We start from the raw sequence: 987,500 nt of genomic DNA, 5'->3' as shown, positions 1-987,500 counted from the left end.
TAGGTTATTGGCAGATGAAAAAGGAGGAGGGAAATATAAGAGGGTAAGAAAGAGCCGAAGAGGATATAAGGATTGCAAGGATAAGAATAGAGGCAAGAATGAAAGAGAAATTACAAATACAGGAGTATTGATTAAGATCGAAGTAGTAAACAAAAATTAAGGGGGTGATGGAGAGCAAGACAGAATTAAAGAAGAAATAAAGACTGTGAGAAAGATGAGAGTCTAAGTAAAAATTAATGAGGGAAATAGAGCGTACAGGTGATAATAAGTTAAAGAGAAAGTTGGAAAATGCCAATGTTATCATACATCGCACAACTCCTGGCATATTTTGAGAATACCAGTGCTCCATACACCGCGCAGCCCCTGATATTTGCTCTTAAAAATACCAGTGCTCCATACACCGCACAGCCCCTGGTATTTGTAACCATATGAAAAATAAACAAGATAAAATGCGTATACTGACCTATCTGGAAGGCGTGCCTCAATCAGGATGGTTTGTCCTAAACTTACGTCGAAAAGCCCTTCGAGGTCATTACTGTCCGTACTACTTTAATTGACGGTGTAAAACGTTCTCATTTTTCTAAAAGTAAAACTGCAAATTAAGTTACGGGTTTTTTTTATATCTATTATCATACTTACCTTCTAAAACCAATTTTCAGCCTTTAAATTGTTAAAATCATTAATTAAAAGCCTAATTTTAGAACGGGATATACAGGTGTATTATGGGTAATTGACATGACCTGTTCGCATGTTCCCCCGATTGGGGTACCCGTATACAATTAAACTGCCATCTAGTGGTCAAAATGAGGGATCGTTCAGATTGAATCAGTCTTTCTTGCATATAAAAAGAGTCAGAGACTGAGTTAGTTAGAATGGAAAATTTAAAGTTTATTAATTAAATAATTAAGCAAATTATTATTGTTTTGATTTATTTTAATGAGGACAGAAAGAAAAGGAGACCAATAGAGGGAGGAAGAGAGAGAAAAATAGAAGAAAAGGAGGGGTTGAGGAATATTAGCAAAAGTTATGTGGGGAAAAAAGTTTTTTTGTGTGTGAGAGAGGAAGAGGGAAAGGGGGACGAACAAGATGAGAAAATAAGGGGGGAGGAGGAGAGAAAAAAGGGGGGTTTTAAGAAGGAGTGAAAGGTGGAAAAATCAAAAAGGTTTGAGAGAATAGGGAAGGAAAAAGAGAAAGAGTAGGAAAGTAAAAATAAGAGCACACTCAAACATTGAGAAGGAGAGATTAGAGTCTCGGAGAGGGGTCTGTACGGACCGCACCCTCCGTAGCCGGACCGGGCTGGCGACTCTAGCCTCCCACTGACTCCGTCCTATCTGGAGGGAAAAATGGGAAGAAGAGTGAAAGTGGTTTAACAACAACATTTTTATTTTATATAACAAAAATATTCAAGTGATCAGGGATACAATGATTTGTATGTATAAGGTCCATCTTTGGTTGATAATGTCAAGAGGCAAATTCGTGAAAGGGATGTATCCTCAATGAGCCGACTGTCCAATCCCATTCATCCAAATATTAACTTTAATAGGGCTTATATGTTAACCTACACTTGTGTGTCCAGGTCCAAGTTTTATCCCGAAGTCCGAGTGATTCGTCCATGTCATCCCACTCCGTGTGATTATTGTTATTTTAACGAAACTGTTTAGGCGTTCGTTTTGTCTAGAAAAGGAGGAGGAGGTGTCAGTGGTGAGCAAGGCCAGTATGTCATGTTGTCGCAGGTGCAACTCTGTTGGTTAAACACTCCAATCAAATCCTTCATCCTACTACTCCCCTTGCGGTATTAATTATGATATTTTCGTCCTTATTTTTTTATATATATAGTTGTGAATCCCAATATTACGCGTCCTAGTACCAACTTGTATCCATTTAAGTGACTATTTGTTGTTTTAATCACCAGGTTTACTTTTCATATTTATATTAATTAATTAATTAATAAATATTAATTTCAGGTAAATTCGTCGAAGTTTATAATGCTGTTTGTCCCCTTGGGGGGGTTTCTGGTTCCTGAAGAACTGTTTGGGGTGTGTCCAAAAAAGATTTCCACCATTTCCACATTTGGATCCCTGTTTCAAGGGTCCAATGAATATTGTCCCCCATTGTTTTAAACTTTTCTTTTTCAAGTTTGCTTATACTTCTCTATGAGGCCTGGATGTGATAGTTCATCATTTGAACGTTTGCCAATTCCTTCTTTGGAAGGTTGTTGGACGTATTCAATAGTGGAATGAAGATTTCTGCTCGAGGGAAAGTTTGCGTCGCTGCTTTAAGAAGTCTGTCTAATTCTTTTTTTACATTCATCATGTTGCAATGGTGTCGGTTGTTTATCCCGAAAGAGAGGATGACTTTCTCTACTTCCTCTGTAATCGGTGTATTGTTTTCTAAGATGTTTGTGGCATTGTCGAGTTTGGCTCCCGGAAAACAGTCAATTTGAATTCTATTGTCATCAATTCGTGGTAGGTTTGCCACGTTTGAATCTCCCATAATGACTATAGGACGTATCGGTGTCAAGGTCCAGTTGTTTAATTTGTCACTGTTGTGTTCATGCCTCTCATATGACGGCAATTGTAGTGTAATAGTACATATAGGTGGAACTGGGATAATTGGTGATCATTCATGCTGCGGCACTGTCCCGTCTACTGTTGTTGGACAAAATTCTGTATCCGAATCAGTCCATCTCGGTTCAGAGCAAAAAGTTTTTGATCGCTCTGTCTCGGGGTCCAGCATTCGCGGTGGAATGTCTGCCCGACGTTTGCGTGGGGTTTCCACTGTTGGCATGATCAAGTCTCGCAATTCCACTACTGTCGCCCTTAACCAGTCCTGATCCACTCTGCTGAGGTTCTTATTGACCCACCTTTTTGCCACTGCGACCGTGTCTTCCCACATGTCTTTTGGAAGTCTCTTAAGTTCTTCCACTGCTTCTGTCATGCAAGTTGCATGGTGATTCTCTTACGTTTTAATCGTCGCATGTGTCCAATTTTTTGCATTGACAATTTTTTGATTTGTCGAATTCTCTGATGGATGAGACGGGTAAACATTCCATACCAGTTCCTCTTCCAAGCGAGTGAGTCTGCGTGGGACCGGAGTTGTAGTATTGGTTCGATACAGGTGGTGTTCAGCTTTAATAAATTTCCTAATTCCTCTCGTCATGAGTTGGAAATTGCTATATTCCACCCGCTGTGCCATTTCGGGGGGGAATCCTCTGTAATCAAAAACACAAGGGAGCATATCGCTTATATGTCTTTAGAGACATCTTTATATTTGCATACATAATAGTATGTACGCATACCAGTATATGTTAATTACGTGGTGAGACACATGTTGCCTTGACACAGTGCGAACTTCCGAAGGCTCTGGCAGGGTTAGGTTTTGGCATAAGGGTTAACTCCCGGGTATTTCCCGCCTCATCAAATTGACTGGACGGTTGCCGAAATACCAAGGGCAAGGCACTGGCCGGCGCTCGTCATTACAACACTGATGTGCTTATGTCTCACCATTGTTTAATAAAAATCTTAATCATAAAAAATATATTAAAAATAAAAAAAAATAAAAAAAATTTAAATACCAAATATGTGTCTAATCTTTATTAAACCTGTACACTCCATAAGAGTTTCCCTTTGAGATACTCACCCACTAATCAAGTAAAAAGGTATCAAGGCTAAAATCTGCTTTCAATAACCCACTCCGAGGGTTGGGTTTAGGGTTTGGACCAGGGTAGGGTTTATATAGGGCCCCAAATGGTTGAGGTTAGGGTTAGGGGTTGGGGTTGGGGTTAGGGTTGAGGTTAGGGTTAAGGATAGGGTTAAGGTTAGGGATAGGGTTAGAATAGGGTTAAGGTTAGGGTTAGAGTAGGGTTGGAATAGGGTTTGGGTTGGGGTTAGGGATAGGGTCCCGTTCCCAGAGAATGTAGGAAATTAAATTGGTCGAAGTCAGGACTTTGTACTGGGGTAAGTTAAACACCATAATTGAGACCATTGAAATTAGTTAAGGTTAAGATTAGGGTTGGATTTTAACCTTCCATGAGGGTATAATCAGTCTCCCAAAGAAGATACCACGTTTTAGTAAAAATTTAATTAATATTGCCATGATTACAACAGGGTATTAGTTTCTATTTTTGTTAATAGATTTATAGTATCTATCCCTGCTGTGATTTAGGGTAGGAACACATCATTAGTAGTGAACCTTGAGATCATAGGGTGTTTCGGCCATTGTCACTAGACACCCTCCCTCAAGGGCGGCCCCGCCAGAGTCGATCAAGCTCCGGGGTGTGTTCCTCTATTTTGGGTCCAATTCAAGTCATTGTATTTTAACGTTATCGAAACCCTTTGTTAGCAATAGTGCACCATTGATTTGTTGGTGCTTAATGAAAACATCCTTGTAATATCCCATTTAGAAATTGTACTTTGAACCTGATTTATTTTATGTTTAAACCATCATATATGTGGTTCGTTGTACCATAAGGTCCCATAAAAAACATTCAATGCATGATAGATTTTAGCAACTTTTTCCCGTTCCCTTATTTTAGTAAATGTCTCCCTCTATGGGTCCCTTTCGGGAGTCCATCAGAGGTTAATAAAGTCTATATGAGACAAATTACATGCTTCTTCAACCATCTTTTTAGTATATATTTTACATTCCCAAGGGAGTTGAAGTTGTCAGTCAGTCTCTATGTCATGTCCAGAAATGTCTTACTTCAGATATATGGTATTTCATTATATACTATTTAGGTGTTAACAATTATACACCCTCTATAGAAGTAATACATTACCTCCCTCGTAAACGTTTCTCTTCTCGGTTCTGTACGTATTGTATATTCAACTGTATAAAATGTACTCACTCTCAGCCGAGGGGGAAGGTAGTTGAAACCGTAGGGTGAAATACCACAGTGTGTTGATACAGGAGCGATTCTCACCAAGAGATGTCGCTAGAGAGCAGAAACGAAGTTTAATAAAATAAATTAAAATTAAGTGGAGAAAACGGATGTAGAATAGACAATAAGGTATTAAAGAAGAGTGAAGTTATTGGCAGAAGAAAAAGGAGGGGGGAAAAATAGAGTGTAAGACACAACCGAAGAGGAAATAAGGATTGCAAGAAAGATAAGAAAAGAGGCAAGAATGAAAGAGAGAATTAAAAAAAGTACAGGGGTATTAAATAAGATCGAAGTTGTAGACAGAAAAAAAGGGGGGATAGCGAGTAAGATAGAATTAAAGAAGAAATAAAGGCTGTAAGAAAGATAAGAGTCGAAGTAAGAATTAAAGAGAGAAATAGAGCGTACAGGTGATAATAAGAAAAAGAGGGTTAGGGTTAGCCTTACCCTAACCCTAACCCTAACCCTAACCCTGACGAGCGCCGGCCAGTGCCTTGCCCTTGGTATTTCGGCAACCGTCCAGTCAATTTGATGAGGCGGGAAATACCCGGGAGTTAACCCCTTTACAAAAACCTAACCCTAACCCTAACCTCAACCATTTGGGGACCTATATAAATCCTACCTTGGTCCAAACCCTAAACCCAACCCTCGGAGTGGGTTATTGAAAGCGGATCTAAGCCTTGATACCCTTTTGCTTGATTAGTGGGTAAGTATCACAAAAGGAAACTCTTATGGAGTGTACAGGTTTAATAAAGGTCAGACACATTTTTGGTATTGGAATTTTTTATTTTTCATTTTTTATTTTTTATTATTAAGATTTTTATTAAACAGAGGTGAGAGACATAAGCATAAGAGTTGCTGCAATAACGAGCGCCGGCCCGTGCCTTGCCCTTGGTATTTCGACAACTGTCCAGTCAATTTGATGAGGCGGGAAATACCCGGGAGTTAACCCCTTTACCAAAACCTAACCCTAACCCTAAACCCCAACCCCCCCAACCCTAACCCCTAACCCTAACCCTAACACCGAGGAAGGAAAGAAGGAAAGTCAAGCAAGTTGTTCCAAAAAAGGACAACACCAAGGAAGGAAAGTCAAGCAAGATGTTCCAAAAAAGGGCAACACCGAGGAAGGAAAGAAGGAAAGTCAAGCAAGATGTTCCAAAAAAGGACAACACCGAGGAAGGAAAGTCAAGCAAGATGTTCCAAAAAAGGACAACACCGAGGAAGGAAAGTCAAGCAAGATGTTCCAAAAAAGGACAACACCAAGGAAGGAAAGTCAAGCAAGATGTTCCAAAAAAGGACAACACCGAGGAAGGAAAGTCAAGCAAGATGTTCCAAAAAAGGACAACACCGAGGACGGAAAGAAGGAAAGTCAAGCAAGATGTTCCAAAAAAGAACACCGAGGAAGGAAAGTCAAGCAAGATGTTCCAAAAAAGGACAACACCGAGGACGGAAAGAAGGAAAGTCAAGCAAGATGTTCCAAAAAAGAACACCGAGGAAGGAAAGTCAAGCAAGATGTTCCAAAAAAGGACAACACCGAGGACGGAAAGTCAAGCAAGATGTTCCAAAAAAGGACAACACCGAGGACGGAAAGAAGGAAAGTCAAGCAAGATGTTCCAAAAAAGGACAACACCGAGGACGGAAAGAAGGAAAGTCAAGCAAGATGTTCCAAAAAAGGGCAACACCGAGGACGGAAAGAAGGAAAGTCAAGCAAGATGTTCCAAAAAAGGACAACACCGAGGACGGAAAGTCAAGCAAGATGTTCCAAAAAAGGACAACACCGAGGACGGAAAGAAGGAAAGTCAAGCAAGATGTTCCAAAAAAGGACAACACCGAGGACGGAAAGAAGGAAAGTCAAGCAAGATGTTCCAAAAAAGGGCAACACCGAGGACGGAAAGAAGGAAAGTCAAGCAAGATGTTCCAAAAAAGGACAACACCGAGGACAGAAAGAAGGAAAGACAAGCAAGATGTTCCAAAAAAGGACAACACCGAGGAAGGAAAGAAGGAAAGTCAAGCAAGATGTTCCAAAAAAGGGCAACACCGAGGAAGGAAAGAAGGAAAGTCAAGCAAGATGTTCCAAAAAAGGGCAACACCGAGGAAGGAAAGAAGGAAAGTCAAGCAAGATGTTCCAAAAAAGGGCAACACCGAGGAAGGAAAGTCAAGCAAGATGTTCCAAAAAAGGACAACACCGAGGAAGGAAAGTCAAGCAAGATGTTCCAAAAAAGGACAACACCGAGGACAGAAAGTCAAGCAAGATGTTCCAAAAAAGGACAACACCGAGGACGGAAAGAAGGAAAGTCAAGCAAGATGTTCCAAAAAAGGACAACACCGAGGACGGAAAGAAGGAAAGTCAAGCAAGATGTTCCAAAAAAGGACAACACCGAGGACGGAAAGAAGGAAAGTCAAGCAAGATGTTCCAAAAAAGGACAACACCGAGGAAGGAAAGAAGGAAAGTCAAGCAAGATGTTCCAAAAAAGGACAACACCGAGGAAGGAAAGAAGGAAAGTCAAGCAAGATGTTTCAAAAAAGGACAACACCGAGGAAGGAAAGAAGGAAAGTCAAGCAAGATGTTCCAAAAAAGGACAACAACGAGGAAGGAAAGAAGGAAAGTCAAGCAAGATGTTCCAAAAAAGGACAACAACGAGGAAGGAAAGAAGGAAAGTCAAGCAAGATGTTCCAAAAAAGGACAACAACGAGGAAGGAAAGAAGGAAAGTCAAGCAAGATGTTCCAAAAAATGACAACACCGAGGAAGGAAAGAAGGAAAGTCAAGCAAGATGTTCAAAAGAAAAGGACAACACCGAGGACGGAAAGTCAAGCAAGATGTTCCAAAAAAGGGCAACACCGAGGACGGAAAGAAGGAAAGTCAAGCAAGATGTTCCAAAAAAGGACAACACCGAGGACGGAAAGAAGGAAAGTCAAGCAAGATGTTCCAAAAAAGGACAACACCGAGGACGAAAAGAAGGAAATTCAAGCAAGATGTTCCAAAAAAGGGCAACACCGAGGAAGGAAAGAAGGAAAGTCAAGCAAGATGTTCCAAAAAAGGACAACACCGAGGAAGGAAAGTCAAGCAAGATGTTCCAAAAAAGGACAACACCGAGGAAGGAAAGTCAAGCAAGATGTTCCAAAAAAGGACAACACCGAGGACGGAAAGTCAAGCAAGATGTTCCAAAAAAGGACAACACCGAGGACGGAAAGAAGGAAAGTCAAGCAAGATGTTCCAAAAAAGGACAACACCGAGGACGGAAAGAAGGAAAGTCAAGCAAGATGTTCCAAAAAAGGACAACACCGAGGACGGAAAGAAGGAAAGTCAAGCAAGATGTTCCAAAAAAGGACAACACCGAGGAAGGAAAGAAGGAAAGTCAAGCAAGATGTTCCAAAAAAGGACAACACCGAGGAAGGAAAGAAGGAAAATCAAGCAAGATGTTTCAAAAAAGAACAACACCGAGGAAGGAAAGAAGGAAAGTCAAGCAAGATGTTCCAAAAAAGGACAACAACGAGGAAGGAAAGTCAAGCAAGATGTTCCAAAAAAGGACAACAACGAGGAAGGAAAGAAGGAAAGTCAAGCAAGATGTTCCAAAGAAGGACAACACCGAGGAAGGAAAGTCAAGCAAGATGTTCCAAAAAAGGACAACACCGAGGAAGGAAAGTCAAGCAAGATGTTCCAAAAAAGGACAACACCGAGGAAGGAAAGTCAAGCAAGATGTTCCAAAAAATGACAACACCGAGGAAGGAAAGAAGGAAAGTCAAGCAAGATGTTCAAAAGAAAAGGACAACACCGAGGACGGAAAGTCAAGCAAGATGTTCCAAAAAAGGGCAACACCGAGGACGGAAAGAAGGAAAGTCAAGCAAGATGTTCCAAAAAAGGACAACACCGAGGACGGAAAGAAGGAAAGTCAAGCAAGATGTTCCAAAAAAGGACAACACCGAGGAAGGAAAGAAGGAAAGTCAAGCAAGATGTTCCAAAAAAGGACAACACCGAGGAAGGAAAGTCAAGCAAGATGTTCCAAAAAAGGACAACACCGAGGAAGGAAAGTCAAGCAAGATGTTCCAAAAAAGGACAACACCGAGGACGGAAAGTCAAGCAAGATGTTCCAAAAAAGGACAACACCGAGGACGGAAAGAAGGAAAGTCAAGCAAGATGTTCCAAAAAAGGACAACACCGAGGAAGGAAAGTCAAGCAAGATGTTCCAAAAAAGGACAACACCGAGGACGGAAAGTCAAGCAAGATGTTCCAAAAAAGGACAACACCGAGGACGGAAAGAAGGAAAGTCAAGCAAGATGTTCCAAAAAAGGACAACACCGAGGACGGAAAGAAGGAAAGTCAAGCAAGATGTTCCAAAAAAGGACAACACCGAGGACGGAAAGAAGGAAAGTCAAGCAAGATGTTCCAAAAAAGGACAACACCGAGGAAGGAAAGAAGGAAAGTCAAGCAAGATGTTCCAAAAAAGGACAACACCGAGGAAGGAAAGAAGGAAAGTCAAGCAAGATGTTTCAAAAAAGGACAACACCGAGGAAGGAAAGAAGGAAAGTCAAGCAAGATGTTCCAAAAAAGGACAACAACGAGGAAGGAAAGTCAAGCAAGATGTTCCAAAAAAGGACAACAACGAGGAAGGAAAGAAGGAAAGTCAAGCAAGATGTTCCAAAGAAGGACAACACCGAGGAAGGAAAGTCAAGCAAGATGTTCCAAAAAAGGACAACACTGAGGAAGGAAAGTCAAGCAAGATGTTCCAAAAAATGACAACACCGAGGAAGGAAAGAAGGAAAGTCAAGCAAGATGTTCAAAAGAAAAGGACAACACCGAGGACGGAAAGTCAAGCAAGATGTTCCAAAAAAGGACAACACCGAGGACGGAAAGAAGGAAAGTCAAGCAAGATGTTCCAAAAAAGGACAACACCGAGGACGAAAAGAAGGAAAGTCAAGCAAGATGTTCCAAAAAAGGACAACACCGAGGACGGAAAGAAGGAAAGTCAAGCAAGATGTTCCAAAAAAGGACAACACCGAAGACGGAAAGAAGGAAAGTCAAGCAAGATGTTCCAAAAAAGGACAACACCGAGGACGGAAAGAAGGAAAGTCAAGCAAGATGTTCCAAAAAAGGACAACACCGAGGAAGGAAAAAGGGAAAGTCAAGCAAGATGTTCCAAAAAAGGACAAAACCGAGGAAGAAAGGAAGGAAAGTCAAGCAAGATGTTCCAAAAAAGGACAACACCGAGGACGGAAAGAAGAAAAGTCAAGCAAGATGTTCCAAAAAAGGGCAACACCGAGGACGGAAAGAAGGAAAGTCAAGCAAGATGTTCCAAAAAAGGGCAACACCGAGAACGGAAAGAAGGAAAGTCAAGCAAGATGTTCCAAAAAAGGACAAGACCGAGGACGGAAAGAAGGAAAGTCAAGCAAGATGTTCCAAAAAAGGACAAGACCGAGGAAGGAAAGAAGGAAAGTCAAGCAAGATGTTCCAAAAAAGGACAACACCGAGGAAGGAAAGAAGGAAAGTCAAGCAAGATGTTCCAAAAAAGGACAACACCGAGGAAGGAAAGAAGGAAAGTCAAGCAAGATGTTCCAAAAAAGGACAACACCGAGGAAGGAAAGAAGGAAAGTCAAGCAAGATGTTCCAAAAAAGGACAACAACGAGGAAGGAAAGAAGGAAAGTCAAGCAAGATGTTCCAAAGAAGGACAACACCGAGGAAGGAAAGTCAAGCAAGATGTTCCAAAAAAGGACAACACCGAGGAAGGAAAGTCAAGCAAGATGTTCCAAAAAAGGACAACACCGAGGAAGGAAAGTCAAGCAAGATGTTCCAAAAAAGGACAACACCAAGAAAGGAAAGTCAAGCAAGATGTTCCAAAAAAGGGCAACACCGAGGACGGAAAGAAGGAAAGTCAAGCAAGATGTTCCAAAAAAGGACAACACCGAGGACGGAAAGAAGGAAAGTCAAGCAAGATGTTCCAAAAAAGGGCAACACCGAGGACAGAAAGAAGGAAAGTCAAGCAAGATGTTCCAAAAAAGGACAACACCGAGGAAGGAAGGAAGGAAAGTCAAGCAAGATGTTCCAAAAAAGGACAACACCGAGGAAGGAAAGTCAAGCAAGATGTTCAAAAAAAGGACAACACCGAGGACGGAAAGAAGGAAAGTCAAGCAAGATGTTCCAAAAAAGGACAACACCGAGGAAGGAAAGTCAAGCAAGATGTTCCAAAAAAGGACAACACCGAGGACGGAAAGAAGGAAAGTCAAGCAAGATGTTCCAAAAAAGGACAACACCGAGGAAGGAAAAAAGGAAAGTCAAGCAAGATGTTCCAAAAAAGGACAACACCGAGGAAGGAAAGAAGGAAAGTCAAGCAAGATGTTCCAAAAAAGGACAACACCGAGGACGGAAAGAAGGAAAGTCAAGCAAGATGTTCCAAAAAAGGACAACACCGAGGACGGAAAGAAGGAAAGTCAAGCAAGATGTTCCAAAAAAGGACAACACCGAGGACGGAAAGAAGGAAAGTCAAGCAAGATGTTCCAAAAAAGGGCAACACCGAGGACGGAAAGAAGGAAAGTCAAGCAAGATGTTCCAAAAAAGGACAACACCGAGGACAGAAAGAAGGAAAGACAAGCAAGATGTTCCAAAAAAGGACAACACCGAGGAAGGAAGGAGGGGAAAGTCAAGCAAGATGTTCCAAAAAAGGACAACACCGAGGAAGGAAAGTCAAGCAAGATGTTCCAAAAAAGGACAACACCGAGGAAGGAAAGTCAAGCAAGATGTTCCAAAAAAGGACAACACCGAGGACGGAAAGAAGGAAAGTCAAGCAAGATGTTCCAAAAAAGGACAACACCGAGGAAGGAAAGAAGGAAAGTCAAGCAAGATGTTCCAAAAAAGGACAACACCGAGGACGGAAAGAAGGAAAGTCAAGCAAGATGTTCCAAAAAAGGACAAGACCGAGGAAGGAAAGTCAAGCAAGATGTTCCAAAAAAGGACAACACCGAGGAAGGAAAGAAGGAAAGTCAAGAAAGATGTTCCAAAAAAGGACAACACCGAGGAAGGAAAGAAGGAAAGTCAAGCAAGATGTTCCAAAAAAGGACAACACGGAGGAAGGAAAGAAGGAAAGTCAAGCAAGATGTTCCAAAAAAGGGCAACAACGAGGAAGGAAAGAAGGAAAGTCAAGCAAGATGTTCCAAAGAAGGACAACACCGAGGAAGGAAAGTCAAGCAAGATGTTCCAAAAAAGGACAACACCGAGGAAGGAAAGTCAAGCAAGATGTTCCAAAAAAGGACAACACCGAGGAAGGAAAGTCAAGCAAGATGTTCCAAAAAAGGACAACACCGAGGAAGGAAAGAAGGAAAGTCAAGCAAGATGTTCAAAAAAAGGACAACACCGAGGAAGGAAAGTCAAGCAAGATGTTCCAAAAAAGGACAACACCGAGGACGGAAAGAAGGAAAGTCAAGCAAGATGTTCCAAAAAAGGACAACACAGAGGAAGGAAAGAAGGAAAGTCAAGCAAGATGTTCCAAAAAAGGACAACACCGAGGAAGGAAAGTCAAGCAAGATGTTCCATGCCTTGTACTTACCTCAACCTCGTCGGAGGTGTGTGCAGTAACCCCAACAGATGCCTTGTCCTTGCCTTGTACTTACCTCGACCCCATTGGATCCTTGCCTTGTACTTACCTCGACCCCATTGGATGGGTGTGCAGTAGCCCCAACAGATGCCTTGTACTTACCTCGACCCCATTGGATGGGTGTGCGGTAGCCCCAGCAGATGCCTTGTCCTTGCCTTGTTCTTACCTCGACCCCATTGGATGTGTGTGCGGTAGCCCCAACAGATGCCTTGTCCTTGCCTTGCACTTACCTCCACCCCATTGGATGGGTGTGCGGTAGCCCCAACAGATGCCTGGTCCTTGCCTTGTACTTACCTTAACCTCATTGGATGGGTGTGCGGTAACCCCAACAGATGCCTTGTCCTTGCCTTGTACTTTCCTCAACCTCGTCGGAGGTGTGTGCGGTAACCCCAACAGATGCCTGGTCCTTGCCTTGTACTTACCTCGAACCCATTTGATGGGTGTGCGATAGCCCCAACAGATGCCTTGTCCTTGCCTTGTACTTACCTCGACCCCATTGGATCCTTGCCTTGTACTTACCTCGACCCCATTGGATCCTTGCCTTGTACTTACCTCGACCCCATTGGATGGGTGTGCGGTTACCCAAACAGATGCCTCGTCCTTGCCTTGTACTTACCTCGACCCCATTGGATGGGTGTGCGGTAGCCCCAACAGATGCCTCGTACTTGCCTTGTACTTACCTCGACCCCATTGGATGCGTGTGCGGTAGCCCCAACAGATCACTTGTTCTTGCCTTGTACTTACCTCGACCCCATTGGATGGGTGTGCGGTAACCCCAACAGATGCCTTGTCCTTGCCTTGTACTTACCTCGACCCCATTGGATCCTTGCCTTGTACTTACCTCGACCCCATTGGATGGGTGTGCGGTAGCCCCAACAGATGCCTTGTACTTAACTCGACCCCATTCGATGGGTGTGCGATAACCCCAACAGATGCCTTGTCCTTGCCTTGTACTTACCTTGACCCCATTGGATGGGTGTGCGGTAACCCCAACAGATGCCTTGTACTTACCTCGACCCCATTGGATCCTTGCCTTGTACTTACCTCGACCCCATTGGATGGGTGTGCGGTAGCCTTAACAGATGCCTTGTACTTACCTCGACCCCATTGGATGGGTGTTCGGTTACCCCAACAGATGCCTTGTCCTTGCCTTGTACTTACCTCAACCCCATTGGATGGGTGTGCGGTAGCCCCAACAGATGCCTCGTCCTTGCCTTGTACTTACCTCGACCCCATTGGATGGGTGTGCGGTAGCCCCAACAGATGCCTTGTACTTACCTCGACCCCATTGGATGGGTGTGCTGTAGCCCCAGCAGATGCCTTGTCCTTGCCTTGTTCTTACCTCGACCCCATTGGATGGGTGTGCGGTAGCCCCAACAGATGCCTTGTCCTTGCCTTGACCCCATTGGATGGGTGTGCGGTAGCCCCAACAGATGCCTTGTCCTTGCCTTGTACTTACCTCGACCCCATTCGATGGGTGTGCGATAACCCCAACAGATGCCTTGTCCTTGCCTTGTACTTACCTTGACCCCATTGGATGGGTGTGCGGTAACCCCAACAGATGCCTTGTACTTACCTCGACCCCATTAGATGGGTGTGCGGTAGCCCCAACAGATGCCTTGTCCTTGCCTTGCACTTACCTCGACCCCATTGGATGGCTGTGCGGTAGCCCCAACAGATGCCTTGTCCTTGCCTTGTACTTACCTCAACCTCGTTGGAGGTGTGTGCGGTAACCCCAACAGATGCCTGGTCCTTGCCTTGTACTTACCTCAACCTCGTTGGATGGGTGTGCGGTAACCCCAACAGATGCCTTAACCTTGCCTTGTACTTACCTCAACCTCGTTGGAGGTGTGTGCGGTAACCCCAACAGATGCCTGGTCCTTGCCTTGTACTTACCTCGACCCCATTGGATGGGTGTGCGGAAGCCCCAACAGATGCCTTGTCCTTGCCTTGTACTTACCTTGACCCCATTGGATCCTTGCCTTGTACTTACCTCGACCCCATTGGATCCTTGCCTTGTACTTACCTCGACCCCATTGGATGGGTGTGCGGTAGCCCCAACAGATGCCTTGTCCTTGCCTTGTACTTACCTCGACCCCATTCTATGGGTGTGCGATAACCCCAACAGATGCCTTAACCTTGCCTTGTACTTACCTCAACCTCGTTGGAGGTGTGTGCGGTAACCCTAACAGATGCCTGGTCCTTGCCTTGTACTTACCTCGACCCCATTGGATCCTTGCCTTGTACTTACCTCGACCCCATTGGATGGGTGTGCGGTAGCCCCAACAGATCACTTGTTCTTGCCTTGTACTTACCTCGACCCCATTGGATGGGTGTGCGGTAACCCCAACAGATGCCTTGTCCTTGCCTTGTACTTACCTCGACCCCATTGGATCCTTGCCTTGTACTTACCTCGACCCCATTGGATGGGTGTGCGGTAGCCCCAACAGATGCCTTGTACTTACCTCGACCCCATTCGATGGGTGTGCGATAACCCCAAAAGATGCCTTGTCCTTGCCTTGTACTTACCTTGACCCCATTGGATGGGTGTGCGGTAACCCCAACAGATGCCTTGTACTTACCTCGACCCCATTGGATCCTTGCCTTGTACTTACCTCGACCCCATTGGATGGGTGTGCGGTAGCCCCAACAGATGCCTTGTACTTACCTCGACCCCATTGGATGGGTGTTCGGTTACCCCAACAGATGCCTTGTCCTTGCCTTGTACTTACCTCAACCCCATTGGATGGGTGTGCGGTAGCCCCAACAGATTCCTCGTCCTTGCCTTGTACTTACCTCGACCCCATTGGATGCGTGTGCGGTAGCCCCAACAGATGCCTCGTCCTTGCCTTGTACTTACCTCGACCCCATTGGATGGGTGTGCGGTAGCCCCAACAGATGCCTTGTCCTTGCCTTGTACTTACCTCGACCCCATTGGATGGGTGTGCTGTAGCCCCAGCAGATGCCTTGTCCTTGCCTTGTTCTTACCTCGACCCCATTGGATGCATGTGCCGTAGCCCCAACAGATGCCTTGTCCTTGCCTTGTACTTACCTCGACCCCTTTGGATCCTTGCCTTGTACTTACCTCGACCCCATTGGATGGGTGTGCAGTAGCCCCAACAGATGCCTTGTCCTTGCCTCGACCCCATTGGATGGGTGTGCGGTAGCCCCAACAGATGCCTTGTCCTTGCCAAGACCCCATTGGATGGGTGTGCGGTAGCCCCAACAGATGCCTTGTCCTTGCCTTGTACTTACCTCGACCCCATTCGATGGGTGTGCGATAACCCCAACAGATGCCTTGTCCTTGCCTTGTACTTACCTTGACCCCATTGGATTGGTGTGCGGTAACCCCAACAGATGCCTTGTACTTACCTCGACCCCATTAGATGGGTGTGCGGTAGCCCCAACAGATGCCTTGTCCTTGCCTTGCACTTACCTCGACCCCATTGGATGGCTGTGCGGTAGCCCCAACAGATGCCTTGTCCTTGCCTTGTACTTACCTCAACCTCGTTGGAGGTGTGTGCGGTAACCCCAACAGATGCCTGGTCCTTGCCTTGTACTTACCTCAACCTCGTTGGATGGGTGTGCGGTAACCCCAACAGATGCCTTAACCTTGCCTTGTACTTACCTCAACCTCGTTGGAGGTGTGTGCGGTAACCCCAACAGATGCCTGGTCCTTGCCTTGTACTTACCTCGACCCCATTGGATGGGTGTGCGGAAGCCCCAACAGATGCCTTAACCTTGCCTTGTACTTACCTCGAACCCATTTGATGGGTGTGCGGTAGCCCCAACAGATCACTTGTTCTTGCCTTGTACTTACCTTGACCCCATTGGATCCTTGCCTTGTACTTACCTCGACCCCATTGGATGGGTGTGCGGTAGCCCCAACAGATCACTTGTTCTTGCCTTGTACTTACCTCGACCCCATTGGATGGGTGTGCGGTAACCCCAACAGATGCCTTGTCCTTGCCTTGTACTTACCTCGACCCCATTGGATCCTTGCCTTGTACTTACCTCGACCCCATTGGATGGGTGTGCGGTAGCCCCAACAGATGCCTTGTCCTTGCCTTGTACTTACCTCGACCCCATTCGATGGGTGTGCGATAACCCCAACAGATGCCTTGTCCTTGCCTTGTACTTACCTTGACCCCATTGGATGGGTGTGCGGTAACCCCAACAGATGCCTTGTACTTACCTCGACCCCATTGGATCCTTGCCTTGTACTTACCTCGACCCCATTGGATGGGTGTGCGGAAGCCCCAACAGATGCCTTAACCTTGCCTTGTACTTACCTCGAACCCATTTGATGGGTGTGCGGTAGCCCCAACAGATCACTTGTTCTTGCCTTGTACTTACCTCGACCCCATTGGATCCTTGCCTTGTACTTACCTCGACCCCATTGGATGGGTGTGCGGTAGCCCCAACAGATGCCTTGTCCTTGCCTTGTACTTACCTCGACCCCATTCGATGGGTGTGCGATAACCCCAACAGATGCCTTGTCCTTGCCTTGTACTTACCTTGACCCCATTGGATGGGTGTGCGGTAACCCCAACAGATGCCTTGTACTTACCTCGACCCCATTGGATCCTTGCCTTGTACTTACCTCGACCCCATTGGATGGGTGTGCGGTAGCCCCAACAGATGCCTTGTACTTACCTCGACCCCATTGGATGGGTGTTCGGTTACCCCAACAGATGCCTTGTCCTTGCCTTGTACTTACCTCAACCCCATTGGATGGGTGTGCGGTAGCCCCAACAGATGCCTCGTCCTTGCCTTGTACTTACCTCGACCCCATTGGATGCGTGTGCGGTAGCCCCAACAGATGCCTCGTCCTTGCCTTGTTCTTACCTCGACCCCATTGGATGCATGTGCCGTAGCCCCAACAGATGCCTTGTCCTTGCCTTGTACTTACCTCGACCCCTTTGGATCCTTGCCTTGTACTTACCTCGACCCCATTGGATGGGTGTGCGGTAGCCCCAACAGATGCCTTGTACTTACCTCGACCCCATTGGATGGGTGTTCGGTTGCCCCAACAGATGCCTTGTCCTTGCCTTGTACTTACCTCAACCCCATTGGATGGGTGTGCGGTAGCCCCAACAGATGCCTTGTCCTTGCCTTGTACTTACCTCAACCTCGTTGGAGGTGTGTGCGGTAACCCCAACAGATGCCTGGTCCTTGCCTTGTACTTACCTCAACCTCGTTGGATGGGTGTGCGGTAACCCCAACAGATGCCTGGTCCTTGCCTTGTACTTACCTCAAACTCGTTGGAGGTGTGTGCGGTAACCCCAACAGATGCCTGGTCCTTGCCTTGTACTTACCTCGACCCCATTGGATGGGTGTGCGGTAGCCCCAACAGATGCCTTGTCCTTGCCTTGTACTTACCTCGACCCCTTTGGATCCTTGCCTTGTACTTACCTCGACCCCATTGGATGGGTGTGCGGTAGCCCCAACAGATGCCTTGTCCTTGCCTCGACCCCATTGGATGGGTGTGCGGTAGCCCCAACAGATGCCTTGTCCTTGCCTCGACCCCATTGGATGGGTGTGCGGTAGCCCCAACAGATGCCTTGTCCTTGCCTTGTACTTACCTCGACCCCATTCGATGGGTGTGCGATAACCCCAACAGATGCCTTGTCCTTGCCTTGTACTTACCTTGACCCCATTGGATGGGTGTGCGGTAACCCCAACAGATGCCTTGTACTTACCTCGACCCCATTAGATGGGTGTGCGGTAGCCCCAACAGATGCCTTGTCCTTGCACTTACCTCGACCCCATTGGATGGCTGTGCGGTAGCCCCAACAGATGCCTTGTCCTTGCCTTGTACTTACCTCAACCTCGTTGGAGGTGTGTGCGGTAACCCCAACAGATGCCTGGTCCTTGCCTTGTACTTACCTCAACCTCGTTGGATGGGTGTGCGGTAACCCCAACAGATGCCTGGTCCTTGCCTTGTACTTACCTCAAACTCGTTGGAGGTGTGTGCGGTAACCCCAACAGATGCCTGGTCCTTGCCTTGTACTTACCTCGACCCCATTGGATGGGTGTGCGGAAGCCCCAACAGATGCCTTAACCTTGCCTTGTACTTACCTCGAACCCATTTGATGGGTGTGCGGTAGCCCCAACAGATGCCTTGTCCTTGCCTTGTACTTACCTTGACCCCATTGGATCCTTGCCTTGTACTTACCTCGACCCCATTGGATGGGTGTGCGGTAGCCCCAACAGATCACTTGTTCTTGCCTTGTACTTACCTCGACCCCATTGGATGGGTGTGCGGTAACCCCAACAGATGCCTTGTCCTTGCCTTGTACTTACCTCGACCCCATTGGATCCTTGCCTTGTACTTACCTCGACCCCATTGGATGGGTGTGCGGTAGCCCCAACAGATGCCTTGTCCTTGCCTTGTACTTACCTCGACCCCATTGGATGGGTGTGCGGTAGCCCCAACAGATGCCTTGTCCTTGCCTTGTACTTACCTCGACCCCATCGGATCCTTGCCTTGTACTTACCTCGACCCAATTGGATGGGTGTGCGGTAGCCCCAACAGATGCCTTGTCCTTGCCTTGTACTTACCTCGACCCCATTGGATGGGTGTGCGGTAGCTCCAACAGATGCCTCGTCCTTGCCTTGGACTTACCTCGACACCCCATTGGATAATGTGCGGTAGCCCCAACAGATGCCTTGTCCTTGCCTTGTACTTACCTCGACCCCATTGGATGGGTGTGCGGTAGCCCCAACGGATGCCTTGTCCTTGCCTTGTACTTACCTCAACCCCATTGGATGGGTGTGCGGTAGCCCCAGCAGATGCCTTGTCCTTGCCTTCTACTTACCTCGACCCCATTGGATGGGTGTGCGGTAGCCCCAACAGATGCCTTGTACTTACCTTGACCCCATTGGATGGGTGTGCGGTAGAAAGTCAAAAGCCGTCCTGGGCATGACGTTAAACTACATCCGGATGAGACTCCTCCTGAAGAAGGACTAATAACCTCCGAAACGTCACGAACACTGGTCTCATCAGGTATAGTGCACACTTGTATATATTGTAAATAGAAATTATTACTTATGCTACAAAGGCCAACACAGACAAACAACGCATACATGACAAAACACCAAGTAAGGAAAGAATGGAAGTCAAGTTGGACTAGAAAGCACACCAAGTAAGGAAGGAAAATTAGCTAGCCTGAAAGAAGGAATGAATGATGGACGTTAGGAGGGGGAGACTCAGTGGGTTGGTGGGGTGTCGTAGGACTGTGCACTTACGCCTTCGTCTGGGCGTCTCAGTCCCCTAACCTCAACCAATTTCAATTGTCTCAAGTATGGTGTTCAATTTACCCCAGCACAAAGTCCTAACCTCAACCAATTTAATTCCTATATATTCTGGGAACGTGACCCCAACCCCAACCCCAACCCCAACCCAGGGGTGGGCAAACTTTTTGACTTGCGGGCCACAATGGGTTTGAAATTTTGACAGATGGACCGGACCAGGAGCATTTGGACCTCATAGCACAGTAAAAACATACAGATAAATGTACAACCCAATTTACTTATAGTGTGCACTTAGGACTGCGTTTTTCAAATGTGCAAAATCCACTTATTTAAAACAGCTTTTCCAATAGCTTCATTTTTATTGTTTTAGCTCAACTTTTGCTGTGTTTTTATGCTTTGCAAAGTGACCTTGGGTGTTCTGAAAGGTGCTGTTTTTAAATGAAATGTATTATTATTATTATGATTATTATAAAATAGCCCTAATCCAGGTAGTACGTTTGCCTCAATGAATATACAAGATGCGGCATTTACACACTATTTGGCAAAGTGGGAGGAGAAATGTAAATAGATTGTAATAGCACATACACTGTGATCTGTCAAACCTGGTGACTGCATCTATTATAAAAGATTTCAATTCAAGGCGTAAAGTTAAAGATTTTTTTTCCATTGGCCCACCGATTTTTAACCCGGGCCCACAGTACGTGTGACACATGCGGCTGCATGATAGAGGACAAAGCGCGTACATCCAATCCATCTCTGACCACTTTTCCATCTCTGTGGGGGACGCATAGCTCACAGTGTTTGTGAGAGCAGCTCAAAAAGAAGCCAAAAGCCAACGAGGAAACGCTCATAGAAGTGCTCGACGCACGCCCCGGGGATGTATTCACCAATATCAACAGTCTCCTGCATGCGCGCTCCTCACCTCACCCATCACAACATGTAGAAAGACTATAGCTTCAGCTGTCAAAAGGATCAAAACACGCAACAGTGCCACAATGTTGACTGAACTCTTTGTCCCTGCTTTCTTTCAAAAAAGAATTGACCGATTATCTTACTATCAGGACATTATTGCTGTGTTCAACACAAAACCCTGCCGTCTCCTGCTGTAAATGTCCAAATCCAGGAAGAATTGTATTTTATGAATCAGTTATCTTGAGTTAAGCTTACTGCCATTCTCCCGTTTATTTTAATAAATTGCAAACGTTGTTATGAATGTGCCCTGCGTATCTTTCTGTCCCCTTTCTGTGCGTAAAAGAGCAGTTTCTGTGCATAAACGAGCTTATCAGTGAGACCCCGACCCAGTGATCATATTTTCCGGGTGTGTAGAAGTTACACAGCAGTGACTCTGGTGTAAAACATAATCTGCACAGGAGTCTGAGGGAACCCTAACCCAGAATGACGAGCGCCGACCAGTGCCTTGCCCTTGCTATCTTGACAACCGTCCAGTCATATGATGAGGCAGGAGATACCCGGGAGTTAACGCCTTTCCAAAACCCTAACCCTCACCCTCTAACCGGGAGCTAACCCTTTTTCAAAAACCTAACCCTAACGCTCTAACCAAAAAAACAATACCTCAAATTGGAAAGTACGTAATACTTACCTCAAACTGCAGAGTACTTTAATACTTACCTGCGGGAAGGAAGGTCGTGTCGGAAGAATGTGCAACAATTAGAAAGAGCAGAAAAGGAATGCAAATTAGATGACAGACAGCTCAAACAAACATATATAAACACCAAACAAGGAAAGCAAATAACACCAATTAGTGACAAAACAGTCCTGGGTACGACGTTAAACGGCATCCCCCCAAAACAGCCTTAGATGGCCAAAATGGACGCAACTTGAGGGGTACTTGGATGGGACTCCACCTGAGGAAGGACAAATAGCCTCCGAAACGTCGCGACGAGTCCAATCACATCAGTGCACTTTAAAATTATTGTATATGATACAAAGGGTTAGGGTTTAGATCAGAGTAGGGTTTGTACCAGACATGACATTGGTTGAGGTTAGGATTTTGGACCACGGTAGAATGTATATTGAACCGGAAACAGGTTGAGGTATAGGGCAGTAAACCCAGAGTACCTAGAGATAAAAATTGGTTGAGGTTAGAATACATTGGGTTTTTGGGCTGGACTTTGACATCCCGTGAACAGGGACTTAATCCAAAATGAAGTGAAAATTATCGCAATGAGTTCAACAGGGTATTAGATCCTATTTTAGTTAACAGATTTAACATATACCTGCTGTGATTTAGGGTACGAGCACATCATCAGTAGTGGACCTTGAGGGTCATTGGGTGTGTCAACCCTTAGGGATTCCTTTATTTTATGTCCAATTTAAATCGTTGTTGCATCGCCAGTTGCGAGTAATTTTCATCACAAGCAGCTATCTTTAATAATGTTTGAATTTAAATATTCAGCGCCAGTTTTGCAATTTTTAGAGAATTAATTCCTCCTACCTACAGACACTTACTTGAAACTGCTGTAGAATGGCTCCCTCCAGTGGCGCAATCGGGAAATTGTTACAGCAGGACCACGTCCTTTGAGAAAACAGTTAGTTCCCCGTACACCGCACGACTACTAGTTGATTTGACCACCACGAGGTGGAGATGCTTTTGCTGTGTCAGATCCTCCCAAGGTCATTTATGTGAACACACTTTAAACTGGTAGTGGTAAAAATAGGCTCGTTTTCATGTCAAAATAAAACTATGCAGATTTGTTATCCTGGCTATTCTGTATTTAAATATGTCAGTTTCACTCTTGTACAGGCTACTGTACTGGAATTATAAGTGAAAAAGCATTGCCGCAATGCATTATGGGTAACACTATTATTGTCCTTCAATTGGAAGGTTAGGGTTACGTGAAAAGCGAATGACAAAATGGCCGCCGTTCAAATTACATCTCTTTCTCGCTCCTTAGGAGGGCATTTAAATACTCAATACAAACATCATGATTGAATTTCTAGCACAAATACACCACCTGTCCAATTTCAACACTAACCCTGTCCACGCGCACCAGAAAAGTCTTTCTTCAAAAGGACTACAACGAACTACAACTCCCTTTCTTATTCAAGGTAGTTCACAGTGCAGACGCATCACATACATATCCGATTCATATCCACATACGAGAGGCCAAGGTCAGGTGCGAAAAAAACAAATTCACACTGCATGAAAAAAAAAATCTGAATTGAGCTGCAGAGTGAACGCAGCCTAATTAACTGTGTTCACAATACTTCGCAGGCGCGGAAGAAGCAAACGGATGTTGTCGAGACCGATTCAAAACTTCTAACGGTTGCTTTTTGCTTTGACGACATGACTAATGAAGCAACACAAGTGCAAATAAATGTTTATTTGCTTGCCATTAAAAAGCAAATGAAAATAAATTCATGAGTAGCCCTAGACATAAAGGTCAAAGTTAAATTCAGCACTTTCTCTTAAAAAAACAACAACTATATATGCAAATCAACAGTATCACCATCTAGTGGTAAAACAAGCCCACAGCACAAATGTCTCCATTAAATGAGTCGACATTTTTGCTTGTGCGCATCATAGTAGACAAAAAATGACGTCTCATCAAAAGGGCGTTCATCTTCAACTTGTCATCAGTGCGTCATACAAACACAAAAACAATTAACAAAGAGCGTGACTTGGGGGGGGGGGGGTGCCACCATAGTGGAGAGCTGCAAACATGGCCTTGGAACATTTCCACTTACTTTATATCACAAATCCAAAGTTGGGAAACGATGCCAAATTGGAAACTACGGACAAATGTCATATTCAAACAGGAATAAAAAAATTGTTTGCCAAAAGTAGAACATGAAACGCATGTCACTCTCCTTCAACACATTGGACTGAATTACAAGAACTGCATTACTTGAGCGTCACAAAATTGAAGGTTCACTCGCAAATTAAAAAAAAAAAAAAAAACCTCAGAGCCTACCTTGAACCATGGACATTTTCTGGCCTATTCCAAACAATGTGCATGGAAAAATGTTCCATTGACAAAGCTGCACTTTCAGCTCTTCACTACAGTGACATCAGCAGTTCATCTCCTCCATCATCATCATCATCATCATCATCAGTGCCAACACAACCTGCGTGTGTGTGTGTGTGTGTGTGTGTGTGTGTGTGTGTAGGGAGGGAATAAAAGGAGTCTGGCATGATGGCACTCGTGGTTACTGTCCCAGGCCCTAACCCTGGCCGCCGCCATCTGGGCACGCCGGACACTCGTTACCGCTCACTCATCAGAGCCCGCCGAGCGCTTGTGGTTGCGTTTGCGTGGCGACCTTCTGGGCGACGCTTTGTCTGAGGGAAAACAAACAACATCAAATGGTGCAAATAGCTGACGGATGATAAAACAAGCGTTTTCATATGTTCAAGACTGGTCAGCATCAGTCAGTGTGTTCATTCGAATGGGTCCAATTCACTATTTGGCATGTCCCAAAAATGTGTTGCATTCATATGGTGATGTGTCCACAAGACGTATGTCAACATCAGGTCAGATTGTTGTGGAGCAAACAAAATCTCACCTCTGCGACTCTGCACTGAAGCCAAACGGGAAGAAAGAAAGCAGACAACAAAATGAGCGAGTCATCCTCATGCACAGAAAAGGTCAGCGTTCAATCGGGGGAGAGGGGAAAAGGTCACACGTCCTGACAATAACATACGCTGAATAATACAAAAGCTTTTCCTTTGGTTGGCAACAATTCTGCTCAAGGAAAAAATAACTAAGTGAAGGATACACTCGAGTGGTTAAGAGTAGACCACAACAGAGGGAAAATAAGACCAAAAAAATGGCCTACAAGAAAGTCGAGGCGACGTGATAGAAGGTTTTGCGTGAAGGTTGGCTGCTGCAGCAACTCACTCATCTGGTTGAGAGTTTCTTGCGGGATCCAGCTGAGATCCACGTTGTTGTGACTGGACGTTCCCATTTCCACTTTTGGAGCGGGACGCCGCCTCTGCTCACCGGCGCGCACACACACACAAGACACGTTCACCCACGTGCTCGCACAACACACGCGCGTCAACTTTTGCCGAGGTCGGCCGGCCGCTACCTTTCTGGACTCCAGCAGCTGGTGAAGGCCGACGATGACGAGCAAGCCCAGGCCCGACAGGAAGATGTACATGAAGATGCTGGAGGACGCAGCAGGAGGCGACAAACGTCAAAAATCCCTTCGGACCGGACGGCGGCCAAAAGTACGAATGAAGACGCTCACTCACGTCTCTCCGTCCAGTCCGTCCTCCATCTCGGTGATGGTGACCGTCTGGTTGAAGACGGCGTCCTGGAAGACGTTCCCCTGCAGCAGGAAGTCAGTCATTCAAACGACACACGTGTTGCTATGGCGAAGACCCCCTACTTACGTCAGCGTCCTTGTAGTTGAGGTTGATGACCAGGCCGAAGGGCCGCCCCCCCATGGGCTCCGCAGGGATGAAGGAGTACTCAAAGGTGGCCTGGCGACCGGGCGGCACCGCTGTGCCCAGCTGCAGCGCCGTGAAGTTCTGGATGTGGAACTGATAGTCCTGATGCCAGCCACAAAAAAAAAAAGACGCAGCACATTAGGACCGTCCAAGACGGGGACCGGCAGACCGCCAGCCGGTCCTTACCTGCGGGTATCGGAAGGAAGCGTCCAGGGAGTCCACCACAAAGTCCTCAGAACCTTTGTTGGTGAAGCCCAGCAGGAACTTGACAATGTCGTTGGCCGGGAAGTCTGAAACAACATCGGACTCATTTCTTCAATTGCTACGCTTTTTGAAGTCAGCCTGTGTATGCATGTTAGACCAACTTGACCGGCACGCGTGTCAGCACTCAAACAGGAAAGCCCGAATTGGTGCGTGTATCGCTTTAACTCTTTGACTGCCAGACGTTTTCAGAAAAGGGATGCCGTGGGTGCCAGCCGATTTAAGCATTTTGACTGACCTTTCAAGGTCCACAGAAAATTATGTGTTTGGACTATGAAAACACACATACTACCAAAGGAAAGATTGGACTCTCATCTTTCATCAGAAAAAAAAAGTTTGTTTCTACCTTATTCCGTTTTTGAGTAATCAACAAAAGAAAATGGTTAGTTTCACCTCTGTTTTGAAACAAACGTCTTAACGTCTTTGGCACTCCTCCATAGGATTTTACTAAACGTTATTTAACGTTTTGGGCAGTCAAAGAGTTAAAAAGGAACCTCCACTGTAATGAAAAGTTTGCTTGTTATTTTCTATTTGGTTGTTACGAACACAACTATGAGATTTATTTTTCAAAAATCATTTCCAGTTGACTACGTTAAGAAGAAACTTTATTTGGTTGTCGCAACATATTCAGTGCGTAGTGACGCAGAATGGCTGCTGGCTCTCGGCCGAGCAATGTGAAACGCCTGTCAAGAAAGCAAGGTAAGGCCAGATTTGCGGTTGCTAAAGAAACAACATGCGATTGGGAGAGTCGCCCTCCCCCACGCCGTGCTCTCGTCATTCACATTCAATAGTTTTGATCGTCACTTTAGGAACGTTACAGAGGCTTACTTTGCTTTCTTTCTATGCTCGGCAGAGAGCCAACCGCCATTCTGCGTCGCTACGCACCGAATATGTTGCGACGTAAATAACAATGGCGGCGTACAACCAAATAAAGTTTCTACAAAACAAAACTGGAAATGACTTTTGATAAATTACTCTCATAGTTAGTAACAACCAAATAAATAATAGAGAAAATTAGTCATTACAGTCAGGGTTCCTTTGCAGAAAAAAATCACGCGAGTGATACAGGACGTGTGTTGTCATCAAATTGTGTTTAGAAGGAAACAAAGTCAATCGACATCCTGTGCCGTTGTTGGATGGACATTCATGCCAACCGCGCTGACGTCATCTCCATCGTTTGTCAGATGATCCATCATCTTTGCCACAATATCAAAGATCTTTCATATGATTGCAAGTCTTTCAGTCTGTGTGGCGTGACAGCCAACAACCAATCGATGAGCTACGTTGAAAACAAACACGAGAGTGGTAGGAATGAATGAACGTGAAACACAAGCAAAACGCTAAAACGGAGCGTCCAGAAAGAGGAGCAGTTTCACAATCGGTTCCCAGATGTCCATTTTAAGCGCCCGTCAATGGCATGTGGTGTGACACGTTAGCATTAAACTAGCAGTTGACGTGAACGGAGCGCCAACCTTCTCCTTTGACGAACAGGATGGTGGTGTCGGCATTCGGTGAGGCCTTCATCTCCCCGACCAACATCTCCTCCTCCTCCTCCTCCTCCTTTTCTTCCATCTACAAACAAACGTCGGCGTTAACCTTTACTTACATGTTTTTTTTCTTCTTCATTGCACCTCGTTTGGGTTTGTTCATCTCACTAATTCTGTGTGCTCGTCGTCTTCTACTTCAGCTTCGTCGTCTTCATCATCTGCTGTCACGTCATCGCCAGTCACGTCGTCTACAACGTCTTCCTCCATCTCCAAGGCATCCTCGTCCTCTCGCTGAACCTGGGCTCCAACCAGTGGTCCTGCGCACAAAAAAATCAAACGCACACTTTGATTCACGCTGTTAGGTCACGGCACCATTTGTTTAAATTCAAAGCCAAAAGGTTACTTTCCACATTTCTTTAGACCCATCATCAGATTCAGAGGCCATTTTTTTTTAAACACTTTTTTTTTTGCTAGTTTCCATTATCAGATTGTTTTTTTATGTTGTGATTTCGTATTTCATATATGTATGAGTATACTTTGTAGGCACTCGCTGTGAATGCTTGGACAGAAATCAAATGTACTTGTTTCTGCTCAGCGTGTGTTTCTGTCAGTTACTGACAACTGGCCAATTCTTCAATAAACCTGTGAAACAAAACTCCAATTGTCATGGTGCCCGCTTGAACCACTCTTCCACAAGCTGGGCAGAATTTGGTACTTGAATTATGTTAACTCATGCGTTTGTCGATGCTTATAGGCATTGTTTTTCCTTGCGTGAAGTAAATCAAGTTGCCTTGTGTATAAAATGTACTGAATAGAAATTTGCCTTGCTGTGCCTTGTTCTTGCGCAATTTACAGCAAATGAACGCTAGGTGGAGAGTTGCCGGTGACAGCAAAATATTCACTTGGAATTTTGTGCAGTCGTAATATTGATTTTTCATTTACGTTCTTTAGTTTATTAGAGAAAATGTTTGTGTTGTTTTGAAAGACATTTCACAGTCATGCAAGGACAGTGTAGTTACATATAACTAAAATGTCTCTTTTTTTGGATTACCATTTAAGTGATGACAAATCGAATGTATTAAAAAGCTATTCCAGCCCATTAGCTTGTTGCTAGCACTGCAGTAAGGACACGTCAGTCTAAGAAAGCGCACTAACTTTCTAAGTGCACATTTTGCCGACATGATTTCCATCTGAAGCACAAAGAACCAAGCCTGCGCGTTAAGTCGCGACATCAACATTGTGCCATAAGGATCCTTTGTAATGTCTTTCATGTGGCACGCGTCAAATGGAGAATCACCGCATCGTTTGAGTGGAAGCGGCTAAGCTAGGCTAAAATAAGCTAAGCTAACGCTCGTCGAGGTAAACGCCGCACGTTGCTCCTCGTCGCGAGGTAAAAAGGTGAGAGGACATACAAACCCCTGGAAACGACGTTCGCCGGGAAAGCCAGCAACACCAGCAGAAGAAATTTGGGAAGGAACGACTTCATTTGTAACATCAAATCAGCGCCCTCCTTCATTTATACACTACAGCAGTCACGCTTTTCTTCTTCTACGCGGCTCTGCTTCTTCTTTGGTACGGGGCGCCCGAATTAGCATGAAATTGCATTGCCGCCACCTAGTGGAGGTGCACTGCTTTCACATGAACCGTCCTGTCAGCCGAGAGCCGACCCACTTGTGGCTGCGTCTCCACCCTAGCTCTTGCGAACAGTAGGGTTAACTGGAGGCCTACTCGTGGTTGTATTTTTTTTTAGGTCTGTCATTAAAGGCCAATATGTTGTGATGTGATCATGTGTGCAGCTTAATATTATCATGCAACAACCAAACTTACCCACGACCCAAATGAGGTGCTACAGAAAATGGACGATCAATTTCCGTTTAAAAAGGTAACTCAAAAGGAAGTCAGACTCTTGCTCCACCCCTCACTAAGATTTGAAATGGGCGCTCAAAGGGGGTGTTGCCTGGAGGAGCGCTGAGTTGCCAATGGGGAGAGGGTTGGGCGTGGTCTGCCTGTGATTGACAGCAGCAACTCGCTAACAAGGCGTTTGAGGAGGTGTGTGTACCGATTCGGTGGGTGGCGGGGGCGACTAAGTCACGATCCACAAGTGACAAAGTCTGCAACTTCTCGTGTGATGAGAAGACAAACAGCCACATTGTCTTGATCTCAGTGTTTAACCTGAAGATGGCGCCAAACACACGCTTTTTGCCCCCAATTCAAGCTTTCAACAAACGTGCACTAAAATATCCAAATAATGACCGAGACATGTAGACAGCATTTGTATACACTAGTTTATAGAGTTAAGCAGCAAAAAAGAGTTGATTTAGTGTTGAGTTACCCTTTAACAAACAAGTGTGCAGCCATTTCAATTGATATTCACAGACTGAAGACATATTTGTGCTGACAAATGTGGTTTTATTTGTCGTGTGTGTGTGCGTGTGCGTGCGCGCGTGCGTGCGGAAGCACAGCAATATATAAAGTAGTGAGCTCAAGTGAAATAGCATGCAAGTTGAATCCAAATCAAGTGTGCCTGGAAACAAAGCTCAATTTAAATGGCCCAAAACAAAAACACCCAAAAAATCAAACCCGCACATTTATCAAGAGACAATTCCGAGTCTAGTTGCAACTTTCCACGTAGTTGGCGGGCAACATTCCCGACTTCCCGGTGCGCTGCACGGTGCCGTACATCCAACCCTCGTCGATGGGCTGAGCGTTGACAATGACGTCACCGTCTCTGAAGGAGACTTCGTCGTGGTCCTGCGCCGCGTAGTCGTACAGCGCCCGGTAAACACGCTGCACACACACACACACACATCAATTCACTCGATCGCGTTTCATTAACACGCGTTTGTGGCTGGCGTGTTACAAATGGTGTTCACCGGTCAATTGCCTTTTGGTGTCACAAGGTGGCAGCAAAGCACTACTTTGATCCCAATGAAGCGTCTCCTTTCACTTCTTGACAAGAAATGTTCAAGTGAAAGGAGGAGCTTCATTTCCATCGGCCGCAGGTGAGTCGACTGCATTTGAATGCCATGTGGGCCGAAACCTGTGATCAAGCATCAGGTGCACGCGTCGCATGTTGTGTCGTGAGGCGGGGGCTGGGGGGGCTGTGGACTCACCATTGCGGAAGAGTGTGGCGGCGAGGTGACCGATCTGACCGACGACATGCTGGTTTGATGCATGTAGCCGTGATACGGAGGCTGCGGCTGCATGTGCACGCCCTGCTGGTACGCTCCGGGAAGCACCGGGGCTGGGTGACGAGCACACACACACACACACACACACACACACACACGCACACACACACACACACACACACACACACACACACACACACACACACACACACACACACACACACACACACACACACACACACACAGGATGGATGAGGTCAGGTTGGGGACTTGGACCTGCCACTTCAAACAAACCTTTTAAACTGAGCTGATTGGGTCATTCAAACGTATTTATTCATTTTCTTCATTCACTGATCAATTTGTCAACATTTCTTCAAATGTTCCCAACCGAGTCTTTTCAATATCAACGTCTGCTGCAGTTTTAGCAGCTCAGTGCGAACGGGGCCAAAGTGTCAACTTAGTGAGTTTGCAATTCCTCCGTTGATGTTTTCATTCTAAAAATACAAATTGCTTGTTGTATGAATTCACACGCGTGTGCTTCTCTCCAACTCATCCTGTGACGGCGTGATAAGAGCGCGCACGCACGCACACTCACACACTGGACATGTACCCGGTGTGTGGCAGCTGCCGTGCTCCCAGAGGTCAGAGGTCAGCGAGCCGTGAGACTGCCGCGACTGAGGCCTGCTCTGCCTGTGCTCGGCCCGCTCTGACGACAGCCGGCGTGCAAACAAACACATCAAGTAGGCAAAGGTCAAGAAGGGTGGATACAAAATGGCTGCCGTCAGCTGATGTCACAAACGAATTGCAGATGACGGCGGTCGTCAGATGGTTTGCTTTATAGTTCTGAGGGTTGCGGGTTGGTATCTTGGTCTGGTTAGCACGTTATTATCACCATGCTGGATTGGGTTTCAACTCACACGTTCCCAAAACATGTTAGCTTTATGTTCAACAACTCTCAGCTCGGAGAGGCCACGGGTGGCTCAACCGTCAGTCACCGCGTGAAAAGGTGGCCGATGGCTTTGGTGTTAAAGGACGAAGTCATCGTCTTGGCAAGACCGAAAGACAAATGTGAGCTTTTCTTTTTTGTTGTGTGGAGGTTAGTGGGGGGGGGGCGTAGGCGTTCAGATTTGCTTTCTACCAGACATTCTGCGCAGGCTCTTGGACTGGACGTCATCCTCCAGCGGGTCCAAGTCAAAAATGGAGCCAGGATCTGTTCTCCACATCTTCAGGTCTTAACAAATAATGCCAACAAGACTGAGACCATGACAGTCGCCACAACTTCACATTCCATCAACAGAAGCAGCATGGGAACTCCAATCATTATAACAATATCATTATAATATAACAATAAGCACATTCTGACCTACGATGATGCCGCCGGGTCGTCTGTCCACGTCCATCATGTGGTTGGGACCCGCGTCCATCATCATGTGATTGGCCCGTTGGTAGTGATCCATGCCGGACTCATCCAGGCCCGGCGGCGGCGTACAACCGCGACCACGAGTGCGCTCAAAGTCCTCGTGGTACTTGGCCTGCATGACGCAACAAAAAACAAATACGCATTAACTTCACACACAATTACACGTTAAGTGCTCATTATTTGTACACAGGTACAAATAATTAAAACATATTAACATGAGTAAAAACAAAACAAAAAAACAAATTATCAGGAATAAAAAACAAAACCTGTTTAAAAAAACAGAAATAAAAAATAGAACAAATCAAAAATAATTTACTTTTTTTGGACACAAAAAAATGAGAAACAAAAACATAGTAAATTTCAAATAATCCGAATATGCTAATATCAAGACAAGTGAGACAAAAATAATTAAAATTTAAAAAAAAAAAATAGAATAAAACACATTGAGAAAAAAAGACATCAAATTAGTCATTAGCATTAGTAATTTAAAATATTTAAAATGTTAAAGCTTGATACACACACCCAAAATATAAACAAACAAAATAGTTCAGATTTGTTCATGTAAAGACACATGCACGCACGCACGCACGCACGCACACACACACACACAAACGGTGCATTTTGTCAGTGAGCAAAAAAAAAAAGAGACTTACATTTGTTTGCAAGTCTTTATTAATCACACACGCACGCACACACACACACACACACACACGCATCTCCATGTGGTCCGTTGGCGTCAATTAGTACGAGCGTCACGCTAGCCAACCCGTTAGCCGACGGCTACCATGGAAAGCGAGTCCTGAGACCTCCTGACCCGTCTGTACTCGGGGGTGTCCAATTCCGTGCAGCTGCGCCCCCGCAACTCCTGCAGCCCACGCTGATACTTCACCTGTACACACACACACGGGGTCACCAACATCAACGTGCGTGAGTGTGTGCGCGTGTGCTCACGGAGCTGATGTTGTCCTGGTTGCGTCTGACTCGTTCCATCTCAGGCGTGTCGGTGACGGCGGTCCCGCAACCAACCTGGTCTCTGTACTGCACCTGAACAACGCAACATAATGTCCGCCTTTCGAAAAACCTTTGTAAAATGTGCGTATGTGCGTGCGTGTACATCACTGATCTTCCTGGCGTTGTCTCTAGCGAGGAGCATCTCTGGCGTCTCGCTGACAGACGACGTCAGACCTCTCATCAGCTTGGCGTCCCAGCAGTACTGCATCTAGGGGGCGGCAGAGAGTCAACATTCCATATCCATTCTGGCTAGCGCAAAAAAACCATCGACAGGCTGCAAGAGGAAGACGGCGCATTGTGTGGACAAGACACAAGAGCACAAATGTTGACTTGAGGTCAAGGGTCATCCTGACACGAGTGCGAGCTGACCGAGCTGAGGTGTCGCTGATTGGCTTTCACTCGCTCCATCTCGGGAGTGAGCGGCAGCGCGCTGTAGCGACCTCGCAGGCGCTCCGCCTCTTCTTTGTACTTCCTCTGCAGGCAGACAGACAGACAGACGGACAGCTAGTGGGACGCACGGACTGATAGACAGACAGACGAAGTAATAGCCGCAAACAGCCTTCACCTGACTGTAGACGTCTTTGATGTGAGACGCGTGCACAAGTTGCGGGGTGTCGCTGATGGTCCCGTAGGAGTTGTCCCTCAGATGCTCCGTCTGTTTGTACGACCTCTGTGGCAGACGCACGCACGGCGTGATGCGGATCCAGCGAGGGCAGGCGTACGCCAGCCAGTGACATCCGCTTACCTCACTGTGGATCCGGGTGGCATTCTTGGCCCGTCGGACCTCCAGGACGTCAGCGCTAAGTGGCATCCCTTTGCCCAGCACCTCCGTGTCCGCATCCCTGCGGTACTCCTTCGGGTTCAGGATCCGATTGGCTTGTTTGACCCTCAGGAGCTCAGGGGTGTCCTCCAGGCCCAGCCCCCATAAGCCCCGCCCCTTCACTTCCTGCTCCAAGTCCTTCCTGTACTCCTTCTACATGCAGACGGCAAACGTTCGCTTTTAGTTCCTTGCTTTTTCAGAAAATGTGTGTTTGTGTGTGTGTGCAACCTCGTTGAGGAGCTTGGTGGCTTGACGAGCCGTCAGATATTCTGGCGTCTGCTCTACCTCCACCAAGGCTTTGCCTTTCACGTGCTCCTCATAGTCACGCTTGTACTCTTTCTGAAAAGACAGCACGCCATCACTTCCTATACTAAATCCATTTTAAGGACTTCACTTCTTGTATTTCCATTTTCACTTCCTGCATTTCCTTTTAAGGAATGACTTCACTTCCTGTCTTTACATTTTCATTTCCTGTATTTCCTTTTAAGGAAGGACTTCACTGTGTCTACTCCCTTTTAAGGGCTTCATTTCCTGGGAAGGACGCATACTTAACTTCCTGTGCAGTTTTTGGAAGGACACTTGCGTCACTTCCTGTACTGCTCTCTTCACTTTACGTAGCAGCCCTGCTATTGACTTCCTGACTTTCTCTCGTCACTTCCTGTGGTCCTTATAAGATCACGTTGTTATTTTGTTACCTGGCTTAGCATCTTTTGTGCCTCCTTCTGCACTTTGTACGTTTGTGTGTCTGCAAATTCCACACGTGTGTGACCTTTGCTCTTTTCGTACTCCTGGCGGTACTTCACCTGCAAGCACGGATACACGTCAGGGCTGTGTGTGTGTGTGTGTGTGTGTGGCATGTGTGTGTCTGTGCTAGACCTGACTGTGCAGTACTGCGTTCTCCTTGTGGTGGCACTGTTCAGCCGTGTCCATAGCCAGGTGGAACTCAGCCTTGCTCTGCTCATGCTTCTTCTTGTACTCCACCTGATGCCACACACACACACACACACACACACACACGCAGCGTGAGCGTGTAGTGGTGGCGAAGTGTATTTAGTGTTCCGTGTGCACGTACGTTACTCTGCAGTTTGCTAGCGTGCAGCACGTGTTGGAGCTGCAGGAGGTTGGGCAGGTCTAAAGAAGCTTCCGCTTTGGGATTCTTATATTTGACCTGCTCAACAAAAAACAACCTTGATGATATTTTCCAAGGTGTTGATTTCAATGCGTTTCCTTCTGTTGTGACCACAAGGCGGATGCGACACGACAGTTCGTTATGGAACGTTTGGAGCCGGAGCGCTTCCCTGGTCAGTGTGTGTGTGTGTGTGTGTGTGTGTGTGTGTGTGCGCGTATTGCCCTCTTGTCATCCAACAAGCCTGATCAATCCATGTGTTTGTGTTGCCATGGTTACAGGCCTCACCTGGCTGGCGAGCGCGGTGGCAACTCGCGTATGTTTGAAGGACACACAATCCAGTGGGTTGTAACGAGGTGGTCCGTGCACCTGCTTGTATTTCACCTGCGGGAGGACGACTGCTCAATTTCACAAAATCTTCACCTGCACAATGCACGTGTGTGTGTTTTACCCGGCTGGCCAGTTGTGACACTTCCTTGGCGTGGCTGATGTCCATGCGTGCCAGGACAAACGCGTCACTCACCAGCAGCTGCTTGTCGGCACTCTTATAGGCCACCTGGCGCCATTAAGAACAAGAGGGAAGAAAACCTTGCCATCATTTCCAAACGGTTGCCATGGAGATGAAAGTGGCAGCAAATGGCTTCACACGCACGCACGCAGACTAACATGGCTGGCCAGTTTGGCTGCATTGATGGCGCTGACGATGTCCGCTCTGTCGAGCGGCATGTTGTAGTGGTGAAGCTCATCTTTTCCCTTTCTGTAGCTGACCTGAGAGCAGTGCAAGGACGCGGTTAGCACGCGGGGATGCTATTAGCCAAGGCAGCCTACGTGATGTTTGTTGCGTGTTTGTGCTTACGTTGCTGTGCATCTTGCTGATCTGGACGGCGTGCTCCACCTCTGGCGGCGTCTTCATGTTGGCGTAGTCCGAATGGCCTTTCTGCTTATTATACTTCTCCTTATACAACTTCTACATTGGGACACATCAAACGGCGTTTGTGGGTTGGGCTAGTGAGCCATTTAGCATTAGCATGTTAGCGCTCACGTCGCTCTGAGTCTTGCTGAGCTCTTTGGCAAAGACGGTCTCGATGGTTTGAGGCATTTGAGCGTACAAACTGCAGGCGGCTTCCTTCTTGCCCTCCTCTCGGTACAACTTCTGCAACAACACGCGCACGCAGGCACGCACACACGTGGGCAAAGACGCGCCTGGGCTGAGGAAAGCGCGGCTGAGCGGCACGTACCTGGCTGTGGAGCTGACTTTGTTGTTTGGCGTGCTGCGTGTCTTTGGTGTGAGGCAGCAACGAGTACAAACTCTTCACCATCTCCTTCTTACTGGCCCCCTTGTACTTGTTCTGACAAAACGACAACAAGATCAAGACAAGACGATCCTTGCCGCACTGGAACGCACGCTGGCCTCACCTGGCTTAATATGTCCGTCAGGTCCTTCACAAAACGAGTGTCCAGAGTCTCGGGCAGCCAACAGAACAACGACATCGACAGCTCGGCTTTGTCCTTCTGGTACATTCTCTGAAAACACACACACACGCACGCGCATTAAAATACACAAATGAGCATGGACAGGCTGGCCTACGGGTAAGGTGGGACCCCCCCCGACCAGCTGGGGCCACCCGCAACTTCTGGGACACTTTTCTCCGCAGTCCGCCACTGCACACCAATAAAACAACAACAAAAACACACACACAAACAAGCGCATATACCAAATCCCTATTTGAGAAGCAACAAATGCATGCTAATGCTAATGCTAACCATTGGTGGCATTTGATTGAACGTTGATGATGTCATGGCCCACCTGACTTTGAAAGTTGGTCAAGCGCTTGACGAATTTTGTCTGATTGGTGTCGGCCATCTTGTGGAAGGCGCTGATGCTTATCTCCTCCCGACATTGCGCCTTGTATTTATTCTGCACGCAGGCACGTGCGCGCACACGCACACACACACACACACACACACACACACACACACACAAGAACATCAGATTGTGTTTCATGTTTTTCAATGCTTCTCTTGCTTTTTGTGTATGTGTGTTTGCACTGTATGCGTGCGTTTGTGTGTGCGTGTGCGCTTACCTCACTCTGAAGCTCCATGACGGCTTTGGCAAATGTGGTGTGTTGCGTTTGTGGCATGTGAGAGTAGAGCGTGACGGCTCGTGCGGCCAAAGCGTCCGCCTTGTAGCGGACCTGCAGACGTACGTCAAGCGTCACATCATCTCAACTGGCGTCAGGTCACATCACTTGGCTTCAATCTCCAGCCCTTATTGGACATGCGATGCGTGGAAAGCCATGATGAGCCAATTGGCCAATCAGGAAGCGTCTCACCTGACTGTGAAGCCGCGAGGCCTCTTTGGCGCGAAGGGTCTGCATGGTCTCAGGTAGGAGGCGATAAAGGCTGCTGGCCGCCGCTTTCCTGCCGGCCTCCTTGTATTTGCTCTGCAGAGGAGATTAGCATTTAGCATGCTGCTAACACACATCACTTTTCACTGTGCAGTCAACCTGAAATTTGGCAAGCAATTGATGACAAATAAAAAAGATTTACAATTGCCACAAAGTGCTTTCGATCAATTGATTTGGATCAAAACTCTTCAACTCATTTCAACACACTTGACATCAACATGCCACAAGCAAGCGGCAAAGCACTATTTGTTTGTCCTGAATTGAACTGCCATCAACAATGAGACCAGATGGGACCTAAGCACTGCTTTTGTCTAAATGAAACTCATCAACATCGTTCCTCGCCACTAAGATGCCACAAGTCAGCAGGCCGCAAAGCACTACTTTTGCCCTAACCCGTGCCAAATTTTTGGTGCCGGTATTTCAGCCAATCACGGAACGGCCTGCACCGCAAAAAAAGTCAACGGTTGAATTTGCCAATGGCGAGGTGCGAATATCCTCACCTGGCTGTGCAGCTGTCCGAGCGCCTTGGCCATCCGCGTCTCGGCCGTGTCTGGCATGTGACTGTAGACGCAGTCAAGCAAACTCTTGATGCTCTCCTGCTTGTACTTGAACTGCAAGTGCAAGTGCAAGAAAGACACTTTTGGGAAGGAGCCACTTGACGCTTTTGCATTTTGTCATCATCAAGCTGTTCCAAAAGCAAGAAAAAGCAGTCTTTCCCACATGGAAATGCACGCACGCACACACCTTGCTCAGCAGCTGCGACATCCTGGCGGCGAGCTGCGTGTCGGCCGTGCGTGGCAGACGAGCGTACAGGCTGGACGCCGCCACTTGCTTCCCGCTCTGCTTGTACTTGTTCTGCCACAAACAAATCACCATCAGGAAGCAGCCTTTCGAGGTCAGCCTTAAGCGAGTCCACCTTTCTTACATTTTGCTTGACACGAAATGTCAACTGGGGTGACAAATAAACAAGGTCAAATATTGAAAACATATGCGAGACTTCGAAAACAAACACACAAAAAACGCTCTCTTCTATTAGGCAGACTTTTGTAGCGAGCGTGTTTGTCTGGAACAGGGGTGAGCACCTGCAGGTTTTGGATGTTTCCCTCCTCCAACACACCTGATTCATATGATCAGCAAGCTGTGCTGAAGCCTGATAACTATGCTGTTGACTGGAACCAGCTGTGTTGGAGGCGGGAAACCTGAAATAGCTGCAGGACCGAGTTTGGAACGGATCCGTGCGCGATCAATTGACCATCGTCGTCACGAATGATGTGATTGATTGCACACGCGTGTTTGTCGTCAGCGAGCGATTACTTGACTCTGCAGCTGAGAAATTTCTTTCACACGAAGCGTCTCGGCCGTCTCAGGCAGCCGATGATACAGAGCGCCGCTGGCCGCCTCCTTTGCCGCCATCTTGTATTTCACCTGCACACGCACGGCACGCAGAAGACGAGATATTGAGGCTGCAGCGCAGTATGAAACAAAATCCACTAAACGTTTGAGGAGCTGATGGTTAGTGACTTTAACTAACCGCATACTAGCTGAGGGTTAACCAAACGCAAGAGTGAAGAAATCAGTCAGCAAATATCATCAAGTATTTGTACTTTACTTGAGTATTTACTCCATAAAGAACAAGTCAAGCCACAAATATTGTTACAACAAGATATCGTATGCAGCCCCACTGGTCGGAAGACGCTCATCTGATGAATTTCATATATTTATGGCGTATCACAGCATTTAGATCCAACTCAGGGGGCGGCCATTTTGCCTCTCGCTGTGGACCAAAAATGACATCACAGTCAGTTGCTCAGGGAACAACCAAGCACGGCGAACCTGTTTTTTGAAGTTGAGCTGTGCTTGGTGGTTACCAGAGTCACTGATGTCATTTTCCATCCACAGCGAATGGCAAAATGGCCGCCCTGTGAGACGGGTCCAAATGGTTGCATTTTGTTTTTGCGCAAAGGAAGCACTCTTCAGAATGTCGGGTTTCCACTAGTGGACGCACAAATCAGATAGTCTTGTACACAAACTTCTGGTTGGGGTTGGATATAAAAAAAAGAAGCACAAACTTGTTGTGTTTATGGTGAGACAATGACGCGAGTCCACCAGATGACCTTTCTCACCTGACTGTGGGTGTCCGCCATGTCCTTGACGAAGCGAGTGTCCGGAGTTTCAGCGAGGACAGAAAAAAGCGACTTGGACAGATCTGCTTTGTCCTTGCGGTATTTGCTCTGCAAACACAACAAGATGGACACACGCAACAACAAGGGACAGAATGATCACAGTCAGCTTGCAATTGCAATGACATTTTGTTTGTTCGTTTGTTGATGCAGAATTTCCGGGTCCTCACCTGGCTGTGTAAGTCTGACATCTGTTTGGCAAATTGCATCTCCAAGGTCTGGGGAAGGAGCGAGTACAAGTTGGTCCTCATCGCTTTCGTGCCGTCTTCTTTGTACTTGACCTGCAGCGCACACGCACGGTCCACTTTTTAGTGTGCGTGCGTGTGTGTGCGTTTGTGCGTGTGTTGCTCACCTGACTGTACAAAAGTGCGAGCCGTTTAGCTGACTCGCTGTGTTCGCTTTGAGGCATTTGGTGGTAGAAGGTCTTGCCGGCGTCCTGCCTGTAGGCCACCTAAAGACAGCCGGCAGAAAAAGGTGACGTGGAGCGCATCGGCTCAGCGATCCTCGCCGACGAGCGCTGACCTGACTCTGCAGTCGGGACACGTGGCGCGCGTGCCGAGTCTCCGGAGTGTCGGCCAGCTTGGCGTAAAGACAGTCGCGTGCTGGTCTGCGGCTCGCCTCCGTGTACGACTTCTGAAAGGCCCGTGCGCTACGTTGACTTTACGTTTGTGTAACGCTTGCTCTCCTTTCACTTTGTTTGTTGACAAGGATCCGAAAGAAATCCTAAAGCGAGTCACTTTTTTGGATCAACCTTCTTGCAGTCAGGTTTGAAGATGTTTTTTTTGAATGACGATTTCCTCGTGACCGCAGCATTTGAGAGCAATTTTGTTGCCCACAGTCGTATGTTGTGCCACAAGCCACCCCACCCCACCCTCCTTACGTTTTGGGGCCCCCGCTGTTGTCATTGTACACAGCAGAAACAGAAATCCTTTTTGATGTACAGATTTTTTTATATACAGCTATGGTTGTTTTTAAAGTGCTCTATCAATAAAGTTGAGTTGAGAAAGTATTCCCCAAAAGCATTTGATTGGATCAATGCACAAGTTGCGCACGCACGCACGCAGGCAATACCTGACTTTGGATGTGTGAGAGTCTTTTGGCAAAGACGATGTCGTTGGTGCGTGGGAGCCGCGAGTACAAGCTGACGTTGTGCGTCTCTCGATATTTGTTCTGGAGAAACAAGACGCTCGTCAGCCTTCAAAACGGACCTTGTCGATATGATTGGCCAACGAGCAAGTACCTGACTGATGATCAGCGCCACCTGTCGGGCCAAGCGTGTCTGCGGGGTTTCGGGAAGTCGAGAGTAGAGCGACGACGTCATCTGCTTCTTGCCCTCGGCTTTGTACGCCATCTGTAGCGGGACAAGACGGGACGGGTTTGAAGGGGCAAAGGTGACGGCGCGGTCACAAGACAATTCCGCAAACAGTCAGGACTGACCTGGCTCTGCAGGACGTCGGCTTCTTTGGCGTGTTTGGTTTCCAAGGTTTGGGGCAGTTTGGCGTACAAGGATGTTGCCGCCTGCTGCTTGGCCGCTTGCGTGTACTTGGCCTAAAACAAAACACGTCTGATATTTGAAGCCTCCGTGACCTCTGAGGAAGGATTTGACCTTGTGGTGTCAACATGAGGGTTGGCACAAGCCACCTGGTGGTGGAGTCACGTGACTTTGGGGACTTGTTGGTCTAAAAGTTGCAAAGAAAATTTCTTGTGCGTTTTTTCCTCGTGTTTGGATCGGATTTGTTTGACGGTAGCTGGCGTTTTGCGTTCTGCTGATCATTTTTTGGTCTCCACCTCGTGTCAACCAATCAGCTCTGTCCAGCCACGAGTGTCTTGTCCCAGTCAGCCATCTTGTCTCGTCAGTTCCCCATTTGACTTTTGCTGCTTCTCAGTTCACTTTCCTTCCGTTTTCCCGTCTGTTGTGACTGCGGAGTCCGTCCACAAAGTTTCTTGGACACTTTTTTTTTTGGTCTATCTCCATTGTTTTTCAAAGTGCTTGATCACGAGACTCAGCATTCTCTTAAGTGCTGTTAGCTGACTGCTGTTTTTCATTTCTTGCTTTTGTTAATGGCCAGATTGCTAAATGTGATTGACTCAAGTGAGTTGTTGACATTATCAATCTGGAACTTCACTCAGCTGATCCGTTTTGGAAAGGCAGGACTTGCTGTACAATACTTCCAGCTGATTGGACCATGCGACATCTTGTGCATATTTTGACCAATCACGGCAACGGATGAAAATGTCGTCTTCTGTCTCGTCTTAGGAAGAAAAAAAAAAGCACAAACATCCTTACCAACTAAAAATGTGCAAAGCGCCTCTCGCTGTTCAACATTCAACAAAGAAACGGTGAGTAATTCTGCCAGAACAGAATTCGTTGCAGCGTCCATTCGTCCATGTTAGGTTTGTTTGTTTCCTCCGGGGACGGCGCTTCCTGCTTTTGTCACAGCTGCATGTCCCGCCCTAAACAACGCCTGATTGAGCCGACCTAAAAAAGGTCGGTTGCGAACGTATCAGCAGTACAAGATAGATTCTCGTCGTATTTGTGAACAAACAGCGGCAGAATTCAGCTTGCTGGCAAAGTTACGCTTTTGCAGGTCTGATTTGACTCCAAGCGAGTCCAGTTGATTTTTGCCACACTGACGTCAAACGTGCTGCCACCAGAAGGTCCCGCATCAAAGTTCCCCTCTCGGCTTACGTCTCACACGGCACTTACCTGGCTGTGTGTGTCGGCCATGTCTTTGGCAAAGCCGATGTCCGGCGTTTCGGCCATCAGCGAGTACAAGGACGTGGACATGTCCTCCTTGTCTCGCTTGTAGTGGACCTACAAAGCCAGCAAAGGTCACAAGAAGTTCTATGAGAAGAGAACGCGGACGGGGGCCCACCTGGCTCTGGATCTCCGATACATGTTTGGCAAACTGCGTCCCTGGCGTCTCGGCCAGGAGGTGATATAGGGACGAGGACGCATCCTTGTTGCGCTCCTTGTATTTCACCTGCGTGGATCAAACAAAGACAAAGGAGGACAAAATGGACTTGAGACACTTCAACAAGGCCTTCCTCTTCGTTTATGAGGTCAGCAGCACTTCATCTCAAACTGAAGACGACCTTCCTTTGGGGCCACGATGTCAAGGGCAAGGATGTCCTGACATGTCTAGCGAGTGGCAGGAAGAGGATGAAGGTGAGGAAGATGGCAAAGGTGAGGAAGATGATGACGGTGAGGAAGATGATGGTGAGGAAGATGGCGGGGAGAGGCGTTGCTGTCGTCATGAGGCGGTCACCTGACTCTGGATCTGGCTGAGCTGGTTGACCCGCTGAGTTTGGGGCGTCTGTGGGAGCCTGGAGAAGAGCGATGATGTCATTTCCTTCAGGGCGTCCTCCTTGTACTTCACCTGCAGGATTGGACGGCAAACGTGTCACCCGTGTAACACGTACGACACATGCAAGGAAAGTAGTCATCAGCGTTCCCAATCTGACCTGACTCTGCATCTCCAAGAGCCTTTTAGCAAAGTCGGTCTGAGTTGTTTGTGACAGCTGAGAGTAGAAACTCTGCGCCAGGTTTCTCATCCCATCCTCCTTGTACTTGACCTGAAGGACACAAGGAGGAGGGTTCAAGTGCCACCATCACAATGTGTGTCCAATGGACGTCTTGCTTCTACATACGTGTTATTTGACAATTAACCTTGCATCCGTGCTCATTTGCTTCCATGGAGATTTTGCGATGTTAGCTTTCAGCTAATTGAGCTAATAGACCAAATGCTGCGGTTTGCTTTCTCATTTGAAATTCGACAGAATTAGCAAAACACAACGTTTATTGCACTTGAGCAGCGTGTTTTGAAGGCACCTGACTCTGCATGTGCGTCATGTCCCTGCTGAAGACGGTTTGGGAGGTGTCAGGTAAGTTGGCGAAGAGGCAGGCGGCCATCTCCTTCTTGCTTCTCTCCTTGTACTTGACCTGGACGACAACAAGGCAACGTTGTCACTTCTTTCTTCTTTTTGTCAACGAGAGTGTGCCACCGCCAACAAACAGGAAGTGACCTCACTGAACAGCTGGGCGGCGTCTTTAGCGTGCTGCGTCTCCATGGTGACGGGCAGGGTGGAGTACAGGCAGCTGTGGAGCTCCTGTTGGCCCGCCCACTTGTACTTGTGCTAAAACATTGAGGAGACGTCACAAGATGACATCGAGTCAGACGGGAACAAGTCAAAAGTTCGGATCATCGTTTGACCAATGAACTACATTGAAGTGGATTAAGGAGCTTCATTTGGACAAAAGGAGCGCTTTGCGGCCATCCTGTAACATCTTGGTGTCAAGGAAGTGAGTTGAGGAATTTCATTTTTGACGAAAATAAACCTTACTGCCATCTTGTGGTAACCTTGTGCAATTAGAAATCTTGTTTTCTTATTTTATTGTACGTTTACAGTATAACACATCATCTCAAGTCCAAGTTGTGTTTGAAAGTTTTCAAGTTTTTGTCAAGTCCAAAGACCTGCAAAGTGTGGTCGGCATGCGGTCTGAAGGTTTGTGGTTGCTGGCACCTGACTTTGCAGTTGGGATGCGCGCTTGGCCAGTCCAGTCTGCGCCGTTTCCGGGAGATGATGGTACAAACTCCTCGCCATCTGATGCCTCGCAAAGGCCTTGTACGCGACCTGCCGCACGCACACGCACACGCACACGCACACACTGGATCAGCCACACTTGCAGCTTGGTTGCCGTAGCAACTCCAGCTAGGAGGAGATTCCCAAGTCAAGGTTCTGACAGGAAAACTTGTAAAGCATCTCAAATGACCTTCAACTGCAAAAAGCTTTCATACATCCTCGTATCCACAACCAAGCAAAGCAGAGGTGTCCAAACTGGGTGGTCCTGGAGTCCTGCAGGTTTTGGATGTTTCTCTGCTCCAACGCAGCTGATTGCAATCATCAGGGTGGTGATCAGGCTTATGCAGAGCTCGCTGATGAGCTGATCACGTTTCAGCTGTGTTGGAGTAGGGAAACATCCAAAATCTGCAGGACTCCGGCCCTCCAGGACCCACTTTGCTCACCCCTGTACCAAAGTATCCGTGTTTCCTTTCTGATTTGCATCCTTCCATCTTTGTTTCCTTTCCAAAGTGTTGATTGACTTTTGCCTCAACTTGTGCTTGGGTGCGAGTACCTGACTGTGCATCTGTGCGAGTCGTTTGGCGTGTTGCGTGTGGATGCTTTCCGGCATCAGCGAGTACAAGTTGAAGCTCATCTCCTTGCGCCCGTCGTCTTTGTACGCCACCTGCAGGACGCGGACGGCACTGCGTCAACGGCAAACATTTACTCAATCACGCACCGCAACATTCGTTCCCATTTGGGTCACATTTGCAAACAGCCGACTTATGAATTCCTTGGAGACGCTTTGCACGTCTCGACATTTCGTATTCGTGCTTGTCGTCACTCTGCATTATTTGCACTATTGTGCCGTTGAGCGGTCATTTTGTGACATCTTTGCAAAAGGGCAGGTAGGTGCTTCATGGCCTCGTCTGATAGATAAAAGCATCCAGTGATGCCATAAACGCGCTACTGAAGGAATCTGATTACAGTTACTCCTACTACAGCTCCAAAAGTTACTCTCGAGACCACATTTGCTGCTCCGTGCAAATATCAAGTGAGAGAATTAAATGGAGGAAGTCTCTCTCTCGTTTCTCACCAATGCAGGCAGATGCATTTCACTGCCAGCAGGAGGCAAAACAACAAAAACTGCACCTACCTGACACGTACGCATTGTGTTGTAAAATGAACACTTGATTCCTATCACTTTAGCAAGCCACTAAAAAACAACCAGACATGACAGAAGACATACGAAAGAAGAAGTGTGATATGGAAGATAGTGAAATGCTTTGTGGGAGTCTTCAAATTCTCCTTCCCTCTGAGGTTTTCAGCACGCTCGCCAATCACCACTTCAGTCACAAACCAAAAAGGCTTCGCACGGCAATATTCATTCATTCACAACAGATTGCGTGACTGTAGGAGGTTGCTAAATGTAATCATTTTATTTAGCAACCGTTCAATACGTCCATTAAAAAAAGATTACAAAATATTACAAAATGTACTTTTAACATGTGAAGTCTTTTTATTAAAAACAAGTAGCAAATTTATGTCAAGTGAAACCCTGAAAGGGTTTTTCCTTTTTTAAGTCAAAAAGGTTGTCTTGATTTTATTGTGAACATAACAAAATTTGTTGTCACTTCCACTTTTGATGTTCAAAGCCGGGTTAGTTGTCTGCCTCTGCTGAATGAACTATTAAAGTAACTTGGAATCCAACCCAGTTACTTTTTCTAGCAAGTAATCAGTCAAGTAACTAAGTTACTTTTCAAGCAAGTATTTACTTTTTTGGAGGTAGCACTGGTAAAACCTTTTGAGACCTTATTTGAGTTTTGACTCTTGGAAGCAGACAAATTGTGAAGATTGATGTCTTCCATAGACTTTTTTGTACGAGAGTCTCAAGCATACTCAAATGACCTCCACCACACGAGAGAAATTCCTTGTGAAGATCAATCGGACTCTGATCGCTGGGCAAAGCTCAAGCCGCTTGTGCTTGTTTCTTTTGTTACCTGACTGGCGAGCTGGCAGGCGTCCTTGGCACGGAGCGTCTCCAGAGTCTGCGGGAGAAGCGAGTACAACGACGAGCAGCCGCTGCCCATCTGGACCCCTTCTTTGTAGCGGCGCTGCTGACAACAAGACGTTTTGTTTTTGTTGTCTTTTTTTTGGGGGGGGGGGGTTCATAGCGAGTGTGAGTTGAGGCAGAAGTGAGGGAGAGGGTGCAAGAAGGTGCGACAGAAGGAGCACAAGTTCAAGTCAAAACAAAAATGTATCGATAGGCGGCCATTAAGACTCAATGCGGAGCTGGAGGAGGCGGAGATTCTCTTTGGATGGGGGAAGAGTCCATCGGACGGACGACAACCACCGGAAGAAAAGCCAGGGCGGCCAAAGTGAGATGTGAAGAGGACAGACAGACAGACAGACGGTGGACACTAGGTTGGTGAAAGGACGCTCGAAATGGCGCCAACGAGAAGAAGACGTGCAGATGCTTTGAGTTGGCACAGCAGATGCTGAGACAAGAAGAGCGCCGGCGCCTGAAAAGTCTGGCGTGACGGGCAAACGGCTCACCTGACTCTGCAACTGCGCCACATTCTTTGCAAACTCCGTCTGCAGCGTTTGTGGCATCTGCGAGTAAAACGTCTGTCTCAAGCTCTTCCTGCCGTCCTCTCGGTACTTCAGCTGAAGCGAGACAAAGACGGACGGCGCCACAGCTTATTTTGGGGTTGTCTTTTTTGGGGGACAGGCATGTGAGTAGTTGCGGCACACTTGTTGCAGTTCGACTTGCTCCAGTGGAAGTCACAAAAAAAAAAAAGAAGCAGGATGAGAGTTGGCGTGGCGGTAAAACTAACTATAGAAACCAAAACCAGTTTGCAGCCGCAATGGCTTCAAGCGAAAAATCAACTCGATGAAACCATTAACTGCTGGATTACTACACAAAAGACTTACTGGTAACGAAGGCAACATTTTGAGGGAAGGCTGCATTTATTCTGCTGAATCGACGAACCGTCACTTTGATTCACAACTGGACTGAAGTGAACTAAAGTGGGCGGAGAATGTGAAGCGCAAGCAAATCTAGAAAGAACTCAATTTGAATCTGTAACCGGAAGGCCAAAGTTGACCCGTGTTGGCGTTTGTGGTACCTGGCTGTGCATTTGGCTCATCTGGCGCGCAAACTGGATCTCTTTGGTGTCGGTCAGCTGAGAGTAGAGCGACGACGGAGCTCCTTTCACCAGCACCTTTGGTCGATAATTCACCTGGGAAAGGCAAGAAGGTCACACACACACGCGTTCAGTTCAGTGACCTTTGAGCTTCCGAAGGTCAACTACATCACTCTGCAGCTGGGACATCTCCAGCGCGCGTTGGATGTCGGGCGTGTCTGCAAGTCGGGAGTAGAGCGAGACGGAGGCCTTTCCTTTGCCGTCTTCTTTGTACTTTGCCTGCGGGACAACAAGACAACATGTGGACACTTGAACACATCAGGCTGGTGTCGGTGGACGCAAAGTCCCGCACTTGACTCTGGAACTCGTGCACGCGCTTAGCCAGACGCATTTCGCTGGTCTCCAAAAGATGAGAGTACAAAGTGCTGCTCAGTTTCTTCTTCACCTCCTCCTTGTACTTCTTCTGAACCACACGCACACACACAGGGAGGGACGCTGTCAGCTCTTCCTATACGTCCATCCAATATCCATCCATTATCCATCCATTATCCATCCAATATCCATCCATCGTGTTACCTGGCTGAGCATGTCGGCGAGTTCTTTGACAAAGTGGGTGTCGTTGGTTTCCGGCATGAGCAAGTAGAGTGAGGAGGACGTTTTCATGTTTTCTTTGTACCTAACCTAGAAAAAGCAGAAGAAAAAAAGCCATTCACAATGCGAGCAAGTATGTGCGGTGGTGGTTCCGTTTGCCGTTTGCCGTTTGCGCTTTACGGACCTGGCTCTGCAGTCGGCTGACTTCCCTGGCTCGTTGCGTCTGCGGCGTGTCCGGAAGCAGCGAGTACAGCGACAAAGACGCCTCCTTCCTGCCCTCCTGCTTGTATTTAGTCTGAAGAAAAAGTGGACCGAGACGCAGATGGCCGGCGTGAGGACGCCGTTGACTGCTGCGCTCGCTCACGTTTGCAAACCAAAGTCTTCACACCTCAGACACGACGGCGCTGATGTTCTTGGCGTGAACGAGTTCCGCCGCAGGGACAAAGAGACTCTGACCCTTCATCTTCTCAAAGTCCTCTTTGTACTTGACCTAGAAAGCCGTTACAAAGGCCAGGACATGGGCCGGCCGTTTCCATGCTTGCCGGTCATTGTTTGTAGTTTTGTTGAGTTGATTTCAAGACAATGTGCAGAAAGATTAAAAGGATGCCGGCACCACTTTTAGCACGACGCTACTTTCCATTTGTAGAGGAAAAAATAACACAACAAAGTTCAAATGACATGTCAATGCACGCGTTTGGAATGTGGACGGAAGCTAACTGCTAATGTGCTAACCACTTTTCCCCCTCATCATCATCATCATCATCTTCAGGCCTCGCCGTTTCCTTCTTTCAGCTTTGCAAAGCTTAACGTCGTCGCCGTGGCAACAGCAAAGATCCGATCGGCGGAGCTGGCATTAGCCTGCAATTTGACAACTTTGGGTGGAACGTGGAAGCTTTTGAAGCGACCCGCCGGCTCCGAGTGGTGTTAAATTTAGAAAGCGCTCGCCTCCCGACGACGCGATGACTCACGACAGAGTCTGAGCGGCGCTCGGCAGCTTGGAGCCAGTCGGGAGGATTTGAGAGCGCGGCCGATGAGTCACCGAGGACGCGTGGTCCTCCCACGTCCTCGGGAAAAGCTTCAGGATGGCAATCACTCCCGTCGATGCTTTTGCTGGACTCGCGCGGGGCCTTTTGGGGGACGCTGGCCTCAGCTCACGCAATAATGCCACCTGCTTTTCACGCCGTTTTATTGATCACGTTTGTCACCAGGATGACGTCAACACGCCACATTTAAATTTGTATAAATGTCCAGCTCAGCGATGGACAAATTTGATTTTGAAAAGGGATGCCTCATTTTTACATGTGCCTAAAAATAGGTCCAAATGATTTATTGCTATCATAAACTTTGTTATTTTAAGTTAATCAACTGTTCAAAGATTATTTTAACTGTCATTTTTTCCAAATATTTGTAATGTATTTGATTGTTTATTCTGATTTTAAAAGATGAAAACAATACAGTATATCTTTTGTGGGTGCGGCAAAACAAATCATTTAACAACAATTTTTTCGAAGTCTGTCTTTTTTCCCAAAATAGTTTGTATTTTATGTACAATTATTCATTTCAATCGTAATATAATTCAGTCATTGTTTGACTGGATTTTGACAGCTTTTGCAAGGCCCACAGAATATTGTGTTCTATTGCTCTAAAAACATGGAACCTACCAAAAGAAAGACGAGTCTCTTCTTTCATCAGGAAAAAAAAAGTATATTTGTATCTGCTTCCGTTTTGCAGCAATGAGCATTCGAATATAGCTAAGTTTCATCATTATTCACAAATCTGTTTCAAACAGTGGGGAAAAGAGCGTGTTACAAAATGGCTCTAGTTGATCTCTTATACTCTGCTGCCACCTTCTAGCCGTTTTTGTAATAACTACCATTGCTTTAAGCCACCCAAATTGCATCAAAGCCTTCTGTATGCTCTAGAATAAGAAAACATTTTAAATATATATATATATATATATATGTATTTGGGACACTGGCAATATTTCAAAGAGAAATGAACTATTATTTATCAAGCAATTCATTCGTTGTTGCTTTAAGTGTCTTGTATTTGAAGTGATCAAAAATGTGTCGATGAACGCAAGCATTCGGAAAGGTCGAGCATATTCGGCTCGCACTTGCTACTTTCCACCAATGAGGTCATTTGTTATCCGTTGTGGGAGGGGCTCACCTCGCTGGCCAGCAGGCTGCACCGCCTGTCGAACGTCGGGTCAGGGAGAAGCGGCTGGGCGGGACTTGAGGCCTGGAAGTGCGCACGCACATCCAAATATTAGCAAGAGTGCTCTCGCGACACAAAAGCAAAAAGTCTTTGTGGCGTCTCTGATGACCAATGGTCCATCACAAGCGTCTTCTCACCTGCGACTGGTCAGATCTCTTTGCTCCTCCTCCTCGCTCCTCATCTCCATTGGCCTCCTCTGGAAGCGCTTCTCCTCCAGCGCCGCCGTCCTCTTCGGCTTCAGCCGGCGCGTCGCCGTCTTGCTCAGACAAGGCCGAGCGTGCGTTGGGGTCAAGGTGAGACGTGAAGGTGCTGACAAAAGTTTTTTCTTCTTCGGTCCGATGAGTCGACGAAGGCTCCTCGTCCTCCATGGCGCCACCTGGAGAGAAGAACTTTGGGGTGAAGAGTGAGACAAGGTCATAGTCAAAGTCACGCTGCACAACGATTGGCTCACCCAAATGTCAACAAAGTTACTGCGAGGAAGTGTCAAATTTCCCGTTAACGAGAAAAAGTTCACCCTTTCGTGGCTTCTTGCTCACCATGCATACGATCAACCACCTTTTCTGCTACAGCACTTTTCTGAGCGAAAAAAAAAAAATTTCCATGTTCTTCCCCAAACGACTGACAGCAAAAGTAACAAAGCTGAGCTAAACGATCCTGGTTTGAAACTTTGATTTCCCAACGATGATGTCACTGCACGGCGCTGGGATTTGTCTCTGATTTGCTGCCATTTTGTTTTGCTGCCTTTTCCGAGGTTGCCAACGCAAACGACAATCTGTCGTCCCATTTGCCCATTAGCCACTTTAGCGAGCTGCACCAACACATTGACATTCTTTCATCCCCGTTTTGATTTTGTCTTCTCATCGAGCTCATGTCAAGTCCCAAGTGGCCTACCTGTGCTTCCTGCCGGCGCGTCCGACCTTGATGGCTTTGTGGCGAGGATTTCTTTCTCCCGCAGCTTCAGCTTCAGCTGCCGTCGCGTCTCTGAGCGCACTGCACGGCCACTCGGGGTCCACATTTGGAGGGCGCCTTATCAGCCAGCGAGGACGCATTTAGCTCTCCACTTCAACTTATCAGCAGCGGCACCTTCAGCTGCTTTTGCATTTCAAGGTGATGGCGTGCGCAGGAAAGAACGGAGATCAGGTTTTGTGGCTACTTCTCATATCGAGACGAGCTCCATGATTGGCCCTCGACTTCAGCTTGAGAAGCCATTGAAGAAAAAAAGGCTTTCAAAAGAGAGTGGAGGAAACAATCCAAAGCGTCCACACGCGTCCGTCAACGTGGCCAGCCGGCAGAACGGCAGGAAGCGGCGGGCGGCAGGTAACCTGGCGCCGACGTGGCGCGTCAGATGGCAACTAAGCTGAATGCCATGTCAAACCCGTGACCATCTGTCACCGCGCAGCAGACAACCAAGCGTGCGTCGGGCATGAGCCAATGATTCGTCCCTCCACAGGATGTCGCCTCCATTTCGACATTAGGGACTAAATAGTTGCGTCTTGGGCCGACACCATTCATCCAAGACTTTCTAAGCATCCTATTTTGACATCGCTGACGGCAATCCAAAGTCACAAATTGACAAATGTTCAACTTTTTCAACAATCTGTACTTTTGAGTCAGTCCACTCGTGTCTGCCATTTTGATGAATTATTGACCAATGGAGAGTGTTGAAAACGGGTTCTTGTATTTCTTGGCTGACGATTTTGTGCTCTCCTGAAAAGTGAGCTGCGTTTCGGAGGTTCTGGCCAGCGATCGAGTGGACGAGATCTCAAACGATGGGTGGAGTTAACTCCTGAAAGCTCCGATTGTGAATGGTCCGCTCTTTTTTCAGCCTGGAATGTTGGCTTTCTTCTTCTTCTTTTGGTTACGCAAGAGCGCAACACCAAGAGCGAGGGACGCTTTCCATCTGCACAAACGCAAACGGCGCTTACGTAACGTTCGCACCATTCTCTGACCTCCTCATCCTCCCACGCTGCTCCCTCCTCCTCCTCCTCCTCCTCCTCCTCTTCCTCTTCATGCGGAGCTGCGTGCAGTCAGTTGGCAGCCGAGCGAACGAGCGTGTCAGGTGAGTCCAAACCAGGAGAGAAGAAGGAAAAGACTTTTGTCATCTCCATTTTAAAAAACATACACATCATAAATTCACTTTCAATGAACTCATGTTTATTGGATAAAATAAATGAACAATAAATCCATGAGACCTTGGAAAAAAATGTCACTAAATTCATAACTAGTACGACAGCATTTGTTAAGTCTTGTGTATTTCAAGTGACCAACTTAAGGTTAAAGGTTAAATGAATGCAACAAATGCATGTTGTTTATTGAAACAAAACAATCAACAATTTTCTTTTTATGCAACAATCACAAATGTATTTAATAACAATTAAAGATCAACACATGAAGATAAAAAAAATCACTTACAATTTGCCAGATGCTCCGCCTCCATCTTGTCCTCGCTGCAAAATGTGTGTGCGTTGTGTGCGCATGTGTGTGCGTGCTCACTGTCAAAATTGCACCTCATTCATCACTTTCACACCACATGTATAGTAAGTACATGCATACTGTGGATATCAAAAGTCTACACACCCCTATTGAAATCAGGTCAGGTGATTGGTTAACTTAGACACAGTAACTAAGTAAGTGTAAGTAGGTGATTGCAACTTGATAAGTCAAGTAAATGAAGCGCATGACAAATGTCACAAAAAGCCTACTAGAACATCCGAGACATTTTAAATGGTGGCAAGTGTATTGTGAATGTCATTTAGCAGGAATTGGAACGTGACTGCTTGAACATCCCCAGTGACAAGAGGGTGTGTACACTTGTGCAAGCCCCCATCTGACTTGTTTGTTTGTACTTGAAGTGCTTTCACTTGATGGCAAAAGCAAGGGTGTGTAGACTTTTCCTTGTACCTACGTTACTGATGTGCTGTTGAGTGCGTCGCAGTCGTTGCATCTCGGGCGTGTCGGACACCACGCTGAAGCCTCGACCTTTGCTCTCCTCAAAATCTTTCTTGTACTTGACCTGCGGCAGGCGGGCAGGCAGGGAGGCAGGTCAGCAAACCTTGTGCTGGATTTGGGATTCGGGACTTGGACGGACCTGACTCTGCAGCTGGCTCTGCTGCCTCAGTCGCAAGTTCTCGGGCGTGTCGGCCACGATGGTGAAGGACGTCTTGGGGTAATGTCTGCATGCGAGACAATAGTCATCATGAATGTGTACTTCGTGGAAGGGTTTATATAATGACGTATATCGTACGGTACCCCATTGTTGGGAAAAGGTCGTGTGTGTGTGTGTGTGTGTGTGTGTATCATCCCACTATAGGCAATTTCTTGGTGTACGATGAAGCTAACATGCTAACGGTTAAAAAGCCATTTGAGCACAAGGTGCAAATTCCTCACGGAGAGGCCAGACATGAAATTGGAAGCATCGACCTGAGAAGTGTGAGGCGGACACTTTAAGCCAGTGGTGTCCAAACTCGGTCCTCGGGGGCCGGTAGTCCTGCAGGTTTTGGAGGTTTCCCTGCTCCAATGCACCTGTTTCAATCAACAGGATTGTTATCAGGCTTAGTAGAGCTTGCTGATGAGCTTCAGCTGTGTTGGAGGAGAGAAATATCCAAAACCTGCGGGACTACCGGCCCCCGAGGACCGAGTTTGGACACCACTGCTTTAAGCCATGGGTGGGCAAACTGGGTCCTTGAGAGCCCGAGTCCTGCAGGTTTTGCATGATTCTCTTCTCCAACACAGCTGATATATGATCAACTCATCAGTAAGCTGTGCATTAGGCCTGATGGCGATCCTGTTGATTGAAATCAGCTGCATTGGAGCAGGCAGCAAACATCCCAAACTTGCAGGACTCTGGCAAAGTCATGCATGTGACGTTCAACGTTATTGGCGATTTCTAACGGTAGGTATGACGTCATGCATGACATCACGTCGAGGACTCACGCGTTGCAGTAAGGCTTCTTGTCGTAACCTTTGTAGTTCTTCATGTTGAGGGTCATCTTGCAAACCTCACAGTGGAAGCAGCCTTTGTGCCAGTTCTATACGGACACACACACACACACACACACACACACACACACACACACACACACACACACACACACGGTTACGAAACACGCATGAACTGCTGATCTGCTGACGTTCGAGAACGGTTGTGACTCGTGGTGGGCCATTTGCAGCTCATTGCAGCTTTTTATTGGCCTGCTGCTTAACTTGCTCTCCAAATGCTTCTGTACGCGACAAGTTTGGACATCCTTGTAGAAACTTGCTGGCCTGTTGTCATGACAACAATCCGAGAGCAGCAAACGAGCAAAGCGAGCAGCTTGTTTATTTTTGGACTGACTCACTTATCGCCTCCAGAGGCTCAAGGAGGTACTACAGGGCAGAAGAACAACTTGCGAATTTCTTCTCATTTCCTGCTCCATTGAGATTCTCATTGACATGCCGATAACGATTGGTCGCCCCCTCGTTGCTGTTGTGTCATCTGACGCCGCGTGCAGCAGACACTTGACAACGCTTAATAATTCAGCAACATTACGCCACACGTCATCATTTATGCATGACGCCAAATACGCAGTTGTTGTTTTTAATCATCCACATCCAGAAGGCCCTTGAAATAAATGTAAATGACATCCATCCAATCTGATGGGAAAAAAATGTTTGTTACGCACTTATGAAAGAGAAAAGTAGCACTCCATAAAGGAATGATGTCGTTCAATACAATATGACAGCTTTTTGTCAGCTGAGTGAACATTGCGCTGCTCCTTGTGGTGTGCATGTCTTTGCCAACGGGGGGCAGTGTCACGTGACAACTCCTCAGTAGTGATAGGAGTCTATCTTCGCAGAGGATAAAGAATATATACGCCTGAGAGTATCCTTCGATGACCTATCGTTGCTTCATATACTGCGTAAAAAGTTAAACCAACTTGTGGATACTATTTGTTCGCTCTTCTATGGTGTTTCCCATCGTACGTTAGCAGGCGCTATCAGATTGTTTGAAATACACAAAGTGTAAATGACTGTTTTGTTTTCATCAACAAGCAGCTGGCCCCCATTTGGCGTTCATGCTGTAAACTGGGATTGTCCAATAATCTTGATCAGCGGATATAGTCTAAGTACATCAGCAGCTAGAATACAACCATGGTCATTTCATCTTGAAAATAACTTTTTTTCATTTCATGATTTGGGAGCAAGAATTAGCAGCTGATAAAATCTAGGGGTGGGGGGGGGGCTGGACCCTCTCCCAGCTGCTGTCCTTGCCCCCGGGCAGTAGGAAGGTTACACCCTCAAATGCTTGCCAGCCAATCGCATAGAAATCATTTTAGGAAATGACAAATGAATTGAGGTTAAAAAACACACACTGCCACATTAATAAATATGTAACATCTATTTCAACATGTGTGGGGCTATTTAATGCTGTACAACAAAACAAAAAATAGTATCAATTTGAAAAAGTTGAGGGGGAAACGCTTGACAAAAGTGGAGATGAAATGATGCAGCTCATCATCCCCCCCCCCCATTTGAACGCCTTTAACGACGCAAGCGTGGACGTCTTTGACATTTGAAAGGTGCAAAACTTAAAAAGCGCGTATGCTGAACTGTGTCCGTCTGTATGTGAATGTTTTGGTTTGTTTGTTTGCTCATGAGAGTGACGGAGAAAAAGTGCCCACCTTGTCCAAGCAGCTGACTTTCTCTGTCGGGTAAACAACCTTCGCGCAGCGGGCACACTGGGGGTTCATCCTCGTCTCCGGGGTGGGGGTCCAGCGGTGTATTGGGGGGTGGGGGGTCCTGAGGCCGATGAGGGGGGCCGCTCGGCTGCTTCGTGCTCCAGCACGAGTGAACAAGCTCAAGTCTCACAGCATCTCAGTGCGGCAAGCTGGCAGTACTGAGCACAGTCACCGGAAACGCCGCAAAGACTTCCTTCCTCCACATCCGCTTTCGGCAAAGTAAAAGCAGCGGCTTAGATGTGAGTGGGCTTAGCAATTACCAGCTTGAATTACTTGAAAGTGGGAGAGTGGCAAACATGTTAAGGTGCTTCACCTGTAGAAGCCAGTTGACACGCATACACAGTACCATCAAATCAGGGCACCTTTTCAAACCCATCAAAGACATTTTTAAGGACATTTTTGCACTCTACAAGACGTTGTCATTCGTAACCCAGTAGGGTGGCAGCCAAAAAAGCTTTCAAACAAAAAGTGCACACACAAAAAAAGGCTTCACATCACAATGTCAGAAAACTACAAGCAATTGTTAGCAAAATTCATGTGGACATCTCGACGGGTCCACGTCAACCTCTGAAAACATCCAAACGATCGATCACCCCAAGAGGACATGAAAAGTCTTTTCCTCTCCATAAGACGCTCACTTTAGAGAAAAGCTTCGTGTCGTTTAACATCACAAAATGGCCACCGACCGTCAACAAAATTCAGGTGGACATTTCAGCCCACAAAAACCTCACCTCAATATTTGGAATTGAATGGATGTACTCCAAAAGCTTTTCCTTATTAAGGAACAATTAAGCTGCAGGAGTGAACGCCGATGAAGAGGAAGATGTTAGTGTGTATAAAAACAATCATATGAATATTTGATCTTCCATTATAGGAAAGTTGTTGTTGAAGCTTTTCACGAAGAGACGCAACATCTCATTTGCGAGGGGCAGAGACGGACACAAGTCTCTCAGGCGGAGTCAAGTCTCAAGTCTTTTGACTCACAAGTCCAAATCAAGTGACGTCTCATGTACCTCAACTGAGTGAGTGTTTAGCGGGACAGTACGTGAACTGATTAATGGCAACGTTGACAACCAGGTTTTAAATAAATAATGAAACAACTTGGCATGGTGTTGCACAGCTGTCAATCCAGTTTGTCCACTCAAGAGTCAAAGTGTGTTATTGAAAAAAATCATGGCAGCTGAAGTGCACTTTTTTCTCCGCTCTCTTGGTTTGCTTCTTCTTTTGGGGACCTTCTGGCATTCTTCAGCGACCAAACGTGAGTGTACTGCGGGCGGTCACTACATTAGGTACATCTCAGCGGCGGCCTTTCTGTTGTTAAAGACCAACAATCCTTTTTGCGTTTTTGCTGTATGTGACCGACTTGTGACTGTTTGTTTTTTTCTAAGTTTGACATTGACTGCCGTAACATGGGGGCTTTCCAAAAGGGACGGCCGTCCTTGTCCTCAGGACTAAAAAGTGCCGTTTGCTGTGTGTTACTACCGGCAGAATGGAACGTGACGTGCCTGGCGTCCTCCGAATGCGTGCTTCCCTGTAACTTCGTGTCCGACGGCGAGGGCGCTCGGATCATGTGGTACACAAGGAAGGCGGTAGTGAGCTGCACCCGCTACGGCAACACCAGCTTCGTGGTGGGACACAACTCGGCGGTGGACCGCTACAAGAACCGGACCAGTCTTTACGCCGAACACGTCCTGGAAGGAAATGCCACGCTGGTCCTCAGGAACGTCACGCCGAGGGACAGCGGCAAATACTTCTGCATCACGATAAAGAGGCTGGCCGCGGAGAAGTCTGGCGTCATCGTCCTGGAGGTCAAATGTACGCCGTGTTTGGGAAGGGTCACCTCATGCATCTCAAAAGCTCCTCAAGCTTCACAACAAACCTCAAAGTCTTCTCATACATTGAAACGTCTGCATTTCAACTAAACCTCCTCAGTCGCACTTCCTGAGTCGAAGATCAAAATCTTCTCACTCAAACGTCCTCATGCAAACATTCGTCACACATCTTCAGCCAAACCTCATCTCGGTCTGCTCAGCCCAACATCTTCGCGCAAAACTGCTCATCTAGGTCTCCTAATCTGTCATAATCCTCCTATCTTGATCCAAATCCATGTTGTGTTGAAATGTTGCTGTTTGGGTGCCAGCTCCGGTCCAGGAGGTCCACATGGAGCTGAGCGACGAGGCCGTGTTCTGCCGGGCCGACGGCATCTACCCGGAGCCCGTGCTAGCCTGGTCCACGGACCCCCCGACGGACGCCGGGCTCTTCTACAACAAGACCAAGATAGAGCAGACGCAATTGGGTTTTTATGACGTGGAGAGCCGGGTGCAACTGAAGGTGGCCGAAAACATCAGCGTGGATTTCATATGCAACGTCAGCAACGCCATCAACAGCAGAAGAGCTCGTTTCAAGATGGAAGGTACAGACCAGCTCATCTAAACCGTCACACATTCTCGAGCAAACCTCTTCATCAAAATCTGGTCATGCAAACCTTTGCAGAGTCCATCCACACGGCGCCCGGCAGCGAGATCAAGATTCCGTGCAGTTTTCCCGCAGAGGTCGACACCTTCGATCTGCTCTGGAGGTTCCGTCGCTCGGAGCACATCCTGTCCATGAACGTGAGCGGCCTGCGGCGCCGCACGACGGTCTCGGAGGACTGGAAGATCCACGTGATGGACGGTCGCTCGGCTTGGCGGCACCTCAAGCTCCCCAACGTGGTGGCCGAGCACCAGGGCACGTACACCTGCCAGGTCCGAACGTCCCAAGTCACGTACGTCACGCAAACGGACGTCATTGTCACACCAGGTAATGAAAAAGACAGGCAGTAGTTGTGAGAGATCCACGCCGGGAACATTTGCATGACATGTCTTCTCCGTCAGATTCAAAGGTTCCGCTGCTGATCTACACCATCCTCGGTGTACTCTCTTTCTTAATGGCCGCGTCTTCCGGCGTCCTGGCATTTATCGGCTGCAAAGGTGAGTCGGCCAAATTCCGCTTGAAGCTACGTGAAAGCAGCTCCTCCATCAGCCGCGCTCTTTTCTCCAGTGAGGACGTTGCTGGGGTACCAAAAGACGCACTCCAGAGAAAGAGACTCCACGGCCTCCAATCAGGAATCCAACAAAGTCACGGTCGACGGCGCTCGCACCTAGAAATGCTCTTAACCATCACTTCCTGTTGCTTGGAGTCAAACGGCACAGGTTGTCTCACTATTTTGGTACAAGGGAGAGCGTTCCACAAGGACCCCTCCTATTCCTGACGCCAAGTGGAAATAACTGCCAAGTGCACCATTAAATGCCGTAAAAGTCCCCCATTTCTGAAAAAAGGCCCCATCACCATCGTTTGTAGAAAACAAAGCTGGAAATTAATAGCATCCAAAAATGTTTCCTATTTTTCCAAGAGAAAAACTGTTCATCTTTACAAGAACAAAGATGCATTTTGTCAAGATTCAAATGACTCAACAATCGTATTTTTGTCCTCAACTAAGCGGCCTAAAAAGTGTTGAACTTTGAAGAACCTGCCGCAGTCAGAAATATTGAACGGATTTACCAGTTGCCATTTCTGAGCAGATCGGGGAGGAAAGATCTCTCAACACGCACACGCACCGCAGGGTAATCGCTAACATCATCTTTACAGACATCAGGACCCACTACTTCAAACAGAAATCCACAACGATGATTAAATCCAGATTTGATCCAAAATTGGGCATTTCAAACCACATTTAATCTTGAAAAATTCAAATCCAATTTTATAAATCCAGTACTGCCTTGAATCCAGATTTGAGCCCGCGTTGGATATTTCAAAACTTCAGTCCCAAATTGGGATCAATTTAATCTGAATTTGAATTTTGGCAAATTCTGGGTCTTGATGATTGGGCTTTTGCTGAACCGGATGCAAAGGGGGCTCAAAATTGGACAGATTATCGGTCTGCGGGGATTTGCCTTTAATCACTTGCACAAGTTTGGCGAAGAATTGGTTTGCATTTTCCTAAATCCAATAAAGTTGTGAAATACACGTGTGTGTGTGCGTTAACCATAAAGCAATTTCCTGATGACCTCATAGCTAGGAAGGAGGAGCGCTTGCTTTTTTTACTTTGCGAGGCCTGCCGGCGATACGGCAAAGTTAGCCGCTGTCAATAAGGTGGGGCTTTAGGACCCAGATGCGGGAAGGCAGAGCAAGGAGGCAGAGGTGCAGTCCAAAAGAGGTTTTAATTTTAAATCAAAAAAAAGCTAACTTCAAAGTACAAAACAAATGGAACTAACAAAACCTGAAGCAAAACATGAAAAAACAACTAAGGCGAGACTAACAACATGACATGGATCCGGATAAGGCAAAGAGGTCAGCGTGACGTGGCGAAAGACTTACGGACGTGGCAACAGCAAAAAATGAACCGACACAGACAGGGGGGAGACAACCGACTAAATACACCAACACTAATGACATGACAAGACACACCTGGCTGAGGGCACTGATTGGATGACACATGAGGGTAATGGGGAAAGGTGGACACAATCAAGGTTGACACAGACACCACACGAGGAAGGGCAAGTGACCAGAAACGAGAGGAGTCAGACTTTTCACACTAAAACAGGAAATGACAAGACAAGGGGAAAACATGACAGGGAGTAAACAAGACTGAAAGTAAACATGACAGCCGCCTCTTCTTTTCACGGAGTCAAGCCGCTCGTCAGCCTTCACCCAGTCAGGATAGAAAAGCCCGCGTGGCCGTCTGCCCTGCGTGCACCTGAAGCCAAGCACCTGCTCGTCGGCCATTGCCGCTGCTGCCTCGTGGACTCTGGACTCTTTCGTTTGCATGTTTGTTTTGGTTAACTTTTGCCTTTTTTGGAGTCAACCTTTTCTTTCCCCGGTCTCGTCTCCCCCTCCTTTGTTGCGTTGACGGCCGTGGTGGCTTTAGTGGCCACCCCCTCCTTGTGGCATCTGGCCTGGGGAGCTAAGCAGGACCTTCAACCCAATCTGCTGGATTTAAAGTCTTTACTGCTCCATTGTTTGACTCTCCTTCGAGCCGGCTTTTGTTTTCTTGTCTTTGCTTCTCGTTACTTTTGCTTTTAATCTCAACAAGTGAATCAGAAAACGGATCGTAGTCTTATCATTTGTTTTATGATTCAGTGCCTCAACGCACACGTTTAATCACTCCCTATCCACTTTGTGCGGTGCCCGAAAACACAGTTGCCAAAGCACTGAGCTGTGATTCCGATCCACAAGATCATTTAAAAGCCTAACGGGCGGCAGAGAGACTCAACAAAATATACTGGGTTCATCATTGTAGTCAGACGGAAAAACAAAATCTGTTAAGAAAAACAAACAAAGTCCATAACAGCATTTGCCCACACAAAAACGTTACTCCGCCCAGTACGTCGTGTCAGGCTCGCCAATTTGAATTTAAATGTTAATAATATCTAACAGCATACACCTGTCTTGAAGAAGGCGTGTTAAGTAAATCGAAAGTTAAATAATTGTGTGGGGTGTGGCAAAAAACAAAACAAGGAAGCAAACAACAAAGCGGAATGTCGTCCGTTGACTTGTGTGGTTTTGCTTTCAGTGTCAGGATGCTCAAAACTCGCTCCAAATGAAGTCGTTGATGTCGGCGGTGGGTTTGGTACCCTTCGTGTGCTACGTGATCTGCGCAGGTAAGCGGCAACTCGACAACTTGCTGCTGACAAATTTTCCGCTTTCGCTGCTCGTCCTCATTTGCCACATGCGGCCGTGCCGCGTCCTCTCGTTGCTCGTTCACGGCATTTTCGTCTCCACAACTAGAACATGATCCGCTTTAGGATTCAGTGCTTCGATGCACACAATTGCGCGAGTGACTTGAATGTGATGTCGTGACGGTTTTGGCGAGGATTGGATCCGATCGGTCGGCCATGTTTTGCAGACGAGGGCAGCGATGTTTGGTGTCGCTGGAACACGAGCTGCGTTTTGGCGGCCAGCTTCCCCGTCGGAGCCGACGTGGTCATCCACTGGATGAAGGAGACCCCCGGGGACGTTTGGCTTCAGATGCATTCCTTCTACTACGACGGCGACCAGCTGGCCAATCAGGACAAGCGCTTCAGGGGCAGGACGGCGCTGTTTAAGGAACAGTTGGCAGATGGGAACGCTTCTCTCCTGCTTCACCCTGCGCTGCTTGAAGATGAAGGCAGGTACAGGTGCTACGTGGGAACCCTCGGGAACAGCCGGGAGTCCTTCTTCAACCTCCATGTGGAAGGTGAGCCCACAAACGCACATCACGCACGGCAGACAACAACAAGCTTTCGTAGTTGTTCCACAGGGTTCGATTTCAGGGCCGCTGCTTTTTCTCTTTGTATTTGCTGCCTTGATCGGGTTCGACCTGGACGGAGGACGAGACTTGCTTTCATTGCCATCTTCACGACGGTCACATGTGCCACTGACATTAGCATGTCAGGACAATGAAGCCTGGAAGTGGTTTGGTCGAGTGGCCCTTCAAAATCTCGGGACTTTTCCCTTGGCTCCATTTGCACGCTTTGTTCAGCCAACTGCTTCAAACTTGGCTTTCAAGTTGATTTCAAATTGGGGCAGCACTTGAGTCCAACTTTTTCCACCTCAGGAAGCCTCCAAAGGTGAAGACTTTTCTTAGACAGCAGCCCTTTCTTTGAAAGCAAAGTCCATGTCCCGCCACATTTTGGTTGGATGAATGTCATGCGCTTGACTTTGGAGCCAGCCAGCCGAGAGAGTAAAATCAATGTTGAGAGCCGATTCGCAATGCTGCTGCTCGCCTGTTAACGTCAATCCTCTGGCCTCACTGGCTGCCTGTGCACTTATTTTCACATTCAGTCTTCAAATCTCTGAATTGGGGCTCTAGACTGAGACCAATTTGGGTGCCTGGACATCCTAATTTGGATTAATTATTTTCTTGTTTTTTTTTAATCAGAGCCTTCGGAAGGGAGGGGCTGACCAAATATTACGGAAAGCGGCAAAGTCAAAGCGGAAGCTTAGAGCGGTGTTTCCCAACCCTGGTCCACGGGGAACACTATCCAGCCTGTTTTCCGTGTCTCCCTTCTCCGACACAGGTGAGGATGGCTTCTCCGGAACATGCTGACGAGCCGATCACTGGGATCACCCGTGTTGGAATAGAGAGACATGGCAACCAGGCTGGATAGTGCGGTTGGGAAAGACGGCATCGAGCCAATTTGATTGCTGCCCCCAAAGCCTGAACGAGCTGCAATCAGACAAGCGATCTCGCGGCCCATTTTGAAAAGCCGCCTCAAAGCCCATCCTCGCCTCTTAACACAGCTTGAGCCTCTGGGCCATGCGACTGGTTTTCAAGCAGTATTTAGTCCTAGTTTGACGAACCAATTTTCAGCACGAGCAGACATGCATCCCGGATTGTCACTTTTCCTGTCCGTTGCAAGTATTGTTATACATTATTAACATTTTTAATTCTTTATTTCATATATTAACCATGTTGAAATGTTTTATAGATGTGTAGAGTAGGTGAAATAGTGTTGAAATCAGTATAATTTGACCTTAACCTTGTTTTTGTCTAAAAATTCCTTCTCAGTGTTTTGCGCACACACATTCTTTTCGTGAGAACAGATTCTGCTTTGAGAGGACACACACACACACACACACACACACATTCTCTGTTCGCACCATCACTCACGGCCACTCTAAATCCAGTTCAATTTGTTTGTGAGATATTGTTTTGGGAAAAAAGTACGAAAAGTACCCTGAAAGTATATTTTGTCTAAAAAGATGAACACAGCTGCGGACTGTGTACGGAAATAATATTATGTAACATATTGTGTGAGAACCAATCTGTTTTACTTATTCATGATGGGAGGAGAAATAGGTGTTCTCTTACTGATTTGGATTCTTTAAAAGCTGTATTCCGCAAAAGAGGGGGCGCACGCGCACCCTGGAATTCCACCTTTTACGTGATGTTCAGTGTTGTGTGACCGGAGATTCTCTGTAATAAATCATCCTTGCAAGGGCCTTTCCACAAAGAAGTCTCATCTCCAATTTTTTAGAACACGCAAATGATGACAAATTATATCATCATTTAACAGTATCACATGTGGTCCGAGATCAAAATCTCTTCATTCAAAGTGTTCTTATCCAAGGACCCTAAAATCTGCTCTCGTCAACTTGTCCTTCAAACTCCCAAATCCAAACCCCAACGTCATTCAAAACTCCCGATGGTCACATTGAACCCTGATCAAAACTTCCTAACCTCTACAAAAACAGCCTGATTACAATAAACTGCTCACACGTTTCTCATCCAAACTTTTGCTCGAACCTTCTCCAAATGTGTCATGCGGATCTCCTGATTGATGGCAACCCGCTCTTGCGTTGTTGTCTGTACGTCAGCTCCGGTCCAGGATGTCCGCATGGAGCTGAGCGACGGGGCCGTGTTCTGCCGAGCCGACGCCATCTATCCGGCGCCCACCCTGGACTGGTCCACGGAGCCCCCGACGGACGGCGGGCTCCTTGACTACAAGACAAAGGTGGCGCTGACGCACGCAGGCTTGTATGACGTGGAGAGTTGCATGCAAGTGAAGGCAGTCGCGAGCCTCCACGTGGACTTCACATGTGAGGTCAGCAGCAAGAGGAACAGAAGACGAGCTCGCCTCAGGGTAGAAGGTACGGATGACCTCGTCCTGACCTCATGTCAACTTTTTGACAATCTCATGATCCAAACCTCCCGTGCAGACGCCATCCAGGCAGCGTCCGGCAGCGAGGTGAAGATTCCGTGCAGTTTTCCCGCAGAGGTCGACACCTTCGATCTGCTCTGGAGGTTCCGTCGTTCGGAGCACATCCTGTCCATGAACGTGAGCGGCCTGCGGCGCCGCACGACGGTCTCGGAGGACTGGAAGATCCACGTGATGGACGGACGCGCAGCGTGGCGTCACCTCAAACTCCCCAACGTGGTGGCCGAGCACCAGGGCACGTACACCTGCCAGGTCCGAACAAACGGGCTCAACTACATCACGCAGACGGACGTCATTGTCACAATAGGTAACCATCACCTGGATTGGCTCCCGATCCGCATTGCAGGATTCTCCGACTACCGGGCCGCGATCCGGTGCCGGTCCACAGGCAACTTGCTAGCGGACAACAGTCATGGGATTTGCATCATGCAATTGTTTGAAATTTCTTAAGCGAATGTACCGAAAATGCACAAAAGGGACGTGCGACCTTTGCCCGTTACCATCTGTTGTTCTTTTGCGAATACTGAGAGGGGACTCCGCTGCTGTAGGTGGCGCTATACACCATAGAGATGTGATCTACCAGTAATTTCAAAGAAGAAGAAGACGACCAGGAAGCGATTGTGCCGTGCGAAGACGTCGTACGAGTTTGCTTTTGTCGTTCTTGATCAACCGTTCAAAGCGTTTCTTTGCTGTTTGCCATCTGAAATTGCCTTCATATTCGCTTCTTTAATTAATTCCAAAACGATTTCTGTTTTGTCGTCCCCCCCAAACATACCTTACTTTATGGTTCGACATCGTTTTGGGACATGACGGGTGACGTCATATCCGGTCAAAGGGTGCGACGTGGATCCGGCCTTGTCAGCGTTTATTGGCAAAACCTGTTCCATAGCCAAAATTAGCATCTCAAACGTATGGTTCAGGTCAGCCTTCATATGAGTGAATGTTCAAATGCGTTTTTTTTCTCCATCAGACTCGAAGCTTCTGCCGCTGCTTGGCATCGTGGCCGCAGTGGGCCTCTTGCTGCTCGTGTCGGTCGCCGTCACGGGATTCTTGATAAGGAAACGTGAGTGAAGCCCAGCGGAATCTCAGGAAGGACCGTCTGAAAGCGGGTCCTCACCGCGCTGTGCTCTTTTGTCTAGTGAGGAAGTTGCAGAAGTCCAAACTGCAGAAGACGCCTGAAGAAGACCATCGAGTCACTGACGCAAAACACACTGAAATGCAAAACTTTGACTTACTGTCTTTGAAGGGCCTCAGGCAAAGGTATGCAAAGTTTATGGATCGAGGAGCTTCCATCTTACAAGGAATACGTCACAATCCCAACGCTATATGATTTGCAAAGTTGCCTGTGGAGTGGTGCCAATATTTTGGGGGAGGGGCCAACGGACTCCAACTCTTTGGACCGTCCAAATGAAAAACAAGACGCCATCTCACCTGAACTCCATCAAGCGCGTGGGAAGACTTGCAGCGCGGCGGCCGCCGGGCAAACGTGTCGTCTTATTGGAATGACTCCTCATTTGCTATCGTGTTCACGCAGCTGACACTTGTTGGGGGAACGAGCGCCACCGTGCGCTCTAAAAAGACTAAACAACGGCGTCATTTGGATCCGACGGCCTATTTAGCAAATTCAAGATCAAGTCGTCATATCAGGATACAAGTCGAAAAGTTCAAAGAGGGAAGGAAGGGCCTTTTTTCTTTTCATGCTACTTTGTTCACATAACAGTATGACTTTTATTCTGCAATTTGTTTAGAAAAATACTCATTAATTTCTGCAGTAGGCATTTTGCATCTTGTACTTTTGCAAAACAAATTGTTTTACTTCATGAACGGCTCCAAAACTAAGGCAGGGAGAAGCGATTATTGTTTGTACTTTTGAAAATGTTTTCTTTGTATTCAGCTTGAGAAGCAGCGATGCGATAAGGGTTCGGAAGGAGAAATGAAGGCTTAGCCTTGTTGGTTTGCAGAACATTTCTTTTGTTTTGATTCTGTGTTTTCATCTTGAATGACGATCGTGAGCCGCAAATCTGATTGCAGCCACGTCAAAAGGCCGCGCGGCTTTCTGCCGATTTGCGTAAAAATTTCTACTGTGATTTTTCTAAAATGAAAGAAATCATGAAAATAAATCGAACAAGCCAAACGTTTTTTGGCAAACTTTCATTTCAGCCTGGGCCAGGCAGCGCCTACCTTGCTTACCTTGCCTACCCTGACCGCACGTCACTGGCAGTGAGCGCTCCCCTCATGAAAAGTCCAATGCTGGTATCCGTTTCCCTCGGTTCCGTTCTCACCGACCGTACCGAGTGGCCCATTCAAGCAGTCACATGCTTACTTGCATTTATTTGCGTAACTCAACACAGTACAGAATATTATTCCCGGCTCAAAGCACACGCTGGGTCTACCTCGCTCTAATCTAGAGGTGGGCAAAAGCGGGTCCTGCAGGTTTCTCACCTCAGACACAAGCTGATTCCAATCAGCAGGATGGTTATCAGGCTTATGCTGATGATCATATATCAGCTGTGTTGGAGAAGGGACACATGCAAAACCTGCAGGACTCCGGCCCTCCAGGCCCTCCAGGCCCACCTGTGCTCTAATCTGTCCCGCAAGCAAAATGAAGTCAAACCAACAACAGTATTCTTACAGCAAGTCGTTTGTTACACTCCAGTTGAGGTCAACTGGAAATCGAAACCCAAAACCAAGAAAATTACACACAATGCACGCTTAAATGCAAACACACTTTGTTTAGCGCGTTTCGTAGCTAATAAGCGCGCTACTCGCGGCACTTTTAGCTCTCAAAAGAACGGCTACTCATACAAAAACGCTTCAGGAATGAATAAAGACAGTAAAAGTTAGCCCTTCCAACGCTACCAAAAAAAAAAAATTAATAATAATGTTATGGGGCAGATGCCACGGACTTCCACACATCAGTGAAATGCTTCGGACACCGGAGACCGACGCACCCGCACGAGTCACACCCGTCGACGGGAAGGCGCCACAAAGGCGGAAGCGCAAGAACTGGGACGCGGCCCACACGTGGCAAAACAGCAACCGGAACCAGCGCTGATGTGTGAAACCTGAAAGTCGGAAGTCCCGCCTCCTCCGTGGCATATTGGCAAAACTTGATTGTGACTTTTTCTTCTTCCATTTTTTGCGGCACACCCCTAACAGCGAATCGTTACTTTCGAGAGTTGGCAACAGCGCTTTTCAGCTTGGGCTCGCTTCCTGATTGTTTCTCTTTCTGCCCGGAGTGTAAAATTCACAAGGGCGGGTCCTCTGAAGGCCAAATTTGGCGGCCGCATGACGTCACTCGACAGAACGCACGGCCTTGCGTAGGAATGGATCTGGTCTGGCAGACCGTCCAATCATACCCGTTGGGTCCGTGAACGTATCCGCGCATGCCGTCGGGTCGTGCTGCGGGTGACTTGAGTCGTGCGGCAGACAAATTTGGCCTTGGGAGGAGCCGGCCTTGTCAATCTGGACATTCGTGTCACGTCATGATGTCAGAGTTTGCAACAAATGGGAGGATTCGCCGACATAAACTTTTATGCTGAAGACGGACTTTTGGAAGGGGGAAAAAAAAAGGGAAAATGCGGCCCACCTCTGCCAATTTGCATGATGTCATCTACGAATACGTGAAAAAAAAAAAGCCTTGACGCATACAGACAGTTCAACTTTGAAGTTGGCAATATTGACCAGATTTCGCATTTGGCATTGGTGAGGAAAATTTGGATTTGGAAATCCAGATAGTAGCAAATTGCGTGCTCACAAGAGCCGCAAGTTGTCCTCCCTGTAGTCGTGGGAGTCTCCGGCAAAGGGCAGCGGCGGCGGGTGGTTGTAGAGGCCCATGAGGAAGATGATGATGGTGCCAAAGGTCATCACCGGGGTAATGAGGAAGAGGCAGAGGCGGTCCACGGTGCGGGCGATGCCGCTCCAGTTGTCCTTCTCCTGCGAGGGCAACAACGCGTCAGATGGAAAAACAAGACAAACAGAAAGAAAGACGTCAGATCAACACCAGCCGCTCAACGCGATGTTTGTTGAGGGCGCGCACCGAGCAGATGTTGCTTCCGATGACGTCATGACAAGCAGGGCAACATTTTGCTGGAAATATGTGGAAAGTTTGCGGAAGGTTGCCGAGTGGCCACAGAGCTTCGAGTGTCACGGGCCGGTTTGTCGTGTCTTGCTTCGTTCTGCCCTCTGCTGGTCATTTGTTGCCCGTCTTTCTTTTTTTCCCGGGATGTCGGTGGGCGGAGCTCCTGCGTCTCTGCAGGCAATCCTATTTAGACGCAGGACTGACGGGAGGAAGATTGCCAAGATGTTGTTGTTGCCACAGCATTTTGTTCCTCTCAGTCTTGTTATCTGCGAGTTCCTGCCAGCAGTACTTTTAGTCTTCTGTTGTTTCTTGCAAGTACTGCAGTGAATGTCCTGGTTGTTGATTTGTACGTACCTCGTTGAGGTCTTTTGTTTTCATTTTCAGTCTTAGTAGCCTTTCTTCCTCCCGTGGCGCACCGTCCACCTTCCTTGGTTAGTCATTTTGCTTTTCTGTTAGGTACACGTTGACCTTTTTGCCACATGGCTTTTTGTTAGTATTCAGTCATGCGGCAAGCTCCGTTTGTTCAATAAAAAAACGGTCGAACCATTCGAGTTGCATTTGAGTCACGGAACATTTCACCGTTGAAATGTTCTTTCCACCGTTGACATTTTCTTTCTCCCGTTGACCTTTTCAACAGCAATCGCCGTTTGTGTGACGAGTCGCGACATGGAAAGGTGTGAATTTGACATGCCGACGTGATGGACTGACCTCGTTGTAGTCGTTCTTGTTGCGCATGTGTTTGATGATGTAGTTCGCTCCGTCCACCGCCGGCTTGATTTCGCCGTACAGCTGCTCGGTGACTCCGCCGTCCTTCTGCAGCTTTTTCACTGCCGAGGCAAACGTGTGACGTGAAAAGGGAAGGAAGCAAAAGGCGGCGCCGGTGGGGGTTTCCGGGTGGGAAATTCCGGGTGGGAAATTCCGGGTGGCGTACCGGTGGCGTGCGCGGGTCGCGTGACCAGCCCGTGTCGGACCGACTGCCTCTCGAACATCAGGTCGCTGCGGGACTTGACGCTGTAGTACTCCTCGGCCGAGGCGATGTAGCCCGCCGAGCTGGAGCGCCGCTGCAAGGCGCCGTCCCAGTACGGCTCCGACTCGGCCGGCCGCGACATGAGCAGCAGGCGGGGAAGTCGCTCCAGGAACAGCTGAAAGGGACACGCGGTCGCTTGCGGTCGCTTGCGGTCGCTTGCGGTCGCTTGCGGTCGCTTGCGGTCGCTTGCGGTCGCTTGCGGTCGCTTGCGGTCGCTTGCGGTCGCTTGCGGTCGCTTGCGGTCGCTTGCGGTCGCTTGCGGTCGCTTGCGGTCGCTTGCGGTCGCTTGCGGTCGCTTGCGGTCGCTTGCGCTTCAACGCACGCTGCCGGCAGGCAAGCCGGACTTTTTCACGTTCGCGAAAAAACACTCGACAATCTTGTACTTGATGATATGAAATGGAATATGAAAGCAGGGATGGGGAATCCTGGTCCTCGAAAGCACCACTGGCCTGCCTGTTTTCTGCGTCTCCCTCCGCCAACACAGCTGACTCAAATGATCGGCAAGCTCTGTAGAAGCCTGATAAGGATCTTGTTGATGGAGCCCAACAATGTCAAACAGGCAGAAAAGTGGCTATCCGGGACCAGGACCAGGGTTCACCGAGATCAAGCATTCATTACCTGTACTTCTCGCCTTGGCCAGCAGGAGGCAATATTGTGTAATACAGTCATGCAGAGCCAAACCACGTCAACATATGCCTGTGAGTGTTGTTCAGATATTTGCCGTCTGCAAAAGAACTCCATTGATGCTAACCGTTAGCATGTCAATGGGCGTTTGTATTGTAGCAATGCAGGGCTGGCCAATAAATCGAATTCATTCGAAACATCATCAGTTTAAAAATGGAATCATTGAAAATGTGCTAAAATGGTGAAATGGACTTTGGGTTAGTTGGTTGCCATTTTTTTTCATTGACGATATCGCCCAGCTCAAGTAGCATGTGCATAAACATTGTTTTGTGGCATTTGTGCGCGTTACCCTCTTGGTCCACTCGGACATGACGTGCGTGCTGGGGCTCCGGAAGTGCAGGTTGAGGACCACCACGCAGTTCAAGACCACCACCGTCACCAACACCATGATGAACATCAGGTACCTGCGGCACAGCAACTGCTGGAAACAAAGCCATAAACAAACAAAGCAACAAACAAACGCATGTCTGACTTGACAATGAGCGGGACGGAGAGGGACGTTTCCGGAAGCCTTTGCGAGATGAGCAGCAGGAAGACGGACTGCGCCAGAAGCACCGAGATGGACAAGGTCATCTTCTCGCCACCTGAGACACGAGACGGACACGCTGAGGAGCCCGACGAGCAAAGACGAGCGGGCCGTGACGGACTGACTGTCTGCGGGCAGGTAGTAGACGAGCGAGGCCAGGAAGGAGATGAGCACGCAGGGGATGATGATGTTGACGATGTAGAAGAGCGGCTTGCGTTTGATGATCAGGTAGAAGGTGATGTCCTGATGCTTGCTGCTCTCCATCGGGATGTGCTTGTACGTGTTCCTCTTGGCCGGACGGTGGATCACCTCCCACTCGCCGTTCTCTGACCCGCAATCACAGCGCACAGCCGGCCGTCACCTTTGACCTCCGACCCCGAGTGCTGCCGGCTGGGCGGGCGGGCGCGCGTCTGCTCACCCGTGAAGCCGGCCGGGTCGATGATGATCCACTCCACCGTCCACGTGCTGTTGTCGTCACCCATGTCCGTCTTCAGGAGCATTCGGATCTCTTTGGCGTTGTACGTCAGAGAGCTGCAAAGGAGTGGGTGGGAGTTGGGGGGGGGGGGCACACGTCAAGAAAGACCACCCGCCCTGCTGTGCACAAACAGGAAATCCCCTCAGTTACTTTTGGCCTTCCGGCATGTCATTCAGCTCTCTGCCACTAGATGGCGGCAGACTACCATTTGACGCCAGTCTTTCCTCAAGGGTCACGTGCCAAAAAATCCAAGGGCCGCTTACACCTTTTTTGCTAGTCAAAATGAACTATCCTCACTCAAGCTCTGCAATATATCAAAGTCATGTATTAGTAGCAAATGCCATTTTCAATATAATTTAATATAAGTTATGGCTGGCGTGCGCCTCCAAAAGGGATTCTCACTTTTCACGAGAGTTTAACTTTGCCTCATGAAAGCAAGCAAGACATTTTCAACACGTTTGACAAGAGATTGTAAATATAACAGCCACACTATTAATACTCATTTTTGACAAAACATGAAATTGAGCAAATTGTGACTTTGGAGGTTTTGACCTGCCGCCAGCGTTCGACGTTTTCAAAATGGACGCTGGGCCACCCGAGCCATAGTTTGGACACGGTCCGAATTTGAAAGAGGAAGAAGAGGAAATAATTCAAGCTCAGTAATGTAGTTTTTGCTGAAGACAAATTCAGTCTTCAACCCTCATTCCGATCATCCTGCTTGTGTTGACGCTAAACACATCTGCCAACTTTCACATCAAGTAGAATTTGTGAGTAAATGAAAATACGTTTGAATAAATGAAGAAAGTGAGGAAAAAGTGGGGCGAATTTCAGAAAAAAACTCAACACATTTGCCGGCAGCTGCAAAGAAGGTGTCTTGAGCGTCTTTTGCGGAGGACTCACGTGAACTTGAGGGTGCAGTTCTGCCAGTCGAAGGGGAAGTAGTTGACGTTGATGGAGCAGGACGAACGGAAGATGGCGGGCGGCAACCAGTAGCACTGACCCGTGTACTCCACCAGCACGTTGCAGTAGTACGCCACCTTGAACTGGGCGTCGTTACTGGGGAGGTGTGTGTGTGTGTGTGGCGGGGGGGGGGCACTCATCAATACCTTGACCCAGATCCTTCCTTCAAATGTCCACTACAAACCCTTTTGTAGTGGTTGGGGAATTCACAATTCTCAACATTAGTCAGGTTTCCATCCAATTGTTTGGAATTTTCGAAGCAAATGTACTGAAAATGCGCAAAACGAACAAGCGACTTTTGCCCGTTTCTATCTGTTCTTCTTTTGCCAATATTGAGAGGGGACTCCGCTGCTGTAGGTGGCGCTATACACCATAGGGATGAGATCCACCACTAATTTCAAAGAAGAAGAAGACGACCAGGAAGCCATGCGATGACATCATACGAGTTTTCTTTTGGAATTCTTGATCAACCGTAGCATTTATTTGCTGTTTTTCATCTTAAAATGCATAATTATTGGCTTCTTTAATGAATTCCAGAAGGATTTCTGTTTCGTCACCCCAAACATGCCTTACTTTATCTACAAACTTACAAGTGACGTGTATCCGGTCTTATCAGTGTTTTATTTGCAAAACCAGTTTCCATTGCCAAAATTTGCATTTTCTTTTTTTTTCGATACGCTTCAAAATCCACCCCCTCCAAGCGTATAAAAATTTTGGGCCAATTTTGGGACCTTTTTCGAATTTGTTGAAAATTGGAATAAAAATGGCAGGATGGAAATGGAAACCCAACTATTGGCTCCTCCCCTGCTGACGACAAAGGGATTTGTGTGTCCGTGTTGAAAGGAATGCGAGCGGAACGATTGCTTTGCCAGCAGCACATCTTTTGCTCTCACTTGTTTTCCAGCACGATCTCGGGCAGCCAAACCATGTTGGACGGCAGGCGCAGCATTTGGATGCCGTCGAACTCGCTGGTGTTCCACGTCAGCCGGTAGTCCATCCACGTCTGACGCACGCAAAAACACGGCAAGTTTATTTGAGCGCGTGGGGAGACGTTGGCGGGTTGCGGGTTAGAACTCACGTGTTCAATCCAGACGTTGGTGAGCAGCGTCTCGTCCACTTCTTTCTACAAGAACCGGCGGCAAAAGCCACATCAAAGTGCCTTCGGGCTCGCATTGCCAACAGCACAACGCATCCATCTACCTTGCACGTGTGTGTGTGTGTGTGTGTGTGTGTGTGCGCGCACGCACCAAGGAGATGAGGTTGGAGAGCATGAGCGCCAGGTAGACGTCAACGGCGTCCTGTTGTCTCTCCACGGGACGCAGCTCCTTGTTGTAGCCGCGCTCCTTCAACAGGTGGTTGATGAGACGCTCTTCCTCGTTCCGACACCAGCACGCTACGCGCACACGCACACGCGTTCAGCAACGCATCAAGTCAAATCATCTAGTTAGACAACAACACACTTTGAAGGTCAACAATCAACAACATTGATGCCGTCTTTCACAACTTGTGCACTTTCTTCTCCTGAATGCGACGCCACCTTAAAATTTCATAAGAAATAAAATATCACAGACGTTCAATAGCACTTTTTGTGTTCTTCACACTAATACGAGTATTCCCTGGAAGCGCTCACCATTTTGGATTGGTAAGATTTCACTTGAGCAGATGATTGGCCGCGCATAGCACCAAGGGCTTCATGTCACACTTTTGTTGCCTTACAAGTATCGGGGAGTGGCATCAGCAGCCTCGGCAAGTACCCGATACCTTCGAATACAGCCGGTATCAGCCTGAGAGCAAAACCAGGAATTGGGACTCACCCTAACCATAAACAAAACCATCATTCAGATTGTTCCATTGATGTGGTCGATATTCGGATATGAAAGTTTAATGAGAGGAGAAAGTTTGATTTTAACAAATAAATTCCGAAAATACAAACTTTAAAAACATTTTTTAAGAAGGCCTTGAATTGTGGAAAAGACGCAGACGTGAGTTTGATTGGCGCACAAGCACGCTTCTAGTTTTTTTTTTTTTTTATCATCAGTCATTTAGTGTTTGAGTGTCTGCAGCCAAAAGAACCTCCAGCGGCACGTTCAAGCGCTCCAGTTTCAGGAGACAGCTGCGTCCTCCTCACGAAACACTCAAACCTCCGCCAAGGCAGACATTTGCCATAAACGTGTCTCAACAGGTTACGTTTCAACATTGAACGTACGTTTACATGAAATCAAATCCTGATGGATTGCGGTTTGACGGCACAGCACGCGCACTTGATTGCATCCGTCACTATTCGACAAAGATTAGCATCAATGGAGGTTGCCGTTCATCAAAGTGGACTAAGAAGTTGCAGCGTAAACACACAGACTTGTTCCAGTGCAACCACAAACTCCCTGGTGGAGGAAACTACCGATTGTGATCAGGATGGCGCAATAATCGTTTTTGAAAAAAAGTCAACTGACCAGGCCACAACAGGACGAGCAGCAGCACAGCGACAGGCTTCATGTTGGACTTTTGTCGGGAAGAACTCGTCCGTCCGTCCGTTTTCCTTCTGACCTTGTGCCAACGTGCGTTGGAGTGACAGTCAGCAGCTGCGGCAGAAAATAGAAATCGGCAACGCTTGCTCGCTCTGTCCCGGACACAAAACACAACAGCTGCGTCAATACTCACTCAACAGCAACCTTCAAACTCATCTCAAGACTTTTTGGGGGGGAAAAATCTGATTAAAAAATGACACGTCAACACAAAAGCCAACCGGCAACCAAATACAAACAAGAAGACGAACAAACGTCAAAGGAGCAAAGCCAAAAAAAAGGAGCTTCAACAACGATTGTGTGTTTGAATCGACAGGTTCATTTTGCCAAAACCATACAAAAAGTATCGTTTAGGAATGTGCCAGTATTAGATTGTCACGTGGGCAAAAGTATTCAAATGAGCTTTTTGAAATATTTGAGCAAATGCAACGCAAGCAACAACAAAAAAACGAGCAAATGTTTGGAACAGAAGAATACAGCCACAAATGTGAACATTCTTCTTCTGTTGTAATTCTTCTTAGTAAGTCATAGTGTAACATCACTGGTGAGCTATTTTTAGAACAGAGCCACGAGGCTACTCATGTTGCACCATTTTTCTAGTTTTATTTTTATTTTTTTTGGATGGGGTATTGCCCATGAATCGCAAAAAAAGCTTCTGTTTGCAGTGTCCCTCTGGTCATGCTCCCTCCATCCCTCTGTGTGTAACTGCTCACCCCTCCCCGCTCTGCTTTAGGAGGAGGCAATTAACCTCAAAGAGGCAACTCGTTTGCTCAACTCAGCAAGCAGCCAATCGTAGCGCGCCTCGCTTAGCAAAAGGAAAAGAAGAGCTCATGACCAGAGCGTCGACTTCTTGAACGTTTTGAAAAGCGACAAATCGGTTCATCGGCCCACGGCGAGCATTCAATCCCTCGTACGTACGCACCTGGAATGACGATGTAACCGTTTGCTTGCAACAAGTGCACATTTATTTGTCAAACATGAAGACAAAGTGTTGTTCAAAACGAGTCCTTTGAATGCGGGCGTATCAGAGCGAGAGGTTGACGTCGTTCTTCTTGCCGCTGCTCAGGCTGTGGATCATCGCGATCATGGCCGAGTGCTTGTTGAGCTGCTCCTCGGCCTGCTTGAGCTTGACCTCCAGCTGACCTTTCTGCAGCTCCAGAGACGACGCCTGCGTGCGCACGGAGGGAGGGAGTTGGACGGTCGGTCCGGTCGGTCGGACGGACGGTCGGACGGACGGCGGGCACTTACCTTGATGCTGGCGTCCTTCCTGGCCTGCTCCGTCTTGTTCAGCTCCTTCCTCAAAAGGTCCAGCGCCTCCTCCAGCTCCCGCCCGCGCCGCTCCGTCTCCCGTCCTTTGTCCGCCGCCGCGCGCAGGTCACCTCGCAGAGCTGATGGCGAAAGCAGGACATTCCAACTCCGCCGCATGTTAGCGTGACGAGAGCTCACCTTGGACGTCCTCGTCCTTCAGCTGCAAATCCGAACGCAGAGACTTGATGACCTCCTCCTTCTCCTTCAGCAGCGACAAAGTCCTGACAGGAAGGAGCAAATGCGAAGACAAGAACTCAAAAGCAAAGCGAGACTGTTGTCACGTTGTCACGTGACTACGTGGTGTCAAAGGTCATACTTGTCGTGCTGCAGCTGCAGCGCTTGGTGCTTCTTCCTCAGCGCGTCGTTGTTTGCGCCGAGGTTGGCGTGCGTCGCTTCCAGCTCCGTCAAGTCGCGCTCGCTCGCCTTCAACCTGCCAACAAGCACAAAAATACAAAGTTGCAAAGAAATACAACTGCGTGTTGCCCCTTGTTTTTCTTTTTTTCTGACACGAAACCACTCTAGTCATAGTAAAATGGTAAAAACAAGTGACAACGGATTAGTCGGCTGACGAGAATATTGAAAGATCATCTGTCAAATTGGCAGATTTTTTTGCTGATTTTTAAAAAAGCACAAATCAGCCAATGAAACGATCCTGGCCAATTAATCATGCACAGGATTTGTTCAAATGTGTGTTTTTTGTTTTGCTTGACAGAAAGTGAACAAGCTGCAGGATGTTTTTCTCTCTTTCTTCCGACATGGACGGATGCGACGCGAGGACGCGAGGACGCGAGGACCCGAGGACGCGAGGACCCGACCTGATGAGGAGAGCGTTGTAGGCGGCTTTGAGGTTCTGGTGCTCCTCCGAGTCCAGCTGCAGTCGGCCGTTGTGCCGCAGCAGCTCCTCCGCGTCGGCCTCGGAGCGTCGCGCCTCCTCCAGCTGCGCGGCCAGCCGGCCCTCGAGCTCCTCCCCCCGCCTCTCCGCCTCCTTCAGCAGGCCGGCCAGCTTGCGAGACTTCACGTCACGCGGGCGGCAAATTAGAACCCGCGCCATCAAGGTGAAAAGACCGAAGCGCTGGCTGGCTCACCTCGGCCTCGGCCTGAGCTCGCTGGAAGTGGTACTGCGCCATCAGGCGGTCGGACTGAGACAGCGCCGCCGACTTGGCTTCCAGCAGGTCCTGAAGGCGACTCTCCTCAGACTGAAGACCACATTAGCATTGAACCCACATCAAATTAACTCATTTGCTCCCCAAAACCGATAAATATGTTCCATTTGAAATATTACCGCGCTCCCTCCCAAAGGTGTAGTTATGCTTTTTTTTTTTATGCTAGAGAATACAGAAGTCTTTAATGCAGCCTCTGACCTGAAGAGGTGGCTTAAAGCAATGGTCGTTATTACAAAAACGGCCAGCAGGTGGAAGCAGAGTATAAGCGATCAACCAGGGCCATGTTGCAAAAAAGCTCTTTCCCCCACAGTTTAAAACACATTTGTTAATAATGATTACAATTCTTATGCCAATTGCTGCAAAACGGAAACAGATTAGAAATTTCCCTGATGCCAGAAGAGACTCTGATCTTTCTTTTGGTAGGTTCCATGTTTTCATAGCAATTGAACACAATATTCTGTGGGCCTTGCAAAATCAGTCCAAATCCAGTAAGACAGCCGGGAGCGAAGGGGGTTGCTTCAGTGAAAACGGCTGCCAGTGAATGAGTTAAGCATACGTCAGGTGAAAGCCAAAGGGTAAGCAGAGCTGCGTGGAGTTTTCTTGGATGCAAGCTGTGTTACATCCCCGATATCGTTCAACATCTTGGTGAATGAAGTGCTGCTTCCGGGAAGGAAAACACAATCTTTGGAGGGGGGGGGGGGGGGGGGGGCTCAACAAAGTCCCACAGATCCCGCCCTAGTTGTCACCGTAACAAAATCCATGCATTCTTTTATGACTTACGGCGATGGCGGCGAGCTTCTGCTCGTAGACGTCGATGATGTCAGACACGTGCGCGTCCTTGGCCGGCTCCTGCAGCTGCAAACCACAAGAGGGCAGCACTCAGCTGGCCGTCATGATCTCAAGAAGAAGACAGGAAATGCGTTGCAGACCTCCAAGCCGCCGTGGAGCTTCTCCACTAGGCTGTGGACGCCGCTGGATGTGCCGGACACCTCCAGGGCGCTGGCGTTGGTCCGAGGAGGCGGGACTTCCTGCACGGGAAGACGCTTGACGGACAGCTCGGCCTCTCTCTGCCTGTAAGCGTTGTTGGCGGCCATGCTGTCCCCGAGGCTGGAGGAAGACCACAGCACACTTGAAAGGAGATTTTTCAGCACTAATTCAAGCAAAGGTGAGAAAACGGATGGACGGCGCTCGGCCGCCGGGTTCGGGCTTTAACATTCCGTCCAAAACACACGCCGGGAAATGACGACTCCCCACAAAAATGCACGGATGCCACAACATGATGATGCGGACATTTTTGGTCAAAATGAAACTCCTCAAGTCACTTCAACAAGATGGCAGCACTGCAAGACTTGTCAAAACAAAGTTATGAAATCAACGCAAGCGTCCTTGGCAACAAAACGCCAAAAGACGGACAATCGGCGGCCCATTTACTCGCTCGTTATTCGCTCTTCTAAGACAAAGATAATGACTTTGACAAGCTGCCATTTCTCTCTCTGTTCAATTTTAAAGGACACAGAACCGTCAAAGGGTTCTGCTCGTAATTCATTACATTATTGGTATAAAAGAGTCCCAAAAAAAAACAAGTTCATTTTACCAACATTGGCATCGGAATCAGCCCAAATTTGTATTTTTTTAAATCCACATTTGTTGGGCCCTAATTTTTTATCACGTTATAATTAGAAGCAAATGTGGGTTAAGTACGGCAAATCCGCCTCTCAGTTCTGAGGTTGTGGGTTCAAACCGGGGCTGTGGCATTTGCATTCAAAATGTCCTCCTCATGGCGCGACTCATAATGCGTCCGCTTTCGTCTGATTGGCCAGCGAGAGACTCACAGCAGCGAGGGGAAGTCCGGCAGCGGCGCCGCCTCGAAGAGCAGAGCCAGGCCGGCGTGCACGCGCGCCCTGTGATGCGAGGTGAGGGCCAGAGCGAGGGGCGTGGCTATCCTCGGGTCCTGGAGGGGAGGGATGAAGAAGAGGAGGAGGACGGCGCAGAGACGGCGAGAGAGCAGGAAGACGGAGGTCACCTGCAGCGTACGGTAGAACCCGCTCTCCATGTCCTTCACCCGCTGACGCAGTTTGCTCATCAGCGCCAAAGTGCTGAGCAGAGCATCGGCGCACACCTGACTGCACGCACGCACACACACGTGACGTCATCATCACATACAGTCATGGGCGATGACACCGCCACCTGATTGGCTGACCTGAGGCTGTTGTCTGCGCTCGGGGGCGGGCAGGCCACGGGGTTGTCGCCATGGCAACAGGCCAGCAGCGTCTCCACCTGCAACAGACAGCGCTGGGCGCTCACCTGCTTGGACAGCGGCGCCAGCGTGGCGTCCTTGCGGCACATGAGTGGGGCGGTTAAGGCTTTTGCTGCAAGCTGACATGACGGCAAGCGTGGCGGGAGGTCGGCCGGCGCCACAAAGGCAGCCGGCGCCACAAAGGCAGCCGGCGCCACAAAGGCAGCCGGCGCCACAAAGGCAGCCGGCGCCACAAAGGCAGCCGGCGCCGGATGGCCAGGATATGGAGCAGCACGCTGTTGACGTGAGTGACGCGCTCGCAGTGTCGCCGCAGGTGGGCGTCGTCTCCCTGACCCTTGACCAAGTCCAGCAGGACGGGAAGGAGCATCTCCACAAAAGTCTCCGTGCCGTCCGCCACGCTGGCGGCGCCCAACGCCTCCTGGCCAGACAATGGTCACATGACGCATTCTTTGGTCTACGCGACATGGACGACATGGCGCGAGATGGTTCGAACCTCCAGCAGCTCCTTGAGCAGCTGCAGCGCCTTGAGTGAGCAGGCCTCGGCGCCACCCACGGGCGAGCTGAGCCACTGCACCAGCGCCATCCCGGGCTCGGCCTTGTGCTCCGGCGGCGCCTGCCTCCGACCGGCCGCCCTCAGGTCGGGTGCCGGCGGTTTGAACAGCGCCTGGCACAGCAGCGGGCGCAGAGCCGGCACGCCGCACATGGCAAGGAGCAGCTCCAGAACCTGCGGACGCGCAACAGGTGAGCTGCAGAGGATCCGCGACGCGTTTCGGTGCAGACTCGCAACTCACCTTGCCGGCTGAGTGGCCGTCTTTTAACTGCAACAGTCCTAAAACCTGAGACACGCACGCCGACAGGTGCTGGTACCTGCGGACCACAACAAAACCGCTTTAGACGCGGCTGGCACGCGCGCGCGCGTATGTGCGTCTGCTACCGAGTGAGATAATCTGCAATTTTGGGGTTCTGCAAGAGATCAACCAGAAGATCAACTGAATATTTCCGGGTCAGTGTGCCGTCGCCGTTGACGATGATGTTAAAGACCAGCTGGAAGGTCTGATGGATGTTTTTGGCGTCGAAGAGCTGTGGCGCGCACACACACACACACACCTTGAGATGTGATTCTCCACAAGTAAGCAATCAAGTGAAGGAAAAAGGTCAACAGGCCACGCCCACCTTGTCTCCGACCTTCTCGTTGAGAGTCAGACTGGCCAAGATGGACAAGGTGAAGACCACCACGGTCAGACTGTTGTGGGACAGGAAGGCGATGAGCGTCCGATAAAACGGCTTCACCTGCTCCTGTTGGGTTCACGTCACTTCAGCTTCACTTTTCACTGACAAAGTCCACTCAAAATGTCTTGCGGTGTCGAGAATGAGCCAATGCGAAGGCCGTGAACATTCACTCATTCATTCTTGGCCGCTGGCAAGGCCAACCGCCGTCACCGCATCGGCGCCGCATCGGCCACGCATCGACCACGCATCGGCCACGCATCGGCCACGCTCACCAGAGACTTGACGTGACTCCGCACGGCGTGGTTGCTTCGACACAAGTTGGCCATCAGGCCCAGGCACGGCATGATGATGTCATCGCTCTGCGATTGGCTGCGAGGAAAGATGCGGCTCACGTGATTGGCTGGCAGTCAAACATCATGCGCACATGAGGCGCATCTCAATACGCTGCAGTTAAAAATGTAAACGTGATTTAAAAAAGAAGAAATCATGTTTGATGGTTGGAGCTTCAAGATCATTTTCAAAAACTTAGCATGTTACTCACCAGAAAATGTCACACTAAATTTGAATAGAGAAATTAGGTAGAAAGTCACCTTCTGCATCAAGTAATTTCATGTGTATTATTTAATGAACCCGTATGAGGTTTCTTTTTTTTTTTTTTTTACCTGCTTGAAGGGAACTAGAGAAATAAAACGAATTGAATGTCTTGCCAATCCATGCAGCTGTCTGCCTGTCCTTCTTACATGTTGGACACGAGGAAGGCGATGAGCTCGTGGACGTGCTTGGCGGACGGGAAGATGCGAGTGCTGTAGGTGAGCTTCTGCAGCAACTGTAAGCTCTTTGCACAAACACAACTGCATTAGAGGAGCTGCAAAAAGCAGAAGCGCAAACAAACCGCGGCCACAGATGGAAATCTGCGACACAGCAACCACAAATGAAGTTCATTACGCAAAGTACCAATACAAAGTACACATGTGAGGTGCGGGTCATGTTTTTTTTTGTCCACTTGGGGTTGCCATACACACGCTGTGACGTTGAATGTGTGTGGCTTTAGAAGGTGGGGCCTGGCCAGGTGAGTGATTGGATTTTTTGGGGCTCGATGGCAATTTGGCACAATACAATTCCAATAACGGATTGATCAGCAGATTATCAGTTGTAATATGAACCGCGGTATGGCAAGAACGCAGGTTTGAACCTATGGCGGGTGCGTCGGGAACATCCAGCCCACGTCCATGCAACTGAAGACGGCAATGGCTAACCTGCAGTACCAGAGGGTCCCCGGGGGTGGCGCTGTGGCGATGAACAATCAGTGCCAGGATGCTGGTGAGGTTGAAGTTACAGTGTAGGATCTTCCTGCCGTCATCATCGCAAGCTGCAAGGAGGTGACGGATTAAGCGAAATGACGGCGCCGGTTGAAATTACGATCGAGTGGAAAGTACCGAGCTGCGTCAGTAGGGACAAGATGGCAGCGGCCACGGTGGGACACGCGTTTGCGTTGCCGGTGAGCTCCACCAGCCCGTGGACGCACTCGGTCGGCAGCAGCTGACCCGAGGACAGCAGATGGACACATTTGGGCGTGGAAAGCTCCTGCAAACATGAAAAAGTGCGATTTGGCGTTCTTTCACCAAAGATCATTTGAAAGAGGCTTTTCGAGCTGAACGCCACACGTGGAGTCAAAAGTGAAATCCGGGCAACTTCTCTGCTTGGAGGTAACAGACAGCAATTTGTGTGCTTTCAAGCAATAATACTGCGAACCACCAAAGTATAATGATTGCTCATCTAATGAATACAGTACACAGCACTTCCTTAGCCCTGCTAGCTTATCTTTCTCACCCTATCAAGTAATTGTCCTTCTCCGCCCGCTTAAATCAAACATGTATAATATTAAGACCATATGATACACATTAAGTTCACGTGAGTTAAAAGAAATCCTTAAAACTGTGTGTGGTTGCATAACAACGTTGGACGAGTATGCGGTTAGGGCTGAACAATTAAGCAAATCCACATAGCAATGTGGGCTATTTCAATGTCATTTTCAAATCACAAAGGCTTATTTTTTTTCCATTCATATAGTATATATTTTATACATTTATTTAATAATAATAATAATAATAATAACCCTGCATCAGATTTATAGTGCTTTTGTAGACTCTTTAACAATGGAACAGATACATTACTCATGCACATCCACACTGTGGTGGCCTTAAGCTACTTGAGTAGCCGCAGCTGCCCCGGGGCAGGCTGGCGGAAGCGTGGCTGCCAGTGTGCGCCTACGGCCCCTGCAACCACCGCCATACACCAGTGTGAGGAGCACTGAAGGCCGTGCGTGTGAAGTGCCTTGCCCAAAGACACAACGACACATGACTTGGCGAGAGCGGGGATCCAACAGCCGACCTTCTGGTTACTGAAGGACCGGCGCGACGCCACAATATTTATGCAGGGTCTACATAAATTCAATCCACGTACAGTCCATGTTTACATTGAAGCACGAAAAGTTATATTAATATAATCACAGATTTGTTTGCATTGTTGTAATCTGATTTATGACCGACTGGCTTGTTTTCGCCTTGAATTGTTTGGTAGAATCTTGCGACGTTGTGTGAAAACTTAAATTAACTAATGCATTAATGGAAGGTTCGGTTGCCTTTGTTTTAGCAGTAGGCAAACTTGTACAACCAACACTAAACATGAGTGTTTATTTATGGTGAATGTTAAACACATATTAGAAGAGGACCTTACAAAAGTCGCACATTAAATCGCACTGCAAATCATAAGCGGCACAATGAATAAACACAGGACAGTCACGTGAATCTTGAGGTTTAAAGCATCATAAAAGGAAATTCAGTGTAAAAACAACATAGTAATAATAATTTATATATCAGAAGAGATTTAAAATCGAGTCACCTCCACTTGTTTCAGGAGCTGCGCCGCACTTTGAGCGCTTCTGTCGCTTTCATACTGCTGCGTGGCGAGCAGAAGAGACTTCAAGCAAGTCGTCGCGTCCATTTCGTGAAGGAGACAACATTAAAAAATAAATAAAAAAAGACAACTACGTTGATTATTCACTATTACGCTGCGTGTGAGAGAGTCAGAGATCCAAACACGAAAAGCTCGACGCTTTTCAAGTCCGACGACGGTGGAAAGTAGCAGTCCAAGCTAAACTAGCAAGCGGTTAGTTGCCGAACTGTGAACTTCCGACTTCCACAGAAGAAACCTTCCCGCTGACAACTTCAAACTGGCGTGGAGTAAACCAAGTTGAAGAGAGGGAGGGGTGGCAGAGTTTCTATTAAACCACGTTCACACGCTAAACATAGATTGTTGTGCAACATAATCCTACATATATTTGTCCCATAGTACTTTTTCGGTTTGATTATGGTCAAATATTAACCTTAAGTTTGTTTTCAATACTTTTGATCACTAAAATTACACACTCTCCCTTCATAATGGACGGGGCTAGCGAGCGAGCTCAAATCAACGACGAAGAGGAAATTAGAGACTTACACAAACGCAAGTTACTCAAATTATTATTATTTGTTCATTACATCGAGTAATGTTGTATCTCATTGACGCATGTCAAAAGTGTACGCATGATTCAGAATGACGTCACGCGCGTCTTGATGCAGCGCGCAGTTCAAGGCGTGCCTCAACGTCGGGTGGACCTAAACGTTTGGCTCCGCCCACACGGATTTTCGACCTCGAAGCGCCTTTCTTTGTTAAACCTAAGCCTAACCATAACCTTGTTACCCTAACCCTACCACATAACGATTACAGTATGTTTTAATCACTTTATTGAACAACAAAAATTTGAAACTGCACTGTGAATTACGCCTTGCCCGGCCATCTGTTAATCCCTTTTGACACAACACGACAGAGTTCCAATTGTCAGTTATTTTTGTACGATTTGGTTTTAATCTTTGTGACATGATTGTTGAGTTGGCCGCAGCTGGCAGCCGCAAGACTGTCTATGGTCAGCCAATTAGATCCGTTTCATTCCATTGTCATTAGCCAATCAAACTGCCTTCTTTCCATTTCATTAGCCAATCAAACTGCTTCCTTCTTCCATTGTCAATAGCCAATCAAAATGCTTTCTTTCCATTGTCGTTCGCCAATCAAAGGCCTCAGCCACAGGGCGAAAGCTGAACGGCGGCCATCTCATCACTCCCATCTCGCGAGCTGTATAAACTATACGAATACGTACAGACGAGACATATACAGTTCGCATGCTCTTAGTATATAAATCATGCTTTTTCTACAAAGTGCCGACTCAAATGTTCTCCAATGTTGAAACCGTAAATGTGTAAGATCGTATGCCGAGAAGGGTTTCCTGGGAGTGGTAATATGGCAGCCTCGCGGCATCGAAGCGAAGCGACTTCCTGTGCAAACGTAAAAGTAAAGCTAAATTAAATACAGTACTGTATGTTTCAAATGTTCTACTTTTACTAAGTTTTGCATGACCAAATAGACATTGCATTGCACACACTTTTTAAAATTAAATTGCCATTAAAAAAGGTTGTTTTAAAAATACATTTGATTTGAATTCAATAAACAACATACATATTTGTCTTCTTACATCAAAGTTTCCTCAAAATTAGAATTATAGTTTTATCTGCATCTGTAAAAGAGGTTGACAAATGCAACTGTTATTGTGCGAATGTGATACATCTAAAAATAAGGGAATACAAAACAGGTTACACCACAGGGTGGCGTTGTCCACTCGTTTTGAAAGATATGCATCGTTAGGAGACCGTTTTAAAAGTTGCATATTTTAAATACAATATAGCTTAGCATAATTGCGTCTCTCAGCCCTCAACCGACTGGAGAGACCCCGGGGCATGTGGCTGGGAGGTGAACGACTGAAGATGGATGACCTTGAGTCTAAAAAACCGTGACGTTTACTCGGGGACATGAGAAGGCTGAAGAAAACGTTTCCATTCAAGGTGAGGCATTTTCACAAACCAAGATGAGTGCACGTTCCTCTCTGTAACTTTTGTGGATTATTCGGACCTGGGACAGAGACTCCATTACTCGTTCTGCAGCATAAAAAGTGCGTCTGCGTGTCTCAGGCGGCAACCCAAAGGATGGAGATGTCGGTGCCACCCTGGTGCCAGATCCGGTTGATGCGTCCGCGGATGCAGTCCAAGGTGACGTAGACGGCGGTTCCATTGTGGACCTGGAAGGAGGCCCTCAGGCCCACGCTGGCCCACTCGCTGCCCTCCGGCACGTGTCCCGAAACCTGCTGAGCCACGGGACCGGCCGGCCCGCCGAGACCTGGACCCGGACTAGCGGCCCGCTGGAGAGTTACCTTGACCACGCTGCACGAGTGGATGAGCCTCAGGTTCAGGGCGATGTTAGCGGTGCCCTCTTCCAGGAAGACAACGTTTTGCCGGCCGTGTGGTTGGCCGGAGCGGGTCAGGCGCACCTGCTGCGAGTCTGGAGAAATCTGCTGGAAGGCGAGCGGCTTGTTGCGGACGGCTCCCAGCGGGAGGCCCACCTCGGCCACCGCGGCGCTCAAGATGGAAGACACGGCCGAAGGGATCCAGATCAGGCTGAGCGCGCTGATGCCGGTTCCGTCTCCAAAGTAGCGCACGTTGCACTGCGGCGGTGTGCTGATCTCAAAGCTGAGCGTGTCGCCGCCCTCCACGGCCGCGGCCCCCGCCAGCGTGACGGAGGTGTCTCTGTAGTTGACGCCCGTCTTGAATGCCCGCATGACCTCCTGGCCCGTGCCGTTGCGGCTCGCGTAGGCCGTGAGGAAGAAGCCCCGGCCCACGCAAGTGTGGCCCGCGGCGTAGAGCGCCTGCTGGAGGACAAACGCGACGGCGCCGCTCTCGGCGAAGCGCACGGCGCGCTTGTCGTGCGTCAAGCCCACCACGTACGGGTCGGACAAGGAGCGGACACGAAACGTCGGGCGGTAGCTGGACTGGTAGTGCGCCAACAGGGACATGTCGGCGGTCATGGCGACGGCGCCCGTGTCGTGCGACAACCACAGCAAGCTGAAGGTGGGCGCGGCCACGTCGTAGACATGGAGGTCTTTGCCGTGGTCGCAGTGGCGGTCGGGGCTCCTCAGGAGAAGACTCAGCGTGTCGTTAGGCTCCACCTCCACGCCGCCACTGACGCTCACGCCCTGAAAGTACTTGCCCTCGGGCTGCTCCACGCGCACGCCGCTCAGCTCCCGAGCGTCCTCCTGCTGGCTGCCGTTGAACCTCAAGCCCACCTGCAGGAAGTTCCCGCAGCTGTGCTTGACGGCAACGTTGTGGTCCATCCACAGCAGCCCGTGCTGCAGCAAAGTCACCCGGCCGCCCGCGCTGGACAAAAGGTCACGGCGCTCCTCGCCTCGCACGTTCAGCTGAAGGCCAGACAGAAGGTGGCTTTCGGACTCGGTCGCCGAGGGGACGCTGACGCGAGCGCTCCAGGACCCCGACAGATGCGTCCCCGGGGCCGAGCCGCAGACAGAGTCGCCGGCGGCGCTGCACGGCACCACGACGGGACGGCCTTCGCAGTCGGAGCAGGCCTGACATTCTTGAAGCTCCCGGTTGTAGAAGTAGTCTTGGCCGCACAGGCCCGCCTCCGCTGGTCTCGGGGACGCGCCCAGACAGCGGAAGCCTCCTGAGGAGAGAAGGCCATCAAGTCATGAGAAAAAACATTTTCTTGCCGACTTCTTGGCATTTGACCAACCTGGCGTGTTCAGACACTTGACTCGCGCACCGCAGATGTTTGCCGCTTGCAGACATTCGTCCTGGTCCTGTCAGACAAACGGTCCACGTCAGCGAGAGGGACACGAGCGTTCCTCATGTGTGCTACTTTTCTTATCATGACTTCCCCCAACAAAGCACATTGTTTGTAGGCAACCTTTTGTTTTGCAGCCTGGAAAAGGGTGCGACTTGCTGATATTTTTGTCAATAGAAAAGGGGCGAAACTTTTGACTCTCCGATTGAAACGCAAATTGGACTGCGGTGGTCTCGGAAACAAACCACGAGTAAGACTTGGGGCAAATGAAGCGCTTCAACACGGGTTGTTCTTTAAAGCATTCGGTGCAGGCCAGGAAGCTTCTGGGTTGGCTGACTGTGGCGGCGAACACGCCAACGCGTCCTCACTAACAAATTGCAAATGGAAAGAAAGGATGCCGGAGTGGCGGAGGGTTGCCTCGAAGGTGGCGAGTACCTGGCACATGGTGTCCATCGTGGGCGAGCACGGCGAGATTAGGAAGAATCCCGGCGGACACACGGTGCACTTGCGGCACTGTGGCGGATCACTCTGGAAGTGGCAATGGTGGTCCGGCGGGCAGGCAGAGGGGCAGCCGCCCATCAGCGGCTCGAGGAAATGAGCTTGGCCCACGCCGTCCATCGCTTTGGCCTCCGCGTCGCGCAGATGGCTGCGGGCTTGACTTTGGAAGCAGCTCTGCAGCGCCCCCTGGAAGGACGCCTGCTGCAGCGCATCCGTCAGGAGGCCGTACTGAGCCTTGAGCGCGTCCATGTGCTCGTACATGCGATGCTGCTGCGTCAAGATGTGGCGCTGCTGCGACAGGAGCGCCCCCTGCTGGTCGGCCAGCTTCTGCTGCAGCTCGCCAATGAGCAGCTGCTGCGCCCGCAGGGCCTCCACCAGCTTCTCCTGACCCTTGGCCAGCTGGAGGTGGAGGATGAGGGCGTCCTCCGACGGGACTTCATTTTCACCTGGAGGACGAATCAAATTTGTGACACCCGCGGGAACTTTAGCGCGACGTGAAACAATCACAAAAGTTCCGTTGTTACGGAATTTTGCAGTTTCTAAACTAGACATACAAGTCTTTTTAATGCACAGGCGGAAAATATGATGGCGCACTCTTTTCTTCAATCCAGCCCAATGCGCAATAACACATCTGACATTTTATTTTTTTTAAAAAAACGACAAAAAATCACCTGCACACCCCTTTTGTAAAAACTGTACCCGTTTCGACAATCAGTTACTTTTAAGGCATACATTCCAAAGTTAACGCTGACCTGGTGTGACGTCACAGGTGAGCTGGACCCCGAGAGCCGCACCACCCAATTCCGAAGACGGCGGGGGCCCAAACTCGGGGAAGTCTGCGAGGAACTGCGCAGCTCTGTCAGCCACATGCAGCGGGGGGAGCCGCTCGGCAGCGGGGGCCGGCGTCCAGCTCTCCCCCGCGTGCTTGGCGCGCCCTTTGGATCGGACCGTCCGCAGCGGGAGTCGGCACTCAAACCCTTTACAGTCCCACGTTTGATTTCTCGTCTCAGGCACCCTTGCGCAATCCGGGTCGGTGCACGGCGGAGCGATCGCCGCGTTGGTGCTGCTCAGACGGAGGTTTGCCGCCGAGGGGGGGGGATGCGGGTTGCCGGGCTGAGCGTGACGCGGCGGTCGGTTGGACCTGCCTGAGGGACAGTGGTCGCCGCTGCATGGTCGCGGGTCACCGGTGCTAGAACCGGAGCAGTGGCCCCCCTTGCACGAGTCAGCGTGCGCGCACGCGAGGATCAGGAGGAGGAGCCTCCATGACGTCGACATCTTAGGTCCTAAAATAGCCAAAATCCAACAATGACGCTGGAACTTAAGGAGGCAAATGTGTCAAGACAAATGACGAGAAACTCTGCAACAACAACAACAACAACAACAACAACGGCAGCAGGAAAGAAGGCCAAAAGTCGTCCTTATCGTCGTCGTTTACCTTCTTGGCCGCGTCTTTGTTGAAAGCCTGAAATGTGCACACACGCCGTCCCATCCGTCCGTCCGTCCGTCCAGCCTGCCGGGGCCCCTCTGAGCCTCCTGCGAGCTGCGGACTCGCAACTCGCCAACGTCTGGATGTGATGATGGCATTCCTGGAGCTGGATTAGCATCGGGTTTCATGGCCTGCGTTAACCCTTCGCCTGCCGATGGCGACGACTTGAAGTCCATGACGTCAAACGGCTTCCATCCGCAAGCTGCTTTGACGAGTGGGCTTTACTTGACAAGAGAAGCTAACTTAAGTAGGTTACACATATTCTTACTCGCGCTGTTCTCTTACTGACTAGTGAGCTAACCAGTAAGAAAGCCACTTGTGAGCAACATAACCACCACGCAGCAACTAAACCAACGCAACAAGCAAGTGAGCAACAAGTAGCCTCGCCGACGGCACAACAAGAGAAACGAGCAAGCGTGCTAGCAACCAAGTGACTAAAGCTAGCACACCTCCAAGAAAGCAACTAAAACTAAACAAGCAGCTCCACAAATTGCAAACTCTTCACTGCCATTGACGGCTATAGACGTCAAATTTTGAACGTCTGGGCTGCCACTGCATGAATTCATTCATCAAGCTGCGGAACCAAACAAACATCTATCGGAGCAAGAAAGTGACAAATGAACGAATGAACGAACGAACGAACGAACGAATGAAGCGCTTAACTGGCTAAGCAAGCAAGTAACGTGACATCCAAGCTGACAGCCGTCACGATGTCACGTTGCTACAAGACAAAGCCAGCGAGGTTCCTCTTTCTTTCTTCCTTCCTTCCTTGCTTGCTTGCTTTTGCCGTCGCCGCCGCTTGCGTGCCGGCAAATGTGTGGGATTGTGCAAATCAATGTTTGACGGACGCCGTCAATGATTAACAGGCAGCTCTCCAATTGTCTGAACGAACGCCGGCCTGCCCGGACACGAGCGTCGTTGCGCAGGCAGGAATGCGGCGGCGCTCGACGTCGACTTCCGCATTTGGCCAGGAAGAAGCTTGACACACACACACAAAAAAAAGAAGCGGCAGATGAGCCAACGCTCGCCAACACACCCAAAACAAATCTAACGGCTTCCTTCTGCTGGATTCTTGCTTTTGGTTTTAAAAGCCGATGACGACTTTTTGCTGAAGGATTTACGACATCCGTCCACTTTTTCACACATTGTAGAAGGTGAGTTCAAGTGATTTGTTGGCAAAACTTGTTGCACTTCTGCTTTCGGGCCTTTCTTGTCGTTGCTGACATTTTCAGCCGATGGATGGACGGACGGACGGATGGACGGACGGATGATTCAACAACATGGAAATAAAGGAAAGCAAGCAGCGCATTTACGCAGACGAGGACGCTCCCGTCCGTCCCTGATGGACTTCCACATCCAAAGTCCAGTTGGAAATCATTTTGTAAATTGGAGCCCGTTTGATGTTTGCTCAACTTCACACGCCAGCTGATCTTTTTTCGTGTGCTCTCCATTTTCATGCCTGCGCACTTTCACGCTACGTACAAAGAAAATGCGGGAAGACGTGAATGCGATCATGCGACAATTCTCTTGATATCAGAAATGTTTTGTGTTTTCCTTGTCGTATTATTCAATCAAAGGTGGAAACAAACGGCCCAATATTGCAAACGGACGACAGGCAGGCAGACATAATAATAATAGAATAATCAGAATGCCCAATAATATCTGCGCTGCTGAAAAGTCCTTTGTCTCACCGGCTGCAAGTGAAGGTTGTGGACAAAAAAATTGGGACACCAACACAAACAACATGCGATTGAGAAATGCAGCAGGTCCAAATCCTTTTTTTGCGTAGGGTTGCAACCCTGAGATCGATCCATGGATCTTCGACACCGCAATGACAGTCAAACAAATAAAGTACAAACGGTGCTGATTGCAGAAATCCACAATCAAGAATGTCTTTATTTGTGCTTTGCACTTTTTTTCTTTTTTTTTGCATGTGTGTCCTCCATGTTGTGTTTTGTGGTTTCCCCTCTCACCCAGTGTGAGTGGGTGTCGCCTTTCACACGTGCTGGCGATGACGTCATGTTTCTACGCTGAGCTTCATTTAGTCATGTTTGTTTATTGGCAATTAACACGCTGATCATTCATTGGGCTCCACAAACAGCAACAAGAACAAAGAAACTTCGGTGCACACAAAATGCTTTCAAGCTTTTATGAATTTGCAAAGTGTGTTGTGAGAAGAAAGCAAATGTTGCACATGACGAGCACAAAATGAAAGTTGGTGCGTGTCGCTTTTTAGACGCGACCAATCAATCAATCTCAGCACATGTAGAGCCAAAGTGCTTTACATAAACTACAAAAAGAAGTCAAAAGTACAAAAACACCCAAAACAAAGAAACTGTCACGCATTGACGTCAATCAATCAAGATGTCAAATGCGCTTGACTTTCCCGCACTCTCTATTATAGTCTTTTTTTCTTGCATCGTCATCATCATCATCATCATCATCATCATCATCGTCGTGATCCGGGCAATTTGAAGCAAGCCAGCAGGGTATTTGTGTTTTCAAATCCAGAAAGTGGAAATAATCAAGAAAAATCAAGTGCAGATACTTCAAGTATTTGTTTACTTGCCAGCTCGGCTGATGATGATGATGATGATGATGATGATGATGTCATCATTCCGTTTGCTTGCCATTACAACACAACAATTGTGAAAGCCAATGCAGCTCTGCTGACCCGTTGGCTTTGACCTGCTGGTTTTTCAGCGTCGATGACGGATCTTCAAGTGATTGCAGCGATGAAGAAACGGTTGTGACGTCACAATCTGGCGAAAATACGTCTTTTTTTTTTTAAAGGCAGCGAGCAAAAGAATGACTGGCTTGAGTTAACGCACAACAATTGGTAACAAGTCCCTTTTCATCATGTGTCCCCTTTCCACAACAGATGGACGACATTGACGCCATGTTCAGCGACCTGCTGGGCGAGATGGACCTCCTGACACAGGTGAACACCAACCCCCCCCCCCCCCCGTCACCATGACAACAACAAAAAGCTTCGAATAGAATAGCGTGCAGTCAAACCCTGCTCATCACAAAGAATATCTTCCCGGCACACGTAAGAAGTGAAAAGACGCCATCTGGAGAAAAGAATCCCCCCCCCACCCCCCCCACCCTTTAAAAAAAAAAAAAAAAGTCTTCCAACTCAACACAAACTAATTAAATCTTTGAAAGTTGTGTGTTTAGGACAATTTTCACAGAATCACACGCAGAACTGTTTCTAGTATTTGGACCCGCAGTCGAACGGCTGCCAAAAGATTACAAGCAGAATTTTACCAGGAATTCTTACACAAACAATTGGCTGAGAATTTGCCTTTTTCAAGTCAAGGATGTCAACAAGTTGAAGGGGACGCGCCGATCACGACGTAAGAAGCGCAGGGCAGCCCTGAGAAGCGTTTAGTTGTTGCTGAGGTGGTCAACATGTTGAAGTACTTTTCTTTGCCGGTGACGGGAACGCGTCCACATTTGGACGCCACTCGCGTCTGACCTTCCTGGTGCACGCGTACAAAGAAAGAAAGTCACACTGAGCGCTTTTTGTTCTTTCTGGCGCTCCCTGGCAGAGTTTGGGACCGGAAGCGGCGCCGCCCCCGTCGTCGTCTTCGGGGGACAGCCGGCAGGAAATCAACTTCTCCGTCGGCTGCAGCGACCTCAACGGTGACCTCACGTTTTAATTAGCATTCAAAGGCTTTCATCATTAACATTCATTTGTCCTTTTTTTTTTTGACAACAATTTCGTGTTGATTTGATGTCAAACCGTGACAACAAACGTCATTTCCCGTTGCTACGTTCTCTTCTGATCCACAAAAACACCCGCAGCCGATTTGGAAGCGGATGTCGGCGGTCATTTGCTTTCGGAATTGGCTGCTTCAAAGCAAAATGGCCGACTACTTCTTGTCGCATCCAAAAACCATGCGACCCAAAAACCTGCAGGACTCCGGCCCTCCGGGTCCCAGTTTGGACCCCACTGGTCTGGAGTCCTTCATTTTGACACGGTTGACGCTGTCGCGCCGCCATCCCATTTGCTTTGGTGTGTGCTGATGTTTGCCGCCGCTCGCCCGCAGCCGCGTCCCTCAACGATCTGGAGGACAACGACCTGGACGCGCTGATGGCCGACTTGGTGGCCGACCTCAACGCCACCGAGGAGAAACTGGCGGCCCAGATCCAGAGTCTGCAGGAGCCTGTGCCGGAAGCTCCGCCCCCCTCCAGCGACTCGTCCGCCGCCTCCAGCTTACCGGCTCCGCCCCCGCAATCCAGCAAACCTTCCATGGTGAGTCCACATCAGCTGCGGATTCTTTTGGGCCTCCGAAAGGGAGTCGGGCTGCGCCGACAGGAACGCGTCCACGCACACACATGGAAGACATCGCACTCACGCAGGGCGGACAGATGGAACAATGTGGAATGTTCCATATTGACAAGATATGTCATGTCGTGCGCTACAGCTTATTTTTTTGCATTTGCATGTTTGTGTTTCATGACATCCATTCATGCTGGCTCCGTGACCAGCAGATTTGCAAAAATGAAAAAGCTAAAATTTTGCTGAACATAAAACATACAATCAAATTCGTCACAAAAAAAAGCCCCGGCCGGTCCATCTGCTCGTCTTACGACTTGCGCTAATGCTAAGCGCTAAATGCTAAGCGCTAAATGCTAAGCGCTAAAGGGTCACGGCAGCTATTTGAAGACAGCCGGGACCGCTGCAAAAGGGGGACAAGGCCTTGGGGCGAGATCTGCTGCCTGCCACTTGGGACATGAGGCTGAAACGTGGGACTGACCCGCTCCATAAAAAGCTCCATTCTAACCCGGGACTAGCAAAAGCTGCTTTGGCTCTCAACTGCGTTGTCGTGCGTGTCTCCACAGGAGGACATCGAGGCCCAGATCAAGGCAGACAAGATCAAGCTGGCTCTGGAGAAGCTGAAAGAAGCCAAAGTCCAAAAGGTCAAGCGGCCCCGCCGCCGACACGCTTGTGGTGAGCTCAGGCGTCGGACTGACATTTGGCTTGTGCGCTTCAGCTGGTGGTGAAGGTGCGCATGAAGGACGGCAGCTCCAAAACGTTGATGGTGGACGAGAGGCAGACGGTGAGAGACGTGCTGGACAACCTCTGCGAGAAGACGCACTGCGACTGCAACGTGGACTGGAGCCTGCGCGAGACCAACCCCGAACTGCAACTCGGTCAGGAGACGCACACCGAGCTAACATTAGCTACGGCAGCTAGCTAGCCTACATTAGCACTGATTTTTAACTGGAGACGATGACGTGTCCTCACTAGCGCGCCAAAACAAAATGAGGAAACGCGAATTTGCGCGGCGTCCTCGTGACTGTTAAATTTAGCAGAGTGGATGCGTTGGCTACGCGTCAAGCGGTTGCGAGTCGGAAAACAACGTGAACGTTTGTCTGGAGTGAAGACAAAGACGGAAGGACGGACGCTTCCTCCCACTTTCCGTCTATGGAACGTCCATCAACAGGACGCGCCACCTGTGTCGGCGTTGAGCTGCGCGCTTCCCGCTAAGCGACTGCTAACGTCCCTTCACAAACGGCGCCGCCTCGAGAAGACGCCTAACGAGCCGCGATTGACGAGCGTGCCAGAACCTCCAAAAACACTTTTTGACGGGACCTTTGGAATGGACAACGTTGCTCATCGTTCACTTGCGGTTTTTGGTTTGGAAGACTTTGGATCAGAGTGATGCCAAAAGTTCCGAGACCCAAAAATGTGGCAGCATTTCAAACCATCTTTTCAAAGGCAGCTTAGGATTTTTGTTTTGTTTTTTGTGTGTTCTGCTAGAGAGGACCTTTGAGGACCACGAAAACCTGGTGGAGCCGCTGCTGGCCTGGACCAGAGACAGTGACAACCAGATCCTTTTCCTGGAGAGCCCAGACAAGTACGAAGTCTTCAAAAACCCGCAGGTCACTATAATCATGACACCATCGATTGATCGACGGGTCCGAAATACGAGACAATCGATTGCAATGATGCGTAACTTTTGCGCAAAAACTGTTTGTGAGATTTTCTTGTGTGCGTGTGCAGAAATTCTACTTATGGAAGAAGGACAAGAAAGTGTTGAAAGACATGAAGGACAAAGACAAGGAGATCTTGATCAAGGTGACTCTTTTTCAAACTTAACATTCTGTTGGACCGCAGTCATAAGAAGAAGAAACAAATATTTTGTCTTTTTTTTTTTCCTACCCTGAAATTGGAGAAATGTCCTAAAGTGATCCCAAAACCAATGACATGTCCTTCTTTGAAGACGACAGCGGCAGCCAAAGCATCCACCCCCGATAAAAGACATGATTTCAGGATGAATCCGACGTTGATTGACAGACGGGCCGATTTTCAACCGCTGTTATCTTTGATTTGCTGATTGATGGTTTTGAGGTGAAACGTTGAAAACGTGTCGGCAGGAGAACTTCTGCGGGACGTCCGTCATGGTGCCCGACCTGGAGGGCGTCCTGCACCTCAAAGAGGACGGCAAGAAGTCGTGGAAGCCCCGCCTCTTCCAGCTCAGAGCCTCCGGGATTTATTACGTGCCCAAAGGAAAGAGCAAGGTCAGGGGTCAAACGCCCGCCCGCCATTTTCACAGACTGGACTCGATTGTGTCCACTGGAAAATCTCCCTCCAGAATGACAAAGGACACGCGTTCACACCTTCAGCCGTCCATCATCGGTGGACTGCATGATATTTGATTGCCTTTTGTTTCCCGCCGCAGTCGTCTCGTGACCTGGTGTGCTTTGTGCAATTCGACAACGTCAACGTTTACGCCGCCGAAGACTTCCGAGGCAAACACAAAGCGCCCAGCGACTTTTGCTTTGCGCTCAAAGTAAGGCGACCTCGAACGTCCCTCACAGTCGCACGTTTGCAAACGCGCGCAAGACAAAATCTCAGACGTCCATCTTGTTTGCAGCATCCTCAGATCCAGAAGGACTCTCAGTACATCAAGTACTTGTGCTGCGACGACGCCTGGACCTTGAACCTGTGGCTCACCGGAATACGCGTGGCAAAGGTATTGATGATGAAGATGAAGATGATGATGATGATGATGTCACCCAAATCCAATGGAGCCGACGCGTTTGTCTCGCAGTACGGCTCCAATTTGTACCACAACTTCAAAACGGCCGAGAAGAAGGTGGCCATGGGTTCCACGTGGGCCGACTGCACCGTCAACTCAAGCCAAAGTAAACGCGCGCACGCACGCACGCACGTGCACACAAAAACACTTTCTCACGGGTTTGCGTTTTCCACAGACCAATCACAGAGTCCGATTGCCAACGGACAGCAAAACGACATCATCACACCCGCACCTCCCCCTCCCCCTCCGCCCCCACCCCCTCCAATAGGGGGAGATCTCCCCCTCCCCCCACCACCTCCTCCCGCCTGCAGCTTCTCTTGTCCTCCTCCTCCCCCCCCAAGCAAATCTTTCCCCAAAGCCGTCCCTCAACCGCCTCAAATATCCTCCTACTTGCCGCCACCTCCCCCCGCTGCGGAGAACCTCCCACCTCCTCCTCCACCACCCGTTGACGACTCCCCGCCAGACTTCCTCCCCCCGCCTCCCCCGGCAGCCAATTTTGGCTCACTCCCACCTCCTCCGCCACCCGTGAAGCCCCTCCCACCTCCCCCTCCTCCGACTTTCAAGAGCACGGACCTGCCGCCGCCACCTCCCGATCCAGGGTTTTTACCGCCTCCTCCTCCACCGCCTCCTCCAACGGCCGCCACCGCCCCCTCGAGGGCCCCCGTCAGGCCTTGTGGCTCGGTGAAGAAGATGCCGCCGCCCCCGCCAAAGAGGACTACACCTTCGCTTCGTGTAAAAGGAGGAGACGGAGGAGGAGACGGAGGAGGAGACTTGATGTCGGAACTGATGCGCGCCATGCAGAAGAAGCGCCAAACCCATTAAGCAACGTTTGCCGTTGGGGTCAAAGGCAGCGTTGTGGGCAAGATGTCGTGCGGGTGCCAAAGACCGCCTTCATGGATGCAAAAACAAATGCTGAATTTTAACTACTGGAAATAACGCAAGGTGAATAAAATGCTGAAAACAAACATTGGGACTGGAGCAGGTCAAGTTAAAGAGTAAAAAGAAAAAGTGGCCGTACGACACCAACAAATAAGAGGCAAAAACAAGATATTTACAGGAAAAAGATACATTGACATTGATTTCAAATGATACAAGAAAAATGACAAAAACTGCCAAAATGTGATGAGAAAATGTCATATTGGAGCAAAAATCAAGTGACTTGAAATCAACCGATGTCAACTTGACATGCTGAATAAACATTTAAAAAGATATCAACAATTGCAAATCTATTCCAATGTTAATCCTCAAGCAATAATGCTCACAAAGGTACAAAATGGACATAAGTAGCTTCAAAACATGAAATGAGACAAACATATACACAAGAAAAATGACACACAAGGGAAGACAAAAAAAAACAAATGAATCTTTTTAGCTAATAAACGTCGGCTAGTATTTTGTTGTCTTTCCTAAATGAATTGTTAAGGTGTGATTAAGAAATCAGAGGCAGCCTGAACGTGCCGTCAAAGTATTAATTTTCAAAAATGCTGTCATGAATGTAAACGTTGTACTTGATTTGGTTTTGTGCGACTTACTTGCGGTTGGCGATCGAGTGATCATCAGGAGGAGCAGCTGACTTTCAAGCCGCGGGCCCATCCGGGAGCTTTGTGGGCGTATCCCTCCTGCTCCGCCTGCGCTTGCGTCACGAAAGGCTGCGTCAGGATGTCGTGCAGCAGCGACACCTAGTGGGCGCGAGCAACAACTTCACAAACAAAATCTTTAATGACCATTTACAGTCAGACTGTTTTGTTTTTTCAATCGACCTTCTCTGAATTGTTTCCACAGCATTATTTTCTATGCATATTTGGGTTTCGTTTGTGTTTTTGGACCTATTTTTAATTCAAAACAAGTTTCAAATCTTTTCTAAATAGTTTCCTTTATTTCGTACTTTTTTCTCCATTATTTTTCATGATTTTTTTTTTGCATTCTCCAGTTTGTGTATTTTACATCAAATTTGTTTTTTTACTAATACATTTGTAGTTGTTGATATCTTGTGCTGCAAAATGGGTCAATATGCAGCGTCATATGTTTGGCTTCCATTTGCGCCAGACATGAGAAGGAAAAACCCAAAGAGGAAATTCCTTCTTGCCACGATATGAATTGCAAAATGAGGCACCTGTGAAAAATCGTTCTTCTCCGCACTGCGGATGGCCGACTCCGCCATCCAGTTCCTCAGCACGTATCTCGGGTTGACACCTGCGATGGACGCCACAAATTTAAGTCAGCGCACAAAGTCCCATTGTTGGGCTGCGTGATCACATTTGAAAAGATGGCAACAACAAAAAACATCTGCAGGGATCAAAAGGACTTTTTGCTACTAGGCTGCCAATATGAAAACACGCAAACATTGTGAATGGTTTTGCTAGCAGGCAGCGTTGCAGCTAGCCCAGGATGCGCGATCGATGAGCTCAAGAAAATGAAAATCGCTGGAGTGATTTCTTGTCATGTGAAATATGAGTTGTGGTCGTGTGCTGACTTTTCATCCTGGCTTGACGATCTTCATCTTTGTCCCGCGTCTGCCTGCACAAACACAAATTGACCACCATCGATTCCATAGCCTGGATATCAAAAGTCTTCGCATGCCACCTTTGTCTTAAGGAAAAAAAGGAGATGAAGACTTTCAAATCCACATGCATGTAGCTAGTTTTTTACCGTGCGTGTGTGTGTGTGTGTGTGTGTGTGTGTGTGTGTGTGTGTGTCTCGCCTGCCGAGGCGCAGCAAGTAGGAATGCAGCCAATGGGAGAAGCGTGGGTGCGAGGCCAGATCCTGCAGAGCCCAGGCCTGAGAAAGCAAAACGGTGGTTGGCGATGATGAGTGCCGACGGCACAGCATGTGTGTGCGTGCGCGCGCGCGTCACACTTGTGTCAAGTTCCCGCGGCGGAGATTTTCTGCTGAAGTCTCACTCAGCTCCCTGAAGGTCATAGTGAAGTCTGCGCGCGTGTCCGCCATCATCTGAGAACATCATTTGCACACAAACATCAGCAAGCGCATTCAAGCCTAACAATCCACACACAAAAAATGACCGCATCAACCAGAAGCGAGAATTTGTTTGCATTTTCCATCTTTAGTATTTCAATGTTGAATATTTTTGGGGTGATTCGTTATTGTCATCTAATTTCTTTGTATATTTTTCATCCAATACTTTTTGTCCACAACTTTTTCCCAGATAATCGTCTATTGTGCATTTCTTATTTTTCAAAGGATTTCCAAGTGCGCAAGTATTTTGGGTCGAAAGTTCCTTCGAACTTTTGGGTTTGTGAACTGGCCTGAAGCAGACTGTGGACCAGATGTTGATCTTGCGCGCTGTGGCCCAGCAGGCCCAGTTTGGCTTGGAAGAGCTGCTCGAGCCTAACAGCACAGCACAAATGAACAAAGGCGCATCATATCACACAGCGCAAATGACACTTGACTTTACCTGCTTTGGTAAACGCCGCTGAATTTCTTCAAAACGGTCTCGGCGCTGCAAATACAAAAAAGCCATTTTCAAGGCCAGTGGCGTCCATCTGATGTTCAAAAAGGCTGCGAGGCGAGCCATTGCGATGCTGTCGGCCTCCTCACGCTTCCTGCTGGAGCGCCGAAAGCAGCGGCCCGAGCGCCTGCAAGAGTTTCTCCATGTTGAAGAGGCCCGCGTGGGCCTGAGCCCCGACGCTGTAGCGTCCCTCCTCGTCCGACGCGTTGGCCACAAAATCTGAGGCAATTTGGACAATTCAGACGCCAGTCACGGGCGGAGCCGCGCGCAGGTACGCACCGGGGTCGTACGCCTCCATGAAGCCGAAGGGGCCGTAGTCGAGGGTGATGGACAGCAGGCTGAAGTTGTCCGTGTTGCACACGCCTGCGGACGCACTTCAATGCGTATGCGGACAAACGTGTGCGGGAGGCGCCGAAGCGTGGAGCGCTCGTTACCGTGCGCAAAGCCCAGCGACGCCCACTGAGCCATGAGATGGGCCGTCTCGTTCAACGCCGTCCCGTAAAACGCCTGAGCAGACATCAAGGCAAAATGCAGACACGAGGGTGAAAACATTGGCAAAAGTAGGCCAACTTCGTGGCCACCAAGTCGAGTGTTTGAAAGCGTTCAACAATTTGAAAAATCGCCCACCAAATATTTATCAGGCTGGTCGGAATGGATGGAAGGAAAATGTTCAGCGATGACAAAGTTGAGCAGCTTTCTGAAATACAAAAACACAATCATGCTTTTTCTCTTTTTCTTCCAAAGTCTGCCTGACTTTTGTGGCGCTCACCGGAGAAGGTCCAACTCTCCGCTTTGAGACAAAACCTCCAAGGATCCGATCCGAAACCAGGATTTGGCCAAGCGCAGCACCACGGCCCCTGAACGCACGTCACCAGACACGTCACCAGATGCGCTTGCTGGCAAGAATGCAAATGCGACGGACGGACGGACGGACGGACGGACGGACGGACGGACGGACCTCTCTCCATCTTCACGTTGCCGTCATAGAAACGATCCCGCCAAACGGGCTCTTCACTCACAACTAAGCTGACAACATCAAACAAAAAGCAACATTTCATCAACATCCAATGCCCCCCCCAAAAAATGGACAATTCTAATTCTTCTCCTTCCATATTTTTTTTTGAACTTGAAAACGTTCAGCTTTTCTCATCAAATTCAAATCGATGGCGCTCTCAACTTGAGAGCGAATCTCGCCTATTTTTGTTGGGTCACCTGACCTGGCGGCTCTGCTGGTGGGGACGCCGAGGTAATACATGGCCTCGCTGCACAGGAACTCTCGGACGGACGAGCGGACGACCGCGCGGCCGTCGCCCGACCTGACGAGGCCGGTTGACGTCAATCGTTTCCGCCATCTTGTCCAAGATGAATTTCAAAGAAAAACGGCCTACCTTGAATACGGAGTTTTTCCAGAACCTTTGAGCTGCAGTTCCCACGTTTCCCCTTTCCTGGAAACATTTAGTCATCTGGAATATTTGACGGAACACGCGTGGACGGTACATTTGGATCGCTCTTACCTGTTGGTATAGTGACCAAGGAGATGTGCGCGACCATCACCCAGCTGACCGGCCCAGTAGCCAAACTAGCAAAAAGACACATGGGAATTAGCCATTCCTCTTCTTCTTCCTTTTTTACAGTTGTATAGCAGTTGTTGTTTCTTTTGAATGTGCTCGTGTCATCAGAGGTTTGAAATGTTATTTTGCCTCCCAAGAGGCCGTGATGACACCAGCAGCACAATCAGACTGAACGGCGAGTCACACTTTTCATCTTCCGACAAGTCAGCTTTGCCGCTGATTTACTGTAATCGTTTCATTATGTGGGGAAATTTGAAATCCCGCCCCCAGTTGATTGTCTAGAATAAGTTTGGCAAGCGGATGCTTTTTCTTGGACTCACAATTGCATTTGAATGAAGCCGGGGCGATTTTGCTTGTGGAAATGCGCAACAACTTCATTTACCTGATGGCCTCCATATCTGTGCGCCAGAGGCTCAGAGCCCGCAAAAAGTTTGCCTCCGCTGACGTATTGTGGGAACTGGTCAGATCCGATCACAGCGATGTCCAAATCCAAGAGCCCTTCCAAGACATCCTGTAAACCGGTGGTGGCAAATGTTTGCAAACATGTTGAACACGCCAGCCATGTCATATGTCAACAAAACAAAACAAAAGCTCATTTGGAGCAAAAACACATGAACATCTTCAAGATATATTTTCACACAAAAAAAGCCATTACGTTTTCAAGTAGAAAGACATATCTTAGAGAAACAAGTTTAATATAGTACAGATCACCATGAAGTAACGTTGTCAAAAAAGAGAGACACTGTAGTAATCACCTTTGAAACTGCAGCCAATCTTAAAGGACCTTTCAGCGGGGTTGGAGAGGACTGAGAGAAAATGCAGTTCTTAACCGTCCGGATGAAATTCCCCCGGACGTGATCTAGCGGAAAAGTCCCTGCGAGAAGAACGTAAGGACAGCCTGACGTCATCAGTGCTCATGTGGATGGCGAGGAGCTTGTGGCAGTTTGATATTCACCTTTGAACTTCTCACAGGAGACTCTGAAATGGTCCAGGTTGTGTGTGAGGTTCAGCATGCTCGTGGTCCACATGCGGGGCGATGGAAACACGTTTGGACCTTGACAGGCAGATTCGCCCTTTTGGCAGAACTCAAGCACGTGTACACATTTGATGATCACGTTTAAAGTTACGACAGTGAAGAGTAACACTTGGTGAAGGTTCCACATTTTCCCTTGTGCGTAAATATATGTGATACAAATCACTTAAGTCATTATTTATGTGATTTATTACATAAACAACGATGCATATTGATCATTTTGACCAAAGCGTATAACTAGAAGTTTCCCTAGTGAAATAAAATGCGTTTGAACAGAGCTGATAGTCGGCACCTACAGTGAGGCTACTTTAGCAACACAGCTAGCGTGAGCACCCTCGTCAAAACAAAAACAATAAGCAGTCAAGTCAAAGCTCATTCCAATGTCAATTACTTTTTAAAACCTATATTATGTTCTGCCACCGACGTGAGTCCGGTCACGATTGGCTTACAGTGGCCTAGCTAGTAGAATTATCTAGTTAGCATTCTTATCTGACACTCGAAAAGAAAAGCAACTTCAAGTAGTCAGCTTTTAGCAGAGTGTATGCTAGCACCGCAGCCTTAGATATGGGACAGCGTTGCGGTTGAGCCTTCAATTGTGTGTCAACGTCACCGCCATATTAGGTGAGGCAGAGTGGAAAAAACATATAAACATATTAACGCACAGTAAAAAAGTAACATGCACTGATATCTGTAAACAGTGTTAAGTGTTTAGGTTTTTATCCTTTTTGCTTTTGTCGTTGCTGCTGTTGCGGTTTCGGAACCGACATGACGCCCCTTGCCAACTTCCGCTTCCGAGTCGCATGCGACCGCCCCTCCCTCTTCCCGCCGCCGCACTGGCCACGGCAAACATGGCGGGCCCACTGTGGCGGCGATGCCAGAGGTGGACAGTCGGTCGCATCGCCGCGAGTTTGCGAGAGGCCCAGTGGCACTTCTTCAGGCTCGGGCTCGGGCTCAAGCCTGAGCCCGGGTCCGGTTGGAGGACGCCCCGGAACTCGTGGCGGGCTGGCGAGGTGAGTGCGCCGCGGTGGGAGTCGCTGTCAGGCGGGGAAGGGGAACAAGGAAGCAAGGTCATCTGTGCGCCTGTCAGTCGTTTGCATGCGCTTAACACTGAACAGTTTTGACATTCAGAAAATTCAATCATTTCCTGCTTCCAGATCTGTCATTTACATTTGCGGTCACAAGCTGTTCTTGACACGCTCCCTTCATTCATTCACATTTACGTATAGAAAATCTGTCAACTTGTCACACGCGTCATGACAAATAAATGGAAAATGATAAATCTATATTTGAATTATTTTACTTATTTGTTAGATTTCATTGCGGGATGTTTGACCTTCTAGGTGTCCATGTGGATGCCTGCTGACATTGCAATTATTCAAATGATTTTTTATTTAATTTAATTATATTGTGACACTAAAGCTCATATGTGTATATTGACACCCCTGCTAACTTTTTCCAAAACATCCTTTTCTATTATATTCACGATTGTAGCAGTTTGTATGACCGCACATAGCAATCAATTGAATTTCTTGAAGCTGTCTGATCAAATCTTTTTCTTTTTAAATTTAGACACTGCCATCATTTCAAATAAACCAGATGGTGCTTCAGAGGTCAACGTCTACGGCGTTGTCTCTTACCAGGTGACACTTGTTATTCTGATGTCATTTTATTCTTTTGTATTTGTAATGGTTTGTGTTTTCCAAGCAGACACAAGTATGCAGCATGTTCCTGTCGGAAGATTCACAGCGATGCCAAACCAAAAGATCCGTTCACGCTCGCTCAGAAAGACTTGACCAGCTTATACGATGACATCAAAAAGGTAAAGAACATTTAGGCCACTTGATGAGGTACCATTGCTCCGTTTTGTGCACGTTGTCCATCTTGTCCCAGGAGCTGTTTGTTTCCAAAGAAGAGCTCAAGTCTTTATGTGATTACTACTTTGACGGGAAGGGCAAAGCCATTCGGCCAATCATTGTCATCCTGATGGCGCGAGCCCTCAACATCCACAGCAACCGAGCCGGGTAAAAACAAGCACACCAAAAGCGCAGGCGTACACACGGCTAAGGCGCGAGTGAGTAGTGAAGGACGTGTCGTGGGCCTCCAGAGACTTGCTCCCCGGCCAGCGCACCGTGGCCATGATCTCGGAGATGATCCACACGGCCAGCTTGGTGCACGATGACGTCATCGACGGCTCGGACGAGCGGCGGGGAAAGAGGACCATCAACGACTTGTGGGGCGAAAGGAAGGTGCGCGTGCGTGAATTTTTTCTTCTTTTTCTTCTTCTCTTGAGTCTTTTGACCGTGCGGTGTCCCCCAAGGCCATCTTGGCAGGAGACTTCATCCTGTCGGCCGCCTCCACGGCCCTGGCTCGTATCGGCAACATCACCGTGGTCAAAGTGTTGGTGCAGGTCATCGAGGACCTCGTCAGAGGTAAACAAATTCATGTTTGACGGAAGTGTGCTAAAAGCGAGGCGGGAATGAATCCCATTGGAAGCCACGTCTTCGCTAACCTATACAAGCAAAACATTTGTTTGTTTGCCGGCAGGCGAATTCATGCAGCTGGGATCCAAAGAGAACGAGAGCGAGCGCTTCAAGCACTACTTGGACAAAACCTTCAAGAAGACGGCGAGCCTCATCGCAAACAGTTGCAAAGCAGTATGTACGTCCCGTCTGCACGACAGCACGCACGCACGGCATCACCACTTCTCATCCTTGTTTGAATCCATCTTCTCTCGCCACAGGTGTCCATTTTGGTCAATTCCGACCCCGAAGTTCACGAGATCGCTTACCAGTATGGAAGGAACGTCGGCATCGCTTTTCAGGTTCGTCAACGCAAAAGGCTCATGCAAACAAACTGCAAACTCGAATTTCCTAATTCGAGGTCCATTTGAACAAGTTTCTTTTGTTTAGCACCCAAAAGCAACCGAAAATACACTCATAGTAAAATGAATCAATATTTTTAAAAAGAGAAAAGTACATTTGAACAAGTACCAATAACTAGAAAGTGTACAATATTTTTTTAAAAGGCATCCTAAAATTCCGAAAAGAAGAATACAAAAAATACATTGAGACCTCTTCGATGTTCTCAAGTATATGAACATGAAAAAAGAAAAACTTTTTTTTACCACAGTCCTAGCCAGGAAATGGAAAAGTACTCCAATCAAATGAATTTTGTGTGTGCGTAGCTGGTTGATGACGTGCTGGACTTCACGGCGGGTGCCAGCCAGCTGGGCAAACCGTCGGCCGCCGACCTCAAGCTGGGCTTGGCCACGGGACCCGTTTTGTTCGCCTGTCAGCAGGTCAGCTTCCCCACACCAAATCAAATTAGTATTATTATTATTATTATTTTTGGGAAAGCTCAATGAAAAGCAAAGCATGGTTGAATTTGTCAGTTTCCGGAGCTGCACGCCATGATCATGAGACGCTTCAGCTCCAAAGGGGACGTGGACCGAGCCTGGCACTACGTGGTCCAGGTACCGCAAATACCACATCTTTACGTCATTCAAGTCTATTTATTCATCTAATTCAATCATTGCTTTACGTCTTCCAACTCGCATAATGCCAACTATTTTGATATACATTGAAGAAAATTCAAAGTTGTACCTCTCCCAAAGAAAGGCCATTTGTGTGTGATCAGAGCGATGGCGTGCAGCAGACCAACTTCCTGGCGCGGCGTTACTGTCAGGAAGCCGTGCGGCACGTCAGCAGGCTGCGACCGTCGGCCGAGAGGGACGCCCTCATCGCGCTCACGCACATGCTGCTCCACAGGGACAAGTAACGCACGTGCGTGCGCCCGGGTGGGGGGCGGGGCTTCCCGTGGAGACCCGTGTCGGCTCCCACCCGCTCCCGGTCCTGACACCAGAATCCCCGACAATGACGTGTCTTTCTACCTCCACACAAAGCGCAAGTCGCATCATGTTGGACAGACGCGCACACACGAGGCAGTTGATTAGCGATGTACGCAAATCGCTAATCAAGAGTGTCTGAAGCACCGCACATGAAAATGCCTGCAAAGAATGCGAAATGGACAGCGAATGCGAAATGTTATTTGTGGCCATAAATCAGTTCTGGCCGCAAAATGTACTACGTTGCCACCACAAAAGTAGCAAAATACTCCATTGTGTGTTTCATATCATAATGCGCATCAACCGGTGCCGACATTTGCAACAACCTTCTTCCACTCGCTTATTTTTGTGGCGGCGATCCAAATGATCTTCATTTCTATTTGCTGCACACGTGACGGCCACAAACGACTATTCGATGTACTTGTTTTGTGTCCGAGCATATTTCAGCATTTCCACATGCGGGGCTTCTCTACAAACGCGTGTCATTGAAACGCTGGGCCTGGCGAGGCACTCGGCTAAGTTGACTCCATCGCTACGTACTGTAATCGCATGCGTGTGTGTGTGTGTGCGTGTACACAGTGTCGTCATTCCTTCTCCGGATCCGTCCGCACTTGAAATCTTCTCGAAGGGTGACGAGCGTCCAAGTGTAACAATCACGGCCTTAACATCTGCAACCACTGCTCAATAAACACATTCAAGTTTTTAAAAAATATATGATTGCAAAACAAACCCTGCGTGTGTTCATCAATCCGCACGTGCTTCTTGTTGTACATAGAACTGTTTATTATAAAAGGCTGTACATTCATTTTTAATCAACATATTTTACATACAAATCGAGGACAGAGTTGACTTTTCTCGCACAAAAAGCAAATATGACAAAAGAAAACAAAACTAAGAAGTCGGAGCAAGCACCTGAGTGAAAATTGCTTGGACTCAACGTGGTTGCTCGTCAAGAAGTAAGACAGAGTTGGTCTTTTTAAACTTTTGAAACTTTTTTTATCGGAACAATTGAAAATAAGTTGAAGCCGGAATGTTGGCTTGGCATGTTCAGAATCAATCATCGTTTTGTAAACTGCCCGTTTCCACACCTGGTTCGAGTAGCTTTCTGCAAAACCGAGCGTACTTGAATGCGTCATAAAAACAGAAAAGAAAAAGGTGTGACGTTGCTCGTCTGTGATTGGTCAAAACAAACAAGAAGATTTTTTGGAAGGAGACGACGAGCTAACGTGCTAAAATTCAAGATATGTTTCTTGATGGCGTGTTCAAGATACGCCGGAGTTCACAAATGCAACAATTGTCAAGTGAACGATCCAAACGTATCATTTTGTGATATCCTGGTTGATCACGTTTGTGTATTTTGTGAGGCCGCCATGAAGCAGACGCCTCGTTAGCAATTCATCTCATCCTGGCTTGCGCAATGTTTCAATTTCAACATTTCACAGTCGTCAAACATGAAACGTGACGACATCAAGCCACACGAGAACTTGCAAGAAAGGATTTTTCTTTTTTTGCATTTAAGGATACTAATGCGTGCAAGCACCGAATGAGAATCTGAATTTGGGGTGATTGGACAGTAATAGAAATGAAAACATTGACAACGTAATGGCAATAAGAAACTGAAGGGTAATATTGTGAAAGTTGACATGCTTTTTTTTCTTCTTTTGAAGTTTTGAGTTGAACATGAACTCAATTTACAGCACAGAGAGAGAAGAATTTCTGCCAACGGAACAAAACAAAACTTTGCATCAACGCTTTCAATTCGTGGGTTATCTTTGCACATCCTTTAACTGTTGTCGCGCGTCCAAGAAGAAAAAGCCGAGTACAGCAAACGGATTGCCGTTTCCAAATCATGACAATCGCTTTGGACAGAAATTTAGTTGCGTGGACGAGATGCCGCGTAAATAACAACTCGAGGCATTCAAGTGGATTGGTCATCGTGCTTGTTCGACCGAGAGAAGAAGAAATGATTGGATGCTCATCGGATGGCTTGCTACTCTCCGTTTGTGTGTGGAAACTTGATTGGGAAAACAATAAGCAAGCAAAAAATGAAGCAAACGCTCGATGGTTTTGGAACGTAAGCCCGCCATGAACGGCTTTGACTAATAGTTTGTCACCTTACTTGTGAGTGCGCTCAGTCGGCGTAGTGTATGATGCTCTCCACGTAGTTGCCGGGGAAAAGCCCGGTGACGCCGCCGCTGACGCCCTCGTACCAGCCGTCGTCGTTCTTTTTCACCACATAGATGATGGCGCCCTCCATGAAGGACAGCTCGTCGTCCTTGTCCTTGCCGTAGTCGTAGATGGCGACCACTGCCGGACCAAAACGGCCGTCAGCGCATTTCTCATTCTTTTACAACATCTTTTCATTTGCTCGACAAAGGCGCCATCTTGCAGCAGGCTGGCAACTATTTCTTGCATACGCGTTACAATGACAGAAACACCTGTGCCGGTTTGCGTCAAATCACGTCGTTGACAACGTTTGGAGCGAGCGTCACAAATTTCATGGAAACGCGTTGTCAAGAACTATATCGAGTGAGGGGAGGAGCTTCCGTTCGTCAGGGCATAATCTTGTCGAGTCGTTACAACAAGAACAAAATGACTTTCTCAAATGTGTGGCCCCGAATCAATAAAGTGGTCGCTCACAACACAGGTGAGCATTCATCGGATGAGCAAATTGGTGGCGAGTGGATGAAAATGTCCTCGTCTCAAAGTTACGTTTCCTTCCACCAACCTTTCTCAATGTAGTTCTTGGGGGCCCAGTGGGGGTCTCCGTCGGCGTAGGGGTCGTTGTAGTGCACCACCGAGGCGTCCTCCTCCTCGTAGTCCGGAGGGGGAGGGGGGGGCGGCGGCGGCGGCGGGGGGGACTCGTCAAACATGGCCATGTCGTCCGGGGGTGGCGGCGGAGTCGGGGTGTCGGAGACTGAAGGGACAACCAGCGGCACGTCGTCAGTCACGTGCAAGCGACATCCGACATCACGCGCATGCACAAGTCACACATGCACATTGGAGGGAAAAACAAGCACGCTTCGGCGCATTTGTCCTGAAGTGGGCGGGACATGCATGCTTTTCATTGCATGGGAACAAAACGCTACCGACGCATCATGCAGCTGCCATGCAAGGACAAAAACGCAAAAGTCTTATCAAGCTATTAGATTGGACTGGAAATGTTTTGTTTTTAAACAAGAACTTTAAATTCAATTCAAAATTCAATTATTTGGAGATTTTTGCTATGATTTTAATGCAGCTCTTCATCTGGATCTCAGTGTACAGTATTAGGTGTGCCTAATGTTTTGGCCCAAATTCTTGTGTTGACAGGTAACATCTTCCTGGCCCAGTCCAGCTTATGTCAAAATGGTCACTTTTCCGGAGAGCCCAAAAACGGCAACATTGCGTCATCATTAAAGACAGCAAGCCATTATCAATACTTTAGCTTGGTCAATCATTTGCGGGGGGGAAAAAAAAGAGAGAAAAAGTGACACGCCCACATGTGGACTGAGCAATAGTATGGATTTTGGAACAAGTCTGAACTTTGGCAAATTGTGACTTCTGCCATTTGACACAAGAATGATGACGAGCGTGGAAGTTGCAAACGGTGCTGGAGGGGAACTACACGGCACTTGAGGGGATGGTGTAATGACAGAGCAATGCATGCTGGGAACACAGACGAGGATGAGGATGATGATGACGAGGCCGACGAATCAATCTTCACACTTACTGCTCTCCTGCATCCTGGCCACAAAGCCAGTCAGGGGGATCTGCGGCGTCAGCTGGGGCATGGGGGGAGGAGGAGGGGGGGGCACGCACACTGCACGGGCAGTACGCACACGCAGAAAGAGAATAAAAAATAAAGACAATCAGTCACCCAAAGTGGAAAAGAAACGGCCGCCCGACCACCTTCAGCAAGCGTCACTCACGGGCTGCAATCCATCTCTAATCAAAAGGTCAACTTTTCAGCAGCTCAAAATGTCACTTCATTTTGGGAACGTCCCTCACCAGTTCATATCTTCTGTCTGGAAACTGAGTCACAATAATAGATTGCATTTTTCTACTTCAGATGCACATTCAATATTTTGCACTCAGCTACGCTAACATGCTAGTCGGGTGATCATTTCAGTCAATATTTGTCTGGGGAAAAAAACTGGAAAAAAAAACATCTCGGCCTTCAATGTCAGACAAGTCCGCACTAAACTATCTTACTACGGGGGTGGGGGTGGTGGTTGTTGGTTTTTTTTCGGGTGGAGGCGTCTTACTTGAGTTGAGGCTGTAAGCGGGCGTGCCTCCATTAACATGAGGCTGCTGCAAGGAGAACGGCGAGGTGACGGACGGCGCCCGGCGGTAGGTGCCGGTGGCCGACACCATGGAGACGGACGAGTTGGCGGGATTGTGGCGCGAAATCTGCCGCGAGATGGTGCCGAACTGCGACATGGGGGCGGGGCCCAGGCCGGGCCCAGGAGCCACCGCTGGCGGGAGGTGGGGAAAGGAAAAATGCCCGGGAAGATGAAAGAGACAGACACAGACCCAAAACGGTTAACAATCAGATGGACCAATCACAAGCAAGCAAGCAGAAAAGGTCAGAGGAAAAAATAAGACGGCCACCCTGGTCACCCTTTACTATTACCGCTACAATCATGCGGCTGGGAAAAGCCAATCCTTGTCCTATTTTTGTCATCTCCAGAAAATGATGCGCCCACGATGAACCTGCTCAACTGGCATCGATTTATTAGAACAAGCTAACAAAGAATCGGTTTCATGTTTGTTTGCCAACAGACAGAAAGTGAAGCAGCAAGATTCACTCGATGATCCACCAACACAGTCACCCATGCATGACGACGCCCTGGGCTTTCACTTTTTTTTTTGGGGGGGGGGGGGGGGGGGGGTCATGCACGGGACTGTGGAGAATTTTTCAATTTGTGAGTTGTTACATTTTGCTTTGTGTGACTGGTAAGCATGTTTCTGATTGGCCGCCGCCGCTGCACTCAATTTGAATTGTATTGGCCTCGCATGTCAGCAATGCAAATACAAAATCAATTGACTTCCAAGGAGCAAGCTAACCTAATGATGTCACCCACTAGGCCCCGCCCCCTTGAAAGACAACTGTCTTGTTTGTATTACTTTTACACCAACTAGTTTATTTCTTTACATGATGAAAATTCATCAGTTCCCTTTTTTTTTTCCCCCTCAAGATTTCAACATTACAAAATACTGGTCTTTCATTTGGTTGCTTTGTGATAGGCTGTTTCCATGGAAACGCTTCCAGCACCAGCGTAGCCGAGAAATTGAAAACGAGCCACGGTGACTCCAAAACATCATCACTAGCTTGAAACCTTCCCAGTTCCAAGCACGCAGTGAAGCATATTGACTTGTCAAAATGTGCACTTGATTAAAACATTGCCGGAAATGGGACCTTTTCCCAATTTGTGTCAGCCAAGCAGTTAGCGTGGTTCAAATGTGGCCTTCCTTCCTGCCATCTTAGATTGTCAACCGAGCAGGTGTAAACGAGTGTTGCCTCACCTGCTCCACAGTTGGGAATGGAAGGTGTCGGCACTGCCATGGAAATGCCGATGCCGCTGCTGCCGCCGCTGTTCTCACGGCTGCTGCTGCCCCCGCTGCTGCCACTGGGACACACACACGCGTGTTTACTTTTTTCTCACTGTCCTTTGAATGTTCAAACATAATTATGCTGTATACAAATTTGAAAACATAATTGTGTGTGTGTGTGTGTGTGTGTGTGGTTGAAGCAGACAGTTTAGTCTTGTGATCTAGATCAGTGGTCCCCAACCACCGGGCCGCGGACCTGTACCGGGTCGTGGGCCACTTTGGACCGGGCCGCACAGTTGAAAGAATAAAAAAAACGTACTATGCTTCCAGTATTTGATAAGCCAAGGCTTAAAAATATTTTATTTTGAAAAGTAACCGGATTCTCTCTGTTTACGACGGACTCTTGACAGATGTCAAGATGCTAATTATCTCAGTTGCGTAGCGCTGATGCTAATCGACAAGTTAACAAAATGAGCAAAAAACACACATATTACTTTTACTACTGAATTTTTAAAAGGTTTTTTTGCAACGGCGAAAAGGCCCAGTGATGAGACCACACAGGAGCTTATGACCAAGAAGAAAAAGAAAGGTGCTTGGACTTACAGCTACAGGTGATTCCCACGCATGATGCGGCGAGCGGCTCTTAATTTAGCGTTATGGTGAGTGAGTTACTCATGGACTTTATATTTGTTCTGTGGTGCATTGTTATGTTGCGAAGAGGATCTTTTTTCATATTGTTACATGTTTTTGTGGGGGATCTATTTTGTTTTTGATTTGGGGGGACGGAACTACATTATTGTAAAAAAGTGCACGTGGAAGCGGAAGGATACATTGAAGAATGAGGGGGAAACGTTTGGGACGGTTGTTGTGTTGACTGGAGAACGAGACGAGGAAATAAAAGTTCCCTCTCCGAAAGCTGTTTCTTTTTCCCACGACCGTTGTTCGTTTGGAGCGATCCACACGAAGATACAGTGTTACACTAAATAAATCCTCTGCCCTCCTTAAATCTTTCCATCTCTTCAATGTGCCATTTAAGGAGGACGCTGCTAATATAGTTACATAAAATTGTGGCCGCACATTTATTGTTATATCTAGCGTTACCCTTGTTATGGCGTTTGTGCTGCTGGTACAAGTACATGAAAATCCATAGTGGATTTGCATGGTTGTAGCCTTTTATTAATCAGCCGCCGAAGAGCCAAGATGTCAGCTGGGATAAGGTTCAAGCTTATCCACGAGCCAAATGAGGACATGAGGGAAAACCTCTAATATTTGTGTATACATAAGATTGCAAGCCATAACCTTATGCAGTTATCAACATTTGATTGTGTGATTCTTTTGCATATGACTGCATTTGCCAATCAGCGGTTTCAAGCATACGAAATGGACTCGGCAGACGATTTCCAAGTCGCCATTTACGCAAGTATTACTTGCATCAAACCTGTGCGTGCGCTGCCTGTGGTTGAGCGAGGCCGTGCGTCCAGGGCTGTGCTGCCCGCCGTGCGGGCCGCCCAGACGCGCCGGGCTGGTCATGTAGTCGTTGGGCACCGTCGGGGGCTTCACCGGCTCCAAAGTTTTGTAAGATGCGTTGCGGCTAAACAAGACACACAAACAAAAGTCAGCGGTGGACGCTAATCATAATGACGACGGCCGGTGGTGTGTTCAGGGGAGCGTCGTTCATCCGTGCGCTTCATACACATTCAAGCAAACCACTGAGGTTTCAACTTTTACAGGTGCCACAACATCAATGCTAATTTCCACCAGCGCATCGTTGGCGTTAAGCTAGCAGGCTTTCATAATGAGGTGCTTTGGTTGAACATTTTGGTGCTTAAATATACAAAGGTTATTCCTTCTCTTACATTTGACATCAACTGGGAATGACAAAAAGCTGCTCCTCTTATTTGCAGACGTGTGTGAACGAGAGGGCAGAGGTCATGAAAGCATCTTTTCACAACTTTCAACAAAACAAGACAAACTAACATGGTGGCTTTCCTTTGCAGCCGTCCTGGGCAAAATATGGACAGGATGATGTCCGTGTCAGACGGCGACTTACCCGAGCGTGCCGCGGCCCGACATGGGCGGGCTGGGTGGCTTCTGCGTGGGCGGGTTGGTCCGCGATAGCGTTCCCGCTCGGACCGACTGATTGTTTCCGTGCTGCTGCGGTTGGGATGAACGAGGACAGAAAAAAAAAAAAAAAGAAGACATGTTGAGAGTAGGCAAATTTGTTCAGCAGCAAGCGGCGGGCGCGCTCGAGGCGGGCGCGCTCGAGGCAGCCGCTGTTGGCAGCCGCTGTTGGCAGCCGCTGTTGGCGTGCTTCAACCAGGTTTCTGATCATACAAGCAGATCGTTATTACCTCCACCAAGGAAGTTCTCAGAATGAAGTTGCGTGAATAAGAACTCAATGTGGTCATAAACGCAATGTCCAAATGAAGTCCCTCCTTGTGTCAAATAAAAAACTCCTTATTGGTATGATAGAAATGAGACGACTGCAACAGACGAGGTCAACGCGATTTTCAGGATTATTTAGTGTGTGTGAAAAGGCCGGTCGTCCAGTAAGCGGAAAGTTGGCTGTTTGATCGCCGCTTTGCCTGAGTCATGTGTCGTCGTGTCCTTGGGCAAGGCACTTCAGACACATTTGCCTCCAGTGCCACTCACACTGGAAGAATCCATGGGAGTAATGGTTGCATTTTGTGCAACCGACATTTTTCTACTGTCGAGGGTCTATTCTGTCATTTGGCAGATTTGGTTAATATATAATTAAATATATCGTGTGGGTATTGAACATTTTGAAATGTTCTAAAATGGCTGGCAGTGAATGAGTTAAGTAGCTGACCACCACCAGTGTGAACGCATGAATAAGGTGTCTAGAAACACACTATATAGAGCTGATGCATTCTTCTTATTATTAAAAGATATGAAGGTCTTCATACTCTCCTGCCTCAGCAGTTGAATAATCAACACTTGCCAAGATTTGAGCAAACGTGGCACACATGCAACGTGTTTGTTTGGCCTTGGCGGAGGTACTGCATGCTTTGTGCTTGTGTTCTACTCTACTGTGTGCAAAGTTCGGAGAGCCGAGAACATTGACATCCAAGAACAATAACACACAACATGAATGAATGACAACATGTACACATTTAAGGGACGGCGGTGCTAAGAGGTTAATGGGGACAACAATTGTCATATAGTGTGTGGGATATTTCCCATGTGAAAGAGACACTATTCAAAAAAACATGACAGCAAAATGGCTCACGTGACACAAGACTTACCTTTGCTTTCATCCACTTAGTGTGGGTGGGGGGGGGGGGTTAGAGGAGAGAGACAGAAAGAGGGCATGTCAAAACGGTGGCTCAAGGGAAGTTAAACGTACACCACGGCAAGAAAGGAACGATTAAATATTGAGCTCAGGGCCACCTTGGGCACCGCCCACATGAGATGGGGATGGCGAAATGTCGCAACAGCGGAGAGAGTCCACGGAGCGGCGGGTGCGAGCCAGTCAAGTGCTTGATCAATAATGCAAAACGGCCTTTTGCGGCACAAGCTCGGGTTGGGGCCAATTTGCGGCCAAACTCGTCTGTTTTCAGAGAGAGACGATGTTTATCGTCATCAGCCACCAGCCCGGTTAGCAGCGCCGGACTAGACTTTGGAAATGGAGGTCACGCTCAAAACGCATGCCCCTCCCTGATCATTGCTCCCTTTCTCTGCGTTTTGGAAGGGAAGTACTTGAATTATGAAAAAAGGCAGCTTGAGAATGGAGTCTCACACACACTCGCGTCACACAAATCAAGTCCAGCAGCAAGAAATAAACTCGTCTTCACTTGAGATTGCTGTCAACCGTCCCCTTTGATCACTATTTATCATTTGCACCCACCGCCGGATCGTGGATTGCTTTCATTAGTCTCAATTGACAGTTGTGGGCCTTCACGGTCGTACCAAAACGTGCCGCCGGGCAGGGCTGAGCTGCGGTGGAATTGGCAGCACCCGCAAGAAGAAGAGGCAGAGGCGGTCCCCAAGCAAGCTGCAAGGATGGTCGAGCCGAGAGAATCAATGCCGGCGAGTGTTGTCGTATGCTCACTTTGCATGTGTTGCCGTTTCATAATTGTTCAAGCAGCAAATGTTTACATCCACGCGAGTCGCCATCAGTCGTCTGTGAGGGTTAGCAAGAAGCTGAAGCCACTTTCAGTGCCTTTCAACAAAAAGGACGCTTCATTTCATGTTGCCTGATGCGACCATGATGGAGATGGCGGATGCTGGCTGGACGAGTTACGCTGATGCGACCATGTGACCTACTTCAAGCCGTCCGGTGGAAAAAAAAAAAAAGGGTCACATTGAAATTGTGACTGATTTGTGGTCTCGTTGTGAGCCGTCACAAGACATTCCAGCTTTGTCCACTGCTGGCCTGGAGTGACGACAGCACGAGCTCCACAGTCGAGCTTATAATGGCAGTCGGAAAGTCAAAATGTCATTTCCTCAAACGATGCCACGTTTCTGAGCTTCAAATCACAAAAAAAGCTTTCAGAGAGAAACACGAGTTTGGGTGTCGTCTGCACTTGCCACTTCCGCCCAAAACACCGACAAGAAGGAATTTTCTCTCTCTCAAAAAGCAGCACGTCTTTATTTTGTTCGTCCCCGACGCATTCCTGCCAAGCCACACGAGCACATTTTTCCTGCAGGCTTGCAAGAAAGCCAACATGTCGCGTACAGACAACGAGGTCATGACATGAATACATATTCTTTCTTCCAGAACTAAAAAAAACAAATACATATTTGCTTGCCAAAAACTTCATGTCAAAAACGTTGATTACAATTAGGCAACGGATGTGGCAATTACCTGGAGTATGCAGGATTATGTTTTTGTTTTCAGGGACAAAAGTCCATTTTATAAGACTGAAATTTATATGAGCCCATTTTTTGGCTAATGAGGTTGATTTCTGTTCAATGGCTTTGAAGTCATATCATCCATCCATCCATTTTCTTAACCACTTGTCCTCACAAGGGTTGCTGGAGCCTATCCCAGCTGGCTTCGGGGAGTCGGCACCCTGAGCTGCTTGCCAGCCAATCGCGGGGCATACTTTGGAGTCATATCAGTCATTGCCTTTGTCTTTCTGCTAAGGGGGTCGGAGAGCTCAGGTAGCTTATTGTGGGGCGGGTGTCAAAAGATGGAACATGATATTTGAAGGCCGTTACGGGCCAGCTGTGGCGATAACGAAAGCGGCGAGCTGTCACCTTGACTCCGTGTCCGACATCGTCCAGCACAGCGTAGTCGATGGGCTTCCTGATGTAGCGCACCGGCCGCTCCATGTTGGCCGGCGCGATGATCTTGTGGGTCCTCGCCGTGTTCTTGTTGGTCGTCAGGATGCCGATCTCCCGTCGGGCCACCTTCTCTTTGTGGATGTCCACCGTCTGCGGACGACAGCATCACAAAGACCAACGTGTCAACGTGAGGAGATGATCAAGGGTGAAGCGCTCGCTTGAATCTCACTCCGTTGGCGGCATTTCCGTCAACAGTTTTCAGTGGCAAATCTTTTTGTCACTTGGATTGCTACATTCAACCAGCAAACTGCTTTGGCCTGATGCAGTTAACAACAGTAGCCTCCAGTACAGCTTTGAAACATGAAAGTTAAAGTCAGATGTTGTTCAAGTCATTACGAGGTGTAGAATCAAAGACTTGACCATCAAATCATTCGAATGGGTCGAAAAATAGTCAAATAGCTCTGAATTTGGGGGGATTTGATGATGAAAATGTGGTCATTTGGGGGAAAAGTCATACAAATAAGATGAAAACGTTGTAAGGGTTTGAATCACCAGTACAATGTCCAAACCTCGTAGCAACCCAACCTGACAACGTACGAGCACGCACACACACACGGATCGGAAAATGAAGGAGCAAAAACGCCTCCAGACTTGCACTGAGCGGTGGAAGCATTCACTTCCATTTACAAACTCAATTCCTAATACTTGTTCAACAAAATTGGATCTATTGTGTTTTTTTCACCTAATAGCGATTGTCTTTTTTGTCCGATTGAACTTGTAATAGTGTATATCGCTCTTAGCACTGGCAGTGTCTGTAGAAAACCAATCCCATTTGAAATTCCTGCACCAGGATGAGCGCGGTGGCCCCGCATCATGTCAGCATTTTTCTCCCGGTCGGTCAGAAAATTCCTGCAAATCTGGCTACAGTTACAAGTTGGAGGTGAAAAGCTGCACGTTTCACGTCGGTGGCGAGTATTTCATTCCTCTTGCTGTCATTGCATTGACGTGACGGTGATTGTCGCATTGAAGTCGCCCTCAGCTGTGGGAAGGACACGCTTGGCTTCAAAGTCCAGGGCAGGCGTCGCATCGACTGCGAGACAAACACGGCCTACGTAGCGACGTCATGCGCCGGCAAGTGTAAATGATTGGCTTTCCTCTGTAAAAACACGACCCGCTATTCAAGAACACAGTCAGATCCGCACATTCTGATGTGAGAAAATGGGCCGCAGGCTCTCGTTTCTTTGGCGAGCACGTCCGGCAGGATTACGAGGACACAATAAGCAAATCCTCTGCTTTGGAAAGCAGGTGAAGGTGACAGTTGAAATCCCGAAAGCTTTTTTTTTTTTTCAGTCTGTCCGAAGGAATGCTCTGCTTTTTCTCAACTTCCTGAGACGGCCTCACTTGTTGCTGCTCCGCATTCACGTCGCGTGCGTCTGGAAACGGACGCGCGGGTCGTGGTCGCTCATGTTTGTTCTTGCCAACAAAAGCCTCTTCTTCGGTGGTCGTATCCACTAACAACCACCACCATTACCGGTACGACTTGTGTGGTAAATAGGCAGGATGCATTTGAGTATGGCCAATTTGGTCAAAATTTGTGTTGTCCCGATACCGTTTTTTGGCTCTCGATAGCGATTCCGATATCCAGTTTTGCAGTATCGGCCGATGCGGATAGAATTAGAATGAGTTTGGGAGCTGCCTGATGGACACGCGTGGGCACGTGGCGGTGTCACGGCGAGCTTGTCAGTGTGTGCGTTGGCTTCCGCTGCACGCACACAAAGCTCTCGCTGTTGGCAGCCACTTCACACACAGCGCCAGGTGGAAGAGGAGTGGGTTGTTTTTTTTTTTGTTTAGTCTGTGGGATTTTTTTCCACCCAACACTCCACCTTGCATCGCCACTGCAGCTTGTGCAACAAGTCGGGGAAGCGTTTGACGCAAACATTTCCAAACATAGCCTTTTCCTTTCTCTTGCTAAAATGCTGCTAACAAGGGAAGTCATCTTTAGCGGTGTTTCTTATTCTTTCCCCAGCCTGACCAAGCATGTTGCCATGGTAACAAACAAGCCCCGTGACCTCGGTGTGGGCTTGAAAACTATTCACAGAGATTGACTCCAGGCAAATGATCTTTTTTATTTGTTAGCGCTTGTCTTAGTCGTTAGCCAGCTTCCGCCTTGTCTTCCTTTCTCACGAGTCCACTTTTGCCTCCATTAGTTGGGAAAAGTGACCTTGGGCGTATGATGAAAGAATTCCTGGCATTGTCATCAGGGCTCGGTCAGAGGGAAAACATAAGATAGTTAAGGTGGGGAAAGCATGGAGGCAGGACAAGAAACTTATGTTTGCATGTAAAAGACCTTTTCATCATTATAGGAAATGCCAGGCCGCTCAAAAGGCACCCATTGGAAAACGTACTTGAATACAGCACAGATATAAACGTTGGCGGCAGTACACAAATGAGTTGGTCCCTAAATGATCACGTTAACGACATGGGAATTTCCACCACATGGATTTTTCAATCAACTTTTGTCTCCCTTCAAAGTCATTGACCTCACACACTTCATTGAAATGAGACATCACTCCAGACATTGCCACAGTATTCTCAATGGTGCCGCCTTGGTCACATGACATGTATTGGTTTGTTCACGAGCGGTGCCCTGCAGCGGACTTTCTTCTAATTTGGAGCAGCACATATTCCTGAATTCTGTCATTATCACTCACCGAGAAAAATCCCCTTTTCCTAGTTGGGTGCCACGCCGTCGCCAACAAGGAACAGTTTTGCCTACCTCAACATTTTTCATGTGCAAAAATCAATAGTGAGCTGCAGTTTGGCCCTGAATCCTTAACTAAGGTCCCGCACACCTTCTGAGGAGGATTAAACGCTCAAATGTCGACGGATTACCCTTCCGAGCTAGCGTGTGTCCAACTTCTTCTCCTCTGGGATTAATTTGCTGCACTGTCAGGAGTGCTTTAAAAGAAACAAGCTCAAGTCCAGAGATGGCTCCTCTGAGTAGGATCAAACGTGACCACAGATCCACGCCGAAGCTCCAACAGGTTTCTTTCCAGGCTTGTGCTGCAGTCGAGTTCAGTTGAGTCGCGCCTCCCTCACCAACGAGATTGAGCACCAATAAGGCGCGGTTGCAAACATTGCATGGAGTGATTGTGCGTCTCTCAAGTCGTTCACGCAACACACGGCCAGTGAGAGCGCTCGCTCACAAACCATACAGCCAACAACCTTCCATTGGGAATCATATTTTCAATGTTTAAGGGATTATCTCGTCGAAACTTCAACAGTACAGGGAAGTCCAAATTTAGAGTTGCAGTACCACATTGCGCCACAACATGACAGGCAGCACTGAGCTCTACAGAAAGAGATGAAAGTGAGACGGTCTCATTGCAAGCTACTCGATCTTAATAGGGGTGTTAAAACAAAAATCGATTCGGGAATATATTGCGATATTACAGGACGCAAATTCAATTCAATATTCAATTCAGATTCAATATGCGGCTGAATCGATTTTTAAACATCATTTCTTGATGGAAATATTCAACAAAACGTCTTACTTAGGGTTAGGATTCACACATTAAGCATGAAAGAATATTATATTATTGGAACATTAAGCCTTAACATTTTATTTCAGAGCTGTTCAAACGTGAAACGGACTGCAACCTGTTTGTTAAATGCAGTGGCTCAGTTTTAAGCCTGACTTTTCAGATAAATAAATACATTTTCATACAAATCTTACAGTGTACATGTACAAGTTTACGGATTCGTATTTTTTAAATTTGAGTTATCAATTTCATCAATTTATAGATTCGTATCGGGATGAATCGAATCGTGACACGAATCAAATCACCAGGTACAGAGCAGAGAGAAACGGGAACCATGAAGTCCAGTGTGTAGTGCGGCCGCACGCTGATGTTCGCAGAGTGCGTTTGTATGACCTGAGAGATGTGGTTGATGGAGGACTCCATGCGTCGCAGCTGCGAGGCCTGGATGTCCAGCAGCTGCAGCACGTTGTTGGCTAAGGCATTGATCTGGTAGGCCACGCTGGCCAGGGACTGTGTGGTGTAGGCTTTGGTCTCCTCCAGAGCTTTCCTCTTGTCCGGGGCCTGCGGGGCACACAAAAGGCAGAGAGAATCAATCCGGAGTTCCAAGCAGATCCGGGTGGGCATTTGCAGGATGCGCTCATTCCCGACAAGACAAACTGTCGAGGGGGGATGATGAGGTCATACTTCACAGGGCAGCCCAACTGGGACCGCTGACAATTGACTGGAGCGCGGGTGGGCAAATTAAACAGTACACAGTGTTCCTTCTCTGCTGACAATGGACACGGCATCTCCCAAAAAGTTGAATTGACTCCAGATGAGGGGTGCAGCAATTAACGGGTTTTATGATTAACCGTGGTTTTTAAACATCAGGATGAAATAATCGCAGCCGTTTAACAACACCGGTTATTTCCGCTCACATGCAACGCAAAATGCGACATAGTTCATAGCACTTGTTCTGCACACGGCCCATTTTAGCGGGCACACAACAACACAGGGCTCAGCTTTGATCGCAGCCTGGAGAGAGTTACGTACCGGATGGCTGTGTGTAGGGTTCTGAGGCGGCCGGACCGGGCCGCGTTGGCACCGGCGGGGGGACGCGGCGTGGACGTGGGGAAAGGGGAGGCTGAAACAAGGCGGCGGCGGCGGCGAGCTGGGCGGACGCCCCGCGGGGTGCAACCGGGCTTTGACCAGGGCACAGAAACGGCCACTAACGGACAATAAATCTGCAAATATGTGGGGAGCAATGTGAAAGGTTCTGAATGAACCCCTGCCCGGTCCTTTCATCTTTAATGCTGGTGATATTATAGTAGCAATAACGAGCAGAAGACTGCATAATATTCTCAGTTGAAGTGTTTACGGGATGACAGAAAGATTGAGCAAGTAGTGACAATGTGTGACCCGATAGTCTGGACTGGCTTCAACTAGATAAGTTTGCCAGAGTGCGGAGGGACGGAATGGACGGATAGGAAGACGTCAAGCCAGGACAGGTCGCACCAACACAACTAGCTCGTCACCTATTGCATTATTAAGAGGCCTCATCTGACAACAAGAGTACAAATGCATTCTAATTGAATGCCACTGTTTATTCTCATGACATTTACAGCACTTCTTCCCATCAATATGTTAACAGGAATGTGGATTTTATGACCAATGTTGAATGAATGCCAAGTTGTAGCCCAGATTTTGGTGAATCGCGGGTGTCTCCGGATGCCAGAGCCGCGTATCCTTGGCCGTGATAAGCGGGCTTTCGCTGTACCTCCGTCGGAAAAAGCCGATTGAGGCTGCGCAGGCACACGAGTCTCTTAAATCCCGCTTGTCAGTGCACTCGCGCTGGCCTACATTTCACGCTCAGACAATGTTTATTCTCTTCCAGCTACACTTGGCAAATGGGTCAACGCCTCGTCAGTCGTACAGTAGACAAGCATGCTCATCAATGGCTGTCCTCAAAAATATTGCTTCAGAAAATATCCACATGTAAAAACGCTCATTGAGCTTTGAAAGGGAAAACGTTGTGCGAAATAAAAGCTCATCCACCCAAGCCAAGTTTGTTTCCCCCATAACTTCTTTGCTTAACGGATTCAATACTCACAACAATTTTTTTTTTGTTTTGCACAAACTACAGGATGACGCATACTGCACGTCTTGGAACAATCTCCAGCTGTCTATTATGAGACTGGAACAAGTGGTGTGAAAAAAAGTCAGAGGGAGGATGATTCCAGAGATTTACATTTGCTGGGTCACACTGAGGTTAAAGAGTTGACCTCGTGTTAATCACACGGCCGTAATCAAACGTCCAATCCAATGTTCCGCTTTCGAACATGAGGAAGAAACAAACTGCTTTATTGGGTTCACTTCGGTCGGCTCAACAACGGATTTCTGACTGATTGGAGTGGATTTGACGACCGGTCGTTGTCAAAAAGTGAGTCTCGTACAGCGATTCCGCTTTGTCAAGTAACACAGCGGAAACTGGCTGGTGTTAGCCATGCTAGTTAGCTAATAACCTGCCTAGGTAACGAGTATCGATTACACCAACTGTAGCCGGCCAGCTGAATGCAAATGTTCATTTCAAAATGTTTATGTTAATATATTATTCGCTGGAATGTGTGGAAGGGTGACGCCTGGCGCTCTTACAAAACGTCTTAGTATCGGCGGATTTCTTTATTATCTGGTCTATCTGTATAACGTCAAATTGGTCGATAATTATCGGCCACCGATATTATCGTGCATCCCTAAATGCAACGGTTGCTCCATGATCTGTTTCTTCTTTGCTACATTAACGTTTTTAAAAGGAAGAAAAAAAAGAAAGCTTTTCTTCTTTGGTTGTTGCTTCAGGTCTTGCCGGTGAACTGCTGTTGATATAGCGCCTCCATAATGGCGCAACGCTGCAATTACAGTTAAAATGTGCTGCTGCCGAGCTTAATCAACACAGCTGGAGCGCTGTGAAAAGCTTATTGATATGCCCCCCCCCTTTCTCAAACGTGAGTGACAAAAAGAAAGCTGTGGTCAAGATGACGGCCTTCCAAAGGAAACCTTCATCACTGGACTGGCGGCGAGGAGAAAAAGTTTAGACTTCCTCTCTTGGGTCCCAAAGTGTCCAAGAGTCTCCACCCAAATGCCTGAACAGAAAGAGGAAACGGATCTCCGGACGCAGTGACCTCACTCATATAGAAAGTGCAGGGTGCATTTTGGCCCCCACGCTGGCGTCAGCTGAGGCAGGCCGGCGTGCGGAAACGCACACAAGATTCAACTTTGGCACTCCAACCAGCATGCGGACATGTTGGAACATCTGACGCCACAGCGACGCAATCCCACGCACGTTCACACACTCGTCTTCCCACACATCCAGAGAGTACAAGGAAAGAAATCTCAGGAATGCCTGGAATCCGTCTTAAGTTGGGCTGTCAGGGACAAGCGCCACAAGAAAATAAACATTCAGGAATGGAAAGAGCAGATTTTGGTGGTGTTTTCCAAACTCAACAGCTCTTGACAAATGCCACATATCTTGACAGAAAGGCAAAATAAAATCTGCAAAAGGTCAAACGCGCGTCCAAAGCGGCAGGATGATGCTGCCGATCTCACGAGGTTCTTGCAAAAAACGCTGATTGCTGCCAACTGTAATCTCAGCCGGTCAGCCGTTGATCACGGATTGATGTAAACGTCTGAGATCCGGGAAGCTCATTAGGAATGCCAATGGCGTCCCGATTACAACACGCTTTCACCTGACACGCGTCACCGCACCGCATGGACCCGGGTTCATGTCCAGGAAATGCCAACACATTTTTCCATTTGCTCTTGTCATCCAAAACAAAAGACTTCCTTGACGCAAATAAGCTCGATTTGGAAACAGACTTCAAGTATGTAAGAAAGCTACGTGCCTGCCGCATTTGATTTTCTTTTAAATGAAGATAACTTCAAACGAACTTCTTGTAAGCTTGTATACAGTACTGGTGAACTTCATTGAAGTTGAAGACGAAGACTCAACTCTTGAAAAATGGCGACGCTCCTCAGCTTGCTATGCGAAGTGTCGGACTAAGCGCGCACTTTCCGTAAGCCCCCCCCCCCCCCCGCTGTCTGCCTTTTGCAAATCTACAATGACGTTCACACCAACACACACACACCAAGCGACAAGCCTCAGCTTGAAGCAACTTGTTGTCACCGCGAGCCTTACCACGCCGTACCTTTGTCGTCTTCTTCGACACGCTCTCGGGGTGTCATGATGGCACTCAAATAAGACAAGCAAGAGCGAGTACTCAGCAAGTGGCGCTCTCCGTCTTTGACGTATGACTTGCAGCCTTTCCTCAGGAAGTGTCCTAATAATTGAGCCGGCATAACCAACCGCATGTTAATCGCCGCCTTTTGTCCTCCTCGCCTTTCCTGTTTGTTCACATTCAAGAGATAAAACCCAAAAAAAGATGTACTAAGAGCGTGAGCAATGTCCTGTCTTGAGAATTTTCAGGAATAACACTACATAATAAAGACCATACCTGTTTAGTTTTTTTCTTTGCTTTATTATAGCTATGTGCAAATAAATTACATTATGACATTATCAATTACAGTGTGTTAAATCACAAAAAACAGTGTAAAACTAAGTGTTTATTTGTTATCGTTAAGTGTTGTATTTAGCAAACAAATGTCGGATGACGACATGAGCAGGAAAAACGGTGACAAAGAAGAGGATGACAATGAGAAGATCAACGTAGACAAAAACGATGAGGAAGGAAGCCCTAAGCTCTTGTTGCAAGAACCGACGTGGCCTGCTCGAATGAAAATCCAAACATCTTCCAAGAAACCCACAACAGTCCAGTTGTCAATCTTTCTTTGCCAATGGGACCCTTACACGCCACTTGACCAAGGCAGAGAGCCATTGGGAAAATGGCTTGAAATGAATTTGCTAGTTTTGAGTTTGTGGAATGTGTTGAAAAGAAGATGTTAGGTGGCGTCAATTGATTCAAAGAGCGGCACAACTGCAATAGTCGTTTACATCTCAAATGGATTTAAGAAAACCAGGAAGTGATTGAATAATTCTCATAGTAGAATAGTTTTGTTTTTTTAAATAGACCTTTAGGGGACAAAACTTTTCATGCTCATTCTAGCAATCCTTTTTTAGTAGCATTCTAACAAGTTTCCCGCAAATACGTCAAAAGTGGCCCAGAAGGCACTTTAGCTTCATCTGAAGCTGGCCTGCAAGGCCTATAATTGACACAAATGTTCCTTGCAGCGGTGCCTCCTCTCGTTGCCAAATCGTACAGCGACGAGGCCTAGGAAGAAAAGTAAATTACAGGCAATTGTGCGGGGAGTGCAGCTGGTGGAGACACACCCTCCCCGGCTGATATGGTGCCTCTTTTTTTTCTCTTTCTTGCAGCTACTGTCTCACTCAACAAAGCTGTCACATTTTTAAAAACAAAGCCCCAGTGTCACTCTTGCGCCAAAAAGCAACACAGTGGAAGAGTGGAACTAAAGGGCAGATGTGCAGCCAGCACAGATGAAAGCTATCAAGAAGTTGGCTGAGGGAGAAGAGAAACAAATAATCAATAGCACCGAGCTTTATTGACCAGGCTACAATAATGGCTACACATTCCTCAAGCCTGCTGAGGAATTGTCTCCCCTCGAAAGAGAACATTCTCCACCCACAGCGTTGATGAGTTGGAGATCAAATGAATGCAGACAGCAACATCAACAAGTCTGCCATTGGAGTTGACTTGTGGCCGCCGAACGTTCCCACTGCACCAAGCACTGTTTTTGTGGTACGAAAGAGGTGATTTTCGAGTGGTCCGCTGGGCCTGGCCATTATTACAGCGTCCAAAAAGGCTTCTATCGGTCGTGTGGCGCGTCAAAGTGCGACGATGCGACTTGACTTGTTTTGTGAAATAAAAGCAAGTTAACAGCTGAGACGCCTTCACTGACCGGCTGTAAAACAGGCCTCCCTCCACGCGTCGGCGTTTCTTATTAAAACCGTCCGACACACTGGCAAAGTAGACACACCCTCCGTGTAAACACGTCAAATATCGCCAGTCGGGCACAAGACGGCCCGTGAGCAGCGTGTTCACTTGGCCCCGCCAGCCACTTCCTTTATGCTCATTTCCGGGGCCAAGTTCAAGCAACAAGCGTTCGAAAGCTCCGCTTTTTGGCCACAAAAGCAGACCGAGTTAGCTCCGCTTTAGCTTAGCTTACCTGCACATAATTGCTTTCACAGTAGTCCGCGACTCGGCTCAGGTTCTGGTAACTCTCGACGAGTGCTCTCTTGCCGGCTGGGATCTCCTCGTCGAGCAACATTTGTAGTTCTGCCATCTTTACATGTCTTCGCCGACTGCGAGCGTCGTTGTGGACTCGAGTGAAGCGAGCGAGAGCTGAGCGGGGCGGCCACCAACTGAGCTTCAGCCCCGGCCGGGAGGCGGGAGGCGGGAGGCGGGAGGCGAGAGCTGCCCCGCCCTCCCCATCGCCTGACAACAACTCGCCCACTGGCTCTTAAAGCAGCATTCTGGGATTTGTAGTCTTTACCACGTAGTTGTCGCGAACCCCGCAACGACCTTCCGTCTCCCCCCCCCCCCCCGCTAGCCTTCACGAACAGCTATGTATGAAATACTTCTGTCTCGCTGACGTTTTTCTTTCGGCGAGATGTCCTGTAGCGAACACGAGGGTTTCCGACGACGTTTCTCAGATGACGCTGGCTGATGGAAAGTACACCGGAAGAAACTACAACTCCCAAGGTGCACCTGTCTCCATTAGACATACAGTACAGTACTACTGTTTATGGCGTCTGGTCGAAGTCCAGGGGCGCTCGCCTTCTTACACTCAGATTAGCTGTCACGGTCTTAACGGTAAGCGACAGTAGGTCCTCGAATCTCCTCCAATATGTGCGTTGTATTCACCAGGAACGGTGTTGATTCGTCGTCGTGTGTTGCCTCCTCACTGCGCGAGCTTGCCAAAGTGTTGAGTGGGGCTTTGATTGTTGACAGAAAAACATGACGACTTAAACCAACGTTGTGTTTCTGTAGAGTGTAGTTGCTTGTCACGATGGAAGTGGGCCAGTCGCTCGGTGTGGACGAGCAGACGCGTTTGACCCAGCTGAGGTTCGACGCCGCCGTCAAAGTCATCAAGAGTTTGCCTCCGGATGGTGAGTCGAGCAGTAACACAAGTGGAGGGAGGGAAGGCGGGCTGGGGCTCGTTGGGACCAACCGAGCCAACCGGTCGACTTGTATGTCAACATGAGTTGGAAAGACAATACGTGACGACGTCGTCGACGCCACAACTTTGCTTTGCGCTGGATTTGAAAAGGCCTAATCCACTTTGCATTGCAGACTTTAGCAACGACGAGCAAGAGAAACCGCAATGACAAACAGTCGACAACACTTTTACCACGTTTATCATGTGCCACAAGCACCCTCGTTGCTGTCATCAATCCGCAATATGTGCAAAACATAGAGGATCAAAATGATTCATGACATGACAGCAACATGACAAAAAACAAGAGCGATAATACAGTCAAAAGCAACAAAATAATCGTTGTTTGAAAGCTTTTTAGATGAGATAAGATAATACTCCGTCACCTGTGCAGTAGAGATCACAGCGCTAAGTCTGAAAGTAAACAAATGTACAGATGCAGAAAAAAATGGTTACATTTTCCAATGCGATTTTCATCTGCCTGTACTGTGTTTATATAATATTGTTGGTGTTTTTCAAACGTGTTCCCAGGTTCTTTTCAGCCATCCAACGACATGATGCTCAAGTTCTACAGTTACTACAAGCAAGCTACTGTGGGCAAGTGCAACATCGCCCGCCCTGGATTTTGGGACGCCGTCGGGAAAGCCAAATGGTGGGATAGCAATAATCGGTCGGCACTTATTTTGAGTATACGCAAGGCTAAGGTAAATCGAGACAAACGTACAAAAAAAAAAAAAGCGAAACATTTTCTTTGAGGTCTTCACGTCATAGAATTGTGTCGGGGATTTTGTCTTGTGTACATTGCACAACATGTTGCTCGCTCTCTGCCCTCAGCCAGCGCACACGTAATGCGTACGTGTTGGGCTTTGTTGACCTGTGGACTTGAGGCCCCGCTGGCCACAGGCCACAGGTCAACAAAGGAGCTGCAAAAGCGGTTGAAAATGCCACCTGGCCACTCGGCCTCTTGGCCACGCTTACACTTGCCGTGCACCAGGCTGGCAGGAAATGCTACCCGTTCCTTTTGGAGTGTTAGGGAACAGCCTGACCTCAAATGAAAATAAACAGAGCCAATCCATGCGAACGATGTCACAAATGCTTGGATTGTTTTTATGTATGTGTGTGCTTTGAATAATCAAGGAATGCGTGGAACTCTCTGGGGGAAATGACAAAAGAGGAAGCAATGGCCGCCTACGTTGACGAGATGAAGCTGGTATGTTTTCTTGCTGCAAGTGTCCTGTTGTGACACGTCGAAGTGAGTGATGGATTTTCTGTGATCAGATTCTGGAGGGCATGCCAATGACGGGCGAGGTGGAGGAACTCCTGCGGATCCTGGGACCCTTCTACGAACTGGTGGACGAGAAGAAAAAGATCACACAGATCTCAGACCTCAGCACAGGTCTGGCTTCCGTGTGTCAAATGGCGTCAACCGCCGTTTATCACGCGCGCTCATTATCATCCGTCACTCCCAGCTCAAGTTGACACATTCAACACAAGAGATAACTCAAAAATAACTCAACTGTTATCATTTTGTCCAACCAAAGTCCGCTAGCTTCATACTAACATATCCTTGGTCTCGTGGGGAATGATATTCCTCAATTTTAATCTTTCCATGTCATTACCTTTCATTTTTTGTGCACATTTTGTCTTCTGTCACACGCACGCTCAGCCCGTTTGACACAGTTTGCTCGGCAACTGGAAGGCAAGTACACGCAACTCTATAGTGTTTTGGGGTTGTTGGTTTTTGGCACAGTTAGCCACTATAGGTAGGCAGCATTGCAGACGTTATAGCCACGGCTGTTTTTGTGCTCTTGTTGCTACACGCACACCAAGTGGAATCTCTTGAGATTAAACACCGCCCCCCCCAAAAAAAACGGTCAGATTTTGATCGTCTTAGTCTGAAAATTAACCTTTTAAAACAAGTGAAACTGTCAGTCTTTTTTTCCCAACTGTTACGAAAGGGCAAAAAGAAAAGAAAAAATAGACCACTGTCAAAACAATCAAGAGTCATGATAGCATGTTCGCTACGCAAACCTCTCTGTATATTCTTCCTCTTCTCCTCATGTTCGCTGATGTTTCCGGCAAAAAAATAAGAATTGAATTCAATTCAATGATTTATACACATCAATCATTTCATGAATGAAACAGATCATTTTTATTAATAAATGGACAAATAAGTTATTTCATGGGTTAATAAATAAATACTAAAAAGACGACGACATTTAATTTGAATTTTGGGATGTTGAAATGAATGCAACAAACAGGATTGTTGATCTCAAGTCCATTCGATTTTTCAAAACAGCCACCATGCATGCATATAGCTGCTGATGCTTCCTGCAAATTGTCACTTGTCCAACATCGGGTGTTGTGGTCTCGCGAGTTTCCACTGTAGACCTTGCAAAATAACGGCCACCGTGAAAGAAAGTGTTTTGGCCTTGCCCGAAAGTGTTGCGCCGGCACGTAAGATGGTTTTGTTGTGCGTCGGGCAGGCTTCGGCACCGGTCTGAGCTCGGCGGCGTCGCGGAGCATGGCCAAGAGCATCGTCCGGAACATGGAAATGAACGGAACGCTGCAGGAGACTCGGACTGCCAAGGTCCAGCCGACGGATGGCAAGCAAACATCCGACGAAGACTCGCAGGAAGACGACGAGCGGGTCAGAAAAGGTAACTCCGTTCAAGCCAGTGGAGGAAGGTTTTAGTTTGCCGCTGATGTTTTGTTTTTTGCGCAGCCTCGCCGCCAAAGAAGAAATCGTCGCCCAGATCGCGCAAAGCTCCAAATGGCAAGATGGTCAACGGCGTGGCCCATTTGACAAACGGCGACCACTCGCCGGCGCCTCAGGACGTAGCGGACGCTCAGCCTCTGCTCAACGGCCACCATGACGGTAAGGAAGATTCCAGAAGAAAACCTTTCCACCTTCGGCTCTGCATTGCGCCCTACTTTCACATTGCGTGTCCAAGGGCCCGTCCAGACGGAAGCAGAGCCGGCTCGCTTCCTCAAACAAATCTCGCCCACGCAGAAGCATTTCAGGACTTGCGTGTGTCCAAAAGAAGACGCTGAGGACGTTTAACGGCTGTGATGTATATGTCATGTCTGGAGTGGCGCTGTAGCGCAGCCACAGGGAGGAAGCGTAGAAGAAGAATCTGCGAAAAAGACGGACACTTTTTTTAACTATTGCAATCTACAGAACAAACGTGGCTTTGCATGTATCAAAACAACACACAGGAGACGTGACAACGGCGGGCGATTCAAGTACAACAGCACTTGTTGAACGTGGGAATAAAGAAGCAAAATATTTAGCTGCAAAAGCAAGCTAAGGAGGCCAAGCAAAACGGCTACGACACGACTACCCGCCATAATTGTTGACAGACTGACGGTTCGCGCGCAGTCACGCGATAATTGCCGCGTACGTCTTCAATCTGCGACAATGCTTCGTCACGGAGCTGCGACCGTGACGTCATCGCTGGAGGAGTTTCCTGCATAAGGTGTCCAGTCGGACGCGTACGGGCCGCGTATTGAAATCTTTCCACTCTGGGGCCCGGTTTCAAAAGTGATCGCTTTCAAGCTCCGAAACGGCGCCGTCATGTTGGATGAACGGCTCCAACGGTGAGGATACATTGAAACGGGCTTTCGTGTGAACGATGCCCAAGATTTCATTTCTTTTCTCTTTTTTCTTCTTCTTGATTGAGACACAAACTTTGCATGTTGGGGAGGAGCTCAACTTGCCTAGAAGTGCCACAGCTTGAGCTTTTTGTGTTGACCTTTGCCCTCTCCCCTCCTCTTCAGACACCATCGAAGATGTGACGGGACCCGTCCAGCTGGCCAGCGACTCGGACAGCGAAGTCTATTGTGACTCGGTGGACCAGTTACATGACGAGGCAAGAACCAACCTTGCGCCACAACATTTATTTGGATGGATTAAAAATAAAAATAAAAATAAACTTTCATCACAAACACTCAACATTTACATTATCAATGCTCATGTGATATTTGCTTCACTAACTAAACCTTTCGTTTAGATTTTTTTTTTTTGTACATTCAATGTTGTTCTTTTTAAAATTATTGTCATGTTTGATTATAATCCATTAAAATAATTCCAATTGCTGGTAGTAAACAATAATAATAATAGTAAAAGCAAGTTGTTTTAAATACAGCATTACCTCAAATAATTTGAAGAAATAAGATGTTTGACTAAAAGAAATCGACATACATGTCATGTTTTAGAAATGAAAGAAATAAGTAGCGCAATCATTTGAACTATTAGAAAAAATATATTTCAAAAATGCCAATGAATTGTTTGATTTTTGTTTTGAGAATAAACTAGCATTTTTACATACGATTAATGTTTTCGTTTTTTTGCCTCATCTACGAATGAGTTGGGCCACGTCTCGAAAGTTAAAAGTTTGTCCACCCCTGCACCTAAAAAAAGAAAGGAAAAAAAAGATGGATAGAATTTGTCACAGATTGTGCGATGGTGTGTTGGGGGAAATCCTGCACATGCATGACATGACCTCGATAATAACAATAATGTGTCTTCTGGTGACAAGAGCACTGAGCAGACTCGCTCCCTGGAAGACCTGCATGAGGAGGAGGAGGAGGAGGAGGAGGAGGAGGAAGAAGAAAAGGAGGAGGAGGAGCACCAGGATGCCCAGGGAGCGCCGCCGCAGGGCATCAGGTGTGGCGGTGAGGACGGCGAGGCCGGCGGCGGCGTGACGCAGAGGTCCAGGCTCAACGTGGAAACGCCAAACTCCACCATGGGAAGCGGCAGAGGTCAAAGTGCATTCAAACCTTTTTCACGCTCATTTCCATCTCTGGAATTCTCGATGGGGTTTGCTTTGCAGGCTGTATGCACTCTGCTAGATGACTTTGTTTGTTTTTTGACTGAACCACAAAAGCACAGCATGATTGTCAAAAAAAGAGAATTTAGCTGCCAGAAAGTGAGCAAAGTATTGAGAATGAAGGAGTTTCTATTTTGCTTGGCTTTTCAGGTTCCAGGTCCCATGGCCGCGAGCTGGGGATGCTGAAGCCCACGCACGGTAGCGGCGGAGACGACGACGGCGGCGGCGGCGGGGGCGGGGGCGAGCGACGTGCCAGGCCGGGCGTGGCCGCCGGCAGCCTGAACGAGCAGATTGTGGCGGCGCTGGCCCAGCTGCAGGACGACATGCGAAGCGTCCTGGAGAGACTCCACACGCTGGAGGCCCTCAGCGCCACGCAGGTCGGCCCACAGCACCGACCGTCTTGCGCAACTGCTCCAACGTTTCAATTGCGCAACGCAATCGTTGTCCAGCAAAAAGAAATGATTTGTCCTTCATCCCGCTGACGTATTTGCAAGTCGGGGCCAGCGCGTCTCCGCTTGCTTTGGTGGCACAAGAGAAATCTTCTGTCAGTCCGAATTCCGGAAAGCAAGTGTGCTTTGAAAAAAAGCTGTGCCAGTGAACAGCAAACATTTTGTTTGTGTGTTTTGTTCCAGGCCCACTCAGCGATCAGGTCTCCCGTTCAACCGTCCACGGCAGCCGACAACAACAACACTGTGGTGGTAAAAACACACACGCTCTTTTCATGACTCCACCCAAGTCAAAATGTTCTACGCCAACCATGTCAACTTGACTCCATTACATTCCCCAAATACTTTTACTCGGATACATTTCCCCAAACAATCTTGGTTCCTCCGAAATCAAATGTGCAGAAACGGAATGTGACGTCATGCCCGCCTGCACTCGTGTGCTTGAGAGCTCAGGAAAAAGATGATTGATGAATTAGTCATTATGATGGCACACGAGTTAAGGACATGACATCAATTTGTTTTTTGTAATCGTAGACTTCATAGAAAAAAAAGGCTTTTCATGCAGAAAATGTGGAATAGTTCCACAAGGTGACTTGCATCATCAATCTCATTTTGTGGCAGGTGTGAGACATGCAAAGTTGATGTGACCTTGCGGACGTTGTGGGTTCGCCGTGCTCAAGACATTTTTCTTGCTTTTGTTTGCCGTTGCAGAGACCGTCATGGTGGCCTTTTGACATTTCTCCCTGCAGTTTGGCCTTTGCCGTCGTGTGGCCCTTTGCGGTGCACTGGCTCATCGCCGTCTACGTGCAGAGGAGGAGAAGGTACTCTGCTGCGCCTTCATCATCATCATCACAATAAAGCCAATGTAGTCAATTCACCGATTTGCGGCTTTGCCCATCAAAGCTTGCCTTTTGTGTGTCTTCTTTTTGTTGCGAGTCCAAAATATGCCCACACGTGACTAAAGTGAAAATGAAAACACTGCCATGGAGCGTGAGCGTACATTGTAACAGAAAATGGCCAACTGGGACTGATGATGTCACTCATTAGACCACACCCCCTACCAGGCCACATCACACATGCAACCAAGTCAAATAGAAAAGAATTTTCTTTCATCACCTTCATTTTCCAAATGTTGAAACGTGTCATTTCATTTCCCGCGGTCCACTCGCTTAATGCGAAAGCGACCATAGATTGGCTAACGGAAATTAGCATGGATAGGACGGTCACGCTAAAGCTGCTCCTCAAATTGACACAGATCAGCAACTGATGGGCATTAACGCTGTCTTTGTTTTTCTCCTGCTGAAGACGACTGAACTGAACTGAACTGAAGAAAAGGACGACGGTCGTGAAGACGACGAGCGAGTCGTCGGCGTTCCACGTTTGCTTTTGCACTAAACAAGAACGACGAAACGTGCGTACTCAAGAATGTGATGATGTGTTGTGAAGGCGGTTTCCATAGCAACTAGGGCTTACTCGGGCCGGATACTCTTTAGAGCTTGATGTGATTTTCAGCTTTGACGTGAGTCGCTCCAACGAGCAATGCTGCTAACTAAAACAAATCACGTTGTAACAATTTGCTAGTGTAGAAGGAAGATGCAATAATAATAATAATAAGAGTAATGCAAATACTGTACTGTGTGATATTGTTTGTAATTCTGCCGTTGATAGGGTTGCAAAAACATTTCAGGTCAATTTTCATGCAAAGTTGAATTTCTGAAGTCTTTTAAAGCATGATGACTTTTCAAGGCACGCTCCAAAAAATGAAAGGGACAAAATGTTCCCTGAATTGTTTGGATTTTTGGGGCGCAGCATATACGCTGCTCAGAACCATTTGTGTTCCTTTCATTCTTTGGAGCAGTACATTTGGGAGCAGTGACGTGCAGTGAGCTCTAGGTTTGGGTCGCAAATGGAGACGCACACACCAATAACAAACGTGTGTGTCGGCAGGCGAGTGTGCGACGTATCCAGGGTGAGCATATTTTCATTCCCAACAAAAGAGGCCACTCGGCCCGACCTCGCGATACTCAGATACAAGATGCCACACATTCAAACGATTTTAACATATGCCTACTCTGTAAGGGTAGAAAATAAAACGAAAAAACATGACTCTCTTTTGAAGTCTCCGCAATATTTTTTTTATATTTTTTTATTACTTTGAGCACTTGCCACTCGCTCCACACAACAAGCTCAAGTTGTGGGCCGCCGTCACAGCCAGTCTGACAGCCACAGTCAACGTTGCAGTTCACGTCTGCCTCCCATTTGCCGCACAGCGACAAACGGACAATTTCAAACCCGCAAAGAATGTAATAAAGGGAATCTCTCTCTGTACAACAGCCCAATTCCTCACAAAATCAAGCTAGCAATAGCAACAGCAACGCCAAACAACATGTCAAGTCAAACAGCCATTTCATCGAAGCACATCCACAAAGCCAATCTTTCCTTTTGCACCTTTGTGAAAAGTACGAATAATTCTTTGTCCCTTACTTTGCTGAAGATCTGGTAGCCGAGGCGTTGGTCTCCCATCCTTCAAAAGATGGCGTTTTCCTTCAAAAGAAAGGCGTGAAAATAGTTCAATATAGAGTTTTTCATACTCAGAGTCATATTCGTGAAATGAGCGCATAGCTTGCCACTACAAACCATTGCTAGCAAACATAGTAACAGGACATCGTCACAGCGTTTCAATATAGAACGGACGGTGTCAAAATAAGTTAGCGTGATCAACAAGTGTTACCTTCGCATGGCGAGGTGTGTCGTCCCCAGGTGCGAGCGTAGCATCTCGTCCCAGAGGCCCAGCCGGCGACAAGCTTGTGAATCAGCCCCGCCCGGCGGAAGGACAAGAGTTGACGACATAGTGATAGAAGTCGTGCGCTGGGAATTCCGGCAAACGTGATGAACTTCGTCAAAACAGCAGGCAACAGAAGACTGTTTTCAAACTAGCGATCTCCAACTGAAGTCAATATCGCTCGACGAGTCCCGACTAAAAGTGCAACTCCGACTGACAGGCGAACTTCGGTTGAAGTCATCGATTCCATTGCTCGATGGGCAATAATAACTTTTCATTGGTAAAATAACAGTCATTAAATGTCTCCGGGTCACGCCCACTTCCATTCAACAATCATTTCCTTCCGCCGTCAGTCACGTGATCAGGTGACGTCGGTGCAAATGGTCACTAGGTAGTGTAGGCTTTCTCAATGGGAAGAAATCAAGTCAATTTAAAAAAGGCAAACGGTTTCCACTTTCATTTCAGCCTGGGTTAGGCCGCGCCTACCTTGCCTATCCTGACCGCACGTCACTGTTTGAAAAGACCACCTTTGTATTGATTTTACTGAACAATCCATGAATTTGATTTTGGGGAGAGTTGAACTTCACGCGTCACTTTGAAGCAAGCCATTCACAAATGACCACAAAAAGTCCCTTTGGAAATGTTTTGTTCATTCGCATTTCAGACTTTGAAAATGTTCCAACGCTAAGAAAGAGTCGTTGCTTTTTGCAGCTCAACAGTTGTGCGGCATTTGGGTCATCGTTCCCATCCAAGTTCTCCCCTCCTCATTACGTGTAGCAACTGGACCAAATCAATATGAGATGCGTATACTGGACGTCCAATTCATTCAACCAGTCAAATGTCATTTGCTCTTGGAAAACGCTCTTTTTTTTCCCCCGTCTGTCTGTCTGTGTGTGCGAATATCATGAAATGCAACAATTGAATTGCATTGTCACCAAAAAGCATATTTAGCGTACCAAGGTTTGCGCTAATCTTTCAAGGAGCCATTTTTGTTATCATAACAAAGTGTTTGTACTGAAACGTCTTTGCATGTCCTCATCCAAGCCTGAAATAAAAGTTTCACTTTGCTGGCTTTGTTTGGAAACGCTGCAGAAGGACACCATTTTGTTACAAACACAATTTTATTTGCTTTTTTCTTTCAGGGGAAACAAATGTAATATAAAAGCAGCAGGATTGTTTGGAAGCGGCACGACACAAACCATACAGAAATATTCAAGCGATTATGAGCAGCCACCAGCGCACTTAAACAGGAAGCGCCACCTTGTCCAACTCCAAACAAACGATACGGGTCGTATGCCAAACCGATCAACACGAGCTCCGTCATGTCCAAAGACAAGCAAATAAGTAGTGATTGCACATAACCTGTTGCTTTTGGTTTTGACACTTTACTGCACTTCGGCTGCTGATGTGTTCCGACGCGGCGGCGATAAACTGAAGGCGGACATGGCGATGTGCTGCGCGTTGTTCCTGGCCTCAAAGTAGGACGTGTCCGTCTCGTCCTCCGGCTGCGGGATGAACGGCATGGGCTGCCGGTCCAGGTTGTCCCAGTCGCAGCCCTGCAGCAGCGGGTGGCACTTCAGCTCTGTGGGGAGGGGGAGGGGCCAAGGCGGCGTCAGCTGTGGCGTGGAAGCAAGCTGCCCGAATCGGTCTCAAGAATTGGCTCCCTCCCGACAACATTCCGGCAATGCACTTTTTTTTTTTTAACAAAATGAAACTCCTCAACTGGTTTCCATACACTTCCTTTGCACTGACATGGCGGCAAGAAAATATTTTGTCTGCTCAAAAGTCCAACTGAGCTCAACATCATCTCGACACCACAAGATGTCGGCCCATAGGAAGTGTTGAAGTAAGTTGAGGAATTCACTTCAACACACCCACCAAAGCACCACGTTTGTCTAAAAGAAGCGCCTCCTTTCACTTTGGAACGCTATAGTAGTAGTTTTGACCTTTGAGTCCCGCCCGCTTGGTCTTGTCCGTGGTCAGAAGGGCTTCGATGGTGTTCCTGGCGTTGTCCGACAGCTCCTCGTCGCCTTCAGGCCAGGGGATGTCTTCGCCCCCCCCAAAAAAAGAAGGTTTTAGTGGCATTCTTGCGGGACTGGATTGGAACCAAAACCATTTCTGTCACCTCTGTTGAGAATATTCTGGAAGACCAGCTGCGGCGTCTCGTCATTGAAGGGCGGCACGCCGGTGAGGAACTCAAACAGACACACGCCCAGCGCCCACCAGTCCACCATGCAATCTGAAAAGTCCACCACAAAGCAAAACATGCCAGCTTTGATGCGCTGCGTGCCGAGAGAGAGAAAGAGAGAGAAATGGCCGCCATCAAGCCAAATCACGTTTGCCAGCTGACAGTCATGAAATCCAAAATGTTGCCCTCAATGTCCCCCTTTGACGTGTGCAGCACCCAAATGCCATCCACTTGCTAATGAGCTGCTAGCGTTAGCTAAAGACATTTGCAACCTGCTCAAGGCCACCCGGAAATCACAATTGGCCAAAGTGTGTTAGCACTAGCAGGCCTGCTGCTGATCATACAAGCATCATTTCCACTTGCACACTTACCGCACCGACGCCTCCCTGAAACTCACAAAGAAGTTGTATGAGATGAGTGAAAGCCGCAGCACAACAAAACAAGTACAGCGACCCCCCCCTCCCCCATCAAATATTGTTGATACATTTTGAATGATAGATTAGCACAAAGCTAAAAAAAATCTAATAATTGCACAAAATAAAGACACATTTTTGCTTCAATGTACTGCAAGCCTTAGCCACCTGGGGGCAGTATATCAACAATAATAATAATGCATGGGATTTATATAGCGCTTTTCTTTCTAGAAACTGAAAGACGCTTCACAATGGCTACATTATTTATGCACTCACACACTGACACTGTGGTGGCGGTGAAGCGACTTAAGTAGCCACAGCTGCCCTGGGGCAGGCTGACAGAAGCGTGGCTGTCCATGTGCGCCTACGGCCCCTCCCACCACCAGACATTCGCACCTTCCATACACCAGTGTCGGTATAATACTGACATATGACTAAACAGACTCGCCACTCTTGAGTAATCTGCAGCAATAAGTTATTCTTGGCAGAGGATAAAGAATGCATGCCAGCATTTCAAACAAACTGCATTTGCTCTTACCATGCGAAATCTGTAAAAGCAGCTCCGGGGCCAAGTAGTCGGGGGTCCCTAAAATGGGCGCCCCTTCCATGGGCCCCGGGCCCCGTCGCACACTCTTGGGTGTCCGGAAGGGGGTGGACATGGTGTGAGGAGTCTACAAAGACGAGATGTGCAACCATGAGGCAAGTACGCACCGTAGGATGCAAACGCAGGTAAGAAAGCCACGCGATGGCAGGCCAAAGGCCAACGGGCAGCGGGCACGTTCCCACCTGGCAGAGCGAGCTTCCGGAGCTGGCCTTCTTCTGGATGGGCGTGGCCAGGCAGACGGCGGGCGAGGACGCGTCCAAGGCGGAGCCGATGCTGAGCCGCGACGCATTGGAGCGGTTGATGGAGCTGCAGTAGCTGCGGAAGGCCACCGCGTTCTTGGGACGCAGGAAGGAGCCCTCGGCTCCGCCCAGGGACGCCCTCCCCACGGCCGACGAGTGAGTCTGCCCGCAACGCCGTTCGGACGACGGGGAGGCGGGTCTGGGGGAGTCCGGCGGGGCGTGGGAGTCCGGCGGGGCGTGGGAGTCCGGCGGGGCGTGGGAGTCCGGCGGGGCGTGGACGTCCGCGGTCAGCGACGTCTCCAGCGCCGACATGTCCGAGTCCAGACTTAAACTCCGGCAAAGACCGCTGCAGGGGAGGGAGACGGACGGACGGACGGACATATGCTAGGTTGGACGATACATTCGTATGGCACAGACAGAAAGAGGACGCTTGTCAGTTGGTGTCAGTGGATGGATGGTGTTTGTCAGGACGTTTGTCATGTTCATTCCCAGTTGAAATAATTTGGCACAAGGAAAAAAACTAATCAAAACGAAAAAAAGAGTTTCCCTCTTGTAGAAGAAAAACTGCAATATGGAACTTTTTCCTCCCAAATATCTTTTTATTTGACCGCTTGTGACTGAAACATCTTCTCATGAGTAGATCAACACCTTAGCTGTTCACAAATGGTACTCCGGCAAGCCAATAGTTTTCAGACTCGGGATTCGGGTTCGAATTTCCCACCCTCTGCCTGCGGATGTGACGTGATGTGAAAAAAGGTATGTGCAGTTTCATTTTTCGTCAACAGGTGGCAGTAGTGATTCGAAATGGAATATTCTAGGTTTAGTAGCGACTGCAAAAAAAACAACTGTTGAATGAAAAATATGCGCAATTGACTTACCCGGCAAGCGGCGACGTGAAGCTGCACTCTGACAAGTCCATGCGCTCAAAGTCGCGCAGCTCTCCTGCCGACGTTCCCGTTTGTGAAAAGAGGTTCTTGGCCACGGCCACCGGGCTGGAGCGCTTGGGGACACCGATCTCCACGGTGGCGAAGGCCCCGGTGAGGCCGGTGTGAGCGGCGGCGGCGGTTTGGCAGGGTTTGTACTTTTTGGCTCTCTTCTTGGCCAGGCTGTCCACCGCGTCCGGGCTCACCTGCACGTCGGAGAAAGGCCGCTTGACGGACTGCGGGAGCTTTGGCGCCACCGGGGCCGTCCCAGGACCACTTTGTGCCGCCTTTTGATTGTCGGGCTCATTTTCCTTCTAAAGAGCAGAGGAAAGAAGGTTTCATTCCTTGGTTCTGGTGTTTTGACGCCATCTCCGGTTTGAATGGACTCCAGTTGGTCACGCGCGCGCGTGGAAATGTTTCTGATATTGATAAGGATGATTGATAGGATTGTGTCGTGGCCTTTCTGACCTCTTGGAACTCCCACAGGGGGCTGACGCCTCCCTCGGTGTCGGTGGTGCTGCCGGCGCTCATGGTCTCCGCGCGCTTCCTGGTTCTCATCAGAGCGGGTGTCAGGTTGACGGCGGCCATCTTGTGCGGACTGAAGACGAAGCTGCACGGCCCTGTCGAGGCGTTCAGGACGAGAGTCACTCACAACTGCCCGCAAGCTGACATCGCTTTTCTTTCTCGTTGTGAGTGACAAACCCCGCCCCCAAAATATTCACTTAATGAATATTTTTGTTGGGCCGGCCAAATATGGAAACGGGCCCCAGGAAAGCGATCCATGGGGACTTGGCCTTAGTTTTGCTCACCTTTCCTGGAGGGGCGGTGCGCCGGGGAGCTCATGGTCTCCTTTGTGCTCAGGCAGGGGGAACCCAGGAAGTTGTTCTTGCGCATCATTTTGCCACACGAGACGGCCGAGGCGCTGCAGTGGCGCTTGTTTTCCGCCGCCGGCGTGTTCTGCTTTGGAAGGTGATGATGAGTGGACCGACGGGAGCGTCACGTGACAAACGCAAGCAATTCAACTCACAAAGCCAATTGAGCTGATCAAGGACATGACTTGACCCGGCGTGCGCGAGTAATTTGCGGGTTTGGCCACCGACGGTGTGTTGAGGATGTCCGTGAGTTTCAGTTCTGGAGAGAGAAAAAATGATGGCAAAGGAGACAAATGCATTTTTGTTATTATGGAAAATTGTCCTTTTAGTTGCTTGAGCCAAAGTCTTCTTTTGCCAAAATTTTCACTACATGTCTTAACTCATTCAAACCCAATAACGTGTAAATACGTTTTTTGAGTATTTGTCCTTTTTTTACGCAAGAGCATACAGAATGCTTTGATGTAGCTTATGACATGAAGAGGTGGCTTAAAGCAAAGGTAGTTGTTACAAATACCGGCCAGCAGAGTATAAGAGATCAACCAGGGCCATGTTGGAAAAAAAAAAAAAAAAAAGAAGCTCTTTTGCCCACAGTTTTAAACAGATTTGTGAATAATGATGAAACTTAGCTATATTCTAATGCTAATTGCTGCAAAACGGAAACATATAGAAATATACATTTTCTTTCCTGATGGAAGAAGGCACTCTCATCTTTCTTTTGGTAGGTTCCATGTTTTTATCGCTATAGAACATAGGTGTCAAACTCCGGTCCTCGAGGGCCGGAATCCTGCAGGTTTTGGATGTTTCCCTTCTTCCCTTCCCAACACAGCTGATAGATGATCAGCTCATCAGCAAGCTCTGCATAAGCCTGATAACGATCCTGCTGATTGGAATCAGCTTGTGTTGGAAGAGGGAAACCTCCAAAACCTGCAGGATTCCGGCCCTCAAGGACCGGAGTTTGACACATCATTTTCCATGGGACTTGCAAAATCAGTTCAAATCCAGTGAAACAGCCAGGAGCGAAGGGGGTTGCTCCAGTGAAAATGGCTGCCAGTCAATGAGTTAACAGCAAATGAGAAGCAGCAACATTTTTTTTCTTACATTATTATTATTATGGTTTGTTTGAATCTGATCTCTCGATAATTGCAGTGAGTGTGGAACGTCTGTCATGATGAACTGCACAAGCAATAGTCAACTGCTTTCCATATAAAGTTTTGTTTTCATTTCTGTAAAAGTGTTGGGCGGGCCTTACCTCCATCAAGCTTGACCTTTGAAAGCCCAAAGTCGGTTAACTTAATGTGGCCCTCGTTGGAAATGAGCATATTGTCTGGCTTTAAGTCCCTAAAGGTGAACAAAAAAAACTAAAACATAGCGATTGCAATTCCTGCCTCACACTTGTCCCACATCTTGCCGCTGGTTGAAGCCGTTTGTAGCTACCTGTGGATGATGCCGTGGCGGTGGAGATAGTCCAAAGCCAGGGCAACCTCGGAGATATATTTGACCGCCATGTCCTGGTCAAAATATCCACAAATGTGAAGGAGAGACTTCACATCTCCTCCAATGAGGTACTCCATCACCTTCAATGGAAGGGGGGGGGGGGATAATACATATATATATATTAAAAGAACGTCAGTCTGATTTCACAGAATACTCTCAACGGTCGTGAGTTGCGTAAGTGGCATTACCAGGTAGATTTTGGTGGCTGTCTGGAGAGAATAAAAGAGGTGAACCACGAAGGGACTTTTGCTCAAAGCCAGTGCGTCTCTCTCTGCCTTGATTTGGCCCGTCATGTTTTTATCCACCATGTCCGCTTTATTCATGGCCTACAACAGTTGAACGTAACTGTAATTCCTTTCCATACAGCACAAGCAAATGTGCACTCACCTTAATGGCATATAATCGGGAGTTGCATTTCTTCCGTGCAAGATAAACTTTGCCAAAGGCACCGCGGCTGATTGGTTTCAACGTCACGAAATCTTCAATCTTCGGCAGCTTGATCGACACCGGAGCTCGAGATTCGGTAGAACATTTGTGCTTTTCGTCCGAGTCCATCGTGTTAGGATCGCCCGATCGTGTCTGTAATGGCCACTGACTAGCCTAAAATAAACACTTGCATGTTGCACTAACAGTTGAACTTTGTTTTTAAATTTGAATTCAGCGGCGTTCTCGCGGGGTCCTCTGACCTCATAGAGGTAGACTAGGATATGCCTGTTCATAAATTCGACTGGGATTGTTGATGTGTTTTTTTAAATCACCAGTAATGTTCCCCATTTTTGCCTCTAACAAAATTTTACTTTAAATTATTTAAATGAACACAATAATTGTTTCATATATAACTTTAATAACCTTTCCACCAGGACAAATAAGTGAGGCAAACGTGACAGTCACTCAACAACAAACGGTTACCTAAAACATAAGCAAGTACAAGCTCTATTTACCATTTTTAAAATTTAGTAACTTAAACATAATTATCATTCAATGAACTGTACTGAAAATAATGCTGCTAAAATCATAGTTAATTCTTGACTTTTTTTTTTTAAATATAAAAGTAGCTGTGGAATGTTTAAATAAAACGACAACGTATTTCAATGTAACGAATAAATTAGTAAAACATACGTAGTAAAGTATCTCAACTGTCATTTCTCGGAATAAATCATGTGACGTCATTTTGTTGTCCTTTTGTAGTTCCGTTTTCTCCTAAAATGGCCGACTAATGGTCGCGTTGCCGATTACCTCCTTTGTTTAATACGTTACCTGTGTATTCTATCTGGAGAAATAGTAACGGTTTAAAACAACTAACAAAAAAAAATTCTATAAAGTTGAAGGCGTATCGCTTCCAGGAAGTAGAAACTGAACAGTTTCCGTTTTGTGTGCGTGGCCTTCACAATAAAGGGTCATGTTTCCTGTTTACATGTACAGTATTTCCTACATTGTAAAGCTGTTTTTGAGCAGTGAGGGATAGTGTGTTTCGATTGACTGCCTGCAGGTGGCGCCGTTGCAGCGCAGATTCGCATGCTTGGCTGTGCATTTGCAAGCCTATATATCCGCCATGCTTCGGTCTCCACTGAAGGTCACGACTAAGTTCGGCTTTGGACTTGACTTGACCTCCACTCGTCCCGATTCTCAGTTGACTCTTTCACCGTTTCAATTATTCTCATTTTTATTACCACCATTTTATTGTGGCCCCCAAAAAAATCCACGTGGATGCAGGCGATACGTCATAAAGGAGGCGATGAGATGAAGGACTTTTTTTTTAAGTGTGATTTTTGAATGGAGCGGAGTAAATGGAGGTAGGCTATACCTCCAGTGTTCGCGGCTCTTGGGTCCGAACCCGGACCGACCCACACGTCGGGTTCGGATAGGGTAACTCCGTTGGATTAGATTAGGTGGAGAGAGGGAGAGAGAGAGAGAGAGAGAGAGAGAGAGAGAGAGGGGGGAGAGGGGGAGAGAAAGGGGGGGAGAGAGAGAGAGAGAAAGAGAGAGAAAGAGGATTGCTGCAGAAGCACGTCTGCAAAACCGGTGGAGGAGGAGGAAGAGGAGGAGGAAGAGTAAGGGGAGCGTGTGTGTGGGGGGTGGGTGGGGGGGGGCGTCGGCGTGTATTTATATATAAGGCGCCGCGCAGCTGTCAGGTGTCGGGGTGCACCAGCCAGCCAGCCAGCAAGTGCGCAATATTGCTTCGAAAGAAGACGCATCGCATCCACTGCCAAGTGACAAAATGTCTCACGCGTGGGGATACGCCGCCAATAACGGTGAGCGAGCTTCACTTTCATCCGCCACACATTGCCATCATCTACGCGCGCAGATGATGCGTTTGTGCACGGGGAGCGCGCGCAAAATGCACGCGTTTGTTGTCTAAAAATGCATTTCTTTGCGTGCTTTTTCTTTGTCTAGGTCCGGACAAGTGGTCGTCGGATTTCCCCATCGCCGACGGTCCTCGCCAGTCGCCCATCGACATCAATCCCGGCCTGGCGTCGTACGACGGCGCGCTGAAGCCGCTCAGCCTCAAGTACGACCCGTCAACCTGCTTGGACATCCTCAACAACGGACATTCCTTCCAGGTGTCCTTCGTGGATGACAGCGACTGCTCAGGTGAGCGAGCGACGCACCTGCCCATCGTCAAGGCCAGGCTGTTTATTTTCCTTCTTCTTGTCATGCGTCGCTGACGTCATCCATCATTTGTCCCTGCGCGCGCGCGCGCACGCACGCACGCACGCACGCACGCACGCACGCACGCACGCACGCACGCACGCACGCACGAGATTCATTTTGCACGAATCTAATGTTTGTTCTCTCAATAAGACTCACCTGCTGTGTACTGACTTCATTTGTTTATTTTCACAAAATGACCTCTTATTCTCATAACATTCAACAAAATCCTCACAATGTTCAAATAACCCCTTTTTTTCTCGCAGTATTTAACAACTTCCGACTGCCTTTTCTAATTATGCAACGCAATTTATGGCTCTCCCAGTATTAACCAAAAAGAACTGATTTAATATTCCAACCTTAATTCTCATACTGTTCTAACACTAAGCTTTCAAAAATGCACACATAAAAAACGTCTAACGTGAATTATTATACTGCAAATTATTTTCATCAACTGATGATTTTCATCTTCTTAAGTGACAACTTTGTGCTCGTTTTTCCTCCTTGCAAAATGATGTCTTTATTTTTCTGAACGTATCCGTGTAATCATAGCCCGAGATTCATTTTGTTTTTTGTTTTTGAAGACGTGCCGATGTCATGGACTGCATGCGTTCATTGCATTTGTCCAACACTTTGTGTCGAATAAGAGCTCCTTCTTCCTGCCAAAGGTTTGAATAGATTGTATGGGAGCGAGGACGGCTTCATTTCAGCCCCCCAAGAACAAAGCGTGCGTGCAGAAGTGAATTGTTCACGTCAAGCTTCCCCAGCACGATCCACACTAACGCGGTCGGAAGGCAGCAAAAATAGCAACCATGACGAGCATCAAGTCAAATGTGGGGGAAATGCCGGCAATTGGGAAAAAAAGGGGATCATTTATTGTCAACATGTCGACTTTTTTTTTTACTCTTCGTCAAATGGTCATATTTACAAGATAAAAAAAAAAAATCTTCATTTGGCCATCAAAATTGCAGTCACAAAATGTAAATGTCACATGAATATTGTTTTCCGTGTGCCTCTAATATTCCTTTGTGGAGATACAAAATGGACGATTTGTGTATTTTTAAACCCTTGCCTTATCCAGATGACATGTTTGCTTTCCAATTGAGATTAAGGTTACATCATCTCGTCCCGCCAAGCCGCATTGCCGCAAACACGAGCGCGTCCACTGCTTCATTTTCCACCTGACTGATGGCTTTGTGACTTTTAGTCATGCGTGCTGTGCCAAACATAACATGAAGATGACACATACTCAAAAAAAAAAAAAAAAGGATTTGCCATCCTCCACCCAAAATCAGGCCAGTTTATTTCTATTTTTATTTGATTTTTTGCAAGTTGTCAAATGTTGACAAAACTTTGCGGGGGCGATTTTGGAGACGCTATATGCGCTAAGCTAACTCGTGCTGGCGCATCAGCTACGAGCTGTCTCATGCTAGCTAGCGCGGCTTAATACGTGTGCTTGCCCGCTCGACCTCCACGTTAGCGAATAAGTTGAGTTTTATCAAGTGTTGCTGACCTCGAGGAGGACGAGAGGCTAAACTTGCAACACAAACAGCGCGCGCACACACAAAGCAGTCTAGCAGTTGAGCTAAGCGCTAAACTAGCGTGAAATGGAAAAAAGTCTCGACTTTGAGCAGAAGAAGAAACGTGCGAGGAGAGGAACTAACAAACACCAAAACATGAGACAATTGTAATCCTCGACAACAATCCTTCCAGTTTGAACATTATTTTGTCTTTATTTTCTTTTTTGTTCCCAATTGCTATAAAGAGCAATATTTACTATTTGAAATTAGAAAAGAAAAACAGCCCACATCAATCGCCAAGAGGTGAAAAAAAGTGGGGTGTGGTGTGGATTGGTCACCCCCCCCAATCGAGCTGCTTAAATAAATAATTACATTTTTTGAAAACAAGCCTTTGATCGCAATGAATGGTGCAACACATGTAGACAGACAATATCAGTCTGCTCACAGTCATGTAGTCTTTGTCCTCTGCAGGAGTCGTGCCGTACTGATGAGCTAAGAGAGGAGTTGAGCCATCTCAGTGAACAGTGGTTGATTGTCTGTCTGTCTGTCTGTCTGTCTGTCTGTCTGTCTGTCTGTCTGTCTGTCTGTCTGTCTTTACTGCCACCAGGTGGCCAAAGTCGAAAAAAAAAGTCATTTCTGTGTGTTTGTGTAAAGTCAAATATGATGGAGTGCAATTTGTCAGCACAAATAGCATTTGCCGTTCACCATTCCCGTCCGTGCGTCTGTCTCTCTTCGTGGCGTGCAGTTCTGAGCGGCGGTCCCGTCTCGGGCGTCTACCGGCTCAAGCAGTTCCACTTCCACTGGGGGGCTTCCGACGACAGGGGGTCCGAGCACACCGTGGCTGGGAACAAGTACCCCCGCCGAGGTAAGGGTCACGTGAGCGCACCTGACAAAAAGTCAAAGTTGCCTCTAGCGCCACCTGTTGTTTTGGCATAACAAAAAACACATTTTCTTTGCTTAATCTTGCTTGTGTTTAGCAGCTAATAATGTTGAAAATGTTTTTTTTTTTTTTTTTTGTATTTTGTGATGTGATTGGCTAATAACGTTTGTTTTTGCAGCTGCATCTGGTGCACTGGAACACCAAATACGCCGACTTTGGCGAGGCCGCCGGCAAACCTGACGGGCTGGCCGTGGTGGGAGTTTTCCTGCAGGTACGAACGTCATTAAAAAATAATAATAATAATAATGCCAATTGTGATGTTGAACAATTGTGTCTTTTTCCTCCCTAGATTGGAAATGAGAACGCCAGCCTGCAGAAGGTTCTGGATGCCTTTGGTGCCATCAAGACCAAAGTGCGTTTCCGTGGCGACCGCGGAGTCGGCGCGGCGCGGCGCTAATGTTTGCTTGCTTGTTTTGCGGAGCAGGGCAAGCAGAGCCCGTTCAAGGGCTTCGACCCGAGCACTTTGCTGCCGGCCCGCTTGGACTACTGGACCTACGACGGCTCGCTGACCACGCCCCCCCTGCTGGAGAGCGTCACCTGGATCGTCTGCAAGGATGCCATCGCCGTCAGCTCGGCTCAGGTGAGCCTCACCGACGTCGTCTTCTTCACGTCCTCAAACCTCAGTCAAACGCTACTTTGGGGTTTTCGCACAGCATTTGCTTGGTCTTGACTTTCCAGCTTGCTTCAATCTGCTCATTTGTCCCTCCCGGTGGACATTTACTGTTACATCGACACCGGCAATGACGTTTGTTCATTTCCAAACCAAAACATTTCATCAAAGCAAAGTCCGCTAGCTTAATGCTAATGCGAGTCGCCTTTCAACCTTCGTACAGCTTTGGTAGCGACAAACGCAGCAAAATGTTCAAATCCTTTCATGGAAGCGCTAGCTGAATGCTAACGTCACATTCGAAAGCGAATGTGATAGCAATGCACGCAATGCGGGCAAATATTCTCCCAAAGACGGTTAGCTAGTAGGGGACCTTCTCTGCCTACCAAGCTGCCTTTCTTTTGCACTGCACGTCTTCCAGTTGAGCTCAGTGCTGCCCGGCGACGTGTTGTGGCACCGAGTGGGAACTACACTGAAGGCGCTCAACTCCAAATGACGCTGTCAAAAATCATGTTGTAAAAACACCCCCCCCCCGCCCACCCCCGCAAAAAAAAATACAATAACAAATAAATGGTGTGATTGTACGAGCCATGTTTGTGTGTGCGGCGACGTTGGTTGATTGAGAGCAGCAGGAAGCGAGCGACACCAATGCGGCATCTCTTCTCTCGACAGATGGAGAAATTCCGCGAGCTGCTGTTCTCGGCCGAGGGCGAACCCGAGTGCTGCATGGTGGACAACTACCGACCCCCGCAACCTCTCAAAGGTCGACAAGTTCGCGCTTTCTTCAAGTGAAACCAGCAAAACCCACAATTGTCCAACCGGGCCAGCACACGTCACAAATCTGTTTTGCATCAAAATCAAACTTTTTTTGGGCGGCAACTTTTTGCCTGCCTGCCGGCCGGCGAACCTTCCGGCGTTCGTGTCACGTGATCAGCGCAATGTCGCTTGATTGGCCGCTGCCAAAAAGTCACATTCAAACGTCATTTTCGATTTCTTTTCTGTCCGTTTTTTTTTACATCAATTCAAATGAAAAGTTGATTTTTCAACATTTGCATATTTTTGCCCCCACTTTTGAATTTGTCTAAAAAGTTGAATATTTGATGTTGATATTTGATATTAATATTTCATATCAGAAGTTGAATTTTTAACACTTAATCCTTTTAAGATAACATTTTCAACACTGAATATTTTCGACATTGAATTGTTGGACAGCTTTTTCTTTTTTTTAGTTAATATGATTTCAATGATGAATTGAAGAGAAAGGAAATATTTTGTATTAAAAGTTTGATTTTGATGGCAAAATTTTTTTGTTAGAAATTCTTGATTTGAAACTTGATTTTGTAGTCGCGTAAACTCAGGTGATGTTTTGATTTTGAATCAAACTTTGATGTTGTGCAATTGCACCTGGGATGGCACAGCTATCCTTCCGTAGCCGCTTCCCCTGCTCGCCCCTCGCCATTTCCTCCCCACGCTAGCTCCTTTTAGCCTCCGTCAGCGAGCGCGCTTGAAAGCCGACGTCACGTGTTTGCCCCGCGTCCGATATTGCGGAGCAGGCGTCACTTTGGCACAAGCAAGCTCCGTCACGTGACGACATGCACAGGACACCAGGACGGCCGGCTAGCTCTCGCCTCAAACCCGTTTCACGCGCCGTCCTCTGAAAACGTATGCTAACCAAGTACGACTCTTCTCTGTGTCCTCCTCTGGAAAGAAATTGGAAAAATGAAGTGTGAAGTGAGATCACGACAATAAAAAAATAAAGACGCAAACTGCCAAGAGACGAGACGAGACGAGACGTGACGTGACGAGACGAGACGTTGGGTCCGACGACGGAGCAGCTTTTCATTCATTCAAATGAAAACTTTGCAAAGGTCCTTTTTGTCTCTGTATTTGTGAAGCAATGTACAAAATAAAAGATTGTCAATCATTTTTTCTTATGCCAAATTGGATGCCTTCCGATTATTTTCCAACGATGCCGCTGGTTGCGGCGCCCCGTCCCAAACTTGCACGTGGCGTTGTTGTTGTGTATCCTGGAAGAAAAGTCGCGGCTGACATTTGGACGGAATCCTTGAATAAACGTGTTTTGAAAGGAGATTCGTGCCGCAAGTGGTTTGTAACTTTCGAGCTAAGATCGCTTCTTGTTATTATTTGATGAGCTCAAGCAGCCATTTTGGTGACTTAGCATGAAGGCTAATGAACGTTAGCATGACTATTTGTGAAAAAGCTTGACTGCGCATGGTTGAAGTATGAAATCTCAGCACGCTTGCTCCAAGTGCAACAAGAGCTCGTTAACAGCCTCTTTGAGTAATCCTTGAAAACATTTGGCAACTTTGCAGTTGAGCTTCGAGCACAACACGAGCTAATTAGCACATTTTGCCGTACGGATTACCGCTAAGTTCATCCTCTCTGCTCTTTCTATGAGCTTAGCGACTTCATTTAAAAGCTAAGCTCGCCTTGCTCACAGCACAATAAAACGGAACTCTTTGCGTTTGTACAATGGTGTGACATTTTAGCATTAGAGCTAAGCTAAGCACCCTACAAGTGCAAGAAAAAGCGAATAACAAGAATCTTGCTAACGTAGCATCAACGCTAACCTAGTTGATACATTCTCGTGAAGTCACCGTTGAAACGGCTTGGCAGTGTAGCTAAGCTAACGAATGCGTTTTTTTTGGTAAAAACTTATTCAAAGGCCTGCCTGGCGACGTAGCCTAAAAGCTAACCTAGCCTTTCTACAATCGCAAGTTCACATCATCTACATTTTGTCTTCATAATTTGTTTTGTTCTTGACTTAAATATTTGAGCAATGCCGTCTAAAAGCTAATGTAGCTTAAGCTACGGTTCATGTCTTAAGGGTTGACGCAATGTCCTCCCTTTGTGGAGGGCAGCTGAAAATGTGGGGGTCCCCCGGGGGCCCAAAACGCCTCCTGACTTGTACAAGATGTTTTTTCTTCCCACCCTTCAACTTTGAACTTGTTGATCAAGTCGTGCAAAGAGGCACGTGAGTCGACTCGGCCGTCCAATCGTCTTCTCAGCCTGCTGCGACATTTGGAAGAATTTGAAAGACATTGTGAAGTCTTCAAACAAATCATGGGTTCGAGAATGGAAAAGAAGAATGCAAAAAAAAACACATTTTGTCTTCCATTTAGGGAAACGCTATTTGGATGAAATCATTGAATTCAATGTTTTTTCTATTGAAGCACTTTTGGGGTGCCTGAGAAGTCGGGGAGACATTTTTGTCCACACGTCCACATAGAAGATATCACAGCGAGGATGCTTTTTTTTTTTTTAAGTTCGTGTGTACGCTTTGTTTTTAAATCTGTTGTGACAGCTGGATGACCTTGCTGCGGGCTGTCACATGACACACACACACACCCTCTCTTTAATTGTATTTATTTATTTGACCTGACAGTAATGCAAAAGTCGCCACCCCCCCCTCCCAAAAAAAAGGTGAAGTCAATGTCGTAGCAGCGCTGCTGGCCTGACACACGCATGAAATAAAGCTGTTTGCATAGATTTGATTGATTCTTCACACACACGCGGACTCTAACGGACCCTGTAGCCCCCCCCCCCCTGCCCCCGCCCCCCGCCCCCAATCCTGTTGCGTAATCTGCCATGTCGGTGTGTTGACATACATGAAGAGGACAGCAGCCTTGCAGGCACACGCGTGTCGATGATTGTGTCGTTTCTTGTTACGCTCGTGAATTTTCATCTCACTGAATACGATTTTGTTTGTTCGATGCAATATTTCTTGAGGTCCACGTGAGACGTTGCAATAATATCCATATTGTTACATTCAACAACTATCACGCGCACACACACGGTATATAAAGATTGTGATTGTGATTGAGTTGACTACGCAACATCTTTGCTAGCCCAAGTCAATAGTAGCATGACGCTCTCGGATGCGTTTGATTGCGTATCTCGTCAGCGCATGCGTCACGGTGGGAACGCGCATCACGTGCCAACGTTTGGCGTTTCCTGCTCAGACTTTCTGCGGGAAAAGCGTCAAGACGGGACGCACGCCGTCCATCGGGTTGCCGTCATGGCGACGTGACAAATGAACCCAGTGGCGCGACATTTCTTTCTGGCGGCGACGCAGATGACCGACACCTGTCAGCGTGCGCGGTGCCACTTTTAGTGACCTCCCTCAGGGAAAGCGTCCACAGGTGTAAAGCGTGAGCTGAATTTTGTTCTCCAAATCCACATGCTAACATGTTAGCCTGATTTGCTGCTGAAGGTTCCGGCAAGCTGCGATGCTCCCAGCACAAGAATAAAGAGTCCATTCAGCAGCGCCAACCAAGCGCTAGCTAGCATTGTTAGCGTCTTTGTGTGTGTGTGTGTGTGCGTCCGAGCCTTTGGAAGAGGAAGAAGAATGGCCCTCATTGACTGCTACTTGATTATCGCGTCCGAGAGTGGGTCAGATTTGTCTGCCGCGCTTGCCTCTTGCCAAGTGGGACAGATTGCGTTACTGGCGGTGCGAGCGGGAGTCCGGTTTCCTGTTCACACACGAGGTCACGTTAAGGCCTCCCTCGCAACCGCCGACTGGCTGGCCTTGACTCCAAAAATATTGGGACGCCCAAAATGGCAAACACGCGTTGGAGCAATCAGGAAGTGACTCCAAGCAATCAATCAAGTGACGCTTTGGTTTGGGAAACAGGAAGTGCAAATATCAACTGCGATGCTTTGATTTGGTCAAAACAAGCGTGTGCCTGCGGACAAAAGTAGGAAACGCTTCCTCGAACCAAAGTGCTACGTTCACCAAACTATGATGACAACAACATGAAGGGGAAACCGAGGCTTTTATTTTGTAAAACGATGGCGTGCCCGATGGACAAAAGTATTTGGACAGCAGCAGGAAGTCACAAGCGTTTCGTATCTGTGCAAAACGGGGACAAGCAGCAGGTGGACATTCTTTCGCTATCTGCCTGCCATCAATGTTGGCTCCACTGGGGGGGGGGGGGGGTGTGGGGGGGGGGGGGGTGTGGACGTGGCAAACCTTATCCTGCCATCAAGCGCGTCCTATTTTGGCTGCCTTTGACAATCGCAGCCGCCATCTTGTCTTGACATTGACGTGTGCAAAAGAGGAATTTCCTGGCCTCCATCGGGGCGGGGGGCTTTGGGGGGGGGGGGGCGTCTCCCAAGGGACGTTTGCGCTTCCCACACTCGCTGGCTCTCGTGACATCATTTGCAAATGTTGTCCATGGACGGACGTCCTTCCTGAATAAAGCGATTGGGAAGCGTTTGAATGTGTCGACAAATGCGAAAAGAGGAAATCAATTGTCTTCCTTCCTTAATATTCTTGGAATATTTCGTAGTCCAATAGTGGAGATTAAAAAGCAATTTGGGGGATTTGCTCTTTTGTTCTCATGATTGAGAGAAAAGAACTTTGTCATGAGAAAGTCCGCAGCCTCATTTGTTGGATTGTCTTTCATTTCCTTGTTGTTTCTAACCTTTATTCGATACGATGAAAGCATTTTATTCTTACAGTGCAAAAACTCCCACGAGGAATGACAGCGTTCAAATGTTAGCTCCGCCTCTCGGGAAAATAGCGCCTGATTCCACACGACTTCGAGCTTTCGCCCAATTTAACCTTAATGAGCAACGTTTCCCTTTTCAAAAATGTCCACGCCCACTTCCATGCATCTTTCCCGGCTCTCGGATACTGCGTGGCGCAGTCACCGGGAGGTCGCGGGTTCCAATGTACGAATATGTCCATGGCAATTCTGCGTCGTGATATGAAAGCGCAGCGACTGACGAGGATGTCAGGAAATGCGATGATGTCATCAGCATTGGTAGCGTTCAGCTTTGCACAACATTTCAAACATAAAGCTGTAAAAAGTATTTTTTTGACGGTCCGCGTGGACCTAAAGATTCCTAATGAGTCATTTTCACATCACGTATCTTTCAACTTCCTTCATAAGCATTCGGCGTTCCCACGCAATTTCTCCAAAAGTTTTGTGCGTGTTTGTTTTCAATCTTCCAACCGTATCTTGTGACATCATGTGCCGCCATCTTGCACGTCATTTTGCAGCTTTTCAAGCCCACTTGACCCGTTTGCCGGCATTCTCCGGCATTCTCCGGCATTCTCCGGCATTCTCCGCCGCCTGCACAACAAGTCCACAAATCTTTCCATGTGATTTGAGCGGAGCAATTGAGCAAAAGAGGAAATTAGCTTTACAGTCAAAGTCAACATCAAAGAAAGGGAAAGACATCTTATCAGATTGTTTTCAAATGTTGGATGACGGCCAGAAGCAATAAAAGTGTTGAGCCAGCGAGCGAGTTATCGACGAGTGATTTGCAGGCCAATTTTATTTATCAGAAAGTCGTCGTCTCCATCTGCCGTTCGGACTTTTTAACACCTGGTCAGGAGGAAGTCGTTGGTCGGTCGTTGTTCGGTCGTTGGTCGGTCGCAGCCGCTTTGTCCCCAAATCGATCATCTTGCTGACGGCAGATTGACTCCTCGCTCTCGTCCAAGTTAAAAAAGACGCTCGTTCTCGTCCTGTCCGCTCCCGTACTTCTTATTTCATTTGGGATTTTGTTTCTCAACTTCCGCGAGAACCTTGTGAGGAAAAGAAAGCTAAGAAAATGGATGGATGTTTTTCGCCTTCACTTTGTGGAAATCGCAAGCGCTTTGTGACATTTTCATTTTGAGAACGAGTGCAGCGGAAATGGACAAAATTCTTCCGCTGCTTGACTTTTGTCTTTCCGACACCACTGCAGACAAGGGCACTTTTTTCTATCTGATGTCCCAAAACGATTGGAACGATTCGGACTATTTTAATTTTTTTTTTTAAACACGTCGATAGCAGGCCGGGAAAAGAAAAGGCTTTTTTCACGCTCAACGTTTTTGCGGGCGCCGGCGGGCCAACGTGTGGCGTGGAAATCATTTGTTTGTTCCAAAGTCGTCCGACGCATTCTGCTTGTGGCTTTTTGGTAGCAGAAATGAATTAAAAACAATCATGCATTTGTTTGCGTGACATGTTTTCAACACAATATTTAAATTCAGAATGTTGTAAGGCCTCCCAAAAACGAGAGCATTTTATGGTCAATGTTGCGCAATGCCGTGCTGCGGGTCACCCGGGACCACAAGCGGCTTATCGGACGTCGGATTGCCAAACGGAAAATCACACCCAAAAAAAACGCTGCTCATCAAAATCAAGCGCAAACTCAGAGACTTTGCACTGACGCTCGCTCGCTGCAATTTCAACACAAACATTTCAATGCTCCAACCATGCGTGTGCGTGTGCGTGTGTGTGTGTGCGTGTGTGCGTGTGCGTTTGTAGATAAGGATGATTGGGGCTCATTAGGCGCAATTGCAAAATAATTGTGTTGCTTCTTGGCCCTCTACTGTGTGTGTGTGTGTGTGTGTGTGTTAATGTTGGCAAAGCAAACACACAAGCCCCCGTCAATTTGAATGTAAACACACACACACACTAACGAAGCTGTTGATTGAGACGGAACAGCACTCAAAACTGGACCAGACTTATGCAACTGTAGTGTGTGTGTGCGTGCAGCTGCTTTACACACACACAAAAACATTAGAGCAGCTTTGACATCGAGTCATTAGTGCCACAGAGATTGTAATCACGTAAATATCCGTGTGTGTGCGTTTGTGCGTTTGTGTGTTTGTGGCGGCCCCTGAGAGTTGCGCAGTTGAAAGTTGAAGCAGCCATTTGTGACTTCCTGTTTGTTACGCGACGTTTGTTTTGCTGAAAGTTTGGATGTTTTGTGGCCGCAAAAAGATTTGATTTTCTTGACTTGTTCGGCGTCATAAAAATGTGCAAAAACTTCAGGCGGACGTTCGGGAATCAGCGCGGCGATGAAATGCCTTCAAGTCGCCTTCAAGTCGACCCGACGGTTGCCACTCGAATCAAAGTCGGAAGCGAACTGCCTTCAAAGCGCTCTGACAAGTTTAGCTTTAAAAGCACCCGAGTGGCGTGACGCAGACGGGTTTGAAGAAGTCAGCAACATTTCCGACTCTCCAGATGACTCGGGTGTGACTCGGTCAAGACGCCCAAACTCCCGCAACGTAGCATCGACCGCGAGCGGACAAACGCAACGGACTAAATGCACCAAGACTAACGAGGCACACCCGGGGACGGCACACAGGTGGACGTGGTTCGACTTAACGACACCCGGCAAGAAAGCAGCAAGACGTGACAAAAAAAAGAAGATCCATAACAAACAGAAAGCCGACCCACACAAAACCCAAACGTGGCAAAGAACGGCACCAAAGCAGCGTTGAGTCTTCACTAAAGTACTCGAGTGAAAGTCAAAAGTCGTTCTTTCAATTCATTACTTGAGTAAATACTTTGTGGAAAAACTGCTCAAGTCATTTCGAATTAGACAAAAAACATGCACAAAAAAAGGACTTTGGTAAATGCAAATAAATAAAAGAAAATGACAATTGACCCAAAACTCTTCCTAAAATGAATCTAGCGGCTTCGTTAGTCAAAAGTAGATTGCATGAAAACTACTGCAACAAAAGCACATTATTCCTCCCAAAAAGAAATACAAAAGTAGCTGTCATGGATTCAATGCAGCAGCTGACATGAAGCAGGAACAAACGATGGGATCACGTGACGCCGAGACGTCCGAACCAGCGGCTTGCCGTCAACCAGCGCGCGCGTGCGCGTGCGCACCACATGCGGGTCAACTGCTCCTATTTGCAGTCACAACAAGCCGCGTTGGCGCCTGCGTGACGATTACAGGCGGCTGCGTGACGATTACAGGCGGCTGCGTGACGATTACAGGCGGCTGCGTGACGATTACAGGCGGCTGCGTCCTGCTAACGCCGCTCAATCAACAAAGTGCAAGTGTGTGCGTGCGCGCGCGTATCAAAAAGAGCTTATGGGCGCGTGCGCTTTGACACGCGGTCTCACTCTCATTGGCCTGTAAATGTCGCCGATTGGGTCGCGGATCTCATTAGCGCGTTTGTAATCCTCTGCGCACGCACGCACGCACGCACGCACACACACACACACACACACACACACACACACACACACACACACACACACACACACACACACACACACGTTCGCTCGCTCGGCCTTTCAAAAAGATTTCCAACAAAACCTGCATCGCTTGCTTCTCCTGCTAGCTTAGTGCTAACACATCATAAGAAAGACCATAGGCAAGCTTACGGACATTAGCATGGATGCTACATTTTGCCTTAACACTGGAAACCAAACAAAATGGCTGCCATGCCATGAGAAAGACCACAAATGTCAAGTGTTAAGTAAACGTTGGCTGTCTTTTGCTCACGTTGCTTTGTTGCTCCGTCGCTTGCTTCAATGATGGCCAGTCACGTGGTTCGCTAGTTGCTTGGTTCGCTAGTTGCTTGGTTCGCTAGTTGGTTGGTTCGCTAGTTGCTTGGTTCGCTAGTTGGTTGGTTCGCTAGTTGCTTGGTTCGCTAGTTGCTTGGTTAGTTAGTTGGTTGGTTCTTGGTTTGTCAGTCTATCAGCCACTGACTAGGTCAGTCGGCTCCTTAGTTGTTTGGGCGTCCATTCAGTCAGTTAGTCAGAGGTGCAGCGTTGACCCGTGTTGGTTTGGGATCTCGCTCCACGGTTCGAATCACCTACGATGCGCCCATGGGTTGCTGGCGACTCTTTTGTTTTTGTCCCGGAGGGAGACGTGCACTGGCGGCGCCATTCAGATGGAAATGCCAAATAGTTTGCCGGCTTCCTTGGAGACGTGAAGCGCGCCGGGAATATTAATGGCCGGCTCTCATCGTGCCGGGCTGCGAATATTCATGACTTGCAAATGAGCCTCGGCGTGCATTTCTGCCTTTCCTTTTGCTGGACGCGCTCACACGGCGCAGGCTCTATTTTGGATTTTGGGATTTTTTTTTTGCGCCGTGTCCCATTTTCGCCGGCATGTCGTGCGACGTCTCCAGGCAACGGCGAGCAGGAATACGAGTCTATTCATAGAGCTTGTTCATCGCTGCACTGCTGTGTGTTGCAAAGCTTTCTGGGAGTTTACATAATAGATGAAAGGGAGAAAAAAAAACTGGGCACAACATTAGCTACGCGACTGTGAACTCCTGGTGCGGTTTGTCATGGTTGATCTTTTTGGAATTTCCTGTGTGTGTAAATTGACATCATCCTATGTTAGCATTAAGCTAGCGGGAGGCAAACACCCAAAGCCAGAACCGCAGCCGTTCAAGCTGTGGCCACTAATGACCACAGCTGGTCCCGCACCTGGAGCCAATGAGGCGCTCCTGCCCTGATTGGCGAACCCAGTCGGGGAGATGGTCCACCAATCAGGGAGGAGCGCTCGTACCGTCCACACCCAAAAACAAAACAAAATGCTACTTTGATGAGCTCGTCTTGCGTACGTCCGCCTCCCGGTGCCGAGGACGCGGGATCGAGTCCGGGCGGGCTTGGGCCTTCCTGGGTGCCGTTTGCATGTTCTCCCTGTGCCTGCGTGGCTTTTCTCCGGGGACTGCGGTCTCCTCCCACATCCCAAAGACTTGAATTGGAGAACACTCTGAAATGGCTGGCAACCGGTTGAGGGTATCCACCCTCCCCCCCTCCACCCTCCCCCCACACACACACGCACCCCGCCCACTGCCCGAAGCCAGCTGGGATAGGTTCCAGCACCCCTTGTGAGGAATGAGCATATCACTTTTATCATAAAAAAGATTACCATGTATACAAAATGGATTATTTTTATGTATAGTAAGGTTGATTATTATTTTTTTTTTTTAAATGACCATGTTTAGTAGAAAAGCTTTAATTTATATATGGAAATGTTTTTTTGTGTTAAAAAACCAAAACACAACCATGTATAGTAAGTTTTTTATGATTATTTTTTAACCATGTTTAACAAGGCTTTAAAAAAAAAAGGAAAAAAAAGACGATGCATATCATGTAAGGCATTTTTGAAATTCATTTCTTTGCGCCCCCCCCCCCCCCCCCACACACACACACACACACCTACACAATGATAGCAGCTGCGTGAGGTGACCCGCACACGCGAGGCGCCAAGCGTCGGACTGAAGTCAGCGTAGCATGAAAGTTGTCAACGGATGAAGATAATGCCGACGATGTTTATGATTTGGTGTGAAGCGACCTTGAGAGGACTTTTTGTTGTCACGTAAACATGGCTCCGCCTCCTCCTTTCCTGTTCTTCTGGAAGTTTGCCTCGTGACCTCCGTTGACCTCTGTGGCAAGACACTCTCACTGCTTTCTCCTCCTCCAATTATTTTTATTTGTCCGGTATTTATTTGTCCAGTGTGAATATCGATCAAACGCTTTCCATTTTTGATATGATTTATTAGTCGTAGTTAAAAAAATAAATAAATAAAAGTCATCTAGACTTGATTGAAATGTGATTGTAAAACATTTGGTTCCTTTGAAATGTATTATTATTCGGGATGTCCGTATAGCAAGTTGATTGATATCAGGTCGATACCGGTCTTATTTGGAGGTATCGAGTGCTGATGGAGCCGTTGCCGATACCAGCCGGCGAAAACTCCTCAGTGTGGACGAGATCCTCCTGTGTGACTTTGCTCACATTCTGCATAAGAGTTTTTATCGTAAATGTATTTTGCTTTTAGATTTTCCTTTCCTTTTTCTTCTTGAAAGGGAATTCGTTCCTGACTATTTGGGCCTCACAATGAAGATAGCGGTCGGGGTTAGAGCGCCACCTAGTGCTTTGGCATGCACTTAATAACCCTCAACAAGCATCTGACTGGATGTTGTGGGTTGAAGTGCCGAACGTTGACGCTCGTCCCTACGCTTGCGGCTTCTTGCGTTGCTCGCCAGCAGGACGTCGTTTGTTTGCTGGTCTTGGCTCGCCGTCTGTTCCGAAATGAGAGAAGTTGCAGAAAGTTTGGCTCTTGTTGTGGCTAGGATTGTTCTTGTGCTTTATTCAGCGCATCCTCCTGCTGCCTCTGCATTGTTTTGGGGCCTCCGGGACTTTGCTGCTGTGGCGCCACCGCCGGAGGTGAAATCAAGTCTGATTACTTCTGCAGGTCACCCAAACAATCATCATCATCATCATCATCATCATCATCATCATCGTTTGACCTTCTATCTTGGCTCACTTACAAACACATTTGCAACCTCACTTTAAATAGTTCTTCTCTAATTGACTCCCGATGGTCTATTCTTTTTTTCCATTCTTCGGTTGTTGGTTCACGTCCACCTGCTTACGTTAAAAGTTCGCACGCGTTGAAAGAATGATCCCAAGTTGATTTCCCAATGCCAGACTTTACTCTCCCACACGCGTGCACACTCCCACGCGTACACTCATACTCCTTTTCTGACGGGTTAAGCAAAAAAATGGGAAGTCAGTGTTTGCTGACGTGCAATCAGCTGCCGAGTTTCCTCTTCTAGTGACCTTGCGTGCTCAAAATCCGCCAGGAGGTCATTGAAACAAACAATGAAGCCCCCCCCCAACATAACAAGCACAAATAAACACACGATCACAATTATTCAAAGTGTCAATAATGATTTCAGCTTCTCATCTGCCAACAGAGTGAAGGAAATGCCTCGACCAAGGACAAAGCAACGAGTTCATCTGTACATAGACACAACATGCAGTTAGAAAAAAGAAAAAAGGAAGAAAAATCACATTTGATCAGTTAGCATTTGCTGCCCCCTGTTGGACAGCGCATGTTCGGCGGCAGCTGCTTGGGTGTCGATGTTAAACACACACATAAAAACAAACAAACAAGAATTGCCAATAAATATATTAAATCGTATCTCCATAGCTAAACGACTTCAAACCTTGAGCATTTTTTAACATTACCAAAGAAAGGTTCGGCACATGTTGTTTCATAAATCGAATGCACTCTTTGCCAGGGCGGGCCTGTGAGGTCCTTTTTAACCAATCACGTTCGTCCAGGGGGTGTTAAACTCGCCGCCGGTTGGCTAAAACAAGAGTCGATCAATTTCAGCACGTTCCTTTTTAGCTTTTCATCATTTCTTAACTCAAAACATTAAGAGGCAAAACAAAGCCAAGCGTAACTTGTCACTGCTGCTGTACGTTGCTTACAACGTTCGATCATTTTTCAAACCGTTTCAACCACGAAAGTGACTCGGCGGCACAATGTGTGTTTAAAATGGAAGGCATTCGTAGATTGGGGTGTGCCTTGTGATCCGTTCTAACCAATCACCTGCGGGCAAGGGCGTTTAAGTCGACGCTAATTGGCTCAAATGTCAGTCGCTCCATTTTAAAGACGCTCGTTGTGCGCTCGGGTTTTGGCGTTTCAAGCGGATGAAGGCGTTTTGACAAGTTTTTTTTAAGTTGTTTTTTTCTTGCCGGCTTCGGTCACGCGACATGCAGTCGATCAGGTGAGACCTTAAACACGCTCATGGCGATTCAAGTTGTCAATATTGGCATCATGTGTTGCTGTGTCCAATTAACACGTTTCCAAGTGACCGTTTCAACGCGAGTCTTTTGGCGTCAAGCCGGCACTGCACTATATTTCGTTTTTTGAACCACTTTTGCTCGCCGCGATTGTCAGTTTCCTCCTAAACCGGTTGAGTCAGCCGCTGACGCGATTGCTCAATTGCGTGGCAGGAACCTGTTCCGCGCTCCCTGGGCCAGCGACGTCCAGCTGCCAGGCCAGACGGTGCTCATCACCGGGGCCAACACCGGCATCGGCAAGGAGGCGGCGGCCGACCTGGCCACGAGAGGTCAGCGTGCACGCGCACAGGCCACACACCTGGCCTGGCCTACCTGGCATGTGTGGTGTGATTTCAAAGGATGCATCTTCCGCATTTTCTGCTTCTGCTGAGTAACGTTCTTTCGTCATGCGCTCGCTGCTCACCACATTATGCAACTTGTGTCAAACGCAGCAGACTTCTTTCATTCGTGGGAGGGTTCGAAACACTTTTCGAGATTGCGGTTTTAACATGAAGTGGTTTCATTGTGGGAAACCATTTTGCTTTCATCTCGAAAACTGTGTTGTAATTGTAGTTTGCGCTGACTTGTCATGAGTCAAAATATTAGGAATAGCTCTCATGGTATTTCCTCAATTTCGTCACTAGGGGGCACGCTGGTGTAATAGTTCGACTTGATTTCAAAGACCTCAAAAATACACACTCGCAAACATGATCCGTTTTGAACCTTCCCATTTATTAGTGAGTTAATGGGAGTAAATCTTTATTTTTGTGTGTGAAATTCTGCAAATGGTTTTCCAGCTAATTGTAATTCCTCCAATTGTGCTTGCTTAGGGGCCCGGGTGATCGTGGCGTGCAGGGACATGGAGAAAGCGCAGGTGGCCATCAAAGAGATTAAAGAGCGTTCCCTCAATGAAAACGTGGTGTGCATGAAACTCGACCTGGCCGACAGCAAATCCATCCGAGAGTTTGCGCAGGCCATCAATGAAGGTGAGGCGTCCCCCAGGGATGCGCCTCGGCTCCCCTTGAATTCGCTTGACCTCCCTCTGCCAAACATTCCGCTCATGTGGAACTTTTTTCTTCTATATCATTTTGTTTTTTTTAACAGGGGAGTCCAAACTGAACATCCTGATCAACAACGCTGGCGTGATGGTGTGTCCTTACAGCAAAACGGCCGACGGCTTCGAGATGCAGATTGGCGTCAATCACATGGGTAAACCAGAGCGAGAGCAACCTTTGTTGAAAGGCTTTGAATGAGCCAAGACATTTGGAAGGAGAAAGTCGGTGTATTTTTCACCAATTGTGGAATGGGAGCATCATTCACACAACCAATGCATGGCTGTTCTGTTAGCATCCTGCTAGCATGTGATCAGGTTGCGCAACAGCGCGAGGAGATTACGGCGTAAACGCTCCATCGTTACGCGTTGCATCACACGTGATGATTTGTCTTACATCACATGGGTTTCTTATTAGCGTGATAAGACGCACGGCTCGCTTCACTTTGAGGTCACGAACGCCGACTGCTCACGTTTGCTAACACAGGCACACGCTACGGAAAACTTTTGGTGGCTTTACTTCACCTTCAAGCAGGTTGAAGAGCTTGAGCTTGTCCGGCCTCCTTCCAAACAGACTGAAATTGAAACAACAATTTAAGGTTCCATCGCCAATGTAGGCACGAAAGCCTCATTTGAAACCCTAAGCTGGTCTCACCTTTGAGAGCGGCCATTTTGTGCGTTTCCCTCCCCAGGTCACTTCCTGCTCACGTACCTTCTGCTGGATTTGCTGAAGCGTTCGTCCCCCGCCCGCGTGGTGACGGTGGCGTCCATGGCTCACTCTTGGGGCGCCATCAACCTGGACGACATCAACAGCGAGCGCGCCTACGACAAGAACAAAGCGTACGCGCAGAGCAAGCTGGCCAACGTGCTCTTCACGCGCTCCCTCGCCAAACGGCTGCAAGGTATTTTTGGGGCCAGCCAAACTTGAAACCGGAATCCCTTTCCAAAGCCTAAGCGTGTTTGGAACCTTCACCCGGGCTTCTTCAAACTCTCATTTGAAAGCCTAACCTGAAATAGTTTGGAAGCTCGTTTCAAAGCGTTAACCTCGCTTGTAACTTGAAGCCCGAAGTAACCCGGGCAAGGTTTTAGCCCCAAAGGAAGCAGCTTCAGAAAGTGCAAATCAAAGCTAAAAGCGTTTCGCAAGTTTTTTGTGGCACAGTCTGTTGAGTGGCGGAGTTGCGCGTTCCAAACCGCTGGTGCGGCATTTGATGCGGTGTCTTGCGTTTGGCAGGCACGGGCGTGACGGCGTACTCGCTGCACCCGGGCGTGGTGCAGACGGACTTGTGGCGCCACCTGAACGGGCCTCAGCGCTTCCTGATGAAGCTGGTCAGCCCCTTCACCAAGACGTCGGCGCAGGGCGCTCGCACCTCCGTCTACTGCGCCGTGGAGCCCGCGCTGGACCGGGAGAGCGGCGGATACTACAGGTAGGCTGCTGGCGCTGGCCCGGCTGGCGCTGGCCCGGCTGGCGCTGGCTGACGACCGCCTTGACGATCGCGCCTTGACGACCGCCTTGACGACCGCCTTCTGCTCCTCCGCTGCAGCGACTGCGCGGCCGCCGACTGCTCGGCGGCGGGCAAAGACGACGAGCTGGCGCAGAAGTTGTGGGAGCTCAGCTGCCGGACGCTCAACATCAGCTGGGAATGACGTTCGCTAGCGCACGTTTGCCGCCTTCCACTTTTTTACGTCCCAAACTCGCCTTTCGTGCACTTGACTTGTTTGCTTCTTCTCTGTCCAATTAATAAATCTATATTTCAACTTCATGACTTGCTGGATTTTCACTCCAATTTCAGCTGCGCAGTGGAATTCTAAAATTCAATTTTTACTCGTCATAAAATATCCAATAATATTTGTGAAGCTTAACCACAAAAGTGTATTGCTGCCACAAAAAAAAAAAAAGCTCAATATTACATCGCAACATGTTGACGTTCAAGTTTCAAATTGGTGTGATCATCATCATGTCTTAAATTTCATGTTGTGTCATGCCGAGTTTGACAAAGACGAGAATTGTTTTTCAAGAACGAGTTACACGTTATTGTCTTTTTCTTATTTCATTTGGCAGCCGTTTGATTTGTGCTGACTCGGCATCCTCGTCTTATCTGCTGTCATAAAAGTCATCACACGTGATGACTGACAATATCAAGTTTGAAGATTAATAAGGGTTGCGTAATCAAACAATTGCTGCTCATCTCGAAGTTTATGACGATCAAAACAAACGCAGCCTCGTTGTTGTGCGTTCGGCGTTCTACAAAACGTTAGCCGAGTCGTTTCCTTACGTTCAGTGCGTGCGTGCGTTGGAGAGAGAAATGGATTATTTTGTCAAAAGTCAAACTTTAAAGAAAATGAAGTGAATGATGTCAAAGTCACAACATGCATCCAATTCTTCCGTCATGAGCTTATTTCATTTCAGCATCTTCATCATCAAAAAAAGTGATTTCCTTGCAAGCAAGCGTTGTTTCGTCACTTGTTGGATGCGAATTTGAAAAACGTCTGCGTGACGTCAGAAGAGCAGAAAGCCAACGTGGAGGCGAGGCCGGCCGCCGTTGAGACGGCGAGAAAGCAAAAGGGAAACTTCCTTCCATCCCGCCTCACCGCTAAGTGCAGTGTGAAAGGGTGAGCAAAATGAAGCGGCTGCAGACGAGAACAAACCAAAGAGGAAGCGCGACTCGCAGCAGTCGCCGCCCGAAAAGAGACGTCGGCGCCGTTCGTCGGCAACATCACAAGCCGGCCCGGCTTTTGAAAAATGGAGGCCGCTAAACCGCAAAAGTTTGCTCCATCCAACATCACGTGGCAACTTTCAGGAGGAGCCGAAAGATTCTCACGGCCTTCACGTCAATCATTTCACTCTGGCGTAATCCTCAATAATTGCTTTGCTTGACCCAACAAATGAAGTCAAACGTTTCCATCCTTGCACAAAATGAGTCCGTTTGTGAACGCGTCCTAAGCCAAGTGACCGCGCGTGCGGCCTTTGGTCTGCTCAGCCGACGCGGCAAGCAACATTCCGCGCCGTCCACTTTGCGCTTCCAATTTCAAAAGTCAAGTTGGACGAGTGCTCATTGATTGCGCGCGGCGACGCATCGGCGCCAAAACCAAAAACCAAAACCGCCGAGCAATAAGCAGCCATCAATCCATCAATCGATGGATCGATAGCGATGGGATGAAGTTGTCTCCGAGGGGGGTGGAGGAAAAAAAAGGTTGTGGGAGCCCCGCCTTCAACAACATTTGATGGCACTCCTCTTTGATAAGCTTCAATGCCAGCAGCCGATTGCGATTGATCAACTGATTAATGGCTGGCGAGTCTTGATAAAGGCTGCAAGGCGGTCGCCATGGCAACGTCTATATGATCCATCGTTAATGTTTGATGAGCGGCGGCGGGCGGGCGGCCTATAAAAGGGCCGACCCGCGTTCACTTTGGTTGTGTGAGGACGGCACAAGCGTCAAAGTCGCACGCACGCACAAACGCCTCACGGAGAGACGGACGGACGGACGCACGGACGGACGGACTTTGATTTAGTTTGTGCTGGCCTGTCGCGCCCGGCGAGGATGGAGCGGCCAGAAGACGGCGTCGCCGTGGTGGGCATCGGCTGCAACTTCCCTGGCGGTCCGTAGCGCTTTTTAAATAAAGCATAAAGCCGACCGCTTTTTCTTTTTCTGCAAACAAATTCTTTAAATTTTTTCTTAATCGTTTTGCTCCTTAAAACGTAACATTTTAAATTGTAAATCAATGTTAAAATCGCGGTGAATAAAAATGAGCAAACGAATCATTTACGTCAGGCAATAAAAAGTGCAAGCATAAAAAGTTAACGGCTGCCACGGGAATGTGTTTTTTGCTCGCACGCAGGAGAGGGTCTGGAAAACTTCTGGAAGGTTCTGGTGAGTGGGCGGAATTGTGCGGTGACGATTCCCAAGGAGCGCTTCGACTTGTCCGCCTGGTACGACGCCGACGATGACAACAAGGCGGGCAAGTCGCGCACAGCCAAGGCCGCCCTCATTGACGGGTACCGCATCTCCACGATCCGTGCCGGTGTCGTCTCGGCACCGGCACGCTTTGCCGACCTTTCTTGCGTCGAGGCTCTTTGAAAATGTTCAATTGAAGCTGAGGAAAATGTGGCAAAAAGTGCGGCCAACTCGGTTGGTTTCTAAATCCAAGACCGAGTGAGCGCGATGTCCGACTCGGGTGCAGTTTTTTCTACGTTTGCGACCGTGGCTGAAGTGGCGCGCGCGGACATACTGCAGCATGTCAAAACTTGAGCGGCGTCAAAGGCTTGCGAAGCACCGCTATGCTCATATGACTTGACGGCTCAGGCACAACCATTAATAACCCCCCACACCCAATGTTTGCAGTTTCAACCAGTTCGACCACCGGCTATTTGGCATCAGCGACAGCGAGGTGGAACAAATGGACCCTCAGCAGAAGCAGCTGCTTCAGTGCGTCTACAGAGCTCTGGAAAATGCCGGCATTCCCGTGGAAAAGGCCAGCGGGAGCAGAACTGGAGTGTATTTTGGTAAAAACCATCATTCCTTCACTTAGCACGGCGGCGAGATGAACGCTTCTTTGCCGGCAGGCCTGATGAACCGAGACTACGAAACCAACGCGGCGCACGTCCATCCCAGCATCATCAACCACTGGACCGGGCCGGGCTTGGCCATGAGCATCGCGGCCAACAGAGTGTCTTACGTCTTCAACTTCACCGGGCCGTCCATGGCCATCGACTGCGCCTGCTCGTCCTCGCTGGTGGCGCTGCATCTGGCGTGCCAGGCCATCAAACAAGGTGCGGCAGCCCCCGCGCCGCCCATCCCATCTGAACAACACCTTCTAAAAGGAGCGTGTTTGCGTGCTGTCCTGCCAGGGGACTGCGACATGGCGGTGTGCGGCGGCGTCAACTGCATCATCGAGCCCCGGGTGTTCGTGGCCCTCAGCAAGGCCAAGATGATTTCTCCGGACGGGACCAGCAAGCCGTTCTCCAACAAGGCCGACGGTTACGGCAGAGGCGAAGGCTGTGGCGTGGTTCTCCTCAAGCCGCTGACAAAGGTGACACCATTTTCCAGAAGTTAGACCACAAGTCGCCAAGTTGAAGGACTTGGGACTTGCTTTCATTTAAGGACTTTGGACTTCCTTGGCTAAAGCCTATAAAAGACTCACAGTAACTTCTTAGACTTTGTGTTGATGAGATTGCTGGCGGACTTGAATGATTTGCCTGATTACGTTTGAACATTTGCGTTCATAACGCAAGTACAGATCCAAATTGCAAAACGCCAAACCTATGTCATGACTCGGCAAGATTGGATGACTTGACATGTGACTTGTTTAACCCGCGTAACAACTTGACTCGACCTACTTGAAATTTAGCGGCGCCTGATTCGCTATTGTAACTTGGGACTTGCCGGAAAAGTTCTCATTTGCACGTGCGAGTCAACGACCACCTCTGCTATTTTCTCTCGATTCCTCATCATAAACAAAAGCAATCGCTGTACTGTCACCGACACCTTCAAGATCACTGTACCCTTGCTGTACCTTGACAGGCCTTACAAGACCAGGATCACATCTGGGGCATCATCAGCAAGACCGCCGTCAACCAAGACGGGCACTCGGTGTCGCCGATCACCAAGCCCTCCATGACTCAGCAGGAGGAGCTTCTGCGGATGATCTACTCTGAGCGGGACCTCGACAACGTCCAGTACATCGAGGCTCACGGCACCGGGACGCCGGTCGGAGACCCGACCGAGGCGGCGAGCCTCTCAAACGTCATCGCCAAAGTCCGAGCTTCCGGTGCGGAGACTCTGCGGATTGGCTCGGTCAAGAGCAACATCGGACACACGGAGTCTGCCGCCGGAGTGGCCGGACTTATCAAGGTGCTCCTCATGATGAAGCACGGGACCATTGTTCCTTCGGTTTTCTTCTCTGAGGAGACGGCCAGTGTAGACTTCAAGGCTCTGAACATGCACGTTCCAAAAGAGGTGCAAAGGTGGGAAGCAAGCGGTGGGCGGGTTGCGGGAATCAACAATTTTGGCTTTGGGGGCACAAACGCTCACGCTATTGTCACCCAGCACAAGCAGTCGCGCAGACTGAACAAGAACGACAGCAGGAAGATGAAATATTTTGTCATGTCGGCAAATTCATCAAAGTCTCTCACTCTCACGCTGGAAGACACCATCAAACGTCTGGAGAACGACTTTGATCTTAATCATCTTTTGTACACGGCGGCATGCAGGAGGAGCCACCGAAAACACAAATACAGACTGGCCTGCCTGGTTTCATCCTTAGCGGACCTCAAAGAGAAGCTCCAGGCTGCTGTGCACAAAAATGCAAGGCCGGCACTCCAAGATCCAAAGTTAGTATTCGTCTTCTGCGGTAATGGTGTGACTTACCACGGTATGGGCAAGCAGCTGCTCCGACGCGAGCCGGTCTTCAGAGAGAAAATTGAACAGATTTCTCGAGCCTACCAGCAGCTGAGCAGCCTCAACATCCTGGACACGCTTGAGAGCGACAGCGAGCGTAGTGACTGCAGCGCTCCGGACGTAGTCCAGCCTCTCCTCTTTGCTCTGCAAGTGGGCATCGCTACCTTGCTTGGGCACTGGGGTGTCAAAGCCGACTCGGTGCTGGGACACTCTGTTGGCGAGGTGGCAGCGGCTCACTGCTCCGGCCTCCTGCCCCTGGAGGACGCCCTCAAAGTCATCCACTTCCGCAGCGTTCTCCAGGGTGAAGTGGCTGGGGGGAAGATGCTGGTGATCAGCAACATGGCCGTGTCGGAGGTCACAGCTCTTCTCCCGCAATACTCTGGGAGAGTTTGTCTCGCCGCTTTTAACAGCCCACAGTCCTGCACCCTTTCAGGGGATGCAGACGCAATCGAGAGCCTTCAGACAAAGCTGAGCAGCACAGCTAAGAGTGAAAACCTCTTCATCCGCGTCCTGGAGGTACCCGCTGCTTACCACAGCCACATGATGGATCCGATTCTGCCAAAACTCAGGGAGGCCATTGGTTCCTTGGTGGGGAACGAGCGTGGCGTGCAATTATTCTCAACCGTGACTGGTATGGAGGCACAGAGGGGGGATTTTTGCTCAGGTGACTATTGGGCTCGAAATGTGCGGGAACCCGTTGCTTTCGAGCAGGCAGTCAGATCAGCCAGTCAGGGAAAGAAAAGTACGGTCTTTGTCGAAATCGGTCCAAGACGAGCCCTCCAGAGGAACATCATGGAAACTCTCGGCAACGACACGGCTGTCGTGGCCTCGCTGCAGCCAGACCAAGACCACCAGACACTCTTGTCTGTTATTTCAAAGCTCTTTGAGCTCGGTGTAAACATAGACTGGAAGACGTATTATGCGGGGTATGAGGCACCACCGCTGCCTTTCCCAAGATACCAGTTTGATTCCTCGGACAGGGATGTCATCATCAAAGGGGCTCGGCAAAACACAGGGAGTAACCACCCTGTGCTCTGCGCCACAGGCGGCGAGAGCAGCACTTTCAGCTGCGATTTGATGTCTGACTCCACCTTCTACCTGCAAGAGCACAGACACAACAAAGTAGCCATTATCCCCGGGGCCTTCTATGCCGAGTTGGGCTTGGCCGCGTTTATGGCTTGCGCCAAACCAAAGGTCCCTCTTAACTCACTGCAGCTCAGTGTCAATTTTCACAGTCCATTTGTCTTAACCCCAAACCCTCTCGAAATGAAGGTGCGGCTAGAGCAAGAAGAGAACGAAGCCGGCTTCACAGTGTTCTCCTCCTCAGCCACATATGCGTCAGGCAAAGTTGCCTTCAAGAAAGAGCGAGCAGTCGAAGAGCAGCGCATTGACCTGAGCAGCATCTACAAAAGATGCACCTCTGTTGTGACTTATCAGGAGTTTTACGGTTACCTTGCCCAAGGAGGCTTTCAGTATGGAGAAGTCTTCACCAATAAGGCAGACGTACACTATGGGGAAGATCTGAAAGAGGCCTTTGCCATGATCACCGTTCCACAGGCACTACGGTCTCAGTTGCATGACTACTGTGTTCATCCAGTAGTGCTGGACTTCCTCATGCAGCTTCTCCCAGTCACAGTAGAGCACATTTTTGCTGGCAGACCAGGTTTTCCTGCCAAGATTGGAAGTTTGACCGTGTTGGAACCATTACAAGACGAGATGACGGTCTACTTGAGGGCAACCGATGTCGGTGCAGACCATTTTGAGGTCTGTGGATGTTTTGCTGATCGGCACGGTCGGACCTTGGTTGAGGTCAAGCATGTCTTGATCAAGTACCTTGGCAGTCGATCTCATGTGGTCGAGGAATACTTCTACCACAATGACTTTAGTGTCATGACCGAGGAACTCACAAATGATCCACCTCCTAAGGCGTTGGTCTTCTCTGACCATATAGGGATTGCAAAAGCCCTGCAGCCCCACTTAGACTCACGCTCTCACTACATTTCATTCGCTCATGCGCAAGATATCTTAAGTCATGGATTTCCACATGTCTTTGCAAACCTCAACATAACAGACATCAAGGAGAACTTTGATGAGGTCTTGTTCTTGTGGGGCAAAGAAAACCTAAACTTGTTCATGCCTGATGATGTCCTACAGAATCTGGCAAGTTGCTGTGAAATTTTCCGGCAGGTAGTCCTCGAGCTCAAGCGAATTCACTTCCCCAACTCCGTCCGAGCAATAACCTACTGTTCATCCGAGCTCACGGTTGATCACGTCAATCCAGGTTTTGCCGTGGTGGGCATGACAAGGGCCCTTGCTGCAGAAATAGCCGAGCTCTCATTTCAGTTGGTTGACATTAGCTCCATCTGTGCTAAGGACATTGCGGCTCTGTCCGAGGTCCTACGAGCTTATCCTTGCAGCAAGTACCCAGAACTGGTTGTCAGAGATGGGGCAATTCTAAAACCTTCCATCGCACGTACATCTCCTGAAGTCCCTGAGAATTCTGAAGGCACTTTTACGTCCAACGCATCTGAAACTTGCATCCTTCAGACGGCGGACGCTTTCAAGATGAGTCGCTTGAGTGCCGTTCATGTCCATGCCGACGCCGAGCAAATGAGTGATACGTCAGTTGAAATTCAGCCCACTAAGCTATGTGTCCATTCGTCGGAGTACTTCCCTGTGAGTGCCTCACATCTGAACTTTGGCCAGACGTTGTACTGGAACAAACACTCGTCACAGAACCACAAGCTACTCATGCTTGACTTCAGTGGAATCGTTACCAAGGTTGGAAAGGATGTCAGGAAATTGAAAGTGGGAGATTGTGTGGCTTCCTGTTACCCCGTGGTAGGGGCCAATAGGATCAGAGTTCCTCAGGATGTGTGTTACACAACCAATCAACTCCCCTTCCTTCAAACGGCACCTTGTGTCTCCTACTTTGTGCTGGCGAGGGTAATCCTATGTGGGGTCTTGGCAAAAGCCAAGCGTTATCTCGGCATCATATCTCCTGTTCCTGATTCAGTTCTGGTAAAGGTTTTGACAATCGCCTCTCAAAAGTCTGGCTGGGACGTGATGGTTGGAACACACGGCTCCTTTAAAGATCCCAATCAAATGGATGCGTTCGTAGTCCTGCCTCCATACAACAAAAGCTTGATTGCAGAAGTCTGCAACTTTCCTAGTGTCAAGAATGTTGTCCTGGTTCGTGGCTCTCAAACGCAGGACTTGCTTGCCCAGGATGAGCTCCAGGGAGTGAACGCAAGCGTCCACGTGCAACAAGTTGACATCCGGGCTGTTTTGCAAAAAGGCTCGCTGGGTGCTCGAAGGCGAGGCGTTTATCACTGGCTCAAGTCCTTCAATCTGAACAAGAACTTCTCCCTGGAAAGCTTCACATTTCAATGTATGACATCTGAGAAGATCCAAAGCCTTCCCTCTGAGAAGTCAAACTCCTACTTCCATGCCCAAAAAGTGTCTGTTGTGGCGCTGGAAAAAGGCCAGAGCGCCGCCACATCCAACATTCCACTCCTGCGCTCCAAAAAGCGGCTTTTCCGAAAGAGATCAGTGTACATCGTAGCGGGTGGTCTGACCGGGCTGGGCTTTGAAACAGTAAAGTTCATCTCACAAAAGGGTGGCGAGGTTGTCATCACCCTCTCCAGGAGCAAGCCCTCAGCGCACGTGCAGCAGGAGATCCAAAAGATCCAGAAGCAATGCGGGAACAGCGTTGTCAGCATGCAGTGCGACGTTGCCGCGTCTGCGCAAGTGCACAAGGTTATCGGCGACATCCAGCTGCAGTTCAAAGGTTATCCAATCAGAGGCGTCTTTCACAGCGCGGTGGTCTTGCACGACGCACTGATCGAGTCCCTTGACAGGTCCATTTATGAGGAAGTTCTCAAGCCCAAAGTCAACGGTGTACTCAACTTGCACGATGCAACCCTGAGCTGCCAGCTGGATTACTTTGTTTGTTACTCTTCCATATCGGCATTTCTGGGGAACGCATCGCAAACAAACTACGCGGCAGCAAACACGTTCCTGGACTTGTTCTGTCAGTACAGACGAAAGCTCGGCCTTCCGGCGCAGTCCATCAACTGGGGAGCTCTGAACCTGGGACTCCTCTTGAACAAAGAGGTATTCCATCGCTTCCTGGAGGCCAAGGGGATGATGGTGCTGATGGTGGCTGAGATCCATAAAAGTCTGGAGCAAAGCTTGCTGCTCAACCGGCCGCAGCAAGCCATTTGCCGCTTCCACTTTCGGAACATCCGCTTTAACATCCTGTCGCAAAACGCCGCCCTGACCATGCGACTGTCGGCGCTGGTGGAGCAAGCCCTCCAAAAGTCCAGAGAGTTGAATTCCCAGAGTAAAAACACGGCGGAGGTGCCGGCCAAGGATTACGTGGTCTCGCTACTCGGCAAAACCGTTGGCGTGGACGTGAGCGAACTGAAAGACGACTCGCCGCTGTCGTCTCTCGGCACGGACTCCATGCAGGCCATGACGCTGCAAAACCTGATCTACCAGGACCGCGGCGTGAATGTGCCGCTGGTCAAACTTTTGGATCCCAATGCCACGCTATCCACTGTGGTGGCCATCCTGAACGAGGCGGGTGAGGGTGGAACTCATCACCACAACGCTCTGCCAACTGATAACGGCGGGACTCTTTCGACACGATTTTAAGCAAGATCACGTTCGACGCGGCGCTCAAATCACTCATTTCCATGTTGTGTTCCAGATCAGCACTCACTTTCTTAGGACTCCAACATTGTTTGAAAAAAATATGTACACAATGCCAGTGCAAACCCCTACTGTACTTTTACGGTTAACCACGTGAAGTGATGACGTAGCATCTGGAACAGCGTCTGAAAGTCACTCAAGTCCACTTTTGGCTTTCAATGTAAAGCAAAAAAGAAAAGAAAAAAGAAGTCACTTGTGTAAGTCAGGACGCTTGCAAGTATTCATTTATTTCAATTTGTTGGAAGTTGTTTTCAGTATAAAGTCTTTGGACTACTTTTTTGTAAACATTTTTACCAGGAGAGGACAAATATTAAAAAAATATATATATATTTTTTTTTGTTTACAGATGATTGATCTCATTGTCTGAAGGATATGTGAAGCTAACATTTTTTTTTTAAAAGCTATTTATCAGTCCTGTGTTTCAAAGGTGATCTTTCTTATCTCTTTATGAGGATTATTAAGCGAACGGCGAGTAAAATGAGTTGATGAAATGATGAAGTGACGCAACAGCACAAAGTGTGACATGCCGCCTGCTGCTTTCTTTTTTCTCTTTCAAGTGGCGTTTTTGTCCCCTGAAAACGTTTACTGCGCAGGCCAACGTCTGCGACACTTTCACTTGCATTCTTGCCAAAGCCGCCTTGTGGCTAATATCTGTATTTTGTTTCTAATCTTATTTTTCCCCCCATTTGACTGTTTAATTAGCGCAGCTTGGCATCGCCGTTCATGTTTCATCAGTGCAGTGGTTTTTAATTCCGCACTTTTATACGTCTATTCATCAAACCCTTTGTGATTTGAAAAATAATTTAAAACATTTTTTTCTCAATTTGAAAACGGAAGTGTATATATTTGATCAGTGCACACAATGAAGTACGCATCAGCTGCACACACAAATTAAATTATAAATATTTAATGCCAGTCTGTATTTTTATTATTTTTTTGCTGTTGCCTGACAAGTGCGACTTGACAACTGTCTCTTTTTCACAACAAAGTCTCCTTCCTTTTTTGTGTCAACCAGCTACAAAAAAAAGTTGGCTGAAATCACAGTCAGCGGATGTGTGTGCGCATGCATGCGTCTTGAACCCCACTAAAGCCCCGAGACCGACTTACCCGAGCCCCGAGGATCAACGGAACCAGCCTGTTGGCAAGCGCCGCATTAGGCGCGCGCTCTCGTTCCCAACGGACGAGCGCTTTGCTTCTTGCGGGACCTGTTGGCAAAAGTGGACGACTTTTCAGTACGCTGCTTTGAAATAGAATTGGTCAATTCTTTTGTTCGCCAAGTTGGTCAGAGGTGCGAGGAATGTAAAAGTGACCGATGTTGTTGTAGATTGGGGCCGCATTCTTCCTGTGTTGCGTGTCAATAAAGTGTCCGACGGTGGCGTATGCGGGCAAAGCGTGTTGAGACACTTTTTCCAGCCAAAATAAAAACTATACAATTGCAGGCCTCGATGAAGCATTTAAATGCCGATTGTCTTTGCAAAGAAAAAAACATCCAAGCACTTTTTTATTACCATTAAGGATTGGGAGGGAAATAAACTTGTGACTGTGGTCATGGACACGGAATGTTGTTATCGTCCCAATACAATAAAAAGCTGATTTGCTATCAAGCAGATTAAAGAACTGTTGACTTCATTGCTTTATGACAAACATTTATTAATTCCAATGCAAATGTATTTAAAGCCAACGTTTCAAAACAACAAGGTCGCCAAAAGTGTTGGCTGAAGTTAGGCTGAGGTTTGTAACAAACTATCAAACTAATGTGCGGGGGTTTCATTTCATTCTAATCTTTAGGAGACAAATGCTGATTGCGCAACAATCGCATGACATACAAAACTTTCCAAAGTTGCGACTGTCATGTTTGGGTCCAGTATCTTGACCAATGGTATGTTGACACCGGTCTCTTGAAAGATTTGATTCTGAAGTGTCATGGCCAACATGGAGTCGAGGCCCAGCGCAGCCAGCGTGGTCTTGTCGTCCAACTGGTCCTCGCCAAGGTTGCTCACGTCACGGATGATCCGTCTCACGCTTTCCTGCGGGGAAGACGATTGGCCAACTGGCGGCTCAAGGCTCCCGTTCTCCTTTAGCTCCGCCTCCATGAAGGGCGACAGGCGTTCCCTGAGGGAGGCATTCTTGAAGTTGAACTTGCATACGAGCTGCTGAGGTCTGTTGGCGAGAAGGACCTTGGCGAGGGCTTGCTGCATCTCTCCCACGTCCATGACCATCAACCCTTTGCTCTCCAGGTGCTTTTGGACGTGCTTTTTGTCGAGCAAGAGGCCCAGGTTCAGCGGACCCCAGTTGACGGACTGTCCGGCCAGACCAAGGTTCCTCCGGTAAAGGCAAAAGTTGTCAAGAAAGGAATTGGCCGCTGCATAGTTGGACTGAAACTCATTGCCAAGAAGCGACGAGACGGACGAGTAGCACACAAAGAAGTCGAGCTTCTTGTGAAGCGTGGCGGCGTGCAGATTCAGGGCGCCGCTCACTTTAGGCTGCAGAACTTTCTGCAGGAGGGTCGCATTGAGAATTCCGATGGGCGCATCGTGGAGCACCGCGGCACTGTGAAAAACTCCTTTGATGGGACGACAAGTCAGTCTCTGTTCAGTCTTGGAGATGGCGTCCTCCACTTGCTGCAAGACTGAAACATCACACTGAAAGTTTGCGATGGTGATGTTGAACCTCTTCCGGATCAGATCCAGTTGCGAGTGCGTTTCGTGCGTTGGCGTGCGTCTGGACAGCGTCACAATACAACCGCCGCCATTGCAGGCAATGAACTTAACCGTCTCAAAACCCAAACCTGTCAGGCCTCCACTTACAATATAAGTAGCACGTTTCTCAAACAATGGTCTGGGTTTGCTCAGCAGCACAATGTCTGACAACTGGCAGCTGGCCGTTCTCCGATCCAAAACCACTTGGCGCACCGTCTTGGAGGCAAAGTACGACTGGTCGGCCTGCGCTTTTGCTGTGCTTGAGGTCTGAAAGGTCTCTCTTTGAACAGGCAGAGACGCTCGATCAAAGCCAAGCGTCGTGAGCCACTTCGAGATGGACCTCCCTTGCGCTTGGAGGTAAACTCTTTGAAGAACACGAGTCACGTGGAGAACATGCACGCGGAGGAGGTCACTCTTGCACGCAAACCTGTTTGTCCAGCATTGGGACGACTGTCGCGTTCCGCACACAAACACAGCATGCCGCTCGTTTCCGTCACTTTTGCATAAGTCTTGCCAAGAGTCGTCATACGGGGGGAGGAAGATAAAGGCTCGACATGGATCGAGACTTGGATCTTGCTTTGACAGATGGGGCAAACAAGACACATTCCAACCCGACCTGTTTGCTGTCAAGGCTAGAACTTTCAGAAATGCAGACGCTAGGTCTGGAGTGATGATGGCCAGTTTTTTCTGTCGTCGTGGTTTGACAGCGGGAAGAGTGCGCTGCAGGAGCTCCCACGACAGGATGAAGAAGGACATGCTTGGACATTCTTCCAGGAACGGAAGCTTCTTGGTGTCGTAGCACACGGAATCCGGAAGGACGACCCTCGCCGCCGCTGCGGACGGGTAAGTTGCCGCGATGCAGTCGCCCACTCTTAGGCTGCGAACGTCTTTGCCGACAGCGGTCACGATGCCGCCAAAGTCAAGAGCCAGCAGTGTGTGGTGGTGGTCGCTGCCTTTGTTCCAATACAAAGTCTTTTCAAAGTCCAGGTGTGAAAGTGTCACAGGGAAGTAATCTGAGGAATGGACACACACATTTGTTATCTGAACCTCAACTGATTTCTCCGGAACTGCGCCGTCAATTGTGTCGCTGAGGCGAGCAGTCAAGTTTTCCATCCTGTAAGGATGACTGGTCTGTAAGACAAAATCTCTCACTGATTGGATGTCACCCTTAAATGACACTGGGTCCACTTGGTGCGTGCGTGTTATCCTTGTTGTCGCCACCTGTCCTTGACCAACAATGACTTGGGATTGCTCGCAAGAGTTAATGAGACCAACTAAAGATTCAATGTCCGTTTTGGTAAGAGACATCAAGTCAATGAGCTGAAAAGAGATACCCGGTACCTCTGTTGCACAAGCCCTCATCATACCGGACAGCGCAAAACCAGAACTCACACAGTCGACCATCATCTGTGTGCACCTGTAGGTTATAACCCGTACAGTGCAAGAATGTTGGCTCTCGTTCAAAGTTGAAACAACCTGACGGAACGACTCGCAGCAGGCCACCAAGCGGTCCAGCGCTCCAGCAGCTGATAAGTGAGTGAGGTCTTCGGCGGCCCAAATGAAGAGAACATTTCTTAAGCGGTTGCCAAGAACAAGGTCTCGCAGTTGGCCTGATGTCCAGTGCGCTCTGTCCTCCACGCAGGACGACTCCGGGTGCAAGTACGGCCCAAGTGCTTCAGCAATGCCCAGCTTGTCTGCAAAAACGAGCGCCCTTATCTTCCCGTCGCAGTTGAACTTGTTTGCGATGGGAATGACTTGACTGTGGAAGAGCAGCGATTGCTGGCCGGGCAAGCAACCGGACAAAAACGTGACGCAGACCTCCTGCAGTTCCACCAGCACTTTCCCATCTTTGGTAGCAAAGCAACCGCACAATTTCAGGAAGTCTGGCTTGTCTTCAGTTGCACGCATGTAAATCAACATCTCCTCTTGCGGTGGTCCTGAAACGATGACGCCGCCGATAGCCGAGGGGAATCCCCGCTTGGCTGAGAGACGCCTCGTGGCCACGACAGCCGTCATTTGCAAGAAGTAGTCCAACAGCACAGGATGGAAAAAGTAGTGGTGCAGATGCTTCACCAGTTCTTTTGGGACACGGATCGCTGCCACAGCCTCAGTAAATTCGTCACCAAAATACACATTGTCCAGCTGTTTGAAAACCGAGCCGTAATCAAATCCCACTCTCCAAAGGATGGAGTAAAATTCCATGCTTGATACAATCAAAGTGCACCTTTGATAGATTCCCTCCGGACAAATACTTGGTTCCTCAAACACAGCCGGTCCGCCTTTGCACCTCAAAGTACCTGAGGCGTGAGTGGCCGCAGGGGAACTTATTGTGAAGACACCGCTGGGTTCCTCAAGCCTCACTTTCAATTGGGGGTTGTTGGTGCTAAGCAGATGATGGAATGTCACACTGAGCTGGAAGAAGGAGGCGGGTCTCCTCGGCTTCAAACAGGCCACCGCAGAAGCCAAAGCCAACTCCACAAAGAAGGCGCCGGGCACGATGGCAATGCCGTCGTGTTTGTGCTCCCGCAGATGCCACATGGCGCCCTCGACCGTCACACTGCAGACGTACTCGTCGCCGTTCTTCCGTATTTGGGATATCAGCGGATGTGACGACGAAGACGACGAGTCGTGTCCTTGTCTGACATCCTCAAAGTACATCTCTTTCTTTGTGTTGTCAAAATGATAGACTGGGAACGTCGTAGGCGGTGTTTGACAACCTCGGTAGAGCTCCTGCCAGCGCACGTCGACTCCCAGTTCAAAAAGTTTCCCCACCGTCGACAAGATGGTTTCATATTCTTTGTGCGGTTGGACAGAGGCGAGAACAATAACGTCCTCTCCTAGAGTTTCCAGGATGTGTCTTTGAAGAGCCCTGCGAGGTCCAATCTCCACAAAGACCACGTTCCCCCTTGATTGCGTATCCCTCATGACTGCACGCAGCGCTTGCTCAAACAAAACCGGTTCCCTGATGTTCTTTGCCCAGTAGCTCGCGCTTCCAAAGTCCCCACAGGCATACCTGTCCCCCGTCACAGTGGAAAATAGCTTGCATTCCATGTTGCCCACAGCCAAAGCATCAAAATGACTCTGAATGCCCTCAAGTACAGGATCCATGAGAGGACTGTGGTAAGCCGCGCCAACATCCAAGACACGCAGAAAGATATTCTCACCAAGGTACATCCTGTTGAGTTTGTCATGGAGGACGTGGACCGCGTGCGCCTCTCCTGACAGAGTGCAAGACTGCGGGCTGTTGAAAGCGGCCACGCAGACCTTCTTGGAGAAGTCCTGAAGGATTGTAAGCACCTTCTCCACCAGTATGTTGCCCACCACAAGCATCTTTCCAACGGCGGCCCGACTTTGAAGCGCACTGCGCTGGTACACCACATTGACGCCATCTTCGAGAGACAAGAGGCCAGAGCAGTGAGCGGCAGCGACCTCGCCTAAGGAGTGTCCGAGGACCGCGTCGGCTTTGACGCCCCAGCGCTTCAGGACAGCCGCTATGGCCACCTGGAGAGCAAAAAGCAGAGGCTGGACAACGTCCGGCTGCCTCAGGTCATCCGTCTGACGCTCTCCGGAAAGCCACTGACTGATTGTGATGTGTGGGTTCTTCTTCTGAAAGAGCAGCTCCACCTCTCGCACCTTGTCTTTGAAAAGCGGAATGGCGCCAAAGAGCTGCCTGCACATGCCTGTGAAGGAAACGCCGTTACCGCTGAACACAAACACCACCTCGACGTTCAACTTTGTCGACGCCACTTTTGCTCGCAATGAAGACGCCAGCCGATGGTGTAAATCCGACAGGGATGACGTGACAATGGCCCTGCGGTATTTGTGCTTCGTGTGGCTCCGCCCACAGGCCGAGGTGTAGGACAGTGCCTGCGCGTCGGCTACTTGGCCGTCAAGAAGCCTTCCGTGGGTATCAGTGAGGGATCGCGTGAGGGATTTGTGGGAGGCTGCAGATGTTACAAAAAGCCTGGGAGCATCTTTTGGGATCGGCGCCAGATTTGTGCTCTGCCGATGCTCTCTTACGATCACGTGCGTATTTGTGCCTCCAAAGCCAAAGCTGTTAATCCCGGCCACTCGCTCCCACGGGCCATTTGTCCGCCACTTTTCAGCTTTTGTTGGAATCCGAATTCTCAGGACTTCAGCATCGATGCCAGAAGAGTCCGGGGAGTAGAAAAGGGATGGAACGATGGTCTGGTGCTTGATCATGAGGAGCACCTTGATGAGTCCGGCCATCCCGGCCGCAGATTCCGCGTGTCCAATATTTCCCTTCACGGAGCCGATCGGCAAAGTGTCCACGCCGGCCTTTCTGGATTTGGCAAGCACGTTTGAGATGCTGGTGGCCTCCGTCAGATCTCCAACGGGGGTTCCAGTTCCGTGAGCCTCGACGTACTGGACATCGGCGAGCTCACGCTCAGAGTAGATTTTTCGCAGCAGCTCCTCTTGTTGATGCAAGGACGGCTTGGTGATCGGCGTCACGGAATGTCCGTCTTGGTTGACGGCCGTTTTGGCGATGATACCCCAGATTTTGTTGCAGTCTTCTAACGCCTGCAAATTACACGCAAAGCTAAATATGCTTACATTTTCTGTCATCTTGCTTATGGTAATCCATAAGTGATGAGTGGAGGCAATTGGGTTCTCTTTGGTTGTTGAAAGGGTTTTAACCCAACCACACTTGGAGTTGATTTTTGCCATGTTAACAAACCCAGTTGACACCCACCAGAGACACGAACAAGGGAACTCTACACACACAATTTTGAAGAGAAGAAGCCTTTAGGATTACAAGGGATTAAAAAACACACACATAACCAACAAGAGTCCATTGCCTTCATTCATCTTTGCCATCTTAAGCATTATTAGTACAGTAGATTGCTTGAACGGAGAACTGGGCTCCACACCGGGTTTGAGCTCCAGTATAGGAACGTAACAGTCAAGAATCAAATCAAAGAAGAAATAAAGGCGGACAGCCACCAAGCTCCCACAAAGCACAAGGGACAACTCAACTCCCAAGCGGGCTCCAGAGCTCTTAAGGAAAAGGACGTGGTCCTCGGACATTGGCCTGACCTTTGGGGGGTCCTTGACAAACTTAAGAATTCAATGCAACAATATTCACGTCACCGTGTTGTGTGTATCGTTGCATAATTCATGCTGGACACAGCGAGAAGCTGCACTCGAGTCTCGGAATGTCTTGGCAAGAGAAAGCACATCTGGTCTTTTAACTGTGCTGCGTGGGTGCACGTCATTATAGTTTTTCAAAAACTTTATTCTCATTCAGCTTTTTAGAAGGTCTAAAAGTGAAACATCATCTACAGCAGAGATGGGCAAACTCGTTCCTCGAGGGCCGGAGTCCTGCAGGTTTTGGACGGTCCCCGTTTCCAACACAGCTGATTCATATGATCAGCAAGCTGTGCCTAAGCCTGTTAATGATCCTGTTCATTGGAATCAGACGTGTCCAGACCTCAAGTTTGCCCGGCAAGTCCGAAGACGGCAAATAGGCCCGTTTTCAAAGGTCACCTTTTTGAGCGGCTTGAGGAGGACGACGCCGCAGCCCTCGCCTCTGCCGTAGCCGTCCGCTCGGCCGGAGAAGGGCTTGCTGGTGCCCGCGGGCGAAATCATCCTGGCCTTGCTGAGGGCCACAAACACTCGGGGCTCCAAGATGCAGTTGACCCCCCCGCACAGCGCCATCGCACAGTCGCCTGTCCGAGGTGCAACAAACAAACAACAAACAAACAAGTCGCGTCACGGCTCAAAAACACACACGGACTCAAGTACAATGACTCATTTGAATTCCGTCCGTTAAGTGAAAAAGGACACGAAATGACTCGTGTTAAAAGAAATACTTGAGTTCTTGGTCTGTTACGTGCGTGACGTCATCACATAAAATGTACGCGGGTGTGATGTCATTCACGTCAACGCGAGCTCTACACGGTAGCCTACGAAAAGTTCTCCTTCTCTAGCCTACCTGCGTCCTCATTTCTCTCGACCTGAAACAGAACACCAGTAAAGTGTTTGCGTCTCTCGTCTTTGTGTCGGGTCTACCTCGTCTTTGTGTCGGGTCTACCTCGTCTTTGTGGCGGGTCTACCTCGTCTTTGTGTCTGGTCTACCTCGTCTTTGTGTCGGGTCTACCTCGTCTTTGTGTCTGGTCTACCTCGTCTTTGTGTCGGGTCTACCTCGTCTTTGTGGCGGGTCTACCTCGTCTTTGTGTCTGGCCTACCTCGTCTTTGTGTCTGGCCTACCTCGTCTTTGTGTCGGGTCTACCTCGTCTTTGTGTCGGGTCTACCTCGTCTTTGTGTCGGGTCTACCTCGTCTTTGTGTCTGGCCTACCTCGTCTTTGTGTCGGGTCTACCTCGTCTTTGTGTCTGGCCTACCTCGTCTTTGTGTCTGGCCTACCTCGTCTTTGTGTCTGGCCTACCTCGTCTTTGTGTCGGGTCTACCTCGTCTTTGTGTCGGGTCTACCTCGTCTTTGTGTCGGGTCTACCTCGTCTTTGTGGCGGGTCTACCTCGTCTTTGTGTCTGGTCTACCTCGTCTTTGTGTCTGGTCTACCTCGTCTTTGTGTCGGGTCTACCTCGTCTTTGTGTCGGGTCTACCTCGTCTTTGTGTCTGGTCTACCTTGTCTCATGGCCTGACATGCCAGATGCAGAGCGAGCAGAGAGGAGGAGCACGCGCTGTCCACGGCGAAGGACGGCCCGGTGAGATTGAAGACAAAGGAGATCCGGTTGGCCGCCAGGCTGCCGGCCGTCCCCGTGGCGTTGTAGTGATTTATGGAGGCGGGGCTGCGACTTCGGAGCATCTCGTAGTCTCGGTTCATTAGACCTGCAAGGCAGTCGTTGGGCTCCGTTGTTTATTCCGCCTTTCAATCCAGTCAACAACTTTCTCCTCCCTGGCGGGACTAATCGAGTGCCTTTCGTCACAAAAGGTGACTTTTCACGGAAGGTTCTTGCCCGACTCGATGGAACGTCAGCATGCGAATGTGTGAGCGGCAGAGAACGCCAAATTCAACACACCTGCTGCACAATCACACGAGAGGCGGCAATGAAAAGAGTACATTGGGCCCAATTTGGACACTTGGGGGTGTGCTCACTTTTGTTGCCAGAGGATGAGATATTAATGGCTGCGTGTCAAGTTATTTTGATGGCACAGAAAATGTGCACTTTTTCCCCCCACAGCAGCAAAGTGTCCTCATTTCTTCGGCGCTGTCCCATGACAAGTTTTCGTGTTTGTATCGTCTGAGTGCACGCGACACGCTCACCGATATAAACTCCAGTTGCGCTTCCACTGATGCTCTCCATGGCGACGCCGGCGTCCTCCAAAGCCCTGAAGGTGCACCGGAGGAGCAGTTTGTGCTGAGGGTCCATGACCTCCGCCTCAGCCTCGGCAATGCCAAAAAAATGGTGGTCCAACTCGTTCCACCTGGAAGGGACGCCCGCCGTCACCATCGGACGTCGAGACCGCATTGTGCACGATTCACATGCAAACAAATGCAGGAGCAAAACAAACAACGACACAAATCGATGGCAGAGGAATTCTTTGATGACGGATTCAGAGGGATAGAAGATATAAAGCCACGAGTACAGCATGAAGATTCTTTTTGCATTTGGCCAAAGTGGACATCACATGCAAACCGTAAGAAAGTAAAAGTTCTCTAGGATGCATCTTTTCAAAGATCAAAATAAATAAAAGACGTGCTAATATGATTCCAATCGACAATCAGAATTGTTGCGCTCACCCGTCGATGAGAGCGGCTTTGGTGGTTTGCGTCTTTGCGGGTTTGCTGCCATCGGGATGCGACCAGGAATGCGCGTCAAAGCGCTCGGCCGGAATGTCCACAACGTGGTTTTCCCCCTCGGACAGAACACGCCAAAAATTGGCCAAGCCTTCACCTGAAAAGCACGCGAGAAGCTCATCGACTTCAACCCTGACACAATTTCAAGATTTACAAAAACAAACACACAAAATTCTGTTACGTTTGGAGCAATTCTTGTCATTCCGCTTCTTATACTAAAATATAATTGCTCTCCACTTAGAAAAATCCAAACAAACAAGCAGCATCGTTTACCAACTTAGCCACACATCAATACAAATGTAAACGTTGCATTTTTTTCTTAATGCGAGTACAGATCAAATCAGACCGCTCATGGAAATGTCAATTTGTTGCAATGATGTTAGCATTAGGCTAAGCAAATGCAAATAATATTTACGCATTTCAATTGGCCAAAAGTGGCCACAATTAAGCCAAAAGGTCAAATTGGATGTAAACAGCATTTATGGACGCATATTTAGGAGTTGAAGTTGTAAATGACACGAGACAAAGATGTCCACCATGGCAAGTTTCAAGACATTTACATTAATGCTAAAAACGGGTCGCCAGCCCACCTCCAGGGAAGTTGCATCCAATCCCGATAACGGCGATGTCATCTTCTGCATCCATGATGTTCTTTTCTGGAGCAGCAGACTTTGTGTGGGAACAAATGCTCCGTTTCCAACTTATAAACACTCACGAAGAGGAGGAGGAGGAGGAGGGGGAGGAGGAGGAGGAGGGGGAGGGAGGAAGAGGAAGGAGGAGGGGGAGGGAGGAAGAGGAGGGAGGGGGGCTAACCTCAACAATGAGTGACAGTCTTGCAACTAATTGCACGTTGGAGAACAATGAATGACCCGATAGCTTCAATTTAGGCACAGTTAAGAGTGACCTTTATTTGAGCAAGTCATGTGATCACCGATCCAGGTGGGGGGGGGGGGGCTGATGGAGGCGCCATGAAGAAATCAAAGCGGCTCTTAAGATGTCACAAAAGCAGACATCCATACAAAATGGTGACTCGTACTCTTCCGTGGCCAATAAGCACAAGCGCCGCTTATCATGACGCGCGCGTCTTCAAGTTGCTTGTTGATGCAATTCAATTGGAAAAGGAGCGTGAAAAGCAATCGTTAGCGGATGTGCGGGGCCAGCTGGCCGTCCTGTGCAGGACGTGAGGACACGAGGCCCGAACAGTACAGCCAGGCGGGAACTACCTTCTTAGCGCCCCAGCGGTTTTCCTCCAGAACCATTCGGATCTCTTTGCCGTCCAGAGTCTCATACCCGAGGAGGGCGTCGCGAGCTTCTCGTGCTCCTTTTTGCACGTCTTCAGGCCGCCGCCGCCGCCGTCCAGCTCGTCCATGAAGATGACGCAAGGCGCGTCGGCGTCCTCTGAGGAAGCAAAGCAAGACAATCAAAGTCCTTCCACAATGTTTAGTGCCGGGATACTCGTGGATAGGAACAAATGTCCGTTGCGACGTCTGACCGCAACTGAAAACAAGACAAACAACACGTCTTTGAAATGACGTGACACTACTTGATTACTTTGAGTTACTTTTCTATAGTCGCCTTCCAGGGCAACACGTGCAAACATCATTCAAGTGACACTTTTGAAATGGCTGCGTTCTTATTCTGGTTTTGTTTCCCCCCCACTCGCATCCCCATCAGCAACCACTTGAGCTTTTTCCGCCTGGGAGCACGCGTGACGTGCCGGTGGGGCGGATTCCCGCGCAGATCGATTGCTTTCCCGGAAACTCGCTCAACAGGTTCCCGAGGCGGCTGCCGCCAACTCCCGCACGCATCTCATCGAACCCGGAGCCCGAGGCGTAGTCGAAAGGGCCAGCAGCGTCTTCCCGGTGCCGGGCGGCCCCACCAGCAGGATCCCTGCCGGAAGACGCCATTTCCGCCAAGGACAAAACGAAGACGGCAGAAGAGGACGGCAACGGAAACCTTTGGGCAGCAAAGAAAAAACGCCTTTTCTCACACTCACCTATTCAGTTGTAGTGCATTCACAATTACCCACAATGCACTCAACAGACGCCGCCCGTCTGCTCTCCGTTCGGAGGGTCTTGAAACCTCCACTCTGGAGCACAAGAGCAAAGCATAACAGATGAGATTTTAAAAAATAAATAAATATATATGTATACACTGAGGGCGACATGTTACCTACGAGGTAAAAAGTGAAGCTCGGCACAAACATCTTGTCGAGGTCTGTGCTTTTGCTCGTGGAATATTGGCGAGCCAAAAAGCCTTCCGTGTGCCAACCCTGTGACAAAGCGAAACATTTGCAACTTAAACTTACTTACGTTTTTTTTTATGTGGATAAACCAGAGCCAGAGAATGTGACTTGAGCAACCCTGACAACTGACCATGCTTGTTATGAAAGAAGCTGTGAGCGCAAAGGCGACTGCTCCTCCACACTGAGGGGAAGGCGGGAGGCTCCTCCGAGACCAGCGAGGACGGCGACCTGTCCAGCAGCTCGTCCAGCAGCTCGTCCATCAGCTCGTCCAGCAACTCGTCCAGCAGCTCGTCCAGCAGCTCGTCCAGCAGCTCGTCCAGCAGCTCGTCCAGCAGCTCGTCCAGCAGCTCGTCCAGCAGCTCGTCCAGCAGCTCGTCCAGGGGACTGCCTCCAATTTCGGACACAGCCGGATCCCAAAGGCTCCTGCTGTTAGGCTACAACAAGACGGGGAAGGGAAACCTTCCTTATCCTTATGAAGCAAATGTTGTCATCGCTTTTACGACGTGCCCAGCAAAAGGAGCACGATATTTGATTGAAACGATTTGCTTTAAAAAAAGAAGAAGAAAGAAGCAGGCATTCTTTTGTTTACATTATTCGACCATCAGCTGCAGCCAACGTGAATGCCACAATGTACGTGGCGCTAATCAAAAGACAAGCTCACCTCTTTTGCATGTGCAGTGTGCTCTGGGTTCAAGTGTTTGTGCAGGGTCTGCACCGACCCTGCAGCCGTGTTCTTCGAGCTGATTGACGGGCACAATCATCTGGTGGGGAGGACATGGCACATGACACACAACAGCACTGTATACAGTCAGTTTGCATTTAATAATTTGTCTTTACACACAGGTAGTTGTACTTCTATTTAGTACACAGAAGGAATACTTTTGCTACTTCTGCATGTCATTTCATAATAAAGCTTCCATGTGACTCCGACCTCGGATAGCAGTTGTGTAACCTTTTGGTCGGCGCCTGTCATTTGACTTTACATTACTGTCCAACGTTCATTTCCGCTGTATGTGTAAACTTGACTGGTCCAAAAATGAAATCCTACTCCGCATTTTGCATAAGCCGAAAACGTGGTGACGTCAGCAATCCGCATGGTCCGACCGTGACACGTTCCCCACAGGTTAATGCTACATTAGCGGCCATAGGCAAGAGTAACAACCCTTGCGAGTCGCGGCTACACGCCGCCGTACACACAAGTGATTAAACCACCAAATTATTATTCTGGACGCGACCAGAATGACATTTACACGGCAATTGATGAAATGTTGACCACTATTAGCTAGCAAGCTAGCTAGTCAAAAATGAGCTTTACAATGACCGGCTGTGGCTAAAACGACGACAGGGAAAACATTATGGTGGAATTAAAACACATATGTGGGAAGTTAGTGTACGAGCCGAGGAGAACCCCTCTGTGTGCTCTTAAAGGAATGCGTAATCCCGAGTCAGTGTTATTTTTCTTACACAACAACATCCGGCTGCTTTGCTAACACTGAACCGCTAACTCTTGACAGACAGCGATTATGTCTACGGAAATCCTCCAGTCGACGGGTCTCATGTTGATGATGTCATCATGGACGGACGCAGCTCGCTTTGGAATATAAACAGAACATCGTGGAGGTAAATGAAGAAATTGTTTTCACATACGGTAATTCGCTCGTCCAAAAGACACGCGTGCAGTACAGTCAAATGGGTTGTTGCATTATTTTTCTTCAAAAAAGCCCCAGCCTCGCGCTATAAACCACGAAATAACGTGTACTTACGATACGCGTGCTTACTGAGCTTAGCATGTAGCTGTAGCATTTGTCTACTTAGTGGCCATGCGTTTTCCTGGTAACATTATTAGAAAAACAATGAATAGCTGAGCTGTCATAAGTTTATAATGGCTGTTATATGAATGACAATGCAAAATATTGTGTTCGCACCACATAAGCTGATTCCTTTTTTCTCTCTCCATTTTGTCTGGAATGTGGTCTGATTGTTTATGTGCATTATCAATCAACAATAATGATTGCTTGTCCCCCTCCGTGTGTGTCCTAGCAGGTACGATGGGTAAAAACAAACCAAAAGGCAAAAAGCAGGCTAACGTCTTCCAAGTGGCAGCGAACAAGCACTTGAAGGCCAAAAACAAAGCCAAGCCCATCCGGACGACGCTCAAGCACGTAAGGTCCATCGCAAGCTCATTTGTCTTCAAACCCTTGTGTGATCTGCGAAATGTGTTTGCATCTTCAACTCAGATCAACGCCGTGAAGAATGACAAAGTAGAAAACCTCAACCAGATGTTCTCGGAAGTCCACAAGGACGTCAGCATTTCCAAACGTGTGGCGGCACAAGCGAAGAAACCGGCACAGCAGGTGACGTCAACGGCCCGTTTTCATTCTTCATTCCACGTCACATTCATGAATGGCATCTTTTGTCTTTTGTTGTCGGCGTTAGATGGTCAAAGAGCCGCCCGAGGAGCCGGTCAACGTTGACAGCGCTGCGCAACTCTTGTCTCAGCTTTGATGGATTTGCTGTTTTCGCCGGTTCTGAAACTGTCAATAAACACGACCGGGGCTGTTGCAATACTATTGAGCGGCCATCTTGTTCTACGGGATCGGACCGGCCGGCGCTCACGGGTTGCTTGCTTTCAGAAAAGATGAAAAGTCAAACTAAATTGCTTTTATCGTTGGCGGGGGAGAAGACCAGAATGGACGACGTTTCTCATTTTCCTAAATTCTGGAGAAGGTTGATTTTTGTGTGTTATATGATTTGAAAATACCGTAAAAGATCTGAATTGTTTGACTTTTTATTGGTAAAACACAATCTGCAAAACCTCTCAATCTGCTCTTAAAGACACGGGAGCATTTTCAAGGTTGTGAAGATTTTCAATATGTTTGTAGCGTCTACTCTGAGACGACGACAACAATTTGACAGCATTCGCAATTGAAAGCCAAAAGTGCCAAATAGCCTTTGAAGATGTTTGCAAAAGTCACTTTTAAGGAAACGTGACACAAACTTTATTGACTTCATAGGAACACAAGTTATTTTTTATAATATACATTAAACGACGACCAACTTGACTTTCCTTTATACACACACGCGTATATCTGTATGTGTGCTATCATGGTTTTCTTTTGTCTCCTTTTTTGTAGGTCAACTGAAAATACAAAGTAGAGTCAACATGCCTTTTCGATAAAAATATGTTTAGAAAAAATGTACATTTTTCTATACAGCAGTTGTCTGTAGCGAGGAACGTCCGCCCACAACAAAGCGTCGTCTTGTGCTGGGGCTGCCGTTGCCATGGTAACCAGCCACAAATGAACAGAGGTAAGAACGGCCATTTTGTGTTGCCAGGGCACATCCCCAGCAGGGCACGTTTTGTCCTTGACCTCCGCCGAGGACAATCCTCGCCGTTCCTCCACTTGGATCCTCTGCCGCCATTTTGTCGCATGTTCGGCAATGCAGAAGATTGTGGGTGGTGGTCAATGACTCGTGATTTTGACATGGCGGCTGGTCCGGGTTCCGATCACCCACGCTTGACACAAAACAAGTTTCCAAAATGAAGACTTTGTGGTGGCGTATTTTGCAGTCGAATTGTCAATCGTTCTACGCCAAACTTCAACTGGAAAAGGCAGACAAGCTGAAGCAAACGCACTTGACCTCCCACTCGTCAGTTTGTGACGTTTCACACATCCCGAATTCACACAGATTTTGGGGGTGCAATGTGAGGGTCGTGACCTTTTAAAGCGCAGCAGTCGGCGGCCGGGAAAGGACGCGAGTGGAAAAGTGATGAAGATGACGATGACGATGATGACGGGTCAGGGGTGATCTCGACGATGATTCACGGTGATCATCTACAAGCATACAAATTCTCGTCTTCATCTTGTGATTTTTAGAATGATCTAAAGTCACCTTTTTAGTCCGATGCGTCCGTCCTATTTGAGATTCAAAATGCACCGTGTGTGTCTTTCCTTCTTAATATTAACAAAGACAAAAAAAAAAAATTAATTTTAATTTTTCATTTAAATACTTAATTTCATCATTTAAAAATATATATTAAGCATTTTATAATTATCATTAATGATACAACTATGAAGAAGTGGAGAATTTGCATATTTGGTTCATTATTTGACACTATATTTCCATAACCTTTATTAATAAAAGCACGAAATGCCCATTTGTCGAAAATGCATATTCAATGCCGCATTCGTTTTATGATGACTGAAAAGTATATCTGAAAATATTATCTGTGTTTTTCTTTTTAATAACAATCATAAAAAAATGCTGTATTATTAATTTGACCATATCCATGTATATTTTAATAATAATAAAATATGTAACATTGAATGTCCATTTAGTAAAAAAAAGAAAAGCTTTTTACGCTTGCAGACGAACGACCACCGCACGTCACAAATCTTACACAAATCAAAATCATGGAGATTTCAAGTTAATTAACGCGCAAAATGTCAAGAAAAATGTAAGCCAACTCAAAATATGCAACGTTAAATGCTCAATTTTGCCAATAAAAAAAAAAGGACATGAGGAGAAAAAGAGCTGCAGGGTTGTCGACAAGCAGAATGTTGAGTTTTGTGTTTTTGGCAGATTGCAGAAGTATTTTTTCCTCAGCACACAAAATGTCAACAAATGTCAAATAAAAGACGTCAAAATGATGCGCCCTCAATTTACTGCATTTGAAAAACAACAGCAACGGAATGGTGAAAACGAGAAAAAAAACGTGGACGTTTCAGATTCCATTTTGGGGACGAAAAAGGTCCAAATGCGAGCTTTGGCTTCCGATGACGGCACAACAGAACCTCCAAAGTGCCGGCGACCGACCGACCGCTTCTTACTTGGGGAACGTTTTGTCTTTTTTCTACATACTGTACATTACGTTTTGATCTCTACCAGTCCCGACTGGTCGGCCTTTCCCGCCGGCTGAAGGGAATTGCGAATTCCGGGGCATCCTGCAGACACAAAGAGCAAAGTCATTAATGAAGAGCCCCAAAAGTGGCTCCACAAACGCAGAATCAATAGCAACAAGCTAACACTCTGCGTTACCACAGACAAAAGAACATCACCCAGCGCAGGCACATATTCTTTATCCTCTGTGAAAAACTGACAACGAGGATTTCACTTGACTTTAAGCTGCTCTTTGTAACAATTGGGCCAAAAATAGGGTTACAATTTCCTTTTTATTTTATGACAGATAGACATTGAGCTGTTTACAATGCTGGTTTCCCGCCCTCCGTCTACAGATGTGACCTCATGCGTGACCTCATGCGTGACCTCATGCGTGACCTCATGCGTGACCTCATGCGTGACCTCATGCGTGCAGTGTCGTTTCATTTTTGAGCCACAGGTGGCAGTAGCGATTGAAAATGGATTTTTTTGCTTTTAGTAGCTTGAAGTCACGACCTGTGGACCCTATATAGTGACCGACTGGGGGGTTCGGAACCCTAGGGTTGCTAACCCTAACCCAAAAGGATTTCCATCTAGTCAATATTATCCTTATTGATTCCTTTGTTTTTGTTTTTGTGTAGCAGCATGTCGCGCAGCAACATGCCAGTCAGCAAAAAAGAGATCCAGTGCAAAGAAAGTCGCTGACCTGATGCTCAGTTGTCGATGTCAGAAACGTGATTTTCCATCTGAAAACACAAACAAGAGGGATGACGACTGCACGCAAGAAAGACGAAGAAAGCAAAGTGTTGCGTTGCTGGATTGCAGCTAAGAAGAGTTTGCTTGTGGTTTTGTGAAAACCCGATTCTGATTGGAGCGTTTGAATTTGCTGACGTGGCTTTCAATGGAAGGCAAAATTTGCATCAGGTTAAAAGTTTGTCTTGTGGATCTTTTGACTTCCAGCGCAAGCCTGTGCCCCCCCCCCTCGCCCCCCCCACTCGCCCCCGGGTCCTTCTTTGACTCTGTGCTGTCAATCCCTGCCCCCAATTGTGCGTTTGATAGCAGCTCAGATGAGAAGAATTGCGGCAAAAGCGTCCTGACTTTTATTTGTCTCTTACCAGATGATGGCCCCCCTCCTCTTCCTCCTCCTCCTCTTCCTCGTCATCGCTCATCTCTCCGGCCTCGCCGTCCATCAGCGCGCCGTCGCCGGAGTGGTCTGCCGTCTCTGACGCCGACTGGTCGCGCGGCGACTGGCAGTCGTCCTCGTACTCGCGCTCAGCCTCTGCCGGCAACACACGACCACAGAAGAAGAGTTGCGCTCATTTGCCGCGATGGCGTCAATCCAAGCAAATGCAAATGCGGCGCTCACCGGCCCGTCCTCGCTGCCGCGTCTCCATCTTGTCCAGACGTGCCAGCAGCGAGTCGATGTTGCTCTTGATCTGCGTCAGCTCCCTCTTGATGCGCTGCAGCTGCTGCGTCTTCACTGCTGACGAGCGCCGCAAAACAAATAAAGTTAGCGTCGCAGTTAGCCTCCACCCACACACACTTTTTTTTCCTCCTTTCAAGCACGACTTTTGAAATGTGCATTCAGCTGGCAGCAAAAATTCTGTTTGCGTTATGAAAGCGTGGGCACGGCAGCAAGAAAGAAAGAAAGAAAGAAAGAAAGAAAGAAAGAAAGAGAAAACGCATACGCACGCTTGGCGGCGGGCGAGCAGGAGGAGGAGGACGAGGAGGACAAGGAGGCGGTCTTGACGGGGAAGCAGGTTTTGAGGCGGCGCGAGGAGGCCGCCAGCACCCTGGAGCGTTTCAGGGGGATGACGGCGCGCGGGGGCGGAGCCACTCGCCCGTGGTAGTCCAAAAGCCTGACAACAAAAAAGTCTTTCAACTTTGCATTCAAGTCCGCTTGATTGTTTCACGAGCGTCCAACAACAACAAAAGTTAGCAGCGAGGAAGCCGAGAAATGCCAAACGGACGTCACGGCGACTTTGACATTGGCCAGAGAGCCTCAAAACATTGTTTCATGTGGCGAATGTGCATTGAGCTGTGTTAGCACGAAAGCTAACAAGGAAACATTGCGTACCTGGTATAGAAGTCGTCTCTGAAGTACTCGTAGTCAAACTCGTAACCACTGCCACAAACACAAAGAGAAGAGGGGAAAGATAAAGAAGATGGCAATTCCAGACGTGTGAGGAGCCAAAATGTGCGCAAATCAAGTCAAGCACGTCCGGCTTGAAAAAGGACATTTCTTGTCAATGCAGCGAAGAACATTTGCGAACGTTTGCTTCACACTCAATTTGTCATCTCACTTCCATTTGGACGAGGAAGAGTGACGGACGGTCTGAATAAATCTCGCCAAGAAAAAAAACAAGATACAAAAAAAAAAAAAAAAGAGTCAACTGGACAAAATAAGAGCTTTGGCGCGCATGATCGCTTTCCTTACATGCACACTAAAGTGCATGTCAACAACAAGCAAACGTTTTTGTGAGTGTTGTGCTCATATTTGTCAATTATGTTGTGAAGAAAATACGATGATTGGATATTGTTATTGAATCAAGACAATTCATTATTGTGATTTCATACAATCAATAATGTCAGCAATTATTTGAACTTTTTTTCCCAGACAGATACCAGTACAAATACTCGAGTATCACTGATACCAATAGCAAGTGCCGATGTTGATACATAACCCCGCCCACTATGACGTCATTTGAAATATAAATCCTAATCTTGCATTTCCCTTTCAAATGGTCAATTTTCTATTCTTCTCATTTTTAGTTGCCGATCAGAAAAAGATGGCAATCGATACTGATATCGATTCCCAATACCTTGAAATACCTGGTATTGGTACTTACTTACTTACTTATCCCTATTTAACACAATCAATAAATTGAAATGTAGATGGACAGTTTTTAAAATGAAAAGTGAGCAAATAATTGAAGCAAAATATTGTGTGAAGGAGATGAAATGTCGAATGTGAATAATCAATAATAATCAATGCCATTGATTGGCGAGCCCTGCTGAGTTACCTGTAGACGGCCGAGGGGGGCCTCTTGGTCACGCCTTTGGGTCGGTACGGTTTCGGTTCGCCCGCCATGTTGATGTCTGAAAACGCACACAAGCACACATCATCTCAAAAATTCATCATCATGTCACTTACGGGTTCAAAGGTCAACAAAGAAAGCAAATTGTGCCCACAAAACGCTCATTTGTCGCTTTTTGTCTTTCTTCTCAAAACGCCGGCATAAAATCGCAACCGATTTTTGGCATCTCGTCACCGACATGTTGGATTCGTCCATCATCAAAAAGACCAAAATTCTTCCTCCATCCGAAGGCACGAGAATAATTCAAACACATATTCCTGCAAGAAGAAAAACAAACAATGCAAATGGCATCAACGCCGCCTCAAAGCGGATGACGTGAAAAGAAAACAACTTCTGACGCACTCAAAAGCATTTCCACTTTTGCGGCTCCGGAAGGTTTTTTCGCGCTTTTCCGGGAACTACCAGAGGAACGCTGCATGCTAAGCTAGCCTTTGCCGCAACAAGCTGTAGCTAAAGGCGGCTAAAGGCGGTCCTTCCTTGCATGGTCGGGACAAAAACAAGTCATCGGAGAAAGAAAATGTTTTAAAAATGATGTCAGGTGATTGACAGCTCAACACTGGCACCGGCTTCAAAAAAAAAAGAAGAGAAAAACTCACATGGCCGGTTGCGACGCTTGTGTTTGTTTATGATGGTGATTGGAAGCAGTCCACATTTGGGCTGCTGGACGGACGGAGGATCCCGAAAGTGGTCCTGACTGCAGTGGAGGCAAATGAAATGGATGCAAGTGTTTTGCTTTAGCTGCTCTCGGCTCTCGCGCGGAGAAAAGCAGTTCAACGTCACACGCACGCGAACCCTCAGCAGTACCTAATTAAGTGTCCGGAGCCTTGTCGTAGCGGGCGCCATCCACTAGGTGGCAGCCAGTGATCACATAGCGAGCGAGCAGCGGCCAAATGCGCCTGCGTCATCATGCGGTGACGTCACGCCGTCTCCACACATCCTTTCAGTCCCACTGAAGGCTCGACGGATTCAAAATCATCCAAATGCTCATCAGGAAAGTTTCTTTTGCCTCGCCTCATCGCGTCAAAGGCCAATCGAACCCAATCCAACGGGATCAATCAAAATGCCAATCGATCAAGCAGTATGCGATCCTTCAATCATTTGGCAAATTAATTGCCCTAACCCTTACATCAAATAGAAAGCTGGCCGAGGTCAGCACATTTGCTGCCAATTAGCGGAACCCGGAGCTTAATGTAAACACGGTGAAGCAGCATTTGGTTGTAATGCCGCACACAAATGGAAAAAGCTGCCAACAGAGGTGAAGTCCGTCCCAAATGGAAATGCTTTGAAGTCTAGATTCAAAATGGTGACCGTTTGGCCGCCATTTAGTGAACGCGACGCCACTGAATGAACCCCAGCAACGTTGCAAACGTGCGGCCCCTCCCTCGCAGGTTTTCAAGTCAACCATTTTGTCACTTCTTGACTTTGCTTTTCAATGTCTGCTTCAACTCTTTTGTTTGTAAATGTTTTCAACATGTAAACAACATCAGCATTGCAATGAATACGCAAAGAAATCAATCAGGCTGTCTTGTCTCGTGAGGACAAAGACAAAAATCTTGGTCTTGTTTTCCTCCTCCCCAAACTAACTAACGGTACGAGCGGGTGGTTCCTTGTTTTTGGAGGTGCGAAATGACTGGTTTGCCCGTTTTGAGCACGAGCGAACACGACGGCCGCGGTTGAGTGAGCAGCCGTCACGTGCCGTCCTGATCCAATCAATGTGATGGGCGGGGCGGGTCACGTGTCGCGTCCCCAAAGGCCAAAGCGGGAAGAAGCGGCGTCAGCAAAAGGCCACCCGAGGCGGCGTGACGGCGCCTCGCCGACCTTTGCCGGACATTCGGGGGCCTCGGCCGCCTAATTGGCCGCGCAGGATCACGAGCAGCGCCAAAGACCAGACGAGGCGAGACGAGGCGGCTCGGGGCCAGCTCGCGGCCTCGTCTTCATCTTCACTCAAGTGCTGCATCGCCCTCTTTGCAAATGGCCACAAACCACTCGAACCGTTACGGCTGCTTACGCAATCGGCAGTGCCGGCAAGTAATATTTTCCATGTCGAAGAGCCCAGGAAGCGGCTCAGGCAAAGCGCAGTCGGGACAAGCGTGACGGCCATCTTGTGCGTTTGCTTACACAAGCGTGCGGGAAAACATGAAAATCTCAACTTTGACTGTCCTTCCCCAACAGCGGCTGCCGATGGCGCACATCTGCTGCCTCCGCAGGCAAAAAACATGCTCGCTCGCTTGCTCACGCCGCCGCCGCCGTGTCACGTCAGGACGCCGCTCAAAACGCTTTCCCTCACTGGAATCGGGGGCAACAAAACAAAACAAAACGGGAAAGCGGGAAGGCGGGAAGGGGGGGCTTGTCATGACTGACACATTCGCAAGCTGTCAGGGTTACTCCATCAAATTGTCTTGTGCAAACCCCCGGCAGAAAAAACTCCACTTTGTATTTTAGCAGCTGCAATTTGTACGAGTCGAGAACGTCAATCAACACGCCGACCGCCGGCACCTGGCGCAGTCCGCCAGATGTTGAAAGCATGCGGCATTAGCATGTAGCAACAAATAGCAAGTGTATAAAACACGGCAGGCGGATTTCAGCTTGCCTCCCCCAAACACAAAATGTCGTCTTTTGCAATTAAGGAGGAAATCTGTGTGTCGTTGGCTGCAACTAGCCATGCTAACTGTTAGCATGGCAATTAGCCACATTATGTCAACGAGCACATCAAGTTTGTAGCATGAGGCTTGAACCTGAACACCTTTTTTGGGGTCATTTGTCGAGATGGTGCGGGTGCAGCTCATGAGAACAAGATGGCCCTTGACCTTTGACCCGCGGCCCCCGCGAGCTTAGCAACACAGCACACAGGCACGGCGCAGGCACGGGACAAAATGCGGCGGACTCACCGAGAGGCTGTCCGGCGATGACGCGCGCGTTCTCGCCCGCCACGGCGGCCCTGGCGTTACGCTCGTTGATGTACTGCACGAAGGCGTAGCCCTTGTGCACGGAGCAGCCCAGGATCTTGCCGTACTTGGCGAAGATCACCTCGATGTCCGTCTTCTTGACCATGGCCGTGTTGAGGTTGCCGATGAAGACGCGCGAGTTGAGCGAGCGGCGGTCGTTCTTGTTGGTCACGTTGCTGGTCTGGCTTTTGCCGCTCATCCTCCGCTCCTGACGCCGCACGCACGACAACAACAACACACGCACAACAACAACACGTCAAAAAACATGCAGGTGCATCTCGGCCTCCATTTTGTAGCATCCGCAATGGTTGAAAACATCCTTTTGTGCGGTTTCCTTTTTTTAACAAAAGCATTTTGTGAGTGTGTGTGAAGCTTTCCCTAAATTTAGCAGGACAGACTTTGCTTTGAAAAGCTGCTTGTGCCGCTGCCGGCTTCACCTGAGGCGCATTCCAGCGCGGCCGCTCAAATGCTAATAGCAGACGGGCGCACGCGTGGGAGCTTTTTGTGGCGGTCGCGCATCACAACACTTTTGCTGGCGCTTAGCGAGCACGCCAACTGTCAGCGGGAGCACTTTGTCGTCCCGCTTAGCGGCGGCGTGGCGTGCCTAATGGCCCCCGCGGGCCCGCCGGCCCGTCTCATCTGCTCCACGCTTTTTATCCAGACTTTTTCTTTGCTATTAAATGCTCGCACGCGCACACGCATGTGCGGACATTTGCGTAAAGCGCGCACGCACGCTAATTGCAAAGCTGCACTCAGCATTGACGTTCACAGCGTCAACGTGACCAATGAGAGGTGATGGACAAAATTGTGCGTGTGCGTGCGTCTTCCTTACAGTCCTCTGTGTTTTGTTCTTCTTTTGTTGTCTTTTATTCCGTCCTGGTCTGCCGGTTTATTTGCAGCCTCCAGTGAGAAAATGACCAGGAAAATATGACATTGTTAGCCGCAAAAAAAAGAAATAAAAAGCCTCGCTTTCAGAATGCAAGCTGCTTTTAGAGGCAAAATGCTAATCTGCTGCTAAGAAGATGCTATTTTTATACAGTTGCGATTTTTTTTGAAGATAAGGCCTCCTTTTTTCTATTACTATTTTCATGTTGAGAAGTTTTTGTCCCAAATTGGGCGTTTTGGGAGTTGCACAAAAACAGACGCAAATTCTGCTGCGGTCCAACGAGGTCACGTCGTCTCGTAAGGACAAAAAGGAGGCGACGATGTCAAGGAGACGAAAAAGGCGCATTCGTCAGCGGCTGCTTCTCAAGAGCTCGTTGTTCACAAGCTGCCGCCTGCCGGATTTATCGACGTCGTTCCGCCGCAGAGGAAGCGCCTGCTATTGATTTTCGATTTTTCTCTCCGCATGGACGCAAGCAAACAAATGAGCCCGACACGCCTTCGCCGTTGATGTTTGTGTGTTGCGATAATTGAAGGATACATTTTCCATCCGCATGTCGCTCGATCGTCGCCCCCCAAAAAAAAAAAAAAAAGTCAAATCACGTGAGCAAAAAGCAAGCACAGTTTTGGCCTTGAAGTTGAGAAGAAACATTCCAAGGCTGAGTCAAGTCAACACGGCCACCGGACCAAACATGTTCTGCTACACACTCAACACGCCACCGACGCCCTCTTGGTCGTCATCAATGTTGCTCGTACAAGTAGCGTTAGCATTGTGAAAGGAGCGTTGCCATGACGACGACCCCACGCCTTTAGGAGCCATCCTGATGTTTTGTGGCCGCTGGCGCGTTTGCGGAACGCGTTGCGAGTGGACGAGGTGGTCGCCACTTTCGCAACCTGTCAACGGCGCTACATGACAAGAGAGCAAATGTTGCACGCTCTTGTTGATATTTGCATCTGCCGGATAAAGAAAAAAACTAAACAAAGTCACGACCCTCCCCTAAAAACGGTTTCCACGTAAACATCGTTGATGGCCGTTGTGCTGCTGCTGCCAGCCTTGGCCACTGAGGGGCAGTATAACCCCGACGGACTGATGACGTCCTGCACAATATTGATGGCTCAGCTCCACGCAGAGGATGAAGAATATATGACTGAGTATTGCTATTATATGTATAAATTGCAGGAGTTTCCTATTATGTGCTAGCATTAGCAAAAGCTGGCGGACTACAGGCAGTCAACCGCCTCAAGACTTGTTTTTTTTTTAAAGAAGAAGAAGAAGAGTTGTTCACTATTTGTCGCAAAAATGAAAAAACTGCTGCTTGACGTCAAGTTGTTGTTCTTTCAAGGCATGACGGAATTGAGATGCAATTGGATTTTGTCAGCAGGGAAGGTGACAAATACGAAGGAAGGCAAACGTGGTGAGAATTTGCGACTCTTCAGATTGGACGCCGTCTCCGCCGTCTCCGCCGGAAGAAGAGCAAAAAAGTCATTTGGTGAAAGAGCGCCGGCCGAGCGGCGAATGCATCAATCCCTCTCGGCTCTTAATCCAATTTGATTGCGGAGGACAGCAGCAGGTGTTTTATGGCGTGCGGGCGCGATTGTTGTGAAAGCTTCCTCCATTTGAAAAGCACACGCTGCCATTTTGATTCTGACGTCCGCAGACAAATGACGACTGGCGGCCGAGGAGACGGTCTGGGGTAAAAAAAAAAAAAAACAACAACCCAATCATCTTTGGGGGATAACATCAAGACGGAGCCTCGTGCCTCACTTGCGTCCCGAGCAGCAGCAGCAGCAGCAGATGAAAAACGCACGGCAGGTTTGCCGGCAAAACGTCACACTGATCACTCTCGCCATGACTGACATTTTGTTTTTCTCTTTCCAGTGTCGAGACGGCATCGGAATGAAAATGGGAGGTGATCGTCGTCGTCGACTGATCACAATTTGGCGCTCGGCAGAAGGAAGCTAACTATGGCTAGCGGCTACGGCTAACACTGTCAAATGAAGCAGGTTTTTCTCGCTGTCCGATCTGCAAAATTGTTCTTACGATGAGTTGACAGCAAGCGAGCGGGAGGAAGAAATTCAGGAAGTCAGTCAGTCGGCCGGCTGCTAGAAACAGTAGCGGGCGGCTAGTGAGCCGAGTTAAGTCACTAGTTAGATATACTGTAGGTCATTTGGTCAAACGGTCGGTGGGTAAGCAAGTATGTGGTCGTCCAAGATTGGTCTGTAGGCAATTCAGTAAGCAGGTTAGTCGTCAGCAGGTCAGCAGGTCGGCAGGTCAGCAGGTCGTGAGGTTTGGCAGGTCGATAAGCAAGTCCGTTGGTCAATCGGTCGGGTGGTTGGCCAGAAGCTAGCGAGTGTGTCCATCATTCAGGAGGTTAGCGGATAGGAATGTTGCTAGCTAGGCAAGTTTGTTGCTTGGTTGGTCAGTTAATAGGAAGGTCAGTAAGGAGCAACTCGCTTGCTTCGGAGGTGACTCACTAGCCAAGCACGTTAGTCAGTTGCTAGCTAGCTAGATTGCTCGGTTAGTAGCTAGGGTGGTTGCTTGGTAGGTGGATTAAATTGGTGCGTAGGAAGGTCCGGCAGTAGGTAGTAACTCATTTGCTCCCAAAAACGTTTATATATGTTCGATTTTAAATCTTTTAAGTGTCCCAAAGATGTATTTATAGTATACAGAAGGCTTTGATGCAGCTTCGCAACTACACAAAACGGTTGAAGCAATGGTGGCTACTATAAAAACGGCCAGCGGGTGGCAGCAGAGTATAAGAGATCAACCAGGGCCGTGTTGAAAAAAAGCGCATTTACTCACAGTTGTAAACGGATTTGTGAATAATGATGGAAGTGCTAATTGCTGCAAAACGGAAACAGACAGAAATATACTTTTTTTCCCCCCTGATGAAAGAAGAAGAGACTCGAATCTTTCTTTTGGTAGCTTCCATGTTTTGATAGCAATAGAACACAGTATTTTGCGGGACAAAATCCAGTCAAGCGGCCGGGAGCGAAGGTGATTGCTTCAGCGCACATGGCTGCCAGTCAATGAGTTACATGGGCCCAAAGGTGGGTCTTCGTAGGTAGGAAGGTCCGAAGCTTGGTGGAAAGCCCCCGCAGATGGTTAAGGGGGTCCGCTGAGCTGGCAGGTTGTCGGCTTGGGAGCTCGGTCGCTAAGTAGGAAGAAGGAAATCCAGTTGCTAAGTGAAAATGGCTGAAAGGCTTCATTTGACAGAGCGGCTGCTGCTCGTCGAACCCGGAGCCAAGAAATTCTTGGCTAAGACTCCTTAACGAGGCCATCAGCCTTCCATGAGATTTCCCTTTCGTCCTCATATCCGCATGCCTTCGCAAACAAGTCACACAAACAGAAACACGCACGCAACGACCCCCCCCCCCCCCCCGACCCCCCTATTTTTTTTGCCGCAGTCATTGTGAGAAGTCACAGGCTTCTTTTTTCTTTGGAGATGCTCGGCGCTGCTCATTTGTTATTATGGTAACCGCGGCAACCGGGTGCCCGCGTGACCACGCGTGGGCGCTGGTGAATAATAACCGCACAGGAATATTTGTTTCCCTTTTTCAGTCCAGGTGAATGTGAAACATGCGCTCACAAACGCACGGACGGACGGACGGACGGACGGACGGACGGACGGCATCCCACAAAACGCTGAACGGATTTCCACTTAAGGCATTTTGACCAGAGCGAGGTCTCGATTTCTTTGGTAAATCGATATATTTAACGATAATGTATTGAAAAAAATGGTTTCCCCTTTCATAAAACAAGAAAAATAACACAAAGATCATATAAATTGTGATTGTTTCTTGTTTTGTTGACATTTTTGCACTTCTTCAACTTCAGCAAAGCTTCTTTTCCGTCCGTTTTAAGTGCGCGTCGCCGTCCTGGGCAGTGTTTTCTCTTTGCCGTTTTCATGGAACGTTTGCAATCGGAGAAAAATCCGGCGAGAGCGCAAAACTATTCCTAAGTCTTATTCGCTCTTTCGATGGCGCGAGGCTGCGACCAAATGTCGCATTTGATTCGCGTGTGATTGCGCAGCGGCGGACGCAAGCACGTGAAAAGAAACCAGCACAACAACAACAACAACAACAACAACAACAAAGTGTTTGCTTCCCTCAACATCGGCATGTTGGAACCGTAATTATGTGGGAATTGTTTCAAGACACGCTAAAAGCAATTCAGAGATTTGCATCCAAATATGTCGTAAGCGTTGGAAGATAATTGGCGACTAACGACTAACGTTCGATTGTTTCACTTTTGCCCATTTTTGTGCACTTTGGCGTCACTCGAACTTGAGCGCCTTCATTACCGGCGGCTTGCTAGCTATGCCTTCACCCGGAAAATACGCCTTCCCTTTAGATTGCCCACTTTAGAGCGCCTCGTTGTCAGGCGCGAGTGTGTGCACGACAAGGGGAAGAAAAGTGAAGTGCCGGAAAGGAAATCAAAGGAATCCCCCCAAAAATCCTCGTTATTCTTCTGCCTTTTTCATTTGTTCATTCTCAGCTAAACGTGATGGAAACGATGTGAAAAGAAATATCGGTCGTAAAAGCAAAGCACTTTGACGGATCAAAAAGTGCGGAACAAAAATCAATCTCAGCCAGCATGACCTCCTTGGCGGAGGTAACAAAGAGTAAAAATAGAGCGGCAAAAGATGCATGGAATGCAAAAACGGGGCGCGAAGTGAAGCACTTTTGCATCTTTTGCTGGCGCGTGTGCGCGACGCCACGCGGGAAAGATCAAAGCGGCGGCGTCAAAGCGCCGACAGACCGAGACACGACGGAAACGTTTTTTGCTGCTCATTTGCAAAGTATTCGTCACAAGCTTCATCTCACGTCGCCCTTCAAGTGTCGTCTTATTTCAAAGTTACTTTTACCGGCGCCGCCGGGCCGCAGTCAAAGCCCGCTTTGCTTTTGTCCGGCTGAACTTTGACCTCCACCCGTCATCTAGGTGGTTTGTCACGCTGACATCCGTCCTCCGCTGCCGCCGTTCAATAAGACAAAAGACCGTCAAATGCAAATGACGCAGAAATGCGACTTCCGACGCCGGGCCAACGTGTCGCTCAGCGGACGTCCGCGACGCGTCGTCAGCGAACGTCCGCGACGCGTCGCTCAGCGGACGTCCGCGACGTTGCAAAAGCGTTTTCTGTTCACGACTTTTGTGCGACTTCGTTTTGTGTTTCAAAAAGTGCTTGTAGTTCGGATTTGAAGTTTCCAATCAGGCTTTGAAGCCAGCATTAGCTTTGAATGGAACAAAGGCCAAGGGTTCAAATGCAGTTCCCGAGGCCGGTGTTTGCGTTTCCTTCCTTCCGTGCCGTCTCGTCTCCTTGACTTCCTTCTGTCCTCGCCTTGCTTCGAAAAGTGTCAAGTTCTGTGGCAGCCCGTCCATGACGCGGGCCCGTTTGGAAAATCCAAAGTCGTCCGTTCACGTGGATTCGCGCATGATTTGCCTAACGCGGCGAGGCATCACCTGGGAAAAGTTCCAGCGGAATCTCTCGTCCGTGTGATGAGAGTGAACATGCCACGTGGCCCGTGGACACGCACGCACGCACGCACGCACGCACGCATGAAGGCGGGAAGGACAACGTTGTGGCGTCCCATCACAAGGCCTTTCAATCCTCCGCCGGCCGTCCGCGAGGAGGAACATGAAATATGGAACGCTGCTTTGCTACACGCGAGTCATTTCGTCTTTCTTTTAAGGATGTGTACAAAGTAGGCGGGGAAGGCGAGGGGGGGGGGGGGCGGGGTTGGGGGTGGCGGGGGGTCTTTTCATCGTTGAGCCACAGGGAAAAACAATTTGTTGTCAATCCGTTGCAACATAGATGCTACTTAGCATTAGCATTAAGATGGCGGATTGAACGGTTAAGCTGAGGTTGTTTTCAGTACACAAAGCGTAGTCGGTGATTTGCAAAATGTTACAAAGTTCCGCCCAAAATCAAGAGCGTCTTTGGAGAGACCAATTTCCATCTGGACATTTTCTGATGCTGGGAGCCGTTCCTAATATTTTGACGGCTTTTGTCTTTTGCTTGGCCCACAATGTGGTCAACAAATGTTCCTTTTGTGACTTGCTTGATGAGCATTTTGAGGTTTGGTCATAAAAAAGGAGCTTGTGTTTATTGCTGCAGCTTCGTTTTCTTTTTTCTTTTTTTTTTATCTCTCAGGTGGGCCCGATCACGTGTCCCGTGAGTGCGGAAGTCAGTCCCGCAGATCCGCAGGGTCGGTTTCTATTTATTTAGCAGGAAAAGAGCAAATCTCAACGTACACGACGAGTGCAATCAAGCCGGCCGTGCGTCGCCGGCCGAAGGTTCCGCCGACGCTTTCCTTCCTGCGTTGATGACTTTTTTTTCCCGGTGGTCGTGATTTTGTCCCACTGTGACGCTAAAAATGAGCAAGCGTGGAAAACCCAACAAACGGGCTTGCACTATAAAAATGGTAAAAAAAAAAAAAGCTATCTCGTAGGTTAAGCTCACATTGGCTTGATTAACCAATCGATCGGTCAGACGTCGACGATTCCGCCAAACAACCAATGAAAATTGCTTACAATGGAAAGTAAGTCTTTGAATTTATTGTATTCTAAATGTATTTATTCATTATTATTATAAGCGATTACAATATAAGATCATATATAAATAATGTAGTAAACGTGTTTCTAGATAGACGAGTGAGTCTGCGAGGTTGTGGGTTCAATGCCTGGCCGGGTCAGACCAAAGACTTTAAAAATGGGAGCCATTTTCCGCCCTGCTTGACGCTCAGCATTAAGGCTTGGAATTGTGGGGTTCGATCCCAAAATGACAGCCGAGCGCGGCCCCTGCTGCTGCTGCTCACCGCTCCTCAGGAGGAGATGGCTCAAATGCGGAGAAGGAATTTTGTGCTTTAGTCATGTCTGCGCTTTCGGATGTTAAAAACGTTCTCAGTTTGATGGCATTTTAAAGGACCTGCAAACGAAGTCTTGAACCCGTTGCTGGTGGACATTTTTGCCAGTACGGAATGTTGTGTTGTGTTGTGGTGCGTCCCTTGGCCAGGACTCGCTTGAAAAAGACATCTGCGGCTCTCAATGGCATTTTTCTGCTCAATAAAATCAAAAAGGAATTTGCTCTTCCTTCCTTTTGCTCTTCGCCCGAATTCTTTTTCTTTTCTTTCCTCCTCTCAGCCGAGACCAAAGTCGAGCCAGCTCAAATTGCTTAGCAAATTGTTTGAAGGCGGCAGCGGCGGCGGCGGCGGCGGCAGCGGCGGCGGCGGCGCTAATTAGCGGCGCGATTACGCTGGCTGGGACGGAAGCCACCCGGCCAAATGGAAGCGCTCATTTGCCAGAACATTCGGGAAGCCGTGCCGGCAATTAGCGCTCATTTGCATGCGTGCATAACGGCCGTGATTAGCGTCGGATTCCCCAGCACGACATTGAAAACATTCCCGGTTATTGACAAATTGTTGCCTCATTTCTTGTGCGGGAACGTCTTCAAATCCAATTTTTGCATCAATTCAAGAACACAATGTACTAGTTTTATAGTTACTTATTATAGATAGCAGTTTGACTAGTAATAACTAGTCATTAGTAATATAGATATAAAAAGTAACTAGTAAGCCACGGAGGAGGCGGGACTTCCGACTTCCGTGTTTTCACTCATCAACTTTGTTTCCGTTTCCGCTTTGCGACGTGTGGGCCGCGTCCCGCTACTTGCGCTTCCGCCACGCACCAACGTGCGCGTGGCGCTCGCTTGCCACTTGAAACGGGTCGCAAAACGCCACCGGACTTGCCAAATGTTTTTGGAAGCAAACATGCTTTTGCCTTGCGAGGGTGCGCAACGCCTAGCCACGGCCTAGCCACGGCCTAGCCACGGCCTAGCCACGGCCTAGCCACGGCCTAGCCAGCTAGCCGGATAGCCAGCTAGCCGCGGCTCACTGGCTGCACCTGAGCCTTCCCGCTGGCGCGAATGGCGCTTGGGACCTTCGCACGCCGCTGTGACTCCGCATCAACCAGACACAAAAAAAAAAAAAAGCTACGCAGCCTTTCGGAATCCTGTGAAGTCTGCTTTTAACATCTGGACAAGAGTTGGCACACCCTGGCTCGCACCCCCGCTTTGGTCAACATTTGGACAACAGCTGACGCACTTGCGCTCTCCCGCACGCAAACACGTCTGTCAATCTGTCTTCACAAATCTTTTGCATCTTCAGCATCCCGACAAAAGTCAGCGCACGTTTTCCAATCAAACACACCCCCCAAAAAAAGGACTATTTTCCAACTGGATTCTTTCCCCCCCCAAAAAGTCAAAAGAAGGCCTGGAAAGCTCTTTCAAGTCGCCCCCCCTTCAACATCAGTTGGTGCACCCCCCCGTCCCGTCCCGTCCCGTCCCGTCCCGTCCCGTCCCGTCCCGTCCCGTCCCGAGTCTGACTCATACGGGAGACCAAAAGTCACAAATGGATGATGTTTTTCTCCAAATCCTTTTTATCGTCCTTAAATATGCAACTATGTTTTGGCGCACCCCCCTCTCACCCACACAAAATCTTGCCCCAAAAAATCAACACACTTGCTGAAAGGCGTCGTAGCCGCTGATCCCCCGCGGGAGCGTTTTGAGCTTCCAGGAAGTTCCCTTCAGACGCATTTTTTGCCGCTCCCGCGCTCAACAACAAGCGTCCATTTTCTCCGCTTGTCAGCGGATGACGACGACGACGACGTAGCCGGCTGTCAGTCACGCCGTCGCCGCGGCAACCATCCCCGAGTCATGTCCCAAAACGCCGTGGCTCCATAGCAACCATCAATATTAATTATAGCAAAGCCTCCTATACGTTGACACGCACACACAAGCCGCACTTGAGACGACGTCACATGACAATTGCGGCTCGGAAGTGAAGAGCTGCCATTTTGCAGGTTTGGGCTCGTTGTGGCAGTCGACGAGCGCATTCCAATTTGAAGCTCTGGCAGAGGTCTTGACTGAGTGTAGTACCGCATTACGCCACAACACGCTGAGCAGCACTGAGCTGATCCAATTCAATTCTTTTTTCTTTTTTTTGGGGGGGGTCTTGTATGCTGTTGTGATGTTTTGATGTGTCAAGTGGCAAAAGTTTACAATTGCCGTAACATCCCTAATTTGTCTTAGCATGTCAATGGCATTTGACAAAAGAGGTTAGCAATAAGCTAGCGGCCTTTTGTTATCTGTCATGAATGATTTGTTGTTGTATTGTTTCTTTGCATGCGTTTGCATGCGTTTGCAAGCGTTTGCAAGCGTTTGCAAGCGTTTGCATGCGTTTGCAAGCGTTTGCAAGCGTTTGCAAGCGTTTGCAAGCGTTTGCATGCGTTTGCAAGCGTTTGCATGCGTTTGCATGCGTTTGCAAGCGTTTGCAAGCGTTTGCAAGCGTTTGCAAGCGTTTGCATGCGTTTGCAAGCGTTTGCATGCGTTTGCATGCGTTTGCAAGCATTTGCAAGCGTTTGCAAGCGTTTGCAAGCGTTTGCAAGCGTTTGCATGCGTTGCGGTCCACGTGCGTGAAACGTAGCACGCGGTTTAGAATGTTGGGAATAGCTGCACTCGTTTCTGTTAGCCTCTCTATGGCGCTTCTCATGATATGTTAGCATTAAGCTAGTCAAATGATATGTTTCGGTTGAACATTTGGATGTTGTTTTTGTTGATTTTTTGGGAGTGTTTACTTCCGGGTCCAACCCTAACGCTGAGAGCGAGTCCTTTTTTCCCGCCTCCTCAAAGTGACGCGAAAAGGCTCCCTTTGATCTGCCGCAGTATTTGGTTCCTAATTAGCATATGATTGAACAGCGAAGACAAATGAGGGTGAGTTTGAAAGTGTCAAATCATTCCAAGGTAACGTAGCTGCTCATTTGCATAAAGCCGTTGAATTTTGATGACGCCGCTCAGCTCATGCGTGCAAACAACAGGAACGAAGCGCGTCTGGGATCAATAGTTGAGGCGGGAATCAGATTTGCGCTGTTTTTACTCGAGCTAATGTGACAAACGGCGCCATTAGGGCTGCCGACACAGTGAATAAATTAGCGCAAGCGTTGCAGGAAGCTGTCAGCTCGGCGCCTTCGATGACGCGTGCCGTGCGTGCGTGGAAATACTTGACAAAAGTATTGGGACAGCTCCGGGAAGTGACAGCTTGAATTCCACAGAGGTCGTCTCCATCTTTTGGAATCCAATTTGCATCTTTCCTTCCAAGATGGCCTTCTCCAAAAACCACCAATCAGCTCGGAGGCAACTCAAATGTCGACGCCGTTTTACGGGACTGAAAACGAGTTCAAATTGAATGTGATTGATATCAAAGAAGTCAAGTTGCGAATGTCAAAAGCTGGCAAAAAGGAAACTTTTTTGCATTTTGCTTTCAGGCTTCACGAGTCAAAAAGGAGTTCACAGATTTGCAATTTTGCCGTTTGGATTCCACTTGCCGAATTTGCTTGTTGGCCAAAAAGACAAAAGCTTCCAAGCAACGCCGGCGCCATCCACGAGGCTCGAGAAAAGACTTTTTGGTTTTGTACTTTTCCCACGACATCATCTCTTCGTTCCGTATGATTGCAAGCGACGGGCGCAACAATCAAATGTTGGCTGGCTGAAGGGCCGAACGCATTTTTTGGGACCGGTCCCAATTTAGAGTAGCACGTCTTCCGTGTAGTACCATTTTGAGCCACAAGCAGCACTGAGCTCCACCGGACGACGTGCCGTGCAATTGGGAGCAAGAAGAAGAGGCCCAGCATTGCTTTCTTTCTTTACTAAACGTGTTGCAGCAGCTGTTGGAAGGCTTCAAATGACTGCAACATCCACGCTAATTCGCGTTAGCCCATCTATGGCCTTTTGCATTCAAAGTTAGCATTAAGCTAGCGGGCTTTGGCAGACGCTGAAGTGTTTTGAGTTCTCTTGTGCGGGTCCGACCTTAACAGGGAGCGACAAGCCAACGGCGCGCTTGACCTCGTTTTTGCTCTTCTTGATTATTTCCTCAAAGTGATGCGATGTCGTGTTGTCGCATTTCTTGGCTGCAGGAAAGCAAGCGATGCAGACCAAACCGAAAGGCGGCACTCGGCGCACGTTTGCACGACAATCTCGTCGCCGCACCTGACAAGCGGCGTCGTCAAACCGCAACAGCAGACGGCAGACAAGAAAAAAAGAAAAAATCTGCCGTTGAAACACAAGCCGACTTTCGCGGCAGGTTTGCGTTGCCGCGCCGATGACACGCGGCCGCCGTCAACACAAACTCAAAGCTGACCTTTAACCACATTGTGGAGCCACCGCTCGTCTTTTGGCATAATTGGCTCGATGAGAAAACTCGCGGAAGCCCGCAAGGCTTTTGGCGCGAGAAGCGGGACGCACCCTGGGCTGGTCACCAGTCAATTGTAGGACATCCATCCATCCGTCCGTCCGTCCGTCCGACCGACCGACCAGCCTTTTCAAACGTCAAAAAGTAGCGATGGCTCCATCGTGATCGGCATTCCAACGCAGCGCTGCAAATCATTTTAGTGCAAGATGATGTGCAGTTTGACATCACGACCAGCAAACAAGAGGAGCGAAACGTTGAATTGATCGGAAGTGCGCTTGTTTCCATTTTCAATCGCGTTTCTCTTGCTTGTGCTGGCCGGAGCCTGTTCCTGCCTGCCGACCTTTTGGTGAGAGAAGCGGGCAGGTCACGGCGCGGGTCGCTCGCCAGCAACGAGCAATCACACTCAAATTTCCATCCATCCATTTTCTTGTCGTCAGCCACATTTGGCCATGAAATCATCCTGGATTGGTCGCCAGACCATCTCAGTTTCTCACCATTTCGAGTCTTTTGCTTGATTTGGGAATACGCAAATACCGCGCTAAGATTCGAACCCGGAACCTCTCCACAGTGGGGCAGATGTGCTCACCACTTCCGCACTGTGCAATATTCGGTTGATATCCGCAAAAATGTTTGTGCCGGTTCAACTTCCTCACCAATATTTTGCTCACCTGATGAAAATACGGCAAAGCAAATGAAAGAAAACAAAGCGCAACGTGAGCATGATTGCATTTGTTAAGATTTGATGTTCGCAGCGGGTGTCCCTAATGATGCGTCCACCGAGCTCCGCCGATCCCGACATCGAGGCGCTTGTCGATGGTTTCTGTCAGCTCGCGTCGGCAAAATAAAAGCCAGCGTTTCTTTGCGTCATCTCCTTTCATTTATCGGGGCAAACGTTAACGTCGGATACCTGCAAGGGGGGAGCGAGGAGCGCGGGGGGGGGGACGTCTGTTCATCCGTGTGGTCGCGGGAAAGAAAAAAAAACGGCCGCCCAGCATCAAATATTCCAAAAAGAAGAAGAAAAAAAACAAGAGAAGAGGGAAAGCAACAAACCTGCTTGAAGAAAAGTCCCCAAACGCAAAAAAGGAGACGTCCGCTGCAACCCAAAAGAGACACAAAGAAAGACCCCAAAAATGAAGAAAAACAAAAGAAAACACGCTCGACACTAAAAAGGTCTGCGGGCTGTGAAGCCTGGAAAGCAGCAAAGTGCGGCCGAGCAGCACAAGCGCACGCCGGAAACTTGAAGAAGAAGAAGACGGGAAAAAGAAAAAGAAAAAGAAAACAGCACGTCAACGCTGCGTTCACATCACAGCACCGGCAAAAAAAAAAAAGCGAGATGCAAAATGTACTCACCGAAGGTGGCGAGTAAAAGCCGGCGGTTGAAAAAGCGTCAGAAAAGCCGGAGGACGCGTGCGCTGGCGTGTGCGCTGGCGTGTGCGCTGGCGTGTGCGCGTGCTGTCTTGTCATGTGACGCGGGCAGCTGCAGCAGCTGGTGCTTATGGCGCCGTATCGCAGCGGCGCTCCGACCGCATGCGTGGTAACTGCGTGCTAGCCATGACGCCGCCGCCGCCGCCGTCGTCGTCCTCCCTCGCTTTCATCCGCGCCAGCCGTTGATACGTCCGCCGGATGCGCTTTTCTCCTCGCGCGCTCTCGGGGGACCTGATTTGCCAGGGAGGGAGGGAGGGAGGAAGGGAGGGGGCGGGCGGGGGGTGCGAAGGAGGAGGGCTTGGAAAGATGAGGAACCAGCATGCAGACGTTTGCGCACCACCGAAGGGCTTGTAGGGGGGCGGAGCTGTCCCCGGTCCTGATGCTGTCCCCGGTCCTGATGCTGTCCCCGGTCCTGATGCTGTCCCCGGTCCTGATGCTGTCCTCGGTCCTGATGCTGTCCCCGGTCCTGATGCTGTCCCCGGTCCTGATGCTGTCCTCGGTCCTGATGCTGTTCCCGGTCCTGATGCTGTCCCCGGTCCTGATGCTGTCCCCGGTCCTGATGCTGTCCCCGGTCCTGATGCTGTCCCCGGTCCTGATGCTGTCCCCGGTCCTGATGCTGATGCCATTCAACGTGCAGCGGCAGAAAGACGTCTTTGTCTCAACTGAAAATCAGAAAAGGAAAATGTCACATGTTAGTTTGCAATTTGTTGAAAAAAAGAACAAGAAAAAAGATGAACGGGCAAAATGCCGATGATTCGATCACGCTGCTCACACGAGGAGCTCATGCTGCTAAATCGGAAAATTCCTCGTGGATGGATGAATGATCCTTCAATCGCATGTGGAGCACCACAAGGCACGCATCTCAGTCCTCATTTGTTTGCCTACTTCTCCATTCCGAACCTCAGCACTCCATCCCATATTGATGTCCATTTGCACCATTTTGATTTGACATCTGTTGTGCAAATTCACTTACAGGGTCTTTAAAAAAAAAAAAAATTTTTAAAAAGGATCACTGAGGCAAAAATCGAATAAAAGGAAAGTCGTAATTGCCCCCCCCCCCCCCCCGAATGCTAACAAGTGTGACGACGTTAGCCTCAAGCTGTTTGTCAGCCGTGCTTTTATTTTGTTGTTTTGCGGCCGCCATGAAAAAGTCAACAACAAGATTTCTTTCTGCCACTTTTTCCGCCTGAATGTAATTATGAACGCTAACGTCGTCTCGGGTGGCGGGCGGCCAACCCCCCCCCCCCCCCCAAAAAAGCAAAACAAATGAAGGCAAAGTGATTTCTTTAAGCAAAGTCCGCTCGAGCGTGCAGCACTAATTAAGAGCGGCCTCGTTTATTACTAATCATCACGCACAAGCGCCTTAACGAGCAAACCGCAAGCCGCGCGCGCACGCACACACACAATCAGCAGCAGGCAGCAAAATGACAAAAATCAACAGGAAAAAACAAAACACCTCTTTTTCTATCAATCACTGATTGCTTTAATTACAAAAAACGTTTCCCGATGACAAGACGGCGCTAATTAGCGGAGTCAGACGCTGTTAGCTGCGTTTGCTCATGGGACGAATTCGCAAAGCTTAAAAATGCTTTGAGCAGAAACGGAAATGATGACGTTGCGACCGCTCAAAATCATCACATAAAACTCCGAACCTTCTTACTGACACTTTGGGCCAGCTTGCAATTTTGTGGTGTGTGAGAGTGACACTGCCACCTACTGCAGTGGATGTGCAATTACACTTGATTCCAGAAGGGTAAACAAATAAGAAGAAGAAGAAGAAATGGACAATTCGACAACCTCGCTGATTATTAAAAACACGCGCACACACATCTGCATCAATTGCAACCATTTGATATTTGTTGACTTTCATGTCATCAAATCCATCGATGATGTTTATTTCGTCCTCATTTGTGAGAAACGAATTCGATGCAAAGTAGACGACGTGTGACCTTGAAATAATTCTTCATTAGACGACAACTCATTCGAAAAAAAAAAATAATAATTCTGCTTTTGACCAACGATGCTGGACTCAAGACTCTTTGGACTTCAGCAAGCCAGCGTCCAATCAGACGTCGTCTCACAAGGCGCACGCTAGCCAGCGCTCGCTAAAAAGGAATTCTGCAAGATTGGATTTCTTTTCAATTCCTAAAATTGGTCATTGAAAATACAATTATGATTGATCCCATAAAAGTCACGATTTTAAAAACAATGCGAGCAACATTACGTGCGAATGACAAATTAGCATTTAAAATGAGAAGGAAGGATCGTTTTGCCAGCGCATCCCAAAACAATCCTTTCAATCGGAACCATGTCAAGTCCAGTCCAATTGTTTCAAGGCGGATTTTGGCAAATGTGACCAAATCATGAAGTGCGTCGTGAGCGCGGCTGCTGTCAAAGCGCACAACGCGGCGCACAACGCGGCGCACAACGCGGCGCACAACGCGGCGCACAACGCGGCGCACAACGCGGCGCACAACGCGGCGCACAACGCGGCGCACAACGCGGCGCACAACGCGGCGCACAACGCGGCGCACAACGCGGCGCACAACGCGGCGCACAACGCGGCGCACAACGCGGCGCACAATGCGGCGCACAACGCGGCGCACAACGCGGCGCACAACGCGGCGCCGCTCGCTCTTCCCAACGTTTGGTCTGCCTTCAATTGCGACGCGCCGGATTTCGCCTGCCGGGAGAAGACGGAAGCACATTTCCAGACTTGCTTGGTTGTTCCAGGCTTGCTCTATACGACAGAACACGGCAAATAACGCTCGTCTCTTGGATGACAAAAATGACACAGCAAGACGCTTTTAAGATTCCCAACATGCTGCTGAACTGAAACCTCGTCAGGAAACGGATGTTGTGTTTCCGCAGACACGTAGAAAACAAACAAGCACGCAAACTTTTGTCAAGGACAAAAAAGACGAGGTCATTAGCATGCTAACGTGGAGATGAAGCAATCGGTTGACACGTTTGCCATTAAGGACATCTCGCTATCAATCGCGACGTGGCTTCATTATCTCTCATTGTTTGGGATAAATGAAGGTCGGCCCCGGGTACGAGCGAGCAACCGCACGCCGCCGCCGATAACTTGCCAGTGGATAAATGAAGGTCGGCCCCGGGTACGAGCGAGCAACCGCACGCCGCCGCCGATAACTTGCCAGTGGAATCGCCTTCCACAGGAGCAGAAAAATCAACGAGGAGTGAACGCAGGGACGCAAAGTCTTCCGCAAGTCATCGGCCAACAGCTGCTAAAACATTCACGTGCTCAAAAAGGAACTCAACGCAGCCATTTAACAAAAGTGAGCACACCCCTAAGTGAGAAGAAGGAGAAAACCGACAAACAGCAATGGACTGCAGCGGAAGCTTTATTGTCTGCTCGTGTAAGCACGTTAACAAATGGCGCTAAATGTGAACCGCTTGCCGCTGCCGGGCCAATACAAAGAGTGTGCGTGCGTGCGCGCGTGCGCACGTGCGCGCGTGCGTGCGGTCCGTCGGCTCATTAGCATGACGTGTTGGTGCGCATGCTAAATATCATTTGTGAGGAAAGTGATGCGTGTGAGTTCCCTGTCGGCGCAGCCACTGGCGGCCATTTTTAAAAGAGGATTCGCGGACGTCCAATCAACAGCACTCGCGGAAAACATTTTGTCGTCTTCCGCGAAACGCCAACGAAGCTGCGCGGCGAACTGTCGTCGTGTTGCAAATGCGGCAACGTCACATCTGGTCTTTTCTTTTTGGCTTTTGTTTGCTCTCATCGGATTCAAACTTCTTTTGGGCAATTCCGCCTCGTTTGCACACGTTTCAAAAAATACGCAGTAAAATCCCCAAATGAAAAGCGATTCGATTTCCTTTCCTTTTTCAACACTGCCCATTTTCTGAGATGTCAAACGTGTAAATTGAAGTCGCGCCGTTTACACGTGCAAGTGGTTTGTTTTGCTTTTCTCGTTGCCATTTACACTCACTTGACTTTAATGAAGAAACGCTCACACTCATAATGGCCGTCGAAGCCGATACTTGCGTGCCGGCAGAGGATCCGTTTCAAAGCTTTCGGCGCGCCGGACACGTTGCTGACGACGATTGCTAATAGGAAGCGCAAACGGGCCGAGAGAGCCAGACCGGACGCGTTGCTGAGACGAGACTTAAAATGCTTCATCTTCACGTACGCCGACACACGACCTACAGATGTGTAGCGGCAGGCGTGTGCGTGCGTGCGTGCGTGCGTGTGTTACTTTTTCGCCACGAAAATCTGTTGCGTTGAAGGTGAGGCATCGGGGATGCAGTACATGCTTTTGTCCACCAGAGCTCCCGCATCTGCCCGATTGTCAGCTCGCAACATCCGTCGACGCTCCTCCAGCTGGAAGGATTGAAGCGAGCGGCGAGGATTGTCGGAAGAGGAGAACGGCGGCGGCGTTTAGCGGCAAACGGCTGAAAACGGATGCTTTGCACAATCAGCTTTTGAAAGACATTTCAAAGATTGTGACGGTGGCAACGGGAAGAGGTCTCACTCGGCATGCGCAAGCCAAGCACAAGCAGCACTCAAATGCAAGCAAGCAATCTTTGCCTGATGAACGAATGAATGTGAGTTTGATTTTGGGAGCTAAGCTAACATTAGCATCAGTGCGGATAAGTCGACAATTTGACAGCAACGCAAGATTTAAGGCTCTTTCGCGTTTCTCCAAATGACAGCAAGATGATCAAATTAGGACTAAAAATGTGTCACTGTCGGACGTATTTCTTGCGACGCACGCGACCAAAGGAAAAAAAAAAAAGGTCATTCAGATGCAAATGTTTGTTGGCGAGTCGACTCGCTAAGCGTCAACGGCAGCTAACGTCGTCGCCGCGCTAATCTGACGCTCGTCACGTTGCTTCCTCTTCAGCCTCATTAGCATATTTGAATATGCAAAGTCTCCTTCACACAACAAACTGAAGACAATGAAACGATGAAGTCGGAGTGCGTCGTCTTTTGTTGTTGTCGTTCGCAGCAAATGCGGACGCGGCCAAAATATTCAAGTCGGCATTCCAACATCAACAGGCTCTTTTTTTTTGCTAAACGATTTTGAAATGATCCAAATGCCACTTTTGAACGTTGTGTTGCGTGCCGGTTGGCGGCGCCTGCGAGGTTGCTGGACTGGAGGGAACTTTAGGCACAATTTGACCCGGGAACGTCTCGCACCGCAACACGGACAGACAAAAACAACAAGATGGAGTCGCGCGGAAGAACGTTAAAGCCGTTTTGGACTATTCGGTGGCCTGCGTTGTGTTTCGCTGTCGTTCAAGTGTTCAACTTCCTGGTTTTCAATGTTCGCGTTCTCGGCGGCGCTCGAGTCGTCAACATTTCCAGAACATTTTCATGTTTTTTTTTTTCCACGTTTGAGTTTTGTTTTTGGGGAGTACGAAAGGAGACGGGAAGTCAAAGTGGGCACTCGGGCAGCAGCTTCTTCAAAGAGAGCGCTACGTCGTCCACATTTGATGGCCGCAGCGTTTTTTGTGTGCGTTCCCGACACAAAACGCTCAGCAACTGATCTTTCCGGATCCCGACTTGACCTCAATTCGCTGCCGAGCGTGGAAAGCCGAGCCCGCGGGACAACGGCGAGCACGTGCGATCCCGGCGCAAACGCCGACAAACGCTCGTCCCTTCTGATGCGAGCCGACAGGCCGCCCACTTAGGCGGCGGGATGCCCGAGTGGATCTCGGCCGGGCCGCGTGACGAACGGATCCGCGCGTTGTCTTCTCTCTTGAGTTTGAAAGTTGAAGTTGTGCCGGGCGGGAGTGACACGTGACGGCGCGTGACGGCGCGTGACGGCGCGTGACGACGCGTGACGACGCGTGACGACGCGTGACGACGCGTGACGACGCCCGCCATCCACAAAATGTGGAATATCGACTTTGCGCAACTATTAGTGGAATCGGCGCGCCGGTTTATTCATGCGGCCGAGCTTGACTCGTACAAGAGTTGCCTCAGCGGGATCTTGTTTCGACGAGCAGGTGACGCGTGAATAAAGCAACAGAAGGAGGAAAAAAAGCCGAGCAGGACGAAATGAGCATTTGAGAAGATACGGCAATAAATAAGACGAAGGAGGACGGCCAAATCAAAATGGACGGCGAGCTGCTCAATTCGGGAAATGGGCCCTCGCGAGACATCCAAAACAAGACGTCACTCACGTTAGCCAGCCCAGAAAGTCCAAACCCAAGTTGACACACAAACATTGTGCGGTTGATGACATTCAAAATGAAAACCACGAGTTTTATTGTTTCATAAAAGCTTAATCTGCCAAATCTGAAAATATTCCCAGCCTTGCCTTTTGCCGTTTTGCGCATCTCGTCACGAGCGACGTGTCCGCTCCATTTGGGCTTGATTGATCCAACCGGTGTCGAATCGTCAGACTTTGCGGCGCTCGGCGCCGTCTTTGTCTTTTCAGAAGCACAAAAATAGATGAAAGTACGCGAGAACATTTCGTCACGGCAGGAAGGAAGGAAGGATTTATTTGCACAATTGACTTGCTGATGAATGCTTAGCGAGGCTGCAAAGTGACAAAATATCATTTTGTTGTTGAAGGCGTCTGATTGGAAGGAACGATTACGAAGAAAGCGCTGCAAAATGAAGGAAAAAGAAAAAGAAATGGGTTTTTTTGGATCCAGCTGCAGAGTCGGCCTTGATTTATGACCCGGCGCCGGCTTTGTGGACTTTGGCGTCCCGGACGCAACGGGGTGACCTCCACTTGCTACCACCTTAATGACCCGGCCGAGGGACGCTACGAAGGTCCGAACGCTAGCGAGCGCGCGTTCTCGGTCTTGGCCGTAAATGCAAGGTCGCGTTGAAAGTCGCACGCGGGAGCCCAAATAAAAAGTGCGCCGGCAGCTGGTTTGGACGATCGTGTCCACATCCGACGATCGTGTCCACATCCGACGATCGTGTTCACATCCGACGATCGTGTCCACATCCGACGATCGTGTCCACATCCGACGATCGTGTCCACAGCCGACGATCGTGTCCACATCCGACCTTCGTGCTCATTTTGTACGCAAATGCTGTCAACGTCTTGGACTTGTTTTTTTCCCGTCTTCTATGAAAGCACAAACTATACAATTCTTCTTGATTTTTTGGGAGTTCTGCCCACAAGTGGTTCCTCCATCAAATATTCTCCCTTGCCAGCGGGTCCGATTTCTTCTTCTTCACTGGCCGTGTCGTGCAGCAAACGGACGCTAGGCAGGCGTGCATGCGAGCTCCACACTGCCCCGAGGAGGCCAAAGTGAGCATAGCAGGAAGATGGCGCTTTTCATGTTGTCGCCGATGATATCGTCACTCCAGACCGTCTTGTGCGGGTCGACTTCTTCCCGCCCGCGCGCAGCCGGCATTTCCGGGCAAAAATCTGCAGGTGTCAGACGTCAACGGCGTTTGCGGAGCCAGAAAATGTTGTGTGTGCGCTAATCTGCCTTCAAGATGACCTTTGATGGCGCCGACAGCTTCTCGCAGCCGTCAGCGGCGTAATCCTTCGCCGCTTATCTGCGCTCGCTCTCATGTCAACTTAAGTCTTCGTCACGATCGGGAAGTTCGTATTTATGGCAACACTTAACAGCGGAACGAAGAAAAGGTCGGCTGCATTTGCACGTGTGGCTCGTCAGTCTTCCTTTTGGAGACGATTGCCTCAAAGAAAAGACGTCACGCGCAACAACTTGTGAGCTTCCAATCGTTTCGTTCCGCATTTTGCAGCCCGTGCAAGAAAAGCCAAAACAAGACTGCAGGGGGCAGCAAAGTGCCAAGGTGACAGTCGCCGGCAGGCTAACAACACGCCCGCGCCATATGCTAGGCTCATTAGCTCATTAGCGCTTTAATGAGTGTACAAATCATCCGCGTGTCTCTCACGGGCGGGGAGACGCCACCGTGTACTCGGGGCTCACCTGGAACAGATGGCGCCGCGTTATCCAAATAGAGACGTCTTCCCGCCCCATCGACTTCGGGGGGTGCGACAATCAACGCTACTTCCACTTATATAATATAGCAAATTATTTTGATCGATTTATGCACAAACCTTCGAAACAACAGTACACACAGTAAGAAAATATCAATAAAATGAAACAATAATCGCATCATTTGATGTCCAGTGCCGGCAGCTTTTGACCGCAATGTTGAATTCTTTGGCCGAGCAACTTGAAGCTCCATTTCGGACACGGGTCGCCACCAAATGAAGGCAAATGTCGTTCCCCAAAACAACCACTAGGCCTCATGTCATGAAATAGAATGAAAATGTTGATTTCACGTCTTGGCCAGCAGGGGGCGCTTCTAAAACTTACATAATGATGACACAAAGAAGAAGCCGCAAACCAGCAGTAAAGTTGCTCTTTGCAGAAGATAAAAACTATACGCCTGTGAGTATTGCAATACTGTCTGTCTACATGTGTTGCTGCAGTTTAATATCAGTTGCTTGGAGTTTCATCATGTCTTTTCATCGTGAGCTAGCATCAAGCTAGCAGACTTTGGTAAGGCAATGTAATGTGGTTTTGGTTCCAAAGACAAAGTTGGATTGTGTACTGCATGCCGTGCATTTGCTCTCCCGACAGCAAATGTTTTCATGCCATTTGCGACGATGACTCAGCAAACTCACTCGACCGCAGTTGGCCTTATCACTAGCGTGAGCGTGTGCGTGAGCGTGTGCGTGAGCGTGTGCGTGTGCGTGTGTCTCATTGAGAGATGGAGGACTTTTGCTCTGTAATGTTGCGATTTGGTCCCGGTGGGAAGTGACAGCAGCTGTAAAGCATGCTGAGGCAGGATAAATGAGTGCAGGGGGAAATGGCAAAGTGATAAAAGAGCACGCACGTACACGCGCGTGCGTGGCCGTTTAAGAGCGCGAGAGACTTTGTGTGTTTGAAGCGACGCGACGTGCGCGCTCACTTCCTCCTCCATCTCGCAACTTCCTCCTCAGGTTCCCCCGAGAGCGTTTGCGAAACGCCGTTTCCACTCCGGCGAGGAACTTTGGGGAGAAAAAAAGGAGGCCTTCATTCTTCCAGGAAATGAAGCGCGTCCTCCATTTGAGGTATGCGCCGTCGCCTTCTGCACGACGTAACGCTCGACTCCCGAAACGCATCACAGAAAACCCGCAAGATCGAGAGCGCGGAGCGATACTTGAACACGCTTTCGACACATTTCAACTTGTTGTTCTTGCGTTCTGACTTTTCTCAAATGCATTTCATAAAAGACGACGCCCACTTGGAAGCTGATCAACTGACGTCAACCTTTCAACTCATGAAACTAACTTGTATGTTCAAAGATGAAAAGTCTCAGCACAGTGGACAAAAGGTTAGCACCTCCGCCTCACCGTTTTGAGGGAGGTTCGAATCCAGGCTCTCATTAGCGAGGAGAGGCGGGATGGATGCATAGCACGGATCGTTGTTAGCTTAATGCTAACACACAATGCAAAATGTCATAGACAGGCTAGCAAAAAGAAGCATTTGGCTCCCGTCTTGTTGCTGCACTGAAATCGCCAACGACCAGAATGGAGCGAGTGCGCTTCGTATTTTGTTTTCATGACAACTTCCTGTCTTGCATTCTGTCCAATGACGCCATTTTAGTTTCCCGATTCCGATACGAGCGCCGCCGCATGACAATCTTGGCCAGGAGAGGCGAGCGTGTGCGCGCATCTGGAGAGCGTCCTCATGTCGCCTGCTGAGAATCTCATCCAATCGGAGGCACAAACACACGAGGCGTGTCGTGGTCACGTGTGGACCTGCCGCCGCCCGCCCGCTCGCTCGCTCGCTCGCTCGCTCGCTAAAGGATGGCGAAAGGTCTCCTTTTTCCGCAAAGCCCTTAAAGGTGACACAAGGTGAGTCAGCCAAACTCAAATGCGGGCTGACGGCGTGAGTTAGCGGCGCACTTGTGAATAATGCAGGCAGGATGTCAGTGATGGGGGGGGCAGAAGATGGCGGTATCGGCTGAGAACAGCAGGTGGCCTTCATCACGAGCAGTCAAGAGACGCGGCAGGTGGCGGACGGGAGGAGAAGCGCGCGTTGGCTCGGCACAAAGACAAATAAAGCGCAAAAGCATGTAAGCACGCATGGACACAGGCCGTGCGTGCGTGCGTGCGTGCGTGCGTGCGTGCGTGCGTACGCGTGTGTGTCTTAGACCGCCTGGGAAATGACCCTCACAATGTGCTATTTGAAAACACTTCCCCAACGCAAAGGCGGGGCTGGAGTGGAACTGAAGAGCGTGCGCTTTCACGATTCCAAATCATAAAACGGAGGCCGCCACCATCGCCGCCGCACGCAAACAATCCCAACGCAGTCGTCACCTTGACGCAGACGAGCCTTCGTTGCACGCAAGCCACAATTCACGCGCTCACATTCTTCATCTTTTATTCACAAGTTTGGAAGCAGGAGGAGGACGTGGATCACCTCAAAAACGCGGCATCGTCTGGCATTTATTCTGCAGCAAATTTCTCAACATTGTGGGCTGCGCGCGCACGCACGCACGCACGCACGCACGCACGCACGCACGCGGCCAGCTGACGAGCGTTCACGCGATGGAGGCGCAAAATAGAAATTGTCACCATCGCCAACAGAACATCAAAGACTCCCATTGGATTTGAACGCAGATTTGTCTCACAAACGTCACGGAAGACGAGCTGGCAATTTATTTTGCGATGACGTCCAACGGCTGACGTCCGACGGACGCAACGTTGGATGGTCAGACGGCGACGACGACGTTCACACGCAGACGAGAACCCAAATGTTCTCAAGATTTGAGTTTTGATAAACACGCAAATATTCTCTCTTTGGCGTTTTGTAAAAACGTGATGCTTGTTATGAGCGCGTGTGGAAGCCGACCTCCTTTGAACGCAACTTTCACAAGGAACGTCGGCCAGACGGACTTGAACGCGCGGCCGCCATCTTACGTTGCCACTTGCTTAACGAGCCTTACTTGAAGACATTTCCACACGCACACGAGCCGCCGCTGGCCATACATGAGCGACTGGGATGTCACTTTACTGTAGGTCGGCAGCAAGTGGCAAAATGGCCGCCCGCTGAGAACGGGTGCAAACCTGATATTCATCAGAATGTTCTTGTGGCCGCCGAAAGTGTGACAAGAAGCGTCTGCAGATTTTGACTCCCAAGCGGCCGCCTCCTCTTTTGCCGCCGCGTGGACTTGACGCTTTATTAATGCCGGCCAAATCAAATGAATGAGTCGACCCTGAGAATCGCTCCTTCCGTCTGTTGCCACGGAAACCTAAAAGGCCGGCGGCGGCGCCGACGACGGCGACGGCGACGGCGACGGCGAGCTGTCTGAGGTAAAGGACAAGCAGCAAGTCCGTCAAATGTCAGCCACGCAATCTGCTGGCGCACGCGGACGCTCGCTCGGCGCCGCCCGCCAGCACAACTTGCTGCTAATTGGCCACCGGACGGAAAGCTCGGACCCGGACGTGCGTCTCCAGAAGATAAGTGAGTGCGTGAGCACGCCCACAATTAAGTCCGCAGGTAGCGGGATGCAAATCACTTCTTTTGTTTTCCTTTCCCAGCAAATTAGGAAGTGCTAAAAGATGTCATGACTTAAAACAGGACGAAAATGTTGTTTTATTTGTTTGAATCTTTTCATTTGTAGCATATAAAACAATTGATTTAAGTGAGGTGAAGTTCAAATTAATTTCTAACTAATTAAAAATGTCCCTGAATTGAAAGCTTATTCTTGAACATTCACAGCAATAGAACACTTTTATTTTTATTTTTATAATATACTGCACATCTTGCATTTAATTGTAATACTTGAAGTTACGAGATTTCCACCCAAAAAAAGTTGCTTTATTTAAAATGTTGCTATTTTGGTGTACTTTTATTTTACGTGTTAACTTCCATGTAAGCCTTTTTTTCTTTTTTTCTTTCAATTCTGTAGTGAGTGAGCAGCAAATGATGGACACGAGAATTGCGGAGGCTTCAATGTGAGTTCAGATAATAAAGCCTTGATGAAGCAGCATGTGGCTTCCGTGATTTCTTTTCAACTTAAGCAACAAAACAAATTGCAATCATGAGGCGGCGGGAGAAAACGTGTTGCCGCTGCGAACACTGCAGCTGCAAATGAAAGGAATGTTTAACTCCTTGGATGCTTTTTGTTTTGATCGTGAGAGTTTGTAATCGGTCGTCAAGTGGCACATGAATTGTTGCGCTGATGAGACGCTGAAAGGAAAAACAACAAATTCAATCAATAACAGGCACTCTGTGATTTTCTCTTGTTTTGAACGAGAGAAACGAGTGCGAGGTCGCCACAAAGACGACAATCGGGAAAAAGAAAGGCCAAGTGGCACTTTGGATTCTTTTCTCGGCGCTTCCTGCCAAACGTGGTCAACTCGGCATAAGCGACGACGGCCGCGTCAATCAAGTGTCAACAACGAGGACGGGCGACGTCGAGAAGTCCGCCGGCGACGTCGAGAAGTCCGCCGACGACAACGACGTCGGCCCCAACAAAGTCCGAGTGCGGCGATGACAAACGGCCGATGAGCTTCGCCGGCTCCTGCTGAAGTAAGCGTAGACAAAAGGTGGTTTTGGGCCGCACATCGTCGGCCGCCACCGACGAGTCGATGCGTTCTTTTCTCTGGCGCGTTTTCCTGAAGGTCGCCCTCGTCATATTTCAGGCGCTACGAGAGTGACGCCGAATAGCGGCTGCCGACATTTGGCTGCGGAGACCCGAGACTCCCTGGCATGCGAGCCAAAGCCTTGAAACGTACGCAAGCGTTTTCTCAACAAACACGCGGAAGACTCGATGATGTCTTTCATCAGTCGATCACAATCGGCAAACGATTCTGACCTCGTTGTCGGCTCAGATTTCACACGCTAGCGGTTGCCAAATTGTCACGGAAATCTGCAAGATAGTTACCGTGCGGATCAGAGTGTTACTTGTTCAACTCACTAGTTCATTTCTCCTCAACTTGGCTTCTATCGTAAACTTAGCAGTTTATTGATTTCAAGTATTCATGCATCAATTCTCTCCAAGTTCGTAGCAGCTAATCACGGCGCAAGCATTCTCAAGCTAAATGAGCCTCTCTCTGCCCTCGTTATATTCTCCATCTCATGACTTAGTTGATAACTCTACTTGGTAGCTCCCGTCGATAAGTAGTTAGTCGTAGTTGCTACTACCAAAGTTAGCGTTTGCTGTGTCCAAATAAGCGGACGAGCGTCTCAACAGGCTCACCGACTTGCGTATTACGGAACGAGGATTTCATTGGTCCGTAAATGCATCTACGAGACAAAGTAGGAGCCGATCATGCTAGTCGTAGCGTTCGATAAGGTTTGAGCCTCTCCATGAACTACGTTGATTGTCAAGCACACCAGTTGTGTTACATTGCTAGTTAACACCGGATGTCAAGTAGTTAGTAGCAGCTTTTCTAGCCAATGAAGCTTCTTCTACTAGTTGAGCGTCCCGCTACAACTTGAGCTCAACAAATGTTGCCTCAAACTAGCATCCATCACGTGAGGCGCTTCTCCTCACGAGGGTCGCGGGCGTGCTGGAGCCTATCCCAGCCGTCTTCGGGCGACTCATTTATCGGAAGACCCAAAAACGGCCTTGTGGCTTCTTGCGTGTTTTGTGAAGCACTTTTTGCCGACGCGAGCTTCTTCGTGTGGCTAAAGCGCACACGGGCACAAAAAGGAGCTAATAAGCCTTGCAAATGACGTTGAGCGGGCGGACAACGGAGGGACGTCTTGAGAATCTCCAAAGCCGGGCGACGTGTCCCATTTGTTTTGTGGTCGCCGGCCGCTAATCTCGCTTTCACGCCTCCCTGGGCAAATGAAGCCGTCGGTTGTCTGCGCCGCGGAAAACAACGATTAGCTCGGGCCGATGTTCGGCGGGCGATCCGTCAACTGGAACGGCCTTCGGAAACATGACGCGGCGCTTTGGAAGAGATGAAGCTCGGCGGCGGCTTTTCTCTGCTTGCCTAAACGCCGTCAGATGCGCTGACCTACATTTGCAACCTCCGCTGGCATTCGCTGCTACCTTGACTTAAGAGTGCCTCAACTCAATTCATGAGGTCACAAGCTGTTGCTCGATTCATTTTGTTGTTGTTCTTTTTCATGACCGTCTGAGTACTTTTCCCAGTTGCGCTGCTAGCTAGCTAGCTCCTAGCCACGCTTTTGCTATCAAAAGCACGGGAAGCAACGACTGAATGTCATCTCAGGGTGCATCTTGGAATATTGTTCTTTCTTGGCCTCACACTTAAAAGATTTGTGGCCTAATAAGGCAGCCTAACCTCGTGCGTGTGCGTGTGCGCGCTAATGCCAGATGGTTGTGGGACGACCCAGTGGGCTAATTCTGCCCTCAGCACCAAAGATTCCAAATGACCATCCTGCCAAACAGAGTTATCTCTCTCAACATATGCTCCCTCATATTAGGAAAAAGCCATTAGCGGATGCTTTCGGGACCGATCAAACACATTAGCCGGATATATTTGGACAATATTTGCCCGTCAAGGTCAAGTGCAAGTCGTGGGCGGCGCTGCTGCTCAAACAGGAAGTGCCGTCCGGGCTCATGTGGCAAAAGGCGGGCCCGGTGACGACCCGCGCTACATTTGCTGACTTCATCTACCTCTTAATTAACAGCACCACGATCACCTCACAATTATAGAAGCCGAACAAAAACAGCTCCCCGGGTTTGACCGGCACATACACGCCCTGGGAAAGCCACAGAAAAAGTCATGCGCGCTGTGGAAAATGTGCTGCCAAATAAGCAAGCGGTGCACTTGTTGCCGCGGGGGCCAAGTGTCCCATTTTGGGGGATATTCTCACCCGGCCGTGTCGCATGATTGAAGCGTGCGAGTGTGCGTGCGTGCGCGCGTGCGTGCGTGCGTGCGTGCGTGCGCGAGCCCTCCAGTCATCAGCGGTCAGCGAGAGCCTCCGGTGCCGCTCTGGTGGCGTGACTGCAACACCAAATGAACAATGAGACTCAGCCATGTGTGCGCCGTCCCCGTTTGCGAGCCAAGACGGCGCCTTGCTGTGCACTCGGATGGCGTGCCACCGACTTCAAAGCAAAAAAGCACATCTGGAAAGATGGAGGGGAAAAAAAGCTATCCTGATGCCTAAGCCTCATTTTTGGAAATTGTCATTTTCACTGCAATTACACTATTACGCCACACTGACGGGGTGGCGCTGTGTCCAAAACATTTTGGAAGACACAAAGAAGAAGAACAAGAAGAGCTACGAATGACACATTTTCTTTTCCAGCTGCAAATTTGTCACAAATATATAAAGCCCAGTGGAGTAACTTTAAAATTAGATTTACTTACGGTGATTTGAAGCATTACTTCACATCAACAAAGAAGAGGTAGTTGTATTAAAAAAAATAATAATAAAATGTAAACACGTTTGTCTGAAAGTCGCACAACAAAAACACAAAATGTAATTTGCAGGAGACAAGAACCGAGCTCTGCCCTGAAACGAAACAAACCCATAAATAATTGACAGCCGCCCCCAGGAAGAAGAAGGGCAATCAATGCCTATAGATGCCACAAGATGGCAGCAAAGCACTACTTTGCAATTAGACGAGACTATGGCAATTCATGACACCAACAAGAAACAAAATGCATGCAGATATTGGCTTTATTTGAGGCAAAATGTCTGCCTCCGTTTGAGTCCGCAATGTTGAGCAAGAGAATCGCATGCGCACAAAAAGCAGACAAACGCGTGCAGAAACATCTCAATCTCGCATGTCCACTACGGCGTCTCGACTGCCCCCCCCCCCCCCCCCCCTTGTCGGTGTTATGACGGCCCCCGGTGGTGTCGCGCGCCGGCCCCCCTAGGTGGCGTCTCCGTTATCAGGACCCGACCAGGCTTGGATGAGGAGGAGCGTTTTAAAACCGGCGCTGAGAAACGCGATAGCTGACTCGTGTGTGTGTGTGTGAGTGTGTGTGTGTGTGTGTGTGTGTGTGTGTGCGTGCGTGTGCGTGTGCGTGTGCGTGTGCGTGTGTGTGTGTGTGTGTGGCCTACACTCACTACCTTTCTACTCCTGAATAAAACATGAGCACGTATCAGCCGGCAGGGCTGCGACTACGTCCGCGTCGTGCAACACCGACTTGTTGACGGTCTGCATTTGTTCAGCCTCAAAAAAGCGGATGTACGCACGAGACGTGCGTGGAAATGGCCAAAACAATCAATGAGTCAGTCGGTGGCTGCACGACACCTGAATTGAGTCCGGCCCCCTCATTCGGGCGTGGCAGTTTTTGCCGCCGCCTCCCAACAAAAAGTTCCAAACGGCTCCAGCGGGCCGCTTGCCAACTTCAGCAAGCGGCCCGCTGGCCTTGCAATCCGATGACGGCCGATTAAATGCAGACGAAGAAGAAGCCCGTCGGGCTCCGAATGGCCCGAAGCGTCGAAGACGGCGTTTTGTGAGCTGCGCCGAGAAGAAGACGAATGAAGGCATGACACCAACATGGACTGAAGCCGACTTGAAAGACGGCAAATTATCAGGCGAGCGGGCGTCCAATCAAGCCTGCTCGCCTCTCCAACGTCATCAAAGAGCTTCCCGGAGCGAGATCAGACATTTCCAACGAGGCGATTTTCCTGGAAAGCAGCCATCTTGTTTTTGCCAGGCCAGATGAGCTCCTGATTCACTTGCTAGAAATCAATTTCACACTGTATGGCGGCGGCGGCGGCGGCGGCGGCGTCCCTTGGAAAGGGGAAGTCATTTTTGGGCCAATGATTTGTCTCACTCGAGCATTTGCCGTCGAGCTCACCTGCGTGCCTCAGCTTATCCTGTTTGCCAGGGAACGTCTTTAACCGGACCGTTAAGCAGCGGCGTTTAAGGCTTACACAGCGGGGGTCCCGAGGGAGCGGCGGCGGCGTTCGCTAGCGGTGACGGATGAGCGGGAACCCAGCATGAATAAGGCACGGCAAAACAACGGCGGCCGCTTATTGTGGTTTCCGTAACGCTGACTGACTCGTTGTTTTGACACATTTTGACCGTCATTGTGCCGCCGTGTCTGTCGCCGGCGCAGATGATGACAAGTGCAATGACTGCTAAAGCTGCACTTGCGCTTTGCAAACAAAGAAACATCGCATTCACATTTGCAAGCAGACCGAAGCCGTTTTGGAATGAATTCCTCAACATCAAGAAAAGACGTGAAAAACTGGATTCCTCGCCAATTTGAAGGTAGCCGTAGTTTAGTATCAAAGGATAAAAGATTGGGCTCACAGAAAAAGAGCAAAAATGTGCAGAGAGATGCAAATAGATGATGTTAAGGTTCCAGAAGGGAAAAAAAAAACATGAATGGTGACAATGTGGTGGTTGGCTTCACTCGGAGAAGACGTGCCGTCAAACAACGGTGGGAAACATTCAAACGCATTTCCTTGATGGGTCCCTCAACTTCTAAGGATGGACGGATTCCTCACCAATTTTGACCTTACAAGGGTTGTTTATTAACTCATTTGCTCCCAAAAACATAGAAATACGTTCTATTTTAAATATGGTCATGCTCCCAAACACGTATTTACACGTTTTTTCATGCTAGAAGACTTGGATGCAGCCTCTGAACTGAATGCTTAAAGCAATGGTAGTTATTTAAAAAACGGCCAGCGGGTGGCAGCAGAGTATAAGAGATCAACCAGGGCCATGTTGCAACAAACTCTTTCTTTTAAACAGATTTGTAAATAATGGAACTTAGCTATATTTGAATGCTAATTGCTGCAAATGGATCCAGATGGGAATGTACTTTTTTCTTGATGAAAGAAGAGACTCTTTCTCTCATCTTTCTTTTGGTAGGTTCCATGTTTTTAGAGCAATAGAACCCAATATTCTGTGGGTCTTGCAAAATCAGTCAATATCCAGTAAGACAGCCGGGAGCGAAAGGGGTTGCTTCAGTCAAAATGGCCACAAAAAACACGCACACCAACGGGGGAATTCGTGAATGACCACAAACAGGCGGGGCTTTAACTCGAGGAAGTCGTGCAGTCAAAGAGCTGACGCGAGATCTTTTGGGCTGACATTTGACGTTTCCAACTCCGAGAGACGAAAGCTGATCATTGCAGCCATTTTCTCGCCGACTCGACACCCAAGGTTTTGTTGGCGCTGGACGAGAGCGATGTTGGCGTGGGTGAGCCTCACGAAGGCGTCGGCCTCAAGAACAACTCTTTTCATTCTTCTCAAACTATTTTCAATAACGCCGGCTTACTTTGTTCCCCGTCGGGAGCCGACGCAAACTCTTTCTTTGATTCAACGCTGTTCCGGTCCAGATGCTTCCCGACACGCCGCTGCTTACGTGACTCATTGCTCACTTTAGCGAGCAAAAACAAAAGCAAATGATGTGCGCCGGCGCCTCGTCTGCACAAACGAATGTGAGGAGACGCGAGCGGAGGAAAGCAATTTCCCGATGGAGTCGCCCCGAGAGAACCTTCAGTCTGTCGAGGCCCGCGACGTCTTCTTGAAGGATTGCGATCATTTGGCCAGCAGCAACAAGCTGGCGAGCGCTACAGTCGCAAATAGAATCTCAACACGGGCTATTTACAAAAGATTGTGCCGGAGCTTGGCGGGATTACGCCTGCGGCGCCGGCCTTTTTGTTGCGCCGGCCTTTTTGTTGCGCCGGCCTTTTTGTTGCGCCCGTTTGTTGACGGCATTCCAGGTGCTGCCATAGTTGCCGCTAACGAGCGGAGGCCAAGACCTGGGAGTTGCCGTCTTTGGATAAACGCTGAATAGCGAGCCGTCTGCCGGCTGTGGATGCGTCCTCTGGATGCGCCGACAATGGCGGCGGGCTTCACAAATGCAAATGAAGAGTCGCTCCCAAACAAACGTAATCAGCAACTAATAACGCAGCTGTTTGAAAGAGCGAGCGCGCCAGCCGCAAATTGTCTTTCCGCCGCTTTAATTGGAGCAAATGAACGACTTAGGCCGGCGTTCGCCGACGAAAAGGCGCTCATTGTGGCCAATCAAGCGGCGCGCTGATGGATGCGGGAATTAAAGCGCACAGAGGAATGGATGGTGTGTGCGCATCAAGCATTTGCGCGTTGCGTCTTGGCACGCCGTCTGCTTTGTAATTCCGTTTGATTTATGGCGCCGCTCCCCGGCTGGGATATTGGAAGCTCGCAGCTAATTGAAAGAGCTGTAAATCTGCATTTTCTTCCGCAGGAGCGACGCTGCTCCCTTAAAGGGCCGAGACCAAGCGGAAGTTGTCGTGCAGAGCGAAGGCGGCGCTTCAGCGGCCGCGTAGTCGCGCCTTAATGGCTGTGATGCAACGGATCAATGAGCGAGGAACGTCAATGACTGCAAAGCTGCTCAATATTGTCAAGAGGAAATCCTTCGGCCGTTTGGCATGAGATGAAGCACTTCCTGCTTCCTAAAGGGCGTGGCCATTCAGATGGCGAGACGAGCCCGACGAGGTGACCACCGACTACATGAGGACATGGGAAAAAAATGGAAACATGGGGACGGATTTGGACTCTCAACCTCAGACCTGCAAACCACTCATTGGCTTGCTGAGTCACCCACAAAAACGCCCACATTGAATTGGCAGGCCCTAAAAGTCATGTGCCGCACGCCTTGCGGACTCCCATTTCCCTGCCATTTCCATTCCATTACATCTGCTTGTCCCGTGGGAAGAGACGGACGGACGGACGGACGGACACAGAGGACGCAATGGGGCCACCGCTGCCATACATGACGTCTAACAAGTAGAAGCCAAAGGCAAGCGAGAGCGCTTTCTGGCCTGCGGTGGCGCCGGCCACTTGAGCACGTGAATCACTTCTCCAGGCATTCGGCCAAAACCCGCACCCGCATCAGGGGCAGTCGGAGCCCGTCAAGGTTGAGGTTGAGCAATGGGCTCAGGGCGGCGGCGGTGAGAGTGCCCTTGAGCCAGACGTGGTCTGACGGTGTGAGGATAACCTTAATCGGGGAACGTGCAACTTTCGCCCGTCTTAATGAAGCCTTGAAAACTAACAAGCTTGGGGGGGGGGGGGGGGGCAGGCCTCGGTCCAACATCAGTGACCGACCGTCACGTCCTTTCCGGCAACGAATCCACAAATGAAAGAAGCCGAGCCGTCTCGCCACAACGGCGCGGCAATATCCGATCCATCCAAAATGTAACTTGTGGTAAACGGGAATGCAAATCAGTGCTTTTTGCATTTGAAACGAGCAAAAAGAGCTCCGTTGGTGCGACGCCCGGACGAGTCGCACCACGCCGGCGTCTTGACGAAGCACTCACAGAGAAAATGGATGCCAAGCTTGCGTCTTAATTGGCTTTCTTGCCCAGGGAAGCTTCCATAATGGAAGCGGCTGCGGCGCAATGTTTGTTGTTTTATGCTTGAAATATTTAACAGCAAATCGCACGGCCGCGGGACATTTTGCAACAAGAATAACGCTGCTCAATCCAAACCCGTCTCATACGTTGCGGATTGCGATCAAACATTGATGATGTCGTAAAGACTTTTGGGGGCGTGCGTCTTGGCTGATGAACAACAACAAGGATTATTCAAGCTGCAAGCAAGCCTCGTCGTCACCTGACCTGGAATTGTCTTTTTGGAGTTTTGAACATGGCAAGTCTTCACGCAAGGACAAAATCTCTTATCGGTCTAGTGTAGGCTACAAGTTGCTAGCAAGCGCTTCAGAAAACGGATGGACGGATGAATGGACAAAATGGCGACAACATTCGTCCAAGATATTCTTGTCGTGGAGGTGACAAAAATGGCCTCTCCAAACAAAATGGCCGGCTTCCGTTATGTTTGGAGAAGTTGCGTCCTCAAACTTGGCTATCGTTGTCCGCTCACATGCAGCGATAAAAACACAAACATGACTCAAGTTTGGGTCTGGACAAAATCTCAAAGACAAACTTGTCTTTGAAGCAGCCCTGGAAATACTCTCAGTGCCTTTTTGGTTCTGGGTTGATGATTTTTTTGGGGGCGGTTCAACTCATGATGGACGCGCCTCACACGAAACTGGCTCGTTAGGAAGCGGACGTGGTTTGTGGGACGGAATCTTGAAAGAATTCCACAAAGTGCTAGACAGCCAATATTTGGGGGTTCGGCCCAGTACGGCCCAGTACGGCCCAGTACGCATGACGGCAATCAATTCCTTCAGGATGAAGACGCCTAACAAACATATTTGTTTGGGTTTGTCAAAGCCCGGTCAATGCATTTGTTCCCAAGAGGCCTTCGAGAGCGGACGTGAGCTGCGGCGCCGGTCACTGCGTCTTTCTTCAGCGCTTCCCTGCAGCGTCCGGACGCCTTCCAAGCCACGCCTGCTGCCTGCTGCCTGCTGCGGGTCGGCCGGGTCCCATTGCTGCAATTTACTCCCATTGTGTGTTGGGGTCCGTCCCACGTCGCCAAGGCAACATTTCTCTTATCTCGGATTGCCGCAGTTGAGCCTTCGTGACCCGGCATTACGCGGACCTTGAAAGTGCAACCGAAGACAAATGAAGGTGAAATCGCACCTGCTTATTGTTGCAATTAGTGGAAGGAACAAACGTCCCCATTTCAAAAGTAAGCCATTCAAGAAGAAGGAAGAAGCGACACGCACACACAAATGCGGAGGCGACAAGGACAGCCGCTGATGAAGAAAAAAAACTCAAAGGAAAGTTTCACCAAGACTGAAATTGGGCAACGAGGCGCCAAGAGTTTGAAAGTAAAATGTTTTTGAGCACAAGAAAGAGGCCACTGAACTTTTAGCTTTTTTTTTTTTTTTTTTTAAAGAAGTCTGCGTGAGTGAAAAGGTGAAGAACTTCATCTTCACATGCACGCGTCGGGTAAACAAGCGCTGGCGTGGCCCATTAATAACGGACGGGGGAACTCATTACGTCTCGGCGTCGCGCTGAATAATTAAAGAGAAGACAAAGAAAATATGAAAATCAGCAGTCGTGCTAATCAGGACTTGAGAACGGCGGCGACCTTCCATCGTAGCGCACACACAAAAGCCTTTCATTCTTCATTTGTTGCGAAGAAGTAATCAAAGACACGAATACTTTTTGGATTTTTTTTTTTTTTTTTTAGATCTGTGTTACTTGAGCATTTTTTCTGGCATTTGACTTTCTGTTGACTTCTTACATTTTGTGCCTTTTGGAAATCTTGGCGGAAGAGCCAACCGGGTTTGAGGTTTTGATTTCATTTTGGATCGACTGATTGCGATTGTTGTGAACGTGGATGAAAATGTTGCCCAGTTCAAGGAACGCTGCACGAGGCATTTGCCGGCACATAAAACGTCAAGGCTTTAACGGGGAAACATTTGCACCTCGACTCATGGAAATGAACGGTCTGCATCTTTTATATCATCTGTTGGGCTTTTTTGTGGTTCATTTGTCATTGAATTTTGACCGGTCAACGTATTTTGTTTGTACAATATTGTGAGGAAGAGATAAATAAAAGAACAGATGAAGGATGAGGGCGGCGGCCAATGTGGGGCGGCGTGACAAGCGTCGGCTGCGGGCGCCACGGCAACCGCCTCACCTGCTTCCACATGTGACGTGACGACATGGTGGCGCTTTTCATCTTTTTTTTTTTGCTCGGCTTTCCAGCAATTTTCACTCCCCGCCGAGAGAGAAATCCAATGTGGCACATGCAAGGATTTTTAATGACAACTTTTCAAAGAGCGTCGATGCAGTTGCGGAAAGACGAATATTTGCACTCAAGTGTCGGCGCTGCTGCAGCTGACGTCAAAATTCCCGTCCGCTCCTATTTTGTCATTCTTATTATTTGTGCCCAAGTGCTGCTGGTTCAAGCAAATAAGATCGTCTTAAAGTGCAGATGAAGGAATGAGGACATGTCGCAAGTGTGCCGCGTGCCGCTGCACGCTTCCTGACAGCCTTGATTACACATGCGGGTTTTTTAAAACGTTAATATGCGCTTAAAGAAGGGAAGAAAGTAGAGGATGAAGACCACAAGATCCAAAAGGGCCTTGCAGCTCTCAAAGAAGAGCGAAAAAACATTGACAAAGAACCTTTTCATGTAGTGAAAAGTGGAACTATGACATGAAAAAAAAAGAGAAACAAGATCATAACGCTGCAAGAAGAAATTATTCTTGTCATCCTGGAAAAAATGAAAAACATTTGCAATTCTTCAAGAGTAAAGTTAAAATGTGCAAGTGCTAATGTTAGGTAGGCAACGTCTGTGTACAAATGAAAAATGCTCTAATGTTATGACAAAAAAAAGTTGTCATGTTAAAAGAATAATAAGGACATCATATGAAAAAAGTCCAAGTCAGAAAAGGACACGTTCTAATGTTATAAGGAGACAAGAAATGATTTCCAAATCATGAAAGTGGTCATGTTACAAGAATATGAGAAGTAACATAATGTTACTAGAATAATGTTTGTTGAAAGGATAAATGTTCATATTCAAAGAAAAACAATGTGAAGACAACATTAATGCGAGAAAAAAATCCAAAATGTTTCATAATGTCGGAATGTTAAAAAAAGTGACATTCAAGTCAAGAAGTGCAACTTTTTGTGAATATGAAGGTGTCGCAAACGTTTTGCAAACAGCGCCTCAAGTGGCTAGAGGGAGAACTGCATCCCTTCAATAATCCTCTCCAGGCTTCTCCAACTCTGTAGCTTTTTACAGTTTTGTTTTTGCCGTAATGCATTTGCAGATGATTTATGGCTTGTTCCTTTCCTCCCATCTGCCGCATTCCAGGCCATCGGAATGCTCTCCCATAAAATATATTCACATCTTGTAAAGGGAGCAAGTCCATCCCGGTGAACTGTTTCTCTAATAAACAGCGAGATTTTGCGGCTGATTTCACAACACTGCAGCGCTGACATCTTTTTTTTTTTCTCTCTCCTGCCCAAGTGCCGGCAATTACCTCGGAGTCGCCTGTTCCGTGCTTTGCTGTCACCGCGATAGGAAGCCATCTGATAACACTCTTTTTTTTTGTCCTTTTTTTTTAAGAAACAAAGGGGGGGGGGGAGAAACGTGGCTGACATTTGGACCCAAATGGCCGATAAAGCTGTGCAGCCGCGTTGCATTTGCTGCTTTTCAACTCACATTTCCAGCACTTTTAAGGAAAAAATGCCCTTTAGCAGCGCGGCATTGTGGGAACAGAAGATGATGCGAAAGCAAAAACATTCGCGGGAAGGCAAAGGTTCTCATTTTGGTGCAATGAAGTCAAATGAAAGTCACAAAGTCAAGTCGGAAAATGAATCGAAGCAGCGACACGACGGGGTCCAGCTCCCCAAAATGGAGTCGCAAATTTGGAATTGAGAATTATCAGCATGCGATGTCATCTACGCAACCCGACCATGCGGCATTTGCGCCAAATTACGATCAAGCAGCAATCAAATCATAACGAGGAGATTGTGGTGAAATTCAAGTCAATGGCAAGATATCGCATACAACTTGCCGCCGTTTCTGCTGCCTGGTCCAAGATCAATGGAAAGGACAACTTTTAGTTTTCAATTCCCGCATGACTTTGTAGTTTGAGCAACTTCATTAATCTGACATGATTCGCACCGGGAACAACTGCGGACGTCCTCATCGACATTCAGCAACACGCTGCGGAGGCGACGAGTTCACTGCCAGTGTTAAGTCGTCACACGTTCCGATGGCTGAGAAATCTTGCTTGCGCGTTGGCCCCCCCGACGCCTTCCTTCTTTTTCTTCTTCTGTTTACCATCACGCGTCGTGCTCGGCTTCGGCGCTCGTTAATGATCCTTTGCCGCCGCTCCAAAATAATCACTGCGGTTAATGTTGGAAGTGCGTAAAAGCTTGCATATCAATGATGGCCTTGTTATGCTTTGCAAGCCGCTCAGAGACGATCATCCGTTTTTAGGCTCACGATTGGGAAATGAACAACATCAACGCAAGTTGTCAAGATGCGCAAATATGAAATATGAGTCTTGACAGCCATCATGTCACGTAATAAGAAGTGGAACTTTTGATTCACCTGCACGAAAATGATGGACACGTTCGATTTGAGCGTGAATGTGGGCGTACCTCAGGGCAGCGTTTGCGTCCCATTTGCATTTAAATTGCTTCTGTTGCACCGCCGGCCGCACATTAAAAATCCATCATTTAACTTTCATTTGCCAAGGAAAGAGACGGTCAATTTGCTCTTCGGTATATTGAAGGTGAAAAAAAGATGAAAAAAATCCCGGCTTGCGAGCAAACTGGTGGTGTGATTTGGTGGAAATGGAGTGCCTGCAGCCGGCAATGAAAAGGGGACAACAATATGGTCCCGCGACAGTTAAGCGAGCTCCGGGGATCCATGACTTCGCTCGCTCGCTCGCTCGGCTGCATACGAAAGCTCGTAAACGTTTTCCAGTGTTCCGCCTGCGAGGCATTGATCAGCACTCTCGGGTACGGCGGCGGGGCCGAGTAAACAGCCCAACGTGTGCCTTGCATCAAAAGCACGGGGGCGGGAATAATTGAATTGGTTGAGGGCACGAGTAAGACAAAATAATGAACGTGCGGCAGGCGACAATGTGGCAGGCAGCAGCTTTTACGTTTCCTTCCTCGCTCCACTTGACTTCCTGTTCAATCTGATGTCATTTCCTGTCACTTGGTGTTCGGGGCACGTGAGCGCCAGTCCAGGCTTCAGCCTTCCTCGGTGCAGTTTGCACGCTCTCCCCGTGCCTGTGTGGCTTTTCTCCGCGTGCGCCGGTCTCCTCCCACATCCCAAAGACACGCGGCGCAGGTTCATTGAGCGCTCAATCGGCCCGAGGTGTGATTGCGAGCGTGGATGCTTGTTGGTCTCTGCGTGCCCTGCCATTGGCTGGCCACCAATTGAGGGCGTACCCCGCCTGCTGCCCGAAGCCAGCTGGGATAGGCTCCAGCACCCCTTGTGAGGAAAGGGCAGTTCAGAAGACGGATGAACGGTGCTAGGGTCTGATTTTGACTTAACTTGGCAGGGGGCGTGTCCGAGTGTGAAACGGCTTATTTTTCAAAGTATTCCTTCGGCGCCCGTTAAGAAACGGGAGACGATCTCGGCCTTTTGTGCTTTCTCTGAACTCATTCACTGGCAGACATTTTGACTGAAGCAACACTCTTCGCTCCCGGCTGTTTTACTGGATTATGACTGATTATTGTGTTCTATGGCTGTAAAAACATGGAAAGATTCGATTCTCTTCTTTCATTAGGAAAAAAGTATATTTCTTTCTGTTTCCGTTTTGCAGCAATTAGCATTAGAATATAGCTAAGTTTCATCACTATTCACAAATCTGTTTCAAACAGTGAAGAAAAGAGCTTGTTACAAAATGGCTGTGGTAGATCTCGTATACTCTGCGGCCACCTGCTGGCCATTTTTTGTAATATCTACCATTGCTTTAAGCATTCTCTTCAGTTCAGAGGATGCATCAAAGCCTTCTGTGTGCTCTAGCAGACAAAAAAAAAAAATAAAAAATGTCGAAATACTTTTTGGGAACCAGGGCAATATTTAAAATAGAACATTTTTATATGTTTTTGGGAGCAAACGAATGACTTACGCTGCATCTCTTCCAGTAGTATGTTGAGGCACTAGGATGAAGGCGCGTTGGACTGGCCTGTACGCTACGATAGCTCTTCAGTGTTTATTTTCTAGGGTGAACAATTGACATACCGGCTCCCGTCAATCCCCCCAAGCCACGACGTAAGCGGCGGCAGGCCTCTCCGCTGAGTGGCCTCTGCGCAGGTGACGTGCCAGCGTGACGGATAACTCCATTAGCTTCCAACAGCTAATTGGATTAGCGCTCAAGGCACAACAATAGCATCTAAATTACAGCGGCAAGCGGAGAGGATGGAAGAGCTGAGGGGGAACAGAGGGGGGGGGGTTGGGGGTGGGGTGCAGTTCCGAGGCTCAAGCCAATTTTCCAGCAAAATGAGTTTTGCTGCAGGTAAAGACGCAAAACTCCTGCAGGAGGGAATAAAAGAAAGAGGAGATTTGATGCTGGCCGGCGCTAATGTGGCGTAAAAGTGGCGCGGCGCATTAAATGACACGTTTACGCCACGGCAAACAATGCGGCACATTAATTACACGTGGTCATGGGAGCTGATGGCGGCCTTCAGTCGGCGGCCGTGGACAAACCACAGTTGGAGGGAAGGCAACGTTTCACATTTATACACACACACACGCATCAGTTCAAGCCAGCAGTCTTTGCCGCTTGCTACAATCTCAACTATGGATAAGAATTATAAAACAAAGAAAACAATGACTTCGACATATGTCATAATAACTGAATTTAAAGTTGTTGGCATTTTTATTGCCACTCCTACTGTCAGAAAAAGAATGCAAGAAAACTATTCCTTATCCTCTGCAAAGAATGACGACTACGGTGGCTTGAAGTGCAAGCGAGGGAAGGAAGTGGCTTTGACTCGGGCCATCAAACGGCGGCGCCAAAAAGTGCTGAGCGGCAACACGGAGGACAGAGACAAACGAGCGGCTCTCTGATTTATCCCAGCAGAGGACGTTGCTTTAACACTTGCGCCGTGATTTGTGGCCCCCCGGGCCAGCGCCTCCCCCCCCCCCCCCCCGGTCCACCTCGATCAATACGCCTGTCAGAATTATGGCCTTAAATTACTGTCCGCTTGCTCATTACCAGCCCGAGATCGATGGCGTGCGCTTTGCGCGGCGTCGTGGAGCACCTGCCGATAAACGGCGAGGCCACGCCGGCGCTTTCAGGACGGGGGACATAAATCTCCTTGACACCGTCCTCGGCAAACAGCGGCAGACAGCGAGGGTAAACGTGACCCCGCTTGTCCAGCGCCAGTCCAAAAAGACCTCAAAGAAGCGTCTCTCCATCAGTGGGTGGACCGACGGAAGGAAGGAAGGACGGACGGACGGACGGACGGAAGGAAGAAAGGAAGGAAGGAAGGAAGGAAGGAAGGAAGGAAGGAAGAAAAGACGGAATGACAGAAGGACGGACGGACGGACAGACGGAAGGACGGAAGGAAGGACGGAAGGAAGGACGGACGGACGGAAGGAAGAAAGGAAGGAAGGACGGAAGGAGCCTCACTTTCCCTCCATTGCACTTTGGGGACACCATTTAACATTTAGATGAGAGCGAGGTTAGGGATTCAGGTAAGGCTTAGGGACGGGGTTTAGGGCAGGGTTCACCAATTCTGGTCCTCGGGGTCCAAAGTCTCGCCAGTTTGAGATATTTCCGCCCACTAGCACACCTGATGTACATAATCAGCTCATCAACATGCCTGATAACGATCCTGATCTTTAGTATCAGGTGTGTTGGTAGGCGGAGACATCTCAAATCTGCAGGACTCCGGACCTTGAGGACCAGAATTGGTGAACTCTGGTTTAGGGTTTCATTTATTTGATTTCTTTTGAATCAAACAATTTGGGGCCTGCTTTGGCAGAACGCTTATCGCCACATTTGAGTGCGTGCGTTTTAAAAGCAAGGCTGCTTGAAAACAAACGTGTCGCTTGGCGAGGGAAACTCGACGTCATGTTGAAGTCAACAACAAGAAGCTCGACGTGGGAGTCGTCTTTTCAGCGGCCAGGATGAAAAAAAGACAGCAAGTTGACGCTAATGAGCCGTGACGCCAGTCGACCGCGGCCTGGTTTCCATGGTTACCGACAGCACCGCCATCAAGAACAGAAATGTGTGTGCGTGACCATGACATGGACTGGGCTTGCTTGTGGAACAACATCCGAAGTTTGAGCGCATTTGTTAGCAAACGCGTCGTCCGTCGCGCCGAACAGAAGCCGAAAACACGATCAATGATAGAAACTAACGATTGAGGTTTATCTTAGGAATGTTTTTAAAAAGCCGGCACAAACAAAGTCGCAAGACGGCAAAACGAGCGCGTGTGTGTGCGTGTGCGCACGTGTCCCCAGGTAGGCGCGTGCGCACGTGTGCATGCCAAGGTCGCTTCATCTGTCAGTCGGTTCAACACGACCTTGCAAACGGCACGCACGCATGCCACGGGGGTGTCGACTATTCTGGGGATTTGAAAGAAAAAAAGAAAAAAAGAAAAAAAGAAAAAAAGGTCTCGCATCAAATATGGATGGCGCTGGACCAGATTGCATTTTCAAACTAAACGCATCTTGATTACGTACGTCTGCGGCATCTAACGAGCGTGTCGGTTACGCGTCAATCACAAAAAGAAAATCCAAGCGGGCTGCGGATGTTGAGCGCACATCCTGGTGGTCTTCTTTTGCCGGATTCAGCGCTTTGTCCAGGAAACGAAGGAGCGCTGTTGAGTTCAGGAAGTCGTGGATTTGTGCAAAGAGCTCGTTGGACTGCACAGAACCACGACGGCACGTCATGAGAAACAAGACAACGAGAATAAATACTAACTTTTTGCCAACTGAAACCAAATAAAAACAAACTCTCCAGGAAGGAAACTCATAAAAATGAGCGCATTTGAAATGCGTTGCCGGATGTCCGTAAAAGGTCGTTTGGCAATCAGACTCGACTTGACCCGATGACGCAATATTCGCCGCTGACGGGACGAATGTGGCGTTTTCAGAGGTAGCGGATGTCAGGATTGGTCCGGATTCCTTCAAGGATTCAAGGACGGTTTCAACGCTTTTTTTCCTTCAACGTGTTCAAAATGTGCTGGTGAACGTTTGCAGCCTTGAACAAAACCTGATGCGAAATTTGCTACTTTTACAAACACACAAAAATGTTGTCAGCATGAATCCATTTTTTAAAATATGTTATCTTACACTCAACAAACACTCCATATGTTTCAAAAGTGAAAACTAATACAATGACTGAAGCAACCCCTTTCGCTCCCGGCTGTTTGACTGGATTTGGACTGATTTTGCAAGTCCCACAGAATATTGTGTTCTATTGCTCTAAAAAACCACCAAAAGAAAGACGAGAGTCTCTTCTTTCGTCAGGAATTTTTAAGTTTTTGTATCCGTTTTTGTTTTGCAGCAATTAGCATTCGAATATAGCTAAGTTTCATCATTATTCACAAATCTGTTGAAAACACTGGGGATCTGATCTCTTATACTCTGCTGCCACCTGCTGGCCGTTTTTGTAATAACGACCAATGCTTTAAGCATTCTCTTCAGTTCAGAGGCTGCATCAAAGCCTTCTGTATGCTCTAGCATTAAAAAAAATAAAAATAACGTACAGATACGTCTTTGGGACACTGGTCAGATTTAAAATGGAACGTATTCATACGTTTTTGGGAGCAAATGAGTTAAAGTAAAATGATGAAGCATTTTGGAAAAAAATAACAACTAATCAAATGTAATGAAAGCAGAAGGAAATAAAAATCGAATCCAATGAAACGGCTGATTTGGATTGAAGTGACAAGTTTGCATTTGTTTGGATGTTTGCTCGTTTGAGCTTGAGATTTTTGCTGACTGATTTTTGCTCGAGTGGATTTTCGACTGCATGGCTGTTGTTTGACAGAGTTTGAGCAAATTGGTCAAAAAAGAGAATGTTGGCAAAGCTTTGACAAATACACACTTGCTGTGTTGTCCGCATCTGCCATTTACTTGACTTTCAATTCAAAGTGCGAACTTCTCTAGCAATGGATACAAAATAAAAGAGGATACGATCGAGTGTGTTGTGTCCCGGTCATCCAATAATAAAGTTTCTCAATATTGGACAAGCAATTGTGCTTTTGCAGTAATGATATTTGGGGCGCGTGCGTGCGTGACGACGGGCATATTCCCTCGGCCCTCCCATCATGCACTTCACCTCTTGTTGCGACACATTCTCATGCAGATGATCTGAAGGGCCCAGGAGGATCACGCCGTCGTCTTCCTCGTCTTCCTCGTCTTCCTCGTCTTCGTCCTTGGAGAGTCACGTTTCTCGCACGCCTTCGGCTCGGGGAGTAACAAACAAAAAAGAAAGTATGCGTGAAAAAGTAGTTAAACGACGCATGAAAGGAGCGAGCGGCATCAATTATTCATCGCAAAGATTCGAGTTTGCGTCCAAATCCGCAGAGTTTCTGGCAGCCTTTCAAGAATTGGGTTTTTCCGTCCCCGCCGCCCCCAAAACGGCGCTCGCTCGACGACATCCGCGTGTGATCACGCGCGGATGTCGAGCGAGCGCCGCCGCCGCTTTCATCCCGGTGTTACTTGACACCGTGCGGCCTCCGAACGTATCAGCGTCAACGTTCGCTGGCAAAAGGCCTGCTGGTGCCCGCTTGGGAATTCAGCGGGACCCGAGCCAGCCTGCGGTCCGCATGCCCAAACGCGTAAGCAGGCACAAGCGTGGGATGGAAGCCGGCGACTTCACTTGCTTTTGTTTTGGATCCGCCGGCAGTTGTTTGTTTTGAGGTGAAATGCACGCAGGTATCACGAAGCATTACGTGAACTTCTTTTGCTTACGAAACTTGTGGCTCGACTTTGTTTTCATTTGGCTGGATTAGCGCTGAAAGCCTTAGCGACAAGCTAATTAAAAGACGACGACGACCAGGAAGCGACTGCGCCGTGCGATGACGTCGTACGAGTTTGCTTTTGTCATTCTTGATCCACGGAGCGTTTCTTTGCCGTTTTCCATCTGCAATTGCGTTCATATTCGCTTCTTTCATTAATTGCAAAAAGATTTCGGTTTTGCATTTCTTGAAAATTGGCATGAAAACGGCTGGATGGAAACGCCACTCATGTTGGCTCAAACAGTCGTGATGTTATTTGTCGCAACAGAGACTTTCCTGGCAAAGAGACCAATCCTGAAAAGTCTCGGCCAAGTTGAGCAAAGCACGTTCGCCAGCTTCACTTGCAAACATTGAAGGACGAATGTTGCCACGCGGGCTTTAATCCAATCGTTAGCATTTGTTGCTAACTGAGTGAATGAAGAAAATCCCCAAAAGGCTCTTTTTCCTTTCGCTGTGACTTTTAAAGAAGGCGGCATGTAATCGTCTACATTTGACTTTGTTGACGATCCGCGTTGGACTCCAATTGTGCGCCGACGAGGACGAATTGATGACGACGGCGCTGACAAATGGCATCACAAAGCGTGGGCGGCGTGAATAACAAACTGAATCAAATATGAAATGCATTCAACGTTGGCGCTGACAGCGCCATCAGTCCACATTTGCCTCGGCTCTGTCGGCCGCAGCCGCACGCAAGAAAAAGAGAGAGAGAAAAAAAAGCGGCGTTTTTCCTCACTTCGCACTCGTTCGCTTGCATTCCAAATGACTTGCTGATGTTTTGTTTCAGCTTTTGTTGCTGGATGTTTTCAAAGCACTACCAGACGCTCAATTGTACTTCAATACAAAAGTCGAAGGCTGAAATCCATTTGGATCCTCAACTCATACCCATTTTGACAAATTGTCATAATGGGGGGGGGGGGGGTCTGTTCATTATTTAGTTAGCGAGCCAATTCGGTCCGTCGTTTCCGGACGAGCGATGCCCGCGACACGTTTGTGGGCAGACTTATCCATCTTTTGCTGGCAAAACAGGAACGGCGCGGCCGGGAAAAGGTCAGCGCGCTAATGCACAAAGTGACAGCAGATGCATCACCTCGACCCACGCGCACTTTTGCCAATGCATCCCTCACGCCGACACGCCGATTGCGCGGCCGGGAAAACGGCAAGCGATGCGCCGGCTAAATGGAAAGGTGGGAAGTTGCTGGCAAAAAAAACCACTTTCTTCTTACAGTCGGCACAACAACTTTGAGTTTTGCATTTTCAAAAGCTGATCAAAGTCAATAACATTTTGTTACGGAGCTCATTGATTGACTTGATCGTTGAATGCGATGTCAGTTGAGGAATGCTCGACGTTTTGTGAAATCTGCATTCATGATTTGAAACGGAGTTGGCTGCTAACCCCGCAGATTGTTTTCTTTTCTTGCGGCTCTCTTAAACTATTTACAGCATTTATGGTCCGAGACATGAGGACGACCCGAGTACGTTAGCGCGGCGCGTAAAAATGAAGCATCGCTCTTCGGTGTTCAAACGATGGACTCCACGTACGGAGCCCAGTTAAATTTCACGCCGGTGCACATGGATTTCCTATAAGACCGGCGTCCATTCAATTTCCTGACGATGGTTTGCGTGCGTGCGTGCGTGCGTGCGTGCGTGCGGGCTCATCTTCTTCATGGCCTCCATCACTTGGCGTCCTTGCGCTTGATTGGAATGCAGCACGCTTTTCCGTTTGCGCGCTCGTTAATCACACAACAAGGTACCGCACCACGCGCACACACGCACACGCGCAAGTGCTACGTCAGCAGAAATAAGCAATGAAGATGATGTCCGTCATTTGGAAAACGTCAACAAAATGAGGATGGAGCTTTTCTTTGCTCACCTTATTCGTGCTCTTTTTGTTTGATTTCTTTTTTTTATTCATAAAGCTGCCTGTCTGCTAAACTATGCATCCGTCGTGCTTGCATGAGTTGCTAAGAATTGACAATTCCGAACATTTGTGGTATTTGTGAAAGCAAACGCCGTCTTCTATTGTTTGACAAACATACAAAACAGGCAGATTGTTAATCAAACCACATTTTGGAATCAAAATCATCCTCACAAATCAAATGAGTGGGATTCCAAGTCCAAATGCTTTTCACCAAACGGAGCGCGTCCTTTCACCGAGTTGAGCGCCATTTTCCCTCGCAATTGTCAGCAAGTGCATAAATAACACTTGCAATTTCCATCACGATCAAACGATCTTCTCTAAGCGATTGATCCTGCGTGTTGAAAAATGCAACACAAGCACGCCTTCACATCTGGCAAATCAAAAGAGTTTCTCCGCACGGCATCAAGTGAGCGATCGATAGATTGCAAAACCCAGAACGCCTTGGATGGATACATAGAGACAATGTGTCTATAAATAGTCATCATCTAAACGTAGACAAGTCTTCAAATGTTCCAAACGTACAAAAGCATTGCGAGACGACAGTGCGCTTCTCTTTGCACGAGTTTCTTATTGATCCGAGTGCGACCGACATTTCATTAAACTAATTGATTGGTGATGTCACAAATCCGACCTTCTACAAATTGGATTGCGTTTTTTCAGTTTTCTCAATGATTGTGTGTGTCATTTTGCACGAGGAACAGTCAAGTGTGTGTATATGAAAGCCGACATGTTTGTGACCCGGGGCAGGGTGGAGGTTGTGAGATTGTAAACGTGATTTTAACAGACAGGCGGCCCGAGCTAGGCGCAGATGCAGCGAAGGACGTATAGCCCCGCCCACCCACCCCCTTTCATAAAGCCACATATGGAAGCGGAGCCATGACAAATGTCTGCCGCTTTGACGAGTGAGCCGACAGACAACATTCGTTCATCAAACGTTGAGCCGATGAGAAATGCGGCAAACAAACAACCAAGCGATTGTCGTATGCTGGCTTCCATGTCTTGCTGCTCGCACTTTGACCCGTTCAGCAGCAGCAACAAGATGAGAGAGGTTCAAAATGAGCTCCAGTACATTTAAAACAATTTGAATCTCCAAGACTACATTGAACAAACAAATAGTGAAAACCTGTCAATCATTTATAATTGCCCCTTAATGTCATAAAATGGCTGCAAAGCACTGCTTTTGTCCAAAATGGAGCTCTCAACACAGCAAACAGGTGAGTTTGTCAGCAAAGAACAGAAAATCGGTTCCCCAAAACGTCCCCGAGTCCTTCTACTAGTCTGCTTTATTGTCTTACGAGTGAGTACAAATGAAGGATAAATGTGCAAACATGTCTCCTAGTTGTGTCCATTCAACGAGCTGGTTTTACCTGCCAGGAAGTTGATGACAAACAACACCTGTGGCGAATCAAGCCAATCTGTGGCTGCATTTGGACTTCCTGGACCTGCTGCTGGATTCCGATTGCAAACATGTCAACTCCCCTTAATAAACTGCAGCTAAATCAACGTGTAATGCAATATTTACGCTTCAGTCTTCATGGTCGACTCATAAATGTCAAATGTTTGTCGGACCGGACGAGCCGCAGTAGCGTTTTCTGGATTTTGCTACCACCTTGTGGCCAAACCACAGCATGGCCGCCTTACACAGCTGGGAAACGAATTTCATGGCCCAAAATTGATTTCAACAAAACAATTCAAATAAACCAACATAACGTCAACCTTGTGTGGCGTTTAAACGTGTCAAATCATATGGAAGGAATATTTACCTTAGCATCGCTCCTCCAGGTAAACATTTCCAACTTGCTCCTTGTGTTTGAGAGGAATAGAAACGATACCCATTCAACTAGAATCTTCGATATCGTCCAAAACACAAAACAGCCTCCAAATTGCCATTCATTAAAAAATAAATTAAAAAAAACTCAAACAAACGTTCCGTGTCGCAAAAGACGATATGCTGCCCTCTCATGATTTTACGTATGAATTACAAGGTGCTAGCTTGTTGCTGTTTCTCGAATTATATCACAAAATAATAAAAATAAATAATTTATTTTAATGATATTGTATATCGTGTGTAATTAGAAATATCTAACATTAGAAAAATAGCGAATCCTTCCCGGTTCACAACCTGCAAAATTAAACGTGAGCTTTACGGCTCGTGTTAAGAAAGTTTGCATTTTTTTCTTCGTGACTTTGAAATGTAGCTGACACTCCGTTCAGACGTCGTTATGTTGCCCCCTAAAGGTTCGGCATATATGAAGCATGTCTTTCTGTCTCAATTTAAAGGCATGACCTTTTTTTTTTGTCACCAAACAAAAGCTAAAAAATTAGCTACGTTCTACAAATTTTAGCTATTAAATGTCATGGCCTTTGCTTTTTATTTAACATGTTCAAAATTGTCCTTGTTAGATATCTCCAACCTTTTAATTTTGTTGCACAGCAATTTTTACTTGCTAACAGGTGTACAGTATGTGCTGCTTTGAATGCCCCCCTTCTTTCTTTCTTCTTTCTTTTATCGCTCAGTTCCTTAGACCCCAATATTAGATTTGGCAGATGCAGTTTTTGTTGAATTACAGGTATACTTCTTTAATAATAAAAAAATAAGTTTCCTCCTGTAAACATCATTAAGCATATCATTTATGTATGTATTTAAGGTAAGTTTTAAAATGTCTGAAGTCCTCTTGTTTACGTTTAATAAAATTAAAACCATTATAAATCATGCTGTTTCTACTAGTACCGTCTCAAATGTTCTCCAAGTTCGATACTGTAAATGCATAGAATCGTATGCCGAGAAACGTTTCTTGGGAGGAGCAATATGGCGACCTCGCGGCTTCAAAAGTCTTGGCCTATCCAGTCATAAAAATACAGATCAGTGATTGCACACTAGCCTTCATTTAATAACACAGGTAGAAAATGTATGAAATTGTGCCATCCAGTAGTGGCAGAAGCCACAAACAGTGGTGGGGGGGCAATGAAAATAAGATTTATAATAACTGACAAGACAATTGTTATAAACAGTAGCATTTTTTTTTAATAATAAACACTTGCCAAAAAGAAAAAAAAAAGTGTGTGGTTGACAATTTTTTTTAATACAAAAAAAAAAGCGAAACACCTTGTGTCCAATTTTATGTTTGATCATTTTACAACTTCGACATTTGCTCCAGTCGGGATCAAATTTTCTCATCCGAGCGCTAGCAGTCCAGGAGCTTTTTTATATATATATATATATATATATAAAATAATAATAATAATACACACACACAAAAAGGTGGATTCACCTGATGTTGTTCGTGTGCGGTTAAAAGTGTTTTTGAGCCTACTTCAGTCAGTAGTGCAAAACATGACTACTAGAACTGTAGTACTGTACAAGAGGTCGCAGTCACGGGAACGAGAAGAATGTATCAGAAGGCTCATTCGTGGTACAGGCCCCCCCCCCCCCAAAATTTGAAAAGACTTGTAGAACAAAATTACAAAAACATATGAAAAGGGTGTGAGGAAAACTCCTCCGACGAGTTCTACAGGCTTCAAGTCACAAGATGTCGCTTCCAGTTGGTTTAGAAGGGCAGCCCTCGTCCTCCAAGGGTGGAGTTGATGTGAGGGACGAAGCCGAGGGGCACCTGGGAGGAGGGAGAGGCCCAAGCGTGGCCCGGCGGCACTGGGATGGGCGGGGGGGGATGAGAGGGCACGCCGTCCTTCCGGACCACCGCGTGGTTGTACAGGTGGAGGGCGGCGGGGTTGGGCTGGCCCTCCACAGCCAGGGGACTATATTCAAAGCGGTGGTCCTTGTCCCCCGCGAATACCATCCCTGGGGGCCCGGTGGCGGCGGGGCCCGGCGGGGGGAAGGGATCTGGGGCTACCGTCTGGCCCGGCCCGCTAAACACTTCTCTTAAAGTGTGAGGCGGCAACCCCGCGCCCAACATGTGACCCATGAAGCTGTCCCCGAAAGCTGTGGGGGTGAAGGGGGGCGGCGGAAGCGGGTGGCTGAAATCGCCCCCGTAGCCGGGTCCTTCGGCGGTCGGGAGGGGCGGGTAGTCGGGCTCGGGCGGGCGGGCGCCGCCGTCGCCTCCACCGGCCGACGCGATGGGCGGGGCGTGGCCAGGCTTGGGCTCGGGTGGCGGCCGCCTGTAGTCCAAGTCGGCGTGCGGAGGCGGCTCCGGGGGCTCGGGTGGTCTCTGGTCCGGGGGCAGGATGGGGACGCCGGCCATGTCCAGCACTGGAAGACAAAAGTTCCAAAGTTACGCAGTCAAGCCAAGCTACATTCCATTTTTGTTGTCTGAATCTGGACGCGTGTCGGTCGAACAGTGACACTTTTCCAAACTGATTTGATGACAAACTAAACGTGATTACCAGGTGAGACGGGGCTGGATTCTGGAGGCCGTTTGGCATCGGGAGGAAGCAGGGGCGCTGCCACCGCCATGTTGTTGGCGCCCGCCTCGGGCCCGTCGCCCCCGTCCCCGCCCTCCTGCCGCTGAGTCTGCAGAAGCTGGGCCAGCAACATGGTGACGGCCGTCTGTGTGACGGCCGCCGCGTCCCCCTCGGGCGGAGGTGAAGGGGGCTTGGGCATGGGCGGGGTGCGCGGCACCCCCGCGGGCTGCGGGGGCGGAGCGGGGGGCTCGGCGGCGGGCGGCAGGACTTTGGAGAGCTGCTGCAGCGTCTCCTGGTTGACCTTGGAGCTGACGGCCTGGAAGAACTGGGCCGGGTTGGCGGCGGCGGCGGCGGCGCTGTTGGGCGGGCCCAGGAGGTTGAGCAGGACGGCCAGTTGCTCCTGGGTCAACTGGGAGTTTGGACCTTTCGGGTCTGCGCATAGAAAAATGTCACAGTGGATGAGGCAAAAGCCACCAGGGGTTTGACACGTTAGGTCCGAGGTAACGAGGCGTGTTCCTGCACTGACCCAGCAGAGAAGACGCGGCCGCGCTCGGGGCTTTGACGGCCGCAGAGGCGGCGAAGCCCTGTGGGGTGTTACTGCGACTGTCGTCCAGGCCCAGCTCCTTGCGCGGCGCCTTCGGGGGCACGGCCAGCTCCTCGGGCATCTGCTTCTGACGCCGACGCTTCTTGCTCCACAGCTCGTGACAGTCTTGCCACAGGGGAAGACTGCGCACAGGTCGGGTTGACGCTCGCATGAAAACGGACTTTTGAATGGCTTGTATGCAAAACGTTGCGATTGCTGGCCCACCCATCACGTGTAAAAGTGAACAAGTTGCCTGGTTGTGAAAATGTGAGCGAGCCAAATTGCATTGCTGAGTGATGAAATGACATGGCTGTACTCCACGATGTCAAAAACCATCACGGGCAAACCAAATAGGTAAGCAGAGCTGCATCTAAGTTTTGTGGAATGCACAAATGAGCGTTAGCCTCGGCTTGTGATTGGCAGCGCATAATTGATGAAATGAAAATGCTTGTTATCATTTTGCAAGGCATTCCAGTCCAACCCTCCTTTCAAGGCGACAACATACTCTGGCGGGGGCATTTTGTCCGGGTCCACGTCCTTGAGGAACTCGCACCCCAGCGCCTGCTCGCCCGTGCAGCGCTTGCTGGGGTCAAGGTTCAGCATGCGGTCAAACAAGTCCAGAGCAGTCGGAGGAATGCTGAACGACAAGCCCGCAAAAATCATTCATTACGAAACGTTAACACATTTTGGAAATGATGTCATATTTATTTGGTTCCATTTATGGCTTGGACGGCGCTTGCCAAGTTTGAACTCACAAGGCAAATTCCTCGCGCAGTCGTCGCCTGTACTGCTTCTTTGGTTTCATGGTGTTGAAGAAGGGAAGCTTGATGACGTCGGGCCACACGGCGGGACACGGACTGCCGCAGATCCGACTGCAACCAACAAAAGGCTCAAATAAGAAAACCCGTTTGAAGTGAGCGTGAGAGCGATGCTCATTTCGGTTTTGCATGATGTGGTGACAGCTTGTTTGAATATTCTTTGATGGGTTTGAATTAAGGACGAGCGAGGTTTCATTTCTCCGTCTTGACGTCAATCAGTCAGAAAGTGCAGACAGGCCAATTGTTTGTGGCAGCCAAAAGTGCTTTCTCGTACCTGATCAGCTCCAACTGGGCCAGCTCCTGGTTCGCTTGAAAGATGGGCTTCTTTGTGAACAATTCGCCCAGGATGCACCTGCAAGCAACGGCCGGCGGGTTCAACATTCGGTCCCCCCAACGACAAGTACAAAAAGGTGCCTTTGTGCGTGGTTACCCGCAGCTCCACACGTCGATGGCCGGCGTGTACCTCTCTTCGCCCAGCAGGAGCTCGGGGGGGCGGTACCACAGCGTGATGACTTTGTTGGTGTAAGGTCGACTGAGACACAGACACGGTTGACATGAAACAAAAAGGATGGAATTTGGATGAAGCATAATTTGGCATAACATGCGCAAATGCGGGCTGACCTCTCTTCCGAGTTGTAGAGGCGAGCGAGACCAAAGTCCGCCAGCTTGATCTTCCCTCTGAGAGGGCGAGAGAAGAGAAGGCACGCGTGTGAGAAGACGCAAAGAAAGCGAGGGCGCGGCGTGCCAGGATGTTGGCGAACGCGCACTTGTTGTTGAGCAGGATGTTGGAGCACTTGATGTCGCGGTGCAGGAAGTTCTTCTTGTGGCAGTAATCCAGACCCTCCAGCAGCTGCCTCATGAACGACTTGATGTGGCTCTCGTTGAAGTGCACCAGGCCCGACTCCAGCAGGCCCATCAGGTCGTGGTCCATGTACTCGAAGACCAAATAGAAAGCACCTGGGGAAAGACGCACATTTCACGCATACGCAGACAATTTCATTCGTAGCAGGTTGCGTTTTAGCCACAACGCGCCAAGCAAAAAGTGGGTTGTGCAACATTTTGGTCAACTTCTTTTTAGGATGTCAATTTTGCCTCCATCACATTTTTGTTGACTGAACGGCAATAATAAACAAAGTGTTGCGATCGGCGTACCTTTATCGTTTTTGAAATCCAGCGCGTCCTCCTTGTCGGTGACGATCTCCTTCATGTTGATGATGCTCTTGTGGTTGAGCTGCCGCAAGATTTTGATCTCTCGGATGGCGGTGATGGGGAAGCCCTCCTTCTCGTTGTCCAGACGCACTTTCTTCAACGCCACCATCTCCGCTGCGGACCAACGACATGACGACGTTCGCTTTTAGCCACGGCTGACCAAAAGGACGCTCTTTGATTTGCTTTGAACATTTCCCACCCGTGTCTTTGTCTTTGGCTTTGTACACCTGGCCGTACGTGCCTTCTCCCGTGATGCCGATGATCTCAAACTTGTCCACGCAGCGCTTGCCCCAGTCGATCTCCGTCTCTTTGATCTCTCCGAATCTCGGGCCGCACATTCTGGGACGCCGAACAAGGACACATTTGGAAAGGGGGAAATGTTGGCCGGCTTGTGGACAAACGGTTCCCATTGGTTGGGACTCTTCCTTGAGTGTGCGGCCCACCCATCAGGTGTGAAACGAAGCATGCAGGTAAAGGTGTCGATGTGCAGGGCGAGCAGGACAGTAGAAACATACTTGGGCCTCCTGCGCGGCGTTTGGGCCTTTTTGTCCTCGGCCGGGCTGTGCGGGGAAGACGCGCATCCGGAAATGAGCGGCGGCAGCGGCAGGTCGGTGAGGAGCTGTCGGCCCTTTCGCTCCGATTTCTTCTTGGCTGCCACGGAAGCGTCCTTTGCGCTGACAAATGCAAAACGGCAACAATTTACTGATGGACGTTTGCGTCACAAAGACAAACGCAACAACTGCCGGCAAATGTGATGCAAGCCCTGCAAGGAGGAGATATTTCCACCCTCCCGGAAAATGATTCATTTCAAATCCATCTTACTACGTTAGCCACAAAAATAAAAGGACTTGCACTTGTGCTTGTTTCAGTAGCCGCAAAAACATTTTTGATATGGTGTGTGTGTGTGTGTGTGTCAGATTTTCAGCGGTACCAACCCGTCTCCTTTCTCAATCTGCTCAAGAACCCCGAGGGGAAGCGGCAGGGACGGGCCCGCGGAGATGAAGGTCCCGCCGGCTTTGCTTGCCACGGCCGCTTTCCTCTTGACGTCATCTTTGGCCCTTGCGTCTTTGTCACGGCTGGCGGGTCGCTCCGAGCTCTTCTTGGACGAGCGGTCGCAGGGCGAGTGGCCCACGCCGGACGTGGGCGTGCGTGGGCCTTTCTCCGCTGCCGCTGTTGTTGGAGGCGCGGGCGGCGAGGGCGGGCGGCCCTTCCTGGCCGCGTGGTTGCTCTTGGGACTGGGCTGCTGAGCGGCGGCACCGCCTTTTGTCGGCGCGGAAGCGTTGCCGGCGCTCTTGGCTTTGGCGGCGGCTTTGGCCTTCTTCTGCTTGCTGAGCTCGGCCGCCAGGCTGCTTTTGAAGGTGAGCGTGCCGGGCGAGAGGCTGGAGGGCCGGCTGCGGGAGCGAGAGTGCCGGTGGCGGCTGCGGGAGCGAGAATGCCTGGCGGAAGGGTACGGGCTGCGGCTGCGAGACCGCACCGATCGCCTGGAAACAAACATTGAGCACGTTGAAGCAAACACGCCAGAATGTTCTCAACAGTTGCAACACTGTAGCTCCACCCTGGTTGTCATGGTAACTACAGCAGTACTCAGGATTGGTCAGACACTCGAATGGGTGCGATGAACCCTCATTGAACGAAGCAGAGGCGCCCCCTCAAAACAGCGTGCTGCAATTCTTGTCGTTCGACAGAATCATGTGACAAACACTCGTCAACAGCCAGGGACGCTTTTCAATAACGAACAGAGAAGCATCATTGATTCTCCCTGAAGCCAAAACTAGTCGGAAGCTTGAACACAAGGAAGTAAAATAAGAGAGGGAGGAAGAGAAACTTGGTGGTTAACTTGGCACTTGAAACTTGAAAGATTCCCATCCGAGCAGTAGCGCTTGAAAAACGGTGTCTTGCCATTTAAAAATAAACCGGATTAACGAATAACTCTTCTGAGAAGCCACGTTAATGTTTGTCCTACTTTTGTTGTCACTTGTAAATGCAAACGTTAAAACAAAGCAACTGGTGTTCCATTAAGACGCATATGAATGCCGTAATATCTCTGCCTGTGCCCTTCGGCAAACATCTGGACTTTCCCAATCGTCTTTAGTGCTCAAAGTGGAAATAATGGTCTACGCCGATGATGGTCGCTCACGAACATTTTAGCGTTTTGCCACTCATGGATTCATGCTATCCATCCTCTCATCTATTCAACATTTTGTCTCAAATGGGGCTCCACCGAGTTGGACGTTTTTTCAGGCTGATGCAGATTCCCATATTTGGCAAAATCAAATTCCATTGACCGATTAATTAGCCGAATAATCCCAAAACATATGTAAACATAAAATACATTCTTTTTGTCCCTTAAAACTGGATGGCGATGAATTACAGGCACAACATTAACTCTGTCCTTTAGTATTTTACTTTACAACAGAGAAAAAACTCAATTGTTTTTTTATGGGGGTGATGAACATTTGAATGTTATTATCTCTGTCTTATGTTGCAATGTGTTAAAAAACAAAACAATTAGAGAACATTTTTTTAAAAGAGGTAACACTGTCCAGTTAATTGTCAGGGCCCCTTTGTGCTATCTGCGAACACGGATAGCTTGAGATGCAGACCTTTTTGGGCGCGTGTCAATTTGTTGAGGAATTTAGCCGAGTCATCACCCATCGTGAACATTGGCATAGTCCAGCCATTTTACTACTTTTTAAATGTTGGACGGAGCAAAAAACAAACAAACCAATCAATCAATCAATCGGCCTTCCATCTCACCTGACATCAGGACTGGGGCTGTGGGATTTCCTGTAGGGACTTCGAGATCTCCGCCGGGCTGCGTAGGGACTGGCCACAACCTCGCCCTGCTCGTAGGGACTGCGTCGGCCGTAACTGGGAGATCTGCGCCAGTTGGCCGGACTGGCAGGGGATCGCTTCCTCTTGCTAGCCGAGTACGAGCCGGGCGACTTGGCAACGCCGTAGACGTCAGTGTCTCGAGCGTAGTAGCCGGACGTGGGAGACGTTCTTTTGCTGGGATAAGTGGGGCTTCGTCGTGATATCATCTGGTTGTAGGCGGGCGGGGACTGGTAGCCGTACGAGTAGGACGTCCCATAGGGACTTTCGGCTTTGAATCCCGGGCTTCTCCTGTAGGTCCTCGGCTCGTCCTCGCGATACGACTGCGGAGGAACGTCTCGGTAGGCAGACGGCGGTTCTTTATCTGCTCTGGTTTTACTCCGTTGCCTTTTGGAATCCTGGTTGTCCGCAGACTGCGACGACTGACTGGTGGACGCTCTATTGCCGTTTTTGTCACTCGTCTTCACTACCTCTCGGTGGTTTTTCGTACTGCTTGGGCTGAGTCCACCACGGACTTTGGAGTTCCTCTCCCGATTAGGACGTTCCTTCTTCCGACCAGGGTCCTTGCCCGGCGGCTTATTCCTTTCCGCGGGTCCTCTGGCGTGCTGGTCCTTGACGAGGGTGACGTCCTGGCGGTCCCTGGCCGGACCGTTATACTCTCCAAAGTCGCTCAATCGGCCCACGGAGAAGTGACCTACATGGTGGTCCGCCTTGGGCGAGGGGCTCCCGGAGAAGCGCTCAGACTGGGAGCTGACGTCATCGTACTCCACCAGTGTCCCGAGCTCAGCCACCTTCCCAAAAGTGCCATGTCGGTCGTTGACAGTAGCTTCCGTTGCAGCGATGTGCCACAAGTCCTTGTCCTTGTCCTGCCGGCGTTTCTTCCGGCGGGAAGCCGACGAGCGTCTCTTGTCTCGGTGTCGGTCCCGCTGAGCGGCGCTGCTTCCAGGCTTAGCGGCGGTCCGCCTGTCCTGCCGGTTAGCGTTTCTCTGCGCGGAGGGACTCCGGCCGCGGCCGTCCCGAAGTACATCCGAATTGGGCATTTATCCACACGGTTACACCGACGCCAGCCGAGAAAGCGAAATCACCTTTAGACACTCCAACGTTTTGCTTCTTGCTGTGCGTTGGAACATAACAACATCGGGCTAGTTAGCATCATAGTTCACGTTCCGAGATCACCAGCTTAACGTTAGCATCACAAAGCTAACTTGTTTGTGGTTTCCACCCCAGTCTGTTTACTACTAACCAATCGTGTCACAATAATGTCACCAATATGACATTCAGCTACCAGTAGACGATTAAACGGTTGGACTCCAAGGTTTGCATTATTACGGATTCGCTAGCACATGCTAAGTCAATGTGAGCTAGGTTAGCCTCCGGTGGCTAACGGTACCAACCACACGTCGCATTCGTGGACAAAAGTGAAGGCCCGAGGCCCATCCGGATTTAAAGCTCCGGTGCCGTGGAGCCACCGCGGCCGGTGCGATCGAATATTTCCATCCACGGCTTGGCGTTCAAAGTCAATATCAAACTTGTCAGCTTCTCATTTCACAGTTCCGAGGCGCAACAAGGAAGTGGAGCGGCACGCACGCGAGCGAGCTAGCCGAGTTAGCCGTTAGCCAGTTGGGAAGCTTTCTTGTCTCTTCTCGCCGCTCTCGACTTCCAAAAGCCGTCAAGAAGTCGCGTCCTCCGTCGTATAATCCACCGGTGGCGTCATCGTCGCTGAAGTCGTCCCAGGTTCCTCTCGGCGGCCAAAGCAGGCGCGGTGCGTGATTGGAATCGAGTTGCCAAACGGCGTGAACTTTGTTGGCGGTGTGAGCGGACTAGCTTAGCTAATGTTGCTGCTACTTCGACACTTGTCGGGCTCCAGACGAGCTTTCAAACTACAGGCCTCGTGCGCCGGCGTCAGCCAATCACAGGCCAGTGCCTAATAACGTGCCCTGTGACGTCAGCGCCGAGGGAACCCCTGATCCCCACTACTAGAATGTGGAACTCGAACTAACCCAAACTCTGCTTTTAACGTTTAACAAGCATTCACGTACTTTCTTCGTACACTATGCATGTAGTTGACATTAAGAGAAGTGTTGTTGTTGTTGTTTTTACATGCAGCTATTACAAAGATGTGTTAAAGGTCATCACAGACAGTACTTAAATATAAGTACAGTACGGATATATTTGTTTAAAAAAAAAGACAAGAAAAAAAGACTGGTAAAAGCAGTACCCATTTACACACCCGTAGTAGGTCATGAGGTGTGCGTGCGTGTGGGCATTGTCTAAGTTCTTCGGAGGCAGCGGGAATCAAATCATGACACACCTTATAACAGTTATGCTATCCAAATGTGTTCACATTGCCACGCTACTGCTAACATTGTGAACTTGCAAACTTGAACATATAAAGCTACACATATTTACTTAGACATATGCATACATGCAGTCAATTGGCATAGACACAAACACAATATTGATTATACTCTCATATACGCCAACATAAATGTTTACAAATGTAGGGAGTAGATGTACAAGTTGCCAGAAAAATAAATAGTCAAGTACAGACATCTGAAAATGTACTTAACTACTTTGTTACTTCCTGCAGCTGCAACATATTTCCTCATCTCAGCTGAATGTATCCGTTCACATATTAGACACAATAGAAACTCACTCGCATTAGTCATATCACCTTTATTTGCCATTCCCAAATAACACGCACACACAAAAATTGAAATGTAAGCGTGACCTCTTGCACACAAACACACAAGTACAGGCTACATTAGTGGTTAGGTTTGAAAAAAGAAAAGTAAACACGAAGGTAGCGTTTCAATCACGGCAAACATCCTCACCAGCCACCAAGCAGACATGTACCATATACTTGATTTTCGTTTTCCCATAGCATTAATATAAAAAAAAGCAAAACAATTTCTTTGAATTGGCTGTCTCACGTCACCACACGCTTAAAATGGATTAGAAATCAACCCACGGGCTTATGGCAGACCCCCCCCCCGCCCCCCCAACAACAATTCAACGGTTAAGCCAATGACAGCAAGCACTACGGTGGGTATTTGATTTTTTTCAGCTTCTTTTTTCGCACTTTGAGCAACAAGAGCACGCGGTGACGATGGAGGAGGAGGAGGAGGAGGAGGAGCTACAGCATTCAGTCAAAGTGGACATTTGTCTCTTTCGCGGTGTGCTGAAGGTTAGCCCTTAAAAGAAAAACGTCCCATCTTCTCACCAAACGATTGGCTTCACCTCAACACATCCAACACTCTCATCACTGCGTGTGCTTTTCAACAAAGACGGCAATTCATTTGCATTTTTCTGACATGACTCCGCCAAATAAAATGGAATGGTTTGGAAAGGTGCTTTACGGTTAGACCAGTTGTTGTTCTTATTGTTGTTGCATAGTTTCCAGTAGTGGCCGTCCATTTTGTTTATTGTAGAAACAGAATAATCGCAGTGGCTCAGTTATTAGCAAAAGAAGGGCATTTGGATAGTTTCTAAAATGGAGGTTTGTTGTAAGTACGCGACTCCAAACAAGATGAAAAAGATGCAATTTTGCTGATTCAGCTCCTTGTTAAACAACAGCAAATACTGCAAAAAGTTGCATTTCATTCAACATTTTAGCTTCATCCTGAAATGTCAGCCAAGCATTTATTGAACTGGAATGTAAGAATAAGGTCAGCCGAGTAAATGCAAAGGTCATCGTGCGAGTAGGCTTTTTTCAGATTCATTTCAATTGAAAAAGGGCCACTTTTGCAGAAGTTTTCTTTGGTTGGCTGTGAGGAACTGCTTTCCAACACGCTTTTTCCCATTCAACACCAACGGACTTGACATTTCTTTGACAGCAGCGACGTTAATTCCGCATTTTCACTACCCGGAGGTGTTCTTTGTTTTGGAAAGTTGGAAATGCTCTCGTCTCTGTTCATTTCAGGTCAGCCTCATGAAAAAGCAAACAAAACTAAATATAGAGATTTTGAAAAAAAAAAAAAGTCAAACTGGCAGGGATGCAATCCATTGTTGTACCGTCACGATGTGACTCGACTATTAAGCACCAAAGATTTATTCAACACAAAAACAAGAGAAGAACAATAAAAGTAAATAAGTCATTAATTATATGTGAGGATGAAAAATAAAAAACAATAGTTGAAATGTCGGAATTATTTGTGCCTTTGAAACGATTTGGGCGAAGCAACATTAGTGCACTTGTTTTGAGGCGTTAATAGAAGCCGAGGAAGAAAAAAACAAAAGCAAACGTGTCTTAGTAGTGTCAAAAGTAGTGGTACAAAAAATAAATAAATCCAGAATTCACGTTTTCTCAATGAAATATTTGTATGATTCCCATTTTGCTTGCAGAACTTTGTTGACTCTAACGACACTTTTTAGAAATCACTTCCAAGTTAGTGTCGTGACTTTTCAATGTGTTTTCTTTTTCAACTTGAGCTGAAGCGGGGTACACACACATACCAACACACGAACCCGGCCAAACTGAAGAGATGCAGCGTAATTAGGAACAAGAAGAGGCAGAGAAGGTCCCCTACTAAACTGCAGTTGTTACCACAGAGCAAAGAATGATCTGTGTGTGTTCAGGTAGCACTTTGCTCATTTTCCTTAGCCTGACTGTGGTGATTTGCATTACATGTTAGCATGAAGCTAGCAGACGCGCATATGTTATATGTGTGGCTTTCACAGGAAATAACGAAGTCTTCCTTAGTCAAAGTAATAGTTGACAGCGCGAGAATGACGACAGGCACTCAGGACCACTTTTTACAAGTTGAAATGTGACTCCAAGAAGGTTTGATACGATTAATGAAGGATTTCCACCTGCCCTAACAGATGAACCAGCTTGACTGTGTAGCACACATGCACATTCTTTGCCTATTTTTGACGTGTGTCGAAATATCGGGGAGGAATCGCTATAATGTGCGTACCCCGCTAAAGACTCTTTTGGCGCCAGCGGAGGTCAATAATTTGGAGTGTGAGCACGGTGAAAAGTTTTGGACTGAGCGTACGGATGGCGTGATGCATGTTGAAGAGCAGAGAGGGGAGGGGCGGGTTGAAATGAAAAGTCTGAGAAATGTATATTATTATGTACACAAGCAGCTCTCTGGCTTTTTCTTTTCTTTTTTTGTGGTTGCTGTTTGGCCACTATAAAATACAACACCTCTCTCGGATTCTCTTGGCCAAACTTTTGCTTTTCTTCTTGCCGTTCTTCTCTTTGCTGTCCTCCATCTTCCTCGCCCGGATCTCCCTCATCAAATCGAAGAACACCTGGGGGAGGGTCTAGAGGTTACTTTTTCCCGTTGGACGCTAGATGGAGAAAAAGACAGCAAAAACAAAACAGCTGATGGGACGGACCTTGTCTACGTTGGCTCGGGTTTTGGCCGAGGTCTCCACGTAGCACACCCCCCACTGCTCGGCGCGAGCTTTGGCCTCGTCGGCGTTCACCTGCCGCCGGTCGTCCAGGTCCGACTTGTTGCCCACCAGCAGGAAGGGAACGTTCTCGTCCTCCTTCACCCGCAGGATCTGCTCTCTGCCCACGAGGACGAGGACGTGAGTCAAAGCACGAGCGGCGTGTCGCCGACTTGCGCCCTACCTGAAGTCCACGGTGGCCGCAAAAGATTCCAGCTCGGTGATGGAGAAAACGCAGAGGAAGCCCTCGCCGCTGCGGAAGTAGTTGTCCCGGATGGCGGCGTAGTCCTCCTGGCCGGCCGTGTCCAAGATGTCGATCTGCACCTCCTCGCCGTCCAGCACCACCTTCTTCCTGTAGCTGTCGGCTTTGGTGGGCTCGTAGTCTTCCACAAACTGCCACAAAGCAAATGCTCAACTTTGTGCGGCATGCGTGCGAATCCGACACGCTGACGCGCGCTTACCTCGTCATACATGAACTGAAGCGTGAGGGCCGACTTGCCCACACCGCCGCTGCCCACCATAATCACTTTGTGGAGGGCTAAAGAATTCTGCCCTTTGGGTTTGGCGGCCGCCATGGCTCGGCGCAGCGAGGGATCCGATCGGGGACGATTGGGAAATGAAAGCCGTGCAAATTAGACCGGCAACGCCAGCTGCAGCAGCGAGGCTTGCTTGAAATCCCTGAAACAAACAAAAGAGCCGCCCGCCGCATTATTCGCTTTTCATCCTTTCGTCTCCACTTGGATAGAGGAGGTGCAAGCACGACTTTTGGTGGAGGACATTTCATAATATTGGCAAGCAATATTAATTCCGGGTTGCAGAAAATCTGGAAAAATATGACATCGTGAAATGACCTACTGGAAGGCCTTATGTTTGTTAGCCACGCCCCTTTACAGTTGCTATAAAGGTTTGAGGAGTTTGCCTGTGTGCACACAAACCATGCACCGATAAACCTGCACAAAAAAACATTTGGTCATGAAATCAATGCAGGAATGATTTTCCAAGATGGCCATTTTATGCTGGAGAAACGCGATTTGACAACCTGAGCTCATTTTGAGGCGAAAGAGCACAAAGAACATGTTGAACTATCTAACCGTTTTCTATTGCGCATATCCTGTTTAGGGCCACGGGGAGCTGCAGAGCGCTAGCAGAGTACATCAAATGTAAACTCACAATTCAAAGTCCTCATTAAAGCTAACATTTACGGTAGTTTTTGGGAAAGTACCTGGGGGGCTTGTATCAGGCCAGGTGTGGTCGTAGAGATAGAATAGTTTTACACAGAAGAAGACGTTATTCCTATATAAAAGCTCAAATCTGTAACATCATATCAATACACTTTGTAGGATAAGCACAAGTCGCAAGATCCTGGTGAAACAATTTAGTTTTGAACATTTGGAGTCAATATTTACTCATTTGTGTTGTTTTAAATGACGTGATGGCAAGAAGCACAGAACGTGACGTCATGCTGCCGTTTGGTAACGGGATACCTGGCTGCAAAGTTTATACAGAAGTTACTTTCTTAATCATTATTACACTGATAAGTTGTTTATTAGAGCATTATTCGGACCTTCTGACTTGTTCGATACGATAGGAAATATAACCTCTAGTAAACGTCAACGTTTTAGAATTGCGAGTATTAGCAATTCTATTAGCAACCTTAGCAGGTGACTAGTCAAAAGCCACATGTACAAAAAAGAAAAGAAAAGAAAATTCAAACTGCCTAGCAGTTTGACGCACGGTGGGCGGTGTAGCGACTAAAATGACCCTCAGCCTTGCCAGTGACATGAGCGTTGATAACAGTTATCATTCAAAACAAACAAACACATGGAAAGCAATAGTTGTGATGATCAAATGGCATCCAAGAGCAACAGATGTTGGCTGGGATCCTCCCTGGCCGCCCGGTACGGACGGCGGCGGCCACTCGGGCAATCCAACAGCAAAGCTAACCAGCAGCTAATCGCAAAGCGACCAACGATGCGGCGATGCTGAGCGACGTGACACATGAAACGTCACCTACCGCAGTCGGTGAAAGCTTTCGCGTCGGTGCCGCCTCGGGCGAGGCTCGGAGTGGCCGCGGTGGCGAAAAGAAAACAAATAAGACACTTCCACTGCCTTGCTAGTCGTTAGCTCATGGCTACTTCCCCGGGCTAGCTCGAGCTGTTAGCAGCAGTGATGTGATAGGCAGGCAGGCAGGCAGCGGGCTGGGCTCCACTCGGCTGTGCTCGGCTTTACTCGGCTTCGTGAGCCTCCTCCTCGCATCCAGTAAGCCCACACTCGGCTATTCTCGGCTACTCTCGGCTACTCTCGGCTTCGTGAGCCTCCGCCCTGTCTCCCAAGATTAAAACACAGATCGTTAATTTGTCATTTCAATTATCGTTATATTTTTCGCCTGTCAGTATTATTAAAAGTTCTAAACGGCCTGATTATCTATTGTGTTAATACAAATATTTTAAACCCACCAACCCATAATTGGTTTAGCCCCATAAAAGGCTTGCACGTTTGAGCAGGAGGTAACAGACATCTTTAGGAGAGGGGGGAGTGCGTCGATGTTTTTTTTTCCCAGGCTGCCGAAAAGCATAATTAACCATTTTCACAGTGATGAGCTCCATCTTATCACAGCTGCACTCCAAGTATGCAGCAAAGACTTGGAATGAGACTTTCCAGCTGGTTCGAAGATGCATGGTGAGCATAAAGGAATTTGATTGACTACACTACGCCACATCAACTTGCATGGCAGGCTTAGTGAATGTTTTTTTTTATTTAGCTGCTGGCAGCTAACCTATAACAGACTAAGGGATATTAGGAATTCCTGTTTAATGGATTTAGTTGGGCGGTATCACATTCATTCTATGGCCAAAAGTAATGGGACAAACAGCTTTGTCAATTAACTGATCAGGGGTTGCTCTCTAGACCGCTTACAATATATTTAGGACAACGTCAAGATGTTTCCACCTCTGGATTATATATTGTACATTCAATTCAAATGAAGCCCCTCCCATTGCCAATCTTCTTGTGTGAGGGCTGGGGGAGCCAAGTGTGTTTACACAAGGATGCTTTTGTCACACAACTGCTCCATTGTGATGGCTGCTTGTTTACACACGCACGCACACACACACACACACCTTCTTGATCTGGTTGTAGGAAAAACCCCGAGATGACTCCAAACCCTGCCAGCTGCTTGTTGGATCTCTGGAAAGACTCCAGGAGGTGTTTAGCGGTAAACAAAAAGCACAATCAACTGTGTTGGCTGAACACAGCTGATGTTGACATCATCGTGTGTGTTTGTTTTAGTGTCCTCTATGAACGACATGAGATCTCGTTTGGAGGTGGTGGCCAAACGACAAGGGTAATCAACAAGGAACTCTCCTTCAATTTGCATTTGTGAAAGATGGGGGGGGGGGGGGCTGAATTCAAACCTGAAAGCAAGAATACTTTGCGTGACAGCGTCAATATTGTTTGTAAAATAACATAAGCGCATTGGACGGCCATCTTGGCTTTATTTTCCCTTTCAACTTGGGTGTCAACAAAATGGAAAGTGTTGCAATGGCCCCGAATGACTGACGGTGTCTTGAAAAGAATCGAACTTTGTGCACTGTGGATTATTTTGGATTGATCTATTTTGGCATTGCAAGACTTGGAATGCGACTTTCTGTGCCACCGCGGCAGGATGGGTTTCCACTTCAGCGAGGCCACGTGCTACCTGACTGCTGACCTTTTCTACCTGGAGGTCGCGCTGCTGCCGGGCGGCGGCGTGGACGAGGTCAAGGTGGCGCCGCACGGAGGAAGCCCCTTTGTGCGTTTCAGCAAAGCAAATGGAACACACGCCGTTTGTTCTTTTGACATGACGTAATAACGGGAAATGTCTTGCAGAGTAGCCGGTCCCTCCTGCAGCTTCTCAGGTAAGCTGGACCACTTTATTAGGTACACCTTCCTTGCGGGATCCCGTCTTTTCGTCTGAACGGCAACACGGTCTCGGCAGCAGGTTGCGAGCCGCTCTGAATTTGCTTCGTTTGCCCACAACAGGTCAAAAGACTTTGCAGAGTTTTCCACGAAACTCAAAGACCTCGTTAGCCAGTTTGACATCCCCGGAGACAAGTACTGCTAGCAATCGTTGTTTTTGTCTTCATGAAATACTTGAATGCGGACTTGTGACATTTGTCTTTGTCTTCCACACAGCGATGTGAAATTTCAACTCTGTACGGCTTTCCAACACCTCGGCAACGACATGCGAGCCCTTCGGCATTTGCCCACGTGAGTCGTGTCTCGTTGGCACGCAAACCAATTGTTCCTTTTTCATACTTTGAATCTGCTTCCAGGGCGGCAAACGACGACAACAGCCAGCAGATGGACAAGATCAACGGCAGCTTGTTTGGCAGTTTACTTGCTGAAAAAGCAGGTGAGCGATGAGAGCATGAAAAGGTCTTTTGGAGACCAATTTGCTGTTCTTTTTCAGATTTCCCGTTGACCATCCGCTTCTACTCGCCACCAACCGGCCAAGCAAATCCAAGTGACGGAGTGAATTTGTCAGACGAGCATTCGGCCCAGCTGGCCGTGAGCGCCACTCGCGCGACACACAAACTTCCGATGGCCTCCGTCGTCCCGCTGCCGCTCCAACTGGACTCGCGAGGGTAACGTGGCATTTCCTTCGGCATCTCATGTTTTCAAATCAGCCGCCATTGCTGATCTGGCGCGAGACCATCCAAATGTTCGGTTTTCATGGTTTGACAAGCTTGTTAAAACATGTTTTGGAAGGCGTATTTAACAAATATGAAATAGTTTGACATGTGTGTGTAAGTCATATTGAAAGTTGGGCACGATATCGCAGGTGCATTGAAGTTTCTCTTCTCAGGTTTCCCGTCTTCTTGCCGACGAGCAAAGTTGCGCACGAGACGTTTCCCGCCTGCTTTGTGCTCCGCCTAAAGCCGCCCATACCCATGCTGAGGTCTTTTGTTGACAAGATCAACCAAATTACAGGTTTGTAAACTTTGTTTTTTTTATACTGTTATGCCACACTATTTAATAATTAATAATAATAATCTTATTTACTGACCACTTTATGAAGGTACACCGACAGTCTTAAAAATGATTAAAAAAAGAAATACAATCTTTTGCATTTTAAAATGATGCTAGTTAAGAGTGCTGCAGATGTCAACTGGTGCATTTTCCCCTCACCAACATAATTGTCAAACTGCTGGTCGCAAAGGTCGAATAGACGGACCGGTCAGGACAAAGTGTAGCCCACTCGTAATCCTTCAAATGGATTTCACGGATATTAACTACCGTAAATGTCTTAAAAACAAAAGAGCTGATGGGACAGACCTTGCATTCTTTCGTTGCCAGGAGTTGCAGTACCGGATGTGGAGCTGCAGTGGGCGCAATTTCACAATCTTCTGGCTCAAGGTTCAAAAACTGACTGCAGTCCAGAGGATGAGCGGGACACTTTTTTCACTGTGGTATGCAAAGTAAAGCCTTTGATGGCCACGCTTTGCCTTTTGCTTCCTGTGAGCACAAAATCACAGCTTGTCTCTTCCACCAATTACGTTGCGTGGACACTTTCTGCACTTTACATTGGTCAAAACAAGACTCACATGTGGCAACATTTTGGGCCCGATGCCAGCGACATCTCGCCGCCCGCCCGCCGATAAACACGCTTTCACTCATTGCCTAAAGTCTGTTTGTGTGCAGCCTGCTGCCAGTGACGTCAGGCACACGTACGTGTTCCCGGGAGAGGCGTGGGAGGCGGCCTGCCACGCGGGCACCGTGACCGACGGCGTTGCCTTCACCCACCCCGCCCACCTGCCACACCTGGTGGCGGTGCTGCGGCATCAGTGCGCCATCAACACCTTGCTGAGGAGCTGCATGTCCCAAGATCCAGGTCGGCAGGATGGTGCAAAATCTCCTTGGTGGAGGTCATCTAAAGTAGATCGTGCTTTAGTTTCAGATTGCGCTCAACAATTTGAGGTGCGTCCGGAGACTGACGTCGGCTTCTCTGTGACCTTCCGCCGGCCGGACAAAGACTCACTTGCCACTTGTCAGCTGTTCTCTCGTTTCGTGACGGCGCAAAAGATTTCCAAATGTTGCTCATAAAGATCATTTGAATGACTCCCTTTTTGCATTTTGCTGACAGTGCTGGTGAGCGTTCCGGATTGTCACCACATTACGTGCAGATTATTTGGAGCGGGGATTGGCGCGTCCTCCCTGGAGGACGACGTGGCCGGCATCATCAACAGGTGTCTGATTCATTTGAATGGAATGCTGGATTTCCGAATAAAAGCATTTAGTTTGAGCTCCAGCACGATTAAGCAAACCTTTTGAAGCCCAAAAATATGAGTTGACTTTGCGATTGTTTTGGCTTTTGTTGCAGGCGCATGTCAATCCCTCTGAGCCTTCAAGCGTTGTATGAAAAGATGACACCTTGACCGGCCTGTGCGTACCCGTGGAAGACGCCTCTTCGTCCTCAGCCGTTTCCCCAAGTGCACCGGAGAAAAGCTCGCCCCACACCGGTCCCGGTCCCGGTGCCGCTGCGGCCCATTCGCCACACTGGCCGACCACCACCACTGACTGACTGCTTCGATTTTGACTACATCTTGAGCTCATATTTCAATAAACCTCCTCATCTATGGTCACTGGCTCCACTTTTGGCTACGCACCAAACCAGATGCACACTTCTGATGATTTTCAGCTAGTTGACCCACTCTTGATCAAAATCCACAAAGGTCCAATTATCGGGTCTCTCTTAAAGATTACTCGGTGTGACATTGAAGGCTCTATTGATGTCTTTTTTTTCACTTTCCTGGTCAGGGACAGCATTCTTAAATGTTAAACTTATTCAATAATTACTTCAATGCAGTCATGTGACTACTCTGCAATTTCTGGCATTCTAGGGGTCCTGTTGCACTGTGCTGCCTCCCACAGGCCAGGCTTGGTACTACAACCGTGTTCATATATGGTTGAATGGCAGTGTTGGTCATCCACTGGGCACATTTGCTGACTTTAGATCCTCTTAAATTAAAAACGAATTGGAATTGGCTGAAGCATTCAGTCTGTTTGCATGTAACCCGTTTTAGAGGCAAAACCTTAAAGATATTCGTCTCAAAGTTCTGTCAATGCTGCGGCTTGTTGTAACGTTCCTGCTGGGTATTGTGTCGTTGGCCTCATGGATTCAGTACGTCACCAGCACACAACTGCTCCTGCGAGTCTGCGGAAGTATCCAATGACCTGTAGGGTGCCTATTAATAGAAACATTCCAAAACGGGCACTAAAACCATTCTGTGCTCTCAGCAGCGTCGGTGTGGGAATCCAGCAGACGGCAGTGCGGTGGGATTCTCAAATTAAGGAGAAAACCCAACCAAGGAAGCTGCAGTCAACCCCCATATCGATGTAGCCTACGGCGAGGGATACATTTCATGCCCACCTGCAATATGGAAGATGTTTACAATAAATCTTTTTTGAAATACTCGTACCCACACACACACTTATTGAAGCATTCCTTAGCACCCGCTCTCACCGTCAACAAAGGGGAGAATTTAGTACTATAAAATCAGTAAATGAAAAACTCACTAGACAATTCCTAAAAGAGGCACCGGGGGCTTGTTTCAGGCTCCAGGACGCTCGGATGTCCTCGTAAGTAGTTGGACGGACAAGATTGCAAGACCAGTGGTCACAAAACTGTGAAGAAAAACAAACACCTCCACCAGGTTTGTGGAAGACATTCTTGCTTTAGCAAAACATGACGACTAAAGCCGATGGTTTCACAGACTCAACAAGAGCACTTGGGTGCCATTTGTCAAAGCAACAGAAAAGCCAATTATTTAGCAAGTCCCTCAGTGATCATGTCCACTGTGTCAATTGCCACCATTCCATTTTTGAGTAAACTTGACTGACGTTACGTCAGCTTTTTGAATCCACACGTTGAAATCACCAAGGTTAAAAATCATTTAAGTCTTTTCAATGCTTTTTTTCTCCCTCTTGGTCAAATGACGTGGCTGCAAAGGTTTATTTACTCGAGTTTTTGCCACCCGAAAGTACTTGTGACCTTGTGAAGAAATGTCTTATGAGGTAGCTGTTTAAGGAAAGTTTGTAGTTGAGGTATATTTCAGAATTGTGAAGAAATGTTCCCCCTCGCACTACAGCGCCATCTGCAGGATTTCGCAACTCAAGTCACATTTGACTTTGTGACTGGAGAGAAAAATCTATTTATATGCAAGTTTTTATATAAAAATGAGCGCTGCGTGGCCGCAGTCCTTCTAATTATGATGTTCGGCCATTGTTTGCAAACTTGCACTTCGGCGGTTTTGCGTGCTGCGGTCCCTTTAAATCCAGAGGAAGCGAGGCTCGTGCACGCCGCGGAGTCGGACTTCGTGCGCGTGCACGACGGCCTGCACGTTATTATCGAGGCGGGCAGACGACAACAGCTGCTTGCCATTTAGGACACCTCCAGAACTTTTTTTTATTTTTTTTTCTGAGCTTTTTTCCTCCCCACCATTCTGCAGTGGAGACTGGATGCGCGCATGCGCAGACAAAAGGCAGAGAGAGGCGCGAGGAGGGAGGGAGGGTGAGAGTGAGGGAGGATGTAGACGCCGCGCCGTGCACCGCTGGAAGGAGAAGAAGAAGGAGAAGAAGGCTGAAGGCCGGGCCGCGAGGCGTCCACATCTGGATTAACTATTTGGACTTTTTCAATCTGTGCTGGGCTTTTTGCAGCTCGACTATGTGTCCTCTCAAATGGGTGCCAACAACGGAAAACTGTATGGAAGCGAGGGTGAGTGAAACTTTTGTTTTTCTTTTCTTTTCTTTTTTTTTTGCTGTGGCGTGTGTGCGTGCGCCCGAAGTGACTAAAATTGCAGTTGGAGCAAGTAAGCGGGCACAGCAGCAACAAAAGTGCAGATGGGCCACATCAACATCTTTTTCATTGTTGGCAAGTCAAGCCGAGGCAAAATGGAGCCAGCCAGCACACTGAGCTATCAAGCACGACTCGACGGTGCAATTTGCTACTTGAATGTCAACTCAAATGCGCTGACAGCCACACTTTGGAGGACGTGCTATATTCACCCGGCAGGTAAAAAGGGGACGGACACCTTTGGCCATGCAATCCTTTCTTTTCTCTTTTTTTTTTTACTGCTCTTTTATGTGCCATTCAAATGAAAGTGGCACATTTGAATGTCATCAAAAAGGGTCGAGCGCGGAGCCATTGACTGCAGAATATTCTTTTGTGCCTTCTGATGACTTTGTTCGGGCCTGCTCACATTCTGGGAAACTTTTGCATCACATCACTTTGAGGAAAGGAAAATACTCACTTGCACACTTGCTTCAAGCAGTCAACGTTGACAGAAAAACGTTTACAAAAAAATGAGACGCTGCTTGTATATTTGAACGCCGCAATGTTGAAGCAAAGCATTCTGAAAGTCAATTAGCTTAATGCTAACATGTGTGAAATTCCTTAGACAGGCTAACAGAAATGAGTTCAACCAACTGCTTCTTAAACACTGCGGAGGCGGGTTCAAAGGTCGCGGGCGGCTCGTTGAGATCTCGATAAGAGACAATTCCTGACATTTTTGTGGTTTGAACGCCACATGCAAAATAAACCAGCAGAGGAATTGAATCCCTTCATCCCTGCAACGACAGGCGGGCGGGTGGGCCGGCGGGCCGGCGGGCCGGCGGGCGGGTGGGCCGGCAGCTGTCGCTCTGCAAATGTTTTTGCACGTGTGCGGGACTGGCTGAGGCGACTTGACATGATGTGATTGGACGCACACTTTTGACACATTCGGCTGACTCTAGCCTAACATGTAGTTGTGCCGCTGATGATGATTCACATTGCTATCTATATTCAAACTGGATTGCCAGACGAGTCCCTCTAAATTGTGGGCCAGTCTCTTGGGGTAAAATGTAGGAAAAATAATTCAAAAGTACTATATCGGCCCCCAAAATGGCCGGCCCACCGGGCATGTGCCCTCCACGGCAGATGGCCAGTCCAGCCCCGTCTTCTGCTCAAAATCTGTGCTGATCTCAAATCCAAAGCGATGCAACGGCGCCATCTACAGAGATCTCTTGGTCATGACATTGCTTCACAAACCTGCATTTCCAGTCTCATCCGTTAACAACCATCCGAGAGCCAAGCGTCAATTTTCAAAATTCCTGCTTTACGATGGTTCATTTTAATTCCATGGAAAGTTTACAAGTCGCTCGTGGGCTTCCTTTTTCTTTCTTTCACTTTCCAAAGAAAATACCATCTTTCAAATATTTCTTCTTCTTGAGTTTGTGAGTGCGAGCGCTCGGGTACCAACCGTCCCACGGGGCCGTTCTTGTCGTGGGGACCCGACGCCATTTTGTCCTACTCGTGTTGATACAAGAGAACTTTCTCCATCTTGCGGATAAACAGAGTGGAAGTGCCTCACCTAAATGGAATGCAGCCCAAATCTAGGGAGCGACTTGAACCTTTTTTGTTTTTTTGGAAGCGCGGACTTTGTGATCAATCCAATCTCACACTCGATCCACAAGAGCGATCCGATCGCCCAACTTGAAACGTCAGCCTCACCTCCACGTTATCATCTTCCAACGTGGACTCACTCCCCCAAATTGTGGGCCCGCGTTATTTCTGTCCGCTCGGCCCAAAGGTTCGGATAAATAACATTCCAGCGTGATCCCGTCCTAAGTCAATACTGGCGGAGAAAAAGATTGCAAGTTGTGATGTTTAAAATAAGAGCGCCGCCACACAGTGTTTCAAAGGAAGCGGGGAGCGGCCGGTTGCCCGACCCGGCCCGGCCGGAGGGTCCCCCAAGACCGCACTCGACCTCCGCCAAGTCCACTTGCGCCTTGACATGTTTCTGAGCTGATGCTTGCGTGGTAACTCTCAAATCCAAAAATCCACGGAGAGCAATCCGTCAAAGCGCGTCAACAAGTGTCAAGCGTGCGCGGCAACAAAAGGAGGTCAAAGGTGGTCGGCCGCCATGACGACGTCACGCCCGCTTGTCCCCGTTTCGTATATTTCCACTCAACATGTTGTGGTACCGATCAGCTTGCATTCATCCGTACTCGACCAATCAGCAGCGAGCCTCACCTGACACTTGCACCCTCAGCAGAAGGCCACGTTTGCATATCAAAGCGAGTCGCTCGTGGTTTTGCTTGGGGACGAAGCTTGAGAGGCGCGCGCTCCGTGTCGGGAAAGTCACGGGGCTGCATTTGTCAACCCGCCAGAGGAATGAAAGTCCGTAAACATCAAGCGGACGGACGGACGGACGGACGGACGGACGGCAGTCAGCGTGGCGGACGAGGCTTCTCGTCATGCGACTGAAGAGCTCCACCGACATCTTCACTTTAGGAAAAGTGCAAGTACAGACACTTGCATTCCCAAAGATTTTTGCCACTCAGTAAGTGAAAAATGTACAAAAGGGGAATTTGCAGTCGTTAAACTGCTGGCAAGATCTGATTGGAGCCCGACTGAAGTCGTCGCCTCCAATCTGGAGCCAAAGTACAAGCGCAATTTTCCAACAAGTGCGTAGTCACGATCAATTGTCACATGCAAATGCAGCTTTAGCCATGCTAGCAATACTAAGCTAGCATTAGCACCAAGCGCTTTTGTAGCGTGGCGGACTTCTTTGTAATGCGGCGCGACGTCCACTTTGAAGATTTCATATTTGCAAACGTGGCAGTCCAGCATAGATCGCTCATCAGAGTCCTTTCGGCTGCCCGTCGTCTTTGCTAGTTTGGTGGCCCGTTGTTGGGAAACATGGAAGGAGCTTTTTGTTTTGTTCTCCATTTTGGCGAATCCTGGTCCAGAGAGAACAAACCCTGAAACTGTTTCGCCGCAGGTGTTTCTATGAGCTGGTTTACTGCCAGTCCAGCAGAAGCACGCACTCGTGGCTCACGCCAATCGGTGGCAGGGTTTTGACTTTCTGGACCTGGATTCGCCAAACCCGAGTGCACATTTCTGCACGTGGTTCTACAAGCTGCGAGCTGTCAATTGCAAAAGCCGTGATGTGACGCACGTGCGTTTGGCAGACGCGCGAGCGTGCCAAAAGTCCCACAATCGTGGTTTTGCAAAGCGGCAAAAGCATTCAAGCGTTGTTTTCTGCTTCCAAGCATCAAACGCGCGTGGAGCCGCCGTTGACGAAGGTGCGACCAAAGCCATAACGCCGACGCTGCGTTCTGCTTCCTCCGCAGGCAAAGGCAGCTCCAGCATCTCGTCCGACGTCAGTTCCAGCACCGACCACACGCCCACCAAAGCCAACAAGAATGCGACTCCCAGCGAAGGTAACGCATCTGCTGCTCATTAAACCCCCCCTTTCCCCCTTCTTCTTCTTCTTCTTGGTTTTGTTTTTCCTCCTCATCCACGTTTCGCGCTGCCTATTTTTGGAGCGGAACGCGGGTGCTCCTGGGATGAGCCTCGTTCGAAGGCAAGCGGGCAGCGATTGGTTACAAGTCGGCCTCGAGGAGGACGATTCAGTCGATTCCAAAGGGAACAAAAGGTCAAAGGTCACGGAATATCACGGAATGGGCAGTGCTGCTTTCTCAGGGATTCTCCGACTTCCTCCCACGTTGCCAAAACATGCAGGTTGAGCTTCAGTGAAGACTCGAACTCAGGGGGTGTCCAACCTAGGGCCCGCGGGCCGTTTGCAGCCTGCCCTCTATGGGTCAAGCGTACCCTGATAAAAAGTGCCTTCGGTGTCCTGATCAAAATCACTCGCCGCAGTCAAGTCTGAGGTCTTATCAGTGGACAAACATTCGCTCGCAAACCAGTACAGTCTCTTAAAACGTGTTTCCTTCTTTTGATCGTTTTTTCAGCAAATCCCACAAACAGTTGTGCCTTAAATACGTCACGAGTGGTGAAGTCAGGGGTCCCTCATGGGTACGAGATGTCCCCCCTAAGGACGACATGGATAACCCGCAGGACCAGATGGTCGCCTTACAAGGCTGCAGGATTCTTGCCCATTTTTGCCTATCAGGGTTTGTTGTGGGTTTGACTGCACTTTGTGACTTTGTGGTCCATCAGCATTTAACCAAAGATTCAGGAGTGCCGGAGTTATGACTGCAAGTGTTATTTTCTTCTCCACGCTAAGTGGCAGTAATGACACGGTCTGCAACCGCCGCTGCCGCAGTCCAGCAACCCCCGCCCCCCCCCCGCCTCACTCCCCCTTCCTTGTTCACAACATACATGTCGCGTTCCACACGCGCACGTCACACAGCCTTGTGGACCACTAAAAAAACTCATCAGGAACCCGTCTGGGCCTTCCGCCGCCACACACGGACAGTCTTGACGGTCTTCTCCCATTTGATTTCCCCTCCAGCTTTTGTCCCATCAGCTGTCCTCGCTGCCATTTGGGAAGTCGGAGCGCAGAAGAGAGAGGAAGCAAAAGCAAGTTGTTTTAGTGGAGGAGGAGCAAGAGCTTGTTTTGAAGTCTCATTCTTCTTCTTCTTTTTTTTTTTTTCTCTGTCTGACGGCTGCAACTCTCGCCGGCCTCTTTACGGAGCACCCGTGTTGTTGTTTTGGCTGCTCGGGACAAGCTCGACCGACTCCTGAAATGCTCTCAAGTTCTTCCACAAGCCCGACACGGCCTGCGTTCAGGACAAAGCAGGCGACGCTCGTCCCGGCGGTCGGGGTCGTTTCTGCCCCGGTGGCAATTGATCGACAGCTCCGGCTCGACGACACGACACAAGCGACATCTTGTAATTAGCTGAACACGCATTTCCCCAAACTGGGCTCCCAAATGTTTACGACTTGAATACATATCCAGTCTTTTTACAGCCCAGCAGAAGCGACCGCCGCGAGGTTGTAATTAGGCCCGGCGGTGCCGGCAGCTAAGTGCGAGCATGTCATTACCTCCGCCGAGGAGGTTTTGTCTTTGGTGCCGTTTGTCCGTCTCGCCGGGCGAACGCAGCGGCGGCGTGATTTCGTAGCGAGGACACGAGCGGTGACGTCACGCGCTCCAGAAGAGGAAGAAGACTTATTGTGAAGGTCGGCGTCAACAAGGACAACAAGGACAACAAGGACAACAAGGACAACAAGGACAGGACGCGCTCTCGCAAGCGTGGTCATTCGCTGGAGGAGATGCAACGTTGCGGGACGGCGCAACGCTGCCGCCGGACCTTCTCCCATTTTTTCCCGCAGGCCGGAGTGTGAGAACGGTCGCGGTCCAAATGAAGGTCGCGCCGTCTGCTTCCTGTCCGAACGCCGCCGGCATTCCACGGGCCCCAGCGCCGCCTATTGTCCTGCGACTTGTGCCGTGACGCAAGCGCTTCCTGTAGCGATAGCACGGCCGCCGCATCGCATGCTAACGTCCACTTCCGCGTATTCAACGGAAAACCTTCCCTGGTGTTTGGCTCGTCTTTCACAAAACTTGACACGTGGGGTGAAAATGACTCATTGATTATCATCCGACGCTCCGTGTAGAGGACAAACCTTTTACCGGATTCTTTTTTCCCTCACTTCCTATTGGAAAAGGATGTTTTATTTTGAAGGTATGTAGAAAGAGAAAATGAAGGGATACTTTGCCCAGTTGAAAGTGATCAAGAATTGTGTAGTCAAGATTTATGTTTGCGTTTAGATTTGTGAGTTTCATCGATGACGGCTCACGTCTACGGAGCGAAACGTTCCGAGTCGGGTTTCGCGAGTTTGATTTTCGAACTTTTACCGTCTAAGTTATTGGCGAGCAAACTTGCCACCTGCCGCTTTTGCACTCGGCAGACGTCTTGAAAGCGTCGACTGCGCTGGACGGGCCTGAAAAGGATCCCTGCGGAGGTTTGAGTTTGCCGAGGCCTGGCACTGGTCCGGTCTCCAAAGCGCTGCGAAAGTCCGCAAGCGCTGCCGCAGATTTTTCTTCCTTCCTTTTCCTCGGACTTCTTTCATAACCACCGCAAGCGATCCCAGCAAAATCCTTCCTTTTTCTAAAGTCATCCAAACAATTGACAAACACAAACACTGATTGCGTGCTTGACTTTCAAAGTTGGATTCCCTTAAGGTGAGAGTTCCCCGTTTGCGGAGGAAGCTGTGCAGATGTGGCGGCTGGAACAGCTGGAACACGCTTTCAAACTCGCTTTCAAACTCGCTTTCAAACTCGCTTTCAAACTCGCTTTCAAACTCGCTTTCAAACTCGCTCACTCTTTCAATTCTCACCGTTTTCCTTCCACTGGGAAAAGAAATGAAGAAGCCACCGCAAAATCAATTCTTGAAACAAAAGACGAAGGAGACGACTTCAACGTTGCGCTTGTGCCGCCTTCATCATCTTCTCGCGCGTGGCGTGTTGCCACCAAATGATTCTCCGACAGAAGCTTGTCAGGGGCAATTTCGTATTTCCTCGAAAGCACGGAAAGAAAAACCCCAAGTCATCATCCATCGATGAACGTGGGACGGCCGATGAATACATTTGCCAAAGATCTGGAGCTCGTCATTCCAAAAACCAACGGTATTGATTGACAGCAGACAAGACCTTTCGTATCCAAGCGCCATCCAGATGTTTGATGCTAATTGGATCCTGCTGCCCGCCCGGCGCTGCTGCGGATGGTATCGGTGGCCGAGCACGCGCATTACAAACGCATGCGAGCCGGCGGCCAGCGGCCATTTTCGTTCCAGCGCCGCCGCCCGCCTCCGCCTCCGCGTCCGCGTCCAAGGTAAAGAGCAGATGTTGGACTCGTTGTCCTGCCATTTCCTGCGGCCCGTTGAGCGCTCCAACATGTGCGCAAACACGGCGCTCTTGCGTCGCGCGCGGATTCCACTGGCTTTGTTCACCAATGAAGTCAACGTCCTCTCGGTCGGATGTTCTTCATCAGCGGTCGTCATGGAGACAAAAGCTGTTGTGGCGCAAACTGCCCGCTTGCGTTCCTCCTTTTGGACATGCAAATGTGGACCTGATTGGAAGAAACCGGAAAGACGTTGATGTCCACAATCTCCATTTGGCGATTTCCCACGCAGCAAGGTGCGTGAAAGCGACCGGCGCGCATTTGGACGTGAGATTTAAGGCTCGTGCCAGATGTTGCGAACGCTGGCCTCCAATCAGGTGTCTTGTTTTTCCACGAGAGTCTGCGGATGTCATCAGACCCGCCTGGAAAAACCATCCGTCGCCGTCCCGCTGACATTACGGACACACAAATCCACATTAGGGCCAGCGCGGCGTCCATTCGTCAGGCCTGACGCTGACGCGCGGCGTGCAAGCCGACTGACGGCCCAAATCGTCTTTGGTGGTCACGCGAGGAATTTCTAGTGACGTGGAAGCTTTTGTCCACTTTTGTTTGTCCTGCGGTGGTTTGATCCGTTCCTTTCTTTCCTTCAGGTTTGGAGTTCGGCACCAGAACGCTGAGCACGCCCAGTCCGGGTCTCAAGTCGTCGTCCCTGTCGTCTCCGGCGCTGTCCAGCAACGGCCATGACAGCAACTCCACGTCCTCGTCCCCGACCTCGGGCGGCCACTCGCCGGCCGACCGTCTGCCCGACGGCGTCCTGCTGCAGATCTTCTCGCACCTGGCGACCAACCAGCTGTGCCGCTGCGCCCGCGTGTGCCGGCGCTGGTACAACCTGGCTTGGGACCCGCGTCTGTGGCGCGGCGTGCGGCTGTCCGGCGAGCTGCTGCACGCCGACCGCGCCGTGCGGGTGCTGACCCAGCGCTTGTGCCAGGACACGCCCAACGTGTGCCTGACGCTGGAGACGGTGGCGGCGAGCGGCTGCAAGCGCCTCAGCGACCGCGGCCTGCGCACGCTGGCCCAGTGCTGCCCCGAACTGCGCCGCCTAGAGGTGGCCGGCTGCTACAACATCTCCAACGAGGCCGTCTTCGAGGTGGTGTCGCGATGCCCCAACTTGGAGCACCTGGACCTCTCAGGTACGACTCGTCGGACCGCTCGATACGCTACGTTAAAATACGTTCGTTTCAAGGAAATGCAATTTCCTTTTTGGATTCAATTGATTTTTGAGTGTCATTTGCGTCTAAGATTGAGTTGAGGAAGAAAAGATGAACTGTGAGCAACTTGGGCCAAGCGTCCCGTCTGTGCGGTTGAGATGCATTGAGGCTGACTTGCGCCCCCTGCAGGCTGCTCCAAGGTGACCTGCATCAGCCTGACGGAGGAGGCGTCGCCGCCATCGCCATCGCCGCCGCCGCCGCCGCCGCAGCTCTCCATCCGCTACCTGGACATGAGCGACTGCTCGTGCCTGGAGGACGAAGGCCTGCGCATCATCGCCGCGCACTGCCCGCGCCTCACGCACCTCTACCTGCGGCGCTGCACGCGGCTGAGCGACGAGGCGCTCCGCCAGCTGGCCCTGCACTGCCCGTCCATCCGCGAGCTCAGCCTGAGCGACTGCCGGCTGCTGGGCGACTTCGGGCTGCGCGAGGTGGCCCGGCTGGAGGGCTGCCTGCGCTACCTGAGCGTGGCGCACTGCGCGCGCGTCACCGACGTGGGCGTGCGCTACGTGGCGCGGTACTGCCCCAAGCTGCGCTACCTCAACGCCCGCGGCTGCGAGGGCCTGACCGACCACGGCTTGGGGCACCTGGCGCGCGGCTGCCCCAAGCTCAAGTCGCTGGACGCCGGCAAGTGCCCGCTGGTGTCGGACGGCGGGCTGGAGCAGCTGGCGCTCTACTGCGCCGGCCTGCGCCGCGTCAGCCTGCGGGCCTGCGAGAGCGTGACGGGGCGGGGCCTGCGGGCGCTGGCCGCCAACTGCCGCCAGCTGCAGCTGCTCAACGTGCAGGAGTGCGAGGTGCCGCCCGAGGCGCTGCGCTTCGTGCGCCGACACTGCCGCAAATGCGTCATCGAGCACACCAACCCCGCCTTCTATTGAGCCGGCCCGCGGACAGATCCAGGCAAGCCGTGCCTTGAGATACGAGTCGGCCCACTCAGCTTTTGACCCGCCAAGAGTGCCGCGCTTGATGTTGCCGCGCACGCCATCAACGTGCCTGACGAGGCCATCACGTACGTTTGGTCACCGAGAAATCCAAATTGAGAGCGGCGGATGTGGTCGAGTTTGACGGCGCCATCTGGTGGTGTAGGTCCAATGTTTGCTCCTAGCTCAAGACAAAAACAAAGAAAGTGACGGCTCATATCTCAAGGCGCCACGGCAGAAGAGAGGTGCGCTCCATTCAAATTGTTCATTGGAATGATTGTAAAGGCCACTTTTTTATTTTTTTGAATTTCCCACTGGTGTCGTGTCTCGTAAGGACCCGCAGGACGTCCCTAAAGTCAGGACAAATAGATCGATTGGCAAGAAATAACATTTTTAACAAGACTTTATTTCTAAGGCGGGGTCAAAGGGCAACAAAGACAAAAGGACATGGGAATTCTAAGTGTTGTTATTTTTTGTTTGAACTTTCAAGTCAATATGTGACCATCGCGGGGGCGTGTCAGAATGGACAACTTTGAATTGTGCCCAATTCTGATCCTTTTTTGATATATCGGATCAGGTTTGCACTTTTGGAACAAACCACACGGCAAACTTTTGTAAATGATTTTGTCTCCTTCAATACGCAACAGGACTATTTATGATGCAACAAAAGGCGCCTCCTGCTCCTCCTGCTTAATAAACGATCGCCACGTGACAATCATCATGGAATGAAAGGACGTTGAAGCACACAAACACGTTGCTGCTCTGATTGTGCCAATAAAGTCCACGAAGGCTTTGGTAAGCAAGCACTTTGTTTGGCAGCAGTTTCCAATCTTACAGAATTGTTCAAGTGTCTGACAATTGTTTGGAGCGTCGTGAGCAGCAACAGGATCGCGTCCATCCAAAACCTCACTTCATAATAAATGACATGAATCTCCTTACGTCAGTAGTTTCCCCAATAAATGACTTTCAAGAAGTGATTTGGCTGATTTAGAGTGGAAAAAGATCCAAAAGTTATTTTTCACGAGCTGCGTACGCAATCAAATGTTTGCCCGAGTCCTTCTTTCGTTACAATTGAAATGAGAGATATTCACATTTGGAAAAGAAGACTGTGAGGGAAATTTGTGTCACTTTGTCTTAAAGGGGAAAACAACTTACTCATAATATGTTGTATGTGCCCCAACCACTTCGCAGTCGGTCCAGTAAACATCTACTTTAGGCTTGGATTCACAATGATTATTATTATTATTCACGGACTTCCGCAAGAAAAAGTCTCCATTACTGTGGGGGGGGAAATGCGCGGCAAACACCAGAGCAGTTAAGCGCCTTCATTCTGAGGTACGAGGAAATGACCTTCATTTTGTTTCATGTTGTAAAACATGTCGGTACTTAAAAAGAGTTTCGTTTCAGAAAGTGCCATTGGAATGGCGCAGTCTTTCATATGCAATTCACACCAAGCGCCTGTAGAGGGCGCCAGAGACGCGGCGCCGAGCTGTTGTCCCGCTTGGCCTTCAGGCCACATCCAAACCGCGATGATTTCTAGCATGACGTCACGGCTTGTTGTTCACTTGTTTCGGACTTGCACGTGCAGTATAGACAAAGCGGCCTATATCGTGTTGTGGTTTCTAGACCTGGACCAGGAATTGGCTTCAAATGGACGCTTGAAACCAAAATGGACGCTTGAAACCAAAATGGATGACTTCCTGTTCCGTTTCATGCACAAGTCCTTAGACTTTTTTGTGCGTCCTGTTAGGTTGGACGCGTCCGCACAATTTTGTGCCAATCAGCGAAACTGCTGTCAGGTCAAGAGCAATGAAGGGTTCGGGTGTCCACAATGGCGGCTTCAAACCGAAAAGTCGGACTTGCGGTTGAATTTCAAAGACTTTTGGCTGCGTTGCATTTTTTATCGACACATGAAGCCAATTTCAAAGTCGAAATTTCTTCTTCTTCCTCTTTTTTTTTCTCCAAAGTTTCCAGGAGAGGCTGTGGAATGAGTCGTGTTGTCTTGCATTGCGGACCCCTCAGCACGCAGGACGGCTCGGTTGCCACGGTAACACATCCAGGTGAATATTTCCATGGGAGAAGCGTACCTGCGATGTGACGAGGTGCAGCTGGTCTCGGGTGCAGCTCAGCTTCTTCTGCAGCTTCACGTTTTTGTGCCGCAGCTTCTCGCGCTCCTTCACAAAGTCCTCCTTCAACACCTCCGCCTGCGTGGACAACACACACGCGCACGTGAACGTACACACACACGCGCACACTTGCTGGATTACGAAAGCTAACCTGATGTTTCCAGAGGTCAAGTGGGGGTCGGCGGCTTTCCTCGACGGATGGGGTCCCTCCTGCAGAATTTTGGGGGGTTGCAAGCAAATATTCAAATGAGCGTTCAAGAGAGAAAAAGGACAAACTTTGGACTGACCGGATTGAGCCGTCCGATCTCCTCCCGTCGATGTTGACCTTTTGTCATCAGAGCGCACTTTTGCGCTGGCAACTCTTCGTCTTCCGGCACAGCTTCAAATGCATCTTTGGACTCAAGTGAGTGAAATTTGAACATTGGCAAATGATAACATTCGAAGAAATACAATGCTAATCATTGCCTACGTTAGCATTAGCCTTAAGCTAGCCAACCAAAGGCTAAGCTACGTCGTCGTTTTCAATACGTAAGGTTTATATTTCAACGGAGAGTCAATAAACAACAAGAATGTTTACAGGAAGGCAGAATTGAGTTGAATTACTTACAATATTTATTGATATATTTTCTTCCCCAAAGAGTACGACTTGTTGAGGACACACGGACGTTTTCTCCAGCACATCACTTCACACAAAAGACATTTGCAACATTTCATCTAGTGTCAATGAAGGCTTATTGATCGCTTACAATAGCAAATAAGGAGGATTTGATCAATCTGTATTGACTGCTTGGAGGACCTCAGCAGGGCAGAAAAAACAAAAAAACGGATCCCACACGGCCGACGAGACTCGCGGCGGCGGTGACGGGTCGCTGCGGCCCCCCGGGGCCAAAGAGAGAGAGCTTAAATACGGAGGCAGAGCGGGGAACATGCGGCCAGAATATATGACACTCAGGCAGAAGCGGCGGGAAAAGCACAAGAAGAAGAAGAAGAAGAAGAGCGGAGACAGAGCGGAGACAGAGCGGAGACAGAGCGGAGACAGAGCGGAGACAGAGCGGAGAGGCGACGTCGGCATGCTGGCGGCACACAAACACGTTTTTGTCACACCAAAGCCCAAACACGACCATCAGATGCTGGACACAACACAAGTGCTACTTACAAAGCCAAACACGCACTTTCACACACACTATTTACGCATAGATACCAAATACACAACGTGGAGAGAGATATATATACATGTATATATATATATATATATGTGGACTGGAGGTATATATACGCTTGATATATAATAATTTGTTTGCATAAACGCACATCACATACGGTAAGCAGGGCAAGGCAAGAAAGCGCATGCATGCACGTGCAAAAAGCCAGGAAGGAAGCAGCGGACCACGCCGCCGTTAGCTGCTAGCTGTTAGCATTTAGCCGTTAGCCATCCGCGAGCGAGCTCAATTTAGCCAGGCCAAAATGTCGGAAACGTCACCTGAATAAAAAGACTAATGCGGCAGAACCTCCCAAGTGAAAGACAAAAAACCCCCGTTAGTCATTGCCTGTGGCTGCCACAAGATGGCAGCAAAGCACTACTTTGACATGACATGACGTTGGGCAGCTTGTCCAAATCAAACTCCTCCCCTAAATTCAGTGCAACGTGTCGTTTTGAACAAACACTAACACAGATGAACATTTAAACATTCTCAACTCTCTTCGAAGCGAACATTGAAATCACATGAAACCACTTCAGTCTTAGACTAATTATTAGCATTCAGCTACATGCTATTATGGACCCTCGCTATTTGAATGAATTCTGGAGAAAAAAAAATACAATATTGCAAATAACACAAGTTGCACACAACAATCAAATCAATAAAACAATTGACAAACACGAGCTCCCTCAAGAAAGAATCACTCAATTGGAAGTTCAAATGGTACATAATACGTGACTTTTGCATTTCATCTTTAAGGACTGGCCATTCAGTTACTTTTATTCTACTTTCACGTGTTTGTAAATAAAGTGGAGTTGACTTTGAAGGTACGTTTTTGTCAGCGGAGGAAATCTGCACCACCTTTTGGGACGTTTCACTTTGGAGATTCTGCTGCATCCAAAAACAAAAACAAAAAGCACATTGTTTTTGCGGATTGCACATTCCAGGTTACTTTTCAACATACTCGTCACCCTCGTTAAGGGCCGCTTGTGTGTGCGTGGAGTCGAAAGTGCACACGCGAGTGTGTGAGGCGCCGTCATGTACACACAAGACCAGCAAAGTTGGACTAGAAAAGGCCGCAAAAACACGCCACACACGACAAACACATCAAGGTCACGCCGTCGTCACGTAGCACAAGACAAAGTGACGACGGCGCACTAAAGTCACCACGACGAGGAACGGCGCGCGCGCACGCACGCACGCACGCACGCACGCACTTGACACGTTACGCACGGGATGAAAATACATTCAAGTGGACACGCTCTATTTTGGGAGGAGGCAAAGTTTGGAGCCGAAGGGACAACTTTCAGTCCAAACGCTCACCGACAACGACTGGCGTTTGGAACGCTATCGTTTGGAATCAACTCAGTCTTTCGTGTCCAATTGTTTATTTGGCAAATCCAATTGGATTGGAGGCAATTTGACGAAGGTGTGTCGAGAGTGTGTCCCGCACGGACGCACCAGACTTTGTCCACTCCTGTTCGACTTTGAGAAAAATAGGAACTAACATCACAAATAATCTCGTTCTACGTCTTATGTACACGTCAGCATATTTACACTCGAGTCAAAAGAAAAGTGATTGTGCGGCTAATTGTGCTTTTCTCGCCATCAATCACGCGGTCAATATTGCTGTCGAATCAATCAAAGGAGGAACGACTGCGCCACAAAACACATTCCAAATGGAACCCCAATAATAGACGCAGCGACGAGGAACCGAACCAGCGTCCGCACCGCAATAGCCACGATCGTAGCTGGGTTCCGGTACCAGACGCTTTGTTTAAATCATGAAAATGATCAATAAAGTGCTCAATATTGACCAACGCCCAAAAATGAAATCAATTCATCACGTCAAATATTTTGCTGCAGGCTAATAAAGTTCTTGTTGCGGCCCGTCTTTTGCCAAATGAAAATCAATAAACATCTGCGCCGTAAACGAGACCAAACGGTTCTTGTAACAAATCATGACGTGCCAACAAATCAAATCAAATGCTATCGTCTGTTAGCCACAAGATCCCGACATTAGCCAGGAAGCTAATAGCATACGTTGGTTTCACACCACTTGGTGCATCATCACTTTTGCCGATTGAGCGCTACGTTAGCATGAGCAAATTAGCCACGTGGCTAACACAAGGGCGAGATGCGATGGCAGTCGATTACGCGGAGGGAACGAAGGCCAAACGCTTTCTTTCAAAATGACTTACAAAAGCCACTGACGCTATAGAACGCACGCACGCACACACTTTGGCACGTCACCACATCGAAAATGCAACCGAAAGATTGAAAATAATCACAGTCGTAATAATAACTGTGGACTTATTGCACATGATTACATATTAGCACAGCTAACGCTACACCGATGATCACCTTATTTGGTTGCAACAACAACACGAGAGCGCAAAAATGGCCGACACAAGCAAGTTGTAAAAAGCTTTGGACCGCATCCGTCCACAGCTGGCGCACGGATGACAACGCATACATTTGGACATCCATACAGCCGACCGCCATTATATTGCACAGGATGCAGGAAGTCCATATTTGGAGTTGGACGCCGACGACCACCGGGGAAAAAAATGCAGCGTCGTCATCCATGCCAATCGTGGATTGTGTTTCACATTTGATGTGATCGACTTTTCTTTTGGAGAAATGTTGGCGTTTCCGAGTTCGCCGTTGAATTGTCTTTTGGTTTTCAACTGGGAGTGACAAACAACTTTTCAAATATGTTGGAGGCGTCACATAATGACGGCTTCTCCATTTTGCACGTGGAATGAAAGCAGTTGAGTCTGAACACGGCGACGTGAAAAGGGGCGGGACTGCATGTCACTTTGGAAGGGCAAAAACATCATCTGAGTTTTGGAAGGAAACGAACGAGTCGGCGACTTGGCCGGACGACGGATGGATTTTTTTTTTTTTTTTTTTTTAGAGATCCTGGCCAAGACGCTCGATTTCCTGGATGAGGAAGTCGATGTCCTCCAAGGTGGCGGCCGGGTTGGAGATGACCATGCGGAAGAAGTTGACCTTGTCCCCCTGCGGCTGGTAGCTCACCATGGTGGTCCCGTACTCCATCATGCGCGCCTTGATCACCGGCGCCACCTGCAGCACGCAAACAGTCACGCGCTCGTCACGCTTACAAAAATGGCTTCCTTTCAAAATCAAAGGAAAACATTTGGGGATCATCGAGGCTTTGTCTTGTTTTGTTCCTTCCCAGCTAATCAATAAACAAAAGTGGTTGCTAACAATGTGGAAATTGCGAGCTGACCTTCCTGGCTCAAATGATGCTTTGTGATCAAACGTGGTTTGACTTTCGACCGGCTTTGTATGCAGGCGGAAGGCGGCGGCGTTTTTGTTTTGCCGCGAACGCAAAGCGTTTGCGTGACGTTGCATTGCGGAAACATCCCGATGTTGTCGAGCTACTTCCGGAGCGGCGCGAAAACTGGACACACTCAATTATTGACAGCATTTTCTCTTCAAGCTGCCATGTTGAAATTGCTACATTAGCAAGGAAGCTAATCGTGAATCAAATGTTTGTTTTTCTTCATTTGGTTCGCTCGTCACTTGTTTGGGAGCTAAGTGTGCTACGCTAACATGAGCAAATCAGCATCTTTAGACTAGACTGAGTACTTTTCAAAAAATCATCTGCCAGTGAGTCCAAAGCGTTCCCAAACGTCCGCTCAAACCTGTTGCTAACGACGTGGCGTCATGTGACGGTCGGCTCCCGAATGTCGACGTCCTGAAATGTCAGCTAGCTTATTTTGTCCCGACTGTCAAGTATTTGTGACGCTTGCGTGCGCGGTTCACACCTTGTGCAAGCGTTTCTTCTTCTCTTCTTTGTCGTCCACGCGGCGCACGCCGGGTGGGAGGTACCAGAAGCAAACGTTGGTGTGCTGAGGCTGCACAAACAAACAAACATTAAGAAATTCTTATGAATATTTATACTTTGTCATGCAAACGAGTGCCCGGAGGCGCCGTGGCCGTCTCGTCAGGTCTCGGCAGGCCTCGGCAGGCTTTTGTTGTCCCGCGTTCAACGGAGCGTGTTTCGTGACGCTGCGTGCGCTCGCCATTCGTATGCAGATCAGCAATTAATTGGCTTTTCATGACACATAATGGCGGCGGCCACAAATGCCTTTTCAGACAAAAGCAAAAGTACGCGCGTGCGTGACAAACCAACACATCTCCATGTAAGAATTATTTTGGAGGATTATTATACATTTGCCGTGTTGAAGTGAATTGCCTCTTGGGAAAACACATTGCAGTGAGAACATAAATACATTGAAGTGTAAGTCAACGTAATCATGTGGTAGTTTTTGTTTAGGATTGTTATGTGTTGCAAAGGAGTGTTATTGTATTGGGTGAAGTTGCAAGAGGACGACTCAGCTGCAGAGTGAGGACAACTGATAAGAAGACGAGACGCACGTCAACGCCAGGGTCCCTGGACTTGCATGCCGCAATTAGAGAGTGTGAAGTGAGATAGGAGTTGTTTTTCTCTTTCTGTCATGTAATCAGATGCCCCGATTAGTACATATAAGGGGACTATTTGAGTGATGAACCAAGAGAGACTCTGTACCGATCAAACTAAGGCTGCAGTTTTCTCTTCCTCATGAGCAATAAATTTGGAACCAGATGCTTCCTCTCTCTTTATTTGATAAATGTCTACATCTGAACCTGACACTCCATTTTTTTGTTTTCCAACATGCATTTGATATTTTACACAGAACACGCGTGACAGAAACACTTGCGCTACTAGAGCCCAAAACGTGCGCGTCACAATGTGTGTTTCATATTTCATACAGAGCTCATATGACTTTTTTTCTTCTCTCTTTCCAATATGTCAGTTACAGACGATTCTTTCAATGCTAACATGCTAAACATGAACTCATTTGCTCCCAAAGCCGTATAAATACGTTCCGTTTTAAATATTGCCTCGGTCCCAAAGACGGTTTTCTGTATTTGTGTTTTTTTTCATGCTAGAGAATACGGAAGGCTTTGATGCAGCCTCTCAACTCCAAAAAAGAGAACGCTTAAAGCAATGGTAGTTATTACAAGAATGGCCAGCAGAGTATAAGAGATCAACCAGGGGCCATGTTGAAAAAAAAAAGCTATTTTCCCCACTGTTTGAAATTTGAATTTGTGAATAAAGATGAAACTTAGCTAGCTTCTAATGCTAATTGCTGATACAAATATTCTTTGTTTTTCTTTTGGTGTTTTTATAGCAATAAAACGGAATATTCTGTGGGACTTGCAAAATCTGTGAAAATGCAGTAAAACAGCCGGGAGCAAAGGGGGTTGCTTCAGTCAAAATGGCTGCCAGTCAATGAGTTAGATAAGCGTAGTGTACGTACTTTGCCGTCGAAGACCATCTGGTATCCTTCCCTGTCCTTGATCTTGTTGTACAAATACTCGGACAGTTCCAGACATTTGTCGATCTGCGCCTCGAAGCCGATCGTGCCCTGCCAAAGCAAGACGGTCATTTGCCGGTCGGACGCACGCACGCTCGCACGCTCGCACGCACGCACGCACGCACGCACGCACGCACGCACGCACGCTCGTCACCTTGGCTCTCCACATGAGCCACAGTTTGAAGATGTCCACGTGGCGCCCGCACTGCAGCGCTTTGTCGCCGGTGTCGTACGACAGGTCGTAATGTTTGTCCTGCTGGAACAGGTAGCAGGCGTGCATCTGGTTGCAGTTCTGCATCAGGCCCTGTGGGGGGCGCCCAAAACACCAAGAAGAGCAGGGGGAGGGGCTTCGTCAGTTGGCTGGCCAAATACTTTCTTCCGCTACTTTTTTTTCTGGACTTCAATATTCTTTCTGACCATAAATTCAACCTACGTTGTCAAAATAGGCACGTTTGCTGTTTTTCAAACTCTGCGGTCGCCAACACAATATTTCGTTTGCCGTTCATTTAATGAGTCTTACGTTGAAAAGCGCAAGCATCTTGCGCCAGCCAATCCAGTTGTCTATTTTCCGTCATTACGATGAGCTAATTTGCATTTTTAGAGTTGAGCTCGTTAGCAAAGCACAAAAGTGGAGCCAACGCTAGCTAGCTGTTAAACAGCCTGCAAAAAAAAATGTAGAAAATGGAAAAAACTGACCTCCTCGCGCACCAGCAGCGCAGAACACTGCAACGGCACCGACATCATCTTGTGCGGGTTCCAAGTCACCGAATTGGCTCTGCGGCAACAACCGGCATCAAGTTAGCGTCCAAAGTTAGCCACGTTAGCCTTAAGTCCCCTTTTCGAGACTTGACACTTCCTTATGAATGACCCCCAATTGTGCCGTTTGCCTCCATTTTTTTTGTGCTCGTATGCGCGTTTGTGTGGTGACGGGTAACAAAACGAGCGAACCCAAAGCACCCCCTAGCGTGGGGGGCGGAGCAGACTTGCCTGTCAACGCCATCCAGTTTCCAGCGGTGTCTCCGGGACATCAGCAGACTTCCTCCCCACGCACCCTGGTGGGACAAAAGTCAATCACGATGTGGTTTTGCTCGCATTACAGATGAAATTGGTTGTTGATTTTGGGTGTAATTCCCCCATCTGCCACTAGACGGCGTGTCAATTTAGTGGCATTTTTCGTTGCAACTCCTAATTGAGATGATGCCGTCAAAACAAAATCATCTTTTGGTGCTAGAAAAAGAAGATGAGAAGGAAGAGCGGGCGGGCGGGTCAATAATGGCCGTCGCCAGAGGGGAGGAGGTGATTTATAACCTGCGCTCACATTTGTGTGTGTGTGTGTGTGTGTGTGTGTGTGTGTGTGTGTGTGTATCTGCGATGGAGGCCAAAGCAAAGCATCGGCACGCATTTGTCAAAGTCAACAACAAGCTCTTCATTCCCGCCGCCGCCGACGAGCGAGCGAGCGAGCGAGCGACTCACGTCCACGTGCATCCACACGTTGTGCTTCCTGCAAATGTCGGAAATGGCGATGAGCGGGTCGAAGGCGCCGTACACCGTGGTGCCCGCCGTGGCGCTGACGAAGAACGGCACGAAACCCTGCGTGGAACATCACGTCACATGACGTCACATGACGTTTGCCTTGACAACGGCCATCGGAACCAGCGCGTCACCTTCTCTTTGGACTCCACGATTCGACGCTCCAGGTCTGCCGGGATCAATTTGCCACTGGGGGGGAAAAAAACAACAAATCATCCTTTAGAATGAAAACGGCAACAACTGATAATCACATTTTGACGCGAGCTAACGTTCGACTGGCATGAACGTTTTCTTACGCCGCATCAAGGCAGGCGTGGGCGCGCGGTACCTAATGAAGTGGCCTTGTGTGACATGAGTTGAGCCGGTTACCTTTGGTCGGCCTTGATGCAGATGACGCTCTCGGTGCCGATCCCCAAAGCCGCTGCTCCTTTCTTGATGGAGAAATGACTCTACGCAATATCAAAACATTGTCACAAGATTTTCCGCTTGAAAACATGAAGGCCGACCAAAGTCGGCCGTGCGTCATCACGTGCGCTTTCCCGCCATTATGTTAATCAGCAAGACAAATATGCAGTGGACGTTACGTGTTCCGAGGTGAAGGCCACCAGCCTGGGAACGGATGACATTCCTTTCTCCTTCACTTCCGGGAACATCTTGAAGCGGGCCAGCAGCATGGCGTACATGTTGGAAATGGCCCCACCTGGAGGACACACACAGTACTGCAATTGACGAGGTTTTTTTCACTCATAATTACACACACAAATGTTGTGCTATTATTTTGTAGTCCGGACACATTTATTCCAAACAGAGAAAAGCCGTAACATTTGTAACCTCAAAAAGCATCGTCAGTAGCTGTTGCATACAATATGGGTTTTAATATCGTTTTTTTTTTAATGAGCAATTATAAAAATTAACGTGCATGATCATAAGTTGGGTTCGATTGCTAGTGGTGATATATTATATTTATAAACACAAACAAACCTGTCAGACTATCAGTATTTGAATAATCAAATAAAAATGTTCATTTACACATACCCCGTTTGTGTTTCTATATATTGATATTCGTATTATTAATATTGAATACAAAATCAAATATATGATTAGTGTGTAGCCAATAATAATAATAATAATAATAATAAATACATATCAACGTATTCAAGTCATGCACAATAATCATGAGAATTTTTCTGTCTTTTATTATTATTTTGTTAGTTTTACATTTTTGGCCTGATCTCCATGCAAATGGAGCGTGCGTGCGTGTGCGTGCGTGCGTGCGCGTGCGCACCGGGCGAGAAGATGCCGTCGCCGCGTCCGTCGTGCCATCCGATGATCTCGCGCATCTTCTTGAGGGTGACGTACTCCAGCAGCACGAACACCGGCGCCACCTCGTACGTGAACCTGCGTGGTGACGTCACAGACACGCACGCGCGTCAAAACGCACTAAGCCGTGCGCCCCGATACGTCCGCGTCATCGCACAATTATTGTTATTTTCTGCATTCATTATTCTTTATGAATATATTTTTTTAATTGGTTAGAGAACGCAGACAGGTGCAAAGTGTCCAATTTGTTTATTTTACAAGCTCCATCTTTTTATGGATGTCAAATAAAAAGATGTGCAGCAAGGAATCCTTTAAATAATAATATAATGTATATTTCCATGACGCATTTCCGTGACTGATGGCTAGCAAAATTGTTTCTGCATAAAGGGCCCTAAAAAGTACATTTGTGTTCCGTCCATATGTCTGACCTTAGAGGCTAGAATTAATTGGCCAGTCTTGGTTTTTCTTGTCTTTTTTTAGTGACTGTTGGACAAGCGGCACGAGGCTTTATCAGCCCCAAAGCAGACACACACTAAATGGAGCCCGTGGATTTAATTTCACAGCCAATTTTCTCCCCTTCTTGTTCCCATGGGGATGCGAAAGGAAGGGGGGGGGGGAGGGGGGGCTAATTTCCTTCTTTTGTTCATTTGACAGCAAAAAGGGGTAAAAGAGGCAGCACGTGCTATGCCCAACGAACCACGGAAATGCAATGAATAATGATGATGATGATGATGATGATGATGATGATGATGACGACGACAAGCGGCTTGAACTCACATGTTGGTATTGGCGGTTGACGTCAGCCAATCAGCAGCCAGGCCCACCATGTCCAAGCCAGTGGAGAGCTGGTTGAAGTACCTGGGGTGGGCTGAGGGCCGTGCAAGGTACAATTATGATGCAGCATTTGACATCTGTTTCACATTTGAACAAGAAGCTTCATTGCAGCCAAATTGTCATTTTGTTTGTAGAAGTAAAAAAAAAAAAAACAAGACAAAATAATAGTCCAGGGTTAAATAAAGTAAACTGAAACATTTATTTTGCATTTAGATACTCACCGGACGCAATCAGCAGAGATAAACAAACTGAATAAAAATGCAGTATGAGCATTTCATTTTACGCAGCACGTCATTTATTGGTCCTCATTTGCATGGACAACTTCACACAAATATAAAAGCAAACACTAGTGCTGCTGCAGGACTACTTTATCAACTCCATCCATCCAGATGTGCGTGCAAATGACTGACATTTGCTTCAAAGGTTGCAAAAAAAAAAAAAAAAAAATGTTTTATTTTATTTTGCCCAAAATAAATGGTGTGTTTTATTTCGTTTTGGGCCTATTGTAATGTGATTATCATTGCAAGGAGGAGGAGGCCTCATTTCATATTTTAGTGTTCAAAAGGAAGGAACGAAAGAAAGAAAAAAAAGAAGAAAAGACAAAGCAACGTATGCATTTGCGCGTGTGACGACGCACGCACGCACGCACGCCCGCCCGCAGGCTCGCGTTTGCTCACCCGTCTTGATGGCGTACTTGAGGGTGGCGCGGCAGCTGATCAAGATGTCGTCGAGCGTGCTGGGCTCGTGCTGCAGCTCCCAGTTGTTCTTCTGCAGCAGCTCGCTGGGGTAGTTGAAGTCGATGACTTTGGTGTCGCGGTCGAACGACTCGACGATGTAGGCCAGCAGGATGTCCACCACCTCCTGCAGGAAGCTCAGGGTCTTGGCGTCGCCGTCCATGGCCGGGAGGAGGTCTGCGTGCGCGCGCGCGTGCGACGGGGACATTTCAAAAAGAAAAAGAAAAAGAAAAAATGTTGCCAACAGATCACATTTTTTTATGTTTATTTAAAAAAAAAAAAAAATCGGTTGTTATTTTCGCAGCGCAGAACAAAAAAAGAAATCAAGGTGACCTCTGCAGCATCACGCATCGAATCAAGGGTGTGTGTGTGTGTGTTTTTTTTACGGCATCACACGCTAAAATGAACAATTTCAATAAGGAACGTCATATAGTGTTTTACGTGCATCCAAAATGCACAGAAAAAGAGGCCTAAAAAGCATCCATCGCGTCTGCCTTTCAAATCTTTCGTCTCCGCATCAAATGAGCGAAAAGGTTTGTTGTTGTTGGGGTGTGATGTGTTTTGCACCTGTTGAATAAAGGTCGGAGAAGCCTCGCACGGCGGCGGCTTTGCTGCAGTTGCAGCTTTTGTTGCACCCGCAGCTGCCCTCCGCCGCGTGCGCGTCAGGCTGCTGCTGCTGCTGCTGCTGCTGCTGCTGCTGCTGCTGCTTGGCGGCGGGGGGCTCCGATGCACCTTTGTCCCCCTCCTTCACGTTCAGGAGCGCTTCAGTGCAACAAACAAAGAAGACATTTTGACGTGCACCGCGCCATGAAAATACAATCACGTGGGAAATGCTCGCCTACCACATAATTTGGATCCAAGCCCTCCGGAGAGTTTCTGGGCCGCCGCTTGGCACCAAGCGCGGGCTGCGAGAGACACAATTGAGAGCACGCAAAACTTCAAGGACAAATGCACACAAATGTCAAACAAGACCAAGATGAAAATGAAGAATGGACAAAAAAAAAGAAATAAAATAAAAAAGTGATGCAGGCAATTGCAAGGCCTGCGATGAGCGATCACGCGCGCGTCGTCAAGCACTCACGCGTGTTGGGGCTTTGGCTGCCCGAATTGTCCCCCGCACCGGGGGACCAAAATCCCGGGGACGCCATGCAGGCTCACGAGCACGCCGAATGTGGCGGCGGCTGCTGCTGCTGCTGCTGATGATCGACGTCGGCGGACGCGCGCACATACACGCACGCACGCACGCGCCACGCCAAACGAACAAAAAAAGAAAAACAATCACGAGGCTCACTCCTTGGAAAATGTGTAGCCTGGTTCAGGTAAAAAAATAAAAATAAAAAAAACGAAAAAAAGGGGGGAGGGGGTCGTTACATCCTAAAAACCAAAACCCAAAAAAGAAGCAAGTGAATTAGTGTGTGGAGGTGCAGGAATGACATCCAATCTCACGTCATTGGGAAAAAAAAAAAAAATGAATCCCCCCCCCCCCCCCCCCCGAATGGTGATGCGCTCACTTGCGGCCCATACCGAGTTGCGTGCATGCGTCGTGACTCCAACACGCACGCACGCACGCACGCTCCAATGTATCCTCTAAACGGGCCCCGAATGCCAACCGAGACGTCTGCCGGCGAACGGAGCCCCCCCCCCCCCCACCCCCCCCCACACACACACACCCACACCCACCCATCCCCTTCCGAAACTGGGGGACAAGAGAGAGAGCTACAAAAAGGAGGGTCTTTCTCTCGCTGCTGCAGCGTCACAGCTCGTTTCTCCAAAAGTACTTCATACTCGTTACTCGAGTACTTAAGGTGACTCTTTTGTTCTGTGACTGCGGCGGAAGGACACGTTGAAATGCTAAAAGCAAAGCATTGGGAAATCTTTTTCTTTTTAGGTGCAAGGAAAAAGAATCATGAAAAAAAAAAGGAATCTTATTTCTAATAACATTCCCTTGAAGGGTTTGTTTTCAGAATACACGCATGGTGGGCGTGGCCTGCGGCAGATGCAAAAATAACCCTTCAACTATTTTCCTCACTGTTCATCTGTAAAATGAAGGTCAACTCCAAATAGACAAGAAGAGATTGAAAACGGTGGCTACCATCTTGTGTGATGTCGCATATCAAGCAGGTGGAGCACCCCAAGGATCACAGCGAGGTGCCCATGTTTTTCTCTGATATCAGACATTAAAAGACAAATGATACGCTCCATATGTTCATTTTTAATCAGGGTAGCATTTGTTGTACTGACTGAAAAATATCTCACATTTCAATCGCTGCTTGTTCAAATAAATTCATGGCGGGAGGGAAGCACGTCTGCCTCCATATTTCAGCGGGTTCAAATTTTGCATGTTTGCTGAAGCGCTTGGAGAAAATACATGCAAGTATGTTATTTATTTTTATTTGGGTACAAACAAAGAGCTTGGTAAAAACAAGCACGTTAGCCAAGTGTGAATGTTTGTCTTGTGGAGCACCCCAAGGCGCGCAGCTTGGTCCCCAGTCGTTTTCCTCCACTTAACATTTACATATTGGCCCAACTTGAAAATTTCAAGGCACATTTGTTGCAATCAATTAAAGTGGTTTGGAAAATGGATGGATGACGTTCCAGATGTCTCTTTTGGATGATTTGAGTGAATTTTTTTTTTAATGTTGTGTACAAACATAACTAGACTGTTTGAAAGCGAAACCCTGAAGAACAAACAAAGGAATTGGAGCACTTTTTTTGTTTATTTTAACCAACTAAAGCAATGAAAAATCCAAAATAAAAAGTTGAAATTGCGAGGCTTTTATTTACAGCTTTTTTGAAATTATATTTTTTAAATAAAGCTTATTTATTATTCACATGTCTTTTCAGCTAGTCTAAAAAGCTCTCATTGGTCAACACATTTCGTGCACAAATGTGTCGAGTCGTCATTATTTGATAAAAAAAATCATAACGCAAAACGCTTAGTCTTTCGCTCGGTACTGTCTGATGAGCCTTCGTCTCTGCGAGGTCTTCCTCAGCAGGTGTCTGAAGTCGTACGGGTTGTCGTCGGTACGACTGTCGGCCGACGGCGTTCTGGCAACGGCGCAACTGCGGACGACACAAAAACACAAACATTGCAACGTTGGTGTGATTTTAGGCGGCGAACGTTTGAAAGGAAGCAAACGCGTGTCGGACGTGAGCGAAGCTGCGGGCGTCGTCGCGACCACGATTTTCTCGTAATTAGCTTGGCTTGAAATCGGCGCCTAAAAACGCTTGCGCCATCTGCGCGCTCATTTGGGAGGCGGCCTCGGGCGATGTTGTTCCACGTTAAATACACAAGTTGGTTTGTACAACAATTGTTTTTTTTCATGATGAGTGAAGATGTTTACAGGCAGAAGTTAAGAGCGATGAAATGTTTGTTTGTTGAACTTCCTTTCAAATATGTTAAGTGAGGCATCACTCTTTTAATTGTTTAAAAAATGATTTGTGATACAGGCAAGATCCAAATTAGAGTTGTGCCTTTTTGGTGGAGTCGCATTTCTAGGCACAATATGCCAGAAAACAGTAGACCGGTTGCGCAAGGTTCCTTGTGCCATCTAGTGGCAGAGCACGGAATTGTTTTAAACATCGTCGGCACAAACGACGATACATGATGTGTTGCAAAGTGTCCTTCTGGAGGATGGGGGAGCGGGTGGGGGGTGGGTGGGGGTACCTTGTCTTTTCGCTTGAAGGTTTGGACTCTGGCTCGGATTCTTCTGGCTGTCTGGTCTGGGCAGGTTGCGTCTTGGTCTCACTCTCCACCGAGTGTTCCCGGTCTTCGGACAACCTGCGCCGGACGTTGCTTTTGGACAAAGTGGCCTCGTCGTCGGCAATGGCTGGCGTGGACTTGCTGGTGGGCAAAGCCTGGTAGTAATGCTGGTCCACATCCACAAGCTTACCTGGACTACAAGGACAGACGGGTACTCGCAAGAGCCCAAAATGGAGGCCGCTGGTCATGACAGTTGCCAGAAGTTGTGAAGCGCTTCCCAGAAACAAAACTCATCACATCGAAATCTGTTCTTTATGTTTTTGCTTGGACCAGACGGACTGAAATCTGAATTGAGCATTTCGGAGAAGTGCTTGAAATCTGTCATGAGTCTTGTTTGGGTCATGTGACGACGAGCCAGCCACTCCCTCCCTCTTAACACGGAATGTCCATTGGGACCTTCATGCGAGCGCTGCCGTGATCAATGACTTTGACACGTTTCAGCCTGAAGGACACCAGGAGGTTCCCAATTTGTTTTGTGGTGTTCCGCAAGGCTGCGTTTGAAGTCCCCTCTTCTAGCCACTCTTTGACCTTTTGATAAAAGATACAGCAAGGTTTCTGATGAGATTTTTGGGGGGGGTCACGGACACACTCCATGACGGCCTGCTCCAAACCCCCCCTCGGGCAAAGACCCCCGATGGCCTCCCTCCCTTCCTTCCTAATGGCGCATGTCAGATGTTGCCATCTATTGCCTGATTCCAAACGCTTTTGTGTTCGCTCACTTGTGCTCGTATGCTTCCTCCTCGCGACATTTAAATTTCCACGTATAAAATGTGAGCGAAGGTGTCGGGCGTGTGGACGCCATGCAAGTAGATGCTGATTTTCAATTTGACGACGCCGGCTGCCATGATGAGTCCCGAGTGTGCGTTGGTGGTGAAAAGCACTTACTCGTTTTTCCTGGGCTTTCGTTTGTCATCCTGGACGGAGCGCTGAGGGCGAGCGAGAACACGTCAGACAGCCGTCATCGCTTCAATGTCAAACTTTTTTTTTCTCTTTGCACGATACGCGAAGGAGACAAAAGGGACAAACGGGACGAGCCGCTATTTTGAGCCGAAAAGCATTTCCTTCCGTGCCACTCACGTGGATCAAGGTGTAGTAGGTGGAGTCCTCGGGAGTGTTGAGGGTCTTGGGCTGCAGCGTGCGGCGGGGGGGCCGCGACAGTCTCCTGTCGGCTGAAAATGGAACCATGAAGCCACAATCACAAACGCCGCACTTGAAAATGCGACAGCAGTTTGAAAAAGACCAGACGAGGCGGCCGTCATCCAGTCGGAGTCAAAGTCCAATCATTGCGGCCGAGCGGCTCGGCGCTCGCTTGACCCGCTCGCAACCTTTGTCCCATTGAGCTGACCTCCATCCGGGCGGCACTTTAACCTCCGGGCCTCGCCCACGCTTTGAATTTTCCAACAGAGACGCTCTGCCGGTCGCTGACTCTTTTAGCAAACGCCAATCGATAGGCTAAACTCGCACTTTTATACGTTTACATTTCAGCGTGTGCACTTTTTCAGTTTGAGCGAAATACAGAAGTTTGAATCTGGAGTTCTTTTTTTAATGTTTTTTATTTCCAGCATCTTGTTGCCACTTGACTTGATGGCGACTGCCGATTTTAGTCAGACCGCAAGATTCTTGCGCAAATTGCAAATACGTCACATTGACCTTCCCACGCCACTTTTGATTAATCACGTTTGCGCGAGAAGGAGCGGGTGAATAAAAGCAAGCCGAGCAAGCGGAAAGTTTACAATATCATTGAAAAGGTCATTTTGTGGTGCGGCGGCAACAATTCCACGCCACCGCCAATTAATATCCCGCTGTAATTGTCACACGTCGCGATTACGTTTTGACGAGCGTCCCCGCGAGGGCCGTTTGTGACGGCCGCGTTTATTGTGCCGTGATGATGGATCCGATTATTACGGGCATGAATATGAAGCCGAGGAAATAACCCGCGCGGGTTTACGGGAGACCTCGGGCCATGTCTTCTTGCCAACGACAAGTCAGTAAAGGTCAAGCACAAGACACATCCGGGAACTGAAAAAAAAAAAAATAAATAGAAATACCAGAATATGAAAATATGACAACACTGTAGTATAGCCCGGGTGATTATTTTCCATTGCAATTTGAAAAACGAGCGACAGACGAGCCAATCACGTCCTTAGCGTCCCGTCGGAGGTGAACTTTGCGCGTGCCGCCCGTCGCCGCCGCTCACCTTCCCGAAAAGCAATTAGTTCTTTTGATGACACATGGGATGGAGACGCGCTTCCTGCCTGGCCACTTGACTTTCAGCGGCTCCTCGATCTAATCGAAGCTCACGAGACCGCCGCGCAGATAACATCGCCTTCCTCGCCGCAAGAGGCGGAAATAAAGACTTCAAGTCGCCATGTCGAAATATCCTTACTTGAAAGGTTTGTAAATCAAATCCCAAGATTGCAGCTGGAAACGCATTTCACTGAAAGATGATTGATGACCTTGAAAAGGGAAAAACATCTTGTGCTGTTTTCACAAATATTGCTGAAATCAAAGTCTGAACATCAAAGTTGACCAATCGTGCAAAATATGTTTTCTAACCTCAAAATGAAGCAAAGTGAGCAAAATGGCGAGTCCTGCATCTTAAAAAAAGTAGCACTGTGGTTGTGTCGTCATTGTTGTTGTTGATCGAGTTGACGTCTTACGTGATTTGTGGGTGGCGAAGCCGTTGATGGCGTTCCCCTTGACAAGCATGCCGTTCCTCTGCGGGTTCGATTGATGGGCCTGGATGATCTCCGTCAACTTGTGCTGCAGGTCCACAAAGTTGTGAGAAGTCTTTGCGATCTGCCAAGGACGTACGGCAGCGCGTGAGTAGGCCGGCCAACGGTCCCGATTGACTCGTGATTGCGTAGCCAAAGATCCACCAAGTGTCCATCGTAACGCTAATGCCAATTGCATGTAGCCAGTAGTTATTTTTTTATGCCTGCCCCCACAAGAGGTCAAGGAAAAAGACAGAAGCCGCCAAGCTACACTCATTCGTTGACACCCAAGTCACTCACCAAACCAAAGCCACACACGCAGTCACAGATACGACAGTAGAACATGAGTATGGCAAAGCCAAGTAGCCAAAAATCTGACCTGGTTGCACCTCACAAGCACGTTATTGGGTTTGCTAATGCAACATCCACTTTTCGACGATTCGTCGATGTGATTGATGATCGGCAGACTAATCAATGGTGCAAATATTCAAACACAGTTTGCTATTTGAGGCTTGCGTGTTTGCAGGTGACCTGTTCGGAGAAGGTCTCCAGCTGCCGAGCTTCCTCCTGCTTCATTTTCTGCCGCTGCTTGTAACCTCTGAAGTTGCTCTGGATCTTCAGCGCCGCCTCTTCTTCCTCCGGCTTCTCATCTTCGCATTCCAACAGAACATCCAAAGACGTCTCCTCGGACAATTGTAGCTCCACATGGCTTGGAGATAAAGGTTCTTCGGGTGCCTCGTCTTCATCCAGCACCACGGGGTTCTGACAGGATTCTGGCTCTTCCTTCAGTTCTCGTGTGGTCCCCCCAGGGACCTTCCCTTCCTCTTCAAGTCCTTTGCGCTCCTTGAGGCCCCCGAATTTCCTCTGGAGGACCACGGCTGCTTCGGTCTCCTGCGGGTCCGCAACGTCTTCATGGGAAGCCTCCTGCTCAAATGTCTCGTTTCTCTTGGCTTCCTGCTGAAGTCGCTTTCTCTCCAGGTGCCTTCTGAAGTTTCTCTGAAGGAGAACGGCCGCTTTGGTTTCCTCCTGCAAGCTCGGCAAGTCTTGGTGCACGTCAGGCGGGATTTCTTCCCTGGATTGAAAATCCGTCTCATCTCCGACTTCGGTGTTCTTTTCGTCGTCTGGCACTTGCGTGTGATCGCTGTCTTCGTTGTCCTCCGCCTCATACGTGTCTTCGTCCTCCTCCTCGGGGCTCTTTGCACCTTCGTCTTCGCTTTCCAACAGCGAGACGGACGTCAGCTGGACTCCAGCCAGGGTCTTCTGTCTCTCCTTAAACTTCTTCCTCTCCCGGTAGCCTCGGAAGTTGCTCTGCAGGACCACGGCCGCCTTGGATTCTTCTTCTTCTTCCGTCGGGGTTTGGGCACTTGAGGCTGGACAAACGTCCTGGCCGATGTTGTGGTCCGGCTCGGGCAGCTTCTCGCGATGGCCGATCAGGGCTTTGTCGGCTTTCGCCTTCTGCAAGGCTTCGCTAAAAACAAAAGGCGCAGCTTAATATCGTGGACAAAAGGACTTTCGAACTGCTATGCTACTTTTAGGTTAGCCCATTAATGGCATTTCCCAGTAAATGTTAGCATGAAGCTAGCAAACCTTCATTGGATGGCGTGATATGATTTGGTTGAACGTGTTGCTGTTCAATGTTTGATCCTTTGTAGTTTTGTGTGTCAGCTGGAGAAAAAGGATGACTAAAGGAGGGTGTCGTCTTTGTCGTACCGTTTCCTTTTGAAACTCTTCCTGTCCTTGTGTCCTCTGTAGTGCGCCTGAATCGTGCTCGCCGCTCGGTGCTTCTCCGCCACCAACTCCTCGAGCTTCTTTTTGACAAGATAAGCCCTGCAGACTGAAAGAATGTGAATTGAAAAGAAGTTGGCAACTTTCTGACCCGTCCTCCTCGTGGTCCACTCCACGTGGGTCTTACCCGCTTGAAAGCGCACGACAAATGCTTCTCGCTTCTCGCTCTTGTCATGGGCGATCTTCTTTCTCACCCGATAGCCTCTGCAAGCTGAAGACGGAAGCAAGAGAATGACACGGCAGTGACGGCGGTGCCGGTCAACGAGGCGCACGCCCACTCACCGGATTGCAGCACCAGAGCGCCGCGCTCTCGCTCCTGCAACAGCTTGCGGTAGCGTCTGGAGCCCAGCCAAGCTCGGACGCAAGCCTGGAGCAGCACGATGCGCCGCGTGGCCTGCTGCACCATCACGTTCAGATGCTCCACGTGGTAATACTTGAGGAAAACCTCAGCAAACACAAGCAAGCCGACTTTATTGCCAGGCAAAGAGAAAAATAAAGAAGCTGGATTGAAAAGCATTTCCGCTCGGAGCTGACTCGACTTCCGTTGGCGGCTTATTCTATTTGAGTGCAGCAGAACAGCTGAGTGCTGATGCACCATGTTTGCCACATGAACACTAATATAGTTCTAAACAAAAGAAATTGAAAGTAATCCGTTATTTTAAATATTAGAATTAGGATGAAAGTGGAAGTGAGTGAGGTTCGGTCTTTGTATTTAACTTAACTTTTCACTTATCTGAAGCTTGCTTGCAAATTCTGGCTTGCAAACCCCCAAAAGTGACCAGTTGGAAGCTTGTAGTGGAAAGTTGAGGCACTCTCAAGTCAAGGCACTCTCAAGTCAAGGCACTGCTATAGTGAAACAAATCTGATAGTGATTGCTCATGTATGTTGGCACCTTTGTCTTGCCCATGGCCCAGTTCTCCAGCTTGGCTTTTTCCAGGACGGTAGCGCACGTCTGGGACGTGACGGCGGGTTCCTCGTCAGCACGGAAGGCCACCATGTGATACCTGGAGCGAGCCGTGGTCAACAGTCGGACGCAAACGCAAAAGCAGCACAAAAAGCTGCCGGAGAATCGAGCACCTCTTGAGGAAGTTAGCAAAGGGCACGCGGTGCGAGTAGCCCTGCCGGCGGATCTTGGCCGTCTCCAGGATTCCCGTGTAGCGCAGCTGGACCAGAACCTTCTCCCGGTCAAACTTGTTGGGTTGCCTGTCGTTGTTGGGTTTGATGCAACGCACAAAGTGGGGCTGGCCAGCCACCATCTTGGACAGCAGATCCATCAGCGAGTACTGCAAGGAGCACAAAGGCACAATTTCCAACACGGTTATCGATCAGACGACCCTGAAAACGACTTACTTGGTCATTCAGAGCATTTTTTTTCCTGGTGAGGTTTTTTTTGCTTCTTTTAGGGCCTAATTTTTAACTCACATCATGCAGTCATTGTCATATCCATTTACTTTTAACCTTTCAAATGTTTTCTGTGTGTGTGCAATGTGCAGGTTGGAAAACAACTTTTTAAAAATGCGCCACTTCCTTTTGTTCCAGTGCTTAGTAGTTTTTTGTAGCTAGCAGAGGGTCTCCACTTCAAATCAAAATGGTGTCATTCACTTGCTCCATTTATGAGCCTTCAAATGTCTCTTACAGAAACTAACGATATGACCTCAAATTGCTCCCAAAATGAATAAAGCCGATAGAAAAGTCTGAAAACTAAAAATGGGCTGGAGTCTCGAATGGCGCACATTTTCAAAAACAAATCCTTGAGAAATGTGGTTTTCATGCGTTTCCTGCCAACGTTGCGGCGTGTGAGCGTCGAGTGAGTGAAGTTGGTGGATGCGCTCTTACTCGGAAGTAGGACGCCACCGTCTGCGTTCTCATGTTGGTGGTTTCTCGAGGATGATAGGGCGCGTCTGCGTCAAGCGACTGGACAACAAACAAAAACAACCACATAATGCTCATTTGGATTTTTTCTTTCAAGCGCCTCGTGAACGAGCTCAGCATTTTGATTTTCAATGAAATGAGCACACCGAGCTAATGTTACAGCATTAGCAAGCTTTTTCTTTCACCGCTTACAGTCCACGTTGCAGGTGAACGTGTACGACCCAATTGAGGTCCTTCAAAAATAATCGGATTAAAAAAACAGCCAATCACCATTTGATATTGTTGCGTGTCAGCGAGAGGCGCATGAAGCAAACATTTTGTGTCAGCCGTCAGCTCTAAATCCCGCAAAGGCTGCAAAAGAGATGCAGAAAATGCAGAAAGCACTCAAGAAAAGAGCCGATTGGTTTCCCAAAAGCAAAATCAAGTCGACGACAAGCAAGACAAACATGACATCGACATCGATTGCTCCTTTAATAACAGAGAAAGCTAACGTATGTAAGCGGCAAGAAATAGACGAGGGTTACAAACGGAAAGCAAACAAGTGAAATATGACGGTTACCTCGGTGAAAGTAAAGGAAGTGTACAAGGTGAGCACTCCCATCTTTGCATGCAGCAACAGGGGAAGAAACAAAGAAGATGCTTTCACCAAAATCAAGCAAACATTTGCTTTGCTGCAAATCGAGAGCCGTGCCAGCTAACGCAGACTTGAGTGCATGCGCGAGTACCTTGGCGAAGGTGAGGGTGCGCGTGGGGGTGCGCGGGCTGAGGAGTGTGTTGATGCCTTTGCCTTTCGTGTGGGCAAGGTTGCCTGCGTGGGAAAACGATGTCTCAGAAAGCAACACATCGTTTATCTTGACGTCATGGCAATATCACAAAGTTCACATTCTTCATGTGTTTTTACAGTTTATAGGCAAGTCTGAATTTAACGTTGCCTATCGGTGTTGCACCACAACATGGCGGGCAGCGCACCACAACATGGCGGGCAGCGCTCAGCTCTACAGGAGAGATGCTGCAGAATTAGCATTAGGCTAGCAGACTTTAGACAAGGCTGAATTCCCTTTTGTATGCGGTGATGCCGCGTTTGTGTTGAAGTAGCAGTTGCTTGAAGGTTTATCATTCATGACTATAGCATCGATGTTAATTGCCATTAGCCCACCAGCACAACCAGAATAAAATGGCTGATAAGAAAGAAGTGGTTAGGGATGATATTTTGGGGTGGATTTCAGATTGAAACTGAATTCGACACATTTTTGTGCCTGGTGTTCGTACCGACCTGTTTTGGTGAGGGGATGCGTGACAAGTTTGCGAACGAGCTCGTTCTCCGAGGACCTCAGCAGGAGGACGATGTCCGCCGACAGCGCGTCTCGATTCTTGGCCAGAAAGCCTGCGGCGTTGTAGATCACCTGACAGTTTTGATCACAGGTGTCAAGACCATCGCATGATTTATGTCGCCTGCTAAAGCAAATGATCTGCAGGTACCTTCCCGGCATAGTGATGAATACCAAATCCCAGGTCCATCCTCTTTGGCCTCCAAAAGTTTTTGGTCTTCAGGTTATCTTGAAACTTCTCTGTAACGATGACAGCTTGAGAAGGAGAAACTTTGGCCACCATTTTGAGAAGGAAGCAGCCCACCCACCGACGAGCGTCTGATCGCTGGCCTGCGGGAAGCGACTCTCCTCGTCCAAAAGGGACAGCATGCCCATCGGCTTCTGCAGGAACAGGTCCAGCAGCGGACGGTTGTCCTCGTACTCGATCATGCGAGCGTCCACGTCCTCGTTTAGATACTCGTCCTGCGCACAGGCCGGACGGAGAGCTCAAGTGGGAATTGGGGGGGGTCAATCCATGGTGGTTCTTTATAATCCCCAAAACACACATCAAATCGGCTTCAATGATGAAAAAAGTCAAATCGATCGATCCCAGCTTGACCACGTGAGCATTGCGTTCGAAATAAGATGGCGGACAAATGTATGTGTTGGCCTGGTGCCAACAAGAACCCCCAAGAGAGGATTTGAAACGTCTCCCCCTCCTAATTGGGCCTGGTTTAGGCTGATTTATAGCCGCCCTCCATGAGAGCAAACCATTTCACATTAACAAAGCATTCTCTGCCCTCCCCCGGGGGCGCACAATACTCCCCCGCCGCCCCCCCCCCCTCAACCGCCACATAAAGAGAGCAGTCGTGAATGAAGACCACGACGACGACGAAGAATTTTTGTAAGAGGACTTTTAAACATCTGTTCAAGGACTATGAACAGAAATACCACATTTGAACCCGTGACCTTTGACCTGTGAGGGGGATGTGCTAACCAATTGTCCAGTATGTCAAATTTCAAGGACAATTGCGAACGAAAACCTCTCTTTCTTTCTGACAAACTGCCACAGCAAAGCCTTTAGTATCAGTGGCTGGAATCGGCGGCCTCCACGAGTACACGATATCGGCCCGATGTCGGCCATCCCTACTCACAAGCACATTTCTTGATCCTCTGCGTAAAGTGAAAGTTGCGCAACTCTGGTTTGTGTTTGTGTAGTGACCTGCTCCCAGGCGAAGATGTGCTGGTTGAAGTAAAACTGGATCTGCTCGTTAGCGATGTTGATGCACAGCTGCTCGAAGGAGTTCCTCTTGAAGTTCTCAAAGCCGAAGATGTCCAGGATGCCGATGTTCAAGCCCTCGTGGTCCTCTCTGGGGGACGGAGCCCAGTAAGCGTCTGAGGCCGAGTCCGCGGCGCGGCGACGTCTCACCCGGGTTGACCGTCGGGCCGCAGCAAGGCGTTGATGCGGTTGACGATCCAGCTGAAGAGGCGGCCGTACAGAGCCTTGCTCATGGCGTCTCGTACCTCCGCCGCCTTCTCCACCGTGTTGGGCCGCACGATGGTCTCGCCCCGGGCCACCACGCAGTGGGAGGTCAAGGCCTCCTGGAGCTCGTCGGAGCGGATGCACAGCAAGGACGCCACTGAGGACCCAAAAAGAAAAACAATATTTGCACTCATCCATTGTGATCGTTTAGGAAGAGAATCAATAATTACGTGGAAGACGATAACGCAAGGGAAACAAATATTTTGCAATACCATGCGAAACGTTGAGCGCGGAAACGAAAAACATGGCGGCACTATTCTATCCAGGTAAGTCATTAGCTGGGTTCACGTGGCGACTTTTTAGTGATTCCGATCTCTGGTCGACCCGTTTACATGTGATGTGATCCGTTCCCATCCGACCTTTAATCAGATCAGCCCCGCGGTAAACATCCATCACGTGATTTATTCGAGTTTGTTGTGATAGCAACGTCTTGATAACAACAAGTTTCAAGTATTTAAAAACAAGACAAGCTCTGGGGAGACGGCGCCATTTTGGTGGGTGGAAACCAAGATGTCAAGACGCATTTACGTCCCGACAGAGCATGCGCATGTCGGACGCAGCCTCGCCATTCCGAATGAAGCGTATACATGGCGCTCGTCGGGATCGACCAAAGGAATATTCTGCCAGCCCAATGAAAATCCATTCGGATTCAGCCTTTTCATTCCCGTTGAGGTGTTTGGATTCATTCTCATCGGAATACGTGGCCCTTATGAGATGATTGGTGTGCATACGCTGGTCACTAGGGGGCGGTATCATGCACACAGACTAAATCCACACAACTGCCGTTTATTGCAGAGGATAAAGAATATATGTCTGCACATTAAGGATTATTCCACCCTGGACATTCTTGGCTCCGAATTGATGTGTGCATGTGAAACGAACTTCTCTGACCGTTTTCCAGGATGGCCATGTTGGCGATGTTGCTCTTGTCCGTCTGGTGCTCCGAGACCACGGCGGAGAAGTCGATGTCGCCCGAGTTGAGGATGGCCGCCAGGGTGCTGTACACGCTGCCCAGCTCCTGAAAACGGAAAAGATGAGAGAAGAATGGCTCTCAAAGCGAGGTCTCTCGGACTCCTTTGGACAAAAATAGCGCTTTGCCGCAATCTCGCGGCCTCTAGTGGTGATTATAAACCTTTTGAAGTGGTGTTGATTACAATCAAATTTCGGCTTTTCATGGCAGGTCTTGGTCCCCATTTGATTCTTTGTTTGTTTGTTGTTGACTTTGTGGTATTACGACTTGATCTGGGAAGAATACCGTCTTGATTCTTTTAAGATTATACTTTGTAAAATAAAACACTACGACTGAAATTTTGAGGGGGGGAAAAAAATCCATCTTTCTTTTTCTTTGTGTAAAAACAGGCCAATGTATTGTGAATTGTTCTCCTGTGGCCTGCAAGGCTTCTTTCTCCTTGTGCGATTGACGGCTCGCCGAGGCAATCGGCGCTTCATCAGCCAGCAGCGCCGATGAGCAGACGGACGGCAGCTTTGCCTTGTTGAAAATGTGCACACGATCACGAAGGTGATCGGCGGGCGGCGTTTTACCTCCAGGGAGAATCCGATGACTTTGAAACACTGCTCCACTGCGTCAAACTGCTCCTTGTAGGCGGCGTTGCTCACGATGTCGGGCCCCAGTTTAATGTGCTCGTTGCACAGATACCTGCGCGGCGGCACACGGGAAGCGTCAGGCGCTCACACGCACACGCAAATGACAGGTTGACTTTTGTGCTCAAATGCAATCAAACGTCCCAAAGCAGGACATTTCATTGCCATTAAAAACTTCAGCTCTTCAAATGTAAAGGCTCTATTGTCACGTGGCCAATTGAAAGCCGCGTGTTTGAATTGGGACTGAATTTGGCTTCCATTCTAGACTCGATACTTGAAAATATTATTTTTTTCCCATACGACATAATAGATCAGCATGAGTGTTAAAAAAAAAAAAAAGGCTGGCGTGCACTTTGGTGTTTTGCTGTCGGACAGCTTGTAGTGGGCCAACTTCTTCCTGTCGGCGAGGCCTGCGTAGACGTAGTAGAAGATGTGGAAGTTCTTCTCCCCGCTGTGGGAACACACAAGCATCAACACAAATACGGACAGTTACAAATAAATGCTAGGAGGGCCGCGCCAACGGCTCATGTGGCGCGAGAATGACGAGAAGCCTCCAAAAAATATACACGGACTGAGAAGGATCGTCTGTACTGAGCCAGATTGATAAAAAAAACCTGAAGCTTAAATTGAGAACAAAAATCCCAGAAAACAAAAACTTTTTTTTTTTTTTTTTTACAAGAATCTGAATAAATATTTTCAAAATGTTCAACTAAAAAATGTGCAAATATGAGAAGCTGTGGGTGTCGAAGATGCGCGAGTCGACTGTAGACAAAGTCAAGTTGCGAGTTTGTGGGATGCGCAAAAGCATGAAAGTCAAGGTGATATTTACACAGCCTGGTGGATGACCCTGGACTTCTCCAGCAGGTACTCGGATATCTTGGCGCCCTCCACCGTTCCTCCAGCCGTGAACTTCATTTCCAGGTACTTGCCAAAGCGGCTGGAGTTGTCGTTGATGGCCGTGCCGGCGTTTCCGAAGGCCTCCACCAGGCTGTTGACCAGCAGGATTTTCTCCTGGAGGGAGCGATTGTTGGCCTGCAAGATCAAGAATAGGCTTTTTTTTTTTTTACAAATCAAAATTGGTGACAGTGTTGAAAAGATTTTTGCACTTAAGGACCAAAGTACAGGAGTACTCGCGGCAGCTCCTTCCTCACCTTGCCCAAGACGGTGAGCTGCTGCACCAGCAGGTGAGCGCTTTCCGTTTTGCCTGCTCCGCTCTCGCCACTGATGACGACGCACTGCATGCGAGCGAGTCAGCGTCCCGTCAGTTCTAATGACAAATGCTTATAAGGAAGGCAGAAAACCCCCAAAAATGCAAATAAAATCACCTGATCCGAATGGAACGACACCATGGACTGGTAGGCCACGTCGGCCACGGCAAAGATGTGCGGCGGGTTGGACGTCCGCTTTGCATTCACGTACATTTTACTGTGCTGTCAAGACAGTGCAGGCGGGGAAACACACAAACGCATTTGCCCTTCTCTGCCAAACAGCGATTCAGGATTAATCATCCATTTAAAAAAAAAGATTGCAAATACATTAGAAAGCATGTCGATGATATTCTGAGGATCTTGTGTATGTTATGCACGCATGGGAACGCCAACCTGGGGAGCGTAAATATTCATTTTGTGGAAAGGGTTGACGGCCACCAGGATGTCGCCCACGTAGGTGTAGATCTCATCCCTGCCGTAGCGCTCCTGCAGCTGCTCGCTCAGCGAATCCTGAAGAAAAAAAAAGATCACAAAGGAAACAGGCTTCATGTTGGACTGCATCCTGCTTCATGTCGATGCAAAACGTCAGAAGCTGCCAACGCCGGCGTTCATTTCATTTGGACTCCCTCACTAATGGTCATTATTCATCAATTAGTCAAAGTCAACAGATATGATTATTATTACTATGAACAGATATTTATGCTAAAACTAGGTAACAAAAATGGATTAAAAAACAATTCTGAAGATTATTTGGTGTTAAAACTGTATCAAAAATATGCAAAAGCTTCAAAAAAGCAGGCCTTGTTTGTCTTATCCCTCAAAACGCTCTCCTCAAGTCGCCGTCGTCAACAACAACAACAACAAGATGGCGTCCGTCAGCTCGTCCTCTCCCAGTGAAGGATGGCGCCAATATCCGGCGGCCAAAGAAGATGGACGGGCCCCAGCGTTCCGTATGCTGATGAATTGTCCACGTGTCAAAGAGCACGCTTGGAATTTTGACATTGTTTACACGGAAAGGTAAAGACGGCGCCGGCAATCTTTGCAGGTGCGATGAAATCTCATGCGTCAGGATGACAGGAAAAATGATGGCAGTCGTGTTGAAAATTCATCACCTCGTCTAGAACTTCCAGAGTGGCCAGATCGTCGCCCTCGTCCCGCTCCGTCTTCACGTTGCTTCCTTTTTTGGTGTGGATGCGTTCGTGCCTGCAACAGGATTGCGAAAAGACATCAAAGCGCCGGCAAATGGTGGTCGTTGTTAAGTTAAATAGTGTTTGCTTCCTTTAGAGCTTCTTTGCATTCACGATCTGACAAAAGTGAGTGCACCCCGAATTTTTGTAAATATGTGATCTTTTCACAGGACAAGATTGAAGAAATGTCACAAGCTAACAACAAAAATGGCCGTACTTTTGAGGGCTCACGTACTTACTGTTACACGATAAAATCTACAGTCATTCATGTCTGAATCGTTGGCAACAAAAGTGAGTATACCCACATGTGAAAATAAAGGAGCCACTTGGACTTATTTTGATGGCACAAAACTGACTAAATAACAATGGAACTAAACAGAATGACTTGAAAAGATTTCATGAGATATTTAGCAAAATGCCAGCCAAGTACTCACTATGTGCTAACATGTTTGTCATGTTAGCACAAATCATTTGGTTGCTCATGCTATTTCTGTAGCATTAGCACTCACGCACACATTGCAGCAAATAATAAGGCCACGGTCTCCATTTCATGCTGTAATATTTGTAGTTTGCTTGGATAGCCAATTGACGTCATCTGTAACTTGTTGACAGCAAATATCCAAAAGCCACTCAAGTTGTAAAGACGAGAAAGATCCTGACGTCACAACGAGTCACAACAAACAAACAAGATAACGAGCTAAAGCGTCTGGTCGAAAAATACTACTGTGGCATAAAAGTGGTGCATGTGACGCATATCTTTTGTTACCTTTCATTACTGTCTCGGCTTCTGTCGCTTTTTCCGTGATGGCTTCAAATGAGACAAATAACAATTGGGGGAAAGAAAAGGTCAACATCGGAAGACTAACTAGCGGACGGAGGCGTCCATTAGGCTACAAGGGTGACACGTCACACGGGTCACAAGACAAAACCCCAAAACAAACACATCTACTTGCTAATACGGAGAGCTTTTGGCGCCGCCTGCAGGCATTTTGGGATTATTGTCCGATGGTCGCCACAAAGCTCATCGGAGGGCAAAGGTGGCAAGTACCTGGTCTTCTCAATGGTTCCTATTTGCTGGTTGAGATCAATAAGTTCAATGAGTTGCTTCTGCAGCATTTTGTCCTTGCCGAGCGTCTGGCCGATGAAGACGTGCCGGAGGAGGTCGGCCACGTTGGGCCGCAGCTCAAAGTCCTTGATGACGCACCTGAGCGATCAAGCGCACCGGTACAAGCGGCGGCTCGCTGGCGGCAAAGACGGCAGCGAGACGAGCGCTCACTCACTTGCAGATGAAGTCGTTGAAGTCGTCGGACCACAACTCGGGCTGCTGGAGGGTGGGTGCAGGGTTTCTGGGAAAACAAGTCGGCGCCATGACATTTGGAAGCCATTCTTGTTGTCTGCTTGTGATTTCTCGAGGGAGAAGCCGAGAGACTTTTGTGGGACAAAATGATACGGTTTGCTTGAACGCTTTAGTGTCGTACGAGCTTCTCGTGATATTTTCTTGTATGTTAATTTCCTTTAGCTCATTATGTTAGCAAGATTTTCAAAGATGATGCTTTGGTTTTTAAATATATACAATGTTTACTTCTTCTACTTGTTTTTTGTGGGACTTAATACGTCAAAATGTTTTTCTAACAAGATCAAAGGTGTATTTTCATTCGCTATGACCACGGCGACATTGGAACGCAACGCGTGAGGGTCAACACGTGCAAACGAAGACTCCCTGCCAGCTGTTGAAAAGCCTCTGTGGGGACAAAGGGCAGCAAATTGCCGTCGCTGGTACGAGGGGCCGTCCTTTTTCACCTCGACGGCGACGGCGATAAATTGGCCTAATGAGCGCACGCGCTGCTTCTATTGAATCACACAAACGCGCCCGATTGAGACGCTCTTAAGAGCTCCTCTTTTTTTTTTTTGCTGCTCCTCTCTTATCAGTGGAGCACATTAGGCAGCCGTCTTGTTTTCACAACATTGCATTCATTTGCCAGGCACAATAAGTTGCTAAAAGACGGGCGGCAACATTTCCAGTGCAAGTCTTTAGGTTCTTACAAAGAAAATGGGAAAGAAAGTGAATGAGGAAGAGAGAGAAAAGACGAGCGCGTCAATGAGCAGGACGGGACGCGAATGTCTCCAAGCTTGATGAAATGAAAGCAGAGAGGTGACGAGCTGAAGCCTGAAGGTCCAACGCAGTCGTCACAGATTCGGCGAAAGCTGCGTGACGGCCGCGAGCCCCACAGCAGGCACATTTTGTGTGTGTGTGTGTGTGTGTGTGTGTGTGAGATTGTGACAGCGTGCCGCGGCGTTAAACTGACAGTGACAGTAAAGTGCTTACGGGGATTTCACACACTCGCCAGGCCATGCGACAAAACAGCCCAGAAATGGCCAGTGCTGACAGACAACCAAGTACAAAGACTTTGCTACTGCACTCAAGTTGATGTCTCTGGTATCAGTGCTTGAGTATCGGATTTTCTGACCAAAGACTCCATTTCTTCCCATCAACATGGCCGCTTCAAGGACAATCAGAAATGACGCATTGAGGTGGTTGTTGTTGGCAAAACATATGGAGTGGGTCGGGGGGGGCTCACCGGGGTATTTTAAAGAGCGCTCTCATTGGATGGAGCTCGGAGAGGGGCGGGTCTCCGTCGCCCAGCTCGATGGCGGTGATGCCCAGCGACCATACGTCACAGCGGGCGTCGTAGGTGGAGTCCAGCTGCTGCTCGCACGCTATCACCTCAAAAACAAACGGACAAAAAATCGAATCAAATGATATCAATGACAAGGACAGTCAATTCATGTAGAAGACAAAACGTTGGTTTTTTGGGCCTCCGCTTAAAATCAACATTTGGCAATTTGCTGATTTTTTGGTGCCCATTTAGAGTGAAAGTACAAATACAGCAAATAAGACCGTTTTTAATAGTTTGAATAGCGCAACGACTCGGCAAATTTGTGAGGACCGTAATTCGAGGAGACTCACAAAGGTGAGCATTACCCCAAAAATTTGACTTACATCATAATTTGTGCGGTTTAGCATTGACAAATCATAATGAGCATTGTGTAACTATTATTGTTGTAAATGTAAGCCTATTATGTGCTTGTAGAAGACTTACCAGTAAGATTAAAAGTGAAGCAAGGCAAATAAACGTTGCTGTACTCCTCAAGAAGGTGGAATTAATCCTGCGTTAGCAGCCGGACTTCGTCCCGCGCGTTCTTCGAGGCTTTGCGGACGGACGATGAGCATCCGACTCAAATGCGGCGGCGGCGGCAGCGGCGGCGGCTCGCAAACATTTGCACAGCATGCAAAATTGCCTCACAGCCAACATACACACAAGTGCCCGCCCAGTCGTGAATTTCGCTACAAGTTGATGTTTTGTTCTTTGTGGCAACGATCAGCATTCAGTTTGTGGAAAACTTTCTTCTTCAAATGTGGATATCGCTGGATGCTCTGTTTGTATGTGTTGCTGATCAGTGAGCGTTAAATGAGCAAAATAGTGACTATTGATGCTAATTACCATTAGCCTGTTAATGCTCTTCCCCATTATATGTTAGCATTAAGCTAGCAGACTTTAGGTCAATATACAATATTTTTCCTATGTGGGGATTTCCACCACGACAAACGAGAGTCCACCGTCCAATGTAACGCGCGGTTAAGAAGACAATTTAGCAAAGGTTTCAAGCGCCATCAAACTGTCCGCTCGCAAAGTGTGACTGCTGGCGTGTCGTAAAGCCAGGCATGATTAGACGAGTGAAGAACGATGATGGGAGCGCGTTATTACGAGATGACGACTTCACGGCGGAGGCTAATGTGGCGTAAACGCACCTCCGGCGCCATCCAAAAGGGCGTTCCCACTGAGGTGTTCCTCCTCAGGCGAGTGTTGGTCAGCTGGGCGGAAACACCTGCGGTCAGCACACGCACGCACACACACACACACACACACACACACACGCACACACACACAAATGTCTTACACAGCCAAGGGAAATCGGTCACTATGGCAACCAAGAGTGAGAAAACACATTGGCATATTTGACATGCAAACGAGGTCTTGATTTAAAAACTTTCAAAAACAACAGAAAACATGCAGGCTGAGTAAAATGTATCATCGTCATCATCTTAATATGTTGATATTTACTTGTAAATGTTTATTTGATGTTATAGGGATGAGTGGCCAATAGAGAGCGCCGATACCTCTCGTACTTTTGATAAGCGCAATGTCAAAACTTTTCTTTCGGACGCAGATGATGGTTAACCACCGGTTAATAGCACCGGTATCAGTGACTGGTATCGGCATCCTCCATGTGAGTATCCGGTCGTTAAAAATAAGGCAATCATAAAATATGTACAGCGAGTTGGGTGTATCTGAAGGCAGCACTGAATTCATATATGGCAGATTCCCCCCCCCCCCCCACACACACACACCCATCGTGGGTGGGGCTAACAAATGTGTAATCGCTGTACAGTACAGCAGCAAAATTGTCCATTGGAATATTCATGAGCTCCACCCACTCCATTTCTATTTTGTGCGTTTTGTGGTGATGAGTCACAACGGGGGCTTTAACCAGCCCTCCACCGGGGTTGGTGGGGGCGGGGGTGGGAAGACTAATCCCTCCGTGACGCAGTTCGGCAGCCGCCCGCCCAACCGAACACGTTTTCCTTCAGGCCGCACGTTTAAATTCTCTTTGCTGACTCGGAAAGTCCGGACGCCGATAAGCGGCAGCGGCAGCTTTTCTGGATGCTCCATTTGCAGGTACGAGACAAAGCCCCGGGATGCGCCGCCTTATCGGCCCACTCGACTGCCTGCCGGCGTCCTTGCGCAACTGCGACGCGCGACCTTTTCCTGTCCAAAAAATCCTTTTGATTGTAAGGATTTCAGACAGCAAGGACCTGACAGCTAAAGTTAGCTAAAGCTAACACGGATTGCAGTTCTCTTGTTACGCATCACAACACTTGCTGAAACATTTCACTAACAATTCTCATATTATCGATTCGAACCTTTCGTGCCCCATATTATACAACAATGCAGATTTTAACACCAAAATGTTGAACCAAACCATTGAATAAAATTTAATAATAATATATTAATAAATAAATAATAACAATGATAGCCTGCTAACTTAATAGTAGCATCAAATACTAAGAATGTGAAAGACTATAAATGGTCTACTGGAAATCATTGTCATGTCGTTCTATGAAATTCCACGATCTTAATGCTTTCACGCAGAACAGCATCGACAGACTCGTGGAAATGTGCATACATTTGACAGTGATTATGGACCTTTTATTATTCCCCTTGCTGTGTGGGAGCAACGGCTACTAGTGAAGCTTAATTGTGGACCTTCTCTGCTTCTGGCTCTTCATGAAACCACATCATCACCATCAGCAGACCTCAATGTTGCCCAACATTTTGTGGCCCAAGATGACATCTGGACTTGCCCGTACAGCCCAAAAACCCATCAACTCAACTTGATTTCTATGTATGGAAAAAAGCCACCGAGCTTCCAAAATGCAGCGTGAGCGCAAACAATCCACTGCGATATAGCACGACTTGAGCGTCCTTGATGTACTTGAAGAGTGAATTGGAAAAACGCCTCCGCATTGGTGGCACGAGTGGCGTCAACTTTGCCGCAAGCCTCGGAGAGGACGATGAGTGACGGGCGCAAATGTTCTTTTGCAGCAACTTCACATATTAAGAGATGCCATTAAGCCCGGCTTACACACGCCAGCGCGCGCGCACACACAACACGCTTTGCTCATCTTTATAAGATGGACGCACACTTGACTGTTGTCGGGGAAGCTTTTAAGAGGCGCGCATGCTAAATGCAAACCACCAAATGGAAAGCTTTTACGTGTAACGAAAAGAGGCGGCTCCTTTCCATTTATTAGCAGTTTGTGTTGATAGAAAAGGCTCAAATGTTTCCGCAAGGTGGAACACTTTTGATTGAAATTGAAATTCATCAAACAAATGATGTTGGGGCAACATGTGTGTGCGTGTGCGTCAACTTGACGCCTTTGCGGCGCCTGGCCTACCAAAGTCCACCAGTTTGATGCCTCCGTGCGTGGTCAGCAGGATGTTGTTGCCTTTGACGTCCCTGTGGATGGTGTGGTTGACGTGCAGGTGCTGGAGACCCTGCAACAAAAATCGAAATGAAAAGATTGATGCACACTAGTAGCACAAGCACATGTTACTAGTGGGGCCAAACTGCGCACTATCAATACGACAAGTGAAGCACTAGACTGCACTGAATTGTCTCGCTAGCGATGGCTACGAGCACATACGAGCTTGATGAGGCATCGGCAGCTCACCGTGAGGGCCTGATGCAGAATGAAGGCAATGATGGCCTCGTCCATGCGCTCGCCTCTCTTCAACAAGCCTTTGGCCAAATCCGTCACTGAGCCGCCATTGCAAAGCTACAAAAGACACACAGAAACAATTTCATTAAAAAAAAAGAAAAGAAAAGTGGGCCAACTCTCGCTAGGATCCGGTGGGCCCGAGCAGGCGCTTTTCATGGCAAGATGCGTTGTTCTCTTTTTGCAAGCAGCTTCAGTGGGAGGAGAAGAAAGTAATGTGATGACGAGGCCGGCGCTAAAATGTTCGACGTCACCGATTGCGCAACACACAAAGATGTTGCGCCACAACAACAAGCCGCCCACCCGCTCACAAAATGGCAGAAAATGAGCCGTAGGGTTGCCACGGAAACGATAATAACCCCCCATTTAGAGCTTTTTCTTGAAAGATGCCAAAGGTGGAAGGAAAATGAGACGCTTCAATCACGGAGCTTGAAGGCGGAACAGAAACAGCAAAAAATGTCATGAAAATACATGGAAAAAAACATCATTTGTTTGTCAACATGGCAGCGAGCGCTTTTCGCCTTTCAATGAACGTCTCCAACGGCGGTCGGATGCAAAACGGCAAACTTTTCTCCGGCTCGTGACGTCTTCTTTTACAATTACACTCATTTGCCGCTCTTGAGAAACAAAAAGCATAATTAGGATTTCCATGAGCTCAGTCAAGCTATTGAGCGGAAAATCGGCTCCCCCGGAGCGCTAATGCAAAAGCAGAAAGCAAGACTGCAAGTCACAAGAAAGAAGACCTCCGCCAAGGCACAAATCTACAAACACATTGAACAGACACCTTGTCATTTGAAACCCTAACATCATTCAAACCCATCAACTAGTTTAAAAGCAGTCTTGACTTTGAAAACCTAATTTGAAAGCCACACACAGATTTGAAATCTTAATCTTGTCTTAAAGCCCAATTTTGCAAACAAGCTGGCAGTGGATGAAGGCGGCGCAAGCGGATGAAACAAAGCGTCAAGATGAAACACAGCCGTGACTTCTCCAACTTCGATTAGTGCTGATGATCACGTTTATTTTCAAGCGTCGCATCCAATCGACAGGAAACGTTCTTGGCCATTTACATAATTGCTTCAGCTGTTGCCTTGCCAGCGCAATCCTCATTTGCTATTAAAAGGACAATTAAAGATCATCTTTCAATTGGGACCGTGTTGTGCTTCTTAAGAATGCATCGTCGTCCAAGTTTGAATGTCGTGTGGCTTTTTTTTTTTGCATTTGGCAGAAGGCGACGCACCTTTTCAAAGCGCGGCTGCAACATTTGCCTGCTTTGTAAATCATCAGCTTTTCTTTCATTCGTGATTACGGAATAAAAGTGGGGCCTCGTGACCGCTTTCTTTGAAGCACTTTGCAGCTGCCCGCCCGCTCGCTCGCTCAATTAGAGTGCACAGGACACATCAAAGTGTCCTGCTCTCATCCCACTTCATGAATGGGCAAAGAAAAGTGCAGGATGCAGCTTGTTGCTAATGAGCAAGCCTTCTTTGGACTCCACTCAAGGGGGGGGGGGGGGGGGGGGGGGTGGATTACTGTTTAGGAGACCAAAAAAAAATCCATAAAAAGAGGCAGAGGACAGCACATCCTCTTCATCATTAAGCGTCATGTGCATGTACTCGAGCCCCCCCCCCCGACCCAACCTCCCCTCAATCCCTCCACCAGCCAAAAGCAGGAAATTCAGACACAGGATTAAAGATTTACAGAAAGTTTGGGAAGCGAAAATGCAAATGAAGCAGGAAAGCTGTGCAAAATCACAGTTGGGGGTGTGGGGGGTCTTGTAATGTTTTTATTAGCGTTTATAAAAGGCAACTAAAACATTTTGATGTTTCCTGCAAGTCAGCATTATTTCTAACAATTGGCATGAATACAAATGAAAACATGATTTGATGATTTATGGGAGATTTTGACAATAACGTGAAGAATGCCGGTCGTCAACATGCATACGAGAGAAAATGTATCCACAGCCATTGATGAAGACATTTTCATTCAAATGACAAGCATGTGAACGTAAGATCATATGAATTTTGCGGCCTTCATCAATCAATTTGAGCAGATGTCTGCCGCTTGATTTATCATAACACCAAAACAAGAAGAAAAGAAAAGACAAATAAAAGCAACATCTCCCTCGGTGTGCGTGTTTGTGCTCCGAGCTTGACCTCCATTACAGGTTTGACATTTCGGCGGCGGCGGATGAAAAATGAGAGCTCAAGATGTGCTTACGTCTCTTTTAGCTGCGCAAACATCTCTCGCACGCGCATGCATGCACGCACACACACAAAATCCCTCCCGTTCAACGGCAGGTCAGTCTGTGGGGGCATTTTTTATAAATATGCATGGGCTAAACCGACCCCCCCCCAAAAAAAAATAAAACAAAAAACAACAACAAAAAACGAGTCACTCTTTGACTGCCCAACATGCAAAGATTTGTTACTTTAGAGAAATGTTCTTCTAAACGAGTGCTTCACAAACATCAAACTACATCTCCAACATGCCCAACACTTCATTTGGAAAATACAGAAAATTATATATATAATAAACATATAGAGGAAAAAACTGTACTTATTAAGCAATGTTTTGGATCAAATGCATATTATAAAGAATTTCACAAATAGTTCTTGCAGATTCAGCACAAATGTATTTACTAAACTGTTACTGGGCAGTGATTTGATTTTGTTCATATCAGGAGAGGGAGTTTGACACGTTGAATCTGGAAATCAAAACGAAAAGGCCGGAAGGAGGCGGCCAGGCTGGACACAATATGGCGTTAAATCAAAAAGGAGTTTGTAGCGAAAGTGAATCCCGCCAAGTGGCTTGCAAACAAATCCCTCAGGTGACCTCCAGGTCAACGCTGTCATCCTCCACCTCCCGCCCGGCACCGCGTTACGTAATCGGCAGGCAGCGCCGCACACACTTGGCCAGACGCGGCGCCGACGACAATCGGACCTTTAATCGGCACGCTTTTGTCTGCACGCCGCCCGGCAAAGGTTAAGGAAGGTCGCAAAGGACGGAAGCCACGCTCGCAAATATTGTCAAGATCGCACATTTCAAGTGAAAATGCGGAATTTTTGTGACCGGCGTCAATCTGGCAAATCTCTCCATGGACGTGGGTTCGATCTGATGTTGTGAATTTTGCAGATGAGAGCAGACCGGCGGATCTGACAGTAGGAGAGCCACGACGACAGCCGACTTCAACCGACGTCAAACAAAGCAACTTCCTTCATTCCCCTTTCAATGTCTCAACATTGCGGAATCACATCCCGATCGTTCATATTCATTTGAGTTCAACCCTAATTTCCAAAATATAATATAAGGATTCATTCCCAGTTCTTTCTAAGTTTGACAAGGACCAAGTCTGCGGAACTCACAATCTGTCTGCCTGTGCCCAAGCTGCGCCAGCATTTAGACCGGGTCTGAGCAGGCAGGCCCCTTTTCGAGTGAACTCCTGCCATTAAACTTGCAAACTTCCGGATATGCGCTGAAAACAGATTCCTTGGTGTTGCATCGACACTTTGTGCACAAAACCAGCCAAGACGAGAATGTTGCTCACCTCCAACACCAGCCACAGCTGATCTCCACATTTCACGTCCTTCTTGTAGAACATCCCGAAGAACTTGACAACATTGGGGTGGTCGGAAAGAGCCATGAGGATGTTGTACTCCGCCTGGATTTCCTCGTCGATGTCCTGCAAAACAAGTCGGGTCAAAAAGACAGACGCAATATGGAGACGGGCGGCAAGAAAGACCCACATGAATAGGATCCAGAATCTTCACCGCCGCTTTGCTCCCGTCCGCCTTGTTGAGCACCTTGTACACTTTGCCGTAGGTTCCCTTCCCGATGGTCTCGATGATCTCCCAGGTGTCAGTCGGGTCCGGAAAGTTGTCAAAGACAATCGATTTGCCAGATTGTGGAAACATTTTCAAGAGAGATCTCCTGTCCAAAAAACAGAAAACCTTCTCAAGCAATCATCAAACGTGCATCTTGTGCTGATGGGTGCCTTTAAGGGGTGTGGCCTGGTGAGTGACGTCAGGATGCCCCATCGGGTTGGCCGTTTATCACGCGCTTAGTTCAACGAGTGTGTGCTCCATGCTCATTAAGAGTGGTTTCATTCTGCATTTGTGTCTTTGAAGAGCTGAAAGCTGAAAATTAACGTCGGTCTGGAAAGTAGTCGTGCGGTTGTGTTGGAGGAATTAACCTGGAAGCACATCAGCTGTAAATAGAGGATAATCCTCAGGCAGCTCCTCAGTTGGGGGTGACGCTTTTATTCCATCAGTCGGCACGACAATGACTAAAGGTAAAGACTACGTCGTCATCCGATCATTCTGAAACTTGGAGCGACTTCTCAGCTACCGATTGAGGCGAAGGGCTGCCAGTTTTCAGACGCACTTCGGAAATAAAACATTTGCTCCAAAATGGTTTAGTATGCAAAACTACAAAAATGATATGATCATGTTTAAAGTCTCTGCCAGGGTTTACATCTTCAAATGATCACTTCTACAACATTCCTAGAAAATCACAATGCCCCATCACTGGCAAGTTATTTTTAGAACAGGCTACCTGGTGACCCCACATCTACCCAGACGACAACACGCATTGCTATTGCCAAGTAAAAAAATGTCTTGAGCAATTCTGCTATTCGTCTTGCAATCGTCACTTCCAAATGCACACAAATGGAAGTGCGATAAAACATTTTTTTTATTTTTATTTTTTTTAATCTCTCTCACTGGTGAGCCATTTTTGGAGGGCTACTGCCATGGTAGCCGGCCTAGCTAGCACCACGTTGGTGGCCGCTGATCTACACCAAGACTGCAAGTCAATGTGGTCCTCGTTAAAGTGAGCTCCGAAGTTCAAAGTATGTGATGAAATCGCATACCAGCGTACGTAGAGCAGCCGTTGTTGATGGACGTAAGAAGACGTTGGTGCTTAGCAGCCTGCCAGTGGAGCTTCCTGGTCAAGACTGTGCTTTAAAGGCTAGCATTAGCAATCATTTCGATCTCAAAAAACTCAACAAAAGGACGTAGAGGTTCCTTGGTTGACTCCATCTTGTGACTTGATTTCAACCGTGAGAGCAAACGAAATCCAAAACATCTGAAAATCAACTCCATCGCCAAAGATGCAAGAGCGCAAGTAGCACAAAGTGAAAAAGAAACTTACATGGCTGTGCGAAGAGAAGCATTTGGACTGAGAGCAAGCCCATGACTGGCGCCGGCCCGGCACGGGTGCGAGTAAGCGAGCTAATCTAACAGACGGCGAGGCCACCATTGGAAAGCAGCTCTGCCCGTTGGTGGGAGCCACGCCGGGATTAGCGGGAATTAGCCACTGTTGCGCCATCAGCCTTTCCGCATATAGACGCTCATTCAGTCCCAAAGGAAAGCCGGTTAGGTCGACTCACGGCAGCAGATTTCCAGGCCTCCTTAGGCACTCCACGGAACATCTTTCAAAAGATTTTCAACTTTTCCAACCTTTCTTGAGCTGAGGCACAATTAGTGCTACCTTGACTTCATGACAGCCCCCAAAAATCCGTCACAATGTTGGCTTGTCCAATCCAACTGAGAGTCAAAGACTGACCGTCATTTTGGGAAATTCGATTGAACATTTTGGGGTCTAAAGGGGAAGTCAGGTCCAAAATGTCATGCATATTCTGATGAATATTTTGTTTGTGAATTAAGCAGCAAAAGTCATCTCAGTCAGGAGGCGGCCATTTTCTGAATTGCTGTTGACTGAAAATGACATCACAGCTGGTCAGGGTTCAAGGAAGTCACCTCTCATCTGTTTTCTGCCTTTGGTCAAGTGACGTTTGCAATTTCGTGATGTCGTTCTCAGTCGACAAGTGGCAGATTTTACATCTTAAAGGTAATTTTCATCAGAATGGCGTGTTTAGGCCCGTAAGGGCACATCTGACATATTATTGTAAGGACAATTTTGGACTTGACCTCCCTTTAAAATGCGCAACTAGCATAACATTGATGCTAATTTCCGTTAGCCTGTCTATGTCGTTTCACATTATATGTTAGCATTTAGCTAGTGGAAAAGCTTGCAGATTTTCACCTCCGTATGGCGAGTGTGTCAGGAACATGAACAAGTGTACATTGCATATTGAAGCGGGTCATTCTTTCCACAACACCTGACAAAACGTCTTCTTGATCATCAGAACTATAACAACGACTTGCATCATTATGATTGTCGTGATAAAAAAAACAAAAACAAGCCTTGGCTGAGCTAAAACACGACATGACGACACAGTCTTTGCCTACAGCACATTTAAGTGCCGGCACGCCGGCTCACTCCACGCGACCTGCCGACCATTTCAATTATGCATCACGCCGGGCCGTGCGTGTGACAGCTGCCGGCACACACGAGAGCGAAACCCGAGGACTCGCACCGGACACCTCCAGCCTAACGAGGGGGATTTGCGTTCTCTCGCCTGGTCTGGCCGCCACTTTGGGTTAGTAGGTGCTGTTTGTTACGTGGCGCGCACGCCGCCTGCGTACAAAGCGCACAAATAACCAGCAGTGCGGATCAGCGCCACAGAATCCCCGGAGCGACAGGATGCTCCGATGACCGGGTGACCTTTACAAATTCTTACTCCTAAATTACACTGAAGGACTTCTCTCTAATGTTTTGTGTTTTTATTTTGAAAAGATCCATTTTGAATGGGCTGGCAGTGAATCAGTCACAAGAGCAACATCCAAAAAACGACTGCACAGGTTTCCAAATATGGCCTACCAAGCATTTACATTAGGAAGGCCTCTGAACATTTTTGCCCCCCCAAAAAATGTGTTAATTAAAACATATCTATTTGTTATGTATTCATATATGTCCTTAAATGATTAGTTGTTTTATTGTAAACAATAAAAATCCTAAAGGCATCAATTTTGCATCCATGCTCAATTAAACAATGTATTAATTATGATTATCAACACACAAAAAACATGGATTATGATTGCACTATTGCAAGAAACTTTTTACATAATCTACATACAAGTCTATGATGCTTTATGTGTCTTATTTTAAAAATCAACCGTGGCACTTTCTAACATACGTCATTGTCACTTTTCGTGTCTCAGCTCACCAATGATTATGCAAATTACAATCATTGATGAATGTGTCAATCACAACCGACGCAGCTCTTGCAGCGGATGTGGTGAGAATGCGCAGGTGTACCTGATAAAGTGGCTAGTGGAATTGTCATGAAAAATGATATTCAAAAATCGAAATCAAATGTATATACTGACCTTTCAGGACTGCTGGTCAGAGCTGTGGCGAGGAGAGGAAAGAAACACACCGGACACAAAAGCAGCAGTGATTTGCACGCACGCAAACACACAATGCACTTAAGTCAACACACACACGCACACACACATTTGCATTTACAGGCAAATGAAATGTTACCTAAAAGGACAAGAAGATGCAGAGAAAAAAAAGCTGCGCATGACCAAGCAACCAGAGTAAAAAAAAACAATAATAAAAAAAATAAACATACTTACTGTTTGTGGATGCTTTTCTTTCATTTCATGCGGGACGTTCCACACTGCCGGGTTTTGGTCATCGGACTTGATTTTAAAGTTCGACCAGTTCACAGACAGCCATGTTTGTGGGCAGCGGTGGCGGTGAAAGAAGCCGTGACCTCGTCCGCTACGCGCCTGTTGCGCAGCCACAGGTCACACGTTCCTCCTCATCCTCAAGACAGGACTACTAAAAAAAAATTAAAATAAAATCACCGGCAGATTTTGAAGCAATCAGGCAAGACCCAATCATTTAGATTTGCACCCTCAGTGTAGTACCAAGTTCTGCCACAACATGCCTGGCAGCACCGAGGTCTCGTAGAAGAGCGGCAACACGAAGAAGAGGCCGAGAAGGTCCCATGTGTCGCTGCACGTGTGTTTTAAAGTGGTGGTTTGAAGGAGAATTCATTATTTTCAATTAGCGTAGCATCATTGCTTATTTCTGTAAGCTCATCTTTGTTGTTTCACATGACATGTTAGCATTAAGCTAGCTGACTAGCATTAGACAAAATGACACAATTTGGTGTTTAAACATACAATATTTAATTGACTCCTTTTTTTTTTATACTAGGTGGTAGGATACGTCGTTTTAAAGGGCTATTTATATGATGAAGCAGAATGTTCTCTATTGTTCTCTAAACGCGTTCATATCAATCTTTGTCAAGTCTCACCTGCGTGCCCGGCGAGGGGCCTCCACACGCTAAACGGGGGTCCGGTCAGGCACATCCTCCGGGCAGCAAGCTCATTTCCCGCTCCATCGCCTGGCAGATGACTCCCACGACGGCCCTAAGAGGCGTGTGATTGGGCCGGGCGCGGGTCCAAGCGCACACGGGACCCCGGCGTGTGCGCTCGCTCGCGCCTTGTCACGATACACAACAACACAAGTCAGCGTCCGCATTTGTTTGCAAAAAGTCTTCCCATTGGTGCACTTTTGTAACACTTTGATAAATCATTCAGGTGGTATTTCCATTTCCCGTTTGCTTTGCGAAAGCTGACACTTTCCCGCCTCATTATGATAATTGCCCCCCCAACACCCCCCCCTGCTGGAACCGCCACGTCACGCTAATTTGAGCGTCCATCATTCAGCCAGTCACTTTGACTGTGCCTGAAATAAACTCCGCATCTGCTCCCACAACTCCCTGCAGGATTAGGACACAGTGCAGCGCCACCTACAGGATGACCTTTGGAATGCTATGAATTTTCTATTTATTTACGATGTATCTTGTTAGGTTTTATTTCCACTCTAAAACATTACGTCCTTTTGCCATTCTTCCATTTTCACTTTATGGTGAAGATACATTGAGACCTTTTTTTTTTTTTTTTTAAATACCGGTTTGTTTGTTCCCTTTAGAACAAACTACTGCTGCTGTTAAGTTTGTCTGTGCTGCTACTAATATAGTAAAACGTGTGTGGAAAATTCCGTAAGCAAGATTCCTCTTGCAATGAAAATCTCCTCACGGCAGATCTGAAAAATTGGATGAGATGTCTGTGGGCTAAAAAGTGTGACGTGTCGCATAAGCCGCTAATAGGTTTAATTTCCCCGACAGGTAACCTACATACGGCTCTGCCTATCACACTCGTATCATCCTCCATGACTGACGCGACACTTTTTTTTTTACATTGATTACGATTCTTATGTTATAGAACTCATTTCTGTTGCGGGCTTCTTGATTTTCTTGTTTACAGATGCAGCAATATCATGGAATGTTGTTCTAAATGTAATATTCAGTTTGCCTTCACGCCTGCAAGTGCAAAAGTAAAAAAAAAAAGTCTCCCTGAGCACGCAAGCCTGCGAGAAAAAAAGCCAAAAAAAAAGCAATGCATCAGTAAGCCACTCGTGGTGATGCTTGATTGAGTGATTGACAAAAGTATGGATCGTCTCTTGCTCTTTTTGTCAACGCTCCAATCAATACTGGCCAGCACGTTTACAGCAAACCAGCAAGCATCTCGAACCCTGCGCTCAACAACAGCCTGCAAAAACGGATCAAAAGAGCTCACGTGTTCGCACTCGATAAATACTGAACGGGAAGGGGGGGGTGCTGATTTTTGCAATGTGGATGCCTGCGAGGCGACTGATGATGAAGGAGGGAAGGAGGAAGGTTATTTACGCGCCGTGCATGAATGAAATTCAATTGTGTGCGTGAAGCTGTGAGATGGAGCCCATCACGAGCCTCTTGAACGAGAAAAGCAGTTAAGGATGAAAAAAAAAGATCATTTGGCGAATATCGACGACATGCATTTAGTATCCAAAAATACAAAAATGGTTTTAGCTCCAGTCCACAGAAACATGAAATGACATATTTGATTAAGGTAGCAGTTATTAATAGATCACTAGCAGAATTTTCAAGTCTATTAAGACAACCTGCATCAAATATCCATATCAATTTGAATCATATTATATTTGAGCATAATTGTTATACTTCTGGACCGACAATGCATGAATAGCTGGACCCAACACACCAACACCGCCACCACCAGCACCAGCACTTTGTTTGGCCAGGAAATGGAGGCAAGACGCCCGTGGCAGAAGAGCAAGTAGAGCGTTCCTAATTCCCTTCACCAATTCCTCAAACTTCACATTTTTCATCGAGTATTTTAGTCTTTGACAGAAGACAAGAAAAAAGCAATCACAAACTACGGCTTCGTAGTAAACATCATGAGCTTGTCTTTTTAGCAGAGCCGGGAAAAGTACTCAAATTCTGTACTTTACGACAAGTCTCCGGGTAAATAAGTCATAATTCCATTCCTGTCCTTAAATTAACGCCTTCTACAAATCCCTTGGACTCACCACTAGGGGGGATTCTCATCTGGATAGCTTGTCGGTGTGGTCACATGACCCCGCAATTAATTAACACCAATCATTGGCAGGAAAAGGCGGTGTACTTTTCTGCTAATCTGCCAAAATCCCCCTCGTTGGATGTGCAGGAGCAAAAGGACAACGGCGAACAAAAGACGCTCGCTCAATCAACTGATCCTTTTGTTGCACAGTGTGTGAAATGTGCTCCAAATAAATCCAACAACTCAAAGTGCCGTGATTTTAGGCCCGGCAAACCGACAGAAAGACATCAAGTGGACATTCTGCTCTACTTACAAAATGGATGTCATGTCCGACAAATGGCGCCAAAAAAAAAACTGTTTATTTTTTCTTTATATATATAAAGAATACATGATTGTAAGTCCTGTGGTTGGAAAACAGCGCTTGTATTCAATTGTGCAGGTGCTGCTACTATACTTACGAAGCAGGTGATTTTTGCACCCTTGATTTTTTGCATCCTTCTTCGATTGCTCCCACACACACACCTTCATTGTGACACACGCACACACGCCGATGCTTACGTCACGACATGAGGAGCCAACAGCCTTCGAGGGCGGGGTCATCTTTGTCGCTTGCTACGTCAGCCATGTTCCAGCACATGTGGGAGGCAGGTGACATTGGTGGGGAGAGGGGGGGTCTTTTACTCGGGAAGCTTGCGTCACATCACAGCAATACACAAGTGCTTCTGCAATGTGAACACACACACAGATTGACATGACCTGGGGGGTGAAAACAAGCCGACATTGGTCCAGCTTTGAGCCTGCAGGTGCGTCTTCGCTACAGTAAACACTTGCATCTCGTGCCTCCTCCACACCTGCATTATCAACATGCACCCCGCTCCCCCCCACACCAGAATACGTTACAACCCTCCCGGTTTTGATTTTAAGACAGTGCGTGCGTGCGTGCGTGCGTAAATGAGCCAGCAGGCCCCTCCCCTCCCCTGATAAGTGCTTATCAGTACGAGCCAGCCGGAGAGCAGAAAGCGCCACCTGCAGACCGCTTGACGACAACGAGCGACTGCGCTGGCAGATTAGCATCGGCGCCACTCCTCTCCCGTTTTACAATTACACAGATCAATCTGTTGTACGAGGATTCTTTCCTTTATTTTTACGCCTCCACGACAGGGCAGGCCAAACCTTTTCGGCCCGGGGCGACTTGCATCCTTCACGTGCTGTTATTTGTTAGCAAGAAGCTAGCGGGCCTTCGCTAGAAGCAATAATATGACTTGGTTGAGCATTTCAAAATACACTTCATTGGCTTTTTAGCAAATACCAGTTAATAGGTTAGCAAAAAATAAGAATAATAATCCAGGAAAATTGAGGAATGCCAAACCACATCATTGTGCTGTAAATAATAATAGCATTAAATACAACAAAAAAATATTGTTAAAAATAAGAATGAATCATCTTTCATAAATGCCTCTTTTCAAAACCTGAAAATGATGTAAATATGTAAATGTTTCAGATTGTACCGTTTGTTGTAGATTTGCATTTTCTCTCTTTTTTTCCGACACTACATATGAGAAAATGTTGAATGCATGATAAATGTTGAATTAAAACAATCAAAATTAATTAATGGTCTTATAGGGTAAACCCTGCGGCGAAAGAATATTTTTAAGAACTATTAAGTATGTATTTTTTCTTAATGACTTTTTCCCCAATCCAAGCCTTTTCATCTTTTATATCAAAGGTCTCACGTAGTCCAACACACAACCGATGTGGGAGGGATGCATGTGCAGATGCTCTTTTTGTCAAGGTCAGGATAAGCGAGGAGGAGGCGGAGGAGGAGGAGGAGGAGCTTGGATTTGCTGGGCACCTGCAATCACAAAATGGAGTCCCAGCTGGTCTGAGATCAGTTGGAGTCAATTGAGGCTCATCACTTCCTTTGCTCTCATTTGGGTCATTGCAGGCTAAACTGGAACATTTTCACCACGAGAGCGTCACCTCCAATTACATGCAAGCCCCCTCCTCCCCTCTTGCTGGGAGGACCAGCATGCACCTGTCCCCTCTGGCCATCAAGACCCCCTCTTGACCAAAAAAAAAGACAGAATAAAAAATCCCTCCCCCCTTGAGCGCCATCATGGCTGATGATGGCGAGGTGATGAGACGTGACGGAATGGGTTCACATTGCAGACAGGGGTGGGGGTGCTTATTTGGGTGGGTGGGCTCGGGCTTGCTTTGTGGATGGGAGTTGCTGTGATGGTCTAAAAAAATAAATAGTTTGGTACATTTGCATTTGATCCATTTATAAATATATTCACAAAAATAAATTGTTATTTAACTCATGTGCAAAACAATCATTTTAGTGTAATGTTCAAACAGTACAGAACATTACAAAATAAGTGCTCACTGACAAATATTTTTTTCAGATTTTGCCATTTAAATTTATATGTTTGAGTAAAATGAATAGTTTTGTTTCACTCGATAAACTACTAACCACATAATTCCCAAATCTTGCAATTTAGAGCAATGATTAGTATAAAATGACAAATGGACAAAATATAAACATGTTACTAGTATTTAAAAAATAAATAAATACTTAAGTACAGTAAAAGAGTGTACTAAAAGAAAGTATTACCTGTATGAGAACATGGATATCAATATTAAGGCTGTGGAATGAATGTTCCAACATGTTTCCATTCCACACAGGTGGTGCTAATTAGCTTTGGACATGGTGAGACTGAATGCAAGAAAATACTCACCAAAATGGTTTTTAATCACGTTTGCGCTCACGTGGAGTTTGTAAATCACGTTGTTGCCTCCAACAGATAAAATAATGAGCAATAAAACGAAAAATAAACTAACTAACTAACTTAGCAATGAAAAGTCATTCAAACGGAAATCCGCCATTTTAGACGTAAGGACCGGAAGCCACGCGCTTGTATATACCGCCGCCTGCTGTCAGTCTTAAATACTTGCATTAAATATTGCACATCTTTGCTCGTATAAAATGTAATGTAAGAAAAGCCATTAATCCAAAGGAGACAAGGCTGAATTTGATCATCATTGGCTTTTCTGATGACTACCGTGAACGTGAAGGCATATCATCAACCTATTAAAATGCTGCCTGTCGCTCCCTCTGGAGGCTGGAGGCAAGAATGCAACACCTTGGCGGTGAAACGTCACTTCACGCATCCAACCATTTTCGGAAAATGTCAACATGCAGATACAAAACTTCAAATAACGTTCAAACGGGCCTTGAGCCATAACGACAAGATGGAGCGACGCTGTAAATGGTACATTTTGACAAGAAGGAAACAAGCTCAATTAATTATAGGGAACTTTTATTTTCTGCTACATTTTCTTGGCAGTATAAAGGCAAATACAGAGAAATATTTGGACTTTAAGCTGACATCAACCGTTGAACACGAGTGGTACTTGAACGCATCTAATGATCCAAATGGCCTGTTCCCTTCCTATACAGTACTGCATTCCAAATAGCATGATTCATTTAACATTCTAGCTGTTAGTAGTGCAACGTTACAAAAAAATAGAAAGTAAGATGAGGTGTCTTGCTAGGTGTTGTGTGATTATTGGACACAATGACAACATTCTGTAAATTAACACATTGAGAGGAAACAAACAAAAGCAAATGACATTTCTCCGATTCTGTTCACTTCACTTTGCATAAATCTTCATGAATGTTCTTTCATTAAAAGCACTTACAGAACTGCTCAAATGTGAACGTCGTCTCCCATTTCTCCACCTTTGCAGTTCACATTTGCAAAATTCAGCAATTTGTTACTCTGGTTCACATAACGACGATATGTTACATTTTCATGGTGCCTTTCAACTCCACTGAAAGTCAAGAGAAAGTGGCGAGACAGTGAAGAAAGTGAGACGTTTGTCAACGTTTGACGACCACGCCACTTTACAACCAGCAGGACGTGCAGACGTTTGCATGTAAGACGGCGTTCCGCGATGGAGAGCAACGTGTTGCTCGTTCAGTGCATGTTGCAGTAGTTGACCACGTGAGGTGATTAGTTGCAGGCTAGGTCCAGAAAGTCAAAGGTCAGCCACAAATGAGCTTTAGCCACAGACGCTTCTACTCAACCGGCAGGTAAAGGAGCTCGCCGTCGCCACCTGTTGACGAGAAGCGCCTGTGGCTAAATCCAAAGTGTTTCAGGGTTTTCACTTTGTGGACCTGCCGGATTTCTGATCCTCATTTGATTTGTGTTGTGCCATATTGGAAGGATACTGGCCTTCGCCTTGTGCACAAAATGATTGACCAGAAAAGTCAGCGTAGTAAAAGAAGTGACTTTCATCAGCGGTTGAAGAAGGAGACATTTGCTTTGTGTGTTTGTGCCGCCGTATCCGACGTTGTGGTACAGCCAGGCCGCTTTTTAACGGCCCGCACAAATGCTGTAAAACGGTTTAAAAACTGAGCAGAGGTCAGTTGGTTAGTCACTTTTGTGCACAATGAACGACTATGGAAGGTCAGGTTAAAAAGACAAGCAGCAACCTAAAGTCACGGTGAGTCGGAGGGTCGACCTTTGACCTCAGTGGCAGATGGCCAGCAGGAGGCGCTTGAAGTCGCCGCTGCACTCGTCCCTCAGCGCGTCTTTCAGGGACACGTCGTACTTCTCCAGGTAAAGCTCCTTGATGGTCTCCAGGTCGTACTGGACGCCACCGCAAAAGAATACGGGGAGATTTTTTAAAAGAAGATATTTGGGAACAGGATTCAATCACTTGGATCAGATCTGGAATGAATTTCATTGATTTTATAGCTTCCAGGCCTGCTTAATTGTTTATGGGAAATTTTTATTAGTTTTATTTGAGTAATATTAATTGATATTGTTTTAACATTTGCCTATTACAAAAAACATCTTTGATTAATTGTATTTTTTACATTTTTAAATGTATATGTATTTTATTTAGAAATAAGAGATTATGTATTTTAAAGTATCTTCATTTCATTTTTATCTATTTTACATTTCATATTTACATTTTTAAAATATAGATTTTATTATTTGTACTAGTTTACATGTTTTATAGGATATATCGATTTAATTTCCTTTTTTTTTTGTCTCACAATTTTTCTTTTCCAACATGATCACAATGCGGATTCTTACCAAAGGGGGAAAAACAAGTTGAAAAAAATATATATAATAATCTCTGATGATGTAAACACAACCTTGGTGGATAAAAAAATCCATCCTATTAATTCTCACCTCAGAGCGGCACACGATGATGCGTATGAGCGTGTCCTCGTCAGTCCCCGCCCCCTTCATGGCGTCATTGAGACGTCTGGCAAAGTAGAGCTGCGGGTTCTTGGCGACTCTGACTGGACGTCGGTGGAGAGAAACACATGAAATTGTTTCTTGCATAAGACGCGCCACACGAGTCCGGCGCCGTTCGCCCACCCAGAGCCACGTAGCATCTCTTCAGCGTGCCCGAAGTTTCGCTTTCGATGGCGTCCAGGATTTCCGTGCCGGACAGCTACAGAAAAACAAATCAACGTTCCGCTCATCAATCAAGCCGACGTGAGATGAAAAAAAGAATCTCGTCAGTTCCACCCAATAATTGTGCATCCCGCAAAAAGAGCAAGTCTGCCATTTTGTTGTGAAGGGAAAGCCTTTTGACTTTGGGCCGACCTTGTAAGAACTCACCTGCTCGTACATCTTGAAGGTGGCTTGGAGCTGGAGGTAGTTTCTGGAGGCCAGAATGAAAGTGAAGGCGGACTCGTCAGTGCCGAAGCAACCCTCGCCCGCCTGCGGCAAAACCACAAGCGGAATTGGAATTGCGTCCGCAAGCGGCACAAAATTCGATTCTACGCAATTGAAGCGACCTCAAAGAGCGAGGCGGCGTCCTGCTCGGCAAGCTCTTCGTCCACCTCGTAGCTCTCGTCTCGTTGACCCTAAAAGAGACGTTAGCATAGCGCTGGCACCACATCAGGCTTCCCGGCCGGCTCGTGAATATTCGAGTGCGCTAAGACCGGCAAAATCAACGTGGATCCATTTTGTCACCTGCATGAGAGCCATGAGCAGGTTCCTCACATCGCCGCTCGTGTCGCCCTCGATGTCGGCATCCAGGTCGCGCTCGTGGACTGGAAGTGGCGAGGCCATGCAAACACGCAAAACGATTACCCACCACAACACGCATTTGGGAGACTTCAGCGCCACAAACGCACGTCAGCCTCACAAGAGGACTCGTAAGACAACGCACACAAAAGTGCCAACGAGAGGAAAGTGGCATCATTTCAAGAGTCAAGTTGTTTTCAGAAGGACAAAATGTCCTCACCTTGAAAGTAGCATTCCCTCAACAAGGCGACATCCTGGCAAAAAAGTCAAACATTCTCAATAGTCAATCATCAACTAAATGGCTTTTGTTGTGTTTGTTCGCCGCAAAGCCACTGACGGAATTTGTGGCGGTGCACAAGATCTCCACCAGCACGTCCTCGTCGGTGCCCGCCCCCTTCATGGCCCTCCTCAGCTCCTTGACGGCGTAGACGAGGGCCGGGTCCAGCATGGCCACGATGGCCTTCTCAAAGTTCCCCGACAGCTCGCTCTTCAGCACGTCCACCAACTCCTACGCCCAAAACAAAAACAAACCTGAAGCATCTCGCGTCAGAAAGGACAACAAACAAACACGCACACGCGCGCCACTCACGTCGTCGTACTTGTCGTAGTACGCCTGCTTGATTTCCTGCCGCTGATCCGCGCTACGGTTGGCCAAGACGTCGATGATGGCCTGCTCGTCGGTGCCTGCAAATGTACTCTCGTCATCGTCGTCGACATCCTCATCGAACCGGCGATGCAGATTTGCTTACCGAATCCCTTGCAGGCTTTTCGGATGGCCTTGACGTCAGCGAGGACGTCAAAGTCCTCGTAGGGCACGACGGTGGGCTGCCAGGAGACGGACACGCGTCAACTAACCTCACTCCATATTTGGACAAACATTCCAGGACAACTGAGACATTTTTGTTCGGTATTATTTGGTGTAGTGGCTTTATATATAGCCAGTGTTGAAATGAGGACATTATTTACGATACAACAATAACATAACTGATTGATTAAAAATGAGGACGCGCACAGCATCGTGTTCCATGTCACGATCATGCGTGTTGTTTTTGCAGCAGCTGAACTCATCCAATTTAATCCCTGGAGGGGGGGGGGGGGCACAAAGCTACCCGAAAGAATGCCAGGCCCAAAATTGTAAAGCAACGCGAGTGAGCGATGACGTGACGTCACCTTCTCCGCCCTGCCTGCCAAAGATGCACTTTGACCGCATTCGCTTGAAAAGAAACGTCCGCTTGGATTCAAGCCAACGTTGATCACGTTCAACACCGACGTCGATTTCAGTGGAACCAGTCTGAACTTTCACTTTCTTTCTTCAAATAGACTGCAAGTATTCCTCTGAGCTCAAAAGCCATCAAATTGTGTTAGTTTTTTTCACCTCATCACACCTTTTAGCGCAGCCGTTACGTACACTAGCATTGATCGAAATTTAAGCAAAGGACATTTGAACACAAACATGCAGCAACAAATGTTACAGACAATTTTACAATACTTAGTCATATTTTCCTCTGCCAAGTAATATAAATGTTGTTCTGATGAGCCCCAATGAACACTAAATCCGTCTGTCCCCGGCAGAAGTACAATATTATGGAGTGCTACTTGTTAAAAGAAATGTTTTGTTGTAAAACTGGAACAGATTACCGGCATTTCCATTCATTCCAATGGGAAAAGACAACTAGCTAACTAGCTAACTAGAATGGGCGAATGGGATCTAATCAAGCGACACTGCGCGCATGCATTTGCTTATTATTTTCATCATGATATCGGGAGTAATTCAATTTCCTTGTGCACCTTCAATGGAGCATAAAAAGTGTCCCAGAAATAAAAAGTGTCGTGATCGTGAACGCATCACGACCCCCCCAGCTGATCAAGTAACGGGGCTGCCATGAATTGCGCATGGGCGTGGCCTGCTGCTCCACGAACGTCGTCATAATTGGACCAAAATGAGCAGAAAAGAAACAAATCCGGAAAATCCGACGCCAAAACGGAGCGAAACGAACGTTTTTGTTCTGCACGAATGAGAAGGTTTGCATTTTTGCTTTCAAAATGTTCAAGATTCGAAGGCTAGCAACACAACACGACAACCTGGCAGTTTCCCATGACTGGAGCTGGAATTCGGCTGGTGATGATCCGCTGTCGGGCTTCGTCTGGACAAATGGACGCTGGTCCGGTCCGGTTCGGTCCGGTCCAAGGTGACAAGCAGGAGGGGGACGAGGAGCAGGCAGCGTGTGACGTCATCACGCACAGCAACTCGTTTAACTGTTTCCACTCCCACAACAAAACTTTTTTTTTCATTTAAAATGAAGATAAATTGCATAAACAAGTATATTTTCATCATTATTACTGACTATAATAAATAATAAAAAATGCACTTGACTTAAAAAAGAAAGAAAAAGATAAGCATTATTTTGATGTCATTGTTAATATACTATATAAAATAAATGTCAAAATTAAATGCTACTATTAATTACATGAATAAATTATTCAATATATATGAATATATTTAAAGCACGTTTCTGAAAAATGTCATAAAATGTTAACAAACATTGACATCTAGTGGGCAAATGTGTGAACTGCATAAATGTGGAGACCTACGTTTTTGTTTTTAATAAAAGGCTACAAAAACATAAAAAGTTTTGGGGGGGGGCATTAAAAATGTGCAATTTAAAAAGGAGTAGTGTTGAGTGAATTAAGTTGATATGACAAATGCAAATACACAAGATTAGTCTTTGACGTAATGACATTGTTGGCATTGTGTTAGTATTTTCTTCAGGTGATTTGTTTACAGATAAACTCCTGAAAACAGTAACTGCACTTTGTATAGAGCAAACACAATCTGGTTTAATTACATGTAATGAGGAAAAAAAAAATCTATTTTCTCCATGCTAGTCTTCTTTCTACCACAGTAATCTTCAACAATTTGAACTCTCTTTTTTTTGATGAATCTCATATAAAAAAATTAAAATTAAAATAAAAAAAAAGAAGGGGGGGGGGGGGGGGAAGCCACCAGTGTATTTCCTTTGTAAAAGCATCAGGTGTACCTAATGTTGTGAGCTGGTCTCATAACGCTTAGTTTATGTCATTAATTCCTCCCACTGCACATTTCAGTATGAATGACACACTCAAGTGAATCACTTTGTGTCCATCAACCTTCATTTATTTGATTCTTTTATGCTTCAGGCAGTCGTTATGTTCTGCAGCCAGCCAGTTGAGGAGAACAAGAGGTTAGCATGTTGCTAAAATTAGCTGATGAAAACTGCTAACGTCAAAGCTAAGAGCTTTTTCTTCTTCTTCGTCTTTCTGAATGAACTTCAGTGGTGTGACTCAAATGGGCTTTGTCCGTGAGCACTTGTGGAATGTAAGTAACCAAGTACACCTGTACTTGAGTATTTATTTACGTTTACTTCCGGCATTTGAAAACTCATACATCAAACTGCTTAATAACCGACATTAACTAAGTGGTGCAATAAATATATATAGGAGTGTGTGTGTGTATATGGGTGTGTACAGTCCTCATGTATGTACTTCTCTACACATGTATACTTCTGTGAAGACTTCTACTTATATGCTGCACTTCTTATTTATTTTAATTATCTCTCTCTATTCTGTTGTTTTTCTTACTGTAAACTACTGCTGCACTTCTTATTTAATTTTGATTTTATCTCTTTCTATTCTGTTGTTTTTTCCTTGCTGTAAACTGCAGCTGGACGGAGTCCAGGAAAAAGTTCCCCACGGGGAAAATAAAAGTATATCGTATCGTATATCAGTACTTTCAACATGAAAATAGGATTGATGATGGTATATATATATATATATATATATATATATATATATATATATATATATATATATATATATATATATATATATATAGTCTATTTTATTCTCGAAACCTTGTGACTCTTTTTCTTCTTGTAACAATATAAGTTTGTTTTCGTGGAATCTTGTATTTGTATTAAAACACGACTTTGCTCTCGTTACAACTATACTGCACTGTAATTGCCTATAGCTGCCGCAAGATGGGGGCAAAGAGCAGCTTTGTCTCAATAAAACGCTTGACGTTACTTCAAGATACCAGCAGATGGCGCCAAAGAAGTTCTGTTCGTGCTTGACACACTTTAGTGCTTATAAAAGAGCTGAGATGGCACGCATGTCCCCCCCCCACCCACCCACCTCGCCGTCCCCCAATACCCCCCCCCCCCCACACACACACACACACATACACACTTTTATGAGTCACCCCCAACCAACCCACGCCCACCCTCACCAAATGACAGTGTCATCATGACTCACCGTGCGTGCGTGCGTGCCGGCTTCAAACACTTACAGAAAATATGAGCTGACGAGCGAAGCCTGTTAAGAAAGACTACAAAAATGTCCGCCCGTCTGCCTGCGGTCACCGCAGCAAAAGCAACCAACAGATGAGCAACATTTTGTTCATAGTACATAGATATCATACACATCACTGCATATTTGATTTTTTTTTTTATTATTAAATCTTGGTCAAAGTGAATAGATGTCGTCATTTATCTTGTCTTTGGCTTGGCAGCCGCCTTATTGATTTTCCTCCCCCCAAATCAATGCTAACAAGATGTTTGCGATGCTGCTTACCTTTTTTGCTCCAAATGCTTTTCTTCATGCCAAAGTGTCGACTATGCAACAAACGCGGTGGAAGCGCTTCAGTGGCGTCATTTGATGACAAAAGGTTAGCAGCAATAGCAACGGTCATCAAGACATGGGCGGAGGCACGTGAACGCCATGTTGGAGAGGTGACGCTAATCGATCCCAAATTGTTTGGCATGTTTGAAAGTCATGCAGTGATTCGCTAACGTGGTTTTCAATTTGCCCTTTCTTGGTCTCGCTCCAAAAGCAGCCGCCGTAAAAGCTTTTCGGGAAGTTGGCCAACGGCTGCTGATGCAAGACACTTTCAAAAGGTTTATTCTCGTCGTCATCATCATCATCATCATCATCATCATCGTGGAGATTAAACCAGAGCACTTGCACACTTTTTTTTGTCTTGCAAGATTAAAAGTTGCTCCTCGTAAACACCAAAGTTGGACGTAACGTTCTTTTGTTTGTTTTTCTCGTAATATTACAACCTTGTTTTTAAGCGACATCACTTCACGACGACTTTAGTTATGTCACTTTTCTCTTGAAACTTTTTGGACTTTTTATATGGATATGAAGAAGAGCAACAAAGGTTTCATATAAATATTTATTGCAGAGGAGGTATCTTTTTTTTTATGTACATGCTATCACAATAGAACACAATAGAAATCTACCAAAGTTTTGCCATATATGGATGCTATAAGCTTGTCGTATTCATAACAAGCACGTAATACCGACCGTGGGTTCGAGACACAATCACTCACTATACAACTCGTAACAGTCCATAAACATCTTTTTTTTTTGTTTGTTTTTGTTTTGTTCTATCCGGGGCAGTGAAACATTGGTCCGACTAATTTCTCAAATTCATGCAGAAGCCACAAGAGTTACCACGTTACAGCATTGGATAGTAGTAGTAGTAATAGGAGAAGTAGTCGAGTAGTAGTGGTAGCAAGAGGAGGCGTCAGCTTTTGATTGACAGCAGCTTTCTCAGGTCTGATTGGTGGACGAGGAGCTACAAGAGAACGCTTCCAAAATGTCAAGACGGAATATTACGCTATTGGCAACCCTCGTCTGCCAAAGACCTTCTTTTCGCATGGAACTTCTTTTTTTTTTTTTTTTTTAATTTACCGCTTACCATGCATTTTTTTTTTTAACTAGACCCCAACTAGTTCATGTCGGTCAACTGAAGCTCAACGTAAAACAGCAAATCCCAAGCAGAGAAATCAAGAGAGTCATTACAAAAGTTTTGAAAACATCACCAGGGCAGTACGAGTCAACATGGCAGTGCTTTTGTTCCTTCCAAAGGCGGCCAAAACATAAACAAGCAAAAAAAAGGTTTTGCCACACCATGGACAAAAGAGACCAACATGTCATAGATGAGGCCCGAGAACAAACGAAGGGAAATTGTTGGCAGGCGACAGCAAGTGTAAGTGCTGAAAAGAATCGCTTTTCATTTGGAGCGACTTTCTTTGTTACGCGAGCCGAACGCTGACCGTCAGACCACGGCACATTTTTGGGGACGTACCGTTTACACGCCTGGAAAGACGCGTTATTGTTTTGTGACAAACTTTCTAGCTGATTCCTCGCCACGTGCGCAAAGTACGTCCAACCCGAAGCAACCCGAAGCAACCTGAAGCTGGATCCATCTTTGGGCTTAAAAAGCAGAAAGAATGTCGTTGATTTCAACAACATTGAAGTCTTTCCGGCGCCATCAGTGAGGAAATTCACATCCGATAGTGTCAACGCTAGCGCGTCGTCGCGCGACGGGTTATTGTTTGGACGCGTGACCAACACTTAAGACATTTTGATACAAAACGTGGAACAAAGCAAAACCTTGCAAAGTTTTTGTTCTAGCATTCGTCGAGAAAAAAGTCTACAAATGACAAAGCTGCTAATGCTACATGTAAACGTCGGAAACGCACCCCGATTCTCTGCTTTTACCGAGTAGCCTGCCGGCTAGCGCTAATGCTAACACACGGCGCTGTGATTTGCATGGCGGGGTGAAATGGTACGACTCGGCGCTACTACGCGGCCGCGGCAACAACGCACGCGGCTGCTACGCATGCTCGCACGCGTGCAATATTAGGAGGGAACCATTTGAGGGCTACGACGAGTCGAATGACGCAAGGAACCGTAAGCAACGGAATGAGGAAAGCAACTTGGATTTGATCACGTATGCATGCGATGCAGCGGATGCAATAATAACAATGTCGATTGTAATGACAATTCAAAGTATGTTGTGTTTTTTTTTCCTTCGGCGAATGTTGAAGTTGCTAAAGCGGTACGTGCTCTTTCCATGACGTATTCCCGTTTGTTGGCGAGCAGGACGACGCCGGCTCGCTTTCACGTCCGACGCAAGACGAGACGAGGAGGCGACTTCCTGACTTAGGCACGAACTGTTGGTGAGAACTCGACTCGAAGTGAGCGCAAACGAGAAGAATGTGAGAAGATGAATTGTTGCTTGACGGAGTTGGCTAAAGTGCTTGAGAGGTTTTTCCTAAACGCTGACGACGGACCTCCCGCTTTGTACGCCGCCGCTTCTTAGCTTCGATTTCAACCTTCATACAAGAAGTCGTCAAAATGCTGCGGAGACGCAAACCTTGGAAAGAAGTGAAGAATGAAAAGTTGCATAATTGGTCACCTTGGGGATTTCCCTGCCACGGTCTGGAATGCTCATCGTCACGTTTGTAAAAGTTGCGGTCTTCAAAAGAGGAAGCGTAAAGGAAGGCAACTGGTGGAACCGAGTGGACTTTTCTGGCAAGTCATCAATGTCAGCTGACGGCGGCGTCGGGGCCCAGCGTCACGCCGTCTTGTCGTCCCAGGGACGAAGGTCTTCGGCCTTCTGGGCGGGGCTGGCATGGCTCCGCCTCGCCGCAGAGGCGCTCTGATCCGCCGCCTCCTCGAAGTCCCACGGGCAAACGTCGGCCTTCTTGACTTTTGCCGCGCCCACGTTTGCGCTCTTGCGTTTCTCCACAACGTGGACCTCCTGATGACTGTCGACGTCCCACGGACAAACCTCGGCTAATTTCTGCTGCTTGTCAGAAGATTGACTCTTGTCTTTTGCTTTTGTTCGACTCTTGCCGTCGTTGCCGTCTTTTGATTTGTCCTTGTCAAGTGTCCGCGGGGAGGGGCTTCCCCCCTTCTTTTTGGAAGGGGATTCCTTGGGTCTGGAGCCGCGAGAGGGGCTGGGCGCGCCCTCGGAACCGGGAGAGGCGGGATCGTCCCAGGGACAGACGTCGGCCAGAAGCGAGCTTGCGGTCTTGGACGCATCGGTGACGGTTTTCCTCGCTGGAGCGTCGGCAGCCTTGGCCGGAAAAGTCTCTGCTGTCGGCTCTCCGAAGTCCCACGGACAGACCTCGGCCCGCTTGCTTTTGGCGTTCTCCGCTCTGGATGGAGGCTCCTGCTGCTTCTTCGCCGGTCCGCTTTGGCTCTCGCCTGGTCCCGCCTCCCAAGGGCAGACTTCCTCCCGCCTCTGAGCGTCCTTGGACGGTCTGCTGCCGGACGGATCCGACAGCTTCTGGCCTTTGCCCCCCTTGCCGCTGCCCCCGTGGACGGTGTTGGTTTCCTGTGGTGCAATGGACACGTGTTTTTGGACCTTGTTCTCCGAAGGTGTCGGGAGGTCTCCCACCTCCCAGGGACACACCTCCGAGACGTCGTAAAGGTCTTTGACGGGATCGGAGGAGCCGGCAGCTTGTTTGGCGTTTCTGCCTTTGGCGGCGGCGTTCTTGGTCTCGCTCTCGTCTCTGCTCTTCTTGGGGCCATCGTCGGCCATTTGGCTCTTGCCGGCTAAGCCCAGCGTCTTCTCCTTGGCGGTGGCGATGACACTGAGGGACTTCTGCAGCATGGAGGCCCGCGGCTGCAGGGCTTTCTTGTCGGCGCTCAGGTTGTGGGCGCTGGCCGATTTGCAGACCAGAGGCACCGACTCGGTGGACTCGCTGGCGGCGTTGAGATTGTCCCGGGACTTCCTCTTGGCCAGCTTCTTGCCCATCAGGGCATCTAGCAGGGAACCTTCGGCGGCCGAGCCGCCGGAGTCTCGGCCGGGGTCTCGGCCGGGGTCTCGGACGGGGTCTCGGACGGGGTCTCGGACGTGGTCGTAGCTGCTGTGGGACTTCTTCAAGGAGAAGACCTTGTTCTTCAGGGTCTCCTCCTTGGCCGCTTTGGGGGGGTGCTGGGCGTGCTCAAAGGGGTTTTTCTTCAGCACGCAGATGCTGTTGCGATTGCTGCCGTGCTCGCCGCCGTCCTTTTCCTCGCGGCTGCACTGGCGGTGCACCGACTCGGGGATCTCGGTGATGCGCCTCATCAGGGAGCGGCCCAAGCCCTTCTTGGAGCTGCGCTTCTTCTGAAGGTGCGGATTGTTGGCCAGCATCTTCTTCCGCTTGTAAATCTCCAGCTGGGAGTAGAGCTTCTTCAGCTCCTCCTGCGTGTCGGAGGGCAAGACGGGACAGCCGAGCGGTCAGACGCCAATTCCGACATTCGCCACCAAAACGCATGCGGCGGTGCCTTGACTTCTGGCAGCAATTTGTTCTGTGGCCAAGCCGGAAACCAATCAATTGGAATGCCGTAAATGTGTTCCGACTGATGAAAAGCCATCAATAAATCACCGGCATGCGTCTAGAAGTCATATTTGCTTGCGCGCGCATTTTCCAGTGTTTTATGTTCACTCGTCTAAACGGAGGATCGCGAGGAATATTGCGCTTGTGGAAAAAGGATGCAGGAGACGACTCCATCCCTTTCCAGGCATCTCAGGGCCTGACCATCTATGTGGTCGCCCCCTGCTGTTGACTGAAACTGATGTCAAAGTGCCCTCGGGCTTGCATTGCCAATGTCACATGAGCGGAAAACGAGTGGCGTTGGCAGTGCGCGCCCGAAGGCACAGTCAATTTCACAATGTGAGAAAAAGTCGGCCATGGTGGGGCGCTAGTAAGTCAAGGCACCACAAAAAGCAAAGGAAGACGCGACAGTTCAGGAAAACGTACGTGTTAGCTCTGAAAGAGCCTTTAAGCGCTTTTTCAACACCAACAAATCTGTTCACAATTTGACAAAAATTGGACTTCTGAATAAAATGATCAGCGTATAATAATTATGACATCATTCAATAGAATATTTAAAGAATGAAACCGTTTTTGGGGTTAGCTCAAGTCAATGGACTTTGTGCTGCTCCTGCTGGTGTCATGTCTTGGCCACCAGGGGGCAGTATAACGCATTGCCAAGCTGCTCAAAACTCCTCAGTAAGGTGAAGAAAAGTTTTTCATTCTTTGCAAATGCATGCCTGAGACTTTTGCTCTATTGTCTGTTTACAAATATCCTTTGCAATTTCAAAAAAGTGAAGTCCCAAAATGTGAAGAGACAAGTTGCGACCGTGTCGTCGGCACAACATCAGCGCTCGCACTTTTATCGCTTGTGGCAGGAAGTTCCTCACTTGCAATTTGCGTTGCGATTGTTCACTTGTGTCGCGTCGGCTCGCGCCACAAGTCGGGCCGACTTTCCTCAATGGTGAGTCAAAGCCAAACGTTGCCGCTCACAACTTTTAGTCCAAAAAGTGGAGACAAAAGTCAGACCGGACGTGCTCAGCGCTGCTGCAAGACGAGCGGCGGCAGACGGGCAAAAAGAAAAGGGGCGTGGCCCCGAGCTCACCCGGATGTCCTCGGGGTCCAGACTGTGCTCGCTCCACGCCGACGTGATGCTGCTGTTCAGGTAGGAGCCCGAGCGGCCCATGTCCAGCTCGTCCTCGTACGCCTCCGAGGCCATGTCGTCTCGCGTGTGCGCGCCCGCAAACAGGAACTGCGCACACGCCGGCACGCAAATATCAGACATTCGTCAAAGCGCTCGCTCGAAACACAATTCAATTGTGCCGCAAAATTCCACATAGCCGCTACTTGGGTCACTTTCATCAAACTTCGTGGCTTGTTTTGGTCCAAACAAATCCATTTTTCAAACAAAACAACCCAAAGTTGGCTCAAATGGACCCGAGTAGCCATTTTAGGAGCAAAATTGGGTTCTTTTTTTACCCTTAAGAATGTCTCATTTGTTTTGTTTTCTCCTGCCAGTACAGCCCAAAAACTAAAAATTGTTGGGTAAAAAAAACAACAACCCAATTTGGGGCGACAAATTCAGTTATTTTGCATTAAAGAACTCCAAAAAGAAATTTTGAAAATTCACCCAAATCGTGGATTGCTCCTTTTTCTTTTTTAACCTCAATTGAGCCAATTGTTTTGAGAATGGCCACTCCTACGCGTAGCCTAGCGTATGCATGCTCTAATGAACAGAAAATCAAGTTGGAAAGTGTGCGAGGATGTCGTGGCGGAACCTTGGGTACGAGCAGCAGGCCGAGCGTGACGGTGACGGTCAGGTGCGTGTGCGTGAAGAAGAGCAGAAGCATCCAGTCGGGATGGAGCTCGAAAGCCAACGTGAACCTGCCGCATGGGAGGTGGCGGGAAGTAGGAAACAGGAAGGACATGGATTAAGGGGCGTGGCCTAGTCTTTTTATTCACTTGACTCAAGCAGCAGCTCATTAGCATCCCTGAAGCTTATGTTTTCTTTTTGCTCTCCTCTCTGACAGTATTTCTTTTCTTTCTTTCTTCCATCGCTCCCACCTGAACATGACGGCGGGTTCTGAGATTTAGTGGGCCGCCGCGACTCCCACAGGAGGTGCAAATGGAGTCCGGATGCCTCCTAACAAGCGCCGACGTACGGCGCCTCGGTCCCGCTCCCTCGTGGCAGAAATCAACACACTCTTCCGAGTTCGTCCCCGCAGGCCGCTATGGATGGCAATTTCCCGCGCTGTCGGTTTTGACGCCTCACAAAGATGCCACCGAGACCATTTTTGCATCATTCATCGACTTGCTTCATCAAAGTGAAACGTCAATTATTCACAACAGTCGAATATCTTCATTTAGCAGCGTGCGCCTTTTCCTGCAAATGGAGGCGGATTTTTTGGGCCCAATCGGATTTCAGCCTCGATGTGTTGCCGGGTCAGTCGAATCTGCCTTCAAAATGAGCCTCCTGCCAACGTCATTGTGTTTCTTTAACCAATCACATTCCGACGGCCACAAATAGGGCTGAACATTTTTGAAAAAGAATCCCATTTTTCCATGTGGTCGAAAATGCAATTCTTTCGCAAGGTCCTCCTCCCGTGTACGTATTTCTTATTTTTAGCGCAAGCGCGAACTGAATATGCGCATCACACTCGGCAAATGTTTTGTCTCTTTCAAGGCCAGCCCAACTTACCTGATGACGTAGAAGATGGCGGAGAGCACCAGCTCGTTGTGAACGGCGATGGCCATGTAGCGAGGCTCGTGGAAGGCGGACGGCACCGTCCTCACGGCGTAGCACAGGTACACCGCCCACAGCAGGAACAGGAACTCGGCTGAAGCGCACAAAACGGCAAATCATTCCCGTGTCAAAAGTGTTGCGACGCAGCCAGCGAAGAAAATGTTGAAAATGTCGCGGCGCTGACGGAAGCCTTCGAACGGCACAAGTTGACTTGCTTGCGAGCTTGTCCTGGAGACCGATGAGCGGGTGCGAGGCAGAAGGCAATTATGCAGAGTGAAAGCAATTGCCATGAAATGGACACAGCGTCGCTGACGTCGCACTTTAGCCGCGTCATTCTCAACCTGCAGATAAATCATCAACCTACGCAGGTGCGCTCTTTATGAAATGGAAAGATTGATGGCCACTGCATGAGTGTGTGCGTGTCATTTATGAGCGTCAGAGGCAACCCCCGCGCGTCCTTATTGCACGCACGCACGCACGCACGCACGCACGCACGCACGCACGCACTGGCAGCGGTGCTGCTGCGGGGTTCCATCTGTTTTTCTAGCGAGACAAAAGCCTTTCGTTCATGCTGCTTGAGTCAGCAAAATGTAAGCGCGTATGCAAATCAAGCAGTGGATCAGCACCAGCGTCCCAAATTCGAATCCGCATGCGTCAAAAGCACGCAGCGTTGCCTGCACTTCCAGATGGCGCTTTTTCTTCACTTCCTTTGAGCGTCCCATGAATTTTTGTCCGATCTTAATGTCTTTTGCTCCAATATGCTGAGGGTGTCCCAATACTTGTGTCCCAATATCTCCCGTCCAAACGTCCTGTAGGTGTCGCCATACTTGCAAGCAATCTTTCTGTGCGCGCCACAACACCTTTTAGATACGAATGGCTCCGACTTACCGACGGCCATCATGTAGTCCCATCGGTCCAACAGGCACATGCTGAACTGCAGCCCGTCGGGCGTGTAGCCAACGTCGATCAGCGCCAACTTCCTGTCGGCGAGCTGGCACACGGCCGAAGTCCAGGCCACCAGGAACCAGCAGACCACCAGGAGGATGACGGCCAGCAGACGCAGAACCCGCCAGCTGGTCATGTACGGAATCCTCTGAGCCGTGCGCGACAGGAAAACCTTCAGCACCCTGCGCACGCAAGCGTTGGCTTTTGTTAGTCCCTGGACGGGAGCCTTGACAGCCCAAAATTGCGCCTTTGCTGGAACGAGCTCCGTGGCCGTGTTTCTCCATCTTTAGGACATCCGCTAATTACTTTTCTGCTCGTCGCTGTTGTGCATTATTGTCAATATTAAGATCATAAGATAAGATATATATCTTGGAAGATAAGATTCTAAGAAAAATAACTTTTCAATTGGCGCAGTGACCCGGATGCTCAGTAGCTTGTTATCTGTATCATGTATTAACGTACATCATTTTTTATGTTGTGAACTTTGAGTTTGAAGATGGTTTGTAACCGGTTCCGTTTGCAACCAGCGGCTCCAAATCCAATCTGATTGTGTTTAGAGACCAGCGGAAATAAAACTAGAAACGTGATGAGTTGCATCAGCGTTCAAACACACACACTTGCTGCTATTATTAGTCTGTGCCCTTCACGCACGTTGATGAAGCAGCAATGGCCGGCGCTAATGAGCCCCCCCCCGCCTCACACGCCGTGTCCCCCCCTCCCCCATAAAAAATGGATGCACGTCAGATAGCGTCTTCATGGACAGACGCCTCATCAGCGAAAAAGTCTGACGGATGAAGAAGACCTCGGTCACGTACTGCGCGGCGTGTCGTGTCGGTCATGTGCCTCACCTGTACAACTTGAGCGTGAGCGTTCCGTAGACGGTGGCGAAGCCCAGCAGTCGAACCCAGCGCAGCAGGATGCAGCGGAAGACGCCGGGCTGGAAGTAAAGGATCCCCACCTGCAAGGAGGAAAGTGCCGGCTGAATAGCGCTGAAAGCAAATCTCACTTTTTTTTTCCATCAAGATGGAAGCCATAGCATGACAACAGCAAGGGCCTCGAAATTGAACCCTGTGGAACACCTGCAAGGCTAACACTAAAGTTTAGTACATTGTTGAACTACACTTCAATTGCCTTTTTGACATTTTGAAGCATGTTTGCGTTTCAGCTTTTTCAATAGTTCGTTTTTAAACAATCTAAGGAACATCGTTTTCTTAAACTTTTATGAACGTTACATTTTAATCATCATGTTGCAGTGGCTTACAATAATCAATCTTTTTTTTTACTTTTGAAGACGTTACCGTGTTTTAATGCCGCTGAGTATTTCTTGTGAGCGTCGGCGTCAAAAGTTGACGAGGCGGGAAGCACATTTGAAGCCGGGTTTGAAAACGGTGCCCGTCACGTGCGCTTGCCCGCGACACACCCGAGGCCTTGCAAAGGCATCCAAAATGGAGTTTTCAAAAATGCTAATGATTATCGTTGCGCTGCAGATGTGTTGAGATTTCCCCCGCGGGATCGCTAATCCGATTAGCCCCGGCATGAATAGATTCCCGCCAGCGCAAGCAAAGCCAAACGTGGATTTGGAAGTGGGTCCGAGTCATTTAAGGGACACGCTGGAGTGTAAACAAGTCCATGAGGACGAGGCGGACAAAATGCTCATGTGGACTTGTGTGTGGCTTTCCCAAAAACACTTGGACTCCATGGAAGACATTTTGCGGATGCTCCCGAATATACGGCAGCGCGCGGGGCTTTCCTCGCGGGGGTCGGCGGGGGCCCGCTTTGCCGGGGGCCCGCTTGGCGCTAGGCAGCTTGCTGACGCATTCTCCGCTCCGCGGGGAGCGCGGGAACAAGACCGGGGAAAAGGCAGCAGCTCGGGAGGCCACTTTTTCCAGGAGATCAAAAACAGAAGCAGGATAGGAAGCCAAGAAATGTGGTCGAGTCCGTTCAAGATAAAAATATTCCGCTTGTTTCTCCGTGCGGTGGACAAAATGTTATTGAACTTCAAAACATAACAATTGGAAGGAACATTTGCACATTCAAGCTTGCAAAGTCAAAACAGTTTGTGATATATATATATATTTTCATTTTTTCTTAAGTACATCATAAATGTACATTTTTATCCGTTAAATGTGTCAGGTCAAACAAGACCTTTATTTGCCTTTATTTGATGTTAAGTGTAGTCGAGAAAGACTATTTTTAAAATCGTACATTGTTAATGTTCAGTGAAAGACTGATTTCGAGATCAAAACAATTGATGTCAGGTGAAAAATGTCGTCTTTATTTTAAAAGAAAATCTTTAACCTTAAACATTACTGCTAAATATGCACTTCCATGAAAGCAAAACAAGGTTTTATGTGAAGGGGTTTTGTGGCATCTGTTGGAATCGACTCGGAAAACAACGTCATCAAGTAACTGAGTAACTTTTTGACGGCAACTGCGGCAAGACGCAGCATTTCCGACGACGTGACGAGGCGGCGCTCCCCGTCAGCAACCCGAATCCAAGCGCTTCGTCCTTCTGGACGGTCATCAGATCATCTGATAGCAGGACAGCGTCCCCCCTGCCGTCCTCGCTGGAGGTCGGAGGTCATCCTCCCCGGAAGAAGATGACGTTCTCCTTTCAAGCCTTCGTGAATAATCCATGCTAAGTGTTGTCCGTCAATGCATGGAGGGAGCATCGCGGTGCTGGCAAGTCGCCGACGACAAATACTTGCTTACGTCCCACAACGAAGCAGAAATTGTTGTTTCTCAGCATTCAATGCGTCCGGATGTCAACTTGTATTCACATGTTTTGTTGCCCCATTTTGAATTCCACTCAAAAGCAAAGGGATTATTTAGCATGAAGGTGAATGCTTATCTCGATCTCAGCATTTACACTCGTGCTGGTGTGAATGCTTGTTTTCAGCATGCAACCTTTGGTTCGAACTGTCAAGTCCGTGTTTGCACGATAGCATTCATGTGCATTCTCATCTCTCAGCATTGCAACTTTTTTCAAATGATTCAACTTCAGACTTGGCGTCAATCCATCGTCATTCGCACAAATGTGTGTGAATGCTCGTCTCTCAGCATTTGCTCAATTATTACAATAGCACATGTTGGTGTGAATGCTCGTCTCCCTGCATCCGCACACGGACAAGGCGGGTTTCAAGCTGAAGCTTTGGATGATATTCACAACTTTGGATGTCCCGTGCAAGCGAGAAATCACAAATTGGTGAAATTTGTCAACTTTCTCGCAAAGTTCTGATCCAGTCGCGTTGCCCAAGAGAGCAACGCCACAAAGAAAATCCTCACTCGGCGGTGGCAGCCGCTCATCGTCCCTCGTCTCTCAGCATGCAAGCCTCAGCCGGCTGCGCGCTGAGACGCGGCCACCGGGGACGTCGGCGTGACGCACGCCGGACAGCTGCGGCGTGAAAGCGCTTTTTATACCCAAAGGTTTTTAAACAGGCTCGTTCGAGGTTTCCCATCAAGTTTGACGTCGATCAGCTTCATTTCCGAAACCAAACAAACACAAGTGAAATGCTCTTCATGTCTTTCAGATCGGCCCTCGAAGCTCGTACCAGGGGCGGATTGCAAAATGGGGACGGAATCAACGTTTACATTGATTGCGTTGACCCGAGCGACGGTTCGGTCATTTCGTCATCCTGATGGTTAAAGTGTCAGCCTTCCCAGTTAGCGCCGACGGCACTGAGAGACTTTCTCAAGCGCCGCCATTCATTTATCGTCTCTTATTTTTCACATCCACAAACATCATCATCATCATCTTCATCATCTGTCATCCGTGAGTCACAAGCGTCTGGATGCGCCAGGTGACGTCGTCCGCCTCCTCTCCTCATTCGAACCTGCCCTTCCTGTCTTAGCGAGCAGGAGGCGGGAGCAGGAAGAAGAGCGCTGGCGGGGGACGAGGAGGCTAATAGCGATGGATCCATTTTGATATGAAAGCCGACACCACGCGGGAGGGGGCGGCGGCTTTCCGGAGAGGAGGTAATGCTTTCTGCATCCCCGAGGTGGGCCGGGTGTAAATTACAGCCGGCTTGGACCCGACGCCTGCCTCCCACCCTTCCCTTCGCTCCTCATCAAGTGCCAGACAGATATTCCCATCTTCTCGGGGCTTGAGGCAAGAAAAAGTCGTCTCGGCACCCGCCGACGGCGGCGAGGCGGCGAGGGGACGAAGGGGCGAGGGGGCGAGGGGGCGAGGGGGTGAGGGGGCGAGGGGGCGCGCTCACCCCTGCCTGGAGGGAACGTGCCACATACCAAATTCATGGCCTGTCACCATTTCAGACATCTCATTAGACCAGCAAGCGGACTCGGGAAGACTTCCTCAATTGATATTCTATTTCTATTGGATGAGAAACAATCCTGGGGGGAGGAAAAAAATCGGTGCGCTTGATAAAGCCACGGGAACAGGATGTAATGCGTCCCCAGCTGTTAAATAAGAGCAAAATGATTGCAACGAGAAGCGGCGCTATTTTTAGACTGCCAGCGATGCGTCTCAACATGGCAGCCGACCGAGGCTCTTGCGGGATTGGCCACGTGGAGACGCTGCGGGCGGGGCGGGGAGATCAATGTCTGCATCCTTGCAGCGTGCGCCGAGATGCGGCCTTTTGTCTCTTCTCTCTCGTTAGCGTGTTCTTCAGGTGATAGCCGGCACCCGCGCCGAGCTCGCCTCACCCGCTGCACAAACGGACAATTGGCCTTTTGTGCCATCGTTTGTGAGCGGCTATTTTTAGCAGCAGGCGCCATCATCACTGCAGCAGCCCCCCCCCCCCCCCCCCCACATCCATTCCTCTGTTTCTCCTCCTCAGCCAATAATACGCTGATGCCTGCTTCCTATTTAGCAACGATATTGTGTTCCCACGCTATATTGCAAACCGTTTTAGAAAATGTTTTTCTGAATTTCAAGTTCATTGTTGGCATTTTTCACTTTCATGAAAGTCTGGTTCAGAATTCAGATTGAACACGTTTTATTTTCAAGTAATTAGTGTTCAACACTAAATATTCTTTCAAATGGTGAATAAGCATCTATGACGCACTAATGCAAATATCAGAAGGAAACTAATGAATATGAATATGAATATGTCTTTTTTTTCCTGGGTGCATTTTTGGTTACTTTTACTGAGATGCACGAGAGGGTGAAAATATTGGAAACAGTTTGACGGCGTGACGTTCCACAAGCACATTTTAAGCACAATCAAAAGTTGTCCAACACTATGAAGGAGTGACAAATGATGTTGCAAAAATAAATAAGTACAAGTGAGCAAAATTGCTTGTGAGTCTCCTCATAATATGAGAACGTTGAGCCAGCCTATTGATTGCAAACGAACTGTCGCGGGTTCAGATTGGCAGAGAATGTCCGCCGGCTAAGTTCTAAGCGTCTTCAGTTTGACGACGAGATGCTTCCAAGGAAAAAAAAAAAAAGACAAATGAGGGTGAAGCGGCATGAGCACCTCGTCAACGCACCAACTGCAGAGCGTGTGCGCTTAGCAGGCGGCCACCAGCCACTCCGTCGCACGCACGCACGCGCGCACGCACGCACGCACGCACACCTCGGCTGCTTACAGTATGTCGGATCCGTTCAGCTGTCAAAAAGCTGATTTATGGAGATGCTTTTGTTAGCCCGTTCACATTTTATTGGCATCTGAGCGGGTCACACACTCGCCGTCAAAAAGACGCAAGACAGCGTTAATCATTCATCTGCTCTGTGATCAAGATGACTTTTATTTGGACGGCCTGTTTCTTTGTTGTTTTCATTCTAAAATAGCATCAATATTCGCTTCTTTAATTCATTTAAAAAAGATTTCTGTTTCGCTTTGGCGCTTTTTTTTTTTTTTGACGATACACCAAGATTTTCAAACGGTTCAATTTGTCCTGCACTTGAACTTGGAGCTTAATTGACCTAACGGGCAGTTCTGATCGAGTCCTATACGAAATCTGCCTGGCAACAAGCATTGACACAACCTTATTTGCACACAAATGCTGACCTTCACCAAAGCGGACTTTGAAAAAGACTGAAAAAGAAAAAGGATGTCTTACCGGAAAGTAGAGAAGCAGCGCACCGCACAAGATGGCCTCCAGCAGGACCAGGCCCGACGCTCGGATACTCTGCGCACAAACGGAGCCCGCGCCGTCTCATTTAGGAATCATAAGCACGCACATGCCAACACAGGAGATGCCCAATAAGAGGTGGCGTTCAAGGTGTACCTTGTTCCTTCGAAAGTGGTAGACCAGAACCATGCTGACGAAGACCACCAGGACGCAGAGACTCTGCAAGGAGATGACGGCGGTGCGCAACGCTCCGTCCTGGCGCGCCGCGCACGGCGTGTCGTCCTTGCAGAAGGCGCAGCCCGGCCGGCACGGCAGGCAGTCGCTGGAGGACGCCTCGTCGGCGTTGGGGCCGCTGGCGACGCTGGCACCGGCGCCGGCGCCGACGCCCGGCCCTGGGGAGGAGGACACTCGCCGCTTAGCCGCTCTTATGGATCCATGGAAAGGCTTGTGTCAGCCAACGCGAGCAAAACCGATGATGACGATGACGCTACATTTGGAACAGCCTTGACTCGAGCGGACAATCGATGGTTAGCCTTGCCGTCGCTTACTAGCGTTAGCGGCTAACGCTAGTAAGTGACAGTTTTGAAGGTGTTGGAGCCATGCTTTCCTCCACGGTTTGTTATTGGTCTGCACAGAGACGTCCGCGTATGCTTGGAAGGACAACAAACGTGGGACGTCTGCTTATTGAGTACTGGATGAGGATTTTGCCGGTCTGGGAAATTTGCCTTCCAAAATAAAAGCGCCCTCATTTTCTGCTGAAGCGGAAACCACCGAGCCCGTCACACTTGCGCAAACTGGTCCGGTACATTTGGAGTCGGGCAGCTGACTTACTGGTAAAGCCAGCCACGGCCAGTCGCTCAGGGTGGTAGAAGCCTTTCCTGCAGTGACACGTGTACTTGTCCAGGACGAAGCCGTGGCCACGCATCGGCAAACACTGACAACAACAAAAACAAACAAAACAATCGGTAACAGAATTGTCAAGGATTTCCATCAGCTTCATTTATTTGTCATTTTCCTGGGCCACGTACATGAGTGTGGAATTGTTATGACACAACTTTGACAGTGATTGTCTTGACCATGCATGTGCTCAATAGGCCACGTACATTACAGCTGTTAGCGTGATTGAGATGGATTGTTTTGACTACACGGGTGTGTGATCGTTAGGCTGCACATACCATAGCTTTGAGAATGGTTGTCTAGACGACATCAGCATGTGATTGTTAAGCCACAAACAGCTTTGAAAGTGATTGACACAAACGTGTGATTGTTATGCCCAAAATTAATTTGTAAACCATTGTCGCGCGTGGGATTTTGAGGCCGGGCGTAGCTTTGAGAGTGATTGTCTCGACTAGACAAATGTGCGATTGTTATGCCACAAATGACTTGACTACACGAGCATGCCATTGTCAGGTCACATGCTTTGAGAGTGATTGTTATGCCACGCATAGCTTTTCTCCTGGAATAAAGACAAAGAAAAAGCTAAATCTTTTTGTAAGACTCCATTGCGAAAATGCCATAAGAAAGGTAATAGAAGTCACTAATGAGGTTAACGAGAGAGTGGAAGAAGGCATCAAAATGTTGCGTGTGGTGGACAAAAGGTGTCATTATTTCACTTTGTGTCTGGCACTAAATGAGCACAGCCTCTTCCGTGTGATTTCAGCACCGATAGCAAGACACAAGAGACGCGCCCCGGTTTGTCCTCGCCAGACTTGGCTGCGCCGGCCGCCAAATTACAAGCCATAATTCATATCTAATTCGAGAAGCGGCTCATTTGCATAATTAAACGAGAGCCATTGCTCTTATTTCTCATGACACGTTGCGGTCATCTTCGACCGTCACAGCAAAGCCGTCTTGACAGAAATTGTTGCGAGGAAGTCCAACCCTAACCGCCGTACACCCGGCCGGCTTAACCCAATCCAAAAAAGTCATGTTGGAATTTGGGATGTTTGTTTCTGCAACTCTAACTGACCAGCTAAGCAACTACCTAGCTCAGTGAATAACTTAGTTAACTTAATCTTGACTAGCTACGTAACCAACTTAAGTAACAAGGCCACCGAGTTTACTAACTAATTGACTGAAAATAACTGATCAACCCACCAAGTTAGCTAACTGACTGGCTAATGGACTAACTGACCAACCAGCCAACCACCTGCCTAACTGACCGATCAACCAACCGACCGACCGACGGAATAAGTGACCAACCCAGCCAGCTGCAGCTGACTGGACAACCCGCCAACTGACTAGCCCAATAACAGACTAACTAACCAGCTAGTCTAACGGACCAAACACTTTTCAAAACAGAAAGTCACTAACTTGCCCAACTGGTACTTGGCCGAGTTAATAGTATACGTATCTGGAGGTCCGCCAGGGGGGGGGGGGGGGCTACATTGGGGCTGTGGCCACGCAAAAATCGGACCTCCGCCCCAAGCGTTAGATTTCATGTTCTCAAATAGATCAATTATTTGGGATGCACGTACGTATGGGTCAAGCCCCTCCTCGCTCGCCCGAGAGAGAACAAATCGTGGCGCTGTTCCTGAAATGGGCTTCGCAATCCCACCACAAAAAGTAGGTTTTGTTTGTTTGTTTTTTAGTTGGACCAACGCGGGAACTGCTGACAAGCGACACGGGTGGAGGCGAGTCTTCAGCTTCACCTTGCCAAAGTCGAATGGCCGGCTGCGTGCGGAGATGCCGGAGGAGTCTTGTGTGCGCGCGTGCACGTGCGTGTGCGTGCGTGCGTGTGTAGGGAAGATCCAGGAATAGCGCGTCCCCCGCCCTCCCCCACAGAGGCCAGCATTTGCAGGAAGCGGAGGAAGCGGCCCAGACGGCGCAGCCCGCCTGGTTCTACCTGACGTCCGCAGCATGTGGACCAACGACAGAAAAGGAAAACAAGTCGGTAGCTTTTCGACCTTCCTCTCGTCACGCAGGTCTTTATTGATATTCATTTCTTGCTCGGCTTCGCTATGCTTTTGTTTTTCACATTTTTAGTTTAAAAAAAAATAGTATCAACATTTTTCACTTAACTTTCTAACCTGGTGCATCTTTTCATGATCAGCACATTATTATTAAATATTCTTACTACAACACGTGACAGGCCAATACAAATTTTATATACATATTTATATCTATAAAAATATAGATATAAATATGACAATAATAGTAACAATCCTAATTATTGGTCCGACGTGAGTGATGCAAGCCGCGAGCTACTTTTTGAATGTGCGCTGTTGATGTTTGCTGGCCTTGTGTTGATATTGTTGCGAACGCCGCCAAGCAGGCATGAACGTATCGTTAACGTTAACGAGGTCCGCACAAGCCGCCGACGGAATTTGTTTGCGTGACGTTAACATGTTGACCAGAGCTAATATTTCTTCACAGCCTTGTTTAAGAATATTGCCAACGGCAGCTCCATCGCGCCCCGGCGGCGTCCTCGTCTGCATCCCAGCTGTGGCGGCTGCCAATCAAACGCGCTCTGACTTGCAGGTTGCCATGGCGACGTGTGTGTGTGTGTGACACCGACAGTGTTTTTAATCATGCTTGCGCGGCACAAGATCTATTTCCTGGCTTGGTACTAGTTCGTAGGAAGCAAATATGACCTCATTTCCCACAATGCACCATTTCACAAACACATACATTTCAGATTAAACTCATTTTTCGTGTCACGCCATCAAATCCTAGACATGTTTTGGTGACAGCAGCGATATGAATGCTAAAAATAGATGTTGCATTCTACCGTTACAATGCCACTTAGTGGCCTGGCATGCACATGACAACGTTTCCTTCCATTTGTCTCATTAGCCAGGCATTCTTTTGACAAGGTTGCCATCCGGTTTTCCCGAGATGCACTCGGGTTGGATGTCACTTTTTCCTCCAGCATTGCGACCGCAGCGTTCGCTCCCGCTGCATCTAGTTAAGCAGCCTCAAGCGTGGTCCGTACGCAACGTGCCCCGCGCTTGTGATTTGCCGCTAATTGAGCTGTAGCGCACACACGCTAACACATCGAGTACAGCGGCTTCTCATGACTTCAAACGGACCTTCTCCGGCGTCACCTCCAGACGGGGAAAATCAAACCTCCCGGTCGCGCTAATTGATGTCGAGGGCAGAGTCGGTCGGTCGGCTTCTTCTACCGCAACAGCCAGCTAATGCTAGCTCATTAGGACCTGATGCTTAGCAAAACAAACAAACAAATACTTGCTTCCTGTCGTCAATTTTTTCTTCTTCAGTGACTTCAGTGCCAATTCTTCAAAATAAGAATCTTCAAAGTGATTATTTGCAGCCTTTCAGTCCGCTAGCTTGCTAAATACTCATACAACAAACTGAACAATAAAATATCACTAATGCATTCTTTATCCTCTGCGTAGAGCGACTAATAATAGTGCCGTACTGATGAAAAAGGAACCTGGATCTTTTTTCTTTTTTTAACTTTTGTTTAATGAGTTAAATGAGAACAGTGGAGCAAGTCCTGACAGTGAAAATCAAAAATCTGAAAAAAAAAAAAACTGATGCTCTGTCAAAATAAAGAAAGAAAGAAATGCAAAAAGGCGCTAAACGGGTTGAAACCAAATGAATGAGCAGGGACTTGCGCAAGTATTCTTATGTTTTTATACATTTTTTCATTCAAGTATCCAGACTTGTACTTAAGTGGAGAACTTTTTGCACCCTGCCACTCGTATCAGCACAAGCACAAGCATCGTTCCAGCGCAGCAGCTAATCAAGCGCTAATAAGCCTCGCTAGATATTTGCAATGTTCAAAACCCAGCCCGAGGATCCTGCAATCATCACAGGACCGACGACAGCGCCACGCAAAAGGAGCTCAAATAGAGAATGCGTGCGTGCGTGCGTGCGCAAAGTGCCAGCTCAGGATGTGCATGAAGGCACCAGGAAATGATCTGCTGTTGATTCGAGAGGCTTGTTGATGTTCTGCTCAAACCTGCAGCAGCAAACAGGAGCTTCTCATCACACCTCATCACACGCACACACCATCACACGTTGCACAAACTCTGCTAACGGAGTGAAAAAATCACTTCCGGCTGACGGCGGTGCCCTATCTGTGAGTGAGACTGAATGCGTGTGGCTTGAAAGTGACGCGGGAGTTAGCGAATGACAATATAGAGTCGCTTGGCCGTCAACTCGCTAAACCGTTTGGACCTCCAGTCAGGAATCGGTTACGCAAGTGGCTGACTTAGCATGTTGCTAATTGAATGTTTTTCAAATGCCTAAAACGCCAGCTTAGAATCTTCAATGGAAAAAAATATACATGTCAAGTACACTTTTTTTTTCCATGAGCTAATTTAGCATCTTTTGTGAGTCAGTTTATGTCAGAAAATGTATGGAAAGTCGTTTTGATAAAAAGCCTGAGCCAATGCGAGCGAGCGAGCTTTTTGCTTTTTTCTCATGTAATTGACAACATTCCACATTTGACCTTTTTTACTCTTATGAAAATGAGTCAAATGAAGTCACTTCTACTTCTTTCATCTTTTCCACAAGTTTGTACACTTGGAGCGAAGTACGGTGCGAGCACTTTTGGTGGCCAAGGCGGCGGCGGGCTTGACGCGCTTGACTCCCTCGCGGGAAAGGCGGGCGGTTCCGGGCGCTCTCCGCCGCTGCCAACGTGTTTGTGCAGCGGGAAATTCCCCAGACAGCACAAAGAATATATTTATCTGGCAAAGCCACTGGCGGGCTGAGCACATTTTCGCCGAATAAGTGAGGAGGGAATACTCCACAGTCGGAGAGTTACAAAACACACACACGTTTACTCGGCTAATGTTGCTAAGCTAACAGAGCAGAGATGAAGAATCGACAAGGATGGTGCCGGTTCAAAAAAAAAATACATGTAGCATAAAAGTGGGGAGTTTTACCGAGCTTGATGCTAACAAAACAAAAGGCCAGAGACGTCGTATTTAAAGAAAACACAAACACAAAACGTCGTTGATGTTTTCAACAGATTTCTGACATTTTCTTTCATTTCAATTGAGAAAAACCTAAAAAGTGTCAACAGTCATGTTTACCGAGTCAGCTATGAAGGAAAGTGAAGATATGTTGTCGTATTTAAGCAGCCAAGATCTGAATAACGGTTCATCCGGTTGCCTACTGACGTAAAACACACACACAAAAACATCCTATTAATAGAATTTATTTCCGTCTCCTGGAATAAATTACCGTCTCGGTCTAAATTTAGCCCGTTAGGTAACAAGAAGAACGAAGAAATACAAGTTCCAGCCCTGATTCTAAAAATGGATGATCAATTGAGATCACAACGTCTGCATTGTCCATACGTGAACGTCAATGCGTGTGCGTGCGTGCGTGCGTGCGTGCGTGTCACAAAACCGTCTTTTGTGTTGTTATCGTGTTAAGAGCAGCAGCACGCACAGGTTATAAAGACGCCAGACAATAAGACGTTAATCTGGCAAATAAATGGTGACACACGGGATCGCCGATTGGTGGCTTTTTGCCACGTGCCGATTTGGTTGTTTTGTTTTTGGTGGGACGGCCGCAAGAAGTGCTTTGATTTCGGCTTTATGTGTTGACACCACAACGTTTGCGCTCTACTAATTGTGTTGCATCAAATTGTGCTGCGTGCACCTGTCGGCTGCTTTGCAGCAGGTGAGCGAGCGCTAGTGGAGACGCTCGCCAACGGCTTCCATCAAACGTGCTTGTTGTGAGCCCGGTTGTGGTGTACCACAGGGTTGACTTCTGGGGCTCTTTTCATTGTATTTGCTGCTGCCAACGGCTTCCAGCACACGTTGGCCTCCATCAGAGCTTGGCTGGCGCTGAACTTGTTGAATTGGACTTGGATCTAAAGTCTTGAAGTGGGTCTTGAAAGTGGACAGTGATTTTCAATCGGACTGCCAAACTGGTCCAGCTTTCAAAAAAAAAAAAATCTTCAGCAGCTGTGCTTATTGTGAAGAACAACAGCTTACAACTAACTAGCTAACAAAGAACTAACCCAAACCCTTCCCAAAGGAACTACAGAACTTGCGTCCTCGGAAAGCCGTTATGGAAATGACGATATTATTAAAAAAATTCACACAGCGAAATAAATGGAAATAATCCAATCAATCAATCTTGTTATTGTGTGTGGAAATAAATAAAATAATATTCCCGTGCACTCGTAGCTACTCGAGTGTGGACTGTTGCGTGCGTGTTTGCTATTTGGAAGCCGCGGCGAGTCGCAAGCGCGGCATCTTTCATCACGCCGCCGGGAGCAAAGCGCACTCGCGCTCGTCGTTGCAGCGCAACAACGCTAACAAACCACTTCCTCCTCTTCTTTTTCTGCTGTCCACGCACGCACGCACGCACGCACGCACGCACGCACGCACGCACGCACGCACATCTGTCATTGACTGTCCACAGAGAGGTGGAAGTACTCAGACAAAAAAAAAAAGGGGGGGGGGTGATGAATTATTGAAAGGGGCCCGCTGCAATCCATTACATGGCATGCATTATGGAGCACGTGATCTCCAGCCAGGCCCAAAATCTGCGGCCTGAAATCACGCGGCAGATTTGCCGGCAAGTGGACGGACGACGGCAACGATCGCAGGATACGCGATGCGCTCGTCACCCTTTTCAGAATGCTTGTCAGCAAAAATTGGGGGAAAAGCTGAACACCAAAAAAAAAGAGGGGTTCGGTCAGATATACGTAGCCGTGGAAGGGTTCAGAGTAGTTGTTGAAAACAAATCCAAATGGATCTGGCAGAACCTGTAAACGGTCTAGCAGATAAGATGACGAGACTTTTATATCATTTGATTTTCTTCTGGTGGTTCTGGTGGTTCCGATCCGTTTTGTTAGTCTCGGTTGCGCTCTTCTACTGTATGGTGTTCCACAGGGTTCCATTTTGGGGCTGCTGCTGTTTTCATTGTTCCATTTTAAGGAAGCATGAGATGTCCTTCCACTCTGTGTCCTGCTAATCAAAAAGGATATTTTCTCCTTAAGGCTACTTTTGTCCCGTCTGGAGGAAGGAAGTCAAAAACCTCAAAAATACAAGTTCTGGTGTTTGGTCTCAATGGTCCTTGTAACTCTCATCCTGTTGAGCATCTTATCAAAGCAAACAGTCTTGAATTTGGGCTTTTAAATTGGACAGTGATTGGTCGCTAATTTGTACTGCGTGAAAACAGGAAGTATTTCAAGCTCGGTCTGGTTTTTGCTGAAGATGACTGAATGTCAAATCCTTTTCAATCCTGCTTGTTACGCCTACAGAAAGAAAAGGCTCGATGTTCCATTTGTAATTGATTAATTGATGTATCTTGCCATGTGATAAATTTGGTAATTTGGAAAAACTGTTCACTTAAAATAAAGCATCTCCACTTTCACTGCTATTGTTAATACATCTTACTTTTCCTTGTTACTGTGTCTCTTAGAGGATTTATGTTTGTCAATAAAGGTCATGTAAGGTCATCTGAGGTTTTGATGGTGAAAATAAGCCTACGGCCTACTTGGAGGTCGTCACACGCATGTAAAGAGACAGCTGATGGCGTTTGGTTAAGTGGCATTTGCCGTGTAATGTGATCGCGCAGGAAGAACGATCCGGACACTTCTCGGGTTTTACCGCCTGGGTGTCATTTAGTGGAGCGCTGACTGACTGAGTCTGAGCGTGTGTGTGTGTGCGTGTGTGTGTGTGTGTGTTTGCCAGCGTTTCGCTTTAAGAGAGAGAAAGGATCAATGCTGTGTCTGTTACACACGCCCACTCACCTCCATAGTGGTCAGGTTGCAGCGATGGGTTCCAGCAAACCAGCCATCAGTGGAGCACTGGTCGATATCAACATCCTGGAGATTAATGTCCACTCGCACCACGCCCCTGCAACACACCAGGCCAACGTCAACATGAGCGCGTCCACGAGGCATCAAATGCTAGCAAAGAAAAACGACATTTTCATGGAACAAAAAGCGAGTTTTCAGGCAAGCGCGACCTCATGACGTGACTAATGAGAAAGCCCACACAAATGAGTAAAAACAGCGTAAGGACCCCGAGTGTCGTACTGCTGTCACGTTGTCTTCGTTTCGTGTACAAAAGCCAGTCGCGTTCACTTGGCTCCGCTTCACTTCAATTTGAAGACAGGATAGTAATTGTGTCATAACAGCGTCGTACTCTACGAGACGCAGAAATAAAAGCCCCAAGTTGCGTTCCTGAAGGTAAACAGGAACCAGGTGAGCACACTGGGCTCCACTCGAACCTTCTTCAAGCATGACGGTGTCATAACACTGTAACAAGAGCGTCATAATGATAGCCCTCATTGGCACACTAGCGCCATCTTATGTTACTGCAGCTATAGCGTTACCGGAAGCGGCTTCCCGGCGGACACGGGGCGGCTTGGGGGCCGGCTTGCCACTGTTATTAATAACTGCAGCTGCCAGGGACCCCCGTGACCACCACCGTGACCCCCACCGTGACCCCCGTGACCTCGCTCTATTCCGCCGCTTGCCTGCCGACTTGCTTGTTTTTTTGCCTTTCTTTGTAGAGAAATGACCTCGGTTTCACTTGCCCGTTTTGCAATAACAGAAGCAGACACAGAAAACACAACAGACCAATTTGTCAACTTTTTTCCCCCTTCAAGCACTCCTGAGGGTCCACGTCAATGTGTTGTTGCCCACCAGATGCCGCTGTTTTATTCCAGTTGTAATAAGTGTTTTGCATGTAATACAGAGATTTGTGTCTCAAACTGAATTTATATTGTGTTGAACTGTTTTTCCTTGTTTCAATTTTCCACGACACGACATTTCGGAGTGTGGCGCGAGTCGCCCCTCCCCCACTTTATACGACTTGAGCGCCTTTGATTGCAATTGAAACGCATAGCTAGCTAGCTAGCTAGCTAAAGGTTCAACCCAAACCTAGAATGCTGGCGTAGCAGCTTTAGAGCGCCTCATCGTTGGCGGTGAGTGCATGCCTGTCATGGAGAGAAGACTTGAAGAGCTGGAGGTGCGAGTCCCCTCCCCCCCCAAAACACTCCCTGCTTTCATGCATCATTGTTTGAGGCTGGAAAAGGCCCGGCCCGGTCGTGAATCGGCTCAGTCGGGCTTGGCTAATGTTTTTCCGCCTTCATGGAGGCCGACGCACTCGCATCTGCGTAATTGCTTTTAGCCTCCAAAGGGACCTTCATCAAAACGTGGCCAGTCCGTCTTTGATGCAAGCTCGTCTTTGGCAAATGAAGGCTGAATGTCAACGCTTGAAGATTGGCAGCAAACATTTGAATAAATCTTCTGATTGGCAAAGTGGGCGGGGCCAGATTAGCATTCAATTGCGGTGCCATTTTTTCGTAGTTATTGAGTTGGCTTTGGAATGCGAGAAAAAAGTGACTTTTTGTGTCACTCGTGCGCAAATGGGAAACTCATTGGAGTCGCTCAGGTCGTACCTTTTTTTTTTTTTTTTTTTTTTAAGCGGTGCAAAGTGCATTTGCATGAAGAGCACAAAACTGCCGAAGCATTTGGAAGCTGACGCAAGCCAAGAGGTCGGCCAACAACAATTTGGATTGTCCTGGAAGCCAACCGAACTGCCGGCGAACGCCTTTGATGATATGATTTGGACCCATAACGGCAAAAGTCAAACAAGATAAACAAATATTGTGTCCGATTGGCAAGATGGGAATAAAAACGATGGCATTTTTTGCAGCGGTTGCCGTCAATCACGTGGAGATGTTGAACGACGGACGCAACAACAAAAGCCGCATGCCCCGATGAACCTCGTGCAAAGGGTTCGAGACAAGAAGGCGTATGTGGCGCATTATTTCACAAAGCAACAAAACCAATGTCAAGCCTCGTGTGTGTGTTCCCTGAAGAAAATGTGTGTTAAGTGACAGAAATGCATTACGCTGACGAGGGGAGGAGAAAGTAATGCGCAGTGTGGCTGCCGGGCAGGACGCCGCCATTACAACGCCAAGCGGCTCCTTTTATTGAGTGCTGTCGCCGCTCATCAAAGAGGACACGACGCCGCCTGTGGCCAAAACGCTGTCAAAGCAAATAAAGGGCGGCCCGTGCGCTTCTTCTTTGGATTTTGCAGTCTTATTCAATGGTTGCAAATTCACGGTCGGGGTCGTATGATGGACCGGCGCTAATTGAGACTTGTGAGTGATGCAAATGCTGGAGCCCACGAGGGTCTTGCGGGCTTTCCGTCCCATCTGCTTCTGGACGGCCTCCACCACAACAGATGCTGTTTTGGGGCATCCCGCGCCTTCGCAGGGCGCTCTGCCCACCCGCCGGCCCACCCGGCCGCTCGCCACAAAGTCAAGCGTGAGGGAAGACCGTTTTGCCAACTCCTTAAACCTCTCTGGAGACCTTAAAGGATACAAAACGTCACCTACGCGTCACGTCAGCCATCTGCTGGTGGCCGAGAGGCAACAACAACAACAATAATAATAAAAAAACTCCTCTTGAAAGTGTGAAGGATGTTTGAGGCGCCGATGAAATTCAAAGCGTCAAAGCACGCCTTTTGGACCATGAAGCATTGGATTAGCCGATTGATCGGCGATGACGTGGACGTGGCGGGCTGTCGCGGCACGTCTGGACTCATTTGCAAACGGGGGCCGCCTGCGAGCTAGCAGAGGTGTATCAATTAAACATTGATTGAAGAGCGCACACGCACACGCACACGCACAACTAGTGATGCGGATGAATTATTGATTGAGAAGATGATGTTGGTCAGGATTGTGTGGCGCTCCAACACTTGACTCTTGCAGCGCGCCGGCGTCAACATCACACAACACAACGCGGCGACGGCCAAAAACACATCAAGCTGCCGGCTGTGATTTTCTTTTTTCACTTGCGTGACTCATCGCCTCGTCCAGGACAAAAATTTGCTTTCACGGCTGCAGCCGGACGTTTTCCGCCGTGGCTTGGACTATTTATAGACTCCAGTTCAAACCACTTTTTTTGGGGGGGGTCACACTGTGTTTTCAAAGACGGATTATTATTACCCGCATGTGCACACACTTGATGTAGTCAAACGTTTGTGGGAATCCTTTTATGGTTGCCGTCTTCCAAAAATCCGTCCCCTCCAAAAGTACTGCGACGGCCAACTCAATTCTGCTTTGTTGTTTCTTTTTGGAGGGGCAGCGACACCAACCCACTGGCAAGACGGGGTCCCGCCATAGCAGCTTCTGCTCAACTTTGCATCAGAACCAAAAATGCTTTCCAGGACAGTTTTGTATCATCGGAGTGACAATTGATTGATACATGTACTTATTGTTTAACAAGACTGGTGAGAACTGCTTCACGTTTCCGATCGACAAAACTTTGTTTTTTTTGGTGTGAATTTTGAACAACAAAAACAACTTTGTGGGAGTTTGTCATCAGAAATCCAAGCGGCCAACGATGACACTTCTGGACTGTTGCAATGATGACCGTCAATTTAGAAGTTAAAAGTTGCCTCTAAAAAGTCAGCTGAGACAGTCCAGCAAAATGATGGATGGATGGAAAGACATTTTAAGCTCTCGGAAAACGAGGAACCGTAAACTTACAAATTGTTGACTTTGGGAAAGTTGACAAATTCAATGACCTCGATTTGGACGAGCAACCGCTAAAAGCCGTAAAAGTCCTAACCGGCATCAAGCTCATGATACGCAGGCGAGTCGCTCTTACCTGAACTCCGGAGCCACGTCGGACCCGAGGCCGTAGAAGGCAGCCGACAAGGTCAGCAGCCAGCGAGGGACAAAGTTGCCGTTGTCGCACTCCAGGTAAGGCGGCGACCACTTGACGTGCGTCTTGTCCACGGTCAGACTTTGGCCTCTGCTCGGGGACTCGTCCCCGTGCACGGCTGCCAGATGGCGTCCGGGCGGCTTCTTGTGGACGGCGCCGCTCTTCTTGCCGCGCTCCGCTTGCCGGTGCCACTCGCCGTCTCCCGAGCGCTCGCGCTCGCGCTCGCGCTGCAGGCCGGAGAGCTCCCGCAGCACGATCTGGCCCCCGGCGGCCCTGCTGGCCTGGAGGCGGACCCCGGGCCCGTCCGAGGAGAAGGCCACCACGGCCCGCTGGACCTTCCGCTCCCCCAGGAGGAGGCTTCGCACCAGAGCGCGGCACCACTCGCCGTCCCGCCACACGCTCTGCTGCTCCCTGGACCTGTTGGCTTGCAGCAGCGAGCTGAGCAAGTTGGCGGCGTGCAGCAGCGCGTCCAGCGCCAAGCGCTGCGGGTTCGCGGGGGGCCCCCCCGCCAGCGGCAGCTCGAACCTGCGTGAGCAATTGGCCTGCTCAAGCGCGCTCGAGTCGCCCGTGCGCAGGAAGTCGGCCACCGCGGCGGGGAGGCGCTCCTGCTCCCGCACCTCCTCGTCGCCTCCGCCGCGGAGGTGCGCCGACGGCCGGCGAGCGGCTCCGTGCGCCGCCGCCATCGCCAAGCCGACGTGCAGCAGCAACGCCAGCCGGAAGACGGCCTCCATCGCCCTCCACGTCGCGTCCGCTGATGAGGTTGGATGGGATTTTGCGGGCGGCGGCGATTCCAAGCGGGGGAACGACGCTAAACCATCGCTCGGCCACTCGTGGGATCTCCGAAGCCTCCCGAGCCTTTTTCTGTGTGTTCCCCCTCCAAAGAGGCAAACCACACGCACGCACACGCACGCACACACCTCCCGCTCGTCTCCTCGCAACGCGCTTCAGCGACACTTCATGGAGTCTCCGCGGAGGATGGAGAGAGGAGAGCAGAGGAGCGGATGCCTGCTTGCCTGCCTGCTTGTCTGCTTGTCTGCTTGCTGCTGCGGCGGCGGTGGCGGTGGCGGTGGCGTCCTCCCCTGCGTGCAGACTGAATCCAAACCAGGAGCAAAAAGAAGAAAAAGGAGAAGGAGGAGGAGGGAGGTTATATTGTTCTATTTTCTGCAGGCGGCGATCCAGCCGGGAGCTTCAAACGCACTTCGTCCTCTTCCGACCACAACGAGCATGAAATTGGCCTGCGAAGACGGCGACCGAGAGGGAGAAGAAGAAAAAAAGGAAAAGAAAAGAAAGGGGGGGGGGGAAAGACTCACCACCGGGAAGTGGGCGCTCTTAAAGCCCCTCCTCCTCCTCGCATCGGCAACACCAACTGTCTACGCGCCTGTACAAAAGCCAATAAGAGCAGAAAATAATACAAAAATACATGATTGATAACAATAATATTTAAACACATGAATTTGAGTAACGAAAAACAATCATTTATTCATCAGTTGATTGAGTCAAAAATAAACAAACAGCTTCTTTTGGGTCCTTTAATGCTTTCAATAATGAAGATATGACTTGCAGATGTCACCCAGGGCCTCATTGTGGATCTGTTCTAAAAGCAAGGTTAGGTTGCTATACAAACATGGAAGCTACCAAAGAAAGATTAAAGTCTCTTCTTTCATCAGGAGAAAAAAAAAAGTATATTTGTATTTGTTTCCGTTTTGCAGCAATTAGCATTAGAATATCGCTAAGTTTCATCATTATTCACAAATCTGTTTAGAAATCCACTTTTTTGCAACACGGCCCTGGTTGATCTCTTATACTCTCCTGCCACCTGCTGGCCGCTATCTGTAATAACTACCATTGCTTTGGCCGTCCTTTGCAGTTGAGAGGCCCTTTGGTGTGCTCGAGCATAAAAAAAAACGTTTTTGGGACCATGGAAATATTTGAAGTAGAACCTTTTTATAGATTTTTGGGAGCAAATGAGTTAAAAGAGCCAATATAATCCAATTAATCGTTTGAGCTTGTGTCAGTCGCACAACACACGCGAGTGTGTGTTTCTTTTGAACAGACGGCGAAACGAACCTTTGGTCTTCTTTTGTGACTCGCCAGCTTCGTGCCGAGGACGCCGCGTGCCGCCCATTCCCGTCTGCGGGCACCGGCGTCCCACAGGGAGTGAAAAGTGTGGTGAGTTGGACAGTTTGCACTCTTCTGGGAAGACTTTTGACTGCCAGGGAGGATCTTCTTTCTTTCGCACCCAAGCACGACGTGTGAAAAGTGTCTTCAGCGAGCTTTTCCAACACAGCTGGAAGCATGTCAATGTTTTTGGGTTCAAATCCAGCTAGGGACAACAACCCTGCTGTGTCCCAATACTTTTGTCCAAGACCTTTGCTACAAGAATAAAAACTCAAGCTCACGATGACCGTGATTTCCGCGTGTAAATCAAGAGCGAGTGTTGCTTTCACACTGACCTTAGCAGTCAGCCCGTCAGCCAGCTGTCAATCACGGCCGCCGGTCCATCCCCACAAGCGCTCGACTTCGCTCCTGCGATCAGCGATTGCTCGCGTCTGGAGTGCGAGATGGATGGAGAAGATACTTGAAAGAGGTCAAATGCTCAAATAAGAACTTTTTTTTTTTCAATGCCCGCTTTCGATGACTTCAGATGAATGAGTGAGCGGGCACAACAAATCTGGATGTTTTGAGGCCAATGCCGATTCTGATATTTGGCAGAATACAATTCCCATAACCAATTAACTAGACGATTCATTTAAAAATATATATATATATATAATAAATAAAGTAACTTCTTCTTTGGCTCCTCATTAGCAACAAAGTCTCCTGCACGTTGCTGCAGACGAGCCTCCATTGTTGTGTTGGCGAAGGACGAGGAATTCTCTGAGCTCAAGCAGCCGCGCACGCGATGCTGAGCAACAGATGCAGGCTGCTTCTTTACTCGCCGCGCGCGCGCGCACGCACGCACTCACTCGAATAAAACGTATAAACCACACTTGAGTTGAAGGCAGGACAAGCTCCACTGCAATAGGATTGGCTGCTGCATCCAGGTAAGACACGCCCACTGGAGCATCTGATTGAAGTGTGGCGGCCTTACAAAGGTGATTATTTTTTATTTTGTACTTAAATGTGTGCTCATCATGTTTCATCACCTGCCTGCTTCCTGCTAGGAGGCAGCAGCCAATCATACTGCAGCGGGGGCGTGTCCTTCACGGGATTCATAATCAATCCTCACCCAAGAGACTTTTTTTTGTTCCTCACCTGCCAAGCTCCAGCTTGACTACATCGCCACACGTGAAAGTGACACATCACACTGGAAAGGGGTTTGACTGTCCTGTTACATCTCCATCAACATGATAACTCGGACCTTCAAAAAAAAAAAAACAAAAAAAAAAAAAAAAGCAGTTGATAGATGAGTCAGCACTGGATTTTCTTCTTGAGCACGCGCAGTGGAAGCAGTTCGGCCTCGGGTGAAAGCGATCTTCCCGCGTTCCGGCGTCCTCCGCCAGCAGCTGCTGAGGCAGCACCTGGTTTGAAATGAGTCACCCCCGCGACCCCCGACAGGCAAATAGATCGGATTGTCGCTGAGCGGGCAAAAATCTTCCCCCCCTCGGGCACAGCATCCACCCCCTGCCCGCGCTCCATTACGCTTTCACATTTGTCGAAGCAGCAAAGTGCCACTGGGACCAGCAGCACTTTGCAAGCTGACTGGACACTTGATTAGGGACGAGAGCCAACAAACAACACGTTGAGAAAACTGGACGAGATTTTCAAGACAGACTGAAGACAACAAAAGTCAGGAGCAGAGTTATGAGAGTTTAGGAATGTTCATTTTAGTTACGTTTTTAGTTCGTCTTCAGTTTTGTTTTTGAAATGTAGTTAGTTTCGGGATGGTTGTTAGTTGATCAGTTTTAGCTATTCGAAAAAATGGTTAGACGAGTTTAGTTTCAGTATTCGTTTTCTTTCTTTAAAAAAAAAGTGTAATAATTGTGCGCAATATTTAATAAACACATGGTTAAATGAAAAAAGTACCATTTCTTACCGAGCGTTGCATTCCGGCTGAATTAAATGAAAATGCAGACAAGCAAAATCAGTCAAGCACGCAAAATGGTGGCCTCGGAGTGAGGTCATCTGAAAGTACATTTCTATTGGCTGGTGATAGATGACGTCACTTTCAAACGTCCTTACTCCGGTTCAAATCAAAATATACTTAAAACCACATTTAAAATCATTCCCAAAAGTTAGAAAGTAAGTATTTTCGTTTTTACTTTATTTGGTTAACAAAATTGTTTTTGGAAATGTCGTTTTTTCGTTATTTTTTGTTAACTAAAATAACCTTGGTAAGGAGTGATTCACGCATAATTTTTGATGAGATTTGAAAAATGAAAATGCTGGAAACGTGTTGCCAATGAGCGGAACCGCAATCCAAAAAGATCAAACATTACAAACCAAATGTTTTTTGTCCAATTTTCATTTATTCGATTTTACAGGACTTTGAGGAAGGCGTCGTGCAACATGTTCTCCACTTGTTCTACCAGCAGGCTGTAATCGGCTTGACAAACGGCGCGTTCCCGTCCGTGCGCTTCCTTGAGGCATCCCATCACGTCCTTGTGCATTCCCGGCCTGGACGCGGCACGCCGCAACATCCTCAGCTGCTCCAAAGCGTCCTCCGGAATGTTCTGCGCTCGCAAAGCTTCCAACACTGCCGGCGCAAACTTGCCGTAATGAGCGGTGGAGCTAATGACGACGGGGCACGTGCCGTCCTGAAGCCGCTCCGCCACAACTTTGGCCACGGCCGTGTGCGTGTCCATCACGTAGTTGGCGTGCGTGTGAACATCCCCAATGGCGGCCAGGCAGTCTTCTTCCGAGCACCAGCCGGCCCGCACTTCCTGTCGCACCCTGCCGAGAATCGCGTCAGGAAGGCGAAAACGCCGCCGTTGGTCTAAACGCGCAAACAAGTCCTTGACGAGCGGGCCGTCGCCGCCCGACACGTGGTGGATGAACCTCTCCAGGTTGGACGATGCCAGGATGTCGATGGCCGGGGAGCGGCTGGGGATCAGACGGCGTTCCCGGAGATCGTACTCACCCGTGTTGATCAAGTCGGACACCAGCCGGTTGCGATTGGACGCGCAGATGACTTTCCGAATGGGGACGCCCATTTGCTTGGCGTACACGGCCGACATGGCGTTGCCGAAGTTGCCGGTAGGGATGCAAACGTCGATGGGATCTCCCGGCTGGATCACGCCGTCCCGGCACAGGTTTAGGTAGGCGGCCGAGTGGTAGACGACCTGCAGCAGAAAAACAACGCTTACATTGTCCACATGCAAAAGGCAGCAAACGACAAAATGACTGGGAGTGAACGAGTGAATGGACACGCCTTGAAGGCATTTAAGCTTGTATTATTCCAAATGTAAAATATTTATCAATTTAAATATGAATATTGATTGAAATATTTTCCTTTTCACTACAAATGAATATCGGCTCCGTATGTCGGTTATCGGCGTTCCTGACTACTAATAATCGCTATTGGACCTGCAAACAAAAAAACACCACATGACTGTATCTGCAGTTTCCATTGTGGGCGGCTGGTTGAAATCTTCCAGCTGGTGGACTCACCTGCGGTAATAAACGCGCCCAGTTGATGGAGTTGGCGGTGCTGAGCACGGTGCCGTACTCGGCGGCGAGGTGCCCCGCCAAGCCCGCCTCACCAAACATCCTCTTGATGCTCCTTTGGCAGAAGTCGAAATGGCCGCGCACGCCCACGACCTTGGCGTGGGCGCGCGCCAAGCCGCTCATCTGCAGCTTCTGGATGCGGCTCACGCCGTCTTCCGGGAAGAAGACCAGCACGGCGGTCCTGCGTCTGTCGGCACCGCGCAGACCGCCAAAGCCGCTCAGAACGGCGCTGCCCGTGTCGCCGGAGGTGGCGACCAGGATCAGGTAGTTGCACATGGGCGGCAGGCAGTGGGCGAAGAGTCGGGGCATCAGCTGCAGGGCCAAGTCTTTGAAGGAAGCGGTGGGGCCGTGAAAAAGTTCCTGCACGTACATATTGTGCATCAGGTGTTTGACGGGTGCAATCTCCTCGCTAGAAAAGTTGGAACCGTACGCCTTGAACACCATTTCTCTCAAATCCACGGCGGAGACTTCCAACGGGTGGATGCACTTCTCCAGTAACACCAAAGCTCGCTGTGGATATGACATATCAACTAGTCTGGACCACTCACGGCGACTTATCTTTGGGAAGCCCTTCTCGGGTACGTAGAGACCCCCGTCCGGGGCGGGACCCTCCACCACCACGTCGCTGAAGCGTGCTTTCCGTCCTTCTCCGTCAGCCCTGGTGGACACGTACGTCTCGGCGGCGGGGTTGTGAAATCTCTCCACGGCCTGCAGCACCTTCTCCGCCACCTCCTCCGCCGTGTCGCCTCGACCGCACAACACCCGCACGTCCAGCCACCGCTCGTAAAACGGCTTCCTGTACCGCAAGATGTCCCCGATGCTCCGTCCCGTCTCTTGGCCCACGATCCTGTCCACCTTCATTCTGTGGAGCCGCTGCAGGATGTCCTCGCCGTCCACATCCAAGTAGACGACCACGCCGCTTAGCTTGACGTGCCGCATGGCCTCAGTATGAAGAGGGTTGGAGCCCGTCAGCGAAAGGACGCATCCGGAAGCCGAGAAGTTGCACAACAACTGACCTTCTTCTTCCAGGAAACGTTTGCCGCCGACGGCAGCCAACTTGGCAGCGACGGGCATCTTCCAAGTCGCCTCCAAGACGTCGTCGTCTACGTCAACCGCTGGGAGTCCCAGTCTGCCGCCCACGATCCTGCCCACTGTGGTCTTGCCTGCTCCAGGTGGACCCATGATGAGGATGTTGTTCTCCCGAGGGCAGCCAACGGCGCAAGTTTGCGTGGAAAGCCATGAATTTGACTTCCAACGTGGACCCGGGCTGCATCTAAATGTTCTTAAGGCAAGCGGCAGTGCTCTTAATAAAGCCATGGCAAACTGAAAGGACAGAATCGCTCTTACAATCCATTAAACACGACTTGCAAGTCGCTAACTGCTTCTATTTAGTAACATCAATCAAGGTCGTGTCGAGACTACAAGCTCACAGGCTTGTCCCTACTTGTTCTTCCACCTTTGTCAACTGGCGTTAAAAATATACATTTAAAATGAAACCTCGCGTCAAATGTCGCTTTTGTAAGCCCCCCAAAGCGTCAATTTATGCTTTCGAAGACTCCGTAGTAGTACAAACTTTCTTACGGTTGGTGTCATCTTGCCAGTTCAAAACAACTACGGCTGTACGGCACGCGGGAAGGGCAAAAATTGACGAGGCTCAAGGCACGTAACGCTGCGTTCAGGGTCATTCATTGGAACGCGTTATAAGCAAATGTTTACTTCCTTGCGACTCATTTTCAGGAGGGAAAGAACAAAAAAGCGGATGTTTACAAATTATTACGCAGGGAAGTACGGAATAACGGCATTAATTTGCACAGTTCGTAGTAGTGAACGTTTGAATACAGCGTTTTTTCTTTAGAATACGCTTACAAATGACAAGTGGTTAAAAAAATTGTTGAGCCAGTAAAAGCATAATAATAAACGTTAAAACTAAAGATTTTCTAATTGAGGACTGCACCTGAAGGCAACGCACGGTCCACGCTGGTTGCCTAGCAACAAGCCAAAGCAGAATCCTCAGAGAACTTTCCAGCTAACGTCAGTTAGCGCGGCTAATTTACGACTGGAACTAATTATTTACGACAATTAACGACTTCATCTGTACCCTGTAACATTTTTTAACATGGCCAAAACGGTGTTTCCCCAAGAGAGCATCTACAATTTTTTACCTGAGCAGGTTCACACTGAAAAGCCAAAGTAAGTGAAAGTCCGAGAAAAACACAAGCTAAGCTAACAAGTAAGCAGATGTACATTTTCCAACATTGTTGTCTCTCCCTAGTTCCGTGTGTGATCATTAGGAAAGATTTCACAGATGATTTGACAAGAAATGGTTTACAATTTCTGTGCTGTTTCTCCAGGCGCAAGTCCAAGTTCCGACCAGTAGTTATCCTGAAGGACAAACCGATCAAGAATGCAATGAAAACGATGGGACCACTAAAAGTGGAGACTCCATCTCCAGATAAATACCTGAAGAAGCATTCCAAAGAGCCCAAACTACCTGAAAGTGAGTTTTGCGTAACCAATGCCTTATTGTCTGAATGAGTCCTTATTGTCCCATGAACGCTCTCCTTTTTGTCTCACAGTAAAAGAGCGTTGTCATCGCATGTGCACTGCAAAGAAACCCGCCGTCCCCTTGAGGTCAGAACACCCGCCTTTGGGCCCCCACAGCAAGAGAAACATGGTCAAGCCCACCACACCGGTGCCCACCAAATCGCAGCTAGCTTCTGTCGACTCCCACCGAGGCCACAAGGCGCTCCTGGAACCTTCCGGACTGGTCCCCAAGTACATCAAAAAAAAGGTAAAATGCAGCCGAGCGTGGGAGAAACGTGCCGGACCTTGAAACCTCTGCGTGCCGGCCACTCCCAGTGTTACGGCGAGGTGCCCGAGTACCTGCAGCATCGCAGCCAGGAAGTGCGCAGAGCTGTGGAGGAGTACGACAAATATCTGGAGGAGCAGATGGAGCAAAGCGCCATCCGGCAGCTGTCGGAGGGCGAGCGGCAAGCCAACCTGCAGGTACTTCCGACCCGACTCGCTGCTCAAACACAAATAGGAAAAAATAGAAAAGTCTGAAGTTGTCTGATTTCCCCGGAAGCGCCTGAAGAGCACCTTGGCCGAGCTGCACAACGAGTACCATCGTCTGCCGGTGGCTGCGGACACGCTGGTGAGGAAAAGTCGCAAAGTGCAACTGGAGGCGCAGATGAAGCAGCTGGAGAGCGACGTGGGCCTTTTTGAGAGGTTCAAGACCATCTACATCGCCAATTAGAGAACGGCGCAATTTGGCTTCTCAGGAGAAGGTCCAGCTACATTGACCAGCTTTTTTTCCTGAATGGTTTTTGTGTGAAGTCACAAGGAAACAACCAGCATTGGTTAACACAGGCTGTCCGTCTGTGGATCCTTAAAGTGGACACGTTCAACATGATGGCCGGATTCAACATTTTCTTCATCAATCATCTTTTTGTTCCAAAAAAAACACAATTTTTCAAGTCGGCCCACTTCTCTTAATTAATGACACTTTCATAATTATTTTGTCTTCACCATATTCTATCTCTTTGCATGTCTGCATGTTGTCATTCACGTGGATATTGTGATAAGGCAAAAAAAAAATTCCCCTCGGTCACATTTTCTGAGTTTTCCCAATTCAATTGTGTCCAAGCAGAAAATAGAACAACTTAAGTCAATCATTCATTGCATGAATAAATTCTTCAAGCAGCAAACTACAATCTTCGCCGCCTACTTCTTTTGCGCCGTAAAGCAAACATGATCCCTGGCCCAACCCGCCACAAAATGGAATGCAAATCAATCGAGAATATTTGATGTCATCCTGCAAAGGAGCCGACGAAAAGCTTTTCGACCAACATGACGATAAAGCAGGAAAGATTTGTCGTGAAGTTTGCGTGTCTTGATTGGCCGGCAGCAGGCCTGTCACATGAAGGCAATTATCTCTCGCATTCTCCACCAGCGGAATGGGGGGGGGCGGCAAATGAGTGTAGCGTGATCGCTCGGCGCGTGTGGCCACGAAGACTGCACTTTTTGTAGTCGTCTTCCTGACGAGAAAGCAGCAAAAGTGGTGAGTCGCTCGCTCGCCAAATGCACATCGTCGCCAACGTTCGCTCGTCGCCAGCAGATAAGAGCAACATTTGTGCACATTTTTGGGGTGAACGATCGCATAAGCGCTGCTGCCGGCCTATTCCTGTGAACTCTGACCCCCGGCAGGCAGGACTATCAACGCTGTGAGAAATGGAGCACGGCGGCAAGAAAAGAGGAATTGTGGTACGTCTGACGCCAACTCAAAAAGCCGCTCAATTGGTTCGATTCAACCACAAATGTGTGTTTGTTTTTTAATTTGCTTGACACAGAAAGATTATCTGTAGTGTTTTGGTTACTTTATTTGGCTACATTGGTTGAGTAAAATAGTACTAGGACATTTGTATATATATTTGTGGCATTTTGTTTGTAAGGATGTCATTGCCTATAAATGCCACAAGATGGCGGTGGTGCGTTGCATTCTTGTGTGCAGAGGTTCCAACTTGGCGTGCTCTGATGAACCAATAAGTGGACAGAAAAAGGCTGATGTCATTGTGGGCCAGCTAGTTGCTCTGGTTAAAAACAAACACATAAAAACAGTCCTATTGGCAACATGTCAATTGCTACTGATCATGAAGGACTTCAGCAGATTAGCTTGACATGACAACTCGCAGAGGCTCAAATCCGATTGGGCAAAAAAACTCAACAAACAAACTAGCATTTACTGGAAGTGTGCAGCCAAAATAAAATGAAGAGAAAAAGCCATTGCGAATACACGATGACGATTTTTTGGAAAGAATTTCATGCTGTAAATGTGGCTGAGTTCTTGACACGCCATCCGCTCGTTGCAGATCCAAGACGATTGGCCGGGATACCCTTTGGATTTGTTCACCTACCCGGAGCACTACCGCGACGACATCCACAGCGTTTACATTCCACACGGGGTGGTCGTCAACAGGTGCGACCCGCGGCGGCGCCTTCATCCGGTCAGCAGCTTGTTTTCACGTGCTGGACTTTGTCCTTGCAGGACCGAGCGGCTGGCCCACTACATTGTGGAGGACTTTGTGGATGGCAACATTGTGGTGCTGTGCGTGCTGAAGGGCGGCTACAAGTTTTGCGTCGACCTGATGGAGTGCATCAAAATGCTGGGACGCAACTCCAACAAGTACCCGGAGACCCGCGTGGACTTCATCCGACTCAAGAGCTACCTGGTGCGTGCGTGGCTTTTGAAGGGGAAAAAGATCACTGGGCGTTTTTTAAATAGAACAAGTAATGTCACAAAACGAAAGCCATACTTTTTCAGGGTAATACTAATTATAAATCAGTCAAGTTGTATGGGAGAGTAAAGTCCTTTTTTAAGGGTAAAAAAAAAAAAGCTTTATGAGATTATCATCATGGTAAATCTAATCAGAAAGTCGTACGTTTGTGGAAAAAATTGTAATATTTTTTTTTTTAATTAAAGTAGCGTACATAATGTCTTGTAAGACAACGTGTGGGTTTTTTATTTCCCAGGAAAAACAATTGAATATGATCACTATAAACTCTGGCATTTAGCATTTCAATCCAGGGTTGAATGGATTGATTATGTTGAGCAATTTTATGCTAAAAGAGCACAAGTCAATGCTTGGTAGTGCATTGGTGTACTTTGTGTGGTGTACTCCAGTTACCAACAACCCTAATGAGGACAATCATGGAAAAAAATTACTGGTGGATGGATGGAGAAATTCATTTCAATAAAAAGTAAGAGTTCAACGCAACACGATGTCATGTCACGTCTCTGCCACTAGATGTCAGCCTTTGTCATGTTTTTCACGGAGTGCAGGCCACATTCAGGCAGGACAACCCAAGGACACAGAAAATACTGGAGGCGTCCTCACATCATCATCATCATCATCATCATCATCGACCGCCTTGTGTCCAGGATGATAACACACATGGAATGTTGACATGTGGAAATTTGACATACTTAATAGTGTGGTCACAGGTGACAAAAGTGCTCGTTCTGGAGAGATGTCTTCAAATTTTAGGGTTATTTAATCTCAAGGAGCTTTTCAAAAAGACCAACCACGTCCAAAGGGTGTTGTTGTTATGGTCACAAACAAGGATCTTACAGATAGCATCTTTAAATGGCGGCTGCCATGAAATTTTTCAAGCTGGCAGGTCATAAATGACTCATGTGACCTGCCCCCCCCCTCCCCCTCACCCCCCAGGGCTGTGATGTCACCCACATTACAAGCCATGTGATGTTTTCCCACTGCTGACATGATGTATTCAAAAAGTTGATCATTTGTCCCCACAAATGGAAATCTTCCTTCAGCGTGTGCATGCGAGTTCCATGTTGTCACTCCAAGTCGTCCTGTCTTCCACAGAACGACCAATCCACCGAAGATCTGCACATCATCGGCAGCCGAGATCTCTCCTTCCTGCGTGGAAAGGTGACTTTCTTGACTCCAAATTCACGTCGTAGCACATCGACGACATTACTTTGAACTATTGACTCTTGCCGCATGCCTGAAAACATCTTGCAGGTGTTCTAGTGTCGGTGCGTGCATTTTTCTACTCTCCGAAATGTCGTCCGCCTCAGACACCAGCTTCACAGACAGGAAAAGTCGGCGCACTCATTTGTGGCAACAGGACGCACAAAACGTCCCTCAATGAGAAAGTGAAGTCGGCCTGAATTTTCGACCTGCCAAATGCAAATTGTGGCCTGCGTTCTGTCGTCTCCTTTTCAAGCAATTGACCTCATCAATGACCAGAATCATCAGTCAAGCAATTTCCGCTTGTTTACTGGTGGAAGTCTGCGGTACGTGTGACGTCATCGGCAAAAGGTCTCCGTCGCGTTCAAGCGCGCTTGCGTCATGCCGGCGGAGCGCAAGAGCGTTTGAAAGCGAAAGATTTTGTAAGCGCCGCCATCGCGTCCCAAATGTAGAAGCGCTTCGACGTCACTGCCGTGGAGAACGCACGCTGACCACATTCCAAGGGATTCTCCTCCATGCTTCAACTTCGTTGCCATGGAGACGCGCCGTTTTCAAATGGATGTCAAACCACGCAAATGTCACTAATGTGTGTGTGTTTCTTTTTCTTTTTTTTGTTTCATATTTCCAAGAGCGTGCTGATAGTGGAGGTGAGTCTTGTTTCAACATCTTTGTTCAACTGTCAATAAAATAAATAATTCTACAAAAGATGATATAAAATGTTGAACTGCGCCCCCCCCCTTGCCCCCCCCCCCCCCACTTGGCCAAGGCCATTGTTGACACAGGCAAGACAATGAAGGCCCTTCTGAAGCACGTGGCGACCTTTCAACCCAAGATGGTGAAGGTCGCGGGGTGAGTCGGCCTCTCTCGGCCATCTGCATGCGTTTGCCCCCCCGGTGCCCCCCGCGGCAGGAAATGCCAAACGTGTGACGCGAGACCACGTGGCGATCCCTGCGTGGACAAAAGTATTGGGACACGGGGATTCATTCATGACGGCTTGAAGTTGAACATGCGAATGTGTTGCAGTCTGCTGGTGAAGCGGGCTCCCAACATGGACCAGAACCTGACGGACTGTGAGTAGAATCAAAGTAAGATGGCGCGCACGCCAGCCTTCCCCTTTTTCAAAGGAAGCGTCTGTCGTCTTTGCTCGCAGATGTCGGCTTCGAGATCCCCAACCGCTTCGTGGTGGGCTACGCCTTGGACTACAACGAGTACTTCCGCGACCTGAACGTAAGCCCGCCCGAGTCCTTTTGAAGAGAGTAAATCAAAGTGATGACCCCCGACCTCACCTTTCCTCTGAAAGCTAAACTCACCGAGCAGGTTTCTTCCGAAGTTGCTATGGCTAGCATGCTAACGCCCGGAATCGCAATTCCTGTACATATCAAATGCATTTTCAAGTGATTGTCAAAATGAAATCCAACATCATAAAAGAAGAACCGAAATGTTGTGACAGGATTTTGATGTGGATTCTTCCACATAAGTGTGATTGTCTTTGCATTATCATGTGGGCTGACATCCTTTTTATTTTTCTTCTTCTTCTGCTTTCAGCATATTTGTGTCATCAGCAAGACGGGCAAGCACAAGTACAAGGTTTGACTGGACATCCCGATGGGAGAACATCAGCAAATATACATTTGGACATCTTTGAATTTGCGTCTCGGCTCTGACTTTGTGTGTGAGACACAAAAGACATCAACAGGAAAGACGGCGAGGACGGGACGTTGGTGGCAGATGGCGAGAGATGATTCAAGTCGCCATCGTCCAGACTGCGCTCTGACTCACGGAAAACACACACACACACACACACACACACAGTGGGCGCAGTGTGTGTCGGCCGCACACACGTCCACCAACATGATGTTGAGTTATGAGCAAGCGCCTTCCAATCTCATCTAATTGGACGACACTGTTGGATTGTCTTCCCAAGAATGTTTTCCATTTTCGACACACTCCACGGGAAAAACATTCAAGCAGACATATTTGGCTTTTTTTTTTTGCTCTTCACAATTTAAAACAGTCTCTTGTCTTGCTTAAATGCGTGTGACCAGGAGAGTTTCGAGGGTCAGATTTCCCCCCAAAACAATTTATGGAAAAGCAAAGATATCTTTTCATGATGTCATTGACGTGTAAAATGAATTACAAATAACTACCAACATGGAAATCATGCAAAGGAATAAACTTGAACTGTCTTCCCTTTAGCTCAACACACAGCAGTCCCTTGACTCCAAGGTGGCACCAAAGCAATAGTTTTATGTTAGACATGGCAGCTACATTTGCATGGTCAGTGTGAAATCTGGTCCCGTTTAGTTGAAAGCAAAGCCACAGGAGGATACTCATCCTGTCAATATGCATCACTAGCCTAATGCCTATAAAAAGTCTACACACCCCTTTTATCGGACCGTAACACATTTTCCCACTTGCCTTTGGAAGATTTGAACTTTTTGGCCATAATTCCTCATCACCAAATAAATAAATAAGGTCAGGCATTGTGGCGGCAGCAGCATCCTGCTTTGTCGCTGTTTTTCTTCAGATGGATTAACGGTTCCAAACAGCAGTCCGTCTTCTGCTAAGATAAAAAAAACAGCTCAACTTTATTCAGCCTTCAGTAGAGGCACGTTACATTTTTGGCAGTTGTGCCGACACCCATTTAACATGAGTGTCAATGTGATTGGCAACACGGCCACATCTCCAGTTGTACGGGGGTGTGCACACTTGTGCAACCAATATGTCAGTTGATTAGTCTATTTTGACTTTGCCTCTCCGAAAGTTCTAAACCAAAAATGTGAACGGAGCAGACTGTATGTCACATTAATGGTTTGGAAATGCTCACAAAAATGTCAACAAGGGTGTGTAGACTTTTCATATGCTCACTTTTTTCGACCTGAGCACAAAAACAGCAAATTGGCATCAAATTGGTGAATTTTTGAGTAGCAAACGATGATTTTTGGAAGACTGGTTGGGAATGACCTCTTACGCAAACAAAGTGTGGCGTTGCGGATCCTTTTGTTGCCGCCCACCTCGGGGGGTCGCGACCCCTCAGAAGAGGAGCCCAAGTGGACATGAAAAGAGCGCAAACACGCTTCAAACGCCAAAAGAATGTTTTGTTTCGTCGTCGCGGCGACTGGGAGTCAGTGACGCGCGGCGCCGGTACACTTCTTGACTCCTAATCACCTGAAAAGCACACAACGAGGCGAGCCTGCCCTGCAGATCGCCGTGATTGCGCTCGCTGGCTTGTTTGTTGTTATTTTGTGGCTGCGAGGTCCATAAAATTGCCAGGAAAACAAAACGTTTAACGAGCTGCCAGACGACTCTCGCCGGCGAGCACAAGCAAAAGACATTTGGGGGAGAGTTTTACATTCCTACTTTGGCTCCAAACTTGGGAGTGCGAAAGATAAGAAAAAGAGGCAAAAAGTCCTTATCATAAAACATCAGACTGTAGTTGGGGGGGTCGGGGGTCACATTGCACTATTTAATCGCGTGTATTTGGATTCTTCAAGTTGGCTTGAGAGGACAAATTTGAGTTGCAACTTGCTTCAGGTATGCTGAAATTGACGTCACATGACCAAACCCAGGAAACAGATGAACCGTGACGTTTGCAATGCGAGCCCGAAGGCACTGAAGGCACTGAAGGCGCCGCAGCAATTGGATTGTTGCGCTTAATTGATGGGGCCACATAGAGCACATTATCACAAACAACATTGATTGACTTGAATCAACACAACAACAACCTGCCTCACGAATGTGTCTCCTTGAAGCTAGCGCAGCGCTAATGCACAGCCATGGGAACCCGCAGGTGCCATTGTGTGGGCCGAGTCAGGTGAAAGCGAGACGCCACAGAAAGCGCCGCAACTTTCACAATCGGCGGCGGAGGCTTTGTCGGCGAGAGAAAAGCAAGTAGGGGCCGCAGGTCAACTGCGGCCCCCGTCGCACAAAGGGGACAAAAGCACAATTGTACATTTGAATGAAGAGCTCGTCATCCGAAGCCTCGGCATTTGCTTTCCTCACGCACCTTCTAATCATGAAAGATGCTTTTCACTGCACCGTTACCTCCACCAAGGAGGCACATTTCTCATCACTCTTTGGAGTGGCCTCAACATGCTTTGACTCGTGTCCTAAAAAGCGGAGACGTTTTTGGGCTCCAGAACACGACCATGACCTTCCAAACTTCCTTTCGGACAAAATGATTTTCACGGATCAACGCAAAATTGGCGGAATGGTCCGTCATAAAGGGATGCGCCAAAAAGTCTCAAGGACACTTTGATTGAATTGAACAGCAAATCAGCCATTTTGTTTTCAAGCAGACTTTTCAGCCGGATCGAGTATTGAAAAGAAAGAAACTGTTCGAGCATCATAACAAAACACACCCAAAAAGTCTCAAGGACGCCATGCGTGAAATCGTACAGGAAGTCGGCCATTTTGGTCTGAAGCAGCCATTTTTAGGACAAGCAAAATGTGCAATTGTGCAAGCAAAAGACTTTCTTGAAGTAATGTTACACGATAGTCTCAAGTTTCTTAAAAAGTGTCTTTTAATACATGAAGATGTGTTTGAAGAGTGCGGGAGGGTTCCAAGTAGCCCGTCCGTCCGTCCATGTCACCTGATGTCCTTCAGCAAAACAGCTTTTCTTTCAACAAATGCATTCTTCCATGGCTCGGCGCCATCCAGCCACGTGCGCTGCAAACACACAAATAGAAAGTCAGCACACCCCCTCCAGCGAGGAACTGGACGGATCCGAGAGCCACTGTTGCTAGCGCTGTTGGCCCGCTTCCAGTCGTCAAAGCGGACTCCAGATGCGCTCGTGCAGCACAACAACTTGCAGACGGCCGCGACGCGACCCTCGGCTTCTTCTTACGCCATCTTTCAGCCGTCGACTGCAGTCGTTGCCAAACTTCAAGTAGTACTTTAGTAGTCATTTAACAACAACTTAGGATTCAGTCGAGGTTAGTTTATTTGGACAATAAGCTGTTAAGTTCACGGAACCTTCTGCCATCTAGTGGATAAGTTGATATATTTTTTTTTTTTCTGTGTTTAGGTGATTCATCTTTGAATAACCAGGACCATCGAAGTGCTTTAAAAATCCAGCCTAAATATTGTCGGGCCCAAATGGATGAAAGTGAATCCTTTTCCACAACAGACATTATTTTCTGATGCGTGACAACATGGCCGAGCGAATGCTTGAGATGCCGTCCAGGCTGTTTTGTGCACTCTTGGCATGTTTGGCATCACTTGCTGCTCACATGGCTTTAACTTGTCCTTTGTCTCAAAATGGGGTCTTTTTTTTTTTTTTTTAGACAATAGCGCTCTAGCCCCCTGAAACTGGGGGGGATCCGAGCAGTACTTTGGGTCAAAGGAGGTCCTATTGTCCCGCCGTCTATTGTCCCGCCGAGGAGCCTGCAAACAGAACACTGTCAGCCTTTGTTTTTGTCTGCATCAGCTGTGTGCTGCACCCCCTCTAACGCCACCACCACCACACCCATGCCACACCCCACCACCACCACCACCACCACCGACACCTTTTTTTAGGCTTCTCATGCCCTGCCCTACATGCCATCATCATCAAATGAAGAACTCTGCTTGCTAATGGCTGTGGACAAACATGGAGAGACTCAAATCCCTCAAATGCTGTGTGCAAAAAAGATTATTATCTATTATCGGGTATAAATTGGATTCCAATGAATATTTCTATTTTATTTAATGAACTTCTGACAACAGAAATATAATTCATCTATTTTCATTCAAAGTATTTATTTGCAGAAAATGAGGAATTTTCAACATACAAAAAAAATGTCTAGTGTTTATTTGTCTATTATTTGTTTATTTGATATACAAAAATGAGTCTACACATCCTTGTTCAAATGCTGGATTTTTTAAAAAAAAAGTGTTGTCAACTGTATAATTGCCTATAGATTCCACAAGATGGCAGCAAAGCACTACTTTTCTATTTGACAGGGCTATGGCCTAAAAGCAGCACTTCCAAATAGTTTTTGTTACGCTCTTCTGGGAGAAGAAGAAAATTCTGCGCTCCACCGCAGCTACAAATAGAATCATTTGTATCTAAAATTGTAAAAAGTACAACTGTTCAGATCACATGACACCTACTGTAGAGGATGTGCAATTACACTTTATCTATAGCAAAACAAACTCTCCCCCCCCCCCCTATTTTGGAAGCACCGGCCCAATGAAATGAAGCTTCTCAATTCATTTAATGTAAAGTGAATAGAATATTTCTTAAAAAAATAGTAACTTTTCACACTTCCATTACTATCTTTAAGCACCAAGTGACATCTAAACTAACATATAGACTGTAACTTTATTGTACTGTATTGGTCGTTTAAAAAAGAGAAAAAGAAAAAGAAAAAGAAAGGTTCCATTATTGTCCGTAGATGCTTAAGTTGCCATGGGTCAATGTTGTTATGGTCTCTTCTGCTCTTTATAGCAACTGTTACGTAAGACTCCCTGTGATTGGTCGGTCGTAAAAACTCCAAATTTAAACTGGCCATCCGATTGGCCGCCGTCAAGCGAGGGGGCGGGCCAAGAGGCGGGGCTTCATCAAACCAGCCGCCTCGTCCATCTCCGGCACAGATGGTCGCGGTCGCGCCGCCAACTGGGAACTCGCAGGAATACACATTCCACACTCGTCTCCATTTTGGTCTTTTTCTTCGGATTGTTTCTTTTTTCTCGATGTCGGACGTTTGGCCGCGGGGGAGATGACTGAACAGCGGAGGTTCCGTTGTGGCCGGGTCGCCGTGAGCAATGAGCGGGCGCCGAGGGGCGTCTCATGCCGCCGCTGCTGCCGCCGCTGCCGCCTTTTTCAGTCCAGCCGAGTTGGAGCAGGTAGCGAGCGGCTCGAGCTGTCCGCGGCCGCCCGAGGAGCTCCACTGGCGGGCTGAGCGCCTCGCAGCCTCCCGCTGTCGAGTGGCCACCGAACATGGAGCAACGGCCTGCCTCTTCTTCTCTGGATTCATAACAGGTAGGATCGCTGACGGACGGACGATCCGACGGACGGACGGACGGACGATCTGTGGTCGTCGTCGTGTGGGCTGCATGCATTCTTCAAATGCTACTTTGGAAATGTTGCCAAATGTAGAAAAAGACATGGAACTGTTCGTTTTTCTCGGGCATGCGGCTCGAGCACGTCAACGTGACGAGCCATCGAGTTGTGTTGTTTGTGACGTGCACGCGATATCGTAGAGAAATGTCATCTTTTTCCCTTTTTAAATAATGACACAAATATCAGCATCACTACAAAGCAACACTGTGCAAGGTTAACGGTGACGTAAATGTCACTCCTCACTCAGTGTGTGTTTATGTGCTCGCGCATTTGGAAAGCATTGCCAGGTGACATCAGAACACATGACTTTAATGCTGATACTTTTTCGTCATCGTGTGCACGTTCAATGTTGTTCATAATATTAGGTACACCTGCGTCCTATACCATGAGTGTATTACGGTGTATTGCGTTGCCGTGGGTCCCACAAGGCAGCCGTTGCTAATATGTTGCTCTTTTTAAGTGTCCAAGTGAGGTCAGCGCAACCTCAACAAAACCGGCTGTCAGTAGGATTCAGTGCACTTTGACCCCGATGGACAAAATGAATACATGCGCTCTCTTCCTGTTCAGATTGCCACCTGAACTGGACATGAAGAAGAAGGAAGGCGTGGATTAGGATTTGTTTTTGTTTTTTCTCCTTTTTTCTCCTTTTTTCGTCATCGCCCACCTGAGCTCCATGCGGCCCCCCGCGGACTTGTCACCCCACCTGAGTGTTTTGAGGTGAAAATGATGACGACGCGTGGGAGCAAGGAGCGCCAACTGCGAGATGCGCCGTGCAAGGTAAGTCCCTCGACTAGCGAGCGACACCGAAGACTTTTGGGGAATGTGGTACAAGTTGTTGATTTGTGCCTGCTTAAGTGTCGTCCATGTGAGCCTAATCACTCTCAGCTCGCATTTGCACACACACACACGCACACACACACACACAATCCCAGCATTCTCATTGAATGACCGTCTTCATCCTGTCCTTCCCTTCCATGACATTTGTTTAAGAGCTAAAAAAGTGCAGCACAAAGAGACGTTTATCCTCCGTGGATAATCTTTCTTTTTTTGGAAGACTTTCTGCTTGTGCGCGCCGACCCGAGTGCTTGCGTCACTGCAATCATCATCACGCTGCAGCTCGGACCCAGCGCATGTCCGCGCTGCTGCCATCTTTTGGATTATCATCAGAAAATGGCATCAAGTGTGTGTGTGTGTGTGTGAGAGCGAGCTGTAATCCTCTTAGTAGGCCGGGGTTGTATGGCCTTCAAATAAAATCTCGGATATTTTTCTCCCCCTTTAAAAAAAAATAAATGCAAGTGACGCAATCAAATTGTTAGCATATTCGTAATCAATGGGTTTTTGGGGTTATTAAACAACAATGCTGACACACAAAAACGTTCCCAAATGTGAAGCAGGTATTGTTTTGTCCACTTGGGGTCGCCATCCTCACTTTCTTAGCGGTTCTGGTGAGTGACGTGGGTGTCTGCTGGCTGTTAGCCGATATGATGTGGCTAACGATGGCGTGTGCGCTGGCGTATGGAGCCTCCCATCAGTTTGGTTGGTGAATGCCAATAAAATGGAGATCAGCAGCGCGCGAGCGATGGGAGCCATTTTACGTCGATAACTTTCAGCTTGAAACCAGAGCCGCTTCACTCTTAAGTGCACCGTAGGCAACAATCTAATAATGATCTCCTTCCGTGTCAGTTAAATGCGCACCACTTCTGCCCGGCAACGAGCTGGAACCTCGGTAAAGAATCCGTGTCTAGCTGGATGCCGCAAAATCCACATTCACGTGTCCAAAGTGTCACAAGCACTGACGGCACTCTCCATGTTGATGCCAGGGCAGGAATTGGTGATGTTTTATTGTGAGTGTCTTCAACTAAGTCCGTCAAAATGCCATTGAAAACATTGTATGCATATTTTATGAGGCTTCACTGTCAAACCATCGGGACTAAATCTGAGTAAAAACAAAGTTTTGCACATTTTGTATTGCACAAACAAACATCTGGATTGGTTTGCAGCTGGGCCAGTAGTTGCCCATGTATTGAATAACTTTTGTTTGGCGTTGATGTTGATGAGTTCAATTCCACCTGGCACAAGCGCTTTAGGACACTTTCTCACAAATACACTTTCTGTCTCTACATTACAGACTCCCCGTCTGTAATGACAACAACACTTTTAAACGGATTAAAACACACGTTTGAATGTATAACGTGTAAAAAGTTCAACTAAAGCATACAACTTCAACGTCTTCTAGCTTAATGCTAACATAGCCTTGTGACGTTTATTCTAAACCAACAGACAGCTACGACTTTAGCATGCATGGGACAGCAACACGTACAAACAGAGCACACCTCAATACTCACACACATTTATTCTATTGGCTCTGCAAGTTATTCAGTTGGGGACCTTCTCTGCCTCTTCCTCTTTCACACTGCGTCTCTTCCAGCAGATCTCAGTGCTGCCCAGGATGTTGTGCTAGCAAACCCAAGGCAGAAAAATCACTTGAGCTCACACAGAAGTGTTTGTATGTCCGATATATTTGTAATCGTTGAGAATAAATGTCCAAACAAGACTTTTTGTTTTTGGCGTCGGCCGTCGGTTGTATCGTCGGCAAGTCAGCAAGTGTGGTGATCTTCCGGCAATGCCGGGACTTCATCCTGTTGTTTACGCCGACGCGTACAAACTTTCAAGGTTCACTGAACGCCCCCACGCCCCTTCCTGAATAACACATCGCAGGCGGGATAAAGCGCCCCTCCCTCCCCTTCCCACCCCGCCTCATTAATGAGGAAGGGGCGTCGTCGCCCCTCCCCCCCCCGCTTCTAAACCGCCAGCCTCTCCCCTTTTGCATCATACACACAGCGACCGCCGCCCAAGCCGTGAAAACACAGCTGCCCCCCGTCGCGCCGAGAAACCCCCCCACGTGTGCCACGTCTGTTTTGGCCTCGCTTGACCCGACTCAGCAGATGATTATTTACATTTCATGTCCGTTTGGTGGGAAATGGCAGAGATTGTTGTTTGAATGAAAGTGGCACGTACTTTTATGTTGCGGGGAACACGACACGGTCCAGACTCAAAAAGAAAAAAGAATTCAACTTGATTTATTTAAACACAAGCAAATAGAATTTCGGAAGGAACGGAAGTCTGCTAGCTTAATGCTAACATATCATGTGAAACGCCATCGACAAACTGTAACTTGTAATCCTTTAAACAGGTTACTTTCAAAATGGGCCAAAATGCTACAAATGGCCTGTTTGGATCAAATGCTGTGTTTTCTCTTCAAATTGTACACAACAGACCGCAAAGCAGCGCTCGTCCGGACGAGACCGACTCCAATGTCCCGCTTTGCCCTCAAACTCAAATGTGGTGCACATAAAATGGTTGCCGGGCAACCAGAGGGCGTCGCACTGACACTTGCTCATGCACGGCCTTCTTTGCTTATGAGGACGCTGGCGTTCATGCTCGCATGTTTTGCTGTAAATTTAGCTCAGACAGCCTGATAACCTCATTCCCTCCTGCCTTTACTTTTGACGGTGCTATATTTAGCCCGCATGAAGACGGAAGCTCGGCAGAAGGCGTACACAGTCGCAATTTGCCATCTCTTCGTGTGCCGCTTTTGTCCTGGAAGGAGAAAAGGAAATCCGCTTGGCCGCACTAAAGGTCATCAAATATGTGACGTTGGCATTTCTGCCGCTCGCGTGGAGAGGTGACGTTGGCACTGATAGTCGGCGGAACACAAGCACTTTCATGCTCAGTGAGGCGGGGGTGCTGCTTACCTGTACTTTCACTGACGTCGACCGTCGTCTGGTGGAGGTGTGGCTGAATCTCACTCATAAGTTCCATTTTGTCTTGCAACACTTCTCTTGAATTGTTGGACTTGTAAGTCAACTGAAGCTGCTTCCTCCTACGGCAGACGTCACGTCCCGTCACGTCCCGTCCCGTCCCGTCCCGTCCCGTCCCGTCCCGTCCCGTCACGTCACGTCACGTCACGTCACGTCACGTCACGTCACGTCACGTCACGTCACGTCACGTCCCGTCACGTCACGTCACGTCACGTCACGTCACGTCACGTCACGTCACGTCACGTCACGTCACGTCACGTCACGTCACGTCACGTCACGTCACGTCACGTCACGTCACGTCACGTCACGTCACGTCACGTCACGTCACGTCACGTCACGTCACGTCACGTCACGTCACGTCACGTCACGTCCCGTCACGTCACGTCACGTCACGCTCCACCTGCCTCCAACCAACCCTTTCATATTTTGCCCTTTGGCTTCCCCCCCCCCGGCAGGCGGCATGATCTTTTTGTTGCGAGTGTGACATTTAAACAGCCGCGTGTGTGTGTTTGTTGTTGATGGAGCCTTATGTAACCGGCTGCCGGCAGCACATAGGCTAACCCGCTAGTGCTAACACTGTGTGAGCTTTGGAGGTCCTGGCAGGAAAGCATCGCCGGCGGAGCGCCGTGATCAAGGAATGATTTCATCAATGATTTGCCACATCTTGTGAAAACTCTCACAATGGTGCTGCTTTATAGTAAAAGCAGGAAAGGACATCAAATGATGAGTAATTAACGCAACGCTAATTTTTTAAATGTGCAAAATCCACGGACCACAAAGTTCAATATTTGAATGACTGTCCTCATCAAAGTTGAAACTGAATTTCTCTTTCAAGTGTGTTTGGGATGATTTGACAGACGAGCGTGCGCTTGTTGTTGTCCGGGACGCACACACAGACGCATGAGATCCATAATTCACATGTGATTGGATTATATCGAGTCCGTGTCGGGGCGGGTCGTTGCAATGTGAGTTTTCAGGGGGCTCTCTAATGCCGATTGGTGCAGACGTGACAGTCCAGCTGAGTCACTTGAACTTGCACATCATAAAAGAGAATTCAATGAAAAATAAACGAGAAGTGAAAGAGAGAGTTTGACTTGGTTTGGCTTTCAGGTTAGGGTTGAGTTAGTTGGTTTGCTTTTAGGATTAACAAAGGAGGTAACTTCCAGTTCTTGGCAGTCATGAAACATGATTGAAACTTTTGTCACTTTTCCCATTTTTTATCAAATAGTATAATGTAGTAACGCTGCGGGCTGTGGCGGGCTGTGGCGGGCTGTGGCGGGCTGTGGCGGGCCTCCTCTCGACAATCGTGGATTCTTACTTCATTGTTAGAAGAGATTCGCAAGAGGAACAGAACCCTGAAACCAAATCTTTCTGACTTAATTGCTACTTTTCCCCACTTTATTTTCACTGAGATTAATCATAGTTTTTTTGTGTTTGTTTTTTTCCCCTCACTTTTAGCACCTTCTCTATCTTTTCATGGACAAGATGGTCCGCAGTTTAGGAACGCCCTTGGCTGGCGTAAGCCTTTATGCACATTGCAGTAGTTCGCATAACACTCGTTGCCGCGTGGCCAAGTTGACTCACTTGATGCACACCTTGCTCATGCTTTGCTAGGATTTCAAGCTCTAATTTGATGAACAGCATTCACTTCTTTTTTCAGCACTCATTTTTTAGGAGCCATGTTTCTTTTTTTTTTATAACAAAAGGAAAATTGACAAAACGAGGTAAGTGAGGAAACCATGCGAACTATTGGTGGTGGGAACTTCTAGTGAAGGACTAAAGCTCACTCGCAAGTGGTTTGCAACTTAAAGCCAGTTGACTGCTTGGAACGCCTAAAACTCAAATGAAATGTAATTCCTAGCACGTTTGAAAGATGTCAGGAACTTGGCTAGTTGGTCTGAAGGTTTGCATCTGATTGGGAGTTGTTGACTTCATTGTTGTACATTTCATAGACATACTACACGCCTACTAATATTTCTTGACAATTGCTCATATTTTGGGAGGTTCCACTAACAAAATGATGGTGAAAGATGAATAGCGACTGGCCATGGGAATCAGTTGAGGACAAGATTCCGGGAGGGAGGAGGTTAAAAGTCGTTGGCCGGCAGGTGAAGTCCTGCATTGCTCATTCGCAAGCCGGCTGCTGCGCCACAACTGCGGAGACGAGCGCGGGGAGGTGCAGCCTCGCGCCGCAAACTGCAGACCGGCTCGCTGGTGCCGCAGGCTTCTCCGTAACCACGGCGATGTCTCTCCCGCACGCCCGGAGACAAACGGACAGCACTTTCTTTCCCGGCCGGGAACGTTGCTTTGGAACATCGCACGGGATGACTCACGTGCGCTAATTGACGCGCATGTGGGCCAAGCAGCCCAAGCTGGCACGGCGCCCGCCTGCTGGGCTCACACGCGGACGCCCCCGATGTCGCCCTCCCGTCTGTCGGCGACGCCTGGCAGCGTTTGCGACTCGGGGATGAAGAGCCGCTCCTTCAGAGGAAGGCAAGATGTCTCGCGTGAACGTTGTGGACTGCATGCTTAACAACAACTGGAGCCTGGTATGCGATCTCTACTGTGCCTGGAACCGTCAGGTGCGTAGCGTCCGTGTTTAGCATCGCAAGCGGCATGTGCGTCTTTTGCGTTTCCAGGAATGGCATCCCCCGATATCTGCCGTATTAATAGCCGCCATTCATCGAGCCGCACGGCGTGGAAGTGGAAACTGTGGCGTGCCTGGCGTGCTGACCTCCGAGTGTCCCTCGTGTGTTGGCAGCCCGTTGCCTGCCTGCCGCTTTCTCCACGGACACAATTGGATTGGACAAAGTGTGCCTTGTTAACTTATTTCCTGTCATATCTTTCACTCGACTCCAATCACAATGCTGGAAACTGTCCCTATTTTGCCGCACTTTCATTGCAGTATCCCTCAAAAAATAAATCTGTCCCAACGGTTGTAAAGTAATAAGAGCTCAGCCCTGCCGCAAATAGTAAAAAACATTTGAGTCATTGACACTCCCGCCCTTGACTATTTTTACAGTCGTGTACTGGATGTTGCTAGTTCATACTAGGGTTAAAAGACAAACATGATGATGATGATCCCCAAAAATCGTTTGGTCTCACCTGAACAACCTTGTGTGTCTCTGGTTCAGATGGTAGAGCAGGTCGTCCAGTGACCAACGGTTCAACAGTTTGATTTCCGGCTACGACCGTCCCATTTGCAATTGTCTTTGGCTTTTTTGCCTCTCGGTCAGCATTGTAAAAAGAGAAACTTTACCGCACTACTTTCCTATTTGGACATTTGGCAGCATCTTGTTGGATCTCGGAAAGAGCACAAAAAACGCAAATAGGTACATTTGAGAATATGTGCGAGATTTATTGTCCAAAGGTGAAGAGGTGGAAATGTTTCCAGTTTCCACATTGGACGCATCCTGCAAGCAATGAATGCGTTTGTCACACACGGCGCTCTTTGTGTCGCGCTGTATTGCATCGTCTGTCTGTACATGCTCACAAGTCATCTTTCTGCTCTTTTGCTCCTTTGACCGGACACTCAAACAGGCGGCTCATTGTAGACTTTTTTTTTTTTTTTTGTTGTTGTTGCTTGATGTCAACAGTAAAAAGCGTCTCGGCTGCCGTGCCGCTCTCCGGCCTGCCCTAATTCAATTTCGGCAAAATGGTTTGCGTGGAACTGATCGGCCTCTTGTTTTGCGGCCGACCAACGGCTGTCTGAGGTGCTGAAGACGGCGTTTGTGCTCTGCGGAGGCTTTCGTGCGTGGAATATGTACAGGCAACACCTGGCGGGAGGGGGCGAGGGAACGCAACGGCGGTGACGCTCGTAGCAAGCTGATGTACGTTGGCTAGCTCAAGACATTTACAGCATCAGATGGTCTTGGTTGCTTAGACGTTATACGGGTGTGATTGGCTGGATTCAAAATCAGTTATCAGTTGTCATTTGCTGATCGTTTAATGGCATCATTGATCGATCTGCAAAATAAGACACGCACACACAATCGCATTCCTTCCACAGTTGGATTTTTCCCCTTAATAATTTTAAGTAATGTTGTTTTTTTGTGGGCGGTGTGGATGTCTGCCTGATGGTGTACCAGGCCGTACGGAACAAAAAAATCATATATCAGACTCTGGAAGAAGTTTTATTTTGAAAATAAGGTTACTCATCTCGATCATGCTTGTAAAAGTGTAAGCCTATAAGCTTGCAAAAAATAGTTCATAAAAAGGTATTTTTCCCTTTTTTTGTAGTTCACTCGAGCAAAGTAATAACTGAACTCAAATATTGGCTTGCAACACAAAGCAAAGCAAAAAAGCTTCAGTCCCGCACTTTCCTGGCTTATTCCTTTTTATTGTCAAAAATTACCGTTGAATCCAATGGAAAGTTTCTGAAAATTCACAGAATTTTTCAACCCTAAGTTCATTCAGAAATAAAAACATGGATGCCGATCCTGTGTGCCTGCACACCTTCATGTGTGATTACGCAGAGCAAGACATTTTTTTCCTTCCCCACTCGAGTTGAAAGGTGACAACGGGGTGTTAACCAGGCTGGCGTGTCAAAAGGTCGCTGACATGAACTGACTTCTGTCAAAAAACTCAGAGAGAGACTCCGATGAATAATTCATAGATGAAGAGACCAATTACAAGGAGCATCCAGGTGGTGTGGTGGGTGAGGGTCCCAGGGGCCCCTAATTGGCGCACCTGCTCCGGGTCCCCAAAGAGTTGTGATGGACGTACGGGTGTGAGTGTGTCCTCTTTTTTTTTTGTCTGCCGGCCTCTGAAGTGGGAATGTCAGCAGGACGACCCGATGGCGCTTTCCACGCCACCTCATCCTCCATTTCCCTACATGGGACGAGGGCCACACCTCCCCTCCTAGCCCCCTCCCCTTGTGGGCCCCTCTTTGCTTTGTGAATGCGAAAGTGACGATGATGTCAATCTCTGTGGTGTTTTCTTGTCCTCGTCTTTGGGGCAATTTGGGAATGAAAATGTGAGCTTGCTTTCGTCGGACGCCTTCTGACGGCGAGACGCTCGTCCCGGCATGTGCATCAGCTCGCCGTTGTCGGATGTTTCTGTCTGTGCTCTCCTTCCATCTCATTTCTCCTTTGTGGAGAAGCATTCCAGGCTGTTGGGCCGCACAATCGCTCAGACATTAGCATATGAAAGCGGCCCAGTGGCTGTGAATACCGCAGAAGAGGGAAAAAAAAGTAGGCGGGGAAGAAGTGTCATAAAACTTCCAACACCCGCAAGAAGAATGTTAGCGTGCTGCATCTTAGCATATGTGCTGAATATTTCCCTTTTTCACCCTAATCCCAAAAACTTCTTTCATTCCTGCCTTTGTATTATTTGCTAAAATTGCTCAAAGTTGAAACCTTTGCGGTGTGAGCTCAAAATGTGGAAACGGGTTGGTGGACCTTGACTTGCGAGGGAATCCATTTTTCACCATTTTTCAAGTTACGAGCTCTCACTGAAACGGATGAAAACGCACTTTTTCAAAAACTATTTCTTAGCACCTCATTGTCAGGAAATGGGACATTACATGAGTAAGATGACTTCAAGGAAAAATGAGGTTCTCCTTCACAGTTGTCTGCTTCCTTAAAAGTGTTTCTTTGTGACTCCCAGATGAAGTTTGCTGTCCTTTTGTCCTCCTCAGTGTCGCCCGCTTGGCAGGCATGTTGTGGGACAACAACCTGGAAGGCAAGCGACTCTAAATTTGGACTTGAATGTATACTGTAAAAAAAAAAATATTGATGTCGTGTGAATGATGTCCGATGAGCTGTCTGAGGGCCGACTGTCCCTCGAACCTCCCAACTGGCGCTCCGCACGACCTCCTGCCGCGATGAGGAGGTTGACAGCGAGTGACTTTCAACCTGTCGTAGATGATGAACAAGTCGGTCACACGCGACACCCCCGCTGGAAGAACAGGAAAAAGATCCTCGGTTTTGGCCGGGGTGGGGGGTTTCGTATGCTTCGTCATCTGCGGGGGCTTTCAGGACACGTCAATTTGAGCTCAGCACTTTGGCTCGTGAGCAGAATGCTGATTCACCTCGTTCTGTCAACGTGTCCCCCTCCCCCCCTCGTCTTTCTCCGCACGTAATCCCTCTGACATATGTGCATGATGGGGAGGGGGGGGGGGGGGTTGTAGTAAACGGACGCCGCTTGCTTATTTGAACGGCAAAAAAACAAACAAATGTGCACCACGGATGTCGCTGCCGCCTTTTGTCCTCGCAGCGCGTCAGCTTGGTGTCGTGACCCCCAGATGAAGTCACCCTGGTGACGACAGAGACCGACGCTCCTTCTGTCATTTCGCGGCGAGAAAGAATCCCGGAGAAAACGTCGCAGCGTGCGTCCCTTTGGTGCAATGCAGACGTGTTGGGGAGGAGCTTGGACCGGCTCAAAGTGTTATGTCGCCGTCTTAAAGCGCCGAGATTCTCCCTTTGCCCAACCCCCCCGTGGACCCTCGCTCCGGGTGCGATGATCAGATGTTGCCTTCCAGTTTCTTCTTCAGATGTTTTTTTTTTTCTCTCCAAAATGTGACTAGCTTCAGAAAGGCTGCTGCTCGAGTGAATTATAAGCTGTTTCTAGAACGGGACATCTTCATCAACACACAAAATGCAAAATGAAAAGACTTGCAAGGTGCATGATGGAGACTCTAATACAGAAGTAACCGTGCGGTAAATCAACGGCAGCTCGTCATAGCGCGTGTCACTAATTAAGACCTGCTCAGTGCCAGCCATTTTCAGAAAATTTGTGAAAAACAAAACAAAAATATATTTATATAAATACGTATCTGGGATTGAATATCCGATTTCTGAAGACATAAAAATACCTTCTTGGCATTGAATGAGTTTTAAAGACACGCAAATACACAAAAGTGGCGCTTTGAGCTCCTTTGAGAGTCTTTGTGAGCAATTCTACATACAGCAGGCAACAAGTTGCTTTTTGTTGCTTACTGTCAAGACGGCTCACCTGTTTTCTGAGGCTGAGCTGTGATTGGTTGTTACCTGAGCCACGAGTACACAATTGGCAAAATGGCCGTCCGCCCCAGGTGCCTTTTTTGCTACTTAACTCTTCCACAAAGGCAATATTGATCGCAATGTTTATACTCCCGCCAAGTGGCCACGATGCCCAAATGACTGGCATTTCCATTCATCACTTAATAATGTTAATAATATCATAAATACCACAATAACACATGCTTTGACCGTGCACTCTATTCTGGATCTTTTTCAGACATCAGCGGAATTCTGCCCCCTTTTATTTTTCCTATTTTAAAATGTATCTAATCCCTCGGTGTTGCGTCATTCACCTTCCTCGTGTATCATAATCTTCTGTTATTTAATGAGGCCTGGGGCTGACGTCACCGTGTTTGGCGCCCTTCGGCTGTCCTTCCTGACACCCCACCCCCCCATCCTGGTAAAAGTGTCGATTGGACGCCACTTAATGCTAACCTAGCCGTTGCTTTGTCACCACAGCGTCTCCACAACTGGCAAGCGGTGATGAATTGAGGCCAAAAGCAATCTCCGACAGCCTCAGAATTGGACGTCGCCATTGCAAAGTGGTGCCAAATGTTTTCAGGGGGAAAGCTGCAGTTAAGAGGGGTCTATTGTACTTCCTTGACACCAATTCCTATTTTCACCAGGGCTTTTGCAGCATTTTGGAAAGAGCACATGGAAGGTGAAGTCGGTGAATTTGTGAATCGTGAAGTGCAAGCATGCGTGCAGGCTGATGACGGTTGAGCATTTTCTGCTGTTCGAACCCAAATGACATCCATCTGTTCGTTCCTGGCCGCAGTTGTGTTTTCTCGAAAAGAAAAGCCTGCTGCTGTTGTGCGCCAAAGGCCGACTGAGTGGCTCACCAGTGGGTGAGTGTTGATTGCGGTGAATCAGAATGCACCGGTCACTCCCTTTGTCACTTTACTGGGGGGCAAAACAAAAGGAGGCGGGTGCGGACCAGAAGGAGATCCTTATGTCGAGGAGGTGCAAACAAGAGGGGAGAAGAGATGCTGCGGCGAAGGAAAAGATGAGTAGTTCTTATTGTTTGCAGCTGGTTCCGGGTGTGGTCGCTGTCGAGTCTTCCCGTCGCTGACCTGCCGACCAAATTTTTCTCACACATATCCAAAATAATGCTGGTTTCATATAGTTTCCCAAATGCTTTGCAGCTTCTGCCAGCCCTGGCGCTTAAAACGTAGCGATGACTTCATAGGCTCACCGGATGAGCGCTTTTGTCGATGACTTGCCAACCACTTAGAACTGTGGAGCGTTCAGCCTCCGAGCCGTCATTTTCTAAGATGCTCGCATGCACTCGGCCGAGGACTTCTGGGTCCGGCACATCGATGGGTCCGGCTCATCGATGGCCGCTTTGCAGTCCGTGTCGCTTTGAGTCTCCGCAAAGGGAAACATCTATTATTAGACCTTTTTCTGTTACAGTCCATAAACAATATTGACTAGCAGACGTTCCTGAGACAAAATGATGTTTTGATTGAACATTTTGGTGTTGAAATACACAATGCGTTGTGTCTTTTTTCAACTGGGATTTGCAGTTGCAAGAAAATGCATGTTATTCAAAAGTCTACCTTTGGTGCCCACCTCAGGCCCAAGCGTAGTGAGGACAAGCGCTACAGAAAATGGAAGGATTGCAAAGCACAAGCACAGCGCTGTGAGCTACTCCCAGTTGGCAGGTCTAAAAAAAAAAAGATAATAAAAGTGTCACTGACAGACTCGAAGCCGCGCGACTTAGAATAAAACCCAAACCACTTAACTCGTAACCGCGCTGTCCTGTTTTTTGGTGCAGCTTTCTCCCAGTCAGCTCATTATTGAATTAGGCAGTAAAACACAAGCTCGACTTAAACCGCGCGGCGCATCCACAAGTGAAGATCATCTGCGGGATGCTCCGTCAGCAGCCATTAGAATCCTCGACCTGCTTTCCACTTAGAGCGCAAGGTGAATTCTCTAGTAGAATCTTCTTCGGGTTGGGAGGAGGGTTAGAAATTTGGGGGTTTCCCAGGTGGGAAACATTTAAACCCGTGCAATGCTGATATATTTGGTGCAAGGCTAAATTGCTTCGTTTTTTGGTTTTTGTGCCCATGTCACCTAACTTTGGAGTATTTTGTCAAAGTTTGATCATTTCAAGGATTCGTGTCAGCTTTATTGAACCTTGCGATTAGCTGAAATGTGCTGGTGGGTTACAGCGCCACCTGTTGCTTATGCACGCGCCGGACAGGTTGAGAAGGTCTCAGAGACAGAGAGTTGATGTTTAAAAATGCGCACCGTGTGCACGTAATGGCGTAAAGGCAGATTAGGAGGCCCTATTCATCCAGCCCTATCAAGACTTTTATTCTTAGGTGATTGATGAGGGAGGGGGGGCTGCAGCTGAAGGAGCTATGCGGCCGCACATTGGGAGGCAGCGTGCAATGCGCACACATTCCAGTGTCCGTATCTCACCGTGAGCCCCAACTGCTTTCAATCAGTCGGGTCACGAGGCTCTCCAGATGGGCCTCGGCTTTGGGCGGGACCGCCGTGGACGTGGTAGAGGGAGCGGGGCGAGGCGGGGCGAGGCGGGGGCGGGTTCTGCAATAGTCAACATACTTGTGCCCCTCTTGTCCATCCGCCCGGCTTGAATTGCGTCACCTTCTTCCTCGGAGACCGGCGCTGGACGGCTCGCCACCGCGCACATATTTATTTCGCCGCCTCACACTGCTCCAATGTTTTTTTTTTTACTAGCTGACATTTTCCATCGCCGCTTGTGTTTTGAAAAGACCACAGTGTGCTTTTTGGACAACCGCATAACAGGACGTGCTTTTTACAGCCTGATGAAGAAACAAATAAACGAGGCCAAGGTTGCAATTTAGTGAAAGCTGAGGTCATCTGTTTTCACTTGGGCCACCGAGTACTTGATCTCGCATATGTGGACCGTAAATAAAAATATGCGAGCCTTCGGAGTCATGAAGCGGAGCATTTCATCAAACCTCCGTCTTATCTGGTCGTGACTGAGAAAGAGGAGTGAGAACAAGGAGATATTGACTCCTAATGTGCTAACGCAATCAGTCGGCAAAACTGTTAGCGCGAGGAGGAATCTGTTGGCACCGCTTGCCTCGTGCACGTTCGAAGCCAAAACTCCACGCAACAGCATCAGCGTTTTTGGACTCATTTAGTTACTCGGCTTGTTTTCTTGGTCCGAAGGCCGCTCTTTGTCACCTGCTTATTACGCAGCCGTTTGCTCCACGCTCTCCCTTTTGCTTTGACATTGTTTGCGAACGTTACCTGGCGACTGTAAAACTAATCTCCCCTTTCCTCCCTGTCGTCATCACCCCCGCCCCCTCCCCACCCTCCTTCGCGGACGTCTCGCATTACGTCCCGTTCTCCTTCGCTTACTACTGGAGCGCCGGCTGCAGCCCCTCGGCCGAAGGTCGCGGCACATCCGTGCGACGGGAAGCGTCCGGGATAATTGCGCCGACTTGAACGCAAGCTCGAGCCATGCCTCGAAGAACGTCCCCTCCGGTGTGCCTCCTGACACCCTTGGGGAGGACGGTGGGGTCAGCTTGGCCTAATCATTCAACAATTTGAGCCTGTCATAATCATATATATGATTGCCGTGAATATTTTTTTCCCCACATGTATCACACCTCCGTTTTTCAGATAATCCTACCACAATTCTCACAAATACAACCCAAATCAATATAAATTGCATTGTGACAAAGAAATTGCCTCCTTAACCTAAAACACATTTTCTTTGGTATCTTTCTTGTGTTTAAGTTATTAACACCGACCTAAACTAAGGCCAGGGAGGTCTGCGCTTCTTTGGATGCTGATTTGGATTCTTCGTCATTGCACTCTCTGAGTTATTCCAGTTGGCCCGTCACGCCTGGCAAGGTTTTTGAAGCTTCCCAATTTTCTCCATTTGTGGATAATGGCTGTGAGCAGTCCTGAAGCCTCGGAAACGGCGTTGGAACCTTTGCAGACTGTAGATTTGAATCAATTCTTCCTTTCTCATTTGTTCCTAAACTTATTTTGACTGTGGTGTCGTGCATTTGTTTTTCAGACTTTGTAGCCTTATTCATATTGTCTGACAGGTGCTATTAAAGAGATTTGTCAGATCTGGTGGTAATCAAGCCAGGTAGGGTGTGGACAGCGAAATTCAACTCAAGTTGTCCAAAAACTCCTGATTTAACAAGAATGACTTATAAAACCCAGTGGCAGCGTAGTTTGTATCCCCCCCCCCCCCTAAATTTTGGTGCCAAGGTGATTTTTGAAAGATGGAACCTCACGCCACAGGTGAATCACTCTGGTAGAGAGCAGAAGGACGCTTGGCTTGGTCTCGATGGTCATGTTGTTTATGTGTACCCCGTGTTTTTGGGGCGCGTCTCCCCCTGACACAATTGGTGAAACAATCCAGTCGAAGGGATTGACTGAGTGCAGTTGACTTTTTAGCAAGTTTAGCCACTGATCTCTGCTCTGCTAACAGGATTAGAGTGCTTGGTGGTACCTCCACCCTTTGGTGATTGCTGCGGACCTACCGGGCTGGCCCGTCCTTGTCCGTCCCCTCACTTTTGTCCTTTTACTAATTGAACCCCTTTGGTTTGCTGAGCTCATGAGCTCTATTTGTATCCCCATTTGTCAGTGTGTGGATACACTTTTTGGAGCCATTTAATCATGACCCCGTGCTGCTTATGTAAGAAGCTGGCGGCTTCGCGGCCTCCTGAAGAGACGAGCCGCATACTTTTGAATGATTGCCGCTCAATTCTTCTCACTACTTGAAACGCTGCACGGCTAAATCGTCTTGACAGCTTAAGGTCAGGAAGCCGTTTTACTACGATGTAATCCTGTATTCAATTGGGAGGAACATTTATTGCCAGAAAAGAAAAATGTTCTCAACGGTCTTCCAGAGACTGTCTAGGTATGATTTTTAAAACACGTGTAACCTACTGCAGGTGCCCAAGTGAAGATAAATGCTTGACATCCACCTGCTTGGCCTTTGCTCTCTGTTAAAAGGGCCTTGTCTGGTGCTACTCGCATGCAACCTTTCACCTTTAGCCCCAACCACGAGACCTAATTCCATTGGCTCGCCAGGGAACGCTCATCGTATTTATGTGTGGTCACGGCGTGTTTATCGCCGCTGGGTTATTAAACGTGGGCCTGTAGATAGCAATAGCATCCACTCTCCCGCCACGCTAACAGATTAGAAACAGATTTAATGCTTAATGGGTAGCCATCGCTCGGTCAGGCCCCCCCACAACCTCTGACGTCGGCGCCCAGCAAACGCCGGCCGCCCCCGCCTCCCTTTCAGACCAGCGAGCAGCAGTCAATGGCATCGTGAAGCCATCTGTCGTTCAATCTGGATGCTCCGACGTCAACCCCGTGCGTCTGTTCTGCTTTACAGAAACTCAAGCTGATGTCACGTCACAGCCCAAACGACTCGTACTCCAACCTCGTCTGAGTTGTTTGTTCACGGGAAAAAAAATCTGTTTTTTGAGCAACATTTTCAAACGGCATCCGTGCGAAATGCTCATCATAAACATCATGCTTCTGTGTGTGGCGTATTTCTGATGGAAAAGTATACATCTTACATAACTACGTCTCACATTATTTGAGTTGCATAATAACTGACTGAATTACACTGGCTATGTTTTGTGGTTGGGGAAAAGAGTTGCTGTTTGATTCAATCACAGGATGACTGTCAGACAAGACAATTTTTTGTTATTTGCTCTAATTAGCCCCCAGTATGGCTCTCAAAAAAGTGAAAAGTGCAAGTTGTCGTGCTATTAGGAAGCTAAATGACATTACTTTAGGGGAAAAAAAGGAAATAATAGCTCAACACATGAGAATAGTGTTTGTGTTGAAATCTATCTACACTATTGGCAATCAACTTCGTTTTTTTTTTTTTTTTTTTTTTTTCTTATCCAATAAAAACAAGGGAAACACGACATGGTTCAAGCTATTCAAATTGGTTTTAAATGACTTCTGTCGAGCCTGGAATAAACCAAGATCCCCTTATTGATTTATTTGAAGCATTTAGCTAAAGTAACACAATCACGTCTTGCGTATCACAAAACAAAGACGCTCCATGAATTGTTCATATTCGGACACGTTTGCAACAAAGTCCTACGAGTCGTTTTCCAACTCATCATGCGTCAACTTTGAACCCCGCTGGGTCTTCAGGCTCTCCTGGACAAACTCCTGGAGAAAAACATTCCAGAGAACCGCTGAGCTGCTGCGTGCTCATAGCAAAGATGTCTTGTCTTCAGCTCATCTGCCTCGGGTCCTCGGTTGCTTGCATAAGCGTGTTGTGCTGCGACCCACATGGAAAGCAGAAAAGCCAAGAATGTTGTTCTTGTGAGTTGCGCCTCAAGTCAGCCAATAAGACGCACGACTCAATGAACGCTTTGATCCAGCTGGATTCCTCTGTGACGGGCATCCTCCGAATGAATGGACGAGGTCTCAAGTCACGTGGCCGACCTGTGGCCAGCTCAGCCCGGACGGAGGGCGTGGTTGAGCATAGCTGGGGCGCCCAAAGTAGCTCGGCGAGGTGACGTTAGCGCTCAGCTCAAAGACGACATTCTTTTCTCCTGGGCTAATACAGGACATCACTGTTTGGTCACACCTGCCCCTCCTTGAATAAATCTCACGTCTGTCTGTCTGCAGCAGCAGCTGACTCGGACTTCCATGAACCCCTGGACAAAGGTGAACCCGCCCAAGCCATGTGTTCTCTCTAGGGGTGGCAGTTTATCTGTTATTTTTTGATCATCAAAATATTTCTATCCCCAGAGGACAGTGACCGTTGCTCTACAGTTTCTATTCCAAGAGTCTTAAGTCATCCTCTCCAATGTGTCCCTCCCCTCGATCCCTCATCATCACCAACACCATCATTATGCTCAGATTTGTAGCGAGCGCGACCCTCGTGTAACGCTGCGATGTTTAGATTGAATCTTGACGTTCCGAAACTGAAACGTGACATCATCATTGAGTGGCAATGCTTGCAGCTGTGTGCGCTTCCCCAGCATCCACTTATTGGAAGGTGATTTCGAGCAGCGGCTTCCAGCTTGCGGACAAAAGATGTTGAATGAGAAAACTTTAAGTTAAATTATTGTGTCCTCTGCGACATCAATTGAAAAGGAAATGTGGACTGTCAGGAATATTTTCCAACGCGGCAGAAATAAAACTTTGTGATCCCTGGAAACATTGTGGGGGCTTTATGAGGGCCGTGACCTTTTTTTTATGACTGGCTACATAACGACGGATACCTTGGCTGGTTCTCGCCGTCCTACAGTCGTCAATGTCTGGTTTTCCGGGACCAAACATTGAAATGATTTGCAACATTATGCCACTGAGTCACAAGGCACGCATGTCTGAACTGGCCAAGCCAAGCGCAGTGACGGCGCCAGTCAAGGCGCACCCTTTGATGGATTGGATGTGACAATTCCAGTGTTCAATCTCCAGCGTCTCACCTTTTTATTTCTGTGTTTGTCCCGTTCCTTGTCATCGGACACTGAAGAGCTAAATTCTCACCAAGCAGTCCACTTCAGTTGCGGTTGCCATGGAAGCTTGCATTGAGGGTTCATTGGAGTTATTTCTAAATGTCTTCATTTGAAATGAGTAGTAAACAAGCTAACACTTCCGTATCACTGTGGCCAGTAGCGACAACAAAAGCATGCTCCAAAGTGGAAAAATATCTCTACACCGCTAACCCTCACTGTGGTCGCAAATGAGCTGGAGCCTCTCCCGGCTGACCGTGGGCAAAAGGGAGGTACACCCTGTTCTGGTCGCCATCTCATGCTGAAGAATGAAATCAATCTGGGTGTAAATGATGTTCGCGTTGGATGAAAGGTGCGTCTCAATTCTCAAAGCGACTTCACCGAATGTGGGATTGCATGCAAGCCGAACCTCAGGCTGGAGACGTGTGACTCTTCTGACCCAAAAAAGCGTCATGAGGATGGCAGCACGTTGGTTCTTATCAGTGGAGTGGCGCACGTGAGCGACGTCAACACGGGAAGGCCACACCAGAATATTTCAAGTTCCGTCACGTTGCAAAAGTGTATTTTTAGACAGGTCTGAATTTTCAATGGCCACTGTGCATATTTCACAGAGCTGAGCTGAAGGCGAGAGATGACGTTGCTGTTTTGCTTCCGTCCTCAATGTGTCTGGTTGGCTTCCATTGCTTTAGTCGGATGAAGAACTTCATATTTCAGCCTCGGTCAGTGCAACCTGACAGGGCAGAGGGAGGCAAAACGGAAATCTGTATGCAACCACCATCCATCCCCAAATAGTTGGACACCAATGGTTTATCTTTTAGGCTTTTCACAAGGAAATTGGATGCCCGAATAAGCTGTCGTCCTGTGGTCTTGTTTTTCAAGGGTTTTAAACGGCTGACCTAACGACACGATTGTAGCGCTCGCCGGCGCCTTTCACCTGCTCACCGTTTGTGCTTCTTCTCTTGCATCCAGCAGGTTTGCACCAAGAATCCCCTGAATGTACCTTCGGTCCCACCTCAAACCTCAGCCGATGATTTCCGGGGTTGTCGTCCAGTAGCGCCATATAGGCTCTTTTATGAAGGCCATGTTGGCTCAAAGGAGCCTTTCAGGATTTCCACGTTTACATTCAGGACGGACCTGCGGCTCTGCGTCTTGAATCAGGCGTTTGTCTGCATACTTCTGATTGCTGACGTTTCCAGACGTGGGCGGGGTTTAATGGAGTGTAAATCTTGCCTCTGTTTGCTTATTTTTTCTTTTGCCCCACCGCAAACCATCAAATTCCAACTGCTTTGCTTTCCAAAAATGTTATTTCTGGCTTTTGTTGCCTCCGATGAATTTGGCAGCGTTAGCGTTTCGGTGCGGGTGTCTCGTACCAACAGCCGCCATCTGGACAAGTCGTGTGACAAGCCACTTCGTCGATTATTTCAGTCATTCCGAAGTAGGTCTGAACCTCTTGGATCGTATTGGACAACTGCTTCCCACTTTGTGTGTTGACGTTTTCCTTTGGGTGGGGTGGGGCCTAGTGCATGACATCACCATGCTCCTTGTGAGTGTTTTCATTTTCTATTTGTGTTTGGCTGTTTGAATGGCTCTTCTTAAAATTGACCAACTTACAGCTCATCAATTGAAAAAATGCGAAGCGAGGGCACCGGTAAGTCAAGGCACTGATTTTTGGTGTTCGCTTGGGATGGGACTTGCCAACACCACAAACATGTTTTCCTTTGTTGTTGTTGTTTGCGAGCAGCTGCACACGAGTGAATGAGCCTGCTGCCGAATGCTTGATTGGCACAAGCATTTGTGTGGCTGCAGTCAGAGGTCGTCAGCAGACAATTGTCCACATCAGGCTCAGCTCCTTAACTGTGGATCTCGCTAATGCGTGCAAGGTTCGTGCACACACACCCACCCACACACACACACACACACACACCCTTTCCTCCAGACTCTTTTTGGGTGAGCGTCCAAGCCAAACCCAAAGTCATTGCAACCGCAGTGAAGGAAATCCCCTTTCTAGGATATTGGATGGTATGTTTCTTGTGCGCGCAGCCCATCTGGTCTCCACAGCAAAGTGTGAACGGCCATTCTTGTTGTTGCCAGTGGAATGGAGGTGACGCACGGGCTCCTTAAAGCGCCACGGACAGGAGGCACGGAGAGTTGCAGCGATAACATTTGGAGTGGTTGGATGGTGACTCATGTTTGAGTAGGACGCTTGTCAGAATGAAAACACAGCTGGCGACTTGCAACACAAGTGCAAACGTCCGCCCGTGTGTTCTCAGCAGTGGAGGGGAAGTCGAGAAGTACCGATGCAGTGGGATTTATTCTCGTCAAATCACTCGACATCGTGCCGCTCCTTCTGATGTGCGAACTTTGGCCACCAAGTCGCAGTATGGTAAATAGTGTGCTCCTCTATAGAAATATACAAATCCAAGCAAGAAGGTTGACGATATCAACGCAAGGCTGACAACGTGAGAGGAATGTGTTTGATCTTTTGCCACAATCCTGACAGACCGATCATGCATGGTCAACGCAAAAAAAAATGTTTTCTCTGTAGCTTACATTCAACCATTCCATAGTTTTCCTTTCCGCATTGTTTAAAGATGTTCCCAAACAGATTTTCCCATTCATTTGTTTTCCCCCCTCGGCAGCCTCAATCTCCTCCTTTTTTCCTCCACCCTCGCCGCCGCCTCTCTTGGCACATTTGAGTGCAGTGCAATCACATTAGGAAGCCTTCAGATTGACCTCCTCCACTCAGCCCGAGTCACTTACTGGTACGTGCCAATTTTTGAATGCTCAGTGGATTTTATTCATTCATTTCAAGGGAGGAAGTTGATCTGAGATACAGTTTTGTCGTGGTCCTCGTCGACCAAATGAAATCCACAAGCCAAGGACGAGAGCAAAATACGTTCACCGCCGGCTCCCTGTTGACGGGGAGATTTGCATTCGCCCATCCATCCCTCTACCTCATGGGCCGTGTGAATTGGGGCTTTTCTGGGTGTGCGCTGGCGTTGGGCACGTCGCGGGAACAGTCTGTTGGCCGGCCCTCATTAGACGGCCCTTTTGTTACAGTAAGCCAGACCTCGCGGAGGCCAGATGCAGCGTGTCCAGATTAGATCCTACACCCGCTAGGAGTCTTGAAAAGCCACCCCTGAATCAGGCCTAATCCCCACCAGCAAGTCTTTCTCTTTTCTTCATCTGGCCTTTTCTCTGCATCACGCAGCTGCAGATCCAGCAGAGTTCGTCACACACAAGCCTCGGAACTGGTCTTTGTCGCGTTAAGAGCCGCATCTCTCAACGCAAAGGATGCAACGATTGCTACAAGATGTGCTTTGCTAGTCAAACTTGGCTGTAACAAGTTTTGCTCAGGCCAACCAATCCGAGGACAGAAAACCCAAAATGCGGAAGTGCTCGTAGGCCAGCACATTATTAGCCTTGTGAGAAGGAAATGAAAATGCCATTGGTTACATTTGGTTAAAGAGTTTAGTTGCTGATATAGTCTCATATGAAGGCAGAGTAGATTGGCATGACATGGCAACACAGAGGCTGAAATCTGGACCACAAAAACAAACAAAAATCTTCTGCAAGCTGTACAGCCAAGAGTAACACTACAAAATAAAGAAAACAGACTGTTGGGAATAACTTTTACAATTGTAAGGAACAAATTGAGGTTGTAAAGTGCCTGTGATCATATTTAGGCCAGCAGAGAAGGTCTTGCTGGCCCAACACTGTCTAAATTCAATCCGATGTTTAGAGATTTTGGGGGGTTTGCGTTATTACACAAAGCAGAGTTGCAGATAATCATTTCGTAAACATGTTCAATCTGATTTTCCTCTCTGAGATGAGTTCCGCTACTCCGCTAGCTCCATTTGCTCTTTGTTCATAGCTATCCCGTTCCAAGCTTGTCAAACTTTCTTCTCGACTTGTCTTCGAAAGACTCGCTACAAGATTTTGGAGTGCGTCTGTGGGAATTTGTCTGCATTCATTCAGAAGAGTGTTTTGTTTAGGGCAAAGGCCACGAATGTTGGACCTGAGATGCGCTCTTGTTGGCTCACCTTCTTGGTTTTAGTTCGTCCCCAAGGTGTTTGGTGGATTTTGTCCACAAAAAAACCCATCCAAACAGACCCCTACTTTTGGACTTTGCGGTGTGCGCTGGAAACTGAAAAGGGGCTTCCCCAATTGTTACCACAAACTTCATCATCTCTAATTCTTAACCCTGACAAGAACTCAAAAGTTGGATCTGAAAAAAACGTGCATCGCTAATGGACATGCTACATTTTTTTATTTTAGTGAAGCAGCAAAGTCGTATTGCTGATTGTATGAAGGTGCCAAAGTCGGACAAAAAAAGAGTGCAGGTTTCTCTTTTGGTTTTGAATGCCCCCCAGTAAAGTTTGAGTATTTGGCCAGCGTTGTCTTCATTTGGACACAGCTGTAGTCTGGATGTTGTCTTTGGCCGTGTTTGTCAAGTTGCGGTCATTTACAGAAAGATCGGGCGGGAATTCCTGGATACAAACTGCGCACACAGTTTTGGGACCGACCGCAAGCGAGACCCGTGCGGCGTGAGGCAACAATGAGGGGGTCCGGCGAGACCTCCCAAAAACTTGAATGTGTTGTTTGGTGCTTGGCAGCGACACGCCGGCACACCTGCTGGTGGCTCGCAGGTGTCGTGCATTATTTATTGATTGAGCTTTTCTTGGCTTGCATTTTCCACCTCAATGACATCCCATAAAGTTCTTCAAAGAATTTTAACAGTTGGTGTTAAAGAGCCGCAGACGTTTTTACCGTGCGTCGAAACACATCCTTTCATCATCCTTTTAACCTGTTGTCACGCTGGTAACAAATTCAATCCACGCTGCTGGCTTTTGATTGTCCTTCCGTCGCTCTCTGCAGGCCTGCGTAACCTTTGTGTACTCTTTGTTTGCGCGCCAGTTGCTATGACGGGTCTCCAAACAGGCCAAGTCTGAAGAGTTGGCCAGGAAGCACTGGGGGAACCCGATGTTGTTTTCAGCATCAAAATGGTGAACACTAGCTAGTTCTTGGAAAAGAAAATCGAGATCTGCGTAACTTTGAAAAACTGGTTCTCTACGTAACTGACAGCAGAAATCAAGTTTTACTTTTGTACCTGAGCACATTTCAGATTCTATACTTTCTTACCTTTACACTTCCAGGAGGTGAATCGGTACTTGTAGTGTCGTATTTTGCACAACAAGTACAGCGTGAACTCTTGTTGCTGGTGTTGCGCTCAGACGACCGTAACGACAATAGCTAAGACGACGACCCCATTGACCCCCAAAGCTGGCGCAACTCTTTTGCCAGGGCATTAAAACATGACCCGCTTTTCTCACTTGTAGTGTAAACGGAGGGCGGCCGCATCCAAAACGCACGCGCGCACACACACACTTGCAAATCCTTCTTTACACCGTCCATTCTGGATTTGAACCTGCAGCCAATTGCAGTTCATTGTCACCCAAAGTGCGCGGTGCCCATTTAGAGCAAATTGTCCGTGCACACTAACCACGATGGAATCACATGGACGTCAGCGGTCCAATGGCTGATGTTGTGTATAATAGTCGTGTGTTGTTTGCACAAAAACGTGGCCGAGGGCGACATGACACTTTCTTGCCACAAGACTGTTGCTGATCATGTGTTTTGCATTTGAAAGAATTCCCATCAACTTACAAGATCGCACGTTGGCCTCAGATTGGAAGTGCTTGTCGTGAAATTGTGAAATTGCCGTTGTAAAAATGGAAACAGCATGTGGTGTTTTTCCAAATTCCTTTCTGGATGCAGCAGTTCCAAAAAAAAAAAAAAAACATTCTTACGGGTCTAAATCACAGTCAAATGACAGTTGGGCCTTTTCTATTTCTGCTGTCTTTTCCATAAGGAAGATCACGTGCGGCGCTATATTGGGCCCGATGCGGTAACCGGATTCTGCTAACCAAACTCTGCAAGGGGAACATTCCACGACGGGTGTTCCTGTTGTTGTTGTTGTTGTTGTTGTTGTTCATGGTCACGACGCTGTCTGAAATGTTCCCCGCAATCAAAATCGACTGCTGTGAACATTTGCACCGCTTATGCTAGCGCTAGGCTAAGCAAGCGTACAAACCACAGGGTTTGTTGATGGACGTGCGTTGGCGAGCTTGTTCCCACCGCGGCCGGCCGCAGGGGAAAGTGTGATGAAGCGGCACGTCGGCCTTTTGGCCCACCCGAGAGGCAAAGACCAGACGCATCTGGCCCAAGCGTACCGGGCCACTCGAGAGCTACATCTCAAGGCTAAACCATCGGAGGCCACCCAATATTAGCATGTAGCCTCAACACTATTTTTAGCGTACCAACACATTCTCAATCACTTCATAGTTCCTAAACCAACCAGCACACAACCAAAACAAAGCTGAGTTTGTGTTGGAACACTTCTCACCGAGCTAAACTCCTTTAGCTTACCTGTCTACGTTGGTTTTATTGTGAGCGGGAGAATTTGTTTGATACTTGAAAACCACACGCGTTGCCGTTCTCCTCGTTCACAATTTTATTCAAACATCATCTGTGAATACAAGTTTGAACTTTGTACTGTTCATTATTCTCACGAACCAGCGATAAAAGCCTCGTTTTGGCAAATGAAAAGAAAGATTTCAAAGTTACCCCCCAAAAAAGTCCTCTTACAAAAAGATGATTTTTTTCCGGTTGCATCTTGTTCCATAAATTCTTGTTGATTCCACCTCGGACCACGGCCAGCGTGGGTCTGCCGTTCGCGTCAGGAGGCGACTGAGCGAGGTGGAGATGGAGGAGACGGGAAAAGGAAAGAGGCAGCCTCGTGTGTGTGCGTGCTTGTGTGTGCATACCTCCCAGTTGTGTGTGGCCAGTGGGTGCGTCAGTCAGCCGCTCAGTCGCTCGGGCTCGGCTCTGCGCAACACACTCGGCTGGCGAGTGGGAGCGTCAACGTGCGTCTGCGGGACGTCCCAAGGAGGGACCCTGAGGACGGATGGACTAGCTGAAGAGGACCAAGAGCACGTTTTTGGATCCGTTGGATCCCGTCATCCGGTTCTACCGCGCCGACTTGGCTATGCCATGCTGGCCCAGAGGAACGGACTTCCCGCGGGCCGCAAGCCGGTTCCCCTCCGGGACCTGGCCGACTTGAGGGACGCCGACTCGGAGGGCTGCTGCTCCCTGTCGGCGATCCCCTCGTCCGGAAGTTGTCCCTGGGCTCGGCTGGCCGGGGCCGACGGCTGCTTGTCGGAGCCGTACTGTCTGTGGTTCCAGCTTTTAGCACGAGCCTACTGGGGCGAATTAGAATTGGGGCTGAAGAGTTCCACCCGCGGCGTCTCCTGGGCTCGTCTGCGGGAAGCCTCCCGAAAGAACTGCGTGCGATCGCGGGTAAGCCGCACAAGAACGAGAACGCGTTTTTGACATTGGGAAGGAGGTGGCGGGCAGGCGGGACCAAAATCCTGGATGTGGTCTTACTTGAGGGAGGAGACTTTGCTGTGCTGTCTGAGGAATTTTCTGTGCGTCATCCGGCTCCCCCGTGGCAGCGCCGTCCCGCTTTACTGAGCGATATCTTTGATTGCGCCTTCATTTGCTTGCTCTCAACCACACAAGCGGGAACCTCCCAATGCGTCTCCTCAGATAGAAAATGGCCGCGCTTTACGTTTTACTGTGGTTGGGAGCAAGTCAGGCTGGCGTGTTTTCCTGCGATAAAGTCAACGCGGGTGACTCATGTTAAATGTCTGCGGTCGGAGAGGTTTGGAAAGGAAAAGTGCGAGGGAGTCGCGAGAGGTAGATGGATGACGTCGGCCGCTCGGGTCTGACTCAGACCAACAAAAACAGACTTTTTGCATGAAAGTGGACCAGCGGTGACGTTCACACTCAAGTCGGATGACGACATGCCAGTCCATCGGCCTGAAATCCCACCCTAAGCGTCCATATTGAACTCATGGTGGGGGGGGGTCAGCTTCCAGACTCACCTGTGGTATCGGCGCCATCGAAATATATTCTTCAATCCTTTTACCCCACCGGCTGCACGCTTGAAAAACGTGGCGATGCGTTGAAAGACTTTTGGAAATATTCCTTTGCGCCTATTTGTCACTCTTGATCGCTCGACAATCGCATAACATCAGACGACTCTCTGCCTTGCACAGTTTTCCAAATAAGATGAATGAGATATCATTTTATATTGAAACTGTTCTAACAAACCACGTCTTTTTAACGAAAGTCATCTAGCTGAATGCTAACATGTTATGTGAAATTGCATAGCTGGGCTCAAGCAAATTAGCATACCTTAAGATTTTACCATAATATTGTAAACCTTCGGACAAACTTGAACACCCGTAAACAGATACAAAGAGGGCAGGCAAGAATTCTGGCAGACATTTTGTTCTCTTCTGCTGCGCCTTTTCTTTCTTGCTTGCCGAATGACGCTGCATCTCTATCAGTACAGCTCAGTGCTGCCTGGCATGTTGTGGCTGCAAGTGGTACTACACAGAAAGCGCTAAACTTGAAATTGGGATTTACTGTGGACAACCCATGAACGGTTTTGATGAACAGAATGAGTGGCAAATATCTTGCCTCTTCCGCTACAATTCATCACATTTGCTATATGGAAAGACCCCCGAAGCCTCCCCGAGCCAAATAGCTCAGCTCATACATAACGCGACGTTCTGTTTTGTTGTTGTTGTTGTTTTGTAAAAGCACAAAAACCAAAGAAAAGGGCCGAGCGAGGCGACGGTATTGCTGAAGATTTCAGCCGTCGGAGCGTGAAGGCCACACCCATCCTTCTCCCCGAGGACCTCCGCAATCCACATCTGCTCCTCCCAGACAGCCCGGGCGGGAACCCGCGTCTTGCTTTTGAACTCATGTGACCTCAAGATGTATTTTAGAAGCCGGGAGACTCTTGGCTTGCTGTCACGACGGCCGCGTTGGCCGCGTGCGTCCTCCGCCAACATTTGATGGATTGCGATGCACGAGTCACTCTCACGATTGCTATTCCGGCATTCGGCCAATTAGCCGTCTTGCAACGTCATCCTTCGCGGCTCACAAGTATTTGTATACAAAAGTGCATTTTTCATCATCGAATCCCCGTCAGTTGCGATGTTGAGCACGCATGAGGGCATCGTTGACGCATCGTTGTTGTTCTCCTGCCCGACTGGCAGTAGGAACGCGCGAGAGTTGAAGTCTCTCATCAGGCAAACACGCCGGAGAGCCTCGCAAGGCCCCAAATGTGAAATAAGCAGAGCCACATGTGCGAAGCCCCCGGCAAAAAAACATGGCAAGACTTATTATTCTGACAGATATTGTTTGCTCCCAATCCAAGCGTGGTTAAGAAACACAATTATGTGTGCGTGCGTGCGTGCGTGCGTTTGGCCTCATCCCGGGAATGCCAGACATTCCTCGCCCAGCGTAATGACGGATGTTGTGCGCCTCTTGTCTGCGTGTCAATCTCAAGAGTCCACTTTGAGTTTCAACCACATGAAGTCTTCATTTCTTACGGATGCCAAATGTCTCATTCACATCAACAGGAAAAGGAATCGTTACAAATGTCACTGAAAAACCATTGGCGCATTTTGGTGTTCTTTCTGTCGTGTGCTAAGATGCCACAAAATGCCGGCAAAGCCCAACCGGCTAAAAGGGAAGTCGAAATTAGTGTCAAGGAAGTACGCTGATAACATTGCCACTGTCGGTATGTTGGGGAGGAGCTCGCCATGTCATCATTTCCTGAAAATGTCATTACATTTGCACTTAACGCCATCAAAAACGGGATCAAACCCAATAATGTAATTTAATAAAAATCCTGATTGATATTGTAAAGAACATTTTGACAGATAATGTAATGCCTTTATCGGGGATTTATTACATTTTCAGGCGGGTCTTTTTCCCCCCTCAAAACTGATCATATACAAAACAACTTCAAGGTTATTTGATAACATATGACATAATAATGTGCTAAAGTATGACATTATTGGTAGAAATGAGGAAGTTATTGCTTAATTGTCAAATGATGGTTTGTGGTTGTGGAAACTAATGGGGGGTCAGAGGTGATTTTTTTTTCCCGCTTGCGCGACCAAACTGCAATCGCAGACAAATGAGATTTTGCATGTGTTTGTGCACGTTTTGCAGGCCAGGCAGAAAGATGGGCCCGACCAGAGCGACACGTCGGCCGTGGCCTCGCCCGGGCCGGAGGAGGAGCCCTTCTCCTGGCCCGGGCCCAAGACGCTTTGCCTACGTCGGACCTCTCAAGGCTTCGGCTTCACTCTGCGCCACTTCATCGTCTACCCGCCCGAGTCCGCCGTGCACAACTCTCTCAAGGTAACGCCCTCGATTGAGAGGCACACAAGAAATTGTTGGGAAAAACAAGTTGCCACAGTTCGTTCCAAAGTTTACAGGTCACGTGAAGTTGACCTGTAAAGGTCAGAGTGCATTTCTAGCTTCATCCGAAAATGTGACTATCCCAAATTTTCAAGTCATGACAAAAGCTGTAATGTGTTGTTTCAAAATGGCTTCGCCTTCGCATAAAAACTCGTCGCACGCAAGTTAAGGCGATTTTTCCCAAATGGGAGGTCAACACAAATTGTCGTTGACAAGACAACAACAAGGACGTGACGGGAATCGCTAGACTCAACTAATCGCATGCAGATGGGCGGAACGGCAGCGAAGACGGGGTGGGGGTGGGGGGCGGGGCAGCCCATTGGCTGATGGGAGCAGGTGGAACTAACAACACGGGCAGACAAACAGGAAATCCTGCTGACAAAAAAAGGAATTGATTTGAAAATAAACGTGATGAACGGGCAGCGAGTCTTCGATGACGACGTCCGAGCATCTTTCGGAAGCAAGCAAAAAATCTTGCTTGCTTCTGGAAGGACTAACGAGGGCATGCCGAGGTTTCTGCTCAGCCTCTCAACTTGATCCTACCTGGGACAACTGCCAGTCGTCCTCTGGATAACGTCGGCCGTTGCCAATCTTCTTTTCTTTTTTTTTGTACTAATCGGGCCCACCGATGTGCGCGGCTTTTAGTTGACAAATAGGGCAGAGCTTTGATGGGAACGCTTGACCGGCCTCTCGGGCTCTTTGAGTGACGAGCGGCAGGTACCAGGCCACCTGACCTCTCCCAGGCCACCTGACCTCTCCCGTCATCCTCACTCACCATTTCCGTGCAGTGTACAAATGAGAGAGAAAAAAGTCTACACGGCGTTCTTCAAATGCTGAATGGATTGATATCTTGGTCTCATTTTCACACACATTTGAAGAGGGGTGTGAAGACTTTTCCTATCCACTGTTGATGGACTGCGTAGCGTCAGATAAAGATGCCATTACGCAACCCACCGCAAACGACTTTTTAAGGATGTGGGATTGGAGCCGCGGACTAATCTTGGGATTTTGGGCTCATCTCCAAGGCGGTCTCTCGTTTTAGACGTTTGAAAGAAAATCCGAGATGGGCGAGTGATTTGGGACTTTGATCAACGGGGGCTTAGGAAAGTAGTGAAGTTTTGAATGTTGAGCCGAATGGTCAGGGGACGCAGGTCGTGCTTGTGTTTGGGGATTTTTTCATGTTGCCCCCGTTGTGCTGCCTGAGGGCAAACGATGGCCGTCTTCAGCCACTCAAAAGAATCCTTGTCTTGCTCTGCCTCCATTTTTTTGATGTCGTTCAACTGGACTCTGCCTTGTTTTTTTGTTGTTTAGTTTTTTGGGAGCTTGTAACTGCACTCATTTGTTCTCTCTCTGTTTTCTTTGCTAGGACGAAGAGAATGGCAGCCGAGGTGAGTGTCAAAAACGTCTTTAGAGGAACCAAAGATAGAAATTTTGGAATTTCAAATGTATTAGACTCAGATTTGTTGCCGTTCATCAAATATAACACGGCACACAATAAAAAACTGTACAGTAAATAAAACAATTAAACTACCAATACAATTGACACTTTCAGGAGACTTTGAACTCCGAATATATTGCACTTGTCCTTTTGATGTTTTGTTCAGCAGTTGATAAATGATAAAAACTCTTCAAGAATCAGTTTTGCATCTCAAACCCCGATAACGTTTTCCTGATGGTTTATTAAAGGGGTGTGAAATGTCTTCACTATTAGATGAAAAAGACAATATTAAAGGAAAACAAAGTCAAGCTATAAAATTGTGGTAAAAATTCAAATGTGTTCTTCAAGATCCTTTTTATTCTTGCAATTGCCCAAATTCCCACGGAAACTTCTTCAAGTTGTCCTCATGTACTTTGTAACTTTGCTCAGAATTATCAGGCGGGATTGCGGCCCAGCGTCAGGTTTGAAGTGGGCGGGTCGTCCCACGGCGCCCCTCACGGGAACTTGAGATCGCTTTTGGCAGCTTCTGGCGCGTCGCATGCTGATGATGTCACCACTTTTTGGTGTCGTCAATGCACGAGAGTGCCGGTGAACGATCGGTCCGCTCGGCCCGCTTCCAAGCGCCTCGTAATTCCTGCTGACATGCTGAAGCAAAGCCAATGGAAAGCTGTGACGTCATCGTTTTTCCTTCCCGCGCTTGCGTTCAGGCCTCGCGCAAGAATTTTAGTAAATGTCTGAAGGCAAACGATAATCATACGGACAGTGTGCCACGTGCTGCAATGCCGCAATAAATTGAATTCATCCAGACGCTGCACGACAACAAACAAAAGAAAATCAATCAAGGTTAGCCAATCAGAGGGCCTTGTGCTTTGCTGCCCTCTGCTGGACACATGTCCAAATCCACATGCAGCTATTAAAGTTGGGCCATAATAAATGTTTGCAAAAACGATTGATTGAATGATTTGCATTGAGCGCAAATGATTATTGTCGCCTCACAACTCGTTTGTGGTGCAAAGATTTTGCCATTGAATTCAAACGTGTTGACGGCGGCGGATGCGCTTGGCAGGGAGACAGCGAAGTCGCCTGGAGCCCATGGACACCATTTTTGTCAAGCAAGTGAAGGACGGCGGCCCCGCGCACGGAGCTGGACTCTGTACAGGTACGCACGCACACGCACGCACTTGACAGTGTGTCTGGAGATGACGTGACGCTCAGTAGGCAGCTTCGGCTAATCCCATTGATTTCTTTGTATTCAGATGTACTTGCGGTATTATTTTGTTTTGTAATTGCTGGTGGTCAAATGTGCGCGCGCAGGCGATCGCATCGTGAAGGTGAACGGCGAGAGCATCATCGGGAAGACGTACTCGCAGGTCATCGCTTTGATCCAGAACAGGTGAGCCGCTCGCCCGGCACTCGTTGACGTTCTCGCACGCGTGCGTTGCCCGCCTCATCTTTTCTTTCCTTTGCCTCCACATCGTCGTCGTCGTCGTCGTCGTGGCGACGCAGCGATGCCTCGCTGGAGCTCTGCGTGATGCCAAAGGATGAGGACATTCTGCAGCTGGTAAAAAAAAAAGTTTTTTTCCATACTCCTTCGCTTGTTCATTTTCGACGATTCCACTCGGTGAATTCATTTGCCGGGCGTGGTTCATCGTTTGAGCTAACGATGTGAGTTGTGTTCGGTATCAGTACGTACTCCGAGTGGAGACTCTGAAAAAAAACGATATGGAACATCTGTCAAATTGAATTGCAAAATTGGAAGCTCAGCAAACCTTTTCTTAACGTTTCCATTTGAGCGCCTCTGACAGTCACAATGATTCGCAATATTTGCAGCAGTGCGCGACGGATTTCATATTTCCTTCATTCCGACTCCTTTCAATTCTTCCTTCTTCTTGAATGTGGCCGCAACGTGCTGTATTTTTAGCTTCCGTGTCTTTGTGCTTACCTGTTTTTTCTTTCTTCTCGCTTCTTTCGCCTGCCGACTGCAGTTTTCCCGGGACATCAGCGCTCTGGTAAGACGGCAGCAACTTTTTATTGCTCCTCCCTGAACGGCGGTAGTTTTGTAAAAATCCAGCCAACAATTTCACGCCGCCACTTGAAATTTGAAATGAAATGTCTAAACCCACAAAATATTCTCAAGAATTTGTGCCTGAAAAGACTTCCATTTGGGTTTGAATTGTCTTTTGGCCCATTTCCAGGAGTCGTTGAGAAACTCTCCTTTAGGAACATCAAATTCGCTCGTCCCCGAGCAGAGACGCAAAAAAGGCCCGAGGACGCATCCTCCAAAGGATGAAGGGAGTTTTCCCTTTTGGTTTGACGTCACCATTTTAGGCAGATTCCAGGAGTGCTTGAGAAAGATTCAGCTCAAGAAATTCGGTACGCGTGTCTATCGTGAGTCGAGCCACAAAAACGTCTGAAGAGATCTCGTGACCGCGAAGATGAAGGCAATCTGCCGTTTGAAGTGCAAATCGTCCAGCGGCCGACGGCGGCCTGGCGGCGGGCACGACCGGAACCTGAGAGCTCTCAGCAAGAGGGCCATCGATTGCACTCGTTGGCTTTGGTTTTCTGCAGAGCAGCCGGAGGAGGCGGAGTCCAAAATGGAGTTTTGAGCTGAAGCCGTCTGATTGGACTGGATCGCACCCGAGCCAATTGACTCATTGTTTGCATGAGCGACACGCCGGCGGCCAAAAGAGACACCCTCGTTTCGGGTTCTTCTCTCGCCTCGGGGCATTTTCATTTGATGACCTTTGTGTATTTCATCCGTCTTACAAGGACAAAGATTGACAGATCGTTTGCTTTTTGTTTCAGAAGTGCATTCGGCTTCCGCCTTTCATGGCCTGGTTCAAATCTGACATTGCTTGACAACGGCGAAGCCCGTCCAAACAAAAAACATCACATCATTGACAGCATTATAAACACATTCATCTATTTATTATAACGTGAACTTAGAAAAAAGGTAGCTTTACGTCACCCAACGCGATTTCAACTGACTCTGTTCATTTTCGGGATCTTTGCCGTTGACATTTGCTTCGAATGCTTTGAGGTCAACATTGGAAGATTCCCAGCGGGATCCGTCCGACGCCAATGCAGCAGATTCAGACTCACACAACATTATTTGTATGCAAGTCCAGTGACACGGTGTCCCCGTTTCTTGTCTTGCAGGCGTATTCTCAGGACGCGTACCTGAAAGGAAATGTGGCGTACAGCGGAAACGCCCACAACATCCCCGAGCCGCCTCCTATATGCTACCCCAGGGTGGAAATTAAGACTGCGGGCAAAGTGACGGAGGCAAGCGACGGAAGAGCGACTGAGAAGAACTACCCAGTGGAAATTTCGCCTCCACCGCCGCAGACGGTGGTCTGCGTGCGCAACGACAACTTGAGGACAGCGACCGCGACCCCCGAACCAGCGGATCGGACCGTGCCCTTGGCCCGGGCGGGCCCCAGCCGCAGCACGGAAGAGACCCCGCGCTGTCCTTCCACGCAAACGGGCACTCCTGCGTCCGTAGCGCCGGTTTCGTCACCTCCCGGATGTGCGCCGCTGCAGCGACTTTCTTCTCGTCCGGCGGAGATCCCCGTCAAGCGCCCTCCCCCGAGCGCGCCGCCCGGCCCGGGCCATCCCGACAAGTCTCCGCAACGAGCGTCCCCCGCCGCTGCCTCGCCGGACATTTTGTCACCCAAAGCCAACCGCTGCTCGCCCTCGCCGGCGGCCCCCTCCTCGCCGGCGGCCCCCTCCTCGCCCTCCCCTCACCAGAACATCGACTGGCGGAACTACACCACCTACAAGGACTACATCGACGCCAAGAGGCTGCACGCGTACGGCTGCCGCACCATCCAAGAGCGTTTGGACAGTTTGCGTGCCGCCGCCAACTCCAGCTCCGCCTACACACAGCAGCGCTCGTCGTCTCCGTGCGCCGGTCAGAAAGGACCGACGGCCTCTCAGCTCCGGTGGCGGAGCGCATCGACGGACCGAGGGGCCAACGGCGGGACCCGCGGCGCTCCCTTCCGAAGCGCCTCCCACGAGAGGCTCGGCGGCTCGGAGCGCAGCAGAAATTGGCCCCGCAGCGCTTCCCAAGATGCGCTGGCGTTCTCCAGCCCGGGGGGCGGGGCCAAATCTCCAGCGCGCTCTTTGGACCACCTGGGCCGGCAAGCCGCCGAGCCACGGGGTCTCGACGCTGCCGACCCGACGGCTCTGGAGGACCGTCTTCTGCTCTGCCAAGGAGAGGAAGCCCGAGCCAGCAGGCAGGGGGCGGGACAAAGACTTCTACCTCATCTCCTCCGCGCCGGCGAAGGATTATCAAACTCCTCTTTGGCCGATGAAACGTGCGGAAAGCCGCCGTTACGGACGGACGGGAAAGTGCTGAGGCCCTCGCGGCTGCCGGTGAAAAATTCCATCCCAGAAGCTTCGACTGCCACTAAAAGCGCAGACTTGCTGAAAGACCAAAGAAGTCACATGACTGGAAACCACACGGGCCGGCCGGCGCCTCTGCATCTGGACCTCAGGACTCGCGCCGACAGTCTGAAGATGGAGAGCAGGTCCGAAGCCAGTTTGGCGGGCCGCTCTTCATCTTGCTCAGGTCCCGCCTGTAAAATGGCCGCGCACAGACTGATACAAAGCGCCGCTGGCACGTCTTCCGGCACAAACGGAGCGGCGAGCCAAAAGCCAAAGTCCTGCGTGCGGCTTAATGGCGGTCCGGCGCAGGCCGTGGAAGGACTTGACGCCACGGTGGTGGTACTGAGGAAGGACAAAAACTCCGCAGCGGCTCGCGCCCGCCCTCCGTCCTGCGTCTTTGCCGTTTGTGACCAGCGAGGCGGCGCCAGCTGCAAGTCGCCGCCGTTGCTGAAGGCCGGTTCTGCCGACGCCGTGGCCTGTTGGACCGGCGCCGGCAGGGAAATGCCGCTCAGGAGGCTCGGAGGCGCTCCGTCCCCAAACTTGGACGACTCCCTGGACTCCATCCCTTTCATAGGTGAGACTCGCGAGCTCCGCCAACAAATCATCGTGTTGATATTAGCAGGCGACGTTCGAGTACGGCGCGGAGATCCACATTTCCGCATTTGCGTTTTCACTTCATTAAGGTTTTGACCCCACTGGGATTTTTGGACCTCAAACACAACATTTGATGACCGACTGTTTTGAATACTAAAGCGTCTTAAGAAAGAAGTGAGTTGGCTGTCAGGATGATGTCATCACGTCAGCTTTGCGCCCGCAAGAGCGAGTGCCCGAGCCAAACGTCTGGCATAGCCCGCCCGTCGTCTTCAAGGAAACAAAACCCAAGAGTGTGTGCGTGTGCGTGTGCGTGTGCGTGTGCGTTCTCCTGATGGCTCGGTGACATCACGGTCCAAACCAGGTTGCTGCTCATGCAATTTCCTTTTTTGCGCTACTCACAAGTCAACAAGTAGCAAACCGATATATTGGTGATGTTTACTACATTTAAGAGTTTTGATTTATTTTTTACATTTACTGAAGTACGGGAATGGAATCAGTAGAAGTCTTTTTTTTTTTTGCCACCTGTGCCTTTTCGTTATGTCGCTGATTTCCGAGTCCATTTAATTGCGTTCTTTACTTTGACGCTGACAACAAACTCAACCTTGCGTCCTTAAATGTGTCGGCTAACAACAAGAAGTGAGCGCAGATGTGAAAAAGTTCATCGCATCTTTATTCACACGAATTTCCTGTGCGAGCGCTTGTTGACTCTTATGACGACGACTCCACATTTGAAGGACTCAAATGTGTGTGCGTGTGCGTGCGTGCGTGCTCAGATGAACCCTCCAGTCCCAGCGTGGACGTGGACACAATCAACATTCCGGCCTCGGCTGTCATCTCGGCGACGCCCATCATCAGCACGATCCCGCCCAGCCCCGGCGCCACCTCGCCCTTGATGCGCCGACACATGTCGCACGACCACGGTACGCGTTCGCTCACGCAATGACGACTTGTGAAAATGACTCCATTGCTTGTTGTGGTCTTTTTTCCCAACTTGAATTTTGGCCAACTGTTTATTTCCGACCAGGCAAAACGGAATTTCCGATACCTGAGCGGTTTCATGTTAAAAGGACTTTTCCTAATGACGTTGTCACCCCGGAAACAGATTCCCTCCGGCTCACCATCATCGAGTCGGATTCCGGAGGTAAAACCGAGCGCTCGTTGTCATACGACGAAGGCTTGGACAACTACCGTGAAGACGGCGCAGGGTGAGCGTCGCCATTGACGCAAATGAGACAAATTGGATTGCAAATCTTTCTTTCTCATTGTTGTACTTGTTGTGCTGAATTAGGAGGTCGTTGATGGGCGGACTGAAAGGCCTCAGAAAGGTGAGGCCAACCCCAACAAAGATGGAATCCAGACGATCCGTGGCTACGTGACAGCTGACTTGAAAAGAGACGTTTTGTTCCCCGCAGGCGATGGACAGGTCATCGGAAGATTCCGGATCCAGGAGGGATTCGTCGTCCGACGTCTTTTGCGACGCCGCTCGCGAGGGTCCGTTGCATTTCAAGCAGCTCAATGCAGACAAGGGAAAGGTACGTCGTCAACGTCAACGTGTGGCAGCTGAAATCAAATGTGACAAGTCAAAATGGTCTCAATAGGCTGAAATCATTATGTTGTGTTTTACGTTCTTTGACCCCGCCCACATCTTTTAACGTCTCCCTTAGCATCCGTTCTCACTTTCTTGCTGTGAAGAAATGCGATATTGAATGTAAATGAACATAAAACGGACCCAGAAAACCAAATGCACGTCGACATTGTATACTTGCATGCCAAAATGTTCAGCCGACGATTCATATCATTTCATCCAAAGTCTCGTAGCTTAATGCTAGCAAATCATGTGTAATGCCGCGGACGGGCTCATGGAAATCAGCGTTGATGTTTGTGCCAAACCTTCAGTCAAGCGCTTCTTAGCGACACGCGGACACATCGTCTGCCTTTCTTCTTGCTGTTAATTAGGCCGCTCAGTGCTGCCCTGCAAGTTGTGGCGCAATGTGGTACTACGCTCAAACGGCACAACCCTAAATTCAGATTTGTGCAAGTATTTGTCCACAATTTTGCCGCCGTTGAACTGCCGTGCGACTGTTTTGTCAGCGCGCCGGCGTGCGCTCCTGGAAGCCGATGTACGGCGTGCTGCGAGGTCACTACCTGTGCCTGTACAAGGACAAGAAAGACGGGCAGGCGCACGCCAACTGCCAGACGTCGGACGAGCCGCTGGCCATCAGCGTGCGCGCTTGCCTCATCGACATCTCCTACAGCGACACCAAGCGCAAGAACGTGCTGCGTCTCACCACCTCCGACTGCGAGTGCCTCTTCCAGGCCGAGGACCGCGAGGACATGCTGGCCTGGATCCGGGTCATCCAGGAGAACAGCGACCTGGACCGGGAGGTGGGGACGAGGACGGACGGCCGGCGGGGACGTTTCCCGCCACTTGCGCGTTCATCCTCTCTTGCTTTCTTCTTTCAGAACGCAGCCTTCACCAGCCACGACCTCATCAGCCGCAAGATCCGCGAGTACAACAACTTGATGAGGTAAGCGACGCCGGCTCGCCCGCCTCGTCTCGCGCGGGTCCCGCTGAAGCCCACCGCGGGACCTTTGGTCTCTTCCTCAGCCCGACGGGCGGCAAGACGGAGCCGTCGCCTCGCTCGTCTCGACAGTCGCTCAGCATTCGCCAGACGCTGCTGGGGGGCAAAAGCGACGGCAAAAGTCCGAGTCCGCACTCGCGCTCGCCCAAACCCGAGCAAGACAAGAAGAACGCCCACAAAGGTCAGACTTGTGCCGCATCGCTGGCTGTTTGTATTGTGATGGATTTTTATTGGCTCGTCTAACGTTTGACAGGCAACAGAATGAAAGAACAACAAGAAACAACAACAACAGAGAACAATGGCAGTAAAAGACGACAAAAAGGAACATCCAATAAATTGCATGTTCCTCAGAAGGAACAATTTGGCAATGAAGCCGATATTTGTCCGCCCTTTTGGCCGCTCGTGAATGATTGGCAAATCTTGAAAATGTGCCGCGTGCCGACGCTGGCGTGATGTCAGCGAATGTCAGCGATGTCAGGACGTCAACAGGCTTGACTTGTGCCCGCAGACGACAGCAGCCCCCCCAAGGACAAGAGCACGTGGAGGAGGGGCATCCCGGGCCTGATGAGGAAACCCTTTGAGAGGAAAGCGCCCCCCGGGGTCACCTTTGGCGTCAGACTGGACGACTGTCCTCCCGCGCACGGCAACAAGGTGCGGCGTCACGCCAGCCGTTCGGAACCCGAACCCGAACCCGAACCCTGGCCGTCCAAAGTCCAAAGCCGGCTTCTCTTCTTTTCTCAGTTTGTGCCGCTGATCGTGGAGGTTTGCTGCTCGTTGGTGGAGGAGCGCGGCCTGGACTACACGGGCATCTACCGGGTGCCCGGCAACAACGCCGCCATCTCCAACATGCAGGACGAGCTCAACCACAAGGGCATGAACGACATGGACGTGCAGGACGACGTGCGTCAACGTCAACGCGGCCTCGTTTGCCGTGGGACGCTCTGGGTTGACGTTTGTCCGTTTTTCAGAAATGGCGAGATCTCAACGTGATCAGCAGCTTGCTGAAATCCTTCTTCCGAAAACTCCCCGAGCCTCTCTTTACCAACGGTATGCGCCGCAGTCTCCGCGCCGCAGTCTCCGCGCCGCAGTCTCCGCGCCGCAGTCTCCGCGCCGCAGTCTCCGCGCCGGCCTGTGGTTGGCGAGTAACTTTTTGTCTTGTGCGGCCCCGCAGATCGCTACGCCGACTTCATCGAGGCCAACCGAATCGACGAGCCGGTGGAGAGGCTGAAAGTGCTCAAGAGGCTGGTGGGTCCTTTGATGGCTTCCTGTTTGTGTCCGGACGGCAAATTTATTATTATTATTTCAGCTTCACGAGCTGCCGCGTCATCACTACGAAACGCTCAAGTTCCTCTCGGCTCATCTGAAAAGCGTCGCAGACAACTCGGAGAAGAACAAGGCGCGTCTTGCCTTTGCGTTCTTTCCAAACGAGCGCATGAGACCAAATTTGACGCTCGCTGTTTTTTTCTAGATGGAACCGAGGAACCTGGCCATCGTGTTCGGTCCCACCCTGGTGCGCACCACCGAGGACAACATGACCCACATGGTGACGCACATGCCCGACCAGTACAAAATAGTGGAGACCCTCATTCAGAATGTGAGACCCCCCCCCCAACCCAACCCAAATACCCCCCTTCCCCCACCGGACATTTGTTGACGTTTGTAATGTTCCCTCAGTACGAGTGGTTCTTCACTGACGAAGGCAACGGAGATCCCGTGGTGAGCATTTTCATCCCAAAGTTGTGCTCGTGGTCGCCGTCGTCCAATTCGCTTCCAAACGTGTTTTTGGAGTTGAGAATGAAACATTGTGAAAGCTCTTGTGTGGCCCGCCCGCAGACGCTTTTGCACGAGGAGAGCGCGGTGGAGTCGCAGCCGGTCCCCAACATCGACCACCTGCTCACCAACATCGGCCGCACGGGGACGTCGCAGGGAGAAGTTTCGGGTAAGGGTGACGGCTGATGAAGCTCTTTGGCGGAGCGCCGCCCGCCGTGCTTCCCGACCGGTTGAGACGCGCCGCGGCGCTCCGCAAAGCATCTTTGAATTTCTGAGCATCTGCCCGTGACCGCGTGCGCTCAATTTCTTCTTTTGAGATCTGCCGGCCGTTTGCTTTGTTTTGCTGCTGCTGTGACTAATGTTGTTTGCAGTGTTCCCAGTCAAAAGGCCACCTCTCGATCCTTCTGTCTCTACTAGTGAGGCTCTGTCGGGTGTCCTAAAGGCTTTGCCGCCTTTCACACATACTGATCTTGACACAGGCCAAGTGGGCGGAGCCTATCACGCCGTGATGTCACTGATGGACTCAATAATGTCCGTGATGGACAGCTGGAACTGTAGGAAGAAGGAGGATTGTTGCCCGCGGTGTAGCTGCCTAGTCTGCCGGAACCCGCACTTCTTTTAAGACGCACAAAAGCAAAACACAAAAAAGGGTAACAAAAAGAAAGGAGAAGCACAAAAAACGGAAGGCAGCTACACGGTACGGTACAGCGCCCCCCTGTGGTGGCTTTTCTGTCAGCATCTGAAAACGGCTCTCCGCTGTCTCTCCTCACTGTTTCATAGCTGGCCCGCCGGCGCGGGGGAGATGGCACGGTATGCACCCGCCCGTCATACCACCATTCGTACTGCAGGGGGCGCAGAGGGGCACATTAGCCGCAAATTTGAACAGCCAAGACCAGGACCACTTTAGGTGGACGCCAGGACCCTTTCCGGGCCCCCAACTTCCCGTCTCGTGTGGCGTCCTCTCCTCATTGGCCGAGCCCCTCTGTGACACCCCCCCCCAACAGCCGCCCACCTCGTCGCCACACATCACTTTTGTCATGGCAACCACTCGTCTACATTGTTGTGTGTGTGTGTGTGTGAGCATTATCAAAACCAGGGGAGGGATTAATGTCGAGCTAGCGTCCACATAGGCAATTCTCGGGGGGGGGGCTTTTTTTTTAAATATATATTTTCACTAAATTTCAGTTTGTGGAAATGAAAGCCCTAAAAAATACCAATATTTGTTTTGGGGAGTTATGTTCTCAGTACTTTATTTATTTTTTAAATGTTCCTTTTACTCAAACATAGAAAAACACTTCAGACCGACATTTCTTTGGCTTTAGTTTATTTCATTTTTTGCCGTCCAAACAAACTCGAAAGTGGTCATAAGTGCAAAGGAAAGCTGGGGAGATGTTAGTTAGCACAAGTTAGCACAAGTTAGCACATCATCATCGTCTCACTTTCACGCTTGTTGTGTTGACATGCTCAGTTCAAAGTTGCCTCAGCAGGGGGCGCTGTCTCCCTCTGTCCTGCTGTTTGGAGTGTTAGCATGGCCTGCGTGCGCGCGCGCGTGCGTTCACTGACGACATTGTGTGCTCTCATCACTCCATCAACATGCTCCTCCTCTTCTTCGTCCATCACTACGATGATGAGTTCACATCATGCACGCCTAATGTGACTTTTTTTCCCCCCCCGGCAGATTCTCCCACCAGTGACTCGGTCAAGTCAAAGGTGAGTTGATGACTTTGTGTGCGTGTGTCAATAATAAAACTATTCTTACTTGTTTACAACTGCTTACAACTGCTGTACTGTATATGTTTAGAGTACATAATTGGGCTGGAAAAATGTCATGTGAAAATGTTTAAGAGAAAAAAATCTTGGATGTTTTCATCCTTGAATTCTGAGAGAAGAAATTATTTGAATCCTTGAAATATCAATTTAAAAAATAAAAATAACGTGAAATAAGAATCGAATATACTCAAATAATAGCAACTGGAAAAACGGTACCAAATAATATTGACTGTTTTGGCCTCTTGGGGGCAGTGTGGTGCCGTGCAGCCATAGTGTACACACAGTGAGTACAGAAAAAAGTTCAGATTTACTTCTATTAAAATAGTTCGTTTTTCACACATTGGGAAGAATTTGTGTTATCTTACCTGTGTGTGTGTGTTCCCACTGCATTTGTGTGTGAATATTTGTTATGTGAAGGAAAACACTCCCGAAGACGATGCTAACTTCCAGTTAGCGTTTGAATGGGATCCTCCCTTCCCTTTTAGCATTAGCGCTAGGATAGCGATGCCATAGTTTTGTATTAAATATACAGTGGATGTTATTCTTACTGTCGTGTGTTTAATTTTACAGTTAACTCCAACTGGGATGTCGTTATACGGCTTAAAGGATGCTTAAGGGCCAACGGAATAACCTGAATAGCATACGCTACGCTTGCTAGTTGCTTAAGCTACGTAAGCAAAATGATGCATTTAGGGTACATTTACACCGTCGGAAATTTCGGCTTTCTTCGATGATAAAGTTTTAAGGGGAAAATAGTTGGCAGATGTTTAAACGGCGACCGATTAATCCGTCGGGCCCCTTTTTTTTTTTTTTTTGGTGGAAAACTAAAATTACGGTTTTCTGTTGTCATGCCTGAAAAATGTTGTTTTGATGTCAGGCTTCGTGGGGCTCTGGTAAGGATCAGTGCAGCCGAGAGCTTCTGGTCTCGTCCATCTTTGCCGCGGCCGGCCGCAGACGAAAGAAGTCCAAGGACAAAGCGCAGCCCAGCAGCTCCGACGACGACCTGGATGCCGTCTTCCCCAACAAGGAACTCCAGAAGGCGGAGCTGCAGACGAACGCCGTGAAGGATGATGAGAACGGCGGAAGCGGCGGAAGCGGCGGAAGCGGCGGAAGCGGCGGAAGCGGCGAAACACCCCAAACCAAGAAGGACCGCTCCCCGGACGTCCGTCGAGGAAAAGCCTCGTCCTCCTCCGACCCTCCGTCATCCGACCTCGGCACCCTCCACTCCGGAGCCAAAACGTCGACGGCGGGAGCCGGCGAGCTGGACGTGAGCTCCATTACCTCCGACTACTCCACCACCTCGTCCATCACCTTCCTGACGGGTGGCGAGTCGCCGGCGCTCGGCCCCGAGCCGCAGGGCGGCGAGGAGGCCGACGACGAGCGCAGCGAGCTGATCAGCGAGGGCCGGCCCGCCGAGACGGACAGCGAGAGCGACTTCCCTGTCTTCGCGCCGGGCAGCGGCGGCCAGTCCACGCCGTGCCCCGAGAAGGACAAAGAAGGCGGCAGAAGCAAGATGGAGGGCCGGCGGCTCTTCCTCACGCACAAGATGATGGAATGCGACACGCTCGCTCGCCGCCGCTCGCTGCGCAATAAGACAGACAGCGAGTCGGCGGCGGGCGGCGAGGGCCGAGCGGAGGCTTCCACGCGGCTGGCGCGGGTCCTGGAGGTGATGAAGAAGGGCCGGTCCACCGGCAGCCTCAGCTCGTCGTCCCGCAGCGAGTCGGAGCCGTCGGAAGCGGCCGCCTGGCACCTCAAGATCACCGAGCGACTCAAGTCGCGGCTGCGTGCCTCCTCCTCCGACGACATGTTCCCCCCCAAGAGCCGAGCCACCGACGGCCGGCGCAGGAACAACATCCGGCGGCGCCACACCATGGGGGGCCAGCGGGACTTTGCCGAGCTGGCCGCCATCCACGGCGCCGAGCGGACGTCGCTGCTGGAGCGCCTGAAACCCCGGCGGGCCTCGCAGGACTTCAGCATCCGCGACTGGTTCGGTGGCGAGCGCGGCCGAGGGGGCGGCGACTCGGGAGACGCCGGGCCGGTTTCACCCCCGCCGGCCCGCGCAGAGGCGGTGCCCAAAGCCGTCCCCGAGGACGCGACGCCCGCCAACGGGAAAACCAAATCTACACTCGGGGACGACGCGCACCCTCACAAACTGTCGGGGGCGCAGGTGGTGCGCTCGCGCTTCTACCAGTACCTCTGACACCCCCCCCCCCCCCCCACACACACACACACACAAAGAAATAAATAAATAACACACCAGGATGAATGTGTTGTTATCGTACGAATGTGCTCTCAGCTGCACAGTAGTTGTTGTTTTTTTCTACAAAGTTTATTTGTAAATAATGTGTACAGCTGCCATCTTTGCGACTGGCAGACTTGATGATGCGCATCTCTGGCCAGACTGGAACTCAACAACACTCCTCTGGAAACACCACATCCGCGCTTTTTTTCCCGCTTTTTCAAGAAGAATGTACAAGTTTCTTACTTGGGCGAACATCATTTACAGTGTAGCGCGTTCCTCCGCTTTTTGCAAGGAATAAGAACAACTGAAAAAATGGCTTTAATGGCCTATAAAAGCCATACGATGGCAGCAAAGCACTACTTTTCTATTCGACTGAAAACCACAGAAAATGGAACTTTACGAGTAATTTGACACCCCATGCCCAGCCTTGCAAATGCCTATAGATGCCACAAGATGGAGACAAAGCACTACTTATGTGAAAATGTTTGGTCTCAACTGACACAAAATGCTTCCTTGACATCAATTTGCCACCAGATGGCGTCAAAGTAATGCTTTAATGATTTGGCCATCTTTTTTTTCCAAGAAAACACCCCCAAAAAAGCATATTGGCGATTTTAAAACCGCAACTATGCGGGCACATGTGCTTGAAGACACACTGTGTGGACATAAGTATTGGGTCGGACGCACCTTTCCCAAATGAGAATCATCAAAAAAGACCAATTCTTAGCAACTGTCGACATGGTACGCGCGGTAAGGAAGCAAGGCTCAAATTGTGAGCTGCGTCCTGTGGGAATGTCTCACTCTTACGTTTGTTTGTTTTTGCTACACAAACGCAACAGCCAGAGAATAGCTTGACAAATATATTAGAATTCTATCAAATAAAAAGAAAAGTCATGAAATGTTGACCTGTAATACTTTTGTGTACGGTCCCTTTTTCTATTTCCAACCTCTGTCCGGTTATTGTCCCAGATGGACATTTTATGTCAACGTGTGTTTTTTGTCCTCCAAAAAGAAAAAGTGCCTCTCTTTTCCGCCCTGTTTTGTAACTGTTTGTACAAGCAGTTGTTTTTGAAGAAGGAATTAGAAGTTGAGCATTCCAACAGGTTGAGCTTCGTCTCTTTCTTCATTTGGAAAGTTTCTCCAGAGACGTGAAGCAGTTGCATGTGTTGTTTGCATCTTGCCAGTGCAATGTCCCCCTCTAAGAACACTGGAAATAAATCATCTTTATTATTATCATTATTATTATTGAGTCTCTCTTTTTAGATGTACCACAGTTTCAGGAGAATATTGACAAAACCTGCAACTCACATCAGTGTCTTTCCAGCCCCAATATAATCCTAAATTGGCAAATCCCATGTATAATTTCAAAAGATACTTAATATAGTACTCATAATGATATAACATGTAGTCACGTGGTACACAGTTACGGCAATGCGTCAGAACCAGGAAGCTCGCAGAATAACATCCGGGTATTTCGTCTGTTTGCATACTTGCAATTGGCCGCGACTGATGACGTTTCAAGACATCACAAGAACGTAAATACGGACAAGAATGCAGATTGAGAAACGGCCTTTACTTTCCACAAGTCAGGGAACAAATTACGACCTGAATTTGTTTCCCTTGACCTTGTTTTGCCTTCAACCCAGAAGACACTCTTCTTCTACTGTTACCTCTGCTGCTTTAGTAGAGTAGAAGAAGAAAATTGACAGTCGAAGAAAGAGGCAGGTAAAATCAAGGGAACTAAATTAGAGTCGCATCTTGTTTCCTGACTTGTGTTAAATAAACGCATAGTAGAGGATCAGATAACGACTCGTTTCTCATCTTTCAATTTCGAATTTTAAACAAGAAACGGGAGACCGCTCGTTCCCGTTCAATGGGGCCAGCAACAGTGCCTCCACATGGACGGAAGTGGAGCGGGCTTTTAGACGCTTGAATATCTGACGACCAAAAGGGAATATTTTGAAACGGTTTCAAAAATAAATGCTCGTGCGCGACGATCCGCAAACGCATATTGAACAACTACTCACCAGCAGAATTGTGCTTTTACGAATGGTGAGCCGTGATAAATGCAACAAACAAACACGAGAAAATCACGAACGTGTTTGTGGATGTGGTAAACGTGGAAATCACAACTTTATTTGTGTGCAGAAGAGAACAACTGAGCAGCCGCGAGACCAGGCGCGTGCCAGTCAAGCCAAGCAGACGCTGCTCTGGTCAGACGACCAATCAGCGTCGACTTGTGATGTGACGTCACGTGGTGAACGCGACCCCGCTGCCAAATTGCCATTCGGAAAAGTACGGGCGAGAGTTCAGGCCGGAGGGTTCCGATTCAGATTCATCCCATCAAGGTAAGACGCTCTCACCCGCTACATGATGGCAAATACATGAACCTTTTTATTCCTTCATTTCAAAAGCTTTGCATTTCAATTGCATGCATGTGCGTGGATGTTCACGAGTTCAAAACAGTAATAGTGAAGAGAAAAGAGAAGAGCAGATTAGTTTAGTGGAGTTAAATGGCTTGCTTGTAAATATGCTGATGTAAATGGACGAGTTTAAATAAAAGTCAATAACAATTCTGGTTATTATTTAATCGTGTATATCAAAATTTATAGAAACATGGTCTACGTATATAGACTTTTTTTAACCTAATTCTGGTTACTTAATTCTGCCTGTTAGCGAGAGACACCACATCGTGATAACTTACATTGATGTTTCTGCATTTGGCAATTTATTATTATATTATATTATTAGTATGGGATTTTTTTTAATCGGTTTTAGGTGAACTGATGAATACACACACGCTCGCACGCACGCACACACACACACACGCACATACACATTCTCACCCACATACAAAATATATATATATATATATATATATATATATATATATATATATATATTAAAAAATTAAAAAAAAAATTTATGATAAAAAATGATGACATGATGACATGTCAAATCGAATGAACAATACTGAGCTCTCCATAAAAAAGAAAAGAGGAAAAAAAGGAGAAAAAATATATATATTTAATCGTGTAAAGAAACGCCCACTTGCGTGTCAAGCAACTTGTTCAACCAGTTGTTGGCTGAGCGCGCGCGCGCACACACACACAATGTTGTCAAGTACAATGTGGCGTCTCAGATTGCTAAAAATGCGATAAGAAACGGTGTGAAAGGCAACAGCAGGATGCCAATGTAAGTTTATTTCTAGTTTAGGAGACCACGGAAGGGACATTTCCAACATTTTCCTGGTCAGCTTTTGTGTGCACATCAACATTCTGGAGCTGTGTGGAAGGGTGTAAATGTAGGATTGTTTTGTAAATTTGGTCCTGAATGAATTTTCTCTCAGGATCAAGGTTGATCTCAAGTGAATTTTTCCGGCTTCAGCGGGAGCATTAGAGGGGACACGATCGACCGTGTGAAAGGTAAACAACAGCCAAAATCTCAACAGGATGGAAACGTGAAATTTCAAAGTCACATTTCCAAAATTGGAATGTTTGTAAGCTACTGTTTGTGTGGAAATGTTGCCAAATGAGAATGCTAAGGACGTGAATTTTTTTGCAATTATTGCACTTTCCAAAGTTGTATCGTAGCCAGCGCGGGATTGGAAGTCAAAATCCACAAATAACCGACCCAGTTTGTTGGTCCGTCTTTTTCTTGGGCTTGAAACTAAGCCACACGTTTCACGCTGTCAAAGGTAGTACCACATTTGGTATGAAGTCTGCATGAAAGGCACTGAAGACCAGAACATTTGTGTGAAATTGAACACACGATGCTTCTTGTTCAGATCAGTGGTATCCAATGACTTTGTTTTACACGTTACACGCAGAACATGAAGCTGTTTTTTTTTTCTTCAGGATCTCTGCGTGAAACGGGTTCGATTCTTCTCACTTTCTACCGCTTGGAAAAGAAGCATGTTGGCGTTGTGCGTCCTCCTGGCGTTGTTGCCGTCTCTGACCTCGGCGCAGACGTACCGCTGGGGGGCCTGCCCCACCCCCAAAGTGCAACCCAACTTCAACCTCCGGCAGGTAACCAAGATGGCGTCGGCGCTCGCCTGGCCGTCGCTGACCCCGCCCCCTCCTGACCTTTCAGTATTTGGGCAAGTGGTACGAGATCGCCAAGCTGCCGGCCAGTTTCGAGAGGGGGAAGTGCATCGAGGCCAACTACGCCGTACGGCGGGACGGAACCATCCGAGTGTTAAACTCGCAGTTCTAGTGAGTTTCTTGTTTTCATCGATTGGAGGAAACGTGTTTTCGCTAACACGTTCCCATGAAAAGTTTGCAATTTGTTCCACTTGACAGCCACGAAGACGTTTGTCCTTCATTTCATGAGCACAATTGTTTGCTGCTCCAATGAGCGATCCATTTTGCGCGTGCGTGCGTGTGTCTGTTTTAGTAAAGAGAAGGTGCGGACAGCGGAGGGGACGGCGGTGGTCCACGACCCGAGAGAAGCCGCCCAAATTGGAGTCAGCTTCTCCTACTGTAAGTCATTTGTAAATCATACACAAGTTGCCGTGCCTCATTTCGGTCACTTCGCCAGCCATGACAAAAGACGCACAATAACGACAAATACACGCAATCCGCATCTTTTCGTTGTTAGTCTTGACAATGGACGCCTGTTTGGTCAAATGTAATCTGGCGCCGTCGTCTCTCAGTGGTCGTCTCTGTCCGCCTTAAGTGGATCCTGCGAGGACTTCATCACATTCTGATGACATCCACAAGGAACGATGACCTCACAATAGTCACATTTTCAACATTTCAGTGGCAACTTGTGTTTTATTTTGTCCTCGTCCTTAGCTTGTCACTAGCTAGTAGTTAGCTTAGCTCCTCTGCCAGCAAGACAGTAGAAGTCAGCAAACCCAAAATATTTCATCTCTTTATTTTGTTGTCATTCACTGGTTTAAGTCCCGATGTCTATCATAAAAAAACAAATGCTTTGCTAACTGGTTAGCATGCTAGCTAGCTAGCGGCTCTAGCATCTATCTATCTATCTCTCGTTCCTTTTACTAACGGAGATCGACGATACATAATTGTTGATGTGTGCTTCACAAAATGTAGCCTGCTGACCGGTTAGCACAGGCTCGCCTGTCATTAAAAATACTTTGGAACTCATCATTGCTTGTGGATATTGAATCCATCTCAACCGGACTGCGGTGGTCTCCGGTCTGTCCTGACCGATCCTTGTCGCGCCAACTGATGAAGCTTTCTCAGATGAGGCGAAACGTCTTGTAAGACGAGCAAAACAGTCCGGTTGTGATCAATTCGGCGTCTGTATTGTTTTGCTAATCATCATCACAATTAAGTCTCGCTTGGGCCTTCCGTCTGCAGTCACCCCCTACAGTCCGTACTGGATCCTGAGCACGGACTACGGCAGCGTGGCCGTGGTGTACTCGTGCACGGACATCCTGCGCATCTTCCACGTGGAGTACGCTTGGATCCTGGGCCGCTCGCGCTTCCTGCCGCCCGAGACGGTGCGCTACGCTCAGGACCTTCTGCTGACGGAGGGCGTGGACCTCTTTCGCATGACCGAAACCGACCAGACGGGCTGCAAGGACGACTAGCACGTCGCGAGGGTCGGGGTCCGAGTATTGGCCGGAAGCGACGCTGACGTGCGAAACCTCAAACCCGGAAGTCGGAAGTCCGTGGCAAATGTTGGAAATGCTCTAGACGGGAAAAATGGAATTAGCACAGCTGCAAACCGGACGCTCGTTGAAAACAGCCAGAGCAGAAACGCATACAAACACGTAAAGTGCTTTTCATTGGACAGCCGTGACGTGCTAACGTTAAGCTAGCTTTTATAAATAAATACACCTTTTTTTTGTGATTTATTTCAACTTCATTTAGCTGCTCACTGACAAAAGGGGAAAAATCGACTAACAACGGAATCTGATGTTGTAATAGTATTTGTGCAACATTTTGTATCAGACTACTTATGCTTACAATAAATATGGCGTGAGTTAAGAAATGTGTTGGTGTCCTCAATGTAGCTTTTTCTATGAGATGAAAGTATATCTGTTACCTTTTAAGGTTTAAATGTATCTTCACTGGTCACTTCATTAGGTACACTTTTGCAATCAAGAACAAACATAAGAGCTTCAATTAAACATCATTTTAGTTGCGTTGTGTAGCTTTTGGTTTATTCTTGATTGATTGAAAGTCGAAAAGGTGGCAATGGATAAAAAAAAAGGATTTTAATGTGCACGCGGTACATCTTATTTCACAAGTGGGCGTGTGCAGGTGTGTGTGTGTGTGTGTGTGTGTGTGTTTTCGCATGTGCGGTGGAAGGAAGGCGGGGGTCGGGCGGGGGTGGGGGGGGGGGTCGGGCAAGGCTCTTCTTCTTTCTCTCCTAGTAAGCCTCGAACTTTGCAGCAGAAGACCAACATCAAGCAAGCAGCAGATATCAACAGGAACACGCCTAACAGGTACATTTTTACAAATCATTTTGACACTTCAACTGGCGTTTGACATTTGACATTCGTAATGTGGCTTCGACGCTAAAACGTGCGATGATCTTCTACAAACATGACGAGCTGACTTTTATTGTGTTTGTTTTGATTTTTAAAGCAGCAAGATGAAGAGTTTGCTTTGCCTCACTCTCCTACTTTGTGTCTTTGTCTTCCACAACAGCGGTAAGAGTACTTCTTTCTTTTTTTTAACTTGGCTTTTTAATAACTTAACTTTGTACAGAGGTGCAATAATACAGTAAGTTTGATAGTTGCATATAAAATGGATCAATAATGACGTGGTTTTTTTTTTGATTGCTTGTACAAAGACGCTTTTGTCTGCAATGTGCTGAAGTCCTCCAGCTTCAGTGTGTGCGTGTGCGTGCGTGCGTGCGTGCGTGTGTGTGTGTGATGTCAGTTGGTCAGCAATATTATTTGGAGAAGCTCGCAGGTACGCTAAAAGTCTGTCCGAGCTGAATCCCGTCTTTGTGTGCGGAGAGACTTGGAATGCTTGCTAAATGTTTATTTTTCTTCTCTCTCTCTCTCTCTCTCTCTCTCTCTCTCTCTCTCGCTCTCTCTCTCTCTCTCTCTGTCCCTCTTTGTCCCCATAGAGGCCAGAGTCATCCCAGAAGGAGGTAAAGCACACATATAACTATTCTATAATGATAACGTTTTGAAAAATACATCTTAACTCTTTGACTGCCAGACGTTTTCAGAAAAGGGATGCCGTGGGTGCCAGCCGATTTAAGCATTTTTGACTGATCTTTCAAGGTCCACAGAAAATTATGTGTTTGGACTATGGAAACACACATACTACCAAATGAAGGATTGGACTCTCATCTTTCATCAGAAAAAAAAAGTTTGTTTCTACCTTATTCCGTTTTTCAGTAATCAACAATAGAAAATGGTTAGTTTCACCTCTGTTTTGAAACAAACGTCTTTTAACGTCTTTGGCACTCCTCCATAGGATTTTACTAAACGTTATTTAACGTTTTTGGCAGTCAAAGAGTTAATATGTAGTTGGACACAGATTTTAGAGTTACATAAAAAAAGTGTTTATTGAAACAAAAATAAAATAAATAAAAATAGATGTGTCTATATCTTAAAATTTGGAAATCAAATCTTTAATTTTTTTTATGTGGCAAAAGCTAGAGAATTTGAAATTAATATTTTTTATGGTCTTTGATGCATGGGCCTTTTGACAATACTGATATCTATTGATCAGAATCCTGTTGCCTGATGGAGTTGGAGTCGGCATGGATCGTTTAATTGATCAAATTGAATTGATTTTAGAATGTACTGAAGCTTACAGCTTGGTAGAAATTAAGGGGGAAAAAATCAACATGAATCACGTGGCCTCGTTTGCGTTCAGTGCCGTACGATGAGCCCCCCGCCGTCCCCTACTGGCCGTACTCCACCTCGGACTTCTGGAACTATGTGGAGTACTTCAAGTCCATCGGGGCCTACAACCACATCAACGAGATGGCGAGGGCCTTCTTCGCCCACCAACATCTGGGGGACACGCTGGGCTACGACAGCACCGCTGGACACGAGCACTGAGGGGCCAACGGGAACTGGGAGACCCTCAAAGTTAAACAAAAAAGAAGAAGGACAACATGTTACCAATATAATTATAGTAAATAGCCAAACATGTATAGAGAGATGTAGCATTAGATTTTTTTAATTTGTCTGACACTTTCATGCAATGAATAAAATAAATAAATCCGTAGTGTTTGAACTTGTTTGATTTATCATTGTTATTATTGTTATTTTGTCATTAGTATAAATTTAACCCATGGGCAGTATTTTATTTTGAAATGGCTTGGTCAGAACCAACAAAAAGCCCCAAAAAAAAATGATCACAATAACGCCTAGGGGTGTGAGTTTAGCACGATTGTAAGGAAAATTACATTTATTTTGAAAGGGGGATTTAAACAGAAACCTGTGTTTTAGCCAATTGCAATCAAAATATTTGAAAACGCGTTATTTATAACAAGACCATAAATTTTAGAAACGTTACGTGTATTTATATATTAAAATAAACATAATTATGTATAAGTGATGACGAAAATACGGTTTGGATTAGGAACTTCCATTTCAAGCCGAGCATATTTTAGCGACACGCGTGCTTTATTTTGCTTCAGTAAAGTTTGTTGAACACTTTTTTTTTAATCCAAAGAAATGGTCATATTTTTTGGGATTAAAAATGAGTGAAAGCATAAAATAAAAACATTTTTTTATTTTTATTTTTTTAAAGACGACAGAACAGTTAGGAATTTCGGTCGGCCGAGGATCGAGTTTGAAGCCGAGCACATTTCAGCGCCGCACGAGCTTTGTTTTGCTCCTAGCAGCTAGCACAAGCTGCCAGAGGTCCAAATTAGTCAAACAGACCGCTGTTGAAGGAAGAAAGAATGAAGCCTGCTGTGGACGAGATGTTTCCGGAAGGAGCCGGACCGTATGTGGATCTGGACGAGGTTTGTCAGCCCGTCTTTGTTTTAAATAACACGGCGAAACCTAGTTAGCTTGAAACCTAGTTAGCTTGCTATCCTAGGAGGATACGGTTGCCTGTGTTGTAATCGCTTGCACTACTAATACGTGTCTTTATGATACTAACAGTAATGTTTTTTATTAAAATTACTAATTACTTGAGTTATAGCGTCGTACAGTCAATTTGACTATTTGATGAAGCGTGTGTTGTACCGTCGTGTGTGTGCAGGCAGGGGGCAGCAGCGGCCTTCTGATGGACCTGGCAGCCAATGAGAAGGCGGTTCACTTGGACTTCTTCAATGGTAAACATTCCAACACGTGGAATATATTTTAAGAAACAACACATTTAAAGTCGATTTCAGTTTATGATTTTGAGCATGGATAGGCAAAGTATGGCTCGCTCTCTTCTTTAATTAATAAGTCATCACTGATCCCTCTCTCTCTCTCTCACTATATATGTATATAAATATACATATATAAACAATTTTTACATCTATCCTGTGAGGAAAATAAGGCATTTAGAGTATTAATTAGGAATGATTCAAACAAATATGTACAATAATAATATAATTTATCAATAAATAATTGTAGGTATTTTTACATAAATTTTTTTCTTTAATTAATATTTTTATTAATATTCAGGGTAGTAAAATTAGAAGTAAATGAGTAAAATTTTGCTGAATACTTCTGTCGTTTAACATCCAGTTACTTGAAAACTCACATTTCTTTGCCAGGTACCAGGCACATACAAGAGGAGACAGTTAACCCCCCCCCAAAAAAAGACCCAACAAATGCAGCTAATGTGTTTTGTTGTTTTGTTTCCCGCGGCGTTTGGCCGCCAGTGCAAGACAATTTAGGCTGAGCAGCACAAGAGTGCTGATTGTTAAATGGAAGCCAGCGTCCCGCTAACGATGCTTTATGGCGCAAACGCAGCACGCCGCCTCACCACTCAGCTGCTTTGAACACGCACGGCAAGCAGCGCATATGGCGCTTGTTAACGCCGCTCGTACACGTTAGGTGGCCGCAAGCTCAAGCGATGAGAAGCGGGCCGTGCCAGACATACCAAGCGGCATTTTTTCATACATATACTTACAGTATATAGCAAATTTCCACTTGAAAAGAGGGGACGGAAATATTCAGTCCATATTTCTAATAGCGACATGTTTGCAACTGTCCGATAAAACCAAAAGAACTTTGAAGGTCAGTCATGGCGAGGGAACAGGAAGTTCTTTGCACTGCAATATTGTTATTGCATTTGGTAGCCAACGATGCCAAATCCATGTCAAATGTCAAATTATAGTATAAATTGTCCACATTTTGTCACCTCGCGCACGTGAATGTTGCTGATTGAACTTTTGTCATTTTCGCAATTAAAAAAAATCTATAAATATAATGTTGAAAAAGAAAGAAAAAGAATGTTACTGATGAATCTCGTTTTTGTACCTCGGCTGACCTCGTCCTCATTCGCGTCTCCCTCGTCCGATAATAACATTTACTAAACCTAATTTATTTCCTTGAATTCACTTATTCCAGCTTGTTTTTGTGTAGAGAAGGCATCAAATAAAGTTTGAAGGATGAGGATATGAAAAGATTTATAAATGCGCTCCAAGGCCAAATAACAAAACATCCAAATCAACTCATTTTTTCCCCCCACTTTGTCTTTCTTGTTTCCGCCTCCAGACTTTGAAGACCTTTTTGACGACGATGACCTGCAGTGACTCCGCACACACACACACACACACACACACACGCACACACTTTTGTAAATAATGAATGAATAAAAGTGTCAAATAAAAGTGAGTTTGAAAAGCAGCCGCCGCCGCCACCAGGTGTTTTTCCAGCCAACCCCGAGCGTGGCGGACATTCCAGCTTTGGAGAAAATTATGCGTATGCTTTTTCGACGGGTTTGCGGGCGGCCAGGAACACCTGTTAGCAAAACATAATTACATACAGGATGCGACCCGCGCCTTGAAACAGCCGCCGCGCGCTCGGCGACAGGACGGGCGGCAGGTTCAATGCCGCCATCGTTTAGATGCATAGAAAAATGCCCCGCGCTACAGGAACGCAAGTTAGCATGATGGCTGCATTGTTGCCACGGCAACAAAACTCCATCCAAACAAGGACAGGCGATAATTCAAACCTTGAGCATTGAGTGGCCTCTTCCACTTAATCTGTCAGCATCCCCACGCAATTTCCGCCGCAACAGAACTGGGCTACACCGGAGGCCATTTTCCCTCCTGAAATGCATCCTCAGCAGCGTCGATGCTGAGGATGCTGCGAGATGGACGTCATTCGCGTGTCAATGAAACGGACTTCTCCGGCAGACAAATTGGGCCATCGGTTTTCGAGCGACGGGAGGATGCTCCCAAACTGGGGAGAAAAACGTGCATGTGATTCTAAAATTGCGTCATTCAGCTTTTTTTGCCCTGGCAAACAGAACACTTCACACCAGACGTCACAATGAAAACTTTTTTTTAGTTTTTTTTCAAAATCAGGATTTCAGTTCTTCCCTGAAGGAAATGTGGTGCTGTCAGCTGCTTTGAACAGCCGAACCAAAATGTTTACGTTTGTCTGTGAAAGTCCGAACGTGCCTCAACACAGCGCGAGTGTGCAGGAAGCTGAAGATTAGCGGATTCCTCATGCGCACAACAGCTGTCACCCGGCATGGGTGCGCGTGCCCGCGCGGGTTCGCTGACGGCCTCGAAAAAGTGCTTATGTGGCACCTCATTAGCGTCACGTGTCTTCTGGCACCTCGCCAAAGTCGTGTGTGAATGCTGAGAGATGACAAGAAAGAAAGAAAGAAGTAGAGCAATGCTCAGATGTCCCTCCCCTAGTGGCTGCAGTCAGCATTGCGGATGACATCTGAACAAATCTGATTAGTGTGAATGCTCATCTCTCGGCATTAGCACAAAAAGAAGCCAAGTATATTTTATTTTCATAGGACAACATAATGAAGGATTGACTAGAGTGAATGCTTGCCTCTCAGCAGTCACACAATTTGCTATCTTTTCTGCTATTGCAAAGTATTAGTTTGAAAGTTTATCTTTCATCATTCAAACAATAATACAAATATTGTTTATAGTAGACTCCGGCATTAGTGTGAATGCTCACCTCTGCATTCACGATAACAATCAAAATATACACATTTCCATGTCAAATGGGGCAGGCAGGCGCATATTTTTGGACTTATACCGCGTTTGTCTCTGTTTAAGATGACAACCTTGATTTTGAGTGAATGCTGAGAGACGGACATTCGCACAAGAAGGAAACGCAACATGTTTGCATGACCAGGCCTGTTATCTTGAATTTTGTCTCACATGTTGAGAACATGTTTACTGATGCAAGAAAGAGCTTTAGTGAGAATGCTTGTCTCTCAGCATTCCAAGAGTCAAAATATCTTCCATTTGTCAAACTTTGTGTCATGCTTCCCTCACTGCATTTTCAAGGATTGAGATCATTTCAAAGTCCTTCCTATTTGTTATTTCGGTGTGGGATACTTTGACGTTTTTTTCCATTCCTTGACCTTTTGTACTTCATGCTTGGAAAAAAAAAGTTCCATGTACAGTATCGGAGTGAATGCTGATCTCTCAGCATTCCCCTGAAACAAAAAGAAAAAAAAAATCCCTCCTCGCTTTTTTTTTTCTTTTCTTCCTGCTTTTAATCACACTTCCTCTCATTGGTCCCGGCCTTTGGAAGCCCTCGGCCAATCAGGACCCTCGTTGAGGTCGCCCTCCGTGAAAGGCTGCACATCAAAGTGTGTGTGTGTGCGTGTGATGACGGGCCCGGTTTAAAAGCTGTCCCGGGTTCTTTGACTCGGCAGTCTGTCTCCGGGAGGCGTGCATCACACACGTATTTGGTGGTCCGCAAGAGTCCCTCTCGGACCCCCGTTGATTGTCGTCGCCACAGGTGAGAAGAAAACTTTTTGCCTTGCGCGCTGGTTCCAAGTCCTTTTCTGACTCTTTCTTTCCCACCCTGGTAGGAGACGAGACCACCCGAGCCGAGTCCATTGGAGTCATGGCTGCCCCGAGGAGGAGCGGCCCGTCCGCCGCGCCGGTGGTCGCCACGCTGGCCGCCACGCTGGCCATCGTCATCGTGCTGCTGCTGCCCGGTGAGTTGAGTGGCGGTCGCTGCCGGCAAACGTGCTGAGCAGACTCGCTTTTGAAACGTGTCCGTTAACGTCCTTCAGAGCAGCTTCTGCAACATCCGACACCGGCACAGCCAGATGGGAAAAGTACTCAAGTACACGTACTTGGGTGACAAAATACTCTTGTAAAAAGTACTGCTTCAACTCATTCAAGTTCAGTTGATGTTTTTTGGAGCACATTTTGTAACTTGAAGACAAAATGGAGACGACGGCAGCCGATCGCTCAAGAAATATTCATAAGGATGTTAAAAATGTCGTTTTTCACATTTATTCAAGCCTCAAAATATATCTTGATACTATTTATCTTAATTACAGTTGTATAATACAAACATTTATAAACTGTGTATGTTAATTGAAAATAGATATTTATATCTATACATGTTAAAGATATAAAAAGAATATTGTGATCCGATTTCTAATTAAAAATGTATATAACAATAATACAGTACGCATGAAATCCAAAATATCGAACTTCTATTGACGTATGTGATTTTCTGTGCGAACGGGAAATCTGTCGAACCAACTCATGAATCTCTCAAGGGCAAAATCCGTGTCGTTCTTATGTTCGAAAAGATGTCAAAACAAAAACCAGTTCATTATTCAAGCTGATGAAATATTGATGGTGTTGACGCTGGTGAGCAGCTGATGTTGGCTTCTTCCTTTCAAGTCGCGTCTTCGTAATAATGATCATCATCATCCTGTCCATAAATGCTCAAAACGGCGCAACCCGCCTCCGCACACCTGCTTCTCATCCGCAAAGGGAGGAGGTGATTGACAGCTTTACAAGCCACGCCCCCTTCATTTTCCATTTGAGCAGCACTGCTCAGTTGCTCCTAAAGGAAAATGGTCTAAAGTCTAATAAAACACTCAACTTTTTTTTTTTTTTACTTTTTTTTGAAGTTAATGTTAATCATAATGCATCAGATTGATAAGGCCTTAAAATCAGTAACTTTGTTACCCCCAAAAATTCTCATTCAAGTGTTCACCTAAAACCGGATAAAGGTTTTATACCTAAAAAAAAAAAAAGACATGCTGTAACATGCAATATAAAAAAATAAAAAATAAACTTTGAATAAAAGTTTTCCAGCAGACTCTTGTTGAAGATGAAATGCAAATATGGTGACGTTAAAAGTTGATTTGGACATTTGTCGTACACGTTGCAAAAATATTGATTTCTTCTTTTCTCCAAGCTAACATGCAAACGTGAGGTTAATGATTTTGCAGAGTTGTGTTCATTTTTTCCAAGCTGAATATTTTTCCAGCCCGACGAAGCACCGCTCGTCTTGCTCCTCCCCTTCTGGAAGGCATTAACACCGTTTCCCTGCCGAGATGAAAGAAAAGCTCGCAAGCAGATTTGAAGGCGCAGCATGCGGTCCCGTGTTCGAGGCCCACCTATAAAATGTACTAAGGTCTGCCGGCAGGCTCGTTAGGCAAGAATGTGCGTCCGTAAGCGTTAGAGCGCCTTCGTGGTCCTCATCATCACCGTCGGCATCGGATGTGGCGCGGAAGCAATCTGCTGGCCATGACTTTTTTTATGCTCTCCCGCAGCCGACGTGTCTGCGGGACCCGTCGCCGGCGAGACCAAACCAGACGGTAAAGGCAACCACACCCACACGAGATTTCACGACGGCTCTCCGACATTCAGACCTTCAACCGGACGAGTCGTAGAAGACCAAGTAGAAATGAAATGAGTGCAATCGTGGTACAAATGTTGCCATGGGACAAGTTTTAGAATTACAAGTTGAAATGCTAATCGTTTGGATCGAGTAGAAACAATAGTCGGGATATTAAAAGTCAGTGTACTAGTAGAGGAGTACTATTACTAGTAGTATTACTTGAAGGATCAGTAAAAGCAGATTAGAACTAGTAGAAGTTGATGTCGTCGTGGAAATAGTAGCAGGAGTGTCAAAGTTCAAGTTGTGGCCAAAGAAGTGGTGGTGGTAGAAATAAAAGAAAAGAAGAAGAAAGATAAAAAGTAGTAGTTGAAATAAAAACGGCTGTTTTGTGGAAAACACTACTTCACCGTTATATTTTTATGCAGGATCGTGAGTGGTCGGCAGCAACAATGAATACACAGAGACTTGATATGCTTTGCTAGAATAACCGTGTCTTTCATTCCCCGCAAACAGCAACAGTCACAACTCGATTTGCTAGAATGATTGTACCTTTTTTCCCCTCAAACAGCAATCAATACACGACAACGTTAAGCAGCATAATTTGATGATCATCAGCCTTGACACTAGACCGGAGAGCCGACGTTCCGGGTAGAACGAGCTGCAAAACGGCCGGGCAATCGTACGTGTTCCGCAGCTGACTCTGTCGGGACCGCGTGCCGCTCCGTCTTTTATCCGTTAGCGTGGGAAACCGGGCTAGCCAAGCCCTTTCTCAGACACTTTCGAAAGCATGTTTTGCAAAGCAGGGAAAACTAGTATAAACAAGGAAGAGTTCCCAGGCTGATCCCGCCCTTTATTTACAAATTGTTGGGCACCTGGATTTTGTACAACAGTTCAGGACAACAACATATCCTTATATAAGAGGTTTCATGAGGACATATCAAACCATGTTTTTTTTCCCTTCAACGGCGCACGTAGTTGCAATGCTAGTCAGAGTAGTCGTAAAATAATAGTAGTCGTTGAAGTAACTGGACGACGTCATAGAAGTCCAAGAAGGCAGAGTTTTCGTAGGAACAGTTCTAGTTGATGAAGTGGTGAGAGTAGAAGTGGCGGTAAAAGTCAACGTGATATTAAACCGAGTGGAAAGTTGCAGCAACCGTCGCAAAAGTGCTCGTAGCAGATGGAGTAGAAGTAAGACTGGAACAAGGAGAAGTCATGTGCTCTAAGAACCTCATGAGCCAGGTCCAAATGTCTGGCGGTTCCTCAATCAAACGTCTGCCGCGTGGATTTGGAAAAGGCCGGCGTGATTAACGGCGTCTTTGTCTGGCCCTCAGCGGGGGCGAGCGTCCGGACCCCAGCGGAGGCGACGGCGGCCCACCGACGGCTGAGCCGCAACCGCAGGAACATCAGCTGGTACAAGCAGCACTCGGACTTCTGGAGCTGGTACAAGTACTTCACCGACAACGGCAACCAGGAGGCCGTGAGTCTGCGCTCAATAATCACTTTTCACCCTCAGTTCGCATCCAAAAAATATCAACGGAAATGTACAGAAAAGGCAAATACAGCTCAACCGTACGTGACAAATGTGTGGTACTGGATCATAACAAATGGTGACCCCGCTTTCAGTATTTCATTCATCAGGGATTGTTTGGCAGATTCAAAAGGCTCAAAGTTCCGTTTCACAGCATCATCTGAATGCTACCCCCACCCCCTCTCCCGTCCTCAGGTTCAGGAGCTGGACCGCATCTACCTGACTTACCTCCAGAACAAAAACCGCGCCGAAGGCCGTCGCTCTTACAAGGCTTACCTGCGCCACCTGGGGGAGATCTACAAGTCGTGCGCCGACTCGGACGATCCCGACTGCGTGGCGTCCTACACCGCCAGGCCCAAGCCCGAACCCCCCAAGCCGGCGCCGCTCAAAGCCTGCGACCCCACCAAGGACGCCTACTGCCTGTACGCCGCCCTGGTGGCCGGGAAGAGTCCATACCTGCCCTTGGTGCTGCCTGCCGCCGCCGCCGCCGCCCCGGCCCCGGTCAAGTCCCCTGCCCCCCTTTTTGTACGCTCCGCCGCCTCAGCAAAAGATCCTCAGTCTGGTTACCACTACTACGCGCCGTCGGCAGTTTCTTTCCTCTCCAAGGTATGACGACGGAGCGCAACATTTACTTGACTTGTCCGAGTTTGCCGAGCGTGGTTGGGCCGAAGCGCAATGTTTGCAAATGTTTGCAAATGTTTTTGCAAATGTTTTTGCAAATGTTTTTGCAAATGTTTGTGATTTCAGGAGCAAAAGGCCGAGCTGCTGCGCGTGTGCGGCGCCGAGGACGTCGAGTGTCTGCAGTACCACCTGAGGGCCGCCCACGGTTACCCGCCCGCTGCCGGGACCCAGCCGACCCAGTTGGTGCAGAAGGGCCCCTCCGGCCTCTACCTGCAGTACCCCAACTGTGACCCGCTCAGGGACCCGTACTGCAACCATGCCGCCTCCCGAATGGTGAGTTTTAGTCCCGACAACTACGTATACTCAACTACAGTTACTTAATCAATTACAGTCAGCTGATTTTTGCCGTGCGTATTATACACGAAATTTGTATTTGGTTGCGTCCCACCACTGGCAGAAGTCTTATGCAAATGGCTTTTTTCCTTCCAGGCCCCCAAGCCCCCTTCCCCGGCTGGCCCAGGGTCGTGCAACCCCCTCTTTGACGAGGGTTGCAACCCCCTCACCGCCAGCAAATACGCCACGCCCCCAGAGGCGTACAAACAGGAGGCAAGCGAGGAGGCGGCCGCCATCCGCGCCCCCCCTCCCGCCGCCGATCACTACAGCGACCCCTACGGCATGTATAGAGATGCTAATGCTAATGCTAACAGAGTGGCCGACCCGTACGCCATGTACCGGCAGGCCAGCGCCCCGGCCACGCCGCCCGCTAACGACCCGTTTGCGATCCTGCGCCGCTTCATGGCGCAGGGTCAGGCCAGCGACCCGTACGCGCCCCGCACAGAAGCCTCGTCCGAGTCCAGCCCCAATGATCCGTTCTCCGCCATGAGAGACGCCGCCATGCATCGCCACGGGGCCCGCCAACACCACCCGTTCTCTCAGCCCACCTACGAGGAGCCTACCAGGGAGGAGCGCCACCCGCTGGGCCCCCCGGGAAAAACCAAAGAGGGCTACGACTGCTTCATCGGGTACGACCGAGAGTGCTTCCCGCTGCAGACGGCCGAGCCTCGATCGGGCGCCCACCGCCGCCTGGCCTACCCCGCCGAGGCCTATGAGCCCCACCTGAACGCCGACGGCACCCGCAACGGCGTCCTGGAGCCCCCCAACCCGCACTGCGACCCCGAGTTCGACCGCGACTGCCGCTTGCGGCGCGTCGAACCCGAGCAGCCTCGCCACGAGGCCCCAGCCGAGCGCCACGAGGCCCAGCCGGAGGCGACGGAACCGGACCCTTACGAAGCCGAGCCCTACCAGAGCGGCCAGGAGGAGACTCACCTGTCCAACCTGCCGCCGCCGCCCCCTCAGGGAATGCCCCGCCTCCAGGACATTCTGAGGAGCTACAGCGACCAGTTCCACGAGCAGGACGACTACCGCAAGAAGTGAAGCGCAAACACGCGCCGGCTTGTTGATGGACTTGAAAACACAAACATCCTCACTGGACAACTGAAAAGATTCAATAAAGATGAAAAAACTAAACACTACTGAAGTCTGATCTGTAAAATTTGGTACTTGAAATGATTCAGAAATTAAATCATAAACTCAGTTTTATCTTCTTATGACAGGATTATGTTTTTTGTTTTTTTTCAACACTGAGATTTATGTATGTATGCTTGACAAGCTTAAACTCTTCCTCGTGTGCGCGTGCGTGCGTGCGTGCCTGCGTGCGTGTCCTCATTGCGTGTCATTGAGTTAGTGAGGATGTCTGCACTTTCTCTGCAGCCTGAAATGAGAAAAATGAAACTTGGCGTCAAGTTGGAGAGCGAAAGGATTTTGCCAGGGCAGCAAAACATCATGAAAAGATGACAGCTAAATTGGACTTGTAGACGCTTCCCTAAGTTTAGGAAAGTATTTTTCTTTTGGTTTCCTTACTATACCACCTTTCTTTTCGCATTTGGCATATTTCTGCATGATATTTTATTTTTCTAATTTCTAACCCAAAACGTGTTGTTGAAGACGCGTCTTGAGGTGCAGACGCCGCTTGGACTCTTTTTGTCCACATTCAGTCACTCGTGTCAATCGGGCCGAGTCTCAGTCCGGCCAAGCGGAAACAGCCGCCTCGGGTTGCCGTGGCAACACACACGCGCTCACACTCACACACGCGCACACTTTGTGTGCTCTTCGTGATGCCGAGCCGCGTTTTTGTCGCCTTCGTCGCTCATCCATCAAACTCAAAAGGGGGGCACGTGACGTCGCTCGCTTTGCTCATCCAATATTCGTCTTCTTTGAAATCCTTGTTTGTTTTCCCGCAGCGTGATGAAGTCTTTACTGAATTAACGAACGGTACGCAGCGCGTGTGTGCGTGCGCGTGCGTGCGCGTGTGTCATATCAGAAGCGGCATAATTGTGTGACACAAACCGCATTCGTAGTGCAGCAATTGACCGTCTCGAATTTTTGAGTCGGGTGGGGTTTTTCTAAAAAAAAACCACAACCATGTATAGCAACGCTGATTTTTTGTAAATGATAGTAAAGATTTTATTAAAAAAAAAAAAGAAGAAGAACTGGCGTTTTTATATAATGCATAGTTCGAAGGTTGTTGTTTTTTAAAACCAACTAATTATAGTAAAACTTAAATAAATAATTAAAATACATATATATATTTTTTAAAGACCAGGTATCGAGGCATTTATTTATTTAAAAATAACGACCATGTATATAATATTATTTTATTTTTTTAAATGACCGTGTATAGTAAAGCGTTTTTTAAAATGACAATGTACAATGACATGTTTAAAGGAAGTCTTTTATTAAAAACTAGACAAAACATAAAATTAAGATAAGATTATGTATAGTAAAACATTTATTTTATTATTTATTTATTTTGAAGACCGTGTATAGTAAGGCTTTTTTTTATATAACCATTTATAGTAACTGACTTTTTAATGACCACATTTAGTAAAGCATTTTTAAAAGAGACAGTCCGCCAAATTGTTTTAAAAACATGACCTTGTAGGCATTTATTAAAAAATAAAATAAAATCGTGTATACTAAGGCTTTTATTATAGAATAAATAATGACCATGTAATATTAATGCTTTTATTATTTCTTTTTCTTTTTTTAAGATGACCATTCAGGCATTTATTTGAAAAAAAAAACATGTTTAGTAAAGCTTTTATTATTATTATTATTATTATTATTATTAAATCTAAGATGTTTAAAAAAAAAATTAGGAAATCTTTAATTTTTAAAAAATCATCAAATTAAAATAAACACCCAACACACAAAAGTGATTTTATTTTCCTGTTTTCTGGCTCACTTTTCTTGCTCAAGTTAAACAAACAAAACAAGTCAATTGAATGAAGCACAATCAACGGCGAGTGTTTATTGAATGCGCAATTATAAAATGAGGCTCATTTCATCAAATGGGATTATTCTGAGACGGAAGTTGACAACACAACTTGAAGACAACAAGCGTCCAACGGTTAACTTTGGAACCACAAAAGCGCTGACGTGGGTTTGATATGTTGTGCAGCCTTAAACTTGCAACTTGCATCATTCCGCAGTCTTCTTTTGTGTTGCTCTTTCCCTTCCATGTCGACAAGTGTCACTTGTTTGCCACCGTTTGCAAGGCCAAACTTTGCTTTTTAGCTCCTGTGAAAAACGGCCGGAAAAATAAACTGCAATGAGAAATTGGCGCCACACGACGTAAAGATGCTCCTCTTCATAATGGCTGGATTCAAAGATTAGTTGACTTTTAACATTTACAAACATTTATTTGAAAACATAAAAAAAAATAAATCATATATTGTGATTTGTTTTCTATTTCAGCTCAACCATCAACAAAACAATTTTTATGACGCATTTGATTTGATTTGTCGTGCTGCGTTTGTTTGCCGCAGTTCTGCTTTTAGAACTTGATTCTTTTTTTCTTTTTCTCCTGCTGAGTCATGTGCAGTTTTTTCTCCTCTAAAAAGGATTCAGTAAGCGGCTGCGTGCTGTCAGCCGGGGCTGTTTTATGCCATTGAAATCAATGACGTGGTAATAACATTTTCTTCAGCGCATTCAATTAGCGATTGAAGAAGATTTTTGCGGTGGCGTGCAACAATATAGGAGAGGAATGGACAATGGCGAGTCAAAATGGCGGCAAAAGGACGTGAGGAAAGCGTTAGGGTGGTTGTCATTGGATTTGTGAGGATGATTTGGATTTCAAAACGTCGTTTGTAGCATTCTGACTGCTTTGTATGCTCGTCACGGAAAAGTTTGTTTTCACCGGGAAACGTTTGCATTGCGGAAATATCCAAAATCTTCAGTCAACTTCTTCTGGGAATTCTTCCATGACTCACAAAAAGTTGGGCTTTCGGCTTCAAACTTCAGAATGAACCTAAAATGCACAAAAAAAAAGGTACTAAACAGTGAAAAGTTGGAGAAAACCACAAATGATGTGTCAAGCTGAAAGTGCATTTGAGGTTCATCCTAAAACTTCCGGCAAAATGGATGCACGGAAAGACATTTTTGGAGCCACGCAGTCCGGGACCGTCTGTCGTCAAGAGTCGTCACTCTCTGTAATGAGCCACCAGAGTCGCTTTGGGTTTCGAACCGTTCGCGTGAGCGGGCGGCCGATGATCCGCCTCCGAGGACCGACGGTGCGATTGCGGCGTGGCGCTCGCCGAGGTCGGCGTGGCGTGCGCCGAGGTGGGCGCGGCGGCGGACACCTGGTGGTCGCCGAGCTCCGGACGGACGCCGCGCAGCGTCTTGGTCACCCTGGAGAAGGTCTTGAGGGTGGAGCGTCCTTCCACGGCCGAACATCGGAAGAAGGCTCGGAAACAGCGGTAGAACTGCACGCGCACAAAAACACACAATCGACATTTGAGCTCGGGTTCAATAGAAAAGTCAACAACACTGAAAAACTGCCAAAATGTGGAGATGACGATGAAGTCACGAGAAGAAGAAGACGACATTTCTGTTGCTTGGTTCTGAGAAGTCAAACTCAAGCTGTCCAAATTGCAACAGGACGTGATCAAGAAATCATCATCGTCATCATCATCATCATCGTCATCATCATCATCATCATCATCATCATCATCGTCGTCGTCGTCGTCATCACATCCAAAGATGCGTTGGAGTCGTCTCGATGGTCTTCATGGATAAACGTAGTGAACTTAGTATACTTTTGTGTCCCACACGTATACTCGAAGTCAACTACATTTCCCCAGAAAGCCGCCAAAACCAGCAGAGGACGTTTTCGAGCCTTTCGAGCAACGTTGTCGTTTTTCTTGTTGACGTTGGTGAAGGTGAGCACGAATGCTCGTTTGAGTGACGGCTCGTCGTTTGACGTCCGCCGTCAATCCACAAACAAAAGACGACTTCCCGACTTTTATGGGGAACGCCAAAAGTCCATTTGGTTTGGTGGTCGGTCGCCGTCAACGGGGTCGAGGTCGTTCCGTGCGGCGCTTGAAGTCTTCAACTCGCCTCAACACACGGCGGACATATTGGATGGGCTGGGAGGAACTGAAGACTGAAAGCGCCGCGCAGTTACGGCGGCTTTTCATCAAACGTCGTCCAAATCAAGTGAAGGGACAAAAGACACAGACGGATGAAATAACGGCCGACCCGAAGGTCAGAAAGGTCAGCCTTCTGCCGTGTCGTCTGGCTTTGGAGATGAGAAGAAAAGTCACGGACACACTTTGGTCTTCAAATAACACTTGATACACGGATGTCACCGTTTCAACATTTGACCTATGACCTTCTAAAGACGTGCATGTTTCACGGTTCAAATGTGGTGGAAACGCAGACAGTTTTTTCTTTTTCAAGATCCCTCTTGAACTCTTTTCAACGGAAAATGGATTTCAAATTTGAGCTGGAACATCTTCAGTGGACACAAACTTTGTGGCACTTGGACGGAAAAATGATAGTTTGGCATTTTTGGTGGCCCAAAAACGGGTCTAATTTGATCCGTAAAAGGCGGCAAGAGTTGTTGCCACGCCCACCTGCTTGTTCATGAAGATGTAGATGAAGGGGTTGACCACGGTGGAGGACTTGGCCAGCAGCGAGGGTACGATGCTGGCCTCGGGGCTGAGCGGGTCTCCGGGGCCGAAGGTGGCCATCAGGGCCACCACGCCGTACGGCAGCCAGCAGACCAGGTAGCAGACCACCATGGTGACCACCATGACCAGAACCCGCTGCTCCCGCCGCCGCGTCACCACCGAGCTGCTGCTGCGCACCTGCAAGCGCAAACAAATCTTTTTCTGCACAAAAAGGTTTTTTTAGCGTGAGCTTTTTTTTAACAATAATGTGCCCTTTTTTTTAAATCAACAAAATTGGCGTCGAATGAGCCTCAAAGGCCACAAGATTCCGTCAAGGCTTGTTTTTCCTCTCCTCGCTTCATCTGGATGCGTTTTTCTTCCCGTCTAATTTGGACGTCAGCCAAATGAAGCAATTGACGCCTCCGCTTCCATTTGAACGACATTTGATGACGTCGAGCTGTCAACGCGCTCCCTGGCGACACACTGACGACAAAATACAGAAAAATACCGAAAAACTAAAAGCATTTTATATTACGAAAGCAAAAATGCAAACGTCTGCGGAGAAAGCTGCATTTGAGGCACACGAGCCGGCAAACGAAGCGCTCGATGCAAAACGACGACTCGCGAGCAGTTGGATGGTCTTCCCCGGACGTTTTGTGATGAGCAGTCAGTGGGCAAAGAAAAGGTGTCAAACGCAAGCCTGTAATTGTGCGACTCGACCCAGAAAAGTTTTTATCGCCAGCAGAAATCTGGAATCTGCTCCTGTTTGCTCCACAGGCTGCCGCTTATCTGATCCACTTGGAATCGTCTTCTTGTTGACGTGCAATACACCACATGCTGCGCGTTAGCATTAATGAGCCTGCGGGCTTTAAAACGGCGCCAGCATTTCACGCAAATTAACATCAACGCCCCAAAACGGTTAGCAGTAATCCGCAATTGCTTGGAATTTACAAGCGTTACGTCATATTCTGCCGTAAATATAGCCGAGCGGAAATCATTGACTTGACTTGATGCGTTCCACATACGCGCCTAATGCAGTCAATAATTCAATTGTGGACGGACACAAACCAGATTTACAGCTCATCACGCGAGCGCTTCATTATAAAACCAGTTTGTGTCTTATTTGGGTCAATTATCAGACGTACTGAGAACCGCTGGTAGCGAAGTCCAAACCCAATCGTGCAAAAAAGAATCAGCAATGAAGATGCCCTGCTATGATTTTTAGCTTTATTTTTTGCTCTCATACATCAACTTCCAGATATCGTTTTGTTTCTACTTTTCATTGTTGTGTCGGTCACGAGAAAGTCGCAGAGCAGCTGACGTTCCTTCAGTTGAAGTTTGGGCCCGACGTCGAGCGCATCCGACTTCCTGTCCAAACATTCATCTGCTTAAAGATCATTTGCTGCTGCATGCGCTGCTTTCATTAAAGCAAGAAGAAGAAGAAACAGAGGAGGAGGAGGAGGAGCAGGATGAAGAGGAAGAGGAGCAGGAGGAAGAGGAGGAGGAAGAGGAAGAGGAAGAGGAAGAGGAGGAGGAAGAGGAGGAGGAAGAGGAGGAGGAGGAGGAGGAGGAGGAGGAGGAGGAGGAGGAGGAGGAGCAGGAGGAAGAGGAAGAGGAGGAGGAGGAGGAGGAGGAGGAGGAGGAGGAGGAGGAGGAAGAGGAGGAGGAGGAGGAGGAGCAGGAGCAGGAGGAAGAGGAAGAGGAAGAGGAGGAGGAGGAGGAGGAGGAGGAGGAGGAGGAGGAGGAGGAAGAGGAGGAGGAGGAGGAGGAGGAGGAGCATTTCCAAGGGTGGTCGACTGCCAAAGATCAAAGCAAAGTCTGTCATCCGCTTCGAGCAAAAATCTTTGTCAAGCCAACACAAGCTTAGCCAGCAGGGATTAGCACGTCTCGCTAAAAAGAATGCGAGATCGACTTCAAGATGGCCAACATGACGTCATTCGGCCAGCAAGCATCTTTGGCATTTTCTTTTTAAATTGGACCCCAAAAACTAACAAAGAAAAACAATTTGAGCATTTTGCATGAGAATCAAGTATTTTGTGTAAGCTGAATAATAATGGAAAAAATCATTCATCTGTTGGATTGTTGAATCTAATGATACTGCCCGTAGCTGACATTTTGGTCCTGCGTGTGGTCTGATGAGACCAAGTTAAACTGATTTGGTTAAGATCATTTTCCCTTGTGAACTTTGAGCGTCTTCTTCTCCACGGACGCTTTAGACGGCATTGAGACCGCAAGGCGAGAGCCGATCACAGGCCCGCTCCCTCGTCAACAGGACGCTTCCCGCCGCCGCACCTTGGATAGAAAGTCCGAGAAGGTTTTGTCAAAGCTCACCTGTCGGATGGCGTGCAGCAGCTTGCCGTAGGAGAAGACGATGACGGCGAAGGGCAGCAGCAGGCAGAAGGCGAACAGGCAGACCACGTAGGAGACGTTGTTGGCCGTCTGCGAGCGCCAGTCCACCGAGCAGGTGGTCCCGGGACCCTCGGGCCCGTAGCGGCTCCAGCCCAGCAAGGGCGGCAGCGTCCAAGCCATGGAGTAGAACCAGGAGAAGCAGATGCCGGCCAGCGCCGGACGGAAGTCGCGGCCGTCCGCCATGTTGGGCACCGTCATGGTGCAGTAGCGCTCGTACGACAGCACGGCCAGCGAGATCAGCGACACGATGCCTGCGGGAAAAAGAGGGAGGGCAGCGCCGCGCGGGATTGGGACACGTTTGCAACCATGAAAAGAGATGACGGCAAAAAACGGCGGAATAAGATCGAGCGTGAAGATGGCGGGCTCGCCTTGATCAACAAAATCAACGTTCTCCTTCCTGCTGCTAATTGTTCAATTGGCGTTGCCAGGCGACAACATCAGGACCAATCAGCGCTAACGAGCTCGTCCGGGAGACTCCACTGCACTCGGACGGCGGCGCGGCCTCCTGATTGGCCGACGATCGATGGCGACTTTACGTTTGCCATTTTCAAAATGGCTTTTTGTTTCATTTGTGCAAATTGGTTCCTCAAAGACGTTCGAATTCCGATTCACGTTTGATTGCGTCTTTTTCTTTCATGAACACTTTGCAGTTTTGTCAAAACACTTTTTCGAAACGTGGTTTCAAGCATCTGCGTGGAATTTTTGCGTCCATCTCGCTTCCGTTTCTTCAACGCTTTCGCTGCTTTTCATTTGAATCCAAAATAGCCCAAATTGGGTCCAAAATGGACAGACGCGACTTTTTCAAATAACCCACAAAACAACCCAACTTTGTGGGTTGTTACAAAAATAAGCCCCCCTCCCTTTTTTATTGTATTTATTTATTTCTTTTCATTTTTTTTTAGCATTCAACCGTACTGTTGTGCTGGTTTGGCCCAATTTGGGCTATTTTTGACCCAGCTGTTTTCCGCCGGACATCAATAATCCAGATGCTTCCCGACCGCTGGAAGCACTTTTGTTGACTTGGTTCCGCTTCAAACGGCATCCAAACGTGCAGTTGCAATCAAACAACGTGCACTTTTGTGCATTCAGGGTGCCGCAGCACGTGGCTCAGTCTCCACTTTTCAAAAGCTGAAAAGTCTCCAAGTTGAGCTGTGGGCCGACGTGTACTAATGACCTCCATTTAGTTTTCCTCCCACGGCACCTCTAGTGGTTTGCGTGGCGGGTGCTGGCGCCGGCTCAAACGCGATCGTTCTGACCCTTGGCCGGGCTTTTAATGGGCTTTCCACCTCGAGCTCAATTCTTCTTGTCCCTCTTGAGGAACTAAACGAAGCGGGCCGGGCCGACATCCAATCTGTGGCCAATTGTCTTCCCTCATCGCAGGCTTTACTTCCTGTCGCACCTCCCCACTCTTCCACTCTTCCACTCTTCCACTCTTCCACTCTTCCACTCTTTCACTCTTTCTTCTTCTTCATGTCTGCGGCACATCCCGCAAAAGTTGTGCGTGGCTTTCAATTAGCCGGTCACTTGCTTCTCATTTGGACAAGTCGCAAACAAGAGCGTGACTTGCTGCAACCAGGAAGAAAGTCAGCAACTTCGCACACTTTTGTGTCCAAGAGGAGGAAGTGCATGCCGAGATTCAACAAGCGGCGTGCTGGCAGCAATTTTCCCAACAATAAGCGTCTGCCATCCTCACGGTTTACATCATGTCCACACAAACACTCTTTTTTTCTTTCTTTTTTTTCTTTTTAAATTTGACTTCATGAGCTTTTCAGCTCCCAAAAAGTCATTGCGCATGTTCATGCATTCCTTTCCTGTTCTTATTTTGATTATCTAGAATTTCCCGGCATTGACTTTCTCCCTCAAGTGTCAGTACTTTGACTTCCGTCACGTGACACGCCGGCCGAAGATGTTAGCGCGTCCTTTTAGCGCGCCGACTCACGGCAACTCGCCGACGTCAACTCAAATACGCAGAGGGCGAGTCAAGTATTGGGGAAGGAAACCGAGGCTCTCCCTGCACTCCAGGCTGCAAGGAGCAAAGTTCAAAGGTGACTTTTGAGCACGAGCTGCACTCACCCAGGCAGGCGTTGACGAAGCCGTACCAGACGCATCCCGCGCGGCCGATCAGCCAACGTCCGCGGATGCTGGCGGCGAAGCTGAAGGGCGTCCCGAGCACGCTGACCAGAAGGTCGCTGAGCGAGATGCTGACCAGCAGCAGGTTGATGGGCGTGCGCAGAGCCCGGAAGCGCCAGAACATGGCCAGCACCGCCAAGTTGCACGCGAAGCCCAGCGTGCCGATCACGCCCAGGCACGCCGCCACCAGCAGGTGACCCGTCGGGCTGAGCGACGGCGAGACAGACGCCGCCTCGTACTTGGCCGTGGCGGCGGCAGAAGAGGCGCCTCCTCCCGCCTGGTAGTGCGCGCAGCTCAGGCTCACGTTCGAGTCGATCATGCCGCCGAGTTCGGACCCGCTGCGCTCTCAAGCCATCTGGAGGAGAAGGAGACGCGGGAGATGCGCGCGGCGAGCTCCGTCCTGGGGGTCGCGTGGTCGCTAAGGCCGACGAGAGGCGCCGGCTCAGCGGGTCGAGTCGAGGGCGCGCAGCCTCGGCGAGAGGACGCAGGTGTGGCGGCGGCTCCGCCCCCTTGGTGCGCTCCTTTCGCGCATGCCTGAGCTTTTATCGCCTGCTGAGCAGCAGAGCCGCGTGCTCAAAAAAGCCCCCCCCCCCAACCCCCCGCCCCCACCCGTTGGCAACACAGCCAATGACAGTTAGCTGCCACTGTTGAAAGCCGTCAGAGCGCCGCAGCCTTGACAAGGTTCAAGTCCATGTACTGGTTCTCTCTTTATCCCACTAGTAATTAAAAAGTTGAAAACTTTCAGTGTGGCGAATCTTGCGTGACCTTCTTGATGTGCTGCTTAACAAACACGCAAGGCCAAAGAGATTGGATGCGATGTTTATAAGGGAAAAAATGAGCCAGCAAAAAAGTTGGACGTCATCTCGATTGACTTTTTCACAATTGACCTCCACGTCAGCCGTGTGAGGAGAAGCGTGAAAGGCGGGAAGGACGACGCCGTTGACATCATTCATCCGATCAACTCGCTGTTAATTAATGTCCTTATCGATTCATAATCTTTTGACGTGAAGCGGCGCTCGCTCGGCGGCTCGTCTGTTTACGAAACGCTTCCAGAGGGTCAACGAGGGGAAAAAAAACATGGAGGGCAGCAAGAAAACAACACGTGCGCCGCCGCCGCTGCCGCCGAATGCACATTTGCCGTCAATAGCAACAAATCCATACAAATTGCATATTTGCTGATAACAAATACATTCAGATGACCTCTGACCTCCCATTGATTCGTTTAATTGAGTTGCGCAAACGCCAAACAAGTCATTAAAAATGACACACGTGAAGACAGCAGCAGAGACGAGGACCAAATCAACAAGTTCTGATGGTTTCGCAGGACAAAAACAAGGCTAGCGAAGGTCGTTTCTCAAAAAGAAGAACGCAGCGGACGGTCTGCTGACCTCGACAAAAACGCTCTTCCGAAGCAAACGCGCAAGAACTTTCTACCGATAAACAAAAGGTTTCTTGGCAAATTGAGAACTTCCACGCCGACGATGACGTGTTGCCGCGATAGCATCATGGCAGCGTGCTCGCGTCTCACGACGCGGGCGGGAAGGCAAGGAAATGACTAATTGGACACGGGTGCCAAGGAAGGCACAGAGCGGAATATTCGACACGGGTCCGAGTTAGGAAGCCAAATAAGGAATGTATTGTTTCAACAGGTGCGAGACAAGACGGCATAGAAATGATTTGTTATTAAGATACGGAATAAGTCATTGCGGATTCAGAAGACAAGAAAAGTGAAGTGTCAAAACGGTCACTTCTGCTTGGACACGGGTGTGAAAGTGGAGACGAGGCTAGGAAGGCTTGATTTGGCGCAGGTAGGAGAGTTGATTGTTTTTTTTCAGACACGGGTGTGAGTCATGAGGAAGCACAGTGCTTCGAGTCGGGCCTCGTCTCATTTCCACTTGGAACCCGCCCGCCCACCTGTGTGACATTTTTCTTTGCGCTCATTTCTCGCTTCCTTTGACGGTTCGTCTGCGCTACCGTTCCCAAAATAACCACGGCAAGAAAATTAACTCATTCACCTCCAGCCATTTTTGACTGAAGCAATCCCGTTCGCTCCCGGGATAAGGCCCACAAAAGATTGTGTTCTATTGCTATAAAAATTTGGAACCTACCAAAAGAAAGATGAGTCTCTACCTATTCCGTTTTGCAGCAATTAGCATTAGAATATAGCTAAGTTTCATCATTATTCACAAATCTGTTAAGAACTGTGGGAAAATGAGCTTTTTGCAACATAGCCCTAGTTGCTCTCTTATACTCTGCTGCAACCTGCTAGGCGTTTTTTGTAATAACTACCATTTGCCCAACCGTTCTCTGCTTCACAGCCTTCGGTTTGCTCTAGCATAAAAAATAAAAACACGCATAAATACGTCTTTGGGATACTTAAATAGAACATATTTATATGCTTTTGGGAGCAAATGAGTTGTATGAGCATGTAAAGTGACGCGTGTTGATGTCAACGTTAGGTGACGAGTTTGGCTCTGGGGAGAACAATCCATCCGTCCGTCCATCCGTCCGTCCGTCTGTTTTTGATTTTGGAGGAGGCCTGAAGTCATTTTCTTTTCCGCAGACTCCATCGCTCTCACAATGAAACTTTAGGCAGTCTTATGAATGATTGAGCAGCTCAAGTGACTTTGAAGAACAAAACTTTTCAACCCAAGCGGCTTTGCTGTTAATAATAAATACGGGAGCTTTTCCTCTTAACACCTGATTGTCAAGTGTTTAACGAGCTGCTTTTCACATCCTGGAATTCTTCTAAATTGGACTTTTTCTTTTTCTCTTTTGTCTCCAGCCCGATGTCGCGTGATGAGGGCGCTCACCTCACCCTGACGCCGCTTTTCCGAGCGTCCCTCCTGCAAAACGAGCGTCCGTCTTATAAAATCAAGGCCCAAAAACACTCGTGAGTGCAATCAAGAGACGCATTCAAGAAAATGGTTCACCAAAGCACCTCGGCTGGCAAAAGCAGCTGCTGCTGATTTGCAAGGTCAGCACAACTGGCAAACTTTCCCACACATTTGCCATGAATGTCTTGTTGGGGGATTTGACGTGATGGCGGAGAAACGCGGCCCACCCGAAGCTCGTTTCGCAAAACTCAATTATTTGCTGCATTCGTTTAGCCGCGATTCCCGACTTCATTTGCTTCCTTGAAATGTTCATCCATTCATCAATCTCATTAAATAATTGTTGATTTACGATAGTAATTAGTCATTCTGATTTGAAAAATATTAGTTCAAATATTTTGATTAAAAAATGATTACTATTAAACTGATTATAAAGTAAAAACGGATTTAAATGAAAATTTCTAGGGTTTAGTTGTAATTAGTTTGTTTTTTAGACACAATCATGTGTATCAATTTTAATTATTATTATTTTTTTAAACCTACTTCTCACAGTTGCCCGTCTTCCAGTGCAGCTCAGTGCTGCCCAACACGTTGTGGCACATGACGGTACTACACTGAAGAGGCGCAACCCTAAATTGTGAATAAGCGCATAAATGCCGCATAAGAAAGGATGGTTTCAAAATGTGTTGGGTGTCGCACCCGCAATATGTCGGGGGACGCGCTGTCGCATACATCCTGGTTAAATCCTTCTCAGCGTAATCGTTCGTCCGCTGACAGACAAAGATGAAGACAAACGCGGAATGAAGAAAAGACGTCCCTCAGGTGGCCGAGTTGGCAAATGCTTTTGGCACTTGTGGACGACGACGCACTCCAATGCAAGCTGACCTGGCAGGAAGTCGTTTTATTTGTCTGGCTTTGTTTGCCCCATTAGCCACGCTTGAGCGCCCCCCCCCCCCCCCAAAAAAAAACTAACAGGTGTTGTTTGGAGGACATCCGCCATCTTCTTTTCTTTGCAGAAAATGCAACGGCACGCTACGGACACACAAGTGCAAAGAAGGACATGAAGGGGGGGGGGGGTTGCTGTTGGGCAGGGCCGTTTTTTTGTGTCTTATTGTTATATATTTAAAAACAACACTTTTTTAAAAGAAAAAAATAGGACAGTGTTTTTCGTAACACTTTGTATGCATTCAAAAAACATCCCGAGTTGTGTCATCGGCCCGCAACTTTAGCTCACTGGTAATGCTGTGTGGTGCCAAACTGGAGGGCATGGGTTCGACTGCCCCGTCAAATTTAAGGCCGATTAGGACATTCATGTACTTTGACATCGTACCGTCACATAGAAAAACGAGCAGTCAAGCAAGAAACAGATACTTGACAAAAGTTGATACCTTCTACAACATTTTATTTTTTGGGGGGACGAGAGAAGAGTTGTCCAGCATTTAGTGCATGGGAAGCTTGGACGTCTCAGTGTGAGGGACGGACGTTATTCGCAAGGACGTTTTTGATGGAATCACAAAGATTTGGACATAAAAAATGTTTAAAAAGTGGCTCGGCCATAAAAAGGTGAAGAATCGCTGCCGGGGGGCTCGTCCACTTTTTGTTTTCAAGAAGGAGCTCGTCGTCTTCCTCCGGTGCTTTTACCGAACCTCTCCGTCCTCGTCCCCGTCCTCGTCCCCGTCCCCGTCCCCGTCCCCGGGGGAGAGGAACATCTCTCTTCTCTCACTTTGACGCCATCGATCGCTCCACACTTCAACGATGACTCACTTGGCCTCTTTTTTCTCCCACGTACGCTCGCTTTGTGTAAATATTCACATGCTTGCCTTCCTTCTTTCAAGCTTGCAATCAGCGTCGATGTGCCGATCAATGACAAGGTAAAGGATGAGAAGGAAAAGAAAAGGGGGGGGGGGGCACTAGTTGGTGATGTTCTCCCTGGAAATTTACGATTTCATCAAGACAAAATAGTGTGTGTGTGTGTGGGCGTGATTAAGAGACAAATCGTATTCAATAAACAAATATAATAAAGGTCATTATGGACTCGTTAAATAAATTCACATTCCTAGAAATACAAATCGACATTTTCAAGAATAAGGTCACGTAGGCTATAAATATCGTCACGTGTGTGAAGACGGAAAAGTGAAAGTCAGCGAGTGGGAAGCCTTCCAGGTGGCAACCAGAAGAAAAGAGAGTGAAAAGATTGACTCAAGAGCGGCCAAGTTCATCCCAGCTGACCCCCAGCTGACCCCCTCCTCACCCGCTGGGAACATTTGTCCTCTGCAATGCACTGAAAAAATGGGAATTGATATTTACTTGAAAAAACACAGTAAAGTTTGTTCACATCAGAAATTCCAGCTCAACTCATTGTAAAATGTACTTAGAATTTCCGAGTGCATCAACCTTAACTCAATATCAATCCATGTTTTCAGTGTGGAGCAAAGTCAAGTACACGGACTGGACACAAGATTAGGTACACTCGCCCAATGAAAGGCAACCAGATGAGCACAAATACAAGCTTCGATGCTTCTTTACAAAAATAACAAAAGTTGCTTTTTGATTATGCTAATGTTAAACCGATTCGAGTTGGTGGAAATGACAAGCACAAGTTTCCTTTTGAGCCTGCAGGAAACACAGGAAAGACATTTGACAGCTTCAAAAGTCATTCAGGGCGCAAATGGGCTGCCAGGAAACGAGAACGTCTTTAAACTCGCCCTTTACGTCACGCAAGGTCACGTGAGGCGGAAAAGCGTGAAAAATCGAACATTGATGGAGCAGAAAACCTGAAGAGGCACAAATGCTCTTTTGTCCTAAATGGTCCCGTCATGCTTTTGTGCCACAAACGATTTCTGCGCATGCGCGCGCTTATCAAGGTCACTCCAAAGTCGACGCAGCTCCTGACGAACATTCAAGTGGACTTTCAAATAATGACACCTTGATTTTATTTTTTGACGCTTCCTGTCGTAATGCATCAACTTCCTGCCAACGAACAACAGCGTTTGCATTCATTTTGCTTGCAATCTGACGCGTGCCAGCAGCCACGGATTGTTGGAAGTGCGTCATGAGCGATCACTTGTTGACCAATCGTGAGTGTCACGTGTAAAAAGCCGTCGTGGTCGGCTTGGATTTGTTTCATAAAGAATCCAAAAGAAAATAAGGATCTCCTTCTCATTTTAATCTCAAGTGATTCGGATTTGAATGACGTCAGCAATTTATGTTTGCGCAATTTGAAGCCGGCGTCAGCTGTCAATCATTCGTCTGTGGCGGGTCGTCGCTCATTCGTCGGGATGGCAAATTCCAACATTCATGCATGTCTGTATACGTCTTAGAGCGACTTTTTGCAAAGCAGAAAGGAGCAAAACGACGAGAAATCAATCAAGAGCAGAAAAAAGTCTGAGGCGAGTTTTGTCACATGCGAGCTCGATGCACGCGTCCAATCAAAACAGGTTTGAAGAGTGGTCGCCTATCAGCAGCGGCAACGTTGAGCGCCCGCGACTGAGCTTTTCATTTCCTCGCTTGCTAATCAACCGCATGCGATTGGATCCATTTTGTCAGTCAAGTGAGATTCATTTGCGAGATGCTCGTTTCCGTCTGCGACGACCAGCGAACAAATTCAAAACGACGCTTGTTCAGTAAATCGCGCTGCATCTTGTGTGCGCGTCACACGCCTGAGCTGAGCGCGGCCGAGTGCTTCGTGCTGTTGCCGGTCCGAAAGTCTGTCCAGGGATCACACCCGTCCAAGGCGCAAGCATGCACTGCGATCAATGGCGGATTGCTGTCCTGTAATGGAAAGGTCGCGGGTTTGATCCCGCCGGGGCGGCAGTCCAGACTTCCATGAGACTTGTTTTGTTTTTCTCTCTCAGACTTTCTTGCATGAAGCGACGCACGCCATTCTTTGGCAACACTTTTATTATTTCCAACTCTGCTGAATGGAACATTTGCGTGTCGTGGTATGAATCGAATGAAAATAAATAAAGCAGTCGAGTTGCATTGTGGAACGACGCGCCGACAGGAAATACAAGAGTTGAACATTCGCTGGTCGTCCTCGTCATCTGATGTCACTTCCTGCCAGATAAACAACAGGATCGGCTGTCGGCAAGGATTTGGAGAAACGTCAGTGGTCCGACGGCAGATCCCTGAGGAACACCATCATTATGTTGACATTTTGAAGGGTTGCAAAATTGACTGGCAAACAAGATGTTGGGTTTCATCCATGAGAGTCCAATTGAAAATGTCAACCCCTGACTTGAAAGCTGGGCCAAGTGAAGATCTTGAGCCACTTTCAAGTGACAACTCTCTGAAACGTTATCATTGGTGAGCTGTGGTTTCCTTTTGACGAGACTCCGCCCCCTTAAAAGGGAGACGACTGCCTGTCAACAAGGCGCGCTACCTGTTGCAGTGCGGTCCGTACGCGTCCAGCATGAGCGAGCTGGCCTCTTCCAGGTTCCACCGGCAGCGCCGCAGGAGCGCCTCGCACTCGCGCCGGGAGCGCAGACCCACCCGGAACAACTGCTCCACCTTCATCCGTGGACACAAAAATGTTTGGCTACGACAGATCACTTCAGGACGCTTGGCAAGATGGCCGCCACCAGGTGACTTCCTGGTTGCGCAACATCGGGCAAAATCACCGCTCTAAACTGAAAGCAGCACCTTTTACAATTTTGCTCCCAAAATTCCAAGTTCAGCCGTCGGGACCTGCTGATTATTTAGCATCAGCAGGAAAAAAAGTTTGTTTTGACATTCATCTCTTTTCCCGATGGCGACGCTTTCTACCAACTGCTGTGACTCAAAGTCTGCCGTCCATCCAAATCCTGGAATCAAGTGTGAGCTGCTTAAACCGGTCCAAGGTTTCCTTCATAATTGATGCAGAGGCCAAAATTCACACCATAATCTTTATCTTCAAAGCTATTTCGCCGTCACGTTGGGGTTGGCGCTCCAAACGGGCCTTCCTCAAATGTAAAGGTTTGCAAAATGCTCGTGCTTGTGTGTCCCAATACTTTTGAGCGTCTGGCAAGGCTTCAGCCGCTTACCTTCAAGTGGTTGATGACTTGCTGGACTCCGCCCTCGTGAGCTTGCAGGGCGGCCAGACACTCGTCCAGCGTCACGCCGTGGACGGCTTCTCGGATCTGCGTGTCCAGATACAAACAATCAATCAATCAATCAATCAATGGTGCCGATTTGTCACCTGTGCAACGTCCAGCTCCTGCTGCGCGGCGACGGCGGCGGCGGCAGGTGGGCCGCCGTCGTTGTTGTTGTTGTTGGAGGAGGAGTTGGGCTTGGCTCTGGCGGGCTGCTGAATCATGGGTTTGACCGCAGCCATGTTGGCAGCGCCGTATCTGATCAACAACAACAAACATTATCGGAACTCACTTTTGGTTGATTCTGTTATTGATAAATCCATTTCAGTTAGCTACACATAAAAAGTCTTTTTTTTTTTCCCAATGGTGCCTGCAGGGTGGCCTACAAAAATATTCAGAGATATTCAGCTTTGGGATGACGAGCCTCAAATTCACAGCCAGACATTTCAAAGGTCAAGAAAGGTCAAATGAAGTTCATGGCGCATTTTGAGGTTAATGTAAAAATGTGGCCTGCAAGCTGAATATCGGCAGCCTGTCAGTCAGTCAAGCAGCGCTCAGATTGAGCCACTTGATGTTTTCTTTCCTGCGTTTTCCTCCCGCTGCGCTTAAAAATAGTGCTTGGGTGCGCAAAAAGACGATTTGCTTGCGTAACGCTCGGCTTTTGGTTTGTGCTACGCAAGCCACCTTTCACACCGCTCCTTTAAAAGACTTGTTTTTTTTTTTACTGGCTTGTGCCTTTTAGTCAGAACTTGCCAAAGTAGGACCAGGATGTTTCTGTGAATCAAAATGGCGGCGTTGCAGGTTCACGCATTCAGATGAAAAACAAACCCCCAAAAAACATCTTAAAATAACTGAAGTGATCCATCACATCAATATTTGAGCTTGGACTTGCAAAGTGTTTGACATCATACCTCTCGAGGAGGGCCGCTCGCTCTGGCAAGAGGGTTCGAGCAGTGCTCAGTGAGCCATCAATCGCCGAGGAAGGCCGGCGAGCATCACGCGGCTCCAAAGAGGAACCGGACGAGTACAAAGACGTCCCTTTGGGAGGCGAGGACGAGGAGGAGGAGGGGGAGGGGCAGGACAGGAGGGGACCCAGGAGGCCCGAGGCCCGGCGAGGGGACACCCAGAGCGGGGGCGGGGGCAGCGACACGGGCGGCGGGGCCAAGCTGAGCGGCGAGGACGAGCGGGAGCCCGGCTGCGAGAGGGCTCGATCCCGCGGCGGCAGCTGGGGGGGCGCGTCGTCCAGCTCCAGCGAGATGGAGCTGTGGCGCGGGTGCGAGACGGCCGGCGACGGGCGCAGCGGCGGGGCCGGGCTGCGGGGCGGCAGAACGGGCCGCTCCTCCGAGCCGGGGGAGGGCGACGGCAGGTAGATCTGCCGGTGCGGCGCCAGCGGGATCGGCGAGGGGGGGAGAGAGCGGCCCGTCGTCATGGGAACCTGCAGCTTCACCATCACCTGCATCAAAGCAATTTCACAAAGCTAGAAAAAAAGGTGGACGCCAGCGTGTCGTCAACGCGGGCAAACTAAATGCACTTGCACCTCTCGCTGGAGTTCTTGGAAAAGGTCGGCCGACTGCGACTCGTTCCGGGCCAACGTGGCGGCGGCGGCGGCGAGAGCGACCGGGAGCTCTTCCGCCACCCCCTTGTTGATGCAGCGCACTTCCTGGTCTTCGGACTGGTCTTGCAGCTCTGCTGCCACCTCATCGTAGGCCGGTTGTGGGAGGGGCCAGTCCAGGATGGAGGGCGTGTCCTAAAATATCATTTATGCTTCATTATAGTATAAAGCCTTTGGAAATTTGGCATTATGTAAAAATACCCCCAAAAAGTATCTTTTTTGGATCTTTAGATTTAGCCGACCCCTTCGTGTTCGACACATTGAACACTTGAAAATCAGTTGGGTCAAAAATAACCCAACTATGGCTCAAAAATGGAACGATCCTCTAGTTGGGTCCATTTGACCCAACTTGAAGTCAAGAAATTGGCCTTCCAGCGTAAAACAACTCAGAAATGTTGGTCAGAAAAAAAAAACCTAGAAAGTTGTGGATTTTTCATCCACAGTTGGGTTACTTTTGACCAAGCTTTTAAAACTTTCATCTAACATCACTTAAACAAAACGGTTCCAAATAAGCTGCTCTTTTTTTTTTTTTAACTCCCACAAAACAGGATTAAACATTTTAAAAAGCAAATTGTTCAACCTGACCAAATCACTCCACTAGCTTCATGCTAACATATAATGTGAAATGCCATAGACAGGCTAAGGGATGTTAGCATAAATGTTTTAATATGTTTTTGTACATAAAAAAAGAAATGAGCTTGGGTCTCTTGTTGGAAGGTTTTTGGTCCCCAACTTCTGTCATTGTGAAGTTTAACCGCATTTCATTCAAATTGATGGCGTCAATAAACCACCGATGACGTCATCTTCATCGTCGCAAATGGAATACACTCCAAATCCATTAGTTGCCCTTCATGTACAATCGCCAGGCACTTTTTCCGGGGCCTCAAATGGGCCCTACAGTGCCAAAGGGCCCTAGCGACCCAACTGGGACATCCGTGTTCTTTTTTTTGCTGCTGATGGAAGACGACGAGTGCAAAGAGGCAAAAAGTGGAGCATCAAAGCGTGAAGCGCCGACGCCGATCAATGAGCGCCATCTCGTCACGTCGCGTGCGTCCGAGCGGAAGGAGGCGGCGTGCCACGTTTGCGGAATCTTGTGGTCGCTCGCGTTCTTTCGCAGAAACGCAAAAGCCAAAGCAGCGCTGATCGGCTCCTCATTGATTGTCTGTCATGACAAATACTGACACAATCTGGAGTTTGCCAACATCTCCAAAAAGGTGATTTAAATGTCGAAAAAATACTGGATTGACAAGTGAGTTGAACGCACTCATTTTGACACCCCTGTTAAAAATACAAAAAACAAACAAATTGGATTCTGCTCAAAGCTTCATAAGTGCCATAAATAAAGTGCGTCATCTAGTTTGATGAGAACCCAAAAGTCCAATCAAAGCTTGAGCTCACCTTGAGCGTGTCCTGCTCGTGCGTCGAGGCCGTGTCGGTGAGCGGCGAGGGCGTCGTGGCGGAGCTGAAGCTGTCGTCGGTGAAGTCGATGAGCGCCATCTCGCCGCCGTCGTCCCACGCTCGCAGTTTCAGGCCCGGCGCCACGTTGAGCCGCTGGAGGTCGGGCCGAGCGGCGCCGGGACGAGCGGCGCCGGGACGAGCGGCGCCAGGACGAGCGGCGCCGCCGCCCGCCGCGCCGTCTTCCTCGGCGTCGTCGTAGTCGTCCATCACCGAGTCGTAGAAGGGCTCTGCAGAGCAAACGGGCGCACGGTCACCACGTGGCGGCCATCTTGGCACGGAGGCCGAGGGACGCTTACTCTTGAGCAGGACGGCAGGCTGAGGAGGACGAGGTGGCGGTTGTTCTGTCAAAAGGCAAGTCCGCAGACCACATGAGATCATTGGCTGCCCAAAAATGTCAAGTGCGTGTGCGTGTGTTTGGTTACTCTTGGCCCGGTTGGGGAGTTTGGTGGGTCTGGAGATGCAAGGGTCCATCCCCAGGACATCGGGGGGCTTCATGGGGTTCCCCAAATACAGACTGAAGACATAAAAGAATGAGATGAATACAAAACGACCTTTCGTGACATCACGTGACGGAACAGTCATGCCACAAAAAGTCCATTCGTTATTCATTCCACTTTTTCCCACATACGAGATGACGTCGGGCCAACCCCGACGCACGTCAACGTCATAAGAAATGGACGATGAACGATTTGGAAAATGTCGACCTAAAAATGCGGCCAATGAATATATTGCTGCCTATGGTGCCCTCTTGTGGACATTCACAGTAGTTGCATGGCAAAGTAAGCTGTTGCAACTCTGCCAGTCCTTGAGGAAGATTCAAACCTTCCCCTCGTCAGATGACCCCCCCCCCACCCCCGATTGCGACTTAACTCCTGGGCGTGTCTTGCGCACCTGTCTATGCGGTCGGCGTGGCCCCAGCTGCGATGCGGGTCGCTGTCGCCGTGACCCGTGTGGATGAACGAGTGCTTTAACGGTTTGCTGATGTCGTCCGCCGACAAGCCGGTCACCGCCGTCACCACGTGGCGAGGGAACTGGCCCACGCGCAGGGTTCGCCGGTTCTGGCCACGCCACCAGTAGTGCTCGGCCCTGCAAATGCACGCGCACGCACACACGAGGACGTCCTCAGTTGAACTACGGAACTGAAGTGGATTGGAGATCTTTTTTTTTGGTTTTGACTCGGACAAGTTGTATTTTACACATTTACTTCATGTTCAAAATTATAACGAAAAGAAAATTGCACCAATGTCTTACAAATGCAATTATGCCATCTAGTGGCAGAATTTTTTTTATCTTTTTAATTTGAACTCAATTGAATATATTATGAAATGACTGCATCGGTGACTAAAAGATGCAGATGTAGTTGAACATTTTTTTCTACTTTTATTCATTGTACATTTTATTGAACTTTTAGAAGAAATACGAAATTAGCAATTCATCGTCCGTTAACTCTTGAAGTCATGCTATTAACAACAATTAAAATGAATGATACTAATAATTGCCTGACACGCCGAGTTTGGACCAACGTCGTCAAAAATGAAAAGGCTTTGAAAAGGAAAGGTGGCGAACGCTGCCGGTGGCGAACGTTGCCGGTGGCGAACGCTGCCGGTGGCGAACGCTGCCGGTGACGAACGCTGCCGGTGACTAACGCTGCCGGTGGCGAACGATGCCGGTGGCGAACGATGCCGGTGGCGAACGCCGCCGGTGGCCTGACCTTCCCTCGGTGATGGTGATGACGTCGTTGATCTGAATTTGAAGCTTGTCGTCCTCCGCAGAGTCCTGCAGCGCCCTCATGTCGGCGGGCGTGCTCTGAACGAGCACAACATTTTCATCAGCGTGTCGGACAAAAGGAGCAAAAGACGCTCGGGGCCGCACCTCCATCAGGAAGTCCCTGAGGGCCACAAAGGTGGGCCGGTCCTCGGCTTTGGGGCTCCAGCACTGCAGCATGACGTTGTAGATGTCCTGAGGACAGTCGTCCGGCTTGCACAGCCTCTGCGCCTCCGCGTCCACCTTGTGGAGGATCTGCCGGACGCCAGACACGTTCAGGTGGGCCCTTTGAGCCGTTTTGAGACGGACTTCCAACCTGACTCCCGTTCAGACCCGGCCACGGCTCCTGGCCGTGGGTGAACATCTCCCACAGGGTCACCCCGAACATCCAGGTGTCCGACGCGTGCGAGAAGGTACGAGTCTTCAACGACTCGGGAGCACACCTGCACATCGGGAATCGCAAAAGTCATTTCTCAGCCGATGCAGATGTAAACAAACAGGAAAAGCGAGGCACAACAGCTGGACTTGATTTGCAGTTATCAGAGGTACATTTGCGCCCCAAAACCTATAAAAACGTTCGGTTTCAAATAGTGTCATGATCCCAAAAACGTTTTTATACGTTTTTTAAATGCTAGAGCATACAGAAGGCTTTTATGCAGCTTCTGACCTGAAGAGGATGCTTAAAGCAAACGTAGTTATTACAAATAACAGCTATCAGGGGGCAGAAGAGTATAAGAGTTCAGCCATGCTGCAACAAGCTCTTTTCCCCAGCGTTTGAAACAGATTTGTGAGTATTGATGAAACTCCGCTATCTTCTAATGCTAATTGCTGCAAAACGGAAACAGATTCAAATATACTTTCTTCCTGATGAAAGAAGAGTCTCTAATCTTTCTTTTGGTAGGTTCCATGTTTTGATAGCAATAGAACACAATATTGTGTGGGCGGGCCTTGCAAAAGCAGTCAAAATCCAATTAAACAGTTGGGAGCGAAGGGGGTTGCTTCAGTCAAAATGGCTGCCAGTCAATGAGTTAAGTGGTGCAGGGTGAGTGCTGACACAAGTTTCATGTTACATGCCGACGTCTTTTTTCGGTCCTAATCTTACAAGATCGGCTTTGACTGGAAAACAGATGCTGCTTTGCCACATCCAATATGGCGGCAACAACTCGCCATCATTGCTTTTGTGGCTCTCACCACGGGAAAGGAACTTTGTGGCCCTCCTCCATGACGTAGTGGTCGGCGTGGGACGGCAGCGCCCTCATCAGGCCGAAGTCGCCGATCTTCACCGTCTCGTTGGTGGACAGCAACACGTTGCGGGCCGCCAGGTCGCGGTGGAGGAAGCGGCGCTGCTCCAGGTAGGCCATGCCGCACGCCACCTGCGGCGCCACATGGCGACATGTTAACATCCCTCTCAGACTAAATCGCGTGGGCAATACGGGAAATACTAATTCTTAAGACACTTTTTTCCCCCTCCCACATTTTAAAGATTGTTGATGGCGTCCATCCATTAAAAATCGAAACAAACAGCAGGATTGAAAAGTGACTTTGTCATGGAGGAAGTCACGTATTATAAAAATGCAACGGAATGCCAAATAGGAATAGTTTGGAACTCCAAATAATAATTCCTTTCAAGAATTTTCGGCAATACAGTACATATTTTTGCAGCCAATTATTGTTATGCTTATTATACGCACACACAAAATATCAAATACACGGAAAAAGTATTTTTCTTTAAAAGTTAGTCAAATAAATTTAACAAATTTAGTAACAAATACAAGTTTAATTAGAAATGTAAATCTGTGCTATGCCAATACATGTCGTCATCATTTGGAAATAATTACATTAATGACATTTACTCTGTAAATAAGTACAATAAATGAAACATTTGAATTCATAAAAACATTTTGTTGATTATTTTTGCCATGTTCAAATATAGAATAAACCGCCGTCTTACAAATGCAAATCGAAAGCTCAGCTTTCATTTCCTTAATGAGTGAATTTTGTAAGATCTGATGAAGATGATGATGAAGATGATGAAGATGATGAAGATGATGAAGTCACCTGCACGGCGTAGTTGCACAGCGAAGCGATGAGGATGTGACCCTGACGCTTCCGCAGACGGTCCAGCAGCGAACCCAGAGGAGCCAGCTCCGTCACCTGGACACGCACACACACAAAGGAAAGCAGGATTTTGGAATGCCGGGGTCAAAGGGCAAAAAGCAAAAGCAAAAGCGTGAACCCTGGCATGTACGGCACAAGCCGATTGGCCTCCCTGCGGAATTGACGGCGTGTGTGTGTGTGTGTTGCTGACCATCTTCATGGGCTGCGTCAGGACGACCCCGTAGAGCCGGATGAGGTTCTGATGGCTGAGCGAGTGCATGGCGTTCACCTCCCTGATGAAGTCGTCCAGACCGTCCGACTCCAGCACGCCAGCCTTCAGGCACTTCACCGCCACCGACAGCTGCCACAACGCAAACAAAACTAAATCCTAAACCACTTAAGTGCGGGTGCGGGTGCGGGTGCGGGTGCGGGTACGGGTACCGTACCCCCCACCCCCCCTCGTTTACTTGAGGCCTCAGACTTGCCGCGACAGTATTTGGTCCGGCAACGACGCGTCGCCACTTGCGACTTCCCGCCCGTGATTACGAGTCTCACCACTCGACTGCTGGGGGCGCTCCACTCGCCGCGGCGAACCACGCCAAAGGTGCCGTCGCCGAGGCGCTCAAAGAGCTGAAGCTCCGCCTCTCGGATCAGGCAGGTGAGCGAGGCCGCCGACTCCTCGCCGGACGGCGGCGTCCCGAGGGGGAGGGCCGGCGGCGAGTCGGCGTCGGGACGCTTGGCGGGAAACACCTGCCGGCGGCAAGATGGGGAAAACGCATTCGTTGGGGAAAGGAGAGCATTTGAACAAATCGGGATCCGAAACTGATTTGACATCAGAGCTTCTCGTACTGTTACATTTTCTTTCTCTACTGATTGACGATAAGAACACAATCAAATCGGATTCGACGTAACACGGATGCGATCTTGATCAAACGGATTGAAACATTAAGAAGTGGACTGAAGCGCATGTTGGTGCGTTTGTGGTACCGAACCTTGCTCATCCACGACTTGCGTTTGTAAAGCGCACGCCTCCTCTTGACGGCTTCCCACAGCCTCCTTTGACCTGCAACCACACGACGCACGCCGGCGTGAAAAAGCCACACGGGGACACACGGGGTCGCCGCGGGGACGCTGACCGGGGCGGCCCATGCCGATCTTTTCCAGGTCTTCGTTCTTGACGTAGTCGAAGTGCGAGAGGCGCGTGACGTTGAGCTGGTCGCGGATGCGCAGGAAGTACTGCTGCAGTTGGACGTCCGTCAGAAGCTCCACAAGCCATTCCGTGCCCTCCTCGCTCGCCGTCTGCACACACGTTGCAATCACGCCGCTGCGCAATCGGGATTACAACCTCGTCCAATTTCATTTGACGCTTGTGTTGCATTTACACCGCATTGTAATCTGGATCCAATCCAGGTCCGATTTGATTCGGCTTTCAGCTCCATTTGCTTTGCTTTGCTATCCGGATCTGCTCCGATATGATGTGACGTTAGAATTTCGGTGGCCTTTACATTGCCGTGCAATCTCGCTCAGATTGTGATCTCATTGGATTGACGGAGCTTTAAAGTTACTTTGCAGCAGAATTTGGGTCCGATTCCGATCAAACAATATTAGACGATAGAGATTGAATGTTACATTGCCGCATCATTGATCGACGTCAGAGCCGTCGATGTTTCAAACGCAAGCTGACATATGAAGCCAGCGCACAAACCCTTGCTGATGAAAGCTCCTTGGAGGAGGTCGCGATTGCGGCGCATCCTCGCACACGCTTACCATTTGTCTCTCGGCACTCTCGGGCATCCTCGCTCTGCCCTCCGCATCCTCCTCGTCGGCCTCCTCTCCTCCCCTTTGGTAGGGGAGTCGCCGGTACATGTAGCTGTCCCCCATCTGCCGCTCACGCCGCTTCTTCCAATCTCAAGATGCCGGCATTTACCTAAAGACAAATGTGCATCGCCCGTTTCTCACCGCGCCTTATTGACAAAAGCGCCCGCTGCTGAGTCACGACGTCCCGCCGCCACCTTCATTGCTTCCCTGTCGGCCGCCTCGCTAAATAATTCAGCAGAGCTATCGAGGAGGAGGAGGAGGCGGCAAATGAGGAGGCGGCAAATGAGGATGCAAAGGGACGGGCGGGCGGCGAGAGCGGCGCTTCCCAGCACGCACTTTGGGGAGGCGGCCAGCTACGAGAAGCAAGCGCAGCGCGGCCAAGCGGATGGGACACACATGATGATGTTATATTGGAATGCAGGCGCTCTCTTTGCACAGACGAACCCGCAGCGTACAAGCGATCCCTCCACCGTTACCATGGCGACTACTGGCCGCAGGCGCCCTCCTGCATGAACGCATCTGTGGCCTCAAATGAGGTTCCAAATAGGTCAACATGCTAAATATAGCAGCTCAGGCAAAATATATGTTATGCATTAAATTTGATCATATATAAAAAAAAATTTTAAAACACACACACACAAGCACATACTGCATATTATTATAGTATATAGAAAATCTTGTATGCACTTAAATATTAATTTGATTCATATATCTTATGTAAATTAGTACAATAAAAATTAAAATTAAAATTCAATTTTTAAAATGACCTACGCTTGAAACTCATGAATAAATGTCAATATTATAAAATGGGGTGTATTTTCAACACTTTTTTAAAAAAAAAAATGGAGGCATAGCTAAAAAATACAAATATTCATAACTACAGCTGCGAGCAGCTATGACGGGCTCGACTTGCACAGGATCGCGATTTTTCTCTGCAAATGGCACGTTGCCACAGCAACAGTATTTCATGAAGCTTTCGTCTTCATTTAGTACGTTGAAGTACGACCTCTAGTGGCACAAGATTTCTAAATAAAGCAAAAATAATGGACACTTTTTGGTACGTTTGAGGGTACGACACGTGCCTTCCAATCGTCTTCGCCACAGATCTAACTTATGGTTCCATTACATTTCTGTAGGGGGCGCTACAGACCTTTTTCTTTTTTTGTACTTGTGCACAAATACTTTAAAATATGAGACAGACCCCAGGAGCAGCTAATTGTTTAATCTTTTAATCCATTTCCGAGCCGCCAGTGTCTGAAGCGTCTGAACTCGCTAGCCAACAAAATGCTCGTGCGCAACTCAAAGAGGCCGGTTTGGTTTCACCTTGCCGCGCACACGCGCTTTGGTTGGCTTGGAACTGGATCGGAACTGGATTGGGAGTCGCATGTGTGGTTACGACGGTGGGGATGGAGGCGGACCCTCGCATCCACCTGCAACCACAAGAGAAACAGCAAAAAATAGTGTCAAGCCTAAAAAAAAATAAAAAATTACACACACGTGACTTCGACTCATTGAATTTTTGTGTGGTTCATGAAAACAGAACATGGGGACTTACCACATCGCAGTTTACGTGTTGTGTATCATTTTGATTTTTCTCCTCATTCAGTGCTCCGTGGAGTTAACAGCACCAACCGATTAGAGGTGGTGGTCTTCGAGACCACTCGACGCAGTGGTTTGTCTTGCCAGCCGGTGGCTCTCAAGCAGGACTTGCTTTATCGGCAAATGTGCAGAAATGGAACTAGACCGTCGTCGCGCTCCTCCGCCGCGCCGCAACTCGACAAAGCCCGTTGAGCCTCAGCACCGCGTTCAAGATACTTCCGCGTCGGACAGCGACCCGGAAGTGTCAAACTACTGAGCAGCGAAATACAGTAATTGCAGATAAAGGAGACAAAAAGCCAGAAATAGTTTCATGTACAACATGTTAGAATTGCAATTTAACCAATAAAGACACACATATATAGTGGATGCAAAGCTGAGGGTTTTATTTAATCTTCAACAAACAGAGAAACGTTCTTTATTCCTCAACAAAGTGACAGAAAAGCGCGCGTAGGCTGTAGAGAAGGGCTTATTATTCATCAATAGAGTTTAGGCCAACCTTTTGATTTTCTTAACTTGGCCAAACGTGGAAAAAAAGTTTTTGCCCCAAACAAGTGCCATAAAAAAAATCTTCCAAAAAGACTGCATGTAACAACAAAGTTGAACAAACAACTCAACTTGCTCTCTTTAGTTGTGTAGCAATGCTGCTCAAAATGAAAAAAGGAATACCCAAAAATGTCAAGTTATTTGGTCCCTTATTTCCCCCCCCCCTAGAGCTGCACACAAGGTGGTGCAACTTGTGGCCAAACCAACGTCAACATGCCATACATTGCCACGTAGCAGAAAAGAAACTTAACTGGGACACGAATCCGTCCGGTCCAAGCTTGTTGAACGACGCCTCAGTAACCGCGGACGAAAGCACATTGCAACACATTACAAAACATGGCTTGCAGATAAACTGACACTTTTTCTCCCTGGCAACAGAGGAGAAAATTCCATGAGGAAGAAAGAGCTACCACTAAGCAAAATCAGAAATAAATAAGTATAAAACTTTGGGAAACACTGTCCCCGATAAGTTGTTCCACCCTTGGAGTGAAATATGAGAGGCACTGCTCCCGATAAATACACACATAAAAAACAAACACGAAAAGGACAAAACACGCACGCACACACTGGTAGATTAAAAACTACCGTTACTTGTCATTATGGGAGTCACTGCCCCCGATAATGGGTTTCATTATGGGAGTCACTGCCCCCGATAACTCGCGCCAACTGCTCCAAAAGTGGACCTAAATGGCCCCAAGAAATACCCTCACAGAACTTGTGTCTGATTTTCTTCATTTTTGAGGGGTTTTATTGATTGGTCTTTTTTGTTTATAAACTCCATTTGCTTTGACGAGAGCAGTTTGTCCACTTAAAGCTCCCTTGGTTTGTACTTTTTTTTTTTTTAATTATTATTATTTGTGGCCCTAATTTATTTGCTTTTTCCTGGTTACTTAAATTAGCAGGCCATTTTTTGTTGAGAATTTTATCCGCTTTTTTTCCCCACAGGCTTTTTGAAAGCTTCTTAGCCGTCTCCATTTCGGCACCAACAGTTGAGTTTCGAGTTCACATAGCAGATGCTGCTGTCAGATGAGACAGTATAACCGTCATAATTATGGAAGGCACTGCTTCCGATAACATCATAAAAAAAAAAAAAGACGAGAAAAACTATCTGAAGTATTACATAAGGTTCTCAGTGTTTGGATGGCAAAGAGGTGGGGAGGGAGGCAGGGGTGTCAGTAGCATTCAAGGTTTTCAAGTATTAGGATGGGCTCTGGAGCCCCCCCCCCCCTCCAAAAGAAAAAAATGCATTTAAATTGGGTACTAAATCACTAACAGCAGTTCCTTCATTTTTACAAAATGAGCAATGGCGCCCCCTATTGAATTAGAGTGTCAAATACAACTTGTTCTTTTAAAAGGGTGGGACAGCCTTTTTAAGTGCTTTTTTTCTCTCCTGAATTTTTTTTTTTCCACTTTCTGCTGTTTCCACTCACACCTGCGAACACACACACACGCACGCTCACTCGTTCGCTTCTAGACTTGATTGTTGTTTTCCCAGATGTCGCTGACCACGGCGTTGGCGCACATCTTCAGGTTCCAGGTAGCCAAGGCCAGCTGGGTGTGGAGCTCCTGGGGATCCGTCGTCTCGGCCAGGGCCGCCAACGTGTGCTTGCCTCGGCCCACCAGGAGGTGGCGGAAAGGCGTCTCCACGGGGGACACGTATGGCGAGAGAAGGTTCCGCTCCACCTTTGGAAGGGGCGGGATGAAACAACAGCATAAGACTGCTATAGATAACAATAATACATTTTTTTTAGGGTTACTTAACAGGATTAACATCATATAAAATACAGAAAGGTAGCATGCAAAAAGCAAAATGCATACAAAAACAATTCCCATTTCAGTCCATCAAAACACTTTTTTTTTTTAAGGTATAAACACAAAAATGTAAAGCAATGATGCGGACGCTCCATCTTACGCTCATGAGCTTGTCGTTGACACGACGAAGGCCACGCTCTTCGGTCATGTCGGTGTTCATGATGGCCGTGTTCAAGCTGGCCATCGCTCGCATGAAAGAGCCGAACGCGCTGCTCAGCCATTTGGGGTCCACGCCTTTCAGCTCGCCACTCTGACATGACATCGGTGACGTTTGTTTTATTAGGTGCTCTTCAATGTGCGTTTGATGGGAACTGACTTGTGCCGTTGGCTCCGCCCATCCGCCAATTGAGCACTAAAGTGTGCATCTCGGTAGGACCGCAGCCGTATACAGCGTCATCACTAAATGGCCTCACCTGGACGAGCTTCTTGACACGAGCGTAGAGCAGGTTGACGGCTTTGGCGAGGACCTTGCGGTACATGCCGACGTCCAGACTGAGCAGGTGGTTGTGGACCAGGCGCAAGGCCATGCGACCGGCCAGCTGAGAGGCCCGTGCCGCCACCTCGCCCGTCTTGTGGGCCGTGATGTAGTCCAGGTGGTCCACGCTGTCCATGGAGGTGCCGTAGTACGTGTAGGCCTCCACCTTTAGGCAAGGGGGTGGGGGGGGAGAGGAAAGAAAAAATGCGTGCTCAGCTCATGTCACGTGATGTCGGAAAAGTGGCCTTGAGGACTCACCGTTGGCGTGATGAAGTGGAACGAGATGGAGGGAATACCAGCAAGGGCCAAGAAAGGGTAGGCGGGGTCATCGATGGACATGGGCCTCAGTCTGCAAAGACACAGTAACAGATTGATTAGCGGACATCTCACGATTTCCGCTCACTTTCTGACGTCAACTTACACGTTGGCCTCCCATTTGTCCTTTTTTGCCAGATCGTAAACGGTGCCGGTGTCGAGTGGACTCTTCACCTGGGAGTGAAATTTAATTAAGGGGACATTGTTAACCGTGTCAATGCCTGCTTATTCACAGTGAGGCATTAGCAGATGTCAAAGCTAAAAGGTAAGCAGAGCTGCATTTTTTGTGGTGCGGAAAGATGAGTGTTGTCAGTGTTTGCTTCGAGCTCGAGTGCCGTTTCCCTCAATTTGCTCAGTGAAGTTGTTGATCTTCAAGCTCCACCCATTTTAATAACGGCGTATACTTTAATATTCCTGACCCTCGGGCCATTTTGACAAAAGTACATCCCAGACATCTGGGGGGCGAAAATGTTTTGCTGTTACCTGCTTCATGGTGTCCTCCAGCAGGCTGTACAGCAGCGGGCTCGCCGAGGCAATGAAGCCGCTGTGACCTTGCGAGACGACACGTGCGGTTAGACAAATTTCAGAGTTGTTTCTGTGCGCGCTCACTCGATACCTACCCATGACCATCCCGTCCAGGCTGATGTAGGTGACAAGCTTCCTGTCGATGGAGGACAGATAACCCTAAAAAGACACTTTTGTAAATACATTTGCCCAAAACGAACGATTGACTGATTTATGCAAATCGCCACCTCCAAAAATTCGGTGGCTCCGACGTTTCCGTATTCTCCGGCGCTCCAGCTCGCAAACACCAGGCTTCTCCTGGGCCGGACGCCGTCTGGAAAAAGATACAAATGTGACATTGCTCATGTGGGACGGTTAAGGAAGCAGAGTGCCACACAATTGCTCGCACAAAAACGGGCATAAATGAGTACGAGGGCTTTAGTGAAAATCGACACATTCCACGCTTTGCAGCAGTTTTGATCTAAATTGCCAACATTGACTTGAATATTGATGTGACTGTTACACGTATGTCAGATGTTCGGAATACATAGCAAGAACCCAACTTCCACAACTGCATTAAATGATTGTCCATGTATGTTCTCGTTACCTTTCTCCACCAAGTCTTGAAAGGCGTTGGCCAGTTCCATCAGAGAGGAGGAGCCGACAGCAGCGCGGGCGTAACCTTTGCCCCACGCGTCCCTCTGCGCTCCCATGACCACATACTGGTCTGCGGCACACAAACGCATCATTCATGACTCGGTCTTGTCATGACTGCAAAGTGTGTCCCAAAACTTTTCTTCCTCGTACCGGGATCGATGAATCCTTTGATGACTCCAAACACGTTGTGGATCTCCGTGTTGACCAGCACGTTGTTGACCTCCACGCTGATGTCCTCCACACCGCCCATCTGGTTCGGACCACCAATTCTCCTGCTCAGAGGCACAAATGCGTTGCTGACTAAACAGATTTGGGCTCCCTGGAAAGCACCACAGCGGCCAGCCGGGCTTACTCTTTGAGGGTTTTGGCCACGTTGAGCGAGACGGTCTGAGCTGGGATGCCGGGGAGGGCCGATGAGCGGGTCGGGGGGAACTGGGTGTGGTTGAAGGAGGGGAAGCCCGGCGTGTAGGGGTCGCCCGAGCCCAGATGCACCTGACCAAGGGAGGCGGATGCAAAATCAGGACGCATGTTCAACGGCACACGAGCACACGAGCACACGGGCAGGTCTCCAGCGCCACCTACATGGCCGTAAAGCGCCGTTGCGGCGTGGTAATCGAAATCTTCTGCGTCGGGGTAGATGAGAACGGCCACGGCACCTCGGGCCTCGGCATTAGCCACCTGAGCAAATGATAACATACATTTAAAAAAATGAAAATAAATGTGGAAAGTGCATCTCAAACACTATTGTGGCAACAATACGTACAGTAATAGGCAACGCAATTAAATGTTCTTCCACTAGATGGCGGAAGGTAAATGCCATTCACAAAACAGAATAATAGAATTGAGTTCAACTATGTCGGTTTTATATGAAATAAGCACATTTGTGAGTAAACTGAGATGAGATCATGATTTCAGTAGCTACACTTCAAATATGAGCTTTGGCTCCAATGTTGGGGGGGGGGGGGCAGGCATACACCATACACCTCCATTAAATGCAGAAAAAGTGAGAATAACGCATAATTAATTTCTATCTAAGAACGTTGACATAAAAACAGTCAAAGTTGTTAAAATTGGGAGTTTGTTAGTTGCAAGCGCTAATCATTCAAACCCGAAATATTTCACCTCATGAGATACACCCGTCTAAAAATGGTACACCTGCTGCATACGTCTAAATGTTGTCCTTCACCTGCTCGGCAAAGGTGAGTTTTCCGGCTCTGAGCAGCAACACGCTGCCTTTCACCGCCACGTTTGCGTTGGTCACGGCATCCAAATCCTCGGGACGGCCGTAGGCGGCGTACACCAGCTTGCCCTAATCAACACAAATAACAGCACATGCACTCACTCATGCGTTACAATCCTGCCGTGATTTGGGGCAAATGGCCGCCGCAGCTCACCTGGACCTTCCCGGTGGCGCTGTAGGCGAGATAACCGTCAGGTTTGAAGACGTCTGCGCCGAAGGTCACCACGTTGGGACGCGTGCTGCCCGTGACAAAACAAGCTCGTTAGCAGGAGATGAACACGGCGCCAGCAAAAACGGCTCCGAAGGCACCTGTCGGGCTTCTGCAGCTGAACGTAGTGGACGTCCACCCAGCTGTCCAGGCCCATCGCCTTGAATTGGTCCGAGATCTTTTGGGCCAATTGGACGTCGCCCTCGCCGCCCGCCAAGCGGGACGGCACGTCGAAGGTCCTGTGGAGAAATTAACAACATGATCGCTTGAGCTTGAATAGGATTGCGAATATGAAGTTTGCTCAAAAGGAAGGCACAACTCAACGGTTGCTCGTCACACTTGTCAGTCAGCTGACTGCCTGGTGACATTCGAAGAGACGCTGAACACGCCTCAACATCTTCTATGAGGTCGTTTGAGCGCACAACTCGCACACTTTGTTATAGTAAGGCTGCACAATTTGGAAAAATAATCTCATGTGAGCGCAGGATGAACAGATTTGATATGCGATGATGCGACACATCCGGAAAATACACCAAGTGCTGACGGACCATTAACTCTTTGAGTGCCAGACGTTTTCAGAAACGGGATGTCGCCAGTGCCAGCTGATTTAAGCATTTTGACTGATCTTTCAAGGTCCACAGAAAATTATGTGTTTGGACTATGGAAACACACATACTACCAAATGAAAGATTGGACTCTCATCTTTCATCAGAAAAAAAAAGTTTGTTTCTACCTTATTCCGTTTTTCAGTAATCAACAATAGAAAATGGTTAGTTTCACCTCTGTTTTTTTTAAAAAACGTCTTTGGCACTCCTCCATAGGATTTTACTAAACGTTATTTAACGTTTTTGGCAGTCAAAGAGCTAAAATCCGGCCGCTGACATTTTCCCGCCATCATGCGCCATTTGAGGTGTACAGAATTACATTAGTGTAACTTGAAATATGGTACTACATCAATGTTGTACAAAACATTAGGTGTGGTGTAAATATCCTACACAAAGATTCAAGTACAGGAATTATTTGCCAAGTAGGCCAATAGGGAGACGAGTTAAGCATTTGCACCTACAGTGTCAACAACTGTGACTTTGTTGTCCTTCCGAGCCGTTTTTAATTCTACAGGATCTTTTCCTACAACCACGCAACTGCACTTGGTGTGCTTGTAAATGGCGTGAAGATGCACCAAGCGTGCTTTGAAGGCGGACGAGCACAAGATTTACTTGAGTCGTGCGTCGAAAGCCGGGCCGGTGAGTTTGTCGTCGAGAAGCCGGCTGATGTCGTTCCAGCTGAGCGCCGCTTCTTCATGCGGCATTTCCTCGTCATTGTCCTGATCCTCTTTCTGCTTCTCCTGCTCCACTGCAGTCCCCGTCTGGGCCACCTCATTGGAGCAGCTGGCGGGCTCCGCCTCGGCCTTCTTAGCGGTGAGGTTGCCAACAAAGTAGCCTGTGAACGTTCCCAATGGTCAGCTGTGGGCTCACTACGTTTTCAAAGTCACAATTATGGCTGCAAACTGAATAGATTCAAGAAATGCTGATTGAGTAGAAACCCAGTAGAGCTCTGAGCTCTACAGACTTGGGCCAACTAGTGGAAGCTAGAGTTTGAGGTAAACATGGTGAAGCTTCACCTAGCTGTTACGCTGCACACAAATGGAATAAGCTGCCAACACAAGCGAAGTCAGCGCCGAGTGTAAATCCTTTTAAATCCAGGTGCCTTTTTCACAGACCATTGATCAAGGTCTTTTAAACAGTTTTAAAATCACGTTTTTTGCCCTTTTAATATAGATTTTTTTACTTTCTTAAGATGAATGTTTTTAAAGTTTGCTGTCTAATGTTCTAACATTGTCTACGTTCTTTTAGTAAATGTTGTCCCCTACTTTTGTTTCCTCTTCTTTGCTCTGAATGCTGTTAACGGTTTGTTGAGATCTATCTATACGGCGTTTTTACATTCACTCCTTTGTATTCAATTCCTAAGATTTCTTCCATTGACTGACAATCACACACTTTGGGTGCTAATGATTTCATTTGAAGGCCAGACAGAGCCGCTATGCTTCCGAAATGCCGCGGCGTGTTCCTACCCAGGATGAAGAATAGCAGCAAGGCCAGCGCCAGGATGCAGAGGAGGCGCTTGCCGCTGAAGCCGGTGCGAGGGGCCGGCCGGAAGCTGGGAGAGCCGTTGGTGTGCACGCCCTCCGCGTGCTCGTTAGCGTCGTCGTCGTCGGACAGCTTGATCTCCACGTGTCGCTCCGCCTCCTCGTCGCGCTGCAAGGTGAACCGGCTGTACTGGACGCTTTTAATCTAAAGGAAGGAGGAAGTTACAGCAACTAGTGGAGCAACGTGTTCCAGTAACTTTGATGACTGACTGCCCGCTACGTCACTTTGAGCTAATGGAAAAAATGCTACCGACAACATTCCAGGACAGAAGTTGGAGAGGCTTGTGTCTAACGCTCACATTTGAGTTTTAAAAGGCGGTTTGTGAGTAAAACAACATTAAAAAAAAATAAAATTAAAATCATTTGTATTTTATTTAACAATGAACTGAATTCAGAGAATGGTTGATTGAAGAGGAACACATAAACGCCACATCGCCCTCAATTCCTAACGTGTCGACACTTTAAAAGGTGTATCCAAGGATTTCTCCGAAAAGTAGAAGCCAAACGTCTGTCACATATAAAAAAACTGCGCATGCGTTAGACCATCCTTTTGTCCTGATAGAGATGTCAACGTCACACCAGAAAGCAGAAAAATAAGCTGTAAATGGATACTTGATCCATTGGGCCTTTTTCAGCCAAATCTTTTTCGACCAATCATAGCCCGGTTTGCAAATGTCACATGATCAAACCCAGAAAACAGTTAATTGGTTGTTACCTGCTTCCTGAGCACTTGTGATGTCATCTTTAGTCGACAGAAAGTGGCAAAATGTGTTTTTAAATGTATTAAGTGCATATGAAAAAGAATTAAGTTATCAAATTAACTACAATTTTTTTTTCACTTTTTACTGCTGAAAATGGTTAAATGAGTCAAGTATCCCTTTAATGTTTGAAGGTTGTATTTTGAAGGACAAAGCAATCTTCAATAGAAAGTTAAACAAACAAAATCTGAGCTGACAAACACTCACCATGTTGTCAACCGTAGACCTCACTCGATCCATTTTGATTCTGAAAGGGACAAAGACAATCAAGTGGTGAATACGGCCCAGCATAATATGCATACAAATGCGTACGTTCTGGCCTCCTCAATTCACCCCCAGCCACTTCTTTTGACTTCAAGGTGAAGATGACCTCAAGTTGCCTCCCCAGACTCGTTCCACTGCGACACAAATCTTGTCTTGGCAGCAGCGTTTGCTTTCTAAACAAGTAACTAGCTACGCCTCCTTTTATGCTTCACTTGCTTACTTTTGTAAAACACGATCACCTGAGGACAATCAGTGAAAAGAATCAAAACTGGTTTCTCCAACCGCTCCACAAGTATGCGGGCTATTTGTGACCTTGCCATCGTAACCGATTCCAGGAAATGGTGTGCTTTTTAGAGACCCGTAATCGATTTGAATTCTCCTCATCAATAAACCTTATTGGAGTGCCACACATTCTGATGTGATCAAGTTCTGCACACAAATTGAAATATGTAGCCACAAATAGCAAGAATTGTGGCTGCTACATTTTCCCAAAAGATGTGCCAGGGTCACACTTGTTTTCAAACATTCAATGACACATTAACCATTCAAACCTAACAATCAATGATTGCGTTCAAATTGAGGACCTTTGACTAAACAGGTTACAGCATTAAGTGAACGTTGAATAACGTAAAGGAAACCGGGAGCGGCTTCATCATCAGGGCCTTGCACCTTAATTACAGCAACCTCACTTCACGGAAGTAACGCTCCCGCCGCCAACAGCAAGGAGCGGAAAAAGAGACAACAAATCGCCATTTTATGTCGAAAACGCGCACGTTAGAAAATGTGTCAAACGTTTATTTGCTAGCATTTTGAATGGTGGAGACAGACGTTGTGCGGCGTCACGCACAAATGTTTCCCAGGCAACAAAATCAACGAATGAAAATTAAACAGAAGCTTGCACGTAACTATCGCTGTCAGTAATCCTGGCGATTGTAGCGCAAATTGTACAGCAATTGTGGATTTTGTTCCATTGTGACTCAAGCACACATGGCTGTCGAAAGCGGATACGTGACATTGCAAACGTTCCAGCAGCCCAGCGAAAATGACGGCTATGCGACCGTGTAAGGCTTAAAAACACATCAAGTGATTCAAATATGCGCATTTCAGGTGGAATTATCTCACCTTGAGCAACGCTTCCGCTCCGCTGCCGATACCGATGAACGCTTGGCGAAATGTGCCCTCCTGTCTCGTGTCTTGTCCTTAGAGGCCGTGACCGTACTTCCGCCTACGTCATGATTACAATTAGGTCGGCTCGTTAGACTTATCTTTGACTTTAGAAGGCCTGATTCGTCACACCAACGAACTACAGTATTCTGTTTACGCCGCACTCTCAAGCCAACCCAGCCTAATTATAATAAAATATATATTATTTAACTCAAAGTCACAATGACAAAACACAAACTGTTTGTAGCATTTTATTTTCTATTTCTATTTCCTGATTCGACACAGCTACGAACGAGCGTCTCTCTCGCTCGCGCTCTCTCTCTCTCTCGTGCGCACGCGCGCATGCATGCGCGCACCCACCCACCTACACACATACACGTACACACGTACACGCACACACACACGCACACGCACACACACACGCACACAACATCACAAAAGTCATATTAAAGTAGTGCAAGTTCAAACTAACAAAATTAATCATACAGCAAATAGGCAACTTGAAATAAACAACATACTTTTGTAAAGATACAAGGCACACTGAGCAGATAAGAAAAGAAAAAACAGGGAAAAAAACTTCAAACTGACATATTGTAATCATCGCGAGAATTAAGGACAGTTGCGAGGTTTGGACGTCAGCCCAACGCTGCCTTCAATGGCAGTCGGAGATGCCCCAATCCTTAGTGAGCGAAAATGAGTCAGACATATTCTGCCTCACAGCATCGTGTGGATCAAAGCTCATTCCACTATCTTGATTTCCATCACATTCGGAACAATTGCTCATTTTGATGAGATTCAAATCAATGCGCTCCCTAATTTGACTGACACTGTCAGACATTCATTCATTTTGCACTGACGATACTACATCATAGGGGGTGCTGTTCCTAATATTTCGGTTGCCTTATCTACACTATAAAGTAGAAGAAAAAATATGAGGTACACGGTGAATGCATATTATTATTATTATTATTGTTGTTAATGTTATACTCGTTGTTAGTAGTTGAAGTCGTAAGCATAAGAGTAAAAGCTTATCAACAATAATTCAGGAGATAATTAAAAGTAATGGATGGTTCGTAGATTGGTAAAAAAAAAGTGTATTTTTAAATTGTGTTAAATATAATTTGTTTTTTACATTATTAATAGATTAATAGATGTTAATGGTAGTAATAATAATAATTAATAATTACGTTTTTTTTTTTTTTACCAATCTACGAACCATCCATTACTTAATTATTATTATTATTAATAGTGGTGGTAATTGGTCAATTATTTAATGACAAAATTGTTACATGTGTATTGCAAAATATATATATGTATTTTTTACAATGAATTAATTAACCAATTATTTAATGAGCTAACTAAATGAAATAAAATCATACAATAAAAACAATGATGACAAATAGAGAACAAAGTCAGATATACAGCGGTAAAAGTTGTGTAAAGACAGATTGTTGTGACACTCATCCAGAGTCATGTTACAACCAATTGCGTCACAGTGCGCTCATTTTGGGAGGGGGGGGGGGGGAGTTTTTTTTAATGTTTTTTTTTTCCGAGGGCACACGAAAGCACCAGAAGAGGCAGCTTGCTTCCCGTTTTGGCCACACGCTCTCTGACTCCTCTGTGGTGCGTCGGTGTTGAGGGGGGAGAAGGGAAGGAGAAAAAAGAGGAAGGAATATGCTTTCGTGTGACGCTCCTCCCGCTCGAGCGGATCTCTGCTAGCGCGGAGGAGGAGGAGGAGGAGGAGGAAGAGGAGGCTGCGTGGCTCAACAAAACTGCTCGATACCTGAACCGATCGCCTGGTACGGTACCGAACCAAGCCTGAGGAGCACCGAGGAGACATAAATGGGTGAGGTGCACCATTTTCACCCCTATTTTGGGAGGACCCCCACCCTGTCCGTCCTGTATCCTCCCTCCCTCCCTCTCTGCTCCTCGCCTGCTGTCTTCTAGAATATCCCCCAGCGCATCTGGATGAGCAGGAGCGGAAAACCCAGGTCCATAGTCTGGGTACCCCCCCCCCCCCTCCTTCGTGGGTGCTCTAATGGGTGTCCGTGTGTGCGTGTGCGCGTACTATCTTGTCCTTTCCCGCCATGCTCTATCGTGGATGTGCGTGAGGGGTTTCATGAGATGATGAGTTGCAGATGTTGACACGTTTGCATTCACTCTCACTATGCCTTTTTTTGTGTGTGTGCGCTGCCGTGACATTTCTCATTAGGCGCATCCCCCCCGGGTGCAGAGAGGGCCTGATGGCCGAGTCATCGATTGCTAAATCGCCAATTATTTCATCGATAGCGCGCATGCGGACAGGCGAGCAGGCAGCAAAGGCGTCTGATATTTTCAGTTGGGTTTTTCCCCAACACGAAAGCGATGACATGTCGCTCCCTTGTGATGTGTGTAAACAAAGTCCAGCTAGGCGGCTAACAGCTAACAGCTGGACAGAATATTCACAGTTCGGGATGTGCAAATTCCATTCCATAGTTGCGGATTTCCCCCCAAAGATCCATCCGCCGTTGTCCCGTTTTAGTGCCTAGGCCAAAGCCATGTCTAATAGAAAAAAAGAAAGTGTGCTTTGCTGCCATCTTGTGGCATGTATGGGCAACTACAACCCTTTTTCGGTGGGTGATCTATGGACTCTATGCATGCGTCGCTTGCGCATTCGATGTCATGTGAACTTCTGTTTAGTATATAAACGCAAAGCTGGCAGGCTTTTTACTTTCAGGACTTGCACTTGCAACCTCTGCGAGGACCGACCAAAGCGACATAAAGAAGACATTGAGCTCAAGTCTTGAATTTGGAGATGCGCTCTTTCGGCAAACGGAATAAGTTGTGATGATTGCGCAAAATGCTAACAAACTGCAAACTGACAAAGTCAGGCATCCGATTGCTGTGCCGACGTAAACGATTGTTAGTTGTGTTGGAGCGGCCAAAAAAAAAAAGCATTTGATGTGTCAAAGCTTGCTTTGGCACGCACACGCAATGCAGGCCGAGCGAGTGCGCGAAACGCAAAAGGAATATGAAAAGGATGCGCGTCCACGTGCTCCGATTCCTTCTTTCCTTACGTGGGAGAATTGTGTGCAAGCGGGATCCACACTTTGAGTGGGTTGGGCCGGCGGGCCGCGTCCGCAGAACGGTGAGAACACGCGAGCGCCGTCGCCAAGCGCACACGTCCGCGGACCAGGCGCAGCTGTTCGCGGCGCTCATCTCAGTCCAAGCTGGACTTTTGTTTTGTTTGCCTGTTTGTCATCTTTTTGAATGTTAGCGACGTTAGCATGGATGGCGCCAAGTGGTCGTTCCAGACGGGCGAGCCTTTCACTCATCATTCGCGCTCTTTCATTTTCGATCATCTTCATTTCAACTACATCACAAGAGGCGGCACTTTAGTCTCTCCGTTTTTAGGATGCGCACATTTTCCCGAATGCTTGCAGCTAACAAAAAAAAAGCAATACATTGACTGAGAAGGAGCATCTGCACTGACCCGCTTCCACGGACCGAAACCTGCTTCAAAAACAAAACAAAAAAAACTCCAGTCCGTGTATTTTTTTTGAGGCTCCGCACCAGAAAGCACTCGCCAAAAATGAGGGCGTCGGTCAATGAAAGGAGCGACGGAAGAGTCCACATCTGTCATTAACCAGCGTAAACCGTCCCGCCAATAACTAGTGTCATCTACTACTGGTGTAAAAGTGGAACCTGTCTCATTTACCACCAATTTACCCAATAAGCAGTCTTATCAATAACCAGCTTGACCAGTCCTATCAATAATCTGCGTAACTAGTCTCATCATTAAACAGTGTAACCAGATTTATTGATAAAGATTGTAAGCTACAATCAGACCCGTCAATAACCTGCGGTGAAACCTGTTCCATCAATAAACAGTCAAATCAGTGGTCAATATCCTGATGAGCGCAAGCGTGCGGCGGCGGCGGCAGTTGGCGGCGGCAGTTGGCGGCGGTTGGCTTCCCCGCTGTGTCACGCTGACACATGTCAAAAGTTCCTTCATCAAATAATCAATCATTTACAACTTCATTTGCATTTGGAGGTTTTCGAAAGCATTCATTTCAGTGATTCCTCCAAATAAAAAAAAAGAAAGCAAACTGTGTGCGTCAATCTGCTGCGCGTGTTTGCAGCGGGGAAGCCAGTGAGGGTGAGTCATAGCCGCCGCTTTATACGCTTGTCTCCATGGTTACGGCGCCCGCAAAACAGCCACCTGCAAAATCGTACTTGCGAGCTAACTTAGCTCATCTGTGTTGTCCGTTTAGATAATTAGCTCATCAAAGTCGCAGACATTTCTTCATCCATTCGTGCTACTTAGCGCAAGCCAGCAAGCTTTTAGCGACCCAATGAGCCGATCTATCATGCTAGTTAGCTTAGCAAGCTTGTTAGCGCCGTGTCGTGCTTTTGTACGTTCTCATGACATTTTGTTCCCAGAAGACATTCTTGACGCTTGACGTCCCTTCTGAGCCGTGAAAGATGGATTTGAAGCCTTGGCAGAGGTCCTCTCACTCGCTCGCTCGTTCACTCTGGTCTTGTTTTGATTTGTTTGACCAAACACGAAAGCGAATCGTTTGACGTTTGACGTGGTCCTCGTGTGTCCTTGATGACGCCGCTTGGCTTGACGTCCCCCAAAGCGCGAAAGGCGGCGTTTGCGATGTTTGCCTTGTGAGACGCCAACACGCTGACTTTGTGGCCCTCAGTGGAGGCGGTGGCGGAGTTCGACTACGAGGCCCAGCAGGACGACGAGTTGAGCCTGAACGTGGGCGACGTCATCGTGAACATCCGGCGAGACGACGGAGGATGGTGGGAGGGCGAGCTGGGGGGCCGCCGGGGCTTGTTCCCCGACAACTTTGTGCGGGTGAGTGACTCGACGACGCTCCTCAACGTGTTGCTCGGCCATCAACATCATTCAAAACATATCTGGACTTGACAATTTACATTTGAACTTTTACTTCCTCTTTTGGCAAACAAATATCTGCACTTTGTGCTCCTTACTTTGTTTGATTGCTTTCAACGTTGGTCATGTGACAAAAGTAGTCCACAGAAGTTGTTTAGCACTTTTTGTACTTGGAACCTGTGTTCTTTTGCCAAGTCCACCTATTCCTGATCCTGATCCTGATCCTGATCCTGATCCTGATCCTGATCCTGGTGTGTCGCTGTCGAGTGACGACTTTTAACAGGAAGCGAGCGCCGACACAATAAACAGCGCATTTGGACAGCGTTGCCGTCTTGTCATGTGCTTGCTTTGTGTGCCAACGCTCATTCAGCGTCGTGCTGCAGGACAATGGCCGTGTGTGTGCGTGCGTGCGCGTGTGGGGGGACTCTGGAGTGTCACAAGACTCTGCACTTATGGGAATGTGTGGCATTCGGCTGTTGAATGCGCGCGTGTGTGTCCAGTGTGGCTTTCAAAAGACACAGGAAGTCACGCAACGCAGCAACTCGGGATATGACGCAATCTTTTTCTGATCTGTCGGAGAAAAACCTCACTGAACATTTATGTTGTTACAGTTAGCTCAAGCTTGATAGCTTAGCAAAAAAACAAAAAGTATTCGCCATCACACTTTGACAGTCACATCGACTTATCACAAGTTTTGTGTTTATTGAGTAAGACCGAGCCCGACTAGCTAGCTTGCTAGCTAGCTAGTCGGTTGTCTGTTCTTCCCATTCCAAGTGACTGACGTAGCTTATGGCGGTGTCAGCACATTTACGGTTTCCATGTCGATCCAGCTATTCGTTAGCTCAAGCTTGCTAGCTTAGCAAAACACTTCCCAACGACATCTTTCAAGTCCAGGAGTTAAAAGAGTAACCCGGGCTCGCGCGCGCACGCACACACAATACATGCAGATGTTTCCTGTTCCGAAATGACGAATCGTGTCGTCTTCCTCATTTCATCTGCGTTTCCTTGAAGGCGCCGCGGCCGACCGATTATTAACCGGCAGACAATCGTTGACAAGCGAGATCTGTGGCAAACGCGGATGCCTTAACACACGTTTTGTCAACCTTCCGATTGGGATTCACTTGAACGTAAATCCGTCACGCGGGTCCCTCAACCCTTGTTAAGGAAGAGGAAGCTGGAGGCTCGCAAATGGCCAACGCGGCCTTTTGCGTGGGCTCGCACACGTGTGTGTGTGTGTGTGTGTGTGTGTGTGTATGTGTGTGTGTGTGTGCAGGCATGCGGAGTCAATCGCTGGTTGACTTCCCGCTCGGCTTGTGTTGACTTTGTAAAAACACGCGGCAAACATCAGCTCAGCTCAGAGTTCTTTTTTTTCATTTTTTTTTTTTTCCCAGCGTTCCGAGGTTTTTTTCCAGAGTTCTAGTGTGAAAATGTTCTGGTATTTTGGGTTGATTGAATTTCAATGTTTGTGACGATCATCATTTAGCTCTGCCTACCCAGTGTTTGCAATCCTGTGTTGTTGTTTTTTTTGTTTTTTTTTAAATATAGTTAGAATGACGGTAATCTCTCATCATTTATGTTTTTATTGATCATCTTTTACCTTCCAGTCCACCTCCACAATAGATGAAATCGTAGAAAGCAACAGACGACATGTGTTTATGTCTTAAAGCTTGATTCCATCATTTATGCAAATGCGTGTTTTATTTGGAGGTCTTTATCCTCGCGTAGAAGAATATGACGCGCGTCTTCCTCAAATGTGGCCCATCGGCTCGCGTTGATTATTTTCTGTTCAATAAAGTCGGCGTCTGTTTTGTGTGCCTTCAATCTCTCTGTTGAGGGATTACAAGTCATCTAACTAGCAGCGCTAGGCTAGATTCAATTAGCTAACCATGTTTTCTTTACCACAGACGAGCATTTGCGTCAGGAAGGCAGTCAGTTGTCTTTCGCAATTGGGCGCAGACCTTCACTTCTTTTATGAAGTGTGAACGATTCCGTTCAGCGCAAGTCCAGCCAATGGAAACGCGAACAAAACAAATCATCTTTCTTTCAAATGTGCCCCCATCGTCTTCTTTCGAATGTTGAGTGTCGGCCGCTGACATTTTATCCACTTTTGTGCTCTTCTGACCAAGTCGCTGTCGTCTAGGAAACGGCTTGCTGTTTTATTTTGGGACCTTGTGACTCATTAAGTCTTCCACACCACACGTGAGGAGCGCGCGTGTGTGCGCGTGCACATGAGTGTGCGCGCGCACGCGCGCGTGTGTTAGTCAGTCCAAGCGGCCCGTCTGCTTGACTGGCTCGTCTTGGCCGCACGCCAGCGGCTTATGAAACAGCGTCGCCGTGCTTGGGACCCGTCGTGTCCACACACTGTGCTTGTCCTCCATTTTTGTCGTCCTGTCCGCTCGCTTTGGCTTTCTTCGGTCGGGATTTCTCTTGGACTTTGTGCACATCGTCAAGCACATCCATCTCAATCGTATCCTTTGAAAGCCGGGTTAGAATCGATTTTCCAACCGCGATGAAGTGCAGCATTCGTCACCATTCGTCCTCTTTTCTGCCAAGCAAACAAAAAGCCCGATGGTCCGTCTGCTGTCTTTCCTTGCAGGAGATCAAGAAGGAGGCCAAGCGGGACGGCGGCCAGGGCAAAGTGGACCTGTCCAATGGCCGGGCCAGTCCCGTGTCTGAACCCGCCACCAGACCTGCCAAGAAAGGTAGCGTCGTCCGCAAGCCTGCTTTGTGCAAAAACACGTTTATCGGACGGTCACTCCGGTCAACCTCGGAGGACGCAAAACCAGCATTCGCGCGTCATTCGTGTCCATTCCGATGATTTCATGATGCCCATAAGACAGCCGCCGTTTCTGTCATTGGAATCATGCCCCCTGGTGGACAAAAAGAGAACAGCAGTGTCCAAAAGAATTGTTTGATAGTGACAGTAAAAAGTATTGTTTTCTTTTGGAGTCGTATACATTTCAGAGTTGCCACTCGACATTTTTCAAAGCCCAAACCGATTCTTTAGTAGTCGAGCACCATAAACAATATTTGGAGCAGTTCCATTCAAACCAACAAAACACCAACCCTTAACGTTGTTGAAATGTCTTTGAGCAGATGTTGAGTCAACAACTTTGCAGAGTTGCAAAATGTTTAAAAAAAAAAAAGTTAGACAACCAACATCATTGTTTTCCAATTCTATGAAAAAGCTCTTCAACAAGTCAATCGCTTCCCTGTCGTTTTCTGTCATAAATGAATCCACTGAAAATGCTTTCGGAGCGCAAATGAATCTGAAGCAAAATCTTTGGGATGACTCATGATCATTCCCTAACCAGTGTGTGCTGATGTCCATCACAGCCGAGCAAATCCGGAAGCGGCGCTGCAAAGCGGCCTTCAGCTACGTGCCTCAGCATGAAGACGAGCTGGAGCTGAAAATCGGCGACATCGTCGAAATCGTAGCCGAGGTAAGAGGACAAAGTCAAGCATTGTGAAAGTCCACAGCTTGATGCTTACGATACGGCAGCAAAGCAGGACTTTTGCCGGAAATGAAGCGCCGCAAATTGCTTCAACATAGTTCCTTGGCACCACCATTTAGCGCCAAAGCACGGAAAGTATTGGTCAAATTTCGGCAAATGAGATCATTGAAATGATGGCAAAACTTCAGCGAAAAATACAAACGTGCTAGTTTGCAAACGCCAACTTGTGAATGTACGTCTTTTATTGTTGCGGTTTTAAAAAGGTGTGACCCTTGTTAAACTTTGACTTCACTTTGATAATAAGACTTTATCTTGTAAAAAGATACGCAAAATACATGTTATTTCTGCTAAAAATTACATTTAATTTTTTCTCTTCAAATGGATTTATTCTTTTAACATTTCACCTTTTCTCTGGATAAAAATACGAATGTGTTCATTACCCCCCAGTTTTTAGAGGTGCACATTGTAGTTTTGCTTGATTGGTGTTAAAAAGTGAAGAAGAAGAAAAAATGGTGACGCTCTTCAAGTCTTCCTAAACTCATCAGCAAGCCATGCTTGCTGTTGTGAAATGTGTCCACTAGAGGGCGCCATATGAGTGTGACGTGTGTGTTGGCGGCGTGCAGGTGGAGGAGGGCTGGTGGGAGGGCGTCCTGAATGGCAAAAGTGGGATGTTCCCGTCCAACTTCACCAAAGAGATCCTGTTGGATGCCGACGGACCCTCGGTCGACGCGCCCGCCTCGCAGGAGGAGCCTTGCGCCTGCCGCAACAGTGAGTCTCGGCCAATCACAGGCCAGGGATGCTGCCCACTTTCATGAGTCATGATGGCAATGTTTGGTGTGCAGGTAAGAACAGCCCAGGGAGCGAGAGCGATGGAGGGGACAGTCGGTCCGAAACGGGCTCCGGGGAAATCCAGCCCAAAAAGGTCATCAGGGTGCCTTTTTCACACTAGGGGCGGGGCGGGGACACACGCACTCTTTGTATTTTCATGAGTCACCCCTTCACAAATTGGGATTGTGGTTGTTTTCTTGAAAGCCGAATGGGATGAGAAAGTATTGCTTTGGGTGCCGTCTTGGTGCCAAGGGACGACTTTCGAAGGGTGGAGCTTCATTTGTTCAGACCGTTGTCTTGCGCAATAGCAAAGTAATGGCGCCATCTTGTGGCAGCTATACGATAATGCAGCGGGGAGAGGCACAGGTCGTTGCCGTTACTTCAAACTCTAAACTCAACTCGGTTCAAAATATCCGTCAAGTCCCAAATTCCAAACACAAATGTTGTTACTACTTACTTGCATTTGATTTCCAAAAATCAAAGATGGTCACACGAGAAAATCATTTTTCGGTCTCATTTTCTTCTCCAGCCGTATTTGGCTTGTGATATGAAACGATTTCAACATGATCTCTATTGGGCCTTAAAGTGCCAGCAACAAATCGGTTCAAAGTCGTCAAGATACCTGCAAACGATGAAGACGGTGCTGTCGTGTCTTGCGTTCAGGTGAGAGGCTTCGGCTTTGGCGACATCTTCAAAGAGCAGCCCATCAAGCTCCGCCCCCGCTCCATGGACATCGACTCTGAAGGCCACAAGGTGAGCGGACACGCAAACACCGGCCGGGCTTCGATTCACTGGTTTCTGTGGAACGAACCCCACAACCCTTCTTCACATTTGTGTTCTTTTGCAAAAAAAGAAAAAAGAAGATGGCCCCCAAAACCTTGTCTCATAGCAAATCAAATAGTACGAAAGGAAGGCTGAGGAAGGGCAAATACCAAAAATACACAAATCATTCATGAGGCCCCTACAAAAAAAGTTCACAATTGCTTGTCGGCGCCACAAAATGGCGAAGCTCCTCAACTCACTTCATCAGCATTCCTTGGAATTCCCGTGAAAATGAGGCAAAAAAACCCTAACAACAATAAAATGGCGGACAGGAAAGTCGTAATTAATAATTCTTTAAAGTGTAAAGCGTTGCCTCGTTTTCTGCTGGCGTTAGCTTCCAAAAAAAATAACCCAATGCATGAAATCCACAAAGGAGTTCGCTTTGTGTTTTACTTTTGTTAAATACATGTTTGAAGGCGCTAAAATCCCTCATCACACACTTTGTACACTTTTCTCATAAAGGCATTTACATTTTCTCACATTTCTCTCAAACCTTCAAAAATGTAATAAAATAGGTATTTTACGGAGAAAAAAAATGCATGCAAAATTGCACGCACACAAAAACTCGGCGGTATAAATGATGTTTTTTTTTTGTTGTTTTTTTTGTAGCAAGTTTGCCATGATTTTTGTTTTGGGTGAAGGAAGTCTGCTGTTGCCTTTCGATCACTTTTACTGCACAGGAAATGCTTTCACGCACGCACTCACATGAAGGGCTACGGCAGGCACAGCACAAAAGAGAGAGAGAGAGAGAGAGAGAGAGAGAGAGAGGAAGGTGGTGAAAAAAAAGGAAGCCTTTTTCACTGACGCACACACATTCAAGCGCACACGCCCACACACGCACACACTCGGCCTCCTGCCGCCGGCGCTGATGTAGCAAAGCGTGTTCTGTCTGCGAGCCGAGAGGAAGGTAGGATCAACGATGTTTTCTTTTTTCAATGTCTTTCTTAATTCAAGTCCTTATTTCCATGCCAGGTGACTGAATGACCGAATGAATGAATGAATGAATGAATGTCAGCTGTTTGCTGGATGCCAACGTTGCAGTTTTGACAGTAGTTACGCATTCTGAAGTCCCGCCTCCTCCCCCCAAATTCTATGAAGCTTGCGTAAACATTTTAAATTCCATACATGAATCGTTATTAAAATCGTGTTTTTGAGTAACTGAAATGGATCAAATGCATTTGCATTCATTTATTTATGAGTACTTTTGGTTTTGAGCATTGTAACGTGACAATGAACTTTTTTTTTTTTTTTTTTAATGAAATGTTATGTTTTAGAAAGTAGAACAGCAGTTGCGGCTCATAACTTTTCCCAAGCTGGACATTTAGCAAATGATATCTTTCAATGTCAACTTACTATTAAAACATGCCTCAAATAACAAAAATAGATTTCCACGATTCATCGTTTTTTCTATACCGCTTACTTTCATTAGGGGGCGACGGCGTCTTTTCTTGCTAATGCGCATTTCCCACCAACGGCCGCGCGAATGTTTGCGTCTGTTGGCGAGGTTTGTAAACTTTCACTAAACGTTTATAAAAAAAAATTTGGGGGTAATTTTCTTGTGACAAGTTGAGTCAAATGAGAATAAAGTATATCTTATGTAACTCTCTCTAAAGCTGCTTATCTTAGCAAGCTAGTCTGTTTGCCCATCAACGGTAGTTAAGTTTCAGTAGATCAGGTCAAGTACAAGATCTTATTTTTGATATGTTAGTTTGCTCATTTCATTAACTATTGTTGAAGTTCATTTTAGGATATCTCCAAATAAGCTAGCTCGCTCAAGCTAGCAATCTTACTGACTTGTCTATATCTACTGTATTTCGAAAGCGAGTTAGCTTTAAAGCTAACTAGCAATAGGCCCGTTTGTCCATCAACTTTGGATAGTGCTTGCAAGTGAGTTCTTTCCATTTGGGTCGCTAAGCAAAGCTAGCGACGTGTGTTGGCGGAAGGACGTCGTGTGGAAGATGTGAAGCGGAGGAGGGAGGATGTTTTGCAGCCTCCTTCCCGCCGGGCGCCGTTTTATGAGCTTGTCTCTTTCACGAGGTAACAGGCCAGCCGACGTCTCTGCGCTGCATGCGGGAGTGGGGACGAGGAGGGGGGGGGGTCCTTTGAAGGCAGAGGGATTTGGGGGGGGGTTTGTGCTAGTGGTTTTGCTGAGTCACCCAAAGCCACGTCTGCGCTCTGCAAAATGAAACTTGGGTTTGAGAGAAGATGCTAAATGCCAGTGGTGGCAAGTAACCAAGTAGAAATACGTTGTTACTTGTTCGCACTACCTGGGAAATCAGTTTTCCCGGCCCCCCCCTCCCATGATCTGTGACTTTCCCAGAATCATATCAGTTCTCCCACTGCACATTTTACTTGATCTGCGTCTGAACGAGTCATCGCGTAAACATTTGCACACGATGCTAAACGCTGAGCTTATCACAGAGTCAATGTCACTCTTTGCTGAGATCATCAAAACAAAACGAGAACGCATTCTTGAATCGTGCGTTAAACATGATTTTGCATGACAAAATAAATAGAGCTCCTCCCATCACTCCCACATAGTTCTTTGGCATTCAGATGCCACAAGAAGCAAGACTTTCCTATGAAGCTAAACGCCTTGTGCAAATAAAAACAGCAATGTGGAATATTGGCTGCAAATGAAAGTGAAAAGCTGCCAATGAAAACGAGCTCCACACCAGCAGGAGGCAGCACAAGAAAATGCTCGTGTCGTGTTCAAGCAAAAAAACAAAATCATGTTCATTGTTTCAAGATTGGAATGAGATCAGGGATGATGGAAGTGAATCATGTGTTTAAAAAAAATAAATATGTGGCCTCTTGTTAGCAATCTGATGGGGCGGGGCGGGTTCGAGGCGGGGCGTCGTCTATGAACAGAACAGCGTGTGTGTGTGTTGGGGACAGAAGCGGCCCTGTGAGTCTTTTCCTCCGCAAACACTGCAGCGGGATCCACTCCGGCCCTCCACACAACCACCTCCTCAACACACACACACACACACACACACAGACAGACAGACACACACACACACACACACACACACAAACACACACACACACACCTTGTACTTTTCCCACTCTCACCAAGTCAGGTAACAAAAACTACACGTGATCCTTGAAAGAGAACTCAAAAGGAAATAAAGTGACTATGACGAAAAATCCCAAACCTTTAGAAGCTCGTCTCTCTTTCTGTCGCTGGCGAGTGATTGTAAATACACTTTTTTTGTTTGTTTGTGTTTTTTGTCCTGCAGGTTGGCGAGTGGAAGACGGCGAGCTCGGCAGCCCCCGACAACATGAAGGGCGACCCCGACGGCAGAGCAAAAGGTCAACTCCAGCTCGTCCGTACGTTTTGGTCAAGCGCTCGCTCGTCCTCACGCTCTGCGTTTAAAAAAAAAAAAAAAAAGTGCTTCCAGGACGAGAGTTGTGCAAAGTCCTTTTCCCGTACGAAGCGCAGAACGAAGATGAGCTGACCATCAAAGAGGGCGAAATCATCGCCATCATCACCAAGGTGATCGTTACGCTCGCGTGCGTGCGCGAAGGACCCGGAGGCGTGTCCTTACCTGGCGTGCTTGCGTGCAGGAGTGCGCCGACACGGGCTGGTGGATGGGCGAGTCCGGCGGCCGGCAGGGCGTCTTCCCCGACAACTTTGTCAAGCTGCTGGAAGCCGAGAAAGAGGTAATCGCTTTGCCACACTTCTGGGAGAGTTTCATCTTGGGGGGACGTTTTCAGCTGGTGGGCTTCACAAAACGGAAATAAGTTACAGCATTTCCTGTCATATACTTCCTGTACGCAAGCTGCGGTTCTTTGGCTTACCACTAGAGGGAGCCAACAAGGCTCCAAAATGTCAATAAGATGAACTTGAAACTTTTCAAACCACCTGTTGAGTGGGTTGGGTGTCCCAATACTTTTGCCCATATGGTCTCCATCTTTTTATCGCAGAGACCAAAGAAGCCGCCTCCTCCCATCGCACCGTCAGCCAAACACGCGACGGCAGGTAAGAAAATGTCCGTCCTCCGCTTGACACGTGAAAGAATGACGAGACAAAATTGTGACCGTTAGAGAAAAAGTGGGACGTCAAGAAGGTTCCGCCGGAGCGGCCTGAGCACCTGCCGCACCGAGACCAGGATCGAGGTACCCGCGTTGGTCCCGCTTGCTCTCACCAAAACTGACAACTGCCTAATTTTACAGTGTGCACGTCTTTCCCAATTTCTATTAACAGTCATTAGCTTCTTCTATTTTTATATTTAGTGTTGGCCTTGCTACGGATAACATCTGGAAAAATATACGTTGCAATATTCTGTCTCCTCGAGTGAACTTGCTTCTAACAGCATTCGTGTCCTTCATTCACTTTCCCAAGACGATTCTTTCTCCTTCCACTTGAACAATTATTCCACTTCCTGTTTCCCTCCCAAACAAAACGGTTGGTTCCGAAATCGATTGCACGAGAGTCACACAAATGTTTGTGCGTGTGTGTGTAGGCGACGAGCTCGTCAAGCCCTCCCTGCCAACGGTCCTCCCCAAGAACATTTTCCCGCCAAAGACGTCCGCTTCCTCTTCCGCTTCCCAGCAACCCCCGAGGCGCCCCGAGAGACCGCCCGCTCTGGCGTCAGTACGCGTCCTCGGAACATTTGGGGTATCCCGCGCCCTCCTCCCATCCTAACCTTTGCGCCGCGTGTGTTTTGGCTGCTCAGGTGTGAAAGCCCCAAGTCGGAGGGCGGGGCTTCGCCACCTGAATGCGCTCCCGACAGGTCCCGTAACACCGGTGAGGACGCAGCACGACCATTGCGATGACGTTGGGACGTCTTTTTTTTTTCATGTGTGTGTTTTTAGACCTGGACCTAGACGCGGTGGTCCCGTCGGCGGAGAAGCTCAGTCACCCGACGGCGTCGCGGCCCAGAGTCACGGACCGTCGGCCTCGCTCGCAGATCATCACATCGGTGAGAACGTCTGGACCGACGGAGCAAATGAATGAATTTCCATGGGAAGAAAAAAAAAATTGAAGGCGTGAAAGCGCCCTCTGCTGGCTGTAGAAGCACTTGCAGAATAGCCGGCAACAAGCTGTTTTGATTGGCTGCCTTTCTGACTCGACAGTCGTCACTGAGCAGCAGCGATGCGGACCACCCGGCACCGGAGCGAGCCAAGGACGACCCAGAAGCGGTCCAGTCCAGACCTGTGGAGGTTTTGGCAAGGAAGGGACTTCCTGTCATCCCAGTAAGCGCTAAATCTCACATTCCAAAAAGAGTGAGGCAAAAGTGTTGTTTGACCCAATTTGCTCAGTTGTTTTATACAAAATAAACCCAAGCTTGAGTGAAACTAACACAAGAAGAGGATCTGACCCAACTTGAACAAACATTTAGCTGTTGTACTTTGACATTTGCCATTTTACTGAAAGTTGAATCCGTACTTGCCATCTCCATCCAGTAGAGGTCACCACATGTCATGTATCCACGTGAGCGCAGGTCGCCGAGAGCAAATCCCAGCCGGCCGCCAAGTCGTCGCCTTTGAACCCGCCCGCCGGGCCCGGCCATGGTCCCGCCTCGCCGTCGTCCCCCAGCCCGTCCCCGGAGCTGCGGCTGTCGTCGCCCGCGGCCGCGCCCACGCTGGAGGACCTGAGGCGGCAGCTGCGAGAGCTGCGGAGCTCCGTGGAGCTGCTGAAGAGTCAACACCGGCTGGAGATGAAGCAGTTGGCCGGCACGCTGGACGAGGAGAAGAAGATACGACTCGGTTTGCAGGTCACATCAGCCTTTTGCTACCTCGGGAGACAAGTTGAAATATCATTTCCGCTTCACTTTTTAAGAGTGGGGATCAAGAGGGTTTCAAACTAACAATAATAATAATGAGAATCAAGGATTTAAAAAAAAAAAAGCTCAACTATGACTGTAACAACAACTTTAATTGTTTTGGCGCCATCTTGTGGCATTAGTGAGTACAACTTTTTTTTAAAGTCACAAAATGAGTACATGCTTTTATTTGGACTTTGAAAAGGGGTTCGAAATTGTACCATGAAAAACACAAATCAAAAGTGACCTCAATAAAACGTGAAATCTCGTTTGTGTGTTTGCTGCGACAGATGGAAGTGGAGCACATAAAGAAGATCCTGTCCAAATGAGTCCAGGCCAAAACCACGTTTGTGCCAAAACGACGGTGACGATCGCCAACGAGCATCGAGGCCTCAAACAACATGACCTCCCCCCCCACGCAGCCAATCGCACCCCCCCCCCCCCCACCATGATGTCGCCTTGCCTTGTGTTTACGTCACAACCTCCTGTTCCTTTCTAAGCAGCCTTTCTCTCCGCCGTCTTCGTTCCTGGCGCCCGCCGGTACTGGCGGGTGGTCGCTGTGTTGCCGTGGCGACGCGCCACTCACAGGTACTGGCGTGAAATGGGTGGCGAAGGCCCGTCGGAACCCCCGCAGGCCGGTCGGTTCGGACCGCCGCTGCGCTGTCGTGCGTCCACGTCGCGGCCTTCCCGCCTCTTAACTCTTGCGTGCGTGCGTGTTTGTGAGGCACATTTTGGCTCCAAATTGGTGGCGCATGGTTCAAAGCAAGATGGATGTTTGTCGTTCTTTAGCATTCATATGTTGCTAATGCGAATTTGCCAACTTTTCATAATTATATTTCAACAGGCTAATTGTCTCGCTACACAAAAACTTTGGGATATTTCAGGTTAAATTGACCTGAAAACATTTTGCGTTGATCTAAAAATTCACCAAAACTATTTGTGATTGTGTCTATTTTTGTCTAAATCCCATCAAGCTTCCAGATGCTAAGTTACAGGATAGCCTGAGAGTTCAGATCTTTTTATAGCAGTGTAATAGCGAGATGGCGACTCAGAATTAAGTTTATTTGTCTTTTTTTTTGTAGCTTGACTTGCTTGGTGAAAACTTTAAAAACAAAAAAACGACTACACTTGGATTTGGAAGTCTTGCCTGAGTCTGTCCTTGACCTGATGGTTAGCTTAGCGCTAACGACACAAATCCTAACGATGCACGTTCCATTGACAAAGTGTGGACCGTTGAAAGAGTGAGTGAGGGCGCCCCCCACAGGCACAATAATGACAAGACAAGCTAGCTCAAGCTCATCTTCATCGCGCTAATGCATGACATGAGCACATTTGTGATGATGATGACGATGTTTGCCTTCACACACATGTGAAAATGTTAATTAGAAAATTTTGTGCCCTTTTTTTAAATTTTTTTTTACCTTACCCGAGTTGTCCGGTCGCATCAAGTCGGCACTGGCGCTTTTTAGCCAGCAGTCGCTGGTTAGCGACAGGGTCGAGGGAATGTAGGCTGTAAAGGTGTGTGTGTGTTTGTGTGTGTGTTTGTGTGTGTGTGTGTGTGCGTGCGCTAACATGCACGGCTGTTTGCTTCCCCCTCGTACGACGTCCGCACAGAATCTATGGCAACACATCACTGTGGCCTTCCTCTTTTCACTTGATTTCTTTTTGTTCTTTTATTTCTTGACGTCACACAAAGTACAAGAAAACAAAAACAAACGTGGCTACAAATTGTTTTCTTGACTTTCTTTCTCCAGGATAGTCATGAGAAAAAGATAATAAATATATATATATCTATATATATATACTTTTATATTTCAGTGGAATAAAGATGCTATTATGTACTGTATGTGTTTGACGTATTATTTCAAGCATCAATAAAAATTTAAATATGCCCCCTACTGGCTGCAAGCAGAACCGAGATGTGAAAAGATGGCGATAAATCACAAATGTTGTCTAAATGAAGATCTTCAACTCAACATAGTTTCTTGCTATCAAGATGCCACCAAAGCACTACTCTTGTCTAAAAGAAGCTGTTCACCTGATTGCGTTTGTCTACTGCACTCCCAACTAAGTTCCTTGGCACCAAAGCCCTACTTTTGTCCAATTGCACATGGCACTAAGATGGCCTGAGACGGCAACAAAGAACTGCTTTTTGTCTATTCAACGAAACTCCTTGATTGGCACAACCCACACTAAAACATGACCGACGATAATTAAAGTTGCGTGGACAAGGACAAGACCACAGATTTTGGGACCCAACACTTTATGATTATATGAGCGGCCGTCACGCACTTACAAACACAGAAGTGAGTATTTTTTTTTTTACTTCCTTCTTTTTCTTCCCTCCGCATAGCCTACTTATGCTTCACGTCCTGAAACACTAAAGAAGCGTTACTCTGAAGCGACTGTGAAATGCGCGTCATCTCACTACTTCTTCCTCCTCCTTCTCCTCCTCCTCCCCTCATCTGGTCGGAACCGGTCCGGGGGGTAAGCGGGCCCCTTGCTGCGAGTAGATAATGGGCCGCTGGTGCGACTTAATGAAGCGGAGATGCGCGAAGACAACCCGAGGACACGCGCGCCTCTCCTCCCCGAGAGCACAGGTGCGAGCCAGGTGAGGAGCACGACGAGCGCTCTTGCCGGCTAGCCGAGGGAGGAGCAGGGCGGAGACCGAGGAGGAGGCCGAGGAGGAGGCCGAGGCGGAGGCAGCGACATGGAAGGCGGCCAGAACGCGCAGGCGGCGGACTGCATGGCGGGCGAGCACTCGGCCGCCACGTGCGCGCTGGAGCGCGAGCGCGAGAGGGTCGAGCTGTCCAGTCCCAGCCCGCCCGCCAGGCAGCGCTCCCTGCGGGCGGTCTACGTGCTGAACGACGGGCTGAAGGCGGTGATGGCCAGCAGCCCGGAGTCCGGCGCCCTGCAGTGCCTGCAGCGGGCGTGCGACGCCGAGAGCGCCCTGCTCACCACCGTCACCTTCGGCAGGCTCGACTTCGGCGAGACGTCGGTGCTCGACAGCTTCTACGACGCAGGCAAGTGGTTTTTGGCCAGCGGTTGCGCGTGCTGCTCACCCTGGCAACGTGCACGCGTCTCGACTTTCTACAAGCCGATGAGGCCTTCAATTGTCTCTACGCGTGCAATTCTACAAGTAGCTTATTAGTAGTAGTAGTAGAAGTATTTTTTGACGTTACTCAAGGCTCGAGGAAAGAAGCTATGCCACTGTTTGCTAATATCCAAAAGGGGACCAAAAACAATGCTGGCAGGTACGAAGATTTCACCTGACACGAGTGAAAACAGTTTTTTTTTACCAAAATAAACTAGTAAAAAAGGTCTTAGAAATTCTGAGTGAAAAACCTTTAATAGTTTTTTCTTCATGAGATTCTCACACACTAAAATAATTTACTCGGAATATTTTACTAACAATCATGTTTTCTTACAAAAATAAACTAGTAAAAAAAAAAAGGTCTTCGAATTTCTGAGTGAAAAACCTTTAGTCGTTTTTTTCATGGGCTAGGCAAATTCTCACACACTAAAATAATTTACTCGGAATATTTTACTTTCTTCCAAGTGTAAATTTGACTCTGTTTAGGGTGGGACCAAATAAACTCCATTGAGAGTCAAATTTGCTCCACAGAATTGACTGTGTAGTCTTTTAAAAACGTACTCAGTTAAAAAACAAGTACTCAAGTACTTGTGAGGACTTTTGTGTGCGTGATTGCCTCAACACAATCGAGCGTTTCCCAAAACGGATGTCGGTTTGCCGGGAGTTTTGAAGGCGTCTCGTCCGCGCAGACATCGCAGTGGTGGACATGAGCGACGTCTTCCGCCAGCCGTCCTTGTTCTACCACTTGGGCGTGAGGGAGAGCTTCGACATGGCCAACAACGTCATCTTGTACCACGATACCGACCCCGACACCGCACAGTCGCTCAAGGTGATCCGTTGATCCATCGCACGCACGCCATTTTCTGTGTTATTTGACGATGGGAATATTTTTTGCTCGTCCTCGAAAGTGACTTGTGTTTGCTTTTGCGCTTTCAGGATATGGTTGCACAGAAGAACACAGTAAGTGTCACATGCGTGTCTTGAGCTATTTTGGGAATCATATTTGTGTGCCTGCTTTCGCTCTGTCCCAATCACCCGCTCACGTCGTCTTGAAATAGAAAGCCGCACAATATTAGCAGCTGTTCTTCCAAGTAACTTGTTGTAAATTGTTTTTGTGGAGAAGGCGCTCCGTCCTGCGGGGCTAGGCTTCCCCTGGGTCCCGCTGCCTCCCGAATATCGAGGCGCTTCCCTGCGCAATCAGGTAAGGCGCAGTGGAGCCGCAAAGCATGCTGGGAGATTGCGCTCACTAACGGCGACGAGGAGGAACAGGAGGCTACGTTGGCCTGGTTGTGCAAAAAGGCCTCAAAAACACGCAAGTCGCAAAAGACGAGAAGCCGAACGTGAGCTGGGAACGTAGTGAGTGTTTGCAAAACAAAACGCGATGCGCAAAGCTTGTCGAGCAAACAAGCGATTCTTGTTCCTCTAACAAGATCTTGGTCAGGTCAGCATGCAGGGAAGACGACACGACTGTCATGCCATTGCATTTGTTTGTGTCATAACAACTGAATAACAACAGATGACTTGCCCCTCCCTTACGTTCAAATGCTGTCGGTTCGTCCTTTAGCATTTGTGCTAATACTTGGCATGATGCTGCCCAGTTGTCACACTGACGATGAGTGTGTATGTGGACAACGGGCTTTTAGGCATGTTTTGGCCCAAGAGGTGGAGAATTAGCCGTAGACCAGAAAAAAACAAAACAATATTATCAAACATCGATTGAGCGGCGGTACCGTTTGTGCCCCGTGGCGCCGATGCCAAGTCTGGAGTCGTGTCCAGCTGCGGAGCTTCGTTTGATGATTGCATGATCCACAAATGTGCTCCAAAGCTGCCCGGCCTCCACATTTCATCAGTAGAAAGACCTGAGGCAAGAGTCTCCTTTTAAGATGGCGTCCATGTGGGCCTGCAGGCATCCAGCGGCAACTACTACTTCATCCCTTACATCGTGACCCCCAACCACGAGTATACCTGCTGCGAGAGCGACGCCCAGAGGAGGGCCAGCGAGTACATGCAGCCCAGCTGGGACAACCTCCTGGGGCCTCTCTGCGTCCCCCTGATGGACCGCTTCACAAGCCTACTGAAGGACATCCATGTCACATCCTGGTCAGACACAAATTGAAAACCGACGACTGCTCATTGGATGCGTGCTTCTCAAACTCCCCAAAATGATGTGCAATAAATGATAATGTGGTATCTTTTCAAGATAAGTTTGCAAAGCCCTGCAGTAGACATTCGATGCTGATTTCGGTTCTCGGAGGCCATTCCAACTGGTGTGTCCTCTCTCCAGCGCCTCCTTTAAGGACACCTTGCTCAACGACATCCGGAAGGCCAGGGAGAAGTATCAAGGCGAGGAGCTGGCCAAGGAGCTCTCCCGCATCAAACTGCGCATCGACAACACCGAAGTCCTCACGCAGGACATCGTCATGAACCTGCTCTTCTCTTACAGGGACATCCAGGTGAACGTGTGTCCAAATAAACCATTCCAGGCCATCAGACATGAGTCATGCATCACATGATTTGCTTGATCAGGACTACGACGCCATGGTCAAACTGGTGCAGACCCTGGAGATGCTGCCTACTTGTGACCTGGCAACGCAGCCCATGATCCAGTTCCACTATGCCTTTGCACTTAACAGGTAACACAGGGAAGAATGTACTCAGATACTTTGCGCCTGTACTTTTCAGGTCGTCTCAAGTCTCCTTGTTTGCAGGAGGAACAGTCCTGGTGACCGAGAGCAGGCTTTACGCGTGATGCTGCACGTCCTTCAGTCATGCGAACACCCGGCACCCGATATGTTCTGCCTGTGCGGGCGAATCTACAAAGACATTTTCCTGGACTCTGACTGCAAGGACACCAAGAACAGGGACAACGCTATACAGTGGTAAGGAAAGACCTTCAACCTTAGCAAGATGGTGAATCCGTGAGGGATGTCTGTTGAGGTCAAGGCCAAACAACTGTTGCAGGTACAGGAAGGGCTTTGAGCTGCAGCCCACCCTCTACTCGGGCATCAACCTAGCTGTTCTTCTCATAGTCGCTGGGCAACAGTTCGAGAGCTCCATGGAGCTGAGGAAAATTGGTAAGAGGACCCCCAAGTTGACATCCAGCCACTTGGCACCAGGTCCAAGTTTTTCCTCACACTAGCATCTGCAAAGTTTAGATTGCTTCTCCACTGATTGGCCATCCTAATCAGAAATACTTACTGTAGCTACTGGTTGGAGTTTCCAGACCCATTGTTGCCCAAACAACGGGTCTTTACTTTAGAATGTTTTTGCCTTGACACCGCAGTGGACAAGTTCAGAACCAAAAGGCATTTCTTCAGTGTGACATCATCGTTCATTTATGACAAATGAGGAATTGATACACAGAAGCAAGCAATACCTAAGAATCAAATGACTGGCAACCGGTTCTTGCTTTTTGATTCGCATCCCTACGAACGAGTGCCTCAACTTATCGCCTGGTGGATCTTCAGCAAGCCAAACACACGAGCACTCTCCTCGGTCAAGGTACCGTTGTTTTTTTCAGGTGTTAGGTTGAACAGTCTGTTGGGGCGCAAAGGTTCCCTGGAGAAAATGAACAACTACTGGGATGTGGGCCAGTTCTTCACCGTGAGCATGCTGGCCAGCGACATCCCCAAAGCCACCCAAGCTGCTGAGAAGCTCTTCAAGCTGAAGCCACCTCTTTGGTAAGCGCTGATGTTCTCATGAGAACTCGTTGAAAATGGAATGGCAACTCCTAAAACCGGTAGTCCCTCTTCAAAGGTACCTGCGTTCTGTGGTGCAGAACCTACAGCTGATCCAGAGGTTTAAAAAGCAGTTGGTGGAACATTCCCCCCAGCGGGACAGACTCAACTTCTGGATGGACATCATTGTGGAGGCCACGCAGGGAACCACCAACCGACTGCGCTTTCCTGTACCAACACCAAAACACATAAAGCTGGATCCAATATGCCAAGACTGTTGACCGACCTCTCCCGGTTTCATCTCCTGTTCCAGGTATTGATTTTGGAGCCAACTAAAGTGTACCAGCCCTCGTACGTGTCCATCAACAACGAGGCCGAAGAGAAGAACGTCTCCATCTGGCACGTGTCTCCTGCTGAAACGGTACGGGGCATCTCCCCCCCCCCCACTCTAACCCAAAGCTTCCTCGTTCTCCTCGGTGGCCATCCGTTGTGTTCATGTGTTGCAGAAAGGCATACATGAGTGGAATTTCACCGCCATGTCCATCAAAGGCATCAGGTACGTTTGAGAGCACCGTCCAACCACCATATACGATTGGGGGTACGATTATGAATCTCCATTTGCCTTCAGCATCAGCAAGTTTGACGAGCGCTGCTGCTTCCTCTACGTACACGACAATTCCGATGACTTCCAGATTTATTTCTCCACCGAGGAGCAGTGTGCTCGGTAAGGGAGCGCAACTCAAGTTCGCCTTTTAGTGCCATTGCGCATCAACGTGTGAACGCGCGTCCACTCAGGTTTTGCTCAATGGTGAAGGAGATGATATCGGACGGTACCGGCAACGCCGTGGAGTTGGAGGGTGAAGGAGACGGAGACACTCTGGAGGTGAGTGCGATTGCGCTGATTTCCACTGACTGTACTGTACAGACTGCACCGCGACTTCGGACCGCTCCGATCTACTCGTTTTTGGGAGTCGAGCAACGAGCATACTCGAGTGTGGCACTTTTTTTTTTGCATTGCGGCAGTACGAGTACGACACGGACGAGACGGGCGACCGCGTGGTGCTGGGGCGAGGAACCTACGGTGTGGTGTACGCTGGGAGGGACGTCAGCAACCAGGTCCGAATTGCCATCAAAGAGATCCCGGAGCGGGACAGCAGGTGGGTGATGCAACTCCAGATAAACAAGCTGGTTTCAACTAAGACAACACCGCAGACTCAAGTTGACTTTTCTTTACGGGCAAAAGCCCTAAACTGGAACTTCCCGCTGACCACTTTGGCAACAGACTGCGCAAAATCAAATGTGACCATTGTCATCTCTGTAAAAGACAGCCGAAATGCTTTCATTAGCTTGAAGTGTCCGCAATTTCAGGGTTGTTAGAAGAACTAGACATGTCTCCCCGCCTTCATTTCACACTTGCGTTTGTGTATCATGATTTTGAAGTTTGATCGTTTATTGTTACGGGATTAGCTGAGATATGGTCTATTGACGCTGAGATGGATCGCACTTCGGTAGCGCTGACGTTAGCTGGCAGGTTAGCTAGGCTAGGTTTAGCTAATTTATTGACGACCCAATGAAATATTTATGACATTCCTTTGATGAAATACCTTTCAAAAACCTGATGATGGAGGTTTGGTTCCCAGCCTGTTCCATTAGAGGCGACCAATCTGTCTCACGATCTTCTTTGTACAATTATTTACGACCTCCGCTCGATTTGTCCTCATCATCAAACAAGACTCGATGAGGATGGATAAAAACGGTTCCTCTCTGTCTCGGTCAATCAGGTACTCGCAGCCCCTTCACGAAGAGATCGCCCTGCACAAGTACCTCAAGCACAGAAACATCGTCCAGTATTTGGGCTCCGTTTCCGAGAACGGCTACATCAAGATCTTCATGGAGCAAGTCCCTGGAGGTGTGCGCATGTTGTGGTTGCAGTTGGCAGTGGTTCGTCTGGAAGTAGAAAACGGATGTGACGTCCAAGCCAATTGAGTTGAGATCTCTGTCAGGGAACAAATTCAACCGGTAAGTCGTCCTCTCGTCCCCCCTCCAGGGAGCCTGTCGGCTCTGCTGCGCTCCAAATGGGGTCCCCTAAAGGAGGCCACCATCATCTTCTACACCCGACAAATCCTCGAGGGCCTGCGCTACCTGCACGAGAACCAGATTGTCCACAGGGACATCAAGGTCTGACCAAGACAAGTCAATGCTCTTCATCTTTACTAGCTACTTGTCCTTCTTTGTCAGGGCGACAATGTGCTGGTCAACACCTACAGTGGCGTTCTGAAGATTTCAGACTTTGGTACCTCCAAGCGGCTGGCAGGAGTCAACCCCTGCACCGAGACCTTCACGGGTAATTTGTACTTGTGGGCAATGTGGCCTTGCCTTGAGTGATTTTGAAGACTTGGTAAAGTGACTTAAGGAATCTGTTCCTAAACTCGCTATACAAGTTTTGATGTTTGAGACTGGGAAGATCAGGCAGTGGTACCAATGGAAACGCTTCCAGGTGGCACCCTGGAGTCTGCGCACACGCAGTGACATCGATGCACCATCTGGCCTTCTCCGTTGGTCAGAGCCGTGTGCAATTAGATTAGCTAATCAAGCACAGGCAGAACGGTGTTTACCTTTCATTAGTCTGTGTATCTGTGGCCGTGCGTGTCCTTATCTCCTCCTCCTCACTTTTATTGTCATCTCTCGACTGCTATGCAGGGCAAATTCCACATCTGCTGAAGACTCAACACTAAACTTTATGTTCCAGGCTAACCGAGCAATCTCTGGATGTGCAGGCACTCTGCAGTACATGGCGCCGGAGATTATCGATAAGGGTCCCCGGGGGTACGGAGCCCCGGCCGATATCTGGTCTCTGGGATGTACCATCATAGAAATGGCCACCGGGAAACCTCCGTTCCATGAGCTGGGCGAGCCGCAGGCCGCCATGTTTAAGGTCGCTGACCCGTTTCACTTCCATCGGCGATATAAAGACGGCGTGTGCGTTCTCATTCAACCCCCCCCTGCCCAACAGGTGGGCATGTTTAAGATCCACCCGGAGATCCCCGAGTCTCTGTCGCTGGAGGCCAAGTCGTTCATCCTGCGCTGCTTCGAACCCGACCCTCACAAGCGAGCCTTGGCCTCCGACCTCTTGAGGGACACGTTTGTGCGGCACAACGCGAAGGGCAAGAAGAGCAAGATCGCCTTCAAGCCGTCAGGTGCGGTGCACTTTTCATTTGCAGGTGGAAAACAATGGCTTCTTCTGAAACGCTGACCAGATTCTTACCGTAGACTGTGAAGTCGAAAAGATCTTCTTTGAAGTGTAAGATTTGTCTTGAAGGCCTAAAGGTGATTTTTTTGCGCATTTGTCAGACTACATCCACGTCTCGCTGCCAGTGCAGCTGCAGTGCGAGGCCACGGGGAGCAGCAGCAGCGAGCACGGCTCCATGAGTCCCGACTGCGACTCCAAACAGGACGTCTTCTTCCAGAAAAAGAAAAGCTCCGGCTCCGAGAACCTGCTCAAGCCGCCCAACTCCAACTACCTGAGGTGCGACTTAACTTCCATACGCACGTGCCGAGACTCAACAAGTCGTTAGCGACCACTCTGCCGTCAGATCACATCCAATTGTACTTCAATGGTCCATATGTTCATTTACTTATGAAGAATAAGTTTGTCCATCTTTGCTAGCGACATACAGTCCTATTTTATGTTAGCCCAAGAAGAAGAAAATATTTCACGCCCCCTCCAATACGACTAGAAATATTGTCATTGTTTTAAGTACATCGAACAACGAACTCTCTGACAATGTGAGCGCCACTGCCACCTACTGTAGTGGATGTGCAATTACACATTATTCTACTATTGGGGTGGGGGACCCTTGAGATCACCCCCTTGGCATGGCAGCGCACCACCCACCAGGAAGACTGGGTTACCCTGAAATCAAGTCAATTGGACATATTATAATAAAACCATGAGATGGTCTCTTTTAATTGCGTTTTTTTTTTTTACCTATTGCAGTTGGATCTTGACCGTGTCCCCAAAATAAAGGAGGGTTCACCGTGTAAATTTTGAAGACATGTTTTTTAGTTTGCATGCCGTGACATTTTTCAAATGTAAAATATGCACCTTAGCTTAGTATAAATTGGAACACTAAACGAGAGTAATGTCACTCAGTAGAGCACTGACCTCCGCCAAGGCAATGCGAATGAACGTGTGTGTTTGGGTGGCAGGTGGCGTTATTGTGGTCCCAGTATGCATCACTACCTTTTACGGCACTGATATAATGAGGCTTGATAACTTTACAAGCTACTGCTGATGGCTCGGCACACACGCGCGCACACGTAATCTTTTGTTGACTCTGCTGGACGCATGCAGTAGCCAGGAGAGGCTCGTATCTGCAAACGTTGTAAAAAGAAAGAAAAAAAAAACAAAACGGTGCCGAGCTCACTGCGTGTGTGTGCCAGCGTTCCAGACGAGGGCTCGGTGTCGGAGGACCGCGGCGGCGCCCCCCCCTCGCCAGAGGACCGGGACGGCGGCCTGTTCTTGCTCAAGAAGGACAGCGAGAGGAGAGCCATTTTGTTCAAGGTCCTCAACGAGGACCAGGAGAAGGTCATCTCCAACCTGAAGGAGAACTACATCCAGGTGCGCGTGTGCCAATAGGAAAACTATTGTTCCATTTCAGGATGTGCTTCTCCAAGAGCGGTACCAGTACCATTTGTGGTACTTGGACTCTCTCTAGTGGGCAACTGAGGACCTGCACTTTGATTTAAAAAAAAAAAAACAGAGAGGGTTGTGGAGTAGAATTATGTATACTCGCGGTTTGGCCACCGTAGATTCATGTTTATTTGATTTTTTCAATTGAAAGATTTTGTGTGTGTTATCGGAGGGAGCCGACAGCTTTTTTTGTGGGAAACAAACAAACACTGACGGCGTTTCCTTGCCTGTTTCTGTGCCGCCTCCCGTCCGTGCGCACTTCAGGGCAGCGAGGAGCTGCAGCTGTCGGTGGAGCACATCAAGCAGATCATCTGCATCCTGCGAGACTTCATCCATTCCCCGGAGAGGCGCGTCATGGCCGCCACCATCTCCAAGCTCAAGCTGGACCTGGACTTTGACTCCACCTCCATCAACCAGATCCAGCTGGTGCTCTTCGGCTTCCAGGACTCAGTGAGTGCACGCGGCGTTGGCTGCCGTTGGCCGTTTTTCCGCTGCGGGAGATCGGAGTCAACGTTGGAAAAATCAAAGCGGGCCTGACGGAATGTGGGCTGCCAGTCACACTCCAATTTCATTTCACATCATGACAAAAGAGTTTCCAACAAAACCTTTCTTTCTAACACAGATGATGTGTTTAACTGCCAACGACTGCCGAGGGCGACTCACTACATGTCCGATTTTTGTTGTTGCTGCTATCGGCCTCCACCAGATGACTTGCTCTCAATACCTCCCATCTTTTGAGCCAGCAGTTTTAAGAGTGTGTTATTAAAACAGCTGTGAATTGCGTGTTTGCTTGCGTCAGGTGAACAAAGTCCTGAGGAATCATCACATCAAACCTCACTGGATGTTCGCCATGGACAACATCATCCGCAGGGCTGTGCAGGCCGCCATCACCATCCTCATTCCAGGTGGGATCAGCTTCCACTCACATCTGCTGGACAATTTCACTTGGGCCGCATCCAATTTCATTTCATTTCATTGGTGGGGAAATGACAGAAATCCTCGTCCCCAGAGCTGCAGACGCACTTCGGCCCGGCGTCGGAGTGCGAGGGCGGCGAGAAGGAGGACGAGGTGGACGAGGAGGAGGCCGACTTTGGTCCCGTCTTGGCGCCGGCCGCCGCCGAGCCCGGGGCCGACCCCGCGCTGCACGCGGCCGGCGCCGCGCTGCACCCGGCCCACGCCCAAGAGCACCAACGCTCGCACCACCACCAGATGGGGGCGCAACTGGGCCGCCTCAAGCAGGAGACCAGCAGGTACAAAATGCGAACTGCAAGTCATTATGGGAAATAATTAGCTTTGCTTTTTTTCCCTCCTCGAGAACAAAAAGTGGAATTTGAAGGAATAGGATCCTTTTTATTTTTATTTTTTAGAAAATCAAGGTCTTTGAAGAAAAGTATTGTTACAGGAATAATGTCATATAATCCAAGAACAAGAGATGATGGCACCTCTGCCCACACACGCACGCACATTGCTCACCTCACCTCAGGTGCCGGGTCGTGACCTAAATGATTGCGACTGCACTCTGTTGCCCCCGACAGGCTGCTGGAGGAACTGCTGCACAAGGAGCGAGAGTACCAGCAGGTCCTGAAGGCCACGCTGCAGCAGCGCACGCAAGACCTGGATCTGGTTCGAGTCCGTCACCGACCGCCAGGTCAACGACCAAAACTTTGCTTTAGCTCAGGGTGGTCCAAACGTGGTCTTCTATTGGGACACATAATATAGAAAAAAAAAAGATGTTATTCAAGAGTGGAGGGGAAAGACAAGATATGCAATTAAGATATTATTGTATGATGACAATCCCAGTTGAAGTTTACATAACGGAAATCAAACAACCAAACCAAGTTAGAGGGAGTAATTAATGCCCCTACTAGCTTGGAAAACAACATTGATGGGCTAACGAATAGCATCGTTAGCAGAAGACACAAGTCATAAAGCTTAAACATGGATATTTGAACACAAACGCTGAATGGAACATAAATTCCTTTTCCTTTGTGAAAACTACTACTGCAGCTTACTGAGTCCGTTGTGAAACGATCCTTAGTGTGTCGATTGAATTTGACTTTAGTTTAAAAAGCAGCATAGTAATGAAGTCAAATTGTTTCAGTATTTTGTGGTGGCCGGCAATCCTGCATTCCACTAAAATAGATCATTCAATGCTATTATTTGAACTTGAATTGGTTTCTTTGCGTTTTTTTTTATTTACGTCAATCAAAAAAAGCTGCTTGCGAAAAGGCGACAGACTACAAATGGGCCCCGGTTGTAATTTGGACGCCGTTTCCGTTGGTTCTCCAAGCTCTTCTTGACTCAGCTTTGCGTTTTCTGCAGACATTTCACCGCCCTCCATCTTCCACATTCCGGCAGACCACGAGCCGGACAAGCAGCTCACCGATTGGCTGAAGGAGCAGGGGGCGGACCCAGACACTATTGATAAGGTGACGACATGCGAGTCATTGACACACCACCAAAAGGCTGCCTTTTGATGCTGAAACTCCTCGAAAAACGACAACATAGTTCACGTGTGTAACTATTTGTGTGTACTTGTGTGTAGTTTGTACTTGAAGAATACACACTGATTGACATCCTGAACGACATCACCAAAGACGATTTACGCTGTCTCCGTCTCAGGTGACAACAATTTGCATGGCAAAAAAACGCCTCTTTTTTTTTTGGGACTCCTTGTCTAAGCTCCGCCTTCTTCCTCCTTCCTGCATGGTCAGGGGCGGCGTCCTGTGCCGAATCTGGCGGGCCATCCAGAGGCACCGGGAACGAGCGAGGCTGAGGGGAGACGAGCGCTCCGAGGACGAAGCTTGACACTGGCCAAAGTGCCCTTGTGCCTTTTTAGCTTCTCTTTTTTTTGCTGCTCAACTTGACCAAAGCGCTTTAGTGCGGGCGCTCGTCTCTGTGTTGTCGTCGTGTACGCTCATCATATTTCCTTACATCCATAGAATGATGCAGTTATGGAAGTAAACAGTAGTAAAAACGATTCTGTCATAATAATTAGGGATGTGTGATGATAGCATTTCTTTTCAAACCAGTACAATTAATCACCTAACGTCACAGACGATATCAGTAGTAATGACATCAATTTGAGTGAACTCATTGTGAAAACCTTTTGAATGTCACCGACGGATGTGTCAACATTCTCCTAGTGCCGTTTTATTTATAACATATTTTCAAGCCAAGACCAAACTAGCTGTGATTATGTCTAACTTATTAGAATGACTAATTCCGTCATTGTTTTTGTTGAATTAAAGGACTTTTTGAGGCCGTACTTGCCTCCATGTCTTGCTTCCCTGCGTTTGGGTCCACATCAGCGCCAAACCTGACACAAAACAGTCAAAATGGGAATTTTTCAGTGAATGACGGCGGATAGCTTGCCGCAAAAATAAACATCATCGTTTGCTTATCGCAAATTTTGAACTAATGAACTTGATTTTGACAAAGGAGTGGAAAAAACTGTACTTTGTCGTCCTTAATCGCGCCGCCGTGCGTGAAATTGCTCAAGGCGGTGCATTTCCCAAGACGTGCGCGTTATCAGCGCACTTCCAACATCAAGAGCGAGTGATTTAGATAAACGAGGTGGCTTTGTTTACGGTCCAAGTGCCTTTCCTCTGATAAACCAAGCGGGAGATGAAAGGGGGAAATTTTTTTATTTTTTTTTTATTTTTTTATTACTCTGACAGGTCTGTCTAAAAATAGCATCCAATTGAAGTGTCAGGTGCTTAAGACTGATGATGATATGATCATGACGCCACATGCGAAGTCGCGTCGCACCACCTTCACATGTTTGAAATTAACGAATGAAAGTTGTTTTTCTGCGGCTGCTGAAAGATTTGTTTCGAGTGCCAATTGAAATGCCTGCAATGAGAGCAGACAACCAAACAACTACCAAAGAAAAGTATGAAAATGAATACATTAGCATCTAACAGAAACTATTTGAACCCTGAAATATTTTCCACTAGTTTATCATGCTAACTAACCCCAGTGCTAAAAACGATAAAACTCTCTCTTACGTCACTGTGTATTTTCTTTTGCCCTGCCTTGCCCCTGACGTCGGGATTTTGGCCCGTTTTATTGCCGCTTCTCCTCTTTTCTGCCCCATCCTCTCAATAATGCAATCGAGGCCGTTGCTGCCAGGATTCTGCATGGACTGACCAGGACGGATTATGAGGCTTGCACTACCTCATTGGATTAAATGCAGCCCGCTCATGCCGGAAGAGGCATTCCTCAATCTTAAACGGATACTTGACTCATTTAGCCATTTTCAGCAGGAAAACATTTTGTCTAGAATGAATTGCATAACTTCATTGTCATGTACAATGAAGGCCTTTCAAAATAAAATTTTCCACTTGCTGTTGACTGAAGACGACGTCACAAGAGCTCAGAAGGCAGGTAACAACCAATCACCGTTTTCTGGGTTTGCTCATGTGACGTTATCTAGCTGAGCTATGATTGGTTGATTCCTGAGCACACGTGACATCATCGTCAGTCGACAGCAAGTGGCAAAATGTTTTTTTTAAGGTATTTGTTGTACATAAAAAAAATCATAATAATAAATCAAACTTAATAAAGTTATCACATTAATTATAGACAAAATGTCTTCTTACTGCTGAAAATGGTATCGCTTGAAGGTTTCTTCCTTTTTAAAGGCTTTCTTGCGTTTTTTGGACCCACAATGAACTGATCCACTTTATGGGTCAATTTGACCCAACTTTCTGGGTTGTTTTAAACAAAATGACCCCATTTTTTGGACCCAAGTAAAGGATCTGACCAATATTTCCGTGTCGTATTACACTTAATTTGGGTCAAATCGACCCAAGTAGAGGATGGGTCCATTTTTGGCCCAGCTGTTTTTAGAGTGTAGTGAAGAAAGTCATGAAAATGTTGTTAGATCTCTGACTGGCACTTCCGGTGCTGTCAACATCGGATCCTACATCGTTGAGAGTGGATTTTTTTTCCTCAACATGACACGCCCCCTAACTGCAGGTAATGATTGCTGCAATGGTGGCTGCACATGCCATTGCACAAGCGCCGGCCGGCCGGCACCCCGCCCTCTGAGGTGGGAAAGCCCGGCAAAGTCAGACATCCTCTACTTAAGCTTCGAGGCGTCCGCATAGTCTCACACATCTGCCAGCGCCGAACGCCCTGAAGGCAAGAGAAGGACGACACCAGCCAGACAAGAAGCATGGAAGGCCGCACCGTTTACCTGCTGACTGCACTCCTCATCCTCATCACCTTCACCGGCAGCTCGCACTCAGGTGAGCTTTCTTCAAACGAATCAAGCTGGCCTTGAAAAACACAAGTCACGTCTTCTAATTTGTGTTTTTCTACTAAAAATGAAGCACAGCCTCGTGCATTTTTAATTTTGTTGCAAAATGACAAATATTTGTGTAGCAGCTTTTAACAACGTTCGTGTGGCAATTTGTGTGTCGTTGCAGCCAGCTGCTGTTTGAGGTACTTCGAGCCGCGGCGGGAGTTGCCATGCCAACGGGTTCTGGGCTACACCTACCAGTCCATGGGCAAGTCCTGTGACATCAACGCTGTTATGTGAGTTTTAGCACTGCACATTGTAGCAGAACAACATACAGAAAGAAAACAGCGCTCGCTTGCAATACTCACACTTGTTGGGAATCTCCACAACCAAGGGTCAAAATATTCCAAAATCTTGTGAATCCACTGCAAAATACAAGCACAATAATTAACATGTTCGCGGTGACTCGTTAAATATGCCAACTAAATCCTCATTTAATCAAATGGTATCGTTTGGCTTTATTGTGGCCACTTTTGGCCAATCCATGAAAAAAATATATACACGTTCTAATTCCTGTTATTGATTTGATTTGATTTGGTTAAATTCTCAAAGTTTTGTTTTTCGTTCCACCAGATTACTTAACTTTTGGACAAGCGATGCCATGTTCTAGTAGTAGAGGTGCTAATGGGTTACCCCAAAAAAGATGTAGAAAAATACATATGCACACAATTAGTATGTAACAAAATGTATATACAAAATCATACAAGGTCATTGAACACCGTCTTGTTAGAAGGAATAAAAACAAAATGTAGCGGCGTAAAGATGATAATGAATGATCAGCTGTGCACAAATGCAGCGTTGATGGCTTACTGCCCTTCCACTGAGCAGAGGAGTGACGTCATTTTGATTTGAAGTGGAGATACTGCACCCCCTGCTGATCAGGGAGAAGAACTGCAGTGTAATTTAGGAAGTGGACGCTTCCACTGCTTGCTAAAAAGGAAGGCTGGCCTTTATTTGAAATATAAGAGGGGTGAAAAAGAGTCTTTCTGAAAATGTCGTTTCTGAGGTCATTATACAAGCGATGTTAAAATCTTCATGCGGTAAAAGAAGCAAAGTAAATACAGTAACTACAGACTTGTCTCCTGCAAGTGACAGCATCCAAATCCGGCAAGACCGAAGTGCTCCTTGCAACATTATCTTTGAGTTGGGCACTTTGTTCAGGGCGTGCGGGCGTCAGTGGGTTAATCAACAAGCCGACATTCCAGCAGTGTGATCGTCCTCACGCCGGCTTTTCCGGTTTTTCAGCCTCCACCTCCCAAGAAGGTTTTTGTGCGCCGAGCCCACGGCGAGCTGGACCCAACGAGCGATGCAGTGCGTCGAGTGAGTGTGACGCGTCGCCACTCGGTTTTGCGCTTTTCTTGCAGGTATTTCTCAGTCTAAGACATGTTTTCTGTGTAGCGAGCGCAGGAGGAAGAACGCAGAAAGCCTCCAGAGATTTGCCAACATCACAGCAGCAGCATAAACGCTGACAACTTTGGTCCTGCATTGAATTATTCTTCACTACTTTTGATTTGATCACAAATGTAAGCTCTGTTTTATAAACAGTAATGAGTAGTATTCTGACTACGCATACACAAACTTTGTGAAGTTCTCCCATGTTTTATGGTCGAAAAGTACGACCCCATTTGTATTCTCAAATGTCTTTCCTGTTGTGTGGGTTTGTTTGGTTGCCCGTTTATTTATTAAAAGAGATTTGCTTATTAATATGTCGCCTGTTACTGCAATGACACGAGAGAATCTCGCTGCTTGAATGACATCATGAGACAATGAGGGTGGATTCCAACCCGTACTGATGACACAGTATTGTGCTTTGCCTTCAAACTGGCTCCAATGCAGACCTGCTGGCAAAAAGTGCCTTCTGAAAACGGTCACACTGTCACATTCAAAAACAAACACACATTTAGGGCATAAACAGTGTAACAGTTCCAAGATGATGAGGATTTTTCTTGATTTAACCACACATCATCTGACATCCGTTTTTTGAAGACACAGGTTCTACCCACTGTAGTAGCACTTTGAGGTCAAATGTGCTTTACAAATAAAACCTATATTATTATTATGTGAGCCAGAATAGCCTCTGCGTACACAAAGTGACACCAGCACAAAAGAATGACATTTGTCAATATTTTCATTATTGCATATTTTGGGTAAAGTCATAAAATTTCAGGCTGCAAGAATGACATTTAGGGAATCGATCCCAACTATCACAACTGGACTCAAAGCACGTGAGTGTTGATCAAAATGAAACGTTTGAATCCGCTTTCAAAACAAGTACAAGAAAAGCAGGCTCAATACAGTAGAGTCCGATGACATCTTTACGGCACACGTAAACAATCGTCCATCTATGGCTGGATTGACAATGCAAGGTTCAATCAAGAGACACAATTCCAATTGTGAGACGTGTCATGGCAGAAAAGCACACACACACACACACACACCATGGATTCAGATACAGTATCTTCAAATTGGAATCAGGTCGCTTCTAAAGGTGGAATGAACAAAACCCTAAGCCCAACCGCACACGTGACTGCAGCGTGAACATACGAAAGTGTAAAAACAGCAATATAGTGAGCGTAGAACAAGTAATATGAGAATTATTTTCAAAAGTGGTCTCACTCTCTCGGTCGTGCAGTTCAGCCAATAAGAAGCCCAGCGCGCTGCTTTCAATTTTTACAGTAAAGCCGACATAAAACAACAATTTGAGCACCCAAAAGTTCCACTTCTTATGAAAGGCCATACGCGGGCTAACAGAAATGAGCGGAACTGTTACAGTAACGATAAAATGATCATCAAGAGTCCTGCAGATGATAATCCGATTGAGCTGTATGCTGTTAAAACTCATGAAAAAAAAAAAAAAAAAATCGCTTAAAAGGCAGCACTAGACGAATCACGATATAAAGGACATAAAGGTTAAAAAAAAAATTAAAAAATATATTTATTAATTTTTTTTAAATTTGTTTTTTAAAAAAAGGAGAGCAATAATGATGTCAAATCGAATGAACAATACTGAGCTCTCCTGAAAAAAAATAAAATAAAAATAAAGGACATAAAGGTCAATCGGTGTCAATCCAGCCGAAGGGAATAGAAAAGTCGGGCATATCCACCACTTCGTTACCTTCTCCTCATCATGTCCATCACTTTCTGCCCTCCACAGTGAGAAGTAGCAGTTCCCCGCCGGCGTTGTCTCGGGACGTCAGAGCCTGCCGCAGTTTCTCCCAGAAGAGGTCGGTGCACTGGGCCGCTCGGGGCCAGCTCAGGAAGGTCCACTTCTTCAGCAGCTTCCTCATGCGGTAGTAAGGAGACAGCTCCCACACGGGAATGTCCTCCAGGAAGACCAGGATCAGAACATCCTTGTGCTCGTCAAACAGACGGAAACTGGGAACACATAGTGAATACGTGATCACAATAATAATAATTGTAATAATAAATCATTTTATTTATAGGCTCCTCTCAGGGCACTCAAGGTCAGCTGGTTAAAGTATAGATTCTTATTCATCAATTACAGCAAACATGGGGGGGCTACTTCATCTTTTTAAAATGGCCGTGAATGTTCAAAATCGACTTTGCATTTTGCATGGTTCATACGTATCTCTTTCTTTTCTATCAGTTTTCAATCCCCCTTTGAGTTTCTTCAAACGCGCATTGCAAATAAAATGTCTCCTCATTACCTGGCCACCTGAATCTCTCGGGAGCACCACTCACTCTCCAGATACTTGTGACTGATCACGCAGATGGTTTTTCTGCTGGCATAGATGGCCTCTGTGATGTTTTCCATGATGGGCTTCCCTGTAGGGCGAGCAAAATTAGCGCGGGAGCGCCACCCTGTGGAGCAAAGCCGATACTACAATGCAATCCTACCTGGCTCAAAGTCTCGGTGGTGCAGGCACAACTTCCAGCCTTGCTCTTGCTCAAGTTTGGGCAGCAGCTCCCGGAAAACCCATTCTTCATCGTGGGCGTTGTAAGAGACAAAGGCGTCATAGAGACACGCGGGCTGCCGGCCTCTGTATTTCCTCTTGTGCAGGAGCGCCAGGAAGAGGTGATAAGCGTAGGCCAGCTGCCAGCGCAGGAAGTGATAAGTGAAGGCCGCCAACTGGAAGAGGAGGACGGCGCACGTGGTGGAAATGAAGTAGATGAACTCCACGTCAACAGAGCAGGACCGGACGTCAAGGTCCAGCAGATTTGTGCCTTTCAGGTGCAGGGGGTAGTTGCAGACAAAGTTATAGGCGTCATAGACTTGGGTTTGGCTGCTGTTCAACCACTGGAGGAGCCACGTGTTGTCACAGTCGCATAAGAAACTGTTCCCTTGAAGATCCAAATACAGCAGAGCTGGAAGGGAGCTCATTTGCTCCTCTGTGATGACTGAATACTGGTTCTTTCGTGCTTGTAGGAACTCCAGTTTGCTAAGGTTGGCCTCCTTCAGGAAATCTAGCGAGCGAAGAGCGGTTTTGGAAATGTAGAGGCTGCGCAGGTTCTGGATGGGATCAAACAACCTGGGCGAGATGTCAGTCAGTTCATTTGTGCTGAGGTCAAGCTTGCGAAGGGAAGGCGTGTGCTTGAAGGTGTCTTGGTGCAAGGAAGCAAGAAGGACGTTCCTGGTGTCGAAAATCTGAAGGCTGGACAAACCCTGCAGAAAGTTGCGAGGCAGCTGGGACCGGCCTCGGCTGTGTTGTCCTGCCATGGCCAGGGTCTCCAGGCGGGAAAGGCCAGAAAACGGCCCCGAGGCCAATGCTGAGCTGCTCTTGTAATTGATGCGATTGTCCAACAAACTCAACCTTCTTAAATTGATCAGATCATTGAACACGCCTGCGCTTATCTCCGTCTGTTGGAGCTCGTTGGATTGCAGCAGGATGTCGGTGAGCATCGTCAGACCGATGAAAGAACCGTTTTCAAGTTTTTGGAGTTGGTTTCTCTGCATTGATAAGTTCTGGAGAGACCTCAAGCCCTCAAACGCTCCCCTTTCGATAGCCGTGAGCTGATTATTATCCAGTTTCAGCTGTCGAAGATGTGGAAAGTCCATTTTAAAAGCGCCGTTCAGTTTTGTGATTCGGTTGGTCTGCAATTTGAGGACCTGAAGGTTGCTCAGATCTTTGAAGGCGCATCCCTTCACGGCCGATATTTTGTTCTGATAAAGGCCGAGCACTCGGAGTTTGTCCAGATTTGCAAAGTCTTCACAAGTGAGCGAGCTGATGTTGTTGGAGCTCAGGTCCAGTTCTAGAAGATTTGTCAGATTCCTAATGGCGGGTGGGACCAACGAGAGACTGTTCTGGCTGAGAGTCAAGCTCCTCAGACCCGGAAGGCCCCTGAAGGAGTCGTTGGCGACCTTTTTCATGCCATTGTCAGCTAAATCCAACTCTGCCAGCATGAGGGAGGAGCAGGGTTCGAGCAGACGGGAATCAAGCAGCCGGAGCTTGTTGCGTCTGAGCTGCAGCCGAGTCAGCGTCGGGACGGTGCAGGACAAGTCCAGCAGTTCTCGGAGGTTGCATTTCATGGCGTTCATCCGGAGAGTGCTCAGCGAGAAGTTGAGGCTCTGAAAAAGCGCTCTGGCGTCTTTCTGCGCCAAGTGAAGCCCGCCGATATCGAGCGTGGTCACCCGGCTGAGCGCCGCCGGTTCGCCAATCTCCCACAACAACTTGCTTCTTCTTGGTGAGCCGCCGATGTTGAGCCACGTGAGGTTTTGGAAAACATCTGCGCCAATCCTGAAGACGTTGATGTGATTTTGGGACAGATCCAGGTATGCGAAGGCCGCTGTGCTGTTGGTCAGTTCCCAAGACCGGAAGATGGTTAAACCGATTTTTTTGAGAATCAGGTACCGGAGATTTGGGAGATGCTGCACTGCATAGTGAACATTTGTCAAGTGCTGCAGTCGGTTGAATGACAGGTCCAAGAAGGTCAAATTTGTCAGCGGCTTAAAGGACGAAGGGGCCACAGTTGCTATGACGTTGCTCGTTAGTCTCAGCTCAGTCAGGTTGCTCAAACCGTCAAAAATATCTGCCAGTTGAGTCAGCCGGTTATTGTTGAGATTCAACTTTCGGAGCGAGCTCAGGCTGGCAAAGGCACCTTTTTCAATCTGTGAAATGTTGTTGCGCTTCAGGTCTAACTCAGTCAGGACCATGTGATTGATGAAATCCCCTGCTCGGATCTTGGATATTTTGTTCACACCCAAGTCAAAGGTTTTGACCCATGCCGGCAAATAACGAGGGACGGCTTGTAGTTTGCTGGCCGAACAAATGGCGTTGCCGTTGCTTATTCGACAGTCCTTCAGTACGTACCCAGTGCAAGAGTTCATTGCCAGACAGAAAACAGAACAAAAGCTAAACCACCAGGATGGTCCATTTCTAAACCTTTCAACGTCCATCTTCATCTTTGCTCCAAAAGTACAAACTAAGTCCATTCAGGGAGTGACAGCTTTTGAAAATAGTTTGAAAAGTGATCATCTGCAAATCAAAGAATATCACCAAAAGGATTAAGGAGCGGAGGAAGACCTGGATGGCGTCATCACGGCTCTTCATGCGTCCCGAGAAGCTGATGAGTGCGAGCATCTGCTCTTGGACTTTCTGACAGAAAGCGACAAAGTTTCCTTTCTCTTTGTGAGATTCCTGCTTTGCGTGGCACGAGGGAGGAATTGAGAGCGCGGCCGGGAGCTTTCTTCACTTGGAAGCGGATCACATGTCACAAGAAGCAACAATGCAATGAAAGTTTACTTTCGCTTTGGATTTCCGGAGACTTTCTGCTCTGGGCTCTCCAAAGAATGACAATTTAAACACTATATATTGGAACTTTTTGATTAAGCAATGACATTTCAATATTGGTAGCATTAACATCACAATCATTAAAATGTTATTCTATTTAATGTCATGACTTTTCTTCTCAACTCAAGTATTAAGATTGCTGAACATACAATTCATATTACGTATGAAAAAAATTTTGAAACACCGTTAGTCATAAACTGAGGTGGAAATGTACATTGTTGCACATTCTGTCATTTTTCCTGCCAGTCATTCTTGGAAATAGCAGATGTTGTTCTCCGCAATGTTAGTTTCCATAGCAACTGGGAAAAAAAAAGAAAAGAAAAAGGAAGCGTGTACCTTTTACTCGCATCCGGCTGTTTTTCAAGTGAATAATTTGCTTTCACTTCACTTGAAGCTTCAAAGGATCAAGTCCATTTGGTGACACTTGAACAGAAAGAGTGTTAAAAGAAGAAGAAGGAGAAAAGAGAAGCAAGAATAAACAGGAAGTCACGTGAAGTCAACGCAATCCCTTGAAATTCACCAAGACTCCGTCGGCGCCGGACACCTGCACATCATTCACCGATCAAAGTTCAGAGACACGTTTATGGTTTTGGGTTCCACTTTGGCCACACTTAAGAATGTTAATACTTCCAATTGCACTCAAGACTGACTCTTTTATTGTTTTGATGTTTAATATTAGCTTTGGGTGGTGCGAATGATGTGCACCCTCGGTGCACTTTTTAGATTTTGGGTCTCAGTTCTAACCTGCCCTGAAGTATTTATGATATACACCATAACTCCATTCAACAAAAAGTGTGCTTATGTCCATGCACCCAAGACTCTCCATGGCTTACGCCAACAACCCAAACTAAACTTGGCTCCTCCCCCACATGCAAAGCTTGTCTTTGAGTTAAGGTGTACGTATCACTTTAACTTACCACCTTGCCAGGTTCTTGTTTCCCAGGATGCTTCAGAAAAAGCAGCAAAGTTGGCAACGTTTTTTGAGAGATTTTTTTTAATGGTTTAACTTATTGAAACCCTGAAACGTATAAATGCGTTTTTTGGTCCTTCACTCCCCAAAACGTATTTATACTTTTTTTTATTTATGCTAGAGCACACAGAAGGCTTTGATGCAGCCTCTGAACTGCAGAGAATGGGTGAAGCAATGGTAATAATTAAAAAAGCGGCCAGCAGGTGGCAGCAGAGTATGAGATCAACCAGGGCCATGTTACAAAAAAGCTGATTTCTAAACAGATTTGTGAATAATGATGATGAAACTCAGCTATATTCTGATGCTAATTGCTGCAAAATGGAAACAGATACAAATATACTTTTTTTTCCTGATGAAAGAAGAGACTAATCTTATTTTGGTCGGTTCCATGTTTTGATAGCTATCAAACGCAATATTCTGTGGGCCTTGCAAAATCAGTCAAAATACAGTAAAACAGCTGGGAGGGAAGGGGGTTGCTTCAGTGAAAATGGCTGTCACTGTATGAGTTATATTCCTAATGCATTTGAATGGGCGTCAATTACAGCGACTGTACATTAAATAAATTGTTAAAACAGATTGGATAGATTGGTCCAGCTTGTGATCGGATCGGTGATCGTTATTAACGCGTCGATTGGCTACAAAATCGGCCAAAATCCTAAAGCCCGTCCATTTGTACACTTCCATGTTTTTGTTTTGTTTTATTTTATTTTTTTTGTTTATATTATTAGCAAGCATCACAAGCATCAAAGGGGACTTTAAAAATACCTTGACGGGAGTCCCCAACGGAGGAAGTGGGAGTTTAGCAACTCTCCTCTGCAGCCAGGAGGGAAAAGAGCAATGAGGGAGAAGGAGGAGGAGGTCAGCTGAGGATTCATTACGTTTCGCACACGAGCCAGCTGAAGGGGGGAAAAAAAGTGGTGGTGTTTCCCTGCCACACACACACGCACACACACGGAGTACCTCTGGAGGATGACATCTTCCCTCCATCCTATCCGGACCACGGTACGTTGCCTCATAGTCATAATGTACGTGCGTGTGGAACCACCCACGGGGCGCGTGCACCGCCTCATCACAGAGAAAGAGAGAGAGAGTGTGTGTGCGCGCGCGCGTGTGTGCGACACTCTTGCACAGCCAGGCAGGACGCGCACACACCTCCACACACACGCCTCATCTCACCGTCTCCCGTTGCCAGGAGCCGAGCTGGAGGAGGCGAAATGCGAGCGCACAGACTCATGTGAGAGGCGAGCCAGCTGAGGAATGTTCCGGAGCATCACCGGACGTCCGCAGATCAACGCCGCCCCGTTGCGCTAAGCCGAGCCAGAGGAGGTGGAGGGGAGTTACCTGAAGGAGGGAGGGGGGAGATTTCTTTTTTGGGGGAGGGGGAGAGAGAGGCAGGTGAAGGCGCAAAGTTTACCCGATGGCGCTGGTGATGGAGCCGGTCAGCAAGTGGACGGCGAGTCAGGTGGTGGACTGGATGAAAGGTGGGTGAGGACAACATTCGATCATGCTTGACGTCAGGTCACCATATGTGCACCTTTCCTTCGTATTCCGACCATTTTCTGTGAACAAATGCTTGAAATGACAACATTTGCAATTTGGGAGCTAAGCTGTCAGTAGTTGGTAGGATAAAACATAAAAGTAGGAATAGCAAAATCAAAGAAAGAGATCATTTTGCAGTGGTCTCAATCAATGTTGATCAATATGACGTTATTATCCATCGTTATACAGAATCTGCCAATTTGACAAAGTATCACATTTGCATTAAGTCTTTAATTTGTCTCGATTTTCAATGTGAAGCTCAACTACTATAATTTGCATAGACATGTTTCATGCATGTGATGCATTGGATGTACTGTAGTAGATAAATATAAGTTATATAATAATATATAAATCCAATATAAATATTTCCAGTAACATTCTTTCCTACTTGCACAATATTCACTACTTAGCATCCATCTACTATGATGATGATGATGATGATGATGGGATGATGTCATGACGACAGCAGTGATTGACAGCCTGACAACGTTTGATTTCAAAAAATGTTTTTTTGCGTTAGTGGCTTCCCTGAGAACAAATCTTTCTTGACTCACATTTGCCAGCAGATGACAGCTTGCAGCCGTGCATAATTCAGCCGCCTGCGCCCGCACGGGCATGCCAACACTGCAAAAACTATCTTCTCGCTTGTGTACCTGTTGCTGCAGACAGCCGAGAACAATGACAACGATTTGGACGGATGAACACAACATACTGGAAGGGACAAAGAATTGAATGATGATACAGATTGGATTAGGAGCTCTCTGAATGTTAACCCTCAGGCTTTGTTTGATAGTAGTGCAGGTTGGACACATAATTTAAAAAATAAATAAATAGATATATATAGAGAGAGCTTCTTTTACGACATTTCCAACAAACATTCATCTAGATTCAACAGTTTGTTTGCTTTCTCGATCTTCTATTTCTAATACTACGGTCATTCAGCGCGGGCAGAGCTCCATGTCCTCAATTCAAACGTAATCTCCAAGATCAATAGATGGGATGCCAACTTCTTAAAATCACAATCATGAGATCGATTTTATCCACTCAAGTGCCAGTAAGCCAGTAAATGCCTTTTTCCAAACAAAGAGTATTACATGAAATTGATCCCTTGTCAAAAATGTACATTTCGAGGAAAAAAGTTGTCATGTTATGACAATCAATTAGTAGTTAAGTCTTAATATATTATTAAAATCAGTTTAACTAGGGCAAAAGTCATCTATATCCTTGTAAGATTCTGTTTAATCTGGAAAATAGTCTTTAAAAAAAAAAAAAAAGGAACCATATGTACTTAAAAGGAACTCCTTTTGCTCTTACAATAAACTTTATTCCTGTAATACTCCCTTCATTTTTATTGATGCAGGCATGTCGGAGGGCTAAGGCAGGCAGGACTAATTTGGTTATGTTATGTACATATTAAGCATTAACTCATTCACTGCCATTGACGGTTGTTGACGTCAAAAATTCATTTGAACTATATTTATTAGTTTTTTCCCACTTTTGTTAAGAGTATGAAAACTTGTACATTTAGAACGGATATAAAAAAATATATTAATTGTGAGTTAACTCATGAAGTCATGCAATTAATTGCGATTTAAAAAAAATTATCGGCTGACGCTCCTAATTTCTAATAATCTTTTCTTTTTTTTTTTAAATCGCCTCAGGCGGTTACATTTTTTAATTGTAATTAATTGCATGACTTTAATAGTTAACTCACGATTAATCATAAATTTGTTCTAAATGTACAGTACAATAAAAAAATTCTAGGTTTTCATACTCTTGTTAACAAAAGTGGGAACAAAATTGAATCTAATAAAAATTGTTCAAATGAATTTTTGACATCAATAGCCGTCAATGGCAGTGAATGAGTTAAAATGATACGCACAAGCTACATTTATTGGCAATTATTTAGCCAAGCCCGAGCATCCCATTTTGACAAAAACTGACCTACATAAAATGAATGGTAATCAAATGACTAACGAGGTTGACTATTGATGTTTCGTCGTCTGAAAATCAGGCCAAGGATGTGTCATTCCGTGACGCGCAAACAGGAATCGTGATGGAGATTGTCACTTTTTGCGCGAGGTTAGCGCTTGGTCATGTGCATATGGCGTGTGTTTATTTGTGTGCGTGTGCTTGGTAGGTGGGCGGAGGCGAGTTGTTGGTCTCAGAGCGTCTGTGCTCAACAGCTGACAAGGCCGACGGCTGCCCACCCGCCCTCAACACAACACAACACAACACAACACAACACAACACAACACAAGGACGCCGGCGCACTGCAAAGCTTTGCGCATACTACGACATGCCGGAGAACACGCGTGTGCCGTGCCCTCATGTACTATTTGATCCACGTTGGGCCTCTCGGGTGCGTCTGGCAACACTGGGAAACACGATACACACTTTACGTGTGCCTGTGTGTGTGATAACGGGCAACATATGCCAGGGGCATCGGGGGGCCAAAGGGTTCGGGCTTTGTTGATTTGGCGATTACGTCCCCATTGCAATTCAGGATGTGATGCGACATGGCTGAAAATGCTCACAAAATAAACGACTGTCACAAATTGCCGGCAACCTATCCTCGGTTATTTGCTGAAAATTCACCTGCATCTGTTTTTGTCACGACACAGCGGCAAAGCACCATTTTGAAGCCAAAAAGGTATGCTGAAGTGAGGGAGGAGCTTCATTTAGTCGGGACTCATGCCGCATTCGAGGGACGTGGCAAGTCGGACTTTTCGAGCACCGTATGGTGTCGATAAAGCGCTATTTAAAAGCAGTCCGTTTACTTGAATCTGACATCACTCGACAATAGCAAATGCCATGACGAGACCGACTGAATGGCAAACCAAGATTATAAACAGATCTTTATTTATTGTTACTTTGATATAGTTAGATTCAAGTAACACGTGAGTTAATCAGAACAACAATTTATTGGAATCAGCCATCTTTGTTGCTTAGATTTGCCGCGAACGCTTTGCAGTCGCAAGTTGGACAATCCGAGAAGAAATCAAGACTTCAAACCTTCCTCGAATGAAGTCATAGCCTTGCGTGTCTGTGTGATTTTTAAGGGGCGTGGCCAAGTGAGTGATGTCAGGAAATGGATTCAAGTTCTGTTGGCTGTTCAATGTTAACGTTCCTCACGAGTGTTTTCATTTTGCATTTGCATGTGACTGTTCGGCCGATTTTAGGTGGCATTTTTTTTTTCTGTATTCAAACAGGGCCTGCGCCCTTGCAAATATTGGTTAAAAAACTTACTCGTACCATTGCCATGCAAACTAGGGAAGAGTTTTGTACAAATAATCCAAAAACCCGTCACTTGGCACTCGGGATTTAAACTGGCAACCTGCAAAACACATGACAACATAACCAGAATAGCAAGGCCACATCTGTTGTTGTCTACCTCTTCAACATTCAAGGAGTCACTGCAGGAACTCGTGTGTGTGTGTGTGTGTGTGTGTGTGTGTGTGTGTGCGCGCGCGCGCGCACGTGACGGACCATTGGAGGGTGTGCGTGTGTGTGTGCGCGACGGACCATTGGAGGGTGTGCGTGTGTGCGTGGGAGTTTGGCCGGCCTGCTCTTGTGAAAAGTGTGCATCTGTGGGAGTCAAGTGCGTGAGTCAGCTATGTATGAATCATGCTTTTTTTTTTTCCCGCTCGCACTTCAGCACATGCGCGCGCTTTTGTGTTCCGTGCGCAAACATTAAACTTTCATCTAAATTGCATTGAAACTCTGGCGACACACACACGGAGCAGCAACACATACAAACAGCGCATACAAAATGACACGACGACGACGACACTTCATCAGCTTACAGTAGTTGCACTTAATTATGCAACTTCCCTTCCAATGGAGGCGAGTGCTGCTCAGCATGTTGTGTGGCATGATGCGGTACTACATGAAGGCATGCACGGGCTTCTGTCTTTAGGAAGATCATGGTAAGAAAACGTTATTAACGGGGCTTGACTTGCCCAAAACAAAAACTTTGTGCCGGACTGAATTCTACCGACACCTGGAGCTGGAGGGGAGAAACTTTTTGGAAACTTTTCGTGGGAATGAACCGGAGAGTAATTCAATGCTTAAAACAGTTGGGTTAAAAAGTAACCCAAATTGGGTTAAATATCTAACCCAACACTGTGTACAAAAGGGAACAGGTCAATACTGGGCAAGAAAAGGCTTACAAAGTTATCAGTATTGATGTGGTTAAAAATAATACAATTAGCAACATTGACATCCTGAAACAGCCAACGGATTTTTACCTTTGCTGAGGACCAGCAGTGGCTAAGAATTGTATAAGGCTCCCCAACTGGACCTTACTTTCCTCCCTGACTAGGAGTTGAACTACACAATCCGAGTGCTGAGAAGTTTTCATTACGTTTTCTAAGAATGTTACATCACATTTTCTTTTCAAAACGGTGTCCAAAATGGCGACCAGCTTCCAATCCAACCTTGGGTCAAAGTACTGTAACCTGATTAAGAGCCAACCTTCAATTTTGTTAACTCCTTTCCTCGTCCCAATAACTGCAGTCAATTCCCATGGAAATTGTGCAACCCTACAAAAAACCCAATTGGCCCATTTCAAGCAGAGCCAAAGAACGAAAAGTGAACCCGTGCTCATGCATTTCTGCTTGATTTTCCTGCTAAACTCCCAAAAAAGCTGACTGAGAAGTGATGGTAACCTTTGAATGAACGCAGAAGGCAAACGTGGACTCGGACCTTTAGTGTGATTGCAGAGCGAGCTGCCACTGTATGTTAAAACGTGCGTTCCACTCCCAGCGCGGGCGCGAGCGCGCACAACGCCGCCACTCACAATTTGCCTCGTCCTTATTCACGGGCATCGGCGCCTCTACGCTCCGCCAGCAATAACCGACGGCGATTACGGCCGCAGAGTGCATCTGCCGACCCCCCCCGCCGACTCCTCCTTCTGCTCGCGAGCCTCTTTCAGCAGCGGAGTAACACTCTGCAGCCCGTGAGAGCCAACATTGTTTTAAGCGGCTTCATGTCTACTGGGAGGCGCGATTAACACTCGCTGGGAGTGCATAAAAAATAGCTGAGAGGGGCTGGGGGGGGGGCACAAGCTACTTTGCATAACCCTTACATAGTGTTCAGGTTGAATCTGACACGTTTTGACATTTGACCACACAGTTAAAAACACACACAAATGTAAACAAAAAACCTTTTAGAAATAATTCTAGTTTAAGTTGCAGCAAAAGTCAAATACATCACTTTCTTTTATTTGCTCGTATAATTAGGCCTGAACCAATATTCAATTGACAGTATGATTGCTGCAAAAATATCACAGTATTAAAATTACAGCTTAAAAATATCATTTTTGGAAAAATGTGGGTAAATAAAAACAGCATTTTCCCCCATGAATCTATTTTATTTTGAAACAAAATATAGACAATTTGGAACAGAAGAAATGTACCATTTATATAATATTTTTTTGCAATATTCTTCATCTGTTTTACTTTTTAATAAATCACAGTGTCCCATCACTGGTGAGCTATTCATAGAAAAGATTTGTGGGCAACCTATGTTGCCCTTGGGGCTAACTAGTACCCTGCTGGGACCATTGTTTTTAAGTGTCCCAACACATTTGCACGGAAACATGGACCTGTTGGTGTGAACATCGAAATCAGAATGACATTACGCTGTTTTTATTGCGGTAAAATCAAAACAGGCCAAATTAGAACGGAACAGTATTAAAAAGTAACTTTTTTTTTTTTTTTAACGGTCTCTATATATTGCTGTGAATTCTTGATGAATGGGGAACACTGTACGGCGTTTGTGATTTCATTTGTAGAATGGGACATCCACAAGGGAGTGTGTATTATTGTGTGTGTGTGTGTTTGCAATTTAACAGCTGCTTTTAGAATTTTCCTTCCTCGTGTTTGCATCTGGCCTGGAGGGACTTTGACAGATGAGTGCGTTATGGAGCTCGGGCTTAGGGCAGCAGGGGAAATCAATGCTTGCTCCTTCAGAGAAGTGTGTGTGTGTGTGTGTGTGTGTGTTGCGTACTTGCCCTCCAACAGGCGTGTTTGTTGGGAGGTCAGAGGCTGGACACATTCATTGTTTCGGCACAGCAGCTCTGTGAGCAAAGTTTCTCTCTCTGCATTAACAACTGCACAAACACACACGGAAGAAAACATCAAGTTGGCAAAAGTCTTGCAACAAACTGCCGCTTGACCTTTGTTGTGTTATGGCCGTTATTTGCTTTGACTGGAAATATGACCAAACACATAGCTTAGCCTTTCAGGCTGCTAGCTACATGCTAATGCTGAGTCTATAAGCCACAGATTGGACACATTATACAACAACACAAGGCGTAAGAAAATAAACCAATAGTCAGCCATATATCCTTTATCCTCTGCATAGAACGACTACTATTAGTGCCGTAGTGTTGAGCTGAGAGGAGTTGTGATGTGTAAATGAATCGTATCTCATGACTGTCTGGTTGTAAAAAGCAGACACATCAGAAAGCAGCACAGTGCATTTGCATTTTTACATTTGATGCAGTGTTTATGTCCTTGCCTTGCAATGCGTGTGTGGCAGGCCTGGATGACTGCCTGCAGCAGTACGTGTGTGTGTTTGAGCGTGGCGGCGTGTGCGGCGAGAGGCTACTCAGAATCAGCCACGCCGAGTTGGAGGACCTTGGAGTGTCCCGCATCGGACACCAGGAGCTCATATTGGAGGCCGTCGACCTGCTCTGCGCACTGGTAAGGTGGCCAACGCAGGTGCAGAAACACTTTAGGGACGCATTGATTTTTTTTAAATAATTTTAAGTGGTGTAGAGGCTGCGCCCTCTTTTGTCTTGGTAACAAAAAAAACGGAACTCCCCATTTGCCAGGGAACTGTTTCATTTCAATATCAGCCACCTTTGTGCATTGCGCAGAACTCTGGCCTGGAGACGGAAAGCGTCAGGACGCTGGCCCACAAGCTGGGCGCCTCGGCTAAAAACCTGCAAAACTTCATTTCGGGCCGCCGCCGCAGCAGCCAATCGGAGAGCAGGACATCGCGGCGTCTCCCCAATGACCTGCTCACCTCCGTGGTAGACCTCATCACCGCCGCCAAGAGCCTGCTCGCGTGGCTTGACAGGTGAGACCAAACCTGCCTTTTAGGCAAACCCCGGTCAACAATTCCCGGTCGGTGCCGCAATATGCAGCACCAACTGATAAGCAACTGGATAGTTGTGTCAGGAAAAGTATCTGGTGTCAAACAAATCCTGCGAGAGATCTCGCTGGCATGGTTCGCCAAATAAGCATGCTTGCTTCAAGCTGTCTGTCACACCTACTTTAAGGTTACTGTTAAGTTAACGCATCAAACAAAAGAGAATGAAATATTTAAACACCAAAAGGTTCAACCAAAGCAAAAAAAAAAACATTTTGCCAATGTATCAAACTGACGCAGCATTGCGCCAACTACAGCCGAGGAGGACTTACTCGACGACAGATTTTTATTTTTTGAACAAAAATATCTTTACGCTAGCTTTTTTATTTGACCATTTATGGCTGAAACACCTCCTAATTAGTAGATAAACACCTTCGCTGTTCACGATGGGTACTCCTGCAAGCCTCTGGCCAACAGAGGCAGCAAATCCAGGTCCAGAAAGTAAATACCCTGCCACAGTTTGGCTTTAACGGGCATCATGGAAGCTAGCTAAGGAGCTAGCTAGTTAGCACTTGAAGCTAAAGCCAATAGTTTTCAGACTGTATTCGGGTTTGAATTTCTGCAGATGTGACATCATGTGCGCATATTGTGGACGTGCAGAAGGCTGATCCAAGATCACATTTTCTGCATTCAGCAGAAATGAACTAAACATCCTGACTTGAAACACCGCAAAGTTCAACCCAACCATACAGTACAAAATGATTCACAGACAGAATTCACTCTGCTACTTTTCCTGCCATTTCTTGCTATTAATGACACTGCATCTCTTACAAATTACAATAGATTGCGGCACTACACTTAACACGGTTGTAAAAACACATGGGAAAAAATGTTCAGCGTACAAAAAAATTGAACATTAATTTAGGCCATAGCATTGTCTAATAGAGGGAAAAAAGTGCATTGGCGCCATCATGTGGCACCTACAGGAAATTACGCACCTTTATGGGTGGGTGTGATTGACTTGCAATTTTGTCTATTTGCACAAATAGATGATAACGTCTGCTCAACACAGCGCGACAAAATGACCAACTTACTTGATCGTGTAGTGCACAATATAGCGAGTGTGGGAGATTTCACCTTGCACAGCGTGCGTTCGTCCAAATCAGCGTCAGCCTGTCGCCGTCACAGTCCATCACATTCTTTCTCAGCAACACGAGGTTAAGATTGATTTAATGCCACCATCTCGTCCTCGTCCTCGCTGTCGCTTTACTTTATCGCGACTCCACACAACAACAGCCGCACAAACCAAAGGTCTCCAAATGCCAGACGCCCACTCCGGTCCTCGGGTCCTACACACACTGGCACACACACTCCCACATCTGCATGGACCGACACACACTTATGCAAGCGCGTGCACGCGCGCACAGGCGGCCGCCTACGTAATAATGATGCAACTGTAAAACGGCAGCGGGGGATCGAGGAAGGAGCTGCCGGCTCTTCATTACCGAGACGGCTTCGACACGGCGGCGAGGCCTCCGTGTCGTGTCGGCCTTCCAACGTGGACGTCTCAGTCAATCGGCAAGCAAAGACGTCTTTACTGTACGTGGGCGCCGCCGCTCCCCATCATCATTTGCAGGCTTGTGCGTCACGCCGCCGGCCAACCGACGCAGCGCGCACGTGCCAAAGCAAAAGGAAAGTTTTTGCGCATCTGTCAGGGAGAGAAAAATCACACCTCTTCAATTTCCTCTTTCGATGCACTTTTGCAAGCACTTGCCCATGAATTATTAAGATGACGCCACAGTGCGTGGGAGGATTGGCTGCTTTATTACGGGGCGACTCGCTGACAATTGTCACCGCTAATGCAATTTTAATGGCGAAATAGCTCATATGCTCAAAGTGAATTAACTTGGACATTTAAGGTGGGTCTTTTAAAGAGAGGTAGTGGAGATGTGGACTGTTGCCATAGCAACAAGGCTTGAAAGACACCTAATTCATTCATGGTAAATATCCTTAGCGGGAACTAATATATAGTATACCCGCCCTTATTTTAAGGGATCGGTACGTATGATCGGTCGCCCTCATGTAGTCATTTTGCAATTAGGAACCAGAAATCAGAAGAATAGAAAATTGGCTACAAAACACAGAACGAAAATTGCCATTCATTTCATGCAATTTCAAGAAAACATGCGTCTTTCATTACATTTACTGTCATTTGGGGACATTTTATGCATCAACATATTAGTGGTAATTGGTATCGGTGACTACACTCAAGAGTCAGTACTCGTACTGGTATTAGTCTGCATTCAACATCCCTAATTTATTTTATTATTAAACTAAGGATTGGTGAAAATAAATCTTAATTAATCAAGATCTTGGGGTCTTATAAGGGAGGCAAAATTGGGGACAGCAAAGACGCGGAGGAACGAGAACCAGGGAGCATAAACAAAAATGATGCAACAGATTGCGAATAAGCGAAATATTGCCCATCCATAGCCTTATTTAAGATCGTGATTTGATATGTTGTCGGCTCCAAGAATGATTTAAAGGGAACGCGTTGTGTCTTGTGCCAGCATAGAAAACAATTCATGGCATTTACTTTTGTACTTCTACTTAAGTACACAGTGCGCCTACTGCGGCATCCAGCCAAATGAGACCACAGATCGGCAATAAGCAGGTGTTGCCAATCTCTTGATATGGATTTGCTTTTGGAGGATTTATCGTTCATCGCTGCTTGCAAAATGGAGTTTCGGAAGTCTGACGGTTAGCCAACACGCTGCGTAGCCTGAGGTCCTGCGCGCGTGTGTGTATATATATATAGCAGTACGCAACCTCAATAGCGATGACCCACATGGCACACGCGCAGCAGACTTGCCGAGGACGCGAAGCCTCGGCCCAACGGGGAAATCTGGGTCTTCAGAGCAGCCAAGTGTGTCTCTGTCCTTGTTTCACTCATTTCTGGTTTTGTTTTGAATCGTTGTTTGGATTGACTATTGTCGGCAACTTGTCACGACCACACTTGAATTTGTTGAAATTCAAGTAGAGCTGACACTGGGACTATTTCTATTCAATTTTTTGCGGCGTTTACAAAAAGTGAGGAAAGACAAGAGGAAGGCCGTGTGAGGCCGGCAAATGAGCGCGTTTCAAGAACAGAACCAGCCCAGTTCTCTGCATCCACCCACAACTGTCCACTAGATTCATTGTTGATCGCATACCTCGGACTCGTCTTGGAACAGATGTTGAGCTATTTGCAGTCCACCTGCAGATGGATCAATTACTGGTAAAACTAGCCAGGGTGATTGCACTGGTGTTGCAGTCCAGCTGATGCTGATTTTTAGATGCTTTAAATGTCGATACCGAAATAGTGGTATGTTCCTACCACTGACTAAATAGTTACCGGTAACTGATTAAGCTTGGTTCTTAAACTTTTGACACCAATTACAAAGTCAAAAAAACATGGAGCTCTCAAGTAGTATTATTGTAAGCCACCGTAGCACTAGGAAAATTAACACCTCAATCTATTAATACATAAAAAGGTACTTGGAATTTTTTTTTGACAATGTACTAGTTCTAGAATGCAAAAAAAAAAAAGACTTAATATTTGAAAACAATTACTAAAAGATTAAATGCAAACTGAACTGCGCAGTTGAATGCTCAAAAGTGAGCGTGTTATCTTGAATTTGCAACCACTCTGGAGGTGTACCTAATCAGGTGTCCCCGTGAGTGTTGTGCACGTTTGAAAAGTTGCTTGTCCTTCCCGTGGTCACATGATCAAACGCGGCGGGAACATTTTGACGAGCGTTACCTTGCTTCTCCGCAGGTCTCCTTTCGCTGCGGTGGCCGACTATTCCGTAACCCGAAATAATGTCATCCAGCTGTGCCTGGAGCTCACCACCATCGTGCAGCAGGTTAGTGGAATACTTTGTGTATACATCGTGCGTGTGTGTGTGTGTGTGTGTGTGTGTGTGTGTGTGTGTGTGTTCTATCCGATTTAATGACTTCAAGTGGGCTGCTGTTGTGCTTTGTCTTCTCTCCCTCCCTTTGTGAAAGCCCAAACTAAGACGTTGCTTAAAAAAGTTTGATGAACAAGGCGAAAACTTTATTGACAGCTAGCACTAGAGAGGAACAGTCAATTGGAAGAACTGAGTCGGCCGTGTCCCAACAACTTTTTTTTTATTTTTTAAAACCTGTAGAAGCCAATCGTAAGACATTGAGCCCATTTGTAAAATACTACTATCCACAATTTCTCATTATTTGATCACGTTATGAAAGTCCACATTGTGCTGTTATGGCAAATTGGATGTGATGCTCAGCAAGACTTTTTGTTGTTGTTGCCCATTGTTTACTCCTAGTCTGTCTTTGAGGAATGACGGGCTCGTAAATACAAGACAAGCGTGTCTGCGCGTGCGTTTGCGCGGGAGTGTTTTTATTTGGCAGAGCGCAGGTGAGGGGTTGACCAAGTCAAGGTGCAGACGGCATATGGAGGTGTGCAGTTGCTGACGTTGTGTTTGTGTGCCCCCTCAGGACTGCACCGTGTTTGAGACGGAAAATAAAATCCTGCATGTGGTGAGTCGGCCGTCCGTTGCAGCCGCTTCACATTTCAGTCAACGCCGAAAACACGAGTTCTTAATAAAAATAAATAATGAATAAAAACTCTTGCTTTAGTGCCAACACAAGATCGTTTTTCTCTCATTTCAGTGATAAGTGCATGTATTTTGCAAATAAGGATGATGTGATAGGATGTTAATTTTTAATATAGCGCTGGAGGGTTCATGCATATTTTCATTTCATTATTATTTTTTAAACTTTCAACGCCTTGGAGCTTTGGTAAGATACATAAATTCAATTTAAAAGATGAAAAACAGAAGTCACATATTTGTATTTACACATCAATATTTGTGTCTGACAAAATGAGACTGCTCGACTCATTGCTTTAATGAATGTCACTTTTTAGTGGATACCCATTAAATCTATTTTAAAAGTTTTTAATTCATGTCAGTCCAATTTTGTTGAGTGGATGCTCATTATGAAATTCCTTCTTTTACTTTGTCATTACACATTAAGAAACATGACTATGCTGTAAAACAAACAAACAAACAAAATGCTTTATGTAAATGAAGGACATTTTTTGCCCTGCATAAAGAGGAGCTATTGTTGTGAAATATTTTTTTTTATAATTTCATAATTTGTCCAACACAAATGCAAGCAAAACGCATCAAAGCCTTGCGACAGATACTTTATTTTATCCACTTGGGGAATTGGGTATTAATTAATTTGTTACGTTACTGGTGGAAGGACCAAAGCATTCAAGATCATTTCTAACAAAGCGAACAAAACCGAGGATTTAGCGGTCGCGTTCGTCTCTTCTCCTTTTTTTTTTTTTCCGTCTCTTCTCCTTATGGCGGACTATGAAACCAGCGGAAGTTTTCTCACCCGCCATTTTGCATGCTCCAGTGCAAGACTCTGTCCGAGGTGTGCGAGCACATCGTGTGCGTGTCGTCGGACCCGCTGGTGTCTCAGTCGGCCCACCTGGAACTGGTCCACCTCAGCAACGTCAAAGCCTCCGAAGGCCTGGTAAGCACGACACTTGAATTCAGCAGGAGAAATCGCATGAGCAACACAATGAGATCGAGCACAAGAGCTGCGCCAGTTTGATTATTATCACCTTCAAGGCCGAGTTTTGGATACATTGGATCTCATTCAATTGGATGTGTGGTGTATAAATGGCCAGTAGGTGTCCATGTGACTGTAAACGCATTGTGTTCACCAGGGAATGTACATCAAGTCAACCTACGACGGCCTCCATGTGATCACGGGGACTACGGAAGGGGTGAGAAGCATAAATGAAACAAAGAAAGAAAATCTAAGAGCCAAGAAATGAAAGGAGCAAAGTGTGCCTATGGCCGCCTGCCAGACCTTGAAGGATGCAGTAACCCGTTTCCAAGAATATCTGCAAGCTGACATCATATTCGCTTGCAATAGCGTTGACATGAGAGTGCACAAGTGCTGTTAACTTTCTCGCTCGCGCCAAGCGGGGATCGATACGCTCGCCGTCGACTCACACGTTTCGTATTTCTGGCTTGCTTGTAGTCTCCGGCCGACCGCTGTAAGAAGATCCACGCGGGAGATGAAGTCATTCAAGTCAATCACCAGACTGTGGTGGGTTTGTGCATCGCACACGTACACGTTGTGCTGTCTGGAGTTGATGTCGAGGGAAAAACTGCAAAAGTCAAATCATTTTGAAAAAGGTTATTCTTTGTCTTTAATGTGGAGATGTACAGGACACTGAACAGCCAATCCACTCAGATCCATGTCACAAACAGGGATGTGATTTGACCAAAGTGAAATTATCTGAAAATTTAGCCGGGGGTCTGGGGGCCGCTGGCACCCAGCTAGGTCCAGGGCAGTGCCCTGGTGGGGGGACAAGGGGGGCTTCCCGGAGCTCATGGGTTTTCCGTGTTTTTAAGTACTTTCAATGCACTCACATGACAAAGAAATAGACAAAACAGCATCATAAATTTTCAATGTATATTGAACTATCCCATATAAAATGGCAGTTTTAGTCAACTCAAAATCAGTCACATTCAAAAACATTGGACTGCCTTTGCTTTTAAAAACTATCACTGAGAATATCATCATATCTTTTTTTTTTTTTTTTTTTTCTTTTTCTTTCTGGGAGATCTCAGTATTGATCATTTGAAATGTCATCATCATTGTTCTCCCTTTTTTTTTTTTTTTTGTATGTGTGTTTGTGCGTGATGAATATCATCATATCTAACTAATGTGATTACTAAGTTAACACATAAATAATGTTGAGTTCAAATTTCATGAACAAATAATTGTATCATGACCAAATGAAAAGTAACTCATATTAGAGCATACCACAAATGTCTTTGTTATAGCAGAAGATGTTATCTGTCGGAGTCATGTGCATACACAATGAACTACTAAAAAAAATAAAAAATAAATAAAAAAATCGGATTTTTTTTTTTGGGGGGGAGATAAAAAAAAAAGCGGAATTCCGCGAATTAGCGGAAAAATCACATCCCTGCACAAATTCTGTCTTTCAATGAGACTGCAAGAGCAGGATAACTCATTTGTTGACAAGAAATATCGTGATGGACCTCAAGGGAGCAATTTCATTCTCTCTAAAACTGAACATTGTTGTCTTTGCAAAGGCAGCATTTAAAAAAGAAGTGAGTGAGTGTATAGTCAAATTGAGGGCAGGTTACATAAGAAAGTTCTTTAGATAGTCTGGCCGCCGCCGCCGCCGCCACCGCCACCGCCACCAATCATCACAACTGGCAATTGTGCCTCACGCCCGCAGGTGGGCTGGCAGCTGCGCAACCTGGTGGGCTCTCTGCGGGCTGACAAGGGCGTGGTGTCCCTCACCCTGAAGAAGCGGCCGCAGAGCACGCTCAGCTCCGCCCCGGCCCTGCTCAAAAACATGCGCTGGAAGCCGCTGGCCCTGCAGGTAGGACGCGCAGGCGCTCCATACCTTTTGTGGACTTGTGCCGGCCCACTTTGGCCCCCCCGCGAGCGTCAGCTAAAGCGTGTGTAATTAGGTCAGAGCGCTGGTTTTGTTTGCCGAATGAATCATACCAGAGGGACTGGGGAGACAGATAAGCGAGCGTCCATTGGCATTTCCAGGATTGTCATGAATTAGCACATGTAAATTCCTAATTAACGCTGATTACACACACAAACACGATGGTGCGCTCTGCCAGACGGTTGCGTTTAGAAACGATTGCAGGTTTTAGTCTCCCTATAGCACCTATAGCGTGTGGGTCACTGTATTAAAAAAAAGAAGAAGATCGTTAATGGCTTAAATTCATTATTTTGTCCTTGATTGCTTGTGATCTTATTTATATCTTGCCCAGCGTTGTTTACGTGGCGTTTACGGCATCAGTAAATCCGGCCCATTAAACTGCCAAGTGCAATGTTTTCACTACCCATAAAAGTGATGCTGAGAAGCAAGTAAAGATGAGTTGAACTGCAGAGCCATAAAAAATAAAAAATAAAACAGTAGAGGTTTTGTCAGAATGTTAAAGTCGAGGAATTTGCATACACAAAATGTTCAATCAGCAGGCAGGCAATGTTGTTCCACTTCAGTCCTGTAGGCGGCAGTAATGTGCATTCCTAACTGTAGTGCCAACTGCAACACACACAGCAGGCTTTTTAAAATCCACAGCATTTCATCATTCTGTTCTTTATGCTGGGTCACTGCCCCAAATGGCCCCGATAAAAACAGACATAACCTGTAGTTGCAAAATTTAGAGGCGGTTTTCCTTGACATATGTGCCACCCTGGCCGTGAGAAATGGATACGTCTTGCCTCAGTGATCATTAAAAGTAAAACATGGTTTTCGGTACTTTGTGATCCGTTTCCTGCAATGACTTCTTATTTGCCCTTTTCCAGCCAACCAGAAGCCCGGGCAGCAGCTCGGCCACGCCATCGGGCACCCCCACCAAGACCTCCGCCCTCCAGGACCTTTACATTCCCCCTCCGCCCATGGAGCCATACACACCCAGGTCAGTCAGGCGACACACCTTTGTTGCTAGCCATCCGCTTTCAAGAACAACAACTGGATTGGGATTGATATCATTAAAAAGCCTATCATTCATAATGATTCTTGCTGTGTGGCTGCCGCAGAGACGAGCCGGTCCGATTGTCCGGAGACGAGGCGTCTCGCGGCCACAGCGGCGTGGCCAAGCGATCAGATTCGCCCAACTCCTTTCTGGATCAAGAATCCCGGAGGCGAGAAGAGGACGAGCCGGTTTACTGTACCACGCCGACATATAGTAAGCGCTTGTGGACCGGTGCCGCGCATTCGTTCACTTTCTCCGGAATTGAGCCACTGGACAAAAACAATCCAGAAGCTGAGAACACTCGATGAGGCTGTGATTGTGGATCGTGGCTGCTTGCAGGCAGGCTCAGGCCCATTTCCATGCCTGTGGAGTGCAACTGGGGGGGCGACTACGAAGACCCCGCCAAGCTTCACCGAGAAAGCCGTAGAGGTGAGTCACTTCCTTGCTAGGCCCGTCATGGGTCCTCGTCTCGACGCATGACAAGATTTGGAGAACAGCAGAGGTTGCAAAAGTTTTCACACTGCACTCAAATCATCCAATCCCATAAACGTTTTTTTTTCTTCAAATGGAATCCAAACGTTACCTACCGCTGACGAATATATTCGTCAAGTACATTGTCTGCTTGTAAACCATTGCAATGACCAACATTTCCCCTGTAGACTGTTGGAAGACAACATTTTTGGCATGAATCATAGACAACGTAAAACCTTCCAACATGACCTTAGATGGGGAATGCTTGCTGGTTCATGTTATAATTTTTTCCCTCCTTATAAGTTTATGTCTAAAAAAGTAACACGCCTATTTTAAGTAAGGAGTTAAATAAAATAAGTTAATTGTTTTGTCAGATTCAGATGCCTGAAAATTCTACTGAACTTAAGTATTTATACTTTATCGCTTGCCGCCATTTGAGATCAGTGCACCTCCATGTTCTGTAATTGTGTGTGTGATTAGCATAAGCCACAACATGGCAAGAGGACCAGAGGTGGCTGGCAGCTTGGCACAAAGGCAAAGAAAATCAAAGACAGGCTGGCTTGGCTGCAAGGGATAAAAATATAATCCATACAAGCAGACAGAGGGATGAGACCCGGATGAGAAGAAGTGGAAATAGGCGAGGAAAAAAAAAAAAAAAGACTATTCTTTCTGACCTCCACACGAATCCCTCACACTGTTGCCATGGCAACGCTGACAGCAGCTCTTGTCGCTTCCCTTGGCCGCCCGCTTGATGCCTAGCAACCAGGCCACCACAGGGAGGGACGAGCGGTATCATAGAGGTAGCGAGACCCACAACGTTCTTGAATGAGCATACACACGAAGCACGCACGCACGCACGCACGCACGCACGCACGCACGCACGCACGCACGCACGCACGCACGCACGCACGCACGCACGCACCCAGGTCCCTTGATACCTGTATTTAGTCTTCATCATTTCACACAGTACTGTAATTTACCCCTTCAGAGCTTTCATTTTCCTTGTACGTCACGTAGCGTATTTGCGGCCAAGAAGAGACTCATAAAAATTGTTCATATGAAGTTATGAACGACAGATCTTTTCGCAACGTATTAATAGACTGTCTGACGTTAATACAAATGTATGGCTAATCTTTAGTCAATGTTCCAGAGCTGTTTCTCAGGGAGCCTCTGCAAATGTGGCGGAATCACAGACAGTTCTCAGGACTGGTACAAGCTCGCTCTTGAAAACTTTTAACATCGTCTCATCAAAAACGCACACATTTGTGGCACGTCGAGTTTCAAAATCAAAGTCAGTTTCAAAAGAAATATATTCTCTAAGTCAAATAATAATAAAAAATAGATAAATGCACCTTAAGCACTGCAACAACTACCCCTCAGGTACTGAGGTTTCCTCCCACATTCCAAAAATATATCGCTTCAGTGAAGACTTTAAATCGTACTTTGGTGTGATTATTTGTCTGTTTGTGTTTGGACTAATAATTGGTTGTTGGTTTCCACAGAGGCGTCGCTGTTGCGTTATGTGGGCCTGACAGGCGGCGGCGGCGGCGGCGGGATGGAAGAGCGGACCGTGTCCGACGACTACGCCTCCCACACGGCACGTCCGGGCAGGCGCACCAACGACACGGCCAAGCGCGCCAAACGGCGCAGCCACCACAGCCAGAGCCCCTCCCACTACATTCTCCAAGCTAATCAGAGAGAGTCACCACCCAGAGACCCCGCCTCCATTTACCATGTAGGTCGCTTTGTTTTTCGACGCCAAATGTGAAATGGAACAAACAGATCCACTCTGCCTAGTTTTTTATTTAACACTTTGGTCCGTCTACTTCGCAGCTGTATTTTAATGTTGGTCATGATGGTCGCAATTCGAGCGCTAAAACATTTCCTGGTATCTGGTACATAAAATATTTCAGAACTACTGGTTTAATCGAATAATCCAATCCAGTTTATTACAAACCTTTTTAGATGGTTAATTACTTTACTGTATCACCAAGTAAAAAGCACAATGAAGTGTCTGACAGCAGAGTAGTAGTTGGTATTTTTACGGCTCAGCCTCCTTGCACTTGCGGTACATTTTTAAAGAATGAATCCGATGCATGCTCTTCCCAGACAGAGCAGCGAGTGACCTTAGCGAACGCTGACGCTTCATGTCCACTCGGCCGACAGTGATCTTATACGTCTTGACGGCATCTCCTTGCAAAGTCTTTTTGCATGCGCGGCTGCTGCGATGGCAGATGGCGTGCCAGTGGACGTGGGCGGGCCCTCGTCAAGAGCCCTAGAGAGCGACGGCCGGCGAATGGCTGAGCTCCAGGCACCGATATTTGCGGCGCTCCGACATCGGCGCTATTCAGTTCTGGTCATTTTTTTTTTAGATTAAAAGGGAAGGTCAAGTCAAGAATTGAATTGAATTGTTGACTGAAAATGAAAATGCTAATTGCTCAGGGCTCCAATCACGGCTCATCTGTGTTTGGTCATGTGACGTTTGTAAGCTGAGCTCGCACTGTGATGTCATTAGTCAACAGCAAGTAACAAAATGGCCACCCGCTGAGATGGATAAAAACAGATGAATTTTGCTGATTGTCAGCGTATTTGTTTTCATTTCAGTTTTGATTGATTAAATACGATGTCCTGGAATTACATTTGTAAATATATAACAATGTAGTGCTAATTCTATTTACAGAATGACACTTTACAATATCAGGTTGTTTGGCCGTTTGGCAAAGCTGAATTGATGTAAAATAAGCCCCTCCTTGCTAGCTAAAGAGAAAAATGTAGCCAAATTTTAAAATCTGCGATAGAGTGAAACCACAAAAGGTAAATTGCGTTCTAGTGTACCGAGTCCAACAATACTGAACTTCACACATCAGACGCTCACCAAACATACGTGACTTCATGAGACCTGCGGGTTCAAGCGTGGTCAAATGCCGCATACCCTTTTCCCGTCCTTCTCCCTGATCTACGTGGGCTCAGGTCCATCCATTGTCAATTTTTGCCCCGTGTCATCTCTGCTCCTCAACATCTTGATATCCGTCACATTTGCAACGTAAAATGATTCGCAGCCAAAAAGGTCACCGAGTTAATCAACATCCTCACAGCCTGATGTGCCCTCTCAGTGTCTCTTCTTTTGTTTCTCTGACAGACGTATCAACAGGCCTCCTCGCTGCAGACAAAGACGCGGAAAAAGAATAAAGGTAAGCCAGGAAGCGGCTTGGTCGCTTTTTAGCTTCAGTCAAGCAAGCTTGAGGGAAGCGACTGCTTTTACACTTTACTTTGACATTCATTCAAAGAAGTCTAGTGAAACATCTCGCAGACGATTCGTCTGAGCAGAGCTGTGATCTTTGCTGACGTTAACGCAGCCGCCGCCAGCACTAAATGAGCAACCCTGCCAGCGAGTTGACGTTTCACAGCAGATGCCTGCAACCGGATGAATGTTGCTCCCATGTAACCAAATTATAGACCACAAATGTTCACGGCCTTTCAAAGAATGCGAGAATGTGTAAATCAAAGGCAAGAAAATGATGGGGGGAAAATAACCAATTTTTTCTACTTTGGGACCCATAAGGAAGAATTGTTACTAGTACCACAATAATAAAATGTTAAATCAGTTTTTTCTAACCATTATTTATAAACTCAGGTGCAAAACCAAATACATGAATATTCTGTTGTACAAATGACAACAAAACTTTAACTAATTTTATCTTCTGTCATCTAGTGAAAGAGTACTTAAAAGTTCACTGTATGACTGTAACATTGATAAACACATATATTATTTGTAGTCAAATTTATAATCTTTTTTAAATCACTTACAGTGAAATTGGTTAATGTCTTGAAATACTCCAAATGATCTTGCACAGCACATTGGCTGGGAATCACTTTTTACCAGTAAATTAATGTATCTGTGACTATATGTCAATTAAAAGTGAGCAGTATTATAATCTGATAATCATTGATGTAACTATGGTATTGGATCCCATTAGCAGCGAGTCATAACAAATGCATACATGAAAAGGATGAATGTATGATTGTAGGCGGCACAGTGCAGTGCGTATTTCACAAGTAGGCATTAAGTGGGTGGCCTGCTTTCATTAACTAACCTCCTCACACCAACATAATGCACAACACAGATAGCCATCAACATGATACAAAATAGTAATACAACATCACACCTTATGCTGCGAGAATGAATGGCATTCAACATTCAGATAACACGGCAGTATTCGATTGGTGCCCAAACACCACACGACTTCCACAACAAAAACAACAGCATAAACAAGGCAGTTACATGAAAATGTATTTTCTACTCACCACAAATTGACAACTGTAGAACGCTATCTTTGTTGTTCTTTCCTTTCCTCGTGTTGACTTTATCCGTGAGTCTTTTTGTTTTAATACACTCTGGAAAAGATGCTGACAAATATACACGTCCAAGAAATTAATGGTGTCCTTTTCTCGGCTTTGGGCGGAAGAAAGAAAAAAAAAATCACAATGCTGTTGTCTTGTCTTTCGGCTTAGCGTACCTACGAAAGTTAAGCTAAAGATATGGCTAACCATGTGGTTAGCTAGTTGCACTCCCGGTAAGTGGAAAGTAGCGACGTCACAGACACCTGTTCTCCCGCCCCCCCGTCTCGATGAACTCAAATCGGATTGGCTAAACGCCCTGCCATGAGCAGATGATCCCGAAAGCAGCGTACCCAAGGCTGGAGCTTCAAATGACGATATTAAAAGGATCGTTTAGTGAGTAATAATGAAGGAAACGATTAACAATATAATTTAGCATTTCAAATAGTGTTGAAAACACTATATAAAGTATTTCCGCGCATATCTGAGTCATCTAAACCGTGCTTTTGTAAGGAAATGTCATGTTAGCAGTAAACTAGCACTAGTGCTAACTTCCCACAAGTGAGTAGAACTACGGTAGGTTACAGTATTTGTTTTTACAAGAATTAACATATATTATTAAAAATGTGTTTTGCATTTATCTAAAAAAAAAACAAAAAAAAACATGGCATTCATAAGGTATGTCATATTTCTCCCCTTTTTCCCTAAATCATGTGAAGCACCCCTCCTCAGATCTTAAGGTGTGTAATTTTAATTCATGATTTTAAGCCTTGATTTGTTATTCTTGTTTTATGCTTTCAATGTGTTGGTTAAAGACTGTGCCTGGAAAGTGTGTTTGAGTATTTTGAAAAGCCCTACATATAAATAAAATGTATTACTGTCACTTCTTCCCATAAACATGTATTTATTTCCCGCCGGGCTTTTGGTTGGTTTCACCATCTGCTCAAAGCTCCATCTGCATATTTCGGCAGAGAGTGTGTTTGTTTACAGAAATGTGATGCAGGCTTTCAAATGAACACGATCATGCAAAGTCTAAACCCTTCTTCTGCTAAGTAGGCAATGAAATGTTATTCAGATCTCTTTTCTGTGGTCACAAGCTGGTGCACATAACACCAATTAAAAAAAGAAGAAGATGATGTTGCGCATTTCTACAACAACAATAAACATGTCGTTAAAATAATACTTAAAATCGAACATTATCTTCTCTGTAAAGCTTTTGTATCTCCTGTGTTGGATTCCATTGGCTTGTTGTGGCCCCTGAGTGTACTTTATGCTGTATTAAACTCATTTCAAGTTACTTATTTTTGCCTGTTTTCAGTAATATTGCAATCTACTCTTTGCACTAAAATAAATGGAATGTTGGCTCTCCGGCCCCTGCAGGCCTTAATGAGGAGCCTGCTGTGAATTTTATTTTTCAACTCTTAAAGTGGCAGAAAAGCACATTTTTTTCTTCTATATTTATGAAACGTGCCTTCGCTTACTGCAGTGCCGGGGTTTTGTCAAACCCACAACTAAACTGCTACCAACTCGTATTTGTATATTTAACAAGGATGTTTCTGTTCTGTAGGGTTTGAAATGGTAATTGATCTCTTGACAAAGTGATCCAGATGATATGAATCCTCTGGAGATGTGGTAGAAGTGCTCACCCTCTGTACTCAAGTATAAACATAGTACAGTTACTATTATGTGTAAAAAAAAAAAAATATATAATAATAATAATCTGGTAGAAGTACAGTTACTGTTTCAACTCCTTCAGTAAATAAGTAAATACCTTGAACGATACAAGTCGGCAAAAAAGTGACACACATTTGCAAAGTGTTTGTAATCTGTTACTGTAACTAAGTAACACCACTGATCATCTTTTAGCACCATTTTTCCCTCCGTGTCGCTCCAGGCCGAAGTTTGGCCGGCCTGAGCCGCCGACGTGTTTCCTGCAAGGCGCTGGGCCGAGGCGACTGCGAGGGCTGGTTGTGGCGCAAGAGAGACGCCAAGGGTTACTTTTCTCATAAATGGAAGAAGTACTGGTTCGTTCTGAAGGACAACTGCCTGTACTGGTACATCAACGAAGAGGTATTACTGCATTATCGCCACTATGGGGCTTTTACTACAGTCTAATGGCAGCAGTGCTGTTTTTTTTTTTTTAAGTGCTCCAAGGCACTGTAGTCAAACATTTTGCTCAAATAGGACACTTGGGACGTGCCCTGAAAATACTGCGGCAAGTTTAGAACAGTGACGTTTTTGAAGTGGAATATTTGAGCTTTGCTGTCTTCTCATCATCTCATTAGGAGTCATCTCTTGTGTGCAGGATGAGAAAGCAGAGGGCTTTGTCAGTCTTCCCGAGTTTAAAATCGATCGTGCCAGCGAATGCCGAAAGAAGTAGTAAGTGAACAATGACAAGACAGTACGTAAACGTACGTGTGTGTGTGTCTGACGTGTGCGTATTTGTGCTCTCCAGTGCATTCAAAGCATGCCACCCCAAGGTCAAGAGCTTCTTCTTTGCGGCAGATGGCGTGGACGACATGAACAGGTCAAATCTGCCGCCATTTGCATCTTCATGGATTGTGCACCTATCCATGTCATTTGAAAAATATAAAACTGTCATTTGGTGTATAAACTAAGGGCCACAAGTACCCTAGCGTCTATTGTTTACAAACATGAAATGTCCTCTGTCATCTCCTGTTTATGTCCACGTGTGCGTTCCATCTCAACTCTTTTCTTTTTTGACCTTCAGATGGTTGAGTCGACTCAACATGGCTGCTGTGGGCTACGCAGAGCGAGAGAGGATTCGCCAAGAGCAAGGTGAGCCGTCATTTGTAAAGGGATGCCGTTCTCATTACGGTACTCGGTTGGCGGCGGCAGCGTAAACTCAATTTCTACGTCAATAATCTACACCAGTGCAGCAGTAAAGCCATAACGGCAGAATGCAATTTAAATTTAAGGGGGAGGGCAGAGAGAAAAAATGCCTCCCGGAAGGAGATTTGAACTTTGAATCTCCGAACTGTGAGGCAGATGCCAACAATAAATCGTTGTTTTATCCAATTATCAAAAACGTGAGCATTTCAATTATCAGAAGAGCCACAAGATGGCAGGAAGGGCAACAAACACAACACATCCAAGTGTCTCCCTTTTCATGTCACGAGGACGACTGGCTATTGTGATTAAGTTCAGTAGACTCTATTGTTGCTTCAATGGGGTATGATGCTAACCAATACGTTATCGTTAATGATGTTCGTAACAATTTCCGTCTTTAATTCCTGAAGAATGGTGACCTTAACGTCCAGTAGTCCACCTGCAATGCAGTGAGATGTGCTTCATGTAAGCTCATGTGCGTGGGTTTCCTGCAGATTACTGGAGTGAGAGCGAGCACGAGGATGACGCCACCTCCAGCCCCAAACAGGACAGCCCCCCGCCTCCATACGATACCTACCCGCGGCCCCCGTCGGTGAGTCACGCGCGCACCACTGGACGACACGCGGTACCGCTCGAGTAGGCCAAGATATGCCCGGCTGCTCTTCTGCAACCCACGTTCACATTTCAAAGTTAGCTCATTTAACCTTCAGCCACAGGCTTGGGCTAAATTTGCCCCGTCGGAACTGGTTGATCCACATTTAGCAACCATGAATAGCAGTTTTTTTTTGAAAGTCCATATATGGTGAACATCCATTTTATTTACAATTTTGTTTTGATGAGATACAGGTGATTTGGGTTCCGAACCTGCACACGGAATGAATGAAACTCCTCTTCTTTATGCACCGTAGAGTAAAATGACCCAAGTAGTGCTTTGCCGCTCTCTTGTGGAAAACCAATCCCAAACCAATCTCCTTTACTAGATGAGCGCGTACATGGAAGGCCGAACGACGCGACTGTCTTCCACCGAGACGTCGCGCTCCCGCTCGTCCCTGGAGGACATTCTTAGCGGCGAGCCCTCCGCCGCGGCTGCCGAGCCGCAGTATCACCCCGGCCCTCTTGGGGGCGGCACCTTGCACAGCGGCAGGAGGCCGGGTGGCAGCAACAGCAGCGACGTGGCGTACCGTTGTGACCCTCTGGAGGTGTGTAGCGTAAAAGTCACCGGAATTGCCTTTAGGCTGAGACGTCATACTTACACTGACATGAACGTGACCTAATTTGCAATCATTTACACTCATTCCACAGCATCATGATTACTTTTATAAATTGCGATTTTAATTCCCCTCTAAATAACATTAATTGCCTGTGTTGCATCTGCGCCTTCAAGGCAAAGTTTACAGTTTTAGCTCTGCCGCTGTCAAGACTTATTGAGTTCAAATGCCACAACGCCTGGCAGCAAAAATAACGGAACTGTCACGTCTGCCGATACCCGAATCCAGCCAGCTTCTACACTGCATATGCCCTCAACTGTGTCGCAGTACAAAATTTCACACTTTTACACTTGACGTCTCCGTCTCCCGCAGTACCGCTCCAGTCCCGCAGGTGGCAGCAGCGAGACCGGCTCCCCCGGCCGTTCGTCCTCGTCTCAGAGACGTTCCTGGCAGGACTTGATCGAGACGCCGCTGACGGAAGCCGGACTGCACTTCCTACAGACGGGACCACTCGGTAACGCCCGATCATTTATTTTTTGATGAAAAACAATTACTACCCCATTGCTAACACTCTTCATATTCAATTCTGCTTAAATTGCTCAATTGTGGGGGGCAGTTCTGTCTTACGCAAATAAAAAGTACCATCTTGAATGTGGGAGGGGCTCGGGCGTTGCAACAAAGCAAGGACGACTCGGTGTTGCCATCTTAGCGACGTTTCCGACTCCCACTACGGCTAATCTAGCTAAATTTTGTGATGTTGTTGGAGACTTCCGGAAAGACTTTGACTACCACAGAAGAATGAGATGTTCACCTATCTGCATCCACGTTCTTCATTGCACACTTGGGTTATAGGCAAACCACAGACCCAACTATTTGTATACAAGTCACTTGAAAGTTCCCTTTTCCATCAAATATCCCCTTTAAACTTGTATCTGATGTTCTTCTTCTTGCAGAGGACGCCGTCTTCGCCGACCCGAGCCCGGCCAGCCCGACGCCCATGTCGGCCGGGGCCGTCTACACGCTGCCCGCGCAGAGGAACGTACCGTTGCCCGTGGCGATGCAGAGGCTGATTCCTATGGCAACCCAAGGAGGGAAACCCCGCAGCTTCACGCTGCCACGCGACAGCAACCTACACATGCTGCTGGCGCCGCCTGCCAGGGAGGAGCAGCACACACACAACAGTGAGGGGGGGGGGGGAGCAATTAGTAGTTTTTTATTTGTAAAAAAACAAACAAAAAAACGGTCAAATATCAAATGTTGTTTGTGCCCCAAGGTGGCAGCGAGGGGGCATCCCTGGGCGACCTGTTCCGCGCGTGCGAGCAAGGCGGCGTGTGTCCCCTCGGCCGGGGGTCCGAGGCCAAAGGCCAGTCCGAGTTCATGCAGTCCTTCCTGTGGCGGACCGCCGACCCGCAGCTCAACGAGCGTCTGCACCGCCTCCGCATCCTCGGTTCCACACTGAAGGTTGGTGCGTGCGGCGCTGCACATCGACGACATCGGCAATGACGACACTTCGATACTGCATAAAAACAATCACATTTTAGTCAAGAGTAGGACACGTATGGCCTTCTTTAATCTGGCCCTTGCATCATCGCTGAAGTCAAAATAATGAGACAAAAGTAAGGAATATATTTGAACTAACCAATTTTGGGTGGAGAAAAGCTCATTTAGTGCAACAAGTATTAATGGACGCTTGACTTAATAAATAAATATATATACATACACATTTTTTAAAACTTGAATGAACATGCATACTTGAATGAAAAAAAAACTTGTATAACACTTTTCTACCTTAAGTACTCGAAGCGCTTGAACACAGTTTCCGCATTTTACTTATTGATGGCAAACGGGGGTTCAGTATCTTGCTCAAGGACACTTGGACATGACCACAATGGGCAGGGATGGAACCCACAACCACTGGGTTGGGAGAGGACCACTCTACCATTGAGCCATGCCGCCTCAAAGAGTAAAAAAAGTCAAATGATAATAACAAGAACAACTTTTTCATCATTTCGGGCATTGTACTTTTTTCATCAATTTTGTTGCTTCCCAGAAATGGTTCCTTGCCGTCTTCAACCCAAATTGTAAATTTTGAGCAAGGGAAATATATCCAAAGTTAAAATAGTTTGCATTGAACCAGCAAAACAAATGAAATAGCTCTACACAATGATTATCCTCCCCCAAAAAATCACTGTTAAGTGGCTTTATAGTATCGTATGAGTGCAAATAAATGTCATTTACATTCTGTGCAGTGCACTCATAAATATTACAAGTTATATTGCTGCTATACATATTCTTGCTTCACGGCAGTTCAATTGCATCCCTAAATGAGAATTTCAAGTGATTCATTTTGCTTGCTTTGTCTTTCTTCTACGTGGCCAGCTGACTTGCAATCTGACAAGATGTCTGTGCCTTTATTAACGGTGTGAAATGTCAAACATCCGTGTGACCTGGAGCAACGTTATCGTCTAACCAGTGTGTCTCCGCTGCGCTCTCATTTGTGCTCATGTTTGCCGGCTGCAAGTTGTCCTCTGTTGTGTGTTCTTGTTGATGCCTTTGTGCCGGTTGCTGTCTGGCTTGCAGGAGCTTTGCTTGCTGCTCTCGCGGCTTCACGATCTGCTCTTTGTCTTTCACATCTCCGCTTCAAGGGAATACCGTTGGTTGGCACCTTGACTTGCGGTGGGACTAATTGGACTCGTAAGTCAAGGTACGACTGTAGTCTGAGTTTGGGGAGGTCTGCTTGGGTGAATTGTTTCCCATGACAAAGCGCACCAAAAACTCTTGTTGGCCATCTTCAAAATGGTCGAGTTGTTGTGGATCAAAATTGTGAGTTGTGGAGATGCTGCATTTATGCAGCATGCTTCAGTTGCTGTGGAAACTGCAAAGGCACGGAGGTAAAAGTGCAGTGGGAGAAGAAACTCAGCACAACCTGACATTTATTTAAAACGGTTCTGAATCGATAACATTCCGCTCCAGATGAGCAGAGGTTGCACAATTCATGCATTAGAAAAAAAGCAAAAAAACAACTTTCATCTGCTGCTGCCCCAAAATGTCCTCATGGCTTCTTCCTTGGCTCATTCTACACCCATTTGTAGTTTTTGCATAATCCTGCAGACAAACAAAAAATTGCATTTATGATGTCCGCTCCGAACGAATAATAATCGACATATTATGTATTTCCCCCCATTTTCAATGAAGGAAGCTCCCTTGGGCGTCTTCCTTGCCCCATGTCGTGCTGGGCCACTGGCAAGTCACCATGACAAACATGTCAACTATTAGCCCCATAGTTAAGTCTTTTAAACTCTCACAGATTGCAGACAAGCTTCACTTGGTGTTGTTCAAAAGGATTTGGGTTCTTGATCCGACGCCTTACAAACATCAGACGTCCCCAAACTTTGTGTATTGCCCCGTGCCCCGTGTCTGTCTTGCTTTCTGTGTGTCTGCGTTTTAAACGTGGAGCGCTTTTATCACCCCCCCCCCCCTCCAAAAAAACCCAAAACATGAATCCCCTCCTGTGTTTGTGCGTAGGACAGAGAGGGGGAGCTAGCGCTGATTGACAGGCTCTTGGCCCGCCCCCAGCTGTCGTCCGCAGAGTTCCAGGAGTGGAAGCGAGCTTATCAGGAGCTCTTCTCGCAGACGCCAAACGAGGCCGACGAGCCCGAGGTCCAACCCGAGGCCGAGCCCGGGTCCGAGCCTGAGCCCGGGCCCCCCTTGACGCCCTCGCTTTCCCACACGCACTCCTATATTGAGACGCACGTCTGAAGATGCGCACGCACACGCAAAAGTGTGGTCATCCAGCAGAGGAGTGGCCGTCACAGAGTGTTTCCTTAGCAGGAAGTGATGTCATGAGGCTGGCCGCGGGGCCTTGACGTGATTGGCGGACTTGAACGTCATCGTTTAGCAAAAAAGATGAGAAGGGGAAGAAGTCATTTTGAGCACCTTCTGGGTCTTGTTTGCTTTTCCATTTTCAATTGGCAGTCAAGAATAAAACATGACTTTTTGTATCCCTCACATACTCGCAATTCACAAATTCACCTCTTTGGAATTTTTTTTAACCAATCCACCATTATTTGTGGAAAATGTCATCTGTTTTCTCTTTCAGGCCAAAGCTCCGTCTAATATAAAAGTATGGCTTCACTATTAGAATCAAAATCAGTCCTATGACTGACCATTTTTCTATTTTTGATCCGAGCTAAAAATGTCATGTTAGATTTTTGCTTGCCAATCGATTTGGAAAGAATGCAAACGAGTGTGTATGCTGTACGACATTATTTTTCCTGGATGAATGTCTCAGCCATTCTTTGTACAGAATATTTATTAAAAGCATCATCAATGTTATGTAATCCAAAAATCCAATTTTACTCTCAGCAGCCAGAACATTAGGCACGCCCACGCAATCTTACGACATCTAACATTAGAACTGTCTGCCAACGACACAAAGATAATGTCAGAATTCTCCAAACACTCTTTATTACTGCGCTTTCACTTTGCACTCATCTGCAAGTGCACTACATCAAACTCTTTCTATATGATGCAACTGGTCGATTGAATCGGAGGTGTTTCCAATGTTCTGCCTCTTTAGTTTTGATGGCGCGCACGAGGCCAAAGTTACGCGGTGACAAATCGAGAAAGCTGAGCTTGGACTCCAATGAACTTGCCGCCGATGCTTGTCGTGACTCGTAGCATGTCCTTGCTGTAAATACACACAAAATTATTCCTAATTATAAAGTTTTGTGTTCAAAAGTGCTAGATGCAGTCACTTTGTAGTGTCCTGGCTGATTTTTTAGGAGTGTCAAGATTATTCAATGCTAAAGCTATAAATGAGTACGATTATGCTAAAAAAACAACAACAAAAATGTATGTTTTTCTGTTGGAAGCCGTGGCCGGATCAATAAAGTTTGGTTGTTTTGAATGGCCCTTAATTTGTTTTGTTTGTGTTTATGCAAGGTAAAAATAATGGAGACAACTCATATTTGCCTTGGTTTATTTTAATAGCTGTTGCAGTAAGTTGTGTAGTTGAGTGCTCCGAGGGCAACTAAGACAATCAATCGATCGCATCGTTTTAAATCCTGTATAACCTTCTTTTGTTGTTTTTACCTCACCGCAGCTTCAGCAGCTGCCAGAGGTCATAGTGAGTCTAAAGTCAAAAAATACATTCATTCCATGCTGAAGTCGAATCAATAATCGCTTCTACATAAATGCTGGGAGTCGCCACTCGCGTCTTCGTTTTCTTCCATACCTTCACTTACACATTCAACCGGCATTCCGTTAGTCCATCCCCCTGACCTTTCTCCGCCGTTGACGTCCGCCTTCACCTTGTCCTTAAGTATCCCTGCTGCCTCTCGGCTCATCTTAAGCCGGGGATACGCTGCGCGCTTTTTAAACATGTTGGATTTCAAATTCTCACTCACGCTGCAAGACAAAACCGCCTGCAATGGAAAGCCAAGGCTGTACTTTTGGGTCTGTGCTGTTCCACTCCGGACCTGTGGATGGCGGCAGCGCACATTTCCAGCTGTTTGTCAACTGAGGAAAAAAATACACTTTTGAAAACATCTGTGGACTCTAAATTTGGGTAATGCAGTTGGAATGCAAATCTCCAAGACCATCGGCAGCAGTCATTGGAATTGCATAATAACTTTTGTCGGAAAATATACAATTTGGTTCGAGTTCGAGCGACCGATTTTTAACATCTTGACTCGTTTTGAAAACGTGAGCGCTCTGTTGTGGTACTCAGACTGGCCTGTGTGAGGCAGCATAGTGCCACAGGGCAACCAGACTGCCGGGAAATGCAAAGAAGAAAGCGCCGTAGTGAAGACTGTCGAGTACAGTCTCGCAAACTCGCCAAGTACGATCTTAGGAACGCGAGTCTCTTTGCAAATTGGAACGGCTGCGCACTTGTTTACTTCTCTCCCGGAACAATCTGACGTATTTCCGTGATAGCAGCACAATATGCATCTTGGGATATTTTCCTAGCATGCAATCGATGCATCCTTGGTTTAAGATAGATGACAGGAACAACACCGGGTATTTTGTGCGTTCTTGGTTAATTGGTACTTTGAATTGGAACAGTACAGAAACAATGCTTGACGTTTCAAGAGATCACGAAGACGTAAGAACGAGTAACGCCAACTGAGAAACAGCTTTAGCTTATCTGGTACCTACATTGTGGTGGGAAACTATTTTCCTTGTCATTTCTTTGACGGTTGAATGACTTGCGAGACAAACCAACACTCAACGCAACCCCTGGCCAGTCTTCTTGTGTATGGCAATAGCACAAGCTTCAGGTTGCTTCTGAATTGGCTATCAATTAGTTTTGCGCCACAAGTCTGTGACTTGGCCCAACTCATTGACCATCGTTGATCCTGAACAGGTTGTCTTCCGAGCACAACGGCAGGGAAAAATCTCTCTTACCACAACCCGAATCCACAGGATAATCGCTCAGGGTAATCTTATATCTGATAATCGGGCCTTTTGATTCAACTCGATTGTCGGTATGTGTGTAAATATTCCGCTTTAGCCAATTGCAAATCAGGCTAAAAGGCTAAATGTGTGCCCAGCTATCGTATCCTCACTCAGGCCTGAGACTACAAACCAAGTGGAACGTAGTTCAACTAGCTAGCTCCTAATATTAGCATCAAATTAGGCATAAAATATGAGGGAGCCAACTGTTGTGTGATTTAGTCAGGCATCGGTAGTAATGTGCACTCGGTTCCCGTGAGGGGTCTTGGTAGCTGACAGATCTCCCTCCAGTGGTCTTTCTTAGGTTCATACTCCAGCACACTCTTCAGCACCACTTCCTGCCCGTTGCTCCACTTCCTCCCACCAAACACCAGGATGCAGCCGCTTGGCGTCACTGCCATCCCGTAGCGGTACGAAGCAGTGAGCAGCGGCCTGAGCCGCGTCCAATGGTCCTCTCCTGGATCGTAGCGCTCGATATCGCAATAGGGCTCGTACATCCCGAGGAGGGCGTAAATGTAACCGTGCGCACTCGCCAGGCGATGTCCGAACCTCCCGATGGACATGGGCGCCACCTTCTTCCAGAGTCTACTCGCGCTGTCCAAGCACAGGACTTCCTTTCTGCTTTGGCTCTGGCCCGGGATCAGGTCGACGCCACCGCTGTCCGAGAGACCGCCTGACACGTAAATGTTCTGCTCAAGCACGGCGCAAGCGTGGCCGTGGAGAGGTCCGGGCATGGGCGGTCCCCTCCTCCAAGCTCCTTCCTCTAAGTCGTAAAACTCCACGGAAGCCAGCGTGGCAGGTGTGTTGGCGTTGGCGGGTGTGTGTTGCCCCCCGATGGCGTAGATGGTGTTGTCGGTGGGGCAGCAGGTGAACTTGGTCCTCTTCTGCAGCATGGACTCTACCTGCTGCCAACACTCAAAGCGGGGGTCGTACCTCCACACCTGCTTGGACGCTTCCGCAGCAATCGGTTTTTCATCCGCCTCGCTCACCACCTCCCCGCCCACCACGAAGAGGAAGCCACCCAAGGAGCACACACAGTGGTTCCTTAGTCTCAACGGCAGGCAGGAAGTAAGGGGCGTGAACGTCCTGCTTCTCAGATTGAACGTCAAGACCTGCTGCTCCGGATGATCTGGACTTGAGCTACCACCGACAAGTAGTACACGATTGGCCGACCTGAGCGTTGATTGTTTGCTCTGCCTGATTGGCCTCGCCGAACCTGCTCTGTGGTACTCCAGCGCCCTCGTCATCTGGCTCCTTATCAAAGGTGTGCCCATGGCTTTGCTGGCATGGCTAAGGTGCGCAAGATCGGCAGGGGCGGTCAATCCGAAGCGCAAACGGCTCAGCAGCTGGTTGGATTGCAGCAGTGGGAGGGGCCCGTTCTCACCCAGCCAGTCCAGCGCCAGTTTGACCAGCTCCACTTCCTTCACCGCTGGAATTTCTTCGGCATCCAGCACCGCCATCAGCGATTGGAGGTTCAAGCCCAGGAGATCGTAGCGTCTTTCTTGAAGAAGAGTGGCCATCTCCGTGGCGATGGCGTAGTTGGCCGCTTCCAACGCGTCAGTAAGCGCGTGCTGCTCTGCTACGTTAGCGTAGCAGCAGCAGTTCTCCGCGCTGAGCCCATCCGTGATGTAGCGTTCGCATATGGAAACGGCCGCGTCCACTTGCAGGTACCTGGCCGCCTCCAAAATATCAGGAAGCGTGCTCGTCGTCACCCTCAGCCAACCCGAGTACAGGAAGTCTAAGATGGCATCCAAGCCTACAGGTGTTAGCGCCGGGAGCCTGATGCTGCACGCTAATCTCTCTGCCGTAGCCTCCCCGAACAGCGCCCAAAAATAATCACTGGAGCTGGCCAGGAGGGCCCGGTGGCACGGGAAGGAGGCGCCTTGGGTCTCAAGCACCACGTCGCACATCCTCCCGGCCGAGCGCAGGCGCTGGAAGCGGCCGAGCAGCTCCGTCCGGTGGGACGAGCTGTACAGAATGGAGTAGCTATCCATCCTCCACGAAATAACCATCAATCCCACCGATTCTCTTCCGTTGGTGGCAGTGATGGCCGCCTCAAAAAGCCACCCTCCCAAAAACCTCCTGTCTCATTTGTGATGTTCTGAATCTGATCCTTCGCTTTTTGTCTGCTGCCGTTTGGTCTGCGCCGGGGTGGGAGTGTCGCCCAAATGCCACACACACACACACACACTAAATCCTGCAGACCAGATCCTCGTGTCTGTCTTCTTTGTGATGTTGCGAATGTGAGCCTTCACTTTATGTCCGCTGCCCTTTGGTCTGTGCCCGGGGTGGGAGTATTAGCCAAATACCTCACACACGCGCACACACAGGCAGCCTGGTGGGTTTTAGTGTCCATCCCAGTGGATGAACTCATTGGTAAATACAGCTGCCGTCTGCGTCCAAGGGCACCGTGGCCAAGGCACTTAGGTGCTCTCATCGCCATGGCGACAGGAATAGAAACAACTGACACGCTTCCACTCTCGCTTGGCTCAAAACAGGCATCAGACATGTCGAAATTTGGGGGGCCGAAATTTGGGGGCCGAAATTTGGGGGCCGAGACGGCGCGAGTGTCACGACAAGGGATGCTAAGCTGGCGCGTTTATTTTGGGGCCTCGATGGAGCCCGTTTATCGGGTTTCGGGTGTTTACGGACGTTTGATTAATGGCCAGCTCCCGAAAGCTGTTTGTGTGTTTCTGCTCCCATCTGTGTGATGCGCAGACATACACGAGACGAGACGACACGAGACGACACGACACGAGACGAGACGAGAGGACGCAGTCGTCCGCATGCTAGCAAGGTTGTTTCGTGGCGCACTTCACAAACTCCGCAGCCTTCTCTGCCATTTCCATTTGGCTGAGATTTATGATGATGTTCTGTGAATAGATGCACGTAGGCACGCGCGCACGCATGCACGCCGCCCTCACAGATGAGTGCGCGCGTGCTCGTTCCCACATTTCAAAGCGTGTGTGTGTGTGTGTGTGTGTGTTTTCATGACACTTGAACGCAGAAATAAGCATCAGGCCTCTTTGCATCACGTTTTTTTTTCATTCCCACACAAAGTCAGATTGTCCCGTGTGGATGTTATGGTTGCACCCTGACCTGATGGAGGCTAAACTTAGATACAGCTGCTCTGCATTGCCCCCCCCTCCCCCCTCCCTCTCTCTCTATTTGTGTGTGTGGCATGTGAAGTGATGATGGATTGCGCGCCATTAAAAGAGGTGCATTTGGATGGTACTTAAAGACGGTGGATTTGTAGGTTTAGGATGAGCTTAAGGCAACTCTTTTAAGACCTAATATACGTAACACTCACTGGCTGCAACATAAACAAGATGGAAAACAAGAACTGACTTACGAGGCATCCATTCAACAATACGGTGCTACCTTGACTTGTGACTGTGTCACCCAACTTGAGACTTTCTCAAGTTACGAGCTGCCATTTACTTTGCTTTATTTATTGATTTTTTTTGCGAGCCAAATTTGATGAAGTGAAAGTTCAAAATAACACCAAAAATCTCAAATGAAGTAAAAACGTTTTCGTTAATGAATACAAATAAAATGCTTTAACAACGATTAGCTGAAACTACAATTTACGTCTATTAAGAAAAACTAAAGCTAATACTAAAACAAAACAAAAAACTAACCTGCTCTAAAATGAACTAAAGCATACCGAATTAATCAATAAAAAACATCAGCCAAAAGGAAATGTAGACTAACTATTATGAAAAATCCCAAACTATAATAACCCTGCAAACAGTCAATTGCAATATTGCAAAAAATTTTGTTGAATGATCAAACCGTCACAATCTTATACTGGCCTTTGCTAACTTGCTGGTAGTTAAAACAGGAAGTTCATTTTGATTGCCATTGAACCAAGATCATTTATTTCCCCCGCAGACGACGACGACACCAAAATCATGCAAAAGTAGAACACTTTGAACTGAAAGGTAACCATTTACAGATCAAATGTTGAAAAGTTGTCAAAGAGCAGAAGAATAAATTGTCTTTTGTGGTTCATCCTCATCGACTAAAAGGCCCAAAAACTCGAGTTAGGCAAAGTCGCTCAAAGTTTCTGCCTTAGAAATAGAAAGACATCATCATCATACATTTGGGATTGCAGCCGAAGAATTGGCTTTGATTTGAGCAGCAAATCAACTAGAACAGGCAAAAGCAGCTTTTTGGTGGGTGACTCTGAAAGTTTGTTGATGTTGTGATGTATGGTAGCATCGCCATGGTAACCGGCGAGTGTCGGTTGTCCTTCCTCGCCCCCTGGACGGCGGTCCTAAAAGACAAATAATACAAAGATGATCATGCTGACTTTTGATGCGACATCATTCAACATGTTTATTATGCGTCTCTTACTCTCGCCTTATTTAGTTGCAGCAGAGGCTCCAAACACACACTTATATGTGACACGCTGACTTTTCCGAGCTATAAATAGCACCTGACTCAGCCTGGCCCGCCCACACCACGAAGCACGTGTGACAGGCTACGCTGCCCTCTTGTGGAACTGAACGACACAGCATCTTACTGACCCTTTATTAAAAGCCTGACACACGTACGCACGGTTGGGGTCACTTTTGGCCACTTTTCACACTAAGAACTCTGAAATTTGATGCCTTGACACAGAAAAGAAAATCTTTCAAAATGACCTTTTTTTTTGTACCACTGCTACGTTTGTGAACACTGAGGCTGTTTGAGTGTGTCTACTAAAGTGGATTTTATTGATTGATTGATTGATTTTTTGAATGGGACAGCGGAATGTTGAAGTGGGATCTTGAAACGGTCGCATTTGCGCAGGTTCCTGCTGACCTTACGTTATTCCTTGGTGACCCATCGTAATTCGCTCTTGACGTTCTGCAGCTCCGAGAGGTTGACGGCTGGTCCTGGCAGTTTGACAGCGCCGGGCAAAGTCTTTTTTTCCTCCTGCGGCGTGTGCGTGCTGTCGCCCGGCGCTTCCGTCGGCGAGTGGGCCTGGGGGAAATGTAATCAGATTACAGTGCACTGGAATGAATGTTTGCAGGATCCTATTAGGGTTGTTTGGCCTTGGTGGAGGTCAGATCCAAGTTCAGAATATATTGAGCTCAAGTTTTTGTGACGCGTGCGTAACGCATGGCCTTACCTCTTGTGTGTCTCCCGTCTCCTCTTTCCTCCTCACAGGATGTCCCGCCCCCGGACGCAGCGCTCCCATCGGGATGTTCAGATTAGCCTGACGGACAGCAAGAACCAGCCAATAAGAAACTGAGGTGTGTGTGTGTGTGTGTGTGTGTGTGTGTGTGTGTGTGTGTGTGTGTGTGTGTGTGTGTGTGCGTGTGCGTGTGCGTGTGCGTGTGCGTGTGCGTGTGCGTGTGCGTGTGTGTGTGTGTGTGTGTGTGTGTGTGTGTGGCCACAAACTTCTAGCCTTGACCCACAATCCTCCAGTCTTGCCCCTAAAAGGAGCTTGTGTATGAGTGTGTCCAATTTGGCTCTGAAGCGTTTGCATGTGTGTGTCAATGTGTACATTGTGAAAAGTGCGCACGTGTGGGTTGTCTCACAGGCCATCTTCGTTCTTAGTAGTTTATGTTGGATGCAAGAAAGTTCCAGAGAGAAAGAGTCTGTCCGCAGCATGTTTGCTTCAATGACTTCCACGTGCCGTTAACAATCATCGCCTAACATTCCGCCGGGTGCAACCAAAGACCAACCAAGTATAAATGGCATCAATAAGTTGTATTGTTTTGTTGACAAAAAGGGACAAGAAAATGACTCCTTGTGTCCATGACGATGGAAGGGTTGCTAATTTAAAATATCTGAATGTGCTATTGTGATGTCATTTTTAAGGTATATTTAAAGCATACTAAAGTATTTTGCTAAATGGCATTAAGCATTTTTAAATGTTGTTTTTGCTTACATAAGTGTTATGCTTTCATCAAAATACACCAAGGATATATTTTACAACCGAGCTGCCCTGACAGCTTGGATTGTGTTTTCCCTGGCGAAGGCAGCACTTCATCACCAATCCTCCAAATGACACTCGGGGTGGTTATTATAGAAATGATCCAACAAATATTTTTATACAAGCGATTGAAAAGTCTGTCCGGTTGAACACGCACATATTTGAGGTTTGCTTTCCTGCCATCTTGTGGCATCTTGATGTCGATGAACTATGTTGAAGTGAGTTGAGGAGCTTCAATTGGACATTTTGTGACATCTAATCTGATAATAAGTTTTAAGAAGAGCTTTTAAAGCAGACACTGAAAAAAATGGGGTTTCCACTATATGACATCATTTTAAAGTTGGCAAACAAAAATTGTGTATTTAAAACATGTTTACGTATTTATATAAGTTGTGCAGACGTTATCAAAAATGTCCTTTTTTATTGTTAGCATTGTTATTATTTGTATTGTTCTTCTGTATGACTGAAATGACGGAAGGAGAGAAAAAAGATGACGACTCATGGTTAGACGAGCAAACGAGCACAAGCAAGCGGAGCGAGACGAGAAGCCATGAGCAGCCATCCAACATGACGTGACGATACTAATACGTAGTCGACAATACGCCGCCGCCGCCGCCGCCGCCGCCATTTGCGCTCTGCCTCGCTCAAACGCGGATGCACTAAAACTCCAAAAAGCCTCTTTGCAACAGTTTGCAAGTGGATGTGTACTTGCTTTCACTAATAAAGACTGAAATGCACACAAACGGACTCTTAGATTTTGTTTTTAGCATGTTAGCCCAGTCACCGTCAGTAAACAAATTCAGGTTAAGGGTCAAGTGGCCCAGGGCCGAATTGACTGTCGTTTTTTTGATGCATGTTGAGCCTTTTCCACAAAAACACAATCGCATATATTCTTTATCTTTACCACATTTCTCATTTTAAAGTGCATACAGACACACTCCAGTCAACTTTTTTTTTTTTTTTTACCTGCAGGGCCTTGACGTTGGACGAAGGTTTAGACATAATCGCCTCAGACCTGAAGGCAGCAGAGAGAGAAGGCAGACATTTAGCTGTGGATACGTGACAGTGTGTGTGCGTATTGCATGTGTGTGTGCTGTGCTTCCGCGGGCTTTCTCCGTCCCGGGATAGCATTTCAGTTGCCTAGCGACCCCCGCACAGAGCGGCAGGTAGAGAGGAACCGTCGCGTGCATCATTGATGAGAGGATGCGCAATGAAAGAATTCAGTTTCAGCAGACTTTAGGCCAGAAAAGTGGACGTGAAAAGTGGAAATCGCAAGGCACAGCAAACATTCACATGGACGATTTCCAGCCAACCGTTTCCTCCATATTGCAGTTCAACTTGTTAGTGCCCCGCCCGGGTGAGGCACAAACGCGCTCATATACGCAAACGCGCTTACTTCCAGCATGTTTTCAGAATGTGTGAGGAAGCCAACGTGACTGAGCCGAGATTTTAACAGCTGCGAGGCAGAATCATGAACCACTAGGCTACTGTGCTGCCCTGGCGACGTTCCAGATCATTTACAAAACGTGTTAGGAAGATTTTCACAAAATCAATTATTCAACGACAGCCTTTAGTTTGTCCTAAATTGTAAGTTTTTTGTTTTTGTTTTTTTTCCATTTTGGACAATTGCATGCTTTCAGCTGTGTGGGAACAGTTTGACAAATTTCCTTTTCTTTTCCCAGTGCACAAAGCAAAGGCCAAAAAAAGCATCCATGGATTAGTTTGGTTTAAAAGAACTCACACATGCACAAACACACACACACACGCATGCTTCCAAAATCAAGCAGAAAGTCTTCCCTGAAGAATGAAAGCTGTTACAGCTGCAAAGGGGGCGAGCGACTCTTAATAGATCACTTCCTGTAGTTGTCCTAATACTTTTGTTCACATATTTGTTGCATCTTAGGCATTAAAAAAAATTGTCTCTAGTTTACACAAACACCTTCACTACATATGGAACACATCTGATCAAAAGTGATCAATACACTTAGCTATACAGTATCAGTAAAGTTGACGTAAGTACATGTAAGCGTACAGTACTAATGTTATTCTTTGCAGAAGAGAAATAATACATGCTTTTTGAGTATTATGAGCACATGTATGATAGTTTTGTTAGCCGGTCTGTGGATTTCGCATTTGCATGAATCTATATTGGCAAAGCAGAGCGACGTGGTCGTTGTGTTTCGTTTGACAGTAACACGCGCACGCGCACGCGCACATCAGCTGGCCGTCCCAAGTGGCGTGTAATGTTAGAAGTTTCCATGGCCTATTTATCTTATCAAGCTTTTGGGGGGCATCAGAAAGGCTCTCGCTGGCTGGGTTTCCAGAGTGCTGTTTTGTACGACAACAATACACACTCATCACACACTCCGCTGCCCTTGACGTGACACGCGCACGCGCACGCACGCACAGTACACGTGAGGTTGGCATCTGACACCACGCCGACGTCAAATAAACGTTTTTTTTTCCCTCCCCAGTGAGCAGCAAATGTATTTCCAATCTCTGAAATGAGGACGAAGACGCGCAAAGCGGACGCGACGTACCTGCTGCCGACACAAAAGTTGCATTGACGGAAGGCTGACTTTGCACACGCACACGCAAGCACGCTCGAGTTGCCTCTTAACTTGCCATCTCTTCCCTTCTCGCGCTTTCTCTCTCCCCACCTCATCTCTCTTCCCTCCTGCCTCTAAGTGGTGGCAGGATTCCGCTCATATCTGGGATTTGTTCTCACTATAAATAGAAGAGTGATACACAGAAGGGACCTGCTTTCCGTCCGCACGCACGCACGCTCACGCGCACACACGGTCACACTCGGAGACCAACCACCACTTCGTCCAATCGTGTCTCTCACTTGCATTTGAATGTCTTGTTTGACGCGTGTGTGCCCTAAAGAGTTCAAACTCTTCTGTTGAATGAATGAGCAACAGCAAACGCAAAACCAGAGTTCATTGACAAAAATGTTGATTTCAGCTCAGATGGAAAGACAACCAAAGATGCTCTAAATCTTGAAATGCCACTGGCCTAGTTCTGCATGGACACACACTTCTGTTTCGGCTCACATACGCGCGCGCGCACACACACACACACATGCGCAATGTTGGTGCAGCCATCCATCATGGTGGTGGCAGAAGTAAATGTGTGTGAATGGTGTGCGTGTGCCCTCTTACCTCCTTGCTGCTCTGCTCTCTATGAGGTCCTCCTCGACTACCTGACCTGTTTCCGCCCATTCCCATTGGCCGAGAGAGACAATAAGCTCCTCCTCCAGTTCCAGAGTTAAACAAGAAGAATGACTTTTAAGCATGGTTGAGTGCACAGACTCAGATCTTCCACATCGTCACAAACGGAATTTTCTTTGCTTATAGCATTTGTGCAAAAATGGAGTGAATAAAGCACCAGAAGTCAAGTCTGCAGAGAATGCCAGCAGTAGGATGAAGGCTGGACAATTTACATAGTAGCCTAAACAAAAGGAGTAATAAGAAATAATAATGCAAAACTGTTATGTCTATTTTCTGCATATACTCTTATATGTATTACGCTGTATATATTCTAGAACTTGTATTATATTGTACAGAAATTAAAAACAAAAAAACATAAGCACTTTGTTTTCAGCTCTAATTGGCCTTAAAGTGTTTTAGGAATAAAGTTGAATTAACTTCATTCGTATATAGTTTTCTTATTCTCTACCTTCAATTTTAAAATATTTATTATACAATGTTATTTTCATCAATACATTTCATGTGTATTATCTAAAACAACGAGTCGACAACAACAACAAAATTGTCGCTCAACTGAAATAAATTTGCGTGTGCAATTCCGCCGTTTTACTGTGGGTGGCAATAGCGAGCTGTTCGCCTGCATTCGCATTCTGAACGAAGAAGAAACGGAGCACCGCAACGCGGAAGTATTTAAGAGCTGTGCTTATTTGTCATCTCCTGACTCCCACCGGGGTTAGAATGAAGACGTTTTGAGACGTGAGGGTGTTTTTTATCTTTTTATCCAGCAGGACTTGCGGCCCGCGGCGGGTGTCATGGGAGCCACGGAGGCGCTGAAGTGCGGTTAATTGTGTCCTCCCCCCGAACGGAGCGAATGCACCATGATTCCCGTGCCCCTGCTGGTGTGTGTGCTGGCCGGCTGGTGCGCCGTGTACCTGGCGGACACGCTGCTCCGGGTAAAAAACAAAAACACTTGTATTTGCGCTCGAGCTCTGAATTAAGACAGAAATCACGAGCGTCGTGCTAACGGGCTAATACGCTGCTGGTAGGAAAACAGTAGAAGTCCAAAGAAGATTCTACTCATTTACGTAAAAAGTGCAGAATTTGTACATCACTACACACATCAATACAATCGATACCCGTTTTGATCAAATCAAAACAAACGCGGAGGTAGAAAAAGTAATGAGCCTATTTTAACAAAGTAAGGAGTACAAATCTGAAAAATCCACTTCTCATTACACTCGCATATTACTGATATATTATTTAGAGAGCTGAATTTTGGAATGACAAAATCGGACAAACTCTACCCTTGTGTCAAGTTCATTAACATTTGCATTAGCACAGCTAAAATGGTTCAAAAAAAGTAAGCAAGGTTGACACAAGAGGCCGGCAAAGAGCCCATAGGATTCATCATACGTGATGCCGTTACGAGTGAAATATGACTTTGCAGTCGTCGCCGACACATCGGATTAGCTACGAGTCCTGGCTGGCCAGACGAGGCCTGATGCTGTCCCCGTTCCACGTCAGGTGGCAGACGACCATTTTCAACCGGCTGTTTGCGTACTGCGCACGCATTCATCCGCAAGCGCTTTACCTGTGGTGAGTCCAAAGTGGTGTTCATTGAGGCCAAGTCAGGCATTTATCCAATGTATCCAGCGCTGTGTACTGCAATTGGCAACCATTTTATGACGCGCATTACTGCCTGTGACAGGACTGCAGTGTATGGTCTCGGGATACGTCTGTAAAAATCAGCGTGACCTTTGCGTGTCTCAACCAGGTTCAACAGTGGCCTGGTGTTCGGTGTGGTGGCCATGTTTGCGTCTGTTGTGCTGCTGGTGAAGACGCTGCAGCAGACCCTCGCTCAGATGACCACAGACAATCCGCGCATCGGAGCCCAGCAGGCCTTGCAGGTGGTGGTACGTATCGTTTTGAATTGTCAAGAGAGAAAAAAAAAGGCTGTTATATTCCCACATATTTTCAATGACTTATTATATTAAATTGAATGAAAAAATAAACATTTTCAGATTCCTGGTGTCAACCTACCCACCAGTCATCTGGCCTACTTCTTCCTAGCTCTGTTGCTCAGCGGTGTCATACATGAACTGGGCCACGCGGTGGCAGCATTGAGGTACAAGCGCAACACCCAATCTGTTGTCATGGCAATGAGCACGTGTTTGAATATGTTTGGAGAGTTTCAGTAATCCACAAAAGTAGACCCGAAGCAACTTGACTCCTGTTTACTGTTGAAGACCTTCGACTTTTAACAAGTCCTCAGTTTATTTGCATCTAAAAAAGCAACAACCAAAAAACAGTTTTTTGAGGACAACAGTGTCCAAATTTTGGACAGAGAAACAAATAGGGAGCCGCCACACTGAAAATGTCATAGTGAAAAAGCCGTTTTGATTAAACCTGAAGTGTCATGAACAAATGTCTCGATTGAAGCTTTGCGGCGTGTGCGTGTGCGTGTGCCGACAGGGAGCAGGTGCGCGTGAACGGCTTCGGCATGTTCGTGTTTGTGGTGTACCCCGGCGCCTTCGTGGACCTCTTCACCACACACCTCAACATCGTGTCGCCCACCCAGCAGCTGCGCATCTTTTGTGCCGGTGAGCGCCGCGACATCGCCGGCATTCATTCCATTTCGCTTCATCTGCACTTCCATCAAATCACGCATGACTTCCCCACTGCTACTCAAAATTGAACAGTTCTATCATCCTAAAAGGAGCAACAATTTGGATCTTATTTTACAAATGTATTCCCTAAAATCGTTTCACTAACTTGTAAATACATTTCAAATCCATTTTTTCTATATGACCCACTTGAAATAGCTTTAATCCTGTCATTGATTAATGGAATTTTGATTCATTTCAATGTGGAAAATTGCTCAACTTTTAGAAAATGGCCAGATGGAATTTTAAGGCTGTACCTAATATTGTGGTCTTTGAGGCCTTTTTTTATTTATTTATTGAAGCCTCTAGAGGTCAGCAAAGAGCAGCCAGTCAAGCTTTTTCCTGACGTGTGTATTTATTTATCCTCTGTGATCACAGCTGAGCTTTGCTCGGAGTGTTTCTCACAATTGGACGCCTTCGTTATTTAGGCCCGTTGTGTAAAGTGATGCAACTTTAATGCTTTTTGCATGTGCTCCACATTCTTTTGCTCTTTTTGTCTCCTCTGTAAGCAGCTGTGTTGATCCCAAAAGTGGAGACAACAATAAAAATAAAGAGTTTTCATTTAATGCTTGAAATAAAGCCAATGTTATTCTTGGGTTCTGATGAAGTTCAGAAAAAAAAAAAATCAGCCTGCTCCTTTTGTAGCATTTGCATTATCTCAAGGAATTGGTTCATTAAAATATGACTTTATTAAATACATTTTGATTTGTAATTTTTAATATAATTCAATGATTTATTTTTAATAAGAAATATTAGTAAAAGGCATTTTTACAGACACATGACATTTTTCTATTTGTTTTGCTAAACATATTTAATCAGTTGAGCTCAAATATGCAGAGGTTTGCCAGCTTCTGCTTTCTTATCACAAACAAGAAAACAAATCTCTTTTTTGTTTTCTCTCAGGAGTGTGGCACAATTTTGTGTTGTGCGTGGTGGCGTTGGCGTTCCTCTTCCTGTTGCCGCTCTTCCTGTTCCCGTTTTACGCCAGCAGCGCGGGGGCGCTGGTCACTGAAGTGGCACAGGTCGGTGCGGCCGCGTGATAAATTAGCAACGTTTTGGGGGGTTTTACGAGCTGACGTTTGTGTGCGTCAGGGCTCGGCGGCGGACGGGCCCCGGGGCCTCTCGGCGGGGGACATCGTGACAGCCCTGGAGGAGTGTCCCGTCACGGGGGTGGAGGACTGGAACGGCTGCCTGTCTCACCTCGCTGACGTGCAGCAGACGGGATACTGCGTGCCAGCCGCCAGGCTGCAGCCCAGCTGGGCTCATGGGCGAGGTTCGTCGTCACGTCAAAATAGCCTACTTATCGTTTGTGTGCACACAACTCAACTCATATTTCTTTGTAGCGTTTTGCCAGTGCCATTTTTTCTTAGCCGCACATCGATCTGACTGTCATCCGCGTTGTAGTGAAGGGAAAGACCCTGCTTTCTTAAAATGGAACTCAGGGGCAGCAAATGCACTGGAAGGAAACCGCAGGGGCTCCAAAGTTGAACCCTGCGGAACACCATACGACAGTGGGGCAGCGGGACACACAGCAACCAAGGCTAACACAAAACAACAACAATATTATTTGAACCCTTAGACCTTGTTGAATTTCACAATTCGTTCACATTCGAAGTCTGCAATTTTTTAAAATTACTTTTGCTATGTCATGTTTTTATTTTACAGCATACAATGTCATAGTCAAAAACCAGATTGAAGTTGATCTGGAATCAACTGTGCCTTGAATGTTCTCGTACAACACAAGCCGATTTCAAATGGATTCTTTGCAGCGTTCAAGCGGTTGGACGGGACGATGGACTGCTGCAGCAACAACAGCCTGACGGACCTTTGCTTCTCTTACGTCAAACCTCACACTTCCGAAAGAGAGGTTGCACACGCACGACCGGGTCATTTCTGGCGCCACGCGTGCTCATTTCCGCTCGCTTTGTGTCCGCAGTACGCCTGCATGCCGGTGCGCAAAATGGTGACGGGCACGCAGGTGTGCCGCAGCGACGGCGACTGCGACGCTCACGCCGGCCCCGCCGTCTGCGTTACGCCCTCCTTGCAGAACCAGACCCGCTTCATTCGAGTGGCGCACCCCCCAGAAGCCCACATGTTGTTCGTGGGGTACCCGCCGCATCTTCAGCATGCCGGTATGAAGATCCTGCGTTCATTTCGGAGCACAGAAAAGCTTCAGTGTAGCTTAATCTGTACAAAAAAAAAAAAAACTTTTGTGTAATCCTGCAAACGACAACAAAAGTTCGCAAACTTCGTCTTGTTGTAAGGTTTATTTTTTTAAAAATGGGATCAAGATGTGTGCTTTATTTACTGAGAAAATAGGGGTCATGTGTAGCTTAATTAAAAAGGAAATGTTTTACATTGACCACTAAGTAAGCTTTGCATAAGCAAACCAACAACAAAACATACTAAATAGATAAACACTAAACAGTCTTTCTGCTCTTGTAAGGGTTTTCACTCGCTCGCTCGCTCGCTCACTCTCTCTCTCTCTCTCTCTCAAATGAGTTCTTCGCTGAAAGGTTACAGATCCAGTCCAATCTATCCAGAACCGTTTTTGCATTGACCACACTATTACTGGCACAATACCACCTGGGAATCAAATAAACGACCTTCATGTTGTTGTGACTGGGACATTAAAAAAAAAAAAAAGAATTAAGACGTGTGTATTTTTTATTTTTTTGATGAGAAAGGAAGGGTCCATTCTGATGCTTAAGTCCAGATGTGCACCAAAAATGAAATGAGTTTGTACAGTAACTTAAGCATAATACTTCTTACAAAGCTGCAAATTATGAAAAAGGTCAACAAGCTACATTTTGTTGTTGAATGAATTAATATTTCTGTTGTTTCCTGAGAAATGAAGGGTCTCCCGTAGCTTAAAATACCAGCGAAAAGGAACCTCTTTTTCCATTGACCACAAAGTAACAACTTTTTTTTTTCTTTCTCAGTGAGTCTGACCAACTTTGTGCCCCGCTTTGGTTTCCTGCATTTGGATCTGCCCGTTTTCTTGGAGACATTCTGCAAGTATCCTTTTTCCTCTCGCCTTAAAAAGTCAAACCTTTCGACCTTTGTATAATATTTGTAAACGATCGGCACCAAGATACTTTGGGATGGCAGAAAGGGGATTGACTAAGGCTGACCTCAACTGACGAAATCTTTTTTTGAAATTCACTACAAGAAAAAGTAATAAAAGTCTTGTGGAAGTTCTGGGTGAGAAAACTCTCGGTCTTTTGGAAGTCCTTATCTGGCTGCCTCCCAGGTACGTATTTTCCCTGTCGGGCGCCTTGGCGGTGGTCAACTCTGTGCCGTGCTTCGCTCTGGACGGCCAGTGGATGCTCAACGCCTTTGTGGAGGCCACGCTGGCCGGCGTGGTGGCGGACCGGCACAAGCGCGAGCTGATGGGCTTCTTCCTGCTGTTGGCCGGCAGCGCCCTGCTGGCCGCCAACGTGGCGCTGGGCCTGTGGATGGTGACGGCGCGCTAACAAAGAAACTGCAATGGCCAGCCAGTGCGCCGGCAAACTGTGAAGAGACGACGTTGCTCGGCTGCCCGCAGGTTTGCCTTTTAAGCTGTCAAATGTGGGACAAAAAAACTAAGACACAGCCTTGCATTGAAAACGCAACATGTTTAAGGTTGACCTGCTAATTTATAGACTTTTTTAAAAATGTGTTTAACTGGCTGTCCAATGATATTTTTTGCTTTGTTTTTGACATGGACATTTTTTTTTTTTTTTATATATACAGTGGTGCCTTGAGATGCATTTTCCCAGACATGAGCCACTGATTGACTGATACTTTTCATTTTGATGTCTTTGTCATTTTCCCCCTCTTTGACTTGTGAACGCCCAACTTGAGGCACGTGTGCTGTACGGCAGTCAGTGACTCCATTCATGTCATCACAACTCAAAAGTTGAAGTAGCGCCGATTGTCACCCACCTAAGTAGGCGAGTGGCGCTTTGGCAGATAGAAATTGCAAATGTTTTTGAAAAAAAAGTCTTAAAAGTGTTTGTTGCCACTCGCGGCTCAAGGTCAACCAAAGCAACGAGAATTACACGTCTTATTTAAAACAAACTGCAAAGTCTCCACTAGCTTGTTGCTAACATACAGTACAATGAGAAACCACAAATAGGCTAACAGTTAGCATCTATGTGGCGGCGTTGCTAGCCTTTAACTTATTGAATTGCAGTCATTTTCATTGGAGCAACCCCCTTTGATGTGTTCTATTGCTATATAAACATAGCAAAAGAAAGACTAGACTCTCTTCTTTCATCAGAAAAAAGAAGGGTATGTCTATCTTTTTCCCTTCTGTAGTTATCAGCGCTAGAAGATAGACAAGTTTTTCCTGAGCAAACGTAGGAAAATCAGCTTTTTGTAAAACAAACATTTCAAGCAAGCTCAAACTTATAAATAATGTTTTCAACGTTCCCAAAAGTGCTTTTGATAACAAAATAACAGTTTATTGCACATAAACAATTGACTGGTTCTGCCACAGCGGTGCACGGGCCAACGCGACCGGCAAAACGAGCCGTTAACCCCGCGGATCATCGCTCGTTCGAACGAAGCGTCATTCCTTGACGTGCAGCAACTCGATCACCGTTATGCTTTGATGAGGATGCTTTTTTTTTTTTTTTTTTTTGCCAAAAAGCAATCGTGCATGCTTAACTGTTTGGTTCTGCCGATCGCTTATTTTCTACTTCCTCCTCGCTGCTCTACAACACGCTAGTAGTGACGGACGACACTCCTAGTCACAATCTACTTTTCTCGCTGCTCTTCTTCTACAACAAGATCCTTGCGTGATACTGGCTGATCTGATACTTTCCGTTTCTTTTAAATAACATTGCAGTCCAGCCTCATCCTTCAGTCAGAATCTGCGCCAGACCCTCCTGGAAAATAAAAAAAGCTTATGACGTATTGATACGTCATATGTATTGAGTTAAGCAACACGTAGAACGATAACAATACCAACGGGCATATATTCTTTATCTTCTGCGAAGAACAACTAATAATGCTGTGCTGACCAACGGTGAGAGGAGCTGACTTTCCACTACACTAGCCTATGTCTGTTTTATACTGGAGTTAAACGGATCTCTCAAGGCACCTGTGTATAAAGTTTTTTCTAATGGGCAAAAAAGGGGAAGCAATATCTTGTCAATTGGAATGAACGCAATCGTGTGTAGGCAACATATTGTCAACTCACGTTTCCATCCTGTTTGGATCCAGATTGGAAGCATTTGTCCAATCCATTTGAACACACAAAATCAGATCAGGTAAGGTAAGCCCATTCCCAGTGAACACATTTGATTGATTCCACAAGAGAAAACCGCCTTGGCAGAGGTCTTGCACGCTTTCACGTGCGTGTGCTGCATGTCTTGCGCTCTTCAATAAAGTGCTGCCATTGTTTTCAAATGGATTGTTGACACTCTCAGCGTTCGTTCCATGATGCAGCTTTTAATGAGATTAATTGAAGGTGGCTGTAGATTTCACCATGCATAAATATTTGTGCGTCCTCCTTTTGACAGGTTTAAAAAAAAAAAAGAAGCTTAAATCGAGGAAACGAGTGCGGACGGATGCCGAACGATCCTGATGTTTGTGTTGGGATAACGTTTGAAGGCCGATTCTCCCGATATTCTACGCGTGTGTGTTTGCTCATCTCGCACCAAGGACAGCCCGCGCAGGTTTTGGCTAAACGTGTTCGAGGACGACCGCGCCAAGAAGACAAACGAGGTGTTGATGGAGCTTTTGCAAATCTCAAGGTTGGCACTCAAAACCTTTCCCACCACTTGCTCGATCTGCGTCTTAGAACCCGAAACACGTTTTTTCCTCATCACCTCGTTGATTTGATGGCATCCACTTGCTCGTGAAAAAGACTTTGCTCGGGTGTAGAAGGAAAAAGGACAATTATTAAAAAAAAATAAAAATAAATTGGCAAAAACGTTTGCATAACGCACACATGCAAAAAATATTAGGCAGAAAAATGAACAATAGGAGACCAAAACAATTAACTGAATTACACAAAAAGAACACTTAAATATCACATGGAAAACACGTGACAGAAAAAACATCAAAATACTTTTTCAAATTTAATCACATATTAGATGAAAAAATGCAAACGTATTATACAGCATTATGAAAAAAATTATGTAAAAATTAGGAAATAAATACAAAAGTTTGACATAAAAATGACAAATATTGGACCCCCCCCCCCCCCCACACTATATTCAAAAATACAAACACTAGATGAAAAATCCGCACTATTTGTCTAACAAAACTAAATAATTGCGAGGAAAATATTTTTAAAAAATCTAACAACCGTCGGAATTTGTGTCTCACGTTTTTGCTAAACCGTTGAAACTTTTTTCGTCAACTATGGGGGCGACAATTGAATGAATGAACTTGAATAGACACAACCACTAATCAAGTATAATTTGTGGCTTTGGAAGGAAGTCAACTCACCATCGCAGGATCTTGTCTTGTTTTGCAACTGCTGCGAGCAATCATTCATCATGTGAGATTGATAAGCGATGATGCCGCGCTCGCTCACAGGAAGTCTATAAAAGGACTGCGGCCGACGCCTCAAACCCTAACGAGCACGTGTGGAATCGCGGCGGGAGGAGAAGACGGAGGGGGGTCACGGGGGGACCAATCATGGGAACCTCTGCCTTGTTGTCTGCTGGATTTAAAATGTGTTCCAGGCGCCATCGTCAGATTAATTGAAGAGCGCGACTATCAGTCAACGTGTCATCTGATGATTGTCTCCAGCAGGGACAGATGGAGGGGGGGGGGGGGGGGGGCAGTTACAGATATAAAGGATAAAGAGAAGCACACTAGCAAAAATCTGCCCACAATTTCAAGCCGGTCCCCACAATGGTAGTTAAACCTGGAAAAACCCGCGTGTATGGGCCCCACAATGTACCAAAGACACGCACACACACACTGTGAGGGAGGAGTGACTCCGGGAGGGGCGAGCAGTTGAAGAAGCCGACAGAAGTTGGAGGAGTTTCAGAGTGACACTCGAAAGCTGACCAGAAGGTAAGAGCGACCTCTCACAATCACATCCCACCTCATTTAAAACATCCTCATCGTTTTTGCTTTTGTTTCAATTTCTCATAAGCGCGTCAGCTTGTCAATTATGGAAGCAGAACATTTAAGTGGAAGCGGTGGCGGGGTCAAACCCGAGCGGGGCAAAAGCCGGCGCTACAGGACGGCGTTGATTGTGTGTGCGTGTCTCTGCGGGATTCTGCTGCTTGCGCTCATAGTGGGTGAGTCGAACACACACACACACACACACACACACACTTGCACTGGCCCTCACGCTGCGTTATAATTTGCGAGGAATTCAAAGTGCACGGCCAAGATTACATGCAGACTAAATGAGGTCCTGGCTGGTGTGGGACTATTTCTGGTTGCTCTAAGGTTTCAAAACGCCCACGTGCGACATGCACTACGACCTCGCCCACCGACGCCCGCCCGCCCGCTCGCTCGCTTGGGGAGGCCTCTTGGGACGGGAAAAACATGCAAAGGAGTGCTTGAGTGGAATTTTGCTGTTGGGATTTGCTCAAGCATTAAATTGGCAGACCAGTGGACGAGTGCTTAGCAAATCAGAGAGTCGAGTTCGAGTGGTTTGGACTAACCCTAACCCAAACCCTTTTTTCCACTCAACTCACAAAATGTGTTGCTTGGTGTCCAATACAGTTAATTGAATTAATTTCCCACACTTTCAATTGGTTAATAAGGCAGAAAAATAACAATCGATGTGGGGGACGGACCAATACTATCTTTTCAGGGATATTGACCATATTTGGACATACTGTACGTGTTTTCCGCCTATCAGTGATGATATGCCACTGTTGGAACAGGATGCCTTTTTTGGGAGGCACCAAATTTATAATGATGGAGTATCCAACTCTTGTTTATGATGTTGCGGGTCACATTGGGAAGTTTTTTTTTTTTCTTACATGTGCCACCGTGATGACATTTAAACAAGCAGATTGAGTAACATTCACATTATCTCAAACAATTTTGTTATATTTAGCAACTTTTGGATTTAGATGTTCTGCTCAAGTGTGTGTGCGCGCACGTCACGCATTCTTTTGGCGGCGCTGAAGTGTAATTACGTGATGCGGCGCAATCGCTGGCCCGCACGCCCACTCCAACGCAAACCCTCTCGTCTCCCGCCATGCGTGTCGCCGCACACGAGAATGCCAAGTGTTCCACTTCTTTCTTGTTTTTGCGTTGGCGCGCTTGTTGGAGGTCGGTCAGAGGTCAGGGGTCAGCGACGCTGCGCTCTGCTCATTGTTTGCCAAACCGCTTTCGCTCACTTGGCAGCTTCTTTTGTCCACCAAAATGCGTCAGCGACACCTCAAGTCAAATCCAGTAACGTTTTGGAAAAGTTGTGCATTGCTGCTCCAAACCAAGAGAGGGCAGTAAAGTACCGGTCAGCTCCAAAACAACTGGATGACTTTCCACAATTTGTCATATTGCAACATCCCAAAAAGCGTCCCAAAATGACGCATTGCGAGGCTGTGACGCAACCTCACAATGTGCCCTTTGTGGCTTTTTCAACAAATCGGTTCAAAGAGACGATTTCCCGGAGGCCTTTCCTGCTCACAGTCCAATCGCTTTGGCCAGGAAATGATGGAAAATGCAGGCCAGAATATTAGGTACCCCTGCATGTTTTCCACAGCCATTTGTTGGCCTCATCTTTAAACAATTTTCTTTTCCTTCAGTTTCCCAAAGAAGCAAGCAGCAGGAGTTCTGTCTGACCCCGCAGTGCATCGAGGCAGGTGAGAACAACACTACCCCCCCCTCGACCCCCCCCCCCCCTTATTTTGAGCAGCCTCATCGTGCAAGATAACTACAAGTAAAGCTGCTTTCTCTCTAGCTGGCGCTATTCTGAGCAAAATGGACAAATCGGTGGACCCTTGCAAGGACTTCTACGCGTTCTCCTGCGGCGGTTGGCTGGAGAACAATCCCATTCCCGAAGACTCGTCCTCGTTCGGGATCTACCCGTGGCTTCGCCAGCAGGTGGACGTGCGACTCAAAGGTACGGCAGCCTCCTGAGCTGACAAAATGCACTTGCGGGATGAACGCTTTTGTCCCTCAGAGTTACTGGAAGCTCCCAGTGAAGCCGACGAGCTGGAGGCGGTGACCAAGGCCAAGATTCTCTACCGCTCCTGCGTAAACGAGAGTGAGTTCCACACGAAAACGACGGCGCCAAACCGCTACAAATTTTACACCTGCTTCTGATGCTTTTTTTCCCCCCATCAAGAGTTTTTCACCCCTTGAAAAAATACTAAAATATTTGGCAAAACGAAATTATATTAGAAAAAATACAAACATTAGAAAATATATAAGAATTGAATTAAAAAAATCAAAAATATGTGAATATTAAAGCATATTATATTAGATGTGAATCATAAAGCTGTTAGAAAAATAACAATTTCAAAATAAGAATAAAAAAATAAAATATTAGGAAACTTGCAAAGCAAGAAATGGTTTTAAAAAAACGAATTATGAGTAATGTTACAAAAAGTACCCAGCAGACAGACAGATAATATGAAAATACTGCAAAAAAAAAAATCTGATATTATGAAGAATACCTAAATATATTAGTTGCAATTGGAAAAAATATTATAGTAGGTATATACATTTTAGGGGAAAAAATATTCAATAAAAATACATAAACAAATAGAACGTTTTAGAAAAACTACACAAGCCAGGATAGAATAATACAAAACGATTTGACAAACTGAAATAATATTGTGACAAATACGTAGCAGTATTTTCCTTATGGTGAGTATTCAAAGTGGATGAGGGAGTCGGGGCCGTGATCAAGACGGGCGTTGTCTCCATTGATGTGCGTAACTTCAAAATGACGTTGTTGCCATTGAGGTTCTCAAACTGCATTTTGGCCTTTGCCGTACGTTTGCCGGCGCTTCCAGCTCTACTGGAGGAGGCGGACGCGCAGCCCGTGCTGAGGACGCTTCAGCTGCCCGACTTCCGCTGGCCCGTGCTGGGCGACGGCCTCGGCGCCCACTTCCGCTGGTCGGAGCAGGACTGGAACCTGTTGAGGACGCTGGCCCGCATGCGCAACCAACACAGCAAGAGCGTCCTCATCCGGATCTTCGTCTCCCCTGATGACAAGAACTCCTCCAAATACGTCATCAAGGTGGACACGCACTTGGTTGCCATGTTTGGCCGTTATCTGACATTGAGTGGGAAATTGTTGTGCAGGTGCATTCTGGGATTAAAGCAAGCATGCGAGCTATCTGAATGTGATGGATGGACTGTCGAGGTTAAACAAGCAGAGTGTTGTTTTGCTGATTTAGTTTTTCTGCTCCAGTGATCACAAACACACACTCGGTCTCCAGATGTGTTTATTACGTTGTTATTATTATTTTTACCCAGCTGGATCAGGCCTCCTTGTGTCTGCCGTCGAGGGACGACTACATCACCAACTCCTCTGCTGCGCAGACGGTGACTTACTAATAGAACAGCTGAACTTTATTAGTTGTATGTGATTGAACACTTTTGCAACTATATCTCTTTTCTTATATCAGGGATGTGCAGGTTAGAAGTCACATTAACTGGAAAAAGTCTCGGTGCTATCTTTAAAAAAAAAAAAACAACCTTTTCATGAGACGTAGCATTTGAAGATGGGTGTGTAGACTTTTTCTATCCACAAAGAGCCAAAGTGTGTGATGATGGTGTGTTTGTGTGCAGTACCGTGCGGCCTTGCTGAGCTTGATGGTGGACACGGCCGTCATGCTGGGCGCTCCCCAGAAAGCAGCTCGAGTCCAGATGGACAAAGTTCTGGACTTTGAGACCAAACTGGCTCACGTAAAGACCACCTTTGGGAGCAAACGTCTGAAACGGGGACCAAACAGCACATGTTGTCTTTTTGTCCCCCCCCCCCCCCTACAGATCGTGATCCCTTACGAGAACCGCACCAGCGAGAACATGTACAACAGATACACGTTGTCCCGACTGCAGCGCCACTTACCTCAGGTGCGTCCCTTCTTTGAACTGGAGTCACCTGGACACAAATGATTTTTTTTTTCACGGGCGGCACGGCGGCGGCTGACCGGTTGGCACGTCCGCCTCCCAGTGCCGAGGACGTGAGATGGCGTCCGGGCCTTCCTGGCTGGAGTTTGCATGTCGTCCCCGCGCTTGCGTGGCTTTTCTCCGGGTTCGCCGCTTTCCTCCCACATTCCCAAAGACGTGCACGGCAGCTTCATTGAAGGCTCCAAAATGTCCACGGGTGTGATTGTGAGTGTGTTCAGGGTGCGCCCCGCCCCGCCTGTTGTCCGAAGCCAGCTGGGATGGGCTCCAGCGACCCTTGTGAGGACGAGCGCTTAAGAAGATGGATGTATTATTTTTCATGTTCCTGATTGGTTGCAGACCCATTTGTTGCTTTGTCGTCCACTTCTCAGCCTTTCAAATGTTTGATCTTGCTAGGATTTCATTTGATATTACTTTGGTACGTTTATGCCCCCCCCCCCCCCTTGAAATTTCATACTTTTTTTAGTTAGAGTTGAAATGACTTTTATGTGTAATTGTGCTCCCTTTTGCTTGATTATCTTCCATTTCCATCCATGATCTTTCCATGAAGCGTCTTTGAGGACCTTGAAAAGCGTTATACAAGATTAAATGTCTTCTTTTTCTTCATATTTGTCCGTCCATATCCCGACGACGCGATCGAATCGTGCAGCTGGACTGGTTGTTCTTCGTCAAGTCCGTGGTGGAGTCCGACAGCGACCCGTCTCGCGTCGTCACCTCCTCGGAAGCCGTCGTCGTACGAGCGCCGCAGTACTTCAGGGAGCTTGCCAAGCTGCTTAACGCCACCGACGCCAGGTACGCACGCACGCACGCACGCACGCTGATTGTGGCCGATTCGTGACTAATGATCCTCCACGAAGCCACTTAATGAATGCGTGCCGTCCCGCAGGACGGTGGCCAACTACGTGCAGTGGAGATTAGTTTTTTCCAAGCTGACCACCCTCAGCCGCCGCTTCCTCTACCGATACCTCGACTACGCCAGGGTCAGCGCCGTCAACAGCGGAAATGCAATCATGATGATGGTTATGAACGACCCGGCTTTGCGTTGGGCAGGTAACCACGGGAACCACTTCCCTGACCCCGCGTTGGGACAAATGCATCAACTACATCGAGAACTCGCTCATCTACGCCACAGGACGCCTCTTCGTCGACAACTACTTTCAGGAGGATAAGAAACACATGGTGTGTGTGCGTGCGTGTGCGTGACGTGTGTGTGTGTGTTTTGTATATTGCTTGTATGTGTAGTGGAGGAACTTGCAAGGTCGTAACCTTGCGACGTGACGGCTGTATAGAACATGAGTGACTTGTGAGGAATTTAACTCATTTGCTCCCCAAAAATAATATAAAAACGTTCTATTTTAACTCTTTGACTGCCAAAAACGTTAAATAACGTTTCGTAAAATCCTAGGGAGGAGTGCCAAAGACGTTAAAAGACGTTTTTTTTTTTCAAAACAGGTGAAACTAACCATTTTCTATTGTTGATTACTCAAAAACGGAATAAGGTAGAAACAAACTTTTTTTTCTGATGGAAGATGAGAGTCCAATCTTTCATTTGGTAGTATGTGTGTTTCCATAGTCCAAACACATAATTTTCTATGGACCTTGAAAGATCAGTCAAAATGCTTAAAATCGGCTGGCACCCACGGCATCCCTTTTCTGAAAACGTCTGGCAGTCAAAGAGTTAAATATGACCATGGTCCCAAAAACATATTTTTATGTTTGCTAGAGCCAACAGAAGGCTTTGATGCAGCCTCTCAACAGAACGGCTGGAGCAACGGGAGTTATTACAAAAACGGCCAGCAGGTGGCAGCAGAGTATAAGAGATCAAAAAGCTCTTTTTTTGCATTGTTTTCACCAGGAATATGAATCATGATGACACTTAGCTATATTCTAACGCTAATTACTGCAAAACGGAAACAGATAGCAATGACGAGACTCTAATCTTTCTTTTGTTAGCGTCCATGTTTTAATAGCAATAGAAGACAATATTCTGTAGTATTGTGTATTCGGGAGCGAAGGTGGTTGCTTCAGTGAAAATGGCTGCCAGTCAATGAGTTAAGGTGGCATCTTTGGGCCTCGTGTGGACTTTTCTTCTGTTACTCCGGCGCAACCGATTGCCAAAAAGCCGAATGCCAAATGTTCTCTCCTCAGATGGACGAGCTGATTGACGGCGTTCGCTGGGCCTTCATCGACATGCTGCAGAAAGACAACGACTGGATGGACGAGGCCACCAAGACGAGAGCCGTCGAAAAGGTGACGCCGCCGAAAGCTCTTGGACGTCCTCCGTTCTCATTGGGTGTGCGGTGCCGGCATCCCTCAGGCTCACGCCGTCCTGGCCAAAGTGGGCTACCCCGAGTTCATCCGCAACGACAGCTACCTCAACGACGACTTGAAGGAGGTTGGCCCGGGGACTGCTTTTGCCGCCGTTGCGCCTTGCCCGGACCTCACCATCACGCCAATCCTCCTTTTCAGCTGGAGTTCAACGAGAGCGATTACTACGGCAACGTGCTGCAGACGCTGAAGTTCATCGCCCAGGCCGACGTGGCCTGGCTTCGGAAGAAAGTCCCGCGGACGGAGTGAGCCGTCGTCGAGCGTTTTCGTCATGAAAGCTGAAAGCTTCCTGAAATGGAGCCAGAGAGTTCACGGCGGTTTTTGTTTTTTTTTCTCCCACGGCAGGTGGTTCACCAATCCAACCACGGTCAACGCCTTCTACAGCTCCTCCACCAACCAGATCAGTAAGAATGATTTCATCTTGCATTCTTGAAGCAACTGGAGAGAAAAGCTAGCTTGTAACCAAACTGGGAAAAATAACGTGAAACTGCTCTCAGAATGACGGACGAGAACTTTTCCTTCTCAGGGTTCCCAGCCGGCGAGCTTCAGAAACCTTTCTTCTGGGGGAAAGAATATCCAAGGTGAGATGAAATGATTCCATGATTTTACACTTGAGAAATCGTTGTCCTGGCTTGACCGGCCCGTCCGCTGGTGGTCTTGCAGGTCTTTGAGTTACGGCGCCATCGGCGTGATCGTCGGGCACGAGCTGACGCACGGCTTCGACAGCAACGGTGAGCGCGGCGGCCGGCAAATATCCACAAGATGCCGTCTTCTTCTTCTTCTTCTGAACGTTCTTTGCTGAAACAGGTCGCAAGTACGACAAGGACGGCAACCTCGACCAGTGGTGGAGCAACGCGTCGGTGACGGCCTTCACCGACAAGACGCAGTGCATGGTGGAGCAGTACGACGACTACTACTGGGAAGAGGCGGGATTAAACGTGAGAACGGCACTAATGCCCTTTTGGGGTTTTTAGTTCTTCTCTGAAATTGGTACAATTATCTACAACGTGTAAGAAGTACAAATCTTCCTTCTCTGATTTTACAGTAAACAATTTCTATTTGCTGTTCCGTAGTTGCATTTTTTGTACTTTATCTGTAATGCTCTAATTTGCCACAAGAGGCTGCCCAAAGCAACTTTTTATGAGGCAGCCGACTTTAGTTTTTTTTTGTTTTTTTCCCTCAATAACAATTCTCTGTCACATAAAATGTAAAATAATGAGACGCGCTTGTTAAGTACCGGAATATAAAACAAATCACACAACTTTTCCTTTGGAATGTGCACTAGTTTAATGCTCACATTGGTAATCGCAGCAACTAGCTGTGTCAGCTGGTTAGACAAGCTAACAATTAGCATTGCTAGTTGCTACAGCTAACTGTCGGAAACGGCGTTGCCACGGCTGTGGTGTGCGTTGCGCAGGTTCGTGGTAAGAGGACGCTAGCGGAGAACATCGCAGACAACGGTGGAGTGAGACAAGCGTTCAGGGTACGATCCCGTTAGCGTAGCCGTCAGAGGCGAGGCGGGCGGGTCCCATCCATGTCTTTCATGTCAGGCGTACCGGCGATGGGTGGACGAGAGCCGAGGCGGCGCGGAGGAGCCGCTTCTGCCCGGCGTGGGGCTGGACAACAACCAGATCTTCTTCCTGAGCTACTCGCACGTAAGGACGCCTTCTCTCCAGCTGGGGGCGCCGCGGTGCGTCTGATGCGCTCGTTGCGTGTGCCCGCAGGTCCGCTGCAACTCGTACAGACCCGAGGCCGCCAGGGACCAAGTACAAAGCGGAGCGCACAGTCCTCCAAAGTACAGGTGAGGATGCGCAGTGCACATGAGCTCCAGTTGTCTTTTCCATTTCCCACGGCGCTTCTTCTTCTCCGGCCAGCTGGAGTCTGTCTGTCAGTCTGTCCCAGCTTTTTCACACAACGGACGCAACTTCCACAAGTGGCATTCCTAATTTTGTCTCACGTCAACATAATTCCTTGGTGCCTTTTACTTTGGGCTAACACAAAAGCAACAACATTTTTTTATCGGCATAGATGTGAATTTTTCAATGCGAAGCGGTTGACTGACTTTGTGGCGATGGATGGAGTTCGGTTCCTCAGGCCGCTCAACTTTGCATGTCAATTGCATTGAGGCCTTCACTTTCTTCACATGTTGACAAACTTGTGTTGTATTTCTCACGACTGACTGTTTTTGACTTTTTTTTTTCACTTTTCTGGATCTGATGATGGTGAGCTCTGAGCCTCCAGATTTTGCCATCAAACGTTAATCTGATGAAGCCCCTCCCCCGCCTACAGGGTGATCGGCGCGATGAGTAATTTCCCCGAGTTCAGCAAGGCCTTCGGCTGCCCCGACTCGTCGGTGATGAACAGAGGCGCGCAGTCTTGCCGGGTGTGGTGACCTTTGACCCCGAGCCTGAGCCCCGCCCATCCGTCAGGTAGCCGCCGCTGCTGCTGCTAGCCCAACTGTGACGCTTTTTTTATTCACAACGCGTTTGGCTTTGTATGAGCAGCAGAACCTTTGACAGAGTTGAAATGATGATGATGATGATGATGATGATGATGATGGAATCATTTTGGAATAAACTTTTCTTTTTTTTTGAATACATCCATCTCATCATAGCGACAAGATGAGCAACTTATTTGATTGTTTTTTTTTTTTTTTTTTAATGTAGCCATCATATTGAAAGCATTTTGACCCGTTTTTGACCCATCATTGTGGGTCAAAGGAAGCATAATTGGTCAACTGGAGTTAAGAAATATCTCACAATCAAAGACGTGCATTCATGTTTAATAATCACTCATTTGAAGTGATTACTTAAGTACAAAAGTCTTATTCACAATAATGTTATAATTACTGTGATGTTACTTTTCTCTTACTTGTACTTGTACTTGTATTACACTTGAAACGTATCTGAATATATTCTACTAATTGTCGGCGGTTAAAAAAAAGCGAATTTCCATATTTATTCCCAAAATTGAAATGCCCAAAATAAACGCCATTTGGTCACTTTGAATATGTTGTGCCGATCGCTAGCTTTTGTAAGCAGCCGAAGCTGCCGTCCAGATGTCGCCATGGCAACTGGCTGCGCAGCCTTTCACGGGGAAGTGAAGATGATTACGAGCGGATGAATGAGCTCATCAATATTCTCCCGTCTTCATATTAAATTTGCAAGCAAATCTCGAATTCCGTCATGTAATCGTGAGCTGCGCAAACAAAGCACTTTTTTCTCTTTGCATTCATTTCAACCTGGGTTTGTTTTTGTGTGTCGCAGCAGCTTATTGATTAGTGGCCGTTTATTGCACACACGCGCACACACACACAGCATCGTGTCACTCTTCGGGATGCCAGCAGTTGCCATGGCAACTCATTGTGTCGTCTCTCTTGTCGGGGTCATCCTGCATGTGATTGTGTGTTTGAGTGGCGGGCGGGGGTGCGCCGACCGTTAACGAGCTGTATCCGTGGTAACCCTGCCAGCGCTAATTAGATAAACAATCCGTAAGCTCGCGTGCAAAAGTGAATGTGTGTAAATAAGATGCTCAGCAAGCAAATGTTGCTGTCCCCCCCCCGACCACTAATCATCGCAATGCGTGAAGCCGCAGCGGCTGTCAAAGGCGCAGACGCAAAAGAAAACAAGAAGGATAATATTGAAAAATATTTGTGCCATGATTGTAATATTTGCAGCTGCTGACGTGGGAATAAGAACAGATGTGCACATTTTGCTGACGATTGACGACTTTTCTGGCGTCAAACGACGTTGCGGCGCTTCATGTCGATCAAATTCATACATTGTGTTGGTTGTTTGAATATTTTCAAAGGGGGCGTGAGTAGTGACGTGCTTTTGAATTTTGCTGACATTTTCATGACGTGAAGCGTTTTAGACGTCTACGTTTCAGACCACAACGTTCGTTTGCATCCATACGATCACATATGTTGCAAATCTGGGCCACAACATGTGGCCGGCATGTTGGGAGCTGTTTGCAGATGGATCATGTCATCAATTATACACGAGCGGGAAAAAACGTACTGATGAGGACGGCAGCAGCGATGATGGAGGTTTTGTAACGTGAGTTCCACTCAAGCGGGGGGGGGGGGGGGGGGGCTTACACTCGATTCCCTGAAGTGCGCTAATTAGTACTTTGCTTTTCAGAAAATCCCCCGAGGCTTCGACGTCTCGGTGCTCTTTCATTTCCTCTCCTGTGCTCGCCCACTCATCAGCACCCCGCCCTCACCCATTCGGCGCCATTGAATATCGTAAACAAACGCGGGGGATGCCCACTTTGCGACCAACTGGCTTTTTATTAGGAGTGTTGTTATCTTCATATTTTAAATCCAAAGAAACATGTTAATTGCACGAGCCAAATGTACATTCTTGGCCCGATTATCAAAGTCAGCAAAAATACACGCGTGCAAATGTGAGTATTTTCAATCCATTTTTGTAACAATCAGGTCCAATTTGAGCATATTTCTGATCAAAACTTTATTCTGAGATGTCTCCAGAGCGCGGAGTATCAGGACAGATTTGGCATGTTTTTATTTTGAAAGAATATGTACAGTTTGTGATATTTCAATGCAGTGAGAAACTCCCGGTGTGCCTGAATTGCTTGTTTGTGTTTGCGCGTTTCATTTGAAATGACAACTGAAACGTCTCCTGTAGACAGTGACGCAATGTTTGCTTTTTTTTTCTCACATTTTATTCAATTATTTTATTTTATTCCCTTTCACGTGTTATTGCCTCGCTTCCGTTGTCCAATCAGAAGCTCTTATTTTGACATCGTTCCCCCTCCCACTGTAATGTGGGGATGGTGCTTGTACGCGCACGCGCACGCACACGCGGAGCCTCCTAAACGGCAGCGCGGCGCTGGGCTGGGTTGAGCTGAGCGTTCGGGGGTGCAGGTTCCAGAGCTCGCTCTCAGCGGAGGGAGAAGATCTGCCGGAAGACGAAGCGGGGATGCCGGCTGCAGCATCAGGTAGGCAGACCGAAGGAAAGGGGCAGGGGGGGGCGGGGCATCTGAATGGCGACGTGACTCATTTGTCAACATCTGTGTTGCTCGCTCCTTCTCCAAGAGACTTGTTGGCGGATGAGAGGAGGACAATAGACGGAGCTGAGACGCCCACCCGCCTTCCCGCCTTCCCGCCTTCCCGCCTTCCCGCACCCCCTCCCCTCATCGTAGATGCAGAGAAGCGGGGCGGATGCGCCCGGGGGCCCCTGATGCAGCTGGGCACCGCCTCGGGGCTTTCCGCCGGCTGGGAGAGGCTGGAGCGGCCGCCGGAGGCTCCCGGTTTGGGCCCGCGCGCCGCCATGCTGCGGCAGGCGCTGCACGCCGGCCTGAGCGCCGGCTTCCGCGCGCTGGGCCGCTTGGTGGCCGGCCAGCCGGTGCTGTTGGCCTCGGCGCCGGCGCTGCTGGCCGTGCTGCTGGGCGCCAGCTTCAGCCGCTACCGCGTGGAGGAGGACGTGCGCGGCCTGCTGGCGCCCAAGCACAGCCTGGCCAAGATGGAGGGCAACCTGGTGGGCAGCCTCTTCCCCATCAACCACTCCAAGCACGCCCTCTACTCGGACCTGCAGACGCCCGGACGCTACGGCCGCGTCATCGTCGTGGCGCGGCGCGGGAGCCTGCTGGAGCCGCCCAATCTGGATGCCGTGCTCAAGGTTAGTGGATGAGCCACCTGTTGGACGCCGCCGTGTCGCTATCAATCCTCTATTGGGTTTGTTTCTGAGGAAAAATGTTCAAACCAGGGGGGAAATTTTTGAAAAAATCCAGTTTTCTGCCCAAAATGTTCTCGATCAATAATGGAAAGACACACACACATTTTAATGAGATTTTGTTGGCCAATAACGTTGTATTTAATTGAAATGTTAGCAAGTTGATTTGTCGTTTGACTGTCAGTCACTAACATTTTTCACAAAGTGCGACCCTCGACGAGCACAAATCCCAAGAACATATTTTCACGTTTTTTACGTGTTTTTTAATGCAGCCTTTGACCTGAAGAGGTCAGTTAAAGCAGTGGTAGTCATTATAAAAAACGGCCAATAGGTGGCAGCAGAGTGTAAGAGATCAACCAGGGCCACGTTGCAACAAGCTCTTTTTGTCAGTGTTTTGACCAGGAATGTGAATATTGATGAAACTTAGCTATATTCTAATGCTAATTGCTGCAAAACAAAAAACGATAGAAACATACTTTTTTTTCCTGATGAAAGAAGAGACTCGAATCTTTCTTTTGGTAGCTTCCATGTTTGATAGCAATAGAACACAATATTTCGTGGGTCTTGCGAAATCAGTCCAAATCCAGTCAAACAGGCTGGAGCGAAGGGGGTTGCTTCCGTGAAAATGGCTGCCGTTCACTAAGTTAACCGAGTTCCTCGGCACCAAGACGCCACCCGATGGCCAAGCGCTCATTTTGACTGCTTGAAATGCAAAAAGTCAAAGCGTCACGCGACAGTATCAACATTTGTTCTTGTCGTTCTTCTTCTCCTCCAAACGTCTGTCATGTCTTCCTCGTCAGCTGCACCGGCTCATCTACCAGATGCAAGTGACCATGCCGGCGAGCGGCCCCAACAGCTTCAACTACTCCTTCTCGCACCTGTGCCTGCCTGACGACAAGAACGCGTGCATGGTGGACGACGTCATCCGCGCCATGGAGGAGATCCGCTCGGCGCGGGCCGCCAACCGCTCGGCGCCGGCGCTGCGCTACCCCATCACGCGGCTGGCGGACGGCCGGCGGGCCTACATCGGCCACCAGCTGGGCGGCGTGCAAATGGCGGCCCCCGAAGGCGCGGTGCGCTCGGCCCGGGCGCTGCAGCTGACCTACTACCTGCAAGCGCGCGGCGGGCTGATGGAGGGCGTGGCCGGCCAGTGGGAGGCGGCCTTCTGCGGCGAGCTGCGGCGGTTTGCGGCGCTCCACCCCCAGCTGGGCCTGTACCCGGCCACGTCCTCGTCCCTCAGGAGCGACTTCCAGCTGTCCTCTGTGCTGGCGCGGCGCCCCCTGTTGGCCAGCCTGGCGCTGTGCGGCACGCTGGCCGTGCTGTGCTGCTCCATGCGCGACTGCGTGCGCTCCAAGCCGTGGCTGGGCATGCTGGCCTTGCTGACCGTCGCGCTGGCGGGACTGACGGCCGCCGGAATTCTCAACCTCAGCGGCTGCACCTACAACTCCACCTACCTGGGCATCCCTTTCGTCATGCTGGGTAAGTTCAATCGTTGATTGGCTAATGCTCACGTGTGTGTGTGTACGCGACCTTAACACTGTTTACATATTTTCTTCCTGTAAAATACTGTCCAGTGGTATTTTCCTTCTGACAAAAGTAGACAGGCAACGCTCACAGGCATACCTTCTTTGTCCTCTGCGAAGAACGACTAATATGAGTGCCGATTCCCGACATCTCCATGTGCAGTATGTCTGCCCCCTGGTGGCCAAGGCACGCATACCTAAAGGAGAAGCACAGTGAAATCGAAGACAAAAAAGTGTCAAAAACATATTTATTTATTTATTTTTGTCATAAAAAAAAAAAACGATGTCATAAATGTGTTCTTATAGTACAATACTAAAGCGTAAACGCATTAAAGTATTTGTTGTTGTTTTGGGGAGGCTGTAAACGATTTTCTAAAATGATGTAAAATGATGTGAACGTTTTTGGGACAAATATATAAAACTTTAGTGTTATGCATAAAGTGGCCTTTTCAACAAGGTGCGAAAAAGGCTTGAGAATTCACCTCCATAGTCTTTTCAATTCAACTGATTTGTGGTTCCCCGACCGCCCGGCGCCAAAACTGCCTCCGAATGGACCATTTGATTCGGACCCCTGGCCAACGTCGGACTTGGAAAGGGGAAAAAATGTCCGCGGCGACGCTTCGCCATGCGCAGTCCTGAAGTGATTTGATTGCTCTTAGCAACGCTTCATTGATTTGCTGTAAAGTTGATTGCTTGGTTTTTTTTTGTCTTTGCGCTCGCGGCCAAATGTCAAGTTGCTGACCACCCAAAAACAAAACATGGCCTCCACGCTGCAGGAAAGCAAAGAACAGGAACAAAAATATGCCGCCGGGGGGAGGGACGTTCCTCTTGATTTCGTTTGACGTGTTGACTTGATCTCATGCTTTCCTCCAGCGAGATGTTGGCAGGTCGTGACCTTGACTTGACTAGAAAAAGGAAGCAAATGAAGGTTAAAAAATCTTCCTGGGCAACAACAAACCTTCTCCTTCTCAAGTCAACCGAGATTCAAACCAGGATATCCTGACTGTGAGGCGGCCGTGCAAACCGCCACCGCGCCGTGCTGCAACACGAACACAAAAATCTCCACATCTTGCCTACTTTTTCCCGCCTGGTGGGCGGGATGCGACCTGCGAGTGCATTTCAGGCTTTTTATGTCACGCCTGCAAACTCCTCCATAATGCGCAGGAGGGATTTCCTAAAATAGCTTCCCAAAGACGGGAAGAGAAGTCGTGTGGCGGCGGAGAAAAAAAGCGTCATTTGATGGCAAAATGCGACGGCGCCCGAAAGAAATCAAATCAAAGCAACTTGTTTGAGTCGTCGTCGTCGTCGTCGTCGTCGGTGTGAAGCGCGTCGTCCCGTTGAGGTCGCTCAAATGAGCTGTGAGGAGGTTAACGTGTGTGCCGCGCCTGAGTCACCGTTGCCGCGGCAACCAGAGAAGAAACCGCAAACCGCCAGATGGAACTTGCGCTGCAAATTGATCCTTCAGCATGTTGATTATTATTTTGAGGTCTGCAGTTGCACGACGTCATCAGGCCAAAATATTAGAAACCGTCAACAGTCAATCACCAGGATGTCATAGACTGCAAGTCATTAAAAAAAAAAAAAAGAAGACATTTCTGCCCTCCCAGGTCATGAACTCCTTGGCAAAATGGTCAAATAAAATTAAAAAATTTAAGTAAAAAATGATATTTTAAAATGTTGGCCATTAACATTAAACAACGTCTGAGTCAAAACTACAGCCATAGAATAAAAAAGGGGAGGAGTGACCGTCTGCTTGTTTATTTGTGCTATACTGCCCCCAAGTGGTGAAGGCGCACAAAATCAAATGAATGAAAGCAAAACATTGACATTTCATTTCAAGTGAATTGAGTTCCACTGTGTGGCATTCGAAAATTCTGAAAAATGTTGCCTTTTTATTTCTTCCATTTGATTCTACCTTTAAAAAGAAAAGACGCTTGCTTGATTGCTTTTCCAGGCCACGGCCTCTTCGGCTCCTTCGAGATGCTGTCGTCGTGGCGACGCACGCGCGAGGACCAGCACGTGAAGGAGCGCGTGGCGAGCGTCTTCGAGGACGTGATGCCGCGCTTCTCGGGCTCCACCGCGCTGCACCTGCTGACGTTGGGCCTGGCCGCCTCGCCGCTCACCAACATGGAGGCGGTGCGCCTCTTCTGCCGCACCGCCGCGCTGGCCGTGGCCGTCAGCTACGCCTACATGCTCTCCTTCTACAGCTCCTGCCTGGTGCTCACCGGCTACCTGGAGACCGGCTACAGGCACGGCTGCTTTTGCCGGCGAGTGCCCAAGCAGGACCGGCTGGACTCCAAGCCGGCCTGGTACCGATGCCTGATGTATACCCGCTACCAGGACGAAGCGCAGACCGGCGGCGGGACGCCGCACGGCCACGGGCTCGGGCTCGGGCTCGGGCTCGGGCACGCCCCCCACCCGGCCGACGCGGCGCACGCGCGCGCTTGCGTCCGCCCTCGCGCGGCCGACGGCCACCTGGCGAGCGCGCCCGCCCGCCCTCACGACTCGGACGCTCGTCCTCAGGACTCGCACCTCCTGCTGGGGTGCGTGAGGCGTTGCTATGGCGACTGGATCACCAACACTTACGTCAAGCCTTTTGTCGTGCTGCTCTACCTGGTCTACGTCTCCTTTGCGCTCATGGGATTCCTGCAGGTCAGGCGCTCATTTGACATATCTGTACATATAGAAACCAGTGATGGGAAAATGAAGCTTCACGAAGCACTTGTGATATTTTTTTTACACTTGGAGATGTATGGAGGATCAAAACGGCCCAAATTAAAAAGAAAGAAAAAAAGAAAGAAAGAAATGAGTAAAAGTGAAAATTAAAACAGATTAAAAAATAATAATAATAATAATAAATTATATATATATATATATATATAAATAAAAGAAAAAATAAGTCCAAAAATAAAAATCAATATAACAATAAAATATCAAACAATAAATAAATCTGCTCTCACATTTATTTATTTATTTCATGCTTCACGCGCTCTGTCAGGTTGAAATGTTATTCAAATGAGGGGGCGGTCCTAAGCGTGTCTTGGGTTGGACTCCGCCGTTGCCGAAACTGCCTTTCAATTGTCGAGTGAGCGGGTTCGGCGAACAAGGAAGTCTCACCAGCAACGGACGACAATCTTGTCCACTGTCACCACAACTTGTGACTTGAGTTGCTCGACAATATTTATTTATATTTTTGGAATCTCGTTTTTTATTTTTACTTTTATTTGCTAGTTTTGGTTCTCCGTATAGATGAAGCTCTTGCACCGTGGAAATGTAATCCATTTCCACGGTGCCATCTGCAGTCATCAAAACATATCACACATGCTTCGTTTATCACAAATCGAAACATCTCGTCAAGCGGAGTAAGCAAGTTTGCCCTCTTGTTTGTTTTTGTGATGTCGTGTGCCGCGCAGGTGTCCCAGGGCTCGGACCCCAGCGCCCTGGTGGCCATGGACACGGCCACGGTGTCGTACGCCCGCGCCCAGCAGCGCTACTTCAGCTCCTACTCGCCGGTCATCGGCTTCTACATCTACGAGAGCGCCCCCTACTGGAACGCCACGGTGCAGCGCGACCTGCTGGAGTACGCCAAAGGCTTCCAGCGCATCAGCTGGCTGGAGGCCTACCTGGCCTACCTGGCGGAGCGCAACCAGTCCGGCGGCGGCTCTCGCCACAACTTCACCCACGCCCTCCGCCACGGCTTCCTGCGCCAGCCGCAGTTCGCCCACTTCGCCGACGACATCATCTTCGCCGAGCGGGGCGCCGGCGAGGAGCCCGACGTGGCGGCGTCGCGCATCTTCCTGGTGGCCAAGACCACGGAGAACAAGCGGCAGGAGATGTCGGTGCTGCTGGACACGCTGCGGCGCCTGTCGCTCACCTCCCGCGTGCGCTTCCTCATCTTCAACCCCTCCTTCGTCTACCTGGACCGCTACGCCGCCGCCGTCAGCTCGCCGCTGCGCCACTCGCTCCTGGCCGTCCTCTTCCTGCTGGGCCTGTCGTCGCTGGCCGTGGTGGAGCCGCTGGTGTCGGTGTGGCTGGGGCTGACCCTGCTGTCGGTGCAGTTTGGCGTCCTGGGCTTCATGACGCTGTGGGGCGTGGAGCTGGACTGCGTGTCGGTCTTGTGCCTGATCCTGGCCTTGGGGCACGCCGCCGACTGCAGCGGGCCGCTCCTGTGCGGCTTTGCGGCCGGCCGGGGCGACAGCAGGACCCGCTGGGTGCGGGTGGCCCTGGAGAGGCACGGCGTGCCCTCGCTGCAGGCCTTCCTCTGCTACGGCGCCGCCCTGGCGCCCGTGGGCTCGGTGCGCTCCAACCTGACGGGCACGCTCTTCCGCTGCCTGGCGCTGACGGCCGGATGCTCCGCCCTGCACGCGCTGGCCTTCCTGCCGGCCCTGCTCACCTTCCTGCCGCCCTCCAAGAGCCGCGCCCGCCGGAGCCCCGCCGGCGACGCCCCCCGGCAGGAAGTGGAATGCGTGGAGATGAACGACGGCGCTCGGGTGGTGGACCAAATCACCACCGTCTGACCGCGCCGGGATGGAAAGATCCTCGTGCCGGGCTGTCCGGTTGCCATGGGGACGGCCGCCGTGTGGGAACGGGAGACGAGCGTGCGGAGGGAAAAACCCCGGTTGAGAAGGTTCAGCAAATGCACATTTTACCGCAGCAAAGGAGGCGAGGAGCTGATGTGGCGTTTCCATGGCAACGGGCCGCTGGCGCCGCAGCCAAAACCAACCAAAGAGCCGCCGAGCGCAGGCTTTGAGGCGCAGTGGAGCTGATGTCATCATTCGGCTGCTGCCGGCTGTTTACTTTTATGGCCTTCAACAAAACACAAAAGTTTTGGGACGCACCTCATAATCAATCAATCACTTATGGGAGCCCTTGCTCTTAATTGATCATCTTATCAACAATTTTTTTGCTTCCACGTTATGGTTAGCATGTCCCACGGAACTCCATCATGAGTATGATTTGAAACAAACTCCTCTTAATTACTTTTAGGTGGCACAACCCTCCATCTTGTCGAAAATCTTTGTGGACGATCTGCAAAACCAGCAAATCAACTTTTCACTTCCCACACGTGTCCCAATACTTTTGTCCGTTTGGTGTCCTTCATCAGTGGCAAGCCGAGGCGGCAATCGTCTTTGTCTGTATTTCTAAACAAAAGCGGAACAAATAAAGTCACAATCATTGAAACGTGCTCGGCTTCTTGCTTCTGTCGACGTTCGTCCGTAATCGGCGCAAAAGTCTGCTTACTCGTTTGAAATGGAAATTTCCACAAATGCAAAGATGACAAAATAACGAACATGGGAACATTTTGTAAAGATGTCTTCTTACGACATATTTCTTCTGTATTGCTTGTAAATGTGGATCTGCTCAGTGTAAGGACAGAACTGTTCTTGCGTGAGACGGGGCTCAGGCCCGCCCCGGAAAATCCAACACGTGTTGTTGGATCGCATTGTCGAACTTGTGTAATGATCTGATTTTGTTTGCTTTCCTCCTCAGTGGAATTGAACAAAGGCCGCCTGATATCTGAGCCTTTCTGCTCTTCGCTGCCTCCTGGTGTTCACTTGGCGCACTGCAGAAAGTCTGCGGGACATTTCAGGATGTTTTCGTCTGTTTCACTTTACAGGCTTGAGACATTCCTCAAATACGCAGCCACACCTGTGTGTGCGTGTGCGTATGTGTGTGTGTGTGTGCGTGTGTGTGTGTGTGTGTTTATGGAGCATTTTTTTCTAACCAAAATCCAATCCACAATTTGGCCTAAAGCGCAACGTTGCTCTTTTGTCAACAATTTTATACAGTAGTAACGTTTCACATTCTTTGTTGCACTTTGGCACGCATGCACACGCACGCGTACGTGCGCGCAGTCAGACGGATCAAATAAAGGCTAATACTCTGTCCAGGATCCGTCTGGACCCGCATCCTGCAGCAGCAGCAGCTGTTGCCCTCAGAGGTCAAACTGTGTGTGGGTGGACCGAAGGCTGGAAAGAGAGACGGACTGAAGGACAGATTGACGGACAATGGATGGATGAATGTAAGGACCGCGTATGGACCATTAGGGGGTTCGAGTAAGGAAATGATGGATAAATGAGCTGATAGATCAATGATTGGACAGACGCGTGTTAGACCATCACTCAGACGGAGGGCGAGATGATGGATGGATGAAAGATGAAAGACAGAAGGAGGACAAAAGTGAAGGTGGACCGTCAAGGACCAGTTGACGGATGGAGCAGATGGTGGAGCGATCGGATGATGGATTCGATGCTGGGATGGAAGGATACGCTGTAAAAAAAAAAAACACAACTCTTGTTTTTGGAGAGCTAAAAACAGTATTTTAAGTTTATAATGGATGAACTTTAACCTAACGGATGATAATCGTTGGATTGTTTTCCAAATAGATGACGATGGTCACGCGAAAGGCTGAGAGAAGATTTGGACGGACGGACAGAAGGACGGATGACACATCCTGGTGAAGGGATGAGCCATGACGGGTCCGGTGGACGGATGAACAGACAGACAGACAGACAGACAGACAGACATCCTCAGCCCTCCTCCGTGTGGGCGTGTCCTCGCCGAGTCTGTCATTTCCCGAGCACACAAACTCACCGCTGCAGAGTGAGGAAGACGCACACTTGTTGCAATTGAAGAGCGCAACTCACAGCAACCACAGAAGAAGAAGAAGAAGAAGCGCGATGCATCGTGAGACGCTTGCACGATGAGGACAATCTTCCCACCTAGGACGGATGCAAAATGGACACAAAGGGCACACAAAGCGTCAGGTAAAGCTTTTTCATTTTCCTTTTTTTAACATTTGTGTCCTGTTCATTTTCTCCCACAATTTGAGTGTGACCTGAAATAACCTCCAAGATGAACATCCAAAAGAGGTCAATGAATCGATCCCCGCGGACGGCAAACATGGCGTGCGGCGTTGCAAATATGAGCCCATGAGAGTTTGACATGTGATATGCAGACATGCCGAGCGACTGCGTCGGGACAAAGAGGCCGCAAACAAAAGCCTGCCAGTCGTCAAGGTGTGAATGTGCTCGGGTGCGACCCTGCCCTCGGGCCTCCAAAAGCGGTGAAGACGTTTCACTTCAGCAAACAGAGTCGAGTGAACTTGAGGGAAGTCCACAAGAAGGGAAGTCCAAATTGACAAATGTATTGGAACGCGCGGTTGGCGTGCAGAGGTCATGTGACGCCCAGCGGCCAACCGCTTGATTGTTGATTGGCTGGATGATCTTGAGGAAGTTGGACGAAAAACCAACTCGGTTCCAGTTCCTCTTCCTCCGTACGGTTCTTGCTTTGTGGCAACACAAACGGGGATTTCCCCCAAAACGGTCGCCACATCGTTTGAAGATGAACAATCGAGAAGGAATTGATGAGGAGCGTCCCGTGACTTTTGCCCGCATGTGTTTTCAGGAGGAGGCGTGGTCAGCGCGCGTCCCTGTTGCTGCAAGTCCTTCAGCTTTGCTTTTTGGGAGCCGCTCCAGTCGCAGGTACAAAACGCAGGTTCCGTTCCCACCTCATGTGCTTTCAGTTCTGTGGCGGCTTGGATTTAGTTCCTCGCCGGTTTACTTCCTGACAAGCGTCAACGTTTTGCGACTTTGAACGGCTTCTTCTCCAAGTGGTCGAAACTTGAAGAAAAACTCAAATGTCGCCACAATGAAATTCTCAAATCAAGGCAAAAGACGTTTGCTCTTCTTCGTGCCGGCAAGTTTTTTGTGTAAGAGCATTTTTTTTTTTAACTTCTTTGCTTGGCTTTTGGGCTTCAAAGAACAAAAGCCGTCCTCCATTATTGGCTTGAAAAAGTCGCCATCGTGCTCAGGACTTTGGTCCAGAACACGACTGGATGGATCGCGCTGCCTGCGGCTGCAAACCAAAATCCCTCTCGTCCGTTCCAGCTGTCGGTTTCTTCCTGGGGGACACCAAGGCGGTCCTGAGCGGCTGCCGGGACCACTGGAGCCTGCAGGAAAGCGCGTCCGTGCCCTCGCTGCCGCAGATGAGCGTGTGCCTGGACGTGCGGGTGCTCGGACCCGGAGCCTGGGTGGCCTTCTCCTACAGCTCGCTGCACGCGCCCCGGCCCGAACTGGGCCTGGAGGGGAACGAGGGGGCGGTGTACGGCTGGCTGCTGGGGGTCCGGCACCGCTTCCCCGTCAGCCTCTCCTTGGCTCGGTGGCACCGGGTGTGCTTGAGGAGGGACGTCCCCGGGAACTCTTTCAGCCTGGAGGTAATTGCGGGGTTCCGCTGTTGAAATGCGACGAGGGCGGCTGATGCGGCGAGCGTCGTTTGCGTTTCAGCTGAACGGACGTCTGGTGGCCGAGCGGACGGTGATCGCCGAGGCCGTCCCCCCCTCGGGGTCCCTGTGGCTGGGCTGCGGTCCGCGGCAGTGGCCGCGCGGCGCCGAGCCGGGCCAGGTGGAGGTTTACATGTTCCGCATGTGGGCCGACCTGGCCCGCCGCGGCCCCTGCGAGGACGGCACCGTCATCGGCTGGAACGCCGGCTTCTGGGGCGTGACCAGTCCGCGGGCCCGGCAGAGCGACCGCAACCTCCAGTGTGGTCAGTATCGCTCGTCTTCTTACCGTCAGTCGATGCCGGTGTCGGTGCTGACGTATTAACAAGAACATTTGTTGTTTTTAGCACAAACGGGATCTGGATCAGGACCGTCTTTCTCGCCTCCACCTGGTGAGCAATTAAAATGTAATGAACTTTTTCTATGACCAGCAGAAACCCTAAACTCTTTATAATCCTAACTTTAAGGTCTAACCCTAATCCTAAACGCATAAACCTTATCCTGAACATCAAATCCTAAACCTAACCTTGAAGCCCCGCCCCTTCCTCAAACACGGCCTTCTAACGCTAAAACCGACCAACGTCACCGACCTCAAATCCTGATTTGAAAACCTACGCTTTATAATGAACTCTGTTCTGTTCAATCCTAATCCTAAACCATTTAGTTAAATACTAAACCCAACTATCTTCTCCCCTTCCCAAAACTCTACTTTATCCGTTAAACCTAATCCCGAGGTGTGTAAAACCCAAGATTTGCATTTCAATGTAACCCCTTAACCTCATACTAAAGCCTAAACCTCAAACCGGTCGTCTCATCCGAACCGCTGACCTTGAGGCCAAAACTTTCAACTAACCCTTTGACCTCACCTTGCCCGCCCGTGCCTGGTCCTCATCTTCACCTTGGTTTTATATGAACCCTTTGACCCCACCATAAGAATGAACCGTGAATCCTAATCCGAAAGCCATAATCCCGGTCCTAGCCGCTAACGCTAACCCCCCAATCTGCTAACCTGGCTCACATCTGCATTGCACGCAAGAAAGGCCACAGTTGCTTCAACACGACAGCACGTCTGTTCAAAGTGTGAATTTTGTTAACCATTTGAAGTAATAATTGTGAGTCATGTTTGCGTTCAGTTTCGACATCTCCAGTCAGCCGCCGTCAAAGCGAGTCGTCAGTCACAGTGCCACCTGGTGGCCACAAGGACAAAACTCCACCCAGTGCGGCAAATCCATCGGCGACGACGCTTCCTGGTGTCCAATCGGGAAGCGACGGGATGACGCCATTGGACATCACTGGCTCCTCCATCTTTACCAGCAGCAAAGTCTCATCTCCGCCCACAAGTTTAGCCCCGCCCTCTGACTACAGCCCAGCCAATGGCATCTCAAGTAGCTCCCAGACACTTCACGGAAGCTCACACAAATCAAACCGCACGATTGACTCGTTGCCTCCACCTGCTAACAATGCACTTGAGATCAATGTAACGACAGTGAGTGCAATCGCAGCCCTCATCAAAGACACCCCACAGTCCGGCCGTACGACGCCATCCACAACATCTGACCACAATGTAGCAACACGCTACAAAGGATGGACACGTCTTCCAAATGACAACAGAAGTCACACATTACTGCCATCTGCTAACGACACACTTGGCTACAATGTAACGACAGTGAGTGCAATCGCAGCCCTCATCAAAGACACCCCACAGTCCGGCCGTATTACGCCATCCACAACATCTGACTACAATGTAGCAACACGCAACGCTTTAGCGCAACTTCCAAATGACACGAGGGCGTCCAACGTAAGCAACGACTTTGTACTGCCACCTGCGGACAACACACTTGAGTACAATGTAACGACAGTAAGTACAATCACAGCCCTCATCAAAGACACGTCAAAATACAACCGAACGACACCTTCCTCAACATCAGTCGATGATGTAATTACACACAAATCCCAAACAAATGTCCCAACAGTCTACGATGTCGCAGCAGCTGACACGTCGACACCCGCCGGCACGTCAGGCCTCAACGTGACTACGGAAAGCAGCGTAACGTCCACAATCAAAGACACGTCGCTCGACAACCTCACTACGTTACTTGACAACGTAACGACACACAAAATATTTACAAATGACGTCGTCCCAGCAGCCGACACAACAGCGACTGCCCTAACAGACCTCCGTGGAACTACAGTAAGCTTGAAAGTTCCTCGAACCCAAGACAACCGAACGACGCCGTCCCCCCAATCGGTCCACAATGTCACGACACACTACAAAGCATCTGCGCCCGGTGCCGATCGCACAGCAGACAACAACCAAACCACAGCCGACAAGCTGGTAGACCTCCGCGACGGGACTCCTCCCACAAAGCTGACAACCGCCGGCGACGCGCAACTGGACAACGTAACCGGCAAACATTACGACGCTGCTGCCTACAATCACACAAAGCGCCACCGAACGTCGACGGACGTCACCAGCATGAGCTACAAAAACAAACATCCCACTTCTTACCGTCCCACAACGTCCCACAACGTGACGCCGCCGACCGACCGCACTGATGGCACAACAAGCAACAATCGCCAGGACACGCCCACAGAATCCACACGCAATGACGCCCGAGTGGGTTCGAGTACAACAGTTGGAGCTTCCCGCTTTGCTCGGACCTCGACCACGATGAGCGCAACCACAACCCAGACGCTTCAAGGGAACCAAACCGGTCCCGAGTCGTCCTCACCTGGTAAGAAGCACAACATGTTGAGCTCGGATGGCAAGAGTTCAACTTCAAAGTTTCTCTTTCTAATTTGCCGCCAAAACGGCCCTCAAGGTTTCGTCCCAATGACGTCCACGTTGTCTTCGGACACAAAGAAGAACCTGGAGGAGCAAGCGGACAGACTTCTGGAAAAAACTCAAGATGGATCTCGGCTCAACTCCTCACAGGTGAAATTCAAATCCAATCAGATCAAAGCACAACTTGGACTTTCTTGATCTTGAATGTGGACGAGTTCGGTGGACTGCAAGATTTTGTCTGCTTTTGTCTTTTGTCTTTTGTGTTGTCGCAGGTGTCCAAGTTGCTGTCCGAGCTGGAGAAGCTCGTGGACGCGCCCACCGTGTCGCAAGCGTTGGCCAAGAAAGCCGTCGGCGTTGTCAGCAACCTGATGGCGGGCCACCCGCTCGCCCTCGCCGCGTCCTGCAACAGGTACACGTCCACTTCCGTCCGTCCGCCTGAAGATCCTGGTCCAATTCCTCTTCAGGATGGTCCGAGTGGTGGAGGACTTGGGCCTGAAGGTGCTTGTGAGCGAGCAACCTGCGGTGCTCTCGTCCGCGTCGCTGGTTGTGGCCGTCCGCAAAGTGGACGGCAGCGACTTTCCCGAGATGTCCGTCAACGTCTTCAACACGGAACACGTTCAGGTAGCGAAGCTGGCAGCTTTTTTCGGACCGAACGCAACCAAAACCCTCCTTGCTTTTCTTCTTGGTGCAGATGAGCGACGGCGGCGGCGGCGGCCGGTCCGGGAAGCGGGACGCCAACATGGCTTCTGTCTACCTGCCGTCTTCCATCACGGAGGCCTTGAGTGCTGAGCAGCGCCAGCAAGTCCGCAGGGTCCAGTTCGCATTCTACACGAAAGCCGTCTTCTTCCAGGTCTTTTCCCGCCTCGCAATCTTTCCTTCATTCGCCGCCACCGACGTTTGCGTTCTCCCGCCGCGCTCACGTCCACTCGTTTGCGCAACGTTGGTGCTTGACGTTCACCTTTTGTGAGTTTCATCTGTTACGTTTGTTCCAGGACCGCACGTTGAGCAATCTGACGCTGGTGAGTCCGGTGTTGGCGTCCAGCGTTAGCAACACGTCGCTAAGCAACCTGACCCACGGCATTCGCTTCACCATTCAAAATGGCCGACGTGTCCACGTGAGTGAGCATCAGCTGGACCACCAAACGCCTCCAACGTCAACTGTTGTGCTCATTTTTTCAAATCAATCCTGGCAGGCGACCCGCGCCGCCGTTTGTGCTTTTTGGGACTTTGCCAAGAACGGTGAGCTCAAAGACACGGATTGGATGCTAGCTAGCGCACTTTTGAATATTATGGTATGGATTCCTTTTCAGGCGGTGCAGGCGGTTGGAGCTCGGCCGGCTGCTCCGTGGTGACGGCCACGTCGTGGGGCACCACGTGCACCTGCAACCACCTCACTTCCTTCGCTATTCTGCTGGTCGGTTTCCCTCGTTTTGGTTTTGACAGCGGCTAATTCATTTTTGGATCGATATTGCATTTGTGTGATCAAATGAATGTCTGCGCGTGAGTCTTTGTCTTGTATCCCAGCGGCACGCCGACACATCGTCTCGTTGCCATGGAGACGGCCTCGGCGTGGGGGAGACGAGGGTGGGATTTGCCGTCTCAACATCCGTTGGATAGAAAATCTGATAAAACGAAACAATTTCAGTTCGTCTCGAGCCTTTGGCTGCGATCAATTCTTAGAGACGAGCTGTGAACTTCCCCGTGCTGGCATCCGATGTCAAGTGTCTCGCATTGGACACATGATTGAGTTCTGGGTGTCGATCACCCGCCACAAACCGTCACTCATCAAGCTGCCGGCGTTTTCTGAATTGAGCGGCAAAATCTGCCAGCCGAGAACGGCAGGAAATCCGTTTTTGGAAACCATGTATGCGACTCCAAAGTGGACCCAGCCGTGGAGGTTCCATCTGGACTAGCGGGTTCCGCTTTTGCCGCTTGACTGCTTGTGTGTGTGTGTTGTGCGCCCTACAACAGGATCTGTCCCGAGGCGGGATAAACGACCCCCGGCAGGCCCAAATTCTCACCTTCATCACTTATATTGGCTGCGGCCTTTCAGCCTTTTTTCTGGCCGCCACCTTGCTGACGTACCTTTCGTTTGGGTACGACTCCGACACGAGGCCTTGGTCCTGTTTTGTTGTTGTTGTTCTGAAAGTCCGGCTTGCCGTGCGCAGGAAGTTGCTGCGCGACATTCCGGCCAAGATCCTGGTGCAGCTGTGCTTGTCGCTGCTGCTCCTCAACCTGGTGTACCTGCTGGACGGCTGGCTGGCGCGGAACCCGGCCCGCGGCCTGTGCGTCGCCACCGCCTTCTTCCTGCACTACTTCCTGCTGACTTCCTTCACGTGGGCGGGGCTGGAGGCCCTGCACATGTACCTGAGCATCGTGCGGGTCTTCACGCCGTACCTCAGCAGATACATGCTCAAGTTTGCGCTCATCGGCTGGGGTCGGCAGCACAAACGCGTTCGGTCGTCGCCGTTGGGGAGACGAAAAGACGCTTTTCAGATGGCTTGTTTGCTTTCCCCGTTGTCGGCAGGCCTTCCGGCTGCGGTGGTGCTTGCGGTGATCTCGGCCGACAAAGACAATTACGGCCTGGTGGCGTACGGACGCGATGGCGCCTCCGGCGACTTGTAAGTGACCTCCAGGTGACAAGATTGTGGGTTTTGTGTGGCGGTCAATTACGGCTAAAAAAATCCTCTTTGGAAACATTTCCGATTGCAATTACTTGAAATTCAATTACGAGTTCAATGATTACACAACAACAACAACAATTGGCATCATCATAAACAAAATAAAAGATTATAAACACTTATTTGGAGTTGTTTAAATGTATATATTTGCATCTATTTTTCTTTGAAATGAACTCATTGAATCAATCTTGTTTGGTCCAAAAGAAACATAATTATAGAAATGTCTTTGTCTTCATAAAAACGTTTTCATTGTTGATGAATCGATGAATATGAACGAATGCGACTCTCTTATTCTTCATGTTGTCGTCGCCGCCGTTCAGCTGCTGGCTGCGCAGCGACGCGGCCTTCTACGGCGGCGTCGTGGCCTACTTCCTGCTGGCGTTCGTGTGGTGCCTGCTGGTGCTGGCCGTGGTTCTGGCGCAGCTGGCGCGCATCAAGAAGCAGAACCCGCACAACCAGTCGCCCCAGCGCGGCCTGGCGGCCGACCTGCGCAGCGTGGCCGGCCTGGTGGCGCTGCTGGGCCTGGCCTGGGGTTTCGCGCTCTTTGCCTGGGGGCCGCTCCGCTTGCCCTTTGTTTACCTCTTCACGCTTTTTAACTCCCTGCAAGGTCAGCGCAAAAATTCGCACCTTTTTCGTACACTCAATGAGCATCAGAATACCTCCAATTTCTATCGACACGCTAAGAAACTTTAGAGGACAACAAAGACAACAGTAGGACCAGAAACTTGATTGTAATGTACAAAAGTCCAAACTGATTTCACACAAGTGAACCGTGGTAGCAAAGGCTAAAACTTATGATAATAAGGTGGTTTCAAAATAAAGTTTTGGCACAGAGATGACGCAAGGTGGCGGCAAAGCACTACTTTTATTGCTTATGTTTGTAAACAAAACAGCCAATAATAAAAATAATAAAAAAATGAAATCAAACCAATCGTAGAAAACAAGTCAAAATAAAGCTAACAAAAGTGAGCAATTTTCTGCTATCAAAACAAGTTTCCGTAAATGCGAAATTTTTATTTGTGGTTGTGTTGTCATCCATGGAGTTTGAAAAGTAATATTTGGACAAAATAAGGAAGTACAAATGTGTGTGGTAAAATGTAAAAATGAATGTACTTATACTTAGTACAGTATCCAAGTATTTGTACTCAGTTACTTGACGCTTCAAGCCCCTCAATCCCTCGTGCAGGTTTTTTTGTCTTTGTGTTCCACTGTGCGTGCAAGGAGAACGTGCGCCGGCAGTGGAGGACGTTCCTGTGTTGCGGACGGCTGCGATTGGCTGAAAACTCAGGTGACGTTTAGCAACAAACAAAACAAAATGGAGTCAGGAAAGTAACACAGGGTATTTTTGCAGACTGGAGTCGGACGGCCGCCCGGCACAAGCGCAACTTTTCCGTCAGCACGTCGGGCGTCTCCGCTCGCCGGTTGGCCTCTCGGAGCTCCTCGCTCGTCAGCAGCAACAGTGCGAGTACGTATGCGCGCTACTCGACATTCCACGTTCCGGAAATGGAAATGCCAAATGGGGACTCATTTGGTCTCAATGAAGCTCCTCAAAGCACTTCCTTGTTACCAAAAGGAAGGCAAAGCAGGACTTTCCTCTTAAGTTCACTTCAATGTAGCTTTTCGGCACAAAGATGCCACAAAAAGGGCAGCAAAACGCTACGTTTGTCTAAATGGTGCTCCTCAACTCACTTCAACATTTGGACTTGGTGCCAAGTTGCCTTGAGATGGCGGCAAAGCATAACTTTTGTCTAAATGAAGGTGCTTAACTCAAGTTTCTTGGTACCAAGACGGCAACAATGCACACTCGACCTCAACTCACTTCAACTTTGTTCCTTGTTACCGAAATGCCACAAGATGGTGGCAAAGCACTACTTTTATTGCTTGGCCTGAGCTCCAAAAACCAGGACGTGTTTTCCATCCAATAACAGAAGATGGCTTCCTCACTCAAATGTGTGAATAAGCAAATATTCTGACCCAACTTTTCATGTTATGCCCCCCCCCCCCTCCCCCTGCAGGTTCAGTGTTTGCAGACAGCGGCATGTCTGAGGGTTCGAGCAGCGACGTGGTCCTCAACGAGCTCCACAGACAGACTGCTGTCGGATTTTAACAAAGTCCACTTCAATCACAACCCGTTTAGTTGTCAGTATTTCTTTTCTACTCTGGCAACATTGAACGTCTTCTCTGCTGCAATTCCACACACAACCACTAGAGAGCAGTGCAAGACTGCTCATCCATTTGAAAGCGAGTGACGATTTCGTCCTTCAAAGCATCCCCAGCATGAGGCAGTGAACATTAAAGACGTGCTGACATTCAAGTTTACAATACAAGTTTTCTTTTTTCTACACTTTTACTAGCTAAAGTCCAACGTGAAAAGAGTGAAGGATTGCAGACGATCACGTCAGCATTTGATGCGGTTCATATGAAAGGTCGCGGGTGGGTCAGAACAGGAGCTGTTGCCATGGTGACGGTGACAACAGTCACATAGCAAACTTGTGAGACGCGACCTCTCAGAAGGTTCATTTGTCCATCTTGGTTGGTGATTCATTGGAGGACTTCCAAGGTTCGGCTCGTTAACGGTGACAACACAGAAAACAAGAATCTTCTCACCAACCCGTCAATGGTGGTTTTGTTTCGAGTATCCATTAGTAAAGGAAGCATGTTTATATTGTTTATATTCCCCCACCCGCCGCCATTTCCCCCCCAATTACTTGGGACGCATGTTGGCAGTTGTCCATCCCTACACTAGAGGGCGCCATACTTGCCCTCGACCCATGAGCGGAGCGAATTTCCAAATCTTTTGAATCATTTTGAGCAATACAGGAAGCGCCACTGCATCCTTATTATTCTTTGTTTCAGCTGCAGTCGTGGTGGAGGGAAGCCACTCTTTCTTCTTCTCATCTTGTGTGCATTCGCGGCGAGAAAGAGACACTGGATTTGAAATTGAGGCCTGTGAGGACGCATCGATGAGCTGTGAACACACAGCAGGCTTTTTTTTTCAAGTCCAACCAGACCAAATTGGACGTCCTCGTGCTGGGCTTTTTTGGACGGACCGGACGCGTACGTCCTGTCCTTGAGGACGGACCCGTGCGGGAAAATCAGCACTCGCGGCACAGAAATAGTCTGAGACGTTATTGACGTTCCCGCTCGGATGAAGGCGAAGCTCTCCATGGGAGGAGCAGACCATGCGGCAACCGGTCCAGGTTGAGGTCACGCGGGGGTCGGACATGCAAAATGCATGCAAAATCTCAGGTCCAGCTGAAAACGATTCCACTTGCACATCAGCAAACATTTGTGCAAAAAAAAAAAAAGTGCATCCAAATGACGCATTTGATGTCTTGAACAGTCAATTTGCATTTTGCAACAAAAGGCACAAAGAATTGAAAAGATATTCGTCACATTTCTCACTTCAGTTTGTTCAACTCGGACGGGGAAAAGGCTTTATTACATTCCTCAATTTCGGAGCATTTCACGTCAAAATTCCAAAAATGAAGAGATATTTTTCCACACCTTTTGCATTCTCGCACATTTCCTGCCCAATTCAAACAATTGCAACGACACTCGCGTCATCGCATTCACCAAAATGTCAAATGAAAACACATTTGACATATTTATCTGATATTTCTTTTTCTTCAAACCACCGCAACTTCCAAAATTTTGATTATTCGGGATATCTAGAGCACAAACTATTTTGCATATTACAATAATTATATGCTGAAAATTCCACACTTAATTTTTTTTTACATTTGAAATATTCCCTTCCTGCTTACACATTTGTTGTTCTGTCTTTGCAAAGTTTTCCTTATTCAGGAAATCTTGGGAACCCTTTTTAACATTACCCCCCCCCCCCCCCATTTTTCACAATACGGGGGTAAAAGAGGTTTCACACAGCTGACATCCCACCGCGACCCCCTGAAGCTGATAAAAGCGCTTCAGGTGATGAAGGTGACAGCAGCACATTGGCGGTAGCGGTTAGCACATGTGGCTCGCAGTCAGGAGATCCGGGTTCTCTGGAGAGGCTCCGCTTACTAATGATGCGTCAAGAAAATAGCGGCGATGGCGAGTTGCCTTGGCGGAGAATAAAACATCTCCCGATCTCCATTTGTTTGACTCCGCCTCCCGTTGGAGTGTTTGGTAAAAGCCATTCAAGTGAACGCAGGGTGATCCACAGGGGACCCTTCGCGGTCCACTCGCAGAAGGGGTCCAGTGCTTCCAATTCATCGGGGACTCATTAACCCGGCACTTGAGTGGATGCGGGTCCGAGGACGCCGTCCTCGCTCCAAGGCCGCCGCCGACTGGACAGAACGAGCGGCGACGAGGGATTGCATTACCGGCAGCTGCATGGTGGCCATTTTTCTTTTTCTTTTTTAAAAGTAGCAAAAATATACTCAAATAAATGACTATAAATGGACATCTTTTCAAATGTATTCATCCATTGTTGTCACGGTTCCGCGTGGGTTGGAGGACGCAAATGCAGGGAGGCAGCAGAACCACGGCAAAGGTTCAACCCGAGTACTCAACACTATTTATGAACAAAAACACTAACGGGGGAACTGCAGGCGAAAACTCTAAATACAAAGAAAAAAAAAGTTCTGGAAAACAGCCAAACTCAAATGAACAATAAAACAGAAAAGTGGCGCCAGCGACCCAAAAAGAGTCAACCAAAGCAGGAAACCAAGTAGAAGACAACTGACGAGACGACGAGAGACACCTGGACGAGGGACAACAATTGGCTGAGGGACATGATTGGATGACGCAAGAGATTAGAAGAGGATGTCGGGCACAAACGAAACACGAGCAAGAAAGACAAAACTGCAAATCATAACAATTACAACATGAAATAATTCATCTCACGCGATCATTCGTTACAACAGACGCTTAAAAAAAAAAAAAAATTGAATGTGTGACTGCAGTCACGTTGGCTCCATCAATCTTCCACTTGACATCTTTTTTTTTTCCTCCATGAGAGCGTCACTTCATTTGCATGTCATTACACGCAAGTGCAAATTGGAGCGCTTACTTCGAACGCGGCCGCTCGTGCGATCGCGCACGTTTGGGTCGCAGCACAAATCGGACGCAAGTGAGAAAATGTGATTTCCTGCTACCGACTATTTTGCTCGCACAATCAAGATACTTTGATTTTTCACACTCTTGAACTTGAGGAGGAAGTAAAACAACGAGCAATAAACGTATAGAAGCTCAAGTTCTAATCTGTTATTCCGAGTCTGTCCGTAGGTCTCGTACCAAAAGCCAAACTTCTGTTTTTCGTGGAACATGTTGTTCGTATACGTTTTTTAATCATCATCAACTTTTTTCATCAAAGCCTTCAACGCTGCTTTGTTGCTATCTAACGTTGCTTTCATTTTTGTTCCAGAGTTTGCCTGCTGGCCCGCCGACTTCCTCGGAAGCTCCCGCCGCGCGTCGTCCACTAGAGGGGACGGCGCTCCACTCGGGTGAGTTGCCAACAAAAACAATGCGGATGAAAGCTGGAACGCGTCCTGGCAAGAACAAATATATCGTTTGTTACTCAGGAAATCGACTTTGTCTTTTGGCTTGGATGTTTTGTTGGATTTATTACAGACGTGGTTCTGTTGCTCGGAAAGGAAATGGGATTTATCATGAAAAAGTCACCTAGTTTGTATTGTTGTTGCTTGTCTGTCTAGCTTGAAATTTGGTAGCATTTGGGAAAATGTGGATGCGAGTTTGTCGTTGAAGGATATTCGCAAATTGGCAGACAATTTGTGAATCCCACCAAAATGGCCGACTTCTTGTCAGGGACTTTTCGGACATGACTTCTTTGCGTGTCTACGCATGTCGGAGATGCTGACCAAATCCCATGTTGCCGAGTCCAACATTTTCCAAATGTTTTTGAAGGACTTGGAAAAAATGAGCCTTAAATGCTCGCTTCATGCCAAAATGGCCGACTTCTATTGGTTGTGATTTACAATCGGATTGGTTGCTTTGTGTCATGTGGATGTGAATGCGGGATTTCTCAGCATGTGGCGCTGACGAGCGGCAGCGGGAAAAGATCTGTCACCGCCAGCCAAAAGCACTTCCCTGCACGACAACAGGAAACGCCCCCCCCCCCCAAAAAAAAATCCATGCTTATCTGCTTTGGCGCTCTAAGGTTTCACGTCTTGCCGGCAATTTGGCAAAGAGGAGGTTTGACGTGAGCCGGACGCCGCTCGCGTGGTCACTGAACGAGCAGAAAATGAACGAGCCGCTTCCAATGGCCGCGGCTCAAAGCGGGTCGGACTTTTTGTTCTGTTTGAAGGCATTTTGGCTGCGAGCGGGAAAGGACGAAAGCTCCAAAGAGACGCTGCGAGTGCCCCCCCCCCCCCCCCCCCCCACTGTGAGCTTTCACTTGAGCTCCAGCTGTCAATCATCCAGCCGCGTACTCGTTGGAAAATTCAGCCCCTGAAGGTGAAGGTCCCAAATCAACTCGGCAAAGATGACATTTGGGAGACTTTATGATGAAAAGACCTTCGCAAAAGTCTCCGTGCACAAAAAGCCCCCAAAAAGTCTGCTATTTAGGTCTGAAGTGGCTATTGGGGGCTCATTTTGCTCATTTCCGCCACAAGACTTTTTGGCTTGAGAACATTTGGTGTCATTCATGAGTAGACCCACAAAAAAAAAAAAAACACAGAAGTTGACATTTTGCCCAATTTCTAGAAATCCTTCAAAGGAATTCTCCAATCTGCTGAAGACGCGTCGCTTCCATCGACTCACCTCATTTTGGAACATGAATTTTGGTCGGCTTATCTACTATGACTGGACCCGCAAAAAAAAGTCTCAAGAAGCCACGCCCAGAAAGACTTTGGAGGTTTTGGTGTGAGACGGCCGTTGTAGGTTTGTTTTGGTCCTTTGAAAGACAAACCTGTCGCAGCCCCAGGACAACTTGTCACGTTTTTCTTTTTTTTTTCTGGACACTTTGTCACTTAGCAACATGACGTTTGTGAGGCACGTCTATCGTGAGTAGAGTCACAAAAAAAAAAAAGTCTCAAGAAGAAAAAAGGACGCGGGAGGGAGGCTGTCATTTTGGAGTGAATGAGCATTTTCTGGGTCAGCCATTTTGCTTTCAGTGGCAACTTTAGGCTCATTTTAAGGATTGGAAGCAAATCTACGAGACAGACGTGGAGAATTTGCGAGTTCCTGCAAGTGTGTGGGCGGAGCATCGCAGCAAAGTTTGACCAGCCTCAGAAAACAGCAGATTGGAATGAAGAGATTTGATCTCATCAAAGTAAGATTTCACTCTGAGGAAGAAGAGCAAGCGGTCAAAAGTCTGGTCCTGAATGTGACGGAAAGCGTTTGTCTGCGTCTCGCCGCCGTTCAGACGCGTCTCAATATAGCAGCAAAATGACTCAGCGCTGCTGCAGTCGCAGCCTGAGGAGAATAAAAGAGAACGGCTGGGATGAAAATGGCAGCCCAAAATATCTTCTTCTTCTCTGCTGCGGCCTTTGACCTGCCAGACATTTGCACTTCAATGGGATCTGCTTCCAACACACCTTGATTCTGGCGAGGGGAGCTTTTGCCATTTTGAAGATTGCAAAATCTTCAAATGGACGGAATTCTTCATCATCTGCTGCAACTTTTAAGAACGAAAGCGTGAGAACATTCGCACAAGTCTGCGAAGGCTGTCGATCCAAATTCCAAAACGGGTTCATATTTAATCAAAGCAGAGATTTCAACGAGAACCTCTTGAAGTTTAAGCCCATTGAAAAGCTCTTTCCCCTTTTTCTTGTCTTAACGTCTTCACAAGCTGCTTTCTTCTGCACTTCTGGAAGCCGTCGAGTTAAAAGTCTCGCGTTTCCCAGCAAGACGATCAAAAGACGTCCCGTCGGTCGCTTTTGGACCGGTCTCGCGGACCCGCCCCACATTGTGTGTTGTGGCAATAGAAGCAACAAACCGCAAATGTTTGTTTCGATCTTTTTCTGTTCTTTGCTAATTAATTGGCCAAATGTTACAAAGAAGAATCTTTTTGTGAAATGTCAAGCGGAACAGTGACTTCACCCCAACTATTGTTTGCTTTGGCGACTTCCATCCCTCACTCAGAAGAGGCTCCTTGACCCGATCCTGATGAAGTCCGCCTCACAATGTTTCCCGCTCTTCTTTTCTTTTTTTCTTTTTTTACATTTCTTCCCAAAAGACTGCAAGAAAAGCGCGTCACGGTGCCATCGCTAATCAGCACAAGTGCGGCCGCCACAAAGTACGCGTTTGCAAATGAAGGCAAAATAAACACAGATGCTAACGGCGCCGTTGGGCTTGTGTTCTGGCACCGCCTCTTAATTGGCAAACGGAGGCCTTTCCTTGCTGATTATCATGAAAGACGACACCAAAGCCCAGACGGACTCGTTAGGCGGACGCATGATTAGATGAGTGGACTAATTACAAGTGGCTTCTTCTTCTTCTTCTTCTTCTTCTTCTTCTTCTTCTTCTTCTTCTTCTTCTTCTTGATGATGATGATGACGTCATCTCGCTGGGTCACTGCCAGCTGAGTACCGAGTCGAGCTTCTACTTGACTTGGACCTTTGCTCCTTTCCGGGTCTGGAAAAGTCTCGGAAAGACACTCTCGGTGCTCGTGCTTTTGTTTTCAGTCCCAAAGTCTTGAAAGCCTTCCAAGTGTCGAAGTTGGCGACGCGTGCAGATGCTGATCATCACGTTGTTTTAGTCCTGTTGGAGAAAAGATGCTTTTGTTTTGTCCGCTTTGTTGAAGGCATCCGGTCCCATCAATATATTCTATTTGATAATTGTCTCTGGGCTGCCAGAACTGCGTGCGAACTACCCCCCCCCCCCCCCTCGCCGCCTCCTTCTCCTTCTTTTTGCTGTCTTTTTAGCGTGCTGCCTGTGAAGCACAAACGCGAGTCGTCTTGCTGGTGGGGGGCGAATGGGGGGGGGGGGATGAGGAAGGCCATTTGTGCTATCAAACTTCTATTTTCATAAGTAGCTTTTTTTGTGCGTGTAAAAGTAGGCCAGAGTTGTTTTTTTTCCGCGTTGTGGTCGTCAGGCATTCATTTGAACGACTGAACAATTGAGGAAGATTTCTGAAACGTCTCCACTTCTCATACAGAATGAGTTTAATTGAATTGTATGCATTTTTTTTGCCCCGCCTTCACTTCACTCGACCGAACGGCTCATTGTGAAATCAAGCGAGCGTCACACAGATTCATTTGAGCCGTCTTGTTTTGCGCGTGAAATTCTTGTCTCCGTCCAACGAGCGGAGCCGAGCTGCCAAGTGGGTCATCAAAACTCCCCGCGCGGGTTCGACGACGAGCTCCGCAGCAGATGTGCGTGCGCGCGCGCACACACGTATGCAATCATCATCATTTTCACACAGTAGAAATCCTGACGTAGTGAATTTTCCACGTGACTGCAATGCTCAGTCAAATCATTTTATTTGCCGCTTCTTTTCAAACAAACCCTAACTTTAATTACAATCGTCAACTTTTTGCCTGAGCCGTTAATGTGTGATCAAATAAACAACCAGCGAAACCTCAAAATGGCCGCTTCAATATGCATGGAAGACCAAAAGAGTTATCATTAAATAAAGAAAAATGACATCATTGTTTTTATTTGTTTGGTTCTGACACTTCCATAGAGTCAAAACAAAAATGGACGTGACTTGACTTTTTTGCGGGTCCACTCCCGATGGACACGCCCACCAAATTGTATGTTGTGCCAAGTGGAACGACTTCGGTGGCCTTTTACGGACACCAGGAAATGGCCCCCAATAAAACAAAACCCATGAATAATACGCATATGCATCAAATATATATATTAAAAAAAAAGATCCAAAATCCAAGGGCGAGTTTGTAAGGCATATTTTCAGCCAACATACATAATATAAAATGTTACAACATTGAATGCTTGTTTGGCGCTAACGTGGAAGGTTGACGAATTGGTTCAATTCTGTCGGCTTTCCGTCTGCTTTGCTGAATAGAACGCACTCGGAGACTCCATTTTCAAAACGATCTTTGGATGAACACGGCTGTAAAAATAGACAGCTTTTAAAGGCCTGAAAATGGCAATGCACAATAATAGACACTCAAGAAAAGGAAAACGTGGTGTGAAAATAGTATCAAAGAATCAATTGGTGTAAAAATAGCTGAAGTGAATTGAGGTGACATCCGATACTCTCATCTTGCGTTTGATCGTGTTCACGTCATTTTTTACGAACGCGTTAACCACAACGAATTCAGCTGTTTAATTGCGGCCCTTCTTTAATGGCGTGCGTTTGCGAGCGCCATCCATCTCCGTTACAGTGCAGATGACGGCGTCGCTCATCACCAGCACATCAGAGTGAGCCGCTACAGTGGCGTGAAAGACGATAGCGGCGCCAAAGGGGCTTTTGGCGGGGGGGGGGGGGGGGGGGGGGGGCTTCCAAGATGAGGACGATAAAAAGCCAGTGTGATAGAGAAGCGCTTGTGGAAGTGTTACTTGTCATTTGGTGCGGCGACAAGGTCACTCGGAGGACCCCGTAAAATAAATGTCGGATGTATTTTTCAAGCTCTTTGTCATCAAACGTCCTTGCTGGGAAAGTAGGAAAAAAAAAAAAGGTTTATTCAGCTGCCACTGTGTGACACATGGCATCGTGTTAGCAAGCTAGTAAAGACTTTTCGTCCCGCAAGGTCACAAAAACATTCACAAACAAAAAAGTGGCAGCCTTCACACGGACATTTGGTTTTTTTTTCCGTCATCACCAGCATTTTTCAAAGAGGCTCGAATATGTTGGGAGAAATGACTTCCTGCTTGAGAGAAGACAAATATTTGACGACGTGGATCCGCACAGTTGAGGATGTCGTGTGCATGCCAGGCCACTAGTTGGCGATGTAACAAGTAGTACAGAATGCAGCACTTGAAAGCGTTCAAACAAAATCATTGATTTCAAAGACAGACGCATGAACAATGCGAAGTTCGCAACATTCAGTCAATTGAAATATACAATTAATACAATTAATTAGTACAATTAATGTTTCCTTGTTTGGGATTTTGTATTACGGTAATTCACAACTCGTCATGTATTCGATCATTATTAGAATTTCTGAACAATGAATTGGGCTCTTTTACCAAGCAAAGGGAATGAATTGCTCTTCTTCTTTGTTTGTGTCTGCATGAATGTATTGCACTGCCTCTTGGTGGCCAAAGTAGGCAATTGCAGTATTAAATCTTGGTCAACCAATAGTTTCATTCTTTAGATTCAAATGTAGCGTTTTTTTTTACTCGTTAAACACAAATAGATTGATGGTATATGAATTGGATTTTGGTTTATTTTTCATCAAATAAATTGAATCAAATATTATCATATCACATTGTTATTGTCTTCTTTCTTCTGACATGTTTTGTGTTCCAAACAATTTTCCCTTTCCCTTTTCTGACATTGTGCATTTCAATTCAAATGAAGCCGAGACTGAGACATGTGACTTTCTCCGGGGAGAGCGGAAATGAAAATTCCTAGTTTGTTGCTTTAATTGTGCTTGATGTGATTGTTCCCCACCGCCTACTGTGTTTGGCGGCCCTGCCGGAATTCAACCCCCGCTTGCGGAAAACCAAATCAGGCCATTTGAAAGGGCGAGCGTTTGACAATCTTGCCAAGGTTCGACTTTCTGGAAACACGTCAAAGAGGAGGAAGCAAGACAGGCTGCCGACTTTTGTTGGACGTCTCGTTTGTGGCAAAAGTACGCCAACCTGCAAGTCGCACCTGTTGTGAGATGTCACCTGTTTCCCTCGTCAACAATCTGTGCCGGCAACATCTTGAAATGGGCTCACGTGGTCTCAAGCCCTGTTGCCATGACAACAGGCCTTTCAAGCGCTTCGACGTCAGCGATGCTAAATGGCAAATCTCAGAGGCCGCTGATTAAAGGAAGATGGGGGGTTGGGGGGGGGATTAAACGTGAGGCACACCTGCACAATCTTGTCATCTTCGGGGACTTCAACATAGTTACAAGATGGCGGCAAATCGCTACTTTTGCATTCGTCAAGCTCCTCAACCTTCTTCAACATAGTTCCTTGCCTCCAGGATGACGCCAGATGGCGGCAAATCGCTGCTTTTGTCTAAATGAAGCTCCTTAACTCACTTAGCCGTAGTTCCTTACCACTTGGATGCCATAAGATGGCGGTAAAGCACTACGTTTGTCTAAATAGAACTACTGGACCTACTCCCCGAGTTCGTTCATGTTTCTTGTAGGTGCTTGTCGGCCATTCAAAAGTATTTTATGCTTCATTTTATTCAACTTTCACTGAAAAGTATCAAGAATTTGCTTGGTGTAAAAGTTGTATTATTTCCAACTCTCTGCTTTGTCAGTGAGTGGCATGAAAATGGCTGGCAGCGAGACTTGCGTGGGTTTCTCCCGCTGTCATCCAACACGGGCGCTAACGTCGTCTCGTCCTCTCGGGATCTTCAAATCACGCGTCTCATTTCCATACGCGGCGGGAAAAAGCCGCCCGGCCGGCGGCGCCGTATCGCCCGCTCGCCTCCCACGGACGGCGCTTCATCAGATTCATTTAGCGGGATTTGGTCCCATCGCATTTCCATCGCCGCGGTCCAAATAGATCCGTTTAAAATGAGGATTTCCTGCCAGGACATTATTACAACTCTCGGGAGTCTTCCATTATGCACTTAACAATGACACCTTTGGCAGATGGCACATTAATCCCGCGCCGCCCTCGGCTACCTGTTTGATGCTCCGACAATTTTCCATAACGGGAAGCACGTGGCGGCCGGGTCGGCACGTGCGGCTCGGGAATCAGCCGGCAGTCAAGCTAATCCACAAATCTATGAGGCGACCTTTTGCTCATCTGTGCGCCTTTTGAAAGTCAAAATCACAGACTGGAAAGTCTCGCGTGTTGGCGGCTGGCAGCTTCTCACTTGACATCAATGGGAATTTTTACAAAAGGAATTGCAAAGTATCTGCTTCAGGTGGAGATTAAAATCTCAACTGAAACCCCAATATATGTATATATGTGTGTGTGTGTGTGTGTGTGTGTGTGTGTGTGTGTATCTATCTATATATATATACAGATTTGAATAACTGTGAGCTAGATTGTTGTCACTAATTGACCAGAAGCTCAAAGTTTTAAAATAAAGCACACGTTTAAAAGAAAGAACAAATAAAAAAATAAAAAATAAAATTAAAATTAAAATTAAAAAAAAGGAGAGCAATGATAACATGTCAAATCGAATGAACAATACTGAGCTCTCCAGAAAAAAAATAAAAATAAAATAAAATTAAAAATAAAAATTAGAAATTAAAAAAGAAAGAACAAAAGACTCCTTTGATAAGATGAAAAAAGATGTCGATGCTACCAGGGGGCTCCACAATGCGACGATCCCCAGCAAGCATTATTATGCACAAATCCGTGATGTGCTGCGAGTCGGGCAGGAAGAAGCAAATTAACATTCAGCAGCCGGCGTCTGTGTGCCGCTGCGCCGTAAAGCAAAAGGTTAGAAAATCAAGATAATCTCTGTCATGTCGACGCTTTGGAGGGAGAGAACCCCCCCCCCCCCCACCCGCCCCTTAACACCCCTAGAGTGGATTTTACCTTTTGACATTTCCAACTTTTCTCATACCAAGAAAATTACTGCAGGAGTTTTTTTTCCTCTCCTTTTTCTTGAAAGCTGCGATTTTCAAAAGCGAATCTAACCAGGTTCTTTCAAAACCTCCTGTCTTGCATTTGCGAGAACATGTTTCACTTTGGTAAAACAACTCAAAAGGAACCGGACCCAACAGAATACAACATTTATTGGGACAAATAGTCATTAGCGTCTAAAACGTCTAAAACGTCTAAAACTTCATATTGGAGAGATCGAAACAGTCAGTTGTAGTATGATGACTTACCAATAGGTGGCGCTGTCGCTCTGTGAGTGAGCGATTGCGCAATCGAAGGTGAGGCTAGCTGCTCACTGCCGCAATTCACGTCTCGTCCGCGTGTTTGAACGGGAAATATGCAAGTAGAAGACGTAAGTTTGGGGGGGAAAAATGTTTTTTAGTCATGATTTGTTTATTATTGTTTTACACTTCTTGACCTTGTCTGATCTGTACAATGTTTTTGCTTTTGATCTTCTTCAGGCATGCCAATTCTGGACCAGGCTTTGTGCAATGGGATCACGACATTGAAAGAAATGACTCATTTGTCCCAAAAGGATGAAAATGAGATTTGACGTGACACAAAAATGTTGGCCCTTCAACACAAAAGTATTTGACTTGTTTATTTGTTAGTTGTCTCCTAATGAAATGCTCTCATTGTTAATTTTTCCTCACTCGGGATTTGGAATCAGTGAGACTGTAATGAAGATGCCCCCCCCCCCCTCCCCCCAACACGCACACACACACAGAGCAGCCAAACTACTGTAAGTCAGCACTTGTGTGTAATGGGGCGATAAAAACACTTAACACGGAAGTTGGTTGTGAACGTGTGTTTGTCTTTGTGTTTTCAGAGATGACGTCAGCTATGAAGCCTGTACAGTCAACTGCCCGCTTTTGATGGTAAATTATATATTTATTTTTAACCCCTATATTATTTTCGAAGCTTCATTTTGTCGGGTCATATCCCTGTTGAATTGGAAAGTACTGCTTTGCCGCCATCTTGTGGCTGCTGTTGGCAATTGCATAACTTCAAAGGGCCCAAAACCATATCGTTCAAAAATGTCCTAAAAATAAGCAGCGATGTTATGGTGACTTCAACGCGCACATAGAAACGGAGCAACCGACAAAAAGACAATCCAAACACTTAAAAGTATTCAAACGAGCGATTATATTTCGTCTCACCAAAGTCGGCTCGTAGAGGCACTAAATGAATGAAAGTAAAATTGAGAAAAGAAAAAAAAAGGGAACTGAAATCAAATAAAAATGAGTATTTCCGCAAGGGATAACTTAAACGACATTTTCCGTTTACAAAACTGTAATTAAATTGAAAATGTGGCGCTTGCCGTGTATTGAACAAAACAAAAACGTTTCCTTGAGGCTTAAAAACACAAATCTGCCATATATACGTAAAGGTGAAAGGTGAACCGCGATGTGATCGGGGCTTCACTGTAGCGGAGGTCAAAGTTCACATTCAAGGTGCGCTGTTCGCCCTCGCCTGTCACCGTGCGACTGACGGATGGCGTGCTTGTCAAATGGCGGATTATGTGAACGCTCGCCGACGTTGAAGGTCGGCGTGTGCAGACGGAAGGTTCCGCAGCTCGTGACCTCCGTCGTGACCTCCGTCGTGCACACCGCCCGCAGGCCAGCGCGCCAACAACGCATCCATACGTAACATCAATTATGCGTGAGATGAGGAACGATTGAGTCGCGGCTAACTTGACTTGTAGTTCAATTTGTTCTCTCATCAAGTTTGGAACTAGTAGCCACACTAGTAGAATGACAAGGACATACTGGCTGACCACATGTTACTAGCGATGCTGCTAATATCAGTGATTCTACTAGTTAACATCTGGCGCTTCACTAGTGGTACGACAATCACGCAACGAGTTCCACATGTTCTGCCTGCAGTCCATCCAAGTGTTCTGTTAAACTGCACAAATGTCATGACACGAGTCTCTGCATGAGCCTGATGACGATCCTGTTGATTGGAATCAGCTGCGTTGGAAGAGGGAAACCTCCAAAAGCTGCAGGACGCCGGCCCTTGAGGACCCAGTTTGCCCACCCCTGAGTTAGATGGACAATTGAGCGCACGAGTAGGACAACATGGCACGTATGCACGATATGTGACACGCTCCCTCCCCGAGTGCTGGCATGTTGTGCGCATGCGCAATTGCCGGGCTCACACGCAGCGACGCCAGCGAGCGCAAACTGCTCATTCGCTCCGTGCACGCTGACACTTCAGCATACATTGGAAGCAAACGAAAGAAATCATATCAATTTCACACAAAAAAAATTCAGCTTGCAGGCCGAGAGGATCTTTGCAGAGCCGAGTGGACTCGAACATCTGCCGCCTCAGACTTCGAACTTGTTCGGCTCGTTTTGGACAAGTTGACAGCATGAACCAAACCGCGGGAGCCACCAACGCTTACCGGAGATGCTCCAAGGCAGGGAAGGTACCTGGAATTTATTTTTCTTCCTTCTGTTTTGTCACGAGGATGTGTGTGCGCGCGCGCGCGCGTTTGTGTGTGTGTGTGTGTGGGGGGGGGGGGGGTGGGGGGTAAAGAAGAGGGAGACTGCGGGGAAAAGCAGGAGTATGTGGGTAGAATGCAAAGGCAAAAAAAAAAAAAAACCCACCAGCGTTTCTTATCTATCAACACGCACGACCAATGCAAGTTACGTTCACGCGCGCATTGTGCACGACACGTTTATTGTCTTGTCTCCTCTGCGGATCAGCTTCCGTTATTTTGACTTAATTAACCACTTGAGAGGTTTCTCTATATTGTGAAACTAATGACTTTGTTTTATTGGAGGTGTACCTAATGAAGTGGCCGAAAAGTGGGCGTGTTTGAAAGTACTGTAGTGTGTGTGTGTGGGGGGGGGGCTAATAGGGGATGCATGGCGATACTGATGGCGGAGCATCGTTGTGCAATAACAGCTGTAAAAGTGTGGCTGTGTTTGAGATATGGGGCGGGAGATTAAACGTAAAGCACTAAATACAAACTCTAGAAATACGAAAGAGCGCTTGTTGTAGCACTCCACCCCTCAAGGGGCGATATTGAGCTGTAGTCTTGTACACCAAAACGAACATCTATGGAGCATGCTGCCCCCTGTTGGATGGGAATACAGTTTACAGGCGTCACTTGCTTTATATGGAGGAATATCGATTTCCTCTTCGGTTGTAATCGTTTCAGAGTATGATTTGGGCATGAGTAGAGATGTGCGCATACGTTTTCAGACGTAGCGCTTTCATCGATCCCTTTTGGCAGCCACTGTTCTCTTCAGCGACTCGCATGCCATTGATATTTGCACTATGAATGTTTATTATTACGCATTGCCTAATCCAGTGAGATACAATCCTTTTTCAGTGTTGATTTGGGGAGGGGGGGTTATTATATCGCGGGGCGTATTATTATCTGCAAAAGACAATACTTTGGATTGTTTTCTTATATGACTGTTTGAATGATAGTAATAATAATAATAATTATTAATTAATAATAATTAATAATAATTAATAATTCAAATACTCATCAGTAAAACTTTATTGATTTTTAAAAGGAAATTCAGTACTGTCTTTACTGTTATTGATGAAAGGGTATGAATGATCTAAGGGACACATTTGATCCATTTTGTGAGCTGTGTGTGTTTGTGTGTGTGTACTTGTGTGTTCTAATTGTGGACTCGCCTACACGCTTACCCTTTTCATTCGAACCCACCGGCAGGACCATTGTGAGCTTGTCGAAAGGCAGACGACTCTTTGATGAGCTGTCTGCCTGTCTGTCTGTCGGGGCGGCGGTTTTTCTATTTGCGATGCGTTGACAAGTCGCCCACGGGGGTCCGCTCCTTTCATGGTCCCACTTGAAAGGCCTTCCAGTCCGCCCCTGTTGCGGTTGCGCCTTTACATCAACTTATGAGTGTGGAAACGACTCTCCGGGAAAAGTACTGGTGTTGGTACTCTCGCTTGGGAAAAATGTGGGCGTTAAAACATCCACAACCCGCATGGGTGCGAGATGATGGCAAACAAAAAAAAACATTTTTGTGTGTTGAAACCTTTCATCAGGAAAAGTGCATTGTGGGTGTTCAAACACATCCCACAGCCATCTTCTTGAATTGTTCTGATGGCAGCGAAGGCAAATGCTGATGATAGGGCGGTCCTTTAATTGTGTGACGTCACACTTCCGGTCTCCCAAGTGCTTCTGGGAAATGAAGTCATTGTTGGCTGCGTGAAGCGGGGGCGAGCTTCTGCCTCGTTTGCTTTTTCAAGCACCTTTAAACTTATTCAGAAACTTCTTTTGCTCTTTGTGGCTTCATTTGATCATGCATGAGTTTAATTTGTGTTATGTATATAAAGTGTGGCAAGTTTTGTTGATGCCGGATACCCGCAGGCCAATAAACATGCCCACATGGTGTTTTGCTTTTATTCTATTCAATAAAGTTACGTTTATTTTCATGCTGTCCTGACAAAAGTGGTAGGGCTTGACTTGGCCACTAGGTGGCAGTGCTACACAAGTAGTTGGGCAAAAGGCATAATAACGTTTTTTTTTGGTGACGTATGCTTGTATTATGTATTATTTTAATATAATTAAGTATCAGAACATAAAGCATCTAATTTCCATAATGTATTCCTTTTCTTCATGTCATTTTGAATTACCTCCCAATTAATGAGGTCCTTATTCAACCCCCCCATATCTTATTTTCCTTCCTTTTATTGTGCTGCGTCGGCCCTTGACAAGCTTCCGGTCCCGCGTGTGCTCACTAAATCCTAATTAGCTCTCGCTTTTGATTGTTTCCACCATTTCAAGTTCACTCGTCCTTTCATCTGCAAAATAAGACAAATGTGATCACAGCAACATTCAAAGTTCACCTCTTCCTTCCCGCTTCAGGAAAATTACAAATCAGTTGACTCATCTGTGGATATTAAAAAGTGCACCTTTGTCCAATTACATCTTTTTAAATGAGAATAATATTTTGTCCAACAAAGACCTTCTTGTCTTTGAAGCCTGACAGCAGCGTGCAAATCAACAGTTTTTTATTCCAGGTGTTATTCCTGATTATATTCTGGGCACTGTTCCTGGATTTTCAAGTGTTTCTCCAGGTGTCGTTCTGGTCAATATTCGAGGCAATATCCCAAGAGTTATTCTAGATTTGAGTCGGAGCTTTATTCTGGGCATCATCCCAGAAGTTCTTGCAGGCCTTATTCCAGGTGTGATTGAGCGAGTGAAAGGCCCGAAGCCCGCTGAAAGCCGTTCGGCTGCAGGGCTGCGGGGCTGCAGGGCCGCAGGCTTGTTAATTGGCGTCCGTCCGAATGCGGCAAATATGGATCGGCTGGCGCCGCCTCTCATTACGCTGCAGGACTTTATAATGCGCGCTTATCACTTCAGCACCCTGGCAGGAGTTTATGGAAATGATGATCGATTCCCTCCCTCGCAGTCGGATGAAGCCGAATGTTTGTCTCAATCACGATTTGCCATCTGACGGCTACACGTGGCCAATTAGCCGTGGAAATCTTTAGGGTCGTTGCCTTCTTCATCATCATCATCATCATCATCCCTTTTCTGGAATATGTTTGAAGGATTACTGTTCATTTGATTCTGATGACACTTGAATATGTTTCTGAATTTTGGACCATCTCACACTTGCATCTTTTGTATTGTGAAGCTTTCGACGACATATCAATCACCAAAAGACATCCTGGGAATATTTGTCACCAGCGAGACTCAACATTTGAAAGAGAAGGAGTGAAAAAGTGAAGCTTTAGAGGCGGGACGCTTAATCCTTGTGTGTGTGCGTGTGCGCGCGCGCAGTGGCGCTCGTGCGTTCCTTGAGAAATGTTCATCAAGCGTTTTCTTCTCCTCTTCTTGGCCTCTTCCTCGCTCGCCGCTCGCGTTGTGTTGGATTTTTGTTATTTTGCGTTTCCCGGCCAGCAGATCAACATAATAAACAATCTCCCATCTGCGATATTTACAGCGCCATAAAACCTATAGACGTGCAAATAAAGTTTTTACAGCTCCGGCAGTATTATTCATCTTTTATTGAGTGTGAAAAGCAAATTCTTCAAGCAGATCTGGAGGTGGCAAAAAGCAGCCTTGCTGCCGATGAATGATGCGAATGCGGCACGACTTTCTTTTATTATTTATTCCATTCCCACCTCCATCGCCTCACTCGTCATTATTATGCTTCAAACTTGATTTCTTTCTCTTTCTTTTCTTTCTTTTTTTGCATCAGATTTGTTCGACGTGTTGTGTTTTCCGGCGCGTTGTGTGATATGACTGCAAACGTTGCCATTTGTCTTGACGTGCGGTGAGTGGAAATCAATAAGTGCCTTGTTCTGACGATAATCGCTGAAAGACGGCAGACTTTTTGCTCCACGGCGACAAACTGCAGGAATATTCAACTGCTCTCGTTGCTTTTTGCGTCCAGAAATGATATACTTCTGTTTAACACTGGCGATAAACCAAATATTTATTTCATTTAGTCACATGACCTTGCCAGCCTGTTAATGTGCAAATAAAGCAAAGTTAACAAGCTAACAGTTGCTAACAAATAGCAAGATGGCAACCCGAGTAGAGAAATGACAATAAGACGTTGTGCCCTGTGGTCAGGTTCTTTATTTTGGTAAGAGGATAGCTCACATGCTAACAGGTGGCATGCTAGCATATAGCAAGATGCTAACCTGAGTGGAGAAAGCAGTAAGGCAGCTTGATAAAGATTTGACGAGCTCGTGTTGGGGAACCATTTAAACGGGGATGAGCTCAAATGTTAGCATGCTATCAGTAGCCATGCTAATATATAGCAAGATGCTAAACTGAATATTGATGCAGAAGGTGGTCTGTTGTAAGGAAGCATTTTTAAAAGGTACTATCTGAAATGTTAACATGCCAACCGCCATCTTGTGCAAGACATCCGCCATGTTTGGAGGTGATTTCTTTCGTGGATTTTGCCTTTTGATGAAACTTTGCGTTGTTGTCTTTGGGCTTCTTTAGTCTAAAAAAATATTTATCATATTTCATGATGAGCCGAGACTAAAAGTTGACCCGATTTTGGCTTCTTAAATCTTTGCTGTCTCGGCATATTTCATATTAATGGTAGCTGGCCAATTGTTATTGATCGCTGTATTGATTCCCTGCTTGTGCGCTTTGTTGTTTTCAGCGCCACACAACTTTGTATCTTGTGCTGTAACTCTCCAGCTTGCTCATTATTTTCTGCTTTTGTTCTTTAAATGTATAAAAAAGAAAACAAAAGTGTTGATGTGAGCCACCCAGCAGGAAGTTTTGTAGCTTTTGGTCTTGTTAGCGCTGTAGCTTGTAGCCTGCGGTGATAATTACAAAGGAAGCGTTTGGCACAAACCTTGCTAACAATCACCTCATCTATCCTGGATTGTATTCGTTAAAAAAACAAATAAAATACTTTATAGGTTAAATATGCAGCAATCGGCACTTTTGCGCATTGTGTGCGCCCCCTAATGGTGTGGATGACATTTAGCTGGAATTAAAGCGGTGCCCCGAATAACGACACGTTTTTCAAGTTCTGAGCCGTCACAATAAATTGTGTTGCTTTTCAGAAGGGCTGCAATGGAGTCATATTATTTCATTTGACTTTATTGCACAAAATTGCTGAGTGAATTGAGTTACAAGCTTGGACAGGGAGTGAATTAAACTTGTAAGTCAAGGTAGCACCGTATTGACTTGTAAGTGCGCTACATCCCATTTCCTCCATTCAGACGCAGGCAATTTTCTAGATTTATTGCAAACACATTCATACTTGTGTGTGTGTGTGCGTGCGCTCTCGGCAGCTGGCGGCAGGCGATATGGCTCGACTTGACAAACGGCGGCGTTCTCAACTCTATGCGTTTACTTTGTCTTTCTTAAATATTGATGTTTCGCAGGGCCGAAAATATGGGGACGCATTCCAAGTGAGGACGTCGCGCAGCCGTAACGACTTCCGCTTGGACATGAAGACGAAGCCTTCAAGTCCAAGTGGATGCGTCACTTCATGACTTTGTTTTGACATCATAGATGACGCAAGTGAGGGACTCGTTGATTTCATTTTCGATCCGTCGCTCTCATTCCGTTGCGTATCCAATGAGTGGGACTCAAACGCCACAAGTGATTTGGAATATGCACAGATGGTCATTCTCAAATCAATCAATCAATGTGTATTTATACTTTGTAAACTAGTTTGTCAATAATGGCGTTAAATTCGTGTTGCCTGAAAATAATAACGCCAGGTATCAGGGCCCGACTGTTATTTTTTATTTTTAGACCAATGCACATCGCATTTTTGGGCAAAAAAATAATACTGATTAATTAGCCGATTAATAAAAGAAAAATCAATATATAATGCATGATGTTATACGCAATTCGCGGAGCGGCCTGATCCTGATTACAAATTAAAACTACACCCGCAGATTTGCATATTGTGTTTTTTGTTTTTCCAATACTTTCGTTTTTCGTGTAAAACTTTGAATGTTTATCAGTGCTTTCTGAAAATGTGGGTTTGTAAAAAAAAAGAAGTCAATTTGGTTGAATATTTTTGGCCGATGTTTGAAGGGTTGTAATCGGCCGACCGATTAATGGGTCGGGCCCTACCAGGCATCGGTAATAACTTAATACTGGCCTTTTTTTTTTTTTTTTTGCTATCAGGTAGAGTACTCACAGAGTTGCCGATACCAGCCACCCGTACTTAAGGCAAAGAAAATCTGCCAATGAGCAGTAGTTGGCGCTATACGGCGTCAGTTTGACACAACGGCCAATCGTCACTTGTGTCAATGACATTTTATAGATCAAAAGTACTGGCGGTGTCGCTGAGTACTCCGAGTGATTACTCGTACTGCTGTCGGTCCCAAAAAGTGTTCCCGAACATCCCTAAAAATAATAACCATTGAAAAGTTCCGCCCGACCTCTCCTAATTTTGCGCTGATGCTATCTTCCTCCTCATTCAGCCGTTTTCTGCAACTTTCCCGCCGCCGATTTGCATGTGAGCGGCGGGCGATCTCCCGGGCAGATTCCGACACTGCTGATTGATGGCGGCGCTGTTGGCCCACAAAGCACCTTGGGCGCCGCGATAGGCCGGCGCCGCTATCAGACGGCAAAGAATATTCCCGTAGTCAATCTTCACAAATGTGCGTTCGCAGAAGAGATATGCTCGTGCGCGGCGTGCGCGGCGTGCGAATGAAAGATTTGAAAGGCGCAGATGTTCCCCAGACGATGACACGCGTCACGTTCGCCGATGACACACGATGGCCACAATTTTATGACAATATGACAGATAAATGAAATGAACGGCGGAAATCAAATCTCCTGCCAAGCAAATGAAGAAGACTCCTGCCGTTTTTAGCATTGCTAAGCTAGCGTTCGTGTTCAAAGCTTTGTGCTTTTATTCTGACCGTCTTTTTCCAAGAATGTTTTTACATTTTGTTGAAAAGCTTTCTCATCATCAGGCATACAGAGGAGGGGGCCGAACGTTACTTATTATACCGTTCATGCAAGTGTGTAGAGAGCGGCATCATTTTTTGGAGTTTGTTGTAGTTGTTAGTTATGGACTGGTCGCCATTTTTGAAAAGGTGCTTGTTCAGTCACATTTTGACCAAATAGAAAGAAATGTGTGGCTTCTATTCATGAGAAATTTGTCAAAAGGGGGAAAAATATACAAATGTAAACAGATTTATGTATTTACTGTATCACATTTTTAGAAAACATTTACGGCTAGCTTGCGCTAGCTAGCTTGTTGCGATGATTGTTTAGCTAATAAACTGTCAAGTGTTCCATGTGTTTAAGTTTGAGCACCACAGAGACGTGACAGTTAGCTAACAAGCTAGCTAGCCGGCAAACGCTAAGTGGCTATTATTTTGTTAACACCCCCCCCTCCCCCCCCCCCGATGTAGGCCTTGGTGGGAAAGAAAGAAAAGGAATTGCTGTAAAACGAGCGTCAACATGAGCGTGCGGCCTCCGCCGGCCAACTTAATGGAGCCATCCGTCAACTTTAATGCTTGTTAGCGTTACGCCGCCACCGGGTTTCATCATTTAAGGGTCTGTTGACGCCACGGTCGGACTTTAACGTAAATGTTGACCGAGAACGGCGAGCGCGCCAGGCAGCAAGTGCGGCGCCGTCCCCAATCTTATTAAACGCCTCATCTTTTTTCATTAGCTGCCCAGCCGCTTATTGAGCGGCAAAATGTTTTCGCTTCTCACGCCGGCGTGCTGACAATGACTAAAAGCTTCATCTGCTGAATGTCAACTTTTTCTAATTGGACGCGTCTTGTGCCAGTAATGTCATTAATAATGATTGGAGCCGTTATGAAGTTTCAGACCGGAATCCTCCCATTTGTACACCCTTTTCAATAAGGCTCCATTGTAGCGGAGGAAACAAGTTGTGACGAACTCCTGGCGGCACAAAAAGACGAACATTAAGGGTGAACCGATGGATCGGTCGAAATCGGTATTGCTGCCGATTTTCTGTCATTGAGGTGATGGGCTGATCCCTTCAAAGAAAACTCATTCCTGTCTGCAGAGGTCTGAAAAAGTCAGCCGCTGCTTTTTATTTTGATCTGAGATAGCAAAATCATGTGCGTTTAGTTTCACAGGTGTTGTTCAATACTGTTTTCAATAAAACAAAATCGGAGCATTAAAGGTGTATGCAATCGGCTTATTAAAAATCGTGAATCGGGCAGAAAATTGTGATGGTGCGCCCGTAGTTGACTTTGACTTCTCAGCAGTTTTTTGCGTCGAGTTGTTTTCTCACGTGTGCAGTCGCGGGTTAAAAGCTGCGAACCTCGTCCAAGTTCCTGACAAGCGCCTGCTGCTGCGGCCAACTGTTTCATTAAAATTCACACCGTGGGCCACCGGCAACTTCCTTCCGCTTGGAAAATAATTACAGTCTTGGCCCACAAATGATATCCTGAGATCGTGCATGAAGTATTTGCCACCGTCTTGCTGATTATCAAGTGGCCTTTTTTACAGTGTTGAAGTTGTTGTCCCAACAAAGTTTTGTGAGCCAATAGCGAGATGTTCCGTAATACCTCGGCAGAACCGCATGTGGTAGCATTAGCGCTAATAGACCCCCCGCTCGGAGGCTGCCAGGCGACCGCGCAGACTTTGCTTTCATTTTTCCTTTCCCGCTGCCGAATTCATTAGCGGCGGTAACGATCTGTCCTCGACGACGGCTCGGGGCGGGCGAGGTCAGCCCAAAGCCGGCAAACAAATGAGGGAGACGTGAGCCCGGCGTTTGACTTTCATTTGAGGAGGAATAATACAAGATGTTTGAGATGCAAGACAGTGAAGGATAAATTGCTTTGATGGTGTGGAAAAGTCCCGACAAGGTACGAGCAAACTCGCGCCAGGCCACCGGAATTTTGCTTGGGCGCATTTGACGTTGGAAAGCCACAATGTTTGGCTGCTGCCTGATGCAACTTGGCAACATTATCGGCGAATTGTTTGGGGTCATCGTGGATTATTCAATTGATCCAACCCAAAAAGTCGGGTCAATCTTTTTTGGACTCAATTTGGGTTATTTTTGACCCAAGAGTACACATTTGAATCGACTTTTCTGATAAGAAATGAAAAATGTTCTACTTCTACCAACCTACAGTGGATATAAAAAGTCTACACACCCCTGCTTGAATTGCAGATTTTTGTGATCTCCTCTTCAAACTTTTTTGGGGCCAGACTTGCAAAATGTATGTTTGGTGCAAACCCAACACTGAAAGGAACAAAAAAAAAAATAAAACCTGACTTGAGCAGCTGAACTTGATTTGTGATGAACCAGAAGGACTTGAAATGTGGCAGGCGTGTGCTGACTCTCATTTATGTTTTTGAATGTGACTTCATGTTCATTTCATGTCTAAGAGGGTGTGCAGACTTGTGCAAGCGGATTATTTCTCAGTTAGCCTGTAGCAGCCTTTTGGTAACTTTCCATTTCCTGAATGTTGTATTTTTTTGTGTATATTTGTTGCCTGCTTTAGCCAAAGGTTGCCGTCAGGCGGCGTCTGTCGAAGCCGATTTTCCGCAGGCCTCCCTGCAGCTTCCACGCGTCTTGGCCGCTTTCCTGGCTGTCAACTTTCCAGAGCTTTTTCCCACCTGCAGACCTCCAGCGAGCGAGCGAGCGAGGCTGCTATCTCTCCTCGCTTCTCCTTTCGCAGCAAACCAAAAAAACACCTTCGCCGCCGCCGCCGCCGCCGATGTTGACGTTAGCCGATTATTGGGAGGGCTTTTAACGCCATGGCCGATAACAAGTGGAGCTTCTGTCTGTCTGCTGTCGACGTTCCAGCTGGAGTGACCCCCCCCCCCGCCCCCCACCGCCAGCTTGTTTTGACACTGTTACTCCCAGTAATTAATACCCTCCTCTCCCCTCCCCCCTCTGCCCCCGCTTCTTCCTGACCGAGTGGGATTGATGCGCCGCGTGTAAACGTGCACTTCTCGCGTCTCTCCAGCCTCTCGTTTGCCATCACGGCTTTTAATGCACCGTCTAAATTCAGACTTTGAGGGTTATTGATTTATAGAGCGGGCTGAGCTGAAGTCAGGGTTGACGGGTGCGGGGAGCCGAGAGTGTGCGCCAGCGCGCGCGCGCGCGCGTGTCTTTTTATTCTCAAGGCCACTAACGACGGCTAAAGTGCTTTAAATTTCAACCGCGAACACAAAATGTCACCAATTAACGGCGGTCAAAGGCAGCTTGACCATGAAATGTTGTTTGCGTGTCATTCAACTGCTTCACCAGATTTCAGATTTTAGGCTCATTTGAATCTGCCATCAAAGACATTTCTTTACATTGTGCATGTTGAGGAAGAAAAAACAGCAAATCCTGTACAGTAAACATTGCATTACTTTTTTTTTCCACTGCAAAACTCATTTACTGTTTTTGTGCTTAGGCCAAAGCCATGTCTATTCTAAAAGTGGTGCTTTGGCGCGGTCTTGTGGCGATGTTAGAATGAAGGGTGGAGCTTCATTTAGTTGTGCGATTTTTGTGGTGTCAAGAAGCCATGAGAAACTTTTTTTTTTTGGTGGGGGGGGGTTTGACTGACAGATTTTGGGTCTACGTGGCAGGCGATGGCTCGGTTTTGGAACGGATGATGTCATTTCATTGGGGAAAATGATTTCATTTACAATCTTGGTGATGGAACAAATACAACTATATATGCCGTTATAATTTTTCTTTTCTTTTTTTTCCGGTCAGCATCGAAGTTTTGTTACTTAACCTCACAAATAATGAGTTTTCATTCTACATATGTACTATATGTATAATATTGCTGTTTTTGTTGTTGTCTTGTCCTTCACCTGCACTCCTCTACTGGCTTACAGCAGGGTTCTCAAACCTATGGCCCGTGGGCCATAACTGGCCTCCAATCCGACCCATGAAGAGAAAGTGCAGTTGGTCACTCCGATGAAAAATCGCTGCTAATTTTGTCCACTAGTGGTCGCACCGACGACCACTTAAAATGTGGCTGTTGCTCAGGATTTGATGCAACAATTTGATATTTACGTTTTTGTTAAGATGACTTTAGTGGGTCGGCCCACTTGAGATCAAATTTGGGTGAAAGTGGCCCCGGAATTCAAATGAGTTTGACTCCCCTCGACTATCTTACATCGTCACTGCCGAGTGTAAATGTTTGACCGCAAAGTAGCTCGATGAAATCCCTACAAACCATTGAATAATAATAATAATAATAAACCCATTAGATGAAGTCAAAGCCAAATATGAGGATGCGATGGCTTGACTTTGCTGGTTTGTGTCGTCTGCAAAATTTTCTCTCCTGCGTCCCGACATTCAAGCGCGTGACAGCCCCCAACCCATTGTGCACGCGCGACACTCGCTCCCCTTCTCGCGCGCGTAAATCACGTCGGTTGCTGCCGCGTGCACGCGCGCCTTCTTTGTATTCAGAGTAGGGAGCGCGCGCGCGCGCGCGGCACAGCTGAGCTGACCGCAGAAACAAGAGCCGATCGAGCCGGAGCCGGAACCGGAGCCGGAGTCCCGTCAGTGCCCCGTTGGTGCCCCGTCGGTGCCCGGTCGGTGCGCCACCCGCGTCGCGCGTGGCTTCTGCTTCCGCGTGCGACTGACGACGACTCGAGTGAAGCTTTGCCGGCAAAATCCAGCATGAAAGAGAAGAACCTGATCGAGACGGCCAAGATGCAAGGCAACGTGATGGTGAGTCGCTGGCTTTGGCGTCGGGTTTGTTTCCTGCGCGGGATGGAAAGCGGGCATGTTGTGTTTTTTTTTGGGGGGGGGGGGGGGGGGGTTGTTCTGTCAAAACGTACGTGCGTCATGACGCAATTTGTTCCGTTGTGGGTGCCATTCATGCTACGAAGGAGATTTGTGTCCTTTCACGTAAATGCCACTGCAAGAAAGTTTTGTCTTCCTTTCTGGGCTCCTGATTTTGCTTCATCTCGTCCAGTTGAAGACTTGATGAATGTCACGTGGCTTTCGTATTGCGTCTTTAAATGTTTGAGTTTGAGTAATATTGTACTTTTGTGTGATTGTATTTGGAGCTCGAAGATCCCTTTGGCGACTGTAAGATTTCTTCCCGGCTCGTGCCAGCTTGTTCAATTATTGCTGGTCGGGTTTTATTTGTGGATTTTTGATGGTTTGCCATTTTTGCTGACTTTTTCCTCTTGTCGTCGACGTCACACATTTCACTTTTTTTTGTCATCAATTACGTTTGCTGATTTGATGATTTTAACTGTATTTCAGCCGAGCATTCACGTTTTTAAAAATGTCCTCCGTAGTGGACGTTTGTATTTCTTTTCTCCAATTTGCTTCGAGCAAACCGAACCAATCTGGATTGAAGGTTTTTGTCTAGTCTTGGACTTTGTGGTCTACCAAGGCAAGACCACCTTCACACTTCCAGGGTGAAAGGTCATCGGAGAACCAGCTGTTCTTCTTTTGACTCTTGAGACGTGCACGTGTCCTTTTCCAATCAGCCTCCGAGACGCCCTGATGACAAAAGGGCTGACAGGGACCGGAACCCTCGTGAATACCAGCGTCCCAAAGGCCTGCAGGATCATAGAGGATAAGCCCTTCGAAATGAAAGAAAGAGGGTGGTCAGAGATGGGGGTGAGAAAAGGCACACCTGAACGTGCAGGGCTCGTGCAGGGAAAAGGTGGACCAGGAAATGTCAAGGACAACACCGGCATGGCTGGAGTTGGTTTTACGAATTTTACGAAAGTCTGCACAAAAGAAGAATTCTTTGTTACTGCTGATGTATTTTCTCTTCTTTTTGTTTTAGACAGAAATGTGTTGTCAGTGCTTCAATACGGAGAGAGAGAGAGAATACTTGATAACCATTTTTTCTCCAAAAGCTTGCGTGAAGCCCACAACGACCGTTCCTTATGCAGCCCAAAAATATTGTCTTCATATTTTGTGGCCGATCCCTAAACATTAGAACCCCATCAAAGAAAAAAACAGTTTGCCACGAAAACGCTGTCCGAAGATGAAGAAAAAAAGGCAAGCGTCATGTGATGATGCTCATTTATTTTCCCTCCGAGGAATTTGAAAGGCGCTCCTGAGAAACCTTGCGAGCGAAAGCACCGGCAGCCCCACGTCGTTGCTTGCAATTTCGAAACGGACTCCCGCCATGTGTTGATCTTTGGTGCCGTCCGGCAACGCGCGTCGCCGTCGTTTTGGCCCGCAGGCCGTCTTTTTGCACGTTGTTGTGATTTATCAACGGCTTCCGTCAGCGGACGTTCCCGCCGGCTGTGACGGATGCGACCTCCGGAGGTTTAGCGAGCGGCGACCTTGCCGGGCCGCACAACGGCCCGGCAAGCCTTTGGGATTCTGACGGATTTATTGCAGCCGCTGAGCGTGCGACAGGACAGACAAAGTGTTGTTTCTTGTCTGCGACGAACGAGAGGGAGGGATGCGCCGTCAACGCTTGCGGCGCTTGCAGACGAGGCGCCCGCCAGCGTTGTTTGCCGTCTGTCGGGGCTTGTGTTGGCCACGACTCGAAAATGAGAACGGAAAACACCCCGGAGGTGTTGCGCTGCGCTGCGCCGCTCCACGCCGCACCGCGCCGCTCTGGAATTGAGAAGCCCGCTGAGGTAATGTCAGCAAAGATGCGACGGAGGGCCAGCGAGTGGGCGGGTCCGCTCGGTTCCGTCTGAGTTGGGGTGAAGGCGAAGACTCCAAACAGCAGCATCAGATGGCGTCTCCCGATTAGATGAGACCGAGATGAGCGCACAATAAGCGCTGCTGTGTCAACCTTTGCCGATGTATCGATTGTCGGTTTCTTGGACACATTTGTCGGCTGCGAGTTGACGATCGTGAAGACGATCGTGAAGACGATCGTGAAGACGATCGTGAAGACGATCCGTCGCGCTCAACTTCCCATTTGCTAATTTGTCTCCGTCCAAAATCATAGAACCAACATTTGTTACTATCCGAAACGTCTACTGAGAATATTACACGAGGTCTTGGGCAGCTCGGTAGTTATTGTAGGCAGGTTGGTCGCTAGTTAGCTCGGTCAATAGTTGCTCAGTCAGTGGTTAAGTCAATTTCTAGGTAGGTCGATACAGTCGGTATGTAAGCTAAGGCGATCGTTCGAGCACTTTGTAATGAGTTTGGTCAGTCTGTAAGTTATAGGGTACGTTGGTTGGTCATTCCGTTGGTAGTTTAGCTCAATCCATCGTTTGTTAGCCCGGTTAGTCGGAAGGTATGGAAATAACTGAAATGCATTCTGTCTCTTAGGTAGGCAAATCATGTCGATGGGTTCGTAGGTAGTTAGGCACTGAAATTAGGTAGGTTGGTTAACTGATGGGTAGTTAGTTGCTTGTTTGCTCAGTCAGTTGGTAGCTCGGTAAATACAGTTAGTAAATTGTAATGTTGTTATTTGGTCTATTTAGTGTGTTGGACTGTAAATAGCAAAGTTGCTCAGTTGGTAGTTAATTGGCCGCTACCTAGTTAGGTCAGTTGATCGCTTCAGGTGGTTAAGTCGGTCAGTACTGTAGTAGGTTGGTAGTTATGTCACTTCTGGGGGAAGTGGATGCTCCTTTTAATGTGCAAAAGCAAAATGCTACGCGTGTTAATAACGCAGTGCAAACACAAACGAAGCAAGACAGCAAATTGTTTGACGAAGTTGCAGAGACAAACAAGACAAGAACGTAAGATTTGAATTGTCTCAAGTGCTTGATTAATATTGATTGATTTCACTCTAAATTCATAGCTTGACTTGAATATACACAAAAACATGACATGTGATATTTTTGCTGATCTCCCTATAATAAAACATTTCATGTTATTTAACAATCTTTCGTGCTTCATGTGAGCATTTCATGATTTTTTGTGATCTGAATAATCCTGTACGTGAAGAACGACGCACGACTTTGTGCTCCTTTCTAACGTTGACCAACGACGCAAAGGTTAAGACGGAGGCGACGACTGCTTTTCCAATCTACGGCTAATAAATTCCCATTAAAGGCGTCGGCTTGTGGAGGCGTCGGCTTGTGGAGGCGTCGGCTTGTGGAGGCGTCGGCTTGTGGAGGCGTCGGCTTGTGGAGGCGTCGGCTTGTGGAGGCGGGGCTGCGCTCTTGTTTAAATGAAACAAATGACTGCGGGCAGGTTTAGCGGCCGCGTGTGATTGCGACTCGACTGCCGTCATGTGCATTAATGCTCCTTTTATTTTTTATTTTTTTGCGCACACCTCCGTCACACTTGTTGCTGATGCGCCGCCTCGTACTCGCGCCTTTCGCCGTTTGTGCTTTTCGCAGGCACATGAATACGTGCCCGCCGTCCGTCCGTCCGTCCGTCTGTCGTGCTGTCAAGCCCAAATGATGCTTTCGATTCTTTCAACCTTTCGGAAGCCAAATAGCAGCCGGCTTGCGGTATTTGTTTTGTAAGAACACTCTAGCTCGTTAGCACCATCGCCCGCTTCAGGATCTTTGGCTAATTGAGTTGTTCACTTCATTGGCAAGCTCATTATCTCGGTCAAAAAAGTGTTCGCTAGGTGGGAGGTTTATATATTAGTACTAGGTGTAGTTAGCAGTCACTTCAGTTGATAAATAGCTTGGTCGTCTGGTTAGTTGGTTTTTAAGTGGGTGGTGGGGTTAAAAAAAAAAGGGCGAGAAAGCCCACCCCAACCCCCCGTTGGTTAGTGTGGTAGGTAACTAGGTAGGTAGGTATTGGGAGTTTAAAAAAAAAAAGTGAAAAGAGGAGGGGGCGAAGGTAGGTTGGTTAGTTGGTAGGTAGGTACTGTCATTTGTTGGTATGGTTGCTTGCTACTTGCTAGGCATTGTAGCTACAGTTGGTAGTTAGAAAGTTAGTTAATTTGTCAGTTGGTTGATTTGTTTTTTTAGTACTTGGGTTGATCAGTTGGTTGATGTCAGTAGTTAGGTTAGTTGTTTGGTTCGGCTGTTACAACAGGGTGATGCTTGTGAGTTCAACTCGGGTAGTTAGTAGGCCAGTGGATAGTTGAGTTGAAGAATTGTCAATAAGTTGGTCAGTAGTTACGTTTGTCGGCAGGTGGTCAGTTGGGTGACAGATAGTTGATCAGTCAAGAGGTTGGTCTGTCGGTAGGGTAGGTCATGTAGATAGATAGTTAAGTTGGTCAATTGTATGGTTGTAGGTAGACAGCGGAAAGCTGCTGGCCAATCAAGATAAACTTGATAAAAGATCTTGTTTTAAAAATGCGCCTTTGTTGGTTGTTTAAGCCGCACAATTTTAAGCACACACGCGGGAAATAAATGCTGCTGTTGTTTTTTTCCCTGATGCTGCAAAAGCACTTTTGTCTGTGACTTTTCAGCCAGCGCTTGAATTCTTGCCAAGAAAGTCGGTGAAGCTGCCGCGCGGATTTGCGTTTAGCGCCGTCCAATGCGCCGCGTCACGTGTTCCCCGGTAGGGGGCGGACAATTCAATGGGCTTCTCTCCCGTGTCCGTCTTGCACGGAAGCGGCACCACCACCACTTTGACCCCTCCCCCTCTCCTTTGTAGTGGCCGTCTAATGAGATCATTAAAGTTCGCCGCACTGAAGATGAACGAGCACCTGTCGTCACGTCACCTCAACACTGGCGGGAAAACGAGCTCGCAGCCGCTTCGACCAACAATCGCGCGTCCTCAATCGCCGTTGAGGATTTCTTTTGAATCATTCCGTACATGCTCCAGATTCATTTGAATTAATTGCAGGTCTTGTGAAGGCCTCGCGGCCGTTTTCTGGCTGCGCAATTACGCCATGCAAATGCGTTTTTCTCAAACCTTCAGACGCGAGCGAAGCGGCGCGTTAGAAGTCGGAACGAGCCGCGTCAAGACGGATAAACGGCTTTTGCTTTGATTGGTCTAATGTTGACTTGTTTCGCTTCAGGAAACGTCGCAGCTCAAAGGTCACGATCAGCACATTTCGGTTGTTGTTGAGAGGATTTCAGTTGAGATGTTTTTTTTTTTTCAAGGCAGAAACCGACGCCGATTATCAAGGAGGCCGATAAGCAATAGTTGAAGCCGATGTTTATTTTCAGTTTCAAACAAAAAAACCTTCAGGGAGCTCCCAAGATTATTAGTACATCTTAAAAAGTTAATTGGAAACTTAAGCCCTAACTCTTTGCATATTTTTTTTTACAGAACCCCCCACTTAAACTTTCACATTTCTTTCTTTTAATGTCAGACAAAAACAAATGGTTGAGAATGTTTCCAAGGGGCAGCAGGATCTTTCATAAAGTTCACTGAAAATGTAAATAAACAGCTTCCTGAGATTCAAATTGTTTTAGATTGACTTTATATCAGCCTTCAGATTTGAAAAAAGGCCGATACCGATATTGGTGACGATGCCCAATATCGGGTCTATCCCTAGATTTCAGGCCCGATTATGGAAGAGGTGTTGAAAGTTGCAGTTGACTTTGATTCTGCAGCCTCGAGTCGTGAATCCTGGCGCTGACGCTTCCACGGCCATCCCGACTTGGAAGGACAAAAAGAAAAAAAACAGCGAGGCCCGCGTGATGCATGCCAGCAAATGAAGGAAAATGGATGTTGTGTGGAATTGATGAATCGCCTTTTTTTTTTGCTTGTGCTTTTGCCAAGGCCGTGCCGAGCACCTCAAACGGCGCCGCTCGGTAGAACTACAGTCGAGCTGTAGTTGAGCGTCAGTGAAGCCGAATGAATGCGTGACCGCAGCCTCCTTGGACCCGTTTGCCGATCCCCGCTGATCGCGCAGATGCTCGCCGGCTCCGCCGTCGGCCCAATCTGCCGGCACGCTGGGCCAGCGGGCTTATTTATACTGCACAACCCAGGAGAAGAATTCTTATGGTTTCAGTGCCGATGCCGCGGACCGCAGCTCCTCGGTCGGCGTCCCGCGGGCTCCTTAATGTGCAAATGAAGCTTAGCGGGTCGCAATGCGAGTCGTCCGCGGCAAGCACAAGAAAAGCCAAACCGCGGCGGAAGTGCGGCCAAACAAAGACGCTGCTTGCGCTGCTCAGACTTCAACCCAAAGTGCAGCTTTTGTTCTGCAGTTGTCGTCTTTCATATTTGCTCTGAAAAGCAACACTTGCTTTATTGTTAAATCGTTTATGGCTAAATGTGTTCTTATGGTGCCGTGTTTGTCCCTAGTGATGCTAATCCTGTATTAGTCACTCTTATTTTGTCATCTAGGCCTTTATTCTGTCATAATAGAATTGTGCTTTGCCCCCTAGTGGAAGTTACTGACGTTACACCCTTGTTGAGGTTGCTTCCATGCAATCCAGGTTTCTTTTGTGTCCAGCCTGCTCAAGGTTCTTAGTCGAGGTTTCCCCATCGAGGGTTTTCTTGGCGGCCATCGGAACCTGGCCCCGCTCTCTGTTGTTACTTTGTATTTTTGTTAATATAAAGACGTTTGTGTCTTGTCTCGTCTTAAGACCCACTTTTTTTCCTTGTGTGGTCCTCGGGGTCTTTTTATCTTTTATTTTCTAATTTAAAAAAAAGTCTTCTTTTTTTATTTGACCTATTGTATTTTGTTGACTGTTTTGATTTTTAGAGTTGGTTTGACTAGATTTTATGTGTATGATTGTGTTTGTCTTGGATCTCGATTGTGCACCAAATCAAATATCCAGCAATGTCGACTGTATGAACTGAAACGTGTCGCTGGACCCAAAAAACGATGAAGCGTTGAAGTCCAGTTGATCACGCCGCACGGGACGGATTGGTCGCCGCATGGACGGACGGCCATTTTGTATGAGACTTCATCGGAGAAGCACTTTGAGCCTCTTGCGATTGCCGGGTGCGCGTTTCCGTGCGGCTCTCGCACCTTTGATCTGTAATTCACAATGAAGGCGACGAGAGGCCGCCCGCCGCTCGGCTTGCGGAGGCTTTTTGCGCAGACTCGCGCCCGCATCCCGCCATTATCTGGCTTCCTTTCATCTCGCTTAACCTTCCCGCCGCTGAACCTCCTTTTACCCTCCCGCCGCTCTCCGCCGTCATGATGACATCTTGCTCAAAAGTGCGCCTCTCATCCGCACGCCGTTGACATTTCCATTTTTCTTCCCGCCGGCAAACGGGCCAGAAAAGCTGCACACGTTGATAGAATTGTGATCTAATGCGAGGCTTTACGTCTGCCAGGCTGTCGGGTGAGAGTGCATCTCGGCGCACCTTAACAACCCCCACCCCCCCCTTCCCCTCCGCGCACCCGCCACCGCCGACATCTCGGAAAGGTCAACGTGCTTCTTAATCAAACATCAGGCGGGCCGACCCGACTGTCAGCTGGACGCTCCCCTGCTGGGTTTAAAGTTCACTTCCCTGCTATCTGCCAAGCCCGGGTTGGAAAATGTCTGCTTTAAATCAGTCATGAGCTGCTTTTCAAGTCGGGACGATTGTTGGAGACGGGATCGAATATCCATGACGCCATTTATGGACTCTTTTGCTCTCTCGTTGCGAATTGGATTTAAATTCAGGCTTAGGTTTGAGGAGCTGGAGTGAAAGTTGGTAGATTGTCTTAGAGGTCAATGAGTCGGGGTTTGAGTTGAGACCGTGATATGGAAAGGTTTGAGGTTCGGGTGGGGCTTGGAATAAAGATACGAGTTGGGGTTTTAGTTTGGGGGCTGGGAAGGGTTTTCTTTCTGGATTAGCTGATTAGGTTAAGGTGCACAATATGGCTACGGGTACGAGTAGAGTTCAGCAGTTGGGCTTAGTTTGAGAGGTTGACTTTAGGGTGATCTGAAATGTGAGGGTTTGGCTTGGAGGGATTGAAGTAGGGAGTACGTTTTGGGGTTCGGGGTTAAGGTTGGACCGATATAAACATGCTATGACATCATCATCATCATCATCATCTTCATCTGTGGAGTGACTCGTCTTCAAGCCTTGTCACGCCATCTCGTTGGGACGAGTTGTTCATTTCCAAAGCGCGTCCATGAAGATTCGTCCACGACGGCGAGTCTTAATCAGCTCGGCCGCGGCTCATTGCGCCGCGGCGGGAACTCCGGCGCCGCTGTGGTCCCGCAGCAAAACTGCTTGCCGGCGTGATGATGATGATGATGATGGTGACGACGATTCTCTAATGATGCTGAATCATGTCAAGCTTAATGTGCTGCTCATTAAAGCTTCGCTTTTTGAATCTTCAAGCAGGATGCCAGAAATGGAACACAACTTTTCCCAACAGTTCCAAAAAAGTTGAAAGCATTTGATTTATTGCATATATCGCAATAAGATTGAGTTTAATGTTGTTTTCCAACCTCTGATGTCTTCTCATTCATTCATGAAGGCTTGCGTCTCAATACTTTTGTCCATATGTTGTTATTAGAAGTTTAATGGATTGTTTTTTTTTTTCTTTTTCTGAAACAATGCTAGCAGGATGATTTTGTGTCATCATCATCAACATGTTTATTTGAATTTGCTTTGTGGGCGTGAACTTTTGACATTTTACTTAACATCAAATTTGCTCGACCTGAGGCGACGTCTGCCGTTTTGGTTTGAAGCAGCTGATTTGGTGTCGGTGTGGCGTTTCTTCAAAGTTTGTCTCGTCACTCCGAGTGCTGCTAAATGTTTGGTTTTGCTTGTTGCGTGTCCAGACGGTCTTCGTAGAACAAGACGCGCTCTTTTTTTTGTCTGTGTTAAATGAGCACTTTTCTCCCCATTGTTCTCAATCTTGCACCTTTTCATTAGCTGGAGCGCCACATCTGCCGTTTGAAGTACTTGCCGGCAGAATATTAATTGTCCTCCAGTTTGACACGAGAACTCGCATACAGAATTGTCTCTCATTTCCATTCGAGGCTTTTCAGTGAAGCAAAAGTTGAGCTCGGCTTCTCTGAGGAAACGCATCGACATTCTGATGATTTTTCTTTCTGGAATCCGCAGCCGGCCACATAATAGCGTCTAGACGCGAGCTTCGCTGACATTTTGCGTTTGTCCTCCGAGACAGAAATGCTAAGAAACATGAGGTCTGCGCTGGGAACGTTCTGGCCGCCACCTTGTTTACGTTTGATGTTTGTGACATTGGCACGCAGACACGGCGAGTGTCGAAAGTGTTTATTTGTGTGAAAAGAGGCTCACCGGCGCCGAGGTGAGCGCGAGCGTCAAGTGTCAATGAGATGTATTGAAGCGAGGCCATCTCCTCTCATCCAATATTTGCCTTGTTTATGGCGGCGTGCGTCGCGTTAGCCGTCGCCAAACACGGAAGACGCGAGCGCCGCCATGCAAATCCCCCGGCGGCGGCCGCGGAGACGTTTGAACCTCGCCGACTTGATCTGAGGCGCGATGGCTTGCTCAAATAGAGAGCGATAAGGCGAGCCGGGCGGCGAGGATGCAAATGAGATGTTGGCCCGCCCACAGTGCGGGAAGCGGCGGTAACCTCCGCTGGGACTCACTTTGTTGGGGCTTCACAAACACGGAGCTTGTGTCTTGAAATAGCCGCTCAGCAGCGTCGGCCGCTGCTTGTGAACGCACACCACGTTTGCCTTCAGGGCCCGCCAGACTCCAATGGTCCTTTTCATCTTGCGGGATGAGTCTGCCTCCATATCCCACACGGGGGAGGGGGGGGGGGGGGGCAGCTAAAGGGGATGTGATGATCCACCACGTCCTTCCTGCTTCTGTGGACAGGTGGGGGACAGGTGGGGGACAGGTGGGGGACATCAGTCGCTCCATGTGCGCTAACAAGGATCTGCTCGACTGGCAGACACTTTTTTCTTTCTTGCTGTTTTTAGGCCAAAGACGGAAACCTTTGACCTCCAGACCTTTTCATCATGATGTTGATTAAGTGAAACGTATTTTGTGGCGATTGACAAAACTCCTTCTAGTCTGACAATCGATGATTTGGCAAAAACTAAATCCCCAAAAATGAAATTCTAACATTTTTTGATTTGATTAGATTTTTTTCATGTAAAGCAGGAGTAGCCAAACAAATTTTTATTTTTTTTTGTCACAGAAGAAGTATAGTTTGTTGTTTGTAATTAACTGTGATAACGTAAAAAGAAGTCAACATTATTTATTTCATTGCAGCGACCATTCGTCCATCTTAGGTTTGTTTGTTTCCCTCGACGTCGGCGCTTCCTGGTTTGGTCACAGCTGCGTGTCCCGCCCTAAACAACGCCCGATTGGTCCGACCTAAAAAAAAGGTCGCTTGCGAACGTATCAGCGGGAGCATTTCAAGATGGATTCTCGTCGTGTTTGTGAACAAACGCCGGTTCAGTTTAGAATTCAAATTTGACAACTAAGTTGATGGTTCCAAAAAGGGACGTCCCGCAATGTCGCCAAGCCAAGGCCTCGCCATGTCCAAGACGACTGCAACCAAGACCAAGACTTGATCTAGACTAAGAGGCATCAAGACCGAGACCAGACCAAAACTATCAAGGAAAAAAACACCCCAAAAAATCAGCATGTTTTGTTGGCAACAAAAACAAATGAGCGCTCTTTGTAAATAAAAATCACACCCGATTGTAAAATCCAAACATAAAATAGAGTGAAAACTGTTTTCTACTGGAAAGTCTAGCGGCCACGCGACTCGTTTCTCATAATCACTTGAGGCCAAATTGGAATTTCATTTGTGGGAGTGGTTTATTTTGAGTGCGACTGCCAAGATGGCTGCCAACGAAGCGAGCGGCGAGACTTGCCCACAATTGGATGTTTTCTTTCCTCCCGTCTGCCGCTTTAAGCTTGAAAGTTGGATGAGCTCCAGTTAAACGTCAGGCCGACGCAACGCCAAGATGATGATGATGATGATGATGATGATGATGATGAAGAGGAAGAGGAGGAGCAGATGGGCGGAAGCGCAGTAGCAAGGTTGCGTCTGATGCTGATGCGGGGAATTCGATTGTGCCGCCTGTCATGTCGTTCCTGCGCCTGTGCATCATTCAACTGGCTCACGCCGGCGCCTCCCGTCCTCTTCCAGATCCACCGGCAGGCCCAACAGGCGCTCCGACCTCGGGCTCGTTCCGACCTCGGGCTCGCTCGTTCTTCACGCTCATTTGAATGGCCTGACACGCCTCCATCTTTTCCATATTTGTCTTCTAGTTTGTTCAATTGTTTGGGGTCGGATTCAAAATGTAAATGGGTTCAAATTTAGGTAGAAAGACAAAATTGAAAAAAAAAAAAAAAGAATACAAAATGAAAACAGCCAAATGTAAACTTAAAAAACTTGACCATAAAATGTTGAGAAGACGTCGGTTTCCTTTCAGACTGGTCTGCAAAGCTCCTGCCCCCCCCTCCCCCAAAAAAAAACCCAACAACATTAAAGAGGAAGTGACATTGCTTGAATGTTTTTGTGCCCCCCGGAGTTTTCTTGTTCTCGTCCGTTGTCGTGACGCAAACATTCCGAACACGCGCCGCGTCGCTAACGAGCCGCCTGAGAAGGAAGTTTGAGGGCAAACTTTCATCTTTTATTCACACGCCGTCCTTCATCTCCTGCCGTCCCTCCCCAAAGACTTTTTCATCATCATCTTCATCCTCATCTTTTCATTTTGCGATCTTCCCGCCCGGTGTCGTACCCGTGCGCTCGCTGCTATTAATAACACTTGCCGTCAAATTGAACTTTTATGATGAGCCCATTTGGCGTCTTTGCTTGTTATCTGAAATGCGGAATGTCGACCGAGTGAGCAGATTTTCATTTGCCAGGCAACGCATTCCGTAGCCGGCCCGTCATTGGTCAATGAGTTCGTCCTTTAAGTTCGTCTGTTGGTTGGAAATTGACATTTTCCTTCTTTGCTCTTTTTTGATGTGACTTTCTTCCAATTAGGACTTTTTGCTCCACCTGTTGCTTTGCCATTTTGTGTAGTCGCCTAAAAAACGAAAACGAAGCCCAAATGGCGAGGATTTCAACTTTGTAGGAAGAGCGTTGCGGACAAGGCGAAGCCCCCCCCCCCCCCCGATCAATTTGATCGCCGAGTGCAATGCCGGAGACGTGACGTGCACATCACGTGCACAAAAGGCGCCTTCACTTTCTTTCATTTGGGGCCGCCGAGAGCCTTGATGAGTCCCGGCGTCGGCGGCGCCTCGTCAAACCAGACAATATGTTGGAATTGCCTCCTCGGACCTCAGGGACTTCATTTTTTTTTGTCTCCTCCTCGCTCCATCTTTTATTGTGATCCTGAGGGGGCATCTGACACGTCGGCAGTCGGCGCCGGCTGAAATGAAAGCGGTGGATGTTCTTCAACATCCCGCCTGCGCCGCAGTCCTGTTGGACTACAAATATGGACGCACCTCGAAATCAATCCATTCATTCGTTCCGGCGTCCAACTTTGTGTTGGCACTTTGACGAGTTCCTTTTCGGTTCCCGTTGCACAAAGCGTGAAAGGCCACGCGGGGGGAACAAAATGGACTCCTCCCCACTCCAAAGAAAGCTCTTCTAGCTGCAAAATGCGACACCGGGGGTGTGCAAACTTTTGTGCTCCAGCGATACATTCAATGGAAAGATGGGCCCAAAAATGTATTTGAATACTTAAATAATAATCCATTTTCCTTCTTGATCTGATTATGCTCCTGAATGCATAATGTGTCCCAATACTTTTGTCCACATATTTGAGTGTTTATGGTGCCTGTTTAGTGTTGACTTTAATGCGCAGGTGCACTTTTTATGTTTAAAAGGCAACATAAATTGCCGCTGCCCGTTGCCGAGCGAGCGATCCTCCGGAGATGTTTGCCGCAATTTACGAGAGCAAATTGCGCCGACGTGTATAAATCGTCTTTCTGCGCCGGTGATGAAACGCTGTCGGAAAGTCTTTTTTTTTTTTTTTTTTTTTTTTCGCCCCCCCCAGCATTCTTGGAGCTTGAAACGCTTTTAAAGCTTGTTTGGTTTGACCTTGTTGGTCCTGCAAATGCAACTTGTAAGCTTCTGAACGCAGATGTCGGGAAGGTCATCGACGGCGGTTGCCTTTTCTGTTTTTAAAGTCGACATTGAATTAATAAGTCCAAAAATCAGCAACTTCGGGAAGTGCGTGTATCCTGGTCAATACATTTTTATATTAGAGGACTTAAACAAAGGTTGTTATTGTAGTTAACCCAAAACGTGTGCCAAGTAAACACTTTCTACTGTCCTCCAAACATCCTGCAGTCGTTCCCATAATGCATTGCTGCAATTGCAAATCAATACCCTGTGGGGGGCGTGGCTCAGCGTGTCGAGACGGTCGTTCAGTAACCAGAAGGTCGGCTGTTGGATCCCCGCCCTCCCCAAGTCATGCGTCCTCGTGTCCTTGGGCAAGGCACTTGACACACGCATTTGGTGGACATGTCTGTCATAACGGGACGCAAGAAAATTGGAAGCATCCATGGCCAAAATTGAGCAGGAAGTCCGCCATTTTGTTTTGAAGCCGAATTTGGCCAACTGTCAATTGAGTTAGTGTTGGGTTATTAACTGCAACAATGAGGCGCTCTAATTTGGCCACGCCAGCCCGAAGCTCCTGTCCACATAATGTCAGGACCCCCCACAGCTTCTTCTGCCTTCTCTTCGTGACTTGCGTGCACTCATGGCAGGCAACAAGGCGCTCTTAAGACCCAATTATCTTTGAGCATGTGTTGGCAAACAAATCTGTGCCTTTCTTTGGAGAAAGCAGCAACGACGGAGATGGATGGCCAAGGTGCACAAAGTGAAGGCAGAGGTGCAAGAATTGTGTGTGTGTGTGTGACTTGGGCGGGTGCGAGAGAGCGAGCGCAGTGGCAGAACTCGCAGTCTAAAAACATCCCGAGCCACAGAATGGATCCCTGCGCATCCGAGCGCGACGCAGCGTGATTGATGCCTGCGCCGCTTCTCTTCTGCAATTCGGCAAGCGGACCACTAGCTGTGATTTATAGGTGTGGGGGAGGGGTGGGGGGGGGCTGGGGTTGTCCGTTGAGGAAGAGAAAGGGGGCTCCACTAATCCACTTACTGTCCTTAGATTCTCTTGCCCCGGCAACTTTTCTTCTTTTTTCTTTTTCTCCTTGTGGACGCAAACTGGAGCAGCAATGTTGGTTGCTAATTGCCACACGCAAGATGGCCTCCAACGTCGTGAGCATGAAGGTGGCGCTGCGACGCGCATGTTAATGACTGCCGCTTAGCGACTCATCTTCGTTAGCGCAATTAAGCCTGATTGAATGAGTCGCTGTTAAAGCTGATCAAATCAAAAGGCTTTTTATGCTCTGCAGACAATCGGCCATCATTTCACGTCACGGTGATAAGTTGCAGTTGGATGCTAACAATTTAGCGTCCCAATCCAATTGATGTCACTCGCTCATTTCAACTGCTAGCCTAATATGCTTGCGCAGCATTACAAGTGCGCTTGATATCGTCACCACAAGATGGCAGCGGCAAACTTGGCACCATCCGGCCACCATCCATTCACATTTTCCTTGCAGTGGAAAGACACCGCCTGTTGGTGGCAGTAATGCGCCATTAACTTTTTGAGCACCTTCGATGTCAATTGCCATTAACTGTTTTTTGTTTTTTTTTAAGAACGGTCATGAAACTTTAACATTGGCCAGCAGATGGCAGCATTGGATCAGTTTTGCAACGGGCAAGCGCTTAAAAGATGGCCGACGCTTGCGCAATTGTCATTGGGTTACGCACGCACACACATTTTGCTACATTTTGTCCGGCAGAAATTAATTTGGAAATGAAAATGTCAAGACTTTGCTTTGGGCAAAATGCAGGATTTTCATGACCTCACATTTCATATAAAATTGCCTTTAAAGTTTTTTGAGGGCTTTTTAGGTAAAAAAAAAGAAAATAGTTTTCAAGGTTAAATATTCAAGTGCAGCCTGGTGGAATGTATTTTTAGTTTTTTGCTCATTTTTGTGCCGGCAAAATGAATTAGCATATTTTTTGAATGGCGTTTTCATGTGCTGATGATCTCTGGTCTTGTTTGATGTCCTTCTAAATTGGATGACGAGCGGCAGGCTAATTTAATCCCAATAAAAATGTTCCGTCTGGAATGCATTTGAACGCGGTCGAATCTCCCGCAATTGTTGTGACGATTGGACACGACGCCCGCTCCTCGATGTCGAAGCGTACGCGTTGCTGACTCTGCGCTTTTGCTCTGCCGGGCGACTCGCGTTGCGACGGCCGCTTGAGACGTGACGACAGGAAGCTCAATTTGCATCGAGTGCTGCTGATGTTTTCTCTCCCGACGCACTTTTGCGCGACTTGCGCCGACGCTGGCCTGCGCTTGGCAATCGTGTCACATCAGAAAAAGTCATCACGATTCCATTTCAATGTCTTGTTTGTTTTCAAGCTTGCTGAAAATGGAATGAAAAGCGTCGTTTGAAACAAATGATGAAATATGAAGCAAGCGTTATTGATTGTCTTTTACATTTTAATGTGTTTACCTTTCTTCCCTTTAACTTCTTTTTTTTTCTTCTTAGCACCAAAATCAATAATGGCTTTAAATCCACGTCTCTCTCTTTCATTTTTTCAACTATTAGACATTCTTCAGCTTTATGGGCACAATCGCTGCCGCCAAAAAGGCAAGTGGACAAATGCGGCATTAAATGTATTGATTTTGAATGCTTGAGTGAATCTGGGCGTCGACCTCCGTTGATCACGGCGACACCCACGAAAATGTCTCTGACAGAAACACAATATAAATATATAAATATACAAAGATCAATTCTCACTGACATAAATACTCTCTGGGGTATAGTTGGGGACCTTCTCAGCCTCCTCTTCTTGCTCTTAAACACGCTGCATCTTGTTCAGTGCAGCTCAGTGCTGCCCACAATGTTGTGGTACAACGTGGTACTACACGGACGGCACACAATTTGGAATTCAAACTTGCCGGTGGTGAATAAAAACCTGCAAACCGATTGTTTAGAAATCGGCGATGTAGTGAAAGACGGCCCGCGATGCGGCAGGGACGGACTTTAGTCAAGAAGTTGTCACTTGTGTTTTTGTGTATTTCCTCTTCCCGGCGGTTTTTGCGATGGCATCTGTTGCTTTGCACTTATCAGCTGGATTTTATTCATGAGCGGCTGCTTGGCCAGCAACTTTTGCTTTTTTTGACACGTGTTAAGCCTCCCTCGCATGGCACAATTCACATTTTCACTTTGGCAACGCCTGCACAAGCCAACGAGAGCCAACACACAACTTGTGACAAAATCCAGCAGTTGCTCGCTGGGTGTGCAAAATGTCAATTCGGGCCACCCCGCCCCTCCCCCACCCAAAAACTTCTCCCCTTGCGCGAAATCTTGAAAGCTGAAGACACGACGAGGCCTTTCTGGCCGTGAAGAAGGTGGCGAGCCCCAAGCGAGCGAGCAGACAGTTTGTCAAAAAGCTTTTGTCGTCCGTTTTGCCCCTTTTGGACTTCATATCTCGGCTGCTTTTTCACTCCATCAGCTGCTGGATTTGTTGGCGTCTCGCTGAGCTGTCAAAGCACAAATCAACCCTCAGGAGGATTGCCGGCCGTCCGCCCGCTCGCTCGGGGCGTGCCAGAGTGTTGACACGTGGTCAAAGGCGAGACGTCAGATACGCGAGACGTGCGGGTTTCTTTTTTTCCCGCCTTTTTCGCTGAGCGTAAATTTCATGCGTGCATTTTTACTGACTACGGATTGTGACTCAATCTCGTCGCTTGCTTTCCTTGACATTAAAACAGTCCAAACTTTTGTCCTCCAACGTCCCGTAGGCTGGATTTGTCCTCACGTGTCCGTTTTGGAATGATTGTGTTGTGTTTAACAGCAGTCGTCTTCAATTTTGACACATTTACGACACCCCAAAAAAAAGCCATAAATAAATAATACGTTCACTGCATTCATCAAATTTAATATTCACTACACAGTATTAGAGCCGTGCAATAAATCCATGAGTAGACAATAAAGTGGCAAATAAAGCAGAAATAAATCATTTGTAGTTGCCGCTCCTTGTGATACGGTTATAAAGTACTTGCCAAATAGTGAGCCCTGTAACAGAAATGTCCAACTTGAGGGTCACCACATGCATGACGATAGCGACTTGCTAACGTTTCAAATGCAATGATTGCAATCCGGCCACCAGACTGGAGCGCTGCAATAATAAATCCATAATGAGGCAATAAAGTGCAGCAGGTGCTTGCCAAATAGTGAACTTTATTATTGATGGTAGAAGCTCATTAATAAATGCAAAAAAAAAAAGGACATTTTTATTTTAGAGATAACCGGCTAGCTTCATGCTAATGCTAATTGACCGCAATTAGGTCAGCAACAACATTTAGACACACATCCGAATGGTACGAACATCACGTCATAGACTCCTTATCCTCTTCGTAGAATTAATATTAGTACCGTATTGAATCCCACTTGAGTTTTAGGCAGGATATGCTGTGCTGTATTATGATTGGCTACTGCAAAGGGCCAAGGACTGCCTCGATCTCCTGTCGGATTCACACCGTCTGTCTTATACTGCCCCCAGGTGGCAAAAGCGGGTACAGCATTTAATTGCCTACAGTATGACAAAAACGTTTTATGTAATGATATCAGTTTTGTTGTTTCTTTGGGGGTGAGGTGTTGAGGTTGGAACGGATTAGTGGCATGTCCATTCATTGCAATGGAAAAGGATGATTTGAGTCACAGAATGAATGAAAGCGCTATTGTACAAAGGTTGACATTTCCAGCATTTAGTGCTGGAATCCATTTTAACACTCAAATCATTTGCAGCTCAAGTTTGATTGAAAAATGCGTTGCTAGCATGCGGTTGCTACGTGACAACGTGACTTCGGACTGGACTGTTGAATTCGAAGTCAGACCTTCCAGCGAGAAACGCACCCGGCAGGGACGACTCGTCTTTGAAAAATGGCGAATGCGGATGAGGCTTCACGGCGACGTTGCAAATTGCCGTCTTGTCGCCTTCCAAATGCACACTTTAAAGGACGGCGACGTTCCAGCGGCGCCGGATTGAAAGTGCACGCGAGTCTATGACGGTACTCGGGGTGAAAAATGGCCCCCATCAGAGAAATGTGGCACGGCGGTAAAAATTCATGGCTTCTCTCTCACCTGAGATTTTTTTCTTACTCTTTTCTCTCCCGTCACCGCTTTTTTTTTCCCCTTTGAGGAGGTCAAAGCTCGCTCACACGCTCGCATACGACTGCCGTCCAATTCACTTTTAGTCCCGTCGATCCCGAAACGGCTTTTGTTGGCTCAATACTGCAGATTATGCCGTCGAGGGAGATTTTTGTTTTTTAACCTACATGATCATTTTAATGACATCAAACGTTGAGAAAATACAGTGTGTAGTTGTAAAATATTCAAAAGTCTACTTCAAGTAAGAAAACAAATTCTTTCGAGCTGAATCTTTGTTGACTGATATCAAAATGGCAAAAGTGGAAGAAATCATGTATAGACAATTTGAGTAGTGACACGAAAACTAATAAGTGATGATGATGATATGAATAGAAGCTCAATTTCATGCGAATAAACGCTTAAAAAAAAAGCTTTCAATGACATAAAATCGATCAAACGGATCTCAAAACTATATTACAACATAAACAATACAGTTAAATGCTCAATTCTGTCTAATTAAATAGCAAAGTCCCACAAAAGGAGACAAAATGAAGCCCACCAGTTAGTTGGCCTGCTCTTGGCCGATCAAGACATGTAGAGTAAGATGGGGGGGGGCGGTAAGGGGGGGGGGGGGGCGGTAAGGGTGGGGTCGACTGTGCGCGAGGCGCGCTAGCATGAAATGAGAAGGCAGCCGTCATAAATCACAAGATGGCTTGGATGCCCTCGCAAATGTGACTTTTCGTTCTGTCCCAACAACCCGAATATGCACATTTGGATCGCGGTGGGGGGGCAAATAAACACTTTCCACGTTGAGGATGTTGAAATATCAACAACATGCTGGTCGCGTTCGTTATGTACATCATGTGATCACTGAAGCAGAATATTGAAAACAGAACTGTCCGCGTTTCCCGCCACATGAGCACCTGTTGCAAGATTCGTCATCAATCCGGCTATAAATCCATTTTTCCAAAGTTGATCATTTGAGCACTTTCATCCTGACGCTCGGTTCCTAATATTTTGACTCTCATGCATCTTTAGCACAACTTTATGCAAATGACACGATTCTGCTGCACCCTAGTGGCCGACTGCTGTCATAATTCACTGGCATGATATTTGCAGCAATTATGCATGATTGACATGCTACTAAAGCTCATGTCAAAATAGTCTTTTTCCTCTTGAGGTCAACTTCAATTTGGCTGCCACAAATGTTCTTCCACTTCCTGTTATTACTGTGCCAGGAAGTCATTTTAATTACATTTGCTGGGCAGAGACACATGGATATACTGGACAGTGCCCCCCCCCCCCTTTCTTCTTCTTCTTCTTCTTCTTCCTCAAAATCAATGGCAAGATATTTTTTTTGCAGAGGTCTGTTATGTTGCAGCAAGCGAGTAATCGAGTCACGCGTGCACGTAATCCATTTAGGAAGCCGTCTGCATTTTAGCAACAGGACCAGCTTCCAGCCAGGCTCGAGTCTTCTTTCCCAGCATGCTTTGCGCACAAGGACACACCAAAATATAAATCTGTTTACTTTCTTTCATAAAATACATGACATGAGTTGACATTAGGGATAAACTGCTTCATTATTATTATTATTATTACACTTCTCTCTGCTGATGTTAAATTTCCCAACCAGTCAGGATGATTCTATACATCTTTTGTTTTTTTAATTTTAAAAAAAGGGTGTTTAGGTTTTATTAATTTAGATGTTAATCAATCAAAAGTCTCATGTTTCAGGAATATTGCATAAATATTGTTGGCAATGGAAATGTAAAATTTTGCATTCAGCAATTAAAGACAAAACATTTTTTTTCAAGACATAAATGCAATCCTTGCCTTTTTTAAGCAAATAAAACTGTTAAAAACAAAACGGTACAAGGCTGCTGTGCGCCAGTTCATCCACACGGTGGCGCTGGTGCCCTCTGCATGGAACTCGAAGTGTTCAGTTTGCTTGTTGCATCGCGTGCACTCGCATTGTGCGCGCGCGGCCCCGTGGATCAAACACAGGGAAGAGAAGCGGCGGGTTTGTTTGGATTGCGACCCACTCAAATTGGTCCGGATCACGTTGGGGGGCGTGACGTCATCGCTCCTCTGTTCGGGGCCGCCATGTGTGGTCTTGTGGCGCTTTCGTTGCTGTCCGCGGTGCTGAATTACAAATCGGCTCTGCTGCTGTCCATGGTGGCAACTCGAAAGATCACGGATGGATACATAAAAAAATATGCTTACAGATTGTTTGATTTTTGAAAAATGACACCACTCGTCTGCCAGTCAAAATGTCTCACTTCAACAATACTTCCTGATACCAACCACTTATTGGGCTTTATTTTTTTAAATATGTTTTGGCGCCTTCTAGTGTTAGCTGCAGATAAGTTCCACGAAAAGAAACATGAATCGGTTGATTTGCTAAAACGGTCCAATTCATCGATAAGATTGAAAGGTTTGTGGTTGCCACAAGATGGCAGCAAAGTGTTTCTATTTGACAAAGCTACAACTTGACTAAATGAAGCTCCTCAAGTCAACATAGTTCCTTGCCACTGAGATTCCACAAGATGCGCCAAAGCGCTCATTTGGTCTTGGATACAAGCACAAAAACAGCAAATAGTCAAACGTGCACACAAATTATCTGCTGGCTTTTCAAAGAAGTGTTTGCGATGCATTTAGTCCAGTCAATGGTTTTTGTTACGCAACCAACCCTAATAACTATAAAGAGGATTTGGTCTATCAAACTGTTGGCGCTAATACACTTTGCGCGCTCTCTAACGATGAGAGCGCCACTGCCACCTCCTGGTGTGGAAGTGCAATTACACTGTAGTCTGGTAAAGCTAAAAAGTAAAAAATAAAAAAGCCCCCTATTTGAGTCAGTCCCGAGTCAGCAGGCTGCGCCTCCGTCCTCGCAAGCTGCAGGCGGACGACGTGTTTGGTCCTCGTCATGACGACAACGCCAGCGAGATTATATTGACTGCCACGCGTCGTCTTTGTCAGCGCGTTAAGTCGCCGCTGAGCTGAAATCGATGCAAACGCTCAGTCCTCAATCGGGCGGGAGACCGTGCCGCGCACATCCGCGGCAGGATGTCTTGACGACGACGACCCGAGTCAGCAGGCCTGAAACCCTGATTTCAAACACTAACCCCAGTTTAAAAACCTCTGTCTTGAAATCCAAATTTGAAAGGCGTTCTTTGTGCCTTGAGCGTTTCGCCTCCATTGTGCTTCTGCTTTGTGTCCCGACGTGCGTCATATTGAGACCGCCAGTGACATTTGCATCCCGTCGGCCCGACGAGGGCGCCGGGCCGACGAGGGCGGCGTCCCACCGGGATGAAAAGCTCGCGGATCGCCCGCTGGGTTGCCCCCCCCCCCCAATGAACAGACTTGAAAAACCAAAAAACCTTTGACTTGAGCCTCCGCTTTCAAGCGGCAGAGCCAAGGATTTTTTGACTGAAGTCATTTTGGAACAAATCTCGTTGTGAGACTGCTCGTTAAGCTCTGCCTTTATTCTGATTGGCTCCAAAAACTTTCTGGCCACATACAGTGAGAGGCGACTCAACATATTGACAGATAATATGGGGATACCTGCCGTCATATATTCTTTATCCTCTGCCAAGAACGACTACTATTACTGCGAAATGAGAGGAGCTGAAATCTCATTTTGAATGTGAACAACGTGTTTTTTGGAGTTCATAATACATTCGCTGTCGATCTCATCATTTAAGCTAAGATTGAGATTCATAAACATTTTGTTTGTGCTGTGCTTCGTTCAATAATTGATTTTCTTGCGTCATAAATGAACGTGATGACAATTCAAGGATGATAAAAAAAAAAGAACGATTTTTTTCTTCTTACTTTATTGGGGTTTTCTGTCTTTGTAAAACTGAAGACTCAACATGTAATCCCTCTTTTTGTTTGTTTGTGTTGCAGTTTCGTCTTTTAAATCAACGCGGCGTCCCGTTAATTAGACGACGACCCCTCGGGTAGCGTTTAGGCTGCTCAACTCCGGCCGAAAAGTGGAAATAGATCTTTACTTTAGCAATCCAAGGTGCAGTCCCACTGGTGTGATTTTCTTGTTTTCTCTGCAGAGTCAACATTTATTTTCTTTTTCTTTCCTCTTTTGCTCACCGCCGTCTTGTTGTCTCGGGCTGGTCCAATCAGCACACTCGTAATGAGGCTCTGGAGATAGCCGGGAGGCAGACCTGTGACACGCGCGCACACGCGCGCACACGCGCGCACACACACGCGCACACACGCGCACACGCAGGCAGAATGTGTGTGTTTGTATGAGGCTCAAGTCACGTACTTTTCTCACCCAACTCGTCACACTTAAGTTTGTGGTCTAATGGCTTTGCGACTTTGCGGCTTTGCATTAAGAGGAGCTGATAAAAAAAAAAAAAACGCACACACACACAAATGCTGGGGAAATTATATTTCTGTGATTGTCGGCCATGAGAAAATGGAAAATTCTCCCTAAAAGATGGCCAGTAATAAAGTCTAAACTTCATACAAGTTGAGTTAAAAGTCTGCTACTTTAATACTAAAAATGTGCGACATGCTAACAATTAGCATAGTCAAGGTTTTAGCATCAACAGATATTTGAACACAAACTATTTGAAAACAACCACATAACTTTGCTTAAGTGCTCTACAGATAAACAAATAAAGTCTGCTAGCTTAATGCTAACGCATTATGGCAAACGCTATAGAAGGGCTAACCAATAGCATGTGCTTGGTAGCGCTACAAAGGCTATTTGCACAATGTCGATTCAATTAAAGCAAAAATTTAAAAAAAGTGGCAAAAAATGTTTCATACCGCGTATTCAAATGTCTCGCCTGGTGAGTGAGTGAAAAATGTGCAAATTCCAAGCCAATGCTAACGTTACCTTCCACTTTTGACGCCGCTGCGCTAACATTGACGTTGCGAATGCATTACGGTCTGACGATTTGTCCCGACTCAGCAAATCCCATCCGGGCTCACATGCGGGCTTCACGCCATAAAACCTTACGACTTGGCCGTGCGTGCGTGCGTGCGTGCGTGCGTGCATGAGCTAAAAGCAACGATGCTAAAAGCAACGCATCAAATTTAATGTTAGCAAACTAGCGCGGGGAAAGCCACTAAAAGCGCCGGCGGCTTCGGTCAAAAGAGTCGTTTTGAAAAGCACAATTGCAACTCATAACATTAGACGGCGAGTTTTCTTAACGGGCGTAACCATAGCAACGGATGTCCGGCCTTCGTCTGCTGTGACCTTTTGAAGAGTTGCTTTCACTTAAGGCCACTTTACTCCGTTTGTGTCCATTAGCGCTACTTTCCTCACTCTGTGGATTATTTCCTGTCGTGTTGTTTATTTCTGGTGTACAAAATTGTCGTCATTAACCGTCCGATTATTCTGCACGTTTTTGTCAAGCGTCACAATGTTTGCCGTGAATGTTTTGACTTTGTGGATTATTCGTAGTCATTCTGTTTATTTCTGTTGCGCAAGACGAGTCGATGTTCAACCAGCGAGAGGAAAAAATTGGATTTCACTCATTTGACAGGTTTACGTTTTCTCACGTGGACTTTTTTCAAGCCGCTCGCTGCCGCCGCTTGATGCGTATGTGACGATTCGTTTTGTGAACGATTTCTATCCATCCGATGTTTATTTCTATGATGGATTATTTCTAGTTCGTCTGTTTATTTGTATTATGCAAGGTAGCATGAGTTCTAATTGCTCAATGGCAGGTGGAGCGACCACATTAATCATCTGGTGTGTGCGTTGAGTGCACACAAGTTTCATTTATTTTATGGATTATTTCTAGTTGCCCGATTTCTATTTCTATTTTGCACTTTGGCTGTTATCGCGGATGGCGAGTGGAGTCTTGGTGTTCATTTCATCACTCGTGCTTTGCTTGACTCTGTGGATTCTTTCATAATATAATTCATGTTGTTTTTTTCTACTGCGCAAGCTGGTGGTTCTCGTTAATTAGCGGCGATTCGGATTAGACACTCGTTGTCTTTTGTGTGCCACGAGTAACCATGTGGATTATTTCTAGTCTTTCTGTTTATTTATTAAGATGACTTTGATGTTATACAACATGTTTTGATGAGTTTGCCAACTTGTAAACTGTAAACGTAATTACGACGCCGTCGTCCTCATCGGCCGATCTGCGAAGACGGCGCTAATCAAAGTCGACACGCTCGTACGTGCGGTGTGATGAATTATGCAAACCGGCGCCGACCGCTTTATTTATGGCGAGGAAGCTTTTACTAAGCACAACACGCAGCCGTACGTTGACGCCTTACTTTCACCGCAATGTCCTGGAGGAGGTCACAGGTCACATGTCTCGTTTGTGCTGGCGCTTCGAGGCTGGCAAATCCTTTTTAACGAGGGTTTCGAACCAGGTTTGGTGTTTGAAGGCGGGATTCAAATGAGGGTTTCGGGCTTGAGTCGGTGCTTCAAATCAGCGGTTAAGGTCGGAAACCCCAAGTTTCACAATGTTAGGCTTCCAAACTAGCGAGTTGTCGTCGTCATCCTCATTTCCTTCCTTCCTCCTCCCAGCATCATTTTTTTCCCCCTGCGCTCGACCTTTGACCCCGTGCTGTTGCTCAGTGTGGCGTAACACCACAGCAGCCACCTCCAGCTGGTCCTTGACCTCCCGCGTCATGTCGCCTCGTCCCCGGCGCAGCACGGCAGCTTGATGAACGAGCGGCGCGAGACGAGCCCTCGCCGCAACAAACGACCTCGCGCTTTCCGTGTTTGCCGGCGATGCGTGCGCTCCGTCGCCAGCCGCGCGACGCGTCACATTCACGTGGCAAGCGAATGCAACCTGACAAATGTTGCTTGTTTTTTCCCGTCGAGGAGCGCTTGATGCCGGAGTAGCAGCTGTGGAGTCGTCGGAGTTGTTTTCTCCTTTCAAAGCGGGCTTTCCTTCCATTTCCTTTTTTTTTTCCTTCCATTTCCTTTTTTTTTTCCTTCCATTTCCTTTTTTTTTTTCTCTTCCATTTCCTTTTTTTTTTTCTCTTCCATTTCCTTCTTTTTTTTTCTTCCATTTCCTTCTTTTTTTTCTTCCATTTCCTTCTTTTTTTTCCCTTCCATTTCCGTTTTTTTCTTTTCCTTCCATTTCCTTTTTTTTTTTTTTCCTTCCATTCCGTTTTTTTTCTTTTCCTTCCATTTCCTTTTTTTCTTTTCCTTCCATTTCCTTCTTTTCTTTTCCTTACATTTCCTTCTTTTTTTTCCTTCCATTCCCTTTTTTTTCTTTTCCTTCCATTTCCTTTTTTTCTTTTCCTTCCATTTCCTTCTTTTCTTTTCCTTCCATTTCCTTCTTTTTTTTCCTTCCATTCCCTTTTTTTTCTTTTCCTTCCATTTCCTTTTTTTTCTTTTCCTTCCATTTCCTTTTTTTTCTTTTCCTTCCATTTCCTTTTTTTCTTTTCCTTCCATTTCCATCGCAACTCTGCCAAAAACAAAAAAGTGCACTTTCTTCTTTCATCATTTGTTTTTCTGCAATCGATAGTTTTTTTTCACCAGAGGATATGGATTTTCTTCCGATATTTGACACAATAACATTTTCATAAACAATTAATAAAAAATATATATATCATGAATAGAATAACTTGACTTTTTGTTCCCTTAACATTTACAATAAGACAACATTGAAGTTAGCACAATTTAGCTTTTGAGCTGTGTTTGTTCTTTCGGAAGTTTTGGTCCGTCCTGGACATGGCGTGTCCTGAAACGGCGACCAGTTTCTCCGTTGTCCCCTCAGCCCAACTTGATGTGACGCCACCTTGGAAGAGGCGGCCATTTTGTGCCACTTTTGTTTTACTGCTGCAGCAAACGTCCGCGAAGCCGCGTTGGCGTTTGAATGATGGCGAGCGCGGCGTGACGCTCATCAATGATGCATGTGGTTTGCTTTCTGCAAACGCGGGTCGGCGCGCCGGCTTCTGAAGCTGGAGAGGATGGACGGTGGGACGCATTGCACGCTTCTCCCGTGACGCCGGCACTTTGACGAGCGGCCGCCGGCTCTTCTCCGGCGACGTTGTGGCGCTTTGATGGCGAGCCAACGCCAACGCAAACGCAAACGCAAACGCAACACAAGCAGTCCAGGCTGCACAAATGACCGCATAAATGCTGCCTGGAGATGCTTGGCAGGGACGCCATCACGACCTCAGTTGGGAAATTCTCTTTTCAACGGTGGAAAAGAAATGACAGACAAATAATTAGTTTCAGGAGATTTTTTTTTGTGAAGGATTTTGACTTTACTTTTCAACCTCAGCTTTCCACCACAACTTGTCAAAATAGAGAAAAGTGAAGCGACTCAGGTCAAGTCAATCGGCGTTGACATCTTGACTGACGGATTGAGACCACGAAAAACGAAACCGATTTGGAAGTTCCCCATCCAGGACCTCATTTAAGCGAATCGAGCGTTTTTCCTCTTGTTAGAAAGCGTTAGCCGAGCTATAGCAACTAGCGATCCAACAACTTCAGATTTTTTTTTATACTCGACTTTAAGGTGATGATTTTTGAGTCGTCCTCGCAGTTGCTTCCTGGTCTTCTTCTTCTTCTTTTAAATCAATGGTGGATCACATCCCTATGGCGTATAGCGCCACCTGCAGTCGCATGTCCGTTTTGCGCATTTTCAGTAAATTCGCTTAAAAAATTGGAACCAATTGTATGGAAACGTGACTAATTGCTAACAACTTTTGGGCTATGTGGGCTCAGTTGGATGGAAAGTTTTGTGACTTTGGCTTTTGACTGCCAATTTCCGCTTCCTGTTTGATTCTTTGGAGCTTGGAAATGAGCAAGAAAAGCCATTTTTTCCCCGCGACATGTATTTGCTTCCCCTCTGGCGACTTTGCCGCTTGATTTGTTGAAGTTTGTGAGGCGTAAAGGCGACGCCATACGCCGGGCTTGGTTAATAACGTTGCGCGTCGCCGTCATGAGCGTTCGCAGGCGGATCTCGCCGTTTCTTTCTCTGGAAAGTGCCAACCTGCCGCTGTCGGTGCATCCGCAAGCGGGACGAAGAACGGACAAGTGTGATTTCCATTTGATTAAAGCTCAGGGTTTTTTTTCTTGCCTTTTTCTGATTAAAGTGTGTTTTATTGTAATGAGGCAGAGCCCCCAGGCCGGAAAATTCCCTAATAGAATTTTCCAAATTGAAATGAGATGGGCACGGAGATTAAAAAAGAAAGAAAGAAAAAAGTTCATCTTGCATTTTAATGATAGAAAAATCCGCCTTTAAAGACGCGTGGGTGGCACATCCAGGGAACGAGGAGTTATTAAGAGTCGCTCGCACCCACATGATTTGCACACGAGGTTCTGCTTGGCCCGCATCAGCATGCGGGATGTCACAAGTCATCTTCAGCGCACGCAAATGTTTTTAATCACATTGTGTCGGGAAAAGACAAACTTTCTCAAGCACGATTGCTAACATCATCTTCGTCTTTATTCTCTTTGACGAGTCAAAAGTAGACGTGATTAAAAGTTGACATGAACGTGATTACGTGTCAACTTGTCTTCTTTGCTCACATTCAAACCTTCGTCATGTTCAGTATTGACTGCACTTACTAATATTTGTCCAAGTTTTGCAAGTCTAACTGGGCTTCATCTTCAAGACATTTTCACAACTGAACGTTGATAGCTTTTAATGGCGTTTGTGCCACCGACTTCCACTTTTAACTTACTGACTGGCAGCCATTTTCACTGAAGCAACCCCCTTCGCTCCCGGCTGTTTGACTGGATTTGGACTGATTTTTCAAGTCCCACAGAATATTGTGTCCTATTGCTATAAAAACATGAATGATTAGCGACTCTTCTTTCATCAGGAAAAAAGTATATTTGTATCGGTTTTCGTTTTGCAGCAATTAGCATCAGAATTCAGCTCAGTTTTGTCATTATTTACAAGTCTGTGGGGGAAAAAAAGCTTTTTTGCAACATAGCCCTGGTTGATCATCCTGGTTTATTCCCCGGGGATACGCCAAGTGCGACTTTTTGTTCAGGCTGGCTCAGCCCGGAACGGCGTGTTGATGCAGCGTCGAATGGCAGAGTAAAGCGTTTAGCGCCGATGGTTCCCGCCGCGGCGGCTCGTTGGCAGGTGTTGAATTACCTCCGCCTGCGCCTCCCTCCGTTCACGCTCGTCAGCTTCGACCTCCTCGCCGCGCTGATGCAGCCTGAAAAAGTCGCGCTTCACTTTAGTGCGAGACTCTCCTGGAGCGGCCCAAAGTAGAGCGGCCATCTTGGCTAATGGCCAACATCCATTAGTGCTTCCTAATGGGTGGGACGGCCGGCGGACATTTGGAGACGGAGCCGATGATGTTGTTTTTGTTTGCGTGTGCTGGATGGGCGTGCTGACGGTCCAGTTTGGGGTGGGGCAGCGGCTGGCTGGGTCAAAACGGGAAGCGGCGACGAGACGCCGACGCAGAAGGTCTGCGGAATCCAGGTGGTGACGGCAAAAGAAGGAAAAAAAGCGAGCCGCCAACGCCAAGATGATGTTCGAGCATCCGCTCGGGACGCCGCTGGGCCTCGGCAGGAAACCCTCCAGGGTGGAGACGGCAAAGAGATTCTGGAGGGTGAGTTGTGGAGAAGATGTGGAATGTGAGAGTTCAACTTGGAATGCTTTGATAGAAATCTGAAAGACGGACATTTGCATGTGTCCTTTCATTTGGGAATGTCGTCGTTTTGGAATGTTATCAACAGTTTTGCTGGATTCTTTGAATGAGTTAAACAGCTTGAAGTTCGAATGTTTGGAAAAAGGAAGCCAAAATCGGGAATCTCTCGTAATTTGGGAATTTTAGTGTGAAAATGCGGCCATTTTGAGAATGTGATAAATATGTCCATTTGAAGCTAGGATGAGGAACTCTAAAATTATTATTAATTGAATGTCTCATTGACTAGGGTGTTGCTTTTTGTTTTGTGGAAAAATATTGGCTGCGTATCCTGAATCTTTTGCCATTTCTGGAGAACCTGTGTGGGAATGTTGGAAGGATGAAAGAAAAGACATTGAAGAATTTGGAATGATAACGATGGATGCATGAGAATGAGGATGAATGAAATGTAGTGAATTTTGTAAATGGGAATATGACGCGATGTGGCTGGAATGTTCAAGTTGGAACGCTTGAAATTGCTGAAGTAATGTTGAGCGAGGATTCATGTAGAATACCCGAATATAAGAAATATATGTAAACATGTCGAAAATCGGTGAATAGAATGAGCGGAATGATTTCAAGTTCAAATGGCAGCAATGTAAATTGTTAAATGGGAACGAAGGGTTAACAACTCTTGGGGAAATTGATCTTCATTGGGAATGAATGGTAAATTTTTGAGTGAAAAATGTCGAATTTTGGGAAAAGTGTGTTATAATATTTGTAATGAGAAAAATACGAGCTCCTGTGATCTGAATCTTTGGAATCTGTTGGAATTGGAATGATGACAATCAGATGAATGATGTCAAAAAAGCCAATAAAGCCAATAAATGTACATCATCTTCGGGGCACAAGATGGCGTCTTTTTGCAACGATTGCGCTTGCGGCTCGCGAGCTGCCAACGACGATCGCGCCCGCCGACTGCCGTTTCAAAAGGCTTTGGTCTTGTGTGCTTTGGCAGACGACGCGTTTGAACACCCGCACAAAAGCGCGCCTGTGATAAGATTAGAGGAGAAGACAAGCTAATGGGACAAGTTAAACACGGCTTTGCCTTACTCGTCCGTCCTTCCGTCCCTTGAGACGTCCCACTTAATGAGATTGGGAAGGAAGGACGTAAAGCGAAGCGTCGCCGCATCAAAGTCAATTCTCGTCTTTGTAAGTGAGCCCGTCTGCCGCGTTTTACTTGAACTAACAAGCGACATGAACGGGGGACAAAATAGTCCTCAGACACGACGTCCACCTAAATGAGTCATTCATCAATTAGAGTTGGAGTCTTGAAAGGTGTCATTTTTGGATGAATGCTTTTTTTGTGGCACGCCAAACAACGTGTGACGCATCCAAGTGATTCATTGTGAGACGCCCAAGTTGGAAAAGTGTCTTGTCGCTGAACCGGGAAAAAACGGCCTGCAACGAATCCGCGTATCGTTCCGGAATTGGCAATTTTGTTTCGGGAAACTGTCGTCGGTTATTTGTTGAAAACTTTGTGCTCAGGTCAAAGCAATAACAATGTTACTTCTGGTGGACTCTTGGTGTCATAATAATGGGACAAAGAAGCCATTTTGAATGCTTAGCCGCCGCTATCTATTAGCATTTTCCAGCGTTTTCGCTATTTGTAGCAGGACGAACAGGAATTGACTGCAATACACTCAAGAAGTCAAGCCTGACCGCCTGATTAACATGTTGGACCGCCCCTGGCAGTCCTTCCCGACTAGAACCTGAAAGTTCTGCCTTTGCTTAAAAGGTTCTGCCAGGTAAAGTAAGTTTGGAATGAAATTGCGAGCGGCGGCGGCGAGGCGAGTCAATATTGGATCCTCGCGGGACAATCACTTTCAAAGGCTAAAGAAAAGCGCCGGTCCTGAATACCGAGCGCTTCTCAGAACCTAATCTGGTCCTGAATCAGAAGCGAGCGGCGAGGCTTTCTGTTCCTTTTCTCGCGGGCGCCATCAATCTCGGCGCGCCGCTTTTGCCTTCAATTGGGGCCGCATCACTCACGGCGTGCGCCGCGAATCGCTCCATCTGCCGCTGTCGACCCGCTAACTTGTACTCAACCCCACTTGACTCCACTCAATCAGGTTGGGTCGACACGGGCGGCGCCATCGCCGCCGCCGCCCGTGTTTACATTGCCACCGTTGGCCGGGCTGATGTTTGCGTTGACTCTTTAACAGGCTTCTTGTTTAACCGAGTGACGGGAAGACGTCGTCAAGGGGGCGTCTTGTGTTTTTAATGAGCGCTTTTCTTTCATGCGAATTGCAAAGCGATTGCGCAGATGTTGTTGTCGTCGTTTCCTGCCGATGCTCGTTGGAGGACGTTCGAGTTGCTCTTTTCATCATTACGAGCGTACAGAAATGAAAGCCGTTCCGCTTGACTTTGTCCAAGAGAAGGACACGCAAATTCACCTTTCAAACAAATCGCAGTCACATGACCTTGTGTCAAATTTGACATTCTTGTTACAACAAGAATTTGTCTTGATTTTTGAGTGTGTCCAACTGAAAATGAGCGTCGGCGTGTCAGCCTCGTGTACTCCGGCTGCAGTTGTTCTTTTCAAGTGTTTTTTTTGTTGCTTAGCTGGACTGTTAACATTATTCAGTGGCCCAAAAAAAAAAAAAAAAAATCCTTGCCTGAGCCGTGCGTCTCCTGGCGAGCGAGCGAGCGCGTTTGTTTTGAAAGCATGCGGAGAGCAGAATTTGACTTGAAAATGTTGAGCGTGTTCCGTGCGAGTGCAGAAGCCTGCTGAGGCCAAGAAAAACAGCGCACACTTCACAACAAGATGCTTGAACGAGGTGGGAGAGCGCGATGGAGGTTCTGACTGGGAAAAAAAAAAAAAAAAAAAAAATCTGCCTTTTCAGAGATAACAAGAAATGCTCGGCGCTAAACAAGCACGTCGCGTCCCACCGGACGCGTTTTTGCATTTTCTTCTTCCATCGAGTGCATCGTCGTCGTTCATTCTGCGGAACGTTTGCTACATTTGAAAAGCTCCAATTGCTGCCGGATTGTCTTGAAAATTCAGCCGAGGAAACCGTTTGCTTTTGGCAACGTGACATTTGGCAGGCGCGCTTGCTTATCAGCAGCGCACACACAAAAGTCGCGCAAGCCGTGCCTGAAAAAACACAAGCTTTTTTTTTTTTTTGGCCCCCCAAACATTTTTGCTTCCATGCGACCAATGAGGCACTTTTGGGCTTTTGCCATAACAACCATTTTGAAAATTCAGCCACCAAAGCCACTTTCACTCCACAACGGGAAATTTGGTTGGATGCACAAAAAAGCCTCAGGAAACCGTCATGGAAAATTCACAGCACGTCAACCATTTTGCTTTGATTGCAGTCCTACAAAATAACAAAATGTCAGCCATTCGTGCCTGCTCAATTGTCAAACGTTTTGTTTTTTGTGATCGTGTATGTTTGATGATTTGGCATAAAACGCAAAACTCAAAAACGTTTTAAAATTGCGGCGCTGCAGCCAGTTTCACTTGGCAAAAAAAATGTGCTTGGCGTGTCTATTATGAGTAGAACCACAAAAAAAGTCTTTAGTCGGCCATTTTGGTTTTAAGCACTCATTTTGACAGTTTTGTCTAATTGCTACCAAATTTGAGTCACAGTTGGCCTAATGGTGTAACATTTGATGTTTTTGTGAATGTGCAGAGCTCGACATGTATTTTGATGAATGGCCATCAAAAAAAAATGCAACGCTAATAAGTTAGCGCCACAAACATCTTGTGTGTCTAATGATCCAATTGCAACTCCTCAATTGAATCCTGACTTTTTGTTTGCTTGCAACGTATTGTTGTGCGCGTGTGGTTTGTTCCCGCTGGAATTGTGTATGCGTGAGGCACACTTGAGCAGCCACACAAGATGCGTCGCCCGTCAGGCCTTCATAAATCATTTGATAAATAATTCGGATTCCACAAAAGGCCGCTCGGCAAGATTTAGCAACACTCTGCGGTTCCGGGATGTTTGTAATTGTTGGAGGTGCGCTGCTGGCGTGCGTGCGTGCGTGCGTACGTGCGCGCGCGTGCTCATTTCAACGGGAGGCCTTTTATGCTCCAATCAAATATTTATGTTTTAATGGCGACGATAACGAGCGCGGCTGCTTTGCCGCAGAGTTGATGGCGCGTTTGTCTCTTGGCCTCGCTGGTCCCAGATGGAAAGTCGGCAAAAGTGGATTTCATTTCAAGTCTCAAACTTGATGGAGATAACAAGATGTGCGGAATTGTCGATTCGGGATCGAGGCCTGCCGCGAGTAGCGCAAATCCAATATGAATCCCATTATAGCTCCTTCCTGGATGACTTGTAAAAAATGAAAACACTCTTTAAAATCCTGGAGGACGTGCGAAATGCCTTTCATTATAAAACATGTTGTGTCAAAAAGAACCCAATTTGGGTCATAATTGACCCAAGCCACTGCTTGGGTCAATTATGACCCAAAATGGAACACACTTTTTTCTTTTACAAAACACAACCCCCCAAAAATGTTGTGGTTTTGTTTAAAACAAGCCAGAAGGTTGTTTCATGTTGACCCAAGTCGTGAATTGGTCCATTTTGGACCCAAATTGGTTGTTTTTGACCAAAGTGTTTTTACATTATAGGGTAGAGTCAGAGCTTCTGATTCGGACTGATTAGGCCACACCCCCTAGTGTATGTTTAAAAAAAATGCACTGCATTTTAATCACATTCATTTGCTTGGTGTTTTGTGGGCTTCACAAAAAGAAAAAGAGAAAAATTCATAAATGGTGAAGCGTGAATATGCGGGGGAGGACTTTGGACTGAAACGGACTTCTAGTAAACAAGAGCCGACGTGTTTAGCGTTTGCAAGGTGCTGTTGTGTGAAATGTTTCTTTGCTGCCAATCGAAGCTCTCGTGTTTTGTTTTGCTCTAAATTGGTCCGTGTCAAAATCAAAGCAGCGGGTGATAACACGCCGCCGCCGCCGCCGCCGCCGCCGCCAGACGAAGAAGAAGAAACACTCTTCAAGACCTCACTTTCTTGTTTTTCTTTCTTGTTTTTTTCTCGACTTAACGAAATGTCAGGTCCAGCCTACGTGCTCGGGCTTCAGCCGGCGCCGAATTAGCCCGGGCCGACAACCGCTGCTGACGGCGGCGACCTCGTATGGGACAAAAAGCAGAAAAACACAAAAGCCGGCACGCTCACAAAATAATTCTCATCACACACACAATCAAAACAAATCAAATGTTTGTATTGTTTTAGTAAGAGGGTTTTTTTTGAATAATGTTTTTTGTTGTGTGTGTTTTTTTGGGTGATGTTTTGGTAAATTTGAGAGATTTTTTGTGTGTTTTCAGATTTTTCAGTCTGACGTTCAATACATTTTTTTTTTAGTGCTTTAACTCTGAAATCACTGAAGATTGTCCCGACCAGGCTATTCATACATTTTGTCGTGTGGATATATGCGAAGAGTCGTGCGTGTATTCGCCGTACGACGCGCGCTCGGAAGACGCGCACGTCGTCTTCCATGCAGAAGTTTGTCATCCGCCGCAGCAGGGGGCGCCGCACTCGCAGGTGCCGGCTGTGATCGTTCACCCGTGCGCTCTTCTTCATTTCCCGCCCGCTTTGACAGTCCGACTCTGACGCCGCATGTTGACATTTCCACGCTATCCTTCTCTCAGCGGGGGGCGGAGTCAAACTTGATTTGTTTTATTCATGGGCAACATTTTCGTGTCGGCGGGAATGCGAGCGTGAGACGGATTCTGAGGTGAGCAGGCAAAAAATGAGATCGGATCAGTCGATTGTTTGTGTTGTCATCCATTTTCTCATCACTTTGACTAATTGTTCTTTTTTTTTTTTAAGTCCAGATATTGATTTGGTTTCAGGCCTGGCTAGTTGAGACTTTTTGGGCTCACGTCCAACTTTTGCTTCAATGCGGCTGTTTTTCCCATGATGCATTTGTGGGCGGCCATTGCGAGTCAATTAAGCTTCAGCGGCTGCGCGTTCTCATTTGGAGAGCGCCACAAGGTCGCGTCCTTCCCCCTGGCCACAGCGTTGGCTCATGACTGAGTTACAATGGCCTTTCAACTAACCCCCCCCCCCCTTCCCCAATCCACCCCCCACCCGCCTCGTGTCCCGGTGACCGCAGACAAGAGCGACTCGTTATGTCCAATTATGTCCGACAACGAGGCTCAATTAGGGGCCGGCCCACCTCGGCGGTGGCGGCCCGTCACCCGCTCATGTTCTCCAAACGGGTTTTTTACCCACAGTGCTTTGCTGCCGACTTTTTTCTTCTAGTTTTAACTTGCATTCTAAACGGCATTAAAAAGTATTCCATTGGATTTCCTGCAACTTTCGGAAAGCTCGTCCACGGACAAGAAGCGGCCATTGTGTCGCCTTCCGACACGATTGCGCTCCCTGTGATCCAACGTGCCGTTTCTCTTCCGAGCCCAAAGGCCCGGTCGGTGACGAGCACAGAGCCGACAAAGCGCCGTGTCCGCACTCCATTTTCCTCCTGGCAGTCCCGCTGTGACGAGCGGACGCGTGGCCCCCGCTGTGACAAATGTGCCCCCCCCCCCCCCCCCCCCCGCTGGACGCCATTCATCACGGCCCTGAAATGCACCTCGAGCGCTTGCGGTCCAGATGAGCTCCCCGCGTTGTTGTTTTCCACACTTTTAAGGTCAGGAAGATCCGCGGCACCTCCGCCGCGCTTGCACATCAGTCACATTGTTGTAAAAAGTCCTTGCGATTGTCTCCCGGCCCCTTGGGTGGGGGTGGGAGGGGGGGGGGTGGGGGTAGCATTCGGAGCGCCTTTCTCATTTGTGGCGGAAGCGGCAAAAGGCTGAGGCCAGCACTTTTGTTGAGGAATAAGTTGTAATAGTGGAAAGCGGCATCGGCGAGCCACCGCATGCCTCTCGCTTCGCATTACGCTTTGCTCAGAAGCACGTCAGCCTTTTGTTTGGGGCAAATTTCAATCCTGTTAAAATGCTGTCCAAGCAAAAAAAGAAAAAAAGAAAAAAGAAAGACGCTCAATCACAGTGTGCATGTCTGCTAAAATTACCGTAATGTTGCCAATAGCACACTACCGAGTATTTATCCTTTAGCTCTTAGCTCCTTTTATTATTGTTTTGTAGCTTAGCTTTGAGCTTTTTTTTAAAAAAATTTTTTAGCTCTTCTTCTTCTGTTGTCTGCGACGATTCCGTTTTCCTCGAATGGTTTCCGCGTGCTCCGCTTTGATCCTTTTTGATCGCACTGCTTCAGTTTGCGCGTGTTCCCACGCAAGAACACGGAAAAGATGGAAATATTGATCTTATCCCTTTTTTACAGGATGAGTCGTTGCTTGAGTAACAGCGGCCATTCAGCTGGCGCGTCGCATGACGACGCCTTCAAGCTTTCCCGCGTCCATTCGCGTTTGGCAGCAGCCTCGGCACAAATTGGCGAGCCGGGATGTTCTTTTGCCGCAAACTGCTCAGCTCGCATGTTTGCGCGTTTGGCAGCGGACATCAACTGCATCAAAAGGAGGCAAATGTTGATTTTTTTTTTCTTCTTCTTCCCAGGCAATTTTTGCGAAAGCATTTTTGTCCCTCAGCTCAGTGAGCAGGCGAGACGTTTGCTTCGCTTTATTTGCCGATTGTTTTTATCACACATCGTGTGCAGCCATCAAACACGAAGTACAAACAAACACGACGTCCCCGAATAGAGTGATGCTTTTTTTTTCATTTTCTTTTCCTTTTAAGAAAATGACCTCGTGACCTCTTCAGGACTTGTGTTTCCCTGCGTTGCTCGCCTTTCTGAAATTTCAATGTGACGCCGCCTTGAAAAAGCTTTGGAACTTGGATGTTCCAGCACATTTTTTTTTCCAGTCCCGTACCAGTTTGAGTGCTCCCCTTAAAACAATGAGCGATCATTTGAAATCCCAACAAAGCATTTCCCTTCAAATTGTATGCAATGAATGTCAATTTTCTAATCTTCTCATTTCTAGTTCTTGATAGCAACCAATACTGCGATTAAGTACTGATACCGATACCGATACCAGATGGTTGATGCAAAGGTATTACTGCTTGTTAATGAGATTTGTTGGCTGGTTAAGAGTTAATGAATCTCTGTAGGTAGTTTAAAGCTAAGCTAAAGCTAAGCTAACGAAGGTATCCCACACGGGGGGGGCAACGTTTGCGAACGCTGCAAATGTTGAATTCTCGTCAAGGTTCGTTCAAGGTTACAACATTTGCTAAATGTTTGCCAGATGTTCAGCAACCGTTTCATAATAAGCCTACATTGTTGCGTTTTGTTTTAGTTTTATTTTCCTGCTCTATCAGCAGATCATTTTTGCTTAAATTAAGAAATGTATTTGTTTTTGCAGTGTAAATTCTTCCTTCCCTAAAGTGTAACATTTACAACATTTCATGCACTCCAAATGGACTTTTTAAGATCTAAATGAAGTTGATTGTACATTACGCCGCAACAATCTTAATTTGGTTGCGCTTCGGCGGGAACAAATTCATAAATCGGCCTCGTCTGGAGGCTGCCATTACCGTTCATGCATTATTCACCGGCAAGTTAAAGGCAATTGCTTCAAAATGGCCCCGTCTTGCCATGTTAACAGAAATGGAAATTCCAATCCAACATCAGCACTTTTTTTTTTTTCCTTTCTGGTCTGACACCAAAATGTAAAAGCTTCTTCTTCCTTGGCTGGCGTCTCAGACCTCACGCCGCAAAGTCTCCTGGAGACGACTTAACTCGTTCCAGGCCTGCTTTGAATACTGTGGATTTCTTTGTTTATTTGTTCTCGCGCAAGTTGATGCTTGTCGTGAACGAGTGAGAAATCTTGTGGATTGCGACGCGAGCAAGCGCGCTCTTGACTCTTCAAGCAAACACCAGAACATTCGGACAAAACCTATCATTTTGTTTAATGAAGGTCTGCTAGCTTGATGCTAACATAGATGGGCTAATGGAAATTAGCATCAATGCTATGAATTAAATACAATCATCAAACAAACAGACTATCCAAAAATCCCCACCAGCATTTTTTCTCTCTGCCCTGTGGGATCGACGATTATTACTGTTTCATTGGAGACCTTCTCTGCTTCTTCTTCTTGCACTTAAACGATCACTTGAAAATACGTAATGTGGCCGGAGTGCTACGATTTGAGTACTCAATACCTTTAAAAACGGTCTGTATCGGTCCGATACTTGCTGTCGGCAGCCTCCGCGATACTCAATACCTTAAAAAGGGTTGGCCCGATGCCGATACTTGCTATCGGTACTCGCCCATCTCTAATACTTGCGCTTGAATGTGTGCTTCCTTTCCCTTCATCCTTCCAATCTGGAATATTTGCCAAATTCTGCATTTTTTTTTTTTGCCATGAAACGTCCAATCGGAGGCGTCCGTCCAGCGCCGTTCGTTGCGAGCGCCGCTTCGTCTCGGCAGGCGTGCGACGCCGCGCTGGGAAGGAGAACCTCTGACAGCGGTGCTGCTGAATCAGCCTCTCGTCATCTCCCCGGGAGGATTATTTGACTCTCGCCTCGCATCGATTATCATTCTCCCCTTTGGAGTTGCGCAGGTGTCAATATTTTTCCCGGGGACTTTGTCCCTTTTGGTCGTCAACAAAGGGAAGGGGTGCGGGGGGTGCAAACTGGACTGAAGCGTCTGTTGTGATCTGGACACCAAACGTAAGAAAAGGCCGGCGGTTGTGCGAAGCCTTTTTGCTGTTGTCATCACGATGTCGTTGCCGCCGCCTCCGTCTACTCCTCTTGAGAGGCTCGTTAACATTTATTTGCACCGCGAGGCACCTGGTAGCACCGAATCTAAGCTCCATTCTCGGACCCCTTCAGTCCAGATGGAAGTGGCTCTTAAACCTGCATGCAGCTCATCCCTTTACTGCACTCTTTTCTTCTCACACAGATTCTCTCTTTGCAATCTGAAGGCTCATTTAAACACTGTAAAAAACAACACACTAACAACAACAACACTTTTTGGGGCCCATCCCATTTGTGGTGAAACCCAAAAGAATTGGGCTGGTCTCTCTTTGACACATGTTGGGTTATTTTTGACCCGACTGTGGTCACAAAGAATGTAAAATTCTGCACAAACCTGCAAATAAATAATATGCCTGTATTTTGTCCATGTGGGTGCACACACACACACACACGTTTCACAAAATAATAAAAAAAATTCCGTGAGATCCTCAAAGAATGTTTGGCCGTGATGCGAGCAAAAATACAAAACTGACCATCAACAACTCACATGACATCAGGAAAGGAAAATAGCTAATTGGTTACATTTCACTTGGGGGTTTACTCACTTTTGTTGCAACGGTTTTGACATGATTTAAAAATGTTTGGGGACTGATTTCAATGGAGTCAAGTCATGTTGTTACATAAACTGCACCGACGACTTTACATTTTTTCATTTGTTTAGTGTGACTCGTCTTGACAATGAATGACTGGAAATAATCAATTAAATGAAATCATTTCTTTCTTGCACGCGGACACTCAAAGTTTCAAATGATTTATGTGACGGCGCCTCCCGCCAGTTAATCATGATCAGAACAAGAGAGATCCACACGTGTGTCAAAAAAAAAAAAAAAATCCCGGTTACCATCAGTGGCAAAATGTGCGGCTCACACGATGAACACGACGGAATGAACTGACAAATAATCCACAAAGTCAAGAAAGTCCAAAGCACATCTTGGCACGCGCGCGCAAAGTACACGCCTTGAAATGAGTCAAACGAATGTGGCGGTTCCGCATCTGACGTGTCCGCGGGTCGGAGAACATCGGCGGGATTTTAGGCGCTAAATGACGCGCTGGCATGCGCGAGCACGAAGTCGTCGGCTCGGGATTGTGGGTAATTGCCTTCAGACGTCGCTCCGTTTTAATTAAGTGCGCAGCGACCCAAGACCCGAGATCGAGTCAAGCTGCAGACAAAGGCTATTAATTGACAATAAGCGCATCTCCCAATAAATTGTGGTTGCCGCGCGGTGCATGACGGGAACACGTCGACACCAAATGTCGTTAATCACGCCGGCCAATCAGACGCCAGCGGTCGGGAGTCCATTTCCCTCTTAAAGGAGGACTTTTTAATGGCTTGCATGCCGATAGTTGGCTCTCTGGAGTATATAATAACCGTCAGCACGCTGAATTTCTCCTGCCTCGGCTTGGTGTGAATATCCTGAGCCACTTTCAAGTCGCACCTCAAGTTTGGCCAATGGACGTCAAAGTCAAAAATTGCCGTTTGTAGTTTTGCTGGATGCACAGAGACTAATTGGCACTTCTGATAAGCGGCACAAACTGGATTGCACGGGTTTTGTGTGAAGTGCTGCTTCCAAAGGTGAAAACTTTCTTTAAAATAATAAAATATATATATATTAAATAATTTATATAATTATATATATATATATATTCAACAGGATGCAAAAGCATGCTGAAAACGACCCCCCCCCCCACACACACACACACGCACCCCCACCCCACCCGTAGCCCGCTGACATGCTCAAACGTGCATTTACTCTCCAGTTAACCTATTAGCGATGCAAATGATCCTGTTCCAGGGGCGGCTAATTAATATTCAATGAGCCCAAATTCCTCATGAATTCAACATGGAGGTCCCAGCACTTAATTTGCATGCGCGTCGCCTTGAATTGATGCGTTTTCTCGCTCGCTCACTCTCTCTCTCTCTCTCGCTCGCTCCTCATCTTCCTCCTCCTCCTCCTCTTCCTCTTAGTCCCGAGCAGTGCATCCTTTCCTCAGCTTCCTCATCGTTGGAGCTCCTTCTTCTTCCTCATCCGGCACCCACCGGTTGCCGCCGCACGGGTGCTTATCTTCCCATTTTGTTTTTGCTTGATTGATTTTTGCTGCCGCCGCTGCTTGATCGTCATCAAGATGACGACAGCCAAGGACGGCAACGCGCTGAAAGCGGCTCAGCAGCAGGAGCAGGTAGCGGCAAAAATCAGCCGGCATGCAAAATCCGTCGCAGCCCGTTTGGGGCAGAAAGTGCGCCTCACTCACCTTGCTGCAGAGTCCAATCAACTTCGTGTGTGCGTGCGTGCGTGCGTGCGTGCGTGCGTGCGTGCGTGCGTGTGCGTAAGCAGGGGCATGATTGATGGTGTTGTTTCAACAGCATCACATTGGCACGCTCACAAAGTCGACATCATGTGACTTCTTCCCTCTTGGGCAAAAAGGCTGGCGTGTCACAACGTTGTTCCGATCCACGGCTCCTTTTGCTCGCGAGACGGAAGCCTCACTTTATGGCGGAGGCGAACATTAATGCCGGCGATAGGGAGACTTTATGTTTATGTTTAGGACGGCAGCGACGCGTCCGCTGGCGGCACGCAAGGATAAGAAAGTCAATTGAAGAATGAACGCGTGTGCATTTACCAAATATGAGGCTAACGTAACGTATGTGTGTCATAAACACTGTAAGCGGACGTCGAGGGCGAAACGCGGAAAGAGCAAAAAAAATCCACCAACGTGTATCAGGTCAACAACGTGACAGCGGCAGGACGATCAACATCTGCACGTACTGTGCAATACCAAACTGCACTGCAGCAACAGCAATAGTCAGCAGCATCGTTTAGAAAAAACTGTAGTCAACAACGACATCAACTCCAGCACTAAAAACTATTAGCAGCAGAATGAAAGATATATCAGCAAAATTAGGAAAAGCCTACTAGAACATCAGAAGTCAATGTGATTGGCTAATTCTGAGCACAGCCTCATCTGTAGTATCGAGAGGGTGTGCACACTTATGCAAGCATCATTTTCTCACTTGGTTACCCTTTTGCAAAAAAAAAGCTTTTTTGCATTTACTTTGACAGATTATTGATGGCGGGTTGAAAATGACAAAAAGCTCGCATTTGGACGGGGGTGTGTAGACTTTTAATCATATTTACTGCGTACATATTGAGGTCTGGAGACACGAAATCTGCAGAAAAAACACTTTTTTTTATTATGATCATTTTCTCCAGTTAAAAGCTTTAAATGTGAATATTTGCATTTTGTAGTTTTGTGTTCCATAAATGATTGAATCGGATGTTTTTGAAGGACGCGCATGGATAGCGTTCGCGGTTCCCGTAGCTTGCGGCGGCGCACTGACGGCCGCGCTGAACGTTGTCCAAAAGGAACGGCGGCTTTTGCCACGAGCTGTCGCGGCTGATGAATGTCGGAGTTGAGCAGGCGCCTCCGACCCCGCGCGCGCCAGGACGCATGCGTGGGCTCGGCGCCGCCGCCTCCGCGTGAGGTCCTGTCGCCGCGTCCTGATGGATGGACGGCGCGAGCCGAAGACGGCGGCCGGCTCGGCCCAGATAGCGCCGGCCGGCCGCTAATCAGCCGCTCGCAGGCCGCTCGGTCCGTCGGGAAGCCAATTGGGGATCGTTTTGCGCCTTTTTCACTTGGGCAGCGTTTGTCTTGTCAGTTTGTCAGGCGAGGTCGGCGAGGTCGTGGTTAGCATTTGTGGCTCACAGTACGAAAAGGTTCGGGGGTTGGAATGTGAGCAGACGGCCAATATGGTTCATTTCCATCTATTTGATTGGATGTGAAGATTGAGTTGAAAAAGTCCGCTTGGCTTAATGCTAACAAACGATGCTAGCGACTTGCTAGCAGTTAGCAGTGATTGTTGCCATTTTTAGAAGCAATGAATACTTGGACACAAATGTTGATTCTATGACAATACTCATCGTCGGCATATATTAATGATCCTCTATTGAGTGTTATCCTGCCATCTGGTGGCCAAGGTGAGTACACCAGAAGGAGCAGCAGCATGGAGTGGATTGCAGCATCAAATGATCAACAAACGTTCTCATTCTTTACATTTTGATCGTGACAGACATGTTATTACTTTTTAAACTTTTGTTAGTTTTTTGTGACTGAATTATGCTGTTATTGTCCCTATTATTTAAAAAGCAACACTGTGGGCTGGCAATGATTCTGGGAGGAGCCACAAACGCGTCCATTGGGCTTGTTTACGTAGCACAATACGCGGCTTTGTCTCGTTAGGATTGTAACTGCTGCTTAAAAAAAACACACGCCGATTGAACGATGAGCGGCGATATTTCAAGGGGCTGTCATCGTTTTCCTGATCGTGATCACGGCCCACTTTTGCGATTCTTGCGGCTCGTTGCTATTCAGCTGCTTCCCGCGGCTATCGGCGGCTTTCAAGTCGGATCGCGGCGCCGAGCATTTAATGAGGAGGGCTCGAGCTCGGTCTTGCATGGCGAGCGAGCCGGCCCCGATAATCGGCCTTTTGCCGCCTTACGAGGCTCAGGCCGGCGTGAGAGTTTCTGCGGCCCCAAAATCAAAAGCCAGCCGAAGAGTCGTCTTGATCCACTTTGTTGCCTTTTTCTTGACACATTTGGCTTTTGCGTTTTTGGATGAAAGCCTCCTTTGGACTCAACAACAACGAAGCAAATAAGCGGCGGTGCAGCTGGTAAACGATCGGCCAATCCAAACGCATCCCTGCTAATGCTAATAACAAAAGAGGACATTTGATTTATTTCAATGGGGAAAGTTGAAATGAGTCCAATTAAATACACTCCAAAATAATATGTGAAAAGCATTCAATGTCATTTCAATGATTAGCTTTAAAAATAAACCCTTTACAGATAATTTGATGAAACTTTTCAACATGCAACCACGACTCTCTATAACTAATGCTAGCAACCAAGGATAAACTTAGCTCCTCCCCCTCTCAGTTGAGATCTATTACTATTTCCTTGACACTATTTAATAATTGTATATTTTCCATTTGGGTTATTTTGCTGTTACAGATAAAGCCTGAAAAGTGAAAAAAAAAATAAAAGGAGGGGGGGGGGGGGGTGGGCGGATATAAATCAGAATTTGTAACAAGACGGAAGCGTACTGGACGAGAGTTGAAATAAAAATCTCATGGCTGCTATCTGATCCTCTGGCCGGCATTTTTTTTGTGCTGAGATCAGACAAAGAAAAAACCCCGGCGGCATTTTTGTTTCACCTCTGAAGATGCGATCAAGCGCGAACGCCGCAAGATCAGAAAAAGCGCCGACGTCCGTGTTGACCGGGTTTGAGGTTTTTGGAAATGTTGCATTTGTTGCCGTAGATCACATGATTACACTTTAATAGTATAGTTGGGGGGCTGAGGGGGGGGGGGGGGTCTGCGCATGGCCTGACGAGATCAGTGCTGCTGCTGCTGCGGGGTCTTTTTGTGTCGCGTGGGCTCGATTGCAATCGCCGATTCGTTTGTTTTAGCATCGTAATAAAACCTTCAAGCGTCTTTTCGGAACTTATTTAACACTCGCACTCTTCGTGCCAGTCCGAGAAAACGTTAACGCTGTAATATTGAAAGCGGACTGAAAATCATGCAGCCTTCATCGGCACGCCTTACGTATCGCATTTGCAATATTTTTAACTGTCATCACCCGATAACTTTTGGCCAATTGAAACCAATAAAACTCAAGAATAACTTTTTATTGAAACATTTTTTTACTGCATCGAAACATTCCAGTTCATTCGAGACTCAAAACTCTTTCATTTTCATTTCATTTTGTGTTTTTAGTATATTCAAGTCGGTGTCCATAAAAATGCCCGACAGAAAACAAGCCGGCTTTTACTGCTGATTACTAAAAATGATAAACTAGAAACACAAAGCTCTGAAAATCTGAAAATGTCTGCCAATGAACGACTTCAATGAACCTTTGCCATTTTACAAAATTCACCAAAACCTTCCTATGGAAAATTCTTGGAAAGTTTCCATAAAAAGTCCTGGAAATATTTTCCCCCGTTTGCATTCCTGGCTGGCTTGCAAACGAGCCGATTTCCTCCGGAATCTGCCCGATCGACTGGACCGGCTCTCACATCCAGCGTTGTGTGTGTGTGTGTGTGGGGGGGGGTGCGACGCCGGGTCACCTGACTCGACGCCGTTGAGCCGATTTCCTGAGGCTAATGAGGCCGATAAGATGCGGGGCGGAGATGATGATGACTTTTCAAAGAGATAATTGCTGTCCTGTTTCCGCTTCCGTCCCCGACTGATAAGCGGCTGAAGCTCGCCGCCTGACGATTATCGGCCGATTGCTGGCTCTGGCTGTCGGCGCTTAAATCTTGCTCTGGCTGTCATTTTAATGCGCCGATGAATATTCAGTGAGGAAAATAATCCCGTCTGGCTAATAGCATTCACATTCAACCGTAGGTATTCATCAAAATGCTCCGATACTACAAGAGCCGATACTCGCCTGTCTTGTACTATTCTTTCCTCCCGGATATTCCATTGAGTATTTCATTCAAAGAAAAGATCCGAATTGTAGTACGGGTCGTTGCAGTCGCGTTTCCGCATACTCAAATCGAAACCTTCATTTGAAAGTGTCATGATTATTAACAGCTTCGATGCAAATTTGGAATTCCAACACTTGTTCATTTGAAATATGAACATTATGATCAATTGAAAGGCTGAGCCTTCTTGGAATGCCCAAATTCTGGATTCAAACCCTCTCCCATGTCCGAAAGCATCTTTTGAAAAGCAAACTCTGGTCTGAAAGCCGATTTTGAGTCCTCGATTGTGTCCTTGTTTCAAACGATCCTTTGAAAGCGGAAGCGAATAACTAACGGGCTGCAGAAGTTGCCGGTGTCATTGAAAGGTTGAACCTGCTCGCCGTTAGCCGGGCGGGAGCGCCCAGCATGTTGATTGGCCACCGGCTCCGTGCCGGCGCCTGATTGGCCGAGGCCGCCGGCTGTCATTCGCAAACGTGGATTGTCATTAGCATTTGTTCTTGTTGGAATTTGCTGACTTTGTCCTCCGTCTTGTTGTTCATGCAATTTTCTTTTGGTTTTTAATTTGAACCGAATAAGAGGTGAGGTGTCAAAATTGGGGGCGTGCCGCCTCGCCGCTCGGGTGCTCGCCGCCTCGCCTCGCCGCCTCGCCTCGCCTCGCCGCTCCCGCTGACATTTAGCGTCCGAAAGCCTCGCTCTCGCTCGTTGGGGATAACGAAGGCGCTTGGAATTGAGCGCCTTTTTGAATGTGACAGCGAGGGCGGGAAAGTGGGCGGCGTGCCACCAGGTCGCCCCCCCGCCTCCGCCAACCCCCTTCCCCCCCCACCCTCGCCAATGCTGTCGTCTGTCATGTTCCCCAAACCCAGATTTGACTTTGCATCCAAAACAGCTTCTCGTGGTCCGGATTGTTGTCTTGCTGGTTTCCACGGCGATGCCGCAGATCAAAGCTGCTTGTTTTTGCTCTCTTGCAAAAGTCATGAAGGCAAACAAAGAAGACTTTCACACCTACTGTGACTCGGTAAAGTAACCCTGGCTTGAAACCCGACTTTGAAAGCCGGCTTCCAATCCCCGTTCCTACTTTCCAAAATGGCGACCGGGTTGGAACGCAATCTTCAAGCCAATCTTCTGGGTCAATCTAATGAACCCAACGTTGGGTAAAAGTCACGCAATCTGCTGAAAATACACACCGCGAGCGGGTTAAGAAAACAAGCCGGCCTTTTTGAGAAATGACTTCTTTGGCGGCGACTCCATGCAGTGAAAGTGATTATTATTTTTTTTTTTTCAACGGCGTGCCGCTGCTGGCCGGGTGAACTGGTGAAGGTTGCAATCAGCGCGGCTGTCTGTGCCGGCCCACATATCACACGGCGGCCGCTCTTTTACTAGCCACACAACTCTTATTGCGCAATAATGGCGCCCGCTCGCCAGCAGGTGCCGGAATAAAGCCGCTAATAGAGCAATTATTCTCCAACAAAAGGTCACCTCAGGCATGACGACGGGCGCGGGAATCAATAAAGTTCCCAATTAGGCCGGCCCCGGGCCCTGGCCCGCATGGGCCCCGCCCGCCAGCCCCTCCCCCTCGCGTTTTTCTCGCCAGCCGGCTGCCAGACGTCCGCAAGCAGATCGCCTTTCTTTTCTCTTTCAGATTAAACGGCAGCTTTTATTTCACTCCGCCTTTCTTGGCCGTCGTGAAAAATGCATGACAAAGCGCGACCCTCGTCATGTGACCACTCGCGATTTACGGGGCGAAACTATTTCATCTCATTCAAATCCACATCGCGTGTCGTCAAATGCAAATTTCAAATGTATACTGTAAAAAACGCAACTTGTATTTTTAGGTGCTAAATTGGAACAACTTTAAAATATTGATTATTGACAAGTCAGTTTTTGCTGAGGTTTTTTTTTTCACTTTGAAACTCTTCTTTTTGTGTTGTGAAAAGTTTTATTGATGTCTTTATTTTTGCGAAATGCGAAAGGACAACAGTGAAATGTTCTGCCTACAACTCGTGTCTTTATTCTTGTTAAGGGACTTAAACAATTGTATTTTATTCATTATATATTTTTCCCCATTAATCAGCTAATTAACTCTTTGACTGCCAGACGTTTTCAGAAAAAGGGATGCCGTGGGTGCCAGCCGATTTTAAGCATTTTGACTGATCTTTCAAGGTCCACAGACGATTATGTGTTTGGACTATGGAAACACACATACTGCCAAAACAACATTGGACTCTCATCTTCCATCAGAAAAAAAAGTTTGTTTCTACCTTATTCCGCTTTTGAGTAATCAACAATAGAAAATGGTTAGTTTCACCTGTTTTGAAAAAAAACGTCTTTTAACGTCTTTGGCACTCCTCCATAGGATTTTACGAAACGTTATTTAACGTTTTTGGCAGTCAAAGAGTTAATCGGTGATTGGAGTTTTATTCTGCCAAATATGGTCATCGGTGTTGGCCTCAAAGAAGTCCTAATTAGTCAGACCCGAATTCCAACAAGCCAAAGTTTTGTAAATTGCTGTTTTGTAAGCGGAGCAATCTTAGTTGAGGTCGCCAGGAAGAACTTGAACATTTTCATCGCTCCTTGAAACCGCCGATCTCGGCTGAGGATTGTTTTCGATTGTCTCCTTCTCAACTTTTGCGTCTCGCAATCCTGCCGGCGCAGCGACTTCATTACTCGGAGAGTGTAAAATTAGACGGCGGTAATTTGGACAAAATGCTCTGCGGGACGTCCTGCTATTAAGAGTGCGCAGCATGTCGGCCCTTCAAGGTCGGCGGAGGAGACATTTGTCCTAAAAGTGGACTTCCTTCATGTTGCTTCTTGTTTGATTCCTCCTCTGTATTATATGGAAAAGTAAAAACGAGGTGTTAAGTCGTTATTCTAATGGTTGATCTTTTGACAAAAGCTTGTCAGCTAACTCTTATTAAGACACGGGAAAAAAAAGCATGAGCCATATGCTGCTTCACCAGCTGATCACATGTAGCAGCCATTTTTAGTAAATGCCCGTTTGCATGTTGCTCTCATTTCACACTTGTTCATAATGGATAACAGCCACATGCTGCTTCACCTGTGCTACAAAATGTCTCGTTTTGTTAGCGCTTGATGAAAAGATAACGGTCATTATTTCCGCCACCCTCGCCAAAGATTAGCTGTCGTCAAAGGCAACGGAACGCGGCGCCGACAAAGCGACGCCGACAGGCTCCCCCTCCGGTCCTGGTCAGACGCTATCGACTCCACAAAAACCTCGTTAGCCGGCTTTTCCCCGCCGCATATTGATCAACGTCATGCGTGCGTCCCTCGCCGAGCGGCACGTCTTTGAACTTTCGGCCCGTTGGCTGACAGTCACGTCGGAGGCTCTCGAGGAGGAGGAGGAGGAGCTTGCTGTGGGCCGCTTGACGGCGGCGGCGGCGGCGGCGGCGGCGGCGAGGTCGTAGGAGGCCGAAAAAACAACAACCACAAGTTCACTTTTAAAACTTCAGTTGCCGACATTTTATGTTAGGCGAGGAAGGCGCGATCCAAAAGGTCAAATCACCTGTAAAGGTTATTTCAGCATTTCAGCTTCATCCTGAAATTTCCGCCAAAAGGCCAAACTTTTTGTGAGTAGTGTCAATTTTGTTTTGGAATCTTCTTGGAGTTCTGTTTGGTTGTCGTGTGTGTCTTGTTTTGTTGGACCGCCGCAGCGTTCAATGCGGTAGTCATTTGCAGCACCAGGTGGCGCTCTAGAGTGGATTCCATCCTCCTTGGCAAGCAGGAATTTTGGCGTTTGCCTTGGTCGCTCTGCTCCAATCAAGTGTGGTGTTCCACAGGGCTCAATTTCGGGGCCCTGTTGTTTTCGTTGTATTTGCTGTCCTGGATTCCAGCTTGAGGAAATCTGGTATGTGTTTGTGTCGTGCTAGTTTAGAAAAGACAAAAACACAATATTGTGCTTCTTGACATTTCAGTCAAAATGCTCTAAAATGGCCGCTAGTGAATGAATGCTCCTTCAGTTTTCCTTCCTATTAATTCCAATGAAAAGTTTTTGGGAAGGCAAATTTTAGTCGTTTCGAAATCCATTTTCAAGCTCCAAGTGGCGCTGGCGGGTGGCGGGATGAGGGCAGGAAGTGCAAATGAGCGCAACAGGAAGTCAAACACTTGGGGATGTTTTTGGAGGCTGTTGCCATGGAGACCGGCCAGATACGAAGACGATGCCATTTCTAATTCAGGCGTCTTGAGCTTTCCGTGCCTTTCAACTTCCTCTTTGATTCCAAGACTTTGCATGCGCTTCCTGTTCCGTCCGCTTGAATTTGTTTTCCCCCGAAAAGCTGACACTTTTCTTTCTTTGCTTGTTTTTGGCGTGTTGTTTGTCCATCAGCGGAGAGGAAACGACTTCTCATACGCATCAGAATTGTTTTCATCTGGAGAGCACTTCAATCAGACGTAACGTCGGCGATAAGCAGCCGACTCTTTTCTTTTCTCTTCATATTTTGTGTGAGGAGCCGATAAAAAAGAGAAAAGAAGAAAAAAAAAAGGAGCGGGCCAGAATACAAACATCAGCAGGGGCCGCTTTTGATGAGACCCTCGCGGCCGCAAACGCGAGTCTGCGGCCGCATCTCATTTCAAGCAAGTGCGCGCGTGTGTATTGTTTCCGTGACGGCAATTTATTTTTGCCGTGGTGGCGAGACGGCGGCGCGTCACGGAATGAAGGCGCGAGATGATAAGAACAAAAGAAAAGCAACTTTTCAATTCTTCATGCTCACGTTGCCGTGCCGACGCCACCGGAATAGCAAAACCGATCCGCCTCTTAATGGCGCCGGGTCTTGGTTTGCTTTTGATGGTTTTGTTTGTCGGTGGACTGTAGCTCCGCCCCCATTGACGTTGAGAGGTTGATTGACGCTTGACAAATGTGCTTGAACTAGTTATGGAGCAATTAGCGGTTCGACAGTTTACCCGTTTGAAAAGTTTCACTAAGCGCTAATATTGGTCATGAGCTGCGCTTTTCTTTTTGGAGGGAATTTCTAAGCAGGGCGCAATTTGATTGGCTGCTTGCACAGTCGAGTAAAATTATGTTTTTATAGCAAAAAAACCCAAAATATTTTAGGCCTTCAATCAAACTTTGATTTTCACATAAATTTAGGGAAAAAAAGATCTATTAAAAGCATCAGCTTATGAATCCATATTGGGTTATGAAAAGTCAAATTGATTCGATTAATAATTTGTTAAAACCAGCTAGCTAGCTTAATGCTAGTACACAATGAAAAAGCATCGATAGCTGTGGTGTTAAAATCATTTAAGCAGCAGATTTTTTATTTTTTATGAATGTAAAATGAGCGTCTTACTGTACAGTCGTAGTAGAAGAAGAAGAAGTCTTGGTTTGTTTACGTGCATGTTATTACACTGCCTCCCGGTGGCCGAGGCGGGCACATCAGAGGGAGCAGCACAAAGATTCGAATTGCGGCATGAAATCATCATCGTCCAAACTGTTTCCGATGAATTTTCTGCGGTGCTTGACACTTTCGATTGACATTTTCAGGAACAAAAAGTCCATTTTGAATGAGAGCAGCACTTTTTATTCATGTTATGAATAACGTTTTTGTTATTCCTGGGGAAAAAAATAGGAATGACATTTTAAAGTTGTATGGCCCAGTCTGACTTGGCAACAAGAATCTTCCATCTGGTCGGAAATCCCGACACGCCGTGCGCAAATCCACGTCCGGCCAGCGCGGCAATCCGTCGTGACGTGCGCGTTGCGTGACGATGGCGGCCAATCTGCGTTTGGGCCGACCGCATTTGCCGGGACGTCGACTTTCGCGCGCTCGCCGACGGTTCCGTCTCGAGGGTCGGCAAATGGGATGAAACGCGCACAAGGGCTTGCGCATTGTTCCGCTTTTGGCGACAAGATGAATGTGCGCGTGGTGGCGAACAAGCGTGCGCGTGCGCGTGCGTACGTGCGTCAAGATGAGGTGTGAACCATGAGCCTCAATGAACCCTGCTTCTCCACCATCTCTATTGTGTGTGTGTGTGTGTGTGTGTGTGTGTGCGTCTGAGAGAGACTGACTGTTGTTGCACAATTTGCATCCAGGCTGTCATCCAATCAGCTGCTTGTTATTTATAGCCCAGCCCAAAGAAGGCCAATAAATGTCAATAATCAGCACGGAGCCGCTGTCACGCTCTGCACGCATCCCATAATCACACCCAAGTAGTCGAGCTTCTTCTTCACCACAATCCCTTCCACATTTTACACACTTTTCTTATCCACGCACGCACACACGCACGCACACACTGGCGAGAAATGACAATGTTGGCAAAGTGACACACACACACACACACACACACACACACACACACACACACACACACACACACACACACACTCTCTCTTTCTCTCTAGTGGGATTTGCAGTCAAATTGAAAGAAGCTTTGTTCGGAAAGCAGAAGATCAGCACCTAATTACTCGAAAAAGGGATTTTTGTGCACGTGTGTGCGTGCGTGGACGGAGCGACGGCAGGTACGAACGAGCCTCTTGATTGCGCCTCCAATTGCTGAAGTTGTTTTTGCGTTCTTTGCTTTGTCTTCCGTTTGGATCGGAAGCGGCGCTCGCGCTGATGAAAGTCAAATAGGCCGAGTGGTCCCGTTCCGCCGGCTAACGACGCCTTGGGCTGCTTTTCAATTAAGGTGCGGAGGTTATGATGAGGGGTCACCTGGAGGTCCGCCGCTCACATGCTGGTTAGAGCGCTACGTCGTTCTCATTTGGTCCCGCTTCTTTCTCTTCTGTAATTCAATTAGGAACTTGATCAGCATCCGCCCACGATTTGGACTTCAGGTCTTTTCAATCCAACCATTAAATGATCTCAATGTGACGTCGTTGGTGTAATTAGTGTTGCAAATGTGAGATTTCCAATGTTGTGCACAGGAACTGAAGTGCAACCTTGGTTTTCGTGATTAAGCTTTTCGAGAAAGTCTGACTAAAAACAAAACATAGGAAAGTGAGGAACCATCTTCCTGTTTATTTTTTATTTTTTATCATTTAACTCCTTGACTGCCAGACGTTTTCAGAAAAGGGATGCCAGCCGATTTTAAGCATTTTGACTGATCTTTCAAGGTCCATAGAAAAGTATGTGTTTGGACTATGGAAACACACATACTACCAAAAAAAGATTGGACTCTCATCTTTCATCAGAAAAAAAAAGTTTGTTTCTACCTTATTCCATTTTTCAGTAATCAACAATAGAAAATGGTTAGTTTCACCTCTGTTTTGAAACAAACGTCTTTTAACGTCTTTGGCACTCCTCCATAGGATTTTACTAAACGTTATTTAACGTTTTTGGCAGTCAAAGAGTTAATCGTGTTTCTAAATGTCTTCATCAAATGCTTGCCACTCGGAACAACAACCCTCCCGGTCTGCTCGGCAACATTTGGGCAAGTTGGGGCGTGACATCATTGCAGCAATGACAAAAGTCAGGCCTTCAAAATAAAAGCAGTTTCCTCACACCTCTTATTTTGAAGGTCTGATTCTGACAGGATGCACATGTTGCCCAAGTGAAAGCTTGCCGTCAGATGAAACCTGTTTTCGCCCAACAACAAACAACGGCAACAAATAATATGTTGCATATCGTCTGGGAAACAAATTAGACAAGTCAAAGATTATTCATTTTTTTATGAAAAAAATTGGACCAAAAAAGCAAAACAAAAACCTGTGATTATGCAAAAACTAGGACAAAGTTTCACAGTAGGTTGTAGTTTTGAAGGGGAGGAGCTTCATTTAGAAAGGCCTCATCCCTGTCTAATATAAAAGTAGTGCTTTGCTGCCATCTTGTGGCATCTATTGCCAATTATAAACCTTTTTTTTGCAGGGTTGCAAATATTCTTGATTTTCACAATTCCGTCTGACGCGCGCGTTCCGTTCCGCCGTGTGCAATTTCTCTTCTTTCTTGCGACTAGTTTGCGTTTGGGGGCGTTCAGGTTGCGCTCGCAACGTCTCATGAAAGGAATGAAATGAGCAAAGTCACGTCCGCTTTCTAGCTTTGTCCAAAGTCCTGTGAGTGAACGTGCGGATATTGTGCTGTAATGCTTTTGCAAGGTTGTCAAGGTTGTTAACTAGCAAGCCCCGCCCACCTCCCGCCCTCATCGTCTCCTCACCCGCCGCGATGCGTTCACTGCCACACGTTGTTTGCTTGTCAAATCCGTCGCCGATCATTAGCAAAATTCATCTTCCTCCTCCTCCTCTTCCTCCTCCCACCGTCACCCTTGTTTTTCTCCTTGAAATCCACGAGGCGGCAAGTGTTTGCACCCCCCAGCGCCCCCCCCCCCCCCTTTGTACTGTGCTTCCTCTGATTCATCTTGTTAGGTGGTCTGCGATGGTCTTGTAGTCACTCCCCCTATTTCTGCTCCTTTCAATTTTCTGTATGTTGTCTTCATCTGTGTGCAAATTGCTCCCTGATTGACTCCCACAATGCATCTCTTCCCCCCCCCCCCCCCTCCCCCCCTCCCATTCTGCAGGAGTTGGTGGGCAGCAACCCGCCGCAGAGGAACTGGAAGGGAATAGTGATCGCCCTCCTTGTCATTCTGGTCATCTGCTCGTTGATCGTCACCTCCGTCATCCTGCTGACACCAGGTACGGCCGCCATTGGCTGTTGGCCGCTTTACGTGATCATGCGCAGACACGCCCCTTAGCCGGCCGATGAATGGTAGCGCAGACGATGCAGCGGAGGAGCACGTCGCTGTCCTTTGCTCAACCGTCACTTTGGCCAAAGTGGCTCATAAAAGTCCAACAGTCCTTCTCGCTTTGTTAAGCAGCAAACTCAGGTTGACCTTCAAGTGCGCGTTTGGGCCTTCGCGGTCCTTCGGAGTTCGTTACCTCCGCCAAGGAGGCGACATTTGCCTGTCAATGATCGTCAAATGACTGCAAAATGTTGCCCAAAGACGGCAATGTGCAATTCTGGTGCCGGTCCACAAAACTGTGAGTGGTGACAATTTGACCGTTTGATTTGATTTAGGTGGAATTTCCAGATGACCTAAAAACGACGTTCATTTGGCGGACTCTGAACTTTTCAACGCACATCCAAGTGTTGAACAATTTGCTACTTTTGCACTCGTTGCTCTTCTCCAACACGGAAATCAAAAGTGCAACATTCACAACATGTAACCTTGATGCTTGAAAGTAACTGATTACTTTGGCCAACTCGAATTTGACGGATTTGCGAGTTCGCTCGCTAATTCGCCATTCGGGTATTGAGGCTTCACTCAATCACGAGGTTTTCATTTGTGACCGTAACCTCGTCCATTGCATCAACATTTGGGGTTTGCTTGCTATTTTTCTTCCTTCTAAGTCGGACCAGTCAAAAAAACGTATCACAAAGAAGGAAAATACCTTTTTGTCGATTTTTTTTGGGGGGGCAAAATTGACAAAAACCAAGAACAAGCTGGTTCGAAAATCGCTATTCCCTCATTTTGGATGCGTTCAGAAATACGCTCCGAGCTTACTGTTCCGTTTGGACCGTTCGCAAACGCAGAACATTGTTCAAATGTGCCGATGGGTTAGACAAGGTTGCGCAAAAATGGAGCCCAATGCGTCAGGCTCTTCTTCTTCTTCTATTTCAGTAAAAAGTAAAAAATTTCAAATCCCGTCTTGAAAGCCGAAAGCCGTTTCGTGAGTCAGATGCAAATTCAAGGCCGTTTGTCGAAGGTTCGGGGTTTCGTGAAGACGGCACTTCCTGCCCTTGGAGCTTCACGGCGCTCGCAGGCGGCCGCTCGTTTGAAAATGAGGTCAGCGAGCGCTAGCATTAGCGTACAAAAAGTGCTGACACGGCTCCCACTTTGAGATAAAGGCGAGAAGTTGAGCCAAGGAAAGACATTTTGCTGCTCGCTATTTATAACAACGAATTCATCTGTCCAAGTCCGCCTTTTAATCCGTACATCTGCTTATCGTAAGTGAGTGAAAAACGGCCTCGTTTATCCTTTCAACTTCACCATCTGACGCGAGTCCTCGCTGAAGATAATCGAGCAACTGCCTTCAGAGGTGTTTGTCTTGCCGTGAAGACGTCGGAGAGGATTAGCGGCTGCGCGTCCATCTGTTCCACGCAATATGACACGCACACACACGCGACACGCCTTTGAGTTGCATCCCGTTAGCGTGTTTGACGTCTTGTTGCTTTCACATCTTTGTGTCATTTACGTCAAGATGAGTCGCCGTTTGCGTGTCCTCGTCGACTTTGGAAAACTTTCAAAGCCAATCACTTTGACTTCACACTTTGTTGGATTCATCGCAAAAAGATGCTCTTTGATGTTTTATGGCCCTCGCGCTCCAAAAACGCAAAAGGCTGAAATTAAATATGATTCGCTGGCTTTTAGAAGGCGATTGCGATTTTCAGAGGCGGCTGAAAAAAAATGACATTTCATGACAATAAACCTGCAGCGTAACCCGCTGAGCGCATCCTTAATATGAAATCGTCAAAAGGCGGCTTTTGTGTACTGGAGCGACTTGTTCTGGACACAAATGTCAACGGCGCCATCTGCTCGCTGCAACTTTTGGAATACAAATTGCACCCGCAGACCGTCTTGGAGGCTTTTGGGGTTCGACTGTCTCGTCAGTGGGCTCGTGACATCAAAGCTTTAGCTAAGATGACATTTGATTTGCCGCTGGTGAACCTTGACCTAATGGAACCTAACCTGACCCTCACCCCATCTTATCTAACCGTACCCTCGCCATACTCGAACCTACTAACCTGAGCCACTTTAACCGACCTTCTCACCCCTAATCCTAATCTACTCTAATCTAAGATAACTCAACCTAACTACTATTTCAACCGTAGCAATCAGAATTGCGCCTGCCTCACCCGTGACCCTAATCAGCCCTTATTAGCCATTTTCTTTGTTTTCGGTGCATGCAAATGAACTCCGACTATACGATAAGATTAATGCTAGTTTCTGCATTTTCAACTCTGCTGAATCAGCTCCTTTCGGATCCCATTTGTCATCTCTGCCGCGGGCAAGCGTTTGGATGTGAAGTGTAGTAGCCTGTGTAATTAGCGGCATTCCCGCCGCGAACCTCTCTCTACTTTGTCTTTCAACTTGAGACGAGACGTGTCCTCGTACCGCGCAAACTGACAGCCGCGGTGAAGATGACGGATTCCCGCCGACGCGACGCAACTTTGATCCCAAAATGCCGCTTGGTCTTGTCTTGCCAGGAAATTCCTTGCGGGGGAAAATAAATCCCAACCAAATGTGTTTTTAAAGCCAAAGCAGCGAAAGGTTAATCGCGTCCGTCCGTCTGGTGATGTGAGATGAAATGAAGATGAAATGACGAGTTTGTGGGAGCAGTTTCAGGCGCTGCTCTCAATTAAAGCTGATCTCGGGTTCCGGGCTCGTGCTTCCCGTGCGCCGTCTTCATCGCTTTGTACGTCGTTGGCATCCTGCAGACGTCCAGAAGGGCAAAATCGGTATTCATGCTCAGATTCTCTGCCAAAATGGTGTTGATTTCTTTTTTGTTTACAGGCGAAGATGACCGTCTGGCTCTCAAGGGCAAAGTGACGGTGGAGGACCTTTTTGGAAAAGATTTCAGGGTTCACGACCCCAACGCTCGCTGGATCAGCAGTAAGTGCGGCTTTTATTTTCACACTTTTGCCCGGCAGATCTTTTATGAGCAGCATCTGACTGAATTGCCAGATTTGGAGTCGTTCGCACCTGGACCGCAAGTTATGGTTCTTCTATGTCGGGCCATGTGATCATTAAGAGCTCGGGTTTGCTCCACTGGTCTGCATAATTGGACTCTTCGTCCTTCGCTGGCTGGGTTCGAAGTGCACTGACGTGTTGCGCTTGCCGAGAAATCCTCCCCATTTTTTTATTTTCTTTTTTTTTACATTTGACATCTAATTCTCTCGCGTAAAGGCCATTCACGTCCAAGCAGAACACGAATCTCTGACAGGTTTTCAACATCAGCGGTTGTCAGCCTTCAATTCCGTCTTTTCATCTCATCGCGTAAATATCAGCAGCAAAACATTTGATGCTCGGCGGCTTTCAGCGTTTCTAGTCAAACGTTGACAAAACTTGTTTTTTGCCGTCATTTTCATGTGATCGGTTTCCAAATTAGTGGTCGGTGGACCGGTCGCAATCCAGCTGATGTGATCGGTCTGAGGTCGCCACCAACCCGTTGATTCGTTTGACAGCAGGAAAAGGGCTACACAACTATTTTGTTTATTTACGTATGCTTTTACTTATATAGGTTTCATTCTGTCTGCATGGATTAGCGATCATTCTTATCATTCTTCTTGGCGCCTGATGAAGTTTCTTCAATCCAAAGAAGAATCCTTCAATTCGACCTTTTATGCACGGCTTGATTATGCAAGCTCTGAACTCCCAAATCCGATTTTGGGACAGTTAGAAGTGCAAAAGGAAGCCTTTGCATTCCAAATGCTTTGTTGCCCATAAAATATGTCAAACATTGTCGTCAGCCAATAAAACGGCCGTTTAAGTGTCTTGTATTTGCGCCGTCTGGTGGAACTCGGCCGCGCGTTTGCGTGCACGAAGCCATTTGTTGCGCACGTCCAATTACCTGCGAGCGCAGCGCTCATATTTCTCCCGCTCGGTGGAGGAGGCGCGCGGCCGCCGCGATTGCTGCAATAAATAAACGACGGCGCAAACGCTCACATGGCTGCCGGGGACCGACGGCGAGGAAGGCAAATGATAGACTTTATTTCCCGCCGCACTAAAAGCGCCACCAGGCATCACCAGCCAGACGTGACGGGATAACGAGGCTGATTTTCTTTTCAAGCAAGGCGGTCCTTCCCGGCCATCGGCTCTCGCGCGTTTCCTGATTAGCGGACACGCTGATGAGCACGCTGATTGTTGGGCCTCGTTTGTGCGATCGCGACCGCCGCTCGCCGTATGTCGCGCGGGCACGTTACGCCTCCCCAGCGGCCCGTGTTGGCCATCGCGGTCCAGCGGGCTTCGCAGAGAACAAAGTGCTCTTAACACATCTGGAGGCCAACATCTGTTCAGTGACGAGCTGAACAGAAGCTGCGCGGCTTCAACCGTACGACATCTTGTTATCTCCGCTGGAGTTTAAATATGTTGTTGTTGCGAGTTTAATCGCATGTCGCGTTTTTTCAACAAACAACACAATCTTCAAATTCAATCAAACTTGATTTCTATTGGATATTTCATACATTGAAAATGCAACACAAAGTGCTTTACAGAGCTTAAAAACAATCCATTGTCAAAAATGATGCTTGGGTTCTTCACAAATTGGCAATTTTTAAGTCTGGCTTTTCCTCTCTTGCCTCAACATTTGTTGCGTCCAGCAGGAAATTCACTGCCATCCATGACTTCATATCTAAAATACATTTCTGAAGGGTACGCAGGCATGACGTTATCTGCGTTAACGGTGGACGCGGAAGACGTCTTATACAGTAGTTTGAAAAGAATCGGGCCTAAAATGGATCCTTGGGGCACCCCGTACCCAATTTTGTGTGTTCTAGAAAGAAACTTTCATCTGTGAGGTCGGACCTAAGCAAACGGTACCAGAATTTGGACAGGTTCAAGGGAAAGCCGGGTCCAACACAATCCGTTATGAATCAGGTTGAAGTTTTAAGTAAGACGTTATCTACAGCAATAGAAGCACAAGCGGAAGTGGAAGGTGGCGGCGTGGCTCAGTGGTAGAGTTGAGAGGTTGTGGGTTCAATCCCATGCGATCGTGTCCATGTGTAAGCATCCTTGAGCAAGATAGTGAACCCGCAGCTGCCAATCTTGTATGGGGAGAAATTTATCTCCAAATGATTCACGCCAATCCATTTTTTTTTTCACGTGCTTTTCAGATCTAAAACATCATTTTCTTGAGAACGGCCATCAGTGTAACAACGTCCATTGATTTCTGTCATCACGTGGCAGTTTGAAGACACACGCGCAGATGAAGCCATCTGCTGATTATCTGACCTGATTGTAACTCAAGTTCCTTTTTGGCGTTGGTCGCTGGCACCGATGAGGGCTGCAAATGGAACCTTCAGAGCGCCGACCGCCGCTTGGCCGCCGCTTTTATGTTTCCTTAACACAATTAAGACGCTAAATGAAGTGATCACGCGGCTCTGTCATCACGCAGTGTAAAACTTTAGCACTTCCACTTGAAGATGATCAAATAATGAATTTCTACTTTATCTGTTCCTCACCAACTAGCACTTGGATGCTTTTAATGGTCGTTAGCGCTCAAGAATAATAATATATAGCTTTCTTAGTTGCTACTACTGCTTCTTATAAGATTAGCGGTTTATTGTTTTTCGGTTAAAATGAGTTCTAATATGAGAACATGTTGGAGCAACATGTTGCTAATGATGATCATTTTGTTGAAAGTGGATGTTCTGGAAAGTAATTGCTTGTATAGAAATATGCTCTGAAGTGTGAAATCATACAGCCAACGTGTCAATTTTGTCATCAGCCACCAGCCCCAAAAAAAAAGTGTGTTTATTATACAAGCTGTTCACATTTTGGCTCTGCTCTGATGTTTAGCCTTTTTGCAATTCTCTTGCTATACTTTTAGTTTAGTTTTTTACTTAACTACAGCATACTGCATGTTATCATGTTAGCATGTTAGCATTCAAGATCAACAGGCTTCACATGAGCGCCAGTTTCAAATGAGCAGAGCCGGTTGTTAGCATGCTAGATGTTAGCATGCTACATGTTGACATAATGGACATTTTTTTGGGGCTTAAAGTAACACCGGCATGAAACTCTTGTTTCTAACCTGGCTTAACACCAATCGTTCGAAAGCCTAAGCCAGTCTTGAAACCCCAATTTTAAACCCTTGATCATGCTTGAAACTTGCTTTTTGAAACCATAAACCTGGTTTACGATGCTTATTTCAAAACCATGAAAGTAGTTTGAAAACCTAAGTGAGGCTTGAAACCCTCATTTGAAAGCCAGAGCCAGGCTTAAAGCATGGATTTTAAACCCATCTGAGACTTTTTGAAACCCTGGACTTGGTTTAAAACACGGACTTGGAAGCCTAAACCAGGCTTGAAACCCCAATTGGAAGCCTTAAGATATGCCAATTTAAGTTGCGGCCTTCTCACAAGTTTCTTCGCCCAAGACTCTGCAGACCAAGAGTCGCCATTTGCTTCACACGCCACAGCCGAACCTCGCAGGAGGACTCTCACATCTAAGATAAGCAGAGCTGCAATGTTGTTGGATGCACTGAACAGCATCAAAAGTACCCATTCCTAATCCAGACTTGTCAGGATCACCCTTAATTGTCACACCCCGCAGTAGAGGAGGGTGAGTTGAGAGGTTCGGAATTTAAGGTTTCTGCGAGAGGACGGAAACTCTCGTCTAATTCTTGACACAACAATTGCTTTAATTCCAGGAAAAACCTAATAAAACGCCTTCTTCAACATTCGCTCCGCGAAAAGTCTTAATTGACATTCATGCGGCCGCAGTGCGAGAAAGAAGCCGCCTCTGCTCGGAGAGAATGAAATATGGACGCCAAGGTCAATTTGAATAATAGAGCGCAGGTTTGACGCCTTATCAGGCGGCGGAGACATCACGGGGGACGTTTGAGATAAGGCGACAAGGACTTTTACAGCTGATGCGGGTTTCCGTGGCGACAACCGGATTATCGCTTGTTGTGAAAGATCACCGGATAACAAAAAAGTTGCCGACTTTGCTCGTGGATGTCGTGTGGTTTATTTTGAATGATCACGCGTGCTAATCCAATGAAGAAAAAAAATGCTTTTAAAAGTGGTTCAAAAACAATGACGTCTCTGGGCTGTGCGATTTAACAACAAAACAACAGAAAAACAATTTATTCGTTTAGTCTTTTCTTTAGCAATCATCAATAAAACTTTCAGCAAAACACCAATTTCTTACCAAAAAATGGAGAAAACAAGCTTTTTGTCAAAATATTTTTTGCTTGCGTGAGACCTCAAACTATGAAACAACAAAACAAGACTTGGAACAGGCTTTTGAAGGCAAAGTACTTTATTTACAGATTTACACGAAGCCTGCCGTGAAAAATCTCAATCTCCCAAAAATCCAAAGTGATGCAACGGCGCCATCTACAGAGATCTGTTTGTCATTGCAGTGTCTTACAAACCTGAATGTCGCCGACAAGTGTAAGGAAAAACTGCATGCGTCTGGTTGAATGTGAGATTATTGGCATGATGCCACCAAACTGCAGCTCGCCACCATCGGTATGGCGAGCGCGTGCGGCGGCCATCATTATAAATCTCCCACGCAGTTAGATGATTGCTGTTGGGAGACAACATTATTCCGCCAACGCCAAGGTGAAAGCCGGCCCCGCCAACCCCCCGGGGACTCCTCGCCGGGACTGGAGCAGCTGCTCGCCGTTTTAATGCGGCGGGCGGGAGCCGTTTGTTCTGCACTCAGCCAGCTCGAAAATGTTGACTTTGACGCCGTCCTGTAACCACGATGCGAGTTTCGTCCTCGTACCTCATGCCGCTACCGTTTGCAGCCGTACTGTGCGTAGCGAAAATACCACCGCAAAAACAAAAAAAATAGTTTCAAGTGTAAACACACCACAAATGATGTTGTCAATTCGGTCAGAATGTGTGACCTCAGGTTCCAAAGTCGCAAACTACTTTTCAGTGTAGTCATTATCATGTGACAACTAAAGAGGTTACCCAAATTGCAAATCGTTGAGTTTTTCAGCAAGTAGCTTTTTCCACAGAACATTAAAAAAAAAACTAACATTGATCTTATTGACTTCCTTTTCTTTTTTTCTTTTCTTTTGTGGTAACGACGCGAGTGTCACCTCTTAATGGCATTGCGCAACGGGCCATTCCCTTGCCAATGAGACATAGCTAATTAGCACAAACATTAAGTGTAAGCGCGCCGTGTTGATGTAGTGTCGAAGTCAGCGCTAGCGACTTTAATGTTCCGACTCAGAGAGAGACTAAAAATGCTGCTCTTTCCTTTGATAGCTGTCAATAGTCAGACGTTCTGTTCTTAACACAAACGTAGGAAGAGAAAAGCATCTTTTTTGTTTGTTTTTCCCAGAAAAGCATCTTCAGTGTCATGCTAGCTACTAAAACTTCACACACTCAAGTTGTTGTCTTCCATCCAAATCGGATCCAAGTTCTGCCTCTTAGCTCCTAACATCGCTAACATTTTCCACTAAATCAGCCAATGGACAATTAATAATAGTTAGTTGAAGACTAACAAGCAGTCAATAGTCAGTTGTTCTTTTTTTTAACACAAAGGGAGGAAGAGAAAAGCGTCTTCCACTGGCTTAGGTCTTGTCTCTCGACAATTTGCGCTGTGGCGCAGGCACGCTAGCTGCTAAAGCAGCAGACGTGGAAGCTGTCATCTTTGCTTCGAGTCTGAACAAAGCTGGGAAGAACAAAAGTTTGTGTGTTGTGTTTCATCACAGCAAGGAATCTTCATGTTAAAGCCGCTTACATCAGCAAGCCCGCAACCATTCTGTTTGTTAGCATTAGCTCTCCCTCGCAGGCTACGACCATTTGTGCAGCGTAAGGACACAAATCTGCTGCACTTGGTTAGCTAGCCAACAGGCTAGCTTGATAAACCTGCCATCAAGTCTCTACAATAATAGGGTTGTTGTTGTTGGTTTTTTTTTACCAATAATAATAGTTAGTTAGTTAAACTAGTGAAGTGCTAATTGAAGTGAGGATGGATGCTAGCTTAATGCAAACTTTCCGTCTTTTAAAGCCTTTGAAAGCAGCGAGATTTGTGCAGCTGCGCTTTCTATTGACAGCAACAAGCCGTCGCTATTCATGCTCTGTTTTTAACACAAAAGAAGGAACATAAACGTGAACGAAGTGTCCTACTTTTGCTGCCGAGCGGCTCATAACAATTTTCAAAGTCTCTTTGCAATTGCCGCCTTTGATTGAAACATGCAAACCAGGGTGAGTTCCCAAGATGGATTATGAATTCTGACTTCTCACAGCTATTTTTTTTTAACCTGATTCCTGTCCTACCACCTTTGTTCCTTCATTCCCACTTCCATTCCTTCATGTTTATCCAAGTATTGTTATCTTCCAGACCTTCCTGCCTTCCACCTCTTTTTGGTTTTGTTGTTTAATTCGATCTTTGCTTCCTTGTTCCAACTTTTCTTCCTTCATTGTCTCTCTCTCCATTTGTCACACCTGGTTTTCTGCCTTCCTTCTACTTTTTTCATCTTTCCTTCCCTCCAGCCTTCATTTCCCCATCCCATCCTTCCTTTGCTTTCCAATCCCAAAAGTGTACCGTAGCTGTTTGAGCCCACCCTCCCTCAGGACATGCTGTTTATTATAAACATCTGCGTTTTTTACTCATCTCCGTGTTCGAGGCGTCCCTGTCACATTTCCATTCTTTCCCTGCAGCTTTTTTTGTAGCACATAATAATAGCCTTCAACAAGCGCTTGAAAACCAACAATTGTCTGCCGGCGAGAGGAAGCGAGACAAAAGGTGGCGTCAAATAATGAGGGGAGCAACTCCATCCTCCCACTCGCATGAAAAGAGACATCCTGTATGCTTATGTTTTTAAGGCACACTATTTTACAATGCTAACTAAAAACGTTTCTCTGTAGCGCGCATCGCCACAGATAGAAACAGAAAGATGGACGACGGCGGATCGAGATGCCAGATTTCCAAAACATTATGAAAAGTTCCCATCTGCAGCCGCCCACAGTTGCATTTTGTCAGCAGTTTCCTTCTTGACGCGTTTTGCTCGTTTGTTCGCACGCTCATTTATCAAAGAGAAATGAAATTCCACTCGGGCTCTGGAACGGAGGGAAAAGAAACTATTGTGGACTTTTTTTCATTGGAAACATAAAGGGAGCGAAATGCGGCCATGTTGTGCTTTTATAACACATAAGTGTCGTTTAAGATTGTGTTTAGTGTTTTACGATCACATCTGTGCCATCGGCTTGCCGGGATTTCAGATCGTAGTCCTGCTGTTGCCTTTCTGCGCACTCACGTAAATCACGTAAATCACGCCGACTTTCACGCGCCGTCGGTACGCGAGCACTCCTCGCAAATGACGCGGAACCCGGCAGAAGGAAGAGCCACAACTTTGACATGTTTGCCGTTAGGTGAACACGAACCTGCTTTTGTATGGCCAAATATCCAATGGTGGCAAGTAATCAAGTAGAAATACTTTGTTACTAAACACTCCTTTCAGATATCCTTACTTTGATTCATTTCTATGATGACTTTCTACTTTGACTTCCTGTTTGAAATCCGATATCTGTGCTTCCTACTCCTTACTTTTTTATTGGGTTTGTTGTTTGTTTGTTTTTCAACATCCGTCATTTTTTTTCCTGTTTTAGTTTTTGGTGCTCGTACTTTTTTACTTTGACTTAAGTAGTTGAAATCTCACATTTTGCCAACGACGCAAGCATGCGGTCGGTCGGCAGTGCCGGCCTCGCTCACGCCGTATTAATAAGACATAGCGCCATGAGAGGGGCCATCGATCAGAGTGGCAAGCGGCACCCTGGGCTAACACGGCGCCGCCCCGGCGAGCTTCGGTGGGTAAAAACCAGCGATGGATGGAAGGGAAGCGCTAATGCCTCGGGTGGTGTGAAAAAAGAAACAGCTGGCGGCCTTGCAGAGCGAGCGAGAGAGAGCCGCAACGGAGAGTTTGAGAGGCGATGCAGGGACGATAAGCACTCAAGTGATGAGGCACGGGAAGTCCTGACGAGGGTGGGAGGGGCGGGGGGGAGATGAGGACAGCGGGAGCGAGTCACTGCATCACCATTTGGCAGCAGGAAAGACACAAACTTGTATTTAAGAGCAACTCGTGTCAACAAGCTTCATTCGGCTCACCTTCAGAAATGAACGTGTCATAACTTTCATGCAGACACTTTCAAACATGCAAGTAACTTAGTTACTTGACTCATTACTTGATTTTGAAAAGTAACTCATTTCGATTAGAAGTTTCTTCCAATACTTTATTGAAAGTGCAGTGACGTTTAAGAATAAAGTTTATCTTCTAAATAAAAGTCAAATAAAGCAACCTTTTTTGACTGATCATAAGTATTTTTATTTAATTTAAAAATGAGTCTTTAGGGATTTCACTTTCATAAACAGGTTACTTGTTTTTATGAAAATTAAAAAATGTAATCTTTTCCAACTTCGCTAATCATAAATATTTGTTATTTAATTGTTAACATTTCCGATATGTGCTGGTAATGCAAAGTAACTGCAGTCAAGATGACGTCACTGACAGAAGTGACACATTAATGGTTACTGTAAAAAATGTCTTCCTAATCGTTACTGGCATCGTTGGGAAACGGTAGACGGCTATTTTCGACATACAGATATTATTCGCTGTTTTCTTTAAACGTGACGTTCGTTGCTTTCTACAGTTGACAGCTACTCAAAATGTTTATTTTTTATGCGCAAGCCGTCACTACACTTCAGGTTTTTCTTCTCTGTACGGATGATATTGAAATTGCACAAAGTTGCATTTGATACGAATGTTGCCCATCAGTCACTTTTTCATAATCGCTTGCTTTCCCATCTGCGAGAATATTTGTATTCCTTCAAATGGCGGCTCTCTCCAAGGAGATCTTTGGCGAATGCGCCGCATGGAGCCAAAGCGGCGTCATGAAGCCACTCTGCTTTCCATACATGAGCTCATTGTTAGCTTCTTAGTATTCTGGGGGATTTTGTGTAACAAAGAGGCAAGGAAAAGGGAGGGAGGGGGGGGGGGGGCAGGATTGTGGGCTTGATCAATCTAAAAATATCCGCCTTTGCTCCCCCGAGCACGTTGCCAATCAAAGCGGCTGTAATGCTAATTTAGTCACCTCTAATGGTCAATTAGCTAGCAGCTAGCAAACACGCCGCATAACAATCTCCGGGTGCTAATGAGCTCAGCCGGTGCGTGTGCGCGTGTGCGTGTGCGGCTTCACATCAGAGGCGCGCCGGACGCAAGGTGGACGTGGAAGGCTTGTTAAGCGAGGACCACAACTTCCACCGTCTTCTACCTTGGAGGCTTTGCACAGTCGCGTTCCAATTTGCATACATCGCTTTGCAATTTGCAGACGCGCAGGAATTGTTGGCAAAAGCCAAATGGCCGACACAATCGGCACGCTTTTATATTCGCTGTAGTCTGCCAGGAAGAACTCCAGGACCAACACCACGGAAATTCTTTTATGCACTTATTCGACAAGAATGTCACAATATATGCAGGAAGTCATTTGAAGAGAATGGTCATTTTTTTTCATCTCCATAAGTCATGTTTTTTTAAGTCCCACCTCCCCCGTGGCGTGTACCCCATAAAGTAGGAGGAGCAGATTTTGGCCCGGACACTCCCATTTTTGAGGCGAGCCTGGCGGTCCCGTCCCATTTTTTATAATTCTTTATAATTTTGCCATACATATGAATCATAGTGATATACATGTGATTAGTAGCAGACATTGACTGGAACTAGAACTACTTCCTGCATTAGCATCTAAGAATCATGGGAATTGTAGTCCTACTAGCCACTGCAAGTCAGACGACACAAGCTGAGATTTCTAGCACTATATTCAACCAAGATAGCATTTAGCGTTATTTATTTATTTATTTATTCATTTAATAAAATTCCTAATCTTAGAAAAATAGTCACATTCTGTAAATCGTAATCTTACAAGAATACGGTCATATTTGTGGGTGTAAAACAAATTGCAATACAAGTTTAAAGAACTATTTGGAAAAAATCACTCAAGTTTCACCACATGAAATAAACAAAAAATAAATGACACAAAAATACGTTCCAGCAATTGATTGCCTTAATCTGGTCACACAAAATGAAGACCTTATCAGCTTTCTTTGTTTTTAAAGGTGCGTGAACGCGTCACATTGACGTGTCCTCCAACTGCGATGCATGAAAATGTGCTTGCGCGGACGCCTCGTTAACATTTGACGGCTTCGCTCTGCTCGCGTGGATTTCAACGCTCCCCGTGTCGCCGTTAAAACGCACGGCCGCTCGCTGCTCAGCGCCGTCTGCTTCCACCACGGCGCAGATGACCACAATCTTAAACGGTCAAGGCCTGATTTTCTCAAAATAACTGCAATTCATGTTGTGTTTGCTTGAAGGATCATGCAGTGTTGTTACCCAAAATATTGGACCGACTGAATGTAAATACGTTATTTGATGAAATTTGTCAAACCTGAGACCCGATTTTTTTTAAATAAACTGTCGAAAAGGCAACGATATGACAGCAGTTAAGTGACAAGAAGGATGCATCAGCAAAATGCATAAATCTTTTATGGACATTTTTGAAATGCCAGAAACAAAAAAAATTGGGATGTAATGTTCTATTCCGTGTTGCAATTTTGGAGCTTTGAAATGCTGTAAATGGCTGACTTTGCTCTTCAATAGAAATCAAAAACAAAAAACAAGAAAGAAAAGAAAGAAAAACAAACGCTGAATCTGAATTTCCACATTCAAGTCGGTGTGTTTATTGTCGTCAGGGAATATTTGGCCGGCTAACGTCGTGCCAGCGACGCACCAAAGCTGTTTTTCAAACGAGGGTGAGGCTAACGTCAATGGATTTCAAATGGGGCCAAAGAGAAAAAAAACATCCTTTGTTCTGCTGTGGCCAGGGTACGACACGGCACCTGCGAGCTTACAGTTGGTTACCTTAAACTACAAAAGTCAACCGTTCTTTTGTGCTGCGTCAACACTTCGGTGTGTGCCAAGCGAACAAGGAAGCAAGATTTGCGATTTTCGACGATTTTTCATTTGTTGGACTGTCACTGAGCTGTATTAGGTAAAAAAAAAAAAAAAAGAAAGATTTTTAAAAAAGAACTAATCCTGGCCGTCCGTCTTCTCCTGTGCAGATAATGAGTTGCTGTACCGCGACCGTGACGGCAACGTGGTCCGCTTGGACGTGGACAGCGGCGACAAGACCATCCTGGTGCACCACAAGAAGTTTGTAAGTCGTCAGAGAGCGAGAGCGATTCCAATCAAATTGGATTGCAGCGTCAGCAATATTTTGGGGAAATTTTCATATTATGACTGACTGCTGGCGTTTTTGCCTGCAAAAAAAAAAAAAAAAAATCTCCAAGGACGCACAAAAATGAAGGCAACGTGTCGAGGCGCGTGGCAGGCTTGATTGACATGAAACTTAACGACGTCGTTTCTGCGCTGCAGGAAATGTACAAAGCCAGCAAGTACGAGGTTTCTCCTGACATGAAGCATGTGCTGCTGGCCTACAACGTGGCGCCGGTAAGTTCTGCTTTTGCTTGGGTCGCCCGCTTGAAAGCGGAATTCATCACAATGCGTTTGTGGTTGGAGGGGGACTGGGGGGGGGCTTTTTGTATTCCCGCCTAAAGTTCCAGCAATGCTTCCTGGAAGTTCTTGGTTCTTACAGCCGGCTGATTGCAGAAGGTTGTTGGAAGTCTAGAAAGTAGGAAAAGCCTTAGCAAGAACTTTAGACAATAATTGCTGTGGTCCAAATAAGCACAATGGCCCCTAATGATCTTTTGACCCTGATAAGTGTTTTCAGAACTACATTTAGACTCAAGTTTCTGCAGTCCAAACAACGTTTGTGTTTGAAATGTGCAAATTTGGTTCCAGGGTAAATGATCAGGACCAAAACCAAATTGTTTGTCGGATGGTCCAGAAGCCGAAAAATGGGTGGAGTTTTGACCTTTTGTCTAAATTTAGCTCCAGGGTAATTTAGCCGATTCTGTTTGAGGTGTGATTGTAGTTTGGGGTGAAATCTGCAGCCCTCGAAAAACATTTCACTTTTGAGGACTGCAAGTTTCCGGAAGGTTCCGCGAAAATGCATCTTGTAGCAACATTTGCGCTGAAAAGTTCCAGCAACCTTCTTAGCCCTTCCTGGAAACTAAAAGCTCCAAAGGAGATGTTCAGAGCTACAGAGCCGCCCCAAATGGAACTGGATCTTTCAAAAGTACGAGCTGGGACGTCTTTTGGCCCCGTTGCTAACGTTTGCTAATCGCCGAACGTTTTTCGTTCCATGCTGAAGTTGTTGTTTCCGCTCAACTGCCAAAAGCAGCTCGGTTCCGTTATTGAGTTGAGTTGCAAGTTGCGGTACTAAATTCTGCCGGCCAAAGCGTCATGTTCTACTTTTATTGTACACCGACAGCCCGCTAAGGTCTTGTTTGTGTTTGAATGTTGTTAAGAAAGCGTCTCCTTGCAGGTGTACCGGTTCTCCTTCACGGCCTTTTACATCATCTGCAGCCTGGAGACGCCGTAAGTCAACGCCGATCGCGTTCCCATTGGAAGAAAGAGAACGATAAAAACATAATGCAATCAAATGTAAAGAAATGAATATTTTCATTGGACTTTGAGCAAAACGCAGCCTGGTCCGCGTTTTGTCGAAGTGCTGGCTTGGCGTCGTTGACGCCGGGCTGGAGTTTTCCGATGCTTTTAAGCTGGAATTCCTCCAACAAGGTCGATATTCCTGCAAAGAATTGACGTTGAAATGTTTTTGTCCTTGCAGGGAGACGTGGAACTTGAACCCGCCGGAGGTGCGCAACACTCAGCTGCAGTACGCCGGCTGGGGGCCGCAGGGGCAGCAACTGGTAAGGACCGCCCTCCTCACCGGTTGCCACCTTTAGTTACAGCCACTAACTAGTCCTAAAACGCCGTCTTGAAGTCAAGGTTTGCTAGGAAAGTTGCACCGTTTGTGAAATCGACAATCCAGACGTGCTAAGCGGCTAATATCGCTTTGTTTCTTTCTTACTTCAAAATGGAGAAAAGCAAAGAACGAGCTAAACATTTCCTACATTTGAATTGTAGAAAATGTCAAGTTTTTCAGAATCAAAATCATCTTGTGTGTCAAAATATGACACGCTGGAAGAGGTGGTGACCAGGAAGTGGAGGGTTCGAAAGATTTTTTTTGTTTTTTCTACATTTGCCGTCATATCCCACAAAGCGTGCGCTTGTTGCTTCTTGAAGTGCTGAGTAAATTTCCCGTAATGAAATGTTGGCCTTCCATTGCGGAGTTTGTCTTCCTCCGGCATTCTCATTCGGAGCGTTCCGACTTGTTTCCGATGGGCTGGCAAGCGTGGCGAGGGTCCACGTGCTCGTACCTCTCGCTGGGATCAGCTCCAGCTCACCCTAATGAGGTTAAGTGCTGCAGAAAATGGATGGCGCTCCGTTTCTTTGGGGGGGGGGGGGGGGGGGGTTCAATGTTTGAAAGGATTGACTGCGCCGACGGAAACACTTGAGAAATACGCTCTCGTTCCCGGCACCATCGTAAAGCGTCGCACTTTACGAGCGCGCCCAACGATTGGCTGGGGCGCGGTGCATGCTGGGAAAAAGGCCGCATCGACGCATCGTTTGTTGTTGTTGCCCCCCCCCCCCCCCCCCCGAAAGGGTTGTTAGTCAGTGGAGCGTTTTGGAGCTGAAGTTTGACTTTTGCAGGTAAACAAAGTTGAGTGCTTGCCGGAACGTAATTAGCTTCGCTCTGGGAAATTGACGAGCTCCCGCAGCACAACGACATTCGTTATCGTTATCTCGTCAGTGGATTCATTAGCACGCTGGCGAGATCGTTTTAGCCCGAAGATGGCTGACATTCGTCAGGAAGTTTGGGGTTTTTTGTTTTGGGATCCACAGAATTGAAAACACGTGCGGATGTCAAGACCGAACAAAAAAAGATTGAAAACCGAACCCTGGCCTTTCTGTAAAGCCAAAAGCTCATTTCAAACCCTTCATTCAAACATTAAGTTGGGTTTGAAAACCCAAATGTTCCCTAACCCTGGCTTCAAACCCTCATTTCAAAAGCTTACTTACTGAGGCTCTGCAAATCGAATCGAATCGAACCCTAAACCAAGTTTGTAACCCTTTTTAACCAAAACCTGACCCCTATTTTAAAGCAGGTCTAAAACCCAAACCCTGGCTTGGAACTGGAACTGGAAAGCCGACCCCAGGCTTCAAAGCTTTCATTTGAAACCTTAAAATGGCCGCCGGAGCTTGACTACACCTCCCACAATGCATCTTGCTTGTGCAACTTGGTTGTGTCTTTTCCGCTTCTTCACGATTGTCGTCTCTTAATGAGCACGAGGACAGAAAAAAATGTCAAGACATTGCGACAGCACGACGGCACAGCTGGTCTGCTCTCTCTCCCCAGAAAGGGGGTCAGGTCTTCCTCAGAAAGGGGGTCAGGTCTTCGTCTCTGTGGCGCGACCTAGAAACGGCTGCAGCTGCACTCGGGAACCTCACGCGGGACCTCGCCGCTCGGCCCCACACGCCAAATGGAGGCTTGACGAGATCGGACGGACGGGCGTCGTTAGATAGTGGCAAAGCACTACTTTTATCCAAATCCAGCTCCACTAGAGGGAAAAAAACTTCACGTCACTTCAATATGTTAGTAGCAAGATGGCACCTAATAAATATTTTGTCATGAGTGCAAAAAATCAAATGGAAGACCAGTTTTTCAGTGAGGACCCAGATTCATTTGAATATCTTTTTTTTGGGGGGGGGGGGTTGTTTTTTTTAGGTGGTATATTGAATGTTCCTCAGCCTTTTTTTTATAATGGTTTGGGTTGAGGAACTTTGCTTAATGCTGCAAATTGAACCTGCTTAAGTGTAATGGAGTTGAGCATGTCGAGCGCAGACCTCCCCCAAGGCAACACCAGATTGTATGAAGCGGTTAGGAAGCACCCGGTGATGAAAAACCTTATCAGCATGCAGAGGAGAGCAAGCCCAGCTGGTCCGCACCGGCGCTTTATCATTGGAGGGGGGGGGGGGGGGGGGTCACCTCGGTGGCGCCGCTGTCACCTTATCAAAGGTGAGAATCCACCTTGGGCTGCAAACCCGCATTAACGCCAGATCAGCGCACGGATTTCAACTTGTATTTACGGGACGGGCGAGAAAGTGCAAGAAACGGGGAAAAAAAGGCTTTACTCTCAATTTGAGATAAGGCGGCAAACACAAGGGGGGGGCAGATTTGGACTTGTTGGGCCGAGGCGGCCCGATCATTCCAGCGAGCTTGCCAGCAACAACACACGCTCGGCACCCGCAGCACATTTTCACACATTTGTGCAGCACTTCGGAACACCATCTTCAGTCTGGCCTGGAAATCACGTTTCAAAACGGCGTTAAAGTTGCAGGAGGGGCTTTTAAGACCCTTAAAAGGTTACAAAGTTAAATGAGGCTCTGCCAAAAGTCATGCAGAACCGCTCAACAAAATTTGTGGAAATCCATCAGTTGAAATCCTGAGCTTTGAAACCCTCGCACTCAAACATGGCGCTGACTGTCCTTGTGTCTGTCCCGCGTCCGTTGTTGCAGATCTTCATTTTCGAGAACAACATTTACTACCGCTCGACGGTGGAGAGCCGCTCCATCCGTTTGGTGTCGTCCGGCAGGGAGGGCGTCGTCTTCAACGGCCTCGCCGATTGGATGTATGAAGGTAAGGCGTCGAGTGCCCGCGACGATTCGGCTTCGTTCTTCTCGCATTGGCGTGACATAGCAAAAGGGGGCGGGCGTTGCCTTAGCATCCCGATGATGAAATTGTGTGGCCGATGTTGGCGACGTGCTCCAGTGAAGCAGACGGTTTTCATATCGGTTTTCATATCGGTTTCATATCGGCGCCGCGTGGCAGTCGGTCAGATGGAGACAAACTAGCGCACGCTGTACGACAAGCTGCAAGTCGTGCGGCAAAAGCGACGGCGTCGCCGCCGCCATGTAATTGACTGACATCACGTAAAGGTTACCCGCCGCGCCGGGATTAGCCTGCTTTTAATTTCATGTTGGAGCGCCTCGTCGTTCGTTCCGCAGGCTGACATTTAAAAGTAAGCGAGTCGGCGCTTTCGGGGCACGCTTCATTCCCGCCCGTTTAAGCCTCAAACTCGTTTTGGTGCATTTATCGTTTTTTTTTTTTTGCGCTGAGGGATGGAAGACAATACAATGTTTCGCTTTCAGGGAATTCATGTGCTGAATGTTTGTTGATTCGGCTCAATTGGAGCCGAATGTGGCTGAGGGCTGTGAATTGGACCACAAAAATAATCGTCATAATAATTACAGCTGTGGAGGGTCTTCCGAGGGTCTTCCTCAGGTCCATTCATGTCATTTGAATGCTGCTGCGTATAGATTGTGTTGAGGGCTTCAAAATATGGTGTAGGTGAGTCACAGGTGCCGAATCCAAGGCTCAGGGGCCAGATTCGGCCCGCCAGATCATTTTATGTGGCCCACAAAAGCAACATTTCTCTACTTTTAAAAATGTTCATATTGCAAACACTTTTTTGTTTGTTACCAATTTGAACGGTTTTACTGGCTTCTGATTTCAAAACATCAATTTGTTTTGTACAAATTATTTAATATGAGGCAATCCTAAATTTGTTTGGGCTCACCAAAGGAAACCACAATGTGGGGGGGGGGGGCAAGGTCAAGCGGAGGCTCAGGCCGCCGCCGAGAAGAAATGAGGTTTTAAGCCGCGTCCGCCTGTCACCGAGCGGCAGATTTTGACGCGAAAGGACGGGTGAAAAGGTTGGCCAATAATCTCCTGGCCTTCGAGATCCTTTGCTGCCTTCATCTTCCGTCTGCGTGTGGAAGGAGGAGACTGCAAATATGGAAAGCATATTGAACGAGTCGGGGCCCACAGAGTATATCATCGGTGGGGGCTTCCGTAATTTGAGATCTATTTGGGGCGTGCCACTCTCCACAAAAGACGATTGGATACGGTTTTTCGATATATGCGACGCAGCACGATTCAAGGACAGTTGGATTTTCAAGTGAAGCGATTTGACTCTGAAGGGATTACGATTGCGGAGTTCCAATTCTATTGGTTATGGTGTGGCTCAGTCCGAGATGCTACGATGTCAGATGGAGCCGCTCATAATAAATTGATATATTGTAAGAGGGAATGATTCGATTCTGTTTGATTTTCAGATTGTTGAAATGCAAGAAAATATCAAATTTCATGAGAGCGCGTGAGATCTAATCCTGAATTCCGTCCCCGACGGCCCCTCATATTCTGACGAGTCCTGATAAACGCATTTTTAAAAAAAAAACACCCGCTGTGACTTTGATTTGAGTGACTTTTGCCTGGCAGGTATTTATGTTCCTGCAGGCGACTTCCAAGTAAAGATGTCAACTTCAGATTTGCTCCCTTTGAAGTGTGTGTGTGTGTGTGGGGGGGGAATTTTTAATAAATTGTCATGAAAACGCAATCAGGAGTGCAGCAGGCTGCCGTATCACCTCGTAATCCCACAAAAGCATCTCTAATGAGATTTTCCGACGCCTGCGCCGCAGTGGGGGTGGAGAGAGCGGCGCTCTATTCAAATCAATTGTTGTTTGGTTGCCTCACAAACAAAGACCGCCGCTCGAACGCATCCCCCCCCCCCCGCCCCGCTCGCTAGAACGCCGCCGGGTGGCTCACGTGCCGGTCTGAAAATAACCAAGGTCATTCCTAGATGAATTCAAAAATAATCATAATAATGATGATGATAATAAAATACAAATATTAGCCAAATATTTAGTTTTAATAAGAAACTATTAAGTTTAAGGGGAAAACATTTGGGTTTGGCTTTCAAATTAGAGTCTTGAAGTTTTCAATGTCATTCATGAATAAGACAAACAAAAAGATTGCCGATGAAGCCAGCTGCTGCAATTCTGATCGTTTTGCAGTTATCTCAAGAAGTTCTGCAAATTGTCCATCACGTGCCGGCGCCGCGGAAGCCAACGAGTCCGCGCAGTTCATCGGAATGCGCGCCGGCGCCGCAGCTAATTGCCTGAAATGATTCCACCGGCATTCGGGGCAGCTTTGCCTGAGCGCGTGTCCAGCCGGCATTTGATTGGCCGACCATCACCTTGAAGGGCCCATTAGCCGTCGTCGGGTCGAACCTCTCCGGGCTGAAGTGTCCTTGAGAGCAAAACAGCAAATGGGCCGTCATCGGCGCTCGTCACGTTTGTCTTCCCACGGAAGACGCCACGAGGCGGCGGCGGCGCCAAGAACATTTTCAAAAGTGGCAATTATGCCGAGATGCCGCTTTGCTGCTTGTTGCGAGTCAAGCGGACACTCGGAGTGATGACGTGGACGACGCGGAATGAGCGCACGATGATTGCCGGCAGATGTTGACGTGAATATGTGAATAGGATAGCAAGTTTAAACCGTCTTTTGCAACAGCGTGCTTCACTTTTTGCGGCTTCACTTTTGTTTTTTATTGTATTTGTAACTTTTCACAAATTTGCTCAATTGCATGTAAAGTAAACAAATGCAGCCGTGACACGGAATTGTAATCCAAAGCATTAAGATAAAAAGACAAACATCAGCAAAATTGCATGAAAATGAACAACACAATTTATGGATTGATGTCTTGAAGATAAAAGTAGCGCAACATGCTACAAAAGACAAAATACAAATACATTCACTTGAAGCCTTGGTGGAGGTCTCAATTCAATTTGAGGACAATTTCCATGTGCGCAAATGGGGGCGGGAATCAACACCTTAATGTACCGTATTTGTAATTATAGGCCATCACTTGTTGGCTGTCAAACAACAAGCGCGTGTTAGCATGTTAGCATGTTAGCCTTCAGCCGCATAATGACATTTCCTGATGCGATTGTTTGTTTGCTTTTGCGTGTTTTTCTTCCTTCAGAGGAGATTTTGCGCTCGCACGTGGCCCACTGGTGGTCCCCGGATGGCGCCAGGTTGGCGTACGCCACCATCAACGACACCTTGGTGCCCAAAATGGAGCTGCCCATGTTCACCGGCATGCCCTACCCGACGGGGAAGGAGTACCACTACCCCAAGGTGGACTCGGCACACTCGGCTTGGGTTCGGCTTTTCACACTTGACGTGCGTGTTGATGATGTTGCAGGCGGGCGAGGAGAACCCGCTGCTGACCTTGTACGTGGTCAACCTGAACGGGCCCCTTCACACCACCGAGATGAGGCGACCCGATGACCCCAGGCTGAGGTGAGAAGTCAAATTCAGCTCTTTGTTTTTGTTTCCTAATATCAGCGTTTGCTTTTTTGCGTCCGTGTTGCTGCTGTGTTTCAGTGAGTTCTACGTGACCATGGTGAAATGGGCCACCAGCACCAAACTGGCCGTCAACTGGCTCAACCGAGCCCAGAACATCTCCATACTGACGCTGTGTCAGGCCACAACGGGGGTCTGCACTAAGGTCTGCCTTCCGGTCAACGTGGAGAGCGAGACGTTCAAGAAACACAATATGCTGCAGAGACGTCTTCATTTAGCACCACTCGCTTTAAAGACTATTAAAAATCATTCTTAAGTGCCAGTTTTCATTTTCTCCGGGTCAAGAATTAGGAGACCCGACGGTATAACGTCTAATGAAATCCAAATGTTCAACCAAACATTTAGTTTGACCGCTAGCTTAATGCTAACGTATAACATAGCTATTGGAAATGAGCGTCCATGTCAAACAACCGCTGCTTTTACACACACTCGCAGGGTACGACCTTTTCGCTCCTCTTCTTCTTGCTCCTAATTACGCTGCATCTTTCCCAGTAGACCTCAGTGCTGCCAGGCATTTTGTGGCACAATGTGGTACTACACTCAAGCTGCACAACTCTAAATTAGAAGATTGGAAAAAAAAATCTCAACGAATATGGATTGTGTGAAAAAAAAAACAAAAACATTTTTTTAGAGGGGGTAATATATGAGAAAAAAACTTGCCATATAGTGGCAAATTTGCGATTATTAATTTTTTTCTCTGAATATTAACCCACTTCTGGAAAAAAATATATATATACATGGCCCGACTACACCGTCATATAGTGTGTATGTTCATACAGAGTATTCCAAAATAAAAAAATGTGGTTTATTCTCCACAGAAACACGAAGACGAAAGCGAAGGATGGCTTTACCGACAGGTGAGAACGTCGGCAGGTGAGCCAGTCAATCTCCGCGTGTACTTACTTGATGTGCTGGACTTCTAGAACGAGAAGCCTCTGTTTTCCAAAGATGGCCACAAGCTGTTTTTCACGAGGGCCATCCCGCAAGGCGGCCGTGGCAAATTCTTCCACATTTCCATGTCCATCTCGCAGGTACGCGCTTCGACGTCAACATTCCAACGGCTCTGGATATTTGCCGGCATTTTTGTCCTTCTTTCCCAAATGCAGCCAAACACCAGCACAGACACGCTGCAGTCCATCACGTCGGGCGACTGGGACGTGACCGAGGTCTTGGCCTATAATGAGCAAAGTCAGCTCATGTGAGTCCAAATCGTGCTTTTGGTAGGACCGCAGTCAGAAAATATTCGGACCCCTCGCCACTTTCACCTGGAATTGGATCAATACGGTCCCAAAACAAAGTCCCGGGTGCTTTTGCAGGGAATGAAACAGGAAGTCAGCCATTTTGGTTTTGATCCACCCCTACTTGTTCTTGGTGTGAATCCCAACGAAAGCCGGTATCCTGGACTACACTAAATTTCAAAGCTCGTTTGGGCACATTTCAATGATGGTTTTGAGGAAACTGTGACAAAAAATCTTTTTTCTCCTGCCAGCGATCCATCGACATGAAATTGGGCAAAAGTGTGTAATCATAACGAGACAAAAGGAAAAGTCTCAGGGACCCATGTCCGGCAGCCGCCATTTTGCTTTTAAAGATACCAAATTGATGACGGAAAATTGCCAAGATTTTTTGTTGTCAAAAAAAAAAGTTTGAATTCTGATGTTGTCTATAATTTGTTTGCGACCTTCTAGATACTTCCTGAGTACGGAAGACGGCCCAAAGCGACGGCATCTCTACAGGTGCGGCTGGAAATGTTTGAAATGTCAAGAAAGCACAACTTGACTTGTTCAAACAAGAGTTGAAAGCGTTTTGTTGTTCTGTTTTGTTTTTCGCGGTCAGCGCCGACACCTTTGGCTCGTTCAACCGCCGCTGCCTCTCATGCGGCCTGTCCGACACTTGCGGCTACATCGGCGGCTCCTTCTGCCACAACATGAGCTACTTCCTGCTCCACTGCCAAGGTGACGCCACGCACGCAATGCCCACCGTCTGGATGATATTTCTGCTTCGTTTGCAGTAAAGCTGCGTCATTTTTACAGCGCGCATCCATAAAAACATAACAAAATAAAAGCATTCAACATTTGACAAAGGACACTATAACACAATTCAGCAGTATTAAATATATGCATGTACTGTATTTGTACCCTGTTTTTTAACTTGACTTGACTAACCCTAACCCTAGTAAGGCGTTTGTTTATTTGTAACGACCATATACTGTGAAGTAAGATGTTTTTTGCCATAACAGGATTTTTTTAAGCAACCATGTAAGGCATTTTTTTTTAAATTATTATTAAAACAACCATATATAGTAAGGCTTTTTTTTAGTAAGGCTTTTTTTTGTTTTTTAAACGACCATGTATAGTAAGGCTTTTTTTTTAGTAAGGCTTTTTTGTTTGTTTTTTTTACGACCATGTATAGTTTTTTTTTTTAAGGCCATGTAAAAAAAGGCGTTTTTTAATTTTGTTTTTTTAAACGACCATGTATAGTAAGGCTTTTTTTTTGTTTTTTACGACCATGTATAGTAAGGTTTTTTTTTTTTTTAAATGAACATTTATAGTGAGGCGTTTTTTTTTTTAAGGCCATGTAAAAAAAGTCGTTTTTTATTTTGTTTTTCTAAACGACCATGTATAGTAAGGCTTTTTTTCTTTTTCTTTTTTTATAAACGACCATGTATATTAAGGCTTTTATTTATTTTTTATGACCATGTATAGTAAGGTTTATTTTTTTTAACAACCATGTAAAAAAAGTTTTTTTTTTTTAAACGACCATATATAAGGCGTTTCTTTTTGTTTTTTTTACGACCATGTAAGTTTGTTTTTTTTTAAATGAACATTTATAGTAAGGCGTTTTTTTTTTTTAAGGCCATGTAAAAGAAAGCGTTTTTTATTTTGTTTTTTTACGACCATGTATAGTAAGGCTTTTTTTTTTAGTAAGGCGTTTTTTTTTTTAAACGACCATGTATAGTAAGGCATTTTTTATTTTGTTTTTTTACGACCATGTATAGTAGGGTTTATTTTTATTTTTAATGAACATTTATAGTAAGGCATTTCTTTTTTTAAAGGCCATGTAAAAAAAGGCGTTTTTTATTTAGTTTTTTTAAACGACCATGTATAGTAAGGCTTTTTTTTTTTAGTAAGCCGTTTTTTTTGTTTTGTTTTTACGACCATGTATAGTAAGCCGTTTTTTATTTAGTTTTTTTACGACCATGTATAGTAAGGTATTTTTTTTTTTAAATGAACATTTATAGTGAGGCGTTTTTTTTTTAAGGCCATGTAAAAAAAGGCGTTTTTTATTTTGTTTTTTTACGACCATGTATAGGAAGGTTTATTTTTTTTAACAACCATGTAAAAAAAGTTTTGTTTTTTTTAACGACCATGTATATAAGGCGTTTTTTTCATAAAAAACATGACCATGTATAGTAAGGCGTTTTTTTCATAAAAAACACGACCATGTATAGTAAGGCGTTTTTTTCATAAAAAACACGACCATGTATGTAAGGCGTTTTTGTTTCCCTTTTTTTTTTTTTTTTTTTAAACGACCATGTATACTAAGGCGTTTTTGTTTCCCTTTTTTTTTTTTTTTTTTAAACGACCATAAGGCGTTTTTGTTTCCCTTTTTTTTTTTTTTTTTTTTAAACGACCATAAGGCGTTTTTTTCATAAAAAAAAACAACCATGTATATATAGTAAGGCGTTTTTGTTTCCCTTTTTTTTTTTTTTAAATGATCATGTATAGTAAGGCGTTTTTTTCATAAACACGACCATGTATAGTAAGGCGTTTTTGTTTCCCTTTTTTTTTTTTTTTAAATGATCATGTATAGTAAGGCGTTTTTTTCATAAACACGACCATGTATAGTAAGGCGTTTTTGTTTCCCTTTTTTTTTTTTTTTAAATGATCATGTATAGTAAGGCGTTTTTTTCATAAACACGACCATGTATAGTAAGGCGTTTTTGTTTCCCTTTTTTTTTTTTTTTTTTTTAAACGACCATGTATACTAAGGCGTTTTTGTTTCCCTTTTTTTTTTTTTTTTTTAAACGACCATAAGGCGTTTTTGTTTCCCTTTTTTTTTTTTTTTTTTTTAAACGACCATAAGGCGTTTTTTTCATAAAAAAAAACAACCATGTATATATAGTAAGGCGTTTTTGTTTCCCTTTTTTTTTTTTTTTAAATGATCATGTATAGTAAGGCGTTTTTTTCATAAACACGACCATGTATAGTAAGGCGTTTTTGTTTCCCTTTTTTTTTTTTTTTTTTTTAAACGACCATGTATACTAAGGCGTTTTTGTTTCCCTTTTTTTTTTTTTTTTTTTACACGACCATGTTTAGTAAGGCGTTTTTGTTTCCCTTTTTTTTTTTTTTTAAACGACCATGTATACTAAGGCATTTTTGTTTTCCTTTTTTATTTTATTTTTTTAAACGACCAGAAGGCGTTTTTTTCATAAAAAACACGACCATGTTTAGTAAGGCGTTTTTGTTTCCCTTTTTTTTTTTTTTAAACGACCATGTATACTAAGGCATTTTTGTTTCCCTTTTTTTTTTTTTTTTTTTTTTTTCACGACCATGTTTAGTAAGGCGTTTTTGTTTCCCTTTTTTTTTTTTTTTTTTTTTAAACGACCATAAGGCTTTTTTTTCATAAAAAAAACCAACCATGTATATATAGTAAGGCGTTTTTGTTTCCCTTTTTTTTTTTTTTTTAAATGATCATGTATACTAAGGCGTTTTTGTTTCCCTTTTTTTTTCTTTTTTTTTTTAACGACCATAAGGCGTTTTTTTCATAAAAAAAAACAACCATGTATATATAGTAAGGCGTTTTTGTTTTCCTTTTTTTTTTTTTTTAAATGATCATGTATAGTAAGGCGTTTTTGTTTCCCTTTTTTTTTTTTTTAAATGATCATGTATAGTAAGGCGTTTTTTTCATAAACACGACCATGTATAGTAAGGCGTTTTTGTTTCCCTTTTTTTTTTTTTTTTTTTTTAAACGACCATGTATAGTAAGGCGTTTTTGTTTCCCTTTTTTTTTTTTTTTTTAAACGACCATGTTTAGTAAGGCGTTTTTGTTTCCCTTTTTTTTTTTTTTTAAACGACCATGTATACTAAGGCATTTTTGTTTCCCTTTTTTATTTTATTTTTTTAAACGACCATAAGGCGTTTTTTTCATAAAAAACACGACCATGTATACTAAGGCGTTTTTGTTTCCCTTTTTTTTTTTTTTTTTTTTTAAACGACCATGTATAGTAAGGCGTTTTTGTTTCCCTTTTTTTTTTTTTTAAATGATCATGTATAGTAAGGCGTTTTTTTCATAAACACGACCATGTATAGTAAGGCGTTTTTGTTTCCCTTTTTTTTTTTTTAAACGACCATGTATAGTAAGGCGTTTTTGTTTCCCTTTTTTTTTTTTTTTTTTTTTAAACGACCATAAGGCGTTTTTTTCATAAAAAAAAACGACCATGTATAGTAAGGCGTTTTTTTCCTAAAAAACACGACCATGTTTAGTAAGGCGTTTTTGTTTCCCTTTTTTTTTTTTTTATACGACCATGTATACTAAGGCGTTTTTGTTTCCCTTTTTTTTTTTTTTTTTAAATGATCATGTATATTAAGGCGTTTTTTTCATAAACACGACCATGTATAGTAAGGCGTTTTTGTTTCCCTTTTTTTTTTTTTTTTTTTTAAACGACCATGTATAGTAAGGCGTTTTTGTTTCCCTTTTTTTTTTTTTTTTAAACGACCATGTATAGTAAGGCGTTTTTTCATAAAAAACACGACCATGTATAGTAAGGCGTTTTTTCATAAAAAACACGACCATGTATAGTAAGGCGTTTTTGTTTCCCTTTTTTTTTTTTTTTAAACGACCATGTATAGTAAGGCGTTTTTTTTTCATAAAAAACACGACCATGTATAGTAAGGCGTTTTTGTTTCCCTTTTTTTTTTTTTAAAAAACGACCATGTATAGTAAGGCGTTTTTTTTCCTAAAAAACACGACCATGTTTAGTAAGGCGTTTTTGTTTCCCCTTTTTTTTTTTTTTTTTTTAAACGACCATGTATAGTAAGGCGTTTTTTCATAAAAAACACGACCATGTATAGTAAGGCGTTTTTGTTTCCCTTTTTTTTTTTTTTTAAACGACCATGTATAGTAAGGCGTTTTTTTTTTTCATAAAAAACACGACCATGTATAGTAAGGCGTTTTTGTTTCCCTTTTTTTTTTTTTTTAAACGACCATGTATAGTAAGGCTTTTTTTTTCATAAAAAACACGACCATGTATAGTAAGGTGTTTTTGTTTCCCTTTTTTTTTTTTTTTAAAACGACCATGTATAGTAAGGCGTTTTTTTCCTAAAAAACACGACCATGTTTAGTAAGGCGTTTTTTGTTTCCCTTTTTTTTTTTTTTTAAACGACCATGTATAGTAAGGCGTTTTTTTTTCATAAAAAACACGACCATGTATAGTAAGGCGTTTTTGTTTCCCTTTTTTTTTTTTTAAACGACCATGTATAGTAAGGCGTTTTTGTTTCCCTTTTTTTTTTTTTTTTTTTTTTAAACGACCATGTATAGTAAGGCGTTTTTTCATAAAAAACACGACCATGTATATAGTAAGGCGTTTTTGTTTCCCTTTTTTTTTTTTTTTTTTTTTTAAACGACCATGTATAGTAAGGCGTTTTTTTTTTCATAAAAAACACGACCATGTATAGTAAGGCGTTTTTGTTTCCCTTTTTTTTTTTTTTTAAACGACCATGTATAGTAAGGTGTTTTTGTTTCCCTTTTTTTTTTTTTTTAAACGACCATGTATAGTAAGGCGTTTTTGTTTCCCTTTTTTTTTTTTTTTTTTTTAAACGACCATGTATAGTAAGGCGGTTTTTTTTTCATAAAAAACACGACCATGTATAGTAAGGCGTTTTTGTTTCCCTATTTTTTAAACGACCATTAGGCGACCATTTAAATGATCATTTAAAAAAAAAAAAAAGTAAAACAAAAACGCCTTACTAAACATGGTCGTGTTTTTTATGAAAAAACGCCTTACATGGTCGTTTAAAAAAAAAAAGGGAAACAAAAACGCCTTACTATACATGGTCGTTTAAAAAAAAAAAAAAAAAAAAAAAAGGGAAACAAAAACGCCTTACTATACATGGTCGTGTTTTTTATGAAAAAACGCCTTACTATACATGGTCGTTTTAAAAAAAAAAAAAAAAAAAAAAGGGAAACAAAAACGCCTTACTATACATGGTCGTTTAAAAAAAAAAAAAAGGGAAACAAAAACGCCTTACTATACATGGTCGTGTTTTTTAGGAAAAAAACGCCTTACTATACATGGTCGTTTAAAAAAAAAAAAAAAAAAAAGGGGAAACAAAAACGCCTTACTAAACATGGTCGTGTTTTTTAGGAAAAAAACGCCTTACTATACATGGTCGTTTAAAAAAAAAAAAGGGGAAACAAAAACGCCTTACTAAACATGGTCGTGTTTTTTAGGAAAAAACGCCATACTATACATGGTCGTTTAAAAAAAAAAAAAAAAGGGAAACAAAAACACCTTACTATACATGGTCGTTTAAAAAAAAAAAAAAAGGGAAACAAAAACGCCTTACTATACATGGTCGTGTTTTTTATGAAAAAAAAACGCCTTACTATACATGGTCGTTTAAAAAAAAAAAGGGAAACAAAAACGCCTTACTATACATGGTCGTGTTTTTTATGAAAAAAAAACGCCTTACTATACATGGTCGTGTTTTTTATGAAAAAACGCCTTACTATACATGGTCGTTAAAAAAAAAAAAAAAAGGGAAACAAAAACGCCTTACTATACATGGTCGTGTTTTTTATGAAAAAAAACGCCTTACTATACATGGTCGTGTTTTTTATGAAAAAAAACGCCTTACTATACATGGTCGTTTAAAAAAAAAAAAAAAAAAAAAAAAAGGGAAACAAAAACGCCTTACTATATACATGGTCGTGTTTTTTATGAAAAAAAACGCCTTACTATACATGGTCGTTTAAAAAAAAAAAAAAAGGGAAACAAAAACACCTTACTATACATGGTCGTTTAAAAAAAAAAAAAAAGGGAAACAAAAACGCCTTACTATACATGGTCGTTTAAAAAAAAAAAAAAAAAGGGGAAACAAAAACGCCTTACTAAACATGGTCGTGTTTTTTAGGAAAAAACGCCTTACTATACATGGTCGTTTAAAAAAAAAAAAAAAGGGAAACAAAAACGCCATGGTCGTGTTTTTTATGAAAAAAAAACGCCATACTATACATGGTCGTTTAAAAAAAAAAAAAAAGGGAAACAAAAACACCTTACTATACATGGTCGTTTAAAAAAAAAAAAAAAGGGAAACAAAAACGCCTTACTATACATGGTCGTGTTTTTTATGAAAAAAAAACGCCTTACTATACATGGTCGTTTAAAAAAAAAAGGGAAACAAAAACGCCTTACTATACATGGTCGTGTTTTTTATGAAAAAACGCCTTACTATACATGGTCGTTAAAAAAAAAAAAAAAAGGGAAACAAAAACGCCTTACTATACATGGTCGTGTTTTTTATGAAAAAAAACGCCTTACTATATATACATGGTCGTTTAAAAAAAAAAAAAAAAAAAAAAGGGAAACAAAAACGCCTTACTATACATGGTCGTTTAAAAAAAAAAAAAAAAAGGGAAACAAAAACACCTTATATACATGGTCGTTTAAAAAAAAAAAAAAAGGGAAACAAAAACGCCATGGTCGTGTTTTTTATGAAAAAAAAACGCCTTACTATACATGGTCGTTTAAAAAAAAAAAAAAAAAAAAAGGGAAACAAAAACGCCTTACTATACATGGTCATGTTTTTTATGAAAAAAAACGCCTTACTATACATGGTCGTTTAAAAAAAAAAAAAAAAGGGAAACAAAAACGCCTTACTATACATGGTCGTTTAAAAAAAAAAAAAAGGGAAACAAAAACGCCTTACTATACATGGTCGTGTTTTTTATGAAAAAAAACGCCTTACTATACATGGTCGTTTGAAAAATAAAAAAAAAGGGAAACAAAAACGGCTTATGGTCGTTTTTTATGAAAAAAACGCCTTATGGTCGTTACAAAAAAAAAAAAGGAAACAAAAATGCCTTATGGTCGTTTTTTATGAAAAAAACGCCTTATGGTCGTTTAAAAAAAAAAAAAAGGGAAACAAAAACGCCTTATGGTCGTGTTTTTTATGAAAAAAACGCCTCATGGTCGTTTAAAAAAAAAAAAAGGGAAACAAAAACGGCTTATGGTCGTTTTTTATGAAAAAAACGCCTTATGGTCATTAAAAAAAAAAAAAAAAGGAAACAAAATGCCTTATGGTCGTTTTTTATGAAAAAAACGCCTTATGGTCGTTTAAAAAAAAAAAAGGGAAACAAAAACGGCTTATGGTCGTTTTTTATGAAAAAAACGCCTTATAGTCATTAAAAAAAAAAAAAAAAGGAAACAAAATGCCTTATGGTCGTTTTTTATGAAAAAAACGCCTTATGGTCGTTTAAAAAAAAAAAAAAAAGGGAAACAAAAACGCCTTATGGTCGTGTTTTTTATGAAAAAAACAGCTCATGGTCGTTTAAAAAAAAAAAAAGGGAAACAAAAACGCCTTATGGTCGTTTTTTATGAAAAAAACGCCTTATGGTCGTTAAAAAAAAAAAAAAAGGAAACAAAATGCCTTATGGTCGTTTTTTATGAAAAAAACGCCTCATGGTCGTTTAAAAAAAAAAAAAAGGGAAACAAAAACGCCTTACTATACATGGTCGTTTAAAAAAAAAAAAAAAAGGGAAACAAAAACGCCTTATGGTCGTTTTTTATGAAAAAAACGCCTTATGGTCCTTTAAAAAAAAAAAAGGGAAACAAAAACGCCTTATGGTCGTGTTTTTTATGAAAAAAACGCCTCATGGTCGTTTAAAAAAAAAAAAAAAAGGGAAACAAAAACGGCTTATGGTCGTTTTTTATGAAAAAAACGCCTTATGGTCGTTAAAAAAAAAAAAAAAAAAGGAAACAAAATGCCTTGTGGTCGTTTTTTATGAAAAAAACGCCTTATGGTCGTTTAAAAAAAAAAAAAAAAAAAGGGAAACAAAAACGCCTTATGGTCGTGTTTTTAATGAAAAAACCGCCTCATGGTCGTTTAAAAAAAAAAAAAAAAGGGAAACAAAAACGCCTTATGGTCGTGTTTTTTATGAAAAAATCCGCCTCATGGTCGTTTAAAAAAAAAAAAAAAAGGGAAACAAAAACGTCTTACTATACATGGTTGTGTTTTGTTTTTTTAAATGGTGATTGTTCATTGTTAATGCAGATGTGCAATTTTAAAATAAATGAAAACAATGTACAAATTCAATTCATTTTGGAGTGTATTTATAACATTATCATCTTTGTGTTACAAATGCATGAGCTTTGTGAGGCTTAAATCACATCGCGGCTCTCATTTGTCACACGATCTCGCAGTCACGCCGGAGGAAATGAGATTCCTGCCGTAAAGCGCTTTGCCTCGGCCTGCCGGGGGGCAAAGGTCATCGCCGGCTCGCTCCTGGTGGGACGCTTGTAAAAATGATTTGATAAAGTGGTGACATCATCACGGTCACAGCGTGGAGGGAGAAGCGGGAGTGGGAGAGAAAATAGAAAAAAGAAGAAGAAGAAGACGCGTGACCCGTGTGCTCCCAATTTGCTAAGCAAGCGCCGTTGATTTGTTTTTCTGTTTTCAAGACGAACGTGTTGTCCTAAATGGAAGGAAGTCCATTCTGGCATCTTTTCTTACTCTTGTGATTTGTCAGGAAATGACTTTTGCAGCACAGCGTGTCATTTTAATGTTTGGATTTTGTTGTCATTTTTCTTCAGGTCCAGATGTGCCGTTTGTGTCCATTTACAAAACGCAGACCGATGACGAAGACGTCGACGTTGAGGGAATGTCGGGGGACAGACAGAGTGAGTACGACTAAAAACTCCCAAGACAACATTTGGGATCACAAGGGAAGAAAATGTGTACTTTTCTTCCTTGTAAACAATCATTCATTTATTCCCCAAAATATTATTCTCGAGTAAATGATAACAAAAATGTGAGTGTACGTGCAAAAAGCTTTCGCTACTAGCGATTTGCTAGCGTGTGAGCTGCACTGTATTTGCTTTCTGAATCTGAATATATTGAGTTTTCAAAACAATAACGCGATTAACAACGACCTTCCACCAGCGGAGGCTCGTCCACTCTTGAGGTAATCTGATTACTCCTCTCGGCGGATGACAAGTTTGTGCCAGCGACATCAGCATCATCCGATTACTGGAGTCGTTGCTCTCGTGCACGTCTCGTGTCTTGACATCACATTTGCACCTCATTGATGTCATTGTTTTCTTGCTTCCAAAGCAGATGTTGTTGTGACCATATTTGGACAAAAGTATTGGGACGCAGGTCTTAAGATCATTCTCTCTAAAACTGTTTCTAGGAAATTTGATTATGGAAGCCACAGGATGGAAGCTAAGCGCTACTTTTGTTGAAAACTCTTTTAACGGCCACGATGAAGAATTCCGCAAATTAGTGGACGTTGGCTGTGCAAATTGTTTGTTCCCCCTGAGAAAGTCGCAAGCTTCTAATGGTGGTGACGGATTGTCGGCGTTGGTGGTTGCGGCAGGCCGAGTGGCGACTTGCTGACGTGCGATGTTTTGCCGGTGCTCAGGTATGGCGGAGGTGCGCAAACTGGAGAGCAACCGGTTGCTGAGGCTGACGCTGGACAACATGCAGATGCCGCTCGTGCACTACCAGGACGTCAGCGTCGACGACTACAGTGCGTTTTGCCGGCAAACGTGTCACGTGTCGCGCGCGCGCGCGTTTGCGGCCGTTCGTCCACTCACGTTGTCTTTCGCAGCTTTGTCAATGCAGATCCTCAAACCTGCCGGCTTTGTGGAGACGGCGCACTATCCTCTCATACTGCTCATGTATGTGCTGCGCGCGCACGCAAACAAATATTAGTTGTTGTGTGAATGTGCATTGAAAATCAATTTCAAATTTGAGATGTTTTGAAAGCGTGCCTCCATTTTGTCGGCGCAGCGACAGCAGCCCCGGCGGCCAGAGCGTGTCGGAGCGCTTCCGCCTGGACTGGGCCACGGTGCTGGTGAGCGGGTTCGGCGCGGTGGCGGCGCGTTGCGACGGGCGCGGGGCCGGCTTCCAGGGCACCAACCTGCTGCAGCGCATCCAGAAGCGACCCGGCGTCCTGGAGGAGCACGACCAGCGCCAGGCCATCAAGTACGCGCGGCCGCCGCCGGCAAACGGGACGCGCGTGCGCGGACAATCGGCTGACTTGCTTTGGTGTGTTTGTGGCAGCATCATTCTGAAGGAGCCGTACATCGACAAGACCCGGGTGGGAGTCTTTGGGAAGGTAACCGGCAAACGTTTTCTTCGCCTTTGTTTCAATGACGCAGCAGGCGGCCATTTTGCAAAATGACAGCACAGTGCCGGGTGGGGCGCCCCGTTTGGTCAGGTGACATTTTCAGCAAGTGGCCATCCGATCCAAAATGGATGATTTTTCAGCATAATTCATATTCGGCATCATCCACAACCACCAAGGAAGACGTTTTATTCCTAAAAAGTGCATCAAAAATGGAGACAAACTTCAATAAAGTTGTCATAATGCATTTAGTAAGACCAAAAAAAAAGGCGACCTATCAGAATAATGAAGCTGCATTTCCACTTGTTACCAACAGAAAATGATTTTTTTTGTTCAATGTCGATTGGAAAACCCTGACTGATAATAATTTCATCATAATAACAATAATAATAGTAATACTATAACTATGGTGTTGTTTTGTTTTAGGAGTATGGCGGTTACGTGACCAGCTTGTTGCTGAGCGGCGACCAATCTCCTGCCAGATGTGGCGCCGTCCTCTCGCCCATCACCGACTTTCAATTATACGGTCAGGCTCCACATTTTGTTTGCATTCCAATGACATTGGCTGGCGACCAGTCCAGGACTTTTCTCACCTGCGAAGAAGCGCTGCCTCCATGAGTGAAAATAGGTTTCTAGTTTCCACGCTCGGAAACGACTCGCGCCGCCTTTGGTCAACTTGCAGACAAGATGAGAGAAAAACTTTTTTTATTCTTAAGAAATGTAAATATGGTGAGAATGTCATGTTGTTGGGCGACAAACTTGTTAACTGTCATCTGAAACCCAAAACCTTCATTTCAAACCTTGGTCCTTGTTTGAAAGTCCAATTTTGAAATCCAAAATATATTATTATCCATATTTGATGTAAATGTTACCTATACATTCAACAATGTTCATAATTTAAAGCTAACATATCAATAAGACATTTCAAATCGCTACTGCCACCTGCTGGTGAAAAATGAAACTGCACTTACCGAGCACATGACGTCACATCCCAGACAGGGAGCGGGAAATTCAAATGTGAATACAGCCACAGGCTTGCATTGTGAACAGCTGAGATGTTAAGCTACTAATTAGAAGAAAAGAAGAAGAAGAAGAAAAAGTTAGCCTCTCTCGGCTTCAGCCTTCATGAAAACGTCGATCTTACTTTTTACCGTACTTGCGAGTCCGACAGCGAATGCTAACGTGAACTTTATCTTCTTTGGTTTCAGCTTCTGCATTTTCCGAACGCTACTTGGGGGTGCCTAAACCTGACCCTCGCGCTTACGTGGTACTCGATCCCTATTTTGATGCGATTGTGCTGTTTTTTTGCGCTGTCCTTCTTTTCACGCGTCCGCTTCCCTCCCAGATGGCCAACCTGGCGCACCGCGCGTCGCACTTTTTGGACAAGAAATTCCTCATCATCCATCCGACGGCAGACGGTAAGAAAATGGCGCCGAGCGAGGACGGCTCAATTTGCAATATTTTCTTCGATTTCTCTTGCAGAAAAAGTTCACTTCCAGCATTCGGCCAAACTTATTGCCCAGCTCATCCATGAAAAGGCCAACTACACCTTACAGGTCACCATGACAACACTTTCTTCCGCTAATTTGTGTTTTTGTGCCGCTAGGTGGCATTAGCATTTCATGTTGGCTGCTGCTGTTTTCAAATGAAGCGCAAATGAACACGAAGCGAGTCGCGTGGCCATTTTGTTGATTGTGAATGCCGACGGCTGCCGGTCCTCAGATCTACCCGGACGAGGGCCACTTCCTCCACAACGAGGCCACCCGGCAACACCTCAGCCAATCGCTGGTCAACTTCTACGAGGAGTGCTTCAGGCTACCTGAGCGACTTCTGGACGAGGAGTTGGACGAGGACGCAGAAGACGAAGGTTAGCCTGACCTCGCTTGGACACCCCCCGCCCCTCTCACCCCCACCCCGCCCTCGTCCTTGCACGTCCCCCAAAAGCGACAAGCCCCCCGGACCAAGCACAACATGTCCTCGGTTTGACGCAACTATCTGGTCCGCATGCCGGACTCGAGACTGCCTGCAGAGCAGCCGAGGATCGCCTCCATCTGTCCTTTTCCTCATTTTGTCTCTGGATCCGTAAAATTCTCCCGGCAAGCCGGCGAACCCGCACTGAAATATTGCAATAGACGAGCTCCCGTGTGGACTTGACGCTCTGGAAGGGGACAAAAGTCAAATGGGACCGCTGGACTTGTAACATCATGAACATGAGACGCCCACTAAGTTGCTAGCAGTGACAAAACTGCCTTTTATGGGACTTGGGTGGCGATTTTATAAAGTTGTGATGAACTTTTCATGTTGGACTGCAATTCTTTTTTTCTTTGATCAAATGTTCTCAATGTATGTAAAATAGCGCCCACAAACATCCAAGCGAGGAAGTAAAGACACACAAAATGTCCATGTTGTCGTTTCATTTTCAATGGTTGAAAAAGAGGACAAAATATTGTTTTGAATCAAATATCTTTGCGTTTGCACCATACTGCCTTATTTTGGTCAAAAACAAAACATCACAGTGTCTAAAACTGTTAGCCTAGCTTTAGCATAAAGACCCAAGCTAAGCTTGTTAGCGAGACTTTTTGAAGGAAATCGAGCTGCTCCTTTCAAGATGACGAGGACGTGTAGAAACGTTCTAGAAAGCTCTGCAAGTGCGACGTCAGTCAAAGTGAACTACAAATTGAATTAACCACAAATTCTCCCGTTTTCAGTCTTGACATGAAGTTGACGCGCTAACAAGCTAGCTTGGAATCTGTTCCTAAAAATGACGCGGCGTATGATAACATTTGTGGGGTTTTTTCCCCGACAGCAAACACTTCCTTTCTTTTTTCAACCGTGTAAATGAACTCGCCGTTGTCGACTAAATGTCACGTGAGCACAAGGCTAACTTCCACCTGGTTTGTTTTCAAATCTTCTCAGATAAGGTGAAGGCAAAGGAGCCATTCCTGCCATTCGTGTTGAATCTGTGGGTTCAATGACACAGTTTTACGCTCATTTGAGTTTCGTTGCCACAATGTTTGACATCTTGAATGTTCTTTCAAGGGAAATCATCAATTCTATTTCCATGTTGTGAGATTAGCATTAGCATCCCTGCCGTGTAAATGTTCCTCAAAGAAGAAAAAAGTATTATTTGGTTACAAAATGAATTGAAAAGTTGTAAATGCCACTGTGGATACATATTTTACTTTTTTTCCCCATTCATTTATTATTATTATTTTTTTAGATAAACTTTATCATCCAAAGCAAAGAAAGATACAAAAAGGTGGCATGAAGGTAAATGTTCAAATAAAGACGTCAATATTTGGGATTCATTGCTGTATTTATTTGATTAAACATTCACATTCAGAGATTATAAATGACTTCCTGGCAGTTTTCTTTAGACTTTGCCATAAATCTCTAATTAACCCTGAGATTGTGCGACATTTCACGAGCAGCTGACTACGAATGAAATGAAAACTTGTCTTCGATATTTGCACACACACTACTTTATCAATGAAAAATATATATTTCATCAATATGATGTCATATTGACATGGAGCGAAATACAAATATGAATTGTATTTTTTCTACGTTTTCACTTGATACTTAAAAGCATTTGTACTATAATAGCTTAAACGGTGCAGCTTTAAATATAGTGTAAACATGTTTCCTTAAATGGAAAAAATAACAGCAGCGGCTCGATAGATACTACACAGTTCCAAGCATATTCATTCAAAATTATCATCATCAAAGTACAGCTTTGGCGCCATCTGGTGGCAAGAAACTATGTTGACAATGAGCACGAGTTTTATTTCTACAGCCTTAAAGGGATACTTGACTCATCGAGCCCTTTTCAGCAGAAACAAGTCCAGAACTCATTTGATAACCATTATTTTTCATAACAATAATTTTAAAAATACATTTTCCACTTGCTGTGGACTGAAGATGACCTCTCGTGTGCTGAGGAAATAGGTAAGGACCAATCACAGCTCACCTGTTTTCTGGGTTTGGTCAGCAAACTGAGCCATGATTGGTCGTCACCCGTTTCCTCAGCACAGGTGAGGTCATCTTCAGTCCACAGCAAGTGGAAAAATGTGTTTTTAGAGATATTATTTATCAAGTCAATGTGATGACTAGACAAAATATGTTGAAAGTGCTTCAATGAGTCAAGTATCCCCTGAAGTGGTTTTCATGTCGGAACAAATGAAACGTCGTTTCCGTGACGTCTATCGATACGCAAAGTGAAGTGTCAGAAATAATATACTTGCTCAAAGATGTTCTTTGCGCTGGTTTGAACGGGGCTGAAGTTATAAATGAGCGCTCGCTTCTCCTCGTCTTCCGTGGCGAATCTGTGAAAACTCTTCCTGGCTGTGACGACACGCAAACCAAGCGCACCTTTGAGCAAATACTGGCTTGATGTTGACACGCGGCAACGGGACCGGCCGATCACGTACCTTCGCTCACGAAGAACTCGGCCATGAAGAAGGTGACGCGCACCGCCGAGGGGGTGTGCGCCACGTACGGCTTCCTCCACTCAAAGGCGTTTTTTTCCGGGTGCCACTGCGTGCCGTAAATGGGGAAATCCAACGCTACCGAGCACAAATGCCGTTGGTTGGTTTGTTCGTTCGTTACGTCCGTCACAAAGGAAGGAAAAGTGCAAAGTACCTTGAAAGTCATTCCTACCTTCAACTGTGGACAGAAACTCGGTTTGCCCGTCTGTGTTGGTGGACAGAACTTTGTAAAAAGAGGTCAGCGTGTTGCTGCTGTTGAATGCCTACAAAAATAAAAACACAACAAATCTCTTCAGCACTAAGAAAATGTTTGGACTTTTTTTCTTGTAACACTGCAATATTTTTCACTAAAAATATATAAATAATGATTTATTCCTTTAGACTTAGAGTTGCAAAACTAGAGAGCTTATGAGGACCGCATATAAATAGATATTTTCAAAGGGGGTGCAATAATCCGAGACAAAAAAAAAACCTCACAAAATACGAGAAATAAACCCGCAGATTCGTGACATTATAAAGTGGCAAATTTGCAGGGGGGAAACTCCGAAATGTATGAGAAATGAACTCACAAATTTATAAGAAATAAACCGAAACTTGCAAGAAATACTCGTAGCAATAGTCTGGACGAAGTGCTGCTTTTGTCCACCAGGAGGAGCTAACGTGAAGATTTGTTGCTGGTTAATGAAACACGCTAGAAAACACAATTTACTCGTTACACACGGCAGCAACACTACAGCGATACGAACACAAAACAAAATGGATGGCATTCAAAGCGTTAAGTATGACGTTTTAGCTAAATGATGGAATTCTTGCACGATTAACACAATTCTTAAAAAAAAAAAATACATATTTTTTTCATAAATAACTTCCCTTTTTAATCTTAAAAAAAAGTCATTACTGTGATGTTACAAACAAAAAAATCCGAAAAATAATTCGAAGAAGTACACATGTTAACAGTAATCTTACAAAAAAAAATCTCATTATAAATACTGCTTTTTATCAATATAATTAATTTTAAAAAATGTAGTACTTGTTTTTAAATAGTGTGGAATTTTCTCTTAAATTCATATAAAAATGTCTTTCTTCGGTAAGATATTGAAAAATTATGGCGTTGTGCAGAAAAACGGCTACATTTAATTTACCAGTACTTCAAAATCAAAGTTTTTTTCCCCTACACCCCCGAAAAAAAGAAAGATCATCCTTGTTTCTTGCAGGGTGTCCCCCCGTCCCCCCCACCCCCTATTTGTTGTACCTCCATTGCCAAACTCCAGCTGTGCGAGTTCTCCGTGAGAGGTTCCAAGGCCAACGCATCCATGAGTTCCGCGGGGAATCCTCGGAACATTCTGCTACTTTTGGCTTCTGCGGGGGGGGAGAAAAATAATGGATGGCGTTTCGATTGATGTGGCGACAGACAAACGTGCTCGCGAGCGTACCTTGGGTGAAGTTGAGCGGCAACGACACCCCGCTGGTGTTTGTGCGCGTGAGGAGCGAAACGCCGTTGGTCAAGAGGAAGAGCTGCTCCAGGCCCAGGCACGTCCCCCAAATGGGGAAGTAGTCGCCCCTCCGGTTGGCCTGCGGCCAGCAGCCCACACGCGCGTTCTGACGTCTTGCGCTCAAACACTTTGTTGGCGTGCAATGGCGTTACTACCTCCAGGGTCATCTCGTAGAAGATCTTGGCGCTCCTCTGGTAGCCCGATGAGAAGATGCTGGCCCCGCCTCCGGGGAAAAGCACGCTGGCGGGCAAGCAAGTGCAACAAATACAATTAGTAATGAAAATAAATGCATATTGCTTGAACTATGCAAGCATGTGAGTAACGCATAGACATGCAATATAATAACACTGGGGGTAAAATATTCTATGAAAATAAAAAACACGTTGTTTTTGTCCATAAAATACAATTTCATATTTACAAAAAATACTGGTATAAATAAGATGACTTTTCTTCTATATTCCCATAGCAATAAGTTTTTATTGCCTGGAGCTAGCTAGCTAGCTCCAGGCAACAAAAAATATAGCTAGCTAGTACCCTAGCAGGTAGTCGAGCTCCCCGATGCTAAAGCCAAACTGTGGCCGGGTTTTTACTCTCTGGACCAGTATTTGCCACCTTTGTGAATATCCAACTTGAAAGTAACTTCACTTCGGTCCAAGTAGCATCTCGTACGTACCCATTAATGGATTTGAAGAGTCTCCTGTACTCTTCATCGGTCTGATTGATCCTGCAACGAGAGAAAGGTTAAATACATGACCATCATGATAATAATAATAATAATAGTTGTTGTTGTCGTCATGGCGTCTGACATGATGGGCACCACTCTGGCTCCTGCCGCCTCCAAGAACTTGACATAAGAAGCGGCGATGTAAGCATTGTGATTTTCTTTAGGCGTGTACAGATCTTGCGCCAGAATCCCTTCAACACGAGAGAGAGAAAGAAAATCAAATCTATCATCCATTTCAAATGCGACAGTTTGTAAAAGTTGCGATTGTGAACCGACCTAAGACGGGCTCGTCGTTGCTGCTAGCTTGCGTGGTAGAGTCGAGCGGCGGCAAGCCAAACAAAAGTAGCAAAAAAGCGCAACAGGTGAACGCAAACATGCTTCGGAAAGAGAAACAAGACGGCAGAGACGACTCGAGTGTGCGGCAACCTCTCTTCGCCAACTGCTTGTCGATAAAAGTCATGAAAAACAACTGGAGGGAGACGAAAAATCGATTACGGGGAGTTTGCTCACCTTTGGACTTTAAATCCCAGCACTCAATCATGCTCCGGCGTTAGCCCGGAAACACGTCAGCACGCAACTTCCGCTAGCGGCACGTCACAGTAAAAGCGACAACACTAGTGTTGGTTTTTATCTTTTTTTCCTCTTTCGTCTTCTTTTCTTCTGAATGTGTTCGTCCTTACCTTAGCTTGACTGTATTGTTAAACAAATAGTTTATGCATTATTATCTTTTACAGCTCTATACTTGTAACATTATACTTTTATCTTGTAATAGTAAGACTACCGGTATTTTCTTATCTGTGCATTTAATTCCCAATATTTTTTCAGTGTGACCTTTGTGTTCTAAATAATAATTTGACCCTTTAAATACTTCATGGATTGTTTATTGCTTTTTATGTTACTATTTGTTTTACTGTAATTTTTTTTGTCAGATTTTTAGTTTGAAAATTAAATTTGAGTTTGCAGCTCGTTGTTTTTGAAGAGCTTTGTAAATAAAGTTGAGTGTAATTATAACCTTTTTTCTTGCATTAAGAGTTTTTAAGAGCTTTATTATTCAGTTTAACGCTAATACTTAACACAATATTGGCTTGTTGTTGAACACTAAAGGGACGCTGACGAGTTGTTTACATGATCGAACGAGGACTTCCGTAAAGCTAACCATACAACACACAAGCAGATGTTATGAAAGGAAAATCATTTATTCTTTTGAACAAACCACCAACCAACACTTGGAATTTGTTTTTTTTACTTTTTTTTTCCCAGCATGAAAATATATCACAAGATATATGGCAGTCTTAAAACCCAACTCTTCTCCATTCTACTATAGTAGCAAAAAAAAGTAGAAAAACACAAAAACAAACAACAAATGATAAATTATATTCTTAGATTTCATCTTTCGGATTTCATGTTTATGTGCTGTAACAGTATAAATAATGGTTTTAAATTAAATAGCCCACACATGAAAGTTGTAGCAAATAAATGAAGTACAGTGCATTAAATTGATCGGCCACTGGCAAGTAGTGGAAAGCTGTTCAACATCTCCGTGACAACCTGTAAACAAAACAAAATAGCCCTCGTGAGCTGTCCTTTTACTTCCCTAGGAGTGGAAAATGTGAGACCATTTGGGATTCAAAAAGTAAAAGAAAAAAAAAAAGTCTCTTGGGTGGGGAGCAAGAGATGCAGCAACCTAAAGTCTAGCACGTTCCCTACCAGAGTTGGACAAAAGCAAAAACTGGCCCCATCAATGCTTCATTTTATGTGCCAAAGGGACGACGACGCGTTGCGGCACGGACGGGATGTCTCGGCAGCACGCCTCAAGGGGGTTCCGACTCCTCGGGGTCGGGGTCAGTCAGGTCTTAGAGGTTCTTGTGGGTCTCCACGCAGAGGACCACATAGTCGTTGGAGCAGCTGCGTGTCTGCTGGCCCAGCAGGAGACCCGCGGTCAGGCCGGACGACTGGCCCGCCACCGACACGTGGTCGGCGCGCCACGTCTCGCAGTGCTTGTCTACCACGTGGAGGCCTCGCGCGCTCGACCCGTGCCAGATGCTCTTCTCGGGCCTGCGTGGACGCACGCACACGCGACAATGACAACACGCACAGAGGGGGGAAAAAAAGATGAACTTCCTGTTTAACTTTTGACCTCAATATTTAAAAATAATATACTTTTGCTTTTTTTCGCTTTTTTTGGTTGGCAAGAATCTGAATTTTAGTTGAGAATACTTTTTGCATTCACAAAGGAGATGATTTTTTTTTGCAAATATATAATTGTTTTCTACAAATAATGACTTTCTAGAAAAAAATATTTTCTCTGGAAAAGAATCTTGAAAATACGACTTTTTTTTTCTAAAAACATAACATTTTCTTTAAAATAATGCACAAACTTGACTTTTTCTAGAAATAATACATTTCAAGTTCATTCAGCAAAAAAAAAAACATTGATATTTCCTCCCCCCCAAAAAATTATTGAAAAAATATGACTGCATTCATTTAGGATTATGATTTTTTTTTCTTAGAAAAATATTTAGATATTTTTTTGTAAATGATTACATTTTTTATTTTATTTTTTGGAGAAAAAGTTAAATAAACTATTCACAACTAAAATACTTTTTTTTTTTTTAATACTGCTTTTCATTTTATTTTATTTTTAAACAGGACTTTCTTGTGAAGTTTATTAGAATATTTTGGGGATTTTTTAATAAATTTTTTTAAGGGTAAGATTTTTTTTCTTGAAAACACTCCCCACTACTAGTTAAAAAAATTGGTACCTTTTTCTTTCTTGACAAAAACAACAACAATTTGTTTATTTTCTTTTTTTCTTCTTGAAAGTAACATGTCTTGGAAATATTTTTCTTGAAAAACTAAAAATGTATAGTATGGTGACGGCAATAAGGATGATGTTTACTGACCAGAAAGGATCGGCTAATACGTCGCGCCCATCAAAAGAGTAAAGAGGTATCCGGGTGTTGAAAGCTCCTCCTTCGCCGTTGAAGATGGACCTCCAGTTCCTGAAGAGCACGTCTCCCTGAGAGGAGTTTTCACGCGTCAGACACATTTGTAGCTTTCAGACACTGACAACTCCAACTGGCTAACGCTGGCTAATTTAAAAAAAAAATGATTTTAAGTGAAGAGCAGAAATAAATGCTCATGGAAATGAAGGTTTAGTTCCATTTTTGACCTCTAGGGGGCGACTGACCCTAAGGTTGGTGATGGGCAGAGTGTCCCTGAACCCGGGGTAGACCACGTGGACCAGGTCCTGCTTGTTGGAGGAGACGAATGCGCGGTAGTTGGGGGGCAGGCCCATGGCCTTGGCCTGCTCGTAGCACAGGCGGTCGGCCGCGTCCAGGCCCGACATGTCGCCCGTGTGCGGCTGGTTCAGAGCCACCAGGTTGAGCTGAACAAAACCACACAAATCAGCTCCATAGAAGCAATGACACACACACAAAAAAAAACATACGGCGTGCCGTGAACGCTCCTCACCCTGGCGTTGGCGGCGCGCACTCGCTGGATTGTGCCGCCTGCGATTTGCTGGGCAGCGCGAGGCTAAACGGACGCCAAACGCATGTTAATACGAGCCATCAAATTCTGTTTTATGTTTTAATACGCACCTCGTCTTGTGGGAGGACGTTACTGGAGAGGTGGAGAAGACTGCCAAGCTGGGGGGGGACATTGAAGGCATGTTTAATATTTTATACAACCAGTCAAAGTTGACCTTTAAATTAACAACAAAAAAACTAATCAAACAGTCATACGTAGCAATAGCAATACCAGCTTTATTCTAAGATATCGGGTACTCACGGAGGCTGCCAATACCAGCCACCGAGTACTAGTACTTGAAAACATAGTGAACAAAGCGCTTCCTCTCTGATGCGCATTTGAAATATATTTGGATAAAAATATATTTGAACAGAGCTTAGCAGATGTCCTTTTGGCAAACTCCATATTTCTTCCGATGCTGTATTTATTTACACGCTCTTGGAAAGCGTTCAGATATTTCCTCATTGACAAGCCGCCAGGTACGTACCTGAATCTCCTTCCAGCCCTCAGTCACCTTGAGGAAGAGACTTCCCGTGGACATGACGTAGGCCAGCATGCCCTCAGCCTCCCTGGCCGTCTTCTGCATCATGGACTCAAACGTGGAAAACGTGCTCACCTGGAAATGCACAACAAACGCGTCGGATTCCGTTGAGGCCAAATTTAGACACCGCAAAATCGGGCGAAACATTCACAAAAATGCGATCCAGCAAGAATTCGTATGAATTCGACGTACAGCTGCTGAGCCTCCGAAAGGTCCACGCGGGCCAGGGGATCCGGGTGGCCCAGGGGGTCCGGGTGGTCCGGGCGGTCCAGGGATAAGCACATCTGAGCAACATGTCAAAAGTCATTTAACGTTGCTTATTATGGGATGGAAAGTAAGAACACGATCCACACACCTTTTTTACCAAAGCCTAACGACCAGCTTCCGGTCTGCCCTGGTGGTCCGGGGGGTCCCGCTGGACCGGGTCTGCCGACGCCCGGGGTGCCTGTGGTGCCCGGTTCTCCGCGGGCGCCTTGTGGTCCGACCACAGACTCGCCTTTGGGTCCCTGGAGGATTTGCGCACACACAAAAAAATAATAATAATTTGAAGCTGAGCTGTCTCATTTGAACACTGCGCGGTTGCGTCGCCACGGCAACAGGCCTCACCACTGGCCCTTGTTTCCCGGGAGCACCTGGTTGCCCAGGTAACCCCGAGTCGCCCTTTTCTCCTTTTTCTCCATCAAGGCCCGGCTCGCCCTTCACTCCCTGACACACGTGCAAACCAACCACACATTAAAAATTGAAAATCTCATCATGACGACGTGTTTGAAACTTACCAAGCGTCCTTTGAATGTGTCTGACAAGCAGAGGAAGAAAACATTGTTAGAAATAATAACTTTGTGTATGTCTCATTCTTTAGACACTTCATTAGGTACACCATTATCTAATTATCCGTCATCAACATCATGCCGATCAACTACATACCAGGATACCAGCGCTCGCCAAAATGGCGGACTTTTCAGTTTTGTTGAGCCCCACAAAAAAAAACGATTCACTTACTGTGCGTATACAACGTAATGTGAAGGCCAAAATATTTGAAGCAACACATTCTATTGAAAGTCATTAGACTGCACAGGCAAGTGTACCTAATTAAGAGCATTCATATTTCAAATATGAATTGAGAACATTGAAAAGAGAGTGACAACTTTGGAGGTTTGACTCACTAGGTGGCGCCGGGGTGCCGGGAAGGCCTCGTTCTCCCTTTTGTCCTTTCATCCCGTCATCAACTTGGCGACATAAACAAGAATGTTTTTTTAAAGCGATCTAATTACTAGCGATCGTTTTGGGAAGCTTACCTGTCACAGCGCTTCCGTTGGGATGGAGCTGGGGATTAAACACAGCTGTTATTCATCAATAAAGATGTATTGAAAATGAAAGATGAGGCAAAGTGGAAACGTGACTGACGGGAATTTTGCAGAAGGGTCGGGCAGCGATGGGGAACACGGTCTGGAAAGGCAGCAAAGAGTTAGCAATGAAGCGACTTGGGTGTAGTACCACATGGTGCCACTATTTGCCAGGCAGCACTGAGCTCTACTGGAAGATGTGGAGCGCAATTCAAATCGAGAAGAAGCAGAGTGAGTCTCGTATTTAAAGTAGCACTCTGCTCATTTCAGTTAGCCCCTCTATGGTGTTTTACATGATATATTAGCATTAAGCTAATCATGATGAGTTTGGCTAAATGAAGTTCTATTTCTGAACATGAACTTTGTTGTAGAGTATTTCTTCGTGCTTGCTTACGCCGTTGGGGCATCGGAACATTCCAGGGCGACCGGGTCGCCCGGGGGGTCCTGGCAGTCCCTGCGAACAGTCATATTCCATAAGAACTCTTTCAGGTCATTCTTAAAGAATAGACTACGCTTAATTCTTCACGTCAGGACTCACAGGTTTGCTGACAGATTCTCCTTTCTCTCCTTTGGCTCCCATCTGGCCGGTACGACCCTACAAACACAATTGTCACCCCCCCCAAAAGAAATGCATTCTTTTATTTGTGCTCATTTCACTGGGTTCAGCTTTAAAGACGTTTCTTGTCCCTAATGATGTGACCGGAGGGCGTACGGGCTTGGAGACGTTGATTATGAGAGAAATCAAACTTTTGTTGCTTACGGGTCGTCCGGGGAAGCCCAAGGCCCCTTTTGGTCCCGGCATTCCCATTGGTCCCTGTTTGGGAAGAAAAAGACAGTCAGTCCCTGCCGTCCTTGAACGACGCGTGGTCATCAATCGTGGTTTTCCTTTCGAAGACTCACGAGTGGTCCGGGAAGTCCACTTGCGCCAATGTCACCCTGCAGACAAGTTGAGACAATAAACAAACTTCAAAAGTGGAAGAAATGTGTGCCGAAGGTCACCTTGTATCCTTTCTCGCCCTTGAGAGCAGACGGGTCGTAGGAGGATCCGTTCTCGGAGACGATAATTGCCGGCTCGCCTTTCTCCCCCTGCGCATACGTTAGCGTAAACACGGACACAAGGCCAGGCGCTAACACATGAATGCTAATGGAAAATGTTTTTTTTCCACTGAAAAGTCATGAAGGCACTTTTTCATATTTTATTCTCAGGGCTGCTGTGCATAATTCAAATCACGAAGGTCACAAGAGGATCAGGTAAATTGCTTAATATGCTCTGACGCCACCATGTGGACGTGGGAGGAAATGCCACCCTGAAAACAACAAACTTTGTAGAAATTGCACTTGCAGTCTTGAAGGAAAAAGTTTTGTTGTTTTGTTTTTGAGAAAAAATGTACAGAATACTGAAACACTTTTGCAAGAATGCATGTTTAGGTTTTCAGTATAAAAATGAAAATATTAGGAGAATAAAAGTATTTATTGATTTAAATCCTAATTATTACATATTTATTTCTTTTAACATCTGAATATTATGAGGATTAAATACTATTTTGGGGTAAAATAATATCATTTTTTGTTGTTGATAAAAGTCCAAACATTCTGAGAATTAGTACCTTGAGTCCCGGAGGGCCTTCAACACCTTGCGCTCCGGCGTCTCCCTTGGGGCCTTGTTGTCCCTGTGGATAGTGAGGAGACGATCACGACATGTTCCTCGACACCGGAAGCCTTCACTGGACTGCAACCACATTCTGATCCCGTTTTTCGGTGAGACTCACAGCGAATCCCTGAGCCTCGAAAATCCCTGAGAGGTTGAAGACGCCGTCTGTGTTGTTGAGGAGGAGCTGAGGAAGAGGAGGAGAGGAGGCATGAAGCGCAAACAAAGTTTTCAGACTTAAGTGGCCTCGATTGGTCGTGGCTCACTTCGCTGAGGCTGAAGACGGGTCCTGGAGGTCCGGGAGGTCCTGGAGGGCCAGGTAGCGTGAGACCATCAAGTCCTGGCTCGCCCTGAGGAGCAAGTTGGTCATGTGATGCGAGAATGCCAGGAAATTGACACAAAGTCAGATGTGGTTCTTACCTTTTGTCCCAGAGCGCCGGAATCTCCCTTAAGACCCTGAATGCAACACAAACCGCATTCATTTCACGACCCACAAAATTCACACGCAGCTTGCAGAGAGACCGGAGGAGTCACAGAAAGGCATGAAAAAGGAAATCTTTTTCTGAGTGGTGCATTCACTGACCTCTGAACCTTGAGCTCCCTTTGGTCCTGCTAAACCTGGTGGACCCGCAGCACCGTGCTCCCCCTGCACATGCCGAGAACACACAAACAAACATTTTATGAAGCACCTGCTTGACATGTATGAGCACAAACATGTTGACGACATGTCATGAATGCAACACGAACCTTAAGACCTGGCTCTCCAGCGGGACCTTGGAGGCCTTCTTCACCCTATGAGACAACGAAAATGACGTTGAACACAAGTCATGGCCAACCGGAGTCACTCCAAACGGGAATGACAAAATTAAATATGAAAGCTGCTGCTAGGGAGGGTTTGGCACCTTTGGTCCTCGGAGTCCAGGAGTTCCTGGAAGACCCTGTTGAAGACAGGAAAAATACACATTTAACCCATTTTCTCACTGGAGTGAAAAAAAAAAAAAACTCATGTGGAGTCGTACCCGAAAGAGTTCCGATGCAGGACCGCCTTCCAGGTCCTGAAAAGATCAAAGTCGATCATTTGTACGGTTGGCCACGCATGTCAGACTATTTCTAAGCCACGTACCTCAAAGTCGAATCCTTTAGCTGGGGGTCCGGGTGGTCCAGGGGGACCCGCTGGACCTTGGGGCCCGACCCTGCCCTCTGGACCTTCGGGCCCGGGAAGTCCTTGGACACCCTGAGGGCCCTGATCTCCCTAGAACAGGACAAAATATAGCGCATGATTCGTCAGTGTCTCAAAAAACACACAACTAAATCATGTACTGTCACTTTTCACAAATTTGCTGATATAAATGATTATATTCATCTGTGATTTGCATACCCAATATAAAAAAAACATGACTTTGGTGCCACCTTGTGGCATTAAGAAGCAAAGTGAAGTTAGGAGCTTCTTTTAGTCAGTCCTATAAAAAAAAAAAAAACGATTTGGCGCCACCTTGTGGCATCTACGGGCAAAACGAAACCTTTTTGGTGGGCGTCAATTCCTTGCAGATTTTTGCTCTTCTAACGAACCAAATCAATAAGTGTAAATTGTACCTTTGGTCCTGGTAGGCCGTCCACTCCAGGTTCTCCCTGTTGAATTCAATTGAGGGAGTTTTAATTCCAACGTTCAACATTTGAGCAACAAAAACAAACACGCTATCAATAGAACAAAATCTTCACCACGTCTCCCTTTTCTCCAGCGGGTCCTTGTTCTCCTTTGTATCCATCTAATCCCTGAAATACAGAGAAACGAGGTTATTCTTCTTCTTTTTTTAGCACCGATTCTAAATTGTTTTTGAAAATCTGTCCATATTTATTCTATTGACTATTGAAGCAAGTAGAGCAGTGCCCAACCACATCCAGCAGAGGGTGCTGCTGTGCTAGCATTTTCAATACAGAACTTGCATTCAATGTGCACATTGTCCTTTAGGAAACAGATGTATTTATCCATTTTCAAATAGGGCTTTAGAACAATTTCTGCCTAGCAACAAATAGCCATAAAACAAATGTTTGATGCTAATGTAAATATGTTGAGCAGAAATGAAAGAAAAAAAACACACAAAATGTTTCATATTTTTCTGGTGCATTCTTCAAGTGAGTTCAAATGTTTGATGAAACCCCCAGCAGGGGGCGGCATTGAGTCCATGTTGATCCCGTTTTTATCAACCTTTGAAGCTCAGCGTCTACATTTTGAAGCTTCACTTGATACAAACACAAGGAAACACTTCAAATGGTGAATTAACATGTTCTATTTTTGGGTTATTTTTTGTATGATCTTGAACATTTAATACGGTGTTAAAGTAAAGACTTGCTGCGCTTACAGGAAGTCCATCTTGTCCCTTTTCTCCGTCTTTGCCAGAAAGACCAGGTGGTCCAGGTATGACTTCCTGAGACGGGGGCCCCGGGGGTCCGCGGGGTCCTGGAGCGCCGGGGGGTCCCTGCGGTGCGAAGTGATTATTAACTCCGTCCTCAACAAAGTGATGACATCATCATTCGCGTTCTCACTCGAATGATCTCCATATCGCCGTCAAAGTCTTCAAAGTCCGAAGCGGAGCCTGACCCCTCCTGACAAGAGCACAGTGGCAAAAATATTCAACAACTAAATGTTAAGATAGCAAAAAAAAACCATCTGTTACCAGGAACTTGGGAGAGAAGCGGCCCGGAGGTCCGGGAGGTCCCGGAAGGCCCGGCTGTCCAACACCCGCGTCGCCCTAAAGGCGAAGCCAACGTTATATTGATTCGCGTTGATGAGAGAATCTCATGCAAATGCACCGTTTCTCCTTTGGGTCCGGGCTCTCCTTGAAGGCCTGGGAATCCTGGTGGGCCTTGGGCTCCCTGAAAAAGCAATCATCTTGTGAGACAATCGATACGATGGACGGCTTGTATGCAGCAACAGGCGCGCGGTGGAGCTCGTGCTACAGACTCGAGTCGCTCCACACTCTCTAGATTCTAGTTTAGATCTGATTTGGTAGACACAACTTTGTTAGCCTTGAGCCACTCACTATCCAATGGTGTTCCACAAGGTTCAATTTTGGGGGCCCTGCGGTTTTTCCGCTAAACATTAGGCAAGCCTCTTAAAACACATTTTTATTCAGACTCAGCATTGTTTTTAGTGTTTACTATTTGTATGCTGTTAACTTATTGTTTCAATTGTATTTGTTTTTGTAACTTTTTACTGCTTTTTATGCAGTGATGATTGTTTTTAAAGTGCTGGGAAAATAAAGTTGATTTGTGAGTTGAGTACTTAATATATGAAATGAATCATTCATTCAAGATATTGCAAATGAATTTGCACTGATCAATGTTCAAATATTTTTCTTGACTTTTAAATGAAGTTTGATTTTGATTGAGTAAAAAAAAAAAAAAAGAAGAAGAAAAAGCCGCATGAGAGCGTACATTCTTTGGAATGACACCAAAGCGATACAAGGCTGCATTTAGCATCAGTTAGCATGTAGCATTAACATATAACAGAATTGACCTACCGGGATGCCATCTTCTCCTTTTGTTCCCTACGAGACAAAAATAGTCCCGAAACGCATTTTATTCCATCATTTGAGTTGCCTGCTGGTGTGAAAATATGCATGAGCAACACATACATGTTGTCCGTCTCTCCCTGCCGCTCCAGGAGGTCCCTGAGGTCCCAAAGGCCCCGGCGGGCCGCGGGATCCGGGCTCGCCTGCCAATTCAGAGTCTTGTCCCGGGGGGCCGGCGGGTCCTGGGGGGCCCTCCGCGCCCGGCTCACCTCTCTCGCCTTTCTGTCCCGTAGACACCTGGATGGAGGGAACGCACCTGGAAATAACTCAACAATGACTGCATATTCAATATTTATGTAATAAGCCCCGGGCAACACCATGAGGAACCTCGGGCAATGAGCCTCATGCTGCTTCACCAAATCTCAAAACATATGATGGTGGACTTACAGAGTTGGACTGGGATTCTGCTGTTGCTGGATGGGCTGCTTGCACTGTAACTGAGTTCAAATGTCCAAATGTGAAAATATGAGCCACATCATGCAAATATGAACAATAAATAACATTTTTTTCTTTCCTTACCGGCAGATGTGGTGGTCGGTATTTCCTGCCCGGAAGCCTCTTCCACGTCGTCTCCAGTTTCATCGTCGTCGTAAGTGGTAGGCATCTCGGTGGGCGGGGCTTGGACCGGCATACCGTACGTGGGGTGAACCAATTCCTAAGAAAATCACATAACATCAAATCTCTCATTCAAAAAAAAAGAGAGTCATAAAGACTATTTTCTAGTTTCTATCCTCCATTGAGTACGCCGTCGCCATGGCAACAGCATTCACACCAAACATCATTAAACGGACACTGTGTCCACATGCCAGCAGGTGGCGCTCTAGTGAAGGGGCAGCACTTTTACAGTACATACTGATTATTGTTAACAAATTCAAGAAGTTGAAATTCAAGTGTTGCTATTTCGCAAAAGGATGATGATGACGTTAAGATATATACTGTGAAATATAGTAAAAGAAAAAAAAAAGAAAAACCGCGCATGTGTGTGCGTGCATGCGCGTTGCAACTACCTCTTTGTACTCTCGCTCTTCCACAACTTTTTGGACTTCATCTTTTCTCTCCATGTCCTCGTAAGTGTCGTCGCCGCTTCCAGAAACCTGATGAAGGCACGTGAAAAACAATCATAAGTTTCTACTTGATTTTCTTACTTTTCATCACTTTTTGAAACATTTTATTTATCTTTACATAGATAGATAGAAAGTTAGTTATTTTATTATATGCAAATCACGTTATTTCATTTTTGTCAATTTGATTTTACACACAATTAAAACACAATAACAAGCACTCATTTGAAAAAAAACTGCAACTGTGATGTTCCTGCAATGCACATTTTGGCCAGCAGAAGGCGCCAGGGCGCTTGCTGCCACTGTGTGTGTGTGTGTGTGCGCGGGTGGGCCTCTTACGTCAGGGTCGTCCTCCTCGCACTGGTCATCACGGGCCGTGGGATCGGACTTGAGCAGCAGCTGCTGGATGGAACCCTGGAGGAAAAGAAAGAAAAGTGATGACGTGGTGCGGGTGGAGCACGTCATCAATCGTTAGCGTTAGCATGGAGGCTAACGTGGCATTTCCCACGCAGGGCACAGCATTTGACGCACACTCGGACATATGTGGGAATTTTCTTTGTCCTCTTCCACTTTTTGGATCTTTGGGAACAGACAAGGAACTTTCCCAAGTCCTTCCTGTACAATCAAGTGAACTTTTTAGGAATGAAGCCAGACGGCCTTTTACACGTTTTACACCACCGCACCTTAATGATTGTTATTATGCTGTTCCTCGAGTTGCACATTTTGAGAAGCATTAGTGGATTTCATGCTATGAGGCAACATTCTGCAGCTCGTTTCTCAGACTTGTTAGTCAGCGGCACAAACAGCTGGAAGCTGAGAGAGGAGCCGGGGGGGGGGGGGGTTAGTGCGGGGGGGTCGACCGAAAGATAAGATAAAGTCGTAGGCGAGAAAAAGGTTTCTGGCTGATGTCACCCTGCGACGCAATTTCTTCTCCACGAACAAGCTTTCAATCACAGCAAAAGCAATTCTGCATCATACATGGCGCACTATTTCCCGCACTGCGCGTAATCCTGTGCCAGATACCGGAAAAAGCGTCGAGATGTGCCCCACATCTGGGGAAAAACAATAAAAAAGCTCACAAAACTCCACATCGGTTTCTGATGAAAGTCACAACGTAAGATAGACAAAACGACTTGACGTATTTCTCCACCACTTCAATCGGCTTTTTGCACTTCTCACATTGCCAGCAGAAGCTTAAAGATGGCAGGATACTTTTTTCCACACAGCTGCTTAATAACAACTATATGGATCCCATGAACCAATTATGGAGGCTTTGCTGATATGTGTGGAAAAAAACATTGATTTAAGGTCATTCACAAGAAAACGGATTGTTTTTTATCAAAAGGTAAGCAGAGCTGCATTGATGTTTGCTGGACGCAGATTAGCATGAGCTACACAATTTACATGAATTTTGAAGACGTATAAGAGGACATATTATTGGCTGGCAATTTTGTTTTCAGTGTCAGTTGAGGCCTACAAATGTTCTTTTTTTTTTTTTTAATGATTAGGAAATCATTTCCTGGAACAGATAACGCTTAACTTCCATCCTTCAATTGAACTTTATTAACCTCACACATTTGCTTTTTTATCATTGATCGGTCAACATATTGAAACGAGAGTCTGTGAACTCACCACAAAGTTGGGCAGGCCGGTGGCCCCCGCGCTGCCCACGAAGATCCCCGAGCTGGGTTCGAAGGTGAGGGGCTGACGGCTTCTGATGAACGCCACGCGGTGGTACTCCTCGCAGTCCATGTAGAGACGCACCTGACGGAACAAAGACCATCGAACCTCTCCCAACGTTTGCAGGCAAGACGGCAGCCATTTTGTGACGTGTGAACGCGCCTACCTCGGACCCCTCAACCGCCAAGGTGAACCGGGCCCACCTTCCCGTCAGCTCGGCCATCTTGAAGGAAGCCGCCTCCTGGGTCTTGCCTCCGGTGGTGGGGTCGGCGTAGTAGAAAAGCACCCTCTGGGAAGCGTCCTCCACCTCAGACAGAGCCACGCCCATTTGGACCACCTGTAAGACGACAAACGGGGGTGCAAAGTCAGCCGCTGCGCTTGGAAAGATGACCAGCGCTTACTTTTTGTGCCGCGTCAGTGATGGCGAACAGGACGCCGCCCTGCCGCGTGGTGGGCTTGGCCGTGACGGTGATGGAGAAGTCGTAGTAGAAGGGGTCCGGCAAGACCGACTTGGTGATGCGGGCCACGTTGGCGCCCGGTGCGAAGCTGTAGGCGGGGAACCCCTGGAAGCCCGTCACAAAGGAGACGGTCTCCGGGAGGGGCAAACCGATCAACTCGGTCAGCTCCTGTTTGCCATGACGACCTTCGCCTGGACACACGACGCCAGAACGCTCAGAAAAGACAAGTGCGGGAAAGAAGTCAAGCTGTTTTTCCAAGTCGAATATTTCAGCAACAGCAGGTCCACTAAAGTTCTGTAAATGTCAGTAGTGCACTTACAAACTCTGGTTGACCTTTCATTCTTTCTACAAACAAGTCTGTTGACTATTGTTGCTGTTCATACATAACGAGTGGTGGGACGCTAAGCTAAGTTATTCATTTCCAAGAGACTTTGGTGAAAAAATGAATGAATTTAAACAGCTGTGCCACAGAAGTCCTGTAGGTGGCAGTAGAGGAGTTTCAAAATGCTGTGGCTCATCCAAACAAATCAAGAAGAAGACATTCTCACCCTTTGTGGGTTATAATTGCGAATGCTAACAACAAAGCAATGTGCTTTAAAAGATGCTAACAGCCCTCATGTGGCTTTGCAACACGTTTGCAAACAGAAATGGCGGCTGCGAGATCCTGGATTGGATCTCCTAAAATGTGTACCTAATCAAGTGTCCACTAAGCATCTCATAAAACATCACGAGTAGCAACACTGTGTTGGATGACGTGTCGCGTTGTGCTTTAATATGGATTTGTAGCAGCTTTTTCCACATTTATTTCTGCTTTGCTCGCTGGAAAGTCGCAGCGTGTCTTTCGGACGACTCCCTGGAGTCGGACATGTCGAAAACGCGCTATAAATAACACACGTCCGCGTGGAAAATCTGCCGTCCACCTTCACTAGTATAATAAACAAAAAGTGGTGATGCACGCACGCACGCACGCACACACACGTGCAAACAGCTGCTTTTCCTTAGCGGGACACGCTGCAATGTGGCGCCCCCCAGTGGCAGCTTATCCGTGCACATCTGGAAGCCATTAAGGTGGCGCTAATAAAGTGGTGCAGCACAAAGGCAGCTCCTGTAAAGTGGATTGAGCGCAAGGTGAGAGCCCCCGTGGGCCACTGAGGCCGCAGGAAGTCAGGCGTACTTCTGCCACATGTCCTAATTGGACCGCCACACTCTCCTCGGTGCCTTGTTGTTGTTTTATGTGCATTTTGAGTGCATTATTGACTATTTCTTGATTCCTTTTTGCTGCTGAACTATTGTTGTTGCCGTTCAGAACGACTTTTCTAATCATGGTGTTGTTGGCTTTGGAGCTGCAAGATGGGAATTTCCCCGCTGGTGTGCTAATGAAGGATTAGCATCCCCCTCCACAGGCCAAAATGATGAGGGAGGAGATGCAGCCGCTTCCTGGCCGGGTCCGTGGGCCAACATTCCCACAGCTCAGGCCGTGACATCACGTCACGATCGGACTCAACAGCTGGAAACCTCAGCGCACTCGTTCGGGTCTTCCCATTCAACTTCTCAAGGAAGCCCACCGGAGTGTCACGGCCAGGTCGACCATTGACAATGTTTTTTTTTTGGGCCAGGATTTTAGAGGCGGGGAACGTAAACATCCATTCCGCTTGCACCTGCACTGAAGCGAGCGTCGTCCACGGAGGAATTGTTCCAGATCAGGCCGGGCGAACAAACGGCCTTTTTCCCGCTAAGACGGCAACACGCCCTTGCAGTAGGATGACACGCCAACGTTCATTCCGCACATGTGGATAGCAACCGCTGTTTACATGCTTGGTCTCGGTCCCGTTGACGAGGATCCAAAAGAGGCAAAAAGGTTACTCGCTGCTGGCGAATGTTTCCAACTGGGTCAAGGGAGACTCATGGACAAGCGCCGCTTCCAATATTTGGATTTAACAATCGGGAACAAGCGCTGCTGGAAATAGCAACAAATAGCAAGCAATTTAAAGCAATTTATAATTGCTTGCAGTTGCCACAAAGTGGCAGCAAAGCACTTTTGTTTCTATTAGACAAGGATATGGCCTGGCAGACTGTCATTCCTTGGCACAGATGCCACCAAAATTGTGACTATTAAAAAAAATTAAATTACACTCTAAAAACAGTTGGGTCAAAAATGACCCAAATAAGGACTGATCGATCCTCTACTTGGGTCAATTTGACCCAACTTTTTGGATTGTTTTATTCAAGATGACCCAATTTGGATGGAGTGGATGGGTCCATTTTTGATCCATAATTGGGTTACTTTTGACCCAATTGTTTTTAGAGTGTAAGGACATTTAATATATTCTCAGGGGTGGAAGAGCGAGTCAAGCCAAGTGATTAGACCACAAATGCATTAAAAAATATATATATAAAAAAAAAACTCCACTGATGAGAAGCAGGCGCAATTAAGATATGCACACTTGTCATGCGCTCATGCAGATGAAGTTTTGATGGCGGCTGCACGCTGTGAGATCACTTCAACATTTGCTTGCTATTAACATGACAAATTCAAGCATATTCATGATGGGAGAGCAGGTCACACGCTCAAGCACGCGCGCACGCACACACACAATGCTAAGACTACCCCAGTGCAACACGCACGCACGCACGCGCGCGCGCGCACGCACACACTTGGCCCACACAAACAAAGGCCGGTCGCCAAGCGTGACGTTTTGTTCATGTTTTGAGTCAACGGAGCCGAGTTGAAGGCTGACTTCATTCGGCTTCGGGAAACAATAATGAGAGAAAAGAACAAAAAGAAGTCCGCTGACCTCGTTGGCTCGGGAGGAAATGAACCTCCAACTGCAAATGTTTGCAGGGAAATTCCACTGCAGGCCGTCGCCGGCAATTTGAATGAAATACGAGATTGACTGCGATGGAAGACTTCAGTTGCCTTTTCCGCGTCTCGGACTTCAATCTGGCAATTGAACGGACGCGGTCACAAAATATAAAATACGAACTCGTTTATAAGAAAAAAAGAAGTAAAATGTGCGATTCCCTCACATGAGGGGAAAAAAAAATCTAAATTCATGGAAAAAAATGAATTTTAAAGGCCTACATTTTTTGTATTTTGCCGTTTTTGAATCAAATTTAACTCTTGTGAATGGAAATCACATTGATTGAGGAAATGAGTATTGAAATCCAGCCCTATTGATGAATTCATCATCACAAAACGTTGTCGTTCAGTGCCGTCATCTCTTGCATCTTTGAGGATCAGGGTCGGAATCGGTGTGAATGTGCGAGCGTTTTGACTCTCCGCATCCGTCCGAACGATCGCAAGTGACCCAAAAGTGTCACGCGGGCCCCGAACACAAATGCAGCGGAATGACGAAAGACGTGCGTTGGCATCGTAGCGCGGCGTCCGTGTGTTGTCTTTGGTGCTGCAGCGTGTCGGCGAGCCTTCCAAAGGATGACTCAGTGTTGCCGGCGCTTGTAAAGCAAGCTCGCACCCGCAGCCCCCCCCCCCCCCCCACCCATCTCATCTCCACTCAAGACGTTCATTCATCAAGTTGGCTTCTTCGGTTTGTTGTCTGAGACGCTGATGATGACACACGTTTGTGACACAGTTTGTACAAGTACAACGAGGCACTCTAGTCCAATTTGCAAACACCAGACAGAAGAATTCATGTACGGATCCCAGAGGAGCACCGGGACATTTATTAATTAAGCCACAAATGTGTTACCATGTGGCCCTTGGCCAAAACATCTGAGCCAGGGGACTGAGGATTAGGGGTCCCCCTTTTATGTAAATACTGGTCTTGGGGGCAAAAAAAAAAAGACTTGATCCAAGTCATCTTTACAAAGGACTGCTTCTGAGCAAGGCACTGAACCCCCGACTGCAACCCCAAGGGGCGTCGGACTGACCCAACCTGCTTCCCGTCTCACTCGAGCGCTGACTCGCGTTGAGAAAATGTGACGGAGCAAAAGCAGAGGCTGAATGCCCAAATAAGGAAAGTCTCCAAAAAAAGATGGCGTCTTCTCCACAGGCCGAGCGGACGGAGGGCAATTTTGTCCCTGGCCCGGTTCTTGGGACAACATTCCCACAACAAACATACAAAGACATACGCTGTATTCCGACTCTTAAGACTTTCAGCTCAGGCTAAAACTTACAGATATTTGGATTGTGATGCTTCTCTGCTTGATTTGTTGACATTTGAAATCGAAACGGATCGTGAGAGAGAAATTTGTGGGAACAGAAATGAGGTCGCAGGAGATGACCTTGGTGATGACCTTGGTGATGACCAGGAAGTGAGCTCGAGAAGGATTCTGGATTTGAGATGCCATCTTTGGGTTGCATTCGTCAACCCATCTGAGTGTTGACACAATCCAGTTGGGCCAAAATGGATTCTGCGCAGTACGTCCTCAGTTTACAAGAACCTCGTATGTCGGGACCATCAGAAAATGAGGACACCCCCCCCCTCACCCCCCCTCCCCGTAATGATTTGAGTGGAGACCTTCAGAGTCATTGCCACATTCAAGAGCATCCAGATGTGAAATCCGGAAGAATCCAGACCCGAGTAGAGCTGTGCACTTTGGGACACAATAGGGCCTTCTGTGGGACAGGTAAAGAAGTGAGGGTTGGGGGGCGAGTGTTCGTCAAGCGGTTCGAGCAGCACATTCTTGCGTCTCATCCAAAATTCATTTTAAGCAGGATTAGGACTTGACTTTTGTTGCCGGCCTGTCGCCAGACAGCAGCGGCCTTCAACAAATGCATCCTGACTGTGTGAATCCACCACAGCGTGCGGGGAGGACCAAGGTTCAAAAAGACGCCGGTCCAAATACTGTAACGTTCATGTCAAAACATGACAAGCGGTTCCCAGTTGACCGAAAAGTGTCAATGTGATCCGACTTTTGACTTCCCGGCATGTTCACACCAGCTGGCAGGTTGAGCCAAATACTTGAACCCGGTACGTCTTCGCCACTAGACCTAAAGGAGGACACGAGCTTGAGACGACTTTCAAGTCGTGCAAACATGCCAAGGTGCGACTCAAACGTTAACATGTGCAACTTAACAGCAAGCTTTCATCTTAGTCAGCACTGAGCCATAAAAAAAAATCCCCTAAAGACAGCAACCCCGAGACCCCCCAAATCCCACTCGGCGACGGACGCCAAAGCTTCGCAGTCAGCTGAAGGTTCGCCATGTTTGTGTTCATCGCATTGTGTAACTTATCCAAACTGTTGCTACAGAGAAAAGATGGAAAGAGAGAAGAGGGGAGGGCGAGCAGGCGGGTGGGCGGGCGCTTCTGAGTGATACCATCTGCTCTGGCTCGACTCATCAGTCACTCCAGTCCACGCAGACTCCAACGCGGACGCTTCCAGAGAGTCCCGATCAGCCTGGAATCCCGGAAAAAGGTTCCGACACGAGCCCGCGCTTTGCAGAACGTTCGCCGCCGCGCTCACAAAAACGACGGGAAGCCGAATGAAAAGCAGAAATACTGACAGCCATGTAATGAGGTGTCCGATTCAAAGCTCCTTCGCTAGTGAGTCGGGTCCAGAAACAATCACAAACAGCCGGCGGCCGGGACAGGCCACGGGTCCGTTTACAATCATTTTCACCAGCGGAATGACTGATTAGCGTACAAGGTGGAAAAAGTTAAGCGACATAATCAAGGCTGGGGGAAAAACTTTAAAAATAGATCGACTGAAATGTTCGCTTTTACTTTTACTCCATTATTTGATGCAATCATTGATAAGATAATCCAATTTGAAAAGATTTGATGGTAATCAATCAGACCTTATCGAGCGATTTGATTCCTTTCCAATGCCGGTTTTCCTCACGAACGGTCACGGAGAGAGCTGACGCCAAACGAGATCACGTTCCCATGGATTGAGATCTTCAATCAACCCAGGAAGAAGGTGCAAAGGCCACAGCAGAGATTCAAACACAGAACCTAAGAACTGTAAGACGCCGGCTAGCCACTCCGCCACCGTGCTGTACACCGTTGTGGCAAATCGATATTCGAATTCCTGAATTTGGTTTCAGAAACGGAAACTGAATTCAAATGCTTCCAGTTGTGTAGGAAGAGTTTGGAAGACGCTCTTTTGTGTTCGCAGCGTCCAACGTCGGCGCCACCAACCCAGACTCCAGGAAGGAAGCTCCGAATGGACCTTGAGACATTTGGACATCTGACCAAGAGTGGAAGAAGCTTGTTATTGCTGCCAATTCAATATTCTGTTGCATTTCCGTGTGACGCCAAGAGCTAGCGTTAGAATAGAGTTCAAGTGCTCCCAGGCGGTCCGAAGTCCTAAGCAAGCGCCCGCAAGGTCCAAGATCTTGAGGAAACGTCACCAGTTGAAGCACGTGTGTGTGTGTGTGCGCGCGTGCACGTGTGTGTGTTTGCTCAGGCCGTGAAAGCGCTCCAGATTTGGAAGCGACAGCCTCGCTCCTTCCTAAAACAGAGCAGGTCACATGTGTCTGCCAGCCAGCAAAAAAATCCACAAACAAGTACGTGCTGGCAGCCCGTCAGTTTCTCGGGGTTCTTTTTGGAGCGCGTCGGGTCAATTCCCGCTCCGGCTGACCAACCGACAGCCGCGTTTATGCACTTTCAGCTTCTACATTTCCGTTTGGCGTCTTGCTCAACAGTTTCGCCGGAATGTGAATGATCGGCGAGACAATCGGTTCCAGGTCGTCCCCTGCAAACAAATTGCTTGCTGATGCTAGCAAACAAAAGCACCTGCTTTTTGTCAATAGGACGAGTTTTGATTGCAGAAAGTCAGACGTTGCCAAAAAAAAAAAACAGGTTTTGCTTTGTTTGCTCTGCCAGAACCGGACAATTTATCCTTCAGGACTCGTTTGACTTTACTACCAATTTCAACTTGTTCTTGTCCTTCTCTGGCTAAGTACAGACAGTGAATCATTCCTAAGATCTTTTTACTGCTTCTTTGACTTGCATAGTGAATGCTGGCAAGTCCGTTTGCTGGCATAACACAAAACACGGAAAAGGACGGATTCAGAGAGTTTTGTTTTTGTCGCTCATTATATCGCAGGAAAACAAGACCACGCCGATAGCAAGGCACTTTTAACTCATTTGCTCCAAAAACGTATAAATACGGACTATATTAAATATTGCCGTGCTCCCAAAAACGTATTGATACGTTTTTTTTTTTAAATGCTAGAGCATACGGAAGGCTTTGATGCAGAACCTGAACTGAAGAGAACGCTTAAAGCAACGGTAGTTACTACAAAAATGGCCAGCAGGTGGCGTCAGAGTATAAGAGATCAACCAGGGCCGTGTTGCAAAAAGGTCTTTTTGTCAGTGTTTTCACCAGGAATGTGAATATTGATGAAACTTCGCTATATTCTAATGCTAATTGCTGCAAAACAAAAACCGATAGAAACATACTTTTTTTTCCTGATGAAAGAAGAGAATCTAATCTTTCTTTTGGTAGCTTCCATGTTTTATAGCAATAGAACAATTGTGTGGGCCTTGCAAAATCAGTCAAAATCCAGTCAAACAGCCGGGAGCAAAGGGGGTTGCTTCAGTGAAAACGGCTGCCAGTCAATGAGTTAATACCGTGAATATTGTGACATCATTGATAACCGTGTTTTTTCATCAAAGCATCTGGCGGGGCAGATAGAAGCGGCGAACCATACATTAGCAACCTCTCTTTTAGTCAATAAGGAGATTGGAAAGGCTCGGTCATAAACGACCTTCATCGACATCTTCGGAGTTCCCTCATGAAATCCAATGAGCAGAGGGACAAAAGAGCGAGACTGAAATTTTGAATTGTTAGCATAGCTTACATTTGCAATGCTAATTGAATGATACACACAGAGCGATAGCGGCTGAATCGTTTTTTAGGAGCTAAACGGGTGAATGTGAGACTGATTTCATTTGAATTTAAATGTAGAATACAAAAAACAAGAGAATGTGAAAAACGCTTCCTGAGCTTTGTGCTTATTTTTGAAATTGCAATGTTTGAATCAGTTGAGAAATCTGTAATAATAATAACGATAAACACCAGGAATTTGGGTGTGAAATAACCCAACAAATCATAAAAGCAGCTTACATTCCGATGGTGACCAAAAGAAAACCACATGATTTTTTTCTCATTCTCATCTCGCTGCTAAGCATCAACACTGCAACGGGCTGCGACTTTTCTAATAGAAATATTTAGAAAATAAAAGAGCAGCCAGCGGCTCCGCTTATCAACTTTGGCCGGCCGGCGGGCGGAGTGTAAACTTTTGTTCATTAAAACGACCTTGCAGGACGGAAACTGAAGTGTTCGCGTTTACCAGCCAACAATCGGAGCAAACTTTCATTTGAAATGCTGATGAGCTGCTGCTTGCTTGCAGTGTGTTGAAAAACAACACAAACACAGCTGCAGCCCAGCTGAGTCAACAAAACAATAAGACAACAAAGGAACACAACATAAGACAAGCGGCGTCAATGAACCGCAGAAACAAGATTTAGTGCTTGCTAAGAATGAATTGACAACCATGGCTTTAATAGAACAGCATTATTTCGTACGAGATACGCAGGTTTTTTTTTTTTTTTTTGGAAGTCATCCTTCTCTCGACACTCCTTCTGACCGACCTTCTGCTATGACGACAACATAACACTACCTGCTTGTTTTCAGCTCCATCTCCACGTTGCGCTCTGACCAACACTTTCCATACGAGGCGCTCCAGACACCAGGATGCCAAGCGCTCCCAGATCAACAAACACTTTGACGACCAGCCGTGTTGTTTTGGGATCTTCTGCTAAAAGCTAACATGCTAAAAGCTAACAACTTCACAGAGAAAAGTCAGGATGTTTCTCAAGCTTTTAGCAGTCTTGTGCCCTAAAGATGAACCATTTAGAGCCAACCTGTTCTACAGTTTAGAAGCATCTGCCCTAGCATGCTAAAAGCCAACATCATCATTAAGGATGCGTTTTTTTTCTTCTTTTTTCTACTTTGTAGCTATTGCTTAGAGTCCTGAAACCAGATCAGGAACTAGGAAGTTCCACGATGCAAGCTGAACTGCTTCAAATTGATGACATTAAATCAGCCTTTGCCAAACTTTGGAAACATATAAGCTAACATGCTAACAGCTAGCGACGTCACAGACAAGACACGAGGCTGGTAAAGCCATCTAACCAAACCCAAACACTGAACAAGCCTTTCCCACATTTTAGAAATGTTTGAGCAAAAATGCTAAAACAAATGTCTAACCTAATGTTGTAAACGCTAACAACCATCACAGAGAAGCCGTGATGCCTCCCTAATGTTAGCGCCCTAAACCAGACTAGGAAGTGCCACAACTGTAACCTCAAAACCGTTAAAACTGCTTTGAGCAGACCTTAGAAATGTCTGAGCTAACATGCTAAAAGCTAACAACATAGAGAAGCCACAATGTTTCATAAAGCAGAGCAAAACATTTGGCTGCGAAGGACAAACTACCTCAAGCTTTTCCCACACTTAAGAGATGTCTAAACTAATGTGCTAAAAAAAAAAGAAGTTTTTTTAAATTTAAAAAATCTTATCATTTCATGCTAACAGCTAACAACTATTTCCCAAACAACCACTTACATTTTTTTTTGTGTTCTTGTATTGAAGTTGTAAAATTACAACTAGACTTCAAACCCAAACTTGAGGCCGTCACTTTATGTGTTTGTCCTTTTTTTTTTTTTTAAGAAGGTTGAGGTTAAGAAAGTTGATTGTTGTTTTGTCGCGAGTAAATTTAGCCATTCCTGTTTCCCCCTCGTGTTTTGATTTGCCGCCTTCCATTTAGATAGCACGCCGCCCCACGCCGCTGTCACTTCCTGCGTGGGGAATTTTAAACGTTTCCTTTTCAAAACACACTTTGAAGTTCATTCTGATGCACAAAAAAAGGGAATAAAGTAGAGGGAAAGTCATTAATAAACTCATCACAAGGCACATTTGACAGTTTGGCGGCAAGTGGAATGTGACGTTTGCGGTCTTTATTTACCTCAACTACAGAGTAGCGACGACAAACTCATTATTTAACCTGTGCAGTTGATCAGCCCATTAAAATTCATTAACATTCATTGAAATATACAATGTTATTAAAAATGGTTATTATAAATGGAAAAAAAAGATTTTTGAATTTGTTATCTCATTTGTAAGGTAATAACATATTTTCACTTTTACCCCATCACGAGTTTTTTTTTTTTTTTTTGGGGGGGGGGGGGTTCTGATTGCGATGTGGCGGTTGGCTCGTGAAGTCCTTTTTGGATGCCGCAAGGCCGCGGACCAGATGATGACCGCCATCAAAGCGCAGCAGAAGCCAAGTCGGTGTTTAGACAAGATCCTGACAGGACGCAGCTTTTGGAAAGAATTACAACGCTAAGCTACTACGGATGAGAAGCTAACCGGCGGAACGTTCACTCCAAAGTTGATTGGATTTGGATCAGGCAACAACAGTAGCTTGCACTCAAGTGGCAATTATGTGCACTGATTTGTTTGGAAATACTCAAAAACATGCCCGTGCCGCTAATAGTTCCCACAAACACAAAATCCTTTCAAAATGTACTTTTTGAACGATTTATTTTCACTTCAGTCGACCAGAAAAGTTGTCAGCCTTGTCAGCCAAAAGCCTCATGAAATACATTAGCTAGCATTTTAGCTTTAGCTTGCAGAATGATTTTTCTGAACTAGCACAAACATTTTTTTGTTATAAAAGCTAATTGTCTTGGAACCTTGTGAGAATTAGCATGCTAATGTTACAATTTCTCAAGAAAACATAGCCAAGTTAGCAAACTGATGAATTAGCCTGTTGGTTTTAGCTAAGCTGGCTCTGTAGCTAGAAAACGTAGCAAATTAGCTCATGTTAGCTACGTTAGCTGTATGGTTAGACTTGATGGCTCGAAAACTAAACGGGACAGAATTGAACCAATCATTTGTGTGTGTGTGTGTAAAAAACTGCGGTTGCTTGTTTGCACTCAAACGTGAGTTTGACATTTAGCCAGCCAACTTTGCTAAAGCAATGTAGCATAAAATACTTTTTTTTTTTTTTAAACAAACAAGTAGTTTGTTAGCCAAATATTTAGCAGCTGTAAGTGCTAATGAGGCTAGGCTAATCAAACTATTAGATTTTGATGATACAAATACAAATAAACACTAATTTGGTGTAGAAAGATGAGCTAACTTTTTTTTTTTTTCCCAGGCGAGCTTCTTTTTCATTTGACTTTCCCGACCGACAAACAATCCCGCTCTGTCTGAAGGGGGTCCGCTCTCGTTAAGGATCAGGTCCCCCAATTACCGCTAACGAAGCAGCACAATGCTGCTTTTGTCACGCGCCGATCACAGTTGCAGATAGCGGCACGGCAGCCAGCGCCGTCCCACAGCCGGACACTTGCGGGATGGACAATTCATTAGGTACACCTGCACCAGATGACTGGTTTGGCCTCATGGGAGGGCCAAAATATTAGGAACATCCGTGAGTGTGATCAAGCGCAGTCACTGAGAATCTGCAAAAAGAAATATCTTCTTGTAAAGCTTCATGGTTGCTTCGAGATGCCACAAGATGGAGGCAACATACGTGAAACTCGTCACGATATTAGATTGCATTGGTGTACCTAATCAAGTGTCCAAGATGTGATGTAACCATGGCAACAAAAGCTGGTGAATCAAGTTGGATTTGGGAATTTAGGGGACTTTTGGCAAATAATTGCCATGAAAAGCTGATGTTATCAAACGCATTCGAAGTGTTTGTCAGCGTCGTTAGCGTCATGAAAATGCTCCGTGCACGTCCTGCTACTTTTAGGACCTTTTATGACCTCATCTGTGGGAAAGCAGAAATTCACTTTTTGTTTGGAAATGCGGCCCCAAAGGAGGTTGAAAGAAATCAAATTGTTTGTAAAAACGCCAGCATTTGACGCTTTGTGTGACTGAAAATGTGATCAAAAGACAAGACAAACACGACCGCCCGCCGTAATGAGCCACAAGTAGGAACAGATGGAATATTTGCGCCGTCTCACTTTGGATAAGACGTGCTTGCGATCAAAAGGCAATAAACAGATAAACACTTTCGTGGAGAAGCTTTTATAGTGTTAAAAAAAAAGAGAAGAAGATCTATTTAGAAAAGGTGAAAGTGAAATATTAGACTATTTTGGAATACGGCTGACTCAGCAAATGACAAATCAACACACAACAACTTTTACAGTCAACATTGTTGACCTTTCATTCATTCGGTGTCATCCAAACAAAAAGGAAAAGAAACTTAACACCCAAAATAGTCATTTGGCTTCAATTGCCGTCTTGGAAAAGGACAAACTGAATATCAGAATGAAAATAAAGCAGACGCAAAGTTGGCCAAACGCGACCAACACGTCTTCCACTTTTGTCACAACTAAACAAAACTTTTGCAAGTCAGAATAAAACATTTAAAAAAACGAGCAAGCGTCACGCGGTCATTCATTCCCGAGTCATCCGGTGACGCGTCGTCAAAACTCACCTTCCAGCTGCTCACCCGCCGACAAACTCAGGAGCAGAAATAGTCCAACGCACCAGGGAGGAATCCTGCACGCACGCACGCACACACAAATCCAATTCAAAGTTCTTTTCAAACTTTTCCATTTCAACGTGTTTGTTTGTTTACCGTGAGTTCATCTCCACAGCTTCGGACCGCCGCGAAACTCTGCTCAAGTGAGAGAGATGGAAGCCCACTCGGACTCCTGCCGCTTCGCTCCGGGCTTAAAAAGGCCGGCTTCTCCTCCTCCTCCTCCTCCTCCTCCTCCTCTTCCTCCTGGTCCAAACAAAGCAGCTTCAGTGCACCGGCTCCCTAAAAAATGGGCGGGAAGGGGAGTTTGAAACCCGATTCCGGACCACCGGCCTCTAATCCCGACCCCCCCACGCCCCACCCAACACACACAGCAGTCAAGTAAGTCGTCCTCGTCTTGCTCACTTTCACTTTGATGTCACGCGTCTTCCCGTGTGGCCTTGACCTCAAAACATCCATTTCTCTTTCATTATCCCCCAAAGCGCTTCAAATATACATTCGAAGGTTCTTCTTGGATGTCGTCCCGCTCGGCCGACGTCGTCTTTTTGTAAGTCCAAATCATTTGCAAGCATTTGAGCAGCATTACAAAAGGTACGAGCAACAAAGTCGGGAGTTGACGTCAACAAACGCTCCCTAATAAGCGTCACATCAATTGGATGACATCATCGACTCTTTAAGTCATCAGATAAGAACAGTAAAGACTGTTGCCAAATAGTGAGCCCTCATCGAGTTCACTCCTTTTAAAAAGTAGTAGCTCATTATTTAGCAATGACATGACAGAAAGTTGACACTACGACTCCTTTGTGCCTGTAACGGAGGGAGACTTTGCGCTAAATAGTGAGACGTTTGCCAAATAGTGAGCCCAGAAGACCAACACACTACACAGTACTTTATTTGGACACGCGCTTACAGTAACTTGGACAATAAGTCAAAAAACTACCGGGATAGGCTCCAGCACTCCCGCGACGCTCGTCAAGATAAACGGTTCAGGTCATGGATAACCACACGATCAATTCATTAAACACCAACATCGTGGCCGTCTCAGTGGCTAGCCTTTTCCAACCCCGCCCCTTTTATAAACAATTTTTGGAACCAAGTCAAGCCTTTTGAAATCGAGTGCATGAAGCTTCCTCTTGAGGATTGGCGGGATTGTAAACGCTATCCCGCTTTGTTGACTTAGCAGAAGACCGGAGCGGCGAGAAACCCACTAAAAGGCTGCAGCACTTGAGACCCCCCCCCACCCAAAAAAAAAAAAAAACTCGTCTTGTGACTGTTTCCGATATTTTGCCATTTGTTTTGCAACCAAAACAATCTTCTCCACAAACGGTCAGTAGCTCTTGATTAAAACTCGAGCCCCCCCCAACATGTGTTAAGGGGCTTGTGAAACCTGGGAGGGGCGAACAATCAAACGACATCATCTCCAAACATCAACAAGCTCACATTTGTTTTTTTTCAGAAACGGATATATTAGCGGCCTAGCTAGCATACAACACTGCTACGCGTGCATATAATGTATTTCTTCATGTACAATTTTCCATTCACGTGCATAATTCAGTGGCCACAATGCTAACGCTAGCGTCACATCGGAACGTCCCCACATCAAGTCTATTTTCTGGGAAGAAAGTGATGAGTGACGTCATGGTCCTTTGGTTCGCCACCTTGTCTGGCCTCAAGAGTTTTTTGGGGGCGGTGGGGGCCACTTGGAATTTCCCTTGAGCAAACAAACATGGCGGCGCGGCGATAAAGACGGCGTTCCTGACAGCGTGGGACTGATAGGCGGCGCGCTGGCATGCGAGGGACGCCGCTCCAGAGGCCGTTGTTGATAAGCCGCTCGCACCTCGCGATGTTTAAATGATGTTAAAATGTTGGTCGAAGCAATGAATATTTGAATTCACAGAGAAACGGAGAGATTCAACAATATTTGCGAGCAAAAAGCTACGGATGTCACTTGATTGTGAAAATCTTCTTTGTTTGCTTGTTTGCATGATACGACGTCGTCACAGAACAAATGAAACTTGTAAGTCAAGACGATTTCGTAACGCAACTGCCACAACAGCAATGCTAATTTTGTTAGCCTGTCAGTGGCTTTTTGTCATGTATGCTAGCATGAAGCTAGCCGAGTCGGTTTTCTGGTCTTTGCTTGTGTTTGTTTTATGCGTAAACTTCAACTTCAAATACAAATGCTTCACTTTCTGCTGCTTTTTGCTCTCAACTCAAGACAGAAAAAAATCAGCCAAGCGTCAGCTCATATTTTGGAACACATTGTAGTTGGGTCACTGGTAACTTGAGATAACACTGTATTATAACCAATGTAGTTATTATTATTATTATTAGCATCCCTTTGTTTGCAAATGTTTCTGTTGACATTCTCTTTCATTTGTCAATGAGTAACACGAACGAATATTCATGACAAAAGCTATTCATACCAACAAGAGTTTTTAGATTCATTTGGGGAATTTTATGGATGAGGGGGGGGGGGGGTGCAATGTGTGTTTATGTGTGCTTTGAAGCTGAAATCCAAATGTTTAGTTGACAAAAGATCAGCCACCGACAGAAGGTTGTCAAAGGAAAAAGAGGGGCTATGTGCGGGGGGGGGTCGGTGGATGGGGTATTTGTCTATCTGTGCTAAGAGTGATTGGCAGCAACTTGAGCTGAAAGGTCACGTCTGCTTTTAAGAGTGAAAGTTGATCTTTAAAAAAAAAAAAAAGCCCCCAAGAAAGTCCAACATTCCGCCTCCAGAATCACTCTAAGTGCTAAACTTAAAAATCAGAGCAGAATGCAAAAATCTCATCAAAAGATGAGCTTGAGATTCGAAAATGGCTTGAATTAAATGGCAATGTAACAATCCTGCGGCGCCGTTTTGTTGGGATTTTAAAGTAGTCGGCAAAGAGAGGTGTGTGCGTGCGTGCGTGTGCGTAAGTGAAGCAGCCAGACTTTGTTCATTCATGCCGCGCTTGGCCTGACTGCAGATGCTGGCGGAAAGTCAGACGGAAAAAATGAAGTGCTGCGCGTCTACCAGGAGTCTCCTGTCGGGCTTGGGTTCATTTATCACAAATTGAAAAATTGTTACGTTACCACTGGTTATCGTCAACATCAATGCACGTGCAACCTCACCTTTGAGCCTGCTTTGAATTTTTGTAAACACAAACGTTACCTTGCTTTGGAATTGCACCTCCGCAAGGCCACGCTTTGCCATCCACAACTTGACCTAACAAAAAAAAAAAATACAGTAAGTCTTCCATCTTGTGAAGAAGACTTTACATACAAACCTGTGGTTACTTCCTTAATAATATATGTATATATATATATATATATTATTAAACTAAAAACGTTTTTATTTCCTCTACAGTCGACCGCTGCCATTGGTGGGAATTTACGACTGGCCCGCCCACAAAGAGCAAAAACACATTTAATTGACATCAATTGAAATGCATTATAATAAAAAAAAAATCTTCAAGAAACACTGATAAACATGCAACAACAAAAAAAATCTTATTTCACGGAGCTAATCAATTCTCTAATTGTCAGTGGCTACATTTTGTGGTTTGTTATTAACCCAAGGTTGAAGAACGTCTTTCTTTCTTTTTTGGTACACACAACCTTGTGCAACGCCGCCATCTTAAATGCCTTTGTTTTGTTTTCTTTCCCTGCTTTGAAAATGTGCCTTGCAACAAAATGTTTCTCTCTCTCCCGAGGACATGGAAACATTCGAGACATCAAGCAGACTCGGCGGGAATGTCAAGATTTTCGCTTTTGACTGAAAATTCACACGAGCGCACACTGACGCATTTTTGCTCTTTGACATCTAAAGCCAAACACTTTTTGCAGCAATCCTCGGCTGAGATCAGAATTGTTCATCATCGTCACTCAAGACAATTTGCAGCACGACCCTCCAACCTCACAACTGTGGAGCAGACGTGCTAACCACTAGCGCACCGTGCTGCTCATCTTATGTTGTGTTTTCTATCATTTACTTTGCTCAAGTCGTAAGAACGTCAATCCCTACATTTGCGCGGTTTTGTGCAATTCTTGTGTCCATTCGCATCTTTTCCAAATCATTGCGTTCCAGCCAAGTGTTACATCAAACCATTTCCACTAAACCTCTGCAGTTTTTCTTTTGTCCTGAGATGAGCTGACAGATGGACGGACGTTTACCTCAACACTCCCGCTCGCTCGGGTAAATCCACCAAAACTTTTCCACTTTCCTTCTCCCATCGTGTGCTCATCGTTTGTTCAGGAAGGAAGGAGCGGGGCAGCATGACAAAAAAAAAGAGAGAATTATCACGGCTTTAATCAACAAAAGGAAGAAATTACACAACCTGGTCAAAGACGATCCAAAACACACACACACACACATATATATATATATATGTGTATATATATATATATATATATAACTAGTATCTTGCACGTTTTTATTCTTCGGAACATAAATGATCATTAATGTTCTTCTATTACAGGACTTTATTTGGCGTTTTTGTAAGGGAAAGAGCAAAGACGTCACCTCATTTTCCACCTGAGACAAACATTTCCACCACTTCCTGCTTTTCTTCTTCTACTTCTCTTCTTACATTTACTGAAAAGAGCATCCCACCCCCTAGTGGCAAATTTCTGTATGACTTTATCACGACAACCGTAGGTAGTACTGACCTTGCTGATTTTTTGTCATCACGAGTGACCACACACTTTTACGCGGTGTTATAAGTGTTGTAATCCCTTCCACTAATGACGACAAATGTCCTCTCCCAAGAACACTTTCCATTGTCTGCTCGGACAACAGCAAAGCCGAGAAAGAGAAGAGAAAAGGCTGAGGTGGCAACTTTGTTGTTCTTCCTGCACAGAAGCCAAGAATGACGTCATTACACCGCCAAATCAATCTCCTCCTTGATGACATGATTGTACAACTTTCTTCTACTCTGATTGGCCACTTTTGTTTTTTGGCTTGTATTTGACGGACAGAATGTCAGAAATGTTATTTTGATTTTTTTCTCTCTCTCGAAGGAATCACGTCAGATTTCTCTCATCCTCGGCGTCAGGTCCAAATAAGCCCACGCGGCGGCTTTCAAGTGAAGTTTCATCTTGTTGGTCCTCGCTCGGTGGCGAGGAGGCACTCGATAAGCTTTTGAGCCCCCTCCCGTACGCTTTCCCACAGGGATGAGGGTCTCCATGGGAGTGTGTGTGTGTGTGTGTGTGTGTGACGCACCAGCCATGATTGAGGGGGGAGAAAAAGAAGAAAGCCTGTGAATCATTTTAGACATTCTTTCAGGAGATTGGCTGCAATGTCTGCGTGTGAATGTACATAGCACGTCCACACGGTGGCGCTGCATATTTGTAGCAAATATGCATTATATATATATATATATATATATATATATATATATATATATATTTTAAAAGCGTTTTGTGTTATTTTAACAAATCAAACAACACTTTCTAAGCAGTCGATTTATTTGTAATTGGGGGAATTTCTTTAAGACTTTGCATCACCAGCATCCTCCAAATCGGTCGTTTACATGACACGTGAAAAGATTAGCCTTAATATTAGTTTTAGTCATAAACTGACCTCAGATTAGATCAAGACATTCTGTTTCGCTTTTGTGGAGGCCACCTACAAAATGCAACCCGGTGACCCTTGAAAGCACAATGACCAGACGGCTCTGACAATGACGGTGTAGTTGCGCCACCTCGCGGTTAAGATAGTCAATTAGTTTCATTCATTCATTCATACATACATATACACACACATATATAAATAAATATAAATATATATATAAATAAAATAAAACGCCAAACGTAAGGGCCTGTCCCTAGTGCGGCTTGCCGGGCTAGAATGTTGGGAGTGTTTATCCTGGTCAGTGAAAGGCCTTCTTTGTCATCACACTTGTACCGTCTTCAATAATTAGTGGTGCGGCGAGGCAGCAGGTGTGGCAATGAGGAAAACAGTGGAGCACTTGTGGCCGCCCCCGTCAAGCCTCTCTTGTTGCCTAGCAACCAAAACCCTGCCAGAGCATTTCCCAATCTTTAGCAGGACGCCCCATTTCTGGAGCGAAAGGTCAAAAACACACGGACGCGCTCATTTCAGACAATTACGAAAAGTTCAATCATACTTGATCCATTTCTGGATGCTCCAGATTAGAAACACTCAAAATGAAGTTACTAACAAAACTAAATACACACAAAAAAAAAATGAGAGTCAAGTCTTGTAGGTCACATTTAATGCCCTGGGCTTTATTGTCTTATTTTAGTGAGAGTTCCGTCACATTTTTTATTTTTAAACATCTTTTCAGCCTCCAGGTGGAACAAGTAAACCTCAAGGACACATTTTGCCAGCAGAGCCAGCGTTGAAGATCACCCCCCCCCCCCATCCCACCCTCACCCACAAAGCGCACGAGCACTACTAAGTAATGCTGCCTTTGTGCTGGACTCTTCACAGAAGAGAGGACATGAAATTCCCCAAAGGAAGGCACCCAAAAATACTTGTGGTTTTGTTGGCCGCAAAGCCATCTGGAGAGATCCTTTTTTTGTGTGTTTGTTTCAAAAAGAAAGCAAAAAAGAAAAAGAAACAAAAAAGGGGGCGGGGGGGGATCTTCCTTCCCCTTATTTTGCTTCTCTCCTCAACAACTGGAATGATGAAACGCGTCATCTCGCCTCCCTCATCGTCATCGAAGCATTGAACGAATCAAACCATGATATGACATTTAAAAGCTTACAATCGAGTTTACCACAAGAACACAAAATACAAAAATAACTCTGAATACAAAAAAGTTGGTGGGATTAAAAAAAAATAAAAATAAAAATAAAAAGTGGGGCTTGTTGCATGAAATAATGAAGGATGTTCGATCCCCTTCCAACCCAAAATACAAAAAGCAGCATCGTCATTGTTAAAAAAAAAAAAGCCATCGACGGAAACAAACAAAAACAAAATCACAAAAATAGTGCTTTAAAACGAAGCAGCAAAGGCTTCTGGGAAGAGACTTTCTTCCCTGTTTGAATACGCGCCGCCGTCACTTTTTTTTTTCCTTCCGACGTTGACCACGTAAAAGAAAGACAACTGGCGAGTCTGCGGCCGGCAAACACGTACAAGAGCACAGGAAGCTAAATAAAGTACAGTGTACAAATCAGGAGAATCCAAATATGAAAAAAAAAAAAGTGTAAACACGGCACAATAAATAGATCAAAAGCAGCATCTCGCACCATGCACGTGATAAAACGTCTCTATACAACTCACGCACGCACATGCGTACACACACACACGCACGCACGCACCACTTTTGACTTTTGTCGCCCTCTTTTTCGCTCTCAAGTGCAAAACATCACAAACGCTTGGACGTGTATTCAAGTGCTATGTACAAACGAGTCCTTACTGTACACATATGCACAACGCACGCACGCACGCACGTCTCGCAGCGCTAACGAAAACAAGTCGAGAAAAAAAAAGAGCTTTTGCAAAGGACGGCGATCGGCTCGTCATCCTTTTCCGTCCCCACCGATGCTACGATGCACAGCGGCCGAAAAGCAAGCGCCGGCCGCCATTACGTGACTTCCATGGCCACCGTGTTGTCCACGATGCTGTTCAGCGACGATTTGTCCTCCTCGCGCTTCTCCCTGCCCACAACACGCAAAACACATTTCACATCCAACTCGTGAATAACAAATTGAAACGATTATGATTAATCATAAAATGCAATTGGATTTGACGTCCGACAACTCCGTTGGACTCAAGAGATCTTTTGTTAGCTGGTAAATGTGAAGGCGGGCTACGATTCCATACCGACGGCTACCATTTGGCTCGGGATTCAAATCGGTCCTGGTTCGGTTCGATTCTTAGGGAAGCTATTCGAGATTCATCAATGACTTACTTGACCACACGTCTCCAAAATTAAAATAAGTTCAATGGTTTTCAAAAGTGAGTTCATCAAGTATGTGACATTTTTCGTCACATTTTGACGAGTCAAAGAAAGAAAGAGTGATGGCCGCCTAACGCGCCGCAAGGATTTGCCAAGGGAAGAAGAAGAAATGAAAAAAAAAAAAAAAGCAGTAGTCAAGACAACGAATGTGCGACGCATCGCTAGAAAAAAAGCGTTTCATTGGCACCGTCGGCGTCCTCACCTGGAGTTGATGTCGATGGCCGGCGTGGCAGAGACTTTGGGCTTCTGCAGGTTGCTAGCGGCAGACAGTTTTAAGGCAGCGGGCGGCACGCCGGCCAGGGCGCGGGGCAGGTGGCGGTTCGACGGCACGCTCAGACAGATGTTGTTCCCGATGAGGACCTGAGTGGCGGCGGGGGCGGCGCCGGCCCCGCCGCATCCCAGCAGGCCCAGCGCGGCGTGGCTGCCCGGGGCGGCCGCCAGGGAGACGGGGACGGCGTTGGCGGCGGCCGGATGGGGCGGGGGCTGCAGGAAAGCGGGCGCCGTGTGGCCGGGGTGAAGCGCTGTGGCCGCCGGGCTGGACAGATGCAAACCTTTCAACACGCCTGACGACAAACACATTTACGAGGAATCAACGTGCTGAAGCGCAACTTCACAAATGGGCTTCAAGTTACATGTTGGATTATTCAACATTTGCTCTCTCACTGCAAACACGTATTTACTTCCAATATCGGTTATCGGCCCCCAAAACTACTACTACTACAAAAAAAAAAAAATCATGATACAAAAGCATGCCTCCGATCATCGGCAGTTACAACGTAACGTAAATCCCCCGCCCGAGGTCAAGGGTCGCCACGTCGGGCCGCTTTCAATCACTTCATTCAACAACAAGCACATTCAGTCAAGTCAGCCAAGTCATTTACTGACACCCACGTCACTCACCAGGCCAGGCCCCGCCTTCTAAGCCATACACACCAAAAGCAATTTCGGTGCCACAATGGCTAATGTGTACAATACTTGATTGTAGAGATAGAGCGATATGTCGTTTTTTTTTTCAGGGCAGATACCGATTATCAGTAATAACCGATATTTGGAGCCGCTTTCCATTTTCACTGGAAGGGAAAATATTGTCCACGGGCTGAAATGCAAGCAAGACGGCAACAAACCTGCCCCCAGGACGCCGTTGACTCCGCCGGCCAGCACCAGCTCCTCTTTGGACTTGAAGGCCAGCAGCTGGTCGGCGGTGACGAGGGCCGAGGCGGCAAACTGGGCGCTGGCCTGGTCCAACGTTTTGGACACCAGAACCTGAACGCACGACGATGACGAGGTGAGAAAGAGCGTGGCGAGCGTGTCCGCCTTTTGCCGGCGTGCCACCACCTGACTGATGAGCGGGCCGGCGCCGCTCAGGCAGTTGTTGGCGTGTTGGATTTGTTGCCGCTGCTGCTCCTTTTGCTCCTTCAGTCGCTGTTGCTGCTGCTGTTGTTGCTGTTGTTGCTGTTGTTGTTGTTGCTGCTGTTGCTGCTGCTGCGGTTGCTCCTTCTTGTGTTGTTGCTGCTGATGTTGGCTCTGCTCCAGCTGCTGCTTCTGCATGACGGCCAGCTGCTCTTGATGCTGCTGGTACTGCTCCGCCGTGAACGCTGAAGCGGGCAAAAGACGACGCCGGTCAAGTTGATGGTGAAATTAAAAGCTTGGAGCCGAGCAAGCGTGGAAAACGAACTTGGGCAACCCAGTTGAACACTTTTTTTTTGACTTGACGACCTTTTCAGCTGCTTTGCGATTGATTTCTTAATATTGTCACAACCACTTTTTATTCGAATTCTATTGCTCATTTCTCCAGCCAGGACTGCGAACTTGCACTTTGGCAAATGAAAATGTAGTCAGCCATTAAAACCTCTTTTGGGAATTCCAATTGCTCCCTTTTACAAAAACGGTTTAACAATTTCATCTGCTAGAAAACACATTTTCCCTCCAAGCGTTTCGTCGAGATTGAACCCAAGTCAATCCATGGAAGAAATGTCAACATCCGTGCAATATGTCAAAATATGAAATTGTATGCTTTGATCTGACTTTGACCAATGAGATCATGTTAAACGTGCATCACCAACCAATAGGTGAACATCGTCGAGGGGCGTGACTGACGACACTCAATAACTTCAATATACATGTATTTAAAAAAAAGAAGTTATTATAATGATTGTTTGGTTTACAACACATTGAGCCTGCTTATTTTACTGAATGAACATCCATCTCTTTTATTAGATAATAAATGAGTCCTTTCTTTTGCTACATGTTAAATATTATTGTTATTTTTCAAATATTGTGCAGCCTTAATTGAAACCCAAATTGTATCTTTCAATACATTGAAAAATGTACTTTTCATGGGTTTCAATTGGCCAAAATTGGTCACGTGATCACCAAAAAAGTAAAATCTGACATTAATTGTCCAAGAGCTGCCACGTGCGTTTGGAGTTATACAATATTGGAAAAACATGCGATATGCAAGTTGAATATCGCAATAGCGATATTTAACATGTCTCTAAAGAAATTATATTTTCATTATCTAATTAAATAAACAATCTCTTAAAATGTGGGACATGAGCAGACTATGTACAGCAATCCGATTTAAACATTGCAATTTAGGCTACATAGCTCGGCGGCGTCATAAGACTCGCTATTGTGAATTGTGAAAACAACACAAACTCACTTTTGACAAGAGCAGCTGCAGCGGTGCGGTTCTGCAGCGCCGATCCTCCAGATAAGCTCCGAGTTAGTCCCGATACAGCCCGACTCAAATTCTCAAATCCTTTCAGAGACGAGACCCCCGCGTCCAAAGCGTGCTGGGATAGCGTCCGTGGCCGGAAATGCCTCCAGCGGCACGACTTTATGTTCACAAGAATGCGGCTGAGGTCCACGGCCGCGCTGGACGGCGAACACGATGATGCGATGGACGCGGAGGAGGAAAGAGGGCGGGAAGAGCCAGCGGGGTCCGAGGTATTGCTTCGTGAGGTACTGGAGTTGCGGAGCGGAGAACTCGGAAGTGACCGGGTGAGCGCGTCGGGCTGCGGGTCCGGGTACTGACAGACGGCGTCCAGGTCGGCGTGCGCCCGATCCAACAAGAACCTGAAATCAGACAAACACAACGTTACACTCCAAAAATGAAAACGGATAAAGATTTGCAAAAACATGCGGCAACAATCAGCACGTGCGTGCGGCCGCTTTCCAAACTCAGTCACTATTGACGGCTACAGAAGTCAAAGTTTAGCGGACGGCAGCTGAAACACGCCGTCCGCTCAGCCGTGCACTTCCGAGGTGACATGCGACAAAACGACGGAGGCCGTGTTGTCAAGCGCCATTTGGGCCGCTGTGAGCCAAAGCGGGAGCGGGTTCAACATTTTAGCAAGCAGCTTGACGTTGACGTGTGCCAAAAGGCCGCCGGCGTGCCGCCACCGCGTCGTCGTGCCGCCACCGCGTCGTCGTGCCGCCACCGCGTCGTCATCCTGCTCAGTCAGCATCAACTAAGACGTCCGCCCTCAACATCCTGACCCGAGTTGAAACGCAAATGAGCTCCAACTTGTCGGTGAGCGCGCCTGGCTGGCCAATTGCCGGCAGCATGAAATCTATCGGTTAAGCCGCGGTCACGTTCACGTGCGACGGCGACGCCGCATCTGCAAGCTGATTGGCTAACGTGCGTGTGCGCTCACCTGCCCCCTCGGCCCACGCGGCGTCGAGCCAGACCGACGCAACGCCGCGGCGTGTTGAGGGAGGTCAGACAGTAGCGGAAGCGCGGGTGGCCCAGGCCGCCCTCCAGCGGGCTCACCCACGGCCAGCTGCCGCTCCGGCCGGGACTCGACTGCAAAAACACAACAACAAACGATATCAGGCGCTCTTGGTGGGCGCGCTGCTGACTCACGGGAGTGCGCTAAAAATAGAAGCGCAGCCGAGCGAGGGAAAGGAAGCACTCACGGCGTAGTAATGACAGCCCGCCTTCCTCCTGAACGCGTAGCAGCCATCTGGGTCGTTCTCCTCTTCTGCCTCGGAAGAACCTGAATGAATCTGCGGCGGAGAAAAACAAAACAAAAAATGTTGTTGTTTTTTTGTTTTTTACAGAGGCAGCACGGCTGGAATTTTTTTTTTTCCCATGTAAAACAAAAGATGATTTTCGAGTTCCCTGCCAACCCAGCGCACATTTTTGTAAACATTTAAGACAATTCAGATGATTCAACAAACCAAACACAAATTTCTGGAGCTCTTAAAGACAATAAGCGAAAAGAAATGTTTTGTAAAGACTGATTAATCTTCTGCAAACCACTGAAGGCCAATTTTCATCTTCAGCAAATAGAACGGACATTTTGGAAAGTTTGGCGACAATGTTTTTGTAAACGTCATTTTTTGTCCTGAGACTGAAAAAAAGTCCAGCAACATCTGGAATGACTGCAGACTTTTGCAGGGAAGTTCCGAGCGACGACGGAAGGCGGCGCCGCATTTGCTTACCTGTGAGAAGTGTTCGTCGTCAGAGCTGGGAAAGTCGTACTGATTGAGGTCTTTGACATTGAAGATCGAAGGTCCCACGTGATGAGGCGCTGACCGAGGGGGGAGCTTGGGCTTCTTTTCATATTTCCTTTTGGTTCGCACAACCTCCGTCTTCTCCTGCTGGAGGGGAGAAAGAGAGAGAGAGAAAAGGGGGAGGGGGGAGGTGAATGTTGATGTATCCCGCACAACACCATGAAGACGTCCCTCTTTGTAGTGAGGCATTGACATGCAGATGGGACACGTGCCAGATGCTGTCGTCACCGGGCCAGATGGCGGTAACCCCCCCCCCCAAATTAACCCCCACCCCGACTGACTGATCACATTCAGGCAAGGATTATGCAGAAGGACAGCAAAGAAGCCAATCAACGACTACTGAGGGGAGGAAAAAATGCATCTGGGAAACAAAAGCTAAAAGGGGGGTCGGGGGGGGGGGTCGACAGGCTGCTGGTCACCAGAGATAATTAAGTCCTAATGACGACGGATGACACGAGCAACAATAAAGCCGTGTAATGAGGTGTTACCACGCAATCCAAATATTTTGGGTCCACAAATACAAAAATGACAAAGTGCTAATTAACAGGCTGGCCTCGAGCCACGCACCAACGGCAGCCACGCACCAACGGCAGCCACGCACCAACGGCAGCGTGCTGGCGCGAGCGCTTTTACCTTCTTGTAGTCCTTCATGTCCAAGTGGTCCTGGTGTCGGTATTGGTTGGCACTGGGAATAACGGGGATGGTGTAGACGGGCTTGACCAGAGCCTGCTGGGCCAGCGCCTCCGCCATCACCTCGCTGCCAAAGTCCGGCATCACCTTCCTGTTTGGGCAGGTCAACACGTTCATTCCCACCACAGGTACACGTACAAATAAATGTTGCGGATGATTCAGAAAAAAAAAAACACACACACTTGAAGTGGACGTGTGAATTTCCAGTCACAGATATTTAAGGCAATTTCTTTCCCCATTATTTCAATGTGCTTGGATAATTATTTCTATCGTATATTGTTTTGCAATAGGAGGGGGAAGAAAATAAAATAAAAAGTCAAACTATTCTATCAGCTATTTGCAGACACACTCAAGTCCAAAATACATTAATTGGAATCTTTGAGAAAGAAAAAGTGGCTTTTGAATGGAGCAATTGAGTGGAGCGCGTCGGCTTCGTGACGGAGCGCGTGCACCTGCGCCCCGCGAACCAACATCAGCAGCACACGGCGGCGCCAAGCACAGAGGAGGCGTGGAGAGCGTGCCAACGCTGGCGTGCGGCGCCCGTGCGCAGCCACAAGCGGAAATTGGAACGTCACCACAAATCAAAAGCACATGAAGGAGACAATTTGCGCTGACGCTTTCACAGGAAATTCATTCCATTTGGGCGTCGTGTTGGGATGGATAACAAAGGCTGCGCTTTGGGAGACGAGGGACATGTCAGCGCGCCGAGGTTCGAAGAAAAAAAGCCAGTGAGACGTCGTCGCTGGCCTTCGCAACACGAAGGGCCGACACATCGACAAGCAAAAGCAGCGAGCGCGGCGCCGTCTTACCGCTTCTCGACGATCTCCAGCGTGAGATGCAGCATTTCCCGCTTGCTCTTCTCCCGCCTCTTGATCATCTCCAGGATGGTGACGGCGCGGCTCAGGTCCCGGCGAAGCTTCAGCATCTTCTCGTACGACGCCTCGTCATTCTTACGGTTCTGAAGAGGGCAAAAGAGCAAGGTTTTGCGCCCGCGTCCACTCGACGCCACTTTGCGACGCGCTCGCGGCCGACCTTGCGGGTCTGCATCTTCTCGGTCCGTCTGCGAAAGGCCACGTAAGGGTCGCTGGTGCTGGAGCCGTCCCTCTTTTCCTGCTTGATGTTGGAGACGAAGGTGCCCAACTTGCACAGCTTCCTCTTGCGGCTCCAGTAGTCAAACACTTCCTTGATCAGCTCGTCGTCCTCCTTCAGCAGCAGCTTGGCCTCTTGGAGACTGACAAACTGAAAAACGGCAACAGGAAGTCAAAAGCCCGCCAAATGTAAACATGGCATAATGGCAGAGAAAGCAAAGTGAGCACTTTGACATTTGCGTGAACTGACAGTCGGTAGAACTTCCGCTAAAAAAAGCCGATTGCTCTTTGCCAAGGTAAACAACATCTTACGTTGTTGTTCGGGTTGTGCATTGCCAACAATGCATGTGATGGTTCAGGGGTCGCGATAGGACACGTTTATTTGGCCTTCGGGGCGATACATAGCCCATATTTTGATGAAAAGTAAACCCAAATGCTATTTTTATGCTATGCTGGATGACAGAGATGTTCTCGTCAAACGTGAGCAGCGCTTCCAGTTTACTGCCGGCTGCGTGTCGTGCACAGCGAAGAGCATTTTTGGGAGCCCAAATTGTGGTTGTTAGCAGTGTTAGTGTACGATCACGCCAGAACTGGGACTAGAGCGTTGTTTGCGGAAAGGCGTGTTCTACACACCAAAACATAAGATTGCATGTGGACAAAATGTAGAAATGTGATTATAAAAAAACAACAACATTTGGAGATGTTTTGACACGTGCAGCCTTTCCTTTACCTGCTGTCCGCTGCCTTTCTCCAGGCGGTCGATCATCTCTTCAAACTGAAGTGCGGTGATTTCCATTTTCTTCTTTAGCTTATTCACAAAAGTCTCGTCCCCTGAATCGAGGTCGTAGTCCGGCTGTTCCGTATCCAAACCGAAAGCTGCGGCGGCGGCGGGACGAGAGAGAGCGAGAAAAGATTTTCATTGGCAAAATAAAGACAATTTTAAGTAGATTGACAAAATTATTTGACAAGTAATTGATTATCAAATTAATCAACAAATATTTCAATAGACCGAGTAACCGTTTGGAGAAATTTCTAAAATTGTCCAAAACCATCGGTAACATAGTACAACATCAATCCCCGCCTTTTTTAATCACTTATACAGATACGAAATACAAAATAAACACCAATCACTGGTTAAAAAACAGTAAACGGAGGAAAAAATGCTTTTGTAATTCAAATGAATCCAATTAGTCGATAGCGTAACTGATTCTAAAAATAATGGCTAGTGAAAGCACTCATTTTAAGTGATCCACACACCTAAAACCATTGGTTTTCTTTCACTCCAGAAAAAAAAAAAAAAAAAAAGATTCACGGCATGGAGGAGAAAAAAAACGATTTCCAGCATTTGTTGATGCTGCGTGTAAAACAGCAGCAGCCGCAGCACACATGCAAGCGATGACGACAAGGGTGACTCACGCTGTATGTGAATAAGCTGCTTTGGCATTTTGAACTCCCCGGGGTAGAGCGACTCGTAGTGCGTGATGTTGCGCTCGGCCTCGGGCACGGGGATGACCATGTTGTCCCGCTTCTCGCCGTAGACCTGCTGCGCCGAGATGGCCCGCTGGAGATGGTGCTCCTGTCAGGAGAGCACAAACGCCAGCCGTGAAACGCGCGGCGGCGACACGCTGCAATCGTTACGTCGCACATTCCGCTCGACTCCATCGGCAGCGGGAGAAAAGCCGTCCAACCTGGATGACAAACGTCTCAGAAAGGGATCAAAGACACAATTACGTTGCGCTTCCAAAAAAAAAACAATCGACTCAGCACAAAAACAAACAAAACGGCAGTTTGCTTGTTTTGGTGCAGGAGGAAGTTTCAATGAACTGATTTAATGGTTTCATCTCGCTTGGAATTGATCTCGGTCAATAACTCACAAAAACAACTTAAGTGCCTTCGGATGGACAGGTAGAGGGCATTATGCAAATTCTTGCTGAATAAATTCCATAAAACACCGACTGAAAAGCCGTTCCGTCGACAGAACGCAGCGGAAAGCAGAAACTTTTAAGCGTGTCACATTAACCAAATTGATGTCTACAAGCAGACAGTGACAAACAAAACAACAACAACAACAACAAGCACTTCTTAAAACGCCTTCAATGTGAGCTTCTCCTGCCCTTGCGGGTATTTGAAGCAGGACGCAACAGATGGCTGAAGCAGTTACGACTTGTTCTCGCAACTATTTGGACACAACTCCCACCCGTTTCCACACGTCACAACATTGACACATTTTCTTGGCCAGTTTCGGCAAACGGGGGTCAACGTTTGGCAGCATGCAAAAATGTGTCAAAAACGCGTCAGGAACGTGCGCTTCCCTCCGAGAAGCTGCACGACAATGATTTGAACAACCATCGACTTCATCAAAAAGGGACGTTTGCTTAGAACGACAGAAAAATATCGCATGACGGCATTTCTGAGAACGTCATGAAAGGAAAAGCCACGCGGCATCCCTCCTAATGCTTTGCTTACCCGTTGCATGGTGAGACGCGCTTTCACAAAGTCACGGCTTGAAAACCACAAAAACATTTCCATTGGTGATTTGCGCTTTTATTGATTTTTTTGAATTTGTCATCATTGCAGGCGAACTGACATACTTTTCCTCAAGATCATCACATAGTCAGAATCGGCCTAATCCCACCTGATGCTTTTGGATTCTCTCATACATTAGAAACACACCAATGAAGGTTGTTCTGCCTCTTGGGCACTATTTTTTATTTTTTTTGGCAAGAAGACAATCATTTTTTTTAACAACCAAGGTCATCTTGTGCTTACTTTCACCACACTCAAATAAACCAAAAGGACAAAGAAAGCGACAGAATCTCATCCATCCATCTATCATCTACCGCTTATCCGGGTTCGGGTCGCGGGGGCAGCAGCTTTAGCAGGGAAGCCCAGACTTCCCTCTCCCCAGCCACTTCAAACAGCTCCAGAATCTCAATAACAAACCAATCACGACAAACGTCTGTTTGATCAAATCCAATAATCATAAACCCGCCACCAGAGAACACAAAAGCAGAGCTTGCAAAAAAAAAGAAAAGAAAAAAGTTCACTCGCTTCATTTTCTGTCATGGCCGCGGAGCTGAATAGAAGCAGAGTCCAACAGAGAAGAACAAAAGAAAGAAAATAATTCATAGCACTGCACGTTCTTCCAATTAAACGTTCCAAAGCAAAAGAAAACGCCTTCAAAAAAAGAGAAACAAGATGTTGCCAAAGCAACCAACGCGTGGCGCCGCCAGCAGGTGTTTTCAGCAAAATGCTTTTGGATTGCGTCGAGGCTGCATCGAACCACCAGAACATTTCTTCCAATTGACAACAAATGCAAACTTACTGACCAAATTCATTCTCTGATGAACGCACAGTAGATATGAAAACAGCACGTGCTCCAGAGTTAATTGCAACAGGTGTGTTACCGAGGTCACTTTATGCTCTCGGGCCAAAACGCGGTCAGTCAAGTCCACTCCCGTGTTCCACTGACCCCCGCACAGGATGTAGGTCATGGAGCTAAGCCACGCCGCCTGTAGTAAAACGCTCCTCTTTATCTCTTTTGTCACTCGGTTATGTAATGCCGCTGGAGGGGGCGACGGGAGGGGGGCCGGGTTTCTGCTGACTTGGCGGGCTCGCCGGCGTTTTCCTGACGCTTGTGTCTGCCGCTCAGCATCACAGATGGGCTCTCCTGCTGATGAGCTGTGGGACCGAAGCGTGCCAGTGCAGCAACGTGGAGGAAAAACAGGCCTCAAATGCCACCGCAGTGACTGCGTTTCAACTTTTGCAGCAAAAAGTGGTGGAAAAAAGGGTTGTAAAATACGAGAGCTAATTGGAATTAATAAATATGTAGGAGTGCAAAAAATATCACATGCCCTTGCAAACATATTTTTAAAAAAGAGCAGAGTTGATTATTTATAAATGTGGAGTGTAACACTTTGACCAACTACAGATTTAATATTCATTTGTCATATCTCACAAGGGAGCATGTTTTATACAAACTATCAGAACTCAGCAGTCTCGCAAAACATACAGTGTGTTTTAAGAAAATATATTAACACCTGGAGTTTAAAATAAATTGAGTGTACTAGTGACTTTCCAAACAACCTAACATAGATATAACCTGTGAAAAAGCACAATTTTGAAACATAACTTCTAACTTTAAAGGGGGGAGATAAGTCATGATAATATGGGGAAATGTAAAAAAATAAAATAAAAATAAACTTAATTGAGAACAAAAGTGGCTAAAGCAATATCCAGGTCCATTCGAGTTCGCTCCAGTGTTATATAGTTAGCGGGCGCGACAGTCCACGTGCACTGATTGAAAAGGCAGATGTAAAAACGAGGCCTGCATTCAATTCTCTCCTTAGCCGGCACCGACAAGGCCGAGCCACATGGCCGCCTCCGGAGCTGTCAAGTACGCGGAGGACGCCTGTCAAAAGCCGGCGCAGGCTCAGCGTCTCCCCCTGGCCTTCGTACGCGGAAAGTACACGGCGGCCTAGCAAACTAACCCGCCCGGGTAAAGTCAACAAAATGGTGGAACAGATACACGTCACGTGACTTCTTTGTGCGCTCCCCCGCATTTTGTGGCGGAACGAGCGCTCGCGACGCGGCGGGCCGGCGGCGTGTCAGCGACAAAAATCCCCGCGACGCCGCCCGCCGTGGAGCGGAGAAGCTACGCGGCGATTTGGCCGAGAATCCGTCGTCGTGCGCTCGGCAAGCGCAGACGCGGTAGCCATTTTGAACGAGCCTGCGCAGGCAGCGTAGCGGCTGGGTTGTTGCCGCCAGGTTGGGGGAAAAAACAGCACCGAACACGCCCGGCGAGACTCCACCGGGCCGTAAAAAAAAAAAGCGGAAAAAAAAAGACAACATACCGATTCCTCCTCCTTTTCCATCCCGGTCGGCATCTGCGGCACTGCCCGGTTGATCGAAGCATATTCGTGCAGGTCCGGTAAATCCTCGCAGCGGAAGACGGGCAAGGGCTTACTAGCATCCAGCGCCCGCGCCCGAAACGACAATTTACTCATTATTTTGTTTACAGATCTATTAACAGATGCAGCATAAATGTAGTCTATGTGCGAGGAATCGCGCCTCTCGTTCTCATGGATGGATCCGGGACGGCGTGGTGGAGCGAGCGGGTCGATCGGGGCTCGGCTCGGGTGCGTAACGGCGCGAGCAGAGCCGGGCGGGCCCGCGTCTCGGTTGCTCCGTGTCGGTGTGGTTTCCTCTGGCGCTCCGCTCTCCCTCCCCGGTTCAATGCGCCATGGCCAACATGGCGGACATTAGGAAGTCATGTAGCGCTGGGCTCGCCGCGCGCGGCCCAACCCCCTCCATCGCTCCAACAGCCATTCCCACGCAGCTTGGCACGCGTGCGCGCTCCGCACAGCCGACCGCGGGCTTCGGGGAGGAGAGGAGGGGGAACCGGCCGTGAGGGAGATGATGATGATGAGGGCCACGCACTCTCTCATTTGGATTGTTTGATTAATCATTTTCATTGTATGATTAATCATTTAACCATTTAAAAAATGTTTGTAAAATAGTTTTTTAAAATTAAAATAAGTGGTTGTTTTGAGAGGTAAATTAATTTAAAAAAGCATAAAATATGATTTTGTATGTAAAATAGTTTTTTCAAATTAAAATAAGTGGTTGTTTTGAGAGGTAACTTAATTTAAAAAAGCATAAAATATGATTTTGTATGTAAAATAGTTTTTTTAAATTAAAATAAGTGGTTGTTTTGAGAGGTAACTTAATTTAAAAAAGCATAAAATATGATTTTGTATGTATAATAGTTTTTTAAATTAAAATAAGTGGTTGTTTTGAGAGGTAACTTAATTTAAAAAAGCATAAAATATGATTTTGTATGTAAAATAGTTTTAATTAAAATAAGGGGTTGTTTTGAGAGGTAACTTAATTTAAAAAAGCATAAAATATGATTTTGTATGTAAAATAGTTTTTTAAAATTAAAATAAGTGGTTGTTTTGAGAGGTAGCTTAATTTAAAAAAGCATAAAATATGATTTTGTATGTAAAATAGTTTTTTTAAATTAAAATAAGTGGTTGTTTTGAGAGGTAACTTAATTTAAAAAAGCATAAAATATGATTTTGTATATGTAAAATGTACATAAAATATGTAAATTAAGTAATAAGCAAGGTATTTTACTTTTATTTACAATAAATACATGAAAAGGTTTAATATTCAAAATGTGTATGCAATGCTCATTTGAGTCCATTTAAAAGGGATACTTGAATCATTTAGGTAAGTTAATATTTTAAATAATTTGATAACTAAAAATGAGGAAACCTACCTTGTAATCAATCCATACAAATCTAATTATTTCAACTCAAATGTAAATTGTATGTCATTTTTTTTAAACACCAAATCAATTTGTATGTCTATAGAAAAAAAAAAAGCCTGAAATGTGTGTGCCACAAACATGTAAAGTTTAACTTTGTGTTTATACATAGAGTGATGAAAAATATGGAATAGCTCTTAACCTGGGCTTGCTGGTGGACATTCCAGAAGCATCCGGATGTGAGAGTCTACCAGGAGAAGCATCACCCATTTGGGGGAGAAGTCACACTTGTCCCATCATCCCAAGTGTGAAGCATCTTGGACGACCTACAGAGGTGAGGTGGGGGGGACATGTCGACGTTGTCTTTATTTAAATATATATATATATATATATATATATATATATATATATATATATATATATATATATCACAATTTTTCAGTTATTTAAAAACAAACCATCTTGCTCGGGTTAACAAACACCACTTCGATCAAGTTAGCATAATATTCATCATATAATTAATATAACATATCGATCAAATGAAACGGACATGCAGGGAATGAGAAATAAACGCGAGATTTTGGGGACCAACTTGTCGGACACAGCTGTTTACACAAGGCTGACGTTAGCCTAGCCTAGCCTAGCCTAGCCGCCTCTTTAGCAAGCCTGACCCTGCCTGCGCCATTATCAGCACTTTGCCAACTCGCGACTAACTTGTGCTCGAACCACAGCCGTCCCACCTGGGTCGTCCTCGGCCGGATGGCCACACACCGGACACGGTGAGGTCGGCGTGCCAACGTAGAAACTCGAGGAGCAAAATCGCCGGACTGGAGGAGAAGGATGATGAGGACACATCCTCTTCTTGTGGTTGACATACTCCTGCTAGCCCAATGCTAACAGTGGTTAGCTCCCCGGCAGTTCTCCACGGAAAGGGGGAATAAACAAAACACATTTTCCCTTCAAAAATATCCAAGTGCAAGTCGCAGACAGCAAGGCGTGTGTGTCACGCGAGGATTTCGAGAAAGAGGAGGAATATTGGAATATGCAAACTTCCACTTGCTTTCCGAGGTTACTTCGACAACAAACTAACCAGCAGGAGCCACTTAGCAGGCGACGTGTGATTGGCAGCTCAGGCTTCCAATCACGAGAAGGGACAGCCAACAAGCGAGAGTTCATTGGTTCACAAAACCCCGCCCATCCACTGGAATAATAATGAATCTTTAATGTCCACCAATCAAAATTTGAATTCAGTACACGTTTCTACGTTTATCCTACTCTGGAGTTATTTTATTCTTAAATAGATTTAACTAGAACATTCCCATAGAAAATGTGACTGGTAGAGTATCACAAATTGTAGATACAGTATTTCAATAATCTACAGCATCAAGACGTAGCCACGTTGTATACATTCACACTATGTGTTGTAATGGAGGAGGGAGGCCTGCATGATTAATATTGGTTTGCCCAAATCCCCCTGCAAGGTCACCAAGAGCGAGGGGAAAAAAAACAATATTACCTTACATTAATATTACCGTAATCTTATTCAAACCGTTTTTATGTGCCTACTTAGCACTAGCTGCTTTGCACAGATTTTAACCAAGTGTGTGTGGTCCTTTCACATTAAAAATGTTTCTGCAAAACGGAATATTCATATGAATTCTTTGGTGTAAACCCAAAAGTTTCACATTTGTCAGTGCAGTTTGCAAAAGTGCAGATATTTGTGTAAAAAAAACATAAATGTACTGATTCAACTCCTGTACTTCAATACAAGTAATAATACTTCAAAAAAAAAAAAGTACAGACTCTGAAATGTACATTATTGGCAGAGTGAACACTTCCTCCCAAAAAGGCTTCAAGCTTTTCAATGCCACGCCCATCTGAAGTAGAAGGAGGAAAAGTGCTGTGCCACCGCCATCTTGTGGCATCTATAGGCAATTACGCATCTTTTCTGGTGGGCGTAGGACGTTTCGTTTTAATTGTGCTTTGTACGCCTTCTTTTGTCAAAGTAGGTTTGTTACGTTCTTCAACTTCTTCCTACTGTTTACAGCACAATGTGAACAAGACATGGAATGAGTTTTTTTTTTTTTACCCCCCACTTGACAATGCGTGTTGTATATAATTGGCAGTGCAAAATTAATTTGTATTTTTTGTTTAGTGTTAAGTGGCCATTGGGAATTTTGTTTCTTTGTCTTTTTTACTATCAGAAGGTCATTTCCACTTGTGTGTTTTTTTGTGTAACAAACAAACTGTCAGAGCACCTTCATGCACAAAGCCCACGTTTGAAACAGTTACATGAAGTTCATGTCGCCCTAAATAAGAAATTGAAAGTTGAACTCACAAATGTTTGTTTCGCCCCCTTCCAACCGGAACCTTGGCACTCAATGCAAGATTTTTTTTTTTAAGGTTTATATACAATATGTATACTGGTGGAAATGGGCTTCTGTAAAAAAAAAAAAGACATGCAACAGCATAAATACATAAAAAAAAATATTGCTAAATGAAAATATCAAGGCATCACCTCCTGCTTTGTCCAGTAGGAGGGAGTAGAGAGCCATGTAATGACAAAGCCTTCCTTGACTTCCATCAGCATTGCAATGCACACTGCAGCATGAAAACTCCCTCGTGAGGGGAGGGGGGGGGGGGGGTAATCAGCATTCATGCCATGCACACAAAAAAAAACATACATTCCTGTAATTAGCCTGCGAGAATGTAACCACCGGAAGCTTGGCTGTCGTCGGCCATAGTGTGCTTGTGCCGCTTCCGTCCGTATTCAGGCGATCGCGTTTGGCATGCAGGCAAGAGATGAGAGACGAAAAGAAGGCGAGTCACACTCATTTGACTCCCCGCCAAACAACCGCTGCGATCGACTGACTCGCCGGCCGGGCCCGCGTCGCTTGGGCGCGACTGACGGCGGGTGATCCCGTTTGAAAAGCGGATGTGGTTGGCCGGGCTGACGTGTGCGTGCGCGCGCGCGCGTGTGGCCGCGTTTGCGCATTCAGTCGCCGTCACACAACTCAAGCGGCCGTCACGACTCGCCTGCCGCTTGGAGTTCTTTCCTCTCGGGGCTGCATTTGTTTGGGACTCACTCTGCTGCCTCCGGTCCGCGGGCAGGAGGCTGCCGTTTCCATGGCAACGGCAGCCTCACGCCCAACAACAACAACAAGGGGCAAGCAGCAATTCAGGGGCTGGTAAAAAAATAAATAAATGATTACTATTTGTCCATATCAATAAGCTCTCACGGAGGCGTGGATTAATCCAGTGTTACCAGCATCTTAGTCAGACAAGGGAAATATTTCACAGAAAGAAAACACAGAGAAAAATCTAAAGGCATCACTGGCACAGATAGAAGATCAAGGATACATTACAGTTAGCAAAAAACTATCATTGACAAAAAAAAAAAAATCACACTTAAAAATATCACAAGATGGAGGCAAAGCACAACTTTTGTCAAAATGAAACTCCACAACTCATTACAACTGAGTTCCTTGGTACCAAGGCTCCCCAAGATGGCAACAAAAGCACTACTTTTGTCTAAATGAAACTCTTTTCAACATAGTTCCTCGGCACCAAGTGAGCATCTTACAGTCAGTTCTTGCGAGTGCTTTAACCATTCCGGTTATCTATTAAATTATTGTTTCCAGCAGTACAAAAAAAACACAATTGAATTGTACGAGCCACGCAATCCACATATTCGGGCGTCAGGAGTGTTTTCACAGTCTCTTGATTGTTCCCTCAAATGTACCTTACAGGGCCTTCTGCTGAGTAGCCTGAAATTAGCGCTGTTAGGTAAATTGTTGCCATCTCGACACTTCACCTTCAGAGTGGCGTTTCCATGGCGACCTGTCGGCTGGAGGCGAGCGGCGGGCCACAGAGGTGTGGAGGGGGCTTTTTGTTGGAGGGCGGCCTTGAGGCCTGATAACAACACGCACACACGCTGACAAAATCGTGCACCCACAGCATGAGAAGCCATTGAGCACAATTAGCGACCATTTGTGTGACTATTTTCCCTCCTGGCGTCATTTAGCGCTCACATGATCAACTCTTGAGATGCTAAAGATGCCAAATGGCCTCGCGGTCGTCCTGGTCGGCTTCCCGCCACCCTCCGCAACAAGCCCAGAGGTCAACGCCGCACGACCTTTGTCTCAAGGACACTTCTGCCTCACTCTCATCAGAAGGCTGTTGAGGACGACAACAGCACACTCTGCGGGGACATTTCATTAGGAACACCACCCCGTTAAAAAACATTTCAAGACAAGGAAATTTGCTCAAATTAAAAGTTGGTCAATTCAGCAAAAATATTTTGCTGTTGTGGAATTTGTCTTTTCTACATTTCACAGCAAAGGAAAAATAATTTACAAGTACTAATGGTCACTTAGTAACAACATCCCTCCAACTTAAAAACAACTCAGCAAATTGTTTTGGAGCAAACAACATTGTTGTCTTAAATGCGTATAATTGATATTTGAAAGTTGTTCCATCTCAAATAACAACAAGTTGTGTGTGTAGAAACTTGTTTAGTTGTCATGGCCACAGAAGAATGAAAATAAATGAATGTCTGCATTCCAGCTGACGTTGGGATTTCATCACAAAAAGTAAATGGACGGATGATAAAATGTAGAAATTGCATTTTAATGTTTGCAAAAAAGTTTCTTCGAGTGACAAATGAATGTTGGCTCGCCATCAACTCCCAAAGGTCCCGCCTTGGATGGCGCGCGAGCCTTTCCGCATTGTTGACATTGGAAATCGCTAAAGTACTTTTTAGTGCAATCTTGTGGAACCTGCAAAGCAAAAGCTTAACTCATTAAAGGAGGTAAATCATTTCCATCCATCGCTTTCCCGTCACGGGTTTGCTGCATGTCGTCTATCGCAATTGCGTGTTGGCAGCAGAAGATCACGAAGAAAATGTGTGCGTGTTCAAGTCGCAGCTGTTTGAAGGTTTATGAGTACTGTAGCATCAATGCTAATTCCACTTAGCCTGTCTATGGTGTCTCGCATCATGTGTTAGCATTAGGCTAGCTGACCTCGGTGAAAATAAATGACATGGATTGGTTGTACATTTTTTTTGTGTTATGTGAGGTTATTTTAGTTAACCAAAACTAACAACAACAAAAAACTACAACTAAAATCCATGCCCTTCCACTTGAAGTTTACTTCAAAGTAAACAGAAAACTATAAGAATTACATAAATAAGAAATAAGAAGAACAATAGAAGTCCACTAGCCAAATGCTAAAACACAATGCAAAAGGCCATAGACAGGCTAATGCATAGCATTAGCATATAACCGCTTATATATATACATATATATATATATATATATATATATATATACATATATATATATATATATATATCCAGAGTTGTCGATAGAGAGTTTGTTTTCAGCAGGGTAACAACATGGCGTCCATATGTCATGTGACCCGCAATTGACCAATCAAAGCTGTGATTGCGGACTGCAGATATACAAACACAACTGCCCCCTGGTGGCCAAAGTGTACACACCAGGGATACTATTTTGGGGCTGGAATTTCAACCGAGACATATGATATGAAAAATGATTTTGGATAGCGTACCTAATGAAGTGTCTAGTAAATGTTTTTTTCTTGTTCAAACAAACAGAGCCAAAGTGTCCATGTGACGCACACCCGCGCAGCCGCGTCCCAGATTAAGAGATGAGCTCCCCGCTTTGATTTTCCTAGCGGCCTGCCTAAGTAGACGCGGACGGCGACCTTTCAATCTCTCGTCCTGCCTTCAGCCGGGCCCGGGCTCCATTTCCTTGCCCGGAATCAATTTGGCGCGCGGCGCCGAGCTGCGCGGTGGGATAAGCGTGATCAACACACACACGTGCTTTGCGCTCAAAAGGACTTATTGATGTTTGTGACACAGTCAGCGGTCAGAATTCTTCTTCACTTTCAGCGTATCCAACCACGTCGACAAAAACGGGCCACGACGCGCACCAAGGAAAGAAAAGAAAAAGCGCAAAGCAAATAAGCACGCGTGACTGACACAAAATATTCCTGACAGGCGTTTGGAAAAAGAATTCCCCGTTTACTTTTGTTTGCACTCACTAAGTGGCGGCTTAGTTGAAATGTGCCACAAACGGAAAACGTCTCATATAAGACGACAGAACTCGCTCCCGATCCGAGAGGACCGCCGCCTCTCGCTTAAAAGGATTAAGAGTTTTTCCGAATGCCTTCATCTTTTGTTTTTCTCCACATGATGCCCGGCAAGCGGCGGCAAAGCAATCCTGCCGCTTGCCGGGTGTCCCCGTCGTACCTGGAAAACAAGCCCGGCGCCATCCGACCGAGCCGGCACCCCCGCCGCGAAATCCGTGCAGGCAGACGCCGGCGGATCCGTGAGGAGCCAACAAATCTCGCCTGTGCTCGTACTTGGGATTTTCTGCATGACGTGACTCCAAAATAAAGAGCATTCCACCTTCATCATTAAGCCCCGCCCCCCCCCACCAACGTGGGCCAGGGGCATCGGGACGAGTCTTCGTCCTTCAGGGATGGAAAGAACCTTTTTGGTCCCGAACAAGGTTGCTGCCTCCCGAGTGTCGCGACGGGATTCCTGGACACAACGAGGCGCTTTCAACGGAAAAAAAGTTGATTGTGGTCTTGGATGCTGAAAACATTAAGAGAGAAAATAATACTTGCTTGTGTCAAAAGTGATTCTCGATGGGTTGAAAGTGGAATCAAATGGTGAGAATCAAATGTCTTTTTTTTGTTGTGTTCAGGTGAGAGACCCCACCCACAAAAAAAAGAAGTAAATATTGGCACATGGACACGATTCTCATCTAAACGTCACCAAAATAGATTTAAAATGAAAGTAACAAGACGTAGTTCAACGTCCACATTTCATTTGAGGGAATTTGCATCCAATTTTGTCCCTCCCCGTCCTTTGGCTTTCCCTTTTCGTTCTAAGAAAATGGTGGCGCTGCTTGGCAACCCGTCAGGCTTCTCCATTCTGTCTCCCTCTGTTGGTGATTGTTTGTCGTGCCTCCTGGATGGGTTGCAGCCGTCAAGCGCATTTCGCCGCTCTGTACACCGTCGTACCTGCGCAATGACAATAAAACGCTTTTTAAGGGAGCAAAAGATTCTGGTCGGGTAATTGGCGAAACATTCCACTCGTTTGCCTTCAAAAACGCTTCGGGTTATTGTCCATCTGCACTGTGAAGCGCCGTCCAATGAAGCATTTGGGCAAATATGAGCGGATCATAATACTCGTGCAGTAAGGATACGAGGCGGAGCCTGGAGGAAATGACAGGAGGAAATGTTTTCAGCGGTGACAAGTGGCGTGATGCGGGCGACGCTCTCAATGACAACACCTGCCAAGGAAGAATAATGACACACTTGACTCCCGTCGCATCCTCGATGAGGAACGTATCGAACCAAAGGCCTCTGCGGCAAAACAAGAGGAGGCAAAAAAGGGAGCGGCAGAGGAGGGCTCCAAATGAGGGCCGCTCTTTTCTTTTCTGCAAAACGCTCATTAAGCGGAGAGAGAGAGCATTTGTAATTGCTGCCTGAGGAAGATCCAAAATCGTCTCCAGCCTCACAAACGTGCGATCTCGTCGCCAGCTCGCACGGGAGGAAGAAGAAGAAAACAAGCCACTCACCTCGGCAGCCTCTGCCAGCTGGAGGCAAAACATGACGGCGGCGGGACCCGACGCTTTTGTCCGCGTTTGTCCGCCGCCATCAAGTCGCACACCGAGATGGCGCCACCAGTACACGCACACGCTTCTGAAAATGTCAGAAAAACAGCAAATGGCATTAAGAAACAGAATGTAAGAAAATAAAACATTGGTAGGGAGGGAGGTAGGGGGGGGGGGGGGGGGGGGTGTTGGTGCAGGCACCTCCCTTCCAGTAGGTGGCAGTGGCGCTCTCATTGTCACAAGAAGTATACACGAGAAGTATAAGCTCGTCTGCAGAGGTGAACTTCACTCAACAACAATTTGATCGGCAAATAATGCGATTCATTAGGGATGATCGAGTACCAATATCAGGTATTGGGCCGATACTCAAACTGGTATCGGTCGGAAATAAAGTGCTATCGAACATCGTTACTATTTATAGCCGCGGCATAATTGAGAAGCACTGAACTAAAACTAAGACTAACTAATGTCTGCTAGCTTAATGCTAACACGCCACATACGGGCTAACAAATGGTTTCATTATTTACATTTGATTTAGTGATGTTATTACGACATGTTTTGTATAGAAAAATGTGTTAAATTCTCCAGACTCCAACATTTGTGCTTGTTTTTTTTTGTTTTTTAGCAGAGGCTGGAATGGCACACCTGAAATATTTGGCAGACCCCCAAGCTGCAACTCGAAGACCCCAAGTTTGTTTTTCCACGAATCCAGCCTGACAAGCCACACGGCGTTGGGTGACTCACAAGAGGAGGCGCTGGCAAAAAGAGAATGGCGGCCGCAGAAATGAAATTATCATCATCAAAAGGAAAAGCTAAAGAGAAAAAAAAAAAACGGCGCTTTGTGCGATTGCCTGCGACTCCATTTTGCCGCCTTTTATCAGTCGCTCGGCGGAATTTTGTTGTGCCGCCTGAATGGGAGCAAAATGAATGCGGCTTGTCAAATATTGCGCCGCGATAGAGAAGGAAACAAAACAAAAATGTTTCGTACACAAGAGCCGCAAGACGCTTGTTTATTGAAATGAAAAGATGAGAAAGAAAGTTTTCTTCCCCACAAGGAATATTGATGGCGGGTCAGCCGGCGAGGGCAGATAATGATCGGCTTTTATCAAACCTCCGATAATTCTCACTGGAGGGACAAACGTGTCCTCCAGCGAGTGAGCCGCCAAACACAATTACGGAAGCGTTGGTTGGGGTTTATGCGGCGTCGTGGCGCACTCTTGCCAACGACACACAAAAGCGACAGATGACATTGAGGGACGGAAAGTTGTGGATGTTCCTCATGTTGTGGTCGCAGAAAAAAAAATGGACAAAATCCACATCATAGACATCTAGAAAGACTAGCACGGCGCCGAATCCAACGTCCGCACGGGGCGGCCATCTTGTCACAGGCAGGCAGAATCCAACGTCCGCACAGGGCGGCCATCTTGGCACAGGCAGGCAGAATCCAAGGTCAGTGTTAGTTAGATTTCTTTTTTTTTTTTTTTTTTTAGAAATAGAGTGTTAGTAAGTAACTCAATCCACAAAGCTGAAATGGTACCGTCCCACTTTGACCAATGGTGACTACATTTTGGCTCTGCTTGCGAATTCCTCGCACCTCACAAGCGTTCCCCCTCACCAAGCTAACGTCCCAGCAGGACGTTCGGCTATGGAACGGACGTCCGCCGCCGAGTTTGTGGTCCTGCTGTGGCATCGCGAAGAGTTGCGGGACGCCCGGTGCCGCAAATTGCGGGAGATGGATCTGTGGAGGTTCCTCGCCGAGGATCCGGCGGCCGCGGTGAGAATCCACGGGTGGCGCGAGGCTTGCTCGGCACGCAGACGGCGGCCCGGGTCCGATTCCAGCAGAGCCCGAATGAAGTCCTTGGCGGGATTGGACACGGAGGGCCAAGGCTGCGCAAGATGAGACGGGATCGTAGTGAGAACAAAACCAGCATTCTCTTTAGTTCAGAGGATGCATCAAAGCCTTCTGTATGCTCTGGCATAAAAATAAAAACTTAAAAAAAAAAAAAAAAAAAAAAAAAAACGTATAAATACGTCTTTGGGACCGTGTCAATATTTAAAATAGAAAGTTTGTATACATGTTTGGGAGCAAATACGTTACATGCTATGAAACATGTCTAGGGTGTATTCATATTGGAAGCGTTTCTATTGTATGCATTTTGACTTGTTGGACGCGGGGACGAGGGCTGGATCGTTATCATATTTGTGTCGATGTTTAAATGAAAACGTTGCCGTAAACTGTACGAGTTGTTGAAATAGATTGGATAGATTTGTCCATCTTCTGATCGGACCTGAACTGACCTTTGCAGCGAGAGGCTTGTTCGGAATCCCAAATTCTCCCCCGCAAGCGGATCGACGTTTGCTTTGCTTGTTGGCGCTGAAGCGCAACGTGACAAACAACAAGAGCAACAAACGTCTCGCAAAGCTTTAATCCACTCTTCAATCCTCTCCTCCTCCAATCAAGCGCGCTCGCTGGCGCAAATCTCGGGCTTTTGACTTTGGGGAGGTCTCCGGCATCGTCTCCCCTTACCGGATAATCTCGCCTAATCGAGTGTGAAATGGACAACGGCGGCGGGGAGCTCCAAAAGAGGAGAAGTCGGGCCTGGACAAAAGTATTGGGACGCTGACGTTAGAGTATAGAATAGAGTTTTCATGATTTTTTTTGTATTTTAGGAGCAACGATATTTCTTCCGCTGTGTGACTTATGTCAAGGTCCAATTTATGAACATTAATGTTCCGCTTCCAGCAGTTTTGGTTCTGAATCAGGATGTGATTTGGTGGTTGTTGAGTGCAGGGCCGAGGCCACCCCAAAATCTTTGCCTCGTCACCTTTAACACAAAGCCGTTATATGCAAGCAGCTTTTCAAAGTAACGAGATATGTCATCGCTTGCCTGATTGATTTTAGTGTTCAATAAATTACAATCAAAGAATCTTTCCATTTGTCTGTATGTGGAAATGAAAAAGTTTGGACTCCCCCCCTTAGTCTACTTCATTTTTTTTCTGAGAGTGAAAAGGATGGCACTAAAATAAAGTCTCGCAGGGCGTACCTGACATCTTTTATCCTCCTGAAACTACACACACACATGCGTACACACACACACACACACACACACTTGCACAAGTGTCAGCCGGGATGGCAAAAAAAAAGCAGCTGAGCCTCGTAAAAGTTTTGCTCTCGGTCCCTCCATCGGTGCTGCGGTGGCACAACAAAGAGCAGCGTTGTTGTTGTTGTTTCCCCGGCAAGCGAGGCACCCCCGCAGGAGGGTTATCTCCGGGCGCGCACATAAACTGGCGCTTTATTGCGTTTGGGAGCCAGCGAGCCGGCGATACATCACGGCCCAGGAAGCGCAAAGCAGCTCCGATAAGGCCTTCGGGGGGGAAACCTTGAGGGAGCGCTTGCTTCATTAAGCTACATCTTGTTAAAGCCTGAATAAGGCGCTCGTGCCCCCCCCCCCCAACCCCCCCCCTTTTCATCCTGTCTCTGATCCATCCTGACCCGAGCAGAAGAGCACGGCAACAATTAGACAAAAGAGCGAAAGGCGATTCGATAACTCTGACGCTGCTTTTTCCTACACTCAATTCGAGGCCCTAAACGTGACAACGCAGGAGGAGGAAAGTCGGAAGGATTTTCAGGTTCAAGTTTTCTGCTACGCCAACTTGATGAGACGCAAAGTGACATGTTGTAAACACAACAAGCACAAAAAGAGTGAAAAGTGAGATCATGAAAAATGAAAAACAATGTGTCATGAATGTATACTACTTATTAGATTTGACTGAATAACGTTTTGTTCTTAGTGATTTCATAATTTTTATACACTGATTAAAAACATTTACAAAAATGTCATCTACATTTTCAATGAATACATTGTTAAAATTAACTCACTCATGGACTTCCAAAAACATAATTATTTATTATTAGTATTTTTTTTTTTTAATGCTAGAGCATACAGCAGGCTTTGACGCAGCTTCTGACATGAAGAGGTGGCTTAAATGGTAGTTATTACAAAAACGGCCAGGAGGTGGCAGCAGAGTATAAGAGATCAGCCATGTTGCAACAAGCTCTTTTCCTCACCGTTTTCAACAGATTTGTGAGTAATGATGAAACTTCGCTATATTCTAATGCTAATTGCTGCAAAACGGAAACAGGTAGAAAAATATACTTTTTTTTTCCTGATGAAAGAAGAGACGCTAATCTTTCTTTTGGTAGCGGCCATGTTTTTATAGCAATAGAACGCAATATTGTGTGGGCCTTGCAAAATCAGTCCAAATCCAGTCAAACAGCTGGGAGCGAAGAGGGTTGCTTCAGTCAAAATGGTTGCCAGTGAATGAGTTAATCCAATTAAAAATAAAGAAATAAATAAAGCATAAAATAAAACATATTTTCACAAGATTTATAATCAATTAAGAAAAATACTAGTAAATAGGACACCGAACTGCCATGAAGTTTGCATTCCAAAGATAGAATTTGCATTTAGTAGCACGAGTACTGGCCAAGTAGATGCCAGTTTGGATTCTTTTGTTCATTTTCTATTGTGTGGATGGATTGATTTTCACAAAGTGGTGTGAAAACCAAAGCGTTGAGCATCGTTTGGTGGCAGCATCGAAAATGCAAGCCGTCCTTTAAAAGACTCGCCACTCACACCGAGCCGATGGAAACGCTACAAAAAGCGGCTTAATGTAAACATCAATACGCGGATGCAGGAGAAATTGTGCTGTCATGTACAATATTCTCACACACACCAGGGCAGATGTGTGTGTTCACGGCGCATTCGCTAGGGGGCAGCCTGGCTTCACTTGGATCTTTTTCTTTTTTTTTTTTTTTTGATCCCACGCTGCCTTGCTGCAGATGTTTGCTTTGGGTCATCGAGACAAAAGTGTGCGGCACAATGCAGTCGGGGGGGGGGGATCTTGTGGGAGGGAATTCTTGAGCTTTGCATCTGTCACACACGCACACACAAGGTGTAAAAAGCCCCAGCGCAACAACCAACACCCCCCCCCCCCCCCCGGGCAACACCCCTTCTTCCTCCTGCTCTGCTTTTTCTCCCTATGGAAGCCGTTTAATTTGATATCCATCTTAAGGTCTATTTAGTAGGACATGACGTTAGTGAGGCAAAACTAGTGCTGTAAAAGGTTAAGAGCTGCTGAGGAGATTCAACTGCGTCACATGCTCATAAACGAAGGTTGCTGATTGGCCGAAGAGAAGCCATCAATTGCTATTGCTAAAGAACGTCTCTCGCAGTTATTCTGGATATTAATTAAAATTAGTATTAGAAATAAGAAATATATGGGAAATAATTATAATATATTTATTATTTATTTATATATTTATTATTTTATATTTATCAGAAATAAATAGAATTTTTAAATAAAAAAAATACATTCCGTTTTTCACTGCAATTATTCAGGTTTTGAAATTCAAACAATTCAAATTCAGTTCCCGGTGGCATTTATTTCAGCCCATTATACGAGCTGTGACAATTACTAGTGACACAATGAAATTCTACTTGTCATGTGCTTCAGGAGAAGTATTGGTAGTGTCCAGATGTTAGCTAGTGCCGAGGTTTTGCTTTACTCCTAACTCCAAATTTGTCCTACTAGTGTGCAGAATTGTCATATTGTGGTGGGAAAATGATGCTAATACGCTCCAGTCATTCTACTAGCGCAGTGAAATGTCCTACTAGTGAGAACAAAGAGCATCCTAGTAGCTTAAACAGAAGGACTGAATGCTCAAATGGCTTCCCGCTACGTGTGGCACTGTACCGACAGCGCCCCCAAATCCCACCCCAGCCCCCGCCCACCAAATCCCCCCCCTGCAATCCATCTCCGACTCCTCTGCTCGCCTCCTCCTTCGCACTGCTGGGTAAACACATCAGTGTGACACTGTGGCGCGCATGCCCCCGGGCAAGTGGTGGTTGCACCTCGGAGGAGTGCGAGTGTGTCCGTGTGTGTGTGTGGACGTGCTGTAGTCTATGTGCGATTGTGTGTCAGTGGTGTCGCGAGGGGGCTTGCATGCAGGGTCCCGCAATGTGAACTTTCGGAAAAGTGCCAGTTGAGTCACCTTCATCTTGCCGGTAAACTCCAAGGACGCGCACTCTTGTGGAGACAAAAAGGAGTTAGCCAATCAGAAGCGGGCCGAGTCTGGCATCCCGGCACGTGTCGATTGGTAGACAATCCGTCAAATGGCAGAACAGACCCACAAGCGTTCAAAGTCATGCCATGTTGAACGCTACTGCAGGTAGCTTATTTCTAAAAGCTAACAAGAATGGGAGGGTAATGGTAACAGTTAGCATGCTATGTTAGCAACCAACTGCTAACATACTGAATTGTCCTGCCAGGTACTGACTGAATGATGAACCATCAGAGCCAATGTCAAGGAGCTACATCAAGCATGCTAGCAATTAGCATTTATGTTAGCATAACAACTACCGTCTCAAGTCGAGTCACCTCCACAAGCGTTCTACATCGTTCCCTGTGGGAAGCTACTACTGCAAAGGCTAACTGGCAGAGTAATGGTAACAGTTAGCATGTTAGCATGCTATCTTAGCAACTAACTGCTAACGTTACCGCACTGTCCTGTCAGGTGCTGACTGAATGACAACCCGTCAGGGGCCTGCAAGAAGTTACAATTTCAGAAGGCTAATGTGACTAGTCCGGGAATTTTATCCTGTCAGTAGTTAGCATGCTAGCATTCAACTGCTAACACACCATTCGGTCCTGTAATGTGTTGACCGATGGGTCTACAAATGATTCTACAATCATACCCTGCAGTGCTATACACAGTACGAAGGCTGATGAGAATTGGTTAAATGCTAACACTTCACAGTTAGATCTGACTGGATGAAACCAAAAATCAAACATACAATCCAAATACACATTCTGGAAGCATTTTCATCAGGAGAAATGCTATGAAATGAAGATGATTCACTGTTGAGAATAAATGATAAGTATTTTGTTTGTAAATGTCGGTCAGTGCTTGTGAGAGGTCAGCCGAGAACAAACCAACCAACCGACCTCCTGCCATCGAAACATCCCGCAAAGAACACAAAGCATGGCAAAATCCAACCTGGAATTCCAAAGTAAAAGCCAAGTATTGAGCGCATTGGTTCCGTCGGCGGTCGGCGGTGGATGAGGGTAAACACGGGGGATAACATTCCAAGGCCTTGGACTAGAAATGTCAGATTATGGGCAAGTGAATAATCCAAGATAAGCGTGAAGGCACAATCCCAAACTCACCTCGCAGCTCTACTGTTAAAAATACACGCCTCAGCTCCTGGAGAACACGCGGTGGGTGCCCTTTTGTTGCCTTCTCGCAAGAGCTGAAGCAGGCGGGAGATTGGGCTAAATTTAGCATATCCGTGCTCTGTTCTTTACACACACACACACACGGAATGCCTGTGTTGCAACTTGCTCACTGTACATTTTTCCAATTTATGCTGGCAAAGAGCTCGGAGGCTTTCAACTGCGACTTTTGGGAATACTCCAACGGCCGAGGTGTGACCAACTCCAGCCAAAGGAAGTCACAGCCGCGGGTGACTAACATTTTTAGGCCCTATGACCGAGAAGCACAAGGATGGACCGTCAAGGGGAACCGGATTCTTTGTTCAGTGGGGTTAAGAACTCAGCCTGACACCCTGGGTATCCCGCCCGGTTCGCACCCTTGGTGGTGATGGCCCTCAGAAAACGGTCCCTTGGCATGACTGATTGACTGGCTGGTCCTTTGGGTGGGAGGCAATTTCACCGGATGATCTTCCTTGTGGCGCCACTCATGTCACAGCGGTGGATGGGAAGCTTTTTCGAGACTCTGACCAAGAACCAGAACTATGAGCTATGTTGAAAGAAAATCGGAATCAAATTATTTTAGGCACTAACTGCCGTCATGCCTCAAAATAAAACTTGTCTTATCCCTCAAATCCTGCACAAACAAAGAAAGGTGTCCGAACTGGTAACTTACATTTCCCCGAAAGCCGTACTTCCCCCGAAGGATGGACCTGTAGAGCTGAGTTTGGGTGTCATCCTCAAAGGGCACGGCGCCGCTGAGTATGATGTAGGCGATCACCCCGACGGCCCACATGTCCACAGCGCAGGAGTAGGGTTTCCTCAGCACCAGTTCCGGAGCCATGTACTCTGGCGTTCCACATGTGGTTCGTAAGGACCAAGTGCTGCTAGTCCCGTTGATGTCTCCGCTTTGGGCACCTGAAGTCAGAAGTTGGTAGTTTTAGCCAATTTTAAGACTTTACATGACTTGCCTGCCTTTTTACCTTGAAAAATATTGAGGAAGTCCAGAAAGTTTGATCCAGGAATAGACTTTTCCAAGCATGTCTACTTCTGTACCTTTCTGTGACTCTTCCAGTCTCTCTAGCTGTTTCTCAAGATCAAGAACGCAGAGTACGGTTTCGTGAACTCAGCAAGTACGGTCTTCCTAATAAGTACATACTCCAGAACATAATTCACAAGAACTTCTCCCGTGCCTCTGACCTATTTCTATAAGAAATGTGAATGTGGGGATATTTTCCTAAGTCACCATCCAATGCATCCTTGGTTTACAGACAAGAACAACATCCGGATATTTTGTGCGTTCTTGGGTTTTGCGTACTTTGATTCGGAATGGGTCTTGGGCTACAACTGATGAAAATTCGCAAGAACGGTCAAGAAGGCCAATTGAGAAACGTCTTTTGTATCTCTACGGCAACCCACTGAGGACAATTTGTGACACTCTAAGCTCATTGGTCAACATTCCGTTTGAAGGTGTTGCTGATCATTTGTTGCTTGCCGTCTTAGTCTCATGATGCCAAAATGTGAACAGCATAACGAAGACGGCTGTTCTGATTGAACCGGGACATTCATCAGTCCATTCAGGCATCAAACCGCTGGCCACTGAACTCAGAGTGTCATCAGCAGCAGCAGAAATAGGAAGACACTTAAAACCTCACAGAGATGTTGACGTCCTTGGACATTTTCATGGATCAAACACCTGTTGTGATTTTTTCTGTTTGGCTCCTTGTTTGAGAACAGCAAGTCATGCAAAATCTGCTGGAACATTCAACAATGTGCATTTCAAAGTTTAGAGGTCAAGTTAAGTCCCTCTATAAGCTTGAATGCTCCGACGGGAGACCTGCAGGTACTCCGTGCGACTTACTGGGATTTCTGCCTGATGTCTCGGCGCCTCCAAATGTCGCCAATCCGAAGTCGGTCACCAGCAGGCGGGAGTCGACGCCTGGATGGTAGTAAAGTAGATTCTCCGGTTTCAAATCTCTGTGTGTGATCGCCAGCGAATGGAGGTAGCCCACCCCGGCCAGGACCATGCGCAGGGCCTGAGCGGCATCCCGCTCCGTGTAGTGCCCCCTGCTGAGCACGCGGTCTAGAAGATCCCCTCCCGTGGCCAGCTCCAGGACCACATAGACCCTCCTGGGACACTGGAACACCTCCACCAGACGGACCACGTTGGCGTGGTGGACCCGCCGCAGCACCGCCAACTCGGCCGCGCACACCTCTCGAGCCTGGGGGGTCTCCACCTCCATCAGCTTGATGGCAAAGGGTCGGCGACTGGTCCTGTGCTCGGCGCGCACCACCCGGCTGAAGCTCCCACGACCGATCAGAGCCTTGATGCGGTATCTGACGAGGCAGAATGGGAACGCTGATGAGTCGTCGGAGCACGGCGGGCGCAGCTGTCCGCGCATCTGGAGCACGATTTGCGCTCTCATTGTCAGCGGGATGGAGAAAATTCGCACTCATGAGGGGAATTGCAGCTTCTCGTTAAATGAAGTGGGTGTAATTGAACCAACAGGGAGGGTTTTAGCAGGGAGCAAATCCAGGATTTGAACGCTAAGAATAACCACAATAAACATTAGGGGTGTAACGGCACGGCAAAAATTACAGGTTGGTTTTATCAGTTCACGTTGGGTAAGGTTGGAAATAAAATGCAGCATGCGTTTTTATCAAAGAGTAGGGTGGCTAGTTTTACACTCCCTTTCCGTCATTTACCTTATATGGTCGGTGCCCCGAGCCTCCCCCCCAAAAATATCTAAAAATGAATATAGTGGTCCCACACCGATTGGCTTCTTTCTGCGAGCGACTACTGAACATGTTTTTTGGCAGACAATTAATTTCTCCCGCCACATGCTCAAATTGTAGATTGCTCTTTTGAAAGGCTTCATTATCTCCTTGTGGAGCGCGAGACGCCCCACAGGTGGCGCGCTTTCTGTTTTCACTCTTTTAATAACATCATTACAAAGGCGCAATTAGCTGCTATGCTGTCATTTGGGAAATGTTGGCACGCTATACAAAGCAGAAAGTGCTCACCAGAGCCACCAGGATGTTCTTTTCATTTCCTTAGACCAGAAGAAAAGTGAATTTATTATGAGATGACGTACATGAGATAATGTTGTGTTATCACCGAGATTGTTGTGTCTGTAGTGAAGGGAATTCGTGCGATTAATCCTTGATTAATTAACCCTTGAGGATTCTATGGGTTGGTAGCTGTTTAATCACGTCTTGAAACGATTGACCATCCGCATGGTAACAGTTGCTAAGTGTGACGCAAGAAAACCCCAAAATGGACGACAATCTGCCCTCGAAGGGAATTTATCAACAACACAAATCAAGATGCTAAGCTAGAATAGCATATGGGTGATGAAACACGGTGTGAAAAAAGATGGTTGGCGTCATTTGCTAGCACCACAGCTAACGACTGAGCTACTTACTGGTTGTTGGTGTAATGTTAGCCGCCGTCGCTTTGTGGAAAAAGATTTTGGGAAGTTTATCTCCACTTCAATATATATATATCTGTTATATACAGTGGCAAATGTGGTCAATGTGCAAAGTGTGACCCCAAATTATTTTTCATTCCATTTGATGATGTCATCGGTTTCCTACCTTGAGCTGACCCGGGCGTCAAACTTGTCCTTGTACGTGTCTCCACTTTTCTCCTGCTGCTTTTCAAATCGAAAGCTCGTTTGCCCCGCAGGAACGCGTCTGCTTTTCGTGGAAAAGAAGCCACTAACGTTCTTCTTTGATTCCTCGTGGTGGTCGCGTTCCATGGCGAAGGCCACCAGCGACTGCAGCACGCTCACGTCGCGTTTGCTCTTCTCCTCATTCTCATTTCCATTTTGGGACGGAAGCACCTTGCCGGTCCCGCAGCCCATCGTGTGAATGGCGGCAGTGCGGCGGCTCGCTTGCGCTGCGGCGGCCCTCAAGTGCGGCCAGCCCGCTTGATGCGAGCCGCAACGTGTGAAGTCGGGCCCGCTGAGCAGGTGTCACACTCTGCTTGGAGCGTCTTCATCCTGAAAGCGTCACGCGGGCAGGAAAGAGCTTTGAAGGCTTTGTCGCTGCTCAACTGGCCGAGGACACAATGGAGCTCAGATGACAACCGACTGTCAATGGTGCTTGGGCTGTTTACAAACACAAACAAAAAACACACACAACAAAGAAAATGCTTTAAAAAAAAACACCCTTAAAAGTTAACTTTCAAAATTGTTGTATTACTCCGGGGAACTCCACAAAATTCTCCAGACAAGTATTGTAAAAGCCTTACTGAGCAAGGAAGCTAGCTTAAGTTGTCTATGGTGAAAACGGAAGAATAGCATCAAATGACAAATCGAGATGCTAAGATAGCATAGCATATGGGTGATGGAACACAGCTGGTTAGCTTCATTAGCTAAGCTTGCTAGCACCACAGCTAATGACTGGGCTACGATGCATGACTTATCCTAGACATCAACTGTGCTAACAGTTAGCAATCGCGATTAGCATTTTAAGTCGACAAAATGTCATCTACAATTCAGCGCACATTTTTATGTTGCAAGTTCACTACGTCGTCGTTTTGCAGATTATTTACAGACAACGCTTGAACAAGAAGGAACCACAAGAAAATGTTAGCGTCGTCTCTTAGTTGTTTCTGACTATTTTTACACATGCAAATAACATTGACACAATTTACTAAATGAGAGAGTGAACATCACAAACATCCTTGAGTCCATTGAAAAGCACGCCATTCATTCGTGTGCGTCACATAAATACGATTTGATTTCGCCGCAGTAAAACATTAGAGCGCGTTAAACAAGGTGCTCGACGTGACACTTTGCTTTAACGTACAATAAAGGTGTTTCATTAAGATAAAAACTTTCCTAATGGCCTTTTTATGAGGTGCATCTGTTTCATAATCCGCCTTTTTCCAATTACAAGTGGAATACGTGTCAAATGGCAGCAGATGCCGGGCCTTTATTGTTGTTTTTACTGGCGTGCTCACACAAAAAAAACAAAAAAACATGTTTGTGCAGAGATAAGATAAGCTTTGGCTATCGTCATTCATCACCAGCATAAAAAATAAATACATGAAAATGCTTCGTATTGAGTGGAAATAAAACATGATTACTTGCAGCCACTTGCTTGCTTAAAGATAAAAATGAAAAAAAAAAAACGCAAAAGATAAAGCGTCTTGTGTGAGTGAGAGAGAATATATAGGAATCGAGTTTTTTCATTTTTTTTTTAAGTGTGTGGTTGTCAACAGAGCTGAGAAAAGTTGGGACAAAATGGCAGAATGCTTGGATGGACATGTTTACATGCGTCTTGCATCACCATTTGGAACAGAAACACTGCTGGCTGGGTTTGACGCACGCACGCACGCACGCACGCACACACGCGCACACACGCACGCGCACACACGCACACTGCTAAATATTTCATTTTACTCTTCGGAACTTGTTCCAGCACAACTCACAAGTGGCACACACACACACACACACAAAAAAAGTCATGTGTGACTGGATACAAAATGTTAATGCAACATTTTATTCAGCATTTTTTTTTTTTGGGAGGGATTTCCACTCGGTAAGACTCGAGGTATCCGTCAAACAATATTTTCGCCTTCCTTTTTTCCGTTTCCGGCCTCACATCAGCACCGAGGTGCGAAATCGGCCTTGAGAAGGCCGGACCTCCCTCCGGGGAGTGTGATCACAAGATGGCCGCCCGCTCTGATGAACAACGCCGCGACACGCGTACCGCGAGCCTTCAGGGCGGTGAGGGCGCCACCAACCTGTCAGGCGCTTCGTGACCTCCCCCAGGGAGTGTTTACAATTTCCTCAGCCTGTTTGTGCAACTTGATGCGAGAATGTTCTTCTCAAGGTGCAATTTTCGGTGAGAATCCGCACGTCAGTGACGGCATAACACAACGATAACAGTCCAGTAGAACTTTTTTTTTAATGGATCAAAAACAATTTAGAATTTAGATGTATTTACCCCACCAGCAGGATAAATATTGGATTTCTAACCTTCCATCGATCCTGAACCGCTTATCCTTACAAGGGTCGCGGGGTTGCTGGAGCCTATCCCAGCTGGCTTCGGGCAGTAGGCGGGGCACACCCTCAACTGGTTTCCAGCCAATCGCAGGCATATAACAGTGATGGAAAATTAATTTTGAGAATGTAACGCTGCTCAATGCGGAAAATTGAATTTCAAATTGCTACCGCCTCGTGTGGCCTAAAAATGAAACTGCACCCTCCCTTCTCATGTACACAATGCGCAGGTGAGGTCACGGCCGATAGAGGGCGGGAAATTCGAACCCGAATCCAGAGTCAAAACCAAGTCAGAGTCAGAAATGGTCAAATAAAAAGACTATTGTAAAGATATTTTGGGGCAAAAATTAAAGAAGGTTGAAACGTCATCTAAAATACAAAACAGGAAAAAAGAAATCAATCAAAGCACTTGATTGGATACAAGCAACGTTGCTTTATGCGAGCTCCTCGCCGTTAAAACAACAAAGTGTGAGGCAGAAACATTTTTCTGTGCTCGGTCCAGATGATATATGGCACGTGGAGCTGGAAGTTTTCAATTATTTAGCTTTGCTGGTGGCAGAAACACAAGCGACGCGAGTCTAATACGTGCAACGCATCCATCAGCGGGTCCGAGTCGCTGAAAAGTCAAAATGCTTGAGCTCGTCTTGCGCTTCAAATCACTCACTTGCGGCTTTCTTTGCAGATTTCTCTTCACATGATGACATCGTGAAAGACTTTTAGGCAAGTCGTCGATACTTTCATCACGATCTCCCGCTGCTTTTTACCTGCCTCTCGTCCCTCCAACCGCCAGCTAATCAAGACGATCATTTCCCAATCAATCAGCACAAATTCCAGCCTTGCTGTGCGGCTTTTTATTCAATTTTTATTTAATTTTTTTTTTAAATCATATCGCGCTGAGTGAGTTTATTTCGTAAGATGCTTGTTAGCTCTCACTCTAAATTAAGCGCTCAGTGAAAGAACAAAAACGCAAATTGCTCAAATCTATTATTGCAATTGCAAACGTTGATCCTGTGGAAAACAAATGATCAACATTTGGATCATGGAAATCGTTTCAAATATTGAAAGTGTCTGGAGATGACAATGTTATCAGTCTGTGGCTACCACAAAACTATTGAAGAGGTTTAACATTTACAATTGTCGAACCCAATCGTTTTCCATAAAGGACAGAAAAACAGAAGCCGCTTAGAATCATCCGACAATCAATCAAGATATTATCGGAATGGTTGGGAAATGTTTTCATTAGGCCAATTTGTGTGGACGGCAGAGGGACAAAATATTACAAAACAATTCTAATGGTGCCAAAAATGAAAAAAAAAAAAAAAAAAAGTTATAAATAACATTATTGACTTCAGCTGCAGAAAAGATGAGCTTGACGGCACGACTCAAATTAAACTCAACTAAAATGATCATCTGACATCTCGTCAGCATTAGCAACATGCTATCAGGCTAACGGGCCACCATTTCAAGTGAAAGTGAGGAAGGTGCAAAAGAGGCGGAGCCACCTTTTGGCGTCCGCATTGCCACCGCGGGGAGAAAAACAAGAGCGCAGTGTCACCACTTTGGTCGTTGACACGCAGGTGTGACGCCAGACAATCTCCTGACTGTGTCGTGATCCGTCACCGGCGAAGGTGAGAGGGTGGATCAAAGCAATCAAGCAAAGGCCTCGCAAAGGTTACGTCCACCTTCGCAGCCACACTGGAGCAAAGGCTTGTCTGTGTGTGTGTGTGGGTCGGCGGGATGAAATACACTACATGCTTAACACAACCCCCCCCCCCCCCCCCAAAAAAAAAACGAGCACACACACATACGGAATGAGGTCATAAAAAGTAGAGGCAGAGGTTTTACGCCTAAAAAGTAAATCGAATGTTGTGAAAATAATAATAATGATAATAGGCTTGAGGAATAGTGTCAACAGTTTGGACTTTAATTCCGTTTTTCTTTCATGTAACACTAGAGGGAACCCACGTACCACAAGGGGTACGAAAACTACACGTTTGGCAATCAGCAGATCAGGGGGTCCTCAAGGGCGCCTAACCTGCATGTTTTACATGGATCCCTCCTCCACCACACCTGATTGAAATGATCAGCTCATCAGCCAGCTCTGACAGTGATCCCGATTAGGCCCTGACAGCAGTTTCACCGGCCCGCGTGAAACCAGGTGGGTTTAATGTTTGGGCTCTTGATTTCAATTTGTTAAATAAAGAAATGTATTGATTTTTTTTAAACGAAAGGAGGTGGACATGTCAGCCATAACAGGACACGCGAAAACGTCTCAAGGACCCGTGTTCCAAATTCAACAGGAAGTCAGACATTTTAGTTTGAGGTCGTCCATTTGGGCAAATTAGCTCTAATCAGAATCAGATATTCCGGTATACGTAATAGAATAAAAAAAAAAAAAATGGAGATGATGTGAAGACTGATTTCTTGCTGAAAAATTGCTAACTGAAAATGTCTCAGACGGTGCCAATCAAAAGTGAGCACGATTATTCTTGCGTAGTCAAGCGGTGGTCCTGTTTGACTGCCTGTCACCCGTCATGTCACGTCGTACATCATCGCCACAAAGACAAGCTGGGCTAATTTGCGCCATGACACCGGCAGCCTCCCAATTAGCGTCCGCTGGCGCATCAATCAAAAAGCAATCGCAGACTGCGTTGGTTTTGTCCCCGCGCATTTAAAGGGGCGGCGCACGTTCAATTTGCCGGCTTGATAGACGACGCGCCACGCTACAAATGGCCTTAAAAGGTTCGTCTGAGCTGTCAAAATAATTTCCCTTTGATGCCAAGTGTCTTGGTACATTTAGCAGAACAGGCTGCAGTTAACTTATTCACTCCCAGCAGCCATTTGGACTGAAGCAACCCCCTTCGCTGCCGGGCTGAATTTGGACTGATTTTGCAAGGCCCACAGAATATTGTGTTCTTGCTATAAAAACATGGAAGCTAACAAAAGAAAGATGAGAGTCTCTTCTTTCATCATTAGTCACAAACTTGTTGAAAACACCAGCAAATTGCAACATGGCCCTGGTCGAGCTCTTATAGTCTGCCGCCACCTGCTGGCCGTTTTTTTGTAATAACTACCGTTGCTTTAAGCCACCTCTTCAGTTCAGAGGCTGCATCAAAGCCTTCTGTGTGCCCTAGCATAAAAACAACAAAAATATGTTGTTGGGTTTGAATGAGTTAAGAATGTCTGACTTGGTGAAGCAGCATGTTGCTCAAAATCCAAGGTCACTTTGAAGGTCTGTTCCAAATAACTGCAAGGGGTAGTATAAGAAGGCGCTTACACTACCTTGCAGTTCACTTTTTTTTTTACTTGGCTCCATTTATGCTGCTATTTTTGTCCTTTTTTTGTAATATTTTAGTAAATGAAAACGGCTCTTTTTTCCATTCAACACAATCTATTACGGCTTCAGGTTGAAGGCTGTCCAAAGGTGTCCTCACAGTGGACAGCGGCAGGCAGGAATCAAACACGGCAGCGCTTCCAGAACGCAGCGTAAGCAGCATGGCCGTCCACGACATTCCTCATCAGCCGACAGGCGGCCCGATTGCCAAAGACGCCTCTTTAGCTTCCGGGAAGGATTCCCGTGCGCTCGTTACAATCCCTGATGAATGCTAACATTAAGTGCCAGGGAAATCAGTTCTCCGCCGCAATTCCTGCTCCGAGACGATAAGACCAAGGTGGCGGCGAGATAATGGCGTGGCGGAGCACCTCACGGGGTCTCGCTAGCTGTTGTGACGACAATGCGGCAAGGTGAGAGCGAAGGTGGCAGGTTTTTGTCCACAGCTTTGCCGGCATGTTCTGCAAAATGAAAAAAAAGCTTCCGTTTTGACATTTAACGGCGAACAAAACGACACCCCTAAATGTCATTCTTAAACCTGGAAATGTGATGGCTTTGTCAGAAAAGGAAAATATTTGAAAAAGTTATTACGTGCGCCACGCTGAGGACGTTTCTGCCACAAATGCGCGCACTTTCTATGGCAGGGTTGATCAAAGATGGATGAAGCGTTCTTGATGCAAAAGGATTGTTGATGGATGCATGAATGACGGCTTGATGGTGAACGGATGATGGCTAAGTTGAGCCGGCATGTCGAGTCTCAGGCTCAAGTCCCCTCCCCCTCCTTCCCCTGCGCCCGTCCTCCATTTTGGACACTCCATCAGGCCTGCTTGGCGTCCCTTCCCGTATCCTCCTGAATTACTCCTGAGTGCCGGCGTCCAATCACAAAGCCACATTTCATGCTGCGCCGCCACAAAACCATTGCTCATCGCGCCTCTCAATATTTATCATAGTACAATTTCCCGCCCTGGCGTACCTCCGCCGCCGCCGCCGCCGAGCTCTCAGCGGCCAGATTTATTTACGACACGCTCAGCCGCCGCCGCCGCACGAGCACACGTTCATCACGGAAGAACTTTTTGCCGGCGTAAGAGGAGGGGGGGGCGGACACTGACAGAGTAGTCGGGGAAAGGAAAATGTCTTCAAGGAGAGGCCACGCCCACCTCACATATTTGCCTACCTATATTGACATAAGCTTGTTTGTCATATTTGCTGCTTTTCAATCACGTGTCAATTGATTGTTTACACAGTAAACAATTTTGAGATGTAGACTTAAGCGACCAAATTGAATTAAGAATTGATTTTCAAGTTTAGATTTCATTTGTTGTTTTTTATGAATTGTTTAATTGTATTTTCTTATATAATTTGATATTTGTTATTTTTCATTTGATTTGTATTTCTTTTTGTTTAATGTAATTTCAAATTTTTTTTTGAAATGAAACTTATTTTGACTTTTATTCTAAACGTAGTTTCTAATGTAACTTTGACTTGAAATGTTTTAACATAATAAAAAAAAAGTAAGTAATTGGATTTGTGTTTTTTATTCATATTTCTATTTTTTCATGCAATTTTTAAAATGAAAATTCATTTCATTTTCAGTAAAAAATGTGGCTACATATTAGACGTTTAACAATATTTTGTTTATTTACTTGTTAATTTAATTGATCAGTTACAAATGATACATTTCCAGGGAAGGCGAATGCTAGCCATTTATTTTGAACATTGTATTATCTGCATACTGCCACTAGGGGTGCTGTCTTAAAATGTTTGGTCAAATTACGAGTTGGTCGGCTGACAAACTATCAATGTCTTGTTGCTAACACTGCATTACGCTTGTTAGCATTAGCATTAAGCCATAGAGGCAACCAGCGACTAAAATGTTTTTAAACTGGCTGCCAAATTGACTACATTTGGACCTTTGATTATTTTCTTTAAGGTTTTCCAGAGCAGCACATAAATGAGATGAGCCAACCTGAGTAAGGCATGAAGGCAATCAGCGTCTGACAAAGTAGCGGGCAGTGGTTGCGCACTCGGCAGCCAACGTGAACCGCGCCCGCCTCAAAGTCACCCCGCGTGCGAGGAGGCCATGAAGTGGCGCTAACGCCGGCGGGATTGTGGCCAAACTGTAATAAGGAAGCAAATCAGAGCTTGTTATCTGGCGCTTAATGATTGGTCCGCTGATTATCAAGTGTCGGGCAGGGTCAGCGGGTCCCGCTTTTAATTCACTGTCTAATTGGCTCAGCTGCACCTTCAGCGGGGAGGAATTAAAAAGAAAAAAGAAAGAAGAAAATCCTTTGGAACTCTCACAAGTCCTGCAGCCATTTAAAAAAAAAAAATATTAATCCAACTTTGACTTTTGATGTTTTTTTTTTCTTCTCACCTTTCCACACCCTCTTGAGAGAACATCTCGTATAAATGAATGAATTATTGACGATTCAGAACAAGACATCTTCTCAGGGTTTCTCTTTTTTGCCAGTTTTTTTCTTCTTCTTTTTTTCCTTGCCCTCTTGTGGTTTGATTCGGGGATGCCGTTGATGTTTGTCAACTGCGGGCGTGTGAAGCTCTTTGAGACTCTTGCGTGATTAAGGACTATAGAAATAAACTTGACTTGATTACTCCAAAAAGCAAAACATCTAACATGACTTCAAAAGGAATGAGGCCTCACTACAAAGAAAGATCACTTTACCTGTCTTATGAATGAATGAAAGAAAGAAATAATGAATGCTGACATGCCTGACAGAGACAAAACTACAAAGTTAAATCAACGCGGTGGGGCTCATGAATGAATGAATAAATAAGGACTCGCCCCACCGTGTCCTCACTGAAGCTTTACTGCAAAGCAAAATGTCTCCCGACTGTGACCTTACTACAAAATGAACGCATCCACGTACGTGTCTTATGAGTGAATGGATGACTACTGTCTCTCCATATGGATACACCACTACAAAGTAAAACGACTCACTTGACATTCACATACATCAGCTTGGAGATATGTAACAAAATTAAATAAAAATATCTAAAACGGTTCTAAAAGGTTTGTGAATGCATGCATGAGGACGACTCTGACTTTGACATTACAACAAAGTTAAAACAAAATGAATGAATGAGTAAATAAACTAAATATGGACTGATAATAAACAATTCACCTGGCTGATGAATAATTTAGGACTCCTGACTGGAACATTACTAAAAAAATAAATACATAAAAATCGCAATGTATTTTTGCTTATGAATGAATGAATGAACGCATGAATGAAGACTTTCCTGACTCAAGACATTACAACGAAACCAAAACAACCCATCTGGCTTATGAACACGCGTTTTGTCTCGTACCTGCTCGGCAAGTGGCCGTTCATAAATTGATGCCAATCACTCAAGGCCATTTTGATTTCATTCATTCCGCGGATGAAATCTTGCGGGGGCGTCATTTTAGTACTAAACCTCACTTTCAACCAAAGAAAGGAAAGAGCAAAAGTGCACCCGTCTTGATCCCGGAACGTTAAAGCGGGATCAAGTGGAATTCCCAGAAGCTCCCATAAGTAGTTGTGCTCGTCTTTAAGTGCCGACGGATTAAGACCAAAGGGGGAGAAAAAGAACAACACGCCTACAGATTGATTATTTTATATTTGTTCCATTGAAGTACGCTGCTCCGGTTTTCATTCTCGAACCTTTTTAACAGCTTTTTCCTAACCAATGTGTCAAGAGAATAACAACAGCAGATGGCCGCCATCATGTCTTCATATACAAACGCACGCAGGCCAGCCACATTCCGCTTCCAAGTGAAAGGAACGTGTCGGGTGCCAGGCAACCGTCACGCCAAGAGACGGATGTTTATTTGTTTGGATTTTCTTTCAAATGAATGTGAAGGTGTAGGAGCAGCCACTGTGTATATTATGAATCCACTTTTAAATAGATCAGCGACTGCAGATGCTGAAATCAATTATAGCGCAAAGAAAACAAGACAATCTTGTCGGATATAAATCAAATAGAATTGCAAATGAAAATACAAGTGGAATAACAAAACAAAAGGAATCGTTAATAATACAAAAAATGCGGCCCGTCATTTAATGACATTGAATTAAGAAAAATAAAACAAATACAATTGTTTTCATAGTTAATTTAACTCATTTGCTCCCCAAAAAGTATAAAAACTTTCTATTTGAAATATTGCCATGGTACCGAAAACATATTTATACATACAGAAGGCTTTGAGGCAGCCACTGAACTGAAGAGGTGGCTTAAAGCAATGGTAGTTATTACAAAAAACGGCCAGCAGGTGGCAGTAGAGTATGAGAGATCAACCAGGGCCATGTTGAAAAAAAGCTGATTTACCCACAGTTCTAAACAGATTTGTGTGTAATGATGAAACTTAGCTATATTCTAATGCTAATTGAACGAAACAGATACAAATATTTTTTTTCTTGATGAAACAAGAGACTCTAATCTTTCTTTTGGTAAGTTTTTATAGCAACGGAACACAATATTCTGTGGGCCTTGCAAAATCAGTCCAAATCCAGTCAAACAGCCGGGAGCGAAGGGGGTTGCTTCAGTGAAAATGGCTGCCAGTCAATGAGTTAATTATAATTTTGATTCCAAAAGAATATAAACTGTATGTTTTTAGTGATGAATCAGGACGAAGTCAAAGACATGCTCATGCAAGCAAAAGCGCCCAAATGACGACCAGCAAAAAAACGACGTAACCACCTGCGAGGCGAAACTCCAAGCGCCACCCCGGAGAGTACCGACACCATCCCGCATCTTCGACACCCAAGCAGTCAGGCGGCGAGACGTGACGGGGTTGACCCGACAAAGGCGCATTATTAACCCGCCGTAATTGGAAACAGCGCGCAAGGACGCGGACAATCCATTTGGAATATTTACAAGTCAATAAACGTTTGCGTTTGCTTCACGCCGTCCTTCACGCCTGCGTCTGCCAGATAAGACGGAGGAGGTCAAAGGGAGCGCTAAACACAAATTGGCACAAAGCAGATCATACGTGGACGGCCGCAGGACTCGGCTCTACATTAGCGCTAGCGTAAATCAAGCGTTGGATACCAATCGGGAGTGCGAGGCCCTCCAGGAAATGAAATGGGCTTCGGGCGTGTTATTGCGATAAAGACGTAGCCGAGCTCTTCTGGTGGAAATGAGATCCGCCTTGGCGCTCTCGGGAGCACGGAAACAAGCACGTGCGCTTGTAGCTACGCGCTAACGTTTCGTGCAAGGTCAAAATCAAGCACCACCAACGACATGAATACAAACGTGATCGTTCTAAGCCATAAAAACCTCGGGAAACATACAATGCATTATGCTAAGTCTTCATGTTACTTCAATATCAGTTTTGTTCCAAAATGGCATAAATAAACACGACCCCCGACTAGCCCAAACAATTGACGCACTCACTCAGTCCGATTTAAAATTCAATCAAGAAATTCGATGCGCTAGCTAGCTAACTAGTCACCTAACTAACCCGCCCGACTTCAAAAGATTATATAAAAAAAAGAATGAGTAACTAAAGAACAAATGATGGATGAACATCAAAAGAATGAAGAAACTAGCTAACTTCAATCGATTATTAAAAAATTGGACTAGCGAACCAATGACTGAAACTGCCAGCCATCTAATCAGTTCCCAGCATGCTTTGCAGGGCCGCGAACAGACCTGCTGCTGGGCTCTGCGCCTGTTTGCTTTGATGGGGGAAAAGGGGGGCGGGGGGGCGTCAGGTTCACTCGGCGAGCATCTGCTCGGCCATACGAGAGGAGATAAATCTGCAACAGGCGTGATGCATCTTCATTTAAGTCGGCGCTCAACACCTCTCGCCGAAAACTGCCAAACTGTCCAGATGCCACATTTAAGCTTTGCGAGGGAAGAAAGGGAGGGTTCGAGCGTGGGAGGGCGGCGGGGGTAAAAAAAAAAAAAAAAAAGACAAAAAAAGACGAGAGGTTCGAACACGGTCGAGCGGCTCCATTTGGGAGTGTTTCGTGCCACTGCCGCATGAATTTAGACATCAATCTTGCTTAAACAATTACAGACTACGACGGTCATTTGCATAGCGCTCGGAGCTGGAGGCATGAGAGGTTCGGCTAGCGCAGACGTTTGCAATCATATCAGTTCGACAAACTCAATTAGAAAAAGAGAAAAAAATGTGTTGGTGGAAAAATCGGCCTTGTTTCGCAATGGCTGATAATTGGTTGGGAAGCTCCAAACGCAATTTCTGACGTAAGACTACACAAATCCGCCATGATTGAAAGAGAGCTAGCATCAGCCATTTTGCCTTAACTTTTCATTTGGGCTCATGGAAACCGCTGATACAATAATTTCACAAGCTAACTAGATACTGTAAGTAGCTGACTAGCTAGCTTACTAAGCTAACAAGATTTTGAAGTCAAACTAACCACCCAAACTTAAAATTGACTCGGTAACTAACCACAACACAATACAAACTTAAAAAACATACAAATAACTAGCTAGCTAGATGACTTATTGGCTAACTAACTGACTAACTAATGAACTAGAAAGCCAGCCAGTGAACTGATTAACTAAGTAACCACAAGGACTTAAAACTATATAAAATATGTAATATTTAAACATAACTAACAGAGTAACTCATTAGCTAACTACCTAGCTCTCTAGCCAAGTAACTCATCTATTTCACATTGCATGTTAGCACTAAGCTAGCTACGTTACAACTAAGCTATGTGTTGTTGCTCTGTGTGCGTCGACGTACCAGTTGCTTCAAAGTTCACAATTACAATAACATTGATGTCAAATGCTATTAGCTCGAAAATAGCGTTTGCTATTACATGCTAGCCTTAAGATAGCGGTCTTTTGTCAGCTGAAAAGACATAGTTTAGTTGAATATTTGAGTATTTATTCATGCAATGTTCATTTTGTTTTGTTTAATGTGTCACTTGAAAACGGAGTGCCAAACATTTTTGTTTTTTTCACGTGTTGGCCTGGAACGTATCCCTCATACGCCAACCAGCCTAAAATCGGTCATTGAAGCGGGAAGGACATCTGCGACGATTTTTTTGTTCACAGGAAACGGGTGGCTGTGATGTCGCCGCTGACATTTTGGTCCACGTCGGAAAATGAGGAATGCGCGTCGACGTTCGCTCCCTACGTTGGGCGGAAGGTCGCTTCTACTTGCTGCTTGGCACAAAATAAAGGAGGTGACATTTGGAACGCGACAACGCCAAACGTTTCCACCACTGCACACTGACACACACATGGCGGGATAACACAGCGTTTTAGACAAAAGTTGTGATTATGGCGTCAGGTGCGCAATAATGAGGACAGGTGACTGTCAGCAGATCGAAAGTTGTGAAGAATACATTCTATTTATGTCAAAAGGATTTATGGGGACGTGCTAAGATTTTGAATTTGAGCTTAAACTCTCAAGCAAGTGTTTAAAGTGAGGCTGTGAGAGTTTCAAATGAGGACGAGGTTTTCAAACAAGGTTTTTATAGGCGACTTTGAAGACATGTACAAAGTAAGGTGTTTCAATCCAGCAATGCATGCTGGGATGCATTTGACTGATTAATAACACACACACGCACACGCACAGCCTGCGCTGGACAAGGTCTTACCCTCCCGTAAACCCTCCAATTGCGTCAAATGAAACGGCATGAAAAAGTCGACCTGCGGAACAAAGCGGGTTGCCAGCACGGTTCAAGTTCACGTGAACGGGGGGGGGGGGGGGGGGGGGGACATCCTTCACGGTGGCGACGGGGGACGGGCGGGACGCCTTTATGTGTCGCGCTGCACGGCTTAATAACTGACGAGCGCTGATTTACGGCCGCCGCGGTGCCGGCGTCTGCGACAAATGACTTCATAACGCAGCTTGATAATATTTCCATTATTTCCCGTCATGGGACGGGACGACGCCGAACGGACGAGTTTCCATAAAAAAAAAGATGAACGACACGCATTGTGGTCCTGCAGTTGGGTTGTCTGGCCAAATGGACCTCATCGCTTTCTTTGCATCACGTCGTCATGACAACAAGTTCTCAAACAAGTCAAGGCTAGGATTTCAACACACAGTTAAGATTTGGACTTTAAACCAGGGTTGGCCAGCAAGAGCAGGATTGTCATCGTAAGAGCATGCATGCAAAAACACACACATTCATAAACACACACACACGCAAGCGCGCGCATGTCAATCACGGCGCAGTGTTTATTGTTGTTCCCAGCCGCCATATTGCAAGATGATCCCGGCACTTTAGGCAGTCATGCTCATGAATAATTCATTGATAAAGTGAATCAAATATTAATAATACAAGGAGTCATCTCCCGGATATACGTCGATAAATGTCCAACAGGAGCCGCTCGGATCACATTCCAAAGTCATTTTCACCACCGGCACTTTGTTATCCCTTCACTTGAAAAACACGAGGAAGACGAGGAATTGCATCAAACAGATGTGACGTGCGATGGAAGAGCGTGTGTAGCAGGAGAATCTGTCACTGGAAGCCATTTTCACTGAAGCAACCCCCTTCGCACCCGGCTGCTTTTACTGGATTTTGACAGATTTTGAAAGGCCCACAGAATATTCTGTTCTATTGCTATGTGGAACCTACCAAAAGAAAAATAAGTATAATTCTATCTGTTTCCGTTTTGTAGCAATTAGCATTAGAATATAGCTTGATCATTATCCACAATGGTGTTGATAACGCTGTCAAAAAGAGCTTGTTGCAACACGGCCCTGGCTGATCTCTTAAACTCTGCTGCCACCTGCTGGACGTTGTTTTGTAATAACTACCCTTGGTTTAAGGGACCTATTCAGGTCAGAAGCTGCATCAAAGCCTTCTGTATGTTCATAAAAAATGTTTAAATACGTTTTTAGGAGCGAATGAGTTCAATACATCCAATAACCAGCCTTTGCCAAGTTAGATTTGAATTTGTAGTTTGGACTTGTTCCCTGTCAGTTCATTTTTCGAGTCATCGGGTCTTTCCAATCCCCCCCAAAATAAGAGCTGACACCTACCCCACCTAAAAGCGACTTACCAAAGAAAGCCAGCAAATAAAAATGCTTCCTGCCGCCCATTTCAAGGACAAAAGCAAAAGGTGGAATGTCCCCTGGTGTGCTTTTTAATTCCGGCGTGCGGAATCAGCGCGAGCACCTGCGTTTTATACGGCAGGCGTGATAAAACAAAGCTGGCAAATGCGGTGACATTCCACTCCGCCGTCGCCTCCTTTCTGCCGGTTTATGCTTTGAATAAACAGCGCGGCCCTTAAAAGGCGTCTTATCTCGGCGTCCATACTGTCCTCGCCTCAATGAGGTGGAGGGTTTTACAACTCCGCCAAGCCGGAAAAGACTTTGGCCAGATAACTTCAGCGTTCCGCAGGCCGCAGGACATTAGCCGATATCACTCTGCGTGAGTGTATTTTTTTATCTCATTTTTTAATCTCAACTTGGGATTCACGCGCCTACGCATGGAATGGCGGCACAACTTTAGCCGCATCGTTCCCGCCGGCGCGTCGGCAGAGAATTAAAGGCTGACAGATGTGTAGAAAGGCGGCAACTGATCATTCCTATCACATCTCCCGCTTGGCCGCGGGTCTCCCGACGGGTGACACACACTGCCAGGCTCGACTAAACGAATGATGAAAGCCAGCCAGATGGGAGCGGAACAACAGCTTTAGGAAAATGAGAAGGAGGGGAAACAAAGTGTGCAATTGAATGTCAGGCAAAGTCAAAGGGAGCGCTCCATTTCATCCACCAGTGAGCTCAATTCCGCAATGAAAGAGAGACTCCAGTGATCAGGAAACTCCTCAGATCACTGACAAAAAGCTCTCCAAGCGTCTTGCGTTTGTCGGAGAAATGGCGCGAGCTTGACATGGTGCACAACCAGGCTTTATCACAAGGCCACTCTTCTTCTCTGCCTTTTTAGATCGCCTGCAACGGTTGCGTGTGAAGATGTAAAAATGCAACCGGAAGGATTGATCGTTCTGCTACCTCGGGAATATCTTGCCCTTGGTCTTTGTGTACATTGAACGTCAAATGCACTCTCATTGGATCATCAAAAATGTGTACCGGTAAATCGGAAAAACATTCCATCATGGACTCTTCTAACACCCAAGTCTCGAACCCTGACCTAACGCCAATCTCCACACCCACCCAGTATATCCCAACTCGTCCCTTTAAACCCAACCATACAAGAATCCAATACCGTTAAAAGTCCAACACCAACCAATCCAATCGATGAAATCCAACCCCTAAACCAGGAGTGTCAAACAGATGCAGAAAGTTCCACGTGATCAATGACATCAAGTCTCGGGGGGGTCACTCGAGCCTCGACAGCAAGCACGGTGACTTACTTTTGCAGATGGACTGGCCGACTTCCCGCTGACATCATTTCCTGCGGCACCACCCAGTGATGGATGAGGGCCGCTTAATCTAAGGTCACGACGGCCATTTTTGACCTCTGCCGCCAATACCCTGGAGGGGAAGACGAACGTGCTGTAATAAAGCGCTCCTAGTTATGCAGCGTGACGCGAAGTCCCAATAAAAGTCGGAGGTTAACGCGTGTTTGTGCAGCGCTTTGACCTTCCACCACTCATCAAACGGCCACAAATATTTGATGCAGTCAAACCTTAACGACGAGCAGGCAAACGCTGCATTTACGGTTTGAACTGTCAATGTTTAAGATCCTATGGAATTTGCCTGATTAATATTTGGAACGACACGTTTTATGTTGGATCGTTGCAATGTTTTGAAGTCATTGATGCACGTTGGATTTCACTAGGACTTCGTTATTGGAGGTTACTTTTTATGGCCAATCATCAAACTTTGCCACCACCTGCCAGTGCCGAGACTTAAAAGCTTTGCCATTTCACGTCGTCCTTCTCTTTAGTACCCTTTGAATATTGTAGCGATCACGGCATGAACACCCTGCAAGGAGTTTGAAAAGCTGCAACCTTCGACCCTCGCCGATTGGTGCAATTTGTCCTCCGGAAACCAACAACAGCTTTTTCCCAAAAATACACGTTCTCAAACACCGGCGCTCTTTCTAGAGCTCCTGGCAAACAAACCGCTGTCGGTGTGACACATTTTTACTCACTCAACTCAGCTCAGCTTTATTTATGGCGCACTTTCACACCTTCTCCATTGAAAATACACGTTCGCCGCCTTGCCATTGAAGCCCGGCTCGCCCCTGTGTGATAGCGAGGGTGGGCTGTACAGTCTTTGCCGTTCAAAATAAAATAAATTCCGATGATTACCGCTTAGTGATTTGCGCCGTCACCGGCGTCTGCTTAGCGCCGGGACATTTTGGCCTTTTCTGGCGGAGTACCACGCCGGCCTGTGAAATCAGGCAGGAATACGGCAAAAGGTCAGCGGCTGACAGGACCCAGACATATTGTGCCCAGAGGAGCACCTCAGAGGGGGGTGGCGACTTTTGCTATTTCACCCTCCCTGGCTCACATGCGCCGGGGGGAAATTGCCATTAGCATTCAAGGACAACAGTCATGCTTGAAAAGTCATTTGAATAGGATGAGATCTTTTTGCCTTTCAGCGCTTGTTAATGAAAATTGCCGTGAACGACGGCCAGGAGTGAAGTGAGACTTTTTGCCAAGAAATGAGCGAGTGCAGCGTTTTGGACATGATTTGGCGCATTGATTGCTCTCCGCAATATTAGAAAAATCAACATGAGAGAGTTCATTTACAGCTGAACATGAAAGTTTAAAAATCCACGTCACACCAATGAATGATCTCCCAACGGAAGCGATGAGTGACGAGCTTTGAGTGGCTTTCCAGTTCCACCGCCAACAATCAATCACGTGATGACGCAAAACGCCAGAATTGAGATTCGTTTGTGTGTCCTAGTTTGACGGATGCACGTCACACGTTTTGAGCCGATATTACGTCACGTACGCTTGTGGTCCAAAAGTAATGTCGGACGATGAAGTCAATATTGGCAAAAGAAGAACAGATGGAAACGGGCAGAAGTCGCGTGTAAGATGTAAACCGGATTAATGTTGCGAATGCAAACTACCGGCCTCCTGTTATGTTCGTTTGACCTCGTCAGTGACCTTCCACAGCTTTCGCCATTTCAGATCAGGCAGAGCCCAACGTCGGTTGCAGTGACGTTAGCTGTCGGTTGTTAGTTATGTTTGTCGAGATTTGGTGAGTTACGTTATATTGTTATTTTGTCATTTTAGATTGAACATGACTTATTTCATTCGTAAGCTAAGCTGTTGAGTTGCGCTACTTGTTGAGGCAATTAGCTCGCTCGTAGCCTACATGAAAGTAGTTATGATAGACTAGCACAACCACTCGCATCAACTACTAGCATTGCATTGTTACGTACTGTACTATGTATATAATGTATGTTAATTCACTTATTATAGTTAATTAGTTTCATTAGCTGGCTAGTAAACCTCAGCTAGTTATTGTAGTTAAGTGATACAGTACGTTACACAAAAGTCAAATTTCACTTTACTGAATAAAATGACGTCATTCCCCCTCCCTTTACCAGGCCTCATAGAATGTTTTTTTTTTTTTTTTTTTATCATTTCAAATGCAGCTGTGATGTTTGGTGCGGGTTTTGAAAGGTTAACTTGAGCAAATGAGCGAGTGCAGGGAAGCGCGCCACACTTGACCGTTCAGACGACAGCCATTTCCTCTTCTTTTAGATTACGTAAAACAACATCAAAGATGTTGACCAAGAAATAAGGATCCTCTGAGCGTGTTAAATTGGATATTGCATGGAAATATAAAAGGCAAAATTCTATTGAATAAAGTACAACAATATTACAAACAACAAACAGCAGCACTGAGGAGGGATTGAAATTGAAAGAAGAAGAGATTGAGAAGTTGTGTCGGCGTACATGGTCAGTAATGTGTGTTTGTATCACAGCCATCCTAAACGGTGGCGATTCATCAAATTCGACGTCGACTGTCGTGGCTAAAGACTAACAGCAACGCACTTAACATCTTTTGCTTTGATGTACGCTACAAAAAAAATCCTAATCTATTTAATGATGTTTATTGTGTGCGATAAAAGCCTGAAAAGCACTCGCACTCCCAGCATTTCCGCAAATACAGTACATGTCAATTAGCGCTAATTGATTGTTTTTTTTTCCCCGCACAGTTGCATCTGATGGACGCGGGAAAACCTCCCTACTTCTCATTTCCTGTTGATTTTCAACTGATATGACCTTTTTGATATGACCTTTTTAATATGCCAGATGCTGCATGATGACTCCGCATCTTTTGGAAAGGTGCGACTGACAGGTTGGCGCAGACTGACTGACATTTGCAACCTCATTTGTCATTTTCACAATGACTGCGTGACCCCCAAGTGCATTTTTCCTTTTGTATGCAAAATAGCCTGCATTCATTTGCTCATGTTTAGCCACAGTTTGTCTTAATTGCTCAATTTGCTTCTTCATTAGTTATGTTTATAACGATAGTGACAGTTGGTATTGTTAGCAGGTTTACTACATTAGCTGGTTAAGTTGATCGGTTGGGAAAGTTAACTCATTCACTGACAGCCATTTTGCCTGAAGCAACCCCCTTCGCTCCAGACTGTTCTATTGGATTTGGACAGATTTTGCAAGGCCCACAGAATATTGTGTGCTATCAAAACATGGAAGCTACCAAAAGAAAGATTAGAGTCTCTTCTTTCATCAGGAAAAAATAATAATATAGTTTTCTATTTGTTTCCGTTTTGCAGCAATTAGCATTAGGATATAGCTAAGTTTCATCATTATTCACAAATCTGTTGAAAACACTGGCAAAAAGAGATTGTTGTTTTGGTTGATCTCTTATACTCTGCTGCCACCTGATGGCCGTTCTTGTAACTACAATTGCTTTACCCTTCTCTGCAGTTCAGAGGCTGCATCCAAGACTTCTGTATGCTCTAGCATTAAAAAAAAAAAAAGTTTTGGGGACCATGATGATATTTAAAATAGGATGTATGTATGTATACGTTTTTGGGAGCAAATAAGTTCATTTATTTTTATACTAGTAGGTAGTTTGTTGTTACTTAATTAGGGACATTAGCTAGTCTTTTTTGTTTTATATTTGTCAGTTAAATTAAGTTAGCTCGCCAGTAATGTTAGTGAGCTACATTATTTAATAATCACATAAAATTAATAGGGTGCATTATGATCGTCGGTTTAGTTACATTAGCTAGTTGGTCATATTAGCTAGCTGTTATAATGATTGTGACATTAGCAAGTCTGTTATGTTCACGTGCTAGATTCTAAGTGTTGTTATCTGGATAAGTTACATTATGTTGCTTACATGAGCTCGTTCAATGAGTTGCAGGAAAACATAAAAGCCTAAAACTTTGGATCTGTCCATTCAAAAAAACGAAAGGACTTGGAAGCGCAACGCTTCACCGTAATCCTTCCGCATAGACACAACCAATGCGGACGGGAAGAAGAATTAAGAGGCTTTTTCCTTCTGTGATGTCAGCAAAAGAGTGTCATGGCAGCTGGCGAGCTGCACAGCAACTACGACAACAGTAGCCGGAATGAGATGAACTCATTATCACACAAAAAAGCCAACAACAAAGGGTCAATGTAATTAACCCGCGAGATGTGCTTACCACGCCGCCGTGACATCAGCGTCACAATGGCTGCCGGCTTTAATTGGTTACGGCGCAAAAGGGTTGTTTGTTGGCGGCGTGGAAAGGCCAGCGCCGAGGTGCCGTGTAAACACAGAATTACGCGCTAATTAATTAACTGTGCAAATTTCAATTACACGGATGAGTCGAGTGCGGGAAAACAGGAGAAATGGAGAGAAAAAAAATTCACATACTGTACTTGCTAAAAACACCAGCGGCACTTCTTAAAGGTAGGCAAGTCATACATATTTTTTGAAATATGCAAACATTTAACAACATATAACAAACTTGATATAATCTGTACATATTATTATTATACATTTACATAAATTCCGTTTGCAAAAAAAGCTGTAAATAACATTAACATGAATAATAAAAATAAATAATTATAATGAAATAAGGTATCTACTGTACTGTATAATATTTATGATTTCATGAACATAAACAATTCAACATGCATACGTGGTTAAACGTGCATGTATGTGTGAATGTAACGGCAAGATGTACGTCACCACACTTCATTAATATTCACGAGTCTAGCGGGGGGGGGGTCAAACTCGGTCAGTCACGCTCGACGCATGTAAACAGTCTACTAGCGGGATGTCGACTGCGCTAAATCCACTAATTCTGTCCGAGAATGATATCCCTGGTGGCAAATTCGAATAGAGAAAGGAAACGAAGAAAAAATACAGTGGTCGTGTCTGGAGTCGTTTCTATAAGTTCCATAACAGCCGTGTTTACTCGGCATGCTTTTTTTTCTGGAGATAAACGAGAACAAAAACGGGCACTCCTAGCAAAGGTTGTCAATCGAGCCGGCCACTTTTTGACCTCCTTCCGGTTCAAGCTGCTGAAGTCACGTGACCTTGCGGTCTAAAAATAGCATTTGCGCAGTGCGTCATTCAAGTTGGTGTAAAGCATCAGCTGCAATTGCGCTAATTGCGAAGTTGAGTGTTTACACGTAAAATGGCGTTTTCCACATTGCAAGTGTTGTTGCGTGCGCATCTTCTGCCAAAGTGTGATGACGGGAGCCGAGGAGCAGATTAGCGCCACCGCGTTGATATTCATCCTCCACTCCTCATCTGGTTTTAATGGCGAGCCCCCCGGCGGGGCTTGCGGCTACGCTAACCCTCTCCGTGTGCGTTTGCTCATGAAAACGCACTTCAAGTGAGCTCTCTTCAAAATGCATCCAGCACATGCATGCACATGTTTGACTTTTCATTTCTGGCTTTTTCTCAGCCTGCGCGTCTGCAGATAGATGAGGAGGCGGCACATGTAAAATGCATGACTCCTTCCTTCATGGATGCAGACGTGCCGGTGAGCGCTCCGTCAATCATTGCATGAAGCCATGGATGGCACCTTGACAAATTGTCTTATTATTTCCATGTCAACGCATGGAAATATTATTATTTTTTACCTCTGTGTTTATGTGCTAATTAAAAAAGATTTGGTTTTAAATTCAATGTCATTTAACTTCAACAATACATGATTATTTTTTTGCTGAGTCATTAACGTTGCCTCCATGCCTAAACCACAATTAAGAAAACTATGATTTGCAATTCAGTGTCTCGCATTAATCAAGCAGTGGTGGTTCGAATTTGCTAGCAATTGGACAAACACTCGCTTGACAAGTTTGACCCGTGGAAATGTCCCTAAATTGGCTGCTTCAAACCAAAATGGCAGACACCCTGTGTCTTTTCAGGCATGGCTACTTGAGACTTTTTTGTGGGTCTATTCATAAAAGTCAGGCCTACCAAATTTGATGATGCCAAGTCAAACTTGCTCGAGGGGCTGAATTTTCAAAAATCAATTGGAGGACTCCTGAAAAAGGGTCAAAATGAGCCGGAAATGTCCGCGTCAAACCAAAACGACAACCGTCAGCCATGGCTTCTTGAGACTTTTTTTGTGGGTCAACGCCTGAAGGACATGCCCACCAAATTTCATGTAGCTGTAACGTTAAGAAAAATTGGTTTCAGGGGCGGATTTAGAAAAAAGAAGAAATGCAGGGACTTCTGAAAATGACCAAAATGACAAGAAATTGAAGTGGCAGACTCGCTGAGTAAAAAAAAACTTATTTTGTGGGTCGATTCCCAAGTTTTATGTTACTAAGTCAAACGAGGCAGAATTTTCCCAAAATTCAAACAGACCCTATGTAGCCCATTTCTGAATATTTAAACACACGATGCAAAATTGTGTTTCTGAGAATAGGAAAACCTTCCAAATGGTGATTTGTTAATCCAAAGAATATCTTTGAAGAATGGAGAAAAGATTGCACAGACACGTGAATGTAGTGTCATAATAATAATAATAATAATAATAATACAAGTTCTTCCACAAACGGGGCCACCGCCGTCACACTTGTTGTTTTGTCTCATCCATAGTCATAAGTTCCCTCTCGTTGTGGCGTTTCAAGCTGTCAAAGTTCAAAGCGGGTGAGCCTTCGTCGTCTCTTTGAAAAAATGGAAAGTGACAAGAAATGTAAATGTGACTGACATGGCGTCCCGATTGAAAAGCAATCGCGCTCTTAATGCAGCGCCGTTTGAACAACAAACACGACGACGCTTACGGGCGCCGATTGAACCACGAGTCAGTAAACTTTCTTTTTTTTTTTTTTTGCTTTTGAAGGTTGACAACCGGAGTGCTTTTTCCTGATTTTGATGTGAAGTACGGCCCAGGGGTCAACATACGGCCCACGGTTATGTTTTTTTTTAATGCAGCCCACTGAGCACGATTTTAACGTTTTTTTCCTAAATTTGGCCAATGTATCATTTACTCATTTGGATTGACCCTTTGATCTCATTGACTACGTTTCCATGCAGTCAATATTCGAGTTAAGTCCAGAATTCCGGTTTCTGAAACAATCGAGATAAAATGTTTACATGCGTGGCGGACAACGTCACTCCCGTTTACAAGCTCATTTGTGCTCGATTGGAATTTGTGTGTTTACGCGGCCTTATAAAATCCAAATATTGCCAATATCCGGCTTTTCAAAGCGTTATTTATTGCCTGCATGTAAACATAGTCATTGAATAATTGTTATTTCCAATGGCTGATTGGTCTCTTCGCACGGATGCTAGCAAAGAGCGCCAGCGGTCTCGCCGCTGGACACACCGTCATTGCGAGTAAGTCCGAGCGAGAGAGTGAAAGCGCATCAGGATCAAAGAAGCCTCGATAAACTTCACGCATGGGAAACCCTGTGAGTTTCTTTCCACGATTTCGACCAGTGATAACTCCCATGCTGGCTTTGAAGCTGCCAGTGAGGGTGAAAGCGCCTCTAATTCCAGCCAAGAGTGCTTTTGAGCTTTTCAAGGAGGGAAAAAAGAAGCAAGGGAATGTAGAGCAGTCGCAAGCGCCCGCTGACAAGCGCTGCGATTCCTGCTTGAATGACCGAATCTCTGGTTTTCAATATCCTTTTCTTCACGCTTTCAACGACTTCAGCGGCGGTCCACAAATGCGCAAAGAAACAAGTGCTTCTCCACACACTGCAATTGTTTGTGGAAGAGTGAGTCTTCTTTTACACAAGATTTGTGGTACGGGGAGGCTTTAGCTTCAGATGCTAATTGGACGAGTGCTTGTTAAGTAGGAAGAGCGCCTCCATCTGGAACACGGCAGGACGCCACACGTGATAGCTCAGTTGACCTTCAGTGACTGCTAATGTAAGACCGCTAACGTGTGACTGTTAACTGATAACATTATGCTAACACTAGCATTTTTAATGTGATCATTACCATGCGACAGCTAACGATTCACGTGTGACTGCTAACATGACCACCACGTGACAACTAACAAATGTTTGCTAACACTAGCATTTTTAATGTGATCATTACCATGCGACAGCTAACGATTAACGTGTGACTGCTAACATGGCCACCACGTGACAACTAACAAATGTTTGCTAACACTAGCATTTTTAATGTGATCATTACCATGCGACAGCTAACGATTAACGTGTGACTGCTAACATGACCACCACGTGACAACTAACAAATGTTTGCTAACACTAGCATTTTTAATGTGATCATTACCATGCGACAGCTAACGATTAACGTGTGACTGCTAACATGACCACCACGTGACAACTAACAAATGTTTGCTAACACTAGCATTTTTAATGTGATCATTACCATGCGACAGCTAACGATTAACGTGTGACTGCTAACATGACCACCACGTGACAACTAACAAATGTTTGCTAACACTAGCATTTTTAATGTGATCATTACCATGCGACAGCTAACGATTAACGTGTGACTGCTAACATGACCACCACGTGACAACTAACAAATGTTTGCTAACATGCAATCGCAAACATGTAAACACTAGCATGTAAAAGGTAACACATGATTACTCAGCACTAATGTGACCACTATTATATTGTTGCTAACCACAACAACAGGACTACCAACATGTGACTGTTATCATGTGACCGCATATACAACTGCAACACGTGACTGCCTGCTAACATGTGACTCCAGTCCTGACATCTTATCGTTAGCAAACGTAATCCAATGCGTCCTTGTTGGAGGTCAATATGTCCATTGCGTGCTGCAGTACACGCGTGATGTTGTGCTGATCAATGTAGATATTTTCCTTAAGCTTAATTACCAGGGTTTGCTCCAGAGGTTTTGTCAAATCATCTTGGTATGAGATTACGGCTAATTTGATGAAAAGGCCGCTTGGCTAAAAGCGCTTGGCTCAGCAAAGCGACAGAAGGAAAAAAAAAAAATCATCCGTGAGTGATTTATGGACATGGACTGCAGATAAACTGACGGCGGTAAGTCAATTTTTCACGCACTTCATCGGCGAGGAGGCAAAATTAGCATCAGAAGCAAGCGTTTGGGTGGCAGGACGACTCCTGATGAAGTGACTCCTCACTCTGACACTCGGCAGCCATCTTGTGATGACAGACACCATTTTTCATAATTCCGCCGTTTGATTACAAACGCCCGCCATGATTGATGACACTGACTGTCGGCCAACGTTGGCGCCTTGAATCCTCACTGCTTCCTTCCGGGGACATTTGGAAGAGCTTGGCAATTATTGCATGTCAGACGCTCGGATGGCCTACGCCGTATTACATGTATGACTCATATGAACGCGCGTCAACATACAGACGTAACTGACACCTATTGCTGCATTCCAGGCCAAGAGGAAAATGTCCCGCTTGGAGGTAAAACATACCCTAATCCAGTTGGAAGCTTTTTTTTCTCTTCCAAATACAAGTAACAATACAGATGGAACCCTTGGTTTTCGCAGTTTGCCAGTTCACATATTCAGTTGTAAAAAATGTTTAAACCTAGGGTCATTATTTTGGAAAATAAATGAATTAAAACAAAATCACCTACATTGCATTTGATGTGTGCTCACGCAAAGGCAATAACAATATTACTGCTTTGCTGATATGACCCTAACCCGCATGGAATCACTAATATGTGTCTGCTTAGTGCCCACTGACATTTATGCCAACATGCAAGTGCTAAAATGTGACCACCAGATGTACACTAACAATCAACTACTATCCCATTAGCATGTGACTGCTAATTTGCGACTGCTAATAAAAACCAACTGCTTGCAGTTAACTACAAACTGCTATCACATGACCGCTAACATGTGAATGCTAACACTTGACTGCTAACCGCTAACATGTGACTGCTAGCATGACAGTTGATGACTATCAGTTTCCTCCTAAATGCTAATAAATGGCGGCTAGCGTGCGAATGCTAGCATGTGACTGTTAATATATGAGTGTTAAAATGTCAACATGAACGTGACTTCTGGCAGATGACTGGTGACCGCAGTTCATCGCAACAAATAACTGCTAACGTTCGCCCGCTAATATACGACCACTATCACTACTGCTAACATATCGTCACCCTCTTAAAATAATTGCCCAAGTCATTTTTTTTGCCCAAATTTAATTTAATTTTTTTGCCTAAATCATGTCTTCATGATGCAAATGGTTACATTTTTTGGTGTTTCTGAAAAATGATTTAGGAGATTATTTTAAGAAGGCGTCACTATGTAAAACCTGGAAATTGGACACATGATTTAAAGAGGTTTATGTGATATGCAGTCATCACGATTCTAAGGTCCCTGCACTGTGAACTTGAACATCCGTAGCACTTTTTTTTGTGGCACGCAGCCACAAAACAACAAAGAGCGTGTGACATTATCTGTATGCTAATGCGCATGTGGCGGCAGTACAGTATTCGAGGCAGCACGTCACCGACTCAGCCGGGAAACGTCAACGATGCCCGCTCGCCCCGCTCGCCCCGCTGTGTCTTATCAACTTAGCCTTTCCTCAGTCGCACCTTATCAAAAGTAATTATCTTTATTCTCGGGGCTCGCACCGCTCTGCTTTTTATATATATATTTTTTAAACATGAGCTGTTATCTGGTGTTGACTGGCACGCGGGATTTATGTCATTTATCGGCCAGCAAACATGCGAGCCAATATGGTTTCTATCTCTATCGCGACTCTTTATGCTCCCGTGGGCCCGGGGTGCCGTTAAAGGCTACTCCGGAGGATCATGGGAGTCATCATGCGAGTCATCATGGCCTGGCATGCTCGGCACTCACACATGATAAACAAACAAAGCTAAAACACTTTCTTAAAGAATTGTATTTGATCATATTCATTCAAAAACAGCACATAAATCAAATAGTCTCAAAAAGATCAAATGGACTGAATCAGTGGTGCTGCCTAATCATTGACATGTCAAGTGACTTTCACGAATAGTGATGAAATTGATGAATCAATGACACCGTCCGTCATACCAAAACTAATAGTTCATCAGTATAAATAAAAGTGGCACCGACCAGAGAATAGTGTCACAATGGAGCCAGGCAAATGGGGTGTATATGGAAGAATCAAACAAGGAATTACTAAAAGAAATAAAAAAGAAAAAGGTTAAAAGAAACAGGGGAAAAAAGGCTGAGCACCACATGAAACAAAACGTAACATTGAGTAGAGAGGAGGGAGCTGATTGGTCGACACGAGGAACGGGGCTGACAAGTTCAGAGGAACCACAAAACCCAATGAGCAACAAAAACACAGATCAAGACAAGGACACTGTGGAATTGCCAGGATGATCCAAATATAGTTGATACAAAAATTTGAATGATTGTCTCTTTAAAATACAGTCGAATAATCATTTTTTTCTATCATTAACAGGAATCATTTTCTTCTCAATGAGCAGAATGATGACGGGTCTCTTGTAGTCAACGCATCTTTGGCGTCCGCCGTGTTTCCTTGCTGACGGCGTTGCTTTACGCTCGTTTCCATTTGGCTGATGATTATTTTCCTCTTCTAATTGCAACGCGCCACTTCCTGTCACTTTAATCACCATAATATGAGCCGGTGTTCAATTAATGGCTTTTGAATGACACAAACAGCCTAATTAGCAGCAGCAGCAGCAGAAGTGCATTAACGACATGACGAAGAAGAGGACGTGTTTTGACAAAAATGTCACGCATGTCCTCTTTCGGTGTCCAACGGACGTATAGATTGTGGTCCAAATGGCTCGACGGCACTTCATCCCTCAACAATGCTGTCATCGCTCACGCTGTCTCTGACCAGGGCAAAGTTCAAATGAGCTCAGCCTTTTGATGCTGATTTAGTCTCGGAAAAGAAAATCCCAAAAACATCAGTCAGCATTTGGTTTAGCCAAACTGTCCGTGGCAAATATTGGATTTTAGTAGTTGATTTAAGAGTTTGCGAAGAGCAACCGGGGATGAAGAAGTGAGAAGTCAGCTGTGCTTTCGCTCAAGGTTTGACATTCATCCCTGTCATTGACTTCATGACGATAGTTTGCAATAATTGACTGACCGATCGTGTCGTGTCCCGCCGACCAATGACTTTGTTGAAGACTGCGTTGACCAAACTGACAAATCGGCACCGCTGCCAGTTCCGATGTGCACGGACAACTACATGAAGACTGAAGGACGGAAGCAGCTAACCGATGATTGTCGCGAGGCTGCCGTGAAGACGACGTGATCGAATTAAAAACTCAGGGTTGTTCTCATGATTGTCATGTAGTTCAGTTCAGACCGTTAACTGCATGACCATCGGCGCAACAACTATAATAATATTTGAAAAAGAAAAACAAGGCCTCTCTTTCCAAATGATGCAAATTTCCATCTAAAGAGTTTCAGTATGCCAAATATAATTAGCGCTTTCCATCCAAACAAGCTCATTTACAATAGAAGCCAAATTGACTTAAACAGGTTCAGGTAATTGCCAATATGAGCCAAAATATAAGGTCAACATTTACACTCATTTTTCACTTTACAAATGAGCTTTTCCTTTATGAACAGGAATGTTTGAAAACGGATAGTCGTTGGCATGAGAGGTCGCCTCCTCGTAAATAACTTCGGATGGATTGTGATCGGCGTCTCCCCGCTTGGACTGTCCCCCAAATGTCAGTCGGTACGTAAAGAGCGAAGCGGCCTTGAATGCTTAAACCAAGGCCTTTGCCGCGCCCATCTGTTGTGGCGCGGCTCGTAAATAAGACACCGCGAGGGGGGAGGGGCGCCAGTCGCCTTTTTGTGCGAAGAGAAACTGTCCAAACTAAGCAAGTACCCTTGACGCAAGGACGCCGGCTCGTTCCCACAGGGACAGCAAAACTCTGCTGGCTCTCGTCTGCTTCCAACAATGTCTGTCTTCAAGTTCCTTTCACTCCTGATTTGAACTATTCTTATTCATGGTGCCCTTTGATACTGCCGCAGAAATAGCGAAATTAAAATGTGGCTGAAGAGTAATCAGATTATCCTCGCAGATGCCACTTCATAATTTTTTAGCATCAAAACGTCTGATTGATGATTGACTGATTAGCGAAATCCATAAACATGTCTGCTGACTCGTAAATTAGGACTCGAAGGATGCGTAAAGACTTGTCAAAACTGATGAATCATCAGTCCGTCAGTTAGGCCAGCCAATGACTGCATCAAGACTGGATGCATCAACTGACCAATCAGTGATGGTCACGCAGTCCTAACATCTAACCAGCCAATCACGGACGTGTATTCAGGCCAATCAATGTCATTACTATTTGGTGCTCTGATGGCCGTCGATCATATTCAACTTTGAAACTAAGTAAAAGTGTATTTCCTTTCTCAAAAAGCTAACATTGGACAAACTTCTTGTTTTTGGCTTTGGGCTTGTCTCGCCATTGCTTGCCAGAGAAAAGTCACTTGCATGAATTATTTGGTACGGTTTTTACACCAGATGCCTTCCCTTACACAACTGTCCCATTTTGAATCTGGTCTTGGGTCTGGCAGTGTCTGGGAATTTGTCTAAGAAGTGAAGCCAAGGCGTTCTTTTTTTTGTACGGAAAAGCAGCATTTAGCCTTAGGCGACTTTTTTATTTTTATTTGTTTATTTATTAGGTTTTTAGCAATCAGGCAAAAGAAAGCTTGCAGCTGATGTGGAGCATATAGAGTTAAGCAGATGCTAATTTTCAATTCCCATTCCGACTTGATTCTAGTGAACTTAAGTTAGCTATGAGTGCAGTTTGTTTTCCTAATCATTATTCTTACCTGCAGCAGATAAAAATGTTGTTCTGTGAAAGGTTCAAAGAAAATGTGCTTAAGACATCTACCAGCAGAACATGAACGTATCGATCTGACCTTTAAGCTGCTCGTTGTCTGGAGTAAACTCTACATTATTTGGATTCTTAAAAAAAAATAAAAATGAAGTGTCTCAATCATCCGTGTATGTTTTGAATGCAAGTTTGAGTGAATATGACGCCAGACAAGTTGGCCTGAAATGTGCGCCATTAGTTGCATGTGAAGAAAAAACATCGAGTCTGGAGCAGCACAAAAGGCCACCCGAGGGCACGGAATAATCGATACCTCTGCAGCACGGTCGGCCATTTTGGGACACATAATGAGCTCGGTGGCGAGAGTTCAGTGGAGAGATGGCGCCTCCACGCGAAACCTCGGAGCACATCTAATCTTTTGGCTGAGGATGTTGTGTTGGCAAATGACCCAGAAAGGAAACTTACGAAGAAACGGCATCATATCATTATCACCAAAAATGTTATCTTCATTTGTCCATCTGGTCAAATTATTGCTTCCAAGGTGACCGGATGTCATTGGTTCCAAAAGACAAGTTTCTTAGGTCCTTTAACGACTCCAAATTGTCCAAATGTGTCAAGCAGAAGAGTAAGACAAATGCAAGTTTTTAGAATTTAGGAGTACGACGCAAGCATGTAGCGATCCTACAAACTCCACACAGGAAGTCCTGAGCCAGAGACGGGCTCAAGCCTCGACAGCCAAGTCCAAGTCAAGTCTCAAGTCTTTGAGCCACGAGTCCAAGTCAAGCCTTAAGGCCTCGTTACGCTTCTGCGTCAGGCTACGGTGGAGGCGTTTGCCGTCATACTTGTGCGCAATTCACATCAGGTTCTGCTGCAGTTTCACTCCAAGTCGGGGTGTCGCTACGGCTGTTGTTGGATTATCGGATAGTGGAGATTCCTCTGCATTTTATGGCCAATTTTCGTTTCGCTGGATTAGGTCTTTAAAAGCAAAAGATAACCAAGTCGAACTGCAAGTCTCAAAAAAGAGCAACTTCAGTCTGTCTCAAGTCGGACTCTGAGTTGCAAGTCCCAATCGCTGACCTGAGCCCAGATTCGAACCCTCAGAACTGAAGGCAGACACAACCGATTGTGTTGCTGCTACCAGCAGCAACACCAATCGCAGAAGCGCACCAACACGTCGCGTTCCTGAACACGCTAGCAGCGTCATAAATCAAATATCTGAACATTGTGATTCCTTCATCTCCGTCTTGTCTGATCCGCTTGTTGTTGTGTTTCTGGGAAACAAAAACAATGCAGCTCATTCCAATGCAGATGTGTTTCTGGGCACTGTTATCAGTCGCCATCGGCAAGACGCCGTCGCGGTGACTCATGCGAGGAAGCGTGACATTTAGAGAATAATCAGTCCGCCGTTTGCCTATTCTTCTTTTTCTTCTCTTTGTCTCTCAATGTTGACAGACTCGCCATCAAAGACATTGAAATTCCAAATGAATGTTGAGGATCTTGAGTCAGAGACACGAGTCAAACACAAAGTAATCCTCTGAATATTCGCGGTTCACTACTCACAAATGATGTGTTTCTTTTTTCCTTTTTCCAAAGCTGAAGAATTCCCCAATTTGCATTTTTGGGTCTTCTTTCTGAAACGCTTGAGGGGCCACAAGATTCTGCCAAAGCAACGACTAAATAGAGAATTATCAAGGAAGTATGTTGAAGCGATCCTGTAAATCTTGACAGAGAATGTCAGGGTGGAGCTCATTTGGCCTGGGTGCTAATCATGCCGGGTTCGCTCCCCATTCTGCATTCCCATTCCATCGCTCAGCTGTGGATTTCAATGCGCACGCCTCTCTGGAAGTCGAGCGTCCCAGCGCTGCGCTTCAGCCAGCCGCTAACACGTGACACATCAATCACAAATGCGGGTGTCAATTATCTATTTTCAAAGGCAGCAAAACGGCTGCTCTTTCATTTCCAAGTGCTTCCCAGGGGACAGCAAACCAAAGTGGAAAAGATAATAAGCAATTTATCATAAAAAAAAAAAAAAAAAGAGCTCGTTAGAAGAGATTATTTCCTTCCAAATGCGCCGGCGCTCTGGCCAGACCTTGATGACAACGCCGGAGTTTCTTCCTTGTTCTGTTCATTTATTTTTTGTCCTTGTCTCTCTGCAAGGTCTTCGTCTATTTTTGTTCATTCATGAGAGTGAAATAAATGATTTGTGATGAGTAAAATGTAGTTTAAGTGTCTGCCTGGTTGTGCTTCACTTGCCTGGGTTTGGCTCCACCGGCTGGGAGAGCGGCGCTAAATTGAGAAACAAAAACAAAACACTTTTTGTCTGACGTCTTAAACGTGTTCTTTTTGTCCACACCAACAGATACTTTCAAATAGGCAATTTAAAAAAACAAAACGTCTTTTTGTCTTCATGCAATGCTGTTTTTCAAAATGGAAAGGATTGAAACGTAGCATTGCCAATGAGTTGCTGCTGTTGAAAATGACCAATCGGCAGGACTGCCTGATTGGATTGACATGTAGCCGTCCGCCATGCTAAAAACAACTAGCATCATGCAGCATGATTTTCTTCTGGTCTTGCTGGTGAAACCAGCTACTAGTGGGGCAAAATCAGCATGCTAGTCTTGGTGGTGTCACTAGCAAAACCAGCTGAACCTTGGGTCACTGGACATCCCCGTTCTCCCAACTGGCCAGACCAGAATGCTGTTGTTGTCCTGCTGCAAGCTGCTGATACCAGCAAGTCTCCAGCCGGTCTTAAGCTGCTCTCAAGCTCGCTGCTGTGGTTTAGTGGATTGTCCAGTGACTGACAGTTCAGCTGTTTCGGTTGCACCTTTGCTGCTGGTCTTGCTCGCGACACCAGCGCGGCAAGACCAGCACAGAAACACAACAAAACCATGCTGGTTTTACACAAGGTGAGGAACTTTGGACCAAAACCGTGTGCGCGCGTGTGTGTGGCTCCGCAGCACTAGCGGCTAATTAGAGACGACTTGTCGCGTGTGGAAAGTTCCGGGGTTGAATGCCAGTTAATGAGGTTTGAAAAGCCATCTGGGAGGGAGCGGGGTCCTCGGGCTCGTTACTTCGACTGGGAAGAGGTGGCAGTGGCGCTGTGACCCGAGCAGTCGCACTCATTAGCCTGCGTGTTTCCTCCCGCCGGTACGCGTTAGCGCTAGCCGTGGCGCAGCTATGAGGTGACGTGGAAAATAATGACACAGGTGAGGTCCTTTTTTTTTTTTTTAATGAATGTTCAACCTTTGGACAGCCACTGTTAAAAATCACAAACTGTTTCTGTCCAGAGGGTCCGAATGTTGTGGGAAGTTTGTGAAAGCTGAAGGCAACATTTTTTGGACTTCCTGATAACTTCACCGCGGATCGAGCTTCAGAAGTGACCGCCAACAATGAAGCTCTAAGGATAAATACTTTGAAACCCAAACTCAAGTCTAAACCATAACTCTAGTTCAAAACCATGAGACCCTACTTTGAAACCTCAGGTCAAACATTGCACAACCCTAACCACTTTTTTTTAATGATATGGGCCTGTTTTTACTGCCAAAAACATGAATAGGCATTTAAAAGTTGACCTACTTTCAGGACTTTTTCAGAAGATTTTTCACATGATATACTAAATAGTACCAAGTCCAAAGGCTTGAAAGGTGACTAAAAATACAGAGAAGAGTTCACAAAAATGATGATAAATAAGTTGAAACCCCGCCAACACAAAAACTATACAAGATACAAACCCCCGAAATGTCAAAAGGCTCAAATTCCGGACTTTTTCCTTTTGACATGATAAGGCACGAATGGAATTCTGCGGAGGTCGTGTGAAATGACACGGGATGACCCCGTTTGAAATTCAAGTTCAAACAGTAAGCGGTGTTCAAACGAGGCCGTAGCAGATGTAGCCACGCTTCAGGGGCCATTGAAATTGAGACCCGCGTCGCATTTTCCGTTCCAGGCAGCCAATCAATACGCAATACTTGACACTCGCCCCACATCTGCCCGGTTACATCCGCTTTGATGGCGGCGTGCCTGCACCCGCCGCTGCTTTAATTATTATTATTAATAGCAGCAGCAGACGCTCGCTTTTATGAACGCTGCTCGTGTTCTGTCACCGCCTTCCGCAGCAACGCAACCTTGTGTGATTTCACATTCCCCAAATGTCCGCACGACGTCTCGGCCGTATGAATGAAACAAAGCACTCGCCGCCAAACGGCCTCGCTCTTATCCAAACGGGATGAGAATACGAAATGCCGCACCCTCCTGCACGCGTCAAAGCCGAAGCGTCCCGTTAACCTTCAGAAAGTCTGCAGGGAGCTCCGTCGTGGCTCACTGACCTGCAGACTCGACTCATGGGGTTGAAAATTATTATATTAGACCAAACAATGGAGGGCCGAAACGTTGTCAGGCATCGTCTTGTGATGCTTAACATATACCTTATTGTCTTCCTCCTGCAATGTAGACGCACCGCTACACTCATTTCAGGTTCTAAGTCTGTTCCTGTAAATGTAATTGATGTAATTTAGTTACAACATGCTGTGGTGATAATTCAATTGAAACTGTGGACCGATGTAGCCGCTCATGCTAATGCTAACTGGATGGGATGGCAATTGCTTACTTGCTTATTTTATTGTCACATACTTTCTTAATGCAATTCTGCCTTTAAAATAAATGATGTAACCGCTAATGCTAACTGGATGTGATTGTTCTTTCTTGATCGAAATACACTGACATTTGTATGCTAAGGAGCAACAAACTCGCTAATGCAAAAAAATCATGCTAATGCTATTGCTAGCGCTTTGTGGTGGTGTTTTTCCTTACACATTTTCTGTAAGTTGTCACTAACACACCTGGTATCATTTCTAGTGCCTCTGATTGATCCCAAACAAATTTCATCTGCTCTTGTAGGCTTTTTTTTTAATGCATTTTTTAAAAACTGGCAGAAGCATGAAAATATTATTCCTTCCGCGTAGCGTCACTGCAGGAATATTTTTCATTAAGTGGCGGATAACATTGGCCAGCCTTTATATCACAATTTATTCATTATATTTACTTTATTACTCCTACTTGTGTATATTAGCATAAAGAGCCGTCATTAGCATGCGTTCGAAGCAACAAGGCTGTCAAAATACACCAACAAAAAAACGATCGTCTCTTTTTGCACCCGCTATGGTTGGCGGTAAAACCACAGCGGGACTCATCGGCTCCTGAGACGGCGTAATTGCGACTATTTGGAAGAGCAAAATGTTTACTGTGACGGGAAAGCGCTTTGGAGTGTATTACCTTTTTTTTTTTTGTTCCTCGCCGCGTTTGTGGCTCTCGTCTCAGCGGGACGAGCCCCGCGGGACTGATGAATATTTCAGGGCGGCGGCGCCGATGCGGTGTGGTCCCGCCCGCTCGCTGGCGGCCTGCACAATGAAAAACAAATTAGCAAAGCGGCAATCCTGCTGCTGAGCAAACGGCAGGAATTATGAGCATGTGGATCAGAATTACGGCTTTAGTGATTTGGACCTAAAAGGCACAACAGCCACGGGACACTTTACCACTTATTAAGATTTATTCGGCGTCGTCATTTATTCGGTCGTTTATAGAAAGATCAAAAGTCGAATAAAAATGGCGTTGATTTGCGTCAACGAGCTATTTCCAACAACATATTTAAAAGGTAATTGGATGATCATCAATCTGTAGCAAATGATCTCATCTTCTTTCCTTATCTTGAGGGGCTCCACAATCCAAGTCATAGCACATCAAGTCATGTGTATACATCACACCTAATCGTGTAGGGTTAAGATAGATCTCAAGGTTCAAAGTAGGGTGTCAAGACAGGGTTAGGTTTCAAGTCTCAGGCAGAATTTTAAATAAGGTTTAAGGTTTCAATTCAGGTTTTAAATTAGGGTTGGGGCCACACATTTGGAAATGTAATGTTTCAAAACCTTATTATATAAATTTGGGTTTTCTCAGAGTCCCAAGAACCCAAGCAAGTCCACCATTTTGGTTTGTAGCGGCCATTTTAGGAAATTCACACTCAAACTCTTCCTATTTTGTTTGACAACTGTCAGTCCAAATCATACCACATCAAGTCACGTGAACTTCACTGTTTTCCTTCCCTGCAGGAGGCCACAGCGTCTCATTCCTTGCTGGTGTGTTACTGAATAGTGAAACAGCTGGACTGCAATTAGGCAGCGTTTGCTTCTGAAACAACCCTCGAGAACATCCGAGGCACTTTGCTCTCAGTACACACACACACACACACACACACACACACACACACACACACACACACACACAGGCTGGTGACTCATCAACATTCCCTGGCAACTGGTGGTTAGAAAAGAGAAGAAGAAGAAAAAGAAAAAAGTTTAGAAGAGAGATGAAGAAGAAGAAAAAAGAAAGAAGAAGAAGCCCCTTGTAATGAAATGAGTGAGCCCTCTTGTGGTTCCATTAGGGGATGTCGTAGATATTTGTCAACTGCAGGCATGTGAAGTCCTTTGGGACCGGCTTAGGGTTTGATGAGTTCACGTTTTGCAACTGACGACGATGATGTCATCGTTTGGTCCCCAACGAGGCCACTAAAATCCCTTTTTGTGCCGAGTCGGCCGAACGACGGCCTTGAACTCCCCGAGGCGCCGGCGCGTCTGGCGTGCACCATCACGCCGCGCCCAATTAGCGCGACGCAGCCGTGACGCGGCGCTCCGACGTGATTAATGATAGGAGCGGTCACTTTTTGGGGTTTTGTGCCGCCGGAGCGTAATCCGGCAGAAATCCTGGCGCCGCTCCACTTGTGAGGAACAAACGAGGACGTGGGATGAAGCCATCAAGAGCTCACTTAACTCTCGGGAGACCGCAAATCACTTCGGCTAACTGGATGTGAATTAAAAGCGCAGGCGCTTGTGAAAACTTACAAACACTTGATCCTAATTGGTCTCGTGAGGTTTTCAAACGTGAGAACTTCAAGTTAGGGTTTTTGACAAGGGGTAGCAGATTTAGCAAATTTGAACAAGAGGTTAGGATTACAAATAAGTGTAAGGGTTTGAAAATGAAGAGAGTGGTTTTAAACCTGGGTTAGGGTTTGAAGAAGAGGTTAAGGGTTTTAAATAAGACTAAGGGCTTGAAAGTAGGCCTTGAGAATGAGTTTAGTGGTTTAAAGTCTGGGCTTTCAAATGAGAGTTTGAAGGTGCATCTGCTCGCCAAAGTTTCAAGATTTTAAGTAACCATTTTAAAATGTGGCCTGGCATCCACAGCAATCACGGTCTGTTACGTCATTCCGCCGTCCCGTGTTGTCATCTTAATTTTGTCCGTGGTGACCTGAAAGGTGATTGCCGTGGGCGCCAGGAAAATGATGCAAACGTAACTCATTTGCATCCAAAAATGTACAAATACGTTCTATTTTAAATAGTGTCGTGGTCCCAAAAACTTATTTATGCATAAAAAATAAAAAGTATGCTAGAGCATACAGAAGGCTTTGATGCACCTGTCATGAAGAGGTCGCTTAAAGCAATGGCAGTTATTCCAGAAAACGGCCAGCAGGTGGCAGTAGAGTATAAGAGATCAACCAGGGCACGTTACATAAAAGCTTTTTCCCCCACTGTTTTAAACAGATTTGTGAATAATGATGTAACTTAGCTATATTCTAATGCTAATTGCTGCAAAACGGAAAAAGATAAAAATAAAAGTTTTTTCCTGATGAAAGAAGAGACTAATCTTTCTTTTGGTAGGTTTCGTGTTTTTATAGCGTGTGAGAAGTCGTCTGTTCTGATGTTCTTTTGGAGTTCCTCGTTTTGAAGAGAGCCGATCCAGCACAGCAATTAGCTTGCGCTGAGTGCGTGTAAACAAACACACGTCGGCCAGCGACTCCAGTTCATAAAGCACAACACGCTGGCCTCGGCAACCGGTGATGTTCCTCCTGACGACGACGTGTCATTTGCTGCTAATTGCCGCTTGTTTATTGGCTGTTTTGTTTGCAAAATGGCTCCCGTGTGCTGTCTTGCTTCTTTTGCCGTTTCCTCTTCTGTATTTTGTTGTTGTTTTTAATCAGACGTGTGGTCAATCAGCGCAACGTGTTTGTTTGCCTCTTGTGTCACACTACGTCTTCTTCATTCTTTCCCTGTCGCCGATTGGTGTAGTGCGTTTTGTTTTGTTGTAAACCTGACGCGTGCCTTTTTCCATCTTGCTGTCGTTTGTTTGCGCGCATGCATTATTCAAGTCAACAATGCAAATGACATTATGATTTGTTCCCGACCTCGTCGCGGAACGTCCTCTCGTCCTTTCTTTTTCTTGTTTATTTTTTTTTCCTGCTCCCGCGCCGCCGGTTAGTTGAGCCGCCGACCACGGCAAGCATCGGCGCGACGCCTCGCCCCGATTCCTAAAAAGTTTCTTTGAAGCAAATGCATGCCTCTGACATCAAATCAATTCCACGCAGGACGAACTGATCGATTCTACATTTTAAAGTGAAATTTTGATGTGGAAAAGGGCCTGAAGTTTTGGCAGATTCTCAATAAAAACAAGACTTGCTCTCACCGTTCTCCAAATAAGAGGTACAGTGTGCTCGCTTCAAGCCGTTTTCCATCATTTCAAGTAGTTTATTGTAAAAATGAGACAAAACACAAAAGAACTGAACATTGTATATTTTAACATCTCATCAAGTTCTGCTAGCTTCATACTAGCATGTCATTTGAAACCCCATAGAAGGGCTACAGCAAATGAGCATAATGCACCTGATAATTTGCTGACAGGAAGTAGACCAGATGAAACCAAGTCTAAGTGGTGGCGCAGGTGTACGCACTGATCTCGTGCACAAACTCGTTATGCCTTGACCATGTAGGGCGCGCACCTCACCTGTGCTGAATTGAATCAAGTCAGCTTAGCCCAATTACGGCCCAAGCGGCAATTTATAAACGGCACCCGTTTATTAAAATGCCAAGAGTGCACCGGACCACACATTCTCTCTGCTCTGTGAAAACAACAGGTAACAATTTACTGGAAATAAGATGGGCACGTCCTTCGACTCATATTTTTGCTCTTAATTACACTCTATTAAATACATTTTTTTGGTTAATGCTAATGCTATGTGGCTAATGTTACGTGCTAACCAAGCCGACTTTTTGTCAAAGCAGCAATTTTGATCATCTGCAAAAACTTGTGTGACGCCGGCAAAGAATTCAATTTCGAAAACGTTTTTGGGAGGCGTCAAAGTCAGTGGTTGCGTCAGTGTTGAATGAGGCGATGGTTGATCCCGACAGTCGGCCGTCAACTTTGTCACGTTCTGACTGGAGGTGAATGAATTTGGATGTGACAGCAGGCTAACAGGCCACGCGACGATGCGCACGTCTCGGCATTCCGCATTGAGGAACGTTCCCCTTTTCCAAGCGGTTGTCTCATCCCATTGCTCTCTTCCTCCCTCCTCATCTTCCTCGCCCCATGACTGATTTTCATCCTCTTCCGCCGGTGCAATTGAGTATTTAAAGGTGGGACTGCACCTGGTGACGGATGGCAATGGGAGAAATCAATGCAAAGCGTTACGCTAGCCGATTTTCTAATCCGCCAACACTGTCATCCGTTTTTCTGGCTTCATTAAATAGACGATTTTAGCCTTCTTCTCCCCTTCAGTTCACACAAAGGCTGCGCGATATCATTTCGAGATATCAGATGTGGCCATATATCATTTAAAATGACTGCGGGGAAATGAAATTAACGGAATTGATCGCGAAACGCTGGGATGCATCCGTCACCACCAGGACGACACGCCCGCTACCTTTGTGAATAAAAGTCGTGTGTGCAATATGCAGCTTAGCCTCTTGTGGCTAGCAGGACTCTTATGCAAGTTAGCTTGCATAGCAGTAATGACAAAAAAACATGTCCAGGCTTTTTGTGCTTTAGAAAATACACTTTGAACTTTTTGTGTATTTGTACTTGACAGTGTTCGGCGTCAGCACATGTTGTCTGACGGTACCAAATAAAGTCAAGCACCTGCGTCATCCGTCCCCTGGGCTGACGGACAGCTACAGACAGAGAAAACCGGGCCTGAGATATGAACCCGGACTGCAGAATCGTGAGGAAGATATGCTAACCGGCATGCCTTTTGAATACCAAGTGAAAATTCTGTTGGCTGAAGAGCAGAAAAGCCTTTTGGAGACGCGCCCGTGTGGGCGAGTATGCCACGGGGGACTCGTGCGCGTCTGATGCCGGCCTCGTAGCAAGGACCGCCGTAATAAGCCCGCCTCTCCCAGCAAACAATTACACTCCTCTTTGTGCACGCCAGGTAACGAGTCAAAAAGCTTCAGTCAGCGTCCCGCTAACATCTGTTGTTGTCGTTTTGGGAATGGGAACGTCGCCCCGACCTCGCAGGCGGCGGAGATCCCGGGAACACTTTCAAGTCTCCCGGCAGCGTGAGCGGCGATAGCCGGCGTGCGCAGTCAGAGGCTAATTGTGGACTTAAAAGCCGAGCGCAGGCTGCCAGGAATAGCAACGAGGGAGGCGCCAGGAATGCGGAGAGGGCAGATGTTTGCGAGACGTTTTGTGTACGCCGTCAATGAGTCACGACCGGTCGCAGGGTGAACAACAAAGTGGGTGGCGGCGCCTGGCGCTGGTTCCTTCCCAGCTTGTCTGGATACAGTCAACCTGACTAAGGGCTCAAAGACGCAAATACTGTAGTAAACAAGACCCTCAATGGAATTCTAATACTCTTTGAAACTTAATTTAATGCCACAACCCTGGCATGAAACTCTTCTTTGAAATCCTAACCCTGGTTTAAAATCTTCATCTAAACTCTTCACTTTAAAAACAGTATGGGTCAAAAATGGACAGGTCCTCAACTTGGGTCTGTTTGACCCAACTTTGAGTCAAGAAATGGGTCTTTTAGTGTGAAACAACTCCTAAATATTGGTCAGATCATTGACTTGCCCCCCCAAAAAAGGGTCATTTTGTATAAAACAATCCAGAAAGTCAAATTGACCCATAAAGTGGCTGGGTCCATTTTTGCTCCATAATTGGGTTACTTTTGACCCAACTGTTTTTAGAGTGTTCAATGAAACAGAACGGTTTGAAACTCAAACCCATTTGAAACCCTAACCTTTGTCTTGCAAGTGTCATTTGAAACCTCAACCCTGGCTCAGAAACCCTGATTTGCAACTTTACCCCCAACCCTGAACCGAATTCTTACCCAGTTCAAAAGTACAACCCTAATTAGAAACCCTAACCTTTGTTTCAAACTCAAATTTCACAATCTGGCTCAAACATATCCTCATCCTACCCAAACTTTTTTTGGGATTTTTTTTCTCAATAGGACTAGTAAAGGCCAACTAGACAAGCGTTGACTGTACTTTTCTGCAGCTGTATCCTGCCGCAATCTGTGGCGGCAAGGTCGCGGGTTCGAGCCGCAGTCAGCAGTCCGACCGGGCTCGATGTTCCTGCGGGAATTGTCAGGCGAGCCGCCGAGTCGCAACAACCTGCAAGTGCTTAAAGGATTCCCGCCCGGATGGCGTCGCGGAAGGCTTAGCGAGCGCTCAATCAGCAAGACGACTTCATTGACAAGCGCGAGTCCAATCTCCCGCGGCGCGTTTCATCCACCCGGCGCAACTCGCAGCCTCATCCGCTCCCACCGGGGACGCGATTCGGCGGGGCGCCCGCGTAGACGCGCTAATGCGGAGCGCCGCCTTGTTTGATGAGGGCTGCTTGTGTGTTTGCTCCGTCAGACGAGAGTCGTATTACAACGCGCGCTTTGTACCTGAAGAAAACATTCCTGACGGCAACGCCGAGTAAATGTGCTGTTGGGGGTCGCATGTGTACGGGTTGCGGTTACATCGGTGCCAATTTGCATCAGATCCCGACTGAACTCGGTGTGAAATCGCAGCCTGTGGCCATGAATACGCAACACATTGCTTGAAATCCTCGTTTGAAATCCCAAACTTGCTTTGAAACCCTTCTTTGGAACCTTAACGATGGCCCGAAGCCCGTCTTAAAACCCTACTTTAAAATCATACCCATTGCCTGAATCTCTTATTTGAAACCTTGTTTGAAACACCAACTGTGTCTTAAGAGTCTACGTTGGAACCCTTATTCAGGTTTCAAACCCTAATTTAAAACGGCAATCAAGGTTGAAAATATTAACCGTAGGACTTGAAACCCTACTATGAAATTCTAGTTTGCAACATTAGCCCATATTTAAAACCCTCATCCTGTCGTGAACTGTTCTTCAAATCACTTATATTGGTTTGAAACACCAATTTCAAACCCTAACCTGTTTTTACAGCCCTAACCATGTCTTGAAGCTCTACTCTTGAACCCTGACACCATCTTTCATTCCTTAGTAAAATTTTTTTTAAAAAACCCTACGGTGGAACCATAAACCCGCCTTGTAACTTAAGCCACTACTTTTGAAACTATAATCGTGGCTTGAAAGCCAAACTTTGTCTTTAAAAGCTACATTGGTGACATGACATGACGTTAGCTTCTGACAGGCCCACAAGGAAGACATTTTAGCAAGCGCGAGTGCGAAAGTTGACGCTCAAAGTCACAAATCCGTCATTTCAAGTCCCCGGCGGCTGTCAGCGTCGCACCTCTGATGTGGCGAGTCGCCGTCCCCGTCCTCCCCAACGCTCCAAGATGGCAGCTTTCAAGTCAACGTGCTGGATGAACACATTCAAAGTCGCAATTCGCACGCCAGTCGAGTTCCAGATGCAGAACACTTGTTGTCTTGTATTGTGTCTTGCTTACAAGTGACCCGACTTCTGAATTATTTGTGTCACTTGGCTAATTTGACATCTTCAGTTGCAATTACCAGCTAGGCCCGTTTCTAAAAAATAGCTCACCGCTAATGCGACACTGTGACAGAAGAAGAAGAATTTTAGCATTTATTTATTTGTGTAAACTTAACATTTCTTCTATATTTTATTCAAAAATGAACATTTCATTTAATACTGTGATATTTTTATTGACATTCAGTCAGAATCTAATACGAGTGCTAGCGATGGTGGCAGAAAACTTCACAACTAAATACATAGTTTTAGGGAAGTCCTGTAGCTTAGTGCTAACACACAATACACAACAGCATACATGGGCTAACCATGTTAGCATTGATCGCGCAACAGTTTAAAAAAAAAAAAAAAAAAAAGCAGTAGACAACACATGCAGACAGAGCATGTAACAAGCAAAAAAAAAAAAAAAAGTCGAACCGCATGATGGGTTGAATTTTAAGCACGATCTCTTCGATTGACACGATCGTCGGTGATATTTACATTTCAAACGTGGACTCTGCGTAACATACTAAAGAACTTCCTTAACCAGCAGGTGTTGTTTTTTACTTTATAAAAAAGATAAATACAAACCTTATTGTCCTAAAAAAGAAAACCTGAATAAGTGCATCTAAAATTGTATTCTGTTTTCAGAGAAGACCTTTTCTTCAGCCCTGAAACTTAAGACCAGCCACAAGCATGTAAATTACTTATGAGAGTAATCAAAGATAATTCCATAAATAAACAAGCAGACAAAAAAAAAAAAAAGCATTTCCATAACCAGATAAAAGGATTATTCTATTCATGTGGTAATTAAAACGTGTTGATCCTGCTGGAAAAAGTCTTTTTCAGCCACAGCAGGAGCTGTCCTTGGTACCGACACGACCATCGGAGCTGTCCTTCGCACCCGCGGAAAATAAAATCGAATAAAATCCAAGGTAGGAACATATTGGAATATTTGATCTTTCTTTTCTCGGTTTAATTTTCTTTTTTTTGCCATTGCCTTGAATGATTTCCATCATTATCAAATTTACAGTCAAGATGCAGAAGTCAGTTGTGTCGAGTGTGTGGATGAAGCCAAACAACAACACACTCAGAGAGAGGAAAAAAAAAAAAAAAAAGAAAGGTAGTAAAGCCGTGAATGAAACACAGCGCTTGTGTAACATCCACCCAAGCGGATATCTCTTCCCACACAGGAGTTTACTTTTCATATGCAAATAAAGCTCAAGGTCTTTTCTCTACAATCTCTCCCTGTGCACGACGTGTGTGTGTGTGTGTGCGTTGCGTGCGTGCGTGCGTGCGTGCGTGCATCCAGCAACTTCATCACTTTTCCGAATGCATTGCGAGCTAACAGTTTTTCTTGGCAGGAGAGACAAAAGAACACTATTTGTATTTTTATGACATCCAGGGCTGTCCGCAGCAGTGCCTGAACATAATTCACATTTGATGTCAGCTTTTTAATGACGGCATCAAAAAAGAAAGCGGGTGAAGGCCAATAAATATTCATGACATTTTTAACAGGAGATATGACACTGAATATATAAAATGTGCATTTGGATAAGACACAGGACTTGTGAAAAGTGGTTTTTTTTTTGCTTGCCAAATGCTAACTAGTGGCCTGGCATGCATATTACAGTGATTCCAGTTTGTTTGAAATATGATATATTTCAAAGTTTGAGGGCGGGGAAGAACTTCCCCACCACAATTGGAACATCGTGTGAAGCGTTTCCGTCTGTCTTGACTTTTCATCGATTTCCTTTGGCCTTTACAACAATATTTCTTCCCATTTTCTGCATGCGTATTATTTTTTTAAACATCCAAATGCATGTTGGGTATTCATATGATGTTATCCCGATGACGCGTGAAGGTCACTGCCGCGCGCCGCCGTTGTTTGTCCAGCAGAGACGAGGAGCGCGACACAGTTTTTTTTTTTTTTTTCTAGATTTATATTCAGCCCAATCATCAGACAAGCTGTCAGCATTGAAGGATGGCGAAGCTTTTATTGCATTTTGCCGCTCCTTCGGCGAGACTATGCCGGACTACAAAGTGGATTTTCTTTGTCAGACTTGATGTATCCTTCTGCAAACTTCTTTTCATGCACAATTTGATTTTGTAACTGTACAGATTGATGAGCCACGTATATTACACTGCATATCAATCTACTCTTGAAGATTTGACATACAGTACCGTATGGTATACTGTAGTCTACCTAACATATGGTGTCATACCAACCATACCTTACAATGTTCCAAATCTTACTGTACCATAACTTACCATACTGTACCTAAAATACTGTATTATACCATAACTTATATACTGCCCTACTCTATTGTATCATACAAAATGTGTCATACCATACCATGTCATACCATCGTGTATATAACCAGGGATGTGATTTGACCAAAGTGAAATTATCTGAAAATTTAGCCGGGGGTCTGGGGGCCGCTGGCACCCAGCTAGGTCCAGGGTCATGCTCATGGGTTTTCCGTGTTTTGAAGTACTTTCAATGCACTCACATGACAAAGAAATAGACAAAACAACAGCATCAATTTTCAATGTATATTGAACTATCCCATATAAAATGGCAGTTTTAGTCAACTCAAAATCAGTCACATTCAAAAACATTGGACTGCCTTTGCTTTTAAAAACTATCACTGAGAATATCATCATATCTAACTAATGTGATTACTAAGTTAACACATAAATAATGTTGAAGAGTTCAAATTTCATGAACAAATAATTGTATCATGACCAAATGAAAAGTAACTCATATTAGAGCATACCACAAATGTCTTTGTTATAGCAGAAGATGTTATCTGTCGGAGTCATGTGCATACACAATGAAATACAAAAAAAAAAAAAATCGGAATTTTTTTTTTTGGGGGGAGATAAAAAAAGCGCAATTCCGCGAATTAGCGGAAAAATCACATCCCTGTATAACATACTGTATTATACCATCCCATCCCATAAGGTACTGCACCCTACCGTACCACATATAAACTGTTTCCTACCTTACCATAACATCCAATACCATAAGGCCCCGTGCCATAACACACCTTGCAGTTCCAAACTGCACCGCATTTGGCAGAAACAAACAAATCATGTGAGGAATGTCAAGCGACGAGTTGACCGTCTCAATCTCAATCTCAATCTGTTCCCCCCCAGGAATGATCAGCTTCTTACACGTGTGAAATTCAATCATCTCACTTTCACCTTTCGTAGCAGATGCACGTGATTGTGAGCATCTCGTCAAGGCTGAGCTAACATTTGCTCAAATCCTTCGCCACTCTCGCACCATCTTGCTGACCTTTAAACCTGTGCGCATTGATGACACTGACGGAGAGGATCGCCTCGCCATGTGCGCCCACGTCCGTCCACATCAAGGCGCACTAATTAATTAACGGCGCTCGCGCCGTGTAGGAACGAACAGGATTTGGGAGACGGCTGCTCATAAATCAGCCGGTTTTGACGTCTCCATTCCTGACGGTTCTTCCAATCAAGGTGTTTAATGGCTTTGAATGGAACACCTGTTTCTCCCTCAATCTCTTCCCCACGTGGAATCCTGTTAATCAACCACAAATGACTAAACACCAAGAAATTACACGAGATGAGGAAGGCCAGACAGGAGAAATAAATGAGGAGCTAGTAAATAGAAAGGCTCGATGAACAATTGCTTTCCTTTTTTTATCATCAGCATTTTGGCATTTCTTGGCATTAAAACTAGCAGCAAACTAGCAGTATTTTCTCATCTCGAAACATTTTCAATATAAATTTCAGACTTCCCTTTTGTCAAAATGTTTGTTAACATGACTCTGAATGAATGAACATTTTCAATGTTTGCATTGACACCACTGGTTCAAATGAATTATGTCAACAGCTAACGCTAAACTATGCTAACACCGCAAGACTGTTGATCTTTTTGCTCGTCCTCATAATGAACGTGACAACAATTTCCCGTCACCTTCATAGTGTGCGTGTATGCTACGAGATGGCGAGGTGACAAGAAGGAAGCCGTCATCACGCAAAAAATCCGATCTCAACTACATTTTGAAAAACGTACCAGCAGTTTCCCATTTGACGATGATGTCATCTCCGTCAGATTCACGGATCTCTCTTTGCTCTCCGAGCATGATCTCGATTGATTTTGACTGACGTCTGATCCCTCAAAGCTCCATAAAAAGAAAACAAGTCCAGCTTCATGACTGGCAGTTCTTCTGAGGGCACGACGTGCATATTGGCGCAACTTGTGGATTGAAAGGCTGCGTCGGCGTCGTTGCATTCTCCATCACATTTCACATCACACTTACAAAGCGGGAACTTTTATTTTCACCCTGCGCGAACTTGTGAGTAGCAGACGTCCAATTATCATCTCCAAGGCGAAGGAATATGAACAGCTTATTTCTAAAAGCACTCGGCATGTGATTATTTCTATTTGAGATCTGGCCTATAGCGAAACAATTATCAATCGAAGGAGGGCGATAATGGATGCACATTTAAAGGCTGCTCTTATGACTTTTATGTGCGCATTAGATTGCTCTTAAAGGCTCCTGACGAAATGCAGTCATCATTATCAAGCTTTCACTTGCAATTTACAGCCGTAGGCAACAATTATGATCAGCATGCATTTTCATTACTGATTACATGCTTTTCACGTGACAATGTCAAACCGAGTTGGAGGAAATGTCGTGGGGTTTTTTTTTTCTTATAAAGTCACGTTTTTGTTTTTTTACCGTGTGACACAGGGAGAGAAACTGAAATATGTTTTCACATTAGAACGAGAAAGTTTCTCATCCTAATGAGAAACTTCCCCCGTAGAACTTTAGGGGCACTGTACTTTTTCACCATTAGTCAACAGCAAGACTTTGTAGCCTGACTTAGTTTGATGTCTTAGCATGATAGGCTAACATTTTGCATATCAAAATTCAGCCAATCGTGCAAATTAGAGAATGTAAACGTATCAGAGGTTTCGTTGTGATCTAAACGTTCCCTGGTGTTATTTGCATGTTAAACACAGCACGCGGTGTCAATTACCTTTCACGATGTAATCAAGTGGGATGTTAGCGGCTAGCTTTGAGCGGCGCGATAACCTTCGCCAGGACACACAAAGACGTCTCTCTCTCTTTCTTATCAGCCACGTAATTCATTCGTCCTCTCCGTCTTTTCATGTGCCTCAGGTAGAAAACAAGACGGCCAATAAAGGAATTTCATGCTAATTTCGAGAAGCAGCGGCGGTCTGTGTGCGCCCGGGTTATTTAGGGCCCGGCGCAGAGAGAACAAATGGAACAGGGCAATGTGACCGTGTGCTTTTCAGACAACTCCAGCTGTGATAATGTCGCCTCAGCATAAAAGTAATCATTTGCTGCCGTGGGAACATGAAGTGACCCAAAAAAAAGAGGAAGAAAAAAAGCTATTTTATGCAATATAGGTAATAAGGTGCGGTGTGGAAATTGGAAGACATCTTAATTTCAAAATTGTTGGTTTTCGATGCAGGGCCATGAGGTTTTGGGTGGCAAAAACAGACTTATTTCCAAGTTTGTTCACGTTGCCGTTTCCGACGTGTACGGACGGCGTTGTCTTACACATGCAATGAGCTCATCGGCTTGAAAATACGGCGCTGAAATCCCCTCGGTATTTGGACCGTTGCTTCCTTCCACCACGGAAGAGCGTACGGATGAGCTAACCGCTGCAGCTAACAGCCAGCGGGCTAACATGGCCACGAGGGAAAACAGTTCTTCACCTCATTAAGCCCGGCCGCTTCCTAAATCCCGCCGATGCCTGCCCGGTGCCCGTTACCGGCTCGTTTGAGGAAATTTGAACTGCCGCAACCGTTCTGCTCGCCTTTCCCAAGCCGGGTTTAACCTACAGCTGATAAGGACGCTGCCTTGAGCTTCTCTTACCAATTACAGGACGAATTCATTCCAATTATAATATGATACTCTCTATACAATATAAGATCAATTGTGATATAATTGACTCTAATGATGATTGCATTCATTTTCAATGATCTCAAATTTTCAAAGCAGGTTGGTACACAATTATGATCATTTGTATACTTATCGTAACAGCTACACAAGGCTCGTCTTCATCTATAGCTTTTTAGCTAGCATAGCATTAGCGGCATTATTCTATCAAAATCCCAAAGTGCCAATCCCCCTTTTGAGTGCATTCCGTTAGCCTGTGCTTGACAATTCCCGCGCAGCATGCACGTACATCCCAACAAACTGCCTCTCTGGAGACGAGGGCTTGGCTGAGCAATCGTGCACGCCGCATTAGCATATCTGGCCGCCTGAGCACATGAAACGCAGGTGAAGCGCGAGCGGGGCGACGTCTTATCACTTTTGTTTAGAGCACAAAAGGCTAACATGGAGTGCCTTCGCTTCATTTCCTGCCGCCTAAAACAACGGGGTCGCCTTTTGCTTTTTTTTGTTTTTGTTTTTTGCTCGGCGGGATCCTCGTTTTAATTGCCTACTCGGGTTGGCTTTTCTGACCCGTAATCTGTGTTGTCAGCTGCCTGTAAATTATTTTCCCTTTTGTAGAGCAACACAAGGACGCGACGTTTACGTGGAGACGATGAACAAACAAGTGTGTTCTGTAACGGGAACACAAAAGCATCACGCAGAGTGGATGTTTTTCAAAGTCTTCTTCCATGTTTTTGTATCTCAGCAGAAGATGTAATATCTTCATATGGCAGCTATGTATTACCGAGCATATAAAAGCTGTAAAAACAGTCACTTTGTCTCGCAACTGTAGTGACTAAAGCGCTCATTTGAAACCAAGATTGCTGCCTATGTAAAGAAGCAACTTTTGAAGAGCCGTCCAATTCAGTGGCCGATACAAAATGTGGACATTCATTTCATGCCCAGCACAAAGTGCAGTCTGACTGCGCATGGGGATTTGTTCTTATTGTAGACGGGCACAGTTACAAATTGACATTTGTTGTGGGAGTGAACGCAGCCAAACCAGATCAAAGCGGCTCCTCTCGTTCCCTTTAAATTGAGTGCAGGAGAGGCACACGCTCGACATGGCGCAGACACGGACTTGCTGTAGTCTATGCAGTAGACGGGCGAGTGCAAAGTACCTTTAAAAGGAACCGATGTCAAGTTGGCGGCTGCAAAGTTGGAACTTGAAGACCGCATTACACCCCCGCACAATCCGTCTGCTTGCATCTGGACGAAATCTACCAGAATGGCATTACATCTGCGCCACAACTTAGTCCTGCTTTCACCTGGTCCATATTCTAGGCACGCCCTCGCTCCATCAGAATGCCCGGCGACAAATATTGGCAAATTCCCAAACACGGTAAACTAGACTTTCCCCGGCCCGGAAATGAAGACGCGCCAGCTTATGCGGCGAGTGCACATGCGGCAGTCTGCGAAAATAAAGAGAAGAAACGGCTTGTGTCAAGCTGGAAACTGTAGCGACTGATGAGCAACTGAGTTAAATGCAGCGCGAACCGTGTCCGCATATTGGGCCAACAATGTGATTAGCATTTCAGGGATTGAGTCGGCGGCTTATTGCATTTCATTTCGCAGTCTCCAACAGTAACTTGGCTGCGTTCTGATGGTCCGAGGTTATTGTGTCGGCCGCGCGAGGCCCCTTATTTTTTTTCTTTAATTCCATTTCCATTCATCCCGTGTTCCCCGTCTGCCTTTCTCTCATCTCCTGGCTCGCCGGCGCGCAAATAACATTTAATAGCGCGGACATTGTGCTCCGTCACGCAGGCCAACTGCATTAATTTCAGCTCATTTGCGGCCCCTTCGCCTGCAAAATAAACCGCCGGCGTTGTTCGTGCTTATTACCTCCAAACGAGGAGGCGATGCGTGTCGCGGCCGAGTCCGTCTCCACTCCGCCAATGACATGAAAGAAATGTCAATGCATGTTTATGAGGAGTGTGAGAAAGATTCAAGGAGTGGTGTCACAATAATAAAGTAGAAACCCAAACTACGCTTGTCACACCCCCAAAACAAATCCTGTGGCGTTTTCTTCATTCAACGCAACACACAGTTGCTTCGCAGTGCCCTACGTTTATTTAAGTGCCGCTTAATTAGGTTGATTTGTTCTTAATCACATTAAATAATCAATAAAATAGCTGAAATACAAAAATGTAACGTGATCCAAGAAGATTTTTTTTTCCCTTATTGTAAAGATACTTTGCGGACACCCTGCACCAAAACAACATACATCACAATAGCGCATTGGCAGGAAGATACATCGTGATCATCATCGACACTATTTAGTATTTACGTCCCAATCTGCTCTTTATCAGTGTCACATTTCTTTTTAAACCCACTTTAAAATGATCGATGGCGTTCAAAACAAAAGGGCTGCAAATGAAGTCCGAACGCGTTGCGATGATTTATCACCGCGTGCCGCCTCATTTATTCAAAGCAGTAGAGTAGTTTAGCGTGCTAATGGTAGTTTGAGCTCAACACAAAATTTAGTTTTTTGTGGCTTTTGCCGGTGTTAAAGCAGTATAGCTGATAAAGAGCAACAACAAAACAACTTTTGATGTGAAGTTTAATGTTCAACACCACAGTGACAGATAGCCGCTAATGTTAGCATAGCAGTCACAAGCTAGTTGACAGCTAATCTTTTTTTTTTTCCATCTGCATGAGTTCACCTACTTGAGCAAAAAAAAATTTTGACAACTTTTTGCAAACCCCCCCCCAAAAGTTATGATACAAGACGACACCAAATCAAGTAGTAATGCTGGACTAATCCAACACAACTAAAACTAATATCTTTATACTGTTCGTATGTGATTTACGGCGAGTCTTCGCCACATGCTAAGTGGCAATTAAAAATCTCAATCAAACAAACTCTATTTGAATATTTTTACCGGTTGATAATGCACTATACACACACACACACACACACACACACACTCCTGGCAGTTCAAGTATTTTAGGGTCATAGTTTGTGGTATATTAACGTGTTTAACTATTAAAATAATGTGACATATATATTTTTTAAAAATCAAGAGCACGGACGCATCAACGATTCACATACGTGTGCTATTTGCAACGAACAGCAACTAGTATTCACAATTTGAACACCTTTACAAATATTGCCGAGCTAATCATCCAAATGACTGTTATTATGTCTTTTGATGTTAAACGACGTATTTACGGAAGCCGCAGTGTCCTGCGTTCAATGCAGACGACGCAATTAGCTTTGTTAGCTAACGCCTTTTGAAGCGCCGCATGAGGCCAATGGCAACATTCATTAAACGTATGAAAGCTCTCGGTGTGGCGTGGACGGCTCATTAGCATCAAACATTAGCTGACGGAACAAAGCCGTGGGAATGTAGTCACTTGGTACTCGGATGAGATTTATCTGCCCTGTGGCGAGTTCCCAACTGGTCACTAATCGGCAGAGGTTCCCCTGCTAAGTACCAGAAGGCCTACTTTGTTGTTGTACTTTTTTTTCCTGAAGAAAGTGCCCGTTTCCGGCGTAATTTAAAACAATAAAATCTCCATGAGATGTATTTTGACAGTCGTAACCATTAGCTACTTGAATTTTTTTCTTGTTAGTTCACAATGTTAACAAAGCTATAAGAACACATTTTTAATACAACAAAAGTCAAGCACTAGCTTCTAAACAACAACATGTAGCAAGTAATATGACCCCCCCCCCCCCCACTTTTCCTCAAGCACAAGCACAAAGTTGGTAAAATGGAGAAACTATTTGAGCAGAGATTTTTTTTTCTTCAAGTTATCAAAACACATCACATATAATTGGCAGTAAGAACTCATTTCTACTTCTGTAGCTTTCAGTCTGTAATTGAACTTTTTCATCACTTCTGCTTTTCCCCTTTTCACACAAGTGTCTGTACTTCTCATTGACTCATTGGCCGCCAAGACACTTGCTGAATAACGAGCGTCATGACATGACGTCTACCGCTTCGCCAGCATGTGCCCACGCTAATGCGTTAGCTCACTCGCAGGTCCTTGACAGCTGCCATTTTATTTACATCATATGAAATCCATACACTTCTAATGTGCCATATTTACATAGTAAATGGTGTGCACTTATATAGTGCTTCATATCCATCAGAGCATACTTGAGTCCTATTTGATGTTCTATATAACTGTAATTATATTTACATCTTGTCTGTACAACCCTAATGTATCAAATGTACATTTAATACCTGTGATGTCGCCCATTTACACACTGCTTCTTTCTCTTTGTCAGTCTGCCGTCTGTTTTCATTACCGTTGGGTTCAGCTGATTTTAAAGCCCTCTTATCCCACTTCCTGGTCTCCCAAACCCCCGCCGACTCCCCAAACAGCCCGAGGGCTCGACCGTACCTTGAACCTCTCGCACCTCAAGCCACAATCTTACCACTAGACTGTTACTAAATGCTACCCAAGTCAACAGTCACTTGCAGTTTTGCCGCCGCGATCCGCCTGCAGCCGAGCGTCACGCGCGCTACGAGCCCCCCGCGGGGTCGTGTCCAGATAAGCCGCGGTTTGCCAAACGTGTACAAATGCGGCTTCAATGCTCGTCAACCCCAGAGGGCCAGACGCAGGACCGCAGTCAGACGGGAAGACGTGTACAGATCTCGCATGGGGGAGGAAGCCAACGCCATGCAGAGGCAAAGAAAAAAAAAAGGGGCCGGCAAATGTGTGAAGGTAGCCACGAGGTGAGTCATAGATTATATAAAGCGGGGCTTCTTAAACTTTCTAAGAATGGAACTACACCCTTGAGAATTTTTTTTTTTTTTTTTAAATTTGAATTTCATTCCTGTTATAATACAACTTTATAATAATTCACTAAAGCTAAAGGATTGCGAAATCATTTCTTCTTTTTCTTAACTGCTGTGCCAGTCCCCATACATGGTGACACAATTCTTAAACTAACATAACTTTTTGCAAATTATTTTTGCAATACCGCAAACTGAGTTCCTAAAGCACACGGGTGCGAGTGGAAGTGCGGTGAGGCCCGGCGACAGCTTGACTGGAAGATCCGGAGGCCTCGGCGGAGGACACGTAATACGTAATGAGACGGGCGATTGCGTTTGGGCCGGCGGCGGCAGCGAGCGTCTAATGAGGCATCGCCTTTCCACACTCGCACGTACTGTAAATACCTTGACAGGGCGGTCACACGATCTGCCGTCTCCGCTAGATAACGTCACGCGACAAAATGACATTTAAAAAAGAAGCCAGCCAAGCGTCTGTGACTTTCATTTCGGTGGCTGCATTATTGTGTTGCCGGTGTCGTGAGTCGCTTCAAACTACTCCATGAACAAAAAACGGAACTCGCCGTCCCTGAAGTTGTAGCAAGAAGTATGTTGAATGCTGCTGACCCCTTCGTAATGGTTCTTACACATCTTGGAAGTACTCTCCATCATAACTGGGTCTTTTTTGGCCAGGACAAGTAACTCCATGAAAGTAGTTGCTACGGCCCAAACTAGCGCAAACAGACGGACTGACTGACAAAAAGGCCTAAAGAGTTTTTAAATGTTAAAAGCTCGTGTTACAGGTTTTGTGTTTCTTCCAGCACCGATCTTGAGACAAGAGGCAGAACTCGTGCATCATCGCATGTGAGCTCTCACAAATGAAAACAAACTAAAACCTCCTTGATCTGCGCAAGCTGCTGCCCGAGTGTTTCGGAAAAGCGTTGTAAATGCCGTCAAGAAAAGATTTGCTTCGGAAGATTCTTCTTCGCGTCCGGGAAACCCACTTTTATACAAAAACAACAACAAAGGCTAGGACATTTGTTGTTTTGTTTACCGTCACATCCACTTATTTGTATTGATTACATTCCATTCACGTCAGTTTAAATGAGTTGAGAGTATTTTTTTTTTCCCCCAGCACACAAATGAAGAGTTTTTTGTTAATACTGAACACGTTTAATGTTTACGATTGTCGGCTTTGACCAGTTTTGGGCAGTGTTGTCGGGTTAAATCCATACTTAAAAAACTTAAATCTCAACGTGACAAAAACATCGTGATTATCGTTATATTATGTACCCAGCCTATTTAGAACACGGAGGTTCCAAACAGTAAGTTCAAACCTGCAGACCTCATCAAGTGGTTTCAGGGTCTCTTGGAAAACTACTTTCAATCATGGCAAGATCTTTTTTTTTTTTGTTGACCTGGAAATCACCAGGATGGAATTTGACTGCAGTTCCTATGGTTATCATGATCCATGTTTTTGTTGACTGTTTTAATGTCGCCTTCATGTTGTTGTTAGCTTTTGCGCACGGTTTTCCGTGTTGAGGGTTTTATGTCTTGCGTGTTTCTTGATTTTGGGACCACTTGCATTCTTTAAAATGCTACTCGCTTACTAGCCAGGAAAATCCTTCTACTTGTGAAGGGTGTGTTTGTTTCCATGGTTACGTAGACACGCCTGAAGACACGCAGGACCTCCCTTGAAGGCTTCATGGCCAAGGTTGGATTTATATCAGGCTCTTCTTCTTCTTCTTTACATCTTTGACGTCTTCATCAATCCGTGTTCATGATGACAAGGTCCTGTTTGACTTGCGCGGCGTGATGTCGACTTCTCCGGGCAATCCATCATGCGGCAGCGAACGCCCCCCCCCACCCCCCCGTGATTCACGTCCGTTCCTCTGGTGGTTCCTCCTGACCAGAGTTCCTCTCCTCACTTAAATAGCTTGGAAATGCGAACAGCCTTTCACGCACTAATAAGCAGTGGAAAGATGGAAGCAAGTAGAAATACGCCATGACTGCGCTTAGGTAGATTTTCTCAAGTATTCTGTCTAGACTTACTTTTCTGGCAACTTTTTACTTCCACAATCTACATTTGAAAAACTATCTTTCTAGTTCTTATTTGTTTTCAACTTGTGTAAATGACGACACAATGTAAAAGAATAAACCAGTTGTGAATGTTGCCGTTCTAGAAAACAACAACTTGTGCAAAACGAATTGAAACTTTGAACTTGAGAGAGGAAGTGTAAACGGAAGGTTCATTATGTGACTGCCATGAGTCTTGAACCTCCGTCTGGCCTGGCGGCTGTTCAGCGTCCACTTTAGTAGCTCGCCCCTGTATTTGTAAGCTGTTTGAGAACATTAGCGGGGGCGCGGCTGGCTTGAAGCTGTTAACACGCCGCCGCTGCCTTCGGGCTCGCCTTCTTGCCATCATTTATCGGGAGCTCGGCGCGTCTGTGCACACTTCAAGGCGGCGCTGAGCTGGACCCACTTCAAAGCTGCCTGATCAAATGCGCAGGTTGGCTCTAAGGAGCGTCCAGGTGGACGATCGAAGCGTCACGCCCACATCGCAGACAGACGCCACTTTTGGCCACGGCACTTCTCACCGACTCGTTACGTTTGGGTCTTTAGCGCCAGTGTGTTGACATTTCTCTGTGATTGGTGCCAAGGGACGGTCAGAACTGTGGCTATCTGCTTGATTGAATGACTTCAAACTAACTGACCAACTGCATCTAACTAGCCGGTTAATGAAACGACTACTACTAACCAGCTAGTAGAGCGAGCGTAATTAGCCGAGTGACCAAGCGCCCTATTTTCATAGACAGGCACAAAAACTGGTGCATCTTGATTTTTGTGCTGGTGCGAGTCTAGTTGATAGCATATTTGGAAACGCTACTCGTTGGCACGTGTCCCGGCGGAACGTGTCACACACAAATACACAATCAGGGCTTGAAAGCCGTCTCAAAGTGCCAGTGATTGATTTTTTAATATGCCATTTTCAGTTATGATATAAGATTAGAAAGTATCCTATGCAGTTTATGGCAAAGCCCCTGGTCCGGATGGTCCTGGTATTGAATGTTAGAGGTCAGCAGGTTAAATAAGTAGGGGCTAATGCTATCATCTGCAATGGTCTCAGTTCTTCTGATAACTGCACCCATGCACACATTTAGAGCGAACTTTGCGCCAGTCTTGCGCTTGCACATGAAAACAGGGCGCTAACTAGTAGTTTGAAGCAACTAACTAACCAGCCAGCTACTTGAACAACTGCTAACCAGCTGCTACCTTTTTTACTTGCAGGGGTACACACGGTAGCAATAGAAGTTACCAATCATGAAAAATGCATGTTTTTCAATGTAGGTTGCCTTTTAAACTAGTGTGGGCCTCAATTTCGATTCACTCGCCGTCAACGTGTTTCTAAGACGGCTTTGCGATACAATTACATAATTCTTTGAATCAAATGTCTCAGTGTTCCGCCGCCCATATATAACATTGACAGCCGGCAAGCTTGCTATTGCGTTTATTGCATGCTTGTTTCATCATTCCAGATTGTGGCCCAAGCACGACGTCGGAACGGCGAATGTCGGTCATTTGTCTGCGTAGGGATACGCACGCACGCACGCACGCACGCACGCACGCACGCACGCAAGCGTCTCCATTTAACTTGTGAAACCGCACTTGGCGTGCTGAGCCTCTCTGACTGTTTTCATTTTATTCACAAGATCATTTCACACGTTCTTCAGCAGCCCTCAGCGTGGAAATCAGATTACTGCTGCCGTGCGACGTACATGATTAAAACCTGCCATTGAATTCTATATCAAGTATTGGATTTTGCCGCAAATCGGCGGCTGGAATATCAAAACGATTAACTTCCTGGGGGGGGGGGGCGGTATTGCTTAGCCCACTGAATACAAATTAAAGCGACCTACTCAAATTAATAAACACCTTTTATCACTTGCTATTTTGCTCAACACAATCTGTTTGTGTCATGCAGATTTATTTCCGTCTTAAATGTGGATCAAGTCCATCACGAGATTTGAAAGCGAGTTTACGAACCGTCTTTAACGTCTTTATTTGCTTCCGATGAATGCAGTCAACTCACACACTTTGGGAGATGCTTTTATTTTTCTTCTCCCTTCCCAAATCCTTTCCCGCCTCCATTAGTCGGGCTGTGTGTGAAAGGAGCAGAGAGGCTCATGGGAGGAGGGAGGAGGGAGGAGGAGGGAGCCCCCCCCCCAAACAAGCAGAGCAGCGAGCCTTGCCTCGCTAATGAAGTCGTCGCATCCCGTCGGATGGTGTTTATTTCACCCAAAAAGCGCAATGTCGCAGGTGTTATGCTTGGCGGCGCTTGTTGTTTTTCCGAGTGGCGCCTCCTAGCACCTCCTCCACAAAACTTGCTGTTGCCTCCTCCAAGGAGGCGGCGGATTGTTTGTTCAGGATTCATAATAGAATCAGAATTAAAACTTAATGCACAACATTTGGAGAGCTAGTGAGTATTTTGGAACGTTTTCCATATTTCAGATTTAAAAAAAAATAATAATTTAAATGTAAATAATTTGCTGCTGATTCAAATTAGGGGCTTTGGCGGAAGTCAGTGCCATGCGGTCTTGAAGTCAGTCAAATAATAATGGAAGTGAATCATATCATGAATTAGCGCAAATGATACCGATATCAGAGTGAATTTAATAGGAATTTCAACAAGACGTATTATAATTGAGTGAGTCGGATCATACAGTATTTGAGTAAATCATATCTTGCTGTACTTGGAGTGCATCAAAACATGATTGCACCGAATCTTGTCAGAATTGGGTTGCATCATCATTTCAGTAAATCAGATCGTACTAGAATTAATTGAACCGTCAAGAATTGAAGTGGATTGCACAGTAACATAATTGGAGCGAATCAGATCGTACTAGAATTAGACGTGAATTTGCTCACATCGTGATTAGAGTCCAGAATATATCGACATCATTGGAAATAATCATGTGCTATTGTGTAAAGCGTCATTCGAGTGAATCCTGTCTTGTCAAAATGAGTGCGTGAATGCAGTCTACATTTGATTGGCGTCAACTGGATTGTGTCAGAATTACATTTGTCAGAGTGAGCCACGATTCGTCATATTTAGACTTATCGCACATGGAGCAAATCTGATCGTAATTTTGGGAATTCTATCTTGTAATAGCAGGAAATCGTGTCATATAATCAGAATGTCTTGTCAGAATTGAAGCAAAACATTTGCATACGCAATCGTAAAAACAACAGGTCAAGTTAGTAAGAACAGAATCGAATTTCCTCCGCTTGCCGAGACGCACTTTTCTCTACCCGAGTCCAATCAGCGACGTTTGGAGTGGTTTTGAGCAGGTCAAAGTTGATAGCGAAGCGCCGCCGGGACTGAATGGGCCTCTTGAGCGCGGCGCCTCGCGCGACTGCAGCTGTGCCGAAATGGCGGCTGGCCAGGCGTGGGTTGCTCTCGTACCTTCATCTGGAGCCGGCCGCACGGTTTGGTGGAGTTGGCCCAGCGCGAAGGTGCACGCCGGCACGCCAGGCCACACTTTCCACTCGCTGTGTGTGAAGCAACGCCGGCGCTCGCGGGAATTTGCCAGCCAGCTCATCAAACTTGCGTGTTTGTTTGCGGATCGGCCAAATAAGCTCACCTCGGAGACGCGGGCGCGAGCGCCGCCGCTATTAGCGTTGAGTAACGGCGGCCGCGGCGTTTCAATATGTCAGCCAAACGTTTGCAGCGGAGTCGAGGGAGGCGGCTCGTCGTCATGTTGTGATCGCGACAGGAAATGATCTTCGCCGCTTCTCCGTGGAGAAATCTCACCAACGCTAATAAACATTTGTTCTGCGCCACCGTTGCACGTGAACTGCATTTTAAAGCCTCGCAAATAAATACACACTGCCCAAAACACGCTTTACTTCTACCTTCACATAGCAGCTCAACTTGTCTTGTTAATATAGATTTTTTTTTTTTTTTTACTGAATCATAAAAAAAACAAAAACATAATAAATGAGAATGTAAAGAAATGAAGCCGTTTTATAACGTGTAATTACTGCCTGTGTTCTCATTTCGTATTTGTGTGCCTTGCTGTTCAATAAATGCTTGAAATTGACGATTGTGGCTCTCCTTGCCCACACGCAAGGGCATAATGGACTTTTTTCCATTTTTGAACAAAAGGCTACTTTTTTCCCCAATAAAGGCGCCGCCTTCTTAATGAAAATCGGTTTATTACGATATTTTCTCTCTCTGAAAACTTTTAAAGCACACAAGCTTACTTTCTCTTCAAACTATTGCTTCATGGATATGTGAATTCCGTGTTGTGATTACAAGGCGGGTGCTCGCAAAGATTGTACGCCCCGTTTCTCACATTACCTCCTCGCGCGCACCTAATTTGGTATTCCTTGAGAATTTGTTGACTTTGTTCTCCGACAGAAACAAACATGGACAGCAGAAGCCGAGTCACGTCCTCCCCAGAGACTTCCTGTCTGGAATAATGCAGCTGACTCATGAGACCCTCGCCAGGGAGCCACATAAATATACATAATTAGCCCTAAGCCAACAAAGAGGGATGGCTTCCCCCCCCGCCTTACCCAGGCTAGCGTGCTCTGGTTTCTCGCAGCTGCGCTTCCTGTCACACGTCCCGCATGTCAACAACGTCGGGATGCCACACTCTGGGGGACTTTTAGTCACCGAGGAAGGAAGGAAGGAAATTTGACTTCAAAGCTTGGATAGCCGAGTCAAGATGGCGTCCTTGGGTACCCTAAACAAAGATGGTGGCCAGGATTTTGAAATATATCGGAAACAAAAGTCCTGGCGTCAAATAGCATGGCGTGCGTTTCCACAACAACGCTCAACTTTGATGGATACTTTTAATTTTCTGAGCTTCTGCGCCTGCCGTTGATGCAGGGTCAGTGTTCCAAAATGGATGCTCACATTCCCGACTGGTGAAGTCCCGACTTCCAAATAATTAAGATGGAACAAAAACCCTCGAGTCCGTTGGAGTACGATGGCTTGCTTGTCCAAGAAACTCAAGTCCATGTCCTAAAACCAAAGGTGGCAAATCCAGGTCCAGAAAGTAAAAACCCTGCCACAGTTTGGCTTTAGCCCAGGTGCTAACTAGCTACCATCAATGGTGCTTGTTTACTTGCTAGGGAGCTAGCTAGCTAGCACCCATGGCTAACTAGCTAGCATCAGGGGCAAAAGCTAAACTGTGGCAGGGTTTTTAACTTTCAGGTGCTAGATAGCTAGCTCCCTAGCTAGCTCCCATGGTGCTCGTTTACTCGCTAGGGAGCTAGCTAGCCAGCATCAGGGCCTAAAGGCAAACAGTGGCAGGGTTTTTTACTTTCTGGACCTGGATTTGCCACCTCTGCCTAAAAACGACCAATGTTGGATATTTAGTCATCAATTGAACTGATCTTCAAACATCTCCTCAATTTATGCCAAACGAATTGGATGACGGCTGCAGGCGAGACATCGATAGCCGCCCAACGTCCTCATTCAAGTCGATGGGTTGCCAGGAATCCACAAGTTGAGCTGTGGAATAAAATGGGTCTATTCCTCGGCCGCTCAGTGCGTTTGGGCCACAATGTCCCCCCTGTCGCTATCCCGATACCGCACTTTAACATGTGCAAGTATTGGAGTCATTTGTTGGTTGTGTCTTCTATTCATGAGGCCGTTAGCGGAGATTGTTTTTTTGTTTTTTTTCTAAATGCATACTGTGCCCTAGCGCTACAATCTTAATATCAATTGTGATGGTGACTGGCTAATGCTAATTAGCGCAATGCAGGAGCAAGACGAAGCAAAACAAATGGTGGCACGCTCAAAAAGAGCCGATTGCGTTCAAGATTGAAGCGATTAATTTCCAAGTCAACACGGCAAGCCCACAATTAAGCATCAATTAAGTGCTCAGCTGCTCACCGCTGACACAAACAATCACCGCCGCAAGACGCTGATCAAGCGAGACGCACGTGCAAGTGTTTTGCCATCACAACAATCGCGGGTAATAAAGACGTGCCAGCGAGTTGATTTCATCCGATGCAAAGGAACGATTGGAATCATCACACAAGCCAAACGCAGGCTTAGTTCAAACCCGAAATCTGCCTTCAAACTGTCATTTGTCACCCTAACCTGGTCTGAAAGCGCTTCAAATGCGAATTTGAAATCTTACCCTCCCTTCAAACTAGTCAGCCCTCATTTGAAAGGCTTGAAACTCTTATTTGGAAATACTAAACCTACCTTGAAACGAGGGCCGGGTATTGATTCTAATTGACTCGATCGATTCCATTTACGAGAGTTCAGTTCAATTCGATTTTGCCCGATTCAATTCGATTCATTGTGGAACATCAATTCTTCTTATATATTAAGGACATGATAAAAGATGGAAAATGTCTTCTGAATTCTAATTAAATAATTGCAAATATAAATTAAAAACATTCTGAATTGTCTTAATAATGTATGAAACGTCTTAAGTCAGATCTTTCAGAAATGTCAGACCATACTTCAAGAAAACGACGGTAAGATACAAAAAAAAAATGTTCTTATGAATTTATGTGAAAAAAGATCATATAATAATCAATTCATGGTTTTATGAATTAAAATCAGGCTCAAAAAGGAAAATGGATTCAATATCGATGATTCGATTTTTTAAACCCGGCCCGACTTGAAAGCCTAATTTGAAACCTTAACCCTTATTGAAAAGCCGAACCCTGGCTTTGGAGTAATTTGAAACCCCAACCGTAGCTTTAAAGCCCACTTTGAAACATGAGCCCTCGTTGAAGAGCCTCGGCCTGGTTTGAAAGGCTCATTTCAAACCCTTTGAAACCCGAAGCCTTGCATATGAAACCCGAACCCTTACTTTGACACAATAACCCAAACCCTGGCTTGAAACCTTAACTCAAGTGATCCCCCACGTGGAAACCATCCAATCCTCGGACTGTTTCCATGGTTACCGCAATCCCTCACGAAAGGAATGTTGTGAGACGAAAGGTTGGCGCAAAGATCCAAAGACGTCAGCGGCGGCGGACGGACGAGCCGGCCGAGGTCTGGCGAGCGGCCCGCTTGCCATCCATCGGCGGCCGCCGCCGTCGTGGTGGAGCTGCCGTGCGTTTGATTGTCAGCCCGATCATCGACAGGGTTGGCGCGTGCCAGGTGTGCTCGTTTGTTTGGGGAATCATCGGGAATGAAGACGATAATGAGGCCTTTGGGGAGACGCCGACGAGATCCGAAGACTTTGATTGGCCGTCGCCGTCACGTCACACGCAAACAATAACGCTTTTTCTTCAGCTGCGCCGTCCAAACCGCTGCCCAGGGACATTTTTTTTCCCGCAGCTCCATAACGGCAAGTTGAGAAAAACTACGGGAAAGACTTCAAGTCATCCAGCTGCCAATTTTGTAATCGTGGAGTGTCATAATGGAAATCATAAACGGCATTTTTCAATTAATCGCACAGCCCTACTGAGAAGTGTCACTGCGGGAGCCGTGCGGCATTATGTCGCCTCAAAATTCAAAGTCTGCTTGATTTTTAGACGCCCAGAGCCCGTTTTGTTAGAAATAGATCCGTGCAACACTTTGGGGCAGAAAAAAATGGTCAGGCATGAAGGTAACTGCGTGCAAATTAGGGATTGACCGATTGTCGGCTGGGACGATTATCGCTGTGGATATTCAGCAGAATCATACCGACAATAATGGATCCATTTTAAAAAACTTCAGGATACTATTTAATACAATTTTCAGAGATGCTGCTCAGCCTGGGAACTCTTTGCACCTTCTGTTTTTGTTTGAAATTAAAATAAAAAAATTTAATAATTCAGAAGATGTCTATTGACTAACATTTTTTTTCAAACGACAATATTTTATAGTTGTTCAATAAACATATGCTTAATTATAAAACAATTTAAGAGTACTTTTCCCAGTTCTGATGCTAATTTTTTTGTGAACATAAATATCGGCTCCAAATATTGGTTATCGGTGTCCTTGGGTACTAATAATCGGTATCGGTATCTGCCCTGGGAAAAGCAATCTCGGTCTATCTGGAGTGCAAATGCACTTCTCGCCAATTAAACTGTACGTTTAACCGATTGTATTTTTCTTGCATCACGCAGACCTCCGAGCCCTTTGAAAAAGAATTTGGAAAGACGACGCAATCGCAGTGGTTTGCTTTTGTCTTTTGTATTTTAAAGGTTGACGTGAGCGCAGACTTTGATGTGGACGGCGGCCGGCCAAGCAAGTCATCGAACATGATTTGAGGGATTTCGCTTGTTGTGCTGATGTTTGAATGATGCGGTTTGAAAGAAAAGCCCTGATTTTGGAACGCGACGGTTTGCTCATCCGTAAGCTAGCAATGTTGACCCGAGGTTAGCGAGCAAACTCCTTTTCCAGTGTGCCGCAGACTTTTGTTATGGCCCGGTTGGGCAACTCTTGAAATGTGGCAATGGAAGGGCAACGTTGTGGTTGGCAAGCTTTCAGCGTTGACGCACTTCAGCGGGCCAACACTGATCCGCTTTAATTTGCGTCACAGAAACCTCATCAAATTGTCAAATCCATATGAATTGTGTTGCAGCAGACACACACACAAACCGTTACCTTGTGAGTTGTGACCTGAAAAATATTTAAGCAACTGAAAATAATCGGAAAATAAATAACAACGTGATACTGACAAGTCCCTCCCCCCGAAAAGTTTCTCGGCGGTAAACAAAGCAAGTTTGGAGGCAAAGTTGTCGTCTAATGACTGCCGCTGCTCGCTTGCATTTGAAAGTGTTTGCGTGTCTTTGATGTGCATATTTTGCACATCATCGTCGTCACCGGCGCCTTTCCCGCCCGCACGCCTGCCTCCGACCTCAAACACACAAAATCCCTGCCCTTGACCTGAAATTCAAAATGGAGGCGTGTTGATGAAACGACATCCAGTGCCGATGCCGGCATCAAACCCAAACATCAAAACTATTGTTACTATTTTTGGAACTTTGCCACATTCCATTTCACTGCTTACTCAATTTCCCATCGATGACGATGTGAATTTGGGCAGGTGCGAAATCCATCCTCCCCCTTCACACTGCACTCCAAACTTTGACGGCCCCTAATAGATTTGCGGGTCTTTGGCCAGGATGGAATCTTTATTTCAGGAGCGACGCATTAATCCGCGTAAACCTCTGGCGGGGTCGGCCGCTTATCTCCCGCTTGCTTTCCCACCCGAGCGAAAACTCCTCAAGTGCCTGTTAATTAATTAGCGGCAGAGTTCATTTCTCAGCTCAAAACTTGTGTGTGTGTGTGTGCGCGCGCTTCATTAGCATTTACGAGCAACCATTTGCCCACCGAAGAGCTTTTCCACTCACGGCTGAGAACACACACATACACAACAAGTCATTTATCTCCCGCAAGGAGAACAATAGCTTGTGTCAACAGGAAGTGATGTCGTCAACGCCGCTTCTCAGAAGGGTCACGCAAGTGCCGCCGCAGCCAACAGAGCGTTCATTGCATTCAAACGCTGCGAGGAAATCATAGGGTGCAAAGACACATTATTTATTTATTTTAAATATAATTTTAGGATTTCAGCCATTTTTGTTTCCCATGGCAACTGCGGCCGGTATGGATCCCCGTGCGAGAAAAACAAGCGCGTTTGATCATGAAAGGATGTAAAAAAAAAATAAAAAAATAAAGTAAAGCGCTTTCCACACCTAAATATGAAATGACATGAGAAGGAAGACGAGTGCAAGTCACAAGCAAGTCAACAATCGCAAACTAAAAGTCTCAAGCTACTGCTTGACGGGGACGAAACAAGTCGAGTCGTTACTTGTTTGCTTCAAGACAGTCAGTCGCAAGTCACGCAATCTTGCTCAGTCACAACAAATTAAAAACAAAAATCACTTATTATAACACCAAATTAAGACGATTGTTGGCGCCAAATTGACAGTTGATAAATGAATAAAATAAAGATTTAAAACGGTGTTAACTTCAGGGAAATATTTATTGACCATATTTCTACATATTATAAGTGTTATATTAAAAGTATTTGTTATTTTCATTAACTTTACAAGAGATGCTGGGAACTCTCTGCACTTTTTTTTTTTAAACTAAGGTACGAGAAAGTTTAATATTTCTGTTATGTAGACATTTTGGAAATATGTATTTACTGTAGAAAACTATAGTGGGCTCTGCTTTTTAATTGAAATGTTCAAGACACGCTAATGACCCCGGGAACTTTTTGTTCAAATTTTAAAACGAAGAAGAAAAAAATGCATCAATCAATATTTTGCAATTCTGAAACAAACACAGGCTACATCATGAGTAGCATGAAAATAACTTTCAGACGTGAGCTACACGATGTGAAGCGGACTTTTTAGAGATGAAACACATGTTGTCACCTTTTTTTGTTGACGTTTTAAATGATCCCAAACCAAATCTTGGAATTTGCTAGCAAAACCGCGTGTGTTTGTGTTCGTGTTCGTGTTAGCTTACCTTGATTGTCTTTGAAGGTTTTGTGGTTCCGAATGAAGTTTGACGTCGTAGTTGTTGTATCTTTCATCTTTCCTTGCCACAATCCTCTTTGCTTTTCTTTTCTTTGCCAGCTTCATCCGTGAATCCAAATTGAATTCGACAATCTTCAGGGCTCCTTCCATCGCTGTCGGTGTTGTCGCCGCCGACTGGGTTGCCAGGTTGGCACGAATGAAACAAATCCCCCATTTGGATTTCGTTCTCTCTTTCCTCCCCCCAAAAAGGCAAACTACGTTCAAAAAAAACATGTAAACCAGATGACTTGTCAAGTCACTAAGCTACCAACAGTCCCAAGTCAAGTCATTACCATTAAGTCCAAAAAATGGCAACTGGAGTCCGAATGACATCGAAATGTCGACAACCGGTATGATGCGCTTGTCAGACATTTTTAAATGAACACTTTTACAAAATTCCTCATCACTGTTTTGTTTTTGTTTTGTTTGTGTTTCAAGAAAAGGCCCAATCAGGGCAACTTGTGTGGTCCTCGGGGGCGACCTGCTGCCTGCCGGCATCAGCTTGGCGATCACCGCCTTAGAGCTTGTTCGAAGTTTTGAAGAATTGAGAAGAATGTGCTCCAGCCGGTGCCGAGGACGTGAGATGGCGTCCGGGCTTTCGGCCTTCCTGGCTGGAGTTTGCATGTTCTCCCCGTGCTTGCGTGGCTTTTCTCCGGCTTTCCTCCCACATTCCAAAGACATCCGCGGCCGCTTCATCGAACGCTCCAAAATGTCCACAGGTGTGATTGTGACTGTTGCTCTGTGTGTGCCCTGCGATTGGCTGGCAACCAGTTGAGGGTGTAACCCCGCCTCCTGCCCGAAGCCAGCGAGGTTACGGTCCAGCGCCCCCCCGCGACCCTTGTCAGGACTAAGCGGTTAAGAAGTTGGACGGATGGCGGGCTCCAACTGGCAGAATGGTTCCGTCACAAGTCTGCGATAAAGGTAGGCTGGGGTTCGCTTCTCCGCCGGGATATCGTGTTTCTATGTGCTCGTGTTCGAAAAATATGGTGACCTTGATGTGCAAAACCCACAAAAACGGTGGAACACAAAACCAAACAAAATGAAATCAAAAATACAAAACAAAATGAAATACAAAAACTCAAAACAAAACAAAATGAAATACAAAATGAAATCAAAAATACAAAACAAAATGAAATACAAAAACACAAAACCAAACAAAATGAAATACAAAAAGAAATCAAAAATACAAAACAAAATGAAATACAAAAACACAAAACCAAACAAAATGACATCAAAAACACAAAATGAAATCAAAAACACAAAAACAAAATTAAACACAAAAAAGCAATTGCAAACACCCTTAAAAAAAACTCAAACACAAAAATGAAAACAACAAAAAGGTGATCACAAACACACAAAAACATTTATATTTTAAAAGGGCTGCAACATGAAAAATCGACTTTTTGGAGCTTCTAAATGCAAATTCCTCAACAAAAAACATGCCCAACGTTGTTTTCCTCCATGAAATTCCAGGTTATTCTGCTCACCAAGCACCAGCCCCTCCCAACCCGAGAAAATGAGGGTTTGACTTTTTTTATTTTTTTTAATTTGTGTTTATGATAAATTTTTGTTTTTTTGCTTCATATTTTGTGTTTTTTGTTTGCGATTACTTTTTGTTGTTTTTGTGTTTTTTATTTGTTTTTTTGGGGGGGGGGTTTGCAGTCATGTTCATTTTTTTGTTTTCGCGTTTTGCACTTCAGGGCCATCGTAGAAGAATGCATTTTTTGTTTGCTTAAAAAAAGAAGAAGATCTAGAACATTTTGCTCAAGAGTCCTTTAGGTTGGGGATTTTTTTTTTTGTAGGTCCCTCCCCAAATAATCTTAATGACAACAAAACGCCATATTGACCTTAAAACATTGTCTTTTTTTGTCATCACAAATGTCTATTTTTTTTCGAGGAAAAAAAGTTGCAGTGTAATGAAAATGAAGGCGTATTTTTTCTGCGGTTAATGATTAAAGTCATACTTTTCTAAGATAAAGTCCTAATATGCCATTAAAGTTAAATGAGGGAGGAGAGTCATATTTTAATTTTATTCTTGTAATATCACGCCTTCATTCTGTAAAATATACTTTTATTATTTTAAATAAAAACAGTCAAAATGATACATTACAATCCTAGCAGAGATTTTAATTGGCCCACATTTTAAACACGGATCTAATTAGTGCACCTGTCCCCCCCCCCCCCTTTTTTTTTTTCAAATTGCATAATAATTGATTGCAAATCATTTTGAGACACTACAGTTTGAAAGGACGGACGGCACGACCACAGTGTTCTTTGTGAGCAAAAAACAAAACAAAACACAGTCAGTCAGGAGGCAAAAAGCAGGACGTGTGAAGAGAAAAGGATTTAAAATATTCATTGCATGCTCGTTCTCTTTCCTCCCGACTGCCGTCAGCTTTTGTAAGGCGGCAACAAAATGTGACTTTTTGCCAAACATCAACGTTGTGCCGGGTCCAAAGACACAATCAGCCCAAAAGTCAAAACAATTTGTGCTTCCTCGACACTCGGCGTACGTATTCCGTTGCTTTAAACGCGTCAACACGTTATGCTCGGGGAATTATCCAATTTCACGTTCATTTGTGGAGTCAGAGATAAAACGTGTGCGACTTCGGAAATGAGAAACGCTTCCCATTTGAGACCTCCGCAACTGTGTGGATAGTGCGATGAGATGTCGAGAACAGGAAACGGATCTTGGCGTCACACGAGAGCAAAAATGTCTGCCTGCTCGCGACAAAGTCAAGCTTGCAACTAAACGCGGTTCAATCTCATCAAGTCGGCTAATTGCACGGAACATTTACACACGTATGAAGCCACAGTCTGGAAATACTTTTCTGTTTCCTCCCACTTCGACGTCCCTCGAAAGGTCCTCGTACTGCATTTTCCTTTCATTACACCGCTTGACTTTCGACGCGTAAAACAACGTAACTTTCAAATGCGAGTGCAATTAACAGAATAACTTGACTTGTGCTTAAAAATGAATTATTTTGAAATTCCATCCGCATAGTAAGGAATGCCAGCAAATCAGTATTTGACACGGGTACGGAGAAAGAAAAAAGTTGTAGTAGTTGTAGTAGAAATGTGTTGTAAAGATGACGCAATTCATACCAAGTGACCGGCAGACTGACGGAAATCTTTTTGGAATGAATGAAACGAGCAAACATTTGAGCTGGGAAACAGCAAAGAAACACTACGGGTTGATCAAGAATGACTTGCTTCCTGTTCTTCTTCTTCTTCTTTGAAATTAGTGGCGGATCACATCTCTATGCTGTATAGCGCCACCTAGAGCAGCGGAGTCCCCGCTCACTATTCGCAAAAGAAGATCAGATGGAAACGGGCATAATAAGACGCAGGTTCGTTTTGCGCATTTTCACTAAATTTGCTTAAAAAATTTCGAAACTATTGTATAAAAATATAAACGCAGAAACATTTGTAATATCGCCCATTTGGATGAACCCTTGTTCACCTTGGGTTATTTTTGGACTTGGATTGGAAACAAAAAAAAGGGATTTTATCCTACAGCGTTGGAGATAAACACATGCGGATGTTTGTGAAGTGGGACTCGGTCCAACAATCTTCAAGTCTTTCATCTCAGGCCTCCCAAGCGCCGTTTGGGACGCCGGCTTCTGTCAGACGCGAGCTTGCCGCCGCGTTGCGTCCTCTACGGCCCTACGGAGCGTCGTTACGTGCGACACGCATGCTGTCAAAAGGCCTCCTTAATGAAAGCCGAAACGCGTCCAGATGACGCAGGACGTTTAAAAGGCCGCGTGAGGAAGGAAGGAAGGCGAGGTGAGGCCAGGCCAGGCCAGGCGACCCGACGGGATCCAAAAGAGGAAGAAGACAAGCGTGCGCTTTCTCACGTAATATCCACCCACGTGGATATGGCAACTTTATTGAGCAATAAAAAATATACACAAGGAAAATATCCCTTTCATTTTCCCCCATCGTGTTGTTGGTTGTTGCGAAAATCTCATCCTCCATCGTCGTCGTTCCACGCCAAGGAGGCGGGATCCAAAAAAACAAACACATTCTCAGTTCAGAAGGTAAAAAGCAGCATTCGGACAACAGATCCGTGACTTGCTTTTCGAGATTCCAAAAGCTTTTCACTGGGGTTTGCTCATGTTCAGGTGTGCCTCGGCGTACAGTTCTGCCAGTCTCTGGAAGCGAGGCCCCCAGTCGTCCAGGTAGCCATAGTCCTTGTCCGAACCCGCTCCCGCTCCCGGAGAGTCCAAAGGACTGACGGAGCCGCTGGGCGAACCCTGGCCCTCGTAGGCGTAGGTCTGCAGCGAGTCGTAGGGCGGCACGCTGGCGTCCATGTTGGCCTCCGCCAGTCTCTGCTTGATGAACGCGTGCACGTCCACCTCGTCCAGTTGCAGCGAGGGGCTGCGCCGGCCGCGGGTTCCGCCGCACAGCCGCATGGCCTCCGGGCGCACGTCCCGCCGGAACTTGAGCTCCTCGGCGGCGGCCGGGTTGCGCAGGGCGATGATGTCGAAGGCCTCCGTGTCTTCCTCGCCGCCGCCCTCGTCGTCGTAGGTGACCACGTTCTCGCGGATGTCCTCCTCCGAGATGATGAGCGGCTCCTTTTTGCTGCGCTTCAGCGTCACAAACAGAACCACGATGGCTGCGGCCCCGGGATATACAAACAAGAAACAAAAAAAGATGGCGGCTTAGTCAACATGATCCTGTACATTATTTACCAATAAAAATGATTACATTTGGAGAATTCATACAGTCACACAGCCCTTGTGGCTCTTCCTCTTTAAGCTTGAATGTGCTGTGATGCATCTGTGATGCATCTGTGATGCATGTTGCAAGCTAGAGAACACAGCAGACGTCGAAATAGTGACTGGATTTCCATCACAGGTGGCAAATCCCTCCCTAGCTAGTTTCCATGGCTCTTTTACCTGCTCGAAAGCTAGCTAGCTAGCTAGCATCAGGGTCTGAAGCCAAACTGTGGCAGGGTTTTGACTTTCTGGACCTGGATTTTGCCACCTGTGATTTCCATCTTGAAAAAGCGAATCGCTCGCCTTTGACCGTTGTTAATGTTGATGTGGTGGAAACGTGATACGGCGCATACATAGTATACAATCGCAAAAAAATGGTAGCGAACGAGCGGCGGAGGCGATGACCGTCACCAGGAAACTACTTTGGCGCCATCTAGTGGCTCGCGACAGTATCACATTTTGCAAACGGTGCAAAAATAATGATTCCTTTTGGATTGAGGGTGCATCATCACAACATTTTTCAAAAACTTTCTGTAACATGAATGCCAACTGTGCAAATCCTCCCCGAGTTATTGTCGACGCGTTCTCGTGTGTGTTGAGAGGCGATTTCTAAATCCACGTTATTGTGCTCCTTGTGATGTCCGACACGTTAACGCTATCATCCGTTGACGCGAACGTGGTCTTTTTTCAGCATCCGAAAAGGAGCCGATTTCCCTCCATTAGCGCAGCGCCGCCACACGCTAATCCAGCTCGTCAAAATCAAAAGCCCACTCTTAGAATAGATTCTTTTTTTTGGGGGGTAAATGACAGATAAGAAGCGTCTCGACAATGGATAAACACGAGATTTCATTCAAATGTGGCGATGATGCGCCGAGCCGAGCGTGCAGCGAGTGACATTTTGATTGCGGGGAATGCAACATTTTTTGTTTTTTATTTAGTTTTGCTTTTTCTATTCTGAACGTTGGTGAGAAGAACAATCACTTTAATGATATGATATATTGTATCATATTGCATTTGTTGCTTTTTTGACTGCCTATTACTTCTAGTTGTCGTAGTTGGCTGGAATTATCTCGATAAATTCATTACTGTAAATGCGGTATCTATACGGATTTAATTATTATTATTTTTAATATATATATTAGATTTGTGCTAACGGTCAGAAAGCTGCTTTCCTTCTGCTTTTTTCTTGCTTTCATCAACTGGAAATAAAATCATAAGGTCCATTTCATCAGTTAATGCATTTTTTTTTTGTACTTGAAAATTCTTCTCTGTTGTAAGTTAAACAAATAGTAACGGGAAACAGTCAAGTTCTTACTATAAATATTAAGGGACTAAAAAAAAAAAAACATTCATGAGTTTCTTAAATTTTTTTAAATTAATCGACTGGTCAATTCTTTCTGTGGGGTCGCCACAAACGTTTTATTTTAAATATTGCCATGGTCCCAAAAACATATTTATATATATATATTTTTTCATGTTGTCTTTATGCTAGAGCACACAGAAGATGTTGATGCAGCCTCTGACCTGAAAAAAACACTTGAAGCAAAAAAAAAAAAAACGGGCAGCAGACAGAGATCAGCCATGTTGCAACAGATTTGTCAATAATGATGAAACTTAGCTCAATTTTAATGCTAACTGCTGCAAAATGGAAACCGATAAAAAATAATATTTTTTTTCTTGATGAAAGAAGAGACTCTCATCTCTCTTTTGTTAGCTTCCATGTTTTTATAGCAACAGAACAGAATATTCTGTGGGCCTTGCAAAATCAGTCAAACAGCCCGGAGCGAAGGGGGTTGCTTCAGTCAAAATGGCTGCCGGTCAATGAGTTAATTACAGGATGGACATGAGTGAAATGCTTTAAACTCTGGATTATTTCAAGTCATAGAGTTCGTTTGTATTGTGCGAGGTTTGCGTTGCGCGAGTGCCGGTTGTCTCTGTGGATTATTTCTCATCTGTCTGTTTGCGTTTTCTTTTGTGTTTATGATGCAGCAATGTTGACTGCGAGTGCTTGAACGTGACCTTGCTGAGGTCGTTTTGCTCCTCTGACGTTTCAGCGCGGCTTCATTGTCTCAACATTGGACACGCAATCTGGCAGCAAAGTCGCTCGCTGGCTTGTGATGAAGATGCGAAATGGAGTGGGCCTGTTTTTTTCTTTTTTTGTCCCCCCCGCCGCACCCCCCTCCCTCGGTCCATCGTGAAGGCGCCTCATCTTGGAGCGCTAACAGCCCGAGACAGCGCGTGGCACCGAGCGTTGTCTTGCATCACGTCCGGTCCCGAAGGCCCGGCGGGCCACGAGACGAGCTGACGCCGGATGTTTTTGGACGGCTCTGCAAATTCCTTGGCAGGACATCGGGACACTTTTTTTTTTGTCGGCCAGTTCACAAGTTGGTGTTTGCATCCTGGCTCCATGAAAGTTGTTGCCGTGGGAGCCAAAAACAAAACATTTCGGGGATTAGAGTTTTGTGGATTGTCAGGGCGGATTGAACTAGGCCAGTCTATTTTTGGACTGTGGATTATTTCAAATTGAAGTGTGTGTTTCCACTGCGCGAGGTGGCACTTGTTGTTAATAACGGCCGAGACGAGCCACCGCATGAATCCGATGACGCCTCCACAGCGTTGCACGTGTTTGCGCTGTGGTCTGACTTTGGACTGTGGATTATTTCGAGTCCTTCCATTGATTTCAATTGTGCATGTGATGGATGGAGCCAAAATAGGCTAGGGACTAACTAGTCTCTTGTTTTTAACCATGTCGATTATTTCTTATGTTTATTTTATGGTATGAAAAACTACAAATAATGAATACGCGGTCCGCAAAAAGTTGAAAGCGTGTTCGATGACACAATGCGGCCGACTCACCCAGCAGGATGACGATGCACAAGAGGATGGCGATGAGCGCTCCGGTGCTGAGGCCCGCCGAGGACAGGAAGGCCTGGCCCTGGCACATGCGGACCCTGCCGTGGCGCTGGCACGGGCACACGTGCAGCGTCAGGGTGCTGGTGCCGCTCAAGGACGGCTCGCCGCTGTCCCGCACCACCACCGCCAGCTCGTAGCGCTCCTGCGTCAGCTGGTTGAAGCGCCGGCGCCGGGCCACGATGCTCGCCGTGCTGTCTGCCGCACACAAACAAGGACGCTGAGCAAAAGGCCGCCGCGGGTAAAAAAAATATATTATTTTCAACACCGGCAACGATCGGAACGGACAGAATTGAAATATAAAGACAGTTTAACAAGATGAAGACTTTTCTGGACAACGTGCGTGCGAAGGCTGAAATGCTGAATGGAAAAATAGAGAAACATTTGGAATGACACTGAATGAGGTGGAATGTTTGTTGAAAGATAAGGAATGGTAGTCAATCATTTAGAATAATATTAAATGATACAAAGTGGTGAGAACGTGCGATATGTTAGTGAAAAAGGATATTGCAGGTGAAATGATATTGGGGAAAATGTTGGACTTTTTGGTAGATGGGGCTGAGGGAGTGGTGACAAATTGTGACAAATTGTGACAAATTGTGACAAATTGTGTAGAATGTGGAAAATAATGACACGAAAAAGGGTGAAACTTATCAGATTGAATGTCAGAGTCAATTGTACGAGCTGAACACGTTTTTTCCATTTTGAACGGAAACGATGGAAATGACTTTGATCCTTGGAAATGAGGAGGGAATTTTGTTGCCAGAAAAATGTGGAATTTCTGCCACGTGGGAACTCGGGGAATGTTGAAAAGCGATCGCAACGTCAATTGACGGAGCGAAACATTTTCAACTTCCAATTGTTCAACATCCTATTGCAAAAGAATGGAGACATTTTGGATGAAAAACGTGGCATTTTGTGAAAATGATGGATGTTTGAAATGAGAAAAGTAATAGCACATGAGGCGCACATTTTGGGAAGATGCAAAAGTTGGAATGGTTTGAATGAGTGGAGAAATGTGCGAGTAGTTAAAGGATGAAGAGCAGGGAATGACAAAAAAGGTCAAATAACGTGTGAATGCTCGTATATGAAAAGGAATTGGGAAAAGGCTCAACTTATTTATTACCTACGCACATCTCAACTTCCTTTTGCCTTAATTATACATTTTTAAGAAAATCACCAAAGATTACATTTTTTTTTGGTATTTTGTTGTTGCTGTGAGGCGTACCAACGGGTATCAAATAATCGGTAAGGCTGCACATCGGCGCCTCCCACGTGCCGCGAGAGAGCGGCCTCCCTCGACAATCTCCTGTGAATAATTGCTGTGATGGACAGCGGGAAGCGCAACATGCACTTCAAGCGTGATGAAGTCGGACCGGCCGTATCAGCCAATCGGCACGCAGGCGGGTTGGCGGGCGGCTGTTGAAGGAGATGAAGGGGGGTGGGGGGGCAGGATGTGAGAGTGCCTGCATGCTAATGAGACTTGCATGCAGGACCGACCGGGTGCGCTTGGATGTGTGGCAAAGCACATCAATACAAATCGTGGATTCATTCTTTTTTTCTGACTGTGGATTTTTTTGGTAGTTGTACGTCGCACATTTCCTGACTCGGCTTGTTGGAGTCCGTCCTCCTCCATTGAATGCGACCACAAAGGTCGTTTTGAAAATATGCCTGATTACCACCAAGTGTTACATATTTTCGTTGAGTGACCATGTTGAATAGCGCAAAAAGTCAGCCTTGAACCCGGTCCGTCTGGTCGGAAGACGAGTGTTGATCTAATGACTGCATGTTTTCATTAGTGTCCGATGTAAAGACGTAACGTGGTCTGTACGACCTCACAGAAAACCTCATCCTGACCCCAACCATAAGTCCGTGACGGCGAATCGACATGCGCGCCAACACTGAAAATAAACACCGAGTTAGCTCAGTAAAATAGACGTTAAGAGTTTTTCGAGCAGATGATCCGGATTGGAGTCTCCGTATTTTTCCACTATTAACTCTTTGACTGCCAAAAACGTTAAATAACGTTTAGTAAAATCCTATGGAGGAGTGCCAAAGACGTTAAAAGACGTTTGTTTCAAAACAAAGGTGAAACTAACCATTTTCTGTTGTTGATTACTGAAAAACAGAATAAGGTAGAAACAAACTTTTTTTTTCTGCTGAAAGATGAGAGTCCAATCTTTCATTTGGTAGTACGTGTGTTTCCATAGTCCAAACACATCATTTTCTGTGGATTTTGAAAGATCAGTCAAAATCCTTAAATCGGCTGGCACCCACGGCATCCCTTTTTCTGAAAACGTCTGGCAGTCAAAGAGTTAAACATGGCCGACAGAGGTCGCTAAACGAAAATATGTAACGCTTGCTGGTATTTTGGTGCATGGTCAAATGTGAAGGTTATTGTCGGAGGACTCGTTGCCATTTTGTGGCATCTTGTTGCCAATGAACTATGTTGAATTGAGGGGAGGAGCTTCATTGAGTTACACCATTTGACCTTGTCTAATAAGAACGACCTGAACGACCTGAAGCTCCAGCGTTATAGTGCAACTCTTGTCTTCTTTTTTTGGGACTGTTTTTATTATTTTGAATCATCTCTTTATTTCAATTTCAAAATGTGACAAAAGCTGCTGACAATTTTTGGACTGTGGATTATTTCTCGTATTCAATTCCCTTTCTGTTGTAACTCTCCAGAGGAGCAATTGCATTCATCATTTTTTTTTTTACTTGATCTTTTGCAACGAGTAAGTATTTCTCCTTGTAATTATTGATTTATTTGGAAATCTGCCTTCACGTGAAACTGCGACAGTGCTGAAAATATCACTGATTGATTCATCAACTGCAACTCGGCTTTCATGACATTACTAAAGTTGACGAGCAAAATTGTTCGAGTGTGTCTAATTTCTAGCCATGCAGAACATTTCCAATGAGCAAATAAACACTTGAGCACGATTCAAATATGCGACTTTGCCGATGCAAGCTGTCGAGTGGACCCGCTAATCTTCCCGTCCCTTTTGTCCTCGCCGTCCTCTTAAGCGACGGCTGCTGCGTGTTTTTCTGAGTGCGTCTCGCCACAAACCGCAAACGCACACCGACGAGAAGACGCGAGGCGCAGGTGGGCCCGGCGAGAGCCGCGTGCCTGTTGCTGGACGGCGCCGCGTGACGGCCACCGGCAGGGTTGGGACCCGTCGTGCGTGCGATGTGCGCGCGCGCGTGAGACGCAGGTAATCATCATCCAGGAGGCGGAGTGTGTTCCTAAGAGCGACTGGAAAAGCTCGTTAAAGGTTTTCAGCGCGCCAACATCGCACTTGGCGGCCCGCTGTGCGTTTTCAAGCACGACTACAGCATCATCATTACCGGCCGAGCAGCAGCAGATTTGCTGTCCACGTACGTCCAATTACTATTTGAAGGGAACATCGGCAGCACACTGAAAAGCACGCATGGCAACTAACTACTAGCTACAAAATATCATACGAATGCATTAAAAAAAAAATAATAATAATAATTCTTGTCCACTGAAAACCACATTTGTCTGCTTACGAGGCAGAAAACATCATATAAACAGAAATGTATGTCAGGAATGTCAAACTCATATAAGTGGTCGTCATAGCGCTCTCCAGTGGACAAAATTAGCAACAGCAGTTCATTTGCAGTTTGTGTTCTGTCGTCACGGGTCAGATTGGACCCCGGCGGGCCACTTTTGGCCCACAGGCCCTAAGTTTGACACCCCTGATGTACTGTGTATGGCTACTTACTAATCAGAACACTTCTTACATCCGTCTGTCCGTCCATCCATCATCCCTTCATTTATCCATCTGTCCGTCCGTCCATCCATCCATCCCTCCATTTATCCATCCATCCCTCCGCCCATCTGTCCATCCCTCCATCCGTCCGTCCATCATCCATCCATCCCTCCATTTATCCATCCATCTGTCCGTCTATCCATCCATCCCTCCGCCCATCCGTCCGTCCATCCATCCATCTGCGCCTCCATCCGTCCATCCCTCCCTCCATCCGTCCATCATCCATCCATCCCTCCATTTATCCATCCGTCCGTCTGTCCATCCATCCATCTGCCCCTCCATCCATCATCCATCTGTCCATTTATCCATCCATCCCTCCGCCCATCCGTCCGTCCATCCATCCATCTGCCCCTCCATCCATCCGTCCATCCCTACCTCCATCCGTCCGTCCGTCCATCATCCATCCATCCCTCCATTTATCCATCCGTCCGTCCATCCATCCATCTGCCCCTCCATCCATCATCCATCCATCCATCCGTCCATCCCTCCCTCCACCCGTCCACCCATCCATCCGTCCGTAAATGGACCCATCTGGCAGCCAATGGAGATATTTGTTAAAAAGAGAATACTAAAACATTCCAACTACTGTTATTTTTATCAGCACACCGAGGCAAAGAGGGACATTCACATGTGCAGTCATGTAATGGCTATACACGCTTTTCACGGGACTATAAGAGCACGTCCATGTCCGAGCGACACTCTACGCACGGCAAGGTATGAAAAAAATAAAATAATAAAACAAGAGGAAAAAAAGCTGTGAAAGTAGCTGCGAGGGGGTTGAGGTGTGCGAGCGAGCGGACGATCTCCCTGGCCGGAGAAGAATGAAAAATGAAGTCCCGGGACACGTTTGCCTGGGAGAGAGCTCAGTGAAGTGGACGGACAGAGCACTTTTCTTTTTTTCCTTCCAGGATGTGCTGAAGCGGACATTAAAGCACGACGGCCTCCGCTGTGGGGGGACGCTTGAGTTGGCAGGATAAAAATATCGCATTGGCTCGCCGCAGACTAATCACATAACAGCTCTGTCCTTTGCAAAGACGCGTTTGGGCAAAGGCCTTTTTTTGTCAATCGCCATTTACGCGGCTCGCCCAATCTCAAGTTTTTCCCGACAGACAAAAATTCGAAATACTCTTAACTCAAATCAAATTTCCCCACTGAAAAGTATCAAAATAGCAGAAATGAGACATGACTTGTTTCAGCTCAAATAAAAGTCATGTTTTTGATAAAACAATAGCTTTGTTTTATTCAACAATACAGTAATGACATAATAGAAAATAAAGAATTGATCCGTTTTGGCTACATTTTTTTACTTCAATGCTATGGATGTTGTGCTGCTCCTTTTGTGTGTGTGTGTGTGTATGTGTCTGTCACTTGGGGCAGTATAACATGGACAAATGAGAGGATAAAGAATATATACCTTATGATGCTTGCCAACGTGTTCCTGCACTTTTTATGCTCAAACATCGGTTCCTTTAGTGCTTATTATCAGCGTCACGTCACACAGATGCTAATTGTTAGCTTTTGGGGCTATAGTGTTGGCATTAAGCTAGCAAACTTTATATAGACAATGTGTCATTTTTTTAAGTATAGCTTGGCAATAATCAACAAGTTAACCACTTTGAATATACTTTAAAAATGTATTTATGTATCAGAGTTGAAAAACGAGTTGAAATGGCAAATAGGAAAGCAGTACCTCAGCACATTTGTGGTTACCTAGTCACAAAGTTACACCCAAAAAAAACATACTCATTCCGTTTTTGTGCTCTTTCAGAAACACTAAGATGCCACAAGATGCTGTCATATCGGAACGATCCGGAAGCGGGAAACATTTTGGACTGTTGAGTACCTTCAAATGTATTTAAATACATTCAAAGGTACTGGCAAATACGTTAACACGTACTTATTTGCTAAATGCTACAAACTTAGCATATTTGCCCATAATCTTATTTGTGCATTCACAAGTCAATACCTCGTGGCATCATAAGGGAAGAAATGCCAAACACAATCCATAAACCGCAGACATAATAATACATCTTAAAAGTTACGAATAAATAATGTTTTGGACTTCATTTTCCAACACCGAGCCAATCGGACACGTTCAAACTTTTTTGCCCCCCGCAAGTGAGAATGACACGAAGGCTAATTAAACGTCCAACGCATCAACGGCCTCGACGGTCGGCGCGTGCAAGCTCGCCGAGCCGCCGCAATGTGACACGGCCGCTTAGTATGCGCGGCGGAAAGGGAGAGTTCCACAAATCAATTGATCTCTTTATGCAGCGGGGGCGGGGGAGGGGAGGCGGGGGCGGGGAGGCGGGGGCGGGGCTATTCAAAGATCATCTCCCCCCTTTCGTCGCCTTGTTGCAAAAGAGAACAAAGTTTGAAGGGAGGGGCAGGAACAAAGTCCAAATGCTTTTGGAATCCGACGTCATCGGCGGCGGCCATTTTCAGAAAAGACAAAAAGCCGAGAATGGAAGCCATTTGACAACATTCGGACTCATTTTTCAAGAGTCAAAAACGAATATTGTATTGAATTGCAGTCAAAAGAAATACATCAACTTTTTATTGTGCTTTTGGACTTAAGCAAAGGAGCTGAATCGGCGCATCTCCCTTTACCTTTTCCAGAATGTTTTTCCACTTTAACTTTTTGCCACGTGCTCTCGTTAGTCACCGAGCGCTCGGCTTTAACGACGGCCGATTCGCCGCCAGCGTTTGACCCGAGCTCGGCGACGATTCGTCAGCGCAACGTTGACATTTAAAGCGCGACTGACGCCGTCGCTAATGGCTCCTCTTAAAAGTCAACTTGGCTAAAGTGACTCAAATGAACTAAAGGGAGAAAAAATCGCCGACTTTGCTCAAATGCAAAGGAAATTTGTCTCCCCGTCTTATTATTCTGCAAGACATCAACACGCAATTCTTTGCATGTTGTAACTTGAAGTTTCAATGTTACAAAGTGAGAGATGGAAAAGCATCGCTTGTAACGATGGACGCTTTGTTTTTCTAAATGCATTGAATTCACCCCGTTGGTCCGTCCGTCCGTCCGTCCGCATAATCCCGCTGACGGTCGCACAAACAAGCGGCAGGAAAAAAAAAAACTCCCAACACCTCGTCCGAGTCTCACGAAGCAGAAAGGAGGTCATGAGAGATTTAGCGGTGTGAATGACTGCGAGGGATTTGTTGTTTTTTTACTCGTACAACAACAGAGGCTTTTCGCTATATTTTTTTCTTGATTAAGGCCTGCCAGTTCGCGGCCGCCGTTGCTGCTCCGCCACATAAAAGACGTCAAGGAAGCGGCTCGCCGTGCGCGAGAGAGAAACCGACTTTAATTAGCAGACGGCAGTTGTTGCCGACGTGCCGCATTGTGTGGCTCGGGCCGACACAGCAAAGGACTTCTAATCCACAGGAGTGTCGGCGGCCCGCTTTGGGGGGGCTCAAATGCCCTCTTTTTTAGTGCCAGCGCGGATGCAGACGGCAAGTGGATTCCGAAGCAGTTTACCGCGAAGAGCGCAGGTGCTGTTGGACATCTTTGGACAAACTTCACTGGACTCGGAAGGCGCGAGTCACACAAGTCAAAGAATTTCTTTGACTTTGAATGCTGTGGGATGCTTTGGATCTGAAGTAAGTCCAAGCCGGGAAGACGATATTGGACTTCCTTAGACGTCCGTCCACATCATCAAACAGTCTCATGTCAAGGACCTTGTAGAGACAGCAAGAATCTTAGAACCTCCATTTTGCCAAGACCTGATGATCAAGTTCTGGTTTCTGCTCCTAAGGACTTCAAAGTGGTCGGAGAAACCCTCCCTGACTGACACTTGATCTCATCCAAGATGAACTTCAACTTCTTTAAGCGTCTTGCTGCCCGCGCCACATCAGCGAAAGTCGTTTCAGGCTGCCGAGAAAACAAACAAACATTTGCTTCACTTTCCGCCAAGTCAGTAAAAAACGATTCAGGATTTCTTGCTAAGCTTTAAGATTAAGGTTTCAAATTTGGGATCAGATTTTAGGGTTCAGGATTTGGTTTTAGGTTAATGTTGGCAAAAAAAAAAAAAAAATGCCATAAAAGCTGGATTTTAGGGTTGAGGTTTAGGGTTTAAGTTAAGGTTAAAGTTTAGGAGTTCGGAACAGGATTGTGACAAGACCGGCTGCCATTGAAGTTGGGGTTCAGGTTAGGATTGCTTGAAGACAAGTTGGCAAATGGGTTAGATGGATTGCCTATGGATTAGGATTAGGATGTAGGGCAGGGGTGGGCAAATTGGGTCCTCGAGAGTTTTGGATGTTCCCCTTCTCCAACACTGCTGATATATGATCAGCTCATCAGCTGATTGGAATCAGTTTGTGTGAAGAGGGAAACTTCCAAAACCTGCAAGACCCAGTTTGCCCACCCCTGATCCTGGTCTTAACTTTTGGGTGTTTGGGGTTGCTTAAATACAACTTGCCATGTTTGAGGCTCGAACTAAAGGTTTGGAAACACGTCATTCTTGCATTTATTATTTTTTTTTAACAAAAAGTCAATTAGAGATTTCTCTTCTCAAAAATATGAGCCCATTTTTTGATAAAGTCATCTCACCTCATCCAACTTGAACTTTAAAATCACAAAATGAACAACTTTATATTGGGAAAAATCGGAAGTAGTTGCAACAAATGACAACTTTTTATCCCCAGCAAAATATTTGTCATTATCGAAACATTCTGACTTTTTTCCCAACTTTTCATTCCTACTGTATGGCGTGTGTGAGGGTACACTTTTTTCACAAATGTCTTCCTGCACCCAACAAGTTTCAGGAGCCGCGCTCGAACCTCTCACCGTCTTTGAAGGACGTACGACATGGCATCGTCAAGTGCTCGGCCGCTTGGTCACATTTATGGCAAAATGTCACCTTTTGTTGTGCAAAGTGCACTCGAGCAACCTGGCATGACGCTGTGAAGCGCACGTCGCAGGAGCTCGCTTCCCCGTGTGCGTTAAAGGGGCCGGCTGATGATATCAAGACGCTTTTATTGGCGCTGAAACGGCTTCCGTGGCTGCGGCGGCCTGCCAGCCGTTCCCGGCTTGAGGACAAACAAGTCCAGCCGGGCCAGACGTTTATTATCCGAGCCTTCCGACGTGACGCCGTCGCCGGCCCGAGCTACGCATCTTTTGATGTGATTTATCTCTCGGCCGATTGCAAAGTCATCCTGGCTATTTTGGTCGCGCATCCTACGAGTAATACGTCCGCGGAGGACACTTTGATGTCACCTTCAACTAAGCAAGCCCAGACTTTTGTCTTCATGTTCTCCAGCGTTTCAACATTTGGCCAATCAGTTGAGGGCTGCTCAACAACCGCCCGTAGGTCGCTATAATAAAAAGAATAAAAAAATAAGATATAAATATAAATAAAAAACAAGGATGAAATAAATCCTTGTTTTTTAGTACGGCTGCAATGCCAAATATTGTATATTCGTTTTGTTATCCTTTGTTTTGGTCTAATTGATATATTTGTGATCATTCAATAAATTGTCATCTGTGGCAGCATAAGCACTAACCTAATTAAACTACATGATCATAAATTAACTCTTTGACTGCCAGACGTTTTCAGAAACGGGATGTCGCCAGTGCCAGCCGATTTTAAGCATTTTGACTGATCTTTCAAGGTCCACAGAAAATTATGTGTTTGGACTATGGAAACACACATACTACCAAATGAAAGATTGGACTCTCATCTTTCATCAGAAAAAAAGTTTGTTTCTACCTTATTCCGTTTTTGAGTAATCAACAATAGAAAATGGTTAGTTTCACCTCTGTTTTGAAAAAAACGTCTTTTAACGTCTTTGGCACTCCTCCGTAGGATTTTACTAAACGTTATTTAACGTTTTTGGCAGTCAAAGAGTTAAATTTACAAAAATGTTCTACTAATATAATTAAAATAAATGTTAGAAAATATTATATTTTGATGAAAATATTCAATATATTTTGGAATAACATACATTGATATAATGATCGAAATAAAGTAAAAACACAGCAACATCAAATGATCAAATGGTCTTTTTTCCTTCTCTGTGGCTTTATGTGAAAATAAGAGAATAAAACGGCACATTGTCAGAAATTATAGAGATACAAATTGGAATCATGAGATAAGAAAAATAAAATAATACATGAACAGAATTTGTTCATATTAAATCGTGTATTTTTATGGAATGGAAATGTAGACAAAATCGAATAAAAATAAGGAAAAATAATGGAAAGAAATAAAATGTGTCAATAAAAAACATATGCATGGTCAAATGCAATTTTCAGTTGCGCATGAAATAATCAGACGAGGCTCCCGAAGCGATCTTGTGCGTGCGTGCGTGAGCCTCCTGATCACTGCAGTCCCACCTCAAGCGAGGTGTTCGGCGGCAGAGACGGTTGCCGTGGTAACGCCGCCAATGTCGCCGCTCGGGGGAGAGTAGCAAAGGGAGAGCGCCGCTAATCCATTTGACAAAGCGCATGCGCCGACTTGGGAGTCCAACAGCCCACCCAGACACAAACTTGGACTGTAACGCGACCATTTTTTCGTTTGCGACAGCTCGAACCTCTCAATTATGTTTTCAACGTTCCAAAAAAGTGCTTTTGATAACAAAATGTCATTTTTTGGATTGGGTTGATCAAAAATAATGGGCCTTAAAGCGACACTTACTAAGTCACAGTCACAATAACCAACATGACGAGACGTCAGCCATGTTTGTGCGCGGGAACGCCGGCGGGAAGTGATCAGAAATGCAAACAAAAGCGCCAACGCGGCTGTCTTACCTTCGTTGTCCTTCAGGGTGAAGTTGGGATTGACGGGCATCTGGCTGGGCAGCGCGAAGGAGAAGCGCTGACCGTTGGCAAAGTCGTCCTTGTCCACGGCGCTGACCGTCTGGATCACCTGACGTCGGGGGTGAGAGCGGACAAGATCATTCGCCGGAAACCAGGACGGGCGGCGTCCGCTCCAAAGGACTGACGGGGGCGGGCCGGAGTTGCTTTTAATTGGCGACAGCGCGGGACTGGTGACGGCCGCCTCGGGAGAAAAACAAGCTGCCAGCGCACTTTTTTTTCTCTTCAAGCGAGAGATCTGTTTTGTTCCTCTGAGCTTCGTCTTTGGAAATCTCTCGCTACGCTGCGTCCAATTACACTTTTACAGGACGTGGTTTTATGGGCAGACACGGCAACAAACTCCATCTTTTGCTCGGCTTGACTGGCTGTCTTGAAGAAGTTGAAGACATTTCCTGATTGGCCTGAATAATCCTTCACAAATGACTCTTTATCTTTGCCTTCCATTCAAGCTTCTTAAACCAACATTGTTACAATGCTGACTTTAAGAATGGATTGAGTTGCTTTCCATGTGCCAGCGGAAACGTTTCAAACGAGAACTTCCTGAAAATGGACTGAAATTGGCAACGGCCTGTCCGTAGATCCTTGAAAAAGTCCTTGCAGACTGACTCAAGACTGCCTCTGCTGGTTGCAGCCATGTAGTGCAATCCCATTTTGTCACCCAAATTCTTAACCATTGCGTAAAAGTGCAAGAGTTCAGACCGAAACACAGCTTAGTCTGTCCGATGCTAGCTAGCCGTTAGCACTTTTCAGCACACTTTAGTTTTTGTGTTTGCCTCTTTGATCATGGAGTTTTTTAATCATAACCGCACTTAATATTTCCCCCAAAATGATGTGGAGCTGCAGGTTGTGAACAATTGATCTCGCTAATGAAGCCACGGGAAGGTTCCACACATTCAAGGCGGTTGCTTTCTTGAACGTGTGCAGCCGAGCTTTGAGCACAAACGCCATCGCTCGCACTTAATCCGCAGTAAAGCCGCCGCCGCGTCGTTTAGCGCAAACCTTAATTCAAACTTCTCCCCAACTAGCTTCAAATAATTAGAAATGAGGTTTTCTTTTTTTAGTCTTTCTATTCCGCCAGCGAGTCGGGGCCTCTCGGCCATTTTCGTGTGACTGATTGCTCGCTATCTCCAGAAAACGAGAGAAAAAAAAAAAATCTGCTTAATTCAAATGACGGAAACAGCAGAGAGCAAATTGGAAGGAGCTTCAATTGTGAGAATTGCTGTCATTTGTTCTTTCCGTTTTCAATGGCAATTGAAAAACAAACAAGTGGCTCATTTGTTTTTTAACCTACCACAAAAAAAAAAAAATTGGGTGAGATCTAAAATATGAATAGGACTCAGTTTGATTTTATGATTTGATTAACTCTTTGACTGCCAAAAACGTTAAATAACGTTTAGTAAAATCCTACGGAGGAGTGCCAAAGACGTTAAAAGACGTTTGTTTTAAAACAGAGGTGAAACTAACCATTTTCTATTGTTGATTACTGAAAAACGGAATAAGGTAGAAACAAACTTTTTTTTCTGATGAAAGATGAGAGTCCAATCTTTCATTTGGTAGTATGTGTGTTTCCATAATCCAAACACATCATTTTCTATGGACCTTGAAAGATCAGTCAAAATGCTTAAAATCGGCTGGCACCCACGGCATCCCTTTTCTGAAAACGTCTGGCAGTCAAACAGTTAAGAGTGTTTACCTGACCCAGAATTATTATTATTATTATTATTTTTAAATGATCATTTTAGTAAAGCTACATGAGCTTGTTAGCCGCTAGAACCGAGACGCACGGTTCCCTTGCGTGTCATTGCACAATGTGCAGATTTAAAAAAAAACAAAAACAAAAGAAACACATTTTCTGATTTTGTTTTTTTGTTGTTTTCTGAAAATACAAAAACGAATGTGCTTCCGCGGAGGTTGTTAACTCTTTGACTGCCAGACGTTTTCAGAAAAGGGATGCCGTGGGTGCCAGCCGATTTAAGCATTTTTACTGATCTTTCAAGGTCCACAGAAAATGTTGTGTTTGGACTATGGAAACACACATACTACCAAATGAAAGATTGGACTCTCATCTTTCATCAGAAAAAAAAGTTTGTTTCTACCTTATTCCGTTTTTCAGTAATCAACAATAGAAAATGGTTAGTTTCACCTCTGTTTTAAAAAAACGTCTTTTAACGTCTTTAGCACTCCTCCATATGATTTTACTAAACGTTATATAACGTTTTTGGCAGTCAAAGAGTTAAAGACGGAGGATGCCGCCGCCCACCTGTCCAGCCCTGGTGCTCTCGCAGACGATGACCTCCTCGTCGGCAGCAGCCACTTGCGGCGCGTTGTCGTTGACGTCCAGCACCTGCACGGTGACCGGGATGTAACTGAGCAGGCCGGGATTGTCTGGCAGGCCAAACACACACAAAATATCAAAGGGACAAAGGTCAGCCGTGTCATTCGTGGTGCAAGAACACCTCGGGCTCTTCCTGTCTGCCTGCTGGTACCTGGAACCTTTCAAAATGTCTGTCGACAGAAAAGTGACTGAAAATGGAAGCAAACGTCCATCATTTGGTTGCTTGAAGGCAATTTCTCACAGGGAAACATAGAATAATAATAATAATAATAATATAATATATATATAAATTGTAACATAATGGCTATTGGCTAGCCTGCTCGATTAATGGCGCCCAGGTTTCAAAGCAAACACGGTGAAGTGGCATTTAACATGTTTTCAAAAGGATTGCGCATGTGAAATTGTGTATTGCCACCAAAGCCGCAAATGGAAGAAAAAAACATTTCATTTCAAACATTTGGGACGGTCATCAAATCTAGATTCAACTTGCTTTGACATTTCGGCTTCTGACACGGCTTTAAAGCTAACATTTAGAAACCGTCCACGCAATATATTCAAACGTATGCTTCTTCAACATCCAGCCATTTAAAATGGCAGGCTGCATATTCAAAACAAATGTCGACATATAACATGAATGTTCTTTTCTTTATCTGATAATGACTTGACTTTGACATCGTGTCGACTTTTTTTTTTTGTATGTCATGTCTGTCCTTTGTCATAATAATATTCAACGTGAAGGACAAATGGAAGAAAATAGCACCGTTCTAAATCCAAAGGTCGTTTTTCCTGGTGTGTTGAAGAGATTGTGACTTTTGTGACGCGAAGGTCACGCCGGCGCCGTTGTTGAGTTAAGCTAATGTTTGTATTTGTGCCTGCGTGAGCTCGCACCTGAGGGTTGCTTGACACATTTTCTGATGCTTTCCACTCACTCGCTTCTTGGCCTGCTGGTCTTTTATGCGTGACTGCAGGCGTCCTTGCCCATTCAAAGGCTTGCTGGCTTTTTTTTTTGGGGGGAGGGGGTGGGGGGGGGCGCCTTTGAACGGAGGCGCAAGGCCGCATGCAAATGAGAGACGGTGGAGATAATGAAGCATTAGCATGCGCTAGCTCTGTTGCTTGGCAGGGGATTTGCCGAATTGTGATTACTAATTAGCCAAGTTACCTGATAGCTAAAGTAAGCGGGGGGGGGGGGGGTCTGCTTTCGTTTAATTAATTGCTACTGTATGAAAGGACATTGAACAATTGGGACTAATTTGATTTTGGTAGTCAATTATAAGGAGGAGTGCGCCTGATCGGATTTGAATACACTCTAATCAATATGTAAATGATCCGCCTCATCCCCGGCAAGCGCAATTGTAAATTTCACGCTTAAAGCACGTGACGTTGGCAATATTTACTCACTTTGGCGATTGCATCAAGAGCGGGAAAGCCAACAGATTTGAAGGCGCTGCCGTTTTGCCGGCCGGGGTACCTACCAACCTCCGAGGCCATCACGGTGATGTTGTGCCAGGCCGCGTCCTCGCGGTCCAGCGGCCGCGTGGTCCTGATCATGCCGCTCATCTCGTCCATGCGGAAGTAGATTGGCTCCTCCTCCTTTTTGTCCACGTAATACCTGAAAGCATCAAGCAGTCAGCCGCGCCGGAAAACGCCGGTTGGGTGCCGATGCGACTCATGCAGAAAAGCCAAACATCAAACATGAAGACATAAAGTCCGCCGCTGTTAAAAAGTGAGTTTTTCTAAGAAGTGATCCCAAAAAGCGGAACGGTCGCGGCAGCAGCAGCAGCACGTCATCTCATTTGCGCCGTCGCCGGCTGCTGCAGGCGTGCGCGAGTGTCACGTAAGCAGATACCTGAAACCTGGGATGAGTCCGCCGCCTCGGGGCCGCTATCTGTCGTCTGCATTTGCGCTGCCTCACAAACGGCTGTTTAGAGCGCATACAAATGTGCTAAGCCATTGTAGCGCCCGCGGTTCCTTTCCGCCGGGAAACAAAGAAATCATTCACGGGAACATTCAGGAACTTGCGAGTCTTGCAGCCCGACGTCAAGCCGCCTGAGTGAGGACCGCCACCAATTTGGCAAAAATCCCAAAGGTCATCGTGGCTTCTTGCGCCACCGCGTTTGCCGTACCTGAACGAGTCCAATGAACAAAAGTTCATGAACTCGTTCATATTTTGGGCGAACGTGAAGCGGTTTGGGGTTAATGTAAGGAATTAAGGATTGAGATTCTCAGGGTAAGAGTTAGGATTAGGGTTGGGAATATTCAGGAACTAGATATTGAAGGGTACACGGGTTTCAAGGATTGGCAAAACTAGCTCTCGACACAATCATGACACGGACTTGCGGCCGAACTCTCACCTGACGGGGCTGTTCCTGCTGTCGGGGTCCCGGGCCGTGACGGTGCCCACGTCCGTGCCAGCAGGCGAGTTCTCGTACACGTCCATGATATAATAATCCAAAGAGAAGACGGGCGCCTCGTCCACGTCTCCAACGGTGATTTTGAGCGTGGCCGTGTCCTTGAAGGAGCCCAGGTAGGAAAAGCGCGGATCGGCGTGTGTGTTGGTGCCCTCGATGTGCAGCGTGTACGTCTTCTTCCTCTCGTAGTTTAGCGGCTGTCGGGACCACATTGAAGATTTCAGCGCTCACGTTGATGATTTTCATGCGGCTCGTATTGCAGCAGCAATCCCAAACCTTGGACTTGTTTCAAGGGAAGCAATATTTTGTTGTTTGTTCAATGGAAGCAATAATTTGTTTTGTGTGTGGTCTCTTCTTTCATCCGGAAAAACTAATATTTGTACATGTTTCCATTTTGGAGCAATTAGCATTAAAATATAGCTAAGATTATCAATATTTACATTCCTGGTGAAAAGACTGACAAAACAAGCCCTGGTTGATCTCTTATGCTCTGCTGCCACCTGCTGGCCGTTTTTTGTTGTTGCAATAACTACTTTTTTTTCTTTCTTTTTTTTTTTACAGGAGAGCTCAGTATTGTTCATTCGATTTGACATCATCATTGCTCTCCTTTTTTTTAAAAAACAAACAAACAAATCAATTAAAAAAAATTTAATAAATGTTTTTTTTTTTAAATATATATACATATATATATACATATACACACATATATATATATCTATTTTTTTTTTTTTGTATGTGGGTGAGTATGTGTATGTGCGTGTGTGTGTGTGCGTGCGTGCGTGCGTGCGTGCGTGCGTGCGAGCGTGTGTGTATTCATCAGTTCACCTAAAGCCCATTAAAAAAAAATCCCATACTAATAATATAATATAATAATAAATTGCCAAATGCAGAAACATCAATGCAAGTTATCACGATGTAGTGGCTCTCGCTAACAGATAACGATCTGTTGCAATAACTACCATTGCTTTAAGCCGCCTCTTCATGTCGGAAGTTGCATCAAAGTCTTCTGTATGCTCGTGCATAAAAAAAAAAAAACATGAAAAACGTGTGAATATGTTTTTGGGACAAAGTATTACAAAATGTGTTCATACGTTTTTGGGTTTGAGTGAGTCAAAGAAAAAGTACTCAGTGTACTTGAATGCCTCATTTGACAGCGTGAAAGTCAGCTGTCGTGATGAACGCGTATTATAAGAAACACTGCTGAGATTTTTTTCTTGACTTGCTTTTGCTAGCTTCTTTGTTGCTACTGTCGTGTTATTTCTTTTACACTCTCATGATCAATCAATATCGATTGTTCAGCGTGTGTGTGCGGCCTGGTTGGGGACCGCTGCTCGACCACACCGTCCAAACTGCAATTTTGTCATTCCAAGTTTTACCTTCCTAAGGGAGACGATTCCCTCTTTGGTGTCCTTGTCGGTGGCTATGGAAAACATGTTGGCCCCTTCCGAGTTAATGATGCTGTACTTGATGTCGGCGTTGATGCCCAAGTCGTCGTCGTTGGCTCGAATCTTCCCCACCGGCTTCCCGACTTGGGCCGACTCCGGGACGTACTGCTGGTAATTTTCTGCGGATGCAAATGGGATGTGACCCGGGAGAATTTCCCACCCGACCCACCTGGGACTATGCCACGCACTTTGCGGGAACTTTGGCGGGTTGTCGTTGACGTCGGTCAGCGTGACATTGATGAGGGTGGATCCGGAGAGGCCGCCGACTTGGCCCGCCATGTCTTTGGCTTGGATGACCACAATGTAATGTTCCCGGGCTTCCCGGTCCATGTTGGCTAAGGCGGTCCTGATGGTCCCTGCAACAAAAGACTACTTGTGGTTATCACCCCATTGGTAAACTACTGGCGTTGTCTTATAACACTCACAATACAAATGAAAAGTCAAATTGGAATGAAGCATCCATCTGACCAATTTGTATGCCAGGGATCCTCCCAATGTGAGCGCCATCTTTTCTAACCTTTCCTCGCCGAGAATCTTTTGTGCCAGCACCACCAACAGGCAGACAAATAGATGGAAATAATGCATTTCTTTATTTTAGGATTCCAATGCTGAAACTTTGTTGCATTCTGTACGACGACGAGAGAGTTCTGCCTTTGTCATAATTAGCATTTAAGCATGAGAACGATAACCCAAGCGAGATGAATAAAATAGCGTACGTAAGACTCGTCCCTGCAGCGAGCCGCCTTCATCCTCGCTTTGCTCGTCAAGGCTTTGCCTCGTCTTTCATGACATTCGATGACTGCTCAGCCTTGAATCAAGTTGCTTTTTTTTTTCCTTAAACATCTGGCTCACATTTTAACCTACATGAGTGCGCACGTGCCGGGGAAAAAAGGAGTGCAACTTCTTCCTGCCGGCGCCGAGATAGAAACAGCAAAGCGAGAAGCCGCCTTGATTTACCGGATGCAATAAGTGCACCTCACGTTTGCTCTGCGAGGCTTTTGGCGCCCGTCGCAATGAGAACCTTAATTCACCAGCAGCAGACGCAATAACGTCCTCACACTCGCACCTCCGTCCCCCGAGCGTTAAATGGGACTTTTCCCCTTCCCGCCTGCTTCCGCGGAACACGCATTCCGGTGAACTCGTGAACCCCTCGCAATAATACGCTTGACAGGGAAAGGCGAGAGGCGGGAGGGAATGGCGGCGCTGTTGATTGTCACAAGATGGCAAAACGCCCGCCGTGCCATCCTCGCTTCCCTGCCGACATCCGCGATTGTCCGACAGGAACGCTTTGGACTTCACTGCGGAAAACGAAAGAGCGCAATCTTATGGAACCGGAAAAGGTGGTCGACATGACGAGTCCGCAAGTCACTGCGATGATCTGATAATGACGCCTTGCCACAAAATGTTCACAATTGCATATAGTTTTAGTTCCAACAATACATATTACACAAATATCATATATCAATTCAAGCTTAAAGATAGAAATCACCACAAGTTCACATTTGTACGTGTCCAAAAAAGCTTGCATCCTCTCAAAACAACTCAACACACAATCGTTAATATCTAAACAGCAGCTAGCAACAAAAGTGAGAACACCCCTAAGTGAAAAATGTCCATGGTTTATTCTTAGACTAACACGCCATTAAGAACTTTGCAAGACTCCACAATATTTATAGCTTGTGTCTCAGCGGAGATTTTACTTCAAAAATACTTCCTTGACACGAACCGACTGTACTATTTTCCCTTTTGGGCACGACTTTGATGACAGCTTGTGGCATCTTAGGGCCTTTCAGAAAGAAAAAAAAAGTCATGAATAGTTAAATGAAAATTAAAAATGAATCTTGGATCAAGGATCTCAAAACAAAAGCATATTCAAATGTGGTAAAAGGTCTTATAAGCGGTATTACAAACCAAACCAAGCAACCTTCAACACCCCAAGAGTAGATTTGTTTTCTTCTTGTCTAGTGAGGTTGGCATCGGAATTATTGGCGGATTAGGACACACAAATGGTTGCCGAGATGTTCACCGATGTGCAGTATCTGGCACTAGACCTCGCTCGGTCTGTAACAGCCACACGTCATCAAGAACACCTTGGAAGTCGAATACAAATTCAATGCGATGACATCATCATTCCATGTACGGCAAAGTATTCTATAAAAAGATAAGGACAACTTGAAAGCTCTCCGAGTTTCCGGCTAATTCATTTCATTCATGCTATTCATATCAATAAAAAGGCTGGACAAGCCTAATTTCCCCTTTACAAAAGCGACGAAATGAAAGGCGCTTTTCACGAGACCCGAAAGGTCATTTCTGCCGCACTTCCTGCGCCAGGACGCCGCAGATGGAAAGTAATCCCGCTCGCGTGCGGGCGGTCGAGCACTCCTTAAAAGTGTGTCAAGGAGGCAGCGGGACGCCGGGTCGCTCGCTCGCTGGCTGGCGTTATCGTCCGTCATGGCCCGCCTGTTGGGCCGCGGCCGTCAGCGTCAGAAACAAATTCGTCAACAACACTGACTTCAGTCTGGATAACGATAGCTTTTAGTCATCCATACTATGTATTATTTGGTTGAAAAATATTTCCCCCCTCGTGCTAGACGGTTAACCTGATTGACTTCAAACTTGGTCTGTACCATCAACAACTGGGACAACATCAAAGGATACAAAAAAAACGTCCGTTTTTGACATACTGACTGACAAGGGCGGGGCATCAAATTGTGTCTTTTTAAAATTCCTCCGAAGCATTCCCGGATGTACGAATCACATATTCAATTTTAGATGGTCCATCCCAACATGCAAGTACCCCAACATGCAAGTACCCCAACATGCAAGTACCCCAACATGCAAGTACCCCATCGTGCAAGTACCCCAACGTGCAAGTACCCCAACGTGCAAGTACCCCAACGTGCAAGTACCCCAACATGCAAGTACCCCAACATGCAAGCACCCCAACATGCAAGTACCCCAACATGCAAGTACCCCAACATGCAAGTACCCCATCATGCAAGTGCCCCAACATGCAAGTGCCCCAACATGCAAGTACCCCAATATGCAAGTACCCCAACATGCAAGTACCCCATCATGCAAGTGCCCCAACATGCAAGTGCCCCAACATGCAAGTACCCCAATATGCAAGTACCCCAACATGCAAGTACCCCATCATGCAAGTACCCCATCATGCAAGTACCCCATCATGCAAGTACCCCAACATGCAAGTACCCCATCATGCAAGTACCCCATCATGCAAGTACCCCAACATGCAAGTGCCCCAACATGCAAGTACCCCAACATGCAAGTACCCCAACATGCAAGTACCCCATCATGCAAGTACCCCATCATGCAAGTACCCCAACATGCAAGTACCCCAACATGCAAGTACCCCATCATGCAAGTACCCCATCATGCAAGTACCCCAACATGCAAGTGCCCCAACATGCAAGTACCCCAACATGCAAGTACCCCAACATGCAAGTACCCCATCATGCAAGTACCCCATCATGCAAGTACCCCAACATGCAAGTACCCCAACATGCAAGTACCCCATCATGCAAGTACCCCATCATGCAAGTACCCCAACATGCAAGTGCCCCAACATGCAAGTACCCCAACATGCAAGTACCCCAACATGCAAGTACCCCAAGGTGGCCAGGGTTGAGAGGGCTCGCAGCTCTAGTTATTAATGGCGGGTAATTTCATATTACATATGAGATGTGCAACACTCCCTAAACTATATATACTATATATAACTATAACTATATATAACTATATAAACTCCCTATACTATACTACTACTATACTCCCTAAACTATATAACTATACTATAACTATTTCCTCTTGTGCACTTTGCAGTTTGACTCACGAATGACTGAAATGTCAACATATTCTAAATGATGCCATCCTTGCTTCTCTTTTTCTTTTTTTTAAACCCTGATGGAGGATGCAATCTGTCATACGTCATTTTCCGCATAGTGGCCTTCAAAAAGAGAAGCTATTATATGAGCTCAAAGGACTCCGCTTTATTTGTTGGACTTTTCACAATCTTGTCATCATCGGCGTGCGTCCGTGCACTCCGGAAGTCTCGCAGCCTAATTAAGTGCGAGCCGAGCGACCTGCGAGCTCAACATTTGTGCTGCGTCGCCAGTCAGCGGGGCTCCGAACACTCAACAAATGCAAGGCGCACGCTCGCCCGCTCGCACGCTCGCCCGCTCGCTCGCTCGCACTTACCAATAATGACGCATGAAAGAGCAAAACACAAAAAGGGTTACTCCAGTCCATTTGTATACACCTCTCGTGAATACGCGCTACCGCAATCTAACGTTCATATCAGCGGTGTTGCCACGGTTACCTTGAAAACGTAACTTTACTTTAAGTTAGACTACACATTATTTGACTATAAAAGTAACTAAGAAGTTACTTTTTAGTAACAACTGGTGGTCAAATGCAAGCAATGACCCACAAGATGATTTTAAATATTTAATAAATGAGCACTTGAGGCGCTCGTTGCGACCGAATGTGAGTTTCGGAGCGTTCCTGAACGTTTCCTGCCGCCAAAGTAAAAAGCGAAGCGAAACGCCCAATTCGACGGAAGAGCGTGATATAAAAGTTCAGAGCGCTAAGAAAAAGTTTGATCTTCACAACACCGCCACGAATGGAAATGCCAAGAAACAGCATGAGCGCCGTTGCCGGCGCTAAAAGCCTGTCATTAACTAACGGCGGTTTCGGAACAAAACGCGGCAGCAAAACCTCTGCGTGCTTTCCTTGCAAAGCTGGCGAAATATGTCTCAGCTAACAAGGCGGGTATCACTTGAAAGTGGAACTCGGCCACTCTTCTACTTTTGGGAGTGTGTGAAAAAAGGTAAGGTGAGCTTTGCACCCCTGACCACGATGCCCCCCCCCCCCCCGCAAAGTCTGCCGCCGAATCTGCGGCGAGGGCGGTGGGTTAATTTAGAAAATAATTGAGAAGGAGCCGACTTGCTTGAATGGGAGCCAATTTGACACAGCGAGGGTGGGTTGGCCTTTTGCCCGACCTCCCTGCTCTATTAACGCTGATAGCATCATGCGATCCACCTCTTTGTCTGGCTGCAAACTTCTAAAGGAGGACAATCTCTCGGGTGGACAAAAAGGATTAGAGGAGATTAGTCAAGCGCCCTTCAATCTCCGTCTTCGCCAATCCCGGCCCGTCCAATTCCGTGTTATCCCCGAGTGTTGCGCCCTCGCAGCGAGATGGCAATCAAAGTTCTTTTTTGGCTTTCCCAATCGTAGGCTGCCGTGGTTTGACACCCCCCCCCCCCCCCAAAAAAAAAAAAAAGTTGTGTGATTGATGGTATGACAGCTTGAGAGGCTTTAGGCAAAGTGTAGCAGCTTCCATCTGTGTCACATCCTTCAGTAAACGTGAACGCTGGCAAATCCCAGATCAGCAGAGAAATTAGCCTATTTAGGATGCGCGCGGTCTGCGGGGGGGGGGGGGGGGGTGATGATGTCGTGGTTCTTGGAAGGAGCACGCTAGATGAGCTTGTGACATGTAGCCTGCTAAAAGATCATTTGGTAAGCTGTCTTGATCTCTCTGCTTTGCAACTTGGACTGAGGAGGGGGGGGGGGAGTCCAACTTGATCACTTGATTGATCACTTGATTGATCACTTGATTGAGTCCGATGCTGAGAGTAGAGTGCAATGTCTCCGCGCGGTCTCGCTCACCAAGCAAATACATTTCCTTAAAAGGAACCTGCCAGGTTTGCTCTATAGTATTTATTTGGGTGTTTCTAACCTAACTATGAAATTCATTCTTCAAAAATCATTTCCAGTTGAATGCATTTCGCAGAAACTTTACGTGGACGTACGCCGCCATTGTTATTCCGCGCGTAGTGACGTAGAATGGCGGGAGGCTCTCTGCCGGGCAATGTGAAACGCCCAATAAAGAAAGCAAGGTAAGCCTCGTAGCGTTCCTAAAGAAAGTCCCCCCCCCTCCCCCCCGTGCTCAAGAGTTTTGATCGTCCCTTTAGGAACGCTTCCAATGTTAGTAACAAGCAAATAAATAATATAAAGCAAACTTGTCATGACAGTCGGGCTTCTTTTGAAGACTAATAAGAAATGAGGCTAGTCGCTTATTAGCATTAGCAACATTAGCTCAGTGGACAATTGATTTGAAATGCAATTTAGATGACTTAAAGTTGGCCTAAACTCACACAAAATGTCTCCAACATTAATATTCGCTTCCTTATTCAAAATCCCAAAAGATTTCAATTTTGTCGTCCCCCCCAAAACTTACCTCACTTTATCATCCGCAATTGCTTTGGGACTACAAATGTACGTGTGACGTCATATCCAGTCAAAATGTTATTTGCAAAACCCGTTTCCATCGCCAAAATTCGCATATTCCTTTTTTCCATACACTTCAAAATCCATCCCCTCTAAGCGGAAATTGATTCATTTTTTTGGTGAATTTTGGGCCCTTTTTCAAACATTTCTAGCGTTTACATTCAGTTTTATTTTCGCATTTCTTGAAAATTCAAATAAAAATGGGTGAATGGAAACCCAACTAGTGGCTGTTTGGCATGCAAGACACTTTACCATTTTAGTGTTTTAATTCTTGGCCAGTGCTTCTCTATTACTTCCTGTTCCATTTTCAAATGTATGGCAAAGGCTTACGTATGTACTAAATTAATTCACAAAACCAAGGACATTGTCAAAGTATTTTCCTTTTTATTTTATTGATTAATCGTTTTTCTTTTCTTGTTTTGTTAGTTTTCGTGAACTATAATAACCTTGTTGTGACTGAGCAAGATTGGATGACTTTTGATTTGCTTGGAATTTTGTGAGGATCCGACTTGAAAACTTAAACGGCAAGACTTGAGAGCGAGATCCGATTCGCAGCCAACGTTAGGGAGGCGGGACATCGCCCGCCGTTTGTCAACGCAGCTTCCTCTCAAGCAAGAACCAGGGAAGGTGCGCAGTCGAGCACGGGAAAGCCACGGCGTGCGGAAACCGAGTCGCCTGCGATCAAGCTCAAGTTGAGAACCGAGCGGCACGCGAGATCCACTTCCGTCTTCTCCTTTCTGCAGTTCCGTGCGCGCTCATTTGAGGGGATGAGGGTGGATGGCCAGTGGCGAAAACAACAGGCTGTTTGTGTGTGCGTGTGCGTGTGATGTGCAGCTGGCCTTGCATGGCGTGCGCAGGGTCTCGCACGCCCCGAGCAAGAATTACGGAGTCAGCACATGCAAACGAGTCATGGAACACGGCCGCCGCACATGAGAGGTGAGTTGCGGACGGCAGGCGGGTACTTTCGGCCAATCGCCCGCCGCCGCCGCTGTTGATTTATTTTTACATTTTGAAGTACCCCCCCCCCCCCCTTGATCCGGGCCAAATAGTCACCACGTCATTTGCAGCAACTGGATGAATGTCATCAATTCATCAACACGTTTGGGAATGGGAAGGCTTAAAGTAGGCTTTTCAAACCACCTGATAACAATCCTCAGCTGTGTTGGCTGTAGGAGACATGGGAAACAGGCCGGATGGGGGTACTCAAGGACCGGGGCTGACAACCAGTGGATTCGAGTGTCAAAATAAGAGTTTGAAACCAGATTTGGGGTTTTAAATTAGAGTTCCAAGGCAGGGTTGGGGTTTCAAATTAGGCTACCCAAACAGATGTTAACTCTTTGACTGCCAGACGTTTTCAGAAAAGGGATGCCGTGGGTGCCAGCCGATTTAAGCATTTTGACTGATCTTTCAAGGTCCACAGACGATTATGTGTTTGGACTATGGAAACACACATACTACCAAATGAATAATTGGACTCTCATCTTTCATCAGAAAAAAAAGTTTGTTTCTACCTTATTCTGTTTTTCAGTAATCAACAATAGAAAATGGTTAGTTTCACCTCTGTTTTGAAACAAACGTCTTTTAACGTCTTTGGCACTACTCCCTAGGATTTTACTAAACGTTATTTAACGTTTTTGGCAGTCAAAGAGTTAAGGTTCGAAATTAGGATTTAAAACATGAGAAGACAGTTTGAAGGCAATATTGGGTTTTGAAGTCAGGGTTTCAAAGTGGGGTTCTGAGCCAGGCTATGGCTTTCAAGTTGGAGTTTCAAGCCAAGGCGGTTTGGAGGCGCTCGCCTCTTCAGCAGTCGGCAGACACGACAAAGATGACAAAGCGGCTGCTGACGATCCATTTTTCGCATCACATAAAAGTGGTCCCACTTTCAGATGTCATTTACATTCCATCGCATGCACAAAAAGATCTTTGCAGGCTCCTGCGGCATTTTTCCTGCACTTAAAAAAAAAATCTGCTTCTGAGTGGAGTTGAGAATGATTATTATTTGTTTGTGATGAAGGACACGCTGCTTCCCTCTTCCAGTCATCATCCTGAGCTTCTAATTTGCTGGCCAGTAACAAATAACCAATATTTTCTTACTGGACTGAACGCACTGGACTTAACTACAACAACAACAACAATAACTACTACAATAATAATAATAACAACAACAATCATCATTATTATGATTATGATCCTATGGAGGAGTGCCAAAGACGTTAAAAGACGTTTTTTCAAAACAGAGGTGAAACTAACCATTTTCTATTGTTGATTACTGAAAAACGGAATAAGGTAGAAACAAACTTTTTTTTTCTGATGAAAGATGAGAGTCCAATCTTTCATTTGGTAGTATGTGTGTTTCCATAGTCCAAACAAATCATTTTCTGTGGACCTTGAAAGATCAGTCAAAAATGCTTAAATCGGCTGGCACCCACGGCATCCCTTTTCTGAAAACGTCTGGCAGTCAAAGAGTTAAGAAAATGGATGGATGAATTATTATTATCATTATTATTATTATTATTAGTAGTAGTATAGCTCATCTTTGTAACTCAAGAACATTTGATTCTCTGTAATTTTTGACTTTAAGTGAAAAAGTTGAAAAAGTATTTTGTATGTTGTGCTGCCGAGGGTACTGCACCTGTTTTGGGGTCCACGGAGAAATATGGCTGTCCTTGTAGGATGCTGTAGACGATGCGGGCGCTGTTTCCATACGTGGGGTCGTCGGCGTCGGTGGCCGTGACTTGCAGCACTGAAGTGCCTAAAAAAAAAGAAAAGAAAACAGCTCAAAAACTGTGCTTTCAGTAGACTTGAAAAAAAATATAAAAAATCAGGAGCCGTCAAACTGATTATTACTTGATGCCAAAGCTCGCTGGACTCAATATTTGACACAAAAAATCATCAGTAATTTACAAACTATCTTTCAGAGGTTATGACTCGATTGTCAGGGCAAAAACTTCGAGTTGAAATAATATCATACTTTTTTTTTTTTTTTTTATATCTGGCAACATTGACAATCACTAAATTCCAGAATCAAAAGTTAAAATGTCTCCGAAAGCCAAAATCTGTCCTTGCTTCTCAACAGCAAAGCAAGAACGCTTCTCATTTTCGGATTCTCAACTTTTATCATCACGACGATTCCAGATCGCAAATTGCGATTTGTTTCTGATGTCTTTCAAATGAATCCATTTGTGATTTAAGATCCAATTTTCAACAAGTGGCGAGTGTCCATCTCTGCTTGTTTTTGTGACCTCTTGCGAAATGACAGAACGTTATTGATTTTCGTTGATATGTCTGAGCTCGTTGGGATGAAACCTGTCCATCATTTTATTCTTCGTTTTTTTTCCATTGCAAGACTGCTTGTCATTTCCCGTCCATGTTTTTTCTCTCCCGGGGAACCTCGGGAATTATTGACTCCAAATGTGATCCCAGCTTTATGGCTCGACGCGCAGCGAGCCTGAAGTGGGCGCGACAGCGTGGCGAGTCCAAATATGTGATGACGATCACAATTAGAGCAGATTGAGCTACCCGCTACGTGCACGTCAGTTTATTTCGTTGGATAAAAAAGTCCGTTTTCACGCAGTCAGTAGAGACTTTCAAATAAATCGTCGCAAAAATATTTGTACTTGGTTACTTTGCACCACTGCTGTTTTTTTCAGGACTTTGACCTTCACTCCAAGTGCTGATTTTTATTATTTTTTTTTTGTTCTTCTCCCCTCCAAAGACAAGAAATGGCGGCGGCCTGCTGCTGCTTTTATTTACTGCCGTTGCGCATGTTGTGCGCCCGCAAGCCACCGTGCAGCAATTTAGCACTCGCGGTGCGGCTCAGATAGCATTACAGGCTCCATTAACCCATCGCCGTATAATTACATGGCGAGGGCGAGGATCATGTGACGCCCGTCAGAGCGGAACAATGGCCGCCAAACGTTTGCCGGCAGTGCTGGATTTTCTTGTCATTTGTTATCGATGGCGATATTTATTCATGACCTCAAATTTCATCAATTAGGTTAAGAAGGCAAGACACCCCCAAGCAAAGCACACCCTTTCATTAGCTCTTTGACTGCCAGACGTTTTCAGAAAAAGGGATGCCGTGGGTGCCAGCCGATTTAAGCATTTTGACTGATCTTTCAAGGTCCACAGAAAATGATGTGTTTGGACTATGGAAACACACATACTACCAAATGAAAGATTGGACTCTCATCTTTCATCAGAAAAAAAAGTTTGTTTCTACCTTATTCCGTTTTTCAGTAATCAACAATAGAAAATGGTTAGTTTCACCTCTGTTTTGAAAAAAACGTCTTTTAACGTCTTTGGCACTCCTCCATAGGACTTTACTAAACGTTATTTAACGTTTTTGGCAGTCAAAGAGTTAGTGGAAATATGAACCCTCAACGTTTGTCAATGAGTGGTTAGCACGTTGCAATCACGCTTTCGGACTTTATTTTGTGTTTGTCTTTTTTTTTTTTTTAAAGCTACATTACATTCTCTTAGCTTCACAGTGAATTTGCATTTCTGTTTTAAATGGTTGTCTTCGGTTTACATCACATTCATCCTACAGCTGAATACAAATTTATGCATAAGTGGTATGAAAAGAACTTGATTCTGGCCTTCGTGCGCTGCCGGTTCTGATGCTAAATAAACGAGTTGATTGTGCGCCTTTCGTAATCTCGTTGATCGGTCTTGCTGATCAGGTTTGACATTCATCAAAAACGCGTCTTGTTTTTGACAAAAAGCGCCTTCATTTTGTATCCCGGCCGAGCGGCCATGACCTCACGCCAGCTCACCTCTGAAGAGACGAGACGGCGCTACGTCTACATCTTCGGACAACCGCTGAAAGGATTTGAGACGCACGATTAAGAGCGGCTACTTTCACGGAGATTAGCATGCGCGAGGGGCGGGAAGAGCGAGCTAATTAGCTTCCCCCTTCACGGCCCTTGATTTCCTCCCTTGTGCCGTCAACGGCCTTCCGTCGCTTCAGTTATTGTACCTAGCGTGAACTAACTGCGTAGCCTCGCTCAGGTCAACAGGAAGTCAACAGGAATCAAACAGGAAGTTCAAAACGAAAAAAGAGAACAACACAAATAGAATGTGAGCAAGAAGTCAAAGGAGTAAATCAACGAAACAAGATATAAAAAGTCAAAGGTCGTTTCTCAGTCTGAAGAAGGCAGAGTTCGGTCTCGTAAACTCGCCGAGTCCGTTCTTCCTAAAAACGCAAATCGTTTTGCAACGCTGGCGTATTTCCGTGATAGCAGCAAGAAACACATCCTGGGATATTTTCCCAGTCGAATCTTCTCAAGTAACCAACCGATGGTTTAAGCTAGCAGACAAGGACAACATCCTGGTATTCCGCGTGTTCTCGGTTCATGCGTACTTTCAATTGGAGGACGACTTTTAACCGTTTCATCAGATCACAAGGACACGAGAACGGACAAGAACCCAAGACGTAAAGAAGGTTTTAAGCGGATGTGAACTGCTGGTAACCAGGAAGTCAACAGGATGTAAACAAGCGGTATTGAGGACAGGGTTGCATCTGACTTCTGTTTACATTCCGTCCGTCCGTCTTCTTCCGCTTATCCGGGGTCGGGTCGCGGGGGCAGCGGCTTTAGCAGGGAAGCCCAGACTTCCCTCTCCCCAGCCACTTCAGCCAGCTCCTCCGACGGGACCCCAAGGCGTTCCCAGGACAGCCGAGAGACATAGTCTCTCCAGCGTGTCCTGGGTCGTCCCCGGGGGCCTCCCGCCGGTAGGACATGCCCGGAACACCTCCCCAGGGAGGCGTCCAGGAGGCATCCGAACCAGATGCCCGAGCCACCTCAACTGGTTCCTCTCAACGTGGAGGAGCAGCGACTCGACGCTGTTTCCATTCCTTGCTCCTTAAAACCTCGACTGCAAAACAAATGTGTTTTCTTGTCACCTTGTTAAGGAGCATCTCAATTGTTACGCATCGAGAAGCGAGGATCGAGCACCGAGGAGCTTCCAGGTAGGGGCTCTAATCCAGGAACCTCGCAAAGTCCTTTAACTCCTTGAAAGTGACGTGTAAAAATGGCCCGCAACTTCAAATGAAATAGTCGATCGTTAGTTTTTGTCATTCCTTGATTATTCAAATTCAAATATACATCCAACATTTTGCGGAATGTCTGCTTCACTTTGGGCGGTATTTAATCGTGAACTGACCTAATTACATTGGGATGCGACGACGCAAGCAGGTCTTGAACACTTCCTGGGTTATTCTCTTGCAATGGACGTCCGGCGAAAGGAGCCAGCGAGCAAACAGAGCCGAGTCGAGGATGAAGGACGGATGAGGTTTGAAAATGGAGAAACGAGCGTCTCCTGCGCAACAAATATTGACATGAACGTCGTCGTGTGTTTGTTGACGCTAACAAACATTTGACATGAAAAAAAGCCCATCGCAGCGTTTCCGCACGGCAGCTGCTGTCGCCCGCCTGCCCGCGTGCTCCTTGTCCATGTCGACATGAATACACACGAGAGCGAGCTGGCACGTATCGACTGCATCTTAAGAGGGCGCCCGCGGGTTTGTTGATGTTTGCATAATTAATGGGCAGTCACTCCACGTGGCTTCATTTCCACCGTGCAACTTGGAGCAGGGAGATAGTCGCCAAACACATTTGAATACCGTGAGCGCTCGACGGATTGAGATATTTGCAGGGACGTAACGATAACGGCAATGTCGTGATATCGCGATATCAAAACAGCCACAATATTGCCGTCGTCGTATCACAATATTAAAAGCAACACATCTGTTAAAAAAAAAAAAAGTCAGGTTGATTTCCACCATTGTAGCACCATCTGGTGGCTAGTTTTTTTTTGGTGTGGTAACATTTTTATTAGGGATGTTTTGGCCCTCCTATGTTTAAAATCGACATTAATGGTCAGATGAGGGGGAACGTAGCATGCTTGTGAAAGTGAGTCAAATATGTTGTATGCAAGTGACCCAATATTAAGTGTCATTAGAGATTGTAGGTGGTTTATATGCATTGCTGTTATCTCTGACTGCCAAAAACGTTAAATGACGTTTAGTAAAATCCTATGGAGGAGTGCCAAAGACGTTAAAAGACGTTTTTTTCAAAACACAGGTGAAACTAACCATTTTCTATTGTTGATTACTGAAAAACGGAATAAGGTAGAAACAAACTTTTTTTTCTGTTGAAAGATGAGAGTCCAATCTTTCATTTGGTAGTATGTGTGTTTCCATAGTCCAAACACATAATTTTCTGTGGACCTTGAAAGATCAGTCAAAATGCTTAAATCGGCTGGCACCCACGGCATCCCTTTTCTGAAAACGTCTGGCAGTCAAAGAGTTAAGTACAAAAGCACAATATTGTGTTTTTTTTTGTTTTTTTTTTAATGAGCTAATTTTTTTACAATATTGTGATTTTTCCCTCCCCCCAACCTTCCCACAATATTGTGATAATTGTCATATCGTGGGCTTCATATCGGGATAATATCGTATCGTGAAAAAATGGTGTGCCTCAAGGTTGTGTTCTTAGTCCTCTGTCACCTTCACATAACAACCCAATTTTAGTCATCAAAAAGGCCCTGCAAGGAGTTTACTTTCAAGTACACTCCAACAGAGCTGCCATCAGAGTGCATCAAGGACATTTTTATTTTATTTTTTTATCATGCCTGCATCGAGAGCACAAAAACTTGCTATGTAATGTGATCTGTAGCGCCTTGGACAGAAGGAGGATTTAGAGGGTCAACAAAAATCTGTCTCGTCTGGAGGACGCATTCACAGCATCCCGCCGACGCACGACTGAAATAGAAAAAAAAAAAAACAGACTGCTTCGTGTTACCGCCCGCGTTCTCAAACTCCTTCTCGGAGGCTCGACGTGCATTTAACAACAACAACAACACATTTTCACTTTTACAACGTTGCGGCTAGCCAGCAATCCAGGGCGTAGCCCGTCAAAAATGTGCCGGCAAATGCATGGATGGACGTTTGGTGCATTCCCTGCTGTGTGTTTCGGGTAGCGGCGAGTGCGCTTTTCAAACATGGGTCAGACGAACGGCGCGATTGGCTGCGAGGCGATGGAGCCGCTGGAGCGAGAAGACGAAGCCTTTTGTTGGCCGCCGCTAAAGAACAAAAGAAGTATAAAAAATGGATGCGCTTGCCACACGAAGCATGCGAGCAGGGACGGGATCCGAGCTTTTCTTGCACTCGCCCGTTTTGGTCGAGTGCTTTGCAAAGGTCTTCCCATCTGGGAATGCCGTAAGACTGAGAGGAGCGGGCGGCTAATTATGTCCCACAACAGCTTTGGGCTGCAAAAGCAAGTGGAAGAATGAGAAAACACAGGTGGGCCAATGATTTCACTCCAATCAGACTTACTGGAAGTTGACACTTTTAAGACTTGCGACTTGCTCTTGACTTGACTTCGACTTGGTATTCGCGACAAGGCTTGAAGTAGCACACACGAATTGACAAGCGGATTTGCATTTTGTTTTTGGAAGAAAAGCTGGCAGCACAGCAGAAGTGACGATGAGGAGTGCAGAGGCCGCCTCACCAAGCAACGTTGCGACTGAGCAAGATCGACTTGACTCGTGACCAGCTTAAGCCAAATAACAACTTGACCCCATTCGATTCTTCCCACGGCGTCTTGTGACTCGCTTCAGACTGCGAGCTAAAGACTCGGGACTTACTTCTGACCTGCACATAGGTGACTTACTCCGGCATGGCTCAGTGATAGAGTGGCTGCCGCCCAACCAGGAGGTTGCGGGTTTGATCCTCAGCCCTTAGGACTATGTCGAAGTGTCCTTGAGCAAGGCACTGAGCCCTAATCTGCTCCCAGTGGACCGGGCAGCGCCTTGCGTGCCAACAGCCGACCACTGGTGTATCGATGGGTGAATGCACTCTAAAAACAATCGGGTCAAGATCGGACCAATCCACTACACCGCTAAAAATGGATTGTTTTATTACAACCCCAAAAAATTGGTCATTTAGTACAAATCAACCCAAACAATTTAGGTCATTTTGTTTCCCCAAAATTAGTTCGTTTTGTTTAAAAACCCCCAAAATTGGGTCGTTTAGTGCAAAACAACATAAAAATTGGTCATTTTGTACAAATCAACCCAAACAATTTAGGTCATTTTGTTTCCCCAAAATTAGTTCGTTTTGTTTAAAAAACAAACAAAATTGGGTCGTTTAGTGCAAAACAACATAACAATTTTGTTTAAAACAACCCAGAAGAATGGAGTTGTTTTGTACAAAACAACCCAGAAAGTTGGGTCAAAATGACCCAATTAATGGATCGGTCCATTTTTACCAATTTTTTTTCAATTTCTGACCCAAGTCTTATAGAGTGTATCAAAAGAGCAACCCAGTGTCTGCTTACTTACCCACGTCGGACATTTCGGGCACGGTGGCGACAAAGGGTCCGTCTGGGAACTGCGGCGCGTTGTCGTTGATGTCCTGGACCTTGATGATGAATTCCGACTTTGGTTCCAGCGCCTCCTCCGTGTGGCGGTCCAAGGCCTGCGCGTGCAGCACGTAGTGCGACTTCTTTTCCCGGTCAAGGCTGCTGGTGGCGTGGATGTCTCCCGTCACCTCGTTGATCAGGAAGATGGTCCCCGCGCCCTCGCCGCTCAGGATGTAGCGCACCGTGCCGTCGCCTTTGTCCGAGTTGGAGTGAAGCTGCGAGGGGGAAAGACACAAACGCAAGGATGAATTCGTTCGGAAACCTTTTGACTAAAGATTGCGGTATTGAGGACACAAATGTGCTTCAAGGTTCATTGACTTGCCATCGAGTCACTGTGATTGTTGCTGTGGCCTATGATTGGCTGACAAGCAGTCCAGGGTGAAGCTTACGTTGCCGCGCAAAAAGTCTGCTCGGATATCCTCGAGCCGAGACAAAGCGGGATAAGCAGCGTTTTGATGGTTTCGGAGCTCCAGATTACGAGCGAAGCCTCCGACGGCTCATCGGGCCTCGCCCAATTACACTTCCAAGTTCCTACCATCAATTTCCTTCTGAAATGCTACTTTTTGAAGATGATGCTGATATTGAGCGGGATTGTTTTCAGCTGAGGACAAACGACCAGGACTCAAGTTCATTTTCATTGATGCCCGATTCGACGCGCTTGAGGAAAATCAATTAGCACGGCAGTCATATTACGTCAAGAGAACGGCACCAAATGGTAGGCATGTCCTTAACTCTTTGACTGTCAAAAACGTTAAATAACGTTTAGTAAAATCCTATGGAGGAGTGCCAAAGACGTTAAAAGACGTCTTTTTCAAAACAGAGGTGAAACTAACCATTTTCTATTGTTGATTACTGAAAAACGGAAGAAGGTAGAAACAAACTCTTTTTTCTGATGAAAGATGAGAGTCCAATCTTTCATTTGGTAGTATGTGTGTTTCCATAGTCCAAACACATCATTTTCTGTGGACCTTGAAAAATCAGTCCATATGCTTAAATCGGCTGGCACCCACGGCATCCCTTTTCTGAAAACGCTTGGCAGTCAAAGAGTTAAATGGGCAACGTGAGGACATTGACTTATTAAATGGAGCGGCAGCTGTCACGGGGCTCACAACTGACAAGTGGACGGATTTGGGAAGAGAGGTGTGAAAAATACGCACGTTCAAAATCCGACACGGACTTTTTTTTTCCCTCATGTACAAATTTCCCGACAATGTTTTGGTGAAGAAAGCTCAACGGGAGGGATTTAGATTATGTTGGATTTGGTGGATACTTTGTTGATATCCAAAGGAATTGTCAGGCAAATGTCGGCGTTTTCGTTTCAAAGAGAACAGAGAGCGTTCAAGCGCTTCTTTTGTAACATGTCAGCCAGCCCCAACGTAAAGCAACAAAAAAAGAAAAGAAAAAAAAGAGCAGGAGTGCCACAAATAATTGCTCCTGTTACGTGTGATATGGTTGAAACCCAAAAGGATTTCAAATATGCTGACTTTGTTCCAATCGCTGTATGGTTGGCAACATCACAATAACATTTGATGGTGACTAACTGCAATTCCCACAAAAACCAAAAGGTAAGCAGAGCTGCATTAATTTTTGGGGGATGCCTATTATTAGCGGCACATGCTTAATTTCTCGGTGAAGTTGCTTTTTTGTGGGAGGGGACATGATATCTATGCACGCTAATGTTCTGCACACTATTTGGCACACTATAATTCCAAGAAGTCAATGTATGAAGTGCTGCCGCCACTAGTGAAAATGTTCTCATCATCTGTTGGATGCTAACAATTTTCCCACACTCTAGACTTCACTTTCACAAATAGAAGTCGCTCACTCGTTCATAACGCCCTAGCTCCGCCCCACCATTGTCATGGAAAGCTTATATGATGTGACATGTATCACGACCCCTTTTAACTTTTTCATTTCAGCGAGACAAGAAATGCTGTTTTGACATTTTTATGTTCATAACACACCTGCGAAGTGTTTTTAATTGTGGGGGAAAAAAAGCGTAACGCGACTTCCTGAAAACATTGAAATGAGCCAGCGTGAAGTGGTGCCAGTTGCGTGGGTCCCTTTGGTTGATTGTTTTCCCGGCGTCAAGTCGGCGGGAACCCCGCAGCGCTTTTCCGCTGAATTATTCGACCGACGTCTCGCTCCGACGACGCGCCGCTTCGCACTCCACTCTCACGCAAAAGATCCTCGGGGAGGTCCGTCAGGGGGGATTTTTAATGAGAAGTTGTGCTCTAATTGTTACCAAGAGGATTAACACATTTATTCTCTAAACAGTCGCGAGGAGAGGTGGGCAAAGTCTGGCCCGTGGGCCATATGCGGCCCACGCCGTTCTTTCATCTGGCCCACCGACGATTGACACGATCAAGAGTCCTGTCATACTGTAAAAGCACGTGAATAACACGCCCCCCCCCCCCCCGTCAAGTCATGCTTTAAAAGCAGGATTTTTTCTGTCCCTCCATTTGCAGAATGAATAACATGAATGCGTAAATATTTAAACATTTGAATCAATGATGTTTTATTATGAAAACAAATACTGTGTTTTACCTTTTTTTTTTTTTTTTTAACCTCATGTATAATTGACTTGGCCAAGCTGTTTTAAGAATCAAACATGGCCCTCGAGCACCAAAGTTTGCCGAGCTCTGCTCTACATTTAGACATGAAATGTGTCTCTTTCCAAACATGTGCTTCATTTTTCTTCCTGGTGGCGTTTTTGGCGCCTCGCCACGCACCTCCGTCTCATCCCTAACGAACTTCACGCGAGTCTTTGGAGGGCCCGGAAGATAAACATTGGTGCGGCCGTATAAATTATTCATGCGCTGGAGATCAAACTTGAGGCTTCCTCACTCTTTGAAAGGCACTTAGAGGCGGAAAAGCGGGGAGAGCCAGCGAGAAACAGCAAGATGGCGTGACGGAGGGCCAGATGAGAGCGTAATGACCACTTTGGCTGCCGGCCTGGCTCATTTTCTCGCGCGGAGGTGCAAACAAGGCGGCCCCTGCGAGGCGCAGTCACCTGCGCGCCACTGCGGCGTGTTGATAGATAATGAAAAGATTAGGAGTGCTCGCGGCCAAGATCTGGGCGGGGCCTGAAGGCCAACGGGCGGCGCTTCCATTAAATCCACTGCTCAAAGGCGGCCACAAAGTGTGAAGGAAGTTCAAATTCCAGGGTAGGTTAAAGCGCAATGATTGTGTGCTGTGTTCATGTTAGCTGGCTAACGCTAACCGTGTCATGCTATGTTCACGTGATGTTCCCCACAAATAAGCCAATAAAAATAGGGTGACCACAAGTCCCGAATTTGACCGGGACAGTCCTGATTTTGAGCCTCGGGTCCCGGCGGATTTTGCCAACCTCATTGCCATGTATATGGAAATTACACAGTTGCGATTTACACGCTAAATCCGGTAAAATAGAATATAACTAGAGCTGTCAAAATTCATCGATTAATAGACAAGTAATCAATTATCAAATTAATCGACAACTATTTTTATCATTTGGAGGCATTTTTGTAATTCAAATTTAAAATGAATCCTATTAGTCAATTCAACGTTTTCATCATACCGGAATTAGAATCATTTCCTGCTTCCGTGTCTAAGAATGATGGGAGATGAAGTCCTACTAATTAGGACCAACTGTGTTTGTTGACTATGTTTTTGAAGTGCGCAATCTTGACTTTCTTTCCAAGCTGGGATTCTTCGGCCTGCTGAGACTCCCCCAATCAGAGTTATTTAACAAGTAAGGATGCCTGAACATTAGCGCTAATCATTAGCATTAGTCATTACAGCTAGTCATTAGCGCCAGTCATCATGAGCTGCAGCGTGCCGCGTTCTCGCAATTCCCCAAAAGCAAGCGCAGTTGTGATCCTGACCTCGCTGTGCTTATTTACGTCCTTAATCACAGCAGAAACCAAAGCGGACCGCCGGCTAACATTTCTGTCGCATTATTTCAAATCTCGGCGATCATTCGTCTGCGCGGGGAGCCTGACACGCGGGTGATTAATTTTGCTCATGCAGAAAATTTCACCAGTGCCCAGCGGAATGCCGTTAGCTTTAAATGGGGGAAATAAAGTCAATGCAGAGAAACAGCAGGAGATAAAAGGGAGGACAACGGAGCACTTTTGATGCTGGGCTCCCCCGAAGACATTTACAATTCAACACCTCCACCAACGTGGAATTGGACGTCAGCGCCATATTGGATGTGGCAAGATCATGACAAGGTCTGCAGAGATTTATGGTGTCCCCCCTCCCCAAAACAGAGTATCCAGTCCCAAATCCCAGCAAAACCAGGCCTTGTGTTCCGGTGTGCTTCTGCGTGCAATTCTGTCAAAGCCTGCCGGAGGACATAAGCGGCGCGCGGCAGCTGGCGGCCGGCAGCCGGCAGGCGACGCATTTCGGGGGAGTTTAAAGAGATCAGCCGAGTCTCGGCGCTGCGATCATTGCGAGGAAAAGCCGCCTCATCATTTCATCTCGCGCTCAAGGGAGCGAGGCGATGCCGACAGACAATCGAGAGACGCTTTCCTCTATCAACAACACCAAACAACTTTGCGAGAGATAAAGAGAAGCGCAAAATTGCAGAGCACGGTTCGAATGGGACAAATGATTTTTGAGACGTGGTGGTTTGTGAGGCAGAGTTAAGGTTTCGAAAGAAGGTACCAAAGGCGGGATCAGGATTTCAAATGAGGGTTTCAAGGTTTCACGTTAAGATAAAAAAAAAAATAATGACGCCTTCAAATTAGGGTTTCACACGTTAGGGTTTCAAATGAGGACTCGTGTGAAGCGGTTGGGATGAAAATCAGCACCTCCAAATCCGAAAGCGCGGTCCTCAGTCGGGAAAGGGTGGAGTGCCCTCTCCGGGTCAGGGGGTGAGATCCTGCCCCAAGTGGAGGGAGTTCAAGTATGTCGGGGTCTCGTTCACGAGTGAGGGTCGGTTGGAGCGGGAGATCGACAGGCGGGTCGGCCCAGCGTCTGCAGTGATGCCGACTTTGTATCGGCCCGTTGTTAAAGCCGTCGCCGCGCGTTCTGCGCACACGTGAACTCCCACAAGTCGCTTTTTTGTAGTAAAAAGCATCAAATAGAAGAAAGCCTGTGTGTGAAAATGACAAAAGGGCAAATGTCGCTGCTCAAATCCTCCATCTCGCGCTTTTGAAGCTTTACCGTGACCTTCATTCATCCGACTTCCTTTGCACCAAACTAGCCGCATCCTGCCGGGCGCTCGTCGCCCGCCGTGCTTCTGATCGCCGCCATCCATCTCGTCTACGCGCTGTAGATCTCGTCTCCGCTCGCCGCCGTCCGTTATGTCCTCTCGTAAAGCGGCATCATCTCCAGCGCCGCGGTCACAAAAAAGGGATGAGTGCGTCATAAAAATGGCGGATGCGCTCTTACAACTCGGCGCCAGAACTCGACTCAACAAATTGAATTGCTGGACAACAACATCACATTTGATGGAATTGCAAAGCACTTGGAAGTCAATCGACGCTTTAAGATGCTACGTTGAAAGCCGCTGAGCTCACATTTGGATTGTGTGGATTATTTCGAGGTGGATTTAAACACGGCACCGATTTGCCCGTCCAATTTGAAACCCAAGTTCGAGTGAAGCATACGATCAGGCGAGCTGCTGATGCGCGCCTTGGCTTCATATTTGCAATTAGCGTCGGCGGCTTCACTTCTGATTCATTCCAGTTCTTCCTCCTCACTCAAGAGGATTGAATCACTTTTTCCCCCCCAAACCGATTGTCCGATCGCCTCCTCCCAAATTGGCTCGCCGCCGTCCCCGTCGCTGGCTCGCCACCGATTGGCCGCCGTCACGCTAAGCCTGGCCACTAATGAGCGGCCGTTCAGAGGGTCACGGAGAGGACGGCCGAGTGCGACCAATCGCCGCGCTCCGCCCGAATGGTCGTCTGCCGCTTGGACCGACGAGATGGGTCACTTTCACGGGCGGTAACGAGGTTTTTACAGGCACGCTTGTGCTTCTGTCGCCAGCAGACAGAAGAAAACGATGGCCGACAGACTTTAACTCTTTGACTGCCAAAAACGTTAAATAACGTTTAGTAAAATCCTAGGGAGGAGTGCCAAAGACGTTAAAAGACGTTTGTTTCAAAACAGAGGTGAAACTAACCATTTTCTATTGTTGATTACTGAAAAACAGAATAAGGTAGAAACAAACTTTTTTTTTCTGATGAAAGATGAGAGTCCAATCATTCATTTGGTAGTATGTGTGTTTCCATAGTCCAAACACATAATTGTCTGTGGACCTTGAAAGATCAGTCAAAATACTTAAATCGGCTGGCACCCACGGCATCCCTTTTCTGAAAACGTCTGGCAGTCAAAGAGTTAAATTGTATACAGCTTAAAGGAGAGTTAAATATAACGACACTATGGAACATATATACATTGTCATCGTACAAGTTACAAGAGCAGCGAAAGTCACTTGACACTTCTAAATAAATAAATAAATGACCAACCGAAGGAGACAGAATGGCGACATAGCGACATAAGAACAAACAAAACAACACATCGCAAAGACTCGTGCATGTGGGAAGGACGAGGTTTTGGCTTGAAGTTTAACTGGCAAACCAAACGCAAAAGAAAAAAAGAATTAGGACCACATAGGGCTGCCCGATTATGAAGAAAATATTCATCACGATTGATTTGGTAATAATTTAAAATCACGATTAGGATGATCATTTGATTTTTGGCACAAAACAAAAAAATGTTGAGACACAGAAAAATATTAAGACAAATACATTTTGTTGAAACACTATAATTATGCAATTATTTCTTTTGGAGCAAATTTTTATTTGAATTTTTTACAAAATTTTGTTATTTTAAAATTAGAAAACATGTTTAAATACATACATTTAAACACCTCAAAAATAGTATTGATAATCTTTTATTTTTGGTTACAATTAAACCAATTTTTGGTTAGTGTAATTGTGAAGTGTAATAATTGAAATTGTAATTAATTGCACAGCCCTAAGACCACATAAGTTCCCCCCCTCAAAAAAGTCCACTCGCTTAATGCTAACACAAAAATGGAACACGATTAGCATGAATGGTTGCGGTGTAAATGGTTATTTGATGTCATGTAGACGGACAATAACAAGACTGTCAGGTAGAGGGACAAAAATTGAGATGAGATTTTATACCACAATTGTTAGCTTGTTTTCAAGGCCTGACTGCAATGTCAGAGTTTGAACATTGGGGGCGCCATGGAAAAAGGAGTTTGTCAATAAGAGACAAAGAAGAATAGGTTGGTGTGGAGAGAGTTTGTTTACAAGTATTGTAGATGGATGGATGTCATTTTGTTTGTAAATGAAAGGAAAAGAACACGGACACTGCACCACAATTGTGTGCCTCGACGTGCAGTCTGGGAAGCACGTGTGTGTAAAAAGTGTGTGCGCAACTTTGAAGATGTTGTGTGCACTTTATTAGCGTGGCTCAGTGGGCCGTCGCTCAGTGGGCCGTCGCCGAGGAGCGACTGCTGGGAAAGAAGCGAAGCGGCCATCCTGTCAAGAACATTTTTAATCCCCACGAGGTGTCCCGTAATCCCCACTGACACCTTTTCCGGGAGGCCTGGCGCGCTCGGCAACGCGCAGCTCGGCTATGGAGACGGACGGACACTTTGCGATGATGCTGCAAGACGCTCGGACTCCAATTTCAACACGATGGAACGGCTCATTTTTGCAAGTATGACACCAAATGTGCCCGATGAGAAGATCATCCTCTCAAACTTGGAAGTGTCGGTCGAAGGAACACGAGAGTCGGCCAAGTCGGCCTCCATCTTGTCTCGTGTTGGTGGCGGAGACGACAATGTTTTATTCATTCGTCTTAAAACGTGTTGCTGGGTGACAGAATCAGGCAACTGTCAGGTCGCGGCGCGCACGCGCGCACGCACGCACGCACGCACGCACGCAGCGGGCCGGAAAGACGACACAAGGAGGAGAAGAAAAAGAAAAGTTACCCGTGTTTGGCTGCGCGCGTGTCAATGTCAGCAGAGGGGGGAGGAGGAAGAGGAGCAGGCGCGCCTGTTCCCTGTCAAAAATCTCAGCCAATCTTCGCCTTCAACCTTTGAGCTCCTCGGCAAACAACAAAGCAACTCGCAAGGACTTGACGCATTTTTGACGAAGCGGAGAACAAAGAGAATTGGAAGGTGCCATTTCCGGGATGGGACGACACTGCAGGTGTTAATCACAAATTCACGTTTCCATTTCGAGCCTCAACTTCATTCTATCCTCAAGAGCTAAAAATACGTCCAAAACAACACTTTTTGTGAAGGAGGAGAAAAAAAAAAAAAACACTTTTCTGTCATGTAGCGACACCACAACATTCGAAAGGCAGCTGGCCTTAATCCGCATTTTTTTTTTTCTGTTTGATGAACATGCTTACATACGATGGCGTATTCGGGCCACGTATAAATATCTATTTTTTAGAGTGCGGGGGCAATATTCCGAGAAGAAAACTGGCAAATATACCAATATATAAACTTAACGTTTTTTTCTCAGAATATTGCCCCCCCCCCCCCACCCGCCCTCTAAAGAATAGATTTATACGTGGTGCAAATACGCCGTCGTACTTTCATGATCAGGATGTTAGAACCGATCACGAATCCGATAAGAAGATGGTCCAATCAATGCAATCTATTTAAACAATTCATTTATTGTACAATTGACTTTGCGGGCACCAAACCCGCGAATAGCCCAAATGTGTACATAATTGACAGCCATTGATTACACTGGGAAAAAACTGCCTTTACCTCTTTGACTGCCAGACGTTTTCAGAAAAGGGATGATGCCGTGGGTGCCAGCCGATTTAAGCATTTTGACTGATCTTTCAAGGTCCACAGAAAATTATGTGTTTGGACTATGGAAACACACAAACTACCAAATGAAAGATTAAACTCTCATCTTTCATCAGAAAAAAAAGTTTGTTTCTACCTTATTCCGTTTTTCAGTAATCAACAATAGAAAATGGTTAGTTTCACCTCTGTTTTGAAAAAAACGTCTTTTAACGTCTTTGGCACTCCTCCATAGGACTTTACTAAACGTTATTTAACGTTTTTGGCAGTCAAAGAGTTTTAATATAACGCACTGACGTCATATTTGAGTGTTCAGACGCCTTAAACATCGTTTTTGATGTACGCACTTATTTGCATCGTATTCATGTCTAACAGAGCACATTTGCAGCCTGGACCGTTAATGTGCCATATTTACGGCATCTCGCTCCGTAATTAGTCGTGATCCAAAATGGAATTGCTGTGTCGTTTGGCCTCCACAACGTTGTGTGGAGAGGACTCAAGTCAAGCCGAAGCAGCAGCAATGAAAACGGCCGCTTTCAAAGCAAATACGGGCAAGATACACTTTGCGGTCAAATGAAACCCGGGCTAATTGAGGGTCCTCCTGCCCCGACGGCCACTTAAGGAGCGAGCGCATCGGCACCAGCTCACATCCTTCAATCGTATTGTTTTTCCCTCCTCCTTATTTGCGCTAACCATCGGCAGGCCTCGTCTACGTAAACACGCATGTCAAATTGAGTCCTTAATAATGTTTGTGTCCCTTCCTTCCGCTTTATCATCGGCCAGGATTAGCTGTGCGCTTTTGCTTCCATCAGCAGCAGCACATAAACATAAATGTCTCTAACATAAGTATATATATGTATGTATAGTAGTCATGTGGATGAAGCCCGCAATGGGGTCGCTTTGTTGAGTGATGGCCTGTCAACGAGTACGCAAATTTATTGGGACAACCTGTGGCGAGAGAACAACAGCAGCCTGCAGGTAGCATCGCGTTAGCAATCAGCCGGCCGAACCCAGCAGTCACGCACACACAAACGCACACACACACGCACGCACGCACGTCAGCGTCTTTTTCCGCACACGAGGACGGTTGAAGGTTTATCAGCGATGTCGGCGTCAGATCCTCGGACGTATCCGCGCTTATCGGCAAGCGCGCCCGGGGAGTCGCCCGCCGACGCCTTGCTAGAGCGACTCCATCAAAGCCTTCGCGTCCTCGCATTTGAATGTCAAAGTCGCTGCCATCGCCCGATGCAATCGGCGACAGCATCGGCGACGGCATCGGCGACAGCATCGGCCCGCCTGCCTCCGTCGTTGGGGTGTCACGAAATGAAGTTGTTGTTCTTGTTGGTTTGTTTACGTGACATTTGCTACATTTGTCGTAGACAAATAGCATGTTTTCATGACAACAAATATGAAGAAGATCATGAAGAGACATTTGGACTAAGTAGCAGTTTTGTAAATGATATGGATTATTGCACAGACTCATTAAATATCGCACAGCAGGTGGCCAAACGAGGAAGAGACGGGCATTATATATATATATGTATATATATATATATATATATATATATATATATATATATATATATATATATGTGTGTGTATATACAGTATATACTGTAAGGAACATTTCCAGTAGGGGAAAATATTGATGTATTGATTTATTTATTGCTTTAAGAAGGCCGTTTCCAGCAGTGGAAAATAAAATCTTTTTTTATTTTTTCTGTCAGACCACCATGCCCAATGCCCAACCCGTAGGCAAGCGACGAAACACTCAAGTTGGCTTTTCTTTGTCTTGCCGACTTCCAACTGTAGTTTTGGAGCCGACAATCCACCGACAGAAACTGGCTTCTGGCATTAAAAAAATGAAATTAAGTCAAATAAAATCCACTGGCGGAAATGGGCTTCTGACAATAAAAAAAAAAATCTTTCATTATTATTATTATTATTATTATTATTATTATTAACTCTTTGACTGCCAAAAACGTTAAATAACGTTTAGTAAAAACCTATGGAGGAGTGCCAAAGACGTTAAAAGACGTTTGTTTCAAAACAGAGGTGAAACTAACCATTTTCTATTGTTGATTACTGAAAAACGGAATAAGGTAGAAACAAACTTTTTTTTCTGATGAAAGATGAGAGTCCAATCTTTCATTTGGTAGTATGTGTGTTTCCATAGTCCAAACACAACATTTTCTGTGGACCTTGAAAGATCCCTTTTCTGAAAACGCCTGGCAGTCAAAGAGTTAATAGTCATGTTTAACTTACAATAAAAAAATACTGATATGTTTGATTAATTTTTTTTAAAATATTTTTTCTTTTGTCATGGTAATCCGCAAGAGTGAACTCGAGTTTCTTTTATTTGCTGTGTTTTGTTCTTGTTTTTCAGAAAACATTCGACACAACTGACAATTGTGGCCCTTTTACTTCACCAATCTGAAACTCGCTCGCAACTTCAATTTTGGGCCGTCTGAGTAATTGAGTAAAAGTAGGCTAGCTTGCTAGCTGACGTCAGCTTTACAACAGTCATTTCACGCAACCTGAAAAGGCAATTAATTAGCAAGTCCCTCAATTACTATGTTAACTACGTCTGAATTTCCAACTCATCTATTTTTAAACCAACTTACCCCCCCCCCCCCCCTATTTTCTCAATCGCTCTGCCTTTGTTAAATGACATACAATGGTTTGCCTGTGAGAGTGACGCGATGGTGAAAAAAGATGTCGAGACTGCATCAATCCCAAAGGTGCGTTTCCTTCCCTTTTTTGTTGGTCCTCCATCCACTCTCAGCGGTGCGATTGGCGAGTGGAAGTGTTTTGGGAAACCGCAGCTTGGACTTAGTCACCGAGCGGCAGACCGCAGAGTGAGTTCGGGAGTCGGCTTGTTGACGCTCACAGCTTGTTAAAAAAAGAAAAAAAAAAAAAGGTGTCCAGTGCTCTGCTGACTCAGTAAGTGCGCAACAGCCAACTTTGCAAGCCTTACATCAGCGAGTGCGATGCAAACAAAAGCTGCCACGGAGACGCGAGAAATGTGTGGCGTTTGTCCTCGTTTTCACGTTGCTAGAATATCGGTCAGCAATTTTCGACTTGCAAAGGAAACAACGCTTAATTACGGTGGTTGGAAACGGCGTCACTGTTCATTCAGCCAGCAGTCGGTCTACATGTCGATACCTGACGGCTGCTCAAAAAGTCCATTTTGGACAAATGTCCTTTTTTTCATGGATCGGTCCAATTTCCAGCACCTCAATCTGCATATTTTCTTCTCCTTCATCGCAATTCACAATCGTTGGCCGGCTTCTACCTCACATTTAATTCAACAGTCACGAGTTGCTAAATGCAAACGATTAGACGCGGCTTTACTGATTGGTCGCGTCTATCAGCAAGTCAGGATGCAGACTTTGTTCAGTCGACACGGCAATCAAGTGTCCTCTGCTTGATGGATGTCAAATTTCAGTTTTTTGGTTTTGTTTTGATGCGATTGACCATCGACAGACGCATCACGAACAGTTGGTCGGTTCCGTCGCCAAGTCTTCATGCCGACAGTTTATTCTGCAGATCATGTATTCGATAAAGCGACGCCATTTTGGGGAACCTCAAGTCCTCCGACTCGCCCTCAAAATCTTCACTTGCCATCCGTGTTAAACGTCAGCAAATGACGATCGAATCAATTCACATCCAAAAAGTCCGACTCATTCCGAGTCACGACCGATTTGCGTTGTGACAAATTCAAAGTGTCAATCAGATGTCCTCTTTTCAGTGGCTTTATCAAATCCGATGTCGGCACGTCATCTTTTTGAAGGTTTTTAAGCATCATGTGGCCAAAAGCCATTTTGTGGACGGAGCCGCTGGCAAAGCACGTGAGGACAAAGTGTTTTATCCCTTTGAATGTTTCATGTGATTCCAATGTGGGTCCAATTACGAGGACGTGGCCTTGAAACAAATCACCAGGACAATGAAATAGGCGAGCCCGTCTCTCTGGCGGAGACAAGACGCTTTGTGAATGTTGTCTGTTTTTGGTGCGTTGGAGCTTCACATGATGCTAGCAAGAACGCGCTTCAAGCCACCTGGGCGGCTTTCCCCGCCGGGCGAGGACAGCCGCCATCCGTTGATTCAATAAACAAGACTTTTGAGGTGGAAAGTGATTTGCAGTTGTTGCCTTTTGCCAAGCACATCATCCCGCTTTTCTTTCTTCCAAAGGAATACAGACGACATATGTGCAGTCAGTATGCTGCCTTTTCTGGCTCTGGCAGCGCAGTTGAGGGGATTAGCCCGCGCCTGAGTGCCTCGAATAATGATCAGCGCAGCGGAGAAACACATTTTCACATTTGGGGAGATAAGGGCGGGCAATCTGCAAAGCGCGAGGACTTAAGTGACTCCCCCGTGGCCGCTGGCGGAGCCAACACAAGTCACGAGCAGTCACGTGGCCAACAACACCCGCTCGTGTCTTTCCGGCACGGCCGGCACAACTTTTCAATGACATTCCGCGCGATGTCGGCCGCCGGTGTCCTCTGCCGCCGGGCTTCGTTTCCCAGCCAGAGATCAAATCTGCCTTCATTTCCCGCAGAGAGTCCGGGTTCTAATCATTCGGTTTCGGTTTAAGGATGCTGTTAATCACACGGAATAAAACATGGCCGACGTGGTCCTAATGACAGCGCGGCAAACACAAAGCGGGCCAGCGTTTCCACATCACAAGACGAGAAGAAGGCGCAATGCTGACGTTGCCGTCCGACCCGAGTGCGGCGTGTTGGCAAGCGCCACAAAAACACAACATGGCAGCCGAGTCTTTTGATCAAGGCGGGAACATTGTCTTACACGGCACTAAGTGCTGGCTGGAGCAGACAATCGTTCCAGAAGATACAAATTGCGATTGACACATTCCTGCGTGAAGATTTGCCGATGCTGATAACTGACGTGTAGAGCAGGAAATGCCGCCAAATGAAAGTCAGAACAAGATAGAAGAAGACTTCGGGTCCTGAAGATTTGAAGTCAACCCATCAACTTTGCCAAGCCTTCACTTTCCATGCATACGTCGCATCTTCTGGCCCAATTTTGGAAAATGTCACTTCTGTTGGCAGCTTACTCCATTTGTGTGCAGCGTGACAGCTAAAAGCTGCTTCACCGTGTTTGCTTTGAACTCTGAGCTCCACGAATAGAAGAAGGTTCTGCTGACCTCAGAGGGTTTTGCATTTCCTTCATATATTCAGGACTCAAGTCATTTAGTGATTTATAGGCCACCTGCGGCCGTGGCTCAGGGTTAGAGACGGTCGTTCAGTAACCAGAAGGTCGGCTGTCCGATCCCCGCTCTCCCCAAGTCATGCGTCGTCGTGCCCTTGGGCAAGGCACTTGGCGCACATTGCCTCCAGTGCTACTCACACTGGTGTATGGAAGGTGCGAAGGTTCGGTGGCGGTGGGAGGGGCCGTAGGCGCACACTGGCAGCCACGCTTCCGTCAGCCTGCGGCAGCTGTGGCTACTGGCAGGGATAAACTTCTCGTGGTCTGCTCGGAGCATGCAACCTTTCAGTGTGCCATTGGCATAGCCATGATCGCCAACATCGGCGCTATGAACTCTTACTCAAGGGTAAGACTAAACGAAAGGGGTCCAATGACTGACCCTTGAGGGACCCCACATACCATGAGCATTTGATCAGACTCAAAACTCGCAATGGTCGCAAAGTAACTTCTTACCTCCGAGTAGGACCGACACCATTTTAGGATTGTTCCAGTGAATCCCAAGACTCCATAAAAGCGAGATTTGTGTGTTTCCGCTGGTAGACATTTCTCGAGACTCTTTGCGTGACCAAATTGAGAATGAATCCAATCCTTCTTACCTTCCCCACGTACTGCTGGTCGGTCCCCATGTGTTCTTCTAAAACAAAGAATTGGTTCCAGATCCAGCCCCGTTTGGGCCTGTGGTGCACCTCCGTCTCCCCGTTGGCCAGCTTGCTCTGGTTCCTGCCGGGGTTCCTGGCCAGCACCCTGGCGGGCAGGTGGTGGCTCGCCCCGTGGGCCCTCTGGATGAAGCAGAGGCAGACCAGGACGGGGCAGAGCCCGCCCGCGCCGGCTATCCTCATGGCGCGGCGTCTCGTGAGATTATCCCAGCGCTCCGGGACCTCAATTTCCTCGCAGCCGCCACCGCTGCCGACCTCTCCCAAGGCAAAACTTTAAATCCCAATGAGGAGAAGAGCGGTCCCAGTAAATCCAGGGGAGGTCATGGTCCAAAAAGCCGAGGTCCTTTTTACATTATGGAATTTCCCAGCTGAGCCGCGGACGTCAAGGCGCGGGCGATTCTAGTCGCGGAGGAGGTTAATCCCACAAGCCATGTTGGATATCCTGCGGGAGAGAGCACAGCAAGCATGAGATTACAAAATTCGGAAATGAATTCAAGTAATCCAATTACTTCTTTGAAACCCGCCTCTTCACAAAACTATGACCAAGACTTGAACCCCGAACTTGAAACCTTAACCCTGGCTAGAAACTCTCCAACTTGCTTAAAACCCTAACCACGACTTGAAACGCAAACTTAAACCCTAACTCATTTTTAAAAATCGAATTTAAAACATTTTAAAACTCTAATTTGCATTCCTAAGCTTTTTTTTGAAAGCCTAATTGAGATTTCACCCCTAAATCAAAACCCTGCCCCATCTTAACTCATTCACTGCCATTGACGGCTATAGACGTCAAAAATAAATTTGAACTATTTCTATTAGTTTAAAATGTTTCCCACTTTTGTTAAGAATATAAAAACCTAGAAAACAATTTTATTGTAGACTTTCAACAGATATAAAATTTGTAATTAATCATAACTTAACTATTGAAGTCATGCGATTAATTACAATAAAAAAAATTAATCACCTGACACGATAAAAAGAAAAGATTATTAAAAATTAGGGGCTTCAGGCAATATATATTTTTTAATTGTAATTAATTGCATGACTTCACTAGTTAACTCACGAATAATCACAACTTTTATATCTGTTCTAAATGTACAATATTTTTCCCCTCGGTTTTCATACTCTTGTTAACAAAAGTGAAAAAAAAAAAAGTTAAACCAATAGAAATAGTTCAAATGAATTTTTGACGTCTATAGCCATCAATGGCAAGTGAATGAGTTAAAGTGATGGACATGAGAATCTGAATTGCGACCAATCCCAGAAAAACCTCAAACGAGCCTCCCGCCATCAAAGGACGGCGGGGCCATCGCAGTCCCGGTGCGACGTTTTTTTAGTGAAGACGTTACGGCGCTCAGAAGGTCGTAGCGGCGTGCGTGCTGACTGACGGCTCGCACCCGAGGTCAGCGTCATTCGTCAGATGCTCCCCGACTGGACTTTATTAAAGGTAGCCGCCGACGGCTTTTGATTCCGGAAGTGTGCATGCCATAAAAAGCGATCAGCACCGTGGTGGAAAAAAGACTCAATTAAACATGAAGAAGAAGAAGAAGAAGAAGAAGAAGAAGAAGAAGAAGAAGAAGAAGAAGCCGCTGCCTTTTTTTCTTCTTGTTGTTGGCCAGATCTTCAAAGTTGCGCACCTGCTTGTTCCAGGCCCAAGACATTTGAAAGGAAGTGTTCTCCATTGCATGCTTTCGCACCGCCTTAATCTTCGGAGGGTCCCGTCCGCAGCTAATCCCGAGTCGGTTAGGGGACACCCTGAACTCGTCCCGGGTCACAACAAGGAAGCCTTTCATCTTCACTTGTGCTTTTGCAAACTGACCGCATTCATTTGCAGTCTTCTTCCACTTTAAAAGCAATTACAGCACATTACATACGCATTATTTGTTTCAACTCTTGTTTAAATCCGTAATTTAAATGCTCAACCCAAGTTCAAAGCTGAAACTTTAACCCAAACTTCAAACTTAAACTGAAACCCCTTTATCACTTTTGGAACCCTCATTTTAACTCTTTGACTGCCAAAAACGTTAAATGACGTTTAGTAAAATCCTATCAAGGAGTGCCAAAGACGTTAAAAGACGTTTTTTTTTTCAAAACAGAGGTGAAACTAACCATTTTCTATTGTTGATTACTGAAAAATGGAATAAGGTAGAAACAAACTTTTTTTTCTGATGAAAGATAAGAGTCCAATCTTTCATTTGATAGTATGTGTGTTTCCATAGTCCAAACACATAATTTTCTGTGGACCTTGAAAGATCAGTCAAAATGCTTAAATCGGCTGGCACCCACGGCATCCCTTTTCTGAAAACGTCTGGCAGTCAAAGAGTTAACCCTAATCTTTGCTCCAAAACCGCAATTTGAAATCCTAACCCCTTTTTGAAACCTTAGTTTGAAAACCCAATGACCCAATTTTGATACTCCAACCCTAGTTTGAAACTCGAACCCAGTCTTAAAACCCTGATTTTGAAATCCTAACTTAAAAAGTGTTTGAAAACCTGATTCTCGTTTGAAACCATTTTGTATCTTTTCCAGCAATTCATAACTCTTAAAAAAACAAGTGAACTTTCTTTCTGATGCAGATGATGACTCGCCAGCATATTAAATAATAATAATAATAATAATAATAATAACAATAATGGATCAGTATAGCGGCAACTACTGCTGGCAAGGATTTACGCAATGTCAGATTTTTTTTTTTTCCCTTTCAGAATCGGCGGCTGGCAAAAAAAAACAAGGCCGGTATTTGCCTGATATCGATGCCCTGGTATCAGTACTTGCCCATCCCTACAATAAAGATCTTTGTTTTGCCTTTTTTTTTTGGTGTATGTGCTGGGGTGAGCGGGAGTGCACCGACTCTACAGAGATGCTAAAGTTACTCAACTAATTAAAGCTCGCGACACCTCAAAGTGAGTCTTATTTGCGCTCTAATGTGTGCATCGTCGTCCAGAAAAAGTCTGAAGTATTCTATTATTCTCCACTTCAGCGAGTCTGCGTCGGCTTAAAAGTTTGCGCTGGTGTGACGCGGGCTCAATTAATTGCAGAGTGCGCTTTTACTCACAACTTTTACTCACAACTTTTTTCCTTGAGGGGTTTTTTTTTTTGGTGCAAAGAAGTCAAAAAGTAAGAGAGGGAATTGCCGTCTTTTGATTTGTTGTGAATTGAATCTCGGGGCGTGACAGCAAGCAAGTCGTGCTCGCCTCAAACGTTGCTGAGGTTTCTCAAGTCACAAGACAAAAAACGTTGGATGTCGCACACTAATTCCGCTGACAAGCTTGACTCTACAAGTGCGACTGTCATCCAGACACAAAGTCAAAGAAACCTTTTGTCAGTCTGGGGAGAAAAAAAAAACAAAAGTCTGCATTTGCAAAGTCAATGTGGAGGTGCTCATTAAATTTGGAGGCAGAAATATCAAAGTGTCTGCTGCCAATGCTGGGAAAAACAAGGCCCGGACGGGGACAGCGAATGCATCGCGTCCGCTCGACTATGACGTCATCAAAAGGCGACTTCACACCGCACGGACTCACCGCAAGGTTTGAAATTGTAACGTTAAGCGAAGCAAAAACGAATGTCAGTACATTTTTGGCTACTGCACAACAACAAAATATTGTTTTCGATTGTAAATCTTTTTTCAGGAAGTATCGTTTTGATTAAGGTGAAAAACTGGGATTCATGTATTTGTTTTGTCTCAGGACACAAAAGTTGACTGCCGCATAACAATTTGCCAGCGCCAAACACCGCTAAGCGCTAATGACGGAATTATTTCCCCGCCTCTATAAATAATTCATACATGTTGATTAGATTTTTGCTTGGAAACCGCGGCTAATCCCGCACGACACTTGTTAGCGATGCTAAGGAGGCGCCGCCGCGCTTGTTGACGGACGATTCTCCGCCGCCAGCTGCGGCGCGACGCAAGGCAAGTTGTGCCGGATTTAAGCAGCCGGGGATAAACACTCGACGGCAACGCGTGTAATCCGCATCCAGATTGGCATCGGCAAAGGTAGGGCGACACCCAAATCCCGCCTTCTGCCCGCTAATGCCGTATCCGCCGTGCGAGGGGCGAGCGTTGATAACACAATTGCGGGGGTTGAGAAAATGGCTGTCTTCCAAATCGCTCTATCGACGGGGGCGGGGACAACTCAAATGATAGAGAGGGGGCGCCATTTTTCATCAGCGCAACTGGGGACCACATAGCATTCACATTTCCCAACCAGATTTTAAATACAGGAAATACGTGTCAAGTCAAATGAAGTCAGTTTTACCTGCAGTGTCTTCATTAATCGAGAAGACAATCGAAAGATGACATCATCGGCTAATTTATATGACCCGTGTGTATGTAGAAAACCTCAGCAAGTCCCAAGCCAAGTCTTGCGTCCTTAACTCCCAATTTCAAGTTAAGTCTCAATTGTTTCGTCAGGTCAAGTCACAAATCGTCAACGTAGTGACTTAAGGCAACTCCAACCCAAGTCACGTTGACTCAAGTCCCCAACTCTGTGTAATATGACAAAAGTTTGTAAAGTTAGTTGTGGAAATGTTAGCAGAGGTCTAAAAATGGTGCTCAGAGTCGGAATCGGGGCTGTAACATCACAACTGTTATTTTGGGACGTGTGGAGGCGCACCTGCGGAGAACCGGCGTCTCCTCGCTTGGCAGAACGCGTTACACGGGAGACGAGGTCAGCGTGACATCCGCAAGCAACTTTTGTACTTTTGCCTCAGAGAATTTGCAAAGGTGTCGTATTTGATGTCCTCACAATGCAAAGCAGTGTTTATTTTTTCTTGTTTTTTTCGCCCGGTCCAAACTGTGTCAGACCTCACACAAAAAAAGAAGAAGAAAAACAACGCTGTTTCTGGTCTCTGCCTTCTGTTTTATTCATGCAAACAGGAATTTGAAATCACGGCGAATGAAGCGGTCATGTAAACAACTTAAATTGGACGAGATCCGAGCACGGGTTGGGCCAACAATCCTCGCAGGTCCGCCCGCAGCCGCTGACGGCGCCGCGGGACGCCGGCCACCTGCGAACGCCAACAAAAGACGGAGAGACGTCGTCGCCGCTAACTGGCAAATGCTCGGCCGCGCGCTGACGCCAAACAAACAGTCGGCGGGCCGCGGCGGGTCGGAACATGACGGCGAGCGGGAAAGGCCACCGCGGCGAGCGAGACGGGCTCACGTGAAGCTGAAGCCATTTAAAAGCCCCCACGGTTCGGTAGGCCTGCTGACGCTGCAGTTGAAAAATACGAGGAAGTGGACCGGGTGGTAAATGAGGCAGTGGAACTAGAAAAAGTACTGGACAAAATGGCGGGTTAGCGTTGTCCGTCTGTGAAATACGACGGCGTATTAGGGCCATGTATATATATATATATATATATATTTGTTTTTTTTTCTAAGAAAAAAAATCACAAATTTGCGGGTTTATAAAGTGGCAAATTTGCGAGAAATAAACTCAGAAATTTACACGAAGCGTAGCTATAGTCTAATGCGAGGATTCGTTGGCGGTCAATGGGACACTTTATAAAATGAAAAGGCAGGATGGATTCATTCTTAATCTTTACTCGTCATTCACAGCAGCTCGAGCGACAACACTTCCTGAATATTAACCAATCAGAAGCTAGCGTACTTTGAATAAATTCAAGTGAATGACGGAGAGCAGCAGATTCAACACATCAACTTAACTACTTGCTCACAAAAAAATACCAAAACGTATGAATGTGTAAATTATAATTCTGGAAACGTAAATGTAAATATTCATTCGAACAAATGAAATGCTTGAAGCTCAGGGTGCGGACCCTCACAAAGTGGGGCGTCTTTGTCACTGGCCGTACCCGACGCTTCAAACATCAAATGATTCATCTCTGCTAAACAATTACTATTTCCTTATTTGAAAACCCGACCGAAAAGTATTGGCACAAACATCCGAGTAGAACGCTATGAGTATCTCTTGTACGTTTTTGACTTTTTTTCTCGCACATTTTCTACATAATAAAGCCGCAAATGTAGCCCTTTATAAACTCGGAAATTTGCAATTTTTTTGTAAAGTTGAAATTTTTCTCGACCCCTCCTCCACCTTTGACAAAAAAAATTACACATGCCCCGAATACGCCGTCGTAGTGTTATGTACACGTTTGTAATTTGATACCGAAAATATTTTGTCTTTTGAAGGATCCTTGGAAATAACCAACAAGCCGCTCCAGGGGCCGACGAGTCCAAAGTCTGCGGGCGCTACTAGGAATGTTTTCCCACATTCTGCTGCTCGTCTTCATTTCCTCTTTTGCAGGAAGTTCTCAAGCACGTCAAGGAAGACGAGCGAGACGTGCGCGTTGTCATCCCGCAGCGCCGCGCGAGCCCGGCAAATTGAGGCGGTCTCATCGCGCCCACTTTTCCATTTGTGTCCAGCTGTTTTGCCGCTTGCCGGCTAACGCCGCTCGTCCGCTCGTCCGCGAAAAAACTCCCGCTGGGATGAAAGTTTTTACCGCCGCGGTCTGAAGAAAGTCTTGTCACAAGTGCGCCCATTGATGAAGGCACGTGTTTTAAAAAGGCGGGAAAAACTTCAAGCAGACCTTCACCGCGTGCTTGCTTTGCCAGAGTTGAGACTTGAGCCCCTTTTACGCTGCCTCCGTGAAAACTCCGCGTGCGGTAAACGGCAAAAATCTGCGTGACTTGGCATGAGTTGACATTCTTAAAAAATGAAATCCTGGATTTGCTTGAGGCAAATCGCGAGTGAGGAGCAGCAGCAGGTTTTTCAACACAGATTAGCTCATCGGCCCGCATGACGAGCTTTGGCGTGTCCTTCGTCAGCGCCAGCACCAAAATCGACAAGCATGTGCTCCAAAACACTCCAAATCCTCCAAAATGCTCCCAAAACACCATCTGTTCACTCTTGCCGCCAAAGAGCTGTTGAATCCGGTAACCGAAATGTGGCAGGAAATTCGTCTCAAATTGATAACCACGTTTGAAACCCGAACCATCGCCTGCCTTCAGCGCCGTAGTTCAAAACCCTAATCCTGGCTGCGAACCCTAATTTGAGAATTTAGCCTTCGCCTTAGCTTCAAATGCTAAACCCTAACCCCAACATGAACGCTGGTTTAAAACCCTCATTAAAATGTGCATCTTTTTTTGGGCAAAATCTAAAATGCAAAAGGAGCGAGCGAGCGAGCGAGAAGCGTCTTTGCCGGATCAACTTTGTTCAAGTTGTCACCGAGTGTCATTTGCGAGCAAACAAATGCAAAGCCAACTCGCTTGCTGATGAGCATTTTGTGTGTGTGTGTGTGTGTGTGTGCGCGCGCGCACAAGTTATTAGCGTGTGTGCGTGTGACCCAGTTGCCAAGTTGGGAAGGCATGAGCTCGCTCTCGGGAGGTTGCGGCACAACAAACTTTTGGGAGGCAAATGTCACGTCTGACTCCGCCGTCGCGTTTGCATGTTTGCCAATTGCAAAAAGGAAAACAACAAATTGGCGCTTCCACAAACTTTGCTTGGAAACCCCGACGAAGAAAAATCCATTTTAAAACCTTAACGCTGTCTTAAAACTGATCCAAACCCTCATTTGAAACCCTAACGCTGGCTTGAAACCTCGAACCTGCCTGAAAAAAAAATTGGGCTGGGAAAATTCTTATTTCAGAGAAGCCGAACTCTGACCTTTTGCTTGAAACCCTAATACGGTCTGGAAAACGCACCTTTGGCTTTAAAACCGACCTTGAAATCCGAAGTTTTGTTTGAAATTCTAACCCAGTAACTTTGGCTTGAAAAACTGCTCTTGGCTCGAAACCTGAATTTGACAGGCTAACCCTGACTGAAAAGTGTCTTTTAAAACCTTCTCTCTGTCTTAGAACTGATGAAACCTTTGAAATTCTAACCCTGGCTTTAAAACGCTGATATAAATTGATACCCTAATTTGGCTGTAAAAACTGCATTTTCACAACCAAAACTGGCTTCTCGTGTGAAATCCCAACTGTGTTTGAAGCCGTGAACTTGGCTTGAAGCCTCATTTGAAAGCCTGCTCTAGTTTTTAGACAGGGATAGGGTTTCACTATCCCAGTCTAAAAACCTGGATTTGAAACCTTACTGTCAAGAGTTTCCATGAAGTACTTGAATGTAAAACCGCAAATGTCAACATTTCAAGGTGTCCGTGCTTGTGGCTGGCGCGCGGCGGATGCTCCCTGCGAGTGGTCCAATCATGGTGCAGCGGTCTGATGAGTCCGCCTGTGGGATTTGAGTGACGGTGCGGCGAAAAGTGGAAGAAGAAAAAGGAGAGAGGGCAAGCGACGGGGACGAATGTTAATGGAAATGTATTCTTTTGCCGGCAGCTTCGCGCACTTACCGGTCCGGACGAGCAGGGGCGGGCTCGTCAAAAGGGGGGAGGAGGCGGGGCCCGGCTAAGCAGCCACCCGGCTTCTCGCATTAGCATTTCACAGCCACCAGGTACGTTCGGTCCCTTGCGAGAGTGCAAATTGAGGGGGTTCGAGTGTGTGTGTGGGCTCGCGTGTTGCGTGCTGAGCAAGGTTCATTTACATTTCCCGGCCACTTCATTAGGGACACCTCCACAATTCCTTTGTTCAATGGAAAAAAAATTTTCCCTGTTAGGTTGCATTGTCAGGAACAGCAATAATGTTCCCGGGTCAATTTGACCCAGGGAGTTTAACGGGTCATTTTGATTTAATTGGATCTGGATTGGAAGTACAAAAATATTTACGTAAACAACATTTTGACCCACATCATGACAGGAAGGTCAAAGTATAAGCTTTGGCTCAACAAACGTTGGGTTGGCGTGTCGACTTCAACCCAATCATGGGTCCGTCGTATTTCCAGGCTTCATTGTGGTTTCGAGTTCAACTGAAATGAGAACGGAGCGGACGCCCCTCACCCGCTCTCGTCATCCTCATCCCGGCCCTCAGCGCCGTCCTCGTCCGCCTCTGAATTATCCGAGGTGCTCGGTCCTTCTCCCACGCCCCATTATGGAGCGCTGGCCCCGCGCCAATTACGGCGCCTCCACTCGCTCTTGCGCGTCGACTGGGAGCCGCTTGGTCAGTTTTTTCTTTTTCTTTTTTAAAGACAGGGGCTTTTTTTAAAAAAAAAAAATTTTTATCAGCGGGTTGCTTGCAGGTTTCACAAAATCGGCAGAGCAAAGAGAAAATGCTACGGACGTCAGGACTTGGTTAAGGTTTCAAGTTGGTGTTATGGTTTCAAAATGAGGTTTCGAGCCAGGGCTGCAGTGTGAAATGAGGGTTTTAAGAAAGGTTAGGGTTTCAAAGCACAATCGTCGCCTTCCAACTAGTCTTAGGGTTTGCTCGGGCTTCTAATGAACTCCTTTGCTTCAAAAAACGTAAAAAAACGTTCTATTTTAAATATTGCCAAGATCCGAAAAACACATTTGTAGGTTGTTTTTTTGACGGCTTTGATGCAGCTTCTGACCTGAAGAGGTCGGTTAAAGCAATGGTAGTTATTACAAAAAATGGCCAGCAGGTGGCAGCAGAGTATAAGAGATCAGCAATGGCCATGTTGCAACAAGCTCTTTTTCCCAGTGTTTTTTTAACAGATTTGTGAATGATGATGACACCTAGCTATATTATAATGCTAAATGTATAACGGAAACAGATAGAAATATACTTTTTTTTCCTGATGGAAGAAGAGACTCTAATCTTTCTTTTGGTACTTTCCATGTTTTTATTCCAATAACACACAATATTCTGTGGGCCTTGCAAAACCAAATCCAAATCCAGTAAAACAGCCGGGAGCAAAGGGGGTTGCTTCAGTGAAAATGGCTGCCAGTGAATGACGTAAGGTGGAAAGTTAGAACGCCAATGTTAAGGTTTTAAATGATGTTTTCCAAACTGGACTGGGGTTTAAAATGTGGGTTTGAAGTTTGAGTGTTACGGTTTTGAATGAGGGTTTCAAGACCCAGCGTTGTATTAGGGTTCCAAAATAGGGTTTCAAGCCAGTGAGGGTTTTGAGCATGAGCGAATGAAGACAAATACACACAAACGAGCGACGCGTTTCTTTCCCCGTCTTCGATAAATCGACTTCGCCGGCTCCCGCTGAGCAGCATTTCAAAATCAGCGCGAATGAAAACGCACGAGTGGGAATCTTTCTTCAACGCGATCATTTGCTTCCTGACGTGATTTGTTGATAATTGCAATTTTCTGCCTTTTGTTGCGTCGGGACGACCAATAAGCAAATAATCCAATTTATTCATGCTTTTAAAAAGGAAATTAAACGTGTAAATCGTGAAAATGAGCCTTTTATGTAATAGTTCTCCTGTACTGGAGGAGTCGGGGAATCTGACAACTGCACGCACGCACGCACGCACACGCGCGCTCACACACACGTGGGCCATCCCGACACGTTTTTATGTCCCCCGGCGACTGGCGAGCAGTAATGCGCCGCGATTGCATAATGACGGCGGATCCTTTACGAGTCGTTTAAAAGGCCGCAAACGTGATGCGTACGAGAGACAAAAAAAAAACGAGGCTCACCTAACAGCGCATCGAGTATTCACGCGGCAACGCCAGGCCCAGAGACTCGCTTTTTGCATGTTTGGAAAACACACACTTCATACTAAAAAATAAATAAATCAACAAAATGCACGCGGGGAGAAACGGAGAAGAGATTCTCATCAGCTTTGCACTGCGAGCGAGAATCGGCGGCAGGGTAGCAACGTCCTCTCGTTAGGACTTGTTTACAACATCGTGGCACCGGGGGGGGGGTCATGAAAACCCGTTGGAAACAGAAAATCGTTTATTGATTTAAAAGATGCGAGCGCATCCAATCAAATCGTTCCACTTTGAAATATATCGAATTGTCTTTGATTGGAGAGATGAATCGTCAAAGGAAATGGCGCTTTTGGCAAGTTGACTCCAAAGTACAGCATCGGCCTTCTCAGACATGCTTTATTTTCATGACTGTGTGCATCGTTTATTCTCACTAAAGGCATCAAAACGATGACTATGGAAAAAAAGGTGAAAATAATCAAATAAATACATCAATAAATTGCCACCCTTTGTGCTGATGACTTTTTTTGCTCATTCTTGACGCAACTGGTCCCAGGATGCTCGGACCCAACCGGTCACAAGACACATGGACCGAACCGACCGGCTTCGTGATGCGCTCGTCTTAAGACACGTCGACCCGATGAGGAATTCACTCAACGATTCCCGCCTCCCATCAATGATCCCAGAAGGAAAAAAACATCTTGAATGGATCGCGAGGAGAAATCAACATTCGCTAGCAGCTCAGTGGGATACGGGCTTCAAGGCAGGCTTCCCCAATCCGGGTCCCCTGGGGCCAGACTCCTGCAGCTTTTAGCCGTTTCCGTCCTCCAACACACCTGATTCAGCTCATCAGCAAGCTCTGCACAAGCCTGATCACGATCCTGATCTTTAGAATCAGGTGCGCTGGAGAACGCAAACATTGTAAACCTGCAGGACTTTGGCCCTGGAGGACCAGGATTTGGGAAGCCTGTTTTAAGGTCTCAACAGACCGAGCCATCGTCGGCCCAACGTCGAGCCTCAACTGCTCGAGCCTGATGCCAATTACGGCAAACTTTCTGTGCATAATTAAGAAGTCATCTCCCGTCATCTCCCGATTCCATGTCCTGTCAGGACTTCGCTTTGACTCAATCCACGTAGCTTTTCTCCGTCATGTCATCCAAGGGTGGTCTTTCCTAAATCACGCTGATCAATTTGTCTTTACGTTCAATGTTGTCATGACCCACAAAGCGCTCGACTTGATGTCGAAAAGTTGGACCCACAACGGATTGACGCTGGTGACTCGTATCCAATGCCAGGATGTTGCTTTCCTCAGAACCGCCAAGGTGGATTCCGGCTCCACGGGGGGACCTGAAGAAGGCCGGTAGTCACGGGTTCGTGTGACAGCCTTACAAGGATCCAAATGACTGAGAGACGCTCGCGTCCCAAAACGTTTGACTTCCGCGGATTTTCCCTCGCTCGGGTTTCTGCTTCCCGCCAGGAATTTCAAACCATCCTTCCTACCGCCACAACTTCCTCGCGTGTTCGCCGGTTCGTCATGTCTTGGCGTGTCCGTTTCCATCCCCAATGATAAGAAGCGTAATGATCAAAAAATTGCACGCATCGTTTATATCTGGCAGACGCGCCCCGCATTGGAAGGCAGGGATTATTTCATTATTGTCGCACTCGGGATTGACCAGATTGCACCACTGAACAATACCCGTCTCACTTTTCAGACGCCCCCCCCCCCCCCAAACACACACAATTGCCCACTAAATGAATAAGCAGCACTGCAATAAGATTGCCGCGGAATGCATGAAGGTACGATCCGTCTTTTCAACGAGAATGATTGCAGTTTGGCGTGCAAGCAAAACTAACGGGATAAACAGGCGGGCGCCACAAGCGTAGCATTTCACCTCCCACACCACGCCGCGCGCGCTCCGCCGGTGTCGGCGGCGGGTGTGTGTCAAACTCTCAGAATCCTTCCACCACCTCACTCGCTCCCCCCGTCTTGCTTAAGACTAATAGGGCTCTAATTAGCTCCGTGGCCTTTTCAGACGAGGGAACGTTCACGGCTGATTATATCAGCACGCTGTCTCACAAAAGCCCCCCCCCCCCCCCCCTCTGAAACATCGCCGATACGAGCACATCATCAGAGCGGCGAACCCGAGTGGAAAGGCGGAGCGACTGACAATGCGCGTCACAAAGAGGACCCTCAAAGAGCGAGTGGTCCGCTCGTGCCAAAGACGATCCGCTTCTTCCGATCTTTGTGTCCATTGAAGGGCAGAAAATGATGAGAAATCATTCGGGGCCGACTTGCTGATTGACAATTCACTGCCGATCTGAAGTTAAGTTGAAGATACAGTGCAAGTGCGCCCTCTAGTGGTAGTGAGCAGGATAGTCCTCAAAAACCAAATTTGCTATTTGTGAATAAATGAGTCGTGCTTTGTCGCCATCTTGTGGCATTTTGGTGCCAAGGAAATCATTTGACGGGAATTGTAGAGCTCCATTAGTTGAAGTTTTCCCGCCACCTTGTGACGTCTTTTTGGGGGGGTGACGATTTTTGCTATTCAAGCTTATCTTCAGGTGATGACAATTTAGCTTTTTGCTACATTGTCAGAAAAACCCCACATTTCGGAACATTTTGCAATCCAAAAAGTCAAGAAAATGAGAGCCAAGCGTCAATTTCGCAACATCAATCTTCATCTCGCTCCGGAAATTTGCATTCATTTCCACGGAAAGTTTCCAACTACGCATATTCGATTTTGTCGCGTGCAAGAATATCAAAATGACGGCTCTAAAATGGCCTTCGCTGAAATATTTGGGTAGATAAAAACGGCCTTATTTTTCCCATGGATTGATTTTTAAACAAAATATAGAATATTTGGGACAGATGAAATGTGAACCACGTTTAGTTTAAGTCAACACATAATGACTAACATTCATCTTAGTAAGTGGGTTAGTCATGTTGTCCTTGGGATAACTAGCGCCCGCTGGCACATTTTGTTCTTTTTTTCATTTCTTAGACCATCAACAATTAATCAACAGAGCAAAAAGGATTGTGTGTTTGCACAGGGTTTCGTTCATCTTGCTTTCCTCCTCACATAACTGCTTGAAACCTTGACGTTTCAAAACCATCGGCCCATGCTTGTTTTCAACCCCCCAACATTTTCTAGATGATATCTGGCCCCGTTGTGAAACGTGATTTCCCGTCCACCATTTTAACGGCAAACTGATGCAAATCGCCAAACTCGCCTCAATTGCGCAATTCCAAAAGCGCGCACAACAAATCCCCCGCAATTACAAGGAAGAAGCAGAAGATAGAAAAGTTGAAATGAGGCAAAATGCGGTCAATTGCTAGTGATGCTAATGCTTGCTAGCATGGGAGCTCAATTTAAATGTGTGTGTATTTATTTTTAACAGAAACATTTTAGAGTTCATAAAATCCAAAATCAGGCCTGGCCAGCTGAAATTTCTTCAACTCCCCAAATTCGGATTTGCCAGAATTGCCCAAAATCCCCGCGTGTTGATTGTGAACCCAACATGCCAAACCTCGCAAGCCTGCTTTCTGTCTATGTGGCATCAGTATTGTTTTTTTCCCCCCCAATGTTTTAGTTGAAACCATTTCAAACTTGATTCAGCCATTCGATAAAATCCGACCACTTCCCAACCTCCATTTTGACTCAAAACCGCTTTGATTCCCCCATTTTGCCATAATAACAAACTGCCACTTCCATCATGGGAATGTCCAGCTTTTTTTTTTTAAAGGGAATTCATGCAGATCTTCCATATTTCTTTTGTCTTACTGTCTTTTTTTTGTGTGTTCAAAGCCAAGTGCAGTGGTTGAAATGTGATATTTTCTCACCACACGAACACTTGGCCTTTGACTGACAAATGGCGGACTCCCTCCCACCTCTGCGCCAAGCGAATGCGCCCCCTGATAGGACGAGCTGTGAAAGTGTCAGCACCCGCAAACTTCTAGAATCGCCCCTGGCCTGGATGACGTCCAATAAGATGTGTTTGTTTTAGAATGTGGACAGCATTGTTGTTTGTTGAGAGAATTCTTAAACGTGTCGAATGACAAAAGGCAACTGATTTTCCACAATCAGCAAAAATCACTGTTCATTTATTACGCCATTCAGCATTAAAAAATAAAAAACATATTTCTAGGCCAGTGTCAATCAAAAGTATCAGCACCGCCTTTCTTTTTGTCATTTTAACTCATTCATCGATGCATGTTTTCATTTCTATTGGGTTTATTTGTTCTTGATTTTCATCCTTTGATTAGAATGTGGTTTTGAACTCATGGTTTGTTTTTTTGCCTGGCGCGTGAGCGAACGTCGGCTCGCGTGGCCGCTGATGAAGTGCTGCGGGTGTACCTAATCAAGTGTCCCCCCCCCCCCCCCCCCCCCCCCCGCCTGCATGAGGAACGCGTTTGCCAAAGTCGTCAACTCGTCTGCGTGCTGCGCCCAAACGCACACGAGCGAGTGGAAGCCAATCAACGTGACGTTAACGGGCGACGGCGGTTGAGCGCACGCACGTGCACACGCACGCGCGCGCGCACACACTGACTGTCAAACGCTGAGGCGTTCTCCCCCTTTTGCAGTGGAGGCTGCAGCATTCACTCGCTCGCTCTTTTTTTTTTCCTTCTTTGCGTCCATGCAGCAAAGCGCGGACGGACGCGGGACATCCTTCAACTCCCGACGTGCACGCGCACAAGCAACTAACCAAGCAGTCGGTCAACCAACCAGCGCATTCTCTGCGTTTGGACACGCGCGCACACACACAGACGATGGAGAGGAGCCTTCATCATCTAAAGGTGTGAAAAGTGCGCACTGTCCTCCTCATCCTCAAGTTCTCCCTCGCAACATGATTCCCTTTTTTTATTTCCACACACGCAGAAAACTTCAATCTTTAACCAAAAAAACTTACCTGTCTGAGCTCCCGCCTAAAAAGCCATCAGATGCATCCCCGGCGTATTTCCCATCATCTTGACGATTGTGACGCTTTCCTGCCTTCCTTCCTGCCTTCCTTCCTGCCTGCTCGCTTCCCCCGCGTGTGTGCGCGCGGACGGCGGCCGCGGGACGAGCGAGTCCAGCCGAAGGCTCCTCCGGCTTCCGATTGGTTGCCGCCCACGTCATTCGACGTTGGAACCCCGCCCCCTCCCCCCCCCACCTCTCTCCCTCGTCCCCGTCTCCCCTCCTTCTCTTCATCCCCCTTTACCTCTCCCCGTTATCTCCTCCCTCATCTGCTCGTCGCTTTCTCTGTTAACACGTGATTATATAAGATAGCAATCAGGAAGCGATATGTTATCCCGTTCTCATTTGACGCACACGCGCGCGCGCGCGCACACAAATTCCAGTTTCCAGACTTTTAAAGGGAAAAGCTTGGAAAGAAACTTTTTTTAAGACAAGGACCACCTGGAAGGATGATTCGCTCTCCAAGTTAGGCACAGCAGCTGCAACAGGTCCCAATTGAGGTCGTTGTATTTACACAAATGTTTGGAATAAATGGGCCATATTTGATCATAACTGCACGTTTCAATAGTATCACTTGATCAAGTCTCTTCTAACATTTGTATCATCAGAGCTGATATTGATATCGGACTCTAGGCTGCAATATGGGTATCGAATTGGAAGTGAAAAAGTTGTATAATATAGTCAAATTTGTATTAAGATTTATGAAGTATATGGGTTAGGAATTTTATTCTGGAACGACAACACAAGGTCAAATCTGTATTGAACAAGCTCTTAGGTCAAACTTAAACACCCCAAAAATGGAAACAACACAAATCAGATGTGCTCGTAAAAAAAGTCAATCATTTTCGAAATCATTGTCAAACATACGTTTCGATACTACGACTGCCGAAGATGTGGTTGTGTTGCAGTAAACCCGGAACACACACGGAGGGCAGTCAGCACATTTTTCTAAAAGAAAAGCAACAACATGTAGCCGGCTTTAGATGTTCCGCTCCTAATTAGCGCAGCACCTTTTCAGCATTTTTTCCTCAGTATTTATTCAGGAAGTCCGATGCGAAGATTCACTACATCAATTTTGCAGCTACAAAAAACAGACGTTGGTCTACTTTGTGTTTTGCTCGTCTCGTTAAAGTAAGATTCCATCCCACCAGGGTGTCTGTTGACATGTTTGCGCCTATCTGCTGAAAAGATAAACAAAAAAAAAACGGCTGTGACAAAGAAGCTGACAATTCAACGATGATAAGATTTCAAAAGCAATCCACTCGTCATGTGCGCTCGCGTCCAGACGCGGCTGCTTACTGAGCTTGTGTTCGCAGGAAGCGTGCGCAGCGTTTGAAGCTCACGCTTTGCTTTGCACTCCTCGCTGATTTCCAACAAGGCTCGGTGCCGCTGCCGTGTCTTGGCGCTGACAAAAAACACTTCCCGCTCAAGTGTCAACACATTTGGCGACAATGACAGGCCGCGGCGACCCGCGGGGGCCTCGCCGTGGCGTCTGCGGCGCGGCCGTCATCTCAGCTGCCGCTCTCATGCGTCGTCGTCGTCGTTGTCGTTCCACGCGACGCGTTTCAAGTCAACGACTCAAAGTCGGACGTTTTTGTTGGGTTGTATGCAGGAATTTATACGGCAAAAAGCAATTAACCCCCAAAAGCAGCGCAGGTTAAAGTATAGGACTACCGTAAATCCTCCAAAATCTGTGCAGGTTAAAATAATCATCCAAACTTTTATAACTCTTAATACAACTTTGCCAAATCCCTCAAATTGAAGTTGACTACCATTAAAAAAATGGGTTAAAATAAGATCCATGTCAACCCTCCCAATTGCATGGATTGAAATAAGATGACCATAAATCAGCCAAAAGTTGCACACTATAAGAAATCTCTGAAAAGATGAGCAGATTACAAAAAATGAAAAACAAATGCTGCACAGGTCTGGCTGCCTTAACATTTCAAATAGGATTTCCATGAAATCCTGCAAAAGGCTTGCCGGGAAAGATTACTGTAAAGCCCCCAAAAGAAGTGCAGGTTCAAGTAAGAATAACAAAGCAAATCCCCCAACGTTGTATAGATTGAAGTACGATGATCATAAATCCCTGAAAAGTTGGACAGGTTGAGAAAACTCCACCGGATGTGAAGTCAGATTGAAATGGGACTACGATAAATCCCACAGAGGTTGCACACTACCGTAAATCCCTTAATAGCTGACCCTATGAAAAAGAAAAGTTGCACAGCTTAAAAAGCAAAAATGACTCACTTTGAAATACGACTAATGTAAATCCACCCAAAAAGTGTGCATGTTTAAGTACAACTACTTTAAAGCTACCAAAAGTATGCAGGTCGAAATAAGACTACCGTAAATGCCCTAAAAATTTCGCATGTTACGCAACTACCGTAAAGCCATAAAACCTTTGGATAAAAAAGACGAGTGTCAATCCGCCAAAACTTGCACGTTACACAACACAACTACTGCAAATCCACCAAAAATAATTCAAGTTAAAACAATACTACTGTAAATGCACTACAAAATGTGCAGTTATGCGACTACCGTAATGCTTTCAAACTTTTAGTTAAAGACTGCAACCGTAAATCCACCAAAGGTTGCACATGTTAAAATACAAAACTACTCTAAATCCAACAAAAATTGTGCGTCTTAACTCATTCAGTGCCAAAAACGTTAAATAACGTTTAGTAAAATCCTATGGAGGAGTGCCAAAGACGTTAAAAGACGTTTGTTTCAAAACAGAGGTGAAACTAACCATTTTCTATTGTTGATTACTGAAAAACGGAATAAGGTAGAAACAAACTTTTTTCTCTGATGAAAGATGAGAGTCCAATCTTTCATTTGGTAGTATGTGTGTTTCCATAGTACAAACACATCATTTTCTGTGGACCTTGAAAGATCAGTCAAAAACGCTTAAATCGGCTGGCACCCACGGCATCCCTTTTCTGAAAACGCCTGGCAGTCAAAGAGTTAATATGCGACTTCTGTAAATGCAGCAAAAATAACAGAGGTTGAAACACGAGTACCGTAAATGCACTGCAAAATTTGCACATTCAACAACGCAACACCATCAAACTTTATGCACGTTAAAGAAGATGACTGTAAATCCACCCGAAAACGTGCATGTTAAAATATGACGACCGGACGTCCACCGGCAGGTAAAAACGAGAGTACTGAAAATGCACTCAAATGTGACTACGCTAACGCCATCAAACTTTAGGTGAAAGAAGACTACCGTAAATCCAGAAAAAAAAATTGCGCAGGTAAAAATAAGACAACCTTAACTCTCTGAAAGGTTGCACAAATCTTGCATTGTGCTTGTCATCATGATGTCATCAAACTTGTGATCGTCCTTCTCGAAAGCTACTGGAACCTTCATCCGATTGCTCACTTCCTGCTCGCCTTTTATGTCTTAACCTCAACCGGCGCTTTCTACTTTATAGATCTTGTCGACCACGCGGCCCAGCAACCCACCCCAGCCTTTCTGTTCTGTAATGATTCCCTCCTCCTCAGCCCCCCCCCCCCCGCCCCCGCCCCCCCCCCCACTCCAATCCACTTCCCAGTCCATGACGCATGGCTTCTCCGTCCTGTTGATTTCTCCTCCACGGTCTAATTGATGAGGGAACACTAACAAGTTGCCCTCCCCTCCCTGCTCTCCATCATGCTGTTGCTCCTCAAGGACCTCTCTCTCTCTCTCTCTCTCTCTCTCTCTCTCTCTCTCTCTCTCTCTCTCTCTCTCTCGCTCTCTCGCTCTCTCGCTCTCTCGCTCGCTTCCACGGAGGCGTTCATTATTCATGGAGTTAGCGTTTGGATCCAGCGAGGGAGAGCAAAGGCAGGGCTGGAATCATGGGCAGAACTCAACAGCTGGCCTAAGGCGACGGCAGGCGGAGGGCGGACGCAGGCCGCACATGACTGGCTGACTAATTGATTGACAGCAACCAGTCGGACCAGGAACATGCGGCGCAACGCCAGCACCCGCGTTCCCTGCATGGTCTAATTGGACTTTCAAATAAGGCCCAAGAAAAATGCAATTTTTAGTTTGCGTTCCTCCCCGAGGGTTTTTCCTCAGGCAATCCAAGTGCCTTTTCTCATGTTGTTGTCCTCCATTTTGCTGATTGCCGTCATTAGCGACACTTCATCTGGGGGGGGCGAGCTTAGTTTGTTTGCGAATCGTTGCCGTAGCAACACGCACGAGCGATTTTCAACTCGTATGATGCAAAAGTGGCATTTGTTCCAAATTTAAAGCAGTTTCCAGGTGTCATGTTTGTGGCCTGTTTTTGTCAGTGTTCAGCCCAAAGCCATGTCTAATCTAAAAATAGTACTTTGGTGTCAAACTAGGTTCATTTAGTCAGGCCAATTGTTCAAAAAAAACAAAAGGTACTTTGCTGCCATCTTGTATTATCTATAGGTAATTACAAATTGTAACCATCAATTATTTTGTGATTTTCACCATTTGCTATCCCGAACAATGGAGCGTCCCAACCTGTGTGCAAATGTCGCTTACATCCGTCACCTCAGGTGCGAGATTTGGACCCAAAAGCAGACAAGACTCGGAAGTTACAAAACGGAGTCTCGATATCCCAAAACAGAAAGTAACACGAAAGAGCGGGGCTGAATGCAGGTGGCCTCGTAGAAAGAACTTGACAAGGAACCCGTCACCCAAAAACTCTAGGGCCGCTGAGCGGCTCCGGTTCGGGTCACCTTCTATTCTATGTGACAGAATAAAGAGCGATAGGACAAAATAAGGGTCCCAGCGCAACCGCATAGCACAGTCATAGCAACGTCATGAAAGAAGGACTGACCAACTCTTTGACTGCCAAAAACGTTAAATAACGTTTAGTAAAATCCTAGGGAGGAGTGCCAAAGACGTTAAAAGACGTTTGTTTCAAAACAGAGGTGAAACTAACCATTTTCTATTGTTGATTACTGAAAAACGGAATAAGGTAGAAACAAACTTTTTTTTATGATGAAAGATGAGAGTCCAATCTTTCATTTGGTAGTATGTGTGTTTCCATAGTCCAAACACATCATTTTCTGTGGACCTTCAAAGATGAGTCAAAATGCTTAAATCGGCTGGCACCCACGGCATCCCTTTTCTGAAAACGTCTGGCAGGCAAAGAGTTAAGTCTTATTTTAACTTGCTCAACTTTTGTAATATGCACACCTTTCTCAGGCTTTCTGGTCATCTTGCTTTCACTTGCACAACTTTTGCAGTACCGTCGTCCGTATAATATCATCAGATTCCCCCGTCCAAGGGTGATGATTTTTTTTTCCGTTGTTTCATCCAACATTGCTTGAAAAATGGAACGATCCATAACGCTTCCCCCCAATAATCCTCACTGCGCTTTCTCTTCTTTTGTGATGTCAGCGACAGCTCATTTGCAGTCTGACACCTTCCGCACTTTCAGCTCTTGTTGCGATTTTCCCGTAATCGGGCTGTCAACACCCCCCCCCCCCCCCAGAACAAGTACGGCGTTCCTTATCTCGGCACGGCGAGTATTGAGCAGTCTGTAGTGAAGCGGCGAGGAGACGAAAAAAGAAGAGGAGGAGCGGCAGGCACACTGAAGACTTTGCCTTCAAAAAGATGAAAGCACAAAAGCGCTTGAATAAAGCCCGGCGCAAAAGCTCCGGCGGGAGGCGGTAAAGTGCTATTAAAACAGTAGTAAACAGCCCATAAAGCGGGACGACGCTAGTAAACGCGCACGGATCCCGCAGATGATTTATGAACGCACGGCGGGAGATCTGGCAGGCTCATGGCGGCGCTAGTCCCGGTGAAGGCAAACGGTTTCTTCAAGCTAACAACAACAAGAAGTCGCCCGCCACACCGCAAAGGTTACTGGACCGTCCATCGATCCCGCCACGGTTTCCCTGACGACTTTTTAATGACAGCTCCGTGAATCACGGCCAGGGGGGCTCATTGCCGCTTTTGTGCTGAGCGGCCTGAGGGGGTTTCCAAAGAAGATGTGCAATCAATACTAGTAATGATCATGCATTTATATTGTTTGATTTTGGTGGCGTTACGCGCAACTACAGATAGTATAAACGGTGCGCGACATCAGCGGTTCCCGACTGTCATCGGAGAAGCGAGCCTTGTCGCATGAACCGATGAAGCCTTCTCAGATGAGAGTTGAAAATGTCTTCCCGTCCATTTGCGAAGGATTCCTTGCCCTGAGAAAGAATATCCACATGCGACCCAAAACTATCATAACTCTTTGACTGCCAAAAACGTTAAATAACGTTTCGTAAAATCCTATGGAGTGCCAAAGACGTTAAAAGACGTTTTTTTCCAAAACAGGTGAAACTAACCATTTTCTATTGTTGATTACTCAAAAACGGAATAAGGTAGAAACAAACTTTTTTTTTTCTGATGGAAGATGAGAGTCCAATCTTGTTTTGGCAGTATGTGTGTTTCCATAGTCCAAACACATAATTTTCTATGGACCTTGAAAGATCAGTCAAAATGCTTAAAATCGGCTGGCACCCACGGCATCCCTTTTCTGAAAACGTCTGGCAGTCAAAGAGTTAACTCACGCCAGCCTGTCACCAAAAGCAAGTCCGTCCCTGTGAGGGGGCGGGCCCTCGGTTTATGGTAGAGTTCCCATCCTGCAGTGGTGACGATGTAACCCGATTTCAAGGTAGGTCGGAACACTCTGGACCGTTCCTAACCGACAGCCACCTGAAATATTTTCTTATCCATCCCTAACCGACTTTTTGGTCTTGATCCACCTGATCTGTCCAATGCACATGATATGGCACTTCCTGTACCGAAATGCGGTGACACTATGAAATTGACCAAAGGAGTATCAAAATCTGAGTAATGACATACAAACCACAAATCCCAAAATATATTTGGACAACGTAAGCTGCAAGTCCGATTGTGATTTCTTATAGCTGTGATGTCAGAGCAAGCATTTTCAGAACCAACCTGTCCTCCACGGTACTTTGAAAACATTTTCTTTCTCGGCAGTTTGTTTTCCTGCGCTTTGATTTCATGTGTTCTCGGTCACATTTGGGCAGTGTAAAAAAAATGGACACGTAGCACCGGAAAGCACGAGAAACGAAATGCAACATGCCGTATTCCGCTTTCAAACGAATTTTGAGGCTGAACACAGCGGAATGCGGCCACCGTATTGGACTTTCTGCCATGTTTTATTTTTGGCGGGTGTTAAAAAGATCCCATTTTGATTCAGAACCCCCACAAACGCTGAGTAAAACGTGATCATTTTTCGATTTAGGCTTTGTAGGAGCCGTCAGTGACGGATTTGTCCAATTTTGGGGTTAGAAAACCTTCAGGGGGGGACGCAAATGGGGGTTCTGAGCTTGAAATCCAAAACATCTTCTCATCTTCGTATTTTGAGGCTGTTCCCATAAAAAAAGTAGAATTATCAGCCCTGCGACAGCCAATCCTTTGCCGCAAGTCAACGTAATCGATAATACGAGCCCTTTGAGTCAAAATGAAGACACTTGCAGCCAAATAATTTCGAGCAGCTCGCTGCTTTCCGCCTCCTGGTGCAAATTCATTCTGGTGCAACAAGGTTGCTTTGTAAAATGGCGGCGTAATGTTGACTTGAACTGAATTGATTTTTACACGGGTCAAAGGGGGTTAAATGTGTTTGCAAACGTCATTAATTCAAATTTCTGTGGCTTCGGAAATTTATTCTCGAGCTGCCGCCTGCCACTCGCGATGAGTCTGCTCCTTCTCGCAAAGCATCTAACTTTAATGCCGGCTCGGTGTTTTCCCACCATTAAAAATCCATTAAGTGCTTGACTACGAGGAGTGCACCCGAGTACGTCCATAAACAATGGCCGACGTGAATAATTGCGACGGCGCCGGAGCCGCGCGTTTCTTTGGTCGTCCGCCCACCAAACGTATCGTTCCTTGTTAGAACGGATGAATCGTCGCACCTCTGATGATTGTGCGTCTCAGACAGCTAGCCACTGTGGGTCTCTTAATGCATGCGGGAGGACGGCGGTACGAGGGGGGTGGGGGGGATGTCTACGGAGGATCCTCGCGGCGTTGCCGGAGGCGGGAGAAGGAAGCGGCGGCAGAAGTTCCAACGTTTCCCACCATTACGTGTAAGCTTTGTGATCTCATTGCTATGAAAATGTGTCCGTCCTGAGAACCGTTGTGAGTCCTCGTGTGGACCAGCGGGACTATTTGATGGCCTGAAGTGTTGTTAATGAATTCACTGCACTTTTTGTCATAGAGACGCCAACGGGGGAAGGTCGCTAGGGGTCGGGGGTCGGGTGGAAGGCGTTAAGGATTTCGTTAGTGTTACCAACTGCGGTTGGGTTCAATTTAGTAATGGTTTAGGTTGATGCTGTCTAGTGTTGGGTTAGATATACCATTTAAGGATGGAGATTGGGCCAGGGTTAGGCTCAGAGGTTGCAGGTTTGGCTTGGGTTAAGTTTTGAAGATTTTTTTTGTTGGGTAAATTTGAGGGTTTTAGGGGTAACATTTTTTGTTAGCCATAGAGATACGATTAGTGTAATTGATTGAGGTTTGGGCTAGTTCTAGACTTGGGGGGTTAGAGGTCAAGGTTACGGTGCACAGTTAGTTATGGTTTGAACTTTGGGTTGGGTAAAATAAAAATAAGGTGATCGATCACATCATGACAATTAGGATGAATTGATACATTGTTTTGGTCCACTGACCTAATTGATAACAACTTCTGTATAAAATATATATTTATTACTCACTATTATAAAATGATGGATTTGAGACAATTCGAGGATACCGAGTAACAGACGGCAACTCCGATTCTATCTGTGTAAATCCGATTCACGCCGGCAACCCTCCGTCTAAAACCACGGCTGCCTTGCAAGCCGTCGCCTCCTTTGAATCATTGATGAGGTCGATAATGTCTTTTTTGCAGCCGCGCATGAAATCCAAGTCCCACCTTTGACGTCCCAAGCGGGCAAAGTGACCGCGAGGCACCGAGCGGGCCCGCAAGAAGAGCTTGACATTTGATCCACCGGCCAGAAACAGACAGGACAGACTTGATGTATTTCATATTTAGTGGCAAACGCGCACGCAACGGGGCGCTCGATCTCGGAGGTCGAAGCTGCTCTGTCGTCCCCTGAACAACTTTTCACTTTTCAACCTGCCCGCCGTGTGAAATGCGAGCGTACAACTTTAGATTTGACGGGATGTGAAGACCGGCTGCACTTGATTTGCGCCTTTTAAGACGGGCCACATACCGACCGCACCGTCTCTTTGGGCCTGCGATGTCCACCGGTGGAAAATAAAGTGGTATTTATGGATGAACATTATGGAAAGTCACGGGTCAAAAGGTTTCACTTGATGGCAGATGGCGTTTGCCGCCGGCTGCGTCTGTGGCTCAACCTTAGTGACGTCCTTCTAACCTTTTCACACTCGATAAACATGACTGCATGAACAAAATACGAGCGCCATTTAATGGCTGACAAAAAGCCAGCTGACCCTACTTATTGGAATGACATACCGCCATTTAAGCAGATATTTTCTCTTGGGTTTAAGGCTCGGCGATTATGGCTGTGGTTTGAGTAAATGTTCTATTACGAGTTATGGGTTGGGGATGCGGGTTCAGATGGTTCCGAGTTTAGGGATAGGGTTCGAGTTTGATTTAAGGGCTGGGAATAGGAGTTGGGGGAAAATACTAATCCGTTTTTACTGTCCGCATTCCCAAGTTGGCAACGTAGCAACTTGTAACATGGATGGACTTTAAGACAAATCGTGTTTTTACTGATAGCAGCTCCAATAAACGATGCATTGCTATTTATGGATGAACATAATGCAAAGTCACGGCTCCAAAGGTTTCACTTCCTGGCAGAAAAGCATTTGCCGCTGGCTGTGTCGATGGCCCAGCTGTAACAGACCATCTCGAAACCTTTTTCACACTCAATAAACACGACTTTATGAACAAAATACAGCCGCTTTTTAATGGGCGACAAAACCCAAATGACCCTACTTATTTTAATGGCATACAGCTGTTTAAGCAGCTATTGTCTCTTGGCTTTCAGAGGTAGAGTTAAGCTTTTAGGGTCTGGGTTACATTGAAGGGATCCCCGGGGTTGTTTCGGGGGGTTTAGGATTAGCATCCTGGGTTCGGGTTAAGGTTTTAGGGCTAGAGTTAAGAGTTTTAAGGTTGAAAGGTTTGGATTAAGATTTTGGGGTTAGGGTTAGAGCAGGCTTCTCCAATCCTGGTCCTCAAGGGCTGGAGTCCTGCAGGTTTCGGATGTTTCCGAACTCCAACACACCTGATTCCTATCATCAGATCCTCAGCAAACCCTTCAGAAGCACGACATTATTCATATCTTTAGAATTGGGTGCGCTGGGGGACGGAAACATCTCAAACCTGCACTATTCTGGGAGGACCAGGATTGGGAAAGCCTGGGTTAGGTTATACGGTTAGAATTAAAAAAATAAGATTTATTTATTTTTAACTCTTTGACTGCCAGACGTTTTCAGAAAAGGGATGCCGTGGGTGCCAGCCGATTTAAGCATTTTTGACTGATCTTTCAAGGTCCATAGAAAATTATGTGTTTGGACTATGGAAACACACATACTACCAAATGAAAGATTGAACTCTCATCTTTCATCAGAAGAAAAAGTTTGTTTCTTCCTTATTCCGTTTTTCAGTAATCAACAATAGAAAATGGTCAGTTTCACCTCTGTTTTAAAAAAAACGTATTTTAACGTCTTTGGCACTCCTCCATGGGATTTTACTAAACGTTATTTAACGTTTTTGGCAATCAAAGAGTTAAAAAAGAGAGAGAGAAAGAGAGAGCGAGAGCAATGATGATGACATGTTGAATCGGGAAGATTACCGAATGAACAATACTGAGCTCTCTCCAAAAAAAAAGAAGAAGGAAAAAAAGAATTAAGGCCTAGGGTTGTGGTTTCAGGATTAGGGGTTGGGGTTTAGGGTATTAGTGTTAGGCATTTAGGATTTAATAGTTTTAGGGTTTGGTGTATGGGTTCGGTTTAAGGATTTAGGACTAGGATATTTTTTTTAAATCCACATCCCTAATTGATAATGTACGAATATCTTCTGGAAAAAAAAAAACATGGACATTTTCCCTATTTTGATCAAAAGATATTGCTGGATTAGCCTGATGAAAAGGAGTCTTGCCGCCGGCTTTGTCTAAAGCACAACTGTAACTGGACGGCCGCCTCGCACCCTTTTCACACTCGATAAAGACGACTTGAAGAAGAAAATACGAGAGCCGTTTAATGCGAGACAAAAACCCAAATGACCCTACTTGCTGTAATGACACGTGGCTGTTTAACAGCTATTCTCTCTTCCCAAAGAAGCCCTTTGTGGGTGTTTTGTTCAGCACAAAAGAAAAAAAAAAGAAAGAAAGACAAGTCCTTTTTGGTTTTCCTCGAATCTCTTCCCTTTTGTTCGTGCGTGCATTGCAGGGACCAATTAAACTAATGGAACTTTTCCTGCTGAACTCTGCATAAGCCCGCCTTGTTTTGGTCCCACACGCACTGTGAACTCCAAAGTGCACTATTTAACACAAAGTGAGTCAAGAGGAAGCCCCCCCCCCCCCCCCCCCCGTGCCGAGGTAACATCTTTAGGACGGGGGCAAAGCGTGACGAAACGCCAAGCGACAGGTGCGCGCTTTTTCCCCATGAACGGAATTTGCGGGAGATGAGACGACGCCGCCGAGGTGCCTGCAGCGCCGGAGGGAAGCGCCAAGTGGAAATTGACACTGTCAGATGTCATCGGCGTGAAGGGGAAAGAAGAGGCAGACGCGCACCTGCGTCACTCCCCCATTCGCCCTCGACGGCGCACCGTGGCAAAAACGCCGAGAGGAATCGCCAGGGCGAGCCGAGCGCGCTGAAATATTCATGGCCTTGCTTGGCGGGCGACGTTCCAGCCATGTCAGGAGACGCCGTATAAAGCTTTCAGAGTTTGCTGTAAATGTTGGATGGCAAATCTAATCATCTTCATTCCGTCGGCAGAAAAATCCTTCTTTTATTAATACAACCGACCTCGTTCTGCACCCGATTTAACATAACAAAAATAACTTCTGTACATAAGCAAAGATGGATGGTTACGTTAGCATGTCATTACCTTAATTTGTTGCCTCTTAGGGACAAACAAACAAAAGTTGAGGTTAATAAAAGAATGTATGCATCACAATGTGCTACAAATGTGCAACAGCAGCACAAAAGTCACAAAATCAACGACGAGTCGACGCAACGATGCAAAACGTGACATTTTGATCCGAGTGGTTTTGCATCAAACCATATTTTATGTTGTGACTGGATCCGGTTTTCAAGTTGGTCTAGGTTTGGTTTATTAAGAAAAAAAAAAACTTTTTTTCCAAACTTCTTTTTTTTTTTTCTCCAGGAGAGCTCAGTATTGTTCATTCGATTTTACATCATCATTGCTCTCCTTTTTTTAAAAAACAAATCAATTAAAAAAAATTAATAAATGTTTTTTTTTTCTTATTATTATTATTTTTAAATATATATACATATATACATATACACACATATATATATAATTTTTTTTTTGTATGTGGGTGAGTATGTGTATGTGCGTGTGTGTGTGTGTGTGTGCATGCGTGCGTGCGAGCGTGTGTGTATTCATCAGTTCACCTAAAGCCCATTAAAAAAAATCCCATACTAATAATATAATATAATAATAAATTGCCAAATGCAGAAACATCAATGTAAGTTATCACGATGTAGTGGCTCTCGCTAACAGACAAACTAGCAGACAAACTTCTTCAACCCCCGTTTTGTTTGTCTAAGTTAGAATTGTCCGGTTGTTTTTGCAATCAACATAAAAATCTTTTAATAATCCAACTGGCCTCGTTTTGTACGAGATTTAACTTTCATAATAAAAACGACTCAGCGTTAATAACCAAAGACAGATGTTTACGTCTGCGTGAAAATTATTTTGTTTTTTGTCTCTTAGGGACATATTTGTCTCTACTGCCTGCCTCTGAAAGCAAAGTTGATCTTACTAACAAAAAATATGTACCTGTACAACAAAATGCTACAAATGTGGCAACGTCTTAAATCTTCTTATTGGTTGTAATCCCTTGTCTAAACCGGCACGCTTGTGTTAGTCTAACCTGAAGGTAGAGTGGGAGGGACGCATAATGGAGGTAGCTAAAAAAAGGACATGTGGTGGAGTAAAAGTTAGGTTAGTAGGTAAGTAGGCCAGATGGAAAGGTGGGCACGTACAGTAGGTAGGAAGGACAAATGGCGAGCTGTGTAGGATGGACTAAAAGGTAGGTTGGTAGGCAAGTCGGTCCGGTGGATAGTAAATGGGCAGGTAGGTAAGTTTTAGAAAGGACTGGCAGGTGGTACCAAAGAGGTAAGAAAGATGGCCAGGTATGTTGATCGCATAAATAGCTATAGTTGAGCCGATAAGTAGGTTGATTGTTAGGCAGGGCGGAGAAAGAGCTAGGCTAGAAAATGACTGTTGTTAGGTAGAAGGTGGATTATGTTGACAAGACAAATGTTATTATAGTAGTTCATGATCCGTATATCGTGTACCGACTGTCATAATCAGAATCCAAGTCAGCAGTTGAAAAGTTTCCAGTTATGTATTTCTGGACTAAAGTCTTAGAAAAACTTTCCGCTATTTTGGACTGTAGGATACCTTTATCTCCAAACTTGTGTTTGCTAGGTGACCTAACAACAACTGACTTACCACATAAACAATTTCAATCTACACTTGTAGCCCTTACTATCGCTAAAAAAAACAATTCTTGTTAACTGGAAAAATAAACAAACTCTGAATATCGACCAACGGTCTAACCTCCTCATAAATCACATTTTAATGGAAAAAATATCTGCCTCAAATAAAAACCAAATATCAAAATTTATAGAAACATGGTCTACGTATATAGAATTTTTTAACCTAATTCCGGTTACTTAATTCTGTCTGTTAGCGAGAGCCACTACATCGTGATAACTTACATTGATGTTTCTGCATCTGGCAATTTATTATTACATTATATTATTAGTATGGGATTTTTTTTTAATGGGCTTTAGGTGAACTGATGAATACACACACGCTCGCACGCACGCACGCACACACACACACACACACACACGCACATACACATACTCACCCACATACAAAAAAAGGGTATATATATATATATATATATATATATATATATATATATATATATGTGTGTGTATGTGTATATATATATGTATATGTATTTAAAAAAAAAAAACATTTATTAAATTTTTTTTTAATTGATTTGTTGGATTTTTTTTTAAAAAAAAAGGAGAGCAATGATGATGTCAAATCGAATGAACAATACTGAGCTCTCCTGTAAGAAAAAAAAAAAAAAAATGAAAAGTTTCCAGTGCTGAAAATGTTAAAGTGTACAAAGATGTACCCCAAAAGCTACAGTGGCAGCCATTTTGTTGTTACATTCAAATGCTGCCAGCTGTTGTTCGTATTTAACAGTTGCAGGGAGTCCCGCAATATCCATAAAAGCCTTACAGACCGAGCTAATCTCCAGCTAATTATTAGCGGCTGTTGCACGTACACACGCTTCCGAGAGTATTGATTTCTGGTTGGCACAACACAATCTCTCTCTCTCTCTCTCTCTCTCTCTCCGTTTATTTCTCGTCAAGAGTCAGTCGGCGTAATCTGGGCGCAACAAGAGGCTCCCCCGTGGAGAGGCGCCATTGTTCCCGAGCACGGCGAGCGCCTTGATCTGTATGCAGGTCCACCTCGAGCGTCCTCATCGCTCACACCGTGTGTTGCTCGCGCTGCAGGCCTCGTTACGTCCTCTAACTCTGAATTCATGGAGCACGAGTCCCACGGCGAAGCCCGCTTTGTTTGGCCCAGCGCGCTTCAAGCTCCAAGCTTTGTTTGTGTCCGAGAAAACTCGTCAACCGGACGTCTGTTTGCGCTTATTGATATCATACGTTTAAATGACGTCCGAGCACCTCTGGAGGTTCTTCTTGCGTGGACAAGCAAAAGGATAACTGTTTTTTTAGCAGCATTGATCTGCCAAATTTGCAGCTAATCAGGCCATTAGCAGCCTGGTGGCCACGTCTAATTGCAGCTTTGGGGAATGATTCCCTTTTTGGCAAGAAGGAAATAGCACAAACATTATTGTGACACGTTTCTTGTGTCTTGGTTTGCATTTTTAGTTTGTGTAGTCCAGTTGTAGCAACTCAAAAGCTAACGTTAGCTGTAGCAACGAATTGTACTTTGTATTAGCAGTTTGTTGGTCTCTTTTTGGGATCATTTTGGCCAGTCAGTAAAATGCTCAATTATTATTATTGTGGCCTACTTTTTTTTTTAATTTGAATTTTGAATCAGTTTAGGATCCAAATAGTTGAATTACATCAACATGCTAAAATGACCCACAGAAGCCAATCATTCTCGTAATGAGCAGTTTCTTGTTATGTAAATGCTATTTTCTGGAAGTAATGAACTTTTGGGCAGGCAGGAATTTTGAAAAAACATACAACACCGAGGACAACCTACGACACGCTGGAGAGACTTTGTCTCTCGGCTTGGGATCCTGTCGGAGGAGCTGATTGAAGTGGCTGGGGAGAGGGACGTCTGGGCTTCCCTGCTAAAGCTGCTGCCCCCCCCGCGACCCGACCTCGGATGAGTGGTAGAAGATGGATGGACCTTTTTTTATGTCTCATTTTCAGGTTTTGTTCCAGCTCCGAAGCCGTTACATTTGTGGGTCAAGCCCCCATTTTCAGATCATTTTTGGATGTTGCAAGTGGTCGCAACACAAAAGCTAATGTGACCTGAAGCAAGCTGATCAGGCTATTAGCCGCCTGTTAGCCTCATCTATTTGCCGTTTTAGGAGCCAACACACTTTTAAGGCTGGCAGGAAATAGCTCAACTAATCTTTTACTCTTTTACTTGACAGTTTGGGTTGTGTTACACCTCTTTGCAAACCCCAATTCTGTAAGAAAAAAAAAAACCCTATGGAATATTCATGCCAGCCTGTTTAGTGCTTATGTAACTTTGCGGGGTTTGGGTTTGAAATAATTCCCGGAAACAGCACAAATATACACAAACACATTTTTTTCCCCCCAACATTAGCCACACAATGCATACTTGACTCGATCTAACAGAGTAGAATCCCTGCACAGGTTCCTTTCAGGCAAAGGCGCTGGCTCGGGATCAAATAGATCAAATGTTGGGGAAGACACGTTTGTGATGTTTTCGCTTAGATGAAGAAGGAAAAAAAAAAAAGACTACAAACAAAGTTCCTGCCTCCCTCGCTGGAGGACAAATTATTATCTAATGAGAGCAACGTTTGCAGATGTTGGAAATAGCTCAATATTTTAAGGCTATTGGATCCTGTGGATGTTTACTTGTGAGAAGCAAACATTCAGGATGCAAGGTGCGATGTGAGGCAGAAAGTGGTGGAGGTGTTTTGCGTGTGGCTGACTTGCTCACTCCTAATCTTTGCGGGACAGATCTGGGATTAGCGAATCGGGAGCACCAGGTAATCCAACCTGTATATGTGTGTGTGTCAGGTCGAGCATGTCGACGCCTGACGCTAAATATGGCCTGCAGCCGGCGGGATAAGCCGATCGCAAACTCCAGTGAGGGGGGGGTGGGGGCGGGTTCGCCCAAACCGGACCCGCGTGTTAGCCTAGTGGGATTCAGAGGTGGCTTCTGCATTTGCGGCCTGGTCCTTCAGTGGAAGAGATACCTGACTTAATCCACCGCTTAATGCCACCACTTCATCACGCCGCAGTTATAGAAACCTTCTATACTTTACAAAGACCAATCAGAGGATAGGGGGGGGGGGGGAAGCTGACGTTACGGTGTTGCGGGCTAAAATAACGAAACACATGAAACACTAAAATTCCAAATAGCAGCGACTAAATTGAGTGTTTACGCTAACGCTGCTGGTAAGACGTGTAAAAGTGGTGGCGACATGACTCCTTCTTGTGATTGCCCTTAGGCACCAAAATTGCATTGCTGAATCAACCTCGTCAAAACAAAATTTGTTTCTGGAATAAAAAATAAACAAATTGTACAAATGAGTGGCAAAGATCCGTTCTGCCCGTCGTCATTCATTTTGCCCGCGACGACCCGACCACCCGCTGCTTAGCGGATTTATCCAAGCCCACCGAGGATCTCGTGACTGCAGAGCGCTCTGCTCTCTTAAGAAGGGTGATAAATTCACGTGAGAGTGCCCCGCTCGCAAGGCTTGTAAACATTTAATAACATGTGATCAATGCGTTGTGTTTACGAGGTCAAACCGACGGCAGTTAAGTGGGGGAGATCCGTCTAGTGAAGAAAAAAAAAAAAAAGACTCGGGAGACCTCCCGAGATTTAAGGCTGCGTATACTTGAGTCGGAATATTTTGTTCTCTGGCTAAAAAGTTTCTCGTGGGAGCAACTTTTCCAAACACTGTCATCGCATGCCAGGCCTCAATTTTGGCGCTCGGACAAAACAGCCTGAACATTTATTGTTAACATTACAACTAGAGATGTTTTGATATCACTTTTTTCACCAATACCTCAAGTATTTTCTTCATTTAACACAATGAGAGAGAAAAAATTGTGAACAAAGATTTTTCTTTCTCCCGCAGATACTGACTGCTATAGCGCTAACTACTGCTGAGGAGGATTTCATTTTTTTTTTGGGGGGGGGGGGGGGGGGCTATCTCCACAAGTATGGTATTGGTACTCGCCCATCCCTAATTACAACAATCTCGTAAAATTTTTACTTTACTACAATTGTGAGAAGTGCCAGCCGATTTTAAGCATTTTGACTGATCTTTCAAGGCCCATAGAAAATTATGTGTTTGGACTATGGAAACACACATACTGCCAAAACAAGATTGGACTCTCATCTTCCATCAGAAAAAAAAAAGTTTGTTTCTACCTTATTCCGTTTTTGAGTAATCAACAATAGAAAATGGTTAGTTTCACCTGTTTGGAAAAAAAAACGTCTTTTAACGTCTTTGGCACTCCTCCATAGGATTTTACGAAACGTTATTTAACGTTTTTGGCAGTCAAAGAGTTAAATGTAAATGTACCCCCTGCACCTCAAAAGTTCAAAAAAAAAATGAAAACACAGATTTGAACTCCATATTGCGTTCATTGCCGTCCATATTTGTGGCGTTATCAGGAGGCGACGACGTCGCTTTTATAGTGTGCTGTGTTAACACAGACTCTGCACTGACACGCCGACGTCTTAATCTCTTAAAGTGTTTAGCGAGCAGTAAAATTCCCGCCCCACCTGCGGAGCGTCAAGTCCGCATTGCAGTAAGCGCGCCTGCGTACGTACCCGCCTAATCCCCGGTTATCACTTTAGCCGTACAAACGCGCCAGATTTGCTTTTAACGCACCGTGTTTTGTTGTAGCGCACGCTTTTATCACCTCAAAATGTATTTATTTTTTCTCCAAAATAAAAAAAAAAAAATCCCCATTTTACTTTATAAACTTCTAAATTATTTTACAGGTCATCTCATTCTTCAGTTTGTTACTCGAAGAAATAATAATGCCGTAGGCTGCCTGTTACATCAGGCAGTTGCAACACAACGGATACAGTCTGAGAGCACAAACATGACGGTCAATAAATAATATTTATATTCTGCATGTCAACCAGCTCCATATTGAATTACTTACACAACAATGCTTTGTATTTTATATGATGTTTTATATGTCAACTATATTATTGGACAACCATAACTAAATAAAAAAGATAAAATAATAGCTCTCTTTTTTTTGCAACTGGTCTTGCGAACAAAAATATTTATAGCAAACCATAAAAAAAAAAACAAAGTTCAGATCATACTTTTTTTCTAAGCACAACAGCAAAGAAATGAAAATAAAGTCTTGGCAGCGCTCAAAATTATGATTGACGGTGATGTCTTCTTATTCCGTAGCCAAGAATGAAATTCCGCCGACCTCGCCACCTGATGCTTTTTATGCTTGGTGGAGGTAAACATCACTTGAAATGGCGTCAGACGTCTGCGCGAGACGCGACCAAACATACCGGCCCCCGGTCCATTATAAAGCTTTGGCATCCCAAACGTTGGCCCCATCACTCTGGTGGTCCCAGGGGCCTCCGAGTGCTTCCGTGGAAGCAATAAGAAGAGGAAAGGCCGCTCCATTCGCTCGCCTTATCAGTGAAAGATTGCTAATGCATCCTGCTGGTGGCAATTAAGCATCCGGGGGGGGGGCTGTTTACGGCCCACGTGGACACGGCTGACAGATTCCCGCGGGGCTCTACCTGCTCCGGAATGTTCCGCGGGAATGCCTGCACTCTGTCAGCCCGGCTGATTTTCACACGGGGAGGGAAATGCCCCCCCCCCCCCCACCCAAGAGATAAGGCGGCCGGACAATGAGCGTGTCGTCCACCTGACGAGTTGAGACGCTCCATCATGGCGGCCGCAGGTTAGCGCGGTGTCAGGGGCTGCTTCCCGCAGAATGGAAAGCGAACGCTTCCAGATTGTTTTGTAACTCGGAAAGCTGTCGGGATCGCAAATTGCTGAATCTGCGACCGAAGGCTCACACATTTCTTGAGTGTTTTGGAGGGAAGTGTCACAAAAAGCGCCAAGTGTGGGACGTAACAAATGGCGAGTTCTGTGTAACTGTACTTAAACAGGCAAGTAGAACCTGGTGGCACAAGGGCTCCCTCTTGTGGTACGGAAACAAATCATTGCCTAAGTACAGTTCAGTTGTATTTAACTCCTGTAATCATTCATTATTACATTTGTCTCATTAAATAAGTTGATAAATACTTCATAGGTAAAATTATACCCATAATACACAACGGAAAAAAAATAACACTGCATCAATTGTTATTTGTATTCATTTATTTTTAATGTATTTCATTTTTATACTAATTTTTATACGAGATTTAAAGTCATCACGATGACAGTTGACGAGAGAATCCTGAATTAGGACGACTTGTTATGACAACTTCAAATCTCTTTTTTTTTTTCTCACTATAAGTGACCCTACTATCTATCTATCTATATATATATATATATATATATATATATATATATATATGTATATATATATATATATATATATATTTAAACACACATACTACCAAATGAAAGATTGGACTCTCAGCTTTCATCAGAAAAAAAAAGTTTGTTTCTACCTTATTCCGTTCTTCAGTAATCAACAATAGAAAATGGTTACTTTCACCGAAATTCTCTGTTTTGAAAAAAAACGGAAAAAAAGAGCTTTTTGTGAAACAATGTTATTTCATGCACTCTAGTGAATTGTACACTTCTTTTTGTCCATGAATGATGCCACAAACACCTAAATAGTGCTTTACTTCTGTAAAACGCTTTCACCAACAATGAAAAAGTGTTTTTTGGTTGCAAAATACGTTTATTTCCATTCAACAGTGTAACAATTTGACAAAACAATTTCGCAAACTATTTACAAATGTGTGCAACTGTGGTACTATTTACAACTATGTGGATGTTTCAAATACAGTTTTTCTTTTTGTAACGCTCCCATGCGTGCAAGGAGACGCAGCAGGATTTGCACAACAGATTAGTTTCACTTGCGATGGCTCCTTTCGCGTGCAGACTCTTACTTAGGGGCACTCTTCGTCGTCCGATTGAACGTCCGCCTGAGCGTGCTCGGTCGGTTGTGCTCCGCGTTTTCCGGTGTTAGCATCACTAGCCCGTGAACCTTTATGACGTCGTCAAAGCCGCCGCGTCAGCGCTTCCAACTTCGCCATCAACCTCAGAGTCACCATCATCATCATCATCGATGATGATCATCGTCGTCATCAATGTGCTCTTTAGCGTTGGTCGATGCCTTTCGTCTTTGAAAAAAATTCCCAAGTGTGAGCTGCTTGCAACCGGTCGCCATTGTTCGCTTCTTCAGCCATCTAGCTCCGCCTCACGTCTTCTACTGCCGCGTCAATGCTTCCAACCTCGCAGTCACCATCACCATCATCGATGATGATCATCGTCGTCATCAATGTGCTCTTTAGCGTTGGTCGATGCTTTTCGTCTTTGAAAAAAAACTGCTCGAGCGTGAGCTGCTTGCAACCGGTCGCCATGTTCTCTTCCCTTCCCCAGCCATTGTCCCCTCGAGCTCCGCCTCACGTCTTCTACTGACGCCAACCCAATCTTGTCAAAAGAGAGTCATTGCTGCCATCTAGGGGCCAAAAATAGTCATTAGGCTAACTAGATCTGCTTGAAACTTTCACAGCAGCTGGCCAAGGCTTTCCTCCACCCGTTTCAAAAAATAAATAAATAAATTTGGATGACGTCTTTTAACGTCATTGGCGGCCCTCCGTAGGTTTTTACTTGACGTCTTTTAACGTCCATGGCAGTCAAAGAGTTAAATTAAAATTTACAATAATCATTTTTTGAAGAATTTTCACCACACGATCAAAAATGATTTTAATTAAAATTAACCGACATTTCATTTTTCCGACTTTTAGGCATTTCTTAATCTGAATTGAAGATTACAAAAAGGGAATTTCTGCTGTATACATTTATGAAATAATTCAGCCTGCAAATAAATGTGCTCCATTTGACATGAAATGATCACCAAACAGATAAATACAGAAGAAAGGATTCCAATGCAAGCGCAACACAATTAGGATGAAACATATTAGTAACAGCAGAGTGAATTCTTTTTTTCTGATCGCAGGTTACACTCACGCATATATGAATAAAAACACCTCCTCTCAATTTGACTGAAGCTGAATCCACATAACCTCTCTGAGGCGTGGTGAGTTAAAAAAAAAAAAAAAAGAAGGCGTTGAGCAGGCAGCAGATGGCTGAAGAAGGGACCCGAGAAGAAGGTAATCTGGATTTATGACCTGGCACATATGCTGAGCGTGGCCGCATCTGCCGCCTTCATCGCGCTCGCCGTTTCCTCGCGCAAGCGCTCGGCCTTCGCACGGAGCAGGAATGACAAATTTGCCAGCAACGAGTCCAAAATGGACGAAGGAATATGACGACTGAAAGCTCATGCCGACACTTATACAAAAAAAATAACTTTGAAATGATCTATCTGTTGTGTCGGCCGATTTCCAATATCATCGGCACGTTGAACATGAATGTACACACACAGGATATATCCGGTACATGAACATCCATTTTTCTAATACCCCAAATAAGAAAGAAAATAAAAAGTTTCTAACGTGACTTTGGCGTAAACAAAACAAAACGATGGCTTCCCTTGGTGAGCGCTCCCGATGTCCATTTGCGCTTGGAGGGCTGAAGCTTTATGGCTAATTGCTTGTTAAACGAGCACAGCACAAATGATTCTGCCGGGTTTTTTTTCCCCTCTCTCTTTTTCATCACGCCAAAGCGGCGAGCGGGCAAACATCAAGTGCTCGCCAAGCGTCTATCTGCGATTGTTTGATTCCGAATGGGGTCGCCTCCGTCGGAACAAAAGCAAATCCTCAGCTGTCATTTGCGTAACGCGCCCAAAATTCACCTAAATGGAAGCTCGTTCTCCTCTTGATGTTCGCGATACCCTCTGCCAAATAGTGACATCCCACAATGCAACAGGGATGTTAAGTGTGACTCCATTTCGCTCACTCTATCGATTGCTTTTATTTTTTTAGCCTGGATGGCATTTTTGAAACATTCATCCATGATTTCCAAAGTTTATGGAAGAAAAAATACGGAGGAAAAAACCCCAATTAAAAACCAATATATTTTATAAAAATTCCCACTTTTTTTTCTTGTTGGCATATTTCATACATGCTCCAGTTTGAGTCGCCATCAATCAGGACGTATAAATGGCGGCGTTTGCATCCAGCCATGGAGTTTACGCGGCACCAAGTGCGAGTTTGGCCGGCAAGTTGACGTCCCGTCTCGCCCGCCGCTGTTCATCATGTCATTTTTTTTTTTCCTGGGCAAGAGTGTTATTTAGACGCCTCTAATTCACGACGTCTGAATGTTAGCCAAGCGTCGTGGAGCATAATTCTCCTCCAAAAGCCGTCTTGTTAAGATGGGCGCCGCCTGTCAGCCGTGCCCGCCTCCTCCCCGCCGACACTCTTGATGAATGTGAAAGTGCGAAAGCAATTTTCCAGCCTCATCTGGCATCTTCACTTCTTCTTCTTCTTCTTCTCTCTCTCTCTCTCTCTCTCTCTCTCTCTTAACCAGCCGTCGCTTGGCTTCTCGCCGCCGCGCTGGTGACACCCGCCTAGCGCCCGCTCGCGCAGATCCGACGCAACCGGCAATCACAAGCGTAGTCAAATTGAAGTAATTGGCCGCCGCCCAAGCGCCGCTGGGCCTGCGTCTGGTTGGGCGTCACGGCCCCTCGCCGCCGCGGGGCCCCCCCGGCCTAATGAGCGGGTTAAAAAATGACGCGCGCTTCCTGTTGTGACATCTGCTGGTCGCTTGTCGTCGAAGGGCGAAGGAGGCGGTGCGGGGCCGGCGACCCGCTGGCCCCGCAAGCTGCTTGTCGGCAAGCGCGTACTTGCGTGCGACCGACCGACCGGACCTCCCCAACGGGCCCCTCGCTCTCGACATCAACAATTTGCTAATCAAATTACGGTGCGGCCTGTTATGAGCGGAGCATCTGGTCTTTGTAATAACGCTCATTATTAACCGTGCTGCAATTAGCGCACGGCTGCGCAACTAAAAAATGCTTTGCAGTCAACTCCCGGCCAAATTCACACCATTTTTTGGGCCCCTTGTCCTCTGTTATTTGCTGAAAAGGTCACCGACTCACTGTTTTGGCGCCATCTGCTGGTGTCAAGGAGATATGATAACTCTTTTAATGCTGACGCTTTTAAAAATCAGGGATGTGATTTGACCAAAGTGAAATTATCTGAAAATTTAGCCGGGGGTCTCGGGGCCGCTGGCACCCAGCTAGGTCCAGGGCAGTGCCCTGGTGGGGGGACAAGGGGGCCGGAGCCCCCCGGAGCTCATGGGTTTTCCGTGTTTTGAAGTACTTTCAATGCACTCACATGACAAAGAAATAGACAAAACAACAGCATCAATTTTCAATGTATATTGAACTATCCCATATAAAATGGCAGTTTTAGTCAACTCAAAATCAGTCACATTCAAAAACATTGGACTGCCTTTGCTTTTAAAAACTATCACTGAGAATATCATCATATCTAACTCATGTGATTACTAAGTTAACACATAAATAATGTTGAAGAGTTCAAATTTCATGAACAAATAATTGTATCATGACCAAATGAAAAGTAACTCATATTAGAGCATACCACAAATGTCTTTGTTATAGCAGAAGATGTTATCTGTCGGAGTCATGTGCATACACAATGAAATACAAAAAAAAAAAAAATCTGATTTTTTTTTGGGGGGGAGATAAAAAAAAAAAGCGTAATTCTGCGAATTAGCGGAAAAATCACATCCCTGTAAAAATGAGAACCTTTTGCCAGCCAGACCATTTATATTAGAATATTGTGTTTTATGACTAGCGTAACATCAGCATAGCGCGATGTTGTTGCTCAAATTGTAGACTGCGCGCGTACATCTGCTTTGATATTTCAACATCATGCATTTTTGCTTTTGATATTTCTGATGACGCTTTTACACAGAAGATTTCCTTCAGTTTCTCATTTCTGCCATCAAAACATATATCAATATGTAATGTAAAAAGGCTTCCCGAGCAGCACAAAGTGCAGTTGTAGTAAATGACGGCGGAGCGCCATCCGCACTTAATAACAAACAAAATGTTCCCATCCAATAAATTGTCAATAAATGGCGCGCGGGCGCGTTCTTGGAAAGCAGATTATTTGTGCTCATGAGCCTGACGTGGAGGCCACGGGCACGTTCGCAGCACTTCATCTGAACGCCAAAGGCCTGACTAATAGGAAGGTAGTAACTCGTCTCATTGAAACAGATTGTCCAAGTGATGCAGTGAGAGACAAGCTTGCTTAAAGTATGTCGGGGGGGGAGGAGCTAAAGAGAAAAAAGAGAAAATGGATGGACGCCGTTTGCGGCCAACATTCGCCTCCAATCAGTCACGTCCACAAACAACTTGCAAGTCTCACCTGCAGCACAAGTGGCTGCTTAAGTTTCCCAAATCCAAAATGGTGTCTACTCGGGTGACCCTCGCCAGGGTGCCACTGATCATTGCCACCATCTTTGTTTGGCCGTTATGTAAGTGGAGTCAGCCAAGAGCGCCGCATTGATTTTCTGTGTTTGGAGCTATTTCTGCACAACCAGCAGGCTCTTCCTCCAAAAAAAAAAAAAAAAAAACACACACACACACAAAAAACAGGTTCAGTCCAGCCGCTGACCAGCGTTTTGTGTGCGCGGAGCGCTGAGCGGCGACGGGATGGGCCGGCAGATTGCATTTGTATGAGCCGCTGAGCAGCCGCCGGCGATGCGGCCGGCCGGGCCGGCGCTACGATGGGCCGCCCCGTTTGCAGCGAGGTGAGCCGAGGTCGCATTGACCACGAGCAACACTTGCCAAAATAGTCCAACGCAAGAAGGAAGCAGGAAGGAACAGGAAACTGACAACTGCGATAATCACATTCAGATGGAAAGCACACAAGAAATATGTCTTCGGTCACAACCCGCCCAAGAAACATCCAAATTAAATTCACCAGCACGGAGACAAAAACGTGAAGCCTGGCGGCTCGCTATCAGCGCCCCGGGTTTCTTACATGTAAAAATGAGGACGACTTCAAGTTCAGGTTCAACCTCTGCTCCTTTAAAGGAGCGGGGGGGCACAGCATGGAACTGGAAAAGTGTACAATTTCCACTTAAGGAGCGAATGTCCGCAGATTGACCCGAGTGGTCGACGTCACCAGTTGGCTACGACGGCAAAAGGGCCAAGAAGAAGCAGATTGAAGAAGGAGAAAATATGTCGCAATTTGCAAGCAAGTTATAATTGTATGCGCGCACGCGTATTATTGCAAAACACATGAAATACGGATGCCAGCGACAAACTCACGTATGCGGTGACAGGAGGTCATTTCAGGATGTAAAGCAATTATTCGTAAACCTTCGATGGCTTGAAATATCACAATTGATTTTTTCTTTTTATTGTGGACGCTTACATAATTACATTCTACATTGACATTCAACCCTCGAACCATTTATTTTCTCATTTGACTTACTTGATGAGTTAGATTACAGTTGAAAGGGAAAATAAACACTTTTCTTTTTCGCCTTTGGGGGAAAACAGCGTCGGTGACGGCTGCTTTATTAGCCCAAAGTGACAATGATGGGAATTCAATGTCGCTCATAATCGCTGCAATCATTCTGAAAAATGCTTTCACACCAGCCAATAGTGTACATTTGCTTTGTAAATAGGGTGGGGGGGGGGGGGCTACTTGGGGGATATTTTCTGCACTTTTCATTTTAAAATCATCATTAATTAAATTTAATGGAATTTTTTTTTATACATGAAATAAAAAGCATCATTATTTTATCTCATACTTATTTACTTTTAATAGTTTTAAATGAATTCTAAATATTATAAAAATATGTAAATGTGTAAGCATTAGCCCAGACTGCCATTCCGTTTTGTGGCCGCCCCTGCCGTTGAGCAAGCCTCATTTTCCTACTTCAGCAAACTCTTGAGCATCAACACAGAAGATGACTCGAACCCTGGGAAACGGCCCCGCCCCTTTCCCTCGCCGCTGCGAAGAAGCAGCGGCCATTTGCAAATTGAAGTTCAACTTTTCCCGAAAGTCCGCAGATGCTTGGAGTGGCTCCGTCTGCGTCGCCTAGCAACAAAAGCAAAGCTGCAACTTGGCGCTTTGCTGCCCACAAGTGCCGGCGGCGGCTGAAAAAGTGACCCCCCCCCCCCCCCCCCCCCCCCCCCCCGCGGGGACGGCTGTTACCTGAGGCGCAGTTAGATGTCCAGGGCGGATTTGGAAAAGGCGCATGAAAGGGAGATAGTTGGATGGATGGCACAGGTGGCGACACGGTACCACTTGCTCTCTACTTAGACTTTTAGTTCAAAAAGAAATTCTGATTTGACATAAATAAAGGTAAAAAAGCAACCCTTTTGTTACATTTAGTTCCATCTTTTTTTTTATTTTGAATCGGACTTTTTAACTTTGAGTCCTTGCTCCATTTTAGTAACCTTTCAGCTTGTTTTCGTACGAGTGACACCCTTTAAATTGGTTGCTGCTGCTCTGAGCCGAGTCTCACAATTTACACGAGTATCTGAAAATGCCTACCAAAAGTTGTTTTGTTTTGTTGCCAGTTGCTTTTTTGAAAAATAATCACGATAGGCGGATTACTGTAAAAAGTGTGAGCAGCTCTTTACTCATCTCCACTTCGTCAAATCATAACTGTGTCATTTATATGCTTCACTGGAGTGCAGTAAGCGCCTCTTTCAGAATTTATTTTTATTTTTTTTGCATGAAATGAGTCTAAAAATGGATGAATGACGTCATTAGGTAGCAAACATAAAAGCACATCTCGAAAGTGTTTGTAAGTGATCAATAATCCTCTTCAGCTAATCAGGCCTAAAGGCTTTTTTTTTGGAGCTCATGACAACGTCCAGCACGTGCGAAGTATGCGGGCCAATTATTTGAATTTAAAAGTGGATGGACGCTGCGGCTGCTGCTGCTGCTGTTGATGATGATGATGATGATGATGATGGCGACCGTGGCGTGCTTGTGAAGTCGAGACAAACAGACTTTGTTGTCCTCTTTGTCATCTAACGCCACTCGCTGCGTTGAGCGACGAGCAGCAGAACCCTTTGAATGTCGTTGCGCGCACGCCTCGTTCCAAATCGAAATCAAGACCGCAAATACTCACGCGCCAACTTGACTTACTACACAAAAACTTTTCTTTTTGGAGCCATGAAAACATTTTTTTTCCCCTAATCGACAGTAAAGCCCAATATGCAATACACTGTCACTCTCTTTTGTGTGTCCAAAACATTTAAATGGTTTCCGGGTCATTTTGGGCCACTGAGTTTTTTGACATATCGATCCGATATTTTTGACAATTCGTTAAGTTTACGAAATGTACGTTGATGGTTCCTAAACGTCGTGTTTGTGCTTTGACGTTATCGGTTTGTTTACTGTTAATGTTCCAAATTTGTGCTTGACTTTCCACAAGAAGACTATGGATGTGTGTTTTTAGCACTTAAAAAACATATGAAATATCTAAAAAAAATTGAGCCAATTCTGAATAAATAACATTTTCGCATTCAGCAAAAAACACTTTAGAAAATTTCTTGGCACCAAAATCAGTGACGTTATTCACGTGTGTACCTGAAAGAATCACTGGTTTCAGAACAACAAAAGTTCAATTATTAACTCATTCACTGGCAGCCATTTTCACTGAAACAACCCCCTTTGCTCCCAACCGTTTTACTGGATTTTGACGCATTTTGCAAGACCCACAGAACATTGTGTTCTATTGCTCTAAAAAGATGGAACCTACCAAAAGAAAGATTACAGTCTCTTCCTTCATCAAATCTGTTTAGAACCGTGGGTAAATGAGCTTTTTTTCAACATGGCCCTAGTTGATCTCTTATACTGTGCTGCCACCTGCTGGCCGTTTTTGTAATAGCTACCATTTCTTCAACCGTTCTCTGCAGTCAAGAGACTGCATCAAAGCCTTCTGTATGCTCTAGCATAAAAAAAAAAAAAAAAAACATTAAAAAACATATAAATATGTCTTTGGGACACTTAAAACATTTAAAATAGAACATATACATTTTTGGGAGCAAATGAGTTAAAAGATGAAATACAATCAAATCAAATCAAATGTATACGCTTGTATCCCCAAATCAATACATTTCTTTTTCAAGCATTGTTCACTTACATTTGCATTTAATCTTTAGGAACTGTTGTTTTTTTAAACATTTAAGTACAAAATGAATTTAGCTTTTATAGGAAACACATTGTAATTGAATGATTTAAGTATCGTTATTGTGCTATTTATTGCTTTTACCAGCTTCACGTCTCCAATGTACGACTAAGAGGCTAATTGATAGACAGACAACACACAAATATACGATCTTAAAATGAATTGAATCACGACTAACATTTTACAAATACAACACGTCTGGGTGTGTAGTTTGACTTGCATTACCATTTTTTTCCCCCCCGCTCTTGCTAGCCCACAGATTTATAAGCAAGCGGCAATCTATTGCCATTAACAGCGAGGCCGACGTCAACGGAAGAGCGTGCACTCAGTAAAATGAAACTGCTTTATATTCAATTAATGCACACACTCTGTCTATTACCGGTGACAGGTTAAAAGGAGGTCAGGCCTTCATTCCGTGCAATATGTCCGATATGAGGAATAACGTTATTAGCCGCCGTCGCGTCAACCACCAGTTTCCGCGTCGGTCCATCGATCGGCTTTCGGGGTGAGAGCAGAAGTGTGACGACATTTTATAACCGAGGTGGAAGCGGACGTCTGTGGGGGCTCGGCAACTTTTTACCAACGATGGCGCTAGCATGGCGCTACATGTATAACGCAAAAGATGCTTGTTTACTTTCAATAACCGGCAACGTTTTCAACCAAGATTCATTTCTACGGTGGCTAAGAAGTAGAAACAAAACTGAAATAAGTCTTTCTCTAGATTTTTAATTCCCAAAAAGGCGACGTTGTGAAATAGCGGTGTTGAAATGATTTCATCACTTTTTAATCAAGTAGACCGAAATATATTGGACTCAACAAGCCAAGTCAAGCAGGTTTTAGCTGCATAGCTCGCTACATTGCTAGTACTGCTGCTAGCTTACTTTGACATTTGGCACTTAAAGTTCAGATCAGAAATAGAAAAGGCATTTATATAAAACATTGAAACAGAAAAACAGTAAGTGACCACATATTATAAACAATCTTTTGACAACACAATCCAATCAACAACATTTTCTTGAACGCAGCATCACATTCGAGCTGCAGAAATAGAAACGGTGCCATTACATGCCATCTGTTTTTTCACCGGCTATGTTTTCTGTAATTATCCTATCAAATCTGGCCCTAAATTTCAAAAAAAAGGTTGAGAAACGTTATTTCTGTCTCCAGGTTGATGTTCACCTCGCAGCCACAAACGACCTAACACATGACCTCGCCATTATTGCTCGCATGAGCCGTCTAGGGAGAGGGAGGGGCCGTTAGGGGGACGTCGGCTGGCGCTAACACGCCTCAGGCCTGACCGGTGCATTCGAAATATGGCTTCAACAGTGTGGCATTATGCATGCAGCATGGCGACACGTAGTGACTTAACCCCCCCCCGCGCCCAACCCCACACCCCCATTTTACTCCCAATCGCAGCTTATCAGCGTGTCAGCCCCTCCCTGGGCGCGACGGGCCGCTGGGAATGGAAAGGACTGACAGGAAACAAAAACAAGGTCAGCCGCCATTTAACAAACGCCGGCTAGGAGAACTCGGATGACGGGGGACAAGCTGACCTTGTCTTATTATCGAATGAAACACACGCGCAACACGCCATTCCTCTGCTTGTTAAACAGCGGCTAGACCTGACCTACACTTAGGCTGGATTTACACGGCACGCTTTAAATGCAATCGGATGTCCTCACACGAAGGGATAATCGCAAACAGCCAGGATCTCTTCAGGGACGCGTGCGATAATTGGATCTTTGCCGACTGTTTTCTAAGCATATGGGCAAGAAAAAAAATCATTGTTAATGCTACACATGGAACAATCGGTCTGAATGATCTTTTGGAGTCGTCCAATAATCAGGCCTTGCGATTGTAATGGGAAGGCGGGGGAATGCTCAAATTTGCTCAATTGTCGACCACTTTTGTTTCACCTTCCAATCACGGAGTCCGAGGCTCGACGCATCTGGGGTTGGCCCTGCCCAGTCCCATCCAAAAGTATTACAACAGATTGAATTCTCAAGTCTACAAAACCAATTTATCTGTCAGTCCGTCCGTCCGTCCGTCCGTCCGTCTTCTTCCGCTTATCCGGGGTCGGGTCGCGGGGGCAGCAGCTTTAGCAGAAAAGCCCAGACTTCCCTCTCCCCAGCCACTTCAGCCAGCTCATCCGACGGGACCCCAAGGCGTTCCCAGGACAGCAGAGAGACATAGTCTCTCCAGCGTGTCCTGGGTCGTCCCCGGGGCCTCCTGCCGGTAGGACATGCCCGGAACACCTCCCCAGGGAGGCGTCCAGGAGGCAGCCGAACCAGATGCCCGAGCCACCTCAACTGGTTCCTCTCAACGTGGAGGAGCAGCGACTCGACGCCGAGTCCCTCTCGGATGACCGAGCTTCTCACCCTATCTCTAAGGGAGAGCCCGGCTACCCTGCGGAGGAAACTCATTTCGGCCGCTTGTATCCGGGATCTTGTTCTTTCGGTCACGACCCACAGCTCGTGACCGTAGGTGAGGGCAGGAACGTAGATCGACCGGTAAATCGAGAGCTTTGCCTTTCGGCTCAGCTCCTTATCTGTCAGTTTTACAGAAAAACGGGCGAAGACATTGACATTGACCCAAAACACACACAGTCCTCGATTAGCCAGACCAATCACCAGACCGTAAACCAAGTACGGGTCACCAATTCCAGTCCGCTCCAGAGTCCTGCAAGTTTGAGATGTTTCCGATACTAAAGATCAGGATCGTTATCATCAGGCATGCTGATGAGCCGATTACATGAATCGCGTTTGCTCGTGGGCAAGAACATCTCAAACCTGCAGCACTCGGGACCCCGAAGACCGGAATTGAGGAACCCTGCAATCTTGCATCCCTGCATCTTAACTGGAAAAGTATTTCAAATGAAGACTGTCTGGGGAAGTCATCGGGTCCCAGGCTACATGCAGATATCGCAAGTTAAGGGGTATGAAATAATATTCACTTCAAGTTGATGTCAATAATGGAAGTGTTGAAAAGTGACCTAAAAGGTGCGAGTGTGAAAAGCAGCCTTATTGAAGGCACCTGCAGTCGTTTTGCTACTTGATACTGACTTTTCTATTCACTCCCATTTGAGAGATAAGCAGGTTTGAAATTCATGAGCCAATCGCCGGGGGGGGGGGGGGGGGGGTCTCCCCTCGAGGTCGTCCGCCGTGACCGAGGGTCTCTCCTTCCTTTTGTTGGACGCGGCCCAGCTGACACGCCGACGACATGATACCGTTTGACCCAAGCAATGAAACCCATTTTGGACTGCACCTTGGGGAGCTGCAGCCTAATTACGAACGTGAATGAATTATCGGCCGGACAGGCGCGATAAACTGCCACGAGGATTCCCGTTCCCGTCCTCGCGATTGTCAACGCGGCAAAATTGAACGGCGATATCAGCGAGCGGCAGCTTGGGGCCCACGCAGCGGCCCGCAATCTCAAAGCAAAGACTCAACAATTAGGAGATAAATCCACTCCCAGTGGCGAGTGGCAAAAAAAAACACAAAAAAAAACCGCAGATGCTGTCACCTCGCGTCCCGGAGACGCGGCCGTCCCGCCGACATGTGTCTCATCTGCTCGCAACATTAGCCTTGACGAGAAGGCGGGAAAGAGGGGGGAAAAAAAGTGGAATATAATGTAATTGAGCCTGGCGTGTCAGTCGCCTTGACGGCTGCATCCATCATTGTCAGCAGACATCAGCGGACGCCCAAGGTTCGGCCCGAGGATCAGCCGATCGCCGGCGTTCCGCTCGGTTGTCTGCGAGCGCCGCGGCAAAGGCGGAAGAGCGCTTGAGTGAAAGTGGCAGGGAAGCGGATGGCGCGGTAAACATGCCGAGCGGCACTCAAAATAGAAATCCAAAGTTTTCCTTGTGCAGTCAATAAAAAGTCAGTATGCCATGAAAAATGCATTAGTGGTCGGCTCCAAAAATGAAATGTGGGTGGAGCTAAAAGTTTGACTGAACTGGTCGGGACGTCCATTTTGTCGGCCGTTCTTGGTGAACGCGGTCGTAGAACCACAGAAGCGCATCCAGCGTCTTCAGGGGCCTCGACGTTGGTTTTTAAGTATTGATGTCAGGAGATTTTTTTTAAGTACCCACAGCAGGGTGGTGGGGGGGGGGGGGGGGGGGTTGGGGGGGGGGGTCAGTCCTTGGATAGTTGTAGGTTAGCATTTGGGTTTGGGTCAGTCGATAGAGGAGGTCAAGAATCCGGCTAGAGTGTCCGTGGTTGAGGTCTGCTTTCAAGGTTAGGGGAAGGCGATAGAAAGCACTCGGATTTTGGCTCAGGGATCGACTCCACCGCCACCGACAGGACCGGAGTGGAACTAAGGATCATTCTTTTTTTTCTTTTTGTTCTACTTTGTCACTAAGCTAGAAAGCTCCCAACTTCGGAAATTTTCATTTAGCCAATCGCTCGTTTTCTGACAATCCAGTCCGTCAAATATGAGTCAACCATAAGCCATACTTATTTTGACACTAGAGTCGATAAGGGTTTATTTTTTTTGACGGTTATGCTCGGTGATACGTGACTTTCATCTAATAAAGGCCATCAAGGTGTGACTGAGCCTCAGCTGTCTGCCGACCACTCTTGGAAGAATGTTGGTTTTGTTTACTGCTGACATTTAAGGCGGCTGGTGTATAATGAGCGGTCGCTATATTGCATTTTATTAAGATGAATTTGCTGCCTGCTGCTGCTGCTGCTGATGATGATGATGATGATGATGACCACAGATATCATCAAAAAGCATCCGACAGATGGCCCGACAGTCCATAGCAAACAATTACAGCAAATTGTCAACATGGCCTTAAGTTCTGTTCAGCTGTCATCCTTTCCGACATGCTAACGCTCGCCATTACTGACAGTAGCGTTATTTTGTATTTTTTATTCATCTGGAAAACGTGTGCATTCATTAACATGTTAATGCAACAATAAGCAGCCAATAATAGGCACTCCGCCAGCGTTTAAAAACGGAACACCCACACAATATCCATTTCAATGAATATGCAACACATTTCTTGCTTATTATTAATTTTTACAGTGAATTCACCACAAAACAACAACTAGACGCGAGCTGCGGAGTTGTACAAGCGTCGTGAGTCATCGTGAGAGAGAGAGACGTTGAAAAACCCCGAATACGCAAACAGTCGATTAGCATGTCGCCGTCATGGGACGTCAGTTCCCCGTACAAATTGTGCGTTTGTTGCGGTACGCTCGCCTGATTAGGAATCGCTTTGTGGCCTCGGGGAGCCAAAGCGCTTCCGTCTGAAGATTTATTTTTTTTTTTTTTTACTGCTGCTTTGACATGATCAAAATATTTGCAGGTGGAACTTGGCGAGGAATTGCTTCAGGCTGCATTTGTTTTTAGGACAGCAAGGAAATCTTAGAAGGAGATTCAGATGTTGGTATGATGGCAATTAAAAAGGAGGCCATTAAAAAAATATACAATGACTCAGCTGCTCTTAATAGTTAATTAGTTTGTAGGATGAATCTGTATTCTTCCATATTGGTTCCTCATTATGACATGTTTGGCATACTGGCCGCTTATTGCTAGTTAATAGAAAACAACTGTAGCATGTGTAAAACCAGTTTTTGATCCAGATTGGAAACAGATTCAATTCCACTGGTTCGCTTTGAGCATCTTTTTATGACAAATGGATTTTAAATTTATACCCTAGAATCTTAAAATGGAAAATGTGCGTCTTGTATAATCGCCCATTTAAAATGTTGACATCTTATTTGTGCAAGTAGCCAATGTTAGCCTAACTAGCCTAGCCTACATGCTAACTACATGCTGAAGCTTTAGTGAGCTGGTGTACTTTTTTATGATTATTTTTTGTCTTCCCCTTGAAGCTGTTTCCCAGCGAGGCAGATTAAGGGCCGAGTGATGTCGGGCCTTGATTTAAAAAAATAAAATAAAATACGGTTTTTTTTTCTTTTCCTTTTTCTTTTTTAGCCAAGCACAAAGTGGCTGCTTTATTATTTTTTTTATACTCGCTGGCAGCAACATGAGGGACGTAAACACGGCACACGCTTACGTTACGTCGCATACTAATTAACACACGAGTGAGTTTGTATTTGCCGGCCGTCAAGAATTTGGGTTGGTGGCGTGCGGTCGTCGGAAACGGAAGATATTGTTTTTGCCTTCCTATATTTAGCATGCTGCGCGTGTGCGACGGTGCGTACGTGTGGTACTATGCAAATGAGCGTTGGGACAGGATAAGAGCCTCGCATTGATCTTAAAAAGGCGTACAAACGTGGATGTTTTCAGATGAGAGCAAACGAATCACGCGCGTAGCCAGCTTCTATTATATAAACATGACGGCGAGGGACGCAAAGGAGCTTCTGTTCACATTTCTTCCCTTCCATATGTTTCAGGATGTGGAGGAGATTTCCTCTTCCTTGTTCTTCCTGCTTTCTTTGCTTACTTCCCGGCTGGAGAAGAAGAAGACGACGAAAATCACACTCCGCTCTGAGGAGACCATTTTTCTGGAAACGCCTCAAGCGACCGCCGTCTTCACGGATGCGCTGAAAGTGGGGTTTTTTTTTGTGTGTTTTTTGGCCAACTGGCTTCCATTTTGTGTCACCAGCCGTCTGAGTGTCTGCTCATCCTCAGAGACGTTTTGCTAACGTGGCTCGCGAGTGTGTGTTTAGATGCTAGTTGTGTATTTAGTTGCCTTCTTTTGCCCGCAGGTAGAAGCAACGCGCTTCATTATTGAGGAGCGAGCATTGATTAAAAAATGAATAAAGGCGTCGAGAGCGGCGTCAGTGAGCTCAAATGCGTCGTTACTGACGGCGGACAAATACGCTTGATGGTCTACTCAAGCCAATTTGGAGCTATTAAAGCATGCAGACGCTCCTCTGGATCAATGCATTCATCAATAAGAGGCTGCACAAGACTTCCGAATCTATTTAGACACGTTAGCGCTTCAAACTAGGATTTGAAGCCAACATCTGGATTTCATTTCAAAAAAGGGTATCAAATCTCACTTGAGCAGGGATGTGATTTGACCAAAGTGAAATTATCTGAAAATTTAGCCGGGGGTCTGGGGGCCGCTGGCACCCAGCTAGGTCCAGGGTCATGCTCATGGGTTTTCCGTGTTTTTAAGTGCTTTCAATGCACTCACATGACAAAGAAATAGACAAAACAACAGCATAAATTTTCAATGTATATTGAACTATCCCATATAAAATGGCAGAAATTTTTTTTATTTTTATTTTTTTTTTGGGGGGGAGATAAAAAAAGCGGAATTCCGCGAATTAGCGGAAAAATCACATCCCTGCACTTGAGATTTTGTCTCACTGCTTCAAACCCGCCTACCAATTTCCTACCAGGTTCTGATTGATTGATCGATCGATCAGGAGATACAATGGCTATAAAAAGCGTATCGATCCTTGTTAAAATGCCAGGTTTTTGTGACGAACTGATTGACCCGCAGCCATTTTCAGTCAAGCAAACCCTTTGCTTCCGCTCATGATTAAAAAGCGGAATGAGAAAAAAATAGCTCTGTTAGAATGCGAATTTAGAGCATTTAGCGCTAAGTCAGCGACTGTACGCCAAAGGGGGCTCGTTGGAAGTCAAGCGAGCGGCCATAATGCTTCATTTGACCCCCTGGAGTCAAACTTTAATCTGCGCACTCGGCTGCTAATGCGTCCTGCATCCTGCCGCTAAAATGCCGCCGCCCCGCCTGACTTTATTTATTTATTTGTTTGTCTTCATTGTATCCACCAGAGAGCTTTTATTAGCATCTCCATCTCCGCGCTGTGCACTCGCAGCCGCTCTCCTTTGTCATTGTAATCTTTACCCCCGGCAACACTACTTAGTTTTTACCTCCACTCCCACAGCGTGTGTGTGTGTGGTTTTGATGTTTCGCCCAACAAGATAAGCCAGGTCACTAAAGGAGATTTTCTCATTTCTAATAGCTCGCCGCTGGTCTTCTCTCCCTTTCCGCTCTCTCGTACGTGCGCTCCCTATGAGGATGATTCATTTGCAAATCATCATTTTTAATTTCACCGTCTGTTTGTGTGAAACACACTCTGGAGGCTTCCAAGTGCTCCAATTTTATTGCGAGTCCGAACAACCGCTCGGGCTCCAAAAGCACGCAACGTTGTCAGCAAAGCGCATCCCGGTTTCAATTTGTCGAGTCATGCTATCAAATGGAGGGTTTGAAGTCAGAGTTGTGGGTGCAGGGTTTTGAAATTCAGGACAGAAGTTTCAAGATTCGGATTTCAAAAGTGTTAAGCATTCAAATAAAATGCAAGGAATTCAATTTAGGGTTTCGAGCTCAGGTTGAAAGGATGAGTTTTGGGTTTCAAGTGAAGGTTTGGTGAGTCAAATTAGGGTTTCAAGACCAGGTTAACGGTTTCAGTGCTGAGTTTAGATTTCAAGTCAGGGTTTGTGTTTCAAAATAGTATGGGTGAGCGTCTCGCCGCAAAAAGATGATCCAATACGGTGTTCGATACGTGGTGTGCAAAACGATTCAAAGATAGAAAGTGGGACGATTTGATTCGATTCAGTGGGATTACGATCCAATTCAATATTGCACAATGACTTTTTTGTTGTCATTTTACACAGATTTGAAAGAACTTGTCAGTACTGTTTCAATACGCATCTCGATATATTTCAAATTGGAACGATTCGATTTGGTTCCATTTCAAATCAAAAACGATTTTCTGATTCAAATGTGGTTTTTTTTTTACACTCCTACAAATATTTGTTCCATGTTTGTGGTTAGGACTTCAAGCCCCAGTTAGTGATTCAAATTTGCCATTTTCAACTCTTAAGACCTTGATTTGAAGGCAATCATTCAATCTAGTAAATTGTCCTCATTACATCGCCTTGGAATCAGGGCTTCGTTTAATACGCAGGCGAAAAACAACTTAGTGTGTGCGCGCGCGCGTCGCATCTCGGCGTGATGTAAATGTCGACTGTAAATGTCTGCCAAAGCAGAGAAAACAAGTCTGCGCTGCTTGTCCGTGACTGCTTGTCGTCCGGCTGCTCGGCGCACAATTGGCTGACTTTCAAGTCAGCGCCTCGAATGGAAAAGCCGGCGTGTGGCTAATGTAAAAGCCACTTAGCACAAGAGAATAGAATCAGTAAAAAGTCTTTTAAAATACAAAAAGTACTGTATGCTTGTCCACCTCCAATTTTGGCCCGTAATTGTCGCTATTATAAAATCCGCTAACTTGCACAGCCACTTCTTTTGTCATACAAAAAAAAAATAAAACACCGGCTGAGGCGCAAAAAGAGAACCTGAACTCATCGACTTAAAACTTCGCCGAAGATATCTGATAACGGACAGGTAGATACCTTGAATTGAGGTGAATTAAAGATATCTTGAACTGTAAATTATGTTAGATTAAGTTAATGAAATTAATACGAGCCTCAAACCTCCCCCCCCCCAGTCCGGAATCCTGCTCATGATTCATAAAGCTTTAGAAATGTTTCAAAAGAAAGACTGGATGACTCCAACCTGCATCAGGTCATCAACATTTCAACTTAACGAATATTCTAATCATCAACCAACAATGTTTTTCTTTTCATCTAAGAAAATTGGGGCACGTTTTGGCGAGCCGTCAGGCTCCTCTGTTCTGTCTCCTCTGTCGGTCATTGTTTTCATGTCTCTTGGACGGCTTGTAATTGTGAACTTTGTTGCTCTGTACTGACAATGCATGACAAAAAAAAAATTCTATTGCAGTCCATCCGCTCCAGGTTCTAGGCAATTGATCCCGGTGCCGGGAATAGCTGGTATGGATACCACAGTATCGATTCAGCCACTAGCGTCCTGGGCCCGGTTGTTCAATTCTTGGCTATTTTAACCACTGTTTAACCCCTAACCGCCAGTTAAATTCTTAACCCACCGTTAACTAACCGACCGTTAAATATGCGTTGCTCAAAGCATGGTTAGTCACGCTGCTAGTTAACGGCACTGTTTGAGTTAACCAGCGCCGTTTACGGCACTGGTTAGCTCTGGTATATCCCACAATTCCTCTGTTTGTTTACTTCTGGGTCGGCGAAAGGAATGGATAGTATCCAAACCACCAACCAAACAAACGTTATTGAAGCAAGTTTTTGTGATTTTTTTTTTTTAGTTCATTATAATTGTCAGTGAATATTTTGTGTAAATTTTTTGTATTTTTGCCAATTTTAGCAAAGAATATTGCATGTTTTTGTTGAATTTTTTTTCCTCATTTTTAGAATATAATTGCTTTTATTTGTCTTGTTTTTGTATACACTTCTAATGTGTGTATTTGTTGTTATCTAATACTTGTATTGATTAATAATATTTGTAATTACTGTTTTAAACGTAGCCGTTTTTCACAGTGTTGCTTGATTATTGAGGTGAAAGCAAACAAGGAAGATTCCAGATAACCTCTCTTTGGAATCACCTCCCACTAAACGTTGGGACTCTCGTTTTCATCGTGAAGGCAGCATTAGCCAACAAACACCAGAATGTTAAGAAGTTAGCAACGGTCCCTTGGTGTGCTAACTTTAACAGCAAGTTAGCAGCCGCTTAAAGTTAACAGTGCTGCTAACGTATACGGTGGGTTAAATCTACTTAACCAATGTTTAAAGACATAACTGAGTTTTGGACAAGCGGGCCCCGCGGGGTGACCTGCTGGTCTCGGTAAAACGCACGAGCAATCATTTTCAAAAGCAGACTGAATGAGCCAAACACGCCCCCCAATCAGAAGACCGGAGAGCAGCCTGGTCAACACGCCCCCTTTTGTGCCCAGCGTCTGGCATCTTCATCTTCATCAAAGCAGTGGACAAATCCGTCAATTAAGTGCAGGGAGTCAATTGCACGGAGACAATTAGATGTCCTGGTTTGCTCTAATGAAGCCCACCCCTGCCACCCTCCGCCCTCCATCTTGTCCAAATGACCTCCCTCGGCCTCGCATTTCATGATGAGCTTTTAAATAGCTGCCGCGCGTGACGCATGGCGAGGCGCTTTTAATCAACGGACCTTCCATGATTCAAGCCAGCTTTCTTTTTGTTTGGGAATGCTCTGATCTATTGGCTTTTGCCCCGTGTGGACACGGTCCTGATTTAACGTCCTTCCAGCCCACAAAATAAACACGGAATTGCTCATATCGCAGCCCCGGAAAAAAAAACAAAAAAACAAAATAAAGACTCCACTTTGCTGGCGCTCCAAGGTCCACGACGACGGAAGGTATTTACCGCCGAGCATCTTTCCAAAGCGGCAGATCTCGTTCTTGGTTTTTCCTTTCATTTCCTAAGCGAGCCCGCCAGCCAGATGGCAATCTGCCAAATGCCTTCGTGGCGGCAGCAGCGGCGACTTCCCAAAAATAAGAAAACCAATAAGTAGGCAGGCACATTTGAAAATGATGCAATGTCGTTTGCGTGTCACGGCGCAGGAAATGATGCCCCCCCCCCCCCCCTGTTTGCATTTGTGCTCGTCGCTTATTAGGATGGATGAGCAAAAACATTTTATGAATGCGCTCGTCTCGTTGTTAGGCAAATGAATCCACGCCATCACTTGAGTTTCATTTGCCGCCGGCTCGCTCGGATCATAAAATTAGAGCAGCCATTAAAAGAGAGTTTACCACAATAAAGTGCACTTTGACGGCAGGAGTCAAAGAATGAATCCAGTCAAGAAGCTTTTCCTGATTCAAATTGCAACAAACAACGTATGTTTCCCTATTTCAAATCATAGCAAGACTTTGCAGTATCATGACCTTAAACCGTAATGAATTAATAATTGACACTGACGTGATCGCTATGAAATGTTATTTTTATTCATTTTGAATTCCTCTTTTAATGCCACTGGTTTTAACACAGACGTATTGTATATAATTGAATTTTACCTCCCGGATTCTTTGACGCCGCCGGTGTGTTATTTGAGATCTTGTGAAAAAAAAAAAAAAAAGGTGTTTCATTAGTATTCGCCTGACTTGCTTCATTAGCGACTTTGCCGCAAGGACTTCCTTTACTTTTGATGACGAGCCGCTGCAAGGTCAAAGTCGCCACAATCAGATTCTTTTTGGGAACATCGACGTCCTCGCTCGTGTCCAAAAATCGCTCATGTTCAGGAGATGAACATTTGAACTCTTTGACTGCCAAACGTTTTCAGAAAAGGGATGCCGTGGGTGCCAGCCGATTTAAGCATTTTTGACTGATCTTTCAAGGTCCACAGAAAATTATGTGTTTGGACTATGGAAACACACATACTACCAAATGAAAGATTGGACTCCCATCTTTCATCAGAAAAAAAAAGTTTGTTTCTACCTTATTCCGTTTTTCAGTAATCAACTATAGAAAATGGTTAGTTTCACCTCTGTTTTGAAAAAAAAAACGTATTTTAACGTCTTTGGCACTCCTCCATAGGATTTTACTAAACGTTATTTAACGTTTTTGGCAGTCAAAGAGTTATTGAAGTGTTTGTCATCCACGTATTTACTGTCATTCTTCTCGACTGGGTCAGCGCACGTTGGCAACAAGTTCGGGTATAGCCGCTGGCAGACATATAAGAAACAAAGCATGCAAGTCAGTAATCTATGTTGAAGAGGGTTGTCTTGTTTCTAGTCCTACTACTTGTCCCAAGCGAGCATGTGGACGGACCTTCCACTTTCCAGACATCTCCTGATTGTATTCTTCTGATAAAGGCGGTCTAATGGCCAAAAGTGAGTGGTTCGGGTTAACTGTCGCGTCTTATAGATAATGACAGAGGTTCAATGCGGAGGTGAACAGTTTCTTCAAGCGGTCCGCTTCGTCTGCCGTGACGAGACGGAGAAGTATTAATTGATTTGTGAAGGTTGGAAGGGGGGGGGGGGGGGGATCGATCCTCCAGTCATTCGAGTTTACAGTGACACCGGAACTCGCGCTTAGCAGTAAAGGACGCCATGTTGGGACAAAAGACATTGAAGGAGTTATTGGAATTCCTTCCAGGAAAATCCTTTTATTCCCCGAAAATTGGAGCTCACCATCCAAAAGCGCAAAGTCAGTCAAGGACGTATTGCAAATGATCCGTGAGCACGAACGACAAAAGGACAATTCAGGCATTGGGCTGAGATGGGGTCGATCTCAGTTCACTTTCAGCAAGTCAAGTCCTCTTTATTTATACTGTACAGCGGCTTTCAAACAGCTGTCAGAGAACTCGGGCGCACCTTGGATTGGATGCACGCCAATCACAGTTCGCATATACACAAACAAGCATTCACTAACATTCGACATCATCTTCATTTGCAAAGTGCCACTATTAGAGCTGCCCAAATGAATCGATAAGTAATCGATTATAAAAAAAATTATTTCTTTTTTTTTTTCAAGAAAAATGGATTATCAAATGAATCAATAGCTGTTTTAATGGTCGAGTAATCATTTGGAGCCATTTTTTTTTTTAATTGAAAATTGTCCAAATCCTTTGATGTCAGCATATCAACAATAATTGACTGATTTCTGTAGTCCTTCATGAAAGAAGACTGATTATCTTCTGTGTTTAGTCAAAATAAGACAACGACTAAACGGATAATATAAAACATCAAGCCCCCCTTTTTAAAATCACTATACAAATATGAAGTATGAAATAAACACCAATCGCTGGTTAACTCTTTGACTGCCAAAAAACGTTAAATAACGTTTAGTAAAATCCTATGGAGGAGTGCCAAAGACGTTAAAATACGTTTTTTTTTTCAAAACAGAGGTGAAACTAACCATTTTCTATTGTTGATTACTGAAAAACGGAATAAGGTAGAAACAAACTTTTTTTTCTGATGAAAGATGAGAGTCCAATCTTTCATTTGGTAGTTTGTGTGTTTCCATAGTCCAAACACATCATTTTCTGTGGACCTTGAAAGATCAGTCAAAAATGCTTAAATCGGCTGGCACCCACGGCATCCCTTTTCTGAAAACGTCTGGCAGTCAAAGAGTTAATAAACAGTAATTAGGGAGGGAAATGCTTTTGTAACACATTTTAATGTCAAATTGAAATGAATCTGATTAGTCGATTGATCGATCGAATCATCCATGCATTAATCAATCCTAAAAATATGCAATAGTGATAGCACTAGCCAGTATGGAATTTAGATTCAAATGTTTAGGGAACGCTATTGGAACGTCTGCTGGTTTTAGTGTTGAATAGTTTGATAGCGCCTACCTGAGAGAAGGAGGTAGTGACCAGGATGTGGAGGGTCCGAAGGATTTTGGCCCGCCCTTGTGTTGGTTCTCGTCCCCAAGAGCGGGTCGTGGGTACTGATGACCCTGTGGAAGAAATTGTGTCTTGAATGAAGCTAGACGTGTTTGAAAAGTAGCTAAAAGCTAATTGGAGAACTGTTAGGAACGCATGCTAACATGCTAACTCTGCTTCACGTGAAGCAAATGTTCCTTCCACTCCATCCGGCGGCAAAATGTATGACGGCGTCAAAGCGTCCCAGCGCAAACTCGTGCTCATTCTCGTCCTTTCGCACCTTGCCCAGACAGGAGTCTCCTCGCGGCCATGTTCGTGCCGCCGCGTGACGGCTGATATTAGCAAGATGTGACGTGGCGGCCCAGCGAGGCTTCCTGACACTTCTCTAAGCGGCGGATTCCAATTTACATCCGCAGGGATATCTCGCCTGGCAGGAGTTCAGACGTTTGGGATTTTGCCATACATAAATTAAGTACTTCACTTAGTCAGTCCGCCCGTGCTTAAACATCATCCTGACAGCTCACCAATCTTGTCGTCTGACACGTCCTTTTGAGACTTCAAATCATATATATATATATTTTTTTTTAGAGAGAGCGTGTTTTTTTTTCTTGCTTCAATCTTCAGAAGTGGCGTTTCTTTTCAACACAAACAAAACTGACACTTTGACGCACAGCCGCCGCGCGCATGGCGACGTTTGTGTGATATTTTTGTGCCGCTTTTGTGGACAGTTGACGCAGGACATTTTTAGACGCGACATCATGACCTCTCAGCGCTTATGATATGCGATCTTCCACGAGTAAATCCTTCATTCCAGCGCCGTTGGTCTTCTGCTCTCACGGCAGGGTCAAGCGAGCATTGCGATGCTAATGTCGTGCAAAGGCCAGCGGCCCTCCGCCAAGCATCGATTGGCCGGGAATTGACATGCCGTCACCACGGCCGCACCTCCCTCCATTGAGATAAACAACAACAAAAAGGAAAGAATCGATCCCCGGGGGCCTGAAAAGTGGCTAAAAATGATGATGTCCCATAAAGTTGAGACGATCAATTAAAAGTCGCGGCGTGTTGAGACCTGGCGAGCGGCGCGCGCGCGCACAATCATTCATATTGAAATCATCTGAGCGGGTGCAGGATGGGGTGAAAGTTAATCACAGCTCTCAGTCAGACCGCATTCAAGCGCGTCTTCATTTTGTCGGCACTTAATCATAAACATTTTCCTCTCGCCAGCTGCTTCAAGGTCAGCGGTGTGAATCTTGAGAGAGGAGCTTTAACACGCGCTCACGATGTCGGCCGTCGGGATTTACGCCAACGTAAAAATGCAACATTAATGTGGACTTTATTGATTGATCACTTTTAGTCCTTTCAACAGCCCACGTTGCAAAAAAAAAACATGTACAAAATTGGCTAAATTAGACCCAAAATAAGCAGAAGCTCATTACGTCTCTAGCGAGATGAGATTCCTTGCAAAAAAAAAAAAAGGATGCATAGAAAATATATTATTGATCGTCATGCGCATACCTAATTAACTCATTTTGTACTCAGGCATAAGCACTAAAAATATTGCTTTGCTGGAATCTTGTGTATTCCAAAGTACTTTATTGAAATCAGTTGAGCAGCTTCATTTGGACAAAAGTACTGCTTTGCCGCCATCTTAAGGCATATTGGTGACAAGGAACTATGTTAAAATTGGTAGAGGAGCTTCATTTATGAAAAAAGTAGTGCCATGTGTATTATATATATTTGGAGTGTTATTCCTTAACAAGCTACAAACATCACATCAAGTGCAAAGTAGTGGATTTATATTTTGCTTTCCGTTCTGTTTGTTGTTTTGTCTCATGTGTTTGTTTGTATAGCATTCATTAGCTTGAGGATGGTCCAGCTGTGACCTTCATTAGCGCGGTGAAGGTCATGTGAGGATTGCCTTAAATCTCCTCATCAGACAGACATAATGAAATTTGCGCTGCCGTTGCAAAAGAGTTGCGTCACATTTTGTGATTTTTTGCCGATCGTCTCTCTTGATTAGATTTCGCTCGTTGCGAAGGAAGAAATGCCAGCGAGACGCCAGCGAGACGCCAGCGAGACGCCAGCGAGACGCCGGCTGCTTCTTTATCAAGCAAAACAACAAACAGACATAAAGAACATCCGGCGCACGTTTCCCGCAAACAAAGACTGATGGATGTTGCGGCCTCGGGAATTTTTGTGCAGATATTCCTAGCCGACTTGTAAATATTTGATGGCAGCGATTTGTCGCTTGTCATTATGGTCCGTAATGACCATTTGCGTGTGGAGGACGTCAATGCAGGACAGATAACAGCAGCACACAATATTTTTCAACAGATAGAAATTGCCAGTTTGCGTCCATGATAATTACGGCAAAAATCATAAACATTGAAAAAGCAGCCTCAAAGCCACCGACCGCCGCTCGAGCCAATTTTCTCGGGGTAGAAGCCAACCTGTGACTTTGCACCTGCAGCAATGATCAACATCTTACATCTAGCATGTCACATAGTTGAGCACATTCAGCAGCCAAATGATTCCGTGCAAACGAGCCCCGCCTTCCCGAGAGAGGCTCTTTAGCTAGCATCAGCGCGACGAACATGCTAGCGCGAGCTGACACGCGAACGGCGTATGTAGTTTAGCACCCGCCCACATTGTCCGTCCCCCTCTTGTGTTAAAATTGTCGCGCTCCAATAAGTGCTTCACGCCAGACAATTGCGCTGCTTCTCGCGGCATCAAGCTGCTCTTCTGAATTCTACGGAAGATCAATTATCGCCAGTGTGAAAACAAAAATGAATTTAAAGGGTTTTGGACAGAGGTGAATGTGGTCTGACAAAGATAAACATAAAAAAAAAACACATTTGAACATATTTGCATACATCTACGTTCAAACGTTTTTGAGCGTATTTAACTCATTCAAACCCAAACACGTATAAATAAGTTTTGTAATAAATTGTCTTTCACTCCCAAAAACGTATTTATATGTTTTTTTTTGCTGTCGTCTTTTTTTTTTTTTGCTAGAGCATACAGAAGGCTTTAATACAGCTTCTGACATGAAGAGGTCGCTTCATGCCAGCAGGTGGCAGCAGAGTGGAAGAGATCAACCAGGGCCATGTTGCATCAAGCTCCTTTTGAAAGTGTTTTCAACAGGTTTGTGAATAATGATGAAACTTAGCTCAATTCTAATGCAAATTGCTGCAAAATGGAAACAGATAGAAAAATACATCTTTTTCCTGATGAAAGAATAGGCTCATCTATCTTTTAGTTCCATGTTTTTATAGCAATAGAACAGAATATTCTGCGGATCTTGCAAAATCAGTCAAAATCCAGTAAAACAGCCCCGGAGTGAAGGGGGTTGCTTCAGTGAAAATGACTTGGAGTGAATGAGTTAGTGGCTAATTGCTAAAAACTTTCCCATAATGCACAAGTAAAAACATTACAATATATCAATATATTCAAAACTTAAGTAAGCAAACATTGTTTCCTCATCAGTTTTATGAAACCTTATTATGGCTCCATTCAGCATTTTTCCCCCACAATGCCATGTGGTATGCACATGCGTAGGTTAAAACCTCATTAACCTTTTAAACATATTTGTATGTACGTATTTTTTCCCATAATGCCAGAGTGTATTGACTGGGAAAAAGTTGCGAAAATGTTTTTTTGAGAAGACAAATGAATTCCACCTGTAAAGTGTAAGCTGAAACGTCCTAATTGTTTGTGAGTCGTGCATGTTAGCTGTGCTAGCAGCAAAGCAGGCGTCTTGGCGGGGGTCCGTTTTTTTTTTGCTGTTTAATCATCCAGCGACATCAAAGCCGAGCGACTCCATGTTTACTGTACGCGACTGCCCGATGAATATTCAGCAGCGGAACATCAAAGTCTTCCTTCCCGAGTGCACGTTAGGTCGGAGCCCGAGCACGTCACAATGAATGAACCGAGCGGTTGTTTGTGTGCCAGCTCAGCCATTTCTCTAATGGCCGCCGGATGCCGCCGGAAGCCGGCGCTTGGCTGGCGCGCACGCGTCATGCCAGGCATCTTTGGCGCCGACCCGCTCTTCTCACGATGAGGGGAATCGAATAGTTGCAGGCACTGGGGAGGCTTGGCTAGCCGGATTAGCGATGAGGCCTTTCTGGCGGGAAGTAAATAATGCCGCCGCCTTCCGCCGCCGCCGCCGCGTGAAAGCATGCGAAGGCGTAAAGCGCAGAAGCAAAAAGCTAAGAAGGATGCGCGCTCAGCAAATCAGAAGCAGATTGATACGGCAAACTCTGCTATGAGATAATAAACATGGATAGACCGATTTTCAGCCGGGCCGATAATCGGTGCCGATATTTGGTATTTTGACAAATATCGGCATCGGCCTTTTTACAAATCTGAAAGCCTACAAAGCTGGAATGTCACTGAAAGGTGAATGCATGCAAACGTAGCAAATTTAGCGTTTTCATCAGCACTTGTAAGATGTTCACGGACAGTTTTTACTTGAGAAGACTTTTCGAACATATTGACACAATTTTTCACTGTCCGCAAAGATCGCCGAAAACCCCAAATGAGCAACATTCGCATGCATTTGTTGCTCAGGAAGATACGGGGAACTTATGAATTCATACTTTAGGGATTCGTTCAAATTTCCACTTAATAAAAAATGATGCTAAGACTGGAAATAAGAATTGTTCAGGCCCAAAAATTAGCTTCGTGAAGGAAGTATAACTAAATAAAAGTAACAAGAATCAAAGACAACATCCGTTTAAAGTAACAACAATCCAAACAAAGGCGCTCTCACAATTCTTTTCACAGTTTACGCTTTGTTCCCCGCATGGAAAATTTGCCAAATTATGTCTCAGCATGCGTCAAATTCAACTTGACAAGCATGTTTATATGCTTGGTTTTATTTGTTTCTGGCTTTTTACTTGAAATTTCCATTTGCAGCTCGACTCGCGTAGCGGCAAAACACAGCCTAAAAACAAAAACAAAATCAAGCGTCTGAGCAAGTTCCACAGCGTGTCCTTTACTTTGCCGTGCTTTTTCCACATCGAAGATTTAAAGCGCGAGCTGGTGGCCGCCACGGGGCTTTCGAGGTTAAATAACAAATATAACAAGAAGAGAGCAGAGCCGTTTCAATAAATTCTCATCAAATATTCACAAGGCCGGCCGACTCGTGCTAAATGCGCCAGACAAAGTCGAGTGTTGCCTTTAATTAATAATAATATATGAAACCAATATTTAACGTTGAACTCCCGTGATTCAAAGGCTTATTTCCTGCAGGATCTCAAGCAAAACAGCTTCAAAAAAAAACAAAACGTTTAATGAGATGTTTGCTTGGCTAGGTGAGTCTTTGCGCCGTTTAATTTGAGCTTATGCTCGCTGACATTTCAACTTAAGTCCAGCGCAAGACTCAAGAGTCCTTCACAGACAGCGTTTGTCCATTTGAATCATTTTCTCAGGTCAACGACAGCCCCTCAAGAGCTTAACTATTTCCCACTTTATTAGTCATAAAGCTGCACTGATTGTGTTACTCATATCCGGCCAGAACGCATTAATGTAAAGGCCCCCCGACACCATCGCTGTTGATTTCCCTCAAGGCGGCGTAAGCGCTTTTAATGAACCTCCATTTTTTTTTCCGACCTGAGAAAGCCTCAAAGCGAAGGCCCGTCATGGGACGCGGCGACGCCGGGTCACGTGACCCGCCCGATTTGCCCTGATGTTCCGACAAGACCGCGGCCCTCATCAAAGATTTAGCGGGAGCACTTTGGATGTTTCCACGTTGGCGCTGAGGATTTGTCAGCCGGCCCCATTGGTTTTATTACCTCGGTGGACACGTTTAATGGCGGGGGCCAAGCGCTCGCGTCACATTCAATTCATTTCCAAAGCAGCCAAGGAGCCATGAGACGTACCATAAAAAGGCTCAAATTACAAAGTACATCAAACTCGCCGACAGCACCGCCGTCATTTCAATTACTCGTGCCCATGTTTAATTTACTTAAGTAGCGTTAGCAACTTCCTCCCGAGTGTGTTCGCACCATCGCAGGTTGAAGCCGAGCTGCCGCCTTGGAAATAGGTGCCATCATTCGCAGCTCGCCACATCTTGCTGCATTTGTGCCGCCAAATAAATGAGCGTTGATTTCCTGGAAGAATTTGATGTCGTTCATCAGACTGCATTATTATTACTAGCCCTCGTCAAATCACTTTGTTTCGTATTCTGTGAAACTGGCATTCGGACCATCGGGGAAAAGTCCCGCACAGCCGGTTCATTCCAGGCCAAAATGAACACGTATTGTCTGCGCGCGCTCCGGCAACGCATGCTCCGGCAACGCATGCTCCGGCAACGCGCGCTCCGGCCACGCACGCTCCGGCCACGCACGCTCCGGCAACGCGCGCTCCGGCAACGCGCGCTCCGGCAACGCGCGCTCCGGCCGCGCATGCTCCGGCCGCGCATGCTCCGGCCGCGCATGCTCCGGCCGCGCATGCTCCGGCCACGCACGCTCCGGCCACGCATGCTCCGGCCGCCAGCCAAGGGCTGCAGCAGAAGAGCGTGATGAACATTTTTCACGTCTGCTGCTAAATAAGTACCATCCGTTAAGGCCTCAAATTCCTTGGCACAATAAACTTCCTTCGTTGCTATTCATTTGTTTTTAGCACAGCATCGCAACTTTTGCCAGCCCAGGAATAGGACAGTTGTCGTTCCTGATGTTTGTAATTGACACACACCTGACCCGAGTGCTTCTATCAATAGCGCCATTAGCAGAAGCCCGCTCGCCTGTTTACGATAGTATTGCCGTCTGTCTCGTTTGTCACCGCATTTCATACACGTGAAGAGAAGGGCAAGTCGGCGCCTTGAAAGATGTTCGGGGTGCCGTAAGTGAGATTTTAAGCAGCGTACAATGGCCGCCGTGTAGCTGCATGCCTTGATAAGGTTGTTGATCATCGCCTGCCTGCCACCTCGCCAGGAACAATTTTTTATATTACTTTTTTTTTTTTTACTTTCTTTGGACTTTTACAGAACCTGGGCTGCTTTCAGGCTCACACTCGGTGATGGATGAAGGCCCAACTTCCAATCTGCCTCATGAGCCAAAACAAGCCAATGGAAGATTAGCGCAGCATTTAGCACTTAAACACCACAGCGTAATTAACGCCACTTTTAACGGTTTAATCTATGACACCCGTAGTCATAAAAGTGCAGATATCCGGCGAACGTGGCGCTCCCTTACAAAATCCAAATATAGCTGACGGATGGCCTTGTGTGAGCGCTCGCTCGCTTGCTAAGTGGTGAAAACGCCGCCGTGACAACTCAATGAGTGAGCGATCCCGCACAGCATCAACAACACGCTTTGCTATTTAGCGCACAAAAATGCTCAATTAAGTCATCAGGGCCAAATGTCGCACTGACCTTTTCCAACATTCTGGACTTTGAGTGGCAAGATGGAGAGCCATGCCAAGGGGGCGGAGTCACGTCTAATGAGGTCCAACACTGGGTTGGTGACACAAAGGACTTTGGGTTCACGATGAGCTCCATTTACCTTGGATGGACACAACCTCGCATCGACACAAACACACAATCTGACTAAGGAAAAAAAAAAAAAAAAAAAAAAAGTAAACTAGGGCTGTGTTTAAAAAAATCAAATCAATTTTGCTTTTCAAGCCCGATATCGATTCATAAAACCATGAATCAATTATTCCATAACTTTTTAGGAAAAATCATTTTAAAGGCCAATTTTTAGTTTTCTTTCAATTTGATGACATTTAACTTTCATGAATAAACTAAATCATGTGACCAGTTACTGCCTCCACAAACTTTACTTTGGAATTTAATATTTGTGAATTTTTTTTACCATGTTCTTGACATTTAAGAAAAATTGATGTGCCATAAGTAATCGATATCTGAAAATCTGAAAATAAATCAAAACCGAATCGATTGAGGAAGTTAGAATTAATACCAAGCCCTATTAAAACCTTTAAAAATTAAAAAAAAATAATTTGCTTTTAAAATGAGCTAAAACTAGCTGAATTGAATAAACAAAAGTCAAAAGGAAATCAAAAGGAAATCAAAACTAACAATAATGAACAATCCACAACAATTCTAACCCTGATTTTGATTGTCGCTGTCGCAATGCGTTTGTGAATGTTGAGTCTTGTTTCCCATCAAGCAGTTCAATACGGTACTGTTCTCGTTTTTTAGTCCGGCCTCCATCTTTTGTCGGGTGAATGCGTTGTGGCACGAAGCTTCGCAGCCTTCATGCAAATCCAGGTGAAAATTTGCACGCCGTGATCGGAAGCGAGTGCGATGATTGGGTTGGGAAGAGTCCAAGTCGGACGCGGCGGCGTTGAGTACTCAAAGCCCGCTCGTGTCCATTTGCTGCCGCGCTGCCAATGAAGCCATTTGGCGGCATTTGTGTTTTTGTGACTTTATCACAGTGGCGGGCGCCAATGCATTATCGGCGCCCCTCTTACATTTAAAAAGGCGCCAAGAAATCTTCGGCCCGTCTCCGCCGCCCAAGATAAGATAGAATAAGACTTTATTAATCCCTGAAGGGAAAGTAGTCGGCGCTGTGCGCACATTTGTTTGGAGGCGTCCTTAAAGGACCCGTCGGAGCCAAAGACATTTTCACCCTGTTTGCATTTAAAGAACTCGTCGTCTTTTCCTTTCACTGCCTCGTCACTTCAAATTCAACCTCCCGTCTTAATTTTGCCCTCATTTTCTCTTCTTACAATGCAAGGTCGTTTTCTTTTCAAGCGTCCTTTCTTATTTCTAACCCGCGTCAGACACACACTATCAACTCAAGTTGATGAAGGTTCCATGTGTAAAAGTTCCCCTCCATTTTGTTTCCTTTTTGTGGGCGTCGGGCATTCGCGACTCCCGGCTCGCGGTATCCTTGAGCGCCTTAAATTGGGTTCCTACTTTATGTGTGCACTGCAGCGAGCGAGTCAATAAGACGGGACCAGAGTTTCAAGTGCTGTCAGATGTACGAGCTCTTCGGGCCAATATTGACGCTGACTTTCAGCGAGTAACAATCAACAGAAGGCAGCAGCGGAGTCCGTCCCGGCCAGCCTTCCCTTGCAAATAAAAGCTCATCGTAAAGACATTATGGATTTGTTTGTTCACCGCCTGGCCCTCCCTGTAAACTGCGTCGACAGGAAGTAATTGACGCACCCTTTCAAATGTTTATAATCGCCTGTATTAATTGATTCAATCATAAGTATAACATAAAGTACAATCGTTGAATCGTGGTTCTTAATTAACCTTGTTGGAGTTACTAAACCCCAACAGCAGATGCAACCAAACCCCTCGACCGAACACTGTGCAACAACAAAGTTAGTTCCTCTTCGTCACATCGCTTTTTCTCTTTGCACGACGTAATGAGTATGATGGGATTACAATGATAAAGAAATCACACGACGGACCATCACCAACAGTCACAAGTCGACTACTGAGTGCACCAAATTCCCTGCAGCACCGATAGGCCCAAACAATGTATCGTGATCACCTGCAGCCAATGATGGCCAAGTCGTCACAAATCATTAGTCACGCGTGAGTCTCGACCTCGGCCCGAACCCCTGAGGCTGACTCAACAAACCGCTGGGGTCCGATTGAACCCAGGTTAAGAACCACTGGTCAAGATACTATCTTGAAAACAATTTCCGTACAGGGAACTTCTCAGGCGCGTTGCGACCAAGCCCTGCTGGGAGTACTGAAAATCTGCAAATTAGTGACTGCCACATCAGCAAACGGAAATTTTTTTTTGTCCTGAACACAAAAACAGTGAATAGCTCAAATTTGATGATGTAAAAAAAAGAGAGTTTCTCACCGACTAACTGGGGACCGGTTCCACAGATAGAAACTCTGATGAAGCGCAAACATGCTGGGGATTTCTGTACAGCTTTTTGTTGCTAGCTGAACCGAACCCCCTCACCCCCCTCACCCCCCTCACCCCCCACACCCCTCCCACCCTGCCGCCCTCCCACGGTTGAAGTCCTAAGTGTGAAAGTGATGGCCCAGAAAAGCACACTTTCAGAGCAGGTAATCATAACCATTAATCATCAGGCCTCAGCTCGCCTTCCCATTGGCCGAGCAGAGAGTGGGTCACGGCCGCAGTTTGCGCCGTCGCCGCGGCGGCTGAATTTGCATCGGCCGCCGCCCGCTCAAGGCCGTTCGGGGGCTGATTTGTAGCAGCAAATTCAGGCGAGTTGTACTTGTGCGAGGTAAATGATGAAAGGACTTGAGGCTGTCCGAGTCACTTAAAGCAGAAGCCTGCCTCCCAACAGGGTCCAAACCAAGTTATTAATGGCTTTATTATTTCACGTCCATGCTAGTTGATCAGTGTATTACTTTTTGAAAGAGTTCAGTTGGCAGTTAGCAAGTGTCAAAATGGGTAACGATTTCATTTAGTTGAAACGCACACGAACAACACAAAAGTCATCACTTCAGTGAGTGACTATGAAAACCTTTCACAGGCTTTTTATTCTAATATTTATTATTATTTATTTATTTATTTATTTATTAACTCTTTGACTGCCATGAACGTTAAAGGACGTCAAGTAAAAACCTACGTTAAAAGACGTCATCCAATTATTTATTTTTTTTGTAACGGGTGGCGGAAAGCCTTGGCCAGCTGCTGTGAAAGTTTCAAGCAGATCTAGTTAGCCTAATGACTATTTTTGCCCCCTAGATGGCAGCAATGACTCTCTTTTGACAAGATTGGGTTGGCGTCAGTAGAAGACGTGAGGCGGAGCTCGAGGGGACAATGGCTGGGAAGAGAACATGGCGACCGGTTGCAAGCAGCTCACGCTCGAGCAGTTTTTTTCAAAGATGAAAAGCATCGACCAACGCTAAAGAGCACATTGATGACGACGATGATCATCATCGATGATGATGATGGTGACTCCGAGGTTGACGCTGAAGTTGCAAGCGTTGACGCGGCGGCTATGACGACGTCATAAAGATTCACCGGAACACCGGAAAACGTGGAGCACAACCGAGCACGCTCAGGCGGACGTTTAATCGGACGACGAAGAGTGCCCCGAGTCCAATGCATATTCATCGGAGTAGTGGGTACAGTCTGCTACTTGCTATTCCCCGGAAAAAAAAGGCCGTCAAGAAAATGTAACGTCTGCACGCGAAAGGGACAATCGAAGTGAAACTAATCTGTTGTGCAAATCCTGCTGCGTCTCCTTGCACGCATCAAGTAGCCCATCAAGTGGATCGGTCCATTTTTGATCCATAATTGGGTTACTTTTGACCCAACTGTTTTTAGAGTGTTCAATTTCAGGTTACCAAAAATGGTTCCTTGTGACACCAAATAGCACCAATGTTCAAAATGCAAAAAAATAAAATAAAATAAAGCAGAACCAGATAAAGGAATGTATTGTTAACCTGAATTTTCTCCTCCAGAGATCAATCCAAGTGACTCCACTCGGAATCTTGTTGGATTTCTTTTGGTCGCGCTATTTATCAGCCACTTGACTTTGGGACACTGAGCATTACTCAAAGAGCAGCAAAACAAAACCAAATAAAAAACAGTCACCTCAAGTGCTGTTTGGCATTTGGTGGCGTTCCAAAGTTCATGTTTGCCCCTTTTTTGGCACGGGCTATTATGTAGAACACCGTGGCGCCATTAGCCTAATTGCTGCTGCGTGACACTGTCACGCTGCGCCGCTGGTTTTTCTTGTGTACAAGACTGATAGCTGACTAAAAAGTGCTGCGTCGCCGCTGCTGGCAAGAGTGCTGACAAACTCTCCTGATGCCGGATAATGCAATTTCTCACGCCGGCGAAAGAAGTTGAGACTGCAGAGCAAACAGCAATTACGCCGGGGAGACTTTGGGGTCACCGCGCTCGCATTTCAAGTGGCGGCGGCGGATGTGAGAAAATCTTCAACTTTTTCATTTGACAAGGTGGAGTAACGTGTACCATCCCATTTTCTCTTTTGTCAGAAAATGCGCTTTTTAACTCACTCACTGGCAGCCATTTTCACTGAAGCAACCCCCTTTGCTCCCAACTGTTTTACTGGATTTTGACTGATTTAGCAAGGCCCATAGAGTACTGTGTTCTATTGCTATAAAAACATGGAGCCTACCAAAAGACAGATTAGAGTCTCTTTTTTCATCAGCAATGAGCATTCGAATATAGCTAAGTTTCATCATTATTCACAAATCTGTTTAAAACAGTGGAGGAAAGGGCTTGTTGCAACATGGCCCTGGATGATCTCTTATACTCTGCTGCCACGTGCTGGCCATTTTTTGTAATAACTTCCATTGCTTTAAGTGACCTCTTCAGTTCTGAGGCGGCATCAAAGCCTTCGGTATGCTCTGGCATTAAAAAAAACAACAACAAAAAATGTATAAATACATTTTTGGGAGCATGGTAATATTTCAAATAGAACGTTTTTATACGTTTTAGGGAGCAAATGAGTTTCATTTTCAATGAATTGTATTTGTTTATTTAACAAGGACAATGCAATCAGACATAGACACTAAGCAGAGCTAGCAGCTGATGTTGAGCATACGTACATCCCCCGTCCCTGGTTGAGCTTTTGCACTTAATACACAACCTAAATCACATAAAACAAAAGGCACCCCTAAAAATAATCAAATCAATTATAATAAACGAAAGCAATCACATATGCTGATCACTCAATCAATTCCAGAGTTTATTCTCTGATATGAAAAAGCTGACCGGCCAAATGAAGTCCCGCATTGGGGGTTGGGGGGGGGGACATTCTGGGTCAATGTCCCGTGTGTTATTCTACTGTTGCTATTTGGTCTCTGGATAAATGTCCTAAGCGCTTCGCGAGCAAGCTTATGGAAACATTTAGAGAACAACTTAAGAAAACTCGTGCCGCTGTCACATTCTTGGCTGCTTTTTCATGCTAGCAACGTGCGGGATTATTCACAGGCCTAACGCTTTTTTTTTTTATCATCTGTGACTTGTGTCATGAAGCTCTAAGTCGCACTCCTGTGCTCTCATTCGAATTGGAGTAAACTCACACCACTTCAAATATTTGCCCGATCTGAGATGGAATGGGGAGCCGAGGGAGCCGAGGGTTAAGCCAGTGTGACTCTTGGGGGGACGACGATCGTAATAGAAGACTGCGCCGAGCTCATCGTCCATTCAAGCCTTTGTTTTCCATCAAATCCCAAGAAGGCTCCGCTGCTTAATAGCACACAAATAGTAGAAAAGAGGCAGGAAGCAGAACGCCAAGAAATGGTCGAAAATGACCCACAATACTTTTGGCAAGGCGTATCTTTGCGGTATCTTATCAGCTCCCAAGCAGACAAGCAGATTAGTATGGACTGGTTGAAGTGGGAAACAGATAGCAGACGTTTGTGTTTACCCAGCGGAGCCATTTATCAAGGTAAACACAGTCCAGGAGAGGCGCTACGCCGGACCAATCGATGGCGATCAATGAAATCAAGCCAAACAGAGCCGGAGGCTGCAAATATTAAAGGTCGATTTGTCCCTGTGAAGAGCGACACGTGACGCAATGGAAAGTCGGCGCAACTTTTACACACACACTTCCTTCGGCAAAGCGAAAATGACAAACACGCGGAACGTTCACATTTATTAAATTTGATTTGAACTTAAACTTGGCTCGATGCTGCTATGCTAACATTAGCTGCGCGTCAACGGTTTCGCTTCAACTTCAAGATGGCAGAAAAGTGCTACTTCCTCAACTCACTTCAAAATAGTTAAAAAAAAAGCCACAAGATGGTGGCAAAGCACTACTTATGCAGTATGTATACATTCATGCAAACATTTATATACGTACATATATACATGGACAGTATATATATACTGTATATATATATATATACACAATCCAAATGTTCGTATTTGGTTTTTGTTCCAGTCCCAGCTTCGGGATAAAAAGAGCCCTATATCATTGGCGCACACAGCACCGCCACCATTAGGCTTATTGTATTCCCGCGTCGGGGAGCAGCTGCGTAATTGCTGCTGCAGGCGGTTTTAATCGACAGCAATATGGGCCGAGCCGCAAGGATGTATCAAAAGCGCAGATGAGAAGCAGCCGTCGCAAAAAAGGTTTTGGGACTGCGATGATCTCCTGTACTTCTGCCTGGTTTTGATTCCATGGCCTCAAATGTAGATGACTACTTTCCATCCTCTTTGATGTGAATAGTTTGAGCCGCACGCTTAAAAGATACTTTGTTTTATTTGACTTTCTTTGTCCTACTTTGGTTTTGTTCAGCAACGCAGTCGTGGCGGCCCGTTGGCTGGCTTTCAGAAGAGAAACTGGGTTGCAAGCCACCAGTGCCGGGCCAAGATTGTGTAAATGTGCGCCGGTCCAGTTGAAAAATGCGACGACACCAGCAGAGCTTGAGGGTTGACAAGGACGAAATACGTGGACGACAATGGGAAGTCCAAGCCAAAAAGTGTCTTGGAGAAACCTGCAGCTTCTCAGGTAAAGACAAGTATTGGCATTTAGCACGGTACTCTCACATGCTCTGATAATCGGGCTGTTATTAGCGCAATTCCCGATTTATGATCAAAGTCAGCAAGGACCTACCACTTATGTACACTTATGTTCATGCTTTATGGTTATGTACTCCGGTTATGTATTTCTGGACTAAAGTCTTAGAAAAACTTTCCGCTATTTTGGACTGTAGGATACCTTTATCTCCAAACTTGTGTTTGCTAGGTGACCTAACAACAACTGACTTACCACATAAACAATTTCAATCTACACTTGTAGCCCTTACTATCGCTAAAAAAACAATTCTTGTTAACTGGAAAAATAAACCAACTCTGAATATCGACCAATGGTCTAACCTCCTCATAAATCACATTTTAATGGAAAAAATATCGGCCTCAAATAAAAACCAAATATCAAAATTTATAGAAACATGGTCTACGTATATAGAATTTTTTAACCTAATTCCGGTTACTTAATTCTGTCTGTTAGCGAGAGCCACTACATCGTGATAACTTACATTGATGTTTCTGCATCTGGCAATTTATTATTATATTATATTATTAGTATGGGATTTTTTTTAATGGGCTTTAGGTGAACTGATGAATACACACACGCTCGCACGCATGCACGCACACACACACGCACATACACATACTCACCCACATACAAAAATATATATATATATATATATATATATATATATATATATATATATGTGTGTATATGTATATATATGTATATATATTTAAAAAAAAAACATTTATAAAAAATTTTTTAATTGATTTGTTTGTTTGTTTTTTTTAAAAAAAAAGGAGAGCAATGATGATGTCAAATCAAATGAACAATACTGAGCTCTCCTGAAAACAAAAGAAAAAAAAAAAAGAAAAAAAAAGCAAGCACCTACAGTAATTATCGCATGTCTGTAAAGATTATCCTGAATGATCATCCAGTGGCGAAGAGAACAGAGAAGCAACTGGTGGTAAATGTTTGTATAACTTGTATGTCTCACAAGTCATTCAAAACAATAAATGAAACATTTTCACTTGATGAGCTATGGTAGCGCTAAAAACATGAGTGAAATTAACTATTAAATCATAATAGCGAAAGATTTACATGGCGTTTTTTTAAGAGAAAACGTTTAGCTATCGTAGGGTGACCGAACGACCCAAGTCACCCGGGTAAGTCCCGAAATTGGGCCTCGAGTCCCGGCGTATTTCGCCAGTCCAATTGGTCCCGTCCCAGCGTCCTGTTTTTTGTCCAGTCAGCAAGTCAATTATTTGGGCCAGCTCACAGTTGTCATAGCGATCCATACGACTAATCTAACCACATCGAACCACTAACAAGTGTGTTTTGTTTTTGTCACACCAGAACTAGAACTACTCTGCGCTTGTGTCATGGGAATCATGGGAAATCGAGTCCTACTAGCCTAACGTTGTAGGCGGTTGCCTCTTACACCCAACGCAAACTGAGATTTTCTGCCGTCATATTCCCAAAGTTCTAATGCAGGACCGGCACAAGGTAAACGGGCACAGCCGGCTTCCAGTAAGCTGCCGTGAGCGAGCAAAATGTTGGATAACGGTGAGTGCTTTGTCTTATTTGGAATTTCAACCACAATCGCATTTAGCGTTAGCTTAAATGATAACACAACCAGATTGGCTAGCAATTTGTTAGAAATAGTTCCTGGTGAGAATTTATTGTCATTTGATTTCCAGCTAAATTGCAGTATCCTACGAAGGGGGAGAGAGAAAACCGGGTGGCAAACTAACGGTCAATAGAGATGAGTGGGAAATTAGGACAAAATAATATCTGTGTCCTAAACAGAGAACGCAAACAAGCGACTTTTTTCAGTTATTAGCTGAGAGTTCTAAAAAAGGTGACGGCTTCAAATGCAAAGTTCTTCTGGCAGCTCTTTTCCCGTTTCGAACATCCTGAAAAGGAATTTCTTCCAGCTGTGATGACACCGGCGCCGCCGCATGTCGGCTGCCTGGCTCGAAATAGAAAGTTATTGGTGTAACCTGCTTTGGCAGCCTCATTCACACTCGCGGCACAGCCCGCTGCCTCCCAGCGCAGAATCAACAACAACTCCTGAACTGGATGCCGCAGTGTATCAAATGCATTCGTTTGCCCTCGCACGGCGGCTCCTCTTGCAATCGAGCCGCATGTGGCCCGGGATACATATGAAGGTATTAGACCGGACACGATTCACGTTGAATCGGGGCAGTGAGCCAACATGCATTTCTGCACATCCAATAGAGCAGGAAACAAAACAGACAGGAGAGTGATTGAGCTTCAATCTGCTGGCTTCAAACTTCACACCCCCGACGCTAAAAAAGGTATGCTTCCTTAGCATACCTGTGATGCTGCCATTTCTACTTCCGTAAAGGCTGCCATGGCAACACCATTTCCCCAAAAATAAAGCAGCCGATTGCAAGGGAAGGAAGGTGAACGATGCAGCAAGTTAGAAAGCAAATGGTCCATTTCACAGCTCACAAACTCTTGACGCCGAGTGGCACTCGAGCGGCGCTTCCGCCCTTACCTGTGCAGCCGCCGCACGCAGACATACAGACGGCCGCTTCACAGACGGCTGGTGGCCAGCTGCTCGGACGCTACGGCGGAGTGCACACGGCAGCCGCGAGGAAACGGGAAGAAGGAAGGCGATGGCTGGGCGCTGGCGGAGGGCTGGGGAGGAGGTGGGCGGCAAATGCTGAATTATAGATGTGAGATGGTGAGAGAGCGAGCGACCTCTTTGCTGATTTCACTCGCCACGGTGTGAATCATTTTCTGCACGGATCAAATGGCAGTGTCCGCTGAAGGGCTGCAGATTCCTGTGGAAAGCGAGCATGGTTCAATGTGGATCGTATAGGAGGGAATCGCATCTCGGGCACATATGTGCACAAGCAATCTAATCAAGTTGCAGTGCGCTGTAGGACCCCCATCGGACTGGCTGTCACATCTGTTGCCCGCTCCTGGGAGCGCTTTATTGGGCTTTTAGTGGCCAGACAAATTATTCCACGCTTGTCGCAGGTGTTTATAGGCTCCCAGAGAACCAAATCGACCAGATGTAAACACGATATGGAGCCGGCGAGGCAAATTTGTGCCTCATAAAATGCCCAAAATGCACCTGTTGCTTGCCCGGTGTGGCCTAAAACCTAGTGATACCTTTGAATTAGCTATGCTAACATTAGCTGCATAGCAACTGAGGGCTACAACCTTTGCAGGCCTTCTACTTACCAAACAAACATCTGTTGCTTGTTTAGACTAGTCCATATGCTTTAGCGATACCGTTAAATTAGCTATGCTAACATTGGCTGCATACCAAGTGAGGGCTACAAACTTTGCAGGCCTGTTGCTTGCCCAAATTTGTCCATATACCTCAGCTATACATTTATGTTTGAAAACATGCCCAACTGAAGGGCTACAATATATGCAGTCTGATTATTCTCCTAAAACTACTGTGGCCCAAACCTAGTAGCAAGTAGCAACACCCCTAAATTTGGCTACTCCTCTTAGCTACGCTAAGTTGTGTCCCAACTGAAGAGCAACAAAATTCAAAGCCTAATCAACTGCTTTAAAAGGCAACTATTGCTTGTCCATTGTGATCCAAATGCAGACACGATCCGTTTATACTTGGCTACATGCTGCTATGCTAACACTAGCTAAGTCCCTACTAAGGGGCTACAACTTTTCATGCTGACTCGTCCCCTAACACACATGGGTTTCTTGCTCACCATAGTCCAAATGTAGCGGCAAAACCTTAAAAAAAAAAAGGCCATTCGCTATTGCGCTAATGCTAGCTTGTTCCTCAACTAAGAGGCGATAAACCTTTTGGAGGCCCAAAACTTAACTCATAAAAAAATAATAAAAAAACTACTACTTGCTCAGCATGGTCCATATACTTCAGCTTTACCTTTAAAATTGGCAACTCGCTGCCGCGCAAGATCTAACTGTGAGAGGCTACAACCTTTGGAGGCCCACTATCGGCCTAATAAACGCCTGTTACCTGCCCAGGATTGCCCAAAGCGTAATTAGATGCCTTTCAATTCCGATACTCGCTGCTATACTAACACCAGCTGTGTCCCAGCTGACAGGCTACAACCTTTGGAGGTCTACTTCTCACCAAAATCCCCTTTTCTGCATCCCACATGGCCCACATTAAGACATGGTACATTTTCAACTACAACTTTTGAAGGCCGATAACATTAACCGTATTCGTTATTCTTTCCGCCCTACGTCTCACCTCTAAAACTCACCAATTCTAAGCTAACACTAGCTGTGTTCCAATTCAGGTCGCTCCAGAGGCTGTGCCTTCTTCATGTTTTCTGAGAGGATAGATGGCTACAATCACAGATTTGTGTCTGACTACATGATGCTAGCATGTAGCTAATTAGCATCCTGAAGAAGGGACAGGAAGCAAACAAGCAGACCTAATCTGGGGCCTACGCATCCTGTTTATCAAAGTTTGATGAGTGTCCTGGGGGGGGGATTCCTACGCGCGCCCCCAAATAGAGTCACTGATAATTTAGGCTAGCTTAGCTGCTATCCAAAATGCAGCTGCGATGGGAAATGATCCACCCTTCAGCTGCAAAAGTCCGATAATGAGCCGCTCGCCTCCCTGGCAGGAATTGATCCACAGCGTCGCGGTGCTCGGAATCCGTGCGAAATAACAGCGCACGTTGTCCAGTTTGGCGTAACAGTGAAATGAAGTGTAGACGAAGAGCCTTGCTTTAACACAAGACGAAATCAATACGCGAGCTTCTCACCAATTTCCTTTTGTCAGCAATTTGACGCTAACAGAATGCTCAGTCGGTCCTTCTGCATTGGATGTAGCAACCAATCTTTGAAGATCTGCACTCGGGGTCCAGTTGAACACAAATTCCGTCCCCACAGGTCTAATTATTCTCCCCCGAGACTTCTGGGTCGCCGTTTGTACCTTTTTCCAGGGCCAATGACCCTAGTGTGAGTGCGCCCAAAAGAGATTTCCTGTCCGCCACTTAGGCAAAAAAAACAGAGCCCACAAGAAGCAACATGAGGTCATGCATATTCCATAGCCAAGCTTCAGGGGCGCTTGGGCACTTTTCACTTTGGCAACAACAACAAAAAGAGAACCCCGTGGTCCGCTTGGCCACAGCGAAGATGTCTTGTTCCGACGCTTGCCTTTGAGAAGGCGAGCCGTGTAAAATAGCCCCCGGACGCCTTGTATTCGCAAAGAGGAGAAAAGGTTTTATCAGTGCGCCCGCTGTGATCCTCAATTGCCGTCTGTTTACTCAACGCCATCTCCATCCAAAACACATTACGGCCACGTCTTTTGGTTTGCTCGCCACGACAACGCCATTACTTTCTGCTTCCAAGAGCGGCTACTCGAAAATGGCGGCAAAGTGCGAATGCATGTTAACTGCTGCCCTCCCACCACGGAAAACACAGAATACATTTGTTCTCCTCAACATGACAAGCTTTTCTGGGTTTGTTGTTCTTAAAAAGGGATGCAACCTCCAGACATGCATTTTACACCCTGGACTGGTCTGCAGTCATTTTTTAAAAGGTGTTTGCTTTTATATTTTCGAAAATTGATGATGAGCGTTTTTGTAATAACTACCATCGCTTTTAGTGATCTCTTCAGTTCTGAAGCCGCATCAAAGCCTTCTGTATCCTCTAGCAGAAAAAAAATGTATCAGTAAATTTTTGGGACCATGGCAATATTTAAAATAGAACGTATTTATACATTTTGGGGCGCAAATGACTTTAATATTGGCCCAAAACTCTGAATTATGAGTATTTTTGGTGTACCACAGAAGCAAGTAGAATATGTCTTAGCAAAGACTTGTAATCCTGAAATCCTAATTTGAAACCTGAACTAATTCTAAACCCGAACTTTAAACCCAACATTGAAACACGTACCCTTCTTTCAAACCTTGAGCCCTGTCTTGAAACACTGTTCTGAATTCTCCTGTTTTGGATTATTGCTCTGCCTTCTTGAGCAACACACCGAGATACAAATATCTCCTCCTGTTTTCTTTTTTTTCTTCTTCCTTGTTGTTGTTTGTGCGAGCGTAAGCGGTCAAGAGTGCGGCGCCTCTTCAAGTATCCATCAGCGTTCCCCACCGAGCATTCGTCTCCCTTGTCAAGGCTCGGCGGTGATTGAGCGTCACACTTGTGTTTTCAGCCTTGTTGCTTTTCTGCCTGGTTGAGCGTCTGCGACCCCCCCCACCCACAACCCGCCACCGGACCCCTGCTGGCATACTCCATCAGTGTCAGCTTGTCAGAGGAGCAGCAGGAGGAGGCGGCGGCTCAGCCTATCATCACCTGATTGGTGCGCTCTTGATCAATTGCATCCGACGGGCAATGCTAAGCTAGCGCAACGCCAGCATGCTGACATGTTGGGCCGCAGTTTTTTCCGACAAGAATACATTTAGGGACTTTTTTTTTTTTAGGCTCCAAATGTTGATTTTTATAAATAATTTGACATTTGACGGAAAAGCCAGGTTCCTGACATCATTCATTAGGAGGCGCCTCTTTACTGGATCTGCTTACATGAACATGCTTTTTTTAAGCCCTAAAACAGACATTTTTAGGCAGCCTGCCACTTCATTAAAGTGTGATTTAAAAACAACCAAAAAGTTGTTGTTTTTTTATGGCAGCTTCTGATTGGCTAAATTGGCCAGATCCGTTTTCAATTCCAGGAGATTTTATTCATGCAAGCAGAACTTTGAATTTTTGATGTGAACCTGCAGTGTGTGCGTCACAGCACACTCCCGAGTGGGAGGGCGGGATGCTAACGAGCAACTAACTAACTAACTAACTAACTAACGAGCGTCTCTTGTTTAAAGGAAAACTCCGCATGCTGGCTGTAAACTGTCGCCATGGAAACAGTGGTCACGCGTCACAGCCAATTAGGATTCATGCCGGGAAAACAGCATCATGAATTTTTGAGGCAAAGCTCAGTCTTGAGAAAGTGTTTAGTAATCATTCAGGCAAACTGTGTACGCAGATGATTGCATATCTCTGGCTCAAACGCCGGCATGAAGAGACACTTAAAGCGGAAGTCAACCTTCAACATTTATTAACAATGTGAATTTTCCTTGTCAACGGGGAAGATGTTGGCGTTAAGAAGAGAAACTTTTTCTACAACTAATGCGATAATGAGTGTTTTTGTTTCCAGTGTTTGTGCTTGGTAGGAGGCGGCAGTGCCGGTTTCCCGCCACGTCTCACTCATTAATTATCAAGATAAACACGCTGTCGCAATGTTCTTCAGGACGCTGAAGGTCACTCGGCAGTTATCGCCGGCGGTTTGGCTGGCCACTCGCTCGCTCGCTCTCTCTCTCTCTCGTGTGTGCGTCTACACACCAACGTGCTCTTTTCCTGTAGCTTGGGTTGCTATCGTTCATAGCATGCACTCCACAGTCTGCAGCATCATTTTACCCGCGAATCCTGATTTGAAAGTCTTATTTCAAAACCTAATCAATGTTTGAAACCCTAACTTGAAATCCTAAATAGTGATAGAACGATATGTTTTTTTAATTTTAAACATATAAAGAATTGACAGCTTTGTTGAACAACTTTTTTTTTTTTTTATGCAGGGAGTTTCCAGGGCCATCAGCATGTGTTAAGATAAATAAAAAAATATACAAGTAAATTTCAACCTAATTTCAAAATACCAAATGTGGGGCCGATAATCGGTCTATCCCTAATCCGAAATATTTTTGCTTGGTCGTTCTGACAAATGTGGTCCCTCGTTGTTTTTGTATGTACCGCCGTATAAAAGTATGTTGAATTGATGTCTTTAGTTGGACCAAAAGTACGTCGCATCCGACACAAGAGAAGAACGATGACCTGACTGTCATCACGTCAAGCCATCAGCCGCCATGATTGAGGCCAATCAGCGCCAACGCGGCCGACCTCCCGCTTTGCTCGCCTTTGTGATCTTTTGCAAACACAGCCCCCCCCCCCCGCCCCTCCCCCCTCCTCCCGGGTTATTGAGGTTTCCCAAAGCCTCCCCATTACTGGCAATCTGATTCTATTATCCCCAGCAAGCAAGTCGGGCTCCATGCCTTGCTTATTGACCCAGTTGAAGCTGTCAGCGTGACGCACGACGGCTGACGGGCTTTCCCCGATGAACAGCAAATTGTCTTGCTGTGATATGTTGAGCAAAGTTCCAAGCGTTTGTCATCGCGGGGGGAGGCAGCGAAGGGTCAGCAGCGAAG

The 987,500-nt window shown here is 46.6% G+C and overlaps 58 protein-coding genes and 3 long non-coding RNA genes across 162 annotated transcripts in view; 29 read left to right on the top strand and 32 right to left on the bottom strand.

Moving 5' to 3' along the window:
* Nucleotides 1-23,047: 23,047 nt before the first annotated feature.
* Nucleotides 23,048-28,462, bottom strand: ssr1 (signal sequence receptor, alpha). 3 transcript variants are annotated; one of them, XM_077554842.1, is made up of 10 exons: nucleotides 28,296-28,462; nucleotides 27,048-27,196; nucleotides 26,865-26,964; nucleotides 25,318-25,421; nucleotides 25,075-25,233; nucleotides 24,934-25,010; nucleotides 24,768-24,846; nucleotides 24,516-24,671; nucleotides 24,243-24,257; nucleotides 23,048-24,018 (listed from the first exon to the last, which is right to left on the bottom strand). In XM_077554842.1, exons 1-10 carry the CDS (start codon nucleotides 28,393-28,395, stop codon nucleotides 23,944-23,946), a joined length of 1,014 nt encoding a protein of 337 aa, XP_077410968.1. In that variant the 5' UTR covers nucleotides 28,396-28,462; the 3' UTR covers nucleotides 23,048-23,943. The 3 variants fall into 3 exon arrangements, with proteins under 3 accessions (XP_077410968.1, XP_077410969.1, XP_077410970.1); XM_077554843.1 differs by having other exon boundaries at nucleotides 24,578-24,671; XM_077554844.1 differs by lacking the exon at nucleotides 24,243-24,257 and having other exon boundaries at nucleotides 24,578-24,671.
* Nucleotides 28,463-29,150: 688 nt separating this feature from the next.
* LOC144040018 (uncharacterized) lies at nucleotides 29,151-52,505 on the bottom strand. 14 transcript variants are annotated; one of them, XM_077553766.1, is made up of 53 exons: nucleotides 52,398-52,505; nucleotides 49,630-49,868; nucleotides 49,445-49,516; nucleotides 47,664-47,765; nucleotides 47,460-47,570; nucleotides 47,261-47,365; nucleotides 47,037-47,147; nucleotides 46,853-46,963; nucleotides 46,667-46,780; nucleotides 46,095-46,205; nucleotides 45,539-45,655; nucleotides 44,113-44,223; nucleotides 43,500-43,610; nucleotides 43,002-43,112; nucleotides 42,808-42,918; nucleotides 42,441-42,551; nucleotides 42,245-42,355; nucleotides 41,852-41,959; nucleotides 41,683-41,790; nucleotides 40,413-40,523; nucleotides 40,216-40,326; nucleotides 40,047-40,145; nucleotides 39,498-39,608; nucleotides 39,328-39,426; nucleotides 39,146-39,256; nucleotides 38,919-39,026; nucleotides 38,110-38,220; nucleotides 37,540-37,650; nucleotides 37,296-37,406; nucleotides 36,721-36,831; nucleotides 36,472-36,582; nucleotides 36,195-36,305; nucleotides 35,804-35,911; nucleotides 35,626-35,736; nucleotides 35,430-35,540; nucleotides 35,244-35,354; nucleotides 35,054-35,155; nucleotides 34,839-34,943; nucleotides 34,676-34,771; nucleotides 34,334-34,429; nucleotides 34,138-34,242; nucleotides 33,957-34,064; nucleotides 33,490-33,600; nucleotides 33,187-33,414; nucleotides 33,007-33,111; nucleotides 32,811-32,915; nucleotides 32,545-32,649; nucleotides 32,382-32,474; nucleotides 32,215-32,319; nucleotides 31,374-31,542; nucleotides 30,621-30,716; nucleotides 29,993-30,123; nucleotides 29,151-29,666 (listed from the first exon to the last, which is right to left on the bottom strand). In XM_077553766.1, exons 2-53 carry the CDS (start codon nucleotides 49,858-49,860, stop codon nucleotides 29,490-29,492), a joined length of 5,961 nt encoding a protein of 1,986 aa, XP_077409892.1. In that variant the 5' UTR covers nucleotides 49,861-49,868; nucleotides 52,398-52,505; the 3' UTR covers nucleotides 29,151-29,489. The 14 variants fall into 14 exon arrangements, with proteins under 14 accessions (XP_077409892.1, XP_077409883.1, XP_077409893.1 ...); XM_077553757.1 differs by lacking the exon at nucleotides 52,398-52,505 and adding an exon at nucleotides 51,431-51,557; XM_077553767.1 differs by lacking the exon at nucleotides 52,398-52,505 and adding an exon at nucleotides 51,442-51,557.
* On the bottom strand, nucleotides 52,344-55,791 carry LOC144040030 (LIM zinc-binding domain-containing Nebulette-like). The gene is made up of 4 exons (XM_077553802.1): nucleotides 55,153-55,791; nucleotides 53,426-53,520; nucleotides 52,581-52,665; nucleotides 52,344-52,505 (listed from the first exon to the last, which is right to left on the bottom strand). The coding sequence occupies exons 1-4, from the start codon at nucleotides 55,219-55,221 to the stop codon at nucleotides 52,350-52,352; spliced, it is 405 nt and encodes a 134-aa protein (XP_077409928.1). The 5' UTR covers nucleotides 55,222-55,791; the 3' UTR covers nucleotides 52,344-52,349.
* Nucleotides 55,792-56,380: 589 nt separating this feature from the next.
* Nucleotides 56,381-59,214, top strand: LOC144040029 (ICOS ligand-like). The gene is made up of 6 exons (XM_077553801.1): nucleotides 56,381-56,467; nucleotides 56,698-57,024; nucleotides 57,350-57,622; nucleotides 57,703-58,008; nucleotides 58,083-58,178; nucleotides 58,249-59,214. The coding sequence occupies exons 1-6, from the start codon at nucleotides 56,383-56,385 to the stop codon at nucleotides 58,350-58,352; spliced, it is 1,191 nt and encodes a 396-aa protein (XP_077409927.1). The 5' UTR covers nucleotides 56,381-56,382; the 3' UTR covers nucleotides 58,353-59,214.
* Nucleotides 59,215-59,577: 363 nt separating this feature from the next.
* On the top strand, nucleotides 59,578-66,025 carry LOC144040027 (uncharacterized). The gene is made up of 7 exons (XM_077553798.1): nucleotides 59,578-60,015; nucleotides 60,761-60,848; nucleotides 61,094-61,423; nucleotides 63,547-63,819; nucleotides 63,889-64,194; nucleotides 64,858-64,950; nucleotides 65,027-66,025. Exons 1-7 carry the CDS (start codon nucleotides 59,848-59,850, stop codon nucleotides 65,215-65,217), a joined length of 1,449 nt encoding a protein of 482 aa, XP_077409924.1. The 5' UTR covers nucleotides 59,578-59,847; the 3' UTR covers nucleotides 65,218-66,025.
* Nucleotides 66,026-66,201: 176 nt separating this feature from the next.
* On the bottom strand, nucleotides 66,202-74,745 carry chrnd (cholinergic receptor, nicotinic, delta (muscle)). The gene is made up of 12 exons (XM_077553779.1): nucleotides 74,091-74,745; nucleotides 72,888-73,033; nucleotides 72,719-72,763; nucleotides 72,534-72,643; nucleotides 71,581-71,736; nucleotides 70,624-70,736; nucleotides 70,331-70,531; nucleotides 70,152-70,263; nucleotides 69,969-70,083; nucleotides 68,900-69,110; nucleotides 68,677-68,795; nucleotides 66,202-67,823 (listed from the first exon to the last, which is right to left on the bottom strand). Exons 1-12 carry the CDS (start codon nucleotides 74,131-74,133, stop codon nucleotides 67,641-67,643), a joined length of 1,554 nt encoding a protein of 517 aa, XP_077409905.1. The 5' UTR covers nucleotides 74,134-74,745; the 3' UTR covers nucleotides 66,202-67,640.
* Nucleotides 74,746-75,104: 359 nt separating this feature from the next.
* cip2a (cellular inhibitor of PP2A) lies at nucleotides 75,105-84,373 on the bottom strand. 2 transcript variants are annotated; one of them, XM_077553770.1, is made up of 21 exons: nucleotides 83,022-84,373; nucleotides 81,557-81,704; nucleotides 81,377-81,489; nucleotides 80,861-80,955; nucleotides 80,393-80,489; nucleotides 80,064-80,186; nucleotides 79,825-79,970; nucleotides 79,682-79,757; nucleotides 79,384-79,614; nucleotides 79,156-79,308; nucleotides 78,834-78,982; nucleotides 78,657-78,756; nucleotides 78,466-78,584; nucleotides 77,563-77,740; nucleotides 77,414-77,488; nucleotides 76,556-76,666; nucleotides 76,286-76,482; nucleotides 75,787-75,900; nucleotides 75,609-75,691; nucleotides 75,411-75,550; nucleotides 75,105-75,330 (listed from the first exon to the last, which is right to left on the bottom strand). In XM_077553770.1, exons 1-21 carry the CDS (start codon nucleotides 83,121-83,123, stop codon nucleotides 75,187-75,189), a joined length of 2,694 nt encoding a protein of 897 aa, XP_077409896.1. In that variant the 5' UTR covers nucleotides 83,124-84,373; the 3' UTR covers nucleotides 75,105-75,186. The 2 variants fall into 2 exon arrangements, with proteins under 2 accessions (XP_077409896.1, XP_077409897.1); XM_077553771.1 differs by having other exon boundaries at nucleotides 80,064-80,183.
* Nucleotides 84,374-84,532: 159 nt separating this feature from the next.
* nell3 (NELL (neural EGFL like) family member 3) lies at nucleotides 84,533-88,942 on the bottom strand. The gene is made up of 5 exons (XM_077553769.1): nucleotides 88,774-88,942; nucleotides 88,091-88,621; nucleotides 87,276-87,784; nucleotides 86,790-86,856; nucleotides 84,533-86,720 (listed from the first exon to the last, which is right to left on the bottom strand). Exons 1-5 carry the CDS (start codon nucleotides 88,940-88,942, stop codon nucleotides 85,177-85,179), a joined length of 2,820 nt encoding a protein of 939 aa, XP_077409895.1. The 3' UTR covers nucleotides 84,533-85,176.
* Nucleotides 88,943-89,660: 718 nt separating this feature from the next.
* LOC144040023 (protein nucleotidyltransferase YdiU-like) lies at nucleotides 89,661-102,087 on the bottom strand. 2 transcript variants are annotated; one of them, XM_077553778.1, is made up of 20 exons: nucleotides 101,872-102,087; nucleotides 101,672-101,790; nucleotides 101,299-101,427; nucleotides 100,860-100,924; nucleotides 100,734-100,790; nucleotides 100,563-100,661; nucleotides 100,304-100,371; nucleotides 100,115-100,202; nucleotides 99,973-100,042; nucleotides 99,780-99,852; nucleotides 99,625-99,708; nucleotides 99,435-99,564; nucleotides 99,292-99,336; nucleotides 99,143-99,224; nucleotides 98,736-98,828; nucleotides 98,581-98,657; nucleotides 98,353-98,396; nucleotides 97,993-98,072; nucleotides 97,412-97,558; nucleotides 89,661-89,802 (listed from the first exon to the last, which is right to left on the bottom strand). In XM_077553778.1, the coding sequence occupies exons 1-19, from the start codon at nucleotides 102,077-102,079 to the stop codon at nucleotides 97,436-97,438; spliced, it is 1,734 nt and encodes a 577-aa protein (XP_077409904.1). In that variant the 5' UTR covers nucleotides 102,080-102,087; the 3' UTR covers nucleotides 89,661-89,802; nucleotides 97,412-97,435. The 2 variants fall into 2 exon arrangements, with proteins under 2 accessions (XP_077409904.1, XP_077409903.1); XM_077553777.1 differs by lacking the exon at nucleotides 89,661-89,802 and adding an exon at nucleotides 96,930-97,166.
* apbb1ip (amyloid beta (A4) precursor protein-binding, family B, member 1 interacting protein) lies at nucleotides 89,829-96,844 on the top strand. Of its 4 annotated transcripts, XM_077553775.1 has the most exons (13): nucleotides 89,829-89,978; nucleotides 91,706-91,765; nucleotides 92,379-92,472; nucleotides 92,880-93,085; nucleotides 93,676-93,753; nucleotides 93,828-93,987; nucleotides 94,598-94,719; nucleotides 94,841-94,915; nucleotides 95,215-95,358; nucleotides 95,520-95,630; nucleotides 95,715-95,813; nucleotides 95,892-95,985; nucleotides 96,055-96,844. In XM_077553775.1, exons 2-13 carry the CDS (start codon nucleotides 91,706-91,708, stop codon nucleotides 96,699-96,701), a joined length of 1,890 nt encoding a protein of 629 aa, XP_077409901.1. In that variant the 5' UTR covers nucleotides 89,829-89,978; the 3' UTR covers nucleotides 96,702-96,844. The 4 variants fall into 4 exon arrangements, with proteins under 4 accessions (XP_077409901.1, XP_077409900.1, XP_077409899.1 ...); XM_077553774.1 differs by having other exon boundaries at nucleotides 95,892-96,844; XM_077553773.1 differs by having other exon boundaries at nucleotides 95,715-95,985.
* A 523-nt stretch (nucleotides 102,088-102,610) lies between the features above and the next one.
* On the top strand, nucleotides 102,611-106,522 carry pdss1 (prenyl (decaprenyl) diphosphate synthase, subunit 1). Of its 2 annotated transcripts, none has more exons than XM_077553800.1 (11): nucleotides 102,611-102,959; nucleotides 103,519-103,589; nucleotides 103,657-103,768; nucleotides 103,840-103,970; nucleotides 104,054-104,195; nucleotides 104,267-104,378; nucleotides 104,494-104,603; nucleotides 104,690-104,770; nucleotides 105,134-105,247; nucleotides 105,341-105,421; nucleotides 105,586-106,522. In XM_077553800.1, the coding sequence occupies exons 1-11, from the start codon at nucleotides 102,750-102,752 to the stop codon at nucleotides 105,724-105,726; spliced, it is 1,305 nt and encodes a 434-aa protein (XP_077409926.1). In that variant the 5' UTR covers nucleotides 102,611-102,749; the 3' UTR covers nucleotides 105,727-106,522. The 2 variants fall into 2 exon arrangements, with proteins under 2 accessions (XP_077409926.1, XP_077409925.1); XM_077553799.1 differs by having other exon boundaries at nucleotides 103,654-103,768.
* Nucleotides 106,523-106,552: 30 nt separating this feature from the next.
* abi1a (abl-interactor 1a) lies at nucleotides 106,553-126,525 on the bottom strand. Of its 11 annotated transcripts, XM_077553787.1 has the most exons (12): nucleotides 126,292-126,525; nucleotides 120,514-120,681; nucleotides 116,552-116,728; nucleotides 114,595-114,609; nucleotides 113,379-113,482; nucleotides 112,767-112,919; nucleotides 111,302-111,405; nucleotides 110,041-110,250; nucleotides 109,506-109,595; nucleotides 108,522-108,710; nucleotides 107,913-108,100; nucleotides 106,553-107,807 (listed from the first exon to the last, which is right to left on the bottom strand). In XM_077553787.1, the coding sequence occupies exons 1-11, from the start codon at nucleotides 126,406-126,408 to the stop codon at nucleotides 107,925-107,927; spliced, it is 1,503 nt and encodes a 500-aa protein (XP_077409913.1). In that variant the 5' UTR covers nucleotides 126,409-126,525; the 3' UTR covers nucleotides 106,553-107,807; nucleotides 107,913-107,924. The 11 variants fall into 11 exon arrangements, with proteins under 11 accessions (XP_077409913.1, XP_077409911.1, XP_077409914.1 ...); XM_077553785.1 differs by having other exon boundaries at nucleotides 106,553-108,100; nucleotides 126,292-126,524; XM_077553788.1 differs by having other exon boundaries at nucleotides 106,553-108,100; nucleotides 113,379-113,479; nucleotides 126,292-126,524.
* Nucleotides 126,526-126,728: 203 nt separating this feature from the next.
* acbd5a (acyl-CoA binding domain containing 5a) lies at nucleotides 126,729-136,408 on the top strand. 5 transcript variants are annotated; one of them, XM_077553782.1, is made up of 14 exons: nucleotides 126,729-126,938; nucleotides 127,116-127,234; nucleotides 127,813-127,933; nucleotides 128,419-128,491; nucleotides 128,560-128,677; nucleotides 128,948-128,980; nucleotides 129,768-129,941; nucleotides 130,007-130,159; nucleotides 131,062-131,153; nucleotides 131,823-132,045; nucleotides 132,264-132,490; nucleotides 132,746-132,808; nucleotides 133,271-133,380; nucleotides 133,865-136,408. In XM_077553782.1, the coding sequence occupies exons 2-14, from the start codon at nucleotides 127,135-127,137 to the stop codon at nucleotides 133,875-133,877; spliced, it is 1,500 nt and encodes a 499-aa protein (XP_077409908.1). In that variant the 5' UTR covers nucleotides 126,729-126,938; nucleotides 127,116-127,134; the 3' UTR covers nucleotides 133,878-136,408. The 5 variants fall into 5 exon arrangements, with proteins under 5 accessions (XP_077409908.1, XP_077409906.1, XP_077409909.1 ...); XM_077553780.1 differs by having other exon boundaries at nucleotides 126,737-126,938; nucleotides 132,746-132,811; XM_077553783.1 differs by lacking the exon at nucleotides 128,948-128,980 and having other exon boundaries at nucleotides 126,752-126,938; nucleotides 132,746-132,811.
* A 41-nt stretch (nucleotides 136,409-136,449) lies between these two features.
* Nucleotides 136,450-144,001, bottom strand: mastl (microtubule associated serine/threonine kinase-like). The gene is made up of 13 exons (XM_077553737.1): nucleotides 142,462-144,001; nucleotides 142,263-142,400; nucleotides 142,015-142,154; nucleotides 141,830-141,918; nucleotides 140,736-140,839; nucleotides 140,518-140,665; nucleotides 140,177-140,328; nucleotides 139,664-140,022; nucleotides 138,729-139,131; nucleotides 138,481-138,613; nucleotides 137,467-137,580; nucleotides 137,288-137,389; nucleotides 136,450-136,923 (listed from the first exon to the last, which is right to left on the bottom strand). The coding sequence occupies exons 1-13, from the start codon at nucleotides 142,627-142,629 to the stop codon at nucleotides 136,727-136,729; spliced, it is 2,247 nt and encodes a 748-aa protein (XP_077409863.1). The 5' UTR covers nucleotides 142,630-144,001; the 3' UTR covers nucleotides 136,450-136,726.
* Nucleotides 144,002-144,158: 157 nt separating this feature from the next.
* Nucleotides 144,159-149,731, top strand: LOC144040015 (carbonic anhydrase 1-like). The gene is made up of 7 exons (XM_077553752.1): nucleotides 144,159-144,326; nucleotides 144,469-144,666; nucleotides 146,989-147,119; nucleotides 147,302-147,394; nucleotides 147,473-147,535; nucleotides 147,608-147,763; nucleotides 148,463-149,731. The coding sequence occupies exons 1-7, from the start codon at nucleotides 144,293-144,295 to the stop codon at nucleotides 148,580-148,582; spliced, it is 795 nt and encodes a 264-aa protein (XP_077409878.1). The 5' UTR covers nucleotides 144,159-144,292; the 3' UTR covers nucleotides 148,583-149,731.
* An 11,201-nt stretch (nucleotides 149,732-160,932) lies between these two features.
* rdh12l (retinol dehydrogenase 12, like) lies at nucleotides 160,933-163,957 on the top strand. Of its 2 annotated transcripts, XM_077553743.1 has the most exons (7): nucleotides 160,933-161,091; nucleotides 161,321-161,436; nucleotides 161,977-162,132; nucleotides 162,251-162,355; nucleotides 162,890-163,099; nucleotides 163,429-163,621; nucleotides 163,739-163,957. In XM_077553743.1, the coding sequence occupies exons 1-7, from the start codon at nucleotides 161,078-161,080 to the stop codon at nucleotides 163,839-163,841; spliced, it is 897 nt and encodes a 298-aa protein (XP_077409869.1). In that variant the 5' UTR covers nucleotides 160,933-161,077; the 3' UTR covers nucleotides 163,842-163,957. The 2 variants fall into 2 exon arrangements, with proteins under 2 accessions (XP_077409869.1, XP_077409870.1); XM_077553744.1 differs by lacking the exon at nucleotides 161,321-161,436 and having other exon boundaries at nucleotides 160,953-161,091.
* On the bottom strand, nucleotides 161,858-163,002 carry LOC144040016 (uncharacterized). Its single transcript, XR_013289608.1, has 2 exons — nucleotides 162,853-163,002; nucleotides 161,858-162,772 (listed from the first exon to the last, which is right to left on the bottom strand). It is a non-coding gene; the product is annotated as an uncharacterized LOC144040016 (long non-coding RNA).
* A 1,780-nt stretch (nucleotides 163,958-165,737) lies between the features above and the next one.
* LOC144040014 (phthioceranic/hydroxyphthioceranic acid synthase-like) lies at nucleotides 165,738-174,870 on the top strand. Its single transcript, XM_077553751.1, has 6 exons — nucleotides 165,738-165,795; nucleotides 166,036-166,192; nucleotides 166,539-166,699; nucleotides 166,760-166,966; nucleotides 167,045-167,226; nucleotides 167,718-174,870. Exons 1-6 carry the CDS (start codon nucleotides 165,738-165,740, stop codon nucleotides 173,250-173,252), a joined length of 6,300 nt encoding a protein of 2,099 aa, XP_077409877.1. The 3' UTR covers nucleotides 173,253-174,870.
* Nucleotides 174,871-174,942: 72 nt separating this feature from the next.
* LOC144040008 (phenolphthiocerol/phthiocerol polyketide synthase subunit C-like) lies at nucleotides 174,943-184,506 on the bottom strand. Its single transcript, XM_077553735.1, has 6 exons — nucleotides 184,378-184,506; nucleotides 183,731-183,884; nucleotides 183,254-183,414; nucleotides 182,614-182,817; nucleotides 181,517-181,698; nucleotides 174,943-180,550 (listed from the first exon to the last, which is right to left on the bottom strand). The coding sequence occupies exons 1-6, from the start codon at nucleotides 184,430-184,432 to the stop codon at nucleotides 175,094-175,096; spliced, it is 6,213 nt and encodes a 2,070-aa protein (XP_077409861.1). The 5' UTR covers nucleotides 184,433-184,506; the 3' UTR covers nucleotides 174,943-175,093.
* Nucleotides 184,507-184,735: 229 nt separating this feature from the next.
* On the bottom strand, nucleotides 184,736-187,121 carry LOC144040012 (uncharacterized). Of its 2 annotated transcripts, XM_077553746.1 has the most exons (7): nucleotides 186,694-187,121; nucleotides 186,163-186,466; nucleotides 185,960-186,059; nucleotides 185,817-185,876; nucleotides 185,553-185,743; nucleotides 185,011-185,185; nucleotides 184,736-184,881 (listed from the first exon to the last, which is right to left on the bottom strand). In XM_077553746.1, exons 2-7 carry the CDS (start codon nucleotides 186,290-186,292, stop codon nucleotides 184,857-184,859), a joined length of 681 nt encoding a protein of 226 aa, XP_077409872.1. In that variant the 5' UTR covers nucleotides 186,293-186,466; nucleotides 186,694-187,121; the 3' UTR covers nucleotides 184,736-184,856. The 2 variants fall into 2 exon arrangements, with proteins under 2 accessions (XP_077409872.1, XP_077409873.1); XM_077553747.1 differs by lacking the exon at nucleotides 185,553-185,743 and having other exon boundaries at nucleotides 185,784-185,876.
* A 384-nt stretch (nucleotides 187,122-187,505) lies between these two features.
* Nucleotides 187,506-188,599, top strand: rbis (ribosomal biogenesis factor). Of its 3 annotated transcripts, none has more exons than XM_077553748.1 (4): nucleotides 187,506-187,652; nucleotides 188,073-188,194; nucleotides 188,270-188,386; nucleotides 188,469-188,599. In XM_077553748.1, the coding sequence occupies exons 2-4, from the start codon at nucleotides 188,081-188,083 to the stop codon at nucleotides 188,535-188,537; spliced, it is 300 nt and encodes a 99-aa protein (XP_077409874.1). In that variant the 5' UTR covers nucleotides 187,506-187,652; nucleotides 188,073-188,080; the 3' UTR covers nucleotides 188,538-188,599. The 3 variants fall into 3 exon arrangements, with proteins under 3 accessions (XP_077409874.1, XP_077409875.1, XP_077409876.1); XM_077553749.1 differs by having other exon boundaries at nucleotides 187,510-187,652; nucleotides 188,076-188,194; XM_077553750.1 differs by having other exon boundaries at nucleotides 187,586-187,680; nucleotides 188,076-188,194.
* A 601-nt stretch (nucleotides 188,600-189,200) lies between these two features.
* LOC144040010 (RNA-binding Raly-like protein) lies at nucleotides 189,201-245,776 on the bottom strand. Of its 6 annotated transcripts, none has more exons than XR_013289607.1 (11): nucleotides 241,032-244,444; nucleotides 210,130-211,166; nucleotides 196,900-197,164; nucleotides 193,937-194,012; nucleotides 192,991-193,038; nucleotides 192,606-192,772; nucleotides 192,280-192,396; nucleotides 192,029-192,192; nucleotides 191,620-191,659; nucleotides 190,906-190,978; nucleotides 189,201-189,868 (listed from the first exon to the last, which is right to left on the bottom strand). XR_013289607.1 is itself a non-coding variant. In XM_077553738.1 (11 exons), exons 3-10 carry the CDS (start codon nucleotides 210,541-210,543, stop codon nucleotides 191,627-191,629), a joined length of 1,284 nt encoding a protein of 427 aa, XP_077409864.1. In that variant the 5' UTR covers nucleotides 210,544-211,166; nucleotides 241,032-241,159; nucleotides 245,395-245,776; the 3' UTR covers nucleotides 190,682-190,978; nucleotides 191,620-191,626. The 6 variants fall into 6 exon arrangements, 5 of the variants coding, with proteins under 5 accessions (XP_077409864.1, XP_077409868.1, XP_077409865.1 ...); XM_077553738.1 differs by lacking the exon at nucleotides 189,201-189,868 and adding an exon at nucleotides 245,395-245,776 and having other exon boundaries at nucleotides 190,682-190,978; nucleotides 241,032-241,159; XM_077553742.1 differs by lacking the exon at nucleotides 189,201-189,868 and having other exon boundaries at nucleotides 190,682-190,978; nucleotides 209,987-211,166.
* On the top strand, nucleotides 244,510-245,146 carry LOC144040017 (uncharacterized). The gene is made up of 2 exons (XR_013289609.1): nucleotides 244,510-244,845; nucleotides 244,971-245,146. It is a non-coding gene; the product is annotated as an uncharacterized LOC144040017 (long non-coding RNA).
* A 722-nt stretch (nucleotides 245,777-246,498) lies between the features above and the next one.
* cdk13 (cyclin dependent kinase 13) lies at nucleotides 246,499-255,311 on the bottom strand. Its single transcript, XM_077554476.1, has 14 exons — nucleotides 253,358-255,311; nucleotides 251,536-252,081; nucleotides 251,116-251,274; nucleotides 250,800-250,939; nucleotides 250,544-250,714; nucleotides 250,159-250,348; nucleotides 250,013-250,069; nucleotides 249,822-249,923; nucleotides 249,666-249,743; nucleotides 249,329-249,445; nucleotides 249,079-249,210; nucleotides 248,517-248,716; nucleotides 247,973-248,422; nucleotides 246,499-247,838 (listed from the first exon to the last, which is right to left on the bottom strand). The coding sequence occupies exons 1-14, from the start codon at nucleotides 254,470-254,472 to the stop codon at nucleotides 247,180-247,182; spliced, it is 4,116 nt and encodes a 1,371-aa protein (XP_077410602.1). The 5' UTR covers nucleotides 254,473-255,311; the 3' UTR covers nucleotides 246,499-247,179.
* Nucleotides 255,312-256,838: 1,527 nt separating this feature from the next.
* Nucleotides 256,839-260,995, bottom strand: ralaa (v-ral simian leukemia viral oncogene homolog Aa (ras related)). The gene is made up of 5 exons (XM_077554304.1): nucleotides 260,847-260,995; nucleotides 259,294-259,510; nucleotides 259,017-259,225; nucleotides 258,779-258,953; nucleotides 256,839-258,691 (listed from the first exon to the last, which is right to left on the bottom strand). Exons 2-5 carry the CDS (start codon nucleotides 259,405-259,407, stop codon nucleotides 258,569-258,571), a joined length of 621 nt encoding a protein of 206 aa, XP_077410430.1. The 5' UTR covers nucleotides 259,408-259,510; nucleotides 260,847-260,995; the 3' UTR covers nucleotides 256,839-258,568.
* A 273-nt stretch (nucleotides 260,996-261,268) lies between these two features.
* On the top strand, nucleotides 261,269-265,455 carry med1l (mediator complex subunit 1-like). Its single transcript, XM_077554303.1, has 15 exons — nucleotides 261,269-261,511; nucleotides 261,971-262,046; nucleotides 262,121-262,175; nucleotides 262,496-262,622; nucleotides 262,700-262,728; nucleotides 262,853-262,924; nucleotides 263,006-263,080; nucleotides 263,146-263,225; nucleotides 263,283-263,457; nucleotides 263,679-263,803; nucleotides 264,170-264,282; nucleotides 264,515-264,704; nucleotides 264,765-264,860; nucleotides 264,957-265,059; nucleotides 265,194-265,455. The coding sequence occupies exons 1-15, from the start codon at nucleotides 261,428-261,430 to the stop codon at nucleotides 265,246-265,248; spliced, it is 1,455 nt and encodes a 484-aa protein (XP_077410429.1). The 5' UTR covers nucleotides 261,269-261,427; the 3' UTR covers nucleotides 265,249-265,455.
* A 1,788-nt stretch (nucleotides 265,456-267,243) lies between these two features.
* Nucleotides 267,244-280,603, top strand: LOC144040199 (F-box/LRR-repeat protein 7-like). Of its 3 annotated transcripts, XR_013289665.1 has the most exons (6): nucleotides 267,244-267,587; nucleotides 270,986-271,075; nucleotides 275,089-275,628; nucleotides 275,836-277,415; nucleotides 278,588-279,149; nucleotides 279,385-280,603. XR_013289665.1 is itself a non-coding variant. In XM_077554177.1 (4 exons), exons 1-4 carry the CDS (start codon nucleotides 267,551-267,553, stop codon nucleotides 276,576-276,578), a joined length of 1,410 nt encoding a protein of 469 aa, XP_077410303.1. In that variant the 5' UTR covers nucleotides 267,244-267,550; the 3' UTR covers nucleotides 276,579-277,419. The 3 variants fall into 3 exon arrangements, 1 of the variants encoding a protein (XP_077410303.1); XR_013289666.1 differs by lacking the exon at nucleotides 270,986-271,075; XM_077554177.1 differs by lacking the exons at nucleotides 278,588-279,149; nucleotides 279,385-280,603 and having other exon boundaries at nucleotides 275,836-277,419.
* gad2 (glutamate decarboxylase 2) lies at nucleotides 279,336-291,215 on the bottom strand. Its single transcript, XM_077554176.1, has 16 exons — nucleotides 290,838-291,215; nucleotides 290,599-290,661; nucleotides 290,324-290,518; nucleotides 289,700-289,933; nucleotides 288,966-289,056; nucleotides 288,154-288,266; nucleotides 287,453-287,568; nucleotides 287,238-287,317; nucleotides 287,003-287,057; nucleotides 286,812-286,928; nucleotides 286,326-286,390; nucleotides 286,035-286,113; nucleotides 285,493-285,642; nucleotides 285,282-285,389; nucleotides 283,743-283,832; nucleotides 279,336-283,035 (listed from the first exon to the last, which is right to left on the bottom strand). Exons 1-16 carry the CDS (start codon nucleotides 290,902-290,904, stop codon nucleotides 282,862-282,864), a joined length of 1,797 nt encoding a protein of 598 aa, XP_077410302.1. The 5' UTR covers nucleotides 290,905-291,215; the 3' UTR covers nucleotides 279,336-282,861.
* A 1,239-nt stretch (nucleotides 291,216-292,454) lies between these two features.
* myo3a (myosin IIIA) lies at nucleotides 292,455-326,253 on the bottom strand. 16 transcript variants are annotated; one of them, XM_077554055.1, is made up of 42 exons: nucleotides 326,093-326,253; nucleotides 323,913-324,076; nucleotides 321,248-321,435; nucleotides 320,856-320,943; nucleotides 320,559-320,766; nucleotides 316,821-317,004; nucleotides 316,622-316,756; nucleotides 313,033-313,137; nucleotides 312,757-312,856; nucleotides 310,549-310,625; nucleotides 309,317-309,462; nucleotides 308,018-308,083; nucleotides 307,786-307,941; nucleotides 307,504-307,545; nucleotides 306,663-306,753; nucleotides 305,944-306,060; nucleotides 305,668-305,772; nucleotides 305,494-305,577; nucleotides 305,172-305,374; nucleotides 304,695-304,793; nucleotides 304,283-304,397; nucleotides 303,632-303,758; nucleotides 302,627-302,837; nucleotides 302,420-302,567; nucleotides 301,527-301,680; nucleotides 301,370-301,458; nucleotides 301,164-301,293; nucleotides 300,616-300,698; nucleotides 300,450-300,491; nucleotides 300,161-300,241; nucleotides 299,855-299,932; nucleotides 299,096-299,301; nucleotides 298,911-299,022; nucleotides 298,301-298,463; nucleotides 298,146-298,229; nucleotides 297,944-298,067; nucleotides 296,765-297,701; nucleotides 296,180-296,318; nucleotides 294,597-294,688; nucleotides 294,405-294,445; nucleotides 293,424-293,654; nucleotides 292,455-292,819 (listed from the first exon to the last, which is right to left on the bottom strand). In XM_077554055.1, exons 6-42 carry the CDS (start codon nucleotides 316,986-316,988, stop codon nucleotides 292,693-292,695), a joined length of 5,208 nt encoding a protein of 1,735 aa, XP_077410181.1. In that variant the 5' UTR covers nucleotides 316,989-317,004; nucleotides 320,559-320,766; nucleotides 320,856-320,943; nucleotides 321,248-321,435; nucleotides 323,913-324,076; nucleotides 326,093-326,253; the 3' UTR covers nucleotides 292,455-292,692. The 16 variants fall into 16 exon arrangements, 14 of the variants coding, with proteins under 14 accessions (XP_077410181.1, XP_077410180.1, XP_077410178.1 ...); XM_077554054.1 differs by lacking the exon at nucleotides 320,856-320,943; XM_077554052.1 differs by lacking the exons at nucleotides 320,559-320,766; nucleotides 320,856-320,943; nucleotides 321,248-321,435; nucleotides 323,913-324,076; nucleotides 326,093-326,253 and adding an exon at nucleotides 318,226-318,389.
* A 404-nt stretch (nucleotides 326,254-326,657) lies between these two features.
* On the bottom strand, nucleotides 326,658-331,661 carry LOC144040515 (annexin A13-like). 2 transcript variants are annotated; one of them, XM_077554770.1, is made up of 11 exons: nucleotides 331,493-331,661; nucleotides 330,160-330,235; nucleotides 330,000-330,094; nucleotides 329,748-329,918; nucleotides 329,631-329,664; nucleotides 329,357-329,436; nucleotides 329,179-329,247; nucleotides 329,000-329,101; nucleotides 328,754-328,829; nucleotides 328,562-328,674; nucleotides 326,658-328,009 (listed from the first exon to the last, which is right to left on the bottom strand). In XM_077554770.1, exons 1-11 carry the CDS (start codon nucleotides 331,643-331,645, stop codon nucleotides 327,890-327,892), a joined length of 1,089 nt encoding a protein of 362 aa, XP_077410896.1. In that variant the 5' UTR covers nucleotides 331,646-331,661; the 3' UTR covers nucleotides 326,658-327,889. The 2 variants fall into 2 exon arrangements, with proteins under 2 accessions (XP_077410896.1, XP_077410897.1); XM_077554771.1 differs by having other exon boundaries at nucleotides 329,748-329,915.
* A 2,947-nt stretch (nucleotides 331,662-334,608) lies between these two features.
* On the bottom strand, nucleotides 334,609-364,995 carry gpr158a (G protein-coupled receptor 158a). Of its 2 annotated transcripts, none has more exons than XM_077554383.1 (16): nucleotides 364,927-364,995; nucleotides 364,146-364,251; nucleotides 363,344-363,439; nucleotides 362,958-363,263; nucleotides 362,201-362,268; nucleotides 360,834-361,980; nucleotides 356,955-357,060; nucleotides 349,100-349,202; nucleotides 348,425-348,660; nucleotides 348,257-348,325; nucleotides 343,081-343,190; nucleotides 342,176-342,414; nucleotides 341,243-341,381; nucleotides 340,323-340,428; nucleotides 339,650-339,796; nucleotides 334,609-338,432 (listed from the first exon to the last, which is right to left on the bottom strand). In XM_077554383.1, the coding sequence occupies exons 6-16, from the start codon at nucleotides 361,619-361,621 to the stop codon at nucleotides 336,816-336,818; spliced, it is 3,660 nt and encodes a 1,219-aa protein (XP_077410509.1). In that variant the 5' UTR covers nucleotides 361,622-361,980; nucleotides 362,201-362,268; nucleotides 362,958-363,263; nucleotides 363,344-363,439; nucleotides 364,146-364,251; nucleotides 364,927-364,995; the 3' UTR covers nucleotides 334,609-336,815. The 2 variants fall into 2 exon arrangements, with proteins under 2 accessions (XP_077410509.1, XP_077410511.1); XM_077554385.1 differs by having other exon boundaries at nucleotides 362,958-363,177.
* A 344-nt stretch (nucleotides 364,996-365,339) lies between these two features.
* thnsl1 (threonine synthase like 1) lies at nucleotides 365,340-368,222 on the bottom strand. Its single transcript, XM_077554972.1, has 2 exons — nucleotides 366,501-368,222; nucleotides 365,340-366,172 (listed from the first exon to the last, which is right to left on the bottom strand). Exons 1-2 carry the CDS (start codon nucleotides 367,872-367,874, stop codon nucleotides 365,369-365,371), a joined length of 2,178 nt encoding a protein of 725 aa, XP_077411098.1. The 5' UTR covers nucleotides 367,875-368,222; the 3' UTR covers nucleotides 365,340-365,368.
* A 299-nt stretch (nucleotides 368,223-368,521) lies between these two features.
* Nucleotides 368,522-370,270, top strand: enkur (enkurin, TRPC channel interacting protein). 3 transcript variants are annotated; one of them, XM_077554974.1, is made up of 5 exons: nucleotides 368,522-368,747; nucleotides 368,909-369,054; nucleotides 369,134-369,348; nucleotides 369,417-369,563; nucleotides 369,652-370,270. In XM_077554974.1, exons 1-5 carry the CDS (start codon nucleotides 368,674-368,676, stop codon nucleotides 369,811-369,813), a joined length of 744 nt encoding a protein of 247 aa, XP_077411100.1. In that variant the 5' UTR covers nucleotides 368,522-368,673; the 3' UTR covers nucleotides 369,814-370,270. The 3 variants fall into 3 exon arrangements, with proteins under 3 accessions (XP_077411100.1, XP_077411099.1, XP_077411101.1); XM_077554973.1 differs by having other exon boundaries at nucleotides 368,528-368,747; nucleotides 369,643-370,270; XM_077554975.1 differs by having other exon boundaries at nucleotides 368,529-368,787; nucleotides 369,643-370,270.
* Nucleotides 370,271-370,583: 313 nt separating this feature from the next.
* LOC144040290 (phosphoribosyltransferase domain-containing protein 1-like) lies at nucleotides 370,584-375,173 on the top strand. Of its 2 annotated transcripts, XM_077554387.1 has the most exons (10): nucleotides 370,584-370,617; nucleotides 370,764-370,820; nucleotides 371,426-371,532; nucleotides 371,602-371,785; nucleotides 372,944-373,009; nucleotides 373,681-373,698; nucleotides 373,818-373,900; nucleotides 374,075-374,121; nucleotides 374,202-374,278; nucleotides 374,597-375,173. In XM_077554387.1, exons 2-10 carry the CDS (start codon nucleotides 370,788-370,790, stop codon nucleotides 374,642-374,644), a joined length of 663 nt encoding a protein of 220 aa, XP_077410513.1. In that variant the 5' UTR covers nucleotides 370,584-370,617; nucleotides 370,764-370,787; the 3' UTR covers nucleotides 374,645-375,173. The 2 variants fall into 2 exon arrangements, with proteins under 2 accessions (XP_077410513.1, XP_077410512.1); XM_077554386.1 differs by lacking the exon at nucleotides 370,584-370,617 and having other exon boundaries at nucleotides 370,628-370,820.
* A 4,419-nt stretch (nucleotides 375,174-379,592) lies between these two features.
* Nucleotides 379,593-424,744, top strand: LOC144040077 (rho GTPase-activating protein 21-like). 4 transcript variants are annotated; one of them, XM_077553879.1, is made up of 26 exons: nucleotides 379,593-380,016; nucleotides 380,665-380,874; nucleotides 408,469-408,657; nucleotides 410,084-410,105; nucleotides 411,222-411,314; nucleotides 411,470-411,548; nucleotides 411,662-411,716; nucleotides 412,141-412,164; nucleotides 413,315-415,118; nucleotides 415,912-416,058; nucleotides 416,163-416,343; nucleotides 416,427-416,463; nucleotides 416,551-416,670; nucleotides 417,230-417,523; nucleotides 417,602-417,666; nucleotides 417,747-417,901; nucleotides 418,229-418,371; nucleotides 418,462-418,620; nucleotides 418,689-418,767; nucleotides 418,892-418,965; nucleotides 419,027-419,116; nucleotides 419,189-419,314; nucleotides 419,395-419,436; nucleotides 419,554-419,659; nucleotides 421,169-421,200; nucleotides 422,138-424,744. In XM_077553879.1, exons 2-26 carry the CDS (start codon nucleotides 380,821-380,823, stop codon nucleotides 423,458-423,460), a joined length of 5,493 nt encoding a protein of 1,830 aa, XP_077410005.1. In that variant the 5' UTR covers nucleotides 379,593-380,016; nucleotides 380,665-380,820; the 3' UTR covers nucleotides 423,461-424,744. The 4 variants fall into 4 exon arrangements, with proteins under 4 accessions (XP_077410005.1, XP_077410008.1, XP_077410006.1 ...); XM_077553881.1 differs by having other exon boundaries at nucleotides 379,594-380,016; nucleotides 416,241-416,343; XM_077553882.1 differs by lacking the exon at nucleotides 412,141-412,164 and having other exon boundaries at nucleotides 416,241-416,343.
* LOC144040078 (uncharacterized) lies at nucleotides 405,103-405,985 on the top strand. Its single transcript, XM_077553883.1, has one exon. The coding sequence runs from the start codon at nucleotides 405,139-405,141 to the stop codon at nucleotides 405,763-405,765; it is 627 nt and encodes a 208-aa protein (XP_077410009.1). The 5' UTR covers nucleotides 405,103-405,138; the 3' UTR covers nucleotides 405,766-405,985.
* Nucleotides 424,745-425,067: 323 nt separating the features above from the next.
* On the top strand, nucleotides 425,068-429,468 carry apodb (apolipoprotein Db). 2 transcript variants are annotated; one of them, XM_077553884.1, is made up of 7 exons: nucleotides 425,069-425,554; nucleotides 425,651-425,850; nucleotides 426,852-426,927; nucleotides 427,360-427,530; nucleotides 427,595-427,716; nucleotides 427,898-427,983; nucleotides 428,830-429,468. In XM_077553884.1, the coding sequence occupies exons 4-7, from the start codon at nucleotides 427,417-427,419 to the stop codon at nucleotides 429,060-429,062; spliced, it is 555 nt and encodes a 184-aa protein (XP_077410010.1). In that variant the 5' UTR covers nucleotides 425,069-425,554; nucleotides 425,651-425,850; nucleotides 426,852-426,927; nucleotides 427,360-427,416; the 3' UTR covers nucleotides 429,063-429,468. The 2 variants fall into 2 exon arrangements, with proteins under 2 accessions (XP_077410011.1, XP_077410010.1); XM_077553885.1 differs by lacking the exon at nucleotides 426,852-426,927 and having other exon boundaries at nucleotides 425,068-425,554.
* Nucleotides 429,469-429,841: 373 nt separating this feature from the next.
* Nucleotides 429,842-431,682, top strand: otos (otospiralin). 2 transcript variants are annotated; one of them, XM_077554662.1, is made up of 4 exons: nucleotides 429,842-429,923; nucleotides 430,066-430,130; nucleotides 430,556-430,579; nucleotides 431,317-431,682. In XM_077554662.1, the coding sequence occupies exons 2-4, from the start codon at nucleotides 430,073-430,075 to the stop codon at nucleotides 431,502-431,504; spliced, it is 270 nt and encodes an 89-aa protein (XP_077410788.1). In that variant the 5' UTR covers nucleotides 429,842-429,923; nucleotides 430,066-430,072; the 3' UTR covers nucleotides 431,505-431,682. The 2 variants fall into 2 exon arrangements, with proteins under 2 accessions (XP_077410788.1, XP_077410789.1); XM_077554663.1 differs by having other exon boundaries at nucleotides 429,863-429,923; nucleotides 430,069-430,130.
* A 407-nt stretch (nucleotides 431,683-432,089) lies between these two features.
* Nucleotides 432,090-434,243, top strand: cops9 (COP9 signalosome subunit 9). The gene is made up of 3 exons (XM_077554823.1): nucleotides 432,090-432,418; nucleotides 432,661-432,733; nucleotides 434,112-434,243. The coding sequence occupies exons 1-3, from the start codon at nucleotides 432,356-432,358 to the stop codon at nucleotides 434,147-434,149; spliced, it is 174 nt and encodes a 57-aa protein (XP_077410949.1). The 5' UTR covers nucleotides 432,090-432,355; the 3' UTR covers nucleotides 434,150-434,243.
* A 156-nt stretch (nucleotides 434,244-434,399) lies between these two features.
* On the top strand, nucleotides 434,400-441,872 carry and1 (actinodin1). Of its 2 annotated transcripts, XM_077554821.1 has the most exons (7): nucleotides 434,400-436,337; nucleotides 436,411-436,539; nucleotides 438,124-438,168; nucleotides 439,523-439,668; nucleotides 439,915-440,325; nucleotides 440,467-440,673; nucleotides 440,830-441,872. In XM_077554821.1, exons 2-7 carry the CDS (start codon nucleotides 436,446-436,448, stop codon nucleotides 441,772-441,774), a joined length of 1,848 nt encoding a protein of 615 aa, XP_077410947.1. In that variant the 5' UTR covers nucleotides 434,400-436,337; nucleotides 436,411-436,445; the 3' UTR covers nucleotides 441,775-441,872. The 2 variants fall into 2 exon arrangements, with proteins under 2 accessions (XP_077410947.1, XP_077410948.1); XM_077554822.1 differs by lacking the exon at nucleotides 438,124-438,168.
* Nucleotides 441,873-443,708: 1,836 nt separating this feature from the next.
* On the bottom strand, nucleotides 443,709-451,374 carry tmtopsb (teleost multiple tissue opsin b). The gene is made up of 4 exons (XM_077554409.1): nucleotides 450,834-451,374; nucleotides 448,683-449,011; nucleotides 446,316-446,549; nucleotides 443,709-445,163 (listed from the first exon to the last, which is right to left on the bottom strand). The coding sequence occupies exons 1-4, from the start codon at nucleotides 451,207-451,209 to the stop codon at nucleotides 444,882-444,884; spliced, it is 1,221 nt and encodes a 406-aa protein (XP_077410535.1). The 5' UTR covers nucleotides 451,210-451,374; the 3' UTR covers nucleotides 443,709-444,881.
* Nucleotides 451,375-457,606: 6,232 nt separating this feature from the next.
* Nucleotides 457,607-469,351, bottom strand: tnk2a (tyrosine kinase, non-receptor, 2a). 2 transcript variants are annotated; one of them, XM_077553892.1, is made up of 22 exons: nucleotides 469,098-469,351; nucleotides 468,866-468,972; nucleotides 467,492-467,651; nucleotides 466,861-467,023; nucleotides 466,717-466,787; nucleotides 466,280-466,474; nucleotides 465,936-466,085; nucleotides 465,686-465,781; nucleotides 464,819-465,000; nucleotides 463,944-464,070; nucleotides 463,736-463,882; nucleotides 463,575-463,669; nucleotides 462,755-462,949; nucleotides 462,286-462,377; nucleotides 462,160-462,204; nucleotides 461,804-462,090; nucleotides 460,331-460,540; nucleotides 459,705-460,246; nucleotides 458,901-459,051; nucleotides 458,746-458,841; nucleotides 458,106-458,233; nucleotides 457,607-457,851 (listed from the first exon to the last, which is right to left on the bottom strand). In XM_077553892.1, exons 3-22 carry the CDS (start codon nucleotides 467,603-467,605, stop codon nucleotides 457,830-457,832), a joined length of 3,108 nt encoding a protein of 1,035 aa, XP_077410018.1. In that variant the 5' UTR covers nucleotides 467,606-467,651; nucleotides 468,866-468,972; nucleotides 469,098-469,351; the 3' UTR covers nucleotides 457,607-457,829. The 2 variants fall into 2 exon arrangements, with proteins under 2 accessions (XP_077410018.1, XP_077410017.1); XM_077553891.1 differs by having other exon boundaries at nucleotides 462,160-462,377.
* A 149-nt stretch (nucleotides 469,352-469,500) lies between these two features.
* tfr1b (transferrin receptor 1b) lies at nucleotides 469,501-479,302 on the bottom strand. 2 transcript variants are annotated; one of them, XM_077553893.1, is made up of 19 exons: nucleotides 479,186-479,302; nucleotides 478,007-478,046; nucleotides 476,967-477,186; nucleotides 476,113-476,335; nucleotides 474,997-475,134; nucleotides 474,842-474,926; nucleotides 474,634-474,756; nucleotides 474,030-474,125; nucleotides 473,800-473,939; nucleotides 473,598-473,719; nucleotides 473,398-473,517; nucleotides 473,039-473,124; nucleotides 472,907-472,970; nucleotides 472,770-472,837; nucleotides 472,393-472,460; nucleotides 472,230-472,320; nucleotides 471,910-472,137; nucleotides 471,597-471,746; nucleotides 469,501-471,367 (listed from the first exon to the last, which is right to left on the bottom strand). In XM_077553893.1, exons 2-19 carry the CDS (start codon nucleotides 478,037-478,039, stop codon nucleotides 471,155-471,157), a joined length of 2,268 nt encoding a protein of 755 aa, XP_077410019.1. In that variant the 5' UTR covers nucleotides 478,040-478,046; nucleotides 479,186-479,302; the 3' UTR covers nucleotides 469,501-471,154. The 2 variants fall into 2 exon arrangements, with proteins under 2 accessions (XP_077410019.1, XP_077410020.1); XM_077553894.1 differs by lacking the exon at nucleotides 479,186-479,302 and adding an exon at nucleotides 478,112-478,220.
* A 1,480-nt stretch (nucleotides 479,303-480,782) lies between these two features.
* Nucleotides 480,783-495,462, top strand: sh3kbp1 (SH3-domain kinase binding protein 1). Of its 3 annotated transcripts, XM_077554239.1 has the most exons (18): nucleotides 480,783-481,073; nucleotides 483,916-484,073; nucleotides 486,709-486,814; nucleotides 487,449-487,555; nucleotides 488,191-488,335; nucleotides 488,410-488,489; nucleotides 489,059-489,148; nucleotides 492,460-492,532; nucleotides 492,613-492,716; nucleotides 492,788-492,883; nucleotides 493,148-493,202; nucleotides 493,268-493,339; nucleotides 493,687-493,813; nucleotides 493,900-493,970; nucleotides 494,039-494,145; nucleotides 494,300-494,419; nucleotides 494,668-494,940; nucleotides 495,279-495,462. In XM_077554239.1, the coding sequence occupies exons 1-18, from the start codon at nucleotides 481,070-481,072 to the stop codon at nucleotides 495,315-495,317; spliced, it is 1,827 nt and encodes a 608-aa protein (XP_077410365.1). In that variant the 5' UTR covers nucleotides 480,783-481,069; the 3' UTR covers nucleotides 495,318-495,462. The 3 variants fall into 3 exon arrangements, with proteins under 3 accessions (XP_077410365.1, XP_077410366.1, XP_077410367.1); XM_077554240.1 differs by lacking the exon at nucleotides 493,268-493,339; XM_077554241.1 differs by lacking the exons at nucleotides 493,268-493,339; nucleotides 493,687-493,813; nucleotides 493,900-493,970.
* Nucleotides 485,705-494,579, bottom strand: LOC144040235 (uncharacterized). The gene is made up of 4 exons (XR_013289677.1): nucleotides 492,769-494,579; nucleotides 492,376-492,586; nucleotides 489,018-489,193; nucleotides 485,705-486,982 (listed from the first exon to the last, which is right to left on the bottom strand). It is a non-coding gene; the product is annotated as an uncharacterized LOC144040235 (long non-coding RNA).
* Nucleotides 495,463-497,331: 1,869 nt separating the features above from the next.
* map3k15 (mitogen-activated protein kinase kinase kinase 15) lies at nucleotides 497,332-509,720 on the top strand. Of its 3 annotated transcripts, XM_077554232.1 has the most exons (30): nucleotides 497,332-498,011; nucleotides 498,772-498,911; nucleotides 499,019-499,042; nucleotides 499,206-499,283; nucleotides 499,989-500,182; nucleotides 500,367-500,535; nucleotides 500,609-500,715; nucleotides 500,791-500,961; nucleotides 501,044-501,156; nucleotides 501,603-501,762; nucleotides 501,839-501,989; nucleotides 502,073-502,180; nucleotides 502,266-502,315; nucleotides 502,388-502,483; nucleotides 502,555-502,642; nucleotides 502,783-502,916; nucleotides 503,541-503,668; nucleotides 503,807-503,937; nucleotides 503,998-504,103; nucleotides 504,537-504,694; nucleotides 504,773-504,956; nucleotides 505,111-505,285; nucleotides 506,203-506,380; nucleotides 506,717-506,902; nucleotides 507,252-507,357; nucleotides 507,462-507,702; nucleotides 507,988-508,100; nucleotides 508,775-508,881; nucleotides 508,998-509,074; nucleotides 509,167-509,720. In XM_077554232.1, exons 1-30 carry the CDS (start codon nucleotides 497,699-497,701, stop codon nucleotides 509,258-509,260), a joined length of 4,080 nt encoding a protein of 1,359 aa, XP_077410358.1. In that variant the 5' UTR covers nucleotides 497,332-497,698; the 3' UTR covers nucleotides 509,261-509,720. The 3 variants fall into 3 exon arrangements, 2 of the variants coding, with proteins under 2 accessions (XP_077410358.1, XP_077410357.1); XR_013289676.1 differs by lacking the exon at nucleotides 499,206-499,283 and having other exon boundaries at nucleotides 497,333-498,011; nucleotides 507,446-507,702; nucleotides 509,167-509,236; XM_077554231.1 differs by lacking the exon at nucleotides 499,206-499,283 and having other exon boundaries at nucleotides 497,334-498,011.
* A 1,771-nt stretch (nucleotides 509,721-511,491) lies between these two features.
* ccl20b (chemokine (C-C motif) ligand 20b) lies at nucleotides 511,492-513,464 on the top strand. The gene is made up of 4 exons (XM_077554247.1): nucleotides 511,492-511,707; nucleotides 511,888-511,996; nucleotides 513,006-513,080; nucleotides 513,159-513,464. Exons 1-4 carry the CDS (start codon nucleotides 511,635-511,637, stop codon nucleotides 513,220-513,222), a joined length of 321 nt encoding a protein of 106 aa, XP_077410373.1. The 5' UTR covers nucleotides 511,492-511,634; the 3' UTR covers nucleotides 513,223-513,464.
* A 406-nt stretch (nucleotides 513,465-513,870) lies between these two features.
* On the bottom strand, nucleotides 513,871-541,776 carry tlr22 (toll-like receptor 22). 2 transcript variants are annotated; one of them, XM_077554237.1, is made up of 13 exons: nucleotides 541,481-541,776; nucleotides 534,179-534,336; nucleotides 533,550-533,687; nucleotides 529,257-529,827; nucleotides 527,031-527,133; nucleotides 521,573-521,677; nucleotides 520,894-521,038; nucleotides 520,440-520,820; nucleotides 520,245-520,375; nucleotides 518,846-518,932; nucleotides 515,619-518,405; nucleotides 515,429-515,546; nucleotides 513,871-515,135 (listed from the first exon to the last, which is right to left on the bottom strand). In XM_077554237.1, exons 11-13 carry the CDS (start codon nucleotides 518,149-518,151, stop codon nucleotides 514,895-514,897), a joined length of 2,892 nt encoding a protein of 963 aa, XP_077410363.1. In that variant the 5' UTR covers nucleotides 518,152-518,405; nucleotides 518,846-518,932; nucleotides 520,245-520,375; nucleotides 520,440-520,820; nucleotides 520,894-521,038; nucleotides 521,573-521,677; nucleotides 527,031-527,133; nucleotides 529,257-529,827; nucleotides 533,550-533,687; nucleotides 534,179-534,336; nucleotides 541,481-541,776; the 3' UTR covers nucleotides 513,871-514,894. The 2 variants fall into 2 exon arrangements, with proteins under 2 accessions (XP_077410363.1, XP_077410364.1); XM_077554238.1 differs by lacking the exons at nucleotides 520,894-521,038; nucleotides 521,573-521,677; nucleotides 527,031-527,133; ... (2 more) ...; nucleotides 534,179-534,336; nucleotides 541,481-541,776 and having other exon boundaries at nucleotides 515,619-518,932; nucleotides 520,245-520,292; nucleotides 520,440-520,462.
* On the top strand, nucleotides 520,350-558,699 carry cnksr2a (connector enhancer of kinase suppressor of Ras 2a). 2 transcript variants are annotated; one of them, XM_077554233.1, is made up of 25 exons: nucleotides 520,350-520,481; nucleotides 520,672-520,960; nucleotides 527,565-527,728; nucleotides 527,905-528,107; nucleotides 531,937-532,024; nucleotides 532,641-532,682; nucleotides 533,571-533,690; nucleotides 533,887-533,946; nucleotides 534,207-534,275; nucleotides 535,444-535,590; nucleotides 536,535-536,647; nucleotides 536,769-536,917; nucleotides 537,044-537,133; nucleotides 538,678-538,910; nucleotides 540,315-540,366; nucleotides 543,408-543,583; nucleotides 543,819-543,892; nucleotides 543,969-544,040; nucleotides 544,245-544,312; nucleotides 544,858-544,955; nucleotides 545,344-545,562; nucleotides 545,944-546,085; nucleotides 546,525-546,752; nucleotides 546,845-547,032; nucleotides 549,097-550,480. In XM_077554233.1, exons 2-25 carry the CDS (start codon nucleotides 520,897-520,899, stop codon nucleotides 549,328-549,330), a joined length of 3,093 nt encoding a protein of 1,030 aa, XP_077410359.1. In that variant the 5' UTR covers nucleotides 520,350-520,481; nucleotides 520,672-520,896; the 3' UTR covers nucleotides 549,331-550,480. The 2 variants fall into 2 exon arrangements, with proteins under 2 accessions (XP_077410359.1, XP_077410360.1); XM_077554234.1 differs by lacking the exons at nucleotides 520,350-520,481; nucleotides 549,097-550,480 and adding an exon at nucleotides 557,185-558,699 and having other exon boundaries at nucleotides 520,589-520,960.
* klhl34 (kelch-like family member 34) lies at nucleotides 551,961-554,177 on the bottom strand. Its single transcript, XM_077554242.1, has one exon. The coding sequence runs from the start codon at nucleotides 554,037-554,039 to the stop codon at nucleotides 552,246-552,248; it is 1,794 nt and encodes a 597-aa protein (XP_077410368.1). The 5' UTR covers nucleotides 554,040-554,177; the 3' UTR covers nucleotides 551,961-552,245.
* On the bottom strand, nucleotides 555,880-561,171 carry smpx (small muscle protein X-linked). Of its 3 annotated transcripts, none has more exons than XM_077554246.1 (5): nucleotides 561,121-561,171; nucleotides 558,923-558,971; nucleotides 557,147-557,233; nucleotides 556,837-556,998; nucleotides 555,880-556,306 (listed from the first exon to the last, which is right to left on the bottom strand). In XM_077554246.1, exons 2-4 carry the CDS (start codon nucleotides 558,956-558,958, stop codon nucleotides 556,843-556,845), a joined length of 279 nt encoding a protein of 92 aa, XP_077410372.1. In that variant the 5' UTR covers nucleotides 558,959-558,971; nucleotides 561,121-561,171; the 3' UTR covers nucleotides 555,880-556,306; nucleotides 556,837-556,842. The 3 variants fall into 3 exon arrangements, with proteins under 3 accessions (XP_077410372.1, XP_077410370.1, XP_077410369.1); XM_077554244.1 differs by lacking the exon at nucleotides 561,121-561,171 and adding an exon at nucleotides 560,497-560,801 and having other exon boundaries at nucleotides 556,842-556,998; XM_077554243.1 differs by lacking the exon at nucleotides 561,121-561,171 and adding an exon at nucleotides 560,497-560,796.
* Nucleotides 561,172-561,860: 689 nt separating this feature from the next.
* On the top strand, nucleotides 561,861-569,232 carry mbtps2 (membrane-bound transcription factor peptidase, site 2). Its single transcript, XM_077553930.1, has 11 exons — nucleotides 561,861-562,121; nucleotides 562,616-562,764; nucleotides 562,943-563,081; nucleotides 563,190-563,293; nucleotides 563,641-563,768; nucleotides 564,735-564,853; nucleotides 564,924-565,104; nucleotides 565,601-565,698; nucleotides 565,768-565,963; nucleotides 566,774-566,849; nucleotides 567,085-569,232. Exons 1-11 carry the CDS (start codon nucleotides 562,047-562,049, stop codon nucleotides 567,305-567,307), a joined length of 1,488 nt encoding a protein of 495 aa, XP_077410056.1. The 5' UTR covers nucleotides 561,861-562,046; the 3' UTR covers nucleotides 567,308-569,232.
* Nucleotides 569,233-569,392: 160 nt separating this feature from the next.
* On the top strand, nucleotides 569,393-579,802 carry phex (phosphate regulating endopeptidase homolog, X-linked). 5 transcript variants are annotated; one of them, XM_077553927.1, is made up of 23 exons: nucleotides 569,393-569,575; nucleotides 570,366-570,851; nucleotides 570,934-571,081; nucleotides 572,549-572,605; nucleotides 572,704-572,865; nucleotides 572,926-573,009; nucleotides 573,764-573,990; nucleotides 574,230-574,298; nucleotides 574,545-574,829; nucleotides 575,533-575,675; nucleotides 575,770-575,863; nucleotides 575,934-576,062; nucleotides 577,032-577,133; nucleotides 577,201-577,278; nucleotides 577,353-577,456; nucleotides 577,557-577,615; nucleotides 577,738-577,792; nucleotides 577,875-577,942; nucleotides 578,019-578,149; nucleotides 578,629-578,694; nucleotides 578,762-578,866; nucleotides 578,936-579,012; nucleotides 579,501-579,802. In XM_077553927.1, the coding sequence occupies exons 3-23, from the start codon at nucleotides 570,952-570,954 to the stop codon at nucleotides 579,601-579,603; spliced, it is 2,328 nt and encodes a 775-aa protein (XP_077410053.1). In that variant the 5' UTR covers nucleotides 569,393-569,575; nucleotides 570,366-570,851; nucleotides 570,934-570,951; the 3' UTR covers nucleotides 579,604-579,802. The 5 variants fall into 5 exon arrangements, with proteins under 5 accessions (XP_077410053.1, XP_077410052.1, XP_077410054.1 ...); XM_077553926.1 differs by having other exon boundaries at nucleotides 570,263-570,851; XM_077553928.1 differs by having other exon boundaries at nucleotides 569,393-570,851; nucleotides 574,545-574,661; nucleotides 574,746-574,829.
* A 553-nt stretch (nucleotides 579,803-580,355) lies between these two features.
* ptchd1 (patched domain containing 1) lies at nucleotides 580,356-589,615 on the top strand. The gene is made up of 6 exons (XM_077553924.1): nucleotides 580,356-581,269; nucleotides 581,354-582,173; nucleotides 582,271-582,853; nucleotides 583,708-584,386; nucleotides 586,385-587,082; nucleotides 587,844-589,615. Exons 3-6 carry the CDS (start codon nucleotides 582,416-582,418, stop codon nucleotides 588,945-588,947), a joined length of 2,919 nt encoding a protein of 972 aa, XP_077410050.1. The 5' UTR covers nucleotides 580,356-581,269; nucleotides 581,354-582,173; nucleotides 582,271-582,415; the 3' UTR covers nucleotides 588,948-589,615.
* A 574-nt stretch (nucleotides 589,616-590,189) lies between these two features.
* On the top strand, nucleotides 590,190-600,488 carry adgrg2a (adhesion G protein-coupled receptor G2a). Of its 4 annotated transcripts, none has more exons than XM_077554957.1 (20): nucleotides 590,190-590,452; nucleotides 590,534-591,197; nucleotides 591,838-591,914; nucleotides 592,320-592,645; nucleotides 592,716-592,974; nucleotides 593,056-593,100; nucleotides 593,842-595,443; nucleotides 595,531-595,643; nucleotides 595,766-595,902; nucleotides 595,958-596,114; nucleotides 596,185-596,343; nucleotides 596,486-596,608; nucleotides 596,687-596,732; nucleotides 596,804-596,907; nucleotides 597,465-597,589; nucleotides 597,662-598,114; nucleotides 598,495-598,781; nucleotides 599,361-599,462; nucleotides 599,526-599,639; nucleotides 600,190-600,488. In XM_077554957.1, the coding sequence occupies exons 2-20, from the start codon at nucleotides 591,169-591,171 to the stop codon at nucleotides 600,279-600,281; spliced, it is 4,350 nt and encodes a 1,449-aa protein (XP_077411083.1). In that variant the 5' UTR covers nucleotides 590,190-590,452; nucleotides 590,534-591,168; the 3' UTR covers nucleotides 600,282-600,488. The 4 variants fall into 4 exon arrangements, with proteins under 4 accessions (XP_077411083.1, XP_077411085.1, XP_077411082.1 ...); XM_077554959.1 differs by having other exon boundaries at nucleotides 590,190-591,197; nucleotides 597,662-597,930; nucleotides 598,021-598,114; XM_077554956.1 differs by having other exon boundaries at nucleotides 590,190-591,197.
* Nucleotides 600,489-613,960: 13,472 nt separating this feature from the next.
* Nucleotides 613,961-716,412, top strand: dpp6a (dipeptidyl-peptidase 6a). 5 transcript variants are annotated; one of them, XM_077554144.1, is made up of 26 exons: nucleotides 654,419-654,570; nucleotides 679,276-679,390; nucleotides 682,270-682,368; nucleotides 693,550-693,644; nucleotides 693,863-693,937; nucleotides 694,875-694,927; nucleotides 695,178-695,259; nucleotides 697,970-698,090; nucleotides 701,278-701,432; nucleotides 701,500-701,597; nucleotides 701,682-701,805; nucleotides 702,479-702,517; nucleotides 702,584-702,691; nucleotides 702,767-702,858; nucleotides 703,349-703,396; nucleotides 703,497-703,615; nucleotides 712,474-712,560; nucleotides 713,304-713,411; nucleotides 713,493-713,562; nucleotides 713,675-713,869; nucleotides 713,948-714,002; nucleotides 714,438-714,537; nucleotides 715,220-715,278; nucleotides 715,357-715,429; nucleotides 715,494-715,567; nucleotides 715,734-716,412. In XM_077554144.1, the coding sequence occupies exons 1-26, from the start codon at nucleotides 654,487-654,489 to the stop codon at nucleotides 715,881-715,883; spliced, it is 2,478 nt and encodes an 825-aa protein (XP_077410270.1). In that variant the 5' UTR covers nucleotides 654,419-654,486; the 3' UTR covers nucleotides 715,884-716,412. The 5 variants fall into 5 exon arrangements, with proteins under 5 accessions (XP_077410267.1, XP_077410269.1, XP_077410266.1 ...); XM_077554141.1 differs by lacking the exon at nucleotides 654,419-654,570 and adding an exon at nucleotides 613,961-614,204 and having other exon boundaries at nucleotides 713,304-713,562; XM_077554143.1 differs by lacking the exon at nucleotides 654,419-654,570 and adding an exon at nucleotides 625,625-625,884 and having other exon boundaries at nucleotides 713,304-713,562.
* Nucleotides 716,413-717,308: 896 nt separating this feature from the next.
* ggh (gamma-glutamyl hydrolase (conjugase, folylpolygammaglutamyl hydrolase)) lies at nucleotides 717,309-721,305 on the bottom strand. Of its 2 annotated transcripts, XM_077554146.1 has the most exons (10): nucleotides 721,226-721,305; nucleotides 720,992-721,018; nucleotides 720,798-720,906; nucleotides 720,665-720,715; nucleotides 720,147-720,231; nucleotides 719,932-720,070; nucleotides 719,751-719,857; nucleotides 718,671-718,761; nucleotides 718,442-718,576; nucleotides 717,309-718,355 (listed from the first exon to the last, which is right to left on the bottom strand). In XM_077554146.1, exons 1-10 carry the CDS (start codon nucleotides 721,254-721,256, stop codon nucleotides 718,237-718,239), a joined length of 894 nt encoding a protein of 297 aa, XP_077410272.1. In that variant the 5' UTR covers nucleotides 721,257-721,305; the 3' UTR covers nucleotides 717,309-718,236. The 2 variants fall into 2 exon arrangements, with proteins under 2 accessions (XP_077410272.1, XP_077410271.1); XM_077554145.1 differs by having other exon boundaries at nucleotides 720,992-721,256.
* Nucleotides 721,306-721,890: 585 nt separating this feature from the next.
* On the bottom strand, nucleotides 721,891-751,815 carry LOC144040301 (uncharacterized). 2 transcript variants are annotated; one of them, XM_077554410.1, is made up of 46 exons: nucleotides 751,174-751,815; nucleotides 750,173-750,226; nucleotides 747,118-747,300; nucleotides 746,974-747,038; nucleotides 734,493-734,740; nucleotides 734,258-734,428; nucleotides 734,044-734,175; nucleotides 732,751-732,825; nucleotides 732,358-732,444; nucleotides 731,870-732,005; nucleotides 731,738-731,787; nucleotides 731,414-731,587; nucleotides 731,300-731,326; nucleotides 730,590-730,652; nucleotides 730,454-730,528; nucleotides 730,323-730,382; nucleotides 730,139-730,255; nucleotides 729,498-729,551; nucleotides 729,372-729,407; nucleotides 728,902-729,030; nucleotides 728,798-728,833; nucleotides 728,681-728,716; nucleotides 728,526-728,570; nucleotides 728,362-728,424; nucleotides 728,199-728,234; nucleotides 728,045-728,128; nucleotides 727,900-727,965; nucleotides 727,738-727,800; nucleotides 727,130-727,216; nucleotides 727,031-727,066; nucleotides 726,891-726,944; nucleotides 726,669-726,725; nucleotides 726,525-726,584; nucleotides 726,192-726,233; nucleotides 726,083-726,110; nucleotides 725,951-726,013; nucleotides 725,564-725,583; nucleotides 725,394-725,492; nucleotides 725,143-725,293; nucleotides 724,980-725,071; nucleotides 724,734-724,862; nucleotides 724,318-724,365; nucleotides 724,190-724,252; nucleotides 723,906-724,103; nucleotides 723,619-723,734; nucleotides 721,891-722,770 (listed from the first exon to the last, which is right to left on the bottom strand). In XM_077554410.1, exons 3-46 carry the CDS (start codon nucleotides 747,126-747,128, stop codon nucleotides 722,569-722,571), a joined length of 3,684 nt encoding a protein of 1,227 aa, XP_077410536.1. In that variant the 5' UTR covers nucleotides 747,129-747,300; nucleotides 750,173-750,226; nucleotides 751,174-751,815; the 3' UTR covers nucleotides 721,891-722,568. The 2 variants fall into 2 exon arrangements, with proteins under 2 accessions (XP_077410536.1, XP_077410537.1); XM_077554411.1 differs by having other exon boundaries at nucleotides 747,118-747,264.
* A 1,410-nt stretch (nucleotides 751,816-753,225) lies between these two features.
* Nucleotides 753,226-768,606, bottom strand: LOC144040220 (enhancer of polycomb homolog 1-like). 4 transcript variants are annotated; one of them, XM_077554220.1, is made up of 16 exons: nucleotides 768,236-768,605; nucleotides 767,698-767,821; nucleotides 766,078-766,600; nucleotides 762,641-762,800; nucleotides 761,955-762,100; nucleotides 761,169-761,375; nucleotides 760,946-761,094; nucleotides 760,080-760,227; nucleotides 759,375-759,533; nucleotides 758,847-758,936; nucleotides 758,585-758,733; nucleotides 757,588-758,003; nucleotides 756,261-756,520; nucleotides 756,050-756,188; nucleotides 755,128-755,488; nucleotides 753,226-754,623 (listed from the first exon to the last, which is right to left on the bottom strand). In XM_077554220.1, the coding sequence occupies exons 3-16, from the start codon at nucleotides 766,228-766,230 to the stop codon at nucleotides 754,551-754,553; spliced, it is 2,610 nt and encodes an 869-aa protein (XP_077410346.1). In that variant the 5' UTR covers nucleotides 766,231-766,600; nucleotides 767,698-767,821; nucleotides 768,236-768,605; the 3' UTR covers nucleotides 753,226-754,550. The 4 variants fall into 4 exon arrangements, with proteins under 4 accessions (XP_077410346.1, XP_077410344.1, XP_077410345.1 ...); XM_077554218.1 differs by having other exon boundaries at nucleotides 756,050-756,520; nucleotides 768,236-768,606; XM_077554219.1 differs by having other exon boundaries at nucleotides 756,050-756,520; nucleotides 759,375-759,530; nucleotides 768,236-768,606.
* A 7,550-nt stretch (nucleotides 768,607-776,156) lies between these two features.
* Nucleotides 776,157-852,399, bottom strand: LOC144040399 (serine/threonine-protein kinase H1-like). Of its 2 annotated transcripts, none has more exons than XM_077554557.1 (6): nucleotides 851,704-852,399; nucleotides 821,136-821,260; nucleotides 786,014-786,528; nucleotides 784,278-784,753; nucleotides 783,093-783,334; nucleotides 776,157-777,031 (listed from the first exon to the last, which is right to left on the bottom strand). In XM_077554557.1, the coding sequence occupies exons 3-6, from the start codon at nucleotides 786,280-786,282 to the stop codon at nucleotides 776,756-776,758; spliced, it is 1,263 nt and encodes a 420-aa protein (XP_077410683.1). In that variant the 5' UTR covers nucleotides 786,283-786,528; nucleotides 821,136-821,260; nucleotides 851,704-852,399; the 3' UTR covers nucleotides 776,157-776,755. The 2 variants fall into 2 exon arrangements, with proteins under 2 accessions (XP_077410683.1, XP_077410684.1); XM_077554558.1 differs by lacking the exon at nucleotides 776,157-777,031 and adding an exon at nucleotides 782,897-782,966.
* A 3,200-nt stretch (nucleotides 852,400-855,599) lies between these two features.
* LOC144040208 (cadherin-18) overlaps nucleotides 855,600-987,500 on the bottom strand; it is a 142,764-nt gene continuing 10,863 nt past the window's right edge. The window contains exons 1-13 of one of the 3 annotated variants that reach the window (XM_077554197.1): nucleotides 981,839-982,046; nucleotides 964,861-964,964; nucleotides 906,540-907,041; nucleotides 891,847-892,141; nucleotides 885,137-885,256; nucleotides 876,384-876,551; nucleotides 876,127-876,314; nucleotides 874,694-874,947; nucleotides 873,815-873,951; nucleotides 872,268-872,392; nucleotides 869,942-870,059; nucleotides 859,331-859,582; nucleotides 855,600-856,371 (exon numbers count right to left, since the gene is read on the bottom strand). In XM_077554197.1, the coding sequence (XP_077410323.1) occupies nucleotides 855,854-856,371; nucleotides 859,331-859,582; nucleotides 869,942-870,059; nucleotides 872,268-872,392; nucleotides 873,815-873,951; nucleotides 874,694-874,947; nucleotides 876,127-876,314; nucleotides 876,384-876,551; nucleotides 885,137-885,256; nucleotides 891,847-892,141; nucleotides 906,540-906,782 (2,418 nt within the window). In that variant the 5' untranslated portion in view covers nucleotides 906,783-907,041; nucleotides 964,861-964,964; nucleotides 981,839-982,046 and the 3' untranslated portion in view covers nucleotides 855,600-855,853. Of the gene's footprint in view, nucleotides 856,372-859,330; nucleotides 859,583-869,941; nucleotides 870,060-872,267; nucleotides 872,393-873,814; nucleotides 873,952-874,693; nucleotides 874,948-876,126; nucleotides 876,315-876,383; nucleotides 876,552-885,136; nucleotides 885,257-891,846; nucleotides 892,142-906,539; nucleotides 907,042-921,981; nucleotides 922,150-964,860; nucleotides 964,965-981,838; nucleotides 982,047-987,500 lie in introns of those variants that run through there. The other 2 variants (XM_077554196.1, XM_077554195.1) reach the window with 2 other exon arrangements.

Source organism: Vanacampus margaritifer, chromosome 20 (genome assembly GCF_051991255.1).
Source record: "Vanacampus margaritifer isolate UIUO_Vmar chromosome 20, RoL_Vmar_1.0, whole genome shotgun sequence".
Taxonomy (NCBI): domain Eukaryota; kingdom Metazoa; phylum Chordata; class Actinopteri; order Syngnathiformes; family Syngnathidae; genus Vanacampus; species Vanacampus margaritifer.
The sequence above is the reverse complement of the archived record's forward strand: the minus strand, read 5'-3'. Positions and strand labels throughout refer to the sequence as shown.

Bases quoted from the DNA above. Each gene is read 5' to 3' on its own strand.
- cdk13 (XM_077554476.1), bottom strand. From the start codon at position 254,472: ATGCCCAATTCGGATGTACTTCGGGACGGCCGCGGCCGGAGTCCCTCC. The intron at 252,082-253,357 runs GTGAGATGGAAG...GTTTGTTTCCAG, and splicing joins AGCCCCAGTCCTGATGTCAG to GCGATCGGTGCGGTCTCGCA. The intron at 247,839-247,972 runs GTAATCACGTTT...TTTGTCTTCCAG, and splicing joins ATCCAGCCCCGTCTCACCTG to TGCTGGACATGGCCGGCGTC.
- gpr158a (XM_077554383.1), bottom strand. From the start codon at position 361,621: ATGGAGGCCGTCTTCCGGCTGGCGTTGCTGCTGCACGTCGGCTTGGCG. The intron at 348,326-348,424 runs GTACACCTTGAA...GTTTGTGCGCAG, and splicing joins ACCACTTTCGAAGGAACAAG to AGTATCCGAGCGTCGGGCCT. The intron at 338,433-339,649 runs GTGAGCTCGGGG...TCCGACACGCAG, and splicing joins TGGACCCCGAGGACATCCGG to GAGGAGCTGAAGAAGCTCTA.
- tfr1b (XM_077553893.1), bottom strand. From the start codon at position 478,039: ATGGATCGAGTGAGGTCTACGGTTGACAACATG. The intron at 472,138-472,229 runs GTGAGTCCTCAA...CCTTGCCTAAAG, and splicing joins TCCACTTCATCACGCCAACG to GTGGAGGCCTACACGTACTA. The intron at 471,368-471,596 runs GTAAGATGGAGC...CCCCTTCCAAAG, and splicing joins TCAACGACAAGCTCATGAGC to GTGGAGCGGAACCTTCTCTC.
- cops9 (XM_077554823.1), top strand. From the start codon at position 432,356: ATGAAGCCTGCTGTGGACGAGATGTTTCCGGAAGGAGCCGGACCGTAT. The intron at 432,419-432,660 runs GTTTGTCAGCCC...GTGTGTGTGCAG, and splicing joins CGTATGTGGATCTGGACGAG to GCAGGGGGCAGCAGCGGCCT. The intron at 432,734-434,111 runs GTAAACATTCCA...TTCCGCCTCCAG, and splicing joins TCACTTGGACTTCTTCAATG to ACTTTGAAGACCTTTTTGAC.
- LOC144040199 (XM_077554177.1), top strand. From the start codon at position 267,551: ATGGGTGCCAACAACGGAAAACTGTATGGAAGCGAGG. The intron at 271,076-275,088 runs GTAACGCATCTG...TCTTTCCTTCAG, and splicing joins GAATGCGACTCCCAGCGAAG to GTTTGGAGTTCGGCACCAGA. The intron at 275,629-275,835 runs GTACGACTCGTC...CGCCCCCTGCAG, and splicing joins GGAGCACCTGGACCTCTCAG to GCTGCTCCAAGGTGACCTGC.
- tlr22 (XM_077554237.1), bottom strand. From the start codon at position 518,151: ATGGACTTAGTTTGTACTTTTGGAGCAAAGATGAAGATGGACGTTGAA. The intron at 515,547-515,618 runs GTAGGATTGCAT...CTCGCCCTACAG, and splicing joins CCACCGAGACTTTGAGCCAG to GGAAGCCCATCATGGAAAAC. The intron at 515,136-515,428 runs GTAATGAGGAGA...ATGTGTTCCCAG, and splicing joins CGAGAGATTCAGGTGGCCAG to TTTCCGTCTGTTTGACGAGC.
- LOC144040023 (XM_077553778.1), bottom strand. From the start codon at position 102,079: ATGTGGAACCTTCACCAAGTGTTACTCTTCACTGTCGTAACTTTAAAC. The intron at 100,203-100,303 runs GTCCGTCCGTCC...ACGTGCGTTCAG, and splicing joins CAACGTGAAGATGGAGAGAG to GGGCCGTGGTGCTGCGCTTG. The intron at 99,225-99,291 runs GTAAAGTCAAGT...CTGTGCTGTTAG, and splicing joins AGCGGCGTTTACCAAAGCAG to GCTCGAGCAGCTCTTCCAAG.
- LOC144040301 (XM_077554410.1), bottom strand. The intron at 732,006-732,357 runs GTAGTTGCAACG...TGATTTTCTTAG, and splicing joins AAGAGCGAGAGTACAAAGAG to GAATTGGTTCACCCCACGTA. The intron at 730,256-730,322 runs GTGAGAACGCGA...TTCGCACCGCAG, and splicing joins GCGATATGGAGATCATTCGA to GGACCCCCCGGCGCTCCAGG.
- adgrg2a (XM_077554957.1), top strand. From the start codon at position 591,169: ATGGACACAAAGGGCACACAAAGCGTCAG. The intron at 596,115-596,184 runs GTAGCGAAGCTG...TTCTTGGTGCAG, and splicing joins TCAACACGGAACACGTTCAG to ATGAGCGACGGCGGCGGCGG. The intron at 599,463-599,525 runs GTGACGTTTAGC...GTATTTTTGCAG, and splicing joins GCGATTGGCTGAAAACTCAG to ACTGGAGTCGGACGGCCGCC.
- apodb (XM_077553885.1), top strand. From the start codon at position 427,417: ATGTTGGCGTTGTGCGTCCTCCTGGCGTTGTTGCCGTCTCTGACCTCG. The intron at 427,531-427,594 runs GTAACCAAGATG...CTGACCTTTCAG, and splicing joins CCAACTTCAACCTCCGGCAG to TATTTGGGCAAGTGGTACGA. The intron at 427,984-428,829 runs GTAAGTCATTTG...TTCCGTCTGCAG, and splicing joins TGGAGTCAGCTTCTCCTACT to TCACCCCCTACAGTCCGTAC.
- cip2a (XM_077553770.1), bottom strand. From the start codon at position 83,123: ATGGACGCGACGACTTGCTTGAAGTCTCTTCTGCTCGCCACGCAGCAG. The intron at 79,615-79,681 runs GTGAGTTGCGAG...GCGCGTCCGCAG, and splicing joins ACGGCCACTCAGCCGGCAAG to GTTCTGGAGCTGCTCCTTGC. The intron at 76,667-77,413 runs GTAAGTCATAAA...TGTGGTCTTCAG, and splicing joins AGAAGCTCGCCGCCATCGCC to TCTGAGGAGAGTCGCCTTCA.
- LOC144040010 (XM_077553738.1), bottom strand. From the start codon at position 210,543: ATGACAAGACAGCACGCGCACACGCCAGCGCACACGCCAGCGCACACG. The intron at 192,397-192,605 runs GTGCGTATGCGT...GGCGCTCGTCAG, and splicing joins CTGCTCGCCCGCCGCCAAGC to CAGTGAAGACGCAGCAGCTG. The intron at 191,660-192,028 runs GTAAGAGACAAA...TTGTGTTTTCAG, and splicing joins AGGAGGGGGGCCATCATCTG to ATGGAAAATCACGTTTCTGA.
- LOC144040008 (XM_077553735.1), bottom strand. From the start codon at position 184,432: ATGGATGCAGAAGATGACATCGCCGTTATCGGGATTGGATGCAACTTC. The intron at 183,415-183,730 runs GTGAGCGCAACA...CGTCCCTTCCAG, and splicing joins AAAGCCGCTCTCATCGACGG to GTGGAACGAGTTGGACCACC. The intron at 182,818-183,253 runs GTGAGCGTGTCG...ACTGCCTTGCAG, and splicing joins CGCAACTGGAGTTTATATCG to GTCTAATGAACCGAGACTAC.
- gad2 (XM_077554176.1), bottom strand. From the start codon at position 290,904: ATGGCGTCCCCGGGATTTTGGTCCCCCGGTGCGGGGGACAATTCGGGC. The intron at 288,267-288,965 runs GTGAGTTCAAGC...GTCACCACGCAG, and splicing joins TCAACCGCCAATACCAACAT to GTTCACGTACGAGGTGGCGC. The intron at 285,643-286,034 runs GTCAGTTTTTTC...CGCCCCCCACAG, and splicing joins CGCTGCTGGTGCGCGAGGAG to GGCCTGATGCAGAACTGCAA.
- pdss1 (XM_077553799.1), top strand. From the start codon at position 102,750: ATGCGACCGCCCCTCCCTCTTCCCGCCGCCGCACTGGCCACGGCAAAC. The intron at 104,379-104,493 runs GTAAACAAATTC...GTTTGCCGGCAG, and splicing joins CATCGAGGACCTCGTCAGAG to GCGAATTCATGCAGCTGGGA. The intron at 104,604-104,689 runs GTATGTACGTCC...CTCTCGCCACAG, and splicing joins TCGCAAACAGTTGCAAAGCA to GTGTCCATTTTGGTCAATTC.
- and1 (XM_077554821.1), top strand. From the start codon at position 436,446: ATGGCTGCCCCGAGGAGGAGCGGCCCGTCCGCCGCGCCGGTGGTCGCC. The intron at 438,169-439,522 runs GTAAAGGCAACC...TCTGGCCCTCAG, and splicing joins CGGCGAGACCAAACCAGACG to CGGGGGCGAGCGTCCGGACC. The intron at 440,674-440,829 runs GTGAGTTTTAGT...TTTTCCTTCCAG, and splicing joins ACCATGCCGCCTCCCGAATG to GCCCCCAAGCCCCCTTCCCC.
- smpx (XM_077554244.1), bottom strand. From the start codon at position 560,621: ATGAGGTGGGGAGAGAGAAAGCGCGAGAAGGGAAGAGATGGCAAGTTA. The intron at 557,234-558,922 runs GTAAAAAAAAAA...GCTGTCCGTCAG, and splicing joins CCAACGTCAAGGCCCTGCAG to GCTAATCTGAACATCCCGAT. The intron at 556,999-557,146 runs GTAAGGCCATGC...CATTTCCCCCAG, and splicing joins AGACGGGAGACACACAAGAG to GCCCACTCGCCGACGGAAGC.
- sh3kbp1 (XM_077554239.1), top strand. The intron at 488,490-489,058 runs GTCATCAGGGTG...TCTTGCGTTCAG, and splicing joins GGGAAATCCAGCCCAAAAAG to GTGAGAGGCTTCGGCTTTGG. The intron at 494,420-494,667 runs GTAAGCGCTAAA...ACGTGAGCGCAG, and splicing joins AGGGACTTCCTGTCATCCCA to GTCGCCGAGAGCAAATCCCA.
- klhl34 (XM_077554242.1), bottom strand. From the start codon at position 554,039: ATGGTTATTTCGTGGAGGATGGATAGCTACTCCATTCTGTACAGCTCG.
- ralaa (XM_077554304.1), bottom strand. From the start codon at position 259,407: ATGGCGGCCGCCAAACCCAAAGGGCAGAATTCTTTAGCCCTCCACAAA. The intron at 259,226-259,293 runs GTAAGCGCGCGT...GCTTTGTGGCAG, and splicing joins TTCAGTTCATGTATGACGAG to TTTGTGGAAGACTACGAGCC. The intron at 258,954-259,016 runs GTAGGGCGCAAG...CCTCGTGGGCAG, and splicing joins GCGGCCACCGTGGACTTCAG to AGAGCAGATCCTGCGGGTGA.
- ggh (XM_077554145.1), bottom strand. From the start codon at position 721,256: ATGATTGAGTGCTGGGATTTAAAGTCCAAAGGTGAGCAAACTCCCCGT. The intron at 720,232-720,664 runs GTACGTACGAGA...CTTGCCCGCCAG, and splicing joins CTCTTCAAATCCATTAATGG to CGTGCTTTTCCCCGGAGGCG. The intron at 720,071-720,146 runs GTAGTAACGCCA...TGCTGGCCGCAG, and splicing joins TCTACGAGATGACCCTGGAG to GCCAACCGGAGGGGCGACTA.
- LOC144040515 (XM_077554770.1), bottom strand. From the start codon at position 331,645: ATGACGTCACACGCTGCCTGCTCCTCGTCCCCCTCCTGCTTGTCACCT. The intron at 329,665-329,747 runs GTCAGTGGCTTT...CTTTTTTGCCAG, and splicing joins TGTGCACCGCCACAAATTCC to GATGTCGCCTTGTTGAGGGA. The intron at 329,248-329,356 runs GTGACAAAATGG...CGTCTCTTTTAG, and splicing joins TGCTCATGGCTCTCATGCAG to GGTCAACGAGACGAGAGCTA.
- LOC144040029 (XM_077553801.1), top strand. From the start codon at position 56,383: ATGGCAGCTGAAGTGCACTTTTTTCTCCGCTCTCTTGGTTTGCTTCTT. The intron at 56,468-56,697 runs GTGAGTGTACTG...TACTACCGGCAG, and splicing joins GCATTCTTCAGCGACCAAAC to AATGGAACGTGACGTGCCTG. The intron at 57,623-57,702 runs GTACAGACCAGC...AAACCTTTGCAG, and splicing joins AGCTCGTTTCAAGATGGAAG to AGTCCATCCACACGGCGCCC.
- LOC144040018 (XM_077553754.1), bottom strand. From the start codon at position 50,507: ATGTGGACCCCGAGTGGCCGTGCAGTGCGCTCAGAGACGCGACGGCAG. The intron at 36,306-36,471 runs GTAAGCGCACAC...GCCTGCGTGCAG, and splicing joins TCATGGAGCTTCAGAGTGAG to AATAAATACAAGGCGCAATG. The intron at 33,601-33,956 runs GTAACAAAATAA...CTGTCTTTTCAG, and splicing joins CACAAAAGATGCTAAGCCAG to AAAGAGTACAAGCGTGACTA.
- otos (XM_077554662.1), top strand. From the start codon at position 430,073: ATGAAGAGTTTGCTTTGCCTCACTCTCCTACTTTGTGTCTTTGTCTTC. The intron at 430,131-430,555 runs GTAAGAGTACTT...TTGTCCCCATAG, and splicing joins CTTTGTCTTCCACAACAGCG to AGGCCAGAGTCATCCCAGAA. The intron at 430,580-431,316 runs GTAAAGCACACA...GTTTGCGTTCAG, and splicing joins CAGAGTCATCCCAGAAGGAG to TGCCGTACGATGAGCCCCCC.
- dpp6a (XM_077554140.1), top strand. From the start codon at position 654,487: ATGATGTTCGAGCATCCGCTCGGGACGCCGCTGGGCCTCGGCAGGAAA. The intron at 679,391-682,269 runs GTACGGCCGCCA...TTTTGTTTACAG, and splicing joins CGTCATCCTGCTGACACCAG to GCGAAGATGACCGTCTGGCT. The intron at 702,518-702,583 runs GTGAGAACGTCG...CTGGACTTCTAG, and splicing joins AAGGATGGCTTTACCGACAG to AACGAGAAGCCTCTGTTTTC.
- rbis (XM_077553748.1), top strand. From the start codon at position 188,081: ATGGGTAAAAACAAACCAAAAGGCAAAAAGCAGGCTAACGTCTTCCAA. The intron at 188,195-188,269 runs GTAAGGTCCATC...TCTTCAACTCAG, and splicing joins TCCGGACGACGCTCAAGCAC to ATCAACGCCGTGAAGAATGA. The intron at 188,387-188,468 runs GTGACGTCAACG...TGTCGGCGTTAG, and splicing joins CGAAGAAACCGGCACAGCAG to ATGGTCAAAGAGCCGCCCGA.
- enkur (XM_077554973.1), top strand. From the start codon at position 368,674: ATGGCCAAAACGGTGTTTCCCCAAGAGAGCATCTACAATTTTTTACCT. The intron at 368,748-368,908 runs GTAAGTGAAAGT...CTGTTTCTCCAG, and splicing joins GTTCACACTGAAAAGCCAAA to GCGCAAGTCCAAGTTCCGAC. The intron at 369,349-369,416 runs GTAAAATGCAGC...GGCCACTCCCAG, and splicing joins CCAAGTACATCAAAAAAAAG to TGTTACGGCGAGGTGCCCGA.
- mbtps2 (XM_077553930.1), top strand. From the start codon at position 562,047: ATGATTCCCGTGCCCCTGCTGGTGTGTGTGCTGGCCGGCTGGTGCGCC. The intron at 563,082-563,189 runs GTACGTATCGTT...AAACATTTTCAG, and splicing joins AGCAGGCCTTGCAGGTGGTG to ATTCCTGGTGTCAACCTACC. The intron at 564,854-564,923 runs GTCGGTGCGGCC...TGTGTGCGTCAG, and splicing joins TGGTCACTGAAGTGGCACAG to GGCTCGGCGGCGGACGGGCC.
- LOC144040290 (XM_077554387.1), top strand. From the start codon at position 370,788: ATGGAGCACGGCGGCAAGAAAAGAGGAATTGTG. The intron at 370,821-371,425 runs GTACGTCTGACG...CGCTCGTTGCAG, and splicing joins GCAAGAAAAGAGGAATTGTG to ATCCAAGACGATTGGCCGGG. The intron at 373,901-374,074 runs GTGAGTCGGCCT...AATGTGTTGCAG, and splicing joins AAGATGGTGAAGGTCGCGGG to TCTGCTGGTGAAGCGGGCTC.
- map3k15 (XM_077554232.1), top strand. From the start codon at position 497,699: ATGGAAGGCGGCCAGAACGCGCAGGCGGCGGACTGCATGGCGGGCGAG. The intron at 500,536-500,608 runs GTGAACGTGTGT...TTGCTTGATCAG, and splicing joins TCTCTTACAGGGACATCCAG to GACTACGACGCCATGGTCAA. The intron at 503,938-503,997 runs GTCTGACCAAGA...CTTCTTTGTCAG, and splicing joins TTGTCCACAGGGACATCAAG to GGCGACAATGTGCTGGTCAA.
- LOC144040015 (XM_077553752.1), top strand. From the start codon at position 144,293: ATGTCTCACGCGTGGGGATACGCCGCCAATAACG. The intron at 147,120-147,301 runs GTGAGCGCACCT...TTGTTTTTGCAG, and splicing joins CCCGCCGAGGTAAGGGTCAC to CTGCATCTGGTGCACTGGAA. The intron at 147,764-148,462 runs GTGAGCCTCACC...TTCTCTCGACAG, and splicing joins TCGCCGTCAGCTCGGCTCAG to ATGGAGAAATTCCGCGAGCT.
- LOC144040030 (XM_077553802.1), bottom strand. From the start codon at position 55,221: ATGAACCCCCAGTGTGCCCGCTGCGCGAAGGTTGTTTACCCGACAGAG. The intron at 53,521-55,152 runs GTGGGCACTTTT...GTGTCCGTATAG, and splicing joins AAGTCAGCTGCTTGGACAAG to AACTGGCACAAAGGCTGCTT. The intron at 52,666-53,425 runs GTGAGTCCTCGA...TCTCGCATGCAG, and splicing joins AAGAAGCCTTACTGCAACGC to ACATTACCCCAAGACGTCCT.
- thnsl1 (XM_077554972.1), bottom strand. From the start codon at position 367,874: ATGGCTTTATTAAGAGCACTGCCGCTTGCCTTAAGAACATTTAGATGC. The intron at 366,173-366,500 runs GTGAGTCCACCA...TTTCTGCTGCAG, and splicing joins GGGCGCGTTTATTACCGCAG to GTCGTCTACCACTCGGCCGC.
- LOC144040399 (XM_077554557.1), bottom strand. From the start codon at position 786,282: ATGGGCTGCGGGACCGGCAAGGTGCTTCCGTCCCAAAATGGAAATGAG. The intron at 783,335-784,277 runs GTAAGTCGCACG...TTCTGACTTCAG, and splicing joins GACATCAGGCAGAAATCCCA to GTGCCCAAAGCGGAGACATC. The intron at 777,032-783,092 runs GTAAGTTACCAG...CATCTTGCGCAG, and splicing joins AGTACGGCTTTCGGGGAAAT to CCTTGGCCCTCCGTGTCCAA.
- tnk2a (XM_077553891.1), bottom strand. From the start codon at position 467,605: ATGGGGGACAGCTACATGTACCGGCGACTCCCCTACCAAAGGGGAGGA. The intron at 466,086-466,279 runs GTGAGACTCGTA...GCGTTGTGGCAG, and splicing joins GCGCCCCCAGCAGTCGAGTG to CTGTCGGTGGCGGTGAAGTG. The intron at 462,378-462,754 runs GTGCGCAAGACA...TTATGTCTTCAG, and splicing joins CACGCCGACCGCATAGACAG to TCTGTATTTGGGGAACCCCA.
- LOC144040014 (XM_077553751.1), top strand. From the start codon at position 165,738: ATGGAGCGGCCAGAAGACGGCGTCGCCGTGGTGGGCATCGGCTGCAAC. The intron at 166,193-166,538 runs GTACCGCATCTC...CAATGTTTGCAG, and splicing joins AAGGCCGCCCTCATTGACGG to TTTCAACCAGTTCGACCACC. The intron at 167,227-167,717 runs GTGACACCATTT...GTACCTTGACAG, and splicing joins TCCTCAAGCCGCTGACAAAG to GCCTTACAAGACCAGGATCA.
- abi1a (XM_077553787.1), bottom strand. From the start codon at position 126,408: ATGGCAGAACTACAAATGTTGCTCGACGAGGAGATCCCAGCCGGCAAG. The intron at 116,729-120,513 runs GTCATACAAACG...TGTCGTCCGCAG, and splicing joins CCATCAACCACATCTCTCAG to ACGGTGGACATCCACAAAGA. The intron at 109,596-110,040 runs GTAAGACGCCTC...CTGCCCGTGCAG, and splicing joins CGCTTACAGCCTCAACTCAA to TGTGCGTGCCCCCCCCTCCT.
- LOC144040027 (XM_077553798.1), top strand. From the start codon at position 59,848: ATGACAGCCGCCTCTTCTTTTCACGGAGTCAAGCCGCTCGTCAGCCTT. The intron at 64,195-64,857 runs GTAACCATCACC...TTTCTCCATCAG, and splicing joins GGACGTCATTGTCACAATAG to ACTCGAAGCTTCTGCCGCTG. The intron at 64,951-65,026 runs GTGAGTGAAGCC...TCTTTTGTCTAG, and splicing joins GGGATTCTTGATAAGGAAAC to TGAGGAAGTTGCAGAAGTCC.
- nell3 (XM_077553769.1), bottom strand. From the start codon at position 88,942: ATGCTAATCCAGCTCCAGGAATGCCATCATCACATCCAGACGTTGGCG. The intron at 87,785-88,090 runs GTCAGCGTTAAC...TTCGTCCTCCAG, and splicing joins CACCTGTGACGTCACACCAG to GTGAAAATGAAGTCCCGTCG. The intron at 86,857-87,275 runs GTACTCGCCACC...TTTGTCTGACAG, and splicing joins CGATGGACACCATGTGCCAG to GACCAGGACGAATGTCTGCA.
- ptchd1 (XM_077553924.1), top strand. From the start codon at position 582,416: ATGCAGCTGGGCACCGCCTCGGGGCTTTCCGCCGGCTGGGAGAGGCTG. The intron at 584,387-586,384 runs GTAAGTTCAATC...TTGCTTTTCCAG, and splicing joins CATCCCTTTCGTCATGCTGG to GCCACGGCCTCTTCGGCTCC. The intron at 587,083-587,843 runs GTCAGGCGCTCA...TGTGCCGCGCAG, and splicing joins CGCTCATGGGATTCCTGCAG to GTGTCCCAGGGCTCGGACCC.
- LOC144040012 (XM_077553746.1), bottom strand. From the start codon at position 186,292: ATGGACGAGCTGCTGGACGAGCTGCTGGACAGGTCGCCGTCCTCGCTG. The intron at 186,060-186,162 runs GTCAGTTGTCAG...GCTTTGTCACAG, and splicing joins CTTCTTTCATAACAAGCATG to GGTTGGCACACGGAAGGCTT. The intron at 185,186-185,552 runs GCGAGTTTCCGG...TTGCTTCCTCAG, and splicing joins CCGCCTCGGGAACCTGTTGA to AGGACGCCGACGCGCCTTGC.
- ccl20b (XM_077554247.1), top strand. From the start codon at position 511,635: ATGGAAGGCCGCACCGTTTACCTGCTGACTGCACTCCTCATCCTCATC. The intron at 511,708-511,887 runs GTGAGCTTTCTT...GTGTCGTTGCAG, and splicing joins CACCGGCAGCTCGCACTCAG to CCAGCTGCTGTTTGAGGTAC. The intron at 513,081-513,158 runs GTGAGTGTGACG...TTTTCTGTGTAG, and splicing joins CGAGCGATGCAGTGCGTCGA to CGAGCGCAGGAGGAAGAACG.
- LOC144040077 (XM_077553879.1), top strand. From the start codon at position 380,821: ATGATGACGACGCGTGGGAGCAAGGAGCGCCAACTGCGAGATGCGCCG. The intron at 416,059-416,162 runs GTACGCGTTCGC...ATTTCCGACCAG, and splicing joins ACACATGTCGCACGACCACG to GCAAAACGGAATTTCCGATA. The intron at 419,660-421,168 runs GTAAGGGTGACG...CCCCCCCGGCAG, and splicing joins GTCGCAGGGAGAAGTTTCGG to ATTCTCCCACCAGTGACTCG.
- ssr1 (XM_077554842.1), bottom strand. From the start codon at position 28,395: ATGAAGGAGGGCGCTGATTTGATGTTACAAATGAAGTCGTTCCTTCCC. The intron at 26,965-27,047 runs GTGAGATGAACA...GTTTGTTTGTAG, and splicing joins ACGACGAGCACACAGAATTA to ATGGAAGAAAAGGAGGAGGA. The intron at 25,011-25,074 runs GTAAGTAGGGGG...TTCCTGCTGCAG, and splicing joins TCAACTACAAGGACGCTGAC to GGGAACGTCTTCCAGGACGC.
- tmtopsb (XM_077554409.1), bottom strand. From the start codon at position 451,209: ATGATCGACTCGAACGTGAGCCTGAGCTGCGCGCACTACCAGGCGGGA. The intron at 449,012-450,833 runs GTGAGTGCAGCT...TTTTTCCCGCAG, and splicing joins CTTCGTCAACGCCTGCCTGG to GCATCGTGTCGCTGATCTCG. The intron at 445,164-446,315 runs GTGGGCGTGGCA...GTGCGCGTGCAG, and splicing joins ACATCTTCATGAACAAGCAG to TTCTACCGCTGTTTCCGAGC.
- med1l (XM_077554303.1), top strand. From the start codon at position 261,428: ATGAGCTCCATCTTATCACAGCTGCACTCCAAGTATGCAGCAAAGACT. The intron at 263,458-263,678 runs GTAACGTGGCAT...TTCTCTTCTCAG, and splicing joins CTCCAACTGGACTCGCGAGG to GTTTCCCGTCTTCTTGCCGA. The intron at 263,804-264,169 runs GTTTGTAAACTT...TTTCGTTGCCAG, and splicing joins CAAGATCAACCAAATTACAG to GAGTTGCAGTACCGGATGTG.
- mastl (XM_077553737.1), bottom strand. From the start codon at position 142,629: ATGGACTCGGACGAAAAGCACAAATGTTCTACCGAATCTCGAGCTCCG. The intron at 138,614-138,728 runs GTGGGAACGTGC...TCGTCTTTGTAG, and splicing joins CCGGAAGCTCGCTCTGCCAG to ACTCCTCACACCATGTCCAC. The intron at 137,390-137,466 runs GTGACAGAAATG...GGGGGGGCGAAG, and splicing joins CCAGAATATTCTCAACAGAG to ACATCCCCTGGCCTGAAGGC.
- myo3a (XM_077554052.1), bottom strand. The intron at 300,492-300,615 runs GTACTCGCGCAT...CTGCATGCAAAG, and splicing joins GCACCCTCACCTTCGCCAAG to ATGGGAGTGCTCACCTTGTA. The intron at 297,702-297,943 runs GTACGACAAAGA...TTTTGTTTTTAG, and splicing joins AAGAGTTTCAAAAGGAAACG to CGAAGCCTTGCAGAAGGCGA.
- cnksr2a (XM_077554233.1), top strand. From the start codon at position 520,897: ATGGCGCTGGTGATGGAGCCGGTCAGCAAGTGGACGGCGAGTCAGGTG. The intron at 534,276-535,443 runs GTGGGTTTGTGC...TCACGCCCGCAG, and splicing joins AAGTCAATCACCAGACTGTG to GTGGGCTGGCAGCTGCGCAA. The intron at 545,563-545,943 runs GTGTGTAGCGTA...CGTCTCCCGCAG, and splicing joins ACCGTTGTGACCCTCTGGAG to TACCGCTCCAGTCCCGCAGG.
- acbd5a (XM_077553780.1), top strand. From the start codon at position 127,135: ATGGAAGTGGGCCAGTCGCTCGGTGTGGACGAGCAGACGCGTTTGACC. The intron at 128,492-128,559 runs GTATGTTTTCTT...TTCTGTGATCAG, and splicing joins ACGTTGACGAGATGAAGCTG to ATTCTGGAGGGCATGCCAAT. The intron at 132,812-133,270 runs GTAAAAACACAC...TTGCCGTTGCAG, and splicing joins ACAACAACAACACTGTGGTG to AGACCGTCATGGTGGCCTTT.
- rdh12l (XM_077553743.1), top strand. The intron at 162,133-162,250 runs GTGAGGCGTCCC...TTTTTTTAACAG, and splicing joins TGCGCAGGCCATCAATGAAG to GGGAGTCCAAACTGAACATC. The intron at 163,100-163,428 runs GTATTTTTGGGG...TGCGTTTGGCAG, and splicing joins CCTCGCCAAACGGCTGCAAG to GCACGGGCGTGACGGCGTAC.
- LOC144040078 (XM_077553883.1), top strand. From the start codon at position 405,139: ATGGAGGAGACGGGAAAAGGAAAGAGGCAGCCTCGTGTGTGTGCGTGC.
- apbb1ip (XM_077553772.1), top strand. From the start codon at position 91,706: ATGGACGACATTGACGCCATGTTCAGCGACCTGCTGGGCGAGATGGAC. The intron at 92,473-92,879 runs GTGACCTCACGT...GCTCGCCCGCAG, and splicing joins CGGCTGCAGCGACCTCAACG to CCGCGTCCCTCAACGATCTG. The intron at 93,086-93,675 runs GTGAGTCCACAT...GTGTCTCCACAG, and splicing joins AATCCAGCAAACCTTCCATG to GAGGACATCGAGGCCCAGAT.
- phex (XM_077553927.1), top strand. From the start codon at position 570,952: ATGGAAGCAGAACATTTAAGTGGAAGCGGTGGCGGGGTCAAACCCGAG. The intron at 574,299-574,544 runs GTGACTTACTAA...GTTTGTGTGCAG, and splicing joins ACTCCTCTGCTGCGCAGACG to TACCGTGCGGCCTTGCTGAG. The intron at 578,867-578,935 runs GTAAGGACGCCT...GTGTGCCCGCAG, and splicing joins TCTTCCTGAGCTACTCGCAC to GTCCGCTGCAACTCGTACAG.
- chrnd (XM_077553779.1), bottom strand. From the start codon at position 74,133: ATGAAGCCTGTCGCTGTGCTGCTGCTCGTCCTGTTGTGGCCTG. The intron at 70,084-70,151 runs GTCAGACATGCG...GCTGTGCCGCAG, and splicing joins TCCGTCCCGCTCATTGTCAA to GTACCTGATGTTCATCATGG. The intron at 69,111-69,968 runs GTAACGCGCACA...TGTCCCTTTCAG, and splicing joins TGTCCGAGTGGACCAAGAGG to CTGTTCCTGGAGCGACTTCC.
- LOC144040220 (XM_077554218.1), bottom strand. From the start codon at position 766,230: ATGAGTAAATTGTCGTTTCGGGCGCGGGCGCTGGATGCTAGTAAGCCC. The intron at 761,376-761,954 runs GTAAAGGAAAGG...GCCGTTTTTCAG, and splicing joins AGAAAGGCAGCGGACAGCAG to TTTGTCAGTCTCCAAGAGGC. The intron at 755,489-756,049 runs GTTTGTTGCCGT...GTTTGTCGTCAG, and splicing joins CAACGGCGTCCTGGGGGCAG to GCGTGTTGAAAGGTTTGCAT.